Here is a 1,124,692-nt window from a genome sequence, read left to right as displayed (position 1 = left end):
CCAAGGGCAGAGCAGGTGCTCAGTTAATGGTTGATGAATAACTGAGGCGTGACCAGCCTCTCACTGGTCCCCCCAGGCCAGAGTCTGGTCCAGCGTCCCCCCTCCCACTTTGTCAGAGAGCCCAGAGTCAAGCTGCCTGGCTACTAGACCACCCATTCTCTCTGTACTGCTTACCTCCCTCCCAGTGCCAGTCCAGAAGCTGACTTGTGGGAGGTCTGCAAAGGTCCTAGGGGCACCTTTGGAAGCTGTCCGAGAAAATCTTTACCCCCTGAAGATGTTACAGGCAGAGGAACTCGGACATACAATGCTGTCTTGCCAGGCCCGCCCTGTTCAGTTTGGGTGACTGACCTGACATCCCACAGCTGATAGCAGAGCTGAGTCGAGGGGCCCCGATGGGCTACAGAGACCTGTGGATGGGAAGTCTTGACTTTCTGCAGAAATGGGGCTTGGGTTTGCTCTGAGTTCTCTAATCCATGGCCTTTCCCGGCTTCTCAAACGTCAGGTGTGCCCTGAGCCATTTGTATTTACTGAGGCCCTGACAGTTTCAAAAACAAAGACATGTCAGAATAGGATAGAAATAATGTGGTATATTTCTTAAGTGTTTCATTGAACAAATGAATAGTCTTCTCACACACAAACACACAGGAGATGATGTGTCATGCTGCTACTAACATGGTAATTTCCAGACTCATTAAAGAAATCCATTTCAAGCCCACTACAGGAAACACCCTACAACTTTAAAGTTGTATAGAGACTATTCCTCCCTGTAACTATTTCAATATTCTTCAATGGCTGCACATTAAACCTCAGAAGCCATAACTGGAGGCTGTTACGATGAGGTCAAGGCCACCCCTCCCCGGAACAATAAGCTCAACACTCTCAAGGCTTGGACCCCATGTCCCTGCATCAGTGAGTCCTGCACAGATGGGTGTTTAAGATGTGGTATGGCCTGGCTGGCCACTTCACACTGGGCAAGGCCAACCCAGAAAAAGTCACAGAGGATGGCCCACCCAGTGGGTCCTCCCCCAGCTGCACTCCCTCCGTGGTGGGTGGGGAGGCTGGTGTCCCTTCCGGGACTGTGAATGGTCCTGCCCTTGGGACAGCCACTGGCCCTAGTAGGTGAGGCTGAGCCCAGGATTCCCTCTGGGTCTCACCCACGTGACATGGACCCAGCCCTTCTTGCATGTCGGTTTCAGTCAGTGGAGCGTGTGATCCCCTGTGATTTAGGATCCTCCCACTGTGTGTGTGATCTTGGCCGGGCCAACCTGGTAGGTGATGCCACCCAGGCTAACCTGAGAATCATCAGGAAACTAAATGCAAGTTGTACTCTGGTGTTCCTGTTCTCTCTCTTTCCCCTCTGGGCTTGCTGAGGAGCCCTAGGCATCTTCCTCAGTTATGCCTACTTGGGAAATGTGTATGCATGAAATCAGACGTGCTCTCTGCCTGAAATTCTTTACTTGAAAGGGGTATCCAAAATATGACAAGTTGATCCCATTGTAAGGTTAAATGAAAGAACATACATGAAGTACATGAGCACGGAGCCCACACAAAGCACCTGCTCAATAAATGGTGCTCAGCCTGGCAGTGCCAAGAGAGCCAGCTGATATCCGCTAGCTGTCATAGTGCTGAAAATAAAGACCAGGCCATTAATGGACTCCTGGAGAATCTAAACTAAATTAATCCTTGTGAATAGCTGTGATCCCCAGGAAAATGATATCTGAACTAGGAAATTTTCAGGTTCTTTTCCATCTCTAGATCTTTGATAGTCAATGGAAGAGAAACTATCCAAAGAGGAAATAATTCCAATTTTCTGAACCTTGGGATATATTTACCTTCCTAATTTTTCCTACTTTTACATAGCACTCAGTGTGTACATTAACATGTACACCATTTTCTGTGCACGTTTTTCAAAGAAACAATGCATATAAAGTACCTAGGATAATTCCTGGCACATAATAACTGCTCAATTAATTACAACTAACATGGGAGAGGTGCTGAAGTGATCAGAATTACTAGGATCGGAAAGAACCATGGATTCAAACAGGCAAATCTGAGAATCAGTTTAATAGGTAATCCAGAATTTTAAGTTCACTGGTTCTGGAATCAGACCATTTAGGTTAAAATCCAGTCACGGTTTATGAATCTCACTATGCTCCAATTTCCTCATCTATAAAATGAAGATAATACTAGTAGATCATAGGAAGAAGCTGGAGACATGAAAAGAATAGCTAACCTTCAGCGAGCAGCGACTCTGTGCTGGTCATGTTAGGTGCTTAGATTTTCTTCTGACAGTTGACTTCAGAGTGGGAATTCATCAAGAAATCACAAACCTTGAACCTGGACTCAGTATTCTGTGTCTTACAGTTTTTCCTTGAGTATCCACAACTGTCCTTATATTTGCAAAAAGCCTTGGGTTTCAAGAACAGTTAGGAATCACTGACTTCCAAACTCAGCCAGCGGTTTTAGGACTGGCAGACTTGTGAGCACTCACAAAGGGCAGACATCCTTGAGAAGGAGGTTCACCAGGAGGTCTGCTCAAGGTGCAAATCACTGCACCCGAGAAGTCTGATTCAGGAGGGCCGAGAGGTTGTGGGATAAGCAGTTCAGATGCTACTTACCAACAGGTGAGCCTAGGAAACCGAGAGCATCCAACCTTCTCATCTCTCAGGTGAGAAGCAGCCCCAGCAGGGATCACCTTCCAGCCCGCATCTGCCAAGCAGCCAAACCCTCACCCCACCCAAACCAAGGGAAAGAAATGTTTCTCCCTGCACAACCCAGCTTTGCACAAGGAGTACTCAGCGAACAAAACAGCCTTCTTTCACAAGGAAAATAACATGTGCAACTACCTGAGGGCTAGCCCTTTAAATCTTAAAGGAGCCTAAACCTGTCTTGGCAGGACAACCCCCTCCAGCACCCACATCCCTCAGTCCAGCCATCCGCCTCCACACACCCCCTCCACACAAGAAGTATCTAGCGCTACTATTTGAACAGCTGAGGCTATTCAGCTAACACTTCCAAGTGACATCCTACAAAAATGTCGATGTTTTGTCCCATTTCCTAAAGCCACAGGCTAATCAGACCCTGAAACAGAGGACTTCAGTCTGGTGCCATTTCAGTGTGTGAGGCCCACAGGGGACATGCTTCTTTGGGGGCTGATTTTGGCAAGGACTGAGTCTGAAGCAAGAACAGGGCAGGCGGCAGCTGCAGCAAGAGTGGTTATGTTTCAGGAATGCCCAAAAAGGTCAGCCCAACAAGGATCAGACAAAACCCAGGATATTCTCGTCCTGACCAGTGAGCTTCTCTCCGTGCTTACCAAGGGCAGCCAAGGATGCACGCATGTCTTTGGGGTTTTGATGTTCACCAATCACAAAGTCCTGATGTAGCAAAAAGTTGAAATAACCTTCCCAAAGTGAGCTGAGCACACCTCTCAAATACAAGACAAGCAGGAAAAATCTCCCACATGGCTGGCTGTGGCTGTGCCATTTCCCGAAGAAGACTGTACAAAGACGCAGCTGGCCCCTCGGGCCTCTGCTAGACCCTGAGGCTGGGCAGCAAGTCAGCTCTTCCATATTTGTCCCTCAGTATTGTCTTATACCCTCTGGAGGACTGTGGATCAGTGTGAATCTGCTTGACTGTCTAAAATGTTTCAGCTGGGGATGAGCTTGCCCCCTTTGGCTTGGTTTCAGAGCGAGCACCGAAGCGTGGACCACAAATGCATGTGTCTGCTTACAGAGTTGTTGGCTACAAAAATGCCCAAATGCCTTTGTTGTTGTATTTGTAAACTAAGCAAAGAGGATCTTGATTATTCTAAATTTACTTCTTACTTCTGAAGTTGACACAAACATACTTATCTTTTTAATTTGCTAAATAAGGAACTGAAATACCAGTGTGGAGAAAATTCTTAGTGTAAAATCAGAATTCTAGTACCATGAACACACCAAGCAAAATCTGCTTCAGGACCTTTGCACTTACTGTTTCTTCTGTTTGGATTTGTCTCCAGATCTTTGCAAGGCTGGCTCCTTCCCTCATGCACAGAACCATCCCTGACCATCTCTGACCACCCAAGCCATGTAGTATCACAGCACCCTGTTCTGTTTTCTTCATAGCATTTAAATGTACCAAATCATTTTAGAAAGTGCTGTTGACTGGTTTATAATGTACCTCTAAGAAAATGAAGACTTTTGTGTCATATACCACCTCTGTCCAGCTCTGAAAACAATGCTGAGTACAAAGTAGGTGCTTAAATCTTTGCAGAAAACTTGATGAATGCTCACATTTTTGCAGCAGGCTCTGAGTACATCACACGGAGGTGTCAGCTGCTCCTGTATGTTGCTCCTACAAAGATGCTTCTGGGTTGTAGGCTCTTAGCACTAGCTATAATTGCTGGGAATCTGAATAGACTTGACACATGATCTAGTGTCAGGACATTGCATGCAGAGTACTTACAGGAGTCCTAGGAACAGCCACCAGGTACAGATATAGAAACTAGCCTCAAAACCCCCTCACTGCAGTTCTCAGGAGGTTCTCTCCCCATGAAATAGCCTAAGAGCAGACTTTCCCCAAAAGAAAAAAGAGGGTGGAGCAGTAGGAAAAGCGAGGACTCTAAACAGACAGCTCCAATGAGATTCCACTTCACTGGTAGAATCCAATGATTCCCAGGATCTCACAGTCTTCTCTCCTACTCAAAGTATCTGTGATGCTAGGTGAAGGATAAGCTGATGTCCAAGGCAAAAATACCTTCACTTGGGAAGTATTTGATAATAACTATTAAAAACAAGGCAACAGGCCCCTGATGGAGTCACTTATTCTAAAGCCCCATGTCACCAAACCAAAAATGGGACTTAACTTTTGGTTCTCCCAGAAATGGAATCTTAAACCAGGCAATGGGGAATCACCTGACCAGCATTCATTAGGTCATCCGCTTTACATGCCCCTGCCATCCCCTAAAGGAAAGTGACCTTGCAATAACCAACCTGCTTTTTGCCTCTCTGCCTCTGTTACCTTCTCCTATAAAAGAATTTCACTTCGTACATCTCCTTAGAGCTTCTGCTAGATTGGATGCTGCCTGATTCATGAATCACTGAATAAAGCCAAAAAGATTTACCTTTTGAATTTTATTTCAATATCACAATCCCATATATTTGAGTGGTTTTTGTATAAGATGCTTGCATACAGTTTCTCACTGAAGCTCACAACTGAAGAATGGAGGACAGTGGGCTACAGAACTCCCTAACTCCAGTATGGAGATGATGTTGTTGCGATGCTGCACAGTTAAACAGGCTGACCACATTCTGGAGTTGTTCTCTGGAAAGTAGAGCCAGGTCCAGGTCCCAAGTCCATTCTTCTTTCATGACCTAGTAGCATCACTGCCAGATGGCCCATGCTTCAGGGGTATTTTTCTCAGAAGAGAGCATTGCAGGGCAGCAAGGACATCAGGGCTGCTGGCTGGGGTCTAGCTAGCAGGTAGCCAGGTTGGCACTGGCTGAAGGAATTAGCACCGCATGACCTAGACACATCTGCCTTGGGCCGGCCCTTCGCAACCCTGCAGGAACCCATGAGAGGCATCCTCAGACAGAAGCACAGGGAGTCTGTGATAAAACGGAGGTCTCAGGGGGACCCCACTACTGCTGTTCCTGCCCCTTTCTGTAGTTGGACGTGCATTTGCTTGTGTGGTATGATTGGCATGTTTACTTTTTCTAAAACTTAAAAACACTAAAATGAGATCCTATTAATCATCATGACAGGGCTGGAGGTGAAGTACGGGGCAGCTATTATTATGAGCATGGGTCCCTGAGAGCCTTCTTTGAGGCCTCACGCAGATCTATGGATGAGGGAACCCCCCCAGGGCCCCCTCAGGCCTTCTGCTAGAGCTGGCTCAGCTGGGACAAGAGAACCCTGCTCTTCTTTTAGCTTGAGAAGTCAAGGGATATAGGTCGTGTATTTTTTAATGCAACCAGAGATAGCGTCTGAAAGAGAAAAAGAAATCAATATGGGTAAGTAAAATTCTTACCACCTACAGTTTGAAAATCGTGACCCAAGTGACTGTTGCACTTCCAAGTGTCTGTTAGGTATGAAAAACATTCTGAGCACCGCGCTCCAGCAGGCGGCCTTCCTCCAGAAGCCCCACAGTCGTGCATTATCAGGCACCCCTGCTGTGAAGTATCTCTGTGATTTCGATTCCCTGGTGACTCAGTGATAAAGAATCCACCTGCCAATGTAGGAGATGTGGGTTAAATCCCTGCGTCAGGAAGATTCCCTGGAGAAGGAAACGGCAACCCACTCCAGGATTCCTGCGTGGGAAATCCCATGGACAGAAGAGCCTGGCAGGCTACAGTTCATGGGTCAGAAAGGAGTCGGACACAACTTAGTGAGCAGACAACAACAACAATTCTTTCCTAGATATTTTAGATTGCTTAAAGTAATTCAGATAACAGTAAGACCTCAGATTCCCATGAAAGGAGAAAACACCGAAAGTTGCCAAGTAAGAAAACTGTATAAGTTCTTTACAAAATGATTTCTGAGGCTGGTTGCTGATTTTCACTACACACACACACAGCACTGTTCTGAGAGGCAGTATCACTAGCTGTGGAGAGTACACTCCTTAGGATCAGTCCACCTGGGTTTCTATCCTTGCTTCTCCTTCCAGCTTTGAGACCTTGGGGCAAGTTAATTAACCGCTCTGTGCCCAGCCGTCCCCACTGGAGACAACGGTGCCTACCTCATGGCGTTATTAGGATTGGATGGACTAATACATGTAAAGCGCTTAAAACAGTATCTGGCATACCACCAGGAGAATCTCTCACCTTAATCCACTACCAACTGCAGCTTCCCAAGCATTATGAGCTTCTGGGACTGGCACACATTATTGGCAAGTTTGCCAATCTCTTTCATCTCAGGTATGCCTTCTGGAGGAGTAAAGTATCATTTTAGGTCAATTTTGTGAAAAGCTGTCCTACAAGAATGATTTGCAGTCTGGTCATGGGTAGGGGTGAAGGTTTAGAGGGTCCCGGAAAGAGAAGTTCTTGCCAATTGGTAAAGAATCCACGTGACAATGCAGAAGATGCAAGAGATGTGGATTTAATCCCTGGGTTGGGAAGATCCCCTGGAGGAGGAAATGGCAACCCACTCCAGTATTCTTGCCTGGGAAATCCCATGGACAGAAAAGCATGGCGGGCTACAATCCACGGGGTTGCAAAGAGGCAGACACAACTAAGCACACACAGAAATAGAGGGGGCTTCGAACAGAACCTCCTTCAGCACTGGGGAAGCGAAGCAGGTGGAAGATTCCAACCTCTGCATTCATGGTGCATTGCCAAGTAGAAAGATCCACAGGGGTTACCTGCAAGTCTTTTTTTTTTTTGCAAGTCTTTGATTATTTTGAACCCAACTAACCACACGGAAATTGATGTTTGCTCTGCAGATTGGCTGAAGAACCACCAAACACCAAAGGAAAAGTAAAAATCCCATGGCTCAGGATGCCTTTTGTCAAGTGAGCCCGCATTTTTTCATCTGATGTGTCACCCGAGAGATGCCTCCCACTCCTTCCTGTTCAATTTATTATGTACATAAGACAAATTACAAGATGTAACCTGTCACAAATGCTGGAATTAAAGCTGCCAATACACACGTCACCAGTAATTGCCTCGGCAGATAGCTTCCGTTCCACATTCTCCCACAGATGCTCCAGCTCTGTAGTATTTCCAAGGCACAGCCTGAACACTGCTCAGAGCTCGATGGAACAAGAAACCTTGAGGACGGCTCGTGGGAGCCCAGGGAACAGATGGGGTTCATGCAGACCTACTGTATTGCGGAGTTGCTGGTCGTGGAACCTAGAAGTCATCTCCCAGTGGTACTGAAATGTGCCTTGTAATCAGATCCTTTTGGGGACTGCTTTCCCATCTAAAATAAATGGGCTTCAGCCTTAATATTCATCCACCACGTTTGAAGTTTTACTACTTAAGTCACCTTTAACAGTCTAGTAACTGCCTGTTCCAAGTTCTTTGGAGAATGACAAATTCAAGGAGATGGATAAGACATCATAAAAGCATGTCATTTGCAGTGCCCTGAATTCTACTATAAAGCCTTTATTTGACATCCACCTTTCCACTTTCAACCGATGAAAGCAGTTCACTGTCTGGCTCTCAGGCAACATTAACCAAACAAAGAACGAATGAGGGTTTTTACATACACAAGGCCACGCATGGCCACAGAAGGTCAGTGACCCAAAGTAGGGCAGTCTCCTTGCTGAGAGAGCAGAGAGAGATAATCCTGTGTCCTGCCATTTTTTATTCCCCAGTGGTTTCATACTCTGGCCTCCTCTCACAAGATCTCAGAGCTGTACATTAATGGTAATAATCAGTAAGTTAGGGGCGTCCGTGGTGGTCCAGTGGCTAAGATTCCATGTTCCCAATGCAGGGGGCCCAGGTTCAATCCCTGGTTAGGGAACTAGATCCCTTAGACCACAACTAAAGATCTTGCATGCTGCAACTAAAAGACATCACACGTTGCAACTAAAGATTCCACTTGGGACTTCCCTTGCGGTGCAGCGGGTAAGACTCCACACTCCCAAAGCAGGGGACCTGAGTTTGATTCCCAATGAGAGAACTAGATCCCACATGTTGCAACTAAGATCCAACATAGCCAAATAAACAAAACAGCAATAGTCAGTAGGTTAAACCAGGAATTCGAACACCCCAACAATTGTCAGAAGATGCCAATAACCTTGCAACATACGCAGAGCTCCAATGCATTAGTTGAAGAATGCCCATGAGGTAAAACATATTATTAGAATAAATCCTTTCTTGGACAAGAAGAAATTCAGAAATTCAGCTAATACATTGGTCCATCGCACTAACTCAATCATACTTTTTAAAAAGTTAAGATACTTACTGACATCAGTGGCCGTCTGTTCAGTGGCGAAGAAACAAAGGTCAGGTTTTCTTGGATCCTCAATGAAAGAAAAACTTAAAAAACAGACAATCAAGCAAAGCAAAAGACAAAGAGGTAAAGCTTGACCTTGCTCAGGCTTTGAATTCGAGCCGCTGCTCCCTGAAATGAACTCCTTCGAGGCCAGAAAATGGCCCATCCCCACACTGGCACTGAGGACTGCAAGGAGAGTGCCTTTAAGATGACTCAGATAAGAAAAAACAGACCAGCCAAAGTTTAATTCAATTTTATTTTCCACTTTTAGTATTTTTCAAATTATACAACATGCAGTCTGCCAGAGTATCCATAGATCTTCATTTTAGAACCTAGAAGATAACCAAAATTGTCCATGGGCCAGGGGAGGGTTACTTCCAGCTCTTTTGTTACATGGACTATATTACAGCATCATAACTCGATACAAACCGCCGTTCTCCCCCTCACACCACCAAAACAAAGTCATCCACAAGTTTTTTTTTTTAATGAAAGCTACTGTACAAATACATAAAGCCCAGAGAACACACATCTGCAGTACACACAACATACTTTACAAACTAGACATGGATAATTCTACAGAATTGCCCTATTCCCCTTATATCCACACACGGTGAAAACTATTTTAAACTGATGAACAGATTTGTAAATGTGTAAGCAGACTTCACGGAATGGTGCTTCCTTCAGCTGTTACCTTGACCTTATTCAAGATTTCTTAAAAAGTCTAAACTGTTAACGTTCAGTGAAGGCATTTTAGACTATGACGGTTCCCGTAGCTCGCTTAAGGTATGCAGTGTGAGACAACTTAGAAGTGAAATCTTACCCCAGTCCCCTACCTCCTACCCCCTGCCAACAAACAACTTCCCTACTGGGTCATAAAGGCAGAGTCTAAATGTCTTCTGCCTGGCTTAAAAAATACACTTCAAAAAGGAGACTGTTGCGAATTTTTATTTGCTTTCAGTTATTCCTCCAGGAAAAAAGAAATGATAATCTCCCCGTGAGTCTTGGGGATGGCTTAGTCTGGCCTTTGGACAGGAAAATCACTTCACCCTGTGAAAGTAGGGCTTCAAAAACTCTCTAGATGCTACATTCTAGCCAGTCCTTTTTACTTCATTTATCCCAATATTTCTATGAATTCTAATTTTCTTAATCATATAATACTATTTCCTTTAAAGTCTTAATCCACACTTATTGTTTTCCCTACTACCTGCCATTCCACAAGGCAAATTGTACAGCATTGGAAGAGATGATGCATTTATACAGAATTCTCCAGTAACTGACCAAAACCTACTTGGCATTAATATATTTTTGTCTCCAACCATAAATGTTGATATCCCAAACAGCACTCCTCTAATTCAACAATCCACCATTCTGCAGGGAGAGATTATCTGTAGAAATCATCTGGTTATTCCCTTTTAGCATCAAAGAGTAAACTTTCAAGAAGTAGCTTGAAATATAAAATTATTCACAGAGGAGACACACACACACATACATACACACTCTAGTAAAAAGCAGCATACAACCAAAAAATATCATCATAGGCTCCACCGTCCACAAACGCAGTTTTCACATCCGGAGTACAAATGTAAAAATGGTAGTCTAAGAAAGTGAAAATTGCATGAATGTGACTTTTAACAAAAGTGATTCTACAGAGTATATGGTCCTGATATTACCTTATTAAGCAAAGTAACATTTAGGGATTCATTTCATTATACTGCATAATCCATTCCAATGATCTGCCTTTAGTCACAGTGTAGGAAAGTTAGTTTAGAGGTCCTGTAAAGACTGGAAGCTAGATGAACTGACTGGCTGATCAGCAACTAGCAGAATCATCTTTAAGAGACATCAAAGCCAACTTTCTCTGTGAATAAAAGTGAACTGAATTTTGTGAATCCCTAACAGAGGTCAAGAAATATGGAACTACAAGTGAATGTTTCTTTTAGAAACATGAACGAGTCAAAGACCCCTTCAGAATTAGAAAGGGGGTGCCCAGGGAAAAATGACTTTGTAAAGAATCTAAAATAATCTATTACCAAGAAAACCCAAAAGGAAGAATTCCTCACCTTTGTCCAATTTCCAAACATAGAGTTAAACAGTTGCATAAGACAGCATAACCACAACAGTGGTTATGACAGTTCATTAACTGGCAATCCTCTCAAGGACCAATTTTAGCTTCTAAAATCAGAGGCAACCATATTAACAGCACGGTTATAATCTATGGCATATGTTATTTATTATCTGATAAAGTTTGTCAAACCTGCTCTACAAGGATCTTTCTGTCAGATGGCAAATAGCACTGGAGCGCTATCAACAATGTAAAAAAGAAAATCAAACACAAGAAGCTTTAAAAATGTAAATGAACGCAAACTTGTCATTCTTATGAAATAAATACTTCAGTGGAATTCGTCCTCTTCTCTTGCCTTACTACCTGCCCCTCAAAACAAAATACACATAAAGTGCAACATTTAACAAATAAATTAAGTCAAAGCAGCTTTGCTTGGTTAGGAAAATTTTACACAAGAGTTTGGAAATCTATTCGGTCTTTAGTGTTTTTTATACACACACACACACACACACACACACGAACTATCTCCCACCCACCAGCAATGAGAAAGCGCCATGTCTCTCCTAGCATAATTTCATTCCAATGGTGAAAACAGCAGGGATAGAACCAGCTCACTCATCCCAGGTCGCCATAAGCATAGGATGAGTTCTTTCAATGAGATGGGTTTGGTCATCATTGACTTAATCCTCAGATTTACCCAAACAAGTAGCAGCACATGAGACTAACTGAACTGAATTATTGTCAGTCTCCCTGAAACTTTACTACTTGGACATCGATCATTTTAATATGCACAACTGGAAATAAAAGTTGAATCAGCTTTAGAGTCATGAATTTGAATAAAACGATAGCTGAACTGAAAAATCCATCCACACTGATTTCTTCAAATTCTACCTAAGAGAAACCTATCTATTTGCTGCCAAAGAGAGAACTCAACTAAACAGTCAAGTAAGGATGGGTTAATACAACAACTTATTCATAGGCACAAAAATATGTCACTTTCCCTCTAGGGCTTCCTTTTCAACTGCTGGAACAATCCTGGATTTCATCAGCAGCATCCCCACCAGGCTTACGATGGTTCCCTAGAGAAGAGGCCATCCCCGAAGCGAGCTTCTGTGTTCGGGGAGAAGGCAGTGAGGAGGGAGGCAGCCCCATTTCCACTCATTCAACTTTGCAGCATTTTCAACACGTCTGAAGGAATGATATTTAACCTGGGCTGGCTGAGACTAGTCACTGCAGGTTCAGTAACGAGCAGCCCAGAGGTGAATGCTATGACTTCTTACATTTACACAGATGTGTCTGAGTGAACACTGTCTACAGTGCTACTGTCAGATTGTTTTTCTGCCTTGAATGAATATGCTTTGCATTTTAAAGGGTGCCATACTAAAAGGCATATTTTACAGATCCAAAGATGTGACCAGGGTATTCAAAATGCATCTTTGGGGTGACTTGTTTTGGAAAAGTGTTCAGAATGAAAATTTTAAACCCTTATAGCAGCATTTTTGTGTTCCCTAAAAATATAAAGTAATGTGTGTATTTTACAGGAAACCAGACGGTTGTGGTGGTGGAGCGAGGGTCCCCACCTCCACGGCACTTGGTTGTTCCCCCTCAGGGAGTGTTGTTTGCTGGGACGTGGCTGCCGAGAAAGGAGTCTCCAAGAACCACCCAGGGACCACCCAATGCCCCAGGCCCAAGGCCAGAGCAATGGGGCCCAGGAGTGAGTGGGTCTTCTGTCAGCGTTCCCTTCAGATTTCTTGAGAAAAGTCCAAGCACGCATCTGTACACAGAAACTCTATACAGCTCAAATATCTGAAACTGGTGTACTGCAGATGGCTGGGGTAAGCAGGTGTAAAAGAAAATGGAAACTGTGTGGGAGGGAGAAAAATAAAGGAACTGGTGATTAATGTAGTCCTTGACATGCTACGTGGAGAGTCATATCTGTTGAAAGAGAATCAAAGAGAGAAAGAACATAGGAGTTAGAGAACACAATAGAAATTCACTCTTTAAGGGAAAAAAAAGTTTTAATTTTAGATATTTAGACCAGAGCTGTCGCAACAGAAATACCATGGGAGCCACACATTTAATTTTATTAATAAATGTTCAGGTGGCCACATAAGTAATTATTAAAGATTGAGATGTTTTACATTAAAATATTACTACTGAGATAATTCACAGTCTTTTTTGCCAGTGTTTGTCAACTGGTGTGTTTTTTGCACTTTCCATACATCTTGGTGTGGACCTGACCACAAGTCAAGTGCTCAGAAGTCACCTGTGTGGTGATCAGTGAGCCTACTGGACAGCACAGCCTCCTGCTTAGGAGGCTTTTGCTTTTGCTCCAAGTATTTAGCCCTGACAATAGTCTCTTCCCTAATGGCTCAGATGCTAAAGAATCTGCCTGCAGTGTTGGAAGACCCAAGTTCAATCCCTGGGTTGGGAAGATCTTCTGGAGATCTTCCGGAGATCTTCTCCCTTCTGGAGAAGGGAATGGGCTACCTGCTCCAGTATTCTTGCCTGGAGAATTTCATGGACAGAGGAGCCTGGGGTCACAAAGAGTTGGACATGACTGAGCGACTAACACTTTCACTTTTCATAGTGTCTTCCAAAAGTCAGTGCCTATTGAAACGACAGATATTTGGAGAAACAGAATTCATTTTCTCATTCCTTGGGGGAACTCAAACACCAATTCTCACTTGCCAGCACTTAAAGACATCCAGCCAGGTCAGACACACCCCCTTAAGCCAAGCTCTCTCAAGGCACAGACTCCCAATCCTGAAAGGTATTGTTTTGTCTCCCCAGGGTGAAGATACGTAGTAGGCCCTCTCTGATGTCACTCCACGTCCCACCAGATGTTCATCGGATACTGTCAAGTCTCCAGGATGAAATGTGATCAGTTCTGACTCAGAGGCCAGCCCTTCGTCAGCCTTTGGACCAACTCCAGTGAACTCTACTTTCAGCAAGAAACAGAAAGCCTCAACCTCCTCACACCCGGAAGCCTCACACCTCCTCACAGACCGGAAGCCCTGGTCTGTTGGGGGTCCTGCCTGTGGGTTTTGTGCAGAGATCATGGTGCTTGCGGGGTGGGGAGTGGGTGACAGGAGAGCTTGGGAGAGCCTCATCCTTAAGGAATACACAGGTAGTGCCAGGCACAGGAAATGTGACAGACACTAAGAAAAACCCAGCTGCCCTTCTGATTCTAAAACTTCCTGTAGATATATAATGGGATGCTACTGGCCATCAACAAGAATGAAGTTTTGCCATTTGCAACAACATGGATGATGGACTTGGAGAGCATTATGCTAAGTCAAGTAAGTAGGACAGAAAGACAAACACTGTATGCTATCACTTATATGTGGAGCCTCAAAAACACAAACTAGTGAATACAACAAAAAAGAAATACACTCACAGATTTAGAGAACAAATTAGTAATTATCAGTGGGGGGAGGGAAGGGGCAGGGGCAAGACAGGAGTAGGGGATTAAGAGGTACAAATCACCATGCAAAAAATAAGTAAGCTACAAGGATATGTTGCAAAGTACAGGAAATAATAGCCAGTATTTTATAACAACAATAAATGGAGTATAATCTATAAAAATTTTAAATCACTATGTTGAACACCTAAAACTAATATAAGATCATAAGCAATTATACCTAAAAAAAAAAAAGAAAAAAAAGAGGGGACTCCACCAAGTGGACACACATCTGTTTTTGCTCCAAGGAGCCTTACATTCAAACTTGGTGCTCAACTATGATAAACATCTCAGCTTCCTACTACAACACTCTCTCCCTAATTTTTTTGTCTTCACTCTCCTGATTTATGTGTTATAATATTGTAAGCAACCTCACATATTTTGTATAAATAAGTGGGATATAAATTATAAATAAATGGGAAAAAAATCGGTGTGGAAAGGGATAAGAGCAAAGTAGGTGGTGGGGGAAAGGGAACAAAGACCAAAAATTGAGTAGGAAAAAAGAGAACGCATTCCTTTTTAGAATATTACCTCTTCCCCACTCAAAAGATAAATATTCAGGGAGATCGTATGATAACTACCATTTCTTGCTCTAATAGTACAATTGCTCACAATTACAAAGCTGCTGAATTAAAAATATAAAGCCATCTTATATTCCTGTCATTTTTAGAAGTCAGAGAGAGGAGATCTGTTTTTGGAAAGAGCATCTTTACTGTGGAGACTCTCTGGTGAGACTGTGTGCTTATTATTTAGCACCAGAAATGAAAAACCTAAAAGCATAGTCATAGTTGTCATTTAAATCTATTCTGAGCTGAAAACCAATAGGCTCAAGAATGCTTTCTAAATAGTACCTTTGAAATCCCCATTTCACTTTCCTTACAGGTTTATTTTTCCAAGTGATCTCAGAATCATTCATGGGTCACCCTGGTCAGATGAGACGGCTATCCTGCATGCCTGCAGGCAGGGAGGAACTCAGCACATACTTTACATGGAGGATTATGGCTTAACGTGATAACTGCAGCCTACCCCTGTTGACAGAGCCAAGCGTTAGACACACAAACTCTACGGGGCGGCCTCAGTAACTCCAGCGGACCATGAAGAAACATGATTTCCATAGAGGGCCTTTCATTCAAATCCCCCCACTCCCCTCAATTTGCAAGCTGCTGCACGTTTTGGCTAACAGTCTGGAAGAAATGGGAGGCCGCAAAGGAGGCCCCAGCCTGCTTAGTTTAACTGCCTCTAGGAGGGCAGAGGGAACTGAGATTGTGAGGGGTTCCGAAAGGAAACACAGCAACTCTACCAAGAAAACGCCCTTTATTATTTAGAGGTACACCTTCTTCATCCTGAGTTAAAGATCTTCATGGGCATGTATGCCAAAGTAGTCTTTTCCCCAGGTCCAAGGACGGACCTGGATACTCCCATCCATCCCCTAACTATCTGAATGTTCACCTCTGACAAACTCCACAGAGGAGATGGATATAACATATAGAGGCCAGTGGGTTAGGCCCCCCCAAAAAACATTTCTGACTGTTCTGAACAGAGACTGGCCACCCAGACAGCTTGATGAATCTTGAGAGCCCATCACTGTTGACCCTCCTTAGATGGTTCAGAGGAGCCACTCACTCACCTAAAAGCATGCTGGACCAAACGTCCTGCTACTGGACTGTCGGTGGGCCTCTGCACAACTGGGGATAGTAACTCAGAGTGGCAATGTGTGACCAGATTGAGCAAGAAATAAAATCACCTTCCTTTAGAAGGGGTGGGGAAGGTTGAAGAAAGAAACTAATGATATGTGGGTTTTGCAAGAAGCAGTTAGAGACGTCCCCCACCAACTTTGGCTTTTGCAATTGTTTGCAATGGATTTATGCTTAATCCAAATAGTACGTAATTTTATCTTTCCTTTTGCCTCTACAATTCAGTCCCTACATTGTAAGAATTACCAGTTGTATTGGACGTACCACTGCTGAACAGAACCAAATTTGTCCCACAGGGGCACTCTGCAACCTGCTGTTGAGGGAGAGTTTTACTTGCTCTGAATTCCTAGCTCTGAGAAGCGTACCACTGAGGAGAGTCAAGTCCAGTGACTGTGCTGGAGATGAAGGAAGGAATTCTTTCCCTCAGCTCCTCCACGATCCCTCCCTTGGAAGGTACAATGCTAGTTTCAAAGTCCCGTGTTACACCAGTGCTGTCTGCAGTCACGTCTTTCCTTTCTCCCCCAGGTCCTGCTTCACCTACTCCTTTTAGGCCTGTCCCCACACCCATAACACTTGTGGTCTAATTTGTCAGGGTCTAATTTTTGCCAGATAGTCTATTGACTTTTCACTCTACTTTCACATGATCTCATTTAATTCCCAGCACAAGCCCGTGATAAAGGTACTATGGTCATAACTTCATGCCATGGATTTTTTAGCTGCTAAATGGACAGGAACCTTGTCTGGAGGGACAAGGCTGGATGTGCTTCATATACTTCAACCGAAACAACCCCAACTGCAGCAGACGGAAGGCCTGCAGCAGATACGAGAAACCAGCTGTTGTCTTCTAAGCTTAGTAAGAGATTTGCAAAAAACTGTAAAAAAGAAAAAAAACAGTGCCATTCCAAGTTTTTTGTTTTGGAAAATAATTACCTTTCATTAAAAATGGCATGTGTTAATGGAAGTACTATTTTAAATGTTTCCAGTCAGCAGATACAACTCAGAAATATTAATATAAAAGCTCTTTGAGTTCACCAAGCTTTTTAGGAATGTCAAAGGTCCTAAGGTCAGGAACCCTGAGAACTGCTGTGAAGTAGATCAGAGCTCTCAGACCAGGATCCCCCACTAACAAGTTGTCAAGATCTTGACGGGTCACTCTGCCTCTCTGCAGGATATCCAATGAAGCTGGACTCGGGGTTCACTGAGGACTACCACACACTGTAAATCAACTATGAAAAGTGCAAGTGTTAGTCACTAGGTCATGTCCGATTCTTTGCGACCCCATAGACTGAATGCCGTCAGGTTCCTCTGTTTGTGGGATTCTCCAGGCAAGAATACTGGAGTAGGTAGCCATTCTCTTCTCCAGGGGACATTGCCGGACCAGGGATCGAACCCAGGTCTCCTGCATTGTAATCAGATACTTTATCATCTGAGCCACCAGGGAAGCAACTGTACTCCAATATAAAATAAAAACTAAATTAAAAAATAAATAAAACACTTAGAAACTTTTATAAAAAGAAAAACAATTAACAAATAAACTCACAATAAGTTCCTGAAGTAGTAAAACCTGAAAGAGGTAGCACTTCCCTGCAGTGACTGTCAGGAATCCAGGGAATGTCACATAAATCAGAGACCCGGGGGTCAGGACAGACTCCTGAGCTCTTCAATGGCTTTCTGTAGTTACATTCACCTGGGTGACCCTGCTATAAACTGCAGAAGTGCTTTTCCAGAGCTGTTTTCTTTATGCCTCAAAACATGAAATCACAGTGGTTAAAAAAAAAAAAAGCGTCTTCAAATGTACTTCAAGAGCCCAGTTAGTGCCTCTGGCTCTACCACCACGATTTTGCCTAATATTTTATCAAAGTGTATCAAAACTTTTGTAAACAGGATATAATTTCTAGACCTGATATATATATAGATATATAGATAGATAGTTTTTAATAGGTGTACAGTCCTCAAAATAACAGTGTTCAGCTACATCAACACTGAAAGGAATCTGAGGTCTTTGGTTCATTTCACTGTATTTTCAATTGTATGCTTTCCTTGCCATGAAAATCAGAAGCATCAATATGTGCATATTCTAGATTATCTAGCTGACTATCTTGTAACCAACTTCAGCCCCACACCTGCTTTATGCCAAAACCAAGTTGGTGCTTCTCCTCACGGCTTTTATCATCTTCAGGCTAAATCTAGATAATGGGAAGATGAGGCATTCCAGCCATGAGAAGACAGAATGACTTGAAAGCAAGAGGTGATCCTGCAGTGATTTTTAATAGAAATCTTTTTCTATTAAAAGTGAAAGAATTGTCATGTCTTGACACACATGACAAGCTCCACCGAATGCAATACATACTACAGTCACATTACACGTTGCTCTTTATTCTCAGCAAAAGACTGTCATTGTTTAGTAAAGCTTAGTAAAGGTTGGTGATTTGGATTTTTGACTTTTTAAAACTACTTTCTAAATCTGTTTCAACTTGATAGTTGTGGAACACCTACCAGTTTAAGGAGTGTACACTTTTTTTAAAATTTGCACTATAATAAAAAATAATAAAATAAAAACTAAAATAATTTAAATTAACTACAGGAATCTGTGAGAATTTTGTTTCCTTAAAAGTACTCTATTTACTACTCAAGTTTGAGAAATAAGAGAGGAAAACCAAAAATGATGGACCCTGCCTCAAAAAGCCTTTCAAACGGCCGAGCTTTCAGTAATGCCCCACTGGCGCCATCTGGTGGACAGACTGGAACCCGTGCCCGCTGCACAGCGAAGAAAGCAAGCCCAGAGCTCCAGGGCCCTCAGTATCAGGCAGTCGGGCAAGTATTGCAACGGTGTCTACCTTAATTAAACGCAGGGCCTCGAATAAGCACTCAGAACTACCCAAGAGGCCTATTCCACACCTCTCTTCAGCCTGCAACCCCATGTCCCCCAACGCTCTCAGCAGATAACTTGACTTCTTACTTGCACAGGAAAACGAGCACTAAGATGAGCTCCGTTTTCACCTCCCTGCATGCCCCAGTCACCAGAACCTTCTATTCTGTCTTGGGCACAGCCTTGCCTTAGTTTATGTTTGGATCAAAGCACCTCGCAGGAAGCCAATACTATCTACTGTAATTCTCCCGGCTCCTAAGTTATCAAGTTCCCTTCCGAGTTGGATTATTACCATCAGCGTACAAATAAGCTGTAATAGCTGCCATCTTAAAAAAGAAAAGCAGGGACTTCCCTGGTCCAGTGGTTCAGACTCCGCACGTCCATTGCTTGGGGCACACAGGTTCAATCCCTGGTCAGGGACCTAAGATCCCACATGCTGTGGAGTCTGGCCAAAAAAAAAAAAAATGCAAACCCCATCTTAACCTCACATCCCTCCATTTCTCTGCTGCTTCAAACAAAACTCCAAGCTGCAAGCAGGTGCTGGCTCTATTTCCCCACCCCTACACTCTGCTGCATGCTGCCCCAGTGTGGTAAAGCTGGGTTTCTGCCCTCAGGCCTCCAACAACTATCAGTCCCTGCGGTTATCTCCCTGGAGCTCTGAGCAGCCTTCAGCAGAGCTGACCACCTCCCCTAGGAGCCAGGGCTTCACTCTGCCTCCCTGAACCTAACATTCTCCTCCTCAGGCCCCTTTATCGCTGCTACCTCCTTTTTCTGACCTTTCCATTGGCCAGTCCCCAGATCGGTCAAACCCTCCTCACTCTCTGCCTCTGTCCCCCTTTCTCCGGGTGACCTCCTCCAGACCCAGACATGTGACCTTAAACACAAACCACAGGCCATAACTCTCTAGGACCTCAGCCCTGACCTCTCACCTGAGCTTGCAGGTTTCTACTTACTCAACATACCTGCCTGATGGTGAGCTAGGCTGAGTTGTCTAAGAGGCATCTCATGATCCACCAAGCTCTCTTGTCCATAAAACCTGCATCGCTCAATTTTCCCAGTCATTGCTAAAAGGTACCAATATTTACCTGGTTGCTAGGGCCCCAGCCCAGGAACCACATTTGATCCCCACCCACCCCTTCTCCTCACCCCTCCATCCTCAGTTCTCCAACACAGGCCAACTCTGACCACTTGCTACTGCCACTAGCTCAGTGCGACTCCCCCTCACCCCGCCCAAGTGGACATCCACAATAGTACCCCCAGGGGAGTCCCCTGCACTTACTCTCACCCCATCCCTATCCTCCTTCCAAAGTCCAGCTCTCAGACCTTTACTAGTCATGAACCCGTCCCACCACTCCCAGGCCCAAAGGCCCCAGTGAACCCCAGGCTTAGCTTACACTCTAAACTGCTCACCTCAATTTATCTGGTTCCATCTCCCTCCCCAAATTATGATACTCTCCCCTGTTCTCTGTGCTCCAGCCTTATCAGCCTTTCTGTGGTTCCTCAAACGTGCCGCAATCTGGACCCACCTTCCAGCGAGTGTCTGTGCACACATCACCATGGGGCTGGCATTTCTCATCATTTAGTTCTCAACTCAAAAGTCACCCCCTCTCCTAAATAAGTGTCCCCACTCTCTATTTCATTAAGCTGTTCTTATTTTCTTCAGAACACTGACCACTATATGCAGTTAACTTCTTTATCTGCTATCTCTCCCTGACAAGCGTGTCAGGGAACACAAGAACAGAGCCTTTGTCTCTCTACTGTTAAATCAAGTACAGAGCAAGTTATAGAATGCCTGATCCCATTTGGCAGATAAAGAAACTGAGGCTAAAAGAAATCAAGCAACTTGCCCAATGTCACAAAGGAACAGAGCCAAGGCCAGGGCTGGAGCCCACGTGTGGCCAATTCCATATCCCGTGTCCTCAGTCTGCTGTGCCATGCCGCCCCATGCCCGGCTATGGAGCTTGAAAAAGATGGTCCCCATCCTGCTGAGGCAGCCCTGGCCCCCAGATTTTAATATGAGATCAAAGCTGGCACTGTCTTGGGTTCTTTTGATTTCCACACATTGGCCTCTTCAGTGGCTCTGAAACTTTGAGCATAAACCCAGAGATGCACTGTGACTATATTCTCTCCATCCTGAAATGAAGCAGAAAGAAATTCCAAAGGGACCCAGATGCTGCCTGAGATGAAGGTGCCATTCTGGCTCCAGCAGGAGGGCTGGGAAGATCAGCAGCTGAAACCATTGCTACAGGACAGACACACTTCAGAACAAGCATCCAAAGAGCAGAAAGTGTCAGTCGTTCAGTCGTGTTCAACTCTCTGCAACTCCATAGACTGTAGCCCACCAGACTCTGTCCATGGGATTCTCCAGGCAAGAATACTGAAGTGGGTAGCCATTCCCTTCTCCAGGGGATCTTCCTGACCTTCGGATAGATCCTGCATCTCTTGCATTGCAGGTGGATTCCTTACCTGCACTGCCACCAGGAAAACCCAAAAAAGATCATCTCAAAAAGGTTTTGATCCACCTAAGAAATGAATTCCATATTTCTATTTTTTAAGCCATGCCCTGAGACTTGTGGGATCTCAGTTCCCCGACCAAGGACTAAACCCAGGCCCTCAGCAGAGAGTGAGCAGAGTCCTACCCACTGGATCGCCAGGGAATTTCCTCCAATTATGTTTTTAAATAAGCTTATTTTTAATCAGCATTTCCTCAGCTCCAATTATAATTCTCTACTCCATTGGTTATCACCCTTTTTTTTCCGACTCCACTAACCAATGCCCAATTATTTTCATAAAAACAGTCAATGTTGTTGTTTATAATATTGAGATAAATACATGCTAGTGTATTTTAAACCCCTTATATCTGGTCACAGCACCAAAGAGGATACTCAGACATCAGCCTTCTCCACTTAGTGGTTATAATCTCTTGCTACAGAGACTAAAAACTGTTTTGCAACAACTATGAGAATTAGCAGATAACATAAACCAGCATTCATTAACCACCCACCTGTGCCAAGCCTGCACTGCTCACCTCTCCCACGGCTGCCATCTTGTTGAGCACTCGCTATGTGCCAAGCCGCTCAGAAGCATGACCTCATTTAGCCCTCAAATCACTGCAGTGCCCAGGGAAAGGGCTCGCCCCATCTCACAGATGAGAAGACTGTGTCTGAGATTAAGAAAGTGAAAGGCCTGACACCGGACCCAGGTCTCTGTCCAAAGTCAGGCCCCTTAACCCCTCCGCTACCCTGACACTTGCATGGGGTCTGGTGACGTTGTGAGAACACTCAGCCATGGGAGTCATATGAATAGATAATAAGGTGGCGGGAGAAGGTTCCAATTTCAGATAAAATCATCAAATCCACTCTCAGCACTTTGAGTTAGAAACAGAAGAAATGAATCACCATGCTGGGTGAGGGTGCGTCTACACTCGGAAGGTCCTGAAAGTCCCAAGACTTTGAGATTTCAGGCTAGGGTGATGGCTGGCCACCATACGGTTGTATGTTTCTTACATAAAAGTGGGCCTCACAGGCCTTCCTGGGATGCCTGAGGAGGGGACCTCCCACCGAGCAGTCTCGGAAGCCAGAATCCCTGGGCTGGTGTATTCCGTAGGCGCTTGCTGGAGCCAGGCACACGGTGAACACGGTGCTTCCACCAAACGGGTGATAGAGATATTACACCCAGCACAGCGCCGCTGCAGGGTGCGTGCTCAATAAACAGTGCTGGGGGGACTTGCTGGTGGACCCGTGGTTAGGACCCCACATTCCCAGTTCAGGGGGCCAGGGACTGACCCCTGGTCAGAGAACTAAGATCCCACACACCGCAACTAAGACCTAGCACAGCCACACACATTTTGAAAAAAAGAACTACCAGAGTGCTGGCTGCCTATCCAGCATCCATCTCACCATCCCAGGCAAGAGAACACTACTCTTATCTGGGGCAGTGATGGGCCCAGCCAAAGACCACCTTCTCCAGCCTCCCCTGAAGCAGATGTGATCATGTTTGTCTCAGTTGTGCCAGAGGGGTGCAGGCATTGTAGATGGATGGCACCCCTGAAAAGGCAACTTAAAGGAAGCTGATTCAACTGCATGAGCTGCTTCTGCCTCTCCCCAGCTGCTCTCTCTGCTTGCTCAACACAGCACACAGGCTAAATGTCCATCCACAGAGGAACAGGTAAAGAAGATATGGTACACATATACAATGGAATATTACTCAGCCATAAAAAGGGACCAAACTGGGTCATTTGTGGAGACATGGATTGACACAGAGTCTGTTATGTAGAGCAAAGTAAGTCGGAAAGAGAAAAACAAATATCACATATTAACATGGAGCACAGGCGCTACAGTTAGAACTGCAGAAGTCATTTAGGTGACCGTGAAGAAGGCAGGGTACTTGCTGAGGACAGTGAGCCTAAGTGTTGTCACTGTCCAGTTCCCCCAGCCACTGACCACCCTCAAATATCCTTCATGTGACAGAGAAATAAACATCCATCCCATATAAGCCACTTTAGGATACTTTAGGCTACCAGGTCTCAAAAGGCTTCCCAGGTGGTGTTGAGTGGTAATGAACCCACCTGCCAATGCAGGAAACACAAGAGACCTGGGTTTGATCCCTGGGTCGGGAAGATCCCCTGGAGGCAGGCATGGCAACCCACTCCAGTATTCTTGCCTGAAGAATTCCACGGACAGAGGGGCCTGGCCAGCTATAGTCCATGGGGTCGCAAAGAGTCGGACGTGACTGAAGTGATAGCACGCAGGCAGGCAAAGTCACCTGGGGTACTTGGTGAAAACATGAAGGTCCAAACCCTATGCTACTTCAAGGAGCCTGGGTCTCTGGGTGCTAGGTGATGCTGACACTCGCCAAAGGTCGAGAACCACTGTTAGGCTTTCTGTACTAAGTTGCCCAATTTGCTCTTACAGCTCCCTTCAAGTGTCAACACCAACACCGATAAGAGGCAGTCAAAAACAAATTTTTAACATCCAGTTTTACTTTGTTGTTGTTTAGTCACCCAGTCATGTGCAACTCTGCAACCCCAGGGAGTGTAGCCCACCAGGCTCCTCTGTCCACGGGATTTCCCAGGCAAGAATACTGGAGTGGGTTGCCTTCACTTCTGATTAAAAGCAGAGATCACACCTGAATAGGGTGACCCATCACCAAGATAATTTCCCACCCACTCTTCCAGGATACGGCAGAAGATAGAGGGCACACCGCCTGCCACGGGCTACCTTGGTGTGTCCTGCTCCTTGACATGCTGCTGGGGCAAAAGCTTCCTCCTTGCAGTTTTGCCTGAGCCTTAACAATACTGTCAGAGCCCGTGAGTGGGGGCTCCAGGCCTTCATCTTCACTTGCCTTGAAGTGAAAATGGAAGTCACTCAGTTGTGTCCAACTCTGCGATCCTATAACATTCTCCAGGTCAGAACACTGGAGGGGGTAGCCTATCCCTTCTCCAGGGGATTTTCCCAACCCAGGGATCGAACCAGGGTCTCCTGCATTTCAAGTGGATTCTGTACCAACTGAGCTATCAGGGAAGCCTAGGTGCAGACCCACTCTCTCTTGACTTGCCCCTGATCATTGCGATTTTGTCACCAAGCTCACCCATTTTGCAAGCTCTCCTACTGAGGGCTCAGACTCCACGGTCAGCATTAGGAGCCACCTCCTCCCATCTATAGGTTACTGACATGAAGTCAGTTTCTCTAAAGAGAGTCTTCTGGCCACCGAGCTGTCTCTCTGCCCTTCCCAACCAGTAGACTCTTTCCCTCAAGCACAAGGGGACAGGCCTGTACTGCCTCCTTTTTTCTCAAGCACGCCACTTTCTACCTGACTTGGTAGAGCCAAGTCAGGCATATGCATTGTGGGAAAAGCAGTTTTCAGACCAGCATCTCAAAGGAAAAAAGTGGTCCAGGCTTAGCTAGATGAAAACTTGCACAATTCTTTAAAACCCCATTTGTTGAGTTCCGATAGTAATTATAAACGCGTGACTTTTAACTATCTGACTCTTTCTTAGGTTGGGTTCCTGAGGCTTAGAGCAACCACCCATGTCTGCCTGCTCTGGGCAGAAGCACTTGACAAACAGGTAATGCCATTGCGGATGCCAGCTACAGAGGGGAGTCCCCCAGACAAAAGAAGGCTGGCATGACTCATTCACCACGCCCTCCCCAACGCCACAGGGTCCCAGCACCAGTGGCCTGAGCTGGAAGACCCGAAGGCTCTAGACTGAATCGGGAGTAAATGCAGGCCCCCAGTAACCTGAAGCCCCAGGGCGTGTGCTGGGCAGAGCTGAGCTGTCTACACACGGGGGGCCGAGCTCCTGGCAGAGGTGAGGAGGGCCCCTAGTATTGCCCCGGACAGAAGCGACACGAGGAACTCACTTCATATTTATTTCTGGTGGTGAGTGGAGTTTGAGGAGCCGCCTCCTCCCCCTCGGATGGCGTGGACCGCCGTTGGAGATGACGCAGGGTAGTGTCCGGGGCGGATGGGCTTGGCTGTGGCCAGCAGACAGAAAAGAGAGAAGAGACATTCAGAAAGGGCTCACACAGCTGCATCCAGATGCCTCCTGGTCACAGGCAAAAACCAAGAGGCACAATCTTCTCATCAATGTCGCAATTCTAATCAGTCACCAGACTTCTCTGAAGACAGGAGGTTTGCCCTTCTATTAGCACAGTTAGCTAATCCAAGCCACCCAATATTCAGGGGACAAAGAGAACTTATATATCAATTATTCAATTCTGATTAATGCAAATTAGAGACAACAGACTTTCAGTTTTATCTGAGGCAGATCCATAGGTCCCAGTGAGTTTCAACATCCCTAAAACTGGATGCAGAATTCTGTCTATGATGCATTTTTAGGGGAAGAGGTCCACAGGTTTCAGGAGATTTTCCAGGGGTATAAAAATCCAATAAATGCAGTGAAGCACTAATCTATGATCTTAAAACTAGAAACAAGGAGTTGCTGGTTTCCCAAACATCTGCAGAACAGTATCTGATAAGAAGTATTATTACATATTATTGGAGATATTGCCAGCTAAGAAGAATAAAAAAATGCCCTCTAGAGAACATCCTAAATCTCTTTTCCTCCTATGGCTCTATCCCAGGAACGATGACTCAACAGCTACACTCTCAGTCTTTGCAGGTAGAACATCCAAATCCAGGCCTGGAAGGAGCTGTATGTCCAACCCCCATGTACTCACCGATGCCAGGCCTGGCTCTCTCCAGGGTATTTCCAAACCTGTACTTACAATAGACTCTCTCTGAGTCTTCTAGCTACATGCAGCTCCTTCATGGTTCCACCAGGTGCAAACCACAAGGTGCCCGTAGGCTGTCTGTGCTGAGCAAGCCATATACTCTGGTATCTCTGGGAAAGTGTACCTCTGTTTACAGCCAAACCCCTCTATCTGCAGCCAGGGCTGGTTGGCTTCTTTGCTCAGCTTGATAATTTTGAGGATCACTATGTCCTCTGGAATCTCAAGGAAGCGTGCGTCTAGCGATCCCATCTTCCCGGGATGGACGCCGGGTGCTTAGAGGCCCCGGCTGGCCTGCATAGACCATCTGGCCAGCGGAGCCCTCGCCTTATATCAAGGGCCCGGGTGCAGACGCACGTACCGATCTGGGCCGAGTGAGCCCTCCTGGCCATGTTCTTGGCTCGCACGGCCTCCTTGATGCGGTCCACCTCCTGCTGGTAGCGCTTGCGGTCCCGCATGGCGTTCTCCTTGGCCTCCTTCAGCGCGCTCTCCAGCGCCTTCACGCGCTCGGCCGTGGCACGCAGGCGCTTCTCCAGCTTGGGCAGCTCACAGCGCAGGTCTGCATTGTCCCGGACCAGCTGCAGGGAAGGGAGAGGTGGGGAGTTACCGAAAGAGGAAGCAGGAGCAGCAGACCCAGTGCTGGGGGCTGAGAAGGCCACAGAGGAGCAGTTAGAACCACCACCCCCTGCCAGGTTGTTCTGAAAAGTGCCTAAGATCATAAACTCTGGGAGTACCCGAGGGGAATAAAAATCCCACATCCTGAGACTCAGATTTGCCAAACACAGTATTCACAGGTTGGAGAAAGTGGAGAGGGGAGTAGGCTAGAATTAGAAGCCATTTCCAACTGTGGGAAACATTCAGGCTTGGGTGGGATTTGCTGCTGCTTTTGTTTGAGGGGTGAGGGGGAACTTGCAGGAGACAATTGACTACTCCGATGATGGCATGTGAAAGCTAAGAAACGTAAAGCCAGCTCAGACATGCTCTATGAAAGGCATTCATGTTCTAGAGCTCTCTGAAGGCCTCCTTCAGACAGGACACATTGTCCACACCAGCACAAGGTTTGGAGTGTACCCAGGGTCTAAGTAACTCAGGAATACTGCTCATTCTTTATGATCTAAGACTCTCAAGTCAGAAGGAACAGACTCACGCTAGGTTAAGGATGGGCCAAAAGCCAGTTCTGCTATTTCCTGGTCATTGGACCAGGTATGAGTCATTCAACCACTTATTAAGTCCACATACTACATAAAAGGACCATTGTGGGAATGCAAGTGGATCAGGAAAAGTTCTGAAAATCAGGAGTGCTGTATGGGTTGAACTATTGCTAGGCCACACCTGTTTTCTTTACCCCCATCTCCCCATGCAGTCCCAGCTCCAGTGCCCAGTACAGAGTAGGTTTTTAATAAATATTCACTGAATTCATGAATAAAATAATTAATGAATTTCAGGGCTCAATTTCAAGTCCCCAGCAGTTTCTGCTTTTCTGTTTCTCATCAACAGTTTGCTTGAATGACTTCAACCACGTTGAATCTGTCATCCTCCCTTTGGGCAAAAGTGCCATCATCAGTAACGTTGAAGAGTATGTAACAAGTCAAAGAGAAATGACATCCCCTAGAGTATGTGGTCCATTGCAAAGCTGAACCATTCTTTTCAGATCCCAAATCTTGAGGATTTAGCCATCATGAACATTTCAGCATTTAAACAGAAAGGATAGGGCCAAGAGGAAGGGGACATGTGTATGCCTATGGCTCATTCATGTTGATGTATGACAGAAACCAGAACAATACTGTAAAAGCAGTTATCTTTCAATTAAAAGCAAATTTTAAAAAATAAGCAGAAAGGAGACAAATAACCTGCCTAAATCGTCAGTGGGTTTGGACATGGTTATTGCTCTCTGCCACACTAAACAAACTCCAGGGTGTCGCAGGAACCCGAGAGGATGCCCAAGAAACAAAACAGAGCAGAGACGGGGCTGGAGCTGGCCCCAGTTCTCCCACTTGTGGGATGAAGCCAGCGGCTTCCCCCCGAGCCTGTTTTCTCGTCTCTAGAAACAGGAAGCCCGAACCAGCTCAGAGTCATCTGCTCTGTGTTCTGTGGAGTCTTTGGGTCCACAAAGTGTCCTCAAAAGCATCATGGGACACAGCGAGGCCAGCTGGCCTCAGAGGCTGGAAAGGGAGGCAGAATGAAAAGACATGACTGAACACCCTGCTCCCCAAACCTCAGAGAGCTCACACTCAATGCTTTATATTTAGCTTCCATCAAAGAAAGGATTTCATATACAAAGGAAGTCACTGCAGACTAACAGTTGAAAGTCCCTTCTGACACAGATGTTCTCTGGCGATGTTATGGTCCTTTCACCTTCCGTAGCAGACCTCCTCCCTCACTGAAGCCAAATGCAGCGAGTCTTCTTTCCAGGAGAGAAGGAGAAGCAGGGGCAAGCTGGCACAACCCTCCTACCTGTTTGTGAACCTTGGTGAGTTGCTCCAGGTTATTCTCCAGGAAGGAAATTTTCTGCTTCTGGGCAGCACTGCCTCCTCCATCGTCACTGTCCAGCTCTACACTCTGCATCAACACAAGGGGTCAGCAGAATCAGCCTCCAAAGTGCCCACCCTCAGCCCCAGCATCATGCGGAAGAGCCATTCTAAGTATCTTTGGGAAGAAATCCCCGATCCTACTAAAGGTTTATTCTGAAAATGAAAATAGAGGTTCTAGAAGTTGAGACTCAATAGTCTTCCCAATTAATTTCCTTGATCAGTACCAAATATGCTATTTTTTACATAGCTGACCAAAAATATTGCAATCTACTTTTGAAAGATACAAATTAGATACAGTTCTCTTTGTGAATATACCTCTCCTTTGCAGGTAGGTAAACAGACACTTTTCTTTTCAAAAGAAAGTGTTTCAAAACTCATTAAGAAGAATTAATGGGGAAACATAAGCACAAGACCTAAATTTGATTTCAAAACATCACAGGTGAGATAATGAGTCATCAAGCAGTGGGAAAGTGTCTGTGGTCCCGCTGGGCAGTCTCCATGGTCTCTGCTTGTCCCTTCAGCTTTCAATTACATGAAATTATTTAACAAACCCATCCCAGATCAGTCAAGGCGTCTGTGTGCTGTGCTGGATTGACACTCGAAATTTATCAGATCATGAGATTAACTAAAGCACTGTTCTCCCAACACTTCCATGCTGAGTGGCCACATAAGTTAGGAAATACATCTACAAACACATCCTGGAGTCTAAAAATGGCAAAGCATGCTTATTTTGTCTGATTACAAAAGATATCATCACTCTTTCTGAGAGGTAGTAGCCATACGGGCATGTCAAACCTGTCTCCTGGGTCTAAATCCAGGGCCCTTAAACCCAGGTTTGTTAAAACTCAGATTGCTGGGCCCCACCCTAGTTTTTGGTCTGGTCCCAAGCTCTGGGGCCTTCCCTAATAGCTGAGTTGGTAAAGAATCTGCCTGCAATGCAGGAGACCCTGGTTCGATGCTGGGGTCAGGAAGATCCACTGGAGAAGGGATAGGCTACCCACTTCTGTATTCTGGCCTGGAGAATTCCATGGACTGTATAGCCCATGGGGTCGCAAAGTGTCAGACCCGACTGAGTGAGTTTCACTCACCCCAGTCTCTGAGTCAGTGGATCCAGAGAAGGATTTGAGAACCGGTACATCCAGCAAGTTCTTAGGTGATGCAAGTGCTGCTGGCCAGGTGACCACACTTTAAGAACCACTGGTCTAAGAGCAGATCCTCCCTAGAGAGTTTTATATCATGAAATCTGGTCCCAAGCTCTGCATCCTCCTTGGAATACTTCCTCCCCGCAAGTGAGTCTTTTCAGTTCTGATCATAATCCCTCTAAGTCTCTGTCTTCATCACCTCTGCTCTAGCCTCTCTTTACTCCCTGATCCAGGTCCTCTGATCATTTCTACATTGATGATTGTGGTCACTACCTACCCTGCCACTCAGGCCTTCAAATATCCCTCTTTCCCATCATTCTCCACCCTCTTTCCTTATTTTGATTTCTAGTCCTCCAAAGTCACTAGGATCATGATGCCAAGTGCCAAGACAAATCCGTGCTCTGAACCTCATCTGGACACTCCCACCATTGCTCAGCATCCTTTTGCTTATCTCCAGTAAATCCCTCACAGTTGCCCGAGCCTCCTCCAGGCTCCACGGGCTCCCCATTCTCTTCCTCCTTCTCCACATTAGCTGAAGAAAGTCAGAGTCACTGAATGTATCTCTTCCCCTGTCATATATTAGCCTGCTAATGTCTGGTTTCTCCACTTCTCCTGTCTGGGAAAGTGTGTCCCTTTCATTTACCAAGCCATATATACTCTTCTATGCTATCAATTCTATCCTCTCAGATCTGACCCTATCAATCACCTCCTCTTTTTTTTTCCCTTAAATAATATACTTCATCTCTTTTCCCTGGCTCCTTCACACAGACCCCCATGCACACACCTAAATACACCTCTGTCCATCCTATTACTTCTGAGTATGCTTGCTGCTCCTCATCCGTCACTTTTTCAAATGCTTTCTTGCTGCTTCTCCCTCTTCCCTCCTGAGACCTCTGCTAGCTGCTCTGGGGGTTCACCATTTGGCAATTCCCCAAGATCACCACTGCATGTGGCACAAAATGCTCCGACTTGGAAGTCACACCGACCTGGATTTCAGGCCTGTCTCTGGCTCTCCCCAGCTCTGTGATCTCAGGACAGTGGAGCCTGTTTCCACAACCGTAAGACAGAACACAAAGGACCAATTACGTGGCTGCTGGGGACAGGAGGCAAGACAAGGGATGCTCAAGTGCTTCATACACTCTGACCCGGCCCCTCGCAGCCTCCTAACAGGAAAACAGGAGGGTCTAGTCCCTGGTGTTTCCAGGTTCCTGGCATCATTCACCAGGCTTAGGGCCATGTTATCTATTAAGAGCCCTCTGGGTTTTCCCTGCATCACTCAGAGGTTTTCACACTGCAACCAGATAAATATGTGTTCGTTTGAAATAAAGGCCAAGGAAAGGATGAGAGCTTCCTTTCACTAAGAATGAAAAGTCAGATGGAAAAATGTTCCCAAGTATTTTCCCCCCCTCTGGCACATTCTTTTAATCACATTCTCTGGTATGAAGTAATTTTTACTTCACACCAGCTAGGATTTAAGCAAGTGATAATGAGTTAAGCAACTGAAAATGATTCTTTCTGGCCGACTTTTCGTTTCTCCTCAATCCCATTCACACGAATTAGAACTTACTTTTTTAACCCGCGCAGTCAGATCCTGGACAAAGAGTTTACGGAGGTTATGCAGAGTCTGCAGTTCTCGAGACTGGAAGAGATCGTTAAAACACCACTTAAGTGAGGGCACACAATTTATGACACCACTGGCAGCAGACCATCAACCCCAGATGCCTCCACAAAGCTCTGCAAGCCGGCTGTCAAGGCCATGGGGCCCTCCACTTCCTGTGACCTGCCCACCCTCATGTCCTCCCCCTCCACCTGGCATACTCCCAGGGCTACCCCAAGGTACAGAGCCTGGGAACTCAAACAAAGATATGGAAACTAGACCAAAGCCTGCTCGTTTGCTCTGTTTTAAATAGAACCTTTTTCCTCCCTTTCAACCACGAAAACGCGAAAGCTTTCTCATAAAAATTCCTAGTGAGCTATATTATAACAGAATGGACTCTTTTTTCACTCTAATTTATTGTGCACACATTATACAAAATGCCAACAAAGTTCAATGAAAAGTTAGCCGCAATTTCTCCCACCCTAGCTGACCAACATTTTTCATGTTTCCACACCCCCCCTGGCCCTGGTCCGCAATATGCTTTTTTTGCCTCACATCACTGAGCTAATGGACATTCCACCTGGTGACCCTGGGCAAAGTACCTAACCCGCCTGTGCTTTCTTATTTATAACATGAGGATAAAAACAGTAGTTGCTTCATAGTTGTTGTTATCAAGATTAAATGAGATTATTCTTATAAAACTCTTACAACAGTTTCTGGCACATAGTAAGTGTTCAATAAATATTAGCTAGTATTCTTTATTGATGCATCATAGTTGGCAGCTATTTCTTCATTAGTCTTTTACTGTTTCCTTTTGTTGTTGCTATAACTTTCCTATGGTTAACGTCTTGGGAGCATTTTTTCCCCCTCCATTTAGGATTATTTTCTACTAACGAACACTTAGGAATCAGATTGCTAAGACAAAGGTCTGAATCAAACCTGGTGCCCCCTGTTAACAAAGTCAGAAAACCTAAATGTTTCCTTCCATTTAAGTCTCCATGTATTCACCACAAGACCTACAACCAGTTCTGTAAAAAATATTTTCCAATGAGGAGAGAAATACAATTGCATTTGTATTTTTCAATTTGTCAAAATTGACCTACTCTCACACAGAATGTCAAGGGATGGAACTAACAGAAGCTGACAGAAGAAAGGACAAAACAGGCTGCTCCAAAGCCATGGAAACAATAAGTTTCTGGGAACAAAGGTTCTATGTTAATTTTAGGTCCTATTACTGGGTCCGGTTCCATAATAGTGCTGAGATAAAAAGCACCTGAAGTCAATTGCCTCCTCAGATGAGGCAAATTACTTTCTGCGGGAGGCCAAGCGGCCTGCTGTGGGAACACCGCGTGCTCGCTGCATGTCCGGGGCCCAGCGCCAGCGGGCGGGTGTGGGGGGACAGCCCCAGGCTGTCAGAGACACGGCCCCGCGCTCCGCGCCTCTGGCCCAGAGCTCAGCCCTGGCCCTCTGCTCTGCGAGCTCGCCTCCCTGCTTCAGGCGGTTGATTAATGACTGAGTTATAATCACAGAAAATACTTTCCATGAAAACCACCACCACCCCACAGGGAAACAAGAAGAGAAGACCTAGGTGCCTTGTCGAAGGGCCAGGCGATTCTTCGGGGGCAAACACCAAACAATCCAGAGTCCTGAGCTTGGCGACTTTCTCTCTTTCTTGTTTGGTTTTAGGTAACTTCTATAAACAGTTTAACACAGGTAGTTCAGAGCTTGGAGATGGCTGATAAGCCACACAAGTATGCCTAGGCAACTCCCATCTGGCTTCTGGGGCCGTGAATTTTCCTCCATCATGTGCGTTATTTCTTCCTTCACCCTGACTGCTTTCCTTCAGGCCTCTCCCCGCACGGGTGCTGCTCTCCGTGTAAAGTCAGGGCTCAGCTTCCTGTCACAGCGAGGGCGGGACCAGAGCGGTGGAGACACAAGCTTTCCCAAGGCAGAGGGAGGAGGGGTCTAGCCCCAGAGCCCACACGAAATGTCCTGTTAAAGCCAGAGGGCTGCCTGGGGTCCCAGAGACGTCCCCACCGGCCGGCTGGCCTTTCCAAATGGTGCCCCTGGAGTGGGCTTTACAGACCCTGGTCCCCAGTGGCAGGTCCCACCCTGACCTTTTCCAGACACTCCAGGAGGCAGAGCAGCCTTGAGCTGAGGCGGGCTCAGGAAAGGTCAGCCAAAGACAGCGAGCCACCTCTGAGGAACACTGGCAGCGTGGGAGGATGTGATGGAAGGATGAGCAGTAACACCCACGTCTAGCCGGGCACAGACTGCAGGGCCCCGGTGTTTGTGTGTGATGTATGTGCGTGTATGTGGATGGAGAGCGAGCGCTCGTGGGAGGCTGTGGGAGGGTCTGTCCCCGTGTGAGGGACTGAGTGTCTGAGTGTGTGTGTGGTGTGGGGGCGGGGGTGGGGAATGGATGCAACGGTAGGCATGTAGGTGTGGCAGGGAGAACCAGTGTATCTGAGGAGGCGAGTGAGGAAAATGTGTTGCTAAAAACATATTTAAGCAAATTCCCTGCTGGTCCAGTGGTTAGGACAGCACGCTTCCATTGCAGGGGGCACAGGTTCGATCCTTGGTCAGGGAACTAAGATTCCACAAGCTGAGCGCGTGCGCGCGCACACACACACACACACACACCCCAAAAAAAAAGAGAAAAAAAGAAATGTATTCAACAGAGCAAAATAACATGCTCACAAGTCACAAGTAAGTATAAAAGAGAGAAATCTTGTGAGTCTGGGAGAGAGAGTACGTGGAGTGAGTGTCTGCGAGTGGACGTGAGGGAGGCTGTGAGCGTGAGTGAGCAGAAGTGAGAGTATGCCAGTGAGAATGTGTGGATGGCCACGGGTGACTGTGCATGTGTGTGTCAGCATGTGACGGGAATGCGCTGAGTGTGTAAGAGCTTGTGAGTGGGTGAATACAGGCATGAGGCCATGAGGGTGGGGACCTGCGGGTGTGAGTGTGTGTGAAGACAGGTGCGTGAGAGAGAACAAGCGATTGTGCCCACGTGTGAGTGAGACCGTGAGAGGGAGCAAGGTAAATAGTGAGTTTCCGGGTGTGAGTGTGAAAGGTGTATTACGTGACAGACTGTGAGAGAGAGTGCGTGAGCGTAAAGGAAGACACGGAAATATTGACCTCTGGCTGGTGGGAGTATAGGAACATGTTAATGGTCAATATTTTTCTGAATTGTTATAAACTATCTATGATTATGAGTATCACTTTCTCCAGGAAAACAGACATAGATGAAGCAACTTCATGACTTCATTTGTTTCCCTTCCAGCCGCTCCATCCACTGTCTTCTCCACCAGGCTCAAGAGGCCCATCTTCTCTCAACGGTCATTCTACTTCTGTCCTGAACGGTCTGTGCCCTTCGAGCCCCCATCCGGCCTTGAGGAGTAGTCAACTCTCACCCAGGGGCCCAAGCACAGCCTCAGGTCCAGCCCTGATCAACCACCTGCTCCCAGTCTGGGGTCACTGAATTCCTGGACTCAGGTTCAGTCCCACAATAGTTCACATGACATATGGATGGAACCAGCATGCTTGCCTATATCTAAACAACATGTCGTGTGCAAGGACTGGATGTGTCTTCACCAGACTTAGGGGTGCCCCACATCCTATGTCGGGATGTCTGTCTTCAAACACAGGCTGTGTGGCACTCTGAAGGGCTCTTGAGAGCCCTCAGCATCAGGCAGCCATCCCCAAGGGCAAGTAAAACAGCAACAGACCAGGAGACAAACCAATGAATTCAGATGTAGGACAGAGCAGAGCAACAGGCTCTCACACGGTGAGCCCTCCTTCCAAACGGGAGTGGACCTACCGCTCCTCCGCCACAAACCCTGCAGGTCTCAAGGCCGAATCTGGCCTGGCTCCCCTTCTGTCTCGACCTCTCTGTGCCCCCCTCCTACCCCGCCTCTCCTCTTGGCCACAGACAGACTGATCTCCCTGCTGTTCCCCAAATGTGGGTCGTGGGCTGACCTCAGGGTCTTGGCACAGGCTCCTCCTCCAGATATCCCCACGGCTCCTTCATTTTCCTAATTAAGTTCCTGCTCAAATGTTACTTCCCAGTGGGGCCTCCCCCAGCCAGTATCCTGTGCCCCTTCTATAACCACCTAATGGAGACCACGACCTACTTCCTTATTGTTCTCTGTCTGTCTTTCCCAAGTGAAGGACAGCTTCACAAGGGCCACCCTCTTCTCCCTGTTGTGTACTGATGCAACCCAAGTACCCAAAAGAACAGTCCTTAGCAGGTGCTCAACAAATATCCACTGATTGTTGAATGGAAGTAAGCACAATGTGCAGAGGTGGCAAAACTGCAGACATTGATTTGAGTTTAAATCTCATCAGGACTCCAGGGTTACACTCCTAAGGATGGTTGGATGGTTAGTCACTGTGTCAAGACCTGGGGAATAAATTCTACAGCTCTCATGTTTCCATACGAAGTTTTCTGTTTAAAATGATACTCAAGAAAGGCATGCACAGATAACATTTTAGAAGAAACAAATTCAAAAGATCATAAAAGAATCTGGTCTTTGAGACTCAAATGAGTTGGGAAACACATCAACATACCACTGTCTCCTCCAGCCCTTTGAGGTCCTCTCTGGCTTGCTCCCTTTTATCATTGAGCAATCTGAAAAACAGAAAGGAACCATGAACCACCAAAGGGGCATCAGAGATTCTCACAGACACCATGTATCTGCAGATAAATCAACAAAACAAACCAACTCACCAACTCAGGGTCTGTTTTTAAATTGGCCGGACCTAACCTGAATATCTTGGTACCTGAATCACCAGTGTGGACTGATGGAGATTTCATGGGGATGAGAGAAAACAGAGGAAATATTTAAAGCGTACTCACAAGAGCTTTTCCAGTTTCATTTCTCTCTCTTGGTCCTCTATTTTCAGCTTGTTATAATCAGAACTGAGCTTCTCCTGTTCTAGTTGCAGTTTCTGATTCAAACTGAAATGAGAGGAAACAGCAACTCATTCCACACCACCCTGAGATTCTGAGTCATGCAACTGAAGACAAGATTCTGTTCCAAGCCCATTAGCTCTGTGCAATAAAGGCGGCAATTCTGGAGGACTCTGAGAGATCAGAGAACAACCTCACAGCTTCCTCCCTGCCCGAGTGAAAACTAATTTCTGGGAACATCTAAGAGGCATGAAACATAAGGCTTTAAGAATGTATTTATAGCTGGCTTATGCAAGAGCTCTGGAAGGAAAAAAAAATGAGATGGGAAAGGGGCCAATATTTTAAAACAGGAAGAGAGTCCAGTAAGAATTCTTTTTCGGCCCCACAGATGGTATGCATGCACTCCTGGAACCTTATCTGGCCACTCTGACCTTCCCTTCCTCTTTGGTCCCATGTTCTGAAAACATCTCCCAAGTCCAACTCCCTGCTGACATAGGGACCATTCTGCTCTGTGAGGTCTTCGGGTCGGGGAGGAGGGGGAAGCAGGGGCAGTGGTCAGAGAGAGGAAACACAAAGAAAGTCTGGCTGCTACAAAAAAGAAACTCACCACCTGGATGGGAGCACTGGGTCATTTTATATACCCCAGTCATTGCCAGGTAGTGCTACTGGTAAAGAATCCACCTGCCAATGCAGGAGATATAAGAGGCGCAGGCTTGATCCCTGGGTAAGGGAGATCTCCTGGAGGAGGGCATGGCAACCCACTCCAGTATTCTTGCCTGGAGAATCCCATGGACAGAGGAGCCTGGTGGGCTACAGTCCATAGGGTTTCAAAGAGTTGGACACGATTTAGCACACATGCTGTCCTCATAAAACTTTTTGTATTCCCACGCCCACCTGACCATACCGAATAGCTTACACACTATCTGAAGGAAAACCCAGAGGCCAGATGAAAGGCACAGGCCAAGGAAACTCCCCCCACCTGTCATCTCATTCAGAGACCCTCCATCTCTCTCACCTCCATTCCCTCCCTTCCCGCTCCTCCCAGTTGAATGATTTGTGGGTGATTCATCAGAGTAACAAACAAAAGCCATGCTTAAAGGCAAAAGCACAACCTGAGAGGGAGCATGGGGTGGCCCCAAAGGGGAGAGACGATGCTAAGGGCTTTCCTAAGTAGACTGCACAGAGCCTACCCAGGGCATCTTTTACACTTCTGCTTTTAAAATGCAAATATGCGATACAAGCAAAGAGATTTGGATCAGTAGTCTGGAGAATAACTCCAACTCCAGTTTGATTCCTGTTTAACAGTATGACCTTACGGAAATCATTTAGCTTTGATTCTGTATAGAAATCTTATTTCTTCATCTATAGAAACAGAAAGGAGAGAACCTTTAGTCTAGACTGGGGCGGGGGACATGGGGTCATGGAATGAACTGTATTTCAATATATTTCAGTATAACTGGTTTTGTTTTCCTCTTTTATTTGGGACATGTAAACACATTGTTCTGCAAAGGCACTCACTGTGCAAAAATGTTAAGAATCCTCAGGAGAGGAGCCTAAAGGTGCCTCCCAGCCTGGGGACTTGTGTTGATGATGTGGGAAGGTGAGAGGAGTGGGGAGGGGTCATTACTGAGCAGGGGAGCCGTTCAGCAGCAGCTGCAACAGAAGAATGGCCTTGAGAAGGTGTCACTGGAGCCCAGCTGCAATGACGTCCTCGAGCACAGACAGGCACCCAAGAGCGTGGGTCCCTAAGACCCCCGTGTGTGACCAGGTGGCTCCAAGCCGTGCAGACGCGGGTACGTGTTGGGCGAGGAGGCAGCAGGAGCCGACTGCCTCCTCTGGAGCATTTACTAACCCAGCAGGTTTTCTCACACTCTCATAGGAACGCATCCCCGCCTACAGGGGCACATGTCCGTCCACGCGAGTCACCAGTGTGTCCTGCTCTTCAGGGCACCAGGAAGGGCAGCTAGGCCAACCTGCTACCTGCCCACCAGAGCCCCCAGGGGCTGGAGTCCAGCTGGGGATCAGACCTCAGAAGCATCACAGCCCAGCTCCCTGTGACACCAGGGCGGAGCCCAGCGCCCACAGGGCAAGGAGAACAGAGACCCGGGCTAGACGCTATCTCCCTCTAGGCTGGCACAGGGCCTGTGGCCGCCCCCACGCCCTGCGAGTCCCCTGGGGCAACTCACTCCCGAATCTCATCGATGATTTTCTGCTTCTCCTCGATTTCATCCCGGAGTCTGGACAGCTGCTTCTGATGAGCTTCCCGGTGACTCTCCATCTGCTGCTCCAGCGCCTTCTGCAACCCAGGCCAAGCGAAATGTGTCAGCCGCTGTTGGCTCTCAGCCTGCGCTGTGCCCAGACTGGGGCGCTGCCTCCTACCCCACCTCCCTCAGCTGTCAGAGTCCCACACCAGGGCCCAGGACCTACCCTGCTTTATAGGGACAACCATATCCAAGGATCTGTTAGAAAACTGAGTAGTTCCCATGGGTAAATGACCATGTTTCATGAGGGAAGGGTTTGCCTCTGACTTTCCATAGCTCACCTAAGCCACATAGCTTCTCTCGCCAGGTCACCCTGAGATCACTGACCTCTTACTACCTGGTTGACCTCAGGCCATGACACCTCTTTGAGCTGTACTTCCCCATCAGTAAAATGTCAATAATCTCCCAGCCCTGTCCACTGCAGGGATTTATGATGATGCTCCAAGCAGACCTTTCCACCAAAGTGACATGAACCCAGGAGAGGCCCAGCCAGGTGAGGCAGGCTTGTTGGCTGAACAGTGTCATGCGTGGCATCACTTTAACTATGGGACTCACACCCAGAGGAGCGTGGGGGTTGTCTAAAATCATTCCAGGTGGCCCTAGTGGTGAAGAATGCACCTGCCCATGCAGGAAACACAAGAAACGAGGGATCGATCCCTGGGTCAGAAGGATCCCCTGGAGAAGGAAATGGCAACCCACTCCAGTATTCTTGCCTGGAAAATCCCATGGGCAGAGCAGCCTGCCTGGCAGGCTATAGTCCATGGGGTCGCAAAGAGTTGGACATGACTGAGGAACTAAGCGTGTGCATGCATGCACACACACATAATCAAAAGTTCTACATTTTCTACTATTTCATTTTATCCACCTAAAACCCTTATTTCCCAATCTTCTTCCCCACATTTCCATTTCTGTTTAAAATGTGACCAAAATAAAGACCCTTGTGTTTGAGATGTAAATTCAAATTGGGGGTATTTCTTTAAAAGATAGAGGGGAGGTGTTTCCTTCCATTCAAAAGAGGGGTGACTGTTTCTGCAGAGGCTGTGACGAGCAGCCAGCACGGCTACTGGAAGGTGCACTTTCTCCCTCCTGCTCGTGAGCGGGAAGAGAAATGTACTGATGCAACATAACTATTGTCTGCAGACATCTCAGCGGGCCTGGACACCTGCACGTCCATCTCACTTCTAAGTCCGGCCGCCCTCTGACAGCAGCTCTGATGCCCAGCCCCAGTCCCGCCTCCCTCCTTCCTACCCCACCTCACACATCTCGGAAAGGAGCTGGATTTTCCCAGATGAAGGAAATCCAGTCCCAAGGCGTGCGGGGCTCCTGGAAGGGGCTGCATACACACCTTCATTTCCTCAGCATCCTGAAGCCGGGTCAGATGCTCCTTTTCCTTATCCTGGAAGCTGACTTCGTGCATTTTTTCTGTTTTGAATTTTAAAGGATGATGTAAAAGATTTAACCGGCAGGATTCCCATGCAAAAGTAAAAATTAAAAAAAAAAACCACAACAGAAAGGAATATAGTGAAACATCAGCTTATCTCACCAAGTTACCACCATGGAATAAAGGAACATGCCTCTGAAGGAGGACTTCTTGAATGTCACTCTCAGATACCCCTCCACACCTCAGGACTTCCAGCTTGCTAAATCAAGGCTGATCTCTCCAGGGAGACTGTGGAAGTCCTCCAGGGAGAATGGCGATTAGAGGGGACATGTGAACCTGGAGCGGTCATGCTGGACCTGACGGGGCTGCCACTCCGGCCCTCAGAGGACTGCTCCCCACCAGGCCTGGTGAGCCACTCCTGCTGGTGTGCATAAATGTGCATGGTCACTGACAATGCTCTCTGCAAATATTAGTGGTATTTGGATTCCTGCCAATACTAGAGTTTCGGAAAGAGCTAATTTACCTCCCATGGGTATTCTCTAAGAATCTGGAGCAGGAAAATAATCTAGGGACAAGCACAAAGAAAACAGAAACATAAAATAACTCTCTCCAGACTAAGCAGGAAGCCCACGCTGTGTTGGGGGCACGGTGCCATGGGACACGCCTCTGGGGAGGGGGCGTCAGCCCCACCCTCCTCTTGGTCAGGGGTCTCGCTGAGCCCCACGGACCATGGGCAGCCTCCGGTGGAGGGACCAAAAGGGTTTCCGACAGTGACATTCAAGTCATTAAGTATTCTCTCCATTCTGGTTCACTTTATTTCAGTGTCAACTGCAAACTGGCACTTGCCAAGGGCATTTGCCATCTGCCTCTGCGGAGACTGAACCCTGTGTCGCCGCAGCTGCTGACCTTCGACACGCCCCGAAGGGAGCTCAGGGTGGGGAAGGAGGCATCTAGTGCTCCAGGGAAGCTGGTGGAACAGGTCTTTAGATCTTTCCAGGAACTGACTTCATGAATCCCAATCTGTGCATCTCCTCCTACCTAGAAAAGCACTAAATCTCTTGATGGTGAAATTGAGCTCCTCATGGCTAGCAGAAAACCTTATGTAAGATAAGTACCTGATGGTGTGAACTCCCCCTTCACCAAAATCACATATATTGACCTTCCCACACTACCTCCTTGGAGCACCTTCTCAGAGCTATCTGAGGTGCTATCTCCTGGGCTGCAGTCCTCATTTTGCCCCAAATAAAACTTAACTCGCAACGTTCACATTATGCATCGTTTTTAGTGGACATCAGTGCTTTAATTTTATTTCCACTCAGTGGCACCACTGCAGAAGCCATTGACCAGAGGGAAAGCTTCTTTTCCATGTCAACTTTTGGGTAGAGCATTCTACTCCCAACATCCCTTATCTCATAAAGAAAACCTTACAAAGTCATAGCGGGGGTGGGTGTGTTCTCTTTTGTTAATTTGTGTTGCCATTTAAAGCAAAATGTATTTACTGAGCAAATAGACAATGCAACAATAAATAAAAAAGGATAACATTGTCACCAATCCTGTTACCCTACTAAAACCATGTTCCCTTCAAATATTAATTTTATAGGCCTTCAAACATAAGTATCCATTGATTTTTAAATGTTACAATCACAGTAAAGATAAAATTATATATTATGATGTTTAATCTAATGCATTGTAAACACTGTTGCTTGGTCTTCATGTATTTCATCTCCAAGATGAAAAAAAAAACCTATTCTTTTAAACCACATACCATAGTTCATTTAACTGTTGGACATTTAGGTGATTTCTTTTTTTTCCACTGATATAAGCAATGAAATCTCGAGAATTCTGCAACGAATATTTTAGATTTGAGGAGTAAAAGGTATGAAAAGTGTTAGAATGATTAATATGAATTTTCAAAATGCTTCCCAAAGGGATTTTACCAGTTTTCTTTGCAACTCATAAGATCTGTGTGTTCCCGTTTCACCACAACACATACATCATTAATCCTGTCCGGGTTTCTACATTTCCAGTCATTTCTCTTGACTCTCTTCTATTTATCCATATTTATTGAGTGCTTCCTATGTGCTGAGCACATTCTTTCACAAAGGGGTCAGGAGACTGCCTGGAAAAGGCAGAGTTTGCTCAAAGGATGCAAGATGCAGGGGAACCATGGCTGTAAGTTCAGAATTGATATTTAGAGCAACAGGACAGCATGGAAAAGTCGGCGGTCTGGGGCTAGACACAAGGTTAAGACTTGATTTTGGAATCCTCCCTTGGGATACAGCGCAGTGGTCAGTCTCGAACATGCTAGGGTTTAGCCCCTCAGTCAATGAACGGAGCCACAATTCTTAATTAGTGACAATGAAGCTGGAGATGAACAGAACCAGAGAAGCATCTGGCAGGTTGAATGTATAGGACTTGGTGACAGGAAGTGAAGAAGGGAGAGGATTCTGACTTGGGCAGCAGGGTGGACTGAGGGAAAATGCAAAGACAGGCAGATATGGGGTGGGGGCAGTCTTCTAGATGGTTCTCTACCCCCTATCCCACTCCAATTACGCCACTGCTTTCAGTAGACATACAAATGCTTTAACTGAGCAAAATTAAACATCAAGAGTCCAGCCAACTACAGTGTGTCTGATTCAGGACAACCGCTGGACACCTGCAAAGTGGTCGATTGCTCACCTTGGGCTCTGAGCTTGGCCAGCTCTTCACTGAGTGAGTCCTGGGACTCTTCAAGCTGTCTCCTCTTCTGTTCCATGTTCTGCATGTAGTCCGTCAGGGATTTGATCTTGGCTTCGTGCTTTAAACAAGCAAACAGAAAGGCGGCTGTGAATGACTAGCAAGTGATTATCCTGGCTTGCCCGGGACCGACCAACAGGAAAATGCAACAGAGGAGGAGTTCTTGACTCCCCTGTTTGAGTCCCAATAGCCAAGTGCCTATTCTGCCCGAGGTTTGGGATCTGGGATCACAGACTAAGACAGTCCTCTTTTTCCCATGTGCTTCTCTGCCTCATTTCCCTGCTCATGGCCTTCCTTACCATGCCCTTCCTTATCATCTATTAAACTAAAATACCAAAGCCCAAGCTGGTTTTCCTCTTTGTAAAAAACAGAGTCTGCTGGAAAGAAAGGGGCTGGAAAAGCGTCAAGGCTGCAGGCTTCACTCTTTGAACATGTACCTTTGGATTTCTTCTTTGGAACTCAAGTATTATGTCTTTATACTTTTTGCCTTTCAAGCACAATAATTCCTATTTCAGAGACTTTGTGTTTCCATTTTCCTCTCCCGAGGAAGCTCTCCCCAACACCCTGCCAGACATGAGCCTGGCTGGATCCTTCTTACTTGGGCCCAACATTTTCTTATAGCACCTAACATCTATTGATTCATCTATTTTTTTTTTCTAATTGTTAGCTCCACGAAAGCATAGAGTTAATACATAATAATGGAGTGAAGGAATGAATGAATGAATGAGAGCTTGTAACTGAACAGGAACAGCAGTCACCTCAAGGCAGGTGGAAATACGCAGACGCCTCCTCCCCTGTATCTACATGGATCATATTTAGCCAGGAGGACCCTGGAGATGGAGCTCTAATGTAATGAAATAACCTCTGGGAAATGGGACTTTGCTGGAGCAGGTATTTTATAAGCATAGCTTTTGGTGACAAGGATGAGTATAAACAAAGGAGATAATGGCATTTTAGCTGGAAATATTTTGTCAGGCTCCTTAGATCACGTCAGAAAATAAAGAAACAAGGTTTTTCTTACTTTTGAACCCCAGGTAATAATGACTAAATCTTTGGTTTTGTGTAAATTGTGGCAAAGTACAAAACAGCACCTAAGGGAAAACTGTATTTGTTGCTAATGCAGAAAGCACTGCCTAACCAACACGGTTATTCTTTAACCCCAAACCATCCTAATCTTCTTGACTCCAATCTCATACACCCGGAGTGTGTGTCACTCTGAAGATCTGGGCAACTGGGGCCCCAGTCCTGGGCCTGACACTTTAGAGCACCCTACTTGGGCAGTCCTTTGGCTGTACTCCAGACCACCGAGCAAAGTTCTATGCCAAGTGAGCGTGCCCACCCGGAACCCACATCCTCTTCTAGATCACAGTGAGTCTGGAAAACTAGAAACTCCTTACTCTGGTGACCCTAAGGTCACCCCCAGGAGCAGTAATGCTGCTTCCATCATCCATTTCATAGATTACAGCTGACACAGTTGCACAGCTCCATCAGCTCACAGAACGTGTGGAAGAGCCTGACTTGGACAGGGAGGCTGATGTGTCCAGATGGAAGGAAAGATAGTGGGCTTTGGGCCACAGGGCCTCTGTCTGTGCACGTGCGTTGGCCTTCAAATGTTAGGGACAGAGTGCTTCAGAAGCACATGCTCTCAGAGTAACAGGTGACCTGGAAATCAGACCTGAAGTGTACTATGCCCTAATGTTTATCGTTTTTCTTCTCAATTTTCATAAATTATAAAAATGCCAAAGAGTCCAGCAAATCCAGAAAAAGTAGTAGAAATGTCACCCATAAACCACGCTATCAGGTATTTTCCCTCTATATTCCTGGCCTTATCTATACAAATGCATATTTTACCAAGTTGCAAGGTATAGCATAGATCTGTCACTCGGCATTTCCATTTTTATTTAACTTTATATAATTATACTTTCCAAATGACTAGGTTTCATACATTTTTGGTAAGAGCTGCATAATATTCTTCCATGTAACTTTATGTTATTAGTCTCTCAATAAATAGCTACCTATTTTATTTTATTAAAATGAAAGCAATACTTCAGTCAACATCTTCCATGTAAGTGCTAATATTTTAAATCAGGGAATGATAATACCATATGAAATGAAAAATTTTCACTTTCACTAACAATGAAAAATGCTATAAGTGAAGTTACCGGTTAAAGTATACTTACACTTTTATGGGTTTTGATTCCCAAGGTGCTTTCCAAAGGGACTGACCAAATTATACTTTTCTCAACAATGTATATAAATTTCAGTATTACACACTAGCACTGACTAATCTCTTAAGCACTTCTTTGCTTACTATGTTGTTTATAAAATGGAAACTTGATGCTTTGATCTGCATCTCTGAGATGATTATGGTAGGAGACGAGGCTAGAGATGGTGGTATGATGACACATTCCTGTTTAAAGGCACACAGGATGAAGGAGCTTTCGTCTGCTCCTCAGCACTACCAGATGTGCCATTACACGCTGGGATCTGCTCTCCCCAAATGACTTTAGCTATTTTAATGCCTGGGCTGAGGCAGTAAGCAGCACACACTCGACCACTCACAGAAGCCCCAAACCCAAACACCAGCCTCAGGTACAGTGGCAGGCCAGAACCGAGGCTGTGGTTTTCTGAAACCACCATGCTAAAATGAAAATGCTTTCTAATGGACAGAAGAGTACCTCATCACTGGGGCTTGAAAATCCCTTCAAGGCTTTGAGTTCCCACACAAAGGTTTGAGTTCCAGCTCTGCCTTTCACTGGCTATGTGAGTCTGGACAGTATATTTAATCTTTCAAGTCTCATTCTCCTTATCTAAAAAGCAAGGACAATCATAATACCTGCCTACCAGAATTTTTCTAAAGATCAAGTGAGTGAATGCACGTGAAGTACTTAACACAGTATACAGTACACTGTAAGCACTCAGTAAAATGTTTCCTGCTACTGCTACTAGTAACAGTAGTAGCGGTAGTGGTGGCGGTTTCTGTTGCTCCACATTAAACTCGATCTGTCGTAGAGATTAAAGGATCAAAGAATGCTGCCTTAGCTGAGAGGTGTTTTAGATGCCACCCAATCTTTTCCACTTTTCCAGGGAAGCCCAGTGTGCAGCAGTCCATGGGGTGGCAAAGAGTCGGATACGACTGAGCCACTGAACTGAACTGAATCTTCGTTCCACTCATTATACATCACTATCTATCCTATCTACTTATCTACTTATTTATAAATAGCTAGATAAAGATATGTAGACACATCCCTTAAAAAAAAGACTGAAGGTAATTCATGTAATTTGTACAACTAAACCTAGCCTTAAGAATAAGCCTGGCCGGTTGCTGCCTGGGAGATCACAGACAAGTCGATCAATTGTCCCTATTAGGCACCATCAGCCTCAGTAAGCGCGTGGAGGAAACAGATTTCCAGAGCACAAGGGTGTGACGTGAGGAACAAAGGGGTGGCCTACCTGGGAGATGAGCAGCTGGCATGCCGCCAGTTCCCGCTCGCTGGCATTCATCTTCCTGTTGGAGTCCATCTGGGCGCTCTCGAGCTGTTTGCTGCGGTTCACCAGAGACTTGACCTCCGACTTCATCTTGCTGATGTACAGGCGGGCCATGGTGAATTCCTCTTCAATGACTCCGTTCACATCTGCCAGCTGAGCACAGGAGGGAGACACTCAATGACGCCTACGATCGCCAGAGGTTCACAGCGCCCTGAAACCTGTCCATGGAGATGTCTGTGGATTTCTGGGTTAGGAATCCCTAATCGCAGGACCACAAGCTGAGAACCACAAGTCGAACCATAGGTTCAACCCCAAGTTCTCTGTAACCTTGGATAAAACTTCCAATAAAAAACCTCAACTAATATAATCTTCAATTAACCAGGCTTTTCATTGCAATTGATTTTCTAGAATGAAAGAGGTGATATCAGTAGAAAAAGATGTTGAAATTTTAAAAAGAGATAACTCTGAAGAGATGTTCCTTACTTTTCTAGAAGGGCAGCAAAACCTGGTGTTCCTAAAGGTGATCCTGAGTCCCAAAAGAAATCATTCAAAACTTCAATTACGTTCTCTACAGTCTGCTATCCAGAGAAACAAGCAGTCCAAGAACTTGAACATGTTTCTATAAGCAAAGGTTGAGATACAGAGGATTTTCTATATAGTTCTCAATTAAAGAATCTAAGGAACAAGAACGTGCTATCACCAGAAATACCTCTGGATGAAAGTTTTCCTGCATGACTTCTCATTACGACCAATGTTTCCTTGCCCCTACATGCCTGCCTCTTCCAAGCACACAGGAATCTCGCTTAGTTAAGATCACCTGGGAATAACAATCTAAATTCACCTTTAGAAGAAGAGATTCTGACAACCAGAATCCTTGCACCATCTCATATTTGTTGTCTAATTTTCAGAGCTCTACAGGATACAAATAATGCAGCAAGATACAGCCCATTTGCTGAGATGGCCTTGAGGAGCAAAGTAACTGCGAATATTTTGTTTAACCACCAGAGGGCATCCTAGCACCTCAGGAGAAAACAAGAGCCCTCTCCAGTACCCATCCCATGAACAGAGGCTTCAGTTATTTTAAGACAGTCATTCCAACTCTGTTTTTCTGATGTTTCACAATACACTCCATCTGCCCACTTTTGTCATTATTGTTGTCATTAAGTCATCATATGACTATTTTTTTCAGTAAACATTTAAGAGCTAGGAACACGGAGTGGTCTATCAACCCTGAAAATTGGCAGCAGGTAAAAAGTACACTGGACAGAGCTGAGTGCCTGTAATCTGGTGTCAACCTTTCCCTAAAAATTCCCCGACAATGTTGTTAAATGTCTCAGGGTCAGTCAATACAATTCAGAGTCCAGGTTCACAGCAAGAAAATTCACAAGTATCAACATCTGACTCCATCTCACTTGAACAGAAATGAAAATGAAAGTCGCTCAGTCATGTCCAACTCTCTGCGACCCCATGGACAATACAGTCCACAGAATTCTCCAGGCCAGAATACTGGAGTGGGTAACCATTCCCTTCTCCAGGGGATCTTCCCAACCCATGGATCAAACCCAGGTCTCCTGCATTGCAGGCGAATTCTTTACCAGCGAAGTCCCCAGGGAAGCCCCTTACTTTAATTAACGGAGGTTCTTACTAATCAGTTACATTTCTGACTGCCAGCAATTTGCCTACCAATACAACTCATTACACTCCTTTCATAATCCAGTATCATGGAGATAACAGATGAGAAAACCCCACAATCGTTAAATTCTGTTTTATCCTTCTGTCTTGGTGATCAGTCCAACATGGTACAGAGATGAGAAACTCATTCTTTAGCCTGACCAAGTGTACCCTGTGTATTGTTTTTATGTACAAAGGTAAGGGGACATCCATCTCTTTTGTGTGGAATTCACAACCTATACCAGCTCCTGGGGGGAGAACATGGCTGAACCGAGTTAGGGTGTCGTGGGAAGGGAACAAACACGTCCTCCTCTAAGACGTTCTTCAGCTGAGGGCACATTGTGTTCTATGCCCAGGTGACATCTGAATTGGAGATGAGTAGGAAAAAAAAAAATAACGGGCATTCTCCAAAGTCAGAACTGGGTATTCCCTCAAACCAGAACCATAACTTCTGAAGCCTATACTTATTACAGGAGGTCAAAAAGGAGATTTTGAATCAGTAGACTTTGAATTTTTTCCCCTAATGGGAAAAAAAAAAAAAAAAAAAAACAGTACTCCAAGCAAATATTAATTGCAAGGTTTCTTACCGCTTACAAGCTCATGTATATAGTCATGTAAGTTCAGACTATAATTTTTCAGTAATTCCAGTATACTGTTATTTTAAAAAGAAGAATCAGAGTTTGCTGCTGTAGGATTATTTAATAAGTCTCCTCTGGGTCTGACAGTGACTGAAACGTATGTACTAGACTATGAGGCCCAGTGTGGATGACTAATTCAGCAGAAGAGACTGCCTCCCCTTCCATCTGCCTGTACTGGAATCACCCCCTCCCACGTCTCTAGAGCACACAGCAGTCATCCGAGGTGCCATTTCTAGGCCAAGTAAAAGGTAAGGGAAGTGACTGTTCACATTCTAAGACCTAAAAAGTCATTTGTCATTGCTGTTTAGTCACTCAGTTGTGTCCAACTCTTCTGTGACCTCATGGACTGCAGCCCGCCTGGCTCCTCTGTCCATGGGATTCTTCAGGCAAGAACACAGGAGTGGGTTGCAATTTCCTTCTCCAGAGGATCTTCCCAATTCAGGGATAGAACCCCCGTCTCCTGTGTCTCCTGCATTGCAGGGAGATTCTTTACTGCTTGAGCCACCAAAGCCCTACAAAGGCATAACGGGACTTTAAAAATCCTTATTAAAAAAAGCGTCTAGAAATGTGAGTTTTATTTATAAGTGCAGCACACAGCCAAGGTATGATAAAGTTGCTTCCAAGAAGTTGAGGAGCAGGAGGGGAATGAAGAAGCAAGCCCTCTTGGAGGTGAGGACCCCAGCCACCATTCTGTGGGGACTGGAACTCACACCCTAGCCCCAGCAGAGCCCAGGCTGTGCTGAAGAAGTTGAGACCGGAGCTATCAGTGATGAAGGCTGACTTCAGGCCCAGGATTCGGAGCAGTTTTATCTGCATCTCTGGTCCAGCCACAGCCAGGTCCCTCATGGAGGTGGGGTCCGGGGTCTCTGTCACCTGCTTGAACTTCTTCACCTCCACCTCAGCTAGACCTGAGGTTGGAAGAAAACTCGGCAGCTAATCCAATCCATTTCGTTTATTCAACCTCAACTTGTTATTCTGCTTGTGGCTAGAAATCTAGAAATCTCTGCCTTAAAGAAAGACCAGTGACATTGGAACATGAAAAGAAGAGGCTAATAAACCTGGATAAAGTCAACACCAGGCTCATCTCGTCATTTGCTGCTCTCATCTCGTTTTGTTGACTTAAGTATTGCCTGGACTCTGAAAATGCCCCCAGACATGACTGAGCTGGAGAAATATGAGTTCTGTTTCTTTGCTGTTCAGGCCTGCTGTATCCTAGAACTGAGGGCTGAGAAAGACTCAAGCAGCCATCTTTCCCTCTCGCCCCAGAACACCACCACGGGGGCTGAATAGGATTTTTAGGAATAAAAACACAAGATCACCAAAAAACATTTCCTTGATCTCATTTTTTAGATCAAAAGAATTATATCAACTGAATACTCATCGCTAATAAGAAAAGTATCTGTACCCACAGTGATAGATCTAAGAAATATATGCAAAACTCATGCAATTCCTGGACTGACCATCTTCAAGATAATATGGACTCATCTTATCATTTTACAAATTAGGAATATGAAACCCAGATAAATAAAGTAACTTGCCCAAAGTCACATAATTACTCCTCTTTAATGCTCATTGCCATGATGAATTTTTTTGCTTACAGTTAAGAACTAAATCATAATTGTAAGGAAAAAAGCAGAATGTGATGCTATCTAAGTAGAGTTATCAATGAAATTAACTAGCTATCAATGAAATTAACTAGGGCATCCAATGTCTGGAATTAAAAAATATCTTAAAAATATTCAAAGTACTTAAAAATAATCTCAATCATACTTCATATTCCCAAAGGTAAGGACTCTTTTTTTTTAATTCCAAAGCACCCAGACACTCCTTGATTTCATTAGCATTTTTCATCAGCTCTATTTTAGAACTTGGCATAAAAATATCTTCCTTTATCATTATCAGCAGCAGGCGCCAAGTTTCCATAAATCAACTGCACCTTCATATTGCAAGGACCATTTAATCACCCCAACCTCAGAAGTTTATAGCTCAACACCAACATATGCGTCTAAAAATAAATCCTCAAATATAAAATCACCAAACTGGAACTTAATAGGGTTAATCTTATAGTACCAGAGAATTCTATGCTAAAATTAGATTCGTTTGCAAAGATTCATGAAATATTCAGTTACAATAGAGGTTCTATGAAAGAATGATTGGGTTTACAAGAGGTCATATGCTCAACACCTCGATCTGTTATACCACCTAAGAAGAGCTTTCAATGGTTCCCAGAAATGTCCATAAACCAAAGTAATTTGGGGAGGCCTGTCTAGTATTTAACAATCCCAACTCAAAACCTGAGTGTTCCTCCAAAGCAGACTGAAGTAGAGTTCGGCCTTTTAAAGGCTAACAGGCTAAACTCCAAGAATTTGGTTTTAAGAACCTTTGAGGTAGAAGTTTAATACTATAACATTATTCCCTGGCTTGATAAAATCCACACATGTTTATCAATGGCTACTCCACAGAAGGTCTTGAGTTCATATAAACATACAGCAATTAACTGAACAACAACAACAATAATCAAAATACTATGGTACTGGTATAAAGATTAGATCACTGAAATAGACACCAGAAATGGCCCCACATACTTTTGAAGGTGGCAGGCATGCTCATTATCTTATTGTGGGGATGATGGTTTCATGAATGTACACATACATCAAAACTTCTCAAACTGTATACTTTATGTGCAGCTGGGACTTCCCTGGTAGCCCAGTAGGTAAGACTTCACACGCTCAATGCAGGGGACCCGGGTTGGGAACGAGATCCTGCATGCCAAAATTGAGATCCTGCCTGCGGCAACGAAGACCTACCACAGCCAAATAAATAAATACATGCAGCTTATTTTATGGCAACTATACCTCAAGAGAGCTATTTTGTTTGATGTCACTCTTATTTTTCCAATGTCCTGTCTATTTTGTGGCAAACTGTTCTTGATTGATAGCAGTATTTATTCTTGTTTCCTTGTATTCCTAAACTCATAGTCAACTTTATGCTCTGTCCCTTATAATCTTGCTATCGATGGCACCAATGTACACCACCCCAGGGGTTACTCATGGTTGGTTTAAGCCCATTGTAGTAAAATTGTTTCTCTTTGCTTTCCCAGCTTCCCTTGCAGCTTGGGGTGACCATGTGACCCAATTCTGGCCTCTCTAAAGTATAAGGGGATGCCTATTGGGGATTTCTGGAATATAGTTCTCTCCTGGATGAAAGCTGTCTTGCTTTACAGCCCGTCCTGCCTCAGACATGATGATTGGTGCTACAGAAGCTATCTTGCTACCAAGAGACAAAAATCTACAGATGTGAAAAGGTCATAGGCTGAGGAAAACATAAAGAAAATAAAGACCTGGCTCCTTGACATTGTTGAGATTCTGCACCAAAAGTTGCTTCTAAAACTTCAAGAAGCATAGGAATGACCTGGGAACTCTTGTTAAAATGCAGCTTCTAATTCAGTAGGTCTGAGGTGGGCCTGAGAGGCTCTAGTTAGAACAAGTTCCCGGGTGATGCAGATCACAACCTAAATAACAAGATTCTATACTTCTTATACTGTGAATAATAAACATGGCTTTATTTTATTAAGCCACCATTAGAATCCTCTTATTTCTAGCTGAAAGCTTTCCTAATTCATACTGATTGATTGGGAACCTTCATTCTGCTGTATTTTCATAGAAAAGGAGAGGGCTTCCATGGTGGTCCAGTGGTTGAGACCACTTGGCAATTCAGGGAACACGTGTTCAATCCTGGCCTGGGAAGATCCCACATGCTGCAGGGCAGCTAAGCCTGTGGGCCACAACTCCTGAAGACCATGCACCTAGAGTCTGCAACCAGAAAGTAACCCCTGCTCACTGCAACTAGAGAAAACTCATGCATGGCAAAAAAGACCCACTATAGCCAAAAATAAATAGATAACTTTTAAAAAAAAAAAAAAAAGGAGAAACATTTCTGAGTAGAACTTTTGTTTAATCTATCCAATCCCAAAGCTCTGTGACACTGGCATATAATTCTGAGGACTAAACCAACTCACAGAAGGCCAACCAAGATCAGAGGACATTTCCTATAATTGGAAGGTGATTTTTCATCTTCAACCAAAATAATAATTTACTTAGTCATTCAATCAGCCTTTCATTCATTCATTCAAATATGATCAAGCACACAGCAGATACAAGACCCCGTGCTAAGCACTGGATACTCAGGAGAATAAACACAGACTCTGCTTGCTCAGAATCATGCCATTACAAGAGAAGGTAGCAAGGAGAAGAGAAGGGCTGGCTTACAGTCTTCACGTCGTTGGTACCAATGATTCCTCCTATCTCCCCCAAATCCTTCAACAGCAGATTCAGGATCTCAGTGGCCCTTTTCTTCTGATGATTGCTCAGCTCCTGCAGCTGGCTCAGTTCTCTCTGCGTAGTTGTCAGTGTAGTCTGAAACACACATTTTAATAACAGATTTAAAGGGCCACCCATCAACTTCATGCACACAGCATCATCAAGAAAACATCATGTAGGGTGGAATTCTTTTATCCTTTCATGTAATTTCAACAGGAGTCCTTTTAAGCCAAACTATGGTATACTTCTGCATTCTCTGATAAGAAGAGGAAGTTGTCTTGGCCTGATATGTCATTTGTCCGCATATCAGATGATAATTTCCAGGTCAGTGGAATAAGTTATTAAAAATAAATAAAGCTCAAAAGGAGTCCTTATGTTTAGAATGTGTAATCACATCTAATCCTACCTACCAGATGTTCCGTTTCAGTCCACATTCTTCAGGATATAAACATACCTGCAAATGTCTCCACCTCCACTTCCAAACAAACCTGCTCCCTGGGACCATTTCCAAATTCCCATCTGACTTCATAACAGATGGGTCTGGAAGGCCCAAAGGGACATTAGTGAGTTTAGAGAACAACCAAGAAGAAGTCTTTCCATCTTCACAGTGAACCAGAACTGGACACCCTTCATCACATTTCAAATTTAGTCTGGTTCAACAGGAGATGGTTTCTAAATATACATACCAGAAGCCCCATTTTACTACCAAACATTAACAAATTCATCCCTTTCCCATTCTTCATGTACACTACCAATATGCATATATTTTTAACTACCTAACTTAACAAGCTCTCAACATCAACAAATTTGCCATCTTTTGGTTTCTTGGTATTAACTCAGCCAAAAGAGAAAATAATCTGCATAAATTATGGAATTGTAAAGGTTAATGCAAAGACATTTATGTAATTCTTCCATATGCAACTATTTTACTCAAGTATTTCTTAATAATCAAACTAAAAATAGTACTCTAAACTAGTCTAGTAGTACTTTGGTCTGACAGAAAATAAAACTTGTATCATGGAAACCGTTTCATTGTTTTGGGAAGCAAATATACCACAGACTAGTGAAAAAATCTTGCAGAAAACAGTAAGCCCTGAAAAATCTAAGTCTCCTTCTTTCCTAAGTAACTTCTGCTTTGTTTTTCTATTTTTCATTTTTGTTTTTATTTAGGCACTGCCACTGCTTATTTCATTTTGTTTTCAAAATCCACAGAAGCAGTAGTTCCTATCTTGGGAAACATTAAAAAGTCTTCCTACATGCAGCTGAATGTATGGAGTAAGCAGCGTTTTCCATCCGCAGCATCTACGGTCAATAGATCGGCACTTTCCTGCACCATCTGCTACTTCCCCTTGCTGGGAGGATGGTGGCTTTCCACCAAGCAGGCTGGGCACAATCCCATGATACCAGGCCATTGGACTGAGGTGCCAAGGGCAGCTGGTTACAGCCACTCGGCTGCCCATCGCCCATCTTCCAAGTAGAAAAAGCGAAAATGGACACGTTCCACCAGCAGCCACCTCACCAAATGCTCACTGGCCCTCTGCCACTAGCTCTCTGTGCAGAACCAGCAGCATCTCTCGCTGGGAGTCTGAGAATTAGGAAATGTGCAGATCGAAGCACTTGCTGAAAAACAGGACAACAGACAAACCAGGACTGCTAGGTCCTAGGCGAGGACAAGCAGCACTGGGGAGGAGTGGGCTGCATTCAGGAAGGTGTAAACAGGAAGAATGAGTCCATGCCTTGCACGCTCCGCTGTCAATACAATGTTTGGGGACTTATTTGCTGATACCGTAGTATATGTACAGGTTCATGCTAAGTCAACTGTCACTAATTCCCATGCCCTGAAAGGAACATGTTATCATCACCATTTTTACAAATAAGGAAATGAACACTAAAGTGTTAAATGTCTCGACTAAGGCTTAACGGTTGTAAAGTCAGATTTCCAACTAGGATTTTTCTGGCTCCAAAGTCTGCACTTTCTTGAGTATCCTACAAGGCATCACTTCTAGTGTTACAAATCCCCTAGATACAAAACAGACCTGACATGGAGATCTGCGGCAAGTGGACAAGTCACTTACACAAACTATTTCAGTTATCGGAGGATTTCAAAGAATGCATTTGTGCCTAACACTGAAAAACCACTCGGCCAACTGCCATGCTTTGGTAGTGTCTTGTCAGTAAATATCAATAAAAGTACAGGAACGGCACCCGAGGAAATCCCGCCCCCACCCACAAGTGCTCCAACCGTTTTCTGGGCCAGCTCGTCTGTCAGCTGCTCATTGGCCCTGGTCTTGTCCTCCACTTCCTGTGACTTCTGGTCGTAATTGACAGCCAGCTCCTCCAGAGCTTGGAGAACTTCTTTCACCTCATCTTTGGCTGCCTCATTTTCAATCTGGAGACGTGTCAGCTCCTCCTGAATCTTCTCATAGTCTCTTCTCGTGGAAGCTAAAAGCTGGGGAAATTAGATGGTATGGAATTGGTGACTCTAATGTTCAAAGGTTTATGTTCAGTGCTCTACCCAAAGATTAGAGAAAATAAGTTGAAAAACCTCAGGATAACTGGAAACCATACTATATAGCCATATGCTAAATGAAAAAACAGCATGTTGTCTTGAAAATATGTTTCTCTTTCTTTTTCTTTCTTATTTAAAGATGCATGAGCTTAATTCCAAGAACTGATTACAGATCAAGAATCGCCACACTTTCTAGCTGACTGGCTATTCCACATGTTGAACAAAGGATGAGGAGGAGTAATTTCCAAGGATATAATAATACTTACATGGCTTTTTACTATCATCACTTTTTTCACATTGTAAACTGGTCAATTTCAGAGTCAATCAAAACAGTATAAAAGAGCAATCCCTAATTTTTCTTAATATTCATCATCGACTACAGAAGAATTCGCCCCCCACATTAACACTAGTAAAACGTGAATGACTGACCTTATGGATACCTTTATTACTTTTGTGCTTACTGTATTTTCTGATTTGCCTATAGTGAACAGATACTGTCTTGACAGTATAGAAAAACAGTAAGAGTCTTCAGTGTAACAAAAGGGAAAGCTTATCACAGCAGTTGTACCAAGTTGGAGATGCACAGCAACAGAATGGGAGGGAGAGGGCAGGAAACACTAAACAAATGGAAGACTCAACTGCAGTTAAGAGGAAAATCAATTAAATATGGTTCCTGCCAAGGGAAATGTTTGCACAGAGGGCATAATCACTGTTCTAAAGAGATAAAGGGCAACAAAGAGGAAGAGAAGAAAATGGTGAGAGAGTGTTACATCTATGATAGGGGTGGGACTGGGGGGGCCATGAACCATGGCCACTTGCTATAACTGTATCATATGAGCCAATCCATAGCATTTTAGCAACAAAGCAGAAAACACCCTAAAGCACAAAAGAGAAAACATACTTAGGCCCTCAGCAAGGGAATTACAAACCCTCTGTATTTGATAGATTGGCGATCTGTTCTTTGCTTAGGTTCCTGTTTGTAAAATACTTGGCAAAAATACAATATAATAAAGACATCTACCAGAGAAGTGAGTGCCATCCAGGGAGAGACTGAAAAAAATTTGCCTCCTTGTAAGTGTATCACATATATACTAACACAGCGCTTGGACCCCTATCTTCTGTGCTTTCCTCTTCTCTGCATTCTATATTTGTTCTTTGAGTATTTTTTTTCCCTACAAGACAGCACAAGAACATGGTGTGTATATCAAAGACCTGAGTTACCTGATTTGTAAAGCTGAGAAAAGGCTGAAATAGAATGAACCAGGGAGTGCTGGGCCCTGGGTATGAGGAGGTAGGATCATCCTCACCCCACTACCAAGCTCCTCTGTCTCTGCTTGTCATAGATTGTGTATCAACCAGTTACTTACTCTCAAAACCCTAGAGCTCTACCAAGTCAGACATTTATTTTCTAAATTCAGCTAAAATCAGCTTTTAGCAGTCACTGAAAGGAAATCTACCAAGAATTTTCCACGATTCAGTGATTTTTTTAAAAAAATTCTTTGCATATTAAATTTCTGGAATAGCCACAACAGACAGTCATAAAAGAACTTTGCAAAAAAAAAAAATTTATTGCATTCTTTACCTCATCCTGATCCAACATCTGTTGCTTTAGCTTTTCAGCCAGCTGGCTCTGTTGGTTAATTTCATCATCCTGAAACGAAACATCATGTTTAATTTTTTTGTGGTTAGTTATGTCATTTTTGATAGCCTGGTTTCTCGATGGATGGCAGTCAGATACCAGGATGCCAGCTGTAAGCTTGCTAATAAGATGAAGCAAATGGTGTGGTGCCTCCTCACAGATAAGAGACTGGTTCAAATCCACATCACCCACCTTTCTCAGCTGATGAAACATTTAGATATTCTGAGAAAATCAATATCCTCCACATTCAACTTAATTCCTTCTCATCCAGAAATCAGCGATGCAGGGCTTGGAAACTGAAAGGGACTTTGAGTTATCCCTTCCAACTCAAAGATGCTAACAGTGAATTCCTAGCTCAAAAAATTACGGAGTGAATCTCTAACCACTTGTACTGCAACAGGTACATGTCCCAAACCTCATCAAACACGTCCGTGAGCTGAAAGGGACCAGTATTTCCACTTCAAACCTCTTACTTAGACTAGGAAACATTTACTAGAGAATTCATCTTTGGCATTAGAGAGCTGCCTTTGATTAGGAGCTAAATTTCTTACCAGTCTGAAAAAACCTCTAGGAAGCTGGCATGCAGAAACATGATTGCTTCGTTTCTGGTGTGTCACTGAAGTGGGAAAGGATCTCCCCACAGACTAACTCACTCTTCTTGCTCTCAGCTTCTGCCACTAGATGTTGCTGCCACAAAAGCCAGAGCTACCGCCTCCCACGGCCCAGCGTAAGCATCTCCGCCTCTCCCCTGCCCCTAGATGTGGTCCAAAGCGGCAGGCGGCCAGCGCCTAACTGCATGAGATTCAATCTTGGTTACAAAGGTTTTCATGAGTTCAAAGGAAATTGTGAAGCGTAGCCTGTGCAGAAAGACAGCACGGCTTCCCACGTGCCTCTCCCTTAGGAACAAGAGAACATCCTGTGTGATGACGCTTCTGGGGTCTAAACCACAAGCAGAGTTCAATCCAGTTCGGTGCTCCTCTTCGTGCCAGGAGCAGCCCAGGTGTTTCCACCAGCAGCCCCTCAGACACCTACCTGTGCCGCGCTTTCCTCCTTTTCCAGAGTGGGGGTTAGAGGGTAAATTCCAGGGCCTGGGGTGCAGGACCTCAGTTTTCCCCAGGATACTCTCCTGCCTGTTCACTTGTGTCAGTTCATCCACTTAAATCAGGTTAACCAGCATCACAGCCTGATGCTTTCCACGGAGCAAGAAAATTCTAACATTAATATTATGAGATCTGGGTCTCCTTTTCCTTTGTGTAGAACATCTTTTGGGCTTATTTCTCTGTTCAGGGAGATCGTGTTCCTACTGAACTTTTTAACACCAACTCAACTATTTTATATGTAGGAAAATTCATGTGCCAGAATATTTTCTGAAAAGTGCTTAGAAATCTATTATCCATGGACTAGATCTTAACAGCTGGCCTCAGGCCTGTGTCAACAGATTCTAAGAGATGCACTTGAATGTATAGATACGGACTTCATAACACATCTTATCCCGAAGTTTTGAAAATGTTTTTACAAGTTAAAAATTCTTTAATGGTTCTAAAAAATACTCATGGCTTTCCTCTTGAAGTCAGATTTCTGGCAGGAGAATTAGGGAAATTATACCAGAGTAAATGAAATCTCTCAAAAAAAAATATTATTTCCCCAACTAGAAGACTATTATGTTGGACATATTTTCTCTTCTACTATATAAACTTAGAATGTCAGTTACCAGGAACAGTTTTAGTGTTTATGTTCCTCAGCGCACAAATATTAAACAACTTAACATAAAAGACTCAAGAAGTTTAATATGGAAGAGCCGTGGCCACCTCTTCCCCCGGGACGTATAAGCAATGGCTACAAGTGATATAAATCACGAGAGAAACAGAATAGTTGTGCAAGTGCTTTGTTCTTATACTGTGTTCATTTCAAAGCCTGGCGACATGGGCTTGCTCCTACTAGGTGATGAGCTGGGAGACGGTTATTTCTGAGGTACCATGAGAAATCAAGGGCCGTTAGCCTGTCTGGAAAGGATAACGACCAAGGTTTACATTATAACAACATGAATCACTTATGTCAGAGACATTTCCAAACCTACACTTACCCTTGCTTAAGAAGGAATTAGCATAGTCTGTTGTGATTTTTTTTTAATTTTCAAAATTTTCAGAGGAAGATGTGCTGTGCAGTCCATATCTATACATTCAAGCGCATCTTTTAGAAAATGTTTAAACATGCTCACTCTGATGCCAACTGTTAAGATTTGGTCTGTGGATAATGGATTAGCAGGCACTTTTCAGAAAATATTCAGGTATTTGAAATAAGTGAGTTGTCAATAGATTACTGGTCAGTCACCCTTAATGATAAAGGTGTTTTTGTTGCAATGGTACTCAGTGAAAGGATTCGATGAATACCATCAGTTCAACATCTACTTACACTTAAATTCTGCTCTTACGTCTCCCACAGTACAGAAGCACTGGAGAGGTGATGGCAAATAAGAGGCAGAGCCACTGCCAAACTGCCTGTCTTACAACTGTGCTCTCAGCCCACTTCTGCACCACCACCCTCTGACACCCCCATCCTGTGGCTTCTCCCTTAAACAAACAGAAAGGGAGAAGACAGAAAAGAAACTAATATTTACTGAGCATCTGCTATGTCCTAGAGTCGTGTACTCCCCAATGCACCCTTCTGAAGTGACAGATGTGAGCTCCATGTTGCAGATAAGAAAAACAACTTCAGCAGATGGGTCATCAGGCCAGGTCTCAGCATTGCTAAGCCACGGGACTGACTCTAAAGCGCCTGCTTTTCCATCACACAGCACTGCCTTAGAAAAGCCTGCCCTTCGACCCCTAGAAGGTCAGCACGGAGGGACAGAGGGGGCAGTGGGAAGGAGACCACATAGAATCTTTCTTCCAGTACATTCTAGACAAATTCATTAGGACTGACAAGTTCCTCATTTCAAGGGGTAAAGCCAAAATAGGAGGAGCACTGGACTGCGAGTCAGAAGGTGTGTAAGCTCATTGTAGCTCCGCTACCTCCAGGCAATGCAAGTCATCTAAGCACCCTGGGCGAGCATCTTACCTAAACCTAGATACTTTCAGCCACTAATAATCTATGAAGGTGCCCTGTCCCAACTCATGTATTCTTAAAAGTATCAAACCATCAACATCATCAGAAGCATGAAATAGCTTCTAGAACCTTTAAAAGGCGGACAAATAAAAATGACACCTGGTAAGACATACCCAGGCCATCCATGGATAGAGATACAAATGGCAAGACAAGCTCCGGTATCCCCCCACCAGGCTGAGGCTTTGGGGCTCAAGTCCTTTCCCAGATCTCTCAGCATTGCCCTGTGATGGACCACAAATGCTAATCCCAAAATGTATGCTTACCAGTGTTTTCAAAACACATACTAAAGGAAAGGAATATGACAGAAAATGTCCTAGGCTGGGAATTAGGAGGCAGAGCTCCAGGGTCAGTTCTGCCAGCTACCAACTGAAAACTGCCAAGGCCTGGCATTGCCTACATCTCAGATGCCGAATTCAAGACTCTAAAGTTTTCTCAGATCCGTGAAAAATTATCATGCTACCAGGGTAAAAAGATCCCAGTTCCAACCATGTTTGGTTTCTATTCGAAGAGAACAGAGAGCAGAATCAGGTAATCACCCCACATCCAGGATTCTTTGGGGATACTAAAAACGAACTCTTCAATTCTAAATGAGAAAAAAAAAAATGCAATATGCTTCAACAATAACATTTCTTTGGAGAAACAAAAAAAATCCACATAGACTGCTCACTTCCTTATTGATCTCCCTTTTCTCTCACTTTGTTTGAGGTTTTACCTGGGTAGAAAGAGAAGGGTAACAGTATGTCCAGTGCCTAAAAAGTAATTAATCCAGCTCTCACAGCATGAATATCTTATTAAATATGTCACCCGAGGGGTAAGGTGACCCCAGTTTAACACTGCGGTGATAATGCAAACTCCCAGAGCCACAAGCACAAAGAGAACCAGCTTCCTTAGGGCAAGCAGTCACATTTCCCTTGTAAAGGTGAGGCCAGACTCTGAGCTTTACTCAGAAGAAAGAGGCTTGTAAGATTAATGACAACGTTAACATAACAAAGCTGTTCTATCCAAGCCAGGGGTGTCCCCAAGCACTCTGAGCTGAACCACAGCAGAAAAGATGAAATCAGATTAAAAATATCAGCAACCCGGATGAAATGAACTGAAAGGATTTAGGTATTCCAAGGGCAATATGCCAAGGTCACGGAAACATCAATTTAATCTCCTTTGCCTCTTGGGATTCCTAACCTGACCTTCACTGGGGATGAGTGAGACAGTGTTCTCCAAGACTTCTCTTCTTTTATTCCAATTTGTGCACTGATGGGATTCTTTGAGTCCCAAAAGTCTGCCAAGAAATTGGACACCCCTAATCAGCATATCCAAATGACTTCATTCAAGAGGATGCCCCTTACTGGATGCTGTTACTGGCTCCTCATTCCAGGACCTTCCATGATCAAAGTACACACTTGAGTTTTGGGAGCCACCACCTTTGCCCTGAGAGCTGGGACACTGCTGGAATTTCCAAGAGGTGACAGACAAGCCCAGAGAAGAAAAGAAGGGAGAATAAAACAAAGTTCACTCACCCTCCACCCTCATGCTAGGATAAGGTCCCATCCAGTTCCTAGATATGAAGATTCTGTCTACCGAGGTCAGTCTTTTCAATCACATTTCCATGAAAGTTTCCATTCCCCGTGAATCCAGTTCCCCCAGTGGCACTAGGGGTAAAGAACCCATCGGCCAATGCAGGAGACATGAGAGAAGCTGGTTCAATCCTTGGGTCAGGAATATCCCCTGGACGAGGGCCTGGCATCTCCACTCTAGTATTCTTGCCTGGAGAATCCCAGGGACAGAGGAGCCTGGTGGGCTACAGTCCATGTGGTCGCAAAGAGCCAGACAGGACTGAGGCAACTTAGCACACAGCACAGCCCAATAAAGAGCTAGGGTAAGTGTTAGGAAAACAGACATAAACATCAGTCTTCAGTCTTACGTCAGGTTCCATGGGGCTTGAGCTGCTTCCAGCCAGGAAGTCTAGGACCTGCTACCTTTAGCTTTTGCACCAGCGTGAGGTCTATAAACTCTGAGCACAGACCTTATCATCCAGTTGTCGGTAGAGGCTGGAGATCTCCTCATCGTACTTCTCCTTCTCCTCTGCAGAGATGCCGGCGACCACGGGAGCAATGTTGTCTATGATGGGGGTGTTATCACAGGGCTCTAGAGTCTTCTGGTCCTTAGCGCTGATCTGCTCATCCTCAGGCACAGCTTCTCCTGCAAAGCGCAGCCAAGAGGAGTTAGGCATTGAAGAAATTTAGCATGCAGCCCTCCAGGAAAAGTTACAAAAATAGTCAACTCCACGAAAAAGACACAAAGGACACAATAACGAGTTGTTTAAAGTTAATCCTTTGTCCTCTTTCTGTTTGACAAGAAAGGTCATAGTTAATTGACCAAACCGAGTATAAGGAAGATTATGTAACACCCCCTCGCTCCTGATGCAAACCGGTTCCATCAACCATGCAAGCTCTCAACTAATCCAACTTTGCAGCGATACCCAGAATTTTTTGCAAACATTTTTCTTTTGTTGAGGAATATGCTGGGGCTTTACTAGAATCATGTTCTCTTTGATGATGGATTCAAAGGGAAGCAGACCTCTGAGGCACTCTAATTACAATTAATTAGGTTACTGTTTCATTAACAGCATCAGCCAATCAAGGAACAAATTCACCATTGTTAATAGAACACTGTAGGGCCCAAATAGTCACGCTTTGAGAATCCCTGACTCTGAAGGAGGAAGTTGGGGTGGTCCTAGGACCCGGGAACTCTGACTGACGTTACACACACACACACACACACACACACACACACACACACACATTTCCACTACCTACCCGGGAACTCTGACTGACGTTACACACACACACACACACACACACATTTCCACTACCACTCTCTCCCCGAGGAAGTCAGAATTAATTGGCGAACTGGAGAGTTCAAATAGAATAACTTCCTGTGATATCAGGTAGTCCCAGGAAAGAAACAGCAGCCCACCAAGAATATTGTGCAGACTCCTCCCCGCGTCTCGGTCTGCAGAGGAGCAGTGTCGGTGCCTTGGAAGGAAACAGTACCAAATGTGACCATGCAAATTGAGGGAAAGGGGGAAGTTCTTAAACTGGCTGAGGGCTATCCCCAACAAGAAAACTACCTCGCAAAGACAGACTGCAAAAAAGGAGTCTATGGAAACCATGAGGCTCAACTGCCTCTCTTAAATATCTACTTGGAAAGCAAACCAAAACCAAACATACTTTTCCCTTACGATGTTTACCATCAGCTTCACACTCAATTTGCTACAATCAGTGTGTGTCTGCAACGTCCCAGGCCTCCCCCAGTTCTCAGCCGGTAAAATGCATTCTGTGGAAATTCCCCAGGAAAACTGTCCGGAGCCAGAGGGAATTTCTCAAAGAAAAAACAACAACAAAAGGCACTCAAAGATAAATGACAGAACTTAACTCCTAATCCGTGGCTTCATGAATAGTATATATCACATCTCGAGAAACCCCCCTGAACACTGACTGTGTACATTTATCTCAATATAAACAAAGCACTTTGTGATGGGTTAGCTTTATTGCTTAAGACTCCATTATCTCACTCAATAATCACAAAATGGTACCACAGGCCTTGACATCAAACAAAATCAACACTCAATGATTTCACCTTGATATCACAGTTCCATTTGAAGCAGCAACTTGAAGCAAAACCTGGAATAAATTATTACTTTGCTGAATATAAAACTGAGCCAACTGTTTTTCCTTCTAAAGCTCAACCAAACTGTACTGTACCTAAGCCCTTTTCTAAAATTATTGACCTGAAACAAAAGCAGAATATCAGAGTAGCCTTTGAACTGAACCTGAACTAAATCAATATTTCATTCAGTTCCAATTCTTGGTTTAAAGCATCCATCAGCAACCTTAGTGTGCAGACTGGATTTCATCCAATTAAAGCACCTATATTCTCTATAGCCTGCTAAGTCCAAGGGCTATAAAAGCTGTACAGTGTTCTATTTAGTTCCCAAGTTTTTTTTTTCTGTTTGTTTAAAACATTATAAATATAAAATTATAAAAATATATGTGTGTCTTTTTCTAACCATAGAGTATATACTAAAATTTGAAAGCCCTCTTTCACCTCCACCTCCCAACTCTGTTCCTTCTTAGAGAATTTCACCATTAACACTTTGTAAATGTCCTTCTCCCACTTGGATTATGACTGTACATCTAATTTTTCAGTTCCCGCTTCTGAAATTTATGAACAGGGCAATCCAGTGCAGTATGAATTGATCTTCCAGTTAAATCTTAATAAAGAGGAAATTCTTAATTGCACTGGACCAGAAAGCAGGCAGAATATAGTCATACTATCCACAGGCCAGGCCAGCCCAAGTCCAGAGGTATGATATAAAAACATCTGAAAGAGACATCCGAATTTGTTCTGTGGTGCCAAATGCCCAGAGAGGCAGTGATATTGTGAGACTGGGGTCGGCTAAGGAGTTGCCTGGGGCTTGCCTGGTGGCTCAGATGGTAAAGAATCTGCCTGCAATGCAGGGAACTCAGCTTCTACCCCTGGGTCAGGAAGATCCCCCGGAGAAGGGAATAGCTGCCCACTCCAATATTCTTGCCTGGAGAATTTCACGAACAAGGGATCCTGGTGGGCTACAGTCCCAGAGAGTCACAAAGAGTCAGACACAACTGAATGGCTTTCACTTTTTTTGTCTCCAAGGAGTTATCTGGTGCATATTTCCATGTGTTTGGTGGGAGGAGGAGTCACGGATGAACCCAGCAGTGGGTGACCTGCTGTAACCAAAAGACACAGGCGTGACTACCCCTAAAGCTGCCCTCTTCTTGCACTGAAAAGCTGTAGCATCACCAAGTACAACCACAGCTGCTCCAGACTGGAAAGGTCCGACAAGCCAGTCAACACAGCTCTGAGAGGCGCCTGACGTGACCAACAGAAGCTACACGCACACGGTCAGGACCACAGTGGGACACTCGGCCGCCTGCACCTTCCACAGATTCAGCTAGTCACAAGCCAGCTCCCACTTCACCTCTTGCTTTGTTTTTTGTAAAGGCAAGGAAACACCAATGCTTTGAACACAGCACTGTTCTAAAGAGTAATTAAAGCAGTGTGTGTAAAAAACACAAAAATCCATTTCTTATCCCCTCCACTCCCTGACCAAGTGTCAACGTTTTAGGTTTTGTACATAAAATATTATTTTTACTTATTCTGAGATTAGTGTCTCTGGGGTCCTGACAATATCTTTAGTGGTTAGAGCTCAGTTCCCAAAATAAAATACAGTATAGCCATGAGAGTGCCTTTCGGGTTTATTTTTATTATGAAAACAATATTTGAAACCTATACCAGGCCTTCTGGTTTCCCCTGAACAACTCTCTCAATCAAAGCGTCAACATGTCCCCCACAAAGCTACATCTGAACAGCGAGCCCATCCCAGTTTTTATTCTAAAGGTCAGGCAGTCACGATTATTTTTTGCAGCAGTCTTCAGGCCGAGGAGAACAAAGCAGCAACGCAGCAACAAAAGCAGCGGGTGTCTGCCGGGGAGAGCACAGCTCCTGCCCAGGAAGGAATCAAGAGCCAGTTTTCCCAACACCGCTGCCCTTCAAAGGACCCAGAAAATGACTTCCAGAAGCGTCCCTAGTAACTACACCGTCCGGCTCACAAACACGTCTGGGGATTGTAAATTCCCAACCCGCGGCAGGACCCGACACCAGGCAATCTGTCTCCATGGCAATCTCACGGCATTAATGGAGACTATTCCCTGCACTGCAGTGGACCGGGTCTCCAGAGAAGCCCCCACCAGGTGATTACAGAATAACCAATCATAACGTGGAAGACAGCTGCAAACAAACCCTGGAGAAATAATGCCGTGAAATCTGGTGGTAGGAGAAGGGAAAGGACCACAAACGAAGATCAGTATCTATTTTTATTTTTACTCTCCTTTATGTGAAAAGCAAATTTCTCTTAGTTTATCCCTTCAGGATTTATACTTGCTATCCATAGAGAAAGGGCATGTAATATTGTAAAGCATCATATTTTTTAGAATGAAAGGTTCCCCCCAACTCCCACCTCAAGAAAAGATTTCCTTCTTTACATAAGCATTCTGGCATTTCCTATTGTCAGATGTAATTACCTTTAAGGACTAAAAAAAATTTGTGTGTACACAGAAGTGTTCAGTTGGAGCACACCTATAAGGTTTACAGAGCATTTTAATTATAAAATCAAAACCCCCAGAGGGCATAAATAACATTTCCACAAAAAATAGAAATCCATCAATTGCAATAAATAAGAATGACAGACTAATCAAAAATTCTTGTTAGTACTATTAGTTAAAAAATTCTAAAACAGGAGTTTTGGGTTTTTGTTAAAAAAATAAAATAAAAAAAGATAGAAAACCATTAGACTGCCAGTAATTCATTAAAATTTCACACATGAAGTAGCAACAAGCTAGTTATCCTTTTCATAAGTCAAGCCCCTAAAGCCTCCGGAGAATATAGTAAGGTAATTGCCTTCTCTCTGCAACTCCAGGGCATAGATTGGCTGGTCACTCATAGCTTCCACCAGAAACCAGATCAGATCTGGCAAAGGAGGTGCTTTCTTTTAATACCAATTAAACAGGCCCAGTGGCAGACCTAATGGCAGGTAATTTCTATATCAAAGAAACGAAAAAGGAAATCTTTTAAGTTGCCAGATGGGTGAGAGCAGCAGGATACAAGATGTCATTATATAATAGGAAGGTTTAAAAAAAAAAAACTCATTTCTTTATGGGATTATTTTGTACACACGTAGCATCTCTTACCCTAGCTGCTCGAAATACTGTAAGAAGCTTAAGACATTCTCTCATCCCTTCTTCAGTAATTTTCTAATAAACTGTTCACCCCGGAGTCAGCATCTGCTTTACATTCTTTTTACACAGGCCACACAATTCTCCTAGCAGTCAGCATTTCTACAAGTGTTTGGTTATCTCTCGAAAGAAGGAAGAGAGCCCAACAAACTAGATCTCTCAAATGAAATACTAACTTCTGAATTTCTACAATAATCAGAAATCCAAGGAGGGGCACGTCTTCTAAATATTTAATGCCACAAGAGTAAACTGTGTTCCAACTACAGAACCTGCACAATTCCACAAAGCACCCACCAGCCTCAAAGTTATAAGTTTAGCTACTTAGGGAACCAAGGCTGTTGTCCTGGCAGGTTTAAAATCTGGAGAACCAATCTGCTTTGGAGATTGCTGATTTTTCCACACCTTCTCAGCCTGTGATGAAATAATTTCTTTGCATGACTATATTCACTCTGTTCATTAATATTATATTTAGTTATGCAAGAGACACTGTAGATGTACCATATCATCAGATTATTTCCCTGCACTTCTGACACCCAGATTTTCAGGGATCCTTCTCTGACTTAAGCTTTTGTAAAAAGCTGTCATTTCTTTAAAGGACAAAATTCAAAGACGTACCAGAGAAGAGGGCATGGGTAAAGACTGACCTGGCAACAACAGGAAACAAGGGACTCAACTCTCCTCTAGCCTCATGGCCCTGGGCCCTCAGCCTTCCTTCCCCATCCTCCTGTCCAGAGTCTTCTTGGTAGCTTGAGCAGGGACCAGGGATGGGAGAGGGGGCCAGGCAGTGGCGGACTGGAAGCTGAATTCAACTCCTTTACAGGATGGTTTGAGTCCTTCCCATACATACGATCAACAAGCAACGGAGCAGGGGGAAAAAAGAAAGATCCTATTTCTGACAGCTGCCCACTCCCTCTATCTGTCCTTAAGCATGTAGGCTGAATGCATTTCCATGAGGCTAAAAGAGAGAGCCTCCAGATTTGAAGAGAGTCTGCCCGTGGATTTCAGCCCACAAGATGTCACTAGTACATTCTGGTGGACGTGCGTTGTTTTTTAGCCACTCAACACCCATTTTCATAACAGCACCTCGACTGCATTGTGAAGAAATTACCCCACCCCCACCCCATATGAGTGCAGCTGCGGTCAGATAACACATTAGGGTGCCCTGTCCTTCCCCAGCCCAAGCTCACCACCCAGAACAATCTCCTCCACCTCTCCTGGGCCTCTGGGTCTCCAATATACATGACAAGGACAGAAACACATCCAGAGAGGATTCACCCAAGGTGTGGCCCCTCAGAAGCCCAGTTCCTCAGCTGTTCTTTTAGTTCTGAGTCTCTTAGAGCTTTTTTTTTTTTTAAATTGGAGCATAGTTAGTTTACAACATTGTATTAGTTTCAGGTATATAGCAAAGTGATTCAGTTACACATATATATCTACTCCTTTTCAGATTCTTTTCCATTATAGATTATTACAAGATACTGAATACAGTTTCTGCTTTCTCTTTTTGTTTTGATCTTCAGAACCCTCATTGGACCAGTGGGGAATGGAGCCAGGAGAGTGGGTGGTTCTCCCCACTCCTAATTTATACAAACAAGGTGTGCCCCCCACCTTCAGCCCCCAAGCAGATGCCCCAGGCCACAATGCTGGAATGGCAGTGGCAGAAATGAATTAAGGCTTGGTGTAATACATGCATTATAAGTCACAGGTCAATATGCTGAGGATCAATGTTCTACTACACCTAGAGGAGAAAATGGCAAGGCTCGCATCTGAAGCAGCCCATTAAGCTAGGAGCATACAGGTGGGGTGGGGTCAGGTAGGGACCAGAATACCAGCATGTAATAAGAGTGTTTCACAAATTTCTAATGACTTTGGGCAAGGAATGCTCTCTCCTGCGGCCAACTGTATCAGATGTACCTCCCTTCACTTACTTACAGTATCTGCCCGGACCCAACTGGCCACTGAGACATCATATTCTTTTACCTTTCCCACCCCTCTCCATGTGTGTGCTAAATCACTTGAGTTGTGTCTGACTCTTTGTGACCCCATGGGCTGTAGCTCGCCAGGCTCCTCTGCCCGTGGGATTTTCCAGGCAGAAATACTGGAGTGGGATGCTATTTCCTTCTTCAGGGGATATCTTCCGAATCTCGGGATTGAACTTTCAAAATCCCAGCTCTCTAGTTGACACCGCCCAGTCGTGCCCCCGTGACCATGAGGAATCAGAATGCACAGGACACATTGGGGGGAATTCCAGTCCCTTCTTTTCACACTCATCTCCCCAGCCTATACAGCAAACCACAAGGGCTGTGTGCACACTGCACCCACAACAGAAAAAGAACGAACTCAGCAGTCAAGCATCCTGTGGAATCAGCTTGGGCAAGTATCCTGTCCTGCCTAAAAGAGACACACAGTCTCCTAACAGAACAGAAAGCCTCGGGATTTTTGCTGGATGAGCAGTTCATCCTTAAAATAGTCCTTCACTCACACCCAGTCAAAGGACCACCTCACCATGCCTCCACCTGCCTCACTTCCGGTCTGAAAGTTTTATACCACTTCAGTAGGTTCTCTATATTTGAAAACTTTCCCTTCCAGGAAAAAAAAAAAAAAAATCATTTAAAATGTGAGCTTGCAGGACAGAACTCCAGAGAGCTCCCTTCTCTTAATTACTCAGTGATTACATATTAACATGGGGATGAAAGGAGGGGTCTCTCAAGACCCTCCCTCTCCTCCTCCCTCTCCTCTCTTCAGAGTCCAGAGAGGACCTCATCCCTACCTATACCTTCAATTATGTCCTACAGATCCATGACTCCCAGGGACGTCCCTGGCAGTCCAGTGGTTAAAACTTTGCCTTGCAACTCAGAGGTTGTGGGTTTGATCCCTGGTCAGGGAGGTAAGATCCCACATGCCTTACAGCCAAAAAATCAAAACATAAAACTGAAACAATACTGTATAAAATTCAATAAAGACTTTAAAAATGCCTCACATTTAATGTTCATGAAAGTTATGCTAGCCATAAATTAAAAAAAAAAAAAATCTACGACCCACATATTTTTCTTTGTCCCTCAAGCAGCTCCCCTGAGCTCCAGACACTCAGACCTAACTTCTTATCTGGCATTTTCACCTGGATGTGCCACAGGCACCTCAAACTCCCCTCGTCCCCCCGCCACGTCTCACTTCTGGTTCTCCTCCCCCATTTCTCGTCTCAGTGAGTGGCTCTGTCCTCCATCCAACTCAGCAAGCCGGAAACCTTGGCGCTGTCTCTCCCTACAGCCACCAGCCTCACCAAGCTGGCTGGTTTCACCTCCTAAATACCTCTCTGCTCTGCCCATCTCTCTCCCTTTCCACTGCCCTGTCTCTAAACTCAACGACTAAATCTCACGCCTGGAGGACCACCCCAGGTCCTAGCGCTCTTCCCGTGCCCTCCAGTCCATCCTCCAACACAACCAATGGATCTTCAAAACGCAAATCTCATCATCCGATATCCTTGAATGGCTTTTCACTGCTTCTGAGAAAATGACCAGAATCCTGAACGAGTACTGCCCAGATGTGTCTGCTGCTCTTGCCCATCGCAGTTGGGTGCTGGCCCACCCCAGCTCTCCACGCTGGCCTTCATGCTCCCGCCCTCAGGGCATGTAAACCTGGCTCCCCAGCTCCACCCCCACTTCCACCCTCACCTCCTACTTCGCTCAACAAACTGCTCTGCTTCTCTCAGAACTTACTGAAGGAAACCTTTGCTGACTTGAGGCCAGCTCAGGGCCTTCTTCTGGAATAACCCTCAGCACCTCATCCTCTCCCTTTTTGGTACATTTCTTGATCGTGCTTGGAGACTATCTCCCTCACCAGCCTGTAAGCTCTGTGAGGGCAGAGACCACACCTGACTGCTCACCCTCTAATCCCCGGCACTGCCTTCAACACAGGCTTACTTAACATACAATTATGTAAATCCATCCTGTGTCAGAAACCACACGTTAGTTTTCCCGAATTATGTAAGTTAAGGGCTTAGGTAGGATCTCGCCTCACAGGATGTGAAAAACAGTAAATTTCTGAGTAGATTTGCAAAGTGGATGAAATGAGGCAACAGTTAAAATGAGGCCAAGTGACTAGTTCAAGAGCAGGAGAGAGTACCCAAAAGAGACAAAAAGATAAGCATCGGTCAGGCTAAAAGGGCAGGGGGCAGACCCCAGAAGTCAGTGACTGAAGGATGGAAAACTGCAGGGCTGGGTTGGTGCTTGGCAAAGGACAGGAAAGAAAAGAACAAGGTTAGTTGCCCACACCATGATGTTTCTAAGGTCAGTACCCCTTTTTTGCCAAAAGGTTGTATTGAATGTTCCAGGTGTCCAGCAGAGAAATGACCCAAGAGGATTGCAGAAATAGAACAAAATTTCATAGGGCGCTCCCCGCCTTTCCAAGCACCCCTCCCCACTCTCCTACTCCTGCCAAATTGCAAGAAGTCATCCACCAGCCGCAGATGCTGAATTATTCAATTATTCTAGCAGCTTTCAAAACACATGTGCAGCTAGAAAATCACCCCCAAAGAAAAGAATGGTGTTATCTAGGCTACTAGGTCATTTCTTGAACCTCTCTTGAATCCTGGTTGGCCACGTAATTGTTCTTCAATTGAACAGTAGCTCATTGACACCCATCCCTCCTAGCAAAAACAGAGGCAAACATATAATCATAAGACATCTGCTGCTAACTGTGCACTTCCAAGCAGGCAGGTTACTTTTGGATTTTGCACAGCGGCCGCCAGGCTCCCACAGTCACCCAAGATTGAGACCTGATGCAGCATCTGAAATAAATACCAACACTAACCATCCACTATCTCCCACCACACACACCAAGCTGCCTTGTTTCCATGGTGGAAAAAATGGAGGAGGGGATAGAAAAAGGACTTGTGCCTGCTAACCTCCATCACAAAGCAAAAATCACTGAAATGATCTGTCTGCACATGGAAACCCTTCTCCAATACCTCACCCATAGCCCACCCACCACTGCACGTCAGCTCTCTGAGATATTTTCTTTGAGGAGAACACACCAAAGAGAATGCTTTAGGGAAAAAAGAAAAATGAGTCACGAAACAAGCCTTTGAGACTCCATTTTAGGACTAAATTTCTTCAAGAATCCTCTATTTCTAGCTCTGAAGAAGCAGAGCATGAAGATGAGTTGGGCCAAAAAAAAAAAACAGCAAACATTTGCCAGAGGTGACTTTTAACTCGAAATCAATTATAAAACTCACAGAGGAAAGAATGATATTTTTCATCTAATCAAAAGCAATCAAAGCCCCAAAGTCTCAAACACCACCCTCTACACCTCAAACGTGGCCACCAGAGAGTGAATTGCAGTAATGGATAGAGGTGCATCTCAATGGAAGCAGATTAAGGCAACCTTGCAAACAGTCACTTGCCCACACTAGGAATGTACGTCAGTCAAGTGACAGGGTGGGGGCAGGGATCAGTGCTAGGGAAAACATCTGCTTGTTCACATAGCTTGCTGAAAGGCAGGACCAACCTCCACCATCATCCACTCTTTCCCAAGTGTCCCAGGACATCAACACTCATGGGGGAAAAAAACCACGCACTCATACCTCCTTCTTCCTCTCATTCTTCCTTACCATTTCTCCATCTGTTTAGCTCCATCTCCAAATGCTGGATAACATTCTTCAAAGTCTTATTTTTCTCTTTCTCTTTTTCGTATTTCTTCTTCCATTCTTCAGCTGTCAGTTCCAGGTTCACAGAGACTGTATTCTTGATGGTCTTAGCTCTGGTGTGAAAAACATAAGGGAAAAATTCTGAGCAGAGTTACTAGCATTTGCTAAATCATGAATATAATTAAACTTCAAATTTCTTTCACACCAGAAGATTAGGACTTGGGGAGCAGGAAGGATGCTAGAGCTTTTACTACCACCCTCTTAGCTGCTTTAATGGCCCCACTATTTCCTTTTTTTTTTTTTTCCTCCTTTTCCTCCTGCCTGTCTCTAGACCCAATGGGATTTTCATCTAAATTGTCCGGAGTCTTTCTCTATTCCCCCTGCCACCATGTCTACTCCCTCTGCTATCACCTTGGCCTGTGTTCTCAGCACCAACCTGTGGTTAGAGCCTGGTTTTCAGACATTCAGCATCCTCCTTTAAGCATCCTGCATGCCACTTTCAGATTCATCTGCCCAGGAAGAGCTTCCTTTCGATTCAATTGACGGCTATGAAACACTGGGGATTTACCAAGATAAGCGAGACATGGTCTCTGGCCTTAGAGTGTACAGTTTCTCACAACAATAGGCATACAGACAATCACTTCTTTCTCTTACGCACAGTTGGTACCTCAGCACCATCCCTGAGGTACTGAACGCAGGTCGGCCCACGCCTCCAGGGACAGATGGTCACTTCACCAACTCAGGGTGGCCAGGCGAAACCACGGCTCCGAGCTGATCCTCTCCCACCACCCAGTCCCCAAGAAGGAGCAGAGGGCCCACGTTTCTCAGATCATCCCTTTTTTTTTTTTTTTAAAGTCAGAAATTGAGATTTTTCTTTGTATATTCCAGTTGAATATAATTTTTCAAACTGATGTGTGGGGATATACAAACAAGTCTAATGGCCACCATTCTGCCACTTGTGGTATAAAGAGTGACCACCTAGGCAGATGGCCTGGAGGGGGATGCCCCAGTGGAACCCTGGACAGTCAGTCAAGGCAGTGCCAGCTTCAGTCAGTAACGAAAGCAAAATACATGATGCACCAACTTATGCACAGAAATGAACGTGTAAGGTTTGTCCAATTGAAAAGCAAATTCATGGTGGCAGAACTCTACTTATTACATACTTTTTAAGAAGTAAAAACTTCTTTTAAAAACTTCATTTATGTATTATCCCCTTTTATTTGCTACTGACATTTTCATTTTTAGCTCCCACCAGTTCTTGTCCTGTCACATTTGCCAGCACTACCTGATGTGTGATTCGGGTTAATCATTGTTGTCATGAAATGACACTTTGGACACGATTTCTATTTCAGGAAAAGAAATTCAGCGATCCTCACCAGTGTAGCAGATGTCACTCTAAAAATTAATTTCTAAAGCAGACAAATAACCCAACTGTCAAAAGAAGGGTTAAAATTATTTCTATGCATTAAGAATTAGTATAATTTTCCCTCACTCACTGTAGCTTATGGCTGCTGTCTCCAGAAGTGTTTGGACTCTGTTTTCAAATAGTAGCAACTTTATTGCCACTTTAAAGTCTGGGCCAATTTGACACACTCACCTCACCACTCCCCTAACATCCTTAGGCAGTGTCATGGATGTTTCTCAGATATAAGCACAAACACTCACGCATCCATTTTAACTGAGTTAAGTCAGAAAGTGAAAAATAACCTATGGCTGAAATGTTTATGGACATTTAAGGATACACTTTGAGGCTACTAATCTTAGTTATCACACCACAGAGTCTCTTGATGATTTCCAATGATACAAGAAGGAGAAGCATAGAGCCTTTATGCTGTAATCTGGCAGGTTTAGCCAGAAGTACAATTTTGTGAGCAGACCCAACAAGGATATCACTGGTATAACTGATCCTCATTCTCAAAGTTCTCTTAAGTTGTTGAGAAAATTCTTTTTCTCCCACTTCTGCAGTAATCAGAGTCCTGGCAGGAAATAATCTTCTCAAATTGGGGAGAGTGTAACAAAGGTATGGTAAGGGTGATGGGAAATAACAAGGGATAACACGTAATATACAGATAATAGCTCAGATGATAAAGCGTCTGCCTGCAATGCAGGAGACCGGGGTTCGATCTCTGGGTCGGGAAGATCCCCTGGAGAAGGAAATGACAACCCACTCCAGTATTCTTGCCTGGAGAACTTCATGGACAGAGGAGCCTGGCAGGTTATACTCCATGGGGTCGCAAAGTATCAGACACGACTGAGTCACTAACACACACACACACACAATAGTGATGGGGGGATCTGTTACCACTCTTAGGCTGAAGGGGGCCCAGAGGAAGGGAAATATAAGAGGAAAGCTGTCTAGACTGGCAGATACAGAGGCCAGATAATTGGTTACCAGCAGGGAGAGGGAAGGGGGGAAGGGCAAGGCAGGGGCAGGGGATTAAGAGGGACAAACCACTATGCATACAATAAATAAGCTACAAGGATATAGTGTGTAGCACAGAGAATATAACAAATATTTTATAATAACTACAAATAGGCTATAACCTTTTAAAATTGTGAATCACTGTATTGTACACCTCTAACATATATTGACAATATCATACATCAGCTATGCTTCAATTTAAAAAAAATGTAAATTTTAAAAACTGTTAAACCCTTAAAAGAAAAATGCTGCCCTGAACACAGCCAACCTGAAGTGACCCTTCATGGAAGAAGCCATGAAATTAATACCCTGACATCACTCTCTTCTCTCCTTTTGAGTACCTGCCTATGTTCCTCTTCCACTGGTGGAACCTAACTGGAAGTCAGAGGCAAAGGAGCCCATTGTAGTTGTCCAAGCTGGTCGCTGTCCCAGGGTGCAGAGCAGAGCAGAGATGGTACAGAAACAATCCAGAGGAACAGATGGAAGATACACAACCCATCTCCCATTTGGAACTGAGAATAATAGTGGGAAACCACGTCTTCTGCTTCTGCCCTAAACAGACTCCATTCAGTCACTAATGAGGCAGCCCATCATGCCTCTCCATCTACTAAATGGAGAACATGAAGAAACCAGCCAGTACTGATTAGAAAGATATTAATTATCCCAAATGTGTTCTACAGATTTTAAATAATCTGAAATAAAATCTCAGGAGATTTGCATGTATGTATTGAAATTGACAACCTGATTCTAAGATTTATAATAGAAATAAAGAAGGCCAACAATAGAAAAGACAATTTTGAAGGACAAAGAGGATGGAATATCAATACACTATAAAGCCACAGTAATTAAAACTGATTAAATACTCCAGAAACTTTAGAATAGAAAAAGAATAGATTATCCACAGACACTTGGCCATGTAGCCATCTGATGTACAACAAAGGTGTGCATATAGCGCAGAGGGAAAGGACGGTCCTTTCAATGTATGGTGCTTTATTGACTCCCCCAATAACATATGAAAAATTCTATACAGATGAATCACATGCATAAATGTGAAAGGCAAAACAACAAAGCTGCTAGAAGAAGACAGGAGAATATCTTTAAGACCTTAGGGTAGATAAAGATTTATTTCTTAAATAGAACAGAAAGAAAAGATAAACTTGACTTCATTAAAATTAAAAACCTCTCTTCATTAAAAGTCACCATTAAAGGAGTTAAAACATAAACTACAAAGTGGGAAAAGATACAAACGATCCATGTATCTGACAAAGGACTTATCCAGAATAATCCCTATAAGTCAATCAGAAAAAAGCACACAACTGGTGAAAACACCAGGTAAAGGTTAGAATAGGAACTTCACAGGATAAGTGCCAATAAATTGTACCCAGAAAAGTGTGCCAAATGTCATTAGCCTTCAGGGAATAATATAACAAAAAGATATATTTACACACCTATTAGAAAAGTTAAAATTTTTCAAACTGATAATGCTAACTGTTGTTGAGGATGTGCAATGACTATAACACTCACTTGCTACTAGACAGAGTGTAAACTATTCCAATCATTTTGGAAAACTCTTTGGTACTATCTATTCAAACTAAATACTCACAGGTATATAACCAACAGAAATGAAGACATATGTTCACCTAACGACATGGTAATCAATGTCATAGCAACTTCACTTATAATAGCCCCAAGATGAACACAATCCAAATATCCATCAACAATAGAATGCATACATACATACTATATTGATACAACAAAATACTGTATACCTATGAAAAATAAACTGTTCGCAATCTAACAATATAGTGAACTTCAAAGATAACAACATCGCATAAAAGAAGCCAGATACAAAACAATATTGTATGTCTTTCCTTGTAAACAGTTTGAAGACAGCAAATAGTTATCTATGTTGACAGAAGTCAGGACGCCATTTACCCCTGAGAGTTGGGTACTGACTGGGAGGGTGTAAAATAGAGGTTTCGGCAAAAACCACTACAGTATTGTAAAGTAATTAGCCTCCAACTAATAAAAATAAATGGAAAATTTTAAAAAATTTAAAAAATAAAATAAAATAGAGGCTTCTAAGGTGCTGGGGTGATATTCCATGTGCATATTCATTTGTAAAATTTTTACTGAGTTGCATACTTATATTTACTTTACTTTATGCATGTTATACTCAACATAAGTAAGTTAAGAAAAATAAACTGATGTGTAAAGAAATCAAGCCAGATAAAAACTTCCAGATTGTGAAATAAATAAGAGGTACTAAGAGCGACAGTAAACTTCTATGCCTGGAGTTTTGTTTTTTTTTTTAATACAATATTCTCCTATCTAGGATGTTGAAACTAGCCTTGCAAAGAGGAATATAGAGTGTCTCGGTCCCTCACTACTACAAGAGACCTAGAATAAAAGGATGATCTACATCTATAACCTCTTTTGCTTTTTACTGTGAACTTTAAGAAAACCTACAGAGTAAAAGGGCCTCATGACTAGCTTCTATCTAACCTGCCACTCACAAGTGCCCTCCCTCCTTTGCCAGGATTCAGCTGGTTGCCATCAGTATGAGTTAGCTAGTGGTCTGACGGCTTTTTGGTTTGTTGCTTTGCTTTGTCTTGCCTTGTCCACTGTAGAGCATGTCCAATATCTTTCAGCACTCATACTCTTTGCTCTTCTATTCTGGTATTTCCCACATACTTGAGAGCTGTCTGTAACACTAAGCAAAATTAGTGTCATTCTAAACGTCTAGACTCTGTTCAAACACAACAAATCAACACGGATCCTAGGCACTCAGGACCATACATGGACACAGTGTCTGGACCCGGGCGCACACATGCACACACACGTGTATGTTCTGCTCAGCTTGGTTCCAAAGGAATTTCAGGTAGCTAACAAGGAACATAAGGTCAATGGAACAGCAGAAATTAAGAACTGTTTTTAAGGCAGGTTTTATCACATTTTGTCTAGCTGAAGCTGTATAGAAGCAGCTTTGGGACATTATCTCCTTGATATAAGAAAACAAACCAATAATCCACGTGAGCCTTACTGTAGCCATGAACTTACTGCTCACTCATCATCTTTATGGCCCAGTCTCACTCTGATAACATCTGAGTAACCCAGTGTTGACGCCATCACTCACAAAGGAGCACAAAATAACTTGGGTCTTCATCTCTATAAAGATCTTCTGCTTGGTTTTTCAGCCAGAGCCCCCACGCTGTATACAGAAATAAATGCCTGTTCCTTAAGCTATGACAATAGCAGACACTGAGGAAAATCCTAACCAAAGGCTAGATAGGGAAAGAATCTTAATTAATATTAGGTTTATAACTTAACAGTAAGACCTACTTAGCACAATTAGCAAAATCTTAATACTAAGACCTACTTAGCACAAATGAGCCAAATCTTGAAGGCACAATGATTAGGGTATCTGTTTTGCAGGTTTTCTGTGTTTTAGCTTGCTTTACAGAGTTAAGCACCACTTAAATAACATACAACCTAAGCTTGCGCCAGATAGAACATGTCTTCTCCCCAGAGAGAGAGAACCAGGACCTAGTTTTTACAAGACCTCAAAGCTCATAAATGTTAAACAGCCTTGGGGACGGCAGACCAAACACAGCTGACAGAGAGCAGAGGACACAGCAGATCCCATATAAAGACAGTGACATCCGAAAAGGATTACATTGACATATTCCACTGAGGGATGGAAGGAGGATGGTTCTTCCATTGTCTCTTCCAAGGCCTCCTTGTCCTTAAGTGTTCTGTGAAGTCCTCCTCAGCACCTCTCATTTCCTCTGTCACTGAACTTGCAATTTACTTGTTCAGAAGCAAACGTTCAGGCTTCCAAGACTGCCAATCATGTCCACTTCCATCACCGTTATTAAGCCCCCATACATTACAGCATTCTATAACTTGGCACTTGAAGCAAACCTTCGTTGGAAAGGGGAAGTCCTAGAACCACTGGTTCACATCCCTCTATGCCTGATAAGTTGAACTCCACCTGCGTCCTCAATAATTGCCTATACTCATCTTTCCGGCCAAGATCATTTCTAAATGATACAGAAACTACATACTATTGGAGTTTCTTCAAATTACCTTGGCCTCCCCTGGAACAGCCAGGAAGATGTTTACTCTTGGTACCTTCTTGCCTCTTGTTTTTCAGCATTTTCCTTCTCTCTCGCATTTGGACAAGGAGCTCTAGACAAACCCAGACCTCCAATGTATAGAATTAATCTGTAATGTATAACTCCACACTGTGAATGGTGTATGTGTGAGACCAAGAGGCTGAGATCTTCCCATTATGGGAGAGGGTAGTCTAGCATCCCTTTCTATCAGTTAGGGCTCTCCAGAGAAGCAGAACCAACAAAACAGATATATAGATGAATGGATGAATAGATACCCTATCTGATATATACATAAATACCTTCCATCCATCTGTCTAGCTAGCTATTTAAAGAAATTGGCTCACTGGAAATTCATGCAGAAATTGTTGCTGCATTCTTGAGGAAGAATTTCCTCTTCTCCAAAAAACCTCATTTTTTGCTCTTAGGACCTCCATCTGACTGGATGGGGCACACCTCTATTATGGAGGATAATGTGTTTAACTGAAGTCAACTGCTGCTAGACGGTAACCACATCTACAAAACACTTTCATAACACCACCCAGGTTAGTGTTAGATTAAATAATGGGCTACTACAGCCTAATCAAGCTCACACATAAAACCATCACACCTTCTACTCCATTCTAGGTCCTAGTTCCCATGTAAGACACCTAACATTCTTCTAGAAACGTGACTGCCACAAAGCACCTTCCCATTCCCTGGTAAGGCCATTTCCCTGCTCATGAGTAGGGGATGCAGGGAAGCAGAAACCAAGAGCTTTAAATTTGGTCTTTTGAAAAACTCTAGTCTCCCAAGAAATATTAAGAAATGACCGACCTGGATGAGGATTTGGCATCCAGGTACATTAACTGTCATCCACAACATCTCATCCTCCAAAGAGCAAAAACTAATCCTGTGGGTGTTTTGGCAACAGGCTCTCCAACAGGAACCAGTCTGAGTCTTAATCCATGGTATGTCAGAACTGTAGCCAAGCATCTCCTTTGGCCAAAGCTCTGGTCCGGCAGGGAGCTTGTCAAGCTCTGCACACATGCGCGTTGCACATACACCACTCAGGCTCTGCCTGATCCAGCTACCATCAAACTGAGCATGAAACGGGACAGTTTTGTGTTTTTTTTTTTTCCTGAAAAGTGCATATCGGAAAAAGAAGAAGAACATTACTTTTCCTGAACTATCCATCCTTCTTTCACATTTAACATACAAAACAAAGCCTCTGAATTATTCATGCTGGATCAATCAAAACACTTGGTGTCAATGATGTGCTGATTCAGGCTGTTTCTAAACTGGTCTGCCCCCAGGGGCCTCCCCTTTTCCTCATTATTGCCCCAAATCAAGGTACACTAAACAGGCTTCCAAGATAATTGGGGGATTTGAGTTTATACTTCTAAAACTTAAAAATATCCTTTTTGGATGGTGCTATAAAGTACTTTGGAAGAGTAATTAAAGACTAGAAAATGAAATGCTAGAAGCCAGATGAAAAAGAAGAATCAATGAAACTGCTCTAATTTGAGTCCCCAACCCTTAAAACTGCAAGTGTTCAGCTTCCTGACAGAGGACAGCTCTTTGACTCTCCATCGCCTGGAAATTCAAGTATTGCCTCCTCAACCAGATTGAAAGCTCTATGACAACTCAGGAAATGGCTCTACCACTTTCCTAGCACAATGCTGGGCATTCAGGGGACAAAAAGCAACAGGCCTGACCCAAAAGAAGAGCCGTCATCACAGAAACCAAGAAACAGACACAGTGAAATCTGTTCCTTTAAATTCTAGGACTTCATCTAGAATCCTGCAGAGTGCTGACTTGGAAGGCTGCCCTCAGGCATCTGTACACTCTGTCAGGTTTCTACTGCTTCAAAGGACCTACTACTGTTTTATTCAGAACGTCAATACAGTATGGCTTAACAACAAACATGGACTTTCTTCGTGTTCTTGAAAGAACCATGTGGCGATAACTAGGGAACTCGGTGCTGCCCTTAGGTGTGGCCTGCAACAAGAATATAATGAACGCTCATTACACTGAGTTTGGGAGGTGCGCAGCAGTCTTTTTTGAGTTCAAAGTGCTTAATCTCATTAGCTATCAGTACCATGTCCAATCTAAGGTTCAGACTCATGTCTGCTGTGTAACTGGGTTCAATGTGTGTATTTAACAATAAAGCAAGTATTGGCCCCGTAGAGAAGTTAGATGTCCTTGAAGAATCCATTAATTAACTTGAAGATGGAGGAAAGGGAACAAAACATGACACATTTCTAATTATAAGCAGGAAAACAAATCAGATCTAAACCTCAACCAATTTTTGGACATAATGGTGTCATAGTAGAGCAACTGCCCTAATGTTCTGGGATTCCTACATAATAAGCATTAGCTTCATCTGCTCATTCGTTTGATGACATTTGCCTACTGACCACCTACTGTGTCCCAGTTGTCCTAGGTGCTTGTTGGTGCCACTCACTGATGCTGGTAATAAACTAATTCTTATCCTCATGGAGCCCAGTATTCAAATGACTCTGACAAAAGATTACAAACCAACCTATTTCATTTGAAAATGTAACTGACCTACTATTTATTTCCTGGCATCCCAAATTATCAGCATTTAATTATCAGATTATCAGATTTCTTTCATCATTCATTGCAGAAATCTAATTCTACTGCTTCATTCAGTCCTGATCCTTATATTACAGCTGTATCCTGTACCTTGTATCACGTTTGGTCCAGCCTCATGCATGACTGTGACTTTCCCAAGCCTGTTCAAAGACGGAGGAAAGAAGGAACTTGCAATTACGGGACACCATATTCCATGCCAGCCCTTGTGCTGAGTAAAAACTGAAGCCACTCATCTAATCCTCCCAATAATTTTCAGAAGTAGGTGTTATTACATTATTATATTTTTTTCCTACAGGCAAAGAGACTGAGGTTCCAAGAGAAGGAAAAGGGAGAAAAAAAATGAGTCAGGAGCAGAGCTGAGCTTCAAAGCAGGAGTAACCGGCCCCAGAGGCCTATGCTCACCTAGATTCCTGATCAAGCAGCCCGCATGGAAGAGGCTGCAGGCCAGGTGATACAGTCTCAGTCCAGTAACATCCCACAATTTACCAGCTTTGTGGCCTCGGGGCAGGACCTAACGGCTTGGTGCCTAGGTCTCAATCCCATCCTCTGTACTAAGGGGAGAGACACCTATCTGACAGAATTTCTATAAGGATTCTGACATGTCTGGCACATGCTAGTGATAATGATGATGCTATGATGGCCTCACTGAGATTAGAAGAAAGTAAATCATCATTTTCACTCATACCTAAAACTCTTCCTCTAGACAGTTGCGACATGCCCACCAACAACAACAGCCTTGAGACAGAGCCTGTGTCCCAGGAAGACTCTGGGTTGCAAAAATGTAAAGTATCTTTGCTTTACGGGTGGGCATGTTCCTTTTATAAATGCATCCAGTGCTGGTTTCCTCCAAAATGTCTTCAGGGGAAGCTGTCAAAGCTTACATTTAAGAAACCAGGAGAGGGACTTCCCTGGCGGTCCAGTGGTTAGGACTCCATGCTTCCAGTGAGGGAAGCACAGGTTGAACCCTGGCTCGGGAACGAGTATCCCACATGCTGCATGACGCGGCCAGAAACTTTTTTAAAAGAAACCAAGAGAGATGGGGAAGGCAGGATGATCACCACAGTATTCTATGCTTCTCACAAGCTGATACTGGTTTACAGGTATCCCGTGACCCTTAAGAAAAGAAGGTGTTATCCTTCTGCAACCCACTGACCTAAGCATTTGGCTAATTAAGGAAGTGATTTCAGAGGAAATAAAGGACCCAAATCCAATTTAAAAGATACATTAGTTCTACAACAGTTCAGTGTGATTATTATTTATTTAGACATCCCACAGGTGCCATGACTGGTTAATTCTATGTTCTGTGAAGGTTCAGGAAATGACTGGGGCTTAATGTGGTTTCAACAAGCCATAACAATCTCCGATCCAGAATGCCCACCACCATCTGTCTTTTCTCTAGGCATCTTAAATACTTCTCAGGCATAACCACACACTCCTGGAAGGAGGGAGTGCTCCGGGCATAAGGCAGAGCCTGAAGGGAACTGGTAACTTGTCCAAAGACAACACAGTTGCGTGAAGGGGATGGTGTCAGTAATTCTGCATCTCCCAACCTCAGCTCTGGGCTCAGCCCTCTGAGCACAGAAGATGCTCAGCATCGCCCCACCCACAGCATGCAAGCACTCTAGGGACCAGCACTTCAGGCGGCCATGCAGGGAGGATGGGGCTCAACACCACTGACTGACAGACCATGACTGAAGGTCAAGAAAGGAAGGGGTGGGACTTCCCTGGTGGTCCAGTGGTTAAGAATCCTCCCTCCAACGCAGGGGACACAGGTTCGACCCCTGGTGGGGAACTAAGATCTCACAAGCCACAGGGCAGCTGAGCCTGCTCAGAAAACCAGAGAAGCCTGCACACGGCAATGAAGACCCAGCACAGCCAAAGGAAAAGAGGAAGGGATGAACTAACTCATACCGGGGAATGCTGGTGGAGGGTTCCTGGCTGTCCCTGCTGCCTACCTAGTAACACTCCCCAGACATCTAGGAAGTGTCCTTCAGACACTTCTGAAAAGGAGACAGTGAGGCCATCCTCCCCTTTCCTCAGCATACAGCTGTATTTCTTACCCCCGGGGGTCAGCATCAGGACTTCTTCTCCCTGCTCTTTAATGTTTAGCCTAATATTTAGTCTATCAGCAAATTTGCAATGGATTCCAAACACTGAAGTAGTTACTGGTAGCAGTACTACCACTTGTAACTGGTAGTTACCAGTCTTGAGTTGAATATGCTTGAACCTGAGAAGTAAGGTTTAATTCCATGAACCTGAGAGTCAGACTTAATTTCCATGAAGAACCTGAGAGTTAGAATTAATTCCATGAAAACAAAACCAAAATTCCACTGAATTACCAACAATCACATCTACAATAAGCTTGGATTTTTTTTTAACATCATACCTTTGATAAGACATATTCATACCTATTATTTTAAAACATAATTTTTCTTTTGGCCTCAACACATGATGCCTCAAGGTTTGCAGGCCACCTGCTAGATGCAAATTACTAACAGGCTGCTTGCCCCCTCCCTCTGCGTCCTCTCTGACCCAAGCGCCTCACCACTCACCCCTAACACCTAAGACCCAGCTCAGAGCACAGGTTACGCAGGTCATGCCCACCTTTGTCCAAACATGAGCGTTGACTTGGTCTCAGCTTCATTGAAGACTGAGGGAGAACAGCAAATGACGATGGTGGTTCTACAGTTCCCACCCAGAGAGTCCTGAAGAATCCGAGTCATCTTGCTGTCCCGGTATGGCACGTGTGTTTTCTATTTAGGAAAAGAAAAAATACTGTCTGCTACAGCCAATTCAAAGAGAAAAGACAGAGGCCAGCAAGTTAGTGATGGGAACTGGGCTTAGAAACATGTGAATAAAAATCTGTGGTCTGGTCTTTGCATCTTGCCAAAGTTTAGCATGCCCACTGTGGGACCTGGGTCATATGAAATTAGCATCACCATTCACACATTTTAATGGGCTAGATTTCCCTGCAAGCAGGGTGTCTATAGCCAGGATTCCCCCGTCCCTTTCCAAACAAAAACATATGAATCACCAGGGTGTGTGGCAAAGAGAGTACACGGACCCAAGAGGCAACATCTCATGCTATCATTTAATAGATGGGGACACAATCACTTACCGTCCCTTCTGCCAAAGCAGAGATCACGTTTCCAAGAGCAGACAAAGACTTATTGATATTTTTAGCTTCATCGAGAACAGCTCCCTCAGCACCAGTTTTGCTGACCTACCAGAGAGAAGAGAAAGCTGTGAGCTGCACAGGACAGCAAAGGTGCAGAGGAGAAAACCCCAACTCACAGGAGGGCATGCGCACTGGAGGGAGCCCTCCTGGAGTGCTGGGGAAAATACAAGTAAGAATCACGGCGATGAAACGTTCCCTGGTGTCTGAGGCAGGGGATTGGTTCTCTTCTGTTGTCATTTTCCTCTCGATTAGGTTTTAGAGGAATGGCTGGGACGCCTCGCGGGTAGAGCTGCAGATACTTCCCAGGGGACATCCGTCTGGGGATGCCAGGCTCCAAAAGCGCCGTCACTACAGAAAGGCTGGGGTCTTGCGAGACTGAACCATCCCCACGTTGGGGATGCGCGAAAAGAAAACCATGTCCTGGCCGCAGTGAATGGACATTACAAGCTCCAACTTCAAGCAAAGGTCAAGAGGTGGTGGGGATGTTTATCCAGACTCTCTGTTCCTTCCCTATTCATTCCCATTGTAAGAAAAAAAGGAGTAACCATCCAAAGGGAAAAATACTTGACAAGGCATGAAAAGTCAAAAAAATGTATATTACATAGTGAATCTGTCTTTTTTCTCCATAGTTAGAGGAACCACGTACCATTCCTCCTTGGCTCTGTTATTACTGGCAATTTTGTACATATAGCATTTGCTGTGGATACAAAGCAGTTCACTGATGCTAGGGAAAGAAAGGGAACTCAACATGATTCATAGCTCTGCTGACTGGACCAAAGACACAGGGGGAGCGACTGCTCTCTGAAGGAAGAAAAGTGGGGAAAAGATTTTAAACTGGGCGAAGATGGATTTCAATTACATATAAAGGAGGAACTCCCAATGACAGAGATGAATGCATGTCCAGGGGGCAGGGGTGGGTTTTTTTCCAAAGAAAAATTCAAATATTTCTCCAGAAATTGTGTGTGGGTCCCCTGCTTACAGATGGAGAAATCACAGAGCTGCCGGCTCACAAATAGTAACAGTCTATTCATGGTGTTTAAGGTGCTTTCACATTTGAGCATCTCGGCTGCATGAAATATGCAAGACGAGTACAATCACCTTCCTTTTACAGACAAGAAAAATTTGAGCTCCGGGCATGTCAAATTGCTCAACCAAGAGAAGAACACATTTCGGGGAGATGGGACTGAGCCCCAGAGCTCTGTTCTACTAGATCACTCTGACACATTCATTGTGGATACATCTAGGGCAAGGAACACAGATATGAGCATGGGAAAGAACTTGCAGGTCCACAACTTTAAAACACCTCATAAATATCAAAAGCAATAACCGCCAATGCTGTACAGGCCTCCACTCTCAGCTGCCTGCATGAAGCACTTTCCTGCTGCATTTAGGCCCTGAGTACTCATCTCTGTTCTCTAAAGGGAAATGGGGCAAGCTCGGGATGAGGCAAGGGATCCCTAAGAGCTTTGTCTGGACCCACACGACAGGTGGGGCAGCAACGGAGATGCCGGCTGCTAAAGGCCAGTCTAGAGGAGAGCAATGCTACTCTCTACTCCCGGGCTGGTGGGCATCTACTAAATTACAGTTTCAAGCTGGGCCGGAATGATTTTCAAGTCCCAGTTAGGACTATCCAGACGATCTTCTGCTCCAGGCCGTACAAATGTGGGCAGGAGAACAACCCAAGTAGCCATTACTTACACAGATGACAGTGGCCATAATTTGGTGTTCGGCAACTCAGTGGTGGGAGCAGTAAGTGGGGATCAATGACACAGTTCGGGAGACTGACTGAGCTTCAGGGCTGGCCCTGATGGGGACACAGTCTGCATGACATCAGCGATGAGGTAGGCCACAGGGTATTGTGTGCAGAGACTTGCTCTATGATGTCACCCAAGGCAGGAGTGCCCCCAGCTCGGGTGTGGCCACAGGAGCTTCCCGTGGTGCTGGGGAGGTGAGGTGGGAGGGCAGGGGGCAGGTGCTGGGAGACCTATTGGATCTGGAGTGTGGCCGAGTGTGCCTGGAAGAGAACTGACAGGGTCCAGATGCCGAAAGAAACTCCTGACAAAATCACAGAACAGTCAGGGCTTGTGGCTAAACACCAGCTCCAGGCCCTGTAGCCTGAAGGGAGTGAGGCTGCCCATGCAGGACTGGGGCAGTTCACACCTGCTGGAGAGAGAAGCCAGGAAGGCAGGGAGAGCCCCATGCTCCAGATCTTTTATCAGCAAACAAACCTGCAGAGGCAAGCCTACCACATTCCAAAGGCAAAGCCCCTTCCTGGCCTATTCGAATCTGTTACAACACAGAGATTTTTCCTGCCCTCAGAAGTTCACGTTCCTCCCGCCTTTGAATAGCTGCCTTCACCAGGCTAAGTTCACACCAAACACACCAAACACTCGCCTCGTGTCATCATCAGAGTCTATGAGGCATAAATCAGGGTTTGCATTCAAAGTACCTCCTGTGACGTGAATAGGGAACTTCAGGACCAGAAAAGAAAGAGCAGGGAAGTGAAGGTTAAATTTAATAACATCTTGGCACAACATCAGAAACTTTAAAAGCTCTTTAAAACCAGGGACTAGAAAGACATAAAAATTATACCACTGCACACTGAAGCAAATTACAGGGGGAAACTGTGGATAATGCAAATAAAGAACCAATTACCTTTTCACTCCCAGCCAAATCAACTAGATAAAGCTTCCCACTGAGTTTTTTTTCAGTCTCTACATTTTCTTGCTTAATATTAATCAGGAAGATACTGTGACTTCTAGAGCTGTGTTCATTCATGTCTGAAAAGGAAAAGAGTTTACTGCTCTACAGAGAACACATAAATTTAGTAGTAAGCCTCTCAATCAAAAACACAACAAATCATGCCTAATAGCTCCATTTTTTTTAAGTCCATTCAATTTTAAAAAATTATCTGAGACCACTTCTGAAAAACAATGCTCATTTTAGAAATGAAAGATTTAAAATACCTTCAGGTGGCAGAGAAATTAATCTAAAAATTGAAGTCAGTGGCTTCAGACAACAGACTCTCAAGCTCTGCCTGAAGTCCCCGTCCTCCAACATTCCAGTCCAGTCTGACTCTCTCCTTGAAGAGCTCAAGGCTTCCTCCTCTGCCTTACTTTAAATCCCTTAGCCTTTATCACCATGATTAGTACCTGATGTATTCCATCTTCTTCATGTGTGCAGGCCTTGACTTACCAGTGATATCACAACCTTTCTTAAGGAAGAATTATGACTTTATTAAAGAAGGATTAAGACAGACATTTCTTTTATAACCCATGCTAGAAACATAGAAAGTCTCAGAGATGAAATATGCTTCATCAGAGCCAAGTAACAAAAATCAAAATCTTCTTGGATCTTGGTCTTTGTTTACCAGGAAGACAAGGACCCCAGTGACTGTCTTATTCAACCCACATTGGTAATCAGTTCTCAAAACCATCTAACCAGATTATGTGGAGGAAAAAATCCCTAAAAGTTTCCAGAAAAAATGTTAGAACTAATGAATTTGGCAAAGTTGCAGGATACAAAAGCAATATATAAAAATCAGTTGCATTATATATTATGATAATAAACAATCCAAAAAGGAAATTAACAATTCCATTTAAAATAGGAAAAAAGAATAAGATACTTAGGAATAAATTTAACCAAGAAAATGAAAGGCAAATAATGAGAACTATGAAATGTTGCCAAAAGAAATGAAAGAATACACAAGTAAATGGAAAGCTAACCTTGTTCTTGGATTAAGACTTAATATTGTTAAGATGTTCATACTACCAACAGATTTAATACAATCTCTATAAAAATCCCAATGATATTGTTTATAGAAATAAAAAAGTCCATTCTAAAATTCATATGGAATGTCAAGGAACCCTGGATAGCCAAAACAATCATTAAAAAGAACAAACTTGAAGGTCTCACAATGATTTCAAACTTACTACAAAGCCATGGTAATCAAAACAGTGTGGTATTGCCATAAAGGCAGACATATAAACCAATAAGACAGAACAGAAAGCCTAGAAATAAAACCTCACATAATATGGTCAAGTAATTTTTGACAAGCGAGTCAAGACCATTCAACGCGGAAAGGACAGTCTCGTCACCAAATTGAAAACTGGATATCCACATGCAAGAATGAAGTTGGACTCTTTCCTTAGGTCATATATAAAAGTTAACTCAAAAAGGATAAAAAATCTGAACGCAAAAGTTAAAACTATAAAACCTTAGAAGAAAGCATAGGGGAAAAGTTTCATGACACTGGATTTGGCAATGATTTGGATATGACACCAAAACACAAACCACAACAGCAACAAAAAATAATGTAACTTCATCAAATCTAGAACACTGTTTATGAAAGGACACTGTCAAAAGAGTGAAAAGGCAACCCATGGAATGACAGAAAATATCTGAAATCATACTTGATAAGGGACTGAATTCCTACAAATAACAACAACAAAAGCCGAACAACCTAATTTTTACAAACAGGGGAAAGGACTTGAAGAGCGTTTCTCCAAAGAAGATGCATAATGGCCAAGAAGCATATGAAAAGATGCTCAGCATTACTAATCATCCAGGGAATGCAAACCAAAAATCTCAGTAGATACCATTTTATATCATTACACAATAGATGACTGTTAAAAAGAAAACAGAATAAGAAGTGTCAGCAAGGATGTGAGAAACTGAAATTCTTGCACACTGTTGGTGGGAATGCAAAATGGTACACTTGCAATGGAAAACAATATAGCTGTTCCTTAAAAAATTAAAAGTAGAATTATCATGTGATCCAGCAATTCTACTTCTGGGTGTATATACCCAAAAAAAAAAAAAACTAAAAGCTGGAACTTCAACAGATGTTTAAAAACCCATGTTCACAGCAACACTATTCACAACAGCCAAAAGGTAGAAGCAATACAATGTCTATCTATGGATGAGCGGATAAACAAAATGTGGTGTATGCATACAATGGAACATTACTCTGCCTGATAAAAAGGAAGGGAACTTTGATAAATGCCAACATGAATGAATCTTGAGGACACTGTGCTAAGTGAAACAAGCATGTCACAAAAGGACTTGTATCATTCCATTTATATGAAGTACCTAGAGTTGTCAAATTCACTGAGACAGGAAGGAGGACAATGGTTAACAGGAATTGGGAGGAGGGAGTATGGTACAGGCCATTATTATTCAATGGGTATGGAGTTTCACTTTGGGATAATTAAAAATTCTGGCAACAGGAAATGGTGATGATTGCAAATATTGTGAATGTACTTAATGCCACTAAACTGGACACTTAAAAGAGGTTAAAATGGTAAATTGTATGTTATGCATAATATAACAAAATTTAAAAAGAAAACATCTTACCAGAATAAGAAAAAATAGTATAATGTTCTGTACCAACAGTTCTGAAGCAGAGGGCCATGAGAGACTATCAGGTATATAACAAATAATTCATAACTAACTTAAGAAACAGTGGAAACTTCTTTACAAGAGATGCTGTTAGTGTAAGTGTATCATTCTTTCTGTAAGTGTCTAAGCAGAAGAGAAAGAAATAGAGTTTAACCCATACTGTACACAAGCCTAGGCTCACATATGGAACTTGCCACATATATGAATATCATCTGATACATGCGTTGCAGTAGAGAAACGGTTGAGAATTACAGTTCTGGATCAAAAAATCATAGAACCAGTCAACAAGCAAGCAGTGCTTGAATCTCTTCTACACCGTGCAGGGGACTCACTGCCTCTCCAGGTAGCAGGCTTTATGTGAAGCAGCTATAAGGACAAGGGTTTTTCTTGTAGTAGGTGAAAATCTGCCTCTCCGTAGTGTCAACTGTCCTGGATGGTCTACTCACTCAGATCAAACAAAGCAAGCTGACCCTCTGAAGGTCAGCCCCTTGCAGACATCAAGACCGTGTTAAGACATATCTACATGCCCTGCCCAGATACGTTTCTCTCTTCAAAGCTAGAAATTCTTTCTTCCAGGAGATCTTCACAAGAAGTCACTCTCACTTGTCCCTGCCCCCCTGAATAAGACAGACATCGTCTCAGGGAACCTCTGCAACTCTAACACCACATGACCTGTCTCCCTGGGGAAGGCACCACAAGGTCAACCAGCTGACCGACTGTGTCTGTTATGGACAAGGCAGCAAAGAGTTTACAATAAGGCACCCGGCCTCCCTTTCAGAGTTCCTGCGTCTTTTCCTTGTTTATAGAGGATGTATAGCTAACATAGTTTCTTTTGATGTGTACGACTAGCATATAGAATCTGTCAGTTTGAATTTTTTAAACAATAATAGAGTTAAAATAGATGAACTTAGGAGCTTACTTTCTTCCGCCTTTAGTTGGCTGGTTGGTTGCTTACCCCAGTGTTCAGGCTCAGGCTGGTACCCAGGCCCAACGTCACCCAACATCTCCAACAGGCCCTGGACGGCAGGAGGCGCTGTTTCTGTACCAGGACCTGCCCAGGCCCGCTGGTACTGCACACGCCCCTGCGTCTGAGTGCCCGTCACTGCTGTATAAATGCCTTCTTGGGCATTATTCCATTTGGATCTCGTTACCCGCAGCCGACCTTGCTGGTAGGCAGATGTGTGCATCCTAGGTTAGAGGGGAGGAAACACCACACCAGGCTTACTTGTTACAGCCACATGGCGGTTTGCTTTGCCTTCGTCTATCACATCCATGACTTCCTCCGGGCTTGACACAAACCGCTCAGTGCACCCCTGCAAGACAGACAGAGCAAGTCTGTCACTGAAAAACTGAAAAGCAACAAGACTTTAAGACAGTTAAATGCTTTCCCGCTTCTGGAACTGCAGAGGCAGAGAAAGGATACAGTGTCGACCCAGAAACTCTTACTCCTTGCCAAGGGCTTGAATTCTACATTCAAAAGAAGTCTGAGAAACACTGGGAAACCCAGAAGTAAACCATAAAAGAAATACCAGATTTTAAGTACATAGTCACACTTAATAGCAGGGGAGACAGAAAATAAAAAAGAAAACCAATGATGGAGAAAGAAACGGATGAAATCTTGTTTTGCCGTTCAATCTAGCCACCAACTTTAATTAGATACTGAAACTGTAGACATAATGCTACGATAGGCTTCTTCCAAGTGCCAAGTATGAACAACTGTACTCAATCCCAAAGCCTCTTTAAATGTGAATAATGTCTGTTCAGTTCTCTAGTTCTTACCTCCTGTGATCTGACAGCTGAGATACACTTACACAGATACAACTGAAGAAATTAAATGCCAATTTTTTAACCAGATGAATATGAAATATAAGAAACGATTAAATATGGATTTGTACTTTTTAGGTAATGCTCTGGGCATCTTAGGTAATAATTATGACAGTGATTGGAGGGAAATCAATTGCATCATCAGTCAAGATTTCCTCATACCTTTACGTACGGGACTCTATTTTTATCTTCATGAACAGCCAAGTTTGTCTTGGATACTACAGAGACGATAATGATGACATGCAAAGAAGAAAAGAAAAGTTAAAGACCCTGTATTGGAGGAAAAATAGAAACTGTTACAGAAGATAGGCAGATCTAATCTGCAATAACTCAAGTTAAAGCTTTGACTGAGAATAAGCAGACAGCCTGAAGGCAACAGAACATCTCTATAAATTCCTGAAGCAGAAGGGATGTAAAACATTTCAACCTCCCTGGACTTTAGTTACAGAACAAACGACAAGAATTCAGGTTACTCACCATCAAGTAAGTCCCTGATTTTGTCCAGGTAGATCTCAAAATAGGAAACCTGATTAAAAACAAATAGATTTTGAAACAGAAATCCCACGCTGTATTTCAATAACATCATTATTAGAACTTTCAAAAGCTTTTTTTCTCATGCTATGAAGAGTAAGAAGAAGGCTACAAAATGAAGATTCAGAGTCTAGAGGGGAGAGCTCCGGCCAACCCCCCACCTCTCACCGGCCTCCTGCTTCCTACTTGTCAGCTTGCTCTAAGAGTCCCTGCTCAGCGGCCCAGGCCCCACCCCACCCCCACATCAGAGGGCCCTATGCTCCCAACCAGATGCCATTCACATCCTGCGCTAGTCTTCCGGAAGACTCTACCTTTCACCTTAGATGAGCACCAAGTAAGCTTCCAGTCACAACAACAGCTAGAGCAGAACATGTCCTTTGCAAGTAACTGTCAAAAAGCCAGCAGGCCTCACCTCGGGCGTGACACTGACAGCCTCATCAGCCCAGCGAGGGGGCACGCTCCAAACATTCAGATGAAGAAGGTGGAGAGGCGGGGATAAGGGCAGCTGCTTAGAACTACGGAACCGGTAACAGCAAGAGAGGTGGTGACAGTGGCCAGCTTTGGGGAGTCCAGGAAGGACTTGAACAAAATGTAACTTAATAAAAGACAATCTGTGAAACGGAAAGGAAGCCTTCCAATGAATTATTCTCAAACCTCAGTCCCAGCACTGCCTGTGCCAGCATCTCACTCAGCGTTTGTTTAAATTGCCCTGAACCCTACTGCCATCCTCCTCAATCAGAATCTCCAAGAATAGGATTTTGGAATCCCCTTCTAAACTCCCCAGGTGACCCTTACCCAAGGCTGACATCTGGGAACAATTCTAACTAGATATGTGATCTTGGAGATTTAATTCACCAGTAATCAAGAACCTAGACTTCAACGCTCCCATCTGTCATATGAAGCCATTGATATAAAAAATTCCCTCTAGGATTCTGTACTGAACCTACACTTGCCTTCTGCCAACCAGATCAACTTTTCCTCCCCTCAAGCTCATGGCTCCCCCCCAATTCCTCCTCCCCAGAAATCTAAACAGAGGATTGAATCAAAAAGATGTTTTCTAAAAAGCTGAAAAAACAGTTGTAAAGTTGGGATGCAACTCTACAGGTGAACGCTCACCCGTGCACCACCCGTCTTGGCTCTGGACCAGGCGAAGTGAAGACTCCCTAGCCCAGCACTAATCCCAGCCCAGCTCAGTTCTGGTTCATTATCTTTCGTCTGTCTCAGCCTGGAACCTCCTGACTCCTCGTTTCTCTGGGATCTGGGGTCCTGGCTTGAAACCCTGGAATCTACAGCTGAGCATCCTCTCCCTAACAACCTCTGCCTGCTTGAATGCCAGTCAAGTGGCCCTGTTACTGGCTCTGTCGCAGACACACCTACCTCACCCACTGCTCCAGAAACCTCTCCCTGAGGCCACAATTCTAGGGTCTGCTTGGTCTCTAAACCTTAGACATCTCTAACGCAGTCCTTCTGCAGCCCACTCCGCCCCGGCTCCAACCACTCTGTATTTCAGAATTGTCTGGTTTTCATTAAGACTTTTCTGTTAACTCTCAGAGCTTACGCATGTGTCCTTATTTCCACAGGTTATGGAGAAAATTAATGACACCTGCAGACCACTCGTGAAGCAGATATTAGCAAATCTGGCACTTAGAAACTTGTTCATATTTAATATAAGTATACAGAGAATTACAGAGAATTCTGATTTATTCATTTCTTTTTACCATAGCAGATAGTGGTTTCTTGGGAGGGGGGTTAATTTTGCTATTTCTGTCACCTCAAATACTTTGTAAGACCAGATGAAAGAAAAATAAATAAGGATTTAAAAGCATGTTCAGAAATAATGTTTAAAACCTCTGTGAGGCTCACTTTAAGGAGCAGATTTTCAATATTGTCTTAATCACGCCTCTTTTTCTTGATTAAGCCTATCACTACTCAGTTCAAAATACAGAGTAATCAATAGCAAGCTTGCCTACTTAACAATTATCATCTGTGAAATAAGAGAACATAACTACAGACACAGGACAGGACCCTAGACTGTAAAATTCTGTCCTGGACATGAGCTCATTCCCCCTTTCCTCCCTCCTTTCATGCTGGGGCTATTTTTATCTTAATAAGATTCTAATGTGAGACCCTATTCTGAGGGCAATAATTGGTTTAACATCTTACTCCAGGATTATCCCATAAGAACCCTGCAGAGGTTCAAGGTATTTAAATGCAAACAGCCTTAAAGATGCATTAAGCTCCTAAATCTTGATCCCATCAAAGCAACAAGCTTCTGCATCCTCAGATATAAAGAACTCTGGCAAGGAGGGGAAGCTGGCAGCCAACAAAGGGAGCTGTAAGGAAAAAGATCTGCCAGATGTACTTTGTAAATGGGCAAATAGTTGTTGCCTTGTTTTTATATAATCTGGGGAAGGTACCACAGAAATGGGCTTCCCAGGTGGCTCTAGTGGTAAAGAACCTGCCTGTCAATGCAAGAGATATAAGAGACGCAGGTTTGATTCCTGGGTGGGAAAGATCCCCTGGAGGAGGGCAGGGCAACCCTCTCCAGTATCCTCACCATGGACAGAGGAGCCTGGTGGACTACAGTTCATAGGGTTTCAAAGAGTTGGACACGATGGAAGTGACTTAGCATGCACACACCACAGAAATAAGTGAAGGTAGAAATTTAATATAATGGAACAGGTACTACACGTGGGGTGGTCAGATCAGGACTGCCCTAAGGATTTGATGTCACTTGAGCCATTGGGCTCTATATCCTTGAACTTCAGTTTCCTTATTTCTAAAACAGTGGGCCTGGGAGATGGTGGGATGGCATCATCGACTCAATGGACATGAGTTTGAGTAAACTCCAGGAGTTGGTGATGGACAGGGAGGCCTGGCGTGCTGCAGTCCACGGGGTTGCAGAGTCAGACACAACTGAGCAACTGAACTGAACTGAACTGAACTGAGGCAGTTGGGTCCCAGTTTTCAAGGATCATCAGCCTCTTGGTTGATCTGCTCAAGTCCAAGGCATCTTAGAAATGCCCCCTTCTCCTCCCCATCCCCTTGTCAACCCTGTCCCTGTGGTAGTCACTGTGGCAAGGACCCCACCAGCCACGTGCATCCTGGACACAGCCCATCAGACCAAGGCTGGGCCAATGGGCTCCTTCCCAGGGGGATGAGGGACTGGAAATAAGGGGATGTGGAGCAGAAGCTGTGATGTCACCCTCTTACCCACACACACACAAGAGGAAGATGGTCAGGAACAAGGCAAAGAAATAAAGCAAGAGGGCAGGGACAGGGACACTAACAGGGAAGGAGTTTCTTTTGGAGGTAATGAAAATGTTCTGGAATTAACCAGCAACCCTGAAAGCATTATACAGAGCTGATTTGATGTTTCCAATTGAAGTTTGTACTTTATTACTGGTAAGTTTTTCACAAAAGATTTTTGAATAATAGGACTACCAAAAGTAGAAAGGAAAGTAGGTGTCAGAATCTGTTTTTGCTGGTAAAAGACTACAGTAAGTCTTGTAGAATATACTTTTCAAAATTCATGTTTAATTTTGCATTTTGCCTTCTTAGTGCCTAGTTTTCTTGCTATCTTCTAGGATAAACATGTACAAAACTTTGATTTAACTAATCATCTGTAGTCTCACCTTTCAGAGGTGATGTTACTAATATTCTTTATGGAAATCATATATTCCCCTTTCATTTAAAATGTGCTGTAAGACTTTCCATGTAACTGTCTATACACTTACTTAATAAATCTGCTTAGTATTCACTGGCGTAATAAATAATGATCGTGGTTGTACAATTTGGAAAATATACTAAGAACCATTAAATTGTACACTGTAAAAAGGTTAAATTTATGGTATGTGAATCATATCACAATTTTCTTAAGGAAAAGCAGAGCCTGGATTTCTTACTTCTCCACAACTCCCCACCCCCACATCCGCTGTCAGATGCTTTATCTACAACAACTTCCTCTATTTGCTTAAATAAGTGACTTTTAGTCACTTGCAAACAAAGGAGTTCCAATGAATATACCCCTCATACCAAATGTTAGGAATTAACAGCTATAGTTAAGAGTAGAAATCTCCCTTTTTCAGTTCAAATTTAAGCCAGAACATAGGTATGAAAAACAAAAACAAGAAGGAAAAGAATTCCCTTTCTTAGCACTTCTCAGAACGTGCTCCTCCAAATGCTAGTCTGTCGCTCTCCAAGGAGGGAAAAGTAGGTCCACAGTCAAGGAAGCTGGGAAATGTAATATACCACATGTCCACTTTGTACAAGTGCATTACATAATGGCGTACTTAAGCATGGGGTAAATTTAAATTGCTCAACAAGAGCATTTTCCCAGCTAAATTGGCCACACAAGCCTTTTCCACGGCAGCCCACTGAGTAATGATACGAGGGACCGGGTTCTCCAGACACACTTTGGGAAATGCTGTCCATGCCCAATTACGGACACATGCCAGTCATATCTATAGAAATCCACAGGGTAAAGGGGAGAACTCAGGCCACAATCACGATGATTCCATCCTAAAAAGGGCTTTTCCTTTATCTCAATACTCCCTCGGTATTGGCCTAAGCCATTAAATAATAAATACGGCTCTGCTGACCACAGGAATGTCACTTAGAATCAATAAAATCATCTTCTATGTGCATGTAAAAAGAGGAAAGCAAAGAAACACAATTTGGGGCTCAGTTACTTTTCTCGGGACTCAGTCAATTGCACTTACCTTGATGTGGAACTCCAGGTTCTCATCCATGGAATAGATATGATCAAAGATGTCGTGCGCAATTCTTGGAATGATGCCCATGAGCTGAGGGTCGTGTAGCTTCCCCTAGTGAGTGAAAAACACAACATAGATATCTAAAGGGTGCTGGTTGCCTGAGCACCGTGTGAGAGAGAGGAAGGACCATACCCAGGCTTCTTAAACAGGAACAGGGAGACACTTAAACAGAACACAGACACTGCCTGCTCCCCTGGAGATCCACCCCGCAAGCCAACAGACCAAGAGTTAGCAGGGGAACTCAAGCCCGCGTGGGACAGCACATTTTGTCAGGCTCCGAAGACCCACAATATCCCTTCCTGCTGCCACTGGGGGCAGCAGATCAGTGTGTATGCAGGCAAGCGTGTGGGCAGAAGGGAGAGAGACAGCCGGAGAAGGAAGGAGGTTATATGTGTGACTGAAACATACTAAATGTGGGCTTTGGTTTGGAGTGTTAACACAGAGACCAGAACCTACAAATCCAAGTTAATCTGCCTTAATGAAATCACATCAAGACCTGATAGACATAGTTTCAATCACATCATCACTGCTTAAACATTTCTAAGAACCTGATTCTGCAAATACCTGCAGTAGCACTTTAAAAAACCAATCAAGAAAATCCATTTTATCAATTTCTTTTAAAATCTATACTTCCCAGCTTTTATTGTTTCAAATATTTTGGCTGTTTCTAATATGTAAATCTGCTTATAAACGTTTTCCCTCTTTCCCACTTGCCTTCATTTTACCTAAAATATGGAGGATAGATTAATGTTTCTATTATCTCAATTATCACTAAATCCATTTTCAAAATCCAGAATTTGCTGCTTCAAAAACTTTCCAAAAGATACAGCATAGTACCTGAAACTAATTCTTCAAGAGGAGTTCTATAAGTGTTTAAAGCAGCAGATTTACAAAGGACCTCAGCATACAACTTCCAGACAGCCTTCTCTACACACACACCCAAAGGAACACTTAAGTTTCACGTTGAATAACCTATCAGCTCACAGAGGGTTTGCATGCCAAAGCAACTGTCAGTAACTGCATACCCAGCTCACTCTGCCTTTCAGAAGTTCTAAACTCTAGGAAGACACGGAGCTGGCAGAACAGCCACTTTGCTCTCTGGTTTTCCAGGAATGCCCAACAGCCTTTATGAATTTGACTCACATACCTTTGTTCCAAATCTGCCCAATACCTCAAAGATCTGCTTTGTTTTCCTCAACCAAGTCCTCTTTTTCTTTCAGGTGACTTTCAAGCCAATATTTGAGTTACGAAAAGCAAGAAGTCACACAAACCCTGGCACTAACTACAGGCCACAAAACACTTTCCATTATGAGCTGTCCTTCAGGCACCTGATTCCTGACTGTCCATTCTGTTCAAAGCAAGGGAAAAGCTGAATTCAGACACTTCTGGCCTCTGGCAAAGCTCTCTTACCAGGAAAACAGGTACTCTCCTGGAATGCCTCATCTGCCAAGAATCCTAAATCATTTGATGTATTTCTCTTGTTGTTTTTTTTTTTAGTTTAACTGTATACTCCCTAAAGGCAGGATGGCCAGTAAGTATTTCTTTCCAGGGCTTATGAGACTCAGTACAATATCTACTGCATGGAATTACTATAGGATCTAAATTGAAAAGTATATATAATGGGCTGAGTGACAATAAATGTTATTATTCAGCTCATAATAATGTTCTCATTAAGCAGTTGTTAGGGCTTATTTGACCTGAAGAGTCTGAAAACATGTTACTACCCCAGATATATCTAATGAAGACAAAGCCAAATTACTGGGCTGTCACTTCTCATTGGCCATCATAAACATGTAACAAATCAGAATACTGGACCCCACCTGCTTTGGACTGTGGACTCTGCTGGCAGAAATGGTACCCACATTGAAAACACAGATCTCTATTCTATCAAATGTGACACCAATGGGCCAATCTGACTCAGAAAGTCCAAAGAGCATCCTCCCCCACCACCCCTCACCTAGAGCTCTTGAATAATCCATCAAAACATTTCAGCTTCTCCTCAGTGGCCCACAGCCAAAGGAGAATGATTGATAATCCAAAAATCATTTATAATTGACTCAAATCTGTTTCCCTAGATGCCTTTGCTTTCAACAGACTGATCTTCCAATTAATTCTGGGTGCATAAGTTCTGACATCCCTTTTCTGCCTTCACTGGGGTGTGAACCAAGGCAGAATCAGGATGAGTCTGGACACTCCCTGTTTTGTTTCCCTGAAGACTCAACGCAAAAATCATACAAGAAGGAGCACATGTTTGTTTGGAGAAGGCCTAGTAATAACCCCCATTCCCATAGTGACGCAGTGATACCCAAAGCTACCAAAGGTTTAAGGGCTAGGATGCCTTCTTCTAGCTCATAAGTCCAAGAGTGCTGAGGGCCTTTATGCTCTGTAAACTGAGGATGCCAAAATAATCTGCATGTGGAGGGGTGTGTGTGTGGTGTCAATGTACACGGTGTGTAGTATATGTGTTGTGTGTGAGGTATGATGTGTGTTTGTCTAGTATGTGTATTTGTGTTGTGTGTGGTGTACACAGTGAGTGGGTGTGAGAGGCATGAGGATGTGTGGGGAAGGCTATCGATGTGAGGTGTGGTGAGGATGAATGTGTGTGGTGTGTGGGATATGTGTGTGGTGTGGAGGTATATGTGGTGTGGTGAGAATAAATGTGTGTGGTGTATATGGTGTGGAGATAGGCTGTGTTTGTGTGTGATGTAGAGGTGTGTGGAGTATGTGTGGGGTGTGTGGTGTGGAGTTGTGTGGGGTATGTGTGGGATATGTGTGTGGTATGGAAGAGTGTGCGGTGGAAGTGTGTGCGGTGTACATGTGGTGCAGTGATGATAGATGTGTGTGGTGTGGAGGTGTGTGTGGTGTGGAGATGTGTGCGGTGTGGAGGTGTGTGCGGTGTGGAGGTGTGTGCGGTGTGGAGGTGTGTGCGGTGTGGAGATGCGTGTGGTGTGGAGGTGTGTGCGGTATAGGCGTGAGCGGTGTATATGCGGTGCAGTGATGATGGATGTGTGTGGTGTGGAGGTGTGTGTGGTGTGGAGGTGTGTGTGGTGTGGAGGTGTGTGTGGTGTAGAGATGCGTGTGGTGTGGAGATGTGTGTGGTGTGGAGGTGTGTGCGGTATAGGCGTGAGCGGTGTATATGCGGTGCAGTGATGATGGATGTGTGTGGTGTGTGTAGGAGACAGAGGTGTTCCACAAAGGTCTTCGCTGCGCCTACGTTGCAAATGAAAGGTATATGTACACAAACAAGAAACAGCCGCCTCAGGCAAAAAAGGTGATAAAGAGGCAATGAGCTCTAGAAACTCAGAGAACAGAAACATCCCTTGCAGCTGGGGTGACACGGGATGGCTTCCTTGAAAGACACCAGATCTTGAGGGATGAGTATGATTAGGGACGGACCTGAGACTGTGGGCAGAGGCAAGGAAAGAGGAGAAAGAGAACGGGGGAGGGACCGAGAGAGCACACTGCTGTTTGGAGAAGAGTGACAAGTTTAGTCGGCTGGAGGATCAGGGATGAACCTGAGTGGACATTACCGCTCCATCATCTTGTTTCTCCCAGAAAGCAAGAGAGACATTTTAATACTTGCATCCTGTATAATCTTCCTCAAATCCTGTGTAATTTCCCCACCTCTGAAGGTGGCCTTCTTGGAGCACATGTGAAAGCAGACACCAGGCCCAGGCCATTGGCCATGGAACAGGACTCCCTTTGTTCCAGCCCCAGGGGCCTCCTCAGCCTCCCAAGCAGGACAGAGTTTCCTGAAGCACTTAAGACGGGAGAGTGGGGCCCGTCAGCGCACAGGCACCAATGCACGCAGACAGGCTCGTGAAAAACCACGTGGCAGCTCCTCGCAGCAGGACAGCCGCGCCTCCCAGGGCCTCCGGGTGTCCCTTTGGGCAGAAGGAAAAACACAGCGAGTCTGCACCCATCTGAGTCAGTGTGCAGACGCGGGCCAAAAAGCAGGGCACGGGGAGCGAGAAGCCCTTCCTGGCCTCTCACTCTGAACAAAGGTCCGGCCCTCTCTTCGTGCAGCCAGCACCCCGGGACCCCGCTTCCAACCAGCCCCTGCACACCGCCCAGCAGAGCCCAGCCAGGGCCCGGCACACCGAGGTCCCCTCGGCTTAGCACCCACTGCCAAGTGCTTCCCATTTGTGCTGAAAATCCGCCTGAGAGGCACCACCCTCAGAAGCTGATCTTTCCAATTTTATGTGGGCTTATCTGTTTGCTCCCCTCAATAGAAGGTAATGGAATCACCGCTGGATGCCAGATCCCAAACTGGGGCTGGGGTGGGGGATTAAAATGAAAAACAGCTTTTAAATGTGACAGCTCTGTCCATTCACGGAATTAACAGTCCCTTCCCAGAGCTTTTAAAAGATCACAATGTGTAATGCTGAATATATAAAATCCTCCTTGTAGAAGGTGAGAGCCCTGCAAGGTTTTGTTGGTTTTTTTTTTTAAGTGTATTTCAGGCCCTGGGTTTCCTGGTCTCCTACAGTGTCTAGACTTCAGCGTGAGGCTTCCCCTTTCCTCTGTTTTCCTCTAAAATATTTCCTACCTTTTCTCCAACTATCATCCCCCTTCAGAATGAGCCAGATGCAGGGTATGTAGGGGGTGGGAAGGCACTCGGGTAGGACCCCCATCCACCCCATTCCTTCCTCCTGCAGACAAGCATGTGACCCTCTAGAGTCACCGTAAAGGAAAGCAGCTCATTCCCAGCAACCTTTAGAAACTGACAAGGAAGGAAAGGCAAGAGAATTCAGGCACCTGTGAGAGCCGCCCGCACAGTATCCTGTTCCTTTTAGGTCCCAGGAGTCCCTCCAGACCCACAGCGCCACTCCCAGTGTGCGGGGCTTACGCAGGGAGTCACAGACAGCTGCAGAGGCTCTCATTTAATACGAGGTCTCCGATTTTAGTGTGAAGGGGCTGGGGCTGGCACACCTCTTTGCCATCTCCTCACATCCACCTGTTCTTGGCCACCCACACGGAACACAAACAAAGATTCTACCCTGGGGACAGGTCTCTTGTTTGCTGGTTTACAATTAAAAATTTTGACATTTAGCAAAAACATTGTATTTATTTCTCAAAGATGAATTAATCCCAAAGCTTAAAAGGTCACTAGTGTAAGCATTTTGTAAGATTTGGGGGTGGGGGGGAGGGTCTAAATATTGCATTTTTTTTGTATTGTATATGGTTGGGCAAGTTTCCAAAAAACTAAGGAATGATTCCCTCATGAGAAGCTGTCTCTTATTCTCTCTCTCTCTCTCTCTCTCTCTCTCTCTCTCTCTCTCTCAGGTGTTATGAAGGAGTTTCTGCCCATGGCTACTGGAGTGGGTGAAACTCAGGCAATGGATCACTGCAGTTTTTCTAGTGCCTAGCAGGTGAAGTGTCTGGGGCCCAGTAGAGAGGCAGGAGAGGGGCCAAAGCAGAAGCGTGGGGTACACCCATGCCTGTACCCCATTTCCAAGGATGTGAGATGCAGGGAAGAGAGACCAAAAGGCTCGGGTGACCAAGAACAGCCCTGCTCCACCTGGGAAAGGTGGCAAATAAACCTGGGGCTTCCTTTAATCCGGGCAGTCTCTGAACCCCTTTGTCTCAGCGAAACGGGGGGAAGTGAGTCAACACAACAGGAATGAGGTCCCCCAGAGTCACGCCCCACACTTGAAGTCGGTGTGAGCAGAACACCAGAGCCCTGAGGATATTAGCCTCGTGCCTTTGAAATCTCTTCTTCAATAGGAATGATTCATAAGCTAAACCGAGTCTGCAGTAGCCAACTCAGTGACAGTCCCAAGAGGGGACCGTAAATGAAAAAGCTAAGCTTGAAGGATTAAGGATTCATCTCACCCCGCTGCTTGTAAGATGAATTCCCCAAACTTCCTCTGTGTAGTTGCTTATAATAACCACGCTTCACCTCTCCTCACCTGTCAGGTGGGTCCAGTCTTTAGAACAATTATCCAGCCCCCAAAGGTTGTTTAGGAGTCAAATCCACGGCAGAAAGCAGGAAAAGAAGAGGTAAAAGGGACCAGTTTTTTCTGCAGGCATGCCCTGTCTGGAAAATTGCCTGGAGCCACAGAAATCCAGGGCCAATGATTACAGCTGGGGGCACACCCTCAAGGGCACGTGGGGGGGGCAGGGGTGTATGTTTCTGGGAAAGGATGCTAAACATTCATTCACGATGTGCATTGAGGGGACCAGGCGACCACAAGGGCTGGCCCAACACTCATGGGTCAGCCAGGGCCACCATGAGGGTACCATTTTCACAAATATTCTTTCGAAGCCCTCCTATGTGACAGCCGTGGTCTCACATGCTAGCAATGTGAGTAAAAAGGTGAACAAGACAACGAACAGCTTTGTTCCAATGAAACTTACACTTCATATGATGGTGAAATTGGAACCCAGAGTTGCTAGATCATCAGAATTTTCAACCAAAATGTATAAGAATCTAAGAATTTTCAACTTAGAATTGTTTGAAATTTTCCCATTTTAAACACTGCCTTCAATTTGTAAAAAAGCAAACAAATAACAACCAAAAAACCACAGAACACTGCAGGTCATACAGAAATATGTCTGTGGGCTGAATTTGGTCCAAAAGCCAGCTTCTTTCAACCTCTGACCTACAAATTTTTATTTATTCAGAAGAGACTTGCCTCCCCAGAGACTCTTTAGAGAGTAAATGATTTTCACAACAGACTTTTTCAGCAAGATTGGGATGACAGTCCATAGGGATACTCATGCCACTGGTTAGCTTATTGTAAATAGAATTTATTATTAATATTTTCACAGTTATCAAAAGATGATTTTTTAAAAAATACTGAACTCCTGAGACTTTATTACTCACCACTATTTTTAAAACACCTCAAAGACACACAAAAATTGTGACACAAACATAACATCCCCTTAACCATCTCTATTGCTCAGTCAAAAAGCCACACGCACCTAACATTTTGCAGGAAGCACCACTTCCATTCAGTCATCTCAGAGACTGACGTAACAGTACCCTGAAGCCTTACCTCCATGGTGTGTGTTTTTCCTGATGAGGTCTGTCCATATGCAAAAATCGTCCCATTGTAACCCTCAAGGACATCTGCAAGCAAGAAAAAAATTAAAAGTAACTCATTACTTTGATTGCATGCCAGTGCCGGTTGCCTGTTTTAAAATTACATTTTCCAAATGGCCCATCTCATTTTTCACACAAATGATGTATTCAATTCCATTTGCATTTTAAGTAGAATTGTGAGATAAAAGCAGGAATGAGGGCCTCCACAGCCCCACAAAATAAAAATAAATGGACTCACATGCCTATGGAATATATTGATGAAGGGAGAGGCGGACACACTTTCTCCCGGTTATATCAAAATCAAAACAGATATTGAGCAGTATATTTTATTTTTAGTAGAAAGGTATTTGAATTTTCTTCTCCATGTCTTGAGATCTATCGAGGGGGGAAAAAATTATCATGCCCTGAGTCTCTGCAGTGAGGTGCACTGTTCTAAGAACTGTTCTAAGAATTTCTCTCCTGAAGATCTGCTTTGGATTGGGTTAAACCTGGCCCCAGCAGGTTCCTTGGGGAGGTTTCTTGAGAAGCTGCCTGGAGTCCATTCAGAACAGAGCTTGTCCTGTTGGGAGGGACGGGGCCCCATTCCATATACTGAGACACATGGTGGCAATCCGATGAGCCTGGAAACCACCCAGGTCCTGACTCAAATGTAATGCCTCTTTTTTTTCCAGTGACTGTGGTAGGAAGATGGCCCTGGCCCAAGAGCATTGGGAATTTCTTTTAACTACACAAGGAGCAGGGGCTTCCCCGGTGGCTCCTCTGTAAAAAATCCATCTGCCAATGCAGAAGACGTGGGTTTGATCCCTGGGTCGGGAAGAGTCCCTGGAGGAGGAAATGACAACCCACTCTAGTACTCTTGCCTGGAGAATCCCATGGACAGAGGAGCCTGGCGGGCTGCAGTCCATGGGGTCACAAAAGAGTCAGACATGACTTGGTGACTAAAACAACAACACGAGGAGCAGACAGCGCTGACCCCACACACTGCAGGCTGCTTGCGGCCCACACAGAGATGATCGGGAGGCGGAGGCGGCGTGTGGACAGTCAGACAGACGTTGCTATGAGCTGGCGATTATCTGTGCGAATTCTTTCAAAGCGGCAGAGGTGATTAAAATATATTTAGTGCTCATTTCCCTCGATCTGCTTCACCCACATAAACAGCACTGACAAGGAGGATGATGTATGATTAATATCCCCTGACCCCCTACCTTTACATAAAGTGAGGAAGTTCGCATTCCTAAAAGCACAGAGGGGTGGGAAGAGGAGCCCTAAAAGAGGGTGTCCTCTCCAAGGCCATGTACAAAGAAAAAAATCAAGCCAGGTAATCAGCTCTGTCTATTTCAGGCCCTGATTAGGTTGGTTTGTCTGCTTTTTTGGTCTCTCTCAGTTTTATGACAGTGGTTAGTTTCTGTTGTTGAGTCTCCTAAAAAAAATTTTTTTAATACATATTTTACTGATCTGAGGCTTTGGAGTGTAAACTGGGATCAGAAAAGAAAGTGGGATTTTCCCTCCAGAAGCTAAAAAAGAAAAATTAAATGGCAGGATTTTTTTTTTTTTAAATCACAGCAGCTCTCAAGAGTTTGCGTCAAGCTATATTGAGAGAGAAAAAATGTTCACACGTATCTGACTTCTGGTAATGGTTTCCCTGGTAACAGGGGAAGCAAAAGCTTGAAGACTACAATGTAAAGGCTGGAGGATCAAGCTTCAGTCTTCTTGAAAATGCCAACCTGCTCAGAGAAAAGGTTTCTCCGGTCAAAAACAGTAGTCAGAGTGGGAGTCAGAGCTTCTACACAACCACAAATGTGACATGCTTTCAGGGACTCGAAGAAAGAGGTCTCCATCCTTGGATGTTATTTGAAAATTCTATATGTTCACGGCACAAACACCTCCAGACAATTTCAATGCCAGCCACAATCAAAGCACCTAAGCTCCTGATTAGAAACTAAACCTCTCCCCTGATCCTGAAAGGGCTTCCTTATTTTAAGTCCCTGTGGAGGAAGCACTCTGGGATCCATTAGCTCAGGCATTAGGACAGGAAGGGAGCCAAGGCCAAGGTCCAGTCCCTCTGCCCCTCCTCAGAGGCGCTGGCCACCCCACACGCCCACCTGCACACAGAGGTGGCCCTGAGCAGATGCCCCCAAGCAGCCGCCCCCGGGAAGAAACCTCAGCTAGAGTCCAGCTCTGCTGACAGCAGAAAACCCAGTACTTGCTTCTTCCTCTGCCAGGAAGCAACAGGATGAGGACCTCGGAATTCTACCCCGTAGACATCCCCAGTCCACCCATCTAATCCACCCTCACTAAATCCTAGTGAGTCGGACTGCTCACCAGACTCCCTCAGGCTAAGGACTGGGACACACACATGCAAACACATAATGCTCGTGGACAGCATCGCTTGTTTAGGGGTAGGGAGCTAAGGGCACGTGAGACTCTTGGAGAATCCCTGACTCTTTGTTGCTGCTATGGCAACACTGTGGGCAATTGATTTTGATTTTTATTTTTTTAAAAGAAAAGGAGAACACATAAAACCCCATTAGGACAAACTCCACTTAGCCTTTAAAGTGTTCAGAATCATGTAACAATTAATTCATTGTTGGAGAACCTATCTCGGTGTTCAAGGTTGAAGAGGGCTGATGTCACCCTCTATCAACTAGGTTCTGAATCAGAAGGTGATTTAAAAAGAAAACAAGAAGCTTTTCTAACCTGGTATCCTCTATTTCCTTCCAAACTCTGGGTTTGGGGGGGGGATGGGCGTTGCTTGTTGTTGCATCTACATTTGTTTATGAGGGGAGAGGACAGATGGAGAGGGGGGTACAGCAGCAAAATGCATGTGAGGCTGCATCGCTGAGATGCGGGGAGATGGAGGACACCCGCCAAGGACGGAAAGATGAGGGGAACAGGCCTGTGCTTGCCGCCGCTGAGCCACATCACCACCCGCCGCCTCTGCAGAAAGGGCCCACAGAGAGGCACTTTCATCACGCTGAAGGACAGGTCCTGGGCCCGAGGAAAGCATTTGTTTCAGGGTCTCTGTCATAACAGGATGACTGTCTCTGTACACCAGCCACAAAGCCAGGGACCAGCCCAGCTGGACAGAACCTTTCTTTGTGACAGGGACTGGCGTGATGTGACCTCAGCTCACACCACGGGGCCAGCGGGGCCCCACACAGCACACGTCCATCCAGCGGCCAAGCAAACCCAGAAGAGAGCCCACAGTGAGCGGGAAGAGTCCTGTCATCTCCCGGGAGGAAGGCGGAGGGGAGTGGGGTCCGGGAAAACACTCTGTGCCTCCTGGTGTGGCCTCAGAGTCAAGCTGCCTTCCCTAGGCTTTACCAGCCCTGAGTCTAGGTCTTGCTGAAGCAGAAGAGTTAGGTCCATTGACTGGCAGGTAAGAATTCAGGGAGGACAGAGTCAGAGCTACACATCAGGGCGCCTGAGGAGGCTGTCGTGGCCTCCTGTCATCCTCCATGTGAAACAGTGGCCCAAATGTCGCTCCAGTTGTTGTTGCTGTTTAGTTGCCCAGTTGGGTCCAACTCTTTCGTGCGCCCATGGACTGCAGCCAGCCAGGCTCCTCTGTCCATGGAATTCTCCAGGCAAGAATACTGGAGTGGGCTGCCATGCCCTCCCTCCAGGGGATCTTCCCGACCCAGGGATCGTACCCACGTCTCTTAAGTCTCCTGCACTGGCAAGCAGGTTCTTTACTGTCTGAGCTACGAGGGAAGCATACGTAGCACCAGAGCCTCTGGCAGGAGGGGCCAACAAGACACCCCTGGCTTGGACTCCTACGGCTCTTGCCAGTCAACCACACTACTCAAGCAGGCTGTGCCCAGAGACTGCAGAGACCAACCTACCAAACGCCAGCGGCCAGCCAGGATGCCGGGCCCACCAACCTGGGGGCACCCACTCCACTCTGCCCAGGCAAGGGCATGCTGCGTCTTCAGAACGGAAGCGTGCCTCCTCACTGGCAACAGCCAGGGTCACCCAGCAGCCCTGGGAACCCAGCCTCTGTTCTTTCCCTTCTTCCCTTCTCTACTCCCATTCCTACCCCTGCCTTTCTGCAAGGTAGTCCATATGGCCTGATAGAAAAGGAGTAACTCATAAAATAAATATCAAATGCTCATTACGGGCCCAGCAGAAAAGTGGGGGCAGGACAGTACAGAAAAATTCAAGTCAGACAAACTCAGGTTCAAGGCACAGCCTCACTAATCCATAAACCACCTGGTCAAGTTACTTCACCTCAATTTCCTCTTTAGTACAATGGGAATAATAATACTCACACATCTCATAAAGTTGTAAAGATTTAAAATGCAGTAACATATGTAAAGTGCATACAGGGTACCTGATAGATAACAGCGGCAAAATAGATGTAATTCTTCTTAAAAGTCATATATAATAGAATAATAAAATCAATCTGATAATATCCCTGAGCTTAAAATTCTCCAGTGGGGACTTCCCTGGAGGTCCAATGGTTAAGACTCTGCACTTCCACTGTAGGAGCTATGGGTTCAATCCCTGGTCAAGGAACTCTGGTCCCGCATGCTGTGTAACAAGGCCAAAAAAAAAAAAAAAAAATTCCACAACTCTTTGCCTATAGGATAAAGTCCATCAATTTCTATCCAACTCTGGTCCTGCCTAATTTTTTTTTAAGATATTTATTTCTATTTAATAATTGTTTATTTGGCTCTTCACTGGAACACTTGGGATTTTTATTTGCAGCATGTGAACTCTTAGTTGTGGCATGTGGGACCTAGTTCACTGGCTCCGGGATCAAACCCAGACCCCCTACATTGGGAGAGTGGAGCCTTAGCCACTGAACCACCAGGGAAGTCCCCAGCCTAACATTTTAGGGCTTATCACTCTGCACCATAAGCTTTAGGCTTTGGGTTTTTTTGCTGTTCCTTCTTCTTGTACAGCCCTGCATATTCTACACTCCTCAGATCCCAACCCTTCCAAAAAGCCTTCCTTAATTCTCCGATCCTCCTCCCCACTCACCAAAATTAACAGTATCAAGTGACTTTCTCCTATGCTCCCATAGCATTTTGCACACACCCATCTTAAAGCACATAATCTCCACATGTATAATAACTATGCAAGCATCTGCTCCTTCTCTATACTCAAAGATTTCTGCAGAGTCCTAGGTGTCTTAGTGAGTTCAGTCCCTAGCAATACTTAACCATATGGCAAATACCCAGTATACTCACATCGAAATATGAATGAAAGAAACAATCAAATGGATGCAATTTAAAGAAATTAGAACTGGAAAATAAGAAACCATCTTCTCTAGCACTGGATGATCTACATCCAGTTAATCTGGAAGGCAAATGCCAGGGATGGCTTCTGTAGATGGGGACACAGTCACTCTGATTATTTCAGGAATAGTGCCCAGTGACCAGAGTTTTTAAATCCTAGGGCATCCATAGGAATCTTCCTATTTATCGTGCTGGTACCCACAAACCCTATCACCTCTTCTAGAAGAAATGGAGAGAATTCTACACTCTTTCAGAAGACATTTTGAAAAACACACACCGGGCCAAGACGGGAGTGTAGGAGATGCCAGAATGCTACAATCAAATGTTCAAAATATTTTTTTTAAACCCAGTGAAGTTGAAGGGAATGCAAGGACCAAGAGAGAATAAAGCTGTCTAGTTAAAAGGAGTCTCTCTGATCTCAAAAACCATTAAGGGTTTAGACAGACTTGAGAGGAAAGCACACCAATCTACTATATTACCATGAATTGCAGAGACTTATGGGACTTACAGAAGTCATTTGATTCAAATCTTGGCCTCTAGAAAAAAAGATTCCCACTGCACCACCTTCCATTCCTGATGCAAACAAGGCTTATCATGGCCAGAGAAACCTCAGCTGTACCCGAGTAATCTACGCCAAGCAGTTCTTTCTTATATTACCTACATTTAATCTTGCTGACACAGAAATACACAGCCACTTCCCCTCATGGCAGCTTCAGTGGATATTTTAAAAAAAGTTAAATTTGGTCTCCATTATGCCCCTAATAATTTCCTTTTAAGGGAGAATAACACACTCTTTATTGCTAAAAAATGAGTATGTTGATGCTATATTTATGATGCCCAAGAAATGTCTGTTTACTATATCATGTCAGAGCCTGATTTTATTTTAGATGGTTTTCTTTGTGACTCACTGGCTATTGGGGACTCAAGTTATCCACAGTTAGGAAGTCCACAAGAACCCCCCCAACTAGGGACTGTCCATTTCTGACATTTCATATTATAAAAAAAAAAAAAACCCAAACACTGAAAGGGACCCAAACTTATCTAGTAAATAAAAACTCAAGGGTTATTAGTATTATTTGTTAATCACAGGATTTTTAAAAAATGGAGTGCATCCATCTCTAATTACAATGTCAACTTAGAGAGGGTGGGTGTATATTTAAATAGCCCTCATGCTTAGCACAGCAAGCAGTAAATACTATTTGGTTCTGATAATGAAGGAGAAGAGAAAAAGAAGGAATTCTGGCTTGTGTGTGATTACGTTAATAAAAATATAAGAAAGACTGATAATAGAGGGGAAGGAGGGCTGACTAGGAGCAAATAAGAACTATATACTCCAGAAAGAGCAAATATGTTTAGACAGAGAAGCAAAAGAGTAGAATTAGAAAGACGACAAAAATTACCACAGATACAAGCCCAAACTATTAATTCAAAAAAATCTCACATTCTGGCATATTTTTTTCTCTTCAATTTTCTGTAATAATCTTACTGTGAAGACCTTCTATAATTGAATTGATGTCTGCAACAAGAACGTAAATAACCATACACCTCAGCAAGAAATGGTACATACTGACAGGCGTCTCCCACACAGGTGTCCAAGGTCAGAATGAATCTAGCAGATGTAACCAGGGCTGATTTTCATGCCTTTCAAATAGTTAGGTTAGTCAGCTCAGCTTCTAAAAACAAGCGGATCTAATAGGACAAGGAGTTCGGGGTTTTGTTTTTTCACTTTTCACTCTTTAAATCTAGCACTACCTATGAAAGTGGCAGCATCAAGACATTTGAAAGCACAATTACTGCAGCATTCAAACCTGAAAGCAAGGATTCAGTGATGAAAAGCAAAGGAGCAGGAGATGCCCCTTCAGCTCTGTCAGCTCTGTGCAGATGGCGAGCCCCCCAAGGGCTAGCTCTGTCCTGCCCCTGATTTGAAAGGGCAAGGCAGAGAAACGTGTAAATTGCTTGGCTCCCTGCTGTTATTTTGACACAAATCCTTCAGGGCCAAGGCCAGTCCCAGAAAAAAGAGTTGATCTCTAAGACACAAATTCAGGCTTTAGGCTACCTACGTGGAAGAACAAATGTCAGGGTCTGGGTGGGACGATAGAAAGTGGGTTAGATGAAAGTATTATTAAGGAATGCTGAGTAGTAAGAACAACCCACTAACCAGAAAGGTAATGTGTCATCTTAGATTGCTGCAGAAAATTCCTTGATGCCCAAGAATTTCCCACCTTTAAAGCTTCTTTCTGAAGACTATACTTTCAGAAATCATTTCTACTGACACATACACACTACTATATAGAAAAACACTAATAAAGACCTATTGTATAGCACAGGGAACTCTACTCCAAACTCTGTAATGGCCTAGATGGGAAAAGAAGCTTAAAAAGAATGGATATACGCATACTTATAACAGATTCACTTTACTGTACATCTGAAACTAACACAATATTGCAAATCAATTATACTCCAATAAAATTAAAAGTAAAAAGATAAATCTTCTTTCTGAAGAGGCAGATGCACAAAATAAATCAACTAAAAAATATACAACTGGAGCATCAGAATAGATGTTTTTCTCCTGAGGAGGTACTATAGCTTCAGCAATATTTTAAAGCCATTACAAAAATAGTGTGACTATATCTTACCCTGCTTTTAAGCTTCTAAGTGACAGAATAACTCTGCCCAAAAGGTGGCAAAAGAAATAAAGAAATCTCCTTGGAAAGGAGGTATCGAGGAGTTAAATCCTGACATCATAGCAAATCAGGGCCAGAGCTTGCTATAATTCAGTGTTTCCAATTAGCAGGCCTCTGCTTACGGTCAAGGTACATTGATTTCTAGGCTGCAAATACCACTTAACATTTTCAATTATTCTGAAAGGCCCAGGAGAAAATAAAGAAATAGCACTTACCTTTGACAATTTGCTTTGCACACGCATTGTAAACCTGCTCTTGAGTCGTGCTGGGAGGCAATACTCTGTCGAAGACATATGGCTTTCCTTGCTAAAAAAAGAAAGACAAAAGAAAGAGAGACGTGAAAAAACACATTAGACATTCATGAATAAAAAGCACTAATATTAGTTAGATCATAGGCACTAAATCACCAATGCTACTTGTCAAGGCAATTCCTTACCAAGATGAGGGAAATTTTACAGCATGAACGACACCTTCATTGTGTGTATGTATATTGTATGTTGAGATCGGAGCAATGTTGTGTTTTGTTTTTTTTTTTTTTTTTACTTGAAGCACTTTTTCTGATGAAAGGTAGGTGGACACATTCATTCATTTATTTAAATAAATATTTAGTTACAGAGAGCTTCTTCTGAGCCAGGCATAGACTAGATGCTAACCAAATCAGAAAACAGTCCTTCCTGGAGAGCATCAGTCAAGCGTGGAAGATAGCTAATAAGCAAGAAAATAAACACACAGGAAAATGCAGAATGCCTGGGTATAAATTAATGGGACAGAAGGGACATGAGGGCCAAAGAAGACCTCTGTGAAGCAGTACCAGTTAAGTGGATCTCTAAAGGATCAGGAAGGTTGAGGCATATGAAGAACAATTGAGGCAAAGGGTGGAACAGACAGCAAGGGGCCTGGGGTGCTCAAGGAACTAGCACAGAGGTCTCCCACTTTTTTGGCACCAGGGACCAGTTTTGTGTAAGACAGTTTTTCCATGGACCAAGGAGGTGGGGATGATTTGGGGATGGTTCAACTGTATTACATTTATTGTGACTTCTATTATTATTACATCAGCTTCACTTCAGATCATCAGGCATTACATCCCAGAGGTTGGGGTCCCCTGACCTAGAGGGTAGACAAGAGGAGAAGGAAAGGAAATGGGGAGCCAATGCATGCTGGATACCTAGACAGGGTTGTAATGCACTTGGACTTTATTCACTAGAAAGATGCCATGATCAGATTTAAGAAGCTGCTCTTACTAGCCAGATGTTACTGTTCTCAGTCCCAGATTATTCCAGTGTTTTCTTCACATGCACAGGTGGTACCTTAGCTGGGTAGACACTCTGGAGAAAAGGGGGGCATCTACAAAGTAAGGGCTTCCCTAGTGGCTCAGATGGTAAAGAATCCACCTGCCAATGCAGGAGACCCAGGTATGATCCCTGGGTTGGGACGATCCCCTCGGAGAAGGAAATGACAACCCACTCCAGTATTCCTGCCTGGAGAAATCCATGGACAGAGGAGCCTGGAGGGCTATTGTCCATGGGGTCACAAAGAGTCGGACATGACCGAGTGCTACTAACACATACACTATAAAGTAAGTCTTTCCCCAGGCGTGGGCTCTGGGGTTTGGCCCCACGATGCTGGGCTGTGTGCGACTGAGAAGGTTCAGAGGGAAGGGACGAGGTTCTGCTGTGCTGCTCCGTAAGCCCTGAGCCCCGATTCTCCGCCTCTCAGCATTCAACAGGCAACTACCGAAGTTCCTGTGCCAGGCACTGTGCCCTGGGGAGGCGGGAGGAGGAGAGACAGGGCCTTCTCCCCAGAGGACCCCCATCGCAACACCTCCCTTCCCACAGCCCGCTCCACCCAGGCGGCCCTTCGCCTTCACTTTCCCCAAGGACGTGCGGCAGCCAGGACAGCAGCGAAGGGAGAGAAGGAGGGCGCCCAGAGCCTCTGCACCCTCACCCCGCACCTGCACAGGCGGCTCTGGATGCCGGGAACCACCCTCAAAAAGATAACTGCTCATGGGGGATCCAAGGACAAGGCTTGTTACATCCTATATCCTTCACGCAAATGGAAGCACGCGAGTGTCAGCCTGGCTTAATGTTTCTCTCACTCCTTTATGACTGGGAAAGCCGCACGCCACTGAGGCCCTATGTGTTACGGCCGTGTCTGAGCTTCAGCCTTTAAAAAATGATACTGTGCCAACCGGGGAAACAAGCTACTTCCAGCCTAGTCTAAGGGGGGAAAAATGGAGAATTCTGAGCTACCATCAAAGTTTGCATTTCACAAAGAGCAGAGTCAGTTGTTCTGTTACAATTATACAATTATGCAAAGGGATTATGTCACTCATTCAATCAGTGAACCAAGTATTTGGCTTAATAATCAAGAGAATATTCCTCACCACAATCTATTGCCAGTGATCAGCCCACCACATTCTTACTAGATTTACCTATTTGTAAAATTCAACTAAATGTCAGTAGGGTAAAAAGGTATGCATAAACATTTACAGAGTTTGCCTAAGTATGTGTCATCCACTAAACCTTCTGGAAAGAAAATGCAGCTCTGCTTAATTTAAAACAAATCCATTATTCCTCCAAACTTAATGAAAGTCACCAAAATAAACTGTCTTATTTACAGCATGATTCTGTTTTAGGTTTTACAGAAAATGCACTGACACAGCAAAGAAAAGGACCTATTACAGTACATGGTACAAAAATAGGACTCCTCAGTTTTGCCCTTTAAAATGTTGGTTGGGTACGTTATGCTTTCACTTTAAGAGCGGTAGAAAGCAAGAAATCTCTAACTCCTCATTTCAATAATATCACATTTATCAAGTGACAAACATATGATACAACCATTTTCCATAAGCAAAAGTTAATTCCCAAACAGAAACTGCCTTTGAGAAAAGATAAAATTTAGAAAATGATTTGCTATAAAACTTATTTTGTCAGGATCAGAACATAAATTAGTTAAAATTGTAAGCATTTCTACGTGTCTTTTCATACACTGAGTTGGTCATAGCCTTTTATTTTAGGTGAACCTTAAAGTCGAGGAACTAGAATCTGGATTAGAATTTAGTTACTGATCATTTTCAAGAACTGATTTATGGCATAGTGTACCAGCTGTATACAGCTGTATACATTTAAGCAACAATAACAACTAACTCATCACTGCTGTTTTAGAAAAGGAATGAAAACCTCACAAATCCTGGTTGAGACTGCAGCAAAGACCCCTAGGAAACCAGAGTCTCCCTGTTTCTGAGGGAGTCTCCCTGTTTCAGAGTCTCCCACTACAGCTGAGGGTTTCAGTGGGCAGGCAGTGGGCCCAGCCTGCTTCAGCTGTACTGTTTGCATCTGCAGAACAAATTTTTGGATTTACATTTTAATATGGGTGTTGAGTGCTAACATTAGAACCTGAATGACTAGGTTGCCATTTACTCCTTCCAGAGACACTTTGTTTTCCAGGCATCTATTTAGCGCATGGTCCTCTGAGGCTTCTCTGGCTAGTCTGTCCATGTCCTTTGCTGACATCTCTTCCAGACTTCTAAGCAACAGTGTGTCTGGCCCCAGACCTCAGCCTTCTCTCTATAATTCAAATGAACATGTCAGCCTTCAAATCTGGCCCAAGCTCCAGATTCATACACTCAGTCACCTGCTGGATATTTCCACTTGATGTCCATTAGCTATGTCAAGCTTAACTGGCCAAAAAAAGAACCATCAGTTCAGCTCAGTTCAGTCGCTCACTCATGTCTGACTCTTTGCAACCCCATGAACTGCAGCACACCAGGCCTCCCTGTCCATCACCAACTCCCGGAGTCCATCCAAACCCATGTCCATTGAGTCGGTGATGCCATCCAACCATCTCATCCTCTGTCATCCCCTTCTCCTCCGGCCCTCAATCTTTCCCAGCATCAGGGTCTTTTCAAATGAGTCAGCTCTTCACATCAGGTGGCCAAAGTACTGGAGTTTCAGCTTCAGCATCAGTCCTTCCAATGAACACCCAGGACTGATCTCCTTTAGGATGGATTGGTTGGATCTCCTTGCAGTCCAAGGGACTCTCAAGAGTCCTCTCCAACACCACAGTTCAAAAGCATCAATTCTTTGGTGCTCAACTTTTTTTATAGTCCAACTCTCACATCCATACATGACCACTGGAAAACCATAGCCTTGACTAGATGGACCTTTGTTGGCAAAGTAATGTCTCTTCTTCTTAATATGCTATCTAGGTTGGTCACAACTTTCCTTCCGTCAAGAACCATCAAGCCCTCTATATCTGAATAAGAATTGCACCACTAATCACCTAGTACTCAGGTCAAAATCATTTATTATGTCCCATAGATTCCATATCCAAAATACAACCCAAATTCTATCACTTCTCACTATCTGCACCACACAACCCCAGTCCATGCCATTATCGTTTCTCATCAAGACCACAGCTTTAGTCTCCTGACTGGTCTCCCTGCCTCCATTCTTGCTCCAAACAATCCAATGTTCACTGAGCAGTCAGAGTGAGCTTTTGAAATCAATAAACCAAATGACCCCATCTCCCTTAAAACTCCCCAGTGGTTCCTGTTAGAATAGACCCCCTCCACCCTGAGCTCCCTGCATCCTCCTCCATCTTACTATAGTGTAGCCCACTGGACTTCCTTCTGCACCTTGTTTATTCCTCAGCTCAGAGCCTTTGCTCTTAACTCTTCCTTTTTCCTGGAATTCTCTCACTGCAGATCTTCACTGGGCTTACCACAGGTCTTCATTTGACTGTCTTTACCACCTTCCAGATGTCACCTCCAAATTCTCCTTTGAAGGCTTCCATGGCCCTAACAAAAGCAACTGCACCCGACCCTGACATCACTTTCTATCACATTACTCTATTTGGTTTGCTCCATAGCAATTACTGTGTGACCCGTTTTCAACCAATCAAATGGACCACTACTATTAAACCATCTAACCAGCTAACACAGAAGCCATATAAATGCCAAAACCTAAGTGCAGAATATGCAAAGCTGCTGCAATTTATGAAAGGAATCTGGGTGGGACACATACTCCACATACATTACAACTGAAAATGAAGTAACTCAGCTTTGCCATGAAAGCCTTTAGCAGAGCAGTGCTTACTGCATGGGAGCAGTGTAGCTAAATAACTTAACCAAGATCACATACAAAAAAATAACAGCAGATGGTTCTTACATTTTTATAGTTGAAATTAAAAAAAAAAAAATCAAACCACCAGAATTCCTATCAAGTTGTTGGGAGCAAATTGTCTATGAACCATATGGCCTGTCTATTAATACCCCAACCTGGAAGGTATATTACTACTGGATACAGGGGAAAGCAAAGACCCCCTTAAAGATTTAGAAAATCAGCACCAGAAGGAAGGTGAAGGAAACTGAAATTAATTATCCCGAAGAAGAGATAATCAAGAGGCAATCCTTGACGACAACAAAAACAAACAAACAACCCAATTAAAAAATAGGCAGAAGACCTAAAGAGATATTCCTCCAAAGAAGAACTACAGATGGCAAATAGGCACATAAAAGGATGCTCAACATTGCTACTTATTAGAGAAACGCAAACCAAAATTACAATGAGGTGCCACCTCACACTGTTCAGAATGGCCATCATCAAAAGGGCTATAAACAATCAATACCAGAGAAGGTGTGGAGGGAAGGGAACCCTCCTATACTACTGGTGGGAATGTAAACTGGTACAGCCACTATGGAGAACAGTTTGGAGGTTCCTCAGAAAACTAAAAATAGATCCAGCGATTTCACTTCTGGGCATACATCCAGACAAAACCATAATTCAAAAAGATACATGAGGGACTTCCTGGTGGTCCAGTGGCTAAGACTCTGAGCTTCCAATGCAGAGGAGCATGTCGGATCCCACATGCTACAACTAAAGATCTCGAATGCTGCAATGAAGATTGAAGATCATGCGTGCTGAAACTGAGACCCCAGCATAGCCAAAATAAATAAATAAATATTTTTTAAAAATGATACATGTACTCCTATGTTCATAGCAGCACATTCATCAACACTGAAACAACCTAAATGCCCATGGACAAAGAATGGATAAAGAAGATATGGTACATATATTGGGCTTCCCAGGTGGCACTAGTGGTAAAGAACCCGTCTACCAGTGCAGGAGATGTAAGAAACATGAGTTCAATCCCTGGGTCAGGAAGATCCCCTGGAGAAGGATATGCCAATCCACCCCAGTATTGCCTGGAGAATCCCATGAACAGAGAAGCCCGGAGAGCTACAGTCCATAGTGTCACAAAGAGTCAGACATGACAAAAGTGACTTAGCATGCACGCATGTGTAGTACATACATACAACTGAATACTACCCAGTCATTTAAAAAGAATGAAATAATGCCATTTGCAATGGTGCAATTAGAGATTATTATACTAAGTGTAGTAAGTCAGAAAGACAAATACCATATAATATATGTAGAATCTAAAATATGACACAAATGAACCTATCTATGAAACAAACAAAATCAAGAACATAGAGAACAGACTGGTGGTTGCCAACAGGCAGGAGGGTGGGAGAGTGTAGGACTGGGAGTTTGGGGTTAGCAGATGCAAACTGGTATACACAGAATGGCTAAACAACAAGGTCCTACCATACAGCACAGGGAACTATATTCAATATCCTGTGATAAGTCATAATGGAAAAGAATATATATATGAAAATATATATATATGAAAAAAAAGGTATATATATACATATAAATATATAACTGAGTCACTTTCCTGCATAGCAGTAATTAACAAAACACTGTAATTCAACTTTACTTCAAAAAAATAATTTTTTTTTAAAAAAGAGGTAATCTAACAAGACTATTAACATTTTTATTAGCACATTATCTAATAACAAGATTATTGGTCTCTCTGAGACCAACAAAGAGTAGTGACCAAAGTGGAGGGGTGATAGCAATGACTTATATGATTTTTCTTCTATCTTTAAGAAAGGAAGAAAAAGGAAGAATAAGAAATTCCCCAGCAATTAAAATTCACTCTGTGGAACTATCATCAGACACTGAGTAGAGGAAGTGACTACTGAGAATAATCACTGGGACTTCCCTGGTGGCCCAGTGGTTAAGAATCCACCTTGCAGTGCCAGGGACGCAGGTTCAATTCCTGATGAGAGAATTAAAAGCCCACATGCCACGACTAGAGAAACCATGGACCACAACAAAAGACTCCACATGATGCAATGAAGCTCCAATGCAGCCAAATAAATAACTACTTAAAAAAAAAAAGAGAGAGAGAGAATAATCACTCCCTCTCTGCTCCAGGTGTTTGTGTGACTTCACTCCTGAAAGTACAGAAGACGAAAAGTTCTCCCTGCACTGACCACCTTCTCATTAATGTCCACCAACACCATCACCAAACACTACGATCCAAATGCTTTTATATTTTATATCATTTAATTCTCACAGCATCTCCATGAGATAGGTATTTTTCAGTTCAGTTCGGTCGCTCAGTCGTGTCCAACTCTTTGCGACCCCATGGACTGCAGCACGCCAGGCCTCCCTGTCCATCACCAACTCCCAGAGTTAACTCAAACTCATGTCCATTGAGTCAGTGATGACATCCAGCCATCTCATCCTCTGTTGTCCCCTTCTCCTCCCACCGTCAATCTTTCCCAGCATCAGGGTCTTTTCAAATGAGTCAGCTCTTCACATCAGGTGGCCAAAGTATTGGAGTTTCAGCTTCAACATCAGTCCTTCCAATGAATATTCAGGACTGATTTCCTTTAGGATGGACTGGTTGGATCTTCTTGCAGTCCAAGGGACTCTCAAGAGTCTTCTCCAACACCACAATTCAAAAGCATCAATTCTTTGGTGCTCAGCTTTCTTTATAGTCCAACTATCACATCCATACATGACTACTGGGAAAATCATAGTCTTGACTAGAGGAACCTTTGTTGGCAAAGTAATGTCTCTTCTTTTTAATATGCTGTCTAGGCTGGTCATAACATTTCTTCCAAGGAGTAAGTGTCTTTTAATTTCATGGCTGCAGTCACCATCTGCAGTGATTTTAGAGCCCCCCAAAATAGTCTCTGTTTTCACTGTTTCCCCATCTATTTGACATGAAGTGATGGGACCAGATGCCATGATCTTAGTTTTCTGGATGTTGAGTTTTAAGACAACTTTTTCACTCTCCTCTTTCACTTTCATCAAGAGCCTCTTTAGTTCTTCTTTGCTTTCTGCCATAAGGGTGGTGTCATCTGTATATCTGAAGTTACTGATATTTCTCCCAGCAAACTTGATTCCAGCTTGTGCTTCCTCCAGCCCAGTGTTTCTCATGATGTACTGTGCATATAAGTTGAATAAGCAGGGTGACAATATTCAGCCGTGATGTACTCCTTTCCCGATTTGGAACCAGTCTGTTGTTCCATGTCCAGTTCTAACTGTTGCTTCCTGACCTGCATACAGGTTTCTCAAGAGGCAGGTCAGGTGGTCTGGTATTCTCATCTCTTTCAGAATTTTCCACAGTTTGTGGTGATCCACACAGTCAAAGGCTTTGGCATAGTCAATAAAGCAGAAATAGATGTTTCTCTGGAACTCTCTTGATTCTTCTGTGATCCAACAGATGTTAGCAATTGGTCTTTGGTTCTTCTGCCTTTTTAAAAGCCAGCTTGAACATCTGGAAATTCACTGTTCATGTACTGTTGAAGCCCAGCTTGGAGAATTTTGACCATTACTTTGCTGGCGTGTGAGATGAGTGCAATTGTGTGGTAGTTTGAGCATTCTTTGGGATTGCCTTTCTTTGGGATTGGAATGAAAACTGACCTTTTCCAGTACTATGGCCACTGCTGAGTTTTCCAAATTTGCTGGCATATTGAGTGCAGCACTTTCACAGCATCATATTTTAGGATTTGAAATAGCTCAGCTGGAATTCCATCACCTCCCCTATTTTTGTTCGTAGTGACGCTTCCTAAGGCCCACTTGACTTCGCATTCCAGGATGTCTGGCTCTAGGTGAGTGATCATACCATTGTGATTATTTGCGTTGTGAAGATCTTTTTTGTATAGTTCTTCTGTGTATTCTTGCCACCTCTTCTTAATATCTTCTGCTTATGTTAGCTCCATACCATTTCTGTCCTTTATTGTGCCCATCTTCGCATGAAATGTTCCCTTGGTATCGCTAATTTTCTTGAAGAGATCTCTAGTCTTTCCCATTCTATTGTCTTCCTCTATTTCTTTGCATTGCTCGCTGAGGAAGGCTTTCTTAGGTATTATTAGCTCCATTGTATAAACTGGAAAACTAAGACCCAGGCCCACCATCAGCTCTGTCAGTTTGGTGAAATAGCTTTAAGTCTCTGGTTTCAAGAATTCTTCCTTTATATCATGCTGCTCTCCTAAATTGCTAATGATTTACTGGAAAAGTAGGAGCCACACGAAACAAAAGATGTTAGGACTGACATGAAAGACTGAAGCAACGTGATAAACGAGGTAACAAAAGACAGTCCAACCACAGCAGAAGTCAAGACAGTGTTCACCATAAAGATGGGACTGACAGGAATCCACTGAATAAAGAAGGGCCTAAGATCAGGAAAGAAGGTCAAGACTGGCAAGAAGGTGGTGGGCATGCACACAGCAAGCCTTCCTTGCAAAAGAAGGAATTAAAAACAGACAAAAGCCAAACAGAGGCAAGGAAAAGGCAGATGTTAAGACTTGTTATGAAAAGAAGGACTTATTCAGAAAATTTTTAGAATTTTTCAGAGCCAAACAGTCCTTCCAGGTCATCCCAAACCCAACATTGTGTTTTACAAATAAACAGGATTGGGAGAGGGTAGACAATCTGCAGAAAGTTACCTAGTCGATTGGGTAGGCGGCAGGTCGGTCTAGAATCCAGACCTCCCGGCTCCCTGTCTTGTGTTCTGAGTTCTGGCTTTAGAATCAGTTATTCTCTCTGAACATCAAAGAAACAAGAAGCATGAGACTCTGGAACTTTTTTCCCCCTACTTTCCTTTCCATCAATTCTATACTATCTCCAAATATACAACTGATTAGTTCAAGAAATAAACAGTCCTTGCTATGACAGCTGGGGCAGTACAGCAAGGGAATTATCAACAGAATCACCACCTCTCAGAGTTAACATGAACTTGAGAGTCAGTCTGTCCAACCCCCTCTTAAGCACAACTCATCTCCACAGTCTAAGAGGCAACAAGGAACGCACTTGAAACTCAACTAACTCTAACTGTTAGAAAGTTTGTTCTTATGTCAATTTATTTTAAATTTTTTTTATTTATTATTTTTGGCTATACTGGGCCTCTGCTTTTTGCATGGGCTTTCTCTAGTTGCAGGGAGCGGGGTTACTCTTTGCTGCGGTGCGAGGCCTTCTCATTATGGAGGCTCCTCTTGCTGTGGGGCAGAGGATCCAGGCAGGCAGGCTTCAGCAGCTGCGGCACGCAGGCTCAGCAGCTGGGCTGCATGGGCTCAGTCTGATCTACCGCATGTGAAATCCTCCCCGACCAGGATCAAACCCATGTTCCCTGAATTGACACGTGGATTCTTTTCCACTGCGCCACCAGAGAAGTCCCTTGTATTGATTTAAAATCTTCCTCTCTGAAGCATTAGATCTGACACTATCTTCCAAGTGTCAGAACAAGACAGACCAAGGCTGAGGGACCTGCCTCCATCTACACCATGGTAGCTTTGTTTCACTTTGGGAGCTAAGTGTTCAAAGTCCAAACCTCTTTTCTCTGAGACAGAGAGACATATGTGCCTCCTTTATGGAAGGGGTATGGATTTGTCTTGCTTCAAGGACTCCAAAAATATCCAAGGTTAAGACATCAGTAAGACATTATATTAGCCTGCACAAGAATAAATCAAATAAGATAAACTTCTAAACTGTCCAGGACTAGGCAAATGATCTGAAAGAATGTTTCCAAAACATTAGCTAAAAAGCAGGAGGTCTTTGGGTTAACGTTGATATTTATTTTTTAATCAACACAAGTATTCTGGGAGAAGAAGTTCTGTGTTGCTTATTGAAATACAATTCATATCCCATGAAACACACCACTTAATAAGAAGGTACATATCAGTGGTTGTCAGAACATTCACAAGGTTGTGCACTCATCACCACTGTCTAATTTCACAGCATCTTCATCCTCCCAAAAAGGAACTCTGTACCCATCAACAGTCACTCCACAGACTCTCAATTTCCCCAACCCCAAGCAACCATATTGGAGTGTGAAGTCAAGCGGGCCTTAGGAAGCATCACTAGAAACAAAGCCTACGGAAGTGATGGAATTCCGGCTGAGCTATTACAAATTCTAAAACATGATGCTGTGAAAGTGCTGCATTCAATATGCCAGCAAATTTGAAAAACTCAGCAGTGGCCACAGGACTGAAAAATTTCATTCCAATCCCAAAGATGGGCGGTGCCAAAGAATGTTCAAACTATGTTACTGCACTCATTTCACATGCTAGCAAAGTAATGCTCAAAATTCTCCAAGCTAGGCTTCAACAGTACATGAACCGAGAACCTCCAAATGTTCAAGCTGGATTTAGAAAAGGCAGAGGAACCAGAGATCAAATTGCCAACATCCGCTGGATCATAGAAAAAGCAAGAGAATTCCAGAAAAACATCTACTTCCGCTTCTGTGCTAAAGCTTTTGACTGTGCGGCTCACAACAAACTGTGGGAAATTCTTAAACAGATGGGACTACCAGACCACCTTTACCTGTCTCCGACAAAACCTGTATGCAGGTCAAAAAGCAACAGTGAGAACAGGCATGGAACAATGGACTGGTTCAAAACTGGGAAAGGAGTATGTCAAGTCTGTATATTGTCACTCTGTTTATTTAACTTATATACAGAGTACATCATGTAAAATGCTGGACTGGATGAAGCAGAAACTGGAATCAAGACTGCCAGGAGAATATCAATAACCTCAGATATGCAGATGACACCACCCTTATGGCAGGTAGTGAAGAGGAATTAAAGAGCCTCTTGATGAAGGTTGAAAAGAGGAGAGTGGAAAAGCTGGCTTAAAACTCAACATTCAGAAAACTAAGATCATGGCATCCAGTCCCATCACTTCACGGCAAATAGATGGGGAAACAATGGAAACAGTGACAACAGATTTTATTTTCTTGGACTCCAAAATCACTGCAGATGGTGACTGCAGCCATGAAATTAAAAGATGTTTGCTCCTTGGAAGAAAAGCTATGACAAACCTAGACAGCATATTAAAACACAGAGACATCACTTTGCCGACAAAGGTCTGTATAGTCAAATCTATAGTTTTTCCTTTAGTCATGTACGGATGTGCGGGTTGGACCATAAAGAAGGCTGAGCACTGAAGAACTGCTGCTTTTGAACTGTGGTGTTGGAGAAGACTCTTGAGAGTCCCTTGGACTGCAAGGAGATCAAACCAGTCAATCCTAAAGGAAATCAGTCCTGAATATTCATTGGAAGGACTGATGCTGAAGCTGAAGCTCCAATACTAACCAACTCATTTGAAAAGACCCTAATGCTGGGAAAGATTGCAGGTGGGAGGAGAAGGGGACGACAGAGGATGAGATGGTTGGATGGCATCACTGACTCAATGGATATGAGTGTGAGCAAGCTCCAAGAGATGGTGATGGACAGGGAAGCCTGGCGTGCTGCAAAGAGTTGGACACCACTGAGGGACTGAACAACAACTAAGCAACAGCTAAGCAACCATTAATCTACTTCTGTCCTTATAGATGTGCCTGTTCTGGAATTATATAATATGTAGCTTTTTCTGAGAAGTTTCTTTCAAATACAATGTTTTTAAGGTTCATCCATGTTGTCTCATGAATCACTTCATTCACTTTCAAGACTGAATAAAATTCCATTGTATGCATTTACCACATTTTATGAATCCATTCACCTATTGATAGACACTGGGTTGTTTCTAGTTTTTGGTTATTATGAGTCCTACTATAAACATTCATGGGAGGTTTTTATGTGTACATTTATCTTTATTGCTCCTGGCTATATAAGTAGGAGTAGAATTTCTGAGTGATACAATAACTCTATGCTTAACTTTTTGAAGAACTGAAAATTATTTTCCAAATTGTTTACCATTTAACATTCATACCAGCAGCATATCAGGGTTCCAATTTCTCCACAGCCATGCCAACACTTGTAATTATCTCTTTTCTTTACTATAACCACTCTAGTGGGCATGCAGCAGTGTTTCTTAGTAACATGAGGAGAAGTTTTTAAATTGACACATTGTAAAATTGATTTCAATATATATTATGGATATAGAGGTGTTCCCAGGCATAATAACTTATTGTTTTGCTGGTATCTTAGCATTTATACAATGACCCAGAATGAAAGAATCATTTTATGAAACCTATAAGTTGTACACATCCACATGCTTTAAGAAAGAGAACAGTGGACCAGGAGGAGGGGATTTATAGAAGAATTTAGAACAGGGGTTCTCTACTTCTCACTCCAGAAGCCTATGTTGAATGCTGCCCAAAGAAAGCAGACTGCCAAAAGGTGGACATGAACCCAAATACTCTTCAGTATAGCTTCCATTTCTCTGAAGTTCAGTCTCCTCATCTGTAAAACAAAGCCAGTAATATCCATGATTCAGGCCTCCTGTGAGGATTAGATATGCTCATTCAGGAAAGGATCCGGGGCTATGCCCGCTGTTAGAGCAGATGCTCAAGACGTGGTCAGTGCGTCCTGTAATAAAAACCCGAGTCAATCTGTACTGCAAAACTACTGAGTGATGACTCCTTACGGGGAGGGATGGCAAGATGGGACAATCACTCACAATGTAGCAACTCCAAGACTTGCTGTGCTGGTGCCCTTACCACAGCCAAGTGCCAAATGACACCTTGGGCACCCAGCCCCCAGGTCTGCCACTCGTGCGCTCTGCACCCACAGAACTCTGGGACCGCTTAACTTCCAGGGTGGAGGTATCCCACAGAAACATTACTCTGTTCTAAGGCCACCCTCTACACTCTTTAAAAATAAATAGAATTTCCACGTCCAGCCACAGAGCCTGTTCAGGGAAGGGGAGGAGCTGTGTCTGGTGCAGCTTCCTAAGTCTCTGCAATTAGCAAATTCCCAAAGCGGAAAGAAACCCCACTGCACAGAAGCATCCCATACCCAGCAGTGACCAGCTCTCTCCCATCACCGATAAATCCTATATAACCACTGCTAAACTAGTTGGATCCACTAACCTATAAATAAAGCCTCACAGGGAGACCCTGAAGCCAATCAGTTGGACTTCTCCTATCAGCTGAACCCTCCAGCTCCATCTTCTCCCCAGCACTTCACCGCCGGCCCCATCTGCACTGGGATGACTCTGTGACCGAGTATAAAACGCTAAACCAGAGCTGGGCCCAGACATTCTCATCTCCTGCCCCACATTGGCTCTGTGCCCCAAGGAAGGTGGCGGGTGCCAGTTCTGGCCAAAGCCAGGGCTGTTCCCAGAAGAGGCTGCCATAAAACTGACATCCACCAAGCAGCAATCAGCTTCCACCAGAGTTGCCAAGGCAATGCCAACCTCTGCAAGTCTTGAGAATGAACAAAGGCAACACACAAGTGTGAATCTTGTAAGCCCTCCTCCTGCAGGAAACCAGCCTCAGTTCTTTCCTTTCAACCCAAAGTCCTGCTGGGTGGACACACAAGCCCTGTCAAGATCGCAGACAGCTATGAAAAAAAACCACACTCTGGGAAGGCAAACTGCCCAAGTGATAATGAAGAAATTCAGAATTATTGTTTGGCTAAAGGGAAAAATGAAGACAGAAGTGTTACTTTTGCTAGAGAAATTAATGAAGTCTGTGTTTCAAAAGTAAAATGCTTATTTGTATGTGATTTTTATTTCATATCGAAATACAATGAACTCCCCTCAGTCTCCACTCATTAACTGTTCTGTACCCTCATCTACCAACATGGAGAGTTTAGGAGAGAGTCAGAGGAACTTGTTTACTCCCAGACCTCACACCCACATACTCTGTCACCTTAAAGAATTTACCTCTATTTTCCGGGTCTCCTCCTCTCTGTAAAGTAAAGACTGGCTCATTCCAGCTCTAACACATTGTAATAATAATGAAGATCACAGAGGTTCTGGAATTTTTCCCCGTAAGGATGGCTTCTGTCTTGATACATACAGCGTGAGAGAACATAAATCTTTAAACCAGGAGTTGAGTTCAACGTTCTATACACTTGGAAAAACGAATAAAACTGTTGCTATGGTTATTTCAGGAGATGTGGTTTTCTGACAAGTCAATTCTGAAGAAAAAAAGAAAAATCAAACCTTTCTCACTGGAGAAGAGGTGAAAAGCTGTTTCACTGAAGGTATTATTTTGCCAAATGGAAGAGAGCAAAAATGACTGCAAGCCTTCTTACTGGGGCACGTCGCCCTGGGAGCAGCCTACTGGGCAATCCAGTCCAACTGCTCCTCTGCAGACCTCCCCCGGGGGGCCAGGACTCCAGGTGACAGCTCCAACGGCATGGAAGCCACACAATAACACATGTATGTTCCCTCTGCAGACCTCCCCCGGGGGGCCAGGACTCCAGGTGACAGCTCCAACGGCATGGAAGCCATACAATAATACACATATGCTCCCTCTGCAGACCTCCCACAGGGGGGCCAGGACTCCAGGTGACACCTCCAACAGCATGGAAGTCACATGGTAACACACGTATGTTCTCTTCCTTTTACCTAAAACATGAAACATAAAACTTTTCCCCAAACCTTCCCTTGGTTAGGTACAGTGCATACAGAGGCTTCTGACAAATACGCACTGCAAATATTTCCTATAAATTAACTAGCATTCTACTCATTTTTCACTCTTCAGAAACAGCTTATATAATATGATTCTCCCAGGTACTAGATGGCAGTTTTGCTTTTATGGTATGTTTAAGTCCCTTATCTCTAATTGTTCCTCGTGATTTTGGAGCCTGGATAGGAATATTAGCTTCCCTTTCTGGAGAATAACTTCCCAAGATCATGTGCAAAGCAACAATTTGAGCTGAGACTAGGATCCAGAATGTCTGGTTCCCAGCCAAGCTTTCCACTCATAACACCATATTGCCTCCTGTCATTGATCCTCCAAGAACATATTTAACCTTCAACTATAGATTTTCTAAGAATTCCACGCATTTGGGTTAGAACATGACACAGTATAACCCAATATGTAAAAGCAATGGCTTCTTTTACACAGTACTGAAAAAATGACTCCCATACATTACAGGAGAAAAAAATGTGGCATAAAATAGAATAATTACATTAACCCAAACCAGCAATAGTTGTTAAGTTCAGGGTAACCATGTCACAGTTTGAGTCTAGGGTGCCAGCCCCATGTGATTAGAAAGCCTACTACTATAAAGGCGAGCTGCTCTGTGCAGAATTTAATAGCTCTTCCACAGCCAGCAAAGTCTAGAATGCATGGGCTACAACTCACGCTGCATGAGGCTCGTGCCTCTCAGTCCAGTGATACTATATCCTCAACCAGGAGAAGGGGAGTCTGACCCATACAGGCACATACCCAGTTAGCCAATGGGGTTCTTGGGACGTGCCCCAAAAATGTACTTGTTGTTTTAAAGATTTAGTGTTGCTGAATTCAGCCACGATTTTGTAATCAGTAAATCTAAAAGAAGTTGTTTTAAGTGCAAAGGACACAGAAGCCTTGCATCTTTCAAAAGATTTTAAAGTTTTACTTGGAGGATAGGACACCATATTTGTCAGTACTTAAGGCACTGGACGGAGAAGGCAATGGCACCCCACTCCAGTACTCTTGCCTGGAAAATTCCAAGGAAGGAGCCTGGCAGGCTGCAGTCCATGGGGTCGAGAAGAGTCGGACATGACCGAGCAACTTCACTTTCACTTTTCACTTTAATGCATTGGAGAAGGAAATGGCAACCCACTCCAGTGTTCTTGCCTGGAGAATCCCAGGGATGGGGTCGCATAGAGTCGGACATGACTGAAGTGTCTTAGAGAAGGCACTGGAAGGGCTAGCTGGCCACAAACAAGGCGAGATTTAAACAGCAAAGTCTCCCAACACTTTATTCAGCCTGTCCATGTCCTTCCTCCTGACTTGAAACTACCATGTGATCCATTAATGGATTAGACAACAAGAGAAACCAGTATGGTTCCAAAAGGCTGTAATCAGAAATAGCTTTCTAGTCTTCTGCCAGGAGCAGCAATTAGCTTATCAGAGTCATTACTTTACAGAGCCAAGATAAATCAATTGCTCATTCTGAGTAGATGGTTGGAGAGAAGAGGAGTTTCCTGGCCAAACAGGGAAAGACAGGATACAGGAAGAAGGCACGAAGGCAGGTGCATCTTCTTCATGACCAGCCCTAGGATGGGTCAGCGAGAAAACAGTTTAAACCTATTATTTCAAGCTGCTTTTGCTCAACTACTGTATTTAGGGCTATCTACCATATTTAGGGCTATAATTGTTTAACAGTCACCCAGTTACCTGAAGGGCTGCTTGTGGGTGCCTTCTCCTTTGAGAATGGACCCTGTGTTCATCCATTCTCATCCCATGTTCCCTTTCTGTAGCTCTTCTTTATTAACATGCTTCAAGACAAGGAAGCAGCCAGTGTTTTAGTCTTCTATTAACATTTTTCTTTGTTCACCCTCAAACCACTGCCCCATCTTGGTCCTCTTTCTCAGTCAACCTATTTAGAAGAAAGGTTGGTATTTTGCTCCTAGTACTTCCTCATTCTTTCCCCTCACATCCCACCATCTAATTTTTGTCCTCATTCAACTGCTTTCTTAAAGGGCCCCACAGCCTCCCAGTCACCGTATCTACGCCTTCTGTCAGCAATGTCCTCCAAGCTTACCCCGCGGTGAGCACCGTGCGCCAGCCCTGCTGTGGTCAGACTCTGGCTGTCTCCCTGGACACTGCACGCCGTCAGTCTGTACCCCTTCCTGTCTTCCTGTCTCTAGTTCTCCGTGCTGTTACCTCCAAATAAAGAATGTCCCAGCTCTTTCATTGGACCTCTTCTTTTTTGCATCCTCTTCTTCTGTCCTCTCTCCCATGAAAGAGCTCAAACACTCTCATCGTTTCAGCCATAAGTTGTGCGCAACACTGATATACGACCATTCTTAACCCCAAGTCCACAATCCATGTCACCGTTTGATTAAAACTTCCAACTGCATGTCCCCAAATACCCTAAACAATGTATGCTGACAAGGGAATCATTGTTTTCTTCCTTGTCTTCTTCCTCCCCCACCTCCCCTTTTCAATCACAGTCCCCGGTCGTCTAAACTGAGGACAGAGCTTTCTTGCTCGCAGCTCTCCCTCACCACTGTCACTGTTAGTTGCCACATTTCTTTGTTCTCTCTTGCTCTGCACCTCAACGATCATTCCTTTCTGCCTACCCTTGTGCAAGAGCCTTCTTGGTGGTCCATTTGTCTTGCCTCCTATGTTCTTTGCCAAATGCATGAGCCTTTGGCCCTGCTCCTGAAAACTGACAGTCACTTGCTAGGATGCCTACTGTAAGTGAGCCCCTTAGTTTAATGCCTCCGACCATGCAGAACCACCTCATGGTGGGTCCTTCCCTACTCAATACCAGCAATGCGCTCCCAGCAACTTGCCTGCATACACCTCACTGCTGTAACTGTTCCCTCTAACCAGGAACTTGACACCCTTCACCTTGTTATCTGTCAAAGCACAACCTGTTCTCTCAACCTCATACCAATGTTATCTCTCCCAACATAAAAGCCTTTTCTTGAGCCTCTCGAACAGATGCTTGCTCTCTCTTATTTCATCTCTCTTCCTCTCTCTCTCTCTTTCATTCCTTCTTTGAACTTCTATGACACTTTGATATGCTTCCAGGAGGACTCTGATCTCTGATCACAAGCTCCTTTATATCAGTCACCTGGAAGCACCATGTTATAAGAAAACAGGATTCAGGTCAGAGATTAGGGCAAGAAAATTTATTTGAGTGACTCTCACCTGCCAGACCCTATGTTTTGCCTGGGTCATCACATAGATTTTGCACAATTACTCTCTAAAATAACTATCACTCTTTGAATTTTATAAGTGACAAGGTCGGATTCAGAGAGGTCCCTGCCTTGCACAGGGTCACAAAGCCTGTATTATATTTGCTTCACACAGTGTCAGTGAGAAGCAATTAATAAAAAGCAGACAAAACCATTTTATGAATTGCAAAGTATTGTACACATATTTGTTAGCAGCATAATGACTAATATTACACTTTCATATATTTTTTAGTTATTAAAGGACAATTGTTCTATCTTACCCATCTTTGGATTCCCTGCAGTATTTATGATAAGTATCAAAAGTATTTAATAGCTGTTTAAATTGGATTTCAGATGTCATGTCTTGAATTACTAGAATTTTGAAATTTCCCCCCCAAAATAAAAGCTTCCATTTATTGAGCAGCTGCATGTGCCAGACATAGACCATCTCTAATCTCCACAGCAATGGAGGGAGGTTGGTATTACTGTCCCATGTTATAGAAGGGAAAATCAGAGTCCAGAGATAATCGGAACAATCACACAGCTAGTAAGGTGCAGAAGGAAGGGGGTCAGATTTCAGAGCTCATGATTTTCCCCCATTCCAGACTCAGGACCACAAAGATCCACTTCACCTACACACCATCACAGTTCAACAGTGTTTCTGCATCAGAGATGGTTCCTGTCCCTTATGAGGACAGAAACATTATTTTCTCTTATACCCACAAGCACTGAGACTCCCCTCTCAGATTCCCCTCAATAGCATCACACAGCTGGAAATATTTTGTATAGTGCTACCAGGTTAGAGTTTCTCTTCTCACCACTTTATTCAACAAATATTAATAGACTCCCTCATGTGCCAGGCACTGTTCTAGACACTGGGAATTCAGTGGTGATGAGATATGGGTTCCCTGCCTTTGAAAGTGTTACTCAGTCAAGTCCAGCTCTTTGTGACCCCATGTATTATTGCCTGCCAGGCTCCTCTGGAATTCCTCTGGAATTCTCCAGGCAAGAATACTGGAGTCGATAGTCATTCCCTTCTCCAGGGGATCTTCCTGACCCAGGGATTGAACCCGTGTCTCCTGCACTACCAGAAGATTCTTTACCGTCTGAGCCACCAGGGAAGCTTTTATTCCAACAGAGTGGGAGGAAACAGTCTATAAGCAGTGAAATCATAACAGAGATCAATTCTGCTGGTGTTCTGATGGGACAGAAATACAGAGGGTCAGGACAACGGCATGGAGCATGTGACATAGAATGGGGCCTTGAAGGCTTGCCAGCCAGAGGAAGGACAACAGCAGGGTACTCCAGGTAGAGGCAACCAAGACAGTGTGGCCTTGAGTCAGCAAGCACTGGGCTTGTTGGAAAGTGGGCTGATGTATTTGGAGAGCAAAGAGCAGAGTGGTATGAGATGATGGGAAAGAGCCACTAGAAGGTCGGTGCTAGGAAGTCCAGTCATGCATCCTTGTAATGTACTCTTTTTTTAATTGCTATATAGTTAAGGACTTCTCAGGTGGTACGGTGGTAAAGAATCCACCTGCCAATGCAGGAGAGGCAAGAGACATGGGATCAATCCCTGGATTGAGAAGATCCCCTGGAGTAGGAAATGGCAACCTGCTCCAGTATTCTTGCCTGGAAAATTCCATGGGCAGAGGAGCCTAGGGGCTACAGTCCAGGGGGGTCCTAAAAAGTCAGACATGACTGAGCACACATACACAGTTGATTTTCAACGTTGTGCTAATTTCTGCTGGACAGCAAAGGGACTCCGTTATATACATTCTTTGCTTATATTCTTTTCCATTATGGTTTAATTCAAAAAAGGTACATGCACGTCTATGTTCAGAGCAGCAATATTCACAACAGCTAAGATATGAAACAACACAAATGTCTACTGAGAGACAAATGGATAAAGAAGATGTGGTGCATATATACAATGGAACACTACTTAGCCACAAAAAAAAGAGCAAAAGCATGCCATTTGTAGTAACATGGATGCACCTGAAGATTATCACACCTTTTAATGTACTCTTAAGCAAAGGAATGGCCTGATTTGACTTCTGCTTTTATGGCTCAGACACTGAAGAATCTGCTGGCAATGTGTGAGACCCGGGTTCAATCCCTGGGTCGGGAAGAATCAGTGGAGAAGGGAATGACAATTCACTCCAGTATTCCTGCCTGGATAATTCCATGGACAGAGGGGCCTGGAGGGTTATAGTCCATGGGGTCACAAAGAATCAGACACAACTGAGCAACTAACACTTTTACTTTCCTTTAAAAATATGATTTTGTATGCTCTGTAGGGACTTGGTGTTTGTGGAGGCAATGAGAAGTAAAGGAAAATGAAGACCACGTAAGAGGTCTTTTAGAAGTCCACAAGAAAGAGGACAGCTTGGGTGGAGTGGGCGATGGAGAAAGAAAGAAGGTGGGTTGGGGGCGAGGGTGAAATGCATGCCACAAGCATGGATGACAAAGAACCACTGGATGGACTCCTGCAAATGTCCATGAGTCGGATACAATGATCTTGATACAAGAGTCACAGGCCTCAGGTCACTTAAAGTCAACCCAACATCAAGGCTTCCCAGGCCAGGAAGGCCTTATTCATCACTATTCTCAGAACACTCTTCAGAGATTGCCTCTCCTCCTTCAGCCTCAAAGTTCAAGCATGCTAACTGAAGTCATCATCCAAACAGTCCAGAAATCAAGGTGAAAATAAAGCCCGAGGTACCAAGTACCTCAAGTCAACATCTCTCATGCCCACAACAATCCCACGGAAGAAATGCTATCACACATAGCCCCACATGACAGGAACAGCAGATTCCCCAACATCACTCAATTTAAGACATGGCAGATCCACAGTCAAGCCCAGGTCTGCCTGACCCCATTGCCCATGCTCCTCTGTGTATGGAAGCCAGACACTTCACTGTGGGCAGAATGAACTTCAGAGCATCTGGGGTGACTGTGAGTTAGTAACACTCATTCCTGAAACTGCTCTGGGTTCTACTCCTTGACTTCCATTTCCTTCACTTTTTTCCAAAATTTTCTAATTTAAAAATACTTTCATTTATTTATTTAACATATAATTGTTGATGCTCTCTTGTGTCAGGCAACCTGCCAAATCTTAGCAGGTCAACAGTGACAAAGACACAGTCAGTAAGAACCAAGAGTCCAGGGTCTGATTGGGGAGGCAAAACAGCTGGCAAGGAAAGTGGTTTTCCTCTCTGAGGTCCTTTAAACTCAATGAATGCTAAAGTTAAACTGATACTGGAGATCTGGCTGATATTTTCAGGGACTTGGTGTCACACTGGCCTCATTACGTAGATAGCTTCACAGATTCATTCCATTTTATTATTCTGTAGGAGTTCTGTCTAATAAAAAAAAAAAAGTGTCAGCTTAAAAAATGTGAATTCTCAGACAAAGTAGTCCTTTTCTATTTTAATCAGCCTTCAGAACATTGCAGGGCGAGCAGCACCTCTCCAGACAGTTGGGATTGATCCTAAGAGCACTGCTGGGAAGGGCAGAAAGACAGGATGCTTGTCAGCTGTTGGAACCACAGCACCATGGAGGGCAGAAATCACCTCTGTGAATCCCAGGACGACCCCAGGGAGTAGAGAATATTTGAACGCCTGATTTACAGTTAGAGAAAGCAAGGCTTACAGTGGAAATGACCTGCACAAGGCTGTCCAGTGAGTAAGCGTGGAATGGAGCAAGGACCATACTCTTAACCCATCTCCTGTTCTACAATGACTAAGGGATTAGAAATATAAAAATGGGGATTGGTGGACCACGCTTTATTTTGTTTGGAGGAGAGAAATCCTAGAAAGTGATTCATGATAGCATCTTCAGGATATTTTTCAAATAAATTGAGACAGCTGCTCTCCATCTCCCTTGAGGGGAGAAGAAAAGACTTTCACCCTCAGCCTGACAGGTGAAGTAGATAAAGAATGTCCAGACAGTGGGGTCTCGATGGACCCTGGCAAGCTCTGGTGTCCCTTTAATTGTTTGTCAAACTGCAAATGCTTCCTCTTAATCCTACTCTTTCTTCAAGGACCATTTCACACCCCACCTGCCGAGAAGTTTTTTTCTCTGTTTATTTCTTGTTTTGAGAATGTATGTCTTCTCTCCCAATTGAATGGCAACTCTCTGGAGGGAAGCAGCCAGGCCTTACTCCACCTCCTCTGTCTCTGACGCATTTCTCTGGAAAATGCAAATGGATAGTGATTCTCAAAGTTACCATCTGAGCTGCCTGGAAAGCTTTACTCTTCATGCTGGTGAACAAGAATGACTTTACCACATCAATTCCATTTCTGGGACCGTGGGCAATGCTGTAATAAAAAGAAAGCCAGGCCAGCCAAAACTTTCAGTGTGAATGGTAAGCAGCAGCATTTGAGTAGGTTGGAAAGATCTGAGACAGGGCAGGGGCTTCCGGCCTGAAGACTACGGCCTGGATCTTGGGATGCCTTAAGTGACAGGACGTCACTGCCCGCCGAGAGGCCCCACTTGGGCTGAGAGGCTACAGTTGGATGCATACCCCAGGCCTCTCTACTGGTCTTCCTCAATTCAAGAAGCCTCACAAAACAGCACCAGAGGGCCCCAAAGGGCCGGCTTTTGGGTTAATCTCCCTTTGATGGATCTGGAAAGCAGCTGCTACTTGCCTTGCCCTCGGTTTTCTAACATCATGCCCTGAGCACCAAGAGTCCCTGCGGGAATGCCCCTTCCTCCCCGCGCTTCCAAAAGATCAGTGAGGGGCTATTTGCCTAGATCTCCTCAGTCTTCACTTCCACAGCCACCTGCTTCCCCCAGGCACTCTTGTTTGCTCTCTTCCTTCCTCTCCTGCTGAGTAATTTCAACATCAAGACTTGGCTAGCATTTACTTGCCGAATTTACTGATAGGAGAAGCAACTTCCCGCCTCTCTCCTCTTCCCTCCCGCCCAGGGGAAGTCTTACTCTTCCTCCCTCCATCCTAGGGAAACCCATCCTCCTGCATCCCTGGCTCTGGCTCCATCTATCCCCTCCCACATGTGTCTCTGCCAGCTCCTCTTCCATTCATTAAGAACATGCCCATGTCTTTACTATTCTAAAACAAATACTCCCATCCTCCTTATTTCTACCTGAACATACCAAGCTTCTTAGAAAAAAGCTGAAAACACTGCCTGTTTCCTGCCTCTGACTCATTCCTCCGGATATGCTGGTCCCTGTGCTAAACGGGTTCCAGCAGAGGCCTCTCCGTTGCCCCACAGGCAAACCCAGCCACACTGCTTCTGTCATCACTGTAGCGCCCCCTCTGCAATGTCTGCCCGTGTGTCTGCCTCCCGCTTCCAGCAGGATTTCTCCAGCACCTCTGCATTCTCTAGGTGTTCCTCTCACTTCTTTCAAAACTCTGGCCTGCCCTAGGATAAAGTGTTTGTCCCCCTTCCCACTTTAAAGCATTACTCCCCAACTCATAGCTTTGAGTACCACCATCACAATTTTTTGGAGGAGGAAATGGTAATCTACTCTAGTATTCTTGCCTGGAAAATTCCATGGATAGAGGAGCCTGGTGGGGCTGCAGTTCATGGGGTCACAAAGAGCTGAAAATGATTGAGCACGCATGCATCACAATTTTTGCTGCAGCCATGTACTATCCACTCACATTTTTTTAAGGTTCTTTTTTATGTGGACCATTTTTAAAGTCTTTATTGAATTTGTTATAATATTGCTTCTGTTTTATGTTTCAGTTTTCTGGCTGTGAGGCATATGGGATCTTAGCTCCCTGATTAGGGATCAAACCTGCACCAACACGTGAAGCCCTAACCATTGGACAGCCAGGGGAGTTCCCATTCACTTTTCAGTTAGCATTTTCCTTTAAATCAATTCATCTTTCCTTAAATACACTTTCAATGAAACTTTCACACTACTGTTATAAGTGAAACAGTAGTATTAAGAGCTATAAGTAAAAGGTAGTAAAAAAAAAAAAAAAAATACAATGAAAGTAAAGCCATATTAATGAATTCTAGCCAGATACCACTGCCCACCAGGGGCTCCAAACCTAAGACCTGCTTTTTCCTTTCACTACAAGGGAAACTCCAAAGTATTCGAGATTAAAGGATAGCACAACAGTGAGGCTTTCTCTTTGATAGAATCAGACGGATTGAAAGAGGAATGAAAAGGAAATAACTTCTCACTACGTAATTCAATGTCTTCTAAGGTCATGTCTGCATATGGCTTAAAATTGTCAGCTACCAAGATAACACCCCTACTCAAAGCTAGGATTAGCTCTTACTCCCCCATGGTTCTCTTCAGGGGACTTACAATTGTGACTTCTCCAATAGTTGACCATATTTCTTAACTCCATTCTACTTGTCCTTAGAAAATGAAATTACAGACATAAAATTGACACAAAATAGGCAGCAAACACCTCAAAGGTCAGAACTAGTGCAGAACACCAGCAATCCATCCAGGCTGGAGCCCAGATCTACCGCAGACGGGGCCATCCATCAGGGCTGGAGGCTGGAATGTGTCCAGAGAGTGCCCATCATCAGTATCCAATCAATCAATAAGAAACCATACAACAGCCAACATCTGAAAAGTTTACATGCCAAATGCCACACCACACACCTCATATATATGCTCTGTGATCTTCACAACACCCTTATGAGTTTGATGCCATTATTATCCCCAATGTGAGGAAACCAACATTTAAAGAAGTTAAGAAATTTGCTCAAGATTTCCAATAAAGGGCAGATCCAGCTTTGTACCAAGAGTGTCTGACTCCACAGGCCAAGCTCTTAACTCTTCTGCTTCCCCCATGCTCAGACACAAGGCCATTTTTAAACTTCACAAACCTCAAAATAACAGCCTGCTGCTCTTAAGCACAATTAAGACAATGGGCTGACACAACAGGAAAACTGTTCAATATAGAATTAAACATAATTACTGGTGTCCTCTAATTGTTTGGGAAAGTAAGTTTCTCACATTTGACAAGCTATAATTCTGGTGTGTGGGGGGAGAATGTTCAAGTCTTCACTTCGGTCTGTGAATCTCCAACACATGCAGAGAACACTGGTCAGATTTCAGGGTGAGTAGTAGGGTGGCTTGAGGCTTCCTAGGTGGCCCAGCAGTAAAGAATCCGCCTGCCAGTGGAGGAGACGTAGGTTTGATCCCTGGGCTGGGAAGATCCCTTGGAGAAGGAACGGCAACCCCCTCCAGTATCCTTGCCTGGGAAACCCCATAAACAGAGCAGCCTGGTGGGCTACAGTTCGTGGGGTCACAAAGAGTTGGACGCAACTGAGCACAGATGCATGCACCAGCATGGCTCAACGATATCTTCGGTATGTAACTCAGAATCAAATAAGGTAGAGCTTGGAGGGATCTTAGCCATCCCATCCAACCCTGCATTTTATACATAGGGAAGTCAGGGCCCAGAGAAGAAACTTCCCAAGAACATGAGGAAAGGACAGTTAGGGAATTTGGGATCTGCAGTGTATACGCTGCTATATTTAAAATGAATAACCAGCAAGGACCTACTGTATAGCACAGGGAATTCTGCTCAATGTTACATGGCAGACTGGATGGGAAGGGAGTTTGGGAGAGAATGGATACATGTATATAAATGGTTGAGTCCATTTGCTGTCCACCTGAAATTATCACAACATTGTTAATCTGCTACACTCCAATATAAAATAAAAAGTTGTTTTTTTTTAATGAGCTAATACATGCAAACACTTGAAATGTTACTTGGGTACCTGACACCTGGTCAATACATTTAGCCATTTATACTACTGCTTTAAACAGTAAGCTACATGTGGTTGACAGGCCTTGGAAATATTTTAAAGTACTCACTGGGGATGCCATGAACAGTAATAAGTATGTATTATGTGCTGAGGAGCTGTTAGAGGAGATGGCCAACACCTACCACACAGAGCTCAAACTATGAACCAAAGGAGTTTAGCCAAGGTTCATTTAAGGAGGGAGAAGGGCACTGAACCAGACCTTCATTCCTTGTATTGTGCTACTTAAACACTGTAAGGATCAGTGTCAGTCGCCCTGATCTCAGGGATACACTTGTTTGTTTGGATAATCATATTTCTAGAAAAGCAAACTCAAAAAGAAAAAAGTAACCTGAAGCAAATATTTATTGAATGTATACTTAGTAAACTGGCCCGTTAAGTGGCTCAGACAGTAAAGAATTTTCCTGCAAGGCAGGAGGCTGGGTTCAATCCCTAGGTTGGGAAGACCCCTTGGAGAACAGAATGGCAACCCACTCCAGTTTCTTACCTGGAGAATCCCATGGACAGAGGAGCCTGGTGGGCTACAGTCTATGGAGTCACAAAGAGTCAGACACGACTGAGCGACTAACACACACACACACTTAGTAAATAGCACCAGGCACTATATAAGATACAAAAAAAACTAGGGCAGGGCCAACAAAGGCAAGCTTGGCAAATATAGGCATACTCAGAGATACTGTGGGTTGGATTCCACAGGATCCATAGGATTTCCATACCACTGCAAAAAAGCAATGTCACAGTTACTGCAATTGCAATATCACAATTAAGTTGAGTCACACAAATTTTTTGGTTTCTCAATGCCTGTAAGTTATGTTTATACTACAGTGAAGTCTTCCAACTGTGCAATAACATTGATCTAAAAACAACAATGTATATACCTTAATTTAAAAATATTGCTAAAATATGCTAACCATCATCTGAGCCTTCAGTAAGCCATAATCTCTTTGCAATAGTAACATCAAAGATTACTGATCACAGGTCACCACAACCATTACAATATGATGAAAAAGGTTGAAATGTTGGGAGAATTACCAAAACACGACAGAGACAAATGGAAAAATGGCACTGACAGACCTGCTCGACACAAGTTTGTCATAGACCTTCAATTTGCAAAAAAAAAAAAAAAAAAAAGCAAGAATGTGAAGTGGTTTACCACAAAACACAAAATAACAAGCTATGCCTGTTCCTAGAACCACATCCCATCTCTTTCCCATGGCAGACATCACTAATCAATCACAGCATGCTTACTCTCAGGACTCAATACAGCTCAAGCACAATTCTCAAACCCTTTTTGGGGATGACAGTATAGGCAGGAAACCCAAGCCTGATGCATGCAACTAAAACCCAGCAGGGGCCAACAACTGTTTTTACTTAGGTTCTTTTGATAAGACATTTATATCTAAACAGCTAAGTATACAGATTTCATCTTATTGTGTGTTTCGGGAAGAAGGTTCAGAACATCCAAACAATGATAGATAGAAGCCATGTGAGATGTTCTTTCTCATAAGGTCTTTTGTCAGAACACATAAGGGCTCCAAAAATATCTTCATTCTCCTCAGGCTTCCAGAAGAAAAATCTAGCAGCATCTTCATTTGAAAGGTAAGAAATGCAAAGGAACAAAGACGGCAAGGTTCTTACTAAGATACTCTGGCAGTTGGCAGTTATCTTGGTCTTGCCCCACTAGGACCAGTGGGAGGAGAACTCAGAACCAGAAGAAATGAAACTAACCAGACAAGGTGAAACCAGGCCTGTGAATGGCGCTCCCACTGGCCTATCAACCAGGGAAGATAATGCTCAGGCTCCACGTATAAGACAGGGGGCATTGAAATGTAAGCAAAGAGGGTCAGGATTTCTGTCTGTCCGGGCCCAGTTCTGACTGCTAGAAAGAATAAGCTCAGTAAAGAGGCCACCTCCATGCACTGCCCACCCACAGGAGAGGCAAGAAGACCCTACCTAATTCAAGCCAGAAATCTTGTTTAAAAAGAATACCTTGTTTATACTTGGGGGCTTCCCTGGTGGCTGAGACAGTAAAGAATCTGCCTGCAATGCAGGAGACCTGGGTTTGATCCCTAGGTTAGGAAGATCCCTTGGAGGAGGGCATGGCAACCCACTCCAGTATTCTTGCCTGGAGAATTCCATAGGCAAAGGAGCCTGGTGGGCTTACAGTCCATGGGATCGCAAAGCTTGTATTTGTTCCAAGTAGAAATAGAATATGGTAGAAGATACTGGCTCTGTAAATGTGTTTAAAAGACTAACTGAGGCCATGTCTCACATAAGCCATTATCCAGATGGCAAATAATGTTTTCCCTTTGGTGCCAAAGAGAATGATGGGGAGAGGTTCCCAGGACCGGACTTGGGATGGGGCGATATGCAGAGAGGGGCCTGGCATGGGGGCGGGACATATGCCCGGGCCAGCTGCCAAAGCAGCGCTGAAAGTTGCTTAAAAACATTCAATTTGTAAATAACCTGCTACAAAGAACAATGAAGCCATTTATCTCTGAGTTTAAAACCTTCTCAGCTCTGTTTCAACGCATTTTCTTTTTAATTTTTTGAATAAGAAAAATGTTTACATGGGTCCAACACCAAAAAGCACAAAAGGGTATATAGTACAGTGAGAAATCCTCCCGACCCTGGCTTCCACCCCCCAGATGCTAACTGCTCTCTACCTCCTCACCTCTTAGGTCAGCCACTGCTACCAGCTCCCCGCCTGGTTTCCCGAGTTCTTGTTCACCAAACAGCAGACAAACATGGATTCTTAGTTTTCCCTCTTTATGCCTCAAAAGGTCTTGTGTGATCTACACCTGCCTCGTTGTTTTTTTTTTGGGGGGGGGCATGTTTATACCCTCCAAGTGTCATGAAATGTAGTGGAACCACCTTGTTTTTTTCACCTAATACATCTTGAAGATCTTTCCATATATTAGTACATAGAGCACTGCCTTACAACAAACTTTCAATTTACATATGATAAAAGCATAGATCTAAAATACTCCAATCTTCCACCAATTGATTCTGACAATCATGTACCCTCGTGGAACCATCATTTAAAACAAAATAATAGGTCACCTGCACTGTGTTCCTTTCTAGTCAACCTGACCTCATAACCACCAGTTTTGATTTCTGTAACTGTGATGCAATGTTTTTGCATCCATGTCATAACAATCATAAGATACTGTGTTCCTGTTAAGAGACAAGAGATGAATTTCAAGAGCTAAGTTCATTCCTCTGTGCTCGCACACCTGTACCTGCCCTCCAACCCTGCACCATCATAGCCTTTGAAATGATCTTTCTCCCCTGGTCTGTAAGCATGAGCTCCCTTCTTTGTCACCAATGTCTCGTCAGTGTCTACTGAGAAAGCACCAACTAGATATCTGTTAAACCCTTTCCCCAAGGCAGGTTGTAATTACAGAGTAAAACTATCAATTCCCTGATCACTGTTGCTATGGAAATGACTGAATGCAAACTTCACAATTAAAGTAACTGTCAGAGAGGAGTCAGGAAGCTTGTAAAGAGGCAGAGGTGGGTCAACCCTGTGATGGGGAAGGGCCACTCACAGGATTCTGCTGGCAGACAGAGAGGGGCCACTGTGTCAGCTGCCTGCTTTGCTGAAGAAAGAAAAAATGAGGGACATTTTCAAAATTGGTTTCCAAGGTTTTGAAAACAAATTAGAGGTTTTCCTCAGGATGAGCATGAAACATTCCAGATAAGGCTCTCTCTGCATCACTAGATCACTGGACTGTAAACTTTAAATGGAGAACGGAGAAATCTAGGCAGGGTATCGGACAAAGAGTGTCCACGATGATGTGGATTTAAGCATGAGGGGAGATAAAGTATCAGGAAAACCATCTGCTTTGAGGTCTGAGAAGTAGAAAGTGTTGTCAAAATAGAGAGATCTTCGGGGAATACTGAAAATTGAGCGGCAGAGAGGGCAAATGGGAAAAACCACAAAATCAGCAGAATAGCTTTCCAAGGAATAATCAAACAAGGTACCTGAAGAGTAGAAAAATGGTTCAGTAAAGCTGACTGTGCAGCCAGATTCTAGGGCAGCTACCAACCTTAATTGTTTCTGTGTTGGTTTGAGCCAAGTGTAAAGTAGGGCAGGATGAAGTGGCTGTAAAGCTCACTTGTTCTTCGAAGGGATCTGAAGTCATCCTCCTGCCTTGGTGCCCCAGGGGCATCCTACATTGAACCATGAAAGCAGGAGCTATACACGAGGCTACAGGGGAGATAGGGAGACCCAACCTCAAAGAATTCAGGAGGAAGAGATTCCTATGACCTGGCTGAGGAAATACACTGAGCTAGTTTTTAAGGAGCCTGTAGGTAATTGGATATTAATTATTGAACATTTCAATGCAAAGCACATGCATGTCCATGATGTTCTCATTCAAGAGAATAAAATAAATCCCTTTTAATTTGCTTTACTTCACCTGGTTTCCATTTTTAATTATTCCCAAAAGCTGAAATTGCCAAGAGTTTTTAACAATAAAAGCAGCAATAAGTCTTGAAACATAAATAAAAGGAAACGGTGGGCTATAGCTGAATGTGCCTTGCCAGTGAATCTTTTTTAAAAAATTTTAAAAATGCTTCTCTGTCAAAAGAATTATATGGGTCAATAATTGTGAAATCTGAAAACTATACTATTTAATTAATATTCTATACAGCAAGCACCTAGTCTAATTCTTTTATTTTAGAAGGATTGTACACAACTCCATTTCAGGTAAAATTTCCTTCTGAATGTTGAATATATCACTGTCAGTATGAAAATAGGTCCTTCAAATATTACTGTCTTTCTTACATTCACTTCTGGCAAATACATGTGCATTTTGTTTGTAAAAACTTAAAAATGGGATGGTGTATTCATCTCCTATTGGGGATGCACCAAATTACCACAAAGTTAGTGACTTAAAACAATATAGCTTTATCATCTTATAGCTCTCTGGGTCAGAAGTCTGCAGTGGGTCTCTCTGGGTAAATGGCAAGGTTACTGCTGCATTTCTTTCCTGGAGGCTCCATGTTCTTGCCTTTTCCAGGTCTTAGAGGCCTCCTGCATACTGTGGCTCATGCTCTCCTTTCACCTTCCAAGCTGAGTCACCACAACCAGCTGAGTCCACTCCAGTCTCTCTCAAGATGTGATCTGTCTGGTTCTGACTCTTCTGTATCTTTCTTTCCCATTTAAGGACCTTTGCTTACACTGGGCTCATAGGGAAAATCCAGAACAATCTCCTTATTTCAAGGTCAACTAAGTAACCCCCTCAGTTCCATCTGCAACCTTACTTCTCCTTTGTCATATAACATAACATTTAGGCTCCAGGGATTAGGAAATGGACATCTTTGGGGGTTACTATTCTGCCTTCCACAGAGAGGATGGGACTTGTCTCAGGAGATACTCATTTCACAGGGTCCCGGGACCTTGTGTATCTAATAAATGGTGTGGTGGTGATCTTAAAGACACGAACTGAAGTCACAGGGACATACAAGCTGAGCCAACCTATTCAGCTGCAGGGGAATTAACAAACTCTGGCTTTTTCAGACTAGAATATACTGCTCAGTCTAGGACTTTTCACCAGCTAGATGCCTGAAGGTCTCCGTTCCTATACGGACTAGACAGGATGTCTGGTAGGAGAGAGGTCTAGGAAAGAAGCAGGACTTCACACCAGGGACCACATGCAGAGGGGGCTAGGAGTGGGGTCTGCAGGTACAGACCGCACAATCCTCTCACATATGTTATCACTTCACCTACACTCCCATCCACCAGGTTTCTCAGCATCTCTGTTTCACTGCAGACATGTTAAATTAGTCAATTTGCCCAAGATGATGCTCTCAGATCAACCAAGTCAAGGCCTGATTCATCTCTACTGACCCAAACCCCAGGCTTTCCCCACCAGTCAAGCCTCTCCCTAGAGCACGCAGCCCCAGGGCGGCTTATGGAACACCAAAGTCAGACATTCACATCACAGAGTTACCCTAAGTTAAAAAAAGCAATTTCAGGGACTTTCCTGGTGATACAGAGGCTAAGACTCTGTACTTCCAATGTAGGGGGACCAGACCATATGACTCAGTATTGATTTATTAAATGTATTACAGATGAAATTACTTGAAAGGTAAGCTTTAGCTGGAATTAACCCTACTCTTTTGAAATGAAAATAACAGCTATGGGATTATAATAATAATTCAATCACTCCATAACCTGGTTACTAGGAAAATGCCAGGAAACTGGCATCCAAGGAAGGAAGTCTCTTATTTCTTTTCCTTTCAAGGCAATTTAGGTAAATTACAGATACTTCCCTTCCAGGGTTGAAGACTATCAATGGAATTCTTAGGATGGCTCATCTATATTAATGTCTTCAATTTACAATTTCCTGGACCCTTCTTTCTTTATGATACCAGGTTTCAGTTCATATTAAAATAACTTTGTAAGACTAGTAAGTTGCAAACCAAGAGAAGAGTGTTTTACATGTGGTTTCTACATTTTAGAAGAAGAGAAAATTGTTTGAAAGAAATCATTTTCTGCACTTAATGAGTCTCTAATTTCTTTCCTTTTTGCTTCTGACACTTGAATAGCTGAATAGAAGATAACAGTATGGATATTTGATACAAAACAATCTTTTCCTTTGGAAAATGGAAACACTTTGCAAAATTTGCCCCAAGCTTAAAGGTGCTTCATGCTCAATAAACCTTGGCTACTATTCAATCACTTATTAGCCACACTGCCATTATGTGTGTGTGTCTCTGTTTATCTCTCCTACTAGACAGTGAGTTGGTTGAGGTTGGATAAATGGACTGTGTACCTAAGGAATGCCTGCTCACTGTTTGGCCCAATTATGGTAAATTTCACAAAAGAAACATGTGGGCATGTTTAGTCCTCAGGTAGGATTGACAGAGAAAGGAAGAGAGGCACAATGAAATAAAAACAATCATAAAAATGAACAAGTCCACAAGAAATACTATTTCAGTGTCATACATACACACCATCATATACTCTGCAGCCATTATGAATCATATGCTGAGAGTATAAAAATAAATCAAGCAATGTATAGCAACCATACCTCAATAAAACTGTTTTAAAAAAAACAAAGAAAATTAACCAAATAGACCTCAACCTAGAAAGGAGCTCACGTCTAAATGTGGTAATTCCAAGATTAGAGACAAGAGGAAATGGGCCCTGGTGAATTTCTAGGGTGAGAAGGCAGTTCAGGGGGACAAAAAAAATCGGAATGGGACTCCACCAGATGGGAACCTCACCTACAAATGCCTGAAAGAGTGAAAGCCCAGACTGAGTTCGGGATACAGTGTATAGTTAGGTTTGAGAAAGGCTGAGGGAACATACTGTGAAGAGTTTTGCTGAATTTCAGGAACAAGCTGATGAATTCATATTTATTTCAGCAAAGGAGAGTCCTTCAATATTTTGAGCAGAGAATTGACACACTCTGAACGGAACGTCTGGAAGATTTTAGCTAAAGTGCTCAAACGACCACAGAGAATGAAGAACAGACAGAGAATTGTTTTCCAAGAGTATTACAGTGCAAGTAAGAAGCAATCAAGGTCTTTTTTGTTTACCCTACCTAGGTTCTCATATCCCAGGTCTGGGTTTGTCAGTGATGCCCACAGGATGGTGAGCCTGGTTAGTGGGCTACCAAAGAACTGAAGAGCATGCTGGTACCCGGATATACAGAACCATCAAAGCATAAAGTCATGCTTTCTGTGAGGTGTCACCACACCGCCTGGAAGGATGGATGCCTACAAGATGTCCTGAGTCATTCAGCAAAATGTATCCCTACGTGTGCTGCTGTTAGGGTAGAGAAGGTCTGTGGTTCATTCACTGCTATAGTATATTTGAATAATTATATCTGTGAGCACGTGAGAGGTGCCCTGAGTTAAAGATAAGTATAAATCACCACCTCCAAACAATTCTTCTGATGAATGTTGGGAGGTAGAGTACTGCTACCCTTCCACGTCCTTCCTTCATCTATAAAGACCAGGGGACTCCCCAATCGCCAGCCTGACCCCAGAAGTGCCCACTGACAGCAATATTCTAAATTAAAACAGATCACCGAATAGTTACACTTTTAGTTTAAAATTCATATAAATCAGAGCAAACGCCTGAACAAAAACCCAAGACACATGAATCCCAGACCACTGTACTGCGGTAAGCCCCCTCTCAAATGATTATCTCCTTTACCTTAAAGATTAATTCCCTGCCAAACGGGAAGCTCATAAATCCCCAGAGGCCATAGGGATGGTAGCCCCTTATAGAAGCAACAGGATAATACCGGCAGCATCAATGCACATGTTCACAGCACTGGGTCCAGTACACTGACTTCTGGAGAAGGTATCCTCTAGAAATAACCTGGCAAAAGAAAACAGCTCTGTGCATGCATACAATCACTACACCAGCACCCAGAGCAAGGGGGAAGGAGAGCTGAGTGATCAAACTGTGATCTATCAGCGCAGAGCACACTCACGTCACCACTGAGCTTCATAACCGTGAAGATGCACACAACACGGAAAACCGTTTAGGGAGTAGGCTTTGGTTTTTGTTTTCTTTTCTTTTCTTTTTTTTTTTTAAAGGCAGAATTGTGTATCTATGGTTGGAAATACATTAATTTTCCAAAATGTTTAAGTATCACCCAAGAGCAGGAAAAGGAGGATATTAAAAAATTCACATGGATGGTGTAGGGTGGTAAGACCATGGCTGATTTTGCTGTCGCTATGCCTTCATGTTACCATCATGGGAAAGAGCAGTTCTGGCACTGACAAAGGAGGAAAAGTCAATTCTGTCCCAACCCAGACAAACAGGGACATAAACGGGTATAAAAGAGTTTGCAGCCCCTTCTGCAAAGAGCTGTGTGGCCTTCACCTGCAAGGCGACCTCTCCCCCAGACACCAGGACAAAGAGGAGGCACCTGTGAGCGACAAAGGCAGCGTTCCCTCGCATTCTTCCTTCCCTTGCATTCTTCCTTCCCTTGCATTCTCCCCTCCGCAGCGCGGCCCACCCAGACCTCCTAATGGGCGCGGGCGCTTTTGTTAGCTGGGGGAGGGACGGCCTCAGAGGGGGCCTGTGCTCAAGGGGAACGCACTTCCAGGACAAGGGGTTCCACCATTCCCAGCATTAGCGGCAGATCGGCCGCCGTGCCGGAAATTAAAAACGCACAGCGGGCAGGCGAGGCCTGAGGCTGGGTTCCCCGGGCCCCGGGCGGCTGCCCTGCGGCGGGGGCCAGGCGGAGAGGAGGGCACAGTGCCGTTTTTTCTCCCAGGACGCCGCACCCTGTCACCGTTTGGGGTCCTCAGTGTCACCCACGACATACGCACCACAAACCCACATCACACACAGGCTGTAAGTGGCTGGTACTTAATTACAGAGGTCAGGGTGGGCTGCTGTCCCGGGAGCAGCGGCGGCACAGTACTGCCGAGGGGAGAGAGGAGAGAGGCCGGCTACAGCACAGGTCCCTACTCTGGTCTTTTCTCAATAGTATTTAAAACATCAATCTGTAAAGCGTCTATACATCACTGCAAAGTAACTGAAGATAAAGAAGCAAATACTACATTTGCAGAGCAGACGCCCACCCAGTCTCAAGGTAAGGATCAAAGGATCCCCCTGCTGAGGTGGGATGTCCTTTCTTTCTCTGACTCCAGCAACGCTGTTTCCCCTTCTCTTTGGACACTCAGCACCCTGTTTTTCTGGCGGGTCGGGGATGGGGGTGGGGTGGGGGCAGGGATCTCGTCTCACTTATCACAGCAAGTTCACAATGCTTAGCACAACTGATTTTAGCACACAATAATCCCTCACTATGCCAGACTGGAACCAAAATTACTAAACGCAAGACAATCAAGATGCTGGCATCTAAATGTTATCGCAGCCCTCTGATGTAGAAATATATTACCAATAGAAATAATAACACCAGACAAAAATGCAAGCCACACATGTACCTTTACATTTTCTAGTAATCACATTTTTTAAAGCAAAAAGAATAAGGGATATTTATTTCATTAATGTTATCTAACCCAATACATCGAAAATGTTACTAGCTCAACATGTCATAAATACTCCCCCAAAAAAATGAGTAAATCAATATTTTACGTTTTTTGTACAGAGACTTTGAAAGCCAGTTTACAAATATTTTACATCTCTTGCACTTCCCAATTTGGACGACCCACACTCAAGGGCTTAATAGTCATATGAGCCTGGTGGCTATCATTTTGGACAGCACGGTATTGCAGTAAAGCTCCAAAAGGCCACAGTGCAGAAAAACGTCTCTTTATAAAGAAAAGTATGGTAATAAAGGACTCATTTAAAGTTTTACGTTAACCTGTGTGTTACCTCTTTATATTTGTTTTTAACAGAACTAAGGAAGCAAGATAGCTGTACATTTTCCCCTTTACAAACTTGATCGGATAATTGTGTAAATCAGAAAATATTGTTTAAAATATATCCTCCACAGGGAACTATATTCAATATCCTGTGATAAACCATAAAGGAAACAAATATAAAAAAGATTGTGTGTGTGTGTGTGTGTGTGTGTGTGTGTGTGTGTGTGTGTGTGTGTGTGTGTGTGTGTGTGTGTGTGTGTGTGTGTGTGTGTGTATCCTGTGTGCTCAGTCATATCTGACTCTTTGCAACCCCATGGACTGTAGCCTGCCGGGCTCCTCTGTCCATGGAATTTTCCAGGCAAGAATACTGGAGCAGGTTGCCATTTCCTATTCCAGGGGATCTTCCTGATGCAGGGATTGAACCAGCTTCTCCTGCATTGGCAGGCAGAAGGCAGATTCTCTACCACTAGCACCACCTTAGAAGCCCTCACATGCCCCCTAAAAGGGTGGAAAATGTGTGAGACATATAGTACATAGTTAAAATCCCAACGTACACGTAATTGTAGTGCCAGAGAAGAGGGAGAAGAATAAGAGAGATTCAGTATTTGGAGAAATATTTCACATAGAAGTATTCTAAATCTTCAGTTCAGTTCAGTTGCTCAGTCAAAATGAAGCCACAGACTGAAGAATATCCATAAAACAACCCTCTTCCCCCCAATCTAAATTCATCACAGTAATCGAGAGAAAACAAAGACAAAGAGAATATTTTAAAAATGAAATCATTTACTCAGATTGGGACTTGAACCCATGTGCTGGGACTCAAACCCAGCCAAAACCCTGCTTGGGACTTGAACCCATGTGGGTAGGACTCAAACCCAGCTAAAACCCATGGTATGTGGCTTAAGGACCTAATGAAGCTCAGGTTCTTGATATCTCATCACAGAAAGAAATCAGTGAGAGACAAAGTGATAGGTAAGCGGTGGATTTATTCAGATTCAGAGAGAAGACACTCCACAGACAGAGTGCGGGCCATCACAGAGGGTGAGCGTATACATATATGTGCATGACTTTACTGTACTGCAGAAATTAATGTAACAGTGTAAATCAACTATACTCTAATGAAAAAAAAAATACATCCTCAAGTGAGTCTTTTCCAAGAGCCATATTCATTAAGGAAAATTGAACAACACACACGAGCAAGCTTTACTCTAGGATAGAGTACTTCGGTGTTTTTTCCTCCACTTGTCTGAGCAGATAATTAGTAGGTTGTGTTGTTTAGTAATTATTACTAAAGAACTAAGCACTTCCCTTCTAAAGTCTGCTTTCACAAATATTATATAAACAAACTATTAGAAGATAGTTTCAATGCTATCATGATGACATTAGTACCAGGGGTCCTGGAATGCCAAAAGCCTCACCTAAGAGTCTTCTGCCTTCTGGACGGGCATGTTTGCTCCACACAGGAACAGGAATGGAGCAGGTATCCAAGTACCACCTGGTTGGATGGTAGGGTGCATCAACCCAATGTCAAACCTGGCCAGTCTCCAGCAAGAAGGCTTATGTAGTCTTCCTATTTTCCTCACCCCACCACCCCAGCCTCCCACAGCCCAACCTGTTCTGAACCTTGAGTCTGGCCCACATGGGCCTGAATCTGTGGGTCCAGACTACTTATCCATTCAGCAGTGGGTGATGCTGAGATGGAAAAACAGCCAGTCCCTGGGAGCCAGCCCAGGAAGCCAGACCCTGCAGGGGTCAGCTTACCAGAGGCAGACACAGGAAGGAACCGAACGCTACCTATGGGATCTTGCCAGCAGTAACCAGGACCAACAGAGGTTTGGACACTGACCAATCAAATGGGCATCTGTTCCTCTGTGGAGCAGGGGGTGCTATGAAAGAACAGAAGGCCCTTCCCCCAAGACTCCTCCAAGGTTCTGACGTCAGACGGAGTTCTTATTTACCCAGGTTCCCAGACGAAAGTCAATAATCTCAGTGGAGTGAAGTACCAGACAGGTCGTTCAGTAAAAAAACTATGATGTAACCTCCTCAGAGGACTGAAGTGGGCTGTTCTTCATTTCCCCTTGAGGCAAAATGAGCCCTAGAAGTGGGAGAGACGGCTCTAATCAGAGAGCCTGGGGAGAGTCCCTGAGATTTGCCAACCGAGAATTGCGTAACCAAGCTCTTTAAACAAAATGCTTCTAAAATAACATTATTGATCAGCAGCTCTCATGGCCATACTCTGTAGTCAGAGAAGTTAAAGTATCAGTCATTGGATTTGGTTTTTATTTGCACTTTTTCTCCAACCCAACTCCCTTTTTTTATAAGAAAGGTGGGGGGGAATAAAAGGAATTTAAAATAAATAAATGAAAAGAGAACTTCAAACCTTTTTCCTTAAAGTACTGTATTATGCTGAATTCTCTTCTCACACGTTTTCCCTTCACCTCTCTGGATTTATTTTCCTGTACCCAATTCACATAAAGGATGAGTGTTCACTGACTGACAAGATAGTAAATAGTAACATACCAAGACACACCTAAAAGAACTGCTCTAAATGTACTTGGCAACAATTTTATGGAGTTTCCCAGGTGGCTGACTGGTAAAGAATCCGCCTGCCAGTGCAAGAGATACAAGAGATTCGGGTTTGATGCCTGGGTCAGGAAGATCCCCTGGAGGAGGAAATGGCAACACACTCCAGTATTCTTGCCTGGAAAATCCCATGGACAGAGAAGCCTGGCGGGCTACATACAGTCCACAGGGTCGCAGAGAGTCAGTCGGGACTGAACACACACACACACACACACACACACACACACACACACACACACACACACACACACACACACACACACACACACACACACAAATTTTATAAGGGTGAGTACTGAGCTTGGAAGACAGATGAGTAACACATCTGCCTGCTTTCGTGACATTTATCCAAGTCAACTAAAGCAATGGGAGACTAGGGAGAGCTGTAAGGCATGCAGCTCTTTAAATAGCTTTTCTGGGTGACACTGCAGTGCCAGAGTTGGTTTATTAAAAAGCATAACCAGGACGTGACCACTGTTAAGGAAGACAGGCTGGAAATCCTGATTAGCCCTGACTATTCAGTGTGTGTCTCTACTGCCTCACATGACTCTAGAGCAGAAGCCTCCCTCCCTCTTCTTTCAGGGTCGGTATGTACAAGCATTTCTTTTTCTCCACACTTGTAATCAATGGTACCTAGTATTCTGATTTGAGCAAACACAACTGTAGAAGAAACTTAAGAGGCAATGGGGAGAATTTGTCTGGGTGTTTGACATTACAGAATTGTGCACATTTTAGTTGAGATAATGTTACTGTGGTTTTAAGAGTCCTGATCTTTTAGAGATATCAAAAGTTTAGGGATAAAATAGTACCCGCTTAGGCAGCACATATACTAAAGTTCACATTGTTTAATGTGACATGAGATTTCACTTTAAAATAATTGAGTGACTTGGGGAGAAAAGGTTAGAGGTGTATAGCAAAATAACATTAGCTCATTTGTTGATGATAGCTGAAACTAGTTGATAGACTCATGGGGGAACATTTTGATATTCTTTCCACTTTGGTGCGTGCATGAAATTTTACATTTTTTCTGAGTACCTAGTAATCAAAGGGGAAGGGTGTAAAAAGCTCTTTCCAGGGCTTTTTTGGGGAGGGCTATTATATCCCTTCTCAACTTACCGTTGCCCGATGGTATCACAGGCCATTCACTGTTAGCTCCAAGAAGAAAGCACACATCCACCCTAGTTTTCTTTAAGACTACAATCTTGACTTCTATCTCGCTCTGTCTCAAGAGAGAGTTAGCTTTTGATCACCTCCAAGAAACAACATCCTTTACGATACTGAACCTGACAAGAGACAGCCTACAAAAACCTATGGTTTACATTAGAAGTCTGAAGGCACTGCCATGTCCTGGATCTATGGGTTAACAGTGCCTGACAAAGTACACGATCTTGATGAGGATTTAGTCTAGCTCAGGTATGAAGGGATGCCTTATGAAACAAACTGGCACCAACTCAGTGAGGATATAAAATAGAAGACAATTTACCATCTCTAAATTGCTCCCTCTGAAAACCTGTGGATACCTTAAAATCAGCTATATCCTTTTACCCAGAAATCTCAATCCTAGGAATGTATTCTAACAAAAACTCGGGCAAGGACACAAAGAGATGTGTACTGATAAACTGATGTTTATCACACCTTTGTTTATAACAGAAAAAGAAAACAGAAATTCAGATGACTATCAGTGGAAAATAAAGTATTACTTAGGAGACCTGGGTTCAATTCCTGGGTTGTGAATATCCCCTGGAGGAAGGCATGGCAACCCCCTCCAGTATTCTTACCTGGAGAATTTTATGGACAGAAGAGCCTGGCAGGCTACAGTCCATGGGATTGCAAAGAGTCGGACACAACTGAGAGACTTTAACTTTCACTTTAGACACACAACGAAATTATATATAATCTTTCATAAATGCTGATGTCTGAGGTATACCATTGAGTAAAATGGTGGCTTTCAAAACAGACTTTATAAAACTGTATCTTCATTTTAAAACAAACTGTGTTTTCTATAAAATAGAAGAGAGCTGGAATAAACAATAAGATGTTAACAATGATGCTTTCTAGTTCATAAAATTAAAAGTGCTTTTTACCTTCTCCTTCATATTCTTCTGCATGGTCTGAGGTTTTTTTCAATGAGCATATGTCAGGACCCCAGGGAAAACTATTCTTTCAAGACAATAACAACAAAATGATGAAGATGGTCAAAGTAGGGAGAAAGTCACCAGAGCTGGACAGAGGTCAAAGATAAAAATCCAAGGAAAAAACGCCAGGCTTGAACATCTGACAGCCTAGGAAGGTCAGTATTCTTTCACCTCGTTCAAAAGACATCTTACACTGAGCAACTACTCTGTTCCAAGTACTAGTCCAGGAACTGAAGATGACAATAAAACTTCCTGTCCTGCAAGGGGTTTAGTCTAATGCCATGCAGGTACAATTTAGGGATGGTTATCCCAGGTGTGTGGGGTGTGGTCAGCCGTGGCGGAGAAGGGCAGGCATTGAGAAATCTAGGGGAATCGAAGCACAGATAGAACACAAGATAAAGGGTGAGGTCAGGAAGGTACATGGGCCCAGAGTATGGAAGGTCTCAAATGTACCCCTGAAGAATCTGGGTTCCAAATGACCAAGACTCTCTCCTTGACCATATTTTTCATCAGGCTCCTCTGAGCCCTCCTCAACTGGGCCTTGAACTTGGACTTCCATGTCTGACCTTGCAGAATCCAGTTTGAGCAAGACTCCTCCTAAAGCAGTTTAGAAAGAATCCCCCCCCAATCACCATCAATACCTCATCACCTTAGATACTTCAATGCTTGTATCTTAAAAGCTTTATATCTGGCCTGCCTGTACCAAGAATCACCCATACTTTTCACATCTCTCTTAGTGACTGTCCTTCCACCTATGCGCCCCACCAACCTGCTCCACTTGTACTTGAAATTGACCCTGATTTCTCTCCCCTACTGGAACAGTATCAACCCATACTGTAACAGTCTTCCTTACTGTATCTACAAATGTGAGAATAATTTTTTCTTTAACACAACCTGAAGAGACCAGGGAACCTATGAAGGGTCTTAAGCTTTCTAAAGCCTAGTTAATCTGACAAGTGTGCAGAGAAATAACCACTGTGGGTCTTCTAACAGCATACATCTTCGGAACCTGGTACCATACTCAGCAGTCTATATGCATCAGCTCATGTAACCATCACAAGGAGCCTACAAGGTGGAGAGTGTTATCATCCATATTTCACAGGCCAGGAAACTGAAACTTAGTGTGGTGTGGCCATGTGTCCAAGTACATAAACGAAGAAGTCACAGAGCTGGGAGCTGGTCCTGGGGTGTCTGCCTCGCATCGAAGTTTGGTGTTGGGGATGGTAGAATGAATTTACAACTCTATTTTCTCTCAAGTTCTGCAGTATTTTCAAATAACCACACACTCAACAGCTTTCTTCCTCGTAAAAGGACCTTGGTGGATGTGCAGCAAATAGGTTAAGGGAGGAGCTTTCTTGGCCACAAAAATAGAACTTTATGGAAAAACCTGAGAGAAATCAGGTGAAATTGGATCTGTCAAGGAGCTATTCTTTTTTAACTCAACAGAAACCATCAGGGAGTAGGTAGTTTTGTTTTCGCTTGTTTAATAAGGAGACACAGGTGAGAAATCTGAGACAGGTACTAAAGGGAGCCCAAAGGTGGGGGAAGTTTCCTATTCTAAAGGGAGGAGAAAAGCCAAGGAGGCAAAACTCTGTCATTAAACCAGGGAGTCGGGCCAGAGAAGCACAGGTGGAGGCAGAGGGAAATCCCCAGTGATGCCCAAGTTATTCAAGGAAATGCAGAAATTGGCATTTAGAGAGACTTGATTCTAGGCAAGGAGACAGGGGAAGACAGAACTGTCAATCAAGATACACTTACTAAGCAACTTGACGACAGTAAAAAGCACAAAGATGTTAAAAAAAAAAAAAACAACCAGCTCCTGCTTCTGAGAAGCTTGTAATTTACACAAAGAGGATATTCACGCAAGCGCACATGCACGTGCACACACCAATGTGTGATCACTGCAGTAAATAAATGGAACCTGAGCTCTGCCTTCTGAAGGTTAGGAATCCACAGATAAGAATGGTGTGAACTAGTGGCTAGGAAACAAGGATGCAAGAAGGGTCTTCAGGGTCTAGCCAGAATTAAGGGTGGCAATTTGGGGGGGCAAGGCTAATTCTGAAAATGAGGAAACTTACAAGAGGACGAGGAAACGTGAGAGATAATTAGCATATGCTGAGCATTTCTCTGTGCCAGACCCTGTTTTGACCACTTCATTTCATTTCATTCCAACAATTCTGTGAGTTAAGTAATTATCTCCACTTGAAATATGACCAAACTGAGCCCCAGGAAAGCTAAGCAACCTGAAAAAAGCCCCACAGTGACCTAGTGAGTTCATAGGCAGTTCCGTCTGACTCTCCCCAATGCTTCTACCAACCCCAATCCTTTATTGTAGCACCAACCGTGTGCTCACCACAAACAAGGGTAGCCTCCAGTGACACACGCCAGATTATAATTACTCTCTTGTGTTCACTCATTCCAGGATTTCAGAGGGCAGCTTTACAGGAAACCACGAACTCATTTTCAGGTGACGTAAACACTTCCGAATTTAGGAAGAACATATCTCCACACTATTAAACACTACTGTTAATATTCACTTAGACACAGTGATGAATATACTCTTTAAAAAGTCTGGCATAAAATATTACCACTTTTTAGTTTAAACCACATTGGAAAACTGGCCATTTCTTAGAGTTAAACATACAGTTATGGTATGATCTAGTAATCCCACTCCTGGCTGATTACCCAAGAGAAATAAAAATTTATACTCACACAAGAAACCATATGTAAGGTTTATAGCAGCTTTATTCATAATCATCTCAGACTGGAAACAACCCAAACGTCCTTCAATAGGTGAATGGATAAACAAATTGTGATATACCTGTATAAAGGAATACCACTAAGCAATAAAAAGTAATTAACTTTTTTTTTAAGGAATAAACAATTGATACATGGAACAACAACCTAAACCTCAATGGACTCAATCACAAAAAGATATTTAAATTTATGATTCCATTTTTATGACAATCTGGAAAAGGCAAAGTTATGTAGAAGAAGAAGAGATAAGTGGTTGCCAGAGGTTAAGAGAGGGGAGATGGTTTGATTTCAGAGGGATGGCATGAGCGATTTTGGGGGTTTGGTTTTGTTTTTTTGAGTGATGAAACTGTTTTGTATCTTGAGTATGGTGGTAGATGGTAGGTAGAATAATGGCCCAAAAGGTGTCTACACTAAACTTGTGAATATATGAAAGTTACAGGATGAAAGGAAATTTGCAAATTGAACTGATTGCTAATCAAATGACCTTATAATAGGGACATCATCCCATATTATCTGGCTGGGCTCACTGTAACCAGGTGGGCCCTGAAAAGTGGAAGAGGGAGGCAGAGGAGTCAGTGAGAAAGATATGCCATGGAAGAAGAGGCAGAAGAGATTTGAAGCATGAAAGGGAATCAACCCACCCTTGGCTCTTAAGGTACAGGAAGGGGGCCACAAGGCCAGGACCTGAGAGTGGCCTCTAGCAGCTAGGAACAGCCCCAGGCTGACAGCCAGCAAGGGGTGGGACCTCATTCCTACAACCACAAGGACCAAATTCTGCCAAAACCTGAATGAGCAAAGAAATGGATTTTCTTCCAGATCCTCCAGAAAAAAACATGGTCCTGTCAACACCTTGGTCTTGACCTTGTAAGACTCTAAGCAGAGAAACCAGCTGACTTGATGGACTTCTGCCGACTGGGGAAAAAAAAAAAAAGCACAACCTAAAAGTTGAGAATGATGTTTTATTTAAGGCATTTACTGAGGATTAGAGCAGGAGATGGCAGCCTCTCAGATAGCTCTGAGGGACTGCTCTAAAGAATAAGAGAGGAGCCAGAATATACAGGAGATTTTGAAGGGGGTTAAAGAAAAAAAAAAAGTAAGTAGTGGAACATCAAAAGATTACTGCTAATCACAAAAAACAGACATCTCAAGTTAATGATTTTAGTGCTTTTCTGTGTATGGGAAGAAGAAAGAGTCTGGACTAATTGAAAACATTCCTTTGATATGCATCTTAACTATCGAGAACCAGTATCCTTTTTTCTCTGTCCTGAATTCCCCTCAAGGTGCACCACCAACTGCAGGCGACATTCTTTGTTCACATGACCTATGGAAACTGTGTGATAATAAATTTGTATCATTTTAAGCCTTCAAATTTGTGATAATTTGTTATAGCAGCAACAGAAAACTAATACAGCATAGCTACACAATTCGATGTATTTTTCACACCCCCTACAATAGAACTATAAACCAAAAAGAGTGATTTTACTCTGTATAAATTTTAAAATATTCTTGCTTTTAAAAATCATGACTACAAAAAAAAAAAAAAAAATCATGACTACAGACAAAAAGAAAAATTCTAGCCATATTTCTTGACATCTTCTGCCTATAATCTCCGCAACAGTAACTAAGGCTTGGAATTTGGTTTCTGTCCCCACCCCTGACTTCCCTGCCCATCCACTGACCAGAACTAATTTAACCTCCTAGATCCTAAGGCCACTTTCCGTGCCAAAGGCCAGCTCAGGGTTTGTGGCTAATATTTTGCTTTGGCTTTCAAACAAGTCAAAACTTACACTGCCTCAGGGGAGGCACCCTTGGTTAACAAGACCTGCTTCCCCAGGAATGCAAACAAGAGGAAAGCCCAAAACTGACATGTGAAAGTCTATTTCAAAGAACCCTACTGAGAACCCTCTCAAGACAGAGTTCCATCAATGCAGATGCATCAAAACCAACAGGCAGAGCTCAAAGTAATGGATGACTCACCAGGATTTTTAGCAGTTAATGAAGAAGTGTTCTGAGAAATGCTCCAAATCCAATATTTTTCTCTGAAAGAATTAATATGGTGCCCCTCACCCCCACCCTCCACTTCTAGCTCATCACAAGTGTCATTAGCAGACCTAATTTTTAACAAGGTTGAATACAGTTCTTTACCAAGACATTTAAGAGATAGCACATAGCACATCTCTTTAAAATTATTTTTAAACTACTCCCCACAAGAGACACAGAAGTATAGAACAGACTTTTGGACTCTATGGGAGAAGGCGAGGGTGGGATGATCTGAGAGAACAGCATCAAAACATGCATATTATCAAGTGTGAAACAGATCGCCAGTCCAGTTTGGATACATGAGACAAGTGCTCAGGGCTGGTGCACTGGGATGACCCAGAGGGATGGGGTGGGGAGGGAGGTGGGAGGGGAGTCCAGGATGGGGAACACATGTAAATCCATGGCTGATTCATGTCAATGTATGGCAAAAACCACTACAATATTGTAAAGTAATTAGCCTCTAACTAATAAAAATAATTGGGGGGGGGGGCGGGGAAAGTATATGTCACAAAAGAAAAATAAAATAATAAATAAACTACTCCTCACAGCCTACAGTCAATGAAAAGTCCATAAAATCATTAAAATACACCAAGGTAAATATTTCTAGATTCAACAAAGAAATCAATAAATATTTATTAAGTATCGTCTGTGGGTAACACCCTGAGAAGTACAAGAAGCAAAATATGAATGGGTCTTGGCTCTACACCTGCTTTACAATGTCATTAGACACAGGATCAAAATTAACAATAATCTAAGGGACTTCTCTGGTGGCAGAGCGGATAAGGATCTGCCTGCCAACGCAGGGGACAAGTGTTCAATCCCTGCTCACGGAAGGTTCCACATGCCTCAGAGCAACTAAGCCCAAGTACCAGCACTACTGAGCTCCTGCGCTAAAGCTTATACTCAACAAGAGAAGCTACCACTCTCTGTAGCTAGAGAAAACCCGCACACAGCAACAAAGACCCAGCACAGCCAAAAATAAACAAAAAATTTTAAAATAAATAAGAATCTCTTAAAAATTAAAAAACGATAATCTAAGGCAAAAAATTATGAGCTCACATACAAAATGAGTGCTACAAGTGTTCACAGTGGAAGAAACTGTGGCTGGGGCAGTCAGGGAAACAAAGTTCTGCACAGGAGTAGGGGGGAGAAAAAAGCAAGAATGATAAAGATAATCTCTCCAAGCTTTACCCCTGGTGGCTCAGGCCATAAAACATCCGCCTGCAATGCAGGAGACCTGGGTTTGATCCCTGAGTCGGGAAGATCGTCTAGAGAAGGGTATGGCAACCCACTCCAATTATCTTGCCTGGAGAATCCCATGGACAGAGAAGCCTGGCGGGCCACAACCCATGGCATCACAGAGTCAGACACGACTGAGTGACTAAGCATGCACTTCAAGATGACATTTCTTAAAAAAAAGAGAAATCTAGGCACGCCCACCTGCAAAATCTTCCTCTCAGCACACATCTCAACAAGAAATGAACAAGACTTAAAAGGAAAAACAATCACCACAGTTTCAAAAACAAAAAAGAATTTCTGAGATTCTGAATTTGGACTCACAGTTAACTGCACAGAAATTCATTCTTCATTCATCTCTATTGGGTTCTGGGCTTCTTTGGTCATCCCCACAATCTATGCTCCTGCAAGAAGGAGGGGAGAGCCCACCAAAGAGAGCCTCCACCTGCACCCGAGCCAGGTGGGCTGGTTCCAACTGAACTGACCTGGGAGCCTTCTACTCAGTCGACAAAGGGTGATACAGGCTGCAAGAACTGTCACTTCCTTTAGTAACACATTACTAAGGAGGGATGGGAAGGGTCCTAGCACATGCCAACTCAAGTCCCAGCATCCTTCAGCATCTGGCAGTCTTCGGTTCTGTACCAAACTCACTGAAAGATGGATAAAAGAATGTTCATAGCCGCTCCATCTATATTAACCTCGAAGTGGAAACTATCCAAACAGTTACTACCAACAGTTACTGGATAAATAAATTGTGGTCTATTCATATAATAAGATACTACAGAACAATGAGGATGAACCAACTGCAGCCACACATCACAATGTGGACCAATTTGACAACCATAATGTTGAACACAAGAACTCATACAAAGAGGTAAACATACTGTGTGGTTTCACGGAGCTAAAGCTTAAAAAAATAAATAAATAAACTAAAAGTCAGAATAGCAGTTATTCTGAGGCAGAGGGAGTTAGTGACTGGGAGGGACTTCTGGGGTCCTAAAATGTCCAGTTCCTAGCCTAAGAGGTGGATATTGGAGTGTTTACTTTATATATATATATAAAGCAGCATACACTTATGAAAACACTTTTCTATATGAATGCTTTATTTCAAAGAAAAATTTATCTTAAAGAAAACTGAAAAGTGTTGTACTAAAGGATTATAGTAAGATAAAAAATTTTCAATTTACCCCAGACTTATAGTTGAAGAGCCACATGTATATTCACATCCACAACCATTTGTTTAGCATACTTTAGTAGTGTCATAAAATTAAGGAAGGATAACCATAAAATTAAGGATCTCTGCCTTGCACACAGATCAAAGGGATGATCTATTACTCCACTTCACTAGTCCTGGTATGTTATCCTTAGAAGACGAGAAAGAGAGGGGGGCAGAGAGGAAGAAGGCGGAGTAGGAGGGAGAGGAGGAGGAGAAAGAAAAGAAACAACTTGAGCCTCTCTTTGAAAACCTCTGAAAAAATAGGGTCACCAGAACATGTTCTAGGACTGAACAATTATTGGTTAAAAAACTGTTACCAGACAAGGGGCAGGGCTAGATGTCCCCAGTAATTCCCGCTCTATCCAAACCACAGGCTGGCTCAGGAAACAGCAAATCAGCCCCAGCTTAGATGTGTAACCAACAAGCTACTATCCATCCCATGTCCTGGCCGTAGATATGTCACTATCCGATGTCAGCCATCAAGTATAGAATTTTCTTCCTCATCAATAATTGTAGCATACATCTTTTCTTCAATTTAACACTAAGCAGATAGAAAACCCCTCCTTCCTGGCCTCACAGGCCAGTTCTCAGGATGAACGACCACCCCCATAGCATTTGGAGGTCACGGTTTTCTGATGACTCTGAAAATGGGGAGGAGAGAAGAGGTCTTCAAGAGGAGATGCCTTTCTAAGGAAGGTACACAATGAAGCCCTTTGGCAATGCGGGAGCCTTGCCTCCAGCCTCCTCCCGCGAAGAAAGCCTGCCTTCCGCTTCGACCAGCACCTGCTGGTCCCCGGGGCCCTTTACAGGGACTGCGGCACAACCTTGGCAAAGATGCTGGGACTGTTTGGGCAGGCAAATGTCTGCCTCTGGTGCTTTAGAAGGGTCGACCTGACTCCGGCAGAGACCCTACGTAAACTGTCACCTGTCAATCACTTGACCTAAATACCCCTGCCACTGGGGGAAAATAGGAGGGAGGGGGTAGTCTGAGCATGCTCAGTAATCGGGATGACATCATTTAATCAATGCTGAGGCCGGGAAGGCTGCATCAGCAGCCTCGAGCAGGCTGCCAGGAACGTGTCAGCGGGGATCGGGAGGCTCCCATTAACTCGGTCCCTCCCCACGCGACTCGCATACAAAGAGGGTACCGTCAGCTACACACGCTGGGAACAGAGGGGGAAGGGTGGGTGTAGGGGGCAGGGAAAGCTGGCTTATTTCATTTGACATATTCCTTTAAGAATTAAAACCCAACGGTATTCCCTCCCCGCACCAGCAGCCGCGCTGCAGAAATGGAGCCAAGTCTGGGGAAGGGAAACTTAGGAAGGGAGATCAAAAGCGAGGGGGCCCCAGCCACACAAAGTAACTTGTTCTTTGGGTACAGAGGCTATTTGGCTCGGTTTGGGATCCCCGGTCCCACAGATGCGGGCGGGCGCACAGCCTCCTCACCACACAGCGTGAAACACACCCGAGGGTCTGCGGACACCAGGTGGGGGTCGCCCCATCGGGGAAGAGTGAGACTCGAGGTCCAAGTCAGGACAGCCTGGGTCGAGAGGAAGCAGGAGGAGACACACGAAGCCTCCTGGAGAGGCCACCAGTGTTCCCCCAGCCCCCGCCTTCCGCGTGCAGAGCAAGGTGAAACGCCGCGGGGAGCCAATTCGACACGGCTGTGGGAGCTCGGTGCAGAGGCTAGGATTTTTCCAGTAGCTTTTTTCCTTCTTTTACCAAAACTGTGAGAAGAGGCAAAGTGCTCGATAAACCTTAACGATACCTGGAATCATTTGTGGGTTACAGAGCTCATACTTTAAGGGGAGTCTGAGCTTGAGAGTAGCGCGAACACACTACCCACGCGACGTGGCCAGGGCGGGGAACAATAGACCCACCCGGGCCCCCACCCCAATAACAATGGCGGCGCCGAACCCTTGCTCGCCCCCTACCCCCACCCCCGCCACCTGGGGCCGCCCCAGGGCCTCCAGTCGACCCTCAACTCGCCCAGGAGGGAACTACGGGGTGGGGGATTCTCGTCAAGTCCACCCTAGAGGGCAGCCCCCAATGGATGTCCAAAGGGGCTGCCCGAGCATCTCTGCCCGGCCTGGGGCATCGGGGCGCGGGCTGGGGCGCGAAGCATCAGGGAGGACAGACTTCCCAGCCACTTACCCCGATCACCACGGTCTCCTCGCCTTTAAATTTGGGGATGAATTTGTCCCCGCGGAGGATCTCTGCTTCGTTTAGAGGCCGGAACCGGCACATCACTTTGATGCTGCATTCGGCTGGATCCGCCATCTCGGCCGGCAGCAGGGAGGGGGCGCAGGGATGGGTGGGGGGCCGCGGTTCCGCACAACGAGGGAAAGTGGTTGAGAACCGCACCGCCCACAACAAGGCCGCCTCCCGCAGCCTAGGCGACGCTTCTCAGCAGGTCATCGCGAACTCGGCGGGCTGGGCGGCTCCGGCCGCTCCGACACCTTGTAGGTGGGCAGCCTATTAACCTTTGGCCCAGCCGGCTGCAGACCTGCCTTCCCTGGCCCTGCGCTGCGCCCCGGGCCCACCTGCCCACGACCACGCGGCGGGCGGACGAGGCGATGCGCAGGGAGCCAGCCTCTCCCTGCTCAGACCTCCCGGGCTCCGGCGAGCTCAGCCATCCTGCATCAGCACCAGAGCGCCCGGTCGCCTCCCCGACCCGCCCCTTCGCCCCGCCCTGCCTCGGCACAGCCCCGGTCGGTTACGTCACTGCGGGGATCCGCCCCGCCCTCGCCCAGGCTCCGAGAGCGAAGCATCCTGGGACTTGTAGTCGCTGCACCTGCGGGTGAAAAGACTTGGATGCTTGGAGTTGGCTTTCGGGGATAGCGGCAGCGCCTAGGGTGACGCTTCCGAGAACCTGCAGATCTTGGGTGGCTGCCCAAGTCAATAACACGATGGGTGTCACATCCGATATTACCGGTTAAAATCTCTATATAACTAACAAGGTCTATATTATCTCCTTACGTCTTTTCATGATCCCACAGGAAAGTCCCCTCTTAAGACCGTGTCCAACCTAACAGTTGTGGAGCATTTTCTTTGTGCCCAACAGTTTTTAAGCGTTGTGAGGAAATTAGAAGGGAAATGAGATTTGCATGGATATTTGAAGCCAGTAATTCCTGAAAAGGCTTGTTCATACATTTTTTTGGGTCAGGAACTCCGTTAATATCTAATGAAAGTTAGGGACGTTTTCCATAACGGAAACAAAGACAAATAAACCTGTACACACCCACAAATCTTTTTCATGCTATTTCAGAAGGTCTAGGGACAATTGAAGCCTGCCTTTAACACCCAGTTAATTACTAGTATTTATTGTATAGTTTTGGAGAAGGAAATGGCAACCCACTCCGTATTCTTGCCTGGAGAATCCCATGGACAGAGGAGCTTGGCAGGCTCCAGTTCATGGGGTCGTAAACAGTCGAACACAACTAAGCAACTCACACACACACACACACGTTGTATAGTTTACAGACCCTCTGCCTAACACCAATTTATAATCCTGTAGAATGAACAGATACATGATCAAGTCCAAAGTTCTTTGCAAACGACATCCAGGTCCCACAATCAGATTTCTGTCTACTTATTAGCCTCATCTCTTACTGCTTCTTGTCTTGACATTTACACTCCAAACTACTTGTAGCTTCTTCTATTTAAACTCACCTCTTGCTCTGCTTGTTTCTTGTACTTTGTTTAAGCATTTACTCTCCTGAAGTCAAGCATTCATGCCTATTAGTAAGTATGTATACTAGGGCTTTTACCAGGGAAGGTGATAGAAATCCACCCAGAGCCACTGAGTCTAAAGGAGAACTTGGGACTTCCCTGGTTCAGTGGTTAAGATTCAGTGCTTCCACTGCAGAGGGCATGTGTTCGATCCCTGCGTCAGGAAGATCCCCTGGAGAAGGGAATGGCAACCCACTCTAATGTTCTTGCCTGGAGAATACCATGGACAGAGGAGCCTGGCGGGCGATGTCCTTGGGGTTGAAAAGAGTCGGAAAAGACTTAGCAACTGAGCACACACAGACAATGTAGGCTTAGATCACTATAGTGATAATCCTCTTGCAAATTATAAGTGTATCAAATTAACAAGCTGTATACCTTAAACTTGAGCTTCCCTGGTGGCTCAGTGGTAAAGAATCTGCCTACAATGCAGGAGATCTGGGTTCAATTCCTGGGTTGGGAAGATCCCTTTGAGGAGGGAATGGCAACGCATTCCAGTAATCTTGCCTGGAGAATTCCATGGACACAGGAGCCTGGAGGGCTGCAGTCCATAGGGTCGCACAGAGTTGGATACAACTGAAATGACTAAGCAGCAGCAGCAGATACCTTAAACTTACACAACATTATGTCAATTATATTGCAATAAAGCTGGAGAAACAAACCAATTAGTAATAGATTTCCCCAGGGGAAGGAGTAAAAGGGGGGAGGGAGGCATTGAGGTCACTGGTTAATTACCTGACACCCATCCTACCCCTCCCTACTGAGAAGCTAGAACACACTGTGGACAAATGTCCCCAACTCTGGGCATGGTTTTGATTAGTCTCATCAAAATCCCATACTCAGGGATGGGCAGGACGAAGCCAAGGAGATAGAGGAAAAGTTTGCCAAATTTTTGGAAAGACATTCTATTTCCTAAAATTTATATCCCTGTCTGGAGGATAACATTCCACATTCAATTGCTACTGAAACATTTTGTGGCTGTGTGGAGAACAAAGCTTACGATGAAACCAAGCTCTGAACAGCAGAACCAATAGAGCAAAACTCCTGGGTCTTTGATTATATGTGATCAAGCCACTGAGACTGAACAACCCAAAGCACACCCTTCTCTATACTTCTTTCTTGAGCCAGTAAATTTGCCTGTTCAAGTCAGCTTTCTGTGACTCTCAGCAAAAGGGTATTATCTGATACTGGAAGATATGCAGGCAAGAGGTGAGCAAGGGACAGTCTGAAGGTCAGATTAAATTTACATGCCCAGGACAGTGAAAAAACCCCTGTGACCAGAGTGAAATTCATGAGTAGTTATATCAAGAGGCCAAGTGAAACAAGCCAGAGAAAGAAATACTGTATGATCTCACTTATATGTGGAATCTAAGAAAAACAAACCAAACAGATTGGTAGGTTGCCAAAACCAGACTGGTAGGTTGCCAAAGTGGGGGACAAAATGGGTGAAGGAAGTCAAAAGGTACAAACTTCTGGGACTTTCCTGGTGATCCAGTGGCTAAAACTCCAAGCTCCCAGTGCAGGGGGACTGGGGTTTGATCCCTGATCAGGAAACTAGATCCCACTTGTGATAACTAAAGATCCCACATGACACAACTAAGAACCAGTACAGTCAAATAAGCAAATAAATGTATTTTTAAAAAGGTACAAACTTCTAGTTATAAGATAAATAAATTTTAGAAAAAAATTTATGGGTATACCAAAGCAGGAGGAAAGGGTGGGATGAACTGGGAGGCTGGGGTTGACATATATATATATATACACACACACTACTGATACTATGTATAAAATAGATCATTAATGAGAACCTACTATTCAGCACAGGGAACTCTACTCAATGCTCTGTGCCTATGTGCTGCATGCTAAGTCGTTTCAGTTGTGTCTGACTCGGCAACCCTATGGACTATGGCTCACCAAGCTCCTCTGCCAATGAGATTTTCCAGGCAAGAATACTGAAGTGGGTTGCCATTTCCTTCTCCAGGGAATCTTCTCAACCGAGGGATCAAACCTGTGTCTTTTATGTCTCCTGCACTGGGAGGCAAGTTCTTTACCACTCAGTTCAGTTCAGTCGCTCAGTCATGTCTGACTATTTGAGACCCCATGAATCGCAGCACGCCAGGCCTCCCTGTCCATCACAAACTCCCAGAGTTTACTCAAACTCATGTCCATTGAGTCAGTGATGCCATCCAGCCATCTCATCTTCTGTCGTCCCCTTCTCCTCCTGCCCCCAATCCCTCCCAGCATCAGGGTCTTTTCTAATGAGTCAACTCTTCACATTAGGTGGCTAGAGTATTGGAGTTTCAGCTTCAGCATCAGTCCTTCCAATGAACACCCAGGACTGATCTCCTTTAGGATGGACTGGTTGGATCTCCTTGCAGTCCAAGGGACTCTCAAGAGTCTTCTCCAACACCACAGTTCAAAAGCATCAATTTTTCGGCACTCGGCTTTCTTCACAGTCCAACTCTCACATCCATACATGACTACTGGAAAAACCATAGCCTTGACTAGACAGACCTTTGTTGGCAAAGTAATGTCTCTGCTTTTTAATATGCTATCTAGGTTGGTCATAACTTTCCTTCCAAGGAGTAAGCATCTTTTAATTTCATGGCTGCAGTCACCATCTGCAGTGACTTTTGGAGTCCAAAAAAATAAAGTCTGACACTGTTTCCACTGTTTCCCCATCTATTTCCCATGAAGTGATGGGACCAGATGCCATGATCTTAGTTTTCTGAATGTTGAGCTTTAAGCCAACTTTTTCACTCTCCTCTTTCACCTTCATCAAGAGGCTCTTTAGTTCTTCTTCACTTTCTGCCATAAAGGTGGTGTCATCTGTATATCTGAGGTTATTGATATTTCTCCTGGCAATCTTGATTCCAGCTTGTGCTTCTTCCAGCCCAGCATTTCTCATGATGTACTCTGCAGAGAAGTTGAATAAGCAGGGTGACAATATACAGCCTTGACATACTCCTTTTCCTGTTTGGAACCAGTCTGTTGTTCCATGTCCAGTTCTAACTGTTGCTTCCTGACCTGCATACAGGTTTCTCAAGAGGCAGGTCAGGTGGTCTGATATTCCCATCTCTTTCAGAATTTTCCACAGTTTATTGTGAACCACACAGTCAAAGGCTTTGGCATAGTCAGTAAAGCAGAAATAGATGTTTTTCTGGAACTCTCTTGGTTTTTCGATGATACGGCAGATGTTGGCAATTTGATCTCTGGTTCCTCTGCCTTTTCTAAAACCAGCTTGAACATCTGGAAGTTCATGGTTCACATATTGCTGAAGCCTGGCTTGGAGAATTTTGAGCATTACTTTGCTAGCGTGTGAGATGAGGGCAATTGTGTGGTAGTTTGAGCATTCTTTGGGATTGCCTTTCTTTGGGATTGGAATGAAAACTGACCTTTTCCAGTCCTGTGGCCACTGCTGAGTTTTCCAAATTTGCTGGCATATTGAGGGCAGCACTTTCACAGCATCATCTTTTAGGATTTGAAATAACTCAACTGGAATTCCATCACCTCCACTAGCTTTGTTCATAGTGATGCTTTCTAAGGCCCACTTGACTTCACATTCCAGGATGTCTGGTTCTAGGTGAGTAATCACACCATCGTGATTATCTGGGTCATGAAGATTTTTTTTTTATAGTTCTTCTGTGTATTCTTGCCACCTCTTCTTAATATCTTCTGCTTCTATTAGGTCCATACCATTTCTGTCCTTTTTCGAGCCCATCTTTGTATGAAATGTTCCCTTGGTATCTCTAATTTTCTTGAAGAGATCTCTAGTCTTTCCCATTCTATTGTTTTCCTCTATTTCTTTGCATTGATTGCTGAAGAAGGCTTTCTTATCTCTTCTGGCTATTCTTTGGAAAGCTGCATTCAAATGGGAATATCTTTCCTTTTCTCCTTTGCTTTTTGCTTCTCTTCTTTTCACAGCTATTTGTAAGGCTTCCTCAGACAGCCAGTTTGCTTTTTTGCATTTCTTTTCCACGGGGATGGTCTTGATCCCTGTCTCCTGTACAATGTCACGAACCTCTGTCCAAAGATCATCAGGCACTCTGTCTATCAGATCTAGTCCCTTAAATCTATTTCTCACTTCCACTATAATCATAAGGGATTTGATTTAGGTCATACCTGAATGCACTAGCAGTGACCTAAGTCAGAAGGGTATCTAAAAAACAAGAGATGTATGTTTATGAATACCTGATTCACTTTGCTGTGCAGCAGGAACTAATGCAACATTGTAAAGCAACTATACTCCAATTTAAAAAAATGTTTTTAAGATAAATAAGTCTTAGAGATATAACGTGCAGCATGGTGACTATATTTAAGAATACTGTATTGCATATTTGAAGCTTGCTAAGAGTAAATCTCAAAAATTCTCATCATGAAAAAAATTTATAACTATGTATGGGGATGGATGTTAAATAAACTTATGGTTTCACAATACATACATATATGAATACAATGCTATATGTCAATTTTGTCTTAATTTTTTAAACTATTTTAACAGTGAAGGAAATAGAAACTGATTTTAAGAAAAGCTTCCTGAACCACTCTAGCCCACAGAGGTCTCTGGTCTCTCAGGCTGTCGGTTCCTTTGATTTGGTACCTGAGCTCTACTATCTTGCAGTGACATTCCTACTGTGGTCTGGTTCTGTCCTCTAGTTCCTTTGTCTACATAGTATTTTTCTTTCTGCTAAATATGTCTTGCTCCCTTATCTATGTTGTGGAGATCATGCAGTATTTATATGCTTTATAAAAACGTTTTCTGGATGATCAGTCCATGCCCAACGTGATCACAATAATGGCAAGGACAAACGAATGAATACATGAACCTGGAAATAATGATCTTGCCTTGTAGATGGAGCCTGGGGCTCAGGACCTACATTTTTTGAATAGAATTTTGAAGCTCATTTTACCTCTTTTCTCCTCTTTCTTTTATATATTTATTTTGGCCAGGTCCCACAACATGTGGGATCTGTTACCCAACCAGAGATTGAACCCAAGTCCCCTGCACTGGATACACAGAATCCTACCACTGGATCACCAGGTAAGCCCTTGGACCTGCATTTTTCATTCATTCTGCTGCTAGCAAGTTCTGTGACTTTGGGAAAGATATTCAGCTACCCTGAATGATTTTTTATACCATCTGTTGAAATGGTGCTGAAAATACCATCTCTTCTGGATAAGTGAGAATTGAAAGAGAAGTATGTGCCCAAATGCTTGGAAATAAAGTCCAGGAAAAGTTGTGAAGAGATTGGGAGAATCACCACTTCTAAGAAAACATGAGAAGAAGAAAGAAAAGTATGTATTAATGGAATTATTCCAAGGCCCAGCATAATGATAGGCTCAAAATGGCAACTCAATAAATGTCTTTCGTGCATTCATGCATTATTTACTCATTTAGTCAGCAAACGTGAATTTCCCATTGCAGCGATGAATCCCTGAGGATCCTAGTAAAGGCATCATCTGCTTCAGGGCTGGGTCAAGTCCTGTTGTCCTGAATTTTGCTCATGGTTATATGAAGAGGTATGGGGACTTCCCTGGTGGTCCAGTAGCTAAGAGTCTACCTTCCCAATGCTGGGGGCCCGGGTTCAGTCACTAGTCGGGGAACTAGATCCCACATGCCACAACTAAGAGTTCGCGTGCTGCAATTTGAAGATTGAAGATTGAAGTGATGCATCTAAGACCTGGTGCAGCCAAAAAGAAGTTAAGAGGTGCAGTGTGCTTTCAGAACAAGCACCTACTCCACTGCCATCCTTCCTGGCCCAGCAAAGCCTTCTTGAAGCTGGAATGTATAGGCCCTTTGAGGGCAGTTAATGGACTGAGGAATTAAGGGTAAAGGCACAAGGAAAGGTCCTCAAACAGATTCCAAGTTCCCCAGCCACTATTTCTTCCAACACCTCCACCAGTAACACCTGCTTGACCCTAAAAGTTCAGTGTTGAGATGAGACAGAAAATAAATAAGGAATTCTCTGAATTATTCGGGAAAAAGTGAACAGTCTCCCTTTGACTGACTTTAGCCTGATAGAAATCAAGGCATGTGAATCCCACCCCATCCCCCTTGTCTCTGGAGTGATCAGAGTCATTTTCTGAACACTCTGCTTCTCTATTCAGCTCAGTCCTAGATAACAGTTTCTATCCCAGTCTCCACTGCCAGTGAGAAGTGCAAATTGAAGCAATTATCTGGATTGTTCAAGGAAAAAAAAGCCTCAGAAATCCTTCTGCCTGAGTGATCTAGGTAATTGCTTCAATTTTCACATCAGCTCCCCATCTTAGGCAGTCACTGGGATCGTCATTTAACTTAAACCCTGGGGTCTGCAGGTTCTGATGTGGATTTAATGATTTCTGATGGCCTGGGCCCAGCTCCATTCCTGTAAGTACAAAAAATACCTGGCCCCAGTGAAGATTAAAAAACAAATGAACAGGGGAAAACGTTTTTTAGTGTTGAAAATCCCTTTAAAACTTGCACACACAAAAAATAATAAGTCTATTTCCATGGAATGGAAAATCAGGATGTCTTTAAACTATAGCACCTCAAGATGTCCAGATAACCCAGCTCTGTGGAGAAGAAGCAAAGATTCACTTCCTTTTATTATGACATTAGCTTATCTGAAAGTGAAAGCCCATTTTCTTGCTTATTTCCTGGTAGAGGAGCTGACATATCAACTGAGATTTATTTTACTAGATTAAACCTTTATTATTAATTCCTGCAGGAAAAAAAAAATCCACGGCACTGAATGAATAAGATGGATAACTATTGACTCTAAAGAGGGAGAAGAGAGAGAAAAGCCAAACTCTTTAATGTCCTAAGGGTGGAGGGAGGGACCCACCTGTGCAAGACACTGGCTACCAGCTACCAGGCACCAGGCCTAGTTAGGAGTCAAGATGCAGGAGGTGAGGGGCATGGGTGCCCCTGCCCTTCTCTGGGCTGGCAGCACAATCTTAGTGTGACCTGAATGTCAGCGATTCCCTCATTTTTTAGCAACTGTATCTAACTTCATTCAGGCCCTACTTGGAGACAGAGTTCAACATTGCTAGTTCCTCTAAAAATCTACTCTCAGGAAAGCATTAGAAGTAATTCAACTTTACTGAAAATGTAACAGGAATCACAGGTTAGGGATTTCTATTGCACACTCCACAGAGAACTATTTAAAAATCAAACTCATGTCTCCAAAGTTCCAACTCCATCGTGCACCAGGGAGGGTCTCTTTTCATCCCAGCACCCATGCGACAACTCTCTCCAGGTCCCGACTTTTCCTGCATCGTTCTTCCCTGATGCAGAGCTAGTCCGTGGTGTCCCAGCTCCATCCCAGCCTTGCAGCCTCTAACCCATCAGTGTGCCCAGCAAATACATGGGGCTGCTCTAGTCAGCGGCCCCATCCTCCTCAGACACCATCGGAAAGAGGAATAAATATAAACACATCTCCTATCACCAACAATGGAGAAACACAACAGTATCCTCAGCAAATCAACTAGTTGTAAATACGTTAAATAAAGACCGAGAATTCCAAGATGGGTGTGGTTCCCTATGGAGCTTCTCCTTTACTTTTTGAAACAGTATGTGAGATAGTTATCTTCAACAGAGGTCAGAGAAAGTACCCAAGATGAGAAGCCTTTTCTTCAACACTGGTCTTAGTTACCTACTGCTGCATAACAAATTACCCCAACAGCTAGCGGCTTAAAACGACATTCACAGTGGGTCAGGAATTGGGCATCCCTTAGTTGAGTCCTGTGGCCCAGGTTTCATCTTTCATGCAGCCATGGCAGCAACCATCTCTAGGCTCAAACTGGGGATGGATTCATTCCCTGCTCATTCTTGTGGTTTGGGGCAGGATTCCATTCCTCTCTGGTTGTTGGCCAGAGGCTACCCTTCGTTCTTTGTCCAGTGAGCCTCTCAAGAGCTGTATATGTCATCAGAGCAAGAGAGAGAGAGAGAAAACAAGACCAAAACCACAGTCTTTCATAGCTTAATCTCATCCAATCATGTTTTCATACTTCCTTGATTAGATGTAAATCACTTGGTCTAGCACACTTCCAAAAGGAGGAGACTATACTTTGGTGTGATTATCAGGAGGCATGGCTCATTGGGGGCAATCTTAGAAGACTGCCTATCACAACAACCAATAAATGAATTAGCTGTCACTGACCTGTCATTTACATTGAAATAGGGCAGACAGTAGACCTAAGGAGTACAGCTTTGGAAACAGACCCTTCACTCAAAGAACTTCAGTCTAATCAGGAGACAAGATATACAGAGATTAAAAGAGAAACAGCCATTCTAAACAACAAAAAAATTTGATGGCTCCTATCAAAGGAAAAAATATACTAAACTTCATAAAAATATAAAATCCTTTATATCAAAAATCATACACAGGGACTTTCCTGGTGGTCCAGTGGTTAAGAATCCTGCCGATTCAGGGTACACAGGTTCAATCCTTGGTCAGGGAACTAGACCCCACATGCCTGGGGGCAACTGCATGACAACTACTGAGTCTGCACTCTAGAGTCCATGCCCTGCAACAAGAGAGGCCACCGCAATGAGAAGTCCACGCACCGCAACTAAAGTCCACACAGAGCAATGTGTACCCAGTACAGCCATAAATAAACAAATAAACAAATAAGTAAATACTCAGCTGAGGAAGGTTTTGCAACATATATGACAAAGAGTCGATATCATTAATAAAGAATTCTTACTAATCAATATGACACCTGTAATGCACAACAGAAAAAAACTAGCCAAGAGCATAAACACTCAGTAAACGAAAGAATCACAAATTATCCTTAAATGCAAAAAAAAACTATTCAGCCATATTACTAACCAAAGGAATGCCTATTGAATCGGCAAAGATTATGAAAAGCAACAACACCCAATGCTGTAATGCAAAGAAGGCAACTTTCTCTTACCCTGCTGATAGGAGGGGAGATATGTACAATTCTCCTGGTAGGGCAACATAAATCAAACCCTGAAACGTGTACAGATGCAGATTTCCTACTGAAAGTGACAGAAATACCAGGCAAGCAAGCAGGAACAAGAAGTGCAAACTTGAAAGGAGACATCTAAGAACTAAAATTGGAAAAGTGCATTTATGCCAAATTACTGAGAGCCTTGGACCACAGGTGGTGATGTCTGGGTGGCATTCAGCTGACAGCGGGAAATCACTGGAGGTTTTTAAGGAGAGGAGTGACCAGGTGAGAAAAGACTTCTAAGTCCAGTTAGCAACACCAGTGAGATACAAATCCAGGGAAAGAACTGGAGAGACTCATCACTCTCTCATCCCATGGATCCACTTTGGCTTCACTGTCCAGCAGAGCCAAAGAGATAGCCCATCTTCCTGAATGGGGATTAGATGGATGGCTTCAGCCTTTTGGTCTCACAGTGGCCTGAAACAACAACTGTGTATTATTTCTTGCCAATCCATGACTCACTGCACATTTCTGCTGACCTGGCTGGACTCTCTCACATTTCAGGGGATCAGCTGACTGTCAGTTAGTCTAAGATGGTCCAGTCTCCTCTCCACGTCTCTCCACCACCCCAGAAGACAAGCCTAGGCACGTTCTCACTGTGGGGTACAGTGAGCAAGCCCAACTATGTAAAAGATTAGGTACAAATGTGCATGTACTTTTCAAGCCTCTACTAGCCTCAGACTTGCTACCATTGACCAAGACAGAGTGAGAGAGAACTGCAGAATCCCAGGGCAAGGCTGTAAATATGAATTGAACTGTGTCCCCCTCAAATTCATATGTTGAAATCCTAATGTGACCATCTCTGGAGATGGGGTCTTTGGAAATGTAATTAAGGTTAAATGAGGTCGTAAGAGTAAGGTCTTAATCAGATAGAATGCGGCCTTAGAAGAAGAGGAAGATGCAGTTGTAAATGGAATTGTTTCTTGAATTTCTCTTTCTGATCTTTCATTGATAGTATATAGAAATACAATGGATTTCTGTGTATTAATTTTATAACCTGCAACTTTACCAAATTCATTCATGAGTTCTCCTAGCAACCTAAATGTCCATAGACAGAGGAATGGATAAAGAAGATATAGTACATATATACAACATATATTCACTCAGTCATGAAAAAGAATGAAATAATGCCATTTACAGCAACATGGATGGACCCAGAGATTGTCATACTGAGTGAAGTAAGTCAGACAGAGAAGGAGAAATATTGTATGACATCCCTTATATGTGGAATCTAAAAAGAAATTATACAAATGAACTTATTTACAATGCAGAAAGCGACTCACAGACTTGGAAAACAAACTTATGGTTGTTGGAAGAGGGGATGGGAGGAAGAGACAGTTAGGGAGCTTGGGATGGACATGTAGACACTGCTATGTTTAAAATGGATAACCAACAAGGACCTACTGTATAGCACATGGAACTCCGCTCAATGTTATGCGGCAGCCTGGATGGGAGGGGAGTTTGGGGGAGAATGGATACAGGTGTATGCATGGCTGGGTCCCTTGGCTGTCCACCTGAAATTATCACAGCATTGTTAGTCAGGAATACTCCAATACAAAATTGAAAGTGAAAAAAAAAAATGAAGAGGAAGAGAGAAATACCCTCCTCTCTCTCTACCATGTGAAGGCACAGTGAGAAGGTGACTGTCTGTAGCCAGAGAGCCCTCACCACAACCCGACCCTGACGGAACCTTGATCTTAGACTCCCCCATCTCCAGAACTGTTGTTTAAACCCCCCAGTCTACGGCGTTTGGTTGTGGCAGCCCAAGCCGACTATGGCGTGGACACACAGAGGCCGTTTACTACCATGAGAAGGGCGGAAGGAAACAGGAAGCAGGGAGGAAGGGAGGGGAGGAGGGAGGTATACTTATTTTTAAATACGTGTTGGCAGGGGTGGTATGAATCAGGTGTTTGGGACTGACTTATACATACTACCATGCAAAAAAAAAAAAAAAAGATAACTAATGAGAACCTACTGTATAGCACAGGGAACATAGTCAATTCTCTGTGGTGACCTAAATGGGAAGGAAATCCAAAATAAGAGGAAATATATATGCATAGCTGAGTCACTTTTCTGTACAGCAGAGACTAACACAATCTTGTAAGGCAACTGTACACCAACTAAGAAGCATGTGCAAAGTTGAAAAAATGAATGCATCCCATCCTCTTTCATCTGAAAGTGGGTCATGCGCCCTGTGCCCATCTGCAGTCTCCATCTGCGAGCAGGATGCAGTCAGAAGGTGAAGAGGATCAGGATCAGGGAGCAAGAAGGGAGCAAGAGTCAGTCTTGAGGCTGACTCAATTTATTTCAAAAAGACATAGAAATGGTTTGGGGATTTCCCATGCGTGGGACAGAACAAACTGTGTGAAAGGCTCCTGTTCTGCCTGGAGGCCTCTCATCACAGCCCACTCTTTGCCTGTCTTCTAAATGTCAGGTAAGCCTGAGGAGTCTTAAAAAGCAAAAGGTGTCTTCCTATTTTAAAAAAGTTTGAGGATACCTACAGGCCTCCCGGCCCTAAAATATAAATATAAGAAAATGTCTCTAATGGGCAAATCTACCTTTATATGTATATAAATGTTTTGGCCACACCACCAATGCATGTGGAACTTTCCCTACCAGGGAAGCTCGCACCCCCTGCAGTGGAAGCGAGGAGTCTTAATCACTGGACCACCAGGGAAATTCTACTTTAATATACTTCTGGTTGAGTTATTGGAAGATCTAAATCAAAGGAAAATATTTACACTGATTGTAAAACTCCACCATAGCAAACTGTAACGCACAGCTTTAAGAACTTCCAACTCAAAAATAACATGTATATTCTTGCTACCACAGGAGCTACTTAGATAAGCAAGGCATGGCGCCTGCCTTCCTAGAGTTTACCATCTAGGGGAGAAACAGAGACCTGGAAAATAACTGAATCTGGGGTTTCAGGAGAGTGGACCTGTCATGGTCACAGAGTAAGGCCATGTCCTTGGGGAAGAGAGGTGGGGTCTCCACTGCCAGATCCTGGAAGAGGGAGGCAGGCCTCGGGCAGGTAGGAGAAGGTTCCAGCTTCTCTCCGGGCTGCCTGTTTGGAATCCTGGACATCAGGGGGGTCCAGTAGTGCTGGGCCTTGAGATAGCCAGGCTGCATGAATGCAAACTACTGCGTGTAACCACAGCTCCCCTTCTTCCGTGCTCACATGTCAGGAGTGACAGAATGGAGGCTGAGGAGCGAGTATTGCTTCTCTTCCTCCAGGGGAGGGGGGTCAGCTCACCAAGGGAAGGGAGGTGCCTCAGTCACCCAGGGAAAGTCACTCCTGGCTTCCTCATCCCAATACCTCTATAGCATATTGGGAGCAAAAATGATGCATCTAGATGGAAATATGATTGGGAGTTGGAGACTGAGATGGGGAAGAATCAAAGTCAGAAATAGACACGAGAAGAGTCTCCAGTAGTGGTAGAATGAAAAAGTGCAGGATGATGAGGGTTAACGAAAACTGTAACAAGGGCTATCTCTGGTAGATCTGAGGGATAAGAAGCAACATCTTCTGTCGTTTTGACTTGTCATCGTCTAGAAATGCCAACTCTGTAAAGACCCCACCACACCTGCCAGTGGGGACCACCCAGCCCTTGGATGCTGCTTCTCTGAGGACCAGGCTGCCTGCACTCACCAGTCTTACCACCTCCAGGCGGAAGAAGGTTGTCTCTGGCGGAAAAGCTTGGTAGGATGAAGAGTTCCTCAGAAGCAAAGCCCAAGGTGGGCAGTCGCACGGCAGTGGTTTCTGGAAGAGTGAAGGGAACAGAGGAGAGAGGCATGGTGGGGCCACGGGAGGCTGGCTCTGGAATGGTCCCAACAGGAAACCCTGACATGTAATTACACCCCCGTGAGGAAGGGGGTGGTCTCTTGTATCCCTGTATTGGTCAGTCACTGGATGTGTGGAGTCCTCTCCCAGGTTAAGAGCAGACCAACTCTCACAGAAGAGCTCTAGGGCGCTCCCAGCCCCAGGAGAGGGGAGCACAGGCCGGTAAGTGGGTACGTGTGGGGCTCCATGGCATGCACAATGGAGGCACAAGCTCCGCAGAGAGAGGGGCCTGTGCGTATGCTGTGTTCAGAGCGCAGTGCTGGTGTGTAAACGATGTGGCGTAAGTGAGCACGGGATGAGATCATGCAGGAGAAAACGCAGTCACCTGTAAGATGCCAGCTACACGTCCCAAACCTCACAGGTTTGGTGTGAAGACCGGATGGTGCACAACAGACAAAATGTTACTATAGAAACTAGAAAAGCTATACCAGGGGCTAATAATTTAAGATTTGCTTTTGATAGTCATAAATCCATGCAAGAAGGACTGTGGATTAGGAATTACATTCCAGGCACTGTGTTGGGCATTAGGGATTCAGCAAAAACAAATATAGCCTTGGTGTATGCTCTCATGGAGCTTATGGTGTAGGGAGGGCAACGAACACCACAGTTACACAAACACCTATTGAACTGCAATTGTGGCAAGTATCAATACTTTGGAAAGAAAAGTGCAGAGTGTGTGGTGGTGTTGGCTGCAGCAAATGCCATTTAAACTAAGATGGGAGGAAGGATGGGGATAGAATTTGAGGTAGAAGTTGGGGTGGGGGGGAAGGATGCCAGTGATTTTGAGTTAAAAAAAGAGAAGTTTGTGGTTCTGGAGCAGGTAGATGAACAATGGGGCTGGATAGTTCAGGGATCAAAGACTGAACCATGGAGATTCGACTAGATAGATTGTTAAGTGGATAGATCCATGGATAAATGGGTGGGTGGATAAAGATAGAATAGATAGAATCCATATGTATATAAATATATCTGATTATTGATCTGTAATCTATCTAATAGAATTTCTTATATCTGCTAATGCTGTCATAAACTGAAAATTGGGATTCATTCTTTTCCTCTTACCCCCTTTTAGATGAGCAGACATATGTTTTCAATTGATACTAATATCTGTTACAAATCATCACCATCAGGTAGAGTACTAGATTTCCGATTTCAGGTAGGATGTTTTTAATTGTTCACCCACATCACTAAGTCCAGTACATTCTTTGTAGAAAATATTGTTCCTGACAATCTTATGGTTACCAGGGGAAAGGATGGTGGGAAGGGATAGTTAGGGAGTTTGGGATGGACATGTACACATTGTTATATTTAAAATGGATAACCAACAAGGTCCAACTATATAGGACAGGGAATTCTGCTCAATGTTACGTGCCAGCCTGGATGGGAAGGGAACTCAGGGAAGAACATGTAGGGGCTAAGTCCCTTCACCATTTACCTGAAATTGTCATAGCATTGTTAATCAGTTATATCCCAATATAAAATAAAAAGCTAAAAACAATAAAATGAGGTATAGAAGCAGTAAATAATTAAATATCATTCCTGTATGTCCCTCCTTATACATGCCTAGCAATTATCCTAGACTAAGCTCTCATGACATCACACCTAAATTACTGCAGGAGCTTAACTGCTTACTCTGCACCATATACTCTGATCTCACATTTATCTGTCCAATAGCCACTCTAAAACTTAATTCCATTTTTACTATCCCATAAATTACACTCAATGTGGTAAGGCAACATACAAAAATGAGAGGCACAACTATAGAAAAAGGGGAAGCAAAGTTATACACAATCATAGGAAAAATGATTACTACCAACACCGAGTTAGCTACAAAGCTAATAGACCAAATATGCAAGTTCAATAACGTGGTCAGATGAAGAATAAGTGGATGAAATCACTCATTTTTTTCCTGTCCATCAGAAATATTCAGCTTCATAAGGAAGATGAAATGCCATTAACAAGAGCTCAGGGTTTCATGTAAAGGTGGAAAGAAATAGAATCTTGCCTTATGTAAACAATAAATAGAGAAGGGCCCAAGCTCTGGAGCTGCACTGCATGGGTTTCAATCCCAACTCCACTTTATCACAGGTCGATGACCCTCCTGTGCCTCAATTTACTCATCCATAAAACGGGGATGATAATCATACTACCTCAAAGGTTACTATAAGGATTAACAAAATAATACACATCAAGTACTATGTGTTAGAGCAATATGTGGCAGAATAAGCTCTATAGAAGTGTTTTCTGTTATTATTTTTACTTTTTATTATTAGCTCTTAGCCAGCTGTCACCTGCCCTGAAATTTTGCCTTAAGCCCTGAGTCTCACAAATCCTTCCTTACAGTTCTGTGGTCTCCTAACCTCCATCTCTTGATTAGAACAGGGGTTCAGTGCAAGCCCAAGACTCAGACACCATGCTAGCTCTCCTATCATTGTTGGCCCCTTTTCCGTTAAGGGTATTTTCTCTCTAAGCGACCAAATTTGCAGTGATACATACCACTCAGCAGCCAGCAAGGATGACATTTTACTATATTCAGTTCTAAGTTTAGCTCCTGGGAACTAGTCTCAAAACCTTCATTTAGAAGAGGATCTTTGCTGTATATTTGCATTTATAAAATTTCCATTTGAATGTAATTCTAGGTCCAAAATAATTACCTCTGCAAGGGAGATTTTAAATGACAAAAGTTGTTTGCTTTTTATCCTCTTCATTATCAAGTTCCAGAAACTATTAGGATGCAGATCTCAGCTTGGGCATGCTGACGTCCATTACCTTCACATTCCAAAGGTTTTAAGATACTGTAATGGCTGCATCAGGATAGTTTGGCCACTGGAACGTCAAGATGACAAGGAACCAAAGTTATCTGCTACCTGGAGGCTGCAAAGTATGCAGCAGGGCCTCCAAGCTAAAGATGAGTAAAAGAGATTACCTAGTGTTATTTTACTGTCTTTGTTTATTTCTCCTTTGTTACTCTGATCTTTCAATTATCTTCAAAGAATATCTTCTTGCCTGTTCTCAGCTGTGCCAGATGGAATTAAGGGAATAGTTAAATACTGTATGACCTCATACATGGGTTGAACCCTCAAAAGTAAAGCAGTGGTCCCCGAAGTCAACCCATAGGTAATAGTGAGAAAGCTGCAGGAGAGAAGTGAATCTCAGAGAGGAGATGAGGGCTTCAAGGTCCAGTTAGCACTCCTCACTTGTTGGTTCATCCCCTATAGTTGGCCCGGACTAGATTTTATTAGGCTAGCCATCTAATTCCTTTCAGTCTAAAACTAAGCAATATTGATCCAAGGAGGAATTTATATTAGGTATCAGGGCTCAGGGAGTTAGAGGTAAGTGTTAATGAGAATTTAAAGGAAAGAGAAACCATTTCTAGATGTTGAGGGGTCAAGTACAATCTCTTAGAGGAGGTGATATTTGAGAGATATTTGAAAACAGTGGCTTCAACACACAAAAATTCATACTCACTGTAAGAAAGCAACCTAGGACTGCTCTGGCAGCTCTAGGAAATGACAAAGGACTCAGTAATGAAAGTGAAATGTTTCCTATGTTCCTACTCTGCCATCCTCACTGTGTGACCTCCACCCCTAGAACTGCCTCATTGTCCAAGATGACAGCTAGCGCTCCAGCCATCAAGACCATATTCCAGTCAACAAGAAAGATGAAGACTCACAGCCTGACTGAACAACTCCCTTTAAGCAGTTTTCTTCAAGACACAGGCAATACATTTACTTATAACTCATAGATCAGAACTCACTTGGCCACACCTATATAGTCTTTTATCTGGGTACATTGCTCCCTAAAATAACATTGGAATTATGTGCTTGAGGAAGAAAGAAAAAATGGCTATTCAATCAGAGACCAACTAATGGTCTCTGGCACAGGAATTCTGAAAGTTTCAAAACAAAATAATGATATCGATCAAAATGCCCCAGAGAAAATACTTTATCAGTGGAGTATAAAACCGGTTGGTGGGTATCATGAGGAGCTAGCAGATCCAGTCCCCAGTAAAACAAGCAAAGCTGGTGAAAATCATTTCTAAAACAATCATTTGAAATCTCTGGAAATTGTCCTAAAGGCATACAACAAATGAAGAAACATTTATTCAAGAAAATATATTAACCTTGAGAAGATAGGTCCAAGGCATATCAGCCATATGTCCTCGCTCTCCTTATCCCATCTCAGCTTGATGGAAGCTCCATTCAAAAGAGGTGTCATCAAGAAGACAGGACTTTCTCTCCCCTCATCTCCCAATCAACAGCTATTGTATTTCACTGGGAGAGGCAAGCCACTCTCCCATCCAACTCCATTCCATTCCATTTCTCATTCCATCCAACTCCAGGTACAGACGCTAGATTCTACTGAAAGTTTTCCTAACAACCAGCTTTAACACTTAGTATGGAGGTTCTATCCCAGGCATGACAAACCAAGAACACTGGGGCCTCAGTCACCCCCATCCCGGTGCTCACTTGTAGGGTAGAAGCAAGCCAAGAAGACTAGGGACTACCATACCAGCATTGCTCAGAGCTGTGGCTCAGAAATTTGCCCAAGGGAAAGGCAGTCCATTAGAAAAGAAAGTTCCAAAGCTCTCATCAGGGCTTCCCTGGTGGCTCAGATGGTAAAGCGTCTGCTTGCAATGCGGGAGACCCAGGTTCCATCCCTGGGTCAGGAAGATCCCCTGGAGAAGGAAATAGCAACCCACTCCAGTATTCTCGCCTAGAAAATTCCATGGATGGAGGAGCCTGGTGGGCTATAGTCCATGGGTAGCAGAGTCAGCAACTTCACTTTCTTTCTTTCAAACCTCTCACCAAAGAACTAACTTTGTTTAAAGCAGAGTGTGCAGTAGTTCAAGCCTAAGAGCGCTGTAGAAAACATTGAAAGTGAAAGTTGCTCAGTCGTGTCCAAATCTTTGAGACCCTATACAGTCCATGGAATTCTCCAGGCCAGAATACTGGAGTGGGTAGCCTTTCCCTTCTCCAGGGATCTCCCCAACCCAGGGATCAAACCCAGGTCTCTCGCATTGCAGGCGGATTCTTTATCAGCTTAGCCACCAGGGAAGCCCAAGAATGCTGGAATGGGTAGCTTATCTCTTCTCCAGAGGATCTTCCTGACCCAGGAATCAAAGTGGGGTCTCCTGCATTGCAGGCGGATTCTTAACCAGTTGAGCTACCAGGGAAGCCCCCTATAGAAAACAATGGGTCCTTTAAATTAAGAACAATAAGCTTAAACATAGGCTAACTAGTTCACCAGACAGAACTATGGAAAGATGCTGATAGAAACAGCCCAACTGGGGTCTAAACAAACCTCAAAGATTGCCTAAAAAAACTATTCTTGTCTAAAAAAACTCTGTCATAGCAGAGTAGGAAGCTCCAAAAAACTGTCTCCCCACCTAGACAATGACTATCTAGAAGAAATTGTTCAATAAAGCAATTTTGAAGTTCTGGAATCTACTGATAACCTAATATTCCAATTTGAGACAGTGGGTAAAAAAAGAGAGAGAGAAAAAAAAATTAAACCTCAATTTGGCAGAAGGATAAAAGTAATAAGGATTAGAATAGAGATTTAAAAAAAATAGAGAACAGAAAAGCAGAATCAATGAAATCAACCAATAGCTACTGCTGCTGCTGCTAAGTCACTTCAGTCATGTCTGACTCTCTGCGACCCCATAGACGACAACCCATCAGGCTCCACCATCCCTGGGATTCTCCAGGCAAGAACACTGGAGTGGGTTGCCATTTCCTTCTTCAATGCATGAAAGTGAAAAGTGAAAGTGAAGTTGCTCAGTCGTGTTCAACTCTTCAGGACCCCATGGACTGCGGCCTACCAGGCTCCTCTGTCCATGGGATTTTCCAGGCAAGAGTACTGGAGCGGGTTGCCATTGCCTTCTCCTAATCAACCAATAGTTTATTCTTCAAAAAGATAAAATCGACGAACCTTTACCTAGACTGACCAAGAAGAACAAAGAGAAGGCTCAAAGTACTAAAATCACAAATGAAAGAGGCAGTTATTACTACTGATATTGCCCCAATTTACAGATGAGGAAACTGAGGCTCAGAGAAATTAAGGAACCTGTTCAAGATCACACAGTAGCAGCACTGGACTTCAAACCCAGGGCTCTTTGATGGAAAATCTTGGATCCTATCGTATGATGTGATATTTTTTCTTGATACACAAGGTATAGTCCATGGACCAGTAGCATCAGCATCACCTCAGAGTCTGTTCAAAATGCAGACTCTCAGGCTTCACCCAGATGTGCTGAATGCAGAGCCTGCATTTTAACAAAATCCACCAGGAAGTCAAATGCACTTAGAATATAAGAGGCACTGCTCTATCTAGTCTTCAAAAGACTTCGACAAGTGTCCACTCCAAAGTCCAGCTGCCTCACTTTATAGATGAGGAAACTGAAGGTAACAGAGGACTAGTAAAGTGCCCAGTATTCCTAACTCGATGTCTCTAAAAACAATGCGGACCATACTATGGACTCTGGCCCACGTGCTGCTGAGGACAGAAAAGGCAGTCACATCATGGGAGCTGTCAGTCAAGAATGACACCAAAAGTCAAGAAAAAACACCATCCCATCTGTTATAGGAGAACAACAGAGGGGCAGCTGCAGTCTCCCAGGGTCCATTGCCCTTGTAAGAGCCGCAGGGATGCTTCCCCAGCCCCGGTGTGGGCCCCTGGATGTTCTCACTTCTTTTTTTGCATCTTCAGGGCTTGCCTATACGCTGTGAACACAGTGGGCAGACAGTTCACAGCTGCTGACGTCACTGACGATAGTGGATGGAAGAGGTTTGCACAACAAATGAGGCCCCAACGAGAAGGGGTAAGCTGCAGACAAAACCTGCACATTTGCCGGGGCAGCCTTGCCAGGCTTCCCTCTCCCATTCACCTCCTTTAATATTTATTACAAAGTCTTATGCTGCTTCAGCAACTCCTGGACTTTTCCAAATTCTTTAACTGGAGTGCTGGTAAATGTGCCAGCACTTTACTTTCTTGCATTGACCCCATTTCCTCTTCAATACCATTATTCCTGCTGAAACTGCCAATGTGTTTTTGGCTTTGAACGTTAATGGACATTGCGCATCTGAGCCCTAAAGGATCAGCAAAAACTCTCTTTTTGGCCACAGCCAGGCATTTGTGCCCAGTTCTTTGCATCTCCTGACCCCCAGGCTCTGCTTCCACTGGCCACTTGCACTTACCTACTACCTCCTTTCAGACTCTACCCACCTCTGGACAACAGTGGAATGAGCATCCAGGGAGTTCCTTTCGACTGCAGAGGGAAGGTCAGACCAAGGTGACCAAGGAGATAAAGAAGCCAAGTGGACAGAAAGGCCTGCAGGGCCTCAGACCCAGCCCACCCTCCACTCTGCCTCAGTCAGGAACATCCGCTGGTCACAGACGCATGCTGGCCAGCCTGACCCCAACCCTGCAGAGGAGGGAGCCTAGTGAGGGGCCTTGCCTGTGCCTCCAGTCCCATTCCTTTATGCTGCTTGTGCTGGCGACCCCTAGACCGCTCCTGGATTCTGAATGCAGCTTTCAGCTCCAACTGTTGATAATTTTCTGTTGCCTCCTTCCTGATCTGAGATTCTGGACTCAGGTCCTGAGACTTACAGAGCTTCTACATCATTCTCTAAGCTTTTGGCCTTTCTGACAGCAGCTCCTTATTGCTCAGGTCACCGTTGACCTGCTTACCAACTACCTGCCTGAGTCGAAGCCCACTTACACTTACACTTACACTTGAAGTCGCTCAGTCGTGTCTGACTCTTTGCGACCCCATAGACTGTAGCCTACCACGCTCCTCTGTCCATGGGATTTTCCAGGCAAGAGTACTGGAGTGGGTTGCCATTTCCTTCTCCAAGTCCAAGCCCAGTGGTGGGTAGAATCCATCCCCGTTCACCTTTCTGGCCAGTGACTGGGACACAGGAGGCTGCCACACATCCCGCATCCATGTGGACTCACCTCCTAGAGGCAGTCACACCTCGGGGGACAGAAAGGAAAGAAGAGATACGTGGTCATTTGACTTGAGGAACTAATAAAGTGGACACACCTTGAAAACCCGAACAAGGCACAGCCATGTGGACACACCGATACCGCAGCCCCTTGTCCGCACCTCTGTCCCTGCGGTTTTGACCCAACCTGGGAAACCTGACTTGGTGGCAGGAGCAGTCAGCAAGGCTCTTTTCTGTGACTCAGAACAGATGTGCAGAGATGGTCCATGACCTCTAGGAATTTCCACCAAGAAAGAAAGATGAATAAAGGTGAGTTGGATAAAAGCTATCAGACCAAAGCCAAGTGGTAGAGACTGACACCACAGACAGGTCAACAAGTGTGGGGGAGGAGGCAGGGACCACATGAGCCAGTCTCCGGGCCACCGACAAGTCAGGCCCTGTGAGCTCTGCCTGCAGCCTGGCTCAGGTGAAAGAAGGTCGCGAGCTCCTCTTGAACACATGATCAACAAGCCCCCCGCCACCACCCCTCCCCAAGTCCAGGCAAACCTCACAGCTCAGGGGAGACTATCGGAAATTGCTCACTAGATAGGGGACAGGACTGGCTGAGGAGAGTGGTGGAAAAGGAGCCTTGGACCCATGGTCCTGCCATGAGGAGGTATAGAGGAAGGAGGGAAAGGGAAACCCAGGAACCCAGAGGGCCTAGCCAGGTAAGAAGTGGTGAGGGCACAGGGCTGGAAGACAGCGCATCAGGATGAGGATACTGAGTGGGGTCCATGAGCAAGACACGGCGCTGCTTTAAGTGCAGTCAAAACAGCGGACAGAGAAGCTTACTGGGTAAAAGACGTGAGATGAATTCACGAGAACCTGAGTGACAGTCTCGGCTCTGTAACTTACTAGCTGTGCGACCTTAGATGTAATTCACCTCTCTCTGTCTCAGTTCCCTCGCGGGTAAGTTAGGGATGATGCTGAAGTCTTTGCAGGCTCTCAGGGTCTGGTTCCAGCCGCAGCTCTGGGTCCAGAGGCAGCTGGGGCAGGGGCAGTAGGGGCGGGTTCTGTGGGGTTCCCTCTCTGGCTCAAAGGTTTGCTGTTGAGGAGCCCACCTGGTCATTCTCAGCCTGCTGGCCTTGCTTTGGAAATGCAGGGAAGTTTAAGCCCCTATTAGAAATCCTCACTGGGATAGGAAATGGCAACCCACTCCAGTATTCTTGCCTGGAAAATTCCGTGGACAGAGGAACCTGGTAGGCTACAATCCTTGGGGTCACAGAGGGTCAGACACAACTGAGCGCACATACCCATGCTCACACACACACACACACACACACACACGCAACCCACTCCAGTATTCTTGCCTGGAAAATTCCGTGGACAGAGGAACCTGGCAGGCTACAATCCTTGGGGTCACAGAGGGTCAGACACAACTGAGCGCACATACCCATGCTCACACACACACACACACACACACACACACACACACAGCGTGACTCTCAACCAAAAGCAGAATGGAGCCGGTGGGCCAGTGGCCCAACCAGGGGGCAAGTTAACCTCCCCTGCTTGAGACATAAGATCTGGGGGCATTCTGTGTGCTCCTTGGATATTCTGGGGAGTTCAGCCACAGCAGTGACTTCCTTCACATCCTCTGGAGTGAGTCTCCCTGTCTCCACCCCTCTCTCCCTTCTCCTTCCCTCCTGCCTCCTGGGATCACTTTCCCCTAGACAAGCTCAGACTCATCCTGTTCTCAGGCTCTGCATGCTGGGAGCACCCCCAAGACAAATGCCTTCCTTGTGAGGTAGCTGTAAGTACTAAAACAGAAAATTCATGTAAAGTTCTTAGAAAACAAAAAAATAAAAACAGCCTCTGAGTGATCTAGAAAGAAGAGAGGGGCCCCTGATACTGAGATCTGGTCTGAGGCTCAGGGTTGTTCTCAGTATTCTTCGGAGCTCTTCACATTCTCACAGCCAGGGCAGGTGCTCCCCTGTTGGACATAAATGATCTCAGAGAATACCACCGTCAGACACTGGCATGCTGATGCTGTGAAAAAGTGAAAAAAGAATACTATCCTCATGCAAGCCACAGAGCATCCAATGCCTCACTCCCTCCCACAAACCTGTCTAATTATCAGGCATAATGGAATATTTGTTATCTACTTTATCTTGTTAAAATAAAAAGACATTATACCCTACTAGTAAACATACTGAAGAATCTCTTCTGGAACTTTATTCTGGACTATTATTCTCTATGGTATGAGACTGCTCTGACGACAAAGTTTAACATCATCATTGATAAGTCATGGTGATGGTTTTACAGCCCTAATAAGATGGGGTAAGAATGGTACTTCATCTCTGGGGTCTGCCTCTCAAAAACTCTTTAGCCCAAACTAATCGTGGAAAAAAAAAATCAAAAAATCTCAAATTGAGGGACATATCACAAAGTATTTGATTAATATTTCTCAAAACTGTCAGGGTCAACAAAAACAAAACAACTCTGAGGAATTGTCACAGCCAAGAGGACTCTGAGGGGACACAAGGACACAGGATCCCACCCACGACAGAGCAGTATCATGGGTGGGATCCTGAAAGCAGAAAAAGGACATTAGGCGAAAACCAAGACAATCTGAATAAAGTACTGACTTCAGTTAATAATCATGTATCAACATTGGTTCCCTTATTGTGAGGAACATAACCATAGTAACATGAGGTGTTAATGATAGGGGATCCAGGAACTCTCTGTATTGTCTTATGCTTTCTGTAAATCTAAAATTATTGCGAAATAGTTCATTATAATGAAATAAACGAACTGATAAACATTGAGTACTGCATGTCTGATACACTATTTCTATAACAGTAAATTCCTTTTTTGTTTTTTTAAGGTTCGAATTGCTTTTATCGGGGTGAGCGTGGCAGACCCACCATGCATACCAGTAATTCTGAACAGTGATTGTGTTTTTCACCATGGAAAAGCATCAGAGGGTGGCCTGCTCCACAGAATCACCTGGAGAGAAGGCAAGCGGGTGTTGTACGGACCCTGCCCCAGAAAACTGAGTTAGAAATTCAAGGCCAACCGGTCCTATGTGTGGCAGAAACTTGTCATCATCAATGAAGTTCTCTAAATGCATACACTTATATTAAGAATTCAAATAACATCAAGTAAATAAAATAAAAGTATGCCTCTATTCCCACTCCTCTTGCATTTACAGACACAGAGGGTCTTCTTTACACAAACAGAATCACTGGGGAATGAAGTAAACGCTATGCTTATTTCCCTCTGACTTTCGCTGGACTTTCAAGGATCTTATATCTTTTCCCTGCCTTAGTTATTTGAAAATCATGTATTCTATTTATCTGATGTTACATTTACATTTTGACAAAGATGTTTAAGCATGTATCTTCTGTCACTGTTGAAAATCAATCAGCACCCATAATATTCATACTCAAACAGTGTAATGCTATTACCAAAATTTTGTCCCAGTTCTGCTTTTTAAAAGTATCCACTATGGATAATTTCAAATACAGGCAAGAATAGACCAAAGAATACAGTGAATTCCTCTATACCTCTCAGCAGCTTCAACATGAGAACTATGTTCCAATTCAGGGCTCATTTCATCTGTATCTCATTCACTTGCTCCTCTCATATGATTTTGAAGCGGATATCATATTATTTCATCTGTAAATTTTAAAATATGTCTCAAAAGAATATAAGGACTCCTTTTTAATGTGTGACTATAATAACAGTATCACACCTAAAAATCAACCAATAACATCAATTATCTAGTAAGTATCTGTTTCATAAACGTTCCTTTCTTTTCTCTCTTTCTTTTTAACACCGTGTTTGAATTGGAATCCAAATGAAGTCCACACATGGCAATTGGTTGAAATGTGTTTGCATTTTCTTTATTCTATAGGTTTCCATTTCTTACAATTAATTTGTTGGGGGAAAAAGGATAGTTTGTCCTACGGTTTCCCAACTTGGGATTCTGCTGACTGCATCTCATGGGTTGTTGAACAAGTCCTCTTTGCATTGGTAGTCAGACACAGGCTTGAACAGATTCATGCTGGATTCTTTTGACAAGAATATTTGCTGGATGGTGGCATGTGCTTCCATTAGGAGGCACACAATGTGTCACTGTTTTGTGTGATGTTAACAGCTAGTAACACTTCAAAATTCAAAATTATGATATTCAAAATCTACTATTTATTAGCTGGAATACTTCCATTAAAATAAATGCCACCTCATGTACCATTGCTCTACCTGCACAGTTAGTAAAGGGAAGTCAAGATATTAATAAATACTTAGTTCTTTCCTTTTATTTGCTGTTTTCACAATAATGGCTTGGTTGTCTAGCATCCTCCAATAGTGACCAATTAGATTTACCTTTGTTGTCCTTGCTGGTTTAATACTATTATGTTGTTGTTCAGTCGTTAAGTTGTGTTTGACTCTGCAACCCCATGGGCTGTAGCATGCCAGGCTCCTCTGCCCTCCACTATCTCTTGGAATTTGCCTCAAATTCCTGTCCATTGAGTCAGTGATGCTATCTAACCATCTCATCCTCTGTCTTCCCCTTCTCTTTCTGCCCTCAATCTTTCCCAGTATTAGGCTCTTTTCCAGTGAGTTGGCTCTTCACAGCAGGTAGCCAAAGTACTGGAACTTCAGCTTCAGCATCAGTCCTTCAGGTGAATGTTCCGGGTTGATTTCCTTTAGGATTGATGGGTTTGACCTCCTAGCAGTCCAAGGGACTCTCAAGAGTCTTCTCCAGCACCACAGTTTGAAAGCATCACTTCTTTAGTGCTTAGACTTCTTTACGGTCCAACTCTCACATCCATACATGACTACTGGAAAAACCATAGGTTTGACTAGATGGACCTTTGTTGGCAAAGTAATGTCTCTGCTTTTTAATACACAGTTTGTCATAGTTTGTCATAGCCTTCCTTCCAAGGAGCAAGCGTCTTTTAATTTCATGGCTACAGTCACCATCCACAGTGATTCTGGAGACCAAGAAAATCAAATCTGTCACTGCTTCCACTTTTTCCCCTTCTATTTGCCATGAAGTGATGGGATCAGATGCCATGAACTTAGTTTTTTGGATGTCGAGTTTCAAGCCAGCTTTTCACTCTCCTCTTTCACCTCATCAAAAGGCTCTTTAGTTCCTCTCTGGTTTCTGCGATTAGAGTGGTATCATCTGCATATCTGAGGTTGTTGATATTAATACTATTATACATCCATGCATTTACATGCATGTGATATTCTTTGATCCACTCTAGTCATCATCCTCAGTGATGTTCACAATGTCCACCTTTGGCCAGTTGGAACTTCTTCAAGTTTGCTCCAGAATACTGGCTGGGTTAAGACAAGCTATCACAACATAATATTCTGAGGTTCAGTTCAGTTCAGTTCAGTCGCTCAGTCGTGTCTGACTCTTTGCGACCCCATGAATCGCAGTATGCCAGGCCTCCCTGTCCATCACCAACTCCCAGAGTTTATTCAAACTCATGCCCATCGAGTCGGTGATACCATCCAGCCATCTCATCCTCTGTCATCCTCTTCTCCTCCTGCCCCCAATCCCTCCCAGCATCAGGATCTTTTCCAATGTGTCAACTCTTCGCATGAGGTGGCCAAAGTACTGGAGTTTCAGCTTCAGCATCAGTCCTTCCAATGAACACTCAGGACTGATCTCCTTTAGGATGAACTGGTTGGATCTCCTTGCAGTCCAAGGGACTCTCAAGAGTCTTCCCCAACACCACAGTTCAAAAGCATCAATTTTTCGGCGCTCAGCTTTCTTCACAGTCCAACTCTCACATCCATACATGACCACTGGAAAAACCATAGACTTGACCAGACAGACCTTTGTTGGCAAAGTAATGTCTCTGCTTTTTAATATGCTATCTAGGTTGGTCATAACATTCCTTCCAAGGAGTAAGCGTCTTTTAATTTCATGGCTGCAGTCACCATCTGCAGTGACTTTGGAGCCCAAAAAAATGAAGTTTGACACTGTTTCCACTGTCTTCCCATATTTCCCATGAGGTGATGGGACCAGATACCATGATCTTAGTTTTCTGAACATTAAGCTTTAAGCTAACTTTTTCACTCTCTTCTTTCACTTTCATCAAGAGGCTTTTTAGTTCCTCTTCACTTTCTGCCATAAGGGTGGTGTCCTCTGCATAGCCTCTGGTAAATACTGAAGTTGAAAATCCACATGGTTTGTTTTTGCCCTGTTAAAAGATTTCATTTGTACAAATCTTGGAGAATGTAAATCTTCTCAACTGGACAAGAGGACTATGTGAATAGAGAGCGTATCATACTTCTTCATGGAGGGTATATATCCTTGATTAATATTACATGTAAATAGGATTTATACCTCCTTTTAGGGACAGGTACTTCCTCTTATTTGGCCAGAAACAGTTGGTGGTGAACTTGGCAGCCACACAATCATCTGTCTTCCAGTTTTCATCCTTTGCACCCAAACACTTAGAGTCTCTGGTATGAGATTTTATTGTCTCCACAAACTCTTTCTAATTAACATATAATTTACATAAAATAAAATGCACAGGTTCAATTTTTACAAGTTGATGGGTTTTGACAATGGAATTTTCATGCATCTGTCACCTCCAACAAGAAATAGAACATTTCCATCCCCCAAAATGTTTTTCATGCTTCTCTCCAGTCAATCCCATCCAGCCACTCAGACATACCTACTGATTTGTTCTCTGTCACTGAAGATTAGGTTTGCTTGTTTTGAACTTCACACAAAGGGAATTGTACAGAACAAATGCTTCAGTGTTTCATTTGTTTCTCACAATAACATAGCACTTTGAGATTCATATGTGCTGTTTTTAATTTTCAATGCCTAGTAGCATGCTCCAATTAATTTGTCAATCCTTTCACCAACTGATGGACTTTGGGGTTGTTTCTAGTATTTGCCTGTAAATGAAGCAACTGTAAATGTTCTTATACAAGTCTTTCTGTAGACATATGTTTTTAATTCTCCTTGGCTAGGATTGGAGTTGTATTGTAAATATATGCTTACTTTATGAGAAACTACTAAACAGATTTATGAAGTGATCAAATTGTAGTACACTTCTATCCACAATGTATGAGCATTCTAATTGCTTCACATTCTTACCAACACTTGGTATTATTAATCTTTTGAATTCCAGCTGTTGCAGTGGGTATGAAGTGATCTCTTGTGATTTTAGTCTGCATTTTCCCTAAAATGACTGATGACACTGAACACGTTTTCATGCACTTATTGACTCATCTTGCATCTTCTTTTTGTGAGGTGTCTGTTGAAGTCTTTTGATCTTTTGTTAGTGGGTTTGTTTTTTTTTTTTAAATCACTACTCTGCAGAGATTCTGGCACTAGTCCTTCATCAAATAAAATCAGGATAAAATTTTACAATATTTCATGGCTTGCCATTTCCTTGGATTTTGTTTGAATATTATTTCCCATTCCATCTCCACACTCCAGGATCTTACAACAGTTGCTAGCTTTCAATTGCTCAGCTTAAAATAGAAGATATCATTTATTGAGCACTTACTGTGGTCCCTCCACTGTACCAAGCCCTCCCCTGCTCCTCACTATAATTCTGGGAGGCAAATCACATCCACCATATTGAATCACTGGGGAAACCAGTGTTGAAACGTCTTCCAGTATCACCCAGCCAGGAAGTGGCCTACAGGCTCGAAAGCAATGCTGTTCAATGCTGGCTGCACATTTCAGTTTTTTGGGTGGAGATGGGGTGAAAACTACTGATGCTCAGGCTCCAACCATAGAAGTTCTGATTTAATTGGTCTGAGGAGGAGCTCAGGCATGAGTATTTTTTTTAAAAACTCCCCAAGTGATGCTGACATTCAGAACCTCTGATTTTAAATGAGCTCTGTGCTTCTCACTGCTGCTGAGTTTGGCTCTTAAGAGATTGCCTTGCCCACCATAGCAGAAAGAGTTAAGTGACAGGCTTCCCAGGGGCCATCTCTCTGTGTCATTTACTATGAGAAGACAGCGCGTGCCTAGTGGAGGCAGTTCTCACTTGCAGACTGGAGATAATTTGGGTTTTAATTTAAGGAGCTCTTTAAAACCTGCTCTCTCTTCCACCCCCGCCTCCCCAGGAGACAACATATCCAGACATCAGCTTATAAAACCAGGTCCAATTTTGGAGGCTGTGGCAGTCTGGGGAGGCATCCAAGGTGTCCTTGCAGACAGGCCGTCACAGCTTGGAAGTGACGATTGCAGAGTGGTTTGTGTTGCATGCATAATGCCTCTCTTGCTGACAGTTTTCAATTTGCTGTCATTTAGTGAGGCTTCCTCACTCACTCTCTAAGGAAAGTGGGTACTAAGTGGGTGGGGAGACTCTTCTTTTTAGTATTCCACCGATCTGATGCTGCCTATGGCTTTCAGAGGTTGAGCTGGGGTTCCTGAAAAGCCAACATTTTTATGAAATGGCAAAAGAGAGCAAGGCAGGGAGGGAGAAGTTTCTTGAGAATAAGATTCTTCCTGATTTTTCTCCCTGTTATATTCACAGCCCATACTAACGAGTCCAGAAAATCCTTTCTTGTTCTGGAATCAGATCCCTGATGTCACTCAGTTGAGGGTAAGGGAGTGGATGAGTTCCATGTAATACTTATGTGGAACTTTCCCATCATCACTTGGGTGTCAAACACAGAGCCTGCAGAACAATATTAGATATTTGTTTCTGGCCAATTAACTTTCACAGGGAGGATACACAAGATATGCTGAAGGGAAACAAATGATCCATGTTAGAACAGACTCTTTCCCCAGAAAGCTCAGGCACCCTGTTTTGCAAAACAAGATCTGAGTTTGGGGAGTAGAGATGAGGGTCATAGCCCTCTCAGGTGGGGCTGATGCCCGAACACCACATCTGGAGTTGTGGTTTAGGGCCAAGGGCACCAGCCTCATGTGGGTCATGGTAGAGATGCAGATTCAGGGTCTATCCTAGAGTCTGAAACTCTGGGGGTGAGGACCAGTCATCTGTGTCTTAAGGAGCCCTCCAGTGAGTCTGATGCATCTCAAAGTTTGAGATGCACTGATCTAGTCTAGACCCTCAAGAGCTAATCATGGAAAACTTGAGTCCTACTGAGTTATAGGCAGGAGGCAAGGGGTGGCAGCCCTGTCTCAAGCTGTTTTCAGTCATTTTCTCCCAGGTGTAGATGGGGAGGAAGGGGGTGGGTGATGAGAACTCCACCAAGCAGCAAAAGCAGAGCAGCTGAGGAGGCAAAAGAGCATCTTTCCTGACCTTGCACTGAGGCTCCACAGGCAGCTCGGTCACTCTCCTGCAGAACTTCCTGTGGGAGGAGGCTACACTCCAGTGCGGTAACAGAGCAGCTACATGAGAAGGATCCCATCTTCTATTTCAGGAGCACAAGGTCTGGAAGGGCTCCATGATGGGTTGGATTTAGGGAGGGAGGAGGGTAGAAGGAGGTTTCCAGGAATAGACTCACCAGCCCACAGAAAGAGGAGCTTGCTCGGGCCAATCCAGTACAGGATGGGTTATCAGCCCTGACTGGTTGCTGTACACAACCTGCACAACTGTACATGGTGGGACTGCTCAGGAAACAGGAGCTTAAGCAAAAAGGAGCATCATGTGCAGAACAAAGAGATAACAAGGAGGATGCCAGGATTGGGGAGGAGGAGGTGGTAGATGAAAAGGAAGATAAGCCTGAGAAAGGGGGGTTTAAGGGTACTTGAGATAAGACACATAGACAGCTGAACTGAACGTCATGAAAGAAGAGCTCATGTTTAAGAGCTATTAAACTCACCGTTTCCTAGAAAGAGAAGCCAGGCTACAGCATGCAGGGAGGCCATTCACAAGCACTGGTTTGGGTCAGGAGGCAGAGGGAACAGGGAGAAAACATGGGCAAGAGTCTTTATTGTGGTGTCTCAAACTCAACATTCAAAAAACTAAGATCATCACATCTAATCCCATTACTTCATGGCAAATAGATGGGAGAAAAAATTGAAACAGTGGAAGATTTTATTTTCTTGGGCTCCAAAATCACTGTGGATGGTGACTGCAGCCATGAAATTAAAAGACGCTTGCTTCTTGGAAGAAAAGCTATGACAAACCTAGAGAGCATATCAGAAAGCAGAGACATCACTTTGCCGACAAAGATCCATACAGTCAAAGCTATGGTTTTTTCAGTAGTCATGTACGGATGTGAGAGTTGGACCATAAAGAAGGCTGAGCGCCGAAGAACTGATGCTTTCAAACTGTGGTGCTGGAGAAGACTCTTGTGAGTCCCTTGTAGAGCAATGAGATTAAAGTACTCAGTCCTAAAGGAAAACAATCCTGAATAATCATTGGAAGGACTGATGCTGAAGCTGAAGTTCCCATACTTTGGCTACCTGATGTGAAGAGCCAACTCATTGGAAAAAACCCTGATGCTGGGAAAGACTGACGGCAGCAGGAGAAGAGACAGAGGATGAGATTGTTGGATGGCAATATCGATTCAATGGACACAAGGTTGAACAAAGTCTGGGAGATACTGATGGACAGGGAAGCCTGGCATGCTACAGTCCATGGGGTCGCAGAGTCAGACATGACTTAGCAACTGAACAACAAAGAGGAATGGGTGACACAGGCAGCAACGAAGACTCAATTCAACAACAACAAAAGTATAACAACATCCTTCATTAAACAGATTCTGTCAAAAAAACTCATTAATTATTTTTATATAGATTATATATTGACACTGTAACACTTTGGATATATTGGTTTGAACAAAATATACTATTAAGATTCATTACACCTGTCTTTCATATTTTTAATGTAATTTAAAATTACATGCCACAAATAAAGATCCTGCATGCCTAAACAAAGACTGAAAATCCTGTGGGCCACAACTAAGACCTGGTGCAGCCAAATAAATAAATAAAATTACAGATATGGTTTGCATCATATTTTTACTGAACCGTGATGGCCTATATACTTAACAGTGGTTGGAAGTAAAATCTTAAAACCTGAGTCAAAAGTAGGATGCCCTCAGAGGCATTGCTAACAAAACACAGTATGTGCCTTCCTCTTATTGGAGGGGGACCCTCATCCTACTGCGGGTCAGCATATGCTCCACGGCATCTGGGAAAGAGTGGTGAGGTAGGTGGGTAGATGTTAACATAGATAAAAAAAATTTACATTCAAGCAATTTCTTGAGTTGAGCAAGAGAGAAATCTACCTTATTTCCTGCACCCCAGCAACAGCCATGAGGCCCAGAAGCAATCTGCATTTCCCAGCAGTTGTAGACCATGAGGGTCAATGCTCACCCCAGACCCTGGGCTCATCTTTCCTGCCCCGGACACTATTGCCTGGACAGCCTGGTGTGGCAGAGACAAGGGACAGCAAAGAAGCACGTGGAGGACAGACAAGGATTTCACTGTGCGGAGAGCCCACTCCCGGGCAGCCCTCTGGCCGCATGTTCCTGTGAGGCTGCCAGCCCTAGGAAGTGTGTCTGACTCACAGATACCCTCAAGGTTAGACTTTTGGGCACTGTGGTTATAAATTAGTACAAAAGGTTTCTTGGCGCTGGATCTAAGAGCCCTGGCCCTATGTCAGTTGCGGGAACACAGCTAATGGGGATGAGGGGTAAGGGGCCAGGGCTCTTGTGCCAAGGACAGAGGCTGACTACCGGGAACACTGGCAGCCTGGCTAGGGCAGGGATGGGGGCCATGCATGGAAGGGGGGCCTGGCAGAGGTCCAGTGGCCGAGGTCCCCCAGCCAGCGGCCATCTGTGTACACACACACTTTCATCAGCGGAGTGAGGAGCACCAGCCTCCGTGCGAACATCACCTGAAATCCTGAGTCACATCCTCTGGTGAACTGGGGCCCCTTAATAGTGAGTTCTTTTAAGATGGGAAAGAGAATGTGCTATGTACTCCAGAAGAGGGACTATCCTGAAAAAGGGAACGACCTTCTCGTTCCCAATGGTACAAGCAACCCAATTCGGTTCAGTCCAATGGGTGATATTTTGGTGCCTAATATGTGCCAAGTGCTGCTGCAGAAAGCACCTGAGGTCCCCCCTGCCCTTAAGTAGCTTAGAGACAGATGAGATCACAGTGTAATGAATTCAAGGGCAAGCGTAAAAGAGAAGTCCACCTCATCAGAAGAGAAGGCTTCCTGGTGGAAATGCAAATGTCAGCAACCCGAGAGGAGGGTATGAGTAGAAGACAGTGTTTCTAGCTGAGGGACTTGAGTACACAAAGTCCCAGAGGCAAGAAAGCGCCTGACCTGCCACGGATTCAACACATTCATCTCTGATACGTGGACGTGTTAGTCACACTAGTACCAAGCATGTTTTGGGCATGATTCTACCATCCTGACCGGGCCGGTTAGGTTACAAAGGCAACAACCTAGGAGTAGCTCCCACTCATTTATTCACATAGATTCATGGGGCATCGACAATGTATCAAGCGCAGGACTTGGTTATTAGAAGGCAGCCAGCCCAAGGGATGTCAGGATAGTAGACGCAAAATGAAGAAGAGAATGGAGAACTGTGGGAAGGACAGGAATTGGGGGAGAGGGTATTCACTTCTGAGTTGGTGTCATCCCTCCTCGAGAGTATGAGTGGAAAGTAAGAGGCCCCTGGCGCACAACCCTGAGAGTCTGAAAGAGAAGGAAGGTCACAGACCCTCTTTCTTCCTCGTTTGCCACATGTCACCACTTACCAGTCCTGGAAGTTCTAATTCCATTTGGTCTCACGTCTTGATTCCATCTCCCACTGCCAGCTCAGGGTTCCTAGATTAAAACCACAGTCTTCTTGTTAAAAAGGGTAGAGTTTATTAAGACACAAGAACTGGAAATGACTGAAAAGTGTAACAACCTGGGCCCTGACGACAGACTGGTTACTGTGCTCACTGGCCAGCCTTGAAGGATGGGTGGTCACTGTGATGAGACGGATGATGTCTGTGGCCATTAGCTATATTGAGGTGCACTGTAGGAGCAGGGGATAGGCAGCCCCTTGGAGGTATATGCATGAGCAAGGAGGGAGTAAAGGTCAGGGTATCCACTGGTGTTATGGAAGACAAGCAATAGATTCATGAAGAAATCATGGTTTTTCAGGTAATTTACAAGAGCAACAAAAACTATGCCTGGGGCAAGGCTAACAACAAATATGCAAAACTATGGGTAAATTCCATTCAATACTGATCCAAGCAAACTGCCTATGTAGTTTTCCTTAGAATCTAGGAAATTAATTCTAAAATTCACATGGATGATATCTCTTACATGTGGAATCTAAAAAAAATAACACAAATGAACTTATTTACAAAACACTGCCTCACTGACCTAGAAAACAAACATGTTTACCAAGGAGAAGGATGGGGGAGAAGGATACTTAGGGAGTTTGGGATTGACATGTAAACACTACTGTATTTAAAATAGACAACCAACGAAGGACCTACTGTATAGCACAGGGAACTCTCCTCAATACTCTATAATAAATGGAAAAAGAATTTGAAAAAGAATAGATAAATCTGTAACTGAATCACTTTGCTGTACTCCTAAAACTAACACAACATTGTTAATCAACTAGACTCCAATATAAAATAAAATTTTTTGAAAATCATATGGAAAGAAAAGTTGCAAGAATAACCAAAGTTAGTTAGAAAGTAGCATCTTTAAATTACTAGATATTAAGAAATACTAAAACTATAGTAATTAAAACAAAGGTAGGAATAGGTGGTTAATATTTTGTGTTCTAACGATGATGAAATAATAAAATAACAAAACTGGGAGAGAAAACTGGAATAATGAAATCTCTTGTGAAATAGTTGACAATCAAAAGATATCATTTATGGTGTAACATAAACTAGCTTAAGTGCTTTTAGCATACAAAGGGAAAACAAAGAAAGTTATTATTGACTAAAATTGAATGTTGCAGAAGAGAGGGGCAGTAGGCAAAGGAAGACACAAGCTAATGGAATTGTTATTCATGGCAGGGAACCAATAGGTTTAAACAACCAACAGGTAGTTTAAAGAAAGAAGGAACTGAGAATATTAATGATACAAAGATCAACATGTAAAAGCAAACCACTAAAACAAAACAAAACAACAAAAAAAAGAAGCCTTCCTAAACACAAAGACGGCTGCAACAACAAAAATGAACAAAGAAAGCCAATCACATGATGAAATGCATGCACACACACAAATAATGAACATGAAACATGAAAGAACTGAGACAAAACATCTCTTTTATATAAAAGAATGCAAATGAGCTTAAATGATCTATTAAAAGCAATACAGGACTTCTGTGGCAAGCCAGTGGTCATGTACTCCCACTGCAGGGAGCACAGGTTCAATCCCTGGTCAGGGAACTAAGATACCACATGTTGCACTGCATAGCCAAATGCTGTGTTGAGGAATGAACCAAAAACAATTTTAATGATAGAGATTACAAACAAAGTGACTGGCAACACTATATCTGCCAGATATCAGTGAAAATGGTAGAGCTCCAAGGACCCATCCCACCACAGCAACAGCAAAAAAAATTAAGCAAAAATTTTTAGAACCAACTTTGTCAACTCTGGAAAACAACAGGCGAAGTGAACCCTATATCAAGGAAAGGCAGCCTAAACATGGTAGAAAAACTTTATGGTATTTTTATGCACCCTTGTCCCACCAACCCCTGTGGCGTATCAATGGTCTTGAAGATCGTGGTCCACGTTCTCAAGGTAGGACTCTGGTTCCAAAAGGAGCAAAACAACCTTTATTCATAAGAATTATGTTTCTCTATCCTAACCTGTCTAGGAGTCACGTTAAGGACTGATGCTGATGTTCTGTTTTTGTTTTGCCTAACCTGGAATTCATTCAGGGTAGAAAAGTGGTGGACTCCTTGAAAATACTGCAAGGAAAATTGTCTGCAGCTACTTGGGGCAAAAGATTACAACTAAAGCATAAAGGGCCCAAATCGCGGGTGGAAAAGCTGGGGAGAGAGCTTTGGGAAGTCAGGGAATTCAAAGGGGCCCCTTCATATAGGGGAAATTTAGAATGCCACAAGCATGCCCAGGGCAGAATGCATACACAGAAAACACCTAAGAAGACCTTCAGCTTTCTCCTCTGGCTGATCTCCAGGCTGACTAAAGAGGCAGTGAAGGCTAAAGAAGTGTTATAGATAGTCTAGACATTGAAGGAGTGCTCCAACACAAAGTAATTTGCAAAGATTGGGAAATATTTGTGTTTAAAAAAATTTTTTTTCTCTTCTTTTTCAAACTTCCCCCATCCCTCACCAGGGAAAGGGATAACTAAAGGAAATCTTTATTAAAATACTAGCTGAACTCATATAAAAACAGACACCAGGGACTATACATGACAAAGAATACTGACTTTATAACTATAGTTTAGAAAAGTCACTGAACAAACAGGTACAGCTGAAGACAAGCAAGAAAAATAAACCTGAGGCAAGGGAAAACTCTGGCTTCCGGAGTTACCACATTACAATATCCAAAATGTCCAGACTGCAACAAAAATGATGAAGCATGTAAAGGGACAAGAAAATATTATTCATTCCCAGAAGAAATTAACACAAACTACTCCTGAAGAGGCACAGATGCTGGATTTACTAGACAAAGAAGCAGGGCAAAGGCTAACAAAGAGTTTTGTCAAGAGAACATGCTGGTCATAGCAAACACCCTTTGCCAACAACACAAGAGATGACTCTACAATGGACATCACCAGATAGTACTGAAATCCGACTGGTTATATTTTTTGCAGCAGTATGGAGAAGCTCCATACAATCAGCAAAAACAAGATAAGGAGCCGACTGTGGCTCAGATCATGAACTTCTTATTGCAAAATTCAGGCTTAAATTGAAGAAAGTACGGAAAACCACTACTTTTTGGTCATTCAGTTCAGTGCAGTTCAGTTGCTCAGTTATGTCCGACTCTTCGCGACCCCATGGACTTCAGCATGCCAGGCCTCCCTGTCTATCACCAGTTCCCAGAGTTTACCCAAACTCATGTTCACTGAGTCAGTGATGCCATCCAACCATCTCATCCTCTGTTGTCTCCTTCTCCTCCTGCCTTCAATCTTTCCCAGCATTAGGGTCTTTTCAAATGAGTCAGTTTGCATCAGGTGGCCAAAGTATTGGAGTTTCAGCTTCAACATCAGTCCTTCCAATGAACACTCAGGACTGATCTCCTTTAGGATAGACTGTTGGATCTTCTTGCACTCCAATGGGCTCTCAAGAGTATTCTCCAACACCACAGTTCAAAAGCATCAATTCTTCAGTGCTCAGGTTTCTTTGTAGTCTAACTCTCACATCCATACACGACTACTGGAAAAACCATAGCCTTGACTAGACAGACCTTTGTTGGCAAAGTAATGTCTCTGCTTTTCAATACAGTGTCTAGGTTGGTCATAATTTTCCTTCCATTCAGGTATGACCTAAATCAAATTCCTTATGATTATACAGTGGGGGTGACAAATAGATTCAAGGGATTAGATCTGGTAGACAGAGTGCCTGAGGAACTATGGACAGAAGTTAGTAACACTGTACAGGGGTCATGACCAAAATCATTCCAAAGAAAAGCAAATGCAAGAAGGAAAAGTGGCTGTCTAAGGGCTTTACAAATAGCCAAGGAAAGAAGAGAAGTGAAAGACAAGAGAGAAAGGGAAAGATATACCCAACTGAATGCAGAGTTCCAAAGAATAGCAAGGAGAGATAAGAAGGCCTTCTCAAATGAAGAATGTAAAGAAATAGAGGAAAACAATAGAATGGAAAACATTAGAATGGAAAACATTAGAGATTTCTTTAAGAAAATCAGAGACACCAAGGGAACATTTCATGCAAAGATGGGCACAATAAAGGACAGAAATGGTAAGGACCTAACAGTAGCAGAAGATATTAACAGGCAAGAATACACAGAAAAACCATACAAAAAAAGGTCTTAATGACCCAGATAACCATGATGGTGTGCTCACTCACCTAAGAGCCAGACATCCTGGACTGTGAAGTTAAGTAAGCCTTAGGAAGCATTACTACAAACAAAGCTAGTGAAGGTGACAGAATTCCAGATGAGCTATTTGAAAATCCTAAAAGATGATGCTGTTAAAGTGCTGCACTCTATATGTCAGCAAGTTTGGAAAACTCAGCTGTGGCCACAGGACTGAAAAGGTCAGTTTTCATTCCAATCCCAAAGAAGGGCAATGCCAAAGAATGTTCAACTTACTGTACAATTGTGTTCATTTCACATGCCAGCAAGGTTATGCTCAAAGTCCTTCAAGCTAGGTTTCAGCAGTGCATGAACTAAGAACTTACAGATGTACAAGCTGGGTTTTGAAGAGGTAGAGGAACCAGAGATCAAATTGCCAACATTCGTTGGACCATGGAGAAAGCAAAGGAGTTCCAGAAAACTATTTACTTCTGTTTCCCTGACTACACTAAAGCCTTTGACTGTGTGGATCACAACAAACTGTGGAAAATTCTTAAAGAGATAGGAGTACCAGACCACCTTCTCTGTCTCCTGAGAAACCTGTATTTGGGCCAAGAAGAAACAGTTAGAACTAGACTTGGAACAATGGACTGGTTCAAATTTGGGAAAGGAGTACAAAAAGGCTGTTATTTGTCACCCTACTTATTTAATTTATGTGCAGAGTACATCACGTGAAACGCTGGGTTGGATGAATCACATACTCCAATCAAGATTGCCAGGAGAAATATCAACAACCTCAGATATGCAGATGATACCATTCATATGGCAGAAACTGAAGAGGAACTAAAGAACTCTTTCAATGAGGGTGAAAGAGGAGATGTGAAATAGATCACCAGTTCAAGTTCGATGCAATTAACAGGGCACTCAAAGCCGGTGCACTGGGAAAACCCTGGGGGATGGGATGGGGGGTCAGGATGGGGGAAACATGTACACCCATGCTGATCATATCAGTCTATGGCAAAAACCACCACAATATTGTAATTAGCCTCCAATTAAAATAAATTAATTAATTTTTTAAAAAGCTGACTTAAAACTCAACATTCAAAAAACGAAGATCACAGCATTGGGTCCCATCACTTCACTGCAAACAGAAGGGGAAAAAGTGGACACAGTGACAGATTTTATTTTCTTGGGTTTCAAAAATCACTGCAAATGGTGACTGCAGTCATGAAATTCAAAGATGCTTGCTCCGTGGAAGGAAATCTATGATAAACCTAGACAGCACATTAAAAAGCAGAGACAGCACTTTGCCAACAAAGGTCCATTTAGTTGAAGCTATGATTTTTCACCACTTTTCGCCACTGCTGTTCAGTATTGTGGGGCTTCCCAGTTGGCACAGTGGTAAAGAATCTGCCTGCCAATGCAGGAGACATAGGAAACGCAGGTTGGTTTGAACCCTGGGTCCGGAGATCCCGTGGAAGAGGAAAATGGAAACCCAATTCAGTATTCTTGCCTGGAAAAATCCATGAACAGAGGAGTGTTGGACATAACTGAGTACACACACACATTTAACACTATACTAGGAGTTGCAGCCAGAATAATTAGGCAAGGAAAAGAAACAGAAGACATCTCAATTGGAAAGAGAGAAGTAAAACCGTATCTAGTCACAGATGTTAAGCTCCTATATATATAGAAAATCTCAAAGATTCCATAAAAATAAGTACTAGAGCTAATAAGCAAATTCAACAGTTATAGGGTCTAAAATCAACATGCAAAATTAGTTGTATTTCCATATACCAGAAATGAACAATCTGTTAAGAAAATTAAGAAAATCCCACTTAAAACAGTGCCCAAAAGAATAAAATAAATTTAACCAAGAAAGTGAAAGACTTGTATGTGAAAAACTATAAAACAGAGCTGAGAGAAATTAAAGAAGAGCTAAATAAATAGAAAGACAACACATGCCCAGGGACTATAAAATTTAACGTTGTTACAACTGCAATGCTACCCAAGAAACATACAGGTTCAATGAAGTTCCTATAAAATTCCATTACAGTCCAATAGAAATTAAAAAAAATTCCATCAGTGCAGATTTGGAAAAGCCAATCCTCAATCAAATTCATGTGGAATTGTAAATGCCCCAGATAGTGAAAACAACCTTGAAAAAGACTGAAAAAAAAAAAAAAGTGTGGACAACTCACACTTCCTGATTCAAAACTTACTGCAATAAACAAATAAATGATCCCAAAACCAAAAAACAAAACTTACTGCAAAGCAATGGTAATTAAGACAGTTTGGTAGTTGTATAAGGGTAGACATAAATACAGATCAGTTGAATAGAATTAGGAATCCAGAGATTGACCCATACATCTATGGCCAGATGATTTTCTACAAGTCTCAAGACCACTCAACAGGGAAATCAGAGTTCAAGAAATGCAGCTGGGACTGGGGTATCACATGCAAAATAATAAGGTTGGTCCCCTAACTCATACCTCTTATAAAATTAACTCAAAATAGGGGCTTCCCTGGTGGCTCAGTGGTAAAGAATCCACCTGCCAATGCAGGAGACAGGTTCGGTCCCTGGTCTGGGAGGATCCCACATGCCTCGGGGCAACTAGGCCAGTGCACGGCAGCTACTGAGCCAGCATTCTGGAGCCCACACGCCACAACTACTGAGGCCACACGCCCTAGACCCTGCGCCCTGCAGGAAGAGGAGCTGCTTCAGTGCGGAGCCATGCACAGCCACTAGAGAGTGGCCCCTGTTCAGTACACCCAGAGAGGAGCACGAGAAGCAATGAGGACCAAGTGAAAGCTGCTCTGTCATGTCCGACTCTCTGCGACCCCATGGACTACACAGTCCATGGAATTCTCCAGGCCAGAATCCTGGAGTGGGTAGCCTTTCCCTTCTCCAGGGATCCTCCCAACCCAGGGATCCAACCCAGATCTTTCGCATTGCAGGCGGATTCTTTACCAGCTGAGCCATAAGGGAAGTCCACTGAAAACCAGCACAGCCAAAAATAAATAAATAAAATTATTTAAAAAAATTAACTCAAAATACATCAATGATCTTTATATAAGAACTCACAGTCATTAAAATTTTATCCAAATACATTGGAGTAAATCTTCATGACTCTGGATTGGCAATGAATTTTTAGGTAATATACTAAAAGCACAAGTAACAAAAGAAAAAACAGATAAACTGAACTTTATCAAAATTAAAAACTCTTTGTGCATCAAAAGACATTAAGAAAGTTAAAAGGTAAACTACAAAATGAGAGAAAATCTTTGCAAATATATGTGTTGTAAGGATCTCATATCCAGAATACATAAAGAAGTCTTACAATTCAACGTGAAAAGAGAAACAATTTAAAAATGAATAAAGGACTTGAATGAATATACATTTGTTCAGAGAAGATAGACAAATAGACAAAAAACAATGAAAGATGCTCAATGTCACTAGTCATTAGGAAAATGCAACTCAAAACAAGGAGATGCAATTTCACAAACACTAGGTTTATTTTATTTTTTTTAAGGAAAATCATAAGTGTTTGTGAGGATGTGGAGAAATTGGAATGCTGTACATTGCTTGAGGGAATGTAAAATGGTTTAGCTACTGGGGAAAGCAGTTTGTTGCTTCCTCAAAAAGTTAAACATAGAATCATCATATGACCTAGCAATTCCATTCTTAGTTATGTACTCAAAAGGACTGAAATGAAGCACTTAATGACTATATCAACAAATGAGTGTATAAACAAATTGTTGTATATACTTACACAATATTACGCAGCCATAGAAAGGTATGAAGTACTGGTATATACTACGATGTATATATACCTTAAAAGCATTATGCTAAGTGAAAGAAGCCAGACACAAAGGTCACATATGGTTCCAATTACGTAAAATATTCAGAATATCCATAGACACAGAAAACAGATTGATGGCTGCTGGGGCTAGAGAAAGAGGGCATTGTGAGTAACTGCTTAATGGCTACAGGGTTTCCTTTTGGGGTGCTGAAATGTCTGGAACTAGATGCACATGGTAGTGGCACAATACTGAATTGTGTACTAAATACCACTGAACTGTTCACTTTAAAATGGTTAAGTTTAAGTTGTGAATGTCATCTCAGAAAAAAAAAATCTTGTAGAATTCAGACATAAAGTAGGAAGGGGTCTGTGCCTTACTATCAGGTGGGGTAGAATTTAGACATCTAAAATATTATTAATTTCAAGCCACGGAGTTTTAAGGATCTATAATCTATGAAATGTTCTAAATGTTCATTAGTAATATGGGCATCTGAAACTTCTGAGCAGAACTTGAACTAAGAGTTGAAAATTGCTTAAACAAGCATTTGTTGGATCACGGTTATGAATGTTCAGAAAGCATACAGGATTAATCCCACCTTTCGGGGGTTAGTCCCAGATTGGGCATCATGCAGTTCTGGGTAAGCTTCTTCAGCTGGCTGCCTTTGTTTGTTTAAATAAGAGGTTAAACCTTTCTTTAAAAGAGAAGGTTGGACAAGATTATCAGTAAGCCTTTTTTTTTTTAAGTTACTAATATAAAAAGTCTATGCAATCTATTCTCCAAGACAGAGTATAAAAAAGTGAAAAGTCTTTGTGAAGAGGGCTACTTTTCACAAACACCAAAACAAATCTCACCCACTAGTGATGGAGGTTGGAGAGAACAGTACTTTCTAAAGCAGCCAGGAGAGGATGATTTACAGATGAAAAATTAGCCCCAAGTCAAGCCACGTCTGGAAGAGAAATGATGTCAAACATCAATAGCTGGGTACAAATGTTATTTGTATTTCTTGGCAAACATCTGATGTGGCTTTGGTGTGAGCAAGAATTCTCTCTCCAAAATAGCTTAAATGAAAAGCTCTGATAACGCACAACATCCCTGGTGTGTTGAAATCTGATTTTTTTTTTGTTTTTGGACAAAAATGCTCCTAGAAAACATAGTGTATAAAGAAACAGTGATTAGTCACACACCCCAGATATGAGGCTTACAGTGATGATTGATGAAGAAATATTTCTAGCTCACAATGACAAAACTAGCAACTACCCAATCTGCTCCCTGGTTTTCTTATACTTGAGCACAACTGCTAATTTTGTATAAATATAAGCGGAAAAATAGCTTTTGGAAATCTTAAAACAAAGCCTATTTTATGCCACTATCCACCCACAACCATCTGCCAGGCTCTGGATTAAAGACAGCAACCTCCTAAGGAAGATTCAGGGGGGAAACCAGTTTCTGAAGTTACGGGTCAATCATTTTAAGCAAAATTAAACAACTTTAGACTTCAAATGTTTGTTTAATAAGTCCAAGAGAAATAAGTTTAGCGATCACATTTTGGTTTAAAATAACAAGTAAAAAGTAAATTTTTTTATTCTGAAAAATAATTGTTACTCATTCACTTATTTATTCAACAAATATTTCAACAACTACCATGTGCCAGGCTCTGTACTGAGTGCAGGAAATACAATGGATAACCAGTGCTTGGCATCATAAGGCACATGGGCAGATGAAAGGACAAATACAATGTAAAAATATTTCCTTTAGGTGGGATACATGAGTCAGGTGCTCGGGCCTGGTGCACTGGGAGGACCCTGAGGAGTCGGGTGGGGAGGGAGGTGGGAGGGGGGATCGGGATGGGGAATACATGTAACTATATGGCTGATTCATGTCAATGTATGACAAAACCCACTGAAATGTTGTAAAGTGATTGGCCTCCAACTAATAAAATAATATTAAAAAAAAAAAAAAATATTTCCTTTATATCACTCACAGATAAGGGACTAGGATAGAAAATAACAGAGGACAGCCAGACAGCACCTCTCTGAAGAGGGGATCCTTGAGGGCTAGAAGATGAGGAGCTAGCTGATATGTAGAGAGGAGTATTCTAGGCAGAAGGAATGCCCATGTGCAAAGGGACTGCGGCAGGAAATCACTTGTTAAAAGTCTGGACCAGATCCATCAGTGGGCTCAAGTGTGGTGAGGTGAGAAAGCAATATGGATGAGTTTGAAGAAGGCAGCCTTTAAGACACAAGAGATCTTACAGTCATGGCAGGATTTTAGATTTGAAATGCAATGAGAAGCAACGGGAGGGTTTTAGGAGACAACCAAGATAATCTGATTTCTGAAGGATAACACTGGCTACTACATGAATTGACTGGAAATAGGCAAGAACAGAGGTGGGAAGTGCTGCTGCGGTGCAGAGAGAAACAGATGAACTCAACATACGTTTTGGAGCTCAGCTCCAAAGACTTGTGAATGGAATGTACCAGGGGTGGGGGTGAGGAAGGGAGGAATCAAGATGACTCTTTGATGTATATCTGAGATGGCAAAGAATGGGGCGACTTGTGGTGGGAACATGCAGGCAAAAGATAGCACGTGGTAAGTTCAGGCATGTCCGTGAGTTTCAGGTGTTGGCATCAACAAAGCACTGGATAGAAAAGAATGGAATTCAGAGCACAGTTCTGGGATAAAGGCAGTATGCAAATCCATGGCAGGGAAGAGGAGACAGAAAAAGAGAAGTTCCAAATGCTGTACCAATACTCGGCAAACAAAACTCTCCAAAGACAGCTTCTTAAGAACAGCAGCTTTGCCCTTGTAGTCGGATACCACAGTAACATACGACTGACAACCCGTGGTCTAAACCAGGGGTCCCCAACTTCTGGGCCAAGGACTGGTACCTCTGTCAGATCAGTGACAGCCATTAGATTAGAAATTAAGTGCAGAATAAATATTATGTATTTGAATCATTCCGAAACCATCTCCCCCACACCCGAACCCCAGTACCTGGAAAAACTGTCTTTCACAAAATTGTTCTCTGGTGCCTAAAAGGTTGGGGACCGCTGATGTAAACAACCTGGAAGCACCTAACAGTGGTTGCGACTTAGCATTTGAAAAGTGATGATTAGACCATCATGGGGGGTTGTGGGTGGGGAGTGTGTGTGTGGGTGGGTATGTGGGGATACCATTCTCTCTCTGGGCATGCTGATGTTCTGAGGGTGATCTGAGAACTTGAGACAGTGCGATGTGAGGTACACTTCTGAATTGCTATAGAGAATTTAAACAGCCACAATTTTCATCTGTGATAACCAGCAAGGCAGAATTATTTTTTTAATGCATATGATCTCAAAACTTTAAAGGAAGCGTTATAAGCTTCTATATTTCTAGTAGCCATGGAGCTCACTTAGTAAGAGGCATTCTCTGTACACTCTTGGAGCTAATGGGACTGAGCAAATAATTTAACTCCCTTATTATCACAGCTAAGGAAATAAGTTCTGAGTTTATCTATAAAGTTACTTATCCATGGTCACAACTAATGAACAGAAAGATTAGACTAGTCATTCTCAACTTTAGTTGCAATCAGCAAACACTATTTGGTGAACTTACAAAAAATCATTGACCAACCAATCATATTAGCAAGCAAACAAGATACTGGTATCCCAAACGACTTGGAAATTCTGTCAATCTGGGGTAAGAACATATCTGTGCTTTTAAAAGGTCTCCTGGGAGCTTCTGATGGCTAGGACTATACTGGGCTTGAGCGCAGGCTTTCTGACCCATACATAGCTCATTACCTTTTACCTCCTCTTTACCAACCAAAACCACCCATCCCTACCGACCTGCCCTCTATCTCTTCATAGTTCTTCTGAATGAAACTAGAGCCCCCAGGATCCAGATCTTTCTCCTAGATAGCTACCAATCTCTTTCTCTGCCTCCCCCCCTCCCTCAACTTTCCCATTGGCCTTATAGTCCTGCTATTCACACTTTTCTTCATTCCATACTACTCTTTCTCTAGCTGGTTTCATCCCCTAGTTTCCACAAGGCCTTTGTGCTAATGTTGGCCAGTTTATGTTTATCTCCAGCCTAGATCTGATCCCCTGCCCAATAGCCAGGCCTGTGGGATTTATGATTTACTTACAAAATAACAAAAATGTTTGCATTAGTGTTAAATTGTTTACCTATAAAGATATGCAGTTCTCTTGATGTCAATCCAAGGTATTCTGAGATGGGGAGACCGGGATGAGTGGCAGTGGGATGGAATTCATCCAATGACATAGATGTGCACATACACACTATCCCCCAGTACTTACCAATGCCTTTGTGCAATTCCCATCTGCTGAGTGTGGGCAAGGCATGTGACTTGCTTCTAAGGTACAGAGTATGGGATTTTATGGATGAGACTAAGGTCTTTAATCAGCTGACTGAGCTAATCAAAGCAGACCAGACAGCAAGAGTCTGATTATAGACCAGTCTTTCACAAAAGCCTAGGTCTTCCCTGAAGCAAGACTCATCATGCAGCAGAAACTCTCTTCCATAGCTAGCTTTGAAGAAGCAAACCATTAAAATGCTACAGTCACAGACAAGTGAATTCTGTCTACAATCTGAGGGACCTGACAAGTAGATCCTTCCCTGTTTAAGCTTCCAGAGAACACAAGAGCAGCTGCCACCTTGATTTCAGCTTTGTGGACTCCCAGTCCACACTGTAACATACGTGATGTTCGTATTACTTATCACTCAGCAGTAGACAATATAGACATCTCATGTTAAAAGCTGAAACCTTGTATCTTGGCTATTCCTAATGTGGGTTTACTTGGCCACTGACTAAGATTTACTTATGAAGTGAGACAAACACGTAAGCGACAGGCATTAGTAAGACAGGAGCTGTGCGTGCCCATGATCACCAGTGGCCCTGAGACCAAGCTGAGGAAGAACACAGTGTTCTTCTATATGCTAATGGTTAAAGGTCTTCAACAATGGCAAATGTCATTGCTTTAGAACGTGCTGTTCATCAGATCAACAGATTTGCAGATATACTGCAGGTGAAATAATTTTTTTGTGATTGGAGTCAAGTTCTCTTGTTCTAGCAGTGGAAGGTAACTTCAGAATTCTAGGCTTTCCTGAGGATAACAGGTGTCCACTCCACAGCAGAGTCAATGTTCAGAGATATTTTATCATCTCCTTGACCTGCAATATTACTCTGCTCAGTCAGTCAGGGAAGAAGCGGTTTTGGTCAAATATACTATATTACCAGACAAGTTTCATTGAGAATAAAAACACGTCTTTAAGTACACACATAACTCCCATTTTGAGGCAGCCCACACCTGAAATCCTGTGTCAAGTAAATTATTGCTAAAGATATATGTGGCTCAGTGTTATCTTCCTCTTCCCTGTTAAAATGTCAATCTTTGAAGCATTAGCTTCCTTAGTGGCTCCGTTGGTAAGGAATCCACCTGTAATGCAGGAGACACAGGTTTGATCTCCAGGTTGGAAAGATCCCCTGCAGAAGGAAATGGCAACCTAACTCCAGTATTCTCTCCTGGGAAATCACATGGACATAGGAGCTTGGTGGTCAAGAGTTCATGGGGTCACAGAGAGCTGTACACAACTTGGCAACTACAACACCACCACAGCTGAAATAAGAAATAATCCCCCTTTTAGATTAACAGGAGAGACACGGTAGGAAGGCACACAGGGTCTGATCTGGTACTGACCCTTCTGAATGGTGCTGGTAAGCCTAAGGATACTGACAATGGCATGGAAAGCAGGGAGCCATCCAGGGAGGGAAGAGGGGTGGGGGAAATTTGATTCCTATGGCATCAGAGCTGGCAGAGATTTCAGAGGTCATCTAATTCCACCCATGTATCCTATGATAACAAGCTCAGAGGCACGAAGATAAAGATGAAAAAATCACAAGCCAATAAAATGGTAGAGAAACAATTAAAGCCCAGCTCAACAAATTCTGATATTCTACTGCACTGTGTAGTCTGTCCTGTTTTCCCTAGTTTGCCTCCTCCAAAAATAAAATTCTTGTCCCCAAGACTTGTAGTCAAAGAAGTTGGTTAGAATTCTTAGTCCTGCACAAGCTAAGTTGCATTATATGATGTAATCCAACCTTCAATACTTCACAGTCATTGATGACAGTAAGGACTTAAACTCTAGACTAACTGCATGTTGGGCCTTAGCTCCCACATCCTTGGTGAGAAGCCAACGACACGCTGGCCACATGCACACTTGCACCAAGCTTGTCAGTGTGGCCTCCTTTATAGAGTTTTAGGAAATTGTTCATCTTACAGATGGGGAAACCAAGGTTCAGAAAAGGCTACACTTAGCCAAGTCCTGGCCCAGACCCAGCTTCCAAAGCCTTGTGCTGGTTGAAAGCTTTCACACTTACCGGCTAAGTCTGGCAGAGGAGTATAAACTGATAGGCTGGGTTTGCTTGATGGATGGCTAGAAGCCACAGGTGGATCTAATGGACTCAGTCTGGGAAGCAAAACACAAACATTAATTGCCGGGTGGTATAAGAATGGAGGAGGTTGCTTTCTAGATGAAATTTAAAACTCTGCTATACAGATACTGCCAATAAGTGGACTAAGTCCAGTAAGTAGTTCTCTGAAGGGTACACCCTTCTTAAAGATGGGAGGCCAGTGTTAAAAGCGTGGTGACTATACCCGTCTAATTCCTGGCTTAGTAACTTATCAGCTGTGTGACATAAGGCAAGTTAACTTCTCTAAATGTCATTTTCCTGATCTGTAAAATGGGTAAAATAATAATAGCACTTCACACAACTGTTAGGACTAAATGAAAGTCACTGAGAGAGAACTGTCATGCTCCATAATATTTGCTGTTATTATGTTGTGGTTAAAGATGAAAAACATATCTTGTTTAACAGAACATAATATTCAGAATTACTATCCTTAACCTTTTGAAATGTATTAGTTTGCCAAGTTGATTAAGGGGCAACTCAGTCAAAGGTGCATTACTGGTCAATAAAATTTGTTATAAATATACCATCATTCAACTCAAAAACAGTAGTACATACAAGGGAGACATTTCTGAAATACTATTTCTCCTTACTACTCTTCACCCTGCCCCCCAAGAAAACAATCCTACAATTAAAAAAAAAAAAAACACTACTAAGCACAGTTACAATTACTCTAGTCAATATTTTTTTAAAAAATAGAATGGTGTGCATACTATATATATTTTAAAGATGTGCCCTCCAGATATCTTAATTTTTCCCTTGGGCTTTTGCAAAAGAAAGATATGCAACGTATCTTCAAATATACTTAGAGCTATATCATAATAATTAATCTAATTATCATAATGATGATTTTGAAATACCAGGAAAGGAAGGGTACTCTAGGAAAGCAGAAAAAGCAGTTTGTAACTATTTTTACCTATACTTACTTACAAGATATCCCAGCACATGAGTTACCCACTTTGTTTAAAAAACCACCCAACAACCAACCAACCTGTTACCCATCCTATCAGAAAACATATTCCAAGGACTTCAGAAGCTTACTAAACTGTAAGTAGTAGTTTAATCACAAAAACCAAGAAATGGTGGTACTGTCCAGTGGAGGGCCTGTGTAAAAATAAACTATTCTTGGGACTTCCCTGGTTGTCCAGTGATTGAGAATCCGCCTTCCAAAGCAGGGCATATAGGTTTGATCCCTTGTTGGGGAACTAAGATCCCGCATACCATGGGGCTAAGTCTGCATGCTGCAAAGAAGACCTAGCGCAGTCAAAAAAATAAAAATAAATAAACTAAGCTTCAACTTGATAATGTAAAAACAAGTATCTGTCACTTAAGTCTTGAAAAACATTAGAAAAATGTATGTGCAAGTAACAGAAATGATACCTGTGGAACAGCTACAACCCCATCAAAATAAGGCCTATTTTTCTATTTTACTTAAAAAACAAAACTTGTTATCAGCTTTTGATGAATTCTGAATTCGCCACATCTCCAGAAACTGTAGACAGTTTTTTGTTTTATATTATTTATAACATGTATATCACAAGGCAACTTCATTTCATGCTTTACTTCGGTAAAATGGAAATAAAACTTTTTTTCTGAAATTGGCACTAAAGTTGTTTGGAGTTCTTAATAGCAAGGAGATACATCCAACTAAAAGCAGAATGAATACAGTCAAACTACATATCAAATCAAAATTATTCTCTTTATATCATCAGCAGTGAGTAACTCCAGAGGTAGTATGGCAGAAATGAGCATGGATCCTATCAGGTCACAACCAACGAAGAAATTAAATTTATTTTTTCCTATGGTTTTGACTATAAATTGCTTTACATATTTAGGAGCTGAATAAAAACCACTCTCAGCAGAAATCTTGGCCCATTAATTCAACGGACATATCAATTTACAACTTTCAGGACTGCAGATATAAAAAATGTAAAGTAAAAAATTATGTAGGTTGAAATGGTTTTAATCATATTCATTAAAAATATTTCCCAGTACTTACTTGACAAAACCCCCTTGCAATATAATTCTAAACTTTTATTTATAAAATGAGGCTCACTTATGAGATTTCAACGAATGTTACACTGCAAATTACTTACACTCTGCAAAATATTTTAAGAACTTTTTCCTATCAAAGGTAGTTTATACTGGATTATCTGAAACCCAATAGTGCCCACAGGTGAGCTTCCTATAGTTCTTTTCATTAATGCTTGGAAAGCACTGTGAAAATGAAAAGTGCTGTTAAGTGCTATCACCTCCCCTAAATCTTCACTTACACTGTGTGCACATTGTGAAATAAACACATATGCAGCATGTCCATGTTTGATATGTATTTTTATTTCCCTGCAGTTTTCACTTATCAAGAACAAGTAACAGGGAAAGTTGTCTGAACTAGTGCATAAACAAACATTCTGAAACACCACTACACGTATCTAATATACAAGAACCGTATAAAAAAAGTCACTAAAACACTACACTATGAAGGTGTCCAACGCTTACAGTCAGACTTTTTCCAACCCGTTACTTGCCTTGTAGCCACAGGAAAACTCTCCAAAATTGAAAAGACAATCTTGCCACAACCCTCCCCCCCTCCCAACACCTGGGATGGCTCGATATCTAGACTTCCAATAATTATTGCAATGATATAATGCAATACATACCTGGTAAAATATCCTTTATGTGGTGTGTTACAGTTTTAAAGCCAGTTAAAATATGCAGTCTTCGGATAAAATGTAATCCTTGAAAAATTTTCATACCTGCACAGTTTAAATGTACTAGATGCATAATTTTTCCTAGTCCTTTTTTTCTGTGTAATCATTTTTTATAAACTGGTATTATAAATAGAAATATACATTCAAAATATATGGAAAAGTGAGTTACTACATTAAATTTGCATGTATCGATCCATCCCTTTCCCCTGCACAGTAATAGAAAATACTATTTTGCCTTGAACTTCATATTTGACAGTGAAATGCCACTAAAGTATTTACCAAAAAGTCCATCTAGTCAAATTGTGAAACAAAATGAACCAAGTGAAAACTTTACAGTTCCTTTAGAAAAAAATTACAAGAATTTCATTTCCTAGCTATGAATCTTTAACTTTTTAGACACAAAGTTGGATTTATTTTTACAAGATACAAAATGTAAACATGGCAAAATAAATAGTTAAAACAAGTGATGCAGGATCCCATTTCATGCTCATGATCCCATTAAAGAATTATTTTTTAAAATCCATTCAGTTGCAAATTCAAGTGCAAAAGCATGATGATGAATATCTACTATTCAAGTAACAGAAATAATATTGATGATACAAATAAACTATTTTACAAGGTAGTGATTTTCCCAATTTTACAAAATATACATCATATATCGATTTAACATCCGATATACTATAGTCCATTTAGGTCCATTGTTACGCTCTGTGATCCACAGAGTTTCGCCTTTTGCATTCAGCTGGAATATGAATGACTGCACACCATCAGCACAGGTCAAAGCCACATGTTTTAGGTTATGTCACTTCCATAGCTACTGTTGTCTCTGCTATTCCATTTAAACCCAATCTTTCTGGTTCATGGTTCTCTCTATAATAAGGCAAAGAGTAAAATAAACATTAATACTCTCTAGAATATGATGTTTATCATTTAGTAGTTACAGATGCGTTTTACATAATTACAACTAAACATACTGCACAAGAACATTTCCCATTTTTACAATTTCCATACAAGAATGAGGAAAGATTTTCTTCAGTTAAGAAATTCTATGAACTTGATTATAATTATTTACTTAGTAAAATAGCAACTTAACACAGTATTTCAGTAATAGTCAATGATAAATTACTTATGAAATGTATAACATAGGACAATTCAAGCCTTTTACAATAGACAGAGCATATGATGCTCATAAATAATAATCATTAGGAGCACAATATTGCTTAAATTACTTTTCACTACAGTTTTACAGGTTTATGGTCATGTAGTTATTAATCCACACAGATCAATTTTTTTGATTCACTGTTTGCATGCATTGGTGTCATAGAAAGAAAAAAACAATCTGAAATACATTATCATAGATTTAGTTAATTCCAGGATATTCTCACTTCTAAAATATACACAGAATAATTTACTTTCCCTTTGGGTATAATGTTAAAAAAAATCCAAATTTGATTTGAAAACTAAAGCTCTGAAAGCTAACAATAACTCTAGACTGCTAGACTGCCTAAACTACAAAGAAGAAATATAAGAGTAACTCAAGCTTCTAAAATAGCTGATGTATTTTTTCAGTTTGATGGTTCCCAAGTTGATGTGGACTATCCTCCCCTTTTTAAATAACAGTTCTGATTGGCATTTAAACATTCTACTAGGGACCTTAAACAAATGATCTAAGTCACAGAGCTTTAGACTAAGCAGATATTCAATATCTGTTGAAAAGCAAGTCAATCAGTTGACAAGTTATCTACGGCTTGAGCAGTAAAAGAAAAAAAAGGAAGTCTTTTCCTCCCACAGGATCTGAGCCAGCAGAAAGAGACAGAATGATACTTGAAGCACACACACACACACAGGCACACACACCTGGCTATGCTGCTGATGGCACTGCTGGGAGTAACCTTTGGCACTCTGTCCATACTGGCAGCAACTGTGGCAAGTTTTAAGGCTGTTGGCGATGGTGCTGAAGTCCGTGTATTGATATGCACATTGACTGGAGAAACAACACTGACGTTATTGAGGTGCACTGCGTTTGTCAGGCAGGAATTGTTCATGGGAAGTGTCTGAGGACTGCTTGTGCACAATGCTGGGATTAAGTGGTTTGTAGTGGTGTGGCCAACTGTCCTTACAAGTTGTACAGCTGAAATCCCTGGGCTGGATGATAAAGCCATATTGGTGGAGTATAATGTTTTAGAGGTTCCTGAAGGGAAGAAAAAAAAAATTGTTCAATTTACCTCATGAGACATTAATTAAACTCTTTAAAAGATTAGGAGTTTAAAAGAAAAAAAGAATGCAAACATTTGCAATCTAATTAAATTTCCGAAGAGAGTTTCTAATCCATAACAACATATTCACCTTTACAACCCCAAAGATACCCTCTTTCTACTAGCCTGCATAAAATGGTTTTGCAAAGTATTCTGCTGCCTTCATATATGGAAACTGTATAACAGGACAGAGGTCCTCTTGGAGACTGAGGGCAGGTGGAGATGAAAACTGGACTTCTATTAGAATTTACACAAGCAAGAACATCAGTAAGGAAGGGCAATCACAATCATGGGTACATGGAACAGCAAGTGGAAAACCCAAGGGTCTGAGCAGAAGTTAAAGGCTGAAAGGAAGAGTAAATCTTTGAGGACTCAGGGTAATATGAAGCAGAAATAGTTTCACAGCAATACTGTATTTCACAAGGGAGGAGTCACAGAAAGCAGGCCTGTGAGTGTGTAAGACTGGGAAGGTAAATCCAATTTCCAGCTTACTGACAGACCATCTGGACTATTAACATAGTTCTCCTTTTTATAAATGCACGAATGACTCAACAATGATGGTTAGCAATTAGCTTGATGTGACTGCTAAGATGTGAGGCAAATGATAGTATGTAGAAAACTAGGCAGGGTGGACTGTTACACAGGTAGGTATCAACTGGGCATGGGAGGACACAGGGAGCAGACTTGCTGTGACTTTTAGAAACGTCAAGCTATTCCACCACACATAGCCATAGAAATTATGGAGTCCTAACTGATTTCTTGTACAATGTTTCCCCTCTGGATTTAAAAATCAAGAACCATATCTCAAATCACTGAGTTGCAACTTTGAGCTAGTAAGTATCACTTGAAACGACAGGCTTACCTGAAGGCTGGACAACACCGTTTATATTGTTGTGGCCAGTGTTCTGTTCCTTGGCTACCTCACTGCGACTTGGAACAGGTGCACTGACCACTGCAGATGCAGCAAAATGGGCGCTGGCTGAGTCAAGTGTTTTAGACATACAGTCAGAGGTGCTTGAGCCCTATAAAATAAACAAAGTTAAACTCTCAACTTTTTAGATGTGAGTTCACAAACAGGTAGAGAAGTGAGAAAACCCAAGAGGGTGTTGCCTTTTTCATTCTGAACAGTTACAAGTGTTTATGTTAAGAGATCTAGGACTTCACAGACTATTTTCATCTGTGAAATAAGAAAGTTACTAAAAACTGGGAAGCAACTATTTAAGAGAAAGAGCTAGGGTAATAAACAATCCAAATCTTTATGCCCTATTCATTTTTCCAAGCCTTTAAAAATACTTGACAATCGTTAATATGTCTCACTATGATTATATATCTTTTTCCCTTATATCTCTTCTGATTTTTGCTTTATATATCTTTATTTGTTGCTAAAGTTTCTAATGGTTTATGATGTCTATCTTCTCTGTGAATTGTACCTTTCATCATTAAAAATAATCACATTTGTTTCATTTAAAATAAGTAAATTTTTAAAAATACTTGACAATCTAGATACTGTTGGCAAAATGAAATGACAGAGATAACTGACAGCCATTTTGGTCCCAATGTAAAAATGTATCTTAGCCTAACTTTTCAGTAGGCTGAAATTACCTGAGATTCATAAAAGGCAAACAAAGGCAAGTTTAATGGTCATGTTCCTTTTGATACTGTATAAAACTAGTGCAGGGTTTAAACAACAGAAATTTATTCTCATACAGTTCTGGAGGCCAGAAGTCCAAAATGAGTCTCAAAGGCTCATCTCAAGGCGCTGGCAGGGCTTCTTTCTCCTAGCAATTATGTTACTAGGTGCTTATTTATACAGTCTTGTCTCTACTGTCAATCATTTAACTGTGCCTAAGGAAAACTTCATCTAGGAGCAATTTTTTTTTCTTCAGGGAAATGAGTTTCAAATGGACAAAGGACTATGTTGTCTGGATCTATTACACAAGCCAATTATCTCCCACCTTATGGGGCATATTCAAATGGCACAACGCACAGTTTAGGAAGGGGTTGGGATGGTCATATCCTTGGAAAGAACATTTTGGGGGGAGTAGGGATGAGCATGATGGTTCTAAAAGTATATAATTACTTCTATGAATTCTTAGTGAACTTTCTAAAAATATGTAGCAATTTCTTTCCTAAATTAAAAATACTATATTTGGCTCTAGTGCTCCTCTCATGAAACATAAACCGGTCACTTAAAATTAGGTAAATTAACTGAAAAAGACACAGGCTTGATCTTCAAAACCAAGAGTAGCAATAACAAGGTTATCTGCTGTGACTTGACTAAAATTTTTTTTAAATGACAAAATTATGAAAGAACAGACATAACCATGATTCAAAGACAGCTTTACCTGTGCTTTTGGATGTGTCTGTTGCGAGGAATGCTGAGATTGCTGTTTCTGCTGAAGCTGAGCAAGCTGCTGCCTTTGCATTTGAACTAACTGCTGTTGATGAGTCTGAAACTGCTCTTCCGTGATGCCCCCTGACACTGGCAAAGGACATTAATTTTAGAAATATGCATGTTTTAAAGTACTTTTAACAAGTAGAATACAATCTGAAGTTACTCCACAATTAAGATGAAAAGCAATTTCAAATCACAGGATATATATACATCAGCAACAAACAACAGGGTAAAAATGATACTCCCTTCAGCCAAAGTAGCTTACACTAATACCTATGACCTTCTAATAATACATGCTTAAAAGTTGCTATTTGTAGTTTTTACTGTATAATACAGCTCTAATTTGAGGATTCTTCCATTTATTCAGACTTAAACCACATGTTAAGCCAATAGATGCCTGAAGTAAGTACTATCTTAAAAACATGGACTAGAAATGAGATATGTTAGAAAATCAAAGATACAATGCATCCTCAGATGTAATCAATTATGTTATTACCAACTGTGTTAAGTTACTAAATGTCAAAAATAAGACATTTAAAACTTTTATTTAAAAAATTACTTTAAAAAAAGTTATCAAGTTATAATAAGAAACACTTTTCCCAAAGAAATGTAAACAAACTTTCACTCACTGATATTTAAGTCCATCACTGATAAACTTATTCAGAGGACACAAAGCTATCTCCATAGAAGTCAGCATATTATCAGAGCCACAAAACATTTAAATCACATCAGAATACATGTATTACCAGAGCCATTTTACTCTATTTTTCTTTATTGTTTTCTTTCCTTTCTTCTAGCTATTTCACTCAATCAGCAAGTATTTACTATCTACGATGAAAAGTGCTGAATTAAGAGTTAAGAATGAATACAGAGAAAAAAAATAAATTTAAAAGAAGGTCTCTGCTATAAAGTCCTACAATGTAGTTGGGAAGAAAAGATACACATAAAGAATTCTCTACTAATATAAGTCAACCTTTAAAAGTAATTTAACTAACTTAATCAATATGACTTGAAGGAGTTTAGATAGGAGACTATACCTTCAGTTAATGTTACTTAACGAGAAAGTTAAAAGTTTCCCCACCAAAAGTTTTCCATTTAGCAGAATCACAAATGGGAAATCTTATATATATGTACACACACACACACACACATATGATGGCACATTAGACATAACAAGTTGTGCAAAATACAGCTTATTTTCTATGAAGGAATTAAGCCCCAGAGATGGACAAAGCTTTAGATAGGCCTTCATTTCTGTTACACAATGTTATCATTAGAATTAGTACTGGGCTGTCATGGAGAAACAGTTCTTAGATAGCCATTTTATTTTTAGAAGATGGGCCTATGATAGTGCTCATTCTAAAATTTCACTATTACCTGTATTTTTGAAGTACACATTAGTTATCTTACTGAATTACCAACAAAATCAAATGTCTTTCTTTGCACATGTTAAATTCACTGCAAGTATTCTATTTTTAAATAAAAAATAATAACTTAAATTCTAAATTTAAAATCTTCAAAATCAAATGAAAATGTGAAGTGTTCATTAATTTCCAGCTGTATGAGAACCTTGGGAAAGAGATTAAAAATAGTTTATTAGATACAAAGGCAGGACGGAAAACCTTAAGTCCAAATAAATCTCTTTAAGTCTTATGTGTATAAATCAGTGTACCAATCCAGAAGAAGTGGGCTTGTAATCTAGTGTTAGTATACTCTACTCTCAAATTCAGCCTGATGTTTGTCCAGAGCTTAGGTTTATGTTGTGATGAAAAGGTGAGAAATCCATAGCACTGAATTTTAAGTGAGGAATAAACCAAACAGGATACACTTTCAGCAGCTATTTAAAAATTCAGAAAGAAATGAGGATAATGAGAACTTTTTCATTTTTCAAAACCTTTTAAGTCAGATAATCATAAAATCTTACTAATAATATATATATATATATATATATATATATATATAAATTACTAGAAAGAACAAATTGCATTCTTTTAGCAACAAAATTAGTTTTGGTTAGTACTTACTAACAAAATGTTGCCAACTAGAGGTATTCTAGTTGTTCTTATGAAAAGCTGATCATTTATGTAGATATCAAAAAGGGATGCTAATAAAATTTCCTGGTCTGGGGAGGGATATGTCTACTTACCGCCCTGACTTGTTGAAGCCATTAATTTGTTCAAGAACTCCATCCTTTTCACCATAGAAAATGCATAAAATTCCAAGCAAGACTTCACCGAAATCACTCAAATTAATGATCAAGTGTGCCCAACTTCTTAAAAACTCAGGCTGGCTTCGATACCAAAATTCTGATTCCTGATTCTGCTACTGGTTGAAAACCCCTGATGGTAAAACTTAATTCAAAAATATGGATATGCTTAAAATATTAAATTCATTTTTTTTCTTCTTCCTCTTAACCTCAAACTCAGCATGTTAGATTCATTCTTAACATCTAGTTTGTTGTTTTTAAATACTATAAGGTGTTTTGTGCTTGAAAAATGCTTGTTTCCCATTCAGAATTTTTTAGAGCATTAAACACTCTTCAGACAAAAACAGCAATCATGACACAGAATTGGAACACATACAGTACCCCCTCCATAATTGACCTCTTTCGTTTTGTAAAGATGAATGAAAGTGGTAAGAAATGTAGTATGGTTTTAATGACAGTCATAGTACTGATCAAAAGGAAAGCATCTTCTCCACTGATTACTTTTCCTTTCATAAGTTACCGAATTACTTCATAAGAAATTTATTTCTTGTAGTGACTTTGAGTTATCAAGAGATAAGCATTAAAATACACCAGGAAAATGTCACACTTATAGTGTGAAAATATCTCTTTAGGAACGAGACATAGGATGGGGGCCCAAGTTTGGAACGGTGGTAGTGACATAAAGAAGTGGGAATCTATGAAAAAAGAAACCATATCTGTTTCTCTTGCTTAGGGTCAAGTCAAGTTCTTTCTACTAGTTGCTATCAAAAGTTGCTAGCTTAAAAGTAAATTTCATGCTGGTCATACATCTACCATATCCAAAATGTCCAAGTCCTGTCAGTTTAAAAGTAACTGACAATCTGTAAATTGATACAGTTACTATGCAAAACAGTACAGAGATTTCTTTAAAAAACTAGGAGTAAAACCACCATATCACTCAGCAATCCCATTACAAGGTATATACCCTGAGGAAAGACACATGTAACCCAATGTTCACTGCAGCTCTATTTATAATAGCTAGGACATGGAAGCAACTTAAATGTCCATCAACAGATGAATGGATAAAAAAGCTGTGGTACATATATACAATGGAATATTACTCAGCCATAAAAAGGAACACATTTGAGTCAGTCCCAATGAGGTGGATGAACCTAGAGCCTATTATACAGAGTGAAGTAAGTCAGAGAGAGAAAAACAATTATCGTATACTAACACATATATATGGAATCTACAAAGATGGTACTGATGAACCTATTTTCAGAGCAGCAGTGGAGACACAGACTGGCAGGGGAAGGAGAGGATGGGAGGTATGCAGAGAGTAACATGGAAACATATACTATCATATGTAAAATTGACAGCCAATGGGAATTTGTTGTATGGCTCAGGGAACTCAAACCAGGGCTCAGTAACAACCTAGAAGGGTGAGATGGGGAGGCAGGTGGGAGGGATGTTCAAGTGGGAAGGAACAGGGGTAAACCTATGACTGATTCATGTTGATGTTTGGCAGAAACCAATGCAATACTGTAAAGCAATTAGCCTTCAATTAAAAATAAATAAAATTTTTTAAAAAGTAACTACAATCTGATTGTTTTATGAAGGCAAAAGGTAGGAAATGTTCTTTCCCTAAGAGGTTTTGCAAATCTCCCTGGGTAACATATTACAGAATTTCCCCTTTTACATATGCAAATTGTCATTCTGTACATTAGTAACACACTTGCATTTCTAAATATTTTGAGCATATAACTGACAGTCTGTTTTTTACTAAAGCCTCTAACCTTTCTGGCTGTCTTTCTACCTGCCTTGGGTTTATCAGTCTGCTTTCATTCCTCAGATGAATCCATGTAGCTTTTCACAGTATATTTGTCACCACCCTTAGAATGCTGATTCTGTTTTCAAAAATTGCAGGCATCCCTCATTTTGGTCTTTATCTTTCAGTCATGTGGTTCCTACAAGGTGCTCTGCTAGCCTGATCCCTTATCACCTTTCCCTCTCATAATCTGACAGTGAGCCAACACAAACATACTCTAGGTATCTCCACTAGATTTTACAATGGTATATCGATAAAGCTTTACATCACTGCTTTTTGAACTTGGGCCCAGAGAAAACATTCTTGAGTATGTGTGAAATCTTTACAAGTATTTGTCAACTTTTCACTGTTGTTTCATTGATGAACTAATAAAAAGAAACACTGAATAGAAATACATTCTGGATTTTCTAGATGACCACCCCACAACCGAGTATAAACACATGATTTTTGTGTTTGTATCTGCTACCTTTGAAAAAATAACCTTTCAACTTTTAATGCAGTGTTCTTCTAAAATTAGGATAAAGTGATTATTGGGAAGCTATGAATATTTTAAAATACTAGCCTAGACCAAGTTTTTGCAGTTTAATGAAGAACATCTAATGTGATAGTAAAAATAATCTAAAAGTCAAAATGATTATTTGGCACTTCATCATCTACCAGGTAGGTCTGTTATAATATGTTTTAATACATACCTTGTTGAAGCAATGCTGATTATATGCAATGTCTGTTTGTTTTAAAAGCTGGATCTGGGGTTACATGGAGGAGGAGGAGGAGATCCTATTTTAATCCTTCTAGGTAATAGCAAGCAACCAGGTAAAGGTGACAAAAAACCACTGGACCTACTCTAAGGACAAATCTTCTGATCTACAAAAGCCAACAATATAACCCAGAACTATTCACATCCTCTAATGTAACTAATGAGAAAACTGCAAAACTGTGGGGATACTAACTAGGGTGAAGATGAGAGGTGAGACAGGAAGTGAGAGGGTGAAAGGGGTGGGGAATGAGGAACAAATGAAATGTGAAGATAAAGCAGACTAAAGATCCATTTAAATTTCTGAAACCCAAGCTAAATAGTTATAACTGAAATTTCAGTATGATTTCCTTTAGCAGTCAAACTAAAATCTTTCAAACTCCTGAAGTCTAAATCCATTTCTCACCTTTGGAAGTGACTTTAACTTAAAAAATAAGTCCTTGTGAGTACCTCAGCGAGTGTTAAAACATAGTTTTCCTTTTTAAAAAACTTTTATGCTTGCAAACATTTTATACCATTTTCAGAAAGACTGGGAAGACACTGCAACCATGCATTAGTCTAGCCCAAGATTAAACATAAACCGCCCTTCGAGTCTGAACAAGCAATGCTACTTTTAGATGTGAAATATATTTCCTTAAGGTTGGGATTTAAGAATAGTATCTCAAAAGAATAAATACTGCAGTTTCAAATGACTGAAAACTTTATCATCTATTTATTTAAATAATATAATATTTGCTTGTTATAAGCTCCCTGAAGGTAAGGATTATTGTCTCCTAAAATTCTGCAACTTCCAAACACTTAACATAGTGGCTTGCATATGTTAGATCCTAAATAATTATGTATTAAAAATAATTTTCCTTGGTTATCCACTTCCTTTATTTAGCACATCTATCTTTCCTTTCCTATTCTTTGAGAATAGGCTTTCAACTAAGATAACATACTTTTAAATAATTAACTAAATGAAGTCTTCAGTTTTAGTTCTTACTAGTACCTAGGACACACAATTCTATTTGTTTCCCTTTAAGTCCATTTAGTATGGTACCGAAAATAATAATTAGAATACATTCAAGACACAGCAACTATGACTTGAAAAACATTAACTGGGTTAACAACATAAAAGTAAGAAAATTTTCTGTAAATGGCTCTCAAGCTCAAGGTTGTTGTTTAAGAACTAAGAACTTGTGATACAAATAAATACTACAAGTGTCAGGTGTATCAGGTTTCTATTTCTGACCAAACCCTTTATTTGCTGTGAATTTCCCAGTTGTGAAACAGAAAATTCAGTACTTGATACTCTCTGCCAAGTAAAAACATGGTTCTGTATCAGTCCTGTTACTTTTTTTTTTTTCTTAAGATCAGAGGAATCGGGTGGAGAGTCCTGTTACTCTTAAAGACACACACGTTCTCCTGACCAAGTCCACTAACAAGCAGAAAGCACAAATGTTACAGACATACCGGTTAAGAGAAACCAAATGTATGAGGATTCAATTCTTTTGCATATGTCCATCAAATATAATGGAGAAGGAAATGGCAACCCACTCCAGTATTCTTGTCTGGAGAATCCCATGGACAGAGGAGCCTGGTGGGCTACTACTGTTCATGGGGTCACAAAGAGTCAGACATGACTGACTAAGCACATCAAATATAAAAAAGTAACTTTTAAGAAATTCCTAAAATTCTTTTTAGGTAGAAAAGGAATTTCTATCCTTATTTACTGAACTGTAACTGAATTCAATTTAAATGACCTATCCAGAATGGAGAAACTATGTAATGAATATAACTGGTAAGGGGTGTACTTAAAACTGCCATGGGCAAATTCCCTAGTGGTCCAATAGCTAGGATTCTACACTTTCATTGCCGTGAGCCCAGGTTTGATTCCTGGTTGAGAAACTAAGATCCCATAGAGGTGGCCCAAACAAACAAATAACTGCTACAGCTTTTCAGTTGTTCACAAAACTGGTGTTAAAAATATGTTTCATTATGAATTTATATACCATGCCTAATATTTTGAAACAAAACAAATTTGTTAAAAACAAACCACCTTGTGACTTCAATGACCTTAGAGGGTTATAGTTAGCAGAGAGAAAACATGAACAAAACTCTTTAATAACAAATAATGGAATGGTACTAAGTTGAGACACAGTACCGTTACATAACAAACATAAACATAAAAAAGGAAAAATGGCATAGATCAAAACCACTATTTTTTTCTGATGACAGGGGAAAGGTAAAAATAGAAATAACTTTATTATCTATGATAATAGCATCACATATATGTGATTTAAATTCCCTGAGAAGTGTATGCAAGCCTAAAATAATATTTCAAATGCTTACTTTACGCTGATACATGGTAGTGTCATAAAATTCTAGAGCTGACTGTACAGACTGATTACATTCTGAATCCATACATGCAGAGTAGTGATGATACAGTAACGAGAAACATATACATTTTCTGGAAGAGTCAAGTCAAATAGATCGGAAGTGTTTCAGGAAAGTACAGTAGAAAGCTGCAAATGTGTGGCCATATTCAAGTTGAGAAGGAACATTTAAAATCAATCTTTTGTTATGGTATTCATTGGTAGAGAAAAAATTCAAACTATGGTCAAATCTAGTTATAAATACTTATGGTTGGTATGTTTTTAAACTCTCTTTTTGGCAAAATTATTGAGTAACTTTTGGTACAGGAGTTTCAGTTATATAATTTGAATAATGTCTTAGAGTTGGCTGAAAAAAGGATGTGACCTAATATTCGTCAGTTCAGTTCAGTCGCTCAGTTGTGTCTGACTCTTTGCAACCCCATGACTGCAGCATGCCAGGTCTCCCTGTCCATCACCAAAATCTGGAGTTTACCCAAACTCATGTCCATTGAGTCAGCGATGCCATCCAACCATCTCATCCTCTGTCATCCCCTTCTCCTCCCACCTTCAATCTTTCCCAGCATCAGGGTCTTTTCAGATGAGTCAGTTCTTTGCATCAGGTGGCCAAAGTATTGGAGTTTTCAGCTTCAACATCAGTCCTTCAAACGAACACCCAGGACTGATCTCCTTTAGGATGGACTGGTTGGATCTCCTTGCAGTCCAAGGGACTCTCAAGAGTCTTCTCCAATACCACAGTTCAAAAGGATCAATTCTTTGGTGCTCAGTTTTCTTGATAGCCAACTCTCACATCCATACGTGACTACTGGAAAAACCATAGCCTTGACTAGATGGACCTTTGTTGGCAAAGTAATGTCTCTTCTTTTTAATATGCTGTCTAGGTTGGTCATAACTTTCCTTCCAAGGAGTAAGTGTCTTTTAATTCCATGGCTGCAATCACCATCGGCAGTGATTTTGGAGCCCCAAAAAATAAAGTCTGCCGGTTTCCACTCTTTCCCCTTCTATATGCCATGAAATGATGGGACCGGATGCCATGATCTTAAGTTTTCATAATGTTGAGCTTTAAGCCAACTTTTTTACTCTCCTCTTTCACTTTCATCAAGAGGTTCTTTAGTTCTTTACTTTCTGCCATAAGGGTGGTGTCATCTGCATATCTGAGGTTATTGATATTTTCCCCGGCAATCTTGATTCCAGCTTGTGCTTCATCCAGCCCAGTGTTTCTCATGATGTACTCTCCATATAAGTTAAATAAGCAGGGTGACAATATACAGCCTTGATGTATTCCTTTTCCTATCTGGAACCAGTCTGTTGTTCCATGTCCAGTTCTAACTGTTGCTTCCTGACCTGCATACAGATTTCTCGAGAGGCAGGTCAGGTGGTCTGGTAGTCCCATCTCTTTCAGAATTTTCCACATTTTATTGTGATCCACAGAGTCAAAGGCTTTGGCATATTCAATAAAGCAGAAATAGATGTTTTTCTGGAACTCTCTTGCCTTTTCGATGATGCAGCCGATGTTGGCAATTTGATCTCTGGTTCCTCTGCCTTTTCTAAAACCAGCTCGAACATCTGGAAGTTCACAGTTCACGTATTGTTGAACTGGCCTGGAGAATTTTGAGCATTACTTTATTAGTGTGTGAGATGAGGGCAATTGTGAGGTAGTTTGAACATTCTTTGGCATTGCCTTGCTTTGGGATTGGAATGAAAATTGATCTTTTCCAGTCCTGTGGTCACTGCTGAGTTTTCCATATTTCCTGACATATTGAGTGCAGTACTTTCACAGCATCATCTTTAGGATTTGCAATAGCTCACCTGGAATTCCATCACCTCCACTAGCTTTGTTCGTAGCGATGCTTCCTAAGGCCCACTTGACTTCACATTCCAGGATGTCTGGCTCTTACTATTTTTACACTTCTAAGAATCCTGCTGTTTAAAGTCATATTAGGTATTAATCCATTTCAGCTTCAAAAGGTCAATAAATTTCACAGACTCATGAGCTTTATATAATGGGATACCATTTTCCTTACCTAAATTCGTTTGGGAGAAAATTAACCAACTAATTTGGAGAAATGATATGCCAACTTCCAATCATTCAAACAAATCCAATTTTCCGTAACAACCTTTAAATAGACAAATGTCTAAGTAATGTTTGAAAATAAACAGCTCAGTAATTAAAAAGGACTGAACACTATTGAGACAAAATTTCAACTTAAAATGACTTAAAATCATTTTGAAGAAGTGTAACACATCAATTTTATATACTAAAATACACTGTCCAGGAAATGATTTAGAAATAAATACATTTTACAGAAAGAAAGGATATCAACAGTTTAAGTCAAGCCACATCTAGCTTTGCCTTTGGATACCACGCATTTTTTGCAATTTATACATTATAAAGACATTTACAAATTATACACTTACATATATGTGATAAAGAGAAGACTATCCACAGAAGAAAACAAATCAAAATTACATCTACATCTGTAGATGTGACACATTATTTACAATGCCGAGGTATATTAATTTTAGTACAATGTCTCTTAAAATGGAAAATACTTCTTGATCTCAATTAGAAAGGTATATTATTAGACCAAAACTACATTTTGCAGAAAGAAAGCTTTTTAATGGCATTTCTAAGGGGCAATGCTTACATTCAAGCAAAGTTAATACAATAAGTGAAAGTAAAAGGGAAAGAGGCTTCCTTGGTGGCTCAGAGGGTAAAGAATCTGCTTACAATGCGTGAGACCTGGGTTTGATCCCTGGGTCGAGAAGATCCCCTGGAGAAGGGAATGGTAACCCACTCCAGTATTCTTGCCTGGAGAATTCCATGGACAGAGGAGCCTGTCAGGTTAGTGTGTTAAGCTTTCTATAACAAAAACACTTTTGTGCTATGATGATCTGATAGCAGCTAATAATCACTCTGCCCAGAGAGAATTCTCTACACACTCACCATACCAGGCACATTCAAAGTGAGTGGTTTTACAGGTACTAATTAGGAACTTTTGGTTAAAATGCAAACCACAATAATAGTGTTTAGTTTCTTACACTGGGAAAAAAAAAAAAACGTAGGTTAAGCTAAAATTCCTTTCCTCAGTAGGATCATGAAAATAAACCTTCAAAATTCATCATGAAAGTCTATTTAGTGGATAATGAAAAATTAAGAAGAGAAGAGGATATACTTTTAACAAGTAGCAACTTACCTGATATGCCATTCTTGCTGGTGTTCAATAAAGCTACAGATGCTGCAGAAACTCTTTTATTGTTCACAGTCTGCCCTGGTTTTCTTGAGGTACATTCTTCACTATCACTGTCCTGTAAATTTAGTAGCCTTGGCTGGAAACACTGTAGTCGACATGATCTGATATTGCTTAATATTTCGGAAAGGGACAGTCTATTTTCACAATGTTTATTGGAAGCATTGGTCCGAGAGAAATTAGAAGAAAAGTCTATAGTTTGGGAAGCGCTTGAAAAACCATTCAGCATTTCAGGGTCTATCTGTTTTAGGACTGGGTCATGTTCTGTGGCTATCCGGTCCATTATGACCCTGAAAAGCAATATAAAGCCAAATATTACCTAGAAGAACTTAAAAACATTTTCTTGATACCGTACCTTCTACCTTGGAAACAAACAGCACGTCAAAACGAACAGTTTACCTTCCACCTCTGCCAATTCGCCTTCTTGCAAATCCTATACATCGTCTTGGGACTGTGAGAGTTGTAAGACAATGCCTGTATCTTAACTTATCCAAATCTGCCAATTCTGAATTTCCAAATGATCGGTTAGTTTGGTCCAAACGAGGCTGCACAGAAAGGAAAAAAAAAATTAAAACTCATAGCGTAATTCTGAAATGAAGAAAAGTTAAATCATGATAAAAATAAAGTAACTACAGTATTAGAAGAAGAATTCAAATTTAGATATAAAACTTTAAAATTGGGGTTTAAATGCTAACCAGGTAAAATTCTATAAAACTGATATAGAAGTTCACTCATCAAAATAAACTAAATTTTTATGACTATCAATACATTTAAGATATATTATATTTTAAAAGAAATATATCGTTAAAGAACAATGTGGCTTTTAACATTTATGTAGGAGTTGCTGTTCAGTTGCTCAGTAGTGTTCAACTCTCAGCGACTCTAGAGATAATGAATTTAGTAATTTATAAACTTGCTACTGAGATATATTACAGGGATTTCAATAAGATTTTCAAAAATTGCACTTCAAGAAAGCATGCGTGACCTTATATTAGGTACCTGAATATGTTCTAGTGTCACCCAGTTTGTAGTCAATGAAAACCTGAATAGAATTTGTATCCTACTGTTGTGTGAAAACTGTATAAATCTCAATTATGTTGAATTGGTGCACGGTGCTTTTCAGGTCTACTATATGCTTCTACTTTTCTGTATATTCATTCCATTAATTTTTGAGAGTTCAGTATTGAAATTCAACTAAAAATCTTAATTTATCTACTTAACAAAAGAATTGTAATAAATGTTGGAGCTATATGCAACTTTGTTCTGTATTTTCCATGTCTTCTATAAATGTTATCATACTTTCATAATTTAAAAAAGAAAAAAAAAAGAAAGCAAGCACAGATTAAATTCATAGTGCCTCCCTTTATTTTTAATGACATACAGTGCATTTCTTAGCTTTCCATTTCCTCACTTCAGTTCAATTGAGTTGCTCAGTTGTGTCCAACTCTTTGCGACTCCATGGACTGCAGCACAGCAGGCTTCCCTGTCAATCACCAACTCCCAAAGCCTGTTCAAACTCATGTCCATTAAGTCAGTGATACCATCCAACTAGCTTGTCCTCTGACGTTCCCTTCTCCTCCCACCTTCAATCTTTCCCAGCATCAGGGTCTTTTCCAATGAGTCAATTCTTCACCTCAGGTGGCTATAGTATTGGAATTTCAGCCTCAGCATCAGTCCTTCCAATGAATATTCAGGACTGATTTCCTTTAGCATGGACTGGTTGGATCTTCTTGAAGTTCAAGTGACTCTCAAGAGTCTTCCCCACACGAAAGTTCAAAAGCATCACTGCTTCGGTGCTTAGCTTTCTTTATAGTCCAACTCTCACATCTATACATGACTACTGGAAAAACCGTAGCTTTGACTAGATGGACCTTTGTTGGCAAAGTAATGACCAGGAGCTGACTGTGGCTCAGATCATGAACTCCTTATTGCAAAATTCAGACTTAAATTGAAGAAAGTAGGGAAAACCACTAGACCAATCATGTATGACATAAATCAAATCCCTTACAATTACACATTGGAAGTGACAAATAGATTCAAGGGATTAGATCTGATAGACAGAGTGCCTGAAGAACTAAGGACGGAGGTTCGTGACACTGTACAGGAGGCAGTGATCAAGACCATCCTTAAGAAAAAGAAGTGCAGAAAGGCAAAATGGTTGTCTGAGGAGGTCTTACAAACAGCTGAGAAAAAAAGAAAGCTAAAGGTAAAGGAGAAAAGGAAAGATATACCCATCTGAATGCAGAGTTCCAAAGAATAGTAAGGAGAGATAAGAAAGACTTCCTCAATGATCAATGCAAAGAAATAGAGAAAAACAATAAAATGGGAAAGACTGGAGATCTCTTCAAGAAAGTTAGAGATACCAAGAGAACATTTCATGCAAAGATGGGCACCATAAAGGACAGAAATGGTATGGACCTGACAGAAGCAGAAGATATTAGGAAGAGGTGGCAAGAATACACAGAAATGCACAAAAAAGATCTTAATGACCCATATAACCACGATGGTGTGATCCCTCACCTAGAGCCAGACATCCTGGAATGTGAAGTCAAGTGGGCCTTAGGAAGCATAACTACAAACAAAGCTAGTGGAGGCGATGGAATTCCAGGTGAGATATTTCAAATCCTAAAAGATGATGCTGTGAAAGTGCTGCACTTAATATGCCAGAAAATTTAGAAAACTCAGCAGTGGCCACAGGACTGGAAAAGGTTAGTTTTCATTTCAATCCTAAAAAAAGGCAATGCCAAAGAATGTTCAAACTACAGCAAAACTGCACTTATTTCACATGCTAGCAAAGTAATGCTCAAAATTTTCCAAGCCAGGCTTCAACAGTAAATGAACTGTGAATATCCAGATGTTCAAGCTGGATTTAGAAAAGGCAGAGGAACCAGAGAAAAAATTGCCAACATCCATTAGGTCATCAAAAAAAGCAAGTGAGTTCCAGAAAAACATCTACCTTTGCTTTAGTGACTAAGCCAAAGCCTTTGACTGTGTGGAACACAACAAGCTGTGGAAAATTCTTAAAAGAGATGGGAATACCAGACCACCTGACCTTCTTCCTGAGAAATCTGTATGCAGGTCAAGAAACAACAGTTAAAACAGGACATGGAACAACAGACTGGTTCCACACTGGGAAAGGAGTGCGACAAGGTTGTATATTGTCACCCTGCTTATTAAACTTATATGCAGATTACATCATGAGAAACTCTGGGCTGGATGAAGTACAAGCTGGAATCAAGACTGCTGGGAGAAATATCAATAACCTCAGATATGCACATGACACCACCCTTATGGCAGAAAGTGATGAATTAAAGAGCCTCTTGCTGAAAGTGAAAGAGGAGAGTGAAGAAGTTGGCTTAAAACTCAACTTTCAGAAAACTAAGATCATGGCATCCAGTCCCACCACTTCATGACAAATAGAAGGGGAAACAAATGAAAAAGTGAGAGGCTTTATTTTGGGGGGCTTCAAACTCACTGCAGATGGTGACTGCAGTCATGAAATTAAAAAATCCTTGCTCCTTGGAACACAAGTTATGACCAACTTAGATAGCATATTGAAAAGCAGAAACATTACTTTGTCAATGAAGGTCTATCTAGTCAAAGCTATGGGTTTTCCAGTAGTCATGTATGGATGTGAAAGTTGGACTTAAAGAAAGATGAGCGCCGAAGCATTGATGAACTTTGGTGTGGAGAAGACTCTTGAGAGTCCCTTGAACTTCAAGAAGATCCAACCAGTCCATGCTAAAGGAAATCAGTCCTGAATATTCATTGGAAGGACTGATGCTGAGGTTGAAACTCCAAAATTAGGCCACCTGATGTGAAGAACTGACTCTTCTGAAAACACCCTGATGCTGGGAAAGATTGAAGGTGGGAAGAGAAGCGGACGACAGAGAATGAGATGGTTCGATGGCATCAGTGACTTGGACACGAGTTTGAGTATTCTCCTGGAATTGGTGATGGACTGCATGCTGCAGACCATGGGGGTCGCAAGGAGTTGGACATGACTGAGCAACTGAATTCAACTGAAGTCATCTTGACATGAGTTATCTGCTAATTCCAGTTCCCAAAACACCACAAAAAATATAGTTCTTACAGCATAATACTGGCATCCTGCCCGCCTCCTGAAAGCACAGGGACCATCAGGATCATTTTCTTCTTCGGGTTCTGATGCTGGGGACGGTACCTACAAAAGAGGCATGAAGCATTCCATTTAGGAGTTACCAAAAGTCAACAATCTTTGTAATGGTCTTAAATCAGAATGTAATCACAGTGAATCACTCCACATTACATACAGGAGGTAGTGAATTTCCCAAAATATTTAAAGATTAGCAGAAGTTTCGTACGGTTAATAATCATTTTTAATGGGTAAGTTCTTGCAGGTTAAGTTCACATGGTATTGCTTAACTGTTTCTGAACATGTATATAAACGCTTTAAGCTTGAAAATAATTAGTATGGTTTTTACATAACCCATTTATACATTTTATAAATACTGTGTGTGGCCATGAATACTTTGTAATAATAATTATGTTTCATCTACAGACAGGTATGCTTTTATACAATAACTTCATTTCTCTATAATAAAGCCTAAGACTAACAAGATACAAAAAGCTTATGAATAACCTCCCATCCCTCAAAGCCAAAAAGTTCCTACATTGCACTGAAAGGGGAGTCCCGTATTTCCCCACGTGTTTTTAAAATCATTTTTAAAATTTAACAGATCTGAAGCTGAAAATCAAAAGAGGAAAGAGGACTTGCTACAAGGTAAGCAGACTGGTTTAGAAGTACTAATCTCACCATCTGATAGCAAAAGAATAAAGACTTTCAAAAAGTTGTCACACATTAAAAAGCATAGGACCAAGTGAGACTAGGACAAATAAATCCCCCTACATAATCTGAGTGGACCTCTAAGGCAGCACTGGTGCATTATAGCAAATGTTATGTTATCGAAAACAGATTAAGGGAAATACAAATATACTCTGATATGTCAGGAAATAATATGGTTTAGATAAATTTCTACCCATAATGGTTAAAATTAAAAAAAAAAAAAAAGTTTTGGTACTTAAGTTTCAGCTGTCTCGCAATTTCACTTTGGAGTACATCTCTTTTTCTGACAACGTTGGCTCAACCACATTTACTTGCAAACTTTTGAACCTCACAAATCCCTCTCTTCCTATTTTGAGAGGAAAAATGCTTTCTCCACATTATTTCAAAACTGTGGTAATTACCACTGAGCAGGATCATCCAGGGGAGAAAGGCATTTGTTTGAGGTTCCAATATACCTCCAACCAACCCTATGGGGGAGACACAGAAACAGTAAGCTGGGGCTGATTCTTCTTTCCAGGGAACCAAACTCAAACCTGAAATTTGAAAGGAAATCCCAAATGTGAATTTTACAGTTTGGTTCCTTTACAAAGCAACTACCTCTTCCAGAATGTACACAGGAAGTGTCACAAAATCTCAGAAATTTTTTGCATCCCTTCCTTCGGATTACCCAAGGAGGGGTTTCCAGGATTTAGTCTGAGATACAGGAAGACAGCCTTGATGTTAGGAGAATCAGAAGCATGACTGAGAAGAGACTGGGTTTGTATTCTGCTCTGCTGCAAATCAGTTGGAGAAGTCTGGTTAAAATGTTCTTTAAGGCTCCCTATTCCTTTATTCTTGTTTATTGGACACAGAAGAAGCATATGATTATTTTAATTATCTTTTAAGCAATAAAATCCTGATTTTGTAAGAGCCACATTCTAAACAGCTGCCTCACTGAATAATGTTCAACTATAGGTACATGCTTACTTAGCAACCAGGGATACCATTATAAAAATTAACGTTGTTAAGAACACAGTACAAGGACTCAGAGGAACCTAAAAGTTTCAAAATGCAATTTCATGTGGGAATGGGGACTATATGAATAAATATAAGACTTTAGAACAGAGATGAAGATTCCTTAATAGATGAGGAATATAGGTCTAGTATGAGTGTATCTATCAGACTGCATAGACTGATTCTAGCAATATAGGAAAAGTTTCTACTTGACACAGTATCCCTTAGCATCATTCTTAAAAGGCTGGGAATGTATAGCAAAACTTTATTGGCTTTTATACATGTATTTATCTAACCATCTCACTCTTCACTTAAACTTACTGCTAGCAATTCCTTCTAATATACTGTTTTCTCTGCCTTGGACCGTTCCCTACATTTTCTATCTGGAAAAGACATACTATACGTGCCCTCATTCCTTCAAAATGTCATTTAATTCATGTTCCATGACTATTCAAAGCCCTACCTGAGTCTAACAACATAATCCTCTGGCAATTTTATTTATTCTTTTAATATTTTTTTTAACTGCCCTCTCTCATCCAAACTGCCACATAACCTTGAGCAAGACCATCTGACAACTTTTAATAAATGAGTTCATTTAAGTGCTTTTAAAGAGGATACTAAACACAGTTTGTGTACTGTTACAATGTGTATGAATGCTGAAATATTATCTGGGCTAGAAAAACTAAATCATCTACAAAAAAGTAAAACTAATATAATCAAGCCAAAGAAGACAAATTTTATATAAACTCTAGATTTTAAATAGTTACTACAACAAGGAGTTTTATAAACTGTCTTGCTTCCAAATTTATCTGTCGTGTTGTTTAAAAAAAATTTTTTTAAAGCAAGTCAGTCAAAATGTTGAAATACTATAACACATGTTATAGTACTCTCTAGGTTTCCTATACTTTATGAAGAAGAAAAAAGGAGGCCACTGCTACACCAGGTGCTAAACAATGTATTTTTTTAAATCAGTCCTTTAGTATATAAAAGTCTTGTTTTAAAAGACAGCACATATGACACAAAAATTTAGACTTTTAAACTGTTAAAATTTGCTATAAAACTGCTACAATATAACCAAAGAATTATTTTCACAAGTTAAAATTTGAACCAATTCTAAATCTTTGGAGTCAAATAGTTATTGTCAAATAAATTAGCAAAATTTTCATTAAAAGTTGTAAAATACAATGCTGATGGAATATGGGAATTACTACTGATGAATGTTTACAACTATGTGTTAAATGTCTTAAAATATTTATAATCTTTAGCTCAGGAATTCCATTTTTAATCATCTATTTCAAATATGGAGGGACAAGGTAGAGATGCTCATTTTTATAAAAGGGAGAGCTTAAAACCACCTAAATGCTACACAATAGAAATAAAATATATTTAACTGATAGAAAATAACAGAAAGCAAATACCATTTCAGTAACTACATAAATAATGTGGAAAACGTTTATGTTGTAACATCAGGTGAAGAAAGCAAGAATCAAAACTCTAAGATATTATGTTTTAAAATAGAGCAATATAAAAGACTAGAAGAAAATGTCTATAAAATAGTTTTAAAACAAGCACCTGTGGAAATTCATCTTCCTCTGAGCTGTGAAAGTCATATTGCTTAAGGTCACTCTTATTGATCACAGGCAAGGTCTCAGGAGTGGGCTGCTGAGATGTTAGCACAGCCTCTGCTTTAGGCTTCTTTGGGTACTTCTTCTTTTGACGAACCACATCAGAAGCCTCTTCTTTCAAAGACAAGTGATGCGGGTGCTGTTTACATGATGATTTTTCCCCCAAAAGGAAGAAATGAAAATCATTTTAGAAATCATAAAAAACTATACTGCTCTTTGAAAAAACATACATTTTTACCCAGGAGGTGATTTTATTTTCTGGTTTTAATATGCAGAAACTATTGATGATAAGCTAAAAAGTGCTTTGCTTTCACAAATTACAGTGAAAAATAATTATGACGTTTAAATTTACTTTTTTATATTGTTATCAATCTTTAAATGTTAGTGATTTTTAAAAATTCCTCTATTATGCAATCCATCATTTAAAATGTATTTAAATTCTATTTTGATTTTATTTAAATCTACTGATTAATGATGAAAATTGACTACTTTTATTTTTAAAATGACTTGAATTAGATTATAAATTCATTAATTCATTTCTATGCTTAATTCCAATTTTTAAAAATATCTACACGTGGAATAACTTTTCTGAGACAGAAAAGCTTATTAATTATGGAAGAAACCTTCACTTTTTAGAATTAATTACTACCTCAGCTGAACAGTAATCAAACTGTCTTCAAGTACCCCAGAGTTCTTTGGTGGCACGCAAGACGCTGTCTGGCAGAGACTAACTGATGGGTGGAGTCTAGAACCCAGCTATCCTCAACAGAGCAGCTGTTTCTGTTTTAACATACTGGCGTTCCTTTTAATAAATAAGAATCTACTTTAAAAAGTTTAAAAATCACTGTTCTAAGCATCAAATTACAAGCGTTAGCAAAGTGTAAAAATACTTAGGAAGTTTTACATTTTTTCAAGTAGCTCAGATTTTCATTAAAACTACTTTAAGGTCAAAAATGTTATACATGATGAAAATGTTGCTGAAACACTGAGTTATTCAGATATAAATGCTTTCATACAATGGGCATGGCTATGACATCAAAAAGAAATCCCCAACTTCTCAGAAACTACTTATGTTTTAAAGTAGGATGTGTGACAAAGGAAATATAGTTAACTATGTCAAATGCAATCATATTTCTAAAATTAGTATTTAAATAGTGTGGGTGTTTAATCTTAGAGGTGATCTAAGATTAAGAATCAATATATAACAAAGGCTGATTCTGCAGTAATTTGGGGTTGAGATTTTCATATTCTATACCTAACAATAATATGCATGGGAAAAGCACTGATTTAGAACTGGATTTTTAAAAATAATGTACAAAATGACATTTATTGTCTGGTTTATGGCAAAGTAAGTGTGATTTAAAGGGAAGGTGGGCTAGATGCCTGTGATTAATAAGAAAGAACTTTGGTGTTTAAATTGACACAGTTGAATAATGGAGGTGTCTCCCTACTCCACATTCTTCCTTGACCTTTAAGAAAGAACCCATGAAAAATGAGGATCGTGCACATTTTTAAAAGATGAATTTTCCACAAACACCCTAAACCATTTTTAAAATCCTGCTACACAGTAGCTCTACTGTCTAAAAACTCAGCCAATAATCTGTTTCTTTTTAAAAATGTAAGCTCTTCAAAGGTTTTAACTTTTGCATTTCTAGACTGAACGCTTTTATACACCAAGTGAATAATGAATAAATGTAACTCTTCAGTCTAAGAAACTAATCACTAGTCTCTTTATTAGGAAAAAATTGAGTTCTAGCAGTTACAGGACTTTCTCAAGTCAAGATAAACAACAACTGATAAATGCTGGTAATGGCAATAGTGAGGACAGTAACTTTGAATAGTCTCAATGAAGAAAGGCTTAATTCTGATGCTTGCCATCACAGATATGCAGGATTTGCTACGGCAGTAATAATAACTAAGCTGTAATTACCATTATTCTGTAGGGATGCAAGATAGCATAGTTGAAAAAACACATGGTTTTTGGTGTTAGACCTAGACTCAAAATCTTAAATCTGCCACTTAATAACTATATAATCTAAAAGTCACACAGAGGTAAAAATCTACCTCAAACGGATGTGGCAAGGATTAACGAATCAACATGCATGTAAAAAATCCTAGCAAAGTGCAAAAAATAGGAACGCAAACATGTTAGTAATCTTCCTTTGTAACCAAACTATTGTAAGACAATTTCAGAAACCAACTGTCCAGTCAATATTATCATACATACTTCTCCCCAGAAGATACTCACCTTAGTTTTACATTCTTGGACTTTGTGATGATTTCCATTATGAAGAGTTGCTGGAGTGGCATATAATTCTTTATCTGATCTATTGATCTTCACTTCATTAAGGATTTCACCACCATAGTCTCCTAAATGATATCTTGAAAAGTAAATAATATATAAGAAAATGTTACAGTTCAAAAATAAAATAGAAATAAAAAAACAATGATACATCATTTACTTGGAACACAACTAATCAAACAAAGCCAACAATTAATTGGATTATTTTTAAGAGAGAAAACGTATGGGAAAAAGGAAGCTCATATTTGGGATTTAGTAAAAACAAGACAAGGACTGATGCTGAAGCTGAAACTCCAACACTTTGGCCACCTGATGCGAAGAGCTGACTCATTTGAAAAGACCCTGATGCTGGGAAAGATTGAGGGCAGGAGAAGGGGATGACAGAGGATGAGATGGTTTGATGGCATCACCGACTCAATGGACATGGGTTTGGGTGAACTCCAGGAGTTGGTGATGGACAGAGAGGCCTGGTGTGCCGTGGTTCACGGGGTCGCAAAGAGTCGAACACGACTGAGCGACTGAACTGAACTGAAAAACAAAACGACTCCCTCTCCTAATCTCTAAGATGCACAGAAGGAATCTTCATATATTTCATATTTTCAAACACTGGGAAATGATGTTTTAGAATGTTTACCTCAGGAAAACAAACAAAATTTTGTTAGGTTTAGCAGAGTCTATTTAATTATGTAGGAAAAGGATTATTACATTGGCGAATACATTTTCAAAATGCACTGAAACAAGTGTTTCCTAACTAATAAAAAAATAAAATCAATTAAACAATTATTTCTCTCAAATTTTGTTTAATAGAAACTTTAATACAGAGAATGGGACAATATGATCTCCAAGTTCTTTTCTAAATACAATTAAATGATTCTGCAACAACAAGAAATTAAGTGTAACAGAGGATCTGATCTATACTATACACAGAAATATCTCCCAAATTTGCAACCCAAATTGGCAACTTAATGGTTTAAAAACAAAAAGCAAAAACTAGCAATCACAATTTTCAAAAAATGGAGATATGGTTAAATAATCAATTTCAATAGTTATAAAGTTGAAATTTGGTTACATTTTGCTTTTCATTTGACTGAAGCATTACTGGTAATGTAAGAGTAGCAATGTTACCTTTTTTCCACAACTTCTAAGGTTAAGTGCAATAATTCTCGTTTTGTTTTCTCTCTTCTCTTAATCATTTCCAAAATTGTTATGGCTCTACTAAATTCTCGTCTCAGTTTCAACATCTTTTCATAAGAGGCTTCATCATTCTTTCGATTCTATTCAAAATAATAAGTTTAAAGAATTGAATCCAACTGTCCACATTTCCAGCTTCATTCATCAAAATCTTATCAGACCCAAATTCATTCTATAAAAGCAAAATGCTAAAAAAAAAAAACAAAAAAAACACACATACATCTAAACAACAATTACAAAAAAAAAAATTACACACAAAAAAGTAAACAGCAATTACATTAAGAGAAACTATTTAACTCAAAAAACAAACAAACAAATATCTCAATAAATAGTCAGAAAAAAATGTTCCCAGATGCTGAAAAGACGGAATGAAACAGATGGGATAATTCTAACATAAAATTTTTAAAGTCTGCCTGAAACAAAAACTACTACATCAAAAAATGTAATTTTTTCTTATTGTTACAAGGTCTTTTTCAATGACAGTGAGAAACAGTTCTGTCAAATAAAGGTTATCTAAAAATAGCCAAACTGAGTTGCTATTCATCCATTCAGCCTTCTAATCGTGGGCTGGACAGTTCAATTCACTACAATGTAAAGACTCACAATGACAAGCAAAGCTTCACTTTAAAAACTCAGATATAAAACAGATTACAGAATATAAAGGATCTCAAGGAATGGAATTACCATGCTGAATGTAGTAAAACCTCATTGAAGAGTAGAAAAGAGATCTATTAGTAAAAGGTCTGGATTTCATTATAAATTCTTAGTTTGAAGTGTCAAAAGTAACTTGAACTAACTCACAGGAAAAAGTTCTAACTAATAACTAGAGAAGGCTCAGTTATAATTAGCAGCATCACCTGCATATAAAAGTTACTGTTAATAAAAATATTTTGCTCAATCAAATAGCCACAGAATTCTTACTTTCTATTAGGTGTGGAACTATCTGTTTAAAAACAGATCACTACCACTCCTCATTCTATATGTTCAGACAGACTGCATTTAAGCAAGCTTTCCATACATTACTTAATAAAGCAATGTGACATTAGAAATCTGAACCCAAAGAAAGCCAGGTTTCGTATCGGAGGATTATAAAAGAGAAAATAAAACTTGAGGAAGATACAAAGTTTTACTTTTTTCTTTTGCATAGTTTCTTGTATTTGAAAATTAATCATTACCTATAAAACATTACTTAAACTAAATCTCATTAAGGTGTTGCATACTGAATATTAAAAAATACTATGTTATGAATAATAAATCACCCTTTAATCTTATCCAAGGGAAATATATCACTTTCCCCCTTCAGTAATATAGGTGACAAAAGACAAAAATCTAAAGCACAGTTTTAAGCAAAATATTTTGTAACCAGGCAGCAGTTGCACCTTATGATTGAAAAAAAAATGAACATAACCAAGAGCAAATATTAAAGTACAAAGTACTTGAATACTTCAGTATTGCTCTCTGTAAAAAGTATTACACATGTCCCCTATTCTCAAAAGGCTTAAAGTCTAATAAGAATGAAAGAAATACAAGTTCAAAAGATAAATAACACCAGCTGAACAAAAAGTGCATCAGAACATTTTAAAGTTGTCCTCTTCACTAAATGTTTCTCTTGGACTATGCACTTCTGCCCCTTCTTACTCATTCATTTCCTGCTCTCTTTAGGCTCAAATAAGTAGCTTCCCCAATTTTTCTTAACTCCACTCCTGCCCTTTCTTCTGTTTTTACCTTTTATTGTGAAATAATTTCAGATTTACAAAAAAGCTACAAAAATAGTATAAAAAATCCCCATATTATCTTCATCCAGATTGCCCAAAGGTTAATATGTTATATTTGCTTTATATATCTCTATGATGTATATACACATTGTTATGGACTGAACATTTGCATCACCTGAAAATTCTTATGTTGAAATCCTAACTATCCAATGTGATTTTTATTTGGAGGTGAGGGCTTTGGGAGTACTCATGAATGGATCAGTGCCCTTATAAAAAGGAGACCTCAGAGAACTCTCTTGCCCCTTCTGCCATGTGAGGACACAGGAAGAGGACCATCTATGAAACAAGAAGCGGGCCCTCAGTAGACACCAAGTCTGATAATACCTGGATCTTGGACTTCCCATCTTCCAGAACTGAGAAATAAATATTCATTGTTTAAGCCACCCAGTCTATGTATTTTTGTTACAAAAGCACAAATGGACTATGACACACATACATGTATGTATATAAACACATACATACATATATAACTTATTAGCAACAGTATTTTAAAATATTTTTCAAGTTGAAGATATAATGCCTTCATCCCCTAAACACTTTAATGTATATTTTCTAAGAATAATGACAGTCTCTTACACAATCTCAGTAACATTATAAAAATCAGGAAATTAATACTGATATAAAAACTATTGTCTAATTTATAGACTCTCCTCATATTTCACCAACTGACCCACTAATGTTCTTCACAGCAAGAAATACAAGTTAGTATATACAGATTTCCTATATTTATATAATGTTGCTATAAAGGACATTAGTGGGACAATAATAATTTTTATTATTAAAATTTATTATAAATAATAAATTCTTTCCCAGTCGAGGACCTGATTCAGGATTAAAATTGAATTTAGCTGTCATGTCTCTTTTGGGGTTGTTCAGCTGCTCAGTCATGTCCGACTCTGTGACTCCATGGACTGTAGCACACCAGGCTCCCCTGTCCTTCACTATCTCGTACAGTTTGCTCAAACTCATGCCCATTAGTCAGCGATGCCATCTAACCATCTCATCTCTGTCACCTCCTTCTCATCCTGCCTTCAATCTCTCCCAGCATTAGGGTCTTTTCTAATGAGTTGGCTCTTCGAATCAGATGGCCAAAATACTGGAGCTTCAGTTTCATCGTCAGTCCTTCCAATGAATATTCAGGGTTGAATTCCTTTAGGATTGACTGGTTTGACTTCCTTGCTGCCCAAGGGTCTCTCAAGAGTCTTCTCCAACACTATAGTTAAAAAGCATAAATTCTTTGGCGCTCAGCCTTCTTTATGGTCCATGTCTCTTTAATCTCCTATAAGTTGGAATACTTCCTCTTTCTATCATGATCATGACCTTGATAGTTTTGAAGAGTAGAAGCCATTTATTTTTGTAGAATGTTCGTTAATTTGGGTTTCTTTGATGTTTTTCCACCATTAAATTGAGGTTGTGAACTTTTGGTATGACCATTACATAGGTGAAACTGTGTCCCTTGCTCATCATAAAGAAAGAAAGAAAGAAAGAAACAAAGTGGAGTCACTCAGTCGTGTCCGATCCTTTGTGACCTCATGGACTGTAGCCTACCAGGCTCCTCCGTCAATGGGATTCTCCAGGCAAGAATATTGGAACGGGTTGCCATTTCTTTCTCCAGTTGCTCATCGTACCAGGAGCTAAATTATACCTATTTGTCGGATTACTGCTGATGTTAACTTTGATCACTCGATTAAGATGGTGCTTGCCAGGTTTCTCTAGTCAAATGACTATTTTTCTTTTCTTTTTTTAATTAAAAAGTACACTGTGGGACTTTATATAATCAAATTTCCCCCATCAGTTTATCATCCGTTAATTCTAACTTTTGCCAGAAACAATGGTAGTTGCCAGATGATGATTTTTGAACACCATCATTCCATTGACATTTTTAAGTTGGAAATCTATGATAAGGAAAAGCATTCTCTTTTATCTATCATCTATCCATACATTTATATCAGTATGGATGCAAGGGTTACCTTGTGAGTTATAATCCATTACCCTCCTTACTGTGTGTGACACGCAAACTCCCCCAGATGTGATCAGCAGAGTCCCCCTAATTTAAGATGGCTCCTGAGGCCATCCGACACTGCTCCAACATGCTCTCATCACATTTTTATATTCTGGCAAAGCAGAATGTTCCAAGTTTACCTTTATGCTTTCCTAGTATCAGACCTGAAATCAACCTTTTTTTTTAAGGAGCCCTGGTTTCCTTTAATGGAAAACAGTATTTTTACATGCTACTCCAGTTGCTTCTACATGGGAAATCCCCAAAATGGAGGAGTCTGGTGGGATCCAGTCTGTGGGTCACAAAGAGTCAGACACAACTTAGCGACTAAACAACAACAAAATACCAGCTACGCAGCTTCTTCTCTTTCACATAACTTCTTTGTGAATTTTTGGAGTCTTGCGTAATTTAGGCGTCGTTCACTATTCATCTCTGTCAAAACCAGATCTAGAGGTTTCCTCACTGTTTTAGAACACCTACATTTCTGTCTCTCGGCTTGAAGAACACTTCTTATATTGACTTCAAAAGAAGGCTAACTGGTGGTGGGGCAGCAGGAGGGGAGGAGGAACTGTGGTTTATGACCTGACCAGCTCAGGCAGTCATGATTTCAGCTTTATGTAGGGTACTAGGCTGATGAAGAAGGAAATGGCAAACCACTCCAGTATCCTTGCCTGGAAAATCCCATGGACAGAGGACTCTAATGGGCTACAGTCCATGGGGTTGCAAAGAGCTGGGCACGACTGAGCGACTTAACACTAATTGCTTCTACACGCTCTAAGTGAACAGAGCTAGGAAATAAGCCTATAATACATTTATGTACATAAACAAGCCCAGATTTATATCTATTTCTAGCTGCAGCAATATTAAAATCTGTAAGTTCATAGTGACATCTTTTCTGTGCTTTTAAGATTGTCTACTCCCTATATTCAAATTTACTCATTCCCTTTACCCTTCTCCACAACCAACTCTGCTTAGAGCAAATTCCCATCTTCCTATTCCAGTTACATACTACAGTTTTGATCAACTGCCAAATCTCTAGGGAAGCGATTCTCAAACTGCTATAATTTATAGTTAACCACAGATCTTTGTAAACCAAGGCTAATTCATAAGTGATTGTTATGTGTAGCCAGACTTAGAACCACCACCCTGGAAGTTTGCTCTCCTGCCTATCTTGCTTCACCTGGGCCACACAGGAGGAGAGAAGGAAGGCACAAATGTTAACAGTTTCACCTGTGGGTTAAACACCTCAATGTATATGCTGATTCAAGCCTTCCCAGTCAGTGCATTTAGACATGCTGGCACCTTAACACCATCTCACTTAAGGATGCCCTGAAGCACTTTAGCACTCACAAACTAAACATTAATTAATGATTAAAATTAAGTTCTAGACTTCTAAGCAAGTATTTCAGAAGTCCTTTACTCTAGGCTTTGCACCAGCTATTTATATAGCTATACCCTCTGGAATGTTTTTAAGTTTGCGGGAATAGGAAAGGAATCAGAGAACCTCTGTTAACTAGTATTTATTTTTTGCATATCCCAATGCCTGACCACCTCTGGAACACTTAAGGTGCTCATTCTCGATTGCTTTCCCAATTTTCTCATTTTAAAACTCAGACATTTCCAAGAAACAATAGTATATATGAAGGGGAATAGTCTTTGGTCCCACAACTAAGGACGGAGAAAGAAAAAGACCATTGAAAAAGAAAATGTACCATGCTAGAGATGAATATGAAAATAACATGTAAGAGGAAGGGTAGGAATCAGTGTCAGGAAAACGCTGGCCTAGTTATTACAATGGAGAAATGCCTAAACACAGGAACTTATTTCTAGCAATTCTCAAAACATGCTGGTTAGAAAATAGTGATTTAACTTATTTAAGAGTAAAACACATTTAAATATTAGGAATATTGTTTTTTATGTCAATAATACTGCTATTTTAAGTACTTCATGCCTATCCATTAAAAGAAACCCAACAGTACTTTTCCTTCAAAATATATTGCTCTGTTTTTCAATACATCTGAACCAATTATATTTCTCTTAAAAATTGGAAATTCAGATATTTCAATAATTCAGATAAACCTCTCCTTCCTCATATCCAAATTTATAAAACTTTACTGTATTTACAAACTTATCTCATTATAGTCTTTTCTAAACAAGGCATTAATCTTCATGAAATATCTAATATCTCTATAGCCAAGAACCAAAACACCAAATTGAAAACTCAGTCTGGGTTAGGGAATGTCATCCACATTGGGAGATCCAAGAAATAGTTATAAAAACTAGTTGTTAACCAGAAGAGTTTCCCCTAAAATGTTCTATCCCTGGCAGCTGTTATGCTTCACAGCTGTTACATTAACAGCTGACAAGGACAAGCACTCCATGTTAGGAGAAACAGGAATCCAGAGAAAATGCTGACCTCCAATTACAATTCCTTCCGTTTTTTACATTTATATATTCCTAATATTCTACAACATTAAAGAATGTGTTACTGTGTCTGGTGTTTATTATTAATTATGAGAAGTGGAAGACAGTGACTACCCCCCCTAAAATAATGTTTTCTTCTTTACTATATCATTTCACAGCACGAGACCCAGTTTCTCTTAGAATTCTGGCTCATCTTGCTTCTGAAAGCCAGGTGAAGACAAGTTTGACAATTTGAAATCTGACACAACTGACAGTTCAGAAAAGGAGAAAAAGATTTCGTTGTCTTAGTGTCTTAATTGTGACTGTTAGCAGAACAGGCTTGAAAATGAACCCTTACCAACTTCCCCTGACCCCACAGGAGTTAGAGGGAGTAAAGTCCTTTTTAACATTTATGATTTAGAATATGGTTTCAAAGGAACTCTTAAGCTTCCAAATAGAGGATATGTATAGAATGTACAGCTTACTGAAGAACTCAAAACTCCTGCTTCCTCATAACACGAATTTCCTCATATCACTTCAATTGCAAGCCTAAAATGATATAATCAATAGATTTATAAAGCTCATAGGTATTAAATAAACATTAAACAAACATTGCAAACAACTGGGGGATAGAGGCTACCGAAGAGCAGGCTTTCTAAAATAAAGTTCAACAATGTCATTGGCTTCACTTTATGTCCAAATTACTCAAAATTACTCAAGCTATTGGCAGAAAAAAAAAATATTGGTCTTAAATACTATCTAGGTACATTCAGTTAAACCTAATTTGCATATTACCTTTCGAGTTTGCATTTTTTCTGTTCTCCTCCGAAAGGCAACATAAGGGTCATTGTTGGTAGAGCCATCTCTTTTCTCTTGTTTTATCTGAGGAATGAGGGATGGTCCCCTGCAGTTTTTACGTTTTCTCACCCAGTAGTCATATACAGCTTTAATAAGGTAATCATCTTCATTTAGCAGCAGTTTTGCTTCTTGAAGTGTTACAAGCTAAATAAAAAATAAAAACTTTCATCAACTACAATCCTTAGGGAAAACATTTAAAGATTAAACTTTGTCTACAGGAAAAAAATGTGATCAGTCTAACAGTTATGATCAGGTATCATGATGGCAAAAAACACAATTCAATTCAATCTAACAAAGAATTTATTAGTAAGATTTACCAAAAATAGATATTTGCCCTAAGAGGTAGTGAGTTCCACCACTTAAAGTATTTAAGAAACCTGAATTAATGAGAAGTCTACAACAGATTTATGACTTAGGTTAAGTCGTGAACTAGAGATATCCAGAATCCTTCAAAATTCTGATACTCTGCAATTCCACACACTGGAGGATCTACTAGTCTTCATCTACTAGCATCATTAAGTGTTTCTGTTTTTCAACAGCAAATAGAATTTACAGGTGGTTTCTTTTTACCTCCCTCCAAAATAAATGATGAATACTTTTTAATATATTGCAAACTGAATACATACATGACTCCTCTGAAATTGAAAAGGACAAACTTAGCATGTTTCCAGAGTTTTCCACATTATACAATCTTGAATTTTTTGTACCAGTCACATACAAAACAACTTCTCTAACAAAGCTGATTAAATACTAAAGAATCCTTATTCTCAACACTCATCTTGCTGATGACAATGTCATGTCTGGACAGTGGCATCTCAGGGATCTCTCTCTCCTTTATCAATACAGACAACATATGCTGACATTATCTCAAAAGTAAAATTTGTAAAAATTTGCTTGGTCACATCTGTTTCCCTGCTCTTTGCGAAGATCAGAGAGGCTGACAAGATGGATTAGGGGTTACAAAGATCCATTTGCAGTGAAGCTTAGAAAAAGATTATGGAGTTTTAAAGATGTGAATGCTTATTGAAGTGGTGGTATCCCAATCTTTTTACTTTTATTACTTTAGAGATGAAGATTTATTTTCAAAACAAACTGAAATATCTCATAAAACTTGGAAATGGGGGGAAATATCACTGAAATTTTAAGATTAGCATACTAATCAATTTGGTGGTTGTATGAATTTATTTTAAGAAAGCATGACTTACAAAACATATTTTTTACATGATTTGATTTCTCATATTGGTATTACTTAATGGAATAAATGTAATGATCTTTTGGACAATGATCATTTGTATTTTCAGTCCTATGATAGTGACTACTAGAGCTAATTAGTTGGTTTCTTATTACAATTTGGCTGCCAAGATGGTGTGACTACAGGAAGACGACACTGACAATATCAATACAAGTATCCCAGTCCATGTGATAGTTACTTTTAGTGCAGTACAATTATAAATGTCCATTGTTTGGTTTATTCAAAGTCTCAGTGGAGTCAGCTTAAGTGCATCTGAGAGACTGAGTAACATGGTCTCTAAAGAGGACAGCCAGAGCCTGAAACATAAGACCAAACCAAAAGAACCAATATTTTCCAAACATCAGCCTGAAGTGGATGCTCTCCCATTATTAACTGAAGTTCTCTGGGATGGTGATGTATACTTTCAAAGTCTATAAGGATGGTGGCAGAATAAGAACAGAGCTTTCATATAGTGTTATTGTTACCATCTTTCTAAATTCCATATATATGCGTTAGTATACTGTATTGGTCTTTATACAGAACAGACTTTTGGACTCTGTGGGAGAAGGCGAAGGTGGGATGTTTCAAGAGAACAGCATCAAAACATGTATATTATCTAGGGTGAAACAGATCACCAGCCCAGGCTGGATGCATAAGACAAGTGCTCAGGCCTGGTGCACTGGGAAGACCCAGAGGAATCAGGTGGAGAGGGAGGTGAGAGGGGGGATCGGGATGGGGAATACATGTAAATCCATGGCTGATTCATGTCAATGTATGACAAAAATCACTACAATATTATAAAGTAATTAGCCTCCAACTAATAAAAATAAATGAGAAAAACAAAACAAACCACAGAGCTTTCTGGATCTAACAAACTTCCACCACATGCTTAGAGCTTTGTAGCATAACTGGTAGCTCTGGCTACCAAGGGAAACAGTGCTGTGATATGTTGCATGTGCTTCAACTGTTTGGTCACTCTGCTTCTGATAAGATTTTATAACCTTCACTGATTAAATCAAGAACTTAACCTAATCCTGGAGTGGGGAGGAAGATAATCTCTTTCCATCAACCCACAGAATCATTTCCTATACAGTGTTATCAAAATAACACTGCTTCCTATCTTTCTGCAGAAGATGTCAGCAGATTAAAACAATGCCTCAGATTTTCTTCTCTTGGTGCTTCTTGCTCCTGCTAGAAATGTCCTGCCTGGTAGTTAAGTACCCTCTTTACAGCTGAGGTAATTAGAACCCAATACACAGTTTAAACATCCTGACATTACTTTTCTTGGTTAACTGTATTTTCTCAGTCAACTTCTGTTTTTATATTGTTATATGACCAACTTTTATTTTATTGGATAATTTTGGTTTTACTCATTCTGTAAAAATTAGCTTTAGTTATTCTAGGGCAACTAGTATGAGTGCCTCTCTACTATCATGGTGACAACATTAAATTTGACTGGCAAGATCCATTTACAGATAAAATAGCCACAAATTAAACCACATGATTAAAAATCCACAAAAACAGAATCCCACTACTTTTATATCCTAAGAAAAAAGTCCTGCCATTTAGCACTTCATCCACTAGAAAGCAGTGGAAACTACTGTTTAATTGGCAAAGGGATCTGTGATAAATTTATAATTTCCAAGACAGCTCTGACTTACTTGACTTACTTAATTTGAGGGTAAGGGATGGGAGATAAAAATTATTCTTCTTCTAGACTGAATACTCATTGGAAGGACTGATGCTGAAGCTGAAGCTCCAATATTTTGGCCACCTGATGCGAAGAGCCGACTCACTGGAAAAGACCCTGATGCTGGGAAGGATTGAGGGCAGGAGGAGAAGGGGGCGACAGAGGATGAGATGGTTGGATGCCATCGTCAATTCAGTGGACATAAGTGAGTAAACTCAGGGAGAGAGTGAAGGACAGGGAAGCCTGGCGTGCTGCAGTCCATGAGGTTGCAAAGAGTCGAACACAACTGAGTGACTGAAAAACAACAGACTGCAACTAGCTCCATGAGAACAAAGATCATTTACTTTGCTTATATACAAAACTCAGGCTTCCCTGGTAGCTCAATGGTAAAGAGTCTGCCTGCAATAAAGGAGACCAAAAGAAATAGCGACAAGTAAGAGGCAAAGGAGCAAATGGAAGAGGAGATGAAGAAAGAAGAAGAGTCAGGAAATGTGGAGATCAGCAACATCCAATACTACAGGGACATTAAGTAGAGTGCAGACTTAAAAAAAGGCTCCTGGATGACAATTAGGAGGCCATCAATCGCCTTAAACAGTACAATATCAGTAAACTAAAATGGAGTAAAAGCTAAACAATATGCCTTATTTTTTGAAAATGTTTGTTATTCAGTCACTCAGTCATGTCCAACTCCTTTGTAACCCCATGAACTGCAGCATGCCAGGCTTCCCTCTCCTTTACTCTCATCCCTGAGTTTGCTCAAGTTCATATCCATTGAGTTGGCGATGCCATCCAACCATTCCATCCTTGGTCATTCACTTCTCCTCCTGCCTTAAATCTTTCCCAGTAATCAGGGTCCTTTCTAGTGAGTCAGCTCTTCACATCAGGTGGCCAAAGTATTGGAGCTTCAGCTTCAGCATTAGTCCTTCCAATGAATATTCAGAGTTGATTTCCTTTAGGACTGACTGGTTTAATCTTCTTGCTGTACAAGGGACTCTCAAGAATCCCTTCCAACAACACAGTTTGAAAGCATCAGTTCTTCAGCACTCAGACTTCTTTATGGTCCAACTCTCACATCTGTACATGACTACTGGAAAAATCATAGCTTTGATTATATGGACCTTGTCAGCAAAGTGATGTCTCTGCTTTTTAATATGCTGTTTAGGTTGGTCATAGCTTTTCTTCCAAGGAGCAAGGGTCTTTTAATTTCATGGTTGCAGTCACCATCTGCAGTGATTTTGAAGCCCAGGAAAATAAAGTCTGTCACTGTTTCATTGCTTCCCCATTTTTTGCCATGAAATGATGGGACAGGATGCCATGATCTTAGTTTCTTGAATACTGAGTTTTAAGCCAGGTTTTTCACTCTCTTCTTTCCCCCTCATCAACAGGCTCTTTAGTTTCTCTTCACTTTCTGCCATTAGAGTGGTATCATCTGCATAGCTGAGGTTGTTGATACTTCTCCCAGTAATCTTGACTCTAGATTGTGCTTCATCCAGCCTGGCATTCCACATGATGTACTCTGCATAGAAGTTAAATAAGCAGAGTGACAACATATAGCCTTGAGGCACTCCCTTCCAAATTTTGAACCAGTCTGTTGTTCCATGTCCAGTTCTCACTGCTGCTTCTTGACCTGCATACAGATTTCTAGGAGGCAGGTAAGGTGATCTGGTATTTCCATCTCTTTAAGAACTGTCCACATTTTGTTGCGATCCAAACAGTCAAAGAATTCAGCCTAGTCAATGAAGCAGAAGTAGATATTATTCTGGAATTCCCTTGCTTTTTCTATGATCCAACGGATGTTGGTGACTTACCTCTGGTTCCTCTGCCTTTTCTAAATCCAGCTTGTATATCTAGAAATTCTCAGTTCACATACTGTTGAAGCCTAGTTTGAAGGATTATGAGCATTACCTTGTTAGCATGTGGAATGAGTATAAATTGAAAATGCAACTGTGACTAAAAAAAAAAAAGCCAAAAAACAGAAGGTGGTAGTTTATTGGGAAAGACAGGCTCAAGTGAAAGGGCTCTTTTGGAAATAGGGACCCTTGCCACATTTTTGGGCAAAAAGAAAAAGACTAAAGAAATGAGAGAAGAGATCATTGAATACTGAGTATTCAAGGAACATACAGGTGCACAAGGAAGAGTTAGAAATTTAGGGACTAAAGATAAGGGATTTTAAAAATCCACTAGATCCTAAGTTTTGGGAGTCACTGAAGAGAGAATGAATACAGTATAAGATCATCTGAAGTTAAGAGATTAAGTTTTACAAAAATTAAACTTGAGAGTCTGTGGGTCTAGATGGAGAATGCAAAAGGCAGCACAAGAAGAGAAAAAAGAACATCCTGGGGCTTAAGAAAGAGGTCAAGGCTAAAGGCATACGTATTTTATAACACACACAAAAATCCTCAATGAGGTGATTAACCCCCAAATAATGAGGATATGAATACCAAGAACAGAATTTTAAGAAACCTTAATATTTACAGCAGTTGAATGAAAAGGGAGTCAGTAAAAGAAAATTAGAAGAAATGGGCATAAAAAATCATTAAGGAAACCAAAAGGGAATGAACTATATTTGAAAGACCAAAGGTGATGTCCGTTTTAAGAAATGAGAGCTCAAATAAGACAAAAGGATGGGGGCTGAAAATAATCATGGACTCTGGCAATGGGAGTTTTCAATAATAACTTCATTGCAACAGTATTCACAGAATAGTGGCAGCAGAAGCATTTGCCTAAGTCCGTCTTTTATGTCTTTCTCTACCAATCTAATAAATACCAGTTTAACCATAAACTTGATTCCTTGCCCTGGAATCTGGTATTGTATTGGCTCGCAAAATGAGCAGATAAAGAAATCCATGAATTCCCAGATCAGACACTTGGAATAAGGTCTGGCTTTTGCTTGGTTCTATTTAATCTCTGGTTCTATTAATATGACCACCTTTTTATTCCTGTGGCAAAACCTTCACCTTCATCTCCTCTGCAGAAAGTATATGCTATCATGCTCTGAGAACCCAGTCAATTGTTTTATGACCTGGAAGTTTGTATGTGATTGTTTTATGACCTGGAAGTCTGCATGTAAGCAAAAAGAACTCAAATAGGATGACGCTGATTATTGTTGTTGGTCAGATAGATGCTCAGGCAGGTCCAACTCTTTGCAACCCCATGGAGTGCTGCACACCAGGCTTCTTTGTCCTTTACCATCTTCTGGAGTTTGTTCAAACTCATGTCCATTGAGTCGGTGATGCTGATCATAGTGGATAGTTAACTGCATTGTTGACATGTTTTTTGTTTATCCTGTACTCACTTAGATGGTAAGTTCACAAAGAAAAAGCTGCTGCCACTTGTCTTGTTCACTTGAGCATTAAAAATACTGAATGAAGGCAATCTACAGAAAAAATAGCTGCAAGCTTCTGATGACATAATTTCAGCCACCATGAGAATTTCTGAGCAATCATGGAAAACAGCAGAAATAACACAAGTCTGATCAAGACTAGGATTGTTAGGAAAATTTACACATAAAGAAGAAAAACTGAAATTATATCTGATGCCAATGATCAAAATCCTAGGAAAACTGTGAGCACTAGTTATAATGAGTTTCACCTTGATGATTAAAACAAATATCCAATAAGAAAAGACAACCTCTCAAAAATACAAGTAGAAAAAAATAAAATAAAATAAAAAATAGAAAAAAAAAATACAAGTAGAATTATTTTTCATAGAGGAGATCTTTTACTATACAAAACCTATAAAATAATTCAGTCAAAATAATCCATCTTTTCTTTTCGTTTTTTTTTTTATACAATTAAATTGAATTTTACAAAACTCAGTCTTAATGCATTTTTTTGGTTAGTATACTTCAAATTACTTTCCATCAAAATGAGTTGTGGGGAGACTGATAGACAGACTAAACATGTAGTGAAATCATTTTCCAATATATAAGTGTGGGAAATGTTCTGAAGAGCTGGTAATACCTCAGGGATTTAAAGGACTAACTTGGAAACTGGGGGAAAATACTGAATTTGTATAGTTAAACAAGTGAAAAGTTTCAACAGTCTAGTGTAAAAAGTTTATTTATATCAGTAACTTCTTACTACATTAATAAAAATTAGCATATTAATATACCACACAGGCACACCAACAATTACTTTTATTTTTTTAATTTAACTGTAATATCAACACATGCTCATTATAATAAATTTGGAAAACACAGAAAAAGAACATAAAAATCACCAGTAATTCCAGCATCTAAATATAACCATTGCTGGCATTTTGTTGTACATTCTTATTATTTTCTATGCACATGTAGAAATGCTTTAAACAAACCTTAGAGTTTTCCATTTTAGCAATTCTCTGTTCTGTTTTTACATTCCTTGTATCACGTATAGAATGTCCCATTAAAGAAAACTCCTTCTTTGTAAATAATTTTTCTTTAACTTAAAACTTTATATGGTATATAAATAAGCAAAACTAAAATAATCTTAAATGGTAAAAGCACCTTAATACAAATCTGGGCAACTTTATTGATGTGAGATGACTAACGAAGCAATTCAACCAAGCAATTTTAGTTACTGAAGGGTCAAAAAGACAGCTCTATGAAAAGGATCAAGAAGATATTATAACAATGTAACTAGTATTATTTTTATATCCAAACAAGAAAAAAGTCAGAACTGTACTTTTCATACTCTTATTCAAAGACAGTATGCTTAAGTATTTCTTGAACTGTCAAGGAATATTATAAAATGTAATATACTTAGGTCTAAACAAAAATGCAAAAATGCAAAATAAAACTGCTAATTAGATGAAATGTGAAGACAAGAGACATTTTTACAAGGTACAGTACCTGATTAGAACTGGCTTTTTCAAGTCTGTCAATCATAATTTCAAATTGCAAAGGCTTAATTTCCATCTTTCTGTTAAGTCTATTTAATAAGGTCTCATCTTCTGAGTCCATATCATAATCTGGTTGTTCATTGTCTAGATTAAAGGCTAGAAAAGAAAAAAAAAAATCTTCAAACTCAGGAGAAATCATGGAGTTATATAGTGTTTATATCTGACCACAGAATACTCCCAAAGTATATAAAGTACTGACCAGAGTTCATGAGCAGACATCAAAAAATTGGTTTTATAGATTTAGCTGAAAATAAATTTTAATTTATATATGATTTAAAGTTTAACAGAACACTAAAAATAGCAACTAGAATTATTTATTTTAAAAACAAAGGGTCATAAATATATATTAAAACATAAACTAACAAATATATAAAAAAAGATAATACTTATGCTCATGGTAGTTTGACAGTATAATCAGAAGTTATGGAACAAAATTAACAATCCAGAAATAAACTCAAGTACAAAATATATGATGAGAATGGCATTTCAAACCATTGGAAATAAAACAGACTTAAAAAAACAAGAGGCACTCCCTGACAGACTAATTTTCTTAAAAAAAAAAAAAATTTTAACATGTGCAACATTATAGGTGGATTTGAGGCACTATACTAAATGAAATAAAGTCAAAGAAAGACAAATAATGTATGATCTCACTTTTATGTGGAACCTAAAAAAAAACCCAAATTCAGAGAGAGATCAGACTTGTGGTTACAAAAGGCAGAGGGTGGGATGAGGGGGAAACAAAGAAGGTTGAGGAGCATGAAAGGTAAAGAAAAATTGCTAGGAAATTAAAATTTTCAAAATTTCACTTTTGGGGGCGCAGTTTCTTCTCTTGGCTGTTAGGCTTTACCACCCATTAACAAAGAGAATTACCAATTAGGCAGGTTATCAAGAGATATTGCTTGAAATATTCTTAGTGATGTGTGCAAGAAATTTGCTATTTCAAATGAAATCATATTTAAGGATTGTCTAGCTCTGAGAAGCTGAGTTCTAAATTTGGCCAGAAATTCATTTCTGGGTCCCCGAAGTCAATGACTTCTTTTTATGAACCTACAAAAATCAGGATGAGGTACTCACTAATATTCAGAATGGACCACCATAATTTTGAATGGACCCCATGAACAGTATGATAAGGTAAAAAAGACATGACATTGGAAGATGAGAGCTACTGGAGAAGAGGGAAGAAACAGATCCATAAAGAATGAAGAAGCTGGGCCAAAGCGAAAACAACACCCAGTTGTAGATGTGTCTAGTGGTAAAGTCAAGTCTGATGCTATAAGGAATAACACTGCACAGGAACCTGGAATGTTAGGTCAATGAATCAAGGTTAAATTGGACGTGGTCAAGCAGGAGAGGGAAAGAGTAAACACCGATGTTTTAGAAATCAGTGAACTAAAATGGCCCGGAATGGGTGAATTTAATTCAGATGACTATTATAGCTACTACTGTGGGCAAGAATCCCTTAGAAGAAATGGAGTAGCCCTCATAGTCAACAAAAGAGTCTGAAATGCAGTACTTGGGTGCAATCTCAAAAACGACAGAATGATCTCATTTGATTCCAGCAAACCATTCAACATCACAGTAATCCAAGTCTATGCTCCCAACCACTAATGCCGGAGAAACTCAAGTAGAACACTTCTAGAACTAACACCAAAGACATCCTTTTCATCACAGAGGATTGGAATGCAAAAGTAGGAAGTCAAGAGATACCTGCAGTAACAGGCAGGTTTGGCCTTGGCGTACAAAATGAAGTATGGCAAAGGCTAACAGAGTTTTGCCAAGAGAATGCACTGGTCATAGCAAAACACCCTCTTCAAACCACAAAAGAGATGACTCTACACATGGACATCACTAGATGGTCAATACAGAAATCTGCTCTAATTGAGGCTCTTAATGAAAATAAAGTGTTGATTAGGCAAGAACTTTATTAACAGTGTAAATTTTGAAACAGCCTTGGTAGGTTTGAAAAATCCCTAGCACATCCTATATCCCTCCTTATAAAGAAGTCTCAGAACCACATTTTCCCAAGCCGGTGAAATATTTTTTTTCTTTTATAAATCTACTCCATTAACTTAAGGTATGTAGAACATGAAATTATGACAACTGGTTGGACTGTTATCTTTAGATATAAAAGACTAGTTATATTATGTACATGGAATTAATAAAATTGCCTTAATAGTGTGCTTTCCCCCGATTTCTCTGCCTAACTTGAGAAGGTTAGAAAAATAGGTATTTAGAAAATTAAGTCAGGAATCATCAAAGTAACTGTTAGCCAAATCTGAGTCATCTGTGCTGCCTTCCCACTACAAGATCAGAATTTAAAGACTTCCCTGGTGGTCCAGTAAATTTTGACTCTGTGCTTCTAATACAAGCGGCACAGGTTCAATCCCTGGTTGGCAAACTATGATCCTGCCACAGGGTGCATCGAGAAAGAAACAAGAGCAGAATTTAGAATGTGTGACAGGTAAAGAATCCCACCTGCAATGCAGGAGACCCGAGTTCGATCCCTGGGTAGGGAATATTCCCTGGAGGAGGAAATGGCAACCCACCTCCAGTATTCTTGCCTGGAAAATCCCATGGAAAGAGAGGATCCCGGTGGGCCATAGTCCATGGGGGTCACAAAGAGTCAGAAACAACTTAGCACCTAAATAGAAATCAGATTCATTATATTCTCTGCAGCCAAGACAGAGCAGCTCTATACAGTCAGCAAAAACAAGACTTGGAGCTGACTGTGGCTCAGATGATCAGCTCCTTACTAAAAAATTCAGTCTTAAACTCAAGAAAGTAGAGAAAACCAATAGACCATTCAGATGTGACCTAAATCAAATCCTCTATGATTACACAGTAGAGGTGGCAAACAGATTCAAGGGATTAGATCTGGTAGACAGAGTGAATGAAGAACTATGGACGGAGGTTTGTAACACTGCATAGGAGGCAGTGACCAAAACCATCCCAAAGAAACAGAAATGCAAGAAGGTAAAATGGTTGTCAGAGGAGGCTTACAAATAGCTGAGAGAAGAAGAAATGTGAAAGGCAAAGGAGAAAGAGAAAGATATCCAACTGAATACAAAATTCCAGAGAACAGCAAGTAGAAATAAGAAAGTCTTCTTAAGTGAACAATGCAAATAGAGAAAAACACAGAATGGGAACAACTAGACATCTCTCAAAGAAAATTAGAGATACCAAGGGAACATTTTCATGCAAAGATAGACAAAATAAAGGAAAGAAAGGGCAAGGACCTAACAAAAGCAGAAGAGATTAAGAAGGGGTGGCAAGAATACACAGAAGAACTACACAAAAAAGGTCTTCATGATCAGGATAACCACGATGGTATGGTAACTCACCTACAGCCAGACATCCTGGAGTGTGAGGTCAAGTGGGCCTTAGGAAGCATCACTACAAACAAAGCTAGTGGAAGAGATGGAATTCCAGCTGATCTATTTCAAATCCTAAAAAATGATGCTGAGAAAGTGCAGCACTCAATATGCCAGGTAATTTGGAAAACTCAGCAGTGGCCATAGGACTCGAAAAGGTCAGTTTTCGTTCCAATCCCAAAGAAAGGCAATGCCAAAGAATGTTCAAACTACCACACAATTGCACTCATCTCATACGCTAAGTACTTTTGAGCAAAGTAATGCTCAAAATTCTCCAAGCCAGGCTTCAACAGTACAAGAATTGTGAACTTCCAGATGTTCAAGCTGGATTTAGAAAAGGCAGAGGAACCAGAGATCAAATTGCCAACATCTGCTGGATCATCAAAAAAGCAAGGGAATTCCAGAAAAACATCTACTGCTGCTTCATTGACTAGGCTAAAGGCTTTGACTGTGTGGATCACAACAAACTGGAAAATTCCTAAAGAGATGCTAATACCAGACCACCTTACTTGCCTCCTGAGAAATCTTTATGTAGATCAAGAAGCAACAGTGAGAACTGGACATGGAACAACTAACTGATTCAAAATGGAGAAAGGAGTATATCAAGGCTGGGTACTGTCACTCTGCTTATTTAATGTCTATGCAGAGTACATCATGTGAAATGCCCAGGCTGGATAAAGCACAAGCTGGAATCAATGATATCACTCTAAAAGCAGAAAGCAAAGCGGAACTAGAGAGCATCTTCATGAGGGTGAAAAAGTTGGCTTAAACTCAACATTCAAAAAAACTAAGATCATGAAATCTGGTCCCATCATTTCATGGCAAATAGATGCGGAAAATGTACAAAGATGGGCAGATTTTATTTTCTTGGGCTCCTAAATCACTGTGGACAGTGACTGTCAGCCACAAAATTAAAAGATGCTTGCTCCTTGGAAGAAAAGCTACGACAAAACTAGACAGAGTATGAAACAGCAGATAGCACTTTGCTGACAAAGGTCCGTATAGTCAAAGCTGTGTGTTAGTCGCTCAGTTGTGTCCGACTCTTTGCAACCCCATGGACTGGAGCCCACAGGCTCCTCTGTCCATGGAATTTTTCAGGCGAGAATACTGGAGTGGGTTGCCATTTCCTTCTCCAGGGGATCTTCCTGACCCATGGATTGAACCCTGGTCTCCTGCATTCCAAGTGGATGCTTTACCATCTGAGTTACTAGGGAAGCCCACAGTCAAAGCTGGTTACTAGTTTTTCCAGTAGTCATGGAGAGTTAGACCATAAAGACAACTGAGTGCCAAAAACTTGATGCTTTTAAACTATGGTGGAGAAGACTCGAGAGTCCTCTGGACAGCAAGACCTTTTTACCAGTCAATCCTAAAGGAAATCAACACTGAATATTCATTGGAAGGACTGATGCTGAAGCTGAAGCACCAATACTTAGGCCACTTGATGTGAAGAGCCGACGCACTGGAAAAGACCCTGATGCTGAGAAAGACTGAGGTCAGGAGAAGGGTCAGCAGAGGATGAGATGGTTGGATGGCATCAGCGACTCGACAGACATGAATTTGAGCAAACTCTGAAAGATATTTGAAAGATAGTGGAGGACAGAGAAACCCAGAGTGCTGTAGTCCATGGTGTCACAAAGAGTTGGACACAACTGAGCAACTAAACAACAACAACCATAGTTTGATTTTCATTAACACTATGAAAAGTATACACATTTCTGCTATAACATGAGTTTCTAAAAAAAAAGAAATCCTCTATATGTACAACTGTACATCAACAATAACAGGGTTATGTAAAGTCCATATAACTTATTAGAACTCAAACAAACCATAAATGTTGTAATAGATCGTCATGTAAGCAACTTAGAATAGCTGGCTACTACCTCAAGGAACACTAAAAAAGCACAAAAAAACCCAGAATGTAACTGCTGCCTTGTAGATACTCAGACAACATGGACTGTAAGGGAACTTGGTACATTAGGGCTTCAGGAAGAAATGCTATGGGAGAGCTCTGCAAGGCTGGGGATATTATCTTTCTGGGAAAGAAATTCTAGGTGCAGGTACTTATTTTTAATTTTTTAATATAGAGTTGGAAGGGCTCATTAAATGCTGAGCAGTCAAGGTAAAGCATTTGCTCTTCCCTAATGAAGATTTTAATCCTTCTGTTACTATTCCAGCCACCTTTGGCAAGGAAAATCATAAAAGAAACAAGACAACTTCCATGTAGTACTGAACTCATTCCCTCCCTTTACTCACTGTTGTTAAGCTAATTAGTATCATAAACACTTGTGCAGAATAGTCCGTATAGCAAATCTGTATTACTAAGGACAAAAGAAATAATCTTATGTAGATTACCTGTCCTGATGCTATTTTTCTTATAGTATCCTAAATGATACAAATTTATCATTTGTATAACCCCATGCCATGGCTCTCTTTGTAATGAATGAGATATTGTTTATAAATCCATCAATTAACAAGAGAAATGCATAGAAAACATATTCCACAGGCAATTATCTACATAATTATATCAGTTCAGTTCAGTTGCTCAGTCATATCTGACTCTCTGCAACTCCATGGACTGCAGCATGCAGGCTTTCCTGTCCATCATCAACTCCTGGAGTTTGCTCAAAATCATGTCCATCAAGTCGGTGATGCCATCCAACCATCTCATCCTGTCGCCCCCTTCTCATCCCACCTTCCAATCTTTCCCAGCATCAGAGCCTTTTCAAATGAATCAGTTCTTTGCATCAGCTGGCCAAAGTATTGGAGCTTCAGCTTCAGCACCAGTCCTTCCAAAGAAAATCAGGACTGATTTTCTTTAGAATGGACTGGTTGGATCTCCCTGCAGTGCAAGGGACTGTCAAGAGTCTTCTCCAACACCACAGTTCAAAAGCATCAGTTCTTCGGTGCTCAGCTTTCTTTACAGTCCAACTCTCACATCCATACATGACTACTGGAAAAACCATAACTTTGACTAGATGGACCTTTGTTAGCAAAGTGATGTCTCTGTTTTTTTAATATGCTGTCTAGGTCAGCCATAGCTTTTCTTCCAAGGAGCAAGCGTCTTTTAATTTCATGGCTGCAGTCACCATCTGCAGTGATTTTGGAGCCCAAAAAAATAAAGTCTGTCACTGTTTCCATTGTTTCCCCATCTACTTGCCATAAAGTGATGGGATCAGATGCATGGCCTTCGTTTTTATTTTATTTTATTTTTTTATTTATTTATTTTTTTTAAATATTATTTTATTAGTTGGAGGCCAATCACTTCACAACATTTCAGTGGGTTTTGTCATACATTGACATGAATCAGCCATATAGTTACACGTATTCCCCATCCCGATCCCCCCTCCCACCTCCCTCTCCACCCGACTCCTCAGGGTCCTCCCAGTACACCAGGCCCGAGCACTTGACTCATGCATCCCACCTGGGCTGGTGGTCTGTTTCACCATAGATAATATACATGCTGTTCTTTCAAAACATCCCACCCTCACGTTCTCCCCCAGAGTTCAAAAGTCTGTTCTGTACTTCTGTGTCTCTTTTTCTGTTTTGCATCTAGGGTTATCGCTACCATCTATCTAAATTCCGTATATATGTGTTAGTATACTGTAATGTTTTTTATCTTTCTGGCTTACTTCACTCTGTATAATGGGCTCCAGTTTCATCCATCTCATTAGAACTGATTCAAATGAATTCTTTTTAACGGCTGAATAATATTCCATGGTGTATATGTACCACAGCTTCCTTATCCATTCATCTGCTGATGGGCATCTGGGTTGCTTCCATGTCCTGGCTATTATAAACAGTGCTGCGATGAACATTGGGGTGCATGTGTCTCTTTCAGATCTGGATTCCTCAGTGTGTATGCCCAGAAGTGGGATTGCTGGGTCATATGGCAGTTCTATTTCCAGTTTTTTAAGAAATCTCCACACTGTTTTCCATAGTGGCTGTACTAGTTTGCATTCCCACCAACAGTGTAAGAGGGTTCCCTTTTCTCCACACCCTCTCCAGCATTTATTGCTTGTAGACTTTTGGATAGCAGCCATCCTGACTGGCGTGTAATGGTACCTCATTGTGGTTTTGATTTGCATTTTCTGATGATGAGTGATGTTGAGCATCTTTTCATGTGTTTGTTAGCCATCTGTATGTCTTCTTTGGAGAAATGTCTGTTTAGTTCTTTGGCCAAAAATGGGCCTTCGTTTTTAAATGCTGAGTTTTAAGCCAACTTTTGCACTTTCCTCTTTCATTTTCATCCAGAGGCTCTTTAGTTCCTCTTTACTTTCTGCCATAAGGGCGGTGTCATCTGCATATCTGAGGTTATTGCTATTTCTCCCAACAATCTTGATTCCAGCTTGTGCTTCATCCAGCCTGGCATTTCACATGATGTATTCTGAATACAAGTTAAATAAGCAAGGTGACAATATACAGCCATGACATACTCCTTTCCCAATTTGGAACCAGTCCATTGTTCCATATCTGGTTCTAACTGTTGCTTCTGGACCTGCATAGAGATTTCTCAGGAGGCAGGTAAGGTGGTCTGGTGTTCCCATCTCTTGAAGAATTTTCCAGTCTGTTGTGATCCACACTAAGGCTTTGGCATAGTCAATAAAGCAGATGTTTTTTCTGGAATTCTCTTGCTTTTTCTATGATCTAATTGGTGTTGGCAATTTTTTCTCTTGTTCCTCTGCCTTTTCTAAATCCAACTTGAACACCTGGAAGTTCTTCTTTCATGTAATGTTGAAGCCTAGCTTGTAGAATTTTGAGAATTACTTTGCTATTGTGTGAGATGAGTGCAACTGTGTGGTAGTTTGAACATTCTTTGGCATTGTTCTTCCTTGGGACTGGAATGAAAACTGACCTTTTCGAGTCCTGTGGCCACTGCAGTTTTCCACATTTTCTGGCATATTGAGTGCTGCACTTTCACAGCATCACCTTTTAGGATTTGAAATAGCTCAGCTGGAATTCCATCTCTTCCACTAGCTTTGCTTGTAGTGATGCTTCCTAAGGCCCACTTGCCTTCGAATTGGAGGATGTCTGGCTCTAGATGAGTGTGATCACACCATTGTGGTCACCTGGGTCATTAAGAATCTTCTTTTTTGTATAATTCCCAATTTTATATTTTTATATATATATAAAATTACATAATTTTCACTTAAAGGGCTTTTTTTGGATGGGCATGGCAAGAGAAAGTGTTTTATTTCATTTTTTAATGTGGTAAAATACACATAAGAGAAAATTTTTTTCTTAACCGGTTTTAAGCATACAGCTTAGTGATATTAAGTATACTCACAATGCTATGCAAACATCACCAGCATCTACTTCTAGAAGCACCAGTAGGGTTTCATAATTTCCTACTACTATTTCTTGCTCACACTGCCAAAAACATGAAGTGACTTAGAAAGGCAGAAAACAAAGAGAAACTCAAAAGCCTCTTGAAAGTCAAAGAGGAGAGCGATAAAGCTGGCTTAAAACCCAAAATTCAAAAAAACTAAGATCATGGCATCCAGTACCATTACTTTATGGCAAACAGACAGGGGAAGAAATGGAAAAAGTGACAAGACTTGATTTTGGGGGGGCTCCAAAATTACTGCGGATGGTGACTGCAGTCATGAAATTAAAAGAGCTTCCTCCTTGGAAAAAAACCTGTGACAAACCTAGACAAAATATGAAAAAGAAGAGATCACGTTGCTGACAAAGGTTCGTATAGTCAAAGCTATGGTTTTTCCAGTAATAATGTATGGGTGTTAGAGCTGGTCCACAAAAAAGGCTGAGAGCTGAAGAACTGATGCTTTCAAATTGTGGTGCTGGAGAAGACTCTTGAGCATCCCTTGGACAGCAAGGAGATCAAATCGGTCAATCCTAAAGGAAATCAGTCCTGAATATTCTTTGGAAGGACTGATGCTGCAGTTGAAACTCCATACTCTGGTCATCTGATGTGAAGGGTCAACTCACTGGAAAAGACCCTGGTGCTGGGAAAGACTGAGGGCAGGAGGAGAAGCAGGGGACAGAGGATGAAACAGCTGGATGGCATCACTGACTCAATGGATAGGAGTTTGAGTAAACTCTGGGAGACAGTGAAGGACAGAGAAGTGTGGTGTGCTGCAGTCCATAGGGTAGCAAAGAGTCCAACATGACTGAGCAACCTAACAACAAGTACCGTGTAGAAATAATACCTATTTCCTACACATACCAGAGAAATAGTTTACAGAGTGAATCAATAGATGTTTGTAAAACATACAAAATCCTGATTTAGCACGAAATCAACTTATTAAGTGCTTATTTAATGGGTTAGGTAGAAAGCTAGGTATATATATATGCCCAGAGATAAGCAGAGGAATCTCTGTCCATAGTTCCACATTTTGAGTATGAAAATATTACACTTGTAAACACTCCTATATACAAAAAGAACTACTTGTCTCTCAAGGTTTTCCTCTCAGACACACATATCTGGTGGTCACTGGGTTTTTAAACATTGTTTTTGTGGGTATGTTTTTTAAAAAGTCATTACTTTATTTCTCCTACAGTATGTCCCAAGTCTCACCCACATCTGGTTAGTTCCAAAACTACTCAACTTCAAAACTGGTCCAGCAACACAGCTGCCCGCAGATGAGCCAGGGAACTAACAGAGACCTGCCGAGGTGTTGTAGGGCATGGGCCATGTCCAGAAATGGAAATGTGGAAAGCAGTCCCTCCCAGTACCACTCAGCTCCATGTTTGCCAAGCACCTTGCTCAGACAGGACTCAACACTGTTTGCCTTAACAAAGTATTATGCTGCATCTTTGAAATACATGACCATTGCCCAGTGTATGTCTTTTCTGTCCTCTGATTTAGAAGAGGGGTATGGCTGTATGTCATGCTTCTTTTGGATACTTATAGTAAAGAGGCTAACTTGCGTACATGTTTCTGAATTTTAGTTCTTTGGAAGGGACTTGCACCACTGACAGATAGTGTGTGCTTACTTCCATTTCAAATGAGTAAACCCTTTTAAAACAAGCTTGGCGGTATCCCTCATGTTCTTCCTTTCCTACCAGAAATAATAATTACCAGGTAATATGGCTCTAGGAAATAAAGAGAAAAAAGGCCCTGCCACCATTAAAGAAACAGTGACCAGAGAATACATTACCAATATTCACAAACACATCATATACTGAGAAATCTGAAAACACGAAGGAAACCGTGAAGGAGATGGAAACATCTCATGTATTATCTGCTAAAAGGCTCAATGGCGCAGTCTGGACTAAAAGATTAGGACTGTACCCTACCATATCTGTGCACACTTATTCAGAAAACGTCATTAATATGAAGATTTCCTGAAGAAGCACTATACACTGGTCACCTAGGTACATATCCTTACTTTCAACAACTTGCAGAACACCCTACAAATATGAAGACTAGGAGGCTCTGCTTTCTTCTTTACACAGAGCACAGAGTAATGGGGATCTTGTAAAATAATGGGTAAACTAGGGTCATCTGTCCGGTCTACAGTACATCTAATCATAAGCTCGTCTGCACCAAAACCATAATGAGAAACTACACTGTGCTCATCAATAGCACGCAACATCTAGCAAAGGCCCAAGTCCCACTCCGCACAGTCCCCGAGCCCCAACAGGCAAAAGTTGACTCCTAAGAAAAAAATTTAAACGAAAGCAGTCAAAAAATTTAAAAGAAAGGAATAGGGATACTCAGATTGTTTCCTGAGTCCCCCTCCCCCAACTTTTATTATCTATGGCAACTTGTCAAGAGGAAAACTAGAATAAACAAAGATATGCTGGGAGATCTAGATGTCAATTAGCTTTACTCAAATCATATAGCAGTTACTCCTTCCTGGTAAAAATCTTAAAAAGTAATAGTTCCTAAGGGGAGTCGTAGACCAGAACCCAGATGTTTAATCACATAATTACATAACTAAATGGTTACTCAAGCAATATTTAATAAAGTAAATATCTCAGCGTCATAAAGTCTGGATAATTTTCATTTTTACAGGTTTTTTTTAGTACATTTTGACCAGCAAGGTCATATTTAAAAGCAAGACCAAAAAAATTTATAAATAACAAAAGTTACATGATATCTAAAACTAGAAACATCTTATACATCAGAAAAATGAGGTTAAAAACTCTGGTGAGTTGAGCACAGGTTTCAGGATCTCAACTCATAGAGTTCAGTGATTCTTCCACTGTAACTATAATAAAAAGCTCCTTGATAGTTAAAAGGAGATAAATTAAAAGATTTGTTTTCTGTTCAGCCATGGACTTAAATGCTTAAGATAATACATTACAAGCATTTAATAGCAAAAGATAAAAAGATTTATTTACAAGTAAATGCAAGTTGACTACCATGCATGTGAAACAAGTTATTGTGGACCCAGTGCACCAGGCACTCAAGGATTTGTTAAAAACAAACATTAAAAATGAAAATGAAAACAAACTCTTATAAGACTTCCCCATTTAAAGTTATTTTACATTAAGAAAATTTTCAAGTTACCTATGAATTATTGATGATAATTCTTTAATGTAAAAAGAAGCAATATTATACAAAGCTCCTATTTTCATTCATTTTTCAAATTTTCTGAATGCTTATTTCTGGACTACTTGCCAATATCCAATCCCTCTGATGCAAGCAATAAAATAAGACAGAAGGACCAGTACACCTTATTTTGTAAAGGTTCGTCTTTTAACAGTAACACTTAAAAGAGTGTCGTTCACTTAAAAACTCTGATCTATCTCTTCCTCCAGCTCTGCATTTCCTTTCCTATACAATTTCCAAAATTATGTTTTTTAATCCACTGAATCCAGTAACAACAAACACTGACTGTACAACATGTGTAACAGGCTCCCTTCTAAATTAAGATAGATAAAACACAGAATAAGTGTGAGAACACAGAATAAGTGATGAAAGGTAATTCCAGACTGAGAGAGTAGCAGGAACAAAGAGAATATGCTTAACTACAAAATATATCAATTATCAATGATAAGTTTGGATAGGAGGCTGCTGCTGCTGCTAGGTTGCTTGAGTCATGCCTGACTCTTAGCGACCCCATGGACTGCAGCCTACCAGGCTCCGCCCATGGGATTTTCCAGGCAAGAGTACTGGAGTGGGTTGCCACTGCCTTCTCCAGGATAGGAGGCTAGATGATTACAAAGCACTTTCAAACAGTAGGACAAAAATTCAAAACCATATGTCCATTGAAATTGCAAGCATATATATAAAATGAATATATGAAGGGAAAACATAGGCATAACACTTTCCGACAAAAATTGCAGGAATATCTTTTTTGATCCATCTCCCAGAATAATGGAAATAACAAAAATAAACAAATGGGATCTACTTAAACTCAAAAGTTTTTACACAGCAAAGGAAACAAACAAAATGAGAAGCTGACCTACAGATTGTGAGAAAATATTTTGTGGATGTCCTTAAAAAAACAAAAATTGAGCTACCATATGACTCTGCAATCCCCACTCCTGGGCATATACTCAGAAAAAAAACATGATCTGAAAGGATACATGCACCTCAAAGTTCACTGCAGAAGTGTTTATAACAGCAAAGACATGGAAGCAACCAAAATGTCCATCAACGGAGGAATGGGTAAAGAAGATGTAGTGCATATATACAATTGAGTATTACTCAGGCATGAAAAAGAACGACATAATGCAATCTGCAGCAACATGGATGAACCTAGAGATTGTCATAGAGTGAAATAAAGCAGACACAGAATGAGAAATACTGTATGACATCCCTTACATGTAGAATCTAAAAAGCAATAATACAAATGCACTTATTTACAAAGCTGAAACAGACTCACAGACTTACAAGAAGAAGCTTATGGTTGCCAGGGGGGAAGGATGCAGGGAAGGGATAGTTAAGGAGTTTGGGATGCACATATACACACTGTTATATTTAAAATGGATAACCACAAAGACATGCTACATAGCATGTGGAACTCTGCTCAATGTTATGCTGCAGCCTGGGTGGGAAGGGAGTTTGGAGAATGGATTAATGTATACGTATGGCTGAGTTCCTTTGCTAATCCACCTCAAACTATCACAAAATTGTTAACTGGCTATACTTCATTATAAAACAAAAATATTAAAAAGTGTATATATATATAAAAGTAGAGTTGATCAGTTTCACAAACCTAGCATCAGCAGTGCTACTGCATATCTAAATCCCAGTGAAACGGAAGCCAGTGTATACTAACGTAGGCTTTGACTAAGAAGTAATTGGAATAAATCATCTTCCTAAGATCCCACATACCTAACTCTAAGGATGTCCAGGAATCTGACAAAGGCTCACAAGTCTCTCCTTTACTTTAATATTATCAAAGCCTTTAAAACAGTGCTTCCCAAACTTAAGCACTCACCAGAATCATTTGATTGAATCAAACAGATTGCTGAGCTTGCTTGACTGAAACAATTTCTGACACAGCAGATCTGAAGTGCAGTATGTGAACACATTCCGAAGTGATGCTGAACAACATTTTGAAAATCTCTAACCTAAAGGCAAGTCTTTACTCTTGAAAGATTGTAAAACTTTACTTACGCTTAATGTGAAATACGATGAACTTTTATTTCATCATAACTTTTATGAAATTCATGTATTGTAAAATCCTCAGGCTTCAAATTACTTTCAAAGTAGGTAATGACAAACTAGTACATCTCAAAGTTCAGAGGCAACCCAAGCACCATCCCCTCCTTTGCTTGGAGCTCTCCAAGGTTCTGATAGCTTGCAAAACTAGCAGTTCTAAATGTACCAATAGATCATACGAATGTTAATTAAGTCAGAATTCTTGACTCTGCTTCTCTGAGATTTTCTACTGTTATAAGACTTGAACAGAGACCTCACTTACACTTTCTTCCCAATGTACAGAAAAAGAAAATGAAGTGCAAAAGCGTCCAAGGCTACTTTCTATAAGATAATATAGTGATCCAAATCCATCCACCAGCTGATCTATTCTAAAAAGTGTTCTAGGTTTGTGTTATACTCAAGATTATTCATTTCTGTAGTCTTTTTGCTGATAGCCAACAAATTACACTCCTCTCCCACTTTGAAGAATTCATATTTTATATAAATGACAAGTATTATTGGTGAAAATTAGTAGCAATGAGCTACTTTCATGGAACTACAGACCATGAAAATGAGTAAGGGGGTATTTTGAAACTTTCAGGTAGAGATTTTCATCATTAGAGAGGGGAAAGAGCCTAATGATATTAGACAGGACCGAGGGGATGTGATAGTTGATTTTTTAAAAAAAGTCAGGTGTATCAAGATAATGATCCTTTTATCCTCTCTCAAATTGTGCTTTATCTTAGTCATCTCTTTTCTCTTCCTTCAGATTCTTCCTCCCTTGTTTTCCAATAACTCAAGAGACAACTGGACAAGTAACAGTTCAGGACACGAGATTGCTAATGAATCCTAAACATATGAAAAGAATCTCAACCTCATTTATAAGAAATCCAAATTAAAACTACACTGAGAAATCAGGATAAAGTCTGTGTGTTAGGTAACACTGGATGAGAGGTATATAGGAACACTTTGTACACAATCTTCCTATAAAAACTACGATTTTTCCAAAATGAAAAGTTTATTAAAAAAATACTACATTGAGGTGTATTATCTAGTACCTACTGAACTGCTAAAATCAGAAAATTCAAAAGCAGTCTTTTGATAAGTATATGGGGAAATAAGCTCTTTCATACCTTGCTAGAAGACAACCAAAATACTATTAACCCTTACAGAGGGCAATTTGACAACTTCTGTAAGGAAAAGATACAATTATACCTTTATGAAATTCTTTATAGTCATCATCATTCACTAAGTCACTAACTGTAATAATAGAAGACTGGAAACAATCCAAGTTTCTTTCCATAAGAAACTGGATAATTAACTGGCACATCTCAAACACAAAGGACTATTTATGCAGCAGCAAAAAGGAGTGAGGACACACTCTACATTCCCAGACTACACTCTTATACACACAAACATGCAAACAACATATGCTATAGAGTACATATAGTATGCTAAATTTTGTAAAAGAAGGGGTATAAAAATATAGTTTCCTATGTATGTGAATCTGTATTACAAACTCCTAAAAAACAGATAGGCTAATAAAAGCGGTTACTTACAAAGGGAAGGTGACTCAGAGTAGAGGGTAGATAGGGATGAGGTTGTTTTTGTATATCTTTTATTTTGGAAACTTCTAAATGCATTATCTATTTAAAAATAAAAGTCATGTTACTCCATGACTCTAAAAATAATGTGTTCGAAGAAAATGTTCTGGGTCAGTGAACCCTGTGTACTGACGTTCTCCCCCAGATTCTTCAATTCAAACCTGTTAACTTTCTCATTCATTTTCAGTCAATTTTTCAATGAGTACAGTACATCAGCAAAAAACCTCACTCAAGACCTTTGGGTTCATACACTATCTTGGCTTAATCAGTACAAACTAATCCTAAAATTATATGTAATAAATGAGTAAGAACACACATTCTATTAATATTTAGTAGTGTAAATAATAAATAAGTCACAGAAAAAGAACATAAGTCTCTAGGCCACTAAATGGATAGGAATTTGAGAAATTAAACAGCAGTATTCTTATAAACACATTTGTTCTAATGTTAGCAAAATATTAACTGGACTAGGAAATAAACTCAATATATAGAAGATATTAGAAAGATTTAAAATAGAAATCTTAATAGACCTGGAAGAAAATCCAAATATATAAAACATGAGTTAGAGAGGAATAATTTCCTTTACAAAAAGAGATTCTTTAAAGAAGATTTCATCAAATATTCTTTTCAAAAATCATCCCTATGGTAGATATAAAATACCATATTTTAGAATATAGATTTTAGATTTCAAAACATAGTGTAATAACACAACAATCAAAACAATATGGTACTGACATAAAGACCAATGGAACAGGGAGCCAAGAAATAAACTGTCATATAATATATGACCAAATGATCAAAAAGGGTGCCAAAACTCAACAATGGAGAAAGGATAGTCTATTCAACAAACAGTGTTGGGAAAACCAGAAATCCACATGCAAAAGATGAAGATGGACCCTTTTCTAACATCAACTAGAAACTCCTAGAAGAAACAGAGGGAGAAAATTTTGTGACACTGGATTTGTCTATGATTTCTTGATTATGATACCAACAGCACAGGCTCCAAAAGCAAAGAGAGACAAATGGGACTGCATCAAACTTAAAAAGTTCTGCACAGCAAAGAAAACAAGCAAAGGAAGAATGAAAACATGGAGAAAATATCTGCAAACCATGTATCTGATAAGGGGTTAACAACCAGAATATATAAACAACTCCAATAACTTAAACAAAAATCTAAATAACAGACTTTAAAAATGAACAAGGGTCTGTACAGACAATTCACCAAAAAAGATATACAAACAGCCAACAAGCATACTAAAAGATGCTCAATATCACTAACACATTAGGGAAATACAAATCAGGACTATAAGGAGAAGTCATCTTACTAGCCTCACTAGGATGGCCACTATTAAAATATAACAAAACACAAAAGAATTACACTTGGTGTGAGAGTGGAGAATATGGAACCCTTGTGCACTGTTGATAGGATGGTAAAACAGGTGTTGCCACTGTAAAAAAAAAAAAAAAAAAAAAAAGTCCCTCAAAAGTTACAAGTAGAACTACCATGTAATCCAGCAATCATCAGTTCAGTTCAGTTCACTCAGTCGTGTCTGATTCTTTGCAACCCCATGAACTGTAGCACACCAGGCCTCCCTGTCCATCACCAACTCCCAGAGTTTACTCAAACTCATGTCTATTGAGTCGGTGATGCCATGCAACCATCTCATCCTCTGTTGTCCCCTTCTCTTGCCCTCAATCTTTCCCAGCATAAGGGTTTTTCAAATGAGTTAGATCTTCACATCAGGTGGCCAAACTATTGGGAGTTTCAGCTTCAACATCAGTCCTTCCAATGAACACCCAGGACTGATTTCCTTTAGGATAGACTCGTTGGATCTCCTTGCAGTCCAAGGGACTCTCAAGAGTCTGCTCTAACACCACAGTTCAATAGCATAAATTCTTCGGCGCTCAGCTTTCTATATAGTTCAACTCTCACATCCATACATGACTACTGGAAAAACCACAGCCTTGAACAGACGGACTTTTGTTGACAAAGTGATGTCTCTGCTTTTTAATATGCTATCTAGGTTGGCCATAACTTTCCTTCCAAGGAGTAAGCGTCTTTTAATTTTATGGCTGCAATCACCATCTGCAGTGATTTTGGAGCCCCCAAAAATAAAGTCTGACACTGTTTCCACTGTTTCTCCATCTATTTGCCATGAAGTGATGGGACCGGATACCATGATCTTAGTTTTCTGAATGTTGAGCTTTAAGTCAACTTTTTCACTCTCCTCTTTCACTTTCACCAAGAGGCTCTATAGTTCTTCACTTTCTGCCATAAGGTTAGTGTCATCTGCATATCTGACGTTATTGACATTACTTGCGGCAATCTTGATTTTCCAACTTGTGCTTCATCCAGTCCAGCGTTTCTCATGATGTACTCTGCATATAAGTTAAATAAGCAGGGTGACAATATACAGCCTTGAAATACTCCTTTTTCTATTTTAACCAATCTGTTGTTCCATGTCCAGTTCTAACTGCTGCTTCCTGACCTGCAAACTGATTTCTCAACAGCCAGGTCAGGTGGTCTGGTATTCCCATCTCTTTCAGAATTTTCCCGTTTATTGTGATCCACACAGTAAAAGGCTTTGGCATAGTCAATAAAGCAGAAATAGATGTTTTTCTGGAACTCTTTTGCTTTTTCGGTGATCCAGTGAATGTTGGCAATTTGATCTCTGGTTCCTCTGCTTTTTGTAAAACCAGCTTGAACATCTGGAAGTTTGCAGTTCATGTATTGCTGAAGCCTGGCTTGGAGAATTTTGAGCATTACTTTATTAGCGTGTGCGGCTGCTTCTAAGTCACCTCAGTCGTGTCCGACTCTGTGCGACCCCATAGATGGCAGCCCACCAGGCTCTCCCGTCCCTGGGATTCTCCAGGCAAGAACACTGGAGTGGGTTGCCATTTCCTTCTCCAATGCATGAAAGTGAAAAGTGAAAGTGAAGTCGCTCAGTCATGTCCAACTCTTAGTGACCCCAGGGACTGCAGTCTACCAGGCTCCTCTGCCCATGGGATTTTCCAGGCAAGAGTACTGGAGTGGGGTGCCATTGCCTTTTCCATATTAGCATGTGAGATGAGTGTAATTGTGTGGTAGTTTGAGCATTCTTTGGCATTGCCTTTCTTTGGGACTGGAATGAAAATTGACCTTTTCCAGTCCTGTGGCCACTGCTGAATTTTCAAAATTTGCTGGCATACTGAGGGCAGCACTTTCACAGCATCATCTTTTAGGATCTGAAATAGCCCAACTGGAATTCTATCACTTCCACTAGCTTTGTTCGTAGTGATGCTTTCTAAGGCCCACTTGACTTCACATTCCAGGATGTCTGGCTCTAGATGAGTGATCACACCATCGTAATTATCTGGGTCGTGAAGATCTTTTTTGTACAGTTCCTCTGTGTATTCTTGCCACCTCTTCTTATTATCTTCTGCTTCTGTTAGGTCCATACCATTTCTGTCCTTTACTGAGTCCATCTCTACATGAAATGTTCCCTTGGCATCTCTAATTTTCTTGAAGAGATCGCTAGTCTTTCCCATTCTATTGTTTTCCTCTATTTTTTTTTGCATTGATCGCTGAGGAAGGCTTTCTTATCTCTCCTTGCTATTCTTTGGAACTCTGCATTCAGATGGGTATATTTTTCCTTTTCTCCTTTGCTTTTCGCTTCTCTTCTTTTCACAGCTATTTGTAAGGCCTCCTCAGACAGCCATTTTGCTTTTTTGCATTTCTTTTTCTTGGGGATGGTCTTGATCCCTGTCTCCGGTACAAGTCATGAACTTCCGTCTATAGTTCATCAGGCATCCTGTCTGTCAGATCTAGTCCCTTAAATCTATTTCTCACTTCCAGCAATCATACTTCTGTGCAAATTTTCAAAAGAACTAAGAATAGGATCTCGAAGGGATATGTGAACACCCATGTTCTCTGCAATGTTATTTACAACAGCCAAGACACAGAAACAACCTAAACATCCATCAACCACCAGATGGATGGATAAACTACAGGAGGTACATACATACAATGGAATATTATTCAGCCTTTAAAAAGAAAGAAGTCTTGTCATATGGTACAACATGGATGAACCTTGTGAATATCATCCTAAATGAAATAAGCCAGTCACAAAAAGACAAATACTACAGGATTCCACTTAAAGCAGACAAATTCATAGATACAACAAGTAGAATGGTGACTGTCAGATACTGGGGGTAGGGTTAACAGGGAACTGTTTAGAATTTCAGTCATACAAAATAAAAATTCAGTAACAGATAGTTGGAAAATCCCCAAATACTTATGGATTAAACATTACTCTTACAAATATGGTCAAAGATGAGATATCAAGAAAAATTTTTAAATATTTTGAACTAAATGAGAATGTAACACTAAAATTTGTGGGACGTAACAAAAACAGTGATAGAGGAAAATTTGCAACCCTGAAATATAACAAGAAAGATAGAAAATCAAGTCTTCTACCTGTGAGAGCTGGAAAGGAAGAAGCAAATTAAATCCAAAGTAAGCAGAAGTAAAGACATAGAATAAAAAATAGAGTAAAATCAACTAAAGTAAGCACAGTAATAGAGGAAAATCAATAAAACCAAGAGTTTTTTTTTTTAAAAGATCAATAAAATCAATAAGCTTCTAGCCAGACTCACTAAGAAAAACAGAGAACATAATTATCAATGTCAGAAATTTAAAAATAGGGAACACTACTACTGAATCCATGGATATTAAAAGGATGGTCAAAGAACACTGAACAATTCTATGTCCACAAATCTGATAATCTTTATGAAATGGACTAGTTCCTTAGAGACACAATTAGCCAAAACTCACACAAGAAAAAGATATACACTATGAATAGGTCTGTATATATTAAAGAAACTGAATCAACAATTAATAATCTTACAGAACTGAAAGCATCAAGTACAGGTGGGTTCACTGGTGAATTTTATCTAACATTCAAGGAAGAAATAGTATTCAATTGTTATAACATTTTTCAGAGGATAGAAGCAGAAGGAATTCTTCCTAACTCCTTCTAGGAGGCCAACATTACTCTAATACCAAACTCAGATAAAGAAATTACAAAACTACAAACCAGTAGCACTCATGAATGTAGAGGCAAAAATCCTCAATAAAGTTGAATCTAACAAACTGAATCTAACTATGTATGAAAAGAAATAAACTTCAAGACCAAGTGGGATTTATCATAGGTATGAAAACTTGGAAAAGGTCAATGAATGTAATCTACCACATCAACAAAGAAAAAATAAAAATTGTATCAACAGATGCAGAAAAATCATTTAACAAAATCCAACACCCACTCATGATAAAAACTGACAGCAAACTAGGAACATAAGAAAATTTCCTCAACTTGATAAGGAACATCTACAAAAACCTTACAGAAAGGTTCATACTTGGTGGTATGAAACTAAGAGCTTTCCTCACGAGATCAGAAACAATGCAAGGATGATGTCCCCTCTCACCACTGCTTTTCAACGCTGTACTGGAAGACCCAGCTAATACAGTAAAATGAAAAAACTAACTTTGCCCCCAGATGACAAGGTTGTCTACAGGTGTTCATACAGTCTATGAAAGAACTGATAAAAACTCCTGGAACTAAATGATTATAGCAAGGTTGCAGAACACACAATTACTATACAAAATCAATCACTTTCCTATATACTGCAATGAGAAAGTGGAATTTGAAACTAAAAACACAAAACCATTTATATTAGCACTCCCCCCAAAATGATACAAAGATACAAATCTAACAAATTACGTAAAGTTCTACATGCAGAGAACGACAAAACTCTGGTGAAACATTATCAAAGAACTAAATAAACGGAAAGAGTCATGGTTATTGGAAGGAAGACTCAATTTGGTTAACCTATTAGTTTTTCCCAACTTGATCTAAAGATTCAATGAAATCTCAATCAAAATTACAGCAAGCCATTCTGTGCATCAATCAGTAGTGACAAACTGATTCTTAAGTTTATATGAAGCAAAAAAATTCAAAATAGTTAACATAATATTGAAGAATAAAGTCTGAAAACTGATTTCAAAATTTACTGTGAAGCCACACTAATTCAGACAATGTGCTACTGATCAAAAAAAAAAAAAAAAAAAAACTGACAAAAAGATCAGTGAAAGAGACTAGAGGGCCCAGAAATAGATCCATATGAATCCAGTCAATTAATCTTTGACAAAAGTAGCAAAGACAATTCAAAGAAAAAGAATAATCTTTTCAACAAACAGCACTGAGACAACTGGACACCCATATTTAAAAATGATGAATCTAGGCACAGATCTTACACCTTTCACAAAAGTTAACTCAAAATGAATCACAGACCTAAATGTAAAAAACACTGACCTATAAAACTACTAGAAAGTAACGTAGGAGAAAGCCTGCATGATATCATACTTGGTGATGAGATTTTAGAAATATCACCAAAAGCAAACTCCATGAAAGAAAAATAATTAAGCTGGACCTCCTGCTCTATGAAAGACATTATTAAATGAATGAAAAGACAAGTCACAGACTGGGAGAAAATATTTTCAAAACTCAGATCTGATAAAGTACTCAAAAATATATACAGAACACTTAAAATTCAACAATAAGAAAACAAAGAATCCAACTTTAAAATGGGTAAAGATACAGACACTTCACCCAGGAAGATACACAAATTGCAATTAATCATATGAAAAGGTACTCAACATCCTAGGCTATTAGAGAATGAGATACCATTACATCCTATTAGAATGGCTAAAATTCTAAAACTGACACCACCAAAAGTTGACGAGGATACAGAGCAACAGGAACTCTTCTTCACTGATAGTAAAAATGAAAAATGAGAAATGAAATAGCCACTTTGGAAGTAGTCAGTGTGGCAGCTTCTTACAAAGCTAAACACTGCCTTACTGTATAATCAAACAACTGTGTTCCTAGGTGTTTACCCAAAAGAGCTGAAAACTTAATGTCCACACAAAAAATGAAGACAGATTTTTCATAAGTTTTTAAAATTGGAAGCAACCAACATGTCCTTCAATAGGTAAATGAATAAACAAACACTGAATTATCCATATAATAGAATATTATTCAATAATTTAAAAGAGAACTATCAAGTAAAAAAAACAGAAGAACCTGAAATCCATAATGCTAAGTGAAAGAAATCAGCCTGAAAAGCCCATGTCATGTGTAATTTCACTTAAATTACAATTTGGAAAAAGCAAAACTAGAAAAAGCAGAAAGACCAGTGGTTTCCGGGGATCTGGAGGAATGAATAGGTGAAAATACAGGGAGTTTTTATGGTAATTCAACTATTCTGTAGGGTAATGTAGTGATGGATCTATGACATGGATCTTTAAAAATTCATTAAAACTGTAAAAAACAAACAGGAAATAGTAATAAGAACTACGGACTTTAGTTAATAAGGTACTGACTACATTACTGTAACAAATGTACCATACTAATGCAAGACAGTAGTAGGGGAAATTGTGTGTGGGTGTGTGAGGTGGGTGTGTGTGTGTAGGAGGCAGTATGTGGGAATTTGCTGTACTATCTGCTCAATTTTCTGTAAATCTAAAAAATTTTAAAGATTATCAATCCAATAAAAAATGTGTAAAGGACCTGAAAAGACATTTGTCCAACAAAGATACATGAATAGCTAACAGATACTCAGCCTCACTAATTATTAGGGAAATGCAAATCAAAACCACAAGATATCATCTCATGCCTGTCAGAATGACTAGCATCAGAAAGACAAGAGACAACAAATGTTGTTGAGCACGTGGAGCCCTTGTTCACTATGGGTGGGAATGCAAATTAATTCAACCACTATGTGAAATCAAAAAATTAAAAACAGAACTATAATATGATTTAGCAACTCCACTTCTTGAAATATGGCCAAAGGAAACGAGAAAACTACGTTAAGAGATATATGACGCAATCCCCCCCCACCTGCCCCGGCCGCCATGTTCATAGCAGTGTTACTTACAATAGCCAAGACACAGAAACAAGCTAAGTGCATAACAGTAAGTGAATGAAGGAAGCTGTGGTGTATATATATATATATAATGGAATAATATTCAGCCATCAAAAAACATGAAGTCCTGCCCATTCACGGGCATTATGGATGGACTTTGAGGGCATTATACTAAGTGAACTGAGTCAGACAGACAAAGGCAAATATTTTATGATCTCACAAGTGGAGATAAAAAGAATTTCTACCCCCTACCATCCCAAACTCATAGAACAAGAGATTATATTGTGGTTACTAAAGATGGGAGGTTGGGAGAGGGAGAAGTGGATGAAGGTAGTCAAAAGGTACAAACTCCCAGTTATAAGTACTGGGGATGTAAGATACAACATGATGACCATAGTTAACATAGGTAATATGTTACATATGCAAGTTGTTAAGAGAGTAAATCCTGAGTTCACATCACAGGAAAAAATATTTTTATTCCTTTCCTTTTTCTGTATATGAAGTGATAAATGTTAACTAAATTCATTCTGGTAATCATTATTTCAAATCTGATGCTAGGAAAGACTGAAGGAAGAAGAAGGGGACAAGACAGGATGAGATGGTTGGATGGAATCACTGACTCTATGGACATGAACTTGGGCAAACTCCAGGAAATTGTGAAGGACAGGGAAACCTGGCATGCTGCAATCCATGAGGTCTCAAAGAGTCAAACATGACTTAGCAACTAAACAACAACAAATCATTTCAAAAGTTGTGTAGGAAAAATCATTATTCTATATACCTTTAACATATAGTGGTGTATGTCAGTTATATCTCAACAAAGCTGGGGAAAAAAAAGCATGTATTCTGGAATCTGTCTGCCTGGTTCAAATTTTGGGTCCCCTACTTACAAGTTCGTTGAAGCATGCTCTTAAACATTTTTTATGACTAAGTAGTATTTCATTGTGTATGTATATACCACATCTTCTTTATCCATTCACCTGTTTATGGACACTTAGGTTGCTTTTATATCTTGGCAGTTGCAACTAATACTGCTATGAACAACAGGGTACATGTACCTTTTCGAATTACTGTTGCTTTTTTCAGATATACATCCAGAAGCCCAACTGTTGTAATAGTAGTTCTATTTGTAGTTTTTTGAGAAACCTCCATACTGTTCTCCACAATGGCTGCACCAAGGTACCTCCCCACTCACAATGTACATAGGTTCCTTTTTCTCAATATCCTAAGCAATGTTGTTGTTTTTTTTTAAATGACAGCCATTCTGACAAGTGCAAAGTGATATCCCACTGTGGTTTTGATTCACATTTCCCTGATGATTAGTGATGTTGAACATCTTTTCACATGTGTGTTGGTCATCTGCACATCCTCCTTGGAAAAATGTCTATTCAGTTCTACTCATTTTAAAATCAGGTTGTTTCTCTAATGTTGAGTTACATGAGCTATTTATATATGTTGGATATTAATTCCTTATCAGTCTTATCATTTGCAAACATTTTCTCCCGTTCAGTAGGTTGTCTTTCCATTTTGTCAATGGTTTCCTTTGCTGTGTAAAAGCTTTTACCATTCAATTAGGTCCCATTTGTTTTTGTTTCTCTTAGGAGATACATCCAAAAAAATATGGTTGCAATTCATGTCAAAGAGTGTTCTATGTTTTCCTCCAGGAGTTTTATGCTATCCAGTCTCACATTTGATCCATTCTTAGTTTTGCTTATGGTATTAGAGAATGTTCTAATTTCTTTCTTTTATAAGTAGCTGTCCAATTTTCCAAGCACCACTTACTGAAGAGGCCGGTTTTTTTCCATTCTTTCCTCCTTTGTTGCAAATTAACTGACCATTAGCAAGTGGGTTTATTTCTGGGCTCTCTATCTTGTTCCCCATTGATCTATGGCTGTTTTGTGTCAGTATCACACTGTTTTGATTACTCTAGCTTTGTAGTATAGTCTGAAGCTAGGGAGCATGATTCCTATTATCTTCTGAAGATTGATTTCACTATTTGGGGTTTTTTGTATTTCCACACAAATTTAAAAAGTATTTGTTCTAGTTCTGTGAAAAAATGCCTGTGGTATTTTTCATAAGTAAACATAAGAAAAGGCACACAAGCCCAAGGGGCATAATCCTTATACTCAAGACTTCTCTTTCACCTCTCTGTCCCAGACTGTCAAATGATTATAATGCTTTCCCAAATATCTATCATTACTCATTATTTAATATTTTCTAAGTTTTAGGGCTCCTCACCCTTTCCTGGATTAGTACTCACCCAGATACTACTCTACCATTTCAGAACAAGTGCCCACACTCACAGCTTTATCCAAGGATAAGAGGCTCAGCACAAGTATAAGCATCCTCAGAGAAGACAGGAAGATACTTAAAGACAGCTAGTCTGAATGTAGGGTGCCCTCATTGCCTGACCTTGCTCACTGCCCCCAGTATCTTTCTAACCACCTCAACCTGGAATCTAGCTTCACCCAGAACGTGTTTTCCACAAACCTGATATAATCCACTTCCGTACTTCTGGCATGGCTTTTCTGATATTTAATTGTGTTGCATCATTTCTGTTCAATCTGATTTCTTAACAGATACCCAGTTTTAAAAAATGGATTTTTTTAAATAAGAAATGATGTTCCTAGAATGTATCTTTTTCACCAAAAAGTTTTATTGTACAAACAAAACAATGTTCTTCATTTGGGATCTTTTTCAACTCTTTCCAATCAAAACATATTTGCCCTATGAAGGCAAACAGTCAGTTATCAATATTTTTGCTTAATGAGGAAAAGAGCAAAAAACATTTCAAGGATAATGAGATTGACACTGGATGTTAGATCAGCATCTGTCTCACTCTTGCTGAAAACATAGTAGAATAAATAATCCATGTGATACTAAACAAGTATAATTTTTCTTCTTTTCTAAGTAAAGACTTGACAATGATCAGCTTCACTGAACTGAGGAGTCAGTTTCAAGTGTAGTAACGTGTACAGCAGTATACACACACAGACAGGTACCTTCCCAGGACTTCAGATGTGGGCTGCAGACACAAACAGCAGAATTCAATTTCCTTTGAGTGGGTTTGTCGCCCTGCCTGACAAATAACAAAGGGTGCTATCCCCACCAGTCCTTTCTCCTGGACTCTTTCAGCCAAGAAACAGGTGATGTTCTACTTACCTGTGTTTGTAGGAGCAATGCACTGAGAACGCTAAGTAAACCTTCATTTCAAAACATGCAAAGGAGTCCTGATTCAAAGAAGTATTTAATTGAGTTCAAAACAGGACATAACTTCAGAAAATTTATGAAACAGTATCTCAAGTTCCTTCATGTTCTAAAATTCTGAGATATTGTAAAATATTACATTAAATGAAAGGGATAATGGGAGGTCAAAATAAAGAATTTACTGCAATGTAAACAAAGTCATTTCCTTAAGAGGAAAAATTTGGATCTTGAATTTAATAAGTTTTTAAACTCCGTAAGAGAAGAAATGAAAGAATTTTAACATTGGGTTAAGGTACCCAAAGAAAATCCATTATAACAGTAAGTAAAATGGAGGTAGCATTTTCCATGTATGTCACACAACTGACCAATATGTAGAATTAGCTGAAATGAGGAACAGTTTGAGTATCTTGGGTCATCAAAGACTACATGCCACCAAAATGCTTTCAACCTGGTCAAAATACCACAGTGTGTTGTGATTAAGTAAGTTCTCCAGAATACTAATACAGGTTACTAAGGAGAACTATTACCAAAAGGGATAGGAAATAATCAGGTTTATCTCACATCCACACCAAGACTGGAGTCACTCCACTCCTAACTCCTAGGCAGACACTTTCTGTCCTAAAATGACATAATGACGTTGTTGGTGAACAACTGAGCCCAATTCCTGATTTGGGTTCACACGGCAGGTCTCTCAATTTTACTGTACATGGCAATGATTTTATTCTTATATTATCAATTCTGTATACAATTTTGAGTCCTACAAGATCAATGTCTCAAAAATGTCAAGATGTGTATGCTTTTATCTTCACCATTCATTCATGATTTATTCAGCAAAATATTTAACTTCATACCTAGTCATATGCTAGGTACTACAGTAAGCAGTAAAAATTAAGAGGAAAAAAAAAGTCCCTTCTCTCAATGAGCCTTATAACCTGTGAAGCAACAGAGGGCAAACAATTACAACTACAGGTGGTTGATGCCACAATGAGGGTGTGCACACAACAGGAGGGCTTGAGGTAAACACTGTCAGGAACTCTGCTTAGAGGGGTTAGAAAAAAGATCTTAAAGGTGGTCCTGGAGATAAGCCTTGGAGAATAAATTGTATTTTAACAATGGGACAAGAGAAGTAAAGGGCTTTGTAAAGGCCTGGATGATAAAATAAGGGATGAATCATAGAGCTAAAAGGACTTATTATTGTAGCTGAAAGTGTGAAGAGTTTAGAGGGAATTGGTGTGGGGGGGGAGGTGAGGTGTGCTGTATATTGAGATCGTAGTGTGGGACTGTATGGTGAATGAGATGCAGCATCTGTTTCCAAAGAACTTACAGTTTAGAGGAAGAACAGACTATCAACAGTTCATTTCAATGACAGGCTGATGTCACAGTGGAAGAAGACATAGCAGACTGTGACTAGACAGGCACAAAACATCACACAGATAAGTTAAAATTTTATCCTATAGTCAGCAGTAAGTCTTGGAAACATTCTAAATGGCTACCAATCACAAAAGTGACAATGTGGATGATGGATTGGAAGGTACAGACTAAAGGAGAGCCACCAAGGACGCCCAATAGTAGGCAAAAAGGCATGCAAATAATGGAATATACATTTGATGGAAAATTATATATACACTGAAAATGACAACAGGAGACTACATAAAAACCTGAGAAAACTAAAATATAAATAGAAAAGGCAGAAAAAACTGTGTAGCACAATTTAGTATAGAACAGTATATGTAAGATATATACGCTAACAGACTCACCGAGAAAAAAGGAAGTAGCTAAAGTAATTGTCTATTATTTTTATTCTATTTATTACAGCAATAGAATAAAAGGAAATGGAGAAAAAAACAACACAAGATTAATATTTATTGCATCTATTGGGTCTGACCCAGATGGGTTACATCCAATTTCTGGTTCTTGGTTGCCAGGAATGGGTTTTACAAATGGTCCTATTGTCCAGCTATATTGTTATTAAAATACAAAAAAGGAGGAGTGGGGATATGTTGGCTTGAAAAATGTTTAAAATTTCTATTATGAACAGCTATCTCATTCCTGATACAAAGACAAGGAAAATTCAACAAGCTAAGGGATTCAAAGTCAAAGACATAGAGAAAACAAATCACACAAATAATTTTTGCAAGTGTGTTTCTCTTGAATGCTTAGGGGAAACAGTCTCTGGAAAATGGTTCTGACACTTAAGGGCTTTTAAGCCATTTAAAAACAACTGAACCAGTCAACAAACAAGCCATTTTATTGAGCATCTATAAGCCATGCACTTGACTCTAAAGATACAAAGGGAAAATAAAACATAGTCCCTGCCCTCAAGGGGCTCACAATCTAAAAGGAGAGAAAGAATGGTTACAAATAATCACAATAAAGTATGGTGAGTCCTCTGACAGAGGTACATACAAGGTACTGAGATGAAGCAAAGGAGAGGCAGGATGAGAAATCAGGGTTAAGCGGCAAAAGGGAGTCAGAAGATCTTAAGCTATAGAAAAGGAAAGAAGACTTGAACAGCACATGCAAGGAAATGTGAAATGTGAAACAAGGCAAATGTGAATAATTTTATTCCCTACAGTATACAGTGGGAGGGAAAGAGCAACAGGAAATGAGGTTAAAGGGGGGAGCAGGTAACAAATCACAAAGGGCCTTGTATTCAAATCAGAGACTGGCTATTATTGCATTCTGTTAAATCTATAATGCCAGCAATTACAAGATGCATCATTACTTTATGAACTGCAAGAAAGAAAAAGAAAAAGCTTCATATTTAAATTTATATAGTATTCCTACATAAAGCTCTATATCAAAGGAAAAGGACTTCAGCATAAGATAAATAAAATAGTCATGCAGAAAGGAACAACATGAAACCATATTTCTCAAATTGCCCTTAGGTGGAAGGAGGGGGGAAGAAAATCTCTCCTTGAGAACTGAATTCCAAGCAGGTCTGCAGCCTACTTGTGTGGTCTAAAAACAAACAAGTAAAACTAAAGCTACCAGTGTGGTCCAAAAGCAAACAAATAAAACAAAACAAGCAAAGACTTTAAGGTGGTCTCAGGTTGGTCCCCAGATGCCTGGCAAAAACAAGTAGAAATTCTCTTTAGACAAGCCATACTTTAATCAAGAAGAAAAGCAATTTAAAATGCAATCTCATTTCAAATATGACAAATGTACTTCTTGAGAACTGATGAAAAATACTAGATCTTACAGTCAGTAGTAAATCTGGAGATGTTTTGAATTACCCTGACAACTTTTTAAAAATACCTATTACCAGGCTGCAAATCAGAGATTTTCATACAGGTAGGCTTGAAGCAGAGCCCTCAACACTATTTTAACAAATGACTTCAAGTTTTTTTGTTTTTTTTTTTCCCAAATACAACCAGACAAGATACTAAGACACTAGCATCTGTCTGCAAAATTAGCTGCAAACTGCTACTATAAAATAAAGAACACAGTACAATTTTAAGCCCAGGTCATAATCTGATCAGAGAGACACTTCAGGAAGCCCATTATGGTGCCAGTGGACTTTGTGGAGAAGATAGATTAGAAGAGGGTAAGGATAATAGAATAGTTAGGAGATCAGTGAAACAGTTTAAGATCAGAGAGATCAGAGATGGTGATCATTTAAAAAATAACAATGGGGAGAAAATTATTAAGAGGATCAAAGGAGGAAGAATTAGAATTCTATAAAAATTACAAGAAGGTAGAGGTGTAGGATCTAATTCTAAAAAATTTCAGATTTGCCCCTAATCAGCATTATAGCCACTAGGCCTTGGAAAATAAACCTTATTTGGGTATGGTAATCCATTATGCCTTCTAGCTGTATAGTAAATGTATAAAAAAAGTATAATATGCAAAAAAATATATAAAAAAGATAATATATTATACACTCTAGCTGTATAATAAGTGTAAGTTCTGCAGAAAATCCTATACAACATAACCATCAACTGTTCCAAATGCAACTAACAATCAAAATGATCTTGAAGTTCAGATATAAGCACAGAGGAATTTTATTCTTTCATGTTTTACATTTCTATAAGTCAGTGGGTATCAATTTAAAAATTAAAATTTCTTTGTGTAAAAAGAGAGAAAGGATTTTTCACTGTTTGATAAATTTAAATTACAAACAAAAAAGAATGAATTAACAAACTTACGCTGAATATGAATGAACTGTTTTGGCTGTTTAAACTCTCCTTTGTACAAACGATTGTAATAGTTGACGTTGCTCTCTGCCTCAGGAACTGGAATGACCATGCTCTCTTTTTTTTCTCTAAACACTTGCTGTGCTGAAATAGCTCGCTGTAAATGATGTTCCTGGAAAATGTAAAGCAGGCAATGTGAGTTGTTTTCATAATATCAATTCAAAACAAAATTCTACTTAAAATTTACTTTGTTTAATAATTGCAAAGTACTTTAAGAATCAATTAAAAAACAGTAGTTCCTTTACTACAGACCTTCAGAAAACATTGCCATTATTCTCCCTTAATACTTGTATACATACTGGTATCACCTTAAATGACTACAATTTTAATAAGCAGAATTTTTAAATAAGTATTCACAAAGTAGAATTTAACATCTCAGTTACAAGAAAACTGACCCCTTGTTTGCTAAATTAATTGAGGTGTTTATCACCAATAGCAGATAACACAAATAAAAGCAAATAACAGGAAAAGAATTTATATCAGATTCTAAATATCTTCTGCATTTATACACCTCAAACTTCAAAAGCACAAAATTCTCAATAACTCAGAGACAAGAGAAAACGATAACCAACAGACTCTATTACCATCATGGCAAGAAGCATTTTTTAACAAAGACGAAATAATAGTTCTTATAGTATACATCCGGATTCTAGTAACTTCTCAATACCTCACTATTTAACAGATACTTTCTCCCTGACCCACCATGAACAATTTCCAACAAAGCACCTTTACTGTTTAGAAGGTAAACTAGGCCATGTCATTCCCCACAGGATCCGCTTCATATTTAAAGGTTAAAATCACTCAATGACTTACAAGACTTTATATCTCTCTGACCTTACCTCACACTTCTCTACTCCCAAACTTTATTCTAGCCACACTGCCTCCTCTCTTTAAGGTTCCTAAATATCTAAATGGATTGCTTCTGAAATTCCTTCAAGTCTCATCTGGCTACCTTGCATTGCATAAATTAAGATTTATGTATCAGGAGCCATTCTTTCAACATTTTTCAGAGCACCTGGTAGACAGCAGATACTATTCCTGTCACTGAGAATTATGAGTGAATGAGACAGAGACAGACTTCACGATTAAAGAACTTAGCTAGTGGAAGACAGATTATCTAAGTATACAATCACATCTGAGCTTGATAGGCATGTCTCTTCACAATTAGTCAAACCACTCATTCTGGGAGAACAGATAAAGATGTCCAAAGGAAGTAAAATATAAACTAAGAGTTTTAGGATCAATAGCGATTTAGCAAGGCAAAAGAGGAAAAGAAGAAACAATCCAGGCACAGGGAACAGAATATCCAAAATGGATTAGAGCTCAGAGACGTTCAAAAAAAGGCAAGCAGTTGAACAAAGGGACAGGACAGTGGGTGCTGGCTTAGATTTGAGTTTCTTCACCTTCAGAAAATGTTTTTCTTCATAGGGCAGAATCCCAAGCTGAAGCATTAAGTATACTTTTCATACAAATATTACTATCAATTTAGTTAAAATCTATTTGGAGTAAAACTTCTGAGTTGACTAAGAACTTTTGAGGGGATCAAACACACAAACAGCATCAAGAAACTAAGAAGCCAGGCCTTGAGTGAGGCCAGTGATTTGTAGCATTAATTAACCCTGTATTTTCCTGCTGAAAGTGAAAGTTGCTCCGTCATGTCCAACTCTTTGTGACCCCATGAACTCTAGCCCACCAGGCTCCTCTTGTCTGGGATTCTCCAGGCAAGAAGACTGGAATGGGGAGCCAGCCATTCCCTTCTCCAGAGGATCTTTCCAACCCAGGGATCAAACCTGGGTCTCTCACATTGCAGGCAGATTCTTTACCTTCTGAGGCACCTGGGAAGCTCTATTTTCCTATTACCTTGATATTTCACCTCTCCTGGTTAAAGAAAGTGATTCAGTATGCAATGTCACCCTGCTCTGATATAATATTTTATAGTTCTCAAACTACACCCACAATCACATGCCTATTAGCGCCTTACAATCTTGGGACACGAGGGTAGATATTATTTTCCATTTTTATAAATGGCACTCAAGAAACAAGTGACTTACTCTTAGCAAATAGTAATGATATATAAGAGAAATATCAGGACTCTGATTCCAATGTCTCTTGACTATTCCATCCTTACTAGAAAAGTCCGATAAAGATTATAAAACAGGTTCTTATAATGCTAATAAATCTACAGACAAAGGTAACAAAAAAATGCACACATTTTATATTTGAAGAGATTCTTTTGATGTATATTTGACTTTGTCCTAAATATATTTTTAGGTATAATCTAATTTTTGAAATACATCTTTAATAGATTTAAGATTTAACATCAATTTTACAAATGAAAAATTTTAAAACAGATAATGGATGACTTTCCTCCTTAATGCAGCAGACAGAAATTTAAGGAGCTAGACCATGACATACTCCCCTATTTACAGATTAAATTTAGCTCTACGAATAAATTTTCAGCCACCATTTCCATACCCAGATTATCAGTCTCTCAATCTGTAAAAAAAAAAAAAGAAATCATAAAAAACAATGACAAGGCTTCTTGAGGACTATGTTTCATACAATAGTTATAATCAGTGGCAAACACACACAAAATCCTGAAAGTAGGTATCAGAGTTTTGATTTGTCATTGTACTGTGGGGGAAGAGATTGACAGGAGTAATGCTCTTCTTGTTACATGCCGCATTATACATTGGTGATGTTACCTAATTTTTAAAAACAACTAAAAACCAAGCACTACTTAATTTCCTTTAAGAAAGCAGGCCTTTCGCCTATTAACTCCACAAATGGAATTCATCAACAGGCAACCAACAAATGGGCAACACTGACTAAATGAAAATGGGCACCATGGCACTGTTTCTCACACCAAAAAAAAAAGTCTAAATAGCAATAAATACATAATTATTATATAAATTGTTATATTATATCCATAAACTAGAACTCTTAGATAATAGTAAAAAACATAACACAGACCTCTAGTGCCCTGAAAAAAAGCCTGAAAGAATACAGTATAGAACATTCCACAAAAAGCTATTCCTTCTGTGTGCCCTTTTGCACATATATATATATATATATATATATATAAAGTTTAACATCTTAAATGAAGGAACACTCTCCACCAAAAACACAAAATCACTTCTCATGGTTACTTTGACATTCTGAAATATCCTTTGACGCCTATCGTATTACATATCTAAACATTTTTTGTGTTTACCTAGAAATATTTAGTTGTTGTGGAGTCACTAAGTCATGTCCTACTCTTTGAGATCCCATGAATTGCAACACACCAGAGTCCTCTGTCTCCTACACTGCCTCCCAGGGTTTGCTCAGATTCAGGTCCATTGAGTCAGTGATCCTATCTAACATCTCATCCACTGCTGCCCCGTTCTCCTTTTGCCTTCAATCTTTGCAAGCATCAGGGTCTTTTTCCAATAAGTCAGCTCTTCATATCAGGTGGCCAAAGTATTGAAGCTTCAGCCTCAGTCCTTCCAATGAATATTCGGGGCTGATTTCCCTTAGGATCGACTGGTTGGATCTCCGTGCAGTCCAAGGAACTCTCAAGAGTCTTCTCCACACAATATGAAAGCATCAATTATTAAGAAAAATGTATATAATTTCTGCACACTTTATACTCTACCTAGTAACACATGAGATTATATGGTAAGCCATTAAACACAAACTGAAAGATGCTAAACAATTAATGACTTCTAGTCATGTATAAGTACCAAGCACAATTCCACAAGGTACAAGGTAGAAATATTTTTTCTTCTGGAGATGAGTAAACTAAAACTCTATGATTTCTATGACATAAATGAGCAGGACTGAAATTTGAATCATTGTTTGTATGCCTCTTTTCCATCTTGCCCCAATATGCAGGCTAGGTTTCAGAATCCATCAAATTAGGCTGCATACAAAGTTAAACATTCATGGATATTTTAAAAATTTACATCTAAAATTTCCAACTAAAGATAGCTAATTGAATAATTACAATTATCTACTCTACCTCACTGTAATTATAAACTTACTAGGTAAAGGACTGAAAAGCTTAAGCCACAACAACAAACTGAATCACAGATGAACTATCAGCACAAAACAGAGTGCAGCAAAATTCTTGGAGACAAAAATCAAAAGAATAAGTTTCAAATACTTACGGAGAAGAAAAAAAAATGTAAAACTGAGCCCATCTCACTTGTACTGCAGAAAACAAAATTATGGGGATTGTGAACCACTAGCTAGAAAGAGCCAGAATGAGACAAGCTATTCTTTGCCTACTCCTCAAAAGCAGATCATTCCACACAGCCTACACAGACAGAAGCGGGCACTACCAAACTAAGAATGTTGTGACCTACCTCAAATATACAAAAAACTAAGATTGCATCCTTTGGAGGAGGATGCAAAAGACTCAGGAAAAAAACGGAAAGAGTTGACTGAATGCAAAAAGAAAAAAAGACAATTACCTCAGAGATGAAAACTAAAATTATCAGAAGCCTAGCGTAAAATATACTCAAAGACTTAAGTGTGTTTTATACAGGATGTCAAATAACCAAGTGAACAGAAAAAAAGTGAAGAAAGAAGTAAAATGAGTAAGAAAGATGACAGACTATAAAAACAGGCAAAGAAGAAACGACATTCATATAAGTGGAGTCCTTGAAAAAAAAACAAAGCAAAAAAGAGAAAATGAAATAGAACTAGTATTTAAGATAAAATATATGAATCTACTTATCAAAAAAAGCCCAAGAGGGAGCAAGATGGCACACAAGAACTAGAATCACCAGACAGGATCTGATACTGCTTCGGGCAATCAGGAGAAAACATTCAGCTCACAGCTTCTTCCTTGGGAGGGAAACAGAAGAGTGGAACGTATATCTAAAATTTCAGCTTTTGAGGGAGTTGCCCAAGGGACTATCTTCTGTCTCACTTAACTCAGAAGGCTAACTGAGCCAGCATTCTTTGGATGACTAGGCGCTGTGGAGAACAAAAAAGAACTTAAGAGGCTTGTCACAACATCTGAAAACTCGCAGTAACACTGACAAACACCAGAGGGAGCAAAAGATTACAACAAATTCCTAGTAAAAATCTTGGGAACCCCTCTAACTGGGAAATTATGTGCACGTGCCCAGGGAAGATGCATCTCCAGAAAAGGTTTGAGGGTTTCCAGACTCCCTACCTGGGTTGATTGCTAAATCTTACAATGTATGAAGCCAATTCATAAAGACTAGGAGTTACAGTTACTTCTTCAAACACACAAATTGTAACAGAAAAAAACAAGGTGCATGAAAACACAAGGCCAAGGGCAATTGGACAATCAAAAAAAGCAAAATAAACCTCCAGAAACTGATCCTAAAGAAATAAGAGACTGGTGAATTATCTGACAATAAAAGCTTAAAATATTAATAAAGTTCAATGCACTAAAAGAACACAGATGAACAAAATCAGGGAAAACAATGTATGAACAAGATGCAAATATCAAGAAAGAGATGGAAAACATTAAAAAAGAAAACAACCAACCAAATGGAAAATCTGGACCTGAAGATTACAATAAATGAATTGGGAAAAAAAAAATCAACCTAGGGACGCAACAGCAGACTTGATTAAGCAGAAGAATTAGTGGACTCAAAGAGAAAGAAATTAAAGAATAAAACCTAAGAAACTGACGACACCACCAACAGATCAAGATACACATATGGAAGCCCTAAAAGGAGGAAAAAGGAGCAGAAGGCTTATTGGAAGAAATAAATGGTCCCAAACTTACCAAATCCAAAAAGAACATCCAAATTCAAAACGCTCAAAAGAAGACAACTAGGATGAACTCAAAAAAGCCTACAGTAAGACAAATAACCAAAGGGTCAAAAGTCAAAGACAGAGAGAGTCCACAAAGCAGCAAGGGAAAAAGCAAATCATCAGGTACAAGGGGGCATCCACAAGATGATCAGCAGCTACTCATCAAAAACATTACAGGCCTTGGACTTCCCTAGTGGTAGAGCGATTAAGAATCTGCCTGCCAATGCAGGGGACACAGGTTCCATCCCTGGCCTGGGAAGACGTCCCATGCTGCGTAGCACTTAGTCCCTGGCCACAATTACTGAGTCCACACACATCGCAACTACTGAAGCCCACATGGCGCTTGAGCCTGTGTGAAACTACTGAGACTACTCACCCCAACTACTGAAGCCTGGTGCTCTAAAGCAAGAAAAGCCACACTGCAACTAGACTGCAGCCGCCACTCACCACAACCAAAGAAAGCCTGAGCACAGTAACAGAGACCCAGCGCACCCAAAACTAACGAATCTTTTAAAATTTTAGAAGGAGAAACATTACAAGCCAGAAAGTAGTGGAATAATATATTCAAAGCACTGAAACAAACAAAAAACCTGCCAACCACAATACTAAATCTAGAAAAACTGCCCTTCAAAAATCAAAGAAATAAAGACCTAACAAGATAAAGGCTGAAAGAGTTAATCACCAGTGAATCTGTCTTTTATAAGAACTGCTAGAGAGAGCCCTTCAAGTTGAAGCAAAAACACTAATTAGTACATAGAACCACTGAGAAATAGAAAATTCTCCAGTAAAGGTAAATATATAGACAAATACAGAATCTTGTAGTACTGTAATGGTGATGCATAAGTCACTTTTAATTCTGGTATAGAATTTAAAAGATAAAAAAACATAAAAACAATTAAATATAAAACTATGTCAGTGGACACACCATATCAAGTACCTTTTACAACCACTATCTTTTCCAATTAAACTGGAAATCAACGGCAAAAGAAAACTTGGAAAATTTAAATATGCAGAAGAAACCGAACAACATAGTTTTTAAACAATCAATGAATGGGTCAAAAGAAAAAAATGACAAAGGAATTTAGAAAATAGACAAATGAAAACACAATATAACAAAAACTTAGGGATGCAGCGAAAGCAGTATTAAGAAAGAAGGTTATAGCAATAAATTCCTACCTACATTAAAAAAGAACAGATCTGAAGTCAACAACCTAACTTTACACCTCAAGGAACTAGGAATAGAACAAACAAAACCCAAAGTTAGTTGAAGGAAGGAAATAATAAATTAGACTGGAGTAGAAATAAATGAAAATGAGAACAGAGAAATTTTTTAAAAACACCAACAAAACTAAAAGTTCTTTGAAGCGATCAATGAAGTTGACAAACCCTTAGCTACATGATGGAGAAGGAAATGGCAACCCACTCTGGTACTCTTGCCTGGAAAATCCCATGGATGGAGAAGCCTGGTAGGCTACAGTTCATGGGGTTGCAGAGTCGGACATGATCAAGCGACTTCATTCTCACTTTAGCTACATGAACTAAGAAAAACTCAAATACCAAAAATCAGAAACTAAGAGAAGACACACTAAAACTGATGCCCCTGAGGAGGGGAGAGGGTGACCATAAGAGATTACTATTAACAATTATACAACAAGTTAACTAATCTAGAAGAAACATAAATTTCTAAAAATATACAATCTACAAAGGCTAAATCATGAAAAAATTAAAGACATGAACTACAGAAGTGATACTGAATTTACTGAGTCATTAAACAAACAACTCTCAACAAAGAAAAGCTCATCACCAGATGGCTTCACTAGTAGAGAATTCTACCAACATTTAAAGACTTCAGTCCTTCTCAAAATCTAAAAAAAATGAAGAGAGGAGAAAACTTTCAAACTCACAAGTCCAGTATTATCCTGAAATCAAAATCAGATACTACATGGGGAGTGGGGATATGCAAATAGGTAAAGGTAGTCAATAGGTACAAAATTCCAGTTATAAGTTCAATAAGTTCTGAGAGTGTAATGTACAGCACGGTGACTACAGTTAATAATACACTACTATATCCATGAAAGTTGCTAGGAGTGTACATCTTAAAGTCCTCCTCACAAGGGAAAAAAATTTTTTTAACTGTGTGAGGTGACAGATGTTAACTAAACCTATTGTGGTAATCATTTTACAACATACACATATATCAAATCATTATGCTATACACTTGAATACAATGTTATATGTCAATTATATCTCAATATAACCAGAAGGGGGAAGGTAGAGGGACACTACAAGTAAAACAAAACAAAAAAACCCAAAAAACCCTACAGATCAATATTGCTGATGAATAACAACGCAGAAGTCCTCAACAAAATACTAGTAAACCAAATTCAACAACACATGAAGATGATTATACATCATGACCAAGTGGGATTTATTTCTGGAATGCAAGAATGCTCAATGTATGAAAATTGGTCAATGTAATACACATAAGAGAATGAAGGGACAAAAATCACATGATTATTTCAATTGACATGCTGAAAAAAATCCAAACTCTTTCATGATACTAACACTCAAGAAACTAGGAACAGAAGGAAATCATCTGAAGCCCACAGCTAACAATATACTCAATGGTGAAAAACTGAAAGCTGTTCCTTTAAGACCAGGAACAAAACAAGCAGGCCTGCTTTTGCCAGTTCTATTCAACACAGTACTGGGAGGCTTAGGAAGAGCAATTATCAAGAAAAAGAAATGCCAAAGTGGAAAGGAAGAAGTAAAAATATCTCTGCCCACAGATGATATGATCTTTTATGTGTTGTTGTTCAGTCACTAAGTTGTGTCCAACTCTTTGCGAACCCGTGGACTGCAGCATGTCAGGTTTCCCTGTCCTTCACCATCTCCCGGAGCTTGCTCAAACTCAAATCCACTGAGTCACTATATCAATCTGAAGGTTGCTGCCATTGTTCAGTCACTCAGTTGTGTTCGACTTTTTGTGACTCCCATGGACTACAGCACACCAAGCTTCCCTGTCCTTCACTATCTCCCTGAGTTTGCTCAAACTCATGTCCATTGAGTCAGCGATGACCAACCATCTCATCCTCTGTTGCCCTCTTCTCCTTCTGCCTTCAGTCTGTCCCAGCATAATGGTCTTTTCCAATTAGCTGGCTCTTCACATCAGGTGGCCAAAGAACTGGAGGTTCAGCTTCAACATCAATCCATTCAATGAACATTCAGGGTTGATTTTCTTTAGTATTGACTGGTTTGATCTCCTTGCAGTGTTATTTACAATAACCAAGTGGCAGAAGCAACCCAAGTGTTTACTGACAGATTAATGCATAAACAAAATGTGGTACGTACATACAATGGGATATTAGTCAGTCTTAAAAAGGAAGACCATTCTGACACATGCTACAACATGCGTGAATCTTGAGGATATTATAAGTGAAATAAGCTAGTCACAAAAGCACAAATACTACACTGCCTATATGAGGTTTATATAAAGTAGTCCAATTCTTAGAAAGAGTGGTTATTGTCCAGGGCCGGGGGAGGAGAAAAAGGATGCTGTTGTTCAGTGGGTATAGAGTTTTAGTTTTCCAAGAAAAGTGCTAGATATGTTACGTAACACTCTGCATGCAGCTAACACTACTCTACACCTAAATATGATTAAGATATTACACTTTAAAACACTAACCAAATACCTGGCAGAAGTAATCAGAACAACAACAGACTCTCTCTGGCATATATTCGAATAAAACTATTTCAAAAATAAAGAAAAAATCCTCAAAGCAAACAATAATAGTTAACAATAACATATAACTTAAACAGTCAAAAGAATCAGATGAATATCAGACTTTAAAATAAACATATAAAGCAAAGAATCAATAAGGCAGCATTTCCAGAAACCTCAATGAACATAAAGTATGAATCATATATTTTACATCCAGCTAAGTTATCTTTTAAGTATCAAAGCTACACAAAGTACTCAGGGACTTTAATAGGGGACTTTTGAGAAATCTACTAGAATAGCACTGTTCAGAATATAATGGGAACTACGTATGTGAGCCACACATTTAAATCTTCCAGTAGTCACAGTAAAAAGAGTAGAAACAGGATGAAATTAATTTTAATATCTTATTTAAGTCAATATAAATATCCAAAAATTATCATTTCAACATGGAATCAATATAAAAAGGTAGAGAGATATTTTACATTTTTTTTTCTTTCATACCAAGCCCTATAAAACCTGTACGTAACACATGTGTTTTACATGTATAGAACATCTCAGTTCACACTAGCCAAATTTCAAATGCTCAACAGCCACAAATGACTAGTATAGGCCATCTTCATCTTAGGTTCATCTAACCAAGATATCGATGGAAAACTTTAGCAAAATTATACACACACACACACACACACACACACACACACACACACACACACACACACATTCATGTATCTCAAAGATGGGAAAAAGGCTAGAGTATTAATGTACAAACATTTGCACACTAAACTGGAAATAATGCAACTAAAAATGGGAGAAGGAAAAAAAAGATTGGAGCAAAATTTTTAAAACTAGCCAATATAACATAATACAAAAAGTTAAATGTTATGAAAGAGTTGACAGCAAACATATTCAGCCATATCAACAAATGTGAATGGACTTATAACATCTGTGAAAACAGAAAGATTTTCAATTTGCCTCATAATTCTAAACTCAATTATATGCTTATACAAGAAATATCCTACCCATCATCACCCCCAAAAAGTGGTCAGAAAGAATAAAAGGAATGTATATAAAGTTTACAGGTGATAGAGGACAGTAAGAAAGACAAACCCATCCTAGTATCAGACAAGTAGAATTCAAGCCAAAGAGTATTAAGCATGACCCAAAATCCACAACTCATAAAAAAGATTTTTATTTCTTCACACATTTATGAATATCGATGTATCAATAGTAATTTATGATCAAATAATCATTTTATGAAGCAAAAGCTACAAATAGGGAAGGACTGATAAAGACACACTAATAAGTTTAAGAGACCACTCAGCACAAGGCAAATCAAGTGGTCAAAAAGCAAGCGAGGACCTAAGCAACCAAATGAGGTAGCTCTTACAGTTACTTATCGAACTTTACACTCCATGCCCCCTAATCTGAAGTCTTCATGGAAATTCCACAAAACTGATCATATATTAGCTAAGAATTACAAAGAACAGGTTATTATGGATGGAGTAGAAGGGATAAAGAGAGACATTTCTCTGAGGATATACTCTTATTTAAGAGTTCTGAATTTTAGTACCCTGTTAATTTTTCACATACTCTAATCAAAATTAATGATGATGCAAAATAATCCAAATTAGAACTCAAAGAGAAACAACAAATAAACCTCATTTATTAGAAATGAATATTCATGTCTACAGTAAAAGGGACTGGGAAAGAATGGAATTTAAGTTCATTTCAAAAATAATGATTTAAAGCTCACTGGTACAATTTAGACCATGTATACTTCAAAAGATTGTTGTAATGATTATATAAGTTAGTAAGCTGTTCAGAATAGTCCATGGCACACTGTCAAGGCTAAAAGTTTCTGATTTTTATTACAATATACCACTAAGGTGCAATACTCAAAATGGTGAAATTCTAGGAACAAAATAAAAAAAAAACCAACATTTTGACAATTCAAAACCTTTTCTCAACACCCAAGAAAAAGATGTCCTCAATCTGATGCAGAGCAGGGAGTACAGCAGAAAACCTACAGATAGCATCATACTCAGTGGTCAAAGAATGAATTCTTTTCCTCTAAGATCAAAAACAAGCCCCCAAAAGTCTATTCTCCCTGAGTTTCTAGTCAGTGCAGTGAGGAAAGAAAAAGAAATGGCATGCATATTGGGAGAAAAAAAAAAGTAAAACTTTGTACATGACATGGTCATGGAGAGAGAGAATCCGACGGTATCTCAACAGAGCTATTAAAACTAAAAAATGAACTGTGGACTGCAAGTCAATATTTGTAACCCAACTGTATTTCTACTATCCCAGCAACTGAAAATGAAAATAAAAAGCTATTACCATTTAGAACAGCATTAAACCACTAAATATTTAGGGACAGTAAATATGACTATGCAAAACTTGCTTGTCAACATAAACAGAGAGCTGCAGTATGTTCATGAATTGGAAGGTTCAATACTGTTCAAAATATTTACTAGTGTAAATTTTCCTCAAAACTGATTCACAGAGAGATAATAATAATCAACAAAAATCCCAATCAAAATCCCAACAGGCTTTTTTTTTTTAACAGAAATGGACAAGCTGATTCTAAAATTCATATGGAAAGGCAAAAGAAATGCAAAAATAATCTTGAAAAAAATATGAAGATCTGATTACAAGCTACATTACAAAATATACAGCTAAATTATTCAAAATCACATGTTACATGAACATATAAAGCAACGGAAAAGAAAGAAGTCTAAAGACATCCCCCCACACACATACACGTAATGACAAAGGTGCCCAATTAATGGGGGGACTGAATGGGGATAAGGAAAGTCTTGTCAACAAATTGTGTGGATGTCAGTTTGGGGAAAAAATAACCCGTACTGCTATCTCAAATTACACACAAAAATTTATTCAAAGATAGGTCACAGACCGAAACACAAAGTCTAAACTTGTAAAATACCTACAAGAACATCTAAGAAAACCTTAGTGATCCTGGGTTTGGCAAAGATTTCTTTAGGACATAAAACAGAACAAATTATATATGAAAGAACTGATAAACTGGACTTCCTCAAAATTAAAAAATTGTGCTACTCAAAATACATTCGTAAGAAAATGAAAAGACAAGCCAGACTGGAGGAAAAATTATTCACAGTAAGTATGTGAGAGGCCCTGTATGCAGAATATATAAAGAACTCTTATAACTCAATAATAAGAAAACAACTCTATTTGTTTTGTGGGGGTTTTTTGTGAGGCATGATCTTAGTTTCCCAATCAGGGAGAACTAATGGCCCCTGCATTAGGAACACAGAGTCTTAACCACTGGACCGCCTGGGAAGTCCTGAAAACAACCGTATTTTTAAAGAAAATGAGCTAATAATTTTAGGAGATATTTCAAAAAATAAGATGCAGGAATGACCAATAAGCACTTGAAAAGATGTTCAACATCTGTGTACCAGGAAAATGCAAAAAAAAAATCACAGTTTTGACTACATACCCACAAAATGACTAAAATTAAGAAACTGATAATATCAACTGCTGGTGGGAGCGTCAAATGATATCATCACTTTGTAAACTGTTGGGGAGGTTCTTATAAATATATACTTCGCACGTGACCCATCACCTGAAAAGTAAAATGCATGCCCACAATGAGAGTCAATTCCTAGGCAGGTTGATAAGAAGTCTGGGGTCCCCAAAAAGGAAAAAAGATTCTGGGGCTCTCAAAGAGGAGATAGGGGTCTGGAATTCTCAATGAGGAACAAATGACAAACATTTTTTTTCTCTCTCTACATTCCTTAGTCTTAGTCACATAAAATTTTTTTTCTTTAAGCTTGGAACTGATGATTACACAACAAACAACTCAGTTTAAACTCAGTACTAAGAATTATGTATGTGGCTTCCCTTGCAGCTCAGTTGTTAAACAATCTGCCTGCAATGGGTCGGGAAGATCCCCTGCAGAAGGAAATGGCAACACACTCCAGTATTCTTGCCTGGAGAATTCCATGGACAGAGGAGCCTGGCAGGCTACAGTCCATGAGGTCACAAGAGTTGGAAACAACTTAGTGACTAAACAACCACCAAGGATTATATAATAATGTATCCTGCTTGACTGCAGATGGTGATTGCAGCCATGCAATTAAAAGGTGCTTGATCCTTGTAAGAAAACTTATGACCAACCTAGACAGCATAATAAAAAGCAGAGACATTACTTTGCCAACATAGTGAAAGCTATGGTTTTTCCAGTATTCATGAGTGGATGTGAGAGTTGGGCTATAAAAAGAGCTGAGCATATAGGAATTGATGCTTTTGAACTGTGGTGTTGGAGAAGACTCTTAAGAGTCCCTTGGACTGCAAGGAGATCCAACCAGTCCATCCTAAAGGAAATCAGCCCTGAACATTCATTGGAAGGACTGATGCTGAAGCTGAAACTCCAGTACTTTGGCCACCTCATGTGAAGAATTGACTCACTGGAAAAGACCCTGATGCTGGGAAAGATTGGAAGGTGGGAGGAGAAGGGGATGACAGAGGATGAGATGGTTGGATGGCATCACTGACTCAATAAAGAGTTTGAGTAAGCTCCGGAGGTTGGTGATGGGCAGGGAAGCCTAGCATGCTGGAGTTCACCAGGTCGCAAAGAGTCAGACATGACTGAGAGGTTGAACTGAACTGATCCTGCTTGAGGACAGTTTCTCCTTCCTGAAAACCTTCTGACTAATCCTGTTATCTTAAAATACAAATTACGGGAGTGGGTCTAGTAATATCTTTACAACTTGAGACATTCTTTTGATTTACTGTAATAACTAATTAAAAAAGTATATAACTCCCTTGCTTAGGCTAGCGAGGGGGGCACTCTCTGTCCCCCATCTGATGTCTATGTCAGAAGCTTTCTCTGTCCCTTTTCTTACTTTAATAAAACTCTGCTACACAAAAGCTCTTGAGTGATCAAGCCATGACCCTGGTCCCGAAGCTAAGTCATCATCTTCGGAGATCACAAATTCAACAGCGTTCACCATAAGCTACCGTCTTGGGGGCTCATCCGGTATCTTCAGGACAAGGTAAGAACACTCAGAGCTCTAGTCTCTCTGCTTTCTCAGTACACACGTTTTCCGCTTTACTTTACTAACTCTATGGTGTGCTTCTGTGAATGAATGACATGCCTTGCAAGCAGCAAGTGATGAACCCTGCTCTGCGGTTTCACAGTGCCTTGTAATGACTGAAGGCAGCCCCAAAAAGGGGAGCCTTGCCGGGGGTTTATACCGACCTGCCAATGCCAAGAGACACCCAAGATCCCTGCTAGCGGAGTGACCAGAGATGGGCAAAGCGTGTGGACCGAACTTTCCTTTCTCAGCCACCTTTTCCTGGTTCCTTTGACCATTTCGTAATTGCATGGGGAATTAGAACTACTAACCTAATCTGTCAGATCATAGACTTTCAAGGAAATTGTGATCCATGCTGTAACTATTTACTTTAACTTAGACTCCAAGTATGAAAGCCTTGCTAGGAGCCAGAAGTTACAAGAGCATGTTTGGGAGTGAGGCAGAGTTCTAGCTCCAGGATGTCTCTCAGGCTAGAGGTCACTCTCTTGGCTGCCTGCCTCAAGGGCCACCAATCCGAAAGTGAGTGTCATGGCTGTGCCTCCGATCTATGTGGATAGAAGGACTGCTGGTGACCATGAGGTTTTTGAGGACACAGATGGGGAACTGCAGGATCTGGTCAGACTGGAAGTGCAATGGGCTTCTTCACTTGGTAGTGCTGTTAATGGATCAGAGGAGGCTCTCTGGCAGTTTTTGTCTCAACTCCTTAGATATTTTTTTGTGGAATCTATGGAAATGAACTGGAAGGTCTGGTCCTAGAAGCTTGAGGACAAAAATCACTTTTTCCTCGCTGGCCAACCCTTCTGCTATCACATATATTGGTGTGGTGACACTCAGAAGGGACATCTTGGCTGTTGTTTATCCCTTTATGACTCACCACTTCTACCGCAGTCAGGACTATACTCAAGAATGTGCACAGACACACGTCTGATGGATGCTGCCCCTAGTAGTCCTAGCTTGGGAAACGTTCTGGGAAAACTACTCTGCTCCACCCAGGGTGGCATCAGAGGAAAAGGGCATAATCAAAGAAAGGTCTTCGTGGTATGCAACTAAGTCAATTTGAGATGCCATCAGGTCTACCTCTGCTGTATCTCCGCCCCACCTCGATGGTAGAACCAGAAGGGACAAGTTTGGCGCCTGCATCGGTAAGGGACAGACTAAGTCTGACCAGGGAAGGAAAGCTGGTGGAAAGTCTGTCTACACCCCCATCTAGAGCAGGGAGGAATGCCTCCAGTGGAAAGAAGCCACGGCTGTGGATCCCGCTTCTTTCTCTCTTAGAGATGGGAGCTAACCATTTCAGAACCACTCCTTTAAAATGTATTAAAAAAAAAACTGGGACAAGTTTGATCCCCAGTTTATTTTATTTTTTCATTTATTTTTATTAGTTGAAGGCTGATTACTTCACAATATTGTAGTGGTTTTTGCCATACATTGACATGAATTAGCCATGGATTTACATGTGTTCCCCATCCTGAACCCCCCTCCCACCGATCCCCAGAGTTTAAAAAGAGATGCCTGATCTTCTTCTGTGATACTGAATGGCTACAGTGTCCTTTGGAACATGGGGAACACTGATTGGTTGAAGGGTCTCAATTATAATACTGTTTTATAATTACACCAGTTCTGTAGAAAACAAGAAAAATGGGTAGAAGTACCATATATATTGCTCTTTATCTCTCTGTGAGACTTGTCAGATTTATGTCCTACAGGTACAGATCTGGGTGTGAAACCTTCAGCTCCCTCTGTCCTCTTCCTTTGTCCCTGTATGTGGGGCTCCCAACTGAACAGGCTGAGGATCAGGGCACCCTTCCAGGAGGGGTTACCTCAGTCTCAGTAGAATTTCAAACAGTTCTAATTGTGGTCAAGACTATTTAGAGGATCCAAAAGGTACATAGAAGCCTTTATGGGACTAACTTTATCTATGATCCAACAGATGTTGGCAATTTGATCTCTGGTTCCTCTGCCTATTTCTCAATCCAGCCTGAAGTGTATGAAACACACTGTATGGTTTCTTTTATATGAAGTTTGAAAATAGGAGAAATGAATCTATAGCAGCTGAAATCAGATCAGCAGCTGCCTGAAAATACAATGGAAGTTATGACTGCAAATAGGTTAAATGGAACTTCCATGGTGAATAAAAATGTTCTATTCCTGTTTGGAGTGATGGTTATATAGGTATATTAAATAAACGCTTTATGGGAATTCCCCGATGGTTAGGGGATTCTGCACTTCTACTGCAGGAGGGATACTGATCTCATGGGGGAACCAAAATCCCACATGGCCTGTGCTGTGGGCTTCCATGGTGGCTCAGACAGTAAAAGAATTCGCCTGCAATGCTGGAGACCCAGGTTCGATCTCTGAGCCAGGAAGAACCCCTGAAGAAGGGAATGGCTACCCACTCCAGTATTCTTGCCTGGACAATCACAGGGACAGAGGAGCCTGGTGGGCTACAACCCAAGGGGTCCCAAAGAATTGGACACAACTAGGTGACTAATACTTTGACTTTCACTTGGCATGCACTGAAGCCAAATAAATGAATGCTTTACACTGTATGCAAGTTATACTTCAATAAAGTTGATTTTAAAAATCTAGAAAAAATAACTTCTGATGTAAACAAAAAATTAATGTACACAAAACCTGCTGGTAAAGCAATTATTCACAATGATGCTAAAACTGTGATGAATAAAACAGACACTTTCAAGAATGAGTGCTAGAGAATGTGTTGAAGTGTAAGCTGGTAAGTTCTGGAGAACAGTTTGGTAATATGTTTCTAAGCCTTCAAAAACTTTTGAACAATTAATCTATTATTTACACAATAATTACATTAAGTAAAACTGGAAACAACCGTATTATCTCCAGTACTGCTATAATCATAATATATCCATGATAATCTTACATACTACCAATTAAAAGTTTTTGAAAAATAGTTTAATGACATGTGAAAACACAAATTATGTAGAAATGGCACACAACAAAATCAGATATTGAAGATAATCTCAAGTATAGTGAGGTAAATAGAATGACAGGTAAAAGCATGCATAAATGGAGAATTAAAAAGCAAAAATCAAAGCTGGAAAGAAATGTGTCAAAGTATTGGTAGTGAAACTGTAGTTGGTCTCTATTTTCTTCTCTACATTTTCCACAATTTACTCAGAGAATATGTACTACAAAAAAGCAACCAGTGCTGATCTTTAAAACCACCTAAACTGATTCCTTCCATGATAAAGAAAGGATGAGATAGAAAAAGACAGAGAAAAAAAGTCTATATAAATCCTTATCCTATTATAATTAAACCTGCTTCTCTTCTAGTACTTTCTAAATCTGATTCTCCATCCTGGCAACATATTAAAATTACCCGCCGAGGCAAAACCTTAACTCTATGGGAGATAAAAGCAGCAGCAGAAACCAGTCAAAAGGTTTCAGCCGCTAACTTCTACTCCAACAAAGATGAAACATATACAGTGGATATTATTCAGCTATAAGAAGGAATAAAGTACTAATGTATACCAAAACATGGATGAACCTTTAAAACAGTATACTATGTAAAAGAAGTCAGATACAAAAGGCCATATATGATTCCATTTATAGGAAATGTTCAGAAATAGGCAAATCCATAAAGAAAGCATCAGTTCACTTGCTCAGTCGTGTCCAACTCTTTGTGACCCCATGGACTACAGCATGCCAGGCTTCCCTGTCCATCACAAACTCCCAGAGCTTGTTCAAACTCATGTCCATTGAGTCAGGGAGGCCCTCCAACCATCTCATGCTCTGTCGTCCCCTTCTCCTCCTGCCCTCAATCTTTCCCAGCATCAGGGTCTTTTCCAGTGAGTCAGTTCTTTGCATCAGGTGGCCAAAGTACTGGAGTTTCAGCTTCAGCATCAGTCCTTCCAATGAGTATTCAGGACTGATTTCCTTTAGGATTGATTGGTTTGATCAAAGAAAGTATATTAGTAGCTATTAAGCAGAGGTGTGAATGAGTAGGATGAGAGTGATTAATGGGGTTTCTTCTTAAGGTGATAGAAGTGTTCTGGAATAAAACAATCGACACTGCACAACATTGTGAATGCACTAAAAATCACTGAACTGCACACTTTAATACGGTGAAGTATTGGACTTTTAAAACAAACAAACAAAATTACCAAAAAAAAAAAAAAAAAAAAGTGATAGGGAATGAGTTTACCCTTATACCTGAAACATTGAAAAAATTCAGGCAGAAGAGTTGAAACAATGGTTTTTCAGACACAAGACATCAGGTAATAAAGGACAATGATACTTGAGAAAAGGAAAACAAAACCAGAGAGCCCCATGAATGCCTCATCTTATTACTTTGAAGAAGTATTCCATGTTGTGGAGCAGAAGAACGAAACTGAGGCAAAGGTGAGAAGACCGTTTGAACTGAGGAAACAGAAATGAGTCCAGAAAGATTAAGGCAACTAAAATCCATAAGGCAGAGTACCAAAGAGGAGAGAACTACACACAGAGAGAACACAGGCAATCTGCAGAGAGTTACCTGGGGTATTCAGCAAAATATTCATCAGCACTTGTGTGTGAAGAGACTAACAATAGAGAATGAACTATAACAAAGGATTAGAGGGAACAGAGCCTATCACTCAGGGCTAGAACAATCAACTGCTCCTGTTAACCAGACTAGAAAAAAGATACTAACACACAGAGGAACAAAGATAAGGATGACATCTGATTTCTCATCAGAAATAATCCAAGTGAAAAGACCAGATCACCATTTTTCAAAATACTAGAAGGAAAAACTGTCAACCTACAATTCTATATCCAGCAAAAATACTTTCCAAAAATAAAGGCAAAGTTAGAGATTTGTTGTGCAATTTACATAGTTCAGTTCAGAGATTTCTAGAGAGAAACTAATGGTAGGTAAGTGCTAGTTACTAAAATCTATCATGTTTCTTTTGGCTCCATGTCTATGCAGATAAAGGTCTGGAGTTGTTTCTAGTGATATAATTTCTGTCCTACCTGGTAGACTGGGGAGGGAAGACACCTTTACAACCTTATGTCCTGCTTTTTACAAAAACCAAAGTATAGATTTATAATACTCTGTTACAGGTGTACAGGATATTGATATTGTGATACAGAATCACATAGTGATTCTATATTTCATAGGTTATAGTACATTTAAAGTTATTATAAAATATTGGCTATATTCATAGTGTTATATAATATATCCTTGCAGCGTATTTATTTTGTGCCTCTTAATTCCCGACCTCTATCATCCTTTTCCTTCCTTCCCTCTCCCCACTGCTTTGTTCTCCCATGAATTTGTTTCACTCTTGTTATATTTGCTTTTTTATTTTTCAGATTCCAGATATAAGTGGCAATAGACAGTTTTTCTCTTTCTCTGACTTATTTCACCAAGCATTATACACTGCAGGTTCATCCATGTTATTGTAAATGGCAAATTATTTTCTTTTTTATTGCTGAATAATAGCCCACTGTGTATAAATTATAAATTCTACTTGTACATATATGTATTTATACATATATATTTATACACACACACACATATATATATATGTATGCTTCTTCTTTATCCATTCATCTGTTGATGGATATTTAGGTTGCTTCCATATCTTGGCTATTGTAAACAATGCTGCATGAACACTGAAGGGCATGTATTTTTTTCAAATTAATGTTTTCATTTTCTTCAGATACATACCAAGCAGAATTGCTGGATCATCTGGTAATTCCATGTTTAATTTCATGCTTTCACTGCCCTCTAGAAAGGTAGATAAAATAAATATGTTTGGCCCTTTGAAGTTCTGGTAAAACTCATCTTCTTGGCTTAGTGTCTTCTGAGGCTTTGCTCATCTGTTGGTCATGAGGCTGTTGTTTATGTATCCTGTATCTTACCAGGAGCCATAGTCAGTTCTAGACTTCAAGCAGCAAATCTCACTGTAGTTCCTCTTCTTGAAGGTGACTTTAGGTCCTGGAAACTTCTGTTTACTCAGTATCTACAGTCAGGAAGTCCATATTATCTGCCCTCCTCACAACTTTCTATTTCTTTTCTGTTTCTGGCCTTAAAAAAATGTTGCCTTTGTATTGAAGAAAGGCCACATCCTCCTGATTTTATTTGATACTTTACCCATCTTTTGATATATTTGTAACAAGGGGCATCAAAGTATAATGTTTCATACTTTTAAGCAAACACCTGTAAAAATTTAGTTTTCCTTTCCAGATAGTTGATACCGAACTGCATTAACTTCCTAGGACTCCTGTAGCAAAGTATCACAAACTGGGTGGTTTAAAACAACAGAAATTGTCTTGTAGTTCTGGAGGATAGATGGCCAATATCAAAGTGTCTGTAGGGTCACAATTCTTCTGACACCTTAGGGAAGAATCCTTCCTGGCCTCTTTCTTGCTTCTGGTAATTTGCCAACATCCTGGGCATGCCTTGGCTTGCAGCTACAGTGTTTCAATTCACTGTCACAATGATATTCTCCTCTCTGTCTCTTTCATCCTCATATAAGGACACCAGTTCAGTTCAGTTCAGTCCGACTCTTCATGACCCTGTGGACTGCAGCACGCCAGGCTTCCCTGTCCATCACAAACTCCCAGAGTTTACTCAAACTCATGCCATTGAGGTGGTGATGCCATTCAACCATCTCATCCTGTCACCCTCTTTGCCTCCCACCTTTAATCTTTCCCAGCATCATGTCTTTTCCAATGAGTCAGTCCTTCACATCAGGTGGCCAAAGTACTGGAGCTTCAGCTTCAGCATCAGTCCTTCCAATGAATGTTCAGGACTGATTTCCTTTAGGATTGAATGGCGGGATCTCCTTGCCATCCAAGGGACTCCCGAGAGTTTTCTCCAACACCACAGTTCAAAAGGATCAGTTCTTCAGTGCTCAGCTTTCTTTATAGTCCAACTCTCACATCCATACATGACTACTGGAAAAACCATAGCTTTGATTAGACGGACCTTTGTTGACAAAGTAATGTCTCTGCTTTTTGTATGCCATCTAGGTTGGTCACAGTTTTTCTTCCAAGGAGCAAGCACCTTTTAATTTCATGGCTGCAGTCACCATTTGCAGTGATTTTGGAGCCCAAGAAAATAGTCTGTCACTGTTTCCATTGTTTCCCCATCTATTTGCCATGAAGTGATGGGATTGGATGCTATGATCTTAATTTTTTGAATGTTGAGTTTTAAGCCAACTTTTTCATTCTCCTCTTCCACTTTCATCAAGAGGGTCTTTAGTTCCTCTTCACCTTATGGCAATAAGGGTGGTATCATCTGCGTATATGAGGTTATTGATATTTCTCCTCGGAGTCTTGATTCCACCTTGTGCTTCATCCAGCCTGGAATTTTGCCTGATGTACTCTGCATATAAGTCAAATAAGCACAGTGACAATATAGAGCCTTGACGTACTGCTTTCCCAATTAGGAACCAGTTACAAAGTTAACAGACTGCAATGCACATTTATAAATTGTTAAGAAGATATTTTGCTTTACCACATGCAAAAAAGGTGAAAAAAGACATTTTTTAGTTGTACAAAACTTTAAAGTGTTCATCACCAACAGACTTTCCCTACAAGATATGTTAACAGAAGTCTTTCAGGAAAAATAAAAATGAACCAGATGAAAGTCTAAATATAAGAGATATTAATAAAAAGCAGGAATAATGATAACCACAAGGGAAAATATCTTTTTTTCATTACTTAAAAAGTATTTGAAAATAATTGGTTCTTTAAATAAAAATCATAGCACAAGGGCTAGACAAGGAGAAACAGAAGTACACTACTGTAGGTTCTTACACTTACATTAAGTAGTGTATCAATGTGAAGGTGGCTGCTGTTGTTCAGTCAGTCGCTCAGTTGTGTCCGACTTTTTCTGACCCCATGGGCTGCAGCATGCCAGGCTTCCCTGTCCTTCACTATCTCCCTGAGTTTGCTCAAACTCATGTGCATGATGCCATCCCACCACCTCATTCTGTGGAGCCCTCTTCTCCTCCTGCCCTCCATCCTTCCCAGCATCAGGGTCTTTTCCAATGAGTCAGCTCTTTGTATCAGGTGGCCAAAGTACGGAGTTCTTACACTGTATGTACATTAAGTGGTATAACAGTCTGAAGGCAGACTGGAATAAAGATGTATACCCCAAATCAGAGTTTCTCAACTTTGGTACTACTGACATTCTGGGAAAGGTATTTCTTTGTTGTGGGAATTCTCCCTTGTGCTTTGTAGGGTATTTACCAGCATCCCTGACCCAGAAGGTGTCAGTAGCATCCCCTGGTTGTGAAAAATAAAAAATGTTTCTAGGAATTATATAGTGTCCTCTGGGAAATAAATCAGACCCCACTGAGAACCAAGTCCCTAAAGTAACAAAGACCTATACATAATAAGCCAAGAATAGAAATAAAATGGAATTATAAAAAGTAATCCGAAAGAAGGCAAAATAAGTAAAGGGAACAAAGAACAGACGAAACACACAGAAAACATTTAAGATGAGAGAGCAAAACCTAACTGTATCAAAAATCACATTAAATCTCAGTAAACTAGGAAGAGAGAACTTCCTGAACTTTATAAAGAGTATCTACAAAAAAACCTGTATCTAACATCATAGTTAATGGTAAGAAACTTGAAGCTTTCCCACTAAGGTCAGATATAAGGCAAGGATATCCCTCTCACTACACTGTCTCACCATCACACTGGAAGTTCCAGTGAATGCAACAATACTCCTAAAAAAGGAAATAAAAGATATACACACTGGGGAAAACAACATAAAACTGTCTTTGTTCACAGATGACATATGGCCCAAGTAGAAAATCTGAAAGAATTGAAAAAAAAAAAAAAATCCTAGAACTAATGATTTTAGCAAAGTTGCAGGATTCAAGGTAAATATAAAATAAGTTGCTTTCCTATATACTACCCAATGAACAAGTGAAATTTGAAATGAAAACCACAAAATCATTTATATGAACAACAATCTAAATGAAACAGCTAGGGGTAAATCTAACAAAATGCATACTCTATGTCTGAGGGAAAACCACAAAACTCCAATGTACGATATCAAATGAAATGAAAGTCGCTAAGTTGTGTGTCCAACTCTTGTGACCTCATGGACTGTAGTCCGCCAGACTCCTCTGTTCATGGGATTCTCCAGGCAAGGATGTACAATATCAAAGAACTAAATAAATGGATAGTCCATGTTCATTCATCAGGAGACAATATTGTCAAGATGTTTATTCTTCCCAACTTGATCTATAATAGGTTCAACACAATTCTAATCAAGACCAGCAAGTTACTTTTGTGGGTATTGACAAACTGATTCTAAATTTTATATGGAGAGTTAAAAAATTAGCTGACACAACACTGAAGGAGATGAACAAAAATTAGAGGGCTGACACTACGTGACTTCAAGACTATAATCAAGACAAGAGTGGTACTGGAGAAAGGACAAATAGATTAAAGGAAGAAGATAGCCCAAAAATAGACCCACATAATTATAGTCAATAGATCTTTAAAAAAAAAAAAAAAAAAGATCTTTGACAGAAGAGGAAAGGCAATACAATGGAGTCAAGACAGTTTTCAATAAATGATACTTGAACAATTGGACATTTACATGCAAAACAATATAGACATATCTTTCAGAAAAATTAAAACAAAAATGGATAAAGATCTAAATGTAAAACTCAAAACTCTAAAACCCCTATGAAGATAACACAGGAGAAAACCTAGATTACTTTGAGTATGGCAATTCTGTTTTAAACACCAAAGACACCACCCATGAAGGAAACAGTCATCTTCCCTCAGTATACAACAAGGATTGCTTCCAGGAGCCCTTGCATATATCAATATCCACAGATTTTCAAGTCCCACAGTCACCCTTCTGAAAATGAATTCAACAATATGACATTCTGGAACGTGCAAAACAATGGAGACTGTAAAAAGATCAGTAGTTGAAGGGGGATGGAGGAGAACAATAGACAGGTGGAGTACACAGTGAAAATACTCTTATGATACCATAATGATGGATACATGCAAAAGAATGTTCAGACTATTGTACATCTGTACTCATTTCACATGCTAGCAAGGTAATGTTCAAAATACTTCAAGCTAGGCTTCAAAATACATGAACCAAGAACTTCCAGATGTATAAGCTGGATTTAGACACTGCAGAGGAATCAAACTGTCAACATCCGCTAGATCATAGAAAAAGCAAGAGAATTCCAGAAAAACATCTACTTCTGCTTCACTGACTATGCTAAAGCCTCTGATTGTGTGGATCACAAGAACTGTGGAAAATTCTTAAAGAGATGGGAATATCACACCTACCTTACCTGCCTCCTGAGAAATCAGTATGCAGGTCAGGAAGTGAAAAAGCTGGTTTAAAACTCTACATTCAAAAAACTAAGATCATGGCATCTGGTCCCATCATTTCATGGCAAACAGATGGGAGAAAAAACGGAAAGAGTGGCAGATTTTATTTTCTTGGACTCCAAAATCACTGAGGATGGTGACTGAAATTAAAAGCCATGAAATTAAAAGACACTTGCTGCTTGGAAGAAAAGCTATGACAAACCTAGACACCATATTTAAAAGCAGAGATGTCACCTTGCCAACAAAGGTCCATATAATCACAGCTGTGGCTTTCCCAGTAGTCATGTACAGATATGAGAGTTGGACCATAAAGAAGGCTGAATGCCAGTGAATTGATGCTTTCAAATTGTGGTGCTGGAGAAGACTCTAGAGAGTCCCTTGGACTGCAAAGAGATCAAACCAGTCAATCCTAAAGGAAATCAAACCTGAGTATTCACTGGAAGGACTGATGCTGAAACTGAAGCTAATACTTTGGCCACTTGATGCGAAGAGCTGACTCACTGGTAAAGACCCTGATGCTGGGAGAGACTGAGGGCAAGAGGAGAAGGGGATGACAGAAGAGATGGTTGGATGGCATCATCAACTCAAGGGACATGAGTTTGAGCAAACTTGAAATACAGGGATGTCCTGCAGTCCATGGATGGTCTCAAAGAGTTGGACTCAATTGAGCAACTGAACAACAATATTACAACCCTACTCATCTATGTACCTAATAATAGAGCTTCAAGATGCATGAAAATAAAACTAAAACAACTTCAAGAAAAGATTAATCCACAGTTAGAGATTTTAATACCATATGTTCAATAATAAATAATAGTAGAAAGTCACCAAAGATATAGGAGACTTCCCTGACATTTACAGAATACTCCATCCAAAGGCAGTATTTATCTTTTCATAATTACAGGGAACATTTACCAAGACAGGATACATTCTAAACTACATTACAAAAAATTTACAAAAATTCAAATCATACAAACTATGCCCTAACGATGAAATTAAGTTAGAAACTGGTAACAGAATGATCTCTGTGAAATCACTCAGTATTTGGAAACTAAGCAACACTGTTCTAAATAACTCAGGGAGCCAAAAAGAAATCAAATGGGAAGTTAGAAAGCACCTTAAATAAATAAAAAATAAAATAAAACCAGTTGTGAGGTGCTGCTGAAGCAGCCCTCTGAAGGAAATTTATAGCTTCTAAACATTAAGAAATGTCTCCTATCAATGACACTAGGTTCCACCTTAAGAACCTAGAAAAAGAACAAATTAAGCCCAAAGTAAACTGAAGGAAATAAAGTGGAAATCAATGAAAAAAATAAGAGAAAAAATTTAAAAGCTGATTCTTCAACAAAATCAATAAAATTAATATACTTCTAGCCACATCAATGAAGGAAAAAGTGAAAAGACACAAATTACCAAAGTCACAAACCAGAGGGGCAACATCACTCTAGAGGATATTATTAACAAATTCATGCCAATAAACTAGTCAATCAGATGAAAAGGACAAATTGCTTAGAAGAAACAAACTACCAAAACTCATTCAGGAAGAAACACATAACCTGAATAATCTTAGAGCTTAAAGAAATTATATTGTAGTTAGAAACCTTCAAATATAGAAAGCCCCAGGGACAGGTGGCTTCATTGGTAAATTCTACCAAATATGTGAAGAGGAAATAATACCAATCCTACAAAAAGATTTCTAAGATACTGAAGTGAAAGGAATATTCATTTTAAGAAGCCAGTATCACTCTGATACCAAAATCAGAAAAATACATAAGAAAACTACAAGTATCCCTTGTGAATATACATGTAATCATTCTAAGCAAAAATTGGCAAACTGAATTCAATAGTTTAATAAAAGGACAATATATGACTAAATGGGGTTTACCCCAGGAATGCAGCACTGGTTTACACTGAAAATCAATGTAATCACCATAATAAAAAAAAAAGTATGAAAAGCTACATGATCATCTCTGTACATAGAAAAACCATTCCAAAATTCAACGTCCACTCCAAAAACTCTCAGAAAATTAAAAATAAAACGGAATTTATTCTAACTGATCAAAGGCATCTGCTGAAAAACTCCATTATCATTTAACTGAAATATGAATACTTCTTCCCTAAAAGTATGAAGACAGAGATATCTGCTCTCAACACCTCTATTCAGTATCATACCGGAGGTCTGACTCAGTGTAATCACCAGACAGGAGGGAGGGACAGAGGCAGGCAGGCAGAAAGATGGAGTGAGCAAGTACCCAGACTAGGAAAAGAAGTAAAATTGCCTTTATTCACAGACACATCTGATCTTCTAAGTAGGAAATCCAAGGGAATTTATGAACAAACCTTCTAAAATTAGTGAGTTTTGCAATATTGCAGGATACAAAAATCAATTGTATTTCTATCTACTAGTTACAATGCGACAATGAAAATAAAACACAGATTAAGACAAAGACCCCATTTCAAACACTGAAATATAACAACGTGCTAACCCTATGAATATATAACTAAAAAGTCTTGCCAAACATCAAACTCAGAGCTGGTTGAATCAGTTGCTATGCAACCCTGAGGTCTTACAATCAGGAAGTTTTGACTAGTGAAAACTTTATCTAGGTGAGACCAATGTCAAACTTTTCAACTCTATCAAAATAGTTTTAATTACATGGTCCATAGTCCTGGTATCAAAACACCAGAATCTTCTCTTCATTCATTTAGCACATCAAACCTTTCTATCTTTAATTACATGTGTTATTTTTTAAGAATCCACGACCTATTTAATTTTGTAACCAATCCTATACTTCATTCTTTTACTTACAGCTGGCACTGAAAGAGAGTTTAAACTCTATCCAGTTCCTCCTGAGTTCCTCCTAAGAAATCAGCATTTTACGAAGAAGGCCACAGCTGTGGCTCTCAAACTTCAGAGTGCTGCAGAATCACCTGCTGGTCTTGTGTTAAAACAGACTGCTGAACAAATCTACCAGAATTTTCTGATTCAGTAGGTCTGGGATAGAACCAGACAACTTACATTTCTAACAAGTTCTAATGTGATACTAAATCCATGGGAATCACCAGTCTAAAGCAGTGCTATTCAGATTGTGGCTCTCTAGGAAAAAGGAAATTTAGAATAAGCATTTATTTACAAAGTTCCGAAGCAATTTGACAGTAATTTTGTTAGTTAAAACTAATAATTAAAAAATAAGAGTCCTTGTTTTTTCCACATTTTTCTTTTATTTAACTTTTCTAATAACTCATTTTTCTTATACTTGAGAAAGGTATTAGCAAACAATGAATTAAAAAAATTTAAAAACCCACATAACTGGCCTTTCATCACAGAAAACTTGAAAAACATAGGCCTAAAATATGCTTGCCATACCCTCCTCTACTGTTCTAAATACTGCCTTTGTAAGTAAACTTGCAGGTACTTCATTAACTTTGCCTCCCAAAGAAATACATCAGCTTTTGCTAAAAATCAATAAAATAAACAGTCACATTATTAGTGTTTCTGGTTTTTTTTCCCACTGTAAAACTGTATTTAAAGACATTTATTAGCTAAAGAGATAACAGCCTATTTGCAACAAATCCCTTTTATAATTTAGTAACAGGGAAAAGATTTTTCTCTTCAGAAAAACAGCTGTGTTAAATTTTAAATGAATAAGAATCAAATCACCCATTTCTTCTCTTTCTCCCATAACTGCTTGTGAGGATGTCAAGAAATGGGGATAAAAGGGCTTTGATGGACTGAATAACTGATATCTTAAACAGAAAGGAAAGTGATAGCAATCTTGCAGTGTAGAAACATAACAAGCATTATAATTCTAGAATGTCTGACAAATCAACTTTTGGAAAACTATATATCATTAACTTGTTCCACTTGACAAAGTAAATGTTTACTCTCTTGTTATCTAATTGTTGGGTTTTGAAACTTTGTTTTATTTCTTTTTGGCCACACTGCATAGCACATAGGATCTTAGTTCCCTGTCCAGGGATGGAACCCATGCCCCCTGCGCTGGAAACATGGGAGTCTTAACCAATGAACCACCAGGGAAGTCCGGAAATCTTGCTTCCAATTTGAGAGTTTTCTAATGTCATTAAGACCATGACCTTCAACATCAACACTAACTTAGGAAGGTGACACATCAATGTGGCTTGGTCTTAAATATTCACACAATAATGAGAGAGTAAGTAGTAATACAAAAAATTCAAAACAGCAAGCAAAATAAATGATGGATGTTTAGCTTTAAAAAGCATTATTTGATATTCAGTTAACTTATCTATTAACAGTCAACGGCTGATAATATTTTGCATTCCTTGAACACTAAGAGTAACCAATACAGAAAATTTAAAAGATAACTATATATGAAAATGACGAAAAATTATATCACTGGTTATGAAAACAAGAATCTCTCATCCACAAGAAATTCTGCAAAACTGAAGAGTTCTACGTTAGAAAAATGCTTGGGAAGCAATTCCTCATGAAACCACCAAATGTGAAATGGCCAACAGGCACAACACTTCACTGCCTTAAGTATTAATAAATCACCAGGAAGCAATCAAGTGAAGGTAGCAGAACATTTCACATTTATCAATATTATCTGTCAAGACTTTTAAAAACCTTCTATCTCCCAGCCACATTTATGAATTTCATATAGGTGTTAAAACCCTCAAAAAGTTATAGCAAAAAAAAAGGGGGGGGGGGATTGGAGGGGGAAGATGGAGTGCTTGAGAAAGAACTACTGCTCTAAACCAGAGTTCTCAAGTTCTAAACGTGCATCTGAAGTACCTAAGGATCTACTCAAAACGAATATTTTGATTCAACAGGCTGTAGGATGAAACATGAAACATTAAGGAGCTCTGAGATAATCATAACACCAAATCCACAGACCAAACTGAGTAACAAGGTCCCAAAGTAAGTAGACATCACAAAAAAGGTACCTGTGTGGCATATAACCACTCTGGGAAAGTCTTTTTTAAGTTATATTTTTTAAATTAACTGATTATAAGAAGTCATTTTACCCCTAGATATTAATTACCCAAAACAAAAGTAGATGTATACACACAAATGCTCACAGCAGCCTTATTTGTCAGAGCCAAAATTCAATCAACAGGTGAATGGATAAACCCATGGTATGTCCATGAACTGAAACGTTATTCCACAATAAAAAGGAATGAATAATAATAATACATGCTAAAATATGAACTATGCTGAGTAAAAGAAGCCAGACTAAAAGAGAAAATACACTGTATGATCTCATTTATGTGAAAGTCTACAAAACACAACTACTAATCTACAGTGATAGAAAACATCAGTATTTGGGGAGAGAGGCTTATAAAGGGGTATGAGGAAACAACTACGGAAGATGATAAATATGTTTGTTATCTTGACAGTAGTAATAGTTTCACAGGGTAAAACTGTACATGTTAAGTATGTGCAGTTATGTGTCAATTATACCTCAACAGATCTATTTTTAAAAAACATCTATCAAATACAAAATTATGGCTAAAATAATATCACTACACATAACATAGATAAATTTTAATTTTTTGAAAATTACATGTAATACTATAATACTCCAACTTAAAAAATATATCTGCTCTTTGTCCCCATTCCTGGCACAGAGTTCCTAAAACCCTTGGAACTTCCATAGTGATAAGACTGATAAAAGTGTCTTGATAATTCTTAACAAATCCCTCTCAACCATGTCTGGTTAATGTTAACTGACATGTGGAAAGCACCTAAGGATGGGAGTTGGTTGCCAGGAGGACCAGGATCATATGATTAGAGGATTGGAGCTTTCAGTCCACTCCCACCACTTCTGGGAAGGGGAGAGCAGTTGCAGAATGTTCATCATCAATGGCCAATGATCTAATCAACTGTATCTATGTAACTGAAGCCTCCATTAAAAAAAATCCACAAGGACTGGGTTCAGAGATCTACAGCAAGCATCACCCTCAACGGTGAAAAATTGAAAGCATTTCCCCTGAAATCAGGAACAAGACAAGGGTGCCCACTCTCACCACTACTATTCAACATAGTTTTGGGAGTTTTGGCCACAGCAATCAGAGCAGAAAAAGAAGTAAAAGGAATCCAGATAGGAAAAGAAGTGAAACTCTCACTGTTTGCAGATGACATGATCCTCTACACAGAAAACCCTAAAGACTCTACCAGAAAATTACTAGAGCTAATCAACAAATATAGTAAAGTTGCAGGACATAAAATTAATACACAGAAATCCCTTGCATTCCTATACACTACCAATGAGAAAACAGAAAGAGAAATTAAGGAAACAATACCATTCACCATTACAACAAAAAGAATAAAATACTTAGGAGTATATCTACCTAAAGAAACAAAAGACCTATACATAGAAAACTATAAAACACTGATGAAAGAAATCAAAGAGGACACAAACAGATGGAGAAACATACCGTGTTCATGGATTGGAAGAATCAATATTGTCAAAATGGCTATCCTACCCAAAGCAATCTATAGATTCAATGCAATCCCTATCAAGCTACCAACGGTATTTTTCACAGAACTAGAACAAATAATTTCACAATTTGTATGGAAATACAAAAAACCTCAAATAGCCAAAGTAATCTTGAGAAAGAATGGAACTGGAGGAATCAACCTGCCTGACTTCAGACTCTACTACAAAGCCACAGTCATCAAGACAGTATGGCAGTGGCACAAAGACAGAAACATAGATCAATGGAACAGAATAGAAAGCCCAGAGATAAATCCACAAACCTATGAACACCTTATATTCAACAAAGGAGGCAAGGATAAACAATGGAAAAAAAATACAACCTCTTTAACAAGTGGTGCTGGGAAAACTGGTCAACCACTTATAAAAGAGTGAAACTAGAACACTTTCTAACACCATACACAAAAATAAACTCAAAATGGATTAAAGATCTAAATGTAAGACCAGAAACTATAAAACTCCTAGAAGAGAACATAGGCAAAACACTCTCCGACATGAATCACAGCAGGATCCTCTATGACCCACCTCCCAGAATATTGGAAATAAAAGCAAAAATAAACAAATGGGACATAATGAAACTTAAAAGCTTTTGCACAACAAAGGAAACCATAAGCAAGGTGAAAAGACAGCCCTCAGATTGGGAGAAAATAATAGCAAATGAAGCAACAAAGGATTAATCTCAAAAATATACAAGCAACTCCCGCAGCTCAATTCCAGAAAAATAAATGACCCAATCAAAAAATGGGCCAAAAAACTAAACAGACATTTCTCCAAAGAAGACATACAGATGGCTAACAAACACATGAAAAGATGCTCAACATCACTCATTATCAGAAAATGCAAATCAAAACCACAATGAGGTACCATTACACGCCAGTCAGGATGGCTGTTATCCAAAAGTCTACAAGCAATAAATGCTGGAGAGGGTGTGGAGAAAAGGGAACCCTCCTACACTGTTGGTGGGAATGCAAACTAGTACAGCCACTATGGAGAACAGTGTGGAGATTTCTCAAAAAACTGGAAATAGAACTGCCATATGACCCAGCAATCCCACTACTGGGCATACACACCGAGGAAACCAGAATTGAAAGAGACGTGTGCACCCCAATGTTCATCGCAGCACTGTTTATAATAGCCAGGACATGGAAGCAACCCAGATGCCCATCAGCAGATGAATGGATAAGGAAGCTGTGGTACATATACACCATGGAATATCACTCAGCCGTTAAAAAGAATTCATTTGAATCAGTTCTAATGAGATGGATGAAACTGGAGCCCATTATACAGAGTGAAGTAAGTCAGAAAGACAAAGACCATTACAGCATACTAACACATATATATGGAATTTAGAAAGATGGTAATGATAACCCTATATGCAAAACAGAAAAAGAGACACAGATGTACAGAACAGACTTTTGGACTCTGTGAGAGAAGGCGAGGGTGGGATGTTTCGAGAGAAGAGCATGTATATTATCTAAAGTGAAAGAGATCACCAGCCCAGGTGGGATGCATGAGACAAGTGCTCAGGCCTGGTGCACTGGGAAGACCCAGAGGAATTGGGTGGAGAGGGAGGTGGGAGGGGGGATCGGGATGGGGAATACATGTAACTCCATGGCTGATTCATGTCAATGTATGACAAAACCCACTGCAATGCTGTGAAGTAATTAGCCTCCAACTAATAAAAATAAAGGGGGGGAAAAAAAGAGGAAAAAAAAAAAATCCACAAGGACTGGGTTCAGAGATCTTCCAGGTTGGTGCACATGTGGAGGTGCTAGAAGAGTGGCATTCTCAGGGAACACAGGGACATGCCATGCCCCTTTCCCCATACCCTACCCTATGTATCTCCTTCTATCTGGTTTTTGGTGTCAGAATTGAATTGAACTGTAGCACACTCCACCGGTGTCAGACAATTACTTGGTGAAGGGGGAAAAACCCACACTTACCAATAAGTGTTAATATCATATGTACACAATAGTATGCCTATACTAAGAATAAGAAACCTCACCCTTTGGGAAGTTAGAGGTAGAAGGTGACTCAGAGGGCCCTTTAGGATCTTCTCAGTTCCAAATAACCACTGAAAATATGTACTAGAGAGCAGCTAAGAAATTCAGCGGTGATCCAGTGAAAGAATACAACCTACAAAAAGAAATCTTCGTCTGTACAATAAAACTGCAATTTTGCTAACTGCATTAATAACTCTGGTCTAGCAGAATGTAAAATTACAGTAGATACCGTTTGTGTGTCTCACTCCCACCAACGTCACTCAATGGCCATCGTCTCCTAAGGTGTGTGTTGCCACCTACCAAGTTGGTAAATGGCCCCACCTTACTCCAACCACAGTCAACTAGATCAGGCTAGATCTCTGACCGGGAACTAGGCCAATCATTTTATCTCCTTGAAAGTCAGAAATGAGAATGAATCACTACTCCTGGCCAGAGATGGCTGCTTAGGTAGAAATAAATTTAGCAGCTATGGGGTGGCCACCTTTGACCACAAGGAGGCCAAATCTCTCTAACTCCCTTTACAGAAAAAAATAAATAAATAAAACAAAAACATTTTAAAAGAATAATATCCCATTACTAAATAATTGATAATTATTAGATCTAAAGGGAAAATCACATTCTTTTTCCTATTGGAAAATCCATGAAAAATCATTTGAAAATATCCAATCCTTATGACAGAAACACTGGAGATTTTTATATATTTTTATGTATTAAGTATAATTTATATTCTATTATAAATACCTACTTTGTTTTCTACATCTATAAGTCAATCCTGAATAACGTACATCTTATTTAATGAAAAAACACTAGAGACATTCACATGTGTTTTGTCAGAAACAAAATAAAGACGCCCATCATTTCCACAACTACTTAACATGGAATTGAAGGTTATTTTGGTATACAATTCTATGGGGTCGCACAGAGTTGGACATGACTGAAGCGATTTAGCAGCAGAGGTGTACTATTTGGAAAAGCAGAGGTAAAACGATCTCTATAAGCAAGTGATATGGTATCTGTATCTCAATAACCCAACAGAATCTATTCAAAAACAAGTTGCTGTTGTTTAGTTGCTAAGTTGTGTCTCACTCTTTTGCAACAAGTATCAACAATTAAATAATTTAATAAAGTCACAGGATAGAATATTAACATATAGAAGCCAACAAATCTTCAAAATAAAAATAACAAATTACAAGGTTTAATACAAAAGGAGATGACATTTCCAAAAGCAATCAAAGAGATAAGATTCCTAGAAATAAGCTTAACCAAAATGCATAAAACCAATAAAAGAAAAATGTTCCTGAATGATACAGTCAAACAGACTTCAACAAATGAAGAAACAAACCATGTTCGGGGATAAAAAGTCAACATCACAAAGATGTCAATTCTCTATAAGTTAATTATAAAATGTACGGTGAAATTCCAATAAAAACAGTATTTTTTTCCTGGAGCTAGAGAAAACAATTATAAATTCACATGGAAAAATAAATAAGCAACAATGGTAAGAAAAACTCTGAAAAAAAGAGAGCAGTAAGAATGGGAGAAGTAAACCAAAACTGAAAAAGACACATGTACCCCAATGTTCACTGTACCCCAATATTTACAATAGCTAGGACTGGGAAGCAGCCTAGATGTCCGTCGGCAAATGAATGGGTAAGTAAGTTGTGGTACATAGACACAATGGAGTATTACTCAGTTATAAAAAGGAATGCATCTGAGTCAGTTTTAATGAGGTGGATGAACCTAGAGCCTATTATACAGAGTGAAGTAAGTCAGAAAGACAAATACTGTATACTAATGCATGTATATGGAATCTAGAAAAATTGTACCGATGATCCCATGTACAGGACAGCAGAGGAGACACAGACATAAAGAACACACTTTCGGACTCAGTGGAAGAAGGAGAGGATGGGGTGATTTGAGAGAAAAGCACTAAACATACACATTACCATATATAAAACAGATAACCAGGACGAGTTCAATGCATGAAGAGGGCACCCACAGCCGGTGCTCTGTGACAATCGAGAGGGGACACAGGTATACTTATGGCTGATTCATATTGATGTATAGCAAAAACTATGACAATACTGTAAAGTTATTATCCTCCAATTAAAATAAATAATTTTTTTAAAAAAATGAGAAGTGACTAGCCCTATCAGATTATTTTTTAAATGATAAGAATATAAAGATAAAATGCCTAAGAAAATTCAAATATGAGGAAAGTCACAACTCAATCTAAGGAGAAAATATGATTTCTTTTTAAAAAAAAGTGGCGTTTGGACAATTAGATATTCCTTTTTTGATGGGAAAAAAAAATGGATCTACAGAATGAGTACTATACTGCATTATATTAATGTCCTAACTGTAAAACAAGAACAAGTTAGGCAACTCTTAACTATGCCATTGTTTCTAAACACAATTCCACTGCAACAGAGGCCAACAATACATTTTACTTTAGTGCTTCAAACACAGACTCTTCCTTAAATTCAATACATTTATATTCTTCAATGACATGCTTCCATCTAAAAACTGTAAGAATCAATAAATAAAATTTTGCATTTCACAACAGTATAAACTCAGTATTGGACTTTTAAAATACCTTAGACATCTCAGAATATTTAGAACTCTGCGATTCATATTAAATGAAGATTACCAATGGAAAAAAAACTGTATTATCTACTAAAAACAGACTCTTAACTTTTTCTAAATCATTTAGTCCATTAATAATATAATGATTGGAGAGAAAGAGGAGACACACATATAAAACTGTGATTAAAAAAAAAAATCAGTAATTTCACAGATCCCATTAAGTTTATCTAGGTCCCAGAAACATTAGTTAAGAAACCCTGATATAAAATTGAGACTTGACTGAAATCTCTCAATTCACAATGCATCAAAATTGTTTTTTCTGTCGCAAATCTGCTGAAAACACACCATTAGAAATCACTTTTCCAGTGCACTGGCCTCATCATTATCTTTGTCTCTAGTTGACTGTCACTGCCACCACCACCCACATGCTGCCCTCCACAATCCATCTGACAACAATGATCTTTCACAAATATAAGCCTAATGATATATCTCCAAAAGCCAAATGCCCTATCACCAAGATTAAACCCTAAGTCCTCTAAAATAAGACAGCGCGACAGAGTGTGTGTGTGTGTACATGGAGAGAGTTTAATATCACTTACGACTTACCACTCCGTAAGTAGTAAATAATATATAACCCCTGTTGCTGAATAATAGCAGTGTTTTTCAAACTGGGTTGAACCACCAGCAAATCATGAAATCAATATAACAAAACAGAAATGAAAAGGGGGAGAAACATATATATATGTATAGCCAATTCTCATTACTCACAAATTCCATGTCTGCAAATTCACCTACTTGTTAAAATTTATCTGTGACCCTAAAACCAATACTTCGAGTACTTCCCACTGATCTGTAAGTTTCCAGTTGAAGTCAAACAAGGCAATGTTCTGATTTCCTGTTTCAGATCTCATACTGTAAATAAGTGTCCTTTTTAACATTCTGTTTAGTGTCATACTTTTCATACTTTTGTGGGTTTTTTTTTAATGATATCATTGTTTACACCCCTCCCCCAAAGTGCAGTGAAATGCTGTCTAATGTTTCAGAGCAGAAAAAGGTTATAACATGCCTTACAGAGAAAGTATGCGTGTTAGACAAGTTTCACTCAGGCATGAGTTACGGTACTGCTAGCTGAATTTAATGTCAATGAATCAACAACAGGTAAAAGTATCTTTAACAGAAACATATATAATACAAGATTATGGATTAATTGTTTTATGGCAGAAAGCGAAGTAGAACTAAAGAGCCTCTTGACGAAAGTGAAATAGAGTGAAAAAGTTGGCTTAAAACTCAACATTCAGAAAAATAAGATAATGGCACCTGGTCCCATCACTTTATGGCAAATAGATGGGGAAACAGTGGAAAACAGTGACAGACTTTTATTTTGGGGGGCTCCAAAATAACTGCAGATGGTGACTGCAGCCATGAAATTAAGACGCTTGCTCCTTGGAAGAAAACTTATGACCAACCTAAACAAAATAATAAAAAGCAGAGACATTACTTTGCCAAAAAGGTCCGCCTAGTCAAAGCTATGGTTTTTCCAGTAGTCATGTACAGATGTGAAAGTTGGACTATAAAGAAAGCTAAGTGCTGAGGAATTGATGCTTTTGAACTGCAGTGTTGGAGAAGATTCTTGAGACTCCCTTGGACAGCTAGAAGATCCAACCAGTCCATCCTAAAGGAAATCAGTCCTGAATACTCATTGAAAGGACTGACGTTGAAGCTGAAACTCCAATACTTTGACCCCCTGATGCAAAGAGCTGACTCATCTGAAAAGACCCTGATGCTGGGAAAGATTGAAGGTGGGAGGAAAAGGGGACAACAGAGGATGAAATGGTTGGATGGCATCACTGACTCAATGGACATGAGTTTGAGTAAGCTCCAGGAGTTGGTGATGGAAGGAAGCCTGGCAGGTTGCAGTCCACAGGGTTGCATAGAATTGGACATGACTGAGCGACTGAACTGAACTGAACTGAACTGAAATACTGTGACCAGGGGCCCAAGTGGGCCTAACCCTCTGTTTCCTCTAAGCAATGGTTCAGTATTCAATACTAATTGTTCACGGCAACTTCATAGAACTACTGCAAAAAACAGAACCTGATTGTACATTAGTATGTATATGTGTGTCAAGCTACATTTTATTTTGGGTACAAACACACTGAGTTACAGCCAAAAAAGTCTGAAAGCCAATGAACAAGAACACAGGAGAAGAAACCCTGAAAGGAGTGGTAAAGTGGCAAGGCAGACAGGCAGAGATCATGGGCACAAGTACTAATTCTTTTTTCCTATCGAGGATCAGAATCACCCATGGCTTGTGATTTGATTGGTAAACCTAGGGCAAAGCCTACACATGTATTTTACAAAAGCATCCCAGACAATGTGACGTGCGGCCAAGATGAGACTCGCTATTCTCCCTCCTAAACTGAGGGTTCTCACTGGACAAGCAGCATTAGGATCACCCAGGAATTGTTAATAATGTAAATTCCCTGAGCCCCATTGCACACTGACTGAATCCTATTACTCTGGGAAAGCAGCCCAGTTGATTAGTGGCCCAGGTGATTCTGAAGTATGCCAAAGTTTGAGAATCACTGACCTAAATCTTTTGTATTTTTTTTTTTCTTGAGGTATTCTGAAAGCCCTGATGAATTCTGCTAAGATGGTTGAGCTATTTCAAATAAAGCTAAAGGATAACTGCTACTTACCAAAGCACCTCTAATGTATAACCATCTTCTTCCTCGTACAGTACTTTCTTTATGGAAAGTCCCCCGTGTGCTTTACACCAAAGTAAGTAAATCTGCATACCATGTAATAATCAAGCAGCTCTGTTTCTTTAGACCATCCTCCGTAACACAAAAGTGTCTTTCCCCCAGAACTCTTTTAACAGGCACTATTCTTAACACTAGTTTCCTGTCCTAAGAGGTGAACTTACATGAGACCACAAAAATTCTTTCAACCCTCTAACAACTTCTGTGGGCATCACATACTTCCCATGAATCTTTAAAAAACTCATGGCATGCTAACATATGGAAATAATTTCAAAACTAATTTGTAAAAATTATTTAAACAATACATTACATTCAACTAACTATCAAATTCATATATACTGCTGCTGCTGCTGCTGCTAAGTCGCTTCAGTCGTGTCTGACTGTGTGACCCCATAGACGGCAGCCCATCAGGCTCCCCCGTCCCTGGGATTCTCCAGGCAAGAATCCCTGGGATTCTCCAGGCAACAACAAAGGGTTGCCTGAGCAAAGCCGCTCAGTCGGGTCTGACTCCTAGCGACCCAATGGACTGCAGCCTACCAGGCTCCTCTTTCCATGGGATTTTCCAGCAAGAGTACTGGAGTGGGGTGCCATTGCCTTCTCCATCATATATACTACTCCAATTCAAAGGACGTCCCCTTGTGACACAAATTTCCACAGTATCATTTTTATCTTCCACATAGCACACTAACCCTCATATGAAGTTACCTGTTTACTCTTTTCTGTGGGACAACAAGCTGACGACAGGTAACAAATACATCTCATCCCTTTCCGTATGTCCAGTACAATGCAAACGTTTATTCTCTCAGCAAATATTTAGTGAGCAACTACCATATGCCATTCACTGTACCAGATGATCGACACGAAGGCAGCACAGACACTGTCCATGTGGTCACAGAGCTATTTACTGAATGAATAAACGTCACAGACATCTACAGTGGAAGTCTGACAGAAGACAGAGTGTATGGAAGGTCCGTCTTACCAAAGCGCTATCTGAAATAAGACAGCTTTGTTCAAAGGGATACCCTACGGATGCTCTTCTGACCCAGGATGCTATTTAAAACTATAAATAATTGTTAGACAAGATACACACTGACAAGTCACTTAATCGACAGTTAATCTGACTTTAATATATTTTACATATAGGAAAATAAAAGTCCTACTATGAACAATGCAATGCTTACTAACAAAGCAAATTCCCACATGGGAACATGAAGTTAAGCTTTGATAACCAAACTTCAACAGAAAACTACAATATGCCAATTCTCAATTCCTCCAAGATTTTAAAGGGAAGAAACTTAAAATTACCTGACTTTATGACTCTAGATTAAGAAATTAACACTAAGGTCACGTTATTACTCACTTACAAAATGAATACAAGAGAAAAACTTGTCCACTTTACCAAGTAAAAAGCACTTGTTTATTTCTAAGCACACACACATGATGCTACAAATAAGCTGCCTCTATAGAGTGTCTGGAGTTGTAGGAAAGGACATTTAAATTTTATGTATATTATATTTGGCTATTAGGTTTTTATCTTTAAATCATGTGGGCCAATTACTTTTCAACTTAAAAAAGCTAGACAATGTCTTAAACATGGAAAAAAAAAACTCCATTTATAGTAGCATTCCTTTATAATAATGGGGATAAAACCTGTAGCCTGACTATGTATTTAGGACAAGTATGATACAGGAATGCAACTGCCATTCAGGCTACAGAAACTCCTGAGGGGTTCTGAACCTCAGGTCCTAGATCTCCAAAACGTCTAAAGAAAGATTGAGGGGATCCATGAACTTGGGTGAGAAAATAAATCATTTCTCTAATTCATTAACTTCTAACAAATTTAACATTTTCTTCAATTATTAACAATAGATAACAGATCACAGTAGTACTGGTAATACTCGTGACCTAGCAAAACCCAACAGAAATGATAAGTATTTTCATTGTCATGTTACAGACATTGCATTTACTAAAATACTTAGGATTATTAGGATAATCAGACTCAACTCTAGATCCCTATTATGTTAATAAAGTATGCAAATTAAAAATTGTTTTAATATTTTGATAACTTATTTCAATATAACTTGTTTATGCATTTAAAACATCGTTCTGAAGAGTTTCAACAGATTGCCAAAGGAGTTCAAGTCACCAAATTAAAAAAGGAGCAGACTTGGATATAATGGTTCTCAATTCAACTGCAAAGGTTCTCACTGAAAAAATTTGAGGGAGGAAACATGTGGGGGTTATCCCAGTTTGGAATGCTACCAGAAATCAGTGGGCAGGACATTGATGAAACAACTATCCTGGCGTGCATGGACAGTCCATACAACCAACTACGAACTGAATATCAAAAATGTCGCAGCTTATAGCAACATCGCAAAGATCAAATAAGCGACAAGATTACCCTCTTCAGTACCGTGCTTCCCAAAGTTTCCAAACAGGTGTTCATACCAGGGTTCACTGGTCTATTGGAATGTCTTTCTTCATTCACTTCTCCAGTGTACACCATCCACTGAACAATTTTCATCGCTAAACTCTATTTTCCTCTATGACTAATATGTCTAAAATAAAAATTATTTCTAAAAACAAATACAGTATTTTACTATCAACTATTTATGATTCAATTATTACTGAGAATTAATTGAAGATTTGGTTTTCTTGGCTGTTAATCTTTAGTCTTTCATTTTTTAATTGGATTACTAACTGCTCTGCCAGGAAACAAAGATAGAAGGAACAAAATATATGTATCAACTTGCTAAAGTTTCAAAACTATAAAAATTTATTTAAATGGCAGGAGAAGTGAAACTATGCCATACAGTAATGCATGGAGATACTCTGTATATTTTACTCTTCTATATTTCTTCACACTTATTATCTTGTATAGCTGGAAATTATTATTAATAATTAAAAATCCAGTCACCTGTATGAGGCACTGACTTTAAAGTTTTTCCAAAAAGTTCATCTTTAAAATTACCTTTTGAGATACTTCTCAATAAACATATGAAGAAATGTGGCTTAAAGAGATAATTTATCTTGCCTAGAGAGAAGTGACAGAAGCCAAAACTGAAACCTATGTCACAATTTCAAAGTTCCAATAACTTTATCAAATTAGCTGTACAATTTAGGGCTGGTTGTTTGCTGACTCCCCAATTAATAACCTTATATCCTTCTGCCAACAACAACAAAAAAGGAGGTAAGAAAGCCAGGAGCAAAGATATGGATGTGAGTTAGAGTGAGCTTGGCTGACTCTTGGACTCTGCGTCCTCAGACTGCACAGTAAAACTAACAAGAAAACAGAAACATAAAGCAAACATAAAGCAATCCTAAAGGAAATCAACCCTGAATATTGGAAGGACTGATGCTGAAGCTCCCATACTTTGGCCACCTGAATGGAAGAGCCGACTCACTGGAAAAGACCCTGATGCTGAGGAATGACCGAGGGCAGGAGAAGAAGGGACGACAGAGGGTGAGATGGTTCTATCACCGACTCAACGGACTTGAGTCTGAGCAAATTCCTGGAGATGGTGAAGGACAGGGAAGCCTGGTGTGTTAGTCCATGGGGTTGCAAAGAGTCAGACATGACTGAGCGACTGAACAACAACAAAGCAAATAAAAGGAAATGGCACTAGGGAGAATTTGGAAGTGACTGACCTCTTTCTCCAATATTAATCACACAAAGAACAGGACTGCATAATAAAGTAGGCTGAACTTCTGTTCTATTTTTGCCTGTAGACAGGCAAAAAATAATCAAGAGTCAGTTATAAGATAATCAAATAATTATAATGGACTTTTTGCTATACAGTCTGTACCCTCTACACTGGTCTGCTCCATGGCTCATTTCTACCTATAATCCTTTGCTCCTCATGCTGTCTCCTATACTTCCTTACCATTTCTCTACTTCAACTCTACTTAAAATGAAATAAGATGCCAGCTGTTTATTCAGTAATACAATCGAACTCAATCCCAGAGGTCAAGATCACAGTCAATGTCTGTATTACAAACTTTCTATTACTTAAGTGCCTGAGAAGGCATTCAGCCTGTGCTGAATAAAACAAAGGAACGATAACATCCTTAGGGGATCTGGTCTACTTGAGAAAATAAATGTCCATTATCTCACATGTACTCACTCTGTTTATACATACATCCATATCCATACATACACACCAAGTGAAAAACATGGTATTGAAAAATTAAAATAAACTTGTGTTATGAAGCAAAAAGTATACCCAAATTCAGAACATTTAGAGCAATGAGTAAGAGTAGTAAAGAAAGTGAAACAAAATCTCATGAAAGCAAGGAAACACATCATACCCAAAACAAACAGAGTAGATTTCTCTCTTGATCTCCAGGAAAAAAACAGCACGAGACAGTGGATGTGTAACTGATCGTCCTTAAAAAAAAAAAAAGAAATCTAAACCAAATCGACAGCATAGCAATAATGCTAAAGAATTAAATCTTACCCGTTAATATCTTCCTAATATTCAGTCTCTCATCTGTTAGTTCTTTTCATATGATTTACCTTCTGTATGATATGCCCAGTAGGTGGATGTGTGAATTCGCAGATGCCAGAAAATTTTAGAGCCAAAGGAACTTTAAAGATCACTCAGTTCAATTCTATTTCACAAATGAGGAAACTAAGGGCTTAGAAAGGTTAAATAATTTATTCAAAGTCACACAAAATTTCATCCCTTACTACACTGAAAATTAGTAATTGTAAAGGATTTGCTTTCTTTAAAAGTATTTTGGAGACTTTCTTTTATAGTCCTTCATTCAACTTTCATTAAAAAAGATGTAATGCAAATCATTTCCATCTCATTAAAACACCTTACAAATTTGAAGTTTGCAAAAACACAACTAAGTATACACATTCACCTTGCGTCAAACTATGGATTAAAACAATGTAAACTTCATAACTTCTAATCATGACGCTATATATCCACCAGCAGCAGATCTCTCAGGGCAGCTTCCTAGCTAAGCTTCATCCTCGAGGGGAGCCCTTGACAGCACTTGTATACTAACTTCCCCTGTTCCTTGACTTAGAGGACACCCGACTCATTGGAAAAGACCCTGATGCTGGGAAAGACTGAAGGTGGAGGAGAAGGGGACAACAGAGGATGAGATGGTTGGATGGCATCACTGACTCAATGGACATGAGTTTGAGCAAGCTCTGGGAGTTGGTGATGGACAAGGAGGTCTGGCATGCTGCAGTATACAGGGTTGCAAAGAGTCGGACACGGCTGAGCAACTAAACTGAACTGATACAAGCTAAATTAATAATAATCCTCTATCTCAGGAATCTGGAGTGTTTTTGTTTGTTCCTTTTGCGTAACACTGTGAAACTTTACTACAATGTGGTTAGAACACAATACTCAAGCATGTTCAAGTCTGACAGATGAACTCAGAATTTTATTTCAATAACTTCTTTAGTGTAACTTTATAAAATTCTTGCCTTCAAAAGTGACACTGATCTTAATACTTGTTAAAAAACTCTGACATAAGATAACCACATCTCAACAGAGAGAGACTTAGGAGATTATCCTAATGCCTATCCTCAGAACACCTAATCAGAGAACTGTCCACTGTCTTCAGTCCTTATTCCTGGTATTTAGCCCAAAGTCTACCCTCTGGATTACAGCTGTGGAAGGAACCTGGAGTTCAAAACTAAAAGACATATAATAGCGATGGCAATAATAGATAATATTTATTGAACATTTGCTGCATGTCACAAACTATCCCAAGCACACTACAATTCATCTTCCCAACAACTCCATGATATTTTACAGAGGAAATTAACCTGCCTGAGGACTCAAACCCACAGTCTGGCTCCAGAATACATGCACTTAACCACTATCCTATGGTGGCAGTTGTGTAGTTGCTAAGTCATGTCCGAATCTTGCAAACCGATGGACTATAGTCTGCCAGGCTCCCCTATCCATGGGATTTCCCAGGCAAGAATACTGGAGTGGGTTGCCATTTCCATCTCCAGAGGATGTTCCTGACCCAGGGATCAAATCCAGATCTGCACTGTAGGCAATCTCCTGTAATAGACACAGATTCTTTACTGACTGAACCACGAGGGAAGCCCATACTACTCAAAAATTTGATAATTACTAGAATTGAGTGATATTAATGCCACCCAGGATTCCCTGATAGCTGAATTGGTAAAGAATACGCCTGCAATGCAGGAGACCCCAGTTCAATTCCTGGGTTGGGAAGATCCACTGAAGAAGGGATAGGTTACCCACTCCAGTATTCCTGGGATTCCCTTGTGGCTCAGCTTGTAAAGAATCCGCCTGCAATGCAGAAGACCTAGGTTCGATCCCTAGGTTGGGAAGATCCCCTGGAGAAGGGAAAGACTACCCACTCCAGTATTCTGGTCTGGAGAATCCCATGGACTGTATAGTCCATGGGGGCGCAGAGAGTCGGACACGTCTAAGCGACATTCACTCTCGCTTTCCATGTCACTGCTGCTGCGGGGCACACAGCTGCCCTGGCTCCGGGTGGGCCAAGCGCTGACTGTCCAACCCTTCCTTGCTGTCTGTGAAACAACCCCCAGGAACCTGAAAGAAATCAGATTTGGCTTCCGTTACTTGAAATCAACCTAATGGTCCCACCTGTCAAATATTTTTAGGCCTCTTTTCAAAACAAGGAATTTGTTTACAAAAGGCATTCTTCACCAAGTTTCTTTCATAACATCATTCCCTGAGACAAAATGACTCCTCCATGCCCAAGGGCTAATAAACGATAGACAAGAACAGATGTAATGAACCTTAGATATCATCTAGTTTTCAACCCACTCATTTTACAGATGGAGCAATGGTAAAGATAAAAACCCTGGAGTCAATCACCCAAAGGGCACAAGTTCTAATACTGGCTCTCCCATGTTCTGGTATAGGTGGGGGAAGCTGCTTAATTTATGAAGCTTCAGCCTCTTCTGGAAAAAAGATAATGGCACCTACACATCCTACCATTATAATGAGCTCTAAACAACCAACTGTTTAATAAAGTGCCTGGCACATACTCAACACACTCGCTAACGTACACTCAATAAACGGTGGCTGTGATGATAGTGATGAATGATGTGAGGTTCAGAGAAGGTGGGCACATTTTCCCAAATGATATGGCCACTTAAGAACAGAACCAAAACTAGAAAAACACTTCATACTCACAAAAATACTTTGCTCTACATCTTCCTACAAACTTTTGGACTTAGCATTTAAAACTATCTAAAATCTGCTATAATTCTACCCTTTCAAAAATCTAATCTCCATCCCAACTGTTTTTTATTCATTCACCAAATATATACATAGCACTGTCCATGTTCTAAACAGTTTCTAGATACAGCATGGAAGAAAGGAAGGGAAAGAAAAGAAGTGAAAGCCATCTACATGACCAAATAAAGGAGAGCTAAGAGAATAATGTGCTCAGAAAAAAACAGACTGCTACCCTCCTGAAGTTTCTATCAGCAAGGGAAAAAGTATAAACAAGCATAAATTAAAAAAAAAAAAAGCAACATGGAAGAACCTTCCTTTAGTCTACTTAACCACAGAACTTGCTTTAAATATTCCTGCACTCAAGTATTTGCTTCAACTTACACTATACAACCAAACCTGAAAGCCCAAATTGCTACATTTCTCTCCATATTCTCTCTATATTCCAGCATTGGTTTACTCTTAATTCTTATTAACTATACTGACATTTCATTTTTTTTTAATGCTCTTTTAAATGTCTGTCAGGGTGACTTTATGACTCATTCAAGTTCCCTAAGGCAAGATCTGTATTGTATGTTTCTTTAAATCCTAACAACACTTCAACACACAGCAGTCCATACACTTCCGATATTCAAACCTGTTAAGTTATCCAATATCTTACTTAGATAAAACCTGGCACTTACACAATATCTGGCCAGTATTTGCTTTTGCTGAAGAATAAATGTGTAATATTTTTACAATATCATCTACAAAACTGTATTTTATATTCATGAACCCCTCTATTATGAAACATGAAATACTTTAGTACCAAAAAGGATAGAAAGACTGAAGATACTCTGATCCTATCATTCAAAATATCACTTATAAGATGACTAAAATTAGGCAACTAACATGAGGGTAGAAATGGCAATTCAAACCAGCCATGGTCTTTTAAAAAAAAATAAATAAGTGGATCACGTGCTTCATGTGGATTTTGACTCACTCTGAGGTGAGGAGGTATTTTACACAAAGCTACATACACCAATGAGAGGCATAATTAACACGAGATTAACACCAATACTGCAGCTACACTATGTACAGAAAATTCTGTATTTGCCTCTGACTTAAGAGGAAATAAAAAGATTTCATTTCAGTTCAGTCCCTCAGTTGTGTCTGACTCTTTGTGACCCCATGGGATGCAGCACGCCAAGCCTTCCTGTCCATCACCAACTCCCAGAGTTTACTCAAACTCATGTCCATTGAGTCAGTGATGCCCTCCAACCATCTCATCCTCTGTCGTCCCCTTCTCCTCCAGAATCAGGATCTTTTCCAATGAATCAGTTCTCGGCATCAGGGGAATCAAAGTATTGAAGCTTCAGCATCAGTACTTCCAATGAGTATTCAGGACTGATTTCCTTTAGGATGAACTGGTTGAAACTTCTAGCTGTCCAAGGGACTCTCAAGAGTCTTTTCCAACACCACAGTTCAAAAGCATCAATGCTTCGGCACTCAGCTTTCTTTATAGTCCAACTCTCACATCCATACATGACTACTGGAAAAACCACAGCTTTGACTAGACAGACCTTTGTTGGCAAGGTAATGTCTCTGCTTTTTAATATGCTGTCTAGGTTGGTCATAAGTTTTCTTCCAAGAAGCAAATGTTTTTTAATTTCATGGTTGCAGTCACCATCTGCAGTGATTCTGGAGCCCCAAAAAACAAAGTCTGACACTGTTTCCACTGTCTCCCCATCTATTTCCCATGAAGTGATAGGACCAGACGCTATGATCTTAGTTTTCTGAATATTGAGCTTTAAGCCAACTTTTTCACTCTCCTCTTTCACTTTTGTCAAGAGGCTTTTTAGTTCCTCTTCACTTTCTGCCGTAAGGGTGGTGTCGTCTGTATATCTGAGGTTATTGATATTTCTCCCAGCAATCTTGATTCCAGCATGTGCTTCTTCCAGCCCAGCTGGATGTACTCTGCATATAAGTTAAATAAGCAGGGTGACAACATACAGCCTTGATGTACTCCTTTTCCTATTTGGAACCAGTCTATTGTTCCATGTCCAGTTCTAACTGTTGCTTCTTGACCTACATATAGATTTCTCAAGAGGCAGGTCAGGTGGTCTGGTATTCCCATCTCTTTCAGAATTTTCCAGTTTATTGTGATCCACACAAAGGCTTTGGCATAGTCAATAAAGCAGAAATAGATGTTTTTCTGGAACTCTCTTGCTTTTTTGATGATCCAGTGGATGTTAGCAACTTGATCTCTGGCTCCTCAGCCTTTTCTAATTCCAGCTTGAACATCTGGATGTTCACAGTTCATGTACTGTTAAAGCTTGGCTTGGAGAATTTAGACCATTACATTGCTAGCATGTGAGATGAGTGCGATTGTGCAGTAGTTTGAGCATTTTTTAGCACTGCCTTTGTTTGGGATTGGAATAAAAACTGACCTTTTCCAGTCCTGTGGCCACTGCTGAGTTTTCCAAATTTGCTGGCATACTGAGTGCAGCACTTTCACAGCATCATCTTTTAGGATTGGAAAGAGCTCAACTGCAATTCCGTCACCTCCACTAGCTTTGTTCATAGTGATGCTTCCTAAGGCCCACTTGATTTCGCATTAAAGGATGTCTGGCTCTAGGTGAGTGATTACACCATTGTGATTATCTGGGTCATGAAGATCTTTTTTGTACAGTTCTTCTGTGTATTCTTGGCACCTCTTCTTATCATCTTCTGCTTCTGTTAGGTCCATACCATTTCTGTCCTTTATTGAGCCCATCTTTTTATGAAATGTTCCCTTGGTATCTCTAATTTTCTTGAAGAGACCTCTAGACTTTCCCATTCTATTGCTTTCCTCTATTTCTTTGCATTGATCGCTGAGGAAGGCTTTCTTATCTCTCCTTGCTATTCTTTGGAACTCTGCATTCAGATGGGTATATCTTTCCTTTTCTCCTTTGCCTTTTGCTTCTCTTCTTTTCACAGCTATTTGTAAGGCCTCCTCAGACCACCATTGTGGCTTTTTGCATTTCTTTTTCTTGGGGATGGTCTTGATCCCTGTCTCCTCCTGCACAATGTCACAAACCTCCATCCATAGTTCTTCAGGCACTCTTATCAGATCTGTCCCTTGAATCTAAAAAGATTTAGTATTTAGTTACACATAGCTTCAAAGTAAGAAACCAAAAGGAGTATTTGGAGAATAACTTAACAAATTCTGCTAATGAATTATACACACACAGAGCTATAGAAATAGAAGCTCATCCAACATTCAACAAGCATATATTTATCAAGTATATATTACATACTAAGGCACAGTTTCAGGCAACGGGAGTATGTTAACGAACAAAATATGTAAAGATCCTTGCCCTTACAAAGGTTGCAACTGCTTAGGAGAAAATCTAAATAATAAAATAGAATAGTTTGCGACAACTTTCTTACATGCTTAAGATACCACAAACACACAAACATAATGGTGCCAGTACAGGGAGAAGAAAGTTAACAGATTTCAAAAAAAAAAGGGGGGGGGGGCGGAGAAATGTGAAAGGCTTACAGCAAAAGTTAAGTGATGAAAAACTGTGTTTTTTAATAATTTAATATTCCAATAAAATCAGTATCAGCTTTCAAAGTTCCCTGTAATTACACAAAGCAAAAATTATTCACAGAAACTGTAATGAACTTAATAACAGTTCAGAAGATAATTCAGGGTTCTATAAGAAGTCAATATGAAGCACCATGGTTATGAGAATGGGCTTTTGTAACATTAAAAGAGTTTGAATTCTAGTCTTACCAGTTATCAGCAATGAGACCTTTAGGGCTGTTACAAGGATTAAATGAAAACCAAAAACTAGAAATAACTCAAATATCCAACAATAGATAGATGAATGAACATATTATACCATATCAATTTACTGAAATACTATTCCATATTCAGTGAGTGAACTAATACACACAACAGGAATGAAACTTTAAGGCATCACACTGAGCAAAAGAAGCCAAACACAAGAAAACATGATTGCGTTTATATGAAATTCTCAAAAAGGCAAAACTAACCAGCAGTGAAAGTAAGCTCAGTACTGGAGGGACAGACTTCCAAAGGAGCAAAATGGAACCTTTAGGATAATTGATATGTTTCTATATCCTGATTGTGATGATGTTTCCATGGGTGTACACACTTGCTGAAACTCAATTGAACCCTATGCCTTAAATGGGTATGTTTTACTTTATACATATTGTATCAAAAAGGTGATTTTAAAGAGGATTAAATGAAGCAATATATATAAAGTTCTTAGCATGATAACTGTGGCTTAAGAAGTATTCAAAAAATGGCAGCTATTGCTAAAATTAACTAACTATCACTACACAACACTCCTGGAGAAGTAGCAGAATATGAATCACCGAATCTTTCCAGTTGTCCAGATTCTAGGTAAACCTAAATTTACAGTATCTTACCTAGGCAAGTGCCATGAGCACTTGAAATTGAATTATAAAACAATGCCAACTGGGAGACCTTAGGCAAAGACAATGAAAATAAGGAAAGGGAAGAAAACAAGTACGCCTCCATGTCCAAAGGAGAAGAGCTAAGAGAATGAACATGTCTGACTATGACAGCATGCTCCAGTGCCGAAGAACACCTAGACCACCTCACCTAGGCATTATCAAAATGTAACTCAAAACTGAGTTAATAACTACACAAAGTCTAATGACAGTCCAACAGCTAAACAGAGACAGTCCTTAACTTTATGGGTGGGGGATGCTGGGGTGTGGGGGTAGCAGATGCATGAAGTTTATAAAGTGAAGTCAAAGGATACTACCAACCAAGCAGGAAGAGGTCATACTGCAGATGATGTAGAAATGCCAAAAACAATTATAAATCCAAAAGCCAAGGTTTTCCTTGGGTTTTTTTAAAAAGAAGTTATGTGATTAAAAAGAACATACTTCTTAAAGGAAGTAGTTAGAATATTTTGATAATAGAAGTTGAAATACAAGTGAAACATTCATGAAATTTTTATTTTATTGCTGCTTAGAATTATCAAGGAAGTACACACACACACACACACACACACACACACACGCTTCCCAGGTAGCGCAGTAGGAAAGAATCCACTTGCTAATGCAGGAGACTCAAGAGATGAAGATTCCATCACTGGGTTGAGAAGATCCCCTTGAGGAGGAAATGTCAACCCACTCCCATATTTATGCCTGGAGAATTTTATGGACAGAGGAGCCTGGGGGGTTACAGTCCATGGGGTCACAAAGAGTCGGATACAAGCACACATACTGACCACGATACATACGTACACACACACACACACACACACACACACACACACACACATATACATTTAGTGAACAAATAATTATGCTTAATAACATAAGTCCTATAAATAAGACCAGAAGAACCGAATTGGCTGTTATTCATGAAAGCATAAGTTTCTGACCTATATTTTAATTTAAAAAAGAAAAAGAATGAGACAAGGTTGCCAAGTGGTTATGGCAATGGACTGCTGAAAAAGAAAAAGAAAAAACATCCCAAGTGAACATTCTGGGACGCAAAAGACCCTAGACTTAAAATCTTAACTGTTAGGATTTGCTCAGTTTTTTGATTTTAGGAACTTTCACTTGTAACATTAAAGAGGCAAAAAGGACAGGACAGAATCGGAAGTCCTGAGTTTCAACTCTAGTTCTATTAGAATTTGGAATTCTTCTTCCCTAAAATTGGGCAGTTGAAGCAGACTACTGAAAATAATAAAAATTAGCACCCAGGCTCTAGATTGAAAATCACAAGCTCTATAGAAAAGTTTAATAGTACAAGATCTTAAGGGGGTTTAGCATTTATTTTTAAGGCAGGAACTAAACTGCAAATTTTCTTATTAAATCAAGATAATACCTATGCAACTAAGGGCCTAAAGCAATAATTAAGTATGTTGCTGATCACTATCTGCAGAAAGTAATATATCATCCAGGGGCTAACCATTCTAGAACAAGTTTCTTAACTAAAGTTCTTCCCAAACCAAAATAATAAGGTCCAAGTAAAAACATATAATACAGATACTTTAAGACTCATCAGCCACCAGTTCTTATCAGGAGATGACATTAACAGAAATGCAACTCTGTGGAATCCCAAGTTGTGTTTCTTAAAGTTCAATTAAATTAATTCTCATACATATTATAACTCCCTTAATTTTCTTTCCTATGGAAAATTGAGCTAAGCTAGAAATAAATTTTAATTAAAAATAGAATTTTCACATATGACTTAGCTCTAAACCTTCAATATAAATCTCGGGTTTTCAACTTCCTTATGTTTTTAAAAGTTGAATGTTCATGTGATATTGAGGACATACTCATTTTCTACGGAAAGCCCAGGATTTCAAATAATCAAACCCCGAGAAATGTGATTAAATCACAGCAGAAAGTAGTAATAGCAAGGTAATATAATGAGGTCACAACTCGAGCAGCCAATCAAAAGCATAAAAGCATTTCCTGCAATATTAATAGTCAAAAGAGAAAACCAATCACAGAAACCTTGGGCCTTCTTTTGACAGTCACAGAAGCAAGAGAGCCAATCCACACACACCGGGGTTGACAATAAGGCGGGACCACAGGTTCATTGAAGAAATTCTTGAGGGTGCAGTTACTATGAACTTCGCACGCAAGTAACACCACTCCAAGAGTCATCAACACTGTCAAGTCAAGTGAAATTCAACCCTATCCAAAATGCAGACCATCGGGGGGAAAGCATTTTGCCCTAAACTGCTATTATTAATTTAAAAAAATAATGCAGCTGTCAACTTGGATGCAGTAGGTCCTCAACTTCTAAAAGACGCCCCCCTCCCCCCGCCAAGCCATGACAATTGTCGGGGACGCGGCCCGAGGACAGCACATCCCCGGTGCCTTCCTAACACAGCGCATGGAGCGGGCGCTGTCCCCCCTAGGCAGGCAGAAACGACTAGCTCCCGGCCACGGAGCTAGCCGGTCAGCGGCTTTCTAACGCTACATCCTGCTACTAGTCGCGACCCCGCCCTCTCCCGCCGCAGTGTTGCACCATCACCTCCATCCCTCTGCACCAACGAGGGCCGAGGAACGAGGATTACCTTGCTAGCAGGAAGATGATGTTTGTTTTGAAAGCGCTTTACTTTCCGTAACTCATTTCGAAGAGAACCCAATGCGAAACTACAGCTAAAAGTGTGTGTGGGGGGGGGGCGGCAATCTTTCCTAGCCAAAGGGTCCCTTGCCGATTAATTAATCCCCCACCGGGGGTGCGGGGTGTGGGGAAGAGGTAAACAGAGGCCGTACGCCAAGTGCGGTCAGAACATCCCCTGCGCCATTCCCGGCCGCCGCTTACGGCAAGGCCCCCTTACGGCAGCGTAAGCGGCGCTGCGAGCTAATCACAACACTGGGACGCAACAACATGGCGGCCGCGGGCGGGCGCTGCGCCGGCCGAGAGGGTTTACGCTACTCCGCCGGCGTAGGGTCCCATGCGCTGGAGCGGCAGCGGCGCCCTCCAGCGAGCGTAAAGCGCTCTGTGAATGGCGAGGCCCGACTGACAAAGGGGAGGGGGGAGGAGAGAAGGGGGGGTAATAAACACTCGAGTCCCTACCGATTCCTCCTCCTTCTCCATCCCGGTGGGCATCTGGGGCACGGCCCGGTTGATGGAGACGCAGTCGTTGAGATCAGGCATGTCCTTGCCGCGGTAGATAGGCAGCGGTTTGGCGGCGTCCAGCGCCCGCGCTCGGAAGGAGAGTTTACTCATTGTCTCCCCGCCTCACAGGAACAGCCCGGGCGGCGGCGGCGGGGCGGGCGGGGAGGGGGGGAGGACTCCCGCCGCCTCCTCCACCTCCTTCCTCAGTGCAGCGCGGCCGGCCCGCTCCTCCTCCTCCTCCTCACTGCCCCCGGCCACAGCATGGGCGCCCACCCCGCCCGAAAACAGCCCCCCGCCGCCCGCGGCCGCTTCCACACACTAGATCCGCCGCTCGCCCGCCCGATCCGCTCCCTGCGCCATGGCCAACATGGCGGACATTACCACAGCGGCGGCGAGCGATCCCGGCAGCCCGCGCGAGAGCGCGCCCCCGCCGCGGGGACGCGCCTCGCCCTCTCCCTCCCTCCCTCCCTTCTTCCTCTCCCTTCCCCTCCCTCGCCTGCCCACCCACTCTCTCCGCTGCGCGGCCGGCCCGCGGGAGCGTGCTCAGCCTCCGGCCGCTCCGGAGAAAGGGGGTGGCGGCGACGGCCGCCGTCCGCTCGGCAGCCTGCGCTCTCGCCGTGTGGCAGGTGCCAGGTGCGCAAGTTAACCCGCGGCCCCTGAGCGTGCGCCTCTGCCTCCGCGGCCCCGACACCCCGCTCGCTGGGTACCCCGAGGAAGGCGCCGCGCAAAACTGCTGCGCTGAGCAGCGCGATTATGCTGAAGCGGGAAGGGAAGATGTCAACGGGAGCCGCAACTGCTCCACCGCGCCTGTATTTATAAAGAGCCCCGAGCTTATCTAAGGCGCCCCGAGCGCCGGCTCATTCGCCGCCGCCGATTCGCACAGCCCTGAGACGTGCGAAAGGTTCATGTCTTCTCCCCACTCCGAGGGGCGCAGACCTGCCGGGTCTTGCCCACCCGAAAGACTCACAAGGTCCCAGCCCTCTTCCCCGCATCCTCTCTTCGGTACCTGACCGAAAGAGCTCTCCAGGGTAAGGCATCCTCGCTTTCGCCGGGAGGATGCTAACGGCTGCAGTGAGGGTTAACGCCAGATGCAACAAGTGCACTAGAACCTGGTCTCCCAAACTTCATAAAATTATTTAGTGGATGATAGATATTTCTAATTTCAAAGATAGACTTCTTAAAAATTAAGCTTATAAAATTTAACCAAGGCAGCACACATTTCCAAAGTGACAGGTCTGTGTAAAATACTGGTACTGTGGAAGGCGCAAAGAAGTTTGAGATACAAAGTTCTTCGTGCAACTTTGTCATTGATGGGATGGCAGAAAGACTGGAAAGATGAATAACAATTAGAGAAGTAAATAATTGAAGAGCAGGGCAACCAGAAAGCGAAATGAAGAATGACAGTAAAAAAAAGAAAAATGGATCACTTGAAGAAAACTATATAGTTAGTATATAGGTAGTAGACATGATTAATTAACATATGAGTCGCACAAACCCTGATTGCCAGGAGAGTTTAGAGAAAGGAGACTTCTTAAGCCTGAACCAGGTAGAGAACTTCTAAAGAGGAGAGAGAAAAAATAAAATAAAAAGTAAAGAGGAGAGAAAATCCAGCTGACTCAAATAAGCACCAGCTATTGTTGACATCAATCTCATTTAACTGAGTTCCTTGGTTAGACTTTAAGCACTACAGTTTTCCTACAAAATTCCTAGGAAGAGTAACATTTTGCCATTTTGCAATAATTGATATCTTTCCTAACTCAGAGAAAGTAGATAGTTTGCTGACATCTAGAAGAGAAAAAAAACTTACTCCCAGTCATTTGTATTTGACATCAAAGCTCCATCTCTTCCTCCACTTTCTCCGCTGATCATCTACTTACTCTCCTCTCTTTTTCCTGCCTGAACTCCTCCCTTTTCTCTCCACCTCCCCCTGTGAGGGCAAAATAGTGGATACAGACTGCTTGGCATAGTCTAACCCCTTCACTCAGCAAGAATTCAGGCACTGTTTAGTGGGGCTTGAGTGTTTTGCATCCACTTTGTTGCTGAAAACAATGGAGGTACAGTGACTCACTTCTTGTAAGCGATACCTTCCTCAATCTTACGGGTATGTCCTGATCCAAGTGTTACCCTCTGGTACAGGTTGGTTCTCTGCAAGGAAGAACAAGATGTTATTGGGAGGAGGTCAGCACTGGAGTCAAGCCTGAAAGGGGTGAGGGGAAGCAGTGGTTGAAGATATGAGTCACCCAGTCTTTTATCTGGCACATCTAGCTTTCTTCTATACCCTATATTTATTGCCACTCTCTCTCTCAAAAAAGGAAATATTGAGTATCTATTATATACCAGCCACTCTAGGGGTACTTTATTACCTCAAATAATTGCACTTTAATTGAATCCCACTTAATTCTCAATATAGCACTCTGAAGAAACATTACAGTTTTACTAATAAGGAAACTGAAGCTCAAACAGTTTGGCAAATTTCAACACTAATAACTTGCAGAACTGGGTTCAAATCCAGGTCTAGCCTGACTTCAAAATTCCTGTTTTCTCTGCAGTGCCACCCTGTTATCCCAGCTCTTCAATACTGACTGTTCAAACATTCTAAAGTTGCTGATCCAAATTACTGAGACCTTCCAACCAGTGGCTAATAGAGTGCATAACCCAGAGCCTAAGGATGCCATAACCTTAAGGAGGGTAGGAACAATATCTGCTCTGTTACTCACATATCCCCAGTTCTGTGCCTCATACTTAGCCGGCACCTACCATATATATTTGTTGACCGGTATTTCCTGAAGAAATTCAGTGACACTGAGGCCATTCCACTCTAGCTTGGAGTTCATAAATCTTATTAGCCTGTCACCTGATTTAGCCCTCAGTGGCACTAGTGGTAAAGAACCCACCTGCCAATGCAGGAGACTTAAAACACACAGGTTTGATCCCTGGGTTGAGAAGATCCCCTGGAAGAAGGCATGGCAACCCACTCCAATATTCTTGCCTGAAGAATCCCTTGGACTGAGAAGCCTGGTGGGCTACAGTCCCTAGGGTCACACAGAGTCAGACACGACTGAAGTGACTTAGCATGCACATACACCAGTATTTGCTCTTACAATCTAACTGGCTCTTCAGCTTCCACCCTTTGGGCCTAGGAATTTTAGAATCAATTAAAGAAATTTGAAGAAACTCTTGAATTCTGAAATTCTATTCCAGGAATGGGTTTTTGCTGTAGTGACTGTTTTGTTCTTTTTCTCTTACCATGTAGCAGATTTCCCCTCCTAATCTCCATTTTCTTCTTGCCCCACCATAGGTAATGATTACAGAGCTGGGAATAAAACAGTTTGAGGCGAATAACACAAGAGACTTTTCAAGTGAGATGCAGCCTGTGTTTTCTTGGCTTCGAATTCAGTTCCCAAACCAAAATGGCTCTGTTTCACATTTGGAAAGTAGCTTTTATTTGTATACAAATATTATTTTTCATAAAGTTTATTTCTAATCTATTTGTTGAATATCCATAGACTTGTTAGTGTTAAACAGAAAATATTTTCCAACTTTTGAAGTAGAGCCTGTTATAAAATGTTTCTCAAAACCTGTTCCAAATGATTGTGCAGCCTAATAGTCTATTTTAATTTCCATGCACAATGAGCTGAATATAGTCATTCTAAAATCAGTCCATTTCAAATATGCACTGGACCAATTTCAAAAGACATGCATTTGGTCAAGCAAATGTAGTATATAAACACCCAAGAATTAGCTATAGTTTTAAAGCCATATCAAAATAAAACTACTTCTAAATGTAGTCTAAACTCAATAAAGGTCAAGAAACTTTAAGAATCAGGATCATATTCCAGTTTCCACTTCCCCATACTATGATCAGGGCAGGCAGCTTCGAAGTAATGAACAAATTACTTCTTGAAAGAAATCTTAAAACTAGTAAACACAGTTGCTATTCAACTACTCCAGAGTTTTGTAAATGTCATGTTCTTCCTAATTGGCTCCTTATTTCAGCAAACCCAATTGAAAGTTAATTGGGTTGGTATGTGAACTGCATCCCCTCCCCTCCCCCTTATATTGCCAGGAATGAGCCCAGTACCCATAAAGCTTCCTTGTTTTCCATACGTAATCTGAATGTGGGGTCTGCATTCATCACAATCAACTGGAATCAGCCCCCTGGTTCCAGAGCCCTTGACTGCAGCAAATCTGAATCTTTGAGATACAGAGACAGATATTGCACTCAGAGGTTGATACCCCCAAATATCTACTTCCACCTTTATATTTCCACAGTGGGAAATCCAGACGCTAAATAAAAATCTGCAGTACGGTTCTGTCTCTTAGCAGCAACGTTCCTCTCAGACCTGGTTGGAATCACAGGGTGCCACCTTGTGTATAAGCTGACGATTTACTTCCCAAGTTCCACAAAGGATCCAGATAGACTCAAAAATAATCAGCCCATAAGCTCTGTATATTAGTAACCAAAGAAAAAAATGAGACAGATGTCATGAAATAGATTTGGAAACGCATAGCTCCATAGGGTCGACGACACTCAGTTTTGAATCACGCCAACAGCCTGTCTCATTTGTTGCCCCACCCTGACCAGAAAACACACCCAGTGCGCCACACATGGAATAGACTGACGCTGCTCACTCAAACTTCTGCATAGATACCAGAAATAATCTCTTGTGACAGAGCTAATGATCTGACGAGGACAATTACTTGTGTCCAAACAGCAAGTAGGCGGTACAGATGTAACTTCAGGACTCTGGGTTTCTGAGAGCCACAAGGTTCCACAGAGGTGATGATTATGATCCTACTTATTTTAATAAGGTGCTGAGTTTGAAACAGAGAAACAGTTGTTGGAGCAAGGCCACAGGAGGTAAGATAGGATCCTTTCCAGCCCAGCTCCCTTACCCTTGGGAAATTCCACACTTTAAACTCAGCACAGCTGCCGTTCAGCCAAATCCTCCATTAGATCCATAGAACTGGCTGGACCTTTTGTGTTAGGAGGTGGGGAGTTGGAGTGAAGAATCCGGGGCTCTGGAGCTGCAGGTTCACACCTCCTGTCGGTTTAGGTCTCCTGTAACATCTCTTCTTCTCAGTTGTCTTCCCTGGCATCCCCACCAGCACATCCTTTTCTCCTCAAGCATCTCTGAAAGGTAATTTGGAAGGTGGCTTCTCTCTCCTTGTGAGAGCAGTCCAGTTTCACTGATGTGCTGGCATATGTCAGCAAGTGAGGCATTGAGCACGCTGGGATCCAAAGTGTTAAACTGAGAGCAGGCCATTGTTAGGAACCTTGGGTTGCTATTCTAAATGTGGCTTCCTTTACCTATTTTTTCTCTCTCTCACCATCAAAAGACTGGTGTTTATAAACACAGATTTGTGAATGGAATATGCAATTATTTTAGTAACAGCCACACACTTCCCAGGTGGTTCTAGTGGTAAAGAGCCCACCTGCCATTGCAGGAGACATAAAAGATGTGGGTTCAATTCCTGAGTCAGGAAGATCCCCTGGCAACCCTCTCCAGTATTCTTGCCTGCAGAATTCCATGGATAGAGGAGCCTGGTGGGCTACAGTCTATAGGGTTGCACAGAATTGGACACAACTGAAGTAACTTAGCACGCATCCACATGTTATTGACCTTATATTTTTATTCCTAAGAACAAAATGATTTATTTCCTAAGAAAAGTTCCTGGTATCAACATATTGAAAATCCCCTAAACTCCAGAGTAACTTCTTAGGAGGCAGAAAGGGCAACAGATTAGAAAACAGCTCTGCTTGCCTTTCATCAGTTATTAATGGTGACTTTGACAGAAAGAAAACAGAAAATATTGAAATAAAATACAGTAATTACCTAGATATCTACTGACTCACCTACACCCCCTTACCTTGTTTTAGACAGGATTTCAAATGAGTTTTGAGAGTAGTTAAAAATATGCTAAAATAACACTTGGGCTGTAAGTTTCCTAGTCATGTGAAAATAGAGAACCTTGGCAACTTCCAGATCATAATGTCCATTAGGTAAAATGATTGCTCAGAAGATTTATAATTCTTCCTGGCCTGAGTTAAAATATCCAAGAGGTCATAAATAGTGCAACTAGGTGGTATGAAAGACACCTCAGCAGCATCTTTACAACTGACACAAAAGGGGGTATCTACCAGGCTGTTTCTTTTAGTAACTTTCCATTCAAGCCAATGACTTCATTTGCAATCCAGCATAAGCTATCCTGCAAGGGTTAGAGTTGATCTGCATGTCTGAGGCCATGAGCCACACCCCATGCAGAGCTCAGAGGATGAAGGAACTCCTTGGCATCCAAGCAATTCTCCCTGAATAGTGTTTTTCTCTCAACTGTGTCCTGATAAACCCTGTGACTGAGAGCTCAAAAGTGTGGCTCTATTGCAATTGCCTGAAGCGTGGCTCTTCTAAGTGCCCAATTAAGGGCACCCTTAAATGACTGTTGCGGAGGATAGAGTTAACCTTCTTTTTCGGAAAGAAAAGAGTTTAACAAGGACCAGTGCATAGATCAACATCTGTCCCCACTGCTCTTGCAGTGAGCTAAGGGTTGTTCAGTTGCTAAGTTGTGTCTGACTCTTTGCCACCCCATGGACTGTAGCCCACCAGACTCCTCTGTCCATGGGATCTCCCAGGCAAGAGTACTGGAGTGGGTTGCCAAGCTCTCCTCAGGGGATCTTCCCGACCCAGGAGTCAAACTGCGTCTCTTGTGTCTCCTGCATTGGCAGGAGGATTCTTTTACCACTGTGCCACCTGGGAAACCCATTCACTGGATGGGCCTAGAGGTAATTCTGCCTTTGCATAACAAGACATGCATCGTTTTCTCAGGTTAGATGGTGTGGGGAGGTAGGGTAGAAGAAGGGTGTTTCTGCATACTGCATCCACATGAAGGTTGTCCTCTAGTTGGTAGCAATAGCTGTTTGGCAGCTTTGTTCTCTAGCTTTGTGTGTAGAGGCTTTTGTACCAAGTTCCGCATCTTCCACACTCATCCACTCTGCAGTCCTTCACAGCAATGGACATTCCCCTTAGGGCTGGCACACAGACCATGCCTACAGATGACCATACAGAAGGCTGAGTGCTGAAGAATTGATGCTTTCAAATTGTATTGTTGGAGAAGACTCTTGAGAGTCTCTTGGACTGAAAAAAGATCAATCCTAAAGGACATCAACCCTGAATATTCATTGGAAGGACTGAGGCTAAAGCCATCAGGTGGCCGAAGTATTGGAGCTTTCAAACAAGAGCCAACTCATTAGAAAAGACCCTGATGCTGGGAAGGATTGAAGGCAGGAGGAGAAGGGGACGACAGAGGACAAGATAGTTGGATGGCATCAGTGACTCAATGGATATGAGTTTGAGCAAGCTCCAGGAGATGGCAAAGGACAGGGATACCTGGCGTGCAACAGCCCATGGGGTCACAAAGAGCTGGACTCGACTAAATGATTGAACAACAGCAACATAGCTTGGTCCAGAGCTTGCTGCTTGAAGACTCTAATGACCTTCTTGAGCCTTTCTCTTACTACTTCTCTATTTCTTGGGGCTGAAAGGGCCTGTATGGTATGTTTCATCACATATACCTAATGTTACCAGCTGTCTAAAACACGTCTGAGTGGTTAACCAAAGAAAACAACACTTGAAATCTATTTTAGGCATAGATAATCCTGGACTCTTCTCTGGAAATATTCCCTCTAGTGAGGAAATGAGATTTCAGGGAAAGGGGTGGTGGTAGAGAGAAATCCTTACTTCCTACTTCATAAGCCACTCTGTAGTGGTTAAATCAAAATTCTAGATAGATGGATTAAAAAACAACAAATGGGACCTAATTAAAGTTAAACCTTTTGCACAATGAAGGAAACTATAAGCAAGGTGAAAAGACAGCCTTCAGAATGGGAGAAAATAATAGCAAATGAAGCAACTGACAAAGAATTAGTCTCAAAAATATACAAGCAGCTCATGCAGCTCAATACCAGAAAAATAAATGACCCAGTTAAAAAATGGGCCCGATAACGAAACAGACACTTCTCCAAAGAAGATATACAGATCGCTAACAAACACATGAAAAGATACTCAACATCACCCATTGTCAGAGAAATACAAATCAAAACCACAATGAGGTACCATTACACGCCAGTCAGGATGGCTGCTATCCAAAAGTCTACAAACAATAAATGCTGGAGAGGGTGTGGAGAAAAGGGAACCCTCTTACACTGTTGGTGGGAATGCAAACTAGTACAGCCACTATGGAGAACAGCGTGGAGATTCCTTAAAAAACTGGAAATAGAACTGCCATATGACCCAGCAATCCCACTGCTGGGCATACACACCAAGGAAACCAGAATTGAAAGAGACGTGTGTACCCCAATGTTCATCACAGCACTGTTTATAATAGCCAGGACATGGAAGCAACCTAGATGCCCATCAGCAGATGAATGGATAAGGAAGCTGTGGTACATATACACAATGGAATATTACTCAGCCATTAAAAAGAATGCATTTGAATCAGTTCTGATGAGGTGGATGAAACTGGAGCTTATTATACAGAGTGAGGTAAGTCAGAAAGAAAAACACCAATACAGTATTCAGTTCAATTCAGTTGCTCAGTTATGTCCGAACGCATATATATGGAATTTAGAAAGATGGAAATGATGACCCTATAAGCGAGACAGCAAAAGAGACACAGATATAAAGTATAGACTTTTAGACTCTGTGGGAGAAGGTAAGGGTGGGATGATTTGAGAGAATAGCTTTGAAACATGTATATTACAATATGTGAAACAGATCGCCAGTCCAGGTTCAATGCATGAGACAGGGTGCTCAGGGCTGGTGCACTGGGGTGACCCTGAGGGATGGGATGAGGAGGGAGGTGGGAGGGGGGTTCAGGATGGGGGACACATGTATACCCATGACTGATTCATGTCAATCTATGGCAAAAACCACTACAATATTATAAAGTAGTTCAGTTCAGTTCAGTTCAATCACTCAGTTGTGCCTGACTCTTTGCGACCCCACGGACTGCAGTACGCCAGGCCTCCCTGTCCATCGCCAACTCCCAGAGTTTACTCAAACTCATGTCCACTGAGTCAATGATGCCATCCAACCATCCCATCCTCTGTCATCCCCTTCTCCTCCTGCCTTCAATCTTTCCCAGCATCAGAGTCTTTTCTAATGAGTCAGTTCTTTGCATCAGGTGGCCAAAGTAATTAGCCTCAAATTAAAATAAATAAATTTTTTTTAAAAAGAAAAGAAAAATAACATAAAAAATTAAAGTCAGATGAGGGAGCACTTGGATGTGGGAGAGAGACCAAGCTTGGTTCCATGTATTGTACAGTTCTTGGTATATTGCTTAAGCTGTGGGAGTTTACTTGTGAAATGGATCTACTGTGCCCATCTCATAGGCTCCTCATGAGAACTAAATGAGATAATACCGTACAAATTGGCTAACACAGTGCCAAATTGCTAACACAGTGGCAAATAGTAGAGGCCCACACTAAAACTACTATTTCTAGGGGCTTCCCTGCTGGTCCGGTGGCTAAGACTCCACACGCCCAATGCAGAAGGCCTGGGTTCAATCCCTGGTCAGGGAGTTAGATCCCAGATGCTGCAACTAAAGATCCCACATGCTGATGCATGAGACAAGTGCTCGGACCTGGTGCACTGGGAGGACCCAGAGTAGTCGGGGGGAGAGGGAGGTGGGAGGGGGGATCGGGATGGGGAATACGTGTAACTATATGGCTGATTCATGTCAATGTATGACAAAACCCACTGAAATGTTGTGAATTAGCCTCCAACTAATAAAAAAGATTAAAAAAAAAAATAAAGATCCCACATGCTAAAACTAATACTTGGTGCAGCTAAATAAATAAATAATTTTTTAAAGCAGACTACTGTTTCTTTTCTCTGCCCTCTGCCTTTTTATTTCCATGGCTTGAGTGCATGCTCAGTTGCATCTGACTCTTTGAGACACCATCGACTATAGCCAGTCAGGCTTCTCTGTCCATGGGATTCTCCAGGCAAGAATACTGGAGTGGGTTGCCATTCCTTCTCCAGGGGATCTTCCTGACCCAGGGATTGAATTTGAGTCTCTTGGAAGGCAGGTTCTTTACCACTGAGTCACCCAGGCTTGAGGTGATTTAACTTAGATACAATTAGAACTGTAGTGCTTATAAGATGAGACCCTACATTTCTACTCTGGCTTATGGTTTACTTTAAACTCTTTAAACTAGTGCTCACTTCAGCAGCACATATACTAAAACTAAACAACAGTTTTCCTCCCACCCCAGCTCCCCATCTCATCTCATTCCCTGACCCTGTCTGGGGTCCCAGGCATGTGGAACTATTATTAAAATCATCATGGCCACAGGGTCCTGCCAAAGAGGACTTCGAAGTGAAAAGATACTGTCTTTCTTAAGGACAGACATATTTATGTCTCAGTACTTAAGCAAACCCTCTGAAAAGTTTGATTTTTCATTTTCTGAAAGTTCTCATCAATATATGTATCATGTGACCTTAAAACCCAGATTTGAGAGGAAGAGTCTGCCTTTCTTTCCTTCTTTCCTCTTTCCCTCCTTCCCTCCATCTCTCCTTTGCTTCTGTTCACTTCTTATTTTAGGAAATTCTAAAGCTAATTTTAAAAGTTCAGGTATCTATCTAAATAGCAACAAGGTTACTTCCTATTCAAAATCAGACAGAAATGGGCTCCTTATGCATGCAAAATCTTGTATTGTAATCTGTGCACTCATTTGTGTCTGAGTTTATGTTCATCTGTAATATAATGCTACCACCTTCACAAGTGAGATTATAAAGGATATCAGCAGAAGTTCTAACACACCGGGAGGCCTTCCAAAATAATTTACAAATGACGTTTGAATATAAAGTTTATCTGCTGATTTTCAACAAATCTGTTAGCACATATCCACTCTGATGTATACCCTGCCTGGGTTTGTAAAGATCCAGACATTCTTCACAGCAAACCTCATGACTAAAATGAGCAGGCCATTGAAATAGTGTGTTTTTGTTTTTGTTCTGGTCACAGAGGAAGGAGGTAATGATACTGGTTTGCTTGTAAGATTTATAAACTATCACTGAAGGCCTTTTTCCAAAAGAAGAGTTCCACAAGCTCAATCATCTCCAACTCTTTGTGACCCCATGGACTGTAGTCTGCTAGGCTCCTCTGCCCATGGAATTTTCCAGGCAAGAATACTGGAGTGGGTTGCCATTTCTTACTCCAGGGGATCTTCCTAATCCAGGGATCAAACCTGTGTCTCCAGCATTTGCAGGCGGATTCTATACCACTGAGCCACCTTGGAAGCTGGGGGTTTGGGGCAGGGAGTGAGGGGGTAGGTGGTATATATGTGTGTGTATATATATATACACACACACACTGTTTACTAACTGTGCTTATGAAGCCAGTGCCATCACTTACCTTTTTTCTCTTGATGATCCATTGATATAACTTAATTAAGAGGAAAATATTGGAACATAAGACACCTTTCCTTTGGAACATACTCACCTTTCCTGACTTCTGAGAGATAAGAAAATTCTTCAGACAGGAGTTTAGCCAAAAAGAACAATAAACATCCTTGGCACTGTGTTCTCTGACAAGATATTTCTTCTTCATTATCTTCACAAATTTATTAATAGCTCTGAAGGCATTCTGTTTGACTAAGATGGAGAATATTCATGCTGGATTTTATTTGTTAATTTTAATATAACCTGCAGACTGTACAGAATTCATCACTTTTAGAGTCACCTTAATCTAATTAGAAATAATGTACCATTATATGAAACAGTAAGAGGGGGAATAGCCCCCAAAATACTTAGAATTGAGAATGTCAACTTTGTTTCCATCTGCAAATGGAAGATTTGTTTCCCACCCAGGAAGTTGATGCTTGCTCTCAACAGTACAGCTAACAGCCCAGAGCAGGCACAATTATTGACTTCTCCTCTGCCCTGTTGCCTGATCTATAGCAATAAATTCCCAGGGTGGCCGCGCAATTACACACAACGTGATCACTATCACAGCAGGCCCAGCTAGATACGGATACACAACATGATCACTTACCCAGTAGGTACCGTTCAATATGATTAGACAACATGATCATGACACAGCAGGTCCTTTCAATACGGATTCCTAACATGGCCATGACTAATAGACCAGGCAACTGAACTGCATGCTTCTGAACTGCAGCCCCCATGCCTGCAGGAACAGCTTGATGGGGACATGTCATAAAATATCCAGCGCCACAAGTGCACTCAGGTGTAGACACCCTGTCCAGGGTCGTTTAGCACAGCAGGTTCTACCATACAGAAATTTGACCACTGACACAGTGGAAACAGATTTTACCCTGCAGATGACATGTGATGGAACTTTCCAATGGGACTGCGAACATGGCAGGCAGTATTCTGACTTTAGCCAAGTACCAATAAGCAAAAGCCTCATGATGAACGGAAGACCTGTGATTTAGAAAACATTGCAACAAACGGCCCCGAAGGAAAAGACAAGGAGCACACTGCTTCAGGTGGAGTGTGGGTTTTCTTGCACCCGCACATCCAGCGCCTCTGGCAGAAGAGGATGCCTCTGACACTATCCTGCTACTCTCTTTAGAGCACATCCTTTTGATGGAAGGTGCTGTGTCTCTGAGCTGCTTTGATGTCTGTGAAAATACACCAACTTCTTTGTGTAAAGTAAGGTTATCAGCAATTGTGTAGAATAAAAAAAGAAAAGCTTTTTAAGCAAATAAGTGGAATACTTTTTGCCAGCTTTAAAGAAGCAAATGGATTTGCAAATTTGAAATCAAATTAACAAAAAGAAGAATAATTATTTTATCAAAAAGCTTTTCATTTACTTTTAAATGATGTTACTCCCATAGATCCCAATTTAGCTGATCTGGAATGTGGCCCAGAAATTACATTTAAGAAATACACCAGGTGATTCTGCATCAGAGTATTTTAAACAGCTTCATCCCATTGGTTCTCTTTTCTTTTCTCTAATTTTCATCTTCCTCTTTCTCTCCCTCTGTCTCCTCTCCCATTCTTTCATCTTTATTTCCCTTGGCTCTAGCTTCCTCCTGTAATTTTTACATTTTTTTAATCTAGATGGTACAGATGGTAGAGAGTCTGCCTGCAACACGGGAGACCCGGATTCAATCCCTGGGTTGGGAACATCCCCTGGAGAAGGAAATGGCAACCCAACCCAGGCAAGTATTCTTGCCTGGAGAATTCCATGGACAGAGGAGCCTGGCAGGCTACAGTCCATGGGGTGGCAAAGAGTCCGACACGACTGGGTGACTAACACTTTCATGGGCAGGAATGGGGAGATTGCATGGAGGGTCATAAGGAAAAGAGAAGAAAGAAAATCCTGTCAATTTAATAAGCCTCAAACCATGTTCCAAAACAATGTGAGGTCTTACCATATTCCCTGTACCCCTTTAATTGTAGCACAAATATTATGCCATCTAATTTTCTACAGTCATGGTTTCTAGAGGGAGGTCACAAAGAGTGAAGAGAAGACAGGCAGAGATCTCAGACTGAGCCTGCAATTGTCCAAGGTTGTTTCCAGTCACTTAAAGATGCTGCATTTAAAATGCTTACAGCAAACCCAGGATTGGAACAACTATTGTTTTAATTTTCCCACTAAAGGTCTTTGTAAAAAATGAGGATCCAGTGTTTGTGGTTATCCCTTTCCTTTGCTTGCTATACCGATTCTCCATCCATTTACTATTCGTCTGGTTTTGTTTGCTTCTACCCTGGACTGTTTCATTGAACACAGTGAAGTACTATAGTTTGAAGAACTCTCATTTAGGAATCAGGAGGCATGTATCCTCATCTGACCCTGGCATTAACTACCCTGTGAACTTGGAGAAGTCATGAAATGTCGCCAGGCGCATTGTCCTTACTGTAAAGTGAGGAGGTTATCTGCAGGGCTCATTTTAGTTCTAAAATTATATAGAATAAAAAATAGTCATATTCCTCTTCTATAATGCTTCAAGATAAATAAGGCTAGGTACAGGTTATAACAGAGTTTGTAGCATCCAGAATAAGTGATTTTCTTTTTGTCCTTAAAAAAATTAAAACTAGCAGTATCTTGTCTAGAGTCAGAATTAAATAGCTGCCACATTTCCTACTGTATTTGTTAGCTCATGTGCTATCCTCAGTCGCTCAGTCTAATTCTTTGCGACCTATGGACTGTAGCCCTCCAGGCTCCTCTGTTCATGAAATTCTCCAGGCAAGAATACTGGAATGGGTTGCCATGCCCTCCTCCAGAGGATCTTCCCAACCCAGGAATCAAACCCATATCTCTGGCATGCTTCTGCATTGCAGGCAGCTTCTTTACCCACTGAGCCATCATTGTTAGCTCATAATCAAAGGTAAAACTATAAATTTAAAGAGGTTAACATTTTAAGTTACACTACTGGTTTCTTAAACTTTCTGATCATTAAGGATATATTTATAATAACCATCATTTAAAGAAACTACAAGAAAGCTTTTTAAAAATTAAACAGTTTGAGTGGACTGAAACATTGGCTTTATTATCACAACCCATATTGAGGAGCCCCCTGAGTAACATTGGGGAAAAAACATTAAAAAATTTTTTTCTGAACACTTATAAACGAGGTGAGAATAGGATATAGAATTAAGGCACATGAGTTCTTAGGACAGAAATCTTTCTTGCACACAGAGTATCAGCCTTTATGGTGATGTCCCACAGAAGGAGGGAAGAAGAGGGGGGAACTGCAGGGAAAGAAGAAGCGAAAGGACAGAACTGATACTTACGGAGCAAGGTCATGTCCCAGGCCCCGTCATTTACCAGGCACTGAATGAGGCGCTTTCAAGTCATTTAGTCCCTGACCATTGAATATCTTGTGTGCCTAATCTGAGAGCTGAGCATGGCATGGTAAGGAAGAAAGACATGTCCTTTGCCTACATTTACTTCTATAACCATCTTTAAAAGTCCATATTATTGACCCATTTTCTTTGCACTTCTCACCTTGCTTTTTATTGCAATTCATAAAGTTACAATGATTCCTCCCACATACCCCTGCCAGTCCCAGGACAGAAACATATCTTTCCTTTTCTATCCTATACCTAGTGTTGGTCATGAATTAAGTGCTATTGAGTAGAGAACTATACAGGATCTATAAAGCAAGTAATGCCTCCTTTTACTCAGTTAACAAAATTAATAAGAAATAATAGCATCCAACTTTTGCCATCTTCCCAGAGAAGTCAGTCAAGAAAATTAATGATATTGTAAAGGAATTATCCTGCAATTAAAAAAAAAAAAAAGAAAATTAACAACACCCTGGAATTTCCTTGGATTTCACACAGTTCTACATTTTTGTTTTGATTTTTAATTTTTAAAAATTAAACTTACTTTAGTTGTACAGTTTACAATTAAATGAAACTGTACAGTTCAGTATTGCTAAGTATACTCATACTATTGTGCAACCAGTGTCCAGAACTTTTCATCTTACAAAACTGAAACTCTATACACATTAAATAACAACTCCCATTTCCCACCACCCCACCCCCCAGCCTCTGGCAGCCAACATTCTGCCTTGTGTTTCTATGAATTTGACTACTCTAGGTACCTCACATTAGTGGAGTCATCCAGTATTTGTCTCTTTATAACTGACTTATTTCACCTAGCATAATGTACTCAAGGTTCATCTACATTGTAGCATGTGTCCGAATCTCCTTTTTTAAATGTAAGGCTGACTAATATTCCATTTATATATTTATACCACATTATATTTATCCATTCACCCATCAATAAACACTTGGGTATTATGAACAACGCTGCTGTGAACAAGGGTGTACAGATCTCTCTTTGAGACCCTACTTTCCATTCTTTTGAGGACATACTCAGAAGTGGAATTGCTAAATCATATGATAATTCTATTTTTAACTTTTCTGAGGAAACTCTGTACTGTTTTCCACAGGGGCTGCACCATTTTGCATTCCTACCAACGGTGCACAAGGGTTTCACTTTCTCTCTATCCTTGCTAACACTTTTTGTTTTGTTTTTTTCCTTAGTGGTTGCCATCCTGATTGGTGTGAGATGATACCTCATTGTGGTTTTGATTTACATTTTCTTAATGATTAGTGATATTGAGCGTCTTTCATATGTTCCTAGCCATTTGTGTATCTACTTTGGAGAAATGTCTATTCAAGTTCTTTGTCCATTTTTTAATCAGGTTATGTGATTAAATGTATGTATGTATGATAAATGATAAATTGATTGTATGGCATTTTGTAGTTTATATAGAATTTTCATATACTTTACTGTATTTTATATTCATAGTAACCCTGTGGGATTGGCAGGTAGGTATTTTGCCATCTGCAATAACAGAAACTGAGAATGAGACAAACTGAGAACTTTGACCAAATAGCCATTAATAGACAGGGTCAAGAGTTGGAGAGTTGAGGTCTATCTTGTTTTTGTTTGAACATTAAAAATTATGTGGTATATATAACCAACGGAAAGAACACAGAATGAATTTCAGGACCATCCATTAAAAATCACAGACAAGATGGGAATCCCCTGGTGGTCCAGTTAGGATTCCATGCTTTCACTGCCATGGGCCTGGGCTCACTCCCTGGCTGGGGAACTGAGATCCAGCAAGCTGCCCGGTGAAGGTGGGGTGGGTGCAGTAGGAAGAATCACAGACAGGAAACCCTAGCTGTGAATTTGAGATGTATTTCCTGTGTCTTGTGGACAGAATCCCATTTTCCATGCTCCACTGCACTGTATACATTTTCCAGATATCAGATCCAGGAAGCCGTTGTCAATGGGAATCTTTCTTTTCCAAACTATGAGCTAAACCCCCTTAGTGGCCTTCCTCTTGCATGCTGAGGAAGGTGAGACTAGAAAGCAGTGAAAAGGAATGCTGGGATACTTAGTCAAAGACATTCCCCATCATGGTCCTAGGATCCTTGTTCTCAATCAGAAATGATTTAAGTTAAATTTCCAAGACTCCCAAACGTAACACTGGTTTCCCATGTATCTTGATTCAAGTTTGATGTTCTTCCCTGATTGACTTTGTGTTCAGTTCAGTTCAGTTCAGTCGCTCAGTCATGTCCGACTCTTTGTGACCCCATGAATCGCAGCATGCCAGGCCTCCCTGTCCATCACCAACTCCCAGAGTTTACTCAAACTCATGTCCATCGAGTCGGTGATGCCATCCAGCCATCTCATCCTCTGTCATCCTCTTCTCCTGCCCCCAATCCTTCCCAGCATCAGGGTCTTTTCCAATGAGTCAGCTCTTCGCATCAGGTGGCCAAAGTACTGGAGTTTCAGCTTCAGCATCAGTCCTTCCAATGAACACCCAGGACTGATCTCCCTTAGGGTGGACTGGTTGGATCTCCTTGCAGCCCAAGGGACTCTCAATAGTCTTCTCCAATTCCACAGTTCAAACGGATCAATTCTTTGGTGCTCAGATTTCTTGATAGCCAACTCTCACATCCATATGTGACTACTGGAAAAACCATAGCCTTGACTAGATGGACCTTTGTTGGCAAAGTAATGTCTCTGCTTTTTAAAATGCTGTCTAGGTTGGTCATAACTTTCCTTCCAAGGAGTAAGCGTCTTTTAATTTCATGGCTGCAATCACCATCTGCAGTGATTTTGGAGCCCCCCAAAATAAAGTCTGACACTGTTTCCACTGTCTCCCCTTCTATTCCCCATGAGGTGATGGGACCAGATGCCATGATCTTAGTTTTCTGAATGTTAAGCTTTGAGCCAACTTTTTCACTCTCCTCTTTCACTTTCATCAAGAGGCTCTTTAGTTCTTCTTCACTTTCTGCCATAAGTGTGGTGTCATCTGCATATCTGAAGTTATTGATATTTCTCCCGGCAATCTTGAATCCAGCTTGTGCTTCTTCCAGCCCAGTGTTTCTCATGATGTACTCTGCATATAAGTTAAATAAGCAGGGTGACAATATATAGCCTTGAGGTACTCCTTTCCCGATTTGGAACCAGTCTGTTGTTCCATGTCCAGTTCCAACTGTTGCTTCCTGACCTGCATATAGGTTTCTCAAGAGGCAGGTCAGGTGGTCTGGTATGTCCATCTCTTTCAGAATTTTCCAGTTTATTGTGATCCACACAGTCAAAGGCTTTGGCATAGTCAATAAAGCAGAAATAGATGTTTTTCTGGAACTCTCTTGCTTTTTCAATGATCCAGCGGACTTTGTGTAAGAAGTTTTAATTTCCATTAAAATTAAACAGAAGGAACACTGCCTGGTAATCTTTGAAATTTTCTAGAGTGTGTTTCTGCTTGCAGTCATGGAATAAGAGGGGATGGGGGCAGGGTGTGAGGAAAGTGTTAGAAACAATTTCTTTTCCAAAGACCAAGTCCTTGGGACTTAAACCTATTTCACTCATTCATTCAAAGGGTCAGTAATGCCTGCTACAATGTCATCTTTCTACCAAGTTAGTAACACTTTCTATTAAGTGCTATAATGATTCAAAGATGAGAAAGTATACACCTTTGGTGCCTATTGCCTAGTAGAGGAGACAAGACACCTACACACTTAGTTATGGTGCAAAATAGAAAGTGACAGGTATCTTAAGCCCACACAAAAATGCAACGGGGAGAGAAGCTATGCAGAGATTACTTCTGGCTGACGGGCTTGAGAGTATGTCAGAGAAAGCTTTAGGGGAAAATACTATCTGATCCTTGAAAAATATGTAGAAATGGGGCAAGAAGTTCATTCTTGGCAGAAAGAAATGTGTGAGCAAAGACACGAAGGAGGAAAGGAGAGAACAAATTCCAGGATCAGGAACCTAAAGGAGGAAGCATGGTGAATGGAAAGATCTAAGAAACAGTTCACAAAGCTTTCAGTACTGGTCCTGCCTAGTAATGACTATTTGTTCAAAGTACTCAGTTTCTGTCATTCTCAGCTTTTATTGTTGCAGATGGCAAAACATCTACCTGCCCACCCACAAGGGTAATTGGGAATATAAAATATCATTGTGTGTGTAAATGTTATATAAACCACAAAAACCTATACAAGCATAAGGAATTTTTATTGGTAAGTGGGGGCCCAATGATGGAAGGCCTTGAACATCTGGCTAAGGGGTTTGCACAAGTCATTTATATCACACTCAGAGGTCCTTCACTGAGATTTCCCATTGTTACCCAAGGAAAGTCCAGTTACCTCTTCTACACGATGTGAAGTAATCTGGTACGCCAGTCATAAATACATTGGGCTGGAATAGATTACATACCTGTAACTCACTGTGTTAAACTAACTTTCTACAGTTTCAGTATTTTAAGCACAATCTTCCAGGTTTCCCTGTTTTCCTCTTCTGTAGATTGACAGTTTTGTCCCCTGGCCTGGACATTGGGGCCATTCATTTCCAATCTCTCGTTTTCACAGCTCCCCTTCTCAAGCCCACATCAGGCCATTCCTCCCAGCTCCACTGACTCCTGAAGAACCAGACTCAGTCCTGGCCTAAGGTCCAGAACAGGTGGCTCACCTCCCACTGAAGGTACTTCCTGCCTCATGTAGATGATAACAATGTATTCAGGCCATGTTTAATTTACACGCAGAGGACATCATGAGAAACGCTGGGCTGGAAGAAGCACAAGCTGGATTCAAGATTGCTGGCAGAAATATCAATAATCTCAGATATGCAGATGACACCACCCTTATGGCAGAAAGTGAAGAGGAACTAAAGAGCCTCTTGATGAAAGTGAAAGAGGAGAGTGAAAAAGTTGGCTTAAATCTCAACATTCAGAAAACTAAGATCATGGCATCTGGTCCCATCACCTCATGGGAAATGGATGGGGAGACAGTGGAAACAGTGTCAGACTTTATTTTTTGGGGCTCCAAAATCACTGCAGATGGTGATTGCAGCCATGAAATTAAAAGACGCTTACTCCTTGGAAGGAAAGTTATGACCAACCTAGACAGCATTTTAAAAAGCAGAGACATTACTTTGCCAACAAAGGTCTGTCTAGTCAAGGCTATGGTTTTTCCAGTGGTCATGTATGGATGTGAGAGTTGGACTGTGAAGAAAGCTGAGCGCCGAAAAATTGATGCTTTTGAACTGTGGTGTTGGAAAAGACTCTTGAGAGTCCCTTGGACTGCGAGGAGATCCAACCAGTCTATCCTAAAGATCAGTCCTGGGTGTTCATTGGAAGGACTGATGCTGAAGTTGAAACTCCAGTACTTTGGCCACCTGATGTGTAGAGTTGACTCATTGGAAAAGACGCTGATGCTGGGAGGGATTGGGGCAGGAGGAGAAGAGGATGACAGAGGATGAGATGGCTGGATGGTATCACCGACTCGATGGACATGAGTTTGAGTAAACTCTGGGAGTTTGTGATGGACAGGGAGGCCTGGTGTGCTGCGATTCATGGGATTGAAGAGTCGGACATGACTGAGCGACTGAACTGAACTGTACTCATAGGTGACGATATCTCAAAGAATCTGTAATGGAAGTTAAATTGCCATTGTTTTGAAATTCCTGCTGGTTTTTATTTTATACTTTACTTTTCGATTATCATTAACAATGGATTATTTGCCAAATTAAAACCCTTCAAAATAAAGATAAAGCGAATTCCTCTTTCCTGCTGACCACCCATTAATTGCGCCTATGTACAGCACCATTTCTCTGTGATCAGATATTTTTGCCTGGACTCCTACTGGTCTCCTAATTCCAGCGGTCTCCTAACTAGATGCTCTTGGCCAGTCTCGCTTTCTTCCTGACCAGTCTCCACAATAATGCCAGAGTGGTCATTCTGAACCTACACATCTGTTTGTGCCTTTCCTTTGCTTCCTCAGCACAGCACACAGCCCTCCATGACTTCCCCTCTGGCAATTCTCCTCACCCCTGTCTACCCACCTGCTAGTGACATGCGCTTTCAGCCACACCCCATGCCTACTGCACTCCAAGCCTGACATGCTTTCTCACAGTTGGCTTTTTATGTTCTATCCCTGAGAGTTTCCACTCTGTATCTTCATAGCCCACCTTCAAGTCTCATAACCATCAGTCCCTCCTCGGTGAAGGCTCCCTGATGGAAATGCCTTCCCACCCCCACGCCAGGCATCATGGGCTCAGGCTTTCTCTCAGACGTAAGGCAAAATTAACAATATTGGGGCACTGTTCATATTTCATTATCACTCTTTGTTTGTGTACACGTTGCTGTACTAGTTCTGAGATTTTTATTTTTCCAAGCCTGGGTATCTAGGACAGTTAAGCTCTGATAAACAATTGTTAAATGAATGAATAATGTGCCTACGAGCCTTGACTTCAGAAAGTACTCTACAAATCTTAGGTCCCTTTCACCCTTTTTCCTATCCCCTATTCTGTTTAGTCTCTGATAACCTGAATTTTCATTTCAGCTCAACCGAGATCATCGTATGGGGACCCCAACCACAAAGGTCCACTTTGTAGGAATCATCTCATCAATCATGATAGAGAGGCCATTTTCTATTTTCAAGCAGTCTAGAGTAAAAGAAAAATTCTCACATTCTTTACCTCTCTTTCACTCTCTTGCCTGAATCAAGTTTTCAGTAACACTTTGGAGAGAAATGGTTTTGTCATATTCATTTCCACCCAAACCTTGTAAAACAGAATTTTACCCATCAGAGTAATGACAGAAAAGAAAAATAAAGGTGATGCACCAACCAAATTAAACTGGAAATTGAGTTCAGCATTGCGTGCCTTCTCTGTGCCAGGCTGAGTGTGAGCTTGGTCTTGACACATTCCTCCCTCTGACTAGAAAAATTTGTTGAGTTCAGGTTTCTCAACATTCGTGCAATGGATATTTGGGGCCAGGTAACTCTTCACTGTGGGGCTTTCCAGTGCATCTTAGGATGTTAAGCAGCATCCCTTGGCTCCATCACTCAGTGCCAGCAACATCCCCACCCCACCTGAGACAACAAAAAATGTCTGGAGATATTGCCAAATGTTGCTGGGAGGCAAAACACCCCTGCTTGAGAGTCACTGAGGTAACTGATTCCTGCTCTCCCTTTGTATTTTAGCTAATGTGTCACCACCTCTTAGAAGCCTTCCTTGACCCCTCAGCGTGGAGCAAATGCCCTATTACATGTTCTTATAACACTGTACATGGTTACTTCAGAATACATATTGAAGACGGCAACTATGTATTTATTAGCACACCCATTTGCTTATTATTTTTCTCCTAGTCTATACTATCCATGGAAGTAGAAACTGGGTCTCTTTTTTCTCACTATTGCATGCCTTGGCACAGTATCTAGTTCATATTAAGTTCCCCCCACCCCAAACAAATGCTGTGTAAAAGGGAGGATGGCAATGTGAAGATCAAAGATGTAATCTCTGCCCTCGATAGCAAAATTCAAAAAAATTCAGAGGAAGCACAGGTATGAACCACTGGCTAGAAACATCTAAGAAGCAATGATATTCAAGGGTGATGGAACTTGTACTCTTTCCGTATACTTGAAAGATAGTGGAGAGCAGCTAAGAAATTAATGTGGCAGGAAAGTCTCTGATGATGGGATGTGAAGGAATGGGTAGGTACAAATGTAGGATCCTCTACAAGAAGTGTGCCATGAAGGCTATGGTTTATTCAGAAAGAACCGAGGCTCATGTAATGAGGAAAAGTTTTACAATGCCGTGTTTAGATGGCAGGCTCTACCACATGAAAAGCAGCAGCTCTGCAGCTCTCAAGGGAACTCAGGACAGGAAGAAGCGAGAAGGGCGTGGAATCTTCCACTCCAAGTTTATGATACATTCTGTATCTGTGGCTAACTTCAAAACAAAGGAAACATTTAAAAACGTCCTTTACTAAATGAATAACAGACCGTTTTCCTTTATGAAGTTGTAAGCAAAATAGAAACCAAACTATTTTCTCGAATCCATCTGCCATCAATGTCTTTTCCAAATAAGGGCTCTTAAGTTTAAAAAAAAATTTTTTTTTCAGCTGCACTGCACAGCATGTGGGATCTTAGTTCCCAGATCAGGGATCAAACCCTCACTCTCTGAAGTTGAAGTGCAGAGTCTTAACCACTGGACCACCAGGGAAGTCCCAAGGGCTCTTAAATGTTCTCATCTTTTCTTACTCTGAAGTTTTCAATTTGATTTGTGTGACGTTCATTTATTAGAGGGGTATGAGAGTCAGGGTCTTGGCAGGAAAAAGATGGACACAACAAAGGAACTGTTTATAGGATGTGTTGAGAAACCACAGGGGTGGTGCTACATCTAGGGTCTAAGAGTGAGGCACTCTTGTCACCTCTAGGCCTGAAGGGGTAAAGGAGAGAAGTAACAGGAGCTGAGAGAGGCAGCTCCATAGAGAGGGAGGGCCACCTGCAATGAGCTGTGGCCTTAGAAGAGGATGCCAGCCTGTGGTAACCGGCACTGAGGGAGCACAGAACATGAATCAATACCCAGCTCTGCTCTCCCTCCTACCCTCATCTGCCTCTCAGCTGCTGTTTCTCCTTAGTGGTAGCAACTAAGCAAGGTCACCTGCTGATTCAGTTCAAAAAGGTGTACCTCCAGGGCCCAGGACAGGAAGCAGAGGGGTACAAAGAGGACATGGAGGAGCAGCAGAAAATATTCAGTTCAGTGTTTCATTGCACACCATTGCCAGAGGGTGGATGATAATGTTATTTCAGACTTCATACCAACATTTTGTAAAATGGCATGGCATGCTGCAGTCCATGGGTTCGCAAAGAGTCGGACACAACTTGTGACTGAACAACAATTGATTTTGCAATATCACTTTCTTTAACTGGAAAATAGGGTATATTTTCAAGCGTGTATATACTCTGGGCTTCCCTCATGGCTCAGACAGTAAAGAGTCCGCCTACAATGCTGGAGACCTGGGTTCAATCTCTGGGTTGGGAAGATCTCCTGGAGAAGGAAATGACAACGCACTCCAGTATTCTTGCTGGGAAATCCCATGGACAGAGGAACCTGGCAGGCTACATACAGTTCATGGCGTTGCAAAATAAACTCTGGGACTAGACACAACATAGAGAAATTCTGCATGGCTCTCTCAGAGGCTTGATCATTTCCATAGTCATTGTAGTGACTCAGACTTAAGAACTAGGCTCACACGAGCTTTCAAGTCCCCTGCTACACTGCTGAACATGACCTGGCTGCGTGACAGAGACACACAACTTCACCTGCTTTTGCTTCTCCCTTTAGGTGTGTGATAGGATCACACAGTAGAGCCTTCCTCACTTTCCCCATGAAGGAAGTAGGAGCAGCAGATGTTAGAATGGTCATCATGGCCGTTTGAGAAAGTTTAGAGGGAGAGAGAGAAAGAGAGAGAAGCAGCTGTTGGGGTGAGAGGGACCTTGGGGTGTCACTAAGTCGCTAAGTCATGTCCAACTCTTTGCAACCCCATGGACTGTAGCCCACCAGGCTCCTCTGTCCATGAATTTTCCAGGCAAGAATACTGGAGTAGGGTGCCATTTCCTTCTCCAGACCTTGGGGCAATATGTAGTTAAAAAGGAATGTTAGGATGCTTGCTTGGGTGTCATGCAACATTACATCTCTCCCCTTGGAATTTTCTGAGAGACTTACAGAAAAATTGCAAGTACGCCCCAATGTTTTTATTTAAATATGAAGCTGTTCAGATAGAGAGCCCAAGTCATCCCAGCCTTCTTTAGGCTACAGAAGCAAAACAGATGGCTATCTGGACAAGGGCCCTAGAGCCAGAAGGAGAATCTGAAGAGCATGGGAACTCAGAGATGCCAGCCTCCACGTGATGCCTGGGTGAATTCTCTCCTACTGTCACCCACATTTTCCAGGAAGAGAGAGCACCAAGGGGCAATATAGAGAAAGCACAACTGAGCTCAACACACTAATGGTGCAAACATGAACAACGAGTTGGTGGCCGTCCTTACTGGACAGGCCCCGTCTTGGGATAATGAAGCCTACCGGGGTTGATGCTAGTTGCCGAGACCAAACCTGGGCTTCTGCCTGTCCCATCCCTTGAGTCCTGACCTGGGCTGGTCGCCCATGCTCCCATCTGTCCTGCTCATTACTTGGCACCCTTTCCTGTTCACAGCCTCAGTCTCCACCTGTTTGTGCCTTAGATGAACCCCTTCTGCAAACTCTAGCCCTAGCATGCATTTGAATTTCAAGTTTTTAAAAAATATTTATTTGACTGTTCCAGGTCTTAGCTTCAGCATGCAGGCTCTTAGCTGCAGCATTCAGGCTTGTAGTTGCAACATGCAGGCTCTTAGTTGCGGCATGCAGGATCTACTTCTCTGACTAGGGATCAAACCCACGCCCCCTGCATTGGGAGTGCAGTTGTAATCACTGGACCACTAGCGAAGTCCCTGAATTCTGAGTTTTGTTAGCTGGTTTTCCCAGCAATGTATCCTCATGATACTCCAGCCTGGCCAACTACTTCATTTGCCGGGTAGCTCAGCCGGCAAAGGATCCACCTGCAGTGCAGGAGTCCTTGGTTTGATCCCTGGATCAGGAAGTTCCCCTGGAGAAGGGATAGGCTACCCACTCCAGTATTCTTGGGCTTGCCTGGTGGCTCAGGTGGTAAGGAATCTGCCTGCAATACAGGAGACCAGGGTTCAATCCCTGGGTTGGGAAGATCCCCTGGAGGAGGGCATGGCAACCCACTCCAGTATTCTTGCCTGGAGAATCTCATGGACAGAGGAGCCTGGAGGGCTACAGTCCATGGGTTCGCAAAGAATAGGACACGACTGAGTGACTAAACACAATATTATTTTACTAATATTTATTGATTTTTTCCTATAAGCCTAGAACTTTGCATGAATTCTGTCTTGTCAGCCACAGGAAATATCTTTAAGCAAGAGAAATCTGCCTTTCCCATTGTATAGATGAAAATACTGTAATATAGAAAGGCTGAGTAACTTGTCTATGGTCAGACAGCCTGCTGGTGGTAAGACTTGATTCTTATTCCATTGGCATGGAATCCAGGCAATCAGACATCTAAGCTTATGCTTTCACCCACACATTTCAGAACGTTTTAACCCTCCAAAATGGGGATGACCCAAGACCCTGCCTTCCTTCCCGCCTGGAGCACCCTCCCTCATTCTGTACGCAGTAAGCACCTTCTTCAAGTCTCCGTATACGTGTTTCCTCCTCAGAGAGGCCTCTCTGCTCACCTGTCTAAAGGTAATCTCCCCAGCTTGTATTCTCTCATGCAGCCGGTGCTTTTCCTTTGTTACATTTATACCAACAAACATTCTTCATGTGCTCACTTGTCTAATGTCTCATCTTGCTCTGCAAGGGACAGGGACTGTTTTGCTCGGCACCATGTCCCGCACATTCAGCTCAGCAACTGACCCATAGTGGTCAATACTATTTTGAATAAAGGGACAAATGAATAGACTTCTTTCTGGCATTCTCCTCGTTGCAGAACCTTTCAAAATTCCATCCAGTACCTAAATTGTTGAGTCTGTGGCAAATGCTTTTTGCTGTTTGCTTACTGCTAAGAAAGCAAACATTCATCCTTTGAAGATAGATTTATTTTTAGAGGTAGATAAAAGCCTTTTGAGATCGAATTTGCAATGAGCGAATTTGTCACAACTAGATAGCCTAACTTGAGTTCCAAAGTGCCTCGTGATTATTAAACAGTGAGACTGTGTGTGCATGTCCCATGGATCCTGAAGAAAGGTTCTAATGGTTGCTCAACTGCAGTGTTCTCACCAGTGTACAGTCTATAGGGAACAACTTGATTGGTCATATAGATTCTAGCACATCTGTTCAAGATTAGCTTTATTGCTTTCTAATTAGATTTCCAGTGTGTCTAGTTTAGTCCAGTGGCCTCAAACATTTTGTACTTAGGACCCTTTTGTATTCTTAAAAAGTACTGAAGAGACTCAAAGAGCTTGTGTAATAAAGATTATGTCTATCAATACTCACCATGCTAAAAATTTAAAAGCATCTATGTATTAGATCACTTAAAAGTTACATTTTTTGATAAGTTTTTTTTGGAAAAAAACCAGTGTCATATATTTGGTTAGAAAAGGAAAAGTAGTTTAACAGCCTTTTCACATAATCAATGGATATTCTTTAATACTATACCCAAACTTAACAATTGGCAGTTTCTTAAAGATTAGTTCAGTATGAAATAAGAAACCATATCAATGAAATTTTTGTACTTTGTTACATTAAAATCCATTCTTCTGTCCTGCCTGATTTGGATTGACGCATGCATGATTTTGTAATATCACCATATTTAGTCACTTAGAAAATATTGTTTCACTGATACTGGTTCTTCCAAGCTTGTGCATTTTGTCATACAATATAAAAAAATAACACTCATTAATATCATTACTAACAATGTTAGAAAAATTTTGAAGTATTGGGAAGCTGTCAAGTTCATGGTGGTGGATATGAGTTTTCCAAAACTGGTAATCTTAGTAATTTTTTTTTTTTTTTTTTTTTTTTTTAAAATTTTTTTTTTTTTTATTTTTTTTTTTAGTAATTTTTTAAAGCTTGAATTTTATCATTGGCAACAAATATCATCAGTTATTCTTCTTAATAGTGATAGGCCCACTTGATCCATTTTCAAGAAAATGTCTGCAAAATAACCATGGGGGAAAAAAAGGTAGTTGAGCTCAAAGTTGAAACACATAGTTGCTTTTCTTTGAGTTATATTGGGTATAGAAGTGCTTTATTCTTTCCATTATGTCATGCTAAGTCACTTCAGTCATGTCTCTTTGTGACCCAATAGACTGTAGCCTGCCAGGCTCCAGTCTATGAGATTCTCCAGGCAAGAATACTGGAGTGGGTTGCCATGCCCTCCTCCAGGGGATCTTCCCAACCCAGGGATCAAACCCACGTCTCTTCTGTCTCCTGCATTGGTAGGTGGGTTCTTTGCCACTAGCACCACCTGGGAAGTCCCATTATGTCAGAAAGAATGTTGGAGAGACTCAAGATTAAGTGAAATTAATATTTTTTAACTGCTTCACCAAGGAAATTCTTAACTGAAAGTGGCTTTGTCTTTTTCTTTTTTCACTGTGAATTTGTGGTGGTGAAGGACACAATGACTACTGCCTGGTATCTTGATTTGTGCAAAAGCATCAGCAGTTTGACCACCATTGCTTTCACACCATCAGTGCAAATGTCAACGCAGCAGCAAAGGCAAATAACATCTTAGTATTATAATGAAAATGGTTTTGACCTTTCTAATGCCCTGAAAAGGTCTTGTGGACTTCCAAGAGTCTACAGACCACTCTTTGAGCAAAGCTTGTCCATCTATCTGCTATGAAACTTTCTAAGAGCCCTCAGCAAAGGTGTGGCATTACTTTCCAGCATATAATGACCAGACAGTACACTGCTAAAACAGTGTTAACCTGAACCTGGGAGACGGCTCAAAAACCACGAGAGAAAACAGAATGTGTGACAAGAGAGACTCGGTTACAGACAAGATAAACGATTTTTGTTACAATATGTTTGAACACAAACACATTATAGTGGCACTGATTCTAAAATCTGCTTTACTTTGCCCACAACATGCTTCAATAACTATCAGCAGTGGTCCTGTCTCTCACTGGATTCTTCTAATTCCTATTTCTCAGAGTACAAACTCCAAAAATACGGGTTCACTTTTGAGGGGAAAGGCAACACAAATTCAGGGAAGAGACACCTTCACCTGTAACCAGAATTTGCCTTTTAGCACAAATTTGGTTGCTTCCTACCAGTAGGATTTGAGTTCTCACTTCTGGCTAATTTCACTTCATCTTCTGTCTCTTTCCAGGGTGATTTCCTGGTTGTGTTTAGTAGCTAATTAGTAAATGCCTGATGACATCTGGGAAAGGACAACTTTGTAAGATAATTATTTATTTGGGGGAAGCAGGTTTTATTTTTCTCCCATTTTTTCTTCTCTTTTTAAATTGGAGTATAATTGCTTTCTGAAATTATATAAATGCTGCAGTGGTTTCTTTAAAGCCTGTGGCTGCTGTAGAGATGCACTCTGAGCGGAGCAAATGCACTTTGTTCACAGTCAAGGAGCAGTAAGCAGGGGAACCCAGCTCTTAGAGCCCTTTGTGTATTGTTGAACAACTTGGGTTGCTGTATTTGCACGGCTGGCCCTCAGGCAAGAGATCTCAGGGGGAGCAATCCAGGTAGGATCTGGATAAGGTGGGAAAGAGAGGAGGCTACATTTGTCCCATCAGTGCAGTCTGTCATCAGGGGAAGAAAAAAAAACCTTTCCATCTTCTTAGCATCTTCCCGGGCTCTGAACAGTGCAGGAGTTCTCCTGGGGAGAGTTCATGCCACTCCTGGGAATGGAGGCTTGCACCAAAACCTCACTCTAGCACCAGGCCAGTGAGCCAGAAACAATGAGAGAGGCTGCTAGCCATCAACCTCACCCCGAGACGGTGGAGGTGGGGACCCAGGTAGACTCGGCCGTGGAATCTCCCGGAAGTGGATCAGCAGCTCCTTCCCATCTCTGCACGGAGAGTGGATGACGCGGACTCTGCTGGAGCCCCTGACTGATGAAGTGCAACCAAGAGAATTTTTCCCAACCTGCTGTGTCAGTAAACAGGAGGGCAAGATTATAAATGTGAACCAGGAGAAGGGGAAAGGGAGCCAGAAAGTTTTTCTTCTTGTGAGGAGAGGCTCATTGACAGGAGAAAACACAGCCTGAGCTAAGGCTGCCCATGGCGACAAAAACAAGAAAGTGAAAATGAAAGTCGCTCAGTTGTGTCTGACTCTTTGCGACCCCCTTGGAGTTCTCCAGGCCAGAACACTGGAGTGGGTAGCTGTTCCCTTCTCCAGGGGATCCTCCCAACCCAGGGATTGAACCCAGGCCTCCCATATTGCAGGTGGATTCTTTACTCTCTGAGCTACCAGGGAAGCCCAAGAATACTGGAGTGGGTAGCCTATCCCTTCTCCAGGGGATCTTCCTGACCCAGGAATTGAACTGGGGTCTCCTGCATTGGAAGAGGATTCTTTACCAACTGAGTTATCACAAAAACAAGGGTACTGTCCATTTTCAGAAGTACAACACCGTCATGCGGCATTTCCACACACCATGTCACCACTGCTACACCTCACTATAACCAAATGAGGTGGGCAAGGGGGGAAAGTGAGCATCACAACTCACAGAGTGCTGGGGAGTATTTCTGCAATAAAGACATACACATGTTGTAAGACATACATTCGACCACAGGCCTGCTCCTCCATGTAAAGCTAAAACTAGGAATGAATGCCAATGTAAGTAGTTTTAGAAACATTTTTTTTGATGCCACAAAAAACAAGAAGGACCTAACCTTTCTCTCAGATGTAGAGCATTCACAACGAGAACAGAAGGTATTCTGTTTTGGATGTTTCTGATGAGATCGTTACATTTCTCTTTTTTCTTTTCTTCAAAACAAGAATAAAGGCACCCAGTGACTTTCAGTATGCCTTAGTCTTTATTACTCCAAGGACATTAAGAGTTGACAGTGCACACAATTCTAGTAAGAAGGGTTTGTTTGGTACCTGGCTAAAATTGCCAGTATTTGGAGCTTTCTCAGCTTGAAGCTCCCATAGGCATCCTGTTGGTACGTAGTATTAGAAGAACTGGGAAAAGACTCAACTGCTTTGAGCCCAGGCTTCCCTTCTGTGAAATGTAACAACAATATCTACTTTACAAGTGCTAGCATAAAGGAGACACAGCATAGATAAATGTGTAAAGCACAACCGCCTGGCATAATAGTGCCAAGTACATTCATTCAGTGGTGTGCTACAGTTGATTCATATGAGCTCACAAGAGCTCACTGTTATATTTTCTGGAAATTTGTGAGCCAGCGGCTAAACCATTGGTAGCCTGAAACCAACCATGGCGGAAGTATTCACACAACGGAAACCAGCAAACTGTAAATCAAGGTTCCGTCCCACCTGGTTGCTAAAGATTTACAAACACACTACTACTGCTGTTAATAATTTTTTTTTTCTTTTCTCCTATTCAGTATTGTTCTAAAGAATAGGATGAACTAAATATTTGCTGGATGTAATTGACTTGAACATGTGATGAATTTTCTTTCACTGGGATCAGAGCCTCTGTTGGTTTAAAGCACCAGTGAAGCAATGTTGGGATTCCAGGCATCAGCAAGCTTAGTGGTTAGAGCAGACACTGTTTCTGCCTTCCCAACAACCATCTTCCCTGCCTTTCCTTTCCTCCCTCATCACAGAACTAGATTCCTTGATTTCAGGGAAGGTGGGCTCTGATCCTAATTTATAGCCCCAGAGATGGATAACGATTAGTCAGTCAGGGCGGTGTGGCTTTCCCTCGCCAGTGACTGGTCTAGTACCACTCATATAACTGAGTTCTGGCTTCCTTTCTCAGGTCAAAGATGCAGACCCTTGTTCCACACTGCCCAAAGCAATCTACAGAATTAATGTGATCTCTAGCAAATTACTCATGAAATTTTTCACAGAACGAGAACAGATAATCCTAAAATTTATATGGAGCCATAAAAGACCTGGAGTTGCCAAAACGATTCTGAGGAAAAAGAAGAAAACTGGAGGCACAATCCTTCCAGACTTCAGATGATACTACAAAGCAATAGTAATCAAAGCAGCATGGTGTTGGCATAAAAACAGACATATGGATCACTAGAACAGAATAGAGAGCCCTGAAATAAACCCATAAATCCATAGTCAATTAATCTTCAACAAAGGAGGCAACAACATGCCAAGGAGGAAAGACAGTCTCTTCAGCCAGCAGAATTAGGAAAGTTGGACAACCAGCATATAAATCAATGAAGTGAGAATACTCCCTAATATTATGCACAGAAAATAAATTCAAAACAGCTTAAAGACTCAAATGTAAGACATGACACCATAAAACTCCTAGAAGAGACATAGGCATAACATTCTTTGACATAAATTATATTAATGTTTTCATAGTCAGTCTCCCAAGGCAATAGAAATATAAGCAATAATAAACAAATGGGACCAAAACAAACTTACAAGCTTTTGCACAGCAAAGGAAACTATTGACAAGATGAAAATATTTGCAGACAATGTGACTGACAAAGGCTTAATCTCTAAAATATACAAATAGCTCAGACAACTCAATAACCAAAAAACAAACAACTCAATAAAAAAAATGGGCAGAACACCTATATAGACCTTTCTCCAGAGAAGATGTACAGATGGCCAAGAGGCACATGAAAAGATGCTCAACTTAACTAATTATTAAAGAAATGCAAATCAAACCTACAAAGAGGTATCTATCACCTCATTCAGATCAGAATGGGCATCATTAAAAAGTCTACAAATGACAAATGCTGGATAGGGTGTAGAGAAAACGGAACCCTTCTATTCTGTTGTTGGAAATGTAACACTGGTGCAGCCACTTTTGAAAACAGTTTGGGGCTTCCTTAAAAAACCTCAAAATAGAGTTACCATATGATCCATACTCCTGGGCATGTATATGGAAAAAACTCTGATCTGAAAAGATACATGCACTCCAATATTCATAGCAGCACTGTTTATAATGGTCAAGACATGGAAGCGATCTAAATGTTCATTGATAGATGAATGGATAAAGAAGATGCGGTATATACATACAATCGAATACTACTCAGTCATAATAAAAAGAATGAAATAATGCCATTTGCAGCAACATAGATGGACCTACAGATCATCATACCAAGTGAAGTCAGTCAGAAAGAGAAAGATAAATATCATATGATTTCACTTATATGTGGAAACTAAAATATGACACAGAAGAACTTATTAATATTTACAAAACAGAAACAGATTCAGACATAGAAAACAATCTTATGGTTACTAAAGGGAAAGACTTTGGGGAGGGGTAATTAGGATTTGGGGATTAGCAGATACAAACTGCTGCTGCTGCTAAGTTGCTTCAGTCGTGTCCGACCCTGTGCGACCTCATAGACGGCAGCCCACCAGGCTCCCCCGTCCCTGGGATTCTCCAGGCAAGAACACTGGAGTGGGTTGCCATTTCCTTCTCCAATGCATGAAAATGAAAAGGGAAAGTGAAGTCACTCAGTCGTGTCCAACTCCTAGCGACCCCATGGACTGCAGCCTACCAGGCTCCTCCGTCCATGGGATTTTCCAGGCAAGAGTGCTGGAGTGGGCTGCCATTGCCTTCTCCAAGCAGATACAAACTAGTATCTATGAAATAGATAAACAAGGTCTTACTGTATAGCACAGGGAACTATATTCAATATTCTATAATAAACGATGATTGAAAGACAATGAAAAAGAACACACACACTGGTACTCTGCTGTACACCACAAACTAATACAGATTTCAAATCAACAATACTTCAAAAATAAATAAATAAAGCAGACTCTTTTAGAAGAAAGCTCCTGAGTCTTCTTCTGCCCATTCACTTTTGTATGGAGATGAGATGCCATGTGACTGTTAAGACAACAGGCAGGAGGGAGGAAAGCCAGCTCTCTGAGGAGATCTGAGTGGAAGAGTGAAGAGTGTCTATTTTTGTGCCAACACTACTGAGCCACCGAAAATGGCTCTCACCAATAAAAATGGATTAAACCCAATTTATATTTTTTATTATTTACATCATTCTATCACTTATAGCCCAAAGACTCCCTATCTAATATGGGAGGGCAATGTATTGCAAGTGCGGCTGTCTTTTCAGTTTCCTAGATTACATTTTGTAGTTAACACCTCCTTATAAAGCCCGACCTGGCTCTAATGTCAAAGAGCCCCAGGCTCAGAGTGAGAAGGGACCATATTATGAGGAGGTGAGGAGAAGCTGGTATGGAATGGGAGGGGAGATGTTAGTGGGTCTGTGGACTTGCCTCTGGACCTATGTGGGTTTATTCAGCTATTATAATTGAATCAATCAAAGATGGACGTCACTTTGAAGTTCTTAAAGGGACTTATAGGGTATCCTTCTAGGGTACAATGTCATTAGGATCGTCTCATGATTATTTTATCCAGACTTATTTTGAATGCATACAAGAAAGAATATCTGGGAAATTCATTCACAGCTGGCAAATAAATGGAAGAGCTGTTTTCTTAAGTATAATTGCTGTACAATATTATGTAAGTTACGAGTGTACAATATAATGATTCAAAATTGTGGTTATACTCTATTTACAGTTATTATAAAATACTGGCTACCTTCTCCCATGTTGTACAATATATTCTTGTAGCTTATTTTATACCTGATAGTTTGTACCTCTGACTCTTCTACCCCTCTATTGCCCCTCCCCTCATCCCTCTCCCCAGTGGTAACTCCTGTGGAATCAAAACTACCCCAAGCAGTGTCTATAACAAAGAAGGAAACTCATAGATAGAATGAAAGAGGCTTTCAGGGAATGCTGGAGGAGGTGGGGGATGTTCTAGAGGCTATACCTATTACCCTTTCAAACAAATTTGAGATGTGTCATCATAAATCTGAGGAAATAATAACCTGAAGGGGAGGAGGTTTTCCAGGAGAGGAAATAGTGAGTTCGCACATGACGCCCTGCTCAGGTGTCGGAATCTGCTTAGGACCCCCCAAATGATGGGAATCTTGCAGCCAAGTCAGTGGACTCCCACCAGCAATGGAGCAGGGAGGAGGGCATTTCAATGAAGTAGGCAACGTAGATATTGTTTCTGGAGGCAGCTTGGAGGCAAAATCAGAGAGCTCTCTGCCAGAAAGGGATGGTTTCCCTCCATGCTCCACAGCAGGGGTTTTTCCAGATTGCTGTAGAGCTCTGGGCTCAGGAGACCGGATGTGTGATTCAGGAGGGACAAAAACAGCCCTACATGCTTCATCTCCGACAGCCACAGTTCCCAGCTCATCTCTCTCTCTGCAGAGTCTGTGACCATGTCTGATGGCAGCTTCCTCCTACACGTCACAGCTATAAGCTTCATAGAGCTCAGCTGGCAAGCGAGTGCAGGAGGGGGACAATGCCAATAGTGAGAAGCCACATTGAGGGCCTTCAGCGCTGGGAAATGACAGAGCATGCTAGGAAGTCTATGAATGGCCTCTGAGGCTGTTTAGAGCTTATCAAGTCCTTCTTTCTCCTTTTGCTGAAAACTCCCATGGCAGTGAAAGGAACCTCTGTCTTGTTTATTTCAAAGGGAGATTTGTAAAAAAAAAAAAAAATATTCAATGTTATCCAAGTAGCTCTTTACTGGCTAATTTTCAGAGCTAAATATCTCAATTGTTGCAAAACATTTCTTTTTCATACGAGTCAAAGCAACTGGGGATGGGGCCGGACATCAGATGCATTTTCCATTTATACATTCTGTTTCTCTCTCTTTAGGAAGTAGCCAATGCTTAAGCCTTTTCAGAAACTAATTTTAGGGCAAAACTGCTCACTGATAAGAGTTCATCAGAATAAAATCAACTTCAGGAAGCAGGGGTGTTCCTGCAAAGTGCTCTTATTATTTGAGATCAGTGAACTCCAAATCCCCTCAAACTGTTGCAGACCCACAGAAGAAGTCTATGCCCATGTAGAAAAGTAAGCAAGGATGTGCCGGGGTACTCAAGGGTCATGGCCTTTATTTGGGGGGTGTGAGTGGAAATTCCAACCACCTCACTTCTCTCACATCCAGGAAGCAGGCAAAAAAAGCTGTGTGTTTGTGTGAGCTATAATCATGCTATAGTTACATCATTCAAAGTAAAAACTATAAATAGTTTCAGTGACAGAGACACACTCGGGTTACCTTTAAAAATAAGTGTTGGGAGCTGTGTTTCTACTTCTGCCATTATTGCTACCAATTTAAAAAATGGGAACCATCCCCTCAAAGCCAAATACCCTGCCACAGGCAGATCAGGAATTGGAGTAACCTTGGGTGAAAGTGGAGGAGGAATTTGTCCAACTTCACACAGGTGGCCTGCCATTTGTGCCGCCTCAGTTCCTCTGCCCACCTGCGCCTCCATTTCACTATTTCTGCTTTCTCATAGTTTTTGCTTCCTCACCTTATTGCTTCTATTCCCCTTAAACTCAATGGCCATGTGTGAGTCTAACTGTACCTCCCAGTTTCTCTCAAGACATGCACTCAGCCCCTGAGCTTGCTTCTCCCTGCCTCACTCACCAAGTGTTTCCTCCTTCCAGACTCAGAGGATTTAATGGCTCAGTTCATCTCTTCCTACATGGCTGGCGACCCTGAGAATTGATTGCTTTTAGATACATCCAGTTGTAAACTATGAATGGAATCATGTGGTTCAAAATGTGGCAGCCCTGGGCTTCCCTGGTGATAACGTGACAAAGAGACACGAGTTTGATCCCTGATCTGGGAAGATCCCACTGCCACAGAGCAACTAAGTCTGGGTACCACAACTATTGAGCCTGTGCTTGGAGCCTGGAAACCGGAATTACTGAAGCTTGCATGCCCTAGAGCCTGTGCTCCACAACTGAGTTCAGGCTATTGGCATCAAGTCACTAAATGCAGGGTTGGGAGGAGAGGCTCTTCCAGTAGGTGTGAACAGGCTCCAGCCCACCACTTCCACTGGCTCTTCACACAGTCTGTTCTGCTCAGAACCACCTTCCCCAAGTTCTTCCACTTCTCCCCACACACTTCAGGCTAATTGCTACAAAGCTTCAACTAGTGGCAAGCTGCAGCCACCTTGCCTGGGGGCAATGCTTCTCCTACTTGCTTCTAAGTCCCCAGTGATGCTCGTGAGTGTCTCCATTAGACCTGAGCTCAAGGCATCCACCAGACTGTGCACAGCATCCAACACATAGTGAGTACTCCGAAAGATTTATTGCAGGCATGCATGAAGATACTCTTTATGTCTCATGAAGTCTCTTCATGTGGGCAGCTGTCAAGGTGACCTGCTATGAGGGCACACAGAATATATTTATTGAAGATGTAAACAGTGCAACTTGGAAAAGACTTTCCAAGAGTTGGGCTGGTCGCTGGCTCATTCTCACTTCATTAAGATGCTTATGCCCAAGAGATCAGTAATTGCATTTCTTAGTCCCTAATCCTGCATTTGCCTTCCTGTCCCTGAAACCCCAGGGAGGCATTCATTAGTGAATGAGCACCTCTCACAAGGATGGAATGTCTGTGTGCAAGCTGAGCGCTTCACTTGTTTTTGTTTGTGAGAAATGCTCGCCAGAGGGACAATAAAGCCATCAGGCTAGGATGTGTGTGGCACAGCAGAGGATTCTGGGGCGATGGTGGGAGGGATATGGGGACAAGGAACAGTCAGGAAGAAAATTTGAAGGGTATTGATTCATTCTCAACATGTTTTCTGAGCTTGGAGGGAATGAACATTCTATATTCAAGGGACTTTGAAGATTGGTTTAATATTGCACCCTTTTTCTGGAAAATCAGAGATATAGATCCTTTTGACTCTCAATAAAAAAAAAAAAATAGACCAGCACCTCAAAGAATCAGTGTCTATTTGTACAGGAGATAGGAAACGAAGCAGGTAAGCCTCTTGGGTACCCCATGGAAGAGACTCGTATGCCCATTTCCGTGACCTCCCTGCACCTCCACCCCAGGGGCTAGGGTTGGATTTGTACATGGGCACACATCACGGGCACACTGGCTGCTGACAGGAAGTGGACCACCACCAGCTGCTGCCTTGTGAGCGTGCCTTTATCATCCCATGGACTCTGTTGAAAGGGAAGGGAATCATCATGCCTTGGCCTTGTAATAGCCATAATATCATTGTTACTGGAAGAGATTTTTCCCCTTTATTCTCTGCTTCACTGACTCCTCCTATTCCTTTCAGCAATTTCTAAAACATTTTCACATAAGAGAAAACATTCCAGAACTCCACCACATATCAGCCCTGAAGTTAGGTGGAGGTAGAAAAACAGAGAACCTTACAGACAAAAGAAGTGGTTCTTTACCTGGGACCATGATCCCCAAGGGAGTCCATGGATGGCCTTCATGAGTAAAATTTCAACTGTTTGGGGGAAGTGTCCATCACTTTCACTGGTGTGTCAGAATGACTCCTTCCTGAAGCCCTTAACAGTGTTAAGAGCTGAACTGGTGATGTCATAGAGTAAGGCTGAACTCAGGGTATTAGGAAAGTGCACGGCCTCACAACAAGTCTATGTGGAGGTCAGAGCTCAGAGGTGATGCTCGAAGGAGAGAGAAGTGGGCTTGGGCCTCAGACAGGAGAGCTTTAAACCCTGGCTTTGCCCTGAGCCACTGGGGGACCCTGGGGAAGTTGTGTGACCTTCCTGAACCCAGGTCCTCACTTGCTGCGAGATCTAAGTGGGACAGAGTCCAGTGTGCTTGAAAAGCTGGGCGACTTGGCACAGGTTATTTTTAAACAGTATGTTGGCTATATTTTCCAGTGCTAGGCTTAGTACATTCTTCTATCTCTAGACTTTTTCACATGAAGAACTTCTAACTTTAAAGCAATGAGTTCAATTGTTCATCTGGAAAAGCACAAGAAGTACTCAGACTTTTGTGAATGTTCTATGGTGTACTGAAATTTAGAAAAAAAATTTTTTTTACCTGAAAAGATATCTGGAGGTTAAAGAAAAAAACAGCAAGGAGCATATTATTTGAAAATGCAGTAGTACACTGTTTAAAAATAAGTTTATTCTATGTGCCCAGACTTTTTTAGACACCCTCTATATTCAGGTTGTTGAGACACCACTTTCTTTTTCCCTGTGGTTGAAGCAGAGGGTTGTGAACCCCAAAGACACTAATCAGCAGACAGTGAGAGGTCCCCTCATTCAGGGGCTACGTTCTCTCAACTCTTCATCCCACACTGGTGTGTGTGGCTGGTCACATGCCCTGGCCTCTGTCCCCCCCTCTGTCCCTCTCAAGTCCAGGAGCATGGGGGTGTCTAGCAGCCCTCCTCCATGCTCTCACCCTTGACAGACTACCACCCTGGGTCTGTCCTGAGGGGAAAAGATTGCTGATCAGAGAAGACTTCAGTTGTATCTATTCACATGAGCATGGTTTTCTAAAAAAATGATTGTTATGATGGGAATGTAAATTGATACAGCCATGATGGAGATGGTATGGAGATTCCTTTAAAAAACTAGGAATAAAACTACCATATGATCTAGCAATCCCACTACTGGGCATGTACTCTGAGAAAACCATCATACAAAAAAACAACAACCAAAAACAAACAAAAAAACATGTACCCTAATGCTCAATGCAGCACTATTTACAATAACCAGGACATGGGAGCAACTTCGATACCCAATGACAGATGAATGGATAAAGTTGTGATACGTATATACAATGGAATATTACTCAGCCATAGATAGGAGCAAATCTGAGTCAGTTTGAGTAAAGCGAATGAGCCTAGAACCTGTTATACAGAGTGAAGTAAGTCAGAAAGAGAAAAACAAATACTGCATATTAACACATACACATGGAACCTAGGAGCTTCCCCATGGCTCAGTGGGTAAGGAATCTGCCTGCAATGCAGGAGACAACAGTTTGATCTCTGGGTCAGGAAGATCCCCTGGAGGAGGGAATGGCAACCCACTCCAGTATTCTTGCCTGGAGAATCCCATGGACAGAGGAGCCTGGTGGGCTATAGTTCATGGGGTTGCAAAGAGTCAGACATGCCTGGAGCGACTGAGCACGCATACATGAGCGGAATCTAGAAAAATGGTACTGATGAACCTGTTTTCAGGCAGCAATGGAGACATAGAGAACAGACTTGTGCACACAGCGCAGGGGAGGAGAAGATGGGGTGAGCTGTGAGAGCACTGAAACATACACATTACCATATGTAGAACAGACAGCTAGCAGAAGTTACTGTATCACACAGGGAGCTCAACCCGGTGTTCTGTGATGATCCTCATGGGTAGGATGCTGTGGGGATGGGGCAGTGGTTGGAGGCAGGTTCAAGAGGGCAGGGACATATGTATCCTTCTGGCTAATTCATGTTCTTGTATGACAGAAACTAACACAATATTGTATAGCAATTATCCTCTGATGAGAAATAAATGTTTTAAAGTAATGGGGAAAATGATGATTAAAGAAGCAGCCTGGAGGGGTCTTTGTCACCCCTTCTTCATGTGGGTGCTCCTGCTGAGGCCCCTAGAGGCCCCTCCCCTTTCCTGCTCTCAGCTCTTTGCACCTGGATTACAACTGCTTGCTGAGTGCTCTGTCTTCCTCCCCGGCTCACGTCCAGTTCTCACCAGCACAGAAAGTATCTTTCAAGGTATTATTTCTTAACAAGACCAAAATCTTCCTGAAAATGTCACTATTTGAGATCACTGAGTTATACTTGGAGAAAAAGGTACTCAAATAAGAAATGTCTCGTTAGTCAAGCCAACCACCGGAGCTTCAACTTCCCAATTTGTTTTCTCCTGTGAAGCCATGACATTAAGATAAGAAAACACACAGGAAGCAAACAAGCTTGTCAGCGTGCTAACGGATTTTTACTAATGAAGGGAGTACCCAGGTGCCCTCTCAAAGTCCTAGATCCGCTTCACAGACGATTCCTCTGTGAGTGTTAGTCACCCATTCCTGCCCTTTGTGATCCCATGGACTGTAGCCCACCAGGCTCCTCTGTTCATGGGGATTCTCCAGGCAAGAATACTGGAGTGGGTTGCCATTCTCTTCTCCAGGGGATCTTCCGACCCAGGAATCGAACCCAGGTCTCCCACATTGCAGGTAGATTCTTTACCATCTGAACCACCAGGGAAGCCTCTGTGAGGAGCATACCAAAGACAACATTGGGTATGGAAATGTGAGGGAATTGGTTCCCAGCCATGGCAGGGAAAAGGATCTCCTAGACAGTTTTTGGAAAATGTAGTTTCCCAAAATATAGTCCTGGAAATGCTGATTCCAGAGGTCTGAAGTAGAGCCTGGAATCTGTGTTTAACAAATGCCGCCTCTGATTCAGTTGATCAGTTAGGTTTGGGGACTGACCTCTGAGGAACCTGTAACTGACTAGTATTGAAACCATTCTCCATAACTCATGTCTCTAAGGCCAGGGATGAGTATGTGTAAGAATTGCCCACAGAGCTCATTAAAAATGCATATTTCATCCAGTAGAAAGTGGCTAAAATGACAAAGAGAGACAACAGCAAATACAGGTATAGCAGAGGAGCAGCTGGAACTCTTATTACATTGCTGATGGGAGTGTAAAACTGTACAGTCTTTTTGAAAAGCTGTTTGCCAATTTCCTATAAGGTTAAACACATACCTACTCTGTGATCAAGCAGTTCCACTCCTAGGAATTTACTCAAGAAATGAAAGCATATGTTCACATAAAGACTTGTGTACGAGTTGGAGAAAAGACAGTCTCTTCAGTAAGTGGTACTGGGAGAGTGGACAGCTATATGTAAAAGAATGAAATTAGAGCATTCCCTAACACCACACACAAAAATGAACTTAAAATGGATTAAAGACCTAAATGTAAGGTCAGATATTATAAAAACTCTTGGAGGAAAACATAGGCAGAACACTCTCTGACATAAACTGCAGCAATATCTTTTTGACCCATTGCCTAGAATAATGAAAATAAAAACAAAAATAAACAAATGGGATCTAATTAAACTTAAAAGCTTTTGCAAAAAAAAAAAAAAAGCAATAACCCATAAACAAAATGAAAAGACAACCCATAGAATGGGAGAAAATATTTGTGAACAAAGCAACCCACAAAGAATTACTTTCCAAAATATATCAATACAAACAGCTCATGTAGCTCAATAACAAAAAACCAAACAACTCAGTCAAACAATGACTGGAAGATCTAACAGACATTTGTCCAAAGAAGACATACAGATGACCAAAAGGGCATATATCTTTTCATACAAATGAAAAGATGCTCAAAATCACTGATTATTAGAGAAATGCAAATCAAATGAGGTACCACCTCACAATGGTCAGAATGCCCATCATCAAAAAACCTACAAACAATTAATACTGGAGAGGGTGTGGCGAAAAGGGAACCTTCTACGTTGTTGGTTGGATTGTAAATTGGTACACCCATTATGGGGAACAATATGGAGATTCCTGTAAAAAACTAAAAATAGATCTACCATATGATCCAGCAATTCCACTCCTGGTCACATACTCAGGGAAAACTATAATTCAAAAAGATACACACACCCCGATGTTCATTGCAGCATTATTTACAATAGCCAGGACATGGAAGCAATTCAAATATCCATCAAAAGAGGAATGGAAAAGGAAATGTGATACATATATACAATGGAATATCACTCAGCCATAAAAAAGAATGAAATAATGCCATTTGCAGTGATATGAATTTACTAGAGATTGTCATACTGAGTGAAGTAAGTCAGAGAAGAGCAAATAATGTATGATATCACTTATATGTAGAATCTAAAAAATGGTAAAAATGAACTAGTCTATAAAACAGAGTTACAGATATAGAAAAAAAATTTATGGTTACAGGGGAAAAAAGGGGGAGAGATAAACTGAAAGACTGAGGTTGACATGTACACACCTCTATATATAAATTAGATAATCAACATGGACCTTCTGTAAACACAGGGAACTCTACTCAAAACTCTGTAATGACCTACATGGGAAAAGAATCTAAAAAGAGTGGATACATGGATATGTGTAGCTGATTCACTTTGCTGTGTAGCAGAAAGTAACACAACATGATAAATCAACTATACTTCAGTAAAAAAATTTTTTTTAAAAAGACTTGTGTACTAGTATTCATAACAACTAAAAATTAGAAGCAACTTCTGGTAGCTACACTCTAACATGACTCTGGATAGCCCACAGCCTTGTATACTTCCCTTTCCTAGAGCCTGGGTGAAATCTATGACTTATTCTATCCAATACAGCAAAGATGATAGAGCGTCATTCGTACAATTGTATTTTAAAAGATTCTGTTTAAATGCACTGAAAGGGGGGCTCTCCTGCTGGCCTTAGTGGAGCACATAGCCCTGTTGTAAACTGTCTATGGAAGGGCCAGGTGGCAGGGAACTGCCGAGGGCCGCCTCCAACCGATGCCCAGTAAGAAGCCAAGATCCTGAGTTCCACAACTGCAAGGATCTGATTTCTGAGCTTGGAAGAGGTCCCTGAGCTCTAGACAGGAATGCAGCCTGGCTAACACTGTGGATCCAGTTCTGGGAGACTGTGAGCACAGGACCCAGTTAAGCCACGTCTAGACTCCTGATGCAAGGAAATTGTGAGACAATAATTGTGTGTTTTTAAACTGCGTCATTTGTGGTAATTTATTATATTGCCTGGGGCTTCCCTGGTGGCTGAGTGATAAACAACCGGCCTGCTGGAGCAGGAGATGTGGATTCAATCTCTGGGTCAAGAAGATCCCTTGGAGAAGGAAATGGCAACCCACTCCTGCATTCTTGTCTGGGAAATCCCATGGACGGAGGAGCGTGGCAGCTTACAGCCCATGGAGTCCCGAAAGAGTCAGATATGACTTAGAGACTGAACAACACTAATTACACTGCCTAGAAAAGGAACACACAACTCAAACGTCTATCAACAGGTGAAGGTGTAAACAAATTGCAGATTATTCTTGAAATGGAATGTTACTTAGCAATACAAAGGCACTACCAATACATGTAACAACATGGATGAATATCAAAACATGTTGAACAAAAGAAGCCTGACTCAAAATGGTGTATGTGGTGTGATAGAAATGAGAATAGTGGTTGCTTCTCGAGAGTGGGGTTAATTGACTGTAAGGGGCCTAAGGAAACTTTCTGGAAGGACAGAAGTCCTGATTGGCATGGTGGTTACATAAGGTATACATGTTTTTCAAATCCCATTGAATGATATAATTAAAATATATATATTGTATGTGAAATTACACTTCAACTTTAGAAAAACACAAGTACCTTCCAGATTCTGATTCAGTGGGTCTAATCTGAGCAGTAGGAGGTAGCATTCTCAACTAACAAACATCACCAGATAATTCTAATGCAGACGTCCTTGGACCACATTTCAAAAAACACCACCAAGCAGTAGATTATTTGAGGAGGAAGGATGGAAGAATCAGAAACATATGCTTTCTTCTGACTCAATCTAGCTTTCTCCCAAGAGATCTGTATTCTAATTAGAACAACAATGCCTTCATCTGTTATTTAGTCAGTCGACAGGCAACTTCATCTCAGTTCAATTAATTATTTTCCAAGTACTTATTATTTATCTTATTCAAAGAAATCATAAGACAGCCATTCTTCCAAAGAAGTTAAACTTATTGATTGAAGAAAAATGTCCATCTATGCATAAAACTGGTAACTTCAAATCCCATACAGAGAAAACAAGACAATCACCCACTCTTTTCAGTTATCAAACCTAGTTTCTTGGTCACTTTCCAAAGTATTCCCAGTGGCCCCACTTCTCTCATGTCATTCTGTCTTTAAAGTCACCTTTTTATGAGATAGTTAATCATTTTAATGATCTTTCAGATGTTGTTCCCCTTCCTAGGTTTCCTCCATTTTTTCAATCTAAAGGTTTTTTTTCCCCCCCTCTCATTTTTTTTCTGCTTGGCTATGAATCATGCTGCTGGGAGATTTCAGGAGCTCTCACCTGAGGATAATGACAATAAGGAGCCCCATTTGCTTTCCCTGATGTCTTTGCAAAGCTCCTGGTATTGCCTCGTGTTGTAAGAACCCAGGAAGGAAACTTATTCCAAGCAGTGGCCTGGCTGGACATATGAAATACAACATCTTAACCCCAGATGCTGCTGTTCTTCACTGAGTTTATGTCACTTGGAGAAATCCTAAGCATTGGATTTTAATCCTAATTAAATATCACAATCTATAATGTTCACACAGATTCATACTTTTGAAAGCTTTCTGACAATTTTCTACTTCATTGTCCTCGATTCCAGGTCATTCTAAATGATGTTTTTCTATTATGGACAATAAAATGGTTAACGATCCAGAGAAATAATGTTTATTTTCAGTAATACAAGCAGGAATGTTCTCCTTTATAATAGAAGAGTAAGATACTGCAAATTAGCAAAGGCTTTTCAAACATATTGTTGTTATAGTAAATTCACATTTATCTAGAATGCAAATCCAGGGAACTAAAGAAAATAATACATTAGAGAAAAGTAACTAGGGTGGAGAATACCCAGGGAATCCAGACCAAAGAAGGGAAGGGTCAAATGGGCTGTATTCTAAGAAAGGATGTGCTGTCTACACAGCTCCAAGAGGTAAAATTAGGTCTAATGGTGGACAGAATGGAGTGACAGATTTTAGTGCAATAAATATTCAAAGGTAAGTTTCTTGGGAAAGTGTTCATTTTCCATGGCTGCCATAAAAAATCATCATAAGTGTAGCAGCTTAAAACACTGCTCATTTATTACCTCTCGGTTCTTTAAGTTTGGAGGTCATGTGCTACAGAGCAGTGGAGAATGAATACACATAGCTTTATCCCTAATTCTTCTTTTTTTGCTCACATTCCATGTCTAACCCATCAGAAAATCTTATTGGCTCTAGTCATATCCAGAATCTATCTGACATTCTCAACCATCTTCACTGCCACCACCCTGGCCCATCGGCTCACTGCTTCCATACCCTATTCTTAAACTCATCCTATTCTTAAAGGAGCACCCATCATCTTTGTAAGAAGCTGAGCACCAAAAAATGGATGCTTTTGAACTGTGGTGTTGGAGAAGACTCTTGAGAGTCCCTTGGACTGCAAGGAGATCCAACCAGTCCATCCTAAAGGAGATCAGTCCTGGGTGTTCATTGGAAGGACTGATGCTGAAGCTGAAACTCCAATACTTTGGCCACCTGATGGGAAGAGTTGACGCATTGGAAAAGACCCTGATGCTGGGAGGGGTTGGGGGCAGGAGGTGAAGGGGATGATAGAGGATGAGATGGCTGGATGGCATCACCGACTTGATGGACATGAGTTTGAGTAAACTCTGGGAGTTGGTGATGGACAGGGAGGCCTGGCGTGCTGCAATTCATGGGGTCGCAAAGAGTCGGACACGACTGAGCGACTGAACTGAACTGAGGAAGGTCATGTCACTCTGCTGCTCAATACCCTGCAGTCTTTTTCTCATTCCATTTATGCATGCGTGCTAAGTCACTTCAGTTGTGCCTGACTCTTGGCAACCCTATGGACTGTAGCCCACCAGGCTCCTCTGTCCAAGGGATTCTCCAGGCAAGACTGTTAGAGTGGGTTGCCATGCCCTGCTATAGAGGATCTTCTCAACCCAGGGATCAAACCTCGTCTCATATGTCTCCTGCATTGGCAGGTGGGTTCTTTACCACTAGTACCACCTAGGAAGCCCATTTCGCTTATACAAAAGCCAAAGTCTTACAAGGACTCTATATGATGTTCCCTCCCCTCCCCCATCCTCTCTGATCTCATCAACTATTAATCTACACCCCCCATTTCCCCTCCCAGATCTTCTCTAATATTCCACTCTTACCAACTCACATCTTGTTCTCTACTTAAATTTGCAAGTCCATACACCCTCCACACCCCTCCCAACATCCTTGACACTTATCATCCCCTGACTACTGTTTGGGGCCAGGCCCTTTGCTGCTTAGCCCAGTTCAGTTCAGTGGATCAGTTGTCCAACTCTTTGGGACCCCATCGACTGCAGCAAACCAGGCCTCCCTGTCTGTCACCAACTACTGGAACATACTCAAATTCAATCCATTGTGTTGGTGATGCCATCCAACCATCTCATCCTCTGTTATTCCCTTCTCCTCCCACCTTCAATCTTTCCCAGCATCAGGGTCTTTTCCAGTGAGTCAGCTCTTCCCATCAGGTGACCAAAGTATTGGAGTTTCAGCTTCAGCATCAGTCCTTCCAATGAATATTCAGGACTGATTTCCTTTAGGATTGAATGGTTGGATCTCCTTGCAGTCCAAGGGACTTTCAAGTCTTCTCCACACCATAGTTCAAAAGCATCAATTCTTTGGTGCTCAACTGGCTTTATAGTCCAACTCTCACATCCATACATGACTATGTGTGGAAAAACTATAGCTACTATAGAAAAACCATAGATTTGACTAGACGGACATTTGCTGGTAAAGTAATGTCTCTGCTTTTTAATATGCTGTCTATGATGGTCATAGCTTTTCTTCCAAAAAGTGTCTTTTAATTTTATGGCTGCAGTTACCATCTGCAGTGATTTTAGAACCCCCCCCCCCCCAATAGAGTCTGTCACTGTTTCCACTCTTTCCCCATCTATTTGCCAAGAAGTGATGGGATCAGATACCATGATCTTAGTGTTATGAATGTTGAGTTTTAAGCCAACTTTTTCACTCCTTTTTCACTTTCATCAAGAGGCTCTTTAGTTCTTCTCTTTCTGCCATAAGGGTGATGTCATCTGCATATCTGAGGTTATTGATACTTCTGGCAATCTTGATTCCAGCTTGTGCTTCTTCCAGCCCAGCATTTCTCATGATGTACTCTGCATATAAGTTAAATAAGCAGGATGACAATATACAGCCTTGACATCCTCCTTTCCCGATTTGGAACCAATCTGTTGTTCCATGTCCAGTCCTAACTGTTGTTTCTTGACCTGCATACAGATTTCTCAGGAGGCAGGTCAGGTGGTCAGGTGTTCCCATCTCTTTAAGAATTTTCCACAGTTTGTTGTGATCCACAAAGTCAAAAGCTTTGGCATAGTCAATAAAGCAGCAGTAGATGTTTTTCTGGAACATCTTGCTTTTTTGATGATCCAGTAGATGCTGGCAATTTGATCTCTGGTTCCTCTGCTGTCTCTAAATCCAGCTTGAACATCTGGAAGTTCACAGTTCACATACTGTTGAAGCCTGGCTTGGAGAATTTTGAGCATTATTTTGCTAGCGTGAGATGAGTACAGTTGTGTGGTAGTTTGAACATTCTTTGTCATTGCCTTTCTTTGGGACTGGAGTGAAAACTGATCTTTTTGAAGGAGGTCACCATTATCTTCGTTACCTCCACCATAATTTGGCCTAAGGTCAAGCAACAGGGAGGGAACACAGCCCTGCCCATCAACAGAAAATTTGATTAAAGATTTAATGAACATGGCCCCACCCATCAGAATAAGACCCAGTGTCCCCCTCAGTCAGTCTCTCCCATCAGGAAGCTTCTGTTAGCCTCTTATCCTTATTCATCAGGAGACAAACAGAATGAAAGCCACAGTCACAGTAAACTAACCAAAATAATCACAAGGACCACAACCTTGTCTAGCTCAATGAAACTATGAGCCACGCCATGTAAGGCCACCCAAGACAGAAGGGTCATGACGGACAGTTCTGACAAAACATGGCCCACTGGAGAAGGGAATGGCAAATCACTTCGGTATTCTTGCCTTGAGAACCCCATGAAAGGTACAAAAAGGCAAAAAGGTATGACACCGAAAGATGAACTCCCCAGGTCGGTAGGTGTCCAACATGCTACTGGAGAAGAAAGGAGAAATAACTCCAGAAAGAATGAAGAGACAGAGCCAAAGCAAAAACAACACCCAATTGTGGATGTGATGGGTGATAGAAGTATAGTCCGATGCTGTAAAGAGCAATACTGCATAGGAACCTGGAATGTTAGGTCCATGAATCAAGGAAAATTGGAAGTGGTCAAACAGGAGATGGCAAGAGTGAACATCGACATTTTAGGAATCAGTAAACTAAAATGGACTGGAATGGGTGGATTTAACTCAGATGATCATTTTATCTACTACTGTGGGCAAGAATCCCTTAGAAGACATGGAGTAGCCATCATAGTCAACAAAAGAGTCCAAAATACAGTACTTGGGTGCAATCTCAAAGATGACAGAATGATCTCTGTTTGTTTCCAAGGCAAACCACTCAATATCAGGGTAATCCAAGTCTACACCCCAACCACTTATGCCAAAGAAGCTGAAGTTGAACGGTTTCTATGAAGACCTACAAGACCTTCTAGAACTAACACCCAAAAAAGATGTCCTTTTCATCATAGGGGATTGGAATGCAAAAGTAGGAAGTCAAGAAACACCTGGAGTAGCAGGCAAATTTGGCCTTGGAGTACAAAACGAGAAAGGTCAAAGGCTAACAGAGTTCTGCCAAGGGAACACACTGGTCGTAGCAAATACCCTCTGCCAACAATACAAGAGAAGACTCTACACATGGACATCACCAGATGGCCAACACCGAAATCAGATTGATTATACTCTTTGCAGCCAAAGATGGAGAAACTCTATACAGTCAGCACAAACAAGACTGGGAGCTGACTATGGCTCAGATTATGAACTCCTTATTGCCAAATTCAGACTTAAATCGAAGAAAGTAGGGAAAACCACTAGGCCATTCAGGTGTGATCTAAATCAAATCCCCTACAATTATACAGTGGAAGTGACAAATAGATTCAAGGGATTAGATCTGATAGACAGAGTGATTGAAGAACTACAGATGGAGGTTTGTGACATTGTACAGGAGACAGGGATCAAGACCACCCCCAAGAAAAAGAAATGCAAAAAGGCACAATGGTTGTCTGAGAAGGCCTTACAAATAGCTGAGAAAAGAAGAGAAGCTAAAGGCAAAGGAGAAAAGGAAAGATATCCATTTCAATGCAGAGTTCCAAAGAATAGCAAGGAGAGATAAGAAAGCCTTCCTCAGAGATCAGTGCAAAGAAATAGAGGAAAACAACAGAATGGGAAAGACTAGAGATCTCTTCAAGAAAATTAGAGATACCAAGGGAACATTTCATGCAAAGATGGGCACAATAAAGGAAAGAAATGGTATGGACCTAACAGAAGCAGAAGATATTAAGAAGAGGTGGCAAGAATACACAGAAGAACTGCACAAAAAAGATCTTCATGACCCAGATAACCACGATGGTGTGATCATTCACTTAGAGCCAGACATCCTGGAATGCGAAGTCAAGCAGGCCTTAGGCAGCATCACTACGAACAGAGTTAGTGAAGGTGATAGAAATCTAGTTGATTAATCCTTTGTCTGTTTCCTCATTTGCTATTATTTTCTCCCAATCTGAGGGCTGTCTTTTCACCTTACTTATAGTTTCCTTTGTTGTGCAAAAGCTTTTAATTTTCATTAGGTCCCATTTGTTTATTTTTGCTTTTATTTCCAATATTCTGGGAGGTGGGTCATAGAAGATCTTGCTGTGTTAAGGCAATTAAGGATTAATCTCAAAAATATACAAGCAACTCCTGAAGCTCAATTCCAGAAAAATAAATGACCCAATCAAAAAATGGGCCAAAGAACTAAACAGACATTTCTCCAAAGAAGACATACAGATGGCTAACAAACACATGAAAAGATGCTCAACATCACTCATTATCAGAGAAATGCAAATCAAAACCACAATGAGGTACCATTACACGCCAGTCAGAATGGCTGCTATCCAAAAGTCTACAAGCAATAAATGCTGGAGAGGGTGTGGAGAAAAGGGAACCCTCTTACACTGTTGGTGGGAATGCAAACTAGTACAGCCACTATGGAAAACAGTGTGGAGATTTCTTTAAAAACTGGAAAGAGAACTACCATATGACCCAGCAATACCACTTCTGGGCATACACACTGAGGAATCCAGATCTGAAAGAGACACGTGCACCCCAATGTTCATCGCAGCACTGTTTATAATAGCCAGGACATGGAAGCAACCTAGATGCCCATCAGTAGATGAATGGATAAGGAAGCTGTGGTACATATACACCATGGAATATTACTCAGCCGTTAAAAAGAATTCATTTGAATCAGTTCTAATGAGATGGATGAAACTGGAGCCCATTATACAGAGGGAAGTAAGCCAGAAAGATAAAGAACATTACAGTATACTAACACATATATACGGAATTTAGAAAGATGGTAACGATGGCCCTATATGCAGGGCAGAAGAAGAGATGCAGAAGTACAGAACAGACTTTTGAACTCTGTGGGAGAAGGTGAGGGTGGGATGTTTCAAAAGAACAGCATGTATATTATCTGTGGAGAAACAGACCACCAGCCCAGGTGGGATGCATGAGTCAAGTGCTCGGGCCTGGTGCACTGGGAAGACCCAGAGGAATCGGGTGGAGAGGGAGGTGGGATGGGGGACCGGGATGGGGAATACGTGTAACTCTATGGCTGATTCATGTCAATGTATGACAAAACCCACTGGAAAAAAAAAAAAGAAATCTAGTTGAGCTGTTTCAAATCCTAAAAGATGATGCTGCCTAGCTCAGGACTCCTCTAATGAGCAGCCTTACCCCAAAGTTCCCCTGTGGGGTGGCAGAGTTGCTAACAGATCTGCAAATTGGTCTCAAGGCTTTCCTTGCCCAGTCTTGCCTCCTTTTCCTTTTATCTGTTAATGGCATTACACCCAATAATCTTTTGCATTCCCAGTTCCATCTTTGTGTCTGCTCCCCAGAGACCAAAACTTACACATGTACTATAGAAGCATTTTACCTATATTAACTCAGTTAAATGCTTGGCTTACCCACCCACCCCCGCCCCCACTTCTAGCTTCTACTCAAGGAGCTTTCAAATTTTCTTAGAATCTAAATCCCCAGCATCACGGGAATTAACTAAGCTACCTAAATCCTTATTTTTAATCAGTAAAACTCTCCTGTTCTTAACCTTAAACCACGGCAAAACTGCCTCATTTTTTCTTATCCTGTAAAAGAAAATAAACCTTGGTTAGACCGTTTAGCCCCCTGTAATGATCTCACTGCCACATGTCCTAGATGAGCTGTCTCCTTTTTCCTCTATATACATCTGGGCATGATATCCCACTGCTCTCCTGGGACTCCTGCTGAATCTGCCTCTCAATAACTCCCTGCTTGCTTCTGTTGCTTAGTGGTCTATATTGTCTACTTCCTCATCCTCTCACTTGTCTATTTCTTCTGGATTTCTTTCTCATCTTCTCCCTTCACCCCTGGTCTGGATACTTCGGCAGGCACGGTACTTGGCCCACCTCTCTGTTGTCTCTGTATAGTTTCTTCCAGAGAACTCACTTATCCTCATAGCTTCACTTGTCACTTGCAGACTTCTCATGATGTTGATCTCTAACACTTCAGTGCTTTATTACCACTTCAGAAGACATTCTACAGAGGAAATCTTGACAGGGAAACCAGAAGCCATAAACACAGACACTGGTAGATTTGATGACTAAAATTTAAAACACCTGCATAGCTAAAAATCCAACAAAGGAATGTAAAAATAAACAACAAACAAAACCTACCAGAAGCAAAGTTAACAGATGAATCAGAAGTTGAGAAAAATATTTATAATCCATATGGGAAGTGACTGATTTTCTTATTATACTGATGACCCTTACAAATTTATAAAAATGCCCCTGAACAACCCAAGAAGGAAAAAAATGGGGAAAAGGTAAGACCAGAAACCATATAGGGTTAAAAAAGGCAAGTGGGTGCTGGGACAACTGTATATTGACAGTCAAAAGAATAAATTTGGACACCTACTTCATAGCATATACAAATGTTAACTCAAAATAGATCAAAGTTCTCAGTTTAAGAGATAAAATTAGAAAACTCTTAGAAAAAAACACAAATGTAAATTTTTGTGACCTTGGATTTGGCAAAATTTTCTTAGATATGATGGCAAAAGCAGAGCAACCAAAGAAAAAAATAAATAGGACTTTTAAAAAATTAAAAAATTTTTAATGTATCAAGGGACACTATCAAGAAAGTGAAGAGGTAAGTCACAGAATGGGGAAAAAATATTTGCAAGTCATGTAATAAGGAATTGGTAGTGCCAACAGCATGTGAAGAATACTTACAAGTCAACAATTAAACAATTTTAAAATGAACAAATAAATAAACCAATTTTCAAGTGGGCAAGGCATTTGAATGATATTTCTTTAAAGAAGATATTCAAATGGCCAATAAGCACATCAGAAATTGCTCAACCTCAGTAGTCACTAGGGAAATGCAAATCAAAACCATGATGAGGTACCTCTTTCCATGTACTAGGATGGCTATATTTTGGGGAATTATAGGACAATAACAAATATTAGTAAAGATGTATAGAACTGGAACCCTCATGCATTGCTGATTGGAACACAAGTGATACAGTCACATGGAAAACATTTGACAGTGCCTAAAAAATTCTGAAAGAGATGGGAACACCAGACCACCTGACCTGCCTCTTGAGAAACCTGTATGCAGGTCAGGAAGCAACAGTTAGAACTGGACGTGGAACAACAGACTGATTCCAAATAGGAAAAGGAGTACGTCAAGGCTGTATATTGTCACCCTGCTTATTTAACTTATATGCAGAGTACATCATGAGAAACACTGGGCTGGAAGAAGCACAAGCTGGAATCAAAATTGACGGGAGAAATATCAATAACCTCAGATATGCAGGTGACACCACCCTTATGGCAGAGGGTGAAGAGGAACTAAAAAGCCTCTTGATGAAAGTGAAAGAAGAGCATGAAAAAGTTGGCTTAAAGTTTAACATTCAGAAAACAAAGATCATGGCATCTGATCCCATCACCTCATGGGAAATGGATGGGGAGACAGTGGAAACAGTGTCAGACTTTATTTTTGGGGGCTCCAAAATCACTGCAGATGGTGACTGCAGCCATGAAATTAAAAGACGCTTACTCCTTGGAAGGAAAGTTATGACCAACCTAGACAGCATATTAAAAAGCAGAGACATTACTTTGCCAACAAAGGTCCGTCTGGTCAAGGCTATGGTTTTTCCAGTGGTCATGTATGGATGTGAGAGTTGGACTGTGAAGAAAGCTGAGCGTCGAAAAATCGATGCTTTTGAACTGTGGTGTTGGAGAAGACTCTTGAGAATCCCTTGGACTGCAAGGAGATCCAACCAGTCCATCCTAAAGGAGATCAGTTCTGGGTGTTCACTGGAAGGACTGATGCTGAAGCTGAAACTCCAGTACTTTGGCCACCTGATGCGAAGAGTTGACTCACTGGAAAAGACCCTGATGCTGGGAGGGATTGGGGGCAGGAGGAGAAGGGGAAGACAGAGGTTGAGATGGCTGGATGGCATCACTGACTCGATGGGCATGAGTTTGAGTAAACTCCGGAGCTGGTGTTGGACAGGGAGGCCTGGTGTGCTGCGATTCATGGGGCCGCAAAAGTCGGACACGACTGAGCGACTGAACTGAACTGAACTGAAAAAATTTAAACATAGACTTGCTATATGACCCAGCAATTCTATCATAGGTATATACTCAAGAAAATTAAAAATATATGTTCTTACAAAAACGTGTACACAAACGTATATAGCAACCTTATTCATAATAGACAAAAAGTGGAAACAACCCAATGGTTATCAATTTATGAGTGTATGAACAAAACGTTTATACACAGTGAAGTAAGTCAGCTGTTATACAGAGTAAAGTAAGTCAGAAAGAGAAAAACAAGGGTCATGTATTAACGCACATATATGGAATCTAGAAAGACGGTACTGATGAACCTGTTAGTAGAGCAGCAGAGGAGACACAGACATTGAGAACAGACTTGTGGACACGGCTGGGGGTTGGAGAGAGTGAGACGAATAGAAAGTAGCCTGGAAACATACAGACTACCGTATGTAAAATAGACAGTGGGAATTGGTGTATGACTCAGGGAGCTCAAACCCATGTTCTGTGACAACCTAGAGGGGTGGGATGGGACGGGGAGGAGGAGGGACGATCAAGAGGGAGGGGACATATGCACACCTATGACTGATTCATGTTGAAGTATGCCAGAAATCAATACAATATTGTAAAGCAATTATCCTTCTATTAAAATAAATAAATCTTTAAAAAAACCCACCCAAAATGTGATATATCCATACTATGGAATATTATTCAGCCATAAAAAATAAAGTACTCATACCTGCCACAACATGGATAAACCTTGAAAACATTATGCTAAGTCCACAAAAGTCCATTTATTACTGTGCAATTTCATTTATAGGAAATATCCAGAATGTCTTGGAACTAGACAGAAGTGGTGGTTGCGCAAGCTTGTGAATATAATAAACACCACTGACATATGTACTTGAAAATGGTGAATTTGTGTTATGTGAATTATATCCCCCCCAAAATGGAAAAAAAAGCAAGTGGCTAATAAGCCTGGAAATAGATGATCAAACTCACTAGCAATCTTGAATATTCAAATTAAAACAGCAATCAGGATTCATTTTTCCCATCACTAGATTGTGAAAATTTATAATCTATAACACACACAGCATTTCATGGTTGTAGAGAAATCCTTATGTCCTGTTGGAGGGAGAATAATCTGGCATATTGTGTTTATACTCTTATGAGTAAACAACATCAATCCCAAGAATGTACTCTATGCTTACATTTGCACATACAAGTAATGTTTAAAGCTGTTTGCTGTAGGATTGTTATTAAGAGTTAAAAACTGAAAACCATTTAATTGTATAAGCATACAATGCATGGAATGTTAAGCTATTGCTAAAAAATATAAGGCAGGCTTATATGGAAAGAGTGCCCCAAATATAATTTTTTTAGCAGTTATCATAAATACATATATATGGTATGTACATATAGGTGTGTGTGTATATATTTATACATGTATATATACATCAACTATAACTTTTTAAAATGTTACATTATAAAATGTTATATATTTTATATAAATTATATAAATTTATTATATATATAAATTATATATATCTAAAATATAATATATATTTAAAATATTTAAATATATATTTAAAATATATATTATATAAATATATAAAATATATTTATTATATATAATTTATTATATATTTATTATTATATTTGTTATATATATTATATATATTAAAATATATATTATATATAAATATATATAAATTTATAAAAATTATAAAATGTTACATTACTTATATACCTTATATATATAGGGGCTTCCCTGGTGGCTCAGAGGATAAAGAGTCTGCCTGCAATTCGGGAGACCCAGGTTCGATCCCTGGGTTGGGAAGATCCCCTGGAGAGGGAAATGGCAACCCACTCCAGTATTCTTGCCTGGAGAATCCCTGTGGACAGAGGAGCCTGGTGGGCTACAGCTCACTAGGTCACAAAGAGTCAGACACGACTGAGAGAGTTCACTTCCACCTTATATGCTGCTGCTGCTGCTAAGTCACTTCAGTCGTGTCCGACTCTGTGCAACCCCATAGACGGCAGCCCACCAGTCTCCTCCATCCTTGGGATTCTCCAGGCAAGAACACTGGAGTGGGTTGCCATTTCCTTCTCCAATGCATGCATGCATGCATGCTAAATCACTTCAGTTGTTTCCGACTCTGGGCAACCCCACGGACAGCAGCCAGGCTCCTCTTTCCACGGGATTCCCTAGGCAAGAATACTGGGTGGGTTGCCATCTCCTTCTCCCCTCAAGGTCTATAGGCCCCTTCCAACGTAGTCGGTGCTAAGGACAGTGTTTCACCGGTTGTACCTGTCACTTCCAAAGCGGTTCCCTCTGCTTATTTTGGTTTCTTCGGTTTACAAGTCTTTTCAGTGTCTAATTTCCACCATGACAAAAGAGGGCGAAGGTGGTCACTTATATAAACATATATATATATATATATGAATATATGTATGAATGCATGTTAATTTGTAGTATAAAGACCAGAGGAGCATACACTGAATAATGGAAGATGAGATTTGGGGTAAGTCTTACTTTCTATCATTATTGTTTAAAGTTTTAAAAATAAGCATGTTTAGATCTTCTATAATCAGAAAAATGAATTACTCTTTATAACAATAACTGACTATCTTAAAACTCAAAACATAATATGGATACACTATGGCATATTTTAAGATATTTTAAAAGACCATTTTAGATAAAATAAAATTTATTAGAATCTAGGATATCCTGGGATCCTTTTTTTTGAAGTATTTCTTTACATGTGTTCATCATCAGTTAATGTTTTCTTTCCCCCTCTCTCACAGAGTTACTAAGAGTCTTTATCTTTTTCTACATGAAACATAAAAGAGCTGGGACTTTGGAAATAAGAGGCTTCCGTTTGTGGACCATAATCCTGCTACACAGGATCTCTGTGCCTGTGAGCAATGATTAATTGCTTAGCATCACTCTGATTATCAATAACTTCCCAGCTAACAAAGAACTCAGTGCATCTCACCTCACTGAACTGAAGGATCTAATGCTATTCTGGGTTTCTTAAGAGCAGGTTCCTGTCTCATTAACCACTGTCCCTGAGAGCTGCCTCGGGCAGCGTGCACAATAGGTGTTTTCTAAACTGAACTGAAGTTGAGGAGAGAAAGAGGCAGAAGGATCCCAGTGATCCACATGCATTGGGGGGAATATAGGAGGGGAAGAGGAGAACGTTAAAATAGGACTCACCCTGAAATCGTTTAATAGGATTTCAAACATATTCCCCATTCTCCATCCCATCTTTAAAAAGGCAAGACAGGAAATTCAGAGGAAAGTGACAAGAGGGAAGCGGACAATTGTTAAGGACAAAGGCAAATTTCTCCTGGGCCCCGTTTTCCAGAAGCCAGTTATGTCCACTGAACTACAGGGTGAAGACTATGAAGCAAGCCTCCATCAGATAAAAGCACCAGACATTTCATTGTTTGCCTCCAATCATAGTGAATAGGTTTGTTGGGTTTTGTTATTGTTGTTGCTTTGTTTTTGTCTTTTAAAAAGCCAACCATGCTCTGGTTTCTCTTCAATATTTAGCTGATTTATACCAGGAGGTTACTATTTGAAATTGTCACACTTTTCAAATATTTCAGCTGGTAGTGAGCATGGCTATAATGCAAATGGTCCAGGGTCTCCTTTGAAACTGACAAACTTGAGGTTTCAGGTTGAGGCTTGCAGTTGCTTTAAATTCTCTTTTTTTTGCTCTGAATTCTGCTCAGTTCAAATAAAATTCATGCTTCCTACATCAAGAAAGACAGGGAGCCATCTGAAATTTCCTGAAACACCTGGTACCAGGCAGGTTGAGGCAGGTAAACCTGTCATGCTGTCCTTGACAGGTTTGTGATAGCATCTTTTTTTTTTTTTTTTTTGGTCTTTATGTTATTTACTGACAAATTCCAAGTGATGTCAGGGCTGATGAATGCAAAACAGCTACTGTGACAGCGCTGTCACCACCCCCAAGAGCACAGACTTCGATTGATCTAGAACAGAGTTTTGCAAACTGGAGGTGGTGTGACCCATTGATGGGTTGGAAAAACAAGTCAGTGGATCGTGACAGTGTTTAAAAATAAAACCAAGTAGGATAAAATAAAATTTAGAAATCAGAGTTTATAGGTTCACAGAAAAAGTAAGACAAATACTGTATATTAACCCATAAATGTGGAATCTAGAAAAATGGTACAGATAATCCTATGTGTAAAGCTGAAATAGAGACACAGATGTAAAGAACACAAATGTATGGATACCAAGCAGGAACTGAGGGGAATGGGATGAATTGGGAGACCGGGATTGACATGTATACACTACTATGTATAAAATTAAAAGACGCTTGCTCCTTGGAAGGAAAGCTGTGACCAACCTAGATAGCATATTAAAAAGCAGAGACATTACTCTGCCAACAAGTGTCCATCTAGTCAAAGCTAAGGTTTTTCCAGTAGTCACGTATGGATGTGAAAGTTGGACTATAAAGAAAGCTGAGTGTTGAAGAATTGATGCTTTTGAGCTGTGGTGTTGAAGACTCTTGAGAGCCCCTTGAACTGCAAGGAGATCCAACCAGTCCATCCTAAAGGAAATCAGTCCTGAATATTCACTGGAAGTCTGATGCTGAAGCTGAAACTCCAATACTTTGGCCACCTGATGAGAAGAACTGATTCACTGGAAAAGACCCTGATGCTGGGAAAGATTGAGGGTGAGAAGAGAAGGGGACGACAGAGGATGAGATGGTTGGATGGCATCACCAACGATGGACATGTGTTTGAGTGGACTTTGGGAGTTGGTGATGGACAGGGAAGCTTGGTGTGCTGCAGCCCAAAGGGTCGCAAAGAGTCAGACACGACAGAGCGACTGAACTGAAGTGAATGAGAAGCAACTTCACAGCTCAGGGAGCCCTACTCTGTGCTCTGTGGTGACCTAAATGGTAAGGAGAGCCAAGAGAGGGGATAGAAGTTATGTACAGCTGACAGCAGAAATGGATACAACACTATGAAGCAACTACACTCCAATAAAACTTTAAAAAAAGAAAATGTAAGAACTATTTTATGAAACAAGTTTTACATATATATATATATGCATATAGGTATTTATGTATGTTGTAGGTTATAAAACAATATTAAGTACTTTTCTTACAGTCGTGGTCAAACTGAAAGCCATTGATCTAGGGCGGAAGTTGGCAAATTGGTTCAAAGACAAATTTGTTGCCTAATGTTTGTATGGACTACAAGCTAAGAATAGCTTTGCGTGCAAAGTTGCTAAGCTGTGTCTGACTCTTTGCAACCCCATGGACTGTAGCCCACCAGGTTCCTCTGTCCATGGGGATTCTCCAGGCAAGAATACTGGAGTGCACCGCCATGCCCTCCTCCAAGGGATCTTCCCGACCCGGGAATCGAACCTATGTCTCTTACGTTTCCTGCACTGGCAGGCAGGTTCTTTACCACTAGTGCCACCTGGGAAGCCCAAGACTGGCTTTAAAACAAGTATATATCATGACATGTGAAAATCACATGAAATTCAAATTTCCTCATTTCCTATTGTTCATAAAGTATTATTGGAATTTATTGATGCACGTGCATTTGTTGATGTGTTGTCTGCGGCTGCTTTTCCAAGTGTTGAGTAGCAGTTGCAACAGACACTTTGTGGCCCAATAAGCCTAAAATACTTACTATCATTACAGGAAAAGGTTACCAACCCATGATCTAGAAGATTCTTTCTTGATGTATGTTTTTAAAGTCTGTAATCTGTTCAATCTGGTTTGTCAAAGGAATAGGGCAGCAATCTGATAGAACTGGAGTATGATATTGGGGGAGTGTTGTGGAGGCTGCTGCGGCTCCCCACATCACCTGGGTCCCCACCCTGCTCCGTGTGACCCTCCTCTGGCATCTGTGCTTCCCAAATGCCCACACCCGCAGCTTTCTGCAGAGGCCTGCCCCTGGGTTGCTGGAGCAGCTTTGCCTGCCCCGGAATTTCAGCTCCTGCAGGCAGGCTGTTGGCCAGGAGGCAGGGGTATGAAACACTAGCCTCCTTGCCTCAGGTCAAGAGGACGAAAGGGTACTCTCCACTTCAGAGGTGCTCTGTGGGATCAGGCTACATTCCCCTCCTCTGGGCTTGCCCAAATCACACACTTGCTTCTCTCCCCACTCTGCCCACCTGCCCCATTCCCCCTGAGAGCACTTTCTTAACTCTTGGGGACACACAAATCTCAGTCTCAGCACGGTTCCTCTAGGGGACTCAGTCTCTGAGAGAGGGAGCAGGTGGGGAGGGGCAGAGGTCTTAAAAGACAACTTTTTAAAACAGAACTCTGGCCTTAGTGGGTGTCACCAACCTGTCCCGCTGAATGCAGACTCTGCATGCCGCTGTTGGTGGTTTTCACAAAGGGGAAAGGCAGTTTTTCTCAGCGAGAATGAATTTGCAATGTGTTATAATTTTAAAGAGTTCTGGGCCATCAACAGAATTGGATTCTAACTCCAGATGATCCACTGGGCAAGCGGGAAATCTCTGTAAGACTCCTTTTCCTCCATTTAATAAAGAATTACACCAGTGAGTTTTTAAGGTTTCCTCTAACCTTCTGAGTCTCCTTGTGAAGTGGTTGGTTGAAACCATCTTCGAGAGGCTGACCAGTCCTGGTTGGGTCACCGAGCCCACCAACTTGGCTAGGCTCCAAAGTCCAGATTCTACCCACACAGCAGAAGAGTTAGACCTGTCATCTCAGGTAGCCGCCCAGCGCTCAGCAGAGTCCCTCCGGGGGACTCTGTGCCGCCCCTCCGCAAATCCAGACCTTGGCAGCCATCAGGGGCACTAAGAATTTGCTTTACTAATGTGGAGCCACTACCTGTGGTTTGAGGCTTTAACTTTTAACACCCCTCAATCAGCCTGCACTCTGCTGCACTGGGCTTCTGACTCGGCACCAAATTCTTGGTCTGCTCTTCTCGTCTGCTGTGATCACTCTCCACCACTGGCTGTCCGTGAGAAAGAGCATGTCCAGTAGACACACAGTGGGAGGGAAAGCCCGAAAAAGGAGATGGGGCGCGTAAGGTGGGGCAGTGAGAAGGTAAGTAACTATAAGATGGCAACATTTTTGCTTTTATCTCACTCATTATGAAAATTTTAAACAACACAGAAGGATATCAAGTGTTTCTTCAGCCAGGTTTAAGGACCCCTAGAGGTCACAGACCTATTGTCTGAAGCCTGTGGGTGCTTTATACAAAATTATTTGTAACTGTAGGTCTTGGTGGCTCAGTGGTGAATAATCTGCCTGTCAATGTAGAAGACATGAGTTCGATCCCTGAGTTGGGAAGATCCCTTGGAGAAGGAAATGGCAACTCTCCAGTGTTCTTCCCTGGAGAATCCCATGGCCAGAGGAGCCTGGCGGGCTATAGTCCATGCAGTCACAAAAGAATTAGATAAGACTTAGCTACTAAACAACAACCACAACAATTTGTAATTGTATCTGTTTATTTGCATAGCTTTCTTGATACTTAAATATGAAAAATACCATCATCCAGGTTCTAGAAGATGACTGCATTCAACTTAAAGCTAGACCTCAGCTTTATCAGGGCTTCCCTGGTAGCTCAGTTGGTCAAGAATCCGCCTGCAATGCAGGAGACCCTGGTTCAATTCCTGGGTCAGGAAGATTCCCTGGAGAAGGGATAAGCTACCCACCCCAGTATTCTTGGGCTTCCTTTGTGGCTCAGCTGGTAAAGAATCTGCCTGCAGTGCAGGAGACCTGGGTTTGATCCCTGGGTTGGGAAGATCCTCTGGAGAAGGGAAAGGCTACCCACTCCAGTATTCTGTCCTGGAGAATTCCAAGAACTGTATAGTCCATGGGGTTGCAAAGAGTCGGACATGACTGAGCGACTTTCACTTCACTTCAGTTTTATCACCTTGGTTTTCATTTGTGTTTATAACTTCAGGAGTCAAGTGACAGCATATTTTATATTTTCCCACAATGAAACCAGTTTTATTGTTTACATTTAAGGTTGTGTCAATAATCATGATCACTGAAAAACATTCCAATTATACGTGAAAGGACAAGGAAAAGTAAAACTCACTAAAAATCCTACTTCTCGTGCCATAAACATGACTGACTTCTGGTTTTTAACAGTTCGTAAGTTGGAAAGCAGGTCTAATTGCCATAAGGTTGCCAGGTCCCAACGTCAAAATGATATCTGTCAACCTTAAGTTGAATTATTTTTTAATTTGCACTAGAGAGGCATTTTCGTATATAAAGACAAGTTTAAAAAGATATTTAATAAGTTGAGAATTCAAGTTGACATCCTGAAAATTAACATAATTAAAATAAGTAATATACTACTTGAACTAATGAGGAATAATGAGAAAAGGCCAGAAGCAGACTTAATATGTGGATGGTGAATTGGGGCTATCTGAAAGCCACAGGACATTGTACTGGTGGTTGTTTGAACATTTCATTTGCAGACGAAATAGAAACAATGATAAGAAAACTTGAATTATAGTGATTTTGTAAATGATATGAATGACTCATTAACATTTTCTTTCTAAGCTTTGACTGTGAGTGCTGTGTTGAAACTGCATTTCTTTTCAATATCTGCAAAAAATAGAGCAGGTTCAGATATTTTCCTGTTCCCCACAATATTTGATGCTTTAAAAACATTGCAATAGTAACCTTACTTTAAAATACTTTTTTATTTTTTAAATTAATTAATTTTAATTAGAGGCTAATTTACTTTTAAGGGAGTAAAACCAGTTAGAGTTATCATGTCATATTATTAAAAATCAATCCATAGATTTAGTTAAATGTGGTCTGACAATCTTGAGTTTCAGACATAGACATGATGAAGTTTTTCATATTTCATAGCATAATAGCAATATAAAGAGCATTACTGGACTTACCTGGTGGTCCAGGAGTTAAAAATCTGCTACCAATGCAGGGGACACAGGTTAGATTCCTGGCTGGGGAAGATTCCACATGCCTCAGGACAACTAAGTCCTTGCCACAACTACTAAGCCTGCATTCTAGAGCCTGCAAGCCTCAACTACTGAACCCATAAGCTACAACTACTGAAGCCCGAGTGCCTAAAATTGTGCCCGGGAACAAGAGAAGCCACTGCAGTGAGACGTCCACGCATAGCAACTAGAGAACGCCTGTGCACAGCGACAAAGACTCAGCATAGCCACAATAAATAAACAGAAAGAGTATTACCACAGTCAGGTGCAAAGTGACTTAATATAGACTTGGAATTGAGATTACACCTCTCTCTAATCGCAGTTTTATCAGAGGCCTCATTTCAGCGTAACACGATCATCTATCAGTTTGAGTTTTTATTACATAATTTTTTAGCACATAATTTATAAATTATCTTTGGATTTATATACATATTTTTAATTAGAGGATAAATACATTACAATATGGATTTATATTTTTACTAATGCTCTAACTCTCTGGGATCCCCTAGTTGCTGCTAAGTGTATAAAGAGTACACTGATCTCTAATAATTGTACCTACCTAAGCAAAATATAGGATTAAAAATTTTAAGTTAATAGAGAATATCCAAAGAACTATTTTCTTTTAGAAGATCCATACATTACTTGAATTTGAGAAATTCCAGTGTAAAGCTAAAAAATATTGCTTATTCCTGTTGCAGACTGTATATATATGTGTATATGCGTGTGTGTGTGTGTGTGTGTGTGTGTGTGTGTGTGTATATCTCAATGAGATCATCCCATACATGCTATTTTGTAACTTGAAGTTTTACTTAATAATATGCCACAGAAGTTATTCTTTTCAATGGCTATAAAGTAGTTTATTACATGATTGGTTAGCCAGTCCCTCATTAAAATATTTTTGCTGTTTCCAGATTTCACACTCTTTTGAGGAACATTGCAATAAGTGTCATTCTTCATTTCGTAAACATGTGTAGGGTAATTTTATAGATGTGGAATTGCTGAGTCAATTAAATTTAAATTTTTTATAGATATTGCCCAATTACTTTCCAAAAAGGTGGTATCAATTTTCTACCCCACTCATAGAGTATAAAAAATTTGCCACATTCTCACTTTAAAATTTTTAGAAACTGGACAGTTGAGAAATTAAGAATTGTATATAAACTGAGTTGATAGTATTATAAGTTTCAGATGTGTACAGATGCTGCCATGCTTATTAAAATATAAAATCATTGCAAAATTAAATTGCATTTCTATTGCATATCTATTGTGAATGCATTTTCTCAACCAACAGCTACTTAAATCACTATCATACAGAAGTTTTATGATTTTCTTTTAAAAAAGAGTGCTCGTGGTAGAATATCTGGAAGCCTGTAACTATTTTGGGTTTCTTGTCTATATGAAAAAACTACCCAATATAATGTAGGAAAATGGAAGAACAAGGCTTGGGATGGGGCAGCCCTGCCAGCTACCCTTCCCCTTTGTACTGACATAAATACTACCCTAGGGGCCACTAGATTCAAAGAGGACCCTAGAAAAGATGGGGTTCCTCACTGAGAGGAGTTTTTGGAGTTTTTACTTAACTAAGGAATAAGAGTATCCTTTATCTTTTCTGTTTCCAAGTTCCAGAGTCTTAATTTCCACTGCTGTGGAATCAGTATAAGTAGATTTTTTTTTTTTTTTAAAAAGCTCAGCTATGTAGAGGCGACATAAAAGGCATATTCAGTGGTACAACTGCATTTGAAGTTCCTTGATTATGTGACCCCTCTGTTTCTGCATCCCCCAGGGTCTGACAGAACACCTGCCACACTAATGAATGAATGAATGCTACGAGCCCTCATGTTCACTCCATAAACCTGCACAGAAAGCAGAAACATGCTTTCTAATGGTTTTTTTCCTTCTCACTCTTAATTGGATTTCAGCCTTTAGAGAAATCTTTTTAGAAATTACTGTTGAGAGGGCAGAATAGCCCTGGTTCAGTTGAAACTTTTCCAAAGAGAAAGTTTACAACCCTGCTAGTGTGGCCAATACTGGGTCAACCACAGTTACCAATTCTACTTGTTACTTTCATCCAGAGGAGAAAGCTTTGATTACAAATAGTAAATCTGTTACTAAGTAAATACTAAACACCACATTTCTGATGACCTTTAAAACTCCATAACATATGGGACTTCCCTGCTTGTCAAGTGGTTAAGAATCAGCTTTGCAATGTAGGGCACATGGGTTTGATTCATGGTTGGGGAACTGGATCCCACATGCCACAACTAGCAGTTCAAACGCCTCACTGAAGACTGAAGATCCTGAGTGCGGCAACACACAGTCAAATGAATATTAAAAAAAAAAAAGCAAATCTAACAATAACCAGTAAGAGAAGCCTCTCTGCCCTCTCTTGCTTTTCACTCCCTTCCAAAAAATTTTAAAACTGAGGTATAGTTCACATACCACAAAATTTACTCTTTTGAGTGTGCAGTTCAATAGTTTTTAGTAGATTCACCCATCAGCACCATCTAATTTCAAAACTTTCTCATCATTCCCAAAAGGAGTCCCCTATCCTCCCTACTCCCCAACTTCAGGATCCTGACAATCACTAATCTACCTTAATTCCTTTTACTTACCAATAGTTAATAGCGCCTCTAGGCTTGCGGAGGTGGTATCCATTAGTATCACAGATCTTGAGAGAGTTTTGTCTCCCAAGATGCTTTTCTTTTTCTGCCACCATCAGTAGATACTATTGACCAAGCACAGAAATCACAGAGAATTCTCTGGAGGGCAATTCCTCTTTGTCATACAAAAAAAAAAAAAAAAGTGTGTATGTTGAAGGTGGTGGGTGTCTGGGGAAAGATTAACTGATGAGCACATGGATGATTGCCTTTGCTGAAGTACAGTATTGATTGTCACGGATGGCTGAAGATCACATTCTCCTGAAGACACAAAGTAATGGGGCAATATCTTTCAGAACTAAACAAAGGCATTTGCCATCCCAGAGACAAGACTGGGTCTTAAATTCATTAACATAATATAAAACTCTTGCTGACAATTTGTATCTGGCATTTTGTCTGAAGATGGAGCAAGGTGGTTCAGGAAGGAGCTACAGAGGAAGATGTAAGAAAGAAAAACAGCCCAGCATCCAGGAGTTGGTCTAGCACTCTCAGCTAAGCCTTGTTCTCCTGTTAAACATAAACAGTTTTATAAAACACGAACATAGGGCAAGGTCATTCTATGACCACGATGGATCAAAGCAAAGACCAGACCACTCTGTTCTTATGTCTGAACAGGCACTAATAAGAATGTTTCCAAACCATAACAATGACCAAATATCCTCCTGTCCTGGCTAATAGGAGTGGGTGCTGCTTCCTTATCAACCCCAGGTTTGGGTTTTCTTCACTTCCTCACCTTCTAGATAAGAGGTATTAAGATGTCAAATCATAGAATCACCTTTGATTTCTGATAGAACCCAATCCAGAGCAAGGCCTACTTCCTTGACCCTCCTCAGAATCACATAGAAGTTAGTTGCTCAGTTGTGTCCAACTCTCTGTGATCCCAGAGACTGTAGCTTGCCAGGATCCTGTCCATGGGATTCTCCAGGCAAGAATACTGGAGTGGATTGCCATTCCCTTCTCCAGAGGATCTTCCCAACTCAGGGATCAAATCTGGATCTACTGCATTGCAGGCAGATTCTTCACCATTTGAGTTACAGGGAAGTCCTCCAGAATCACATGACACAAACCCAAATCACATCATAGGTCCTTTCTCTCATCTCTTGCTGAGATGTTTATTTTCCCTCATTGAAACAAGTAATGCATCTAACTTGTTCTACAGATTTGTTTCTTCTGTTGGTCTTCAGCTGAGAAACACTGATGGGGGAAGCAGGTCATCTTCTATAAGGGTTACTTTAGGGGACCACTCAATGGCTCTTGCCTGAATCCATTCCACATATCCATCTGCCATAGGTAAGACCTGACATTCCACCATGAGAATGCTATTCCTTTGGGTCATCACTTAGTGATTATTTAATCAGAAATGCTCTCAGAGAAGAAAATGACCTTTAAAACACTCTCAATCATAGATGTTTGAGTAAGCCACTTTCATATTTCATTTATTCATTAAATTTTCTTACATTTTAGCCCTTTGAAATTAGGACACGGCCTGTGATCCACAGCATCTTAAATTCTTTGAAATATGGTGATACATCTAAGCTCAAGTTTCATAAATTGTGATGAGTTAATACTATTTCCCAAAACTCAGTCATGTGCATACAACTCTCACAATTTTTGTTATATGCATATGCTACAGTGAGGGCTTCCCTGGTGGCTCAATGGTAAAGAATCTGCCTGTCAATGCAGGAGATTGCGGGCTCGATCCCTGGGTTGAGAAGATCTCTTGGAGAAGGAAATGGCAACCCACTCCAATATTCTTGCTTGGGAAATCCCAGGGACAGAGGAGCCTGACGGGCTATAGTCCATGGGGTTCCAAAGAGTCAGACATGACTTAGTGACTAAAAACTAACAATATACTACAGAAATGATATTCATATTATATTTGTCTTTACAGTACCTCACTTTTAAGATTTAAGTAAATGTAGGGCTTCCCTGGTGGCTTGGTGGCAAAGAATCTGCCTGCTAATACAAGCGAAACAGGTTTGATCCCTGGTCCTAGAAGATTCCACATGCCGCGTGGCAACTAAACCCATGCATCACAATTATTGAGCCTGGGCTCTAGAGCCCAGGAGTCACAGCTACTGAGCCTGTGACCTAGAGCCCATGAGCTGCAATTACTAAAGCCCGACACCCTAGAGCCTGCATTCACAACAAGAAAACCCACTGTAATGAGAAGCCCGAGCAACGCAACAAGGAGTAGCCTCTGCTCACCACAGCGAGAGAAAGCCTGCGTACAGCAACGAAGATCCAGCATAGCAAAAAATAATAAATAAGTAAAAAAATAAGATTTAAGTAAATGTAGTGAAAGTGGTTCAGTCATGGACTGAATTTCATGGACCATACAGTCCATGGAATTCTCCAGGCCAGAATACTGGAGTGGGTAGCCTTTCCCTTCTCCAGGGGATCTTCCCAACCAGGGATCAAACCCAGGTCTCTCGCATTGCAGGCAGATTCTTTACCAACTGAGCCACTAGGGAAGCCCAAAAACCCTGGAGTAGGTAGCCTATCCCTTCTCCAGGGGATCTTCCTGACCCAGAAATCAAACCGGGATTTGCTTTCTTCTAGTAATAATATCCATGAAATCCTGGGCAAGACGTGCTAGTTATAGCTTTCCCTAAAACATATTAAAATATATACACAACTATTTAAAAAATTGTAAAATGTTGCTCATATTCTACAAAAAATCATCCCCCTTGTTTGCCAGTGGTAGCTGTGCAATCCTTGGACAACTCTGAACTAGCTGATCCCAGGTGTCTTGCTGGATCCTATGTTTGCTGATTTCTATAGGTCTAAGAGGGGCACAGTCTGCCCCCAAAGTTTTCAATCTGAGAGACATGAACAAATAGAAGAAAACTATATAATCATACATATTTTTAAACACAAAGATAGATCCAATTAACTATTTATATAGCTTTTATGTACATACAATTGTGTTGGAGTCACCTGACCTTAAAGATTAGTTTTATGTTGATAAAAAGCACCAGATCTCTTGATACTTGGAAACACACATGAGTCATTTCAGATATAACCTTTGTCTTAAATATTGTCCCAAATATTGTAGATTTTATCTGGGAGATAAGTGGACAGACTTGCTTTGATCAGTCTGGGAAAGCTTCTCAGTAGAGAAAAGATTTTAGAAATTACTCAGTCTTCCCTTTTATTATGACCAGCCAGAGGTCTCCTAAGCCTTGCAATTCAAAGTATTACTATACTTGGTGGACATTGACAAGACGGGGAGCTTGTTAGAAATGCAGGTTCTCAGGTCCTCACCGCAGCCCTGCTGAACCGCACCTGCGTTTTCCCTGCCCCCCAGTGATGCAAACACATGCTAAGTGTGAGAAGTGCAGCTTTAACCACGGAAGCCTACCTTAGTCATTGCTTATCTAAAAATGGTCCTTCCCCACTGTACAGCACAGGGAATTCTCCTCGATGTTACACGGCAGCCTGGATGGGAAGGGAGTCTAGGGAAGAATGGATACATGTATATGTACCGCTGAGTCCCTTCACTATTCACCTGAAACTATCACAACGTTTATCACAACATTGGCTATTCCCAAGACAAAAATCAAAAAGTCAAAAAAAAAAAAAAAAAAGGATATGTGTAGGTATGGTGTGCCATTTTATTTTAGGACTAGAAAGGAACTGTACTTAATTATAAATAACTAAATAAAAATGGCCCTTGAAGGACATATCCCAGGCTAGGTAGCAAGGAGACCAGAGGTCCCTGATTGATTAAATACATTAGATTCATCTGTTTCCCCTCCACTGCCTTTGAGGGTTGCCACATTTAACAGAAGACTTGGGAAGCAAAGATATATTTTATTTAGGGTGAAAAATAATCAACTTAAACTAAAATCAAAACCCCAAGCCATAATTTGTGATCCAACAGCTGACTGAATCTAAGAATCAGATTAAAATAATACCCATTTCCTTTCTTCTTCTGACTATCTCACTCCCCCTGCACCCACTGGCCTAGAAACACATCTGTCCTCCATTGTAAATTTGCAAGCCTTCACTTGAACATGCTGTGATAAAGATTCATATAAATGAAAATATTTATTGGTGAATTTATTCACATGAAAAAGAAAGTGTCATCTTTTATGTGGAGAAGGCATGGGCAATTCTATAAGAAAACATTTTTCCTGGAAAGCATTAACCCAGAGGTCTCCTTTACTGATCCAAGGGCCCGTGTTCCTTCCCTTATGCATTCAGTCAGTCAATACTCGATACGTATTTAATGAATGAATGAAGGAAATCATTTCCCCTCATGGGCAATAGCCTAGAAAGCTTCCTTCTCTTCTCAGCCCCTCTTGAAACTCTGGATTCTTTCCAAAATCTGTTTGATGTAATGTTTTCTACCATACTATCAACAGAATAAAATCAAAAGCATTTTTTAAAATTTCCAGTGACTAAGTAGAAATTGGTTATTAAAAAGACCAAATGAAATAGGCCAACTAGAAAACAAACAGCCAGTGGCTGCACGTAACCATGGATATTCTGTCTTTTGAAGTGAGCTACACTCCAATGTTTAGGTATAAGAGAAAAAATGTTTTATTTTTGCATATTCCTTATTCCATTCTGAATTCAAAATATACAGGCTCCAATACTGCTATCATTTTCTTTTTGTGCCTTATTTTATCAATATATTTAAAAAATTTCCAGCTAGCCTCTCAACATTAGCTGTAGGGAGTAATGAGATGTTGCTGTCAGAATACTCTCTTATAATTATAGATGATAATGGACTTTGATATATCCATGTGAATAAGAGTAATGAGTCATTTATTTGAGTTTAAAGGTTCCTCAGTAAGAATATTTTGATGAGCGCATTTGAAATCCTAAATATTAATGTGATTTAGTTCTCTCCAGGTATTTCTAGCAAGGGGGAAGAGTGGGAAGGAATGGCAAATTATTCTACTCCTATTTGGTACCCAGACAGCCTCCTGGGAGCTTGGTGACAAATAAAGATGGACAAAATACTAGAATAAAAGATATCACAGGTGATCTACCATGTACCAGGTATGTTTCAGACTCTTATTTCAGGCAGAAATTCTAACATAATGGTTCTTGGTAATAGTTGTACAGTAGAATCACCTGGACACATTCAAAATAAATACTAATGCCTAGATCTCATTCAAAGAAATTCTGATTCAACTGGTGAGGTGGGGTTGAGTACATCAGAGTTTTTCTTTTAAACTCCCTAGGTGATCTGCGCATGGGCCAAAGTTGAGAATCACTGCTTTGAAACATGTGCATTATAGTATTATTTTAATATCGTTCATAGGTAAGAGTGGTAAATTTATTGAGATTTCAGTGTACATAACAGAACCTCTTCCTTTGCGATTCTTGAGAACATGGGCCAGGTCTTTCATTTTCAGTACCTATTACAGTGTATAATTGATAAACATGTGTTGAAGATCTTAGAGATGATGATTGGGAAGCTTCTTGAAGTCATATTCATACTGCCTGGCCCATCCCAATCAAATATATGTTTATTAAATGAAAAAAATGCTTAAATTAATGAGTGATGATGGGGTGTGTAAGTGTAAGTTTAGTCGCTCTGTCGTGCCCGACTCTTTGCGACCCCATGGACTGCAGCCCACCAGGCTCCTCTCTCTGTGAGATTTTCCAGGCAAGGATACTGGAGTGGGTTGCCATTTCCTTCTCCAGGGATGATGGGGTGACATATTGCCATATCACTTCTTTATTAAAAGGAGACAGAAAAACTCTGCTAGAATTCCACTGTTCCCAGCTCTGGGGAAATTTACTACCCAGCAGGAAATGACTAGCATAAGTTCTTTGCCATAGTTGAACCACAGAGCCCTGGGCCAGCTGCAGAGGTCCTTGGACCCTCCCCTCCTTCATCTGAGGCTCCTCCTTGCCAGGGTCATGATGTGATCAAGAAGGGAGAGCAGGCAGGGAGTGCCTTCAATGGGGGTGGACTAGGGTGGGATGAGACACAACATTGGCACCATAAGAGAAAAAAGAATTCCAAGAACATTGGCAGCCAATGACTGAATTCTGCTGTGATAATCCTTTATTTACTTACCTGGAGTCAAACTTTTGCCCTTTTACAATTCTACCCTTTTTGATATGGCTGACTATGGTGGAACTGAATTCTCAAGCATTGAATGAGAGTCATGAGATCCAGGGATATTATGCATGTTTACATGTGTCTACAAGTTGTATTCAAATCTTACCTTCTATGAAAGAGTTCTTTGAACAATCTGTGATGCTAGAATCTAGGTAGCATATCTTGTTGTCTTGGTTCATACTATACAAAATGTATCACATTATGTTCTTATCACAGGAACATCCCCTACATTATAATATTTTATTACAGAAAGGTGGAAGTAGGGAGTCAAATTGTTTCCATGAAGCCTATAATAAAAGACAGGTTCTGATATTGTCAGCCTCTTTGGTAGATGTTAGCCTCTTCCCCAAATACCAGTATAATAGAGAACTCTCCACTACTGGAGATTAATCTATGTAACCAGTGTCTCTTACGTAAGATATTCTAGGAGGAGGTCACATGCTGCACCCGTTGCAATGCAGCTAAGAGTTCCCAAGTGTCTCACTTGGAAAGATGTTAACTCTAACAGAAGCATACACTGTTTCTCTGACAGATGCACAAGGAACAACCACTAGAATACACACAAAGGCAGCAGGAAGTCTCTTAATTCTAGGAGCTCTGACTACACACAGATCTATTCCACAATACCGTTTGGAAACAAGGACATTGCTAGGAGGGTTCATTTCTGTGTGATGGCATAATTGTAGGAGAAGGATCTATGAGCAAATTAAGCAACTTTTTCCCAGCTCCTGCCTCCTCTCTGGGTCTCTCACTAATGCTCTTATTCAAACCTTCACTTTATTTTCTTTGATTACATTTTTAAAAACACCTCATTTCTAGAATAAGGAGATAAGTTATAAACCCACAGTGCACATTATACAACATATAAAAATACACAGACCCAAAGATCTCATTCTTTCATTGTTTTTAGAGTTCATCCCACTTCACCTGCAAACTGCCTATTTAGCAACTTCTGCCATATTTCTTTACACTTTCCTCTTGTAATTCTACAATAGTCTCTTATCATTCTAGCATTCAAAACTTTCAAACATCCTTTTATCAAGCCAACTCTTCCCCTCCCACCCCCAACTGATGAATAAAATTAGATGAGGTGTCAGTCATTCTGTCTTTATTTTCCTGACTCAAATCATTCCTGGGGTTTTGTTTACAAAAGATTGACTACATTGTCCATAGTTTGATCTTTTTATCCTTTCATATTTCTTCAGTTTCTCAGCTTTTTTATTGATAGGAAATGATTGCAATCATCTAGGGAAATATATTTGAGAAGGACACCAGATGGGATAGTTTGCTAGAGTTGCTGTAACAAAATACCACAAATTAGGTAGTTTAAACAACAGAAATTTATTGTTTCACAAATCTGGAGGCTAGAAGTTGGAGATCAAGGTGTCAGCAAGATCAGTTTCTTCTAATGACTGTGAAGAAGAATCTGTCTCATGTCTTTTCCCAGTTTCTGGCCTTTCACTGGCAATCTTTGGTATTCCTTGGCTTGTAGAAGCATCACCCCAATCTCTGCCTTCATCCTCACATGGCATCCTCCCTGTGTGTCTGTCTCCAAATTCCCGCTTTATATAAGGACATCAGTCATATCGGATTAGAGCCCACTTTAATGGGCTCCTTTTAACTTGATTACCTCTGTGAAAACCATGTCACTAAATAAGGTTACTTTGTAAGGTATTGGGAGTGGTTAGGACTTCAAATTTTGTGGGGACACAATTCAAGCCTTAACAGGGTTGAATTAACGGGATTACTTTTTCTGAGCTGTGTAGCTGAACTGGGCTCTGTCTGGCTTCCTCAGCAGCAGACTTGACTAGACAGTGGGCAGAAGTTCTTGGTTTCATTCAGCCTTTTGCCCACACGACAGTGGATTCACTTGATATCATTTCAAAAGAAAGAGTCATTACTGAAGAGTGAAAATAGTGGCTAGGTTTCAAAGGGCCTGCCCACTCTCCCTACGGGAGAACAAAAACTCTCCCTACTCTGCACGTCCTTGATCTTATCTCTCCTCATCCCTCCCCACGCTCCACCCCTTCTCCCAAGCTGTAGCCACATCTGACATTTTCTTCTGACCCTCCTCAGAAGTTACTCTGGCTGGTCACTACCTGCTGCTTTGCAGAAAGCCAAGGAAGCAGCTTATCGAGGTATCTTTCTCAAATAGCAGATGTGCTGAGCCTTCCTGCCGTGAACCCTTTGTCCCTCTCAGCCCGGAGATCAGCAACAGGCTTATCTGTGAGTGAAGGGGTCAGTGGGATGAGCCAAAAACCCCACATGGAAGTGAGGGGGTGAAAGGAGCTGAATGAAATGGATAGTCAATGGAAGAGTTCACGTAACCATCTAGAGAATTCTGCTTGAAGTTTTGGTTCATCTTCCCAACCTGCCCATGATGTTTCTAGAGCTCCTTGTTATAGGACTGAACATACCCCTTAACTGTGTCTCAGGCCTAAGGGAATAAAGCTGCAAACTTAAGTGGTGATGTAGGTGGTTCTGTTTTTCTTTTGTTTTCCCAATGGGAAAGACAGCAGTTTGTTCTCAACTAAACCATTTACAACATTTGTACAAGTTCTTTTGATTCTCTGACATCAACCAAAATAAAAGGTACTTTTGCCTCAGGGAAACTTGTAAGCTAACTGACTTCATACAGAGACCAGGAAAGCTTATTGAAAATCATCTCCCAATATTAGGACATTAGATTATATGCCCAATATTAGGGCATTAGACTTTCTAGAAAGGTGATTACTAGGGGGAATTGAGAGACTAAAAAAAGACAAAAAGAAAAGCACCTTTTGTTTGAGAAGGCTTTTGGCAAAGGGCATAACCTGGGTGTGGCGGAGAAGGTAAATATTTACCTCTTACCAACGCTGTGACTTAATCTTTTTGAACCTCAATGTTTACCTTTTAAACTGGCCAGATGGGAAAATAATTCCTGCCTCAAGGGTGAATAATAAGTGAGATGATGCAGAATGACAATGACAGGTCATTTGTAGGCAAATTCTCTTGCCCATTTCAATAGAAGGATTTCAATTTAGTTCTGATTCAAAGGTAGGAAAGGAAAATGAGAAACACTCAAAAAGAAAAGGAAAGCAGCTACATAATGCTGAAGCAGCTACATAATCTCCCTGCATGGAACTTGCCCACAGGGCAACCACGTACTATGAGGCAAGGGATTGGCCAAAGCAATCTTAAGACCAGGCACGCTCTGGCCACATGCTCCCCAATCCAGACTCAGCCTCTTTCTAAAAGCAGGTTTTTGCACACACGTTTACTGATCAACAGAGAGACTTTGGTGCTGTTCTGGTGTAGGAGTTGAGGAGCCAAGGAGAGTTCCTCGGATTATTATAGCTCACTCTAGGGCCTCCCTGCTCTCCTAACAGTGTACTCTTTCTGTACCACTCAGTCACTGTATGTGTTGTCTCTCCACATGAATGAAGGGCAGAGAACAAGTCTGTTATTTCTCTTTTATGCACTGAAGGTCCACAATGCTGAGCAAATACTAGACGTTCAGTGAAAGCTTTGTTAACTGAATTTTCACTCTAGATATAACAGTCAATTTACGATGGATCAATTTTCCATTGGGTGGATTCCCCAGTGGTTCAGATGGTAAAGAATCTGCCTGCCATGCAGGAGACCTGGGTTCGACCTCTGGGTTGGGAAGATCTCCTGGAGAAGGGAATGGCAACCCATTCCAGTATTCTTGGCTGGAGAATTCCATGGACAGAGAGGACTGGCAGGCTACAGTTCACGGGGTCGCAAAGAGTCAGACATGACTGAGCAACTAACACACAACTTTCCACTGAACACAACTAGAAGAGCTAGATATTTAAAGAGCGATCTGTTTGAAGTCATCAGAGAATTACCACAGTGGGACTTCCCTAGTGGTCCAGTGGTTAAGACACCATGTGTCTGAAACCATTTTCCTCAGATTGGGATATGAACTCATGTGCTGGGACTCAAACCCAGCCAAAACCCATGGTCTTCCAACTGAGATCACAGACCTGGTTTCAGGACCTAATAAAACTCAGGTTCTTTATGTTTCATCACAGAAGGAATTCAGTGAGAGTAAATGATAGGTAAGAAGTAGATTTGTTCAGAGAGAAACACACTCCATGGAGTGTGTGGGATTTTGCAGAGGGTGAGTATGGCCTTGAAATGTGGTGTGGTTAGCTTTTTTTATGGGCTGGGTAATTTCATAGGCTAATGAGTGGGAGGATTATTCCAACCATTTTGAGGAAGGGGGCGGAGATTTCCAAAAACTGCTCACGTTTTGGTCTTTGATGGTTAGCCTTGGAACTGCCACAGTGCCTCTGGGTGTGTCATTCAGCTAGCTGATGTGTTTCAATGAGCATATACTGAGGAGCAAGGTCTAGCTGAAGTTGACTTGTCTGCCATCTTGGACCCATTTGATTCTAATCAGTTTATGCTGTGTCCTGGGACTAGGTCCTTCTATCAAAGCTTGTGCTCTGCCCTCTTTCCTCCTGTTTCACTTCCAATGTAGGGGACCAGGGTTAGATCCCTGGTTGGGGAACTAAGATTCCACATATCCTGAGGCAGAGCCAAAAAAATTAAAATGAAAAATGAAGTCTATTTTAAAGGAGGGAGAGAGAGATCCACAGCAGCAGAAATTACGGGCAGGGTCCTAGAGAGAAAGGAAATGGATCTGGGTGAGGCAATGGTTGGGGCTATTTCTCCTCTCCAGGAAGTTGCTGATTCACAGAAGTGGGGCTGAGAGGCTGAGGATACAATCAGAAAGTGATTGCTAATCAGTTGTATCTCAGTAAAGCTGGGGGCGGGGGGTGGGGGGGGTGCGGTGGGAACCCCAAACAAATGCTTCTAGGGCTCTGAGGAAAAACGAAAGGGATGCCTAAGAGACAGAGAAGCTGAGCAAAGTCTCACATGGTTGAGAAAATGAAAACTGGAACTGGGGGTTCCCCAAGGAGAAGGGGCCTTGGGCTCACAGTTGTGATCCCTGAAGGGCTGCACCTAGATGTAACAAAGAACCAGAAACAGCTCTGTCAACAGAAAGATTGAATTCCAACTCAGATGAGGGCACTCCAAGTCTGGATTAAGACAAATAGCCTGATTCTGTTTTCCAGAAGCAAAAGTAAATCCACTCTGGAGGAAGAGAACACCCCTCAGAACCTCTATATTTTTTCATACAATCATTCAATGATGTTTACCTTTAGATAGCTCCCCTACCCTTGCCTTTCTGAGATGTGGAAAAGGCACAGACAGTCAAGAACCCTGGCCTCGAGATCTGTTTCCTTATTTGAAGGGTAAGACAGGTTTATCCGGCTTTGAAATTTTCTGTCTCTATGTGTGGAACTGAACTCTGCCTCACCTTCACTGTGCTGCATCCTCTTTGAGTCACCAAGAGGTGATTCACCTCACTGGTGAAGGAGAGATTCCTGCCCTAGGGCCAGGGAATGGCTGAACAAAGGACACCCAGCACCGGTCATATACATTCACATGTACTCACAGCCACCTATGCTCAAACATGCTCACAGCCCAGGGAAGGAAGACACTCATGTCATGCGAAGTCACAGGAGGGTTGCATTGGGGAACAGAGTGAACAACCAGGGGCTGTGGGAGGCACGTTTTTAGTATCAAGAGGGTGGGAGTGCAAGGAGCTCAGCCTGGTGCCCTGTGATGACCTAGAGGGGTGGGATGGGGGAATTGTGAGGGAAGCTCAAGAGGGAGGTGGTATTGGCATACTTAGAGCTGATTCACAATGTTGTATGGCAGAAACCAACACAACATTGTAAAGCAATTATCTTCTGATTAAAAATAAATTTTAAAAAAAAAGGAGGGTGGGAGTGATCTCTGCTTCCCATGGAAAGATATGATCGGCTTGTTTGAAAGATTCTGTGGGCTGGCTGGGAAACTGGAATCCACCTCTAGGGATAAGCAGGAATAGTGCCGAATCCCTTTCATGAGGAGGGTTGTTTGGCTGGAGGATCTCATCTGCGGGAGCCAAGTGGGGATAGGGGCTTGCTGTTAGACCATTTGAAGCTCTCTGGATTTTACCAGTTGTCAATATTACTTGTAATGTAATGAGCAAGATTACAGTCATGTCCGACTCTTTGTGATCCCATGGAATAGTCCATGGAATTCTCAAGGCCAGAATACTGGAGAGGGTAACTGTTCCCTTCTCCAGGGTATCTTCCCAACCCAGGGATTAAAAGCAGGTCTCCTGCATTACAGGCAGATTCTTTACCAGCTGAGCCACCAGGGAAGCCCAAAGCCAGTTGTCAGGCCTTCATTTTAGGCCTTACCGTGTGTATCTCCCAAGAGACAAGGCCACGTGACAACACCCAGGGCCCAACTTCTGCTCCTCCTTGATGGCCTTGACTTCTCATGTACTCTTGCCACCTCACACTCCTTTCTATAATCCCACGGCTCTCACCAGAGTTTGGGTCCTTATTACCTCTGTAGTTAGCCACCCCAGTATTCTGGCCTGGAGAACTCCACAGATTGTACAGTCCATGGGGTCACAAAGAGTCGGACATGACTGAGCAACTTTCACAGTGAAAAATTTTTGTCTGTCATATCAGCAAAGAGTGTTATGTCAAGCCATCACATTACAAGTTAACCCTGAGGAGATTCAGGATGAGACAGCACAAGATACTGGCTTCAGATAGCTGAGGCACTTACCAAACGAATGATTTCAATGAGCCCAGTCATTTGTATCTTACATACACAGAAAAGTGCTAAACTTATTAACTTGAGATGTCTGGTTTTCTTTAATTAACAGTAACCTTTCAATGTTCTGACTACCTGGTCTTTGTTGCAAAACTCCTATATAACCTAGTTCTTCCCTTGCCTCTTGGAGCAGTCTCTCAGAGTGATCTGAGAGGCTGCCTCCTGGGCGTAAGTCCTCAGTTTTAGCTGCCAAATAAAACATAACTTTTAACTTTGGGGACTTTCCTGGTGGTCCAGTGCTTAAGAATCCGCCTTCCCAAGGGTGGGATGATTTGAGAGAATAGGATTTAAATTTGTATATTACCATATGTAAAACAGATAATCAATGCAAGTTTGATGCATGAAGCAGGGCACTCAAAGCTGGTGCTCTGGGGCAACCCAGAGGGGTGGGGTGGGGGGCTCATGATGGGGGGAAACAAGTACACCTGTGGCTGATTCATGCCGATGTATGGCAAAAACCACCACAATATTGTAATTAGCCTCCAATTAAAATAAGTAAAAAAAAAAAAAAGAAAAGAATTCCCCTTCCAATGCAGGGGATGCAGGGTCAGTCCCTAGTTGGGAAAGTAAGCTCCCATATGCCTTGGGGCAACTAAGCCCATGCACTACAATGAAGACCCAGCACAACCAAAATTAAAAAAAAAAAAATTCTTAACTTTTAGGTTATGCATTTTTTTTTTTTTCAGTTGACACCTCCCAACTGTTGTGGTAACATCAGGCAATAGGTTTCTCTGGCTCTGTTTGTCCCCTGATGGAATCTATTCTTGTCACAGCTGATATACTAATCTTTTTAAAATACCACTTTAACCACATTACCGCTTAGTACCTGGGATTTGGCCTCCCCAAGCTGTGTGAAAATGCAAGGACAGCTAGCACAAGGACAGGTCAACAGAGCTGACAGTGATCTACTGAGCTTCAAGAGTCAATCCCCTGACTTCAGAATGAAAAATTAGATACCTGGCTTCATGTTGTTACTTTCTAAACATGATCAGATGTGCGTGCATGTTCAGTCACTCAGTCCATTGTGCCTGACTCTTTGCAATGCTATGGACTGTAGCCCACCCTCTGTCCGTGGGTTTTCCCAGGCAAGAACACTGGAGTGGGTTGCCACTTCTTCCTCAGGGGATCTTTCTGACCCAGGGATTGAACCTATGTCTCCTGCACTGCAGGTGGATTCTTTACCACTGCACCACCTGGGAAGCACACGATCACATAACTAAACTTACAAAGTAAAGTTAGTACCAATGACATTTTTCTTTTCAATAAAATAGACCACCTAGGTTGTAAAAGTAGGCTTTTTATTTATCAGACTCAAAAGGAACTATTTTCATTTTGAATGATTAGAAAAATATGTGGCTGTAATCATTTTTTATTTTTTCTGAGTTGATCCTTTGCAAGCAAAGACTGGAGGAGACAGGCCCATCATAGAGTCTTTCACTTTCCTTAACTCCCTAGATGCACTGCCCTCATGGCACCTCCATCACTCATTCATCCAACCGACTGTTTTCCCCTCTTTTCTTAGCTCAATTTTCGGTTCACAGAAAAATTGAACAGAATGTGTAGAAAGTTCCCATATACAGCCTGTCTCCATACTTGGATAATCTCCCTCACTACTGACAGCCCACATCAAGCTGGTACATTTGCTACAGTAGATGAAGCTACACTGATACCATGCAAGCCTCCATTTACATTAGGGTTCACTCTTGGTGTTGTACATTGTGTGAACTGGACAAAAGTGTAATGACGTGTATTCACCATTGGAGTGTCATACAGGATAGATCCCCTGCCTGGAAAATCCTCTGTCCTCTGCCCATACATTTCTCTCTCCCAGCTATACTGTGGTGGCCTCTGATCTTTTTACTGTCTCTATAGTTTTGTCTTTTCCAGAATGTCAGTACAGCTGGAGTCATGCATTACGTAGCCTTTCCAGTTCGGCTTTCTTTACTAAGTAATATACACTTGTTTCCTTCACATCTACTCATGGCTTGAGAGCTCATTTCCTTTTAGTGCTGAATAATATTTCATTACCTGGCTGTACAGTTTGTTCATTCACCTACTGAAGGATAACTTGGTTACTTCAAAGCTTTGGCAATTAAAAATAAAACTGCATCTTGCACACTTTTGGCCTTATAGGCAAACCCACCTGGGCTGGCCAGGCCAAATGAGACAGTGGTGAGATTCCCAATAAGTGGCACCATCATTAACTGCTGCTGTATGCGGGTTGTATTTGAGTGAGATACCTCCTGCTAACTACACCCATGCACAGGGCTGCATTATAAAATTCACGTCTGGGCACTTTTCAGGGATACCAGATTTTCCCCCATAGACATTAGTCAGTTAGCCTGAACAAGCACTTATTGTGTATATTCAATATTCGGGTGGAAGATGAAGTGACTAAGATGACTAACTGCCCTCAGGAAGACTTGAGAGTCATGTAGGGAGCCTGTTACTACAATAACGTCCTTTCAACAAGCACTTATTGAGCAAGTACTATGTGCCAAGTGTTACTGGAAGGTTTTTCATCCAGTTCACACAGTGCACCAGCCAGGACCTTTTACAGAGACAGGGAGCTGAGGTTTAGGCAGGTTGAAGGAAACCCCCTCCCTAGCTGAACTGCAGAAACTCAAACAGCTTCTGGACAACAACAGGACAATCCAGACCAGTCCCTGGTCCATGTGTTGGCATCCAGGAGAAGCTACTCCTTGGACCCTAATGTCCAAGATTATGTTCTCTATTACTATCCTTTTAAGCCAAGGCCAGAGTCAAGGATACCAAGGAAAAACACACACATACAAATCACAAAAAGTACAACAGGTCTCTTATTCTAGCAAGGTATCTTAATGACTTCCTGACAACAATTATAGCAAGATGAAGACATACAACCAGAAATGAATATCCATTAGGAGGGAAGGGAAGAAGGGAAGATGAGAAGCCATTCTGAGACTTTGGGGCAGCAGACTCTGCAGTTTTGGGCTGATACCTGATCCAAGATCTTTCTGTGACAAGCCATTCAAGAGAGAATGTTGACTGAAAAAGAAGCATGACCAGGGAGATCAGCAAAAAAAAGAAAAGAAAAAACCGTCATGACAAAATAGCAAGATTAAAAAAAGCAAAGCAAGAAAAAGGAATTAATAAAAATTTAAGGAGAAAGTAATGAACTGAAAACAATAAAACTAATATAAACAACCCCCAAAGCCGATTCGTTAACAGGAAAAAATACAATAGGTAATGTATATTCTTACTCACCAAGGCTAGTCTAGTTACCACCACTGCTGAATGTCTAACAGACTGGCAACAGGAACAACGCTGAATTCCCCATAAAGTGGGACCAACCAATCAAGTGCTGGTAAGCTAGTTACATTGGACTCCTCCCATTCTGCAAGGGTCAGTGCTTCCTCTTGACTGGAATGGACACGTGTCATAGGTTTCGATTTTCCTTTCCAACATCACTGTCCAAGGGCTTCCAGAATGTTTCATCCATTAACACAGAATCCTGCACAGTAACACAAAAGACCAAGAGATTCATTTTACAGCCAGGGAGGCATGCTGTGGACACATGACCATGATTCTATACCATTCTACCCAGAATTCGCCAACCTGATTGAATAATAGGATGACAAAACTGAGGTGCCATCTTCTAGGATCCAGGATGCACCCTAAAATAATGACCATTATGAAGGGTTGTATCCCCAGTAGGTAGAATTCATATGTCCGGAGTCAAGGGGCAGGTGGAAGGATGGGAGAGGATGGTTGTGCTTATAGCTCTTGCAAATCTCAGCAGGTTGGAGGTCCTTATTCCCAGAGGGAGAAACTCTTCCACCAGGAATCATAGAAAAAGTCCCACTCAGCTTTAAGCTATGACTGCCGCCTGTTCGCTAGGGCTCCTTGAGCAAAGAGGACAGCAGACAAGCAGAGGTGTTACTCTCTTGGTAGCAGAGTACTTACTCCTCATCAGTAGGAGTAGATTGCTTTTACACAATGGGACAAAGTAGGTTATATTTGGCACCCAGATAATCCACTGGGTGTCTCCTGATACTCCTCCTGCCCATTTCAAAAAATTTTACTGAAGTATAGTTGATGCAATGTTGGGTGAATTTCTGCTGTACAGGAAAGTGATTTAGTTACACACACACACACATATATGTTGTTGTTTTTCAGTAACTAAGTTGTGTCTGACTCTTTGTGAGTCCATGGACTGTAGCCTGCCTTCTGTCCATGGGATTTCCCAGGCAAGAATAATGGAGTGGGTTGCCATTTCTTCCTCCAGGAAATCTTCCTGATCCAGGGATTGAACCTGTGTTTCCCATGTCTCTTGTATTAGCAGGTGAATTTTTTTTTATCACTAAGCCATCAGGGAAGCCCATATACATGTATATACTTTTTCATATTCTTTTCCATTATTATCACAGGATATTGAATATAGCTCCCTGAGCCATACAGTAGGACCTCGTTGTTCATTCATCATATACTTAATAGTTTGCATCTGCTAATTCCAAACTCCCAAAACTTCCTTTCCCCTCCTCACCAACCCCCACCCCCCCAAACTTGGCAATCACAAGGCTGTTCTCTATGTCAGTAAATCTGTTTTCTGTTTCCTAGTCCTCTGCCCAATTGTGATGGTAAATCACAAGAGCAGTAACTCTGGCCTGAGGAGTGCATGGTAACCAAGCACTCACAAACCTCAGGGATGAGTCCTGATTCCCCCAACAGGGTAGCCACAGAGACTAGCAGAGGTGCTAGCTGAGGTTGAAGAAAGTCAAGAATGGGTAATAGATGATGGACATCAGTAGTATTAAGACCAGCAACAGCAGTGGGAGCTGGGGTTTGTATCACTAACATTATTTTAAGCTCCCCAAAGGAAACTTAAGGAGGATGTTTCCTCCACTTGAGGAGAGTAGAGCGTGTGTTTCCAGTGGGATAAACTGATGATTCTGAAAGGCATACTGAACTCACAAGGGGTGGACTGTGCTGTATGCTGTGGTGCATGGCCTGGAGTCCTTCTTCAGGAATGAGGTACTTATTCCTTTAGCTGCTGGAGGAGAGCTGTTTGCCAGTGGTACAGCTTTCAATTGAGCCTCTCCCAAGAACTGCCTTTGGCTGAAGGAAGCTACCTCACCCAAGTTTATACCCCTTTCTGGTCAGCTGGGATCTAGTTGACATGAGGGTCCAAAGGCCTGGCCCCCCTGCTTTAATTTGAGACATCTCCAGAGGGTCTTCCTAGCTTCAGTGAAGAGACCTCCCCATCACAGTTCATTACATTACAGCTCTCCTTCTACCCATTCTGTTTCCCTCACTCCCTCACAGTGTTGTTCCTGAGAGCACACTCCAACAATCCACCTGCACACAAATCTCCATCTCACAGTCTGTCTCCTAGGAAACCCAAATTGCAATCCTGGTAACTGGACGTTTTAGAAGCTCGTTCCACCTGCTTTTTTGTGGACTCCAATCATTGCGTCTTTGAGAAGCCAGAGGTAAGTTGAGGCTGGGGAATGCCAAAAGACTGCAGAGAATTCTCAGAAATACCCCCTCGCATCCTTGGCTAACGGCTGTCTCTTCAGGGCAACTGCAGCAGGAGGAGCAAAGCCAGGAGTTCCACGGGCTCAGACATTTTCCATTTCTCTCAAGGTTTCTCATAGAGCCTGATTGCAGAGGACCCTACTCATTGCTCTTTTGCACTGATTAGTCTTCCTTTTGTGGCATCCTTGACAGCTTCCTGTCAAGTGATCAGCAAAAGAGCTAACTATCACCATTGGAAAAGACCCTGATGCTGGGAAAGATTGAAGACAGGAGGAGAAGGGGATGACAGAGGATGAGATGGTTGGATGGCATCACCAACTCGATGGACATGAGTTTGAGGAGACATGAGTTTGAATAAGCTCCGGGAGTTGGTGATTGACAGGGAAGCCTGGTGTGCTGCAGTCCATGGGGTTGCAAAGAGTTGGATACGACTGAGCGACTGAACTGAACTAAAACTCCAGCAGTGAAAATAAAGGTGCTCCTTCCATTCTGCTCTTGAATGTCTCCTCAAAGAGAAATTAAGGGCAATGTCCCAAGCAGGACCTGGCTTAATATCTTCCTTTCAAAATATACTTTTAGTAGTCTACAGTAAAAGGTAGATTTATCCAAAAGGAAGCTTCATCAACCTCTAAACCATTTCTTCATATTTCAATTCTCTTCAACTTTTTCAATGTGCCTTTACAGCCTATTAGTCACCAGAAGGACATTTAGAGGAGACCAGAAACAAAGTTAAAGACAGTGAATGAATCGGAAGATAACCCTTGTGTTTAGGGAGCCTAACACAAGGTTAGAAGGCAGCTGTGTACATTTTAGCCAGATTTTCCACAGACCCAAATGTAAAATTTGCCCCATTTTAAGGTCAGCATTGGGGTAGGGACAAGTGGCAAGTAGAAGAACGATAATGATGGAAATAAAGACCTGCTGCTGCCATTCCCCTGCTGCCAGGTATTCACACAGATGGCGCTGCAGGCCACGGGGAGGTTCAGAGACACCAGCTCAATCAGCCTGCAACCCTCTCCCCACCCCGTGCTCACTGTCCAGGCCCCAGAAGCACTGGCAGGAGACTCCCACTTGTTTGAATCATAATTCTCTCCTCTCAGGCAGAAAGTAGGGTGTTGTGAGTGCCAACCAGTGCATGGAAGGAGATGACTGGAGGGATTTACTTCTGCCTGTCCCTGACTTCCTGTCACGCAGGGAAGGACTGGTTTGTAGGTGGGACGCTATCTGATACACCTGAGAGTCCTCAGGCCACTGAAGGGCCAGTTTACTATAAGAAGGATCAGTTTCCTCATAAGTCTCCTCTCCTCTCTTACAAAGGCTGAGCCATAAGTGTGGGTTCCCTCCAGCAGACAACGTTGCCTCTCAAGGCAGGAATAGGCAGTTACAGGAATTAGCGCAAGCTGAGTGGAGCCCTGCCCAGGCCCCCCACTCCTCCTCTGTGGGCCCCTCGGTCCTGACCCTCTTCTTTTCTTCTCTTCCTGGCATCATTCTCTGACTCCTTTCCTGAGCACTGGGACGGGGGTGTTTTCAGAAAGCTTTATCAAACTGGCCGCACAGACGAGCCACTTTGTACCTACTGGCACTAACAGAGCCAGGATGGCGTGACGCTAAGAAACACTGCCACACATTCTCAAGGTGTCCCAGGCAATGTGTTCACACATACACACACACTACTTTCACCAGCTCACACCCAGGTCTGGGCAACATTAGCCCCAAAGGGCACATTACCTATGGCAGTCCAGAAAGCTCATTTTTTTTTTTTTTCATTTAGAAATGCTTTTAATCCATGAGGATGACTGCAGTCCAGCAAACATGCTCACCCTGAGGCTTAGGAAGCCTTGTGGTTCAACTTAAGGACAGAGCACTGGGCTCCATCATGGCACAGATATTTTTACTGAACACTTTTTGGAACCTTTACCTCATTTGCCATGTCCTTTCACCAGAAGCCTTTCTACTGTGCTGGTCCAGCAATCTGGTTCAGTCTATGGCATCAGTCAGCTGGTCCACAGAAGAAATGAAACAAGACTAACTGCTGTGGTGGAATGAGGTGGTGAAGATCACTCTGTAATCAGGCTGCTTCTAGGAAAATGTCTCCACCCTGACAAACAGCTGTGTACTTACTTAGGATAGAAAGATGACTGAGAAGGCAGCATTCGAAGGTTCTGCCACTGAGGGGTGGCACGTGTGATGACAGGACATACAGAAACTGCATGGGAAGAACCAGATTATCTGTTTTCTTTTTTCTCTATTCTTTTCAGGTTTGGGTTTTTTTTTTTTTTTTTTTTTTAAACATTTCTTTAAAAATATTTATTTGGTTGCACTGGGTCTTAACTGTAGCATGAAGGATCTTCTATCTTTGTTGCAGCATCTTTAGTTACAGCATGTGGGATCTTTCAGCTGTAGCATGGAAACCCTTAGCTGCAGCATCTGGGATCTATTAAGGGGAGGAAGATGAGGCTGAGAGCCGAGGCGAGGCTAGGACTTTGTGTATCATGTCTGGGCACTTGAACCTGATCTTTCTAAGCTGTGATTAATCACTGAATGGTGTTGAGCAGGGAAGTCAGGTTAGAAACACAGTGGAGTAGGGTTTCAAAGGGACCACTACTGGACATGGGAAAAAAACGAGATCCTCAGCAATAGTTCGAGTAGGTCGGATGAAGGCTTGAGCTAAAGCAAGACTCTAGAAGGGAATGGCAACCTACTCCAGTATTCTTGCCTGGAGAACTTCACGGACAGAGAAGCCTGGTAGGCTATAGTCCATGGGGTCACAAAGAATAGGACACAACTGAGTGACTAACACACTCCAGGGGTGGCAATTCACCTTTTGGAACTGAAATTAGTAGAACTTGGAGAGCTTATCAATAAGAGAAGGGATGGCTCCCTGGTTTGTGTGGTCGAGAGGATGATGGCAATTCTAGAGACAGTGTGTGTAAAGGTGGGGGAAGATAACTTCCTTTCTGGATGCAGAATGGAGAGGAGGGGCTGGGTGAGTAGGGGAATGTGTGCATATAAGCAGAAGTGGAGTTAGTGAAAGATGCTTTCTAAAGCTGAATGGAGAAGACATTTAGCTTATCTGCTGTTTCATGTTGTCTTTGCCACCTCTCTTCTTTAGAGAAAGAATATTTAAAGATACACCAAATGTTGATGAACCTAGAGTCTCTCATGCAGAGTGAAGTCAGAAAGAGCAAAACAAACACATATTAACACATATATATGGAATCTAGAAAAATGGTACTGATGACCTTACTTGCAGGGCAGGAATAGAGACACAGATGAAGAGAACAGACTTGGGGACACAGCTGGGGAAGGAGAGGGTGGGACAAATTGGGACAGTCGAACTGACACATATACACTAACGTGTAAAACAGCCAACTGGTGGGAAGCTGCTGAATAGCACAGGGAGTTAGCTCAGTGCTCTGCTCTGTTGTTACTGAGAGGAGTGCGATGGGTGTGGGAGGGAGACTCAAGACAGGGGGCATATATGTATACCTATAGCTGATTCAAGTTGTATAGCAGAAACACAACATTACAAGGCAATTATCAGCTCAGTTCAGTTACTCAGTATTGTCTGACACTCTGCGACCCCATGGACTGCAGCACGCCAGGCCTCCCTGTCTATCACCAACTCCCGGATTTGACTCAAACTCATGTCCATTGAGTCAGTGATGCCATCCGACCATTTCACCCTCTGTCGTCCCCTTCTCCTCCTGCCCTCAATCTTTCCCAGCATCAGGGTCTCTCCAAATGAGTCAGCTCTTCTCATCACGTGGCCAAAGTACTGGAGTTTCAGCTTCAGCATCAGTCCTTCCAATGAATATTCAGGACTGATTTCCTTTAGGATGGACTGGTTGGATCTCCCTGCAGTCCAAGGGACTCTCAAGAGTCTTCTCCAACACCACAGTTCAAAAGCATCAATTCTTCAGCGCTCCCCCCCAGCCAAAAAAAGGCATGCCAAAGGCAGAACCAACAACTGACATTTACTAGGTGTTTCATTTATGACTTCTTCAGGTGGTTCAGTACTTTACCTATATTACCTCATTTGATCCCCAAAAGGGATCTTAAGAAATGAATATCATCATTTCTAGTTTACAGATGAACAAAGTAAGATACAAAGCAATTAAGAAATGTTCTAAAAGCCTCACAGAGGTGAGGTGAAACAACTCCATAAGAATAAAGAAAATCTTAGGGAAGAAGTAAGAATTTTTCATTGCTCATATTTTGTGGAGACGGGGATAGGCTGATGAGATGTTGGAGTAAATAAATGCACTTAGACTCTTACATTTATTTTATAATATGTTCACGCTTTCAAAACTTGTTCACATTCCTTATCTCAGATTTCTCACTAAATATCTACATGAGGGCCTATACATACAGCTCTATCAGTAAACAAACATTTGTCAATCATCCCCAGGAAGCAAGTCACTGCTCACAGTGTTTGCTGAAGTTTCCTTCATGGTCCTGCTGGCAAGGAGTTTACAGCGGCTAGAGATGCCACAGGGGGCCTCCTAACAACATAAGGCAGGTGGGCAAAGTGCCAAATGGAGGCTACAGACCCGTGAGTTTTCAAATTGTTTCCTAGTGCCTCCAGGGCCATGGATCTCAAAGGCTGGAATGATTTTGCCCTTTGGCAAAATTTTGCCATTTGGCACTGTCAGGAGACATTTCTTTGAGTCTCACAACTTTGGGCGAGGCGGGGTGGGGGGGGGTGGGAGGACGGCACATGGGGAGGTGGTGCTGACATCTATTGGGTAGAAGACAGATACATAGATAGAAAGAGTTAATCCCTCAGTCGTGTTTGACCCTTTGTGACCCCATGGGTTGTAGCCCACCAGGCTCCGCTGTCCATGTGATTCTCCAGGCAAGAACTCCCCTGGAGAACATTCCCTTCTCCAGAAGATCTTCCCTACCCAGGGACTGAACCCGGGTCTCCTGCATTGTAGACAGATTGCTTACCATCTGAGCCACCAGGGCAGAGGGTAGGGAGGCTGACAATCATCCTACATGGCACAGAACAGCGTCTCCCCAACAACAAAGGCTTATCCGGCCCAAAACAGCAACAGGGCCAAGGTTGGGAAACCTGCTCCAGGCTTCTCCAATTTCCTTGATTTGAATTTCAGTTTTAAAACTACACTTTAAAATAGTAATAAAACAACAGATTTGCTGAAAATTATTACAGACTAAATTTTCACACATTGTACTCAGCAAAGGATTAACTTGTGCTGCCAAATTAAATGCTTTTGTGGAGAACTTGGACTAAATCTTCCTAGTGTAGTGATTGTAAAGGAGAACAATTTCTTAACAAGATTACATACTATGAAGAATATCCCAAAATTTCCAAATAAGTCATTACTTAAAATTTTTTTTAACCATTTCTAACTATTTGCATGTATCAAGGTTTTCTCTTCAAAATACAGAAACAAATTTTGAGGCCAAAAGTGACAAAGACTACACACTGTCCTCCACATCACTTAGTTTCATATTTTTGTATTTATCAAACAGCCTAAATGATTGACTTTAAGAGTAAAGGTTGTAAGGTGTGACCTAATAGGTTTGAATTAAAGAAATAGTGGTCTCATTTGGAAAAAAAAAAATAAAGGCCTACGCAACTATAAAGATATCCTCTGGTAGAGGGTGTAAGATCCATGGCTTGGCCCTTAAAGTGTATCATTCAGACCAGCATCAGCACTGTCTTACTGCTCCTACAAATGCTGACTCTCAGGCCTCACCCCAGACCTTCTGGATCAGGATCTGCATTTCGACAAGAGCTCATGTACTGCAGAGCCTGAGAAACATTTGATCTACAGGACTTCACAGAAATGGAATCAAATAGGGCTCATGGTAGAAACAGTAAGGCCTAAAAGAAGGTGGGGTTTCAGCAAGGTATGATTCGAATTAACTAGACTAGGAATTAGGGGCAGGGCACTCCAGGTCAGGGGGAAGGAACAGACCATCCTGGCCCCACAGAGGGTTCTGGTAGCAGAACACTTAGGAACAGTCTGACGAATCTGGGGCTGAGAAGAACTTGAGGTTGAGGGAGGCCACCCCCACGCTGCTTCGGGTGCCCTTACCTTGTTGACTGCAGCCTCCGCTGGATTCCAGGCCAGGATTCCCAAGTGTGTCACCACCATGAATCAATTACACCTTCAATAGCCCCGAGATGCTGGGGCTCATTATCTCCATTTTCTAGATGGGGAGCCAACCACTTCCGGAAGCTGTAATTACGGAAGATCAGAGGGCACCCGAGGCAGGAAGTCTGGTCTGTAACTGCACATTCTTGGCCCTTCCAGCTTTTCCCACCTAAGGGGCTCAGAGGCCGCTGCTGCAGCCCTTCCAGAGCTCAGGCCTGCTCAGAGCTAGCAAGGAGGAAGGGGGCAGTTGGTGTCTCCTCTCATGCTGGGCTCTGTGGAGAGAACATTACTTTAAGCATGGCTGGGAGGGACTGGGTTTGCTGGAAAGATCCTGGGACAGGACGGTCTTGGGGAGTAGAGGAGAGGGGCTGGAGAGGGAATCAAGGGCAGGCCTTCCTGCCTGAGGAGAGAGGCCTCTGTGGGTGTTCCCAAGAGGAAATGGAACTATAATGGCCCTCCAATCCAGCACTGGGGTAACTTCAGTGAAGGCAAGAATCACCTAGTCTTCTTAAGAATACAGACAGGTTGAACTGAACGTGTTGAACTTATGTGTCAGCTGAATTCTTCATTTTTTGTTGCTTGTTCAATCGCTAAGTCTTGTCCAACACTTTGTGACCCCATGGATGGTAGCACGCCAGGCTTCCCTGTCCTTCATCATCTCCCAGAGTTTCCTCAAACTCATGTCCATGGAGTCAGTGATTGCCATCCAACCATCTCATCCTCTGTCACCCCCTTCTCCTCCTGCCCTCAATTTTTCCCAGCATCAGGGTCTTTTCCAATGAGTCAGCTCTTTGCATCAGGTGGCCAAAGTATTGGAGCTTCAGCATCAGTTCTTCCAATGAATATTCAGGGTTGATTTCCTTTAGCATTGACTGTTTTAATCTCCTTGCAGTCCAAGGGACTCTCAAGAATTTTCTCCGGCATCACTGTTCAAAAGCATCAATTCTTCAGTGCTCAGCCTTCCTTCTGGGCCAACTCTCACATCCGTACATGACTGCTGGAAAAAACCATGGCTTTGACTATACAGACCTTTGTCAGCAAAGTGATGTTTCTGCTTTTTAATATGCTATCTAGGTTTGCTATAGTGTTTCTTCCAAGGAGCAAGTGTCTTTTAAACATGTGTCAGCTGAATTCTTTATAGGCTCCCCTATAAGCCTTGGGAAACAGAAAGTGCAATTTGGCTAGTGGCCTGAAGTGTTGATTCTGCCCGAGACCCCCTGACCAGCCCTGATTTTTCCAGGAGTGTATCTCAGCCCTCTCTTGACCAATGCAGTGAGGTTTCTAGGTCAAGGCAACCGCCTGGACTCTAGCAGAAGGATCAGGGACCAATGGATAAGGGAAAACAACTCCATCTCTGTAAAGCCCCCTCAGCTGTTCATCCTGAAGATGAAGCAGCTGGGGTGCCCCTCAGCCCATCCTCCATGGCTCAGGATATATGTTGACATCCAGCTGGGGCCCCTTAGTTCTGCCTTGAGGCTGATTCATCAACTCCCAAAGACTGGGTTTGAGGCCCTGCATCTCCTTGATGCTGCCCTTTGATTCCAGGTTAATGACTCCCAGCTGTGCAGGGTCCTGAGTTTGTTCAAGCCTTCTGGTAAGAAAAGGCCACGAAACCTGAGCTCTTTACTGGATGGCTGTGGACACCTCTGGGGACAGCACACAGGTGGCTGGTCCTGATGGAGGCTGCACCTTGGCTGGGGGATGTCTGTAAAGGACGGGAGACAGATGCCAAGGCTGCTTGTCGGAGCATCTGAGAAGTCTTGTTTACCTCCTGGCCTCTCAGGCCTCAGGCATGAGATTGCTCCCTAAATTCAAGGAATGGTCTTTGGGACAGACCTCAGCCTAAAAAGTTAGGATTTCACTGAGAGCAGAGGGACATGGGTTTCTTGTCTTGCCCCCAAATTCCCTAAACTGACTCTTTCGGGACATTGAGAAACTGTCAGCTGCAAAACCCCACAAAGTGGGTAATGTTAAGCTGAGAATATTTTACTAAGGAAGCCTTCTGCAAGGTACAGCTAACAGAGAAGTTAGCAAGGGTGGGGAGAGGTATGAAGATAATAGAGGGAGGCCCTAAATTCATCGTTATGCGCCTGGTTAAGGGGTCCCACCGGAGGGGTGCTCCTCAGACAGGAGGTCATGTGGGTACATGAGAATCTCTGGAGAAACAGTTCTGGGGAAGGTGGCGGAAGGAGAGAGAATGGAAGACACTGAAGCTCAAAGCTAAGTGGTCAGCCCAGCGCCAGTTCAGGTGACAAGCAGAGCATGGCCATATCGTGGAATACTACACAGCCACTGAACATACTACATAGTCATATACTACTGAACCACACTGCTTCTTTAAGATTATTTAAGTGGATGGGAAATTCTCATGATGTATCTATAAGTGGAAAAAAGCTTGTATTACAAACAGCACATACAGATTCCCCTTATTTTGTTGAAAGCACACAGAAATACGCATATACACTCTGGAAGTGTGGTAACTGGAAGTTGCCAATGTGTCCACAAGGGTTAGCTCCGTGTAGCAGCATTGTGGTGGTTTAGTCATTAAGTCGTGTCTGACTCTCGAGACCTCATGGACTGTAGCCTGCCAGACTCTTCTATCCATGGGATTCTCCAGACAAGAATACTGGAGTGGGTTGCCATTTCCTTCTCCAGGGGATCTTCCCAACCCAGGGATCAAACCCGCTTCTCCTGCATTGCAGGCAAATTCTTTACCAACTGAGCTATGAGGGAAGCCCCACAAAGAAGCATTGTGGATAAAGTCTATTGTCTTTACGTCCTCCTTAAGTTACAAATTTTCTGTAACCAATGTGTCTTGTTTTGTAAACAGAACAGTAATTGCTTACTTAAATGTAGCATGTGCTTCCTTTAAACTGTGGGGAGCGTCAGGGAGTCAGTGGGCTGTTGTCCAGGGAGTTGGGAACTTGGTGGGGATGGCTAGTTGCCTCAGAGCAACTATTCCCCCTTCATCTTTCGTATAGAAGCCTATAGATGCTGTTTTCATCATGCTCCATCCGTATCTTCCCTTTGTCCTTCCCAGACCCACTTCTCTCTTCCTCACTCTGGGCCCCGAGAGGCTGACATTTGTGGAAAACATCAAAAGTTCTGGTTGGGTTTGGCTAGTGTGGGACTCCAGTAGGAGATCAAAGGGAGACAGGAGTGTGAGGCTGTGGCATTGATTCCTCTGGCTTCCTCCCACTGGGCTGGCCTTGTCTCTCTCTAGAAGCCCGTGGCTCCCTCAGAAGGCCCACTCCACACAGCTCTTTCTGTCTCTGTGTTCCCTGCCCTCCTGCTGCAGGCCTTGGGGTGATGCAGTGGGCAGAATGGCAGCTGCCAAATGACATCCAAATCCTCTTTCCCAGATCAAAAATGTTAACTTATTTGGGAAAAGGGTCTGCAGATGTAATCAAGTTAAGGATCTTGAGAAGCGGCGATAACTTTGGATTATCCAAGTGGACCCTAAATCCAATGACGTATCCTCACAAGAGAGAGGCAGAGGGGGGTCTGAGAGACAGAAGAGAGGAGGCAATGCGACCACAGAGGCAGAACTGGAGCCATGCGGCCTCAAGTCGAGGACTGCCACAGCCAGCAGAGTCTGGAAGAGACAAAGACCGAACTCCCTGAGAACATCCAGAGGGAGTCCCCAACTTCTAGCCCCCAGAACCATGAGAGAAAACATTTCTGTCATTTCAAGCCACCTGTTTGTAGTCATTTGTTACAGTAACTTTCAGAAATTAAAAACAGGCGGTAATTGTGTCCCCATCGTTACAAGCCCCGGGGGCCATGGTATTTTTCTGGTCTCTCCATTCCTTCCCCACACCTTTGTAAAGAGTCCCACCCTTTAACTCAACTCGCCTTACCTGGTTTTCATGAACCACCCGTTTCCTGCCTAGAGCCCATCTCACGCGGTGTCTGCCTGTCCCCTCCCAGAGGGGGTGCCCGACTTGTCCGCGCCGTCTCCTGACTCTGGCCAAGTCAGAGGGAAATCAGCGGACTTCTGAGACTGTTCATTGCTCCAGTGTGGGTGCCACAGTGAGAGATGGTCCTTGCGTCCATCCCTCTCCTTCCTCTAGACTTGGGCATGTCTGGGCAGGATGCCTGCAACTGCAGCATCGGTCTCAACACCAGTTTGAAGCAACTAGTGAGCCAACGAATCAATCTATCAGCCCTGAAAGTGGGCCTGCCCTTCTTGTCACATAATACATTTCTATATGGCTTATTTCAAGCTGCAGTTATGTTGTTAGTGGCTGGAAGCCTACTAATTGATAGAGAATTAGATTGGTTAAATCAGCTTTAAATATCTCAGCACCTTTAAAAAAAAAACTTGAAAAATCTTCATAAAAAATGTTCATGACACATTCAATGTGCTCACACTCGGTTGGCAAATGATAGAAAAGCAAAATGTGTAAAGATTTATAGTCAACCACTATATTAAGCGGGGAATATTGCTGAAATAACAGCAGTAAAGTCTGCTAAAAACAATTCTGTGAACATAACTGGACACTCAGTTAAGCAAATAACTATTAAACCTACTACATGCTAGGCACTTATAGGAAGCCCCAGTGGCTCAGATGGTAAAGAATCCACCTGCCAATGCCAGAGACAAATGTTTGGTGCCAGGGTTGGTAAGATCCCCTGGAGAAGGAAACAGCAACCCACTTCAGTATTCTTGCCTGGAGAATCCCTCAGACGGAGGAGCCTGGCAAACTATAGTCCATGGGGTCACAAAGTGTCAGACACAACTGAGCACGCACGCGTGCTTGTAAAGTAATACTTGGAACTGTAGCAAATGTTCTCCAGGGTCCCACTTTGAAGAGAATTGGTTGAAGGATTGTGGTGGTGAAGTGGTGCTGGGCCCACCAACCCAGATTCATAGAACAAGACAGGTGGAGATAGAGCTGTTTCTTCATTAGCCAACCACCCTGCCTCTCAGTTCCAGGACCTGGAAATAGACATCCTTCAGTAAGGATAGATGGGTTCCTCAAGTCAAAAACCACTCCCACCAGCCTGAAATTCAATAGACAACCATCTCTTTGGGTCAAGGAGGACCATTCCATAAATCCTCTTTAAAATATTACTACCCTTGGGAGAGATATTAAAATTAACTCACAACAGTGGATGATTCTTTCAGTGTTTCCACAGAACTCTGAGGGGATGGGACACAGAAGATGAAGAAGGGGAGATGAAGGGACTGTTTTGGGGAATGTTGGAACAGGTGGGTCATTCAGATTACAAGTCCCTGGGAGGCAGAAAGCTGAGCGAGGGGCCTGATGCTAAATCACTTACCTGTGCCTCTCTCCTCGGTCCTATTTCTCATCTCTGCTCAGCCTGCCTCATTTAAGAAAAACTTAAACGAGAGCCAGCCTCCTCCAATGAACCTTCCCAAGGGTCTCTCCACAGGACACAGGTCCTATGAGACACTCTTAGCAGAAGCTCTGTACTGAAAGCCCTTGGTTAGTCACAAGTAGGTTAGCATACTCATGCCTCTGAGAAGTCCTGGAGCTGGAAAATTCTAATTTGTTTGCATAACCCAGCATTTTCTAAACTTTTTAATGAAAAACTCTTTGTTACATGATCATATCTTAGCAATCAATTCTGAGAAACGCTTATCTGATGCTTGTGGTCTTCAATTGCAGTGTTTGCTATCTGAGTTTTCAGATAACACAGCCCTAGACTTCCTTCTTTTGCCATTTTCCCTGGCTAATGGCACCCCAGAGCACATGAACAGGAAAGAGAAGAGGCTAAACGCATATTGAACCCTCTCCTGGTTCTTGTTGGCTTTCCTAGCAAATGATTTAGTTGGGAACAGATTTACACAATTCCTCACTTTATAGTTAACAGATTAGTCACAGATTGCAATTATCTAGACTCTCATTTCTTTATTACTTTGGAAAAACTGGACTTGTTCTCAGCCAAACTTGGCTCCTTTAAAAGCAGTAGCCTCCATAGTAAGCGTCTTTTAATTATTCTGTAATCTTTGGAAATAGCCCAAACATCTCTCCTCCCCAAGGAGAGCTGGTTCAGGAAAACTACCATTGTTTCTGGCCAGAGTCAAATACAATCAGTACAGATGTGACTTGGATGTCCAGGATGTTGCCTGGAAGCTGCAAGTGTTAGTTGCTCAGTTGTGTCCGACTCTTGTGACCCCACGGACTATGGCCTGCCAGGCTCCTCTGTCCATGGAATTCTCCAGGCAAGAATACTGGAGTGGGTTGCCATTCCCTTCTCCAGGGGATATTCTCAACCCAGGGATCGAACCTGGTTCTCCTGCACTGCAGGTGGATTCTTTACCGTCTGAGCCACCAGGGCAGCCCAGAAGCTGCCAAACAACCAAGTATTTGAGACCAAGTGAGCCCTCTGAACCAGACACTTTGTTAGAAATGCAGAAACTGGGGTCCCAACCAAATGAATCTCTGTTCGAACAGATCCCCAGGGGATGTGTATCTCTTGTCCCTCAAAATGAAAGAAATACCAGGATTCATCCCATCTTTTTTTTCATCTATTCAACAAGCAATTACTGAGCACCTCACTATTCAACAGCTCTGTATTGAGGACATAGTGGTAAAAAAAAGCTGAGAAGTTCCCAGTTCTTATGCACTTTATGTCCTACTGTGGGAGACAGAAATAAACAGTTTAAAAAACAAAAGATTTCAGGAAGTGTTAAGTGCTGGAAGAAATAAGATCACTGTGGATTAGAACTGAGGGTGAGATATAGTGGTCTCTGAATAAGAGGAGAGTGAGGGAGAGGGAGAAAGAGAGAGAGAACACAAGATAGGTTGGAGCAGGCACATTCCAGGCAGATGGCACAGCTGGAGCAAAGGCGCTGAGGAGAGTATGCGCCTGGGAATAGAAAGAAAAAAAGCCAATGCGGCGGCGGTAAGAGTTTCAGAGTCAGTCACTCTGGAGCAGCGCCCAAGAATTGCATTTCTAACAAGGGCCAGGTGATGCTGATGCCTCTGGTCCAGAGACCATACTTGGACCACCGCTGATGTCGAGCCTTGTAAGGGCTTGTCAGGAGTTCAGTTACGCTATTTGGTGGAATGTCATTGGAGGATTCCAAGCAAGCGAGAGACAAGATCGGACTTTATTTTCCTCTATCGCCACCAGAAGAGCAGACCTTTCCAGTATCCACTGCCACCTGGAATTGCATCTCTTTCCTGCTTTGCTCATCAAATGATTTGTCCCAATTTCCCACACTTCCTTTCCATTTCCTCACAAACATTTCCATTGTGTCTTCCAGACACCCCTGACCCCCAACTCCCTGAGTTCAGCCTGTAACAACCTTCCCCACTCCTTCTTGCTTTAGTGAGAGCCTGGCTGGTCCTGAGCACACTATTTCGACAGCTCTCTTCAAGGCCAGGAAGGAATGTTGGTGCCTGCCTGTTCTCCATTGTTGCTCCCACAGTGTAACTCCCATCCCTTCTCACAAAGTCCCTGCCCATTAGAGGATCCTGCTGTCTGATTCTATGACGAGACCACATATTCTCGTTCACTGGGGGGCTACACCCCCTGTTATCCATCTCTGCACAGCTCTTGTTAACAGAGATGTTAACCATACAGAAGTCCCATCTAGCATCTTGGCTTTTCATTCTCCTTGACTGTCTCATCTCTAATGACCTTTCATTCCTCCATCTCACTTCAGGGTCATAGTCTGAACTTTGTCGCCACCAGACATCGTCTGGCTTCTGCAAGCTCAAATGCCCACTGTCTTGCACAGCCTCCTCTCTTTCAATGCACTCGTTCAAGTGTCCATTGCAGCAACTCACCTCTGTCAAGCTTCTGTTGACTCCACCACTTTTTACTATCCATCAACTGCCACCTGTGTTCACTCTTCTTGTCCAGCTTAGGGTTCATGGTCCATCACCGTGTACCCTCCCTTCAAAAAACTCTCATCCTCACATTCCCCTCATCTTTTATTATAGCATGCTATAAAACAATCCTTTTCTCCATACCTGCACTCAAGTAATTTACCGAAAGGCCATGTCAGAAGACTGTTTTCTCTTTAAGTTTATGATCACAGAACTCAAAGGGGTACTCAAAACAGCTCAACAATACTACTGTGTTTTTTTGGTAAACCAGCATTCATATTTTCTGAAGCAACTTTTCTATACCCTTTTTATCTTTAAAACTCCCATAGCCCTTCCTGCTTCTTGCTCTCACCTGACAAACTCTGCTCATATTTCACTGAGAAAAGAGAAAACCTCAGATGTGAATTACCTCACTTTTCCGCCTTTAATTTACACTTCTACAGTCACTGGCCTTGTTTCCTTCCCTCTGGTCAATGTGTCCATTGCCTATCAAAGGCCAGTCAGTCCCTGAGTGACCTCTCCTCATTCATTCAATCTCCCTCTCTGATGGATCAGGCCTACTGGCATCCACCCATGCATTAGTATCTCCCATCTGTTTCTTCTGTAATTTATATCTGCACTTCTAAATAATATGGCTATTTTTAGCTTCTTGAATTTTAGACATTTTCAGTTGCTTTCCTTCATCCTCCTCACGTGTATTTCCCTGCTTCCATCCTCCCAATGTAGTAATATCACCATTTGGGGCTAAGTCAATATTCATTGTTTGTATTACTGTGACTTAAGTACTCACAGCTGAACCATGTAGGATGTTATTCTTTGATGGGGCAAATTTGTTTCCTTGGGGTTACAAATTAACTCATTTTTTCACTGCTCAGTTTTAAAAGTACCTTCTACTAAGTTTTTACCAAACCTTTCAAATTGTAAAATACCTCTTATGAGTTATGGGGAACGAATTAGGATGGCTTCATCACTCTTGAGTCTGGTGCTTTAGCTTTTGTGGCTGAAGTATGACTTAGCTGGGGGCGTTGACCTGCATCCTTGAGTGTGCTGCCTCCAGTATGGTGGCCATAAACTAGCTGGACTTTGCAGCTCAGAACTCCAAGAGTAAGTGTCCCAGCAAACAAGCTGGAAGCTGTACAAACTTTTAGGGCCTTTTAGATGGAAAGTAACACAATGTCACCATATTTTAATGGCTGAAGTAGTCATATGCCTATGCAGACCAGAGATGTGACTGGTGATAGAAGCAACGTCCAATGCTGTAAAGAGCATTGGAGCATTGGGTCCTGGAACCTGGAACGTTAGGCCCATGAATCAAGGCAAATTGGAAGTGGTCAAACAGGAGACGGCAAGATTGAACGTCGACATTCTAGGAATCAGCGAACTAAAATGGACTGGAATGGGTGAATTTAACTCAGATGACCATTACATCTACTACTGTGGGCAGGAATCCCTTAGAAGACATGGAGTAGCCATCATAGTCAACAAAAGAGTCCAAAATGCAGTACTTGGATACAATCTAAAAAATGACAGAATAATCTCTGTTTGCTTCCAAGGCAAACCATTCAATATCATTGTAATCCAAGTGTATGCCCCGACCAGTAAGGCTGAAGAAGCTAAAGCTGAACAGTTCTATGAAGACCTACAAGACCTTCTAGAGCTAACACCCCAAAACAATGTCCTTTTCATTATAGGGGACTGGAATCAAAAGTAGGAAGTCAAGAAACACCTGGAGTAACAGGCAAATTTGGCCTTGGAGTACAGAATGAAGCAGGGCAAAGGCTAATAGAGTTTTGCCAAGAGAATGCACTGGTCATAGCAAACACCCTCTTCCAACAACACAAGAGAAGACTACACATGGACATCACCAGATTGATTATATTCTTTGTAGCCAAAGATGGAGAAACTCTATACAGTCAGCAAAAACAAGACCGGAAGCTGACTGTTGCTCAGATCATGAATTCCTTATTGCCAAATTGAGACTTACATTTGAAGAAAGTGGGGAAAACCACTAGACCATTCAGGTATGATCTAAATCAAATCCCTTACGATTATACAGTAGAAGTGAGAAATAGATTTAAGGGACTAGATGTGATAGACAGAGTGCCTGATGAACTATGGATGGAGGTTCATGACATTGTGCAGGAGACAGGGATCAAGACCATCCCCAAGAAAAAGAAATGTAAAAAGGCAAAATGGCTGTCTGAGGAGGCCTTACAAATAGCTGTGAAAAGAAGAGAAGTGAAAAGCAAAGGAGAAAAGGAAAGATATACTCATTTGAATGTGGAGTTGCAAAGAATAGCAAGGACAGATAAGAAAGCCTTCCTCAGTGATCAGTGCAAAGAAATAGAGGAAAACAATAGAATGGGAAAGACTAGAGATCTCTTCAAGAAAATTAGAGATACCAAGGGAACATTTCATGCAAAAAGATGGGCACAATAAAGGTTAGAAATGGTATGGACATAATAGAAGCAGAAGATATTAAGAAGAGGTGGCAAGAATACACAGAAGAACTATACAAAAAAGATCTTCACGAGCCAGATAATCACGATGGTGTGATCACTCACCTAGAGCCAGACATCCTGGAATGTGAAGTCAAGTGGACCTTAGGAAGCATCACTATGAACAAAGCTAGTGGAGGTGATGGAATTCCAGTTGGGCTATTTCAGATCCTAAACGATGATGCTGTGAGAGTGCTGCACTCAGTATGCCAGCAAATTTGGAAAACTCAGCAGTGGCCACAGGACTGGAAAAGGTCAGTTTTCACTCCAATCCCAAAGAAAGGCAATGCCAAAGAATGCTCAAACTACCACACAATTGCACTCATCTCACACGCTAGCAAAGTAATGCTCAAAATTCTCCAAGCCAGGCTTCAGCAACACGTGAACTGTGAACTTTCAGATGTTCAAACTGGTTTTAGAAAAGGCAGAGGAACCAGAGATCAAATTTCCAACATCCGCTGGATCACAGAAAAAGCAAGACAGTTCCACAAAAAATCTACTTCTGCTTTACTGACTATGCCAAAGCCTTTGACTGTGTGGATCACAATAAACTGTGGAAAATTATTCAAGAGACGGGAAAACCAAACCACCTGACCTGCCTCTTGAGAAATCTGTATGCAGGTCAGGAAGAAGAGTTAGAACTGGACGTGGAACAACAGACTGGTTCCAAATAGGAAAAGGAGTACGTCAAGGCTGTATACTGTCACCTTGCTTATTTAACTTATATGCAGCATACGTCATGAAAAATGCTGAACTGGATGAAGCATAAACTGGAATCAAGACTGCCTGGAGAAATATCAATAACCTCAGATATGCAGATGACACCACCCTCATGGCAGAAAGCGAAGAACTAAAGAGCCTCTTGATGAAAGTGAAAGAGAGTGAAAAAGTTGGCTTATAGCTCAACATTTAGAAAACTAAGATCATGGCATCCGGTCCCATCACTTCATGTCAAATAGATGGGAAAACAGTGGAAACAGTGGCTGACTTAATTTTTTTGGGCTCCAAATCACTGCAGATGGTGACTGCAGTCATGAAATTAAAAGACGCTTACTCTTGGAAGGAAAGTTATAACCAACCTAGACAGCATATTAAAAAGCAGAGACATCACTTTGCCAACAAAGGTCTGTCTAGTCAAGGCTATGGCTTTTCCAGGGGTCATGTACGGATGTGAGCGTTGGACTGTAAAGAAAGCTGAGCGCCGAAGAATTTATTCTTTTGAACTGTGGTGTTGGAGAAGACTCTTGAGAGTCCCTTGGATTGCAAGGAGATCCAACCAGTCCAATCTAAAGGAGATCAGTCCTGGGTGTTCATTGGAAGGACTGATGTTGAAGCTGAAACTCCAATACTTTGGCCACCTGGTGCGAAGAGCTGACTCATTTGAAAAGACCCTGATGCTGGGAAAGATTGAGGGTAGGCGGAGAAGGGGATGACAGAGGATGAGATGGGTGGATGGCATCATTGACTCAATGGACATGAGTTTGGGTAGACTCCAGAAGTTGGTGATGGACAGAGAGGCCTGGTGTGCTGCAGCCCATGAGGTTGCAAAGAGTCGGACATGACTGAGTGCCTAAACTGAACTGAACTGATGCAGACTCAAGGGGAGGGAGCATACACCTCATTTCTCAGTGGGAGGAATGTCAAAGAATGTTTGTGGCTATGTTTTTCAGCTGCCACAGAGACACATGCACTTATGCATACATTTGTGTAGAATATCTTTAGAGGGAATCACAAGAAACTGGTAAGGGGAGAAACTGGATGACTGAGGACAGAAGTCAGAAAAAGACTCATTTTGCCCTCTAAGTCATTTTCTGTCTTTTATAATTTTGCATCATGTGTTTGAATTACCTTTTCCAAAAATTAAATATTTTTGATCATGTCACAGCTTTTTCTGGAGCTACATGTACCCCTAGAGGTCATGTCAGTTTCTAGGACACTGTAGACCACTGCTGTCCAATAGAATTTTCTGTGATGATAGAAATATCACTGCACTGTTCAATATAGTAGCCATTAATCACATGCGGCTATTACAACTAAAATTAAGCTAAATTTTAGTTTCTTAATCATAGCAGCCACATTTCAAGTCCTAAATAATAACATGTGACTGGTGGCTACATCTTGGTCAGCACAGCTCTAGAATGTGGGAGGCACTCACACAAATGGATGAGGGTGGGGAGCATGACATTCTTTGGGTCAATGGTCTCCAAACATTTTTAGACATGTATTTCTGAAAAAAACTCTAAAGAAATATATACCCACTTGCAGAAATTAAAGTTAACGTCTAAATGCTTCATGCTTAGTTTGAAAGTTTATTTTTGTTAGGAGTTATAAAAGATTAAACATTTCATAAGATGAGAACAAACTATAATTAGAATAAATATTTCATGAGATGGTTTGATAAGATAGGTTTAATTACTGAATAATGCAGACTGAGTCTGAAAGAAATCATGTAAAAAATTTAGCACCACTAACCTATCCTGCTTTAGTTGTTCTAAATTTAGAGCATCTCAATGTGGGCCACGCTTAACAGAAATATGTACAAGACAGGGAAAGACAGAAAGCCCTATGGGGGAAAGATGCCTTGATGAATCATTAAAGCAGCTCCCCAGAAACCAATACGTCAATCTCCCCTTTTTTTTCTGGCTTGAGGAGGTTTTTAGACCCTAGCGCAAAGCTCCACATGAAATTGCAATGGGTGAGGGGAACACAGGAAATTTCATGAAATGGTTTTAGAAATCTGTACTTGGAAGTTAACACTCTGGAAGTGGAATCTCTTTAGATCATGCATCAACATTTACCCCCTTGAAAGTCTATAGACCCTCAGGTATACTTGAACCTAGATTTGAAGACAGTGGTCACAGGAAGATGGAGGCCCAGTTTGACACACCCAGGTGACTGCTGCTGCTGCTGCTATGAAAGTCTCCACTGAAACCTGCCAAGGAGTAAAGATGAGGACACTTCCTCGGTGCCCCTCAAACCGAGACCCAGTGGCCCTGTCTGTGTCCCTACCACAGACCTCTATTCCACTCTCCAAGCCTTGCTTGTCACTAAGGCAGAACTATGCCCAGGGTTTCTTCCACCGAAGCTTGCTTCTCTTGTCTGGAATTTTCAAGTCTGTTCTATGTGGGAAGGACCAAACATAGGGCAGCCTTCTTTCAGGACTTGGGAAGAACCCAAGGACAAGACTTAGCTCCTTCCTACTAGTAGGTTAGGCTCCCATACTTCCCTCCTCACCGGTACCTCCTTCTCCCCTCCCCATCGAATTAATTCAGAAGGAACGGAGATGGACTTGGAGAAGGACAGTTCACCAGAAGGGGGGATGGGGCTGAGAGGAGCTGACTCACTGCAGCACAGCTGACGGCAGGCTGAGGCGGAGCTGGTTACAGGGTCTTCCTCATGGCGCAGTCAGAGATGACCTGGGAGCACTCGCGTGATGAAAATTAAACGTGCTGAAAACTTCTCTTCTAAGTCTCTGAAATTGGCCTCTGAGTACAGCTCACAGGGTGGTATTTTTGTGCCACATTGGAGACCATCTCTCAAAACACCCAGTGGGGGGACTTTTCCCTGGCGGCCCAGTGGTTAAGACTCTGTACTTCCAATGCAAGGGGTATGGGTTTGATCCCTGGTCTGGGAACTAAGATCACACATGCTGAGTGGCAGGGGAAAAAAAAATCCAGTGGGAAAATCACATTGTTTCTTCTGGCCAAGTAAAGACAAATTGGTGTCTCTTTGGTCAAACACTAGAGGAGTGGTTGCCTTACATCTAAGCATTATATTGTATATAAAGTGTATTTCTTTAAACCTGAGAATCATACTTAGTACGTGGGTGCTCACATGGGGCAAGAGGGAGCTGGGACCTCCGAAGGCAGACCCTCTAGAGCCCCACTTCTCATGCCTTCCTCATGTCAGTGCAGGACTTATGGGCAAAAGCACTGACAGCACGTAAATGGCCATTGAAAAATTCCCCTATCTCTCTTTCTTAGCCCTGAGACTTAGAACTGAAGTTTGTAAGCCTGCATCTGTGTATCAAACGTCTCTACCATATTCCCTCGCTCCTCCACTGTTTCTGGTCATTGCAGGAAGGTAGCGGGTATTTGTGGGTGGTTGTTCCAGGCCCAGCCCTGCATTGAGTGATCTGTGCAGCTCTGTCAGACAGGGGTTAGCACAGGAGCCCCATAACTTCACTCCACAATCCATTTAAAAACTCTATCACTGTCTACTTCCAGAGTCATAAGAGATAAGGGCGACAAGAAAGGTATACACATTTGGCCAATTTTCTCACATGCAAGGTCGCTGAGACTGCCAGGAAGTGGTAAAAGTGGCAGCAATTAAACACCTCATGATCAAATGGGGGTCTGGATGGAGCCTGTGCTGGGGAAAGGCAAAAGGAACCCAGAGACACACAGCAGCTAAACAAATCGAGTTGAAAGTGAAGATGGATGAGCTAAGTCTGGAAAATGAAGGCCCTCCATTCACCAAGAGGAATGCCAGTTTGATGATTTTCAGTGGAAGAAGCTTAAACCAGTAAGGCATTTTCCCCTCCTTTTCTTGCCTTGGGATGGCATCTAAAACATCAATTAATAACTTCTCCAGTACATTATCAATTTGCCTATAGTTTTCACTTTAGAGAAAAGCAAGTGCCTACTATGAAGATGGTTGGTTTAACAACTTTAAAGACTTGTATCCATTTATTCTATCCTGTCCACCTTGGTGACATGTGCTCATCTCTTCTTGGAAATTGAGTCCTTATGAACACTGTCACAAGATTTGTTTCCACGCTGCTGATTTTCTTCTCCCATCACATCCCCTCCATTAAACTTATACTGTCCAGGGACTTCCATAGTGGCTCAGTGGTAAAGAATCCATTTGCCAAAGCAGGGTTTGATCCCTGGTCCAGAAAGATCCCACATGCCATGGAGCAACTAAGCCTGTGAGCCACAACTACTGAGTCTGTGCTCTAGAGTCTGGAAACACAACTACTGAGCCCTCATGCCACAACTACTGAAGTCTATATGTCCTAGAGCCTGGACTCAGCAACAAGAGAAGCCACAGAGAAGTTACCACAATGAGAAGCCAGTGTAACACAACTACAGAGTAGCCCCTGATCATCACAAATCTTGAGAGTCTCTTGGACTGCAAGCTGATCAAACCAGTCAATCCTAAAGGAAATCAACCCTGAATATTCATTGGAAGAACTGATGCTGCAGCTGAAGCTTCAATACTCTGGCCACCTGATGCGAAGAGCCAACTCATTGGAAAAGACCCTAATGCTGGGAAGGATTGAGGGCAGGAGGAGAAGGGAGTGGCAGACGATGAGATGGTTAGATATCATCACCGACTCAATGGACATGACTTAAAGCAAACTCTGGGAGACAGTGAAGGACAGGGGAAGCCTGGCATGCTACAGTCCGTGGGGGTCACAAAGAGTCAGAGCCAACTTAGCGACTGAAAAACAACAGTCATTGTGAGAAAAGCACTCTCAGCAATGAAGATCTACCACAGCCAATAAATAACCATATATGCAAAATGATATATAAAAGAAACAACTTACCCTGTCCATTTCTCAAAAGGCCAAGGGGGTAGGTGTGCTGAGGTGAGCTCTCAGATGGGTCTCCCTTGGACTACTACCTAAATAGCTCATCTCACCCTACACAGGTCAGAGAAAGAACAAGGACAAACCAGCCTGAGAATAAGAGGTCAACAGTGGGTGACGTCAGCTGCTCAAGGAATCCTGGGGTGGCCTCTGTCACTCTGGGTGGGATTATACTGATAGTCAACTGGTGTTGACACCCTCAAGCAGCAGGGATCTATTAAGATCACAAGATGGAAAGATCCAAGGTAGGCCATGCCTTTGCTGTATCTCTTGCTTGAATTCCTCAGACAAGCGAAAAACAACCTTTCCATTTCCACCCACCTGAACACTGTATTCATGGTTCCTAGCCCTGCTACCTGTCCCGACTCTACCTGACCCTGCCTCCTGCAGAGGAATTGTAGCCCTTCCACGTGGTTGGGTTGGAAATGTCCTGGCTCACTTTTTGTTTATTCAACAGAGGTTTATTGAATGCCTACTTTGTGCCAGTGAATAAATCAGATCCCTGCCCTCATGGAGCTTACCATCCAGCAGGGGGAAGTCAAGCAACAAACCATGCACATAATCCATAATAGCCTCATGCAAGATGCTGGGCGGTTACTCACTGTGAGGGAAAAAAAGCAGCTGGAGTAGGTGGAGAAACACAATAAGGCAGTGAGGGTCAACCAACCACCTCAAATATCATGGGTTACAGAATTTAAATTTCTAGAGAGCTTCTTCACTTATGGAAACATCAGCTTTATTTGCCCCAAGGAGGTTTTCAGGTAAGTAAGTTTACAGGAGAAGTTCAGGGTTGGTGGCAGAAGAGGGTCTAGAAGCAAGTCCCTGGGATCTTCCCAGTGGCATTTGTATTCATTTCCTAGGGCAACCACAACAATGCCACAAACTGGATGCCTTAGAACAACAAATGTTTATTGTCCAACAGTTCTGGAGGCTAAAAGTTCAAAATCAAGGAGTCAGCAGGACATGCTGTAGGAGAGCCACCCACACTTGCCTCTTCCTAACTTCAGGTGATTGCTGGCCATCTTAGTATTTATTACTTGGCTTACACTGGTATGACTCCAGCATCAGCCTTTGTTGTCACATGGCATTCTCCCTGTGTTTTCACATGGTTGTCTTTTTATAAGGACACTAGTCAAATTGGATCAGGTCCTTATAAGTAGGGGCTTGTCCTACTTCATTACAACCTCATCTTAACTAATTACATCTGCAATGACCCTATTTCCAAATATCTTCCATTCTGAGGTACTGTGGATTAGGACTTCAACATATTTCTCAGGGAGACACAATTCAACCCTAACAGTATCATATTGGGAAGAAGTGGGGTGAAGGCCAAAGATACATGTATGCTCAGCCTAGTTCAGCAGCAGAGAGAGCCAAGGATGCCATAAAACTATCTTGAAGTGGAAATATTTCCAGAAAGCAAACATTAATGGGCACAAGGGTATGGGTATGGGACAAAATAAGTTTTGCAGCAGAAAGTAAAAGGAAGATAAAGTAGGGCAAAAATAAGGATTGAGTTGGTGGGGAGGGAAAGCAGGTATCTTAGCCCAGGAAGATACACCGGCAGTGAGAGGCCCTGGAAAGGAGGCCATGAAGCCCGATCTGAAGGGCAGGAAACCACAGACTCAATGTAGGAAATCTCCTCTCTGTGGGTAATTATTTTTGAGTTCATTAAGCAACTTCCTGCATGAGGCTAGAAGGGCAGTGGGTGTTCTGACCAGCAAGCAGACACTCTTGCTTCCTCTTGGTTTAAAAGGTGAAAGAGCCCATGGGAGAAGCCCAGGGCTGTGGCATTTTGAGACTGGTCTCCCTGAGCTGTGGACCTAAGACCAGGCTGACAGACACCTCAGCTCTGGTGCTGGCAGGACTGCCTGGAGGAGCACAGCTCTTCCACATGGGGGAGCACACACAGCCCAGTCCGCCCAGTTCATACAGACAGGAACTCACAGCAGCTTGACTCCCCAATAGCACCCTGTAAATCTCTGCTTGGAGAGCTTCAGCCAGAATTCCAGCCCAGAACAAAACAGCGGGGGCTGGTGGAGCCCATTTCTCCATCTGGGGTTCTAGGGAAAAATATATCACCTCCTTCCAGACACAGTGCTGCAATTAGCACAAATCACTGTGAAACACTGACCTAGTTTTCAGGGTCAGCCCTCAGCAGATTTGGAAAGGAGGTGACAGTTTCTCTACAACCCCTAGTCACCCAGCATCTTACACTAATATTCTTGACTTCTACATGGAAGCGAGTTCTGAACCTCTCACGTCCCCCGCAGGATTCATCAAAGTGTCCCTATCCTGGAGCTCGTTTTGCTTCTTAATAGCGGGCAAGACAGAACATCATAAAAGAGCTAAGGCGTTAATAGATGATTATTCTCAGCTGACTGAGTCAGAGGTTTCAGTTGTCCAGATCTGGAAGTGACTCTAGGCACTTAAGCAGAAAAGTCACTTACTGAAAGGCAAGGCAGCATCCAGTGTGAGCAGAAGGCACAAATCAGGGTGCAGTGGGAAATGAGGCCAGGCAAAGGTGAACCTCAGGAACCATCTTCTTAGTTGCTGCCCCTGTGACTGGATGCTTGGCACTGTTTCCTTGGACTCGACGTGGCCATGGCACCTGTGGATACTCTCCAGTTGGCCTGGACCACTTCTCCGAGATGGATGGTCCCAGCTACAGTATTTGGTTGGAGCACCAGGTCCTGGGTCTCTCTCCAGCTGTCAGGAGCTGGGAAAAAAGATTATCCATAAATTTTGTTTCTATAGTAGAACATGGAGCCTGTTTCACTATTTTAGGATTGCTCTTATTTTAGAATTCCTCCTAAATAAGACGTGTTCAATGTGGGCAGCCCAAAAGAACAACTGTCTTCTAGAATAATATGCATGTATATTCATAAGAGGGGCTTCCCAGTGGCTCTGTGGTAAAGAATCCACCTGCCAATGCAGGAGACATGGGTTTGATCCTTGGGTCAGGAAGTTCCCCCGGAGAAGGAAATGGCAACCCACTCCAGTATTCTTGCCTGGGAAATCCCAAGAACAGAGAAGCCTAAAGGGCTGCAGTCCATGGGATTGCAAAAGAGTTAGACATGACTTAGAACTAAACAACCCATATTCATAAGGGTCCCCAAGACAATTCTAATCCAAAAGCTGCCTCTCCTGGGGTCTTTAGGCACCATGGCAGGTGGAGGGGGAGACCTGTCTAATGTCATAGGCCCTAGAATCAATGCTCAATTTCTCTGATTATAGACTCAAGTGTTATTGACTGCAGTGGCCTCATTAAGTACCTTGCACATAGCTGATGTCAACAATTATTTGCTAAGTGGATGAATGAATTGTGGGTCTTCTACTATGTAATCACCTGCTTCAAACATATCATAAAAAGGGGTAGGATAGAATTATCAATCAATAAATAAAGTCTTAGGACTCTGGGATAAGTCAAATTTCTTCATATCTCAGTGTCTTGATCTTCTTAGATAAAAGGTGGGACAATGCTGATCTCTAAGAACTTACCTTTGAACAAATGGAAAAAAAAATGTTGGTCACACATGAGACAACTGGAAATTTGAACACTTGATAATTTGATTCTAAGGAATTACTATTATTTATTTTAACTGAGATCATGATGATGTGGTTTGGTTTTTCACCTGGTCACTCCTCAGTCTTTTGTTGAGTCATTCTCCCCATTCTAGCTTCTCTGCCACTGGCCCTTGGCAAATCTTCACCCTCTATCATCCAGATGATTTCAATAGCTCAATAGTCTCTTTGAATCAATTTCCGCCCTTTCCAACTCTATTCTTCCCAAACAGCTGGAGAGATCCTTTAAAAATGCAAATCTGGGAATTCCTTGGTGGTCCAGTGGTTAGTGCTTTCACTGCTGAGGGTGCAGGTTCAATCACTGGTCAGGGAACTCAGATCTCAAGCAACAAAATGCAAATTTGCCAGTGCCTCTTCCTTACCCAGAACCTGCGGATTGCTTCCCAGTGCCAACTACGTTTTCACTGCCTTTGCCTACCTCCCTGCACACCTCCCTTGTTCCCTCTGCTCTAGAATTCTGGACAGCTTGAATTCCTTAAACATACCCACTTTCTCACCTCAGGGCCTTCCATGTAAGCTGATCCCTCTGTTTGGAGCCGTCTGCTCTCCGCCCCTCCCTTCATTTGTTCAAAGCCGACTCCTTGAGAGCTTAACTGCCGTTTTCTTGGGGAGAAGGTTTCTTACTCTCCCTCACCCCCAGCCGAGCTCTGCCCCTTTACCTGTGCCTGCGATATCACGTCCTTCTCCTTCGTAATAAGCACGTTTGCTTCCTATCTTTCTTGCCCTTTAGATTTAAGCTTAAGGAGGGTAGAGATTTTGCCCATGTTGCTCCACACTCCATCCCAAGCAGCTAGCACAGAGTCTGGCCTACAGTCAACACTGAGCCGATGAACATGGGTTGGCTGCCTGTCAGGTGCAGCCGTGGCTGAGGCCTCTGAAAGTGTGGCCGCAATGACCCTGGTGACCCCACTTGGTTTCTTAAGCATCCCCGGAGCTTCAAGTCTACCACGTTCCTGGACGGAAACACACAGAGAAAGATGAGTCAGAGTCCAATCAGAACCTGGAAGCAATGCTGTTGCCTTTAGGAGAGAAAATGACTTATTAGAATTCAGGACATTCCCCTCATAAGCAGACTTGTTTCTTACTGTTTGTTCTAACGTGTTTGGCGTGACTCAAAGGTGCAGGCAGCAGACTTGAAACAGAAAGCAAAGGCAACGAGGAGGAAAGGCTGGAGCCATTTCCTGTTCACCCGTAGCACGCACAGGCAGAGGCTCCTTGTCCTCCTCCTGCTTTCTCGGTGATAAGTGGAAGCCTTTCAAGTCCTCATGTCTGTGCTCTCTCCAGGGCTGTGGGCATGCATCTGGCAGGAGAAGCTACACCTCCGATGTCCAGGGTGGCGGCCACTGAAGAGCCATGTGGGGAAGCGCTGGTTTCTCTCTCTGAGGCATCCGGAGGGGCTCAGCTTCCTGAAAGGGAGGGTGACCTGGGGTTACACACTTCCCCTACCACACAAGACTCTGGGGGTCCCAGGAGCCTCATCTTCATGCTTCAGAATCCAAGACCACTAGAAACTCAATGTCCTGTGTCCCCTCTGGAAAAACCATGAAGTCGCCTTCTCCTGGAGTCAGATGTGGAGTGGTTGAGACTATCCTGTCTGGGATGGATCACTGGTGGGGTGGAGGCGGGGTGAAGATAGGGGAGGGCCAAGAGAGCCCCAGGGCTGGTTCCTGGACACAGCCTGGCAGCTGAGGCAGCGTGGCCTCCTCCAGGACAGCCAGCCTCAGGGATCCTCATATTGGAACCGAGGAAGGCCAGAAGGTGACAAGGATGGGGACCCTTCATCAGAAGGTGCAGGAGTAGGGAGATTCAGCAGGCATGCAGCTGAGAGTTCTTCCCCTCCCTGAGACCCACTGTCCTTGGGTGATGTGGGCTCATGGGAGACCTGCAGAGAAACACTGTGGATTCCTGGCACAGGAGGCTCTGGATCCAAGAGGCATCGTGTACAACTCCTACAAGGGGCTGAGCTCAGAACCCAGCTTCCCTTTCCTCCGCCTCACTGCGCCGCCTTCAGAGAGGTTACTCTAAGACACAGGCCAACCCTGGGGGTTGTCAGCAAGAGAGCTGCGGGTGCCTCCCTGGGGCCTAAGCCAGAACTTTCACAACTTTTCTGCAAAAGGATCACTAACAAGAGTAACGCATGCCCCAGAGCAGCAGAGATAAAATTTCTTTTAAGTCCCTCATTCTATCTTAAAAATTCATGTGAATTTTTGTATCTGATTCCATAATATATTCATGCTTGTTTTAATATAAATACATCATTTTCTTCAAATGTTCAAATAAACTGTACAGCTCTATGAAGTTGCTGGGAGAAGGACGCTGGGTGGGGAGGAGAAGATGCGAGGACTTAACCCCCATATCTGAAATTCCATTTAATTCTCCCCATAACCATATAAGGTAGAGCCTTTTTTTTTTTTCCTGTAAAGGAATTGAAACAGTACAGCCTTTTTAGAGCAGACTGTGAGCACCCCCCACAACAGAAGTCCCTAAAAGAAACCTGGTATAATAATTTATTATATAGTATCTGTGGCACCATCATGCCCACTGGTCTTGCCAGGTAGTTGACCACCCCTGGCCCCTGGAATCTGTGAGGTGTGGCTTGATCAAATGGTGACTTGCAGACATGGTTTTGACTCTTTTCATGGAAAGCAGTGGCCGCCTGCCCATACCCCATTCTGTTAAATAAATGTAAACTTTGGCCTGAAATCAGCTGTCAGAATCAAGAGAGGTGACAGACGGAATTTGACTTCTCAAGGCCTTTGCCTGATCTTTATTTTAGCTGCTGTTGAACCCGATGGGGAGTCATCGTCAGGTGGAGTCATGAGCTAGCAGGCAGCTCAGGGATCCACTGGCATAAAAAGCAGAGGTGATGGACCTTGATTCAGAGACTGGTGGGGAGGTAGGATGGAGTTGGATGTCGTGGCATCTGTCCCTCTGCCCTGTAGATGAGCGGATGGGATTAGAAAGAAGCTGCAGAGGGTCAGTGAGCTGCTTGCAGCAGGGACTTTGGAGAACTGAGTCCAGAGAAGGAAATACAACATGGGCTGGCCCATGTCTGCAGGGTATATAGGGGCTCAAAGGGAAGGTGGTGTCCTGAAAGATTGGGCCAAAAGGGTCATGAGAAGCTTCATGGGCCACAGTCAGCAATGAGAGGCCAGGCAGAAGGTCCTGAGGAATGAGACTATTCTTTCTTCTTTCACACTGACAAGACTCCAGAAATACTCAGAGAGAGCCTTAAAGGGGACGCCTGGGAAGAGGCAATGGGCCAGCATAATTTAATGTTAACGTTTAAGCGGCCTAATAAGCCCCCACATCCAGGAAAAGTATAGGGAAATTCAGTTTAGAGAAAATTTCCATCAACCAAGTGTTTAAACACATGACCTTTTTATGCCTATATAAGTTCCTAAAAACAACAAAAAAAAAATGGAACTTCTACATGAAATGAATTTGCCTCTTTCAAGTGGCAGCTCAGACAACAACATGGATGGATTTGGAGGGTATTATGCTTAATAAAATAACTCAAAGACAAATACCATATGATATGACTTATATGTGGAATATAACAAAAAAGAAACAGACTCACAGAACTAGAGAACAAAGCAGTGATTACCAGTGGGGAGAGGGAGTGGGAAGAGGGATGACAACAGAGGGGCTTAAGAGGTACAACTACCATGTATAAAATAAATAAGCTACAGGGATATACTGTAAAGCACAAGGACTAAAACCAATATTTTATAATAACTATAAATAGATTATAACCTTTAAAAATTGTGAAGCACTGTTACCTGAAACTTTTATTATGCTGTACATCAACTATACCTCCATAAAAAAATAAAGTGGGACCACAAAGATTGCACACACGTTCCAAGACACGATATTTGCAGAAATTATCTTTGGGAACTGACTTCAGAACCATCCCATGAGTCATGCTTTAGAGTCAGCTGGTTTGATCACCCAGCTTTGCCTTTGAGTAATTTTTGTTTGATTCCAAAGATAAAATTCTCTATCAAATAATCATGCTCTTTCACCAAGCTCATTTCTCTGGAGATGGCAAATTTCTTGACCCAGTGGGGCCTGTCTGGTCTGTCTCTGGCTACTCGAGCCCTGACCAGGCACTTCAGAAATCCCTGATCAGTATTTAGTTGTGAGGCTGTTCACTCCATAGCTGTATTTCCATCTCTGTTTTGTCTTATCCACATTGCAGGCATCAAAACGTTTGCCTTCTCTCCTTGGGTGGCTTTTGGTATCAAATAGTTAACGCTTACTCCACAAAAGGAAGGGTTATTTAAATCTGCACCCACCAAAAACCCACAGTAGAAACAGTTTCTGGAATGAGCATCAATCGTTCAGCTTTTTCTGTTGACTGACGTCACGGAGAGCAGTCTGTCAACATTTCTCCCTGCACTGCTTTTCTTTTCAGGGGCATAGAATCAAGATGAAAAAGCACAGCTCTGGGAGTACACAGAACGGAGAGCCAGCATTCAAGGGATTGATTATATATTCACTTATTTATTACAATTTTTAAAAATGGCCCAATTGCTTCAGCTCACACAAGCGGGGTTGAAATATTTCACTTGATAGGATTCTCATCTGCTGGTTACAGAACTGACTGATTCAATGCTAAGGTTTTTTTTTTTTTTTAACCCTAAAAGAAGAAAATAAAAATTAAGTAAAAACTAATGTTTGTACCTGAAACTGGGATTCAAACATTCAAGTGTGTTCAGGGAACGTCTCCTGCTATGTTTCCCCTTCCTTGTGGGGGGAGATCCATGGCAGCCACGTTCTGCCATGGTGCACACGAGAACCACCTCCTCTAAAAGAAGTCCCCCCATGTGATCTGAAGGCCCAGGCCCATTTGTCTCTTGTAAAATGCTCTGATTCTGATGCTGACTCCTCATTGAGAACATGTGATTTGTAGCCTTCTGACCCCTGCTGTTCTGTGGTTTCTCTCCAGTGATCATCATTATGCCTGCTGAGTTATATTTTGGACAAACGACGGACTAGTCCAAATCCAACTGTCTTATATAGAAGGAGAAATTTATTGGCTCGTGTAACTCGAAAGTCCAAGGATAGGTTTGGCACAAGACATTGCTTGATCTGGCTACTCAAATGGTGTCAAGATGAGGATTCTCTCATCTCTTGGCTTGATCCTCTTGTGTTGTCTCTCTTCTCAGACCTCTTGTGGAGGTCAGATTGCAGCCAGATGCTCTTGCCTTGAAACCTCTAAGTCCGTCAGAAAGTTAGCCTGTGTTTCTCAGATGTTTGAATGAAATTCTGTGATCTGATCCTCTCCTTGGTCTAAATGGGCTCCCAGGTGCCCATCTCCTCTATACCAGGTATAGGTATGCCTTGATAGAACACAGAAGTCACTCTAGAAACTTAGAGCAGAGAGGGACTTAACTTTATTTTATTTATTTTTTTTGGGGGGGGTACTTAACTTTAGTAACAGGCTCTTACAAGATTGTTGGATCATCTGAAGGAATGTTCTGGATTCAATCTGTAGAAGTGACTCCCAGGATACAGCAGAACTAACCTTCTGGAGCAAGATGGGGGGATAAGGAAGCCACTGTGTGAATAGTTGAGTTCAAGACCACCTGTCATATTTGTGAATCAGGGATTGGAAGGCCAGGAGGCTGATGGCACCACCGCCATAGCCAATAACCTGCTTCTCAAACCCAAGACACGACTGCTCAGATGTTGGACCACTGCTGCAGGAGAAACTGTCTCTGTGAGCATGTATGCCTGCAAAAAACTTGGAAGTCACCATCTCTTCTGTGCTTCTGCCTTGCAAATCTAGTTTCAGTGAAAATTTTGGATTATACTTTGCATTCAGGTCACTGCCTATAGAAGAATTTTGAAAAGGTAGTTTTTAGCTGTATAGCCTTTGCAACACAGGGAAACACACTGGGGGGCCTTGGAAAGGACTCTGAGGGCCAGAGGCCAGTGCTCAACAGGAGAAGGGTGCAAGGCTTTCCTCAGCCAGGCCTTGAGTTGCACCCCCAGTTTCTGAGACTGGGGGAAGGGTCAAGTCCATCTGAAGCCTGGGGACTAAGAGTGGGATGAGGTTGGGTGTTCAGAGGAAATTAGGTTATAGAATAACCATTATACTAATACTACAAGGATAGTTAAAAGATGCTGAATGGGACTTCCCTGGTGGTTCACTGGCTAAAACTCCACGCTCTATGCTTCCCATGCAGCGGGCCCGGGTTTGATCCCTGGTCAGGGAACTGGATCCCACATGCCACAACTAAGACCTGGTGCAACCAAATAAGTAAATATTTAAAAAAAAAAAAAAAAAGATGCTGTGTGACAAAACCCCAAATATGTCCCTTGCAAGGTATATGATGCTTTATGGTTTACAGGTAACTTCACCTGCACTATTCCATTTGATTCTCATAAAAGTCCCACGAGAAGGAAGGTCAAATACCATGATTCCCATCTTACAAATGAGGAAGCCCAGACTCTGAGGTTACCAACTCACCCAAGCTAATCCCAGACAGCTGGTGGGAGGCAGTGCTTTAATTCTGACCCCGACTCCTGGCTCAAATCCCATCTCTGTGTGCTGGAGCAGAATGTGCAAGAAACGTCTTTCTGAACCAGTTTCTGAGCCCTGGCCCTTGTGTTCAGAGCCTTGACAGGGACAGCAGTCCCCCGCTTTCTGGCAGCTCTGGCCAGACTGCTAGGGACCCTGCACAAGGCAAGGGAGGGAATTTGCAGAAGTCTCCCTTCATTTGGTCTCTTTATGTGCAGACTGAAACAGTTTCACATTTGTTTAATGCTGAGTGTTCCAAGGTGCCACACTACCATTTGAAATACATGAATTTAGGGCATAGAGGGGCTCCTGTTTCTCCCAAACAGCAATATTTTTAGCATTAGCGATTCCCACGTAGATGCAAAATCTTCTTTGATAATAGATCAAAGCAAATCCCTCCTCCTAGCCTTCCTTGTGGGCTGTGAAATGACAGGGTCTGCATAAACCAGATTAGTGTGTGTGGAGCTGCTACCAGCATTACAAATGCCGCCCGGTGTCAGCACCCGGGAAACCTCCACTGCAGGCTCAGCAAGAGCTTCCTGCAAGCGACCCTCAACCCTTGGAAACTCAGGCCACCAGAGGGGCCAAGACCTCAAAACGGGACCATGCAGAGTCCCAGCAACACCACATCTTAAGGGAGGGGACAGTGTGGGCAGCAAGCATTTGGGGGTGCATTCTTGGGGAAGAAGAGGAACCACTCGTGTCTGCCTCCTGGAAGATCAGCCCTGTAGCCTCACACAGCTGCTGCCAGCAGATGGCTCCACTCTCTGGGCAGTGGGCCAGGACTGGGTGATCCAGGAGGTTCTACCTTTGCACGTGTGTGGACGGGTCATCACACCCCTTAGAATCCTCACCATCTGCCTTAGCCGGGTCTGCTGTAACAAATGACCACAGACTGGGTGGCTTAAATAACAAACATTTCTCACCGTTATGGAAGCTAGGAAGTCTGAGATCAATGTGCTGGCAACTTCTGTTTCTGTTTCTTTCCCTGGTTTGCAAATAATCCTGTACTCACGTGCCCACGTGCTGGAGAGCAAAGTTCTCTCTTCTTTTAAGGACACTAATCTCATCACAAGGGATCTACCCTCAAGACCTAGTCACCTTCCAATACCATCTTAATACCATCACAATCACCTCTTAATATTATCACACTGTGGGTTAGGATTTCAATATGTGAACCTAAAGGGACACAAACATTCAGTCTGTAACAGCATTCTGCCATAGAGAAGGCCCTAGGTAGAAGCTGGCTGCCCTAGGTAGAAGCTGTGTTTTGCCCAAAGGGGGCCAAGTTGAGCCAGTCTTTTTGACATTCTTATCAGGTCCCAGGGAAGCCTTTATGACATTTCACACAATGAGCTGGTGGGTTCTCTTTCCTCTTATTGCTTCATCTGAACCAAGTTAAGTAAATAGTTACATTATGGGCTGAATTGTTTCCTCTCCCCAATTTATATGTTGACACCTTAATCCCCAGTATCATCTCATCCTTGGGCCTAATTGCCTCCATTTAGAACATTGCTTTGGAAATGTTTTCACCAAGTACCCACAATTTCCCAAAACACCATAACCTTGGTGATCTGATCCAGATCCCAGGGTCTCTCACAGAAGCATAACTTTCTGACAAGCCTCCTCTGATAATAAAATTTCACATGCATTGTACATTCTACTCTGTAACACAGGATTCTCGCCTATATTTTGATCTACTCGCATCTGAGTGGTACAGATGCTCTCTGAGCATGTGTCACGTCTATGGTGGCTTCCAGTGCCTTTGGCACATCACTGTGTATGTCCAGGGTGTCTGTGTACCCTCAAGTCATCAGCCAAGGCTTAGGCCAGGATGCATAGAAAATATTTGAACTCCTACTCATAGGTATTTTTAATTGTGTCATTTTAGTGTATGTTCTACCCATATTATTAATGTTATAGTTTAGAAAGTAGTACATGTCAATAAACAAGCACATTGCAAGTGCCTTCAGACACAGTTTTCACTAGGAATTGGTACTTTCCGAAATGTTGGGAGACTTAGCCAAGACTAAGAACCAGGTGTTCCTGCCCAGCCCAAGGTCCGGACCCCAGACCCCCACATTGGGGTGCCCATGCTCACAGCGGAGAGCACTTGTGAGCTGACTTTCCTTCTTTCCCTCCCTCCTCCCCTACCCTGCTCCCTTTCTCTCTCTCTCTCTCTCTCTGTTGGTTGGTTGCAGTCATAGCTGGTGAGAAAAGACATGGGGTACAAAAGGCACCCTTGGGCAGCTTTCTGGCTGACTTGCGGAGAATGCAAGGCCTGGCTTTCCTGATCCTTCCAGCTGTACTGCTCTCTATTTCTCAAGCAGGTAGCCAAGCCCTTATTCTTGGAGAGTCCATGCCCTTTGAGAGGGTGAGGAAGAAGAGGACACAAGGAGAGAGCCGTGCCTCCTAGGAAAGCGGTCCACAGGGAAATCTAATCTGCTCCTTTTGACTTGGGGGAGGAGAGGAGGTCTGTGGGCTCTACAGGTCCCGGTTCTCTGCCTTCTCCTGGCGGCACCCAGGTGGACTCGACTTCCCAGGGGAGTGGCTTGTGACTCCCTCACCCCAAGCAGGCTGCATGTCCTCCTGGTGCCTGGGACAAGGGGCATCTCTCACAGGAACCTCATGCGTGTTGTGGAAAATGAAGCCCAGGCCAGAAGGGACTTAGAGAATCTGGAGTCCAACTCCCTACCAAAAAATGCAGAAACTGCAGCACTGAGAGGGTAAAATGATTTTCTCAAGGTCACATAGCTAGTTAATGGCAGTTTCTTATGCTTTTTTAAAGCAGTAGTTTGGTTTATAATAAATGTTGGAGAGGGTGTGGAGAAAAGGGAACCCTCCTATATTAGTGGTGGGAAGGTAAATTGGTGCAGCCACTGTGGAGAACAGTATGCAGGTTTCTTAAAAAACTAAAAATAGAGCTACCCTATGAGCCAGCATCCCCATGCCTGGGCATACATCCAGAGAAAACCATAATTCTAAAAGACACATGCATCCCAGAGTTCATTGCTGCACTGTTTACAATGGCCAAGACATGGAAGCAACCTTAAGGTCCATTGACAGAGATAGATAAAGAAGATGTGGTGTATAAATAATGGACTATTACTCAGCCATTAAAAAGAAGGAAATAATGCCATTTGCAGCTACATGGATGCATCTAGAGATTATCACACTACGTGAAATAAGTCAGAAAAAGACAAGTATCATATGATATTGCATATATGCAAAATCTAAAAAAAAAAGTTAAAAACAAATGAACTTACTTACAAAATAGAAATAGACCAACAGGCACAGAAAACAAACACATGGTTACCAAAGGGGAAGGGGTGGGGAGGGATAAATGAGGAGTTTGGGGTTAACATGTATGCATTACTATTATAAAATAGAGAACCTGAGGGTAGGACAGGAACTTGGAGGTTTATTCAAGAATGGAGGCCCAGAGATGAAGACACCTCGACTGAGGATTTGGAGAACAGCCAGAGCATGCAGACAGTTCTTGATAAGACCTCAGCCTTTCTGCCCATCACCTGGGACATCTCAGTGAAGGCAACCAGACTCTGACCACTGGACTCCCTGCCTTCACTCTGGGGCTCCCTGCCAGACACTCCTGCCACATCTTTCTCTCACAACTTGGTGTTGACAAACACTCATGAATCATCTGCTTTACGCAAGGCCCAGTGTTTTCCTGATAAAATGCAAACATATATAAGACATAAGCTCCTCCAAGATCCTGAAATCCAGCGTGTGGATCACATTATAGATAATAATATATCAGAACCCAGAATTATGTCTGTCAAGCCTACAGTGGCTTCTTCAAGTGCCTTCTGAGTTTGTGAATGTCTGGGATCTCCCACCCTTTTCTGGCTCAGCATCCCGTCTCTCCCAAGAAGCGGACTTTCAAAACACCCAAGGGCCATCCTTTCAGCTTTTGCTGCTTTCTCTCCAAGGTCTTCTAGCCACTCTCTGGGCCAAGCATACCTACGGTGACCATGCATGCATGCATGCATGCATGCTAAGTCACTTCAGTTATGTCTGACTCTTTGCAACCCTATGGACTATAGTCTGCCAGGCTCCTCTGTCCATAGGACTCTCCAGGCAAGAATACTACAGTGGGTTGCCATCCCCTCCTCCAGGGGATCTCCCAGATTCAGGGATCAAACCCACATCTCCTGTGGCTCCTGCATTGCAGGCAGATTCTTCACCACTAGTGCCACCCGGGAAGCTCCTTGGTGACCATACTTCCTAAATAATAAAACCAAGAGAATTCCCTGGTGGTCTAGTGTGGGGGATGTGGAGAACCAACAAGGACCTATGGTATAGCACAGGGAACTACACCCAATTTTTTGTAATAACCTATAAGGGAAAGGAATCTGAAAAAAATGTATATGTATAATTGGATCACTGTGCTGTACACCTTAAGCTAACATTATAAATCAACTATACTTCAATAAAAAAGATGAAAACAAAATGCAGAATTGTATATTTAAAAAAATTAAATATAACACTTTTTAATATTTTATAAACACTTTGTCATTTCAAATGATTGCCCTGTTTCACCCCTTTGATTTAAGCATGTTTAAGACCCAGAACTGGCTACATTTCTTTAAAGTATTCTCTCATATAAACTAATTCTTTTTCCTTTTTTATGAAGAGACTTTCTCTGTCTTGGCTTTCTCAGCACCTCCCGCACCCCTAGCTTGGATTACACAGTCACTTTCTTGGGTTACACAGTCACTGACTCCATCTGTTTAGTCACCTACATGATGTTACCTGGAGGTCACGTTTTCTCAACCACACATTTGGAGACTGTGTACCCAGGGGAGAGTTTTCCTCTCTCAGGCTGTTCGTTCATTCCAATAACACAGCTGCTGCTCAGATGCCCCCTGAAGCACCCTTCAGAACTGCCTCAACCACTTTGGAGGAATTCCCTGATGGCTCAGTGGTAAAAAATACTCCTGCACTGCAGGAGACCCAGGTCTGATGATTGGGTCAGGAAGATTCCTTGGAGAAAGACATGGCAACTCACTCCAGTATATTGCCTAGGAAACCCCATGGACAGAGGAGCCTGATGAGTTTCAGTCCACAGTGGTCACAAAAGAGGTGGACATGACTTAGTGACTAAACAACAACAACTGTCTTTGGGGTAAGTTTGATGACAGCAAGTCTGTATCATTCATGAGGTTAACTTAGTTTTAAGAGCTACAGAAACTCATTTGGGCAAGCCTGGTGGATAGAGTGGGTAATTTAGCTAGGGGATAGCACTTGGAGTCAAACATAAGAGGTGACTATGAAGCTATAATATATTCTGCCTTCACCCGATGGCTATGCAGGCTCTCCCAGAGATGTTCAGACCAGGGACAGCATCACTGGAATATGTAGGAAAGTCCCAAGGGGCCAATTCAGATGGCACTGGGGACTGCATTACCCATGCCATAGACACTGCTTGCCCCCTCAACTTCTCTTCAGGACCAGACTTACTCATGAGCATATTGATGACTGACTGTGGGAGATATTCTAGATATTCTAGTGTTATTTAGATAAAATGGCACTAGGAATGATTTTCCCTCTTACTCACTCACTTGTTCATTTACTCATAACACATTATTTAACAAATATTTATAAAGACACTATGCTGAGCCAGACACTGTGCTAAGTCGTAGGGATACAAAGAAGGACAAGAAAAACTTGATCCATGTTCTCTCAAGATTATTTATGATCTGACAGGAAGACATAGTCATTGAACAGATAATAATGAGAAAAATCACAGGGTTAAATTTTTGAAAAATTCTAAAAGAAGCTTTTAGAATTCTAAAATTCTAAAAGAAGTTAATTCTAAAATAACTATTTTAAATATTCTTAATAATGAGTTTAAAGTTTAAAAAGAATTCCTTTTAGTGAAGGGATATTCTTCTACTAACTACAAATAAAACTTGAGAGGAAGGCATATTGGGATGTGACTAGTCATTAACACATTAGTATGAGTCAGTTACCATACTTTTCCCTAGATTACAGCAGGACCAGTCCTCTACTAGGGGTCATATGAACAAATGAGACCTAATTAAACTTAAAAGATTTTTCACAGCAAAGGAAACCATAAACAAAATGAGAAAACAACCCACAGAATGGGAGAAAATATTTGGAAGTGAAGTGACCAACAAGGAATTAATCTCCAAAATAGACAAACAGCTCATGCAGCTCAATGACAACAACAAAAACTAGCAAACAACCCAATCAAAGAATGGGCAGAAGATCTAAACAGGCATTTCTCCAGAGTAGACATATAGATGGCCAAAAAGCATATGAAAAGATGCTCAACATAGCTAATTATTAGAGAAATGCAAATCAAAACTCAGTGAAGTATCACCTCATATTGGTTAGAATGGCTATCATTAAAACTATACAAACAATAAATGCTAGAGAGGGTGTGGAGAGAAGGGAACTCTCCTACACTGTTGGTGGGAATGTAAACTGGTACAGCCACTATGGAGAATAGTACGGAGGTCCTTAAAAAATTAAAAATAGAGCTACTCTATGATCCAGTAATCCAACTCCTGGGCATATATCTGGAGAAACCCATAATTCAAAAGGGTCCATACACTCCAATGTTCACTGCAGCACTATTTATAATAGACAGGATAGGGAAGCAACGTAAATGTCCATTAAGAGAGGAGTGGATAAAGAGATATGGTATGTATACACAATGGAATATAACTCAACCATAAAAAGAAGGAAATAAGGCCATTGACAGCTACATGGCTGGACTTGAAGATTATATACTAAGTAAGAAAGACAAACATCGTATGGTAGATGTTAGCTATATGTGGAATCTAACAAAATGGTACAAATGAACTTCTTACAAAACAGAGTTCCAGATGTAGAAAACAATTTTATGGTTACTGGGGGCAAAAGAGGGGAAGGAAAAATTGGGTGATTGGGATTGACATATACACATTACTATATATAAAATAGATAACTAATAAGGACCTACCGTATAGAGGGCCTTCTCAATACTCTAATGACCTATATGGGGAAAGAATCTAAAAAAGAGTGGCTATATATGCATGTTTAACTGATTCCCTGTGCTGTAGGGCAGAAAGCAGCACAACTTTGTAAAATAACACTGTAAATTCACACTGGCAGCAATGTGAATTCTCAATTAGGAAGGACTGAGCTGGAGCAATGGGCCCAAAGAGGAAGCAGTCGCAGGCGTGCAGGATGGGGTGATTGTGGTCTGACCTAAGACAGTGGCAGGATGAATGGAGATTCTATCTGGGGGCACAGGGGACCTTCTGGTAGGGGGAGCTACACTTCACCAAGAGGGAAGAAGGTGGGTGAGGAGCCTGTCTAAAGGGCAGCTGGTGAGCACTCTAGAGCTGAGGTCCTGGTGGGTCAGAGGGACACAAAGATAAGCCCTAACGGATCCAACAAGAAGGCTGGTGGCAAGCTTGGTGCACCAGTTTCAATGCAGAGCTCCATGCGAGCCTCAAAGTGGAAGGGGGGCAAGCCTGAGGCTGCCCTGTTCCCCACTCCTCACCCCTCCTGGCAACAGAATAGCAAGTTCAAGACCTCTGCTCTTGGCTGGTAACCCACCCACAAGGATAAAGAATATGACAGAACTGACGCTGCAAACCAAGAAACTAAGGCATGTAAATACAGAATATTTAAAAAGTGAATGCAAGGAAAGGAGTGGAAATGGCAATGGTACACACCCTTGACAGTGTTGTGAACAGGGAGAAGAGGGGACAAGGGGCTTTTCATGCAAAGTTTTATTTTGACCCTGATAGCTCAGTTGGTAAAGAATCTGCCGCAATGCAGGAGACCCTGGTTCGATTCCTGGGTCAGGAAGATACCCTGGAGAAGGGAAAGACTACCCACTCCAGTATTTTGGCCTGGAGAATTCCATGAACTGTATAATCCAAGGGGTCACAAAGAGTCAGACACAACTGAGCGACTTTCATTTCACTTCACTTTGATGAGGAGGGAACATGTTCTGAGGGGGGGTGGGCAGAGAAGGAGAGGTATCCAAAAGAGTCAGGAGGGGCTGATGCAGACAAGGACTGGCCTTAGACAAAGGGAGCAAGGGTTTTTCTGCAGCAAAAGTCAGGAGGGAAGGACACAACGTACATGGCCCAGAGCAGTTTTGTCTGGGGAGGTGAGCGGGCTTCTCTGTCCCAGCTCACAGGCTCCATCACTTGGGCCACTCCTCCAGCTAGACCTCCCCACCTGGCTTCTCCCTCCCTCCTGTCATGAGTGAATGGATGGATGCTGAGTTGAGGAGTAGCTGAGGACCCTCCCCTGGGTACCAGCTCCACTGGCTCCCCCTCAGTTTGGGGAGCTGGCACTACTGATTCCTCAGAGATTGCAGACCAGAGGCCAGAGGAGGATTTCAGAGATGATTGTAAAATGATTTCAGAGCTTGGTCTGCAGAACCTGGCCTTGCCGGGCAGGATTCTGGAACTCACCCCTCCCTTTTGATCTAAGCAGCTCAGCTCATGTGTACCTCCCTTCTTTCTGCTTTCTGGTAAGATTTTCTTTGAAGAAAGCCTTCTTGTGGTTTAATTTTTTTTTTTTTTAAACCACAACTGCCTCATTTTTCAGATAAGGCCCCTCTCTTACCTTTCTTGCTCTCAGTTTTCTGTTTAGATATGGGCGTTGAATACTTTCTTAAATTGGGTCATACTTTTTAGCCAAGTTCCAATCTGGGATCAAAAGAATTACATTGAAACACATGTCTCTTGAGAACTGAATTCAGGTCAGTGACCTTAGCAATGGCCAAGAAGCAAGCACACAAGTGGCGGGAAGTGAAGAGGGGTGTGTGTGTATGTAGCCGCTTCTCTTCCCTTCACTTCCTCAAGTGCCTGCAGCTGGTGACCTCCAGCCTGAAAGCCGATCGGCAAAGGAGCCCTGGAGGCCCTGGTCTCCAGTGTTACACATTTGTGTGTCTACAGTTACATGCACCCTTGGAAACCCATCTCTGCCAGGTGTCCTCTGGCCACTGACCATCCCCTCCAGGGTCTGATTGTGTGAGGCAGGAAAGAGAAGAGAGAGAAACAGGGAACACATGTGGGTAGGTTTTGCCTCCCGCACTAACCTTCTCAGCCCATGGCTTCCTGTCTCCCTGTCTCAGTCAGCCGGGGCCGCCATAACAAAACACCACAGGCTCATTGGTTTAGGCAACAGAAACGCATTTCTCACCATTCTGGAGGCTGAAAGTCCACCATCAAGGTGCTGGCGGTTTGCTTTCTCCCGAGGCATCTCTTCTTGGCTTGCAAGCGCCTCTTGCCAGGTCCTCAGGTGGCCTCTGTCCGGGTGTACTCCCCTGAAATGAAGATGCCTCAGGCATAGGCTTATCCTCTCATTTCATCGTGTGTCTCCCGGATCAGGGCTGGGGCAGTTCTCAGTGACGAAGCCCAGACGTGGGCTGGGGACACACGTGCTGCAGAGAGGAGTTTCCATTTCACTCTGGAAGTGCTGAAATCCTCCAAGCCCAGCCGCATGCCGGGAAAAGAGCGTGTCTTTAACAGGACACACCTGAGACTCCCCTGCCCGCTGGAGATTTAGGTTCAGCTTGGCCCAGACTGTGATCCAGTGTTCTCCCTACAGTTTCCCTGCCTCCTTATCGCCAGTTTCTCTCTGACTTTTTAAGTTCCTTGGATTTCTTGTCCCCAGACGAGATACAGGAGTCCCTCCCTTTACCGTCTCCACACACAACACATGCAGACACATACAGCATTTTCACAGGTCACATACTTTCCCAACAATTTCAGGTGGGGACAAGGAGAGAGCTTATCAGTACCGAACCTTCTGCAGTCTCCTCCTGACACCTTTCAGTTCCCACTTTCCCAAAGCCCAGGTTCCCTGCTTGATTTGGCCCCTGAAAAGTGGGGGTTCAGTTTTTATGTGTTGCAAGTACCACTCAGATCCCCTCTTTCAAGACTGAGGCACTCTGCCCAGCCCTGCACCCTGATCTGCATGGAACGTTCCTTGCTGAAGCTCTCATAGGTGTGTCTCTCCCAGGACCTGCCCCCTTGACTCAAGGGAGCTGCCACCCCCAGCAGGGCATCCCAGGCACCTTGACTTCTCAGAGGGGGTGGGATTCAAAGGCTTAGCTCCATCCTCAGTTAGGGATGACTCTGCGGGGCATCCCAGGTCCAGTTCCCTCAGAATAGACTGCTGTCTTTGCTGTAGCTTCTACCTCTGCTCCTTCTGGCCGCCCTCAACCCTCACAGGTGTTTCTCCTGAGAACATTCCCCTACACAGTGCCTGCTCTCAGCCCTCCCCCTCAGAGACCGACTCTGGAAAATCTGACTCGAGACCCCGGGTCTGGCTGCCACAGTGGGCAGCCCCATCATGGTGCTCTGTACCTCTGCAGTTTCCCCAGAGTCCTGGAAAGTCAGACTCTCTCCATTGATTAATCATCATCCCCATTTTATTGACAGAGAAACTTGGGCTCAGAAGGAGGCATGCAGGCCCAGCCTCACCTCCTCTGTTCATTAGTGGCTAAGATAGCCGGAAAAGCACAGCCACTGGGCTATGTGTAACTCCTGGAGGTTTGGTTAGTTGGTTAACTTGTCACCTGGCACTGTGGGAGCCTGATTGTAAAACTAAGCCATATGGTTCTGTCTGTGGGGCAAGAAAAATCTCTCCCTCACCCTTAGTTCCACCCCTTTGTGCTTCCTTGTAGGTCTGCTCCATCAACAATCCCCTTTTCTCTCTGACATTTCCAGTGTACCTTACTCAGAAAACTCCCAACTCTCCCCATCTGATTTGGTTGAGTTCTTCTGGATGACAGGAACTAGAAGCTGTTCCAGATGGTCAGATAGGCTCAGACGATCTCAGAAAATCCAATAAAGCTCCAGTATCTGAGCTTAGGAAGGGTTGACTCCCAGGAGCTTCAGGGAGTGCCCCTCATCTCCCATGGGAGAGGCAGTAATCAAAATGGCTAAACAAGAGGACAGTCTATAGTTTTTATCACGGCTCTACTTTGAGTCTTCTCAGGCACAACTCCTTTGTGTCTTGGGTTCCTAAATGAGGACGATCATAGCACCTGTCTCATAGGGTTGTTATGAGAAATAAATGAGGTGATATTCATGCAAAGACCTACATCATGAGGCACCATAGATTCATTATTGTCATCTCTTACTCATGGCCTCTCCACTTTTCTTGTGGTATCTGTTGTTCTCTGTTCCCCCCTCTCAGCCACTTCCTGTGGGTCCTCAGGAGGCTGCTCCATTCTCCTGTGCTTATTTTCAGCTCAAGGATCCATTCTCAAAGAACATCTCTCATCGGTATCTCTTGGCTCGGGGGCCCTGTGAGAAGGAATGTGATTGTCCCCTGTCACCTTTTTCAGCCCAATCATTCAAGCGCTATGTCATTGGCAACTTTTTCAGCCCAATCATTCAAGCATTACGTCATTAGCAACTTGGGTTGGCCCTTCTCAAGTCAGGTGCCCTCCTTGGTCCAATTACCTGAGGCTGGAGATCGCAGATCCCCTCTCCTCTCAGCAAGCACAGTGGGTGGAGTAGACTCTATAAGGAGGGAGTGTAGGGAGGGCAGAAACCCCCAAGTGCACTTGCTTGCTGCCTCATCCTGCAAAACAGCACACTCCTGATCTCCCCCATCACTATGATTTCTCTCACCACACATGTTGAAAGAGAAATATTTCTTGATGGCTTTGCTTCCTCTTCATCTCCTTTAGCCCTTGATTGCCCCCTCTACTCCCTCATCTGGAAGTACTTCCTCAAAGTCCCTATTTGTCTCCTAGAAACAAAATCCACAGATCTCTCCTTGGTCCTTTTTCTCTTTGAACTCCCTGCATCATTGAGCCTCAGATCATTCATCCTCTGTGAAATCTCCCCTCTTATTTTCCATGCTGCTAATCAGCCTTATGGTCCTCTTGCCTCACTCATCAGCTTGGCCACTTCTGCTACTTTTACAGATACTTGGGTATCTAATCTTCTTAGATTATAAGCTTCCAGAGGTCAGAGACTGTGTCTTGGACAACTTCATATTCCACAAACCTTCCACACAGTAAATGTGTGATTTACATTATGAGTGCTTCATAATAACCCCCAAATCCTAGTGGTTTACAACAGCAAAGGTTTATTTCTTGCTCACATTTCATGACTCCTGCAAGTCAGTTTCAACTCTGCCCAGCTCCACCCAGCTCCAGTCTCCAGATCTCATCTCTTTTGTGGGACTGTGACCAAAGGAATAACAACTTTCTAATTTATCTGGTTCCCACCACAGAGCTTTGGGTTAATCATGAGTACTTGGAATTGGTTTCATAAACTCACTGAAGAATTGTTATGTATCTGGATTGAGAGGGATCTAGCTTCCTGGTAGATTTCTCGGATCTAGAGTGGGCAAAACAAGTTGAACAACCTCTCGCCCACTATTTAGTCTCACTGAGATTTGTTAGTATCTGGGTGTGATTGGTGTTATAGGTGCTCAGTAAGCATTTGTTCAGTGGAAGAGATTCATTGTTCCTTGAACAGACTGGGCCTGATGTCAATTCCTGGCAAGGATAAAGAGAGCCCTAGTGGGAATGCAACTAGTTAATGAATTCCATCACTCTGTCAGGTACATGAACTACCTGTTAGAGGGTATGATTTAAGAACCCAGAAGTGAATGACCCCCTCTTTTAGCACTAGCTGATTCTGATGCATTCGTGATACAAAACTCAGTCCCTAAACTAGCTCTAACAATAAATCCAACTACACCAAAACCCATCATGATTTTTTGCAATTTCACTGAAGATTTTCAGAGGCATGGGAGGAGTTCACGTTGCATGGCAGATAGCATCTTTCTTGTAAATCTCTTTATAGGAAAGCAATCTCTTTCAGATGAGTCTCTTCTCCTAAAGTCTCCTCCTGATCGGCCTGTGGGAAATGGGGTGGACGGGAGCGTGGGAGGCCTGCCTCTTTCTCTGTCCTGCCCCACAACAGTCAGCACCTCCTCCTCCAAGCTCTCTCCTTCTTCAAAAAGGGATTATCACAGCATCTTCTTAAATCCAACTTCTTCCCTCCAGAAACTTTCACATAAGAGCTACCTGGGAGACATTTTCTCCATTTTGTTAGGAACTGTACAAATACATTTTTTGTGAGGTTGGATACAGTTATATAGCCACTCATTAACTGTGAGAAATCTATTTCACGTGCTTGGACTTCATCTTATATATAAGCCTTGGGGAAATGTGACAGTTTGGCTTAGTGGATAAGGGCTTGTACCTGAGTCTGTCCAGGCTCTTCCCTGGGGGCTGCCACTTTCTCCCTGGGTAAAACAAACAAATTACCTTAGATCTTTCAGTTTTAGATTCCAGATCTGTGAAATGGGGAAATAATAGTACTTGCCCCATAGGATGGGGCGTGGTGTGTCATTTAACTCTCCCAACATGTAGAGAGCTTAGCATCATTCCAGGCATATGATCAGTGTTTCCAAAATATTAGCAATTATTTTTATCTTAGCAATAGTTATACCAGCAAAAACAATATATTTCAAGGACATACTCTGTTAAAAACATATGTGGTAGTTTTAAATGTGCCTGCAAGTTTTTGTCCACTCCATCAGGAGAGGCAATCGAATTCTCCTCTTCCAGGATAGGGGTTGGCTTTAGGGCCTTGCTTCTAATGAAACAAACTGGGCAGAAGCAATAACATGAGACTTAGGAGGCTAGGTTAGTAAAGGCAATGCAGTTTCCCCTGGTTCTTTCTAATGTGTGTTGGGACACTTGCTGTTGGAACCCAGACACAATGCTGTGAGGATGCCCAGACCACACAGAGGAGCCATGTGTTCTGGCCAAGGGAGCCAGCTGTGGTCCTGGTTGACAGCCAGCATCAGCCAGCCACTGGACACATGGGCAGGAAGCCCTTATCAGGACTCCTCAGCACCATCTGACTGCAACCAAGACCTCAAACGATAGCCACCTAGCTGAGACTGAGGTAGGCACACCCAGGCGATGTGGCCATGTAGTGGCACATCTTGACCAGAGTCGTTCCTTTCATTCTTCGCTATTTCCCAGCTGTTCTGCAAATGTGAATATCACACAAAAACATATGTGTTATACGTCATCGTCTAAGTGGCCTCATTTTTAGGTGCATTGGCAAGAACACCACCTTTTTGTCCCCTATGATGACAGGATGTAACCCTGGAATGTCCTACCCCCACGTTTCCTGCTATCTTCTATGCAATTATCAGGCATTCAGGGCATTTCTTTGATCTTACAGGGATTTGTAAGATTTCCGCTGGCCACGGAAATTACATGGGACAGACATTGGGATGGACTGGTGACGGTCTCTGGTGTCCATCAAAGTTCATCTTATGTAACTTCCTGCTCAGGTACTGGGAAAATAATTATCTTCTTGCCTTGGGAATTTTGCCTCATATAATCTGTTACAGTAAAAAAAAGAAAGGCAAAATCCATTCCAAGGAAGATAATAGCCTATTGTGAGATAAAAAGGACAATATAAGGACAACATGTACACATTAATTGGATTCTTCCTTGTCACCCCATCTGTTTGATTTAATTCAGTCCAACGAAAAGGACAGGTGTGGAGTGAGAGTGGGGGACCAAAGTTATATGGAGAAAGTGTCTCAACAGGTTGTCTCTTCATTGTCAGGCCCTGAGTAGGTAGAACTGATAAAGGTGAACACTGTAAGCCCTAGAAGGAATCTCCTTCATAGACATGGAGTAGCTAGAACATGCTGATCACTAGCCCTTTTCCATAGAAATCTCAGAATATTAATCTAAAAAGAACTGTATTATTTCCTTATAATCATGAGATCCAGAGAGTGGTGTGACTCACCCAAAGTCACACAAGTAATCAGGAACAGAGCTGAGATCACAGTATAAGCCTTCTGACTCCAACCTCACGGCTCTGAGTTCCAAATATAACCCTTTTAATCTGCTGACCTTAACCTTCCCATTCCCCATGCCTTAACTTTGGAGTAGCCTTAACAGAGAGAAGAGCTGCTACAATGAGAAGCCTGCATGCTGCAGTGAGAGAGTAGCCCCTGCTCTCCACAATTAGAGAAAGCCTGAGCACAGCAGTGAAGACCCAGGACAGTCAAAAATAAATAAACAAAAGAAAAAAAAAATATATATATATAATTTAAAAATTAAAAAAAAAAAGACCTGCTGGTACCCCACTCTTACCATGACTTGGCTTCTGCTTACCTTCTGGGCTTCTTGTCCACCCCTTTCTACTTGGACATCACACTCTAGACTTCCTAGAGTTCCCAGAAAACCATGCTATTCTCTTCCCATTCCCACCCTCCACTCTACCCCTGGCCTTTATACCTCATTCCTTCTCTCTGGAATGTCCTTTACCCCTCCTGGCAATGTCTGAATTCCTACTCTTCCTTAAGTCACTAACTGATTCCCCAGGATTTAAGCCTCCCAGTATCTCTGTAATTCACAACTGGCTGTGGCTCTTGTTAGTGTATTGCAATGATTGCTCACAAGTCTTTCTCACTTACTGGAACAAGAGCCCTGGAGGGAGGGGCCTTTATCTCAGCAACAAGTTGCTCTATAAATATTTACTGAAGGAATGAACAGACAACTCACCTCCCTTGGAAATCTTGGCATTATCTGGAGAAGTGGAAATCTACCATTTCCATTTCCAAAAATGGAAATCTGCTTTATGAGTATCATCATTGTTCATTCGGATTATTCTTTAGGCTTATAAAGTCTCCAGAACTCTAGGTTCAGATTAGAAATCTATTATGAGCCAATATCCCTCTGAGCTGGTCTCCTCATGAGAAAGTTTCTCAGGATAGTAAACTCCAAGATTTCTAGGAAATGTCTATCTTTTTGCCTTAAAATGACCTTAATACATAAGACTAAATACTTTATGACATCGAGGTACTATGTTCTGCTTTTTTTGCAAAACAGCTTCCTAAGTGCGTTCACATGAACTTCATGAAAACCCTCTGGGGTTGGTAGGGTGATATCGGTTTCCCTCAGTATAGATGAGAAAACTCAGGCTGAGAGATAGTAAGGCACTAGCCCAAGGTCACACAACAGAGCTGAGACTAGAACCCAGTTTAGCTTCTTTTGTACAATACTATGACCTTAAGAATGAGCAGCCCAGAACCACAGATCTTGGGTATCTAATGAGAAAGTTCCAGGAGCTTCCTGGGGCTGAGAGTGCATAGAATATACACGCATGTGCACACTCAGGGTGCCTGACCTGGTGTGTGAGTGGGCAGGCCTACCACAGTGTTGGCCTGCCCTCTCACTTCTACCAGAAGTGGTGTCAGCAGTGCTGGGCCTATGGTCTGCCCCTTGCACACTGGGTCAGCATCTCTCCTGAGCAGGTGACCCTGTCTTATGTGCAAAGAGGTGTATTTGATAGACACTTGGTGCCTCAGACAGTAAAGAATCTGCCTGCAATGCAGGAGACTCGAGTTCAATCCCTGAGTCGGGAAGATCCCCTGGAGAAGGGAATGGCATCCCACTCCAGGATTTTTGCCATGGAGAATCCCATGGACAGAGGAACCTGGTAGACTATAGTCCATGGGGTCACAAAGAGTCAGAAATGACTGAGTGACTAACACTCGAATTTATAGAAAGACAATGTTATTCACTTCACATAACCTAATATAAAACACAGCTTCCACATCAGTTATCAGACTTTTAGGAATGCTTCCTTCATTTCTTTTTTTCCCTTTACCTACCATTTAATTAGAATTGAGCACAGAAAGTTGAATAAGGAAAACCAGGTTCTTCCTCAAGGAGCTCCCGTTGACGGTCTGTTCCATCGCTGCCTTTGCTACTGGAGCAACATGCTATGACCTCCCAGCATTTCACCACTTAAGAGTCCTCTCCAAAGTTGAGTGCACACACCCCAAGCATGGGGCAAGATAATCCACTGGGGTGAGAAAGAGGAAAAAGTTAAGAGTTCTATTTCTGTTTGGTTCATCGCAGTCTTCCCTAATTTTTATTTTGGGTGTTTTATAACACATATTAATTCAGTAGTACACATAATACACACAAATATGTATATTTATATATAGTATGTCCTCAATTTTATTTTTATTTTCCTGATAGAAATTTCTGATAATAAAGTTTGGAAACTGCTGCTTTAGAACAAGGAAAGGTATTCTTTGAGGCAGAAGAATTTTTTAAAATTATGTTCTCTGTTCTGAAAGCTGTGAGCTCCTCACAATGGCCATGGCTATACGGCCTGATCTCTTGGCTGATGTGATTGCCTTACGAAGCACAGAAACTCAGGGCACACACTTTCTCCTCCTCCCAGGATGCTTCACTGGCTTCATCATCACCTCGGACATTTGGGAGGAGCTGGAAAGCCAAGAGAAACGTGGGAGTGAGGGAACAGTCTCTCTTCAGCTTTGCTGTCTCTTCCTCAGATGGTGGCTTGTCCAGGAAGAGCTGGTGTATTACTCTACGCCCATCCTTGCAGGCTTTCTTTCCCGGCACTTGTGAATTTTTTGCTCCCCATTCTGTACCAAATAAACCAGAACGGTGAGACTCAGCCTGAAATCACAGGCTCCTGAAATCACATGACCCTAGTTGCTCATGTTAAAACTGGAAGGAAACCACCAATGCAGATAATCCCTATTTGATTGGAAAAGGGGGACAGAGCCTGTGACAGACCTCAGAAGACTTCCTAAGAATATCTTCCCTGACCATGAAAGCTTTTTAAGATTAACTTGGCAGGCATAGCTATGTTCTGGTAGGATTCCATCTCAGTCTAGGGACCAAAGCCTTGGGCGACGAGTCATCTTGGCCCTGTTCTCCATAAACGGTATTCTTTGGTGGCCTAGGGAGCTGAAGTTGAAGCTGTCTCTGGCAACTGAGTGTTCAGTTGAGCCCATTCCCTTCCTTCATCAGTGTCTGACAAGCTCTGTCCCCTGTTTTAGCAAGATGTGCCTCAGGTTTCGCAGTCTGAAAAGTGTTTTTTCAGACTGTCATACACATACTTCAATAGTGTATGACAAAAACCACTACAATATTGTAAAGTAATTAGCCTCCAACTAATAAAGATAAAGGAAAAAAAAAAAAGCAAAAAAAAAAAGTGTACCTAACCTTTTTTGTCTATGTACAAAAAAGGCTAGGTACAGTATTCAGACATGAATTTCCAATTAAAAAACAAATAGTAATCCTTAATAGCACTAAAAAATACTACCAGATTATTAGTTCTTTCCTCTTTGAATGTTTATTTTTGGCTGCACTGGTCTTCACTGCTACGAGAGGGCTTTCTCTGTTTGCAGTGAGTGGAGGCTACTCTAGTTGCAGTGCACAGGCTTCTTGTTGTGGTGGCCTCTTTTGTTGCATAGCATGGGCTTCATGGCACGCAGGCGTCAGTGGTTGTGGTGCATAGGCTTCAATATTTGTGGCTCGTCGGCTCCAGAGTGCAGGCTCAATAGTGGCACTTGGGCTGAGTTGTCCTGCGGCATGTGGGATCTTCCTGGACCAGGGATCGAACCAGTGTTCCTTGCCCTGCAAGGTGAATTCTTAACCACTGGACCACCAGGGAAGCCCTCTTTTAAAAGCATGCTTCAATGTGTTTTCTGTTTTCATTTTCATGCATGTCTGAGAACAGTTCAGCCCAGTATAGTTATGAACATCTTCTTCCCACCCTCTATATTCTCAGATCATTTGGGAACTTCCTGACACTTGCTTGGTTCAAAGGTTTACCCCTCTCAGGAGCACCTGTGTTGAAGTCAGGGAAGAGAAATAAATGGTTCAATGTGAACAGCAGGACTCTCTTAAGTGATTATCCCACAGAAGACTGGTTCTTTCTTCAAGATAAGTGAAGACTTTCTCATTCCCATCTATGGATGAAGGAACTGAGTGAGGCTCCACTTGTATTACTAACAGTAATAACAATACAGTAGCTTGACTTGCATAGCATTGACTCCAAGTCTACACTTAGCAAGTCTGCTAAGTGTTTCATGTAGATTAATCTGTTCAACTCTCAAAGTTCTGGTTCTATTATCCCCACTTTCAGATGATGACACAAAAGCACTTAGAGGTAATTTGCCTGAGATCACACAGCCACTGAATGACTGGACTCACCCTAGGAATTTGGCCCCAGAATATTTTCAGGGATTTGTCCTAACACCAAATTTCAGGCTCCCCCCTACCCTACCCCTGCCATCCCACCCAAAGTCAAATATACTTTCCCCTGGAGCAACCCACTCCAGTATTCTTGCCTGGAGGATCCCCAGGGACAGAGAAGCCTGGCAGTGGACAGTCCACAGAGTTGCAAAGAGTCAGGCACAACTTGAGTGATTAAACACACACACTTGTAGTAAAGCTCTGCATTCCCTGACTTGACTGATTATAAATTGTTCAAACTTTTCACATCTTGATTTACTTTTTTAAAGAGCCAGTTCTAACTTCACTCTGAGGTTGAAGGTTGGAAGTTCTGTTTCTGTTCTGTTTACCACAGCCAGTGCACTTGGAGATATTATCTTCCAGACTAGTTTCTTGGGATATCATTTTGCTGGTCCACTTCTGAATGTGTTACAGGCGAAAGAATTCATCTAAGAAACACCCCAGCGAGCAGATTCAGAAACTGGGCTGGACAGGAAGAACGAGAAAAGGCCTCCGTGTCACAGTTTGCCCTGGACAGGGAAATCACTCTACCTTTAAAGGCTTCCTGGGGAGAGAGCAACTCTACACACAACTCCTCCTTGGGTTGGACAACCCCTTTCCCTGGCAGCAAGTTCCCTTTTCTATTCTAAACCTTTTAAACTACAACTTAAAAGTAAACTTCCTAGAGAAGGGAATGGTAACACACCCCAGGATTCTTCCCTGGAGAATCGCATGGACAGAGGAGCCTGGTGGGGTACACAGTCCACGGGGCTGCAGAGAGTTGGACCTGACTGAGTGACTAAGCATGCACACACAGATGCCTGCTATGTGACAGACATTTGAGAGTTGACCTGCATTATCTCATTGTATCCCTCATCAAACCCATGAGGGAAGTGCTGTTATTATCCTTTTTTAGATGAGAAAGCTAAGCACGGATAAAGTAACTTTCCCAAAGTCAAAAAACTAGTTAGTGGCACAGCCTAGGTATGAATGCAGATGAACCCTCGCCAAGGACCAGTTTGGAAACTTTATAATGGGCTGCCTGCCCACTGAGGCTCCATTTCCTATGCACAGGACACTGGGCAGAGAGAAGGGCTATGCGCCAGCATCTGGATCATAGGGTTAGATGCCTGTTATTGCATTGCTTCTGTCATTTTTTTTTTTTTAAGCAGATAATTAGCTTTAAAAAGCTCTCAAGTTCAATGATCATTGAATGTAGGAGGTGACTAATTGTGACTGGGGCTACTTTGAAGGGCATGTACATAATCACGGACTGGAATGGATGATGAAAGGCCACTGTGGTCTCCCCTGCTGTGAGGCAGAGGTCCTTGTAGCCAGATGGCCTTGTTCTGGGCCTGACTCCCTGCGGTTCTGCTTTCCTGTGTTTTCATAACCCTTGGTGCTCACCTGGTACTTCCGACAACTCACACAATCCTCTGCAGCTTCCTGTTTTCCAGTGAGATGTGTAGGATGAAGCATCACCCCGAGGACCTAGATCTGATGTACACTTACCTGTGCATTCTGAGAAGCAGGCCTTGCTTTCTAACAATCTAACAAAATGCTGTGGGACTTCAAACTTTCCCAACCTCTGATCATCCCAGTAGAAACATCATTGCTCTTCTAATACAGAATTAATTTGTGTGAAGACACTGGGAATCATGTTGTTAGAAGTAACTGTAAGTGTGCTGAGTCGTATTTCTTCATGACTATTAAAGTGAATTTACACAAATATAGTTATATACATACCTCGACTGGGATGGAACTTGTTCAACAAATGTAATATGAAGAATTATGATGGGCCCCGATCTTTTAGAAATTTTGCTTTTAAAAAATGCTGCACCTGGAATATAGCCAATATTTTATAACAACTTTAAATGGATATACTCTATGAAAGTCTTGAATCACTAATCGCTACATGGTACTCCTGAAACTAATATAATATTGTAATCAGCTAGATCTCAGAATAAAAAATGCTATACTTGATGTTGTCCCCTTCCATGTTCCTGCTCTTCACCCTGCAGTCAGAATAATCTTTCTGAAACACTAACCTGGTCACGTCATGCCTGTCCTTAAACCCTACAATTGTCTCCATTACTGTCATGTGACAGTGTGGTCTATTTTTAAAAATTAACTAATTACTGGCCATGCAGTGTGGCTTGTGGGATTTTGCAGCTTGTGGGATTTAGTTCCCTGGCTAGGAATTGAACCCAGGGCTTTGGCAGTGAGAGCAAGGAATCCTAACCACTGGCTCACCAGGGAATTCCTGATAGTGCAGTCTGACCTGCCTAAACCCTCTTCCCCCGCATCCTGTTCTTTGCCCAACCTCTCTCATTTCCCCTCACATTCTACTCTTTAGCTGATCTTCTCTCCTGCTTCCTCTAACCTCCAAGTCTCACACAAGCCCTTCTCTCTGCCCATAACAAGCTCTCCTTAACCCTCCCTCAGAACACACACTTCTCCTCTGCCTAATTCCAATTCAGCTTTCCCTGACCCTCCGTCAAGACTCCATCCCCATTAAGCTAGGCTAGGGGCCTGCAATGCACTTCCCTATCCCAGGCCTTTTTCATACTTACATGTTTAAGTGGTCTCCTCCTTAGGCAGCTCTGTGAGGGCAGAAAATGGGTCTGTCTTATTCATATTGCTGCATATTGGGTGTGGCATAGAGTGGGACTCAACAAATATTTACTGAATGAATAAATGTATCAGTGACATCTCCAAGATCTATCGAAATGCTTCTGTCAGAACTTCAAAGAGGATCACACAAAAACTGCTAATACGTGAATCAGGCTGCTGTAGAGAGGGTTTAAACTAGGTCCTTATGTACATGGGCTTCCCTGGTAGCTCAGCTGGTAAAGAATCTGCCTGCAGTGCAGGAGATCTGAGTTCAGTGCCTGGTTGGGGAAGATCCCCTGGAGAAGGAAATGGCAAACCACTCTAGTATCTCTGCCTGGAAAATCCCATGAACAGAGGAGCCTAGCAGGCTGCAGTCCATGGGGTTGCAAAGAGTTGGGCACGACTGAGGAGGTAACACTTCACTTCAGATACATATATTCATACACATCCCCTTAGCCATAGTCATCATTTTGACTCAGAGGAGACAGCTATGCTGTCAGCAGGAAGCCTTCCACCAAAGTGGGCCATCACTCTTCCTGAAAACCCTGAACCAAACTATTTAGGTAATTCTAAGCCCTATCTGGGAGTTCTCAAAACGGGTTATCCTGGGTCAATCTGATAATCAAAAGTGTCAAACATGTTCAAAATAAAACTGAAGCTAATATAACACTTCCTTTAACCATGGACTGAGAAACACTTCTTTGGCATGGGTTTTGTTTTGGATTTTGATCCTGGAATCAGTTTCCTGTTGATTATAGCACGCAAAACATGCCCATATTTTACACAGACATATGTTCCATAACTGATTCCATTAATGCTGTGGTTTTCAAATCTCACTTTGTCTCTCACCCCCACTCCTACCCCCAGAGATATTTGGCAAGGGCTGCAGTCATCACTGTTTGTCACAATTTGGAAGGGACACTCCTAGCATCTGGTGGGGAGAGGTAAGGGAGGCTGCTAAACATCCTAGGATGCACAGGTGCTCACACAACAAAGAATGAGCTCACCCACAATGTCAACAGTGCTGGTGCCGAGGAACCCCGAGTCGAAGTGATATTCTGTAGACACCTTGGCGCACAAGAACTAGGCCCTCTTTGTCTATGTGGGGCTTGTCATGAAGTATGGAAACAAAGCAGAAAAGAATAAGTTAAAAAGCAGTAAGAAAGCTGTGGATCTTCCCCTGCCTGTGATTTAGAGATTAAGATGCCCAGCTTGTTTCTAAAGTAGAATTATTCAGTTTGGGGAGGTTTCCTAGGTAGATCCCAATCCTGAATCAATGAATCTCCTATGGAAATCTCATAAAACAAGGCATTTAGTGTGCAATTGAACAGACTCTTGAGTGTGAAAAGGAGTTTTGGTGAATTCAAAACCATATTTGTTTTTTATACTGAAAATGTTCAGGTCATTTTCTTTTTCTAATAGGATAACCATTTGGACAAAAATATCCATATGATATGCAGGTGAAATGTAAATTGCTACTCTTCTGCACAGACAGTCCAGTATATTTATACTTAATCCATAAAGGCATGATGTTACAAAACACATTTGTATATTGTGAAGCCAACTGGCATCAAATTTTCCAATTTATAGACAACTTTGTATTTACATAACAAATTATTAAATCAACCATTTTTCCGGCTTATAAAAGGTCACTGAGGTACACACACAGTGTGTATAAAAGCAGATAAGGCTGATAATACATATTTACAGTAGATACAAATTAATCTTTCATATTTGAAGATAATGCTTTTTATATATTTTTTTCTACATCAGACTCCCCACTGTTAGCAGGTTTTCCCATGCTTGAGTTGTTTATTGCTTTTTGGCTCACTGATTTAATATTCACTTCTGGGTTGTTTACACATATGAATTACTAATATTCTTATCTCTTTGGCTAATGCAAATGTGATAGAATGAATGAAAGAAAAAGATAAATGATAATTCAACATTACAGTTCTGGTTGGTTGATAGTATTTGTTCATGGTCCCCAAATGAGTTGAGTAATGCACCACTCATTTTATATATGACAATGAGAAGTTTTGAGTCTTGCATTACACCATTTGGGCAAAAATGGGCAAAGTAAACAAGATATCAGAGTTTTGGTAAGGTCTAAAATCTTGGCTTTCTTTTCAGAAAGAGTAATGTCATCAGCATGTTAAGCATCTTAGACTTAAAAATCTCAATGCAAAACCACTTGTGATTTACAAGGGAACTTTGCAAACTGAATGGAAGATTTCCAAAGTTAACTACAATATGTTATCATGGTCTGAAACGAAAAAGAATCATCTCATGGGGTAAGTCAGCTGAGAATCTTCATAAACGTTACAGAAAGCAGAAAAACCACTCTCCACTCATCTCAAAATTCTGCAGTTAGGTTCAAAAAAGAAGCTTGTGTTTACTTAAAAAACAGACACAGCAAATAACTCAAAGTTGGGGTTCAGATAAAAGACTAAAAGTGGCCCATGATGTCACAAGGGATGAATATTCTTCTCAAAGAATTTACATGCACAATAGGACTGAAAAATACAAACCAAAAATGTTCCTTTAAATAAACAGAAACCCTGACTGTTTTTAATACTACAAACAAGACAAATTAAACAAGAGCTGCTCAGTTAGATTTCACTCATTTGAAATAATCTTAAAAACCACTTAAAGGTATAGTTTATTCTTCTTGTGCATCCTAAGACTGTTAAAGGGCACAAAATAAAATTAGTTTTCCTTTTCGAAGAGGGGCTATATGTTTTTTAAATGAGCAAAAATTTTTCATTCTGTTTCCATTCTCCGATTTGTTGAAAAAATTTTATTCTGGGGAATAAAAAAATGTAATAATGTAGAGGGCTAGCCTTCATTTTTTAAAAATGAATAGGCTTTAATACAAAGAGAAAGAAATGGCTCTATGGGCAAAATTCAAGTATGAGTGACCAAATTTTTAATTGTAAAGTAGGTGCAACATTTAAAAAGAAATGTTACAGCACTGCATGACTTGTAATGCTAACAATATTTACATTAACTGCTTACATGAAACCATAGAACTACAGAAGAGAGAGAGAGAGAAAAAAAAAAAAAAACCATGTGGACTGAAACAATACCTAGAACTCACAACCAGTGGTAAGCAACCAGTGAAATCATGGGCACAGACATACTTTACATGGTCTACTGATGTAAAGTATACATGGGAGGGGGAAAGCACAAACCTAATTAGCTCAAAAATACCCAAAAGAAGGCTTGGTAGACACAAAGTTAGTCTGAAGAGAAAAAACTTCCACATGTCAACACACACGAACATCCACATATACATAGACATATCCAACACACACACACACACATATGCTGTGAATCTGTAAATAAAAACACCTGTGTAGACAAACTAAGAAAAAAGCAGGTTGGTGCAAAAAAAAAGAGAGACATTAATGGTTTAAACATACCAAACATATCAACTTATAACAAAAATATGTTAACTAAAGTACACAGAAGATGACTTCAGGGGACTGTGGGAAAGACCAGGCAGGCAATCCCACTATTACATCAAAGACAACTCAACCTACCCCTAGAAGGAAGGGTTCCTGCCTCCGGGCGGTGAAGCCCAGTGTAGCCAGTTGCATTCTGTCAGGCTTGGGAGGTAGGAGTGAGGGTGGAAATGGAAAGGACAGAGAGACACAGGAGACCTGGGGAAGAACTAAGAGCTACTGATATCAAAAGTGAGCCCCGTGGAGTGCTCTGTGCTGTGGCCCCGAGAAATCAAATGGAGGAATGACCTTGGTCTCCTTTTTCCTGAGTGACTGGAACTCTGCTACATCACGGGATGAAGGAGTTGCAGGGGTGGACGAGAGAAGAGGAGAGGGAGGTGGTGGACATCAGGGGTTCAGAGTCTGCCACTGGAGGGCCTCCCAGTGGCTGGAGCCCCAAGCTGGGGGAAGAGGCAGTCCTCTCCAGGGGGTTAAGGGTTTGGAGTTGGGGCTGGTGATTCTACACCAGAGCAAAAGGATAAGGAATCCCTTCCTTTGACAATCCGTCAATAGAATCCAACCCAATCAATTTCAGGCGGGGATGCGGGGGGGGGGAGGGGGGGGGTGGGCTGAAACTTGGCTCCATCGCCTGGGAGATAGGGTTACACCGCCACCACAAAAAAAAAAAAAAAAAAAAGAAGAAGAAAATGTGAAAAAAAAGACGGAAAATTATGTTGTGCTACATTTCTTATTAATACCCTTGTACTTTACAATGGCTCACAGTTTTAGGTTTTGTATAATTGCAATGTAGTATTTTCTCTCTACATTTGTTTCACATTTTTTTACTTACTTAATATAATATAAATAATTTGGTTAATAGATTCAACCTGCACATTTCAGCCACATTAATATATATAAGAATCTGTTAATGGTATAAATAATTCTTTAAATAAAATAAATCTGATATGTTACATAATACTGATAAAAAATTACCATTGCTAATAATTTTGTAAGCCACCTTAACTTCTGGTATAAGTAATACTGATGAATGGATATGAAACTTGGTTTGATTATTTGCATTTATTTTTGCTACTACAGAAAAACTGAATTATAATCAACCTTACCTCTGATAAATGTTTCAAAATGGGGGTTTGCCTCCAGGTATGGAAACAGAAAGTGTTATCTTGTCAGGTACTGTTTGCAAAAAAACCTCAACTCTGAGCATCAATGGTGGTGCAGCGTAAGTTTTCTAGTTCAACAGGTGGCTATCAAATGTTAACTACAGAAATGACTGAGTAAAATATCCCATCTAAGATTTTTTTATAAAACCTATTCTACTTTAAAACTTAGGTAAAAAAAATATGCAACAAATGGTTGCAGTTTCTGAATTCTTAATTTAGATCTGTGAGCCCTCGTCCCTTTAGAAATCTGCAAGGTTTCAATTTCCTAGACACCCAAAATCAAGTCCAGTGCTTCCAGGCAAGGTTCATTCCAAACAGACAATATAAATGGACACTCGGTGGTGTGCAGTGTATGTCATAATTCAGGTAATACATCATCATGCCTTTTCTCTGCTGTTAAATACAAAAACAGCATCTTTTACATTATCATAGAAAAGCATTTAGGTTGTATTTTTATTTATCACTTTACACTTGTAGTCTCTGGTATGTGTACTCCATAGAAACCAAAGAATTTTGTACACTATTTCTTTGTACAATAAAAGATAAAGTGTGCATTAGGTACGCTTGTACATGACAATATTGTACAATATTTACATTTCTGATGTCACCATGAAATTCTGTATTTTCTATATACAACATTGAAAATTCTTCAGAAACATTTGGACTATTTCTTATAATCACAATTTTAGTATTATAGAAAAAGAGTTTCTCAGTAATCTCTTGACCATTTACCACTCGCATCATTCGGGGATTCTGATTGGTTTTCCAGCATTCTTTATCCTTCCTGATCAAAAAATATTGTATCACTGTTTCTTTTAGCACCCTATGGTGGTGGTAACTATCTGCCATAGAATAAATATTGATATAACAGTGGCTATATCAATACTTATCTACAGACATATCTGTGCACATTCCTTTAATAAACACTGCGCATTGGTGGAGTAGTCCCTGTTATCTGGAGATCTTCCTCCTCTTGGGTTTGGGGGGTCTCATCTGTCTGTCTCCCTGTGGGATTTGGTGAACCTGGAAATAAAGAGGTAGGGAAAAAACAACAACAACAGAGATTGAAATCACAAACACCATAGGATTTCTGACAAACAGGGTAGGCAGCAGACTCTGGCTTTCATTTTCAATCACAGCTATCTTGAGGCATTTAACATTTCTACAAGACTCAGATCTCAGTGTGCCTACAGTCATTACAGAGGATGAGGAATCTTGGAAACTGACAAGCAGAGCAACACTCCGTGGATCTCCCAACCAGTGGAATACAAAAGAGGAACTGGAAAAAATCAAAGTGGGAGAGGAGATGTGCAGTTGCTACCCCTGCTCTCCACTGAAGACGAAAATAAGACCTTTCCCATCAGAGATCCCTGGATCACTAACTTCACTGGAGTTCTGGAAAAGTGGATAAATATATACTAAACATTTTCTTCTTCATTTCATCACTGTACTTATTTCATAACTACGAAGAAGGGTCAAAGATGATAAGAACATGCACACAGCTCAGCCCAAGGAAGTTTACTTATGAGAAGAATAAGGATGGAGAACAGAATACCCGTACCATCTGTTGGCAAATCTAAACTTGTGTAGTCTGGGAAAAGCAATGCATACAACTTATCTTTATATACTAACAGGGAAGCTAGTAGCATTTAAGGCTGTGCATCAGATTGAACAGAGGTGGATGAATAGCAGAACTTGATTCCCAGGTATCAGATAGCAGGTCTGGTTTTAGGGGCAGAGGACAGGTGCTAGGAAGGTGGGTCAGGTGTCCCACATTGTATTGAGGCTGTTGTGGTACTAATAGGAGGGGACAAGGTCAAGATCCAGGAGAGGCAGGATGCGCCCAAGGCAGTGGTATAGTACACACTTAATAACCAGCTCCCCGTGGAGAAATATAAGTCCATTGTAGTGTATGCCAATCTCTGTGGTATAAATGTTTTTACCATGGCCAATTTCAAGCTACCAATTGATATCATAGAGCTCAGGCTTAGAAGAGATGGGCAAAATCAAGTCTGAAGATCCATTACAAGTTGGCTCAATTGCATGTTGTAAAGATAACGTAACAGCAAAGACCATTGCTATTCAGAATCAAATAAAGAAAACTATTTTTTACAGATTTTTTTTAATGTGGACCATTTTAAAAGTATTTATTGAATTTGTTACAATATTGCTTTTGTTTTATGTTTTCATTCTTTGGCTGTGATGTATGTGGGATCTTCACTCCCTGACAAATGATCACACCCACACCCACCTCCATTGGAAGGCAAAGTCTTAACTACCGGACTGGCAGGGAAATCCCCAGAAAACTTTTTAAAGTATTACATTTAAAAAATAACACCAATGAGTTTGTCAGAGTGCCTCATCCTCCTAAATGCTCCACATGCGTTCTTTAAAACCACTAGTCTCTGATAAAGAGTCCATTGAAACCTTTTTAAAATTGAGGAAAGAAGCTTTTATTCAAAGCTGCAAATTAGTAACCTGTGAACCAAATGCAGCCTAGAAAGGGACTGTGTTTAGCCCTATGGTGTTTTAATATTTTAAAAATAGCTGACAACACTAAAGAATGAGAATTTTTACTTTCAGACTTGCAGTGTCTCATGAAAAACTGGGAAGATCTTGCAACATTGGCACAGTTCCCCACATGGCTCAAGCTTGTTGCAGCATGGAAGCAGAAGCTCCTTCTAAAGAGAACACAGCCCCCAGGTTGCCATGGTCCCCATCACTCCTGACTGCTTGCTGGCCACAAAGGCCAAAGATCTTGAGAGAGAGATTAAGGGGATGCCTACCAAACACATTTCTCTTCTTCCTGAGTAGGCATGGTGTACAGTACTTTTACCAGTCCCCTTGAATTAAGAAGGCCACATGACTGGGTCAAACCAGTGGAAAGTCAACAGAACAGATGAACTTCCCAGTCTGGCCTATAACACCTTATCCTGCCATCCTCTGGGTACACGGTCTTCTCTCTTGCTGCTGGGCTGGATGCTAAGGATGTGACGGAGCACTCTGAGGCCCTAGGGAATGGGGGACACTAGATAAGGACAGAACCTGAGCCCCCGAATGACTGTGTGAAGCAAGACTTCCTCAACCAGAATGAGACTCAAGTGAGGAACAGCCTTTTTTTTTTTTTCTGTCTTGTTCATTTTTTTTAAATTTATTATTTTTTTTAAATATTATTTTATTAGTTGGAGGCCAATCACTTCACAACATTTCAGTGGGTATTGTCATACATTGACATGAATCAGCCATATAGTTACACGTATTCCCCATCCCGATCCCCCCTCCCACCTCCCTCTCCACCCGACTCCTCAGGAACAGTCTTTTTAAGGCATTAAGCCTCTAAGAGTGAGAGTTGGTACGTAGCCTACCTTGACCAGGGCATCTTGGTTGGCATTTCTTAATCGACTAAAATCACTGTTTCACTCAAACCTGATCCCCTGTACGTAATGATACTATTTGCTCAGCCCTAGAAGATGTTTCAGGGGCTTTTGGTAGCTCAGATGGTAAAGAATCTGCCTGCAATGCAGGAGACCTGGGTTTGATTCCTGGGTCGGGAAGATCCCCTGGAGAAGGGAATAGCAATCTATTCCAGTATCTTGCCTGGAGAATTCCAAGGACAGAGGAGCCTGGTGGTTTATAGTCCATGGGGTTGCAAAGAGTAGGACATGAATGAGTGACTAATGCATACACACAGAAGGTGTTTGAGTTTATAATCTCTGCTCCAGACTTTTCCTATAATTCTAGCAGGAAATTAAACATCTCAGGGTCTCAATTTACCCATCTTTGAAATGATGGTTTGGGTCACAAAATCTTGTACCAATACCAATACACTATGAACGTGTAAAAACTTATCTCTGTCATTCAGTAGCCACTGGATGGCTTGTTAGGATTCAGATAACCTGGTTAACACAATATCAACTAAAAGTAAAAGAAATCACCCTTTCATTGCTGAGTAGCTTTTGATAATTCACATTTTTTAGAGATTATCAAAATTTTAGTTTGAGTGTTTATGTTAGTCAATATGTAAATTAGAGAATGATGCTTAAACTCACATTCAACACTATTACATGCAACATTCAATAAAAATGTAAAGGATAAGTAGACACTTTAAAACCAGAGGTTATAGTGTTAAATATCAATAATTTAACAACAGGATTTGGGGCCAAATATTTAATTTTTTTTTAGGTAATAGCAGAAAGGAAATGAGATGACTATATACTCTTGATCTTGACCCTATGTTCAATTTCCCTTTTTGTTCAATGGTAGAATGAAATTCATATTATTGAATACTTAGGCAATACTAATAATCACTGCTATTGTCAGAGTCAAATGCCCAAAAGCTATGATTTTAACTTCAATATTTTGCTGCACACATTTAAAAAGTATTTTATGTGAGGAAAAAAGTTACTTACCTCAGAAAAGATACACAGTTAATACCACTAGGTTATTTTTTAAGTTATTTTTAATTTTTTCTGATATCAGTCTTTTTTGAGTCCAGTAACTTAGTATTGCTACGTGAGTTGCCTGACAATATTTAAGAGACTTTTACCAAAAAGTATAATACAATTTATTTTCAAAGAAACAGTATAATGGAAAAATAAATTAACTTACAGTCCCAGACATTTTGTCCAGTTCACTCATGGCCTCATGAATAGCAGCTTCTAAATGGTTATTTAGCTTTCCACTTCTGGAATTAATGAAAACAACACAGCAGATTAAAAAATTAAAGAAACAAAAATCTCAATTTAATTCCCTAATCAGAAAACAGAAGCACCAATTCCATGACAGAAAGTCAATTTATATTCACATTTGGACAATTCTGATGACAAAACACTGGGATTCAAACAAAGTCCTGGGATTCTCAGGACTGAACACCAATAAGGTCACATAACTACAGGGAAAAAAAATTGAACACATGATTAGGGAAAGTGGATTCTTTCCCTTCCACATGTTTCTTCGACTGTCTGATGATTTTGTAAGGAAGCTGGGCAACGGGTCTCTGTTTTCACAGGTGGAGCTTGTGCTCTTAAGATTCCAGCCTGCTCCGCATTGCCTTTTGTACTGGCTTGTCTTTCTCAGGCTGTGTGGCTGGACGAAGGGCTCTGAACTGCAGGCTCTGGCCACTAGGGAGCTCCCTCTGCCCTCTCTGGAGCATCCTGGCTTCGGGAGTTCAGCAAAGGAAGGCTGAAATCCTGGTGCACTGTCATTACAGGTGGGAAACAGCTTAACTCGCCACACCTGAGGCTCTGCCACATTTCCCAGCCCCCGCCTCCCCAAAACCAAAATGACAAAACTGTTTGAGAAGATAAAGAATGATGGTCTCAGCATGTCTATCACTCGTCTGACCTTTTGTCTCTACTCAGCATATCAGGCTTCCCTGGTGGCTCAGACGGTAAAGCGTCTGTCCGCAATGCAGGAGACCCAGGTTTGATCCCTGGGTTGGGAAGATCCCCCGGAGAAGGAAATGACAGCCCACTCTAGTACTCTTGCCTGGAAAAGTCCATGGACGGAGGAGTCTGGTAGGCTACAGCCATGGGGTCGCAAAGAGTCCGACACGACTGAGCGACTTCACTTTCACTTTTCACTTTCAGCATACCACTACAGGTATTTAACACACGAAGCATCTGCTGTGATTGAAATGCTTAACTAGGAAGCTACTGAACTAATTGCTAAAACAAGGCAAATCCACACTATCCACCTCTAGGAATTATGTCCACTCTAACTTTTCCTTCTTGATGCATACAAAGAATTATCCAATTGTCCTGAGTACTAAGGTGATTCATTTCATTTATCTCGTCACGACGATTACTAGAAAAGGTGTAGAGGTAAATGGCTTTCCAAGAGTTAAGTCCTAGCCCAGCATTCACATGGAGATTGGAAATTTGCAGTTGTAGAAGAATTTGGCTCATAGTCCCGTTTAGTTTGGCTCACATTGTGTTTAAAAACATATTTGAACTTTAGTGGAATGCTTCTAGATGAGGCCTTTTGATTTACCACACTCCTCACCAAGTTTTACCCTCATATACCAGGACTGGACAATTCATGCATTTAGTTTCTATATATAATCATTGAGTAGTATACTGCTAGGTATATACACCGTGGATGTTCCATATGGTGTCTAAATAAACATGTGTCCAAAGCTAAAACAACGGTTCTGTGTTCTGAGAAATTTATACGCACTTAAGTCAGCTTAACTGAAAGAAAAGATTGTAACTGAACTATAAGAGCAATGCAGCATCAACCTTACCTTTTGTTGGCCTGAAAGCTAGACTACAGTTTTTATATTCTTCCCATTTACTTTAAAAATGTAAACAATGCAGAAAAGTGCATAGAATAAGTTATCAACCTCGATCAAACCTATCTCCAAAAATAAACTGCTAATAAATTACATATTTCTTTAAATTCTTTTTTATTAAAAAATTTAACTAAAGTTCCCATTTGATATCAATTCCTAGTCTCATCCTCTCCCACCCTCCTCCATAAAGGCAACTGTGTTGTGTATTCCTATAAAGAAAGAAAGTGAAATTGCTCAGTTGTGTCCGACTCTTTGCGATCCCATGGACTGCAGACCACCAGGCTCCTCTGTCCATGGATTCTCTAGGCAAGAATACTGGAGTGTGTAGCCTTTCCCTTCTCCAGGGAATCTTTCCAACCCAGGGATGGAACCTGGGTCTCCCGCATTGCAGGCAGATTCTTTACCATCTGAGCCACAAGAGAAGCTGTGTATTGCTACGGTGTGTTTTAATATTTTATATATCCATGAACAGTAACTATTATTGCCTTTTATGTGTTTTTTAAATTTATATCATATCAAATGTGTCCTGATATAAGTACCATTCTACAACTTATCTCTTTCCCTTTTATTGCTATTTTTGAGTATGTCCAAGTTGATATCTATTCACATGCTATCTTTTATTCACCTACTTACTCCAGTTTTACAGGGCCCTGGTCATCTCATGGGGTCAGGCTGAGTTGTTTTCCCACCAAGGAGTTTGCTAAGCATGATTCTGGGGAGGAATGCAATCCCAGGACTCTGTAGGGCTATTTAAGCTGAGCTAGAGTCGAGCTGGGTTGGGGCCCCTTTTGTGGACTGTTTAGCAAAGGTCTTGACAGTATCACATACTGCTCAGCTATATGACAATATTACGCTTTGTGCAATGTGTTAAACAGCTTTATCTTTACTATTCTTTTGTATTTGTATAAAAGTATGAAGATAAGTTTTAAAAGATATTTGTTATGCATTTTTATTATACTATCTTATGGGTTTAAAATTGACTACATAGAAGTCTAAATGTCTAAAAAGTAAAAGGAAAATATTTCAGTTAAAAACCATCAGAGAATCTTGGTTCTCTCATCTTTAATAACAAAAATAGCCAGTATTTATTGAATATTTTAAGGCTTCCCTGATGGCTCGAATGGTAAAGAATCTGCCTACAATGTGGGAGACCTGAGTTTGATCCCTGGGTGGGAAGATCCCCTAGAGAAGGGAATGGCAACCCACTTCAGTATTCTTGTCTGGGAAATCCATAGACAGAGGCTACAGTCCACGGGATTACAAAGAGTTGCACACGATTGAGCGACTAACACTTTCACTTTTTATATATGCCAAGAATCGTATTAAATCTTTATATATATTATTTCATTAATCCTTATAACAACTCAATGAAGTAGGTATTACAACAGCTGTTTGTACATCACACTTGATTTTTTAGGGAAACTTGGTGAAACCAATTATAATTTTATGACAAAGAAGATATTTAATTATAAAGTCTTCTAAAGTAATTGAGTCATAAAAGTTTTGTCCTTTTATATGAAAAATTTCAACAGCATCACAATTAAAGTATAAAAATAATTCAACATTATTTGTTGAATGAATAGACAAAATTTTAGGACTTTGTGAGTTCATTGTTTAACAAGATATTTAAAATAAACTCCTTGTATTAGCTTAAGGTAATTAGTATAATATTTTTCCTTTAACAAACTTAAGTAGTTATTAGAGGGTGAAATGACTAGTTTTGGAAGAGAGAATAAATATGGAGATAAGCGCCATGAAGATACATGAATATATCATGGGAATCAAGAGGTATAGAGAGACTTTCCGGATGTCAAATCTGCATACCATATTCACACTAGCTGGTCAAGTCAGGAAAGAATGAGTTTAAAAGAGGAAGAAAAAGCTCCATGAGTCCATGAAATGAATAATTAGTCAAAATTCAATCTTCTAGTCCAGAGGCCCTCCTTGTGGAGTCTCTTCTACTATTTTCTCTTCCCCACTGACATTTAATAATAAACATTTTTACTAATGGACACTCTAAAAGCTACTTGATTAAGCAATAGATGTTCATATAATCACATTTCTAGTTATTAATGGAGATAATTGCCACTTCTCATCTTCATTGCCTATATTGTCACACATTATCCTTATCTTTATTAATTAAAAAAAAAAAAAAGCCAGGTACACATCTGTGAATAGTATGAGAAATAAGAGGGAAGTGAGAACTGCACATTGCTCTGGACTATCAGTTCAGAATTTAAGCAACTCACTTCATGTAGACCAGAACAAACTTGGATCAGACCTAAATGTCAAGAATCTTGGATTTTAAAACCTAATTCATAGGGAAAGTATGCAGATTTAAGAAAATTTAACACATGAGAGATCAAGATGGTAGTATACGAGGACACTGAGCTTACTCCCCACCTCCACCCCCAATGAATATACCAAAAGTACAACTACATGTTGAGTAGCTCTCACTGAAAATGACATGGAGACTGGCATAACGACTTTTCTACAACTAAAGGAAGGGAGGAAAAGCTACTGGGAGGAAAAGCCACACACAGAAGAGGGAGGCAGTATCACAGGCTTGGAGATCTTCCCCGGGGAGCATGGAGTTCAATATACCTTTCAGGCACCCCAGCCCTGGGGTCCAACTCTGGGAAGATGAGCCCCTCAGCTGGTTTGAAAACAGGTAGGGCTTACTGGAGGGCTGTTTGAAACCGAGATTCTGCTTTTGAAGTGTGCATGTGCGTGCACAGACTTGCTTACTCCCACCCCACCCCCACCTGCCTCCCTGCCCCAGCGCAGTGGAGGGGCAGCAGACTGGAAACAGCCTGGTTCTGGCTGGCTTGCCAGCACACTCTCTGGCCCGCACTGGGCCCCTGCTCCAGCTCCTCTTGCCCTGGCACCGCCCTCCACTGTAGTAAAGGCTGCCGTTGCCAACGAGAGCACACACACTTAGAGGGAACAGAGATGCACAGACCCTCTGACCAGGGCAGAGGCAGGCACTGCCAGTGTGCATACCCCTGCCCACATCTGGAGGGAGGAGAGCTAACTCACGTGAAAACACTAGTTCAAAAAGATGCATGTACCCCCATGTTCACAGCAGCATTATTTACAATAGCCAAGATATGGAAGCAACCTGTGTGTCTACCAATAGATGAAAGGATAAAGTGGTATGTGTATATATATACACCACAGTGTATACACAGCCATAAAAATGAATGAAACTTCGCCATTTGCAACAACATGGATGGACGTGGGAGGTACTGTGCTTAGTGAAGTAAGTTAGCGAAATAAAAATACTGTATGTTTTCACTTACATGCAGAATCTAAAAAACAAAAAATGAACATAACAAACCAGAAACAGACTCACAGATACATAGAACAAACTAGTGGTTACCCATAGGGAAGGGGTGGGGTGAGGGGCAAGATAGGGGAACAGGATTAAGAAGTACATACTATTAGGTACAAAATAAGATACAAAGATATACAGCACAGGGAGTAGAACCAGTATTTTATAATAACTTTAAATGGAGTTTAATCTATAAACATATTGCATCACTATGTTGTACACCTGAAGTAATAAAATACCATAAATCAACTAATTTCAATTTTAAAAAATCAAGAAAATTTAATACAAGTATCATTTGTTGGTTTTAAAGTGTTTACTTAAGCACTTTTACATTTACGTTATCACGTTATCACTTTCCAGATTCACAAAAATAAGGCTACTGAATACATATATATGTACATAAAGACAGAAGATTTGATCCTCACTTAAAAAAAAAATCATATCGTTACACAAATTTTTTCTTTAATGGAGCTATTTCCACTTTTAAGTACAAAACGACCCTAAGTAATTATTCAATAAATATGTAAATATTTCTTTTGTGATTAGGCAGTAATAAGCAAATCACTTTAAAGATATTTTATTGTATAGTATGATTATAGCCTATTGAGGGTTAAATAACTATATAATGCTTTAAACATCGAATATGGTGACAGAATGTTTCAAATGGTAAAAATATGTAATCATTTTGTTTCACCTATATCTTTATAAGAAAAATAATGGCTTACTAAATACCATGTGCCAAGACCTGTGCTAAGGCTCTCTTTATATTATAACAATCCTAGGAGATTGGTATTAATATCCCACTTTAGAAATGAAGTATTTAGACTCAGAGAGGTTAAACAACAGCTAGGTGATGATGGAAACATTTGAACTCAGGTCAAAACCCAAATTTTCAGCCACCTTGTTCCAGTGCCACCTTCCTTTTTTAGTTTCTTTCTCCTTGTCTATAAAACTAGCCAGATATTTGTTACCTCACATTTCTTTCCAGTTATTCTTCGGGAACTTTTCACATAAAGGGTAGAAAGGAGAGTAAATAATAGATACCAACTCTCTCTATTCCTTTTAATTTACTCTTCAATCCATGGCCACTTTATTTTTATATGTGCCATTCTACCAGAAACTGTTTTCACTGAGATCACCAATGGCCTCCAAACTGCCCAGTCCAAATGGAGATGCTTCAGATCTTCTCTTACTGGACCTGTTTTTCATTGCATTATCCCAGAAATTCTTGGTCTTTGGCTTTTAACACCCTACTCCCCTCCTCTCTGGTTTTCCTCCTCCTATCTGATCATTATTTCCATCTCTTTCATTATCTCTAGCAAATGTTCAAATGCCCCAGCATTCACTCTTTAGTCCATTGTTCAAATTGGTCAAAGTACCTCTGTGTGACTGAAGTCATTTTTCATAGTCAAATACCATTTCTTCCCAGTTTCAGACTTGTGTCTGTGGAATCACAGGAACCTCACGTTGCTCTCGACAGTTATCTCCTGTTTGCCCCATTTCAGTGCTTCCACTGCCCACTAAGGCACCTGAGAGTTGTCTTTGATTACCTGTTCTCTTTCACATTCCAACCAATCACCATGATGTTCTGTCAATTTTATCTCCTAAATATTTCTTGATCACATTCTTTCTTCTCGGTTCTCATGGGTCCCCTCCTGGTTTGAGTCTTCCTCCTCTCTTGTCCCCTGACATAGCCTTCTAGATGGATGTCCTTGTCTCCAATACTGCTCCCCTAAAATATATCCTCCATATAGCCATAGCTAAAGTGAAAAATTCAGCCATCTGTCCCCTTAGGCACTTCCAATAATGTAAAGACCTCTGATAATGTAAAGACCTCTGAGGCCTTACCAGGCCCTTCATGGTCTGGCTCCTGCTTATATGTTTGGTTCCATCTCTTAACAATTTCCTGTCCTCCAAATCTAACTGCTGATCTCATCTAAACACTATTCCAACCCATCCCATTGTGTCCTTGTTTCCTGTGTCTGGCTAATATCTATGTAGTGTGTAAGGCTTGGCTGAGATATCATCTCCTCTAGGACATCTTCCGTTACTTGAGTTTAATGTCAATTCTCTGTGATCCCAAAATATACTACACTTATTCCTGTCACTGAAAATTTAACATTTTAATTATTTGTTTCTAAATCTGCCTCCTTCACTAAACAGTGAAGTCCTGGGACTATAGCATTGTGCCTGGTTGACATAGATTCTTTTGCTAAATCAGTCTCCTTGACTTGGGAAGTAAGTAAATGATTAAATAAATAAATGATTGGGTTCAACATACCATTTATCACTTATGTGGCCTTTACCTAATTATTTAAGCTATTTGAGTCTGAGTGTCCTCATCAAAAATGGGTTCAGTAATTCTGGCCCATCTTCTGATTGGGAGAATAGAATAATGGATTTTAAATCATATATGCAAAATGCAAAGTATTCTACTAGGCATTTATAAGGCAAGTCCTTCTACTTAGACAATAGTCAGATAAACAAAGCTGTTTTGCTTCATATTTTTGTCTTGTACCTCGGTTCCTTCAGATAACGCTACTTAGGACCATATAAATTCACCTCAAATAGTAAGCTGGCTTTGAAGGAAATTTTTTATGTTGCTGTTTGTTACTTATTACCTTTCAGAAATTGCTTAATAGCAAATTTATGAGGAAAATATAGCTCATTTCAAGGCAGTATATCTAAATATTTGTGTTATCAACAGTTTTGGATATGTTTCACATAATCCACCTAACTAGCATATCTCACTGAAGAAAAGATTTCAGGGATATTTTACTTCTAATAAACGAGTACTATTGAATATTCTAAAGCAAATGGCCAATGAAAATTCATGATGTAGGCAGCTTGCAATTTCCCTCTTTTCATCCATACCTCGTATTAATTTTATAGGCTTTATCCTACTACTAAGGTCTTCACTGTGTCACTTCAGTCAGAATAGAGGGGACTTGACTCACTGTGTGCTTTATCAGATCTATAGCGAATCTGGCAATTCACTTGGCCCTCACCAAAACCACTGCCAACTTGCCATCTTCCAAAGGAGTCTTGAACATAGGCCCACAGGAGTTAACCCACTGCAGCTGACATCTCTTTTATGAAACATTCTAGTGAGGTGAGGAGAGTTTCCCCCAAATTTGTTGCGATGTCATTATCATTACATAAGTCTTTTATATAAGATACACTGCTAATCATTACAATTTCATAATTCTTAGACACTTGATAACATGAAAATTATAGTAGCTGAGTAGGTATATTGATGGTATATATTAAGATAATTTTACATGTACATATACAGAAGCACATTTATAGTTCTCTATCTTAAAATGAAATAATAGTTATGATCTTTGACTACATTGTATTACATACAAGTTGTGTAATGAACATTATCTACTTGTCAATACTACGTTTACTCAAAATATAAAGATCTGGAAAAACTTGAATAATTAAGAAGAATGTCCCAAAGTTCAACTTCATATTATAATTCCAAAGAAAGTCTATTGCCCCTGCTCCAAGAAAATAATTACTTATCATCACTTTGACTAACAGGTAATCTGCCAAAATTATTCACATGTGTACAACAAGTGGGGTTATTCCCCCTCCCAAAGTATTTGAATTACAAAAGGATACACTTTCACTACACTTTCAGAGACTATTTCATTGCTACATGTTGAGAATATTAATCATATTTTCTTTCCCCTCAAGTGAGAGGGATGGAGATGGAGGGAGTAAGGGAAGAGCTGATGAACAGGGAAGTCCCACACACAGTCTAAATTGTTTCAGAAAATATTTTCTGTAGGAGCTATTTCATCTATAATGGTCCTCTTGGATGATAACTATTAAATTGTACTTAGGCAGGGCTCAAGATGGACTAAGTCAGTGAGATTTCATTGTCCCTTTGAAGGAAAGCCAGTAAATTATATCCTTAAAAAACAAGACGGGAAAAAAAAATTGTGCTTACTTTCTGTTCCTTTTCCGGGCTCGGCTGTAGGCTTCTAAACCTTCCGTTAGTGTCTTCAACTTCTCGGGCTCCACCTGAGTGAAGGCATGAAGACCAGACCACATTACCCAGACCTGCAATTGTTAATTGCCTGTTTTTACTTTCCTGCCAGACAAGCAGGAGCTTGTACGGCACTGGGGGAAGGGAGGCTTAACTCTCACTGTCCTGTCAAGGGTCCTGTCCTCGCTGGGGCACAGGTTGATTCCGCGGCTCCAGGCTGCAACATCAACGGAAATGAAAGACTGGGTGGCTTTCAAAATGTCAACATTTTCAAAGTAATGTTTGAATAAGAAAAGTTGGAACGTAAATAACCTTTAATTCACAAAATCATCTAAGTCAGAGATCCTGGTCTGCTTTTTGCACTGTCTGATGCTCAGCAACTGCGAATCTGTATTCCATCAGATGAACAACAGCAGTGGTGAGTGAGGGTGCTGGGCTTTGGAGCCAGCACATAGAAGTTTGCATCTGACATTCTCATTTTCTAGCATGAATAACACCTTTAAATTTCCAGAGCCTCCTAAAATGTGGATAATTTAGAGAAATATTTAGTTTGTTAAATCTTTGCTGTTAGCCAAAGCTTTGGCTTTTAAAAATAAAGATACTTCAAGAAAAATTTCCCAAGGACATTAATACCTACCTTCCTGCTAGAATTGCTGTGAGAATTAAAATACAAAAGGCATGGTGAACACAGCCAAGCACAGAACAGCTAGTATTACACAGCTGTGTGTTAGGCTCTGCAGTAGGCTGCATGTAGCCCCTAGCGAGGCGGAAAGAGGGCGTGGCTACACCTGATGGGCGTGTCCTCCCCGAGGTCCTGCCTTAACACTGCCAGCCTAGGCCATATGACACTTGCTGCCTCATCACTGTGAGTCACCAACTGGTGGCTGGGGGATTGCTGGGGAGGGAGGCGCAGTCTTTGCCACCTGCCTCTAATAATCTCTATCATAGTTCTTGAAGTCACTTCTCCTAAGGAAAACAGTTAACAAGCAGGAAATTTAATATGCAAATAAAAACACACTTAGAAAAGCACTGTAACTTTTACTGATCTTAAACACAATCTCAGTAGAAACAGTATTGCTTGCTGTGTAAATATAGCTTCAAATTAAGTCCCCCCCAACCCCTTAACCCAGTTTTCCCCCACCCTGCACTCCTTTAATAAAAAAAATTCAGAGGTTGCCAAGAAACCTAACGGGTAGGAAAATACACTCTAATAAACAAGGAAATGATTAACTTTTGTCTTTGAATCTCCCTGACTCACGAATACCGTTCATAAATAACTTTCTTTGACCTCTTCAAATCTAGTACACAGTGATGATTATTAACAAAGAGTCTCCATTGTCAAGTCTGAAAACAAGCATTTCTAATTATTCAGTGAGAGTAACAGTCAAATAATGGAAATAGTTTCCTTTTCATGACTTCTGTATTTTGTCCCAAAGGATCCAAATACCTTACATACACAAAGTCACTGCGGATATTCAATCTATTATGTGGCAGAAAAAGAGATAACTTTGTTCCAATAATATTTCTACAGAAGTAGTCAAGTGTCTTATTGGAGTGACTGGAAAAACTTAAGTAAGATGAATATATCCATGTGTTTTTTTTTTTTTAAAGGTGCCTGGATACCTTTTCACATTTACTGTTAGAAATGGGATTCCATCCTGTACTCACTCATACAAAGAAATTATGAAAGATAGCTTACAATTAATTTATGTTAATTTATAGCTAATTCCCCTTATATTTAAATTAGTTTCCGGGCAGCAAAGAGGAAGCTCTCTTATAATAGGAGCTTCTGTTAGATACAAACTGGTATAGTGAGAGATCTCAGAAGGGATTGATACAGACAACAGAAAGCAGATTCACAGTGAGATAACGCAACATGCCACAATGAAAACTTATCCCAATGGTCTCGATTTTAAAAATTAAGTTAGATCAAGTGATTTTTTAAAAATCATCTCTTTTTATTTTTAATTAAGTGAGTAATAAGGAGCAGTAAAAGCATTTCTTGCACATTTTTTTATGTAGAAGTCACTGTTTTATTATTTAATGTGGTAATACTGCACACTAGTATTGTTATTTTACAGATGGGACTAAGTGAGTTTAAGTTAAATGGCCAGCATCAAAACTCAGGATGACTCCAAAGCAACCTTTCTCTACCACACCAACTCTAATATATGCTGAAATACACATATATTATATAGAGATGTATATGTGTGTATATGCATATATACATACACATGTAAGTATATATGTCTATATATACATACTGAAAAAATTAGGTCAAATTATAAATACAATTTTTATTTACAGAAATTTAGATGATGCTTGCTCAAATTTATCTTCAAAAATTTTTTTTTTACTTGAATAATTTTCTGGTGATTTTTAAGACTAATTTTCCCCCATGATTTCTTCATTTAAATATGCCTCTAAGGTTCTAAGGTACTCATAATAAGATATATTATTTATAAAGGATTCAATGACCTTGAAAGAGAAAGCAATGAGAGTGATTTCTGAACTATAAGATACATATCACTTTGTATTTCTAGTATGATAAGATCATACATATCCAGAGGTAAATGTTCAGTTTATTTGGTTTCAGAATTTTAGTACTCTTCTATATTGTGAAATATAATACATGAAGAGTGTGTGTTTTTTGGGGGAAAATATTCATCCACTTACACAATATTCAAGAAAGTCTTTAAAGATAACCCCCTACAAAGGTATCAGGGAACCACAAATAAATTCCATTTCTAGTCAAATATAAACCATATTTAATGATTTAATGAACACTCATAAATTAATTAGCTAACTTGTAAATAAAGAAAGTACTGGGAATCAAATACATAAATATAACATTAAAAAGATTAAACACATACATATTTTTAAATAAAACTTACACTGAAGGAGCAAGTAATTTAAGATACTTACTATTTTAATCTGGAATTTAATAATCTTATATTCCTATATATTCACAAGCCAGAAGTTTCATAAGTTATTTGATTTCTATCTTGGTGAGAAATTGGGGGAGGACTTTATAATATATCTTTACTCATAATTGGCCAACATATTCTCATTCTAACAATGATGATGTTAATAGTAATGGCTATCATGGTATAATTGTGTACCTATATGATTTAGGAATTAGAAAAAGATAACCAAACTTTATGTATTTATAGTACACATATTATCTCACGTATAAATATACACATATGCTGAATTTTTAACTCCTAAATCCCTTCTTTCATTCCTTCAGATTCTTTAGATATAATAATTCTTTGGCATAATTAGACCTATAGCCTGTTCAGTAAGGTTAGAAACATACCCATAAAGCCAGACATGATTATATGGTGGATGTTTAAGAGTTTCCTGAACAAGTCTGAAACTATGGCTGCTTATTTTGTTCACAAGGCACATATTAAAGATTGGATAATTAAATTCAGTTTGATTTGAGGTCAGCAGAGCAGCATGGAGTGTATCTCAGAAGTAAGTCTATGACATAAAAGAAGACATAAACATTTCAGAGAGTCAGAGTGACCCTCTGAAAGTGAGCTACAGTATATATTAGAAGAATTTGGATTAAAGATCCTAGATCACTTTTGAGCCAGTTAACTAGAGAAGATGTCAAAACTCCTTTCAGGTGTTAATCCCCGATAACAGGATTAAATCTCTTGGTGATTCCTTTGCTGGTACTTAGTGCTGAGGCTAAGCTGTCACACAAAGGTCACAAGACAGAGCACAGCCATATCACAGATTTCACAGCAGAGAGAAAGCAGCTGACCTCAGTTGCCCCTGTTCCTTCTTCACTTCCCCATCCATTTTTTTACAGTGTCATCAGTTCCTGTTGTTGGGGAATGGTATCATGCAAAGAGTACTAAGCTGAGAGTTAGGAGAACAGGGTTGAGCCTTGGTTTAACTGCTTGTGGTTTGTGTCTTTAGGAATGCCTCTTTCCTGAGCTCCAAATGGAAATAGTTGTGCACATCTTTATGGGTCATTGAGATTATCTACTTGGATTATCTAAGTATGAAGGTGCTTTATAAACACCAAAGCAGTCTTTCCCAAAGTGCCACTGGTGGCATGTGAAATTGTTTCAGGTGGAACATAGACCATTAAACATTTTTAATAGTGATGTATTCATATAAATTTATATTAGAAAAATACAAAAACATTATACCTATGCTTTCACATATATCTTAGAATAAGACTAGAAGTTATTTTTAAAGTGGTTTGAACAGTGCCTACTACATAACGTGTCAAAAATATTTGTCGAATGAATAAAAAATGAGTAAATAAGAATTTAAGGACAAATTTTAACCAAGTATTTGTACAGGTAACATGTGACTTGAGCTGAAATCTGGGAAAATCAATAAGTAATAAGCAAATACGAGGCATTTATTAGGTTTATTATCAAACATTTATTAAGTAGTAGCTACTTTAAGCTGAAAAAGTTCTGCTAACTTAAGTGCAATATTTCAACATTTTTTCAAGTATGGGAATTAATGATAAATAATTTGGGGTAGAAAGCTGACTGACCTGTGACAGAAAGGATGAATTTACAATAATACTTAAGGAAAAACTCATAAAGTGAACCACAATTTTTTCAAATGGACTAAGCCGATCGACATTACTGCAGTTTTAGTCAGTGGCACTGTCTGAGGGTTTTTTTTTTTTTCCTTTCATCTTTACTTTAGATAGAAACATTTTTAAGTACTAGAGAACAATACTACAGGACTAGAGTAAATCTATTCTAAATGCGACAAATTTTATATAGATCCATAATACATACAGAATTAAATGTTTTGAATAAACTTGTACTTTTAAGGATACACTGGTTGAAGAGTTCATGTAACAGAAGCATGTATTTGCCTCATACTTGAGATTCCATTTGCTAGTAACCACACGACAACTGTATTGACAAGCTCAAGAACTCCATACTCAGCTTCAGTTATCTAGGAAGGGAGACTGGCCTCCTCCTCTTCCTCTTTAATCTTCCTCAGGGGGAAAAAAACTTCACAGTATTCCACAATTACTAAAGTTTACCTAAACTTTGTACTCAGTTTAATCTTTTCCCCAATATTCATATTTTTGGTGCTACCTAGTTTTTCTTTTTTATTATCTTTCAAATTTTGATCAGGCACTGCCTTTGTCTGGATTTTATCTTGCTGATCACTTTCCAAAAATTATTCTTCTTTTTCAAAAAGATTTTGTTGCTGCAGACTCTTGACTGCCTCAGCCACTCCACCAGTCAAAATGCAGCCCAAATATCATGGATATTGGTTGGGCATAGAGAAAATAATTCATTTCCAGAAATGGTTAATAAAATATATATGGCAAAGGAAATATACAAAGAATACTCTCAACAGAGAATGACAGTACCAAAGAATACAAATAGCTAACACTGATAAGCCCAGAAAGAATACTCCTCAAAGTAAAAGTGTTTAAACATCACAGAAGGGCACACCTCCCAAATTTAGCTCCCAGGCTCAACTTCTTAGGTTATACATCTGCAGAATACCACTGTAAGCTGTCTCTGGTTTTGCTCCGTACCATCAAAACATGAGTGCCATGTGATACTGAATGACAAACAGAAAGTGACTGTCCCAAAATAAATCTGGCATGAGTTTTAATAATGATGAGTTCCGTCTGTTTTAAACAACATTCAGAAAGCTAGTTTTATCTCCTCCTGCCAAATATAACCATGTGGAAAAAAGTCAAAGAGTGAGTCTAGAGAAGGAGCACCCTACCCATTGCTTTAAAAACTTCTTCATTTAACCAGGTGATTTTTCTGGATTATTAGGAATGTCTCTACCTGTCCAACAACAACAAACATTTCATTGAAAAGAAACATTTTGGTGCCAATATAGAAATAAATTCTTTCCTAAATTTGCTTCCAGTCAGAACACACACTGCATATAAGAATAATGAAATACAAAGACCAATGGAACAATGTTCAAAAAGAGTAAAAATTATCCACTCAGGGAAAAAAAAAAAATTTCATTTTTTTGATTATTATTTGAGTCAACACTTTTAGGCTAGTTAATGTAAGATCAAAGATGGTAGATGATAATTACAAAGTATGTTTTAGGAAAAAACATTTTTTTCTGCTTTAAAATAATTATTGAAATAATGACATAAAGATAAGCATCTCCCCCCACAGTTGCACAGGGTTAAATAATGTCTGTACATTATAGAGTATAAGTGTAATGCCAGCAGAAGCCATTTTTTCTCCAAGAATTCCTTAATACTGTGCCAAGATCTGGCAGTACATTTCTCCAGCTCTGACTAAGCACTGAGGTCTTATTCTTGGCTGCTAAATCTGAAACTATAAAGGGCTCATGGTTCAGAGAGAAACTTGCACCACTTCTTTAGAAAAAGTATATGTATCTTCTAGAATGTTCTTATTACAAACTGATAGGCAAGGGAAAAATGTATTAGTAAGGAGATACCACTTCCTGAATGGTATTATATAAGCCACATAATATCCTTCCAGTGCTGTAACAGAGCTTCAGTACTGGGACAGTATTAAATAGGTGTGATTCAGTCCAACTTTTCACAGACGGTTAAAAATCTCTACTAATTAATACTGTTGAGTGTTTTGGTGGGTTGGAGGGTAGAAGAAGAATGTCTGAGTTTATAGTTTTTAGAAACACTGAGGAGAGGGGAACTTTCAAGTTTATTCACCAAATTAAGTCCTTTAAAATGTTTCCAACTAGAACTCCTGCCTAAAATGAACAGTTAATATTAATTTATAACCAAATATGCCAATTTGTATGCAATGTCCTGAGGTTCATAAAAAACAGTTATAAACTATTTCATTCATTAAATATGTTATTACTATCCTTTAATCCCCAACTTGGTTAATAAGTCCTTTATGGATAATTCATGGATAGGTATACAATAATGAAGGTCAAATGACCACAATTTAGTAATGGTGGAATCCAAATTCATAAGGTTGTTTAATACAGAGAACAGAGAGGAGGAAGTTAATTTTTACTGAGTCTCTTTTATGTATCATCTATTTATGGTGGTGGATGGTTCAGTCACTAAGTCGTGTCCGACTCTTTGCAACCCCATGGACTGTAGCCTGCCAGGCTCCTCTGTCCATGGGATTTTCCCAGGCAAGAATACTGGAGTGGGTTGCCATTTCCTTCTCCAGGGGATCTTCCTGACCCAGGGATCAAACCCAGGTCTCCCGCATTGTAGACAGATTCTTTACTGACTGAGCAACGAGGGAAGTCCTATCTATTTATAGTATTGCATTTAACATCATTCTGAGTGGGAATTAATATTCCCATTTGAGGAGCTCTGGAAATTAATACACCCACTCAGGACCATTTAGGTAACTGGTAGAGCTGTATTTAAGCTCACATAAGAATGCCCGAAACCCAGGCCTCTTCTTACCACATCGGCTTTCTCTCTAGTCTCCTTTGTGTTCACACAGTATTTGATATTTAGAAATCCCACCTCCTAGAAAGTAATCTTGGAAACTGCAGGATATTTCTAATGCACTATTAGCAATTCTACTACATTTAACACTCCGCTGAAGATTTAAAAATGTCTTTCTAAAATCATAAGCTGACCAAGTCATTTACACTCATGACAAACATTTAGTTGGCTAAAGTATCAGGTTATGGGCAACTTGGAGATCTCAGTCCCTGCTCCATTCACAGCCCTGACCTATCAGTCCAGAGACTACTCAGGCAACCTGAAAACATGAGAGGTGTCCGGCTTATTCTGAATTAGTTCCCTGTAATCGTGGTAATTGCCTTTTTTCCAGTTTTTGTTGTTCAGTTGCTCAGTCGTGACTGACTCCATGCCAAGTTTTCCTGTCCTTCACTATCTCCCGGAGTTAGCTGAACCTCATGTCCATTGAGTCAGTGATGCCATCCAACCATCTCATCCTCTGTCACCACCTTCTCCTCCTGCCCTCAATCTTTCCCAGATTTTTTTCTTCTCTGCTTCCGAAAATAATTTGAAGTGACTTGTTGAGAACAAAGATACTAACAAAAAATAAATGATAGGTTTGTGAGATATAGGGAGTGGGAGGAGATAATAAACCTGTTCTAAAATTTGAATTAACATAGATGTTATCTGGTGGAGTCTGACAACATCTTGGATTAATTTACTCAGGTGAACACAGAAATACTAGTATGAAAAATGGAGAGGCTAAAAAGGTTTTAAATGATTATGTGTAAGAAAATTTTTCAGCAAACCCTTTCTTTTGAGATACTACAGACAGAATTACTGGGGGAAATGGTCCATATTCCACATCAGCAAGATGGAATTAATAAGATTTTACTATAATAAACAAATTGTTCATGAAGTCAGTCTCTGACTGTCTCTCTTGACTTTATTAAAATGTCAGGTACTGCCACAGTATATGGAAGGAAACCTAGTGTACTGCTTACCTTTTTAAAAGCAGAAGTCTGGTTATAAATGCACAAGGCTTTATGTACCCAACATTGTGAGAACTAAGAGGTTCAATGTAAATGAAATTTACATCATAATTGGTTCACAGTTTTAAACCAATTTTAATGTAAAATATGTTTTACAGAAAATCTTTTCAGACAGATCATGTTTTGTCTTACACAGATATTAACCACAGTTTAATCTTTTCTAGATGAATCAGGATCACCAAGACATCAGGCAAAGGACATTTAGCTGAGGTCAGAGAGACCTATTTTTGAAACTTCACCTTTTCTGGTGTTATAAATTGAGAAAGGTGTTTGACTAGCTGGGCATCATTAATGAGGAAGACCTTCCTTTGTTTTGTGAACCATAGGAGAAAAAAAGGGGTTGTAAAGTAGCACTTTGCTTTTTTATGTGCAAAAGTAAGGTGTCCTGAAAAGACCAGAGATATTTTAAAATGCTAAGTGCCCTAGAGCTTTTAAGACTGATATACTTTGCTTTTTAATGACAGATAAATATTTCATGTGTTATCATTAATATTTTATTATAAATTTTTAGTTTTTCACCTCTAAATGTATGCTTTCAATTACTTTCTCTGATTTATTAAAAGTATTTTTAGTGTATCTTTTTATCAAGATTTTGATATCAAAGTTGTGAGAATGCAAAATTACAATGTCAGCCAATGGGTGAGGGGATATTTGAATTTACATAAACAATTTTATGCTCCCTGTTAGGAATTCAGCCATTGCCAATAACAAGGAAAAAGAATCTGAATTTTGTGAAACACTTTTATTTTATAGTGATTGAAAACCAGCTGATTATTTAAATAAAGTAAAAAAATGTTTCTTGGACTCTTAGATAATGATTCTTTTTTTTTTAGGTGCATCTCCCTAAACATCAGTGAGGCGTTCAATCCCAGGAGTTTGCTAACACAGACTAAGCAGATTAGGATCATGGTTTAAAGTGAAATGTGTTAAAAGTACGTGCCTTTATCCTCCTGAGGACATAAAAAGACAAGGCTTGTAGGACAGGAAGAATGTTTCCAGGGAAGGGAAGCCATAATCTTTTTGTTAGTTAAGCTTTTTTTTTTTTTGTAAAGTGGCACAGTAAAAAAGACTTGGTTTTATCTGCACAGATCATAAAACAGTGCAATGCCTACATCTTGTATTTGTAGCAATTCCATTTATATCATAAAAGCCCAATTTTGCTGTTTCTAATTATTTCTTGAATAAACTGTCAAAAATATTTAGGTTTATCAACCCAAAGAATGTCTGTCTGGTCTTGGAGAGATTAGAGAGTAAAATGTTTTGTGAATAGGAATATGGAATTCATTTTCTTATCAAAGGGAGAAACATTATGCTGAAAGTGTATCCTGACAAGTATATACTAGACATTATAAGCAATAAGTTTAAGGACCTCCCGGTCATTTGGAGAAAGACAATCCTTTTATTGTGCTGACAAAATGCTTTTGGTTTCCTTTGCCATTAAACCTAAATGCCAGCGGAGGTTTGACCAGAGTTGAAATAGCTTTATACAATATAATCTTTAAGAGAATAATATATACCTGTAAAAGGAATTTTTATTTCCTAAGGAGATGAAAAATTACATGTTTATTCATCCTATGTAGAGAATGTGCATTATTTTCATCTCCTGCTCAGATACAAATTTTTCTATCTACTTTGAACATTCTGCATATTTCTCGCCTAGTGCGTCAATTCTACCAATTGTGGGGAGGGGGAAAGCTCAGAAGACCCTTACTAATTTCTTCTAAATTGAATGGTAGTTTCATGGAGAAGTTTTCATTTAATTTATGCGATCAGATTGTGTTAAGTAGAACCAGACTATGGGGTTAAACAGTTCCATATGTTTCAAAGACCCAGAACTTTTCCTGAAAGGAGACACCATTCAAAATTCAGATGTTACCTCCTGTTTCCAGAAATGGCTGCAACTCCACATCAGTTTTAGCTTCTCCCCAGCTTTGGGTATCACACATCAGCACATGGGAGAGGTCCAATCCCCTGGCACTTTCTGTCACCTGGGAGGACCCCTACCTCTGCCACACTGCTGGGTTCTAACAACTGCCAGATTTTTCTCCCCTCATCATTGCTACTTGCCTTCATTCTCTGTATAAATGAAGAAGTAGGCACATGCAAGGAAGAAAGCCCAAGTTAACCAAATTCTGGAAATCTGGTTCCTGGGTCAGAGCCATGCTGAACCCTAGTGGGATCTAGAAATGCTTCACAACTCACCCCTTGATGAAACGACATTTTGGTGACTACAACCATCCCCTCTTCATTTATGCTCCAGAAGTTTGTGAGACCTCAATGAGTCATGAAGAATCCAAAGTGATGATAACAGAAAATAAGAACTGACATCTGAACAAAGGTTAGTATTTGACAATGGATAAAGATTGGTATACCTTCCCTTCCTCGGGGCTTTGTTGACAAGAACTGTGAACGTCGTCTTCTCTGACTAATTTTCCAGGCCAGGAAGTCAGTCCTTTGATTTGGCCCCAGACCAAGTCGCCAACGTTGAACGTCCTTGGCCTATAAGGGATCAATTCATTTGAAGAGGGGGAGTCTGGGTTCCTTAAGTCATCTTCACTACTAATGCTTTTAGCGTCTGAAGGGCTAGGTACACACCCGTTAATGCTTTTGGCATTAAAGTCTCCATTGTAATGGATGTAGTCTTTGACCAGAGAACTCTCCAAACTATTGGAGGAGCTCGGAGATTGCTCCTCTAGGACAAGGTCTTGCTTTGCAGTGCTCAGCAGCTCTCCAAAGCCCCGACTCTGCCGAGATCTGTTCCCGTTAATGTGTGCGCATCTTTCCACAGTGCTCTCTAGTCTCTCCTTAAAACTCATCATAGTTCTTTTGTAGTTATTATACCTGAAATTCTCCTCCAAAATTTTATCCCCTTGACAGTTTCTTGGTGGTAACAATATTGGGTGCTGTTCCCCGGGCAGGAATGGCAGTGTAGATACATTGTTGGGCCTTTCGTGACAAGGACTATTGTGGATGTGGCCTGGACGATCTAAAAATTCCTCACACTTCCACCTGTTTCGCTCCCCTCCAGGGCTTTGCTCCCCATCCCACTGTTTTTTAGATGTGTGGCAACTCGCTGACTTGAAATAGTCAAAGCCATCTCCTTCACTGGAGTTCTTCCCGTGGTCCAGACTGCTGGGGAGCCGAGCCCCTCTTGCGCTCCTCAGCCGCCCATCATGATCCACACTGCCCATGTTTCGTCCATGAATGACTGCACTCACAGCACTGGGGAGACTTAATGGGTCACCAATGGAAGCAGTGAAGGCACTCATGGCACTCAGAGCCGGAATGGGGCTGATCTGAGTTGTACTGTTGACAGCAGTGGTGATGACAACCTGCATCCCTTTGCTGGCTGCATCCACAACTGCTTTGTAAATAGCATCTACGGAAGCATCGCCTTGGCCCCCCACGATGAGGCCATCCTTCACCTGCTGACCTAGAGATGGGTCAATCCGCGATTGCAACTCACAAGAGGTGTCTTGGAAAGGTGGAAGTGTAGTGTTTGGATTTTCAGGAAGTGCTGTGAGCCCCGGCTGAGTGCTTATTCTTTTGTTTAGGAGAGCTGCATCTTCCTGCATTCTCACCTTAAAGAAATAGACAGGAAGTAGTGAGACAGAGAGAGAAAAAAAAATTCAAGTCCTTAAAGAGAAAGACTGCAATTTTCAGATTTACCAGAAGACCAATGACTATAATAAGGAAGGCCATATAAAGAAAGAATAAGACTCAAAAATGAAATTAGAAGTCACTCGGTATAGAAAGACATGTCTCGATTATACTTGGGTACTGTTTCTTTGATTGGAATCATATAACAGATTAAAAAATTATATTACTAAACATTCTCTAGAAAAATTACAGTTGAGGTGGTTGGACACGAAAGGTTTTCAGGCGATGATTCCATGTTTTTAGTGTCATCACAGGTTTTCAACTTGGAATTCAAAGAGAGAAACAAGTCTGTCACCAGCATTGCTCACATTAAAAAGGGAGACAGGTTTTAAAAATGATCTCTAACTCATTGATATTTCTACTGAATTAAGTGAAATATAAGATAAAACAAACAAACAAAATATATATATATATACACACCCCTTTCTTAACAATGAACTATTTCTCCTGTATGACTCTTTGTGACCCCACAGACTGTATCCTGCCAGGATTCTCTGTCTATGGGATTTTCCAGGCAAGAATACTAGACTTGGTTACCACTTCCTACTCCAGAGGATCTTTCTGACCCAGGGATTGAACCCGTGACCCTTGCATTTCCTGCATTGACAGGAGGACTCCTTTCCACTAGCACCACCTGGGAAGTCCCCAAACTATTTCTGGTATGACACTGAATTTTTGAAGTCTTTAGATAGGGTAGTAATACCAGCTCTTCAGCCTTACTGGGTCACTGCCTGAGGGACATTCCCATGCTGTCAACAGTGATAATGGCTCTCCTCAGAGGTGATGCTTCATTGGGAAGAGGTGATGGGAGGAAATGGCCAGTGAAGAGTACCAATGCTCAGCATGGGAATGATGAGTGCACTTTGAAAAAGTCCACAGGTTATTCTAGTTTCACCAATTCCAGCTAAGAATTGCTCTCCAGAACCTGGGTGCTTTGGATTTCCCGTCCCCCGACCCCCTGCTTCACTCACCCATGATCACTCCCTTCCTGTCTTTACATCTTTTCCTTCTAAACCAGAACCTGGGATCCATCAGCAACATAACTACTTTCCTGCCATTCTCCCCTTATCTATACCTACCAGATAAAAATCCCAATCTTGGGTCAATTTAGCTCCCTGCCTTATGTATCTATATGCACAGTGAGGATGCTGAGCATCTATCCATAGGAACTTATGGCTTCCAATCTCAGCTGGGGGTTTGTATTCCCATCAATCCTATGATCCTCTGGTTAGGTAACTCTCCGTCACAACTATTCAGATTTTATCCACTTCCTCAAGCCAGCTATACTACTTCCCACATTACTCTTAGTAATTGACCCTACTTAACAGAGATAATCAAGTTTATAGGTTAGGAATTCTCATTATTCTGATACTCTGCTGCTGCTGCTGCTAAGTCGCTTCGTCGTGTCCAACTCTGTGCGACCTCAAGGACTGCAGCCCACCAGGCTTCTCTGTCCTTGGAATTCTCCAGGCAAGAATCCTGGAGTGGGGTGCGATTACCTGCTCCACTTATACTCCGCTACTCCCTGCCTTCTGGCAGCACAGTTCCCTGCAACAAAGTGTCCCTGATCCTGTCCTCTTTCCCAGTGCAAGAGGCGCTCCCTCTGCTCTCTAAGAGTAAGTACTCTGTTTATACTCTGGATACCAAGTCTTTCCTCAGGGATCTTGCCTTATCTGTTATCCCTTTTCTTCATTATGTTCAATCTCTTCTACTTTTTTGGGGGGAGGGGGGTCTCTTTTCTTTAGCATTCAACTATATGCATGGCTTCCATATTTTATCAATATAAGTTTGCATTCAGCCTATGCCTGCCTTGGGGCACTATTTTATTTCTGTTATGTTCTTTGTAGTTAAGTTTTTAAAAGTTTTTAAAAGAGTAATCCAAACTCTAATTTATTTTTAATTCTTCCATCCATTGCAATCTGGCTCCTGCTCCCCTAACTCGCAAAAACTGCATTCTACCAAGTTACTGATGTTCTAACTTCTAAATCTAATGGATTCCCTTCAGGCTTTACCTAATTATTTACTCAATGACATGGTTGAGAGCTTATTCTTCTCTTCTAAATTATTTTGTTATATGAGTACTTTTTCATTGTCCAAAAGAGAAAAGCTTTCTTCATCCCTTTCCCACCCAAATCTATACTTTTGCATCCCACTCTGATTCCATGTCTTTCTCAAAAGTGATCAGTGTTCGAGTATATCTTCATAGACTTGTTTTTAATACCTCAAGTGTGCAGATATACATCTAGTTTCCCTTCTTTCTTTCACACCTTCCTTTTCCCTTGCCTCATTTCTTTTTTTCACATAAGTGGTATTATATTTTAGTACTTTTCTATAATACAACAGTGTTGGAGTTCTGTAATCTTATGGATCTTTCTATATCAGATTATATAAACCTACCTAATCTTCAAAACTACTAGATAGATGAAGATAGCAAGACATACTCAATATTTAACTATTTTCCTACTGATGGTTGCTTAAGTGGTTTCTAATTTTTGACACCACAAATCAAATTGCAACAAAACATTCTACATTGTGCCTTGATTTCTCCAAAATATAAAAGTTGAACTTGTGGGTCAAAGGACACACACATATATAGACACACATATATGTGTGTGTGTTTGTGTGTGTGTGTATATATAAAATTGATAAACTATCAATCACCCTCTAAAACGATTATGTCAGCATACAATCAGACCAACAATATATCTGAAAGAATCCATTTCCCCACACCTTTGTTAGCAAAGGATATCATCTATCTGATGGACATAGTAATGTTGTAATTTGTATAATTCTGGTTATTCATATTTATTACTAATTATTGTTTAATTTTCTGAAATGTCTGTTCATTTCTATTGCTCATTTTTCTAATCGATTCTTTTTTCTTCCTAATTTGTAGGAGCTTTTAAAATATTATGAATGGCAATTATTTGCTATTATTATGCATGTATTAGGTTGGCCAAAAGTTCGTTTGGATGCGGCCGATGAACAAACTTTCTGGCCAACCCAGTAACTTCTCCCAGGTTGCCACCTGTCTTCAACTTTGTTTAGAATATCTTTAATCATACAGATTTGAAATTTTATGCATTCAACTCTGTTACCTCTTTTCGACTCCTTAGTTTCGTGCCTTGCTGAAAGAGCCTTTTCTAGCCTGAGATTATTTTAAAATCTTCTGTATTTTCTTCATGTATTTATTTAATGTTCCTCTTTCCATCCAGCTCTTTAATCTATCAGGAATTTATTTGCCTTTAGAAGTAAAAGAAGACCAAGTGGTTGAAGTCAGGGAGAGAGTGGTGTGAGCTGGTGCTGGGGAGTGAGGCAGGTGAACACATTAAGGATGTGGATTTTAATCATGGGAGCAATGCTGTTGTTTAGCTGCTAAATTGTATCCAACTCTTTTTGCGACCCCATGGACTGTAGTCCACCAGGCTTCTCTGTCCCTTGGATTTCCTGCAAGAATACAGGAGTGGGTTGCCATTTCCTTTTCCAGGGTATCTTGTTGACCCAGGGATGGAACCCCAGCCTCCTGCATTGGTAGGTGGATTCTTTACCACTGAGTCACCAGGGAAGCCCTTGGAGCAATGGGAAACCACAAAAGGGTTTAAGAGGGTAACATGATCAGTTCTTAATAACAACTTCTAAAGGACCACTGAAACGCTTCAGACAAAATAAAATGCTTCAAACAAAAACACTGAAACTTTAACAACATTCATTACTGAGGAATAATAGTAAGTAGAGGTGAAAAGATCCATAATCACCTTCTTTTGTCTGTTTCTCCCAATTTAGCAAAACAAGTAGTAAACATTGTTTTCTACTAAAGTAACCCAGGAAAGGAGAGTACCTGGAAGTTCTGAAAGAGACAAGCCATGGGGTTATTGTTAGCTGGGCAAGGAATTGTGGGCTGTCCTTGAAATGCCTGGAGATTCTGGTACCCCTGAAGAAGCTGCTGCTGCTGCTGATTTGGAGGAAACATCTGATTGTTGTTTAACAGCGACTGTAGGTGAGTCAGTTGATGGTTATTCAAAGTACTGTTTATTGAGGACATGTCACCTATAGTATGAAAAATATAAAATATAAGTCAGTGTGATTCTTTGGAGGTCCTATGCCTATCTTTCTTGAGGATTCCTAAAAAAACTAAAAACTAGACTTACATGGTAACTCTTTTCCTCCTCAAAGTCTTACTAAGTGGTAAGAAAGACTAATTTTATTATTTATCTTTCATAATTAGTGTTTTGATTTTATATCATGGAGAGACTAGTTAGTCTTTGGTCTATCCATTAGCCAATCCTTATATATTGATCTTCAGTGTCATAGAATTCCTCAAAGCCATTTTTGTTAAAGCAACCACAATTAAAGGTTAAAATGAGCCCTAAATGCTTTAGCAATCATAAGATAGTTAAAATATGTGGGCCTGGTCAGGCCTGTTTATAAAACGTAGTTCTTAAGCCATAATAATAACTACCACCAAGTCAAATTAAATTTGGTTTAGAAATATGTATTAATATGTATTTTGTCTTTAATGTATATTTTGTCTTTACACAAAATATGTATTTGGTATTTTGGTTACCTAAAATTAAAATTGTAAAGAAAGCTAGTAATACAGAAAAATTCACTCTCATAGTCATTAAAAATAAATGTTATATAATCACATAGGGTAGTTAATACCAAAGTTTTATTCGAACTTCAAAACTGACTTGTTTTGAAATTACATTGACATTATTTTGAGGATAATGTCATAGAAATTGTCAAGTTGTAACTTGAAATCTGTAGGACTTTTCAGGTTCTTTACTACACTAATTTGATTGCCAAATAGGACTAATTAAACTATTTTATAAAGGTGCTGATGGAAGCTAGAAACATATTATTTTTTTAGCTACTGAAGATGCCCTTGACAATAACATGTACATTTGCTTATGTTTCCAGACTTTATGGGCACCATCTCTATACTACAATTACCTGCATCAAACAGCTGAATATACTTGACATGATTTTATTAGTTTTTTGAGATAAGATAATCTACATAAAGGGTTTTGTTTTTAAGCCACAAAGTTCTTAAGGATAATACTACTTGAGAAAACCGAGCAGTAGCTATTCGTTTCCTTGAACTTGGGCAAGCATAACTTTGAATGTTTTTTTGTCTTGTTTCTTATTTTGCTGGATAAGCATTTAGTTTCATTAATTTAGGGATCCCCTGGAAAAGCACTTCCTCAAACTGTTTTCATCCACAGTGCAGCTGCTCATACTAACCCTGTGATGCCACATCAACGAAAATTCAAATCAATGTTATTTTTAAGGTGTACCTGTGCTTTAGTTATTTGAAAAATAAGACACTACTTGGCTTAAGAGAATGATGAGTAGGTTAGGTTTAGGTGGCATCAGAATTAGAAGAGAAAGCAGATTAAAATGACATTTAGTATTTCTAGAATAGGGGAAAAGGAAAAAGTCATTTTCATGTTTGTATAACTATGGTTGTGTGTGGGTGTTATTATATTTAGTTCTTCCTTAAGCAAGCTGTGACATAACAAAAACATTTTTAAAAATAGTGTGACAAAATGGAGGTTTTCTTTTTTTAAGGAGAAAATAGAATTAGAAAAACGTTTCTTTTGTAAAAATGTGTGAAAAAATTTAACTTACCAAGCAGACCTGTCCCCAGTAGAGGGTTAAGTAGCTGTGGCACCACAGAGTTACTGTTGAGTTTAGCTGGACCAGGTGTATTCCCAGCATTATTAGATATATTCAGCAATGTTTCTGCCATTGACACCACTGCTGTCCCACCAAGTGTTGAGACAGTCAGTGCTGCCACTGCTGCTGATGCAGTGGTTGTGGTAGTGGTTGCCTGGGAAGAAGTTGCTATGGAAACCTCTGGATGATTAGCGGTGTTGGCCGATGCCGAGTTCAGGACACCTCCCAACAGCTGGGGATTCAAGGCCATTAATCCTGAGGCCCCAGTGACAGCTGGGAGGAAGAGGGGGTTAAAAGTAGTGTCACTGCCTGCAAAGCTTGGTAAAGGGTTCCCCAGGGGGTTGGTTAAAAGGGTCTCAGCTCGGCTGTTCTCTGACTGATTGCTTGGCACATGGTCTGGTGGGGCTGTCATCTGTGTTAATGAGGGTAAGGGGGTATTTTGCTGTTGCAAAAGATCTGAGATGGCCAGATTGAAAGATGGCAGGGGAAGCATGGAAGCTGCGTGGGCTTGGTTCTGAAGCAGGGCTGCTAAGAGTTGAAAGTGAACAGGCTGTAATACCTGCCCATCCATGTCACCGGAGAGAAAAGCTAAAGCAGCGTTTACATTCGGGTTGAGAAAACCTAAAGGGTGGAGGTTGATCTCAGACTTGCCTTCTCCTGCTGAAGGCTGGAGGATATTTAATAGATTCTGGTTTAGGAGATGCTGTTGATTCACTGGCAAAGAGATAGGTAGAGAACTGAGGAGGCTGGGGTTCAAGGGGTGTGGAAGATGGTTGTTTGAAGTGCTGTTGGATGGAAAATGAAGTGCGTGCTCCTGGCCAACAAAAGGAAAATCACTCCCAATGGGCAGCTGACTCTGCAGTGGGTTTCCAGCTGCGGTGGTGACTATGACGCCGTCTTGAAGAACAGATGTTGTCTTTGTGATGGCAGGGTGGTTGATGCCAGCTATGGCTATGGAGGAGGATGGTCCTGAACCGCCTGAAAGAAAGGGGAAAAAACCCACTTATTAATTACGGAGGTTAAGGAAGACTTCTCTATAAAAATACATTGAGATACATTTCGATGAATATATTACATGCCATCTTTGTAGAGGCTAACCAGATTGTAATTAGAGATGATCTGACATGTTAATGAAACAAGTTCAACTTCATACTTCTTAATCTACTTTGAACATAAATATGCTGGAGAAGTTTAGCACTTTGAGAAATAGCTGTTCTGTCAAGTATATTGTTTTTCACAGCCAGACAAAGTGAAAATGCGGGAAGCTGTGTTGTAGTCCATTCATTTGGGTAGAAACAAGTAACAAGGTTTCATTTTCCAGAATATATTTTTACATTAAAAAAAAGTTTTTGGTCTTTATATTACTAGTATTTTCTTTTAAGGGAAAAAAACAAATAGAATATGCATGAGAATACAAAACAAAATAAAAAGTACCTATGTAAATATAACTATTAGTATTTTAGTGTATAGTTTTCTGGGGTTTTCCACCTGTATGTATGTATTACATATGCAGACACACACACACATATATATGTTACATATATTTTTAACAAAAACAGAAATCATATTGTTTTATAACTTTTCATTTATCAATACATTGTTATTATTCTTTTATGTTAACTATAGATCTATTTTACTAGTATCATGTATGGATATACCATAATTTATTCAATCCATATTTGTGGATATTTTGACAGTTTACAATCTTTTACTATTTTAAACAACACTATGATAAACATTCTTATTTACTCATCTTTGCTAATATGTTCAATTGTTTTCTAAGGAAAAATTCTTAAAAGTAGAGTTTCAGGGACAAAAGGTTTATATATATTTTAAAGCTCTGGATACACATTGTCAGACTGCCCTCCAGTGTAGCTGATCAATATGCATTCCATTTATATTTCTATAAACAGCACTGTGTTTTATCATTATTTTTAAATCTTTGTCATTCTAATAGCATAAAGATACTTTATACTCATGATCCCTTAAAAAGACCAGTCTTCATCCAAATAGTATTCTTAATTGTGAAAGTCTTATGGATGCTAAAGATGAAAATTCAAGGAATTTAATAATAAAATTAGAGGTGTGCGTTATAATTGTTTTAGTTGTTACCAATCCAAGCTGCACAAAACAAATAAGGCAACGAACCAACCCAGGTCTGGGCCCCAACCAAGAGCAGTAGAGAACTCATCTCCTGGGGGACAGCCTGGGCACTGGTATTCTTTGAAAGCACCCGTGGTGATCCAGATGCACAAGGCGGGTGTGGGGAGGGTGAGAGTCACATTCTGTTGACAAGGAACCTACAAGCATCTTTTGGAAAATGTCTTACCCTAAAGAAATGCATTGTTTTATAATACATACATTTAGCAAATATTAATTATTATAACCACATACATTTATTAAAGTATTAAACATGTATGTTATAATGAACAATACAGTGTTACTGAAAATCTAAAATAATTCAAACATTTTACTGCTGTGCTATGCCATCACAACAAACTTTATATATGACTATGTTACCATTGAGGCCTTGTCCAAATACACAGAAATGTTTCCATAGTTGTAATAGAAGTACAAATACAATGATATATTTTACTTATTTCTCCTACCAGAATAACACAAGGCTTTTTCCTTTTTGAAATATAGACTCTATATGAATACTTTTAACCATGTAGCATATGGACTGATGGTATTTATTGAACTATCTGATAAAGTTTGGCATTCATATTTTTATTTTCTCATTATTATATATAACATGGGGATGGACATCTTCCTGTATATTAAAGTTTCCTACCTTTGAATTTTTCTAAGGAAATTTACTGACATGATCGTTGTGAGCCTCAAAGACGGGTAAGTGAAAGGCTGGCAATACGTAAAAGTATACAAATAAAAGGAGCTATCTATCATTGTCATCGTTATTGATATTAGTAGCTAAATTTAGTTGTGATGATGTGGTAACAGTAGTAAGTATAAAATCAGCATATCCAACACCTATATCTCTATAGCATGACTTTGCAAGTATTCTAGGTGTTGTGGTCTACTTTACTTATTTATTTTTTTAAAGCTCTCACTGTTGCATTTAAAGGAGATAAGATGCTGAGGTAGGCATAGGGTATACAAATCTTTAAATATTAATTCAGATCTGTGATAAAAAACAGTAACACCTTAAACATTTCAGTACTTTGTAAATCATGCTGCCATTTCCATAAACAGGTACTTTGCTTTATTTACATTTGGAAACCATTTTTTTGAACAAGCTAATAAAAACTCTTATTTACTAGTAATCACTATCTATGGCTTTTTCCCCTATCTGCTAAATAATAATGACATATTTAAATATACAGATCACCATTCCTCTAATCACAGTCAAGAGTATATTTCCAAAATAGTCTAGTGTGTATATGATAAAGCTTTGTAGATGAAGGATTTCCTTAGAGGTTATTACTCTTTTATCTTTATTTTGTGAAAGAGAAACATCCATTTTTAGGATTAATGAAAGTAGTCATTTGGGGACATTATTCTAAAAGTTCTCCATCTAAATATTCTTGAGGAATTACAATAAAGAAAATACAGTTATTCTGGGTATATTTTTGCATTACAAATAGAAGGTGGTGAGTATCACAAGCTTCTTAAGGGTAATATGTGGATCAAGGCGTATTTTTTATTTTCCCTAGTTTTCAACACACCAATTCAACAATCAAGTATACTCTGCTGAACAAAAGGGTAAAAATGATGATACTGACAAACAACAACAATAACACAACACCCTGCCTATTCTTTCAGGATAGCAGAATTTAGACAATGTGATAAACACACAGATCTACCTGTCTGTCTCAAATAAATATTTATTGAGAGCTTATTATGAACCAGGAAATTTTAAAGCTCTTTTCATAAAGTTAGTTTAACTACAAGGCAATATGCTAGGAACTATAGCAGGTATATAACAAGGGGACAATTGTAAAACTGAAGGTGTTAGGAAAAACTAAGCAAGTGGTAACCTTTGATCCGGGATTTGGGAGGGGAAAAGGAGACAGAATGGGCTTCTAAGTGGAAGCAAAGTAATTTTTAAAATAGACAAGGAGGTAATAAAGTGTATGGAGGGTAATAAGAATCCTATTTATCCTCAAAACAAAGGAATATGACTTAAAATATTGTACGCTGCTTTTCTACCCACCCCAGCCCTCCCAACCCTGGTTAAACCTGCTGCCTTAGACTAGCAGTGAAGGTACTGAAAATCATCTTTCTAAACCATTAAAATAAAAGATTACTTATTTCCCTCTGTATTTCCAAGACCTAAGAGTCTCTAACACATGGTTGGCATTCAAAAAATGTTGGTTGAATCAATCTATTAAGATTGTAAAACATGCATTCAACTTCTAAGACATCAGATCACTTTCTCTCTGTATGTGGCAAGTGTGTATGTGGAGGAGAGAATACCACCAATTTGTAGAAAAAGTGAAAACTGACTCTTGTCTCATGTATTGTGACTCTTGTATTGTGAAAACTGACTCTATCTCCTGGTCCAGTGCCAGGAGATAAAGGCTGCTGGAAAGGAGATGGTTGGAAGATGTCAATTTACTTTATAAGACTCCCAGGTATGCTGGAGAATTGAAATAATCTTACAGAGGAAGAGGTCCATCCCAAAGTACTCTGAATTCTTATAGTTACTCATTATTGCTTGAGGTCACTGAAAGAGGATTCCGTCAATTTTTATAGCTGGGAAGAAAACTGGAAATTGCTTATTTTTGAACCACTTAATCTTGAATAGGCCTTCTCTGGTGAACTTACTACTTATCTCTGCATAAAAAACTATCAACTGTTGAAGCATGTGGGGAAAAACGTTTTCTCAAAGCTAATTTTTTTTGGTGGGAGCAGCTGTTTAGTGCTTAATCTAATGAAGGAGATAGTTTTTTTTTTTTTTTTTTTTTTTGAGTTTTTAAAAAAGCAAACTATTCACCGAACATTTAGCAGTTAAATAACTAAAAGGCAGCTGGGAGCCTGGAACAAGTTAGCAAGCTGGAGAAGTTCTTTAATTGGAAAGAATTTTTATTTCACACCAGCCAGCAGCACCACAAACTGGCATAACTTCTTTTTCTCATTGTTTCTGTTACTTTTAAAGAAGTAAGAAATTAAGACTAGAAATCTACCCAAACAAACATCCCTGGTGTGAGATCATATTCCTAGACACCCAATCAGAGATTGAGATAGTCCAGTACAATTAGGAAACACCAGTGGGAGTTTTTCCTGTGGGGCAGATTTCCAGATGTAAAGTGTATTCTTCACACACACATATAATTTATAATGTGTGTGTCTGTATATGAGTGTATATAAAGAAATAGCATCAGTAATTTCTTTTCAGGATTTTTTAAAGGATATTTTTCCTGTTACTAAATTTCATTCTTGAGATGTTTCATCTCATTTTTTAAAAATTGTTTTTCAAAACAAAGGTAGTGTCTACCCCTTTAGATTTTTTTTCTCTTGTCACTAATACTCTGAGAAAAGTCATTGTTCATATTAGGCTAAACTCTTTCACAGTTGGCCCTTAAGTATTGATCCTGTTGCACATGTCTTTGTATGTGCATACAGAGGGCATAAGGCTCATTTCAATTGACCAACAGGTGTTTTAAAAATATCATTATAATAAGAATTTGCTGCATGACTCAGGGAACTCCAGCTGGGGCTCTGTGACAACCTAGAGGGGTGGGAAGGGGTGGGAGGTGGGAGGGAGGTTCAAGAGGGAGGGGACATATGTACCTATGGCTGACTCACGTTGGTGTATGGCCGAAACCAACACGATATTGTAAAGCAATTATCTTTCAAATAAAAATAATTAAAAAATGCCATAACACCAGTTCGGCCTACAGTCCCAATTTTGATAAATATAGCTTCATGCTACAGAACTTTTTCTAAATGGATAAGCCCAAATACTGATTTTTAGCCACAAAATTCAAGAACCTAAGAAATAAATCATATAGAAGGTACTCCTTCACTATCTGATCTTTATCATTTGCTTTGGCAAGTGTATTTCAATTGCAAACAGGATCAATGATAATCCTTAATAAAAATGAATGCTTCTAGAGACAAGAGAAGTAAATATACTTTTCAATCCCACGAAAATAGAAAAAATTTCTCCTCTTTATTTAAAGGATTGATTTAAAAAATTGAAAGATAATTTTTATGAGCAATCTAGATCTTCCATTAGTTTCCCAAAGCCTTAGTAATGACATGGTCACATGTATTTACAAAGATATATCAATCTCTGTCTTGTGCCTTGGATGTTGACATAAACACCCAGCATTCCCTTGCCAGAAGTAGGCAGGAAGCCTAGGAACTAGTGTCTATTTGTTCTTCATCAAAACGAAAACAACTTAGGAGGAAAAGAGAGGGGAGGGATCGGTGGCAGTATCTGAGAAAATACTCTCTACCGTCAACAGGGCCAACCTCTTAGGGAAGAGGCAAGACCAGTGGAAGGAAGGAATGTAGCCTGTACCTTGGAGTATGAGGTCAGAGTGATGATGACTGGATCGAGGAGGCCATTCTTATGGGGTCAGACAAAACTGTGTGTTTTATTACTGATCATTTCTGCTTCCTTTATTAACACATAGGATTACTCTAAAAGCTGTTGAAATGAAAAAAAAAACAAGCTTGAGATTTTTCAGTTTCTCAAGTAACAATGGTTTTTTGTTTTGCAAATGCTTTTTTATCACATTTTTCTTAATAGTTATTGTAAGGAAACAAATGCTGAGAGGAGGTTAATTCTCTTGGTTGGTAGGATTTCTGTTCTCTCCGTATGCTAGAATAACAGTTAATATGCTCCATCTATCAATATTGAACTGGGGACTTATCCCATTTTGTTTAATGAGCAGAGCAAGTAGCTTCTAGGTTATTAATAGTTAACTTTGTGTCCCTCCATTGTATACAATTTTATCTTCAGTGCTTAACAGTGCTGAGCACATACTAGATGCTCAACAAATACTGAGTTAACTACCTCATGAATATCTTAAGACAGTGTTGAGAGCTATTTAAAGGCTGTAAAATCAATTTTGTATACCCTCAGTCAGTATATTTTGAAAAATGAAATAGTAAAGAAAAAAAAGTACAATGCATAGCCATGATATTATTTCTTGGAAACTGATTCTGTTAACTTATACATGTGAATGCTGGGGCATGCTCTGTTAGTGGGTGATGAAATAATTTTAGTGGATCATGACTGTCATAAAAATAGAATGAGATAGGATAAGATAGGATGAGATAGAATGGCAGAGTGCATCACATGGACTGTTTATTCAAGAAATTTTTGTTGTACATTAAAAAACTTATCTTTGGTGAAATGGAATCCAAGTTAATTTCTTGTTAGAAAGAAATTAGATGTAAAAAAAAAGTTTGAGAAAGACTGCTTTAGGATCAGGCCTCTCAGTTGCTCAGCTTTGTGGGGGATGATCTATGGAACTGTGTCAGGAAGCATACTTAGCAGACTAGTGTGGCAGGTATCCCTGTGGAGTTATGCAGTCCAGGAACCCTGCTCTAGGGCATCTGTGATAAATACTACTCTCTCCTATACCTGTACCCATGGGTCTTGGAGAGAGATTCTGAACTTCCCTGGATTAGCTCCTACCCCAGGAGTATCTTGGCAACACCTGCAGACTTCTGACTAGTTCCATTCTAAATCTGTAAAATGGTGAGTTGTTACTTTGACTTTGCCAGAAGTACAATTCTTAGAAAATAACTTTTACTCTACTCTTTCCTTCATTAACGTTAATGTTGTTTGATAGAAGTTCCTAGAAGGTAGAAGCTTATGATTTATTTAGTACTACATGCATGTGGAAATGAAATTTGTTTTGATGACACTGTAGGAATTATGTTTCAGCATTATTTTTAATGAGTTGGATCTTGGTAGAGTTAACTTTACTGCCTAGAATTTGGGTATTTTAGAGGCTACTTCAATATTTTTAGACCACTTGATTTTAGTAAATAAAGCTTAGGCATCTCCTTGAGAGCTTAAGGATTTATAGTGGTTTTATAAGTGAGCTTAGTGTATTGCAATAGAATAAAATTCTCCCAATTTGCACACTGGGACAATTTATTTCTTGAAAGGTACAAAATAGATCATTGAATCAGCAAACATATCACACCACTATGAGTTCTGTTATCACTTTTGATTACATAGACTCGATGTCTAAATTCAAACATATTTTAATTCCTTTTTTGGTACACGAGGAAACATTAAACCTGGATTATGTAAACAAAGCAAGTGGTGTAACCCTGATATTAGGAAACCTTCTTAAACAGCAAGACATTGTCTGTTGTAAAAATATCTTACAGCAAAGAAGAAATGGCTCATTTTGCAAAAATTTATCTAAAAGAATAGACATAGATTTTTATCACATAATCAAGAATTTAATATAGTTTTGGTATTTGGTTAAAAAAACAAGAGCAAAGGGCAACTTTCAACCTAGAAGTCTGTGCATCAATCGGATGAGGAATCTAGGCATTTAAAAACTTGGGTGGAAATACTTTCAATAGCAACTATTGTTAATTCAGTCACAGTCTTAAAGGAATCTTTGCCTTTTTTCACTCTATATAAGTCTACATTAGACAAGAGGCTTACTTCCCTTCAAACGTCCCATATCCTGAGAGAGCTAACATGTACAATAATCCATCCTGGAGTATTTTTATCCCATAACCTTTTTGCAACTATAACCTCAAATGAAGGGAATGACAATTTCCCTCTCTTCACTGGGATGTTCCAAGAATAAATAAACACAGAGAACAAAAGAACAAAAAGCCAAGTTTATATCTGAAGTATGCTTTTGTGGTCTCTAAGTTTCTTATACCTACCAGTTCAGAGGTTGCACTGAGTTTCAATCAAATGTATTTTGTGCTGAAAAAACACTTTCTTTTCCAGAGTTAAATATATATATATATATAAATATTCATGAGCATATATTTTTTCACAGGTTTATTTATATTCTTGTTAGTCGATGTGTATCTTTAAGCGTTAAGGCAAAGAAATGATTGAATTATTTACTCTTTTGGTACAAACTCATACTCTGCCCCTTCAGAGGACTTTATTTTCATGTGGTTAGAAGAGCTGATTAAATGTTTATTACCAAAAAATGAGACCATAAAAGGCATTTTAAAGTGAAAAAGTTGTATTTAATGACTTTATCACTTGGAGGAAGGCAAGCTTCAGTTATTAAGTTGGTTAGCAGAATAGTCTAATCTTTTTGCTTCTTTGAAAATTGTGAAAACCCACAGGGCCGCGAAGGGCTGGGTCCTCTGCAAAGGCCCCAGTTACTGGCATGTGTGTTTTTGTTCTGTAGTAAACAGGTGGGCAGCGGTCAGAGGCCTGAGGAGGCATGGCCCTGATGAAATCTGCCTGTCAGGGCACTTGATTTTGAATTCTTCCCTAAACCAAACAACAGGACACATGCTGGAACCACTTAAATGTTGAAATTCATCTAACTTCATAAACTGAAAGTTGCTTTAAATGTATATATGACTGATGGATTTCATAACATACCTGCATTCAGCAGTTTGAATGTTTGGACTGAGACTGAGGAACTGATTGGGTTTGGTTGCCAGATCCACCAGAACTTCTTTTTTACAACTTGAGGAGATGTTACTAAGTATCCTACTGGTCATTTTCTAAATCTGTTACATGGAAATATTAAGCTTCACTTGTAATTTCATAGCCAAAACGTTAATAGAAACCTGTAAACTTTGCAATGCAAAGTGTTCAGAGAGCTTCAGTGGAAAGGCAGTTTCAAAACACCAAATAGAATTAATAAAACCTGATATCTTCTAAGTTTTAGAAGTGTTTTCTAAGCATTTCGTATCTTTTATCCGATTTTTTTTTTTTTACCATCTTTGCCCTCAATTCTCATATATGAGTTATAATACATTTTAAATATGGACTGGTATTCACATATAGACCTAGAACATGAATATTTGGGTTGTTTATAATAAAAAACTCTCTATAAAAGAAGTTCTTGAAAATAAATAGCCTATCAAGTTAAATGTTTTCAGAGTGATTTCTGGTCTTCAATGTAGTCTTAATGTAACATTTTTGAGCTGCTGCTTAGCAGAGTGGAAAAAAGGCACTGGGGTGAGCAGGAGGTATCTGAGTTCTGTTCAGGCTCCACTACCACAAGGAAGACTTGGGCCACGTCGCCTGTAGGTGTCTCTCACCCTCACTGTGCTATCAAAACTGGAGTGACAGGGCTGGCATGGGCCCAGCTATCTCCTACAAAGGCCTACTGACACATCACCCACTAGGAAACCCATTCTTATCTGAGTGAGGCAATACAAAAATCATTTACATAAAGGTTACCAAATATAATTCACAAATGAGGGCTAGTTCTTTTGATATTGTGGACATTTTATCTGCATTGGCACAAACATCCTAGTTATTGTATAGTAGGATATCAGAGTCCAGAGAGAGAAGGCAAAATAAGTGACTTTGGTCTAAAAGTGCATCAAAAGTTTACAAACATGGTTTCTAACATGCGTTGATGTGCTTCAATTCACAGTCTTTTGGATATTTTTAAAGATTTGAAAGGGAAAACTATTTTTGACAACTAGATGCTTCCAATGAAGAACTTATGCAGCTGGGAGGAAAATGGATTTTAGGATCAGATGAACCTGAATTCAAACCCTTATTCAATTATGTATGACTTTGGATACTCAAGTTCTCTGAGGCTCAATTTACCCATCTGTAGAATGAGCACAAGAACACTTTATACTTTGGAAGACTACACAAATTAGAAATAATACAGGTAAGTTACCTAGTACATCATAGGTACTCAAGGATAATTAAAGCAACATTTTAAGAATAAAATGTGTTTCCTTCTAATGTCTTCCTAGTATGCTAGGAATACTTAGCAAAACTTGAAGGGAGAGTTCATGTCTGTCATCAGCTGTCTCACTGTAAATGCCCACCTCTGGTGTTTATTTGATGGATGCTAAGCAATTATCATGACAGTACATTCAGCTGACACAGTTCACTGTGTATCTAAAAAAAATGATATTAGAGACCTCTTCAATAAATCAGCTCATCAGAAGAGCTACATTAGTAAATCTACCCATTTTTATTACCAGCTGCACATCAGATCTATGTACATTAATTAGTATTTAATTTTATTAAGTTTAATACTTTAAAAAATTCTAATTGACCTACACTTTTATCAAGCATATGTTTTCTCTTACACATGATTGGTCACATCCATATCATTATTAGACATTTATTCTCATCCCTTTTAGCTATTTATATGCTAACACTTTCCTTATATTAATAAATTTTCAACATATGTGTTTCAACAATCCCAGCACTGGCAATCCAGATCTGATGTTTTACAGAGAGGCATGGAACAAGAAAATATACATCTAAGACTATATAAAATAAGTCTAAACTTGACAATCAGAAGAAACAAGAACATAAATAAATGTCGGTCTTTTCCATTATAGATAAATTAAAATACATCATTAATAAAATACGTACACTTTGCAATATGAACTTAGACCTGAAACAAAGTAAGTTGAGGTAAGGGGTATCAAAATTTAAAAATATAATACAATGAGACAAACAATGTCTCATCCAAATGATTGAAGGTATGCTTAATAAATATAGTGTATTTTTAAATAGCTACTGACTTTATGTAACTTTAATCTGCTAAATGCATAAGATTAAATTTTCATTTATTTGAGATTATCTAAAAAGAAATACGAGTCACTGGGAAGCTGGAAGCCCCTTTGGAATAAGTATCCTGTTAAACACATAAAAATAGCTTCATAAGATTTCTTAGACTAAAGAAGGCACTAATCATTTCAATTATCTTTTTCACCTTATATTCTTTTTAACACAAGAGGTCAATGAACAGTTCTTCATTAAATACTGACATCAAACATAACACATAACAGAAGTTGTGGAGAATGGCAGGTATAAGTAGTGACACCAGGAAGGAAAACACTTGATTTTACTATCAACAACAAAGACATGTAGGTCATAATGCCTTTCTAGCATGGTGGTATAATGCAGTCTATATATAACCACACAATAGCTTACTATTAAAAGCCTCAGCAGTTTTCTCACTTCCAGTAGCAATCTGGTTTTAAAAGCCCACTGTTTTCATATCTGAGTAATACTATCTCTATATTCATTTTTTATTTCCACCTTGTCATTTCCCACCAATCTCTCAAATCATTATTGTTGGATTCTGGGTATTTCTAATATTCTTATGGTCAAATTTTCAGACGTCTCCATGAATTTATCTCTGTAGTGCTTCTTTACAGTTTTTTTTAATAACAATTTCTGAGGACTCTACTGAACAAAATACAGTTCTTTCTAATGTGTCTACTTTCAAATAAATCTGTCTCCATTAATAGCAGATAACGAGATACAATAATGTCAATGGTAAAAATAATGGTTTAGTTCTACAAGAAAACTGCAAAAAAATGTCAAGATCAAAAATTCTGGAAATCAGGTTTTCAAGCCTTTTTTATTAGAAAACTTAAATTATTACCTTTTTTTAAAAAAGGAAGTAGCCAATATCCATTTTTGAATTTTTTCAAACAAATAGTAATAAAGGATAGCAAACTAGGATAAGAAAACACATTAGAAGACAGCTTTCTACTTCATACAACTTCTAGTTAACTCTTCCTATTCATTCACCTATTTCTGGTCAGCAGCAAGAACGAAAAATATCCATTTATTTTTGCCTCTTTTCTGGATTTTCCAAGGTGAGCTTCATTTACCTGAATACAAACACAAACTAGGGGAAACGGCTTTTATATTGGCATTGACCAAGTACATGTCTCATGAACCAGGAAATCCTGCCTTCTATGGCTTCTTTCGTAGTTTAGAGTCCAATGGTTATTGAACCAACTGAAAGCCGAACGAAATTCAAAACGACAGATTGACAACGAATAACGGAAACACACGGAATCCTCTTGGTGGTTATTTTTTTTTCTAAGAGACAAATCCCTAGCATTCTGTAAATAAAATTATAAATACTAAAGAAATGGTGAGAATTTCACATCGGGGAAAGGATCATTTCTTATCATAATAAATATTTTGGTACAAATTTTAAAAAAACGTATAAAAGTTTAGTACCTTGGGGTACTTTTCTCTAATAAAACCATACCTGCTTCAGAACTTGTTTGATTATAGCTGCTAACAATGCTGTTTGGTATCACTGGAGTGGAGGACGTTGAAATTCTTGACTGAGGTGGATTGGGATGTAATGAGTTTCCTAAAGCCATGCCCGACTGACTGAGCATCCCACAGCTCCCGCTAGCCTGAATCTGATTGATTAAGCCTGTAAAGTGGTGGTTTGGGACTGGGCTGTTACTGTGAACAAAGTTAGTGTTTGCATTGTGGCAGTGCACGGCTTCCCCTCTTAAAGGTATGCTCTGCGTCAGTGAATTCTGAAGAGCACTGGAGTTCATACTGGGATCTGTGAAATGCAGCTGGTTAGCAGAGCAAGGCAAAGCAGTATTTGAGCCCCCACAACCCGGAGTACTATTGCTACTCAAGTGAGAGCTTTGACAACTCATAGACTGTAGTAACTGAGACATTGAACTGATGGGAAACGACCCCTGACCCTGCTTCCTTAGCAAGTCGGGTCCAGGTTTAGGAACTGCAGAACTATCCATTTGAGACTGTCTGAGCAAACTCAACACTGTGGTAGGTGGCTGTTTTCTTTTCCGCAATGAGTCTTTTTGCTGAGACATCAGCTTATCTCTTAGTGCTGCTCGACCACTTTGCCCTTCACCTGACGGGAGAAGCATGTTGGCAGTAGGAGGGAACATGGTGTTTAAAGTGCTATGTCCTTCAGTGTTGCCACTGCCAGCAACAGCTCCAGAATTGCTACTGCTGCTACTGTTGTTACCAGCAAGTTTGTTTTGATTTGCTAGCTGTGCTTTGGCTGCTGCTGAGAGTAAACTACTTGCTGGAAAGGAGGCAGCATTGTGCTGGTTCAAGATCTGATTTAAAGGCATTCCCAGCAAACCAGGCTGACTCTTTACAGAACCACTTCCGGCAGATGCAGTAGGAAAAGCTGCACTGCTTGGGGGATTTAGTACATTACTCATTCCAGCAATTAATGGGTTAGGGATATCCTTGAACTGATGATGTCCATCGGACTTGGTAGAAGGGCTTGATGGCATTGATGGCCTTGGGGACCCTATTGTTGACCTTGGTGACCTGGGTGGAACCTTAATACCACTGCAATTGGCCTGGGGTCCTAGAGGTGGCATCATGAAATTTCCGTGTTCTGATGATGTGGAAGATGAGCGTGATCTTTGGGGCGATGCCTCAATCCTTCCAATTCCAGTCCCCATCATGTGCACTGGGGATGTCACTGGAGAAGGGGACAGGGAGGTTGAAGCTGAATGCTGAACTCTTTGTACATGACTCCCATGATTCATATGACCAGGTTTTACGGTTGGCAAAGGGAGATTACTTGGCAAAGGAACAACAGCAGGAGGCATGCTTACATTCATCACAGGTACCTGAGAGTGGACATTTGAATGGAAACTAGTTGGATTAATGATAACAGGGTTCTGATTCACCGGTTTACTAGGAATAGGGTCAAGAATGCCAAGTGGATCTTTCTCAGATGTTAATGGCTTTTTCTGAAGAGCACAAGAAGGTGGAGGAGGGGGAGGTGGGCCTTGGGGTGGTTTGTGGTGGAACATTGCTCGTGGTATTTCCATATTAGTTGAAAAATTACACATTGGTTTTTTCATTACTGGACTCTTTGTAGTCAAGGTTGGGGAAAGAGGTATATTAGTCCTTCCAGCCATTGCACAGGATGACTGTACAGGAGAACCATGTAGCATTACTGAAGGTGGAGAAAGAGGAGTCCTATTCAGGTGAATAGGACTAGAATTGGGAGCTCCGTGAAAACCAGGATTATTTCTTGTGAAGACATCAGGGCTTCCAAGTGGGTCAGTCCTTGGCGAGATTGAGCCGTCTCCATATATCTGGGAACCTGACGATGCGGGGCTGGGCAGGCCTCCATGGCTGCCACGGAATGGAGACTTCTGTCCATGCTCATTGCTGCCCAATCTCTGCCGGGGGTAGACAGGGTGGAGTTCTTGTTGCTGGCTTCCAGGCAGTTCTTGTACATATAGCCTTCCCATGGCATTTGATGATCCAATCATTAACTTGAAAGGATTCTTACATTCAGGCATTACAGAATTTGTAATTCCTTCATGTGACTTATTTCTTACAGATCTTGGAGTTGCTGCCCGTGAAGGTACTATTGGAGTTGCATCTGATGTGAAAGAGAGAGAGAAAAAAAATCTGTTAGTAGTCTCAACCCTTTTGTGTAAGACTGGAGGAAGGGAAGGAAAGGAGAAAATGAGGAAGGAAGGGCATCTGGAAAAAGAAATTTGCAAATAGAAACAGTGACTCTGCAATTAAAAAAAAAAAAGGTTTGTATTCTACAATAAATTTTGACTGAAAAAACTGCACATTATTCTCCCTTAGTTGACCAAAGGTTCTCAATAACTGCTCATGATGCTTGTTTACCTCCTATCTGCTGAGAAAGGATGGGGCTCTGAATCTATGCATACAGACATTAGTCATTCTAATAATGTTTATCATATGTAAAGTCAAGATTGACAGCCCAGATGGAAATGATAATGCTATTATCATTTGGATTTGAATTTTTTAAAGAATACAGTTATAAGAGAAAATTGTAATCTGTCTGGCATACTATTCTCTTGGATGATTTAAATGAACTGCCATTTTCACCAGAAAATTTATTACCTTATAAATGTTTCTATAAACCTCCACAAGACAGCTACAAAAACTCTTTCTTATCCCAACATTTTCACTGTGACAGTAAAAGAGTCTTAATTTTTGTGAATTAAGTAAACAGGATTCTGAATCTTTTATAAAGGGAGTGATAACAACAGTAAATACAGTGGAGTTAAAACAAACATGCTAACTTCACATCAAGTTGGTAATATTGCAACACTTCAATTACTTTACCCTTAATCAGTCATTGTTGTAAAACAGCCTTCATCAACCAACTCTGGTAAAAGATTGCAATTCTTTTCTTAGGATAGAATTCTTATGCAAAATTTAGTCAGAGTGCGACCATCTTCAGTATTGGGTTCCAACTGAGTATTCTCTTTTTAGAGTGCCTTGCTCCCTTGATGGTTTTTTGGAGTCCTTTCAATTCTTGTGGAGATCAGACAGAATACAGGCAACAAAAGCAAGCTGGTTCATCATACAGAATTTTCATTCAATCGTGTCAGAATTCGAGTTTTAAGTTTTTTTAGTCCCTAAAGATGTTTAACTATTTTATAAAGTTGTGACTTCTAAAACAGGGGTGGCAAATAAAATTAACTTCATATGCCAATTCTCATCAACTGGTGGTGGCTGCTTACAGAACTGTGCTGAAAAGGATGCCGAGCTCTAGCTGGGCTGCATGAGAAAATGCCAATGATTCTATCAGAGGCACAGGACAAGGAGTGGTACTGTTCACATTATATATTGACCATCCCAACTCTGAGACCTACAGCCTATCAGCAAGTATACTCGGATTCATTTGCAATCGGAGGTATATTTACGTGAATGGATAATTACACATTTAAGATAAATATTGGGGGACTTCCTTGGTGGCTCAAAGGGTAAAGCATCTGCCTACAATGAGGGAGACCCAGGTTCAATCCCTGGGTTGGGAAGAACCCCTGGAGAAGGAAATGGCAACCCACTCCAGTACTCTTGCCTGGAAAATCTCATGGAAAATCCCAGGAGTGTGGTAGGCTACAGTCCATGGAGTCACAAAGAGTCAGACACGACTGAGCGACTTCACTTCACTTCAAGATAAATATACTTCTACCTGCTGGGTACTATACAGGTTGAATCATAACGTAACAATTTCTGAGACAGTGGTTTTCAACCTGGATAAACAGAAGTCTTGATAGGTTACAATTAAGAAGTAAAAGAATGCAGTGAACATATATATTTTTTCTTGGGAGGTGTGGGCTTTTTGTTTCTGGAATGGTAGAGATTCTTTGAAAGAGTGATTTCTGGACAATACATGAAAATTAAGAGAAACAATCATATAAGAGAACGGCAGTAGATAAATTCAACTGAAATCATTTTTTTGTTAAAGAAAGTTTTAAAGTTCATAACCAAGAAAATAACACACGAAAATGTTTGGGGCAGTAAGCATGGCATTCAGTGAGAACAGAGTTGTCTCTATTAACATCACTAACATCATTACAGGACTGACTGTGTCCTCTTCGGTAATAAAACCACCAAATTGTGTCTTTTCTTGTTTATTTATATAGCCACCTATAGTTCAATGATAAGAAATATAGACACTGGCATTTTTATATTCAACAGAATTTAGAAAGGAGATGATGTTTAGAAAGGATTTCTTCCCTACTGGGGAAAAATAGTTACAGTTTTAAAAATAATAGGAATACTAAACAAATAAAAGTCATGCTGCTGTTATGTGGCAGTAGGGAAATAAAGTATTACAAGAGTTGGGAAATATAAATGCTGGGCACCCAACAAGTGCTTTCCTGTATATCAAACAGACTTTTTGAAAGAGATAAGTTATATGTTTATGCACGTAAAACAAAGAGAGGTGAAAACTACTGAGTCTTAATCCTTAATTATTTAAATCCTAACCTTTTAATATAGTTTAAAATTAAAAAATTGAAATAAATGCTATGTCAGAAGCTGGTAAAAGAGTAGAAATTAATCCAATCAAGTATATAGTTTTAAAAGGAGATGAGATATACCTTATATACCTATACTAATTTAATTAAATATTTATCTTTAACTTCATTAATGAAACTAGAATGTATAGAATATGACAAGGGACCTAGATCAAGATTCTGCTTCTAAGGTGAAAAGACAGCTTTCAGAATGGGAGAAAATAATAGCAAATGAAGCAATGGACAAAGGATTAATCTCAAAAATATACAAGCAACTCCTGCAGCTCAATTCCAGAAAAAAAAAGACCCAATCAAAAAGTGGGCCAAAGAACTAAACAGACATTTCTCCAAAGAAGACATACAGACGGCTAACAAACACTTGAAAAGATGCTCAACATCACTCATTATCAGAGAAATGCAAATCAAAACCACAGTGAGGTACCACTTCACGCCAGTCAGGATGACTGCTATCCAAAAGTCTACAAGCAATAAATGCTGGAGAGGGTGTGGAGAAAAGGGAACCCTCTTACACTGTTGGTGGGAATGCAAACTAGTACAGCCACTATGGAGAACAGTGTGGAGATTCCTCAAAAAAAACTGGAAATAGAACTGCCATATGACCCAGCAATACCACTGCTGGGCATACACACTGAGGAAACCAGATCTGAAAGAGACACGTGCACCCCAGTGTTCATCGCAGCACTGTTTATAATAGCCAGGACATGGAAGCAACCTAGATGCCCATCAGCAGATGAATGGATAAGAAAGCTGCAGTACGTATACACAATGGAATATTACTCAGCTATTAAAAAGAATACATTTGAATCAGTTCTAATGAGGTGGATGAAACTGGAGCCTATTATACAGAGTGAAGTAAGCCAGAAAGAAAAATACCAATACAGTATACTAATACATATATATGGAATTTAGAAAGACTAACGATAACCCTGTATGCAAGACAGCAAAAGAAACACAGATGTATTGAACAGTCTTTTGGACTCTGAGGAAGAGGGCAAGGGCAGGATGATATGGGAGAATGGCATTGAAACATGTAAATTATCATATGTGAAACGAATCGCCAGTCCAGGTTTGATGCATGAGACAGGGCGCTTGGGGCTGGTGCACTGGGATGACCCAGAGAGGTGGGATGGGGAGGGAGGTGGAAGGGGGATTCAGGATGTGGAACACATGTACACCCATGGCAGATTCATGTCAATGTATGGCAAAACCAATACAATATTGTAAAGTAAAAAAAAAGAAAAAAGATTCTGCTTCAGTCATTAAAAAGGCAACAAGGCAGACTCTGTAGGCAGGGCTGAAACTGCTATGATGTGGCGTGAGAGCAGCAGTAGATATGAGTACATGCAAATACATGTGCAAGGTATGGTGCAAAAATGAAAACATACTTACATCAAGGTGGCAGGAAAATGGTAAATTTTAAATAGCTTATTACTATTAAATGTTTCTAAATTGTTGCAATACCTTTTAATTTAAAAAATGTAGCTTGTTAAAAGAAAAAGAAAAATTCACTAAAATATTTTTTTCTTACATACCTTAGTGGAGCAATTTTTCTGATCATTCCTGTTAAAGTTTAAAGGTTAGTTTAAAGGTAACAGGGTTACTGAAGAGGAGCTCTCTGCTAATAATTGCCATATTTGTCTCTCCCTGCCCTCTTTACAGAGTTCTAGAAGTGACCTGTATGGTATCACAACTGCTTCTCTTTGATCTAAAGCTATCAATAATTTGGCCCCAATTCACTTATGCAGGTTTAATTTTCCACTTGTGTCACATTAGTCTCCACCTCATTCCTAAACTATTCCATAGTCATTCTGGACAAGAATTTTATTTTCCTTATATGTCTAAATCCTACTATTTCCCAGGGCTGGTTCAAATCTGAGTTCTACAATGAAGCTTTCTGATCACTGCAGGTTACACTCCTCATCCCTATTTTGTAACTATGCAGAGCAATGTTACTTATCTTTCACAAACAAATGCTTTGGTGTTTAGCCATATTTTATCCAGAATTACTATTCAAGTGTTAACTGTAATATTTTGGAGAGTTCATATTCTAGCCCTTTCGAAGAAAAGTTCCTCAGTCTCAAAGTATAATTCCACAAATTACATATGAAGAATAAAGGGAAAATGTACCTCAGTAATGGACATAACTTTAACCAAGCAATCAAACTTGATGTCATCAATATGGGATAAACTGCCATTATGTGCTTCCTAATGAAGACATAATACCACCTATGCAGTATTCCTACCAAACTGTGTTTAACTTGAATAAAAATATAAGGAAGCAATCAGGCAAATCCAAATTGAGGAACATCTATAAAACTGGCCTAGACTCTTAAAAAATATCAGTGTCATGAAAGATTTAAAAAGACTGGGGAATCAGTGTAGATTAAGGAAATAAAACAACTAATCACATCATTGCATCATCTTTTGCATTCTACATTAAAAAAAGAGATTGGGCTGACAAAAGCTATAAGAATGTTATTAGGACAACTGGAGAAACCTGAATATAGATTGCATATTAGATAATACTATTATATCAGTTTTAAATTTCCTGAATGTGATAATTAGACTGTGGTTTTATGTAAGAGAACATCCATGTGTGTTGAAATACTTATGGGTGAACTGTCACAATATCCGTAGCTCCTGAAACAAAATATTAATTGGTAAGTCTAGGGTAATTCAATGAATTGTTTATGTAATTTTTCTGAAGCTTTGAAATTTTTAAAAACTGAAAGCATGTGTGCATGCATGTGTTGGGTGGAGGTGGAAAAAGTTACTGACAAGGTGATTTCTGTTAGTAGGTATTCAATATACAGCTATTAAATGACTCAAAGAATAATACTGCTAGTTCTTGACAACATTGCTAGCTGCATTTGTGGACTGATACTGTATATTCCAATTCAGCCCTAGGAAAAAGGCTACATTTGTTTCCTAAAAACCAATGATACTTTCCCTTTTGTTAGCTCAGCTCTATGTACCTTCACAGTATTTGTAGGTGCTATTCAGTGTTTATTCTGCTGAATTTTGGGAGACAACTTCATGGGAATTTTTCAGAACCAATTATCAATTGTAGTGAAAAGATAAACCATACATAATTTTAAATGCATTGTGTATGGTTGAAAAGTGGACTCGGAAAATGCTCGGCAAAGTGGTTTCTAGTGACTCCTTCTCCAGGAGAGAAGTGGGGGAGGAAAATCCTAAACCCTTCACCATATTACATACTTGTTCCTCCTCCGGGACTGGTGAGCACCAGAGAAGGGTGTGGGGTTTCCATGCTTTTATGAAGTGTGGCCACTGCAATGATTTTTCTTTTATGTATGCATAGCTTTGTGACATCTTCATCTGCTTTAACATCTTCTGCAGTTCTTTGTTTCACAGCAGCTCCAGGATCAAAATTAAACACCTGGAAAAAGCACAGCCTTTGTTTAAAATATGTCTGTAAAAATATTAAGTAAAAAGATCCCCTTGTTAAAAAAAAGAAGTTCTGCATAGATTAACCCATATATCTGAAGAAAACTTTCTCAAGTTTCTCAATTTAAGACAAGCAACTTTATATATAATGTAATAAATACCTTCTGCTGAACTTACAGTTTTCAGTGGCAGGGAAAATAATGAAAATTATTCTAATTCTATGACAGCCAAGATAAATACATGGAAAAAAGTATAGTATCTGATAATGTTCCCAATTTTAGATTCTTCCTGCTGTTAAATAATACAAAAAACATATAAAATACAGCTAAAACCCCTAAAATCTGACACTGCTACATAATAATTTTTCCTTTGGCTTTATTTAATTGGTATATTAATATTACCTTTTTACTGATATAAAAAAATCTAATACTCTATTTAAAAATACTTATTGTATATATACATATAAGCTGTTTCAAGTGCTTTTTCTTGAAAGAGGTGACACAAATAAAAAAGAAAAATTTGTCTATTGATCTTTAGTTCTAAGATTAGCACTATTGCAGGTATTCAGGAATAATGACCTGCGTCTATAGTGTATATTTATAATCATTTAAAATGATTTTGCTTTTTACCTTGCAAAAGAGTAAAGCAGTTTCACTTTTGGCTAGAAAGGTTCAGCTTTGTGATTTTAGAAATATTTGTGGCAGATTTATCAACACCAGTGCTAAAAATAACATTGCGGACTGAGCAGTAAGGAAAGAAAATACTGCACTATTAAGAGTGAGCATGGGTATAGCTCTAAGAAAAAGGTGCAAAAGAGGTTGTTTTTTTTTGCAAAAGAGATTTTGATGAAATATTTAATATGAATATAGGTCTGTCACCTTTGAAAATGACTCTTGGACTTGAACTATTTTCCACAATTTTTAAGCATTCCAAAATGCATGCAAAAGGTATCTAACTTAAGACTTTAAAATGCATATATGATTGGAGAAGTAATATAAAAATGAAATGCCAAATGAGAAAAGCAAATATATGAAACACCTAAAAAATAAAAAATTGCTGGTACATCTATTGCGAAATGGTTACCTTGGGAAGAATAAGAGGACATTCCAAGCCACACTTGCATGTTCCGTCAGTAAGCAGGTATGTTTTAACCTGCTCCAAGCAAGATAACAAAGACCCACTGGGACTGTAAAAATAGTTTAAAAAAACATCAGGAAATAATTCTGACTACACATATTACATGAAAAAAGGCATAATTTATAGTCTCACTGTCCTTCACAGGATAATATTTTCCTACTAAGGAAAAGCATTTTCTTTGTCAATATTATGTTAGCTACTAAATTATAGCCTTTAACACTATCGCTCTTTCTTTTGAACCAAAATATTTCTCAGAAAAATACAGTCTTTCATAGAAAAACAAAAGTATTTTGACAACCGAGAGCAGAGAAAGGATGAGAAAAATGATTTCTTAAAAAAGAGCAGGTAAGAAAGGAACAAGAAAACTGCATAAAAGTAATCATTATCATTTTGAACCAGAAGATCTATTTTGAAAGCTGTTTGGAGAAAAACTGAAATTTAGGAATGTGTTGGAGGTCAAACCAGAAAGTCACTAAGTCTATGAAAGTTTGGGCTAACAAGTTCTTCCCTTTAACCTTGCAGCTCTAGGATCAAGTTGTCCCTCTGTAAAAACAAGTCTCTCTTGTTTTCCCCTCATTGATGTGTTCCTTTAAAGACAGATCAGCGTGGCCAAGCTCAAATTCTAGTGAAGAGCCAAGGTGGACTGATAAGGATGTGGAACTCGAAGAAATAGAGTTTTAGGTGGCAGAAAAGTGCCTTGCAGGCCTTCCAGCTGGTGACTGGGTAATGCTTTCAATGTTACTACTCTTTGGGTGACAGAAGTCAGTATTACATGATTACTGATCAAATTTAAATCTATACAATAGGTACTAATTCAGATGACAGGTTAAGTCTTTAATGTTTATTTACAATGAGGATTAGTTTAAAATGGGCAATTTTTATCTTATAACTTTCATTATTAATGTATTGATCTCACAACTTGCATACACATTATGGTTTGAAAATTATTATATACTTTTCATTCAAGAGTATCTTTTATTTATGACTATTTACCAAAACTTTCACTTAATGCCTTCTGATAAAATTTTTCCAGAAACAACACTCTCCATGTTGTAAACAGAGCATTATACTACTTGTTGTCGTTGTTCAGTCACCTAGTTTTGTCTGACTCTTTGTGACCCCATGGACTGCAGCAAGCCAGGCCTCCCTGTCCCTCACCATCTCCTAGAGTTTGCCCAAGTTCATGTTCATTGCATCAGTGATGACGTCCAGCCATCTCATCCTCTGACACCCTCTTCTTCTTCCTTCAATCTTTCCCAGCATCAGGCACTTTTCCAAAGAGTAGTCTGTTCTCATCAGATGACTAAAATACTGGAGCCTCAGCATCAGTATCAGTCCTTCCAGTGAATATTCAGGGTTGATCTCCCTTAAGACTGACAGGTTTGATCCCCTTGCTGTCCAAGAGACTTTCAGGAGCCTTCTCAAGCAACACAGTTCGAAGGCATCAATTTTTTGGCATTCTGCCTTCTTTGTAGTCCAGCTCTCACAACCGTATGTGACCACTGGGAAAACGATAGCCTTGACTATACAGATATTTGTCTGCAGAGTAACGTTTCTGCTTTTCAGCACACTGTCTAAGTCTGTCATCACTCTGCTGCCAAGAAGCAATCAATCAACTTCTGATTTCATGGCCGCAGTCACCGTTTGCAGTGATTTTGGAGCCCAACTGTTACTACTTCTGCCATTCCTCCTTCTATTTGCCATGAAGTAACGTGAAAGAGGAGAAGCGGACGACAGAGGATGAGATGGCTGGATGGCATCACCGACTCAATAGGCATGAGTTTGAGCAAACTCCGGGAGTTTGTGATGGACAGGGAGGCCTGGCATGCTGTGATTCATGGGGTCGCAAAGAGTCAGACACGACTGAGCGACTGAACTGAGCTGAACTGAAAGTGAAAGAGGAGAGTGAAAAATTTGGTTTAAAGCTTAACATTCAGAAAACTAAGATCATGGCATCTGGTCCCATCACTTCATGGGAAATAAATGGGGAAACAGTGGGAACAGTGTCAGACTTTATTTTTTTGGGCTCCAGAATCACTGCAGTTGATGATTGCAGCCATGAAATTAAAAGACATTTACTCCTTGGAAGGAAAGTTATGACCAACCTAGATAGCATGTTAAAAAGCAGAGACATTACTTTGCCAACAAAGGTCCGTCTAGTCAAGGCTATGGTTTTTCCAGTAGTCATGTATGGATGTGAGAGTTGGACTGTGAAGAAAGCTGAGTGCCGAAAAATTGATGCTTTTGAACTGTGGTGTTGGAGAAGACTCTTGAAAGTCCGTTGGACTGCAAGGAGATCCAACCAGTCTATCCTAAAGGAGATCAGTCCTGGGTGTTCATTGAAGGACTGATGCTGAAGCTGAAACTCCAGTTCTTTGGCCACCTCATGCGAAGAGTTGACTCTGGAAAAGACCCTGATGCTGGGAGGGATTGGGGGCAAGAGGAGAAGGGGACAACAGAGGATGAGGTGGCTGGATGGTATCACTGACTTGATGGACATGAGTTTGAGTAAACTCCAGGAGTTGGTGATGGACAGGGAGGCCTGGCGTGCTGCGATTCATGGGGTCGCAGAGAGTCAGACACGACTGAGCAACTGAACTGAACTGAACTGAATGGCAGCAGATGCCATAATCTTAGTTCTTTTTTAGTCTTTAGTCTTAAGCTGGCTCTTTCACTCTCCTCCTTCACCCTCATCAAGAGGTTCTTTAGTTTTTCTTTGCTTTCTGCCATTAGAGTTGTATCATTGGCATATATGAGGTTGCTGATATTTCTACTGCCTATTTTGATTCTGGCTTGTGAGTCATCCAGCCTGGCATTCCTCATCATGTGCTCAGCATATAGGTTAAACAAACAGGGTGACTGCAGACAGCCCTGTCCTACTCCTTTCTCGATCTTGAACCAATCAGTTGTTCCATACAAGGTTCTAACTGTTGCTTCTTGACCTGTATACAGGTTTCTCAGGAGACAGGTAAGATGGTCTAGTATTCCCATCTCTCTAAGAGCTTTTCACAATTGTCATGATCCACACAGTCAAAGGCTTTAGCGTAGCCAATGAAACAGAGATAGAGATTTTTCTGAAATTCCCTTGCTTTCTCTATAATCCAATGAAGTTTGGCAATTTGATCTCTAGTTCTTCTTTCTTTTCTAAACCCAGCTTGGACATCTGGAAGTTCTTGGTTCGCTGGAGCTGAGCTTGCGAGATTTTAAGCACGACCTTACTAGCAATGGGAGATAAGTGCGATTGTCTGATGGTTAGCACATTCTTTGGTACTACTTTTCTTGGGAACTGGGATGAGGATCAACCTTTTCCAGTCAATCTTTTACACTGCTTTTTACAGACCTTTTACACTACTAGGTGTAGACTATTCTGCTTCTACAAAAATACAGGTAGTAGTTTGGTGTCCATAAATACACCTGCTTTAGAATGCAATTCATATTTTATTTATGGACAACCATGTAAATGACTTAGGCATGTAGAAAAATCACAATTAAAATCCTCAACTTTGTTAACTCGTTTTTCTGGGCTAACACTTTTTTCCAGATGATATGCAAAGAATAAGAATTCCCATATTACAGACTGGAGTTCCACCCAATGGGAGGGCCAGCAAGGTGTTTTTGGAGGTCTGGTAGCTTTGATAAAACAAAATCACTAGCTATCATATGAAGCATTCAAGAATATTGTGAAAAGAAACTGTCTCATGTGTTATGGTTAAAGAAAGTCTATGAATGAATCCTAAAGGATTTAATTGTAAATTAAACTTGAATACAAGAATTCCTGAATTCTATAATATTAGAGTACTCCAGACACTTTAGAAACACTTCCTCTCAATCAGTCAGTTGGGTTCTTTCCTTCAGTTGCAGCTCTTTAATTAACTTTTGGGAGTAATAATTAACATAAAAATAGTTAGAAGTCTTATGGCATAGATAAAGCTTAGAAGATTGGAAGCAGGTGGGAAATTTAATGTGCAGTCTCAATGCCACCCTGAGGCAGGAGCAGCTGGAAACTAACCTAAAAATTATAAGCAAACTACACATTGCAAAGGAAGCTATAGAAGGAGGGCTAGCATCTTATATATGTTCAAGTGGTAATTTAACCACTTACACATACACATGAATCAAACCTATGCTGGGTTGAATTTATCTGAAGGTGTTTTAGCTTATCTGGCAAAGTTAGTTTCGAAAATAATCCCTAGTGTGCAGATTTGGGTTGGGAGAATTCAAACTCACACTAACAGTAAAGTCTACTCAGACTTGGGATGTCACAAGCAAGATAACTGACAGATTTCCAGACTTAATTTGCCTTGACTCTCAGCAACCTAAAAAGCTGATTTATCTTTCATAGGGAGAAAGAAGAAACAAAACAAAAACAGAACAAATAAATTGAAATTATCAAGATTTTTGGAGCTAACTGCTCTTAGTTGTAAATATATAATATTTGATCCTTACAGACTACAACAACTGTAAATAGGAACACAACACCAGTATCTTGCTACATTACACTGATATAGTATTTCTGGAAGTTTGGTAACAGGATTGGCAATAGAAATACTTTGGGAAAGTTATCCCATGTGTCCTTATCCATCTAATCTTTAATGGGGTGAGCTCCACATTCCCTGATTTCTTATCCCTTCACGTCAATTAATATAGAGCACCTCCTAAATATTACAAAAATTAAAAAAGACGTTCAAAAGAATTTCGGTTGGTCATTAAGTTTACCTCAAACAAATTAAGGTTTACCAAACAAACAAATTAAGTTTACCAAGTTTACCAAACAAACAAATCCAGGACAGGATCTGAACTGACTTCTGACATGTTATAGTATGAAATTGTTTGGGTATGTATCATGGGAAATTCCTTATTTATATAAATACAGCTTTGCACAAACAAGAATTCCATTGAAGCTGAGATACAAATAAAAGTAATACTGATGAACTGAAAGCAACATAATTAATCTAATGATGAAATGTGATATCTTTTAAAAAGTTCTCTTCATCATAGCTCTTTTAAAAATTACATCACAGAGAAAGATTTATGGTATCCTACTAACATATTTACCAATAAACTACAGAGTAAGGAACTTAGGTGCCGATTATTTAATAAAAAGACTAAAAGTTCTTGCCAACAGTTATTTCATTCAACTTGTTCAACATAACAAAGGCCATCAAAATTTAAAAGAACAGGTATTTACATGTAATCTGTATGATTTTTACTTGTGAGATGACTCCATCATGACTTTTTCTTTTTTATTATTATATGCAGGGAATAGATTAAAAACTGCACAGAAAAAACAGGTAAATTATTTTTAGTTAATATCAGGCATTAAGAAACTGGTAATTGAAACTGCCTATAGAGAAAAACACAACCTTACATCAGAGTAGCCAGCAGAAGCACTATGAAGGACAATAATATTGTCAGGAGACATCTGGTCTATTTTCAGTATTTTACATTCTCCTGCGAATGTGGTAATGACGCTCATGGGTTTCTTTTAGAAATCTTCATCTTTTTCTTTATCCTTGTTAGAGAGATAAGCAGGGCGACACTTTATATAAACACAAGTAATACATAAAAATCCTCTCTTGTAACCTAAGGCAGGTTTTATATTGCAAAATAATTTAAATAAAAATACTTAATATTTCCAGCATGAAGATCATTTATTCTAATTGATTTGAGGTGCTACCAGTCACAACATTTTACGTTCTCAGAGGAACAGGCTGTACCTTCTTTATTTGGTGGCTGCAAACTTGGAGATAATGCAGGCAATAGGAAGGGCTCACCTGACGTAAAGCACTCCATTTTGATCCACACGACGCTGCCAACCCACAGGAACTTGTATAGCTGGAAGACCTCCATCCTTGTCCCCTCCGTCACACTCCTTGCCTCCATTCATTTTCTGTGTCTGCTTAGGACTCCCCAAAGATATCAGCAATAAGATGATGTCCTTGTATTACAGGGCATCGTGGCCTTCAAAAATGGCCAACGCAGCACAGTTTTCCCCAGACTGTACAAAATGCATTGGGAAGCTTCGGCTCAGTTTGGAACCAAGTCCTTGAAATCTGCCATTGTAGAAAAAATCAGTTTCCCATTATAATCTACATTAAATAACCAATATTTAATTCCTAAGGATGGTCTACATGGGTAAAAACAAGTGCTTCTGACAAAAGAAAATCATATTCAGTAATGCTGGTACCTATCTGAAGTGGGAGAGGGGAGGAGTGTAAGTTTTTAGTTCAACATTTTGTCTTGAACCTTCATGGTGGACTAAAAGAACCCCTATTGTTTAGAAACTGGTCTCATTTTTACAGTGTGAGTCAGTTAATATTTCCAGGTACTACCCGCCTTTATAGGCCACATTCTTTAAAGTTTCTCTTCATCTTCCACTCTGAATCCAAGATGTTGCAGGTTGGTTCATCTGATGTTTTCATGTCTTCAAAATTCCAATAAGGTAGCCTGAAACACATATAAATATGTAAACACTATATTTAATAGTGAAAAACTGAGAAGCTGCATACTTTTAAAAATGTAATAAACTGGTAAGTGTAGCAAGCCATTTTGATGTCCTCTGCTGTCAAAATCATATGCCAAAGTCATCTTTCTTCTTCCAGCTTGATCTACTTACTCCAGATAAACCAGTTTGTTGGCTCTTCAACACATGTAACTTTCTAATTACTAGAGACAGACTCATAACCATGGCATTATACATATATACAACCTCCTTCTGACAATAAAAACATATATATCACCTCTCGTGACCTAACAACTAGAAAGCTCTGTGTTAATACAATCACTTTTGATTACTCTTTAATTCTACAAACCCCTATGATTTACTTTTCTAATTACTATAGTACCTAAACAAGAGGGTTTCTTTTTTTTTAGAAAAGAAAATTAAAAGAAATAAACACACAGTGCATTCCCAAGTACGAGAAGACTTTCCCCCACTGTTCTTGGCTATAAGAGTGGGAATCGCTTTACTTAAGATTTACAAATTCCCTTCTACTATGGAGTGTTCTCTTCATTCCTTTTCTGTGTCACAATATGCTGTTTGGGGAGAAGACACATTGGCCTGAAACAGCAGCAGTCCGTGCTAAGGTAGAATGCTACAAGAGGTCATCTTAATGGAAATGGTGAATAAACAAAGATGGCAAGTAAATTTTTAAAAAGATTTGGTACTTAATTCTGGCAAAGAATGTGATACCACAGTTGCTAGCATTGCTGTGGCAAACAAGACTTTCTATAATCAATTTAATACAGTGTGTGATTACCTTGTGGAACTCATGAAAGTACACTAAAGGATGAATGAAAAAAACTGTTCCAGAGTTATATGAGTGGGACTTGTAGTTTGTTGATAAAAATTTCTGGTGACAGCATCATCCATGGTTAAAAATGCTGAATCTTAAACAACTTAACTGAAAGTAAAGGTAATATGCTCTCAAAAACTGTGTTAAATGACTTAAGATTCATATCACAGTATTAAGACTGTTTAAATTTTAAATAAAAAATAATATTTCAGTTTTATATATGCATGTATGACTCAGTCAACAAATTAAATAAATTAAACAGTGTTAACAGACATAAAACTACTCAAGTTCCAAACCTTTCTTCAGATTTTTTCATTGGGAAAGTAGGAGAATGCTTTATAATAAAAAGCATTATGTATTCTGGCATATGCCTTATTTGCTGCCTTGGCTGTGAGGCAGATTAAAGGTGTTGTAATGAAGCTTATTGGATTTCCCTGGTGGCTCAGACGGTAAGAGCATCTGCCTACAATGCGGGAGACCTGGGTTTGATCCCTGGGTTGGGAAGATCCCCTGGAGAAGGAAATGGCAACCCACTCCAGTACTCTTGCCTGGAAAATCTCATGGACAGAGGCTACAATCCATGGGGTTGCAAAGAGTCAGACACGACTGAGCCACTTCACTTTCAATGAAGCATATACTAATTTAGCTGAAAGTCAGGAACCTCAGGGATGTGAGTGGGAAACATTGGCAAGCAGTGGGAAAAGTAGCAAAAATTTATTGGGAAAAATGTGGAGTATAAAGGAAAGTGCCAAGTAGTGCATTCTCAGTGGTGACTCCAGGTGCTAATTACATTGCTAGGCCCACTCCACTGGGTCTATGCCTCTTACAGAAATGACCTGCTTGCAGGCATAGCACCTTATTTCTGTCTCCCATTCATTGCACCTTTAACCATGATCCCTGTTGATCATCTATGTGTTTATTCATGCTTCATTCCACAGTTAGTGAGCAGTTATTATGTACGAGGCCTATGCTGTGTGCTGGAGTCCAAAGGTGGTGTGTGTGCTTAGTCATTTAGCCGTGTCTGACTCTTTGTAACCTCAGGCTCCTCTATCCATGGGATTCTCCAGGCAAGAATACTAGAGTGGGCTGCCGTTTCCTCCTCCAGGGGATCTTCCCAACCCAGGGATTGAACCCTCATCTCCTGAGGCTCCTGATTCTTCACTACTGAGCCACCTGGGAAGTTCCACAAAGGTGGTAAGACACCACTTTATCCAAAGCCCAGGGCAATGTCTGGCACTAAAGAGCTGCTGAGGAAAAAAAAAAAAAAGCTACTGAGCGGGGAAGAACAGAAAAGAAAGAGGGAGGGAGGGGGGTCAGGAAAGGATAGAGAAAGCAAGGAAGGGAAGAAAAGTCCCTGTTCTCAGGAAGTTTCCTGCCTAGTAGGAGCTCCTGGTGCTAGTGAAAGATGGGAAAGAACTCTGCTTCATTCTGAACTCCCAGCCTGATCAAACAGCAACAGACACTGATGAGTAAATATGATTTTATACAGTCTTTTTTTCACGCTCATTTTATTACCTTACTTTTTCCTAAAGAAAAGTCTTTCGTGGCCTGTGGTCTTTAGATTGGACTAGCTCTCATTTCCCTTACTTTCAAGCTTTCTGATTATTTGATGCCAATTTCTATTTCTTTTTGGTTTGCTTGTTCTTGCGTGTGACTCCAACTTTCCTGAGATGGACTGGCACACGCCCTTAAGTAATTTGTGGATCTGCCAGATAATGACATCAGACTGATTTCTGCCAAATATCTTCCTCATATTTCAGTAATCAAAACTACAAAGATCTGATGACTGGGTTTTAGACCTGCAGTTTTGAAAGCATGGTCCTGGGACCACCATCATTACTGTTAACAGCTGGGATCCTGTTACAAATGCAGAATCACAGAATTGACCCCTGAAATCACTGAATCAGAAACACTGGAGGGTAATCTTTTAAAACAAACAAACAAACAAGCCCTGTAGGTGATTCAACAGCATGCTCAAGTTTGAGACCCACTGACTCAGACTTCTGTACCACCTTCCCTTCCCAGGATAGGACCCGGTTTTACATTTCCACAGCTGGCCCACTTCTTCCTTTTGTTCCTGGGAGGGTCATCCTTTTTTTTGGCTGATACTTCGGCATTTTAGAGGCAGCTTAATTGTAAGGGCCTTAGGAACTCCTCACAGAGCTGAGGTCCAGCGACTATTATCATTTGTTTATCTTCTCTAAGTGGGACTGATTTCCTCAACATTTATTTTATAAATTTGGAAAATTCAGAGATGTTCGCGATGAAAATTAAAATTAAAATTGAACTCTAATCTCATCACTGAATAATAACCACTGCAAGCATGGATGACTTTCAATCATTGTTTTAAAAAGTTTTAAAGGCACACATTAAAAAGAGTCTAATAAACAATGAGTTACCACTCCAAATTTACAATGCATTTTGTCACTTTGCTTATTTAAAAAAAAAAAAAACACTTAGAAAATATTACAGATGAAGTTCAATTCTATGCCTCACTCCCATCCAATTTCTCTTTTTAGTCCTGTTTCCCTCCCCTTCCGGCCTAAAGAAAACGAACACTCTTATTCTGGTCTGTTCTGTAGAGAGTCCCCTGGACTGCAAGGAGATCAAACCAGTCAATCATAAAGGAAATCAACCCTGAATATTCATTGGAAGGACTGATGTTGAAGCTGAAGCTCCAATACTTTGGCCGCTTGATGCAAAGAGCTGACTTATTGGACAAGACCCTGATGCTGGGAAAGACTGAGGATAGAAGGAGAAGGGGACGACAGAGGATGAGATGGTTGGATGGCATCACTGACTCAATGGACATGAGTTTGAGTAAACTCCAGGAGTCAGTGATGGACAGGGAAGCCTGGTGTGCTGCAGTCCATGGGGTCTCAGAGTCGGACACGATTCAGCGACTGAACAGCAGCAATCAATCCTTCCAGGCTGTTTTTATGTGTTTATTCTCTATGTATATAGGTAAACAATATTTGGCTTTGTTATATGTATTTTAAAGTTTTTACATAAATAGTTATACATATATATTCTTCAACTTGCTTTTTAAAATTCAACATTGTTTTGAGTGCTATCTCTGTTAACATATACAGATCTATCTCTTCTGCACATATATAGATCCAATTTGTTCATTTTAAATATTTGAATAGTATTTTATCATATAAATGTACAAATATTCATCTATTGGAATATCAATCATATTAATATTGGGTCTGTACATTTAAACTTTGGAGACACTGCCAAATTGCTCTTGAAAAAACTAAGCTAATACCAATTTTTTTCTATGTATAATAGTGCCTTCTTTAAATACTGAATTATTACCACTTTGCACTTTATTTTCAACTTAAGCATTTTACTATGGCATTCAATATTTACTTCCCTTTTGTGGAAATCGATTTTTCTCCTAAATTTTCACAGTTACAAATAAATCTGAGATAAATATCTCTGTACATAAATTATTGCCATTTTGATAGTTCACTGAGAAGGCCATGCATCTCAAACTTTTGAAAACCCATGTATGTCCTCTTTTGCTAAATATTATAGTCTATTCTATTTGCCTCTGAGATTCTGATAACTTTATCTTCTATATAGACCAATTATTCAAGACTCATTCAAGTTTTATTTTTATACTTTTATGATTAAAAACAACAGTTTATCCTTTTTTTCAAATTTAACATAAAAACTACATATCCATAACATTTTCCTTTTACCTCTCCTGAAGATTTCATTATGACTTACCCTGTTTACATGGCTTGGTTTAAGCCCAAAAGACACAGATTAAAACAAAAATGTACGGAAACATGAAAGTCACTTTTATCTCACTAACACTGAGGATCAGGGATAGATCTTACACACAGTACATTATTTGAATTGATGTCACAACCATTTCTGGAAGAAATAAAAATAAAATTCAAAAAGTAGGGTATGTGTATGTATATGTGTTCTGAGGAGAATATCTGCCACCATTCTACCAACATTTTCATTTTCCATCCTCCTTTCAATATGCAAATAAGTCTATGAGAGTTGGCTTTTGTTGAACTGAATTTTAGTGACCTGATTTAATTCTTTGCATTGGCTTCATTCAGAATTCAAATTAAACGTCAGCTCCTCAAAGAGACACTGTAAATCCTAAGCATTCTCCCACAAATTGTTAATTCACTGATACCTCTTATTAACTGATTTTTTTTTTCATCATTTATTTGTTTGTTAATCTTTCCCCACAGGAATGTAAACTAACTCCTCACATCAGGGACCTTGTTTCTCTAGGTTCTTCCAATAGTTCCATTTCCTGATTAAAGCAGGTTTAGTGCCTGGCCTACAGGAGGTGCTTAAATACTTGATGAAGACTATGTAGATTCCAATTAGCCAACATAATTTTATGTCCTGATTTTTACCATGTAGACTTCTAAGGTTTTAGCAACACAGGCATCTAAAATGAAAGAGAAGCTTTAAAAAGAAGTCAATAGAAGCTAGTTACTATGCACCTTGACAAAAAACACAAAGGATTTTTTTTTTGCTCTAGCTTTATCCCTAATGATCTCACAATCTCTGAGTAATAATTTTTGTGTAGAAAAAGTATTATAGGGCTTCTAAGAAAAATAATATGCTAACTTTTTATTTTATTTGTAAAGCATATCAGAATTTTGTTTAAATAGCTTATATACATACTTCAATTGGATTAATAAAGGAACCACTAAAATGAACCAAACCATAAAAAAATGAAACCTATATTTCAACATGATGCTAAGGCAATAGATGGCTTTTTCTCTCTCCGCTTTACTGACATTCTTGTGAACCTAAGAATAAACTCACTGTGTTATGTAGTGTTAAGTGTATATTTTAAAAGTTATACCTAAAATACCAAGAAGACTAGATATCAGAGAATATGACATCATGAAAATAAGTAGCTACTTTTCATAAATTTCTCTGAATAACAACAAATATCATATATTTTTCTGAATAATGTCACAAACTTGACCAATGGTGAAAACAATGAATTGATTTTTAAGTCATGTGATACTATGAGTAAATTCTATTAAAATGAGTAAATTCTATTAAAATCACATTAATCACACATTAATCTTGTGCTCAGTGGCATTACTTGGATACACAGTAGGATAGAATGAATACTGAATGAACTACTGATTTATCAAAATGAGACTATGTAAATTAGATAAAATACCAATATTTAACATAAGTATAAATTATCACATACTTTATATACAATGATTATAAAGTTAACTCATGAAATATGCAAAGTTTAGAAGTCTTCTCCAGTAAATCAACCAAACTTCAATAATTAAAAAAAGGAAGTCTTTTCCATTCTGACATTTGCAAGGATTAACACCTCATGTTCAACACTTGAGAAAAAAGGCTCACATGAAACCTACCTCTCTACCTAAATTCTGAAACAATATGTACATGCTACAACAGATACGATTGGATTAAGAAATAACATGAGCATTAGCAATTTGAAGCATAATGTCTGAGTAGCTACAACATTATTATTATTTGATTGGGTAATAAATGGATATACTCATCTTCTTTCCATTAGTTAAATTATGCTTGTTAGGGTAACCCTAAATGATATTTGCCCCTTTCAGTTATCTTTCACCCTCATATCAATTTACACAGTTCCTTTATAGCACTTAGCCAGCCCTCCCATCCAACCTTGCCACCTGTTTCACCTTTCACCTATTTGTTTAAGCTATGCATTTTTATTTATGAGAACGCTCATTTTACAGTTATATCTTCTTTCATTTTTAAAAAATCTTTCAATAAATTAGCTTCATTTTAACTCTGGTTGTTATTTTCATTTGGTTCTTATCTTCACTGTGTAGCTACCTCTTCCAAAACAGACCTCTCAGATACATCTTTTGTAAGAGGTCTAATGCTTCTGCCAGGCGCCACTTACTCACCCCAAACTACCCCAGTGCACTTTACATCTGTTTTACAAAATTTATCAGGATATCATAAGCAGATCTTTCCTGCCCTGATCGTTAAAACTCTCTGGTATCAAACATCCTTGCCCTTTCAGTGTAGAATAGTGTTAATGTTCAAAAACTGTGTATGAGGATGACATCAGTCCTCAGAGGCAAGATAACAAGCAAACTGAACTCTGCCCATCAATGGTCAGGAGGATAACTTATACAGGCCACTTCATGCTACCAACGTTCAGCAACTTACACATTCCAGGCACACAGAAGCCTTTAGAAGACTAAACGCTAAATGTAGCAGGCTGTAATTGGCCACAAAGATCTTGTAGTTCCTTCCATTAGGAAATGAGATTTATTACTCTACCCTTTGGATCTGGGCTGGCCTTCTGACTTGCTTTGATCAGTAGAATGTGATATAGCTCAAGGGATGGGCCTAAGCCTCAAGAGGCCTTGTATCTTCTACTCTTGCTTCTTGGAATGCCACTGTCACACAAAGAACTGGAACTGGCCCTTTGAGGATAAGAGACCATGTGGAGAGAGAGAAATCCAGCTGGTCCGTCTGAAGCCCCAGACACACACATGAGACCTGCCAGCACCATGTGGAACAGGGATGAGCTGTTTCATGGAGCGTAGCCTAGTCTTCCAACCCACTGAATCAGCAGTATTATTTCAAACAGCCAAACACTATACTGGAAGTGATCTGAAAGTCTAAAATAGGGTTTTATTTAAATTAACTACAGTATTGAGATGCTATGTAGCTCTATCTTTTCTTAGGTTTTGTTGAGGATAGTTATTTCGGTTTATTTTTGTTTTTATTTTTTAAACTTTTTTGCCACACTGTGCATCATGTGGAATATTAGTTCTCTCACCAGGGATTGCACCTGTGCCGCCTGCCTTGGGAGCTTGTAGTCTTAATCTCTGGACTGCAGGGAAGTCCTGTGGCTCCACCTTTCTGACCTTGGGTAGGTTTTTAAAATGTTCTTCCCTTTTAAAATGGAGATTTTATAGAACTGTTCTGTTTTGGGGATACAATAAGCTAAAAGTCTTAAACCAGTACCTAGGACATAATAAATATCTACATTATTATTTATGTGTGTGTATGCTAAGTTGCTTCAGTCATATCTGACTCCTTGCAACCCCATGGACTGTAGCCCACCAGGCTCCTCTGTCCATGGAATTTTCCAGGCAAGAATACTGTAGTGGGTTGCCATTTCCTTCTCCAGGGGATCTTCCCAAACCAGAGATGGAACCCAGGTCTCCCTCATTGTAGGCAGATTCTCTACTGTCTGAGCCACCAGGAAAGTCTACTAGTATTATGCTGTTACTTCTCTATGTGGGGAGAAAGGAGAGTCAGAAAGAACACATTAACCAGAATGGCCTACACAGTACAAACAAAAACTAAGGCTATCCCTTTGACTGGTTCTAAAAATGCCTCAGCCTGTCACTCTTACTTTTCTGCTTGAAGTGCCATCTCTCACCACCACACTCATGTTCTTCATTAAACCAACTTCTGTTCATCTCAGTTTAAACGTCACTTCCTCAGAGAAGCCTTCCTGGTTTCTCCAGTCATTATTTGGCTTTCCAAGTCTAAACTGAGTTTTCTTTATAATCCTCCCTGATAATATTCAGGAACTCACATGCATTACTACACACCACTGAGCTCTCCCCTGGCCAACTCTACATGACTACAAAGGAAACACAATTGAGACAACTAACTTTAAGTTAAAGCTTCCCTTTGTGCTTTTGAAAATATAGAAGGAAAGTGAGAGTTTGTATGCACATGAAGAAAATGCTTACTATGCATTTTACTTTCTTAAAAGTCAAAAAGAGAATAATCACGGATTCCAAACACACATTACTTAAAAAAAATTCAGAGAACTGTCTTAAAGTATAGTAGGTCACAGCAGAACATCTAGGACATAATAAACTCATTACAACTCTGAGGGAAAATTTATTTACAATTTACTTCAGTATAATAAGCAGCAACATACTTGGCTACTTTTGCTATTTTATAGTATAGTAAAGTTTCTCATAAGGATTATTTATAAAAAAAATACTTGCCTTCATTAACATAATCTTTTTAAGAGTGCAGTAAGCAAGTTGAAGGGGTGATTTTCACATTTTATCTGTGCATGATTGGTATTCTTTACTCAAGGTGCAGCTCAATAGGCTGAATCATTGTTAAAAAATAATGTATATCAGCTTTTTAAAAATTAACTGTACTAAGAATGAAACAAACATGACTTTGGTCCATTTCTGGGTTACACAACATACTGAAACAGCTAATGTTTATGTACTCTTTTACTTAAAAAAATGTTTAGCATTCTTCAATTTACCTGGCAATGAGGTTACTCAAACTGAAAATAGGAAGACTCCTCAGCCACTGGAGAAACAAATACACGTCTCTAAATATGTATAAATATTTAGGAACACTCAAGTCTAATCAACATCTCTGGCAAATATAATTAAACATTAAAGATAACCATAGTCTAATTAATCATCTGAAAAGTTCTCTCAAGATGCAAGAGGAGGAAGATGGTCTCTGTGTTAATTCTAGAAGGGGGAGCCTGAAGCACACAATCTCTAAGTTCCATAAAATAAATGATATTTTACTATGTTTATTTAGCTTACACATCAGGAATGAAATGAGTAAGTAGTAACACCTGTAGATGGTTAGTGGTGTCATATGAAAAGTGTCTCAAGGAGACTCCATTTAGCTCACTGGAATGCTGAAGGTGGCAGAGAAAAGGTAGCAGCCAAAGAAAACTTACGCATAAAATGAGAGAAAACTTAACGCATAAAAAGAGAGGCAGGTAGTTTCAATAGTACAAAACCGGGCATAGAATATTTTACTGAACATGCTGAAGAAAAGCAAAACCTGTAGAAAATAAACTCTCCAATTCAACAAACAGGAACTGGAGAGCAAAATATAAAAGCAAGTTACAAATAGGAGGGCTCTAGGCCAAATCTCAGCAGTGGTAGTATTTGGTGCAGGCACAGTTAGAGAATAATAATACAAGTGAATTAACTGACTATTTAAATCAGAAAGCATATGAAAATTTGCATTTCTTGCTTACCTGGGAAACTGGACAATGTGGTAACACTAGGTCAGCATTCCTGCCTTGCAACAATTATCTGGAACAGATCAGTGGCTGCTCCTTCAGACAGGACTCGGCTCTCCAGTTCACTGCAGTGGCTTCCTGCTTCATTCCCACCAGCCTGGCCTCTGTAGGCACTTGGGTTTCCAACCTCTGGAATAGAAATAACCTTAAGGTAAGTCTTGAAGGACAGACTCTAGCCCTTGACAAGAGGTACAGCTTACATTTGTTAATTACCACTTAACCTATACTTCACAGTTTCTTCACAAGGGTAGAGGATAAACTCTCAGTGGATATGCATTATTAGTTTGTGAAGGAATGCCAGTCAGTAAGCCAGCTAAAAACACAAGCACAGTCAACTTTCTCAATGAAGTTGATTTGACCCCTAGACGCTTGTGATCGTTGAGTTAGAGGCAGAGGGTACAGAGAATGCTCATCCAACTTTAATCCTTTTCCTTTTTTTTTTTTAGTACCATTGTCAGCAATACCACTATTTCAGGAACTTAATGTTGGGATCAAGAATTATGGAACCAAATTGTACATTATCAATACTGAGTTACAAAAGGACATTGTCCCCCTGACATTTAAAAGTGCTTTCTTTTAGCAAATAAGAAAAAAATTTGTAATCACTTTCAAAACACCTGAGACCTTATTACTCTTTACTTAATTTTCTCCTAGCCATCAGGGAAGCAATGACAAGGCTGCTCCTCAGCTTGTGTTAAATTATCTTTGGTGCAATTTAACTCATTTTGCTCCGTTTCCATAGTCACTGAACAATCTTCTGATTATTTGGTGGATTTCACAGAGGCTTTGATATCATTAAGCTATGACTAGGTATCAGATACAAGTATTTCAATCAATGTAAACAAACCAGTCAACAAACAGTCAACTGGTTTATAAATTAAGTTATTGGAAATATAGATGGCCTGTGTCAGACCCTAGAGGTCCATCACCTTAAGAAGAATGGCAAAACCAATGTTTCTAAATTGGAAGAGTAGGGGTCACATCCTGGACCATAATTACCCCACAGGGTGCTCCTCTAACTTTGGGATGTTTCCAAATATCTGGCCTCCTGTTTCTTTTAAATTTTGGGCCAAAGAAGGACAGGGGATGATGCAGGACAGGGGTAGCAGCATGCTTGAGCAATACTATTCCTCAGAAAGCAGCCAAGAGAGATAAAGAAACAGTTAAGGGATGTGGGACCAAGGTTAAATAACTAAGTTTCTATAATCTTGATATGTTAAAGGTACTCCAGGCATTATACTGAATGTTTTAAGTATTTACTGATAATCAACTATATGTGAAGCACTGTAACAGATACTCGGGACACAGACACAAAGAGAACCTAGCTTCCCCAGTGTCCACCACCCACCCCAGCCCAAGGAGCTTACTGCCTGAGAGGTGGGCATGGGGAACTGGGCAGGTCAGGTAAACAGGTAATTATAATACTGAGTAATACCAGTTGTGATAGGACTAGGTATGGAGTGCTAAAGGAACATAAAGAGCAAGTCTAGTTTTCAGGGAAAGGGGGAAGGCAGGATACGTTTAAGGATGCACAGAGGTTACACAGGCAAAGAAAGGTTATTAGAAGACCTGAAACTTTAGCTAATCTATGCAAATGATCTTAGTTTGAAAAGATTAATATTGAAGATTTTATATTTGTTTGGTAATAACAATTCCAATATTCTACTCATTTTTAGCTGGAAAGCAAGCATAAAGTTCTCATTTTCTTAGACCTATTAACCTTGAGATGTAAGTGATGAGGCATTAGTGAATATTTTCCACAGGAAGATCTGGATGCCTGCTCGATGACTTAAATAGAAAATGACCTGGCATCTACATGAGCAAATATTGTTCTGCAGAAGAAACACTATGAAAGAATGATGATTTGCCTCTAAGAAAGTGATATTAGATGTGACTGTATTGGAAGTAGAAGCTAAAAGAAGCAAGATATGGATGAGGGAGTCTTATCCTGTAGATAAAGTAGCTCAAAACTGTAACTATATCCTTTAAAAAAAGAAGTCCATAAGTGATGAAAATAAGATGACTACTGTGCTAAAGTTGTTTTAGACAAATGTATAAATAATATTGGCTGATATCCTATCATCTGGGACTTTATACACACACATATCAGCTCATTTAATCTTTGTCACAATAGGTAACCACCACTATTTTTTCTTTTCTAGAGTTCAGAAAATCAAGGCAAGAGAAATTAAATAATCTTATCTTCCCTTTTCCTCTCCAATAATTAATTTCCCCTCTTTCCTAACTATATTTTTTCTTCTTAGTATTTATCACTATTAATAACGAGCTACATATTTTACTATCTATCCTATTATCATCTGTCTCCTCTGATGAGAGTAAGCTTTGTGAACATATGGATATATTAGTCACCATAACAGACAAAGGATTTTCTAGGTGGCCCGAGTGGTAAAGAACCCACCTGCCTGTGCAAGAGACACAGGAGACATGGGTTTGATCCCTGGGTTGGGAAGATTCCCTGGAGGAGGAAATGACAACCCACTCCACTAGTCTTGCCTGGAGAATCCCATAGACAGAGGAGCCGGAAGACTGCACTCCATGGGGCCGCACAAAGTCGGACATGATTGAAGTGACACAGCATACATAATAGACAAAAATCCTTGCTAATTAAAATGAAAAACTGAAGTATAGTTGATTTACCTTGCTGAGCCAATCTCTGCTATACAGCAAAGTGACTCAGTTTTATACATGTATACATTCTTTTTCTGAATATTCTTTTCCATTATGGTTTCAGTTCAGTCGCTCAGTCGTCTCCAACTCTTTGCGACCCCATAGACTTCAGCACCAGAGAAGGCAATGGCACCCCACTCCAGTGCTCTTGCCTGGGAAATCCCATGGATGGAGGAGCCTGGTGGGCTACAGTCCATGGGGTCCCGAAGTCGGACACGACTGAGCGACTTCACTTTCACTTTTCACTTTCATGTTTTGGAGAAGGAAATGGCAACACATTCCAGTGTTCTTGCCTGGAGAATCCCAGGGACGGGGGAGCCTGGTGGGCTGCCGTAGAGTCGGACACGACTGAAGCAACTTAGCAGCAGCAGCAGCAGCAGCAGCAGCAGAATTTAGCACGCCAGGCTTCCCGGTCCATCACCAACTACCAGAGTCTAATCAAACTCATGTCCATTGCGTCAGTGATGCCATCCAACCACCTCATCCTCTATCGTCCCATTCTCCTCCGGCCTTCAGTCTTTCCCAGCATCAGGGTCTTTTCCAATGAGTCAGTTCTTTGCATCAGGTGGCCAAATGATTGGAATTTCAGCTTCAGTATCAGTCCTTACAATGAATATTCAGGACTGATTTCCTTTAGGATTGACAGGTTGGATCTCCTTGCAATCCAAGGGACTCTCAAGAGTCTTCTCCAACACCACAGTTTAAAAGCATCAATTTTTTGGCACTCAACTTTCTTTATAGTCTAATGCTCACAACCATACGTGATTACTGGAAAAATCATAGCTTTGACTAGATGGACCTTTGTTGGTAAAGTAATGTCTCTGCTTTTTAATATGCTGTCTAGGTTGGTCATAACTTTTCTTCCAAGGAGCAAGCGTCTTTTAATTTCATGGCTGCAGTCACCATCTGCAGTGATTTTGGGCCCCCCCAAAATAAAGTCTCTTACTGTTTCCATTGTTTCCCCATCTATTTGCCATGAGGTGATGGGATTTGATGCCATGATCTTAGCTTTCTGAATGTTCAGTTTTACATCAACTTTTTCACTCTCCTCTTTCACTTTTATCAAGAGGCTCTTTAGTTCCTCTTCACTTTCTGCCATAAGGGTGCTGTCATCTGCATATCTGAGGTTATTATTTCTCCCGGCAGTCTCGATTCCAGCTTGTACTTCATCCAGCATGGCATTTCGCATGATGTACTCTGCATAGAAGTTAAATAAGCAGGCTGACAATATACAGCCTTGATGTATTCCTTCCCCCATTTGGAACCAGTCTGTTGTTCCATGTCCAGTTCTAATTGTTGCTTCTTGACCTGCATACAGATTTCTCAGAAGGCAGGTCAAGTGGCCTGGTATTCCCATCTCTTTAAGAATTTTCCAGAGTCTGTTGTGATCCACACAGTCAAAGGCTTTGGCATAGTCAATAAAGGAAAAGTGGATGTTTTTCTGAAACTCTTGCTTTTTGATGATGCAGTGGATGCTGGCAATTTGATCTCTGGTTCCTCTACTTTTTCTAAATTCAGCTTGAACATCTGGAAGTTCAGTTTGCATACTGTTGAAGCCTGGCTTGGAGAATTTTGACCATTACTCTGCTAGTATGTGAGATGAGTGCAATTGTGCGGTAGTTTGAGCATTCTTTGGCATTGCCTTTCTTTAGGATTGGAATGAAGACTGACCTTTTCCTGTCCATTATGGTTTATCCCAGACTAATTTTTGCTTTGGGTTCAATAGCTCCATGAACTCTGGCTTTGTATCACTAATTTTTTCTTTTTTTTTTTTTTACTTCTTAAAGCACAAAGTATAAAATCTTATACATGCTGGAGCCAAAAGTATTGATTGAGTGAATGATGAGTGTAATTAATCAGTAAGGGTATACAGAGCCCTTGTCATTGTGGTACTGCACTTGTCACCATGAGATGGGGAAGTAGTGTTTTTAAAGAACTTAGGAACACAAACAGGTAGAAGTATGAGGAATACTTGAGATACAATATAAAAACTCATATTTCATTACTTTCACTGTTCAAGCATATCAGTTCAGTTCAGTTGAGTCGCTCAGTCATGTTCAACTCTTTGCGACCCCATGAATCGCAGCATACCAGGCCTCCCTGTCCATCACCAACTCCCAGAGTTTACTCAAATTCATGCCCACCGAGTTGGTGATGCCATCCAGCCATCTCATCCTCTGTCGTCCCCTTCTCCTCCTGACCCCAAGCCCTCCCAGCATCAGGGTCTTTTCCAATGGGTCAACTCTTCACATGACGTGGCCAAAGTATTGGAGTTTCAGCTTCAGCATCAGTCCTTCCAATGAACACCCAGGACTGATCTCCTTTAGGATGGACTGGTTGGATCTCCTTGCAGTCCAAGGGACTCTCAAGAGTCTTCTCCAACACCACAGTTCAAAAGCATCAGTTTTTTGGCGCTCAGCTTTCTTCACAGTCCAACTCTCACATCCATACATGACCACTGGAAAAACCATAGCCTTGACCAGATGGACCTTTGTTGGCAAAGTAATGTCTCTGTTTTTTAATGTGCTATCTAGGTTGGTCATAACTTTTCTTCCAAGGAGTAAGCGTCTTTTAATTTCACGGCTGCAATCACCATCCGCAGTGATTTTGGAGCCCCCCAAAAAGAAGTCTGACACTGTTTCCACTGTCTCCCCATCTATTTCCCATGAAGTGATGGGACCAGATGCCATGATCTTAGTTTTCTGAATGTTAAGCTTTAAGCCAACTTTTTCACTCTCCTCTTTCACTTTCATCAAGAGGCTTTTTAGTTCCTCTTCACTCTCTGCCATAAGGGTGGTATCATCTGCATATCTGAGGTTATTGATATTTCCCCCGGCAATCTTGATTTCAGCTTGTGCTTCTTCCAGTCCAATATAATGATGCCTAAAAATGCTTATACACCACATTTCTTAAGACCTCCTAGTATTCTGCTGCATTAATGTTTCTTGGAAATGCCAGAACTGTTCAGAACTCTGCCTATGAACCTGTTGTTCCCTGTGCATAGAATGATTTCTCCCTACTTTTATAAAGCAAACTTCTTTAAGAATAGAACTCCTCCACTATGGCTTTTCCAGTCCCGCTTAGAGTTACCATCTCTTTCTACAGTGCTGTTTTTATGTAACAGCACTCCCCATATTCTTTACATACTGACATTATCAGGTACTTGGTATAAAAGTAGTATGCTTTGAGTTGACTTTTTCATTTTTCTCACCTAGACAGCTTTTTTACTCCCCTACAATATAACCATAAAAAAAGAAAAGTTCTCAATGATATGTTAAAATCACTCAGTGATACACACGCTGGTTATTTAACCAAAATCAAATGAGAGCTCAATAGAATCTACTTTTCTTATCTTATTTTCAGCTCAACTTCTGGGTTCAGGGGCTATCTTCATTTACTAGAAGAGTACCTGGCAAACAGATATTACCTACTGAATAAATAAATAAATGCCTGTATACAAAGCATGGCAATAAATGCTAAATGGCATGGTATAAACTAAATGTACTATAGGAACTCAGAGAAAAGAAATACTAGAAAGAACAATGAATTAACAGGAAGTTTAGTATCCACAATTTTCTAACTGTATAACTGAGCAAGACATTTAACCTGAGCTTTAATTTTTCAATTTGTTAAGAGTAATGGGCTGAACTAGATCAGTTGTTTTCAAATTATTTTCATTGTAGCTCTCTTTTGTCTAATAAAAATTATATAAATAGAGACCACATTATAGTATTATTTATTAGCTTTATAATCTTGTGACAACTGTGATTATCACAGAAAAGCTACTATAAATGGCATCTTTAAAAAAATAGCAAATTTGGCTTTGGCAATATTTAAGACTGTTGCAGTCAAAATGGTCTAGATGCTTTAAGGGAGGTAAAGAAAATCTCGTTTCCACTACCGAATGACTTACCTAATCTTTACTCACATCTCTGGTCATGAATACAAAATATGGGCAAGAACCACCCAAAATTTAAATTAAGCAAGAGGACTTACTTTACTATAATATTGTCACACTGATTTGCTACTGCAGAACTGTAAAGGCCTGATAAGGATATATGGTAGAAAGAAGACTCTTAAGTTGTATTTGTATTTTTTTAATGGCGCATACGTACACTGTAGCTGTTCTCTTGCTCGCATAATTTGATTTGGATATATAACAATAGTGGGCTTCCCTGGTGGCTCAGACCGTAAAGAATCTGCCTGCAGTTAGGAGACGCAGGTTCAATCCCTGGATCTGGAAGATCCCCAGGAGAAGGGAATGGTTACCCGCTCCAGTATTCTTGCCTGGTGAATTCCATGAACAGAGGAGCCTGGCAGGCTACAGTCTGTGGGGTTGCAAAGAGTTGGACATAGCTGAACAACTAAGCACACATATAACAATGGACTCAATTTTTTTTAACGGCCAGCTAAAAACTTAAAAATAAAAATAATACTCTTAAGAGGTCTAAATATCTACATGGAAATTGGTGGCAAGGCTTTAGTCAGCAGTTCATAAAATATAACCAAGCAGCACAGTTTTTGTTTCATGATGTGTTTATGTGTTATGATTTGGTATACATCTGAGTGGGCATGCTGTTTTTATGACAGTATTAAAATACTTCATATAATTTTAAAATTTAAATTTATGTCCAACATTGGGAAACTCTGAAGAACCTCCTCTGAGTTAGATGTTCTTCTGATCCTCCTAATGCTGTCATTTCTATGTAAGCTAGAAAAGCAAGAAAGACTATAAAGATGATTTCAATGTCTTCAACTCAATTTATCTATGTTTACCAAGATAAGATACCCATACGGGACAGAGTTGACGGAACTGAAGTGGAGAACTTGTGCTAGGGAGTATCAGAAATACAGCTTTAAAAACACGTCAGGGCTTCCCTGGTGGTTCAGTGGTTAAGAATCTGCCTTGCAATGCAAGGGACAGTGGTTCGATCCTTGGTCTGGGAAGATTTCCTTACACCGTGAAGCAGACAAGCCTGTGTGCCACAACTACTAAGCCCACGTGAAGCAACTACTAAAGCTGGCGCATCCTGGAGCCCGTGCTCCACAACAAGAGAAGCCATGAGAGTGAGAAGCCCGCATTCCACAACTAGAGAGTAGCTCCCACTCTGTGCCAACTGGAGAAAGCTTGCGCCCAGCGACAAAGACCCAGCACAGCCAAAAATAAACAAATTTTTAAAAAGTCAGTCTTCCTTGTATTGGATGAATCTCTATGCACATAAAGCTGAAAACGGTTTTTGTATCAGTGATCCATGACACTTCTAACAACAGCATTGCTGGTGTACAAGTATCTTAATTTATAAATGCAATTTCATTCCTATGTAGTAATTTACTGATAGTGACATCTGTCAGATGGAGAATAACTTTTCAGTGATTTTGTTTTTATTTACTTGAAGAACATATTCTGATTTCAACTACAGAGGAAAGTCTCTTAACTGACCTCCACATAAACAAATCACTGAATTAATCAAAACAGCATTTCCATTTGAAAACAGACAAATGTTTACTTGTGTTCTTATCACTTGAATCATATGCTGTTGACTATCAGTTGTGTTGTTTCCAAAGCTGTCTGAGTCAATAACATTTGCTGGTGTCATTTAGGCATTTAATAAAATGTTTTGTAAACAAATGAAATATAAGTAAAAAGAGAGAAAGATTATTTCCATGTAAATTAAGTTGAAAGCATAGCTTTTAATACCAGCCTCTTAAAAAATGAGGTTGAATAAGATGGAAAACAGCAGAATCTTGTGAGGAAAACTCTAGAAATCGTGATTAAGAGCACCGATCCTGTATCCAGACTGCTGATATTTAAATTTCGGCTCAGTACTTGGTGTATGACTTAGGGTAAGTTACATGTCTGTTCTTCAATTTTCTCAAGTGCAAAATGAAGGTAATACTAATACCTACCACACAGTATTGAACAAATTGAATAAGTAAAGATTTGTAAAGTACTTAGTGTCCAGCCCATAGTAAGCACTATGTAAATATTTGGTAAATAAATAAAAATAGCTGACCATAAAAAAAACTCAACGGCTCTAAGCAACTGAAATCACACACAATGCATCATCTGATCAAATTTCCAAAGAACATCACAAGAATATGATATACCCAAACATCCCTGTGTTCATAAATTTTAAAAAGAGTCACCTATATATAGGTAGCAGTGAAAGCCAATTTGACTTCAACAATCATAAATTTAAGGCAGAATCCAAAATGTGACCTTATTCACCAGAACATGAGTTATCAGACAAGACAGCAGTATGGATGGAACCAGACCTCTGACTTATTGAGTATATAGGCATAGGAAAAACAAAAACAGACTATATGATTTCTGCAATTTACTAGCAAACTATTCTAAAAAACATACACACTCACTCACATAGAGTGGGACAAGAAAGAATGATATAGTAAATATGGCAAAATGTTAATTGCTGAATTTGTGTGAACAGAGTTCTTTGCACTGCTGCAGCTTCTTGGTAAGTTTGAAATAATCTCAAGTTAATAAGTTTTAAAAAATGTAAGAAAATCACAAACAAAAATAAAATAGGACCATGGTTTTAAAGAGGGGTGAGTAGAAGACAGAGGGGCAATGAAGTCTGAGACATGGCAAATGTGTTACTAAAATATGGAACACAGAATCTAAGCTGGAATAACAGTTTATATGAAGTTAAAGGAGCTTCCCAGGTAGTGCCGCAGTAAAGAATCTGCCTGCCAACGCAGGAGACACAAGAGACACGGGTTCCATCCCTGGGTCAGGAAGATCCTGACCTCTGGAGAAGGAAATGGCAATCCACTCCTGTACTCTCGCCTGGGAAATCCCATGGACAGAGGAGCCTGGTGGGCCACAGTCCAGGGGGCTGCAAAGAGTCGGACACGACCAAGCGCGCGTGTGCACACACATACACACACACACACGAAGTTAAAGAACATGCAGTACAGTTATCAGAGGAGGAAGAAAGGAACTGCGAGTATACGAGAGGCAGGAGCAATAGTCTAACATGAAGAAGTTAAAATGCCGGGAAGACAAAACATAGACTTTTAAAAATTATAAGGCAAAGTGATCAAATGCTCAAACAAATAAAGGAGAAAGAAAACTTCCATTTCAGGTCAGAGAAAGTTAATATAATGGGCTATTTTACTTTTGAATCTCGTTTCTATCTCGTGCTAACCACCCTAGACTCACATCTTGGTTGGAATAACAAGCTTAAAGAATTGTTTATACAAAAAGAACAAAGAAAGAGGAGGAAACAAAGAAAACTCCAATTCACCTTGCATGAATGGAGGACTAAATTTGAGACAGGGATAGGTAGAGAAGGAAAAAACCTCCCAGAGCAGTTGATAAAAATGTGTCCTTTCCTATGTGTTTATATGGAATTGGCTTGGTCTTGACTATTTAGTCAGACAAATGAGGTATGATTAATAAATGTAAAGACAACATGATCATTTTCCTAGAGAACCCAAACTGGAAAATTATTAGAACCAAAGAGGAAAGGATTTAGAAGGTAGTTGTTGTTGTTCAATTGCCCAATCTTGTCTGACTCTTTGTGACCCCACGGATTGCAGCTTGCCTCCCTGTCCCTTGCCATCTCCCGGAGTTTGTCCTAGTTCATGTTCATTGCATTGATGATGCTGCCCAGTCATCTCATCCTTTGACACCCTCTTCTTCTTCCACTGTCAACCTTTCCCAGCATCAGGGGCTTTTCCAATGAGTTGTCTGTTCACATCAGGTGATCAAAATACTGGAGCTTCAGCTTCAGTATCAGTCCTTCCAGGGAATGTTCAGGATTGATCTCCCTTAAGATTGACTGGTTTGACCTCCTTGCTGTCCAAGGGACTTTCAGGAGTTTTCTCAAGCAACACAGTTAGAAGGCATCAAGTTTTTCGCATTCTGCCTTCTTTACAGTACAGCTCTCACAACCATACATGATCACTTGACTAAACAGATCTTCTCAGCAGAGGAATGTTTCTGCTTTTCAATACACTGTCCTGGTTTGTCATCTCTTTCCTGCCAAGAAGCAATTGTCTTATGATTTCATGGCTGCAGTCACCGTTTGCAGTAATTTTGGAGCCCAAGAAGAGGAAATCTGTCACTACTTCCACCTTTCCCCTTCTATTTGCCTTGCAGTAATAGGGCCGGATGCCATGATCTTAGTTTTTTTTGGTCTTTAGTCTTAAGCCAGCTTTTTCACTCTCCTCCTTCACCCTCATCAAGAGGCTCTTTAGTTTCTCTTCATTTTCTGCCATTAGAGTGGTATCATTTATTTATCTGTGGTTGTTGATATTTCTCCTGCCTATCTGGATTCCGGCTTGTAACTTATCCAGTCCGGCATTTCTCATGATGTGCTCACCCTGTTAAACAAACAACGTGACAGCAGATAGCCCTGTCCTACTCCTTTCTTGATCTTGAGCCAATCAGTTGTTTCATACAGGGTTCTAACTGCTGCTTCTTGACCTGCATACAAGTTTCTCAGGAGACAGGTAAGATGGGTTAGTATTCCATCTCTCTAAGAGCTTTCCACAGTTTGCCATGATCCATACAGTCAAAGGCTTTAGTGTAGCTGATGAAACAGAGATAGATGTTTTTCTGAAATTCCCTTGCTTTCTCTATAGTCCAGCGAATGTTGACAATTTGATCTCTAGTTCCTCTTCCTTTTCTAAACTTAGCTTGGGCATCTGGAAGTTCTTGGTTGATATAATGCTGAAGCCTAGCTTGCAAGATTTTAAGCATGACCTTACTAGGCTGGGAGATGAGTGCAATTTAGAAGATAGTGGGGTATAAAACAAGAACCAAACAAAACAAGAAAAGAAGGGGATAACTGCTCTATCAGTTAAATATATTAATAAGCTGTAGTATTGGTGCTAGAATAGGCAAGTAGTATAATAGAAGAGACTGGCCACCAAAAACCCCACAGATATGCAAATTCAGTTGATGATAGAGGTGGCATTTTAATTTTTTTGTGGTGGCATTTTATAATCAGTTGGGAAAGGATGACCAATTCAATATATGGTGTTGGGAAAACTGTATACTCGGGGGAAAAGATGAGTTACTTTTATAACTCATGTGATTCACAAAAATGCATTTCAGATGATTCAAGACTTAAGTCAAAACAAAAACTAAGTCAAATTAAAATATAAATGCAGTAATACAATATAAAAGAATATATGTATCTGTATCATATTTATGAAAGTCTTCTAAGGGAGATACAGAAAGCAAATGCCATAATGAAAAAGACTGTTAAATTTGACTACATCAAAAATTAAAACTTCTGTTCAGCAAAAGGGTCACCCAAAAACTGAAAAGAAAACTGATGGCCTGGGGAAAACACCTGCAACATATATAACAGTCTAAAGCATTGGTATCTAGAATATATAAAGAACTTCCAAAAAGCAATAAAAAAGATAAAGATTCCACAAGAAACACTGACAGTAAATACAGATAGGCTGAGAAGAGGACGTGATGGAATTCCAGTTGAGCTATTTCACATCCTGAAAGATGATGTTGTGAGAGTGCTACACTCAATATGCCAGCAAATTTGGAAAACTCAGCAGTGCCCACAGGACTGGAAAAGGTCCGTTTTCATTCCAATCTCTAAGAAAGGCAATGTCAAAGAATGCTCAAACTACTGCACAATTGCATTCATCTCACACACTAGCAAAGTAATGCTCAAAATTCTCCAAGCCAGGCTTCAGCAATACGTGAACCGTGAACTTCCAGATGTTCAAGCTGGTTTTAGAAATGGCAGAGGAACCAGAAATCAAATTGCCAATATCTGCTGGATCATCGAAAAAGCAAGAGAGTTCCAGAAAAACATCTGTTTCTGCTTTACTGACTATTCCAAAGCCTTCGACTGTGTGGATCACAATAAACTCTGGAAAATTCTGAAAGAGATGGGAATACCAGACCACCTGACCTGCCTCTTGAGAAACCTGTACGCAGGTCAAGAAGCAACAGTTAGAACTGGATATGGAACAAGACTGGTTCCAAATAGGAAAAGGAATACGTCAAGGCTGTATATTGTCACCCTGCTTATTTAACTTATACGCAGAGTACATCATGAGAAACGCTGGGCTGGAAGAAGCACAAGCTGGAATCAAGATTGCCGGGAGAAATATCAACAACCTCAGATATGCAGAGGACACCACCCTTATGGCAGAGAGTGAAGAGGAACTAAAAAGCTTCTTGATGGAAGTGAAAGAGGAGAGTGAAAAAGTTGGCTTAAAGCTCAACATTCAGAAAACTAAGATCATGGCATCTGGTCCCATCACTTCATGGGAAAGAGATGGGGAGACAGTGGAAACAGTGTCAGACTTTATTTTTTTGGGCTCCAAAATCACTGCAGATGGTGATTGCAGCCGTGAAATTAAAAGACGCTTACTCCTTGGAAGAAAAGTTATGACCAACCTAGATAGCATATTAAAAAGCAGAGACATTACTTTGCCAACAAAGGTCCATCTGGTCAGGGTTATGGTTTTTCCAGTGGTCATGTATGGATGTGAGAGTTGGACTGTGAAGAAAGCTGAGAGCTGAAAAACTGATGCTTTTGAACTGTGGTGTTGGAGAAGACTCTTGAGAGTCCCTTGGACTGCAAGGAGATCCAACCAGTCCATCCTGAAGGAGATCAGTCCTGGGTGTTCATTGGAAGGACTGATGCTGAAGCTGAAACTCCAATACTTTGGCCACCTGATGTGAAGAGTTGACTCATTGGAAAAGACCCTGATGCTGGGAGGGCTTGGGGTCAGGAGGAGAAGGGGACGACAGAGGATGAGATGGCTGGATGGCATCACCAACTCGGTGGGCATGAGTTTGAGTAAACTCCAGGAGTTGGTGATGGACAGGGAGGCCTGGCATGCTGCGGTTCATGGGGTTGCAAAGAGTCGGACACGACTGAGTGACTGAACTGAACTGAGAAGAGGACATGTGAATGATCTGTGAGCTTAAGATGTTCAATCTTAGCAGTAATCAGAAAATGCAAGATAAAGCAATAAAGAAGTATCACTTTTCACTTGTAAGATGCACATTTTTAAAAGACTGGCAATAGCAAGTTTGGCCAAGAGTACGGGAAAACAGCTAATGTTAAACTGCTGCTAGAAGGACCAACCGTTACCTTCTTTTAGGAAGGTAACGTATAGCATCAGTACAAACTTAAGATATACATATCCTCTGAAACAGCAACTTCTCTTCTTCATCATGTCTGGAAAAATAATCAAATATAAGCACAAAAAATTATGTGAAATGATATTCACCAGCACTGATCATTAGAGTGAAAAATACAAAACAACCTAAATGCCTATTAAGTAGGGAATGGGCAAATAAAATTCATGATAATAAAACACTTAAGAGAGGTGGTCTTACAGTCATATGGAACAATTTCTAAGACATACTGTTAAGTGAGTTGAGATTCTAAAAGTGAAAACATTTAGAATGGGGATCACTAATGTAATGCTATGGAGAGATCAACAGGATAGAATGCTATTCACTGAAAAGGCACGAAGCAAAGACAAACCATTAACAATGAACATTCCCAGCATAAGACTTAAGATTTAAAACACCACAGTCTAACTGAAAAAAACAAGACCTCCAGTTGGCTATGATGCACAGACTTGCTTAAGGCAGGGAAAAAAAAAAATCAAATTCCTATGAATTTTCCTAGGCATTGGAGGGTGATTAATCTACTACTATTTAAAAGACATCCAGCACATACCAGGCAATGAAAGCCACTTTAATGATTCATTTAATTATGACAATGCCAGGGTAAGTATTATGGGTTCCATTATACAGATAAAGAAAGTGAGGCTCAAAATTAGGTATCCTTCTTCTAACTTTAAAAGGTCACTTAACTAATAACTGCTATTTGAACTGAGGTCTGGAAAACATCATCAGCCTGTAAGAACAGTGTGTGAAAGCGTGAGAAACTGTGGTAGCAACGTTACAGAGTCATGCTATGTTTGTTGAATCTTAGAATAACATCTGGCCTTGAAAAAAGGATGTAGAATTCTTAAAAATTGTATTTCTTTTTCTTTAAAAGAATGTTCCTAAAAAAAACCAAACATTTAAGCTACATTTAAAATCATACATAAGGATGTAGTACTTTTTGTATCTATTGATGCTGAAATTAGGTATCTTTTCATGTCAAATGCCATGAATTTTCAACCTTTCTTCCTTGGGTGGTTTTAGTATGTTATCTTCAGAGACTAAAATTACATGTTAGTTCAAAGAAACATGTACTGAGTATCTACTATATATCTAGGGGCTGAAAAACAAGTAACACAAGGTATGCTCCCTCAAAACCTGAGGAATAACTTTTGGAAACCACTTGGGAGCTTCACTCAGGAGGCATGAAGCAATCAAGTATTTAGGACAAAATTATGTTTATTTTTGGCACTCTACAAAAGCTGAAGTTCTACTTTCCAGAACCGAATCAGGTAGGAATTTTAACATATTATACAGAGGTGTATATGGTCCAATTACGCAAATCAAATACTGTTTTCACTGCCTATTAACTTGGACTTCAATATTTTATAGCAAAAAACCTAGGATATTAAGTATAAGCCTTTATAAAATCATTTGATTTTGTTTATTTTTATTATATAAATGTCCTTGCAATTCTTCAGCTTATAATTCAATGTTTTTCCTTGATGACTTAAGGTATTTAAAATTCTTTTTTGGACCAAGAGTGAAAACATGGCAGTAGCCTTGATACTAACACTGAACAAGAGTGTGTTACATTTGAGTTTTAGGAACACTCAGCATGGCAGAAATATTGGGAATCTGGAGCAACTTAAGAGGTTAAAACACTAAAGTTGGCTTAGGAAGCTTTAGGAATATTAGGAGATGAGGTGATGCAAGCAATTTTATCTCTGGAAAAATCAATCTAATGTTAATGAAAAAATTTCCATGGCAACCTGATACAGAGGCAAAGATGCAGAATAAAAAGATAAAAGATGTTTTTAGTTCTAACTATGGGTATTGTTTGAAGACTTTATTGAAGCTTTCTGTTTCTAAACTTCAATTGGAATATGTTATAATATCTTTATTTTTAGTTTTCAAGAAGGATACTGATGACCCAGATTAACCTGTAAACTAATAAGCTAGTCTCTATTGACCTAGAGAGTCAAAGTTACTGGAATAAGTTATGTAACTTTTAGGAGCCTTTATTAATTCTAGTTCATAGTTGAGCAGTAATACTATTTATGGATTCAATTTTTTTGGTCAGAAAGATATTCAGATTTGAATTAGAAAGCAAATGTTGACATATAAGTCATCAATTAAACAGAGTAGGCAACAATAAAACATACCTATGAATTTTTACAATAAAAACAAGAGACAAATAAAAGGAATTTACCTAGTTTATAAAGAAATAATCATGAAAGCTTCAAGTAAATTTCAAATTTAAATTACCAGGTCATTTCTTACTAGTAATAAACAATTAATAAATAGATCCAAAGATGTGACTGCAATGATAATTCTAATGATTCAGGCATGAACACTTCAAAAGACAACTGTAGCAATAATTTTAAGTGTGAACACTTTAATAGACAGTATCTTTTTTTTTTTTTTTGCTGCATTGCATGGCTGATAGGACCTCAGTTCCCTGACCAGGGATCAAACCTGGGTCATGGTTGTGAAAGTGCTGAGTCCTAACTACTGGGCCACAGGGAACTCTCCCCTACCCCGATTTTTTTTTTCCAACAGACACTATCAGTTTTGAGGAAAAAAAAGCCAGGATATTGTAATACAAGTACTTTGATTTAACTGTATTATAAAATTAGTGCTGAATGATAGATAAAATCCCATACTATTTCATATTTTCAACCTTGTTTTTTTATCAGACATCACAATAGCTCACGACTACATAAATTCTATTTTTCTAGAAAAAAATTTGGAACCCTCAATCTACTTCATATATATATATGACCATACATATAAGTATATAAATAAACACACATACACATAAAATGCCAGAAAGCCACTGAGAAATTTCATATTACCAACTCTTCATTAATCTCACAAAATACAAAGGCTTGTCATTAACAATTAAAAGTGAAATTATATGTCATCAAAATGCATGTTGTGAGATGTCACTGTTTTTAATCCTTTCCATCTGTTCAGCTATAGATGTGTGAGAGTACTGGGGTCAGTCTGAACCAGTAATTCAGGTAATGAGAATTTTACAATACTTTTATCCCTTTCTTTCACTGGACTTTTTAATACTTTAGAATTAAAGAAAATCTTTGTTGAAAAGAGAGTCTTTTTCTAAGTTTTATGATTGGCTTATAATATGATTATTCATTCATTCATACAAAACTATATGAACGGGATATAAAATCAAATGAAATAAAATTCTTCATTAGGGCCTACTATACACCAGACATAGTTCTAGGTACTAGGAATACTACAATTGGGAGGCTTATGCTGTAGAGGTTAAGACCAAAAATCAATAAACAAATATATAAATAAAATAACTACAAGTCATGTGAGGTGCTATGAAAGAAAGAAAGAAGGCTCTGAGAGAAAACAAGGGTAAGGAGTGGGAAAGATCTCCTTTAGAGGGATCCCTGAAGAAGTCCTCTCTGAGGAGGTAAAATTTAAGTGAGACCTGAAAGACAAGAGAGAAACTGGCATGAGAAGGGAATAAGGGGAACAGTTGCTTTCTAGGTAACAGAAACAGCATGTGCAAAATTTCAGAGGTGGACGAGTTGGGTGTGTTCCAGAAACTGAAGGAAGATCCACGGTGGTGGAATGTAATGAGTGAAGTGGGGAGTGGCATGAGATGAGGCTGGAGAAATAAGCAGGGAGGGAATCATGTAGGGCCTTATTTTTCATAATCATGCTGTGAATTTTATTTTAATTGCAATGGGAAGTTGTCAAAAATATAGGCATAGGAGTAATATGACTTTAATTGCACTTTCAGAAGGTATCTCTTTTTTGCTGTGTTAAGAATGGATTGGAAGAAGCAATGGCTAGAAGTCTTTGTGATAAAGGCTGATAGCCTGATAGAATTTTGGATGCTTGTTCATAACTGCCTCTTAAAACTACTTATTTGTATTAAGCTGTGACTAATAACAACAGGTGTGGGTTTCTCAGGTTGTTCAGGGCTGAAGACTCCACCTTCAATGAAGGAGATGCAGGTTGGATAACTGGGTTGGGAAGATTCCCTGAAGAAGGAAATGGCAACCCACTCCAGTATTCTTGCCTGGGAAATCTCATGGACAGAGAAGCCTGAGGGACTACAGTTGACAGGGTTGCATAAGAGTAGCACATGACTTAGTGACTGAACAGTAATGACAATAATAACAGGTTTAATTATGATTCCCCTTAATGGATCACAACCTTGTCGTGGCAAAGGAGCTTGCATATATCAATGAAGCTATGAGCCGTGCCATGCAGGACCATCCAAGGGTCAGGGTCATAGTGGAGAGTTCTGAAAAATCATGTCTACTGGAGGAGGAAATGGCAACCCACTTCAGTATTCTTGCCTTGAGAACCCCATGAACAGTATAAAAAGGCAAAAAAATATGACATGGGAAGATGAGCTCCCCCAGGTTGGAAGGTGTCCAATATGCTACTGGAGAAGAGTGGAGAGCAGTTACTAATAGCTCCAGAAAGAATGAAGCACCTGTGCCAAAGTGCAAACAATGCTCAGCTATGTATGTGTCCAGCGGTAAAAGTAAAGTCCGATGCTGTGAAGAACAACACTGCATAGGAACCTGGAATGTTAGGTCCATGAATCAAGGTAAATTGGAAGTGGTCAAAACCCCCCAAATCAATGATCTTTTAAAATATAAGGATCAGAAGACAAAAGTATGGGGGCCACTTCATGGGAAACAGAAGGGGAAAAAGTGGAAATAGTGACAGATTTTATTTTCTTGGGCTTCAAAATCACTGTGGACTGTGACTGCAGCCATGCAATTAAAAGACACTTGCAAAAAAAAAAAAAAAAGACACTTGCTTCTTGGAAAAAAAGCTATGACAAACCTAGACAGTATATTAAAAAGCAGAGACATCACTTTGCCAACAAAGGTCTATATGGTCAAAGCTATGGATTTTCCAGTAGTCATGTACAGATGGGAGAGTTGTACCAGAAGGAAGGTTGAGCGCTTCCTTCTGGAAGAAGGAAGAATTCATGCTTTTGAACTGTGATGCTGAAGACTCTTGAGTCTCCTGGATGGCAAGGAGCTCAAACCTGTCAATCCTAAAGGAAATCAACTCAATACTCATTGGGAGGACTGATGCCGAAGCTCCAATACTTTGGCCACCTGATGCGAAGAGCTGACTCATTGGAAAAGACCCTGATGCTGGGAAAGACTGAAGGTGAAGGAGAATGGGGCGGCAGAAGATGAGATGGTTGGATAGCATCACTGACTCAGTGGCCATAAATCTGACCAAACACTAGGAGATAGTGGGGGACAAGGAAATCTGACTTGCTGCAATCCATGGGGTCACAAAGAGTTGGATACACTTAGCAAATGAACAACAACAACTATGATTGGAGAAACGGGTCATGTTGGAGATTGTAAGCGTAGGAAGTGTACACTAGGCATGGTCACATAAGTATCTTAGACTTTGGAAAAGCACATTTCAAAATATTCAAAGAGAAAGAAATGCACATTTTTAGCATCTATTATAAGGAATGCAAAGAAGGTTTTGAAATTAAAAAATAAAAGGACACTCTGACCATGACCATATATCTAGCCTAAGCAGAAAGCTGAAGGAACCAATGTTACACAGAGGCTCAAGGAGTTGCAGAGAGATTTCCATGTAGCTTAGGTATAAACAGGTAATATTTCAAAAGCAAAATAAAAGTCATATAAACCTAAGATTCAGCCTTTAAGACCTTATGTGATTGACTTCTGAATACTTCCCTGACTGCATTTTGTACCACTCTATTCTTTGTAAATGGCTCTAATTGTGTCCTTCTTCCAGTTCCTTGACTGTGTATATAAGCCCAAACTTATTCTTTGGGTTTTAGTAGTTGCTGTTCCATCTTCTAAACTCTTCTAATACTTGAGTTCAACTATCACTTCAAAATGCCATCTTCTTTTTTTTAATCACAGCCCACATTCTTAACTAAAATAACCTGTTTCTATATTTACTGTCTTTCTCTAATCAATTGCATTTAAGCAACAGAACAAGGCCTTTGTCTACCCATTCATGACATGATCCTCAGTGCTTAACACAACTTCTGGCACATTATAGGTTTTCAGTAAATATTTACTGAGTGGAAAGGAGGAAGAAAAGTAGAAGGAAAAGAAGGGAAAAATGAGAAGGCATCAGAGAAGAATACAAAAATTTTTATCAAGTTCAGAATGAATTGAGCTTTAGAAAAATCCTAAAAATACAAAAGGAACTTTTAAAGTTATGATTGGAACAAGAAGCGGATTAAGAGAAAATCTTTTACTTTGATAAACACTAAAATAATAAAATGAAATTAAAAGAGAATTAGATTTCAATTTTGTTTTCATCAAAGAGACAAATCTTATGTCAAAATGAAAAACTAATTTGATTAAGAATAAATCAGAGAGGACTCTGGCTTGTAGCCAAGATGGAACAACAGGGGTCATATTTGCCCTCGAGCCTGAAATAATAACAAAAAACAGATAAAATATATGAAGGAAGGGTTTTTAAGACATTAGATATCAGTCAATCAAGGACAGTGACTTTTCAGAAATAGGAAGCAAAAGAAATGAGCCCTAAAACTGTCCTAGCTTATTGACCTGGGTGAGTTTCCAGCCTGCGTGCAGACAGTGAACCCAGTTGGAGGTCAGCAGAGTAAGTTGAGGAGATGTAGCTGAAGAGTCAGTGACAATCAAGGCGATGTGAATCTCCAGGGCAGAATGCCAGAGAAAGAAGAGATGCAGAGAGAGAAATGAAGAAATCTGGGGAGAATTCCCTTTGAGTATCCATCAGAGTACATCAATGCATGTATATGAGGAAAATAACAGGCTGAGGAAAGAAGCCTGGCTTGGAGAATTTTCCAAGCCAGCCTTCAACAGTATGTGAACTGTGAACTTCCAGATGTTCAAGCTGAATTTAGAAAAGGCTGAGGAAATGAAAGTCGCTCAGTCGTGTCTGACTCTCTGTGACCCCATGGCCTATACAGTCCATGGAATTCTCTAGGCTAGAATACTGGAGTGGGTAGCCTTTCCCTTCTCCAGAGGCTCTTCCCAACTCAGGGATTGAACAGAGGTCTCCTGCATTGCAGGCGGATTCCTAACCAGCTGAGCCACAAGGGGAGCCCAAGAATAATGGAGTGGGTAGCCAATCCCTTCTCCTAGGAATTTCCCAACCCAGGAATCAAACCGGGGTCTCCTGCACTGCAGGCAGATTGTTTACCAACTGAGCTATCAGGGAAGAGGAACCAGAGATCAAATTGCCAGCATCAACCGGATCACCGAAAAAGCAAGAGAGTTCCAGAAAAACATCTATTTCTGCTTTATCGACTATGCCAAAGCCTTTGACTGTGTGGATTACAAAAAACTAGAAAATTCTTAAAGAGATGGGAATAGCAGACCACCTTAACTGCCTCCTGAGAAATCTGTATGCAGGTCAAAAAGCAACAGTTAGAACCGGACATGGAACAGCAGGCTGGTTCCAAATTGGGAAAGGAGTACATCAAATCTGTATATTGTCACCCTGCTTATTTAACTTCTATGAAGATTACATCATGCAAAATGCCAGGCTGGATGAGGCACAATCTGGAATCCAGACTGCCGGGAGAAATATCAATAACCTTAGATAAGGAGATGACACCACTCTTATGGCAGAAAGTGAAGAAGAACTAAAGAGATTCTTGATGAAAGTGAAAGAAGAGAGTGAAAAAGTTGGCTTAAAATTCAACATTCCGAAAAATAAGACTGTGGCATCCAGTCCCATCATTTCATGGCAAATAGATGGAAAAACAGTGGAAACAGTGAGAGACTTTGTTTTTTTGGGCTCCAAAATCACTTGCAGATGGTGACTGCAGCCATGAAATTAAAAGACGTTTGCTTCTTGGAAGAAAAGCTATGACCAACCTAGACAGGGTATTAAAAAGCAGAGACATTACTTTGCTGACAAAGGTCCATCTAGTCAAAGTTATGGTTTTTCCAGTAGTCATGTATGGATGTGAGAGTTGGGCCGTAAAGAAAACTGAGTGGCAAACAATTGATGCTTTTGAACTGTGGTGCTGGAGAAGACTCTTGAGAGTCCCTTGGACTGCAAGGAGATCCAACCAGTCCATCTTAAAGGAAATCAGTCCTGAATATTCATTGGAAGGACTGATGCTGAAGCTGAAGCTTCAATACTTTGGCTACCTGATGCGAAGAACTGACTCATTGGAAGAGACCCTGAAAAACTGAAAGATTGAAGTCGGGGGGAGAAGGGGACGATAGAGGTTGAGATGGTAGGATGGCATCACCGACTCAATGGACATGAGTTTGAGCAAGCTCTGGGATTTGGTGAAGGACAGGAAAGAGCCGTGCATGACTGAGTGGCTGAACTGACTGAACTGAACTAAGGAAAGAATCCCCTGAAAGGAGAGAGAGAAGAGCACTTGGAATTCACACTGGGCTAGTAACTAACTAGAATACTTCATAATTCATGAGATATAGAGTACATACTCAGCAGTGTCTTACCCAGTAATGGGGAATATGTAGACTTAGACTAAACACTGTTCTGGTATCACCTACTGGGTTTCAAAAGCTAGATCTGAAAGGATCGAACTGCTATTTCCAAGTAGCTTAACTGCATTTCAGAGCAAATTTAAAACCATTCATAAATACTCAGGACCCTACAAGGAAAAATTCACAATGTCTAACATGAAATAAAAATGATCAGACATGGAATAAAGCAGGAAAATAAAACACATAGTGAGGAATAAAATCAATTAATCTTGAATGAAATCCCAGGGAATTATGCTGAGTGAAAAAGTCAATCCCCAAAGGTTATATACTATATGATTTCATTTATATAACAGCTTTGAAGTGACGAAATTTTAGAAATGGAGACAAGATTAGTTATTGCAGGAATTAGGAATGTAACGTGGGCACAACACAGAAGTGGTATGGTTATAAAAGGGCAACGTGAGGGATTCTTGTGGTTATGGAACGACCTTGACCATAGTGGTAGACATACAAACTTACACATGGGATAAAATTCTATAGAACTAAACACATATACATGCACATAAATGAAAAGTAAAATCAGGGAAATCTGAATAAAATCAATGCTTTGTATCAGTATATACTGGCTATGATATTATACTGGTTCTACAAAATGTTACCTTAGGGGGAAAATGGGTAAAGTGTACATGAGATTTCTCTGTATTATTTCTTACACTTGCATGTGAACCTACAATTAAATGAATAAAAATTTCAATTAAAAAAGCAATCAATTGAAACTGATCTAGACCAATACACTTTATTTGTTATTTTTAATTTTTTTTTATTGAAGGGTAATTGATTTACAGAATTTTGTTGTTTTCTGTCAAACCTCAACATGAATTAGGCATAGGTATCCATACATCCCCTCCCTTCTGAACCTCCCTCCCATCTCCCGCCCCATCCCACCCCGCTAGGTTGATACAGAGCCCCTGTTTGAGTTCCCTGAGCCAGACAGCAAATCCCTGTTGGCTATCTATTTTACCTATGGTAATATAAGTTTCCATGTTACTCTTTTCATACATCTCACCCTCTTCTCTCCTCTCCCCATGTGTATTCTCTATGTCTGTTTCTCCACTGCTGTCCTGTAAATAAATTCTTCAGTACCAGACTGATAGATTTTAGAATCAGCAGATAAGAATACTGACACAGTTATTATAACTGTATTCCATATGTTCAAAAATATAAAGAGATATTCAAGATAGAAAAAAAAACCCAAAATTGAACTTCTAGAGACAAAAACTATGATAGGAAAAATACACTGCATACGATTAATAGCAGATTAGACACAGCAGAAAAGATTAGTAAACTTGAAGACATAATGATAGAAACAATCCAAAATGAAATGGAGAAAGTAAAGACTGAAAAAAAAGGACAGTGTCATTGATCTGTGGGATAATTCAAGTGTAATTCAAGTGTACCTGGAACCCATAAGGAGAGAAGAAGGAAGGAACAACAACAAAACTTGAAGAAACATTGGCTAAAATCTTCTTGGATTTGATGAAAATTATAAGCCCGGAGATCCAAGAAACACAATAAATCTCAAAAAAAAAAAAAATGTATGAAGGAAACTACCTTAAAGTACATTATAATCAAATTGTTTAAAATTACACATAAAAGAAGTCTGAAAAGCAGCTGAAGGGTGGGGGGGAACGTGTTATGTACAAAAGACCAAAGTTAAGGATAACGGCAACTTCCTCACTGAAAACAATGCATGTGCAAAGACTGTAAGCTCTCATCTTTGAAGTACTAAAAAGTTCCCCTAAACCTGTCAACCTAGAATTCTATATTCAGCAAAAATATTTTTCAAAAATATAGGTGATATAAAGACTTTTTCAGATATACTAAGTTGAAAGAATTTAAGTAATGATTAAAAAAAAAAAGGATTTCAGGAAGATGCAAAATAATACCACGTTGAAATCTGGATCTAAGACAAAGGGAATGCAGAGTACCAGAAATAGTAATTATATGGCTAAACATATAAAATGTTTTTCTTGTGTTCAAATTTCTTTAAAGATAGTTAACAATTAAAAAAATGTATTGTGAGGTTTATAGCACACATAAAGGGAACACATAAAGCAAAGGGGAAAAGAACAAAGCTCAAACGGACAAATAGCAAAATTATACACTTAACCCTAATCAAATCAATAACCATACTAAACATAAATGGTTTAAATACCCAAATTAAAAGGAAGAGGTTATCAGACTTCATTAAAAAACAGCAAAGCTGTCTAAAAAATCATTTTAAATATAATGGCAAAATGACAAAGATAAATTCTATTAAGACTAATCAAAAGAAAGACAGAACAGGCATTTGTTATAGACCAAACTGAAAGAAACCCAAATATCCATCACAGGTGAACAGACAGATAACCTGATTGTGGTATATCCAATATAGTGGAATACAACTCTGAAAAAGACAATATTATTGACTCATGTAACACCAAGAATAAATCCCACTGTTATCATCTTGAGTGAAAATAGTCTAAGGAAAAAAGAGTATATACTGCATTACCCCATTCATATAAAATTCTAGAAAAATATAAACTAATCTATAATGACAGAAATCAGGTTAGTGATTGCTTGGGGACATCAAGATGAGAGAAAGGAGGTAGAGATTAGAGAAGAATATAAGAAAACTCCTGGTGGACATTGGCATGTTAATTATCTTAATTGTGGAGATGGTTCCACATATGTTAAAAGATCAAACCTTATCTTTAATATGTGTTATTTATTGTTATGTCAACTATATCATTATAAAATCATTAATAACTGTAGCAGGTATGATCAATGAATGTTAAAAATAGATGATGGTATAGAGGAAACTAGATTATTTGAATAGTATAAAATATTTCCTTTCAAATATTTATAACTGCAAAGGAGGAAAATAGCAACTTTAAAGTGGAGAAATCTGACAGACACCCATTAAATCAAGTTATCAAGGTTAATATCATCAGTAGTAAGACATATCAACATCATGCACCACCAGGTATAATGCACTGAGAAGGGAAAATCACTTTCAAGTATCTGACCCCTAAATTAGTAATCTCAACCTAGTTAGATAAAACATCAGATAAACTCAAGATGAGGGACACTAAGCAAAATGCCTGACTAGCTGGTACTCAAAGTGTCAGGGTCATGAAGGATATGGAGAGATTAAGGAACTCTAACAGATTGGAAGAGACTACACTAAGTGGACACGAAAATAAGTGTAATGTGGGATCTGCATCTGGACTGCATCTTGAAAAGAAAAAGTGTACTAACGGAAAAACTGGTGAAATCACAATAAAATATATAGTTTAATTAATAATATTGCATCAATATTAATTTCTTAGTTTTGATAAGTGTATTGTACTTATGTAAGATGTTAACATTCTGGGAGACTAGGTAAAACCTACACGGAAATGCTCTGTACTATTTTTATAACACTTTTGTTAGTTTATCACAAAACAAAAAAATTAAAAATAAAAATCAATCATAAGTTCAAGCAGATGAAGAAAATAGTAGCAGAACTCTTACCTGTTTTGACTGATCTCTCTTTGCAATCATGACCTACATGACTGCCTGAAAGAGATGAATGAGAGAATCTGGAGATGAAATGACTGGATGGATGATGGTAATCTTTGAAGAACTATAGAAACTAGAAGAGACGAAGAGAGACTAGATAATGAAACTTTCTAATTTTTTGAAAAGGAAAAGAATGTAGAGACCTCAAACTATAAACCGGTCAGGCTTTAAACTGTGCTTTTTAAGCCCTGCACAATTTCTAGAAAAAAATTAGTGAACATATAGTTTTATACATGGTTAGAAAGGAAAACAGGGATGACTATGAGTTAGGTCAGTTTCACCAAGAACAAGTCATGTTAGGATAACCTCCATCATTTCCTGAAAGCACTGCTTGCTTGGCAGATCTGAAAAATACTCAAATGTAGTAAATTTGATTTTAAGAAGGTATTTGGCAGAGTCATTGGAAAGCTTGTGGGCCAAATGGTATAAAATAAGAGCTAGATGACATTTCAAAAGTAATATATATTTATTATTGATTGAATGACTACAGATTTTATGACTCAATGTCCAAGATCAATCTCCTATTAGAATTCTCTATTGGTAGATCAAAAGGCTTCTTCTCTGCAGATGTTTTACCCTCTGAGCCACCAGGGAAGCCCTTTCTTCTCTGCAGTCCTATCCAAATAAACATTTTCCATTAACTAGGATGAGGAAATACTTAGATGGAAGGATGGCTGATGGCTGAAGAACAGAATTAGGATTCTAATATCCTTAAAGGAATTTAAAAAATCAGATCAGGTACTGATGAACCTATTTACAGGGAAGGAATGGAGATGCAGATGTATGGAATGGACTTATGGACACAGTGGGGAAAGCAGAGAGTGGGAAGAATGGAGAAAGTAGTATTGACATATACACATATACACAACCATGTGTAAAATTGATAGCTGGTGATAAGTTGCCGTATAACTCAGGGAACCCAGTCTGGTGCTCTGTGTTGACCTAAAGGGGTAGAATGAGGGAAAGGGAGGGAGGCTCAAGATGAAGAGGATATATGTATAATTATGGCTGATTTGTGTTGTATGGCAGAAACCAACACAGCATTAACCAACACAGCATTGTAAAGCAATTTTCCTCCAATTAAAAAAAAATTAAAAAAATAACATCAATTGGAAGATGGAGGAGATATATTATATATGATATAGAAAAGCTTTTCCTTTGGTTAACTACAAGTTCAGTAAGTTTTGCTGTACAATATACATGGTATTGGACCAATGGGATCATATTTATCAGAAATTAATATTCAGCCTATATTAGAATGGAGAATTTTGACAACCTGTAAACGTTGCCATATTTCATTCATCAAATTTCTTTCTTTCTATCATAAGAATTTCTTTATGCCTTTGAAATAAGAATCTTTCTTAAAAAATCATCCTGTAAAAACAGAATGAGAACCTGGATTTCATTTTAACCAGTTTCTGATTGTCTTGGTGAATACAGGGAGAACAAACTCTATGTTAGTGTAACGGACCAGCCTCTTTATTGATGTCCCATGGCTAAGGCTGGGTGGGAATATTTATACATGCTAATTTGGCACAGCACCAGGATGGCAGTAGCATTAGAGCTGGAGAAAATAAATAGGAGAAGACAAATACTTATTAAGTTCTGGTAGCAGATGCTGAGCAGTAATTTTCCTATTGTGTCTGAGGGGCTAACCTTACTTTAATGGAAGCCAGCTCCACTTTCATTTTATATAAAAGGATTCCATCTGAGATTCCATTAGATCAAAGCTTCTTATATTTACAAATAAAGCAACACCTCCCAAATCAATGATCTTTTAAAACATAAGGATCAGAAGACAAAAGTATCAGGGTCACAGGATACACACTCATGAATTAACCAGAGAATAATACTAATAAAACCAAAAATAACCCAGTAGGCCATGTAATCAGTTTGCCAGGCATTGGCAAACTTTGTTAAACAGTTTGTCTCAATATCAATCCTTTTCCATTTCATACATTTTTATCTTATATAGAGATACTGAGGGCCTGAACTGGGATTTTGAGAGCAAGAATAGAGAGAAGGAATACAATTTAGTGGATCTGAAATAAGCAAATCTTAGTTATTACATGGATGTATGGGGTCTGAGGATAATGTAAGGAGTGTAGGAAAAGGATGGCAAATGAGTTTTAATTCACATGTTATCTGATATAGCACAGATCTCAGCAGAAACAGTGTACTCAAATTGGGTAATTGGTGAAAAACTTTACCTGCAAAGATACGGGCAAGATTTAGGGGAAATGGCAAGGGATGGTACATGACTCTGGCGCTGGCAAAACCAGGGACCCATTATCACCCCTAAGTGAGAAAAGAGCAGTTTCTGGCATTGAAATGGGTATTGACAGAAGTTTGTCCTACAGTGCAGCCAATCTGTGGCAACTCCTGTAAAAATAAATATCTCAATATCAGTCTTCTCCCACTCTCTGATCTCCTGTACATGCCTCTCAGCAAACCCATCCAGAAGATAAGAGAACAAGAAAGGTCTTGATATACTCCTAAAGGTGACTGCACAAAGAGCTGGGTGAAGAGTCGTAAGGATAGTAATTCTAGCTGATTGACAGTAGTTGCCTACAACATCATGTAGAAAAGGATTCTGTGATGTCATCCAACCTCATTAGGATGAATAACCATGAGAGCCATATGACTTTTACGAGAATGGGATGAGGCAATATCAGCATGTGCTCATGAATCCTATGTCTGGAATAAGCATGTAATGGAGGAATAGCACCCTGTGTATCTTATGCTTCCCAACCCTGGACTATGAAGACTTTCACACTTCTAGTTTGTCTGAATGATAAATACCTATACTAACAAATGAAACAAAATATATAAGAGAAACATTTTAGGGAGCAGGGATAATAAATTCAGTTTAAGTTATGGTGACTTTGAGATGCCCAAAGACCATTCGTGGATAAAGGAATCTGAAGTTCAGTGGGAAAGTCTAAACTAGAAATCAGAGTTTTGGAACACTCGTTTATACATGATAGTTGAAACCATAAAAGTGGAGAGAACACAGAGCAAAAGGAGTCATGGGTAAGTATGAAATCTGAGGAATCGCAACATTTTAAGTGAAGGGCACAGAAAAAATCTGCAAAAATAAAAACAGCCAGAATAGTCAGGTTACAAGCAGCACCATGGGATGTCAATTCATAGAAACCAAGGGAGTAGAATGTTGGTAGAAGAAAGTTGCCATGAATGTCAAATGTTGAAGAAAAGGCACTGAAAAATGGACTGAAAAATTTTCACTGCATATGACAACTAGAAGATTACTGGTATCCTTGGTGAGAGCACTTCCAGGAATTTAATAAAAGAGGAAGCCCACTTTCAGTGGGATGAGAAGTTAATGGGTAGTAGGGATGTGAACACTGCAAATATTACTCTTCTGAATACAATGGATGAGGTGAAAAGGAGAATGAGTTGATGTAGCTAGAACAAAAATAGGATCAGATGAGAATTTTTTTTATGACCAAACAAAATTAAACTATGAGGAGAAGAAGCTAATGGAGTGAAACAGAATAAGTAAGAATGAGAGAACTACTAGCGATAGCTGGAGACTATTCTACCAGGACATCCTTAAGGGAAAGTGTCTTGCCCACAGCTCCTGATACAGGTGACTAGCTAAACAGCAGGCATATGGATTGGTTAGTGACCTATTAAGAAAAAATGACTTGAACCAATTGGATTCTTTCCGTCAGGAGGATGAACTAAGATTATGGAAATAATTGGCTGATTAGCAGTGAAAACTCAGATGAAAGAGTAATGATAAAAAAAATAAAAGGAATAGCACAGCAGTAATGAGTTAGATAAAATAAAACTATGAGTAGATAATGGAAGCATTTATTAGGTGGAGCACGAGGAAGTTAGACGTTAGAGACACAGAAGAGAACAGAGATGTATGGGAGAGGCAGAGGCTCCAAGAGAGGCCATGTCCCTCTAATGGAGTGACAGAGTGCTGCTTTTGTATCTGACAGCTTTCCAGTTATGGCTCGCTGGTATCCTACAGGAACTCATCTTTTCTCTTAATATAAATGGGTTTCTGTTCCTTGAATTCCAAACTCCAATACTAAGACAAGGAATAAAAGCAAAGGAATGGAGGAGATAGGAAAAGTCAAGTGAAAAGGGTTGCTTTGCACAGTAAGTGAAAATCCAATGCTCAGTGACCCAAAGAAAGAAAGGACAGAGGTTGATGCAGGAGTTGCAAGGAAGTCCATAGTTTAAACATTTTTTTTAAAAAAAATAAAGATTAAAATTAAATGAGTTAAGCATCCAGCTAAAGAAGTTTGAAAAGAGCCACAGAGAAAGCTCAAGGAAACACGAAGGAAGGAAATATAAATACAGGGGCAGGTGACGCAGAGAACAACATCAACAACCTCTATAACAGTAACAAACGAGAACAGCAAACCGAAAGCTGATTATCTGAAAAGATTACTTCAATAAGCAGACTTTGGACAAGACAGAACAAAGACAAAAGAGAATGCGCAAAGAAAACACAGAATGAAAAAGAGGAAATAACTACAGATACCACAAGATTTAAAAAGGACTACTATGAACAAATATGCATTAAAATTTGAAAATAGGGATGAAGTAAATTCCCAGGGAAATATAAAATATTGTAACTGTTACAAGAATAAAGAGCCTGAAGGTAATACAGAAATTGAAGTAATAGTCAAAGAGCACCCCTCTGATGAAACTCCAGGACCAGAAGGCTATGCTGGTATGTTCAAACACATTTTAAGACATATAGAACTCTTATTTCATATAGTTGTATTCAGAAAATATAAAAAGAGCAAAGGCTACCCACATTATTTATGAAGCTAATATAATTTTAGCTAACAAGATAAAAGCACACTGCAAAAAACAATCTAGCTGCTTGATGAACTTAGTATAGAATAAAAGCAAAAATATGACCTCACATGTTTGTTAATGCAAAAATGCATTTGCTATTTGTAAAAGATTTTTAACATGCAGCAGTAAAAAGTATAAATAATATACTAGACAGTAATTAGTTAATATTGCCTAAATGTCTGCCTTAAAGTAAGAAGCACAAACTTCTCCTTCCAATTCAAAACTACAGTGCATCCTCAGTGGTTCTCAACAACTCCTTTTCTTACTTTCAGTCTGCCAGCCTCCCCTCCTCTGCCATCACTGCTACTAATCCCTCATGTATGTCAGGTTGAACATGAACTTCAGAACATCTGCTGCATTTGTAGTTCATCGTGGAATAGGCTGAACCTTTTCTTTCAAAGCTGGTGAACTTCTGAGATTAAGAAAATCAGATTCCCCAAATCAGGATGAAAGTGAGAAGAAATCAGAATCCTGGACAAAGGGATATCTCTGCTATTGGTGCTGCAAATCTGGTACATCTGGTTAACCTGTTAGGATAACTTAGAAGCATTTATTCATAATGCACAGGAATCAGTGAAATGAGCAGTTTGTTGTTTTGACTGCTGGGGGCGCACAATCTGTTTTTCACGGTTTCAGCATCTACTCCCTGCTAATCTGTGAAGAGGACATAAGGCTAGTAATGCCTTTGGATTAGGGAAGATGTCAATCACAGACCATGTTGCTTTTCTATTTTGTTATTTTAACTGGTTAGGAGAAGAAAAAGTCTGGGTAGTGTACTTTCCTTAATTTCAGATTTTTGACTCTGGAGGTGATTTCTTTCTTTTTTTCAAAACCTTTTTATTTTGCATTGTGGTATAGCCAATTAGCAATGCTTTGAAAGTTTCATGTGAACAGTGAAATGACTCATTCATACATATACATATACATATATCCACTCTCCCCCAAACTCCCTGGAGGTGATTTATTTCTTCATGTTAGTATCATAGGGATTGAAGAGGAGATTCTAAAAACTATGGAAAACAGATTAGGTGGACATACTTTCAAAAAGATTACACAGGAATATTCTTCACAGGTTGTCAAACTTCTCAATGCTCTAAAACATGCTGATGGCTTGCTTTTTCTTTTTTACAGAAACTCTTACAGAGTGAGAGCTGAATAATTTGCAAAAAGGTCTTTATCTTTACCTCCCTTCATCTCTATCTAACAAAAAGGATATCAAAAGGCTTGTAGCCTATTAGGTTTCTGGAACTAACTAAATTCCAGTAATGCAGAGTTAAAATTAAATTTAGAAACATACCATAACTCCTAGCCGAGAATTACATGCTGTACTTAAGAGGCTGAAAGGAAGTGAATTTCTCTGAACTTAGTTAAAAACGACTTTCATGTGCAGTTACACTGAATGAAAGGATGACGGTGAATTTTTCATTGCAAAACATTATCCTGCAAGTTAATACTAAACTTAAATATTTCTTTAAATAAATCAAGACATAGTACTTCCTCTACTCATTGTAATGAGAAAGAAAGGGACAGATTTTTACAAACGTTATCTATACTCTAGACCTGACAAAAGGCAGCCATTGGCTGCAAAGGATGAAGAGAAATTCTTTGGGTAAACTAGTATAGAGAAGACCATTTAGCTCAGAGCCAGAGCTGAGGCTACTTTGCCTTGGTTTAAGATGCTGTCTGATTTAAACCAAGGTATAAAAGGGCTGTAATGCAAATATAATATAACACCATTAAGCAGTAACTTGAAAAGATGTTCAACATCTCTGTCATCAAAGAAATGCAAGTCAAAAGCACAATGAGAAATCACCTCATACCTGTCAGATTGGGTATTATCCAAATGACAATTTTGCAATATAAACAAATATTGAATAATGTTGTACACCTAAAACTAATATAGTATTATATATTAATTATACCTCAATAACAAAGTAGTAATTTGGAAGATGAAACATCAAAAAAGGCAGAGAACAAAAGTTTTTTCAGTTCTCAGGCTATAGTGTACATTAGTGGTTCTGGAACTGTAGACTGCTTAAGAATCATCAGTGATGCTTGTTAAGATGCAGATGTGCAGGCCAGATTCAACAGTACTCTGACTGAGAAACTATAGGATAGCATTTAGGCATCTGCATTTTTTAACAAGCATTTCCACTTCCAAGTGGAAGTCTAAATGCAACATATTGAAAAACACTGGTCTAAAATATAAAAAAAGGGAAATAATCCTATTTGGCAGTTCCCCAGTTGATTTTGTTAATAAAAACCAGTCAAATCCCATAACAAAGATTTAGAGTTTGGAATTGTGCTATGTTACTGTGTACTGCCTACATTGCTCTTATTACACAAATAGCTATGGTAATAATAAAATGTTAAATCATGTTTTTCAGAAAACCATTGTAATATAAAATTTTGTCTATCTTACTAGAATAGATATTTGCAATATTTTTTATATTCAGGAGAAAACCAATGAAGAAATTTCTACTTTGTGAGCAAAAACAGAAATTTATATAACATATATATCAGACTATAGGAGGCTTACAGTAAATAATTGTTAAATGTTCTATTTGTTTTTCAATAGTTCAATACATCAGAGAACTGAAAAAAATTAGGTACATAAAAGGTCAACAGAAATAATCTTTCAGAGAATACATATTGTTATCTATATCCTTTGAACAACGTAAAATGTAAGACAAATGAATATTAACTTATCTGTTTTCAGAATAATGATTTGTAAATATTTGCTTTTAACTGACAACTTTACTAATATATCTATTAGGTTTCAAGCTACTAAGCTTTGATAAGATACAGGCTAACTGAAGAAATATTTCTATTGTAAGAGTATCTGGATGCTTCCATTAATTCTTTTTTTTTTTTTTTACATTTTTTTAAACTTTTATTTATTTATTTATTTATTTTTAATATTATTTTATTAGTTGGAGGCCAATCACTTCACAACATTTCAGTGGGTTTTGTCATACATGACATGAATCAGCCATAGAGTTACACGTATTCCCCATCCCGATCCCCCCTCCCACCTCCCTCTCCACCCGACTCCTCAGGGTCCTCCCAGTGCACCAGGCCTGAGCACTTGACTCATGCACCCCACCCGGGCTGGTGGTCTGTTTCACCATAGATAATATACATGCTGTTCTTTCAAAACATCCCACCCTCACGTTCTCCCCCAGAGTTCAAAAGTCTGTTCTGTACTTCTGTGTCTCTTTTTCTGTTTTGCATCTAGGCTTATCGCTACCATCTATCTAAATTCCATATACATGTGTTAGTATGCTGTAATGTTCTTTATCTTTCTGGCTTACTTCACTCTGTATAATGGGCTCCAGGTTCATCCATCTCATTAGAACTGATTCAAATGAATTCTTTTTAATGGCTGAGTAATATTCCATGGTGTATATGTACCACAGCTTCCTTATCCATTCATCTGCTGATGGGCATTTAGGTTGCTTCCATGTCCTGGCTATTATAAACAGTGCTGCGATGAACATTGGGGTGCACGTGTCTCTTTCAGATCTGGATTCCTCAGTGTGTATGCCCAGAAGTGGTATTGCTGGGTCATATGGCAGTTCTATTTCCAATTTTTTAAGGAGTCTCCACACTGTTCTCCATAGTTGCTGTACTAGTTTGCATTCCCACCAACAGTGTAAGAGGGTTCCCTTTTCTCCACACCCTCTCCAGCATTTATTGCTTGTAGACTTTTGGATAGCAGCCATCCTGACTGGTGTGTAATGGTACCTCATTGTGGTTTTGATTTGCATTTCACTGATAATGAGTGATGTTGATGGATGCTTCCATTAATTCTTACATGCTGATTAATATCAGGAAGGTTGAACATATTAGATGAAAATGCTGTCTGCTGTTAAGAAACGTTTTTTGTTTTAGGTGACCCTCAAAATGCATTATTGGTGAAATATATGATGTCAAAAGAAAAGCATTCTAGAGTTAAAAATTACTTTCAGGCAGGAAAAAGATTTAAATAGTATCAGTTCAGTTCAGTCGCTCAGTCCTGTCCAACTCTTTGTGACCCCATGAACCGCAGCACGCCAGGCCTCCCTGTCCATCACCAACTCCCAGAGTTCACCCAAACCCATGTCCATTGAGTCGGTGATGCCATCCAACCATCTCATCCTCTGTCGTCCCCTTCTCCTTCTGCCCTCAATCTTTCCCAGCATCAGAGTCTTTTCAAATGAGTCAGCACTTTGCATCAGGTGGCCAAAGTATTGGAGTTTCAACTTCAACATCAGTCCTACCAATGAACACCCAGGACTGATCTCCTTCAGGATGGATTGGTTGGATTTAGTTGCAGTCCAAGGGACTCTCAAGAGTCTTCTCCAACACCACAGTTCAAAAGCATGAATTCTTCTGTGCTCAGCTTTCTTTATATTCCAACTCTCACATCCATACATGACCACTGGAAAAACCATAACCTTGACTAGACAGACCTTTGTTGATAAAAGTAATGTCTCTGCTTTTCAATATGCTGTCTAGGTTGGTCATAACTTAAATTACATTAAGTCGTTGAGTATTTGCTAAAATATCTCACATTCAATGCAGAGACATATTAAGTCATTGGATCTAGTAAAAATATGTCAAAAATATAGCTGCCTGCAAATTAAACCTGTAAAAAATTTTTGTTTGTGTCCTGAAATATAAATTCATGTGATAAAACTATTTTTAGATTTTTTCCCTAGTAAGTACTGTTAACATTCTTGTCTTAAATATCTAAAAAATAAACATTTCTCTAAATCCTTTACAGAAGATAAAAATACCCTGAAACATAACCGGTGACTATCTATGATTAAATATTCACAAATCTCAGAATGTTTTCTTCTCTGGTCTCTTCCCTTATTAAGTTTTTTACAGAGTCCTGGGAGTATCGATTTATTGGCTTGAAATGTAGACTTTACAGACTTACGTGGTTTCTGAATGGATGGCCTCTTAAAGGATGTAACCATTCCTATCGCAACCAGTCCCCTTTTCTTGCTTTTCTTCAGTTCAGTTCAGTCATTCAATCGTGTCTGACCATGTGTGACCCCATGGACTGCAACACGCCAGGTCTCCCTGTCCATCACCAACTCCCAGAATTTACTCAAACTCATGTCCATTAAGGTGGTGATGCCATCCAACCATCTCATCCACTGTCATCTCCTCCTCCCGCCTTCAATCTTTCCCAGCATCAGGGTCTTTTCCAATGAGTCAGCTCTTCGCATCAGGTGGCCAAAGTATTGGAGTTTCAGCTTCAACATCAGTCCTTCCAATGAATATTCAGGACTGATTTCCTTTAGGATGGATTGGTTGGATCTCCTTGCAGTTCAAGGGACACTCAAGAGTTTTCTCCAACATCACAGTTCAAAAGCATCAATTCTTTGGTGCTCAGTTTTCTTTATAGTCCAACGCTCACATCCATACATGACCACTGGAAAAACCATAGCCTTGACTAGACAAGACCTTTGTTGGCAAAGTAATATCTCTTGTTTTTTAATGTGCTGTCTAGGTTGGTCATAACTTTTCTTCCAAGGAGTAAGTGTCTTTTAATTTCATGGCTGCAGTCATCATCTGAAGTGATTTTGGAGTCCCCCCAAAATAAAGTCTGCCACTGTTTCTACTGTTTCTCCATCTGTTTCCCATGAAGTGATGGGACCAGATGCCATGATCTTTGTTTTCTGAATGTTGAGCTTTAAGCCAACTTCTTCACTTGCCACTTTCACTTTCATCAAGAGGCTCTTTGGTTCTTCTTTACTTTCTGCCATAACGGTGATGTCTTCTCCATATCTGAAGTAATTGATGTTTCTCCTGGCAATTTTGATTCCAGGTTTCATCCAGCCCAGCATTTCTCATGATGCACTCTGCATGTAAGTTAATTAAGCATGGTGACGATATACAGCCTTGATGTATTCCTTTCCCAATTTGGAACCAGTTTGTTGTTCCATGTCCAGTTCTAACTGCTGCTTCCTGATCTGCATACAGATTTCTCAGGAGGCAGGTCAGGTGGTCTGGTACTCCCATCTCTTTCAGAACTTTCCAGTTTATTGTGATCCACACAGTCAAAGGCTTTGGCATAGTCAATAAAGCAGAAACAGATGTTTTTCTGGAACTCTCTTGCTTTTTTGATGATCCAGCAGATGTTGGCAATTTGATCTCTGATTCCTCTGCCTTTTCTAAAACCAGCTTGAACATCTGGAAGTTCACAGTTTGCGTACTGTTGAAGCCTGGCTTGGAGAATTTTAAGCATTACTTTGCTAGTGTGTGAGATGAGTGCAATTGTGTGACAGTTTGAGCATTCTTTGGCATTGCCTTTCTTATGGATTGGAATGAAAACTGACCTTTTCCAGTCCTGTGGACACTGCTGAGTTTTTCAAATTTGCTGGCATATTGAGTACGGCATTTTCACAGCATCATCTTTTAGGATTCGAAATAGCTCAACTAGAATTCCATCACCTCTACTAGCTTTGTTCGTAGTGTTGCTTCCTAAGGCCCACTTGACTTCACATTCCAGGATGTCTGGCTTGGGGTGAGTGATCACACCATTTTGATTATCTGCGTTGTGAAGATGTTTTTTGTACAGTTCTTCTGTGTATTCTTGCTACCTCTTCTTAATATCGTCTGCTTCTGTTAAGTCCATGCCATTTCTGTCCTTTATTGAGCCCATCTGTGCATGAAATGTTCCCTTGGTATCTCTAATTTTCTTGAAGAGATCTCTAGTCTTTCCCATTCTATTATTTTCCTCTATTTCTTTACATTGATCACTGAGGAAGGCTTTCTTATCTCTCCTTACTATTCTTTGGAACTCTGCATTCAAATGCTTTTCTTAGAGAAATATAAAAAGGAATTCCAAGAGAGATTAATGTAAGTAGATATTCCCAAAATTCTTTAAAACCCTATTATAGTTTTTCACTGGAATCACATTTTCTATGTGAATCTAATATACTATTGTAACTCTCCACTGAGATCTTTACTATTATTCAATAAAGTTTACAATTTTTTCACAGAGATCTAGTGTACTTTTGTTCATTTTATTCTGTGTAATTTTAGTCTTTTTGGTTGTAGTAAATAGAATGTTTTTAAACTTTTTCTTTTAATGTTAGAAATTCAATTTATTTTTGTACATTGATTTTATAGTCAGTCTCCTTGCTAAACTCTCATGTTATTTTTAACAGCTTGCCTGTTAATTATTTTGAGTTTTCCATGAAGATAATCATGTCATCTACAAATGAGTGCAGTTTTATTTCTCCCTTTCAAATGCTTTGTACTTGATACTTCTTTTCTGTCCTTGCTGTGGGGACTCTGACCTCCACTACCATGTTAGATTCTCTTGGTCTAATTTTAAAGAAAATGTCTATATTACATTGGTAAGAATAATATTTGCTGCATATTTCTGATAGACACCCTTTATCAAGAAAATCCCATGGACAGAGGGGCCTTGTGGGCTACAGTCCATGGGATTGCAAACAGTGATCAACTAACGACTGAGCAGTTAACACTATTTCACACTTTATCAAGTTAGGGAATCTTCCCTTTTTTTCCAATTTCATGAAGAGGGTTTTTTTGTCTCCCGTAATGTAGGTGAATGAATCAAGTAAATTATTACAAAATCTATTGAGATGACTATGTTTTTTTCTCCTTTAATCTGTTAATATGCTAAATGACACATACAGATTTTTCCATCTAATGTTAAACCATACTCACATTGTTTCGGTACCCTTCTTAGTCCTGATGGATTTTTGTTTTTATATATTGCTGTATTCAGTTTACTAATGTTTTAAGATTTGATATTAATATTTATGAGTGAGAATGAATCACACTTTTATTTTATCTTGCTGCCTTTGTCTGGTTTGGATATTAAGATTTTGATATAGATGTATCTGCTGAGGTTGGGGCTATTTATTTTTTTCTATTCTCTGAAATAGTGTGTAAATTTGAAATGATCTTTTTTTTTTTTTTTTTAGAAGTGTCACAGGTCAGTTGTAAACTCTGCCAGAGCAGTGTTTTTTTATTTTTTAATGAAAAGGTTTCAACAAAGTATTTAACTCTTTAATGATTACAAGATTATTTTGGCTTTCAATTTGTTTGAGTCATTTCTGGTAAACTGTAATTTGTAGCAATTTGTGTATTTTACCTAAGTTTCCAAAATTTATTGGTATAAAGCTATTACAGTATTCTCTTACCTCCTTTAATCACTATTTGATTTTTTTTTCCTATTTGATTTTAAGGTGTGTACCTTTAAAAAAAAACTCATAAAATCACTTATATTTTTGCCTTTTCTCTTTAATTTTTAACTGATTAAACTTCCAGAAGTTCATCTGTTTTGTAGGTCTTTTAAAAGGAGGAATTTCAGGCTTTGTTGTTCCTACCTACTAAATGTATACTCTCTATTTCATATATTTCTGCTCTTTGTTATCTTATTCTTACTTTTTGTTTCTAAAGCTAATGTTCATTTTCTAACTCATTAAGTCAGAAGGACGCCTAGGGCATCAGTTTTCAACTTCCCTCCTTTTCTAAGGTTCTTTTTCTCTAAATGTAATAAGCATTTAAGGTTATGTATCCTGCACATTTGATATGTTTAGTTTTTGTACAGTTAGGATTATTCATTTATGTTTCATGAGTTATTCAATGATCTTTTTCCTTTAAATTTCCAAATGTATAATCATAAAGAAATTTACCTTCTAGCTATTGACTTTTATTTATATGTCAGAAGATGTGCTCTATAATTCTCTTAAATTTATTGACAATTTGTGGTTAAAAACATGATGAATTTTTAAAAATGACTAATCACTTGAGAAGAATGCATATTGTCTAATTACTGGTTACCCAGTTCAATCAACCAAATATACGTTAAAATTTATTCTGATTCTGAATTGATCCATTTCTTCCTTTGGTTTTATTGAATTCTAATATATTTTGAACTCATGTTTTTATGGGTATAGAGGATTAACATTATTACATATATTTTTCCCTTTTATCTCCTTAGTTTGTCCTGATTGTTGGAAAGTTTAGGCATGTCAATTCTCTAACACTTGTTTTTGTTTAAATTTAACTAGTTTCTCTTACTCCCCAAACTCTACCTCATACAAGCACCAATCAGTTCTCTATATTTATGAGCTTGATTTTTTTTTTTTTAGATTCCACCTTATCAGTGAGATCATACAGTATTTGTCGTTCTCTGACTTATTTCACTTAGCATTATGCCCTTCAGTTCCATTCATGTTGTCTCAAATGGCAAGACTCAATTCTTCTTTATGGTGGAGTAATATTCCATTGTATATATATATATACCATGTTTTCTTTATCCAGTCACCCACTGATGGATGATTAGGTTGTTTCCATCTTTTGGCTACTGTAACTAATGCTGCAGTGAACACAGGGGTGTATATATCTTTTCAAATGAATGCTATCACTTTCTCCAAATAAATACTCAATAGTGGAACTGCTGGATCATTTGGTAATTCTATTTTTAATTTTTTGAGGAACTTCCATACTGTTTTCTGTAGTGGCTGCATCAATTTACACTCCTACTACCAACAGTGCACAAGGGTTCCATTTTCCCCATGTTAGTCAACACATTTTTTGTCTCTGATGACATTCATTCTAACAGGCATGAGGTGATATCTCATTGTGGTTTTGATTTGCATTTCTTTGTATATTAATGATGAAAAGTGAAAGTGAAGCCACTCAGTTGTGTCCAATTCTTTGCAACACCATGGACTGTAGCCCATCAGGCTCCGCTGTCCATGGGGATTCTCCAGGCAACAATACTGGAGTGGGTTGCCATTTCCTTCTTCAGGGACTTTTCCTGACCCAGGAATTGAACCCAGGTCTCCCATGTTGCAGGCAGACTCTTTACCCTCTGCACCACCACGGAAGTCCATATTAATGATATTGAGCATCTTTTCATGTATTTGTTGGTCATCTCTATGTCTTCTTGGGAAAAATGTCTTTTGATCTTCCAATTGATCTTCCTCTCAATTTCTACTTTTTAATTTTGAAAAATGTGTGCTATTGAGTTCTTGTACATTTGTCCCGTATCAGATGTAAGATTTGCAATAATTTTCTCCCATTCAGTAGGTTACATTTTCGTTTTGTTGATGGCTTGTTATGGTGAATAGAAGATTTTTAGTTTTATGTAGCTCCCCTTGTTTATTTTTGCTTTTGTTGTGCCGTTTTTAGTGTTAAATTCAACAAATCACTGCCAAGACCTAAGTCAAGGAGTTTATTGTCTAGGTTAACTTCTAGGAATTTTTATGGTGTTAAGTCTTACATTCAAGTATTTAATCTAATGTGAGTTAACTTTTGTGTATGGTGTAAGACAGCGGTCCAGTTTCATTCTTCTTCATGTGACTGTTCAATTTTTCCAGCACCATTTGTTGAATAGACTGTCCTTACCCATTGTATATTCCTGGCTCCTTTGTTATAAATTAATTGACTATACATGCATGGATTTATTTCTGGGACCTTTATTCTGTTCTATTGATCTCCACAGTTGTTTCCTGCTAATACCACATTGTTTTAATTACCACAGCTTTGTAACAGAGTTTGAAACCAGGGAGCATGTTATATATTTTTCTAGTGAATCGAACCTTTCACTATTATGTAGTGACTATCTCTAGCCATGCCTGTCACACTAAAATCGATGCCCCAGCTTTTGTTTGGTGTTTGCCCAGCATAACTTTCTACTCTGCTTTTATTTTCAACTTTTTAAGTCTTTATGTTTTCAGAGTGTCACTGACAGTAATTGCTAATGTATTTAGACTTGTTTCAACTGCCCTACACCTTTTGCTTTCTGTTGGTCTCACTTGCTTCTATTTTTTAAAAAACTCTTTTTATCTTAAAAATTGATTGTTACAGTTCTTGTTTGGAACTATTTCTGCTTTCTCCCTTCTATTGGACTGGACATTTTTTTTTTTTTTTTTTTGCAAGGCTGAGTGGCTTGTTGGATTTTGATTCCCTAACCAGGGATCAAATCCTGGCTCTGGCAGTGAAGGTGCCAAGTCCTAACCACTGGACTTACAGGGAATTCCCCTTATACTCTTTTTATACTCTTTTAATTTCCCTGGAAATTTTACTATGCATACTGATAATCCCTGCTGTAGTCCTCCCCAGGCCTTCATGCTATTATTGTCTAATACTACACTCTTTCCATTTTCTTCAACCTCTGAAACTTTAAATAATATCTATTATCACTACTACTAGAATGGCATTTTTATATAGATCTTATTGGATTTATTTGCCAATTTTTTTCACTAATCATTCCTTCTAGCATAATATATTTGCCTTTGAAATTATTTCCTTTTTTCCTGTCATTTTACTGATTTTTTTCTTAATCATTTCCTTTTAGAAGTTTCTTTAGTTTATGTCTGTTGGTGGTGAACTCTACCTTTAGTTTTCTATCTTATTTTTTTTAAAGAACTTTGGCTTGAAAAAAAGTATTGTTAGGCACACAATTTTAGATTGACAAGTATTTTCTTTCAGCACTTTAAAGATACTCCATTGATTTCTAGCTTCCATTGTTTCTTCTGAGGGGTCTGTTGTCCCTTTCATTGTTTCTTTTCAGGTGATGTGTTTTTATCCCTCCAGGCTGCTTTTAGTATCTTTTCTTGTCTTTGATATCTTACAGTTTTAACATACAATCTCAAGGTATGGATTTTTTTAAATTTTTCTTTCCTCTTATATTTTGTGCTTCTGCTATTTGTAGACTCTATTCTTCACCATTTCTGAAAAATTATCAGTTATTAGCTCTTCAAATATTGTCTGACCTTCACTTCCTCTATTTTCTCTGTGGGAGACTTTGATTAGTCTTAACATTGTCCATTTGAACCTCCAAATCGCTGCCTGTATTTCATGTTTTTTATGTATTTGCTTTTCTCATGTAGTCTGTCATTTTAAAACATCTCATCTAATCCAACAATTCTCCCTTCAGCTGTGTTCAAACATGCATAACCCATTCTGCCAACAATTTGTTTACTGACTATTTATTTACTTATCGCTTTAATTTGTGGCTCTGTTGGGTCCTAATTGCTGGGTGGGTTTTGTTCTCATTGTAGTAAGTGGGGGCTCGCTCTCGTTGCAGTGCATGGGCTTCTCATCATGGTGGCTCCTCTCATTGCAGAGTATGGGTTTTAGGGTGTGTGGGCTTCAGTAACTGTGGTGCATGGGCTCTGCAGTTGTGGTTCCTGGGCTCTAAAGAACAGGCTCAATAGTTGTGGGACATGGGCTTAGCTGTTCCACAGCATGTGGGATCTTCCTGGACCAGGGATCAAACCTGTGTTTCCTGCACTGGTAGGTGATTCTTTACCACTGAGCCACCAGGGTCTGTTGACTCTTACAGTTCTCTTGTTTCCAACATTCTATGCCTGGAAATTCCATGGACAAAGGAACTTGGTGGGCTATAGTCTGTGGGGTTGCAAAGAGTCAAACACAACTGAGTGACTGAGCGCACAGTTATTTTATACGTAGACAATTTAATACAGGGAATTGGTTACATTGGTTTTTAGAAAGGACCAGAAAAACAAAGAATAAATGGCAGATCAAATAAAAAAGAAACAGGAGTAATAGCCAGAGCTCAGAAGCTATTAGCATTTCCTGTTTGGAGCCTGTAATCCTAGACTCACTGAGCTGCTGGTTGCAGTCACTTTTAGGTCCACCAAGTTGTATTACTTCAACTATGGCCAGAATTATAAAAAAATTACTTCCTCTTCCCAAAGTGCTAGGTTCCAGAATCACCTTTTCCCTATTGGCCAAATAACTACTCTTTCTTTATAGTCTGAAACTGGTGCCTTTTATTGGAAGAATTTAATAAGAAACTTGTCAGGTGAACCAGGCGTATTCAACTCCTCACCCCATACAGTACAAAGGAGAGCATAGAATGCTGGAAACAAGAGTGGGTTGCCATTCCCTTCTCCAGGGGATCTTCTGCACCCAGGGATTGAACTCGCATCTCCTGTTCTCTTGAATTGGCAGGAGATTTTTTTTTTTTTTAACCACTGAGCCATCTGGGAAGCCCACAAAATAATTAGAATGGCTTTTATTTTCCTGACTAGATACTAATACACCTATCCATTGAGGATTTCTTTTTCACTTCAATGATTACATTCTCCACTTGTAAGTTCAATTCTGTAGGATTATTTTTTAAAAAGGATTTCAGATTTGCTTTCAGTATTCTATACCTGATAATTTCAATATCTGCAGTCCTTAGGGTCTAAATTTGTAATCTGCCATTTCTACTGTAAAAATTAATAAACAGAAGCCTCGATTAAATGGAGCTAGGATACCAGAAGAGGGAGCTCTCATGCTCTGAGATGACAGCAGAATCCAAGAGAACTCTTCTTTCCTGGCAACAACTTCACCAATCATAAATTCTTAGTTTACTACAGCCCTCCTAGTGTCCTTTCCCCCTCCACAGAGGGCTTAGTTTTCCTTCTCTTGCTTTGTGGAGACTTGCATGTGGCTCACTGTGGTTGCAGAGTCCAAACTGCATTTCTCTGCTGATCTTAAATTAACATTTTTTTGTTTGTGTGTTTTTTTTTTTCCTGGAGAAACAACTGGCAGTCTTTTTTTTTTTTTTAGTTCAATACTGCTAAATCTCACTAATGGTGGGTTATTTCTTTATGTGTTTGCTGGACTTTGATTATGAACTCATATATGGTTGACATAATTTGAAACAGAACAGGAGGGGAAAAAAGCCCACTTGGGAGTTTTAAGTGAGCATAATCTCCTTCAGTTTCTTATCTTGTTGTTGGCCTACAGGTTTCTTCCTGGATTAAGTGTTTTTTGGTTTCATTTGCCATTAAGACAACATCCTTGTCTTGTATGTTTATTGGTCACGCTTCAGTTTCAGTTTCAGTCCAAGTTTTTGCTTTCCCTGCCTGTTGGAATTTTACTTCAACCTATGGAATCTAACAATGACACAATATTGAGTTTTATGCAAGATTTGGTTGTTTAGAAGTAAGACAGTCCTTCGGAGCAATCTGTAACACTGCTGAAAATGGATGTTTCTATTCTGATTTTCTACTTACTCCTCTATTTTCAAAATAGCATTATTTTTATAATAAAGACAATAGTTTCTAAAATAATTTAATGGTAATTCAGACTTGAGCAAGAATATACTACTTTTCTTCTTTCAATTATTATTACATTTTATTTCCAATTAAATATCTCCTTTCATTTTAACCATAAATAATAAAATATGAATAGCAATTTCTTTAATTTTATTTTATATGATGTACCTTAATCTCTCCAAATTCTTTTTATTTCATATTTTATATAAACTACTAATCTCACTAATACTAAAAATAGGAAGATGTAATCCACAAAATATTTGTTGCTTTCCAAATAGGTCAATGGATAGCAAAAAATTATATGTTTGTGATTACCTAATTTCACATTTGTAAATAAGTACTTTTCCTATATATACTACTAAAATATATCTAAGCTATAACAAATTCTAAGTGAGCTTAATTATAATAATGGACACTTTGGAGATAATTCAGATAAAGCTAGCTAAAATTAATAAATAAAAATGTATTTTTTAGAATTAGTGGGTTATTTCAAGATGGAATAGATAAACATTTCTTTTTAATAATAGGAAAACCTTAAGTATTTCTGGTAAGGTGAAAAAATCTTTTAACACAGCTGATGAACTATTTATGATACAATATAAAAACTGAAACTATTCTGATAAAAAGTTGAATTATTTATTCTATTTAGCAGCAAAACAAAAAGAAATTTAATCATGCTCTCATAACTTGCTAAGCTATAACTTATTAAGCAGTAAAAGAAATGCTTAAAATAAGGAAATTACATGCTACTTTTCAATTCTGGAAAGGCATGCTCCTAAACTTTTAAAACAGGTTAGCAATTTTGGAGGTTAATTTGAAAAAGTAGCAATATGTTTCATGAAATTTATCAGGAAACCAAATGCCATTAAACTGATTTTTTTTTTAATTTTTATCTTTGCTTGAATAGTTAAGGATTAATATAAAAAACCATTTTTCTCATATAAACTTTTTTAAGGAGTGAAAATATACATAAAGTAATGAATACTACAGTAAGCATGAAAAGAAAAAGGCAATTTATATGGCTTATCTATATTTCCTTGCATATGCTCTGAATTACAAAAGGGAATATACAAAGGCTTTTAAAGAGGGCTTCCAGGCTCAATAGCAAATCTTGACTACATAATAGCTAAACTCTGTACTCTGGGAACATTTTTTCAAGTAAATTTAATGTACTGACAAAATGGATACTTGCATTTCATTCGTTCCCATGATAAACTTAAGAAATGTGTAGTCACTCAATTAACCAAACTTCTGGTGCACCAAGTTTAAATTGAAAATATGAACTAACTTTCCTTCTCCCTTCCTTCCTGGAGGTACCCACTGTCAAGAATACCCTTGAAGAAGGGAGAGGATGTAGAGTATTTACACTGTGCAGAAGAGACAGAAGACAAAGTAAAAGAGAAGTATTGGAGAAAGCTACACAGAAGAGAGAATTTCTTAATCTCCTTTCTAGACTGATGTAGTTTCTTACATTTTGATGAAAAGAATTTAGGGGAAGCAGTGAGAGACAAATAATTACAACATCAATGCTAAGACTGTAAGAAACCCAGAGTAGTCAAACGTGGCTCCTATTTATTTGTGTAAGCTGTCCACTAAGTAAAAACACGGTTGTCTCACAGTGGATCCAACTGGCAGTGATTTTGTAGTACAAGTGACATCTGTCAATGTCCAAAGACATCTTAATTATCTTTATGGGTGTATATGTGTATGTGCGCACGTGTGTTTGTGTGTGTGTACACATATATGCTATTTGTACCTATGCTACTTGGGTAAAGGTCAAAGATACTACTGAAATCATAGAAGGCCCAGGAAAGCTCCCAACAACAAGAAATTATCCACTCCAAAATGTCAATAGTGCTGAGGATGAGAAATCTTGTTTTACAACCACAGACGTGCTCTTTTCCTTCAGTTCGAGAATGAATGATGGTTAGAGGAGTTAATATTTGGTGGGGGACTTCTCTGATGGTTCAGTGTTTAAGGGACTTCTCCAGTGGCTCAGTCAGTAAAGAATCTGCCTGCATCACAGGAGATCCAGGTTCAATCCCAGGGCTGGGAAGATCCCCTGGAGAAGGAAACAGCGACCCACTCCAGTATTCTTGCACAGGAAATCCCCACGGACAGAGAAGCCTGGTGGGCTACAGGCCACGGGGTCGTACGAGTCAGACACGACCTAGCAACTAAACCACCACCAACAGTGGTTAAGAGTCTGCTTCTCAATGCCAGGGACACAGGTTTGACCCCTGGTTAGGGAACTAAGAACCCACATGCCACAGAGCAACTAGAAGCTGGTGGGCCACAACTACTGAGCACCCGCATCACAACGAGAGAATCCATGTGCTGCCCCAAAGATCCCACACGGCACAACAAAGACCTGGTATGCTACAACTAAGACCTGATGCAGCCTAATAAATAAACAGATATTTTAAAAATATCTGGTGGAAGTGATTTACTGGGAAAATAACTTATTGCTTATTGAAGGTAGAAATTGGGATACATTTACTACACAAAGACAATGACCTATATCTGACCCCTAAAGATTGTAAATGCTACAATGAAGATATAAGATGAAAATTAATCTAGTTCACTGTCATCTATGGGCACTGGTCACCTTGGCTGCCAGAAAGTTTTGAACACTTTATCTCTGGTTAACTTTCTACAATATGATTCCAATCTTCTCAAGGCAGAGACTGGGAAACTAGTATGCTCAGACTGTCTTGCAGCTAGGCAAGTGTCTTTGGTCCCAGCAATCAAATTCAGAGTGTGATTTGAAACTGAAAGCAAACAGCCAGAGGATGTAACTCTTCTTGGAAAACTTGATTTGGTGGGGGAAACATGAGGTTCTTCAGGCATAATAGTGGTGTTTAGATGAATGTATCATAAGTGCTGGGAGCCACTGGAAACAGTGTTTTCTTTTTTTTTGCTAGAGGAGCTCCTAGAAGATGCTTAGATAATGTTATAAACTTCAGAGCCAGCTCTCCGGTGCTAATGGAGTCTGTTAGCTACTTATTTAATTATAATTAAATTTACATATATATAAAATATCTACTTAATAATTATAATTAAATATATACTCCGGTGCTAATGGAGTCTGTTAGCTACTTATTTAATTATAATTAAATTTACATATATATAAAATATCTACTTAATAATTATAATTAAATAATTATTTTACATTATTTATTATATAATAAATATAATAAACATTATAATATATTTTATATTTATAATTTATATAACATAAATAATAATTAGAAATATATAAACAAAAATATAATAAAAAAATAATATCTTTTAATGTTTCCTTTAATGTGAAACTGGTCAGAAAGGATTATGTTACTAATATTTGTAACAAAGAATCTTGACTGATACAAAAACATATGATTTAAAAATATTTCTTCCCTAAAATCTTGTTACTAATAAAGATTCAGCAACAGACCTGATATGCTATTAAAACATGGTGTTCTGGAGCTGGTGCTTATAGACTTTTTATTAATTATACTATGATATTTAAAAGACGCTTGCTCTTTGGAAGAAAAACTACGACAAAGCTAGGCAGCATATTAAAAAGTGGAGACATCACTTTGCTGACAAAGTTCCATATAGTCAAAGTTATGATTTTTCCAGTAGTCATGTACAGATGCGAGAGTTGGACCATAAAGAAGGCTGAGTGCTGAAGAATTGATGGTTTTGAATTGTGGGCTGGAGAAGACTCTTGAGAGTCCCAGGGACAGCAAGGAGATCCAACCAGTCCATCCTAAATGAAACCAGTCCTGAATATTAACTGGAAAGACTGATGCTGAAGCTGAAACTCAAATACTTTGGCCACCTAAAGTGAAGAGCCAACTCACTGGAAAAGACCCTGATGCCAGGAAAGATTGAGGGCAGAAAGAGAAGGGGATGACAAAGGATGAGATAGTTGGATGGCATCACTGACTTAATGGACATGAATCTGAGCAAACTCTAGGAGATAGTGAAGGACAAGGAAGCCTGGCATGCTGCAGTTGGACATGACTGAGCAAATGAACAGCAACATTATACTTTGGAAAGGATGCTAAAATAAAAGGCCAGGGCTGTGGCATTCAGGATCTATATTTAATATATTATTTGTATACCACAGGCACTAAATAATGTTAGCTAAGAAGTTAATTTGAATTCAAAATAAAATCATTATGCTGCAATAATGATCAAGTATTTAAAACAGTATTATTTTCTAATGTTAAGAAAAAAGCATATTTAGGAGTAAAAGAAAGAAATGCTCTTAAATATAAGTATAGTGACATGCATTTGTGATTGAAATGAGGCTAGATATGACCACTCAGGAGGACAATATAATCTGCATTATTATTATTTTGTATCTGCTGCACCAATTTGCACATCTCTCTGAAAGATCATCTTCTTTGGTATCCCAGACTCTTGAGAGGAGGTACTCTGTCCTCCACACCTCAACCCCAGGGCAAGGGAGCAGACTGGTCACCTGCTGGTGCTCCTACTATGAGAAAACACTTCAACAGAAGATCAACAGGAGCCCCGGTTTCATTTTCTTCTCTTTAATGTCACTTATTTAAACTTTAGGTTACACTTAGAAAGTGTTCAACAAGCACCGGTTAACAAAGAAATTTATCGAGGTTAAAAAAGAAGTAAGGAACTAGGATTCCTTAAACCCATATCAAGAAATAATAGAACCTGGTCTTATATTGCTTAGTGCTGCTCAAGGGTCTTTTACATTGTAAAAGACAGTATGATGACTGAAAATTGTTAAACACTACATATATATTCAGCATGGTTCTACCCTCTATCTCTGCAATAAAGGAAAACATGGGCATACACATGTATACACACATATACAAAGATATGTTTTTAGTCTGGAACAAGTAAATAGGCCTGCGTGCCATGTTCTAAGTTTTGCAACATTCTAGGTGTGGCAAATCGGCATCTGGTAAGTCACTCCGACCCTATCAGATATCTCAGTATATTATATTAGTAATCTCATCAGGTAAGCCTAGATTCAACATGTACAATGAATGCTCTGAAAAAGGGGAGTGTGGAGGAAAGACACAAAGCCTATGTTACAGTATTAAGAATAATTCTAATTGGTAAATATGAAAAAAGGATTATAGTCACCTGATGTCTATCGAGTGTATTTTACTTGGTTCATGCTTTAATTGGGGATTTTTCAATAAGTTTAATTGGTTTCAGAGTTTCCTAAAAAGTGGACTTGCAGGTAGACAGAAGCTTGTTCATTTTAAAATTTAAGCCAGGACGTCCCTGGTGGTCCAGTGGTTAAGAATCTGCCTGCCAATGCTGGGGACGTGGGTTCAATCCCTGACTTGGGAAGATTCCACATGCTGTGGCCGGAGAAAGTAAGTTCAACCCACAGCTACTAAGCCTGCATGCTACAACCAGTGAAGCCTGTGTGCTCTAGAGCCCATGACTGACAACAAGAGAAGCCAGCGCAATGGGAAGCCAGTGAACCGGAAGGAAGAGTAGCCCCCACTTGCCACAACTAGAGAAAGCCCATGCACATCAACAAAGACCAAGCACAGACAAAAATAAACAAACAAATAAAATTTAAGCTATTATCAACATTTATATCGATACTGTCCGTTTGAAATTTTCAAAATCCTAAAGGTTCCAGCATACTTTTACCCAGAAAGTTTTTAACAATAATTTATCAATTATTGAAAAGACTAGATGCAATATGTGATAAGTGAAAGCAAAAACAGTATTTGTAAAACTTCTACTTTCAATAGCAAATACAGATGAACATGTTTTTATTTTGCCCCATATTGGACAGAAATCAATAAGACTCATTATTGTTCTAGGTCATAATCTTGGTTATTCACTAGGTACTTCTCACTGTAATGAACTGAACAAGAGGTATTATTCCCCAAATGACAGGTCTACCAAGATCATGAGTGTAAGTAAAAAATAAATAAATAAAATCTTCTCAAAGATATTCTCTCTGCTTCCTGAAAACTTCGTGTAGTTGAACTTAGCACAAATTAGGCCTGCTTGCTTTCCTGTGATATTAAAGAACTAATTTGTCATTTTCCACTAAAGCCTTTTCTTAACAAAGTTAAAAATTTATTTTGTAGCCATATCAACACATAATTCTTTTAAAAATTAGATGATTATATACAAGTAAATTATGGTTTATTCCAGTATGCAACTAAAGATAACATATAGGTTTCCACTACACTAAAGAGAGCTAATCAGGACAACTGATCAAAGACTGTTAGTTTTCCTCAGTTACTGTGCAAGCAGGGTTAGTGAAGGTCACAGACAGAATTGTAGAAAATAACAAAGACTGCCCAACTTCAAGTATAAGTGACTTTCCATTAAGTCCTTCTTCGTGATATTTAACTATTAAACTCCTCAAACTTCTTCAGTCCACTACATTTTTTCCCATTTACCTTATTTCACTTAAATTCACGTCATCTTTGCTAACCTTTCCCACTTTCTTATCTTTCATCTTAAATTTTGTATTATCTTTTTCTTGTATTTGGAAGTTTCCCTCTCTGTTCAAGGTTGTTTCTTCAAATTTATTACTACTACTTTTCAGAAACACTACATCTCAATACTTTTCCTACTAGTGAGGGCTCACAGTGTAATCAAGATTTACTGTTCTTCACACATAAGGATGAAATGATCCAACAATCACTGGTAGGACACGAGTTTGAGTTGGGTTTACAGCAATAAAGGATGAATTTTTACTAATGAATACATAGTTTTCCATGGGTACCTCTGAAAGCATATGATACATGTGAGTTTTGTGGTATGAAGTGGTGTATACAAGCTAACCATAGAGAGTCCAATAAGCAGAAGGAATAAAACAAATGTTTTCCTAGGGAAAAATCCTCAATATTACTATTTAAGATATCTAATGCAGATGATAGATTGTATTTACTGTAACATTTAACATATCATAGACATTCAATAAATTGGTAATGTTAGTAAGACTAATGTTTATCTTGAAAAAGGCTGGCGTGATATGAAATTCACTTCGTATTTTACTAAGCCCATCTTTGGTAGTCAAAATCACTGACTTTCACAACTACCAGTGTGGGTTAGGAGCTATTATTATATAACTACATAACGCATTGTGCTTACTTTATCACATTTATTATACACATTGTTATGGTTCAATCTGCTTGTCTGAAGCAACAAGAGAATGTGAACTATATCTCCTATGTCTGCAGTGTTAATCCAACTACAGAACCTGACACACATGCGCATGAATTATACTCAACGAATGAATGAATGCCAAAGCAGCTTTTCCAACTGCGTGTGCAGTCACTGACAACAAGGGTAAATTTAACGCATTGATTTTTTTAAATGGGAAGGCCATTAGATGTATAAAAGAATCACAACACTGGTATTATGGGGGAATATCACTTTTCTATTCTCAATTGAACTATTTCTTTGAACCCACCCAACCAGTGAGGAGATCAGAGAACCAAAAATGGCTTTAACAGAAAGTAAGAGGATGATGAAACCATCTGAAGTATATAGACCTCAACCTGAGATTCTATATCTTTTTTTCCCACTCTAAACTATGATTTTCTTACTAAAAGATCAGACAGTTTAGAGAAGCTTTAGCAAAATTTTGAAAATCTTGAAGTTCTGGAATTAACCTAGTATTTATAGCTTAGCTTCCTAGAGTATTTTTTTTTTCTCTCCATCTGGTAGCTGTTGACAGAGTATAACCTGATATCCAGATTAAAGAAACACAAGAAGAATGAGTTTCTCTTCTTTAATATATCACAATAAAATTCTGGCTTCAAATCTTGGTGTGAGACAGTTATTCTCTTGTTAAAAAAATCTGATTGAGAAAAAAAAGTAGGTCAACACTGGTGCTGAATCCCTCCTTATGTAGATAAGAGTGCCAAGATTTAATTCTCTAAATAATTTTACATGATGACATGGACAAATTTCTCAGAGAAGTTATATGGTTGTTAAAAGGGTAAGAATATTATCGACATATTTTATTCAATACATTTTGAATGTAAACTATAAAATTCTTGGTGGAATTAAAAAAAGATTCAATAGAAAAAAATAACTTGCTGAAATGTTTATACATTTACGTTTCTTAGAAAGCTATTAAATTTTCTGTGAGGAAAAAAAATCCTTCATCTCTCTTAACATTTATAATGTTAAGAATATTTTTTCCTGTGAGGTCCCTGGCAGTACAGAGGTTAAGACTTTGTGCTTCCACAGCAAGGGGACATGGGTTCAATACCTGGTCAGGAACTAACATTCCACATGTTGCATGGTATGGCCAGAAAAAACAAAACATTACACAGAAGCATCAAAATAATTTAAAAATCCTGCTTAAAACATATTCATACATTCACATATAATTTGGTCCCTCTTAGTTAACCTCTCTTAAACATTTGTTTTTGGTTTAGACTCTTGGATTTAAGAATTAGACCAGCTGTTCTCTGAATCTATTATAGTCTTTGTCTTCTGATTATCTATTAAATGGAAAATATCTTAAAAAAATTAAACCATAAAACAGTTCAGTCCTCTGGATTTTACTCTGACTTGCCAACTCCGATGTCAGCCAAAAAACTGCATTTAACTTCTGAAAAAAACTCCCAATACTGATTTGTGTATAAAGACTATATAGCTTATGGATCCTGGAGGAGGCAATGGCAACTCACTCCAGTACTCTTGCCTGGAAAATCCCATGGATGGAGGAGCCTGGTAGGCTGCAGTCCATGAGGTCATTAAGAGTCAGACACAACTGAAGCGACTTAGCAGCAGCAGCAGCAGCGTCAGTTCAGTTCAGTCACGTCCAACTCTTTGCGACCTCATGGACTGTAGCCTGCCAGACTCCTCAGTCCAGGGAGTTCTCCAGGCAAGAACACTGGAATGTGTAGCCATTTCTTCTCCAAGGGGTCTTCCTAACCCAGCGATTGAACCTGGGTCTCCTGTATGGCAGGAGGATTCTTTACTTGTCTGCGCCACCAGGGAAGACTCTTTAGTGTCCTTTAAAATGGATCTTCTATTTGGCCTTTCTTTGTCTTTCCTGATCTGGACATTTGTGAAGAATTCAGTTCAGTCGCTCAGTCGTGTCCGAATCTTAGTGACCTCACAGTGACCCCTGCAGCACACCAGGCCTCCCTCTCCATCACCAACTCCCGGAGCTTACCCAAACTCATGTCCATTGAGTCAGTGGTGCATCCAGCCATCTCATCCTCTGTCGTTCCCTTCTCTCACCTTCAATCTTTCCCAGCATCAGGGTCTTTTCCAACGAGTCAGCTCTTTGCATCATGTCAAAGTATTGGAGTTTCAGCTTCAACATCAGTCCTTCCAATGAATATTCAGGACTGATTTCCTTTAGGATGGACTGGTTGGATCTCCTTGCAGTACAAGGGACTCTGAAGATTCTTCTCCAAAAACACAGTTCAAAGGCATCAATTCTTTGGCACTCAGCTTCCTTTATAGTCCAAATCTCCCATCCATACATGACTATTGGAAAAACCATAGCTTTGACTAGATGGACCTTTGTTGGCAAAGTAATGTCTTTGCTTTTTGATATGCTGTCTAGGGTGGTCATAACTTTTCTTCCAAGGAGCAAGTGTCTTAATTTCATGGCTGCAGTCACCATCTGCAGTGATTTTGGAGCCCCAAAAAGTAAAGTCTCTCACTGTTTTCTCATCTACTTGCCATGAAATGATGGGACCAGGTGCCATGATCTTAGTTTTCTGAGTGTTGAGTTTTAAGCCAACTTTTTCACTCTCCTCTCTCACTTTCATCAAGAGGTTCTTTAGTTCTTCTTTGCTTTCTGCATAAGGATGGTGTCATCTGCGTATCTGAGGTTATTGATATTTTTTTCTGGCAATCTTGATTCCAGCTTGTGCTTCTTCCAGCCCAACATTTCTCATGATGTACTCTGCATATAAGTTAAATAAGCAAGGTGACAATAAACAGCCTTGACGTACTCCTTTCTCTATTTGGAACCAGTTTGTTGTTCCATGTCCAGTTTTAACCGTTGCTTCCTGACCTGCATACAGCTTTCTCAAGAGGCAGGTCAGGTGGTCTGGTATTCCCATCTCTTTCAGAATTTTCCAGTTTGTTGTGGTCCATACAGTCAAAGGCTTTTGCATAGTCAGTAAAGCAGAAATAGATGATTTTCTGGAACTCTCATGCTTTTTCAATGATCCAATGGATATTGGCAATTTGATCTCTGGTTCTTCTGCCTTTTCTAAATGCAGCTTGAACATCTGGAAGTTCTCAGTTCATGTACTGTTGGTGCCTGGCTTAGGGAATTTTGAGCATTACTTTGCTGGCGTGTGAGATGAGTGCAATTGTACGGTAGTGTGAACATTCTTTGGGATTGCCTTTCTTATGGGTTGGAATGAAAACTGACCTTTTCCAGTCCTGTGGCCACTGCTGAGTTTTCCAGATTTGCTGGCATATTGAGTGCAGCACTTTCACAGCAAAATCTTTTCGGATTTGAAATAGATCTACTGAAATTCCATCACCCTACACTAGCTTTGTTCGTAGTGTTGCTTCCTAAGGCCCACTTGACTTCACATTCCAGGATATCTGGCTCGGGGTGAGTGCTCACACCATTGTAGTTATCTGGGTCATGAAGATGTTTTTTATATAGTTCTTCTGTGTATTTCTTGCCACCTCTTCTTAATATCTTCTGCTTCTTTTAGGTCCATACCATTTCGGTCCTTTATTGTGCCCATCTTTTCATGAAATGTTCCCTTGCTATCTCTAATTTTCTTGAAGAGATCTCTAGTCTTTCCCATTCTATTGTTTTCCTCTATTTCTTTGCACTGATCACTGAGGAAGGATTCCTTATCCCTCCTTGCTCTACTCTGGAACTCTGTATTCTAATGGGAATATCTTTCCTTTTCTCCTCTGCCTTCACTTCTTCTCTATTCACAGCTATTTGTAAGGCCTCTTCAGACAACCATTTTGCCTTTTTGCATTTCTTTTCCTTGCGGATAGTCTTGCTTCCTGACTCCTGTACACAAACCTCTGTCCATAGTTCTTCAGGCACTCTGTCTATCAGATCTAATCCCTTGAATCTGTTGAATCTATTTGAAGAATGCAGGCCAGTTATTTTGTTAAATGTCCTTCATTTTTTCCCTGAATTTCCTCATGACTAGCTTTGTGTTATGCATTTTGGTGGGGATACTACAGAGGCAAAGTTGTGATGTTCAAGTGCATTACATCAGGGGGCACATGAAATGTCACTGTAATATAACATTGGTGGTGCTACATTTGATCAGTTTTTTAACGTGATATCCATCCATTTCTCCACTGCCAAATTACTTTCCTTTGTTTCCTTTATAATTAAAAAGTTACACATGGGGAAAGATTTTGAAAATATTTTATGTATAATTTTACTCATTAATTTTAGCATACCACTGATGGTTTTCTAACTTCATTGCTTCTTGTTTTAGCTGTCATTCTAATTTAAGGAAAAGCTTTTGCTCATATTGTCCCAAATTTTGTCAGTGAGAATCTCTTCAAAAGATCTCCTACCCCAAATAATTTTTGCAAGTAAATTTTCCTTTAGAAAACCTGAATCATTCTGTGTTCTACTCTACCACCAAAGAAATAAAATATCCTTCCATTATTTTTGCTCTTTTATAACAGAAAGTTACTACAGTGTCACATTCTGAAATGTTTTAGAAGAATATGCAATGACATATGACACTAAATCAAGTGACATAACCCAATACTGCTCCTATTTTGGAAAAACTATTTCTTCTTTAGCTGTTATTTCCTTTGAGTCGTAACATGCAAATTTTTAAAGTAAAAATTAATATTTGCATGATTTAGAGTATTTTATCTAGAAACCACAAAGACCAATAGTAGATAAAACTTAAAATTTTTTTAACACTCTAAATACTCTAAAATCATGCATATATGATTTTTAATTAAATAGATTTAATTAAATGTGGAGTTGTTTTAAGACAATTCTGCAACCTAAGGCATTTTTCTTTGCTTATAAATATATAATCCTCTTTTTTTGTAAGGAGAAAAATGTAAATAGATAACTTAAAATCATTGAATATAACATTTCAGAATTACAAGAAATTTTGGAATATATTTAGTCCTGTATTTCCCAATCTATGTTTGGAGGATCACTTAAAATACAAGGTAACAGAGAAACTTTCAATACTATATCCATCTTTTGGAAATTCACATTAATATTGGATATAGAATGAGCACAGAACTTAGAATTTTTTAGAAATTCATTTTTAACATCAAGCTGGGAAGTGGCAATCTCCTCATTTTTCAGATAATGTCTATAATGTCTCACAGACAGCTGCTGGCAGATTCAGAACAGAAAGCACAAATCTCCTAGCTACTGGCCATTCTGTGTGTCTTGGTGAGACAAGATCACTTCAGGAGCCTTTTAGTTGGAGTCTTCTTCATAAGAAATTACTAACGGCACAATATAATTGTTGTGAAACATGATTTGGGGCTCTTATTAATGTCTAGTGACTGCTGCCCAAAATGTAGGATCAGTGGTTCTGTGTTGTGGAGTCTAGCTTATAGAACTCAACAAACTAAGTGACCTTTAAAAATGAGTAGCTATGGTGATTTCTTATGTGTTTGACTATACAAATAATGTGAGCCCTTCCTATATCAAAGACTGGATCCTGTGCAAAGTTGAAACAGCTATGTTAGCAAATACTGACAAAATCATTCATTTATTCAGCATATACCTTACCTTTTAAAAATGGCTTTGCCAACAGTTTACTCAAGTATTCATAAAAAAGGCTAGTTAGTTTCCCAAACTGGTGTCCTGGAGAACATAGCTCCAAAGGGTGGGGATTGATGTGATGCAAAATAGTGTTCCAGGTCTAACAAGTTTAGCAAATCTTGGGTTTACAGATTTCTTTTTTCTTGGACTGCTAAGAAACTTTAACATGATAAGGTTAAGTGCATTGTGAAGCTTCAAGAAAGGAAAATATGAAGAATGTATGTGTGTGCGTATGTGTGTGTTTTAATTTTCCAGATTTACTTGACAACTGATATTTTTCCCCAGCCTTCATTATGCAGCTTTTAGAAGACTGTTCTATGAAAGAAAAATAATGGTTTGGAAAAAAGGAAGAGAAAATTTATCCAGGAGCTGAGACAAATCAGAGCTAGATGACTGTTAAATTAAAAGAAGTTTCTAGTCCAGATATGCTTCCTATCCCCACTTTCCAAAAAGGTATTAAAATGTTCTTGCCTTTACTTTCTATTAGAGCCATGGTTCTGGGCCACTCCCGTGTATTTGCTTATTGTTTATTTGTTTATTGCATCATATTCTGCCCAGCTTCTGACTAACCTGGTGGTACTCCTTACTTATTTCTGCCTCTCCTTGTACTTCAGATTGGATTCTACACACCCAGTTTCCAGTTTACGGTCTTAGACTTCTCAATATGGATTCTGGTTATCTGCCCTGGTGCTTGGTAGCTTTCCCTGACTACATAAAGAAACCTATGAATTAGTTTGGTAAGCTAATCTTTCTGTCATCAAGAAGACAAATAAAACTACATAGCTGATCTTTAGCACATCTGTGCTTTAATTTTCTTAGCTGAGAATTGTGATGTAATCAGTTATTTCTTCTTTTGTTCAATAATTTTACAATGAGTAAAGAGAAAACAAATCAGGTCCTTTCAGTACAAATATGACTTGAAAGTTAGTCACTGTTCATATGATTTAACTCATTCAGTGCTTTCCTTTCCAGGTTTTATTTTTTACCCAAAAGTATTAAAGGGTGAAACAGCTTTCCATGCTGGGAGAACATGGCTTCCTGAATGCAAAACCTGATTTCTTGGAAGAGATGCTCTACATTAATCTGACAGATGATAAAATAACTTCTCTTAATGAGCCTAATTTTATACTGAAGATTCTAAATACTATTTTATTTTTCAATTAATTTAACAGAGTTCACCCAAAATTAGGAAATAGCAAAGGACTAACTGCACCATATTGGGTTGGATTTCAAAATAAGTAGATTACTGTTATTCCAAACACAAGGTAAATCACAGGGAAAAGATCCATAATGAGTCTTACCTAGCAGATTTAAAACTTTAAAATGAACAGTGATATGTGTGTATTTTTAACTGGAATACAAATGCATTCTCTTTTATTATTTGAATATTTTAAAACAATGTTTTAATGTCAGCTTTAGAAATGATTGTGCCGACTTTCAGAGACCTTTTTAAAATACCAGCAATATGAAACAGCGTGCACCCTGTAATTCTAGCCCGTGGAAGCAGAATGTTGCCAAGGTTTCACAGTAAATATCAGCAATGCAGCACACTCCACTTCAGTTTCCAATATCTAGGTCACATGGACCACTCTGAATACTGTGAACAGAAAAAAAGCAAGCGGGAAGATTTTTGTAGCACTACCAAGAAATCATCACAACATTCAAATTATGAAAAAAAATAGTATCATATGGATTTAAAAATAATTCCCATGTAAAATAGAAGCTAGTGCCCTATAAAATGAACTTCTGATCTATTATTTAAGCTGAATAAAACCTTTGAGGAGTGTTATTTACTTAATAAATACCTTTTGTTTTTACTACTCCCTCAGTTGTGTGTGTGCATGTCCACACTGTATGTGTGCGTGTGTGTGTGTGTATGTACGCATTGAACACTGAGAAAGAGACAAGAACATGCTGAAAATTCCCACTTACAATAAAGGCAACAAATAGGTATTATAATGATATCTGAAATTACAATCTTTTTATTTATATACAGAAACATGAAAGGTGGACAATATATTTTAGTTATGAAAAATGCAGAGTGGTTTTGCAGTATCTTTAATCCATAATCACACAGTTGAAGATATCTGGAATCTGGAATCGTCTTTATTGTAATTTTTATTATTTTTCTTGAAATCTACAGAATTTATTAGTTTATGGATTTAAAATTCCCCCCTTTCCCTTTCCCAGGTTACGTGAAAGATAGGAAGCAAATGAGAGACCCTAATAGTCTATAATAAACCTCTGCCACCACTTATAATTTTTATACATGTGTAGTTCTTTTTAAGGGAGATTCAAATGAAAGCAACTTGTGTAAGTGCATTTTCCTTAATATAGTCAATAAGATGAAAGAGAAGTCACACGACAGCATAATAATTAAGATGGGAAATACTAAAAAAACTGCACTAGGCACTTTTAGTGACTAGAATTTATAGATATATAACTTTGATAAAGAAATTATTCATAGTATAAAGATTTAGCAATAATCAATGTATATTTCTTTAACAGCACTAACGCTTACTAGTATTTTATAATTAAGTACACAAAAGAGCTGAAGAAAACAGGAAGAACACTTTTTATATGTATTTATATATATATATATATATTCCATAAGTTGGCAACAGTTCCCTTTAAAGCACCAATATTTTCAGATAGATACAGATAGGGGATTTGGATTACCAAATTGATTCTAGTAATGGAGATATTCTAGAGAGGGTTTAAAAATGGGCTCACAGTACAAAGAAAAAAGGGGAAAATGAAATCATATATTTTATCTCATTTAATCATCACTGCCACTGTGAGAGATAGTATTTTGATCTTCACAGCTGTGTCATTTTAAAATCCTGCACATAAATGATTATAAGCTTCTAGAAGTCAAAGGCTGGTTTAGGACTCATTTATTGATATTCTATGTAAAATCACATTTATATTCTAAGAGAGGCTGGTATCCAACAATAAATAGAAAGTACTGCTAGAGTAAGTAGAGATGCAACAATTTCTGAATAAATTGTTTTGGCTTGGGGATAATATATAAATATAATCCCTTAATATTTTATGTTTGCATAATATGACAATAAATATATTTAAATTAATATTTTCACTAAATATTGATCTATTTATATATAAAAGTATACTATTTAGGTCATTATTTTAATAAATAATTTATTACCTATATCATGTACTAGGTGTTAGAAGCATCACATAATTACTTCCAGGAAAACTTTGTTCATTTATGCTGCTATACTTCAAACTATAGCTAGAGTGACCTTTGTAAATGACATTTGATCTGGTCATTTTTCTGCTTACAAATATTCAATAACTTCTAGTTCAAGATGAGAGATAGACCATATATGTTTCTACTTCTTTTAAGAACTACTAAAATGAGAGTACAGGAATAAAAAGTAAGTGATACCATAAGGTATGCAGGACAGACCATCAACAGATGAGAGATTTCGGAAAATAAATGTGAGCAGGAAAACACAGTGACAAAAATGATGTGAGGCACAGGAAGCCTCAGCCTGTAGTAGACACGGAGTGGCAAAAGCTAAGATGGGACCCATCAATTTGCAGAACCTGGGAGAGGTTCAGAGGCTCACAGAGGCCCTGAGTGAGGTGGGCTGTAGTAAGAGAAGGGGCCGAAAATGGGGGGATTAATTTAATGTTTGTACAAGGAACAGTTGGCATCCGCATCCACTGAAGCAGGGCACTACTAAAGAAAGAATCAAAGGGGAAAATCAATCCCAGAGCAAAGAACAGTTCTTATCTCTGACATTTAGGGACTCTCAATTGAAATTACTGGGTCCCTGGCCTTGTCACCCTAAACACCTGAAATCAGGAAAAGCTGCCTTTGTATGCAAAGCTCCCAATAGCCTGTTTATTTTCTCACTGCTATCTATGAACCCGTAACCAAGAATTGCCAGGTATTTAAAGGAAGCTTCCTGCATAAAATGGGGGGGGGGGGGACGGGGGGTGGAAAGAAAACAGAAAAAAGAAGCTTAATTGTAGGAAATGGGTAACTTAAAGAAAAAAGATTAACTTTAAAAAGAACTCCAGCTCGTATCCTCAAGGACAGTGAGCAGACATTATATGCAAAATAATAAAAATGATGATTATAATAGTAATGATAATAGCAAATACATATAAGGCTTACTACATTCCAGATTTTATTATTAATGTTTTATGTTTACAAACTCATTTAAACCTTAAAACTCTGAGATAGGTGGACTGTTACTATCTCCATTTCAGATTAGGAGAGAGACAGAATTAAAATGCTCAAGGTCACAGAGTTACTAAGTGGGAGATGGGGATTCAAACTTGAGTCTCCCAAATTTGTGCTCTTATTCAGTATTCTCTTTATCACTGAACAAAGACAAACAAACAAAACTCCCAGAGACTATGAAAGACTCCTGGAAAATGAACACATGATTTTATATTTCAACATCCTCTGAAACTCTTTTTCTGGGGGGTTGGTTTTAGGAATTGAGAGCATTGCCTGGAAACAGATTTAAAAAGAAACAGAAAATATTATTATAAAGAAGAGACATTAGATGTTCTGCTCATGTTGTCCACAGAATAACAAAAGTTACAGGAGGAAAGAAAAAAAAGAAAAAGAAGGGAGGACACTACTAAAGAAATAGTAAAAGATGATTTTCGAGGGAGTAAACATCTCTGGTTTTTCCAGCGATCATGTATGGATGTGAGAGTTGGACTATAAAGAAAGCTGAGTGCTGAAGAATTGATGCTTCTAAACTGTGGTGTTGGGGAAGACTCTTGAGAGTCCCTTGGACTGCAAGGAGATCCAACCAGTCCATCCTAAAGGAGATCAGTCCTGGGTGTTCATTGGAAGGACTGATGCTGAAGCTGAAACTCCAATACTTTGGCCACCTGATGTGAAGAGCTGACTCACTGGAAAAGACCCTGATGCTGGGAAAGATTGAAGGCAGGAAGGGACATGGATGAATGATGATGAGACGGTTGGATGGCATCACTGACTCAATGGACATGAGTTTGGTTAAACTCTGGGAGTTGATGATGGACAGGGAGGCCTGGTGTGCTGCGGTTCATGGGGTCGCAAAGAATCGGACACGACTGAGTGACTGAACTGAACTGAACTCAACTGAAACATCTCAGATAACAAGTGCTCACCAAACACAACATAAACCGAAGAAAGCCTACCCCAAGACACATCACTGAGAACTGAAAAACAAGAAAAACAAGAGTGGATCCCAAAAGTTACCAGGGAGAAAAGCAGATGCGCTACAAAGAACTAACAGGCTGCAAATAAATAAATTGTAAAAGACTGTGAAGCATCACCATCCAAGTTCAGAGGGAAAATGTACCCTAGAATTCCAGACAAACTAGAATTCATATGGCAAGCAGTTAGACAGGCAGCAACTGGATAGCCTCAGCACATTAGTCAAAGGTGGTACCTTTTCCAGCATTTTAAACACAATAATTAAAAATGTTATTTACAAAAAAATTAGTAGTAGAGGTGGTGTGTGTTTGTGTGTGTTCTCAGTCATGTCCGATGCTCTGTGACCCCATGGAATATATAGCCTACCAGGCACCTTTGTCCATGGGATTTCCCAGGCAAGAATACTGGAGGGGGTTGCCATTTCCTTCTCCAGGAGATTCTCCCAACCTAGGGATCGAACCTGCATCTCTTGCATCTCCTGCATTGGCAGCCAGATTGTTTATCACTGCACCATCTGGGAATACCCAGTAGAAGTGGTATAAAATGTGAGTTTTTAGATGGTGTCTCATGTAGAGCAGGTAGTAAAAAATGCGTCATCTTTTAATGCTTTTACTCCCTTTCCAATATTGATGCACAAATCCCACTTTCCCTTCTCCCCTAGTCAGGCCCTTCTCCCACCCCTGCACTATCCATGCTAGAACCTGGATACATTTCATGTGAGAATAAAATAAAGAACATTCAAACATGTGAAAGTTAAAAAAATTTATCATCCATATATTCTTCCTTCAGTTCAGTTCAGTTCAGTCGCTCAGTCGTGTCTGACTCTGTGATCCCACATACTGCAGCATGCCAGGCCTCCCTCTCCATCACCAACTCCCGGAGTCTACCCAAACCCATGTCCATTGAGTCGGTGATGTCATCCATCCATCTCATCCTCTGTCGTCCCCTTCTCCTCCTGCCCCCAATCCTTCCGAGCATTAGGGTCTTTTCCAATGAGTCAACTCTTTGCATGAGGTGGCCAAAGTAATTGGAATTTCAGCTTCAACATCAGTCCTTTCAATGAACACCCAGGACTGATCTCCTTTAGGATGAACTGGTTAGATCTTCTTGCAGTCCAAGGGACTCTCAAGAGTCTTTCTTAGAAAGTTGCTAAGGGATATGCTTCATTAAAGGAGGATGTACAATGAAAAAGAGGAAAAACATGGGTTGAGAAGAGGAGGAAAGGAAGCCTTAGGATAACAGCTGTGTAGTCAAAGAATGAAAGGATCTAGAAGAACAATTCCTAGGGAAAAGAACAAAATGAGAAAGGGATGGCCACAAACGTTTCATATAATGAAGAGTTGGAAAGAAATGGGAATATGATAAAGAAAAACAATGCAAGAGAAACAAAAATAGGCAATTAGAAATTTTAAGAAAACTGAAAAATGCCTAGGTAAGGATATACAACCAAAGACGATTACTTGGGACTATAATTAATCATTAATTCATATGAAACTGTATTTGGTACTATTTTAGCCACTGAGATTGTAAAAGTGGGGGGAAAATAATAAACAAATAAAAATCAAACAAAGTAGGTAATCTTTGTCTTTTTGAAGCTGTAGTCAAGAATGAGGAGACTGACAATAATTTTAAAAATTAAGTGAAATACAACATATGATTTGTATTAATAATAAAACACTACAGAGAAAAAAAACAATAGAAAGTAAAGCAAAAATCCTAGGTAGGAGAGTTGTTATTTCCAGTAAGATGGTCAGGAACAGCCCTACTGAGCAGTCGCCCCTTTTGTCAAGAATTTAAGGAAGGGCTGCTGCTGCTGCTGCTGCTAAGTCGCTTCAGTTGTGTCCGACTCTGTGTGACCCCATAGACAGAAGCCCACCAGGCTCCCCCATCCCTGAGATTCTCCAGGCAAGAACACTGGAGTGGGTTGCCATTTCCTTCTCCAATGCATGAAAGTGAAAAGTGAAAGTGAAGTCGCTCAGTTGTGTCTGACTCTTCATGACCCCATGGACTGCAGCCCACCAGGCTCCTCTGTCCATGGGATTTTCCAGGCAAGAGTACTGGAGTGGGGTGCCATTGTCTTCTCTGTAAGGAAGGGGGGGATCAATCAATGTGGTCCTGTGGGTGAGTGGATGTTCCAGGCTGTGGGAACAGAAAATGCTAAGGCACTTTTTGCATAACAACAGAAACACTTAACTGTGGTTATAAAATAGCATCATTTTTAGAAATCAAAAATGAAAGAACCGAGAACAGAACTATGGAGAACATGGGTGCACTTATCCTCGTCTGATAGAGGGGACAATCCCAAAGCAGCATGTATAGTTAATGGGACAAGAAATAATGGTATTTATTATCCACAGTACAACAATGAAGAATGACAGAGAAAAGGTGGAGGTGGGGTAGGGTAATTGAGTAAATTTATAATATCCCCTTTATTTGTATGTATGTATGTGTATGTGTGTGTGTGTCACTATATTATGTTTAAAGGTGATAAAAAATGTAAGGTGGAAGCAAATTACTTTGACCTGGATAAATGAAGACAAATATCAGAAGGAAAAATAGAATAAGATGTGAGGGTTCAGAGGGAAAAGCTGAACCAAAGAACTATTGATATTAAACCATGTGCATATATTAAATTAAGCATACACACTAGCACACACACAGATACCCCCTTTGAAAAATTTCCATAGCTCTTAGGATAAATAACATGGCTACAAGAGAAGGGGGTAGCAGAAGATGTGATGGTTAGACAGCATCACCAACTTAACAGACAAGAGCAAACTCCAGGAGACAGTGAAGGATAGAGAAGCCTGCAATTCTTGCTACAGCGCCTGGTGTTGTAAAGGGTTGGACATGACTTAGCAACTGAACAACAGGGTCCTGCCTGCTTTACAAGCCTCACTTCATGCCTTCCTCCCCTGCACTCTCACTCTGGCTATTCTGGCCCCCTTTCAGTTTCCTGAGCAAGCAAGCTCCTATGTTGTTCCTTCCATCTGAAATGTTTCTGGCTCAATATTCACCTCCAGGCTAACTTATTCATTAGGCACAGTGGGCATAAGTGCCTCGGGTCAAAAATACTTTTAGGAGTCCATGAAAAAAAAAACCCCCATTTTGGTCAAAGAAAATGTTTCAGTATATAATATTAACATGTTTGTATTCATACCAGTGTAATGACAAGATATGACTTATAATACTTTTAAGAAGGAAGGGACCCATGAAGGCAAAGATGTTTAGAGCCTACAGAAGTCACAATGTGGCCCCTGCCTATCCTATTCCCCATCTCTACCCGACCATGGGACTCCCACTCATCCCTCAGCCCCAAAGCCCCTTCTTTGGAGATTCTCTGCCTGATTTTCCCAGACTATATGAGTTCCCTATATAAGTTCCCACATTACCTTGTAATATGGAAACGAAGTAAACTATATAACTACCCGTTTGATGGAATCAGGAACTGTGCCTACCTCATTTACCACTATATCCCCAGCACAAAGCCTTATATGCAGTGATGTGAGACTGTGAAGGACCGAATTTTCTACTGCGGCTCTCTGAAGCCCTGGTTCAGGTTTCTGATCCTGCATTTACTACTTAATCTTTTACTGACTCAGTTTCCTCATTTAAAAATGGGGATAATGATGGACTTTTGAGTTAGAATGTGAATTAGAATAGTGCCTGACATACACTAAAGCCTATGTAAAATCTAGTTACCCTTTCTTCATGTGATCAGATGATTATTATTAGATATTAGATTATTAGTAGATATTAGATTATTAGATTATTACTACTCCTTTAATTACTATTATCATTACCATTATTATTCCATACATTGGGTGAGTTAACTAAATGTTTTGGTTTGCTAATTTCCTCCCTCTTACCATCTATTACCAGAGAAGGCAATGGCACCCCACTCCAGTACTCTTGCCAGGAAAATCCCATGGACGGAGGAGCCTGGTAGGCTGCAGTTCATGGGGTCGCTAAGAGTCGTACACGACTGAGCGACTTCACTTTCACTTTTCACTTTCATGCATTGGAGAAGGAAATGGAACCCACTCCAGTGTTCTTGCCTGGAGAATCCCAGGGATGGGGGAGCCTGGTGGGCTTCTGTCTATGGGGTCGCACAGAGTTAGACAAGACTAAAGTGACTTAGCAGCAGAGACCATCTATTATGTAAGTCTGTTTTAAAGGAGGGGAGTCATTTTAACAACTTAAGTCACAAAGTTTTTAGAGACGTCAGAACAAACAGCTATAAGGATGAGAAGAAACTGAGGTTTTGGTAATTGACAATACATAATTATCCATAAATTCAAAATTTCAGGGCTTTCAAAATATCCACACTAACCATTCACAAGTTTGAGTAAACTATGGGAGATAGTGAAGGACAGGGAAGCCTAGTGTGCTGCAGTTATGGGGACACAATGAGTCAGACAAGACTTAACCACTGAACAACAAAACCAGTTCATAATTTCACATGATAAGATTGTGCAAGAAGAATGTTTTCAGTGAAGAATAGTAAATGAGAATTCTCTGAAACATAAATTTCCATGAAAATCTAATAAAAATGAGAGTAAACTTACTGAAAGTGAAAGTCGCTCAGTTGTATCCGACTGTTTGAGACCCCATGGACTGTAGCCCGAGAGGCTCCTCTGTCAATGGAATTTTCTAGGCCACAATATTGGAGTGGGTAACTATTCCCTTCCCCAGGGTGTCTTCCCAACCCAGGGATCAAATCCAGGTCACCCACATTGCAGGCGGATTCTTTACCCTCTGAACCATGAGGGAAGCCCAAGAATACGGGAGTGGGTAGCCTATCCCTTCTCCAGAGGATTTTCCCCACCTAGGAATCGAACCAGGGTCTCTTGCATTGCAGGCAGATTCTTACCAGCTGAGCTACCTAAATTTCTTTTTCTTTTTTTTTTTAAAAACCTTACCTGTTTTTCCCCAATAGATGCTCTACACAGTTGATAACAATTTTCAATAGTGATATTACTTTCTTGGGGTTACAATTCTTTACACATAATTCCTTCTGCACATAAAAAAATAAAATGAAGCAACAGTAAATGAAACGACTCTTAAGGGCTTCCATTTTGGTAAACATTTATCTTACCATTTAAGCTTCAGACTCCTGAGATGACCCTTGGGATAAAATGACAGACTCAGGTCTGATTTCTTCTGACAATTCAAACAGTACTCCACAAACTAAGGATCATTTTTTTTTTTTTTGAGGATAAATGACTGGCTAGGAGCATTAATGTCCTCAGGCTTTGCTAGAGGCCTGTAATCTCACCTCATCATTATTCACAATCACCCAGAAAAGCCTCAAGCTAGAACTATGATTGTTACTTAGAACTAAACTTGCAAGTTCATTAAAAAAAAAAAATCTTTCCTTCTTTCATGATTTCATTTTTCTGTTTAATTTACGTGTATCTTTAGACATGAACTTCAGCAAACATTAAAAAACCTACAGCAATAGTCAATCTGTTTTGAGTGCTACTTTAGTCACTAATTCATAAAATAATAAGCCAGCTTTCATTTGAAAAACCAAAATAAATTTTTATAAATGTAAAAATGAATTGAGGGATGCAATATTTCCTGAAAATAAGGTAATAAACTAGAGTCAAATCATGTCACAAATATCTTGATTTTTTTTTTTTTTTTTTTTACTTAGGATGTAATTGCTTGCCATCTATTTTGCCAAAACTTTCTACTCCTGCTTTATTTCTGGGATTGATGGTTTGCAATCTTCTTTCTGTTCTTCCAATAACTCTGTCTGCTTCAGTTGATAGAGAAATACAATTACTTACTGATTATAACACTTAAGAATCTCTTCTCTGAATAACAACAAAAAAAAAGTTAGGGCTCTGTGTCTTGGACTGCCTGGGTTAGAGTTAGATTCTTTGCTTCTATAAAAGGTGATAATAATAATTTTTACCTCAAAGCACACTGTAAGGATTAAATGAAACAAATGATTCAAAGTATTGTAGATTATCTGCTAATCAGTAAGCACTGAACAATTGTTATTATTAATAATGATAACTTTTTAGAAGTTTTGATTACTTCTTAAATATCTTCTGAGAAAACTGGATAAAAAAACATTTGTGTGACTTTGGACAAGCCTGAGTTAAGCTCTCTGCTCTTCTGTTTTCTCATTCATAAGATGAAATACTTTGGCACTATTACCCTGATGGATTCCCTTAACTATTAAAACATGATTTTACTTAGCTATGATGAAGATTCAGACTTATTTTCCTTTTGTGTGTTTGATATGTATCGACAATCCTATTTCCAGCTGAGACTAACTCTGGTTTTGTATCATCATTCTTTGAATAGGAATCATAGCTAATGCTATTCTGTACTTTTTCTGGTATTAGTAGTCATGAGATGTTTTCTGAATTTCTTATGATGAACTTTTATACTCAGTATTTATCCCCAAAGAAGACCCTAAGATTGTACTGCTTATTCCAAAATGATAGCTCAAAAACCAATCATATATTAATTACATATAACATAAAATTCTATCTAGTCCAAAGATTAAAAAAATGCTGTTACATTTCTGGAGAGGTAAATACAAATTTTTATTCAAAAGGTTTGCAAAATCTTTTTAATATATAATATAATTCACAATTTAGGGCAGTGCCTTCTGAAGACAAAAAATTTTATATCATGTCTAAAGAGATTTATAGATTCTAATAAGGCATAACTTTAGTAAAAAAGGAAGCTAAAGCTTTTTATTGAGATATAACTTTAGAAACAAAAATGCTATACAGATATCCTACATATACATATATTTAATCTATGAGAGATGAGCAACATAAGTATTTAGTATAATTAAATTCTCATGGAAACTATTTTAAAATCCTAAATTATGTAAAAATAATCTTAACTAATGCTGACATTTGGTTTAACACTAAATATCTTTCAGTGAAAGTCGGTGATTGTAGCAAGACAAACTATGTCAGATGCAAACTACAGGTTAGTTAAAAATACCTTTAAAGTCAGTGTGCATACTGAAATATTTAATGACAATGTCTGAATTTGTTTCAAAATAATATAGATGGTATAAACAAGATTAGCTATGAATTTTTAGTTACTGAAGCCAGACTGAAGTACATAGGGGTTTATTATACCTTTCTGCCAATTACTCTATGTTTGAAACAATCCATAATACACACTTAAAAAAAAAAGCCAATATTTAGGCAGACATTATAACCAGAACTCACAAGGAAGATGACAGATTTAACCTCATAAAAATGTTAACTTTATATGGCAAAAAGAAAGTACATAAAACAAAAACAGTTTTACAACAAATGTTAAAGGCACTTCCCTAGGTGGGACTGAGACCAACAACTTAAAACAACCTTCTACACATCTAGACTGCCATCTCAAAACCTCATGGGATGAGCAAACCAAAAAATTACAACAGATATACACACAGAAAATGCAACCGGAATGTAACACCAAAGCTAGTTAACAAATCATAAGAGAAGAGAAATGGAAGAGAAAAGAAGAGAAATGGAAGGCAAAAGACCTATAAAAACAAATAGAAAACAAGAAAATGTCAATAGGAATATACACAGATCACATGGAACACAGCCTTGCCTCACTCAATGAAACTATGAGCCATGCCACATAGGGCCACCCAAAACGGATGGGTCATGGTGGAGAGTTACAACAAAGCGTGGTCCACTGGAGAGGGAATGGTAAACCACTTCAGTATTCTCGCCTTGAGAACCCTATGAATAGTATGAAAAGGCAATAAGATATGACACTGAAAGATGAACTCCCCAAGTGCCCAATATGCTACTGGAGAAGAGTGGAGAAATAACTCCAGAAAGAATTAACAGATGGAGCCAAAGCAAAAACGAAGCCAGGTGTAGATGTGACTGGTGATGGAAGTAAACTCCGATGTGGTAAAGAACAATATTGAATAGGAACCTGGAATGTTAGTACCTGAAGAACTATGGACAGATGTTCCTGACACTGTACAGGAGGCAGTGATCAAGACCATCCCTAAGAAAAGAAGTGCAAAAAGGCAAAATGGGTTTTTGTCTGAGGATGCCTTACAAAGGGCTGTGAATAGAAGAGAAGTGGAAGGCAAAGGAGAAAAGGATAGATATACCCATTTGAATGCAGAATTCCAAAGAATAGCAAGGAGAAATAAGAAAGTCTTCCTAAGTGATCACTGCAAAGAAATAGAGGAAAACAATAGAATGGGAAAGACTAGAGATTGCTTCAAGAAAATTAGAGATACCAAGGGAACATTTCATGCAAAGATGGGCTCAATAAGGGACAGAAATGGTATGGACCAAAAAGAAGCAGAAGCTATTAAGAAAAGGTAGCAAGAATACATGGAAGAACTATACAAAAAAGATCTTAATGACCCAGATAATCACGATGGTGTGATCACTCACCTAGAGCTAGACATCCTGGAGTCAAGTGGGCCTTAGGAAGCATCACTATGAACAAAGGTAGTAAAGGTGATGGAATTCCAGCTGAGCTATTTCAAGTCCTAAAACACAATACTATTAAAGTGCTACAATCAATATGCCAGCAAATCGGAAAACTCAGCAGTGGCCACAGGACTGGAAAAGGTCAGTTTTCATTCCAATCCTAAAGAAAGACAATGCCAAAGCAAGTTCAAGCTACTGCACAACTGCACTAATCTTACACGCTACCAAAGTAATGCCTCAAATTCTCCAAGCCAGGCACCAATAGTACGTGAACCAAGAACTTCCAGATGTTCAAGCTGGATTTAGAAAAGGCAGGGGAACTAGAGATCAACTGCCAACATCTGCTGGATCATCGAAAAAGCAAGACAGTTCCAGAAAAACATCTACTTCTGCTTTATTGACTACACCAAAGCCTTTGACTGTGTGGATCACAACAAACTTTGGAAAATTCTTAAAGAGATGGGAATACCAGACTACCTTATTTTTCACCTATGAAACTTGTATGCAGGTCAAAAAGCAAGTTAGAACCAGACATGGAACAACAGACTGGTTCCAAAAGTGGGAAAGGAGTATGTCAAGGCTGTATATTGTCACCCTGCTTATTTAACTTATACGCAGAGTACATCATGAGAAACGCTGGGCTGGAAGAAGCATAAGTTGGAATCAAGACTGCTGGGAGAAATATCAGTAACTTCAGACACATAGATGACACCACCCTTATGGCAGAAAGTGAAGAGGAACTGAGAGACTTCTTGATGAAACTGAAAGAGGACAGTGAAAAGCTGGCTTAAAACTCAACATTAAAAAAACTAAGATCATGGCATCTGGTCCCATCACTTCATGGCAAATAGATGGGAAAAATTGAAACAGTGGAAGACTTTATTTTCCTGGGCTCCAAAATCACTGCAGATGGTGATTGCAAGCCATGAAATTAAAAGATGCTTGCTCCGTGGAAGAAAAGCTATGACCAACCTAGACAGCATATTAAAAAGCAAAGACATTACTTTGCCAACAAAGGTTCATCTAGTCAAAGCTTTGGTTTTTCCAATAGTCAGGTATGGATGTGAGAGTTTGACCATAAAGAGGGCTGAGTGCCAAAGAATTGATGCTTTTGAATTGTGGTGTTAGAGAAGACTCTTGAGAGTCCCTTGGACTGCAAGGAGATCAAATCAGTCAATCCTAAGGGAAATCAGTCTTGAATATTCATTGGAAGGACTGATGCTGAAGATTCAATACTTTGGGCACTTGATGGAAATAACTGACTCACTGGAAGAGACCCTGATGCTGGGAAAGACTGAAGGCAGGAGGAGAAGGGGACAACAGAGGATGAGATGGCTGGATGGCATCACTGACTTGATGGACATGAGTTTGAGCAGGCTCAGTGATTTGGTGGTGGACAGGGAAGCCTGGCGTGCTGCAGTCCATGGGGTTGCAAAGTGTCAGACACGACTGAGCAACCAAACTGAACTATTGATAATTACCTAAACATAAATGGGTTAAATGCTCTAATCAAAAGACATACTGGTTGAATGGATACAAAAACAAGATCTGTATGTATGCTGTCTACAAGCAACCCACTTCAGATCTAGGAACACATACAGATCAAAAATGAGGGGATAGAAAAAGGTGTTTCATGTAAACAGACATCAAAAGAAAGCTGGAGTAGCAGCATTTTTATCTGACAAAATAGACTTCAAAATAAAGACAAGAGACAAGGAAGGACACTACATAATGATGAAAGGATCAATCCAAGAAGAAGATAGAACAATTGTAAATATTATGCACCCAATGTAGAAGGACCTCAATATATAAGCCAAATGCTAACAGCTATAAATGGGGAAATCAACAGTAACACAGTAACAGTGGTGACTTTAACACCTCACTCATACCAATGAATCATCCAGATAGAAAATAAAGAACACAGGCTTTAAATATTACATTGGAAAAGATGGATCTAATGGATATTTATAGGATATTTCATCTCCAAACAGTAGATTTCACTTTTTTTTTAAGTGCACATGGAACATTCTTCAGAATTGATCATGCCTTGGGCCACTAATCAAGCCTTGGTAAACTTAAGAAAACTGAAATTATATCAAGCATTTTTTCCAATCACAATGCTATAACATTAGACATTACCTACAGAAGAAAAAAAGAAAAACTGTAAAAACCACAAACACATGGCGCTTAAACAATACACTTCTGAATGACCAAGAAGTCAGTGAAGAAATCAAAGAGGAAATCAAAAAATATCTAGAGACAAATGACAATGAAGACACAACTCAAAACCTATGGGATGCAGCAAAAGCAGTGAAGTTTATAGCAACACAAGCCTACCTCAAAAAACAAGAAAAGCACTGATGAAACAATCTAACCTTACACCTAGAGCAACTAGAAGAAGAAGGAAAAAACACCCCAAAGTTAGTAGAAGGACAGAAATAAGAAAGATCAGAGCAGAAATAAACAAAATAGAAACAAAGAATATAACAGCAAAGAGCAATGAAACTAAAAGTGGTGCTTTGAGAAGGTAAATGAAATTGATAAATCTTATGCCAGAGTTATCAAGAAAAAAAGGGAGAGGACTCACATCAGTAAAATTAGAAATGAAAAAGAAGTTACAACTGACACCACAGAAAAACAAAGGATATAAGAGACTATTACCAGGAACTATATGCCAATAAAATTGATAACCTAGAAGAAATGGACCTACATAAATCAATCAATGTGCTATACCCTATTAGAAAATTGAAGAATAAAAACCATATGATCATCTCAAGAGATGCAGAAAAAGTTTTCAGCAAAATTCAACCCCCATCTATGACAAAAACTCCAGAAAGGGGCATAGAGGGAACCTACCTCAACATAATAAATAAATAATAAACCTACCTCAACATAATAAAAACCACACACACACACACACACATATATATATATATAATAAATCCACAATGAACATAATTGTCAACAGTGAAAATCTGAATGCATTTTCTCTAAGATCAGGAACAAGACAAGGATGCCTACTCTCACTACTTTTATTCAGCATAATTTGAAAGTCCTAGCCATGGCAAGTAGAGAAGAAAAATAAATACAAGGAATTCAAATTGGAAAAGAAGTAAAACTGTCACTGTTTGCATATTACATGATACTATATATAGAAAATCCTAACGATGCTACCAGAAAACTACTGGAGCTAATCAATGAATCTAGTAAAGTTGCAGGATACAAAATTAATACACAAAAATCCCTTGCATTCCTGTACACTAACAATGAAGGAGCAGAAAGAGAAATTAAGGAAACAATCACATTTACAATTGCATCAAAAATAATAAAATACCTAGAAAGAAACCTACTTAAGACCTGTACTCTGAAAACTGTAAGCCATTGAGTAAACAATTCAAAGATGACACAAATGGGAGAGATACGCCTTGTTCTTGGATTGGAAGAATCAATATTACCTAAATGACTATACTACACATTCAATGGGACCCCTGTCACTAATGGCATTTTTAACAGAACTACAACAATTTTACTTTTTTGCATGAAAACACATGAACACCCCAAATAGAAAAAGCAATCCTGAGGAAGAAAAACAGAGCTGGAGGCATGAAGTTCTCTGACTTTGGACTATACTACAAAACTACAGTAATCAAGACAGTATGGTACTGGCACAAAAACAGAAGTATAGATCAATGAAACAGAACAGAAAGGCCACAAATAAACACACCCACCAACTGACAAATAATCTATGACAAATGTGGTAAGAATATATAGTGAAGAAAAGATAGTCTCTTCAAGAAGTGGTACTGGAAAAACTGGATAACTAACATGAAACTAGAATACTCCCTGATACTATACACAAAAGTAAACTCAAAATGAATTAAAGACCTAATTGTAAGGCTGGATGTTATAAAGAACTCTCAGAGGAAAATATAGGCAGAACACTCTTTGATATAAATTGTAGCAAGATCTTTTGTCTCACCTCCTAAAATAATGAAAATGAAACCAAAAATAAAACAAATGGGATCTAATTAAGCTTAAAAGCTTTTGCACATCAAAGGAAAACACACAAAAAAGAAAAACCTAAAAAGACAAACCAACAATGAATTTATCTCCAAAACATACAAAGAGCTCATGCAGTTCAATTAAAAAATAAAAACAAAAAAAACCCCCTCAATCCAAAAATGGGCAGAAGACCTAAATAGATATTTCTCCAAAGAAGAAACACAGATGACCAAAAAGAACATGAAAAGATGCTCAACATCAGCAATTAACAGAGAAGTTCAAATCAAAACACAATGAGGTATATGACCTCACATTGGTCAGAATGGTCATCATCAAAAATCCTACAAACAAACCATGCTGGAAAGGGTCTGGAGAAAAGAGAACCCTTCTTTACTGTTGGTGGAAATGTAAATTGGTGCAGCCACTAGGGAGAACATAGAGAGGTCCTTAAAAAACTATAGAGCTCCCAAGTTGCTGTTGTTTAGCTTCTCAGTCATGTCAATTGTTTGTGACCCCTATTACCATAGGATCCAGCAATTCCACTCCTGGGCATATATCTGGAGAAAACCATAATTTCAAAAGATACATGCACCCCAATGTTCACTGCAGCACTACTTACAATAGCCAGGACATGGAAGCAACCTAAATGTCCATCAAGAGGTGAATGGATAAAGGAGACATGGTACATATATACAATGGAATATTAGCCACAAAAAAGCACAAAATAATGCCATTTGCAGAAAGATGGATGGGCTCAGAGATTGTCATGCTGAGTAAAATAAGTCAGACAGAAAAGGACAAATATCATATAACATCATTTATATGTGGAATCTAAAAAAAATGATACAAATTAATTTATTTACAAAACAGAGTTACAGATGTAGAAAATAAATTTAAGGGGGAAAGAAAGGGGATGAGGGATACATTGGGAGACTTGCATTGACATATACACACTACTATATACAAAATACATAATCGATAAGGACATACTGTATAGATCAAGAAATTTTACTCAATATTCTGTAATAACCTATATGGGAAAAGAATCTGAAAAAGAATGGATATAGGTATATGCATAACTGAATCACTCTGCTGGACACTTGGAACTAACACAACAATGTAAATCAACTATATAAAATTAAATTAAAAAACTAAAATAGAGGCATTCTAGAACTTAACTGGTGGTACCAAGGATAAGACTCCATCTGCCAATGAGGGGACATTGCTCTGATCCCTGGTCTGAGAAAATCCCACATGCTGCGGAGCGACAAAGCTCATATGCCACAACTACTGAGCCACACTCTAGAGCCTGTAATGCTCAATGACTGAGTCCATGGGCCACAACTACTGAAGCCCACACACTCCCGGGCCCACAAGCAATAACTACTGATCATGCATGCCGCAATAACTGAAGTCGGCATACCCTAGAGCTCACAAACTGTTAACTACTGAGTTCATGTGTTGCAAATACAGAAGTCTGAGCCTAGAGCCTGTGTTCTGCAACAAGATAAGCCACTGGAATGAGAAGCCCATGCACCACAACAAGGAGTAGCCCTTGCTTGCCACAACTAAAAAAGCCTGAGCACAGAATGAAGACCTAGTGCAACTAAAAATAAATAAATAAATGAATAAATAAATAATTAAAAAACAGAAGCATTCTAGCCAAAGAGCATTTATATCCTATTATTTCTAGCCATAATATGTATGTATATATGCATATAATAACATGTGTATATAATAGTATATATAAAAGACATATAATAATATATATATCAGTAAACTCAGAAAGGCAAACAACAAAATACAAAGAGCACTTATCTCAAGATGGTAGGATTATTATACATTTTCTGTTTTTCTTTTATTTTTTACAATAAACAGGTATTAATTTTGTAATAGAAATATATTTTAGAAGTGTTTTTATGACTTAACTATTTGGAGATGTGTGGCATTTAAGACTATAGATGTCAGCTGCTTTTCAAATTTAATAAAAATTAAGTTCATAGACAAGAAAACTGTAATTATGTGAAGAATTCATGGAGAGAAAACAGTTCCTACCTTGTGAAGAGAAACTGATAAAAACATAACATGTGCTGTGAGACCCAGCAGCGTAATGGAGGCAGTAAATCTCTAGATGCTCTATGCCTTTATGAGTCCCTATAAAGGAGTACCTCTTCTCTCTGTAACAGAAATAACACAGACACACACATTTATTTAAAGGAGAGGCTGAAAGAAAATCATCCTTAAGTACACACTGCAGCTACATAGGCTGCTTGTTTGCAAGTGGGATCTCAAAAAGAAACAGTTGGATATATCATTTATTGGTTGTACATCCTTGGGAAAGCTATTTATCCTCCCCATGCCTCAGTTTCCACACCTGTAAAAGGGGACAATAATAGTACCAAAGTAGAAAGGTTATTATAAAGATTAATATTCTTAAATACAACACTGTCAGGTACAATAATAATAGAAAATACTATTTGTGTGCTAGGTGTGTGCTTAGTCGTTCAGTTGTGTTTGACTCTTTGCGACCCCATGGACTATAGCCTGCCAAACTCCTCTGTCCACGGGGATTCTCCAGGCAAGAATACTTGGAGGGGTTGCCATGTCCTCCTCCAGGGGATCTTCCCAACCCAGGAATCGAACCCTGGTCTCCCACATTGCAGGTAGATTCTTTGCCAGCTGAGCTACCAGGCAAATCCATATATCATTTACGTGGTTTTAAAGATAAATAAATGGGTAGGGTTGATTCACAGAACATATTACTGTCAGTGATATTTTACTTCTGTTAGCATCTAAAGTAATTCTCATTTCAGAGTTACGAGTGGATATTATTACCACCTGGCCCTCAGATTTTCAAATCAGAAACTTGATTTTATCAGAGCTTTCCAAACTTACAAGCAAACTCACAAGAACAGATAAGTTTAAAAAGGGAAGTTTTTGATTTTTCAAAATGATAGCCAATGGACTAGATAAAATATTATTTACTAGTAGTTGATCTACTTTCTACCACTTAGAAATTACCTGGTTAGTGTAAAATTAACGAAAATAGAATTGAAAACTCAAATTGAACCTTCTATGAAATTACAGCAGTGTGCCTTTGTACTTTGTTACCAATTTCTTCTTCCATTTGATATGAAACCTTGAGAAGGCACAGCATTACCAATGGAGCATTCTTGTCAAGAATATATAATTTGAACCTAATAATTTTTTTAGAAAATGTCAGAAAAATTTAAATTAAGGGACATTCTGCAATTTGTCTAGACTTTTAAAAAAGATGTCAACAACATGACATAAAAAGATTGACATTTTTATTTTTTTTAAGATTAAAGGATGCTAAGGAGGGGGCCTTCTGTGGCTGTGGCAGCCAGTGTCCCCATCCCTACTGCACGCCACTGCCAACCCATGCCTCTGTGGGAGACGCTCTAACACCAGCATTCTCCCAGTCAGAAGTGAAACCTGTGTTCCCTGCATTGGAAGTGCAGTGTCTGAATCACTGGACCTCCAGGGAAATCTTGTTTAAAAAAATTTTTTTTATATATGGCCTTTGTACAAAAGTTTTGAAAATCCATCTCTGAAATTGTTTTCAGAGACGTTTTCGAACTATACGAGAGGGCAGTTTCATTAACACATGATACCATCCTGATGGAGGTAACGAAGACAATGGTGGCCTCCTTCAAAAGCTCCTGTGCAGGCGCTGCTGCACTCAGTCTCCCAACCCCGCAGCAGGCCACGGCTGGCCCATGTCTCCGTCCGAGTCTCCTGGACACACACGGGCAAGTCTGGGTCAGTCTCTTGTGGGGATGCCAGAGACTGAGACAGAACTGTGTCTGAGGGTCTCCTGCGGAGGTACGGGTCGGCCGTGGCCTGCCGCAGGGGCAGGGGCTCTGGGGGCAGCAGACCTAGGTATGGATAGCCCTCTTGGAGGAGGTCACCATTAACCTCACCATAGAGCCGCAAGAACTTACACAGGACTAGGAAACAGACTGTTGGAGGGCATAAAAAAACCTGGCACACACCAGGACCCAGAAGAAAGGGGCAGTGACCCCACAAGAGACTGACTCAGGCTTGCCTGTAGGTGTCCAGGAGTCTCTGGTTGAGGCCTGGGTCAGCGGTGGCCTACTTCAGGGTTGGGGGCACTGTGTGCGGCAGTGCCTGCATGGGACCTTTTGAAGGAGGTCCATTATCTTCATTACCTCCACCATAGATTGGCCTCAGGTCAAACAACAAGGAGGGAACACAGCCCCACCCATCAACAGAAAATTGGATTAAAGATTTACTGAGCATGGCCCCAACCATCAGACCAAGACCCAGTTTCCCCCTCAGTCTCTCCCATCAGGAAGTTTCCATAAGCCTCTTATCCTTCTTCATCAGAGGGCAGATAGAATGAAAACCACAATCACAGAAAACTAACCAATCTGATCACATGGACCACAGCTTTGTCTAACTCAAACAAACTATAAGCCATGCTGTGTAGGGCCACCCAAGATGGACAGGTCATGGTGGAGAGTTCTGACAAAACGTGGTCCACTGGAGAGGGGAATGGTAAACCACTTCAGTATTCTCGCCTTGAGAACCCCATGAACAGTATGAAAAGGCAAAAAGACAGGACACTGAAAGATGAACTTCCCAGGTCGGTAGGTACCCAATATGCTATTGGAGATCAGTGGAGAAATAACTTCAGAAAGAATGAAGAGATATTGCCAAAGCAAAAACAATACCCAGTTGTAGATGTGACTGGTGATGGAAGTAAAGTCTGATGCCGTAAAGAGCAATATGCATAGGAACCTGGAACGCTAGTGCCTGAAGAACTATCAATAGAGGTTCATGACATTGTACAGGAGGCAGTGATCAAGAACATCCCCAAGAAAAAGAAATGCAAAAAGGCAAAATGGTTGTCCAAGGAGAACTTACAAATAGCTGAGAAAAGACAAGACGCAAAAGGCAAAGGAGAAAAAGAAAGATATGCCTATCTGAATGCAGAGTTCCAAAGAATAGCAAGGAGAGATAAGAAAGCCTTCCTTGGTGATCAATGCAAAGAAATAGAGGAAACAATAGAATGGGAAAGACTGGAAATCTCTTCAAGAAAATTAGAGATACCAAAGGAATATTTCATGCAAAGATGGTCTCAATAAAGGACAGAAATGGCCCTTTATTAACAGAATGGTCTCTATTAACAAAAGCTGAAAGATATTAAGAAGAGGTGGCAAGAATACAGAGAAGAACTATACAAAAAAGATCTTCGTGACCCAGATAACCATGATGGTGTGATCACTCACTTAAACCCAGACATCCTAGAATGCAAAGTCAAGTGGGCCTTAGGAAGCATCACTATGAACAAAGCTAGTGGAGGTGATGGAATTCTAGCTGACCTATTTCAGATCCTAAAAGATGATGCTGTCAAAGTGCTGCACTCAATATGTCAGCAAATCTGGAAAACTCAGCAGTGGCCACAGGACTGGAAAAGGTCAGTTTTCATACCAATTCCTAAGAAAGGTAATGCCAAAGAATGCTCAAACTTCTGCACAATTGGATTCATCTCACACACTAGCAAAGTAATGCTCAAAATTCTCCAAGATAGGCTTCAACAGTACATGAACCATGAACTTCCAGGTATTCAAGCTGGATTTAGAAAAGGCAGAGGAACCAGAGATCAATTTGCCAACATCTGCTGGATCATCGAAAAAGCAAAAGAATTCCAGAAAAACATCTACTTCTGCTTTATTGACTATGCCAAATCTTTGACTGTGCGGATCACAACAAACTCTGGAAAATTCAAGAGATGGGAATACCAGACCACTTGACCTGCCTCCGGAGAAATCTGTACACAGGTCAAGAAGCAACAGTTATTACCGGACATGAAACAACAGACTGGTTCCAAATCGGGAAAGTAGTACGTCAAGGCTGTATATTGTCACCCTACTTATTTAACTTATATGCAGAGAACATCATGTGAAATGTTGGGCTGGATGAAGCACAGGCTGGAATCAAGATCGCCGGGAGAAACATCAATAACCTGAGATAGGCAGATGACACCACCCTTATATCAGAAAGTGAAGAAGAACTAAAGAGCCTCCTGATGAAAGTAAAAGAGGAGAGTGGAAAGTCTTGCTTAAAACTCAACATTCAGAAAGCTAAGATCATGGCATCCAGTCCCATCACTTCATGGCAAACAGACGGGGAAACAATGGAAACAGTGAGAGACTATTCTTTGGGCTCCAAAATCACTGCAGATGGTGATTGTAGCCATGAAGTTATTAAATTATTAAAGTACCAGATTTGTTTAGTTTAGTTTGTAACTTTAGTTTATTAAAAACAGTTGTTGGTTTTGTTGGACTTGAATTTCCACATTTTACTTTCCTAATTATCGAATACTATTTTAATTGGTATTAAACTTTTACAAGTGACCCTGATGTCATAACTTGTTTCTAATTAAATAATAGTATACTTATATCAGCATTTTCATTCTCTCAAAAAATGCCTTTACAGCTCAGTTTTATTTTTTGTTTTTGCATTTTGTAGTTGGTATTTTCCATCATGAAAAAGTGTATACATTCCTGCTCATAATTGTTTATTATATTTGTTGTTATCTTTAAGTATTGGTAACGAAAGATGGGACCAAAATTATCCTTATTCCCCAATTATCTGATTCTTTACCTAAAGGAGCCCAATATAGAGATAAGACCAAGGCAGTATCAAATGGAGCAGATACTGCAAAGCAGCATTTATTTCAACTGCACTCACTTAATTTCTGAGAAATAAGGCAGGAGTTGAGCTAAAACTTACATTTGCTTTAGCCAGAAAGAAAGCAATTGTCAGTAAAATTAATGATATAGACATGAAGAAATGGATGTATTTTAAGAAAACAAATGCATTTTTATAGCCTTTGTGGTCATTTGTGATATCATTTATTTCTAACTCTTATTCTGATTTCAGAGAGTTTTATTTTACAAGTTTATAAAATTGGCTTTTATAGTGAGTAGGTACCGTTTTTCAATTTTTCTTTAGTTTCAATTTTTCTTTCATACTTATAAGTATGAAAATGATTGTACTTTACTACTCATTTCACACACTCATTTCCTCAAAATCCTTCAAGCTAGGCTTCAGCAGTACATGAACAGAGAATTTCCAGATATACAGGCTAGATTTAGAAATGGTAGAGGAACCAGAGATCAAATTGCCAGCATTCATTGGATCATGGAGAAATCAAGAGAATTCCAGAAAAACATCTACTTCTACTTCACTGACTTTGCTAAAGCCTTTGACTGTGTGGTAGTGGTGGGTAGTAGCTCAGTCATGTCTGATTCTTAGCGATTCCATTGACTGTAGCCCTCCAGGCTCCTCTGTCCATTGGATTCTCCAGATAAGAATACTGGAGTGGGTTGCCATTCTCTTCTCCAGGGAACCTTCCCAATCCAGGAATAGAACCAGCATCTTTTGCATCTCCTGCATTGGCAGGCGGATTCTTTGCCACTAGCACCACCTGGGAAGCCTTGTGCTTAGTCACTCTGGGTCTGACTCTTTGCGACCCCATGGACTGCAGTTCACCAGGCTCCTCTGTTCATGGGGATTCTCCAAGCAAGAATATTGGAGAGGGTTGCTATGCCCTCCTCCAGGGGATCTTCCCAACCCAGGGTTGGGAAGAAATGTGGGTCTCCCACATTTCAGGTGGACTCTTTACTGACATGAGCCACCAGGGAAGCCTTGGATCACAACAAACTTTGGAAAATTCTTAAAGAGATGGGAGTACCAGGCCACTTTTCCTGTCTCCTGAAACACATGTATGCAGGTCAAGAAGCAACATTTAGAACCAGATATGGAAGAACTGACTGGATCAAAATTGGGCAAGGAATATGACAAGGCTGTATACTGTCACCTTGTTTAATTAACTTATATGCAGAGTACATCATGCAAAATGTCAGGCTGTATGAATCACAAGCTGGAATCAAGATTGTCAGGAGAAATATCAACAACTTCGTATATGTAGATGTTACCACTCTAAGGGAACAAAGTGAAGAGGAACTAAAGAGCCTCTTGATGAGGGTGAAAGAGGAGAGTGAAAAAACTGGCTTGAAACTCAACATTCAAAAAACGAAAATAATAGCATTCAGTTCCATTGCTTCATGGCAAATAGAAGAGGAAAAGTAGAAACAGTGTTAGATTTTACTTTCTGAAGTTCCCAAATCACCACGGATGGTGACTATAGCCATGAAATTCAAAGATGCTTGCTTCTTGGAAGGAAAACTATGACAAATCTAGACTGTGTATTGAAAAACAGAGACATCCCTTTGTTGCGAAAGATCTGTAAAGTCAAAGATATGGTTTTTCCAGTAGTTGTGTACAGATGTGAGAATCAGGCTAGAAAGAAGTCTGAGCACTGAAGAATTTATGCTTTCGAATTGTGATGACTGGAGAAGACTGTTGAGAGTCCCATGGACTGCAAGGAGATCAAACCAGTAAATCCTAAAGGAAATCAACCCTGAAGTTTCATTGAAAGGACTGATGCTGAAGCTCTAATACTCTAGCCCATCTGATGCAAAGAGCTGACTTTGATCAGAAAAGACTCTGAGGCTGGGAAGGACTAAAGGCTAAAGGAGAAGGGGGCAACAGGATGAGATGGTTACATAGCATCACTGACTCAGTGAACATGAATCTGAGCAAACTGGGAGATTATGGAAGACAAAGGAGCCTGGCTTGCTACAGTCTAAGGGGTTGCAAACAGTGAGACACAACTTAGTGACTAAACAACAGCAGTAGCTGATTCATGTTGTTGTACAACAGAAACTAGCCCAAAATTGTAAAGCAATTATCCTCGAATTAAAAATAAAAAAACTTAAATTTAAATTCTTAAATGTTATTGCATATGAATTGTTGGGTAAGTTTGTAGAAAACAGGTGTTACATCAGAAAAACATCTGCCATGCCTGCCAGCACAGCCTTCTTTCTGGTCCAACTCTAACATTTGTAAATGACTACTGAAAAAACCATAGCTTTGACTATACAAACTTTGTCACCAAAGTGATGTCTCTGCTTTTTATTTATTTATTTTTTAGGAAAACAAAGTATTTTATGAGAGAAAAATAAGTTAAAACCCAGTATCCACATCTAGGAGCTGCAGAGTGTTCCCTTGTTTTCCTCCTGTTGTGATATGCTGTCTGGATTTGTCATAGCTTTCCTTCCAAGGGGCAAGCATCTTGAATTTCATGGCTGCAGTCACTGTCCACAGTGATTTGGGAGCCCAAGGGGAAAAAAAAATCTGTCACTGTTTCTACTTTTCCCTTTTTATTTGCCATGAAGTGATGCAACTGGATGCCATGATCTTCGTTTTTTGAATGCTGAGTTTCAAGACAGCTTTTTCATTCTCCTCTTTCACCCTCATCAAGAGGCTCTTTAGTTCCTCTTCACTTTCTTCCATTAGAGTGGTATCATCTGCATACCGGAGGTTGTTGACATTTCTCCCAGCAACCGTGATTCCAGCTTGTGATTGATGAACAACTGACTAGTTCAAAATTGGGAATGAGTACAACAAGGCTGTATGTTGTCACTTCTCTTATTTAATTTATATGCAGAGTACATCATCCAAAATGCTGGGCTGGATAAATCACAAACTGGAATCAGCTATAAGTATTCCATATATCCCCTTCCTCTTGAGCTCCCTCCCACCACTTCATCCCATTCCTCTAGGTCATCACAGAGCACTGAGCTGAGCTCTCTGAGCTCTGACATCAGCTTCCCACTAGCTTTCTATTTTACGCATGGTAGTGTACATATGTTAGTTGCTAAGTTTCTATAGATCATTGTTAATGTTAATATCATGCTGTTTGGTTTTGAATTTACACATGGAGATGGTTTAAAAAATCAAGTAGTCCTATAAGACTCATTTCTTTAACCATTTTCCAATATCCAGAAGCAATAATTTTCAATTGATTTTAGGTATTTCTTTAGGCATTTATGAAGAAGAATATCTCTAAATAAATGACTATATTTCTACCTCTTGATTAATCTATTAATATCCCACAACTCACATTTAAGGAGGTAATAAAAGGGGGATCATAGATAATATATAACTGGGGCTTGATGACTGTGGATTCCACAGAACTGACTATGCTGTTTTGTTCAGTAACCCCCAGTATCAATTTATTGAGAACCTTCTTTTTAATCCAGTTATAGTCTCCCAAAAAGAATCTTTCAATCTTCTGCCTAGCATTACTAGCATTTTACAAATAAAACAGTAAGGACTTGGGCTGTATATTGTCATCCTGCTTATTTAACTTATATGCATAGTATATCATGAGAAATGCTGGGCTGGAGGAAGCACAAGCTGGAATCAAGATTGCCGGGAGAAATATCAATAACCTCAGACATGCAGATGACACCACCCTTATGGCAGAAAGGGAAGAAGAACTAAAGAGCCTCTTGATGAAAGCGAAAGAGGAGAGTGAAAAAGTTGGCTTAAAGCTCAACATTCAGAAAACTAAGATCAGAGAGAACTTGGTGTCTGGCCCTCCACTGGGGAAAGAAGCACCAGAGATCATCTGCGGTTCCCATGATACAGTGGCTTTCCAGTCCAGACATCTGAAAACACTCCGGAGCCCAAGTCCATGAGCAGCAAAAGCTCTGTGGAGCTGCAGAGGGTGGCGGCCCTCCCGGCCCAGGGTTGCAGCAACAGTGGCTTTCAGTGCTGTATAGCTGGAGAAGTCTTGAGACTACTGGAAGAATAAAACTGAAATCCAGAGGCAGGAGACTTAAGCCCAAAACCTGAGAACACCAGAAAAGTCCTGACTACATGGGACTTTAAGTAATAAGGGACCGTCCAAAAGCCTCCATACCTACACTGAAACCAACCACCACCCAAGAGCCAATAAGTTTTAGAGCAAGACATACCACGCAAATTCTCCAGGAACACAGGAACATAGCCCTGAACGTCAACATACAGGTTGCCCAAGGTCACATCTAACACACAGACCCATCTCAAAACTCATTACTGGGCACTCCATTGCACTCCAGAGAGAAGAAATCCAGTTCCATGCACCAGAACACCGACGCAAGCTTCCCTAACCAGGAAACCTTGACAAGCCAATCGTCCAACCCCACCCACTGGGTAAAACCTCCACAATAAAAAGGAACCACAGACCTCCAGAATACAGAAAGCCCACTCCAGACACAGCAATCTAAACAAGATGAAAAGGCAGAGAAATACCCAACAGGTAAAGGAACATGAAAAATGGCCACCAAGTCAAACAAAAGAGGAGGAGATAGGGAATCTACCTGAAAAAGAACTTAGAATAATGATAATAAAAATGATCCAAAATCTTGAAAACAAAATGGAGTTACAGATAAATGGCCTGGAGACAAAGATTGAGAAGATGCAAGAAATGTTTAATAAAGACCTAGAAGAAATAAAAAAGAGTCAATTAAAAATGAATAATGCAATAAATGAGATAAAAAACACTCTGGAGGGAACCAAGAGTAGAATAACGGAGACAGAAGATAGGATAAGTGAGGTAGAAGATAAAATGGTGGAAATAAATGAAGCAGAGAGGAAAAAAGAAAAAAGAATCAAAAGAAATGAGGACAACCTAAGGGACCTCTGGGACAATGTGAAATGTCCCAGCATTCGAACCATAGGAATCCCAGAAGAAGAAGACAAAAAGAAAGGCCATGAGAAAATACTCGAGGAGATAATAGCTGAAAATTTCCCTAAAATGGGGAAGGAAATAGCCACCCAAGTCCAAGAAACCCAGAGAGTCGCAAACAGGATAAACCCAAGGCGAAACACCCCAAGACACATATTAATCAAATTAACAAAGATCAAACACAAAGAACAAATATTAAAAGCAGCAAGGGAGAAACAACAAATAACACACAAAGGGATTCCCATAAGGATAACAGCTGATCTATCAATAGAAACCCTCCAGGCCAGAAGGGAATGGAAGGACATACTGAAAGTAATGAAAGAGAATAACCTACAACCTAGATTACTGTACCCAGCAAGGATTTCATTCAGATATGAAGGAGAATTCAAAAGCTTTACAGACAAGCAAAAGCTGAGAGAATTCAGCACCACCAAACCAGCTCTTCAACAAATGCTAAAGGATCTTCTCTAGACAGAAAATGCAGAAAGGTTGTATAAACGTGAACCCAAAACAACAAAGTAAATGGCAACGGGACCACACCTATCAATAGTTACCTTAAATGTAAATGGGTTGAATGCCCCAACCAAAAGACAAAGATTGGCTGAATGGATACAAAAACAAGACCCCTATATATGCTGTCTACAAGAGACCCACCTCAAAACAAGGGACACATACAGACTGAAAGTGAAGGGCTGGAAAAAAATATTTCACGCAAACGGAGACCAAAAGAAAGCAGGAGTCGCAATACTCATATCAGATAAAATAGACTTCCAAATAAAGGATGTGAAAAGAGTCAAAGAAGGACATTACATAATAATCAAAGGATCAATCCAAGAAGAAGATATAACAATTATAAATATATATGCACCCAACATAGGAGCACCACAATATGTACGGCAAACACTAACGAGTATGAAAGAGGAAATTAATAGTAACACAATAATAGTGGGAGACTTTAATACCCGACTCACAACTATGGATAGATCAACTAAACAGAAAATTAACAAGGAAACACAAACCTTAAATGACATAATGGACCAGCTAGACCTAATTGATATCTATAGGACATTTCACCCCAAAACAATCAACTTCACCTTTTTCTCAAGAGCACATGGAACCTTCTCCAGAATAGATCACATCCTGGGCCATAAATCTGGTCTTGGAAAATTCAAAAAAATTGAAATCATTCCAGTCATCTTTTCTGACCACAGTGCAGTAAGATTAGACCTCAATTACAGGAAAAAAATTGTTAAAAATTCAAACATATGGAGGCTAAACAACACGCTTCTGAATAACCAACAAATCATAGAAGAAATCAAAAAAGAAATAAAAATATTCATAGAAATGAATGAAAATGAAAACACAACAACCCAAAACCTATGGAACACTATAAAAGCAGTCCTAAGGGGAAGGTTCATAGCATTACAGGCTTACCTCAAGAAACAAGAAAAAAGTCAAATAAATAACCTAACTCTACACCTAAAGCAATTAAGAGAAGGAGGAAATGAAGAACCCCAGGGTTAGCAGAAGGAAAGAAATCTTAAAAATTAGGGCAGAAATAAATGCAAAAGAAACTAAAGAGACCACAGCAAGAATCAACAAAGCTAAAAGCTGGTTTTTTGAAAAAATAAACAAAATTGACAAACCATTAGCAAGACTTATTAAGAAACAAAGAGAGAAGAACCAAATTAACAAAATTAGAAATGAAAATGGAGAGATCACAATAGACTATGCCAATAAAATGGACAACTCGGAAGAAATGGACAAATTCTTAGAAAAGTATAACTTTCCAAAACTGAACCAGGAAGAAATAGAAGATCTTAAAAGAGCTATCACAAGCAAGGAAATTGAAACTGTAATCAGAAATCTTCCAGCAAACAAAAGCCCAGGACCAGATGGCTTCACAGCTGAATTCTACCAAAAATTTAGAGAAGAGCTAACACCTATCTTACTCAAACTCTTCCAGAAAATTGCAGAAAAAGGTAAACTTCCAAACTCTATGAGGCCACCATCACCCTAATTCCAAAACCAGACAAAGATGCCACAAAAAAAGAAAACTACAGGCCAATATCACTGATGAACATAGACGCAAAAATCCTTAACAAAATTCTAGCAAACAGAATCCAACAACATATTAAAAAAATCATACACCATGACCAAGTGGGCTTTATCTCAGGAATGCAAGGATTCTTTAATATCCACAAATCAATCAATGTAATACACCACATGAACAAATTGGAAGATAAAAACCATATGATTATCTCAATAGATGCAGAGAAAGCCTTTGACAAAATTCAACACTCATTTATGATTAAAACTCTCCAGAAAGCAGGAATAGAAGGAACATACCTCAACATAATAAAAGCTATATATGACAAACCCACAGCAAGCATCACCCTCAATGGTGAAAAATTGAAAACATTTCCCCTGAAATCAGGAACAAGACAAGGGTGCCCACTCTCACCACTACTATTCAACATAGTTTTGGAAGTTTTGGCCACAGCAATCAGAGCAGAAAAAGACATAAAAGGAATCCAGATAGGAAAAGAAGAAGTGAAACTCTCGCTGTTTGCAGATGACATGATCCTCTACATAGAAAACCCTAAAGACTCTACCAGAAAATTACTAGAGCTAATCAACGAATATAGTAAAGTTGCAGGATATAAAATTAACACACAGAAATCCCTTGCATTCCTATACACTAACAATGAGAAAACAGAAAGAGAAATTAAGGAAACAATACCATTCACCATTGCAGCGAAAAGAATAAAATACTTAGGAGTATATCTACCTAAAGAAACAAAAGACCTATATATAGAAAACTATAAAACACTGATGAAACAAATCAAAGAGGACACAAACAGATGGAGAAATATACAGTGTTCATGGATTGGAAGAATCAATATTGTCAAAATGGCTATCCTACCCAAAGCAATCTATAGATTCAATGCAATCCCTATCAAGCTACCAAAGGTATTTTTCACAGAACTAGAACAAATAATTTCACAATTTGTATAGAAATACAAAAAACCTCAAATAGCCAAAGTAATCTTGAGAAAGAAGAATGGAACTGGAGGAATCAATCTGCCTGACTTCAGACTCTACTACAAAGCCACAGTCATCAAGACAGTATGGTACTGGCACAAAGACAGAAATATAGATCAATGGAACAGAATAGAAAGCCCAGAGATAAATCCACGAACCTATGGACACCTTATCTTCAACAAAGGAGGCAAGGATATACAATGAAAAAAAGACAACCTCTTTAACAAGTGGTGCTGGGAAAACTGGTCAACCACTTGTAAAAGAATGAAACTAGAACACTTTCTAACACCATACACAAAAATAAGCTCAAAATGGATTAAAGATCTAAATGTAAGACCATAAACTATAAAACTCCTAGAGGAGAACATAGGCAAAACACTCTCCGACATGAATCACAGCAGGATCCTCTATGACCCACCTCCCAGAATATTGGAAATAAAAGCAAAAGTAAAAACAAATGGGACCTAATGAAACTTAAAAGCTTTTGCACAACAAAGGAAACTATAAGTAAGGTGAAAAGACAGCCCTCAGATTGGGAGAAAATAATAGCAAATGAAGCAACAGACAAAGGATTAATCTCAAAAATATACAAGCAACTCCTGCAGCTCAATTCCAGAAAAATAAATGACCCAATCAAAAAATGGGGCAAAGAACTAAACAGACACTTCTCCAAAGAAGACATACAGATGGCTAACGCACACATGAAAAGATGCTCAACATCACTCATTATCAGAGAAATGCAAATCAAAACCACAATGAGGTACCATCACACACCAGTCAGGATGGCTGCTATCCAAACGTCTACAAGCAATAAATGCTGGAGAGGGTGTGGAGAAAAGGGAACCCTCCTACACTGTTGGTGGGAATGCAAACTAGTACAGCAACTATGGAGAACAGTGTGGAGATTCCTTAAAAAACTGGAAATAGAACTGCCATATGACCCAGCAATACCACTTCTGGGCATTCAAACTGAGGAAACCAGATCTGAAAGAGACACGTGCACCCCAATGTTCATCGCAGCACTGTTTATAATAGCCAGGACATGGAAGCAACCTAGATGCCCATCAGCAGATGAATGGATAAGTAAGCTGTGGTACATATACACCATGGAATATTACTCAGCTATTAAAAAGAATTCATTTGAATCAGTTCGAATGAGATGGATGAAACTGGAGCCCACTATACAGAGTGAAGTAAGCCAGAAAGATAAAGAACATTACAGCATACTAACACATATAAACGGAATTTAGAAAGATGGTAATGATAACCCTAGATGCAAAACAGAAAAAGAGACACAGATGTACAGAACAGACTTTTGGACTCTGTGGGAGAAGGCGAGGGTGGGATGTTTCGAGAGAACAGCATGTATATTATCTATAGTGAAACAGATCACCAGCCCAGGTGGGATGCATGAGACAAGTGCTCAGGCCTGGTGCACTGGAAAGACCCAGAGGAATCGGGTGGAGAGGGAGGTGGGAGGGGGGATCGGGATGGGGAATACATGTAAATCCATGGCTGATTCATGTCAATGTATGACAAAACCCATGGCAATGTTGTGAAGTAATTAGCCTCCAACTAATAAAATAAATAAATAAATAAAAGAAAACTAAGATCATGGCATCCGGTCCCATCACTTCATGGCAAATAGATGGGGAAACAGTGGCTGACTTTATTTTTTGGGGCCCCAAAATCATTGCAGATGGTGACTGCAGCCACGAAATTAAAAGACGCTTGCTTCTTGGAAGAAAAGTTATGACCAACCTAGGCAGCATATTAAAAAGCAGAGACATTACTTTGTCAACAAAGGTCCATCTAGTCAAGGCTATGGTTTTTCCAGTAGTCATGTATGGATGTGAGAGTTGGACTATAAAGAAAGCTGAGTGCTGAAGAATTGATGTTTTTGAACTGTGTTGTTAGAGAAGACTCTTGAGTGTCCCTTGGACTGCAAGGAGACCCAACCAGTCCATCCTAAAAGAGATCAATCCTGGGTGTTCATTGGAAGGACTGATGTTGAAGTTGAAACTCCAATACTTTGGCCACCTGATGCGAAGAGCTGATGCATTTGAAAAGACCCTGATGCTGGGAAGGATTGAGGGCAGGAGGAGAAAGGGACGACAGAGGATGAGATGGTTGGATGGCATCACCGACTCAATGGACATGGCTTTGGGTAGACTCCAGCAGTTGGTGATGGATAGGGAGGCCTGGCGTGCTGCAGTTCATGGGGTCGCAAAGAGTTGGACATGACTGAGCGACTGAACTGAACTGAACTGGGGTCTCATAGTTAAGAGTGTAAGATGTCAGTCCGGTCTGTTTTCAGTAAAGTACTCTGCCAATTAGAATTCTCCAAATTTCCCCATTTGGGAACCTTCTGATTTACCAAAGAATAAACATTGTCTTCTTCTAGGATGATGGGTGGAGAGGTACTTGTCTAGTTGCAGATGACAGAGCAAGAATGCAAGAGACTGTCTTAAATAGACTTCTAACCAGGCCTGGTCTTATTTTTTTTCCTTTAACTTGCTTCTGTACATCTACGTGGTACTAATACCTAAGTTTCTTGGAAACCATTAATGCAAACAGAATTGTTTCCTGGCTTTAAGATTCAACTTGCTTGGATTTGTTAAGTCATTTAGCTGTAGTCGTTCTGCCGTCTAGTTTCCACATTTTGGTACTATCATTCTTCTCTCATTCTCTTTTTCTCTTCTTGTTTTAACCTTCTTAATAAAACATTTAATATTATGTTGTATTTAATGTGGTTTTGAAAGGGCATGGAGTTAAATATATATGCTCATTCTACCTTCTTTAACCAGAAATCAACATTGCTAATTTTATTATCTACTGAGTAGTTTCTCCTTCTTAACATTTGTTAGATTTGAGATAAATACTTTTTTTAAAGAAAGACAATTTCTATTTTAAGAAAATGGGAAATTACCATAACCAATCACTATACTCAGTCTCAGAGTAAGACTGCTTCAAGATTGCTATTTATATATCATCTATTTTATATTGAATGCTTTATTATGGCACAGGCCTGAGTTCTTCACAGCAGGGGGGGATGTTTGGTACTTTATTGCCCTGGTAACAATAATTAAGAGTCATATACTACAGAGCTCAATCTATTAAGAGTCAGGACATGGACAAGGTTATCAAAATTTCCAAATCAAAAACTGGGCAGAGAGTTTAACCTTTAGGGGAAGTAAGCAGGCTCACCAATCATGGGCCAGACAAGGCACTAAGTTTGTTTCATTATCTTACTTAATATACATATATGCAATGATTTTTAGTTATTAAAGACAATGTCATATATACATTTCATTATTCCACATAATACATGTATGATATAGTTTTTACTGTATAAGCTTTATGAAAAAAATATATAATAATGCAGCTCTGTATGTACTCAAGTGATCAACTGACAAAACATAGTACCTAAAGAAAGTAAGGTATAGAACAGAGTATATAACCTGTTGCATTCTGTAAATACCTATATAGATGTGGCAATGCATTCAACATTTCTGGAGGAATGCATGAGTGGTAGCAGGAAATGCCTCTGGAGAGAGAAAATAGATATCTGGGGGACAAGACTTGGAAGGGTAATTTTTCACTGCCTTTGTATACCTCTCAAATTCTATGTCGTGCAAATAACCTATTCAAAAATAAATAAAAGATAATTATAAAACATGTATAATTTGGCTTCTTCAGTCCTGCCAAGCTCCAGATCATCTGATTGTCAGCCACAGACAGAAAGTAGCTCTTCTGGCAAAACTATCTTTTTTTCCCTTCCCTGCTTCCTGATGTGCCCCTCTTTCTTGTCAAACTTTATTGAAATCTGCATAAAGCAGCAATCGACTCCAGCGTTCTGAATTTTTCTCCTTCATTAGAAGTGAAAACACTTTGGTAGAAAGATGGCCTGACTCCCAAATGTATCAGATGATAGCTTAGATACTTTGGTAACTTACCAGACTGAGATGGTGGGTGAGGTCCTCACCACCCTTCACCTGACTGCTTTGGCCAAGCCAAGATTGTATCTTAGGGTCTGTTACTTGCAAAAATTTTTGTTATCTGCAGGTCTATCACATTGAATAGCTATCTAACTATGGTGAATATAAATGCATAAATGAATAATTTTATTTAAAGGATTAATCCACCTAATTTTAAAAGGATAATAGATTTTAAAAGGATAATAGAGATTTTTAAGTCTGTATTTTAAATTTCCCAACTGTTTAGTAATTATAGCTGTCTTCTTTCCCCGATTCCAAGATCTAGTCAAGGGTCTAGTCAAGGGTCATACATTCAGTTGTCATATCCATTTAACCTCTTTTAATATTTTTTTGATAACAGTATGGTCAGTTCAGTCAATTCAGTTGCTCAGTTGTATCTCACTCTTTGTGACCCAGTGGACCACAGCGCACCAGGGTTCCATGTCCATCACCAACTCCCGGAGCTTACTCAAGCTTACGTGTATCAAGTTGGTGATACCATCGAACCATCTCATTCTCTGTTGTCCCCTTCTCCTCCTGCCTTCAATCTTTCCCAGCATCACGGTCTCTTCAAATGAGTCAACTCTTCACATCAGGTGACCAAATATTGGAGTTTCAGCCTCAGTGTCAGTCCTTCCAATGAATATTCAGGACTGATTTCCTTTAGGATGGATTTGTTGGATCTTCTTGCAGTCCAAGGGGCTCTCAAGAATCTTCTCCAACACCACAGTTCAAAAGCATCAACTCTTTGGCTCTCAGCTTTCTGTGTAGTCTAACTATGATATCCATACATGACTACTGGAAAAACTATAGCTTTGACTAGATGGATCTTTGTTGGAAATGTCTCTGCTTTTTAATATGCTGCTTAGGTTGCTCATAACTTATCTTCCAAGGAGCAAGCCTCTTTTAATTTCATGGCTGCAATCACCATCTGCAGTGATTTTGGAGCAACTCTGTCACAGTTTCCATTGTTTACCATCTATTTGCCATGAAGTGATGGGACCAGATGCCATGATCTTAGTTTTCTGAATGTTGAGCTTTAAGCCAACTTTTTCACTCTCCTCTTTCACTTTCATCCAGAGGCTCTTTAGTTCTTCTTCTCTTTCTGACATTAAGAGTGGTGTCATTTGCAAATTTGAGGTTATTGATATTTCTCCCAGCAATCTTGATTCCAGCTTGTGCTTCATCCAGCCCGGCATCTGGCATAATGTACTCTGCATATAAGTTAAATAAGCAGGGTGACAATTTACAGCCTTGATGAACTCCTTTCCTGATTTGGAATCAGTCTGTTGTTTCATGTCCGATTCTAAGTGTTGCTTCTTGACCTGCATACAGATTTCTCAGGAGGCAGGTCAAGTGGTCTAGTATTCCCATCTCTTGAAGAATTATTCACAGTTTGTTGTGATCCACACAGTCAACACATTGGCATGTCAATAAAGCAGAAGTAGATATTTTTCTGAAACTCTCTTGCTTTTTCAATGATCCAAGGGATGTTGGCAATTTTTTCTCTGGTTCCTCTGCCTTTTCTAAATCCAGCTTGAATCTGGAAGTTCATGGTTCATGTACTGTTGAAGCCTGTCTTGGAGAACTTTGAGCATTACTTTGCTAGTGTGTGAGATGAGTGCAATTGTGCGGTAGTTTGAACTTTCTTTGGCATTGACTTTCTTTGGGACTGGAATGAAAGCTGACCTTTTCCAGTCCTGTGGCCACTGCTGAGTTTTCCAGATTTGCTGCCATATTGAGTGCAGCACTTTCATAGCATCATCTTTTATGAACTGAAATAGCTCAGCTGAAATTCCATCACCACCACTAGCTTTGTTTGTAGTGATGCTTTCTAAGGCCCACTTGACTTTGCATTCCAGGATGTCTGGCTTTAAGTGAGTGATCAGTCCATCATGGTTATCTGGGTCACAAAGATCTTTTTTGTATAGTTCTGTGTATTCTTGTCATTTCTTAATATCTTCTGCTTCTGTTAGGTTCATACCATTTTGTTCCTTTATTGAGCCCATCTTTGCATGAAAGGTTCCCTTGCTATCTCTAATGTTCTTCAAGAGAGCTCTACTCTTTCCCATTCTATTGTTTTCCTCTATTTCTTTGCATTGATTGCTGAGGAAGGCTTTCTTATCTCTCCTTGCTATTCTTTGGAACTCCGAATTCAGATGGGTGTATCCTTCCTTTTCTCCGTTGCCTTTCACGTCTTTTCTCAGTTATTTGCAAGGCCTCCTCAGACAACCATTTTGCCTTTCTGCACTTTTTTTTCTTGGGGATGGTCTTGATCACTGCCTCCTGTACAATGTCATGAACCTCCGTTCATAGTTCTTCAGGCACTCTGTCTATCAGATCTAATCCCTTGAATCTATTTGTCATGTCCACTGTATAATCACAAGGGAATTGATTTTGGTCATACCTGAATGGTCTAGTGGTTTCTCCTACTTTCTTCAATGTAAGTTTGAATTTGGCAATAAGGAGTTCATGATCTGAGCCACAGTCAGCTCCGAGTCTTGTTTTTGCTGACTGTATAGAGCTTCTCCATCTTTGGCTTCAAAGAATATAATCAATCTGATTTCGGTATTGACCATCTGGTGATGTCCATGTGTAGAGTCTTCTCTTGTGTTGTTGGAAGAGGGTGTTTGCTATGACCAGTGCGTTCTCTTGGCAAAACTCTCGTTATTCTTTGCCCTGCTTTGTTTTGTACTCCAAGGCCAAACTTGCCTGTTACTCCAGGTATCTCCTGACTTCCTACGTTTGCATTCCAGTACCCTATAATAAAAAGGACATCTCTTTTGCGTGTTAGTTCTAGGTCTTATAGGTCTTCATTAAATCCGTTCAACTTCAGCTTTAGCACTACTGGTCGGGGCACAGACTTGGATTACTATGATATTGAATGGTTTGCTTTGGAAATGAACAGAGATCATTCTGTCATTTTTTAATTTGCATCAAAGTACTGCATTTTGGATTATTTTGTTGACTATAATAACATAGTAGCTTCTAAAAATTAATTCAACTCTATATTCAATGTATTCTATATTTCTATAGGAGTGTCAAGTATAATAGAAAACAGCAAAATAAATAATAAGCAGGCCAGGTCCTCAGAGCAAATATAAGCTAGTGGAAGAGAAAATTATGTACAATATTCAGTACAATATTCCACTTCCATTCTAGACTTGGAAATTCTAAATGAAGCTAAAATGTTAGTTATAGAAGCTAATTTATGCTCCAATGTTCTAGTCCATAGTTTCTCATGTCAATAATCTTACCACTAGTATTGTGTACCATTATAAATACATATCACATTACATTGTACAAATTTGTTTATATATCTGCTTCCTCAGCTGGTTTATGAGCTCCTCCACAGCAGAAACTAGAGTCATGGCATAACATCTACTATAATGTACACACAATAACTGTGAATCATAAGGTAGGAAATTAAATCATTGAATGAAAGGTAAAGTGGTATTAGAAGATCAGATAAGGAGTAGTTTTAATTCCCACTGGATAGCTTGGAGAAGGCTACAAAAAACAAGGGTGCATTTAAAGAAAACTGAGATCTTAATATATAGAAATATAATGAGACAGAGGATCATGTGCAGACAGAACAGGAAAACTTTGCACAAGTATGAAGGTAAAAAAGGTACTGGGTATGCCTTACAATGTTCATAATCCAGTATCATTGGAATTTCAAGCTTCTGTAACTGACTGATAGATGTATAGGGAGGAGTAGTAGGAATAACACCTAGACAAATTAGCAGTGATCTGAGCGGGTCATCTTTCGCAGAGCTGTACTACTGTGGCATGAATAGTACAGGTCTATCAAAATGGTGCACAAAATGGTTTTGAGAATTTATCCATATGTCTGAACCCAATTAGATGTCTATATATTATCTTAGAATAATGACCTTTACCTATGGCATTTCATGGAATAATACATGCCTAGAGAAATGAAAACATCTGAGGAATCAAATTGAACCTAGTGTATTTTCCCAAATAATCTGACCATGGGACACTTCTGTCATAAAATTCCTATTAACATCTCAGTTTTGAAAATATTATTGCTATTTCCCTACATTTAATATATAAGGTATCACTACAACTTGAGTCTGAGTCATCAAATGGGTCTTTCAAGCTTTGTGATGGTATATTACTACAATATTACTACTTGGAACAACTCCAAAATATTCACTAATTTGGTAGTAAGCAGAGGATATGAGCTAGTATCAGAAGAAATTATCACAATAAATTTACTTTTGTCTTATATATCCAGACTACATGAATTGTTTAAGAGTTTATAGTGGATTAACCTAAGCTATAGTGAAATTTAGTTAGATAAACACAAAGTTTAATTTAGCTATACTTCACTAAAAATATAAAGAAAGTGGAAACAAGATGAAAGTCTACAAATAGGGGAATAGTTAAACTTTGGTACCTCATGCTATACAATATTTCAGTCTTTAAAAAAATAAATTAGAGCTATTTCTACAAGACACTGAAGGGTGAGAAATGCAAGGTGAAGGTGTGTAGGTATATAAGTGTGTGTGTGTGTATGTAATCCCATCTTTTAAAGCAATGAACAATTCCTCTCTATGTATATATATATACATATGTGTTAAACAAATTGAGAATAGGAAAGATACATACTAGGTTAAGAAAAGAATATTGCCTGGTATGAATATGATAAGAATTTTACAAGCATATAAAAAATAAGATCTAAGAAAATGAAGAAAACCTAGAGAATTTACATCAAAGTTGATTCTAACTAATACAAAAATCTTTCCTATCTGATTTCTTTGATGACTTCCTATTAATTACAGTAAAGGCTGGGGCAAGTGGGATATAGCATAATTTATATATTCTATCATGATCTGATTCTTCCTTTTCTGACATTCCCAGTATATATTCTACATTCCAGCTATAATAAACCACCTAGTATTTACTGGAATACTCTGTGCTACTGCATATTTCAATACCTTGGTACATACTAGGTCCACTGCCCAAAATGCCCTTTTATTTTCTGTTTCTTTGCATGTGGAATTCTTACCTAAAAAATCTGCATAAGACATAGTTGAACAAATCTTAAAATACATGTTGCATAATAAGCATTAGTGCTTCCAAGGTGGCACAGTGATAAAGAATCCACCTGCCAATGCAGGAGATGCAAGAGATGCCGGTTTGATCCCTGGGTTAGGAAGATTCCCTGGAGAAGAAAATGGCAACCCACTTCAAGTATGCTAGCCTGGAAAACTTCATGGACAGAGGAGCCTGGTGGGCTACAGTCCACGGGGTTCCAAAGATTCGGTTGCGACTGAGTGACTGAGCACATATACATAATAGGCAGTAAGTATGACAGAAATTCAGAGTCCTGACTAGAGTTGTCAGGAAAACACAGTATATGAATTAGTTCTTGAAAGTTCAGCACTTTAACAGAAGTGAGAAGAGAAGGTACAGGCACACTTTAGATATATTGCAGGTTCAGTTCCACACCATCACTATAAAGCAAATATTATTCTCAACAAAACAACTCACAAATATTTTGCTTTCCTAGTACATATAAAACTTCGGTTTACAATATATTTTAGTCTATTAATTGTATAATAGCATTATGTCTTAAAAAAACAATGTTCATACCTTAATGAAAAAAATACTTTATTGCTAAAAAACACTAACCAACATCTGATTCTTTAGTGGATTATAATCATTTTGCTGGTGGAAGGTCTTGCCTCAAAGTTCATGGCTGCTGAATGATCAGGGTGGTGGTTGCTGAAAGTTGATGGGGTACCATGGCAATTTCTTAAACTAATAAAGCAATGATGAAGTTTGATGTATTGAGTGATTCTTTCAATTGAAATTTCTCTGTAGCACACAATGCTCTTTGATAGCATTTTACCCACAGGAGAACTTCTTTCAAAACTGGATTCAATCCTCTTAAACCATGCTGCTGCTTCATCCATGAAGTCAATGTTAATAGCCTAGATGTTTTGTCATTTTCAACAATTTTCACAGCATCTTCATTATGAGTAGATTCCATTTCACTCAAGAAACCACTTTTTTGCTCATCCCTAAAAAGTAGCTCTTTATTCATTCAAATTTTATCATGAGATTACTGTAATTCAGTTAAATCTTCAGGTTCCGCTTCTAATTTCAGCTCTTTTGCTGCTTCCATCACACTCACAGTTATTTCCTCCACTGAACTCTTGAACCTCTCAAAGTTATCAATGAAGGTTGGAATCAACTTTTTTTAAAGTTCCTGTTAATGTTGATATTCTGACCTCTTCCCATGAATGCCAAATATTCTTAATGGCATTTGGACTGGTAAATCCTTTCCAGAAGGTTTTCAGCTTACTTTGCCCAGACCCATCAGAGCAATCACTATATATAGCAGCTATAGTCTTATGAAATGTATATTTTAAGGGATAGGGCTTGAAAGTTGAAATTACTCCTTGATCTGTGGGCTACAGAATGGATATTGTATTAGCAGGCATGAAAAACAACATGAATCTCATTGTACATCTCCATCAAAGTTCTTGGGTGACAGGTGCATTGTTAATGAGCAGTAATATTTTGAAAGGAATCTTTTTCCTAAGCAGTAGGAATATTTTAGTGAGCTAAAAATATTCCGTAAATCATGTTATCAACTGCTGTCATCTAGGCTTTGTTGTTCTATTTACAGAGCACAAACAGAGTAGATTTAGCATAATTATTAGGGTCTTAGGATTTTTCTAGAATGGTAAATGAGCACTGTCTTCAACTTTAAGTCATCAGCTGCATTAGCCTCTAACAAGAGGGTCAGTCTGTATTTTGAATCTTTGAAGGCAGACGACTGACTTCTCCTCTCCAGCTATGAAAGTCCTTAACGGCATTTTCTCAACATAAGGCTACATTGGAAATCTGTTGTGCAGTGCATCAACCTTCATTATCTTAGCTAGATTTTCTGGATAGCTTGCTGCAACTTCTACAGCAACCCTTGCTGCTTCATCTTGCACTGTGATGCTATGTTATGGAGATAGGTTCTTTCCTTAAACCTCATGAACCAAGCTTTGTTAGCTTTAAACTTTATTTCTGTAGCTTCCTCAACTCTCAGCTTTCATAGAAACGAAGAGCACTAAGGCCTTGCTCTGGATTAGGCTTTGGTTTAAGGGGGAATCTTGTGACTGGTTTGATCTATCCAAGCCACTAGAACTTTTTCCAATCAGCAATAAGATTGTTTTGCTTTCTTGTCATTCAGATATTCTCTGGAGTAGCATTTTAAATTTTCTTCAATAGATTTTCATTTGCATTTACAACTTGGCTTACTGTTTGGCACAAGAGGTCTAGGTTTTGACCTATATCAACTTTTGACATGCCTTCCTCACTAAGCTTAATAAGCTTTAGCTTTTGATTTAAATTGGAGAGATGTGGAACTCTTCCTTCCACTTGAATACTTAGATGCCACTGTAGGGTTATTAATTGGCCTAATTTCAATACTGTTTTGTCCCAGGGAACAGGGAGACTGAAGGAGAAGGAGATAGGGGAACAGCCAATTAGTGAAGTAGTCAGAACACACACAACATTAATTTCTGCATCTTATATGAGTACGGTCCTGGTGTCTCAAAACAAGTACACTAGTAACATCAAAGATCACTGATTATAGATCACCATAACAAATATAACAATAATGAAAAAGTTTGAAATACTGCAAGAATTACTATCAAAACTTGGCACAGAGAGATGAAGTGAGAAAACGTGGTTGGAAAAATAGCGCCAATAGAGTTGTTTAATGCAAGGGTTGCCACAAACTTTCACTCTGTAAGAAATGCAATATATGTGAAGCGCAATAAAGTGAAGCCCAATAAAATGAGGTATGCTTGTATTACAAGCAGGGAGAAAGGACAAAACTAAGGTATACGGGTTGTATACGGTAATGACATCTTTAGGAGGGCGTGTGATAAGTAATTGTGAGTGGGTAGACGGATGGATTTATCAGAGAATTCATACAGGGAAACAGCAAGTTATAAGATGGGAAGGCTGGAACAGGGTCAGATAATTTAGACTTAAATATGAAACAAGGCACCTAAAATTTAGCTTAAATACCTGGGTTTTTCAAATAGGACAATGTAATCCTCATGTGACCCTCGAAGGCCCAGAATACACATAAAGCATCTTTCTGAATCATGAAATTTATTTGGAAATTTTAAGAATTAAATAATTTAAGGATCACATGAGGTTTACACTGTCCTATTTGAAGAACCCAGGTATTTAAGCTAAGACAGCATATTAAAAAGCAGAGACATTACTTTGTCAACAAAGGTCTGTCTAGTCAAAGCTATGGTTTTTCCAGTAGTCATGTATGGATGTGAGAGCTGGACTATAAAGAAAGCTGAGTGCAGAAGAATTGATGCTTTTGAACTGTGGTGTTGGAAAAGATACTTGAGAGTCCCTTGGACTGCAAGGAGATCCAACCAGTTCATCCTAGGGCAGATCAGTCCTAGGTGTTCATTGGGAGAACTGATGTTGAAGTTGAAACTCCAATACTTTGGCCACCTGATGCGAAGAGCAGACTCACTGGAAAGACCCTGATGCTGGGAAGGATTGAGGGCAGGAGGAGAAGGGGACGACAGAGGATGGGATGGCTGGATGGCATCACTGACTCAATGGACATGGGTTTGGGTAGACTCCAGCAGTTGGTGATGGACAGGGAGGCCTGGTGTGCTGTGGTTCATGGGGTCGCAGAGTTGGACACGACTGAGTGACTGAGCTGAAACCTCATGTGATCCTTGAAGGCCCAGAATACACATAAAGCATCTTTCTGAATCATGAAATTTATTTGGAAATTTTAATAAGTAATCTTAAGTTTTAACTTAAATTTAAAGCACTATTTAAAAACATGTATTTAAATTTAATATATTATTTTCATATTAAAACAAATACAGACATTTCTCCAAAGATTATTAGATGACCAATAAACACATGGGGCTTCCGTGGTAACTCAGCTGGTAAAGAATCTTCCTGCAATGCAGGAGACCCCGGTTTGATTCCGGGGTCAGGAAGATCTGGTGAAGAAGGGATAGGCTTCCCACTCCAGTATTCCTTAACTTCCCTGGTGGCTCAGTTGATAAAGGATCCCACTTGCAATGTGGGAGACCTGGTTTCGATTCCTGAGTTGGGAAGATCCCTAGGAGAAGGGAATGGCTACCCACTCCAATATTGTGGCCTGGAGAATCCCATGGACTGATAGTCCATGGTCTCGCAAAGAGTCAGAAATGACTAAGTTACTTTCACTTTTCTTTCAATAAACACATAAAAAGATGCTCAATATGACTAATAATTAGAGAAATGCAAATCAAAACTACAATGAGGTATCACCTCACCTCAGTCAGAATGGGCATCATGAAAAAATCTGCAAATGGTAAATGCTGGAGAGGATGAGGAGAAAAGGGAACCTTCCTACACTGTTGGTGGGAATGTAAACTGATATACCCGTTACAGAGAAGAGAATGGAGATTTCTTTAAAAACTAGAAGTAAATCCACCATATGACCCAGCAATCCCACTGGGCATGTACTCTCAGAAAACCACAATTCTAAAAGACATATGTACCTTAATGTTCACTGCAGCAATATTTACAATAGCCAGGACATGGAACAACTTAGATGTCCATCAACAGATGAGTAGATAAAGAAGACGTGGCATATGTAAGCAATGGAATATAAGCCAAAAAAAAGAACGAATTTGCGTAAGTTCTAATGAGGTTGAATGTACCTAGAGCCTGTTATACAAAGTGAAGTAAGTCAGAAAGAGAAAAACAATATTGTATATTAAAACATATATATGAAATCCAAAAAATGGTATTGATGAACCTATTTGCAGGGAAGGAATGAAGACACAGACATAGAGAATGGACTTGTGGACATAAAGGGGGAGGAGAGAGTGGAACGAACGGAGAAAGTAGCATCGACATATATATAATATCTATATGTAAAATAGATAGCTGGTGAGAAGTTGCTATACACCATAGGGAGCCCAGCCTGGTGCTCTGTGATGACCTAGAGGGATGGGATGAGGGGAGGCTCAACAAGGAGGGGATATAATTATGGCTGATTTATTCTGTCTGCCCTCTGATGGATAAGGATAACAGGCTTGTGGAAGCTTCCTGATGGGAGGTACTGGCTGTGGGGCAAGCTGGGTCTCGTTCTGATGGGTCATGATCATGGTGGAGGGTTCTGACAAAACATGGTCCACTGGAGAAGGGAATGGATATCACTTCAGCAATCTTCCTATACAAAAAAGATCTTAATGAACCAGATAACCATTGTGGTTATCTCAGTAACCATCACTCACAATGGTGTGATCACTCACCTAGAGCCAGACATCCTGGAGTGAAAACTCAAGTGGGCCTTCCGAAGCATCAGTATGAGCAAAACTAGTGGAAGTGGTAGAATTCCAGCTAAGCTATTTCAAATTCTAAAAGATGATGCTTTGAAAGTGCTGCACTTAATATTCCAACAAATGTGGAAAACTCAGCAGTGGCCACAGGACTGGAAAAGGTCAGTTTTCATTCTAGTCCCAAAGAAAGGCAATACCAAGGAATGTTCAAACTACTGCACAATTGCACTTACTTCACATGCTAGCAAAGTAATGCTCAAATTCTCCAAACCAGACTTCAACAGTATATGAACCGAGAACTTCCAGATGTTCAAGCTGGATTTAGAAAAGGCAGAGGAACCAGAGATGAAATTGCCAACATCTGTTGGATCATCGAAAAAGCAACAGAGTTCCAGAAAAATATCTACTTCTGCTTTATTGACTATGCCAAAGGCTTCTACTGTGTGGATCACAACAAACTGTGGAAAATTCTTAAAGAGATGGGAATAGCAGAGCAACTGACCTGCCCCTTAAGAAACCTGTATGCAGGTCAAAAAACAACAGCCAGACCTGGACATGGAACAAAGGACTGGTTCCAAATTAGGACAGGAGCACGTCAAGGCTGTATATTGTCACCCTGCCTATTTAACTTACTATGCAGAGTACATCATGTGAAATGCCGGGCTGGATGAAGCACAAGCTGGAATCAAGATTGCCAGGAGCAATATCAATAACCTCAGATATGCAAATGACATCATCCTTATGACAGAAAGCGAAGAGGAGCTATAGAGCCTCTTGATGAAAGTGAAAGAGGAGAATGAAAAACCTAGCTTAAAATTCGACATTCAAAAAAGTAAGATCATGGCATCCAGTCCCATCACTTTATGGTAAATAGATGGGGAAACAATGGAAACAGTGACAGACTTGCACATCACTGCAGATGGTGACTGAAGCCATGAAATTAAAAGATGCTTGCTCCTTGGAAGAAAAGTTATGACCAACCTAGACAGCATATTAAAAAGCAGAGATACCAAAATTCTGTTCTGTACATCTGTGTCTCTTTTTCTGTTTTGCATATAGGGTTATCGTTACCACCTTTCTAAATTCCATATATATGCGTTAGTATACTGTATTGGTCTTTATCTTTCTGGCTTACTTCACCTCTGTATAATGGGCTCCAGTTTCATCCATCTCATTAGAACTGATTCAAATGAATTCTTTTTAATGGCTGAGTAATATTCCATGGTGTACATGTACCACAGCTTCCTTATCCATTCATCTGCTGATGGGCATCTGGGTTGCTTCCATGTCCTGGCTATTATAAACAGTGCTGCGATGAACACTGGGGTGCACGTGTCTCTTTCAGATCTGGTTTCCTCGGTGTGTATGTCCAGAAGTGGGATTGCTGAGTCATATGACAGTTCTATTTCCAGTTTTTTAAGAAATCTCCACACTGTGGGAGAAGGTGAGGGTGGGATGTTTCGAGAGAACAGCACTGAAACATGTATATTATCTAGGGTGAAACAGATCACCAGCCCAGGCTGGATGCATGAGACAAGTGCTCGGGCCTGGTGCACTGGGAAGACCCAGAGGAATCGGGTAGAGAGGTAGGTGGGAGGGGGGGTCGGGATGGGGAATACATGTAAATCCATGGCTGATTCATGTCAATGTATGACAAAAAGCATTACAATATTGTAAAGTAATTAGCTTCCAACTAATAAAAATAAATGGAAAAAAAATGAAATGACTTGTTTTCCAAAAAAATAAAAATAAATAAAAAAATAAAAAGCAGAGATATTACTTTGTGGACAAGTCTACCTAGTCAAAGCTGTGGTTTTTCCAGTAGTCATGTATGGATGTCATAGTTAGACCATAAAAAAGGCTGAGCACCAAAGAATTGATGATTTTGAACTGTGGTGTCGGAGAAGATTCTTGAGAGTCCCTTGGACTGCAAGGAGGTCCAAACAGTCCATCCTAAAGGAAACCAGTCCTGAATATCCATTGGAAGGAGTGACGCTGAAGCTGAAGAGCAATACTTTGGCCACCTGATACAAAGAACTGACTCATTAGAAAAGACCCAGATGCTGGGAAAGATTGAAGCCCAGGAGGAGAAGGGGATGACAGAGGATGAGATGGTTGGATGGCATCACCACTTGATGGACACAAATTTGAGCAAGCTCCGATAGATGGTGAAGGACAGGGAAGCCTAACATGCTGCAGTCCATGTGGTTGCAAAGAGTCAGACACAACTGAGCAACTGAACAAAAACAATGGCTGGTTTGTGTTGCTGTATGTCAGAAACCAATACAACATTATAAAGTAGTTCAGGAAAGAAAGTGAAAGAAAGTACTAGTCACTCATCGGGTCCGACTCTTTGCAACCCCATGGACTATAGCCTGCCAGCCTCCTCTGTCCATGGGATCACCAGGGAAGACTCCAGTGAGTGGGTAGTCATACCCCTTCTCCAGGGGATCTTCCCAACCCGGGATTGAATCCAGGTCCAATGCATTTCAGGCAAATTCTTTACTGTCTAAGTTACCAGGGAAGTTCCATGATGTAGAGGGGTGGGACTGGAGGAAGTTCAAGAGGGAGGGGATATATGTATAATTATGGCTGATTTCCATTGCTGTACGGCAGAAACCAACACAACACTGTAAGGCAACTTTCCTCCAATTAAAGAAAAGAAACATGGATGTATTAACAAGTGGGGTTTAAAATACGTGCAAATTTTTAAGATAAAACAGGAAACTTCCAGGAAATACTGAACTTGTCATAAGTTGTTCCCAGCTATGCTACCACATCAAATCCTAGTGGGTTCTCTCCTTTAAATCTTGTCCTGGCAGTGGAAAGACAGTCATGCAAGGGATTTGGGCAAGGCAGTAACAGGATTAAAGTGATGACTTACTTACGTTAAACTAGCAGCAGGGTGCAGGCTGGCCTAGAAATGGGGAGAAGACTAGAAATCTGTATCCTAGGTAAAGATAGGATATTGCACCAGCCCAGAAAAGCACTACTAGAGTGGAAAGAGACTTGACAAGCTCCATTAAGGAACTTAGTATTTCAACTAATACTGCAGTCCTTACAATGTATTAGAATTGGTTCAATGATACTAGACCTTCTTTATATTGAGAGGTCATTTACTGTTGGTTAAGTACCAAATTTGCTACAAAAATTCTTAGGCTTAAATTTTGGCTCAAGCACTTACTTGCTGTATAACTGTACAAATTACTTAACTGTTCTGTACCTCTATTTTCTCATCTGTGTAATGGAAATAACTATAGTTCTACCTACTTCACTCTAGGACTAAATGAGTTAAAACATATAAAACATCTAGAACAGAGCCTGGCACAATAAGTACTATTTAAGTGTTAGCTGCTGCTATAACCACTTTTTTGGAAAATTATTTATATTAACTCTCATCTTTTCTGAGATTGAAGTTCTGGGGAATTATGGAGATCTGCAGTGTGAGTGTATATTCTCTAATTCTATGATGACTCTGGAAAAATCTCTGAGTCCTAGAGTATCAGTCCAGAGATCAATGAGGGCTTTGAAAGCATTATAGGTTGGGTTAGTACATCAGTACATTTTGTACCCTGTTGTACCTTCATTACCATTAAAAAGTCTCTTACAAATTTGATAATGTACTTTAAAAAGCAAGTGTTTTTGGTACCTAATAAGATTAAATTTATTTGATAAAAGATAACTGTTGATACTAAAAAAGTAGAGAAAAGTATATACATATCTTGCCAGAATGGGCCAACTCAGTGATTTGCTATATATTATGGCATGCTACAGTGCACTGATAGTTTTATTAATATTAGGGTGGACCACATAAAATTGTCACAGTCAATCATTGTTGACTTACAAAAAATGACAAATTCATATAGTTCAGGTTAATATTGCCTTAAATGTATTGTGGACAAATAATATAATATATACTTTTGTTTTTCTCTAACAAACTCTACACTTTTATTTTTTAAAATAATCATGGAATGATTTGAACAAACAAGGTCAACAATAGCAAACAAAATCACCTGTAAGTAAGATACCTTTCTGGAACCTGAAAAACTCCTCTTTGTCTCAAACTTTAACCCCTGATTCCTCCCCTAGGTCCTGCAGTACTGTTGTGAGCAGGCTGGCTCAAAGGATGGCCTTAAAGACAAAGGGTGGCCTTAGAGATGTCTCTCTACCAAATTTGCATATATTAGCCACCTTTGGGATATTGATTTTTAAAAAATTATTACAGAAGTATAGTTGGTTTATCATACTGTGTTAGTTTTAGCTATACAGGAAAGGGATTCAGTTATATAAACACAGATACATATTTTTCAGATTATTTCCATTGTGGGTTATTGTAAGATATTGAGTATTAAGTATCAAGATATTGAGTATTGAGTATTAAGTTCCCTGTGTTATACATTATTTCTTATCTATTTTATACAGAGTAGTTTGTGTCTCTTAATCCCATATTCCTAATTTATCTCCTTGGTATGATAAATGGTATCATATGATAAGTGATATCATACTAAGCTAAAAAAAAAAAGTACAAACAGAAACAGACTCACAGACTTAGAGACAAACTTATGGGATATTTCTCAGAAAGATTTTCCAGAAGGGTAACATTATTCCTCAGAAACTTAAAGGTCTTTGACTACACTAATGAATGATAAAGTAAACTGACTTCCCACTGAGTGCCTTTTGCAGTGTTTTGGGGGATATGCTAAAATTCAGAAGGTCATACTTATTAAAATCAGTAGCAGCTCTAATTATTTGACTGGCCATCTGCAATCATTGTTTCACCCTTTGAGACCAACTGAAAATATAAACAGTAGCTTCGAACTTAATTTTAGTTTTGAATAGCTCTTGAAATATAGACATACTATGCATAACAATATATAAAATAATACAAAGACACGTTATTAGCATATGTTTTAGTGGGATATTTTCATTTCTAGTTTTAAAAGTGTAAGAAGAAAGGATATTCCAACTCTTAAAAAAAAAGCAAACAACAAACAAACTAGAACTGCTTTAATTTCTGGATATCAAAAGAATTCAAGGTAAGATGTATATCTATACAAAGTTAAATTGACTTGGTAAAAATTTAAATCTATTAGCAATAGCTATTTATAAACAGCAAGAAACTTGGAGAAAATATTGCCTCAGCCTGTTCTGCATGTTTAGTTAGCTTTAAAGGTTCTCTGATGGAAGGGGAGGTCTTCACTCTAAACTGCTCCAAAAGGAAAATTTTAGAATTAGTAGAAGACATGGTCAGAAAGCAATAATTAACTTGGAACAATGTAGAACCTCATAATATTATTTGCAAAGCTCAAATCCAAGGGAAATCCATCAAGCATTTCCCCACCTCCAACTTATTCTTTATGCCACAGAAAATTATTTTTTTTTTTCAAAATACAAATCATAATATCTGCCAGTTAAAAAGCTTCAATAGCTTTACATTCTTCAGCTTCAAAATAAAAATGTCTTCAGATGGTCTTGCACAGCTACTATGATCCTGGTACTTAATTCCTCTAATAACTTTCTATCCATTGACATCTTTCACCCAGTAGTTTACTTTATCTCCTGGATACACTGTCCCTTCAGTGACTGGTATTCTCTTATGTTCCTTCTGGAGACATGGCTTCGTACTTTGTCTTCTGACTAAAAATGCTCTTTTCTTCCCTCTTGATGGAGCTAACCCATATTTTACTGGCAGTTAACTATAAGATAATATAACTCATTGCCATGTTGGCCTGTGAATGAAGAGTAATGGGGTGGTTATTCTATTAGGTGTCCCTGTATCTTAGTTACTAGCAGTAGAAACCAATTCGGTGTAATCTCAGCAGAAAATTTTCTTAAAAGATAGGAAGCATCTCACAGAATTCCAGGAAGTTGCAGAATCAGCCAGGAAAAGGGGCAGTAGTGTGCAATGCTCCTGCCTGGGCACTGCAAGCTGAATGCTGCCACTAGAATGACTTTTCTGTTATACTAGACACTGGAAGCAGTTGCCCCTGCTAGTACTATTTTTCTCCATAAATGCAGTCTGCGATCTGTTTTTAAATGTCTTTAGGTTTTGCTTCAAAGATGTTGTGTGTATGCTTGATTGGCAGAGTCCTGTTTGTGGAGTCACACTCAATATGTAAGGAAAGCTCAGAAAGTAAGTGGTCAGCATTTTAAATCTTTAAAGTAGGAACTAGCTCTAACTCAGAATGCAGGGAATCCTCTGAGCACAGAAAAAGGACTCTAATACTAATGAGCCAAGAGCAACAACACATATCCATTAGATTCAGAATGGAGACAGAATTGACAAATTTTTTTCAGATAAGGTAATACTTTAGTTGGGTCTCTCTCTCTCTTCCTTCTGTCAAATAAGAATTTGTCAGGAAATGTGAAAGCAAGTGAAAGGCAAGATGCTGCAGAGAGAGAAAAGAGACTAGCTGTGGTTCCTAGGCAGCTTTATGATCAACTAAGGAGCTTTTTAAAAATTCACCACCTATAAAGAATCTGATTCAGTACGTGTGGACTGGGGTTGCAGCATCTCATATCATTATCAGGATACTTTTGCAATCACTTGGTTGAGCCTATCTGAAAGTAAAGGCGTGAACATGTGAAGTAAACGGTATGCCTGCAGAAAGCAGCAACTTGTTGACTCAGTATAGCCAAAGCACAGGGAGAAGATCACAGAGATGAGGCAAGAGCAGTAAACTGTCCAAATAGGAAAAGTTACAAAAGACTTCCTAAAGAGTTTGAAGTTTATTCTACAGGCCACCGGACATTTTTGAAAACTGGAATGATATGACATAGAAACCTGTTAACTCTGCATGTGAGTGAAATATAACACCCCAGTGAACAACAGGAAAAATTATCACCAAGAACATGGAATAAAACTGAGCCTTTTATATATATTGTATGTAGATGTCTGAAGGCTTAATCAAGCAGTAGATCTAGAAGACTTTTTACTCTAGTTTTCTTGGGCAAATCAGAGTGGAGACCCATAGACTAGGTGGGGAGAAGTGAGAACTCTTCAAATTCTTTAACTTCTTAGAGTCAAAGTCTTAAACTTTAATTTCACAATTCTTAAAATTCTAAAGAACTTGAGACAGACTACTTTAAACAAAGGACAGAGCAAAGATCAGTTTTTGCCAGGGAAGCTCTGGGAAGAAAATGGCTGCTGGAAAAGGAAGGAGAGCCTGTCCCATCCTGGATGGTGTAGCCTGGGTTAATTAGAGAAACATCTTCTCTTAGAGAAAGGGGAAAGCTTCCTCTTGGGCTTAGTCACACTGTGGATGGATGAAGGCAGTAACACGTCAAAAAACTAAGGCTGGCTGTGACCCAGAACTGTTTATTTCCTTTTCGTGTATGTGACTTACAAAGTGTCATATATATAAACAGGTGATCTTAAGTTAGGTTGAGTATATCTATTCATACTGTTGGCCCTAAGTCTATACATTGTTATTTTTATTTCCAACAAAAATTAATTTTAAAAGGCCTCAATAAATTTAAAAGGATTGAATCATGCAAAGTATGTTCTCCAATCAAAATAGTATGAAATTAAAAATCAGAACCGGAAAGAAATTTGGAAAATTGAAAAGTATATTGATAGTAAACAATGCATTCTTCAATAATCAATAGGTCAAGAATGAAATAAAAGGCATAATATAAAATATTTTAAGATGAATGAAAACAAGCTATAATGTACCAAATATAAGGGATGAATCTGAGGAAAGTTATAAGTGAAAGCACCTATATGAATAAAGAAGAAAGGTCTCAATTCATTAACCTAACTTTCTACCTTAGGGTATCAATAAGAGAAACTGAGAGAAAGTTGAAGGAAGGAAACAATTAAAATTAAAGCAGAAATAAATAAAATGGAGACTATTAAAAAAATGGAAAAAAACAATAAAATTACAATTTGGTTCTTAAAAGCTCAACCAAATTGACAAACTTTTAGCTAGATTAATTAAGGGGGAAAAGAAAAGAGAGAAGGTGAAAATTGCCAGTATCAGAAATGAAAGAGAAGATGTCACTAACTTGCAGAAAGAAAAGAGTATATGGCAAAACAAAATAAAAATTAGATAACTTAGATGAAATGGACAAACTCCTAAGATATATAAACTACTACAAGCAATTCAAGAATAGAAAATCTGACTAGACCCATGACAAGTAACGTGCTTAGTCACTCAGTTGTGTCCAACTCTTTGCGATGGATTGTAGTCCACCAGGCTCCTCTGCCCACGGGATTTCCCAGGCGAGAGAATTGGAGTGGGTTGCCATTCCCTTCTCCTGGGAATCTTCCTGACCCAGGGATCGAACCTGCATCTTCTGAATTGCAGGCCGATTCTTGAGTTACCAGGGAAGTGACTGAATTAGTAACACAAAACTTCCCACAAGTGTTAATGTAGATTCATCAGTTATTACAAATGTACCACTCTGGTGGAGGATGTCTGGTGGATGGCAGATACATGCATGTATAAGGAAAAGGGAGTCATGGGAAATCACTGTATCTTTCCCTCAATTTTTCTGTGAAATTAAAACTGTTCTGTAAAACAACAACAAAAACTTCCCATCTATAAAAACCTAAGCTCGAACAGAGTCACAGACAAATTCTTTCAAATATTTAAAACATAATCAATACTAATTCTTCACAAATTCTTCCAAAAAACAGAAGAGGAGAGAACATGTCTCAATTCATTCTGAAGCCATTATTATCCTTATACAAAAATTAGCCGAAGTTATCACAGGTAAAGAAAATTACAGAACAATATCTTTTATGAATACAGACACAGATATCTTCAACTAAATAGTAGCAAACCAAATAAGGCAACATATGAAAAAGACACGACTGAGCACACAACACAGATATTAAAAACCCATGGCTTACATCCTACCTAACAAAGTAAGAATGAGTGCGTTCCCCTCAGGTCAAGAAGAAAACAAAGGATGTCCACTCTCACTATTTTGTTTAACACTGGACTAGAGGTTCTAGCCAGGGAAACTAGGCAACAAAATGTAATAAAAGGCATCCAGATTTGGTAAAATGTGTAACTACCTGTATTTCAGATGGTATGATTTTATATACAGAAAATCGAAATAAATGCCCTGAGAAAGTAGAGAAATAAACAAGTTCAGCAGGGTTAAAGAATGCAAGATCAATATACAAAGAATGAGTCATATTTCCCTATACTAGTTATGAACAATATGAAAGGAAATTAAGAAAAATTCTATTTAAATCATATCAAAAGAATAAAATATTTAGGAATGAATTTACTAAAAGAAGTATAAATTTATACTTTCAATAGTATAAAATATTGTTAAAAAAATTAAAGAAAGCCAAATAAACAGAAAGACATTTCATGTTCATGGAAGAACATAAGCCTTAATATTTTCAGGATGCTAGTATTCCCCAAGTTGGTCTTTAGATTAATATCTATCAAAAATTACAACGGGCCTCTTTACAGAAATTGACGAGCAGAACTAAAGATTCATATGGAAATTCAAGGGAACCAGAATAGCTAGAGTAAAGAAAAACAGAAGTAAAGGTAGAGGTCTCATACTATCTTATTTCAAACATCAACAAGCTATACTACTTAAGACAGTAAGGTATTGGAATAAAGACAGATATACAGATAAACAGAACAGAACTGAAAACTGAAAACCAAACCCTCATATTTATGGTCAGTGATTTTCAAGAAGGGTGCTAAAAACAATTTAATGGGAGAAAGAAAGGTCTTTTAAAGAAATGGTGACATGACAACTGGATACTCACACTGAAAGAAATGACACTGGGTATATTCTTCATAACACACACAAAAAATTAACTCAAAATAGGTCTGAGACCTAAATGAATAAGCTAAAAGTATAAAACTCTTCGAAGAAAATACAAAATTAAATTTTTGTGATCTTTGATTAGGCAAAATCTTAGATATGATACTAAAATCACAAGTGATAAAGAAAAACAGCAGATAAATTGTACATGATCAAAACTGAAACTTGGTTGTGCTTTACAAGAAATGGGCTTGTATTTAGAGTATAGAAAGAACTCTTAAAATAATAGTAAAGGCAACTCAATAGCAGGCAACCCGTGTAAACAGACATTTCTTCAAGAAGATAGACAAATGGTCAATAAGGACAAAAAAAATTCTCAACATCACTAGACACTAGAGAAATGTACACCACCACAATCAGGTAACCACTTATATCTATTAAGATGGGTTATAATAAAATAAAAGATATTTGCAAGCACTGACAAAGATATGAAGAAACTGAAAGCATCATATGTTCTTAGTAGGTTGCAAAATGGTACAGCCAGTTTGGAAAACTGCCTCACAGTTCCTCAAATATTAAAAACAGAGATATCATAAGACTAGTAATTCTACACCTAGTTATATACCAAAGAGCAATAAGAACACATGCTCATACAAACACGTGTACACAAATGCTCACAGCAGCATTATTCATAATAGCTAAAAAGTAGAAACAATCTAAATGTTCACCAACTGATAGACAAATAAAATTGGTATATCCATAAATGGAAAATTATTAGGCAATAAAAAGGAACAAAGTAGTAATAAATTTACAAAATGGATGAACATTAAAAATACTGTGCCTAGTGAAAGAAATGAGCCACAAAAGATCACATATTGTATGATTCCATTTTTAAGAAATGCCAGAATAGGAAAACCTATGGAGATAAAAAAATTATTGGTTGCCTAGGGTGGGGCAAAGCAGGGAACACAACTTGGGGGTAACTGAGGAGCTACTGTAAAAGGATTTCTTCTTGGAGTGAGGAAAATGTTCTAAAATTCACTGTAGTGATGGTTGCAAAACTGAATACACTAAAAAATGTTAAATTAGGTTGGGAGGATTGGATGATACATGAATTAAATAATTAAATAATTGGGAGGATTGGACGATACACGAATTACATGCCCGTAAAGCTTTTACATATATTTTTAGAAGTTAATGGCCCAACCATACTAGTATGTACAAATTATAAGCAATAATGCCTGAACTAGAATTCTGATGTGAGTTGAGTTTCAGAAAATAAAATTTTGTGTGTTTATTTGAGCCACCCATGTCAGTGAAATTAAATAATATACGGGAGATATCAAGAACAATTTGTCTCAAATAGAGGCAAAGCTTTCCTTTGGTAGCTCACTAATCTCTTAAAACATGAGGATGGACTCAGCACACATAATTAGATCAAAGCTACTGGGACAATTCTATCTTGTCTCATAAGAGGGATATGAAAAGCAAACAACGGGTAGGAAGGGCAGGAGTTTGGAGCTGCCACACTGAAATGGGCAGGCATTTGGCTCAGACTCTGGTAAGTCAAGAGAAGGCCTATAAGGACCTATGGGACAGCACTGGGAACTCAGTATTTTGTAACAACCTGTATGTAGAACTGACTCACTTTGTTGTACAGCAGAAACGAACACAACATTGTAAATCAACTATACTTCATATATATATATATGAGAGAAGGCCTGTTAGGGCATGCAAAGGAGATTGATGATTTGATTTGTATTGAGGCCTCTTTCATTTAGAAGGAGGAAGAATCATGGTAGTGTGACTGTGAATTTGATCAGGTCCTCAGTATTTTAAAGTAGTTCTAGTTTTCCTTTTTTATTTTGAAGTTGCTAAAAACTACTAAAAGGCAGGGCTCTCATTTTCTAAAAGTATGTCTTCCTCCAAAGAGATATGATTTAAGTATTGCTTCTTGGATTAAAAAAAAAAAGCAGCTTGTATTTTGCATTCCAAAAATAACGCATGATTTTTATAGGACTATTAGAGAATACAAATAAGGATAAGAAAGAAGCAGTTCTACCGCTCTCAAAACCAGATCACTATTAAACTGTTAATTTTTTTGCATAGCCTCTTCCAGATGTTTTCTCCTATGTTTTTCTCTTGTAAAGCAGTGATAATACTATACCTAAATTTTATACATTTTAAAACAAAAAGGTCCATGTTTCAACAAATTATTTGCAAACATTATCTATAACAGCACCATATAATTGCACTATAATTTGCCTATTTCCATTCACTCTTATTTGTTTCTAAGGTTTTCTCCAAAGTTAATTATTATAAGCTATGTTGCAGTTTCCTTGGAATAATGCTTTTTCTATACTTCTTTAGAACAGATTTTAAGAAATTGGGTCAAAGGATAATAATATCTTTAGGCTTCTGGTATACATATATATCTTAATTGCTTTCCAAGAGTTGTATCAATTTACATCCACCAGCAGTGTCAGAAAATACTTGCTTCTATACACTTTCACAAAGATGTCACCTCATCTTGATGAGCACTATAGTCTCAGGAAGTCTTTACAGAGTGAATCTGAAATTCTACTCACAATGCATATTAGGAGAACTTATTATAAGTTTAGTAAAGGGGTAGTGGGTAATATTTACTATAAAGGCTTTGTGTAGCTTCGTGAGAGTATTTTACCATACATTAAATAAAAATCAAATTAATTTTTCTTATTCTGGAAAAGAATGGGTCTGTAACAGTCAAATAAAAAAATACTTTTGGCCATGTCTACCATAACAAGGCATAATAGTAGAAGTTGAAGAGTATGATGGATTATAAGAAGCTTAGAGTTTGGTTGGAAAGGTATGAGCACATAAGGAGTTCAATAACAATATGAGATTTAAATGCATTTCAGAATATAGCAGAAGAGCTTTTCAGGGTTGGTATAAAACTATCTGTCAAAGAAGCAATATGGAAAATGAAACTTCTAGGAGTTCACAGGGAAGAGAAATCAGTTAATGTGAGATAAGCTTTATTTGCTAATCACTGATCTTACTATATATCTAGGAAACCTAGAAAAGTCTTTGTCTTAACATTATTCAGAAGTCTTTGAACAATAAATGTCAGAATTTTTGAAGTTCTGTTTAATTAGTGTTTTATAACATTTGGCCATTATATCCCTCATTTCTAGATTAGTGTTCTTTCATTTTATTATTTCTACTTTAAGACTCATGTCTAACAAGCTAGGCTGTGACAGATTAACTAAATTCATCCATGCAGTGAGTGGTAAACTACACGTGCAGTTCATCTAGTACTGTCATCAGGGCTTTGTTTTGTTTGGTATGGACTTACCTTCGGTGTATCTACTGTAATGTATGGGTTTCCCTGGTGCCTCAGACAGTAAAGAATCTGTGCAATGAGGGAGACAAAGGCTTGAACTTCGGTTCTTCACAGCAGGTGGCCAAAGTATTGGAGTTTCAGCCTTAACATCAGTCCTCCCAATGAACACCCAGGACTGATCTCCTTTAGGATGGACTGGTTGGATCTCCTTGCAGTCCAAGGGATTCTCAAGAGTCTTCTCCAACACCACAGTTCAAAAGCATCAATTCTTCAGCGCTCAGCTTTTTTCACAGTCCAACTCTCACATCCATACATGACTACTGAAAAACCATAGACTTGACTAGATGGACCTTTGTTGGCAGAGTAATGTCTCTGCTTTTAAATACGCTATCTAGGTTGGTCATAACTTTCCTTCCAAGGAGTAAGTGTCTTTTATTTTCATGGCTGCAATTACCATCTGCAGGGATTTTGGAGCCCCCGAAAATAAACTAAATTCCACATGTACGTGTTAATACACTGTATTGGTGTTTTTCTTTCTGACTTACTTCACTTGTATAATAGGCCCCAGTTTCATCTACCTCATTAGAACTGATTCAGATGCATTCTTTTTAATAGCTGAGTAACACTCCGTTGTGTATATGTACCACAGCTTTCTTATTCATTCATCTGCCAGTGAATATCTAGGTTGTTTCCATGTCCTAGCTATTGTACACAGTGATGTGATGAACACTGGGGTACACGTGTCTCTTTCAATTATGGTTTCCTCGGTCACACACACATTTTTATGGTACTTGAATAAATATATAGTTGATGACTTTATGTCAGATAGAAAGTTATATATTAAACTTGAAAAATTTAGAATTTGCCACCCAGAAAGCCACAGTTCCCTATCCAGAACCCTAAAGACAAAACAGAGTCCCCATCACCTGAATATTCATTACTCAAGCCAAAGTTCTCAAATCATAAAATACTAACTGCATTCATCACTCACTGACTGTGGCCTACTCAAATATTCTTCCCAGCTCAACACTAAAGCTTGTCCAAGTGAAGTAACTCAGAAAGAGGAAAACAAATACAGCATATTAATGCATAATTATGGAATTTAGAAAAATGGTACTGGTAAACCAATTTGCAGGGCAGGAATAGAGATGCAGATATAGCGAACAGACTTGAGGACAAACTGGGGCAAGGAAAGAGTGGGATGAATTGAGACAGTAGCACTGAAACATATATATTACCATATGTAAAATAGCTAATGGGAAGTTGCTATATAACACAGAGAGCTCAACCCAGTGTCTGTGACAACCTAGAGGGGTGGGATGTGGAAGGGAGGTTCAAGATGGAGGGGACATATGTGTACTTATGGCTGATCCATGTTCTTGTATGGCAGAAACCAACATCACATTGTGAAGCAATTATCATCCAGTTAAAAATAAATGCTAAAAACTGTAAAAAAAAAAAAAAAGAAAAAGAAAAAGAGCTGTCATTACCCATAATGACCAAATTTCTGCTGATCAGTCTTTCCTTAATCACTGGATGAGGTAAAGGCATATGTTCTTCGGGATGCTGTTTATGGCTATAAATAATGTAATTCAAATTAACTCAAAGTCAATAATGGGAAATGCAGAATTTCATGAAGTTAATGAAAGTGGTATTTGAATACTACTCAAGTCATACATAAAGCCAGTTAGACCAGTTAAAATGAAATAGAGAAAATGGATGATGATTCAATGGGTGCTACAAAGAATAATAATTTTAATATCAAAGGATTGGAAAGGCCATTGGGAAAACTGGAAAAAGTGCTCTGAATATTTTTGCAAAAAAGGAACCTTTTGAAAAGCATGCTAGAAAGTTAAATATTAAGGACAGGATATCACACTGTGTTATCAACTGTGTTAGAAATCACAAAATAGAAAAAAAATGTTATTCACTCTTTGTTGATTTTTGTTATTCCCACAGTTAAAATTATAACCTGTCTTTAAATAGCATTTGGTTTAATACTTTTCATAATAAAGTCTTACTAAACCTTCCTTCTCCACTCCTATGCCCCTACTATTTACCATAAATCTTTAGTTCCCATTTCATTTAGATCTCTTGTCCTGGCACCATTTATTCTTAGATAACAATAATAATACAGGACAAGTTACAAAATGAATTTTGATTTTTAAAAGTGAATAAAATTTGATTTAACTGAATTTCTTTCTAATATAGACATGAACCTTATTTAAATGTACTCATACCTAAAGCATTCCATAATTCTGATAGAGTGTTAACAAAGAAAGCAATGTCCATCATCTTCAATCTTTGTTTATAAAATGAGTGATTTTAAAAGTGAAGGGAGTTAGGTGAACAAGTGATTAAAGCTCATCTAAATAAACAGAGATCTGAAAAATCTGGAAGATTAAAATCAATGAGAAATTTTATGGTTACGTCAGCTTAGGGATCAAAATGCAGAAGAAATATGGTCATAATTCTTATGAACTTTGCTGTAACATTTCTCAGCAACTAAAGTATTTTAAAGATACATATTAGAAGTCAAATGACATGGATATGGAATAATCTATCAGGTGAAAAAAAAAGGAAGAACTATTTGGAAAGTGATAAAATCAGTGAAAATTTTAAAGAATGGTAAGAAAATACATTCATTTATTAAGAAGAATAAAAATCCTCTATGTTACGTAGTCAACCATTAAATCAAATGTCAGTTTTCATGTTTTAAGAACAAACAGTTTAATCATGATAACTATTTACTTTGCTGAAATATTACTGCTAAATACTCTATGGAAACCTAAAAATAGTGGTCATAAAAACAAGATTTGTTGCTATTAAAACCTGTTAAAACTAAATGATAATAGTACTCTGAAGAAGGTACAGGAAAAACTTAAGTGAAGGGACCATGTATAAAAAGGTAGTGAATTACAGTGTACATTCCAATCAATAGTTGTTATTCAATAATATGGGTAATTGAGGTCAGAAATTCTCATTATTCAAGAGAAGCTGGAGATTTGGATTTTAATGCAAAACTTTCCAATTTTCAAAGATTATGTCACACAGATGATACAAGCCTGCTAGCTGAAGCTAGCCTGTAGGACAGTTGTTTCCAGACTAAGTAAAAAGGAATGCTATTTTGGTTATCTATGGCTCATTTACATTTATAGTACAGAAAGAAAACATTTCAAATATTTTAGCCCAATTTTCTCATGTCAATCTTCTTCTTTTTTAGTAAATTCACAAATGAAAATACAAAACTGAAATATCATTCTATTCCTTTCTAAATGTTTTGACATTTTGCATACGTGCCAAGTTGAGAAGTCATGTCCAACTCTGCGACCCCATGGACCAGGATCTGCCAGGCTCCCCTGTCCATGGGATTTTCTAGGCAAGAATTACTGGAGTAGGTTGCCATTTCCTTCTCTAGGGTATCTTCCTGACTCAGGGGCTGAATTTGCATTTCCTGCATTGGCAGGTGGATTCTTGCACCAACCGGGAAGCCCCATTTTGACACTGGGTAGGAGGGAAAAGAGAAAAGAGAAGATACAAGTGCATCTGAACTTGGCCAACATTTAGTGAAGAACAGTTACCATCTCAAAGATATACAACTTCAACCTACACTACTTTTTCTCCTTTCCTTAGTTATTCAGAGCGACAGTGCTGTAAACTGAGCTATTTGTTTCGGGAGCAGATGGGAAAAATAGCTACTTTTAAATGTGATTAAAATGTGAAGCCTCCCTTTAGTACTTATTTTTCTTTGTAAGCTTCTCATTTTAGGTTTAAGCAACTTTAATCAAGAGAAGATCAGACAGCTGCTGCGGCCCTAGTCCACTGCTTATGTCTTCATGGAGAATGCTATAACAACAAACAATGGCAGCAAACAATCAAGCCTATCTTTTGCCAAAGCTGTGAGAAAAAGTTATTTATATATTACTGGGGGGAGTCCAGTGAGGGTGTAAGACCTTTGAAGTGGACAGCAACTAGTCATTTTATTTTATTTATTAAAATAAAAATGCACTTACTATTTTGTATCCTGATTATGGTGGTTGTGACACAAAACCACATGATGTTAAAATTTATAGAATGAGACATCAAAAAAAGAAAGACAGAAAATAGTTTATGATAATAAGAAAACACAGCAAGTGAGCCTAGCATGTAGGCATCAGGGTTACGGACAATTTCACGCTGATAATCAGAGTATCTAATTTGATAGTCACCCAGTTCAGACAGGGACTAGTCTCCAACTTTTGGAGAGGGGCACACCGAGGTCCCATGAGAGGGGAATGACTCGCCCAAACCCACTTGGCCAGGAAGTAAAGAAGCCTGGACCAAATCCAACAGGCTATATTACGGATGCCTCCACACTCTATTGTTTAGATGTGTTTGAAACAATAGCTATTTTTAAAAGAATGTATTTGCTTTTTCATCCCATAAATCCTACTGTGGCAATTTATCCTATAGATATCCAACACATGTACAAAATAACAATACTCACTTTTTTTTTTCCCTGCTTACTATAGTAATGTTTATGCCAGCAAAAGATTGAAAACAAATGTTCCTCTGAGGACTGATTAGATGAACTGTAGCAAGTATAATACTTCTAATGGAGTATCATGAATGGTATTCTAAGTAAGAATGACAAAGCTTTCTATGTATTGATATGAAAACAAAATCAAAATAAAACTCCAAGATATATTGTTCAGTAAAAAAAAGCAAACTGCAAAACAATATACAGAGTATGCTTCCATTCCTGTAAGAAGTGTAAGAATGTATCTATTTACACTGTTGTGTTTGTGTGTATAAACAAGTACCAGAAAGATACATAAGGAACTATTAATAGCTTTGACCAGAGCTGGTGATAGTTGGGGCAGATAGGGACAGGAGTGAAAGTAGATTCTCAGTGACTACTTTTTCATACCGTTTTTATTTTTGAGCCATATATGGAAAGATAAGAAGATAGTTAAGAAAGAGGTTAAAAGGAGCTGAGTGGAACTACAAGTTTACATGCTAACCTTTTACTGGGCTTCTAGGAACTGTAATTTTAGTTTCATGTTTATTTGGCTCTGGTAACAACAAAGCGTGTTCCACTTGTTTCTGCTACATTTGCGTCTGAAGAAAGAAGGGAGAAACTTGATTGGAGGCTTAGGTGGGGAACACATTTTCTTGTGACTTAAAATAGAGCTATCGACTAGGGATAAATAGCTCAGTTCTTAGATTTGTTCAGCATAGTCCAGTAAAGGTATGTAATAATTTTATCTGAATAGGGAAGGAAATGCTTGCTCAGCTGACTTCAGAACTAAAATTAGGATTCCTTTACTGCTGTTACAAACTGCTAAGAACTAAATATTTTATGCTGTGTTTGAAAGAGCAGAGGATTCTAAAACTTTGGTCTCAGCACTTACATGGTCATATACAAACACTAGATAATGTATATCTACTTCATTGCCTTCCCCCAAGAATCACTCTTCATAGACTCCTCACTGAGAGCTTTTCCTTATTACAAAAGTACAGGATGGATTGCAAGTGAAACCGACTTTACAGGCATAGGGTAACCTGCTTTCCACATGAGTTCGGTAAAGCTGCTCTAACGATGGCAAGCAATCACAGCTTTTATTTCTAGACTGATGTACAGTTTACAGATTGCATTCTCATGTCTTATTTAACCTCCCCAAACACTGGTATGTGGGTACTATTATCTCTGTTTTAGAAATTAAAGAACTGAGGTTCAAAGAGGTGACGCTGTTGAATAAAATCCCACTTCCAGGGCCTGGCAGAGTCCAGACATGTACCCAGATCTTCTGATTCTGAACTCAGATCTATTACTGCACAATTATATATAATTATCAATGCCTGTCATAAATACAAACATGATTAGGTTAGATATAACTAGCGATATTTACATCTGATGAAACAATTTAGTCTTAAAGTTGGTCTATTAAGGTAAAAAAAAAAAAAAGAGTCAAAATGACCATTGAAGATAATTTAAATCACACATGAAGTATAAACATAGTATGGGGAATAGACAGTCTCAGCAATATTTAATTTCACAGTACAAATTAATATAACACATATACTAGGGTGTATATCTAAAAATAATTTTATATACATTTTACACATATTTCACTAAAGGATGACTCTAGGTGAATTTATACAATTAAATGTGCATATCCATATGATATGCACATTTAATTGTATATGTACATAAACTGTACTGACAGGACTTATGATCAAGATGACCATATTTGGGGAGCACACATTTTAGAGATTTTTCTGTTTAAAATACCTAGTAATTACAGATAAAGTATCTAGAGAAAAAAATGCAACTTCACTGTAAAAATAATAGTTCATTGAGGGCTTACTGTAAGTCATGTGTGCTCAGTTGCTCAGTCGTGGCAGACTCTGTGACCCCATGGAATGTAGCCTGCCAGGCTCCTCTGTCCATAGAATTTTCCAGGAAAGAACATATTAATATTATACTAATGTTTTATATATTACCACATTTAATCCTTTACAGATATCTATGGGGTTGATACAAACTCATAAATACAGCTGAGGAAACAAAATGCTTCAAAAGGTAGAATCACACAGGAAGTAAATACCAATGCCATGATTTGACTCCATTCACTCTTAGTCTAGAAATCATGCCCCTGGAATAAGAATTGTTCATATTCTTGTTTGATGCACCACATCTATGAAATTAAACCAGACAGCAGAATGAATCTTACAGACAATGGTTTTGACAAAGATTCATTTCCTAACTTCCAAATTCTTACATAAAAACTGAAATGATAGCACTTATGATCAAGATGACTGTAGTAGGGGGGTACACATTTTAAAGATTTTTCTGTTTCATAAACCTAGTAATTACAGATAAATTATCTAGAGAAAAAAAAAAGATACAGTTGTATAAAAAATGCTATGTAATAGGACACAAAGTGGTAGGCAAGGCTGACAGCATAGACTTGTTTGGTTCCAGGTCTGGTAGCAGTCAGAGGCATCAAGGGTTGATATTGCATGGTGGTGGGGATTAAAAATAACTCCCTGGCAAAAGACTTGAGCCAGTCTCAATGCATGGAATCTATACTGAGGAATGACTCCTCTATGTAAAGAGGCTGAAAAAAAGCTCTTAGAGCTAAAGATTATAAAAACCCAGGTGACCAGACGACACAAAATTTACTTCTTAAAGCCAGGCTAAGACACTAAGACTCAGTGATTAAGGTAGAAAAACAGAGAAAAAAATTTCCCTTCAATATGAACCTGCAAAATCATTTCCAAAGTACGTGAGGCAAATTAAAGCTAAGAAAAAAAGTCAACAACCTAAACAATTAGGAAAGTATGCACATCTACACTGGAATAGTGTCTATTTAGGTCCTCTGTCCATTTTCTGATTGGGTGTTTTGGTTTTTGTTTTTTGGATTTGAGCTGCATGTACTATTTGTAAATTTTGGAGATTAATTCCTGTTTGCAAGTATTTTCTCCGAATCTGTGGCTGGTCTTTTCATTTTGATGTGGTCTCCTTTGCTGTGCAAAAGTCTTTTGAGTTTAATTAGGTCCTATTTGTTTATTTTTGTTTTTATTTCCATTATCCTAGGAGACAGAATGAAAAAGATATTGCTGTGATTTATATCAAAGGGTGTTCTGCCCACATTTTTCTCTAAGAGTTTTATAGTATCTGGCCTTACATTTAGGTCTTTAATCCGTTTTGAGTTTATTTTTGTGTATGGTGTTAGAGAATGTTCTAATTTCACTTTACACATGTAGCTGTTCAGTTTTCCCAGCAACTTTTACTGAAGAAACTGTTTTCTCTATCATATAGTCTTGACTACTTTGTTGACGATTAACTGACTATAGGTGCATGGGTTTATTTCTGGTCTTTCTACTCTGTTCAATTGTTCTGTATTTCTGCCTTTGTGTCAGAATCACACAATTTTGATTACTGTAGTTTTGTAGTATAGCATTGGGAACTCTACTTAATATTCTGTAATAACATAAGTGAGAAAAGAATTTGAAAAAGGATATATATATATAACTGAATCATTTTGCTGTACACTTGAAACTAATGTAATATTGTAAATCAATTATAGTACAATAAATAAAAACTTTAAAGACTATGTAAAGTTAAAATAAGAAAAAGTACACAAAAACAAGTATATACATGAGGAATCATAAAACATCTTAAAAATAAGACTTTAAGATTCACAAAGAAATATATTATAAATAATATCTATAAAAATCAAAGGAAAAATAGAAAAAAAATCAAAAGAAAAGACATGAGCAGATGTATATGGAAAAATAAATAATTTTTTGGAGATGAAAATATGCCAGTTGAAAAAGAAAATTCCAGTATACAGCAGAAATTCTCGATTGGATATAGTAGAAACGACAGTAAACTGAAAGACAGGATTAAGAAATTCACAAAGAGCAAGATTCAGAGATGTAAAGAGATGAACATTGTGAAACAGCTATTAATGGTCATGAAGGACACAGGCTTTAACATATATGAAAACAGATTATTTCAGACAGAATATAAAAGTCATGGCAGATAAGCAATGTTTAGACACATGTCTGAGATATTTCTAGGAGTAAAGATCAATATGCTATCTAAGATCAAAAGCATCATCATTAAATCTACAGAAAGATACATGAAAATAAATCCACACCTCAACTCCCACATAGAGCAAATATAAGGATAAGAAAGCCTTAATACTATCAGAGAGAAAAAAAGATTATTTGTAAAGTAATAATAATTAAATAGCAGATTTCTTATTGTATCCAAAAGCTGGAAGATAACTGAAGATCTTCAGAGTACTGAGGGAAAAATAACTGCAACCCAAACATTTAAAACTACCTACCATTAAGCAGTAGGGCCGAAAATAAAGATATCTCTAGGCCTATAAGAATCGCTTTACCTGCTAGGCATGTTTGTTGAAATAACTACTTCTTAAGGCAAGAAAAAACAACACATTGAGGGAAAGTATGGGACATAAGATGTAATTGACAGCACAGAAATTAATCTTTTAAAAAATAAAAGAAAGCACTAAGACATTATTAAAATTCTAGAAAAAATTAAGAAAGGTGGAAGACAAAACATGCAGAGATTACTGAGGGGGAGGATAGACTAAATGATTTTAAAACAAGAGAAAATACTATAGTACTTATGTATACGAAAATTTATGGGTCATGGTTAAAAAGGTCAAAATATAAAGTTACAGCTTGTAAACCAGCAGAGGAGAAAAAAAAGCAGAAAAAAATATCAGTTTAACAGAGAGCATGAAAGGAGGAAAAAAGGAAAGGAAAATTAAATAAAACCAAAGTAAAATGGCAAAAAAAAGACAAATATATCTATGTCTACAACAAAAATAAATGCATTAAATTAACTTTTTAATAAATAATATGAGAATACAATTAGAAAAATGAATCTAACATCATAATGTTCAGATGAGATAAACCTAAATGATTCAGCAGTATACAAAGGAAAATGGAAAAGATATTCCAGGCAGCATTAACTAAAAGAAAGTAAGGATGTAGAAGATCTGAACAACAGAATTAATAAGTTTTTGTAGCAGCTATATATACATAATACAGCACCAAAAATAGAAAGAATTCCTTTCAAGTACATATGAGGCCACTGATAAAAAATGAGGACATATTAAACTTCAAAATAAGCCTCAAAAAGTATCAAAGAATTAGAATCATATAGACCAGTCACCTGATCATAATGAACTACTGATTCATGTAAAACCACAGATGAATTTAAAGTATATTACATTAAGTGAAAGAAGACAAAATCAAAAGACTACAGGTGATATAATTATATTTACACAATAATATGGAAAAGATACAAACAAGTGGTTTCCAAGGACTGAGTTGAGGATATGAAAGACTACAAAGGGGCATAAAGAAATTTTTGCAGGTGATGGATATTCTATACCTTGATTATGATGGTGAGTAAAAGAAAGAACAAATGCAGAAGATTTGAATAAGAGAATTAATAAGTTTTTGCAGCAGCCATATATAGAACACAGCACCAAAAAATAGAGAGAATGAATGAATATGTATATTTGCCAAAATTTGCCAAATGAATATGTACATTTGCAAAAACTCAGAGCTGTATACACTAAAAAGGTAATTTTACTCTATGCAAGTTATACCCTAATTAACCTGATTTCGAAATCCTGCTCAATTTAATAAATGTAAAACTTCAGATGTACTTATTACATCAGAAAAAAGTTTTAAACATTTGATTAAGTGTTTCAATCAAAGACCTGGAGAAGGAAATGGCAACCCACTCCAGTATCCTTGTTTGGAAAATCCCATGGACAGAGGAGCCTAGTGGGCTGTGGTCGATGGGGTCACAAAGTGCTGGGCACAAATGAACTAATACTTCATCACTTTTTCAATCAAAGAAGTGAGAATAAAAGAGTAAATATAAGGAAGAAGAAGGGAGGAAAGGATAAAGATAATGTAAACCAATCTCTAGTCAGATTCATGAAGAAAGCAAACAAGGCACATTATGAATGAGAAGGGGACACTATCACACATAGATATGAAAAATAACAAAATATTAAAAACAACTTTGAGGGTGGGATGATCTGAGAGAACAGCATCGAAACATGTATATTATCAAGTGTGAAACAGATCGCCAGTCCAGGTTGGATGCATGAGACAAGTGTTCGGGGCTGGTGCATTGGGATGACCCAGAGGGATGGGATGGGGAGGGATGTGGGAGGGGGGTTCAGGATGGGGAACACATGTAAATCCATGGCTGATTCATGTCAATGTATGGCAAAAACCACGACAATATTGTAAAGTAATTAGCCTCCAACTAATAAAAATAATTGGGGGGAAAAATTAACTCAAAAAAAAAAAAAGAAATGCAAAAAAACCAAAAAACACCTTTAGGAGGTATTTGATACTTTGGAGGAATTGTACAAGCTATACCCGTGTTTTTTAATCTTTAAGTAAAGGGGCAGGTTTTAAAAATGCTTCTTAGTGTCATAATACAATCAAATTTTAATGATCTATGTTCCTCCTGAGATCTGACCAGGAAGATTTTCCCTACTCATATCTTACACATCTTTTCAGTCCCAAGGCTCTGAGCTCTCCGTAAGTTGTTCCCATTTCTTGTAACTGCTCTCTAATTGCCTTCCCCACATGATTATTGTCCATTCAATCAGAGTTTACACTTACTTTGCATTGTCAGATGGGCTTAACAAAATGCTCTATAAATAATGTGAATAACAACTGAAAACTGTTCCTCAAGAATGATGTTGAAGAAAGGAAGACACAATTGCTCTCTAAAGTTACAAGAGTAACTCAATTGAATATACTAAAACTAGAAAAAAAGATAAGCTTTCCCTTTTCCTCTTCCTTGGGTTTCAAGTTTTTCAAAGGATTAATACAATCTTTACTAATTTCTGAACTCCTGGTACTGGATACATATAGGACTGCTCTTTATGATAAGAAAACTTAAAATAAAATGTTTGTTCTGAAGAGTCACACTAAATAGTTCCCTACAAAAGGGATGTATGTCAAGAAAGAGCATATCACTTAGAAAAAAAAATCTCCTAAATTGTAACTAATGGGAATTCATAATTCTCGACAGGAAACTAGATTGGAGAAAAACTACTATAACAGGACAGTGTTGAAATAACTGCCAAATTTGAATAAAGATTGTGTTTTAGATAACAATATTTTATCAATGTTAAGTTTAAACTTTCTGATTTCAGTAACTGTTTTAAGTCATGTAAAAGAATGTCCTTACTTCAGGAGAAACCTACTGAAGTATTTAGACAAAAGTCAAGGTCTGTAATTTAGTCTCAAGTTGTTTAGCCAAATAATGATAAGTGATGCATGGATATGATAAGAGATAAACCAAATGTGATAAATGTGAAAAACTGATCAAGGTGAAGAGTATAATGATATTAATTAAACCATTCTTCCCAATTTTTTGTAGCTTTGAGATTTTTCAAAATAAAAAATTTTTTAAATAGTCAAATATATAAGTATCCAAGAACTACCTCAAATTAAATCATAACATTTATAAATACATGAAATCAGTAAATATATTCGAAAATAAAAATATAATCATCAAATTTATAAAAAAATAATAAATGCTATAAGCAGCAAATATGTGAATTTAGAAGATTATTTTGAGAACTTCTCCTAGAATTCAAACTAAAAGAAAAAAGAAATAAAAGACAAAGAGAAAGTGATTTAGGGGATTATTGTTGTTTAGTTGCTAAGTTGTGTCTGACTCTTGCAACCCCCATGACTGCAGCCCACTAGGCTCCTCTGTCCATGGGATTTTCCACGCAGGAATAACGGAGTGGGTTGCCATTTCTTTTTCCAGGGGGCTCCTGATGCAGGGATTGAACCCGTCTCCTGCATTGGCAGATGGATTCTTTATGACTGAGCCACCAGGGAAGCCTGATTAAGAGAATATGATGGTTAATTTTATGTTTCAACTTGGCTGCACTGTGCTACAGTGGTTTGATCAAATACCAGTCAAGATATTCCTGTGAAGGTAATTTTTAGATGTAATCAACATTTAAAATCAATCGATATTTAATAAATCAGACAATTCTGGTAATGCAGGTAGGTTTCACTGAATCACTTGAAGGAATCTAGAGGAAAGACTGAGGTCCTCCAAGGAGGAGTGAATTCTATCTGCACACTGCCTTGGGATACGAGGCTAACACCATCTCCTGCTGCAATTTCCAGACTGAAATCTGCCTACAGATTTCAGACTTGTCGGTCAGCTGCCACAACTGCACAAGTCAATTCCTTAAAATAAACCTCTTTATGTAAAGTAATTTCTCTATACACATGAATATGTATATATACATCCACATGTATATGTATATATATATACATCCCATTGTTTCTCTGGAGAACCCTCAAACAGAGGATAAACCCAGGAGGTCCAGTATAATAAGAATTTGAGTGGGAGAAGAGATAGTAGGTGAGATGGAAGCAACAGTCAAATAAATGATACTAGAAATTTTCCTGAGATAAAATAAAATATAAATTTTTTACAATAAAAAGGGTTACTGAAACTTAGGCAAAGAAGACTTAACTTATAGAAAGTCCTGGTGATACATTTAAATTTAAAGAAATTAAATAATAAAGAAAAGACAAGACCCTATATGAGCTTCAAGCAGAAAAAACAGCACCTAAAATGAAAAACATCAGATTGACAACAGACTTCTCTCATACCATATGTAACTAGGCAAGAACACTGGAGTGGGTTGCCATTTCCTTCTCCAATGCAAGAAAGTGAAAAGTGAATGTGAAGTTGCTCAGTTGTGTCTGACTCTTAGCGACCCCATGGACTGCAGCCTACCAGGCTCCTCCATTCATGGAATTTTCCAGGCAAGAGTACTGGAGTGAGTTGCCATTGCGTTCTCCGCAAGTTAACATGGTTCAAAGGCAAATAACATGTTAAAATAATCATTTAACAAAATTTACATCATATGAAAAAGATAACACTGATTTAAAGCTAAGAGTCAAGATTATTGCAACAAAAAAGTGGTATGTGTGTTTGCAACAAGGGTAAGAATGAGAATAAGTAAAATGTTGAATCTCTCATTGTACTTATGGGGAACTATTACATAATTTTATTCATGAGCTTGAAAGAAGAATAAAGCACTAGTAGAGTAAAAATACAATGCAAAACCTGCAAGTAGGAACCAGACTAAAGAAAGATCAAGAAAATCTCAGCAGGTATAGCAAAATAAAGTAAGAGAAAAAGAAAAGTGCAAACTAAATAGCCCAGAAAGTGAGGCAAAAACCCTCAACTAAATATCAGCAAATCAAATTCAAACATATGTTTTAAAAAGATACTATATTATCATCAAGGAGAATTTATCCTAGGAATGCAAGAATGATTCAGTATCTCCAAACCAAGCAACAGAATATACATACCACATTAACAAATCAAAGAATAAAAGTCATATGATCATTTCAATAGACTTAGAAAAAGCTTCTGACAAAATTCAATATCCATTTATGATTAAAATCTCTCAACAAAGTGGGTGTTGAGGGCATCAACTTCATCATAATAAAGGCCCTATATGATGAGTCCTTTTTGGTCATGATATGATATGACTGATATGAATAGCTGACTCACTGGAAAAGTCCCTGATGCTGGGAAAAGATTGAGGATAAAAGGAGAAGATGGAGTCAGACAATGAGATGGGTGGATGACATCACTGATGCAATGGACATGAACTTGGGTAAACTCCAGTAGATGGTGAGAGACAGAGAGGCCTGGGGTGCTGCAGTCCATGGAGTCGCAAAGAGTCACACATGACTAGGCAACAGAACAACAACAAAACAAGAACATGACAAGCCTATGACTATGACATCATACCCAATGGTCAAAAGCTGAGAGTATTTCCTCTAGAAACAGGAACAAGACAAGGATGCTTACTTCCATTCAAAATGGGAAAGAAGTAGTAAAACTGTCATTGTTTCCGGATGACATGATACTATACATAGAAAATTCTAAGGATGCCACCTAAAAACTACTAGTCAACAGATTTGGTAAAGTTGGAGTACACAATATTAATATGCAGTAATCTATTACATTTCTATATACTAATAATGAACTATCAGAAACAAATAATTAAGGAAACAGTCACATTTATAGTTGTGTCAAAAAGAATAAAATATCTAGGAATAAATCTAACTCATGTGGTAAAAGATCTGTACTCAGAAAACTGTAAAACACTGATAAATTGAAGATGACAAAAACAGATAGAAAGATATACTGTGTTCATTGACTGGAAGAATTAATATTGTTAAAATGTCCATAACTACCCAAGACAATCTACAGAGCTAGTGCCATTTCTTTCAAAATACCAATGGCAATTTTCACAGAACAAATAACTTTCAATTTTGTATGAAAACATAAAAGACCCCGAATAGCCAAAACAATTTTGAGAAAGAACAAAGCTGGATGCAGCATGCTCCCTGATTTCAACTGTACTACAAATCTACAGCAATCAAAACGGTATGGCAATGGCACTAAAACAGATACACAGCTCAATGGAACAGAATAGACAGCCCAGAAAGAAACCCACACACTTAAAGTCAATTAATCTATGACAGAGGACACAAGAATATACACTGAGAAAAGACAGCCTTTTCAAAAAATCATGGGCAGTAGCCGACATCAGTAATGTCTTCTCAGGCAAGGGAAATAAAAGCAAAATGGGACTACATCAAACTAAACAGCTTTTGCATAGGGAAGGAAACTATCAATGAAATGTAAAGGCCACTTACTAAATGGGAGAATATACATGCAAACAATATATCTGATGAGGATCAATATCCAAATTATACAAAAATCTCGTACAACTCAATATCAGAAATACAAACCACCCAATTAAAAGATGGGCAGAAGACGTGAATAGACATCTTTCCAAAGAAGACATACAAATGGCCAACAGGCACAGGAAAAGATGCTCGCCATCACTAATAATTAGGGAAATAAAAATCAAAATGGGATATCATATCACACCTGTCAGGATGGCTAGTTTCAAAAAGATAGCAAATAACAAATATTCTCATGAATGTGGAGAAAAGAGAACTCTCAGGTTCTGTTGGGAATAAAAATTGGTGCAGTCATTATGGAAAATAGTACGAAGTTTCTGGAAAAAAACAAAAAACAAAAAACAAAAAAACTAAAAATGAAACTACCATATTGATCCAGCAATTCCATTCTTGGTTATATTAATATATCCAAAGAAAACAAAAACAATAACTCAAAAAGACAAAAAGATACATGCACCCCAATGTTCACTGTAGCATTGTTTACAATAGCCAAGTTACGGAAGCTACCTAATTCTTCACTGACAGATGAATGGATAAAGAATATATAATGGATTACTGTTTGGCCATAAAAAGAATGAAATCTTGCCAATAGCAACCATATAGATGGAGCAAAGGGTATTATGCTAAATGAAATGTTAGGCAGAGACATTTGTCAGACAGAGAAAGGCAAAATATCACATGATTTCACTTATATTTAATATCTGAAATCTGAAAAACAAGTGAACAAATATAACAAAAGGGAAACAGACTTACAGATAGAGAGAACCAGGTGGTTGCCAGAGGTGAGGTTGCAGGGGCGGGATGGTGGTGCAGAAGAACTAAGTGAAGGAGATTAAGCAAATTTCCAGTTGCAAAATAAATTAGGGTATGAATAAATTAGGGTATGACTTATTAGTCATGGGTATGAAATTGTGGGAATACAGTTAATAACTATGAAATATCTTTGGTGATAGAAAATAACTTAGACTTACTGTGATCACTTTGTAATATATAAACATATTAAATCACTTTGTTATGTAACAGGAACTAACAGTATTGTAGGTCAATTACACTTTAAAAACAGAGTAAAAAAAACCTCATAGAAAAAGAAATCAGATTTGTGATTACTAGCGGCGAGGGTAGGGGAAGAGAGAACTGGATAAAGGTACAACCTCCCTGTTAAGCATTAGGGATGCAATGTATAATACTAGGGATGTAATGTCTAATATGATAAATAAATAATGAACACTACTGTATATTACACATGAAAGTTGTCAAAAGAGTAAATCCTAAGAGTTCTCATCACAAAGAAAAATATTTTTTCCTTCTAGTTCTTTAATTTTATGAGATGATAAGATGTTTACTAAATTTAGTGTGATAATCATTTCATGATATATGTAAGTCAAACCATTATCTTGTACATGTTTAACTTATTCAGTGCTGTATTAATATGTCAATTATATCTAAATAAAACTGGAAGAAAAATCAGTCCAGCACTAATAAGTATATGTGATGAAAGTGAACTTGAATTCAAGCATTCTCACTTCCCAGGGTACATATGAGAGATACAACAAAAGAGGAAAAGAGAAATGTTTACTAAAAATAAGTGTAAAAAATACAGAACATGGAAAGAAATATACTTGTCATAATAACAGTGAGAACATTCACTTCTTTATCTAGAAAAATAAGACCCTTAGCCTACTCTAAAGAACAAAATCTCTTTCTATGCTGCTTTCTATGCTATATGAAAGTAATTCTATGGCATATAAAAAATAATATGCTATAACATTCACATCTTAAAAATTTTTAAGCAAAGGTTAAAACTGAAGAAAAAGATAAACATATATCAGGTAAATACAAACAAAAAAGGAAAAGTGTCAACATTAATAGCACAACTGTAGAGATCAAAGCAAATGTATTTTCACTGACAAAGTGGATTTAAAAATACTGATTTGAAGTATTAGATCTACAATAAGGAGATACACACACACACACACACACACACACACATTTTATGAACTTTTACTCCAACTGTGGTGCTACAGAATACTCTTAAGAGTCTCTTGGACAGTAAGGAGATCAAACCAGTCAATCGTAAAGGACATCAATATTCACTGGAATCACTGATGCTGAAGCTGAAGCTCCAATACACTGGCAACTTCATGCGAAGAGCCAACTCATTGGAAAAGACCATGATGCTGGGAAAGACTGGAGGCAAGAGGAGAAGGGGGTAATAGAGGACAAGAAGGTAGGATGGCATCACTGACTCAATGGACATGAGTTTGAGCAAACTCTGGGAGATATTGAAAGGACAGGGAAGCCTGGTGTGCTGCAATCCATGGGGTCGCAAAGAGTTGGACACGACTGAGTGAACGAAAACAACACTCTACAAATAACATAGCATTAAAATAGATAAAACAAAGTTATCTGAAAATCAAGGAAACCACAAAAAGATGGAAATAATTGCTTTGGGAAAATAACTTCTCTCATACAGTCATTTAACAAGCATCCAGAAGTAAATAAAGGATTAACCAATATAATGGGTGTACATAATTTTGTATATAATAGAAATGTATTTACTTCAAATGCCCATGTAATGTTTATAAAAATTGATTATATACATTCAGAAAACTAAGATTATGGCATCCAGTCCCATCACTTTATGGTAAGTAGATGGGGAAACAGTGGAAACAATGGCTGACTTTAATTTTTTGGGTTCCAAAATCACTGCAGATGGTGATTGCAGCCAGGAAATTAAAAGACACTTACTCCTTGGAAACAAAGTTACGACCAACTTAGACAGCATATTAAAAAGCAGAGACATTATCTGTCAACAAAGGTCCGTTGAGTCAAGGCTACGGTTTTCCCAGTAGTCATGTATGGATGTGAGAGTTGTACTATAGAGAAAGCTGAGTGCCGAATAATTGATGCCTTTGAACTGTGGTGCTGGAGAAGACTCTTGAGAGTCCCTTGGACTACAAGGCGATCCAACCAGTCCATCCTAAAGGAGATCAGACCTGGGTGTTCATTGGAAGGACTGATGTTGAGGCTGAAACTCCAATATTTTGACCACCTGATGTGAAGAGCTGATGCATTTGAAAAGACCCTAATGCTGGCAAGGATTGAGGGCAGGAGGAGAAGGGGACTACGGAGGATGAGATGGTTGGATGGCATCACCGACTCAATGGATGTGGGTTTAGGTAGACTCTGGGAGTTGGTGATGGACAGGGAGGCCTGGCGTACTGTGGTTCATGGGGTTGCAGAGTCAGACACGATTGAACGACTGAACTGAACTGTACTATAAAGAAAATTTCATTGAATTATAAAAATTAATAAATTTATAGGCCAATCACTAATCACAAGGCAATAAAACTGGAAACTACTGATTAAAGATAGAATAAGTAATATTATCAAGAGACTAAAAATTATTCTCCAAAGAGGAAATAAAAACATAAATTGCAGATTTCATGCCTTAAAAAGAACAATAAAGGCAGTTAAATGCTCTTAGGATGGGTTTCTGCTATGAAATGATAGGTTGAACTCATATCCCTATCTCTTTCCTCTCTCTTGAGAACACATTAAAATACTAATAATGAAGTACTTTTTTAAAGGGAAAAATATACAGCAAAGAAAGAAGATGGGGGGCTATCTATCAGTGGGAAAGGGAGTTCAACAACTTCAGAAAGAATGAAAGTAGATGGATGGAGAAGCAGAAGTGATAAAGCAGAGTTTAGTAAGTAGAGAAAATTCTTTAAAAACCAAATTAAAAGCAGAATGAACAATATAGTAAGTTAAGATTCTATGATTCTAAAGGGTTAACATGCAATGAAGTCTCAGAATGAGGAAAAAAACAGGACACAGAAATGAAAAAACAATCATAGAAATAACAGAAGGGAGATTGTAAGAGACAAAAATGATATAAGACCTCAAATTTAAGGAGACCTGTATGCCAAGAACAATAGATTTAAAAATACCCACAATGAAATGTATCTTTATGAAGATTTAGACCACCAGGTAAAGAGATCCTACAGGCTTCCAGAAGGAAGAAACAAGTTAAACATCAGATCAGCATCCTGAAAGAAATGGGGCAGTATCTTAAATTTGTGAGAAAATGACTTTGAACTCAGATATCTAACAAAAGCAGTTTTCCAATATGAAAGTCAAGTAAAAAAGTCTTTCAGGGATACAAGAATTCCATGTTACCCTTTTTGGATGATTATTTGAGCTTCAGTATGTAGCAATAGAGAAAGTGAAGTTGCTCAGTCGTGTCAGACTCTTTGCGACCCAGTGGACTGTAGCCCACCAGGCTCCTCCATCTATGGAATTCTCCAGGCAAGAATACTGGAGTGGGTGGCCATTTCCTTCTCCAGGAGATCTTCCTGACCCAGGGATTGAACCCAGGTCTCCCACATTGCAGGCAGATGGTTTAACCTTTGAGCCACCAGGGAAGCCCAGAGAAGAAACAGAGGATTCAAGAAAAATGAAAACTAGAGAATGTACGAAATGGCATATCTCACTCAGGAGAGTTGACTAGGAACTCACATGTTTGTCAGACTAAAATACAGTCTAGCAAGTGGAAAAAATGGAGAGACTGGTGGAAAGATAAGGATCAAGGAAGAATACTGAGCAAAACCACATGCAAGCTTACAGTTCTACATTAGCAAGATGAAATTTAACTTATAATGGCTGTGAGTAGAGAGCAAAAGAGGAAAATGTTAAGGTTTTTGTTTTGCTAGGATGTACTCATTACCTCTGTACTTTATTAGGAAACAAAAGTTTACATATATGGAGGTGGACAAAAATGAGAACAGAATACAAAATTTTTAAACCACCAAAATAAAAACCAAAATTAAAAAGAAAATTAGGTAAGTTCAACAGAAAGCAGGAAAAAAATTAAGATGAACAAATACACAAAAAAGTAAATAAAAACGCTAAACAACTACAAGGCAGGAAACAGTGTAAGAATACAAGTATATCAATAGTCATAATGCATACTAATGAATTTTATTTTTCCATTAAAAGATAGTGATTCTGACCAAAAAAAGGAAGTAAAAAAAGAAAACCCAGTGATATGCTAGTTTAAAAATGCCTACTTTAATCAATATGATAGAGACATGTTTGAAATCAAAAATACATACTAATCTTTAGTCATATTTAGAAAAATGTTTTCTTTCTATACACACACACACACACACACACACATACTATTAACAATATATGTATATGCATACACACACACCAGGAGAAATAATCATATCCACAACTATGGCAGGAAACTAGAGTGCTCTCATAAATCAATAATCCAGTAGTCAAAAATACATGGCAGAAAAATCAAACTGAATCAACAGAGAATACAAATTATATTTAGATACTCATAGAAAGTGATTATATATTATGCCATAGAGGAAGTTTTAATAAATTCCCCAAGTAGAAATTATACAGACCACATTATCTAAAGAATAAAACTATAAATCCATAACATAAGACCACTACTTATCTAAATTAAGAAGTAAAACTGTAAATCCACAACAAAACCAATAAACCCTTAGAACTGAAAAAAATAAAGCATTTTCCTAAATAATATCTGTATTAAAGAGGAAATAAATAGTGGACTATTTAGAAACAATTGCCCTCTGAAGAAAATGTAGAAACTTAAATCCATTTATTAAAAAAATAAAGTTTTAAATGTATATACTATGCATTTAATTTAAAAAGTCAGGGAAGAATCGTAATATAAACCTAAAGAAAAAAGAGCAAAAAAGGAGACTGTGATAAAAAATAGAAACGAATGCAACACAGCCCTCAAAGTTAGACTCTAACAACCACAACTAAAGCCAGCTCTTTTTAAGACCAATAAAACAGATAGTTCCAGTGCTACTTCAATAAAGAGAAAGAAGAGAAGTCTTTAAATATATTTTATGAAACTACTATACTGTGGTAAAAAACATGCCAATGACAAGATAAAAGAGAAACTGAAAAGTTATCTCATCTATTCTTTAATTCAGTAAATAGTTGCCACGTGTCTACTCTACGCCAGCCACTCTACCAGAAACTAAGGGCAAAAGATGTGAGTAAAAAGACAAATTCCTGGTCTGCCTACACAGAAATTAGATTTTAAAAATAAGCTAATCAAATATATGACCAAAGAGACTTTACATGGGAATTGTGAGATATCGATCCTTGGAAATTTAAGAAAATATACTATTAAATTCCTGGAGTAGGAAATGGCAACCCACTCCAGTATCCTTGCGGAAAAATTCCATGGACAAGGATACTGGCTTGGTGGGCTATTGCAAAAGATCCTATTGCAAAGAGTTGGACATGACTCAACAACCAAGCATGCATGTACTATTAAATTAATATGAGGTGAACCCACCTCATATGATTATCCCCTTAAATGATTCAAGTTATTTGATGAAGTTCACTAGCTACTTCTATTCTAAATACTTTAAGAAAATAAGAAACTGTACACTTTTCAACATTATTTTGTAAGAATTAGCCAATGGACCTGAATGAGAAAATCATGGGATACAAATATTAGAAAAGATCTGGAATTATCATTATTGCTAATGATAAAATTATCTACATAAAAAACCCTAATGTAGCAACTAAATTAATACGGTATTTCATGAAGGTAGTCTGTGAAAAATGAAATTAGAACAAAAATAAGAAGAAGAAGAGTCTCAAATAAACAGTAAAAAATGTAATAGGAAAGACAGTACACAATAGCAACGAAAAAGCATACAAAGCTGGTGATGCTAATAAACCTCACAGAAGTTATACTATTAAAATCAGGGGGAATAGAATGGGCTCTTTTGGACAAAATGTTATTCATGTGGAAAAATTAGACCCCATACCTTAAATCATATGTAATGCACATTCCAGGTGGATTTAAGCCCTGCACATGAACATGGACTTAAACGTAAGTTAAAAAAAAATTAATGAATAACTCTTGTTTATCAATATACATTTAGAAAATATATAAAAACATCCATGTGTTTGAACATATTAATTTTGGAATAGTGGTTACTTCTGAAAAGGGAAGACTGGATAAGGGATAGAAATTGGGTTTTAGCTTTGTCAGTAATACACTATTACTTTTTTTAAAAGTGAGAAAAAAATCATTGAAAGTTACTTACTCTGTAGTTTATCTGAAATATTTCATAGTGAAAAATAAGTGAGAAAAACTGCAACTTTAATCCATTTGATCTTTACTTTGGTGTAAAGTATGAGACTAGTTTTATTAATTTCATTCCAAATTTCCACAATACTATTTATTGAATGATCCACAATAATTTATTGAATAAATATTGAATCATTTTCCTACGTTTAATTTGAAATGGTTCTGTTATGCTGCATCTTTTCTATAAATAGTCAAACCAATATATATCTGTTAATGTGTTTTTAAATCTCTCTCATCAAAGCTTTGTAATTTTATAATTTTCTTCAGATATACTGTTCAGGGGGAGGAGCCAAGATGGCGGAGGAGTAGGACGGAGAGACCACTTTCTCTCCTAGAAATTCATCAAAAAAATAACTGAACGCAGAGCAAACTTCACAAAACAACTTCTGATCGCTAGCTGAGGTCATCAGGCGCCCAGAAAAGCAGCCCATTGTCTTCGAAAGGAGGTAGGACAAAATATAAAAGATAAAAAGCGAAACAAAAGAGCTAAGGAAGGAGATCCGTCCCGGGAAGGGACTTAATAGAGGACGTTCCCAGACACCGGGAAACCCTCGCTCTGGCGGGCCTGGGGGAAGTGTTGGAATCTCAAGAGTTTGAATCTGACTGGGAGGGATACAATAGATATACTGTTCAGAATATTCTTTTTATGTTTGTTCTTGGTATAATTTTTGTTATTACTAATATCCTTTTTACCTTTTTTTTTTCCTTTTACCTTTTTTAAAAGCTGATTATTAGTAGATGGGAGAGTTACTGATTTTGTGAATTTATTTTTTTAGCCAGCAAGTTTGCTGATATGTTCTTTTAATTCTACACAGATAACAGTAACATCCGCAAATAATGACATTTTGTATTTTGCTAGCCAATCTGTATATTTCTCTCTGTTTTATTTACTATATTGGGTAGAACTTTTAATATGTTGAAAAGCTGGAACAATAGGCAACATTTTATTTTATTCAGACTTTCAAATGGCATCCTTGCTGGTTTTTGCTTTACCCATTTAAATTTTTCTTATAATTACTGCTGGATCTAATTGAATGTTCTTTTCACATTTATTCTGTTGATCATATAATTTTCCACTTTAATTGGTTCAATATAGTAGATTACCTTGGTAGTTTTTGTTTTTTTTAAGAACTGAACTATTCTTGAATTCTTTTCATAAAACCTATATGGTCTGGAGATACTAACACTCACACACAAATACTACTTCAATTTGCCAATACTTTAGGAGTTTTGTATCATACTGTTCCTGTGAAACTGGTCTATAACTTTTCAGGTTTGTATTATCTTTGCCTTATTCTGATATTAAAACAAAAAGAGAAAAGCTTTCTCACTTTTCTTGAAAATCTGTCCTCCTCTACCCTAGTTCAAAGCCACCATCTGGATTATCCTCTAATCCTCCCTTCTTTGTGAATGCATTTAAGTATTTTTTCTTCTCTTTCCTAACCCGTTTTTCTTACCCTAAGGCTACAACCTCATGCACACTATACAATGTAAGCTCCACAAGAATAAGGAACTTGTCTATTCGCACAAGCTAGGCCTGTGTCCAATCTATAGAGCAATGGCTCAAAAATATGTTTAATTAAAAAAAAATCCTACTCTTCATCAATCAAAATAGCAAAGACAAAAAGCTTCAAATGTTCACATTAGAACTTTGGGAAAAAATGAGCACACATTTATATGCATATATTCATAAAATTTTCTGAAGAGTAACTTGAAGATAACAACCAAGGATCTTTAAATGTGATACCTTTTAACAAGCAAGTATATTTCTAGTAGTTATTTTTCTAAAGTAATCTGATAACATGAAAAACATTTACAAGCTCTATTTTTGATAAAAGACTGGAACAACCTAAGTGTTCAATGATACGCGATTTCTGAATTATGATACATCTATACAGTGGAACAAGTATGTATTTGTCATACAAAATATTTAGTAGAAACTAAAATTGCTGGAGTTCTGGTAGAGAAATTAGAAGTAACTTATATAAAGCCAGATGGCTCAGCGGTCAAGAATTTTGCCTGCCAAGCAGGAGATGTGGGTTTGATCCCTGGGTCAGGGATATTCCCTGGAGGAGGAAATGGCAACCCACTCCAGTATTCTTGCCTGGGAAATCCAATGGACAGAGGAGCCTGGTGGGTTACAGTCCATGGGGTCATAAAGATTTGGACACGACTGAGCAACTAAACAACAGTATAAAGCCAAGCTGCCTTTTGGGCAGACTCATAATACTCATAATACCATAAAAACAAACAAAGAAAACATGAGCCTATATCCCAAAAGCACTTCAATGAAAAGAGATTTTAAATGTTTACTGAACTCTCATCAAGAAGCAGTATGTAGGATTTAACTGCTAATGCATAATAAAACATCTTAAAATTCTCTTTTGCCCAGAGCAGGGTGCATGCCCCAGCATCTCATCTTATACTTCCAATCTTCCTCAAACTCTCTCTCCATGTTCCCCCCAATATGACATTTTTCTCTAATACATCATCTTCTTCACTCTTCTGGATTGATTCTTTTCTCCCTCTAACTTCCTAATGCTAATCAATCAAGATCTCTCAGCTTCTTTCAATTCTCCTCCCTTCCCAATTTATAAAACAGCACAAAGAATTGGCTATGAAGCTGAGCAGGAAAAGATTTATTAACTTTTAAGTATTTATAACCTTTTATCCTCCCTGCCTTTCCAGATTTCTCCTTTCTGTTTTCCTCTCCCAACCCCCATCCCTCTCCCACCCACCCCAACTCCCGACAACCATCTCTCTGTCTCTCTCTCTCACACACACACAACGTATACCATAATCGTAAAGATTTGGCCCAAGATATATTTTTATCTAAAACCTCAACTGTGTCTTTAAAACTCCTTGGCAATCTTACATCCTCATTGCAGGAGGATTCTTTACCATCTGAGCCACCAGGGAAGCCCAAGAAGACTGGAGTGGGTAGCCTATCCCTTCTCCAGTGGATCTTCTAAACCCAGGAATTGAACAGGGGTCTCCTGCATTGCAGGCAGATTAACTACCAGCTGAGCTATATAGATTAGGCAGCCTTTCCATACTTCAGTTTCATCTATAAATATGTACAACATAGTTTTTTGAACATTAGATGATATAAATAGACTCATGTCACATTCTCTGTTAAAGCATTTCCAGACCTCCCAGTTATTCACGTCAGGAATAAATGTGTATGCCCCCACTGCACCAATATGTATTCCACATAACAGTATTTATCATATGCAGTTACAATTGACTGGTTTTGTGCACACTGGATGTTCTTGGGTTGAAGGAGCTACATATTCTCCAGTAGTTTTCCTACCATATATCATAGCAAAATTTTTTTACAGATGAATGAATATATCCATAGTACATTTTCTAATGTCTAGCAAATAGTAGTTGGTCAATATGTGCCAATTCCCTTTATCAATTTTCTCAGTCTATAGTGTGGATGGTAGCATGACAATCTCCAACTAGAGTTCTCTAGCTTTGAATCTTGATCTTTACCAGATAAAATACCAGGATATCTAGTAAGCCCTTTAACCTGGATTTAAACCAATTGTCGATGTTGAGTTTCAGTATCTCTCTGTTGATAATCTCCTCATAATAAACAGACTAAGTCCCTATTTCCATTTCTGTACTTTTTTCTTCAGGGCCAACACTGGAGAAAAAAGCTTCCAGGAACAGTTCAGGAAACACTGTTCAAACACCTACTGCCATGTGACACGGGTAAATTTGACGTGTGCAACAAACATCCTCAGGCGTGGAGGAGGCTTGTTCAGTTTAAAGATTCAGCCCTGGGAATCCCTGAACTCTCAGAGACCTCTCATGAAGGTACTTAGTATCTTACACTTGTTCATAAGTAGAAATAGGAATCAAATCTTTCATTGTTTCACAATGGGGACATCTCTGATATGCTGGATAAGAAAGACCTTTGCTAGCTAGGACTGTTCAATGCTCTGCAAGGAACTTACCACTACTGGACCCTTCCAGCAGTGCTCACCTAAGGCAGCAGCTCCCTCCAGCCACCGTGACAGCCAACCGTGCCTCCAGATCTATCCACACTCTTTCTTGCATGGGTGAGGGGTAATGAAAATGAACACACTTAGCTGAGAACAATTTTTAGTAAGATCATTCACATAACCTCTAAAATATACTCATGTCTCTAATACACTTAATGCTTCATCCCTGATTTCCTACTGATGAAAGCAAGGCAGGAGTTGCAAAGGTTATGACAACTTATTCCCCCTCTCAAAATGACTTGTACTCTTGACACAGGTAAATAAAATGTTAGAAGAAATCAATATTTACATTAATTATTGAATAAATATACATTAAAAATATTATCTTTCATATACTTTTACATTTACTCAGTTTTAAGCTACACATGCAGAACTAAAATTAAACTAGAATTCTATTAAAATTAGGAATAATTCTTCTGAAAAATGACCACAACTCTTAGAAAAAACCAGGACTAACAGACACTTTAAACTGAATAAAAATGTAAAATGTATGCTTTAAATCAATTAATATAGACAATTGCTTCTTAGTATAGCAAGCTGTTGAAAACTTTCTTTTATATTATGAATAGTTACTGATTATTTTCAAATGACTTTTCTCATTTCATCAAAATGGTCATACAGACCAAAAATATTACGAGAATGAAGATCAATCATTTTTTATTTTGATAACAAGAATGGTGAGTCATAAGGAAGTTCACAATGCATGGGAGGTCTTGCCTGTCTTTACTCACCATGACACTTAATCTCCCTGCAACAAGAAGATACAAATGACTAAAATAAATGATTCAAATACATCAAGCAGTAAGGGCTTCCACAGCACAGTATTTCTTGAGTCAAAAGGAAATATGAAAAAAGTCCTAATTTTTAATGCAAACCTAGCCTTTTCTGTTTTGAAATAACTGCTCTGGCAGGTTTCTTATTTTATTGTTTTGAGGAAGTCCAGCATTCCTACCTTTCCTCTTTATGCTCATCGGCAGCATAAAACAAAAACCAACCTGTTTTTGTTTTTTCCTTTTTAAAGAATATTTGTTAAGCATTTTTGTACCCATAGCACTGGCACTCTGAATTATGGCAGCGTGAAAAATGAAGAACAGAGGAAATGCAGATTGAAACGAGATACCACTACACTATTAGAATGACCAAAATGTGAATACTGACATCAAATGTTGGGGAGGTGTAGAGCAAAGGTCACTCTCATACATTGCCAATGGGGATGGAAAATGGTACAGCCACTTTGGAAGACAGTTTGGTGGTTTCTTACAAAACTAAACATATTCTTATCATGTAACCCTGTGGATCCTTGGTTTTTATCTGAACGAGTAGAAAACTTAAGATTCACGGAAAAATCTGCACATAGATTTTACAGCAGTTTTTAATTGTCAAAACTTGGGGGCAACCAAGATGTCCCTTAGTGATGAATGGATCAAGTATTGTATATCCAGATAACAGTATTATTCAGTGATAAAAAGAAATGACGTGTTAGGCCATAAAAAGACACAGAGGAATCTCAGATGCATGCTAAGTAAAAATTGCCAATCTGAAAAGGCTACATAGTGTATGATTCTAACTACATGATATCTGGAAAATGCAAAACTATGGAGACCGTAAAAAGATCAGTGGTTGCCAGGGATGAGGTGTGTATAGGGATGAATATACAGAACACAGCGAAAGGATTTTTAGGGCAGTGAAAATACTCAGTAAGATATTATAATGATGGATATACGTCATTATACTTTGGTCAAACCTATAGAATGTACCAAGAGTAAAGACTAATTTAGGTGATTATGCTCTGTCACTGTAGGTTCAGGCTTGGTAAAAAATGTTACCATTCTGGTTAGTGATACTGATAATGGCATAGGTTATGCATATGTGGGGTCAGGGGTTATATGAGAAATCTCTGTAACTTCCTCTTAATTTTGTTGTGAATGTACAACTGCTCTAAAATAGTCCTTTAAGAAATGAAAGAAAGCAAGAAAAGAGGACTTATTAGTTTTTTTTAAGCCACACTGTTTTTCAAATGGTTTATTTTCTGGAAAACAGAACAAATCTTAAGAAAGAACTACATAAAATAGATATGTTGCAAGTAATAAAGTCTAAAGTGGTCGAGCGGGATAGCAGAAAGAACACTAAACTTGAATTAGAAATCTTGGGATCAAATCCTGATTTCTGTGTGAAAATGGGCAAGGCATTTATGCTTATTCAGTTTCTAAGTCCCAGTTTTCCTCTAAAAATAAATAATAATAACCTTTCTCTTAGAGTTGTTTTGAGAGCCAATGAGCTAAATTGCTGCAAACATTAACTTTGTATAATGACTGGCACACATAACTAGCCACCCAGTAAATTTTTTTTTTTCCATATAGTCTGAGAATGAAAAATAAGGCAGGATCACTATGTGTGTTTCATTAATTTGCCTAAAGATCATAATCTACAGGGTGAAAACCTCTGATACAGGAAAGCAGGAAATAGGAAAACCTATTTCTGTCATTCCACTCTCCACTTTCTGTATTATTTTGTGGCACCCAGTGAAGATAAAGGCAATCTCATGGCTAGGCATTAGTTATAGTAACAGAATTCAGAACATAGTGTGTATCACATTAGGAAGATGGCTTATAAAGGCACGTCCATCCAGAAGAGCCAAAAATAGAAAGAAGATAAGAATGGTAAAAAATTATCTAGACAGGCAGTTATATAGGGCAAGGTTTCTCAACTATTTCTCAACTATTTACATTTTGGGGGAGATAATCCTTTGTTATGGGAGGTTGTCCAGTGCATTGTCTGATGTGTAGCAGCATTCCTGGCCTCATATCATATTGCAACCATAACCACTCCAACTGTTCACTAGACATTGCCAAATGTTCATTCAGGAGAAAAAACTACCCCTGCTTGAGAACTACTGATTTAGATGGTAACAGCACAGGGGAGAAAAAGAGTAAGGTAACGATGAATACTATCCAAAAAGATTCACAGTTAAAACAGGGCACAATTTAAAAAGATATATCAACAACAACAAAAAGATACATGTTTATATGAATCATGTCTGGGGAAAACTATCAGCAGGAACTCTCAAGTAGATAATATAGTATCTACTTGATATTATAGAAGAATGATGAATGTAATGTAATGACTGTGTCAAAAGTCAGAAACAGAGAACAGACTAAAGGATTGGGTGGAAGTTGACACAGATATGGGAGTGAGTCAGCACAGAGGAAACTTTTCCAGTGTAACTATTTAAATTTTCTCCTTAATTTTTCCCACCAAAACAATAAATGAGGAATACAAAGTAGTAGATTTTGCCCCGTTAGATAAGTGGGCAGGTGGATAGACCAGTAAGAGGCTTAGAAATAAAAGATCATTTGAAAGAAAAATCCAGTTAAAAATATAGGAAGTATTTCTGCCATGTTTTCCCTTAGTGAATAATGAGCCCAAATCATTTATTGAATAGTCAATCCTTATCACAATACTAGCTCTGTTATATTCTAAGTTATCACCCACATAGATATTCCTGGGCTATGCTGTTTCACTGGGAAATCTATTTATCATTGTGCCAGTATATTGCTGTATTTAATTACTAAAACTTTATACCAAATCTTCACATCTGGTAGGTAAAGTCTCCCCACTTCATTATTCTTCTTTCATTACCTTTTATTTCTTTATTAAAACAGATTTGTTTCATTTTGTTTGATAATTTTAATTTCTGAGATTTTTGCAAATCTTACTCTCTTGAATATGGTTTTTGATACTCATTTATGACACCGTACTTTTAAATTTTTGATTGCAAACTCATTAAAAAAAATTACCTGTGGGGATTTATTGAGTCCTGTATTGAATGTAGAGTCCTTCAGAGGGGATTTATGTTTGCTTCTGCCAGGTACTTGAGGGATTTTAACCTTAGGACCACTGTAAATTCTTGCTTTAATTTTATCATTTGCAACACCTAAGTAGTGTGAATTTCAGTAGCAAATCCACAAGATCAGCTCATGGTTAAAAGTGATTAGGGAGATATTCCTTTCACTGTATTCGGTGCTAAGGTTTGAACTAATCATTTTTACTTGCAGTGCTGTGGGAGGTGACAGGCTGATTTTACTATGTACTCCTACAACGAAGGTATGGCGATTTGGAAGTCTATGCTGAGGGGACCTCATGCTTAAACATAAGGATTTTGACTGTCTTCTGTTCCTCTTTCAGTAAGGAACACGTATGTGAAAACTCAATCCCAGGGTTTACCAGGTTCAATAAATACTCTAAGGCATACATGACTGAGCTGCATTTCTAGCTAAGTTTTTTTTTGTTGTTGTTGTTGTTGTTTGTTTGCTTTAACCTCTTAGGCTGAACAACCATCACCAACTTCCACATATTTCTAGTTCATAGTTGCATGCAAACACTATTTTTAAACTATCACATCTTTTTTACTCATTTATGCTGAGATGTTAGGATATGCAGTTTGCCATACTAACAAGATGTAAAGGTTAAATATTCTTTTTTTCCTTCAGGTTTATCTTTTACTAATTTCTTTAAAATATCTCATTTTTTTTTTCTAAGTTAAAAAACTCAGTTACTCACCTTGTAAAAAACTTCAAATGATATGGAGAATAAAAAGTAAAAAGTTACACCCCTACACCCCAACTCCAAATAACTCTACTGAAAAGACATTTAATGATTTGTTCTCATCTGATATATATATTTATTTTTACAAAGTACTATTATACTTAACTCATATTCCCCTACGGTCTTCATTGTTTTTAAAAATAAACACTGTATCGGGGAGAATTTAACGTGTTAACTATAGCTGTTCATCAAAAACCTTTTCAAAAGGAAACACTGTTTTGCAAATCTTGAATTTATTTCTCTTTTGTTTAGTTTAGAATCCTACTTTCTGAAAGATATACTGAAAGTATATTTTAACACACTTTACTGAATATGCAATGTTTGATTGCAGAGCTTCACTATTTCACTTACATTGTTTATTAATACGTAATTTAAATAGACTCAACATGGCATATTTCTAAGGTCTGACATACTCATTTCTTTTTTATAAATTCCATCATCAGGGGTTACTAGCACCAGTGGATTTGGATTTTATAAGTCATTAGGTATAGTGGGACTTTAAAATATTGTCAGTATGCCCAATATACTACATAACTTATTTCAAAGACGCTAAGTAGATTTAAAGGGCTTCCCTCATAGCTCAGTTGGTAAAGAATCTGCCTGCAATGCAGGAGACCCAGGTTCGATTCCTGGGTCGATAGATACCCTGGAGAAGAAATGGCAACCCACTCTAGTATTCTTGCCTGGAGAATCGCATGGATAGAGAAGTCTGGCAGGCTACAATCCATGGGTTCACAAGAGTCGGACACAACTTAGCGATAGATCTCTGTTATTTGTGACTAATTGTGGCAGCTGCATGGGGCTGGAGTGGTGGCTGCGTGGCACTGGAATTACTTTCAGGAGATACCTGATGTCCAGGGGCAAAGGAGAAGCCCTAGCAAGATGGTAAGAGGGGCAAAATCGTGTTCAGCATCAAACACTGCCAGAGACGCTCAGAGGGCTCAGAGAAACCCTGTGTGCACCAGGACCCAGACACCCCACAGGGACCGAGACAGAACTGTGTCTGAGCGTTTCCTGCAGAGGTACGGGTCAGCAGTGGCCGGCCGCAGGGGCAGGGGCTCTGGGGGCAGTAGATCGGGGCATGGCATAAGCCCTCTTGGAGGAGGTCGGCATTAACCCCACCACAGAGCCGCCAGAACTTACACAGGACTGGGAAACAGACTCTTGGAGGGTACAAAAGAAACCTTGTGCATACCAGGACCCAGGAGGAAGGAGCAGTGACCCCACAAGAGACTGACTCAGGCTTGCCCGTGAGTGTCCAGAAGTCTCCGACAGAGGCATGGGTTGGCGGTGGCGTACTGCAGTGTTGGGGCACTGTATGCAGCAGTGTGTACATAAGACCTTTTGAAAGAGGTCGCCATTATCTTCATTACCTTCACTATAGTTAGGCTTCAGGTCAAATAACGGAGGGAACACAGCCCCGCCCATCAACAGAAAATTGGATTAAAGATTTACTGAGCATGGCCCCAACCATCAAAACAAGACCCAGTTTCCCCCTCAGTCAGTCTCTCCCATCAGGAAGCTTCCATAAGCTTCTTATCCTTCTCCATCAGAGGGCAGACAGAATGAAACCACAATCAAAGAAACTAACCAATCTGATCACATGGAACACAGCCTTGTCTAACTCAACGAGACTGAGCTATGCCATGTAGGGGCACCCAAGACAGATGGGTCATGGTGGAGAGTTCTGACAAAACATGGTCGACTGGAGAAGGGAATGGCAAACCACTTCAGTGTTATTGCCTTGAGAACCCCATGAACAGTATGAAAAGGCAAAAAGATAGGACACTGAAAGATGAACTTCCCAGGTCGGTAGATGCCCAGCATACTACTGGAGATCAGGGGAGAAATAACGCCAGAAAGAATGAAGAGACAGAGTCAAAGCAAAAATGCTACCCAGTTATGGATGTGACTGGTGATGGAAGTAAAGTCTGATGGAGTAAAGAGCAATGATGCATAGGAACCTGTAATGTTAGGTCCATGAATCAAGATAAATTGGAAGTGGTCAAACAGGAGATGGCAAGAGGGAACATTGACATTTTAGGAATCAGTGAACTAAAATGAACTGGAATGGGTGAATTTAACTCAGATGACCATTATTTCTACTTCTGTGGGCACGAATCCCTTAGAAGAAATGGAGTAGCCATCACAGTAAAAAAACAGTCCAAAATACAGTACTTGGATTATTTCTCAAAAATGACAGAAAGACCTCTGTTCGTTTCCTATGCAATCTATTCAATATCACAGGAATCCAAGTCTATGGCCCAACCAGTAATGCTGAAGAAGCTGAAGTTGAATGGTTTTATGAAGACCTACAAGATGTTCTAGAGTTAACACCAAAAAAAGATGACCTTTTCATGATAGGGGACTAGAATGCAAAAGTAGGAAGTCAAGAGATACCTGGAGTAACAGGCAAATTTGGCCTTGGAGTACAAAACGAAGCAGGTCAAAGGCTAACAGAGTTTTCCCAAAAGAACGCACTTGTCATAGCAAACACCCTCTTCCAACAACACAAGAGAAGACTCTACACATGGTCATCACCAGATGGTCAATACCAAAATCAGATTGATTATATTCTTTGCAGCCAAAGATGGAGAAGCTCTATACAGTCAGCAAAAACAAGGCCGGGAACTGACTGTGGCTCAGATCATGAGCTCTTTATTGCCAAAAATCGAAGAAAGCAGGGAAAATCAATAGACCATTCAGGTATGACTGAAATAAAATCCCTTACAATTACACAGTAGACATGACAAATAGATTCAAGGGATTAGATTTGATAGACTGTCTGAAGAACTATGGATGAAGGTTCGTGACACTATACAGGAGGCAGTGATCAAGACCATCCCCAAAAAAAGAAATGCAAAAAGGCAAAATAGTTGTCCAAGGAGGCCTTACAAATAGCTGAGAAAAGAAAATATGCAAAAGGCAAAGGAGAAAAGGAAAGATATATGCATTTGAATGCAGAGTTCCAAAGAATAGCAGAGAGATAAGAGAGCCTTCCTCAGTGATCAATGCAAAGAAATAGAGGAAAACAACAGAATGGGAAAGACTAGAGATCTCTTCAAGAAAATTAGAGATATCAAGGGAACATTTCATGCAAAGATGGGCACAATAAAGGACAGAAATGGTATTGACCTAACAGAAGCAGAAGATATTAAGTAGAGGTGGCCAGAATACACAGAAGAACTATACATAAAAGATCTTCATGACTCAGATACCCACAACGGTGTGATTACTCACCTAAAGCCAGACATCCTGGAATGTGAAGTCAAGTGGGCCTTAGAAAGCATCACTATGAACAAAGCTAGTAGAAGTGACGGAATGTCAGTTCAGCTATTTCAGATCCTGAAAGACGATGCTGTGAAAGTGCCATACTCAATATGTCAGCAAATCTTGGAAACTCAGCAGTGAGTGGCCACAGGACTGGAAAAGGTCAGTTTTCATTCCAATCCCAAAGAAAGGCAATGTCAAAGAATGCTCAAACTACTGCACAGTTGCACTCATCCCACACACTAGCAAAGTAATGCTCAAAAATTTCCAAGCCATGCTTCAACAGTACATGACCCATGAACTTTCAGATATTCAAGCTGGATTTAGAAAAGGCAGAGGAACCGGAGATCAAATTGCCAACATCAGCTGGATCATCGAAAAAGTAAGAGTTCCAGAAAAACATCTACTTCTGCTTTATTATCTATGCCAAAGCCTTCGATGTGTGGATCAAAACAAACTGTGGAAAATTCTGAAAGAGATGGGGATACCAGACCACCTGACCTGCATCCTGAGAAATCTGTATGCAGGTCAAGAAGCAACAATTAGAACTGGACACCGGTACAACAGACTGGCTCCAAAATGGGAAAGGAGTATGTTAAGGCTGTATATTGTCACTTGCTTATTTAACTTATAAGCAGTGTACATCATGAAAAATGCTGGGCTGGATGAAGCACAAGCTGCAATAAAGACTGCTGGGAGAAATATCAACAACCTCAGATATGCAGATGACACCACCCTCATGGCAAAAAGCAAAGAAGAACTAAAGAACCTCTTGATGAAAGTGACAAGGAGAGTGAATAAGTTGGCTTAAAACTCAACATTCAGAAAACTAAGATCATAGCATTGGTCCCATCACTTCAAGGCAAATTGATGGGAAAACAATGGAAACAGTGGCTGACTTTATTTTTTTGGGTTCCAAAATCACTGCAGATAAAGACTGCGGCCATGAAATTAAAAGATGCTTGCTCCTTGGAAGAAAAGCTGACTATGCTAGACAACATATTAAAAAGCAGAGACATTACTTTGCCAACAAAGGTCCATCTAGTCAAAGTTATGGTTTTCCCAGTAGTCATGTATGGATTTGAGAGTTGGTCCATAAAGAAAGCTGATCGCCAAAGAATTGATGCTTTTGAACTATGGTGTTGGAGAAGACTCTTGAGAATCCCTTGGACAGCAAGGAAATCCAGCCAGTCCATGACAAAGGAAATCACTCTTGAATATTCATTGGAAGGACTGATGCTGAAGCTGAAACTCCAATAATTTTGGCCACCTGATGTGAAGAGCTGGCTCATTTGAAGAAACCCTGATGCTGCAAAAGATTGAAGGCACCAGGAGAAGGGGACGACAGAGGATGAGATGGTTGGATTGCATCAGCAGCACGATATACATGATTTGAGTAGGCTCTTGGTGTTGGTGATGGACAGGGAGGCCTGGCCTGCTATAGTCCATGGGGGCGCAAGGACTCGGACATGACTGAGCGACTGAACTGAACTGAAGAAGACTTAAAGTAATTGTTATATTCCTGAAGGGCTTCCCTGGTGGATCAGTGGTAAATAATCTGTCCATAATGTAGGCGACATAGGATTGATCCCTGGGTGGGAAGATCCCCTGGAGGAGGAAATGGCAACCTACTCTAGTATTATTGCCTGGTAAATCCCATGGACAGAGGTGTCTGGCAGGCTATAGTCCATTCGGTTGCAAAGAGTCGGACATGACCTAGGCACTGAACAACAATATTCCTTAAACGGAATAAGTATTCTCACTGGCTGTGAGCTACCATCTTCTCTAGCTGTTTCTATATGCTGCAAAAGGATAGCTTTTTTGAGGGATCAAATGAACAGCTAATGCCATCTACCATTTCAATATTTTGGAGGTCCACCAACCAAGAAGGTATCATTATACATATTTCTAAGCTGTGCTGAAAGCCATTACTAATTTACTTAAAATACTTACTGATTAAAATAAAATACTGCTCCTACCATATAAGCTATTTACTGTGAGGAAAAGAGCAAAGATCTTTGTTTAAATTTGTCTATCAAAAGACGTTTTAAATGTGGATTTTGGCAAAATTTTGCAAGCGAGAGCATTGGCTCTTTAAGAATTAAAATGAATTTCTGGCAGGGATCGGCTGCAGAGTCTGCAAGAAAACACGCTACAAGTTTAATAAAGAAACTAAGTGGATAAAAATGAACATTTATATCAATCTCAGTTCCAAAGAATAGTGATAGAGATAGGAAAAGGAATAGGTGAAAAGAAAATTTCTTTCTAATTATAGAAAGCTCTTAACAGAGAATGAGAGAAAAACTCGAGGCAATAAAAAGTGCTATAAAAGACAGTAAATGTAATTACAATGTATTACTTGGTTTTGCAGTGAATAATATTCATATAACATCAATAAGGTAAATGTTAATTTTTAAAACTATATTGCAAGGCAGGGGCACAGTGAGCTAAATCATCATCTATGATAAAATAAAATTTCTATCAATAAATAACATCTACCATTGGTAAACACAGACATAGCAGTGATAAATAGCACACACGATTTAAATTGGGGTGGCTAAATACTTGAAAAAATTTAAAGCAACTGAGAACTAAAAGCAGTTATCTTCAAGTCGATTCCTATGGAGGGGACACTCAATATTATTTGATTTAACATGTACCTATAATGAGTAAATTTTTTAAAAAGAGGAGAAAACAGTAAGGACATAACAGGGACTTGAAGGCTGCATATGCTTTAGAGAGAGGCAGTACAAGCACTGGATTCAGACTGACACAAACATGAGTTTGAATTCTAGCTGTGCAACTGACTATTTCAAATACCTATGGAAAAGTCAGTCAATGTTTTTGAAGACCATATTCTTTTATATATAATTAGGCAATAATTATTCATATCATGCAGAGTTACAGTGAGAACTACCAACACCAACAATCTATATGAAGCATATGGCACTTAGAAAATGCTTAATTAATAGTTGTGGCTGTAATAATTCATTCTTTCTTGCCAATAAAAACAATAGCTAGCTATATCAAAGTTCATATTTTCTAAAGCCTCATTCTTATTTTGAGACATGAATCACAACACAATCCAGCAGAGGTTTATCATCTGCACCGTATAGCTGGGCAAAAAGGGGCAAGCCTATTTGTTCAAATCTTCCTATTGGTAAGAAATTAAACTCAAAACAAAACTGAAAATGCTTAGTTTGTTCAGTCTCTCTCAAAAATAGTTCTGTTTCATTCAAACAATAAATAGGAAAGAAGAGAAGAAAAGGACATATAGGCTTCTCTGAGGTTTATTACACTGTTTTCATCAATAAATTTCTTTCACATAGTTAGCAATAAGGTGATTAATGGTAGAGAAGCAGGAAGAAAAGTTTTAAACAGAAAATAGCTATGAACCTCGGTACCAGTTCAAGGTCTAAACTTTTCTAGTATACAAAAGATAGAGAAACTTAATTATTTTTACTTAAAGTAGCCTAGATAATTAACAGAACTGTAACAGTAGAGTTAGATTCAGTTGTGATCATGTACTTCCTGACTGCACTTTATTTGTACCTAAGCCCTCATAATTTCTTAAAGCAGACTCAAAAATGGATCTTTACTTTAAAATGACTGAGGAGAACAATTACATATAACTTTCAGGAATGTGGGCTAAAATATAACTTCCCAAGACTATTGGTGTCTGGTCTTGTTATAATTGTGGATTCAAAGAAAGAAACCGTCATTCATGTGACATCTATGTCTAGGACACTGCTCATCACCTGTGAGCCATCTATGAAGGGCTGGACTTCCAAGTCTAGGTCTGTGAACAATGAACTAGAATTTCTTGAAGGCATGTTAGTCATGTTCACTGCTGTCATCAGTGCATACCTAATGCCTGGTAAACAGCAGATGCTCCATTAATAATTGTGGAGTGAGTGAAAGAGTAAATAACCATTCCTAAGTGACTGAATTTTCACTCTTCAAAGACAAAATTACCAAGTACAAAATCAAATAATAAATTTATTGATAACTCATAATATTTTTCCTTATTTAAAAAATCAAATATTATAGATAAAATAAAGTATTACTCCATTTGGAGTTAAAATTCTGCTACTTATATGCAATGTCAATGTTATAGTTTAACTACTTCTGTTTCATAATAGGTACTTTCTCTTATTTGTAAAAATAATGAGAATACTCACAGTAATTGTAAAATTGTACATTTTTTGTAACCCAAACTATTATAGCCACTATAAATAGGCCTGAAATGCATCATCTCATTTACTCTTTAGAACAAATTTATGAGACAGATACTACAGTCACATAGGATACATGAGGAAAGCCGAGTTAAAGACGAAGGCATCTAAGGTCACAAAGATGGTAAAATCCATATAAAATTACTCTGTGCTGAGTTCCTCAGTTGTGTCCAACTCTTTGCAACCCCATGGACTGTAGCTTGCCAGGCCCCTCTGAACATGGGATTTCCTAGGCTAGAATATTGGAGTGGGTTGCCATTTCCTCCTCCAGAGGATCTTTGTAGCTGAGGGACTGAACCCAGGTCTCCCACTTTGCAGGCAGATTCTTTACCATCTGAGCCAACCAGGGAAGCCCATATAAAATTACTCTAATTCTAAAATAACTGGTTTAGTCACAGAGAGAGTCAACACACACCCCCAGACTCAGAATAGTCCTAGCCTGTATCTAATCTCAAGTATGAGAGAATATTCATCTACTCTTTCAACACTCACTGAACGCCTATTATGCTCCAGGCACTGTGCTGGGCAATCTTAAAGATCACTAGTAATTCTGAAATACGCAGCATACAATAACACTGCTCTAACAGCTTACTGCTGGAAACTATACTCTGAAAGTTTCTCCACTCTGTTCGTATCCAGGTGTGACACGTGTACTTTTGTTTGTCCTACTAGGTACATACTTCTTTAAGGCAAGGTGTACTATATTCACTTTTTTTATATTCCCTAGAAACGCATAGCAGAGTGTGATGTTATAAAAAGTTCTCAATAAACACAGTTTGAATCAAATTTCTTGAACTGAGAAAAAATGTAAATAAAGATTTTATTTGCAAATCTTCTTTGCAATTATCTTTTACATAAAAAAAAATAAATGCCCCAAATAAGACAGTCTTAGTATTTTAATCTATTGGTAAGTTTTAATAAAATTGTTAAGTTTTTACAGAGGCAAATATAAAATATATTCTTATAAATTTCATGTTCTATGTAAATAGGCTTTGCTATGCTTGCTTTTCATATATTATAAATTTAGGTTATGTTCTTTTTATAATAAGGCCTTTCCCTACAATCTGAGTTTGTGCATATGACTGCAAAAGGATAAAAGATTCCATTTTAAAAGGAATAAATAATAATTTATCTATTTCCTCTCAGTCACTATTATGATTATAGAAATATGAATGCCTGATTTCATAAGAATTATGTATAAAAAGAGAACCCACATCTTGACAGGAATTATTTTATGTCCTCTTCTGACACTGCATTTTGCTTTTTAGTCAAGATAAAAATAAAATGAGTTTGAAAGGACAGATTTTAATCTCAGATGCAATTGAAGACTTTTTTTTGTGGAGAAAAATATGTGGCAATTCATAATATGCATTAGAGATCAGAATCTGGCCCTAAGTTTACATGATTGATGGGTTTCTATTAGAACAGGCATAAATAGGAATAGTAACTATAATAATGCTTACCAGAGAGAGAGTTGATGGAACATCAACCAGTTTCCCCTTTTATCTATAGCATTAAATTGCTACACTATAGCAAAATACTTAAACACACACACACACACACACGCGCGCGCAAAATCCTATGCATTGCTTAAATATAATCCCAAACAATACAAAAGGACAGAAGAAATACTGATGCTAACTATTCACGGAGAAATTCACTCAATAACCAATTTCTGAAAGTCCATGCTTGTCCAGAGTACAAATTATCCATTTGTGAGTCACAAATAAATACAGAGGAGAGAACAGTTTCATTACATAGTGGTACTCGGTATTTACTGACCATATATATAAGCACCACTGACTTTAGTTGACCTAAGTATTCTCACTGAATATGCTGGGTGGCTCTAAAAATGGAAATTTACTTTAGTCTCATTATTCTCTGAGAGGAAAAATAAAATGCTACAGTAGTATCTTCTGGTCACCAGTCAGTTGACTGGCTCTTAAATGCTCAAAGAAGAGAAATGGACCTTGCAACCTTACTGTTAGTAATCCTTCTTTTCTATTCCTTATTTGAATCGTAATCTGATAGGTTCTCCCTAGTATATGGATAATACTGATGCAGGAACCTCTGGGAGGCATATAACTATCTTGCAGAACTGACTTACACTTAGTCTATACTCCTATAGCTCTTACCCCTTACCGAGCAGTACGATCTTAAGTAAGGCATCCCATATGGTAACAGTTAACCTTCTAATCTTATAGAATCATTATGTAAAGAAGAGTAGCAGCATTATGAGTGCCAGTGAGGTTCCGGGCCCTGTGCCACATGTTTCACATATATTTTCACATTTCATATTAGCAACTAACCTTTTATGGTACACAGGCTCATTTCCATTTTACAAATAAGGACACTAAAGATGAGAAATTTGAAGTAATGACATAATAAATGTCAGAGCCGGGAATTAAATTTAGGTCTAAGTGACTAAACTGATCATGAACTGAAATAATATACATGAATGTGAAATAATGAAGTAGATAAATATGAGAATAAAAAAACCCCAGGAATTTCTATCCTGGTAAATAAGAATATTTGATTCAGACTTGTTATCCCACTGATAATAATTATGAACTGTGGAAAAATACTGAAACAAATAAAAAAGAATTATTCAAAAACACAATGGAGAGTGACCAAAAATAGGCAGAAAAGAAAGAATTTTACCCTTGAAAGAGAAGAACATCACTGGGCAAAATCTACATTTATATGAGTTCCCTTGAGGGAAAAAGATGGGGAAGAAGCTAGAATTAATCTAAAAGCCACACTTTTTACTGGTTGAGGTATCAGAGAACAGAATTCAAAGCTGAGAGAATGGTGATACTTGAATGGTCAGGGAGGTGGATTTCAGAAAAGAGAGAAACATGGAGGAGTTAACATTTGCATATCTACTCCCATCACAGTTGACCCCTGAACTGTGCATTTATGGGGAATATGCTAAAGAGCCCAGTGGAAAGTAGCAGATGGAAGGTTGAAGCAGGGATTACTACTGCTGACCACTGTGTGAGACAGTTTGCAGTTTGAATCTCACCAAATTACAGCAGCTTGGTGAAAAACTCAGGCTTTCCACAGAAATCCCTCAAGGGCCACATTTTAGGAGTAAAGATGATATCCTTGTACTGAAAGAGTCAGTCTCGGATTAAGGGCAAATCCCAGAGACTCCTCTAACATAAAACCAAGCCTTTACTAGACAAAGACTAGTAGCCAGTGATTCAATTGTTAGGAAATAAGGCTTCAGAAGAAGATAATGGAACCCAGAATCTCGAACATGTATCATCTATTCTGTATAGATTAAAAAACAAAAGTTAACTGCAAAATGTGACCCAAAGATCATAGCAAAAGCCTCCAACAGAGCAGGTTCTGAGAAGACTCAGACAAATATTTTAAGGAAGCTGTTACAAAATTTATCAGGAATATAAAGGAAAATATCATCATAATAAATTCACAAACAGATTTATCAGGGAAATAGAGACAATAAAGAACAATTGAATATACTTACAAATAGTTAAAGTAATACATCTTGTTATATATATTTTGGGCTTCCTTGATAGCTCAGTTGGTAAAGAATCCACCTATAACGCAAGAGACCCCGGTTGGATCCCTGGGTTGGGAAAATCCCTTGGAGAAGGGAAAGGCTACCTACTCCAGTATTCTGGCCTGGAGAATCCCATAGATTGAATAGTCCATGGGGTTGCAAAGAGTCGGACACATTGGAGCAACTTTCAATACAATATATATATTTTACCACAGTATATGTTTAAAAAAAAAATCAAATTAAAATTGTAGAAACAAAAAGCTCAGTATCAAAATGAAAAATTCACTGATTGGCCTTAACAGCACATTGGAGAGATTAGAGAAACAGCAGAGAACTTGAAGATGCATGAATAAAAATTTCTCAAGGACAGATAGAAAAATATTAGGAAAACCAAATCCAGTCTCAGTGACCCATGAACGAATAGAACAGTATCAAGTAATCTATCATACACATTATTTGAATCTCTTAAGGAGAAGAGAGAGAAAATGGGGGAGGAAAAATATTTGAAAATTCCCCATCTGTGGTGAAAAAGTCAACCTACAGATCCAAAAAGCTGAGCAAAACTCAAGAAGGAAATATAAAAAAAAAGATATTCTAGGCACATCATGTCAAACTGCTGAAGATCAAAGACAAAGAGTAAATCTTAAAGTAGCCAAGGAAAAAGAGACAGTTATCGTTTTAAAAGTAACTATATTAATATTTTCTGAATATACTAGCCAATTAAAATGAAGAAGAAAAATAAAAGATGTAAACATTAGGAAGGAAAAGGCACCCCAGTCAACAATGGATAGATCAATCTATACAGAGGTCAAATAAGGAAACAGTGGATTTGAATAATGTGTGTGTGTATGTTAGTTGCTTAGTCGTGTCTGACTCTTTGCAACCCCATAGACTGTAGCCCACCAGGCCCCTCTGTCCATGGGATTCTCCAGGCAAAAACACTGGAGTGCATTGCCATTTCCTTCTCCAAAAGTAACTACAGAAAGAAAGAAAGTGAAGTTGCTCATGTCCGACTCTTTGCGACCCCATGGACTGTAGCCTACCAGGTTCCTCCACCCATGGAATTTTCCAGGCAGGAGTACTGGAGAGGGTTGCAATTTCCTTCTCCAGGATTTGAATGATACTATAGACCAAATAGATAAGAGACATTTACAGAACACTCCACCTAGTTGTGACAGAAAATATATTCTTTTCAAGTATATATGGAACATTTCTAGGTAGATCCTATGTTAAGCCACAAAAGAAATGTCAACAAATTCAAGAGAGAAATTACACCAAGGATGCGTTTTAACCATAATGGTATGTAATTAGAAATCATTACAGGAAGAAAGTTGGAAAATAAAAAAATACATGGAAATTAAAGCGTATGCTCTTAAACAATCAATGGATCAATGAAGAACTCAAAAGGGGAATATAAGATGCTGAAACAAATATATATGGAAATATAGAGCACCCAAACTAGTGTGATACAGCAAAAGCATTTCGAGCAGGAAGTTTTGTAACTATAAATGCAAACAGAAAGATCTCTATAAGCAACCTAATATTATATTTCAAGGAACTTGAAAAAAGAACAAACTAAGCCCAAAGTTAGCATTAGGAAGAAAATAATAAAGATGAGAGAAAAAATAAACAAAATAGAGAACAGGAAGGGAATAGAAAAGATTAACAAAACTAAGACTTGGTTCCTTAAAAAGATAAACAAAATGGATATACTTTTAGCTAGACTAAGCAAAAAAAGACAGGCCTTATACAAATAAAATTATAAATGAAGGGGCAGACCTTACAACAGATACCACAGAAACACAAAAGATACTAAGAGACTACTATGAACAATAAAATGCCAGTAAGTTGGTAAACTTAGAAAACTGGATACACGCATAGAAATATGCAACCTGTCATGGCTGAAGCATGAAGACATAGAAAAACATGAAAGAGCAATTAAGGAGATAAGAGTCAAAAGTCAATAACTTTCCAACAAACAAAAGGCTAGGTAGGCTCAGATAGTTTCACTGGTGAATCCTTCACAAACCCTTCCAAAAAACTGAAGAGGAGAGAAAATGCCTAAACTAGTTTTACAAGGCCAGCCTATCCTAATACCAAAGCCAGATAAGACCATCACAAGAAAAGAAAAATATAGGTCAATATCCCTAATGAAAATACATGCAGAAATTCTCAACAAAACATTAGCAAAGTGAATTCAACAGCACATTAAAAGGATCATACATAACGAACAAGTGGGATTCATCATGGAATGTAATGATGATTTAATATATGCAAATCAGTAAGTGTGACACATCACATTAACAGAATGAAGACCAAAACCATATGATCATCTCAAGAGATGCCGAAAGCAAGCATTTGAGAAAATCCAACATCCTTGCATGATAAAAACTTTCAACAAAAAAACTCAACATAATAAAGGGCAATATATGACAAGCCTACAGCTAACACCATACTTATAGTGAAAGGTTGAAACCTTTCCATTAAAATCGGAAACAAGAAAATAATGCTCATTCTCATCACTTTTATTCTAGTGGAAGTCCTAACCAGAGCAATCAGGCAGGAAAAAGAAATGAAAGCTGTCCAACTGGAAAAGAAGGGATGAAACTTTCCTTGTATGCACAGGATACAGGATCCTATGTAAATGGTAAAACCTTAAGATTACACCAAAAAACTGTTAAAACTAAGAAAAGAATTCTGTAAAGTTGCAGGAGAAAAATCAATATGCAAAAATCAGCTGTATTTCTACATACAATGAACAATCTGAAAATGAAATAAAGAAAACAACTCAATTCAAGAAAAATAAAATACTTGGGAATAAATTTAACTAAGGGGCTGAAACATCAATACATTGAAAGCCAGAACACGCTGATGAAAGATACTGAAGAAAACACAAATGAATGGAAGATATCTCATGTTACTGGATTTAAAGAATTAATATCAAATAAAATGCCCATACTATCAAAAGCCATCTTTAGATTCAATACAATCCCTATCAAAACGTCAATGGCGTCTTTCACAGAAGAAAAAAAAAATGCAACAATTTGTATAGAACACAAAAGGTCCCAAATAGAAAAAGCAATCTTGACAAAGAAGAATAAAGCTGGAGGCATCATGTTTCCTGATTTCAAACTATATTAAAAAGCTTTAGTAACAATATAATATGGTATTAACACAAAACAGACACAGAGACCAATGGAACTTAATCAAGAGCCCAGAATAAACCCACGCATTCAGTCAGCAAGGGACCAAGTTGATATGGGAACCAAAGAAAATCAGTGGGGAAAAGGTAGTGTCTTCAACAAATGGTGTTGAGAAAACTGAATGCACACTTGCAAAAGAATGAAAATGGACCTCTATCTTACACCACTCACAATAACTAATCTTAATTGGATTAAATGCTTAATGTGAGACTTGAAACCACTAAACTCCTAGAAGAAAACTTAAGGAAAAAGCTCTTTGATATTGGTCTTGGAAATGATTTTTTTTGTATGTGATATCAGAAACAAAAGCAAAAATAAATTAGTGGGACTGCATTAAGCAAGCACCTACACAGTATAAAAAAAATGATCCACAAAATGAAAAGGCAACATATAGAATAAGAAAAAACATACATCATTTATCTGATAAAGGGTTAATATGGAAAACATGCAAGAAACTCATTCTACTCAATAGCAAAAAAAACCCCCCAACAACTCAACTTTTAAAAATGGGCAAAGGAATTGAACAGATTTTTTCTTCAAAGAAGATATACAAATGACTAATAGTTCCATAAAAAGGTGCTTAACATCATTAATCATTGGGGAAATACAAATAAAAACCATGAGATATCACTCTACACCTGGTAGAATGGCTATTATAAGAAAGACCAAGAGATAAACAACTGCTGGCAAGGACTGAAAAAGAGGGAACCCCTGTGCACTGTTGAAAGAAATGTAGATTGGTACAGCCACTATGGAAAACAGTATAGTGGTTACTCAAAAAATTAAAAGCAGAACTAGTGTATGATCCAGCAACCCCACTTCTGGGTATATAGCTGAAGATAATGAAATTGGTATCTCAAAGAGATATTTATATCCCCATGTTCACTGCAGCATTATTTACAATAGTCAATACATGTAAGTAACCTAAGTATCTGCCAATGAGTGAATGGATATACAAAATACGGTACATATAAAAATAAATGGAATAGTACTTGCTTGTAAAAATGAAGGAAAGTCTGCCATTTGTGACAACATGGATCGACCTCATCAGCATTATACAATGGAATCATTTACACACGGACTCTTAAGACAAAAACAAAACAAACCAAAGCTGTACTCAGAAACAGAGTAGATTGGGGTTGCTAGGGGTGGGGGGAGATGAGGCTGGGGAAATGGTACAAATTTCCAGTTTTAAGATGAATAAGCTCTAGGGAGCTAATGTACAGCATAGTGTACTATATTGTACACCTGAAAGTTACAGATCATACAAGATCTTACAAGCTAAGAGAACAGATTTTACAAGGTCTCACCACACACACAAACACACACACACAGAGTAACTATCTGAGGTGATGGATGTGTTAACTAACATTATGGTAATCATTCACAGTATATACCTACATCAAATCATCACACCTTATAACTTTTAACTTGCATAATGTTTTATGTCAATTGTATCTCAATATACTCAGGAAAATAAAAGGAGGAGACAATTATATCCTAATTTTCATGATGACATGCTGTATATTTGAAAAACTAAAGAAAATCAATGGAAAACTAAGGGAAAAAAAAGAATCTAGTAAGGTAACTAGTTATATATAATAAGTGTAGACAATCAATGACTCTCCTTATCAGCAAAGCACAGTTTAAAAAAATTAGAAATAAATCCATTTAATAAGAAAAACAGAAGAAAAGTAAATAACTCAAACAAATCCAGATATCTGAAAGACATGTAATTTGTTTTCAGAATAGATATAGTCAATATTTGAAGACTGCTGATTCTCCTAAATTAATATACTATTTTAATATGATTCCGATTAAAATACCAGTAATAATTTTTTTATTTTGAGAATTGAAAGATGATACCAAAGCTCATCTGGCTAATAGCATGTCATTATCTTGAAATATTTTGAAGAAAAAGAAGTAAAAAAGGCATCATCATTCCAGATGTTAAAAGCACTGTAAGGTATAGTAGCCAAAGAGTTTAGTTCTAGAGAAGAAACAGACAAACAGAAAATGTATAATGAGAATCCTGAAATATACTATGATATATATAAAGATTTTGATATATGATAAGGGGGTCATTTTAAGAAATGGTTGCTTCAATCAAAGCTGCAGGAACATAAGCAAAATTTCAGGTGATTTAAAGACTTAAACACAAAAAATTTATAAAATAATTGGGGAAGTGATGGATAGGCAGAGCATAGAAGATTTTTAAGGCAGGGAAATATTATGTATGATACTATGGATGGTGAACACATGGCATTATACACTTTTTCAAATCTGTAGACTATACAATACCAAGAGTGAACCCTAATGTAAACTGTAGACTCTAGTTGATAATGATGTGTCAATAGGTATACCAATTGCAACAAATATACTCTGTTTTGGGATACTGACAATGGGAGGCCATGAATGTTTGGGGTCAGGGAGTCTATGGAAAATCTCTGTACCTTCCTCTTAGTTTTGTTGTGAAATTAAAACTGCTGTTATAAAAATTAAGCCATAAAGGTGGGAAAGATAAAATGATGTTGCATATTTCACAATCTTGGACATAAATTCCAGAAGCTGTAATAGAAAACAATGATAATCTGACTAAAACAAAATAAAAAATTTCAGTGTGAGACTACAATAAATTAAGTTGAAGAATAAAATTAAATGACAAATTAATGTTCAATTTAAACAATTGAAATGCATAAAATATACATATTTTATTAGCATACAAAGAGCTCTTAGAATCAGTAAGAGACAAATAGCAGAAAGGCCACTAGCAAAGAACAAAGAATTTGCTGTCTTTATGTAAAGAAAAAGGTATAGAAAAGTATATGCATGTGTTTACATGCATATCTGTGTCACATGTATGTGCATACATGCACTTGTATGTGAATAGATTTCTGAAATGACATTTTAAAAAGCTAACAAGTCACTTGTGGGAAGTAGAAACAGGATGGTTTCAAATTTTACTTTTTATTTCACATTTTTCCATGCTCTATATTTGTTATCTTAAAAATCATGAGTATATATTGCTTTTATAATTCAAAAGCAAAACCTAATAGAAACACATTACTCCTGGAGAACCCCACCAGTAAAATGCTGACTATCTGAACCAGTGTTTCTATTTCTATGGTCTTTCTCTTCGTTCACTGACATTACATGTTGAATACAATTATGGTGTTAAAAACATTAAAAAAAAAAAAAAGGAGAGTGTCTTAGTAAAATGCAGTAAAACTAGGCATATGGAAGTTTACTAAATGAATATAGCACCATTTTACTTATGAACTTTTTTTTTTAATCCTTAAATTGTTTTTGAAATACACAGCAGAAAATGATTACTGCATTTTCATTTTGACTCTTTAAAGTCATAACTAGAGAGTTTTGTCTTTCTCCTCTTTCATTCTGGGGCTCTGAAATCAATCAAGTTCTGCCTTTCAAGGCCCATCACACTCAGTCTTCTCTGTTATGGATCCATTCTCTCTATCCTCAGCAGTTTTTCTTCCAGGAAACTGGTCTCTCTCCCTACGATTTTAGCTATTAACAAGCAACAGCTGCATCAAAAGCAACTTGATCAGTTGCATGCTCAGTAAACAAGCATGCAGACAAGGGACAATGACAGTAATTAATGTAAGGATCTGAGTCTGACCCATTAGTAGAGTAATTTGAGATACAGCAAATTGCATATTGTAGAGAGTGTAAGAAGTTTTTCCTCAAAGATCCTGGATCAGGATGACACTTTTTCCAATAAATTGGACAACCTAGAAGATATGGACAAATTTCTAGAAACATACAATCTGCCAAGACTAAAGCAATAGGAACAGATAATTTGAACAGGTTGATCATTAGAAGTGAAATTGAATTTTTAATTAAAAAAAATTCTTGGCAAATAGAAGTCTAGGACTGGACAGCTTCAAAGGGAATTCTAATAAGCATACAGAAAAGTTAATAATTATCCTTCTTAAACTATTCCGAAAGACTGAAGAAGATGAAATACTCCCAAATTCATTCTATGAGACCACCATTACCCTGATAACCAAAACCAGATAAAGACACTAATGTAGATACAAAAATCTTCAACAAAATGTTAGCAAACTGAACCCAATGATATATAAAAAGGATCATGCAGCATGATCAAGTTAGATTATTTCAGGGACACATGGATGGTTCAGTATTCACAAATCAGTCAATGTGACACATCATATTAACAAAAGAAGGATAAAAACCTCATGATCGTCTCAACAGACAAAGAAAAAGTATTTGACAAAATTCAACATCCATTCATTATTAAAAACTCATGTCAAAGAGGGTACAGAGGGAACATATCTCAACGTAATAAAGACCATCTATGACATATGCACAGCTAAAATCATACTCAATGATGAAAACCTGAAAGCCTTTCTTCCAAATTTAGGAATAAGACAAGAATGCCCACTCCCAAGACAAGGATGCCCACTTTTGCCACTTTAACAGTGTTGGAAGTCCTAGCCACAGCAAGCAGACGAGGGAAAAAAAAAGGCATACAAATTGGATGAGAAGAAGTAAAACCATTACTATTTGAAGATGACATGATACTATCTATATATAGAAAACCCTAAAGTCTCCACTAAAAAAATATTAGAATAAATAAATTCAGCAAAGTTGAAGGGTACACAATATACAGAAATTTGCTTTCTATACACTAATAATGAACCATCAGAAAGAGAAAACTAAAAAAATTCCTGTTTAAAACTGCATCAAAAAGAACACCTAGGAATAAACTTAACCAAGAAAGTGAAAGACCTATAGACTGAAAACTATAAAGCACTGATGAAGGAAACTGAATAAGATATTAAGAAAAGGAAAGATATCCTGTACTCTTGGATTGGAAGAATATTATTAAAGTGGCCATAACTACCCAAAGCAATCTACAGATTTAATGCAATCCCTATCAAAATAGCCAAGACATTTTTCATAGAACTAGATCAAATCATCCTAAAACTCATATGGAACCATAAAAAACTCCAAATTGCCAAAACAATCTTCAGAAAGGAGAACAAAGCTGGAATTATCATCTTTTCAGGCTTCAGACTATACTTAATCTACAACAATCAAAACAGCATGATGCTGACACAAAATGGACATAAAACAATGGAACTGAATTAAGACCCCAGAAATAAACCCACAAACCTATGGTCAATTAATCTATGACAAAAGAGGCAAGAATATACATTGGAGAAAAAGACTGTCTCTTCAGTAAGTGGTGCTGGGAAAACTGGAGAGCTACATGTAAAAGAATGAGATTAGAACACTTCTTCACACCATATACAAAAAGAAACTTAAGTGAATTAAAGACATAAATGTAAGACCTAAAACCATGAAATTCCTAGAAGAACATAGGCAGGATACTCTGACATAAACTGTAGCAATATTTCTCTTGTTTCTGTCTCCTAAGGCAAAAGAAATAAAAGCAAAAATAAACAAATGGGACCTTATTAAATTTAAAAGCTTTTGCAGCACAAAGGAAACTACATACAAAATGAAAAGACAATCTAAAGAATGGGAGAAAATACTTGCCAAAGATATGACTGACAAGGGAGTTAATATCTAAAATAAATAAACAGCTCATAAAACGCAGTATCAAAAATGTCACCCAATCAAAAACTGGGATAAAGACTGGAATAGACATTTGTGTAAGAAAGATATTCACATGGTTAACAGGTGCATGAAAAGATGCATAATATGGCCAATTATTAGAGAAATATAAATCCAAACAAAGAGATATCACCTCACAACTGTCAGAACGGTTGTCATCAAAAAGTCTACAATTAGTAAATGTTGACAAGGATGTGGAGTAAAGGAAACCCTTGTACACTGTTGGTAGAAACTGGCATTGCTGTAGCCATTATGGAAAACAATATGTAGGTTCCTTAAAAAACTAAAAATAGAACTATCATATGATCCAGCAATTCCACTCCTGGGTATATATCTGGAAAAAAAATCCCACAAATTTGAAAATATACATGCACCTCAATGTTCAAAACAGATGTATTTACAATAGCCACATATGGAAGCAATCCACATGTCCATCAACAGACAAATTAATAAGATGTGGTCATCTATACAATGGACTATGTCAGCCATAAGAGAGAATAAAATTCTGTCATTTGCAGCAACATGGATGGATCTAGAGAATAGTATACTTATAAATATATCAGACAGAGAAAGACAAATACTATATGAAATCATATGTGTAAGTTAAAAGGTAAAACAAATAAATGTATATAGCAAAACAGAAGCAGACTCACAGATGTAGAAAATAAACTAGTGATTTCCAATAGGGAGAGGGAAAAGTAGGGGGAAAGAATAGGGGTAGGGGATTAAGACAGAGAAACTACTATGTACAAAATATTTAGATAAGGAACAAGGATATAGTATTTAGCACAGCAAATTACAGTCATTATCTTGTAACAGCTTTTAATGGAGTATATATGTAAAAACACTGACTTACTACGCTATACATCTGAAACTAATATAATATTGTAAATCAACTATATTTCAGTTCTTAAAAAAATGACACTCTTTCTAATAACCACAGTGTCTTTCTGAACATTTAGTTACAAGGAAATTCCTATTTCATACATTTCAGTTAGCTCCTAAATGGTAAAAGGACATGTATATAAATGAAATAGAATTATGTCATTTAATTGCCTCCACTATATTGTTCATTCATTTCATTTCAGTCACTCAGTCGTGTCTGACTCTTTGCAATCCCATGAGCCGCAGCACGCCAGGCCTCCCTGTCCATCACCAACTCCCAGAGTTTACCCAAACTCATGTCCATTGAGTCGGTGATGCCATCCAGCCATCTCATCCTCTGTCGTCCCCTTCTTCTCTCGCCCTCAATCCTTCCCAGCATCAGGGTCTTTTCAAGTGAGTCAAGCTCTTCGCATCAGGTGGCCAAAGTGCTGGAGTTTCAGCTTCAACATCAGTTCTTCCAATGAACACCCAGGACTGATCTCCTTTAGGATGGACTGGTTGGATCGCCTTGCAGTCCAAGGGACTCTCAAGAGTCTTCTCCAACACCACGGTTCAAAAGCATCAATTCTGCCCTCAACCTTTTTTATAGTCCAACTCTCACATCCATACATGACTACTGGAAAAATCATAGCTTTGACTAGATGGACCTTTGTTGACAAAGTAGTGATTATCAAATATAGTATATTCTATTTTTCCTCATATCCATAAATTTTATCTTCCAGTACAGTGTCTGGCACATAAAAGTGTCCAAAACATACAGAAGAATAAGTAAGTGCAAAGAAAACACTGCTATTTACAAATATAGTATATCAGAATTGGAAAGGATCGTAGAGGTTCCCAATCCATAAGAATTCCGTAAGTCTCACCTATCTTAGCCCTGATCACCATCAAAACTACTACTGTCATAGTCCCAGCAAACGGTAATTCAGTCTTACTGGGAATACTCCACTGAGGTTAAATCCTCCAACCTAAGAAATCAGTCTATTCCAGTTTCAAATGTATCCTTGGCCTCTGAATACCAACATCTGAGGGCAAAATATAATTTCCTTAAATTTCCACCAGGTTTTTTGTTTTGTTTTTTTGCCAGAGGTAGAGAATTTTTACTGTTACCGATCTTCTTCATACTACAAAGTCTTTAGTTTTATTTGCCTTTTTAAAATTTCAAATCCCCTAATTTTCAGTTTCAAGTTTTCCCTTTATAATTAGATCAGCACATCTCTAAGTAAATATTTTATTCCCAATTTTTGTGAGGTACATTCTCACCCAAAAGTCCACTATTTACTGAAGTATACTTGACTTACAATGTCTCAGGTGAACAGCAAAGTGATTCAGTTATACACACACATATATTCTTTATTCTTTTTCAGACTTTTTCCATTGTAAGTTATTAGAAGGTATTAAATGCAATTTCCTGTGCTATATGATAGGTCCTTATTTATGTGTTTTGTATATAGTACTGTGCATATGTTAAATCTAAATCACTGATTTATCCCTCCCCTTCTTTCCCATTTGATAACCATAAGTTTGTTTCCTAAGTCTGTGAGTCTATTGCTATTTGTAAATAAATTCCTTTGTATAATTTTCTTAGATTTCACATATAGAGGATATAATATGATACTTGTCTTTCCCTGTGTGGAAAATCTACTACTCTTGTATCAACTCCACTTCTAGATAATTTGATTCAGTGGACTAAATAATGCTCAAAGTCATGCAACTAGTAATTGGCAGAATAGGACCAAAACATCTAGGTTTTTAAAAAACTTTCCCAGGGTGTGTGTGAAGAACCACCACCTTACTAATTTGATCCATAGTTTGGAAAATCAGATCCCATTGCTGAAATAAACAGTCAACTGGTCATTTAACCATGTATTTGGCTTTTTATTCTCCACAAAGTTTCAACTTTCTTTTAGAAAATTAGATAAAAATAAAAACCAAAGCCTTGAGTTCTTAAGGATTAAGTTCTGGGAAATACAGAACATATCTCATTTTTATGCACTGCAAACTCTCTAGTGCCTACCTATGTTATCTTTTATACCAAATTCAATGAAAATATTTAACATGAATGGTGTATAACTGAGCTCGTTTTGGTTTACCTTGCAATAGCAATCCTTCTGGATGCTGTCTATAAGCAAGGGCATAATTACAACTTTCTTCATTTAATTCATAAACATTATTCAGTGCCTATTACATGCAAAGAGTAATTTGAGCAGGTTTTACCCGCAAGAAAAGTATGTTTTGGAAACTTTATGAGCTTCATGCAAGAATGGAAAAATACAAGGACCCTACAATAGGATTTTAGAAGCTTTCAGAAGCTCAAAGAGAAGAAAACATATATAAAATCCTTTTACTGAAGGGCTGAAATAAGAGTACACACCCTGAATAAATTTTATTACATGAAAAATGTATGAAAATTATCTAAATACATGGGAAATGAATATAAAAAGGACATGATAAAAATGTACTGATGATCTGTATACCATATGTTGTTGTTGTTCAGTTGCTAAGTCATGTTTGATTCTTTTGCAACCCTATGGATTGCAGACCACCAGGTTCCCCTGTTCATGGGATTCGCTAGACAAGAATACTGGAATAGGTTGCCATTTCCTTCTCCAGAGGGTCTTCCCAATCCAGGGACTGAACCTGTGTTGCACCTGTATTGCCTTCATTGGCAGGCAGATTCTTTACCACTGAACCACATGGGACGCCCAGAATATATATGTACATAAAAAGACAGTGTTACTGTTGAATTGTGTTCCCCGGAAAGATACATTCAAATCTTAATACTCAACACCTATGAATGCGACCTTAATTTGGAAATAGTGTCTTAGCAATTATAATCAAATTAAGATCAAGTCATGCTGAATCCAACATGATTGTGTCCTTACAATAAGAGAGGAGACACAGACACACAGGGAGAAAACCATGTGATGAGGGAGGCAGAGATTGGAGTGATGAGTCTATAAACCAGTAAATGCCAAGGATCATCACCATAACCAGAAGCTAAGAAAAAGGCTTAGAGCAGATTCTACCCAGTGGCATCAAAACAGCACGCCCCTGTGGACAATTTGACTTCAGACTTATAGTGTCAAGAATTGCGAGATAATACATTTTTGTTAATTTGAACCACCCAGTTTGTGGTATCTCTTACAGAAACGTTAACAGAGAACAAAGTACCTATTCACTTTTATCTTTCCAGTGAAATATCAAGTCAGTTTCTCAGATTAAATAAATACTTGATCAATGTATATATAAAAGATATTTAATACAAATGAGAAAATTCGTCAAATCACTCTGCCTTGCACATGGGATATTTCTCCAAATAACAGTGGTCAATATGAAGTCAAAATTTTAGGGCAGGCAGTGATTCCATGAATATCCAAGTAAACTTTCTTAAAAAATTTGGAATATACAGTTTTCTTGAGGCTAAAATGTTAACAACAATTTTTAAAAAAATATTTTTAATGATTATTTTTGGATAAACTATAATTTACATGTTTAAAAATAAACTTTAAAATAACTCATTTGGAAAGTTCAATGTAAATAAAATTTACTATCAGTAGAGCAAACATGATGCAAAAGAAATTTGTCATGAGTATAATGGATAAATTCATTATTGCTTTTGCAAGAGTTCAGCTTAACGACTACAAGGAAACCTGTTTACATTCATTTTGCAGAAAGTAGAAAAACTGCATCACCTACTTATTGAATTGTATAATGTGTTAGTCAGCTAAGCTATTTACTTACATTATCTGTCCCATTTAACCCTTATAATTATAATTATCAAATTTAAAGATGTACAAATTGAGGGACAATCAATAATCTGCCCAAGTTAATACAGCTGGTGGGGGTGGCACAGTTGTGGTTAGTCAATCTGTTCTATGAATTTGTGTTCTTGAATAGCAAGCTTATAAGTGATACCCACTATGTTCTAATTGCCTTTCTAACTACTAAATTTTTTATAAAACAAAATTTGTAAATAAACCTTAAAATATGTGAAATGAGTCAGCACTTTTGATTAGAATTATAAATATCTGTGGCTTATTAATGACATGGTCATAAATAGAATGCAATTCAAAGAGAAAAAAGAGCTGTTTTTTAATATAATTTGGAAGAAATATAAATTACAGCTATAAGACACAAGATATGATGCTGTGATTAAAGAATAACTGAAGAGCAAAATAAGATATGACATGTGGGAAAGTTAAAAAAGGAACTACCAGAGAAAGAAATTCAACAACAGGTTGCTTATACAGAAGCACTGTTTATGGGAATTATTTTCATTAATTGAGCAATGGGTCAATTTGAAATATTTTCTTAAATAGGTGAATTGTCTGTACCAAATTAAGAGAAGATTTACATCATGATTAGAATGTAATTCTGAGAAAATAATTTTTAAAAACAGTCACTGAATAAAAGGGTAAAGAAATATCTCCCTAACTCCTGACAGCTGTTATATTGGTTTACTGAAGGAAGCAATGAAATCTATTTCTTTGAAGATCCTTAAAAAGAGAAGGCATACATTATCAGCAGTTCAGAAAGGTTTAGGTGTCTCTCTGCCAGAAGGCAACCAGCGGATAATCACTTATGGTTCTATAAAGCCTAGTGACTGCATAATAATGCTATTCTTATAACTATGAGGAAAGGGCAACACAGCTGCTTTTTCTTTTCTTTGGTGATCAGGATTTGCTATCCAAAAAGTTGCAGAATAATTTGAATGTAATTAGATGAAATTTTCCCCAGCAGAAAAGCAAAAATTAATTTTGACTCTAGTTACTGAAAGAAAGCTCAGAAGCCCTACACTGGGCTTTTTAAACATTTATGGTCTCCTTCACTTAGAAAGCAGTCCTTTATGTTCAACTTAAAAAGCAAACTCATTTGCTGGATGACCTTAGGCCTATGAGTTGAATTAACACTAAATTAAAAATTCTGAACATCTCTACAGTTTCTTTGTTTGTATAAAATGCTTGGAGAAATTTAATTTTACTGCATTCTACTCAAGTTTTTATGAATTTACCTTTATTTCATTTCATATTATTTACTTAACCCTTTATTTTTCATGAAAGTAGAGAGGACAGATTCCTTATATTATTTTTTTCTTTATAATGCAGTCAATTTCTTTCCAAGCAAATCCCCTTTAGAGGGTAATGCAATTAATTTCAGTTTTGAAGACGGAACTGTGGTCTACAATTCTTGGTCTGCTATTTTTGCAGGAGCAATAAGGCTGTTGTGAAAGTAATGAAAAGTTCAATGGGATCTTGTGATGGACGATTTCCACAAAATATAAAGCTGCTAGGCATGTAAAATCACTGCAGATGGTGACTGTAGCTATAAAATTAAAGCATGCTTACTCCTTGGAAGAAAAGCTATGACAAACTTAGCCAGTGTTTTAAAAAGCAGAGACATCACCTCGCCAACAAAGGTCCGTATAGTCAAAGCTATGATTTTTCTAGTAGTCATGTATGGATGTTAGAGTTGGATGATAAAAAAGGCTGAATGCAAAAGAATCGATGCTTTTGAACTGTGGTGTTGGAGAGGACTCTTGAGAGTCGCTTGGATTGCAAGGAGATCAAATCAGTCCATCCTAAAGGAAATCAACTCTGAATATTCATTGGAAGGACTGATGTTGAAGCTGAAGCTCCAGTACCTTGGTTACCTGATGTGAAGAGCCAACACATTAGAAAAGACCCTGATGCTAGGAAAGATTGAAGGCAGGAGGAGAAGGGGACGACAGAGAACAAGATGGATAGATGGCATCACAGACTCAATGGACGTGAGTTTGAGCAAGCTCTGGGAGATGGCGAAGGAGAGGGAAGCCTGGTGTGCTGCAGTCCACGGGGTCACAAAGAGTCAGGCACGACTGAGTGACTGAACAACAACAGGGATGTAAAGGGATGACATTCTAAGATTTTAGAGCACTTTAGAACAGTTGTTTAAAATAAGCAGGAAATGCAGAAATGTAAAAAAATTATATATGGTATAAAATGAAAGTGAAGTGGCTCAGTCGTGTCCAACTCTTTGCGACCCCATGGACTGTAGCCTACCAGGCTCCTCAGTCCGTGGGATTTTCCAGGTAAGAGTTCTGGAGTGGGGTGCCATTTCCTTCTCCAAGGGATCTTCCCGACCTGGGTCAGGATCAAACCCGGGTCTCCCGCATTGCTGGCAGACACTTTACCCTCTGAGCTACCAGAGAAGCTCTCTATACGGTATATAGATACTTATAAAAAATAAAGAGAATAATTCTAACTTCATGAACTTTTTAGTATTTGTTGTTACATATGTGTCTAAGATAGATATAAAGAACCCTGTTTTCAAACATGGGTACTTAATTGTTATTATTTATTTTTTTTGTATTTAGGGATATAATGAGTCCTATATACTATATGGAGAAGGCAATGGCACCCCACTCCAGTACTCTTGCCTGGAAAATCCCATGGACGGAGGAGCCTGGTAGGCTGCAGTCCATGGGGTCTCGAAGAGTCGGACACAACTGAGCGACTTCACTTTCACTTTTCACTTTCATGCACTGGAGAAGGAAATGGCAACCCACTCCAGTGTTCTTGCCTAGAGAATCCCAGGGATGGGGTCGCACAGAGTCGGACACGACTGAAATGACTTAGCAGTAGCATATACTATATAGTACTCCAGGTTAGGGTAAAAGCAGCTTACAATAATTTTTGACATGAAATAGTGCTCAGGGGAAAAAACAGGAAGGGAGAAATAGTTATGATAAAAAAGTATTAAAAGTACTTTTTATTTTTTCTAAAACATAATTATATTTGTTTCTATATACTTAATAATATAAAACTCATAGCACATATATTTCATTACTTGCCTCCAAAAAATTGTTGACATCCTCTGTGGCCATCTGTCAAGGTACTCATTCCTTTGTGTTTGATGAAATTAGAGGAGGATTATGCTTCTATGGATTGATGAAGGAAAATATTCTGTGTTCTTGTCTTCTGGTATTTATTTCCCTAGTCCTGTTAAAAAGGAAATAAGCATAAATTTTGAACAGATAGCCAGTTATTCTACATTTCTTTAGATTTATATTTAAGAACATTTTGAGATTCTTAATGAGGAGTTTTAGTCTTACACATAGAATTTGCTAAATATATAACTCCAGGTAAGAAGAGCTATATCAGATGATTCAATCCCCGTATCTTTCAGGATAGGCAACTGAAATCCAGACAGGTTAAAGAGCTCAACCATTTTTACAATCAACTGGTGGCAGGGCCAACACAAGAAACCAATTCTTATCATTTCAAGTTTAGGGCTCTTTCCTCTAGTTGTCTCCCAGTAGGCAGAACATAAAACTCTCTGGAAGAGGGAAGAAGATTGGGAATAGTATTATTGTCATGACCAAGCTAAATTTCTCAGCCCTAATAATGAGAGAAAAATCTAGAAAGAAAAATCATCATAGTTAAATAACATTTAGGTTATTAATTCAAGTACAGCATGTACTCAATGGACATCTAAGGTGTTTTAAAATTAAAGTACGATCAAGATTATTTGGTTTACAATGACCAGTTACCATTTAATTTCTCAGTTTTATCTAGCTATGATCATTTATTTTTTCTCATCTTTGGTACTATAACCATCTATTATCCACAGAGCAAAAGAGAGGTAATTTTATTATCTACAGAGCAACAGACCAATATTTTTAAAAAGAAAATTGATTTTAGATACTCTTAGTCAAAATCCTTCAAAGATATCCTAGAGCATCCATGATAAAATCCAAAGGATTACATTGTCTTAAATGATTGGGCGCCCTCTGATACCTATCCTAATACACTTCCCCTTGCTGGGTGTCCTACAGCCTAGTTGATCCTGTTCGTCCTTAAATATGCTAAGCACACTTTCAGTTTAGGTCTTTGACCTTGGTCCTTCCTCAGACTGGACTACTTCTCCACATAGCCACATACCTGTTCCCAATGACTGAAATATTCTTCTGACAGCAACACCACATGTTTCAAGAATTTACTCAAACGTCACCACCCAGAGAGGTCTTCTTTTATTACTAGCTAAACAACTTTCCCACCCTCCATCACTCACCCCTCTCCCTACTGACCCTCATTTTCTATACCCATACATGCTTCAGTTCCAGGCAGAGTACTTTCTAGATATTATACAACTCAACATAATCCCTAAGGGACCAGACAAGTCTTGGAATTAAGTATTGAGTTTTTATAGGTAATATGGTAAACATACTATAATTATGCACTCTGTCTTCCGTCTCTGAGCACTCAAATAAAATGTCAATATCTTTAAAAAGAAAACATATATTCTTTCTAAGTGATATTTATAAAAAGGCAACAAATATTTCTTACCAGTTTTACTACTAAACAAGTTAATACTAGGTCAGGTTTTATCACTATATGAGTTGTAAAAACTTTGTTTCAGAGCTTTTGGATTTTAGAATTGCAGGTAAAGAATTGCGGAATATAATATATATTTATTTTTTTATTGCCTGTCTCCTTTAAGTAATGTAAGCTTACAAGACCAATTTTTTTTTCCTACTGTATGCCCAGTGGCTAACAGATAAGTATTCAAAAATATTAGAGGAAAGGGTAAGTAATCTTCTGTAAAGATTAGTTTTTATTCTTAACATTCTAAATAAATCCTATTCTATAATAATAATATTCTTCTCAATTGAAGGAAAAGTTGAAAAAATTATTTTGAAAGATTCTTAAAATGATTTCTTCTTGTATAGTTCGCTGAAAGAAAAAAATATGATAAACAGCATTTAGATGAAACTACAGGGAACAACATCTGAGCTCAATAGAATTCTAGAAATCTAGGTGCTTCCTTGCATTCCCATTTTCTATTTAACTACTTAACTGTTTATCACTAAACCATCCATCTTCCATCTATCTACATTTTTCTCTTTGATTTAGACATCTCACCATTCTTGACCCAACACATTATCTCTAAAATGAGAGGGCAGAACTCAATCTTTAGTAGTTCCACGATTTTACTAACAGTTAAATAACTGAGGCAGTAATCACTCTGACTATCCCAGAAGTTGACTGGCTGGTCTCAAAGACATATAATCTTGTTTAATTAACCTACAATTAAAAAACAGAAACTAGTTTTTACTTAAATTTAAGCATGCATGTTTAACTCAAATGAAGTTACACAGTTGTCAAATAACCACTTTATGTCACAGATACAGAATACTCAACTTTTGTGTAAGTTTCTGCTGAAGAGTATGCCTAATAGTAACAAGTATTTATTTAGCACTTACTGTGTGCCAGGTATTATTCTAAGTTCTTACAGTATATTATTAAACTTAAAACATCTGTACTAGCTAGATACTAATATCAACCCCCTGTGGTAGCCTGGATTACTCCTCCCTTTCCCCACCATATGACCATGGGAGGTGCATATATACTTCTCTGCTCTTCTGAGTTTGGAACTGGCCACATGCCTTGCTTTGACTAAATGGGGTAACAGCAGAAAACACTCAAGCAGAGCCTTGAAATATGCATGCTTTAGCAACTTGGTTTCTCCCTTGCTATCTTGCCTTTGTCTCTGAGGAAAAAATGTTTCAGGTAGCTACAGATCCAAGGAAGATGAGACATGAGGCACAGACCCAGATGCATCTTCCACTTGAACCCACATCTGGTTGAATCCAGTCTGGATCAGACCTACTCCTCTAACCCACAGATTTCTGAGCAAGAACTAAATGCTTATTGTGGTCTGCCAGTGAGATTTTTGTGGTGGTTTGTACTGCAGCGAAAGCTCACTGATAAACTTCCTCTTTATAGACAGCAAAAATGAGGGTCAGAGATTAATTTGTCCAAACTTTCATTGCCAATAAAGTGGTAGAGCTGGATATGCAGTCATGCAAGTCTAGCTCAAAGGTCTATACTCTTAAGTCTCTATGCTATATTGCCACTGCATTAAATTTGCTGTATCATGAGATATTAAGCCATTAATTAATATGGCAGTGGGTGATTTGGCAAATTAAAATTCATAATTGTAAATTTATCTAATTGTCAGTGGACAAAGATGTCCTGCAGCTTTCAGTATTTCATTCTGAGACATTAAAAGATATAAAATGAATGTACTATCTGAAGTCAGATTAAAGAGACTATACATCTCATGATGTAGCTTCTCAACTCACTTTGGCACTAAACAGTGGCTCTCAGTATTGACAGCTCTACTGCATGATTCTACTTTCTGACTTTGGCTGACCTTTTCAGGCATGCATCAGTGATCCAAGTTGAATTTCTATTTTAGTAGCCTGAAATTTGGACGTGTGAGTGGGAGCCCTCATCAAGTGCTCAACTCTAGGGAAAGATGAAATCCCCAGAGCTACCCTTGTTCCTTTTCATCCCACCTGTCAATTGCATGATACTTTAGTATCTTCCCAGGCAAATGCCCTTTTTAAATAAGTTTGTCAAATTGTTTTTCTTATTGCAACCAAAGGAAATTTAACCAAAATAAAGTTTAAAAATCCATTGTTCTTTTTGTTATAACTTAAAAGTGCAGAGGAAGGACTTATTAAAAAGACTGAATAGAACTTGCATTTCTTTTTTTTTTATCCTGTTGAAGTAATTTCACAATCATAGTTATGGATTGTATGTCTGCTGATACAAGTTAAATATTCTTCCATATTTTAAAAACTAGGGCTCATGGACCCTAAATGATCTGTGGATAGATCTACATTTTATTAAAACTGCAAAAGTAGATTTCCTTTGGAAACCTACGTATTTTCTGTATTTAAATACATTTTGTTTATAATGTATTTAATGAGCTTTCTATATTCCTTTTGATAATGAAAGGCAAATTGACATATGGGATTATTTTTGTCATTGAGTCACTCAAACTATTTATGAGACTCAAATCTATTCCAGATAATGTTTTAGATACTGAAGATACAACAGGGATGAAACAAAGTCTCTGCCCTCATAAAGGAATAAGAAAGAATATGAGGAATATAATTTAAAAATTTCACAGCACTATTAATAATGAATTTGATACATCTATACAGTAAGGAGATGAGAGTAGCTTAAAAGTGTGAAAGTATAAAGGTAAAATGCCTATGAAAGTTTATGAGCCATCTTTAATCTATACCTAATCTTCAAGGGGAATACATCATCATATATAGGAAATTCTGCAAGAAATCATACGTATGAGTAAACAACAGAGTACAACAATCAACACAAAGGCAATGTTTTATACACTTTTTACTTTGCCAGTGATTTCATATTGACTGCCACAATGGAGCCTCTCAATACTTCTTACAGAGGAGCAGGAAAGAAAATGGAGCCTCAGAAGTCTGAGAAACTTCAGAACTTTGTGTAGTGGTAGAACCAACCAAGGGCGTCCCTGGTGGCTTAGACAGTAAAGAATCTGCCTGCAACACAGGAGATCTGTGTTGGGATCAATCCTTGGGTTGGGAAGATCCTCTGGAGAAGGGAATGTATACCTACTCCAGTATTCTTGCCTAGAGAAACCCATGGACAGAGAAGCCTGGTGGGCTACAGTCCATGGGGTCACAAAGACTCAGATATGACTGAGTGACTAAGCTTAGCACACAACACAGAACCAATTAGGAGGGGCATCTCTGGTGGTTTGGTGGTAAAGAATCCGTCTGCCTCTGCAGGAGACACAGGTTCAATCCCTGGGTCAGGGAGATCAGATCCCCTGGAGAAGAGAACAGCAACCCACTCCAGTATTCTTGCCTGGAAAATCTCTTGCACAGAGAAGCCTGGTGGGCTATAGTCCATGGGGTCACAAAGGAGCTAGATGTGACTTAGTGACTAAACAACAAGAACCAACTATAGCCTGGTTTCCAAGTTTCCTAGCTTTTGTTTCCATTATTGATATTTTTGAACTATGGTGTTGGAGAAGACTCTTGAGAGTCCCTTGGACTGCAAGGAGATCCAACCAGTCCATCCTAAAGGAAATCAGTCCTGAATATTCATTGTAAGGACTGACACTGAAGCTGAAATTCCAATCCTTTGGCCACCTGATGCAAAGAACCGACTCAATGGAAAAGACCCTGATGCTGGGAAAGACTGAAGGCAGGAGGAGAAGGGGACAACAGAGGATGCGATGGTTGGATGGCATCACTGAAGCAATGGTCATGAGTTTGAGTAGGCTCCAGGAGTTGGTGATGGACAGGGAAGCCTGGTGTGCTGCAGTCCATGGGGTTGCAAAGAGTTGGATGTGACTGAGCAACTGAACTGAATATCATCTTAACAAAATTAGTTTCACAGCAGGCAGTGTTGATATTTCCTTTTATTTACTTTTGTGAGCTACTTGTGAAGTGGGACAAAGAAGCAACATTATTGGGGTCACACAGAAGCTTCTGGTAACAAGTTGAATATCTTTTGTCATCAGGCATAAGCTCCACCACTTTGGAACAGCATGAGAGAATTGGTAGTGGAGGAGTTTGAGAATGTAATACTATGGTTGATTCACTCTACCATTAGATTTAACACAGAGTTCAGTTCAGTTGAGTTGAGTTCAGTCGCTCAGTCGTGTCCGACTCTTTGTGACCCCGTGAATCGCAGCACACCAGGCCTCCCTGTCCATCACAAGCTCCCAGAGTTTACTCAAACTCATGTCCATTGAGTTGGTGATGCCATTCAACCATGTCAACCTCTGTCGTCCCCTTCTCCTCCTGTCCCCAATCCCTCCCAGCATCAGGGTCTTTTCCAATGAGTCAACACTTTGCAAGAGGTGGCCAAAGTATTGGAGTTTCAGCTTCAGCATCAATCCTTCCAATGAACACCCTGGACTGATCTTCCTTCAGGATGGACTGGCTGGATCTCCTTGCAGTCCAAGGGACTCTCAAGAGTCTTCTCCAACACCACAGTTCAAAAGCATCAATTTTTCGGTGCTCAGTTATCTTCACAGTCCAACTCTCACATCCACACATAACCACTGGGAAAACCATAGCCTTGACTAGACGGACTTTTGTTAGCAAAGTAATGTCTCTGCTTTTTAAAATGCTATCTAGGTTGGTCATAACTTTCCTTCCAAGGAGTAAGCGTCTTTTAATTTCATGGCTGCAATCATCACCTGCAGTGATTTTGGAGCCCAAAGAAATAAAGTCTGACACTGCTTCCACTATTTCCCCATCTATTTCCCATGAAGTGGGAATAACATAGAGTAGAGGCTGGCAAATTTCAGCCAATAAACGAATCTGGTTTGCCACCTGTTTTTGTATGCTCCCGTGCCCCACCCCCAAGCCAAGAATAGTATTTATATTTTAAACATTTCAAAATGCATCACAAAAACAAAAATTCACAACACCTGAAAATTATATGGAATTTAAATTTCAGTGTCCATAAATAAAGCAGAAACACCATGCTCATTTGTTCATGTATCACCTGTCACTGCTTTCAAAATGCCCCAACAGAATTTGAGGACCTGCTGGTCAGCCAAGCCTAAAATGTTTACTATCTGGCCTTTAACAGAGTTTGCTGATCCCTGATCTAGAAGGTCACAGAATTTTCCAAGGAGATCATAATTTTAGAGGCAATAAAAACACATGTTTACAATTTTAAGAAATTAATAACTGTATAGTTATTGGAATTAATGGAATGATTTGCATGCACCTGAAGCATATGACTATCCCAGGGTCCTGAGAAGCATGCTTGTATCTTAGCCACTCTGGCAGCTGATCACTTGGATGCCCTCCTTTGCCCCATGCTGTTTGTGATTATTACAGAGGTTTAAATTGTTTAACTAGTAGTCCTACATTTTCAAATTTGCTGTCTCATAGATTGTTGGTTTAAGACAGCAAGCACAAAGAAACTTCTGGTGACATATAATCAATGAGTAAAAACAGTGTGGAAACGGTGACAGATTTTATTTTCTTGGGCTCCAAAATCACTGAGGATGCTGACTGCAGCCATGCAGTTAAGAGATGCTTGCTTCTTGGAAGAAAAGCTATGACAAACTTAGTGTATTGAAAAAGCAGGGATAACACTTTGCTGACAAATTTCCATATAAAGCTATGGTTTGTACAGTGGTCATATATGGATGTGAGAGTTGAACCAGAATGAAGGCTGAGCACTGAAGAATTGATGCTTTTAAACTGTGGTGTTGGAGAAGACTCATGAGAGACCCTTGGACCACAAGGAGATCAATCCAGTCAATTTGAAAAGAAATCAATCCTGACTATTCACTGGAAGGATTGATGCTGAAGCTGAAGCTCCAACACTTTGGCCACCTGATGTGAAAGAGCTGACTCATTGGAAAAAGGCCCCCATGCTGGGAAAGATTGAGAGCAGGAGGAGAAGGGGATGACAGAAGATGAAATGGTTGTATGGCATCACAGACGTAATGGACATGAATCTGAGCAAACTCTGGGAGATAGTGAAGGACAAGGAAACCTGGTGTGATGCAGACCACAGGGTCACAAAGAGTCGGACACAACTTAGTGACTGAACAACAACAACAACAAAATCGCCGAGGGAGCTTTCCTGGTGGCTCAGTGGTAAAGAACCTGCCTGCCAACGCAGGAGATGCAGATTTGACTCCTGGGTCAGGAAGATCCCCTGGGATGGCAACCCACTCCAGTATCCTGGTCTGGAAAACCACACGGACAGAAGAAGCCAGGTGGGCTACAGTCCATGGGGTCATAAAAGACTCAGACATGACTTAGGAACTAAATAACAACAATGACAACAATTAATGAGAAGCATAAAAATCCTATGAATCCTGTAAATTTGCCTTAAGATGACTGTCATCAAATCTGTAAGTTGCATTTATCTAATCAAAATTAACCCCTAGAAGACTCAAATATTCTAAAAGTCAGTATAAAAAAGAAAATGGTGAGGATCATATTCAAAATTTTCTTTAGCAAAGTTTTCTGATTTAGAAATTAAAATCTGCTGATACTAAAAACAGACTTACAGGCTTCATAGAAGTTTTATGCAATAGTTTTCTAAACTTTATTATTTTGCAACTTATCATATTTAGAAATGTTATTTCTCTGAATGTTCACTATAGAGGTCCAATTCCCCTTGATTTGCAATCATACCTCATGAAGCTTTGGGTTGTGGTCTGATTTTTAATAATAAAGGTTCCTAACATTTTTTTGTAACTGAAAACAATGACAATTTGTCAACTGAAAACAATGACAATTTCTTTAAAACTTTAACACTTATTTTAAAAATGTTGATAAACACTGTACCAAAGATTAGGAAAAATAAGTGACAATATTTATTCACTCTACATACTCATTCATTATTTCTCCAGTAAACAGATGAGTAGAAACTCTTTGCCAGCCTTGCAGAAAAAAAGAGATACATGATAGTTTTTGTTTTCAAGGAGGTTATAGGCAAGTAGCTAGAAAAGTGACACGTATACAGATTTTTGAGATTTAGTCTGTTAACTTCTTTAATAGATGTGAGCTGCTCACAGATGTAAAGAAGCTGCTACTTTATACCTAGCACAAAAATGAACTCAGTTTCTGGTGGTGAAAACAGAAGAGAAACTCTGATTTAAAAAGGATGCACTTTAGCTATAGAAATGAGGCAGGCAGGGTCAAGTGAATGCTTACCTAGAAAAAACAATAAATATTCTTAATGGAAGAACAAATTCTCCTTTTCCCTTAATTTCCAGATAGTTTACACAATACCAGTCCAAAACCTTTGGGAGTCACATGTGTTTTGGACTTCAGAACTTTCTAGTTCTGAAAGGGAAGCTTAAATACACTATAATGGTTAAAAACACACCAAAAAAAAAAAAAAACCCACCAGTTTTTAATGTCTAAAAGATACATCAAAGACTGCTTGGTATCAAATGACAATTTTAGAATTCTTGTCACTGATAATAACTGATTTAAAAAGAATAAGCTATCATGAATTGCTGAATTAATACATGAAATGTAGTACCACCCATGCAATGGAATATTATTTGGTCATGAAAAGAATGAAAATTTGACACAGGGTACAGTATAAATGAAACTTGAAACCATTATGCTGAGTAAGAGGAGCAAGACACAAAAAGCAGTAGAGTGTATGCCTCTATATATGTAAAATGTTCAGAAGAGGCAAACTGATAGAGACCAAAAGAAGAGTAATGTTTGCTAGGGGTTGGTATACAGGGGAATGGAGACTGACTGGTAGGGGGTACAGAGTTCCTTTCTGGGGTGATGAATATGTTCTGAAATAAGTGGTGATTGATGTATAACAAGGTGAATACACCAAAAAGCATTGAACTACATGATTTAAAATTGGAAAATTTATAGCATATAATACAGCTGTCATCAAAATTTTTTCTATGAAAAGAATGAACTCATTTTATTAGAGAGGTTTTTATTTTTAAAGTATTAAAAATAAACTACTAAGATAAACTACTAAACTATAAAAATAAACTACTAAGCACATATGTGCTAAGTCACGTCGGTCATGTCCGACTCTTTGCAACCGCCTGGACTGTAGCCATGGGATTGTCCAGGCAGGAATACTGGAGTGGATCTTCATTTTCTCCTCCAAGGGATCTTCCTGATCCAGGGATCGAACACATATCTCTTAATGTCTTCTGCGTTGGCTTTGGGATCTTTACCACTAGCGCCACCTGGAAAGCCCAAGATTAACTATACTAGGGAGTGATTTCAGTTTGTGACTATGAATAACCACACAGTTCTAATAAGACCTAGCTAAAAGAAAATAGTAATAAAGCTCTTCAGATACTTCACATTTCAAAATCTAAGCATGAAGACAAAAATCTAATCATAGAACACATATAATTAATATGAATAAGTAAAGAAACATAGGAAAATAATAAAATAATAGATTAAACCTGGTTTAGACTATAGTGTGTCCTTATTTTAAAGACATTATTTCAAAAATTAAAAATTCCAGATGCTGAAAACAGTCATCAAGAATTAATCTGGTATTTCTTCCCTCTAAATTCAAAGCTCAAATTCTTTACATTCCAAATTAAGTTAGGAAGTATTTATAAACCAATCTAAACCCTTACAATAGGATCACTGTGAACAATGGTTTTTGGAAACTAGAATAAATTCAAGATTTAAATTGAATAAGCTGAAGAAGATTTAAAAGAATAAAATGAAAATTTAAAATTGAAGATTCAACCAGAAGAATGAAGGAATGAAGAAATTAGAATCTCTCTGAATTTAAATAACACGCAAAATGTGAATTATTGAGAAAAAAAAACAAGAAAAGAAAGAGACAGCAAAGTTTGACAAAATCTATGTTCATTTACTTGGGTCCCAAACTCATGTTCCAATCAGGACTGAGCTGAAGATATTACTCACTAGAATACAAAAACTGGTGTGATGATTCAGGTGTTAAAATTAATCGAATGAATGCTTCCATTGGCAGATGACAACTAGCCAGAAACGGGTAAAGAGAGAAATTTTACTCCACTGTATTTGGAAAGTCGACACTGAAGTTACAACTGTATAATCGTCACACATATAGTGGAGAGTTCTCACTAAATGGGGTCCACTGGAGGAGGGGATAGCAAATCACTCTGGTATTCTTGCCGTGAGAATCCCATGAGCAGCATGAAAGGGAGAAAGTTATGATACTGGAAAATGAGCACCCCAGGCCTATGGTGTCCAATATGCTACTGAGGAAGAGGGAAGGGTAATTGCTCATAGCTCCAGAGAGAATGAGTGGTTGGGTCAAAACAGATGACACTCAGTTGTGGATGGTTCTGGTGGTGAAAATAAAGTCCAGTGTTGTAAAGAACAACACTGCAAGGATCCTGGAATTTTAGGTCTGTGAATGAAGAGAAGCTGGATGTGGACAAGCAGCAGATGGCAAGAGTAAACAGTGATATCTTAGAAGTCAGTGAATTAAAATGGATGAAATTCAGTTCAGTTCAGTTGCTCAGTTATGTCCCACTCTTTGTGACCCCATGGATTGCAGCACGCCAGGCCTCCCTGTCCATCACCAACTCCTGGAGTTTACTCAAACTTAACGTCCATTGAGTTGGTGATGCCATCCAACATTCTCTCCTCTGTTGTCCCCTTCTCCTCCCACCTTCAATCTTTCCCAGCATCAGGGTCTTCTCCAATGAGTCAGTTCTTTGCATTAGGTGGCCAAAGTATTGGAGTTTCAGCTTCAGCATCAGTCCTTCCAAAGAATATTCAGGACTGATTTCCTTGAGGATAGACTGGTTGGATCTCCTTTCAGTCCAAGGGACTCCTAAGAGTCTTCTCCAACACCACAGTTCAAAAGCATCAATGCTTTGGCACTCAGCTTCCAACTCACATCCATACATGACTATTGGAAAAACCATAACTTTGACTAGATGGACTTTTGTTGGCAAAGTAATGTCTCTGCTTTTTAATATGCTGTCTAGGTTGGTAATTGCTTTTCATCCAAGCAGCAAGCATCTTTTAATTTCATGGCTTCAGTCACCATCTGCAGTGATTTTGGAGCCCAAGAAAATAAAGTCTGTCACGGTTTCCATTGTTTCTCCATCTACTTGCCATGAAGAGATGGGACTGGATGTCATGATCTTAGTTTTCTGAATATTGAGTTTTAAGCCAGCTTTTACACTCTCCTCTTTCACCTTCATCAAGAGGTTCTATACCTTCTCTTCAGAAAACAAAGATCATGGGATCAGGTCCCATCACTTCATGGCAAATAGATGGGAAAACAGTGGAAACAGACCTTTGTTGTAATGTCTCTGCTTTTTAATATGCTGTCTAGGTTGGTCATAGCTTTTCTTCCAAGGAGTAAGCATCTTTTAATTTCATGGCTGCAATCACCATCTGCAGTGATTTTGGAGCCCCAAAAAGTAAAGTCAGCCACTGTTTCCATTGTTTTCCCATCTATTTGCCATGAAGTGATTGGACAGGATGCCATGATCTTTGTTTTCTGAATGCTGAGTTCACTCTCTTCTTTCACTTTCATTAAGAGGTTCTTCTTCGCTTTCTGCTATAAGAGTGGTTTCATCTGCATATCCGTGGTTACTGATATTTCTACCAGCAATCGTGATTCCAGCTTGTGCTTCATCCAGCCTAGTGTTTCTCATGATGCATTCTGCATATAAGTTAAATAAGCAGGATGACAATATACAGCCTTGATGTACTCCTTTTCCTATTTGGAACCAGTCTGTTGTTGTTCCATGTCCAGTTCGTTACTGTTGCTTCCTGACCTGCATATAGATTTCTCAAGAGGCAGGTCACGTCGTCTGGTATTCTCATCTCTTGAAGAATTTTTCATAGTTTCTTGTGATCCACACAGTCCAAGGATTTGGCATAATCAATAAAGCAGAAGTAGATGTTTTTCTGGAGCTCTTTTGCTTTTTCGATGATCCAATGGACATTGATAATTTTTTTTTTTTTGACATTGATAATCTAATCTCTGGTTCCTCTGCCTGTTCTAAATCCAGCTTGAATATCTGAAAGTTCACTGTTCACATACTGTTGAAGCCTGGCTTGGAGAATTTTGAGCATTACTTTGCTAGTGTGTGAGAAGAGTGCAATTGTGTGGTAGTTTGAGCATTCTTTGGCATTGCCTTTCTTTGGGATTGGAATGAAAACTGATCTTTTCCAGTCCTGTGACCACTGCTGCGTTTTCCAATTTCCTGGCATATTGAATGCAGCACTTTCACAGCATCAACTTGTAGGATTTGAAGTAGTTCAACTGGCATTCCATCACCTCCACTAGCTTTGCTCACAGTAACGCTTCCTAAGGCCCATTTGACTTCACATTCCAGGATGTCTGGCTCTAGGTGAGTAATCACACCATTATGATTATCTGGGTCATGTAAATTTTTTTTGTATAGTTCTTCTGTGTATTCTTGTCACCTCTTCTTAATATCTTCTGCCTGTTAGGTCCATACCATTTCTGTCCTTTATTGTGTGCATCTTTGAATGAAATGTTCCCTTGATATCTCTGATTTTCTCGAAGAGATCTCTAGTCTTTCCCATTCTATTGTTTCCCTCTATTTCTTTGCATTGATCACTGAGGAAGGCTTTCTCATCTCTCCTTGCTATACTTTGGAACTCTGCATTCAAATAGTAATATCATCCTTTTCTCCTTTGCCTTTAACTTCTCTTTTCACAGCTATTTGTAAGGCCTCCTCACACAACCATTTTGCTTTTTTGTATTTCTCTTTCTTGTGGATGGTCTTGATCCCTGCCTTCTGTATAATGTCATGAACCTTTGTCCATAGTTCTTTAGGCACTCTATCAGATCTGATCCCTTAAATCTATTTCTCACACCCACTGCATAATTGTAAGGGATTTGATTTAGGTCATACCGAATGGTCTAGTGGTTTTCCCTACTTTCTTCAATTTAAGTCTGAAGTTGGAAATAAGGAGTTCATGATCTCAGCCACAGTCAGCTCCTGGTTTTGTTTTTTGCTGACTGTATAGAGCTTCTCCATCTTTGGCTGTAAAGAATATAATCAATCTGATTTCAGTATTGACCATCTGGTGATGTCCATGTGTAGAATCCTCTCTTGTGTTGTTGGAAGAGGGTGTTTTCTATGACCTGTGCATTCACTTGGCAAAACTCTAATAGCCTTTGCCCTGCTTCCTTCTGTACTCCAAGGCCAAATTTGCCTGCTACTCCAGGTATCTCTTGACTTCCTACTTTTGCATTACAGTCCTCTATAATGAAAAGGACATCTTTTTTGGGTGTTAGTGCTAGAATGTCTTGTAGGTCTTCACAGAACCGTTCAACTTCAGCTTCTTCAGCATTACTGGTCGGGGTATATAATTGGGTTACTGTGATATTGAATTGTTTGCCTTGGAAACAAATAGAGATGATTCTGTTATTTTTTGAGATTGCATCCAACTACAGCATTTCGGATTCTTTAGTTGACTGTGATGGCTATTCCATTTCTTCTAAGGGATTCTTGCTCACAGTAGTAGATATAATGGTCATCTGAGTTAAATTCATCCATTCCAGTTCATTTTAGTTAACTGATTCCTAAAATGTCGATGTTCACTCATGCTATCTTCTGTTTGACCACTTACAATTTGGATGGGATTAGGCAAATTTAATTCAGATGACCTTTATACCTATTACTGTGGGGAAGAATTGCTTAGAAGAAATGGAGTAGCCCTCATAGTCAACAAGAGGGTCCTAAGCACAGTACTTGGGTACGGTTTCAAAAATGATAGAATGATCTTGGTTCATCTCCAAAGCAAACCATTACACATCACAGTAATTCAAGTCTGTGCCCCCAACCACGATTGTCGAAGAAGCTGAAGTTGATGGGGTTCTATGAAGACCTACAAGACCTTCTAGAGATAAATGAAAAAGGATGGCCTTTCATCAAAGAAATGAAAAAGGATGGCCTTTCGTCAAAGAAATGCAAAAGTAGGAAGTCAAGAGAAAACAGGTAAGTTTGCCCTTGTAGTACAAAATGAAGCAGGGCAAAGTCTAATAGTGTTTTCTCAAGAGAACATGTTAGTCATAGCAAACACCCTTTCCCAACAACACAAGAGATGATTTTACATATGGATATCACCAAATGGTCAATACTGAAATCAGACCTGGAGCTGACCGAGGCTCAAGTCATCAGCTCCTTATTGTAAAATTTAGAATCAAATTGAAGAAAGTACGGAAAACCACTAGGTCATTCAGGTATGACCTAAATCAAACCCTGTAGGATTATATACTGGAGGTGATGAACAGAGTCAAGGGATTAGATCTGATAAAGTGCCTGAAGAACTAAGGATAGAGGTTTATAACATTGTACAGGAGGTGGTGACCAAAACCATCCTCCCAAAAAAGAAATGCAAGAAGGCAAAGTGGTTGTCTGAGGAGGCTGTACAAACAGCTGAGGAAAGGAGAGAAGCAAAAGGCAAAGGAGAAGGGGAAAGACATACCCAAGCAGAGTTCCAGAGAATAGCTAAGAGACCTTTCTTAAATAAATGAACAATGCAAAAAGAAAAAAAAAGAGGAAACAGGGAATGCATGGGAAACATGCTTGGGAAAGCATGGAAACAGGGAAAGCATGGGAAACAGGAAACAGCATGGGAAAGATGAGAGAGATCTTCAAGAAAACTGGAGATATCAAAGGAACATTTCATGCAAGGATGGCCATGATAAAGGACATGAACAGTAAGGACCTAACACAGAAGCAGAAGAGATTAGGAAGAAGTGGCAAGAACACAGAAGAACTATATAAAAAAGGTCTTAATGACCTTGATAACCACGATGGTATGGTTAACTCACCAACAGCCAGATATCCTGGAGTGCAAAGTCAAGGGGCCTCAGGAAGAATTACAGCAAACAAAACTAGTGGAGATAACAAAGTTTCAGCTGAAATATTTAAAATCCGAAAAGATTATGCTGTTAAAGTGCTGTACTCAGTTAGCAAATTTGGACAACTCAGCAGAGGCCACCATACTGGAAAAGGTCAGTTCTCAGTCCAATCCCAAATAAGGGCAATGCCAAAGAATGTTCAAACTACTGTATAACTGCACTCATTTTGCATGCTAGTAAGGTTATGCTTAAAATCCTTCAAGCTAAGCTTCAGAGTACATGAACCAAAATTCTCCAAACGTACAAGCCTGATTTAGAAAAGTAGAGGAATCAGATCAAATTGCAAACACCCACTGGATCACAGAGAAAGCAAGGGGATTAAGAAAAACATCTACCTTCATTGATTACATGAAACCTTTTGATTGTGTGAATCAAAGTAAAATGTGAATATTCTTAAAAAAATGGGAATACCAAACCACCCTGTCTGTCTCCTGAGAAATCTGCATGTGGGTCAAGAAACAAGAGGCAGAAACTTACAGGGAACAACTGATTGTTTCAAAATTGGTAAAGGAGTATGAAAAGGCTGTTTCTGTGACCCTTCTTATTTAACTCATAAATAGAGTACATCATGTGAAATGCCAGGCTGGATGAATAAAAAGGTGGAATCAAGACTGCTGGGAGAGATATCAACAACCTCAGATATGCAGAGGATACCATTCTAATGGCAGAAAGTGAAGATGAACTAAAAATCTTCTTGATGAAGGTGAAAGAGGAGACTGAAAACCTGGCTTAGAACTCAACATTCAAAAAACTAGCATCATGATATCCGGTCCCATCACTTCATGGCAAACAGAAGAGTAACAGTGGAAATAGTGACAGATTTTATTTTCTTGGGCTCCAAAATCACTGTGGACAGTGACTGCAACATGACTGTGGACACGAAATTAAAAGAGTCTTGCTCCTTGGAAGGAAAGCTATGATGAACCTAGACAGCATATTAAAAAGCAGAGACATTCCTTCAACAGCAAAGGTCCATATAGTCAAAGCTATGGTTTCATGTACAGATGTGAGAGTTGGACCATAAGGAAATTGAATAGTGAAGAACTGATGCTTTCAAACAGTGGAACTGGAGAAGACCCTTGAGAATCCATTGGCCTGTATGGAGATAAAATCAGTCAATCCTAATCAATCCTATATATTCATTGGAAGGGCAGATACTAAAGCTCAAGCTCAAGTATTTTTGTCACCTGATGCAAAGAGCTGACCCATTGGAAAAGACCCTGATGCTGGGAAAGACAAGGCAAAAGAGAAGGAGGAGGCAGAGGATGATGTGGTTAGGTAGCTTCACCAACTCAATGGATGTGAATTTGAACAAACTATGGGAGATACTACAGCCTAGTGTGCTGAAGTCCACAAGGTCCCAAAGAGTCAGATGCAACATAGTGATCAAACAAGAACAACACATGAAGATTTATATATATACTAAATTTTTAACAATAAAAAATCTTTATATACATATATCAAGAAACACTTTCATATTCACAGCAAATAAACTGATCCTAAAAGATTATGCTGTGAAAATGCTGCCCTCAATATGCCAGCCAATTTGGAAAACTCAGCAGTGACCACAGGACTGGAAAAGGTCAGTTTTCATTCCAATCCCAAAGAAAAGCAATGCCAAAGAATGCTCAAACTACCACACAATTGCACTCTTCTCACACACTAGCAAAGTAATGCTCAAAATTCTCCAAGCCAGGCTTCAGCAATACGTGAACCTTGAACTGTCAGATGTTCAAATTGGTTTTAGAAAAGGCAGAGGAAGCAGAGACCAAATTACCAACATCCACTGGATCATCAAAAAAGCAAGAGAGTTCCAGAAAAATATCTACTTCTGCTTTATTGACTATGCCACAGCTTTTGCCTGTGTGGATCACAATAAACTCTTGAATTCTGAAAGAGACGGGAATACCAGACCACCTGACTTGCCTCTTGAGAAACCTGTAGGCAGGTCAGAAAGCAACAGTTAGAAGTGGACATGGAACAACAGACTGGTTCCGAATAGGAAAAGGAGTACGTCAAGACTGTATATTGTCACTCTGCTTATTTAACTTATATGCAGAGTACATCATGAGAAACTCTGGGCTGGAGGAAGCACAAGCTGGAATCAAGACTGCCGGGAGAAATATCAATAACCTCAGATATAAAGATAACACCACCCTTATGGCAGAAAGTGAAGGAGAACTAAAGAGCCTCCTGATGAAAGTGAAAGAAGAGAGTGAAAAGTTTGGCTTAAAGCTCAACATTCAGAAAACTAAGATCATGGCATCTGGTCCCATCACTTCATGGCAAATAGATGGGTAAACAGTGGAAACAATGGCTTACTTTATTTTTCTGGGCTCAAAATTCACTGCAGATGGTGATTGCAGCCATGATATTAAAAGACACTTACTCCTTGGAAGGAAAGTTATGACAAACCTAGACAGCATATTAAGAAGCAGAGACATTACTTTGCCAACAAAGTAATGTCAAGTCTAGTCAAGGCTATGGTTTTTCCAGTAGGCATGTATGGATGTGAGAGTTGGACTATAAAGAAAGCTGAGCACAGAAGAACTGATGCTTTTGCACTGTGGTGTTGGAGAAGAGTCTTGAGAGTCCCTTGGACTGTGAGGAGATCCAACCAGTCTATCCTAAAGATCAGTCCTGGGTGTTCATTGGAAGGACTGATGTTGAAGCTGAAACTCCAGTACTTTGGCCACCTGACGTGAAGAGCTGACTCACTGGAAAGACTGTGATGCTGGGAAAGATTGAGGGCAGGAGGAGAAGGTGACGACAGAGGATGACATGGTTGGATGGCATCACCGACTCAATGGACATGGGTTTGGGTGGATTCCGGGAGTTAGTGATGGACAGGGAGGCCTGGTGTGCTGTGGTTCATGGGGCCGCAAAGAGTTGGACACAACTAAGGGACTGAACTGAACTAGGTTTGTCATACCTTTTCTTCCAAGGAGCAAGCGTCTTAATATCATGGCTGCAGTCACTGTCTGCAGTGATTTTGGAGCCCAAGAAAATAAAGTCTGTCACTTTTTTCATTGTTTCCCTATCTATTTACTGTGAAGTGATAGGACTGGATGCCATGATCTTAGTTTTTTGACTGCTGAGTTTTAAGCCAGCTTTTTCACTCTCTTTCACCTTCATCAAGAGGCTCTTTAGCTCCTCTTTGCTTGCTCTCTGTCATAAGGGCAGTGTCTTTTGCCTATCAGAGGTTACTGATATTTCTCTCAGCAATCTTGAATCCATCTTGTCTTCATCCAACCTGATATTTCACATGATGTATTCTGCAGAGAAGTTAAATGAAGTTGGGTGAGAATATACAGCTTTGACGTACGCCTTTCCCAATTTTGAACCAGTCCGTTGTTTCATGTCCGTTTTCTAGTTGTGGCTTGACCTGCATACAGGTTTCTCAGGAGGCAGGTCAGGTGGTCTGGTATTCCCATCTCTTTGAGAATTTTCCACAGTTTGTTGTGATCTACAGAGTCAAAGGCATTAGCGTAGTCAATGAAGCAGAAGTAATTGTTTTTTTTCAATTATCTTGCTTTCTGTATGATCAAATGGATGTTGGTAATTCTATCTCTGGCTCCTCTGCCTTTTGTAAATCCAGCTTGTACATCTGGAAGTTACCAGTTCACTGGCTGTTGAAGCTTAGCTTGGAGGATTTTGAGCATTACCTTGCCAGCATGTGAGACGAGTTCAATTGTGCAGTAGTTGGAATATTCTTTGGGATTGGAATGAAAACTGACCTTTTCTAGTCCTGTGGCCACTGCAGAGTCTTCCAAATTTGCTGCCATATTTGAGTAGCATTTTCACATCTTTTAGGATTTGAAATAGTTCAACTGGAATTCCATCACCTCCACTAGCTTTGTTTGCAGTGATGCTCCCTAAGGCCCACTTGACTTCACACTGCAGGATGTCTGGCTCTAGGTGAGTGAACACACCATGATGGTTATCTGGGTCTTGAAGAATTTTTTTTTATAGTTCTGTGTATTCTCGCACCTCTTCTTAATATCTTCTGCTTCTGTTAGGTCCATACCTTTTCTGTCCTTTTTTGTGCCCATCTTTGCATGAAATGTTCCCTTGGTATCTCTAATTTTCTTGAAGAGATCTCTAGTCATTCCCATTCTATTATTTTCCTCTATTTCTTTGCATTGCTCACATAGGAAGCCTTTCTTATCTCTCCTTATTATTCTATAGAATTCTGCATTAAGATAGGTATAAATTCTTTTCTCCTTTGCCTTTAGCTTCTTTTCTTAGCTATTTGTAAGGCCTCCTGAGACAATCATTTCTGCCTTTTTTTCATTTCTTTTTCTTGGGGATGGTTTTGATCATTGTGTCTGTACAGTATTACAAACCTCTGTCCATAGATTTTCAGGCTTCCCTCAGATCTAATTCCTTGAATCTATTTGGCACTTCCACTGTATAATATAGGGATTTGATTTAGGTCACACCTGAATGGGCTAGTGGTTTTCCTACTTCCTTCAATTTAAATCTGAAATTTGTGATAACAAGTTCATGGTCTAAGTCACAGTCATCTCCAGGTCTTGTTTTTTTCTGACTGTATAGAGGTTCTCTATCTTTGGCTGCAAAGAATATAATCAGTCTGATTTCAGTATGATTAACAGATTCTAGTAAATGACAATGATATAAATTCAAGCAGCTCCCAATATTTAATATGCTGTATATCATAAGACTCTTAAAAATTTTTTTAGTTTGGTCTTTTAAGATTGTAAGTTTATACTGAAAAGTTTAATAATGTAAAGTATGAAATATAAGTGGATCTAGATAATTTAGCAAAATATGATTTTCCTAAATCATTTTATAGAACCTACTGTCTCTTGAATAATTAGTGTAAAATAATGTGGTGTGTTTGAAGTATTAGAAACAAAGAATTCAGAATTCTTTCATAAATAGCACACTCGTAACCCTGATGATAGAGATGACGGGCAGATATATATACATGTGTGATGCTAATATAGCAGCAGTAACTGACTTGTATGAAAATCAGTCTCTCTATAGGTCCCATTTAGGATGAAGAAATTGGGTAATTCTTGCAGTGCAAGTTAGCAGATTAATGACTTTACTTTTTTCTTTGGAATGAAAAAGATATTGAAATAAAAGATAGTATGTAAAAGAAAAAGTAATAAGATACTATGTATCTTATAAAGATACTATGATCACATAGTATTTACTAAGCTTCTTAAATGTACATTAGAAGTTTAGCTGAAACTGAAAAGCAATGGAAAACTAAGGCCTTCCTCCAGTACATAGTAGTTTTTATTTTATATTTTTTATTACTAAGTAACACATGACACTAAAAATTTCAAACAACACAAAAATAGATACAAGACAATCATGTGTAGCAAGAGAGCTACGTGAACTACTTCTGTGGCCATAATCAGTTTTTGAAGATGATAGAAAAAAAAAAACAAACCTATGTATTCAGGATACTTCCAAACGCATTCTATGCATCCGGCATCCTTGATACCAAAAGCAAAGACAGCATATAAAAATAAAACTAACAGGCCAATATCACTCATAAACATAGAAAAATTCTCAACAAAATATTAACAAATTGAACAATGCATTAAAAGGATGATACATTCAGATCAAGTGAGATTTATCCCAGGGACACAAGGAGGTTTCAGTATCAGCAAATCAGTCAATGTGATATACTACATTAGCACATGTGCAAATGAAGTATATGAATCGTATGATCATCTCAATAGATGAAGAAAATGCTCTTGACAAAATTTAACATCAATTTATGATGAAAAAAGCTATGGGTAAAACAGTTTATAATTAGAAACTCTCAACAAAATGAGTATAGAAGGAACATATGTCAACATATTAAATATTTGTCATAAATACATGACAGATCTACAGCTAACATCATACTGAATGGTGAAAGCTGAAAGCCATTCCTGTAAGATCAGGAATAAGAAAAGGATGCCACTCTTGCCACTTTTATTAAACATAGTTTAGAAAACCTGGGCACAATAATCAGGCAAGAAAAAGGAAAAAAAATTCAAATTGGAAAGGAAGAAGTAAAATGTGATTGGTTGCAGATAACATGACACTTTAGAGAGAAAATCTTCAAGTCTACAACAAAGAACAATTAGAACTAATAAATAAATTCAGTAAAATTGCAGGATACAAAATTAATATACAGAAATCTTGCATTTCTATAGAGTAACAACGAAGTATCAGAAGAGAAATTAAGAAAGCAATGCTGTTTATAATTAAATCCTATAAATGAACCTAAGAAGGTGAAAAATCTATACTTGGAAACCTGTAAGACATGGATAAAAAATGACAGAAACAGATGGAAAGACATATCATGCTCATGGATTGGAAGAAATAATATTGTTTAGACAACATACTACCCAAGGTTCATTGAGTCATACAGTTTCAATACCATCCCTATAAAAATGCCTATGGCATTTTTCACAGAACTAGAACAAATAATTCTAGAATTTGTATGGAAACATACTAGACCCCAAATAGCCAAAACAATCTTAAGAAACAAAACTGGAAGTGTCGAGCTCCCTGACTTCAAGCTACACTAGAAACGTATAGTAATCATAACGGTACAGTGCTGGCACAAAAATCGACACAGATTTTTGGAATCAGTGGTATCCCATTGGGATTAATGGGGACAGAACAGATAGTCTAGAAATGAACCCATCCTTATATGGTCAATTAATACGTGACAAGTGAGGCAAAAACATAGAAAGGAGGAAAGATAGCCTCTTCAATAAATGGTGCTGTGAAATACGGACAGCCATAGGCATAAAAATCAAATTAAGAGTACTTTCTCACACCATATACAAAAAGAAGCTCAAACTGTACTAAAGGCTTAACTGTAAGAGATGAAGTCATAAAAATTCTCAAAGAAAATACAGGCAGTATGCTCTTTGACATCAGTCTTAGTAATATTTTTTGGGACACATTTCCTCAGGCAAGGGAAACAAAGGCAAAAATAAACAAATGGGATCATGTCAAACTAAAAACTTGTGCACAGGAAGAGAAAATTATGAACAAAATGAAAAGAATGCATCCTAAATGGGATAAAACATTTGCAAGCAATATATATGATAAAGGGTTAATATCTAAAATATACAACTTAATAACAACAACAACAACAAAAAACAAAGTCCTACTAAAGAATGGGCAATAGCTAGGACATGGAAGCAACCTAGATGTCCACTAACATATGAAGGGATAAAGAAGTTGTGGTACACATATACAATGGAATATTACTGAGCCACAGAAAGGAATGCATTTGAACTAGTTCTAAGGAGGTGTAAGAATCTTCACTGTACAGAGTGAAGTAAGTCAGAAAGAGAAAGACAAATATCATATATCAATGCATATATGGAATACAGAAAGATGGTATTGATGAACCTAGCTTCAGGGCAGCGATGGAGACACGGACATAGAGAACAGACCTATGGACACAGTGGGTAAAGCAGAGAATGGGACTCATTGAGAGAATAGCATGGAAACATACATATATTCCGATATGTAAAACAGATAGCCCGAGGGAATGTGTTGCATGATGCTTATTTAACTGCTTATTTAACTTCTATGCAGAGTACATCATGAGAAATGCTGGGCTGGATGAAGCACAAGATAGAATCAAGATTGCTAGCAGAAATATCAACAACCTCAGATATGCAGATGATACCACCCTTACGGCAGAAAGCGAAAAGGAACTCAAAAGCTTCTTGATGGAGGTGAAAGAGCAGAATGAAAAGACTGGCTTAAAACTCAACAGTCAAAAAACTAAGATCATGGCATTGCAGTCCCGTCACTTCACAGCAAACAGATGTAGAAACAATGGAAACAGTGAAAGACTTTATTACCTTGGGCTCCAAAATGACTGAAGATGGTGATTGCAGCCATGAAACTAAAAGATGCTTGCTCCTTGGAAGAAAAGTTATGATCAACCTAGACAACATAATAAAAAGCAGAGGCATTACTTTGCCGAGAAAGGTCCGTCTGGATGGATGTGAGAGTTGGACCACAAAGAAAGCTGAGTGCTGAAGAACTGATGCTTTTGAACTGTGGTGTTGGAGAAGACTCTTGAGAGTCCCTTGACAAATCCTAATTCCTTAGGATTAGTCAATCCTAAAGGAAATCAACCCTGAATATTCATTGGAAGGACTGCTGCTGAAGCTGAAGCTCTAATACTTTGGCAACCTGATATGAAGAGCTGATTCATCAGAAAACACCCTAATGCTGGGAAAGACTGAAGGTAGGAGGGGAAGGGGATGACAGAGGATGAGATGGTTGGATGGCATCACTGACTAGATGGACATGAGTTTGAGTAAGCTCTGGAAGTTGATGATGGACAGGGAAGCCTGGTGTGCTGCATTCCATGGGTTTGCAAGGAGTCGGACACAACTAAGCAACTGAACTGAACTAAAAGTAGGATGAAATCTGGCTGTCTGTCACAACATGGATCAACCCATAGGGTACTATGCTACGTGAAATAAATTAGAGAAACACAAATTATTTCACTCATACGTGGAATCTAAATAACAAAATAAGTGAAGAAACAGAACAAGACAGAGTCACAGATTCAGAGAACAAACAAGTGGTTGCCAGAGTGGGATGGGAAATGAGTGATAAAGGTGAGGAAATTTAATAGGTACTAAACTTCCACTTATAAAAAAATGAGTCAAGGGAATGAAACACAAAGCTTGGGAAATACAGTCAATAAAAATGCACTACCTTTGGGGGGGGGGGGAAGTGCAAAAGAAAAACAAAAACAAAAACTGATAAGAATCCCTAAATCATTAACTCATCATATACCCTAGGGTACTCCTCTCTTACTTAAAATAGCCTTTTCACCTGTAATATAGCAGTAATAAATCTTGAAGTGTTCTTGTAAAAAAAATAATGTACTATATTTGTATGGTGACAGACAGAAACTAGATTTACCATGACAATTTTATAAGGAATAGCAATATGGAATCACTGAGTTGTCACCAGGAACTAATCTAGTGCTGCATGCAGGTCAATTATACTTCAAAAAACAACCAGCCAGACTCATAGAAAAAGAGAACAGATTTGTGGTTACCAGAGGGAGATAGGAAACTGGATGAAGGTGGTCAAATGTACAAACTTCCATTCATAAAATAATAAATAGTAGGGATGTATAATATAATATGAGTAACATGATTAACTCTGCTGTATATTATATATAAAAGTTGCTAGGAAAGTGAATCCTAAGAGTTCTTTCTCATCACAAGTAAAAAAAACATTTCTTTCTATCTATACAAGGTGATGGATATTTATTAAACTTATTGTGGCAATCATTTCATGATGTACTTAAGTCGAATCATTATGCTGCACACTTGAAACTTATACAGTACTATATGTTAATTATATCCCAACAAACCTGGAAGGATAAAAAACCTTCTGCATTCATGGAGAAATCAATTGAAAACACTATAACATATTATACAAATATTAATGAAAATGAGAAATAATAATAAAGGTAAATATAACATTTGGAAATTTTCTATATTAAATACAAAAAAGATGTTGAATAAATCTTATGCAGAAACATTGCTGGAGACACAATTAAAATTTGCTTTAAATAAATTCTTTTACTATAACTTCTAGAACAGAGGCACATGGTGACACTATTTCTACTAACTTTATACTTCATGAAGAAGAGGGCAAGGTGACCCACTCCAGTATTCTTGCCTGAAGAGTTCCCATGGACAGAGGAGCCTGATGGGCTATACAGCCTATGGGATCGCAAAGAGTCAGACATGACACATACTTCATTAAAGTACTGATTTGTTATTAAAAGTTTTGGTTTAAATTTTCTAAGTAAAGCAATAATTAAAGAGAAAAGCTGGGAAATGAAGAGTCCATATAAGTGACAAATACACAAAAGAATCTGTAAAAATAACCAGTAGTTAAGTGATGCTGGTAGACAAGTTAAAATAACTAACTGACAGCTAGAAAGTAAAACAAGAATTAGGTATACAGCAAGATCACAAAATTGTTTCTCTTCACACATTTCACCTAGGAGAAATAAAGTCTTATAATTTAAGGGTATTAAAGTAGTTAGTGGGTGAAGTAAAAACACAGTACAATGTCTTTATTTCATGTCTTCACAATTGTACAACATGCCAGCTATTTAAAATTCATTGATTAATTCATTAATGTGGAATAAAGCGAGGGAAGTTCTACTAACTCTACACTGCAGAATTTCAAGTCCCATCCACAGATATTAAGCTATATTTGCATAATATAAAGTAAAAATAAACAAATTTATACAATTAGCAAGAAGCTCCAAGCAAACACGTCATACACTATTTGTATTTTCATCTAGTATCACCTTTCCTTTGGGTTTGCTCTTCATTGCTTTTCTTGTTCTCTAACCATCCCTACTCCCTCATACTTTAAAACTCTGCCCAAGACCCAAATTTATACAGTCCATCCTACCCACTCTAGAGCATAGAATGTGCCCCTTTCTCCGGGCTCTTGGTTGAGAATACTACCCACTTAAAGGTCAACTCATAGAGTAAAGAGCAAACTGAGCTTTTCTTCATAGCTTACAAGACAGTCTATCATATGTTTATTTCTAAGGTTATTTTAAAAAATTTATTACAGTAATCAATAACACTGGTAAAATTCAAAGAGCACTGAAGGTTGTAAAGAGAAAAACAAAAGCCTCATGTCTCTCTAGATGAATACTATTATAATTTACTTTTAGAAACTCTTGGGGAAAAGTGAAACTGAAGTTTTTCAGATTTATAAAGGTTAATTTGATGCATTTACTGAGTTTTACCTCTAATACCAGCCAATGGTGTATAGCTAGCAGCTCATAATCAAAGACATTCATATTCTCTGTCATGAATATTCACCCTGACATAAACATAAAACATAAATAATTTCATATAATAAGTAACTTTTTTTTCCTTAGAGGATATGTTTGTTTCCTCCAGCTTAGTTGAGATATAATTGATATATTTCTGTACAATGTGACGATTTGATACACATAGTGCAAAATGATTACCTCAGTAAGGTTAGTTAACCCATCCACCACCTCACCTAATTATATTTTGTGTGTGTTTTTAAGATCAGGGCATTTACGATCTATTCCCTTTGCAACTTTCAAGTATATAGTACACTACTGCTAACTATAGGCACCATGCCAAATATTAGTTCTTAAGAATTTATTCCGCTTATAACTGAGAATTTGTACCCTTCAACCATTTGTACCCTTTCCCCATTTCCCTCACTTCCCAGCCCTTGGCAATCACCCTTCTAAGCTGTTTCCTGAGTCTGACTTTTTTTCTTAAAGATTCCATATTATATATGAGATCATGCAGTGTTTGTCTTTCTCTGTGTGACTTATTTCATTAAGCATAATGCTCTCAAGGTACATCCATGTCACAAATGGCAAGATTTCCTTTTTTTTAAAAAAGGGGCTCAATAATATTCACATATCTATATATATTTATGCATAAATATATATGTGCCATGTAATATCTCACATTTTCATATATATATCACATTTTCATTATCCACTCATTCACTGATGACCACTTAGGTTGTTTCCATGTTGTGGTTATTTCTGAATAATGTTGCAGTAAATATGGGTGTGCAGGTACACTTTGAGGTAATGATTTCATTTCTTCCAATATATTCCAGAATTGGGATATATACACAGATGTGGAGCCATATGTTAGGTCTATTTTAATTTTTTCCATAATGGATGTACCAATTTACATTCCACCACAGGGTTCCCTTTTCTCCACCTCTTTGCCAAGGCATTATTTCTATTATTTTTTGTTTCTTTGTTTGTTTGCTTTTGATAACAGCCATTTTTTTACAGGTATGAGGTGATACCTCACTGTGGTTTTGATTTGCATTTCCCTGATGATTAGTGATGCTAAACTCCATTTCATGTACCTGTTGGCCACCCATGTCTTTCTGAAAAATGACTATTAAGGTCCTATGTGTGTGTACATGTGTGTGTGTGCGCGTATGTGTGTGTGCGCGTGCACATGTGCTCAGTTCTATCTGACTCTTTACGACCCTATGGACTGTAGCCAGCCAGGCTGGCTCTGTCTATGGAATTTTCCAGGCAAGAATACTGGAGTGGGTTCCACTCCCTACTCCAGGGGATCTTCCCACCCCAGGGACTGAACGCCTGTCTCTTGCGTCTCCTGCACTGGCAGGTGGATTTTTTACCACTGTGCCACCTGGGAAGCCCATTCAGGTTCTACGCCAAATTTTAAATCAGATTGTTCCTTTTTTTGGCTCAATATTGAGTTATATTGAGTTCTTCCAATATTTTGGATATTAACCTCTTATCTGGTACATGGTCATAAAGAACTTTTTTGTTTGTTTGTTTTTGTTTTGTTTTGTTGTTTTTTATAAAGAACTTTTAAATTCTCAATGAACATAAGTGGTCAGTCAGGTTTTACCACCAAAATGTACTGAGGGAAAAACAAACCTTTTGTATTTCTGAATCTTTTTCCTTTTATTTTATTTTTATTTTTTTTAATCTTTTTCCTTTCAGAATTGCCACTATAGACTTGTATTAACTCTACTCATGGAAACACAATATATTATTATATACTAAATGATAAATTGTATCCTTTTATTCATTCATATGTTTCATTATAAATCTTATTCTTAGTCACAGTGTTCAATGATTGAAATCTAACAATGCTACATATTTGACTCTCACTAAATACAGATAGTAACTTAGCACCCACGATTAGAGGGTCCCTTTGTTGACCTATTTCTGTATATTTCCTGGAAGTAGCTCATACAGAGAATTTGGAAGAGAGCTTGTATAGTGAGTCAAGTGAAGATTCTCTATCACATGGTACATGGTGTATTCATTCAATGTCTAACTATTGTCTCCAACATCAAGCCTTACATTGCTTCTAGAAGTATCCTACACACATTCCCTCTTTGCTATCGATACATATTTAAATCTCCTGTATATGTTTGATTCAGTCTTTGATATTTGCCTCCTTTCATTTTCAACTCCCCCACCTTTTATGTTCTCTTACCGGCTATGTTCACTATATGTTTAATCTGGCTGTTAATTCTTTCAACTCTCGATATTTTCTTAAGTATTTGCTTCATAGTCTCATAAAGTTTTGCACACTAAAACTTTTAAGCATTTTAAGTGAACAAATAATTAGAAACACATAAAATCCATATAAACAATTTTATATACTATGTTAAGTTGAAAATAAGCATCATATTTATCTTTTAAATTGCATAATATAGGCTTAATTTTTAAAAAAGATTAAATAAGAAAGCACTCTAAAATGTATTCCTACCTTTAAAATGCTCATTACCGGTCTGTCATCTCAATTTTTATTTTATTTTTATTTATTTATTTTTGCTATACAGTAGGCCCTTGGAGGTCATCCATCTTAAACATGGCAGTGTGTACATGTCAATTCCAAACTCCCAGTCCATCCTTCTCTACTCATCTTAATTTTTAAATTGAGACCTATCTTATATTTGCCACCTGCTAAAATACAGTAAAAATAAGAAACATGGTTTATTAAGGATCATTTGATGCTCATGCATTTATGTCTAGAATTAACATATAAAAACTGTGTTCAGCTAAACCTTGGGGGAAATTATCTACATTTTGTATAAACATAAATCAGCATATATGCATTCCTTTTACAATTATTAAGATGAGAACATTCTATATATAATATCCTATAATTCACTTTAAAAAAAAAACAAATTTAACAAGGGTATCCTTCCATTATTCCACAGAGATCTACTTTTTGGAAGGGATGAGACCTAAGTCATGCAGCTGAATTAACTAGAGAAAAACCCATGATTCACTTTCAAATTCAGGAAGAACTCAAGTGGGCTCTTAATACTTTCAGCCAATCAGTATAACTTTTGAGTCCATTCAGGCTCCCATTTTCCTAGATAACAGCTTCTCTTCTTTGAGTCCTCTCTCTCGCACTCCACATCTGGTCTGTCAGGAATCCAGCTGACAATTTCAAATTACATCCAAAATCCAATGACTTCTCATCAATTCAACTCCTGGTCTAAGGCACAATTATTTCCAAATTACCTCCCAGCTTTTATTCTTATGCCCCATCATATTTGATGATGCCCCATATATTTGAAATATATGTAATAGGTAAAATCAGAGCAAGCTTTTCAAAATTTGTCAGATCATGTTACTCCTCTGCTAAGACAAAGTCTGATTGATATCATTATCTTTCTGGCCCCATATCTACCACTATTCCTCTGTTCAAGACACACTGGCCTCTAACTCTTTCATGTAAAACATCTGACATATTCTTTTCTCAATGAGTCTACACTGGTTGTTCTCCCTACCTCAGAACATTCTTTCCTCACATATCCACATGACTAACTCCCTTGCTTCTTGTATGACTCTCCTTCAAACTTCTCTTTTTTAATAAGACTTATCCTGCTAATCCTATTTAGTGTTGCAACACCTCCTCCTAATTCCACTGACACTACCAATACAACTTACCCTGTTTTATGCTTTTTGTTTTTTCTTAATAACACATGTTATTTTCTGAGGTACAACATTATGTATATATTATGATTATTTTCGAGCGACTAAGCATAGCACAGCAGCATACACATACAGACATACATAATACACCGACACAGAGATCTGATAGCTTGGGCATCCTTGGTGGCTCAGTGATAAAGAGTCCACCTGCAATGCGGGAGACCTGGGTTCAATCCATGGGCTGGGAAGATCCCCTGGAGGAGGGCATAGCAACCCACTCCAGTATTCTTGCCTGGAGAATCCCATGGACAGAGGAGCCTGGTGGGCTACAGTTCTTGGGGTAACAGAGTTGGACACGACTGAGTGACTAAGCATAGCACATGGTTATTTTCAAATGTCTCTCTCCCACCACTTGAATGTAGGCTCCACAAGGGTTCAGATTTTTGTGTTTTGTTCACTAATCCCAAAACCTAAAACAGTGCTGGCACAAAGTAGGCCCTCAATAAATATTTGAGAAAAAAGTGAACAAAAGTTTACTCATTTAATAAAAGTAGTTAAGATAGGTATTTATTTTAATAATTTTTAAGAGCTTAAGATATTTTATGGTAAAATTTATCTCCCATTCTGGTTCTCTAATTCCTATTCTCTCTCCATGAGATAATGTCATCACTGATTTTATTCCCTTATGTGTCCTTGCAGTGATTTTTCTGCATAAATAAGCATATATAAATGAACGTGTCCCCTATTATATATATATATATATAAGCATATATAAATGAATGTGTCCCCTATTATACAATATGTACTGCTATTGTACAGTAAGGTTGTACTTTTAAGTATAATTTGAAAAACTGAATATACCATGAAGATTTTTCTTTATTAGAAATAACAAGTTTCCTGGTTTGTTTTTAACAGCTGCATAGTGTTTCATCTGGCTTTCTCACAGTTAAATTTGTCCTATATAGATGCACATTAGGTTTCTCCAACATTTGGTATTAAATATTGCTAAGAATAACTTTCTACCTGTCTCAAAAGTAATGTATCAGTGGAAAAACTGCAAGAAGTAATTAACTAGGCCCATGGAAAAATGTGTTTTTCTAATTTTGACAGATATTGCCAATTATCCTTCATATGATTTGTGTCAATTTACATTCCACCAGAAACATAAAATAATGCCTCCTTCTTCACCAAAACTATTATATCCAATTTTAAGAATTTGGGAAATCCCAATATGTGACAAGTAGTATTTCACAGTGGCTTTTATTAAGAGTGAAGCTGAAATTTTCATGTGCTTAAGAGGCATGTATTTCTTTTTTTCTGTAAACAGCCAGTTTATGTACTTTGTCATTCGTCTGATAGCAAAGTTGGTCTTTTATCTTCTTGTATTTTTTAGGTTTAGTTAAAAAAACAGCCACTTTGGTGTTTGGGAAGTTGGACAGCCACATGTAAATCAATGACATTCAAATACTCCCTCACACCATACACAAAAGTAAACTCAAAATGGCTTTAGGACATAATAGACATGATATCATAAATTTTTCATAAGACAGCATAGGTAAACATTCTCTGACATAAATTGTAGCAATATTTTCTTAGGTCAATCTCCCAAGGGAAAAGAAATAAAAGCAAAAATAAACTAATGGGACTTAATCAAACCTATAAACTTTTTCACAGCAAAAGAAACCATAAACAACAAAGAGAAAACCTATGAACTGAGAGAAAATATTTGCAAATGATGTGACCAACAAGGGCTTAATTTCCAAAATACACAAACAGTTCATGCAACTAAATAATAACAAACAACTCAATCAAAAAATGGGCAGAAGATCTAAAGAGAAAGAAGGCACACATATGTTTTCCAAAGGTGACATACAGATGACAAATAAGCATATGAAACAATGCCTAAAGTTGCTAATTATTAGAGAAGTGCAAATACAAACTATGATGAGAAATCACCTCTGTTCAGAATGGCTGTCATTAAAAAGCCTATAATTAATAAATGTGGGAGAGGGTATGGAGTAAATAGAAACTTCCTATACTGTTAGTAAGAATGTAAACTGATGTGGCCCCTGTGGGGAACAGTATAGAAGCTTCTTAAGAAACTAAAGATAGAGTTACCATGTGATCCAGCAATCCCACTCCTGAACATGTATTTGGAAAAGATAAAAAGTCTAATTCAAAAAGATATGTGCACTGCAATGTTCAGAGAAGCACTATTTACAATAGTCAAGATATGGAAGCAATGCAAATGTCAATCAACAGAGGAATGGATAAAGAAGATGTGGTACATACACACAAAGGAATATTACTCAGTCACACAAAAAAAATGAAATAATGCCATTTACAGCAATATGGATGGACCTAGAGATCATCATATTAAGTGAAGGCCAGAAAAAGAAATATAAATAGCATATGATACCACTTATATGTAGAATCTAAAAAATAATACAAATGAACTTATAAAACAGAAACAGACTGAGAGACATAGAAAAAAATTAATCATTTCCAAAGAGCAAAGAAGAGGAAGGATAAATAAGGCATTTGAGACTAACAGATACACACCACTATATGTAAAATAGATTAAAAATAATATGATCCTATTGTATAGCAGCAGGAGCAATATTTACTATCTTGTAATAATATATATTGGGAAAGAATTTGAAAAAGAATATATCTGTATCTATATGAAACTGACTCACTTTGCTATATAAAACTTACATATGCCAATTACCCTCCATATGATTTGTGTCAATTTATATTCCACCAAGAACATTATATATATATGTGTGTGTGTGTGTATATATATATATATATCTCTCTCTGAATCATTTTGCTATATATCTGAAATGAACACATTGTAAATCAACTATAATAAAATAGTTTTTTAAAAATTAGCCACTTCAGTAAGAATTACAAACTTGTTTTTTAGTATTTGTAGTTTGTCTTTTGATTTTGGTTGTGTTTGTGTTGAAAAATGTGATTAAATTTACTAATCATGTCATTTTGTGGCTTCTAGATCTTGTTTTGAAGAGATTTTGTACTTTAAAGTCATAAGAAAAAAAAAAAAACTTCTGTGTTTGCTGAGTACCTCTGTGATGTAATATTTTACATTTAAGTATTTGATCCATTTATAATATACTTTGGCATATGGTGTGAGATATGGATTCAGCTCTTCTTTCCAGATGGCTGTGCAGTTGTCTCAAAATGTATTAAGCAATACATCTTTTCCCACTGATAGGAGATGCCATCTTTATCATTTTCAATATTCTTCCACTTATTAAAACTACTGCTGAAGTTTATAATCCTGTTCATTTTGTCATTTCATACACCAATAAAGCCTTTTTCAAGTAGGTTTCTGTGAGAGAATTAAATTATAAAAGACATGTAACTAAAACATGTGAGAACACTCCTGGATTAATCTAGGTGAGCCCTAAATGCAATTACAAGAGTTCTTATAAGATAAAATCAGACACACAGAAATGGAGGAGGCAATGTGGCCATGGAGCCTGAAGTTGAAGTGATGTTGTGGCCATAAGCCAAAGAATGCTAGCAGTCACCAAAAGCTTGAAGAGGTGAGGAAGGGATCCCCCCAGAACCTTCAGAGGGATAACAGCCCTAGTTTCGATTTGGGCCCAGTGACACTGCTTTAAGACTTCTGGCATCTGCAACTGTGAGAGAATAAAAATCTGTTGTATTAACCTCTAAATTTGTAATAATTGTTATAGACGCCATAGGAAAATAGTAAACAATATTCTTAGGTTTGTGGCACATAAAAAATATATGTAGGCAAAATATGGCACTAGGGGTTAATCTAAAATTACTGTTATATATGAAAATTACCTACATGGATACATTGATCTTGTAGTACAATAACATAGTGAATTCTATTATTTCTAGTAGTCCATCAGTTTATTAAGTAAAATCCACTGGATGGCAGTTCTAGGTATATAATCATATGATCTGCACATAGAGCTTTTCACTTCATCTATCTAAATTTCTTTTCAAAGTTCTAATATCTTTCTCTTGGCTTTTCCCCTCATCACAATGATAAATAATAGTCATGACAGTGGGCATCTTGCAAAGGTCCTGATTTGTGCAAATGCTTTCAATGTTTCCTCATTCTTCCCTCACCCCCACGCCTGGTTGACCTGTTTTGGACTGAGAGAATGAATAAACATTCCAAGTCTAGTGTGTTTTTGACTATTTTCCCTTGTACCTGCATTGTTTTTGCTGCGTAAATGTTGACGCCATGTTACTATTTGGTTTGTAGATATTTGTAATTGCTACATCTTCATTGTGAACTGCATTTTTTGTATTAAAAAGGACTTTATTCATCTCATTTGATGTTTGAGCTGATTCATCTGGTCTGACATTAAGTATTGGCTTGCCTTAGTTGTTGTTCAGTCGCTCAGTCATGTCCAACTCTTTGTGACCCCATTAATTGAAGCATGTCAGGCTTCCCTGTCCTTCACTATCTCCCTGAGATTGCTGAAACTCATGTCCATTGAAAAAGTGATGTCATCCAACCATCTCATTCTCTGTCACCCCGTTCTCTTCTTGCCCTGAATCTTTCCCAGCTTCAGGGTCTTTTCCAATGAGTCAACACTTTGTATGATGTAGATGAAGTATTGGAGCTTCAGTTTCAGCATCAGTCCTTCTTGATGGATATTCAGGGCTGATTTCCCTTAGAATTGACTATTTTGATATCCTTGCAGTCCAAGAGACTCTCAAGAGTCTTCTATAACACCGTAGGTTGAAAGCATCAATTCTTTAGCACTCAGACTTCTTAATGGTCCACTACACATCCGTATGGGACTACAGGAAAAACCATGGCTTCGACTATAATGACCTTCGTTGGCAAAGTGATGTCTCTGCTTTTCAATATGCTATCTAGGTTTGTCATCACATTTCTTCCAAGGAGCAACCATCTTTTAATTTTATGGCTGCAGTCACCATCCACAGTAATTTTGGAGCCCAAGAAAATGAAATCTGTCACTGTTTCCACTTTCCCCCCATCTATTTGCCATGAAGTGATGGACCAGATGCCACAAGCTTAGTGTTTTGAATGTTGCTTGCCTTTATCTGGCTTAATTTTTTATCCTTTAGTTTTCAACATTTTAAAAGCAATTTATTGTGTTACTTGCATATGGCATTTTCTTCTGTGATTTAGTTCAAAATCCACTTTCTAAAATACTAACACAAGTCAAAAACCCATTGCCATTAATGTTTTCTCTTGGCTGATTCCCTTCAGTACAATGTTAAATGGTAATTCTGACACCTAGCATCTAACTGCTTTTCACTCTTTTTAATATTTTAACTTGTTTTAGGGTTTTTTTTTTAAGAAGAAAATATTTTAACATTAGTTACCTCATTTTTCTTCATGTTTGGTTTCTCTGTACATATCTTTGTTCCAGTAGTTATGATCTTATAATGATAACTTTATGAAACTCTGTATTTATTAACTTATATCATTTATACAGCTTTTTTATTTCTCTATTCAAAATCTATTAGTTTACTTCTACAAGCAATAAAGATATTAGCATATTTTCTGTTACTCTGTCCTTCTCTTTCTTTCCTTCACTATATTTCAGTTAGTATTTTTTAGTATTTTTCTCTGTACTGTTAAACTCTGCTTATACTTTTATTATTTGAACCTTCATGGACATTCTTTGACTTGCAAGTATTAAAGAAGTGGAAATCAACAAACTTAAACTACAAAACCCAGGAAGAGAAGGAGAGAAAAGAGGTCAAGGTAATACGTCATTTCTATTTGAAGGGAATAGAATACAGTGTTTCCACTTTTTTTCTCGTCTGTATTTTATAGTTAAATCCTTTCAGTGCTCACTACTCATCTTTCTGGGGTAATTTTTAAGTTATTTCAATGTAAGTGGCAATAGTTCATCTTCTAATTTTTTGCAAAACAATATTTGAGTTCAAAACTACCTGTAGTCTTTATACCCGAAGACACTTAGAATTAAAAATACAAAATGCTTTTATTTCTATATGATTATATAGATGTTACTCCACTGTCAACTGGCCCTAAAACTGGCCTTCCAATCAGGAATTTAATCATTCTTCATGCTTGAAGTCTGTAAGTTCATGAAGTTGTGTCTTGGTTAATTCATGAAGCTATGTTCTAGGTTAATTTCCCATGGCCTTTTCCAGATGTGGATTCAAATTATCTTCTATTTTACAAAGGACACTACATTTTATCTTTAAATATTTATTCTCTTTTTTCTTTAGTGTCTATCTCAATTTACCTACTTTTGCATATTAGCACACAAAATTTTCTCTATAATTATTTAATTATTTGTTTGGTTTCTTTTATTCATTCTTCTCATTTTAAACTTTTATATCCTTAAAAGTACTTTCCATAATATCTAGTCACTCTTCTGTTCTTTCCAGTTTCATCTTTTTCTTAATTTATTTTTTACTTGGAGGAAAATTGTTTTACAATGTTATATTAGTTTCTGCTGTACAACAACATGAATCAGCTGTAATTATACATATATCCCATCCCTCCCCTCCCCTCATCCTACCCTTTTTGGTCATCACAGAGGCAGGCTGGGCTCTCTGTGTTATATAGCAACTTCTAGCCATCTATCTATTTTACACATGGTAGCATATATATATATATATATATATATATACACACACACACAGAAAGAAGGAAATGGCAACCCACTCCAGTACTCTTGCCTGGAAAATCCCATGGACGGAAGAGCCTGGTAGGCTGCAGTCCATGGTGTTGCAAAGAGTCGGACATGATTGAGTGACTTTCAATCACTCAATCAACATTGATGATTGAGTTGATGCTACCTTCTCTGTTCCTCTCATTCCTTCCTTCCCCCAATGTGTCCACAAGTCTGTTCTCTATATCTGCATTTCTACTGCTTTCCTGCAAATAGATTCATTAATACCATCTTTCTAAATTCCATATATATATATATGCGTTAATGTTGTACTGTATTTGTTTTTCTCTAACTTACTTCACTCCTTATAATAGGCTCTAGGTTCATCCACCTCACTAGAACTGACTCAAATTTGTTCTTTTTTATGGCTGAATAATATTCCATTTTATGTATGTACTACATCTTCTTTATCCATTCATCTGTTGATGGGCCTCTTGCTTCCACGTCCTAGCTATTGTAAAGAGTGCTGCTATGAACAATGGGGTATGTGTGTCTTTTTCAATTATGATTTTGTCAGGGTATATACCCAGTAGTGGGATTGCTGGGTCATATGGTAGTTTTATTCTTAGTTTTATTCTTGTTTTTTAAGGAATTTCCATATTGTTTTCCATAGTGGCTATATCAATTCATATTCCCACCAACAGTACAAGAGAGTCCCCTTTTCTCCACACCCTCTCCAGCATTTATTGCTTGTAAATTTTTTGATGATTGCCATTTTGACTGGTGTGAGGTGATACCTGATTGTGTTTTTGACGTGCAATTCTCTAAGAATTAGAAAAAAAGATATTGAGCACCACATTATTGGCTAGCTTCCATTTTATATTTGAAGTATCTATTGAAGTTTGTTTTGGCCAGCTCATCTTCTGTCATTTTACAACACGTTTCCAGAGTCCTTGCTTTCCGGATGAGTTTTGCTCCTAGAGTTGACTGCTTTATTCATTTTCTCTCATCTCCTTCTCTTTGTGTCCTACCTATCCCTCCCTGTCTGTTTCCTTTTCTTTCTTTATGAAGAAACCAATTCAATATGTTTTCAGTAATATTAGGATTCAGTTGTAATACCCATACTCTGAAATAGGCAAAAGAAGCTGAGACCTAATAGGAGCCACATGAGAGAATAAATGAAGAGAAGCAATTTAGGAGAAATGTAATGTAAAGGACACCATGGCGTGGATCGCAGAAAATGATGGCAAAAAGTATGCCCTGAAGGTATGTAACACACCCTAAGTTGCCACAGGCCTTGTTTGTAATCACAGGTATGGGAACAGGTGAGTTGAGTTGGCAGCAGAATCCAGTAGACTCAATTAGATTTAGCAAAGTAAAGAGGTAGGAGCTACACAAACAGTACACAAACGAGTTATTTTTACAGGAAACATTTTGTGTCTGTGGCAGCAGAGAAAACTAGTCCTTGGAAAGCAAACTTGAAACAATACCCCAGGCCCTTCCCACCAACACATACATACACACACACAACCCCATGTGCATGCCAGGTAAAACCATTACATCCAGTCATGAATAATAAAGGGAAGACCAGCACAGCATTGATAACAAGGGTACTCCAAGCAAATGAAAAGAAATAGCAAAACAGCATTAGGCAGCAACTGATCAATAGAAAAATGTTACTACAATGCAACAGAGAGGCTAGAAAATTGAAATTTTTCATGTCTGTTAGTTATTTGCATTTCTTCTTTGATAAACTATATGTTTAAGAATTTTATAAAAATGGGTTGTCTTTCCCATATTGAATTGCTGACACTCTTTGTATGTTAAGAAAATCAGCATCTTCCTTGTTGTAGCTACCAACTATTAATTCTTAGGTTTTGAACTGCCTTTGAATTTATAGACTTTTTAAATTATTTAAAAAATTTTTAGTAAAAATTACAAATCTATTATTTTATGGCTTTTAAAGAGTTGCTTTGAAAACAAAATACTGAAGTCATAGCTATGTTTTCCAAAGATACTTTAAATTTCACAAAGCACATCCATTCTATGTGATTCGTAGGTTCAAAACCTACGAATGGCTTCTTGAATAGTTAAAACCTAAACTTTAAATTTCTTAATAATACCTCTAAATCCATTATAAATCTTGGCCCTGTAAGATTCTTTTTATGGTAGATATATAAAGTTTAAGTAAGAAAGGATTAAAAAGAAATAAAGTACACTATGAAAGTGTGCAAGAAAAACTGAAATAAGATCTTAGGTATAAACATTAAAATGCATCAAAAATTATATAAACTATTATGCTTATTGATCATTTCCTTTTGTTACTGGATCTGTGAACTCTCTGCTTATGCTATTATTTTTTGCTTTTGTTAATGAAAACACCTTTAATTATTCTTCCAATAATAAATAATTATAAGAAAGCTTCAAACTCTGGAGATAAGTGAAAATCTTCTAAAGTTAACTATAATTTGGCATACACTGTACAGGACACTAGACTAGATGACTGCCTGTTTTTTTCTGAAAACTTACCTTCCCTGAACATAGTAACCTTACTTAGTCTTTTTCAAAATACTTACCTTTTACACAGCCTTGAGACACAAAACCACTATGTAAAAGGTTTTCAGGAACGTAAAGACATCAGTTAAGAGCACTGTTAACCAAAGTTTCTGGTTATAGAATAGTAGAAAACTAATGGAGCTCAGGATTAATCTAGGTATGTGTCAGCGGGAGTTTAAGTCAAGCAAGATTGGGCCTATCAGGCCAATGATGAGGGTTAAAACATTAAATTCCTGGTCAGTTCAAAAAGAAAGTGACTATTACATGGCTCAGATGTGGACACTGAGACTGTCCAAGTATTTCCTGACTAAAAGAAAAGTGGGTCTGGGCTACATTGGTAGGTGGGGAGACCATCAGGTGTTACTGGTACCCAAAGCTGAAGAGAAAACTTAAATAGATCAAAAAGCATTAAAGACATAAACAGCATTCAAAAACATCTCTCAAGCAGACACTTTACATATGAGTTTGAGCACACTTAAATAAACAGTAAATTAATATTATATAAAGCTATTCTAGAAAATAGAAAAAAGTTGCTCATCTCATTTTATAAGGCTGGTGTAATCTTAATTGCAAAACCAGACAAGGAAAATGAAGAAAAAAGTATAGTACATTTCACTTAAGAATGTGGATTCTAAAATCCTAAATAAAATATCTTCTAACAAAATACAATAATGTATGAAAATAATGCACTACGAGATACATAGCACAATCCATTTATGCATATTAAAATTTCATGTGTATAAGTGGGGGAGAAGGCAGGATATAGTTAAGATGAGTTCAGCCATGAGGTAACTGTTGAAGCTGAGACATGGGCACATGAAAGTTCATGATATTATGCTCCCTTTTCTTTTTTATTTGAAGTTTTCCATTAAAAAATATATATATATAAAATAGTATGCTATGAAAATACATATAAACAAAAGAGAACAATGTAACAGATATTAGACTACATATAAGAATGATTTCCAATGAGTCCAGGTCAGCAGCATGATAATGGAAATGAGAATAAAAGAAAATATACAAATAAAATAAGTGCTTTCCAAAAAAATAAAAATAAAAAAGTGCTTTCCATGGACCAGTGATGACAGTGTGCCCTGAACTAAGGAATGTGATTAACTCTATTTTCTATGCAACTGGTACAGTAAAAAGGGAACCTCTCTTTTAAAAAAAATCAGAAGGATCTATGACTATGGAGATAAAGGAACTATAAAAATAACTGCATAACTATTATAATTCAGAAGACAATTGAATAGCTATTCTAAGCAACCAACTCACCACATAAAAGTATAGATGAATTATAAGTAAGTAATATCATTTATATTTTCAAGAAAAGTCATTTCTGACAATAATGTTTATCATAAAAAACTAGCAAAAAATCACTAAGATGCTAATCAGAAATTAAGGAGAAAAAATAAACTCTAAGTACTTGTACTCAACAAGAATAAAGAAATATAGAACAAAGAAAAATAATTCCTACACCAGAGGTTGTATACTGTTGTATTTGATTCACACAGTAGCAAAAGTGGATACTGTCACAGGAAAAGTTTTATGCTGTTTTTGAAAAATTAGAACTTTTCAAATTTTGTATTTCTGGTTTCTTTTGGGAAAAAGTCATGAGATTTGATATTACTGGTCTCTTATTCCCACTTAGAAAGGATTTTAGAGCTAAACAAAAGTGCCCCATTAAGAGTTTACACACTCTCCAAGGTTCCATTGTACCTATCTGACCCACAAAATAATTATTGTTTTCAAAAATGTTTTTAATTGAAGGATAACTGCTTTACAGAATTTTGTCATTTTCTGTCACACATCAACAAGGATTAGCCATAGATACACCCCGTTACCTCTCTCTTGCACCACACAAAATTATTTAAAGTACCCTTTTTGCATTTTGTACTCTGTATCTCACTCAAAATTGTACCAAATGTATTCAGAATTTACTTAGTAACATAAGCATGTAAGCAGTCATGGGAGACATGAACAAAATATGGTAAGTGAAAGGATATCATAGGTCAAGACAAATCTTCAGGAGCTCAAGAAATAGTGAAAAAGAAGTTAGGTATTTAGAAGTAATACTATGACTGTTTGAAACTGTCACAGGGTTTCTTTTTTTGGAGTGGTTAAAAAACAAGTTTTTAACATGGTTAAGGACATAAATATTATTAAAAAATACAGTGCATAGCAGGTTCTGAAAAATTATTTTTTCAAGTTAAACTCTGAGTTGTGCACCCAGTTTTGATAGATGCTACTTAATATCTTCTTCATTCTTTCTAATTAGTTTGCATTCTTCCATAATATATCAACTTTATCAACTGCTCATTATAAATGAAATCTGATACTTTCTGCCAAGATGCTATTAAGGCATAACAATTTGTTTCTGAATATGTGGTTATCAGGGCCAGTGACAAAAAATAAGCAAGTTTAGCAAGTTAAATTATAATCTGGCAACCCTAACCATTTAAATTAGATTATTTATGAGGCTATAGTCATTACTTACCTTCAGTGTCTATTTTTTAAAGATCTTGTCTGTAAACCAGATAACCTTCAATATCTACTTCCCACATGCAGAAACTGATATCCTCAATAATCATCTAAAAGAAAAACATAAGAAAATATCATGACTTTGAGGTTGTAAATATTTTTTCATTTATTTTAAATATTAAGGGAAATCTTAAAATTATAAGTATGGGCAAAGGGAGGTGTCTATTGCGTGTAACATGTGTGTGACATGTTTTATGCAATTAGACAGTAATAATAATTTTTCCCTTTAGAAGAATCAGAAAGGCCTGTGAAACATACTTTGACATTTTGATCCCTGGCATAGAGTTTAGTATCAATGGACATGAATTTAAGCAAACTCTGAGAGATAGTGAAGTACAGGGAAACCTGGCATGTAGTAGTTTATGGGGATGCAAAGAGTCAGACAAGACTTAGTACCTGAACAACAACAACAACACAGAGTTTAGTACTTTCTATAGTACCAATTTTATCTTGCTAACCTAGTTTTCATCAACATTTTGAAGAAATATAATTTTAAACACATTAACTCTTATGTTCTACAGGAATGTAGCCCTACCCTAAAAAATACTTTCTTTGTTTAGAATGGATAATTACCAAAAATACATTCTTGATTACCCTTGAGTTGCCTGTAAAACTCAGAGCAAACTAATAGAAATCAATTAGCTAAACAGTCTGTCTTCATGAAAAGTGAAGTGAGTGAGTAAAAAGTCGCTCAGTCGTGTCCGACTCTTTGCAACCCCACGGACTGTAGCCTACCACGCTCCTCCATCCATGGGATTTTCCAGGCAAGAATACTGGAGTGGCCTAGAGAAAAACATAGGCAAAACACTCTCTGACATAAATCACAGCAGGATCCTCTATGATCCACCTCCCAGAGTAATGGAAGTAAAAGCAAAAATAAACAAATGGGACCTAACTAAACTTAAAAGCTTTTGCACAACGAAGGAAACTATAAGCAAGGTGAAAAGACAGCTTTCAGAATGGTAGAAAATAATAGCAAATGAAGCAACTGACAAAGAATTAATCTAAAAAATATACAAGCAGCTCATGCTGCTCAATTCCAGAAAAATAAACAACCCAATCAAAAAATGGGCCAAAGAACTAAACAGATATTTCTCTAAAGAAGATATACAGATGGCTAACAAACACGTGAAAAGATGCTCAACATCACTCATTATCAGAGAAATGCAAATCAAGTCACAATGAGGTACCATCACACGCAGGTCAGAATGACTGCTATCAAAAAGTCTACAAACAAAAAATCCTGGAGAGGGTGCAGAGAAAATGGAATCCTCTTACATTGTTGGTGAAATGCAAACTAGTACAGCCACTATGGATAACAGTGTGGAAATTCCTTAAAAAACTGGAAATAGAACTCCCATACGACCCAGCAATCCCAGTGCTGGGCATACACACCGAGGAAACCAGAACTGAAAGACACACATGTACCCCAATGTTCATGGCAGCACTGTTTACAATAGCCAGGACATGGAAGCAAATGGATAAGAAAGCTGTGGTACATATGCACAATGAAATATTACTCAGCCATTAAAAAGAGTGCACCTGAATCAGTTCTAATGAGGTGGATCAAATTGGAGCCTATGAAGTAAGTCATAAAGAAAAACACCAACACAGTATATTAACGCATATATATGGAATTTAGAAAGATGGTAATGATGACTCTATATGCGAGACAGCAAAAGAGACACAGATGTAAAGAACAGTCTTTTGGACTCGGAGAGAGAAGGTGAGGGTGGGCTGATTTGAGAGAATAGCATTGAAAACATGTATATTATCATACATGAAATAGATCGCCAGTCCAGGTTCAATGCACGAGACAGGGTGCTCAGGGCTGGTGCACTGGGATGATCCTGAGGGATGCGATGGGTAGGGAGGTAGGTGGGGGGTTCAGGATGGGGAACACATGTACACGCAAGGCTGACTCATGTCAATGTATGGCAAAAAGCACTACAATATTGTAATTAGCTTCCAATTAAAAAAAAAAGAAAGAAAAAAGAATACTGGAGTGGGTTGTCATTTCCTTCTCCAGAAAATTTTCCGAACCCAGGGATTGAACCTGGGTCTCCCGCACTGTAGGCAGATGCATTACCGTCTGACCCACCAGGGAAGTCTGGGTGAAAAGGTCAATATTATTCAAACTTTATCGCTTAAACTGACCAATCAGTACTTTACATCAACCTAGTTAAGCTTAGCAGAGGCCTTTTAAAAGAAACTGCCGTCTAATAGAGAATTGGGATTATTCAGAAAAAATGCTTTGTTGAAATAATTTTGATTTTGATTTCCTTTGATTGTGTAAATAAGCCTGAGACAAGCAGTTAGGGAAACAGAATTTAGATGCCACAGTGCCATACTTTTAGCATGTGGTTTTGAGTACTACAGATTCCAAAGTCAATCAATAATTTTTTGACTAGGAACATCACTGTTCCTTTTGTTCATTAGTGGATATCCCTGATTCATTGCAGCTACACATTAAAAACATGTGGGACACTTCTAAATATATGGAGACAGTCTCTTCCTTAAATATTCAGAATTTAATTGGTATCACATGGAGCTGCTGCTGTTGCTAATTTTCAAAAGCATTAAGGAAGGATATTCTACTGGTTAAGAAACAATCTCACTGCAACTGTCTGACTTAATTTCTACAGATAACTAGTAAGACATTAACTTAAAAAATACTGCCTACAGATGTTTATGAAAATTACTAAGATACTTGCTAACCGGACTACTAAATACTTAAAACGACTTCAAAACTTCCATCACACACACAAATATACACAAACCTATAATATCTTAGATTACATGAATCCAAGCACAGTGTAAACGGTAGTTACAGTGAATTTAAATTATAATGCACTTAAGAACCAAAGGTACTACTTTAAAATGTAAATTCTCAGGTGTCCTGCCCAGAGATTTTGATTCAGAAGAACTAGGCTAAGGCCAAGGAGTTTCTATTTTTATAGATGTCTCTGGTGATTATAATATAAAAGGCCTCCAATCCCTGTAAAACCTTGAAAGAAAACTATACATAGTTTCTCTTACATGCCTAAGATGGAAGTCCTCCTAATATTTTTTGTATATGGTCACAAACTGAAGATTGATGTTAACTTACTAGAAAACATGTATAAAGACTTTAGGTTTTTCTATTTCACCCTAGATATTATACAGGTTTTTCTAGTAAGTTAACATCAATCTTCAGCTTGTGACCAAAGTTGATTTCCCCCGCAGGCTTGGTGCTGCTTGATAGCAACAGTCACAGACTTCTCAAATGTCCTCACAAACAGGGAGCTAGTCCATCTCGAATCTGTAGCAGAGGCTGTATGTCTGCCTCTGTGATTTACAGCTATGAAATGAAGTCCCAGTGTCTTTTGGCAAGACTCTTGATCTTCTATTATCTGACCTCAGCTGCCTTTTGCTGTTTATCTCTCATCTCCTGGCCAACCAAAAATTAGCTCAGATACTGCTCCCTCCTTAAAGGAAATTTCCATCAACTTGACACTAAAGCTATCTTTCTATTACTGATTTTCTATGCTCATTATTGCAAATTACTTAGCTAATTAATCAGGTACTAACTTACAGTCCCTTATTTCTACCTGTTTTTTTAATAACTTAAGACTTGGCATATTTGTTAGTGTTTCTAGTAATTAAGTATAGTGTCTTACAGTGATGAGGTGAGGCACCCAGCTTTTCTCTTTAGTATACTTTACGACGATGAAGGATTTAAAAATTGTAATCTCCCTATGCTGCATGAAATTTCTCATCTGTTCTGAGGACTACTGCACCTAACTCTCTTAATGTCTAAGCCAGGTAATTTTGCTTGAGAGTACCAGTGTAATTACTACTGGTATTAATAAAAACTAAATTAAAAAGAATGATCAATTTTCAATAAATTAAAAACTATTTAAACATATTTAACACAGAAGTCACTGGGAACATGGTTTAGTGTTTCCTTAGGAACACTATTTTAAGAAGAACCAATAACTCTATAAATCACAAAATGCTATACATCACAAAAGAATTCAGCCTCTACATACTACTCTTTAATGATTAAAAATACAGACTTCTAGATAATGGACATAGGTATCTCTAACATTGGTCATGTAAGTTGCTAAAACTTATTCCCTGTTTTTATTTTTATTTATTTCTCCATTTATTTTTATTAGTTGGATTTTTTTTTTTTAATATGGTCTCATCCTTAAAACTAAAATCTTCAGTAGTTTTGGAAGCTTTACCTAATACACCCTGGTATCATTTCTGCCTCACGTTTTCCACTCTTGCAGTTTATCAGGTTTCTCACTGCAAGTAAAATGCCATGAAGGTCTACTTCTGACCCTTCTTCACAATAAGATTACTTCTAAGTTCTCTTTTTGCTCTATATGCTTTCTAGTATTTCTGTACCATTTACATAATAAAGCCTCTGTGATATCAGGGTTTATCCTAAAAACCGCAGTCTTGCTTCTGAATAATGTTCTATAAGCCTAATTACATTAAAATCCATGAAAAATGGTTCAATACTGGGATACAAAATTTACGGTTTTAACTCAATTTTTTCTACAAAAAAATTTGCCTTCTTAAGTATTACTGCACTCTCAAGTTTAAAATATGGCAGTTTTTACAGGAAGAAAATATGCTACCTAAAAATTCCCTGAGCTATGGAATTAAATTCAATCTAAACTTTTACCAGTGATTGCTTTCATACTATTAGCAGTATGCAATTTCATAGCCCTCAAGATCCCATTTATTCTGATCTGATAGTGACTTAGGAATTTTTTTAATTCACAAGTTTCATATAAGGCTGAGTAAAAACAAATTACAGCAAGAAATTACAGAATAAAATAAAACCTCATAAAATGTTAACAGAAAATATTCAAAGAATTAAAAATACTTTTAGCCTATGTTTGCCTCTCTAAAGTTTCCAATTTCTTCAGTACAACAAGAGCTCTCATCATGCAATTCATGGACCAGTTTTCTCAACTGTTTTTATAAAAGTAATAATCTTACCTAGAGCATATTCAAGCTATTCTTAGTAACAGAACCATTATTAGATTTATTCCAGATCACTCTTTTAGTGGATCTGGGATAACTTTTCTGTATTTCTTTTTCGTAGCTATTCTATGTTTCTGTGGTAAACAGCCTAAGAGTCCCTTATTGAGTATGGCCAAGTCACTTTCAAAAACAAAGAACCATAGGTTATTCTAAATTTTGCCCACCAGATTAAGCCTTGTCTTTAGCACTCCTGCAACTTGTCTAAATGATCTGGCTTCAGTAAGGAACTATAAAGTCCAAAGCAACTGAAGTTCTATGAAAGTTAATAATAACCAGGCAATTCAAGGTATTCACAGTAAATGATACATTTTCATTAGATTAAAAAAAAAGCCACCTTCCTCTTCCCTTTCTCCCTGCTACTAGCATTCTCTAAAAACATTCATCTAGTTCAGGCAGAGTATGTCTTCACCTAAAATACATCATCAATTTGGTTCTGACAGACCTCCTTAATTACGTCTGTTATTTGGGGAATACTAATGAGTGATTTTTTGGCTACACTAATATGCAAACACTGACCTTTCTGGAGAGAAAGAATTAAGTTAACATTTTGCCAAATATGGTACCAAGAATACACATATTTATATTCTGGCAATAATAAATTCAACTGTAGTTTTATCTTATTGGACTTGTTGATAGACAATTAATGAGCAAATAGAGGTGGGACCAGTAAATGGGTTGGCATTTCATTTATCACTTTAGTTCTACATAGTCTCGCCCAACCGCAAAAATAAGGTTCTTGAAAACTACTATGAATGATAACTCAAGGAAGAGAAGATGAGTATGTTGTAGAGGGGGGAATAAAAAGTATTGGGAGGATGAAATTATGTGAATATGAAGGTCCGTATCAATAAGTTCACATTGAGTAAAACAAATTTTATAAAGGGATCATTTCATTTATCCTTCCATGTGTTAGAACTTTTCAAGGACTTCCTCAGTGGCAGTGTTATAGAAAAACACTATAAAGCTATGCTGTATAGCTTTATTATATTTTATAAAACTATTTTACTTTTGGAAATAATACACTATACACCTTGCTCTCTGCCTCCCTCCAAATGTTGACTGTTAGAAGTTTATGATTAGGATGGTGTTGATGTCATCTTCTTTTCAGGTTCTGTCTCTTGCCTCCCAAGTCCTGACTCAGTTGTCTCTCAACACATTTTTAGCAGCCTGACTCCACTTCCTTTATCTTTTTTTGTGATTCCTTTAAAAAGTCATTACTATTGACATTATCTCCATTTTCTAAAACATCATATTCGTTTTCTCTCATTCTCATCACCAATAGGAGCTCCCTATGTTTCCAGAACACCAGAAATGATCTATTTTTCAATACTGGAGAGTTCTATAGAGGAGGGGAAAGAAGGGAAGAAAACCAACAGTAATAGCTACTAGTGATTTCATTGCTCAGGATTATGCTAAAAGGGTAGATGGAATTGGTGAACAAGAGAGAGGGATATCAAAGAAGGAAATTTCAACATCAGAGGGTATCCTTCAATCCTTCTAAAGGCCTCTTCCAACTCCATGATTCTTTGAATTTATGGTGAGGAATTACAAGTAATTTTATTAGCAAATAAGAAGATTTTTTTTTTTTTAAAAGCATTCAGAAGTCAAACACAAAATTTGCACTGCCTCTTTTCAGAGAAAGAAACAGAAATTCACGAATATTTAACAGAATATCATTAATTTTTAAAATTCCAAAGCAACATAGCAAGATATAAGCATGAGTCATATCCAGTCAGCAATTTATTACCTAACATATATATCTAACAAACAAAATATTATAAATTGATGGTGAGCTAACATGAAGAATAAAATAAAAACCTGGGGAGTGATGCTGAAATTCAAGTCACCAAATCAAAGAGTTGGAATTTTGCCCAACAGAAAAAGATGTTCTATTGCAAGGCCTTAAATAAGTTTCATATATCTTCAAGTATTTTAACAATGCTGTAACAACATCTTGTGGTATCGAACACAAAAGACAATGACATTTCAAAGAAAAACAGTCTTATGAAGATAGATTCCATGAAGCTATTGTAAATCCAATTAATGTCTAAAAAGAAATCCAGATTCAGAATTATGAACCATAATGTTTTATTTACATGGTGGTAACAAAGATTATAATAAGTCTAAAGTAATAGGTCCACTATATTTAACTGAATAAATTACTAGGTGTTATAGGAGGTTTAGCTGAAAATGTTGAATCAAAACTCAGAAAAAGTCTTTTTGGAATATGTTCTCTATATAAAAACAGAATTGTTATGTAAGTTAAAAAATTAATATGATACACTAAACTCATTAATTAGTACTTCTTAAGACTAATTTGAGAGAAAACTAATTAGAAGAACTATATGTTTAAAACAACTTATAGAAAGAATTTAAATAAATATAACTTTAAAGTATGTGCACATAGACTAAAAACTGCTCTCTTGTAGATATTTTTAAAATAATAGGCTTCACAATAAGCTATAGATTTTTAAAACTGGGATACAAACTGCTGATAAGGAAACATAAAAATTATGCTATAAGCCTTTTAAAATGTCCTTTAATATGTATGACATTGATAATGTAAACAAAAGCATGATCTTGGACTTCCCTGGTGGTGCCATGGATAAGAATCAGTACTCTGATGCAGAGGACACAGGTTTGATCCCTGGTCTGGGAAAATTCCACATACCACAGAGTAACTAAGCCTGTGTGCTACAATTACTGAGCCCTAGCACCTAAAGCTTGTGCTCTGCAACAAGAGAAGCCACTGCAATGAGAAGCCTGAGCATCACAACTAGAGTAGCCTCACTCACTGGAACTAGAGAAAGCTCAGACAAAGCAACTAAGACTCAGTGCAGCCAAATAAATTAATTAATTTAAAAATTTTAATATATGTTATATAGAGCCAAAGTGACTTTTCAAATTATAAATGGAACAACCCTCCAAAATGATGAATCATTACTCCTCCTTAATGGAAATAAATAATCAAGGTAATATCTTAAGAAAAGGGACTTTAGCCTATATAACTGAAAAAAAGCAACAAGTGGTTGTATCTTGGGAAAATATTAAAAAGTTATAAAAGGAACGGGGAAAAAAAACAAAATGAAAATTACCTGCATAACCAAATCAAATTCTACCACAGTTTCCAACAGAAACAAAAAGATAGCCGGGAGAGGTGATAGAGCCCTGTGCAAGGAGGTGATGTTCCTATTTATCAACCCATTTAAAGAATAAAATAACAAGCAGAAAAATGCAAATAAATGCACACAAGAATAGGAATATCATCCTTAGTGATGTCTGAAAAAAAAACACAAAACCACAGTTCATGTGACTAAAGTATCAAAGCCACCAGTGCTGGGGGAAACTCTAGGCTCTGACTGTTCACAGATTTTTGGTGCAGGCATTCATAACAGCAAAAGAAACCATATTACGTGAGAAATTCTATGAGCCAGGAGTAATACCTAATTTTATGATGTCTGGAATCAGCTATCTTTTACCAAAGAACAATGTTTCAAATCCTACTAAGAACAGCTTAATAGTATGCCAACCTGTCAAATAACAAGGGATTTCATCAGGGAAAAGAAAACACTGACAAACAAATAAATTCCTTATAAATAGAAAAAGATGTCTGGATTATACAAATTACCTCTAGGTTACTGTAAACAAAGACAGGATCATTACTGACTCAGTGAAAGATAACTGAAAAATAAAACAGTGAAATCTAAATATAAGCAAATGCAACCAAAAAGAGATTCTGAGTCACTCTTGTTTATTAGAGATTTTTCAGATTTAGAGGATTGTCCTGTCAAGGTTATGTGGGATGTGTAAAAATTAACAGAATATCATTTTAGATCTTTCAAAGATGACAAATCAAATGCTAAACATACAAAATGTGAAGTATTTCCAGAAATTTGTTTCATCTTCCCTGCATTTATAATGAACTGAATGACTATGCAGAAAAATACCTGAATTTTTAAGCCAAGACACTATAGGCCATGTGGGGGCATCCCTGGTGGTTCAGAATGTAAAGATTCTGCCTGCAATGTAGGAGACCAGGTTCGATCCCTGAGTCGGGAAGATACCCTAGAGAAGGGAATGGTAACCCCCTCCATAACTCTTGCCTGCCAAATCTCGTGGACAGAGGAGCCTGGTGGGCTACAGTCCATGAGGGTCACAAAGACTCAAACATGACTGAGCAACCAACATTTTCACTTTTCACTTTCATAGGCCATTTTGCTCTGAGTGATGCAAGTCTTAATATTACCTCTCACATACAGCTTTAAATGCTACTTAAAATTAGTCAAAATATTAAATGTTTCCAATGTTGCCAACATGTATAATGCTGAGATTTTCTGATCATTCTTTATCACTGAGAACACAGCTGTAGATATCATGGTAGATACAGAAATAATGAAGTGCACCCTATATAAACATATAGTAAGTAGATTTTAAACTAGGTAAACTGCAAATTGGTATGTGGAAGTAAAACTTAGTATGGTGGGTTCAGGCTCAGTAAAAGCTGAACATAAAACATTTAACATATTTGCTGATTGGCTGGTTGCAACAGAGAACAAATGAAACAAAAATAAAACAAAATATTCAGTTCTTTCACATAAAAATAATAAACACAAACGACCCCAAGGCAGTGAATCAGTTGGCAACAGAGGCTCCTTTATTGGATTGAACAAGGTGAAATTGTCTTTTTTATTGTTTAAAAAAGGCTGAATACTGGTAATTACTTAAGTTTCAAAGGAAAAGCATTAGTTAACAGTTAATTCATTTAATTTTATGAAATATTGTAAACAAACCAAGAAACAACGTACTCATCTACTGAAATCTGCATTTTAAATAAGTTTCCTATCACACAAAAAAGAAGACTTCAGTTATTTCTGTTGCTCCCAGAATATAAAATTAAGAGATCAGGTTTCTAACAAATTTGAAGATATACTATAGATTATCAGGTAAAAATCATCATTGTTTTATTCTTTCTGGATGTGAATAAAGAATATATAACAAGAGAAGGTTGGTAAGGAGAGCAAATTCATATTTGGAAAAGAAAACAAAGTCTTTACAATAACATAATGAATATTTTTTGGCCAAAGAACCAAAAATTGCAAGCTGCTTCTAAACTATTGCAAGTTCATAATTTTAAAAAATTGGTGACTATAAATAAAGGCAATGTATCTTAAGTGGAGATCAATCAATCAATATAATTGAAAATCATACAATGAATGTTTAACAGAAATCTCAAGGATGAAATTCTCAATTATGCCTGATTCTATAAATATGTCTTAAAAATATTAAAAATTAATACAGTACTCAAATCTGAACATAACTATCCTAATATCAGATACATCAAAAGTAATATTTTGAAACATCTAATATTTGATTAGAATGAACACTGTGGCTGTACTAGCTAAACATGAAAAGACCTCCATAATTGTTGGAAAGTGGCCACTGCTCCAACCTCTCCATATGTCCCCTTCTCTAGGGACCTCTCCCCCACCAAGAGTTCTCCAAGCTCTAATCCTTAAGGAGATAATACCTGGCAGAGCATAAGGCCTCTAAGACTCTTGCATCTACTTTGGTTTGTTGGTACCTGGGTCATACCAGTTCTTACATAGTTTGAAATCTCTCCTCTGTTAATAACACAGGGAAAGTAGCACAAGCTTTAAGCTCAGAGTCAGAGAGACTATATTACAGAAGCTCTGAACCTTTCTGAAATTTCAACTTCATTTGAAACAAACTGATTAGCTGACTGTGGATTATGTGAAATGACATAAAGTGTTTACTATTAGCACATGGTAGGCATACCAATTATTTTCTCCTCACCTTAGTAGAAACATAGTAAATATCACGTGGAAAAATAAGCAAAAACTGCAGTCCTCCTTTGTCACAAATGGGTCATGTTTTATATATTCATTTTTGAAATGAGTAGAGTTTCCAAAATCACTGCAGATGGTGACTGCAGCCATGAAATTAAAAGACACCTACTCCTTGGCTCAGAGGTTAAAGCGTCTGCCTGCAATGCAGGAGTCCAGGGTTCGATCCCTGGATCGGGAAGATGCCCTGGAGAAGGAAATGGCAAACCACTCCGGTATTCTTGCCTGGAGAATCCCATAGAGGGAGGAGCCTGGCAGGCTACAGTCCAGGGGGTCGCAAAGAGTTGGACACGACTGAACAACTTCACTTTCACTCCTTGGAAGGAAAGTCATGACCAACCTAGATAGCATATTAAAAAGCAGAGACATTACTTTGCCAACAAAGGTCCGTCTAGTCAAGGCTATGGTTTTTCCAGTGGTCATGTATGGATGTGAGAGTTGGACTGTGAAGAAAGCTGAGCACCGAAAAATTGATGCTTTTGAACTGTGGTGTTGGAGAAGACTCTTGAGAGTCCCTTGGCCTGCAAGGCGATCCAACCAGTCCATCCTGAAGGAGATAAGTCCTGGGTGTTCATTGGAAGGACTGATGCTGAAGCTGAAACTCCAATACTTTGGTCACCTCATGCGAAGAGTTGACTCATTAGAAAAGACCCTGATGCTGGGAGGGATTGGGGGCAGGAGGAGAAGGGGACGACAGAGGATGAGAGGGCTGGATGGCATCTCTGACTCGATGGACATGAGTCTGAGTAAACTCCAGGAGTTGGTGATGGACAGGGAGGCCTGGTGTGCTCGATTCATGGGGTCGCAAAGAGTCGGACACGACTGAGCGACTGAACTGAACAGAGTTAGATTGCATTTTCCCCATAGTTGGGCTTCCCTGGTGGCTCAGATGGTAAAGAGCCTGCCTGCAATGTGGGAGACCTGGGTTCGATCCCTGGGTTGGGAAGATCCCCTGGAGAAGGAAATGGCAATGAACTTGCCTGGAGAATTCCATGGAAGGAGGGGCCTGGTGGGCTATGGTCCATGTGGTCACAAAGAGTCAGACATGACTAATAAACTAACACTTTCTCCATAATAATCATTATATGAAAATAGTTATGTATCTCAACAACATTATAAATTTCGACTTTATCCATAATTCACTGTTATCATACACAAAAAATGTATTGGGAATAAATATATGGTAGACAATATTTTAAGAATTTTATATTTAAGCTATTTAATCCTCAGAAACTCTTATGGAGTAGCATGTTCTTATGATGCCCACTTAACAATCCAGGAAATCAAGGCAAGGGAAAGTAACGTGTGCTTACTGATAGCAAGTTAAGTGGCAGATTCAGGATTGGATCAAGGGCCTATGCTTCTAATCACTACACTGTATTGTCTTTGGGGTTATTTAAATCATAAAACCAATACATACTTAAAAAATCAAAACATTGAGTTTAAATGCACAGTAGTTTCTCAACTGGTCAAACTGAGCAAATGAAGTGATACACTGAATTTATCTTGCATGCTAATGGCTAGGAAAAAAGCATACTACAACATATTAGATTTGGGGACATATAAAGTGGATTGTCTGTTATCAAAGTTTTAAATGCTGCTATCATTGGCTCTTCATCACAGTTAAAGTTCCTGCGTTATCTTTACTTTTTAAATTACATCTCATGGGCTTTTACAAAATGTTATTTAAAGGGTGAGAAATGCAGCAGTAAGTCTATAGTCCCTGAAATGCGCTTGATTTCATTCTCTTCTTTCAGAGTGTCTTTTTAAACATAGTCTGCAAATAGTTTGCAACTAGTTTTGGCCTGCACTCCCCAACTTGGATTATCAACAGTGACCAGGCTCTTGCTGGGCATTGCCTGATTCTCATCTTCTTTAAACTAGACCTAGTGCTTCCGTTACTCTTGAGACTCCTCTGAATGCTCTGTGTCCATTTCTGGTTTTGAAAGATTACTTTTTAAATTCACATTTTCGTGTGCTAAATGATTTATCTCTAACATTCTTAGTATTTTTAGATTGATCTTAACATTTCACTCTGAGCATTTAATTATATTTTACTTCTAGTATCAAGGTAGCTGTTAAAATATTTTATTCATTTGGTATATTATATGCTCTGAATACTAGTTCTTGTCTCTTAGGATTTTATTCCTTTACTATTTTGTTTTCAACTCTTAGGTATCCCTAAACATTTATGTTTGAGTGTTTTAAGGGTATTGGGGTTTGTTTTAGTTTAAACTGTGGGTCTCAGTAAAATTGTTGTAAGAACTATATTCAATTTTTTGGTTAAAATGCATTTTTTCTTACTTCCAGTATTATGATTTTGCTATTATATTGATTCTAGTATTTTAAAACTATGTTTAGAATTTTAATAAAAGGGTGACCATTTAAATCCTTTCATTTACATAACTTAGCCTATTTTTACTAGTATTTGATGGCTAGTGATTTTAATTAAGTTTTGTGTCACAATAAAAAGAAGGGGATCTACCATACTAAATATTTGTAGTCGCAAACAATTAACAGATGTTTAATTAACAGATTAACTGCCCATTTACTCTAGACAATTTATCATAACAGTATAAAATAAATTATACCAGCAAAATAGGAAGGATTCTCAACTTTGGTTTATTAGTTAACTTAGTGGGGTTTCCAAGGAAATCAGACCCTGAAACTAGGACTGAGTGGAAAGTTTATTTGAGAGGTTCAGCATAACCGGTAGGGGAGTGGGGAAGGTGATAAGAAGGGCAGACAGCTAATACACAGTATGTTATTAAGTTAGCTATTGCAGAGGCCAATGGAAACTTAATCTAATGGGAGAATCTGAAAATGGTAAAAGATACATGTCTCAGAATTGTCTAAGCCAGGACTGAGGAAGCTGAAACCTGTCAGCCATTGCTTAAGGTCTTCGCCCAGTGGCTTCAGCAGCTCAAAGGCAGTCCCATGACCTAGATGCAGGCACTGCCCTTTGGAAGGCCTATGTGTACAAAACGGGGAAGGGCTACAAAAGCACATGGGCAGAACATGTATGGACATACAAAAGCACATGGGCAGAACATGTATGGACATATACAAAAACACATGGACATTACCTATTTAAACTGTCAGGTAGCTCCCAATCACCAGAGTGATCATTCCAACAAAATCAATTTAGCCCAAAATGTTGGTGAAATTTTGGCAAGCCAGTTTTACCTGGAAGCTGAAAGTATGCTGACATACTCAGTATTACTAATAATAAGGTAGCTTGTAACTTTCTCAATTCAAAATGCTAACACAATAGGAGCCTCATACAAAGACGCTAGGAAACATACATTATAAGTTCAAGGAATAATAACGGCTTCTGCTTTAACTCCTTCAGGAAATAACCATTATAGATTCCTAAAATGTCACAAGAATGTGAAGCATCATAGCAAATAATCAATCTGACTGGGCCCTAATAAATGGCTACATTCTTACTGAAACTTGAAGGCCTATACTACTTAAAAAAAAAAAAATCAAATAATGGGTAAAGTCATGTGGAGGATCCACAAATATTTTCTCCAGGAAAATAATATTGCCCTGACCTAAGCAAAATTTCTCTTACTCAGACTTGAATTCTTCCTCGGCTGTAAAGGCTTTCTTGGCTTGTCTCAGCATCTGTCCAACTTGCACCTTAGGGTTGCATCTCCCTTTTGTGTGTCCCATAGTATTTATGTTTCTTGGGGTCAGGTGATAGTTGCTGACTGGAAAAGCTCAGGTCCAGGTCCTGGTACCATTACCATAATGCCAGAGCTCCTGTAAGCAATGTGATGCCAAATCTGATGGATTACTATTTCTGGATCTTCTCTCTGCTCACTGTCTCACTTTGGATTAGTGCTTACAGCCAACTGAATACCTAAGACAGACTAGATGACTAAGTCTTGAGCGCTGTGGGCCATATAAGGGAATCTTTGGTCACTTACTACCCACTAATGAAAGTTTATTAAAGTTTATTTATTATTTGGTGATCTTCCAAAAGCTAAACATACCACTGGGGAAAAAAAAGAAAAACGTACACAAATTATGTATCTTAACCAAGAGCAATAACGTAGCTGTGAAATTGACTCTAGTTGTGATTTTTTGCAGATAACTGAGAAAAAAGGTGGAAAGCAAGTGTGTGTGTAAAAGAAATGACATTTCTCTTTGAACTATGCTATGCTACATATTGTGCTATTAATAACTCTGGAGTAAAAACAATCATTTATGTATACTATGCCTAATTTCATATCATCTCAAATTTTAATAACAAGAATAAAAGAAATGTATAGCTGGGGAGCAACATGGATGGACTTAGAGGTTATCATACTAAATTAAATAAATGAGAAAGAGACAAGAACTATATGATACCACTTATATGGGGAATCTGATATATGATACAAATGAACTTATCTATCAAACAGAAATAAACTGAGACAGAGAACAGAATTGTGAATGCCAAGGGGGAGGGAAGATGGGAGTTTGAGATTAACAGATGCAACATATTATATATAGAATAAATAACAAGGTTCTACTGTAAAGCAAAGAGAAGTACTGTAATAAATATCCTCTGATAAACCACAATGGAAGAAGAGTATGCAAAAGAATACATGTGTATGTATAACTAAATCACTTTGCTGTACCCCAGAACACAACACTGTAAATCAACTACATGTCAATAAAATTTATTTTAAAAAGAAGAAATTTATAGAAGAAACTTAACACTCTCCCGAGCTTGGTTCATTTTCAAGAAGAGAAAACAAGCTAAAAGGTTGACTTGCCAAAGGTTTTAACAGTGATAAAAGGGCTAGGATCCAGGTCTCCTTATTTCCTCTCAAATGTTCTTTTCACAAATAACTTCAAAATATTGTTAACAGTTTTTATGCAATTTCCAGAACTTTTCATTGGTGATCCATAAGATAACAACTTCTTCATATATATAATAGATGTAGGAAGTATTACTATCATTGCACCACTTCCCAACATGGACAAAGTAGGACAGAGGAGCCTGGCCTGCTACAGTCCATGGGGTTGCAAAGAGTTGAACATGACACAGTGACTGAACAACAACCTCCCAGTATGAACATATTTCAAATATGGGTATCTCTTTTAATTTTCTAAATGAAAATCAGGAAAAAATGTTTGTGAATGGCTATATATTAAGAACTACACTGTTAACAATTCCATTAAATGAAATACATCTGAACTATATAATTCATTTAAATTTTACAGCAAGTCACCCAATGCAAAAGATAAAGAGCTATTTTCTAAAAGTCATACCTTCTAAGACTAAGCAAAGTGTGGAAAAGGGGGATGTGGCCTTGTTGATTTAAAAAAATTTACCTGAGCACTTTAATACAAAGTTTTTCTCTCCCCTACCATTATTTTAATTGTTTTTCTCTTCTCTTCAAAACTCATGTTATATGAATAAAGTGCTTCTAACAGCTCATCAATCTATACAAGGTTTTTAATCAACAATACACTACTATTTCATTAACAAGTTCTCTGGGTACAGAGTTTTTTGACTTGGACATGAAACAGGCTGAAAGAAGTTCTAGTCTGAAGAAAAAGCTGACTCAGAATCAAGGTCAACATGAAGATAACTTGTCTAGTCCACCTGAGGAAAGGCACATTTACAATAGGAAATACAGTGAGTACAGGTATACTCTCACAAGTGCACATGTCTCTTCAAGAGACTGGAATACCAGACCACCTTACCTGCCTCCTGAGAAATCTGTATGCAGGGCGAGAAGCAACAGTTAAACTGAAAGATTGAAGGCAGGAGGAGAAGGGGATGACAGAGGATGAGATGGTTGGATGGCATCACCAACATGATGGACAAGAGTCTGAACAAGTTCCAGGAGTTGGTGATGGACGGGGAAATCTGGTGTGCTACAGTTCATGGAGTCACAAAGAGTTGGACACAACTGAGCTACTGACAGGGACATATTAATATATAAGACCTGCTTTAGCAACATAGCACTTTTTTCAAAGTATCATTAACGCAGCAATGTTGTAACGTGTAATCTCTCAGGAATCCTCTTTTCTGTGCGTTCATCTATTTCCAGAGATATAGTTGTCAACAATGATCCAAAACTGAGAGAAGCCTTTCCTTTTCACAGATGGTCAGGATGATGTGATCTCTGGGAACTCCGTCCTAGGAACCTAGCTACATTTACTATTAATACATGGTTTTCAAAGGTAGAAATATATTTCCAATTCCAAAGAAGTAAATTAACAAAAACAAAAACCCACATAATTTGGAGCTTGGGGTTTCAGTCATCCCGTTTGATGGAATACTGCAGAAAAGTCTACAGGAGAACTAGTAGAGTGATCAAGAACATCTACACAGTTGTTTCTAGTTCCCAACATATTGATTTTGAGGAAATTCATTTCAATAAATTACATTAGGATGCAGGTATGCTAAGTCCCTTCAGTTGTGTCCGACTTTTTGTGAAGCTATGGACGGTAGCCTGCCAGGCTCCTCTGTCCATTGGATCCTCCAGACAAGAATACTGGAGTCGGTTTCATTTCCTCCTCAAGGGGATCTTCCTGACCCAGGGATTGAACCCAGGTTTTCTGTCTCTTCTGCATTGGCAGGGGAATTCTTTACCACTGAGCCAACTGGGAAACCCATTATATATTACATATGGAAAATAGAAGGAAGAAATCAAAGCCTACCTTCTTCTAAGTGTCAGCACTTTGCAGAAAAACATCTATGCAATCAATCTCAAATGCATCTTTTCAATTAAATATTTATTAATTAGAATTCAAACTACAGTTTCCTCCTGGGAGGAAACCGAGTGTATGCATTTAATATAGCACAAAACTAGCAGACATAACCACGTTTACAAGGCTGGCTTTTACCCTATAAATGTTTTTGGATCTTAAGAGATAACGAATTCTTCATTACAGTGAAGAAAGCTGACACACTCCTCAACTGGGCTAAGGGTAAAGTGTCAAGGGTATCTATCAGCATTTAAATTCACGGGCCTCTGAAATGACTGATATAGTGGAAAAAGTGCAACAGGAAAGAAGTACAGCCCCACTCCTGCAAAGCACCATTTGCATGATATGCTCCTGCTCAGCACACACTTTTGTTTGCTGAGTAGGTGTGGTGCTTTTTGTTTTACTGAGAATCTGACATTCCAGGTACTCTGCTTTCAAGTCTACCACTGTAATATCTTGTGAAGGGACAAAATTACACAATACACATTTTAGATTATCCTCTCCGCTCATTTATTTACCTATCCTGTTTCCTTTCTTCACTCTCTTTCTCACTTCAAAGATAAGAGATTAGATATGGTATGACTGACTTCTCCAAATAGACTATGGGAATAAAGAACGTCATTAGGTTTGACACTAAAAAGAGATGGAAATACCAGACCCCCTCACCTGCCTCCTGAGAAAACTGTATGCAGGTCAAGAACAACAGTTAGAACCAGACTTGGAACAACAGACTGGTTCCAAATTGGGAAAGGAAAACAACCAGGCTGTATATTGTCACCCTGCTTATTTAATTTACTTGCAGAGTACATCATGGGAAATGCTGGGTTGGATGAATCACAAGCTGGAATCAAGATTGCCAGGCGAAATACCAACAATCTCAGATACACAGGTAACAGCACCCTTATGGGAGAAAGTGAAGAGGAACTAAAGAGTCTCTTGATGAGGGTGAAAAAGGAGAGTGAAAAAGCTGGTTTAAAACTCAATATTAAAAAAACTAATATTCTGGCATCCGGTCTCATCACTTCATGGCAAACAGATGGGAAAAAATTGGAAGCAGTGCCATATTTTATTTTCTTGGGCTCCAAAATCAATGTGAATGGTGACTGTAGCTTTGAAATTAAAAGATGCTTTCTCCTTAGAAGAAAAGTTATGACAAACCTACATAGTATGAAAAAGCAGAGACATCCCCTTGCGGACAAAGGTCCATATAGTCAAAACTATGGTTCTGCCAGTAGTCATGTATGGATGTGAGATGTGGACAAGGAACAAGGCTGATTGTTAAAGAATGGAGACTTTCAATTCTGTGGTGATGGAGGAGACTCTTGAGAGTCCCTTGGACAGCAAAGATATCAAGACAGACAATACTAAAGGAAGTCAGCCCTAAATAGTTATTGGAAGGACTGATGCTGAAGCTGAAGTTCTAATACTTTGGCCACCTGACGCAAACAGCTGACTCATTGAAAAAGACCCTGATGCTGGGAAAGACTGAAGGCAAAAGAAGAGGACAGCAGAGGATGAGATGGTTAGATTGCATCACTGACTCAGTGGACAAGAGTTTGAGCAAACTCTAGGAGATAGTGAAGGACAGGAAAGCCTGACATGCTTTAGTCCACAGGATCGCAGAGTCAGACAGGACTAAGCAACTGAAGAACAACACGGTTTGACACTAAAGTTTAAATACCTAAAAAATGCGTCTTAGAAGAAATAACAAATGGTCACCTACCAAAAGCATTTCCTGGTTGTTAATAAGACCTAGCTCTTGAAGTCACAAATTATTAACTCCTTCACAGATATCTCAACATAAACCTAATTTTAGACGTCCATATTGTTAGTATTATATATACATCATAGTTCCTCTATTAAACCAACATCAAAGAACATAATTGGGTCTTCTCTTTGAATTCAGTAACATTTGGAAACCCTACTATATAGGAGACTGGTTTCAGGGTGCTCTTACACATTTTCAGGAGAACAAAGAGTTGGAGATATCAGTGTGTACAAATCACCAAAAAAGCATATATACAAATAAAATACCATGGAAGCTACGAGGTAGGAGAGAGTAATAACTCCTTTGTAATCCTTAAAGAAACAAAATATAAAGCAAATCAAATTCTGGTGGATGGAGATCCAAAATCCAATATTAAGGAACTCAGATCCAAGTCTATCTCTAAATATAACTTTCAACAAAAAATTTAAACTCCTCTGCTTATTTTCCTCAAAGACTTTTCCCACTGTAGATCCACTGTCTTGGAATGATTACACTTAACAGGTTCCTGCCATATTTCATGTGACCTCTGAAAATGCCTTCACTTCTAGAAAGCTCTCTTATGTGGTCACAAAATGCTCTGGTTGTTCTCTGTAACATATGACTACCCTATCCACATTACTTTCTGATTATTTATAATAACATTGTATACTTATATATCTACCTAAAACTTTGGGAACTTTGTCTTTCAGGTACTGTGCTGAACTGCTTCACTTGTATTTATTCTCTTGATCCTCACACCAACCCTGAATGCTATTTAACAAAATTTACCATGTTTCATGCATCAAGAAACCAAGGTTAACACACATTACATAACATGCTCAAACTGACAAAATTAATAAATTATAGTCAGGAAGTAAAGCTCCATAGGCCACATTACCAATCAATAAGCAATACTACCTTGCTTAACATTGTTGTAAACATTAAAAACTGCCAGGTATGAGAGCCTGATAGCATTACAATTCTATTTGCTTTGTGTATACATGAGACAACTGCACACCTAAATCATTTGCGGAACTTAACACAGACATCCATAACTCACCCTTGAAGATAATGATTCATTTGTCCATAGTTGGACAGGGCCTCTGTATGTTGAGAAAACCCCACAAGAATTTCTGATGTGTAGTGGGTATTTCTGAGGTGTAGACAGGGTTGACAATCAATGTACATTACACACTTTTATTTATTTTTTTCATTACACACTTTTAGAATGCAGACAGATTTTAAATCTGTGCCAATCTGGGTTTCTTAATGGCTGCCAGGAACACTGTGTTAAGAAGGATACCAGGGCCAGTGTAAGCTCAGATTATTTGGATTCAAATTTTGGCTTTGGCAGTAATTACCTATGTGACCTTGTGTTTGGCTTCCTTATATAAAAATGTGAATTAAACTGGCATTTACTAGGGTTGTTGAGATGATTAAAATGGTTACTAAGAATTTAGAACGGTGACTGGCACATGGAAAATTTCAATAAACATTAGCAGTTGTCATGGGAGTGGCACTCTAAGTATTAAGCATTTACCAATTCAGACCTGAGAAACAACACACTTGAGAGTTGACCCTTAATGAGTTTAATGCTCTATCTATGAGAAAAGACATTTAATATGTACACTTCTAATTGAGAGACATACTTAGAACTGATTTATTTGCAAACTGAGGACTATTTGTACTTGAGGGTTTGTGGTAGTGAGGTGTATCATGGTGCAAAAAATAAAAACAAAAATAAAAACAAAAACCTAGTTATGGAGTAGAAAAAGCATGAGTTTAGAAGTAGGGTACTAGTGTTTGACCCTCAGTCTACTGCTACTCAATTTAGTAATTTACCCAATTCAGTATTCAAGTGTATTCAATTTACACTTGCTCTGTATAAGCCAGAGTAAAACATTTGACTTTTTCCCATCTGTAAAGGGTATATAAAGTTTTAACTATGAAATGTTTCTATGTAGATTACAGGAGACGATGAATGTAAATGTATTTAGCATACAGTTGGATGAATGGTACATATTCAATAAATTTGATGTTCCCCCCAAGTAAGCTCTTCAATGCTATTTAACTTATTTACAGGTATAAACTGCCAAGTATAACTTTCCAATGTAGTATGTTAATAACATTTTCTTTATTCTGGCTCTTTGTACCATGATGGTTAAGGTTTTGGAAATAACGAATGGACTACTGACAAAATTGGAGCCCCCATGGCTGATGATCTTAACAGAGTCATCTGCAAGAGATTCAAATGAGAAGACTGCCATTTAAACTCTGATACAAGGAAGGGCTTCATGTATTAAAGGAGCTCAGTTCAGTTCAGTTCAGTCGCTCAGTAGTGTCCGACTCTTTGCGACGCCATGGACTGCAGTATGCCAGGCCTCCCTGTCCATCACCAACTCCCAGAGTTTACTCAAAAATGTCCATTGAGTCGGTGATGCCATCCAACCATCTCATCCTCTGTCGTCCCCTTCTCCTCTTGCATCCAATCTTCCTCAGCATCAGGGTCTTTTCAAATGAAGTCAGTTCTTCACATCAGTGGCCAAAGTATTGGAATTTCAGCTGCAGCATCAGTCCTTCCCATGAATATTCAGGACTGATTTCCTTTGGGATGGTCCGGTTGGATCTCTTTGCAGTACAAGGGACTCTCAAAAGTGTTCTCCAACACCACAGTTCAAAAGCATCACTTCTTCAGCACTCAGCCTTCTTTATAGTCCAACTCTCACACTCATACATGACTACTGAAAAACCATAGCTTTGACTAGATAGACCTTTGTTGGCAAAGTAATGTCTCTGCTTTTTAATATGCTGTCTAGGTTGATCATAACTCAAGGAATACTCAAAATTTTCTCATGTTTTTCTATTTTGGTTTTCTATTCTATATGCTTGTTTTAAAAAACTGTCCAAAAGTATAATTTTGTATTCTATGTTCTTCATATGACATATTGCCTTGAGCATTTTCCCATTTCATTAAAAATTGTTTACAAATGTTATTGCAATGACTGCATAGTTGACTAGCATATAGGTATGTCATATATAATTGCTCCCTTTCTATTAAGCAATGATTTTGTTTATAATTTTTTGCTATAAAATAATGCTGAATGGAATATCCTTATTCATTGACATTTCTACATTATTTCCTTAGGATGACTATTTTAAAACAATCTGAGGTAAAATTCACATAAAATAAAATTAAATATTTTGCAGTGAACAATTCAGTGGCATTTAGTACATTCAGAATGTTATGTAACCACCACTATTACTTCTAAAACATTTCCATCAGGATGAGATTTTTACATATTCATAAGTATGAACATTAAACAATTTTCAATATATACTGTTAAACTGCTTTCAAAAAAGTAGGCCAATTTATATTTTCATCAGTAGCATCTGAGAGAATCCATCTCACAGCACACTTATTTTCAAGTGTATTACTAGTATTAAAAAGTAAAAACCTCTGCCAGTGAGAAAGGCTTGAAAAATATATCTTTCTTTATTGTCAGTGATCAATATTAAAGTTTCAATTTTTAGAAATATTTACTTGTCATCTATGTTTCTTCTTTTTAGAACTGCCCATAGTGATAACACAGTTCTGAGATTCTGAGGCATCTGTAGTAGGTTTTTACAGTGGGTGCTTTAATGGCTTCTGTGGAAGGAATACATGAGCATGGACAAGGTAAAGCTTGACACTATTCAAGGTCTCAGGAAGTGCCAGGAAGGCTACTTTTGTGTTTCGGGGATACTTATATACCTACCTTGGTGAAATAATTTCATTGTCTATGATTAAACATTAGATTTTTAAAGAACAGTATCCAGAGATGGAAAATATAAGGCATTATTATAAGAAAATAAAAATGAACCTATATTGATTCAAATATTAATTTACAAAATGGTTTAAATATTTCATTGTGAGCCTATCACTTGATGTGACTGAATCAAAGGAATTCTAAAGTTAATAAAAACAGCAAAAGTGCACAAGTATCATAGGGGAATTTCTGCAAGTTTTGAAAGTAAAAACTGAAGACATTGCTAAATTAAGAATGTAATGCCTTTAGATTCTTTAAAAAGATGCCAAGTTAGATTCATATATCAGACTGACTTTGGTGGGACATCCTCTGAGAAATGTCTGATTTCTTTTTTTTTTTTTTAATTTTTAATTTTTCAGTGGGTTTTGTCACACATTGATATGAATCAGCCATAGAGTTACACGTATTCCCTAGCCCGGTCCCCCATCCCACCTCCCTCTCCACCCAATTCCTCTGGGTCTTCCCAGCCCACCAGGCCTGAGCACTTGACTCATGCCTCCCACCTGGGCTGGTGGTCTGTTTCACCACAGATAATATACATGCTGTTCTTTCGAAACATCCCACCCTCATCTTCTCCCACAGAGTTCAAAAGTCTGTTCTGTACTTCTCCGTCTCTTCTTCTGCCCTGCATATAGGGAATTTCTTTGCTAAAACGTGCTCAGTGCTATCAAAATCTTTTGATTTAAATGAGCTATAAATGAAGGTTAATTTTCTCCTATAAATAATTCTCATTGTTTTTTGGTCAAAATTAACTGAGCTTTCCTTTGTATTAGTTAAATTCACTAAATGTTTATTAAGTATGGCTAAGTGCCATGTACTTAGGATACACAGATAGAAACAAAAACAAAAAAACCCACAGACCTTCAGAGTTCACACTAGTGGAGATGTTTAACATATAAACAAACTGTTATAGATCGAGATAATTGCAATGAAAAGGCGACACAGAAGTGGGTGGCAGCACAGAAGAGGAAATGATTAGCTTTGAGTTTTCAGGGAAAGATTCTCAGAGAAGATGACATCTGAAATTAATTTTGAAAGCAAAAATGAATTAAAAAAGCTGGCAAGGGCCAAAGAATACTCCAAGTATTTGCAAAGGCCTGGAGATTTTAAATTTCTCTCTTCTGGCGGGCAATTACAAGGAGTTCTATACTACTGGCATATAAACATAAGAGTAGGGTCTGAGGAACTGACGCTGAAGAGGCAAAAGACAGATTAATGAATCTTGCAAGCTGAAAAAGGAACTTGCATACACTGTTGGTGGGAATGTAAATTGGTGCAGTAACAATAGAAAACAGTATGAGGATTTCAAAAAATATTAAGAACTGGACTACCCATATGATCCAGCTATCCCACTTCTGGATATTTACCCAAAGAATAAAAAAACTCTAATTTGAAAAGATATATGCATTCCTATGTTCTTTGCAGCATTATTTACAACAGTCAAGATATGGAAACAACCTAAGTGCTCATCAACAAATGAATGGATAAAGAAGATGTTAAAAAAATATATATTTCTTTTTAATTTATATGTACACACATATACAAGTATATGGGCTACTACTCAGCAATAAAAATGGATGAAATCTGTCCACTTGTGACAACATAAATGGACCTTGAGGGAATTATGCTAAGTGAAATAAGTCAGACGGAGAAAGACAAATATTTGTATTAATTTCATTGTGAGAATCTAAGAAACAAAATAAATGGGCAAATCAAATCAAGCAAACATGTAGATACAGAGAACACAGCAGAGGTTAGCAGAGGGCAAGCAGTGGGTGGTGGTAGGGGTATCTGAAATGAGTAAAGGGGATCAACCAGATAGCGATGAATAGAAATTAAATTTTTGTGGTGAGTACTTTGTAGGGTATACAAAAATGGAAAAATAATGTACACATGGCACTTCTGTTATAAACCAGTGTTACAATACAAAAGAAATGAGAAAGAAGGGAATGTGTGCTGTATTATAGAACTTGAATTTTAAAGTCAACAGGAAGACAAATCTAGACAGTATATTAAAAAGCAGAGACATTACTTTGATGACAAGGTACACATAGTCAAAGTTATGGCTTTTCCATTAGCCATGTACAGATGTGATAGTTGGACCATAAAAAAGGCAGAGTGTCAAAGAAATGATGCTTTTGAACTGTAGTGTTGGAGAAGACTTTTCAGAGTCCCTTGGACTGCAAGGAGATCCAACCAGGCAATCCTAAAGGAGATCAGTCCTGAATATTCATTGGAAAGACTGATGCTGAAGCTGAAGTTCCAATACTTTGGACACCTGATGCAATGACTGATTCACTGGGAAAGACCTTGATGTTGGGAAAGATCAGGAATAGAAGGGGATGACAGAGAATGAGATGGTTGGATGGCATCACCGACTCAATGGACGAGTTTGAGCAAGCTCTGGGAGATGGTGAAGGACAGGGAACCCTGGTGTGCTGCAGTCCATGGGGTAAGAGTCTGACAGGACTGAGTGACTGACTGAACAACAATAGGAAGTCATTGGTGGGTTTTAATTCTGGAAGATAAATTACTATATTAAAGTCACAAAACGATCATTCTGGTAACAACTGGATTAACTGAACACTTCAAAAGATACCAGACATGATCCAGCTCCTTTGTACCTCTTCCGTTTGAGTCTGAGCTACTCTTGTCTGTTCTCTAGCTGGTCACTTTATGCTACCTTCAGTTCTATTATCCCGGCATTCACAAAAGCAGCCCCTTTGCTTGGAAACACTTTTCTCCTTGAGGGTCTAACTCCCAGTTACCCTTTAGAGTTCAAAAGAAAGACAATTTCTCCTAGAAAGCTTGTGCTAATCCACATAAATCAGAGTTGCCCAATCATCACTAAGTACTAAGAGTGCTTGTACTTCCCATCTGAAAGTACTTATTACAGTCATTTTACTAACTGCCTGTATGATTTTCTCTCCAATTACTGTGAATTTTGTTAAGGAAAATGGTCATGTCTAGGTTGATGACCATTATATCCACAATACCTAGCACAGGGCCTAGAATACAGAAGTTGTTCAAAACGATCTTTTGCATGAGTATGGAACATGAAGTGTGAGGCTAGCAGCGTCAGCTAGTTGATCAATAATAAAGGCCTGAAGTAGGGCAAAAGCAGTGAGAATGAAGAGGATAGGAGAGTAATATAGGCACTGTAACCCATAAAATTCGCCGAATTACTAGAGATAAGAGGAGGAAATGAAATGAGAATGACAGACTGAGTACTGAAGGATAGTTCCCAATTTTTAAGAAAATTTGTAGACAGGACCAACACAACCATGTTTCCTATAACTCTGACCTCTCTCTGCTGCTCTCTCCCTCTCAACAACAAGCCAGGCACTATGGCTACCTCACTGTTTCCTCAAAATACCAGACACACCCTTGCCTCACAGTGTGCAGCTGCTATTTCCCCATCCTGAAATAACCTTCCTCCAGATAGCCACATCGCTGGCTCCCTCACCTCCTCAGATCTTTGCTCAAATGGCACCTTTTCAGTGATTGGCTTCCCCAAAAATCCTACTTAGAATTGCAACTTATCCTTATCTTGTTGTTGCTGTTCAGTCGCTAAGTCACATCCAACCAGCATGCCAGGCTCCCCTCTTCTTCACTGTCTCCTGGAGTTTGCTCAAACTCATATCTACTGAGTTGGTGATGCTATTCAATGGCCTCATCCTCTGTTGTCCCCTTCTCTTCCTGGCTTTCCTGATCTTGGCTTTCCTTAGTTCTCTTCCCTGCTTTACTTTTCTCCACAGAATTTATCAGTATCAGACGCACAACAGATTTTATTAGTTTTGTCTCTCACTAGAAACAGGATCCTTGATGGGTAAGGATTTGTAATTTGTTTACTCCACTACTGTATCCTCATGGCTTAGAACATAGTAGACACTCAATGAATATTTAATTGATTAATTGAAAGAATGAGCAATGTCCATATGGGCAGAGAGAAGAAAGAAAAAGTATGCAGAAGATGATTATAACTTAATTCTTAGATATACTCTGTTGGGAGAGGTCTCTGGGATATTCCAACTGGTTTTGGGGGAAACGGTTTCAGCTGGTGTCATGAAGCATTTCATACCCCGAGACATTGTGTAAGAGGAAAAAGGAAATTATAAAGACCTAAAGAAACTGGGCATGAGTTTGAGTAAACTCTGGGAGTTGGTGATGGACAGGGAGGCCTGGTGTGCTCCGGTTCATGGGGTTGCAAAGAGTTGGACACGACTGAACTGAAGTGAAAGAAACTGAGAAACACCAATATTTAAGGAGGGGCAAGGGAAGAAAAGCCAGCAAACAAATCTGAAGAATACCCACAAAAGTAAGAAGAACTCTAGAGAAGGAGAAAAGAAAGAATTTAAGAAGTTCAATAGCACCAAATACAGTAGCAACTAAAATAATGGAACACTAGCATCAACAGGATTTTGCAACTAGGTCAGTGTTGACTTTAGGCAATGCAGTCTTGCTGCTGCTGCTAAGTCGCTTTAGTCGTGTCCGACTCTGTGAGACCCCATAGACGGCAGTCCACCAGGCTCCCCCGTCCACGGGATTTTCCAGGCAAGAGTACTGGAGTGGGGTGCCATTGCCTTCTCCAATGCAGTCTTAGAGGAGCACAAAACATCACAAGAATAACCACCACTTACTGAGCACTCACTTATATGCTATGCAAGATGCTTCATACTAAAACACAGCATATCTTGAATCCTCCAAACCACATTGCCAGGTAATTATTCTATTACTTAAATTTTATAGAAGAAACTTAGGCTTACCCTTAGAAAGGGTAAGTAAAATGGCTTATAGCTGTATAGATGAATAACAAGTGAAAGAGCTAAGGTTTGGATTATAATGAAAATACACTTGAAAATATTTTATTCATTTGACACTCTTAATATAAATTCCACATAAATTAATTTTCCAGGTACAAAAAGCTTGCCACTTTAAGCACCAACACGCACATATTTTAAATATCTTAAAAAAAAAAAAACTTAAAATTTTACACTTGATAACTCAAGAATGCGATTATGAATACCAATTGCTGTGTTTATGCCTTTGGGAACTCCTGAGTTGTCTAGAATTTTTGCTTTTATGATGAAAGGCACTACAATGATTTTATTTTAATTGAGTATCTATCTTCATCTTATAATTTTCTGCCTATGGGCCAGAACCAGGCTAACTGCTATATATACGTCATTTTAGGCAAGCCTCAACACAACTTTGTAATGTAAATTCTATTATAAGAAAAAGAGTCATGGAGAGGTTAAATAACTCACCCAATGTCACTAGCAGTCCTCATAAAGGTTCTAAGTGTCTGAGCCACAAACATCAAAGCTCAGTCTTAATTTTGACTCAGCTGTTTTTCAGGCTAGTTTTGCAAGATGGTCCCTTGTCATTTTGTAGATAGTCCAAATTTCCAGGTAAGTAATTGCAGATAGAAAATGTATTGGCCGAAATAAATTCTGAGTTATTAACTTCCAAAAAATATGTTAATTAGAAAAAAAAGTTAACCTTTTAGAATTTTGGACAAATTCTAACAATTTGAGGAAAAAATGGAAGGCTGTAGCATATTAAGCATAACTTTACCCACCTGTTAAACCATCAAGCAAACCTTCAATATTTGTGAGGGCTCTGTCCTAACTGCTTAGTAACTGCATTAATTTCCTATTTGCTGCCAAAATAAATTAACACAAACTTCTGCCTTAAAACAACACAATTTATTACCTTATTATTCTGTAGGTTAGCAATCTTGCATGGGTCTCACGGGGCTAAAATCAAGCTGCTGGTAGAGCTGCATTCATTTCTGGAAGCATTTAGCAAGAATCAGTTTCCCTGCTGATTCCCCCTTCTAGAGGCCTCAGACCACTCCTTGGCTTGAGGTTGCCCTCCTCCATTTTCAAAGTGCACAAGGGCAGGCTGAGTCCTTCCTTTTCACATGAAATCATTCTCACCTCCTCGCCTGCCTTTCCCTTTCACATTTAAAGACTCTTGTGATTATACGGGATCACCTGCGTAATTCAGGATACTCTCCCTATTTTAAGGGTTAGCTGATTAGCAACTTTAACTTCACCTGCAACCTGAATTCCCCTTTGCCATTTAAGTAACACGTTCACAGCTTCTGAAGATTACAACATGGGTGTCTTTGGGGAGCTATTATTCTGCCCACCATAGTAAGAAAGAAAATCCTCAACTATAGTATGATATGATCCTACTAATTGAAGAACGGGATGGAGATATGTCTTTTCCATTTCTTTTCATTTCTTTTACCGATAGAAAAAGAAGAAAGAGGTGCTAGGGTGATTAGGAAACACTAAATTGGACTACACTATCTGCCAGGAATATTTAGACTGAATTTATCTTGCAAATCTAAAAAATAATCTTTAGATACCCTTAGTCTAGGCAATAATATTTAGCAGCATATTGCTACAGTCCTGGAAGGTTCTTTTACCTTCTGTAAAAGTATTTTTTTGTTAGCTGACATTCCTTTATCCTTTGCCCTTGGAATTCACAAAGACTTCTGGGAATGCCCTTTGGCCTCAAAATATACAATCAAAACTCAAGCTATTTGATTGAAAAATATTAGTAATTCATCATAATTATCATGTAAGGACTATACTTTTCAGAGGTTTTACTGTATTTTAGAATAGGTAGTTATCCCAACTAATTTTTCCAGCAGCAGAAGAAATACATGAGGGTAAGACATTTTAAGCCATGAGTGGGGAAAGCTTTGGTATCATCTACTTATCATAGCTCACCTACCTCTCTTTTGGTTCCCTTCCATTTCCCAGATGGTAACTTAAAATTACCCCCACTTCCACTACAAGACGTTGAACAAGGAGGAATTGTTAACCATAAATAAGCAATAATTCACAAATTGCCAAATATAGGAGGAATGACTGTGATATTAAGTGAAACTATAAACTACCCATTATTACAAAAGCAACAAAAAATAAGATGCATAGGAATAAACTTATAACTCAAGTAGGATCAATACAAAGAAAACTATGAAACTATACTTGGAAAACAGGACAAAAATGAAACAACATATCTTGTTGTTAGAATGATATTAACCCTGGATGTGTAGTAAGTATCCAAAAATGAATGCATAAGTATATTTATTACAGTGTTTCTCAAAGTACAGTGCCTCAGACCAGCAGCATCAATGTCACCCTTGAAATTTATTAAAAATGCAAATTCCCAAGCCTCAACCCAGACTTAGTGAATCAGAAACTCTTTAAAGGTGGAGCCCAACAATCTATGTTTCAACAAGTTTTCCTCATGATCCTGATTGAAACCTGCCACGATTTGAGATCACTGTTTTTTTTTTTTTTAATGTAATCTCAACAAAAGTAACAACAGGATTTTTTTCCTCCAAGAAGGAAACAGAACTAGAAAAGCTGGTTCTAAAGGTCTTATGGAAAAATAGACATTAAAATTCTGACACTAGAGAAGGGACAAATTGGCAAAGACATCAATGAAAGAAAATAAAAAGTCCAGAAATATTCTTTATACATAAAAGAATTTAATGCCCAACAAGAGTGGCATTTTAAATTGGAGGGAAATGGTGCAGAGACAACTTGTTAGCACTCATAAACAAAGAACCAGCCAAATAAACAAATATACAGAATAGTAAGTTCTTGGAAGAAATTATGCTTGAATTTTCATAAACTGAGAGAAGCAAAGACCTTTCTAAAAAGACATAAAAACATAGGAAGAAGACTGGAAAATTTAACTGTTTTTAAAAAATTAAGGAAAAAAAATACTGTATTATGCTAAATGTAAAATAATCAACTAAAGATAGGAATATTTGTAATAAATAAAATAGACTAAAAATCTAATCATCCTAACTCACAAAGATCTATTACAAAATCAAAATCTTTCTAAAAACATGAGTGAAGGTTATGAAAATAGGCACTCTTACGGTGGTGTGAAGGAAGATTTACAAATATGTGAAAAGTATTATAAGAGAAGAAAATTAAAACAATAGAGGTGTTTTTCCGTCTTTGATTTTGGCAAAATATATTTTGTAATACTATGTGGTAACAGTGGAGAGAAACAGCATTCTTTTTTACTGCGGGAAGAAATACAGACTGATGAAACATCACTGGAGTAGCAATTTAGCAATATCCATCAAAATTTAAAAATAAATACAGTTTACATTACATAGGTAACATGTTTTTAATTGTTTAAAAATTATTTATTTTAATTGGAGGATAATTACTTTACAATATTGTGATGGTTTTTGCCATACGTCAACATGAATTGGCCATAGGTATACATGTATCCCCCCTATTCTGAAACCCCCTCCCACCTCCCTCCCCACCCTATCCCTCTGTGTTGTCCTAGAGTACCTGACTTGTGGTACCCTGCTTCATGCACAGAACTTGCACTGGCCATCTATTTTACATATATATTTCAGTGTTATTATCTCAAATCATCCTACCCTCACCTTCTCCCACTGAGTCCAAAAAAGTCTTTTACATCTGTGTCTCCTTTGCTGCCCTGCATGTAGGATCGTTGTTACCGTCTTTCTAAATTTCATATATATGTGTTAATATACAATATTTGTTTTTCTCTTTCTGATTTACTTCACTCTGTATAATATTTATCCTACAGTGAATCAGTACACATGGTCAATATGTAAACACAATAATGTTCATTTCATTCTTGTTTGAAGAAACAGAATACTAGATAACAAATATCTGATACTAGAAAATGTGTAAATAATGGACTATCCATCAAGGAATATCAAAGAACTATAACAGCTGCAATAAAAGACTGAGATAGCTTCATCAATATGGATCAATATGGACCAATATCTAAGGTAAATTACCAAGTGCAAAGAAAATGGTACAGAATATACAGCATATTTATACATGTATAAAGGATATAGATCTTATCTCTAATACATACATGCTTTTCTAGGCATATATTTATGAAGAACACAGTAATTGCTAGTACTAGCTAATATTCTGGTTGGGACTAGGGAAGAAGGTGTGTAGGGTAGAAATCTTATTTACATACTCCTTTGTTTTACTGGTACCATTTGAATTATTTTTAAAAGACACAGCACAATATTTGGAATGGTGGAATAAAGACTTCCAAAAATAGCTTCTGCATAAAAGCATGGTAATACTGGAAAAAAATGTCAAAAATCACCGTTTTCAAAACTCTGGAAATTAGCTGAAGGCTTAGTGACAATCCAGACTGTTTATTCAAAATAAGTAGCCGAATCATGGGAAGAAGAGCAAATCTCATGACATTTTAATTTTCCATAATTCCCTTCCTCTCTCAAGTCTGCCCGGAGCAGCCTTGAAAATCAAGAGCCACTAACTCTGGTAGCTATATAAACTTGCAGCCTATCAGCCATTTAAGGGATTAGTACAGATTTAGAGTTCCCCAAAATGTCCATCCCCAGAGGACTGTCACTATTTGACTAATCTTGCAAGTCATTAAATGGCTCCATTTTCAGGGCACTTCACTTCATATGACTCAGCCTTACCTCTGTGAAAACAGTCCTATCCCAAAGGCACTTGTTGAGGACAGTAAGCAGCAAGTGTTTAGCAATAAAGTTAATTGGCGATGGCTTTGATAATTGGGGCTAACAAGAGGCTGATCAAAAAAATTAAACGGAAAACTGGAGAATGGAATGTTCATGGGAGACTACAAAAAGGTCCAAAATATTTTTGAGACCTAGAGGGTCATGAACAGGTGCAGGGCTTTTGCATGACCATGAAAGACTTGAGAGGTTTTATGCTTTCACCGCTGGCTGACTTCAAGGCTCTGTGTGACCAGAAAGTGAAGGCTAATTCTAAGGCAGAGTTGTAAACTGCCCATGGAGCATTGAGAACATATTCCAACATATATACAGAGCCTCCTCAGCAAAAGGCTAAGAGATTTATCAGTTCAAAACCTTATCAGTCATTAGATGGTTACCAAAGTAACAGAACAGAGACTTTAGGGGTCACAAATAACAAATGACACAAACTTCACAGAAGAATCACTTATAAAACAAGTTGTAAAGCAATAAAAGAGACAGCTACAACAACAAATCCTTTTTTGATTTTAAATCACCTATAACAAATAGGTTCAAAGAACTAAAAAAAGAATTAAATGAAAGTATGTAAATAATATTTCACCAATTATTGACTTACAATAAAGAGAGAAATTAAAAAAAAATTCTGTCATTGAAAAGTATACTGAAGTGAAAAACCTCACTATTTTGAACAGCATATATGAACAGGCAGAAGAAGGTATCAGTTAACCTAAAGTCAATGAACTAAAGACAGGTCAACTGTGATTATATCATTCAAGAAGCAAAAAGAATTTTAAAAAATTAACAGAGCCACCAATACCAGTGGGACATCATCTAGCATCCCACTGCATGCAAAATGAGAATCCCAGGAGAGGAGAGAGAAAGGAAAAGAAACAGTATCAAAGAAATAACAACTGAAAACTTCCCAAAGATACTGAAAAATCAACATTAATCTGAATATCCAAGATGTTCAACAAAAGTACAACAAAATCAAAGGGATCTGCACTGAAACACATTATATATAGTCAAAATGTCAAAAAAATTATAAATAAAGAGATAATCTTGAAAACAGCAATAGGAAATAGACTCATTGTGTACAGGGAATCTTCATTAGGATTCAAGGCTGATTTCTCATCAGAAGCCATGCCGGCCAAATGGCAATGGGATGACATATCCAAAGCGCTGAAAGAAAAAGACTATCAAAAAGGAATCTTACATTCAGCAAAACTATTCTCTAAAAATGAAGGAGAAATTAAGGTATTTCCAGAGAAACAAAAACTGAGGGAATACGTTGCTAGTTTTGCCCAGGAAATAGAAGAATAGAATCCTTGGGACTAATACTAGACAATAACTGTAACCTACATTACAAAGAGCACCAGTAAAGGTAACTACATGAGAGTGAAAGTGAAGTCGCTTAGTCGTGTCCAACTCTGTGCGACCCCATGGACTGTAGCCTACCAGGGTCCTCTGTCCATGGGATTTTCCAGGCAAGTGTACTGGAGTGGGCTGCCATTTCCTTATCCAGGGATCTTCCCGACCCAGGGATCGAACCCAGGTCTCCGCATTGTAGGCAGACACTTGACCGTCTGAGCCACCAGGGAGATCCTAAAGGTAACTACATAGGTAAGTATAAAAGACAGTATATTTTTCACTGTAATTCTTTTCTTCTATATGATTTAAAAGGCAGTTGCAAAATTTTAAAGCTTTTTGTATGGGCTGAGAAATCTATAAAAATGTAATTTATATGACAGCAGCAGCAGTAGTATAAAGTAAAGAAGGGAATGAAACCACAGTGAAGCAAAATTTTTGCAATGAAATTAAGTTGGTATTAATCTTGACTAGATTGTTTTAGGTTAAGATGTTAATTACAATCACCAGTGCAACCATTAAGAAAGTATCTCAAAAATATAGTAAAAGAAGCAGTAAGAGAATTGAAATGGTACACTGAAAAGAAAAAAACAACTACCAAACGCAAAAGGTGAAAATAACAAAGAGGTGGAGACATAAAGGACATAGAAAGCAAGCAGCAAAATGGTAGATGTAATTCTTACCTTATTAATATACATTAAACATTATACATAAATGGGACAAACACCCAATCAAAAGTTAGAAATTGGCAGAATAGATTGATATACATGATCCTATTATAGAATGTCTACAAGAGAAATAATGTCTATTCAAAGACAAAAACAGGTTGAAAAAATATGCCCTGCAAACAGTAACCAAAGAGAGTTGGAATGGATAAACTAATATCAGACAAAAGAGGCTTTAAGACAAAATTCTTTACTAAGGGACATTTTATAATAATGAGTCAATCTATCAGAAAGACTTATCTATTGTAAATATGTATGGACATAACCAAAAAAAATCCCAAAATATTTGAAGCAAAACTTACAAAATTGAAGGGAAAGAATAGACAATTGAAAAATAATAGCTGGAGACTTTGCTATTACATCTTCAACATGCAGTGACTAGGGAGAAAATCAGTAATGAGATAAAAAGAGTTAAAGGGTACTAAAAATCAACTGGACCTAACAGAGATCTACAGAACATTCCACCCAACAACACTAGTCTATCATTCTTAAATGCACATGGAAATTCACAAATAAGTGGAAATTAAATGATACATTCCTAAGCAATCAATAAGTCAAATAAGATATTGCAATGAAAATCAGAAAACATTTTAGGGAAAAAATAATGTAAACAGAATGCACCAAAACAAATATGATTCAACTAAAGTACTGTTAAGTTAAATCAGGAATAGAAGAGGGGAATCACTACCAACGTCACAGAAATAAAATGGGTTATAAGGAATACTATGAACAATTGAATGTCAATAAAGTAGAAAACTGAGATAAAACAGGCATTCAATTAAAGACTTTTTTGTTGCCTTTAAATGTGTATTATGTTCAACAAAGTGCCAAAATAAGGCACAATTAAGTCTTACTTTCACACAAAGGAGGATACTGCATTTTTAAAATTGATTTAACTTTTATCAAGGTAACATAGGCATGTAGCTTATGAAGTAAAATAATATTAAAAGACTTATAGTGAAAAATAGCACTCTTCTGCCACATACCTTTCTACTCTATGTCCCCAGAGGCAATTGTCCTCAATTCTTCTGGCTTTTTCCTTTGGGATTCATCTATGAGCTTCTAAATGATATTCTTATTCTTCCGATATTTACTCATTTATCAATTTTAAACAGTATTGGTTGACTCCTCATCATATATATGAAGACAACTCTTCTATACACTTATCTTGCATTTCTACACATCTCTGATGCCGAAATTATAATTTTGGGTTAATTGAAAAGCCAGTATTTACGTATCATGACTTATAAACACTTACAGGCCAAAAACTGAACTAGGTCCATGCCTATTTTTTTCTAGTGGCGTTAATAATTTCCTCTGTTTTTCACTAACCTAGGTTTCTAGGTACTTAATACAATTATTATGAACTCCTCTAACATCCCTGCAACATGTCTATGGATACTTTTTCTATATGCTCAAATATATCACTTTCCTTTGTCTCCTGGGGGAGTTCCTTCCTTCAGGTTTGCTGAATAGCACCCATACTGACACTTTTCTTTATCCCTTTCCTGACTGGGATCCTTTATTTTCAGTTGTCTGTGTCTTCTTCCTTCATAATTTACTTAACCATCTAAGCATAATCACATTCTGCAGTAATTTCCTAGAAATCAGTCCATGGAAGGTATTTTTTAGGGTGTTGGAGGGAGTACTCATTCTATTTTATCATCACACTTGATTTGTCTGTGGATAAAATTCTAAATAATGAAATTTTTATTCTTAAAACTTTGAAGAAATTATTTCACAGTGTATTTGTGAGAAGTCTAATGCCATTTATACTCCTTTAGATGTGAACTATCCCCATTCTCTGCCCTTGGGAAGCTCTTACCATTGTTTTCGCTATCCTTGGTATGCTGAAATCTTGTGATGGTTTTCTGTAGTGTGAGTATTTTTCATTTACTGTGCTGGATATTCAGTGGGCTTTTTCAATGTGAAGACATATATCATTTAGTTTGAAGAAACTGAGGAATATTATTTCATTGGTAATTTCTTCTTCTAATTTTACCGTTATTTTATGGAAATCCTATTTGCAATATCATAGGCCTCCTGGGTTAAGATGTGAATCTCATGCTTTTTCTGCCATTTGGTTTTTATCTCTCTGATTTTTGTTCTCTTTTCTAGAAGCTCTCCAAACTTTTTCAGCTTATTTAAATTTATAATTAAAGTTTATTTATGTTATAGTATTTAAATTTAAAAGTTCTGCCTTTTCTAGTTAAAAAGTTTAAACAGCACCTTGCTTAATGGATTTAGTATTTTCTTATTTAATGGACTCCATATTTTTTAATGGACTCCATAATTTCTCTTGTTTCCCATGGAGCTCAGCTGGTAAAGAATCCACCTGCAATGCAGGAGAACCTGGGTTCAATCCCTGGGTTGGGGAGATCCTCTGGAGAAGGGCAAGACTGCCCAGTCCAGTATTCTAGCCTGAAGAGTTCCATGGACTGTATAGTCCGTGGGGTCGCAAAGAGTCGGACATGACTGAGCGACTTTGACTTCACTTTATATTTTCTCTTAACGCTTTGAGGATACTTTGTCTTACCTTATCTTGTGTACGTTTCTTTTCTTTTTACTTTTGTATTTTAATTATTTGGCTACCTTTGGTCAGTTTCCTCTGTTTAGACTTATGTTTTTCATGTTAGAGGTTCTTCCTAAATTACTGGAAAACTTGTGGAATGCACTCTTGGACGTTCACTCGTATTAAGGATGAAACACCAAAAGAGATGTCTGGGTGAGGTCTGTCAACTGCGGGCTTGACTGAGGATCAAGACCTACTATTCGTAGGAGGATCTCCAAATGTTAGGATCTGAAGATCTCCTACTCTGAGGATACTCAACAGGCATCAACAGTGAAGTGCTATTTCCTTCCTCTGTTTTGCTGTACATGTTGAAACTATTTTGAGCAGGCTTTGCAAAACTATTTCATAAATATATTCACCTAATCTGACATTACAAAAATTATTTTATAATTAATTTTGATGAAAATTTTAAGTGATATTTCAATTTAAAATGCTTTAGACAAAATAAAGTTCAAACTAGTTAAGACATTTCCATAGACTTTCACAATATGTTAGATATGTTTTATACTCCTTCTTACTTTTAAATGCATTATGATAAAAGCATTTTGGACAACATAGCATTTTAAAATTCAAGTTTTAGATAACTCTGATTTAGATAAATATAGACCAAGAAAAGATTTTGAGCTATTATTCCTAATCAGCTATCTCATTCTGTAAATAGGAAATAGCATCTGAATCATTCTTCCAAGGTAAACAGATTTTGGAATTTCAAAATCTGATGTTTTACCAGTTCTTCAACAAAGGTTTATCTTGTAGGGATCTATAGACAGAAAATTGGGGGATTTGAATTATGTATCCTCTCTCTCTTGTTCTCCATATCCATTCAAATGTCAGGTATATATGTTCACCTTCTATATGTCAAACATTCAAACTCCCCTTTGCTTTCCTATTGCTCAATTAGTTAAAAGTCATAATATTTTTGATTAGGTTACTGTACAGTTTTCTAACCTCCCACTTCATACTATGCTCCCGAATAATCCCTTAAAACACCAAATTTCCCATTATATTTCCTTAGACAACATTCTTGTATGTTGGTATCAGTTCAGTTGGTCACTCAGTTGTGTCTGACTCTTTGAGACCCCATGGACTGCAGCCCGCCAGGCTTCTCTGTCCATCACCAACTCCTGGAGCTTGCTCAAACTCATGTCCATTGCGTCAGTGATGCCATCCAACCACCTCATTCTCTGTCGTCCCCTTCTCCTCTTGCCTTCTATCTTTCCCAGCATTCGGGTCTTTTCCAAGGAGTCAGTTCTTCTCATCAGGTGGCCAAAGTACTGGAGTTTCAGCTTCACCATCAGTCTTTCCAATGAATATTCAGTACCTATTTCCTTTAGGATGGATTGGCTGGAACTCTGCGGTCTCAAGAGTTTCCTCCAACACCACAGTTCAAAAGCATCAATCCTTCAGCACTCAGTTTTATTTAAGTTCAACTCTCACACCCATACATGACTACTGGAAAAACCATAGCTTTGACTAGATGGACTTTTGTTGGCAAAGTAATGTCTCTGCTTTTTAATATGCTGTCTAGGTTGGTCATAGATTTTCTTCCAAGAAGCTAGTGTCTTTTAATTTCATGGCTGCAGTCACCATTGAAGAAGGCAATGGCACCTCACTCCAGTACTTTTGCCTGGAACATCCTATGGACGGAGGAGCCTGGTGGGCTGCAGTCCATGGGGTCACTAAGTCGGACACGACTGAGCGACTTCACTTTCACTTTCATGCATTGGAGAAGGAAATGGCAACTCACTCCAGTACTCTTGCCTGGAAAATCCCATGGACAGAGGAGCCTGGTGGGCTGCCGTCTTGGAGTCACACAGAGTCGGATACGACTGAAGTGATTTAGCAGCAGCAGCAGTAGTCACCATCTGCAGTGATTTTGGAGCTCCCCAAAATAAAGTCTGTCACTGTTTGCACTGTTTCCCCATTTTTTAGCCATGAAGTAATGGGACTGGATGCCATGATCTTCATTATTTTGAATGCTGAGTTTTAAGCCAGCTTTTTCACTCTCCTCTTTCACTTTCATCAAGAGGCTCTTCAGTTATTCTTTGCTTTCTGCCATAAGGGTGGTGTCACCTGTGCATCTCAGGTTATTGATATTTCTCCTTGTAATCTTGACTCCAGCTTGTGCTTCATCCAGCCCAGCATTTCACATGATGTACTTTGCATATAAGCTAAATAAGCAAGGTGACAATATACAGCCTTGACGTATTCTTTTCCCAATTTGGAACCAGGCTGTTGTTTCATGGCCGGTACTAACTGTTGCTTCTTGTCCTGCATACAGGTTTCTCAGGCAGGTAAGGTAGTCTGGTATTCCCATCTCTAAGAATTTTCCACAGTTTGTTGTGATCTACACACTCAAAGGCAGTGGTGTAATCAATAAAACAGAAATAAATGTTTTTCTGAAATTCTCTTGCTTTTTCAATCTTCCTACGAAGCTGGCAATTTGATCTCTGATTCCTCTTCTTTTTCTAAATCCAGCTTGAACATCTGGAAGTTCACAGCTCACGTACTGTTGAAGCCTGGCTTGGAGAATTTTGAGCATTACTTTGCTAGCGTGTGAGATGAGAGCAATTGTGTAGTAGTTTGAGCATTCTTTGGCATTGCCTTTCTTTGAGATGGGAATGAAAACTGACCTTTCCCAGTCCTGTGGAAATCCACACTGGTATAGGTCAAGCCATTTAGCTATATGCTACATTCTAAAAGTTTATGTGGACATGCAACTTTTAGAGTAAGACTTATTTGTAATGAATTAAGTAAAATTACTTGATGAATATCTATTTTCTCCTATATTGTGATACAAATTTAAGTCTCTGGTTAGACTGCCTGGATTTGAATGTGATTGTCAACAAGTGCCTTTACCTATTAAGTGCCTCAGTTTTAAAATTTGGAAAATTAGAATAGTAAGAATATCTTACAGGATTGTCTACAGAAAAAAAATGTGTAAAAACACATATAAGTCTTAGAACTCATGTGACATTGTGTAGGAGGCTTTAGTAGGGTACCTCTCATATAGGGAATCACTTGTGGCTCTACTTTTTTTTCCCCACTACATTTTATTAGCATTATCTTTGTTACTGTTGTTACTTGAGATATGTTTCTTTTTTAGTCAATGTTCTGATAATTTATAATTCACAATCTGATATTAATATCACAGTTTCATCCATCATACTGTACACAATAGAGTTTTAGAATTGACCCTAAAGGACAGGTTAAGATTTTAACAGGCAAAAATGGAAAAGAACGATGCCCAAGAAGAAGGAAAGATCATCACAAAAGTAACAAGTTACGGGCAATGTAAAGATCTGTGGAGAGCAGAGGGGCTTGCATGGTATCTCAGATGGTAAAGAATTTACTTGCAATGTTGGGAGACCTGGGTTCAGTCTTAGGTCAGGAAGATTCCCAGGAGCTCCTCACTCCAGTATTCTTGCCTGGAGAATTCCTTGGACAGAAGAGCCTGGTGGGATACAGTCCATGGGGTCGCAAAGAGTAGGACACATCTGAGCAATTAATGTTAACTAACTAGATTAAGATTTTATCTTAAAGACAGCTACTGCCTGATTTAGTTACTGCCTTTACAAACAACCAGATAAAACCACACATTTTAGACAAGTAAATCTACTGATTCAATGAATGCTTTACTGCCTTCTTTTCGGTAAGGGAGAAATTGAGTTACAGGACCAAAGATTTTCTGGAAAGAGGACATCAAGTTCCTGGTGATGGTCATAAAAAATGTACCCAGAAAGAGACTACTGTCTTATTACATTTTGTTTAACTTGTTCATTTGTAAGTTTTGTCAGTATCAAATTTCACTATTTTTTTCTTCTTTTAGCCAAACTTTCTATTTCTCCTTTTTCTAATTATAATTTGTCTTGGACCATTCTTTCCATCCAGCTTCCAAGTTACAAATTTGATCTGAACATACTAAAATTCAGAATATAGTTTCTTGTCTCAGGTTCATTACTTGTAAACCAAAATATCACAACCAGAGGACATCTAAAACTATCATTCTATAGTTTTCTAGAAAAGATGAAATTTAAAGTTACATAAATTATTTCCACTTAACTTGCTGAGAAAGTGGCACCTGAGAAAGTGTCCCGTGTGCCTTTTATCTTTTTAATTCAAGATATTCTCCCTCTGATGAGCACCAGGTTGGTGATGACATAGCTCAGAAAATGTGCAAGACCATAAGATGTGCTGAGAAGGCTCAAGTACCAATTTTGTTCCCTTCTGGGACCGGCAGAGGCTGGAGAAGCTGTGGCTCACAGGCCAGAGGGTCTCACCAAAATTCCCAGAGTTTCAGGCCTATGTTGAATGTAAGTATAGACCAATGTGTGTGGTCCTGGGAGTTCTGGCTGATGTTTGTGGAAGACCTTCTAAGCAAACACAAAGACGGTCAAAGTTACTCTCTATTTTTTAGGAGGACTTTAACCCAAACAATCCTTCTGTTGCCTCAAGAAATGGTGAATAAGCGTGCCAGTCTATACTTGAAGATCACAGAGCAGACAATGTTAGGCCTCTCACCACTCACTCAAAGGTTGCACAAAGTCATTATTAAGCAAAAGGAGATAATAATATACACAAGGGATTTCAATAAGCAGAGAAAGAAAAAGCAAACAGGCCCTGAGATCAGCAAAGCACCAAGTTATTAGGTCACAGTAGACTGGAATTGTTAGAGGAGAAAGAAAAAAATATTAACAAAGTAATAGATAAAGATCCCTGGGTCATGAAGATCCCCTGGAGAAGGGAATGGCAACCCACTCTAGTAGTCTTGCCTGGAGAATCCTCATGGACAGAGGAGCCTGGCGAGCTATAGTCCACCGGGTCACAAAGAGTCGGATACAACTAAGCGACTAACACACACAATACATAAAGATATTCAGCTTTAAAACATACCCTGGAATTTAGAAACCTGACTTTTAAATTTAAAAATAGAGAACAAACTAGTGGTTATTGGTGGGGACAGGAAAGGGGGCAAGGGCGTGTAAGGGTAAGGGAGTAAAAGGTACAAACTATAACGTATAAAATAAGCTACAAGAATATACTGTAAAACATGGGGAATACAGCCAATATTTCATAATAATTGAAAAATGATTAAGATTATATATTTTAAGGCATGTATATTTCACCATGATAAAATCTTTTTAGAAATAGAAGAATTGAAATGAAGTATGTACCTGTTGAGTCTAGAATTATTAAGACGAAATGGAACAAACATCTCAAAATATAGAGCAAGCATACAGACAGAGAAATATTTAGGAAAAATAGACTTGAAAAATAACTCCAAGAGAAGTATCACATAAGGAATATGATAATCAGAAGAAAAATAAAACCAGAAAAAAATACAGATGGAGGTTAAGAATGAAGAAATAATATAAGTAAAGCTCCCTAGTTTGAAGAAACTGAGTTTGTGAGTGAAAGAGCTCACTAAGTTCTAGGTAGATTAATCAAAGTAAAAGATACAGCTAAACAGATTTTGGTAAAATTTCGATATTACAATGAATAAAAGAATATACTACAAATTTCAAGAAAGAATGAACAAGTTACTTAGCAAAGAAAAAGAATCAGACTGCTGTTTTCTTATCTGCAATGCTTGAAACTAGAGGATACTGAGGACAGAAAAAAAGACTGTCAACAAACAAGTCTGTGCCCGAACAAGTTTATCATACATCAAGCAGATTAGCACAAAGAATTGTGGATATACAACCATGAGAGATACCACTCCTTTAAACCATCTAATGAAAATATTCAAAAAGGTACTTGAACCAAACAACATATGAATCAGAATAGAAATTCCAAGGTAAATGCAATAGCCCTACTATATCTATGTTAAAACTAAATGGATAATGACTGACTGGGACTATAAAGTAAAGGGTTTAACTATAAAGCAATATAACTATAAAGTAAGGGTTCTTAAAACAAAGGAGACATATGACAAGGGAAAAATATAATAAATCTGGAACTCAAAGTATTGAACTATTTCAGCAAAAAGGAGTTGGAAGCAAAACAGAGTTGGAGTTGGAAGGGAGGGAGTAAAGGAAAGTAAAGGAGGAAGAACTAAAGAGCCTGTTGATGAAAGGGAAAGAGGAGAGTGAAAAAGTTGGCTTAAAACTCAGCATTCAGCAAACTACGAATATGGCATCTGGTCCCATCTCTTCATGGCAAATAGATGGGGAAACAGAGGATGAGATGGTTGGATGGCATCACCTACTCAATAGACATGAGTATGAGTAAACTAGAGGAGTTGGTGATGAATAGGGAGGCCTGGCTAGCATGCTGCAGTTCATGGGGTCGCAGAGTGGGACACAACTGAGCAACTGAACTGAACTGAAAGGAAAGGGAAGTAAAAGCACCCTAAAGGCCTCTTTTGGTGGTGGGGAATGGAAGAGGAATTAAAACAATCTAAAGCCTTCGTCTAAGAGAGGGAATACAGTGAATACCTGTGGGGAAATACATGTCAGACAGTAAGTATTAAAATAAAAAAGCAGATTATTTCCAGATTAACAAGGCACAAAAGGAAATAAAAATGAACTGAAAAATGAATTTCAAAACATCAGTAAAAATAAAGGGAAAAGGGCAAAACAAACAAAATAATGAACATAAAGTAATATGAAAGAAAATAATAAACATAAAGCAATACACTCCAAGAACTGTATTAGTTGTCACTGCACACAGTGTTAAGAGTATATTCCTCTTAACAGAGGGAGCTTAAGACAGGGTTAAAAAGCAAAACTTGGTGATATATTTTACAAAAAAGATATTCAAATGAAGATTACCATATATTTTTGTTTTAAGAAAGTGTTAAGAATGTAAAAATATAAATGTAAATATTTACATGTCTGTCTGTCTATCTACAGATCTATCTAACATTAAGATAGACAAGAGCTGGGCATGTTAAGTAGAAATCAAAGTCAAATTTTGTTCAAAGATTGGATGATACACAGCTATTTAGCGGGAAAATGTTTTCTACATTTTCCAGAATTCCCTTAGAGGAATATTTTCTTTGCAACATTCATGGCAATTTGGATATGTCTCCTATCACCCTTGATTGCAAATAAATTTTCCTTATAATATGAATTTTGAGACAATTATTTATCTTTTCAAAATAAGTTAAAAATAGTCTAACTTGCTTTTATCTCTAAATAGTTTGGTTTTACATTTACGTACTATTTTCTCTATTTGACAACCAAAATGACAAGAACAAAGAAGAAAATGAAGTAAAGGCAGAAATGTCAGGTAGGAAGTTTATCGATATGAAAATTAAAACTTGGGGATAAACAAGGGCAAATTCATACCTTAGTATTCTACTGAGAATAACTTACTTGAAATTATATAATTAGTAAAATAAGGTTTTTAAGGTAATCTAAAAAATCAAATCTCTTGAAATATGAAAAAAATATACATATTCTGAGAAGGGGATGACAGAGGATGATATGGTTGGATGGCATCACTGACTCAATGGACATGAGTTTGAGTAAACTCCGGGAGTTGGTGATGGACAGGGAGGCCTGATGTGCTGCAGTCCATGGGGTTGCAGAGTTGGAGACAACTGAGCAACTGAAGTGAACTGAAAATAACATTTAATTACCCCAAGAAAAACTCATACAAAGATTGTCTTAAAAACATGTATGCTTCTTCAAAAGATGAAGAAACAAATGAAACTACTATTGGCCCTCAGGAATAGGAGAGGTGAACTTTCTGATTTCTTTTATAAAGGGCTGTATAATCTCTCCAAATTATGTTTTCTGAAACATCAACAGTTCATTTTAATTTTAAAGTAACATTATGGTATAGTCCTATCAATATCCCCACTTTTCAATAAAAAATTTGTTAATAAGGGACCATCAAATTATTTTATGCAGTAAGGATAGGATATGAATACGTAAGATATGTTATATTACTAAGACATCCTTCAGATAAGGTTTCACTGTTTCATTCATTATAAGTAAATGAATAAATATTCTTATGTAAATATATGCATATGCCTGTAAAAGAAAGAAGGACATAGTAGCTAGAGGCTACAAAACCAGGTTCTGTTAAAAAGAAATCACATGAGATTTTAATATTCCAGCTATATACAAAATATCTTAAAAACTGATGCATGACTAATTTGATGATTTAAAAAAATTAACCAGTCTACACTGAACTAACCTAGATGAAAAACTGATTACAACTGAAATCTCACTTTCCCTCCTGCATAAACTTTCTGAAAGACTTGTTTGGGGACTGTCTTATGCTTAGTCATCCTTTAAATATATATATATTTTGGCTGTGCCATGTGGCATGTGGGATCTTAGTTCTCTGACCAGGGATCGAACCCCCACTTCCTGTAATTGGAAACATGGAGTCTTACCCACGGAATCACCAGGGAAGTCCCTTAAAAGCAGCTAGCTATTTTTGTGTTATACAACATGGGAAAAGATATATGAGTATTCCTTTTTAGGCAACATAATTTGACTTTTATGCTTATTCAATATTAAAAAAGCACTTCACTTTTACATTTTAGAATTATCATACAGATGTACTTCAGTGAAGATCCATTCCTATTCAAAGCCTAGAGAACTTTTGTTTACAATAGAGGTAAAAGCAACAGACGATAATATATGCATTGTCTATGTAGATTTTATTTTCATTCCAGTTTTTGAACAGTAGACTTTGAACAGTAGACTAAATAGATTTAGTCTACAGAAAAATAAAAATATGAAGGAACAGATCCTGAAAAAACTACCACAATACACATAAAATTCTTTTTCTAGTCTTCTGAAAATAGTTTTGATTGTTTACTGAGAACTTCCAAAGTGCAAGGCATTGTTCTCAGTGAATTATCTCATTTAATACCCATAATAGATCTAAGAAGCAAGCATTATTCCCATTCTACTAGTGAGGAAACAAGGTTGGAGAGGTTACATGGGAAGAATCATAGTTCAAGTTTGACTTCAAATCTCCTTCCTCCAAAATAATATAAAGATCATCACTGAAAGCTTTTAACTCTAAGATGACAATATCCAAAGTAGTTATTAGTGAACCACACCCCAAAAGAACAAACACACACACATACATACACACACAGATGCCTTAAGTGAAGAGGTCATCATGCTGAAAAGACATAATAACATCTCAGTCATGTGGAACCATCAAGAACTTAGAAAACTAAAAGGACATTTTCCCAGATAATTAAAACACAGAGAATTAAAAATAATTTCCAGATAATTATAAATTATCTATTTGGCATTCAAAATATTTAAGGGAATTTTTCTAAGTACACATTACACATTTTCCTATATTCTTAACAGAATAAACTTTTAATAACAATATAACTTTTCTTGATAATACAAATTTATTCTTATAAAAATTGGAATCTCTTCTGGTTTAAAAGAAAAGTTAGTACCTGTGCTGTAATTACAGAGGTGACCTTAGCTGTCAATGAGAATATTTGCCCTTATTATGACAGGAACACTGGTGTCCATGTTTTTTTATTTCTTAAATCTTTTATAATATTTTATGCCCCTCATTCCACATTAAAAAAAAAATCCCTAAACAACTGCAGGTTGGGAAACAGAAATAAGTAGATCTTTTAATTCTTCTAACATCCTTCCTCTCTTTTATCTGTTCACTCAACAGATATTTGGTGGCTACTTTAGGAGCTGGGCACTATGGTAGATGCTTGCTAGAATTAGATTTTATGTTCTAACAACTATGAACATGACTGATTATTTTTCCCGGCAATACTTTATGAAATCACCCAGCCAACATTGATGCTGGTGGTTCCGGATCTACATTTTGCTAAATACAATATTACAGGAAACTGGGGTAAAAACAGTATCAATATATACTTGAAACAGAAAGATAAAGTTTGGTACAAATTGGAGAAAGAAGAGAGAATGGCTGGGGCAGCTCAGATATTAACTGGGTATAGGGTGGGTGCAATGTCTCTCAGCATGGCTCAACTAGTACCTGTAAAATAACCCATAATGCATATTGATAAAAGTGGATTCCTCTGCTTTATCCCATATCTGTTGAATGAGAAAATGCGGGGGCTAAGCCTAAGACTTTCCACTGCTAAGAAACTCACTTCTAAGAATCTAAACACAGTCCTTTATAGTAATCAGCCATAACAGAAAGCTATATTAAAAACAAAATACCCTTACAACTAAGTCAAAGTAGATTTTCTATCTTACATCCATATGAAGGCTACTTTTTCATAAAAGAGTTATAGGATGCTCATCATAAGTCAAACAAGGTATCTAGATGTTGACAGTATAAAGACGACCACAAAATAGTTCCTAAATTATAAAAGCTTAGAGTTTCATGTTTTTTAAAGACAGTAAAATCAACAGTCCTTTCACCTAATAAGCTCTTATTAATTTCTATTTTAGAATATGGACAAGTGATCATTGTAATTAGTTGATAATGTAACTTGACCCATAAATCCTCTTTAAAAACAGGAACAAAATAAGTTTTTTTGAATGGCCTCTGTAACCACATTTTATGACAAAGAACTCCTCATTCATCTCTTATTATGAGGAAATAAGATGTTACAGATGAATGCAGTTTTCAGGTAAGTGAAGCTTCCCTTAATAACTGCCCAAACTATTTTAACTCTAATCACTTTTGGCAAGCTTTCTAAAATGTATTACACATTAGCTGGTCTTCCCAACCTTGCCCAGGAGAATAATTAACTATCATTAAGTGAGTAAATCCTTGTTGCTACTCTGGAGCACACTATACAAGCAAAAGCTAGATAGTAAATCAAGGTCTGCAGTATGGCAGGTCCATCCTTGGGAAATTTGATTGGAGATATAGTTAACCATTTTCTCCTTGTACAGTGTCTTAATACACATGCCTGTCTCACCTGAGCAGAAGTCATAACTTTTTCAGTATAATTTATCTGGTCTGTGAGATAGGTTCCTTGGGTTCCCAGAGTGAATTCTGATTATATTGCAAGGCTTATCAGTTTCAAATTTGATGAATTTTGATGAAAATTTTCTACATGCTTATACCTAGATATTTGTATGGTAACAGAAACACCCCAGTTATAGGAAACAATATTTGTTGTTGTTGTTTAGTCGCTAAGTTGTGTCCAACTCTTGTGACCCCATGAACTGTAGCCCACCAGGCTCCTCTGTCCATGGGATTCTCCAGGCAAGAATACTGGAGTGGGTTGCATGCCCTCCTCCAGGGGATCTTTCCAACCCAGGGATCAAACCTGCGTTTCCTGCATAGCAGGTAGATTCTTTACCACTGAGCTACCAGGGAAACCCTAGGAAATAATATATTGAAACTAATTTTGCATGGTTTCACTGACCTAATCACTTACTGCATTATTCTATAAAAGATGATACTCTAGATGCATTTGCGATGTACAAGACCATTGGTCTACTGTGTCAGAAGTAGACCAGAAGTACAGAGCTTCTAATGTACTATGGAGGAAGAGTTGAGAGTTGTCAAAAAACCAAAAGACAAAGTTTATTTAATCAAATTTACCTAAAACACACTAACATTTTCTCAAAATAGTGTATTACATTTTTTTCAAGATAGTAAGTAAAATTTTCTTTCAGAAAACAATGCATGGGCTTTGAAACTATTGGGCTCCCTTGTGGCTCAGCTGGTAAAGAATCCGCCTGCAATGCAGGAGACCTGGGTTTGATCCTGGGTTTGGAACATCCCCTGGAGAAGGGAAAGGCTACCTACCCACTCCAGTATTCTGGCCTGGAGAATTTCATGGAGTGTATAGTCCATGGAGTCAGACACCACTGAGTTACTTCCCTTTTGAAAATATTATTTCCATAAGTATTCCCAGAGACTTTGCTTCTAGATTCATGGAGCAGATTTTCCTCTACCCATATAACACAGCTATTTCAATGCCTACAGGAGCCACCAAATGTCTGCAGTGTCACAAAATTTCTTAAATTTGACAACTATTTGAATCACATAATTTCAACAACAGAAGTTAAAACTTTTTTAAAGTGTCAATTAAGGAGGTAGTCCAAATTTCAGAAGGCTGTTAAATTATGTTTAAATATTCTAAAGATGGAAATTAGTAAGAAAGAAAAAGGAATTTCAAGTCCCTTATTAATTATAAATTAAATATAAAACCAAAATCTGCATTCATCTAATCAATTATTTAGTAAAATATATTTTTATTACCTGAATTATCAATTTTTATAGTGTACAGCCACAAAACAAAAAAGCTAAGGTATAGAACGAGTTCTTACTCCAAATTTCAACATTTTCATCAATTGCCAAATTCTTAAAACTTATTACTAACAAAATGTTCCTTTTTCGTAATGATCAGTGATGTTTTCAATACAGTGACAACCTGCCTTGTTCAATATGTCAGCTATATTTCCATTGAACCTATTTTTTAAGACATAACTCTATGATTTAAGTATTTTGGTTAGGAAATTCTTTAAGTTTCCTTCAGCTATAACTTGGGTTTTCTTTTCAGGACTGCTAATAGTTCTGTGTTGCTTTTAATTCTCCTGAACTGTAGTATCTTTAAAATTTGGATTGGATGTATAAAGGCATTTTGGAGATCATTACAGAAATGACAAAAAGCAACATGAAATTGATAGACTAAAAAATACAGAGCTAAACCTTCAATTCTTATAAGATCAAAACTGCCAAAATTTACAGTTGTGCTGATAGAAGCATTCAATGAGAACCCAGATTTTTTTTTTCTTAAAGAAACAGAAATTGTGCTAGTATACTGGATAGGTGCAAATACTTCACACAAAAGAAACCTATTAACTTTAACTAAGGTTTTTCTAAGACAGAGGTGGAAGTGAAGCTTCAGTTATCTGTTGCTGGTAGAACAGTTTTCAGATATTTAAAGAGTGACTCACAGATAATACATGCATATACTTGAACTAAGTATCTGAGTGTGTGTGTATATGAAAATTTATACACTATATTTTTGCTGCTGATAGTCACGTTCAGTCTATGCAGAGATAGGTGGTACAAAGGAAAAAGGACAGGCCCATAAAACAAGAAACTTGGGACTCAGTTTCTGCTCCAACGCTAATTAACATCTGACATTGGACAGACAAATGCTTGTTACTGGCCTTCAGGATACCAGGGCCTTTTTTACCCCAAATATAGCTCTGCTGTAAGGGTCAAAATTGTATGTATTTTATATATGCATGTAAAGAAACATATGTTGACATGGTTTTTAAAGCAGTTTTTCAACTAAGGTGTCACAGTAATTTATTATTAAGTACTGAAATATGCACTTTTAAATTTATTTTTAATTCAAGGAATATTTAATATTATCACTAAACTGTAAGCTATATTCCTTTCTCTTTTAGTTAAGTGCATTCCGATATGCTTTCCGGAGTAAGGAATGTGTTGTACATGTGACTACTACCCATCTTTCAGTCATATTGGGTAACAGACTGTCAACTTCTATTTAAATATAAACTAAGGGGAAAAGAATGCAAAGAAATCGAGGAAAAAAATAGAATGGAAAAGACTAGAGATCTCCTCAAGATAATTAGAGATACCAAGGGAACAGTTAATGCAAAGATGGGCACAATAAAGGACAGAAATTGTATGGACCTAACAGAAGCAGAAGATATTAAGAAGAGGTGGCAAGGATACACAGAAGAACTGTACAAAAAAGATCTTCATGACCCAGATAATCATGATGGTGTGATCACTCACCTAGAGCCAGACATCCTGGAATGCGAAAACAAGTGGGCCTTAGGAAACATCACTACGAACAAAGCTAGTGGAAGTGATGGAATGCCAGTTGAGCTATTTGAAATCCTGAAAGATGATGCTGTGAAAGTGCTTCACTCAATATGCCAGCAAATTTGGAAAACTCAGCAGTGGCCACAGAACTGGAGAAGTTCAGTTTTCATTCCAATCTCAAAGAAAGGCAATGCCAAATAATGTTGATACTACCACACAATGGCACTTATCTCACATGCTAGCAAAGTAATGCATAAAATCCTCCAAGCCAGGCTTCAACAGTACGTGAACTGTGAACTTCCATATGTTCAAGCTGGATTTAGAAAAGGCAGAGGAACCAGAGATCAAATTGCCAACATCTGCTGGATCACAGAAGAAGTAGAGAGTTCCAGAAAAACATCTACTTCTTCTTCATTGACTATGCCAAAGCCTTTGACTGTGTGGATCACAAGAAACTGTGGAAAATTCTTAAAGACATGGGAAAGTTGGCTTAAAACTCAACATTCAGAAAACAAAGATCATGGCATCTTTCAGTATATGCAAAAAAAAAAAATGATTAGCAAGATGCAGGAGAAATTAAAAATTTAATAATCCAAGGAAGAATGCAGTGGGGAGAGGGACACTTATTTGTCACTTTCTATCTTTTAAAACTATTTCAGTAATTAAAAAAAAAAAGATACAACTCTGGAAATCAGTTTCTTAGAAAAAATCACTATGAACATTTGTTTTAAATTTCATCAGTTAAGTATCTATCTTTGGTTTTGCTGGATCCTTCACTATTCTGAGTTCCTGCTTTTCTTAGTGTTCTATTCAATTTCCTTTACTGGATCCCCTTTTAATGCCCAATTTTCTATTTGTTCCCCCATGTTTCAGTTCTCAGCAGTCTTCTTCCTATATGGATAGCTCCTTTGGAGATTTTATCTATTTAATGATGTCAGCTCATACCTGCATGATCCTTAGATCTCACTTCTCATATGTGAATAACAGATATTGTTGGAAATAGCTTACTACCAGTTGTCTGGGGGGACATTTCTAAGTGGACATCACAGTCAACACACAATGAATGCATTCAAGACTCAACCCATTTTATCCATTCTCAATCCTACTTTTATAATTGCTCTACATCATAGTTAATGGGGTTCCCTGATAGCTCAGTTAGTAAAGAATCCACCTGCAATGAAGGAGACTCCGGTTTGATTCTTGGGCTGTAAAGATCCGCTGGAGAAGGGATAGGCTACCCACTCCAGTATTTCTGGGCTTCCCTTCTGACTCAGCTAGTAAAGAATCCACCTGCAATGTGGGAGACCTGGGATTGATCCCTGGGTTGGGAAGATCCCCTGGAGAAGGGAAAGACTACCTACTCCACAATTCTGGCCTAGAGAATTCCATGGACTGTATAGTCCAAGGGGTCACAAAGAGTCAGATATGACTGAGGAACTTTCACTTTTCACGGTTAATGAATGAAACTTTTATGATAGAAACCCCAGAATCACCTCTAATTCCTATCCTTTTTACAAGGTTACAAGGTCCTAAATATAGGCAGTCATCAGTCAGCAATCACCAAACAATGTTTAACTTCTACCTCTTCAACATTCTGTCCCAGTTATAACATTCTGTCCCTTTCAAAGTCCCATAACTGCATTCATGTCTCAATTGGATTATAATAGCTTTCTGAGTTCTCTTATTTCTAATCTCCCCATGCCAATTCAAGTTACCAAGTCATTTTCCTAAAATACAGTAAGTCTACTCAGTTAATATTCCTAATCTGAAAATATGAAAACCTTCCCACACTATAAAGCTCAAACTCCTCATTTTCTAATATAGCCACAGTTTTTTACTAAGTATATGTTATGTACCTATATATGTCATATGGAGAAGGAAATGGCAACTCACTCCAGTATTCTTGCCTGGAGAATCCCAGGGACAGAGGAGCCTGGTGGGTTGCTGTCTATGGGGTCGCAGAGTCGGACACGATTGACACAACTTAGCAGCAGCATATGTGTCATAAACAGGAGAAAGACTTTTAAAAATTAGGATTGGAAGTTAAGAGCTAAGGAGAAGAATGGCACTTGATGAGACTACAAAGTTGAATGTTCTTAGCTATCACTACACCCCACCCATAAAGTTTCTGTCCTTTATTGTGCTCATCTTTGCATGAAATATTCCCTTGGTATCTCTAATTTTCTAAGATCTTGGCATCCGGTCCCATAACTTCATGACAAATAGATGGGGAAACAATGGAAACAGTGAGAGACTTTATTTTCTTGGGCTCCAAAATCACTGCAGATGATGACTTCAGCCGTGAAATTAAAAGAAGCCTGCTCCTTGGAAGAAAAGCTATGACAAATCTAGAGAGCAGATTAAAAAGCAGAGACATTACTTGACAGACAAAGGTTTATATAGTCAAAGCTACGGTTTTTCCAGTAGTCATGTATGGATGTGAGAGTTGGATCATAAAGATGGCTGAGCACTGAAGAACTGATGTTTTTGTGCTGTGGTGTTGGAGAAGACTCTTGAGAGTCCCTTGGATAGCAAGAAGATCAAACCAGTCAATCTTAAAGGAAATCAACCCCGAATATTTTTTGGATGAACTGATGCTGAAGCTGAAGCTCCAATACTTTGGCAAAGATTGACGCATTAGAAAAGACCTTGATGCTGAGAAAGATTGCAGGCCGGAGGAGAAGGGAATGGCAGATGAGATGGTTGGATGGTATCACTGACTCGACGGACATGAGCTTGAGCTTGGGAGATGGTGAAGGGCAGGGAAGCCTGGCATACTTCAGTCCACATGGTTGCAAAGAATCAGACATGACCAAGCAACTGAACAGCAACAATAATACCCCACCTAACTCACTACTGCCTACCTCCACCTGTCCCACCCTTAGTGGATTCTACCTTTGGCCAAATTATTTGGCTCATATATGACCTCTAATATTCACCTATCCTTCTTGAAGAGACAGTCTTAAAGGTGATAAAAATGGCCAAGAATTAACTCTATATAACACTTAAGGTTTTACAAAAACTGCTTTCATATGGACTATATTTAACATAATTATTGACCATTTACTTAACATTTTGAGTTTAACACAGCATAGTTTATGACATAGGCAAGAGAATAGGTAAAGGTTCATATTATTTTCATCAAGCTAACCTTAGGAAATCTGAAGAAAACAAATCATTTCTAAGTAATGAATATTTACCTCTTCAGATATCAAACTTAAAAAAAAATTTAACCAGTTGTGAAGAAAAATATTCTATAATGTACCATACACATTCCTACCTTGTTAAATAAAGATATAGAATAATTTTAAGTTTATTGAATGATTCCAGTCTACCTAATATGATACACTGTCATAATACCATTGTGCCTCTCATTTTTTTAGATTCCTCTTTAACTAAAGATTTTTCCTTTTTCCATCCAAATACCTTTATACACCTCTATACTTAGGTATTGTTTCTAATCTTTTTTGTAGTGGACAACTAGAAAATGATGTTGGGGTTTAACAAACTTGGTGTGGGTCTAAAGAGAAGGGAAACCGTTTCAATACAGGAACTTGTATATAACTATTTTCAGTACTCAGAGTCTTTATATTATTTCACACTTGTATTAGGAGTTGTACTCAAATGGTTGTTTGTGCTGAAATTTATTTCCTATCGATAGTGGGGGGAATCAATTAAATTAAAAATTTCTCTAGCTAGTTAAAAGAGTAATTTAAAGATGGTATTTAAATTTTATGAAAATAAATTATATTTCATGATTTTCCCTAAGGTAAGGAAATTCACATGCATAAAATGATGCTCTCAGCTGACTCCAAAGAAATCCTAAGAATGTCAACTTGAAAAGTCTTAGCTCTTTATGTCTAACTCATAACAACAGGAAATAATAAAACATTTTATCTGTCTCCTTTCAATTTACATCAAAGTAATTCTCAGAACACAAAAAGATTTTCTTTTGGTAGCTTAACTGGTAAAGAATCTCTCTGCAGTGCAGGAGATCCCAGTTCAATGCTTGGGTTGGGGAGATTCCCTGGAGAAGGGATAGGCTCCCCATTCCAGTATTCTTGGGCTTCCCTGGTGGCTCAGACGGTAAAGAATCTGCCTGCAGTGCGGGAGACCTGGGTTCAATCCCTGGGTCAGGAAGATCCCCTGGAGAAGGGAACAGCTATCCACTCCAGTGTTCTAGCCAGGAGAATTCCATGGACAGAGGAGCCTGGCAGCCAACAGTCCATGGGGTCCCAGAGTCAGACACAACTGAGCAACTTTCACTCCCACGGTGGTGCTAGTGGCAAAGAGCCCGTCTGCCAGTGCAGGAGATGTAAGAGACACAGGTTTGATCTGTGGGTCAGGAAGATCCTCTGGAGAAGGGCATGACAACCCACTCAACATTTTAAGATGTCCTTAATGAATCTAGTCCTTCATGGAAAGATGTGCTGCTTTTCATAGCTATTCATTCATGCTCTAGCTAAATAACTAAATATTAAAATCAGGAAGGTGGATCTCAAGACTTTCTAGACACAGTACATAGCTATATAAAAGAAACATTACCTGAATAACCAAAATCATCTTTAGAAACAGGTGAGACATACCTACAAATGAAACAAACAACTTTCCAAATATTAAACAAGGGTTTCTGAGTCTTAGATCATCTGATTTTGTAAGTGCTAGACATGAACCCTCAGATAAACTTGCTTTAATATTTTTCTACTAAGACAGGTATTTATCGCTGTGAAAAAAATCCAAGAGATTAAAAATAAAGCTTTGAAAGAAATGTTATTTTCTCAAATCTCTTCTAAGTAGGCTGTACATGTGAAAAAAATGTACTGGGATTAATTCATGCATTAATTATGCATATCCCTAATAAAAACTAAAATATTATGTTTACAATGGGACCAGGAGCTATCCTAAATGCTCTACCTGTAAATAGTTCAGTCTTTCTTTAAGGTAAGGTAGGTAATGAAAGGTAGGTAATAAAATCAATCAAATCCAGGGTTGCAGATGAGGAAACTCAGGTACACAGCAGTTAAAATTTTCCAAGTTCATACAACTGGAAAGTAGAACTATTTAATAGAGAGTAAAAGATTTGATAACATAACTGAAAGATATTTTAGTTATTGCAGTCTCCATATGATGTGGATTCTAAAATACAAAATGTTAAATCCAATGTAAAACTGGATTAATGAGTACTTTTAATTTAACAATTTAAACATTGCACTAAACAAACTAGAAATAAAAAGGAACTGCCTTAACTTTAAGGGAATCTATGAAAAATCCACAGCTATTGTACATAATGCTGAGAGAGACTACATTCTTTCTTCCCAAATCAGGGAAGTCTTGCCACTTGTATTCAATGTGGTACTAGAGTTTCTGTGTTTGTGTGTGTGTGTTAATTGCTCAGTTGTGTCCAACTCTTTGCAACCCCATGCTCTGTACCCGCCACGCTCCCGTGTCCCATAGAACTCCTGAAGCAAGAATACTGGAGTGGGCAGCCATTCCCTTCTCCAGGGGATCTTCACAACCCAAGGACCGAAACGAGGTCTCCTGCATTGCAGGCAGATTCTTTACCATCTGAAGCATGAGGGGCGCCTCACTAGAGTTTCTAGCTAGAGCAATTAGGAGAGACAAAGAAAAAAAAAAGGAAGAAAGAATGAAAAGATAGCCAGATTTGAAAGGAAAAAGTAAGTTGATTTTTATTTTCATAGGGCATGATTTTATATATAAAATACTAAAGAATCAACTATAAAAACTATTAGAACTATAAATGAGTTCAATAAGACACCAGCATAAGACTCAAGTGTACATCGATACATTAGCAATAAATAATCTGAAGGTAAAATTAAGAAAATTCCATTTACGAGAGCATGCAAAGAAAATATTTACGAATCAACTTCTAAAAAGTGTTAAGCTCTAAATTTTTAAATCTATTAAAATATTATTTTAAGATAGTAAAGAAACCTAATTAGGTTGAAGAACATGCTACACTTCTGAATCAAAAGGCTTAATATTATTAAGACAGTAACAGTAATATTCTTGAAATTATCTACAGAATAAATTCAATCCCTAGAAAAAGTCTATCAAAATCTGAATTGACAAGCTGATTAGGATTCACATGGAAATGCACAAATAACCAAAATAATTTTGGAAAAGAAGACCAAAGCAAGAAACCTACACTTAGAAGGAAAATAACGTGGTGTTGGCATAAGGATACATGTGTGGACTAATGGAATAGATCTAAGAGTCAAGAAATAAACCCTCACATTTAAGGTTAACTGGTCTTTGACAAGGACTCTAAGACCATTTAATGGATAAAGAAAGGTCTTTTCAATAAAAGATACTGAATGCAATCAAATATCCATATGAAAAAGAAAAAAGTGAACTAATTCCATATATCATACACAAACATTTACTCAAATGGACAAGATTTTGATGTAAGAGATAAAATTATAAAGCTCTTCATAGAAAACACAGAAATAAGGTTTTGTAACCTTGGAACAGAAAAACCCTTCTTTACACATGAAAACAAAAGCACAAGTGACAAAAGAAAAAAAAAAAATAGAGACTTCACGAAAATTAGGAACTTTTATGTTGTAAAGAATACCATCAAGAAAGTGAAAAGATAACCCACAGAATGGTAGAAAATATCTGTAAGTCACGCATCTAATAAGGGACAATCCAAAAGTTCATCAACTGATGGATGGACAAACAAATGTGGTATACCCATATACTGAAATATTATTCACCAACGAAAGGAATGAAATTAGGATACATAATATAACATGGGCAAGCATGATCTTAAATGGAAGAATCCAGCCACAGAAGACCACATAGTATATTATATTAGATGATTTCACTTGTAAGAAATGTCCAAAATAAGCAAGTCTATAGGAAAAAAAAAGAGTAAATTAGTGATTTCTTAGAGCTGGAGGGTGGGGGAGAATAGGGTGTGACCACTAATGGGTATTTAGTCTTTTTGGGGGAGGGTAATTAAAAGTATTGTACTATTCTGTGAGTACATTAAAAAATCATTGAATCATACACTTTTACTGGGTGAATTATTTGATGTAAGCTACAGCTCAATAAAGCTGTTAAAATAACTTAAATATCACATGTTTACCTTATATAAACTACTTATGACCGAAAACTATTTTAGTTGACCTGGGAGATGTCCTCTTTGTGAAAAAGAATAAAAAAAGTTAAAATCTTTTTTGTCATGTGTTCCCTGCTTTGACCAACACCAAGCTAGAACAGTTCTAGCATTAAACTATAAATTATATTATCACATATAATGGTTTAATATTAATGATTATAAAGCTAAAATAATTAACTTTTAACAGGTATTTTTTTGAGAATACAATTGTATTATAACAATAATACAGCAAATTAGTTCATTCCTGAAATTGGGAACCCATTTTCGAAACTAACTTATTTGATAGAATTAAACTATGTCTCCCATTGTTTTAGTCAGTCCTTGGGAACATTACATAGGTTCATTCATCTTTTGTGAATATTTGTTGCATACTGATTATGGGCTCAAGAGTATGTGGTTAAGTGCTGGCTATTCAGCGGTGCCTATTTCTTGGGGGGTATAGTGGAATAATGGTAATGCCTACTTTAGTAATAAGCAGGACATGATGCTTTGTGCTGTTTCATGTTCTATGGTAATGATTACCAGGACTCAATCAAAAATTGTTTTCATGTGTCCTGGTTGTTGTGTTCTGCAGCTGCTAAGTCATGTCCAACTCTTTGCAAAATTCTATTTTTACTGAAGATGCAGCATGCTACAAACATGAATTTTTAATTAAATCTGTATGACTTTTTTTATTCCTAGGTATAATACCTTGAGCAAGTTATTTAGATTCTCTGTGCCTTAATTTCTCCATCAACAAAATGGGGATAATGGTTATCTACCTTATTTAATTCTCATATGAAAATTAAATGTGATAATTCATTTAAAGCACATAGATTATTGCCTATGTGCCTGAGTAAAAACTCAATGAACATGATTAACTATCACGAGGATGATATAGGCAGTGGTGGTGGTTTTACATATAGGTGTTTCTTTGTATACTGAGGCAAACACTTTTTCCATCTAGGTCTGTGCTCTTTGTCTATCTGGCTTTCAAAAATATATAATTATCTCCTGAACTGGCAATTATAATCAACTAGTTTCTGTCTAAATTGTATGCAATGTCTAGCTGTGAGAAGTGATATGTAGAAAATTACTTGAAGGTGATATCACTTGTTCATTCTTCTACATATTTTAAGGTCTATGGTTAGATAAAACATAATTCTCAAAAGGCTACAACCTTGGTATGTGTATCTATCTATCTATATATCTTAGCCCTCTGCACAAACATCATTTTTATTAACAATTAAAAAATAATCAACAGCCATAAGGAATCGATTTAAGGACTTTTTACTGAAATACTGTAGATGTTATAGCTACGTACCTTTCATCATAATCTTAAAAGATGTTTTCCCATTCTAGAAAAGCTTTTTTTTCCTCAGCTTTTTCTTGTGCGTAATTAAAAAAAAACAGTAAGAGAAACGATGGTTATGGAAAATAATTTGTAAGCTATGTTTTTTTAACTCTTTCAGACAGTGTTTCTTAACATTCACCACTAGAAGGCTATATACAAATTCAAACTATATTATCATATCTATATTATATAAAAAGGTATAAAAAAACAAGGAATGACTTATTTGACCACTGTAATTTATGGAAAAGGACTGAACCTCTATTGTACAAGTTGATCATATTTAGCAATAAAAATTCACTGTTTCCCAGCCCACTCCTGCCAGGGAACCCACTTTAGCCCATCAATATGCTGAAGAAGTCCAAGAGAGACAATAATACTACTAATGGAGACCTCACTACACAAATAAAAATTATTGGATATAAAAGGAAAATCAGCAGCTCAAAAGAGAAGAACAAGGTGAACATGCTGTGAAAATGGCACCCAGTGAAGAGAAATAATGCAAGAAACAGGAGAGGTGACTGAAATTCTCTAATTTTGTTTTCAGTTATATGTGAGGGGTATTGTGGCAATAAAACAAGAATACACTCCCATGGAAAAGCAGCAATCAACAATACAGCCACAACAAAAAGGTTGTGCTATTCAACATTCTCCTCCTGGTATATGAAATTTAGTTCTTTTCTACATACTCAGGTGTTACTATTTTTGAATCCACTTAATCTGAGAAGCAATGGATTAAATCCACAGTTGTTTTTATTTTCATTCTTAGATACTTAGTTTTCAAATGTTTGTTGCTGGCAGAAAGCAGTGGTAGCATTCAGAGGTCTGGCAGGGCATTTCAAAGTCAACTAGGACTGAGAACTTCTTTGCTGAGGGAAGTTCTGTGCAGTGGGAGAGTCTGGCAGACAGCCCTGGCTCCCGACCACTAAATACCAGTAGTGTTTTCCCAGTCATGCTGATAACCTAAAAGGACGCTAGCATTTCCAATATGTCCCTTGGGGGAATACATGAGAGGGTTGAGAAGGAGCAGCCCATAACAACCCCCTCTCTGGCAACACACACACAAAGAGGTAAATGCTTAAATGCAGAAAATAAAAATAATAAGATCTCTAGGATAAAACACAGGATGACAATTTTATAACCTTACAGTAGAGGTTTCCTTTCTTAGCATGACACAAAGAACAGAAACCATAAAAGACTGACACACTTGAGCAAACCAAAATGTAGACATGATAAATTAGGAAAATATAACTTACAAAAAGGATGAGTAAATATCCTTAATAGAAAAAATTTCCTGAAAAATTGATAATAAAAAAAAAGCTCCTCAAAAGAAAAGACTGGAAAACTTAATAAAGAAAATTTACATAGCAATAGGGATATTTAAACACTTATTTCCTGCCAGGTGCAACAGGTACATAGCAACTGCCTTACATGGATTTTGTTATTAAGGAGGAGATACAGAATTCAACAACTCTGAAAAGTGTTTTCTAATTCAGATCAATTTTATACTAAGGTCAATTAGCTTTCCAAAGTTACACAGCACGTTAGTGATGGAGGCAAGGATTCAAGCTTTAATACCAGAGCTAAAAGTTTTATCACTGTTCTCTATCAATAACAATTCCACTACTGCAAGTGTATTTAATATGTGGAGTAATAAGACAGACATGTCTGTACAGTACAAAAAGTTCACTCACTATTCATAACTGAGAAAAAGTAAACAATCTAGAGCATTTATTTACTAACATACAGTATATCCATAACATGCACTATTCAGGAATTAAAAACAGTAAGGTAAATCTATGCAGCAATATAGGACAATCTTAGAAATATGTTGGCAGATTTTTAAAAAGCAAATTGCAGAACAGAATTAGAGTATGATGTCATTTTTTATTATTAAGAATAATCAATAAAACATCTCACTTTGAAACAAAGAAGTGAAAACTACATTTATAAAATCATTTCCTATAGAAGTTTACAGCCTTTATATACTGGTAAAATCTCAGGAGGAATCCAATATACTCCTGAGGAGAAGCGAGAAGTAGCTATATTAAGAATGAAGAGGCTGATCTAAAGTGGAAATGACACCCAGTTGTGGTTGTATCTGGTGGTGAAAGTAAAGTTTGATGCTGTAAAGAAGAACATTGCATAGAAACCTGGAATGTTAGATCCATGATCAAGGTAAATTGGATGTGGTCAAACAGGAGATGGTGAGAGTGACTATCGACATTTTAGGAATCAGTGAACATGGACAGGAATGAGAGAATTTAATTCAGATAACCATTATATTTACTACTGTGGGCAACAATCCCTTAGAAGGAATGCAGTAGCTCTCATAGTCAACAAGAGTCTGAAATACAGTACTTGGTTGCAGTGTCAAAAATGTCAGAATGATCTTGGTTTGTTTTCAAGACAAACCATTCAACATCACAGTAATCCAAGTCTATGTCCCAACCACTAAGAAGCTGAAATTGATCGATTCTATGAAGACCTCCAAGACCTCCAGAACTAACACCAAACAAAGATGTCCTATACATCATAGGGAACAGGAATGTAAAAGTAGGAAATGAAGTAACAGGCAAGTTTGGCCTTGGAGTACAAAATGAAGCAGGGCGAAAGCCAGCAAAATTTTGCCAAGAAAAGACAATTATAGCAAACACCCTCTTCCAACAACACAAGGGACATGGACATCACCAGATGGGCAGTACCAAAATCAGACTGATTATATTCTTTGCAACTGCAGTGGAGAAGCTCTATACAGTCAGCAAAAACAAGACCTGGAGCTGACTGTGGCTCAGATCATCAGCACCTTATTGAAAAACTCAGGATCAAATTCAAGAAAGTAGGGAAAACCACTAGGTCATTCAGGTATGACCTAAATCAAATCCCTTAGATTATACAGTGGAGGTGAAGAATAGATTCAAGGGACTAAATCTGGTAGATGGAGTGGCTGAAGAACTATGGATGGAGGTTCATAACACTCTACCCAAAGTGGTGACCAAACCATCTCAAAGAAAAAGAAAAGCAAGAAGGCAAAGTGATTGTCTGAGGAGGCCTTACAAATAGCTGAGAAAAGAAGAGAAGCGAAAGGCAAAGGAAAAATGAAAGATATTCCCAACTGAATGCAGAGGTCCAGAGAACAGCAACGAGAGATAAGAAATCCTTCTTAAGTCATCAATGCAAAGAAATAGAGGAAAACAATAGAATGGGAAAGACTAGAGACCTCTTTAAGAAAACTGGAGATACTAAGGGAACATTTCATGCAAAGACAGGCACAATAAAGGACAACAGTGGCAAAGACCTAACAGAAGCAGAAGATATTAAGAAGAGGTGGAAAGAATACACAGAAGAACTGCACAAGGAAGATCCTGACCCAGACAACCACAATTGTGTGGTCACTCACCCGAGCCAGATAACCTGGGAAGTCAAATGGGCCTCAGGAAGCATCACTACAAATAACGCTAGTGGAGGTGTTGGAATTCCAGCTGAGTTATTTCAAACCCTAAAAGATGATGCTGTGAAAGTGCTGCACTTATTGTGCCAGCAAATTTGGAAAACTCAGCAGTGATTACAGCACTGGAAAAGGTCAGTTTCATTCCAATCCCAAAGGCAATACCAAAGAATGTTCAAATTAGCATACAGTTGTACTCATTTCATATGCTAGTAAGATTATGCTCAAAATCCTTCAAGCTAGGCTTCAGCAGTATGTGAACCAAGAACTTCCAGATGTTCAAGCTGGATTTAGAAAGGGCAGAATAACCAGTGATCAAATTGCCAACATACACTGGATCAGAGAAAAGGAAAAGAGAATTCCAGAAAAACATTTACTTCTGCTTTATTGACTACGCCAAAGCCTTTGACTATGTGGATCACAACAAACTGTGGATTACTTTTACAAAGAGACAGGAAGAACACCACATTACCTGCCTCCTGAGAAACCTTATGCAGGGGACATGGAATGGACCGGTTCCAAATTGGGAAAGGAGTACACCAAGCTCTTTAAGTACAGTTTGAAAGAAAACAGCTGCAGATGTCATGCAATAGACTGGCCAGCTTACCGTATGCTAGAGCTGAAGCAATACTGGCGACTGTTTTTTACATATCTGATCCAATGGAACTTTTAGATTACCAAACATATGCCTGAATTTTTAGAGCTAGCAGAACTGAGCCTCTAAGGGTTTCTGAGTCCAACTGAAAGACTTATTTAAATTTCAGCACTAATAATAGATCAAATAAGACCAACAAGCCATAAACACAATGATGATGGAGATAAAATTTAAATACAAACTAGTATAACTGGACGGCAAAGTACATAATGACTCAATGATAAGCATTTAAAAGCTATAAATATATTAAGAGAAGAAATAGCACTTTAGACTCTTTTTATTAAGCATCAGAGACCGTGAGCTGCAAAGAGGCTGCTCCTGTGATAATTCCTCAAACTTTTTAAAATTTTGAAATGTGTGAAAAATACATAAAGACAATCATTTTATACCAAGTAGAAAGTATCTGATGCAAAGGTTTGTTGGGCCATTTTAGGAAAACAACTCAAAGAGAAGCTAAGAAATGGTATAGCTTTTTTTTTTTTAAAGAAAGAATATTTTAGTTCAGGATATGTATGACAAAGCAGAACTTCTAATTAAAAAATACACATGTTGAGGAGATTCCTTGAAGAATAGGATTTCAGTAGAGATTATCAGAGGAAATGTCTCACAAAAATGTGTACACACACCCACTCACACTGACACACACACACAATTTCTCACATAGGCTGAAGAAAAAAAAACCAACCTACAGACACTTAAACTGTTAGAGAAATTACTACTGAGATATAGCTGTAGATATAGAATGCTGCATGCTAAGTGCTTTTGTCACTCAGCTGTGTCTCTGACTCTTTGTGACCCAATGGACTATATTCCTCCAGGCTCCTCTGTCCATAAAATTTTCCAAGCTAGAATACTGGAGTAGGTTGCCATTTCCTACTCTAGGGGATCTTCCTGACCCTAGGATCAAACCCATGTCTCTTGTATCTCTTGAATTGAAACCTTTCAACTATAAAGAAAGTTCCAATAACAGTACTTTCAGAGAACACCTAATATCTTTCACTTAGTTTAATGTATTTTCAACCACTTGCCACCTTTGCCTTTCTTCCTTTATGGGTATGTGCTTCTGTATGTGCATACCTGTATCTATACAAGTAGTTTATTTTTTTTCCCCCTTTACTATTGAGAGTTACTTGTATACATGGTGGCAGTTGATAAATACTGAAGTATTTATCAGCCATGAACAATGATACTCCACAAACTTGTGATAACATAATTACCACATTTAGGACACTTTACGTTGATATTAATGATGTAATTTACAATCCATATTTCCATTTTACCATCTGTCACCAAAACCATTTTGTGGTTTTACTGTCTTTTATTGTTCTTTTCAAATTAGGATCCAATCAATATTCATTCTCCTTTCATAAACAGCAATTCCCCAATCTGGCTCAGTTCTTCACATCACTGTCATTTTGGAAGAGTCGAGGTCAGTTTTTCAGACTGTTTCTCAATTTGATTGCATCTTGTTAATTCCTCACAATTAGATGTAGGTTAAACATTATTGCAGGAATATAACAAAAGCAGCATCTTTAGGTGCTGAAGTGCAACATATTAGGAGGCATATGATGCCGGATTGCCCTTCATTGGTCTTGTGAAGTTTAATATTATGGTTAAGATGGTACCTGCCAGATGTCTCCATTTTCTAGGTAACTTCATAATTAACAAGTGATCTGTGAGGTGATACTTGGAGACCATGTGAATATCCTGTTTCCAAGTGGTTCTTTACCCAAGAATTTTAACATCAACTTGTGACTGTTGCCTTAATAAATTATTACAGTTGTTATAAATAAAAGTGATTTTCCATTTCTTTTATCCTTTCTACGCTTATTAGGTTGCATTCTATAAAAAGCAACTTTCCCTTCATCCATTCTTCTAAATTCTTTAATGTATCAGTATGGACTTATGGATTATTGCTTGCAATTCTTTTTGTTATCATCCATTTCTATCATTGTTTGGTTGGGACATAATTGTCCCAAATATGTTCAGAGGAAGCTTTTTTAAAGCAGGCTACTGTGTCCTTAGGACATGTCTCTTCAGTTTTTGAACCTGTCCCAAGACACACTATAAAAATAATGACATTTCAAAAGAAAACTCAATATTATACCAAATAGAACTCTAGGAGAAGTACTCCCTTCAACTCAGTGATAAAAATAAGAATATTAACTATTACCAACATTATTCAAAATGGTAAAATATATATTACAAATACAAAACAACAGGAAAAAGAAACATAATGAACTGATTTAACACACAAAGAGGCAAAACATTATTCTGATACAATGTATGCTGTGAAATATAAAAGAATTAGTTCAGAAATTATAGAACTAATGAGTTTAATATTTTTCCAGATGTAAGTTAAATATACTAAAATAATATGACCAACTAGATAGAAAATAGGAAGAAGAGACTTCATTTCAAATAACAAGGGAAAACTGCATTATTCAGAATGCAATTTAATAAGAGCTGCATTTAACCTCTATGAAGACAACCATTAAACTTAATTAGTAGATTTAAACTATGACTTAGATGTTCTTGAATAGGTGGCCCTAATATTATAAAATGAGTATTTCAGTTAAACATAGCAGATTAAACATGTTCCTCTCTAGTCCTCTTGAAATACCATTTAAATTTAAAATTATAAGAAAAAACAAGAAAGGAGACAAAAACAGAAGGTATCAATATAGTTTTGAAACTGGAAATTGTATTAAAGATAACACAAGGATGAAAAAGGTAAAAGAGAAGGAGGGAGTAGGAAGAGAGTGAGAAAGGGGAGTGAGAGGGACAGAAAGAAGTTTTACTGTAGAAACTCAGAAAAGGTAGAGTATTTTGGGATAGAAGGGCATAATGAGGTAGGGCTTTAAATGGAAAGATTTGTACACATATTTTTAAAGAGGATGCCAAACTGAGCTTTCCTACTCTGAAGCCAGGTGACTGCTTAAGTAGTCGACAGAAGTTTTATTCTGCAAAAGTTTGAATCAGAGATGCTTTCGATTACAAAAGTCAGCAAGAAGAGCTGCAAGTGGAATAAGCAGTCTTGTTTAACAACTGGGATTAAATAAAGGTTTATTACACCACTCCACTTCTTCCATTTCCACTGAAAGCCTCTCAGAATGCTGACAACCAGGCTTTTCCTACAGTGACAAGATACTTGGAAATTCCTCTCTTATGTAATCTGAACTGCCTAAAAGTATATTTGTTGCTATTTATCAGTTGCTCAGTTGTGTCCGACTCTGCAAGCCCATGGAATGCACGCCAGGCTTTCCTATCCTTCACCAGCTCCCGAAGTCTGCTCAAACTCACATCCACTGAGTCGCTGATGCCATACAACCATCTCAGCCCCACTGCCCTTTCTCCTCCTGTGTTCAACCTTTCCCAGCATCAAGATCTTTTCTAATGACTCAGCTCTTCGCATTAGGAGGCCCAAGTATTGCAGCTTCAGTTTCAGCATCACTCCTTACAGTGAATATTCAGGATTGATTTCCTTTAGGATTAACTGGTTTGATCTCCTTGCTGTCCAAGGGACTCTCAAGAGTCTTCTCCAACACCACATTTCGAAAGCATCAATTCTTCAATGCTCAGGCTTTCTTATGGTCCAGCTCTCACTCTGTCCATGACTACTGGGAAGACCAAAGCTTTTACTATATGGACCTTTGTCAGCAAAGTAACATCTCTGCTATTTAATACACTGTCTAGGTTTTTCATAGCTTTTCTTCCAAGGAGCAAGCATCTTTTAATTTCACTGCTGTCACAGGCCGCAGTGATTTTATAGTTGAAGAAAATAAAGTGTGTCACTGTTTACATTGTTTCCCCATCTATTTACCATGAAGTGATGGAATAACGTGCCATGATCTTTGTTTTTTGAATGTTGCGCTTTAAGCCAGCTTTTTCACACTGCTCTTTCACCTTCATCGAAAGACTCTTTAGTTCTTCTTCATCTCCTGCTATAAGGGTGGTGTCTTCTGCATATCTGAGGTTACTGATATCTCTCCCACCAATTTTAATTCCAGCTTGATTCATCCAGCCTGGTATTTCACATGATATACTCTGAAAATAAATTAAATAAGCCTTCAACTGTGTGGATCACAATAAACTGTGGAAAATTCTGAAAGAGATGGGAATACCAGACCACCTGAACTGCCTCTTGAGAAACCTGTATGCAGGTCAGGAAGCAACAGTTAGAAATGGACATGGAACAACAACCTGGTTCCAAACAGGAAAAGGAGTATGTCAAGGCTGTATATTGTCACCCTGCTTATTTAACTTATATGCAGAGTACATCATGAGAAACGCTGGGCTGGAAGAAGCACAAGGTGGAATCAAGATTGCCGGGAGAAATATCAATAACCTCAGATATGCAGATGACACCACCCTTATGGCAGAAAGTGAGGAGGAACTAAAAAGCCTCTTGATGAAAGTGAAGGAGGAGAGTGGAAAAGTTGACTTAAAGCTCAACATTCAGAAAACTAAGATCACGGCATCTGGTACCATCACCTCATGGGAAATAGATGGGGAGACAGTGGAAACAGTGTCAGACTTTATTTTTTGGGCTCCAAAATCACTGCGGATGATGATTGCAGCCATGAAATTAAAAGACACTTACTCCTTGGAAGGATAGTGATGACCAACCTAGATAGTATATTAAAAAGCAGAGACATTACTTTGCCATTACTTTGCCAACAAAGGTCCGTCTGGACAAGGCTATGGTTTTTCCAGTGGTCATGTATGGATGTGAGAGTTGGACTGTGAAGAAAGCTGAGTGCCGAAAAATTGATGCTTTTGAACTATGGTGTTGGAGAAGACTCTTGAGAGTCCCTAGGACTGCAAGGAGATCCAACCAATTCATCCTAAAGGAGATCAGTACTGGGTGTTCATTGGAAGGACTGATGATGAAGCTGAAACTCCAATACTTTGGCCACCTCATGCAAAGAGTTGACTTGTTGGAAAAGACCCTGATGCTGGGAGGGATTGGGGGCAGGAGGAGAAGGGGATGACAAAGAATGAGATGGCTAGATGGCATCACCGATTCCATGGGCATGAGTCTGTGTAAACTCCGGGAGTTGGTGATGGACAGGGAGGACTGGTGTGCTGCGATTCATGGGGTCGCAAAGAGTCGGACATGACTGAGCGAATGAATTGAACTGAACTGTGCTTATACAACCTTGTGACAATATACAACCTTGACACACTCCTTTCCCAATTTAGAACCAGTCTGTTTATCCATGTCCGTTTCTAACTGTTGCTTGCTGACCTGCATGCAGGTTTTTGAGGAGGCAGGTAAGGTGGTCTGGTATTCCTTTCTCCTTAAGAATTTTGCACAGTTTGTTTTGATCCATATAGTCAAAGACTTTAGCATATTCAATGAAGCAAAAATAGATGTTTTTCTGGAATTCTCTTGCTTTTTCTATGATCCAATGGATGTAAGAGTACACACCTGGAAGATAACTGATATTTGGTGATCTCCCAACAAACAGATCAGCCCAGTGCTCATTCAAATCTCAGGGTAGCTCTCCAATCAACATGCTCCACTCATAGAACACAGAGACAAGAATTCAAACCATAGAAAGAGAAAAAGGGTGACTGTGGAGAAACTGGTACTATTCATGGAACAGAAGGAACTTCAAAAATATGTATTTAAAAATCTCACATAAGTAAGAAACTATATTGTATCCAGGAAGTAGAGTCAGAAGCCATTAAAAACAAAAATAGAAATGGGACAAAAAGCAGAGTTGTAAAGAGGATTCAGAGATAAAGGTGAAAATTCTTCTCTAAGGTAGAAAGAAAATGATGGAGAAATGAAAAGGAAACAAAATACATGACAATCAGGGTCAAAGAGTCCAGTATCTAAATAGAAGTGCTTCCCAGGTGACTCAGTGTTAAAGAATCTGCCTGCCAACGAAGGAGATGTAGATTCAATCCTTGGGTCAGGAAGATCCCCCGGAGGAGGAAATGGGTATCTACTTTCATATTTTTGCCAGGAAAATCCCACAGACAGAGAAGCGTGGTGGTATACAGTCCATGGGGTTGTAAAGACTTGGACAAGACTTAGTGACTGAGCACACACACAGACACAAGGATGCAACAATAACAATATTGTCATTAACAGCAAAATTCAAAGACAGGAAGCTATTAAAGAAATAAAACATGAAAAATTCGCAAATGAATACGCAGATCAAAGGATGAAAATCAAACAAACAAGAAGGAGAAACATTAAGAAAGTAGAAAGCATTGAGAAAAAAGAGATTCTAAAAGAGTAGAGAGACTGGGCAAGGAAAACTGTGCCGAAGATGAGATTGTGAAAGGTTTTAATAACAATATTGGAAACGAAAAGACAATGTCTTAAAAATTCTGAAATAGCCAATTCAGGAAACTGAATTAAAGCTATTTTTCATCCCTGTTAATATTTCCTGTTAACAATTACGGAACACAATTTTAGAAACTCTAATGGAAAAAGCTTAGATAAATCAGAAATACACTCAGATAAACCTGAATTGAATTCTAGCTCAACCTCTCATTAGCTTTGTAATTAATGAGTAATGTAGCTTCTTTAAACCTGTTTCATTTTAATAAGAGGACAATAATGCCTAACTAGAAAAGTGTTCTAAGGATTAAATATTACTTTTATGACACACCAAGAAGGTAATTGATAAAGTTACTAATTTTCAAAATTATCATTTATATTATTTAATCGATGTACTAGCCATAATAAAGACTAAAAAAGTAAACATTTAAGCAATTGTAGAAAATATATTAAGTTTTCAGTTCAGTTCAGTCACTCAGTTGTGTCCAAATCTTTGTAACCCCATGGACAGCAGCATGCCAGGCTTCCCTGACCATCATGAATTCCCAGAGTTTACTCAAACTCATATCCATTGCATAAGTGATGCCATCCAACCATCTCATTCTCTATTGTCCGCTTCTTCTTCCACCTTCATTCTTTCCCAGCATCAGGCTCTTTTCAAATGAGTCAGTTCTTCGCATCAGGTGGTCAAAGTATTGTTTCAGCTTCAGCATCTGTTCTTCCAATGAATATTCAGGACTGATTTCCTTTAGGATGGACTGGTTGGATCTCCTTGCTGTCCAAGGGATTCTCAAGAGTCTTCTCCAACACTACAGTTCAAAAGCATCAATTCTTTGGCACTCAGCTTTCTTTACAGTCTAACTCTCACATCCGTACAAGACTACTGGAAAAACCATAGCTTTGACTAGATGGACGTTTGTTGGCAAAGTAATGTTTCTGCTTTTTAATATGCTGTCTAGGTTGGTCATAGCTTTTCTTCCAAGGAGCAAGCATCTTTTAATTTCATGGCTGCAGTCACCATCTGCAATGATTTTGGAGCCCCCCAAAATAAATTCTGTCACTGTTTCCATTGTTTCCCCAACTATTTGCCATGAAGGGATGGGACTGGACGCCATGATCCTAGCATTCTGAACTTTGGTTTAATATTCAGAAAAACTTTCTGTATATTAAATTTTAGTAATTAAATAAAGTGGTCATCAAATGGACCGCTGCAAAACTATGTAGATCCATGAAACAATAATTAGAAACTGCCAAGGAAAATGGCAATTAAAATATACGTACAGAATAATTTTAACTATGTAAAAATACATATGTCTAAGCATTAGAATTGAAAAGTCACTATACAAAATTATAAATAGTTGTATTACAGTATTAGCTTCTTGAACTATGATTCTTCTTTAATAATTCATTTAATAGCATGTTACTATTTTTAATAGTGTTCATATTACTGTATAAAATAAAAATAAGCAAAAAGAAAATGTGTTAAAAATCACCCTAAACCTCATGTCCAAGCACTACTTTAACTTTTGAGATTATGATTATATATATATATATTTATAAATGTTTGTATTTATACATTAAATAATACATATAACATAAAATTTATACTTATAAATTATACACACACACACACACACAAAACACCTTTTTCTAAACTTTTTATTTTGTATTGAGATATAACTGAGTAACAATGTGGTGATACCTTCAGCTGAACAGTGAAGCGACTTGGCCATACATATATATGTATGTATTCTCCCCGAAACTCCCTCCCATGCAGGCTGCCACGTAACAGTGAGCAGAGTTCCATGTGCTGTACAGTAGGTTTTTCGCAGGTATACACCATTGTTTGTTAAATAACAGGTTGTTTGTACATTTTAACTTGCAACCATGTTTTCCCTTCAACAAATTATCACCAACTTCGTTTAGCGGCATAAATACTACAAAGAAATCTTTTCAAATTGCCATTTAGCATTTCATTACATGGATATTTCACACAATGCATTCTCTTACTCTGAGGCAAATATTTGTTTCCAATATTTAAATTTTTCTATAAAGTGATACAATAACCAGTCTTAAGGCTATATCTCTATACATCTTTGTTTTTATACATTCTTAGAATTTTAAAATTATTTGCCATAAATATAAATTTATGTGTCATAAATATAAATGTTTTAACTTGGATACACACTGCCAAATTGTGCTGCACAGGAGTTGTAGGAATTAACATCTTTGCCAATAAGAGATAGGAAGGTATCTGGATTTTTGAATGCTTGTTAATTTGGAGTTTCAAATTCTGTTTCTTTACTTCTTCCTTACTTTTCTTCTTAACTTTTCTAATTTGATAAGAACAATGATAGTGTACAGTTACTTCCATCAGTATTGGGTTACTAATGGTTTTAAATATTAGAAATATTTGTGTCTATGTTTGTCCAATTTTCTTGAAACACCATGCTCAGAGTCAATTTAGGATTTTAGTCTTGGCACTGCCATTTACAAGCTATATGATGGGTTCCTATTCCTTGGAACACGAGTATCACTTGAAAAAAACTAAAAGAACAAAAATAAAATAAGTAATAGAAAAGATATTTCTTAAATGTTCCCATCAGGTAAGAAAAACAGTAAGGAATTCTGAGGACAAGACTAAGTGAAGACCTGTATTCAGAGTAGTAACATGCACTTGAGTTCTCTTTTTTCTTAAGAATATTTTCTGAATCAGCTGAAAGTGAAGTGAAAGTGAAAGTTGCTCAGTCGTATCCAACTCTTTGCAACCCCATGGACTATACAGTCCATGGAATTCTCCAGGTCAGAATACTGGAGTGGGTAGCCTTTCCCTTCTCCAGGGGATCTTCCCAATCCAGGGATCGAACCCACAATTACAAGTGGATTCTTTACCAGCTGAGCCACAAGGGAAGCCCAAGAGTACTGGAGTGGGTAGCCTATTCATTTCTCCAGAGGATCTTCCCAACCCAAGAAGTGAAATGGGGTCTCCTGCATTGCAGGCAGATTCTTTACCAAATGAGCTATCAGGGAACTTGAGTATTAATTGTTGTGGCCTCAAAAGGCAGGATGTGTAACAGCAGAAATCCTCTAAAAATGTTCAAACCACAAAGTACTACTCCTTTAGTATAAGAGGTCATTAGAAACAATAATGAAGATTATGATACACTAGGAAACACTTCTAGAACTTATGGTGTTCTAAATGCTTCAAAGATATTAACTCATTTTATCCTCACAAAATAACAAAACAGGCACCATTTTAATCCTTATTTTGGACACCATAACACTGAAGAACTGAAAGGTTAAGTACTTTGTTCAAGGCTAGTAGTAGAGCCAAAATGCAAATTCAGATGGTCTGATGTCCAGAGACAATGCTCTTAAGTGTTATTCCATACCACAGCCACCCACTTGCTTCCTTCCCTAAGAGGAAATGTAGGGGAAATTGCCTATACAGAACTTTGGCACTGGATGGATGGGAAAAATAAGTCCTTTCTGATCGTTTTTAACCATAAGCTATCCTCACTGAAGTCTGCAGTCTGAAGTGTCACTACTCTTTGGTTACATAAAATCTCAAGCCAAGAATTTAAAGTGGTGGTATATTAATCATTGTTGCTGTTGTTCTATTGCTATTAATAGTATTGTACTATTTTTTAGACATCTGATAAAAACAAATGTAAACCTTGAAAAATTCACTTTTAACACAGGTATGAAAATATTTTCACAAGTAAAATTCAAAGAAAAATGAGTATCTCAGGATGTTAAAAATCATTTAAATACATTAAAAAATAAGACATCATATGTAAAACAAACAACACACGGCAGAGTCAGTCCTAAGAAGTTGCCAGGTATTAGAATAGCTGCACACACAATAAATATGTCTACTGTTTCAAATAACAAAAATTTTAACATTCTAAGAAAATAAGATGGATTCCGAAAAAGTAAAGAGAATTTTTTAACATGCAAGGTATCATAAAGTGAAAAAGTCAATCAATAGGTTAAGCAATAACTTCGGTCTAGTTGAAAAGAGAATTAGAAAATTGTGAATAAATTATGTCAAATGTAGTCCTGAGAGGTTAAGAGCACAGAAAAAAACCACAAAAAGATCTCACATACATCTGAATTAGAGCTGTAGCAAAGCAAGAAACAGACTGAGGAAGAGGGAAAATGTTAAAACAAGAAAAAGAAAAGAAATCAAAAGAAAAGAACAACAAAAAAGATAAATTAATTCAAAGGACTGACAGACCAATAATTAAACTTCTGAAAAAAAAAAAAAAGAATCTACAAGACAGTGAAATAATATACTTCATGGTCTAGAAGAAATTAACTTTAAAAATTACCTAGAATTCTATATCCAACAAAATTCTTCTAAAATGAGAGTTAAATAAAGTCATTTAGAGATAAAGACTGAGAGTTTATTACTGCCATATCCTTACCGAAAAAGCTCTGAAATAATCTGAGGAATGATGAGGGGGAAAAAGTGGTTAATATAAATAAATAACATTAAGATTATAAAACATAATATTTGTTTCTTACAGAATTAAAAACACTAATAAAATTGGGGAAAGGTAAGCAAATTTAAAATACTCTCTTCTAAAGTCTTTTCATTTTAGTAGAGAGTAAAGGTATGTACATAATTTAAAAAATATAAATGAAAATATTTCTAGGTTAAGTATAACCTCCAAACTACGTAGGAAAAAAAAAGAGAAAAAAATACTGAAAAATACAAAAAGAAGTCAATAAAAGAAAGGAAAAGAAACAAAGAAATGATGGAAAAATAAAAACACTAAATAAAATGGTAGAAATAAACCCAAAGATATCAGAAATTACAATTAAAATAATGGGCTGTATATTCCAGTTCAAAAATGAAAAAGATATTAATGGATATATTATCAAAATTATATTAATATCAGGAAAAAGGCATTGCTAGAAATAAGGGTCATTATAAATGTTAAAAAGTTCACTTCAAGAAAATAGAACAAACTTTTATGCAACTAACAACCTCAAAATACAAAGACCAAAAACTGACAATGAAAACTAAACCATGTGAAATGGAAGATCCATAATTTGGCTTAGCAAGTGAAAGGTCAAGAAGACAATGTCATAAAGACATAAAAGATCTGAACAGTTAATATTATCTAATGGACATGTATATAAAATAGTACCAAGACTTGTAAAATACACATTATTTTCAAGTACATTTCCAAAACAGAACTTTTAAAAACCTGATCACAAATTAGGCCACCAAAGTAAGACTCATCAATTTAAATATTATACAAACCAGATTCTTTCACAACCATGAGATTAAGAGAATTTAATAACAAAATGATAACCAGAAAAAACTCAATTGTTTTGAAAACAGCATATTTCTAAATAATGCAAAATGGAAATTAGAACTAAATATTATTTAATATGGAATATTTGACCATATTAAATGACTATATCAAAAGAGCTAAATGAACCCTTAATATGAAAACCTGTGGTATACACTGAAATCAATAGTTGAAGAGGATTTTACCTTAAATATCTACTATGGGAAAGAAGAATGAAAATTAGTAATCTGAGAACCCAATAAAATGAGACTGTATAAGAGAAACAAAATAAAGTTAAAAAAAAACAGGACTTGAAAAAAAAGCAGAGGATAAATAATTAAATAAGAACAGAAGTTAATGAACTAGAAAACAGTGATAAAAGAGAGGTGACAGGAAAGCTAAAAGTTGACTCTCTGAAAAGCCTAAAACTTCAAACCTCTGGATAGATTCAGCAAAAGGCTCTAAGAAAGAAGAAAAAAAAAAGGGGGGGGGGGAGGTTTTGAGGGAGGAAGATAAAGAGGAAGGAAGGCATACAGAAATAGCTAATGTCAAAAACTACATGATTACAGATGCTGTAGACATTAAAATGACAATACATTTGAAGACAGATGAAATGAACAAACTCCTAGAAAAATACATTTAGCTTGCGGACACTGATTTAAGATTAAATAGAAAAATTTGTACAAAATTATTAAAGAAATAGAATTGACAGTAAAAATCTCCCCACAAGTAAAACTCGAGGTTCAATTGTATATTCTAAGGTGTTATTTAAATTCTATGATTGTTAGTTCACTTATGACATCCTCTTAAATTATTTCGTATATACTACCTCACAAGGAATTTAATTTGAAAATTACATTAAAAAAGTACATAAGGCAATCTGTGAACTCTAAGGTGTTACAAAAACTATAAATATTATCCACCCAATTTTAGATTAAAATTAGAAAGCCTGTAGTTTTAAAAATAGATAAATTTCAAAGAATCTTCACAAAGTTCAAATTTTCTCTTTAAGGCAAATCTTATTTTGCTAATGCGTCCACTAAATACTTAAAGACACATTCTTTCAGTGGAAAAATGGCCATAAAATAATACAAGTGCAAATTAAAAATGCTGAAGAAATTTAGATTTTTAAAAACTCAATATTGTGTGTTAAAATCTTATTGACAAAATAACAAAATGTAATTTAAGCAGTACCTATTTTTGGCTTGCTACTATAGGTTAACAATACCCAGTGTGGATGTGACTGGTGATAGAAGCAAGGTCTGATGCTGTAAAGAGCAATATTGCATAGGAACCTGGAATGTTAGGTCCATGAATCAAGGCAAACTGGAAGTGGTCAAACAGGAGATGGCAAGAGTAAATGTCGACATTCTAGGAATCAGTGAAGTAAAATGGATTGGAATGGATTAATTTAACTCAGATGACCATTATATCTATTACTGTGGGCAGGAATCCCATAGAAGAAGTGGAGTAGCCATCATGGTCAACAAAAGAGAGAGTCAGAAATGCAGTACTTGGATGCAATCTCAAAAACGACAGAATGATCTCTGTTCACTTCCCAGGCAAACCATTCAATATCACGGTAATCCAAGCCTATGCCCCAACCAGTAACACTGAAGAAGCTGAATGGTTCTATGAAGACCTACAAGACCTTCTAGAATTAACAACAAAAAAAGATGTACTTTTCATTATAGGGGACTGGAATGCAAAAGTAGGAAGTCAAGAAACACCTGGAGTAACACGCAAATTTGGCCTTGGAGTACGGGATGAAGCAGGGCAAAGGCTAATAGAGTTTTACCAAGAAAACGCACTGGTCATAGCAAACACCTTCTTCCAACAAAATAAGAGAAGACTCTACACATGGAATTACCAGATGGTCAACACCAAAATCAGACTGATTAAATTCTTTGCAGCCAAAGATGGAGAAGCTCCACACAGTCAGCAAAAACAAGACTGGGAGCTGACTGTGGCTCAGATCATGAACTCTTTACTCAGACTTAAGTCTGAACTCCAAATTCAGACTTAAATTGAAGAAAGTAGGGAAAACCACTAGACCATTCAGGTATGACCTAAATCAAATCCCTTATGACTATACAGGGGAAGTGAGAAATAGATTTAAGGGACTAGATCTGATAGAGAGCCTGATGAACTATGGCCAGAGGTTCGCGACACTGTACAAGAGACAGGGATCAAGACCATCCCCATGGAAAAGAAATGCAAAAAGGCAAAATGGTTGTCTGAGGAGGCCTTACAAACACCTGTGAAAAGAAGAGAAGTGAAAAGCAAAGGAGAAAGGAAAGATATTCCCATTTGAATGCAGAGTTCCAAAGACTAGCAAGGAGAGATAAGAAAGCCTTCCTCAGTGATCAATGCAAAGAAATAGAGGAAAACAACAGAATGGGAAAGACTAGAGATCTCGTCAAGAAAATTAGAGACACCAAGGGAACATTTCATGCAAAGATGGGCTCGATAAAGGACAGAAATGGTATGGACCTAACAGAAGCAGAAGATATTAAGAGGTGGCAAGAATACACAGAAGAACTGTACAAAAAAGATGTTCACGACCCAGATAATCACGATGGTGTGATCACTCAGCTAGAGTCAGACATCCTGAAATGTGAAGTCAAGTGGGCCTTATAAAGCATCACTACGAACAAAGCTAGTGGATGTGATGGAATTCCAGTTGAGCTATTTCAAATCCGGAAAGATAATGCTGTGAAAGTGCTGCACTCAATATGCCAGCAAATGTGGAAAACTCAGCAGGGGCCACAGGACTGGAAAAGGTCAGTTTTCATTCCAATCCCAAGTAAGGAAACACCAAAGAATGCTCAAACTACCGCACAATTGCACTCATTTCACATGCTAGTAAAGTAATGCTCAAAATTCTTCAAGCCAGTCTTCAGCAATACGTGAACCGTGAACTTCCAAATGTTCAAGCTGGTTTTAGAAAAGGCACAGGAACCAGAGATCCAACATCCACTGGATCATCGAAAAAGCAAGAGAGTTCCAGAAAAACATCTATTTCTGCTTTATTGACTATGCCAAAGCCTTTGACTGTGTGGATCACAATAAATTGAGGAAAATTTGGAAAGAGATGGGAATACCAGACCACCTGAACTGCCTCTTGAGAAACCTGTCAGGAAGCAACAGTTAAACAGTTAAACTGGACATGGAACAACAGACTGTTTCCAAATAGGAAAAGGAGTATGTCAAAGCTGTATATTGTCACCCTGCTTATTTAACTTATATGCAGAGTACATCATGAGAAACGCTGGGGTGGAAGTACCACCAGCTGGAATCAAGGTTGCCAAGAGAAATATCAATAACCTCAGATATGCAGATGACACCACCCTTATGGCAGAAAGTGAAGAGGAACTAAAGAGCCTCTTGATGAAAGTGAAGAGTGAAAAAGTTGGTTTAAAACTCAACATTCAGAAAACTAAGATCATGGCATCCAGTCCCATCACTTCATGACAAATAGATGGGGAAACAGTGGAAAACAGTGGGTGACTTTATTTTGGGGGGCTCCAACATCACTGCAGATGGTGACTGCAGCCATGAAATTAAAAGATGCTTACTTCTTGGAAGGAAAGTTATGACCAATCTAGACAGCATTATGAAAAGCAGAGACATTACTTTGTCAACAAAGGCCCATCCAGTCAAGGCTATGGTTTTTCCAGTGGTCATGTATGGATGTGAGAGTTGGACTGTGCAAAAAGCTGAGCGCCAAAAAATTGATGCTTTTGAACTATGGTGTTGGAGAAGACTCTTGAGAGTCCCTAGGACTGCAAGGAGATCCAACCAGTCCATCCTAAAAGAGATCAGTCCTAGGTGTTCATTGGAAGGATTGATGTTGAAGCTGAAACTCCAATACTTTGGCCACCTCATGCGAAGAGTTGACTCATTGGAAAAGACCCTGATGCTGGAAAAGACCGAGGGCAGGAGGAGTAGGGGATGACAGAGAGGATGAGATGGCTGGATGACATCACCGACTCGAAGGACATGAGTTTGAGTAAATTCTGGGAGTTGGGGATGGATAAGGAGGCCTGGCGTGCTGCGATTCATGGGGTCGCAGAGTCGGCCACGACTGAGTGCCTGAACTGATAGGTTACATAGGGCTTCCCAGGCACTGACAGTGGGAAAGAATCCTCCTGCCAATGAAGGAGACTAAGAGAGGAGGGTCAGATCCTTGGGTTGGGATTATCCCCTGGAGGAAGGCAACCCATTCCAATACCCTTGCTTAGAGAATCCCATGGACAGAGAAGCCTGATGGGCTACAGTCCAGGTGGTCCCAACAGTCAGATATGACTGAAGCAACCTACCATAGCACATAGGTTAAATATACAAAGGATAAAAAACAATATTCCCAAATGGGATGAGGAAGCATAATGACAGAAAGTTTCATAGGTAATGAGTTAATGCATTTTTCCTCCTGGAACATAACCTTCTCTAATTGTGTTTTCATAAAATTCATGTAAATATACTCATATTCATCTTTCCATGTTTGTGTTCATTCAACAAAGATGGTAGTGCCTAACAGGTATGAGGCACAGGTATAGATGTTGAGGATATAAAGATGAAAAACAGTGACTCTCACAATTTTACAATCCAGTGAGGAAGAGAGATAAATACAGAGAAGTATCTGAGTGTACGCAGGGTACTACAGATCACAGAGGAAGTACATCTAATGCAAAATGCAAAGATCAGAGAATGTGAGTTCTAGGCTGCACATTAGAGAAGAAATTATAGTCAGGGAGAATGGGGAACGTGGGCCATTCGAGATGGGGATGAGGCCATTTGTCACAAAAGTTATTTCATAAAGAGCAGAATTTTAAATTTAGTATTGAATAATACTAAAAAGATCAAATTGCCAACATCCACTGGCTCATAGAAAAAGCAAGGGAATTCCAGAAAAATATCTACTTCTGCTTCATTGACTATGCTAAAGCCTTTGACTATGTGGATGACAACAAACTGTGGGAAATTCTTAAGGACATGGGAATACCAGACTACCTTACCTGCCTCCTGACAAACCTGTATGCAGGTCAAGAAGCAACAGTTAGAACTGGACATGGAAAAACGGACTGGTTAAAAATTGGGAAAGGAATATGTCAAGGCTGTATGCAGAGTACCTCATACAAAATGCCAGGCTGGGGGAAGTTCAAGATGGAATCAAGATTGCTGGAAGAAATAGCAATAACCTCAGACATGCAGATGACACCACTTTTATGGCAGAAAGCAAAGAGAAATTAAAGAGCCTCTTGATAAAGGTGAAAGAGAAGAGTGAAAAAGCTGGCTTAAAACTCAACATTGAAAAACCTAGGATTATGGCATCTGGTCCCATCACTTCATGGTAGATTGATGGGGAAAATGTGGAAATAGTGACAGATTTTATTTTCTTGGGCTTCAAAGTCACTGTGGACAGTGACTACAGCCATGAAATTAAAAGATGCTTGCTCCCTGGAAGTAAAGCTATGATAAAACTAGACAAAGTATTAAAAAGCAGAGACATCGTTTTGTTGACAAAAATTTGTGTAGACAAAGCTATGGCTTTTCCAGCAGTCATGTACAGATTCGAGAGTTGGACCATAAGGAAGGCCGAGTGCTGAAGAACTGATGCTTTAGAATTGTGGTTCTGGAGAAGACTGTTGAGAGTCCCTTGGACTGCAAGGAGATCAAACCAGTCAATCCAAAAGGAAATCAACCTTGAATATCACTAAGGACTAATGCTGACGCTCAAGCTTCAACACTCTGGTCACCTGATGCAAAGAGCCGACTCACTGGAAAAGCTCCTGATGCTGGTAAAGCTTGAGTGCAGCAGGAGATGGGGATGACAGAGGACGGAATGGTTGAATGCATTACTGGCTCAATGGACATGAGTTTGAGCAAACTCCAGGAGACAGTGAAGGACAGCGAAGCCTGGCATGGTATAGTCCATGCAAAGAGTCAGACAGGACTGAGCAACTGAGAAACAACAATGATAATGCTAAAAATGAGCTCTAATAATATGAATTATATAATGTATTTGAATTATTCTTCTGAGAAACATCTTATATTTATTTTGCAATCATACTTCAGAGATTCATGTTTGATTAGTATACAATGAAATTTTTAAAAAATCATGCCCATCTTGTTTCAGTTTTCCATGTACAGTTAGAAATGCTAAGAAGCCAAGCGATCTATGATGGGATGGAAAAGTTGGGCCCAGCCCTTGTCTAGAAAATAGAAAGGGCGCTTCAATCAATACCATTCCAACATTCCATGGACTAATTTGCCACCTTAGCATGTAGTGTGTATCAGAGCATCAATAGCTTGTGTTTTCCTGAAAAGGTTCCCTTAACAAGGCCACTATTGGCTCTTCTTCCCATGGTAATTGTTTCTTATACCACTCCTTCTATCTTTTCTATGACTCCAGTAGTATTTACTCTTGAACCACTAAGTTAAATATTAAAATAGTTTCAAGGCTGTAGTATTTTCAGTTATATTAATTTTGATCTCTGTAAGAAACGCGACCCCACCATTAGGGATATCTGTTACACTGAAGAGGAAAAATGTCACTGATGGAAAGTAAAATAATAGAAAGATCAAGCAGTAAGTAGTAACACAGTTGGGACTGTTTTCAGCTTTGGTTTAATAGAGAAAAAAATAATACAAGTGAATAATGTACATTTTATTTTCTTTATGCTGCTTACATGGATATATGACAAATTTATTTTAAGGCAACAGTCTGATTTCTCACAGAATATTATATTTTCTTATAGGAACTTATATTCTGAATAAATTTTCCCCCTGGTGACTAAGAATGTTCTAGTCTTTTACAACATAAATTATGCTTTTCATAGTTTCTTCTGTATACTTTTTTGGTCATAACAAGGACCTTACAATTTCTTTGATTTGCCAATGAACAGACTGTGAGCTCCCAGTAGGGCCAATGTTCTGTTCTTGTAAATCTTCTGCTTTATAAATGTCTGAGCCACCAGGGAAGCCCAAGAATACTGGAGTGGGTAGCCTATCCCTTCTCCAACTGATCTTCCCGACCCAGAAATCGAACCAGGGTCTCCAGCACTGTAGGTAGATCTTTACCAGCTGAGCTACCAGGGAATCCTACAAAGAATCCAGGTTTACATATTCAGCTAGCTGAATAAACTAAGCAATTCGGATTACTCACATAAACGTTACATCAAAGTTAAAATAGTCAGCTGAGAAATAGTTCAGAAAAAACTACAGGTACTAATACTTTATTGAGAGAACTCAGTATTTGGAAACAAACAGATCTGGCTTAGAATCTTACTGTATCCATGGTGCCACAGATGTGCAACAGACAAGCTACTTTATTTCTAGGCTTTTGCTTTTTTTTCTTGAAACAGAGGGAATAACATATACTCTCCTGAGTATTAAATGAGGCAATAAATGTACAGTAGTAAAACAGTGGACATTACCACTTTCAACTCTGCTTTTTATCAAAGTAGATGCGGAGATGTTTCTTAGGTCAGTGACTCCGAGATTTTGCTAAAGTAGATAAAAGCACTATGTTATTTAACTTCATGCCAGGATCAACCTTATTCCTACAAGATTTCTGAGGCAGAAGAAAGGAGGATGGGATGGATTAGAACAGCAAACTTGAAACCAAGAATAGATACATGACTTTAAAAAATTTTCCTTCTAGTTTAATTCTGGCCTACCTGGATCACTTTAAATCTGAAGACTCTGTGAGTGGTTAACATAGGTAAGTGAAATAAAAAAGGGCTTGATTTGTATTTATGGCTATGTATTATGTATATAGACACCGTTCAACATATTTGTGTATGTTACATATGCACATGTGACACATGTATATACATAATACCTTACACAAAAACACACATATAAGACAAATCTACACATGAGAAAATCAAGGCCAAACAAAGAAAAACAAAGAGTAATGTAATGAGTCATAGTTTAAAATTTTTAACATGTATTTTTACTGGAAACAGAATTTTTAAGAAGTTTAGTATTCAGTTCATATTATAGTTGAGGCTAGTAGTCAGTATAGTGAAATAAAATGACGCTTTTAAAAAAAGCAACCCCAAACTCTCCAATCTAACTAGCAAGCTTATACAGATGGTAAAGTAGTACTGAAATTCCTTTACTTAAAATTATTTTATGCTCCAAAAGAATGTACATTTGTTTATTTGTATGTTTACAATGACAGCATACAAACAGTAGTTACAGTTTTATCACTGTTTTAATTTTAAAACTTTGTTGATCTTTCCTTGTATATGTCTAGCTTTCTTTTCTGCTTTTGTACTTATTAGGCAGATGGAGCTACTAACATTTATAAAATATCTCAAAAGTAATATTAAAGATATCATGGATGAATAACCAACAGTTAAGCTATACAAGATAATTAGTGACTGCTACTGGTACAGTAGAATATAGATGTTTTCTTAATTGTGAACATCGAGTGAAGAAAATGATAGACTGTACTTTCCAAAGATGCTAATCAATAAATCAATCTTTCCCCACATTCTCTTCTCACAAAGTGACTGACGCTTCTCCCACTGAGAGGTAGATGCTATTTTCCCTTCTCTTCACATAAGCCCATGACTGTTCCAACAAGTAGAATACGGTGAAGATGAGGTCACCTGAGGTTGGGTCATAAAAAGTATAAAACTCCTACCTAGTTTTCTTCCTCTTGAGACACTTGCTTTTGGGTCCTGGCACTATGCTATGAAGAAGCTCAAATTAGCCCAGGAGGAGACCATACAAAGTGCCCCTTTTAGAGAAGAATTAATCCCCCAGCCAACATCCAGAATTAACTGTTAAAAAAGGTGAATGAACAAGGATGCAGATGATTTTACCCCTCAGAGCCTTTCAATCCTCAAGTTGGACCTCAAATATCATGGAAGTGACACAAACCATTCCCACTATGCCCTGTGTGAAAACCTGACCAAGAATCTGTGAGTATGATAAACGATGTTTTAACCAATTAGTTTTGGGTCATTTGTTATGCAGCATTAGATAACTAGAATAAGGTACTTCTATACATGCAAGTTTGAGACTCTGGCATTGAAGGCTATTTATAGAGGGCTATTTGTACAGGTTTGTACTTGTATGAAAATCTGAATATATAGCTCTGATGATGAAGATGGGGAAGACAAGGAGAGGTTAACTTCTGAACCATTTTTCCCTGTTATATGACTCTTGCTTTCTCTTGCCTTAGGAACATTCTGTTTTATTCCCTCAGCCTGAGCATTCATCATCCTCTGTGACCCAATACTCACTCTGATCTTCACTGGCAAATTCCTGCTTTCCTCAAAGGTCTTAGGTCTTACATGAAATGTCACATTCTCCTGGAAGACTAATCTAACTGTTAAGGAATGGGTTTAGGAGCCCACTCTACTAGAATATGGTTAGTTTATCTCATATATTCCAGTTATTTATCTCTCCATTCTACCAGTCTGTAAGCTCCTTGAGGGTATGAACTTTCTGATTTACTACTGCATACCCAGCATAGCTCAGTTGGTAAAGAATCTACCTGCAATGCAGGAGACTCTGGTTCAATTCCTGGGTTGGGAAGATCCGCAGGAGAAGGGATAGGCTACTCACTCCAGTATTCTGGCCTGGAGAATTCCACGGACTACATAGTCCATGGGGTCACAAAGACAAAGAGTTGGACACAATTGAGTGACTTTCATTTTCACCCAGCATCAAGTAGTGATTGATAATCTACAAAAATCAGTTTGATGAATGAGAATATAAGTGAATGAATGCTCCTTTCTACCTCTACCCTGCACATGGACTGCAAGGAAGACATTGGAAAATTAGAAAAAGCAGATATTCAGAAATTATAGTAGGTTAGACAGGAACGAACAAAGACACAAGGAAAAGTTAGCAGCTTTTCAAATGAGTCTTTCCTAATTCAGAGTATCCCAAATATACCAAAGGTGTCGGGTGGTCTGATGAATTTCAGAGGTAAAAGTCTCCATTCTGGTTTCAGAAAACATTGCAAATCAGACTCAGTTCTCCCTCTGTTTGTTTTACCCATCTCTTTTGACACATATTCTCATTTCAAGTCATCCTGGCCTGTAGACCTTCATGGTAACAATCAGAAATTCAAAATCTCCTAATTTACAGAGGTCTGCCATTAAAAATGCCCCATACAGGTGGGATGGGGAGGGAGGTCCAAAAGGGAGGGGACATATGTATACCTACCGCTGAATTATGTTGAGGTTTGACAGAAAACAACAAAATTATGTAAAGCAATTATTCTTCAATTAAAAAGTAAATAAATTTTTAAAAAATGCTCCATACTTAGGATCACATACCTGGCAGATTTCCAGACAGTACTGATTTCATGTATTTTATTCTTTTCATTCATTAAAACAATCTACATGAAATAATATCATTATAAAAACTACCATATAAACACATTCATGAATTGACAAAAGTTTAAGATGGATCCCAATTTTCTGGAGAAAAAATAAGGACATCTGACTAAAGATTCCAAAATCACGCAGCAATTCTTGGAAGTTGTTGCGTCCATTCCTTATTGCTGATTTAAACTAAGTATTGATTTAATTATAACAATTAACTCAGGAATACGAATCATTTTATCCCTCCCTAGAGTTATTAATGGAAATGAGGGACTTCTTTCATTAAACAAATTACTCAGTAACAAATCACTTTTGAGTGAGGAACATCTTTCAGCATTTACTGTCTACTGGAGGTAGTCTTAAGTCTCTTCAAGGAATACAAGTCCATGCTTTTTGTAGGCTTTTGTATTTATCCTTCTTCCTCATTGTCATCTACTAGATAACTACCTCTTCAAAAACCCCTTTCTTTAAAAAAAAAAAAAAAACCCTCTCTTTTTTTTATCCTTTGACACCTGGTTCATAGACTTTTCCTTTTACCCAAAAGTTGCAGTCAACCAGAGTAACCAATATGTGCTGCATTTAATGACCTTGTACATATCTTCCATTTCTTGATTTTTCTTAGTGACTCAAATGGCCATTTCTTTCCATGGACATGCCCCAGATATCATTACTGCTCTACCTTCAAATAATATATTTAGACATTCTGTATTACTCTCTAATCATGATCCACCCCCAACATTCCAGCGTTCTCTTCTAATTCAATATATATAGATTCTCAAGGCAAGTCATCCCTGAAGTAGGAAGTGTAGAGTACAGGATGAAAGTCTTAGAACTTCTCAATCTTTTAGTTATTTACACTTTCTATTTTTATAATGTATGGTTTTACAGAATACATAAAGTAGATATAATACTGGTATAATTTAATGTACTTTTAATAAGCTTTATATAAAGTATATGAGTATGGAAGTTAAAACAATAAATTTATAAATACATGTAAACATTGGTGGTATGTGTTAAAAAAAAATTGGATTGGAGAGGACTTCATTGACCACTTTCTATATTTTGTCCTTTCTGTTACTAGCTTCCCTACTCTGCCTTTATTGCATTATACATCACTTAAACCAATCCCCTGTCAATATATTCAATTTCCCTGCCACGCTGTCCTCCCATCATATCTGGGTTCCTGAGTGCTTCAAGAGAAAAATTACAAAATATAAAACTCTACAGATAGTGGCCACCATAAATCCTTGGTTAGCATCCTGAATTTGGGCCTCAGTGATGCCTGGTAATCCTATCAGCTTTTCCTCTTTAGCTCTCTCATCCTCCAGAGTGATTGTTGCAAACATTCATCACGTCTCTAAAAATTCTGCCTTTACCATCTCATCCCTCACACCCAACTAATCATATAAAATGCTGTTTAACAGGAAAAAAAAAAACAAAACTTTTTCCTTAGATTATACTAAAAGCTAATATTCACAGATTTCCAACATTTCTTCTTCCCTCCTCTTAGAATGGAAAGGTATGTCTCTGTGTTCTGGTTTTGAGGTCTCACTCTTCTTACCTGTTTATCATTTCTGTTGCTAATTTGTTCAGTCTCTCTACTGCCCTTAGCAGTTAAACATGCACAAGTCACTCCCATTACAGCAAGAGCCCTCCTTCAACCTCAAGCTCTGCTGTCTCCAGCTATTACCCTTTTTTTCTTCCTTCTTTTTACCATCAAACTCCTTATAAGAGTGGAGACATCAACTGCCCCCTTTTCTCCACCCCTCACTTACTACTCAATTACAGCAACTAGGCTTCCACGACCATTAATTTAGGTCATTAATTCATATATATATATTGGTAAATTCAAAGACACATTTTAATCATTATTTTTCATTACATCTCATCAGCTTTTGACCCAGCTGTTTCTTCACCTTGGAGACACCAAATAGTCTTCCTTCTATCTCACTGATTATTATTCTCCTTTGTGTTCTCTTCACCATCAATGATTCTGAATCTGTGGCTGAGTCACCCGGGGAGCTTTTGAAACATAGATATCTCAGGATACATGAAGACTAACTTGAATCACAACCCCTGGAGACTGGAGCCTGGGTATCATATTTTTAGAAAGCTCATTAGGTGATTCAGATACAGTGTGAAAATTAAGAACCTCTCCTTTAAATGTTGTCCACAGGGCTCTGCCACAGGCCCTCTCTCCTTCTTACAGTATAATGTACAAACTCACCTAATCTTGTGGTTTCAGTTATGATCTACATGCTGATAAATTCCAAATGTGTATCTTCAACTCAGATCTCTCTTCTGATCTCTAGACCAATGTATTCAAATTGCTGATTTAGGCAAAAACACTCTTTGATGACTTGTATGTTTGTATATCTCAAACTCAAAATGTCTCTGATTGAACCACTCACTTCCCATCCCCCATAAAACCTACTCTTAATACTGTCCATCCAACAAACTATTAAATTACAACAAATATGTCTCTTAAATTATCTCCCCAATCTGTTACTTTCTAATCTCATTCTTCCTACAAGTCACCATCTTTGCTTAACTGGACGGATGCCGGAGATTCTTAACTGGCCTCCCACCTGTGAACTTGCTCTCTCCTGCAATCCATACTCTTCAATGTAACCAGAATGATTCTTCTAAAATGCAAACTTTACTGCATTACTCTACTCCAATTACTGAAACTTTATCATGCTTTAAACCTTCCAGTGGCTTCTCTTTGCCTTCAGAATAATTTTTAAATACCTCACCAGAGCTTATAAAGTCCTTCAAGACTGTGCCCCTGCCTGCCCTTCACCCACCTTCAAAGTTCACATATGGAACCTCCAGTTCTTTAAAGGGCCATCATTCTCACTCCACGAGGCACTGGCATAAGGTTATTTCTACCTGAAATAATTTTTCCATCTCTTTACTAGTCTAGGTGACTATTTATTTTTCAGGTCTTAATTTAAATGCTGCAGCTTCCAAGGAGGTCTTTCCTAAATTGTCCAATCTGTGGTAAAGACCAGTGGCACAGTTGACACTCAACAAATAGTCAAATGTCACTCCTCTGCATTTTCTAGCATGTCTTCAGGAAGGTTAGGAGAATGACACTGATTTCTGGCCAGTAAGATGTAAAGGAATAAGATGCAAAGAACATACAGACTGTTCTTAAAAATGTCCAATTCTCTACTTCCAACTACCTCTGCCATGACACCTGAAAAAGTTATAATGTTTCTGCAAGATGGAGAAGCAATGCTTGATATAAACTGGACACTTATTGTGTGAAAAAACAAATTTCTTGTGCATTAAATTACTGAGATTTCTGGGTTAATTTGCTACCAAGTTTAATCTAGCCAACACTTGCTAAGAATAATACAGGGCTCTGGCTATATACTCTCCCAAGAAGATTCTTACTACATAGCACAGTTTGTTATTGCTTATCTGTCTGCCCTGATAAGCCTCTGAGCATCCTAAGGAAAAGTTTTGTGCTTCTCCTGCTCCCTGCCTTATCTCTAGCATTAAAAAAAAAAATTTTGGTACATGAATGAATGTATCAATACAACCTACTTTGTCTAGAATACAGTAGAACCAGCAGTTTGAATTTATAATACTATATACCAGATACTGTATCTGTCAGTATTTTTTTCTATATCTTTTAGTTAAAAGCAGTTGTATATATTTTGAATCCTGTTTTATTTTTTTCACTTAACATGACTATGTACCTTTGTAATTAGAAATTCATCACAAACATCATTCATAGTGAGTACATAATAATTCTTTACATATAAATACTGTCAGGTACCCAAACATTTCCTGTTCTTGGACATTTAGGTGGTTTTCTGCAAACAATTTTAGATACAAGACAATTTCTATGCTTGTTAAACTTACTTTTTAAATCTTTTCTTCTACAATTTAAAGGCTTACTAGATGCCTTGAATTGAATGAAACACTGATAGTAGGTATTGATTAAGTTTTTAGTGGGGAAAAATTATATCAATTCCAAAACAAAGGGTACTACCAGATATTGCATAAACAAAATGTCTGAACAAAATATAAACTACGATAAAGAGGAACGTAAACAAATGAAGACAGCACTGACTTTGATGATTCTCTTGCTCCTCCTCTATTCCATCATAATTCTCCAATGATAACTGAAATTTTAATTCTAAGGAGAGTAAGAAGCAAGAAAAGCACAATGCTTTTCAGTTCAAGTTCAAGTTCTCGCCACTTCATTTAGTAGCTGTACAGTTACTACACTCTCTCTATATATTTCTATTATTTTTTAGAGGGGTCTGTCCCTTTCTATAGCAGGGTTTCTCAATGTATGTTACACTACTGACATTTTGGACTAGATAACTCTTTGTTGTTGGGGCTCTCTTGCACATTGTGTAAGATGTTTAGCAGCATATCTGACCTCTCAGCATATCTGACCTCTACCCACTGACGTCAGTAGTAATACCTTGCTATTGGCGGGTGAGGAAAATAAAAAATATCTTCAAACACTATGAAATGTGCTATGAGGGACTGAGAACTACTGCTTTACGATAAGGAAGGACAATACTTTTTAGTTCTATGTGTGTGTCTGTGTTCCGTTGCTCAGTTGTGTCTGACTCTTTACAGCCCCACTGATTGTAGCCTGCCAGGCTCCCTTGCTCATGGAGTTTTCCAGGCAAGAATAGTGTAGTGGGATGTCATTTCCTACTCCAGGGAATCTTTCCAATCCAAGGGATTGAACCCATGTCTCTTGCGACTCCTGAAATGACAGGCAGATACTCTACCCCTGAGCAACCTGGGAAGCCGTTATAGTTCTATATTTTTCTTATTTCAGCAAGTTATTTCACAATTTTTCCAGAACTCCTAACAAATTATCAGGTTAAATGTTTATAGTCTGTCTACATCATTTTCCTTTTCCTTCTTTATTCTCTTGTAATTTGCTTTTAAATTGTCAAAAGCATATTAAAGAATGAAAATGGAAAAGTGTAAATGTTAAACTATACAATTTGTCCTGGGGTAATTAAAAATTGATAATATTGCTCTTTTAACTCTTAACAGTATTTCAACTACTTTTCTATATTCTTTTAAGAAGAAAAGGGTTACTTCAATTTTCCTTCTCCCACACATGACCATTAATGGTGGCTTTATAGCTCAGGGATCCCAATTAATATTTAACATTGCAAGCACTGAAAAAAACTAAAACTGCTTCTTCTCTCTGAAAACTTTTTTCCCAAGTGTGTTGAAGGTACCAAGAATACTCCAAAAATAATCTAACTCATATTAATAGAATTAATTTAAAATGATTATTGTGCAGAGACATTTATTGCTCATATTAAGCAATTTGTATTTATACTATTCTACACACTCTCTAAATACTATATAAATGTTAAATCTACTTATTAAATATTCCCATTTTTTATACAAAAGGCATAAATTTTAAGCAAATAAAAGTGAAGTCTTCAAATAAAGGTATTTCCTTAAAATATACTCTGTATTACTAAAGCACTGTGACATTAAATAAGTCAGGTAAACTTAACAACAAGTAATTACATTTAATTTTGTATTTCCCTCAATATCTAATATAAAAATAACATGAAGAGGTAGTTTTAATTTCTAAAGCAATAGAATAAGGGAAAATTTGCTCACTCTCAAATGCTTCTTTAAATAATGTTATCTTGATATTCACTGTGTTCTTTTAATAATTTGAAAATGAACATTTCTATCACAAACAACATTTTCCCACCTGTTAAAAAGAGTTGCTGAATCTGGATTTCTTAACTGTGATCCAACATTTTAACTGATTAGGCATATGCTGAGAGTAATGTTAACCTTTCAAGTATATTTAGTGAATAAAGAACATAACTCACCATAATTTTATTTTTCATTTATTATTTATACCCTGCTGGCTTCTAGTAATGTTTTAAGATGACTGACTGGGTCTTTTACATTGGAATTAGGAGGCACCTCTGAATGGTAGAAAAATCATTGGCTTTGGAAACAGACACATTTAGGTTTGAATCCTGTCTTGGGCATAGTCAGGAAGCAACAGTTAGAACTGGACATTGAACAACAGACTGGTTCCAAATAGGAAAAGGAGTATATCAAGCCTATATATTGTCACCCTGCTTATTTAATTTATATGCAGAGTGCATCATAAGAAACGCTGGGCTGGAGGAAGCACAAGCTGGAATCAAGATTGCCGGGAGAAATATCAATAACCTCAGATATGCAGAGAACACCACTCTTATGGCAAAAAGTGAAGAAGAACTAAAGAGCCTCTGGATGAAAGTGAAAGACAGAGTGAAAAAGTTGGCTTAAAGCTCAACATTCAGAAAACTAAGATAATGGCATCCAGTCCCATCATTTCATGGCAAATAGATGGGGAAACAGTGGAAACTGGCTGACTTTACTTTTTTGGGCTCCATAATCAGTGCAGATGGTGATTGCAGCCATGAAATTAAAAGACATTTACTCCTTGGAAGGAAAGTTATGACCAACCTAGATAGCATATTAAAAAGCAGAGACATTACTTTGCCAACAAAGGTCCGTCTAGTCAAGGCTATGACTTTTCCAGTGGTCATGTATGGACGTGAGAGTTGGACTATAAAGAAAGCTGAGCACCGAAGAATTGATGCTTTTGAACTGTGGTGTTGGAGAAGACTCTTGAGAGTCCCTTGGACTGCAAGGAGATCCAACCAGTCCATCCTAAAGGAGATCATTCCTGGGTGTTCATTGGAAGGACTAATGTTGAAGCTGAAACTCCCAATACTTTGGCCACCTCATGCGAAGAGTTGACTCATTGGAAAAGACCCTGATGCTGGGAAAGATTGAGAGCAGGAAGAGAAGGGGACGACAGAGGATGAGATGGCTGGATCACATCACCGACTCAATGGACATGGGTTTGGGTGGACTCCAGGAGTTGGTGATGGACAGGGAGGCCTGGTGTCCTGCGGTTCATGGGGTGGCAAAGAGTCAGACACGACTGAGCAACTGAACTGAACTGAACTGAACTTGGGCAAAGTACCCATGGAACTTGGATCAAGTCACTTATCTTACTCTCTGAAGAGCAGATTCTATACCTATTAGTCTGTTACCTCTATGTACCTGGTTTGTGGCTGCCATTCCATAAGTTACATTTCTTCCTCTTAAAAAATGGTTAGACTTCTAGAAAATGAGTTATATTATTTTTCATAGTATTCTCTTCTAGCTCAAAAAAAGATAAGGTTTTGGTTCTGTGCCTAATAGAAAAAACATCAGTATTTCAAAATCCCAACGCAGATGCCATCCTGGATTCGTTCTTTTTTTGAACTACTTTATATGTACTCATACCACTAAACTTAGTTGAATATTACTTAATGGGTACATATGAAAATGAGTGTAGAAAACTGAGAGTAATATTTCAGCAGAGATAAAATGTAAGTGGGTTGTGAAAATATTTTAACATCCTAGGGTAAGTCCTCAGTTTAGAGCAGAGGACTTCAAATGTGGTGTGCTGTCCTGAATTTTCCTTCTAAGGATTTATATGAGATACTATAGCAATCCTTAGAAAGCCAATGCACTTCTTTGATCAAGTTTTGTCTGAAACTTATTAACACATTTACTGACTCTTTGGAGAAGTTAGCCTCTGTTTTAATAATAATATAAAAAAAAAGACTGCAAGGTCCTAAATCCAGAGTTTCTGATTCAACAGGTCTTGAGTAAGGTCCTTGGAATTTGCTTTTCTAACACATTCCCAGGCTGCTGCTGTTTTGTAGGCTATTTTAGCAGGATATGAAAACAGGCCAGGCAGTATATTAAAAAGTAGAGACATCACTTTGCTGACAAAGGTCCATATAGTCAAAGTTATGGTTTTCCAGTAGTCATGTACAGATCTGAGAGTTGGATCAAAAAGAATGCTGAGCATCAAAGAATCGATGCTTCTGAACTTTGGTGTTGGAGAAGACTCTTGACAGTCCCTTGGACATCAAGGAGATAAAACCCGTCAATACCAAAGGAAATCAACCCTAAATTTTTACTGGAAAGACTGATGCTCAAGCTGAAGCTCTAATACTTGGGCCACCAGATGTGAAAACCTGACTCTTTGGAAAAGACCCTGATGCTGGGAAAGAATGAAGACAGGAGAAGGGGGTGCCAGGCATAAGAAGACTGGATGAAATCACTGACTCAGTGGATAAGAGTTTGAGCAAACTAGTGAAAGACAGGAAAGCCTGGTGTGTTGCAATCCATGGGGTCACAAATAGTCAGACATGACTGAGTAACTGAACAACAAATGAGAACCACTGGTCCGAATATCTCTAAATCGATATTATTCCTAGTCTTCTGTAATCTGAATAATGTTTTAATTTCTAGACACAATTCATTCATTTATTTCTCTAGCTACTACTTGGCCAGGCTATCTAAAGTTCTGGTGATGAAGTGATGAACGAGATAGACAAGGTTTCTGCTCTCATGGAACTTATGTTCTAGCAGTCAGGGTCACAATAAATATACAAATAAATGGAAAATAATGGTAATAGTAGGTGCCATAAACAAAATTAAACAATGTAATGTGACCTGAGTGATTTCTTTAGATTTGGTGGTGGATGGAGAAAACTCTTCTGAAGAGTTAATATTTAAGCTAAAATGTGACTAACAAAAGCCACCTATGGAAAGACTGAGGGAAGAACATTCTAGGTTGAGGGAATAGTTGTGTAAATGTCCTAGAGGAGAAACAAGTTTTAAGTTTGGTGTGTCAAGAAATAGGTTAATTTGCATCGCAAAGGAGATAGTATAGACAGGGGTCAAGTCAATCATGTAGTATCATTTGCAGTGGGGTAAATAGTTTGGAGAGTTTTCTGTAAGTGAAGAGCTCCAATAAACCACACTGAAAATTTCTGCTATTAGAGTACAAATAAGAGTACTGTAATTATCTGACGAGACTGTATCTGTAAGAAAAGGTCTCACCATATAATTAACAGAATATACAACTAATTGTTCAAAGGATGGTAGGCATGGTCTAAAAAACTTAGGACTAAAAACAAAGGTCATAGTCTTAGAAGGCTCTGCTACCTACCTACTAGCAATGTGATCAAGGACACGGTAAAGGCTTCAGTTCTCTGGATGTTAGTTTTCTCATCTATAGAAGGGAAGAGAGTAAGTATAGCTAAGAACTGTTATGAAGATTAAACACGATAATGGACATATCACACCTGGTAATTACCCAGTATTTTGTGGGTACTTAGTTTATTCCAGATCAGTCTCTTCCATTCTTACAGATAAATTCATTACCTCAAAGTAACGAAAGAATTGAAACGTGCTGGGTTTTCAAGAAAAGTCTTTCTTTTGTATCTGAATTTCCATAGCTTCAACTTTCCAACAATCCCATATCATTAGAAAGTCTATTGCTGAATGCTTAAATGTTACATAATAATAAACCCAAGAATAGTAGGTATTTTAAAATCAACATACAAGAACCTATATACCAAATAAATGTAGCTCCATTCAAAATATAGGATTACATGGACTTCCCTCTAGGTCCTGTGGTAAGACTCTGTGCTCCCACTATAGGGGGCATGGGTTCCATCCTTAGAGCTCTGGTCAGGGAACTAAGGTCTTGCATGCTGCATGGTAGCCAAGAAAAACCCCAAAAAACAAAAAACAAAGTGTAGGGTTACTGGGCTACAGTTGTTCCAAATACCTTTGAACCTCCTCTTCCAGAACTATTGGAAGAATCTATTTAGAAGCCCCACAGAGGTCTACTAATTTTAAACTTTCACTTCTTCTTAACCAAGAAACAAAATGTAAAAATTCTGCTTATCAGACACTACTCAGAAAGACAGCTGTTTGTAAATTCAAACTTAGCCCTCAACAAATGACTGATAACACCAAAAACATTCATCATATCACACTGTTTACAGACAACCTAAGGAGTTCAAACCAAGTATTTATTTGAGTCTAACTATTTAATTGATTAAACGGGCATAGTACTTCAAGCATCACCATCTGGTAAAACAGCACTTCTATAGTAAACAGATTCTGAATAATCAAACTGATATACAAATTACTGACTGCCTCTATCACTCTCTTCAGGATGATGAGGCCTGACATAAGTAACAGTTACTAAACATGTAACCCCAAGGTCACATAACTAAACCTATAACAGTCATAATATCTCTCACTCAAAACCACAGGGGCCAGCAGAATTTCAGCACTGATACACACTTATTTTTTTCTTTAATTTTAGAAAGCGAATATAGTGCATATACTATATATGATGTGACATCCTCAGAGGTGACAGGGGCAGCACCTGAAAATCAAACAAGTATTTCTGCAGTGAAATATAGCAGTATTCACATATGGGAAACATAAAGCCTATAAACAGCCTCACATAAATTCAGTTCTGGATTTGCCAACTGAGTTAAGTTCAAGTCAGATTTTGCTACCTTAACTAAATATAGTTTTACTTAATTTTCTATTGGAAAAATGTGTAGGTTCCTTTCCTTCCTCCGCTAAATGTTATACAGTTCAGAGTTATAGATAAGGGACTATGGACACATATCAGGAAATGTTCTCTTAACATGATCCATGGTCACTTTTTAAAAAGAAAATTTGGAAGGCTTTCTGACTAGCTAAAGAGACTGGGAGAATAACAAAAAAGCTTTTAAAAGCCCTGGATATCAGTAATTGTGCTAGTGACAAAGAATTTCTGCAAAGGTTTCAAAAGGCTGAGGTAATATGAAGAGTAGTTTCTCTTGCAGTTGATGTTATAAAATGCCATTATTCAAAATATGAGATTTAGATTAGCTTTTCTGCCACAAGCAACAATAATTACTACAATAATCATTACAGTGATGTGGGAAACCTTGCTTTATACTGGCTGCCAAGAAAACCAGTCATTCCTTATTTCCTCAGGTTTAAGCAGAAATGCCCTGAACCTGGAGAGTGCTGCTTAACCCTGCCCTTGTCTCAGTGGTCAGGACCTGCTGCAATCGGTTACTCAGACCAAAGAGACTTCTGTGGCACAGAAGACCCATCCTTGGGTCACCCTGCCTACTGTCTCCTTCTCCCTCCTTCCTACTGCCTCCTTTTCTGTCAGCTTCTACCTGAGTAGCTGGAATTTACTCACTTCTGCTTTCAGGTGCTTCTCTGACTTAAAATTAGACCCCACCTTCTATTATTAGAGAATTTATATTCTCTCTAGAGTAGCTAATTTTCTGCTTGAAGTTCTCTGTTTGCCGAGACCTCATTTTCTGTCACCTCTTATCAGCCTAAATCAGCTTTGGTTCCATGCTTCCTGTGGCCCGCCTCATCCTGTGTCATTGGTGGTAAGAGAAGTGCTGTTACTCTTCTGAAAGGATTGGTTTCCCGTTATAAAATATGTCTTTCTTCTATGTTTTCTCTTCTTCACAGGTCTCCCCTCAACTTCCATAATCAAATAAAATAGAAGCCATGAGCCATATATTTCGAAAAAAGATAAAAATTTTGTATTAGGAAAAAAAGTAAAGAACAAATTTAAAGGCAATCAAAAATGTTTAATATAACTCTTTAAAAACAGTGTCAATTTTCAACCAAAAAATAAGGAAAAATGATGGCAACAAGAAAATGTTATTAGTTGGAGATGGAAGATAAGGGAGTGGATTGCTTGAGAATGAGAGAAAAAAGGTCTCAGGAAAAAAAATTTGCCACCACTAAATGTCAAAAATATTCTATAAAAAGTAACAAAGATACCCTGTATTTACATAATGACTTTCTTCCAAAAAATTCATGATGACGTATTTTTTGAAATGAAGACAATTTTTTAAAGAAGATAAGCCAATGTAGGGTAAGCCTGAATCACTCTTGAAAAGTATATATTTGTGCAGTGTTTCCAAAATAAAAAAACAAAAACACAACTGTATGAAAGACATTTTTCTTTTAAAATCTGAGATGATTTTATCAGGCCTAAGTCTCCACTAAAAGGTCAATGTAAGAGTGATGAAAAGTTATACTTAATGACTTGGAAATCAACAAACATTTACTGAAATATTTAAAAATTTTTTAAAGCTATATTTTAAGAGGTAGAAAATAAGGGAAAATAATATCTAAGATCTGTCAAAATTGCTTTATTTATTCAATGGCTATTATAGTATCTTTTGTTTTATATGTCCTTGTGTTTGGAATATTTTAAATTCTAGTTGGGTTAATTTTATAATCCCCAAATAAAGATGAAGTTTCTAGTTAGGCATGTCACAGGGAGTTGGTGGCATCTTTTATGAGAAGAGAAGCATGGAAAAGGTCCAGTGATTTGCCCAATATTAATGGCAAAACAAGGTAGAGATCTTGTTTCTGACTTCAAGTACAATGCTTTTATGTATTATATAAATCTGTAATCCACAAAATTAAGTATTCAATTGCAAACAGGCAAAAAAATTTTATATAGTATTTCTAAGCCACGCTGTCAATTTTTGGGGGCAATCTTTATCTAGCAGGAAAGCTTACTGATAGCAAAAATGTGAAGGAATCAAAAAATATTTGTTATAAATGATGTAAACAATGGATAAAAAGAGAAATATTTCAATAAGGGCATGGTGGACTATAAGGCTCTGACTGGGATGCTTTATATCTAATTTTTGGGTGAAATACTATAAATGAATATTATAAAGTAAAAATATATACATAATATACTGGGGGAAAGAATGTATAATATCTTTTCATCTTCTCATTAAAAAAATATTTAACAATGAAAGTATGCTTACTCTCAATCAAGCAGAGGTTATGATTTAAAACCATAAATAAAACTAATATGCAATCCTTTTATAAAACTATTTTTCACTTGAGAGCATTTCTCAATGTTTCAAAACTTATAATCATAATCTCCTTTATAACCAACCAAAAGTAGCTTTGTGAATATGCTTATATCTTGATATTTGAAACTAAGATTCACTAACATATTATAGAGCAGATATACTTGATAGTTATTAAGAACAAAAGAGCAACACAAATTTTACACATTTGACTTCTCATTAATTTCACTATAATCAGAAGTCAAAATTGTCATGTCCTGCTGATGGAAATCAGCAAACATGGGCAATAACAGAGTTCACATTCTGGGACTGAATATATTTGGGTTTGAACCTCCACTCTCTCACACAGTATTTGAATAACTATGGGAAAGTAACTTCTTTGTGCCCATTTCTTCGTAAATTTGTTGTGAGGATCATAGGAAATCAGGATTAAATGAACAAGAAAGCATAATGCTTAGTAAATACTGGTTATAATTACTCACAAGAATTTTATAGAGGACAACATATTCATTCTATTGGAAACATACCAAATATTTTTGAAATTGTGCCAAGGCTACTAGCAAAAAGGTAACATTATTTTGTGCCTTTTTGGGTTGCAAATGCACAAGACAGTTCTATAATAAAAACTTCCTTCCCCTGAAATCTCATGCAGATTAAGAAATGCATGTATAACAATTATATGAGGTTAATGTTTTATCCTTCAACTGGACAAAAAACTTCATAAGGTTTCGGATCATGTTTGTTTCTTTACCGCTTACCCTAATACTAGTGCTCTGGTGTATGGCAGTGACTCCGTAAATAACCGTTGAATGAGTAAGTGAATGAATGAGCTAATATCAATCAGAGAAGATACAGAAGGGCCAAAAGATGAATAATAGAAAATATGACTATCCGAGATAAAGAAAATTCACAATGAGATGCTAATGGTCCTCGGCAAATGGCAAAGACCTGAGAAGTTTAGAGAATCTGTGAGTCAAACGGAATAGAGACTTGAAATCCTGACAGGGAGACAGATGTATGCTTTAGAAAAGGTAAGATAACAGAGGAAACACTGAATGAGTGACAAGAATCTGAAGATTCAGGTTTTATAATGAGAAATCCTCACATATAAACATTGCAGTGTTTCTGGAGAGAGCAGTTTCAGGCTAAGACTACAGAGTCCTGGTCTACTCTAGGACCAGAGAGAGGAAATTATACTTTCACAAAGTCTGAAGGATCCAGGAAGAATGCCTTTGGTTTTTCATAAGAAGGATGAAATGTTTCCCTAAAGAGGAAAGAAGCATGGTAGGACACAGCATCAAAAAGAATGAGGCTACAGAACAAATGACAGCAGAAAGACTCAGAAGAATCTAAAAGTTATTTATATAGTATCACATTGAAGTGAATAAAAGGAAATATTAAGTATACTGGCCATCTCGAAGATTAAGTGATTTACCTACTAAATTAATGTAACCACTTTCCAAATGAGTAGTTACTGATATTTTGTATGGCTTGTGTGCTAATACCTGAAATTACCCCACAAAGTTCTGAGTGACAGTTCAGTAGGCAATGTGTAGAAGAAACAGAAGGATTAAAGCTATGATTCTGGAGCAGACCCAGAGTCAGGGGCATCAGGTCATCTAAGCACATGGGCATCCATCTGGAGAAGCCTTCTGAGTGAGTGCGGCCTTGGGTTGTGTTGTAGATTAGGATTTATGTGCAGTAGATTAGGATTTATGGGGTGTGCCCATCACCTCTCTGCCCTGTTGACTGCAAGCAGTCCCTTGGTATTTGCAGAGGAGTGGTTCAGCACCCATGGAGGATATGCAGATGCTCAAGTTCCAGAGTAGGCTGTTTCATGGAGGGCCTGCTCTACTCTTATTCCTCCTCAGAGCCAGATATTTTGCTATGAGTAACAGGGATCTATCAGTAACTGCTTATCAAGGTGGATTTTGCTTGGCTCCATTTTCCATACATTCTCTATAGTTCAAATTATCTTTAATCTGTGTGAGAAATTTCATATTCCTCTGATTTTACAGTTTAAACCACAGAGACAGTAAGGGAGCAGAGAACATACATAATTTCCACTGGAACATAATTAATTAGGAGTTAACTGCATATCTCATATGTTATATCCTAGAAATGATTATAAATTTTACATGTAAAACAATTTAAAAAGACAAGAACTCCATCTTCACAGAGTTTTTATTCCGGTGTTTGGGAGAATGCAGAGGTTTGAAGTGAAAGTAGCTCAGCTGTGTCCGACTCTTTGCGATCCCTTGGACTATAGTCCATGGAATTCTCCTGGCCAAAACAGTGGAGTGGGTAGCCATTCCCTCCTCCAGGGGATTTTTCCAACCCAGGGATCAAACCCAGGTCTCCCACACTGCAGGCAGATTCTTTACCAACTGAGTCCAAGAACTCTTTACCAGGGAAGCCCAAGAATATTGCAGTGAGTAGCCTATCCCTTCAGCAGATCTTTCCAATCGAGGAATCAAACTAGGGTCTCCTGCACTGCAGGTAGATTTTTTACCAGCTAAGCTACTAGGGAATCCCATGGTAGCAGAGGTTTAGAGGAGATGGTCAATGAGTAAATATTTATTTAACCACTTTTACTTTGTCTAGCATTCTGACACTATGAGACATGAGCTGCTTCTTATAGTGATATATACTATAAAGAAAATATGGTCTTTAGGGTACAGGAATTATCCTTACATTTAATATAAATGCCTCTGCAACAAATGCTTCTCTATATTTAATCCTAGCTTCCTTTATTGCATTTTGCAAAAATATATTTATTCTTCTCATCATAAAAGTAACCGTTACATTACAGAAATATTGCAATCTAGGAAAAAAAAAATAAGGTGCTAATCTTAGCACCTGAATACAGCCATTTAGCATTTTGCTACATTTCCTTCTAACATTTTCTTTTCCTTTTCTTTTTAAAGTTAATTTATTTATTTTAATTGGAGGCTAATTACTTTACAATATTGCAGTGGTTTTTGCCATACATTGACATGAATCAGCCATGGGTGTACATGTGTCCCCCATCCTGAACCCCCTTCCTACCTCCCTCCCCATCCCATCCCTCAGGGTCAGCCCAGTGCACCAGCCCTGTCTCATGCATTGAAACTGGACTAGCGATCTGTTTCACATATGATAATATACATGTTTCAATGCAATTATCTCAAATATTCCCACCGTTGCCTTCCCCCACAGAGTCCAAAAGACTGTTCTTTACATCTGTGTCTCTTTTGCTGTCTCGCATATAGGGTCATCGTTACCATCTTCCTAAATTGCACATATATGCATTAGCATACTGTATTGGTGTTTTTCTTTCTGACTTACTTCACTCTGTATAATAGGTTCCAGTTTCATCCAACTCATTAGAATTGATTTGAATGCATTCTTTTTAATGGCTGAGTAATATTCCACTGTGTATTTGTACCAAAGCTTTCTTATCCATTTGTCTGCCGATGGACATCTAGGTTGCTTCCATGTCCAGGTTATTGTAAACAGTACTGCAATGAACACTGGGGTACATGTGTGTCTTTCAATTCTGGTTTCCTTGGTGTGTATGACCAGCAGTGAGATTGCTGAGTCATTTCCTTCTAACATTTTAAATGCTTAAATAGCTCTATATTTTCCTGATTATAATATTTTAAAATATTTTCATTTTAAGCATTTCCCTTACTTCATAATTTTTATTTTAAAATTTAGCAGATCCACAAACTAATCAAAGAGCCACATATGTAGCTGTCTTTCTCCCTGACCATCTAATAACTTTCAGAATGAATGTAAAATTTCTATTTTAAGCCTAACAAATCTTTAAATTGGGGCTCAGTGATAAAGGTTTTAAACCTAAACGATGCTAGGTGAAAATATGATGCCTGATATACTTTTAAGTATTATTAAATATAGTAAATGTTGTATTTACATTACCACACACTTTTACTTTAGATTTACTGTTGGATAAAATTAATGGGAAAATCAATGAGATCATTTTTTTCCAATAACAAACATTTATTTAGCAACTAGTAAAATACTACATTCCAAACATGTTGCTCAAAAGTTCAGAAAAACAATCACACTTTCAAAATAAAAGAATATTTATACAAAGTAAACTACTGAGTTTCTAATGACTCAACATCCCTGGGTCATTTTTTCAGGTTACTTGAAACTTGTTACCTGCAGAAGATATGTCTAAAACTAAACACAGAATACACTGAATTTTCATATACACTGATTTCATTGAAGGGTATGATTTTAATACATCTCTTGCATCACAAGATATAAATGACTCAGTTAGACCACTACTGACTCATATTTAGTATATGGTCACCTGTCTCCTCTGAGGCAAAGATTAATCACTTGCCCCTAATTCTATACTTTCAGACTTCACCTTTGCTTTGATTCTAAACTTCCTTTACACAATAAGACTGCTTTTTGGTTTTTTTTATTTTGTCTTAGTAATACCCAAAGATCCACTAGAGATAAAGCAGTATTTATTAACATGAAAACATGGTTTATTAAATTAAAATTAAATTAGCTTCTGGGATCTGGACGCTAATGAAAATAGGCAAAGGCAAGTTTTAATAGGCAGGAGAGTGGTCACAAATATAACCGAGACACGGATGCCATGGATGGACAGGGACTGCCTCTCTGACTGGAGAATTTCAGGAACACAGAAATGGTTTATTTTCTGTATTCATCCACCAACAAAAAAAATTCTGTGAAGCTTTGCTTTCTCTCATTTGTATTATCAAAACTAAGTTTGCTTCTCTAACTACAATATCCTTGGGGTGGGTACTCCTACCACCATCACTGTCACGCTCTAAAACATCTGAACGTCACTGATATATGGCTGATACAAGGCGGGATAAGACTGATGTAAGCTAGGCCAAACCCAGTACAGTAAAACCCCTTCATGCCCACCTTCGAATTATGAACTTCCAAAACTGTGAACGTGCATTTGCACATCCAGTCACATAAGTTAGTCCTCGTGCTTGGCATACACTGTCCTTTATGTACATCCTCCACAAGAAGTTGGGCTTTTGTGTACAAGCTGGAGCTAGATCTGAAAGAGGACGACTTCACTGAACTCCTTGCGGTGCAACAGAAGGAGCTTACTAATGAAGACCTGACCCCACGGACTGTAACCTGCCAGGCTCCTCTGTCCAAGGGATTCTCCAGGCAAGAATACTGGAGAAGGTAGCCATTCCCTTCTCCAGGAGATCTTCCTGACTCAGCCATCAAACCCCTGTCTCTTACATCTTCTGCACTGGCAGGTGTGTTTCTTACCACTAGCACCACCTGAGAAGCCCCCAAGAATTACATACAGCAGTAGTCAATAGCAATGGGAGGTGGATCACACAAAATTTATAGTAAAAACTGGCGCATCTGGTGTATTTAGAGCAATCTGCTATCCCTAAAACAAATAGATGACTAGCAAAATATTATGCCAACAAGCATCCACTAAGTACAAGCACCCACTAAGTACACAGGCCATTTAGAATCAAAGCTCAGAATCTGATCAGAATTATTGGAATCATAAAACTGAGTCTTGTCTATCATCCAGTCACAGTCATAAAACCAGAAAGATTCTTGGGAATTATTTGAAAAAATATGCTTTTTATTGTTAAGAAAACAAACTCAAGTATTTGTAAAATAGTTGAAAGGAACATTGAAGGGTTCAAACTCTGAAGCTCTAGATATGAATGAAAAATTTCTGCAAACCTATAAAAATTTGGCTCCTATAAACTCAAAAGAAGAGAGGCTAATCTTAGCTATGAATTCTACAGATTGTTGTTAAACAGGTATTTTCGGCATTTACAATCTACACTCCATATATTAGAATGCCTTAAGTAGATTCTGAAACTGGTGTGGAATCTGTCAGAGTTCTAAAACCTTAAATGCAAAAAAAAAAAATTTAGGATATAAATGAATTGATCTCTGAGGGTCAATGCAAGACTGTGAAGTATAAGCTCAAGGTATCTTTCCTCTCCTCATGCTATAAAAGTGGTGTATTTTAAGGCTCTCCCTAGAATAAACCAGCTTTTATCCAATTTCTCTCAACCTGAATCAGAATTCCCTCCTCTTTTATTTTGAACTTGAAGTACGGGGAGTGATTTTTACTTGCCCTTCAATATCAAGTGTCTCATTCATAGTAGGGAAATTACAAATAATTTTTGAAGCCCATATACTTTGCACCGCATCATCTTATTCAATTTAAGAAATATCTACACTTATAATCCTTAATTGAGAAGCCCAAGCCATAGAATGGAAAATAAAAAATCCATTTCATCTACTGCCTTTGATTTTCAAAGTCCATTAAATTTAGGTTTTGCTTCTCCAAGGAAGCAGATATCTTCATGGTTGCTTTACATTCTGTTTCCAAACAAATCATTACTTAATATCTGTATATACACACTTGGGGCTTCCATGGTGGTTCAGTAGGTAAAGAATCTGCTTGCAAGGCAGAAGACTGGGGTTTGATCCCTGGGTTGGGAAGACTTCCTCGAAAAGGAAATGGCGACCAACTCCAGTATTCTTGCCTGGAAAATCCCATTGACAGAGGAGCCTGGCAGGCTACAGTCCATGGGGTCACAAGAGTGGTATATGACTTAGCGACTAAACCACCATCACCACATACCCACTGAGGGATCTGATCATCTGAGGTTACCTAACTATGTATCAAATCTAATACAGATCCCATGTCTCCAGTGTTCATGGTAAGACCACTCAAGATGCCAATGAAGTCACCATTCCAACAACGCAGAATAATACTTATTTTTCCATAGAAATGCAATACCAGGTCAAACAAAAGGCACACAGTTACGAGATAAATGTGTGCTTTTTATTTGACAATGTTTAGAGAGCAATTAGTTTGAGGAGCTTCCAATTTAAATACAGATGCTATAGAGGTCAGCAAACATTCCTACTATAAAGGGTCTTAGAGTAAATAGTTTTGGTTGTGTGGACTACTTACAATTTCTGTTGAATATTATTCTATTGTTCATTTATTTTTTAAACACTTAAAAATGTAAGACATTTTAGCTTAAGAGCTAAAACAGGCTGCAGGCCAGATGTGGAGGGTGGGTGATACTTTGTTGATCCCTAATATAGAATAACCTGCTTCTGACTCTACTAGACTAGAACCTATAAAGAAGGAATGGAAAGTGCTCAACTCACTGTAATATTTCTACTGTCCAGTATAGTGACTCACACAAAGAAGCCATGCAATAAACATTTGACTAAAGAATGAATGAACAAGTAAACGAATGAATGGATGTCAGAATTATTACTTACAATGTTACTTATTTCTACTGCTGAGGATAGCTAGTTCTCTACTATGAGGCATATACATGACTAACTTCACAGCTTTCTTGAGACTGGATGTGTTCCTTCTGGTCTGGATCATTTAATCGCAGATGTGAGACCTTCCACGGCTCTTCCTCCCCCCTCCCTGTTTCTTTCCAGTTTGATGATAAGTGATGACTGAAATGGTGACTGTTCCATAAAGACCCTAAATTACTGAGAAGAGAGAGATACCTCTGATCATGATGGTCATGCAAGGATATCAAGAAACAAATTTTCACTGTTACTGTTGTTTTAAATTATCTCATTACTTCATAATATAGTCTATCCTGATTGATACAGTACCAATTATACTCATCATCAGGCTACACATATCCTATTTTAAAACTCACACTTGGCTGTAGTACAAAGCAGAGAGATGAAAGCATTTCTCTGTTGAAAAAATAAAGTGCTCTGAGCCTTCAAGTCATTTCTAAGGGTGACGGAGGGCAAATCACCAGTCATTTCAACTTTATGACCTGTTTTTCTAACCAGGGCAGGATAATCAGGATACGTAACTTTCTAAGACTACACTTGCAGGGCAAATTAAGAAGGCAACTATACAGATGCTATTTACAATTGAATAAATTGGTTAACTACTAACATTTCCTAATACTACTAACATTGCAAACTAGTTATTTTGATCATTAATACATTGATGTGCAAACTGAATAAAAAACTGGATATGTACTGTCTCATATATTTCATACAATATAGATGGTTAATTGCTAAAATCCCTGTAAGAGAAATTATACCTATAAAGTATGGCTAATCAATTATTAATCCTGAGACAGAATAGTTATAGATTCAGAAACACTTGAGATACATCAATGAACTGCAATGTATGGATCTTATTTACCTCCTGAATCAAGAAAATTCTAAAAAACCAAAAACCAACCAAACAAAAAACCCTCAAAAAGGCAAGCTCACAATTGGAGAGGAAAAATCTGAAAACTGGCATGTATGATAATAATTAAGGACTATTTCTAACTTTTTAAAGTGTGATAGTACCATTTTTTAATAAATATTGAGTTTCTGCTTTTAGATATACATTAATATGTATATAAAGTTTTTAATAATTAAAATATATAAATATATATAATATACAAATAAAATATATATAATACAAATATGTGTAATAACATATGTGTAATAACATAAATTTATATATATATATAATTATATATAAAATTTTTATATATATAAAAAGTTTTTTAATAAATATTGAGTTTCTGCTTTTAGATATACATATAGAAATATTTATATATAAAATAGCTCTAATATTATACACACCTTTCAGGACAATTATTTCCATTTCTCTTTCCCTGGTCTAGAGCTTATGTAAAGAAAGGTAATGGGACAGAGGTCAGACAAGGAAAAAAGGTTAAGCGTGCAGGGTTCTAGACTTTTATTTCGATTTTAAATGGAGTGAATCAGTTTTTAGTTTTGCCTGTGACTACCAAAGAAGCCCAAGGAACAAATCTGACTAAATTCAGTTTATCCCAGTATGCCCTGCACTTCCTGACTCATCTACAGTCATGGTCCCCAACCTTTTTGACACCAGGGGCCAGTTTTGTGGAAGACAATTTTTCTACAGACCAAGGTGGAAGAAGGATGGTTTTGGGATGATTCAAGTACATTACATTTACTGTGCACTTTATTTCTATTATTAATACATCAGCTCCACCTCAGATCATCAGGCATTGAATCCCAGAGGTTAGAGACCCCTGATCTATACTCCTCCCTTGTTTGCCTCATTCTAGTCTTGGCTTCTTTGCTGAGCCATCTTTTCAATAATCCCTTCTGACAAAGCTTTGTCTACTGCACCTCTGTTACTGCTGCTATAATTACTAATTAACAAATGGCAATCCCCTATGCCTCATTGTCTTTTCAAAATGCTCTGTCTGGAGACCTATTTGCCTTAACAGAAACCCAGAGGACACCTTTCTCTGGCAGCCCTTTCTAAAGGAAGAAGCCAACATCCTTTTATTAACAGAGGCTGGGGTAGGGCAGAAAGTTAGCATTACCCCAGCCACTCATTTCCAAATCATTGCTGCCACCTCTTCACGAAAAAAAAACTTTATTTCTTTTAGGTTTACTTTCCATTCATACCACCTACATTTTTTGTTTCCACCAAGGTAATGTTTTTAAATATAAGAGAAAGGACTGAAAAGAGGCAAGAAAATCATTTATACACTTTAAAACTGATTCATGAAAAACAATTACAACACTAATATTAACTTCAAATTCACCAATGTTAGCAATGTTCCCTCCCCTTAAGTCCAAGAGTTTTAAATTTGTACATCAAGAGAAAATGTTTAATGGGCAGTCTAACTTACTTATATTCTCCCCTCTCCGGGGGGGGGGGGAGGGGGGGGGTGGGGAAGCACAGTAAATCTAAAATTAAGGCAACAGTAACCATTTTCTTTTCTAAACTGACTTCATCACCACAGCAGAATCTTTATCTATTGTCTTGTCACACAATAACAAAAAATCTTCTCACTTTTAAGGAGAGCAGGCAATTTAGATTAAATCAGCTACTATGTAAGAAAATATTGCTTTGTGACAATTTTGGTCAGTTCCATAGGAGGGGTCTAAGGCCTTAGGTGTGCAGAGAACTCAAGGGTTTGCAGAGAAACCTAGATGGGGTTCACTCCATCTTACTACTTCATCTCCAGTGCCATTTTTGTTAAAAGAGTAAACTTTAGGGCTACATATATGCACTCTAGAACACTAAAAGAACGTTAAACCAAAATTTAATTAAAGTAAAACAGAAATTTATATTTCTCAATCAAATCACTGTGGTTTAAGAAAACTAACAGAAAATATACATAAACATTTAACCTTGGTAAAGGAAAAACTACCCCCAGTCAGACCCAAGTGATCTAGTTTTCAGGAGATACAAAAATTTAGAATGATAAAACTTTAGTGTTCAATAAATCTGATATATTTAAAATACAAGAGCCTGTCATGGAAAGTAATGATCTATTGTCAGGCAATCAAGAGCCATTTTATTCAGTTTTTTTACAACAACAAATTCAGGTGGCCCCTGAAACTCTAAAGTTATTATATACTATGTCATATGTTAAATCTAAAAGTATTCAACTTACCATTCAATCAAACCTTTAGTTGGTATACAGGCCAAATTCCCAGGGGGGAAAAAAATGATAAGCCAAAATTAATCACAATAAAAGGAACCAGTATTTTTCTTTATGCTGTATAATATAGATACTTTGAAAAACATTTTTTTAGACATAGGGGAACCACATTGATAATTTCTAAAATAGAAATTTTACCTATAAAGATAAAAGAATGCATTTTAGCTCATACATTTTCTAAATGTTTATTCCCTGGTAAAACAGGAATCTGTTTTGCATCTAAAAATACATTATCCTGAGGGATGACACTTTGTGAGATGGTATGACTTAGTAAACTTATTTTTAACTAAATGATGAGTCATTTTCACTACGCAGACTTCAGGTAACGACAATACACATATACATAGTTCCGTTGTTGGGTATCTGACTCTCAGTAGATCTCAAGACATTGCATCTATTATAATAATAAATGTTAGTATTATATTGGATAGTATGAGCAGGGCAGAACCTGTTTGAATTAGCATACTGAATTCTCTAGATGCATATAATGATTAAAGCAAAGTGGACAGATACGTATATTTAGGCATAAATTCCTCCAGAAGATAAAACTGATCATGTATGACATTTTGTAAACATGCACTATCCAGAGAGCTTAAATTTTTTTCTTCATATAATCTTTCCAATTTACTACTTGATCTCACTACGATCAGTATGCAAAAGCAAACTTAATGATTACAATTTCACAGTGTTAAACATTTATTCCATTTTCAACTAGAAAGAGTTATCCAACATAACATCTTCTATGAAAAATTTGTAGGACATAAACAACCATCTTTGTTCTTTAAAAGTGTTTAAAACCAATGCATTTTTAAAGACAGTGGGCAGCCTAAGAGAACTTAAAGGACAGAAATGAGTAATTCTGAATTAACATAGAGAAAATACCTAAGATCATTTTTAATGAACGGATACTCAACAGGTAGAAATATATTGGGCATATATATTAGTTGTAACACCATAAGCATTGAGAGATCTCAGTCTGAGTCCCAATGTCTATTATTTAACCACCATGTGACTGTGGACAAGCCATTTCTCTGTACCTGAGAATTTTATCATCTCAAAGACAAATACCTATTATATAACACATGGAACTCTGCTGAATGTTATGTGCCAGCCTGGATGGGTGTGGGATTTGGGGAGAATGGATACATGCATACCTATGACTGAGACCCTTAACTGTTCACCTGAAACCATCACAACACTGGTACCTGGCTACACCCCAATACAAAATGATTTTGGTGTTAAAAAAAAAAAAATAGTACCTATTTCACTGGATTATTAGGTGGATTAAGTGAGAATATAAAGTGACTTAGCACCATGTCTGCCTCATAACTGTGGCCATCTGCAACCTCTTCACATATTTATATATATGCACACCTACATAAAACCATATCATATATACATACACATAGACAAAAATACATTATACATAAATATCTATGTATATTTACCTATGAAGATGGAGTGTGACAGAAAGAGGGAGAGAATATCAAAATCTACTAGGCTACTATTAGTGATTTTTAACTTTAAATAAAAATAATTCTCAGTATTTTAAGCTATGTATACTGTTTTGTTAAATTATTACTTGGAGTTATTATCAAATTATAGTAATACTAAAGTTTTTATGCTTACATTTTAAAAAACTGTTGTAGAAACAAAACAGTATTAAGATCTTATTTAATGTTATTTCTGTATTGCTAATTTTCACAGCAGCGAAGTTGCCAGAAAAATGAAAGTGAAGTTGCTTAATCATGTTCGACTCTTTGAGACCCCATGGACTGTAGCCTACTAGGTTCCTCTGTCCATGGAATTTTCCAGGCAAGAGTACTGGAGTGGGTTGCCATTTCCTTCCCCAGGAGATTTCCCCGACCCAGGGATTGAACGCTGGTCTTCCGCATTGCAGGCAGACGCTTTACCATCTGAGCCACCAGGGAAGCCCGTTGTTGCAAGACTTTTCCTTAATTCTAACAATCTAGAACGTGCTAGAAGTATCAGCTTTAACAGTACAAAAATGAAAAAAATCTCCAAATTATATTTTGGACAAAATGGTGAAATGTGAACTAGAGATATGCCCTCAAACTTTTACACCTGGTACCCTATCCCATTTCTTCATTAAAGAACCTTGATCCTACCATGATAAAAACAGAATTTTGCCTGAGGATTTTTTGTTGGTTTGTTTTTCCATGGGTTCTTAATGATTTTAGTTTAACAGTTGTGGTGATACTTTTGAATAAAGCAGCTGAGATTACTCTGTCCTACTAGTAGCAAACATACTACAAATATTAAATTACTGAAGTGGATATTACATATATCATCACATAAAAGCACCAGAGATTTCATCTCACCCCTAAAGTAGAGTGCTACGTTGATATAGAGAGAAGTCTTTAGGAAGTATCACATTTTGTCCTTTGATCTTATTCAGTATTTGCATTAATTAATGAAGACACTGAAAATATAAGGATAAAATGGATTAGCAATAATTTGTATAAATAGGAACCACCTACTGTTGAGTTTCCCACAAGCTTCTTATTATCCATCAATGTGACATAGATGGCAAACACATTAAGACAGTATAAGGTGACATTTATATAAATATTAATCTAGAAGAAAGCACTGGCTGGATAACCATTTAGTGTGAGCTCTTAAGGAAGACTCCTGGTCAATCATGAAAAAAATATAAAAGCCAACAACAGTGGACTAATCAAATAAATTATGGTTCTTCCATTTAGTATAGTTCTATTTGAATTTTAAAATTATGCTGACAAATACATAGATATGGAAATATACTTATGATGTATCAAATGAAAAAAGGTCATTTAACAGTGTGCACATTTTGATCCTATTAAAAAATTAAAATGGAAATAGATATATTTCTGTTTCTCACTTCTCTCCTCTACCTTTACATTGTATATTTATGCAAAATAAGAAGTAAGTAATGAAAAACATGCATGCTAACAGTGGATATCTCTGAATAATGAAATTATACATTTAGAAACTTTCATTTATCCATGCATTTTTTCAAAAGAGATCATATGTTGTTTCTGAAACATTAAAAAAAATTAAATGAATGCATCCTGCATTAGCTAAAATGTTAGGTCTCAGGTTAAAGATTTAGATTTTTTGGGGTCTAGAACTGGGTCTTAAGATTCTCAGTTCCTAAAAATCTTTGATATTTTCCTTTACCTACTGGTAATAATACAACACTTAAAATTATAACCAGAGAATGAAAACCTTTCTTATAAATGACTTAAAATTTTAAAGGAAAGGTCAAATTTTAAATGAAATAATTAAACAACTATTAGCAAAACTAGATTAAAAATTAGATATAGAATCTATCAATATAGTACAAACAGCAATGATATAGTAAAAGCAAAAACAGGTGCACACTAAGAACTGATTAGCTACAGTTATCACTCATAATCGCCTCACTTAAGATTACTCCCAATCATAAAAGCAACAAAGAAGGAACCTATCAATGCATTATCAGTGGGAATACTTGATGAATGAACAATTGCAATGTACAACCAAATCAGACTTTCTTCAACAGAAGTTACTTATTGGAAGTATGCTACAACTTAATGTATAAAATACTCTTGGATTCAGATATGATCTCAAAGGGACAGCATAAAACTGAAATAACTAATGTAAGATCTGCTTCTTCAAATACATTCCCCAAAAGATTGTCTCCTTAGGATGATCCCAGAAACAAAGTTTATGTTGCCAGATCCCCCAATCCCACTAAAAATATCTTTTTAGGTCCAACTGAATATACAGATTCACAGGACAACCACAAGGGAGCCCACACAATAATCTACCCAGAATGTCACAAGTCGGTTTGCCCGCAGGGCAGAGGCAGCGGTTCCTCTCCTGCAGGAGACCTTGTACAGTCCACACGGTGCTTCATACAGCTAGCGGGGAGCTCTTTTCTGGCCTCCGAGATCAAGGCTTCATTACAAGATGAGACCCATATTGGACAGACGAGGAAGCTGCACTGATTTTAGAGACCTCATACCCTACCAGATGTCTGTCAGTATCTTTGTTTCAATTCCATAGGCCTCGCTTCCAGGACCCATTTATGAAAGTCACCACATTCAGGAAAACCCAAATATATGACTTCCTGCCAGGTATTAATAGTGCTATCAGTACAGATGAAGTTTATCAATTTTCACCATAAGCAATGTTGCCTAGTGACACAGCTGATAGATTACCCTTATCAGGTTACCCAGGAAACAGAGCCAGCAGTTAACAGAAGGTCAAACTCTCATGAAGGGGAAAGGTTTTGTTAAACCTTTGCCCACACAGGGCAAGACACTTTCTTATAGCACGGGTGTGAAATGAGAGTAAGAATGACAACTCAGTTACCATGAGATTTAAAAACTTAGCTTTGGAAGATTGAGGGGCTGGGTGAGGGATGAAGTTGGGTGTAGTGTAAGACAGGGGACAGGAATTGAATGAAATTATTTTGTAACTCTGAACAGCATCCCACTTCCATTTGTTTTAATTCCAATTAACAGTCAAATAAAAACAAAACAGAATCTAAATTCAATGGTTTTGCTTTTTAAATAAATCTATACTCAGTTACACCAATACTTATTGAGCACCTTGACGTATCGTGATCTGTGCAACAGATCAAATGCAGATGGAAATGCCATCTCTGCTCTCTAGGTGTTCCCAAAAAACTTTGTAGAGTACAAAACTGATGATGCCAAAAATTCTCTGAAGAACAAAAGAAGCCAGAAAGGGTGTTCAAGTCAAATTTGAAATGGTAAATAAGAATGAAACAAGCAGACAAATGAAGTGCATTCTTCACTTAAGGTACAGCTTGAGCAAAGGTGAGGAAAACACAGTGAATATGGTAGATTTAAAAACAGTTTAGTACTGCTGAGGGAAATACTAAGGTGAACAGTAGATTGTGAGACATGAGGTATCATTATGAGATGAACATAAAATATTTACCTATTAACAGTATTTAAAAAAATCAACAAATATGTATAAATCTAGCCAGTGAAAATAATGCTGTAACTGCCTCTTGGCACCTGCTACCTCCAAAACTTAAAGAAACCATCTAGTTAATTTTGGAACATACAAATAACAGATATGTTTTATTAACCACACATCAATTAAATGCTAAATTTATCTTTTCAGCTCTGCTTTGTATATATTCCAGCCAATGAGCATTAATAGAAAATCTTCCTATCTTTAAGAAAAATCACACAGAGTTTTATCTACTAAAGAAACTATAATCCATGGAATATTAAAATTAAGCATTTTATTTTGTAACTTTCCTATCCCTCACTTTCCATGTCAACTCTCGTTTATCTAACAGGTGGTAATTTATATATTCAACTTTAAGAAACTTCACATTTTAATTCATACTGTGATATCCCCTATATTAATTTCCTTTCCTAAGAATGGTCATCCTACATCTTTTTTGAATGATGACCTGAAATGCTCATGACACTGCTGACTTGTTAGCAAACATTCTGGTTTCAACTATGGGATGGAGGATGTTCACAGGCTAGAAAAACATAGAAACACCACAAAGACTCCTGTTTGCTATTCTAATCCGGTAGCTGGAACTTTAAACAAGTTTACACAGCCTACCAGGGTCCAGCTTCCTCCAATCTTAAAGCTGTTCTCACCCCACCTTCCTCCCCTTTCTGTCCGAATAACGCTGGGAAATACCAGGCTATATGAAAAGAGGAAAGCCTTGATATGGGACGTGGTTAGAAAGAGGTCTGCTAGGCCCTTCTTGGTACATGTTCCAGAATAAAGCAAAGATGGTTTAGTCTTTCCTTGTTCCTGCCCTGAGCAGGTAGGGCTTATACATGAGAAAATTGGGTGGGGATGAAGTTGGGAGCTATCTAGTTCCAAATCTTTTTTTTGGAAAATGTGATGTCTAAATTTATTTTCTCAGATGCAGGCTTATGCAATTCCATCTCTATCAGACTCAAACATATTGAAGAATCTCACCTGCTCATTGGGTAATAGGACTTGAAGGCAGCAAAACAAGAACCATGATTTTAGGTATTAAGAAGTGACCACAACATATAATTTCAGCTCTTACAAATGTGATTGGAAATACTTTAATATAAGAGCAGTGGACTATACATAAGAAAAAACTGCTGTCAATAGTTTAAGCATTGTTTTTAATACATCAATTACTAAAGGAATATAGGAAGGAAAAAAGGACAGAAGGGAAGAAGAAAAGAAAGAAGGGAAGCTGACCAACATAAAGCCTCCAATTATTTGTCAGACAGTTAGGTCAAAGCTTTTGGGCTTCCCTTGTGGTTCAGTTGGTAAAGAATTTGCCTGCAATGTGGAAGACCTGGGTTCGAACCCTGGGTTGGGAAGAACCCCTGGAGAAGGGAAAGGCTACCCACTCCAGTATTCTGGCCTGGAGAATTCCATGGACAGTCCATGGAGTTGCAAAGAGTCGGACACGACTGAGCAACTTTCACTTCACTTTAACTTTAGTGCTCTTTTGTTTGTCACTAGGTAAGAGGATGAGGGTGAGTTCAGCTGTGAGGCTTGACTGTCCCTGTGAAAAATGGCTGGGAATGAACAAGGTTGGGGCTGGGGGCATTAGCGAGCCTCAGAGAAAGGTAAGGAGCAGCAAAAATTAGTGCGTCCAAGGAGTTATGAGAAAGAATGCAGATTTGATCTAGGGTAGCACCAACTTTTAAATGATCTTAGCTGGCAGAAGCAGCAATGTGGAAGAGGTCTTTGTGCAGTGGTAACACTTGAAGATAAGCAGTAGGAGCAGTATGTTTTCGTGAATTCTACTTTATATAAAACGGAGGCATAAATATTATCTGCCCGGTATTAGAGACTGCAGTCCCATGAGATCCCAAGAAAAGGAACTTTATCAGTACTGAACAAGTATATCAACTCTGTAGTCTGATCCAACAGGGAGACAATGGTGGGAGAAGGGTATACCTTATTGGCATTTAAGCACTTACAGACTCAACCTAGGAATTTAGACAATGGGCTAAAAACAAGAAAGATCAATGTCCATGCAAGAAAGAGCTAACAGGTTCGGCAGGGTCTGCAGTCAAAGGTCTCAGATACAAGTAAAGAAAAAAGTAGCAATATTATAATTGGTATAGTCATAGGTTTTATAAGATGTATAAACTGTACAGTGGTGGCAAGAGCTGTCTTTAGAGAGGCCTCATCAAAATCACCAATTTTTGTTTTCCTTTTAGTAAGTCAGCCCTAGTTCACACAGAGACAGACTCAACCAAAACAAGCAATAGCAAAGCAATCAGCAAACTAAGCCCACTGTCTGTTTTGTAAAAAAAAAAAAAAAAAAAAAAGTTCTATTGGAACAGAATCATACCTATTCATTTATATACTGTCAGAGGTTAGTTTTGTGCTACAAAAGCAAAGCTGAGTCTGGCTTATTAAACATAAAGGACCTTACCTCATAGGCCTTTACGGAAAAAATGTTTTGATCCCGATTAGAAAGAATCTTAAGGATACCCAGCTTCTGTTCCTGTCATATTTTACTTCTATTTCTCAGGTAAATTAACATCTGGATGTTTTTCAATGGCAAGATATAAACTAAAACTGAGACAAAAAATGTATACAGGTCCTCAACTTTCAGGAAAGATAACAAGTTCAGAACATCTGAAGAATAACTTAAATTCTGAAGAAACCAAAGAAATATTGGTACCTCAATCCATTCACAATCCCTAAAACAAATTCTAAAAGTAATATATACCTCAAATTTCTTTAAAAATATTTTTTTCCCTCCCTGTTATTGATCAAGACAATTCTCAAAATTTTTATTAGAATACTAAAAGAGAGACAGGCTAAGTGTATTGCTTCTCAAATCGGGTCTCAGATCCTAAGGAGTTTGTAAAGTCTTCTCAGAAATTCTTGTGTTCTTCAAAACAATTCATAATTTTCTAGAAAAGAATCTGCTATATATATTTCCTTCTAGAGTAGTATAAACAATAGTAAAATTTCAGAAATCTTTATCAGAATATATCAGTGGTGGAAAAAAAATGACACCCCCCAAAAATAATAGTAACATAGTTAAAACTCAGCAGTGATTTTTATAATTTGAGTACTATTAATTATTAAAAATTTCTAAGCACAAATTCAAACTAGATATTTGTTTATAACAGTAATTGTATATCTGCAAAACAAAATATCACTTACACGAAGTTAAAACAAGACTTCAGCAAAAGTTTATATTATTATGTATGTACTGAACACAGAAAAAGTGTTAAATATTTAAGTTACTGAACACAAAATATAAAATCATATACATTTTGAAAGCATGTTAAGGGACTCAAATTCCAATGATTAGGGCAGCTCAAAATGCAGTTTAAAAATATGCAAATTTAGAATAAAGATTGTAAACATTTTCAAGAGCAGGAACTGTGTTTTTTCTTCTTCTTACTTTTTAGAAATTAAGATTCTAGGAAGCAAAGTCAAATTTTTGCATCTTGCAAATTTCCTCTCACCAAAAAAAGTGAAAATGTCATTCATTAGTGTATATACATATTATTACATCTATTCATCTGAAGCTTAAGACTGACAATAGAAGAAGAATTTGTAAAAGAATTTTATGATAATTCTAACTTCAATCTAATAAGCAAACAAACTGGGAAAATATTTTCAGTGAACACGACAAAATTTTAATATCCACTCTATAGAATATATTTTTAAATGTTCATATTCAATAAATAAAAAATTAAGCCCTCAGTAGATTAAAAAAAAAACCGGTGAATATTCTATTAAAACAAAAGGAAGTATCAATGGCAAAAAAAAAATACATGAGAAATATTTAACATCCCAAGGACACAAAGAAAAAGTAAAGATTTTAAAGAAGAGAAAATTCAAAGCTTTCAATGGTATAATAAAACAGTTTGATATAGTGCCTAAGTAGATGTCTAAATTAGCTTCATCTGTCAACTGACAATATGAAAGATAACTTTAAAAATCTTCATAGTGATTTCCCTGGCATTCCAGTGGTTAAGACTCCATGCTTCCACTGCAGGGAGAGAGTGTTCCTAGTAGGGAACTAAGATATCACATGTGATGTGTCTCAGCCAAACCATTAAAAAAAAAAAGTTTATAAACTTTAATTCAGGAACTTCATTTTCAAAAATTCTAGTCTTTGGAAATTTAGATGTTGATAAACTCTCATGTAAAGGAATATTCATTGCTGTGGAATAATAATGAAATATTAGAAATGATCTAAGATTTAATACTAAGAGAATGACAAAGTTACAGTGTATACACACAAAGAAATAATACATTTAAAAGCTTTGAATAAAATGGCAATATATTAGCAATACCATAAATTCCCCCTTTTCTTTGATTAAGAAAAACTAGGTATATAAGGCACATGCAAGCAGAAGGGAAGGTATAGAGAAAAAAACATAAAGGGAGGAAAGCGTTGAGGAAAAAAAAAAAAAACCTTGCCAAAGTCTTAACAGTGATTCCTTCTAATTTTATGTATTTCCTAGATATACCAAAGTGACAATGTAGTAAACTTAAAAACAGGAAAGGGAAACATAAAAAGAAAAAGAAATTCACCACTATGCCACTGATCATTTCATTACTATTACCAGCTACCTACAGTTACCATAATATTGTAATTACTGATCAGTCTGACTTGTATCTCTGATAGGCAAGGAAGGTTATTTATGATAAAGCAAAGAAAGTTTTGCAAAGGAATTATATTCTAAATGAAAATTGTATAGGACTGCAAATATTTAAATGTTTAAAGTGAAAAATTAGCCAAAAAATTATTTATATTATTTTTAAACACTTGGACAAAATTAAAACTCAAAAACTATTTTGAAAGCTTCATCACTTAGACACTGGGAAACTTTTTCACAATGGAGAAGAAAATGTATAACACACAAAGAACATAAGAAGAAACAAAGGATATCACCATCAGAAATAAGTCCTATCCAACCATTTCATAATTACAGTGGAAACATATACAAAGCCTCTTTAGTATGAAAATGAACAGATAATAAAATGGCAAGGTGACAGGATAAACAGCAGAACCGTATCATCATCTATAAAGGCTAAGTAAAATGGTCATAATGCTTTGACTAAAGTAAGGTCATGTAGAGAGAAATGACAAAAATATTTCTAAAGAACAAATAATCAGTCACTGTAAGAAAAAGAAACTTGGAAGTAGTATTGTTTTCAATGTCCTATGTGAAGTATTCAGTTTAACACTCTAAATTCTGGGCATTATTAAGAAGGATTCTAACAAAATGAGTATCTTTTACTTTAAAATTTTCAATAAATTCTAGAATGGCAGTCCATACTTCAGTTAGGCCCTAAAATAATCAGTTTACAAGTGCATGCAACATAAAAGATTAGTACAATTAACCTCACCACTACAGAAAGAACATATGAGGAGATTTATCAAGTCCCACTGAATAAATGGCAAAAATTGGTTCTGTTCAAGGCATACACATAATTAAAGATTTGTTAAGAGGGTCTCCCTAGTGGAACATTGTTAAGGCATGCATTGGAAGGACCATGCATTGGAGGTTTCCAAATATGTGAAAGCACGTCACCAGTTATGAAGAACTAAGATCTATCTTTGCCCTGTTCTAGACAAATCTTTTAAAGAATTGGGAGAATTTCCTTCGGTTATTTCTTAGTTGAAAAGCAAATTTAAGTGTGTTTAAATTGAGACTATTAAACAACATTTTAATTATACTAGTATACTGACACAGCTCACTTAATATTATATTTCCACTAGTTCTAATGTATTGAAGTAACACTGCTGAACTATATCCAAACAGTATGATGATAATTCTAATGTTTAACAGGAACTACAGTTGATAACATTGTATTTTATAACTGAAACGTGCTAAGAGAATAGAAATTAAATGTTCTCATGAAAGAAAGGAATGCAGAGAGGGAGGGAGTGAAGAAGGGAGAAGAAAGGAAGGATGAAAAGAAAGGTAAACATGTGAGGTGATGAATGTGTTAATTAACCCAATAGAGGGAATCCTTTCACCCTGTATATGTATACACATTATACCCTTTAAATATCTTATATTTTTCACAGTTATGCCTCAGTAAAACTGGAAGAAATAGTTTGGTGATGCCAATAGAGTAGAAAAGCTAATTTCTGGCATTCCATTACTAAATGTAACTGCTGCAGCTTACTATATATATGGAAAGAAAACAGTAAATCATACTTTTCTTCAATTGTCAGAACAAGGTTTCACACATGTGCAAATATTTTCATATTTAAAACGCCACTGACAACTCTTCAGTTAAATATGTATTCACAAATGATGGTATGATGGCTTTTTTTTAAATACCATCATGAAGAATTGATAAGTTTTTCCAGGGTTCTTCATCCAGAGTCTTCCTGCTGTTATTCTATCTATTAATATAACATTAACAACATTACAAAGGTTTGCACACAGGAGACTAGCTACAAAAAAAGAAATCATACATACGAAATTTTTATTTATTTACTCACTCATTCACCCATGCATGCAACTATCCATCCCAAACTTCATGAACATTTACACTGTGTTCCAATGACTTGACTTTAAATAGCCAGGAGATGTTTTGATCAACCTTACATAAAGCCATTATGTTCTTCTGGAATGCCACGTTTAATACACAAAAAAATACCTTCTCCCAGGAAGTTTTTAAACTAGTAAATCAAGCAAATTTTTTGCCTAACATATATTCTTTGAACAAGTCTTTTAAAATCATACAGAAATAATGAAATCTACTTGAGAAAAAGTTTTAAGCACTGTATCTATTCTACACATAAGTGAGAGATAAAAAGAAAAGTTTGTGGGGAGACAGATCAACCTTTATGACTAACACTTTGCTCATTTTTTTAAACGAAGTGATGAAATGAAAAATAAGCGACAGTGATGAATATTTAGTAATAAACAAATTAGAGCCTCTGTAAACTTTTTTAAGGCATTTGCAATGCAAATAAAATTAAGGCAATCTGAAAAATCAAAAGAACTATTTATATACTGGGCCATGTTAAGCCACTCATGATCTAAACTTGCTTTACACATACTACAAAAGATCTACAGAACAAAAGTTATACAAATAAAACTGTTGGCAACACTGGAGTGAGATGGGTTTGAAATTGGCTTGTCTACTAACCAGCTAAGGGACATGAAACAGTTAAAATTTAGCATCTCAGTCTTAGTTTCATTATCTGGAAAGTACATACACTATCTAATTTGTGGGTTATCTGTCAGTATGTAAGATACAGTGTCAGAAAAAAAACAAACAGCGCATGACACTGTTAATCTCAAAACAATGTCTTTAAATGTAGAAATCAGTAACAAGAGAGATACTTATAGGCTTGGGGCAAAACAAAAATTAAAAAAAAAAAATTAAAAAAACTCAGAAGTCACTGAAGAAATCACAACAGAAATCTGAAAATATTTATAAGAAAACAGTATCAAACACCATATATATTGAAACTTGTGGGATACAGTTGAACACATATTTAGTGGACATTTAATGGCTTTAAACACTTTCATCAGGGTTTCCCTGGTGTCTCAGTTGGTAAAGAATCTGCCTGCAATGCATGGGACCCAGGTTTGATCCCTGGGTTGGGAATATCCCCTGGATAGTGAAAGTGAAGTCGCTTAGTTGTGTCTGACTCTTTGTGACCCCGTGGACTGTAGCCCACCAGGCTCATCTGTCCATGGGATTCTCCAGGCAAGACTACTGGAGTAGGTTGCCATTTCCTTCTCCAGGGGATCTTCCCGACCCAGGGATTGAACCCAGGTCTCCCGCATTGCAGGCAGACACTTTAACCTCTGAGCCACCAGGGAAGCCCAAGGAATGGCAACTCACTCCAGTTTTCTCGCCTGGATAATTTCATGGACAGAGGAGTCTCGTGGGCTACAGTTCATGGATCACCAAGAGTCAGATATGACTGAGGGACTAACAAAAACACTTATATTAGGAAAAATAAATGGCCGAAAATTAATAAGAAAGCATCTAAATTAAAGTATTAAAAGTCAGCATAATACATAATGTATAATGCAAAACAGAAAAGTAGAAGGAAGAAAATAATAAGAGATAACTACAGAAAAAAATTAAGTAGGAAATAAGCATCCATTAGTAAGTAGGTATCAACAGTTCTTCAAAAGATGAACAGAACCGACAATGCCATTACAGGGTTAATCATGAGCAACATGAAAAGCACAAATTAAAAAGTTAGATAAGAGAAATGGAATATAGCAAATAATGCATATGGTTAAACAGATAAGAGACTATTAGGAAGAACTTCATATCAATAATGTGAAAACATAAATGATATGGATGAACTCTCCCAAATCCAATGAATTATCTAAAGAACAAACTAGGATTTTAAATATATTTTAATCAGTTGTATCAAAAGTTAAACATCTCACAAGAAAACAAGAGCTCTGTGAGTTGCAGGTGAATTTCACTATGCATTCATGAAATAAAACTGTAATCTTATACAAATACTTCAAGAGAATAGGAAAAAAAGGATAACCCATCAACTAATTTTACAGAAAGACAATTACAAAACAGCCTTGCTCTATGAACAGAGGCAGGCTTCTCTGGTAGCTCAACTGGTAAAGAATCCACGTGAAATGCAGGAGACCCCAGTCTGATTCCTGGGTCGGGAAGATCCTGTGGAGAAGGGATAGGCTATCCACTCTAGTATTCTCGGGTTTCCCTGCTGGCTCAGTTGGTAAAGAATCTGCCTGCAATGCGGGAGACCTGGGTTCGACCCCTGGATTGGGAAGGTGCTTTGAAGAAGGGAATTGCAACCCACTCTAGTATTCTTGCCTGGAGAATCCCCATGGACAGAGGAACATAGTGGGCTGCAGTCCATGGGCTCACAAAGAGTCAGACAACAACTGAGTGACTAAGCACAGCACAGCACGTGAATAGATGCAAAATACCCAAAGTAAATATTTAAAAATCTAATCCAGTGTTGAATAAAAAAGATATTACAACATGGCTAAGGTGACTTTATAACTGGAATAAATAATGTGGAAAACCACTTCACTGCAATTTAACATTTGTATTAACAGACTAAAGGAGAAAAAATCATATAATCATCTCAATAAATGCATTTAATATAACTCAATTTTTATGCATGATAAAAATTTTAACACTAGGAAAAGAAGAGGAGTTAAAAAATCTAATAAAACACATCCATAAGAAAAAAAGTTATACTTAAAGGTGATATGGAAAGCATTCTTTTTAAAATTAGTAACATTACAAGCGTCTCCATTACCACCAGCACTACAGATTCTAGATCCCATATAAAGCCAAAGATAAGAAATAATAGGTATAGAGAGGTGGAATGAGGGGTGGGTGGAAGGGACATTCAAGAGGGGTGGGATATGTTTATATATATATATGATTCACTTCATTGTATAGAGGAAACTAATACAACATTGTAAACCAATTATATTCCAATTAAAAAAAATGATAGGTATAAGTTTGGAGAGAAACAAACGTTTACTTATTTGCTGAGAATGATTGTTTTAAAAATATCCCAAGAATGCACAAATAAGTTATTAGAATGAAAAAGAATGCTTAATTAATTTCCTGGATAAGTAACAAACATATAAAAGTGACAAACTGATCATAAAATTTCCATGGAAGAACTACATGACAATATTTAAACTATCTGCTATCTAGACTTATTTTAAAGATGTAGCAATTAAGGAAAGGATTTTACAAATTGACCAATGGAACACAATGGTGAGTCCAGAAGGTGAGCTATAGAAATATTAAAACACAATTTAAGGTCAGTTGGATATTGAAAATCAATGGTAAAGGAGATTCTGTTCAACAGACAATCCTGGAACCCTTAACAATAGAGGAAAAAAATAAAATTAGATCTTTATCTCAAATTCTACACAAATCAAATTCAAGTACAATTGGGCACAGATATCTAAATGTGAGAGACAAAACTTTAAAACTAAAAAGAACTTACAAAAGAATTAAACATGACATAAAAAGAACTATCAACTTCTGCTCAACAAAGCATCATAAAAATACATTGCACATAGAAGATATACATAATACATAATACACATAACCAACAGAGGATTAGTATCCAGACATATAAATAATTCCTAAGATGACACAACTGAATCACAAATGTACTATATACATATGAATATATATTTAATATCATTAGTAATTTGAGAAATTAAAATTAAAACTATGAGATGCCATTTCACACCTAAGCAGAAAGTAAAACTTTAAAAAACACACACACACAAAACAACGGGAGGCGGGCAATACCAAGGAACAGAGAATCAGCAGAACAATGGAAACTCTCATTCCCTGGAGGTGGAATTACACATTAATACAATGATTTTAGAAAACAGACTGAATTTATGTTGTAAAAGTTGAAATATATGCAAAGACTGTGATCCTGCAATTCTTAAATAAACCTACTTTAGAGTAGTACTTCTCAAATTACCTACTGTGAAAACTCAGTTGTATTTTAAAAAATTTCCAGTCTACCACAGATCAATACTATGTAAAATACAATAAAAACTAATTATGAGGTAACCAGTCATGTGCTTTGATGGTGCAGCTATGAGTTTCTAAACATTCTGAATTCTGGACTTGCTTTGTCTTAGACCGGTGACAGACTGCAGATCAGTACTGGTCAATGGAACATTTTAAAGAGCATTATGTTAGAAGAGTGTTACCCAAGAGAATTTTCAGTGATAACAGATATGTATATCTGAGCTGAAAAGACAGAAATAAAGCACAAAAAGTGTGTTCTGATCACAACAGAATATAAAAAGAAGCCAACAGCAGAAGAAAATTTGAAAAATTCACAAATATGTGGAAATTAAACAACATATGTTAAAAAAATCAATAGGTCAAAAGGGAAGTCACAAGAAAAATTAGAAAATACTTTAAGTGAAAATGAAAATAAAACATATGAAAACTTATCATATGAAGTGAAAGTAGTGTTAGAAGGAAGATTTGTAACTGTAAATGCCCACATTAAAAAAGAAAAAAGATTTCAAGTCAATAACATAATCTGTACCTTAAGAAACTAGAAAAAGAGTCAACTATATCCAAAGCAATAAACTAATAAAGATTAAAGCAGAAGTAGAGCATAAAGAATAGAAAGTAAAAGAAATACATTGATAAAACCCAAAGTTGGTTCTCTGAAAAGATAAACAAAATTGATGAAATTTTAGCTAAATTGACCTACTCTAAAAGAAAGAAGACTAAAATTACTAAAATCAGGAAATGAAAACAAGGACATTACTACTGACTTTATACAAATAAAAGGAATCTTAAGAGAACACTAGAAACAGTTCTATGCGGAACACACTACACAATCAAGGCGACATGCACACATTCCTGAGCTGTGCTGCGCTTAGTCGCTGAGTGGTGTCCTACTCTTTGCAACCCCAGGGACTGCAGCCCGCCAGGCTCCTCTGTCCATGGGGATTCTCCAGGCAAGAATACTGGAGTGGATTGCCATGCCCTCCTCCAGGGGATCTTCAAAACAGAGGCATTGAATCCAGGTCTCCCACACTGAAGGCAGATTCTTTACTGTCTGAGCAACCAGGGAAGCTCCTAGAAACACATAAATAACCAAAACTGCCTAAGAAGAAATAAGTACCTAAAACAAGTAAGAAGATTAAATCAATATTCAAAAAAAAATCTAATATAAAAGTCCAGGACTAGATGGCTTCACTGATGAATTCTACCAAGTATTATAGAAAATTAACACCAATTCTATTCAAGTTCTTTCAAAATATAAAACAGAAAAGAATACTCCCGAACTCATTCTATGAGACCATTATACACTGATACCAAGGCCAAAGAGAAATCACAAGAAAACTACAGACCAATATCTCTTATAAATATAAATGTACAATTATCAAAAAATACTATTAAGTCAACTCCAGCACCATCTAAACAGATTACACAAGATACCCAAGTGGGATACATTCCAGATATGCTTGGTTGGTTCAGCATTTGACAATTAATCAATGTGCAACACTAACATATCAATAGAATAAAGGGAAAATATGATCATTGCAATAAATGAAAAAAAAAAAAAAGAACATATGGCAAAATCCAGCACCATTTTATGACAAAAATTTTAAAAATCAACAAAGTAGAAATAAGAAAGAAATTTCCTCAAACAGAACAAGCATCTAACAAACACAATAAGATCATGGTTAAGTGATGAGACAGTGAAAGCTTCCCTCCTAAGATAAGGAACAAGAAAAGAATATTTATTCATTCTTCTTCTACTTAACATGATATTAGAAGTTCTAATTGGGATACTGGCTAAGAAAAATAAATAAAAGTGGTTTTCACTATCAAGGAAGGAGTAAAAGTATCTCTATTAGCAGATGACAAGATCTCATCTACATAAACCCTGAAGAACCCATAAATATTATTATACATAATAACCACACCAAAGTTGCAGAATATAAGATCCATCAAAAAAAAAAAAAAACAACAACAACTGTATATTTAAAGCTTTTTGTTCACAGAAAGTGAACAAAACATAGAAGCAATTAAGAAAATAATTCCATTTGATAATAATTCTTGACTTCCTAAGGCAAGTGGGCCTTAGGAAGCATCACTACAAACAAAGCTAGCGGAGGTGACGGTATGCCAGTTGAGCTATTTCAAATCCTAAATAATGCTGTGAAAGTGTTGCACTCAATATGCCAGCAAATTTGGAAAACTCAGCAGTGGCCATAGAACTGGAAAATATCAGTTATCATTCCAATCCCAAAGAAAGGCAATGCCAAAGAATGTTCAAACTACCACACAATTGCACACACTCATCTTGTGAAATGGAGAAGGCAATGGCACCCCACTCCAGTACTCTTGCCTGGAAAATCCCATCCATGGAGGAGCCTGGTGGGCTGCAGTCCATGGAGTCACTAAGAGTCGGACACAACTGAGTGACTTCACTTTCACTTTTCACTTTCATGCACTGGAGAAGGAAATGGCAACCCACTCTAGTGTTCTTGCCTGGAGAATCCCAGGGATGGGAGAGCCTGGTGTGCTGCCATCTATGGGGTCACAGAGAGTTGGACACGACTGAAGCAACTTAGCAGCAGCAGCAGCAGCAGCAGCAGCAGCATCTTGTGAAAGAGATGAGAATACCAGACCACCTGACCTGCCTCCTGAGAAATCTGTATGCAGATCAGGAAGCAACAGTTAGAACTGGACATGGAACAACAGATTGGTTCTGAATCAGGAAAGGAGTGCGTCAAGGCTGTATATTGTCTCCCTGCTTATTTAACTTATATGCAGAGTACATCACGAGAAATGCTGAGCTGGATGAAGCACAAGCTGAAATCAGGATTGCTGGGAGAAATATCAATAACCTCAGATATGCAGATGACATCCTACTTGTGGCAGAAAGTGAAGAAGAACCAAAGAGCCTCCTGATAAAAGGCAAAGAGGAGAGTGAAAAAGTTGGCTTAAAACTCAACATTCAAAAAACTAAGATCATGGCATCTGGTCCCAACACTTCATGGCCAATAGACGGGGAAACAGTGGAAACAGTGACAGACTTATTTTGGGGGGTGGGCTCCAAAATCACTGTAGATGGTGACTGCAGCCATGAAATGAAAAGACGCTCGCTCCTTGGAAGAAAAGCTATGACCAACCTAGACAGCATATTAAAAAGCAGAGACATTACTTTGCCAACAAAGGTCCGTCTAATCAAAGCTGTGGTTTTTCCAGTAGTCATGTATGAATGTGAGAGTTGGACTCTTAAAGAAATCTGAGTGTTAAGAAATTGATGCTTTTGAACTGTGGTGTTGGAGAAGACTCTTGAGAGTCCCTTCAACAGCAAGGAGATCCAACCAGTCCATCCTAAAGGAAATCAGTCCTGAACATTCATTGGAAGGACTGATGCTGAAGCTGAAACTCCAATACTTCGGCCATCTGATGCAAAAAATTGACTCACTGGAAAACAGCCTGAAGCTGGCAAAGACTGAAGTTGGGAGAAGGGGACGATAGAGAAAGATAACTGGATGGCATCACTGACATGATGGACATGAGTTTGAGTAAACTCCCGGCGTTGGAGATGGACAGCGAAGCCTGGCATGCTGCAGTCCATGGGGTTGCAAAGAGTCAGACACGAACGAGCAACTGAACTGAACTGATTCTGACAATGGTGCCAGTACTCCTCAATGGGAGAAAAATATTCTCCTCAACAAATGGTGCTAAGGAAATTAAATATACAAAAGATTGAATTTGGATCCCTACAACACATAAAAAAGTTAACTCAAGGGGACTTCCCTGCTGGCCCAGTGGTTAAGACTCTGAGCTCCCAATGCAGGGGGCCCAGGTTTGATACCTGGTCAGGGAACTAGATCCCACGTGCTGCAACTAAGACCTGGTGCAGCCAAATAAATGAATAAAAAAAAAAAAAAGTTAACTCAAAATAGGTCAAGGAATTTTATTCAAGAGATGAAGAAACAGAGGTATAAATCTTTGTGACTTTGGATTAGGTACTGGATTCCTAAATAAGGCACTTAAATCTCAAGTAATGAAAGGAAAAATAGACTGAATATGTAATTTAAAATTTTTGTGTATGAAAAGATATTATAAAAAAATGAACAGACAACACATAGAATGGGAGAAAATATTTGCACATAAATACATGTATTTGATAATGGTCTAGTATAACCCTCTACCCCAAAATATATTAATAAAACTCCTGCAACTCAACAGTAAAAACGCAATGAAGACAAAAGACTCGTTTTAAAAACAGAAAGGCTTCACTGGTGGCTCTATGGTAAAGAATTCGCCAGAGAATTTAAGAGACAAGGATGCATTCAAAGAATGCAAGAGACATGGGTTAGATCCCTGGTCTGGGGAGATCCCACATGCTGCGGTGCACTACTGAGCTTATGCTGTGGAGCCCAGGAACCACAACTACTGAAGCCCATATGCTCCAGAGCCCATGCTCCACACCAAGAGAAGCCACTGCAATGAGAAGCTCACGCTCTGCAACTAAAGTGCAGCCCCTGCTGTCTGCAACTAGGGAAAAGCTTGTGCAGCAATAAAGACTCAGTACAGCCAAAAATAAATGAATGAATAAACAAGCATATAAAAATAAAAACAGCAAATTTTTGAATAAGTATTTTTCCAAAGAAACTATGGAAATGGCCATTAAGCGCATGAAAAGATGTTGAACACTGTTATCCATCAGGCAAATCAAATCCAAACCAAATGAGATACAACTTCACACCCACTAGGATTGCTATAATAAAAAAGATACATAATAAATGTTTGAAATGTAACCCTCACACACTACTAGTAGGAATGCAAAATGGTACAACACTTTGAAAAACAGTCTAGCAGTTCCTCAAATGCCAGTTACCATCTGACCCAGCAATTTCACTTCTAGGATTAAACAAAAATATAGCCAGTATTATCCACAACAAACAAAAAGTGAAAGCAACTCAAATATCTATCAACTGATAAATGGATAAACAAAATTCGGTATATTGATAAATAAAAAATACTCAACCATAAAAAGGAGTGATGTACTGAGGTATACTACTGTATGGATGAAATATGCTAACTCAAAGAGGCCAGAATCAAAAGCGACATACTGAATAGTACCATTTATATGAAATGCCCAGTATAAGCATATCTACGGACACAGAAATTAGATTAGTGGTTGCCAGGGGATGGCGGATAGGAAAATCCTAAGTGACTGCTAATAGATTTCTTTTTAGAATGATGGAAATATTCTGGAAATGGCAGTGATGGTTTCAGGACATTGTTTACACATCCCCAAGTTACCAAACTGTAAACACGTTAAAATGGTGACGTTCATCTTATGTGAAAGATATACACCTTCTCTGCACCCCTCTCGAAAAAATATACCAACAAATGTAAGGTAAATGCTCAAAAATTTCAGTGCTTTTCCTCTCTGCATTCTTGTTCATGACACTGCCACAGGATCTCCACCATCTTGGAAATACAGTTGTAGTGTAAAACCATAATACAACAAATATTCTATGATAGCACCTACCAAAGATTTCGAGAAACTTTTCAGTTCAGTTCAGTCAATCAGTCGTATCTGACTCTTTGCGATCCCATGGACTACAGAACCCCAGGCCTCCCTGTCCATTGCCAACGCCCGGAGCTTACACAAACTCATCTCCATCATGTCAGTGATGCCATCCAACCATCTCACCTTCTGTCATCCCTTTCTCCACCCACCTTCAGTTTTTCCCAGCATCAGGGTCTTTTCAAATAAGTTCTTTGCATCAGGTGGCAAAGTATTGCAGCTTCAGATTCAGCATCAGTCCTTCCAATGATTATTTAGGACTGATTTCCTTTAGGATGGACTGGTTGGATCTCCTTGCTGTTACAGGGACTCTCAAGAGTCTTCTCCAACACCACAGTTCAAAAGCATCAATTTCTCAACACTCAGATTTCTTTAAGAGTCCAACTCTCACATCCATACATGACTACTGGAAAAACCACAGCTTTGATTAGACGGACCTTTGTTGGCAAAGTAATGTCTCTGCTTTTTAATATGCTGTCTAGGTTGGTCATAGCTTTTCTTCCAAGGAGCGAGCGTCTTTTCATTTCATGGCTGCAGTCACCATCTACAGTGATTTTGGAGCTCCGCCCCCCCTCTCCCCCCCCAATAAGTCTGTCACTGTTTCCACTGTTTCCCCGTCTATTGGCCATGAAGTGTTGGGACCAGATGCCATGATCTTAGTTTTTTGAATGTTGAGTTTTAAGCCAACTTTTTCACTCTCCTCTTTGCCTTTTATCAGGAGGCTCTTTGGTTCTTCTTCACTTTCTGCCACAAGTGGGGTGTCATCTGCATATCTGAGGTTATTGATATTTCTCCCAGCAATCCTGATTTCAGCTTGTGCTTCATCCAGCGTAGCATTTCTCGTGATGTACTCTGCATATAAGTTAAATAAGCAGGGAGACAATATACAGCCTTGACACACTCCTTTCCTGATTCAGAACCAGTCTGTTGTTCCATGTCCACTTCTAACTGTTGTTTGTTGACCTGCATGCAGATTTCTCAGGAGGCAGGTAAGATGGTCTGGTATTCCCGTCTCTTGAAGAATTTTCCAGTTTGTTGGGATCCACACAGTCAAAGGCTTTGGAGCAGACAATAAGCAAAAGTAGATGTTTTTCTGGAACTCTCTTGGTTTTTTGATGGTTCAACCGATGTAGGCAACTTGATCGCTGGTTCCTCTGTCTGTACTAAATCCAGTTTGAACATCTGGAAGTTCATGGTTCACATACTGCTGAAGTCTGGCTTGGTGGATTTTGAGCATTACTTTGCTAGCATGTGAAATGAATGCAATTGTGCGATAGTCTGAACATTCTTTGGCATTGCCTTTCTTGGGACTGGAATGAAAACTGACCTGTGGCCACTGCTGAGTTTTCCAAGTTTTCTGGCAAGTTGAGTTCAGGACTTTCACAGCATCATCATTTAGGGTTTGAACTATCTCAACTGGAATTCCATCAACCCCACTAGCTTTGTTCGTAGTGATGCTTCCTGAGGCCCACTTGACTTCACATTCCAGGATGATAGTTCAAGGTGATTGATCACACCATCATGGTTATCTGGGTCATGAAGATCTTTTTTCTATAGTTCTTGTGTATTCTTGCCACCTCTTCTTAATATCTTCTGCTTTTCTTAGGTCCATACCGTTTCTGTCCTTTGTTGTGCCCATCTTTGCATGAAATGTTCCCTTGGTATCTCTAACTTTCTTGAAGAGATCTCTAGTCTTTTCCATTCTATTATTTTCCTGTATTTCTTTACACTGATCACTGAGGAAGGCTTTCTTATGTCTCCTTGCTAGTCTTTGGAAGTCTGAATTCAAATGATATATCTTTCCTTTTCTCCTTTGCCTTTAGCTTCTCTTCTTTTCTCAGCTATTTGTAAGGCCTCCTCAGACAACCATTTTGCCTTTTTACATTTCTTTTTCTTGGGGGGAAGCTCTTGATCACTGACTCCTGAACAATATCATGAATGTCTATCCATAGTTCTTCAGGCATTCTGTCTATCAGATATAATCCCTTGAATATGTTTGTCACTTCCACTGTATAATAGTAAGGGATTTGATTTAGGTCATACCTGAATAGTCTAGTGGTTTTCCCTACTTTCTTCAATTTAAGTCTGAATTTGCCAATGAGGAGTTAATGATGTTAGCCACAGTCAGCTCCTGGTCTTGTTTTTGCTGACTGTATAGAGCTTCTCCATCTTTGGCTGCAATAAATATAATCAATCTGATTTTGGTGTTGACCATCCAGTGATGTCCATGTGTAGAGTCTTCTCTTGTGTTGTTGGAAAAGGGTGTCTGTTATGACCAGTGCATTGTCTTGGCTGAACTCTGTTAGCCTTGACCTGCTTCATTTTGTACTCCAAGGCCAAATTTGCCTGTTACTCCAGGTATCTCTTGACTTTCTACTTTTGCATGCCAGTCCCCTATCATGAAAAGGACATCTTTCTTGGGTGCTAGTTCTAGAAAATCGTGTAGGTCTTCATAGAACCATTCAACTTCAGCTTTTTAAGCATTAGTGGTTGGGGCACAGGCTTGGATTACTGTAATACTGAATGGTTTGCCTTGGAAATGATCAGAGATCATTCTGTCCTTTTTGAGATTGCATCCAAGTATTGCATTTCAGAATCTTTTGTTGACTGTGAGGTCTACTACATTTTGTCTAAGGGATTCTTGCCCACAGTAGTAGATAAAATTGTCATCTTAAATTCACCCATTCCAGTCCATTTTAGTTTGTTGATTCCTAAAATGTTGATGTTCACTCTTGCCATCTCCTATTTGACCACCTCCAATTTACCTTGATATTTGGACCTAACATTCCAGGTTCCTATGCAATATAGTTCTTTATAGCATCAGACTTTAGTTCCATCACGTCACATCCACAACTGGGTGTTGTTTTGCTTTGGCTCTGCATCTTCATTTTATCTGGAGTTATTCTTCCACCATTCTCCAGTAGCATATTGGGCACCTGCCAACCTGTGGAGTTCATCTTTCAGTGTTCTATCTTTTTGCTTTTTCATACTGTTCATGGGGTTCTCAAGGCAAGAATACTGAAGTGATTTGCCATTCCCTTCTCCAGTGGACATTTTGTCAGAACTCTGTGTCATGACCTCTCCGTCTTGTGTGGCCCTACAAGGCATGGCTCATAGTTCCATTGAGTTATACAAGGCTGTGGTCCACGTGATCAGATAGGTTAGTTTTCTGTGATTTTGATTTTCATTCTGTCTGCCTTCTGATGGAGGATAAGAGGCTTATGGAAGCTTTCTGATGGGAGAGACTGACTGAGGGGCAAACTAGGTCTTGTTCTGATGGTTGGGGCCATGCTCAGTAAATCTTTAATCCAAATTTCTGTTTAAGGGCAGGGCTGTGTTCCCTCCCTATTGCTTGACCTGAGGCCAAACTATGGTGGAGGTAATGAAGATTATGGTGACCTCCTTCAAAAGGTCCCATGCAGGCACTGCTGCACTCAGTGCCCCCAAGCCTGCAGCCAGCCACCGCCGACCCAGGCCTCCACTGGAGACTCCTGCATGCCGGAGAGGCCAGGCATGCAGCCGTCCATGGGGTCGCAAAGAGTCGGACACGACTGAGGAACTGAACTGAACTGAACCTGCAAGACTGTTTCTACAGTTCTGGGAAAGCTCTGGCAGCTCTATGGTGCGGTTAATCGTGACCTCCTCCAAGAGGGCTTATGGCATACCCAGGTCTGCTGCAGCCAGAGCCCTTCCCCCTGCAGTAGGCCACTGCTGACCCACACCTCCACAGAAGACATGCAAACACTCAAAGGCAGGTTTGGCTCAGTCTCTGTGTGATCTCTTGCGCCGAAGGTTTTCTTTGAGCCGAACATCTCTGGCGGGTATGGGGTTTGATTTTAAACGTGATTTCACCACTCCTACCATCTTGCTGGGGTTTCTACTTTGCCATTGGATGTGGGGTATCTTTTTCTGGTGGGATCCAACACTCTCCTGTTCATGGTTGTTCAGCAGTGAGTTGTAATTTTGGAGTGCTCGCAGGAGAAGATGAGTGTACGTCCTCCTACTCCACCATCTTGTTGTGGTAGAAACTTTTAGTACTATCCAAATTCCTCCTTTGGTTCAAAAAAAGGTTAAGAATGGCTGATTCTGAATATTCATTGGATGAATTGAGGCTGAAACACCAATACTTTGACCACCTGATGTGTAGCACTGACTCTGACAAAGACTCTGGTGCTGGGAAAGACTGAAGAGAAGGGGGCAACAGAAGATGAGATGGCTGGATGGTACCATCGACTCAATGGACATGAACTTGAGCAAACTCCAGGAAACAGTGAAGGGCATGGAGGACTGGAGTGCTGTAGCACATGGGGTCACAAAAAGTTGAACACGATTAGGCATCTGAACAACAACAATGGGATATCCCACAAAATTCACATGACTTTTACCTTTTAGAGAGGTAAGGTGCTGTCCAATTTTGAGTACAAACCACTGGGCTATTGAGAACTAGTGAATACACCTCTGTGCATCAAATCAATCTAGTCAATTTATCACACGTTTCCAGAAACTTTCAGCAACCACAGAAAATTTCTCTCTTATCATCTCTCTGCAACATGGACAATTTTGCTGCTGGCATCATCTCTCAGATACTGACATCACTGATCAACTCCCACTCCTTTGTTCCTTCTGTCCTACCCACCCTGTGACCAGCGTTCAGTGCTGATCGTTCAGAGGACTGGCAGTGTTTTCATGCCTGATGAGCAGATCATCCTTGCATCCCAAGTGGGACAGTGCAATCTTTCAGATGTTTCTCTCATACTCAACCTAAAGGATTTATCATTTGTCTTCTGTAGAGAAGTAAAACTGTAACTTTCAGTCCTCTGGGGGATTTTTCAACCACAGAGAGTTTCATCTGAGAAGATTCAGTTCCTTGCATGTTTTCTACTCCTATTCTTTGCTCTTTTAGAGTTTTTTCTACCATTTGTCTTTCTCTGGATGAGTCTTCTCTTCCTTTTGAATAAGCTCTTCCTTTCCCTGAAAAGCCTCACTCCTCTCCATTCTCCAGTTCCAAACTAGCTAACTGTTTTTCATTCAAGTAGCAGTTTTCATTGATAAACACTTCCCTAAAGATGGAGGGGGGTGGAGACAAGGTAACTCTTCTCACACTGTTGGTGGGAATGTAAATTGGTACAGCCACTATGGAAAATAGTACAGAGAGGTTCCTTAAAAAACTAAAACCAGAGTTTTCATATGGCCCTGCAATCCCACTCCTGGGCATATATCCAGAGGAAAACACAATCAGAAAGGATACATGGAACCCAATGTTCATTACAGCACTGTTCAAATAGCCAAGATATGGAAGCAACCTAAATGTCCATTGATAGAGGAATATACAAAGATGTGGTATAGAGGAATGTATGTGATATACAGAGGAAGGTATGTGATAGAGGAATATACAAAGATACAAATATACAAATACATACAAGGGAATATTGCTCAGTCATTAAAAAGTGAAATAATGTAATCTGCAGCAACATGGATGGACTTACAGACTGTCATACTGAGTGAAGTAAGTCAGAGAAAAAGAAATATCATATGACATCCTTTCTATGTGGAATCTAAAAAGAAATTATATAAATGAACTTACAGAAGAGAAACAGACTCACAGACTTAGAGGATGAACTTATGGTTGCCTGGGGGAAGGAGAGCGGGAGAGGACACTCAGGGAGTTAGGGATGGATAGGTACACACTGCTATATTTAAAATGGATAGCCAACAAGATCTACTGTATAGCACAGGGAACTCAGCTCAACATTATATGGCAGCCTGGATGGGAGGAGAGTTTGGGAGAGAATAGATACATGTATATGTACGCCTGAGTGTCTTTGTTGTTCACCTGAAACTATCACAATGTTGTCAATTGGCTAAACCTCAATATAATGTAAAAAGTTTTAAAAAATACATAGCACTGGTGGCTCACATAAAGAGTCTGCCCGCCAATGCAGGAGACACAAGTTCAACCCCTAGGTCAGGACGACCCCTGGAGAAGAAAACTGCAGCTCCAGTATTCTTGCCTGGAAATCCCATGGACAGAGGGGCCTGGCGGGCTGCAGTCCATGGGGTTGCAAAAGACTCAGTGGCTAAAAAAAACAACATAGTGTATGTACTAACTAAATTATAAATTCGTGAAGGCCAGAAGTTGTGCTTTACTCATCTTTGTAATTCCAGCACTTAATAAATACCAAGCACTCAATACATCACTTCTTCAGTAAGTTTTTAAAAAAGGCCTAGCAGCAGCCACAACTCAGTTAACTTTTATGGAGTCCCGCTAAGACCTTCTTATGGACCAGGCACTGTGCCAACAACTTTGCATGCACTCCCTCTGAATGTTCCTAAAAACCCTGCAGGATAGGTAGAGTTAATAACTCCTTTTTATAAATGGGTAAAATGACACTTAGAAAAACTAAGTATTTGAGGATTTGAACTCAAATTCAGATCTCTAAAATGCATGCTCCTATCTACTCTATACCTCAAGGGGGAAAATGTAACAAATAAGTTGTTACGAGGATTGTTTCAAGAAAGCATATTTAAACATTTAAACTGGGCGTATCTATGGTATCTTAGTAGAGGCTGCTATGTAAGACTTCCTAAGATAACCAAACACATAAAACCTTACAAACAATGGTTTCTCTACTTTTGCTGCTTCTGTATCTCACGCCTTACTATGTGCTGTTCTCAGTCTACCAAGCCCTTATCATATTACCCATCTATAGGGTTCCAACTTATACTTTGCAACTTTGCTAGGGCATCACTTATGGACTTCAGGTTTTTCTGCCAAGGAATTATTCTCATAGGGTGTTTCTGTTCCTCATAAATACTTTATTAATGTAAACTTGTAGATGACATATTTACTTATTTACATGTCTATTTTCCCTATTCACTCGGAACTTCTTTTTCTCTTTTTTCCATTTATTTTTATTCATTGGAGGCTAATTACTTTACAATATTATAGTGGTTTTTGCCATACATTGACATGAATCAGCCATGGATTTACATGTATTCCCCATCCTGATCCCCCCTCCCGCCTCCCTCTCCATCCCATCCCTCTGGGTCTTCCCAATGCACCAGCCCTGAGCACCCGTCTCATGCATCCAACCTGGGCTGGTGATCTGTTTCACCCTTGATAGTATACTTGTTTCAATGCTGTTCTCTCTGAACATCCCACCCTTGCCTTCTTCTAGAGTCTAAAAGTCTGTTCTGTACTTCTGTGTCTCTTTTTCTGTTTTGCATATAGGGTTATCGTTACCATCTTTTTAAATTCCACATATATGCGTTAATATACCGTATTGGACTTTTTCAAAAGCAGAGCCATTTTCTTACGCATCTTCATACCCTTAGTGCTTGGGTAGCAAGAAGCCATGCATACATCAAGGTGTTTAGTAAAAATATTGGTTAGTTGAATTTCTGCCTCCCAGCTGGGCCTTCTGTAGGTTTTGAGGTTATTACCTGCCTCTAACCCCAGCCAAGCAGGAAGGAAAAAAATATCCAGACTGGCCATTGCCCAAGTTCCTTCCCTTTAAAAACTTCCCTTTTCTTCATACGAAATGTATTCTATTCTTTTTGGTTGCCTCATTCCAATCCAGGTCTGTCTGACTCTCTGTAAAGCTTATGTTCTTAATGATTACAATAAACCTAGGACATGCACCTATTATGACTTGGGCTGGATTTGAAAGTACAAATAAAAACAAAGCAAACACTTCATAATCTCAGGGGTAGATAGGCACTAAAAGTAGAGATAATTACCTTATATGATGATAAAAGATAAATGTGCATGCCATTAACTAAGAGAGAGTAAATTTATTCTGCTTGAGGAGGGTTAGGATGATATGACAAGAAGTGACATCTGAGTTAGGACTTGAAGTAAAACTATGTCCTTTTGGGTTATTGGGAAGGGTAGCAGGCAAGGCAAGAGGCATTATACAGAAGACAGAACCTGAGTAAAGGTAAGGATACCTGAATAAGCACAATGTAAGGTTTGAGAGGAATCAGATGAGTGAGCTGCAAGAAAAGATAACAGGAGGAGACATATGGGAGAGAAGACTGGAGGTCTAAGCTGAAGGAAAACAGTGAAGATAGAAGGGCTTTTGTGTCAGACTGAAAATCAGACTGTATATAACACAAAATTAAAGGGCATCCCTTAAGGTTTTTAATCAGGGTAGCAACATAAGCAGATTTGTCTTTGGAACTAATTTTAGTAAAAGACAGAATATGGTCTAGTGCATACAAAGCCAGAGGTAGATGAATTAACTAAAGAGACTACTTGCTATCATTACTGAGTCAAGGAATGAACTAAAGAAGATGCAATAGGCTTAAAACGAAGACAGAACTAAAGAGACTTGTGGATTAAGACAGAAACACTATAATATCTGGTTACTCTAATGACTATAATGTAGAAAAGGAAAAAAAAAGCATGCTTTTTCTGAACCCTGATATCATCCACTTAATAGGTCTTATAATGATGCTTACTATCTATATTTATATACATTTTTATAAAACAAATTGTTAAAACAAGAATACTATGTGCTAATCACTTATTTGCAATTAAACTGCTCATCTGAGGTTTAGTAGGTAAACACTGTACATATCTTCTTTGAGAAAGTAGTATGACAAGGCTATCAGCTACTTTCATACTACAGTAAGACGTAGTATGAAAGTAATCATACTACAGTCATCTTACTGTCATAATATAGTACGATCCCACTTACTTAATTTACATGCAGAGTTCATCATGTGAAATGCTAGGCTGGATGAATCACAAGCTGGAATCAAGATTGCTGGGAGAAATATCAACCCTGGATAGGCAGAGGACATAGCACTAATGACAGCAAGTGAGAGGAGTAAACAGTCTCTTGATGAGGGTGAAACAGGAAAGTGGTAAAGGGGGATCAAAACTCAACATTCCAAAAATTAACCTCATGGCATCCAGTTGCACTACTTCATGGCAAACAGATGGGGGGAAAATGGAAGCAGTGACAGATTTTATTTTCTTGGGCTCCGAAATCACTGTGGACAGTAACTGCAGCCATGACATTCAGAGACGCTTGCTCCTTGGAAGGAAAGCTATGAGAAACTAGATAGCTATTTAAAAAAGAGAGACATCACTTTACTGATAAAGGTCGTATAGTCAAAGCTATGGTTTTTCCAATAGGCACGTATGAATGTGAGACTTGGACCATAAAGAAGGCTGAGCACCGAAGAATTGATGCTTTTGATCTATGGTGTTGGAGAAGACTCTTGAGAGTCCCCTGGGCTGCAAGGAGATCAAAACAGTCAATCCTAAATGAAATCAACCCCGAATATTCATTGGAAGGACTGATGCTGAAGCTCAAGCTCCAATACTTTGCCCACCTGATGCAAAGAGCCGAAACAGACCCTGATGCTGGGAAAGACTGAAGGCAAAAGGAGGAGGTGGCAGAAGAGGATGAGATGGTTAGATAGCATCACCGACTCAACGGACGTGAATTTGAGCAAACTCCATGAGACAGTGGAGGACATAGGAGCCTGATATTCTGCAGTCCATGGGGTTGCAGAGTTGGACATGACTTAGCAACTGAACAACAACAGGTCTTCTTTATCTGTTAGTAATGAAAGCCAAACAGCAAAGCAGGAAGGGAGCAATCCCCTTTAGGTGGCAGAGCTTTTCTATCCATATCACTCCCAGAGTAAAATATTGGTTAAAGATACGTTTAACTGGGTTGAGTCTGGATGATTGTTCTCAGTTATCTAGCTCTTGTCTCAGAGTTCTAGTCTGAAGTCGAGTTGAGGCTCCAGAAACCATCCTCACAGGAATTCATCACTTAGGTGTCTTCCAAAACAAGTTACAGAGTTCAGATTCTGCAGTTTCATCAGCACTCAAGCACCCTGAGACCCTGATGTTTACAGATCTCTAGAGCAAGGCATAAGAATTTGAAGATAGTGGATCTTAGCCCTTACTAAGAACAATAATTATTAATACCTGCTGCACCTTAGCATCATCTGAGGAACTTTTAAAAGTAACAATACAAGGGTCCCCCACTTTCAGAGACTCTTATTTAAATGTAAGAGGTTGGCCTTCAATGATTTTAATGTGCATCCACCAGAACTATCTTAGAACTAGAAGAAGAGTATATAAAAGCATTGCTTTTACATGACAAATTGTTAAGGATGGGGTAAGTAATTAATAAACTAATAAACTAATGAATTATATATGGTAAAGATTAAATTGTATGTCTTACGAAAACTGACAGTATTGTTTGGACAAATAAAATAGAAAAAACAACTCTTCAAAAATCTATGACTTTTTTTTTTACTATCGCTTACAGTAATTATCTATCATACTTTCCTAATTATCATGAATTTCAACAATGATTATAAATACCATTAAATGTACATCAAATGGGTTTCCTTGGTGTCTTAGCTTGTAAAGAATCTGTCTGCAATGTGGGAGACCTGGGTTCAGTCCCTGGGTTGGAAGATCTCCTGGAGAAGGGAAAGTCTACCCACTCCAGTATTCTGGCCTGGAAAATTCCATGGACTGTATAGTCCCTGGGGTAGCAGTTGGATACGACTGAGTAACTTTCACTAAACTATACACTAAATTAACTGTTAGTTGTATTTAATCAGATGAGAGGACTGTAGAAACAGAGAATCACAGGGCTAGATGCTTACCTCTAGATGTACTACATGCTCAGACTTAAATGGACATGAACTTACATATAATTTAGAAAAATTAAAGAATGCATTAGCTAGCAGGTTGCTCTGATTAAATATCAAACCAGACAACATCCCCTTATAGACTACTGAATTACCTGTTATTAAGTGAGAAACAACAGCAGGTGCCCAAACTATCAAATATTTTGAAATATAACTGACAGGCCAGTATTCTTGTGTTTAACTGATACTCACATAATAATGTCTTTTTTTACATATGAAACTCCTTACTCTGTATACTATTTCTGGATAGAATCTACAAATTAATTTCAAAGTTAAAAAAATAACATAATATACAGTAGTAACTTACTTGATGAAATGAACATATTCGGAAGTTAGATACAAATGGGGTACTTTTTCATTAGTTTAAGATTAAACTTTCTGAAATGCTTTATCCTCATTTCTCATTACTATTCAAGGAGCAGTGGCTTCTGACCTTTCAGCACTGAGTTTTCTTGTGTTTCTTTTCAGCCAAGGGTAGGAAATAATTTTTAAAAACCTTAAGTACATCAGAAGAGCTTTCTATTTAGAGGAACTCTTCAGTGAAACTTTTTCACCATTTACTTTTCCACCTTTCTATGTTCAATTTTTCATGTAACAAATTTTTAAAAATCTGGCACAACAATATAGTGCAAATAGTATGTGTCCCTGAGAGACAAAACCACAAATATGTACCAGAAAAACAGTGAAGTTTTACAGGAGACATTACACTGTAACTATAAATGATGTATAAATATGAAGATACTTTCAGAAAAAAAAATTTTTCTTATAAATTTAAATGTCTACATCATCATATTATATCTGAGAAAGAGATACAGTACTATTAGTTCTGAGATGACAGATCTAAGGTTGTAAAGCAGAATATGCATTTTTAACTTCCAGTTATTATTTTTGTCTGTAGTCTGTTGCACCATATTTCTCCTTTGCCATATGCATTGTAGGTGGGATGTTTCTTGTTGTTACTACATCTAGCTTTGCAGACTCAACTTTCAGTTTATTTATTTCTGAAACTATGATCCTACAATTGTGCTTTGCTATCCCTAAGTCAAAGTAATATCCTTTAAAAAAAACCAAAAAAACAAAATTCAAATCTTTGTTAACCTAAAGGAATTAAATAGTAACACTGAAAATGTAATAAAAAAATTACAAGGAAACAAAGATGAAATATGTAACTTTTCCCCAATCCTTATATCACTTAATCAAAACCTTGTTAAGTGACTGGAATATCCTTTAATAATTTATTACAAAGAATTTTTTTTTATCAGTCATAATCAGAGTTAGTCTATAGTAACAAGTATTCAAACCAGTGTTAGATCAAAACCATCCCGGAAAAACTTGTGCCTTTTATCTTGCACCATTCCTTGCTTTTCTCTCACTTCCCCCCCCCCCTCAGAAACAAGTAAATTCAAGATACTTAAAGAAAACAATTTTATTCACTGAGAAAAAGAAAATACCCCTGAAAAGTTCTAGTATACAAGCACTTCAGGAATCATAGGACCAACATTTAAAAGTGTCTTCCAGGGGCATAGGACACCCTTTTGAAAATTTTGTACATACATGGATTTAGCAGAACTGAAAGATCATTCAGTCAATGTTAAGAAAAACAAAAAGAAATTTCAAAAAATTTAAATAACATAAAAACAAGCATATAGAAATGAGCTTAAAAAGTACAATTCATCATATTATATTAACTATATTCAAGTCTAAAGTGGATGGTCAAAATTTCAAGGCATCTTATCTTCTTTTTTAGCTTCTTGCTTTAATCCAAGTGCCAAATATAATGGGGAGGAAGGGGACCTTGGTCCTAAATATACCACTTGCTATAGGACCTGGGATAAATCGTTTACCTCTTCTGGGTCTCTATTTCTTAATAAAATTGAGAGGTTGAAAATTACATGCATTTATTATTATCACCTACAAGGTCTGTCTTTTACAACTCAACTGATATCTCCATTCTCCAAGTACCCGAGAGAACTGTTCTTTCCAGAGTTGATCACTCCTAAGCTCCATGGTCCCCATCTGTCTCACCTATTGCTGAATATCTGCCTCACAGCAAGCAGTTAACATATGTAGAACATACAACTGAATGAGTATTTATGCTTTTTTATACCACTACAAAAAACCCGAGATTGCTTCCTGAGTCCTAGACCTCTCTTTACCTAACTGAATTTGTAATATGAATATACAGACAATAACATACATCTTTTATCTCTCAGAGAAAAATTCCTGCTTCTGAAAATAATATTATAATCCTGAGTCAGGATTTGATGTCCCTTGGCAGCTGATATAACCTTAATAATATTCTAAAAATATCAATAACATTCTTACTTAAAGAGAATAATCCTTTTCACAAGCCATAACTTTTAAAAAAGTTTTAAACTGTGTTTTAAACACAGCAATATTTTTAGTAGAAACTTAAAAGTAGTTTAATCACATCAGGATTTACAAAATAATTTGAGTTTTCAAACTAGTTTATTAGATGATTAGGTTCCCTGAGTCTATGCCCTTAATAACTGGCAGAGTGAATATATGAAAACACCAAAAAGAGAGAGAGAAAACATTTTGCAGAACTTGTTTAAAATTTAGACATTATTTCACGTGGAAAATAGTAAAGACATTTTATCTTTGAATCTATATCTTGCTATTTTAAACATATATAGAGTTATCTTTGTTTAGTTTTCTGAAATAAAAGTGGCATTTACGTGAAAGTCCCCACAAAGGCTTGCAAATTGTTAGAGTAAAACACTAATTTTAAGTTTTGTTACTTTTAAAGAGAAAATTAATAATAAATTATTTTACATAAAATACTTCCTAAGCAAGAAGCATCCTTCTATTATTTCTCTAACCAACCATTTACAATTCTCTCTTAAAGAGATGGTTTTGAATTTTCTGGTCATCATCATTTATTATTTTCTAGATTGCAACCAAACTACTTATCACTTTCTTAAAAATGATGAGTTATAGACACTATGCAATATTTTAAATGAGAAAAAACAAACATCTATTCTATTTAAAATGTTTCTCTAATATCGTTCTAAAAAACAGAAAGTTCTTACAATCCTGCTGCTTTTCAAAAGTTCATTGTACAATAATTTATTCTTTGAAACTTAGAATCACTTTCATAGAAACAAAATATTAAGAATGATGGTTAAATTTCTTGGGTGGCTTAGAAAAGCACACTGAAGTGATAGCACTATCTATTTAAAGGTACTATGAGAAACAGGAGAGGTTTCCATCTAGCTCATCAAAGTTGGGGGGAGGAGGTAGGAGGAAATCGGTTGATAACTTAAAAAAAGATACTTAACTCTTAAATGTTCTAAGGGACAGTAGGCCACCTCTTAGTTTTAATTAGTCTAATCCTACTTAAGACAAAATTTTTCATACAATTTTTCCAGTGAATCCACCTTAAGTAAGTTAAGTTCTAGCTACTCAGTCGTGTCTGACTCTTTTTGACTCCAGGGACTGTAGCCTTCCAGGCTCCCCTGTCCATGGAATTCTCCAGGCAAGAATACTAGAGTGGGTAGCCATTCCCTTCTCCAAGGGACACAGTGATTGAACCAGGGTCTCCTGCACTGCAGGCAACTTCTTTACCATCTGAGTCATCTTAGGTAAGAGGACATTAAAGGAGACACAAGCCAAGGAAAGTTTTCAAGAATAGAATAATACATCTTTAATGTTAGTTTGCCAACTAGTAAGTTTGTTGTTTCAATATGTAACAATGAGTAGAGATGTGTGGCTCAACAAACTGACACATGGATTATTCTGATTCTAATGTCAGTCTTCCTACTGACTTTAAAAACTGTCAGGTTTCAGAAGGCCCTGAACTTTATGTTTTTTTCCTTATGGGATATGACAGGGATTTCCAACCCCTATCCCCCACTCTCTCTCAATAATAGATTAAGAAGTAAAAATAATGTAAAGAATTTGGCAAATATAAAATGCTACATAAATGTTGATATATTTTTCAAGTAACTGTAGATTAAACTGAATTTGTCCTATCCTGCCAAATGAGAAATTATCAAATTAGGCCCTTAACATATTAGTCAAAATTTTAGATACAGATAATACATAGAATCACTATTAACACCTAACACTTGTATGGCACTCAATATATCTGAGGCATTTTTAAAGATGAAATATATTAATACACACATATATTCAAATCCCTACTCTACCACTTGACCATGTAGCATTCTGTGCCTCAATTTCCTCATCAGTAAAATATGTATAATAATTGTGCCCACTTAGGGTAGTCTAGAGAAGTGGCTCTTAATTTTTTTGCAATATTGTTGTTTTACTGTGCCATTGTAACATTGTCAATTTACAACTGCAATTAAGATCAAAAAATAAAAAAAGGAAATGTATTCATTATTATTTCACTTAATAAGAATTACCAAAAGCACAGCTGAGAGCTATCAGTAGAGAATCTACATGAACAAAATGTGACCATTTACTACCTCTATTACCTGAGTTCAATAACATTTATAAATACCCATTTTATTAACAAAGTACAGAAAACAAAAAAGATGAAGTAAATCAAGCCCTCATCTACAAAATTACAGAAAAGTCTTAAAACATTTTTAGGAGCCAATTTAAAAATTTAATGCATATATAATTTCAGAAAGATTCTAAAACAAGATTGCTATTAATAGAACAAGCAGAGAAGGAAAAGGAAAGGAAACTATGTTTTAGTGAATGTTCACAACATGCTAGGATTTTATATGCACTTGGTACGCTATCATTTAATAGTCACAACACTATGAGAAACTCCATCACTATACTAATTTTACAGACAAACTAAAGTTTGGAACTCTTAACAGTTCACAGTTGAATACTACAGAAGTTAGTATATGGAACCTGTGTTCAAACCCAGGCATGTTTCTGAAGCTCTAAAGGTTGTTTCCTATTTATAAAAAGAGTACAAAGGTTAACACTGATCACCTGTGAATATTGTGGTTAGAAGAATATAGAAACAACTATTAAATTCAATATTTATATGAAGGACAAATTTCAAAATTGTTCATTCCCAAAGTTGCAGGATTTTTACTAATAACAACAGAAACTGGTATCTGTCTCACTTTTACACTCTTATCAGAAGTTCCAGGATAGGTACATACAAGCTGTGAAGAAATATGAGGAAACTCCTGAAGTGAGTTTCTTGGAATGTTTTTAGAATGGTGCGTGACACAAAATAAGCACTCAATAAATGTTAGTGATTACCACTGCAGTAAAAAACAAAACAAAACCTTCTGTAATCACATTATTAAAATTTTGATGAAGAAATCTTACTTGGGGGAGGGGGGGAGTCAAACCTATTATCATAGAACTAGGGATCTTTGGAACAGACTTTGACAGAAAGAGAAGTAGAAAGTTGTATTAATAAAACAGAGGAAACCCATAAATGACAAAATAATTCCCAAGTCATTCCCTGGTTTTGTTGATGACCCCTTAAGAGTTATCAGATAAATTTAGTAAACTGTCTTTTCAAACACTAGTAAGCTTTCCAAATACTTATGGCCTATGAATCATCAGTAATTTGCTAGACACTGTAGTAAAATAAATCAATGCTAGTGATACTGTCTCATTTAGAATGTTTTATAAATAAGTAAAAATGCAAATACATAAGTAAATAAACAGTAAGCTCAGATATACAGATCTTAATTTTACATGTTTATCTGTTTTAAAAATCATACCTGAGAATGCCAGAAAGGTAACTTTAAGATCACCTGACTGGTGCTTCCCTGGTGGCTCAGTGGTTGAGAATCCACCTAGCAATGCAGGGACACGGGTTCGATCCCTGGTTTAGGAAGATTTCACACGCAATGGGGTAACTAAACCTGTATGCTGCACCTATCAAGCCCATGTGCTCTAGAGCCTGTGCTCCACAAGAGAAGCAACCACAATGAGAAGTCCATGCACTGCAAGAGTGGCCCCCTAGATAAAGCCCCACAGCAACAAAGATCCAGCACAGTCAAAAATTAATTAATCAATTTAATTTAATTTACAAAAAAGCTCACCTGACAAAAGATACATTGGCAGAATTCATCAACCAAGAGCAATGTGATGGCACCCTGTCTATTCAGCGAATGCTTTCATGTATTTTACCTTTTCATACAATGTAACACGTTTTGTGATATTTTGGTCTTAAATAAAATTGAAGTAATTTATCCGTCTTTTTATAATGTTCTTAATACTTGGGGCATTTCATGAAGCTTTAGTTATTAATTAGATTGTTTATTAATACAGACAGAAACTGGTGTTCAAACAAGCTTAAAATTTAAACTTCAACAAGAAATGAAAATATCTTATTGACAATGCTCTAAGTTAAACGGAATATAAGAATTAAAAACCAAATTTCTTCAATTTTGTCTTTAAGAGTAGGACTTCAAGAGAGATACACATTTTCAAGGACCTGAAGTAATTAACTTGGAAATTTGTAACTACTTTTGACTGCTGAATTACTCTTAAAAAAATAAATATAGTTGGCATTGTATTGTTACCATTTTGCAATTCTACTTTTTTTGGCCACACTACTGGGTCTGTGGGATCTTAGTTTACCAAGACCAGGGATTGAACCTGTGCCCTCTAGAGTGGAAGTTCAGCCCTCTAATCTCTAGACTGCTAGGGAATTTCCAAAATTCTGCTTTTAAAAACATTGTGTTCCTATAGTGTTAACAAAAATATGTCAAGATTTGGAACATTTAAATTGTGAATGTGATGTCTTCTACTTTCTCTTTCTTGGTATGCTCCTGACATCACACTGTTCTATATCCAGGTGCCAACTGTGGGTCTTCTCAAGTTGTCCAGTTGAATATGACATCATACGTTATGATTTCTTACACTAGCCTGGTATACTTGCAGACTTCTTTTTCTTAATTACTCAAACTTAGTCAATCATACCCAGAAGATTGTCTCAAGTATGTAGAGACAACAATTTTAACCCCCATTTTGCTTTGCTTTTCTAAGTTCCATCAAGGTACGTTTAGGGCACAATGTTATATTCACTACTTTTAACTGTTAACTCTAACAAAGGTATTTTAGGAGACTTAGTCACTACAGCAATGACTCTATGGGAGAAACTATGAGTTTTAAAAAGAAATAAAAATGAACTATAACAACAACCCTTTAACAAGTAGAGCTGACACGAACAAGAGGGGTTTCAACCAAATGGGTCCACTTAATCAGGGATTTTCTTCAATAGTAAATACTATAGTACTGCAAGATCTACGATTAGTTGAATCCTCCAAAACAGAAGAACCATGAATAAAATGACCAACTATAAATTATACTCAGGTTTCTGACAGCTTGGAGGGTTAGCATCCCTATCTCAGAACTACTCAAGGGTCAACTGTGGTAATAAGTTTTTTTGTTGAGTATATTAGTTTAAGTTTATATAGTAACTCTACAGATAAGAAAAATCTTGGGGACTTCCCTGGTGGTCCAGTGGCTAAGACTCTGCACTCCCAGTGCAGGGGGCCCAGGTTCAATCCTTGATCAGGGAACAAGATCCCACATGCCCCAATGATGATTGAAGATCTCGCATGCTGCAACTAAGATCCAGCATGGCCAAATAAATAAATATTTTTTTAAAAAAAGAAAGAAAATCTTGGCCTATAACGTCCTGTAATTTGGCTCCTACTTAACTCCTCAGCATTACTTCTTGCCATGTACTCTCTAGTTCTTAGCTTCTGTCACTCTGACCTTCATTTAAGGTTATGTCTTATGCTCTCCACCATCAGGATTTTTGAACAAACTGTTCCTTCCACAAAACATTTTTTTCCCTCTTGATCAAGGTGACTCAAATTCATCAAGATTTCAGCTAACTAAACACTTTCTTATGCAAAACAAAAGCTTCCCTTGGTCTTACTTATTGATTAAACTATTCTTCTAAAAGCCCTCATATTAAATACCATGTACCTCTATACAGCAAATGAAATAGTTTCAATTTTGCATTAATTTATACAATTATCTAATCAATATCCTTCCTTTATTTCTAGGACTGAAGTTCTAAACAGCAAGACCCATGTCTCTTTTCCCTTACTATTCCAGTAAGCACATAATAGGTGTCAACCCACATTTGTTGATGAAAGACATTAGCCAACTTCTGATTTAAAAAAAAAGGATAAACACCAAGTCAGTGATCTCTACATAGTTTTGGAGGAAAAGTTATTATGACTTTTTGGATGGAACAAAAAACAGAGTCATATTTGATAGAACTTGCTAAAATTGCTATTCTTCAGGAAAAAAAAAGTTCAGTAAATGGTGGTAGGGAGTAGGTGGGATGTAAGTTACACGATGAGGCCATCTTATAAAGTGAATGGAGAAAACATAAACTATATCTTTTTGTTATTTTTTAGAATTTACATACGAGATTTATAATTTTAATTGTATATTACTGATCCTAGGAACCAACCTAAGTATGAATTTTAATTATGAAGGGAAAAAGAACCTCAGTATCCTTGGATAAAATTTTCCTATTTTAACTATGGTGTTAAATTTCCAACTCATATACTTGCTTCAGACTCTGACATAATTACCAGTCATAGTTGAAAAGAACTATTTTCACTGTCTGATTTTTTTATGCAAGTTATTTTTTTCCCCTATTTCTTTTCTGACTTGCATTCTGGGAAATAAGTTTTTAAAATATATTGTTTCTAATCACTATCCTAATTTACCAGGTTATTCTGAACTTCAATCCTAGCTTTCAAACTAGTAAAAATGAGCTTCCCTATCTCCTTATTCCATTGGAAACTTTGCCTTTACTTGAAATACTCTCTTCTGAAGATCTCTCCTCTACCTAAATTCTGATTAACTCAATGTCCTCCCAAGAAGTACACTGTGACTTACTCTACAGAATTCTAATTTCTTCTTTACTCTGAGTATTTACATACTCAGTTTGGTGTCATTTTACAAAGGTTCCTTAAGTGTTTTACAAGTATAGTTTCAATCACTAAAAAACAAAACAAAAAAAAAGACAACCTTAAAAAACTTCTGTTTTATTTTTGTCTTCTATTCAAACCAGTTGGCAAATACAGAAAACATCATAAAAATGTTAAGTGACTATGCCATCTGTATTTTGAATGAACATACAATAATTTGGATTACTGATTAAAATAACAAAAGCCCAACTTAGGTCCATACATTTTATCTTGTCTGAGATCGAAAAACTTTCTGTCTACCACTTTTAAGACTTACAGTCTTCACTGGTTCTCCAGTTTATATTTTCCCAGGATAGTGAGAAATTCATTTTGCAATAAGTAGCAAAATAAAAAACCAGTATAGATTACATCCACTGTTCCTGCCTCAACTGACTATGCTTTTCACCCAGTTAGGTAAGATTAACAGATCTAATTTTTTATCAAGCTATGATGATTGTTAGCTAATACACAATTCTCTTCAAGGTGGTCGTGTGACAGTTGATTAGGGGTTAGGACTGCAATTTTCCTATGTCATTCTTTTTCTCTATCCTTTAATACATAAAATTAGCAAAAAAAAAATTAAAAAATTAAATTCCATTATAAAATCAGTACATGCATATGAGCTGATTCTTAAAAACAAATCCAAGAGTTGGACACGACTTAGCGACTAAAGAGAGAGAATACTAAAGTATGCAAAACAGTTAAGAATTGTTCACCTTCCAGCATCCCACATACATACTTTCTATAAACTAAGGAGTCAATTTGGTACATATTTTTTAGAACATTTCTTAATATATTTACATAACTATAAAGCATATATTTTACACAACTTTTCATTTTATAAAAATATATGCAACAACATTGTGTTACATATGTACAAATATATTTTTATATGTTGTATACATGTTAATCTTTTTTTTTTACATAAATGGAATCATAATATGCACATTATTCTGTGACTTGGTTTCAGTTTAGCTTTAGCGATCTTTCCAGGTTTTTAGCCCACAAGTCAAATTTTGCATGACTGTTGTTAGCACTTATCTTTAGACATCATAGGTAGTATTTCCTAACTTCCTACCCTGTAATATTCCAAAATGAATGGATTATTAGTTTCAGTGCCAAGGAAAATGAGTAATGCAGCTTTTTCCACCGTAATGTTGCTTATTTTAAGAGTGTTAGAGCAAGTTTTCATTCAATTTAATATCATTTTTCATCATTCCCAAAATGTTTAAATCTATAAATTTATATTTTAATAAAAATATATGTATATACATAAAGAATATATACACTTAGTAAATCAAGGCTTAAAATTAATAAAAACTAAAATTTACCTTTATAAAAAGCAAAAGCAATATAATATAGCAAATCTGCCTAATTAGAAAAACTAGACACATACACAATTCATTTTCTGACTCGTACAAAAAACAGAGAAGCTGCTGAAAACTGTTTTCAGAGAATTCTTACCAGCTTAAAGAAAACTTTAAAAACAGTTTATCATCATACTGAAAACACAGAAACCACAAACGGTAAGAGCAGCAGACCAGAAAAGCAATATGAGATTAAAATCTGTATTATGTGGATCTAGTCTCCTCTCATATACATAAGAAAACTGTAGTAATGCGACTGATAGTTTTGTTTTTTAACAGACCAAATAATACTATATTCTTCAAACTAGAAACAGGAGTCCAATCAAGTGGATAGCAAAATGAACACCTACTAAAAATTTACTAATCTTAAAAAAAAGCTAACCTGGATCACTTAAATAAGATGTGCAATAATATAAGCTGTTAGGTTTTATTATCAAAAAAGATTGTTAAAAGGAAATGCTATAGTACTTGTAGAAGAAAATACAGTTCATTTTTACACTTCTATAAAATAATTAAAAGTTAATACTTGCTAAATAAAAAGGGAATTCGTAAGGATTGGCATGATTTAGGAAGGCCGATGGCCACACAAAATCATTGCCATAATTACTGGTGGTATTTGTAGCTGGTAAGAGCTTTCTGATATACAGTGAACTGAACACTGTAGCTTTAATTGAAGTTTGAATGTTATAAACAGTTAGATGTCTGGCTCTGGCCTGCATTCTAATACCATCAGCAGAACAGAGATGGGAAGCATAAACAAACCTTTTAACTAGATTACAGTCTCCAAAATGGCCAAGAAATCCTTCTGCACAAACTCCAGTGTGACGAACGCAGAAGAAGGAAAATGACTTTGGAATAATGCTAAAAAACAACCTCTAAATTTCAGTCATTACTGGAATATGTATTTGATTTCTCCTATTTTGATGTTACTTAATATTCAGTAATGACAACTTTATTTATCATTAATTGAAGTTTGAATGTTCACTGTATTCACTGAATGTTCACTACAGTGTTTAGTTCACTGTATATCAGAAAGCTCTTATCAGCTACAAATACCACTGGTATGATAAATACCCAAATAAGTAAAAATCTTTTCTGTTTTACATAACATATACTTTTTAGATCAGTGTACTTTTTAGATCAGTAAAGAAGCTATGTAAAAATCAACACGTTTTGCTGAATGTGGAATACTTCCCTCCTCCAACACCAGTGAACCTAGATTATTATTTTTAGATGCTAGAGATATTAAGAATGTATGGATTATATCAATCAGTGGTCAACAGAGTAGTAGATACTTCTCGAATCAAGGCGTAGAAAACAACAGCTATGAATACAAGGAAAAATCACAGAATTTAATTACAAGTTCTCTTAAGAAAAGGTTACACATGTCAAGCAAAGTAAGAACTCAAATCAGAATTTTAACCAACTCTGAACTGTATGCTTTCCACCATGTATGGTATCATTAGTGATTTTCTTTTCTGTCCAGCTACATTAGAAGATAAACCTTAACATACGTTAAACCTAGCTCACCCTGTGTCTATCTGAAGAGTTATACTGAGTCATTCCAACCTCTAAAATCTTACATGATATAGAAATTCCTCAAAGAGAAATGCTAAAGAGTTAGAATCTCTACTTTCAACTAACTGAATCACCTGTAGGTTATCTAAAGGAGATTATTTAGAACCATAGATTTTTTTCACTCCCATCAATTATTTAGATTAGTTTAAAAGCAATAAATCACATTTATTATAAAGCTTCTTTCTGAAGAATAACAGATGACATAGAATAGTTCTATAGCATTTAAAAATATCTCCAAATTCTACTGGTCATAATCCATTGGTATAGTATTTATAGGATAATAGAGTTAATGTAAGCATACAGAATGAATTGCATTACTTAGGATGGATATGAAAGTTACTTGATTAATAAAATATAATTTTTTTAAATTATTTTTTTCTCCTAAAAGTAAAGGATATAAAAATCAACTTTGCTAGCTGGATCTTAATTCAGTAGCTGCTTTAAAGAACAACTACATCATAATTTGGGCATCTAGAGAATCCAAGTCGTACATTCTTATACCAAAAAAATTTGACTATAAGCAATACTAAAAAGAGTATGTTAAACTTCATCCTATATTCATCATGTAGTAATTATGAAAAATATTATAAGATAGAGGGTACAGAAAGTACACATATATACATACCAAAACATTAGGCAATATAAACTGTTTTGTTTATAGGTTTTCCATTATCAACAGTTATACAAAAATTGTTATAGTAAATATTCACTGGATCACAAATTGTTGAAACCTCCAAACTTCATGAAACAAAATGCTAAATTTAATTCCATGCAAAACAAAGGAAGTTCAATATCTAGAAGGTCTAAGTGTCATTTTTGCTGTATGATGAGAAGACTGACTCTATGTATATTTTATTTCCAAGTTGTACACTGGTCTGCATCTACGTTCCTTATAAAGAACTGGGTTTTTTTTTGGTTTGTTTTCCTGTCCTTACAAATTTTGAGAAAATTTCCATTATCCTATCAACAAGCTACTGGGGCCATAATTTTACTAATGTTTACCAGAGTACTTACTGACTGATAAAAATTCTTTACTATGATTATGTCTTTAATTATAAAGTGCCATGAATTCACCATGATGGAATATTTTGCTGCTAATAGGACTCTTGTTGTTGTCTTATTACTAATAGGTTTCCTCATTTATAACATGGAGACAATGTTACAAAGTTCACAGGACCACTTTAAGGACTGACCGAGATTGATAATATTTTTCACAGTGCTAGTCAGTTAAAATGAATGGTAAGTTTTATAATTATTACTAAAACAGAAAATTAAGAATGGATGTGAAAGAGATCAGAATTGACTGACCCTCATAAATCTATTTACCTTCACAAAATACTGTACCCAGCAGAGGATCCCCTCCTTTTTTTAACTGGTGAAAAAGTATTATTTTAAAAGGTATATAAGAGCAAAGGAAATTCAGGAAATCTCTAACATGCTTTTAAATTTATATATTAAAAACTATGACAGAACTAAGATACTGTTTTTTGTTTCTAAGAAATCATTCAACTAAGAACTCATTTTACTAAGGTACTAGAAACGATGTCACATATAAAGATTAAAAACTGTAACTCATTTAAAACTAGAACTGGGAAGTTTCTTATGAGGATATTGGAGAAATACATGAAGTACACATTAAAAATTCCAAAACTCCTCAATGGTATGTGTGTGTTAGTTGCTCAGTCATATCTGACTCTTTGTGACCCCACAGACTGTATGTAGCTGCTCTGTCCATGGAATTCTCCAAGCAAGAATACTAGAGTGGGTTGCCATTCCCTTCTCCAGGGGATCTTCCAGAGCCAGGGATGGAACCCTGGTCTCCTACATTGCAGGAAGAATCTTTACCATCTGAGCTACCAGGGAAGCCAATTAATTATTCCATTTTAATTAAATCATACTGACAGCTTAAACTAGAGTAGAAAATAACTAAACGCTCAAAACAATAATGTACAGTGTCTTCCAATGAACCATGAAAGATAACCTCTTATACGAGATGTAAAGAGAAAATTACTTTAGAAGGAAAAATGTTTAAGATTAGAGAGTTGGGTTTTTAGGATGGGTGATAATTTAGTAAAAAATATATACTTTAATGAATGGTGTTGGTCACCTTCAAAGAAAAGTATATAGTAATAAAATATCAGAAGTGATAGCCATGTACACTACTGTTATGGTCTAAAATTACTGAATTATATACAGAATAGAAATCCCCAGAATACAGTATTAAGTGCAAATTTTTCTCTTTAGTCTGTTCTAATAAAATACAGCAATAGCCTTTTTAAACATGCATTTTTCTACCTGGCACTATCCATTTAGTTCATAAAATTAATTTAGGTAGAAACATCAAATAAAGATATGACCAATACACCTGTGTAACACAATTAAGATACCTTCCACAAACTGGAGGGACCTATCCTTGTTTCTCAGATGCCTAGCATGGTGCCTGACGTACATTATATACTCGATAAACGTTTAATGAGTGAATACAATCTGTTTTGCACGTACATTCAAAATACAGACAAGTTTGCAAAGGTTCATAAGTTGCACATAGGCTTTCTGGCTGACTTCCTGGGGTCCCACTGATGACTAGGAATAATCTTCATATCCACAGAAAACTGGAAAGTTGGTAATTGTCTGGGTAAGGATCGAAAAAAACAAAGGGAAACACGTCACCTAAGTTACAGTTGCTTTATAGAGCTGGTAAATGCAGGCTAATCATTCCAATAACCTATTCTGCCAGTTACTCAATGAAATGAAATTTAAGTATATCCAGAACATTTGCTAGTACACTCTTAATTGGAAATTTTCTAATCCTTTATTTAAAATAAATCACTTTTGTCAAACTGCATCCTGTTCAGAACGTTTTCATTTCTTATGAGTACTATTTGTTAACAGGATTTAATTTGGTCACTAGAAAAAGTGAGAACCATAGTAAAGATAAAGAAAAAAAATCATGGTAGTGAATATACTGTAGCAGGAAGGAAAGGAAAAAGGAAGAAAATGAAGAAATTCTACATCTAAGAGTCAAGAAATTCAAATATGTTTAATTATAATATCAAATATGACAAACAACCATTAGGGCCTATTGTGTACTGAACACTGTGCTGTGGGGGATATAAATACTAACAAGAAAAAAAACTTAGTCTTAAAGTAGTTCATAGAGCAAGAATCATAAAAAAGCATTTATAATACAATATGCATTTTTCACATATAGATATAGATATATATAGATAGTTTAATACAGGAGTAAGAAGTATATTCACTGATTAACTAGAAGTGCAGGGGGGGAAATAACCATTAGGGAAAACTGAAATAATTCTCAAAACAGTCACAATTGACAATGAGAGAAATCATTGTACTCCCTAAAAACAAAATCAACAACAAATTACTGAATTGTAAATGGACAAAATTACAGCTTTACAGCTATTTAATATTCTTAGAATATGACCCCATATAAAACCCTTAAGAGTCATGTGCACTATAGTTTTATTCCTGATAAAAGAAAATAAGATAGTGTAGCTTAGTGAATGTCAAGAGACCAGAGTTCTCTGGTCCATGCGCTGTCCACTTAAAGGCCTTAGAACTCTGTGTAAGCTTCCACAACTCTCTGAACTCCCGCAATACAGAAAATGAAGAGTTGGACAAATTGACCTCCAAGATACCACCTCCATGAAACTTACAACTCTAAAATATATCTTAATACTTAAGAAACAAGCCATAAAAAAATAAACAGCTTTTTAATTTATTATTTATTTATTTTTTATAAACAGCTTTTTAAAAGGTAAGTCATTATTCAACTTAGAGGCAGTCTAGAATCTTCAAACCATATAGGGTTACCCTGAGGGTGGTAGTATAAGAAATGTTTTCAAACAAAAACAGAAAGTAAGTAAAAGTATTATAATCAAGCTATAAATTTTCTCTCAGCTGCTTACTGGGAAACTACCACCCCAATAACCTACTCAATTCACTTTACTTAAAAGTTATTTCTTCATTATGTTCTACTTCCGTCTTTTATGTTAAGGTTGCTGAGGTATTAAGGTGAGGACAAGAAATCCTAGGTGGATCTGAAATACTATTATTTGGAGACAAACTTGAACTTGGCACAGATTTCTGCCAAAGTACACCAATTACAACTCACAGAAAGGTAAGAAATTGTTCAAATTCACAAAAGAAAGGAGAGAAATAGGACCATGTTCTTTATTGCTACACAGCTTTTCCCTCCCCTGTGTAAATGTCTACTTTTGCACACAGTTGGTAATTAAAATTTTACAGAACAAGCTTCTACATATGCAATGCTTTCCTGTCTCTAAAGTGTAAATATATTGTGTTTTCGCTTTACCATCACGAAAATTAAAAAATTAAAAGTATTATCGTGTCTTTCCAATATTTGTGTCAAATATCCTTCTAGATTTATTTTTCTTCAATCCTTTCTAGTTGATCAAATTGCTGTTTTCACATTGCCAGTCTGATCACAAAATTGCTACTTTACAGGAGAATATTTTTTGCTGACATAAATTATGGGATCAGAGATACCAATGCAGTTATAAGAAAAGGGTGTGTATGTGTGTGCGTGTGTGTGAGAGAGAGAGATTGTGTGTGTGTGTGAATGTGTGCATCCATCTTTAAGGAAAGGATAAAGAAATGTACATATGAAACAAAATACCACTTTCTAATGTAAGCCCTAGTAAAAGGCCTACATCAGAAACATACTTGCTAGCATTTCTGAAATCAAATATAGTACTGAATTTGAAAATCATTCACTGAGAACATACCATGTAAAAATGAAAAATAGTTATTTGTATCAAGACTGTTCCTCTATAAACCTAAATCTGATTTATCTTTCAATTTATATCTCATTATATCTCACTACAATGCATGTACTAACTATACCATCATGATTTCCTTGACTCATGAAAACATTTTAGGAATTTGAATCCTTTCACATATAGTGAGCAATTTGGTTCAGTACCCCCCAGAGATGAAAAACTCATCTCAATTTACAACAGTAAATAAATAATTCAGTTAAAACTGCAAGTGGTACCAATCCAGCAAACTATTGATGGAGAGGTTTGGCCTTCCATGAAGTCAGAACAACATAAAAGTTTTCAATGGGGATTACTTGTTCAGACAAGTTACAAAGATTAGAAAAATACTCAGATTAATTATGAAATAGATAATATTCTCATCTTATGTAAAATAAATATCACGAACGTATATAGGGAGAAACAATACCAGTGATATTTAACTTAAAGCATTTTAAGCTTTTAACTTTAATATGCTGATATATGAAACAAACATTAAACAAAAAAAAGCAATAATACAAGTCAAAACCTAACCAAAGGCCTCTATCAACCAAAATTTTGAAATTTTCTATGCAAGTCAGACAAAACGAAAAAAAGGAAAATTAAACCCAGGAAGCAAAAACCAATCAAGTCTGTTCCAACACTGAAGTCAATATCCAAATCACATACAGAACCAAAAAGGGGAAAACACTCAGGTCTACAAATGGATAAGCAGTTCCGATACAATCCAGATCCCGACATTTTCCCACTCAGAAACAAATGCAGTGGAGCTTTTCCTAGGGAAAAAGGAAAAAAGCTCTCCAAATGATTTTTTTAAAGTGACATCTAGAAAGTGTGCCTCTTTCTGTCTCTTTCCCTGGCGCCTCATTGGAGGAAGGAGGGGGTTGTTTTTGTATTCTCCCCCACTGGAGCAAGACACAATCAGATGTTAGCTGGAGGAGAGAAACCACTTTTGACAACAGCAAATAAAAATAAAAAGTGCCCTTCCTCCTCTGACAGGATGGGCACCCACCTCACACACCCCTCCCCACTCCAACCCCTCCTTCACCACCCCCCCCAGCACCACCCCCTCCTCACCCCGGAGCTCCACTGCGTATGTGGTTTGGTGCTACTGTTGCCCCGGAGTTAAAGTCAGAGCCAGAGGAAGGCAATGAAGCCCCCACAGTCACACTTACCTTTTCTGCCCCCCACTTTTGAGTGCCTTCCCTGGAGCTGTGGAGGATGACACAAAGGGTAATAAAGGGGGGGGGGGGGGAGTGGAGGAGGAGGAGGAGGCGAAGGAGGAGGAGAGCTGGGGAAGTGGCTGCTCCTGGGTGTAGTGAGATGTCTCCAGCCAGGGCCAAGCAGCAGCAGCAGTAGCAGCAGCAGCAGCAGCAACAGCAGAGAAGGGTCTGTGTTGCTAAGAGGCTTTTGGTCTCTTTCTCTCCTCTCACGGCCAAAGAGGAGGAGGATGGAGGGGGCTCGGGAGAGAGGCTAGTGGAGGGGTGAGGGGGTAGGAGTCGTGGATGGGGGTTTTCGAAGAAGAAGAAACTCCTTCTCCTTCTCTCTCAGGCTCAATCCCCCTCTCAGGTCTCAGGGCTGGAGGGTGGGGGAAGGAACTCAGCCGCCTTCCCCCCACCCCCCTCAATTCAAGGTTGAAGTGGGGTAAAATTAGTGTCCTGTCCCTTTAAAAATAGAAATAAAAGGTGCCCCCCCTCTGCCACTGCCTCTCTCTTCATCATCAGCTGCTGCTGCTGCTGGGGTCTCTCTGCTTGGGGGGGGAGGGGGGTTCGGGTAGAAGAGACGGGAGGCACTCACTGCGCATGTCCCTCTCTGACGGGAGGCTGGTTGGTTGAAGGCAGGAGGAGGGGGAGGGGAGGAAATGAGATGGTTTCCCAGAAGGCTCCGAGGCGATCGCGACCCGGAAGACATTGTAGCAGGGGGTAGAGAGGCGGGGGCGGAGAGTAGGAGGAAGTCGCTACTCTTTAACACCCCCAGTCCCCTCCTCCCTCCTAAGGGAAAGTGGAGGAACGGAAGTGGGCGTGGACGGAGGCGAAAGGAGATCACGTGCTTGGGCGGGAGAGGGGCGGGGTAGGGAGGCGGTGCCTGCGCGGGGCATGCCGGGAGTCTTGGTGAATTCGTTGGCAGCTGCAGGTGAAGCAGAGCAGAGAACGCTGCGAGAGGAGTCTGTGAAGCGATTCCCACCGTTTCCGGAATCTCGTTCTGCCCTGGTAAGAGATAACTTTCCCATGAGAGGTAATCTGGAGTGGACTAGCCTCAGAACGAAAGCCTTGGGCGCCTGTGGCGAAAGGCGAATCGAAAAGGAGAGGACGGAACGCTTTGGAGACTGGGAATGCGGGAAGGGGGGCAGGCTTGTCTAGGCCAGGCAGGCCAGAATCTAGGCGGGCTCCTTCCGTCTCGTGGCTTCCCTCTGAGCCAGCCGGTGGCGAATCCTGGACGAGCGTAGGGACTGTAGATGAGCTCATGAACCTAAATCTGTGGCATATGTTGACTACACTCGGTGATGGTGAGAAATGCGATGGTCCAGGTGTAAGAGAGAAATGAGATCTCAGAACCCTCAGCAGATGACTCTGTTAACTGCTTCTTCCCCTCAGAGTGGGGCACCTGTCCAGGGAGAGAAACAAGCTGTGTGAATTTTGACAACTTCTGTCATTGCATGTATCGTTTATATTGGGTGTTACTACCACCAGTCCTTACTTCGTTAACCTCCCAAGAATTCTGGAGTGGCTTTGAGGAGGGAGCAAGCTGGCAGTTGGTTCTCCAGTAGAATTTCCCTCCGTGTCTTGCGTTGTTTCCGCAACAAAATGCCTGTGACATTTCTCAGAAGGAGGGTATGGAATTGTGTAATTCTTGATATTGTGTCTTAGTTATCGTTGACAGAGAAGGGACATCATCAAAGTTTTCCCTTTCTGTAGTGTATATGCGAGATTTTTAAAAGGATGTTTTTAGTTTCTTTGGTTACTAGCCTCAGATTTAGAACCGTTGATTTCTCAAATGCCACTGTTTTTGTTTGAAGTAATGTTTCCCTCATGTTAATTCAGAGTGTTTAAAAAAGACGAGTTTTCATTAATAATTTTTTAAGTAAAATAGCACCGTTTCTTTCTCACATTCTGTCCATACAATCATAACTAAAACCATTACAGTCTTTCAGTTATAATTTTTTTGTAAACGTGCATTGAAAGACTATCACTCATGTATGTATTTTTTAAAACCAAGATTCTGAAATTCCTCATGTTTATTGTATTTGTATTACTTAATTCTGTAGTGATGTCTTTTAGGGTATGCTATCAGTTAAAGTTACTGCTTATTCTTCTTGTATGTTTTGACTGAATTTTGTTTATGCACCACTGACTAGTGCTTTTACCACTTTATGTGTGTGCAGTAATCCTGTCAAATGGAATAAAAACTGGACTCTGGTGCCTCAAAGTTTTGTTTCTATTGAAACCAAATATATGACACTTTAGAACAAAAAATTATAGCAGACCCATAAAAATGCAGTAGATTACAAACTTTAAATCGTTTTTTTGGTGACAAAATACTAAATGTGCAAAAGAGTGTACAAATCATAGTTATAAAATATAATGATTAGTTCTAATGATTAGTAAACAGAATGTGGGAAAATGCACAAGCCACAGATATACATTATAATGAATAATTGTGAACATAGTTAGAACATTGCAGAATTAGAACATTACTGTCCCCTTCACTTTTATTTCAAGTATTTTTTAACCACCTTTGTCAGAATTCCTAAACAATATACATTGGTTTTGCCTTTTTTTTTTTTTAATAGCCTGTATGTAACTGAATTACATGTTATGTATCATTTTCAGTCAGTCCTGTAGGTCTAGTTCATGTATTTTCACTGCTGATAGTAATGCTTATAAGTAAGTATAGTGTAGTAAGTCTTTTTGTGAACATACACAATTAATCTAACTAGTCTAGTATTATGAACATTTGGATTGTGGCTAGTTTTTAGTATTTAGAAATAGTACAACTCTGTGTAATCTTACACATGCATTTTATGTACGTAGCATGCATTTCTGCAGAATGTAGATTATGCCAAACTTTTCAAAGTGAATATATCAATTTATACTCCCACCAACAATGTATGATAGATCCTTTTTTCTACAGTTTTGAAAACAGTTGGTAGTTTTTGTTTTTGCCAATCTGATGAAAGTAACTTTGTGTTATTATTTTAATTTGCAGTTCCTGATTGTTAATGGGTTTGAGCAGTTTTTCAAAAATTTATTGGCTGTTTGAGAATTGAATGTTGTGAGGCCTTATGTTCCTGAAATTGTCTTTATACTCTGTTAGTTTGACTGGGTGTAGAATTCTAAATTGGTAATGTTTCTCTTCAGATTTGAGGTAAAACTCTTAGTGTTTGATAAAAATTTGACTCCATTCTTGTTTTTAATGCTGCATTTCATGTTCTTCTCCCCTATGGAAGCTTCTGCACCTTTTTTGTTTGAAGCTTATAGATTCTTCTCTTTGTTCTATACAGTGTTCTGAAACATCACAGTAATGTGAGATAATTTATGAGTCCATAGAAATTTACATACATTTCATGAGTTCTTTCAGCCTAGCAACCTGTATCCATCCCTCAGCTCTAAGGTTTCTGATTCATTTTCTGTAATTTTCTTACCTCAGTGTTTTTTGTACCTGCAATTAGACATTGTACTACTGGACCTATTTCTTTTCTCCCATTTTTCATTTTCCAGTTTTTTGCTTTACACTTTCTCGGAAATTTACTTGATTTTTAAAACCTTGAGACTTTCATTTCTCCTATTGTTTTTTTGATTTTCAGTACCATTTTTTGATCTTTGCTTTCCCCCTCCCCCCCATGGCATTTCTAGTATTTTTTTCTCTTTATGGATTTAAAGTTTTGTTTTGAGGTTTATTTCTCCCAGCACACTCTGTGTTTTCTAAGTTATTCTTTGTGTTGATGTAGTTTAGTCTCACTTTAGAGGCTTTCGTTGGCTCTGTTGTGATCCTTGATTGTGTTCAAATTTTTATAAGGAACGTTGGAAACCTATTTCATGCTTCTCTTAACTTAGCTAAAGTTTGCTAGCTGTTGATGGTTCTCACTGTGGGAAGATTTGGCTGGGACAAATTTGGGAGGGAAACCCAGATATCAATTTTCTTAAAATTTCTTTAGGTATTTGGAAGTTTTTTCTCTTGGGCTAGTAAGAGTCCAACAAGAAGGATTTTCTAATCTTCTACCTCAGAGTCAGTGGTTCTCAGCTGTTTCAATATGATCTCCCCAAGACATTTGTCAGTGTCTCAGACACATTTGGTTATTAGAAATGGGTTGCTACTGAAAACCACTAGATGCTGCAGGTGGTGTTGAACATCCTACAATGCACAGGGCAGCCACTTAAAATGGAGAAAGTATCCAGTTCTAAAAGTCAGTTTTGCCTCTTGCTCCAAGGTATAAGCCTGACTTCCAGTGCTCTGAGAACCAGGTGAAAACAGAGCTCAGGAATCTCAACATTTTTTTTTTTTTTTTTTTTTTAAGTTCTTTGATACCCTCACCCTCTACCATGCCCGCTGTCTCTTAGTGTAGGATGCTTCTGTATTATCCTCTCTGGAACCACTTGTCTTCTGATGTAGTGGAGTAAGGACTTCTGCTTAATTTTGACCATTTAGCACTGCAGGCCTTTTGGAGATGGTTTTGTCAATGAATTTTAACCCAAACTAAAATACTGGCTATGTTATGTGTTTATATTATTTGAACAGGATTGGCTGATGAGTCTAGATAGCTTTGTACATTGTACTAATGCTTTAATGGGAAAATGAGATATGAGTTGAACATTATAAACCAGGAGGTGGATGAAACCTGGAATAGATAGTTGGCTTCCCTGGTGGCTCAGATGGTAAAGAATCTGCCTACAGTACAGGTGACCCAGGTTCAATCCCTGGATCGCGAAAATCCCCTGAAGACATGAATGGCTACCCACTCCAATGTTCTTGCCTGGAGAATTCCATGGACAGAGGAACCTGGAGGACTACAGTCCATGGGATTGCAGAGTCAGGCATGAGTAAGCAACTAACACTTTCACTCTCACATTCCCCATTCTTTTATTTCAATTTGTTTCTCCCTTTTCACTCCTAGTGTGGCTTAGATAGTTATCTTCACACACGCATGTGTTGACATTGCTAGTTTTTTAATAATATTTTTCCGTTAATCTCACATGGTTCTCTTTCTCCTTCTTCACCTCCAATAAAGTCTTTGTCTTTTGTGTTTTATATTGCTTCTTTCATTAATACTGGAATTGAGATTACTATGATGTTTTGTCTAATGAAGTATGAAGGTTGAAGTCAGATTTGGCAAGATTAAAATTCTAAGTGTGTTAGTTTTCTTTGGGCACACTCATGCACATCTTCAGTTTTCCTTAATCTTTCCACAGTGTATAAAAATAAACGCTTTTTATATGGATGACCCAGAAATGTCGACTTATACTGCTCTCTTAAAATAATCACTTCTCCTAATAGTTCCATATATATCTACATCAACTTACTTTATAATGAGTAAATACCTAAAGTATTTTCTCTAAAACCTGTTGGTTTATATTATGTCCAGGTGTGTTATAGCACCACTTTGATGCAATGTCTGATGGCATAATGTATTTTAAAAAATTATGTTGAAATAATTTTATGTGACATACTTTTTAAAAGTTAAAATTTTGTTGTTACAGTTACTATTACTTTGTATACTCAAATCGTAATATACATTACTTAAGTATGCAACATGATTACTTTTTAAGTTCCCAAAAATTAATATACATTCAGTATAAAAGTAAAAAATGAAATTCATCTATAATCTCTACACTCATAAATAATTCTGTTAAGATGTTGATATATGTTATTTCAGTATTTTTTTTACCTGTTTCTGTACATTTATTAACAAACTGGATTATAGAGTTTTGTTGTATACTTTTAAAAGAAATAACATTTAGCTAGCATCTTTCCACTGTATTACATACTTGTATAAAATAATATGATACTTATTTGCTTTATATTACAGAAATCTGCCAGCCTCTGGGAGCTGTGTTCCTGAATAATGCCTTGATCAGTGTTACTTCTCTTTAAAATAAAATATTAAAAGAAATCCACTTTCCCTGTATAAATGCTCTTCAAGCATCTGATTTTTAAAAACAACAAGAAACAGATGAATTAATCTTAAAGTAGCTTTAAAGTAGTTTTAAAGTAGCTAGCATTTCCCTTGAATTACCATTCATTGTTTTGCAAATATTCCTGTAGGGTCACAATCTGCTAAAGCAGATTTTGCCTGTACATTTTTTTTTTTTTTAACTTCATTTTATAGATTATCTGTTTTACTGACTTAGACTGCCTTTGTGCTTACATTTCATTTTCACAAATCTTTTATAAGATTGTATTCCCACCTGGTGTTTTCACAAATTTTGACTTTGAGTGTGCCTTTTTTTCTTTCTTTGAAATTTTTTAACAAATATGGGGTTTTTGATTATAGAGTACAGTGAATTGCTATATAGCCACACTCACCCAGCTCATCTTACTATAACCTAGTTTCCTTTATTATTAATATCTTACCTTAGTGCGGTACATTTGTTGCAATTGATGAACCAGTATTGATACATTATTGTTAATCAAAGTTCATAGCTTACATTAAGGATCCCCCTTTGAATTGAACAGTATGGGTTTTGACAAAATGTATAATGACATATATCTGCTCTGACAGTATCATACAGAATAGTTTAACTTCTCTAAAAGCCCCTGTGTTCTATGCTCCCATTCATGCCTTGAACTCTTGGCAACTAATGATTTTTTCATGATTTCCCTAGTTTTGCTTTTTCCAAATTGTCATATAGTTGGAATCATACAGTGTTTACCCTTTTCAGGTTGGCTTTTTCCCTTAGCAATATGCCTCCCAAGTTTTTTCCATTTCTTTTCATGACTTGATAGCTCAGTTCATTTTAGCACTGAATATTTTATCTGATGGATGTATCACAGTTTGTTTATCCATATACCCACTGAAGGACATCTTGGTGCTTCCAGATTTTGGCGTTTATGACAGAAGTTGTCATAAACATTCAGATGCAGGTCTTTTTGTGGACAGAAGTCTTCAGTTCACCTGGGTGAAATACCAACGTTCCTGATTGCTAGATTATGTTTAGTTTTGTAAGAAACTGTCAAACTGCCTACCAAAGTGAGTGTACCTACCATTTTGCATTCCAGGCAACAGTAAATCAGAATTCTAATTATTTCATGTCATTCTAGCATTTGATACAAACAATCCATTGTTATGGATTTAGTCATTTTATTTATTTATTGACTGTGCTTTCTCTAATTGTGGCAACCAGGGACTACTCTTCATTGTGGTGTGTGGAATTCTCATTGCAGTGGCTTCTATTGTTGTGGATCACAGGCTCTAGGCATGTGGACTCTAGGGTACCTGAGCTTTAGTAGTTGCAGCACATATGCTCAGTAGTTGTGGGCCACAAGCCTAGTTGCTCCTAGACATGTGGAATTTTCCCAGACCGGGGATTGAACAGTGTCCTCAACATTAGTAGGCGGATTTTTATCCACTTCACCAATGGGAAGTTCTAGATTTAGTCATTCTAACAGGTATAGATTGTTGTTTTATGCAGATCCCCAGTGATACATGATATTTCTGGAAATCCAGAAGTGACATCTCTGGATCACATAGTAACTTTATTTTTACTTTTTTAAGGACCCTACATACTGTTCTCCATACTGGCTGTGGAACTTAAATTCCCTCAAACAATGTAAAGTGGGTTCCCTTTTCTACACACCATCTCCAACATTTATTTTTTGTAGACTATTGTTGATAGCCATTCTGACCTATGTGAGGTGATAACTCGTTTTCCGTCACTCAGGTGTGTCCAACTCTGCAAACTGCAGCATGCCAGGCTTATGAGTCCTTCACCATCTCCCAGACTTGTGTCCATTGAGTTGGTGATGCCATCCATCATCATCTCATGCTCTGTTGTCTTTATCTCCTCCTGTCTTCAATCTTTCCCAGCATCAGGGTCTTTTCCAGTGAGTCAGCTCTTCGCATCAGGTGGCTAAATACTGGAGTTTCAGGATCAGTTCTTCCAGTGAATAATAAGAGTTGATTTTCTTCAGTATTGATTGGTTTGATCTCTTTGCTGTTCAAGGGAGTCTTCTCCAGCACCACAGTTCGAGGGCATCAATTCTTCCGTGCTCCACCTTTTTTATTGTCCAGCTGTCACATCTGTACATGACTACTGGAAAAACTATAACTTTGACTGTATGAACCTTTGTCAGCAAAGTAGTGTCTGCTTTTTTTCCCAAGGAGCAAGCGTCTTTTAATTTCATGGCTGCAGTCACTGGTCTCAGTGATTTTGGAGTCCAAGAAAATAAAATCTGCACTATTTCCATTGTTTCTCCATTTATTTGCCATGAAGTGATGGGATCTGATACCATGATCTTCATTTTTTGAATGTTGAGTTTTAAGCTAGCCTTTTCACTCTCCTCTTTCACCTTCATCAAGAGGCTCTTTAATTTCTCTTCACTTTCTGCCATAAAGATGGTGTCATCTGCATATCTGAGGTTACTGATATTTCTCCCCACAGTCTTGATTCCAGTTTGTGCTTCATCCAGCCTGGCATTTCACATGATGTACTCTGCATAGAAGTTAAATAAGCAGGGTGACAATGTAAAGCCGGGACGTACTTCTTTCTCAGTTTGGAACCAGTCTGTTATTCCATATCTGGTTCTAACTGTTGCTATTTGACCTACATGCAGGTTTCTCAGGAGACAGGTCAGGTGGTCTGTTATTCCCATCTCTTGAAGAATTTTCCACAGTTTGTTGTGGTCCACACAGTCAAGGCTTTAGCATAGTCAGTCAAGCAGAAGTAGATGTTTTTCTGGAATTCTGTAGCTTTTTCTATGATCCAGCGAATGTTGGCATTTTGATCTCTGGTTCCTCTACCTTTTCAAAATCCAGCTTGTACATCTGGAAGTTCTCATTCACGTAGTGTTAAAACCTAGCTTGAAGGAGTGTTAGCATTACTTTGCTATCATGTGAAATGAGTGCACTTGTGCAGTAATTTGAACATTCTTTTAACATTGCCCTTCTTTGGGATTGGAATGAAAACTGACATTTTCCAGTCCTGTGGCCACTGCTGAGTTTTCCAAATTTGCTGGCATAATGAGTGCTTTAACAGCATCTTTTAGGATTTGAAATACCTCAACCATCACCTCCACTAGCTTTGTTCATTGTTATGCTTCCTAAGACTCGCTTGAACTTCACACTCCAGGATGTCTGGCTCTAGGTGAAGGATCACACCAACATGGTTATCTGGATCATTAAGATTTTTTTTGTATAGTTCTTCTGTGTATCTTGCCACCTCTTAATATCTTCTGCTTCTGTTAGGTCCATACTGTTTCTGTCCTTTATTATGCCTATCTCTCCATAAAGTGATAGCTCATAAACTGTAGTTTGAATTTTATTTCTCTAGCAGTTGACTGGGTTGAGCATTTTTTCGTGTGCCTGTTGGCGATCTGTATACGTATTTTGGAGAAACGTCTGTTTAGGTCTTTTGCCTATTTTTTGACTGGGTTTTTTGTTTGTTTGTTTGTTAATATATTTTCGTAGTCCACTTGTCATTTCATTTTGCTTATAGTTTCCTTTGATGTGCAAAAGCTTTTAAGTTTAATTAGGTATCTTTTTTTTTTTTTGCTCTTATTTCCATTACTCTGAAAGTGAAAGTGAAGTCCCTCAGTTGTGTCTGACTCTTCAAGACCGCATGGACTGTAGCCTGCCAGGCTCCTCCGCCCATGGGATTTTCCAGGCAAGAGTACTGGAGTGGTTGCCATTTCCTTTTCCAGGGGATCTTCACAACCCAAGGATCAAACCCGGGTCTCCCACATTGTAGGCACACGCTTTACCATCTGAGCCACCAGGGAAGTCCATTACTCTAGGAGATCCAAAAAATATTGTTGCTAATTTTATGTCAAAGAGTGTTCTGCCTATGTTTTCCTCTTTAACTCTTCTGAACTTATTTCGTATATGATTTTAGAGAATGTTCTAATGTAATTCTTCTGCATGTAGCTGTCCAGCTTTCCCAATACCAATTGCTGAAGAGACTTTCTCCAGTATATATTCTTGCCTCCTTTGTCATAGATTAATTCAGTAGGTTAATTGACCATAGGTGTGGGGGTTTATTTCTGGACTTTATATCTTGCTCCATTTACCTGTGTGTCTCTTTTTGTGCTAGTACAGTACTACTTTCACTATTGTATTTTGGTAACATAGTCTGTAGTCAAGGAGCACAATTCCTGTAAGTATTCTTTCTCAAGATTGTTTTGACTCTTTAGGGTCTTTTATGTTTCCTTACGTTGTTTAAAATTGTTTATTTCAGTTCTGTGAAAAATACCATTGGTAATTTAATAGGGATTGAATTGAATCTGTAAAATGCCTTGGGTAGTATGGTCATTTTAACAGTATTAATTCTTCCAATTCAAGAACACGGTATATCTTTCCATCTTTGTGGGTCATATTCAGTTTATTTCATCAGAGTCTTATAGTTTTTGTAGTACAAGTCTTTCGCCTCTTTAGTTAGGTTTATTCCCAGGTATTTTATTGTTTTTGATGTGATGGGAAATGAAATTGTTTCCATTTTATTGACCTAAAATTGCTTGTAGTATTAGCCTCTTATGATCTTTTTTATAGTTTTGTTGTGTCAGTTGTAACTTCTCTGTTTTCATTCCTGATTTTATTAATTTGGGTCAGCTTTTTCTTGATGAGTCTGGCTAAAAGTTTATTTTATCTCAAAGAACCTGCTTTTAGTTTTCTTTTTTAAATTAATTTGCTTTTTAAAATTAGAGAATAATTACGTTACAGTATTGTGATGGTGTTTGTCATACATCAACATGAATCAGTATTAGGTCTACATATGTCCTCACCGTCTTGAAACCAACTCCTACCTCCTTCCCCATCCCACCCCTCTAGCTTGTCACAGAGCATTAGTTTTGTGATCCTGTCATACACTGAACTCCCGTTAGCTATCTGTTTTACATATGTTTATGTTTCAATGTTATTCTCTCTAATCATCCCACTCACTCATTCTCCCACTGTGTCCAAAATGTCTGTGTGTCCTTTGATGCCCTGCAAGTAGGATTATCAATGCTATCTTTGTAGATTACACATTTATGCGTTAATATATGATTTTGTCTTTCTGACTTACTTCACTCTGTATAATAGGTTCTATGTTCATTCACCTCATTAGAACTGACTCAGATGCATTCCTTTTCTTAGCTGAGAAATATTCCATTTTGTATATGTACCACAACTTCCTTATCTATTCTGTTGATGGACATCTAAGTTACTTCCATGTCCTAGCTATTGTAAATAGTGTTGCAATGAACATTAGGGCATGTGTGTCTTTTTCACTCCCTGTGTCTTTTTCAGTTCAGGTTTCCTCAGGGTAGTGAGTTTCTCAGTAGTGGGATCGCTGGGTTGCATGGTAGCTTTATTCCTAGTTTTTTTTTTTTTAAGAATCCCCATACTGTTTCCATAGTGGCTGTATCAATTTGCATTCCCACCAACAGTTTAAGGGACCTCCCAAGTGGCACCTGCTAGTGCAGGAAATGTAAGAGATGCGGGTTTGAACCCTGGGTGGGGAAGATCCCTTGGAGAAGGACATGACAACCCACTGCTAGTGCAGGAGATGTAAGAGATATGGGCTCAAACCCTGCGTCGGAAAGATCCCCTGAAGAAGGGCATGGCAACCCAATTCAGTATTCTTGCCTGGAGCTTCCCATGGGCAGAGGAGCCTGGTGGGTACAGTCCATAGGGTTGCAAAGAGTCTTACATGACTGAAGCAACTTAGCAAGCATGCATGCACACAACAGTGTAAGTGGGTTCTCTTTTCTTCACATCCTCTCCAGCATTTATTGTTTGTAGACTTTCTGATTATGGTCATTCTGAACAGGGTGAGAGAATATATCATTGTAGCTTTGATTTGCGTTTCTCTAATAATGAGTGATATTGAACATCTTTTCATGTGTTTATTAGCTTTTGGAGAAATGTCTCTTTAGATACTCTCCCCACTTTTTGATTGGGTTCTTTTTCTGGTATTGAACTGCATGAGCTGCTTGTATATTTTGGAGATTAATTCTGACGTTGTTTTGTTTGCTATTAATTTCTCCTATTCTGAGGGTTGTCTTTTACCTTGCTTATAATTTTCATCACTGTGCAAGTGATGAAACTTTGTAAGTTTAATTAGATCCCATTTGTTTATTTTTGTTTTTATTTCCATTACCGAATGGGATGGGTCATAGAGAATCTTGCTGTGGTTTATGTCAGAGTGTTTTCCTCCAAGTGTTTAATAGTTTCTGGTCTTACATTTAGGAAAGAACCAGCTTTTAATTTCATTGATCTTTTCTTTTCTTTTTTTTTTTTTTTGTTTTTTTTTTTAACATCTGTACTTAATTGATTTCTGTTCTGGTCCTTACTATTTCCTTCCTTCTACTAACTTTAAGCTTTGTTTGTTCTTGTTTCTCTAGTTCTTTTAGGTGTAAAGTTAGATTGTTTATTTGACATTTTTTTCCTGTTTCACAAAAGAATCTTGTATCACTATAAACTTCCCTCTTGTAACTGTTTTTGATGTATCCCATAGGTTTTGTTCCTTTTTTGGCCTCACCACACAGCATGTGGCATCTTAATTTCCAGACCAAGGTCAGACCTCTCCTTGCATTGGAAGGGCAGAGTTTTAACCACTCAACTGTCAGGGAAGTCCCCGGATTCCATCAGTTTTGGATCTTTGTTTTCATTTTTATTTGTCTCTTGATATTTCTCGATTTTCTCTTTGGCTACATCAGTGATCTATTTGTTATATTTTCCTGGTTATGTGTGTGGTAGGTTGTTATGTTTTTCGATATCTTGGAGAACTGGTCTTTGGTAAAAGACATCCTGTGTGTCCCCACAGTGCTCTCCCCTCTTCTCACCTAAGCTATATGTTCTAGAGTGTTCTCCTAAGAGGGCCTCATGAGTCCTACTGTTGTGCCAGGTTGAGTACATGCGCAGTGTGGTAGGTTTGTTGCCCCTTAATCTGCTTGGTTGCTACACCCTACCTTGTTTGGATGTTGCTGGCTATTGTTTACTGGGACCTGGTCACAAGGTGCCTGGTTGCAGAACTCTTAGGGGCACTGGGCCTAGTACCAACTCTACTGGGCAGAATCAGGGTCCCCAAGCTACTGGGACTGTTGCCCATCCACTAACCTCAACTGATCTGAGGTTAGTAGTGGGCTCCTGGCAGACAGAGTTGGTTTCTGGAATTTGGCTGCAGGCCCCTGAGCTACCAGAAACCATTTCTAATCATTGTTTGGGCAGGGAGGGTTGGTTCCTGACATAGCTGGGTATGAGTCCAGGGTGTCCCAGAGTTTTCATTTGCCTGCTGGTAGACAGGACCAGCTGGTTCCTCCTTAGGGTCTGGCTTGCTGTAGGTGTGTTGTCCATAAGCTGCAGGGTTGTAGTTTTCTGGTCTCTCCCTGCTGATGGTTGAAAGTTTTCCAGAGTCTGGTGCAGATTTCCCGGTGGAAGGGCTGGTGCTTGCCCATCTGTGGGTCGAGCTGTGTCTTGGCCCTCTGGTGGGCAGAATCATAGATAGAGTGATATCTAGAGGCAGCTATAGGCTCAGGAACAGTTTAGGCATCCTGTCTACTGATGGGTGGGTTTGTGTCCCTGCCCAGTTAGTTGTCTGACCTGAGGTGGTCCATCACTGGTACCTACAGGCTGTTGAGTGGGGCCAGGTGTTGGTGCTGAGTGAACATGACAGCCGTTGGCAGTCATGTTCATGCAGTTAAATGTTCCCAAATCTGTCAGTTACCAGTGTCTTATGTCCGCAGGGTGAGCTTCAGCCTCTTGCTGTCTCTGGAGGAGACTCAGATCATTAAGTAGGTCTGACCCTGGCTCTTGTCAGGTTACCGTTTTTTGTACTGGATCCCAGTGTGCATAGTTTTTTGTATTCACCTTTCAAGAGTTCTCCCAACCCTGTGGGGCTTGTTCAATTAAACCTGTTTGCCTTCAAAGCCAAATGCTCTCCAGGCTCATCTTCCTGGTGCTGGACCCCTGGGCTTGGGAGCCGATATGGAACTCAACTCTCATGCCTGTGGTAGAACCTGTGTGATATAATTATTCTCCATTTTGTGGGTCACCTACCTGGGGGAAATGTGATTTGATTATATCACAAGTCTGCCTTTTCTACCCGTCTTGTGGCTCCTTCTTTATATCTTTAGTTGTATAAGATCTTTGTTGGCAGGTTCCAGTCTTTTTCATATATGATTGTTCCTGCAGTTAGTGTGATTTTGGTGTTCTCAGGAGAGGAGGTAAGCTCAGGATCTTTGTACTCTGTCATCTTCGCCACTCTCTCCTCCAAGTTCTTTGACGTTCAAGAAGGCATTTGGGAATGGTACTGCTTTGAAGACCCGTGGTGAACACAGTGCCACCAGGGCTTTCACTGTAGAGCTTGGATAGCAGGCTGGTCTGGCGATAGCCTGTGAAGCCTGTGTAGACCAGGTCATCCTCTGGGTATGCAGGCAGTAGTCCCTTGCAGCAGAGTGCTCTGAAACAGAAGATTATTTATGTATGGAAATGCCTCAGTTATCTGGAGATCAGACATTTGGCAGTCTAAGGCATCTGGAATGGCTTCGAACTTGGACACACAAAAAGTGTTGTCATATATAAGTTTTGATTTTTCTTTTTTATCTCTGTATTTTGTTTTAGCTATATTTTTATTATTCATTTCTAGTTTATTTCCATCATGGTATTAGAACATACTTTAACATGATTTCTATTCTTGTAAGTTTTAGGTGTGTTTGTGGCCCAGATTTGGAGAAGGGAATGGCAGCCCACTCCAGTATTCTTGCCTGGAGAATCGCATGGACAGAGCAGCCTAGTGGGCTACAGTCCATGGGGTCTCACAGAGTTGGACACAACTGAGTGACTAGCACACATGGCCCAGAATGTAGTTGGTGAATGTGATGTGTAAATTTCAGAAGAATATGTATTGTATTATTGGGGAGTTAATTACTTTATCAATAGTAATGTCTCTTTATTCCCAGTGCTGCTTCTTGCTTAATCTAAATTTAATATAGTTACTTAAACTCTTTTTGGATTATTGTATGTCTTCTTCCATTTCTGTACTTTGTGTCATTAAAGTTGGTTTCTTACAGAGAACATAAGGTTGTTGCTTGTTTTTTTTCCACTTACTATTTTATTAGTCTGTTTATTTAGAACATTGACATATAGAGTCATTACTGATATAGTAAATAATATTTAGCATATTTATTACTGCATTGTCCCCCCACCTTTTTTTGTTTGTTTGTTTGTTTTGCTTTTTTGACTGCCTCATATACATGTGGGACTCTTCCCCAACCAGGGATCAAACCTGCATCCTCTGCATTGGAAGCACAGAGTCTTAACCACTGAACCACCAGGAAGGTTCTGGATTATTTTTCTTATTCTTTGTTTCTTTTTTGCCCTCCTCTGCCTCTTTTTCAATGCCTTCTCTGGTTTTAACCAGGCATTTTGCATTCAGGTTCTTTTCCTCTTTCAAGCTATAAATTACACTTTTAAAAAACTTTTTTCAGTGGTTGCTGTAGCATTTCCAGTATAGATTTGTAAACAATCCAGATACACTTCAAATAAAACTATACTCATATTGTTTAACAGGTAGTATAAGTGTCATTTAACAGAATGTTTCCAGTTCATCACTTCTGTCCTTTTTAACATTCTTTATCTCATCATTACTACATTTTTAAGCATTATCAATTGTATCCTTTTTTTCTGTGCCACTGTTTTCATTTTTGGCATTTCTTTTTGATTCATTCTTTGGTTCCATTGCCTGTGTGTTGTTACCAGTTGTCTGTTTTTCTTGTTAGATCCCATAGGATGTTAGTCATAGTTGTTTTAAATTCCTAGTGTGTTAATTCCAAATTCTGTGCCATGTTTGAATATCATTCTATCTCTTCAGTCTCTTTAATCTATATGTGTTTTTTTCTCCTTTTACTATGCCTTGTAATTTTCTATTAAAAGCCATACTTGATGTACTAGGTATAAGAAACTGAGGTAGATAGGTCATTAGCGTGATAATTTTCGTTCCTTTATCTCAAAGGTAGGCTGTGTTTATTGTTTACTGTACCTGTAGATGTCAGAAGCTAAAATTGTGTCCTTTTATTTCTGCTCTTTTCTTTGAATTTCTTTAGCAGTTTCTTAAATAAGGTCTGAGAGTTGTTCTTTCGATTGTAATCCTCTGTTAATGTACCCACTCCCTGTTGATATACTCTGTGACAGGAAGGGAAACATTTCATATTTCTGTAATTTGGTCTCACTTTTTTTGTGTGTTTGTCAGAGTCTGTGTGCCTAGGATGTGACCGTCACACATGCCTCTCAGCTCCCTTCCTCCACACCCCAACATAACACACATTAAGCTCTTTAGATGAGTCAGGAAACCTAAAAGGGGCTAGAGTTCTATATTTTTTTTCCTCAGGTCATTAAGGCTCTGGTAAATAGTTTCATTTTGGGGCAAGTCCTGTTAAAGAGGACACAGTCCTCTTGGATGTATTTCAGTATTGGAACTTTTCCCTTACACCTGTTGAAGCAGGAGATTTTTCTCTGGTCTTGTCTGAGAACCTAGCAAGGTTCCTGGAGATAAAATTCAGGAAAGTTTGGAGACCTCCCTAAGACTGGGTCCTTTTGGAGTTTTTAACTTAAACTACATTGAGTCTCTAGCAGTTTGTCAATTACATTTTAAGTTTTCATACCTTGGATCTGGCTTTAGTGTAATTTATGTTTCCCAGCTGCTGCTCCAGTAAGCCGTCATTCTCTATATCTGCACATGTGTCTAATTTTGAAGGAAGCAGTTTGTCTTATGGCCTTATTCTCCTATGGATTAACAGCAAGTTGTTGTTTTTTAGTTTGTTCAGCTTTTTTCTTGTGAGGACAAGAGCATCAACCTCCAAGCTTCTTCCATCCAGACATAAAGGCTTGATCCTTTTTAAACAAAAAAATTGCATGTTATTGTTGCAGTTTCTAAACCAAATTCATCAGGACTATAGTTGAAGAGCAGTTGTGTCTCATTGTGTTTCTATTGTGACTTAGTTAACTGATTTTCTACTATTGGATATTTTACTTATACTGTTCATAGTCAGAGCTATATTAAACATTGTTTTAGCTAAGTGTTTGTGCATATCTGTAATTGTTTCTTTTCAGTAGATTCTTAAAGTGCAGTTGCTGAATAGAAAACAGTATAATTGTGACTTCTAGTAATGTGTGTTTGTAACATTATTGTGTTAGTTCCATTAACCACAATTTGACCAATCCTAAGTGTTTGTCTCAACTGAAACAAAACACTTTTGTGTCCCAAAAATGGTATCTCATTTAATCTTTTTTACTTAGTTTTAATAAAGAGCTGCATTTTAAAGATATTTTATTTCCCTAACTTATTTTGTACTAATATTAGAATAATGCTTAATAATTTTGCCACTGACCAGTCAGTGGTAGTTAATAAATGGAATGTTAAACAATGAAACTTTACAGTTTACTACCTTAATATTGTTATAATATATTCCACTCATTAATCACTGAAGCAAGAGCTACTTACAGATGCTTAATTATACAATAAACTCTGATTAACAAATTTGTACATTTCTATCAATAAACATATGTAATTTAACAAAGTAAGTAAATGTTTTGTTCCAATGGTTAAATCGATAGTGTGGTTACTTAAATTGAGCATTTTCAGTTTAAAGAAATCTTACAGTCTAACTTTTATTGGGAAGAGTGGTAATGTTTAAACTCATATATAGGCAACCACTTAAACTTGGATTAGTGAGTTTTTGTTGTTGCTTGTTTTCTCTAGAATGCTATTAAATATTGGTAGTAATAGTAGTGAATATATTGGGCTTCTGTGGTGGCACAATGGGAAAGAATCTGCCTGCTAATGCAGGAAATGCAAGTTTGATCCCTGGGTTGGGAACATCCCCTGGAGAAGGAAATGACAACCCACTCCAATATTTTTGCCTGGGAAATCCCATGAACAGAGAGTCCTGATGGGCTACAGTCCATGAGGTCACAAAAGAGTTGGACACGACTTTGCAAATAAACAACAACAATGAACATATTGTTCATGATTTTATTTGCAAAACTGTAATGGATTTTTGGTACCTATCCTATGTCAAATTAAAGAACCAGGTTTCTAGCATTATCAAAGATGCTCTTATTTACATATTTGCTAATAAATATTTGAGTCAGAGTCTTTGTTTCTCTCTATGGTTTTTGTGTGAGCTTTATCTTTGAAAGTTTTTTATTCGTTGTCTGGTTTTGACTCTCCCTCCTCAGTTCAGTTCAGTTCAGTTGCTCAGTCGAGTCCAACTCTTTGCGACCCCATGAACCGCAGCACGCCAGGCCTCCCTGTCCATCACTAACTCCCACGGTCCACCCAAACCCATGTACACTGAGTCGGTGATGCCATCCAACCATCTCATCCTCTGTTGTCCCCTTCTCCTCCTGCCCTCAATCTTTCCTAGCATCAGGGTCTTTTCAAATGAATCTGCTCTTCACATCAGGTGGCCAAAGTATTGGAGTTTCAGCTTCAACATCAGTCCCTCCAGTGAACACCCAGGACTGATCTCCTTTAGGATGGGCTGGTTGGATCTCCTTGCGGTCCAAGGGACTCTCAAGAGTCTTCTCCAATACCACAGTTCAAAAGTATCAATTCTTCAGTGCGCAACTTTCTTTATAGTCCAACTCTCACATCCAAACATGACCACTGGAAAAATCGTAGCCTTGACTGGACAGACCTTTGTTGGCAAAATAATGTCTCTGCTTTTTAATATGCTGTCTAGGTTGGTCATAACTCTCCCTCCTTGGGCTTGATTAATTTGCCCAAGTGGCTCATAGAATTCAGAGAAACAGTTTACTTACTAAGTAACCAATTTTTTTATGAAAGGATGTAGCTGAGGAACAATCATTTGGAAAAGATACATATAGCAGGGTATGAGGAAGTGGAAGTGGAACTCTGACATCCTCTCAGAGTGGCCATTACACTCCCCAAATCTTCACATGTTCACCAACCCAGAAGTTCTTCAAAACCAGTATGTTTTGGGATTTTCATGGAGGAGGCTTCATTACATAGATAGGCATGATGAACCATTAACTCCTTTTCTCACGATGAATCATTAACTCCTTTCTCTCTTCTCAAGAGGGAGGCATGGCCAAAAAATTCTAAGCTTCTAATCATGAATTGGTCTTCCTGCTGACTAACCCTCATGCAGGACACATACAGGAGCCTACTAAGTCATCTCATTGGAACAAAAGACACTCTTATTACCCAGGAAATCCCTGGAGTTTTAGGATCCCTGTGTCAGTAACTGGTTTCAGTAACCAAATATTAAAGCAAAAAATGCTCCTGGTGCTCTCATCACTTAGAAAATTGCAAGGGTTTCTGAAACTCTGTGCAAGAAACCAGGGATAAAGACTAAATTTTATCTCACAAATACTGTAAGCTTTTCTCTAAATTTTCCATATCCTCTAGATTTTTTGGCTTTTTTTTTTTTTTTTTTTTTTTGTAGTTTTGCTTTTCTTTTTTTTTTTTTTGAAGAGAAAGTTTACAGTATTCATGACTGATTCTTGGTATTAATAACTGGATTATCATTACTTTTATGTTTTTAATAAATTCTGAAAGGGAGTGTGTTAGTTATTTGTTGCTATGTAGCAAACTACTCTAAAATAGTTACAATCAGTAGTTGCTTAAAAAAATATTTATTTTCCCACACAGTTTCTGTGGATCAGGAATTCAGGAACAGTTTAGATAGACGGTTGTGGTTCTTGGGTTATAGTTAAGATGTTAGCTGTAGTTGCAGTCATCTGAAGGCTTGACAGGAGGTGGAAAATCTGCATCCAAACTGGTTAACTCATGTGGTTGGCAAGTTACTACTGACTCCTCAGTTCCTTACCATGTAGACATCTTTTTCGGGTTGCCTGACTGTCTTCCTTACATGGCAGGTAGCTTCACCCAGAGCAGGTGATCCAGGGAAAGTCAAACCTTCTATCCTCAGAAGTCACCCTCCATAAATAATAGGTTAGTGCAAAAGTATTTGCAGTTTTACATTGTTGAAATTTGCCGTTTAACTTCAGATATGCAGATGACACCACCCTAATGGCAAAAAGTGAAGAGGAAATAAAGAGCCTTGATGATGAAGGTGAAAGAGAAGAGTGAAAAAGCTGGCTTAAAACTCAGCATTCAAAAAATTAAGATCATGGCATCCTGTCCCGTAACCTCATGACAAATAGATGGGGAAACAATGGAAACAGTGACAGAATTTATTTTCTTGGGCTCCAAAATCACTGCAGATGGTGACTGCAGTCATGAAATTAAAAGATGCTTGCTTGCTCCTTGGAAGAAAAGCTATGACTAAACTAGGCAGCATATTATAAAGCAGACACATCACTTTGCCAACAAAGGTCTATATGGTCAAAGTTATGGTTTTTCCAGTAGTCATGTATGGATGTGAGAGTTGGATAAAGAAGGCCACTGGAGAATTGATGCTTTTGAACTGTGGTGTTGGAGAAGATACTTTCGAGTCACTTGGACCGCACGAAGATCAAACCAGTCAATCCTAAAGGAAGACAACTCTGAATATTCGTTAGAAGGACTGATGCTGAAGCTAAAACTCCAGTACTTTGGCCACCTGATGTAAAGAGCTGTATCATTGGAAAAGACCCTGATCCTGAGAAAGATTGAGGACAGGAGGAGATGGGGGTGACAGGATTAGATGGTTGGATGGCATCATTGACTCAATGGACATGAGTTTGAGCAAACTCAGGGAGATAGTGAAGAACAGGGAAGCCTGGCATGCTGCAGTCCTTGGGATTGCAGAGTCAGACATGACTGAGCAACCGAACAACAAATTGGAATACGTTCTTAAATGTTACGTTATACATCATTTTAACATTCATTTCTTGCTTTTTGTTGCTTGCTAATGACTTACTGTGCTGTACTGTGGTTAGTCGCTCAGTTGTGTTCAACTCTTTGTGACCCCATGGACTGTAGCCTACCAGACTCCTGTGTCCATGGGGATTCTCCAGGCAAGAGTACTGGAGTGGGTTGCCATGCCCTCCTCCGGGGATCTTCCCAACCCAGGGATCAATCCCAGGTCTCCTGCCTTGCAAGCAGATTCTTTACTGATTGAACCACCAAGGAAGCCCAAGAATACTGGAGTTTGGTAGACTATCCCTTCTCCAGGGGATCTTACCAACTCAGGAATCAAACTGGGGTCTCCTGCATTGCAGGCAGATTCTTTACCAGCTGAGCTTCCAGAGAAGCCAAATGACTTATTACTTGCTGTTTATTTAATGTATTTTAGACTGTGGAAATGATGTTAGACAAGAAGCAAATTCGAGTTCAAAATGGTTTCTAAAGCAGTGGAGACAACTTGCAACATCAACAGCGCCTTTGACCCAGGAACTGCTGACAAACATACATTGCAGTGGTGGCTCAAGAAATTTTGCAAAGGAGACAAGAGCCTTGAAGATGAGCAGTGGGTGGCTTTTGGAAGTTGACAATGACCAGTTGAGAGAATCATGGAAGCTGATCCTCTTACAATTACTCTAGAAGTTGCCAAAGAACTTGCCATCAACCATTCTTCGATTGTTCAGAATTTGAAGCAAATTGGAAAGGTGAAAAAGCTTGATAAGTGGGTGCCTCGAGCTGACCACAAATCAAAAAAATTAACGTTTTAAAGTGTCATCTTCTCTTATTCTGTGCATTAACAGTGAACCATTTCTCTGTCGGATTGTGACATGCAATGAAAAGTGGATTTTACACAACCTGCAACAACCAGCTCAGTGGTTGGATTGAGAAGAAGCTCCAAAGCACTTCTCAAAGCCAAACTTGCACACACACAAAAAAGGATCATGGTCGCTGTTTAGTGGTGTGCTGCCGGACTGATTCACGACAGCTTCCTGAATCCTGGAAAAGCCATGACATCTGAGAAATATACTCAGCAAGTCGAAGAGATGCACCGAAAGCTGCAACACCTATAGCTGGCATTGGTCAACAGAAAGGGCACAATTTTTCTGCAAGACAGTGCCTGACTGTGTGTCTCACAGCGAACACTTCAAAAGTTGAATGAATTGGGCTATAGAATTTTGACTCATTCTCCATATTCACCTGACCTCTAGCTAACTGACTACCACTTCTTAAAAAGCCTCCACAACCAGCAGGATGCAAAAAATGCTTACCAAGAGTTCATAGTATCCTGAAGAATGGATTTTTATGCTACAGGGTTAAACAAACATTTATTGTTGGCAGAAATGTGTTCATTATAATGGTTCCTATTTTAATTAATGAAGATGTGTTTGAGCCTATTTATGATTTAAAATTGAGAGTCCAAACCACAGTTACTTTTGCACCAATCTGATACCACAATAACCTGTTGATTATACTAGCCAACTAGTGTGATAGTTTACTCAAAGCAGTTAATACTGGAAGGTGGGAACAGTTGGGGCCATTTTGGAGGCTAGTTAGAGTAAATAAAACCTTGCATTTGAGAATAAGATCTCTTCCTTTAAGAGGGCCAGAAAGTTATCTAGGGTACCATCTCCCCTTCTCAGATCTTAGTACCTACTCCATGTATCTTCTGATGCAGTTCTCATTTTACCTAGAGAGCTGTAAGTGTTGCCTTCAATTGAGATAAATGGAGCTTCTGAGTATTCAGAGTCAGATATTGGTATACTTTTTACCACCATTCACTTTCCTTGTCTTTGTGATCTGTGTCCTGCTGCTACTTTGTTTATTTTTTGGCAGCATTGCTTGTGGGATTTTAGTTCCCCATCCAGGGATCAAACCCCACCCCCAGCAGTAAGAGCACAGAGTCCTAACCACTGGACTGCCGGAGAGTTCCTCGTCCTGCTGCTACTTTAGACCTTACAGTTATTCTGGAGTTCTGCTGAGCAAACTTATTTCTCTTAAGTTTTCTTTTACTAATACTGTGTTGTAATCTCCTCTATCCTAGTGGATTTTTAGTTCATGTGCTTTATATCCTATAGAAATTCTTTAACACTTTGGTCATCTCAGGTTTTTTGCTTTCCAGATGGCATAGATAATGTCCTTTTTATTATTGTTTCTTCTGTGGCATTTCCAAAGGAAATCAAGGTAAAGTGGTATACTCAGTCAGCTTGCTTAAAGGGGAAGCCTGTGGTTCTGAGCCTACACTTTTATTAAGTTTGACTCATTGTTAGGCGATCTGGTCTACGTCCTAGGGGAGAAAAGACTTTCCCCTGTGTACTGTCGTGTGCTTTCTTAGAAAAGACTTTTTAAAGTTAACAGGTAGATTGTACCATAAATCCAGTGTTGCAAATTCCATGTTTGTTTACACGTTGCCTTTTTAAGGAATTATCTGGCTATCAGGAGGTAGCTCTGTCTTATTTAAGAATTAGGAAATGGATTGATTAGGATGTATTTAAGTGTTTCTCAGCTAGAGTACTGAGTTCTCCCTGTAGCCAGTTAATGAAAGTGGTCCTTTAGTGTATGGTTATTGGGCATTTTTTGTTTCAATGAGGATGAATTTTATTGTTTTCCTTACATCTGTAGTTAAGGAATAGTGTTTTCTCAGGAGAGAGAATGGTGTATACATGAGAAAAGTTGTATAAAGAATAATATTAGTATAAGAAACAGTATATTTGAACCTGGGCTTCCTTAGGCTCAGTGGTAAAGAACCCACCTGCCAATGCAGGAGACACAGGTTCGATCCCTGGGTCGGAAAGATCCCCTGGAGAAGAAAGTGGCACTCCAGTATTCTTGCCTGGGAAATCCCTTGGATTAAAGGAGCCTGGTAGGCTATAGTCCATGGGGTTTCAAACGAGTCAAGAGGACTTAGCAAATAAACAACAACAGTATTTGAACCTGTTTGCTCATAATTGGTCATTCATTCGTTGTCTCACAAACAGACCTTTAACTTTGGGGGTAGGAAGATTTGCAGTAAAGGATAGATATATTGCACCCTAGTTCTTAACCTAAATTTGCTTGCAGCTGAATCTAGGAGTAAACCTTGTGTCTCAGTTTTCCCTTTGTGAAAATGAGGGTGTTGTATTTATTGGTCTTTTGTTTTAAAGTAAGGCTATAACTTTTATGAAGACAGTTTGAATATTCTCTTGCCTTAAAGTCATTATGATAAATGGTTATTTTGCAATACAAAGAATAACTTAAGTTTTTTTGCACATTCCCCTAGTTTAAAATATGAAAAGGGTAACTCTTTCCTCTGTATTGTATAATGTTGTATAAGAAAAAATTCTGTCTTTTTAAAACAAAAAACCAAACCAAACAAAAAAATTTTGTTTAACATTCCATCCCAGGGAATGGGATGGGGAGGGAGGTGGGAGGGGGGATCGGGATGGGGAACACATGTAAATCCATGACCAATTCATGTCAATGTATGGCAAAAAGCACTACAATATTGTAAAGTAATTAGCCTCCAACTAATAAAAATAAATGAAAAAAAAGAAAAAGGATCTGACTACAGTAAAAATGTTTAAACTCAAATTTTCAGCTGTTATGACAAAGTTACTTAAACATGCTCTTGGGATGGGGTAGGGGCCCTGTATATTCATTGTTGTTGTTCAGTTGCTAAAGTCCTGTCCAACTCTTTGTGACCCCATGGACTGGACTGCAGCACACCAGGCTCCTCTGTCTTCCAGTATGTCCCAGAGTTTGCTTAAAGTTATGTGCATTGAGTCAATGATGCTATCTAACAGTCTCATCCTTTGCTGCTCCCTTCTGCTTTTGCCTTCAGTCTTTCCCAGCATCACCATTTCCAGTGAGTCAGCTCTTCATATCAGGTGGTCCAAAGTATTGGAGCATCAATTGGAAAACATAATTTCTTTGGCCCTAATACTCAAATTGTAGGAATTTAGTCTCCTTTTATTTCCTGCATAAGTGAAAGTCTCATTAGAAATATATTTTAAGTTTTTAATATGCTTTTAAGTTTTTAGGGAAAATTCTAAGAGTTTGTGTTCACATGGGTAATTCCTAGAAATTCTCGAGTGTTTTCTCTCTAAGACAATGTTGTTTTCAGTTTTTCCTTCTAAAATAATTAACATTATTAATTAGCATTTGCTAAGTAATTCACTGGGTTGTAACATATCATATTTACTGTGATGTGTTCAACACAAATTCAACTGTGTGAGCATGTCAAAGGAAAAAATATATTAATAGTGGGGAGGAGTCTATTCATCATTTTTCTCAAATGAACATATACCCTGGAGTGATTGATCTTTCAAAAAAATGCAATGCTTCTTTATAAGTGGTTCAGAGCTTTTCAGATAAAATTTGCCTCTGTGTGTTCTCTCTTTACTCACTGGCTTTAGTGCCCAGGTCTTTCTTAAATCTTGAGTCCCATGTTTGATACTTTTCTTTCCAAAAAAAAAAAAATTAGCTTTGATTCACAAGTCTAATTTCTCCCCCTATTTAGCACATCGCTAGTCAAATTCTATGTGCTTAGAGAATATAGACTACTGTTGATGGTTGTGATTGTTGTGTCCTACTTTTACAACCCCATGGTCTATAACCCGCCAGGCTCCTCTGTCCATGGAATTTTCCTGGGAGGAATACTCGCGTGGGTTGCCATTTCCTACTCCAGGGGATCTTCCTAACTCAGGGATAGCACTCCAGTCTCAGGCACTGCAGGCAGATTCACTGAAAGATACAGTTATAATGTAAATAAGTGCCAATAAAGTGATGTAGTACATTCCAAAAGCTGAAAGAGTTTCAAGATTGTTTGCAGACATATTTTATTTTTAGATAATGTGCTTTAAAGAGTCCTCCCAATATTACTTCTTTTTATTCATTGTTTTACACTAGTGCAAAGTTATACTTGCACTATACTTGCACTAGTGATGAGAAGTTATACTTCTCATCATTCACAAGGGATGTTCCATGGTTAATAATCACAAAACACTGTAGTAACTTATAAATGCCTGTTTTTCCCCTGAAGATTTTATGTTATTAAACCTATGATTTTCCCAGTAGTTTACTTATTTCGTGACTGTTAATCTGCTGTGTTCCCTGAAACAACTCAGTGGGCATATTGGATGTCAGGATTGTAATAGATACTTTACAAACAAATACATTTACTAAAATGTAAATGTATACTATCTGTGCACATATATCTATGCATAGATATACATGTATTTGTGTTAGGGTGTGTCTCCCTGTATATACGTAGTTCCAGGCACACTGCTATGCAGTATTGAAAACTCAAGAGTTGAGAGATAGAATGGCTTTTTTGGAGGATTGCAAACATTTCCATATGGTTGTTTTTGAGTATTAAACATTATAAAATATTTTTCTTCCTTTTAGTATTAGTGAAGAAAGCAGCATGTCATCATATGATTAAATATTATTAAAACTTGACTCTGGGAACAAATGAGGAAAAAAAGATAAAATTGTCAGCAACTATCACAGTTTCTTTACTATGGACAGGAATATCTAGAAATCACAAAAGGCTGTTGTTTTTTGTGGAGTTATGCTTCAGCTCTGGGGAAATCTGGGAAAGATCTTAGGAGAAACTGTTTCCCAACTTGACTTACTAAATCTGCATAATTTCATAGATAACATTTTCAGTCTGATCCCTTTAGGAATACTAAAAATGTATTTGCTTGTCTGTTAACTTGGAATTTATACCTGTTTTATTGCTTATTTCCTCCACCTTCAGCATTTCCCTGAACTCTATTTTAATCTTTACCTTGGTATAAATGCTCCAAGTGGAAAGAGATATGAAAATTAATTCTAGCTGATTGAAAAATAGCTTAAATTTATTCTTATTAATACCTAAGTTTCGTCTCAAAGAACATTAACAAAACATGGAAACCACCCACAGATTTCTTCTAAAATGCCTTTGTTTTATATTATTTTACTGTTTATCTTATCAAAAACATTTCTCTAACCAAAGAGAGGCAAAGTTTTAATCTTTTGTTCATTCTTACTCTACTTTGAAAAATGTCAGCAAGAGACATTAGATAAAAAGTTGCAGAATTTGTGTTTTTTTAACTTGGACCTAAATTAGAGGAAGTTGATAGTAGTATTATTTTCAGTGTTTTCTTCAGCCCTTATCAGAAGTAGAATAGTATTACTTTTTTAAAAAATGCACCAAGAGTTCTTGTCATAAATATGCTCCTCTGCTGAAATTTTAGTTTTGCTCCACACACCCCCCCCCCCGCCAAAAGGTTATTCAAGAAAATAATGATCATTTGTATGCTTTTAATTTCAGTCCCATCTTCCAGTTTTACAAAATGTTTTGTGGGAATTTCGTTAATAAATTTTATTTTTTCTAATGTAAATTAGTTGTTTTTGCAAACTCATTGGAAAGTGGTGTTTTTATATTTAATACACATACTTTTTATACACAATATTATTTTATAGTTAACTTTTATGTACAATACAGTTTTTATACATAATACAGCATTTTTGACCACAGAATCAGAGATAAAAGCATTGTTTTCAATGTTTTGAAAACAAGTGCTCTCTCCATAGTACATGTTTCTTTCAAAAAGCAATTTCTTTTCTCTGTAAAGTATTTTTGTATGGGGTTGTTTGTTTTATTTTTGTTAAACAGTGTGCTTTTATCATGCAACCAATTTTCCTTCCAGGAAAGATCTGCAATTTATTGGAAAACACATGAATCATTTTTCTTTCATTTAAAACATCATAACAGCACCTTAGTTCACCAACTCAACTGAATTTATTAATTCCATGCAGCTGGGCCCAAATACTTACATTGTGTTAAAATAAGCTGAAAGTGAATAAACATGTGATGGTACTCTTGTAACTGCTGTTACTGATCTCCCTCTCTTTCCTTCGAACTCCTGGATTACTGGTAGTGACATGACATGCTGTGCTCACTTCAGGGGTAAAGTGAAGATATTAATGTCATTTTATATATTAAATATGATCTAAATTTTATTTTTTATAAATATTTATATGTAAAAGTTAGAAGATTTTCCTTCCTTTTTAAGATTTAATCGATCCATAAATTTGGAAGGTCCCCTGGAGAAGGGAATGGCTGCCCGCTCCTGTATTCTTGCCTGGAGAATTCCGTGGACCAGGAGCCTAACAGGCTATAGTCCTGGAGCCACAAAGAGTAGGACATAGCTGAGCAACTGACACTGTCACTCATTCCATTGTATGTATATACCATATTTTGATTATCCATTTATCTATCATTGGACACGTGGGCAGGGTCCATGTTTCATCAGTTGTGAATAATGCTACTATAAACAAGAATGTGTTCTTTTCCTGTATACCCAGTTCTTTATATATACCCAGTAATGGAATGACTCCACTATATGGTAACTAGAGGAACCGCCATACTATTTTCCACTGCCTGCAGTACCATTTTATATTTTCAACTAGCAGTGCTAAGGGCTCCCATATGTCCACGTTGTCTTAAATACTTGTTTTCTGTTTTATTGTTTCTGTTTTTGTTTTTAATAGAGTAGTCAACCTAATGTGTATGGTATCTCACTGTAGTCTTGATTTGAATTTTCCTAATAATTAGAGATGCTGAGCATCTTTGCATGAGCTTATTTGTATATCTTTCCTGGAGAAATGTTCATTCAAATCCTTTGCCCATTTTTGAATTAGGTTGTTTTTATGTTGCTGAGTTTTAAGAGTCTTATATGTATGAACTTTCATATATATATTTTTAATCTCTTATCAAATATTTGCAAAATGATTTGCAAATATTTTCTCCCATTCTGTGGGTTGCCTTTACAGTGTTAATAATTTCTTTTAATAAACAAACTTTAAATTTTTCATGAAGCCAAATATATCTTTTTTTCCTTTTGCCTGTGCTGTTAGCATCATATCCAGGCAAATACTGTAAAATTAAATGCCATAAAGTTTTTGTTGTTCAATCACTCAGTCGTGTCCAACTCTTTGCATCCCCATGAACTTCAGCTTACTAGGCTTCCCTGTCCTTCACTACCTCCCAGAGCTTGCTCAAACTCATGTCCATTGAGATAGTAATACCATCCAACCATCTCGTCCTCTATCGTCCCCTTCTCCTGCCTTCAGTCTTTCTCAGAATCAGGGTCTTTTCTAAAGACTAGACTCTCTGCATCAGGTGGCCAAAGTACTGGCGCTTCAGCTTCAATCAGTCTTTGTAATGAATATTCAGGGTTGATTTCCTTTAGGATGGATTGGTTGGATCTCCTTGCTGTCCAAGGGACTCTCAAGAGTCTTCTCCAACACCACAGTTCAAAAGCATCAATTCTTTGAAGCTAAACCTTCTTTATAGTCCAACTCTCACGTCCATACATGACTGCTGAAAAAACCATAGCTTTGACTATACGGACCTTTGTTGGCAAATTAATGTCTTTGCTTTTTAATAAGCTGTCTAGGTTTGTCATTGCTTTTCTTCCAAGGAGCAAACGTCTGTTAATTTCTTGGCTGCAGTGTTCTTGGAGCCCAGGAAAATAAAATCTATCTCTTTTTCCCCTTCTATTTGCCATGAAGAGATGGGATCAGATGCCATGATCTTAGTTTTTTGAATGTTGAGTTTTAACTAGCTTTTTCACTCTCCTCTTCAACCCTCATCAGGAGGCTCTTTAGTTCCTCTTCCCTTTCGCCATTTAGAATGGTGGGGGCTTCGCTCATAGCTAAGTCGGTAAAGAATCTGCCTGCAATGTAGGAGACCTGGCTTTGATTCCTGGGTCAGGAAGATCCCCTGGAGAAGGAAATGGCAATCCACTCCAATATTCTTGCCTGGAAAATCCCATGGGCAGAGGAGCTTGGCAGGCTATAGTCCATGGGGTCACAAGAGTCAGACATGACTTAGCGACTAAACCACCACCATCATCTGCCTGTCTGAGGTGGTTGATATTTCTCCAGGCAGTTTTAAATCCAGCTTGTAATTCATCCAGCCTGGCATTTCCTATATGTACTCTGTATGTAAGTTAAATAAACAGGGTGACAATGTACAGCCTGTCACACTCCTGTCCTAATTTTCAACCTGTTGTTTCACCTAAGGTTTTAACTGTCATTTCTTGATTCACATACAGGTTTCTCAGGAGACAGGTAAAGGTGGTCTGGTATTCCCACTTCTAAGAATTTTCCAGTTTGTTGTAATCCACACAGTCAAAGGCTTTAGTGTATTAAATGAAGCAGAAGTAGATGTTTTTCTGAAATTCCCTTGCTTTTTCCATGATCCAACGAATGTTTGCAAATCGATCTCTGGTTCTTCTGCCTGTTGTACACCCAGCTTGTACATCTGGAAGTTCTTGGTTCTCCTACTGTTGAAGCTTTAACTTGAAGGATTTTGAGCATTACCTTGCTAGTATGCAAAATGAGCGCAATTGTACAGTAGTTTATACATTCTTTGGCACTGTCTTTCTTTAGGATTAAAATGAACTGTGGCCACTCCCATTTTCCAGTAGTGTGAGTTTTCTGAATTTGCTGATATATTGAGTGCAACACTTTTAACAACATTGTCTTTTAGGATTTTAAATAGCTCAGCTGGAATTCCATCACCTCCACTAGCTTTGTTTATAATAATGCTTCCTAAGGCCCACTTGACTTCACACTCCAGAATGTCTGACTGTAAGTGAGTGACTGCACCGTCATGGTTATATGGGTCACTAAGACCTATTTTTTGTATAGTTCTGTGTATTCTTGACAAGTCTTCTTAATCTCTCCCTCTTCTGTTAGGTCCTTGCTGTTTCTGTCCTTTATTGTGCCCGTACTTGCATGAAATATTCCCTTGGTACCTCCAGTTTTCTTGAAGAAATGTTTGTCTTTCGCATTATGTTGTTTTCCTTTATTTCTTTGCATTGTTCACTCAAGAAGACTTTCTTATGCAAACTGGAGTAGGTAGGCTTTCCCTTCTCCAGGGCATTTTCTTGACCCAGGGATCAAATCCAGGTCTTCTGCATTGCAAGCAGATTCATTACCTTCTGAGCCACTAGGGAAGACCACTTTCATGTAAAAACTGAAAAGTTTCATCCCCAAAATTGTCATTGCCAAACTCCCTAAAATCATTTAAAGGGAGAGTCACCAGTTTCCCACTTTAGCTCACTGACTTTTTCTCTTAATATGATGCCTGGAAGAATCAAAAGTTATCTATACCCTGACTCACTCCAAACTTAACTCTTGGTTGAGATATTATTTCCTCTGGAATACTTTCTCTAACACCCCTTTGCACTCTTATTCTGGGCAAAATCTGAGGGTTACGTGTCCCTGAAGTGCTATCTTCCCCTTTCAGGGAACCTGATTAGCACACAGTGATATAACTAACTTTGTTTGCTTATGTTTGCTCCACTGGACCATGAGCTCCTTGGAAGAAAGACTCAGAAATCATATTATCTTTGTATCCAAATTAAGTACTGCAATATTGGCATATAATTGGTTTTTAAGAAAATATGTAATGAATGAATGAATGTTAGGCAGTGGAGAATATCCACAGGAAAACTAGCTGTTAAAAAATGTAGACCAGTTAGGTTAAATCAAGTACTTAGCTAAATTTTAAAATATTGAGTAATCACATGTGTGCATACATGCGTGCTCATTCGCCAAGTCATTTCTGACTCTTTGTGATCCTGTGGACTGTATCCCACCAGGAATCTCTCTGTCCATGGGATTTCCCCAGCAAGGATTCTGGAGCCAGTTGCCATTTCCTTCTCCAGAGAATCTTCCCAACCCAGGGATCGAACCCACGTCTTCTTTGTCTTCTGCATTGCATCTGAATTCTTTACCACTGAGCCACCAGAAAAGCCCAATTACATGTCATGACCCTCAAAAAAGCCTGCCAAGTGTAAAAGATGCATCTGAATTCTTTACCACTGAGCCACCAGAAAAGCCCAATTACATGTCATGACCCTCAAAAAAGCCTGCCAAGTGTAAAAGAATAGTAAATTACAGAAATATTACATATATAATCATATATATTCATATATGTATAGGAATATATGTTATATATAAATATATATGTAAGTATAAATATAGATATATAAATAAATACAAATGATTTATACTTCCAAGTAAAATACATGTAGTAAAATATTACCATGGTTGTATCCAGCAGTGGAAATTCAAACTGGTTAAAATATAGGTAATTTGGTTATGAAATTTATTTCTTTTAACCGAGAGATCCCAAGATTAACAAAAGATAAAAGTTTTTTTTTTTAATTTACAAACAACTTTAGTTAGGTGGCATATACAGCTCTAAGTCTAGTGATGTAAGAGAAAGTAAAGTCAGTTATCTTTACAAAAAGATTATCAATTATTTCTTTTCATAATTTTGGATTGATAGTTTATTATTAACACATTAAAAAAAGATTAGTGATACATTCTCCATTCCAGAATTAGGGCAGCATATTTCATATTTTATTTATACTTCCTTCAATTAAGACTTGAAGGATTAAAAGGAGTAAATGAAATGAATTTTACATTTACTTGTCAAAATCTACACTTTTACTTGTTTTATTAATATTTACAAGTACACCAGACATCTTCCATTTCTCTTTAATTATGCTGTGATTTGGAATACTGGCCCTGCTCATTTCAAAGTTGCAGTTACTGAATTCCAGTTTCAGGTCAGTCACTCAGTCATGTCCAACTCTTTGTGACCCCATGGACCACAGCACGCCAGGCCTCCCTGTCCATCACCAACTCCCAGAGTTTACTTAAACTCACGTCCAGCAAGTTGGTGATGCCATCGAACCATTTCGTCTTCTGTCGTCCCCTTCTCCTCCTGCCCTCAATCTTTCCCAGCATCAGGGTCTTTTCAGATGAGTCAACTCTTCTCATCAGGTGGCCAAAGTAATGGAGTTTCAGCTTCAACATCAGTCCTTCTAATGAGCACTCAAGACTGATCTCCCTTAGGATGGACTGGTTGGACCTCCGTGCAGTCCAAGGGACTCTCAAGAGTCTTCTCCAACACCGCATATCAAAGCATCAATTCTTCGGTGCTCACCTTTGTTTATAGTCCAGCTCTCACATCCATACATGACTACTGGAAAAACCATAGCTTTGAGTAGATGGACCTTTGTTGGCAAAGTAATGTCTTTGCTTTTTAATATGCTGTCTAGGTTGGTCATAACTTTCCTTCCAAGGAGTATGCGTCTTTTAATTTCATGGCTGCAGTCACTATCTGCAGTGATTTTGGAGCCCCCAAAATAAAGTCAACCACTCTTTCCACTGTTTTCCCATCTCTTTGCCATGAAGTGATGGGACCGGATGCCATGATCTTAGTTTTCTGAATGTTGAGCTTTAAGCCAACTTTTTCACTCTCCTCTTTCACTTTCATGAAGAGGCTCTTAAGTTCTTCACTTTCTTCCATAAGAATGGTGTCATCTGAATATCTGAGGTTATTGGTATTTCTCCCTGCAATCTTGATTCCAGCTTGTGCTTCATCCAGTCCAGTGTTTCTCATGATGTACTCTGCATAGAAGTTCAATAAGCAGGGTGACAATATACAGCCTTGAGGTACTCCTTTCCCAATTTGGAACCAGTCTGTTATTTGTAGACTTTTTTGATGATGGACATTATGACTGGTATAAGGTGGTACCTCATTGTAATTTTGATTTGTATTTGTCTAATAATTAGTGATGTTAAGCATCTTATGTGTCTATTGGCCATCTGTGTGTCTTTTTTGGAGAAATGCCTGTTTAGGTTTTCTGCCCACTTTTTGATTGGGTTTTGGATTTTTTTTTTCCATTGAGTTTGAAAATTAAGCCATTGTCATTTGCAAAATTTTCTGCCACTCCATAGGTTGTCTTTTTGTTTTGTTCATGGAAAAGCTTACAAGCTTGATTAGGTCCCATTTGCTTATTTTGGCTTTGATTTCTATTGCCTTGGGAGAATGAGCTAAGAAAACACTGCTATGATTTACATGACAGAATGTTTTGCCTATGTTTTCTTCTAGGAGTTTTTTGGTGTTAGATCTTAATATAAAAATCTTTAAGCAATTTTGAGTTTATTTTTGTGTATGGTATGAGGATGTGTTCTCACTTCATTGATTTACAGCTGTCCAGCTTTCTCAGCACCAGTGACTGAAGAGACTGTCATTTCTCCACTATATATTCTTGCCTCCTTTGTCAAAGAGATGTGTGAGTTTGTTTCTGGGCGCTCTGTTCTGTTCCATTGATCCTTGTCTGTTTTAGTGACGATAGCACTGTTTTGTTTACTGTCGCTTTGTAGTACTATCTGAAGTCTGAGAGGGTTATGCTTCCAGCTCTGTTCGTTAACTCTCAAGATGGCTTTGGCAATTCTGGATCTTTTATGGTTCCCTATAAATTTTAGGATTATTTGCTTTAGTTTTGTGAAAAATGTCATATTATAATTTGATAGAGATCGCATTATCTGTACATTGTTTTGGGAAGTCACTTTAGCAATATTGAGCCTTCCAATCCAAAAGCATGGGGTATCTTTCCATTTCTTTGGATCATCTTGAAGATTTTGGACACAGTGTTAAAAGACATAACTGTGACATCAACAACTGAAAAGGGTAGGAGTGGAGCAGTAAAGGAGCTAAGATGTTGGTATGTTATTTAAATAACATAAACTAGAGTGTTACACCTTTAGCACTTTAAAAGCAATCTCTATGATAACTGCAAAGAAAATACTTGTGAATATACAAGAAAAGAAATAAGAAAGGAATTTAAATATTTCCCTATCCCTCAAGGCTCCCCGCGTAGCTCATCCCGTAAAGCATCTGCCTGCAATGCAGGAGACTTGGGTTCAATTTTTGGGTCAGGAAGTTCCCCTGGAGAAGGAAATGGCAACCCGCTCTAGTATTCTTGCCTGGAGAATCCCATGGACAGAGGAACATGGTGGACTGTATAGTTCATGGGATTGCAAGAAAGAGTCAGACATGACTTAGCACTATCTCTCTCTCTAACCCCCCAAAATCAACTAAGCACAAAAGTAGATAGTAGTAGAGAATGAGAGACAAAAAAACTGTAAGACATATGGAAAACAAATAGCACGATGAAGGAATTCCTTATCAGTAATTAGTTTAAATATAAATAATGGGGAAATAGTGGAAACAGTGGCAAGTTTTATTTTATTGGACTCTAAAATCACCGTGGACGGTGACTGTAGCCATGAAATTAAAAGACGCTTGCTCTTTGAAAGGAAAGCCGTGACAAACCTAGACAGCATATTAAAAAGCAAAGACATCACTTTCCCGACAAAGGTCCATATAGCCAAAGCTATGGTTTTTCCAGTAATCATGTACACATGTGATAGTTGGACCTACAAAAAGGCTGAGTGCTGAAGAATTGATGCTTTCAAATTGTGAAGACTCTTGAGAGTCCCTTGGACAACCAGAGATCAAACCAGTCAATCCTAAAGGAAATCAACCCTGAATATTCAGTGGAAGGACTGATGCTGAAGCTGAAGCTCCAGTACTTTGGCCACGTGATGCGAAGAGCTAACTGATTGGAAAATACCTTTGTTCTGGGAAAGATTGAGGGTGGGAGGAGAAGAGGGCAACAGAGGATGAGATGGTTGGATGGCATCACCAACTCAACTGACATGAGTTTGAGCAAGCTCCAGGAAATAGTGAAGGAGAGGGAAGCCTGCAGTTCAACAGGTTGCAAAGAGTTGGACAGGACTGAGTGAGTAATACTTTCACTTATGTGAAAATGGGGGTAAGAGTTGGAGATGAGAAGAAAGCTGGCATAGATTTCCAGTCAAGAAATAATGGTGATGTAAAGCAGGATAGAAGCAGCTAGTTACAGGAGTGGATTGGTTTTAGTTTTTTTAGGCAATTTAAATTACACCAGTTATTACTTGAAACTGAAATTTAAAATTAGGTTTATTCTCCTGAGCAAAATGTAAGTTGAGAGGAGGATCTATCAGAAACCAATAATGTAGGAGGTATAAACTCTAAAGAAATAATATTAAGTAAGCTATTCTTTGGGATTATCCTTTTCACTGCTCCTCTTAATATTAAAAATAAAATAGTAGCTTCTACCAAATTTTATGCACCTAAATAATTGTAGTCACCTATTTTTGCATTTGAGGACAACAATGAGTAATGACTTCAGCATGCATAGACCTTCAGCTTCTTTTACACTTTGTGTCTAGTCCTATTTAGAATAGTAACATCATAGTATCAGACAGTTGGAAATAAGAGTCCCATGACCCACTGGTAAAATTTGAGGATGAATTCAGTCAAACTTAATTTAATAATCTATTGGCAGATAATAATATTCTCTGTCATTAAGCAGTTGAAAGAAACTGTATAATTAGACTTTTATTTTTCTTAAACTTTTTATTTTGAAATTGTTATAGACTCACAGAAATTGCGAATATAGTTCATAGTGTTCCATAAACCCTTCACCCAGATTTTCTGTAGAGTGACATCTTATGATATTGCAGGTCAAAACCATGACATTGACATTGGTATAACACTGTTAACTGAACTACAGACCTTATTCAGTTCTCTTAACAGTTTTTACTTGTACTCATTTTTGTGTGTCTGTTTAATTCTCTGTGACTTGATCCCATGTGTAGATTTTTGTGACATTGCAATAATGATACAAAACTGTTTCATCATTACAAAGAAAATTCTTTATGTAACTCCTTTTTATAATCATACTTATTCCTCAGTTCTGTTTCCTTGCTATTCATGTATCTGTTCTTCATCTTTATAATAATTTTGTCATTTCAAGAATGTAATCATGCAATATGTAATATTTTTAGATCAGCCTTTATTTTTTCTCTCAAAGCATAATGCCGTTGAGAGCCATCCAAGTTATTGCATATATCAGTGTTTTTTGTTTTTTGTTTTTTTGCCTCAGTTATAGTCCCTCAGTGTGTGGATGTTTCCATTTCTTTAACCCTATTAACTCATTGTAGCACATTTGTATTGTCTTCAGTTTTTTGGCTGTTCCAAACAAACTTACTATTGAGACTCATATTGCAGATTTTCATTTGAGCATACGTTTTCATTTCTGTGATATAAATACCCAAAAGTGTAACCACTGTGTCACACAGTAAGTGTATCATTGTTTATAAGAAATGGCCAAAAGAAACTTTGCAGAATGTCTGTAACATTTCATATTCTCACCAGTCATTGTATGTGAGATCTACCTTCTCTTCATCCTTACCACCATTTGGTGTTTTCTCTGCTTTATTTTTGCTTTACAATATTTATAAAATATTTGTAAAATAAAAATTTGTAAAATAAAAGTGTGTACCTTGTTGTGGTTGCCTTTTTCTAATGGCTAATGTGTTTCAGGTGTTTATTTGCTATCCATATACCTTCTTTGCTTGAAATGTCTGTTTATGCCTTTGGCCCGTTTTTATAGTTGGATCGTTTATTGTTGAGCATCAACTTTTGATTAATACCTATTTTGCAGTCAGAATTTATGTACAGGCACTGAAGTACAGTGTGTATGTATGTTTCTTTCACGAATGATCACCAAATGATCATGTGTAACCATGTGCTTTTTAGTGACTTACATGAATTATATTCAATGCAAGGAGGCAGTTTAGACACCTACCCTGTGACCTCAGACATTTTACTTAGCTCTACTGAGCATGTTTTCTCAGCCCATGAAATGGGGAGAAATATATTTTAATTCCATTAATACTATGAAATAGCTAACATAGCTCTGAAGAGATAAGGTATATTGTCACATCTCTCCCCCATTTTTTTAAAATTTACTTTTTATTGTCTAGGGGACAGTTGATCCATTGTTGCCTGTGATTTCAGTCCTTTTTCACAATCAAGAGTATCTTAAATCAGAATGAAGATGTAATTTCATGTTCCTGAAAGGATTTTTTTCCCCCCACACAACTCTGATTTAAGAGGAAAAAAACTTAGTAGGATAAAATTAAAATAATCAATGTAAAGATTGTCAAGAAGGGTGCCTTGAATAGAGAAAAGGTTGCTAAAAGGTGCCCTAAGGCAGCTGAGAAAACCACTTTTCTCCTAAGAGGGAAGCTTAGGAACCAAAACATCAGGAGAGTACTGTGTTCTTGTACTCTATTCTGGCCTGGAACCAGAATCCTTTTGGGACTTAGGCCTTGGCTATAGTATAAGAGAGGGTACAGATTGGCTTGCTATCTGTCAAAGCATTGCTCTGCTGCTGTCCTGTAAAAACTAATTCCAAAGGTGGTTGTCTAAATGTCAGTATATGAAATTAGTATGAATATAAAATATATCACAGGCACATCTTCCTTCAAGTTATTGAAATTTGTACTTTTTAAAATCAGGTGGCTAAGTAGCAGTTACATATAATCAAGTATATATACTTATAACTATGTATATAATTTGTGTATTTTATATATATGTGTGTGTATATATATATATAGATAGATAGATAGATAATAGTTATGTATAATGACATATAACTAGATCGGGTTTAAATCCTAACTCTGACCTTTATACTGTTAAGGTTTTGGTCAGATTACTTAACCTTTCTGTGTCTTCTAATCTGAAAGAGGTATTAGGATTATTCCGTAGGATTATTCTGAGGATTAAATGAGATCATAAATTCAAAACACTTGTAACAATTCCTGGCTACGTAATTATTACCTGATTAGTGAAGTACTTCTCTAGGAAATTGCTGGTGAGAAAATTAGATCTTTTAGCTGAAGATGTTTATGAATATATTGCCCTCAAGGAGAATTTTACAGAACTTTTTTTTTGTTAGTATATATATACGTACACACACACACACACACACACACACACACACAGACACATATATCATTACAGCTAATGCTTGGGATTTTTAAGTATGCTCAGTTTGGTGGCACTGACAACAAAATTTTGTTTAATATGACATGTTTATGAATAAAGAGAAGTACAGGAAGTTCTGTATGTTTGCAGAAGAAACATTTTACCTAGTCTGTAATGACTGTATGATTGATGAGTGGAGCAAGAAAGCGAAGTTTTTCTGGAACAGATGATCCTGTGGGATGAATGTGGGGAGAAACATTCTATAAAAAGGAAATGCATTAGTTGTTTTTTGTTTGTTTGATTTTGTTTTTAAAGGCAGAGAAAGGAAGCTGAATACTAGATTGAAAAGAAAGGTAGGACTAATTATAAGAGCCATCTAAAATGTGAAATGGGAGTGTCAAATAAAGCTTTAGTTAGGCAAAGAGGAGCTGTGGAGATTTTCTTTCTTGTTTTATTGAGAAATAACTTACATATATCACTGTGTAATTTTAAGTTGTGCAGCCTAATGATTTTATTTACATACTATGAAATTATCCCCTTAGTTTCAACTGAAAATTTTCAAAGTTTCAGAAATTTTAACATTTTTCATGTTTTAGAACTCGTTTGAGTCTGTAATAGTAACTTCTTAATTTCTGTAAGCCAATAGTCCTTATATTCATGCTAAAATTTTTTATTATTTTTTAAAGGATTTCAGTTTGTGGAAATGAGCAGTCGTAAATCAAAGAATAGCAACTTAATACAAGCAGACTACCTTTCACAGGTTAGTGTATATTTTCATTAATCTGAAGGCCTGTTACCATGCAAAGGTGATAAGAGAAACAGTTATCTTCTTAACTTGAATTCTCCCCTTACTATATGTATGAAGAACCACCAAAGGTGATAAGAGAAACAGTTATCTTCTTAACTTGAATTCTCCCCTTACTATGTATGAAGAACCACTCTTTCCATTGTCAAGAGGAAAGTTTCTTTGCTACTTCCGAATTTCAACCTCTGTAAATTTTTGGATAGATGGAATCCTAATTTTATTCATGTCTTCCTGTATGTTCTCAAGTTTCATTTTAGTTTAATACTGTCTTTAAAGTTTTTCACTTTTTTAGGTAAGTTTATTGAAAAGTATTTTTTTCCTTTTGTTGCTATCATAAATGAGATTGTTTTCTTACTTTTATGTTTTATTTGTTGCTAGTGTTTCTAAATGAAATTGATTTTTCTATATTAATCTTGTATTCTGTAACCTTGATGAACTCATTTATAATTTTTTTTAAATTTATTCCTTTGGATTTTCTGTATATAAGATCATGTCATCTTCAAATAAGTATAGTTTTACTTCTTCCTTTCCAATCTGTATGCCTTTCATTTCTTTTTCTTGTCTAATTGCCATGACTAGAACCTTCAATATAATACTGAGTAAGCTAGCAAGAGCAGACCATTTTTTATATTGGGAAGATGTATTCAGTCTTTTACCACTGAGTATGATGTTAGCTGTGGGCTTTTGTGGACATTAACAGGTTGAGAAGTTCTCCTTATATTCCTAATATGTTTAGTGTTTTTATCATGAACATTTAATATTTAAGTGTATACATCTCTTGAGGAGTCTAGTTGGGAATGGGTATGATATTTCTACACTAGCATAACCAGAACAACATTTTTTTAAAGCAAAAACTAAATGTTATTGACATTCCTTTGTAATACCTTACTTACCTTCTGTTTAAATGAAAATGTTTAATTATGCTTTTAAAAATACTGGACTGGAATGGATGAATTTAACTCAGATGACCATTATATCTACTACTGTGGGCAAGAATCCCTTAGAAGAAATGGAATACCAATCATAGTCAACAAAAGAGTCCAAAATGTAGTACTTGGATGCAATCTCAAAAATGACAGAACGATATCTCTTGTTTTCAAGGCAAACCATTCAATATTAGAGTAATCCCAGTCTATGCCCTGACCAGTAATGCTGAAGAAGCTGAAGTTGAATGGTTCTATGAAGACCTACAAGACCTTCTAGAACTAACACCCAAAAAAGATGTCCTTTTCACTACTACAGGGGACTAGCATGCAAAAGTAGGAAATCAAGAGATACCTGGAGTGACAGGCATGTTTGGCCTTGGAATACGGAATGAAGCAGGGCAAAGGCTGATAGAGTTTTGCCAAGAGAATGGACTTGTCATAGCAAACACCCTCCTCCAACAACACAAGAGAAGACTCTACACATGGACATCACCAGATGGTCACACCGAAATCAGATTGATTATATTCTTTGCAGCTAAAAATAGAGAAGCTCTATTCAGTCAGCAAAAACAAGACCGGGAGCTGACTATGGCTAAGATCATGAACTCCTTATTACCAAAATCAGACGTAAACTGAAGAAAGTAGGGAAAGTGACTAGACCGTTCAGGTATGATCTAAAACAAATTCCTTATGATTATACAGTGGAAGTGACAAATAGATTCAAGGGACTAGATCTGATAGTCAGAAATCCTGAAGAACTATGGACGGAGTTCGTGACATTGTACAGGAGGCAGTGATCAAGACCATCCCCAAGAAAAAGAAATACAGAAAGGCAAAATGGTTGTCTGTGGAGGCCTTACAAATAGCTATGAAAAGAAGAGAAGCTAAAGGCAAAGGGGAAAAGGAAAGATATACCCATTTGAATGCAGAGTATCAAAGAATAACAAGGAGACATAAGAAAGGCTTCCTCAGTGGAAAGAAATAGAGAAAAACAATAGAATGGAAAAGACTAGAGATCTCTTCAAAAAATTAGAGAAACCATGGGAATTTTTCTTGCAAAGATGGGCACAGTAAAGGACAAAAATGGTATGAACCTAACACAAGCAGGAGATATTAAGAAGAGGTGGCAAAAACACACGAAAGAACTATACAAAAAAGATCTTCACAACCCAGATAATTATGATGGTGTGATCACACACCTAGAGCCAGACATCCTGGAATGCGAAGAAAGTGGGCCTTAGAAAGCATCACTAGGAACAAAGCTAGTGGAGATGATGGAATTCAAGTTGAGCTATTTCAAATCCTAAAAGATGATGCTGTGAAAAGGCTGCACTCAATATGTCAGCAAATTTGGAAAACTCAGCAGTGGCACAGGACTGGAAAAGGTCAGTTTTCATTCCAATCCCCAAGAAAGACAATGCCAAAGAATGCTCAAACTACCGCACAATTGAGCTCATCTCACATGCTGGCACAGTAACACTCAAAATTCTCCAAGCCAGGCTTCAACAGTACGTGAACTTCCAGATGTTCAAGCTGGATTTAGAACAGGCAGAGGAACCAGAGATCAAATTGTCAACATCCACTGGATCATCAAAAAAGCAAGAGAGTTCCAGAAGAATGTCTACTTCTGCTTTATTGGCTATGCCAAAGCCTTTGAGTGTGTGAATCATAACAAACTGGAAAATTCTTAAAGAGATGGGAATACCAGACCACCTGACTTACCTCCTGAGAAATCTGTATTTCCTGAGAAATCTGCAGGTCAAGAAACAACAGTTAGAACTGGACATGGAACGACAGACTGGTTCTGAATTGGGAAAGGAGTATGTCAGGGCTGTATAGTGTCACCTTGTTATTTAACTTATATGCAGAGTACATCATAAGAAATGCTGAACTGGAAGAAGCACAAGCTGGAATCAAGATTGCCAGGAGAAATATCAATAACCTCAGAGATGCAGATGACACCACCCTTATGGCAGAAAGTGAAGAAAACTAAAGAGCTACTTGATGGAAAGAGGAGACTGAAAAAGTTGGCTTAAAACTTAACATTCAGAAAACTAAGATCATGGCATCTGGTCCCATCACTTCATGGGAAATAGATGGGGAAACAGTGACGGACTTTATTTTGGGGGCTCCAAAATCACTGCAGATGGTGGCTGCAGCCATGATATTAAAAGATGCTTGCTCCTTGGAGGAAAAGTTATGACGTACCTAGACAGCATATTAAAAACAGAGACTTGACTTTGCCAGTAAAGGTCCATCTAGTCAAAGCTATGGTTTTTCCAGTAGTCATGAATGGATGTGAGAGTTGGACTATAATGGAAGGTGAGCACTGAAGAATTGATGCTTTTGAACTGTGGTGTTGGAGAAGACTCTTGAGAGTCCCTTGGACTGAAAGGAGATCCAACCAGTCCATCCTAAAGGAAATCAGTCCGGAGTATTCATTGGAAGGACTGATGCTGAAGCTGAAGCTCCAATACTTTGGCCACCTGATGCGAAGAGCTGGCTGATTTGAAAAGACCCTGATGCTGGGAAAGATTGAAGTTGGGAGGAGAAGGGGATGACAGAGGATGGATGGTTGGATGACATCACTGACTCAATGGACCTAAGTTTAAGTAAACTCCGGGAGTTGGGCATGGACAGGGAGACCTGCCATGCTTCAGTGCATGTGGTCGCAAATAGTTGGACACGATTGAGTGACTAAACTGAACATATCTTTGTAAATAGCGCAAATCTTCCCCGTGCACCCAAATTAATTTCTATACATGTACATTACCTGTTTAACTTTCACATCAACTCACTTTAGAATTTTGGAACCTCTGAATATTCACTACAGCTTTGCTTCACTTTTTCTCTATCTTGTATTTTATTCATACTTGTTTCTCTATAGACTTTAATGACGTTTACAACAAGAAAAACTCTGAGGTTTGTCTTTTGATTTGCAGTTATCTTATTTAGGGGAAGGAATACACACTATGACTAGTTGGATGTATGTTTGCTTCCTTAGGTTTTTTATAGATATCAGCTATTTCCTATATAATAATGATACTGTATTATAGATTGCTATCTTCTTTAATCTTCAAAACAGGCCTGCCAGAATAGTGTATTGTCTCTTGGACACCAATCTTTCTATTCTTTCCACTTCCTCCTAAATGCTAAGTATGGATTATTTTATCCCCAGTGAATAATTTACTTTGCTGTGCCTCTGGTACATACAAAGAGAACTCAGATTTTTTTCACTGATACATGAAGGATCACTCCCATACTGCATAACTTCAGTCTGCAAGAAGCAAATAATCTTGGCAACCTCTTGTTTCTGCTGATGGAGCTAAATCTGAGATATACCTCCTAAGGTTTTTGTCACTGAACACACTCTTTGTTAGCAGCAAATGTAGAAAAGGAACAATTTTGATGGTCCATCTTTTTAAAGAATGTGAAGGATTGATATTTCTTTTTTTACAGCTGTGTCTAAGTCCTTTGTTTTAAGGCAAAATAAAAATTTAGCTCTTTAGACGAATTTTAATTAATTCCAGTGATTTCTTTTTTTATATCCTAGATGAGGATGACTTCTTCCATCTATTTGAGCATCTTCTTATATGTTAGGTTACTAATTTTTTGCAGATTATTGACTGTCATTTCTTACTAATATATATGCATTTTTTAAGGCATAGATCATATTCTTTTAGTAGTTTTGTGCTCTGCATCTAATAGATCCTCAATAACTCTGTGGACTTTTGAATTTCTTCTGTTTCCCCAGAATCCTGACTTCTATGAGAGGAACAGAAAGATAGGACTTGAGCTAAACCAGTTTAGATATGTTGGTCTCTAGGTGGCTCCAACAGTAAAGAATCTGCCTGCAATGTTGGAGACCTGTGTTCAATCCCTGGGTTGGGAAGATCCCCTGGAAAAGGAGCTGGCAGACCACTCCAGGATTTTTGCCTGGGAAATCCTATGGACAGAGAAGCCTGGCGGATTACATTCCATGGGATCACAGAGTCAGATAAGACTGAGTGACTAAACTCAAAAGACTGAGGTATGGTTTATGAGCATTATTAGATTAGATTGCATTATTAAATTGTCTCCTTTATTTCTTGAGTGACATGTTACACGAAATGAAGTGTTCATTTATTCACATACATTAAAACAGCCCTCAAATTGCTGATGTAGCTAAAGTAACTAATATCTCTCATGTTGAAAGCTTCAAAACTAAATTCTTATCCTTCTCTGCGACTTGCTGCTGCTGCTAAATCGTTTCAGTCATGTCCGCGACTCTTTGCAGACCTATGGACCATAGCCTGCCAGGTGCCTCTGTCCATGGCACTTTCCAGGCAAGAACACTGGAGTGGGTTGCCATGGCCTCCTCCAGAGGATCTTCCTGACCCAGGGATTGAACCCACATCTCTTATGTCTCCTGCATTGGCAGGCAGATTCTTTACCACTAGTACCACGTGGAAAACAAGAACTGTTAATTTTACCACTTGGGAAAATGCCAGACCTCATGATGACAAGTTATTTAAGGAGAGCCAAATTGATTCATTAATACCTAACTCTAACTGCTATAAATATATTTACATGTTCATTTTTGATTGCGTATATAATGTTTTCATTTTTATTCACTTTATTTTTATCAGGTACAAAGAATTTTGCGTGAAAGATTTTGTCATCAGAGTCCACATGATAACCTGTTTGAAGTACAAGTACAATATAAGTAAGCTTAGCTACCCACTTGTCTGTTATGAAACTACTTATAGATACCCTTTAGGTTTTGCAGAAATTGCCATACACAGATTTTATCTTAAACAAGGATGGCGAACATTTTTATAGAGGTGTGAAGCAAGAGCAGATATACATATTTCCATAATGGAAAAAACCCTTTAACTTTCAATCTTGTATCGTTTCTGTCATTTGATAATTATGGAGAGATTTCTGAGCTTGCCCCTAATGCTCAGCAGCCAGCTGTGGAGTGAGAGTTGCCACAGTTGTTCCTATCCCATACCATCATAAAGACCATAGTATTTCAGTCTTACTTGTTTCTTCTTGAGGTTTCTAGAGAATCAGTATTTCTGTTCTTCTCTGTAGGACTACTTTAAAAAGTATTACCTAGCAAATTATTTCAGCTTTGCTTTTTAAATTTTGGCCTTTTTATATCATTTCAGACACTTAATTGAGCTGCTAAAAAGAACTGCTATCCATGGAGAAAGTAACTCTGTTCTCATTATTGGACCCCGAGGTTCAGGAAAGACCATGGTAAAAGCTGTTGATTTCTGGCATTCCTTTGCTTTGTAGACATGTGATGATTCTTGTGGATAACATTGAAAATGTTTTTGATTATTGTCATCCTTGTGTTACTAGCATTTAAGTCATAGAACACAGGCAAAGCCTTTATAAAGTTAGACTTGTTTATTTGTGTTACTAGCATTTAAGTCATAGAACACAGGCAAAGCCTTTATAAAGTTAGACTTGTTTATTTGATCTGCTTTTACCTTATTTTTCCTCACAGTAACAAATTTTCAAATGTTATTTGTTCCATTGTGGTCTTTGGTCCTTCAAGAATTTGTGATTGCAATGGACAAAGCAAACTGACATTTATTGAGCATTTTCCTTGTAACTTTTATTTTTATTCTGTTATCTATTTTTTGCATTAACCCTGCAAGGTAGGCATGATATTGTCTCTATTTGTAGACTAGGTAGCTGTCATATCAAGCACTTTTTTTTCTTTTAGTTTATTGTGTAACCCTAACCCAGGCAAGTTTTTTTAATATATACATTCACATCTTTTAGAGTTCTCTTCTACTTTCCATCTTTATTATATTACTTTAGTTACCTCAGAAAGATAACTCATGTTTTTTTACCCATGTTTTTTCTTTTCCTTTCTTTACTCAGTATGTAAGACCACTTATGACTGTTACATTACAAATATTACTATGTAATTGTATAATCTGCTTTTGCTATATTCCATGCAGTAAATTTAGATTTCTCACTAATATGTTTTACTATGTATAAAAGTAAACTTTTGTATTATGTATTATATTAAGTAAAACTGTGTAAAATAGAAATAGAATTATGTTTTTAGTTTTTAAGCAGTACAGTTTGTACATTATGTAAAGATTGGGAAATTAGGACTTTAGGATTTTACTGTCATCACCTATTTCCAGTATTGTTTTTAGTACATAAATTGGGGATTTAGATCTAAATAATTTATTTTCTTTTCAAATTTTTTCATTTATTATAATCACATTTATGACAATATTTATTTTTGACTCTTTTTAACTTAGATCAGTCCTTCAACTTAGTCCTTGTATACAACCACTATTTCTTTATTCTTAGTTTTTTTTATTATGAATTTTCTTTGTGTTCGACTTCAGTGCTATTTAGTGTAGTTTTTATAAGAAAGCTTTGTGACTAATACACTTTTGAGCTATAAGACTATTATTAAAACAACAACTCTATTAACAGTAGAAAAACTGAGGAAAGCTATACACAGAAAGGTCATAGGAAATTAAATACAAATCAGTTTTAAACTTAGAAACATGTTTAATTTCACTCATAATCTGGTAAATTAAATAAAAATATAGTAATTTTTTCTATCAGGTTAACAAAAAGATCTGTAAAATTGATAATATACTGATATTCTTGCTGGTGGTATAAATTAGAATTAGACAGAATCTAACCGTATTACAAATGTGCATACCTTTTGACTCAGCAACATTTCTAGGAATTTATCTTTGTGAAATGGTATGTGTACAGTTAGTCATTACAGCAATGTTTATTAGTAGTGCAGGATGAGAAACAGTATAAATGACCCTCAGAATACATCCATCCATGTAATGGACTATAATACTGCAGTAAAAAAGAATATGGAAATATTTGTATATAGTCCAAAACAAAGGGAAAAAGTCATATTGTTGATTTATCTGTAAACAAAAGTTCCCTGAAATGTATATGTTTAAATTTTTATTGGAGTATTGTTGATTTACAATGTTGTGTTAGGTTCAGATATACAACAGAGTAAATCGGTTATACATATACATATATTTACTCTTTTTAGATTCCTATCCCATATAGGCCATTACAAAATATTGTGTAGAGTTCTCTGTACTATACGATAGGTCCTTATTAGTTGCCTATTTTATGTATACTACTATGTATAAATCAACCCCAGTCTCCCAATTTATCCGTCCCTCCTTTCCGCTTAGTAGCCACAAGTTTGTTTTCCATATCTGTGACACCGCTTCTGGTTTGTAAATAAGTTCATTTGTACCCTTTTTTGTAAATATTCCGTATATAAGTAATATCATATGATATTTGTCTGTGTCTAACATACTTCACTTGATATGACAATCTCTGGGATCACTCATGTACCTGCAGATGACATTATTTTGTTCTTTTTTTATGCCCAAGTAATATTCCATTCAGTTTTCGTTCCATTCCCAAAGAAAGGAAACACCAAAGATTGTTCAAACTACCACACAATTGCACTCATCTCTCACATTAGCAAAGTAACACTCAAAATTCTCCAAGCCAGGCTTTAGGAGTACATGAACTGTGAACTTCCAGATGTTCAAGCTGAATTTAGAACAGGCAGAGGAACCAGAGATCAAATTGCCAACATCCATTGCATCATCAAAAAAGCAAGAGAGTTCCAGAAAAACATCTACTTCTGGTTGATTGACTGTGCCAGAGCCTTTGAGTATGTGGATCATAACAAACTGGAAAATTCTTAAAGAGATGGGGATATCAGACCACCTGATCTATCTCCTGAGAAATCTGCAGGTCAAGAAGCAACAGTTAGAACTGGACATGGAACAACAGACTGGTTCTGAATTGGGAAAGGAGTATGTCAAGACTGTATATTGTCACCCTGTTTATTTAACTTATATGCAGAGTACATCATGAGAAATGCTGGACTGGATCAAGCATAAGCCAGAATCAAGATTGCCAGGAGAAATATCAATAATCTCAGAGATTCAGATGACACCACCCTTACGACAAAAAGCAAAAAAGAACTAAAGAGCCACTTGATGAAAAGGAAAGAGGAGAGTGAAAAAGTTGGCTTAAAGCTCAACATTCAGAAAACTAAGATCATGGCATCCAGTCCTATCACTTCATGGCAAATAGATGGGAAAACAATGGAAACCTGACAGACTTAATTTTGGGGGCTCCAAAATCACTGCAGATGGTGACTGCAGCCATGAAATTAAAAGACGCTTGCTCCTTTTAAGAAAAGCTATGACCAACCTAGACAGCATATTAAAAAGCAGAGAGATTACTTTGCCAACAGAGGTCTGTCTAGTCAAAGCTCTGGTTTTTCCAGTAGTCAGGTATGAATGTGAGAGTTGGACTCTAGAGAAAACTGAGCACCGAAGAATTAATGCTTTTGTACTGTGGTGTTGGAGAAGACTCTTGAGAGTCCCATGGACTGCAAGGAGATCCAACCAGTCCATCCTAAAGGAAATCAGTTCTGAATATTCACTGGAAGGACTGATGCTGAAGCTGAAGCTCCTGTTGGAGCTTGGAGTATTCTTTGAAACCAAAGTATTCTTTGGCCACCTGATGGGAAGAGCCGACTCATTGCAAAAGACCCTGAGGCTGGGAAAGAGTGAAGTCGGGAGAAGGGGACGACAGAGAATGAGATAGTTGGATGGCATTACTGACACGATGGACATGAGTTGCTGTAACTCTGGGAGTTGGTGATGAACAGGCAAGCCTGGCGTGCTGCAGTCCATGGGGTCACAAAAGAGTCAGATATGACTGAGCAAGTGGACTTACTGAATATTCCATTGCGTGTAAATATATATATGTACCATGTCTTCTTTACCCTCTCCTTTGCTGATGGACATTTAGGTTACTTCCATGCCCTGGCTATTGTAAATATTGCTGCAGTTGAGCTGAACATCGAGGTGTATGAATCTTTTCAAATGATGGTTTTCTCTAGGTAAACTCCTAGGAATGGGTTTTCTGGGTCATGGTATTCTATTTTTAGTTTTTTAAGGAACTGCTATACTGTTCTCCATAGTGACTGTACCAGTTTACATTCCCATCAACAGTTTAGAAAGATTTTGTTTCTCCATACCCTCCCCAGCACGTGTATTGTTTGTTGATTTTATTGATGATGACCATTCTGACCAGTGTGAAGTGATACTTCGTTGTAGTTTTGATTTGCATTTCTCTAATAGTGATGTTGAACATCTTTTCAAGTGTTTTTTGGCCATTTTTATGTCTTATGTCTTCTTTATGGTGTGCTGCAGTCCATGGGGTCACAGAGAGACACAACTTAGCCACCGAAAAATGTCAACAGATGTCTTTCTGAAATATTAAACAGTAACATAGTGGGTTATTTGTTGAGTGGGGTATGGGAACAGAGGTTAAGGCTCTTTTCACTATATATCTTTTTATGCTTTCTGAGGGGTAAACTGTATGACCATGCAGTCTATTTTTAAAACTACAGAGTGGGAAGTTGGTTGAAGGCAAGGGAAAAAAATACCAGCAACCTAGTTAACAGAACAAATCACTAAACTCCTTCAGAACACATAAATATAAAAAAGATAGGAAGTTGAGTAACATGGGAAAATTTAAAAAGAATATTTTAAATCAAAAATTGTTTTTCACGTTATGTATAAATGACTGGGATTAAACTCTTCCATCACTTTTTTTTTCCCCTCCCTTGAAATCCCATAGAGTTTATTCAAATTGTGTTTTATGGGGAAATTCCAAGGGCAGGCTTTTCTTTTCCCTTTATAAACTGCTATTTCAGTCTGGATAGTTTCGATTATGCTGTCATACCAACCCTAAATTTCAGTGTCTTGACACAGGTTTGTTGTTTGCTTTTGCTGCGTCCCCATTGTGTAACAGTTCAGTTCAGTTTAGTCACTCAGTCGTGTCCGACTCTTTGCGACCCCATGAATCGCAGCACGCCAGGCCTTCCTGTCCATCACCAACTCCCGGAGTTTCCTCAAACTCATGTCCATCCAGTCAGTGATGCCAGCCAACCATCTCATCCTCTATTGTCCCCTTCTCCTCCTGCCCCCAATCCCTCCCAGCATCAGGGTCTTTTCCAATGAGTCAACTCTTCTCATGAGGTGGCCAAAGTATTGGAGTTTCAGCATCAGTCCTTCCAATGAACACCCAGGACTGATCTCCTTTAGGATGAATTGGTTGGATCTCCTTGTGGTCCAAGGGACTCTCAAGAGTCTTCTCCAACACCATAGTTCAAAAGAGTAAATTTTTCGGCGCTCAGCTTTCTTCACATTCCAACTCTCACATCCATACATGACCACTGGAAAAACCATAGCCTTGACCAGATGGACCTTTGTTGGCAAAGTAATGTCTCTGCTTTTTAATATGCTATCTAGGTTGGTCATCACTTGCCTTCCAAGGAGTAAGAGTCTTTTAATTTCATAGCTGCAGTTACCATCTGCAGTGATTTTGGAGCCCCCCAAAATAAAATCTGACAGTAAGGGGGCACTGTTCTGTGTCTTCACTCAAAAGAATTGGTGATGTTACCTCAGCATGTTCCTCCACTAACACCCCAGTGGTGGAAAGGAAGCCTGATGGATCAGGGACATTCTTAAAGTTCCCACCCAGAGGTGCTACAGAGCATATCTCACATTTCTCTGACCAGAGTCACAGAGTCACACCTAGTTTCAAGAGAGCAGGGAAGTGCATTTTTACTAGGTACCTAGAAAGGAGGTTAACCAGAAGTATGGTGAATCTCACTAGTGACCACCACAGCTAACTTATTTGAGTTTATATGTGATTTTTCCTTGTCTAGATGCTTGTAGCATTTCTGTTTCTTAGCAGTGTGAAAGTTTCACAGATTATATCAAAGTGTAGGTCATAAAAACTATAACTCTGCAAACCCTCTTGATGTGAATTTAGGTCTTTCTTTAGTAAAAGGATGATTTTCCTTTTTTTTCCAGTTTTAATTAAGTTATTGTTTTTGGAAAACACATTATATACTATTTTTGAAGAACGTTTTTGCATGATACTTTAATTCTTCAAAGAGCTCTATAGTGATACTCTTGTATCAGTATAGGAGAAAACGAGATCTAAGAAATTAGTACATTAGACCTGTTATTCCATCATTCACTGTGCATCTTGAAATAAAATGACGTACAACAGAGAAGTTGAATCTAAGTGATTCAGGCATCAAAGTGTCGAACCTAAATGTATAATTTGAACAGTTAATGAGTTAATTTATTCTGAACTTTCATGTTGGAAGTTTGTCTCTTAAGGCATACAGAAAGTTTACAAAAAAGGAAATAGAGCTAGTGACTGCTTACAAAAATGTACGAGTAAATACAAATTAAACCTGTATACTCCATTTCATTAGTAAATTGGCTAAAATAGATATATTTGTTACATAAAAAGTAAGCAAATTGTACAGAGCTCCCACGTAATCTCTCTCTCACAGACACACGCTCATACACACACGCACACGTGCACCCCAACACAGTTTTCCCTGTCATTAACATCTTGCCTTACTGTGGTACATTTGTTAAAATTAATGAAGCTATATTGAAACATTGCTAATTAAAGTCCATTGTTTACATTAAGGATTCTACAAGTCTATAGGTACAACACCATGTTCTGGTGCTTTGAAATAATTTATCTAATGTGATTTAACTGAAGTATGAAAAAACCCATACATGGTATTCCATTATGGTATAATTTAATTTTTTCCTACTGTGCTCCAATACTGAGAGGTCAGAAAGCTGAGAAGCATTGTTCAACTCACTTATGATTTGTTGTGTGTGGGAGTATCCTGAGATATAAAATAGGTTATTCTTAGATAAGAGTATTATTATATCATATAATTAGTATAATTATATATATTATAGCTTTGTATAATCATGTTTAGTAATATTATTAGTATAATTGCAGAAATTTGAACTTAAAAAATAAGATTGCAGTATATTGAAAATAATACCCTTAGCCAAACTTAAAATACAAAAATTGAAAATCTTCAGTTAAGTGGTAAAGATAACAAATTCTGTGGTTTGTTGTATTTCAAACATTTTATTTTAAAAATAGATGTGGTTCCAAATGAGAGATTTGACTATGGAAAATACTCTTCCATATAGAAATTAGACTTGCTAGATGGTTAAAGTTTCTTCTAGTTTGTTTCTTCTGGTTGTATATTGTTGAATATTGTGTCCCTGAAAGTATTCGGGAATAGTAATAAAAGCATAAAAACCTGGATGCTGGCAGTTCTAGCAAACAATGCAAGTATATTTGTAACATTAATTTTTAGCTACAAAGAATGTGGAAATGGGGTATCCACATTGATTATGCTGGTTAATGTAACATAACCAAGTAAGGTTTTTTTTAGTATATAATATAATATAAAATATTGAAAAGTTGACATTGTCTCCTTGGGGGAAAAAAAAATCTGACTTATATGATTGTTAACCTAGCTAATTACACAGTAAATTTTAGCAATATCCAGAGTGGAGCTAAAATTATTATTTGAAGACATGCTTGCCTAATATATTGAAATGATAATTTCAGACCACACACATAGCCCTCACGAAAAAGTTTTACGCTAATTCACGCAAATCATAGTAACTTGACGTTAAGGTAAATTTAGTGGAAAGAAGACTATAAATCTGTTATAACTCTCCCCTTACATATGTAAAATGAAGGTATTATTATTGACCCTGTTTCATTCTGCAAAGAATTAGAATGATTTTGAACAATTTATCAAATCTGAAGTGATTTTATAAAATCAGAGCCAGGGAAATATAAATATTATGTAAGTAAAGTATCAAGAGGTAGGTGCAGGAACATAGCAGATTGCTAAGAAAGTGCCATATAGGCTATATTTTGAGAAGCAAGTTATTATCATTTGGGGACTAAATCTGGTGATAGGATCTGACTTGATCCAAAGACAGAGAAGTACCACCTCATCTTCTGACAGTTTTCTCTAAGAATGTAACTTTTCTCGGCTGGGCTTTTACTTATAGTATGACAGTTGACATTTGAGGTTGTCTTTCTTTTTTATTTTTAAAGGATTTAGATTACCTGTGATCTGAGGTGGACTACCATATGCTTTAAATATGTTTGATGTCCTGTTGTGAAATCTGATGATTTGAAATGAGGGATTTTGCTTTTTGTTGTTGTTGTACAAAGATATTGCAGTGACAAATAGAGGTAAAATACTGCAAATACAAGTAGTAGTTTGTTTTTCAAAATAGTTACCAGTTGTCTCAATGACTTTGTGGAATAATCCTTTTTGTCCTCATTAAGTTTGATGCCACTTTTGTTCTATACATAGCCTAATTTCCTGAGCTATCTATTTTGTAATAGTACCCTTCTACTTCTATTTTTCATATTAGCAAAAATAATCCATCATGCTTTCTTTTTAAAATCTTCTTGTTTTTTCTTAATTCTGTTTATTTTCAAATTTCACAAAATATATGTAATATTAATATGAAGAGATATATATGATAGTGCAGTATGAATGATAAGATGTCACAAATCAAAAATATAAAGAATGTTAAGTATGTGGCACAGTTAAAAATGTGAAGCTTTACAATTGAACAGTTTAAGATGGTTTAACACTTTCTGGGTATTTTTAGTAGTAATTACTATTATATTTTGGGCTTCCCAGATGACGATAGTGGTAAAGAACCCACCTGCCAGTGCAAGAGACATGAGACATGGGTTCGATCCCTGAGTCGGGAAGATCCCCTGGAGGAGGGAATGGCGACCCATCTCAGTATTCTTGCCTGGAAAATTCCATGGACAGAGGAGCCTGGCAGGCTACTGTCCTTGGAGTTGCAAAGAGTCGGACACAACTGAAGCAACTTAGCATGCACACACTTTAATTTGAAGTGTATTGCTAGTAGTAATAATTTTTATTATTGTGAGATCTAAGGTACTTTAATAAGGGCTTTCTCTGCTTACCTAACAAATAACAAAGGCAACATCTCATATTTAGCTTAACTTCTTTGTATTTCTTTTTTGATTTTCATTTCAAGGTAACATGCAAAGTAATTCATGGTATTTTACAGAAATGGGTATAATGAGGGTAGATATTTTGCAGTCATTTAGTATTGTTCTGATACTTATTTTCAGTAGCTTTTAACTGATTTCAATAATAATTTTGTAGAGTCAGTACTGTAGACATATAATGAACTGACTGAGACGTAAAGTTGTTAAATGCCTATAGTTTTATGTGACTTCTACTGCAAAGAAATATTTCCTTTGAAAACTTAAGGGTTATTTCTAAACATTTATTAGAAGTTTGGGTGGCTGACTGAGAGAATGTGGCATCAGTCCTGGTTCTGACATCTTACTAAATCAGATATTAGAAATTCTAGTTGAACTTTCTGTCTGTAGAGAATCTGCAAATTTAATTGTTAATTTTAAGTGACAGCTGTTAATATTCTGTTCCTATTACTCCTAGTTTAAAAAAGAATATGGGCTTATCATCTTTTACTTGTTATTAAATATTTCATAAACTTTTTAATATCATTTAGTTAATAAACCATGCTTTGAAAGAACTAATGGAAGTAGAAGGAATGAGTGAAAATGTATTACAAGTTCACTTAAATGGTAAGTATGTTCTCATTTTGCCATTGGAATGATGTAAGCATATGAGCTTTTTACATTGTGAGACTAAATTTACTCATATATTTTAAATCTGCATTAATAACTATAATTTTAAAACTAAATCTTTGTTTAACAGACTTTTACTTTAGCACACTATGCACAATATTTTTAGAAATTTAAAGAAATAATAAAGACACGTAAGGTCTCCTTTTTTTGTATTGATTTTCTTTTCTTTTTATTTATTTATTTTAATTGGAGGCTAATTACTTTACAATATTGTAGTGGTTTTTCCATACATTGATATGAATCAGCCATGGGTGTACATGTGTTCTTATCTTTTTTAAAAATAACATTAATTCCAAGGAAGATGGTTCTTGAAGTCTATTAAATGCTTTCACTCTTAAATTTTAAAAGGGAAGTAATGTAAACTAAAAAGTTTTGACTTTTTCTTTCTAGTTAAATTTTTAAAAGCATTAAAAAACTTACTTGACTAGAATATAATCTGCATTGTATCAAATACTTACTTCATTTTTATGGCCTACTTTTAAATGGGCTTTATTTCAGGACTGCTGCAGGTCAATGATAAAATTGCCCTAAAGGAAATCACAAGACAGTTAAATCTGGAAAATGTAGTTGGAGATAAAGTTTTTGTAAGTATCATTTTCATTATTTTATTAAATAGAATTCAAAGGAAAGTCTGTATAGCATGGACCTGTTTATATTTTGCAAGAGTAGAAATGGTTCAGAGATTCTAAATCGAAATATACAAGATTCTTATCATAAGAATGTACAGTGCATTTATTCATCAAATCTTTTAAGTTTAGACTTTTTGAAGTAGATTTTATTGGTTATATTAGGACTTCCCTGGTGGCTCAGACAGTAAAGAATCTGCCTGTAGTGCAGGACACCTGGGTTCAATCCCTGGGTCGGAAAGATTTCCTGGAGAAGGGAATGGTAACCCACTCCAGTATTCTTGCCTGAAAAATCCCATGGACAGAGGAGATTGGCGGGCTACAGTCCATAGGGTCTCAAAGAGTCAGGTATGCCTGAGGGGCTTTCACTTTCACTTTTCATATTAGTTATAAAATAGTTTAAGAAATCAAGATTTGTTTAAATATTATCTGAGTTGTTTCTTTGTTTGTAAGACAAATATTCTGATTCTCTACCTCTTGCCCTACCTACCTTGGAAATAATATTTCTTGACAGCATGTAATCATCACAAAATATGTAGAAGCTCTGTAAAACATACTGTGTTATTTTATGTCAGATCTCTCAACTGGGAAACAAACAAGTGGGTATCTTTTGTCCTTTACATCTCCTCTAGTTTAAAGTTGACTGTTTCTTTAAATTAAGAAATTTGAATGAAGTAAAAATTAAGGACTTCAGTGAAAAAATATTTTAACAAGGCCTTTATCCACAAGCTGGAACATCTGGATAATGCATCTGCTACTCTATTAATTTCCATCCAGAATATTTAAATTGTACCAAAAAACGTATTGGCTGTGTTCCAAGTAAAGACAGTCAAATTTTATATGATATATACAAATTCTGTAATCTGCTCTTCAATTGAGAAACACTGCTGTATTGTCTAATGTTTGAGGCAGGTTTCTTCTTCCTTTTCTTTTGGGATCTCATTCAAATTTATGGTCATTTTTTTAGTGGTACAGGTTTGAGACTCGCAACAGACTGACACATTTGAAGATACAAAGTACAGTGAATTTCTTTTTTTCTCTGATTGTGTTTAGAGTATAGCAACTCTTAAAAACTACCTTTGATTAAATTTTTACAGATTTTATCCAGAAAATGTAAAATTTTGAACATGGCATAATCCCATTTTCAGTGTTATGCCATGTACTTTTATATTAAGGTTTTAGATTGTAAGCATACAAGAGATGGAGCTCGGAATCTGGCCAATGACTTTCATTTACTAGAAAAATAGATAAACTCTATACAGTGTCTGGAGTCATATAGCCCTCTTTTATTCTTTATTTTGCTAAACTTCTAGTCATGGTGTCTTGTTTTTGTTATTCAGGGTAGCTTTGCTGAAAACCTTTCATTTCTTCTGGAAGCTTTAAAAAAAGGTAAATGTTAGCTTATCAATAGTTTAGCTTTATTTTTTCTTTGATCGTATTCTTTATAAAAAATAAATATAAAAAAGAAATAATGACTACTGAAATCCCTATTAATAGTGATTATTCCAATTAACATTTTATTTCATATCTTTATTCACCTGTAGTATATCATTAGTATAATTTTTATAAGAGTGAAATGCTTTTTATTTTATTGTGAGATGTACATCTTTGCACTTACTCATAGTATGTTGTAAACATCTTTCCATGTCTGTAAATATTGAGTGCATGATCATTTTTATGGTTCTCGTATATCTCATTTTAAAAATATAAGCTATTTTAAAATTGTAACATAAAAAAATAAAATTGTAACTTAATAAATTATAACTTATTAATACCAGCTATCAACTTTTATTTCTGATTTTTATAATTAGGAAGAAATGCTTAAATGATCATCCAGATTTCCTGGGGTAAATTTCAGTGAGTAGAATACTGGGTTAAAAGGTTTCACATTTATAAGTATAAATATTAATTACCAAATTACCCCAGAAGATCCATTTTCTAAACATATTTTAAAGTACTTTTTCCCAGAACCTCAAAAGCAATTTTTTTTGTTTGCTTTTTTAATAGGAAAATATTTTCAGTTTAATTTTAATAATTTGGGTACTCATGATGTTCATATCAAATTTCAATTGGCCACTGATATTTCCTGATTTGTGTTTTTCCTGTTCTTTGCTTTATTTTGGTGGTTTACCTCATACTTACTATGAGAATTCCTGCACTCGTTTTTTTCTTTTCTTAATTTTGGTTTGGACTTTTCTAATGACTAGAAGTTTTAAATTATTTACATAGTCAAAAGTTTTCTTTTCTTCACACTTTAAAGACATTCACTTATATTTTTATCCAGTATGTACACTTATAATTCATAATTTAGCTGGAATTTGTTTTGGAAAGACGCAAAGTAGAGATGGCTTCAATATACCAATTCTCCCATTGTTATGTAATACTATATTTATCAAAAATGAAATTTCTGTCTTATGTAGGTCTGTGTTTAGACTTCTGAGTGGTACTTGTGGTTTTCATGTCTTTTAGATTAATGTATATGTTTTATTATCTTTTAGATGTATTATCCAAACTATAATATCTGATAATATTAATAATTAAAATAATTATTAATCAACCTGTTCATTACCAGGTTTTTTTTCACTTGTTTATGCAGACATAAAGCCTTTGACCTTAAGGAGATAGTGCTTGTTCTCCTAAAGCACTTTCCATTACTGTAGTGAGAAAAATGAATCCAGAGTCATGTGGGAATTTTCCCTAATTTTGAAATATTGAAATTGTGATTAGTAGGAATTAAAGTAGCTTTGGTTAAACTTCATAGTGTTACCATTGTTTATAAAAATTATTTCCAGGGGAAGATTTACTTTGCATTTCTAACTAAAAGTGAGTCTGTTTTGAAGTAATAGTTTTATGACTCATACTTAATCCGAAAGTATTTTGGTCTATGTAGGTTAAAAAATCTTTGTCCATTTTCTGATGATAGAAGAATTATTTACATAATTTAAAAAACAATAGTCTTCAATCATTTAAATGATTTTCTTAACTTTTCATCAGTAAAGCTACTAGAAGTCTGGTAATTAGACTGAATTACTTGAGCGCAATAGGAGCTATTTTGTCTTTTGAATAATTTTTTTGTTGAATAATTGTACATGCATTGGTAAGTGCCCTACCCAAAGCAGGTTAACAATGTACTTTTGTTGGATTCAGTTTCAGAAAATGAAATGTACTAAATAGTTTGAAAATTTAAGAAAGGTTGATATAACTGCTTATTAGTATAAAACTCTTATTTTCTCTTAGGTGACCGGACTAGTAGTTGCCCAGTGATCTTCATATTAGATGAATTTGATCTTTTTGCTCATCACAAAAATCAAACACTCCTCTATAATCTTCTTGACATTTCTCAGTCTGCACAGACTCCAGTAGCAATTATTGGTCTTACATGCAGATTGGTAAGTCTTTCTATTTAAAAAAAATTAATTATAGTATTTAGAAAATTAAAACTTAATTCCTGACTTAGTTACTGTGTAGCTCACTAATGTATTTCATTAGTGCTTGTGCATTTATGCCACTTTTTAACTCAAAGGAAACAAGGAAACATTTATCACACATGTTTGTAGCCTAATACCTCCCTTCATTTTACTCGGATTACTGAATAAAAAATGTGAAGTGAGATTTTGCTAATAAATATTATATAATTCTACATTAGTAAATAAAGAGAATGTTAACCTCACCACCATTTTATAAAAATTGCTAATGGTTTCTCATACGTTTTATATTTAAGATGCTTTCCAAATTTTAAAAGTGCTTGGAATCGGCTCAAAATGATACTAACCCAACTTTGTAGGTGCACATCTCTGGAAATGGAAGGGATTATTTCTGTCAGGTTATGATAGTAGTCAGTATCTTCTTTGCTCCTTGGGAGATTTTAGAATGATTTTAATTCAAGTCTTAATGTCACTATCACATTACTTTGTGAAGACTCCATGCACATTAAACCCTGTTTAAACTTCAGACAGTTTATGTAGGTCTGTTTGTGTTTACAGTCTCTCTTTTTTAAAATTTTCCCTGGAAGTGGGTGTACGATTCTTGAAAGTACTGCATTACCTGATCGATGGGTGAAGTGGATGGAACAAACTCGTTTCCATCTCCTAGTTCCAGAAAAACATTTAATTCATTGTCCTCAGAATATGTATGAAATACTAAATTGACAAGAATATATACTACTAGGCAAACAGCCAAAAAGTATTGTGTTTACCTTCTTTTAATCTCCTTATATGAACTTTCTTATTGAACTCAGATAAAACTGGCATTTAAGAGTCATCTTAATACTAATATGAGTCATCTTAATACTAATACTATGGCTGCCATGCATTCATAACTTCTATCCTTTTTCTTCCTTCATTTTTAGCAGGCTTATGTCAGGCCCTTCCACTTATTTTGCTTATATACAGCTCCTTTTCTTTTTTAGATGTGAAACTCTTTACTAAGTCATCTTTGAACAGTCCTGCCAGTTCTGTTTCTCTGAAGTTCAGTTCAGTTCAGTCACTCAGTTGTGTTTGACTCTTTGCAACCCAATGAACCTCAGCACTCCAGGCCTCCCTGTCCATCACCAACTGCCGGAGTCCACCCAGACCCATGTCCATTGAGTCGGTGATGCCAGCCAACCATCTCATCCTCTGTCGTCCCCTTCTCCTCCTGCCCTCAATCTTTGCCAGCATCAGGGTCTTTTCCAGTGAGTCAGCTCTTCGCATCAGGTGGCCAAAGTATTGGAGTTTCAGCATCAGTCCTTCTAGTGAACACCCAGGACTGATCTCCCTTAGGATGGACTAGTTGGATCTCATTGCAGTCCAAGGGACTCTCAAGAGTCTTCTCCAACACCACAGTTCAAAAGCATCAATTCTTCTGCACTCAGCTTTCTTTATAGTCCAACTCTCATATCCATACATGACTACTGGAAAAACCATACCCTTGACTAGACGGAACTTTGTTGGCAAAATAATATCTCTGCTTTTTAATATGCTGTCTAGGTTGGTCATAACTTTCCTTCCAAGGAGTAAGTGTCTTTTAATTTCATGGCTGCAATCCCCATCTGCAGTGATTTTGGAGCCCAAAAAAATAGTCAGCCACTGTTTCCACTGTTTCCCCATCTATTGGCCATGAAGTGATGGGACCAGAGCCATGATCTTAGTTTTCTGAATGTTGAGCTTTAAGCCAGCTTTTTCACTCTCCTCTCACACTTTCATCAGGAGGCTCTTTAGTTCTTCACTTTTTGCCATAAGGGTGGTGTCATCTGCATATCTGAGGTTATTGATATTTCTCCTGGCAATCTTGATTCCAGCTTGTGCTTCTTCCAGCCCAGCATTTCTCATGATGTACTCTGCATATAAGTTAAATAAGCAGGGTGACAATATACAGCCTTGACATACTCCTTTTCCTATTTGGAACCAGTTTGTTGTTCCATGTCCGGTTCTAATTGTTGCTTCCTGACCTGCATACAGGTTTCTCAAGAGGCAGGTCAGGTGGTTTGGTATTTCCATCTCTTTCAGAATTTTTCACAGTTTATTGTGATCCACACAGTCAAAGGCTTTGGCATAGTCAGTAAAGCAGAAATCGATGTTTTTCAGGAGCTTCCTTGCTTTTTTGATGATCCAGCACATGTTGGCAATTTGATCCCTGGTTCCTCTGCCTTTTTTAAAAAGAGCTTGACCATCTGGAAGTTCACGGTTCACGTATTGCTGAAGCCTGACGTGGAGAATTTTGAGCATTACTTTGCTAGTGTGTGAGATGAGTGCAATTGTGCGGTAGTTTGAGCATTCTTTGGGATTGCCTTTCTCTGGGATTGCAATGAAAACTGACCTTTTCCAGTCCTGTGGCCGCTGCTGAGTTTTCCAAATTTGCTCACATATTGAGTGCAGCACTTTCACAGCATCATCCTTTAGGATTTGAAATATCTCAACTGGAATTCCATCATCTCCACTAGCTTTATTCCTAGTGATGCTTCTTGAGGCCCACTTGACTTCACATTCCAGGATGTCTGACTCTTAGTGAGTGATCACACCATCGTGATTATTTGGGTCATGACGATCTTTTTTGTTCAGTTCTTCTGTGTACTCTTGCCACCTCTTCTTAATATCTTCTACTTCTGTTATGTCCATACCATTTCTGTGCTTTATTGAGCCCATCTTTGCATGAAATGTTCTCTTGGTATCTCTAATTTTCTTGAAGAGATCTCTAGTCTTTCCCATTCTATTGTTTTCCTCTGTTTCTTTGCATTGATCACTGAGGAAGGCTTTCTTATCTCTCCTTGCTAGTCTTTGGAACTCTGCATTGAGATGCCTATACCTTTCCTTTTCTCCTTTGCTTTTCGCTTCTCTTCTTTTCACACTTATTTGTAAGGTCTCCTCAGACAACCATTTTGCCTTTTTGCATTTCTTTTTCTTGGAGATGGTCTTGATCCCTGTCTCCTGTACAATGTCACGAATCTCCTTTCATAGTTCATCAGGCACTCTTGTCTATCAGATCTAGTCCCTTCAATCTATTTCTCACTTCCACTGTATAGTCATAAGGGATTTGATTTAGGTCATACCTGAATGGTCTAGTGGTTTTCCCCACTTTCTTCAATTTGAGTCTGAATTTGGCAATTAGGAGTTCAAGATGTGAGCCACAGTCTGTTCCCAGTCTTGTTTTTGCTGACTGTATAGAGCTTCTCCATCTTTGGCTGCAAATAATATAACCAGTCTGATTTCAGTGTTGATCATCTGGTGATGTCCATGTGTAGAATCTTCTCTTGTGTTGTTGGAAGAGGGTGTTTGCTATGACTAGTGCATTATCTTGGGAAAACTCTATTAGCCTTTGCCCTGCTTTATTCTGTACTCCAAGTCCAAATTTGCCTGTTACCCCAGCTGTTTCTTGACTTCCTACTTTTGCATTCCAGTCCCCTATAATGAATAGGACATCTTTTTTGGGTGTTAGTTCTAGAATGTTTTGTAGGCCTTCATAGAAACATTCAACCTCAGCTTCTTCAGTGTTACTGGTCGAGGCATAGACTTGGATTACTGTGATATTGAATGGTTTGCCTTGGAAACCAACAGAGATATTCTGTAGTTTTTGAGATTGCATCCAAGTACTGCATTTCGAACTGTTTTGTTGACTATGATGGCTACTCCCATTTTTTTCTAAGAGATTCCTGCCCATAGTAGTAGATATAATGGTCATCTGAGTTAAATTCACCCATTCCCGTCCATCTTATTTCGCTGATTCCTAGGATGTCGATGTTCACTCTTGTCATCTCCTGTTTGACCAGTTCCAATTTGCCTTGATTCATGGACCTAACATTCCAGGTTCCTATGCAATATTGCTCTTTATAGCACCGAACCTTGGTTTTATCACCAGGGTCTTCCACAACTGGGTGTTGTTTTTGCTTTGGCACTGTCCCTTCAATCTTGCTGGAGTTATTTCTCCACTGATCTCCAGTAGCATACTGACCACCTACCGACCTGGGGAGTTCATCTTTCAGTGTCCTATCTTTTGCATTTTCATACTCTTCATGTTTCATACTTTTCATACTGTTCATCTGATCACACAGACCACAGCCTTGTCTAACTCAATGCAACTTAGCCATGCCTTGTGGGGCCTCCCAAGATGGATGGATCATGGTGGAGAGGTCTGACAAAATGTGGTCCACTGGAGAAGGGAATGGCAGACCGCTTCAGTATTCTTGCCTTGAGAACCCCATGAACAGTTTCTGTAAAGAGTAGCTTTCTGTATCCTCCTTCCCCAGTACTTTGGAGCTTTTGATGTATGCTTTCATAATAAGCCTCTCTCAGACACAATCTGGCTGGTTCTCCACATATTTTTATTCTTCTTTCTGAAAAATAGCAATTTAACACAGTGGTTAAAGAAGCGTGTTCCTTCTTGCTAAAAGCTCTTCCTTTGGATGGAAGTAGCAATGGCAGATGCTGTCATCCCAACGAGGACCCAAATAAAGGGTTAGTGGCTCGTTAGCAAAGGCTCTTTTTTATTCTGTATGTTTAATTTTCCAACTGTGTAACTCTCCAAATGTGTGATTGAAGTCCATCGAGGTGTCCGTTTTTAGATTGAAAGAGCAGAAGGATTGATAGAGTAGTGATTTTGCTAGCAAATAACCTCGTCCCTGTAGCAGCAATTTTATTTTCACTATATCCTCTATCCCCACATTATCAACTTCTGTCATTACTGTCCACCATAAAAATATCAGTTAGTGTTCATCTCTAAAATTCTTTTTTTGTTGTCATTTAGTTGTTAAGTTGTGCCTGACACCTTGCGACCCCATGGACTGTAGCATTCCAGGCTTCCCTGTCCTCCACTATCTCCCAGAGTTTGCTCAAATTCGTGTCTGTTGAGTTGATGATGCTATCTGGCCATCTCATCATCTGCTCTCGCCTTCTCCTTTTGCTTTCAGTCTTTGCTAGCATCATGTTCTTTTCCATTGAATCAGCTCTTTGCATCAGTTGGCCAGAGTTTTGGAGCTTCAGCTTCAGTACCAGTTCTTCCAATGAATATTCAGGGTTGATTTATTTTAGGATTGACTGGTTTGATATCCGTGCAGTCCGAAGGACCCTCAAGAGTCTTCTCCAGCACCACAATTCAAAGGCATCAATTTTTTGGCACTCTGCCTTCTTTATGGTCCCACTGTCACATCTGTACATGAGTACTAGAAAAACCGTAGCTTTGAGTGTACAGACTTCTATCTTTTCCCGTTCCCAAGTTAAGGCTCTTAATTCTGTTTGCCCAGTGTTGCTTCCACTACCTTTCAACCACCTACCCAGATGGGTGGTGTGGAACTCCTCCTTAGTAGAAAATTAATGTATAGTATTTCTGAAATAACTTGTAATTCTCTTATGCTGACACTATATTTTTCTGTACCTATAAAAAAATCTCAGATTTTTCAGTCACCCTCCCACTTCAAGCCCCAAACTACTAATCTTTCCTGTGTTCCTTCTCACATTAGCCATGATGCCTTTAATTCTTCCTTATGTATCATTGGCTTCTTAACCTAGAGTCATCTGAGTATATTTGAAATTCCATTCTGGCCCTTACCACAGCTTTTTTTTTTCTTATTTATAGAAAATTGACACTAACCTTGCTCCCTCTCTTAAGGGAAAATAGCACATAGTTTCTCAAATGTTGCTATAAAAGAGCCAGAAGACAGAATATAATTTATTTTATCAGTGTAATGCTGTATTCCTGCCAGTTTCCCTTTCTATGCTTTGTTTCTTATACCAAGTGTAGCTTCAGCTTAATGTGTACAGTTTAGTGAACTGAATTTTTTTTCATTATATATGCTGCTTGAGTTTTTGTTACATTAAACAATGAAAACAGTGTTATAAGTTTTCATGAATGTTAATATATTAAGTCTAATTACATTTTATTATCTTAATTTTTTTATATGAACTTCATAGACTATTTGAAATTCCTTTTTGGGACTCTTCCTATTACTCTGGCATATAGCTGTATTCACTATGGTTATAATTTTTTAGCAATTATTGTAGGTCTTGCAGTGTTAAAGATTATCTGAGAAAAACATAATTAGAAAAGGGCTAATCAGGACATCATTGACATCACCAGGCCTACAAGTGCTTAGAAGAGGATTAAAAGTAGCTTGCATTAAAAATATTTTTAGAGCTTTGGTTTATTTACCAGTCACATTGTCATACCTGTACTACCTTGTAGTCCTAAGTATATCAAGGGAATAATTAAAGTCTTTAGAAGCTTGCATAAATTTTTTTTAGTGCTTAATTGTGTATTATAGGGTAAGCATTGCTAATTATAAGTGATACCTCAAGTCGTTTTAACTGTAACATTGGTATGATTATTTTAAACATGCATCTCATGGAGATTTTTGTTTGTTTTTAAGGATATTTTGGAACTCTTAGAAAAAAGAGTGAAGTCACGATTTTCCCACCGGCAGATACACTTAATGAATTCATTTAGTTTTGCACAGTATCTTAAAATATTTAAAGAACAATTATCTCTACCTTCGGTATTTCCAGAGAAGATTTTCGCCAAGAAATGGAATGAAAGTGTACAGGTAATTTGGAACAAAGACATAAAGTAATTTTTGTGTCTTGCTATACCATTTGAAAACAGTTGAAACTTGAAAATTTTTATAATCTATAAATTAGCATAAAATTTCTAATATTACTGTGGCATAAAACTGCATTAATATATACTCTTGTGTATATTTTATTGTAAAAAACAGTTGCAATGTCATACCTCCTTTTTTTTTTTCTCAAAAGATCTTTTATGAGATTGGCTTTATATCTGTTTATATTTTAGATTACTTTGTTAATGAATTTCATCATTAAATATTCTCTTTATTTTACAAGTTTAGCAATATACTAACTTAGTAAGGTTCATTCGTACCTGTGGAGTATGGATTTTTCTTCTCTCTTTCTTATGAACAGCTTAAGCTTTTTTCTTCTTGGGTCTGTTAAGATGCGTTTTAGACTGGCACCTTTGGTTATATTACCTCTATTGACAAATCCCATCTTTGAGTTCTTGCATTTACTAACCTTGTGGACTCTGTAAATTTACTTAAGTTGATGAGCATAGCTTGTGCAGGCTGTTGTATCAACTAAGCTTACTAGCATCCATTTATCTTATACTGACAAGTTTTAGTTGTTAGGAAAAAGGGAGAGAGCATATGTATGTGAATAGGTGATTAATAATGTGTTTGGAAAACAGTGTTCCTGAATAAATCTCACACATTAAAAATACAGGCCTTGTAGAAAATATTGGAGTCCTGGGTTTTGTAAGAATTGGCCAATAACTGGTCTATAATATTAAATACTAATGTGTGAAGATGATTAGGTCTGCTTAGAATTACATAATCTATTGGAGGAGGAAATGGCAACCCACTCCAGTATTCTTGCCTGGGAAATCCCATGGTCAGAGGAACCTGATGGGCTACAGTCCATGGGGTCACAAAGAGTTGGACACAACTGAGCAACTAAACAACAAGCATAACACAGTCTATATTCATTGGCTCTAAAAAGATTGTTTTATGTTACAGCAATAATGGTAGTTTATATTTTTTTTACTATAAAATCTTTAATATCAATACCAAATTAAAAGTGAGACTCTGCATTTATTTTGCTCTTTAACAATTTTTTTTCCCTGTCTTTGTTGAGGTATGATTGACAAATTAGAAATTGTTTATATTAAAGTGTACAACTTGATGTTTTGGTATATATTGTGAAATACCACAAACTATTTAACATATCCATCACTTCATATAAATTTCTTTCTTTTCTCATTTTTTTAAAAAATTTTGTGGTAAAACAGTTAAGTTTTATCTTCTAAGCAAATTTCAAGTACATACTACTATATTGTTAACTATAATCATGTTACTGCACATTACATGTGCAGAACTTACTCAGCTTGTATAACTGAAACTTGATTTTTATTTTGATTTTCAAATACTCTGCTCATGTAAGCACTATTAATTTTGGCACTTTTTAAAATTAAAAGCTCATATAATAAAATGTAATCAGTGCTTAAGAATACATGGTAAAAGGTAGAATTTTCCCTTATGTTCACGCCCATGTTCCCTCCTTTCACTGCAAAGTAATTATTTGGTTTATAGTATTTCAGACCTTATGTACATGCTGACGTTGTTTTTACATGAAGGATTCAAACCTGAAATGTTATTCTCTGGTTTATCTTTTTTACTTTGTTCTACCTTTGTTCTGATTGTTAATTTCATATTATTTTTCCTAATATAACTATACAGAATTTTATCTCAAAATAATTGACCGTTTTCCTTAAAACCCAGATATTGTGTCATGATATAACTAGTGAGTCTTCCCTTCTCCCTTCCTCCCCAAATTAATTTTCCTGGAACTCAGATATTTACTACGTCATATAAGTTTTTCTTGATAGTACATCTGACTGGAGGATTCCATGCTTCATGAACGCTTCTTAGTTGGTGCTCTTCTGTTGTCTTTTTCCTTACCTGGGTGTGAAGCGCCTCAGAGCCCTGGACCTTTGGCCTGTGAATCCTCCTTTGAGTGTGTCACAGACTTTAACCTTTTCTAGATCTTGAACTGATTGTCATGTTAACAGTAGTTATTTTTCTGATTGCTTTAGTGATCAAACGCAATCTTTCCTAGTATTTAAATGTCTGTGATTTCCCAGGGCTTTTTTTATTTTTATCTCTGCTCACTTTCTTTTCCTAAAATGACTCCATAAGCCTGGATTGTACTGTCCTGTCCTGGATCTTTCTGTCCTTCCCTCCTGTGTTGCATTCTGAGCATCTTACAGTGGGTATATAAAGGAAGTAGATGGTGACAGTTTTTGTGAGGTATAACTTTTGATGACTCAGAAAGTGGTAACCATGTGATAATAGAGTTGCTTGCCCTTATTTTTTTTTGTCCTTTGCTGAGCACTGAGTTAAGGGGCAGGATGATAGAAATGAATGTGGAAACACTCCAGTCCTCTTTTTTGATTATTTTTGTGGTCCAGGTAGAACTGGTACCACTGAACTTTCTGTCTCTGAGCGCTGATATTTTCTTGCCCCGTCCTAATCATCATTTGCCACCTCCCTTTGGCATATGCCCAGAAACAAAAAAGCAACAATGAAAAAAGCCCAGAAAACTAAGTATACTATATTTTCTAGAATTAAAACTGCATGTCTCTACTTCCCACTGGAAGAATATCGAGATTCAGGAATAAGTTCCAGTCTAATGGAATGAATTCTCAAAGCCAGGCTTCAACAGTACGTGAACAGTGAACTTCCAGATGTTCAAGCTGGATTTAGAAAATGCAGAGGAACCAGAGATCAAATTGCCAACATGCGCTAGATCATCAAAAAAGCAGGAGAGTTCCATCAAAACATATACTTCTGCTTTATTGACTATGCCAAGGCTTTTGACTGTGTGGATCACAATAAACTGTGGAAAATTCTGAAAGAGATGGAAATACCAGACCCCCTAACCTGCTTCCTGAGAAATCTGTATGCAGGTCAGAAAACGGCAGTTAGAACCAGACATGGAACAACGGACTGGTTCCAAATCAGGAAAGGAGTACGTCAAGGCTGTATATTGTCACCTTATTTATTTAACTTATATGCAGAGTACATCATGAGAAACGCTGGGCTGGATGAAGCACAAGCTGGAATCAAGATTGCCGGGAGAAATATCAATAACCTCAGATATGCAGATGGCACCACCCTTATGGTAGAAAGTGAAGAAGAACTAAAAAGTCTCTTGATGAAAGTGAAAGGGGAGAGTGAAAAAGTTAGTTTAAAACTCAACATTCAGAAAACTAAGATCATGGCATCTGGTCCCATCACTTCATGGCAAATAGATGGAGACACAATAGAAGCAGTGAGAGACTTTATTTTCTTGGATTCCAAAGTCATACAGATGGTGACTGCAGCCATGAAATTAAAAGACGCTTGCTCCTTGGAAGAAAAGTTATGACCAACCTAGATGACATATTAAAAAGCAGAGACTTTACTTCACCAACAGAGGTCCATCTAGTCAAAGCTATGGGTTTTCCAGTAGTCATGTGTGGATGTAAGAGTTGGACAATAAAGAAAGCTGAATGCCACAGAACTGATGCTTTTGAACTGTGGTGTTGGAGAAGACTCTTGAGAGTTCCTTGGACTGCAGGGAGATCCAACCAGTCCATCCTAAAGAAAATCAGTCCTGAATATTCATTGGAAGGACTGATGCTGAAGCTGAAACTCTTTAATACCTTGGCCACCTGATGCAAAGAACTGACTCATTGGAAAAAACCCTGATGCTGAGAAAGATTAAAGTCAGGAGGAGAAGGAGATGACAGAGGATGGGATGGTTGAATGGCATCATCGACTCAATGAACATGAGTTTGTGTAACTCCGGTAGTTGTTGATGGTCAAGGAAGCCTGGCGTGCTGCAGTCCATGGGGTCACAAAGAGTCAGACATGACTGAGCAACTGAACTGAATGGGATGAAGTTTATGCTCTCAGTAAATATGCTATCCTAGTTGCTATAGTCCCCAATCCCTTGCTGCTGTTTTTAGTCTTTATCTTATTCAGGGAAGCTGTCTAGTCCCTTTTTGCGAAGAGCATCTCGACTATGAACTTCAGTTGAATAGCTTCAGTTGAAAAATGAGCTTCAGTTGAAGAAAAAAATTAAAATGTCAGCACCATGGCCAGAGGCATTGCCTGTAAATGGGGTTGTGCATTGAAGGAGCTATCCTTTCTCTCAGTGCTGACTCTCCAGCAAGTTTTTTCTAATTCCAGGTTTAAACAAAAAGCAGAGGTATAGCTAACAAGTCACCTATGAAATCACATACAAGAAATATCTTCATGATAGGCTTGAACCTAGACATCCTACCAACTTGAATGTTTGTTTTAGCCCTATGCAAATACATAAGTAAGCAGGATAAACACCAACACCATCTCAGCAAGGCAGTGTAAAAAAAACCTGTGTATATAAGTATCTTAAGAGGACCATAGCTAATACTCTTCAAAGGAAGTTCCCACAAAAGTGCTGTAGCTAAGTTCAAGAAAGATCCCCTGCTGTCTTAACCTTTCAGTTAACAGAAGGTGAGAATGTTTAACAGGAACAGACTAGGAGCCTTGGTTCCTATACTGCTGCCCGTGAGTTGTCCCTGGAGCAGCATGAATCCTGCTGTTCCTCTGTAGCATTGCTGTTCCCCTGTAACATTCTCCTGAGAAACTGCCTGTGACGCAAACTGCAGTGAGCATGTTAAGAAGTTATTTCTGAAACTGCCACTATTGTGCTTATTGGCGAAAAGGGACTCTACAGCTTCCATGAATAAGGTAAAGACTAAAAACAGTAGCAAGGGTTGAGGACTATAATAGCTAGGATAGTGTATTTACTGAGAGCATAAAACTTCATCCCATTAGACAGGAATTTATTCCTGAATCTGGATCTTCTTCCAGTGGAAAGTAGAAACATACAGTTTTAACTTCAGACAATACAGTATGCTTAGTTTTCTGCGCTTTTTTTCTTATTGTTCTTAAAGAATTCTTATTCCTTGCAGATGATTTTTGAAAAATTATGTCTACCTTAGCCAAGCCTTTTTTGTCTCTGCCAACTCTGAATTTACTGTCCTTCCATCTAATCTTTTCTTCAGTGCCAAATGAACCTCACGGTTCATTGATCCTTATTCACTGCAGTCACTGTTTTTAGTCTTTTCTTTCTCTCTTAAAGGACTTGCTGTTGCGGTATAAATAGGGTCAGATACCCTGTGGAAGTACACCAGATGAGCGTAAAATAATAAAGTAATACAAATTAAAAAAAACTTTTGGAAATTAACTGTACTCCTAAAGTTGGTGACTTTTACCAAGTAACTTACAAAGTTGATATATTAATTATATATTTAGGTACTGCTTTTTCAAATGACGCTATTGACCTCTAAATTTCTGAAGCCATCAACCTCACAATATATCTTAATTTAGTTACACAAAGTATATAGTTTTATTACCACTTCCTCTTGAAGTGTGTCCCTCTTGTTTTCTTCCCCTGGTTTTATTGCTCTCTCTTGGATTCTGTTCACATGTTCAATATCTTTCTTAATCCCTTACTTTGCTCCTTTTTTTCCCATTTACTTCTTAAATTTCAGTAATGCAAGTTTCACTTCTGACTGTATCTCCCTCTTCACTCCTCCTAGGACATTCTATTCCCTATAGTTTCATCTTTACATTTTTTTGAATCCCCTCTACAGTCCTTCATCTCTGTTTCTCACCAGGAGATTCTCCATAAGATGTGTCTTCTATAAATGTTTTTCTTTCTTGTCTTCACACCACTGTGTTAATTCAGACTCATTTTGTTTCCTATATGGAGAATTGCAGGTATCTCCAATTAAGCTTTGCTGCCTTCGTCTTTCCATACAATCACTCTGCCAGTAACAGAACCTCAGGATGTTGTGACTATGCATCTTCTGTCCACATGCCACAGTCTCCCTGCAGTGCTCATGTTGTTCCCTGTAATTATAATGCTCTATCTTCTTTGTAGCCTGTTACCTCATGCATTTTAAGCATTCTTTATAATACTTTACCTTGTTTTTGAATTCTTCTCTGGTGGCTCAGTTCAGTTCAGTTCAGTCACTCAGTTATGTCCGACTTTTTGCCACCCCATGAACCGCAGCATGCCAAGCCTCCCTGTCCATCACCAACTGCTGGAGTCTACTCAAACCCATGTCCATTGAGTCAGTGATGCCATCCAACCATCTCATCCTCTGTCGTCCCCTTTTCCTCCTGTCCTCAATCTCTGCCAGCATCAGGGTCTTTTCCAAAGAGTCAGCTCTTCACATCAGGTGGCCAAAGTATTGGAGTTTCAGCATCAGTCCTTCTAGTGAACACTCAGGACTGATCTCCCTTAGGATGGACTAGTTGGATCTCATTGCAGTCCAAGGGATCAAGAGTCTTCTCCAACACCACAGTTCAAAAGCATCAATTCTTCAGTGCTCAGCTTTCTTTATAGTCCAACTCTCGCATCCATACATGACTACTGGAAAAACCATACCCTTGACTAGACGGAACTTTGCTGACAAAGTAATGTCTCTGCTTTTTAATATGCTGTCTAGGTTGGTCATAACTTTCCTCCCAAGGAGTAAACGTTTTTTAATTTCATGGCTGCAATCCCCAACTGCAGTGATTTGGGGGCCAAAAATAAAGTCAGTCACTGTTTCCACTGTTTCCCCATCTATTTGCCATGAAGTGATGCAACCGGATGCCATGATCTTAGTTTTCTGAATGCTGAGTTTTAAGCCAACTTTTTCACTCTCATCTTTCACTTTCATCAGGAGGCTCTTTAATTCTTCTTCACTTTCTGCCATAAGGCTGGTGTCATCTGCATATCTGAGGTTATTGATATTTCTCCCGGCAGTTTTGATTCGAGCTTGTGCTTCTTCCAGCCCAGCGTTTCTCATGATGTACTCTGCATATAAGTTAAATAAGCAGGGTGGCAATATACAGCCTTGGTGTACTCCTTTTCCTGTTTGGAACTAGTCTGTTGTTCCATGTCCAGTTTTAACTGTTGCTTCCTGACCTGCATACAGGTTTCTTAAGAGGCAGGTCAGGTGGTCTAGTTATTCCCATCTCTTTCAGAATGTTCCACAGTTTATTGTGATTCATGCAGTCAAAGGCTTATTACAGTCATCTGGAATAACGGCAAATTTTTCCTTGGAGTACAGAATAAAGCAGGGCAAAGGCTAATAGAGTTTTGCCAAGAGAATGCACTGTTAATATCAAGCACCGTCTTCGAAAAACACAAAAGAATACACATGGACATCACTAGATAGCCAACACCGAAATCAGATTGATTATATTCTTTGCAGCCAAAGATGGAGAAGCTCTATACAGTCAGCAAAAACAAGACCGGGAGCTGACTGTGGCTCACATCTTGAACTCCTAATTGCCAAATTCAGGCTTAAATTGAAGAAAGTGGGGAAAACCACTAGACCATTCAGGTATGACATAAGTCAAATCCCTTATGATTATACAGTGGATGTGAGAAATAGATTGAAGGGACTAGATCTGATAGACAAGAGTGCCTGATGAACTATGGACGGAGATTTATGACATTGTACAGAGACAGGGATCAAGACCATCCCCAAGAAAAAGAAATGCAAAAAGGCAAAATGACTGTCTGAGGAAGCCTTACAAATAGCTGTGAAAAGAAGAGAAGCGAAAAGCAAAGGAGAAAAGGAAAGGTATAGGCATCTGAATGCAGGGTTCCAAAGACTAGCAAGGAGAGAAAAGAAAGCCTTCCTCAGTGATCAGTGCAAAGAAACAGAGGAAAACAATAGAATGGGAAAGATTAGAGATCTCTTCAAGAATATTAGAGATACCAAGGGAACATTTCATGGAACGATGGACTTAATAAAAGCACAGAAATGGTATGGACATAAAAGAAGCAGAAGATATTAAGAAGAGGTGGCAAGAATACACAGAAGAACTGTACAAAAAAAGATCTTCATGACCCAGATAATCACGATGGTGTGATCATTCACTTAGAGCCAGACATCCTGGAATATGAAGTCAAGTGGGCCTTAGGAAGCATCACTACGAACAAAGCTAGTGGAGATGATGGAATTCTAGTTGAGATATTTCAAATCCTAAAGGATGATGCTGTGAAAGTGCTGCACTCAATATGTGAGCAAATTTGGAAAACTCAGCAGTGGCCACAGGACTGGAAAAGGTCAGTTTTCATTGCAATCCCAGAGAAAGGCAATGCCAAAGAATGCTTAACCTATCGCACAATTGCATTCATCTCACATGCTAGTAAAGTAATGCTCAAAATTCTCCAAGCCAGGCTTCAGCAGTACATGAACCGTGAACTTCCAGATGTTCAAGCTGAATTCGGTAAACGCAGAGGAACCAGAGATCAAATTGCCAACATGCACTGCATCATCGAAAAAGCAAGGAAGCTCCTGAAAAACATCTATTTCTGCTTTATTGACTGTGCCAAAGCCTTTGACTGCATGGATTCAATAAACTGTGGAAATTCTGCTGGGTCAGTGGTGAAGAATATGCCTGCCAGTGCAAGAGACACTGGTTCGATCCCTGAATCGGGAAGATCTCCCGCAGAAGGAAATGGCAACCCATACCAGTAGTTTTGCCTGGTAAATCCCGTGGACAGAGGAACCTGGCAAGCTGCAGTCCATGGGGTTGGAAAAGAGTCGGACACAACTGAGTGACTAGACAAATAACCCTTATTCTCTGTTGCATTTACTTAATACATTTTGATCATCCCACTACTGTGATTGAATAAATTTTATGGTAGCAACAGTTATGTTTATCTTTGTGTCTTCGGAATTAACATAAAGGGAAGAGGATAAGGAGAAAATCAATAGAGTAGATATTTGTTTTAAATTTTTTGTTTTCCCCCAAAAGACCAGCACCTATTTAGTAATAAATACTAGATAGAGTTAATGAGGTACACCAACCAGTGAGGCACAATATTATATTTAGGTTTTAAACTGCATTTGTCCTTAATTCTATTTTGATGTTTTTCCTCTAGGATCTCTCAGAAGAGAGAAGTGTGAGAGAAGTGCTGCAGAAGCATTTTAATGTCAGCAAAAACCTGCGTTCATTACACATGCTACTGGTTTGTATTAATTTTATTTATCACTCATTTTCTTTCACCAGGTAATTATGTTCTGATGGGAACTGGTTAAATCTCTAGATAAATTTTGGGAGAATTAACATATCTACTACTTTAGGTCTTCCAATCCCTGAATATGGTACATCTCTTCTTTTATTTAGTTCTTTGATTTCTTTCATCATCATTTTACAATTCTCACCTCACAGATCTGTGAATGTTTTCAGTGTATACTTAGTGTTTAATTTCCTTTGGAACAATTGTAAACAATACTTTGTTTTTAATTTTTGTTTTAGTGTGCTTATTGTTAGTATATAGAAATGTGACTTTTTTGTGTGTTGATGTTATTTTCTTCAGTGTTGCTGAACTCATTTATTTAAGATTTTTTTTAATATAATAGACTCATTGAGATTTTCTATATAGATAATCTTGTCATTTGCAAACAGTTTTTCTTTTTACCTTCTAATTTGTATATCTTTTATTTCTTTTTCTTGTCTTTTTTGCAGTGGCTGTAACTTTTGCATTTTGTTGAATTAGAATGGTGAGGGTGTATAATTTCCAAGCTTAAGGCAAAAGCTTTCAGTCTTTTACTATCAAATATGATATAAGCTGAAGCTTTTTAATACATGTTTATTGTTAAGTTATGGTAATTCCCATCTATCCCTAAATTGCTGAGAGTTTGTTGTGATTGTGTTTGATTTTGCCAAATGTTTATTTTTTGTATCAATGAACATGATATATGGCTTTTCTTGTTTAGCTTGTTAATGTTGAACTACCTTGCTTTTTTATTTTTGCCACTTCAAAATCTTTTTTATTGTAATGAGTAAATGGAGATCGAGTACACACACTTAAGTGCATGAAATGTTCTAATCACTTAACATGACCTAATTTTTTTTCATAGATATTTATTGTGTTATTTCTCACCTTCTAATATCTTGGATCCAAATGTTGAACTAGCTTTGTATGCCTGGACAAATCCTACCTGGTCATGGTCTTTCATCAAGTAATTATATCTTAAGTTTAAACAGTATCAAGAAAGGGATACTTAATTGTTCTGCAAAGTAAACTTCCTTCACTGAAATATTTGATAGTAGACTAATATTTCTAGAAAGTTATTTACTCATTGTTATGAAAGGTATAGCACATACCTTTCAAAGAAAATAATTTTGATTTCATGAGTTTCTTTTTGGTCACTTTCATTTTATAATAATAATGGGTATCACTTATTAAATAGCACATAAGTCAGGTAACCTAGTTACTTTGTTTGTTAGTCACTCAGTCATGTCTGACTGTTTGCGCGACCCGATGGACTGTAGTCTGCCAGGCTCCTCTGTCCATGAAATTCTCCAGTCAAGAATACTGGAGTGGGTTGCCATTTCCAGCTCTAGTTATCACCATCATTATATCTTATTAATTAAATCTCATTATATAATTATCTAATTATATAATCGAATTAAATCTCATTATATTAATTCTGTTTTTTGTTGTTGCTGTTTTGGGGTTTTTTTTACTGTTTGCGTGTTATCCCGCCTTTGAGGAAACCTATGTTCTTTGAGGTTAAATAACTTAGCCCGTGTCACACAGCTAGTAGATAACAAACCCGGGATTCAAATCCAAGTCTCTCTGGCTTCAGGTTTATCCTGCTTTACTCTTCCATAGTTCTGCCAGGTGTTTGTTTTTTCTTTTTACAGATTCTTCTTCTCTATTTCTGGTTTTGCTTAGGAAACTTAAGAGAATTTTCCTCCCTATGTACTTACCCTCTGATTAGCACATCCTCCTCCCATTTATCAAAACCATACTGCCATTTTCAGCAATAGCTGTCTATATCACAGAGGTATTACAGAGACTAAGAATTTTTAGAGCAGAGACTTTAGTAATTTAGGTACCAGTGTTTACGAACTTCTGGAGTTTGGAGGATGCACACACACACATATACATAAACACATGTCTCTCATTGGAGGCGGGGTCGGCTGCCCATTCCAGTGTTCTTGGATTCCCTGGTGGCTCAGTCAGTAAAGAATCCACTTGCAATGCCGGAGACCTGGGTTCAATCCCTGGGTTGGGAAGATCCCCCTAGAGGAGGGAGTGGCAACCTTGCCTAGAGAATTCCCATGGATACAGGAGCCTGAGGGGCTACAGTCCATGAGGTCACAAAATTGTACACGACTGAATGACGAAGCACAGCACAGCATACCTTTCATTCTGGAAAAATGTGTGGCTCAAAATTATCAACATGAAAAGCCTTGTTTTGCTAGTTTCCTATTATATTTTTAATTCAAAAGAAAAGTTTTGGAATTGGTAGAAATTATAAAGAAAAGAAAGACCGAGATTAAATATAGTTTGGTAATTTTTCAATAAAAAATCAGGAGTTATACACATGGGAAAAAATACCCTCAAATGCATAGCCTAAAGTTAAGTTCAGGTTGATAAACCTAAATATATGTATAAAAACAAAGCTTTTTTTTTTAATTAGAAGAAAAATATATGTTTGTATACTTGAAATAGGGAAAGATTTCTTAGAGAAGTTACACAAATTACAAGCTATAGGAGAAAAGACCATTAATGTTAATTACATTGAATTTTTTGTTAAATGTCTGGATACTGGAAGATACCATAGAAGTGATTTGGTGAGGGAAAATGCAATGCATATAATCATCAACACTGTCCATAATATATAAAGAGCTTCTAACAGTATTCAGTAAAGGAACAAACTGAATGTGAGTGAATATGAATGAATGAACTAAGAATAATCTATCAGTGTAGAATGCCACATGATTTATAATTCACAAAGATATTTAACCTCTCCAGTATTTAGGGAAATGGTGTACAATTTAAATTTTACAATTAACCCTTTTTTTCTGCCAATTTGGTGGGTGTGAAAAGTTTTATGTCTGACAGTATGGTGTCTGTGTTGCATAAGTTCAAGATATTTATATAAAACTTGAAAATTACTCTGTATTGTCTAGGAATACAAAGATATGTAGTAGAAGGATGAAGACATGCATGATTTTTTTTTTACCTGGAGAAGAGTAGAGAGTTCAACCAGGGCAAGAGACAGGGCCCTGGTGAAAAAAGGGACAGAGTTCAAGGCAACAGAAATAAAAACAAAAATAAACAAATGGAACCTATTCAAACTTACAAGCTCTTGTACAGCAAAGAAAATCCATAAATAAAATAAAAAGACAGCCTGCTGAGCAGGACAAAATTTTGCAAATGGTGCAACAGACAAGAGTTTAATTTCCAAAATACACAAACAGCTCATATAACTTAATAACAACAAAAAAGCCAACCCAATTGAAAAACAGGCAGAAGAGCTAAATAAATACTTCTCCAAAGAAGATATAGGGATGGAAACAGGCACATGAAGAGATGCTCAAACTCACTAATTATTAGAGAAATGCAGATCAAAAGTACAGTGAGGTACCACTTTACACCAGTGAGAATGGCCATCATCAAAGACTCTATATATAACAGATGCTGGTCAAGGTGCAAAGAAAATGAACACTCCTACACTGTTTTTGGAAATGTAAATTGCTCCACCTACTATGGAAAATAGTGCAGAAGTTCTTTAGGAAACTAAAAATAGAGTTGCCATATGATCCATTAATCTCACTCCTGGGCATATGTTTGGACAAAACTATAGTTCAAAAAATATACACAAACACACTTTCATAACAGCGTTATTCACATGCAAACAACCTAAATGACCATCAGCAGATAAATGATTAAAGAAGAATTGTGTACATACTACAGAATACTATTTAGCCATAATAAAAAGAATGAAATAATGCCATTTGCCGCAACATTAATGGACCTGGAGATTATCATACTAAGTTAGAAAGAAAGACAAATATCATGTGCTATCACTTCCATGTGGAATCTAAAATATGACACAAATGAACCTATCTATGAGACAGAAACAGACTCACAAACATAAAGAATAGATTTGTGGCTGCCAAGGGCAAGAGTGGGGTAGGTTGGGAGTTCGGAATTTGCAGATGTAAACTATTATATGTAGAATGGATAGACAGCAATATTGTACTATAAGCAGGGGAACTATAGTCAGTATCCTGTGATAAACCATAATCGAAAAGAATATGAAAAATAACATATATGTATGTATAACTGAATTAGTTTGCTGTATAGTAGATATTAACCCAACATTGTATATCAACTATACCTAGATAAAATAATTTTTTAAAAAAGGGAGGGAGTTTCTAATGTAAATGTTCCAACTATTACGTTACGTATATAATACTTAGACTAAGGAATTATTCATTGTTTATGTGGAATTCAAATTTAATCAGATATCATGCATTTTTATCTGCTGATTTTATCTATATGAACTAAATGCAGAGTCAGTTATATTTCAGTGAAAAATAAACTTTTTAAAAAAAATTTAGATGTTATCAAAATTACAAATAAATAAACCTTCAAATGCAGAAGTTTTGTTGTTGAGCAGATAACTTGCTACATGAAAGCAACTTTCTCCCTACTTTCCAGGAGAGTTGTTTTTGGGTATAATTTTATTTTTGTTTTTTTCTTTTTAATACAATTGAACATCAAAGTAGCTGAGTTCTGTCTGTCACATAAGACTAATCTGGATTGGTTGATTGGGTGGTGAGAAAGTTTATAGAAATCATAATTGTGCCTTTTTGTTCTGGAGCTTTGAATAGTATTCTTACTTTTTTTGGTCTCCTCACTCCTTTAAAAATTTTTTTTTTTCTTTTGAGGAGTTGTAATCAAAACAAGATATGCAAGAAGGAAGAGGTCGAGAGAGCAGCAAGAAGTTTTTAATGTTTTATTTGCATTTATACAGTTATGTGGCTTATGAATTGAAATATTGTATTTAAATAAAGCTAAATTTGAGAGTAACTTTCCCAAGTATTAATATTTATTTTTTCATAACTCTAAATTGTCTTGTTCAATAAAATTCCCCAAAATGCACATGTAAATATGCAATTCTTTTTCTGATCTGCATTTCCCTAGATGCTTGCTTTAAATCGTGTAACACCGTCACACCCATTTATAACTGCAGCAGATCTGATGGAGGCAAACCAGTTGTGCAGCATGGACTCAAAAGGAAATATTGTGCATGGTGAGAAACCTGCGTGATTAGTGGTTTTTAAAATAAGTGTGAGCTTATATAATAGTATACATTTTGAAATTACAATTAACATTGGTATAGTGTTTTTATATGCAGAATATTTTTATATCTATACATCCTTTAACTCACTTCTCCCATTTAAAGTGAAAGAAACTTGATGCACCACCCGCCTTGCTGCATTGGAAATACAGTTCTCAATGTACCAAGTGTTACTGAAGAGCATTGGCTTTTAGCCATTTGGTGTTGACTATCCCTTTTGAGAATCTAGTGAACTTTCTCCTCTCCAGGAAAAAGAAATTAGATGTAATTTCCAGGGGGTAGAGATTATGAATAATCGAGGGCCTATGTGATTGAAAGTTATATAATAATTGCAGCTCTTGTCATGTTTGCTGTAGGCCATATGGTAAATGCTTGATAGTATTGTCTCTAATCCTTATAACAATCTCTGGAAGTTTGGAAATATCTTTATTTTACAAAAATGAAAACTAAGCTCAGGGAGGTTGAATAACTTGTTTAAGATTATTCAGATTATAGTGACTGATACACATTTGAACCGAGGGGTGCTGTGTTGGCCTCTCCCCACCCCTCAAAGCCAAACCCTTCAAACCTTTCACGTTATCCTCCTATTTGGAGGATTTATTTCAATCAGTACATAAAACTATACCTCATAGTTTGTTCCCCTTTTACTATAGGTCTGTCAGTCTTGGAAATCTGTCTTATCATAGCAATGAAACATTTAAATGACATCTATGAAGAGGAGCCCTTTAATTTTCAAATGGTTTATAATGGTGAGATGACTCATTTGGTAGTTTCTTTCTGACTATACTCCACTGCTTATTTGAAGATACTAACAATGTCATTGCTTTCTGTCCAGAATTTCAGAAGTTTGTTCAAAGAAAGGCCCATTCTGTTTATAATTTTGAGAAACCTGTTGTCATGAAGGTAAGATTTTAATTTTTCTGTGGATAGGCTTATTGTTGTCTACTTTGATTGTATATATCATAGCTGCACTTTTATTAATTTTGAAACATTAGGTATTATCATAGGAATTTTATTCAAAACAAACCCCCCCCCAAAAAAAGTCTAAAAATGAAATGTTTGAATAATTCTGAAGAATGCTGTTCTGTTTTACAGTTTGTGGGGATATACTGCCCTCTACTGTCTATTCCTAGCAATTGCATCCTGAAAAGGACCTACTCATTGAATTCTACCTAAGACATAGACGAGCTTCCGTGATAGCTCAGTTGGTAAAGAATCCACCTGCAATGCAGGAGATCCTGGTTTGATACCTGGGTTGGGAAGATCCGCTAGAGAAGGGATAAGCTACCCACTCCAGTGTTCTTGGGTTTCCCTTGCTGGTAAAGAAACCGCCTGCAGTGCAGGAGACCTGGGTTCAGAAGATTCCCCTGGAGAAGGAAACAGCTACCCACTCCAGTATTCTGACCTGGAGAATTCCATGGACTGGATAGTCCATGGGGTTGCAAAGAGTCGGACACAACTGAGCGACTTTCACAAGACACAGATAGAGCCCTATCATTTTATACCCTTAAGGTTGGCTTTATAAAATCTCAGCAGTAAAAGGAATGAGTCATTAAGAAAATAAAAAACAGTCTCATTGGTTAGTGAGGGTAGATAGAGAGTTTTGTTAGGGCTTGGGTAAGGCATGAATTTCAAAACTTGAGGAAATTTATTCTAGTATACCATTGTCCACCAGGAACTTACATAATTAATTTTAGATATTCTAGTAGCAACAAAACAAAAAAAGGTGAAAGGTGAGATTAACTTGCACAGTAAGTTTTATTTCATGTACCAAAATATTTAGATCTGTAGTCAATATAGAAAGGTATTAATGAAGTTTTTTATTTTCTTTTGTGTTAAGTCTTTGAAATTCTGTTTACACTTAAAGCACATTTTGATTCACTGATTAGTCATTGGAAATAATTGCTCTTTAGACTCTTTGAATTATTTGTTTATACCCTTATTTAGCTGAAGAAGTAAATTTACATTCTGAAATTGTTTGAAACATACTTAAAATTTTGTTAGTTTTTAAATTAAACTCTATAAAAATAGAGTTCCACATTTCAGATCCTCAAGAGCCCATTGAGGTTACATACTGAATGGCACAACTCTAGAGGACTTTATGGGAAGAAACACCTTTTATGAATTTTTTAAAGCAGTGCACCCATAAGTTTTTTAGTATCCTTATATGAGATTAGAAGTCAGAAATTTATTTTTTAGGGCAACCAAAAAAAAACAAAAAATGAGATCAGGGCATTGCCATTTTCTTCAAAACAAAAGGAAAAATACTTAACAGACTGGAGGTTGGTTTTTTCCTCCCGTCCTAATGATAGTCATAGTTTATGGGAATGTATTAGTGAAAAAGGTTAGCTGAGTACTTATATTATTACTAGTAGCTTGAGGCTGGTCATTTCTGCATTTTGATTAAGAAAGTATTTGCTACCTAGAAATATTTGAAGTCTCAATTTTATTCAGCCAATACCTAGAGCCTCTAGTATTTTCTCATTTTCAGAAATTGTCCGAACTATTTTTCTTTTCATCAGAAGTTTTTTTCTAGTTTATAAAGAATGTATTCCAGTAGTATTTTTCACAGTGAGGCTTAAGAATAGTAAGGTCAGTATTCTGTTTCAGTGTATCAGTATTTAATAGTTGATTGGTCCTAATTTAATGGTTTTTTTTTCTTCATATCCTAATAAAGTACCTAAAACAACGATCATGGTTAGAAAAGACATGGTACATGAAGGGCTAAGAGGAAGTGGACAATAAAGAGCCCTATTAAGGTGGGGAAGATGGAAGAAAGGGACTTTCTGACAGGTTGTAGTGGTCTCTGTCAGACTTAGGGAAGGAGGGGCCTGTCCTCCATACCTCCACCACTGCTGAATCATTTACATATAGGATCAGCTAAACAGATGTGCTGCTAGAGGTCTTCCCCGCCGCCCTCTGTTTTTACAGCTATATTAAACTTTTACACAGCAAAGTCTAACAAAACAAACAAAATGTAAAGGCAGACTTGAGTAACCTGGGCCATCTTAACGTAGTCAAAAAGTAGTGGTCTTATCAGACTTTAGGTTCTTAGAGAACCAGGAACTCTGTTAACTTAAACAACAGGAAGAGATGACAGAATGAGGTGAGGAACAAAAGAAGATTGTGCAGTTGTTTGTCCTGTTGACAGTGATGTAGGGACAGGCAGCTCTATACTGACACTGCCTCATGTGATGTGTGAAGTTTTTATGAGGTTGATGAGAATTGTTTTTTAACTTTACTGACATCTATTACATTTTGTTTCCTAGTACTCTGGTCTAAAACTGACTAAAATCCTAACTGTTCTCTGGCTTAATGTTGTTTACTTCCCTTATTCAGCCTAAACTATTTGTTTCATCTTTCAGGCGTTTGAACACTTACAACAATTAGAATTAATAAGGCCCATGGAAAGAACATCAGTAAACGCACAGAGGGAGTATCAGCTGATGAAACTACTTTTGGATAATACACAAATTATGAATGCTTTGCAGAAATACCCCAACTGTCCTACAGATGTTAGGCAGTGGGCGACATCCTCCCTAAGCTGGTTATGATTATAACCATGGTTTCAGTTACGGAGTTTCAGGCAGACTTCTCTAAAGAACTAAAAGCTGTTGTCCTTTAACAAGATATGTTGTTACCTTTTCTTATATTTATAAAGATGTATTTTTGTATTTATGGGAGACTGTTAAACATGTATCATGGCTGTGCCTTGCCTTTGAATCATATGAGCAGTTACATGATTGTAAGTTTTTAATTTCAGTGATACATTGTTAAGTAACTGTTCAAAAAAATAAATATGACTATCTTAGGGATTGAAACATATTCTTATTTAACACTTGTAAAGTACTTATGTGGTACATTTGAAGAGTTCATTTCAACCCAGCAGACAGATATTTTCACAAACTGTAAACAAAGCAGTAAAGAAAGAGTGGTAAGAGTTGAAATGTAATGAGTAATCTTTTGGTCCATTGGGAGATGCTGCAGTTTTTCTGTATTCATGAAAATTTAAGATTCTCTCCCAGACCAAGGTCTTTTAGTTCAGGGGCCTGATCAGTTTGGCTAGAAGATGGTTCACATGTAAGAAAAAACCCAAAAGTTCGAACATTTTCTTCCAGGCTTCTTAAAATATGGTACTCATACCATCTACGGAAGAATCTTTTGTAGGATGTCTTTAAATGTGATTCTTGGGCATGTTCTAGGAACTAGCATTTGTTTAACAAGCACTTTAGCAAATTCCTATAAAGCCACTCCCACAAATAATGGAAAATGTATGACAGTGTTAACGAAATGTTTGTATCAAAAGATAGACCCCCCCCAAAGGAATGTACCTTATAAATTCAGGAATCCATAAACTAATGTTAACATTGGTATGTGTTTAAAGTGAAATTTAATAAGCATTCGTGAAGTGTTAGTGACTTCATTTAATCAGGAATATTTGTCTGTTTTTTTATAGAAGGGTTACAAAAGTCCCTATCCTTGTACAGTTTGCAATCCTTTTAAAATTGTCGAAGACCCTGATAATCAGTTACTGTTGTTTACAGGTGAGAAAACTAACACAGTAGTGGCCCTGTCCAAAGGATTGACAGACCCTGGAATTCAACTCATTTTGTTGATATCAAAGCTCAGTAATGTGTTCCTTAGTGTGTCTTTTTAAAAGTATACTCTAAGAAACTATTTCCTTAGTTTTAAGAGTTACTGCGTTTAGAATGGAATATGAGATTTCTATGCATAAAAGTAGCTCTTCAGTACCTGCAACCTATTCTTTGCATACATAGGCATTCTTAGTTTCCAGATCACTGTCATTTACTTTTCAGCAGTGTTTCATGAAAGCCAAGGCTTGCATCCTGGTCCTGTGCAATAGTCTACAGATTTTTAGGGGATATTTTGCCAAAATACTTAACCATGATCACATCACTATTAAGAAGCAAGGGTTTTTTGCACTTGAGCTAAAATTGTCCCTTAAAATTTTTTCTGAGCTGTTTTAGGGGAGTACCCTCTGCTTTAAAAGCACTGACCACAAAAGCACCTAAAGAACTGGCTTGAAGACTGCAAATTTTTATCCGCTTAGGATGCCACTCAAAGGTTTGAAAGCCTTCATTCACTTACCTGGCTACGTAAGAGCTACAGAAAATCCATCACCATCAGTGAAAGAGCTATAAAACAAACTAGAAAAAGTAGGTTAGCAACAGTCACACAAATGAAGCCTAAGCCTACATTTCAAAAGCAGTTTTTCAGAGGAAGAATGTTGTGTTGCCCTTTCCATATTCCTTACAGAGAAGCTAAAATATACTTAAACGTTTTAAAACTAACTTCATCTTTTAAATTGCTTAAACCATCATCAATAAAATAAAAACCAAATCTGAAAAGCTCTAGTAAAAATCTTTCAAGAATCACGTAAGCAAATGTGGCTTAAGATATTTTCATTTACTAGAAAAGGAATGCAGCCTGTTAACCACACAAGCAAAAGACTGAAAACCAGCCGAGGAGGCATGTTAGCAGCATCAGTGAGGTTATACCTCCTGTGATCCCTCCAGGTGCCCAACCAAAAACATAATCCTAAGAAAAAAGTTTCCAGTTTTGTGGACAGGCAAATGTGAACGACTCTGAGGAAGTATGTGCTGTTTCTCCAAGCTTACGTCATGGTGCTGTGTGTACTGATTACATCCTATTAACTTTCTGAAGAAACAGTTTTGCAGAACAACACTGTAGAAACAGTCTTTCTACAGAGATTTTCTGTACAGAGTCTTTCTGTAGAGATTTCTTGCAGATTCCAGCATGGTGTTGCATTTTCATTTGGTTTTAGCAGTTTATTTCAAACCAGTTTAACCTAAGTGTTGGCCCTTCCTTCACCTTTTCCCTAAAAAACTGAGAATCCATTGGTGTGAACAACATTAAATGTGAGTAGGTGGGGCTCCTCCACCCCCATTTGCTTGGAAAGTCAGGGGATAAACCAAAATTCTAGTGTTTAGAATTTGCAACACTAAAAACGCAAATGAAAGCTTGCTTCCTTAGTGATCCTCTTAAGTGGAAAATACCAGAATTCTTCCCTTCTGTTGGTAAACTGTAGTTGGGAAGTGCAATTTATATCTTTGATGTCTATTCCTTAAGTCACTTTTTAAGAAAAAGTCTGTATGAAAAGACAAGGTAACTAATGCCATTTAGCCTCTCTTAAAATTGGCAGGACCAACATCTGTACTTTCACAGGAACACAGTCTGCTTACACAACAAAGGAGAGAAATGCCATAATCTGTCCCCATTCTTGCACATTCCAAGGTGTAAGGCTCACTATCAATTGTAAAGCTGCTGTTCCTGTCTTTAAGAATGTATAACTAAAGAAAAACTTCATATGCAAATCATACCATGTTTATTTTTTTATTTAACTTGGGAATGGAATGGGGATAGCATACATTTTATTTGTACAATATTTAACAATCACTTACCCAAGGTGGGGTTTTATGGGACTTTTTTTTTCTTTTTTGACTTTTTGCTAAATACTTGCAGAAAAAAATAGCAAGTACAATTTGACAGTAGTACAACAACCTGTGCCCAAAACACTGACAAGAAATACAGAGTAAAGCTAAAATAACTGTTTACCAATATTTTGAGAGGTAACAAATAGGATATGGGTTGAGACTGCATAAAAATGTACTGCTGGTTGAATATCTGAGGTAAATGATGTTCAATCAAGATGCTACTTGTATCATTTTGCCCATAAATCAGTAAATAATTTTATGCACATTATACCAAATGTTCCTAAAAAGTAATATTTTAAAAAGGTAAAAAAGAGAAACTGGAAAATATCTGTGGCAAAGCATCTTTTTAAAACAGTTAATCAGTTTATTCCACTAAACTATCATCTGGCCAGGATTTTTTTCCCCTCCTACCTGCATTTTACTTAAATGTAGCTGTTATACTACCTAAGAGTAAGGACGGGGGAAGAAGAGTTTCTTTATACTTTCATGATTTATGATTCATCTTTAAGTTCTAAACTTTTTTCTTTCTGATTGTATTTTCAAAACATCACCATGAAGGACAGTGCAAGTTCATGGGACCAACAACTGTGAGGCACAGTCTCTGTTCTGGAATTCACAAGGTACCTGTAATAAACATTCAAACAAGAATCACACGTCACATGCTAAAAACTGCCTAGCATCTAAAATACATACAAGAGCGGTGCAGGGCATAGACTTCGAATACAGCCAAACACTGGTTAGTCCATCAGTCCTATGGCAGTTGATCATAAAGCATTCCTTACACGGAGATCTGGGCAAGGTCAAGAGTAAGTTAGAGCAGCAGTTCTGATGTGTGTCATAAAGGCAAAATACAAGACGAATCATAAGGAGCACCATACACATGAGGAAAAAATTATTGGGGTCTGCTTACCCCCAAACAAATCATTTTTCTTTCTTTGATCTCTCTTTTTCAGTATCCCTAAGCTTAAACTTTTTATTAACTTGCCCACTCTACGCCGACTGTAAACCAAATGTGAAAATGCCCTGCAAAAGAAAGTTTTAACAAGACTAGGTACAGGACAGGTAGCCACTGGAACATTCTTATTTTACTGCTTATAAAAATTATTTTTCTACCAATGTAGTTCTCAAAAGGATACAGGTTTTATTGTAAAATTGGTTAGCTAGAGTTAAGTACAATACCCGGGATTTCTAAAAATGTTTTCTAACATGAAGAGAAAACTTTATTTTGTGAATACCTGGTCTTATAAATGTAACTCTTTTTAAGTGTTCACATAAGCCAAACATTCATCATAATACTCCTTGTTTTCCTTTGATGTGACTTTTTTAACTTTTAAAAACGGGATTAAATGTTCAGAACAGGTAGAAATCAATCTTCAAGAGATGAACAATTTTCATGTATGAACATTCTCATTATTTTCCCTTCTTGATTAGTTTCCAGATAGAAGCAAAACCAAGAAATTGAGAAGCCAAGTACTTTTTGAAATAAAGGTAAACTCAACACTGAAATGGGAATTCTTAGAAATACAACAGAGCCTTGGGTACATTATGTGACCAAGAACACGAAGTTCTGAATGGTGTGTGGCACACAGACGACAGTGCTGTTACCCTCCTTTCCCTCCCTGCTTAGAGTCTGTTGACCTATGTATTATTTATAAATAATATAATTTATTCCCAGAGATTAAGTGCACGTTTTATGTAAAATGTAGTGTACTGTGTGGTTAATTAAATAGCCATTTGAAGATAACACATTCACAGTGAGCTCCTGATAGTGACACATAAAAAATTCTTTTATAAAATTAACATGAATTTTAAAATGACCTGACAAAAGTAGATAGCATAATACTGACTATTTGTTGGTCAGTAACCTAATTAATGTTTTGCTTTGGCCTGTGAATTTGAGAAGGAATCCAATTATATTCTAATGTAATATTGTTTTGAAAAGCACTTTGGCACCTACTTATCAGTTCCATTTTCTCATCAAGGATAAGGCATGAACTATCCTAAATTAATATTAGTTAGTTGTAAAAGCAATTTGTGGAAGGAGGCTATGTTACCTATATCAACATTGGTTACTTCTAGATGTCATTGCATATTTTAAGTTATAAGTTTAACTTGTTATCCCTGATTTGTTTTAAAGCAGTAACATCTGAAATCTGTGCTTAAAGTTTAAATCTCTATCCTAGGATAATTCTTGACATATCACAGACATCAAATATTACTCTGACAAGATGGCACCAAGCAGAAATATAGTAATAAAGTTACAAGTCTCAAAGCAGAGAGTGAGGAATTCTGGGTAATGACACTTCCTGAGGTGATTCTAAAACAGTGATCAAGAATGTCCCACACACTGTTTGGTGAAAAGAAATACACTACAATTTTACATATATAAATAGGAAAAAAAATCTATTTTTAAAGAATAAAAATGAAGAGCTTTCCAGTGTTACAGCTCACTTAAAAAATTTTAAATCATGCTTTAAATTTTCAAATAGTCCCCAAGCACAGCACACCTAAAAAAATACGTAGCTAAGTATGCAATATTTTGGGAACTGGATATAAGATGAAGTTTTTTTAAAACATGGGAGAAAAGGGGGAAATACACCATTTTTTTATTTCAAAAACAGCACTTTTTTTTTCCCTTAAATCACAAGCTAGCACAAGAAAAGCTAAAACACTGCTTTACGAATGGCCACTTACTGTTGGCGCTAAGTGTAGCTTACTTTTTTTCTTAAATAACACAGTGAATTTGTAATACCTTGTTACAAAACACGGGTCAATTTATTATTGAAATTTTGTTAGTGTTTTCAATTTTATAATTTAGCAACCGTGGAACTGAGGTATACCTTGTTGAGGGAGGTTAAAGTAACGCTTGGAAGCCTCTTCACTGTACCCCACTTAGATGACTATGTACACAGAACAGCAGCACACTAAACATTCACAAGCTGTGTCCTATTGGCATCACAAGAGTCATTTATAGAAACACAACAGCAAATGCAATAAAAACAAGTTACCCTTTTAAAATCTGAAATGAAAAGTTTTTGATTTAAAAAAAAAAAATAGCAGTAGTTCATTTAAGGAATTAGTGTCTTCAGACAGACATTAAGAAATCTGATGTCAGTTTTCAAACACGTAATTAGCCAGGTCCAAAAAGATCCTTGATTTGGAGAGGGCCACATTCTTCATGTACATTTTTTCAAAAGTTTCTTTATACAGTTTACAACTTTTCTCTTAGTCGCGTGTCCTTCATGTCTCTGCTACAGGCAATACCATAAGTCTCCCAGAGCCACCTTTTGAAATGAGGGTCTTCTTTCTGAGATGTCCAGGAGACATCCTACTCATTTCACACGGAAAATAAACTGTAAGCAGTTTCATTAGCAGCTCCAGTTGAGAGTCCTGTTTCTCAGCGTGTACACATGATGTAACCATCATAGACTGGATTCTTTGGGAGGAAAGTCAACATTTGTCACCATCGTGACCACTGTTACAATGTCCTCTGTGGTAATAATATTTGTTAGTCTTTGCATCTGAGTAATTCTTTCACCTACACATCCAGCTGATAACCTGGCTTCGGCATCATGATCCCAACATTCTTCTATCGTTTCACAGAGCATTGCCATTCCCTAAAAATGAGAAACACATTTAAATATCATAGCAATTTTTGTTTTCTATTGGGAACTAGAGTAAAACTCTCATAAAGAAATTGCTATTCTTGTGGGTTAAAGAAAGTCTCAAGATTAGCCGAGTTTGATATTTGTCAACATTCACTTTCGAACATCTCATATGTAGTAACATGGAGAGAAGCACTGAGAGAAAACAGTATTTTTTTTTTTTAAAGCACTGGAGATGATCACAGCAGGTGATGTGTTTAATTCTAAATATCTCTGATCACTGTCCACAAAGCAGGTAATTTAAATTTAAGCTAACCTTTGAACTGAATTCAAAACTAAGGCTTTGATAAGTTTACCAATTTTTATTCTTTTCTTAGTTAATATCAGCATTTCTACCTTGCAGATAAGTAGGAAAAAGGTTAGGAAGCCACACTTAAGGATTCGCTACTTGGCTTATCCACGTTTCTAGTTATATGCACTTGTTTCCCTTGGAAACCTTTCAAACAGGGGACACACTGACACAAGAGCACGAAGCCAAAGTGCCCTGCAGCTCTGCCTTGTCCGTCTCCCTCACGAGTGTACAGGTGTGGCCTTAACCACACTGTTTCTAGGATCTAGTATAGAATATCTTCTACCAAGATCTCTGCCTCAGGATATCCAGAAAGAAAACGTGCAGAAATATAAATCATTCCTCTGATGAGCATTTTTTAAATTGGAAATTAAAGTGAAAAGCTAACTGTAACTTACAGCATGTTTCTGCCAATAATCTCTTAAAACAGGCCTCTTTTTTTTATGCACAACAACTTCCTGCATGTCTTCAAGAGAGGGATGCTGGCCAATTTCTTCCTCAAATGGCAGCATGTATTCATCTACAGGTCCTGAAATGTAGAAAAGGGGGGAAAGTCATTTTAATTCAAATCATCTTGCCTTCCTAACTGGAACAAGTTTTCTAAAACATAATCTTACCACCTTTTCGTAACTGTCATATGCTATAATGACAGGAGAGAGACAAACGCTCAACTGTAGTTACAAGCACAAATGTTAATTTAGAAGAAACCAAAAAGCTTGTAATTTGGCATGTAACACTGCTACGGATTGTAAGGAGTTCTACCTACTGCATAAGGAATACCTACCTCTGTATAAAGGACACAGGGAACCGTGGATGTGTGCATATTAAGGATATAGCATCTCTATAAGGTACCCACTCCTGCAATTCAGATCAGACTATAAACAGTAGCGTTCATTGAAGACTGGGTTCAGTCCGTTATAGCCATCTTTATTCTGACATGCTGTAGCCCCTACACAATCATACAAGGAGGTGTCTACTCCAGAGGCACACCTCTGCCCTCACAAAAGCTGCCAAATATTTAGTTTAAAAATCACAAATGTACTGTATAAACAGGGTTCCCAACAAGTCAGAATGGTGCCTTCACAGAAAAGCAAGATTTATTCTACAATATAATTATTATTTTTTTACTTTGGTCTACTCAAATATAGAAATTCAGTTAGGAGTTATTAATAACTAATAATAAACACTTATGCTGACCAGAAGCTTTATATTCCATTTTATCTTCACAGAGTGCAGGTAGCATTACCCTATTTTACAGATGATAAGCGCAAAAAAAGTTCCATAATTTGCACAAGGGCATACAGCTGTGAAGTAAGAGCTGAATCCACCTCAGAATGACTCTAGAGTCTGTGAACCGTCTGCCCTTGATGGAAATTGGTCACTAATGAGCAACTTCAGTGACCAGATGAGTCTGTACATAGATAACAAACCCTGTGCAAGTTCTCAAAACATACCAAACACTCCTGCATAGAATTAAGTTAACAGTGGATGACGAAGGAGGCCATCAATTCAACCCTGTCTAACTGCACGAATACTTGGGGGCTGAATAGCCAGGCTCTGCTTGTGCGCTTCCAGACACTTAGCATTCTAAAGTGTCTATTACCCTCGCTACTCTAAATGTGGTCCACAGGTCAGCAGCATTGATAGGCAGCTTGTAAGAAATTAGGCCCCACCCCAGACCTACTGAGTCAAAATCGGAATTTTAAGATTCCCAGGAGTTTGGTTTGCACATTGAAATTTGAGACTCACTGACGTAAACCATCAATGATTAACCATCAAAAAAATTTAAAATCACTACTTTAGCAATGTTCACACTGTCCCCTATAATTTCTGACTTGGATCAGAAAGGCCTCCCTGCAACTGAGTATTCCATAGCACCTGCAAGGTATTTAAGAAATCTAGGCATCTATCCCTCTCTTATTCCATAAAAACTTCCCTGATACAAAACAAAGCAACTCCTCACTCCTCCAAACTCCCAATAATATTTCCTTACACTTCTCAGGTATTAACATTTACCCATGGCTCAGCAGGTAAAGAATCCGCCTGCCATGAAGGAGACACAGTAGAGGTGAGTTCAATCCTTGAGTTGAAAAGATATCCTGGAGAAGGAAATGGCAACCCACTCCAGTCTTCTTGCCTAGAAATTCCCACAGACAGACGAGCCTAGTGGGCTACAGTCCATGCCGTTGCAAAGAGTTGGACACAACTGAGCACATAAACTCAAAAAACATTTACCTACATGGAAAATTCATATTTACCTTACTCTAGAATTGACTGTCCAAGATATATTTTTATCAACTGAACTGTACATTGTTTATCCCTCAATAATACTATATCCAATTGGTTTGCTTCAGAGAGCTCATATTACTCAAATTTTAAGCAATATATTTCCCAGTAACATCTGCCATCTCACCCGCTTCTTTCTGCCTCCATAAATACACATAATGCATTCATCTTCCACTTTAACCCAAAACACACTGAACAGTTTACTCTTCTTTCTATAGATTTTTAAGCTAAAATTATATCCAAATTGCTTCAACCTTTCTTAGGTTCTGGATCCACTCCCACATCAATTTTGGAAGAATGAATGGCTGTTCATTCCTAACCACTTGTCCCCTAAATTCCCTTTAAAAGCACCTTATCCCAAGTCAAGTTTCATATACCAGAGGTAGTCTGTCATACACTGAGAAACTATTACAATACTCAGAAAATACTCATAGAACATAGGTTAAGATAGTTACACCTTTTAAAAATTAAAAAAAAAAAAAACAACACATCAAACTAACATTAGTTTGCAGTCAGCAGTCAGAAAAGTTTTATCTTATATTCTCATATCCCAAGAAGTGTAACATGATTGGAGAAAAGAGAGACCTGAGGAGCACTAAAGACAGTACCCACAACACTATAATTCCTTCACACCAGGAATATAGCATGCAGGTTTATAATCAACCAATGTGAATATCTTTTAGAAAAGGATTTCAAAAACAAGGACTAGGAATCCCTTGGAACCAAGGTGATGTGCTAGAGGATGTAACTTATGTCTATAATAGTGTCTACAGTAGATCAGCCTTTCAAAGCTTTAAAGGGGCAGAATCTAACCTGCAGTATGATGTGCTCAGCCACAGAGGACAGAAGGCTAATTCAGTCTGTTGCTGAGGTACATGCGGCCATCACGCAAGTGCTGAATAGCCCCCCGGGACAATGTCTGGGAGGCCAACTCTACATGCGGCTCTCACCCAAGAGCTGACTTTAACCCTCAGGTATCTTAGGACCCATGTGACCTGGCCAAGGTAGCAGCCCTCTCCCTGAATCTGGATCAGTTTAAAACTAGGCTCTATCACTCACCAACTTACAGCTAAAATAGACAAGCTACTTAATTTCTACTTAAAATTTAAGTGTCAAATTCCTCACATATAAAATTAAGCTAATACCTCCAAAGTTGTTTTAGGAAATAAGCTAAAGGTATGTGGAAAATTCTGAAAGAGATAGGAATACCAGACCACCTGACCTGCCTCTTGAGAAACCTATATGCAGGTCAGGAAGCAAAAGTTACACCTGGACATGGAACAACAGACTAGTTCCAAACAGGAAAAGGAGTACACCAAGGCTGTATATTGCCACCCTGCTTATTTAACTTATATGCAGAGTACATCATGAGAAACGCTGGGCTGGAAGAAGCGCAAGCTGGATTCAAGATTGCTGGGAGAAATATCAATAACCTCAGATATGCAGATGACACCACCCTTATGGCAGAAAGTGAAGAGGAACTAAAGAGCCTCTTGATGAAAGTGAAAGAGGAGAGTGAAAAAGTTGGCTTAAAGCTCAACATTCAGAAAACTAAGATCATGGCATCTGGTCCCATCACCTCATGGGAAACAGATGTGGAAACAGTGTCAGACTTTATTTTTCTGGGCTCCAAAATCACTGCAGATGGTGATTGCAGCCATGAAATTAAAAGACGCTTACTCCTTGGAAGGAAAGTTATGACCAACCTAGATAGCATACTAAAAAGCAGAGACCTTACTTTGCCAACAAAGGTCTGTCTAGTCAAGGCCACTATTTTTCCAGTGGTCATGTATGGATGTGATGCTTTTTGAACTGTGGTGTTGGAGAAGACTCTTGAGAGTCCCTTGGACTGCAAGGAGATTCAACCAGTCCATCCTAAAGGAGATCAGTCCTGGGTGTTCACTGGAAGGACTGATGCTAAAGCTGAAACTCCAATACTTTGGCCACCTCATGAGAAGAGTTGACTCATTGGGAAAGACCCTGATGCTGGGAGGGATTGGGGGCAGGAGGAGAAGGGGACGACAGAGGATGAGATGGCTGGATGGCATCACCGACTCCATGGACATGAGTTTGAGTAAACTCCGGGAGTCGGTGATGGACAGGAGGCCTGGCGTGCTGCGATTCATGGGATCGCAGAGAGTGGGACACGACTGAGCGACTGAACTGAACTGAACTGAACTGATGTGAAGTGCCCAGCAAAGCATCTGGCAACCGTAATGAATCAATACATTTCAGTACCTTTCCTTTCCTGCCCTCCTATCCCCTGCCTCCTGAATTTACACTACCACTTCTGGGAGTATACTTCAAAACAGCTATGCTTTATATTACCTTTGAGAGTAATCAACCCTTTTCATACATGTGTAGCAGGTACACACACATATATATCTTTTAAAAAAATATTCGTTCCCTTACCATCTGCAGCAGTACAGCGAGAAGCCAGCTCCCACAGGACTAATCCCATGGCATACATATCTATCCTCAAAAAGGCATCCCTTTGGAAGTTGATAGCACCCTCTAACACCTCTGGAGCCATATACCTTCGGGTACCCACCTGAAAAAGATGTTAAAAGCAAATAGCAATTACTAACTTTGTGAACTGACATTTTATCATTTGTAAAGAGAATCAAAACCGACTGTGGTCTACTATCAGGTAAGATAACTAAATTTTGACCACCAGAATTTTATTCCATTTCAAGTAACACAACAGCCAAGACCCCAGAAACTGGACGCAACCATGAATAGGGTGTGCTTAAACAAATAAAAGTACTATGCAGCTCTTAGAAAAACATGAGGTAGATCTATAAGGACTGACATGGAAAGGGTTCTAAAAGTATTATAGAATGAAAACAGCAAAGAACAAAGCAGTGTATATACTAAGATCCCTTCAGGATACACTTAATAGATATATCAACACATACTATGCTGGTTTAGGCTTAGACTTTTTCCCCCTTCTGGAAGTAATCACAAACTGAACAATGATTATTTGTGGAGAGAGGATGGAACAGAGAAAAAAATCTGTTTACTTTTTGACTGTACACTGTTTGAAATGTATCCTTAAAAAAAAATACTCTTTTTGAGTATAACAATACAAAATATAAAACAAATTAGCCACACAAAAGATAGATAAACTTTCTAAAGTTCTGTTTGCACAAAATCTATTTATTTGTTTCTTCATGAATTCTGTCTTATATTCTTTACTGATATCAGTCCCTAACAATTTGCTATTTCTTATTAATGTTAACTATGGTTACCAAGCTAGTACAGCTGACTCTGGTTGGTGCTTGACAAAATTCATCTATTTTAAAAATTTCTGTGTGATACCTGGGTAGATCACAATCCACTTAAGTTTTAGTAGGTTTAGGGAGTGGCCCAGATATTAGTCTTTCCAAAAGCTACATTAAGTTACTGTGATCTACACTAGAAATTGGGCAATAACCTGTAAATACACATAACAAAGGTATTGAAAAAAAAAGTATCACTCACTAAGACCCTAAAGTTCAAGCTTCTAATTCATTTATTAATAATAAGAACACTTTAAAGAGTAACTTTCTCTTTTTGGCTACTTTAAATAACTTTTAATTGTGCTATAAGCAAGCTTTTCCCAAAAGTCTACTTTTCTCTTAAAGATATATGTATGCCATCCAAAGTACTTCTTTTTTTATGAAATGATGACATCATCTTTTTTTAGTGTAAAATGTCCTCTTTTATAAATTGATGATGACAAAAGATAAAAATCATTTTTTCCAGTATTCTTTGCAAAATATAAAATATGCAGTAACATGCATTTGAAACTTCCTGGCCCATGAAATCTAAAGTCCTCTCTGTAGTTTGCTGAGTAGTGGAGGGGTAAGCTAAATAGTAGTTTTTGACAGTAACTGGGAAGGCTCTTACTTTTTAAGTAACAATGGAATTGGCATATTTGGGAATGAAGATAAAATTTGGAACTAAGATAGAGAAGATGGAGTGTATGTAGAAGGGCTGTTAAAAAATGTAAAACTTGGTTGCATTATTTGTGGAGGGTCAAACTTGTGAAGGTTTAAGTACCATAATTTTTCCATTTGTTCTGCATTTTGATTCTGAAAAGAAAGCTGGCTTTGCCCATTTCTTATTAAAAAAACTTGTTGCAAAAAAAAACACACAAAAAAAAACAAAAAAAAAGAAACTTCCTGGCCCATGAAATCTAAAGTCAAGGAATCAGTGATATATTATTTATTATTATGCATATGTGTAATTATGTATTATTGTTATATATTATTATTTTTATCCGTGTCATGTAACCCAATCAAGAGGGCATTAAAAGATATGAATGAATCCCCTAAGTTTTTTTTTTTTTTAAAGGGAGGGATGGTATGTTAAGTTTATAAGGCACAAAAGAATTGAATTCTTTGGAAAACTTAAGTCTTAAAATAATCAGCTCAGAAGTTTGGTCCTAGACTTCCTGCACAATCTTCCATCTCAGCAATACTCCACAAAATTGCCTTCCTTCCAAAATACATATGCTGTCAACTTTCTAGAACTATGACTGTTGACTAAATTCTTGAATCATTAGTCGATACTGCCAAAATTTGTTGTGCTGTGTTCTTGGAGGCCAAAAACACAGCATACACTGGGAAAAAAGAAAGCTGAGAATCAGGTGATCAAATAATTTGCATAATTTGAAAAATGAAGCAATGATTAAACAAAATCATTTGGCTTTATAAGGAAATAACACCTTCCCATCGAACTGTTTTGAAAACACCTTTCCTAGCCTCAGTTTCTGAGAATAAAACATATGGATGTTCTTGTCCTCTCTGGCCTTCCTTACAGGCTCCTGTTGCTGAGATCTCTTGTGTAAACTTCGATTACTGTAGCCCATCAGGCTTCTCTGTCCATGGGTTTCCCAAGCAAGAATACTGGAGTAGGTTGCTATTTCCTTCTCCAAGGATCTTTCCAACCCAGGGATCAAACCCAGGTCCCCTGCGATGCAGGCAGATTCTTTTACCATTTGAGTCACTAGGGAAACCTCAAATTAAAACTAGTGAGTTAATAATATTAAGAACTCCCTAAAAGAATGAGGCCTATTAAAATGTGATAGAGTCTCCTTTGATTAGTTTTAAAAATAGAGTCCTATAACATTTGAATTGTTTTAGATGAATTTCTTGATCTAACTACCATATGAAAATATCTTCCTTAGCAAATTTAAAACTTACTCAAGACAGCTATTCTTGATTAGATGCCAATTTAATAACCACCACAATAATTTTAGACCAACTGATTCCAGATCAACCATCTAAGAAAATATGGGACAGGATTATTTTTCCTTAAGAGTTTATAGTTATCATCCTTACCTGTCCATGGGTATCACCTGCAGACTTGCCAGCCTCAAATTTTAACGCCAACCCAAAGTCAGCAATGCAGGCTGTCAGATTGTTTTTCAACAGCACATTTTTACTTTTGATGTCCCTTGCAAACAGAAAGATAGACAAAGTATTCAAATTCAGTTAAAACAATTTTATCTTTTAAATTTTTTGACTGTGACTAGGGAAAAAAAACTAAGTATGCTATAAAAAAAAGTATGAAATACAGAAAAAGGAGAGGGAAAAAAGCTTAAGTAAAGTCTCCATATAGTTTGAAGCACAAGGGTACAGTGACCAACTCCTATCTACTACAGGGACAATAGGAAGGAATTCTCTCCATAAAGCCATTTTATAAAGAGCAGCCATTCCAAAGATACTGTTCAGCTTTCATGTTATCTATGTCACTCCAATCTACCAATCAAAAAATTAAGATGATAAGCATATTTCAAGTTTATAGTTAGAAACTCTCATTGAAACTTCAGTTTAAAAACCAAAATGAAAAAATTTTCAAATAATAGCAGGATTGGAGTCTTTTGTGTGTTGGCACAGGCTTACATTTTAAAATAGTCCCTTATTTTAATGGTTCTTATATTCATCAACCTGGCTGTACAAGAAGCATCCCTAGGAATGTTTACCAGATAAAAAGTTTTCACCATAAACACACATGCTCCAGCTGGATCCTGGTGTTCCGAAAAGAGTAACCATTTTAAGGCAATCAGCTCTCCTCTACACTCCAGCCTCAACTAGTTCATGCCAGAGATAACTATACCCCAGGCAAACACATCTGTGTTGTAAGCGATGGTTAAATTTATGTGTGCAGACACAGAGACCAAAGTGAGGCAGAGGACACAGACACCCACAAATGCTACAAAATAGACTCAATCAATTTTTAGGTACCCTACTTAAAGTAACCTTTGGGGGTTCACAAGGATTATTTCCCATAGGACTGTGTGAAGCAAGCAAAAATCCAGGAAGAGGCAGTTAGACTGTATGCAGGAAGATGAAGGGGAGCTACTTCAGAGGTGAAAGTCATTTAAGGTTTTCAAAATTGGAATTGAAATAAAAGCACTGCTTCCCTGCAACCTAAACACCACCTGATGTATTAGTTCCAAGCATCAGTTAATTTAAAATAACCATCTTTAAATTGAACATAAGATGGTAAACTGATCCCAGGTTCAAGGAAGTTAAATTATAGTGGCGAACCGAATCCCATGTTTAAAGGGAACTAATGTCTTCCCTTTAAGGATCTGACAGTTGTTGGGTCCAAGTACTATTTCTTCACTGAAAAAGGAAATTTAGTCAACCCAATTATTCACATCATGCCTCCCATCACCTCAGCTTCGGTAATGATCACGTGGTCATTCAAAACACAACCAAAAATAAATTTGAAAATCTCTCCTTAATTACATCCTCTTATACCTATTTATAATCATCTTTGAAGTAAATCATGTTTTGAGGCAAAACAAATTTCTCCTTTGAGATAAATACACTTTCATTCTTAACTATGTTTTAGGAAATAAGACAAATTGAAACATAAGTCAATCATTCACCTTTGATAATGATGTTAATATATATACATCATCCAAAATACTTCCTGGCCAATCTCAAAGCTAATTTGAAAAACAAATGAAAATCAAATGCCTCCGACAGCATGATTAAATAACTAGGGGAAAATTTTGCCCAATGGTTTGAAAGTTTAAATAATAAACAAATACTGAATTACTGGGGAGAATAATATAAATTCAGCTCTACCTGTGAGATATGGCGGGTTTGTGGCCATCTTTTAGGCCAGGTATATCCTCATGTAAATATGCCAATCCTCTAGCCATGGTTTCTGCAATATGACACAATTCATTCCAAGAGACCACATTAGCCTTAAGAAAGTCTGATAGTGAACCCTAAAGAAAGGGGGAAAAAAAACAACTTATGTTCTTGATAAAAGCCATGTGTATATGGAGACTTTCCTTTTTACTTTTAAGAGGTTATGGAAGGCAACATATCTTTCCTTTCAGTGAATAATATCCAAGGTCCATTTCTTTCTGAAAGGTTTTAAGTTTCACGTTAATAAACACTTGAAAGGAATACCACTAGTCTTTAAAGGTTTGCTATAAGCACAGTCAATTTCTCATTTAGAAGACAAAATTTAAGAGAAAAAAAAAAAGATTATTGGAAATCTAAAATTCTAGAAAATATTTTAGAAGTTAAAATATACTGACTATAAAGATATTATATCCTAAGACTAGGAGAACAAAAAATTAAAATATAAACAACTAACCTAAAGGATCTTCCTCTGGAGATCACTGCCAACCTTTTGGTTAAGAATCAAAGAAATAAAAGAGCCACTTTTTTCTGACAATGATGAAACTGATTGGCAAAAATAACCCAATTTCCTGCTTCATTAATGTATACTTTCATACTAACTCTGAAAGTAGAAAAATCGAGGAAAAATAGCAAATGTGTTTTGGTGGTAACTACCCTACAAATTAGTGACAAATCAAAGATCAGATAAATTTCCTGACCCTACTTTTGTCACTAAGCAGTACTGATTATAAAGAATTTTAAGAAACAAAATTCAAGTTGAAAAATGGCTTGTGTAATAAAAGTGGATGGTAAATGGCAAATGAAAACTACTAACCATTGGCTATACTAAAATCATTATCTGTAAGAGAAGTAACTGCAGCACAAGAAATCAGGGACAAAAGACTGGTATTCTATAAGTAGAAGGTTAGGTGAAAAAGTTGTCATCTTTGTTTTTCTATTAATACAAATTATTTTTAAAATAGGTTATTTATAAAGATTAACCAGTAACACCCTGTCCCCAGAGAAGTGAGTGACGGTTTTGTAGCCAACATTAGGCAAGTAAGCCAACCCTGACTTTACTGAGTTAGAATGGGACGTATGGATAGCTCTACCTTTTCATGAAACGCTGTGATCAGCCACAGATCCACATCGACACTGGTGCCTCGCTTCTCTGCACCAATGAACTGCAGTATGTTCTCATGCTTCATTCCAGGCAAACTATAGACTTCATATTCATTCTGCCATGACTGCTTATCCTAGAGGTAAAAGAAAGAAAAATAAGAATGCAAAGAACATAGGCAAACAAACCATATCTAAGAGGTTACTCAAGTGAGTTCTAAGAATTCTTTTTTAAAGGCTAAGTATTAAAAGATTCTTTGGTTTTCTTTTGTCCTATTTTTTAATAAAAGAAAACTCTGACAACAGGTAACAGCTCCATACTAAATGCCTGCACTGCCTCTTTCCCTCAAACATACTTTTTTATGTCTCTAATTTGGAAATCTAGGAGTTATCAGAAATGCCGCACTTCTGAATCTTAAAAATGGCAACATGTTCCATATGCAAGTTAGTAACTACAATGTAATTTCATCATGGTGTGAAGTCACCTATGTTACTATTAAGAATAATCTGAGACATGAAATTCAGGGAGAATGACTTCATCTAAATAGAAAACAAATTTTTTCCGAAGACTAACAGTATGTCAAACATTCTTAACAAAATGTTTAGAATACCCTGCAGAGTCAATAAGAAAGCAATGGGGTATAAATATGCAATATAATAATTTGAAACACCACAGACTCACTTGTGCCTGCAAGGGATCCATGCCTCTTATGTGTTCTGTCCACTTACAAAGGATTAGTTTCTTTTCACAATGGGAGAATAATGAAAGAGGGAGGCACAATGGTTACGAACCCTCTGGATCCAAACTATCTACGAATCTCTGGCACATTACATAATCATTCAATTTCCTCATTAGTAAAAAAGGGACTGTGGTGTCTGCCTCACAGGGCTGTTGTGTTATATGTGTAATGTATGCTGTATTTATGTATGGGTAATACATGGATACATATTAATGTGTACTTACATATATAAAGTACCTTTATCTGACACAATAGAACCATTCAGTAAAATGTTAGCTATGATCATTGTTGTTGTTACACTTAGGTTAATCCAAGTGCATCCTCACATGAAATAACACTCATTGGCCCAATAGACTTTTCCTCTGAGAACTAAACTATACTTAACAGTATCTGCATTGCTACCAAAAAAAAAAAGGAATAAACTTCTTCACAGACTCTGAGAAACAGGCTTTCAAAGAAGTAAGAGGGCAAAAGTCTAGGTATAGTAGACAAAGAAACTGAATAATTTTGGTATAAGGAAGATCTACTATATAGGTGCAGGGGAGGGGTGAAACCTGAATCAAAACACCCAGCCAGGATCCCAACACCATGCACGGCATTAGCCACAGGTGAAGAAACAGACAACAGGAACAAAGGAATCATCACAGATCTATACCACGAATGGAGCAAAACTAAAGGGTATCTCAGAGGTGTGAGACCAGGGTTTTATGAGGTTGGCCTCTAAAACAAGAACAAGTCAACAGTAAATCAATTATTTGGAGTCAGCTGACTGCCTCTGAAAATTCACCAAACAAAATGAAACGATTACATCAATACTCAAAAGTAGAACAAAATCCAATCTAGTAGTAATACTGAATATCTCCAAAGAGCAATTCTAAAACAAAGCTCACTACTCTTTCATTATTCTGTTTGCTTTTTCTGATAATGTCAACGGGACATTAAAAATTAAAAATTAACCACTCAAACAATGAATTACATTTTTTAATTAGAATCATCTCTGCATTTCTGTACAACTTTTATTGGCAAAAACTTCTCCAATATGTGCATATACTGAAATTCCACCCCTCCAAACAAACATGACTGTTGTATGATTAATTTCTCAGATGAGAAGACAGACATAAAAGGGCTAACCATTTTCCCCAGTAGCACAAAACCACCCCGAAACATATGGCATGTGTTTTCAGACTATTTCTGAGTTACAATGACCTAACCAGTTGCATCTTTTAACAAATATATGCATATCAGAAAATTGCAATAAACATACCTGTATTGGAAATATTTTCACAGCCACATATTCATTGAGTAACTGGGCTTTCCACACACAACCAAATCTTCCCCTTGCTTTCACTTCTAGTAACTGTAATGGCTTCAAACCTAGTAATGGAGAAGGTGGGGGTGGTCCGGGGTCCTACAAACAATAATGGTATTATTTTAAAAAGCAGCACATGATACATATCACTTCTAAATATCAGGAAAAAGTGAGTATATGAAGGAATCAATTGACAAAAATGGTAAACACATACAAATGACATTAACTTCAATCTTGCCCAAAGTGAGTTCTCAAGCATTACTAATTATCTATAGTGATCGCAAAGCAAGGATCTTGAATTCAGTTTTCATAATAACAATCAACACTATTACTCTGTGTGTGTGTGTGTGTGTGTGTGTGTGTGTGTGCTCGCGCGCGCGCGCATGCACACGTGCTTGCTACATATACATAGCAACCAAGAGAAAATATCTTTTTGATCCAGTCTCATTAATTCTAAGGTTTTTCTGTGACCTTTCAGGATACTACTAATAGTATCCCAATTTCATCCAGTTGATAACTCCTTATAGAGTAAGGATTTGAAAAGTAACAGAACAGCAAATTATGGCTATGCATCAAAAACCCACTCCTCAAAATCTATTATTTCCCCAATGAGTGTTTAGCTTCAACTCTTTTTCACTAATATCAGAAATACCCACGGCTATTCTCAAATACATTACAAGTAAGAATTTCAAATACAAAGCACACATAAAAATATGTAAGTTAGTGTTGCTATAACCAAACTGCTCTGTTCATTCTAATTTTTCCACCCAGTAACACTTTATCCTTTCGCTTATAATTATTTCCCAGAACTGACTGAGATAGTATTTTGGGACTTAATGGCAAAGAAAATACAAATTATAATTCAGAAAATAAGTGGTCACATTAGATGATACGGTATGGTAAATGTAAGAGAAGTATACGGCTATAGTTAATTTTTAAAATGGAGCAAATATATAAATAGGAGTACAGCATCACCAGGAAATCCTCCTATACAAAGTGAAGTGGCAACTCTTTGCAGAAAGCATTCTATTAGTTCAATATCTGCAAATAAAGCATGAGGAAGGAAGCCTTTTGGAATGCTTCCAGAGATGTTTGAAGGACTGGGTAATGAATACTGTAAGAAGTAACTAAAATTTCTGTGGCAACAGACTTAATGGCACTGGGTGGAGCCTAAGACACTCAGAAATTATATGTCACCCCCTTCATCAATGCATGTCTTTCTGCCTTTACTCTCCCTTTAAAAACAAAACAGAACTCCTCTTCTAATGCCTCAAGACAGTTAGTGCTCCCTTTAGGCATTATTTAGCCCCTAAGTGCCACTCAAGATTTTTTAAAAGTTGACATCTACATTAGAAAGACTCTCAGCAATAGAAACATTGCAGAGTATTAAAGAAAAAACAATGCAATTTCTTCTGAAGTAGACAATCTTTCTAAAAATGCTTTGCAAATTCCTATTTTAAAACAGTATGATAAACCAGAAGACTTCCTGTGACCCATTCTAACATCAGATAATTTTAAAATATCTACAAAAGTTGCGTTTCCTTCACACATTCTAAATATGAAAGGTTAGTAGAGCTAAAGACTGTTTTAGCTAACAAAGTGATAAGTCAAGGAAGTCAAATGTAAACCTTCCCGAAGTATGGCCCCTCAGTGGGAGGGGAAACAAGACTGTGATGTTCACCAGTATTAAACCCTCCCTCCTTCCCTCATCCCCTGACTGATCAAGCATGTCTGTGATAAGAGATCCCACTGGCAGGGACATACGACTTCTGTGAACGTGGAGACAAGAGGGCAAAAAGCTGAAAACCACTCTTCTAAAGGCAAAGGAATCCACTCAGCCCTCAGAATTCAAGAATTGCTGGATAAATGCATAAAGGAATAATTAGGCTAACTAAAGAGAAAAAGTTCAATTTGAAAACCTTTATAACTACAAGGTTAAAGTCAATGATTCCCTCATCTTTTAGAGAAAAGTTAGAAAAGTTGAGTTTTCAAAGCAGGGATGCCAAAATTAAAGCATGTAGATAACAGCTGAAAGCTGATGAGGGAAAATAACCAAGTAAAATGGGACTATACGTACCCACTAAGATTTGTAATAACTTTTATATAAACTGATTGATGATGTCTCTTTAGGTAACATACACATTATCCATTCTCTATTCTAAAGAGTACCAACCATATGGATACGATTCAGTCTATAAAACAGGATTTAGATGACTTAATCCACATCTCAAAGTAAGAATATATTAACTGTTCAAAATAAGATTTTAATGTAATATTAAACTTAATTTTAGGAAACAAAAATTTCCAATGCCTATGTTTAGAATAAAAAAAAAAAAATCACTGGATGCTTCCCAAATGTATAGATAAACTTTACAAAGTCCTTGTTAGTTTTCAAGACTCTACTTACAAAGTTTTGAAGCTACCATTATTTCGGTAAGAAATCTTAGATCACTCTCTTAATGATATTACCACTATGGTCAACATTATATATTAACAGCCTGAAATATGCCTTGTCAAAATTACCTTAAGAAGCTGAAACTGACAAGAACACAGGCCAATTTTCAAAGGGTGAGAAAAAGGTCTAAAAAGTCAGCACCCACAAAATGTCAGAACTTTTAGAAATATGTGGTTTTCAACAATATTCTATAATTCTTGGAAAGGTCAGGTTTAAAAATGAGAACACTGTAAGATTATAACTATAAAACCTACAATACCAACCGATGTATCTTTTTGCTTTTCTAGTAAAATATTATTAGAATATTCTAATTCATACTTTTCAGTTCTTCATTACATTTATAGGAAGCTTTAACAGCTTCTCTTATATCTAGCTTTTATTTATCCTATAATCTAAGAATATTAAAAATTATTTTCAATTTATTAGCATCATTTTACTAATTTATAAAAAACTCAACACTTGCTTCTAGGAATAAAGATTTATACCTTTAAAATACATGAACACCTTGGGAGACAAATTCAAACTTAAACTTCATAATGACAGCACTCTGATGTTATCCATAAAACACAGCCTTGCCCTGCTTCTGAGAAAAGCCACTTCTGGAGGGACAACTATAAGGACCACAGAATTCCTGAAAACTCCCTAGGTTTCAGTTCTCTCGCAGCACCTATGCTATTTTGCCCGGTGAAAAAGATACGCATTAGAACATGGGTCTGATCGCATCTCTCCTTTACCCCATTTGTATGTGAAAATTATGGCAGCAGAAGACATCATGCTGAGAAGCCGCATGCAAACAACAGGGGCCACCACCCCAGCACCACTCCCCAGCATCAGCCCTACAACCAAGAATGGATAAAAGATTAGAAGTGAGGAGCTGTAAAGCGGTCTGCAACCACTTATTCTGAGTTCTCCACGTGAACGGCGAATTCAAATCTAAATAAAAGCCTTAAATTTCTAGACAGTGAAAAATCAATTCCTCTAGTCAGTCCATTTACTAAAGATGCCAAAGATGCAATAAACTACCTGAAAATACAGATTTCATATTAAAAGATAATCGGTTCAATGAGAAAGTCAGCACCTGTTAAAAATGAGCACGTGCTGACATTAATGACATACTATAAAAATTAACCAATCCAAGGTTTTAAGGCTAAAAATTTAGCCATTAGGTGTTAACTAAAACAATTGTTTCCACATTTCACCTTAGATAAATACAAACATTGTTAACAATTCTTTAAAACCCAAAACTAATGTTATGATAAAATAAATGTTTTTAATATTGTAAGCGGAAAAAACTATAACATAAATTTATAAACTGTAAAGGATGCACAATAAAGCAACAACAAAATCTAAGAACGAAATGTTTAGTATGCATCCACAAAGTTCCACAGCCGTAAAACAAACATCAATGCATCTTACCTCTATCATTATATGAAAGGCATGCTTGTGAAGAAAAAACACAGGCAAAAGAAATTACGATTTATATCCAGAATGAAATGAAAAATGACACATCAGTTACAAAAGTGAAGGAAGAGGAATAATGATTTCATTTTTTAAAAGTTGGCAATGATCCAATGCATCATATTTTAAAATGAGAACTAAGAACACTTTCCTTATAAACAGAGGAAAGTAATATATTCTTTAAAAAAATTATGGACATTATCAGATAAGAGGTATTATACAGATGACTCTAGTATGACCCCAAGTTACTTGATCCAACAGACTTCAAGCCAGAAAATAAACTAAACCAAAAGTCTTAAATAATTTTTACATTTTTCTAAGAAGTTTTAGGGCCTAAACTGTAAAAGGGGGGGTGGGAAGGAAGGCAATTTAATTAAGAAACTATGGGTTGGAATTGGAGTGTGGACACCAGAGGGCAGTATTGCCTTTAACAAAAACTGTAGGAGAAGCGCAAGAAATTTTTATATAGCTAGACTTGAGTTTCTCAGTTGTCTTCAGAATCTAGAATCTCCAACTTTCTTAACTACTCCATTTCCTTTCATGGAAGATAGAAAAATCCTTACAGTGAGACAGAAAAACATTTCTGGTGCCTGTCTACCCAGACAGTGTACATTATTATTTATGTACAACATAAATAATACAACTAGCGTAAGAGAGTAAGATAGGAGAAGAGTAAGATCAGAACTGAGTAGATCACAGTGACAGACCAGGCCACCGGTAACTATTTACCCAGCCACAACCAGGGTAAAGAAGGTAAAGAGGCCAAGCAGTGGTGGCCCTGGGAAGAAATCCACGCATTCTCTTCAGATGCAGGACACTCAGATACTGAAGAAGATTCTCATTTTCCTAGTCATCCCAAAATAAGGCCCTAATTTAAAATCAAGAGAAATACTGTCACAGGTGTAAAGAAAGGCTCCAAATCCTTCCGATCGCTGGTTATATTTCCCCAGTTTCCAACATTTCTACAGAAAACAGCACTGACGAAAAAGATTTGACAATTTATGTGTACCAGTTGCTTAACTAGTTTTTCTTGCTTTTTGATTTTCTCCTGTGATAACGATTCAGAATTATTTAATAATTCACCTAAAAGGCTTAGCTAATCCCACTATCAAAACATCTTCTCAGTACTCCAGAGTAAAGTTTATCCCTTGAAAGGAATACATGCCAAATAAATAACTAGACGGTAGCGTCCCAAAGCTTAGACATCTCTCAGTTTTTGTTTCTATACCAGCGCTTTCAGAGACAAGGATGTCACTGTGCAAGCAGGTGCCGTCCACACATCTTATCAAAAGTGTACCTTTGCTCAATATACCTCTCAATAAATGAATATTAGAATAAGCTATAAGACAATCCAAGCAAAACAAGAGACACCAAGAACAGGCCTCAATAGGAATCCCCCCCCAGAAAAAAATTGACTAAAATACACAAACAGATGAAAAGCAACTGAACAAAATAGTATGGATTCACAACTTGGAAAGTGAAACCTGAATACCATGCACTGCGACTGGAGAGAGGAGTGAAAACAAAATCAGCACGTTAGCGTCAAGTAATTAAGCTGCCAGATGAGAAAGAGACTTGCTGCTGATTCCTTAAGGGAAAGAGAAATTTAACTATGACAATATCAGAAAGGAATGAATAATGCTTCTGTATTCATTCAACAAATCTTTACCGAGCACCTAGTCTGTGCCAGGCACTGGTTACCCAGGCTCTCCTGACACCTACTATACAGTGTGGGGAAGAAAAACTAATCAAAGAATCTTACTAATTAGTGTATAATCATAACATAAGAGCGATAAAAAGGAATTTGGTTACTGTGAGCATCTATAAAGAGAACCTAACAAATACTGGGCAAAGTGAAAAAAAGAAGATTTCCTGAGGAGAGCATCTCTGAGAAACATAATGTAAGTATGAGAGAGAGGCAGATTAGGTAGAAAAAACACAGTATTGGGACACATCCTACTTTCTGACGCGTGTAGCCAAATGGTTACTGTCCATTTAATGAGAACTAGGTTTGAGAGAGAAGATCACTACCCTTGTCTATTAAGTGCTTGGAGATATTTAAGTGGAGATATTCAATAGGCAGTTATATATATAGAACCAGAATATAAAGAACTCTTTCTGGAAAAATAGATTTTACATACTAAAAATAAAAATATAGGAAATGTACTATAAGTCTTCTCTTACTATTTAAACCATTCCAAGATTTATATTTATGCATACTTTTTAAATAACTCACTCAACAACTTCTTCGGACCATCAAGAAGAATTGAGTACTCTTTAAGAAAAGTATTTAAAAATCGACAAATTTGGGACTTGTCTCCTCTAATCAACCAGTTATCTTACATTCTAAGAAATTTTACAATTGCAAATTTTAAAAAGGACTACTGCCAAGCTGACAGAAATAGAATATGTAAAGAAATAATATAGCATGTGTATCAGGACAAATGTTTCTGAGCTAGGGAAAGCAAGACATTATACATTAACAGATTTGATAATACTGACACTGTCAAATGCACAGCCATGATTCTATCCAATCAGATCTTCAAAATTTCTCTGTGACATATCAACTCCTACTTTCCAGTTTCTCCTCATCTAACTATTTTCGAAAGTAAAGACAGACCAAGGTGGCTGAATGAGGATTTTGAATAAGCTCCCTAAGAAGTGATTAGCTCATCAGTGAAGCTAGCACTGGGGTTATAAGTCTGAAAGAGATACTGCAGCCATGGTCCATTCTTCTGGCTGCTGCTTAGAAGTACCAGGTTTACTACTGTGTACAGAAGGAATTTTATTTTTATTTAGCATTTGTATTCTTCAAGGAGAAAAAGGAAAAGGACCATGCTATACAGTAATAATTGTGATATGGTAAAACTGATATGTTGATCTGCAAGGCAATATATATAGTCACTACAAAAAATATTTTAAACCACATGCACACGTCTGCCCTGTTTTAAGAAAAGATCTATGAAGCATCTCAACTTGAAGACAAAGTCAGGGTTGTAATAACTCAGGATCTTAGGTCTCAGGCTAAGAAAGACAAAATTTGAATCAGTTTGGTCATATGGTTCCTACTAAATCACATCTGTAGTACTAGCCAAAGACATGGCATGAAGGAAAATATCAGTCTTCTGGAAGTAACTACTTCATAAACAATGTAAAATGTTGCAGATATTAAATAAAATAGCAACATGTAATAACTTGTGAAAAAAAAAAAATTTTAAATTGAATTTATATACTCTAATCCCTCCCTTTATCTGACTTTAGTTTTTTATGGACCTGACCTAATAATTTATTGAAATAAGGCATTCAATTAAAATTAACTCAATGGATAATACTCAGACATAAATGCCCAGGCTTTGTCCTCAGCAGACTGACTCTAGGCCAAGTCACCTCACTTATGCATGCCTTGATTTTCTTATCTCTAAAATAAACATAATAAAACAGAACCTACATCATCAGTATTGAAAGATTACATGAGCTAATACGTATAAAGTGCTCTGTACAAGTGCTTGACACAGTACTCAAAATGAAATTTTTCCATTATTTGAAATTAACTTCAAAGTACTGACATACATGTATGTGTGTGTGTCTCAATACTTTGAAGTTAATTTCAAGTAAAATGATTTCAATAAGTCAGTTTTGATGTTGAAATCAACAACTTCAAAAAATTCCTCCTTGGGAGTACAATTTTGAGGTGGCTGGCAATTAACAGCTAACACTTACTGAGCACTTAAAATGAGCGCACCATCCCACATGTGGCTCTTCTTCCCAGCACCATAGAACTGGAATCCTTTCCTCCATCTTTGCCCAAATTTACTGGGGCAACTCCCTTTTTACTCTCTTCACCCTTCCTTTCCAAGCTGCAAAGTCAAACAATGAATCAAGCAACTTATTTTTAGTGCACCTACATGTTAACTGTGGGCTCCAAAAAGGCCAGCAAGGCCTGGCCCTGAGCCACTTAACACTACGCATCAAGCACAGTGCCTGGCACACCCCACACAGTGGACACCCAGCAACAGGTGAACAGTTCAGCAAAAATAAAACCAACCAATGTGAACACTGCCCAGCCTACTTGATGCAAACAGCTTTCACTAACAAATAGACTTCTTCATTTCTATTATCTCAAATTAACAGAAAAAGGTTTGACAGCAATGAAGTAGCTAGGAATGATGGATCAGATTGAGGATGAGACTCAGGAAATAAAAATTACAGAGAAAAGCAAACTCACTTCTTCCTACCTACCATCTCCTTGGCAGACAAGGAAAAGCAGATATTAGGCACTCTGGTCTATATGCAACAGTCCCATTTGCAAACTGGCAAATGGGACGGGGCCCTCCACAGGCCAAAGGAAAACTGATCTCAAGATTTTTTAATTTAGTATGTCATTTTTAAGAAATAAGGTACTTTGATTAATTTCATTGTGCAGCTTTAACTTGTTTTAAGGTTTTGATACAGACTCCCCCTCCACCTACCCCGCAAGCCCCCAACACTTTCACTTCTTCTCCCCTGCCCTTCTTTTTCGCTTTTGGACATGGAATTTCAGCCAATCTCCAAGTGGATCTGTCTGTACATCTGTAAGAGAAATAACTTATACACACCTAGAGCAACACTCTGTCAAGTTGCAGCATGTCTATGGATAATTTATGACAGTTCTCCCTACAATTAGTTTAAAAGTATACATAAAAGTTGTAATTTAGGTTATAGTACAAAAATAATGAACACAGACAGCATTTCTAGTAGCCCTGTACTACTTTTTAGGCATGAACGGGGGGAAAAAATATGCTCAAGAGTATACAGTAGCATTATATCACCATATTTTAAATATCCTAAAATAATACAATTAAAAACTACTTACTACTTGTGAAATGTAAGTTCTAGCCCTTAGCAGAAACCTAACACAAACTCTAAATCAATAAAACATCAATTTTTGGTATTTCATGAGCATACATTATGCTGCACTAAAAAACATCACTCAGTCAGAACGAGATACATTAGAAAGTACTGAGCTGAAAGCTATCCTCAGTATACTGTTAAATAAAAGGAAAGCAACTACAGAATAACATTTTATAGTTTATACAAAAGAAAAGCACATATTCAAACGAGTGAGGTTAGAGAAAAATGTCAAAGATACACACCAACCTAAAACTGGTATTTCAGTAAATTGCTAAAGGAAAAGGAGGAACAAATGATTCTTTCTTTTTTTGGACATACTTCTTTCTGTATAATTTGTATTGCTGTAACAAGCAACCATTTGTAATTAATTTTTAAAAAGAACAGAAGGTGAAAGAGAAAAATCAAGAGAAATGTGTTCATAAACCTCAACCATTTAGCAATCAACCTATTTCAAGATGCACTTCTACAGATGTAATATTTATTTTGTAAGTATAACTGAATATTAGCATATTAAATATTCAATAAAATTCGGTAAACTTTTCCCTGCATTCTTCCAAAATAAGGGAGCAGCACACTTTCTTAAACAGACTTGGCTGGATACTACTATGCTACCCCTTTAGTATCTTCTTAATTTTAAGCATATATAGCCTCAGCAGGAAAATCCTACAAGCCATCATCAGAGATGGCTTGGTTTCCTGGTGGATAATAATTTGACATAGTGTGAAACATCAACTTATCACTACTTTAATATTAAGGTCAACAGGATTCTTTTGTATGCTCAACTCAATATTCTAAACATCTAAAAGCCTTTAGTCCTTATCAAAACCTAGACAAAATGTCACGATGCCAGGACTGAAGAGACTGATGTCATTTAAAAAGTACCAATGTTGCAATACTCTAGTTCTATTACTATAGCCTTAAAAAATTAACAAGAAGTTAACTTCATACTTTCGTAAAGGCAAGCAATTTCTAGCCTCTAAAATGCATTTTCTTATCAAGTGGTATTGTTTTATTAGCACATAGATTTTATAAGCAGAAAACTTAAGCTTACATATGATTATAGAAACAATGCAAACAGTTTTATTGAAATCACATTAACTCTAACCACAATAAGAGTTCTTAATAATAAAGTCAGTGCATCAATTCACTCATATTTGTGACTCACTGGTACTAAAAAAACAAGTTTGCATTCAGTTTACTGACTGGAGACCATAAGCGCATCTACCTACACGTGGAAAGACAGTTTCAGGACAGGTAAGAGAAATGTGACCCAGGTGATGCAAATTAAAAGGATGTTTTCACACCTGTGATCACAGAAAATTGAATAATCACACTCTTTTATAAAAGCTTGAAATACTTCAACTTATCTTATCCCCAAGAAACATGGTCCCAAGATTTACCTTAAAGTAAAGCCCTAAAGCACCTCAAACATTTATGAAACAATTCCTGAATATACTGCATTATCATGTTAGTATAACAATAAATGAAACAAAGTCAATTCAGCAATTCATTACTTACAGAATGGTTATTACATAGAAATACTGTGTGAGATGCAATAGTGATTATAATATATACCTTGTCTTTAAGGAGCTTATAATCAAGTACGAGAATGGAACATGCTCACAAGTGACTAAAACCTTTCTTAACCAAGGTTATCCACGTGACTCACAAAAGAGAGAAACTGACTTGAGCACTAGTTTCTCTATCCTTTCAAGGATGGCACACAACTAATAGCCTTCTAGATGTATATGATGGATGGCTTAGGGTGTTAATGAGAGAAAATAATCAAAAGGCAAAGTATGGAAGACCACTGTCAGACTCCACACTTTGTATTCTTGCTGCTGGAACACTGAGAGCCTTCAAATATTTTTAAGCACAGAAGTAACATAACTAGACATGTATAATGTTATTGTATAGCAAACAGTATAGATGGAGAGAGAGAACTGGAAACAAGAACAGCTACGAAGAACTGGAAACAAGACCAGCTACGAGACTGCAGAAATAATCTCAACCTCCAGTATAAAAATGTCCTGAAAACAAGAGGATCAGAAAGGATGAAAAGGTAAATAAAGCGGACTTTATAAATAACAGGGCTAGGAGCAGAAGTAGCTATCTCTAAGGCTTTCATCCAGGATGATGGGGGAAGACAGTGATAATGTAAAACAATGTTAGAAATATGGTGGTTACAAGTTATAAAGAAAGTAGTTTTTTTTTTAAGCATGTTACTTTTTTCTACACCCTTAACTATGATAGATCTATTTTAGAATATTTTTTATTTTAAAATAAATTAAAACCATCATTAAACACTAGATTTTAAAGCATGTATATCTCTACATCACTTCTTCAGAATAAAATACTAACAAAATCCTAAGAAACTTTAAACAACTTGATGTCTTGGAAATAAAGAATTCCACCATTTAACAACCAGAAACCAGCTTATTAAGAGATTCATTTAGATGTAATCACTTAGTCCTCTAGAATATCTCCATAATACTGATCTTTTATCCCCAAAGAGAATAAAAGACTGAGATCAGAACAATGAAGGAGCACAGTACATGTAACTATAGCTTGTTCTGCTGAGAATCACTGTAAATTCTCTTCAAATGTACTTCTTATTGTAGGAATGATCCATCAATAAGCTATCACCAGTCTTTAGCCAACACTTTAAGAAAAACTTCCCTTAAGAAAAGGAATGATAAATTTTGTCTAGAAGTGTTTGAAGAAACTAAAGGGAGAATGTTGCAGAAATGCACAGCAAGAATGTAAGATCTTTCCCTAACTGGTCCTGAAATTAAACTTTGAATATAGAGACATGAACATGGGGTGAAATACAGAAGTCAGCTTAAGACTTCAACTGTGTAGTACGTTTCCCCTACCGACTTCTCCTACCCCTCAAATAAGTCTTGATTAACTAGGGCATTGGCACCACCAACTCAGAAACACAAGACTCTTTACCTGAGACCCAATCTATCTTCATCAACCCTATTCTAAGATGTGTGCTAAACAATATTTTAATGGAAAACACATGAATATGCCTTTCTATTTATCTGTTACTTGTTTATTTCCACTTCTGTCCTCTGTGAGACACTGTGATCATGTTATTGCTCCTTTTAGTAGTCAGATTACTCAACGTCCCAAAGTGGGAAAATAGCTTAGAGAATGATTTTGAGATGGCAGGGATGTTCACTGAATTATCTGAGGCAGCAAAAGCATCTGCTTTCTGAAAAAAGAGAAGAACAGGATAAGCAGTAAGAACAAAGATTTAGTGTCAGAGAGTCCTTGGTTCATATTCCAGCTCTGATACCTGTGAGCTTTGCTATGTCTCAATTTCTTTATCTATAGAATGGGCATTATAACACTACATGAACAACCCTGTGAGGTAAAACCAGATCAGTGCTTTCCACACCTGGCTGGTCACCAGAAATGCCTGGGAAACTTTTATTAGAATCATAATATCTCAGGCCCCGCTCCATACTTTCAGGGGTATTGTTTTGTTTTTCTGAACAAATCCTAAAGATAATCCTTACATACTAGTTACAACTGGAAATCAAGGGAAAGTTTTATGGATTTTTTATAAATATATGAAAATATAAATATCTTTATAAATATAAAAATTTTACTAATTTTTTATATTTTTATATAATGTATACATTAAGACATCTATGTAACTTATCAGTAACCTAGTATACTATAAATGTACAATTAATGCTTAATACAACTATCATTTTTTTGAAGGAGAAATAAAACGGAGCATTTTGTGACAAGAGGGCCACTAAGGAGTCTTGCAGAAGGAGTCTGCATAAACCTCACCAAAAATGAGATGGCATGACACTATACTGTTTGAGATAGTGAAAGAAGACATAAATGAAGTTCCACATTGATGACAATGCTCCTTTTCCACAACACAGTTCATGACAGAAGGAAAGTATAAAGTCAGGCATGTCTTGTATTTTCCACAATGAAGTCTGACCATCCCAGTCATTCCATCTCAAAACCTTTTTAATTTTATTTCTTATTTCTCAGTAATTCACACAATTCATACAAACTGTATGTATGTACAGAACAACACAAGCACTAAATAAATGTGTACAAAAATATTAACGGCTGAAAAAATACCTAAAACCCACAGAGGTAGACACTCATTGAACATTCCTAGTTGTCATTTATAAATAAGGAGTCATCTTTCCTTTTTATAAGTCCAAACCCAATATTTCTAAATAAAGTGGCCTCAGGTATAAAATATTCAGACTTTTAAATAAAAATACCCAACCAAATTTTTTTTTAATGGGTGAATTTTTTATTTTTTCATTTATTTTTATTAGTTGGAGGCTAATTAATTTACAATATTGTAGTGGGTTTTGTCATACATTGACATGAATCAGTTTTTTAAGCTAGTATTTTATATAAATCAATACTATCTATAGGATTACATTATTATTTTTAAAGTTTTATGATGAAACTTAACAAATTTGTTTTTAAATGTAGTGTCCAGTTTGTTTCTATTGTATCACAAATCCAGGGTAAATTCAGATACTATTATAGTATGAAACATTCTTTCTTTCAAATGTAGATATTAAATAAAAAATAGTTACCACCAATAAGAAGGTAAAGTGTGGAGAAAGTGTATGGACATTTGAAGTAAACTACATATATTTATTAGGCACTATATTTTTTAAATTTTAAAGTATTTTTAAAAGATGATTTTTAATAAACCCACAATTTATCTACTAATGTTAAAAATTAAAATATTTCAGCTATACAAAATATAGTGTGTTTACTTAATTTATTAAAAAAGGAGTGTTACCTTTAGGCTTATTTCTCCATATATATATTTTACAAAGATTACAAGGATCAATGATCTAATGCTAACAGATTGGTTTAAGCACCAAGAAAGGAATATGTTATGTAAATAAAGATTAAAGGGAAGAAGTTGTTTTGGTCATTAAATTATAGGACTTAACCATTTTCTTCTACCAAGTTTTAACCGTTAATCCTACTGGTATTAGAGAAACAAAGTTAAACCAAAAGATCCAGAAGGTGGAGGTAATGTGATCTTAAAAGTCAAAGAAACACAAATTAGAGTTTAAAGACACCTCAAGTAAGTAAACCAAAAGTTACCACTTCCTGTCTGCCTGCAGAATATTAACTATTTATATTAAAAATCCTTGTAACGCACTGAATCAGCTGCCATTGTTCTCATAATAGAGAATGAAGAAAAACTTCATGAATTTATTCTGACTACCCACAACACCTATACTTTCAGATATTTGGTGTTGAGGGAAAAAGAATCAAGGGCATTAAAAAAAGTTTTTAGACTTCAGTTACACACTTGATATGCTGAAAATAAAATATATTTACTTGGAACTACAACATATGATGAGAAATGCTGCCCTTTTGCTCCTCTTCCCTAGAACACCATTTTTCAGGTGTATCCTCTTCATGCCTGTGTGAAACCTCTTTATTCCACATTCATGGTTACTTACTGAATTCTCCTCCGTGATTAAAAGAATGTTTTGGCAAGTCTTGAAAAAGGCACAACAACTTAGGAATGGAGGCGAAAACAGAAGGGGAAGAAAAAGTTTCAATATCACTTCTCCATCATCAATTACTTCTCAAGAAACACAGCAGAGTGTACCCTACATTTATAAGTACTATAATCACAGTAAAACTCTCCAAAGAAGAACAGGAATGGGAATACTGTTCATTCTACTCTATCTCAAGGCCTAAGTTTAGGATATAGCAAATTAATATATTTGCAAAAGTAGCTATAGTTCCCATGACAACAAACATTCAAAAATTAACTCTAAAGGAAAATGATTTGTAACTACCTACTGTGGTTTCTCCACTGGAATATTTCTTTAAATACACAGTCAAAAACAGCAAGAAGTATTAGACAATAACTCACCTGAGTTGGGACGAGCACTGGAGGGTAAGCCATCTTATGATGCCTGTACACCCAAAATGCACAAATGACAATCCCCGCAATTAACATAAGTGGCACCAAAGAATAGAGCAAGATGTTGTAATAGGGAGGCTTAGGTGTTACTGGATTCGAAGTAGCTGTGGGAAAGAGGAAGAAAATCATTCAGATTTGGTCAATAAAATTCCACAATAAATATTTATTATAGCGCCAAACTGTAGGAGAAAAATAGAGGAGGAGAAGGTGGGAGTAAATTATTCTAACACAAATATGCTTTGTTTTCAATCTATTAGTTGAACAGACTTATGTGTTTTCCCTGTGAACTTACGCTGTGTGACCTCCATCTCCGGAAAATAAGAAAACCTTTCGTTACACATATTGCCCTCACAGCAACAAAAATATACTTCAGGGCTATCTTTTTTTTCTACACAATCAGTCCTATAAATAAAAAGAGAAGAAACAGTTAAAACCAACATTACTACTCTGAATCTACAATAGGTGTTTTACTAAAGTTCTTCTCAGAACTTTAGTAAACTTTAGTAAAAGAACTTTAGTAAAAGTTTTATCTTCTCAGAGATAAAATAATGCATAAGTCATTTATAGTCAACTTTGAGACTTTTATTAATATTCAACAATCAATTCTTAAAAGTCAAAAATGTTCCTTGAAACCAATTATGATATATCATCAGGAAAAAATCCAATAGCTGATTTTATAACAATCACATTGGCTCCATGAAGTGACTTCTTTAATTTGGATTTTAATGATCAATCTAAAGCAACCATCTTTTTATTGTTTTCTTTAATTATTAGAAAAACTTGAAGAGGAACATAAAGTCAATGAAGAAATTTGGTCTAAGAGTGCTTTATCCTCACAGGAAATAGAGCCTTTCCATTTTATGAATACAAAAGCTGAACACTATATGTAAAAAACTGTATGTGTGTATACACACACAAATATACACACACACGCACACATGTATACAGATAAATGAGCTTCCTTGGTGGCTCAGACAGTAAAGACCCTATTTGCAATGCAGGAGACCAGGGTTAGATCCTCAGGTCGGGAAGATCCCCTAGAGAAAGGAATGGCTACCCATGACAGTATTCTTACCTGGAGAAATACATGGACAGAGGAGCCTGGCAGGCTACAGTCCATGCAGTCTCAGAGAGTCAGAAATGACTGAGCAACTAACACTTTCACTTTCACTTCTCATACACATAAATACACAGGCACGAAGTAATCCTTGCTCATATCTCATGGCAGAACACATTTCAACATCAGAGACTTAAATCAGCCTTGGGAATTAAGCCATTTTTGCAGCAGAATTAAATTCCCTGAACCCAATGAACAGGGCTAAAGATAAACAAGTAAAGAGCAATCTGTAACAACAAAAATAGAGGCCCGAGAAACTAAAAAACTGACTAGAGTTAGATTCATTTAGAAAGGAGAAGGAAGGCAGCCTTCTCTATAGGAACTGAGTTACTGAAAAGACAGAGATTTAGCCTCGAGATCAAATCCTAATCAACCATTAAAAAAATAGTTATACCTAATTTTTTTTTTTTTTTTTTTTTTATTAGTTGGCGGCTAATTACTTCACAACATTGCAGTGGGTTTTGTCTTACACTGATATGAATCAGCCATAGAGTTACACGTATTCCCCATCCCGATTCCCCCTCCCACCTCCCTCTCCACCCGATTTCTCTGGGTCTTCCCAATGCACCAGGCCCGAGCACTTGTCTCATGCATCCAGCAGATATTTAAATTGCTAATAATATCAAGTATACTTAGACATATATTACAAATAAACCATAAACTTTTACAATGGTTGTTGAAAATAAGGTTGAATTTAATTCTAAAGTGAAAAGCCCAAGAAATTTCAGCGAGAAGGCAATTTTACCAAAATCAAACTTTGAAATAAAATTTACACCAATATCTATTTAGTAAAAAGTAAAAGACAAATGAAAGCTAAATTTTTAACAATTTATAAACAGAAATATACAAATTCAAAATTTAACATTCAGAATTATGCCTCAAATTACAGGTTAATATAATTAAATACTAGGCTAGTTAATGCAAGGAAATTACTTTTACCATTCAATTTCATTCTTCATTTTCCCCGTCTCTTCCTCCATACTTTGACATTTCTTCAATCTTCTTTTTCTTACTCTTATTTATCTGACTACTCTTAGTATTTCCTTTTTAATCAAATTCAGAACATAAAAACAAAAATTCACATTTATTTAAATTAGCACTTAACCCTTGGAGGCAAAGCTGGTGTAGTAATTCTGACTCTAAGAGCAGGCATTTGCACTGACCAACTCACCATTATCTAGCAAAGTTTAATCTCAAGCAATACTGGTTTTAGGTGAGAAGCCAGTAGCTTTTCACAATAAAAAGAACAGAGATCCTTGAGCTCAACTAATTACTAAAAGATAGTCTTGAATAAGCTTAAGTTGAATGGTTCTATGAAGACCTACAAGACTTTCTAGAACTAACACCAAAAAAAAAGATGTCCTTTTCATCATAGGGCCTGGAATGCAAAAGCAGGAAGTCAAGAGATACTGGAGTAACAGGTAAGTTTGGCCTTGGAGTACAAAATGAAGCAGGGCAAAGGCTACCAGAGTTTTGCCAAGTGGACACACTGGTAACAGCAAACACCCTCTTCCAACCACACAACAGATGACTCTACACAGGGACATGACCAGATGGTCAACACCGAAATCAGACTGATTATATTCTTTGCAGTTGAGAATGGAGAAGCTCTATACAGGCAGCAAAAACAAGACTGGGAGCTGACTGTGGCTCAGTTCATGAACTCCTTACTGCAAAATTCAGGCTTAAATTGAAAAAAATAGGGGGAACCACTAGACCATTCAGGATGACCTAAATCAAATCCCTTATGATTATACAGTGGAAGTGACAAACAGATTCAAGAGATTCGATATGGTAGACAGAGTGCCTGAAGAACTGTGGATGGAGGTTTGTGACATTGTACAGGAGGTGGTCATCAAAACCATCCCCAAGAAAAAGAAATGCAAAAAGGCAAAATGGTTGTCTGAGGAGGCCTTACAAATGGCCGAGTAAAGAAGAGAAGCGAAAGAAGAGGAAAGATACAACCATCTGAATGCAGAGTTCCAAAGAATAGCAAGGAGATAGGAAAGCCTTCCTCAGTGAGCAATGCAAAGAAATAGAATGGGAAAGAAGAGATCTCTTTAAGAAAATTAAGAGACACCAAGGGAATATTTCATGCAAAAATGGGCACAATAAAGGACATATATGGGATGGAGCTAACAGAAGCAGAAGGTATTAAGAGGTGGCAAAAATACACAGAAGAACTATACAAAAAAGATCTTAATGACCCAGATAACCACCATGGTGTGATCACTCATCTAGAGCCAGATATCCTGGAATGTGAAGTAAAATGGGCCTTAGGAAGCATCACTACGAACAAAGCTAGTGGAGGTGATAGGATTCCAGTTGAGCTATTCCAAATCCTAAAGGATTATGCTGCGAAAGTGCTGCACTCAATATGCCAGCAAATCTGGAAAACTCAGCAGTGGCCACAGGACTGGAAAAGGTCAGTTTGCATTCCAGTCCCTGAGAAAGGCAATCCAGAGAATGCTCAAACCACCAGAATATTGCGCTCGCCTCACATGTGAGCAAAGTAATGTTACATTCTCCAAGCCAGGCTTCAGCAGTACGAGAACCAAGAACTTCCAGAGGCTCAAGCTGGTGTTAGAAAAGGCAGAGGAACCAGAGATCAAACTGCCAACATCCGCTGGATCCTTTAAAAAGTAAGAGAGTTCCAGAAAAACATCTCCTTCTGCTTTATTGACTACCCCAAAGCCTTTGACTGTGTGACTACCCCAAAGCCCACAACAAACTGTGGAAAATCCTTAAAAAGATGGGACTACCAGACCACCTGACCTGCCTCCTGAGAAATCTGTATGCAGGTCAGGAAGCAACAGTTAGAACTAGACATGGAACAATGGACTGGTTCCCAACTGGGAAAGGAGTATGTCAAAGCTGTATATTGTCACATTGCTTATTTAACTTACATTCAGAGTACATCATGTAAAATGCCAGGCTGAATGAAGCACAACCTAGAATCAAGATTGCCAGGAGAAATATTAACAAGCTCAGATGTGCAAATGACACCACACTTATGGCAGAAAACAAAAAGGAACTAAAGAGTCCCCTGGTGAAGGTGAAAGAGGAGAGTAAAAAGGCTGGCTAAACTTAACATTCAGAAAACTAAGATCATGGCATCTGATCCCATCACTTCATGGCAAACAGACAGGGAAACAATGGAAACAGTAACAGACCTTATTTTCTTGGGCTCCAAAATCACTGCAGATGGTGACTACAGCCATGAAATTAAAAGACACTTGCTCCCTGGAAGAAAAGCTGTGACTAACCTAGACAGCGTATTAAAAAGCAGAGACATCACTTTGCTACAAAGGTCCGTCTAGTCAAAGCTATGGTTTTTCCAATAGTTATGTAAGGATGTTGACTGTTGGACCATAAAGACAGTTGAGCACAGAAGAACTGATGTTTCGAACTGTGGTGCTGGAGAAGACTGTTGAGAGTCCTTAGACTGCAAGGAGATCCAACTTGTCAATCCTAAAGGAAATTAGTCCTGAATATTCACTGGAAAGACTAAAGCTCAAGCTACAGCTCCGGTACTTTCGCCACCTGATGCAAAGAGCCAACTCACTGGAAAAGATACTGATGCTGGGAAAGACTGAAGGCAGGAGGAGAAGGGGACGACAGAAGATGAGATGGCTGGATGGCATCACTGACTCAATGGATATGAGTTTGAGCAAACTCCGGAAGATTGTGAAGGAGAGGGATGCCTGGCGTGCTGCAGTCCATGGGGCTGCAAGGAGTCAGACATGACTAAGTGACAGAACAACAAGTTTTGAATAGAGATTATCCCCAAACTTCATTTTTCCCCAACTTCTTTCTCCTTAGCTTTTTTTCAAAATTGATATATAATTGGCATATAACATTAGTTACAGGCATACAACCTAATGATTGAATATTAAGAGTATATTGTGAAATGATCACCACAATAATCTAGCTAACATCCCATCACCACACAGTTACAAACTGTTTTCCTTGTGAACAAAACTTTTAAGATTTCCTCTTATAGCAACTTTCAAATATACAATACATTATTATTAACTATAGTCACCATTACCCCACATTCTCTATTACATCCCTAGGACTTATTTGTTTTATAACTGAAAATTCATACCCTTTTGATTCCCTTCACCCATTCAGTCCACTTCTCACCCTCGGCCTCCAGCAACCACAAATAGTTCTCTCTCTATATATATGGGTTTGTGTATGTGTGTTTTTTTTTTCTTTTTTAAGATTAATATACAAGTGAGATCATGTGGTATTTGTTTTTCTCTGTCTGACATTTCACTTAGGATAATGCCCTCAATGTCCATCAGTATTATGAATGGCAAGGTGTTCTTTTTCACAGATGAAAAAGATTCCATTGTATATACAAAGTGTATTTCCTTGATCCATTTATTCACTGACAGACACTCAGGGTGCTTCCACGTCTTGGCTATTGTAAATAATGTGGCAATGAACGCTGTGGTGCATTTAAGTTTATGTTTTTGTTTCCTTTGGACATATACTCAAAAGTGGAACTGCTATATCATTGCTATTTTTAGTTTTCTGAGGAACCTCCATACTGTTTCCCCAGTGGCCCTACTTATCCTTTCATAATAGCAAATATCACTTAATGATCACCTCTGTTAATAAAGAAGTTAATAATCAGAAATACAACTAAAATGTTAATTACAGAGCAGTAATCCTTGGAAAATTCACAGATGCAGAAATACACCCTAACTACTAAGTGGTCATATATAGATGTGAGAGTTGGACTGTGAAGAAAGCTGAGTGCTGAAAAATTGATGCTTTTGAACTGTGGTGTTGGAGAAGACTCTTGAGAGTCCCCTGGACTGCAAGGAGATCCAACCAGTCCATCCTAAAGGAGATCAGTCCTGGGTGTTCATTGGAAGGACTGATGATGAAGCTGAAACTCCAATACTTTGGCCACCTCATGAAAAAAGTTGACTCATTGGAAAAGACCCTGATGCTGGGAGGGATTGGGGGCAGGAGGAGAAGGGGACGACAGATGATGAGATGGCTGGGTGGCATCACCGACTCGATGGACATGAGTTTGAGTAAACTCTGGGAGTTGGTGATGGACAGGGAGGCCTGGTGTGCTGCGATTCACGGGATTGCAAAGAGTCGGACACGACTGAGCAACTGAATTGACTGAACTGACTAACTATAACTATGTACCTAAATGACTATGTTAATTTCTCACCAAAAGTGGAACTAATTCAATTTTCATGAGTTTATTCAACACATTTTACTATTAATCACAGATGGCCAATCAACCACAGATTTACAGTAATCAATTAAAATCCCTGCAAGTAGATCAGGACACAGCTAGATTCCATGAATGTATCAGTTATTTGGCTTCAAAAAATCTGGTTATCTAGGATTTTTCAGCTTCTGCGGTCATCAGCACCCACCCACAGTGAAACTCTTGTGGCCCGGGCTCAACACCTACGGACACTTTACAGAAAAATCACAGGCAGTCAGTAACATACCCACTGTACCCCCTGTATTTTATTTCCAGTACAGAATAAAACAATTTAAGCAAAATCTTTTTTAAAAAATGTAGCTTTCTATGAGGGCTGTGTTAGTTCTGATGTAATTCAGAATGTCAAGTTAAAATGCCCCTTGGGATAAAGAACAAAGGCCTACTCTGCAAGGAAAAAAGGGGAAAATGTAGTGAGATCAATTTCTTCCAGATACATAAAGAGGGAAACTAAAAGGAAATTTAATACTATGATTAAGCTTTATTCTCTTTCAGGATAGATTTTCAACAGATATACTCTCTTTTAAAGCAATTTTAAGAATCCCTTTTCATTAAAACTGCTGTTTAAAAAAAAAAAATAACATAATCCTACAACATAGGGAAATAAATGTTTCTTATCTAAAGTTTTCAGTACTTGGTAGATAATTCAAAGTTACAGAAGATAAAACATAAATATGCTGTATTTGTTTTGTTACTTTAAAACATGCATTTTGTCATCAACATGTTATAATGATCTTTATACTCTCATCTTTAAAAAGAAGCATTTAAGTGAAAATCTATGCATTGATCCTTCCCCTTTTATAAAAGAGGGAGAAGTGAAAATTATTCAACACTATCATAAACAAAATGGCTTCTTACCTGTCATAGCAGTTGATATCATCCAGCCAACAACCTTGCTTCACTATTTCAATGGAACCAGAAATATTCTTCCATGTAGCGAAACAATGCCGCCGTTTATCTTTGTCACCATAACAGGATTCAACACCAGTGCGATTGGTTCTATCTCTTTCCCAATTAGCATTATAGAAAATACACTCCTGAGTTTCTGATCTACCAAGTATAGCACCTATAAGATAATAAAACAACAACTTAATATAACTGTATTTGTTCTTACACTGTCTCCCAGTATACCAAATTTCAGATCTTCCTAAAATGTCAATAATTTACTGTCTTACAGTTATAATATTGGGTTTAGGTTTCCAGGTCCATCTTTGTATTTTAGGTTTAATAAACATAGTAGAAAGTGACCAAATAAATCACGTTTTCTCTGTAAAAGACCAGCTTTACTTAAGAATGTCCTTGATAAAAAAGCAGTAACATTGTTAATTTCCTTAAATTTTGACCCTTGAGTCAAGATTTCTTCTCAATATTCTGTGTGACAAAGTGGTAACTAACCAAAAGCATGTCTGCTGCACACTGCAGTACAATGTCTGCCTCCAGAAAAAGCCCTTGCATGACTGAGTTGTGAACTAAACCAACCATGGCTATTCAGACTTGAGTATCTGGCAAAAATAGTTCTCAAAATTAACCAAATTAAACCTGTTACTTCAAGAAAAACAACTGATAGCATGCACTGCCAATGATAAAATATGAGCTTCCAAGCAAAATTAAGAATTTTGGAAAAACTGTATCAACCACCACCATTAGCCTGACACCTTCCCAATATTTAAAGAATTTTCTGATGAGGTCATTAGTAATATTAACAAATATGACTTTTAAATAGAGAATAATAAGATGTGCCAACATTTAAAAGGTCTATATAATTCAGAGAACCAATATTTTCCAGGTGAATTCTGTGTGACATTTGAAAAACACTCATTGGTTAAAAAAAAAAAAAATCCATTCAATGTTCAAGATAGCCAAATAGACTCTAGCATTACAGAAGACAAAAAGTTCATTAGTGGTTTCAGATTCCACACTGTACTAACTTTTAAGAACCCATCTCTTGCTTTAAATGGAAAAGTGAGAGAACTGGAATACCCAAAATAATTCTGAAAAAAGATGTACAAAGAGAACTCATACTACTTGATTTTGGGCAGTTTTTTTGGTCATGCCACACGGCTTGCGGGATCTTAGTTGCCCACCCAGGCATTGAACCTGGGCCATGGCAATGAAAGAGCCTAGTCCCTAACCACTGGACCACCAGGGAGTCCCTATACTAATTGCTTTTAAGTCTGACACAAAAACTGCAACAATCAAGACAATGCAGTCCTAGTAAAAAGACATGCACCTAGGGGACAGGACAGAGAATCCAGAAACAGACCCAGACACATACGGTCAACGGATACACAGCCAAGGTGCCAATGCAATGTACTTAGAGAAAATAAAGTCTTCCAACAACTGATGCCGGAACAACTAGACATCTATATACAGAACAAAGAACCTCAACTCATAACAACTTACATATCATACCATATACAAAAATTAACTCTAAAAATATCACAGACCTAAAATAAAACCTTAAACTATTATTATATAACTTCTAAAAACAAGAAAAATCTTGTGACCCTAAATTATTAACATGAAAGATTTGTTAAAATACAAAAAATAAGAGCTACAAAAGCAAAAATTGGACTTCAAAAGCTTGAAACTTTTCTTTGAAAGTTAAGGAAAAAAACTCAGACTGGGAGAAAATAACTTCAAATTATATATCTAAAAAAGAACAGATATTCAGAAAATATAAAGACCTATCACAACTCAATAATAAGAAAACATATTACCTAATTTCTAAAAAATGGGCAAGAGATTCAGACAGACACCTTATCAAAGAAATATGAATGGGAAATACTACATAGAAAGATACTCAGTATCACTAACCAGGGCAATGCAAACTAAAACTAGATCTAATATTCATTAGAATGACTAATATAAAAATAAAAACATACAATCTCAAGTTTTGGAAAATATGTAGAGCAACTGAAACTTCCACACATTGGTAGTGGGGATGCAAAATGGCCCAGTAACTCAGGAAAAAGTTTTCTTACAGTGAAACATGTATCGACCATACTACACAGCAATCTCATGCCTAGGTATTTAAGAAACGAAAACATATATCCATGCAAAAATCTGTAATTTGTAGAGTGGCTTTATTCAGAATCACCAGAAACCACCCAATATCTAGCACTGATGTAAAAATAAACATCTGTACAAAAAAATAATAAATGAACTGGTGACAGCTGCAACTAAATGGATAAACTGCAAACATACTATGCTAAAAACAAAAATGGACTGAAAAGGCTACATACTGTATGATTCCATTTACCCAATATTTTGGAAAAGGCAGAAGTACAGGTATGAAAATCAGATCAGAAGTTAAGAGTGAGGGGAGAGGGCTAGTTACAAAAGGGTATAAGGAAACTTTTAGAGGTGATATAGATATTCCACATTTTTATTGTGGTGATCGTTATATAATTCATGAGTTAATCAGACTGCACAGACTTGTGTATCTAAACAAAATATATTTTATTCTCTGCAACATATACTTCAATCAACTTGACATTAGAAAACAAAACCATCAAAGAAATTACCACTTGTTGAGTTATGGTATACTATCAAAGAAAAATATCCACAATTATCTTAAAAAGCTACTAAAATACTCCCCATTTTTCTAACTATATCTGTGTTTGGCCAGATTTCCTCCATGTCAAAACATCACAAGTTTTTGCATCACAACAAACTGAGTGGAAAAACAGATACAAGAATTCAGTTGTCATCTACTAAAACAATTATAAAGAAATTTGTAAAAAATTTCTCTAGTTTTTTAGAAAATATTTTTCATAAAAATCTATTCTTTTGTTAACATATAATGGATTTATTATTGACACTTTTAAATAAATATTTTTTAATTCTCTGCCCTAATTTCTAATACAATGATATTTATAGATACAAACCACATAAAAATCATCTTGGGCTAAGAAAGAAGTTCTGAGACCACAAAGTTTCTAAAGTATTCCTTTTTAGAAACCTGTTGAAAAAAACAGCAAATTAAGTTTCCTCTTTTACTAAATAACCAAAAAGCAAACAAGCACTACCTGTATTATCTCATAACAGAGACTGGCAAACTTTCTCTGGAAAGGGCCAGACAGTAAATATATTAGGCTTTGCTGGCCTTATGGTTTCTTTTACAACTACTCAATTCTGCCAATGCAGCACAAAAGCATCCATTGGACAGTAAATGAATGAGCATTGCTACATTTCAATGAAACTTTACTAATGGGCACTGAAGACTAAATTTCACGTAATTTTTACATCACAAAATATTCTTCTTTAAAAAAAAAATTCCCCCACCTTTTAAAAATATAAATATCATTCTGAGTTTACAGGCTGGATCTGGCCTACAGGCTCTGTTGGTCAGCTATCTCTTGAAACAACATTCTAATTTCTAGATGACTGGACTTTTCTTTTGCTTGTTTTGTTTTGCTGGGTGCAGGGGGTCTTCTATGAACTACCACTTGTATAACTCACATTAAAAACCACTATTAATTATTTTTAATTTCCAAAAGAAGACTCCACAGAGGTACAGAACATTTAAAGTAAACAAAACTAACCGCCAAAAAAGTACACTGCCTAGAACAAAAATGCCAAATACAATAGGTTTCATCTTTGGTGTCAATTCCAACCAGTTAAGAGTGGCTGTCAGAAGCAATGTACTGAGAAAGACGTTGAGGTAAAATGCCTTGGAATTAGTATAGAAGGAGCGGGGGAAAACACCAGTTTCGTTTCTTTGCCACCTCTGGTCTAGAAAAAAGATAAACAAATGATTACTTTTTGTTTATTTCTTTTAAAACTTCTCAGTATTTAATGATAAGTTAAGATTTCACAATGACTTTCTAGACCTAGACTATCATTTGATATTACTCACAGATAGAAAATTGCTTATGGGAAAAACTGACAATTTTGCCAACCCCCTCCCATATCTTCAAGTTGATTCAGTAATCAGTCTTTATCCCATCATATCTCTTACTGACCACTAAATACAATAACATAATTGTAAAAATAAAGCAAGTTACATGTATTGTTATGTTCTACGCTCACCTAGTGACTTTAAAGGTGCACTTCTAAAAAGGATGGTAAAAGTTACCTGTATTTTCTCGTTTTTAATAGCATTTCACAATTTAAGGTTTTCTTAAACTGTAAATTTCTACTATAGGTTTATTCTAACAAAGTAATTACAAATAGTTAATACAATTTTCAAAAGAAATAAATGGACATATAGGTCTATTTGCAGGGTTTATTATAATGGTTCTTAACCTATGATGTGCATCAGAATCCCCCATGTGTTTTCTCAAACTCATCTTTGAGTATCATTTTCTATGCCCCAGGAATGAGTAGCTGAAAAGTACATGAGGTCAGCAGCGGGGTATATAGATATATAGATACTATGTGTATATTTTCTTTGCTTCTTTTGGCAAAGACTCACTGGTGATCTAATGTTCCTTCCCAGTTAAGTATTGGCTTAGAAGACTGTGAACTGAACTTGGAATTCAGTTTACATACTATGACCTTGAACAAGTTACCAAACCTTGCACTGCTTTGGTTCTACATTTGATTCAATCTCCCTAACAATTAAAAAATTACTATGGATAATTCTGTAGTTTCATAAATCTTACTCAGGCAAGTTATAGCAAATCAGTAAGTCTATCACAGAATCAAGTATTAGAATTATTTTTCATAAATTATTTCAGATAATAATTCTATTTCCAACCTACTGCTTATACATAATGATTGATACTGAGAATTTCATTTTTTCCTACCATTTAAAAAAAGAAAAAAGGCAATACACAGGACCTAAAATTTGTCAAAACAGCCCTGTAAAAGTCATACTCAAATCTAAGATACTCCTCCAATGAGGAAAAAGTAAATTTTATCTAATGTAAATGCATCTGAGAACAAGAGAGGTTCTGTTTTTTAAAAGCATGAAGTATTAAAATAATACACCAGCATTAATTTTACACAACCTCTTTCAGAACCAGATGAAGAGGGACTACTTCACAACTAGTTTTATGAAGCACGTATTACCTTGATACAAAAATCAGTCAAAGACAGAACAGAAAAGGGCAAATAGGGTATACAGACCAATATATCACTAGTACAGCAGCACCAACTCATTGGCCGTGAGTTTGCGCAAACTCCAGGAGATACTGAAGGACAGGGAAGCCTGGCCATGGGGTCACAAAGAGTTGGACACGACTTAGTGACTGAACAACAACAACAAATGAGATGAAAAAGTTCTCAACAAAATTTTAGCAAACAAAAATCCAAAAAATATATTTTAAGTAATGTACCACAACCAAGTAGGATCTATTCCAGGCATGAAGGCTAATTTGATATTCAAAAGTCAATAAATGCACTCTACCAAGCAAGCAGACAAAAAGAGAAAAATCATATGGTCTATTGATAAGTCTAACAAGAATAGAGAGAAACTTCTACAAACTGAGAAAAGAGCACCTATCAAAAAACTTACAGCTAACATCATACTGTATGGTGAAAGATTGAATGCTTTCCCTCTAACATCAAAAAGAAGGCACTGATGTCTACTCCTACCACTTTTATTTAACATAGTATTGAAAGTTTTAGCTATTGTAATAAGGCAAGAAAAAAAAAATTAAAGACATACCAATTGGAAAAGGAAATATAAAACTGTTTCTATATGCAGATAAAATGATTGTCTATTCAGAAAACTCTAAGGAATCTTCAAACAACAACAACAAAATGCTAGAATTAGTGAGTTCAGTAAGGTCACAGAAAACAAATCAACACACAAAAATCAATTATGTTTCTTTACACTGACAATGAACAAGCAGAACTGAAATAAAAAATTAAAAGTATTAGTTACTATTCCTCCTAAGAAAATAAAACACTTACATATAATTTAATAAAGAATATATAGGATTTGTATGATGAAAATTATAAAATACTGATGAAAGAAATCAAAGACGACCTAATCACTTGGAGAAACACACTGTGTTCATGGATTGAAGAGTCCATAAAACCAAGATTTCAAGTCTTCTTAAACTGATATATTCATATTATATATATATATATATATATTCATATATACACACACACACATATATATAAAGTATACAATTCATATTAAAATCTCAGCAAATTTCTCTGTAGACAAGAAAAGACCTTTTTCTAAAATCTGCTGAAAAATAATAATAAAGACAGAAATCATTCTTCCTGATGTTAAGACTTACCACATAGCTGCAGTAAATATGACAGTGTGGTACTGGTGGAGAGATAAACACAAAAATCAATGGAACAGAAGGAGAACCCAGGAACAGACCCAAACAAATATGCCCGATTAATTTTAACAAATGAACAAAAGAATTTCAGCGGAGGAGAGACAGCCTTTTCAGCAAATGGTGCTGGAGGAATGGATATAGTTCAAGCAAATATTTCTTTAATGCCCTACCCTTTGCAACCTATCATCATCCTAATCATTTCTCAAAGCCCAGCTCTTGCAAAAAGCATCCCAGGCTAAATCTCACATGCGACAATTTTCAAGTTTTATCATCAGGACTCCTGCTTCGCTCCCACAAAATGCACACTACTTGCCATCTAACCTAAAATATTTTAGTTCATATTTATTCACTGTTTCAAATAGTTGTTTATATATGCCTTTTCATACATTAAAATGTCATTCGGTCTAAGACTATCTTACTTGCCCTCCAAACATTTGTTGCTGTTCGGTTACTAAGTTGTGTTCAACTCTTTGCAACCCCCTGGTGGCACCACATGAGGTTCCTATGTCCTCCACTCTCTCCTAGAATTTGTTCAAATGCATGTCCATCAAGTTGGTGATGTTATCTAACCATCTCATCCTCTGCTGCCCACACCCCACCGCCCCTGTCTCCTTTGCCTTCAATCTTTCCCAAGCATCAGGGTTTTTTCCAATGAGTTGGTTCTTTGCATCAGGGGCCAAAGTATTGGAGCTTCAGCATTAGTCCTTCCAATGGATATTCAGGCTTGATTTCCGTTAGGATTGACTCATTTGATCTCCACGCAGCCCAAGGGATTCTCAAGAGCCTCTCCAGCACCACAATTCAAAAGGATCAATTCTTCAGCTCTCAGCTTTCTTTATGGTCCAACTCTCATAAATCTATACATGTCTACTGGAAAAACCATAACTTTGACTAGAGTGACCATTGTTGACAAAGCAAGGTCTCTGCTTTTTTAATACACTGTCTAGGTTTATCATAGCTTTCCTTCCAAGAAGCAAGCATCTTTTAATTTCATGGCTACAGTCCCTGTCCACAGTGATTTGGCAGCCCAAGAAAATAAAATCTGTCACTGCTTCTACTTTTTCCCTTTCTATTTGCCATGAAGTGATGGGACCTGATGCCATGGTCTTAGTTTTTTAATGTTGACTCTCAAGTCAGTTTTTTCAGTCTCCTTTTCAACTCTCATCAAGAGGCTCTTTAGTTCCTCTTCACTCTTTGCCATTAGAGTGGAATTATCTTTATATCTGAGGTTGTTGATATTTCTCCTGGCAGTACTGACTCCAGCTTGTGCTTAATCCAGCCCAGCATGTTTCATGATGTACTCTGCATAGAAGTTAAATAAGCAGGTTGACAATATACAGCCTTGGTGTATATTCCATTCCTGGTTTTGAACCAGTCCACTGTTCCATGTCCGGCTCTACCTGGTGCTCCTTGACCCACATACAGGTTTCTCAGGAGACAAGTGAGGTAATTGGTACTCCCATCTCATTATGAATTTTCCACAGTTTGTTGTGATCCACACAATCAAAGGCTTTAGCACAATCAATGAAGCAGACACAGCTGTTTTTCTGGAATCCCCTTGCTTTCTCCATGATTCAACGATTGTTGGCAATTTGATCTCCAGTTCCTCTGCCTCTTCAAAACCCAGTTTGTATATTTGGAAACTCTCGGTGCACATACTGCTGAAGCCAAGCTTAAGGATTTTGAGCATTACCTTGTTAGCATGTGAAATCAACACAACTGTATGGTAGTCTGAACATTCTTTGCCACTGCCCTTCTTTGGGACTGGAATAAAAACTGACCTTTTCTGGTCCTGTGGCCATTGCTGGGTTCTCCAAATGTGCTGACATACTGAGTGCAGCACTTTAAGGGCATCATTGTTGAGGATTTTTAAATAGCGGGGCTGGAATTTTGTCACTTCCACTAGTTTTGTTCATAGCAATGCTTCCTAAGGCCCATTTGACTTCACACTCCAGGATGTCCGGCTATAGGTGAGTGATCACACCATCATGGTTATCTGGGTCATTAAGACCTTTCTTGTATAGTCCTGTGAATTCTTGCCACTTCGTCTTAATCTCTTCTGCTTGTTAGATCCTTACCATTTCTGTCATTTATTGTGCCCATCGTTGCATGAAATGTTCCCTTGACATCTCTAATTTTCTTGAAGATATCTCTGCTGCTGCTGCTAAGTCGCTTCAGTCGTGTCCGACTCTGTGCGACCCCATAGACGGCAGCCCACCAGGCTCCGCCGTCCCTGGGTTTCTCCAGGCAAGAACACTGGAGTGGGTTGCCATTTCCTTCCCCAGAAGTTATCTCTAGTCTTTCTCATTCTATTGTTGTCCTCTATTTCTTTGCATTGTTCATTTAAGAAGGCCTTCTTATCTTTCCTTGCTATTCTCTGGAATTCTGAATTCAGTTGGGTGTATCTTTCCCTTTCTCCCTCACCTTGTTTTTCTTCTTTCCTCAGCTTTCCTTCAAAGAGAAACAGTACTTAATGAAAGATTAAAATGTAAAAATGTGATATAACAACTGAATTTTAAAAACTCACCAACTACTACTGCACCCCCAACTCCTCTGAAACAAGTAGATGGAATTAAAGACTCTTTTACAATTACAATCTCTTTTCTTATCTGACTAAGATGGCAATGCTTCTTTTTCAATTTTTTGGCCACACCTTGTGGTATGCAGCATACCTGATCAGGGATCAAACTCATGCTCCCTATCATGGAAGTATGCTGTCTTAGCCACTGGACTTCCTGGGAAGTCCCGAGATGATGATGTTTTTCTCAGGCCTTGCAACCAGCCTTATCCTATCATAATTTTCCTATATGCACCCAACAATAAATGTAAAGAAAAGAACTATTTTGACAACTTACATTTCTGAGGCTCACTTCTGGAAAAGTGGTTTAATACTGTCTGAAACTATCAACAAGTCATTGAGAACAGAATATCAATAGGCATGCTACTGAATGTCTTCCTTAAGCTTGTGCCTCCCAAAGGCAATTTAGTTTGCCAGGAAGGATTAACAAAGTTTCAAAATTAATAAATACAACATAAAAGCAATTCTTGTTTCTGCTTCACATGACACTGCTTCCTATCACTCTAGGGGTAGAGCACATGTCCAAAGAGAATCGTCTATGGAATTATGCTTTTAACCCAAAACATTATATAGTACAAATCAAGAAATAGAGTTGTTAAAAAACATTATGCAGAAGAATCATTTTAAGCAAATAACTGGGAAATTCTAGTATAGCATCATCCCTCATGGTACCAAGAAAATCTTATATAGATTATAAGATTATTATATATATAATCTTATATAGATAAATGTATACAGCATTTTATTAGTTCAACATGTATTTTTTAACAGTTTCTCACTATGTTGAATAGTCATCCAACAATCCGGAAACTTGCAAGCTACCTACCATAAACGAATACCATACAACTCTCAATATGATGGATGTCTTAACTTTTACCAGTGAGAGGATGTTTTTAAAATCTTTTGACCAATTTGAAATATATAAGCTTTTGCATATCTGTATGAAAAGCCCAATATATATTTTAACTCATTAATTTACTTTTATCAATGTTTTAAAATCATGAAGCACAAAAATTTTAAAAACAACTTTGTTCAAATTTCACATATATCTTTCAACAAATGTCATCGCATTATCTTCTGCCTGAGTCATTTAAAAGTATCAAAATTTGAATTACCTTCATTTCCATTTAAGTTGAGAAGCAATACTTTTTGAAGTCATACAGAATATTGTCACTGGAAATACTTTTCCAACCCACAAACTTCCATTCACATAATACTAACATAGTGTTTTTTTCCCCATTGTTTTATAGTATATATTATGATGTTCATAAATTACTTACAACATTACTCTTTAAGGTGAGACCTTTAAAGACTTTTTAAAAAACCTCTGTGAATTTTTTAAAATGAATTATGACAGTAAATCAACCCTCCTCAAGAATAATTTGTCTAAATTCTTTACTCCCCTTTTACCTCAGGAAATTTCCATAAACATTCAAAACTAGTACTTACTGACATCATCTCAAGACTATCTTTTACAAAACATTATACTTCTATTCAGAATATAAATACTGACAACCTCAAAATATTAAAAAAAAAAACCTTGCAAAGTCTCAAATATAAAATGACTTTTTTCTGACAATAATCTTTGTAGAAAACTTTGCTTTTATATTGAACATACTCAGATAACATGATCATATGCTTGTACTATAAATTAAAAAAATCAAGATAAGGGCTGTTGATAAATGAAATAGTAATTTGCAGATGATAACCTGGACCTTCACTAGACTAAGAGCTTCCAGAACAAGCTCTGTTATCATTGTTGTATCACCAATACCTAGAACAGTGAGTGAAAGTTGCTCAGTCATGTCCGACTCTTTGTGACCCCATGGACTATCAAGTCCATGGAATTCTCCAGGCCAGAATACTGGAGTGGGTAGCCTTTCCCTTCTCCAGGGTAGCACAGTACAGGAACTCAATAAACACGCACTAAATCAATCAATTCACAAGGAAACGAAAAAAGAATGTTTTATGGAGGAAATAGGACTAAGGCAGGACTATTAAGGCAAGTGACAGAACTGAAATAGACAGACAGAGAAGATCATGACCAAATAAGCAGGGCTGTGATTAATCAGTGTTTGACAAGCTTTCTTTCACTAAACATGAACGTTCCATATTCTTCAGTATTGGGTATAATCAAGTCAGGTTTGTAAGACATCAAAAGTTAAGAATGGAAGTGATATTTTCAAGATTAACCTGATTATCAGTAAACTGTTAGAATGGAAACAGTCTGGAAGCTCAATAAAACTGAAAAGTCTGTAATATCCATGCTTACCAATGACCATAGGTATCAAAACAACTGACAAATTAGAATATGGAGATCAAGTTTTTGCTTTCCATAGTCTCTTATTTGGTCTAAGTATAAATAAGATATAAGTGATCTGAGTTAAGTATTTGGCAGTATAAATGTTTATCTTACACTATCTGACAAAATAAAGCCTTATTTCATTTATATTTACCCTATGATTCTCTTTGTTGCTAACTCTCCTCCTGGTATTTAGTATTATCTTACTGTCATGAAAAATATGCATTATCCGGGATAAGCAAGATACCTTCAAAGACAACGCACAACAGAAAAGTAATTTTGCTTATAGCCACTAAATGGGTGGGCTATCTATAAATGTCCAGATCTCAAGATTAAAACAGTTCTGTGCAGTTCTCTGGCGCTCATTCAAAACGTGAATTACATCAAAACAGGTACAAGTAGATGTAAGTATTACACAGACTGCACAAAACAGATTTCTGATATTTGATGTTCATTTTGGGGGGAACAGGGGGATCACGGTGCTATAGCTAGAGGCCAACACTCCCATCAGAATAAAAGGACTATTTTTAAAATTGCACAGTATTTCCCTGGTGGTGGTTAAAACTCTGCCTGCCAATGTGGGGGATTGTTGGATTGGTTGGATTCCTGGTCTGGGCAAATCCCATATGCCACAGAGCAAATAAGCCCATGCACCACAACTACTGAGCCTGCGCTCCAGAGACCAGGAACCACAGCTGCTGGGCCCAATCGCTGCAACCACTGAGGCCTGGGTGCCCTGAGCCCGGCCCCTGCAGCAAGGGAAGTCACTGCAGTGAGAAGCCTGCGCGCCACAACCAACAGCAGCCCCAGTGCACCACCACTGGAGAAAGCCTGGGCGGAGCAACAAAGACCCAGTGCAGCCAAAAGTCAGTCAATAAAAATTTAAAATAAAAGTCAACTTAAAAAAATTAATAAAAATAAAATTGCACAGAAGCCAAAACTGGTTATAAATTTAGAACAGAGATAAAAGGTAAATTCTCAAAATCCAAACAGATATCCTTACATTAAAGAAAAGCAAACACATACATAAACAATGGGCTTCCCTGGTGGCTCAGTTGGTAAAGAATCCGCCTGCAATGGGGGAGACCTGGGTTCAATCCGTGGGTTGGGCAGATGCCCTGGAGGAGGGCATGGCAACTCACTAGTATTCTTGCCTGGAGAATCCCCACGAGCAGAGGAGCCTGACAAGCTTTAGCCACAGGGTCACCAAGAGTCGGACATGACTGAGACAGTAAGCAGAGCATACACACACACACAACACAAAGTCATTTCTATTAAAAACAACCTACAAACCTCAATTATTCTGAAAAGACACCAGGGATATTAAAGGTTTTGGTGCTTTATTTACTTGGGAAGATGCAGGCTTTCTTTTAGTAAATCATCAAACACTGATATAAAAATGGATCACTTCGGTGGCTATGAAAATAATGTGAAATATTGCCCTTGAGGAATCAATAGTATTAAGAGAAACTTAACCAAAAGAAAAAAAAATCATCACAAAAGTTTTCATCAAGTAACATCTGGCAAATTAAAACCAGTAACTGAAGAAAATTAGCAACAGTTATTAGAAGTTTAAACAGCAATACACATCTTTTAATGGAAAATAATGCAAACTAAAAACACACTATGATATTAAATAACAGATATATCACTTAACTAGCCTTATCTCAAAAATCACCAACGGCCTTCATATTTACAGATAAGATTCTAAGTACTAAAAAAGGAAAATGTAAAATTCTTATTTATTACTTCTCTGTTATGTAACTTCTTTCCCACTAAAACTCATATTAAATTTGTTTTTATGCATCTATAAACACATCAAAGGTCTTCTGGTATCCTTTCTTTTCTATATCAATAAACATCACAGAAGACAAATTACCTTCCCTATTTGGCTGCCATGGATTGTTTTTAAGTATTAGGAAAAAAAGTAAAGTCCAAAATGCCCCAAAAGACTTCTGATAAACAAGTCAGAAATATGAGGAAGCAGAATAAACTTTCAAATAAAATTTCTGCATGGCAACACAACATGTTAGGCCCTGTCAATCTAATTTTTTATTTTTCAAACTAAGCACCTTCCTACCACCAATCACTTCCAAAGGATAACACAAACACTTTATGGCAATCTTCCCAGAATTTCTTTTTTTTTTTTGTGCCTTGCCTGTTATACTCTGTACTTAGTACTATCAGTCTGACAAAAAGTGTAAGATTCTGCTCATCTAGCTTAAGTAATATAAACTGAAAACACAACCAACATGGAATAAAATAAAAATATAAACATTGAACACTGTGAAACCAGACACAGAGTTTGCATACATGTGTGTGAAAAGGATAATAAAAGTAGAAGTCAACATTTAATCATTGGTTATCTAAGGACTCCAAAATCACTGCAGATGGTGACTTCAGCCATGAAATTAAAAGATGCTTGTTCCTTGGAAGAAAAGTTATGATCAACCTAGACAGCATATTAAAAAGCAGAGACATTACTTTGCCAACAAAGGTTCATCTAGTCAAAGCTATGGTTTTTCCAGTAGTCAAGTATGGATGTGAGAGTTGGACTATGAAGAAAGCTGAGTGCCGAAGAATTGATGCTTTTGAACTGGTGTTGAAGAAGACTCTTGAGAGTCCCTTGAACTGCATGGAGATCCAACCAGTCCATCCTAAAGGAAATCAGTCCTGAATATTCATTGGAAGAACTGATGCCGAAGCTGAAACTCCAATACTTTGACCACCTGATGCAAAGAACTGACTCATTAGAAAAGACCCTGATGCTGGGAAAGATTGAAGGCGAGAGGAGAAGGAGATGACAGAGGATGAGATGGTTGGATGGCAACACTGATTAGATGGATATGAGTTTTAATATGATCCAGGAGTTGGTGACGGACAGGGAAGCCTAGCAAGTTGCAGTCCATGTAATGCAAGGTTGGACACAACTGAGTGACTGAACTGAACTGAGCGCATATAAGGATGGTTTTTCCAGTAGTCATGTATGGATGTGAGAGTTGGACTATAAAGAAAGCTGAGCACCAAAGAATTAATGCTTTTGAACTCTGGTGATGGAGAAAACTCTTGAGAGTCCCTTGGACAGCAAGGAGGTAAAAACAATCAATCCTAAAAGAAATCAGTCCTGAATATTCATTGGAAGGACTTATGCTGAGGCTGAAACTCCAACTCTTTGGCCACCTGATGCAAAGAACTGATTCAATGTGAAAGACTTTCATGCTGGGAAAGACTGAAGGCAGAAGGGGACGACAGAGGATGAGACGGTTGGATGGCACCACCAACTCGAAGGACATGAGTTTGAACAAGCTCCAAGAGTTGGTGATGAACAGAGAAGCCTGGTGTGCTGCAAAGAGTTGGGATCAAAAAGAGTCAGACACGACTGAGCAACTGAACTGAAATTGAGTGCATTTAAGTTATGTTTACACTATACTGTAGACTATTAACTGCACAAGAAGACATGACACAGAGACATGCTGTGAGCAAATGTTGTTGGGAAAATGGTGCTGATAAACTTATTTAAAACCAGGGTTCCCACAAACTTTCAATCTGATCGGTTCAGTTCAGTTGCTCAGTCATGTTCGACTGTTTGCAACCCCACGGACTGCTGCAAACAGGTCTCCCTGTCAATCACCAACTCCTGGAGCTTGTTCAAACTCATGTCCATTGAGTCAGTGATGCCATCCAACCACCTCATCCTCTGTCATCCCCTTTTCCTCCCACCTTCAATCTTTCACAGCATCAGGGTCTTTTCAATGAGTCAGTTCTTTACATCAGGTGATCAAAGTATTGGAGTTTCAGCTTCAACATCAGTCCTTCCAATGAATATTCAGGACTGATATCCTTTAGGATGGACTGGTTGGTTCTCCACGCAGTTCAAGCGACTCTCAAGAGTCTTCTCCAACACCACAGTTCAAAAGCATCAATTCTTCAGTTCTCAGCTTTCTTTATAGTCCAACTCTCACATCCATACACGACTACTGGAAAAACCACACCTTTGACTAGACAGACCTTTCAATCTGTAAAATATGCTCTATCCACACTGCGATAAAGCCTGTATAACCAGTCAGTAGTTAAGAAATTTAGTTATCAAAGAGTAAAAAACAAGCATGATAAATGGAGCACTAACAGTTTTCATGAAGTATCAAAGAAATAGTAGAACACAGACATTCTAGACTAACCTTCTTGTGAAAGCTTTCATATAAACTCCTAGAAAGCATATCACTCACAATTAGTCTACAAATTTTATCACCTTCACTAATATAATTTTCATCTGAAATGTAATGTTTACATTGAAAAAAGGTATGTCTACTTCAACAACACTCAACACCTGGTAAGATTTCCTATCTATATGAATGACTTTTTACAGTTTGGGGACTGCAGGATCCTAGTTCCCTGACCAGGGATCAAATCCCCACCCCCTACAGGGGAAGCCCCAAGTTTTAGCCACTAGACCACCAGGGAAGTTCCCTATATGAATGATATAACTATTTTCTAATAAGCCACCACCTATAACCCATTAACAAAACTAGAAAAACACCTCTTTACTTAGCCTAATAGTAAAAGTAACTTTTTACGTTCAGGAGTATAACAGACAATCCTGGAAATGTAGAACTTAAGAATAGTAAATAAAGTTAAAACTAGTGGAAGGGGGTTAATCTGCTGATACATCCTTGCTTATGTCCTAAAAAGTTTAGTAAGTTAAAAAGTCCTGTTAGCCCACCCTGAATGCCATTCCACCATTTTTTCCAACATCCTCCCACCCAGAAATGTTTATATCCATCATTTTCATAAGGCCAAAAGATCCAAAGAACCCTAACAACTATTGGGGCTGTTCCTTGTCTTTTATTGGTGAACCATTTAAACATGAGGTTAAAAAAAAAAATTCTTACTAGTAAGTCACTGTGAGATATCAAAATAAGATTCAAAAAAAGTTCAAATATAGGGCACTTTTCTCCAAGTTAAAAGTTACCTTCCCTGTGCCAGAAACTAAGGCCACAGCTGGCCAATGTGTAGCTTTAGGGACACCCGAGAAGTGGAAATTTGGGTTCAGACAGGTATAGCAGAAAGCAAAGAAATTCAAGACACGAAAGCTTTAGTAGTAACACTACTGTTGTTGCCCTTTTTCATACTCAGCAATGTATTTGAGCACTGAGGAGATGGAGAAAGGGCAGGAGCAACGAGAAAGAAAAGGATGGAGACAAAAAGCAGTTAAAAGGACATGGGGAACAACTGCATCCATCTGAGTTGCTCTTGGTTAAGCAGCTGGCTGGCTGGTGACTCAGGGGTCAACAATTCTAATCCAAGGCCTCCACTAAATCTGAAAACCAATTCCTGGTGGAAATTTACACACCCTCTTCCCGTTTAACACGTATACCCACCTGCCCTGATTTTCAATGAAGAACAATTTTGCTTTTTAAACACAAACCAAGAGCAGGGAGTTCCTTTCTGAGCCCAACAGGAACTTAAATATTCAGTAGGTACTAAAAGTTTCCTAAGTCTGATGAAGAGAATGGAAGTAATAGGCTGATGAAAATTATGCCCTGTGTCCTACACAGTCTAAGACCCATCTTTAATACTAGCATTTTTCAAATATAAAGTAGCACCTACAGCATATACCTAACACTTGAGAAAAGGTTTGGGAGTAAATACCTGGGAGAAAAGAAGCAGCACTGGTGTAAGTAAAGAATATGGGTTTTATCAAATCAAGTTTTAACTTTTTGATTAGTCTGATATTTAGGAATTTTAAATTTGTAATAAGCTATTTCATTCATTATACCATACAGTAAAGAGGGAAACTAAGAAGCCATGAAGGGAGACAAAAATTGAGATATATTACAAGAAAAACAGAAGTAAAAGTGAGTGAGCAGATTGTTCAAGAAACAGGAAAAGACCGAAAACTGAGGATGGTTCATAGGAATAAAGGCATTTAATCCGTTCAGGAAGTGAATGCTGGTGTTGCAGATCTTGCTTGCAGGAGTCTAGTACTAGGCATACAATAAAGCTCAATAGCTTTTCTTAACAGAAATAATGGACACTGCCTATCTTATTTTCTGCTTTTCTGCTTTTCTGCTTCTCTTTATTTTGCCACACAATCTAAAATTTCCACTAATTGATGATAACATTTTTTAATCTCTGAAACTAACTTTAAAAGGAAGGCTAAGAAACACAGATTCATTCAAGATCCAGCCATGTCCTATGATTTCCTGTCTTATAAAAATGTTTTCTGTGTTATTAAACAGCTTTAACCGGCAGGTGGTAAGTTTGTCCCTTTATCTGTGTTAACACTATCTTGAGTTCTATGGAAAAAACATACACAAGCACATGTGGAGTTCTGACATGCAACATTTTTATGTTCACTTTCAAGCTGGAAACATACTATTCCTAATTTATGTTGTGCAGCCAGTGCCTAGAATTTATGCCTCTGGGGGCAACAGGAAACAGAGCCATGTTTCTCTAAGTATGAGCCATGTACAACCTAAATCTAGTGTCTTGTACAACCAAGACAGTGATTTCTGGCCCCAGTCCAAACCAACTAAATCAATTTAAATTCTCTAAAAGCGTGTTGTCTGGTCAACACACTGTATGTTTAAAAATCATTTAATAAATATTTCTATATATTAAATTATGTGTAGGAATTAGGGGATACCAAAATAAGCATGTTTTAAAAGCATGAAACACTATAACCGACACAACATAGATACCTATTAACAGTCTGCCCTCTCTAGAAATGGAAAAAATGGGGGATTATATTTTATCCCCAGAAAATACCCTAGCGGTAGGAGTGGGTTTCTTTGTTGAGAGCAGAGGGTTTAACTGATGGAATAGAGAATGGAAGAGTACAGATAATCTCTAAATAGGACAATCCAAACAACTGAATCACAAAGATTGTTTTTAAAAAACTATTCCAATATTTGTAATTTGTAATACTAGGAATTATTATTCCTACTATTAAACACTTTAATTTGTAAATGTAAAAATCTAGAACAGACATTAGTCTTCAAGTTATATATTCACTAGTCTGAATGGCTATAATCCTACTGGACCTCCAGGCAACTAATAAAAGCAAAAAATCAAACAGAAATCAGGGAAATAAAAATAAACTCATTATTTTTTTGATAAGAACTTGATATCAAATACTTAGTAAGTAATGTGACTCACCTAATACAGAAATCATTGTAGATTTATAGCTAAGAGTCACTGCAAATAGACATACAAACACATACACAAATATGTATTATAAATTACAATACCCTTATGTAATATGTACTATATATAAAACTCCATTAATTAGTTGCTCAGTCATGTCTGACCTTTGACAACCCCATGGACTACAGCCCGCAATGGTCCTCTGTCCATGGGATTCTCCCGGCAAGAACACTGGAGTGAATAGCCATTCCCTCCTCCAGGGGATCTTCCCACCCAGGGATTGAACCTGGGTCTCTTGCACTGCAGGCAGATTCTTTACCATCTGAGCCTCCGGGGAAGCCAATAAGACACCACAGGAGTCTAAAATTTAATTATCTTTTCATTTAAAGTTATTTTTACAAACTAAAAGATATCGTATTGTTTCTCACAACAATCCTACAGGGTAAACAGGAATAGATATCATTATTCCTATCCACTCCTACTCTAGGCTTATAATACAATGAACAGATTCATACTTGAACCGAAAAAGATCTCCGAATCATTCTTTCTGGTGGTTTACAAACTAGACGTTGTGTAGATCAGCTATACGTGAGTGCCAAAAAAAATTTCCTTGACTCTACTCTCAGAGACTGACTCAATGGGTCTAAAGTGGAGATCAAGAATTTGCAATTTTATCCAGTACTCAAGGTAATTCTAATGCTGGGAGGTCCTCAAACCAGAGCTGGAGAAACACTAACTCAATTCCGACTGAGTTCCAGAAAGATGAAGTAATTAGGTCACTGTGGTCAGTTTCTCTTCATTTAATAGGAATTACACTTAAAGAAATTTCTCATCAGCTATTAATCAAGAGTTTTCACCAAACTAAACTCTGAAAACTGCTTTAAGGGGTAATCACTTAGAAGATGTGGCGTAAGCACATATTCCAAGAAAACATGGTATTAACTCTTTTTCTTCCCTCTGGATATTCTAAACTTAAGAGGAATAACAGGAAGATGTAACAAGATGGCCGAAGTCACTGAATACATAATCTTATTCAATCGATGTAATTCTATGAAGTAGATGCTATTTCTGCCCATTTTATAGATGAAGAAACTGCAATTTGGATGGTTTTAATTTGCCAAGAAATGGCAAGTTAAATGGTCAGGACAGGACCAAAATTAAAAGTATGAGCTCTTAACCTCACTTATATACTGTGGCCAATATCCCTATCACTAGGTCCTCTTGTTCACTCCCTAAGCAATAAATTTTGATATGGTATTCTGCATAATCTTTCATTTGCTCTTAAATTACTAAAAACTTCACCCAGTGCTTATTTCATAAAAATCAATCATTTACCTCAGACCCTTTCTTTCTACTGTATGAGTGTAAATCATCCTCCCCTGCCTCCCTGTTACCCACACCATATCTCTGCAATTAACTTTACCTGTTGATCTCAATGGTTTCTCTTTGGATGTCATTATGAGTTAACTACTGTACTGCTTTCCTCTAAACTAAATGACATGGCCTACCCTAAAAAGCCCTTGGCTGGGAAAGGTTTTTTCTTTAAAATGATAATCAATTATTTTGTTCTTCTTATTGAATACTAGCCATTGTCAAGTCCTGCCATTTCCTACTTTTATCTTTCGAATCGAGGCTGTTTTCACCTTCCAGCTGGTTTCCCACCATCTACCAAATTTCTGTTTCACTCTAACTTCTAAATGTGACTCCCCCCTGAAATTAAATACAATTTCATACAAAATTACCTACACCGGGTCTATCTTAGAGATTCATGTTTGCTTCTCTTATGCCTCCCCCAATTTCTGGACATCACCATAATTTCACCAAATACTCTATACCTGAGCTATCTAATATAGCAACCACAACCATCTGTAGTTACCCAGCACTAGGAAAGATCACTAATCTGAATTAAGATATGCCATGAATATAAAACATACACTGGATTTCAAAGGCTTAGTACAAAAAAATTTTATAATTTTCTTATTGATTATATGTTGAAATAACATTTTAATATAGTGCATTAAATAAAACATTAAAATTAATTTCTTTTTAACTTTATTTTAATGTGGCTACTAGAAAATCTAAAATTATATTTTGTGGTTCACAGTTATGGCTTGCATTATATTTCTTTTGCAGCATGCCAGACATTCTACCATCCTGAGCTTGATTGGCCCAATGCCCTCATTATAACACATGCCATATGCTATCTTCTTAGAACATACCCACTCTATCTGTTCAATCATTTCCTAAAAACTATAACATTTAGTTTATTTTATTAAAAAAAATTCAAAACAATGTTTTATCACAAATAATACACATGTACATTTTAAGGAACACCATCTGGAAATGAAGCTACCATGATTGTCTCCAAAGTAGGAACTATAAGTTAGGTATCAAGTAAATGAGCATTCAAAGGCACATAAACCACTCTGCCTATCCTAAAAATAGTCCCCTCCTATACCTGAAAATTATTCTTGGGGATTTTTTTCATTGCTTTCTCTCTTTTGTACTTAAAAGGTGCTCCCAAGAAGTAAGGCAATGGCTATCTCTGATAAAGGAAAAGAAAAAGCCTAGAAACCATAGAAAGACGACAATAACTTATATCACTAAAATATCTATATGTAAAGTCAGATGAGTAACATTTTGTGAGTTAGAAGATACATTATTAAGGAAGAAAATATGCAAAAGAAAGGATGCATTTAACAAAAATCTGTCACAAATCCTGCTCAATCAGATAACGTGGAGATAGAAGTATGTGACTCAGACTACTACCATGAGCACCTGGCAGCACTCTGTCAAAGGAAGAAGTCACAGCAATACTTCTTTAATTGTATGAGCCAAGAGATGCCATCAATGACAACTTCTCTGAATTTGCAGAAACAGCAATATTAAACCAAAAAACATTAGATGAAAAACTGTGGCAGTCTGTTAATGTCAGACTGATAAAGAAACAAAAGAGAGGTTTCTCTTGAGGAATATCCTGAAAATATAATAGGAAAGAATGTAGACTACCAATGCTTTAAATCAACTACTTAACATAGCGTGGAATCCAACTTTCCATCAAGATGTAACAAGCTTTTTTACACCAAGTATATTTTATTTAACTGGGCTTTACATAATGTGTCCAATGTGGAGAAATAATACATGACTCCTTTCTGGCAGGTGCAGAACTGGTAGGCAGGACACATTTAAGAAGTTAGCTATCAATCACTTAAATCTTACTGGACAGAATACATACACAACAAGCCATGGCCTCTGTGTTTTCCATGCTAACTCAGAGGAGGAAATTGAAGGTGTGTGATCAGGTTTGCTGCTACTGTTTGCATCACAGAGCAAGCGATCTTCACCAGTGAGTCTCTAACATAGCAGCCATTCAACAAATTATTTCTCCCCAACAAACAAAATCAAGTTACAAAGAATGTAAATGGGAAGTAACAAGAGAAGAGAACGAATAAAAAAATAAACAGGATGTCAACTTGAGGAAGAGCAAGAAGATGGCAATGTGAGCAGTGTTTTAAGATGATCCCAAAAAACAGGAGGCAAGTTTGCCTTTAAAATGAAATCTTAACAGATGGTTAAGTAGGGGACTTCGTCCTCAGAATATTTATAAAACAAGTTTTTCAATACATATCTGCTCAATTCCACTGATACCAAAAAGACAGTACAAGGCAGCTGTTCCACGCCTCTGCCTGCTAGGACTGACCTGCAGCAGACAGCACAGCTTTTTACCTTTTTCTTTCACAAAATATTGATATATCAGCTGTCGAAATTTATTTATAATTAAACATACGATATATAAATGCACAGGCACCCAGGTTAGATATTCTGCAAAGTTTCCTAAGAGTGATAAAATACAAATTTTTTTTTTGCATGTACCTTTTTTAAAATCTTTTTATTGAAGGACAACTGCTTTACAGAATTTTGTTGTTTTCTGTCAGACCTCAACATGAATCAGCGATACGTATACATATATCCCCTCCCTTTTGAACCTGCCTTCAATCTCCCGCCCCATCCCACCCCTCTAGGTTGACACAGAGCCCCTGTTTGAGTTTCCTGAGCCATACAGCAAATTCCTGTTGGCTATCTATTTTACATACGTAATATAAGTTTCCATGTTACTCTTTTCATATATCTCACCCTGTCCTCCCCTCTCCCCGTGTCCGTTAAGTCTATCCTTTATGTCTATTTCTCCATTCAGTTCAGTTCAGTCACTTAGTTGTGTCCAACTCTCTGCGAACCCATGGACTGCAGCACACCAGGCCTCCCTGTCCATCACCAACTGCCGGAGTCCACCCAGACCCATGTCCATGAAGTCGGTGATGCCATCCAACCATCTCATCCTCTGTCATACCCTTCTCCTCCTGCCCTCAATCGTTCCCAGCATCAGCGTCTTTTCCAATGAGTCAGCTCTTCACATCAGGTGGCCAAAGTATTGGAGTTTCAGCTTCAACATCACTCCTTCCAATGAACACCCAGGACTGATCTCCTTTAGGATGGACTGGCTGGATCTCCTTGCAGTCCAAGGGACTCTCAAGAGTCTTCTCCAACACCACAGTTCAAAAGCATCAATTCTTTGGCGGTCACCTTTCTTTATAGTCCAACTCTCACATCCATACATGACTACTGAAAAACCATAGCCTTGACTAGATGGACCTTTGTTGACAAGGTAATGTCTCTGCTTTTTAATACGCTGTCTAGGTTGGTCTTCCCGGGAGTAAGCGTCTTTTAATTTCTTGGCACTCCATCTGCAGTGATTTTGGAGCCCAGAAAAATAAAGTCAGACACTATTTCCTCTGTTTCCCCATCTATTTGCCAGGAAGTTATGGGACTGGATGCCATGATCTTAGTTTTCTGAATGTTGAGCTTTAAGCCAACTTTTTCACTCTCCTCTCACTTTCATCAAGAGGCTCTTTCGTTCTTTTTCACTTTCTGCCATAAGGGTGGTGTCACCTGCATATCTGAGGCTATTGATATTTCTCCCGGCAATCTTGATTCCAGCTTGTGCTTCTTCCAGCCCAGCGTTTCTCATGATGTACTCTGCATATAAGTTAAATAAGCAGGGTGACAATATACAGCCTTGATGTACTCCTTTTCCTATTTGGAACCAGTCTGTTGGTCCACGTCCAGGTCTAACTGTTGCTTCCTGACCTGCATGTAGGTTTCTCAAGAGGCAGGTCAGGTGGTCTGGTATTCCCATTTCTTTCAGAATTTTCTACAGTTTACTGTGATCCACATAGTCAAAGGCTTGGCATAGTCAATAAAGCAGAAGTAGATGCTTTTCTGGAACTCTCCTGCTTTTTCAATGATTGAGCCAATGTTGGCAATTTGATCTCTGGTTCCTCTGCCTTTTCTAAATCCAGCTTGAACATCTGGAAGTTCACGGTTCACATATTGCTAAAGCCTGACTTGAAGAATTTTGAGCATTACTTTACTAGCGTGTGAGATGAGTGCAACTGTGTGGTAGTTTGAGCATTCTTTGGCATTGCCTTTCTTTGGGATTGGAATGAAAACTGACCTTTTCCAGTCCTGTGGCCACTGCTGAGTTTTCCAAATTTGCTGACATATTGAGTGCAGCACTTTCACAGCCACCCTGTAAATAAATTCTTCAGTACCATTTTTCTAGATTCCATAACATGTGTTAGAATACAATATTTATCTTTCTGTTTCTGACTCACTTCACTCTGTAGAATAGGTTCTAGGTTCATCCACCTCATCAGAACTGACTCAAATGCATTCCTTTTTATGGCCGAGTAATATTCCATTGTGTATAGGTACCATAACTTCTTTATCCATTCATCTGTTGATGGACATCTAGGTTGATTCCATGTTCTAGCTATTGTAAATAGTGCTGCAATGAACAATAGGATACATGTGTCTTTTTCAATTTTGGTTTCCTCAGGGTAGGTATATTCCTAGGAGTGGGATTGCTGGGTTCTATGGTGGTTTTATTCCTAGCTTTTTAAGGAATCTCCATACCGTCTTCCACAGTGGCTGTATCAACTTACATTACCACCAACAGTGCAAGAGTGTTCCCTTTTCTCCACACCCTCTCCAGCCTTTATTGTTTGTAGACTTTTTGATGATGGCCATTCTGATGGGTGTGAGGTGATATCTCATTGCAGTTTTGATTTGCATTTCTCTAATAATGAGTGATGTTGAGTATCATTTCCCGTGTGTGTTAGCCATCTGTATGTCTTCATCTGTTTAAGTCTTTTCCCTACTTTTTGATTGGGTTGTTTGTTTCTCTGGTATTGAATTGTATGAGCTGCTTGTATATTTTGGAAATTAATCCTTTGTCAGTTGTTTCATTTGCTATTATTTTCTCCCATTCTGAGGGTTGTCTTTTCACCTTGCTTACAGTTTCCTTTGCTGTGCAAAAGCTTTTAAGTTTAATCAGGTCCCAGTTCTTTCAAAATTCTTTATTTAAATAAAACTCTGATTTGAAAAGCAGACAAAATTAAATTATTTTGTGATGTCCCTTCAGATACTTAGAACTTAGGTATTAAAATGCAAAGAGAGTGATTAGCAGAAGGTAAGAGTAGGAAAAAGCTAATTTAGCAATTTAGTAATGCGGTACGAGCTTGTTGACATTTACTCAACAATGACCAAAAAGGAGAAAATGTCTTAACAAATTCTTAGTATCATAAAAATTCACAAGTGTAAGAACTAAAATGTGCAACACTGCAGGAGAAACACCTCTCCGTGTATGAGCTCTAGACACAGGAGGGGAGTTCCAAACGAGAGATGGATGGATACCCATATCTAAGTGCTCAGAGTATGCAAAGTGTAGGGAAACACAGCAAAAGAAATAAAATAGTCCTTTTCTGCCCTTGGGGAATCTGCAATTCACTCTGGATATTACATATATAAAAATTTTAGAAATTATTTAAAATAACTTTTTGCTTAGTTGCAAACAAAGTACATGAGGAATATGAAGACAAAGTGATAAAAAAAGGATTAATTTGAAAAGGCTTCACAGAAGAAGCAGTTATGAAAAAGATTCTAGATATATTTGGAAAGTAAAGATACCTATTGAAAGAAGGGGGTACTCAGGGAAAAGAATGACACAAATGCAAAAAGCAGCCTATACTGAGAAACAATGAAAAAGGAAGCTCATTAAAAGGGAAGAAGGAAATGTGGTTTCCCCAATACAGTGAGTGGATTAACAGAAGTAAGAAACGAGAAAACCCAGGCAAAACAGGTTTTACAAACTAAAAGATGTATGATAATAACCTATGATCCTATGGCATCTATTACCTACCTATCACCCATTACCTATGGTATCAGACAGCCCGCATGGTGATTTTACAGGCCAGTAGGCCTGAAAGAGTAAAGGGTGAAACTGTGTCCTAAGCAGCTCACAGGGTACTAGACAGTGAAGAACTGTACAAAGTGTTACAACTGCTCTCAAGTTACAAATGCGCGAACAAGAAAAATCAAAATTTAACAGAAGTGCTTGTTAAATTCAGTACTCTGGCAAGATACACTTTTACTCAAGAGACTAACTCAAAAAATGCAGATAGGCAGTTATCTGAGATTAAAAGTACATTTTTGATTAAGCAAGTGATAGAGATCACCAGATAGAATATTAGAGGCCCATACTTAATGTGATGCTCTGCTAACATGAGTGAGAGTGACAGTCACTCAGTTATGTCCAACTCTCTGCAACCCCATGGACTACAGTCTGCCAGGCTCCTTTGTCCATGAATTCTCCAGGCAAGAATACTGGAGTGGGTTGCCATTTCCTTCTCCAATACTACATGAGAGCACCATAATGACTAACAGCCATGTTTGAATATTGATGGCTTCATTATACTTCAGACATTTTTCACCCCACTAAAAATTGTTCTTTGCTTTGAGAAGAACACACACTGACACCCTCCACACATACCCTCCTCTCAAACCCACACATTCCCCCAAAACACACCTTCACATTCCCCCCGCTCCTCTCACATCCCTACACTCTCTTGCATACCATCATATCTCCACACACGTATCCTCAACACACATCTTACTCTCACATACCCCACAATACCTTCCCACCCCTACACACGCCTTCCTCTTACACACCACTGTATACCTTCACAACTTCCACATACCCTCACATCCTCTCTTCCCACACATCCCCACAAGCTTCACACAACCACACAGTTCTCACATTCCCCACACCCACCCTCTCCTATCCTCCCAAGCACAGCCATACCTCACTCAACACAAATACGCTTCCTCACTGTTCATCCCTATTTTAGCTCCATCCCTACCTTCACCCTTTTCTTCCTCAACTCTAAGCCCTACACACAACCACTTTCCCATCTATCTAAATTTTAATTTATCTAAGGCTCACTGAAGTCCAGTTTCCCTTATGAAGTTCTTCGGGATACATTTACCTTTTGATGATTTTTTTGGTCTTGAATTTCATACTCAACTGGTTTTCAGCTGTTTTCTCATGCAACTTAGCATTTAAATGTAAACTCTATGGTAACATTTACTGTTGATTTATATATAGAATTTTCTCAACTACAGCATAAGCATAGGTCACATGCTTCGTTTTCTCTACAGGAACACAATAAAGAGCACACCCCTTTGAATAACTGTTAACCCCTATATGCTATTCCCTTCTTTGACCTGATCTTGTCTAACAGTTCCACAAAAACATTCATCCCTGGATTTGTTTCCACAATTTCACAGTATCACACTGGAACACAACTGAAAGTACCTCACAACCACAACTGGTCACTGCTTTAAGGGAATACATAGAAGGCAAGAGTCGACAGTTAGGCACCCTATGAATGACGTACAACCAATTTAATATTTTTACAAACAATCTGGAAAGGCACAGGTAAAGCAATACCTCCAGACTTACAAATTTCAACAAACAATTCTGGGAAGCAAGTTACCATGCGAAAAGGAAGCAACTTGAGAAAGTTGTCTTAAGGGCAGAAATTTGTAGTATTAGAACATTACAGGAATTAGTATTTTTCCTTTAATATTAATTGATATCAAAAATATGGAAATCTAATACTTCCCCTTTAATATTAACTTCTAATATTAAAGGAAAATAATGTAAACTGCCTTTATTAACTGATAGTCACTTTGAGGGGGGAAAAAAACAGAAGTAATCATGGATAATTTTTTAAAATGTTAAAATAACAGAAAACAGTAATATATCCCCAACAGGCAACATATTGTAATCCTTAGGGAAGGAATTTTTTAAAAAGCAGAAATTTCTAAAACTGCACAAAATGGACAAGTTATTCTACATGGATACTTCAAGAAGAAACAGAGCTTTTACTCAGAATTCAAGAGTTGGTGTTACCTCTCAATTTAAAAATCCATAAGGGTTGTTACGGGGGAAAAAGGAAAATAAAAATCTTAAAGAATAGCAGCTAAGGCTTTATCTCATCTGTACCCAAGTTAGTTTTCGAAATTTACTTCCTATTACATTTTCTACCTTTTCTTTTCTGTCCAAAAGAAGTATTCAGCCTATCTATAAGTATTTATTTACCATCTCAATATTCTTACATTATGCTGGTCACTTGGTATTAAATCTTCTTCCTCATCAAAGGCCAGTTGTTGAAATCCTACCATTCTTCTCAGGTCCAATCAAAGGCCACCACTCTCACATACAATTCTTTTTATATCTAATCAATGAACATGAGTTGAGCACCAACTCTACCAGCACTGAGGCAGGCAGCAAGAACTGAGAGACAAATTAGACAAATTCCTTACAAATCTAATGTAAATAGAGGAAACTGGAGCAACGTCGATAATTTAGGAAGTATAATAATAAGTGGACGGATAAGACGCTATGGGAACACAGAAAGGAGTACATCACAGTTTGCTAGGAAAGAGCAGCCCCACAGGAATTGCAGGAAGTAGAAAATGAGTCTGGAGGCAAAAAAACAAGTATGTGGGGAGAGGGGAGAAAGAGTTTGGTAGGTGAAAGAAAGAGTTTGGCAGGAGGGGAGAGGAGAGAGGAATTTTCTTAGTGTTACAGGATCAAAGCAGAAGATGGTGGTGAGAAGAAATCAAGTTGGAAATGAGTTCCAGAGGGTATTACTGTTTTTATGTCCAATTCTTTTGACATCCCATGAACTGTAGGCTCCACCAGGCTCCTCTGTCCATGGGATTTCACTGGAGAGGCTTGCCATTTCCTTCTCCAGGGCATCTTTCTGACCCAGAGACAGAACCTTTGTCTCCTTCTCTGGCAGGTGGGTTCTCTACTACTGAGCCACCAGGGAAGCCCAAGCAGTGTTATAAATCATGTTAACAAGCTTGATGTTAAAAATCCTGTGTAGGTGATGAAGTCAGTGCAAGGGACTTAAGCTGTTGAACGTCCGGTTCAGATCTGCACATTCACGATAGATCTCACTATCGCCTCCATGGTTTCCAGCACAGAGCAGAGAAGACATGTTTGCTTTTTCCCTGGTGCCTCTCTGTTTGCTGTTTGGAAGTGGGGGAGAGAAGGGTCCATTTAAGAGTCCAGGCAAGGAACAGTAAGGGTAGAACTAACACACTGGTGATTGGAACAGGCAAGCAAGAACAGATCCAACAAATACCCAGAAGGTAAAAATTTCATGGGTTTGGCAGAACACTAAGAAGTAAAGCACTGAAGATGGCACCCAAGTATCTGGCTCCAAAGGTTTAAATTTTAATCTTCCCCTTTCTATAAGCTTTCTCCTGAGCCAGCTCCTCAAACACATAAACATCTCAACTTCAGCTTTCTTTCCATCTCTTTACATCCCTGCTCAGCCAACATCTCCTAAAAAGTAATCGACCACCGCCAAACCTATTGCCTTATCCACAATGTATTCCCCATCTTCTTTTACAACACTATTTTTGTCTCCACCATTCCACCGAAATGTCTCTTGCTACAGTTACAAATAATCTCCAAATTAAAAAATCTAGTGGTTAACTTCTCAGGTTCTATCTTATTTAACCTCTCTGGCACTGTCAAATATTTCCTCCATCAAGATTTCCTACAGTGACACTATGCTTGTTTTCCTTTGACCTTTCTGGCCACATTCGGGTCTCCTCTACAAGCTCTTCCTTGTCCTTTCCCCCATCCTGAAAGAGTATTTTCCAGTGTTTGATCTTTGGTTTTCTTTTTTCTTTCTCCTGCCATGTAAATCTACTGGCTAAAAATGCTAATCCTTCTCTAGCTTAGATCTGTATCATCAGCTACTCTATCAGAATGAGCCACATGTACTTTGACCTCTCTCTGATGAAAATTTAACGCATCTCTTTATGCTAAATAGCACTAATCTGACGAAGCACTCTCTGGCTCAAAATGGCCCTTCCACAGCCTTCAGCATAAAGTTAATGTGGTGTGTGGCAAGTCACTTTAGTCATGTACGACTCTTTATGATCTTTATGGGTCGCAGTCCACCAGGCTTCTCTGTCCATGGGACTCTCCAAGCAAGAAAACTGGAGTGGGTTGCCATTTCCTCCTCCAGGGGATCTTCCCAACCCAGGGATCGAACCCATGAGTCTTGTGTCTCCTGCACTGGCAGGTGGGTTCTTTACCACTGGAGCTACGTGGGAATACTCCTTCAGAAATCAAGTTCTGACCCCTGCCTGTCTCTACATTCTCACCCATCACTGCTCCACCATAGCCCATAAGATGCCTTAGGATCTAGGTCTCACGAACTAATTCCCGTCCTCAAACATGTAATAATTATTCATGTCCCATATAAGCTGTTTCCTCTCCCTCTGTCTGGCGGTTCCTGGCTCCTTTGGTCCCTTTCCACTTAAAGTACAGGGTCTGACAGCATGGCATCACCAGGAGCTTATTAGAAATGCAGACCCTCAGGCCCCACTCCAGATACAATGAATCAACATCTGCATTTTCATATTATCTCCAAGTGATTCACATGCCTATTAAAGCCTGAGAAGCTCCACGTTAACTGACTCTGCGTGTGTGTGTGTGTGTGTGTGTGTGTGTGTGTGTGTGCGCGCGCGCTCAATCATGTCCAACTCTTTGCAACCCCATGGACTGCTGCCCACCAGGCTCCTCTGTCCATTGGAGTCTCTAGGCAAGAATACTGCAGCAGGTTGCCATTTCCTTCTCCAGGGAATGTTCCTGACCCAGGAATCAAATGTGCGTCTCTTGTATCTCCTGCATTGGCAGGTGAGTTCTTTACCAGCTAAGCTTCTTTACCAGCGAAGCCCTAAAGTACTATGACCACTATTAAAATATACAACAGGTATCACAGAAAAGGGCAAATCTAGCACACATCACTTTCAGAGTCTCAGTTTAGTTTATCCCCTCACACACACTGCTTCTGACTGAGTAGTAAAGAACTCTGTAAACGACTTTCTTGTTCTTACAGGCACCTCTCCCCCTCTGGACTTAATACTTCAGACCATTTTGCTGGCACAGACACTGACTTCACTGACTGGACAATTCTCACTCTCTGTGCTGAGGCTTTACATCCTCAGACCTTGAGGTTTCCATAAGGGCTGTATCATCACCAGAAAGCACATGCGCCAGACTTCACAACGTAAACAAGTCCTCCCACTTTATTCACCTGGTAAAATCCTCAACATCTGATTATCTCAAGCAACGTTGAGGGAAAACATTACCTGACTCCCTCCAAACTGAATTAGGCCATCTTTTTCTATAGTCCCAGGCATTCTAATATAATGTGCTACATAATTGCTAGTTTACTAATCATTCTCCTCCAACTAAGTTGTGAGTTCTCTAGAACAAAGACTGTATCTTATTCATCTCTATATTCCCAGTTCTGACATATACTTAGTATTTACTGGATGACTAATAATTAAGTCTGGAGCACTGGAGGGAGATCAAAGTTAGAGATTTAACTATGGACACCTACATTTAGTTACAAGCAAAAGAACAGAGATGGGATTACTTCAACAAGGAAGAGTATATAGATGAAGAATTCTTTGGGGATTGAACTCTGAGAAACACAAACTAAAGGGATGGGCAGATTGAAAACTGACGTGTGAGGAGCTACAGTCAGAAACACTGAGAAAGTAAAATGGAAAAAAGAATTTCAAGAAGGAACAGGTAGACAATAGGATCAAAGTTGCAGGAAAGTCAAGCAGTAACCGAATATGGATAACAAGAATCCTTTAGATTCGGCAATTAGAAAATCATTAATCTTTGAGGGAATTATTTCACTTACTTTAGGATAACAAGTCAAGAGAAAGTAAAACGTAGACATGAAGCCAGTGTAGAACAAAAACTTCTGAAGACAGAGGAAAAAGAGAGACTCTTTCATTTTAATATATTCAATATATTAAATATATATTTAACAGTGTCCAGAGCACTGGACACTAGGAATGCAGTGATTAACATGAGAGCCATGATCCCTATCCTCATGGCGGTTTTATTTTAGCAGCAATAAATTCAGAAAGAAAGCAAGGTCTCAAAAAGACTAGACCAAATAGAATCTGAAAAGATTCCTCACCTAGTGAAGTCCTAAAAGAAAACCAAAGCCACCCCACCTCCCCCACATCAAAAAAGAAGAGAGAAACATCTGTTAGTGCCTAACACCATTAATTTTAATATAATTAACACGTGAAATGTTTTCTATTACATATTCAGTTTCAGAATGCGTATTATGTTTAGAGTGTAAGGTTTATCACCTCCAAAGTGACTCATTTCTTAGACAGTCAACGACTTCATATTCCTTTTGTAACCTCCATAATAATTGGCATACTAACCTAGACAGTATATTAAAAAGCAGAGACATTACTTTGCCAACAAAGGTCCGTCTAGTGAAAGCTATGGTTTTTCCAGTGGCCATGTATGGATGTGAGAGTTGGACTATAAAGAAAGCTGAGCCGAAGAATTGATGCTTTTGAACTGTGGCGTTGGAGAAGACTCCTGAGAGTCCTGTGGACTGCAAGGAGATCCAACCAGTACATCCTAAAGGAAATCAGTCCTGAATATCCAATGGAAGGACTGATGCTGAAGCTGAAAGTCCAATACTCTGGCCACCTGATGCAAAGAACTGACTCACTGGAAAAGACCCTGATGCTGGGAAAGACTGAAGGCAGGAGGAGAAGATGACGACAAAGGATGAGATGGTTGGATGGCCTGACTGACGCGATAGACATGAGTTTGAGTACACTCCAGGAGTTGATGATGGACAAGGAAGCCTAGGGTGTTGCAGTCCATGGGGTCGCCAAGAGTCAGACACAACTGAGCAGCTAAACTAAGGAACACACAGTAGGTACACCTTAAACGACAAATAATTTCAATCATAGCTACATGGATTCAGGATACAATATTTAAGTTTTCCTATAAATTCAGTCACTTAAATTCAAATCAAATCACTATGGCTTTATTAATTCTACCACTCATTTGCCATCTTTTAGTCTTTATTCCTAGTTTAAGAAACACAGAAGTAAGGGATTTCCTTTCTTTTCTATTCTCTTCATCATCTTTCAGTTTCCTGCAAGCTAACCTATAATTTAAAAGTTACAGTAAGAGAAAACTGAAGTCCTTGGATTTGGAAAAACAAAGTATATCTTATTATTGTTATTTTTTTTTTAACCAATTTGTCTTAATATGAATGCAGGCAAAGGAATCCCAAATCCAAATACCAGAAACACTCATACTTATCTATCTAACACATTCTTCCTTACCCACCAAGCATAGGTAACAGGCACCAAGTCATTAACAACCACTATCATTAAATTCTTTTTCAAATGTGAGTCAAAAACAACCTTGGATTTCTTGTTAAACATGAGCAAATTTCAATTAATTCAACCTCTCTGAATCAAGGTATAATTTTTAAAAGATGCATTTACTTTGATCCTTTGATTCACTAATTATCCAAGTGATGATCAGAGCAAATGAATTCTGACCTAGTTCTGATTCTGGTTCACTATACAACCAAAAGGAACAATTCTATTTCTCAGTCTTTAAACAGCTGTGCACAAACAATTAATTTAAGAGGTGGAAAGTTCTGCTCTATCAGCTACAGTATCCATAATATATTATCAAAAACTCAATTTGATAACTCAGCATTTTTAACTGCCTATCAGGTTTTGAGGGGTACCACAAATAGCAGCTGCTGTTAGGGTGGAAGAGGAGGAAGGAATTCTGGCAGAATAGATTCAAAGTAAGTCACACTGCACTGGAATTGGTCATTCCTGTTTTAATAAACATTTTAGAATATCTGATTCAACAGAATAATAGAATTAATCCCTGCAGACCTTTGCAGTATTGTCTCTGCTCCTTAGTTAGGCAAGTCACCGAGTCTCAGTTTCTTCATCTATAAAATGGGGATAATATTTATCTCGTAGGGTGAGTAACACATATTATCACTAAAACTTAAAAGTGCTTAGCCCAGAGCATGCAAAAGGCAATGGCTATCAATAATGGTGTTTTAACAAACGATAATCTTTGTTTTATATAATGACTGAGCTATAACATAGCCTGCCAGTTACAATTTTGACTGAAGAAATGCAATAATGTAAATCTGTGCAGGCTTCCATGGTGGCTCGGCGGTAAAGAATTCACCTGCCAATGCAGGAGACACTAGTTCAATCCCTGATCTGGGAAGACTCCACATGCTGCAGAGCAATTAAGCTCACGTGCCACAACTACAGAGAAGGCACGGGCAGCCCACTCCAGTACTCTTGCCTGGAAAGTCCCATGGACGGAGGAACCTGCTGGGCTGCAGTCCATGGGGTCGTGAAGAGTTGGACATAACTGAGCAACTTCATTTTCACTTTTCACTTTCATGCATTGGAGAAGGAAATGGCAACCCACGCCGGTGTTCTTGCCTGGAGAATCCCAGGGACGGCGGAGCCTGGTGGGCTGCCGTCTATGGGGTCGCACAGAGTCGGACACGACCGAAGCACCTTAGAAGCAGAAGCAGCAGCCACAACTACTGAGTCTGTGCTCTACAGCCCAGGAGCTGCAACTACCGAGCCCCTGTGCCCCAACTACTGAGCCCATGTGATGGGACTACGGAAGCCTTCGACACCCCAGAGCCCATGCTCCACAAGAGAAGCCACTGCAATGAGAAGCCAGCACACTGCCTCTACAGAGTAGCTCCTGCTCACCACAGCTAGAGAAAAAAGTCTGCAGCAATGAAGATTCAGCACAGCCAAAAATAAGATAAATACAAGTATTAGAAAAACGTAAAATTGTGATGCACATGTAATGGAACGTACCTAATAATGACCCATTAGGAAAACAATTTTAGCCATTCTTCATCAAGAGCAAAAGTAATTAATAAAAGCACTTCTGCAGCAACCAAAGGCAGGATTTACCTGCAAATTTCCTTCAGCAATAATTAACACAGGTGAATTTATGGTTGCCATCAAGCTATCCAAGCAAGAGTAAAACCACCTCTGCCCTGGAATTAGAGCTCACTTTAGTGCTTCCTACTGCTGTACTGCTACTTCTGGCTCCTCCCTTTCCCAGCATCAAGCACGAATTTCTCAAAATATGGTACAAGGATTACCTGCAAAGTAACTACCTCTAGTATAAATACTGCAAACATTTCCTCCTCTAAGGGTGGGAGACAGCAGAGGATACTGAGGCCAAACTTGGTCTTTACTTTTCAAAAAGAACACAGAACTTAAAAATCAGGGTTTACGTTCTAGCTCCACGGGTTAGTGACTTCAGACTAATTCTACTATCTTAGAATTTGAACTAAAACAAAAAGAAACATGAAAACTATCTCAAACAGGTTCACAAAGTATCAAATAAGAACATATATGAAATCACTTAGAAAACTTTATAAAGCATTGAGAAGAAGGGGCTTCCTTGGTGGCTCAGTGCTTAAGAATCCACCTGCAATGCGGGAGACCTGGGGTTCGATCCCTGGGTTGGGAAGATCCCCTGGAGGAGGGGATGGCAACCCACTCCAGGATTCGTGCCTGGAGAATCCCCGTGGCCAGATGAACCTGGCAGGTTATAGCTATAGTCCATGGGAAAGCGTCAAACACGACTGAGCGACTACGCACAGCACAGCACAAGACGCAGCTAGTCTCCCAGAAGTGATGATGTTCAAATATTGAGAAAATACAGCTAGGTACAGTTTGGAAGTTACAGGTATCCCCCAACACACCCACTTCCTCTGTCTTTGCCTCATTTGGGGTAAAAGGCTTTGAGGCTCTTATGGGGGAATATACTGCTGAATGACGCACCACTCCGCTCTACGTTTTCTGAAAGGATCTCCCCAGATTTACATACGAAACAATCTTACCACCAAATGACATAACTGGAAATGTCAGTACGGTTGCCCCATGGTATTGGAGGGGGGACTGGTTCCAGGACAAGGATACCAAAATCCAGGATGCTCAAATGCTCAAATCTTTTATAGAAAATGGTGCAGATTTACAAAAAACCTGTACATCCTTCTGTATATATCATCTCTAGACTACTTATAATACCTAATGCAATGTAAATGTTGAGAAAATAGCTATAAATATAACATAAATGCTATGAAAATAATTGCCAGTGTGCAGCAAATTCAAGCTTTGGTTTTTGAAACTCTCTGGAATTTTTTCCTCAAATACTTTTGATCCCCAATTGGTCAAATTCATGGATGCACAACCCATGGATAGGAAGAGTCAACTGTATTCTTCCTGAAAATCAGCTGATATTTTAAAAATTAAACCAGAGTCCAAAAAACATATAAATAAATTTAACTGTTATAAAGAAAAAAACTATTGTATCCTAAACAAAAGTGTATTTGGCTATCTGCCAAATGTCAGTTTCTCACTAAATGTACTAGGATGCCCTCAGACTTTAGATTAAAATTTTACTATATTGCATTTATTCATAGTCAATAAATAGTTTAAAGCTATATACTGTGCTGGACAAAAGCAACAAGCAGCATTAGCAACTATTTTTCTTAAGACTTTTTTTAGAGCAGTTTTAGGTTCACAATAAAATTGAAAGGAAGGTGCAGAGGTTTCCCATATACTCTCTAACCCCACACATGCACAGCCTCCCTCATTATCAACATCACTCACCAGAGTGCTCCACTTGCTGCCAACCTGCACTGACACACCAGTCACCCAGAGCCCATGGTTTAGGTTCACTTTTAGTAACGTACATTCATTCCATGGGTTTCATCAAACATATATGACATATGTCCATCATTACAAAATCATACAGAGTATGTCTACTGCCCTAAAAACCCTCCATTCTCTGCCTATTCATCCCTTTCCTCCCACTCAACTCCTGGCAACCACTCATCATTTTACTGTCTCCATACTTTTTCCTCTTTCAGATATCATATAGTAGCAATCATACAGTTATGTAGCCTTTCAGACTAGCATTTAGTTATATGCATTTAAGTTTCCTCCATGTCTTTTCATGACTTGAGAGCTCATTTCTTTTAGTGCTGAAAAACACATCACTGTCTGGAGGTACCATAGTTTATCAATTAACCTACTGAAGGACACTTTGGTTCTTCCAAATTTGGGCAATCAGGAATAAAGCTGCTAGAAACATCTGCATACAGGCTTCTTTGTGAACATGTTTTCAATTTCCTTGGTAAATACCAAGATGCGTGACTGCTGGATCACATAGTAAGAAGATTTTTAGTTTTTTAAGAAACCACCAAACTGTCTATCAAAGTAGTTATACCATTTTGCATTCCTACCAGAAATGAATGAGAGTTCCTATTGTTCCATATCATTGCTAGCAGTTGGTGGTGTCAGTGTTTCAGATTTTGGCCATTCTAATAAGTGTGTAGTGGTACCTAGTTGTTTTAAATTCCATTTCCTTGCTGATATCATATGCTTATTTACCATCTGTATATCATCTCTGGTGAGGTATCTGTCAAAGTCTTCGGCCCATTTTTTAACTGGGTTGTTTGCTTTCTTCATGTTGAGTCTTAAGAGTTCTTTGTTTACTACAGATAACAAGTATTGTGAATATTATCAAACATTGTGAATATTTTCTCCCAGTCTGTTTTATCTTTCAACTAATATTTTTGAGCTATTCAGAATGCTTACTATAACACCAGATATCATTCAATGCACTTTACTATGTTAACTCACCTACACTTTATAACAACTGTATAAAGTAAATACCATTATTATTTCCATTTTCCATATGAGAAAACCATAATACAGATAGGTTAAATAATTTGCCCCTAGATCACAGAGACAGAAAATAATGGAGCCAAGATACATGATCTGTCACTCTGGCTCCAAAGTTCTTGACCTACATCGAACACTAACCTAGCACTACAGTGAATGAGTCTAAAAGATTCCAGGTCAGCTGGAAGACAGACACATTAGCTGGAAATTATAATACAGAACATTGTAAGCAGTACCATCAAGGTAAGAGAAAAGGCTAAAAATATTGGTAAGGCTAAAAATATTAAGTCCAAATCTTCAGGTATTACCAGTTGAAACTTTTTCTATATAAATTAGTACTTCCCATTGCAAAATCAAGAATCTCAACTCAGCCTAAGAACACTTTACAAGTGTTTGTCATTCTTCCATTCAATTAACCAGGTATCGGTCTGCTATGATTTTGTTACATTCTAATTAAGAACAGCTCTCCTATCAAATCTACCTCTTCCCAGGTTTAGGTAGGTCTATTCACTAAGTCATGTTGAACTCTTATGACCCCGTGGACTGTAGCCCACCAGGTTCCTCTGTCCGTGGGATTTCCCAGGCAAGAATACTGGAGTGGGTTGCCATTTCCTTCTCCAGGGGATCTTCCCAACCCAAGGATTAAACTGGGGTCTCCTGTATTGCAGCCAGACTCTACCAACTGAACCACCAGGAAGTCCCAACCTCTTCCCAAGACAATTCCAAATCAAGTTAGACATCACAATCAGCATAAATTTGTCACCATACTTCCTAACTCGACACTAAGAGATGTCTTAAACATGCCTTTTGAAATTTAAGTACTTAAAATGGGTAATGACGTCTAGTTAAACAAGTACTGCTTAAGTGAGGTTTTCCTTTAATGACTTAAAAAGAACTATTCTCAATTAGCATATCAAAGCTACAAGTCTTCAAAGTCAAGATCTCTGCTTGTACCACAAGTAACAGCAGGTCCTTTTCTATCTATACCGACTTACACACTGCCACTTGGGAACAGCCAATTCACCTGGATGGCCAGGTGGCCCAGCTACTCTGGTTTCCCTCCTCATTCTCCTCTCAGCTAAAGACAAGATTATGCTACTCCTCCCCACTAGAAACCCTTGCTGTTTCTAGTATGAGTTAGGAGCCCATGTTGGTGGTGAGGTATGAAGGAGCAGGGAGAACAAAGGAGAAAGAAGAAAAATTAAAGGTAAAATGACAGACCCCCTCTATTCTAACACATCATGTCACTCTTCATATAGTTCCTATTTTCTTCCACTGGCCCTGTCCTAATACTTAAATTAATGTCTCAAGAAATCTGGTGAGTTGCCAACAATTGTGATGTTTTTCCAACACAATGGAAGTCATACACAGCTTCTTTCCTTATTTCCCTACAAGGAAAAACAACGTGGTACAATGGATGAAGCAGATATTCTTAAGCAAAATAAGAATACATGTTCGAATCTCAATTGTGATGCTTATTAGCTGCATGACCCTGTTTTCTCATCTGTAAAACAGGTAACCACCTCATAAGGTAACTTTACCAGAAACACACTGTCCTAAGGGGTCAAGAGGCATACTTTATATTTTTCACTTGGCTGTCACATACAATAAAAGGAGAAAAAAGATCTCGGGATCTGTACCTCAAACCCTTAGAACACAGGTTTTCAAACATTCTGATCACCAATCACAGTAAGAAATAAATACATTTTCACTGTGACCCAGTTCATATACACACACATAACTAAGATTCACAAAGCAGTACTACTCTTACTGTGTGTGATTCAACTTGATATTTTCTTTTTCTTTCATTCTTCTTTCCCTGCCACCTTTCTCCCACCTAACCATATACACAAAACTTTTTGGTCTTGTGACCACTCCACCCTACTAAAGTCCCAGGGAGCAGGGTACTCGAAATGAAGAGAACAGGGAAGAAGGACATTCTGTTAGTGCTGGGGAGAGTCTGTGCTCCTTCTGGTCCAGGAAGGAATATTAGATCCATATTCTCTCAGTGTTATTCCCAGGGATAAAGTTGTACTGCTGGAATACAGAACACTGAAGGTAAAACAGGCTTGGAGACTGGTCTGGGAATGTAACCAACACAGATGACAATGATCCTATAACAAAGTGCTTCCTGGGTTCCAAACAAAGTTTTTGGAACATAATGTATTTCTTTCTAAGCTGGGGGAGGGTGCTACTTATACAATATGCTACACCAGGGCTTAGTGAACTATTGCCAGTGGGTCAAATCCACTTTGCAACCTGATTTTGTACAGCTGCTGGACAATGGTTTTTACATTTTCAAACGGTTGAAAAAAAGAATACACTACTTTGTGACATATGAAAATCATATGAAATTCAAATTTCAGTATCTATAAATAAAGTTTTATTGGATCACAGTCACACTGATCCATTTACGTACTGTCTATGACTGCTTCTGTGTTACAACTAACAGAGCTAAGTAGTTGCAATAGAGATTGACTAAAATATTTACTATCTGGGCCTTTACAAAAAAGTCTGTGGCTCCTATCCTAAACATTTGAAAGCACTCAATATTCATTCACAAATATTTGTTAAACACCTATTAGGTGTCAAACACTGAGGAAACTACCGTAAATAAGTTGGATATGGTCCTCCTCCTCCTAAGTACTAATGGAAAGCAAGTGGGTAAAAAAATGCTTGGAGGAATAAGAAGCAGTTGATTTGCTGTAGGAAACATCAATCACTGTAAGGAATGGATCTTCCTCTAAGATTTTATAATCGGTTGTTCACAGAGTCAAATCCTTTATTCACAGAAGAATTAGGGTAAAAATAAATGTCTACTGATGAAGAACCACAAGTTCTGAATTAAAAGTGTTATTGTAGTTCACTTGAACCTTTCCTACTGCTCTCCTTGAAAAAAAATCACTGTATTAATTACAAATGCTTGGAAAAGGAAATGGCAACCCACTCCAGGATTCTTGCCTGGAGACTCCCATAGACAGAGGAGCCTGGCGGGCTATAGTCCATGGGGTTACAAGAGACGGACACGACTTAGCAACTAACTCATTTGGAATAACATTTTAAAGTTTTAAAACGTCCATATACATGTGTGTATACATATACATACATACATACATATATATATATATATATATATATATATGGTATGAGTGTGTTTACGTCTATAACCTTTGATCCTTACTGTAACCTTGTGAGGCAGAACTATAAACTCCATTTTACAGATGAATAAATTAAGGTTATAGAATTTTCCTAAGTTCACATGGTGTATCACATCATGATAAAGAAAGACCCAACATCCAAGCCTTCTCCCTACAGAGTGCCTGTTTTTTCTAATATACCTGTCCCCACACTGCATAATTTTGAATTTGAGATAGAGGACCTACTGTTGTTTGAGAAACCCATTCTTTACAAGCAATAGCTACCCTTGTACCAACAAGACTGCTTCTATAACTAGTCCTTACTAAGTAACCACGTGTTCCAATAGCAGAAATTCTACAATTTTGTAACAGACTAGGTTCATCTACTCTTAGGCTCTCTAGCTTAGTGAGCTGGTATCTTTCTATATCATGGAAATACAACTAGATATTAATCATAAAACTACTGCTTAATAAGTGTTACTTAATATATGCTGCTAGACTAAGAATTACAAATTTTGATGGAGGGCTATTTTTGAAATGAAAGATCAGATCTGTGGATGAAAGATCAAAACTACCTTTCACTGATTCAAAAAGAAAAAATATAACAACATTCTTCTCTGACCCTAATCTTTTCATTTTATTTCATTCTTCAGTTTGAACAGTTTATTCTTCAGAAAAATCATCTGATAAGGTAGTTAATGGAGAAAATAGCACGTGATAGTCTGTCAGGTCCTCTCGGGAGTTAAACTCTACTAATTTAACTGCTTCTATTATTTCTAGCCCCCTCTGGTAAGAGGCAATCTCTATTTACATTTTAACAAACAATATAAATAACAATTTATTCCCTAATTCAACACCCAAGTCAGGTATTATGTATCTCTAAAGAACTAAGGAAGAGAATGTCTTAAAAGGCTACCTGGAAAGATTTGTTATATAATATTCATATGGAATAAAAGGGTGATTATTTAGAAAGGCATTTTATTCTTCTGAATGCATACTAACCAAATTGCTTTACTACTACCATGCCCATCTTGAATAATTAATATCTTGTAACTACCCTTACTCATTTTTTATCATTTTCTTTCAGTTTTGACTTATCATTTCTCCCCAAACCATTTAAAAGTGTATTTACAGAAGTTAATTTCAACTCTAAGCTCAAACAGAAATAATTAGCAAATTCTACACACGAATCTTGCTGTGTGAAACTATACTACCAAGTAGCACAAAGCTTAATTACTTTATTTAAGGTAATAATAAATAAAGTCACCTGCAATATTTACAGGGTGAATTAATAGAAGAAGGTGGCTAACCAAAGACAGATAGTTAGCTTTACCTACCTCCAAAATGAAAAGAAACGAAATGAAACCAAATGAAGAGAGGCAGCCACCATTATATTTCTAAATTCAGTGATGTTTAACATCTCTTTTGGCTTTATCTCTGTGTAATAATGCAGTTTTTCCTAGTCAAAGATGATGCTGCTGAACTCCTGCCAATATAGTTGATTGTGCCAAGCACCACCTCCCCCTCCCACCAACAGTACAGGCTTGAAATCTTTCAGATAAAAATATTCAAGCTAACTACTTAACAGAGGCAATGGCCCTGAGTAAAAATCATAGCCCATAGTATTAACTATTTATCCCCTCAGTTTTTATTGTAAGATCTTGATAAGCAGTAAAGATATCAAATTCCTAAGAATTAGGATATAAAATATGCTGTTTTCTGCTCCTGGATCTTCAGTCATGTCAACAATACAGTACATTACATGATAAAACAATCAAAAGGTGATATTCTTTAAAAAAAAAAAAAGAAAAAGAAAAAAATAGACATTTGAAAAAAGAAGTAAAGTCAAAGCTCCAGAGAGAAATAAAATGGTGAGTAAGTAAGTAAGTAACTAGCAGATGCACAGAATCTAAAGACAGGAATTTGCCACAAAAAATTCAGTAATCTCTGGCTTGTATTTTGTCTCTTTTTGAGTTTTTTGGGAGACGCTGTATTCAGTTCTCATATGCACAATAAGCTATCCATTTTTCTTAAGTAAAAAGCAGGGGGGAAAAGGGGTAACTAGTAAAATAAGAGAGTAAGACAAGTGTAGCCAACGACTAGAATACAAGGCTAGAAGGGATCTTACAGAGTTTTTCTAGCTTAGGCTGGCGTTAAAAGTCTCACCTTCTCCCTCCTACACACCTTCAATATACTTTCCAGACAGCTGCCAGTGACCTTAACAAACAACACAGGTCAAGCTCCTCCTTAAAACTCTGCTTTTTCCACTGCCCTTTGGATTTCAGTCTCTTTCCCAGCTTAGATCAAAAGCCCTGCATGATCTTGTCCCTATCAACCTCTCTAGTCCCATCCCTGCACCCATTTCTCCAGGCAGTCAGTCAGATATTTACTGAGCTTCTACTCTGTGCCAGAAACCACGCCATGCTCTAGGGATACTGTGATGAATAAGTGAGAGAAACCCTCTCTCATAGAATTTACACTCTAGTAGTGCAAAGGACAGATGATAAATAGGTAGATAAATAAACCTGAGTAATTAGAGACTGTGATATGGGACATGAGGCAAAATAAAGTTAACTTCTCAGAATCCTGTCAGAGCACATATGACAATTCTTAATTATTTTATTCATTTGACTACTTACTTTATGACTGTAAGCACATTATCACGTGTGTCTTGTTCACTGCTCCATTTCAACCACTTAGCACTGCCTAGCGTGTAGTTCAACATTTATTTGTTAAACAAATGAATACTTATTTCATCCTCTTTAATTTAGTGATGAGTAAAGTCTTCACGGTTGCCAAGGTCAAAAAAGAGTCAGCAGGAAAACAAGAATTTAAATGAAAGACTCAAGTTTTACTCCAAAATATTATACCACATTCAAAATACTGACCTCAAAACTCTGCTAAGCATGTTTTGAAAGCTTGTAGATGGTACCTCAAAACTGACTTGAGAAGCTTCTAAGACTTTATATGAAGTTTTAAAACACTTAATGTTTAGGTGAAATTGCTTATGAGAAATATTTTAAATTCTAACAAATACAGATGAAGGTTTACACCAATGCTTCCTTTTAATGCATGCTAGAACAACGAGAACTTAAAGAACTCTTTATAAAAGAACTATGATAGCTGAAATGTTCTAAATATTTCCTGGCACCTATTTGGCAGCATTACTGATATCTTCTATGGCTGACTCATTTAGTCAGAATATTATTTCATATTAACTTATAAGTAATTTACCAGCAAATTTTAAAAATCTCCTAAAAACTAAAACTGTATTTTAAATGTTTTACATACTACATTTTTTAAAATAAGACTTTAAGATAGGTTAAAAACTGACATGTACATAAGATCTACTATGACTCAGCTCCTGTATTATATGGCATATTATTTCATTTACTACATCTTGGTTTACAAATTAAAAAATATTCTTTGACAGAAAACAACAAAATTCTGTAAAGCAATTAGCCTTCAATTAAAAAAATAAACAAATATAAAAAAATTAATCTCAGAGTTTTAGAAGCTTGCCAAGATCTGATAATTTGCCCATGCCTCTTCCTCTTGAAATAATGCCTTGGAACAAGCTTGAATTACAATGTATCACAAAGATGTGAAGATCAACAGGTTTTTCCCAGGACAGGGCTCATTTCTATAAAATATAAGGTTAGTAATCATTAGTAGGAAAATTTTTTTCTTAAAGCTTTAGATAAGATAGGCTTATTACTATAATATGTAAAGATGATTCATTTTAAAAGACAACCCTTCCTTACTAAGTCCTTCAGATAATTATCTCATTGCTTTACAATTATTTTTGTTCAACAATATTAGAGAATAAAATGATTCCCAACATGATTACAATTACTAATACCAAAGAAACTTTTATCTAGTCCAAAAGAAAGGTATTGAAAAGGTTCAGGAAGCAGGCCTAAATCACATATACCAACCTCAGAAAAGTTTCTAAAACTACACAGTACAATTTACTGTGAAGAAAATGCCTCACATAGATTTCAAAGAATATAATCTGAATGACCAGTATGAGCATCACTGCAATTACTGGAATCTGACCATTATTTAAATACAAACAACATATTGAGTTGCCAGAGCTTAGAATTAACCTCACAATGGAGACATACCCACCATACACTGTACTGTATGTAAGAGAATAATATATGCTCTCATATTTTTATGTATTCTTATTTTCCCAAATCTATAGTTATATTTTCATTCATGCTTATACACTAAATCCATCTTTCACTACAGAATTTCTTTGGTTATGAAAGTGCTTCCTATTTTCTTCTGGGTTGTTATTTCTTTACCTATCTTATTTAGTATTGCTGCGATTCTACCTAATCTCTAAGCTGTTCTTCTATTCTATATTCCACATACTATAAGTATTTGGGATAGTCATCAGGATGTCTATCATCCACTCCTACCTCTTCTTGGTTTTAATAACTTTTCACCTGGATTTAACGCCCTCAACTGAGACTGTTCTACTTCAAGCAGTTATACACATTTTTCCACCACAGAAATTAGATTTAGTCAAATTTAGTCAAAAATTCCTCCATCTCAACTTGCCTACCATCCACAATCAGGTATACTCACAAATGCTTTCTATATTCCAGATACCATTTTGTCCCTGTTCCCACATAATAAGACAAATATGCTTCTCAACCTCTAGCCAAGGTATTTTTTTTTTTCTATTATTAGGACCTATCTCCTCCAGGAAGTCTTTCCTAAATGAAAAATTTGAACTACTCAAAATTACAATATAATTTTGTTTTAGCACCTTTGTGTGTGCATAAGTCATCCAGATAGTTCAGAAGAGAAATGAGCTCAGCCATGGCAGGTCTACCTTCTGCCCTGGGACCAGTTTTCTCTATACTCTGTATGGAGGCACAAGTTCTCCATTGCAGATTAAATAATGAGCATATTTTTCAGTGCACACGTTTTTCATTGCACATATTTACTTATGTAGTTTCCTTCTCTACTGCAAGTACTGGGTGGAGCGAATAAAACCAGTATTTGGGGAGAGCTCAGAACTCATTAGTGGGTCACTGAATTAATTAATGGAATCATAATCAAAACTTTGTTAATGAAATAAAATACAGAAACAAACAAAAGTGTCCTGCATATAGTAAGTTCATGAAACTTCTATTTCTGATGCATATACCTATTTAGTATAAGAGAACTGAGTCATGATGCAATGTGTATTTCTTACTGTTGGTTATGGTCAAAAAAGTTGAAAGCCACTGAATTCGAAATACTCTAAGATGTCTTTTACATCTATACAATTCAAATTATATTAAACAATTTAGTCTAAGGATCAGAGACACAACATTTAAAAGGGGACAGAACTTAAGGATACTCAAAAAACAACCAGCAAAATCACTTTTTCTTAATAAAATGTCATTATTAAACTCTACCCTTAGAACTAGATTCATAAAGCTTTTACAGTAGGAAAAGAGTTTAGAGATCATCTAATCCAAGTTTATTACTTTAATACATAAAAGGAAAACGCAGGCCCAGAAATAAAAACATTTCATTTCATAAAGTAAACATTTGCTAAGCACATACTGGATACCAGGTTCTAGGTGTGAGTCTATGAATAAAGAGAAGATGTCTTCGAAGAGCTCAAAGTCTATACTACATATATGCAAGCAAACATTAAGAGTAAGTACTGGAATCAAGGTCATTTATAAAGAACAGAAATTAACTAATTCACTCTAGGTTAAGTGGCAGAGAAATATTATTTTTAAAGAGGTGGTACTTATCAGCCTTACAACAAGGAGTTAATCAGATAAAGGAGGAAGAAATAACATTTACAAAGGTACCATACTAATATACAATAAAGAATGACACACTCAGGAAACTCTATGCTGAGTTTGTATACCTGGAGTATAGGGCACATGCTGAAGAGGAGCCACAGCAGAATACCTTGCATTTATGTGACATTTAATCTTGAAACCACTATGTGAGGTAGGCACTATTAATATTCCCATTTTGTAGATGACAAAACTGAAGCACAAAAGGTGACATGATCTGCCCTAAGTTAAGTTGTGAAATGAGAATGTAAAGCAAGAAAGTCAAACTCTAGAGCCTATACCCTTCTCTCTGGGCTTAGTCACTCAGTCATGTCTGACTCTTTGTGATCCTTCCGATTGTAGCCTATCAGGCTCCTCCATCCATGGGATCTCCCAGGCAAGAATACTGGAGTGGGTTGCCATTTCCTCCTCCAGGGGATCTTCCCAACCCAGGGATTGAACTAGTGTCTCTGGTGTCTCCTGCACTGCAGGGAGATTCTTTACCTGTTTTTAGAGAAAAGAGGCAGGATTTAAATGTTAAAGGACTTTGTATGCCAATCGCCAGTCAGGATGGCTGCTATCCAAAAGTCTACAAGCAATAAATGCTGGAGAGGGTGTGGAGAAAAGGGAACCCTCTTACACTGTTGGTGGGAATGCAAACTAGTACAGCCACTATGGAAAACAGTGTGGAGATTTCTTAAAAAACTGGAAATAGAACTGCCATATGACCCAGCAATACCACTTCTGGGCATACACACTGAGGAATCCAGATCTGAAAGAGACACGTGCACCCCAATGTTCATTGCAGCACTGTTTATAATAGCCAGGACATGGAAGCAACCCAGATGCCCATCAGCAGATGAATGGATAAGGAAGCTGTGGTACATATACACCATGGAATATTACTCAGCTGTTAAAAAGAATTCATTTGAATCAGTTCTAATGAGATGGATGAAACTGGAGCCCATTATACAGAGTGAAGTAAGCCAGAAAGATAAAGAACATTACAGCATACTAACACATATATACGGAATTTAGATAGATGGTGGCGATAACCCTATATGCAAAACAGAAAAAGAGACACAGAAGTACAGAACAGACTTTTGAACTCCGGGGGAGAATGTGAGGGTGGGATGTTTTGAAAGAACAGCATGTATACTATCTATGGTGAAACGGACCACCAGCCCAGGTGGGATGCATGAGTCAGGTGCTCAGGCCTGGTGCACTGGGAGGACCCTGAGGAGTCGGGTGGAGAGGGAGGTGGGAGGGGGGATCGGGATGGGGAATACGTGTAACTATATGGCTGATTCATGTCAATGTATGACAAAACCCACTGAAATGTTGTAAAGTGATTGGCCTCCAACTAATAAAATAATATTTAAAAAAAAAAAAGACTTCAGATTTTATGCTAAAGGTGAAGAGTGAAAAGTTTTAAGCAGGAGTGACATATTCAGACAATTTTTAATGAGGCTAATCTGGCAGCTAAGTGGTTGGACTGGGAGCGGAATTAGTGGCAGGGAAATCAGTTATAGTCAGAAAGGTACTATAACAAATTCAGGTAAAGAAATGACAGTGGCAGTGCTGGCACCAGAACTCAAGTCTACTGACCACCACAACCACCTTCTTGTCCAGTATCCAGAAGAACCTCCCATTTTTCCCCCCTAAGTCACCACGCTAATAGTTTAAGAAATCCAAACTCAGAAACAACACCACATTCCTTTCAGGTCCCTTTAGTAAACAAACCATGATCACTAGAAGTGTTGCATTTGTGAAAGTGACTAACACAAATCCAGTTGGAGAATGACAGAAAGTCTATTGCTATCTGAAGTTTTCTTACCTTCTTGACTTTTTCTCCTTCCTCTATACATTATTCCTGGAACATTCATGTTCAATAGTCAATTTGAAATCAATGTTCTGTCTAGACATGCCTATTATAACCTAACAGAATTAAATCTACCACAGAGGAAGTGTAATGTGGTCCCACCTATGGCAAAAAATATACTCTCTGGTCTGGTCAAATTTTGGCTTAAACAAAGATGATGAATGAACAGTAATAAGAGATAGACTTTTGGAAAACAGCAAGAGTTAAAGAAAAGCAGAATATTAAAAAGGTACATGAGTAAGAGCAATGTAAAGTTCAAGCCATTTGATTTCAAGAGTAACACCAGCCCCAAGTGTGTGCGGTATTCCAGAAACCAACAAATGAAAAGAACAGTAGAAAAGACTATCTGATCAATTCTCAAGCTTTCTAAATCTGAACTGTTTTCATTTAAACCAAGCTGAGCCCTCTTGAGCCACCCCTGATACTAAGTAACTGAGTAGGTTCCACAAGTAAGCAGCCTACAGTACACAGGCAGCAGAGGAGATAAACAAGAGTGGAAAGTAGAAAGGGAATCACAATGAGAGGGAATGGAAGAAAGGATAAATTACAGAATATGGAATAAAACAGGAATACTAGTAATCTCAGTATCAAATGTTGCCAACCTTACCTAACTGACTGAGTGGCACCATAACAATGGCAACATTAGGGAGCATGAAAAGACAAATTTGAGTCACAGATTTATGAGACACCAAAGATGAGAAATGAGAGTAATGACAAAAATAAAAAAGCAATAAAAGAGTTTTAGCATCTAAAGAGACAATTTAAAGATTACTAAAATCTCATTTGGTTTAGTTATGCTTTACTTCTCATGAAACAATGAGTCCAATGGACACAAAAGATGAAAATGTCAGCTAGTACCAGAGATATGTCTAGGGAAGTGTGTTACAAAGAAAAGTATAAGATTTATTTGCACGCTTTTTTTGTGAGAGCAACTTCAGAATTTTTCCTCTCTATGGTGTATAGCATATTTACTTTAGTAATTTTTACTTTATTTTACTTTACTTAATTTACTTTAAGTACTTCACTGTAATTCTTATCCTGGCTGGCTAACTTCCTTAAAACCAGAGTTCAAAACAAGATAAGCACTTATTAATTATGGCCAAATTTTAACCTCAAAAAGGACAAGGATCTGCAATAGATCATAGACTACTACTTAGTAGTATAGCGTAAATGAGTCTAATGGTGACCAAAATCCAGGTAACAAATTCTCAAGAAAATTATGTAATTAAGAAATCACTTTAAAAGTTTTTTAAAATTAAAAATTTGCTAGATAAAGGATATATTCTTTCAAAAAAAAAAACTTAAGGTATAAATTCAGTTTTTCCATTTAGGGAAGATGTAATAGTGAAGATATTTCTTCCATATGAAACTTACAAAATTTTCAGGCATCATATTAATCCATCTCTTTTCTTCTCCCTCTGTCACCCTCCCTTCCTCCTCCTCCTCCTTCTCTCTATCTCTCACACCCCTGCTGTCACCACATCATTCAGTGATTTCAATAAGGATAGGAGGAAACAGTCTTAAAGATGATTATTAAGAGCAAAGAAACTACTGGATCAAAAGTAAAAATAATTAACCTTGATAACTTGACCAAGCACTCTTCATCATATCCATGAATATACAGTCTTCAAAAGTACTCCATCATAACAAATGATTGGAGACAGTTTATTTGTAACAGTCAGCAAAAGTATTTTTATTAAAGTACAATAGGATGAAATAACGAATATACCTATAGTCTATTCTCCTAGTAACTCTAATTTTTAAAGATAATGAAAAGATGAAAACTCTCAATACAAGGTCACCTGGAGATCAAAACTGCCATGCACTTGTAAAATTGAGATGACTAGCTGTGGGAGGGACAGCAGACACCGTTTACTGATATACTAATGCTTTTTAAAATTTAGAATTCAGAAAAGGGCTTCTCACCCTGAACACTACGGACATTCTCAGCCAGATAATCCTTTGTTGTGGAAGGCTGTCCCGTGCATCACAGGGTAATGAGCGGCACCCCTTCCCCTACCCAGTAGATGCCAGCACACACCCCCTCCTCCCCCACAGCTCCGACAGCCAAGACTGTCTCCAAAGGGCCCCGGGGAGAGCTGCCGGGCTGGGGAGCAAGAGCCACCCGAGCCTGAGAACTCCTGGCTCATAAGCAGAAAAAAATGAAATGAAGGGAGGGTGCTGCTTTGTTTTTCTGCTGGTATTAATGTTCCAAGATAATATATTTGAATCTGATCACAGACTATATTTAAGAGATTCTGCCTTATAGAAAACAAAAGCATTTAATATCTATCATTAGTCAAAAGTTCAGAAGAGTTCCAGAAGATCCACTGTACTCCAATGACCCCTCCAATCACACATACATGCACATATCCACACACACCCACACAGTATTGCCATGCTGAACAGAAGAAAATGCACAAAACTACTTTATCTCCATTTCTTATTTCATTAAATATATAGACCAGACTGTTTCAGTTCCCATAGAATCCAAAGGAATTCTCAGCTTCTTCAATGCAACTCAAATACCACAATAGCTGCATCACTCTAGAGAGGATAAACCTAAACCCTAGAGCAAGTATTAAACTCTTCCTCACATTTCAACAAATTTGGAGAATGATACAAATTAACCACAATGTTTGAAAAACAAAATAACTAAGAAGTATATTTGAGTTTTGAAACAGAAGCTGAGTAAGGATAAGGGCAATGAAAACATTCAAAATCAAAAGGAATCTGAAGGCATTTCAGGATGAGGGCAAAACTCAAAAATATTTCCCCCAGAATGAAAGGAGTGAATTATACACTTGGCCATATCCTCGAGGAACAGTCTACATAATCCGTCTCCAATATCCACACCATGCGATGGAAAATGAAAAATCCAAGTCCACAAAATATTAAAGAGAACAGTAAACATCCATCCTAAACACCTGAAGTAAAACTGCTCTTTACTACTACTCTTCATTTGATTTTTAAAAAATCAAATATCCATAAACAAACAAAAAGACAACTTTGAAAATGTTTTCTCATAAAAATAGCCATCCTCATGCTTCCAGCAGGCCAGATTAAATATTACACAGAAAAATCAATTAAGAAAAAAATATATATAATAATAATCCTCTATGTGAGTGCATCTGATGCATAACAAAAGACCTTTTAAAAAATCAGACATTTTAAGTATTAAAAATATTCATGTATAAATATGGACTAAAGTCTTTAAGATTTATTTCAATTATTTTCAACAGAATTATATTTTAAACTAGGATTTTTTAAAAACCTATTCAACAATACTTAATTAGTTTAAAGTAAGTGCAATATCTACGTACTCTCTAGTAACAAAATTACTTTATTGGAAAATTTTAGCCCTATTAACCTCCTGACTCAGTGAAAATAATCCTACAAGAAACTAATGCTCAGTTCTTTTTACTCCCAAGCCAAACAGAGGAAGCTGTAAGGTCTGCAGCGACAGCCTGCTTTTCCAGAAGTAATACCTTGAGACTGCTCAAGAATAGCCTCCTTCAACAATTAGTGTGACTCCGGTGGGTTTGGGAGGGAATAATATCCACAATTCCTTGGTCAGTGGCCATGATGCCCCTCCTCCTCAAGGGCAGGAGATCAGAAAAAGGGATATGAAAAAGAGGAGTTCACCAACCAGAACATATAGGGGCAGAGGAAGAAGAGTACTAGAGGAAAAATAAAAACTACATGGTTAAGTTATGTCACAAAAAGCAAGAGATTTAATGTTATCCAGTATTCATTCATTTCAGAGACACCATTGTTTCTCTTCCTCCCCAAACCCTGCACAAAAAGAACCGTCAGCCTGCCTTAAGCATGTTCCTTCTTCCATTTAAACAGACATGATTCTTTTGGTTAATCTCTGGCAATGATCGCCATTTCACAAACACATTCAGCCCACCCGGAACTGATCAATACCACTACAGACATAAGACTAGACTTGATCCATTTATTAACCACAAGGAAATGTACCATTCAGCAAATTCTATACATTACAAAAGATTCTATTAAAAAGGGGGGCAGGGAGGACGGATGGACACCGACACACACACACACACACACACACACACACAAACACACACACCACAGACGTACACAAAGAAAAGACTACCACCCTCTAATTTCCCTGTGGCAAACGAGATAAAAGACATGGCCATGAAACCTGTCAATTCGTTGTCCCCCTATAATTCAATCTCACAACGTAGTAACTGAATATTGAATTTTATGATAAATATATCCACTGCCACTTTAAAATTGTTTCATATACAAACTAACTCTCCTCTTACGTACATCTGCACACCTTTGAGCTAGATGCTGTATTCATTTACAGAATTTCAAATACAAAAGCCTAGATAGTTTTCCAACCACTGGTTGCAACCACAGAATCAAAATTTCAAATATAAATGGGCCAAATTCTTCTTTCAACCCTGGGCCAAAACCCATTTTATGACTACAACGTACCTGACAATATGTACCATTTCAAATGGGCTGTTCTAAACCGAAAACAACGCTCCAACACAACGCGTTTAAAATAAGTATTCCGTAGGTAAGCAAAATCTATGCCAGAAAAGAGCACATAAATGGTGGTTGAGAGCCAGCACATTAGCAACACACAGTGGCATACCTCTTCTGCACTGGGTTATTGTTAATACTCCAACAACAACTACAACTATTTTTAACACTGCTGGACACTGAAGTTGCAGAAAACGTGAGGGGACACCCAGATGAAATTGCCGATATAATGCATTGTTTCTCACGGTCAAAATCAAGTAGCAACTGACTTGATCTGCCGTGATAGTCACCGAAGCACTGATTAAAAGATGTTAAAAATCAATCAATCAAACAAACAACAACAAAACACCCTTATTTTTGGAATATGCCACACTAAAAGGGCGTTTTGGAATACGCCTTTCGGGTCTCAAACCTTTGCATAATTTGTCACTTGTGGTATTTGCGGCTTAATTGCAAGCCAACCAGCGCTGTCATTCAGCGTTACGGCCACAAACCATGACTTTCTCACTTTCACAACAACAGAGCAGTCACTCTTATCAGTCGCCAACCAAACTCGAAAAGAGAAAAATCCATGGAGGTTTCCAGATCATAATCAGCCCGGGAGGGGTCGGGGGGGAGGGCGGCAGCCGAGGGGCTCGGGGTGGGGAAACCTCCCCAGGCTCCGCTGGAGCTCGCCGACCCGACAACAACCGCGGCCTCCGGCAGCGGCTGCAGCCCCGCCGCGCCGCGCTCCATGCACCTACCTGAAGAACAAGAGATAAGAAAGACGGCAAACGCCAACTTTGCAGCAGCTCCCATTTTCCCGAGGCGCCGGGGAAGCCGTAGGAAGTTCTCGCTAGATATCCAGTTCCCTGGGTCTTCCTCGGAGACAAACCTCCTGGTGTAAAATCAACCGTCATAAAACATATTCGGAAGCCCCGACCAAAAAAACGTTCACGGGGTCAAAAAAAGAGAAAAAAAATAAAAAATAAAAAGAGCGAGCACAACAATTAAAAAAAAAATGCACCACGGGGGGAAAAAACCGCCACACACAAGCACAACACACAAAACCAAACAACGAGAAGCCAACAACAACAAAAGCGGGTTTAAATCACTGTCAAAATCACTGTCAGCTCCGCTCGCCTCTCGGGTCTCTCCGAACAAAACGCCAGGCTGAGGCGACGAGGAGGCGGCGGCGTCCGCTGCCGCCCGGACAGCCCGGGAACCGAGCTGGGTCCGACGTCCGGACCGACCTTCAACCCGGACACCCAAAGTCCGCGGACCACTGGCGGCCGAGCTCGCGGCGGTGGCGGCCGAGACGGCGGCGGTGGCGCGGAGAAGCAGCGGCGGGCGGCTGCGGTGGTGCAGGCGGCGGCCAAGTTCTGGTCCAGGCTCTGGCTCCGGCTCCGGGCTCCAGGCTCGGCCGCGTTTTCGGTCCCCTGGCCTCCGCCGGCCCCGCCCCCTAAACTTCCGGTTCCGGCCCGAAGCTGGAAGCCAGGCACGGCGAAGGAACGCTCGGCAGCGGCGGCGGCGGCGGCGGCCTCGGCGGCGGCTGCAGCGGCGGCCGGGCGCAGCGCGCGTGCCGGGCCGTGAGCGCGAGGAGATTGTCGGGGAAGCGAGGCGGGAGCGGGGGAGGGGTAAGAGAGCGAGGGCGGGGCCGGCAGGAGGGCGAGGAGGCGGGGCGGACGGAGGCTCTTTACCGCGAGGCCTCGTCGTCCGGCCTGCTTGCCCTGCTGGGCGGTGGGGCTCGAATGGCTGGCGAGTGAATGTTGTTGGGGTCTCGAGTGCATGTTTTCCTGATCGTGCTCCACTGACCTTTCAGCGGAGCGCACTCCCGAATGGTCAGGGGAGCCCGAGAGGAACAGGACCCGGGGCGGGGCGGGGCGGGCGTCTGCGGCGCCCTGTCTTTCCTCTGGGGGGACGCCTCGTCCGCTCTTAGATCCCGGGCGCCGGGAAGCCGGGGTGGGACTGGGTCCTCCGCACTTGCCGACCTGCGGGAGCTGCTGTTTGTAACCCCAGTGGTAGTAGTGCGTCCTGCCCCTGTGGCTTTTGCTTTATGCATTTTGTATTTCGGTTAAAAGGGAAAGAAAAGGGGTTGGGAGGCGGGTGGAACTCGAGGAGGATGGACTATCCACCCGGCCAGGATTTCCACGGCAATTACCGTGATGTGCAATGTGAATCCATTCCCTCCCTCCCTTCTGTACACAAAGCATTGTTGAGAACTGTTCTGCGCATAATAGGTTCTCAAATATCTATTACTCGCTGAAGAGAAAACCTGCAAATTTTGATCGACATATTTGATCAGACTAGTATTTACTTTTTCGAATTTTAGTTCGTTTCGGGCTTATTTTACCCCTGAATCCAAGTTGATTTCTTAAAAGATGCTATGCTAGGCACGGAATGGGATCCAAAATGTAGAAGTAGGATCTCTACCTCAGGGAGTTCACAGTAGTTGGCTATAGTCGAAGCTGGCTACCGAATACAAACCGAAGAGCGTATTAAAGATACCAGCTTTGTTATTTACCACACTTCAGCGAGCTCCGTGTAGGTGCAGGTCTTATGTCTGCTTCCCCGTTTTATGCCAGCGTTCAGTGTCAAGCCTGACGTGATAGGTGCTTAATGTGAATAATGGTATAAGTGACTAGCGAATAACTGCCTTTTTCTTAAATACAATATTCCCACATGTAATCTACAAGTTTTGGTGTTTTATTAATAAATAAATAAAACATCTCTTTTATATGGCTAATTCATGTTGTACTTGTGATTTACTAATTCCCACATTTCCCCACAAAGCCAAGCCTTCTCCCTTGTATTTATAGTGTCTTATTTTTCTCTTCCTCTAAATTACTGTGTTTCTATTAAGTTCATCCTGTAATTACCTGCCCATTTCTACAACTTGTCAAGGTTATTAGTAATCACTGTGGCTCTTTAAACCCTCTCCAAGATTTCCAGTTCTCAAGTCTGATGCTCAGAATTTGAATGATATTGTGCAACAGTTAAGAAAAGTCACTAGTTGGTCTTCAAAGTGTGTAAATGGTCTCATATTATGTAGTTCTTTGGACTTTGTGAACTGGTCACAGGAATAAATAGAAACCTTCCATTCTCTGATTAAGATTTGCCACTAACTTTTCTAGAATGGAAGAGTGTATTTTATTTAGTTCATTCAGGAATTTGATGTTAGTTATGCCCTGAGTCTCAGGCCCCACTGTTGTCTTATCTCTGCATCACCTCAGTATTTCTTAAATTGTGAAACCAGAGCAAGTGGAATAACAGGAATGACTAGCAATAGGACTAAAACTTGAAAAAATAATCCTTATCTTACCACCCAAATTTCCAGTATAAGAATGCAAGCGAAGATGAAAAATATTTTTCCATAATATGAAAAATGAGCAACAAGTCAAAGTCTTCACTAGACTATTCTTTAATAAAGAGTTAAAATAGCTCCTTGGTAGAAATTGTTAATATCCAGTAACAGTAGTTATCCATTTTGTTCCTGAATGTGTGTTTATTCCCACCCTCTGCATTTAAAAAAAAAAAAAAAATCTAAAATACAATAGAAACCAAAGAATCTACTGTGTAGTACCGGGGACTATATTCAGTATCTTATAATAAGCTGTGTGTGAGTATGAATCACTTTGCTGTATACCTGAAACACAACATTGTAAATCACCTATATTTTAGTAAAAATTTTTTAAAACCTAGGAATAATGAAAGTATTCTATGTTGTTTCTAAAGACATAGCTATAGCAATTAGATCAACAAACTAACTTTAATACCAGGTATCAACTTAATATTGACTATTTCCCAGTTCACACGAACCAGAAATACATTTTTAGCTAGTTTCTTTCATTTTTAGAAATATTTAGTTTGTAAGTGCAAAAAATTAAAAAAAAAAAAAAATTTAACAGAATAAGACTTGAGAGTATGACTAATTCCCACTTGAATTCCAAAGCTTATAAAGAAGATCGAGGCAGCTGCAGCTAACACTACTGCCCCTCTTTCCTTCCTATTTTCTATAATCACCTTTTCTTATCTACGAATCCAACACTTTCCTAACAATGCAAGCTGAACAAACTGGATTTAGGAAGGAAGGAAAGAAAAGGAAAAGGAAACATGAAAGGAATTCTGGTTTGCCTGAGCTTTAGACAATTATGCGTTAAACAGCTTTAGCTAACATCACTCAAACCTGATACCGAGGCTTACAATCACTGCAGTGCTAAGAATTTCAAGTCCACAGTCCTGACAGAAGTTCAATTGAACTTCCAGTTCTTCCCAACTGGAAGACACTCAAGAAGCCAATTTACCCTAGAGATTCAAGTGTGTGTTGACTGGATGAGGAAACAGGTAAAAGAATCGAACATTGCTTCCTGAACAAAATTGATTGTTTCATATGCTTGAAACTCACAAGGCTCAAAAACGTATAGATTAAATCTCCAACCCCAAGGTAAGGCTGCAACTGAACTGGGCTGGAATTGACCTCGCCTTTGAAACTGGGTAGTATGCCATACATTGTGAGGAAATTCACCTTAAGCTCTTCACCTGCCTTTGGATGTACCAACAGTCACAAATAAGGAAGACATGCCAAATTTCTCTTTCTTCATCTTCAGGAAGATGACAAAATCCCTTTGGAGAATGAAGGATATTGGATTCCCCTTCTATGAAGGATTTTAAAGTACTTCTGCTGCTTTCACCTACTGTAAAAATCTACTCCTATGTTCAAATAACATGGACATTCCTGAAGTGGCACAAGTAATGAATTTGTTATATACCTAAGCTGTAAGGCATAGTACAAGCGGAACAAACTTAGTAACTTGATAAGTCAGAGGAAGGCAGATAATAATCTTATCTTCCGTGAATATTCTAGCTTTTGCTACTGTAACTTTCCTTTTCTACATATCCATGGCATTGCATTGTGCCAATCAGGCAAAAGACATGTACTGAGAAGAATAAGGATGTGGAAATGGCTAAGGGACAAAACATTAAGACAGAATGTTTTAGGTCAGGAAAGTGAGTTAGAGGAGTTAAGAGAAACTAGCTATGATGGAAATAAGGTATCCAGCACTTTGATAAAAAAAGCTATACCAACCCAGCTATAGTAAAATCTCAACAACCAATTGGTTTCTCTGTAACATCCTAGGGCGGTGGTTGAGTCGCTAAGTCGTGTCTGACTTTTGTGACCCCATGGACTGTAGCATGCCAGACTCCTCTGTCCATAGGATTCTCCAGTAATTCTGGAGTGTTCTCCACTCAAGTATTAGTGGAGTGCCATTTCCTTCTCCAGGGGATCTTCCCAACCCAGGAAACGAACCCAGGTCTCCTGCCTTTCAGGCAGATTCCTTACCAACTGAGCTATGAGGGAAGATCATCCCAAGGGTAACATTTGACTTTTTCTCCCACTGTCACCTTGTTCAAAATCCGGTAAATGTGTGGGAAATAGAACAGGTTTAAAATTTAGGAATGATTTTTTTCCCCCACCCTCCAATTTATATTCATGACAGAGGACTTAGTTTTCTCTCTTATTTCTAATAGTTTTCTATTTTATTTCTAAATTTTATGACTATTTTATAAATGCTACAACTTTTTTATTGCTTACTTTTTAAACTATTTTATTTCTAGTAGTTCTCATCTATTATTCATATTACAAAGAATAGTTGAGGCTTTGAGATACACTATGTAAAGCAATGCCAAGGACTTAAGTCATTCAAATTGAAGTAAAACAAAACTACTCAAAGTGAAGTTCTCAAACAGTGTTCATCTCAAACTGTTACTGATCTTCAGTGAGACTAGCATAGACATTGACGACAATCATTTACATTTTGTAGAAAATTGACAGAATAATTTTACTTCATTGAAGGTAATAATAAAGGACTTATATTTTTTATTTTTATTTCATGTTTTTAGTCATTAAACATAACTGTATTTTATTAAAAAAACTCATAGATTGTAAATTTGGCAAATACAATTTGAAAGGCACTGAAATAGAGAATAGGCTATAAACCCAAGACTTTCTCAAAAACAAGTGCCCTTCCTCCATTTTGACAAATACTTAAAATTTAAATAAGACTTTGATGCTTAGTTCTAAAATAGTCCTAAAATATTCTATAATTCATGCCTACATAAGAATCATTTTCACCATATTGTCCATCTTTATTCATTTATTTGACATAATTATTACATATAATATTTGTGTGAGATGTTGATTGTATAATGATAAATGAAATGGATATAATCTCTGCCCTCATTGAGCTTATAGTAACATAAAGAAGACAGAAAAGTAGCAAGTAAGCAAATAATTGTCAAATGGGAAGGATTATTTATAAAAATTGACAGGATGTTGAGACACAGAACAAGAATGGTAGTATTAGATATGAAGAGAGTTCTTATATAAGAGGATGATTCAGGAAGGACTTACTAAGGAAGTGGCATTTAAACTGAAACCTACAAGATTAAAAGGAGATAGCTATGAGAGGAGATAGTTAAGAAGGAACAGTATGTACAAAACCTACAATATGTTCAAGAAATTGGAAAGGCTCTTGTGGCAGTGAAAAGAGTGTATGAAAAAGGAGAGAGAGGGAAACAGGCCCCAGACTGCAAGATCTTATAGGTCAAAATAAGGTTCTTGGAGTTTATTCAAAGCGAAGCATCAAACCATTGGAGCATTTTTTTAAATTATTTATTTTTTAATTGAAGGATAATTGCTGTACAGAATTTTGCTGGTTTCTGCCAAATATTAACATGCATCAGCCATAGGTATACGTAAGTCCCCTCCCTCTTGAACCTGCCTCCTATCTCCTTCCCATTCTGTCCCTCTAGGTTGTTATAGAGCTTGAGTTCCCCAAGTCACAGCAAATTTCCATTGGTATCTATTTTACATATGGTAATGTAAATGTCCATGTTACTGTCTCCATACATCTCACTCTCTCCTTCTTCCCACCTCCAGTGTCCACAAGCCTGTGCTCCATGTCTCTCCCATTGGAGGATTTTAATTAAGGTAGTTATACGGTCTGGTTTATGTTTAAAAGGTTACTCTTGCTCTTAAATGGAGAACAGGTTGCAAGAGCTTATCACAGAAAGCAGCTAGTTAGAATGATGCTGCATTAAGCAGATTATGGTACCATGAACTATTATGGAAAGGGGTAGACAGATTCAAGATGTATTTTGGAATCAACAGGATTTGCTGATGAACTGGATGACTCCTACTTTTCATCTCCAGCAAATGAGCAGCAATAGATTGCTTTGTTGCTTTGGGCAAGATTTAAGGGGAGAGATACATTATAGGGAAGGGAATAGAGACATTAATAGTGGAAGGTTTCAATTTTAAAAGTGTTAAATTTGAGATGCTGTGAGACATACAAATGGAGATGTAGTGTAACAAATTGGATGTGGGTAACTGAAGTTTGGAGGGACATGCAATCTCAAAGATATAAATTTGGGAATTGTCAGCACTCAAATGGTATTTAAGGCCATGGAAATGAATGAGAGCCTCTAAATAATGAGTGGACAGAAAAAAGAAATCTAGCAAGTAGAGGGTTAAAAGCCAGGAAAGGGGATGAAAAAGTAATGAAAAAGCCATAGAGTTGAGATAAAAACTAAGAGAAATGTCATACATGAAAGTGTTTTGTAAAAGGGAAATAGCACTAGTATTAAAATCTAGAAAGACATAAATAAATTTAAGAGTGAAAAAATAAGGGCCATTGGTTGTGGCATCATGGAGAGAATAGCTCCCCTTTCAGCAGAAGCCATATTGAGGCAGGAGGGAGAAGAAAGGGCAAGCAGAAACAGGTGAGCTTGTAGAACTGAATACTGAAGGGTGATGGTATTCTCCACTGAGAGCTCTAAATTGCCTCAAATATTGATATAAAGCAAGGTTTTCAACTCAAAGTGGAAGAGGCATGATGAAAGTTTACAAAATCATCCTAATTAAGGTCAGAGAGAGAAGTATTAGGGTAAAATTGCCAAACTTGAGCACCCATTTGATGTTGGAGATCATATTTATCACGACTCTAGTCTGCCCAACTGTGTAGTTACTTCCCAGAACACATCATCATTGGCAGGCACAGAAGGCAGATGACTGAGTTCTTAAGTGGCTGGATTTAAGTAAGTAATTTTAAGGAAGAGAGAAACAAGGAAGTTATGGGAGTTGTTATGGTAGTCATTGGAACAATGAATAATGGAATTTGAGTCATATAGTCTAGAATAGGCTGTTGTGGATAGAAAGAAGTGATAGGTGTAATGGATTAGAAGGCTGACACCACGCAGAGCAATCATTGCTTCCTGGCAGATATTTAAGCAAGTGAGCTAGAAGGATAGCTCAATAACCTCAGATATGCAGATAACATCACCCTCATGAAGGAAAGTGAAGAAGAACTAAAGAGCCTCCTGATGAAAGTGAAAGAGGAGAGTGAAAAAGTTGGCTTAAAATTCAATATTCAGAAAACTAAGATCGTGGCATCTGGTCCCATCATTTCATGGCAAATAAATGGGGAAACAATGGAAACAGTGAGAGACTATTTTGGGGGACTCCAAAATCACTGCAGATAGTAACTACAGCCATGAAATTAAAAGACACTTGCTCCTTGGAAGAAAAGCTATGATCAACCTAGATAGCATATTAAAAAGCAGAGACATTACTTTGTCAAAAGGATCCGTCTAGTCAAAGCTATGGTTTTCTAGTAGTCATGTATGGATGTAAGAATTGGACTATAAAGAAAGCCGAGTGCCAAAGAATTGATGCTGTGGTGTTTGAGAGGACTCTTGAGAGTCCCTTGGACTGCAAGGAGATCCAACCAGTCCATCCTAAAGGAAATCAGTCTGGTATATTCATTGGAAGGATTGATGTTGAAGCTGAAACTCTAATACTTTGGTCACCAGATGTGAAGAACTCCCTCATTGGAAAAGACCCTGATGCTGGAAAAGATTAAAGGCAGGAGGAGAAGGGGACTACAGAGGATGAGATGGTTGGATGGCATCACTGACTCAATGAACATGAGTTTGAGTAAGCTCCAGGAGTTGGTGATGGATGGGAAAGCCTGGTCTGCTGCAATCCATGGGGTTGCCAAGAATAAGACATGATTGAGCAGCTGAACTAAACTGAAGTGATAGTCTAAGGACAAGGATTCAATGTGTTGGAGGGGAGCTGTGAGGACAGTGACCAGGGATTTACCATGGCAGTGATAGAAAAAAAAAAAATCACTGGAAATGTGGAAATGAGAAAACTGGGTATTAAAGAGTCCAGGAACCTGGATGGGTCATTTGCAAGAATGTTGAAAGCACCTAGAATGGTGACAAAGATTATGCTGGTAAGTAAAAGATGATGCTGTTAAAGTGCTGCATTCAATATGCCAGCAAATTTGGGAAACTCAGCAGTGGCCACAGGACTGGAAAAGGTCAGTCTTCATTCCAATCTCATAGAAATCTATATGCAGATCAAGAAGTGACAGTTAGAACTGGACATAGAGCAACAGACTGGTTCCAAATTAGGAAAAGAGTACATCAAGGCTTTATATTGTCACCCTGCTTATTTACCTTATATGCAGGGTACATCATGAGAAATGCCAGGCTGGTTGAAGCACAAGCTGGAACAAAGATTGCCAGGAGAAATATCAATAACCTCAGACACCCTGATGACACCACCCTTATGGCAGAAAGTGAAAAAGAACTAAAGAGCCTCTTGATGAAAATGAAAGAGGAGAGTGAAAAAGCTGGCCTAAAACTCAGCATTCAAAAAAAAAAAAGGAAGATCATGGCATCCAGTCCCATCACTTCATGGCAAATAGATGGGGAAACAGTGACAGACTTAATTTTCTTGGGCTCCAAAATCACTGCAGGTGGTGACCACAGCCATGAAATTAAAAGACGCTTGCTCCTTGGAAGAAAAGCTATCACCAACCTAGACAGCATATTAAAAAGCAGAGACATTAATGACCAAGGTCTGCCTAGTGAAAGCTATGGTTTTTCCAGCAGTCATGTATGGATGTGAGAGTTGGACTATAAAGAAAGCTGAGAGCTGAAGATTTGATGCTTTTGAACTTTGGTGTTGGAGAAGACTCTTGAGAGTCCCTTGGACTGCAAGGAGATCAAACTAGTCCATCCTAAAGGAAATCAGTCCTGAATATTCACTGGAAGGACTGATGTTGAAGCTGAAACTCCAATACTTTGGCTACCAGAACTGACTCTTTGGAAAGGATGCGGATGCTGGGGAAGATTGAAGGGAGGAGAAGGGGATGACAGAGGATACGATGTTTGGATGGCATCACCGACTCTGTGTACATGAGTTTGAGCAAGCTCTGGGAGTTGGTGATGGACAGGGAACCCTGGTGTACTGCAGTCCATGGGGTCGCAACGAGTCAGACACAACTGAGCGACTGAACTGAATTGAACTGAACTGAAAAATATTAAGACTTTGAGAATGCCAAGGTGTTACTTGGAACTGTTCAATGACAGCATTCCTCAACATTATCTTAACAAAATAAATTATTTTTAAAGAATATCATATATATTCTTACTTAATTTTCATTACAACTTTGTGAAGTAAGTAAGTAGCCTTGGTAATATTATTACTGTTTCATAGATAAGAAAAAAACCTGAGTCTCAGAGAAATTACAAATATATTAGAAGCAGGTAAATGGAGGCACATGGTAAAGAGAGAGAATTTATTGTTTACTATTTTAAATTAAATTCAAGTTTATCAAATAAATTAAGGATAATATATTAAATATTTAAAAGCATTCTTTTTAAGGTTACCTTTCAATGGCACTTTTCCAAGTATATTTTAATAAGTATATTTTAATTTTCTCTGTATACAAAACATTCAGTCTTCATAGTTTGTCAAAAGCATTCACTGCAAAGTAAGATGAAGTTCCACTCAAATGTGTGATTTGAACATTTCCCTTCTATAATATGGTGAGAGCATTTAAAACAGTCTGTGCTGAGATGAAATTATGATAAAAATTAAGAATAATTATTACTAAAACTCCATTTCTGAAAAATTATAAATAGGAAAAGGAAAATAATAGATGTGAGTTTATTGTTATTACTGTGTATAAATGTGAATTTTTGCAATTGACAATAGGGAATAGTATATGTGTATAATATATAACACCTTTTACAATTTAAAAAAAAACAGTGGAGGAAAGAAAGATCATTTTTTTCTCTATTTAAAAAATATTTTTGTTTTCTCAGGCTGAACTATATGGGATTTTCCTACCTGTTTAAGCATGCAAATTAAGCAAAACACTTAACTGCACTTTATTGTGCTTCATTTTAACTTAGATCAGAAAAATTTTAATCAAAGCATTACTGAGGCTTCAGGGGAAACAATGGTAGGAATGTTTGTAGTAATCTTAACTGGTCAAAATATGTTACATGCATTTTTTCACATTCAAAATCAGTTATTACTAGCTACTCTTGCAAATAAGTGATAATTTTATCTCATTTTTCAGGTGAACAAATACAAAGGTTAAATAGCTTGCCCAGGGGCACAAATTGAATCAGGAGCAGAAGCAGGATTATAACTCCAAATGACTGACTCAAAGCTTAGTCCAATGAGCCATAATGTTTCTCAAGTAGCAAGCATTTTAATTGTCCCTCAAAGCAGGAAACAGAGCTCTAAATGGAGCATGTCCCATCCAGAAGGCCTATGGTACATAGTAGAGAGACCTACTTCTCTTATTAAAAAAAAAAAAAAGCCACCAAATTGTTTTTCAACCTCACCTTTTTGTAAGGAGAATATACATTCAAAAAGTAATACATTCAAAGTAAAAAGTTATACATTCAAAAAGTAATACATTCAAAGTAAAAAGTTATACATTCAAAAAGTAATGAAAAATATGTTATAAAAAGGCACTACATTTTGTACTTTGAAACCAAAAAAATGTTTTGTTTTGGTTTTTCAATACTGATATTAGACCTGGGATACACAGAACAGTGAATTTGCAGTATTAGATAAATACCTACATAACTCAGGAATCCATCTTCCCTTTGTGATTTAGGCTAACCATAGAAAAACAGCAATTATATAAATTTTATTTAATATTTGAATAGATACTTTCCTGACTTATTTTCTAATTTCAAGTCCACCCTAGTACATAATTTTTCTGACTCAGTTTTAACTTTGCAGTTTTAAAACCACAACTGAGAAGGCTATGCTGAAAGTAGAGATTAAAGAAAACTGCAGATTGAAAGTAAATGGTTCAACTTCCACTTCTGGCTATGATAGAAGAGCTTATACTACTTTAACTCTCCTATTGAGAACAACTATTTAAAAGTATGTAAAGCAATTGTATGAAGTCACTAAACAGGAACTAAGGAGGCCAGTACTGCTGGAACCTAATCTAAGCTACAGTTTTTAGTCTAGTCAAAGCTATGATTTTTCCAGCAGTCATGTATGGATGTGAGAGTTGGACTATAAAGAAAGCTGTGCGCTGAAGAACTGATGCTTTTGAACTGTGGTGTTAGAGAAGACTCTTGAGAGTCCCTTGGACTGCAAGGAGATCCAACCAGTCCATCCTAAAGGAAATCAGTCCTGAATATTCACTGGAAGGATTGATGCTGAAGCTGAAGCTCCAATACTTTGGCCACCAGATGTGAAGAACTGACTCATTGGAAAAGACCCTGATGCTAGGAAAGATTGAAGACGGGAGGAGAAGGGGATGACAGAGGGCGAAATGGTTGAATGGCCTCACTGACTCAAAGGACATGAGTTTGAGTAAGCTCCAAGAGTTGCTGATGGACAGGGAACTAAACTGAACTGGGGGAACTAAGATCCCAGAGTGGAGAAAACTATAATGAATATAATGAGATCCACATTCACCTGAAAATTTCACTTATGTATTTGTAGATTTGTGACATCAGCAATAGAGGCTAGAAAGTATCAGTCTGGGCTTATGGCAGTCTCTCTGGGGTGGGGAAACAGATATTAAAGTTTGAGTCTAACAAAGTGATTAGAACTTGAAAGACTAAGATCCAGAAGTTGAGAAAACCACAGAGGAGGAAGCCCAGACTTCTGTGCAATTTCCTCTTACAGAATGTGCTGTCTCCTAAACCGTGCAGGGTAAAATGTGGAGAAACTAAGTGTAAAGTAAAGCTTAGAGGTAAAAGAGTGAGCTGAGATTTTTGGCAGTCTTGGAGAGCTTAAGCGAAAAAGATGAAAATTTAGACATCATCAACATGCAAGAACCAAAGTAAACAGTTCAGGATTTCATAAGAAAACCAAGAAGTCTACTCCTTAAAAATTAAAGGCTATGCTTTAAGAGTTAGAACAAACTGGAAGTTGATGAGGCTAAAAAGTCTAAAATCCAGCCTCAGTTGTAGGGATGTAATAAGTCCGTATAATACATGACTACGGCATATTAAATCCTTTCTGGAAAAAGGTAACTTTGTGTAGAGTCTTTGCAATTTTTCACACAGTGTTCGGCATTCAATTTAAAGCTTAGCAAGTGTGTAAAAAACAGGACCAAATGGAAATGCTAGAACAAGAAATTACAAGAACTAAAATTAAAAGATGAGTTTACAATGGATTAGGTACATCAGAGAAAAGAATAGTGAATCTAAAAGAGAAAGGTGTCCAAAATATTTAAATTTAAGGATAGAGACTAAAAGAAGTGGAAAATACAGGAGAATAAGAGCTATGTGGAACAGAGTTTAAAAGTCTGATACACCCATAGGAGAGCATGAATTGAACAAAAGCAACATTTTAAATACTGTTGGCAACTACTTTTATAAAACTCATGGAAGACAGGAAGTCTTAAGTTCAAGAAGCCCCATAACACTATAGGAGAAATACAAAGAAACTATACCCAGAGTATCATAATCAAACATCTGAAAGGCAATGATAAAAATAAATGTTGAAAGTAGTCAGAGGAAAAAAAATATATACATTACTTTCAAAGGAGCAAAAATAAGATTTAAGTCCAACTTCTCTGACAGAAACAATGGAATCTAGAAGACATCTTTAAATTTGTCTTAATGAATGGTAGCTTTAAAGTTCTGAAAGAACATGATGCCAACTCAAAATTCTATACTGGTAAAATAGCCTCAGAAGGGAATGTGAAATAAATATATTTTCAGATAAACAAAAGAAGGGAGAATTTGTTACTACTAGATCTATTGTAAAAGAAAGTCTAAAAGAATTTTTTTTCCAGGTTTATACGTGGAACTGCAAGAAAAGATTAAGAACACAGGGAAAGGTACATTAGTAAATCTATACAAATAATAGTAGTAATATATTATGTAATTTAAAATATATGCAGAATGAAAATAAATGACAACACTAAAAGTGTTATCCAAGAAGTGTAAATATACTACTTCACGGTAGATTGTAACAAGCAAAGGATGAATGTTGGAATTTCTTATTTATGATAACCAATAAAATAACAAATAAATCACTAACAGTCTAATGAAAAGTGAAAGTGAAAGTGTTAGTCACTCGGTTGTGTCCAACTCTTTGCGGCCCCATGGATTGTAGCCTGCCAGGCTCCTCATCCATGGAATTCTCCAGGCGAGAATACTGGAGTGGGTAGCCATTCCCTTCTCCAGGGAATCTTCCCAAACTGGGGATCAAACCTGGGCCTCCTGCATTGCAGGCAGATTCTTTATCATCTGAGTTACCAGGGAAGCCCAACAATGTAATGAATGTGGCAAAGGGAATAATAAACATTTGATTAATCTAAAAGAAGATGGTACAATATGAAACATACAGTAAGAAGGTAGATTTAAATCCAAATACAGCAAAAATTATACTTAGTTGGATTAACACTCCCATTAAATGAAAAAGATGGTCAAAGTGGACAGAAAACAACAGCCAACTGTATGTTGCTTATAAGAGATACACCTTAAATATAAGGGCTCTTAAATGTACAAAGTCATCACTATGAAAAATATAACATGAAATAATAACCAAAAGAAAACAATGTAAAACTATACTCGTATCAGGTAAAGCCAAATTCTAGGGCAAAAAGTAATATCAGAGAAGAAAATGAGTGCTTCATAATCACAAAGGGCTCAAGATTATACATTTAAATTTTTTAAATAAATTTTATTATACTTCACCTAATAATAAAGTCTTAAATATGTGAATAATGATGTTACAGACATTTTAAAAATTTCAGTAGTTTGTGTCTTTGTTATACTTTGTCCATTTCATGTTGGTTATCTAATTTTGTTGGCATACAATGTTCATAGTGTTCCATTATAATCTTTCCTATATTTTAAGATCAATATAAATGACCCATTTTTCATTTCTAATCTTAGTAATTTGAGTCTTCTTTCTTGGTTCTTTAATTTTTTTGATCAAAGGATTGACAACTTGTTGATCTTTTCAAATAATCAAGTTTTAGTCTCGCTGCTTTTCTCTTTTTTTCTGTTTCTTGTTTTATTTATTTCCTCTCTAATCTTTGTTTTTCCTTTCTGCTTATTCTGGATTTAGTTTGCTCTACTTTTTATAGTTTGTTATGGTGGAAGATTTGATTATTTATTTGAGATATTTCTTTTCTTTTATCTAGGCATTTATAACTATAAATTTTTCCCTGAGCACTTCTTTCACTGCATAAGTTTTAGTAAGTTTTGTTTTCATTTTCATTCATCTCAAAATATATTCTACTTTTCCTTGTGACTTTTAAAATCTATTTGTTATTTATGAGTATGTTATTTAATTTTCACATATTTGTAGCTTCTCAAATTTCTGTTATTCATTTTTAATATTATTAAACTGTGTCCAAAGAACATATATACTATGATTTCAATCATTTTAACTTTATTGTGGCTTGTTTAATGGCCTAACATATGGTCTACCCTAGAGAAATATTCCATATGCACTTGAGAAGAATGTGAATTTTGCTGTTGCTGGATAGAACGTTCCATGGATGTATTTTAGGTCTAGTTGTCTTATACCATCATTGCACTTTTCAATTTTCTTGTCGTTCTTCTCTCTTTCCGTTCTATCCATTATTGAACGTAGGGTATTAATGTCTCAAACTATTGTTTTTGAATTGTCTATTTCTTTCTTAAATTCCATAGGCTTTGCTTTATGTATTTTGGAGCTCTGCTGCAAGGGGTGTATATATTTTAAATTGTTACATCATTATGAGGGATTGATCCATTTATTATTATAAAATGCCCTTCTTTGTTTCTAGTAACCATTTTTGTCTTAAAATCTGTTTTGTCTCATATTAGTATACTACTCTAGGTCTCTTTTGGTTACTAGATCTCTTTGATTACAGTAGCCAAAGAGATTGTTTTCCTATTCTTTTATTTTCAACCTCTTTGTTCTTTGAATCAAACATATGTCTTTTATAGACAACATAAACTTGGATTGTTTTTTAAAATCCATTTTTCCAATATGTGTCTTGCTTCAAATGCTTAATTCATTCACATTCAATGTAATTACTGGTAATGTAGGATTTACATTTACCATTTTGTTATTTGTGTTCTGTGTCATGTCTTTTTTCCCTTTCTGCAGTCTTTGGGTTAGATGTTTTCTAGTGTATTACTTTAACTCCCTTGTTTTTTCTATTGTATTATTTGAGTGTTTTAATGGTTGCCATGGGCATTACTATTAACATACTAACTTAAAACCATCTACTTCAGATTAATACTAACTTAATTTCAATAATGTACAAAAACTCTGCTCCACTGTAGCTCATTTTCTCACCCCAATTTTTGTGCTATAATTGTCATACAAATTATATTTTTATTTATTAAGTCCATCAATATGATTTTATAATCTGTGTGTATATCTTTTAATTCATATAGGGGAAAAAAAGCATTACAAACAAAAGTACATTTTTACTTTATCTTTTGACAATTTGATTATGATTTGTTTGTATCAAGGGGTGAAGCAACAGTATGGAGATTTCTCTAAAAACTAGGAATAAAACTACCATATGACACAGGAATCCCACTACTGGGCATATACCCTGAGAAAACCATAATTCAAAAAGACACATGTACTCCAATGTTCACTGCAGAACTATTTACAATAGCTAGGACATGGAAGCAACCTAAATGTCCACTGACAGATGAATGGATAAAGAGGTTGTGGTACATACATACAATGGAATATTAGTCAGCTAGAGAAAGGAACAAATTTGAGTCAGTTCTTTTGAGGTGGAGATTTTTCCCAGCGGCTTTGTGTGTGCTTGTGTTGAGGCATGCCTTCAGGGCTCTGGCATTTTATTTCTGCCTTCGTCTTCACTCCCTGTTTGCACAGACTCTTGGGTTGTGCTAGAGCTGAGAGAATAGTCTTCTGGGGTTTTTCTGGGGCACACACACAGCCTTGTATATGCATGTGGCCTTCTGGGTCCCTCAGGAATATGATGGAACTTTTCAAAGCCCTATGGACATCTGTTTGCCAGAGTTCCCTTTACAGATTTTTGGCCAGCCTCTTACTTGTATCAAATGGTATCTCTGTTTTAAACAACTGCAATGTTAAACAACTGCTGCCGAACATCTTTGCCAGTGCCTTGGGGACAGCGCTCTCCTCGGTGACTGAGCAAACTCTGGGTTAAGTAAACTAAAGACAAGCCTCATGAATGGGGCTTTTCCAGGAAGTTTTCAGACAGGTCAAATACTAGCAATTGACAGGACTTCTGGGGATCTCCAAATTCATTCTGCCCCTTCAGTGTCTAGTAGGGTGCTTTTCACAGCTACCATGGTGTGAGGCTGCTTCTTTTCAAGGTTACCGTGGACCTGGGGAGAGGGAATCAAAATAAAGCAAGTTAAAATGTCACAAAGCTCACTATATCTATACAATTAAATTGTTTTTCTTGACTAAATTGCTCTTCAGATTGCTTCAAATCTTTGGCTTATTTCCAGAGGTCTGAAAACTTTTATTTCAACAATTTTTAGTAGTGTTCTCATTGTTTTTATAGGAGAGGAGATTTTCAGAGTGCCATTCCAAAAGGGATTTTGTTTTGGTATATTCTTAAAGTGAAATAACATACAGCAATAAAAATAATGAACAACTGCTTCATGCAACAACAACTATGACTATCATAGAAATAAGGTTA

The 1,124,692-nt window shown here is 38.6% G+C and overlaps 5 protein-coding genes across 19 annotated transcripts; 1 reads left to right on the top strand and 4 right to left on the bottom strand.

Annotated features, from left to right (window-relative positions):
- Window positions 1-9,156: 9,156 nt before the first annotated feature.
- On the bottom strand, window positions 9,157-164,056 carry KIF5C (kinesin family member 5C). The gene is made up of 26 exons (XM_065931510.1): window positions 163,574-164,056; window positions 112,671-112,761; window positions 104,485-104,558; window positions 97,430-97,534; window positions 92,655-92,703; window positions 92,340-92,395; window positions 91,579-91,666; window positions 87,609-87,733; window positions 84,894-84,998; window positions 84,380-84,528; window positions 72,605-72,753; window positions 62,190-62,365; window positions 57,008-57,076; window positions 55,159-55,365; window positions 52,866-53,012; window positions 46,253-46,441; window positions 42,743-42,860; window positions 40,028-40,104; window positions 38,608-38,717; window positions 36,368-36,469; window positions 36,079-36,139; window positions 31,480-31,551; window positions 28,694-28,798; window positions 26,601-26,817; window positions 25,370-25,483; window positions 9,157-12,916 (listed from the first exon to the last, which is right to left on the bottom strand). Exons 1-25 carry the CDS (start codon window positions 163,697-163,699, stop codon window positions 25,377-25,379), a joined length of 2,874 nt encoding a protein of 957 aa, XP_065787582.1. The 5' UTR covers window positions 163,700-164,056; the 3' UTR covers window positions 9,157-12,916; window positions 25,370-25,376.
- A 51,295-nt stretch (window positions 164,057-215,351) lies between these two features.
- Window positions 215,352-341,353, bottom strand: EPC2 (enhancer of polycomb homolog 2). Of its 3 annotated transcripts, none has more exons than XM_065931506.1 (14): window positions 340,994-341,352; window positions 287,417-287,576; window positions 256,514-256,659; window positions 248,699-248,905; window positions 241,661-241,809; window positions 240,482-240,614; window positions 238,181-238,372; window positions 234,884-234,973; window positions 231,190-231,335; window positions 230,737-231,080; window positions 220,348-220,484; window positions 218,865-219,024; window positions 217,605-217,938; window positions 215,352-216,617 (listed from the first exon to the last, which is right to left on the bottom strand). In XM_065931506.1, the coding sequence occupies exons 1-14, from the start codon at window positions 341,144-341,146 to the stop codon at window positions 216,545-216,547; spliced, it is 2,424 nt and encodes an 807-aa protein (XP_065787578.1). In that variant the 5' UTR covers window positions 341,147-341,352; the 3' UTR covers window positions 215,352-216,544. The 3 variants fall into 3 exon arrangements, with proteins under 3 accessions (XP_065787578.1, XP_065787580.1, XP_065787579.1); XM_065931508.1 differs by lacking the exon at window positions 340,994-341,352 and adding an exon at window positions 330,524-330,544; XM_065931507.1 differs by lacking the exon at window positions 238,181-238,372 and having other exon boundaries at window positions 340,994-341,353.
- A 141,405-nt stretch (window positions 341,354-482,758) lies between these two features.
- On the bottom strand, window positions 482,759-929,836 carry MBD5 (methyl-CpG binding domain protein 5). 11 transcript variants are annotated; one of them, XM_065931502.1, is made up of 17 exons: window positions 929,191-929,804; window positions 770,719-770,812; window positions 729,127-729,278; window positions 630,422-630,539; window positions 553,145-553,318; window positions 552,404-552,450; window positions 543,173-543,283; window positions 542,611-542,889; window positions 536,783-536,885; window positions 535,511-535,691; window positions 527,728-529,863; window positions 514,538-515,563; window positions 512,745-512,953; window positions 507,619-508,827; window positions 496,757-496,830; window positions 487,781-487,856; window positions 482,760-484,195 (listed from the first exon to the last, which is right to left on the bottom strand). In XM_065931502.1, the coding sequence occupies exons 8-17, from the start codon at window positions 542,721-542,723 to the stop codon at window positions 484,124-484,126; spliced, it is 5,199 nt and encodes a 1,732-aa protein (XP_065787574.1). In that variant the 5' UTR covers window positions 542,724-542,889; window positions 543,173-543,283; window positions 552,404-552,450; window positions 553,145-553,318; window positions 630,422-630,539; window positions 729,127-729,278; window positions 770,719-770,812; window positions 929,191-929,804; the 3' UTR covers window positions 482,760-484,123. The 11 variants fall into 11 exon arrangements, 10 of the variants coding, with proteins under 10 accessions (XP_065787576.1, XP_065787574.1, XP_065787572.1 ...); XM_065931500.1 differs by having other exon boundaries at window positions 542,611-543,283; XM_065931497.1 differs by lacking the exon at window positions 552,404-552,450.
- A 252-nt stretch (window positions 929,837-930,088) lies between these two features.
- ORC4 (origin recognition complex subunit 4) lies at window positions 930,089-1,012,717 on the top strand. 3 transcript variants are annotated; one of them, XM_065931493.1, is made up of 15 exons: window positions 930,161-930,225; window positions 968,419-968,492; window positions 973,218-973,493; window positions 974,092-974,168; window positions 974,617-974,707; window positions 983,944-984,019; window positions 984,581-984,666; window positions 986,049-986,097; window positions 987,946-988,097; window positions 994,544-994,717; window positions 1,003,668-1,003,754; window positions 1,008,738-1,008,846; window positions 1,009,548-1,009,643; window positions 1,009,730-1,009,797; window positions 1,012,260-1,012,717. In XM_065931493.1, the coding sequence occupies exons 5-15, from the start codon at window positions 974,705-974,707 to the stop codon at window positions 1,012,446-1,012,448; spliced, it is 1,089 nt and encodes a 362-aa protein (XP_065787565.1). In that variant the 5' UTR covers window positions 930,161-930,225; window positions 968,419-968,492; window positions 973,218-973,493; window positions 974,092-974,168; window positions 974,617-974,704; the 3' UTR covers window positions 1,012,449-1,012,717. The 3 variants fall into 3 exon arrangements, with proteins under 3 accessions (XP_065787564.1, XP_065787566.1, XP_065787565.1); XM_065931492.1 differs by lacking the exon at window positions 973,218-973,493 and having other exon boundaries at window positions 930,089-930,225; XM_065931494.1 differs by lacking the exons at window positions 968,419-968,492; window positions 973,218-973,493 and having other exon boundaries at window positions 930,144-930,225.
- A 5,406-nt stretch (window positions 1,012,718-1,018,123) lies between these two features.
- ACVR2A (activin A receptor type 2A) lies at window positions 1,018,124-1,108,171 on the bottom strand. Its single transcript, XM_065931491.1, has 11 exons — window positions 1,107,452-1,108,171; window positions 1,053,909-1,054,116; window positions 1,046,966-1,047,075; window positions 1,046,623-1,046,777; window positions 1,031,870-1,032,013; window positions 1,029,859-1,030,002; window positions 1,028,699-1,028,844; window positions 1,026,938-1,027,052; window positions 1,024,023-1,024,161; window positions 1,019,723-1,019,853; window positions 1,018,124-1,018,987 (listed from the first exon to the last, which is right to left on the bottom strand). The coding sequence occupies exons 1-11, from the start codon at window positions 1,107,504-1,107,506 to the stop codon at window positions 1,018,793-1,018,795; spliced, it is 1,542 nt and encodes a 513-aa protein (XP_065787563.1). The 5' UTR covers window positions 1,107,507-1,108,171; the 3' UTR covers window positions 1,018,124-1,018,792.
- Window positions 1,108,172-1,124,692: the final 16,521 nt, after the last annotated feature.

The sequence above is a fragment of the Muntiacus reevesi genome, chromosome 3 (genome assembly GCF_963930625.1).
Source record: "Muntiacus reevesi chromosome 3, mMunRee1.1, whole genome shotgun sequence".
Classification (NCBI taxonomy): Eukaryota; Metazoa; Chordata; class Mammalia; order Artiodactyla; family Cervidae; genus Muntiacus; species Muntiacus reevesi.
Note: the sequence above shows the minus strand (reverse complement) of the source record. Positions and strands in the feature narration are given on the sequence as shown.

Excerpts from the sequence above, each read along its gene's own strand:
- ORC4 (XM_065931492.1), top strand. The coding sequence starts at position 968,436 with ATGAGCAGTCGTAAATCAAAGAATAGCAACTTAATACAAGCAGACTAC. Across the intron at positions 968,493-974,091 it reads AAGCAGACTACCTTTCACAG|GTACAAAGAATTTTGCGTGA; the intron begins GTTAGTGTATAT and ends TATTTTTATCAG. Across the intron at positions 974,708-983,943 it reads GAGGTTCAGGAAAGACCATG|TTAATAAACCATGCTTTGAA; the intron begins GTAAAAGCTGTT and ends AATATCATTTAG.
- ACVR2A (XM_065931491.1), bottom strand. The coding sequence starts at position 1,107,506 with ATGGGAGCTGCTGCAAAGTTGGCGTTTGCCGTCTTTCTTATCTCTTGT. Across the intron at positions 1,046,778-1,046,965 it reads GGAGATGGAGGTCACACAGC|CTACTTCGAATCCAGTAACA; the intron begins GTAAGTTCACAG and ends TCTTTCCCACAG. Across the intron at positions 1,018,988-1,019,722 it reads ATTATTGGCAGAAACATGCT|GGAATGGCAATGCTCTGTGA; the intron begins GTAAGTTACAGT and ends TCTCATTTTTAG.
- MBD5 (XM_065931498.1), bottom strand. The coding sequence starts at position 542,723 with ATGAATGGAGGCAAGGAGTGTGACGGAGGGGACAAGGATGGAGGTCTT. Across the intron at positions 529,864-535,510 it reads CAGTCCCGGAGGAGGAACAA|ATGCAACTCCAATAGTACCT; the intron begins GTATGTAATATG and ends CTTTCACATCAG. Across the intron at positions 496,831-507,618 it reads AAAGCCCCGAGGAAGGGAAG|GTGGAGCCCGAGAAGTTGAA; the intron begins GTATACCAATCT and ends GCCTTCACTCAG.
- KIF5C (XM_065931510.1), bottom strand. The coding sequence starts at position 163,699 with ATGGCGGATCCAGCCGAATGCAGCATCAAAGTGATGTGCCGGTTCCGG. Across the intron at positions 92,396-92,654 it reads AATCAGGGACTTACTTGATG|TATCCAAGACAAACTTGGCT; the intron begins GTGAGTAACCTG and ends TCGTCTCTGTAG. Across the intron at positions 62,366-72,604 it reads GCTAAACAGATGGAGAAATG|GAGAAGCTGTGCCTGAGGAT; the intron begins GTAAGGAAGAAT and ends TGCGCTTTGCAG.
- EPC2 (XM_065931506.1), bottom strand. The coding sequence starts at position 341,146 with ATGAGTAAACTCTCCTTCCGAGCGCGGGCGCTGGACGCCGCCAAACCG. Across the intron at positions 238,373-240,481 it reads TCCAAGAATGTAAAACTAAG|CACCCGCATCACTTGTCTTT; the intron begins GTGAGTATCTTC and ends TCATGTAAACAG. Across the intron at positions 219,025-220,347 it reads AGACACATCCAAAAGCACAG|GGCTCAAGCACCTCTGACTG; the intron begins GTAAAGCTGTCT and ends TTTATTTTATAG.